General features: G+C 38.7%; 3 protein-coding genes, 1 long non-coding RNA gene, 2 other non-coding genes and 2 pseudogenes across 21 annotated transcripts; 4 read left to right on the forward strand and 4 right to left on the reverse strand.

Moving 5' to 3' along the window:
• The first annotated feature begins 103846 nt into the window (after positions 1–103846).
• Positions 103847–683455, forward strand: TBC1D5 (TBC1 domain family member 5). Of its 10 annotated transcripts, XM_027583569.2 has the most exons (26): positions 103847–103987; positions 155720–155782; positions 256449–256654; positions 268352–268521; positions 315484–315614; positions 400493–400559; positions 419664–419772; positions 421243–421332; positions 421433–421507; positions 422629–422696; positions 433964–433999; positions 443858–443960; positions 451008–451096; positions 452326–452376; positions 452471–452540; positions 458557–458729; positions 530141–530283; positions 551508–551614; positions 593433–593518; positions 612448–612737; positions 616711–616776; positions 624554–624717; positions 655606–655705; positions 670391–670470; positions 671274–671429; positions 679675–683455. In XM_027583569.2, exons 5-26 carry the CDS (start codon positions 315518–315520, stop codon positions 679975–679977), a joined length of 2523 nt encoding a protein of 840 aa, XP_027439370.1. In that variant the 5' UTR covers positions 103847–103987; positions 155720–155782; positions 256449–256654; positions 268352–268521; positions 315484–315517; the 3' UTR covers positions 679978–683455. The 10 variants fall into 10 exon arrangements, with proteins under 10 accessions (XP_027439370.1, XP_027439369.1, XP_027439372.1 ...); XM_027583568.2 differs by lacking the exon at positions 268352–268521; XM_027583570.2 differs by lacking the exons at positions 103847–103987; positions 268352–268521 and adding an exon at positions 104357–104433.
• LOC113918976 lies at positions 161346–161479 on the reverse strand. Its single transcript, XR_003518736.1, has one exon. It is a non-coding gene; the product is annotated as a U4 spliceosomal RNA (small nuclear RNA).
• LOC113917486 lies at positions 394746–395764 on the forward strand (annotated as a pseudogene).
• LOC113917473 lies at positions 438480–439017 on the forward strand (annotated as a pseudogene).
• On the reverse strand, positions 548846–548952 carry LOC113919024. Its single transcript, XR_003518769.1, has one exon. It is a non-coding gene; the product is annotated as a U6 spliceosomal RNA (small nuclear RNA).
• Positions 680136–703341, reverse strand: LOC113916736. The gene is made up of 3 exons (XR_003518012.2): positions 703137–703341; positions 684445–686590; positions 680136–680258 (listed from the first exon to the last, which is right to left on the reverse strand). It is a non-coding gene; the product is annotated as an uncharacterized LOC113916736 (long non-coding RNA).
• Positions 703342–745587: 42246 nt separating this feature from the next.
• PLCL2 (phospholipase C like 2) lies at positions 745588–934266 on the reverse strand. 5 transcript variants are annotated; one of them, XM_027583798.2, is made up of 7 exons: positions 933787–934266; positions 932188–932752; positions 817022–819508; positions 814083–814286; positions 787549–787624; positions 765307–765416; positions 745588–747938 (listed from the first exon to the last, which is right to left on the reverse strand). In XM_027583798.2, the coding sequence occupies exons 2-7, from the start codon at positions 932524–932526 to the stop codon at positions 747759–747761; spliced, it is 3396 nt and encodes a 1131-aa protein (XP_027439599.2). In that variant the 5' UTR covers positions 932527–932752; positions 933787–934266; the 3' UTR covers positions 745588–747758. The 5 variants fall into 5 exon arrangements, with proteins under 5 accessions (XP_027439599.2, XP_027439600.2, XP_027439598.2 ...); XM_027583799.2 differs by lacking the exon at positions 933787–934266 and adding an exon at positions 933050–933199; XM_027583797.2 differs by lacking the exon at positions 933787–934266 and having other exon boundaries at positions 932188–932926.
• A 184795-nt stretch (positions 934267–1119061) lies between these two features.
• On the forward strand, positions 1119062–1137107 carry DAZL (deleted in azoospermia like). Of its 3 annotated transcripts, none has more exons than XM_027582091.2 (11): positions 1119062–1119293; positions 1125979–1126125; positions 1126404–1126495; positions 1127054–1127105; positions 1127531–1127594; positions 1127685–1127824; positions 1129221–1129292; positions 1130034–1130084; positions 1131194–1131307; positions 1132436–1132534; positions 1135138–1137107. In XM_027582091.2, the coding sequence occupies exons 1-11, from the start codon at positions 1119291–1119293 to the stop codon at positions 1135189–1135191; spliced, it is 888 nt and encodes a 295-aa protein (XP_027437892.1). In that variant the 5' UTR covers positions 1119062–1119290; the 3' UTR covers positions 1135192–1137107. The 3 variants fall into 3 exon arrangements, with proteins under 3 accessions (XP_027437892.1, XP_027437893.1, XP_027437894.1); XM_027582093.2 differs by lacking the exon at positions 1119062–1119293 and adding an exon at positions 1120025–1120129; XM_027582092.2 differs by lacking the exon at positions 1130034–1130084.
• Positions 1137108–1153433: the final 16326 nt, after the last annotated feature.

Below are 1153433 nucleotides of genomic sequence, written 5' to 3' on the forward strand. Positions count from 1 at the left end.
GCTATCTTGGACATATTGTTCTCATGAGCATGGCAGACACCCAGAAGGGCAAATCCAGCTGTGCATGCACCTTTCATAGTTGGTTGCATCGTCTACGCTAAATTCCACTGGCCAAAGAAAGCCACATGGACAAACCCAGGTAAGTCAGAGGAATATACTCTAGCTTTTAGTGACCAGAACTACCAAGTCACATGGCAAAAGGGTGAAGAATTGGGGACTTTCAGGTAATCCGCCAGAGTCTGAGTCTGATTTCCAAGCTTTCCTCGATCCTGCCAGCCTCCCAACATAAGCAAATAAATACAATGCCCTGTAAATCTCCAATAGAAATATATCGAAGATGCTGGGAAAGTATGGTGGAAGGGGCATGCCACTCAGCCAAGGGAGGCAGAGAAGAGGTACAGCAAACAGTGACTGCTGAAAGAATGTAACTATGCACCAGTGTCTCCTGACTGAGGAGCTGCACAGGCTTTGGCCTCAGCAAGTCCATCACAGTGGGGGAAGTCCATCACAGTGGAAGAGGCTTTTGATGACTCAGATTAAACCAGGACACAAGCAACAACTAGAACTGAAACTCTCTGTGGTTTGCCTAAGCCAGGCATCAACTCGCTGGAGAGATGGACGTTATGATCAGTTAAACAATTTCATCAAACTTCACACTGTAACCCTTGGGCAAAACCAGGAATACTTCTTCACTGGTAGGAGTTTAACAGCTAGAGGTGGGCCCAAAACTCTGACAGACGAGTGGCATCCAGTGGCCGAGGGTTAATTTGCAATGAGCCACAGCTGCAGGCAGGCAGATGCGGCAGTTGCTGGCTAACCACACCCCAGTGGGGGTTCAGCAGACCACAAGAAGTGGCAGACACCAGCCTGGGGCCTGCAAAGGAGAAGACTCAGCCAACGACAAAGACAGAGGGGATCACCCTCCTCCTGGAAGAACACAGCAACTTTCTGAGTTTCCTTCACTCGTGGTGTTCCATTTTTTGGTTAGGGAGATGCATCTAAACATGTGACATAATTAGGGAACAAGACCACTGAGTCTTGAATTACATGACACTGATGCCAATTGCTGTGATGCCTCAGAACAGTGGTTCTCAAAGTGGACCCGCAGCATCAGCAGCCCCTGAGAATTAAGTAAGTTCTCCACTCCGACCCCAGGTCTCCCGAATCAGAAGCGCTGATGCAGGAGCCCAGCCATCTGCGTTTCCACAAGCCCTCCAGGTGATTCTGAGAACCACTGTGTCAGGCCACGAGGCAGAGGTTCCCTAGAGGAAGTATAGCTTCAGCTGGACCTTGAAGAAACTAGAAAAGGGGAAAGACTTTGTGTAAATCAACCCAGAAGGCAGAGCAGCAGGCATGAGAGTGACCCACTGAAGGACCACATAGGTGACTGCCTGAACAGAGGACAGGGTGATTCAGAGGGTGGACAGAAACAAGATTAACTATGGGGCACCTGGGCGGCTCAGTTGGTTAAGCGTCTGCCTTCGGCTCAGGTCATAATCCCAGGGTCCTGGGATTGAGCCCAGCATCGGGCTTCCTGCTCGGCACTTCTCCCTTTCCTTCCCCCTCTCCCTCTGACCCTCCCCCCTGCTCGTGCTTTCACTTGTTTGCACGCTTTCTCTCTCAAATGAATACATAAAAAATCTTTTAAAAAAATAAGATACCTAGACTGAGTGCACTCAGGGTGTGGTTTTAGAAAATCTTGAAAACTGGGCACAAAAATGTTTGGACTTCTTGCAATGCAAGATAAAAGATTTTTACCCTACAGAGTGAAAAGGGCAAGAGGATAGTGAGAAACAGGGAGAACAACTCACCTGAGTATATCCTCCAAAAGTGGCACCTTCTTTTGAAAAAACATTAAAAGGACATAGTGTGAAAGCAAGAGCCAGCTGTCAATAAGCAGCTCAAACATCGGTGGTCAGACAATCAGACCCAAAAGGAAGTCAAAGGGTGTCTCCTTTGTTTAGTGCCCTTCCCTTGGCCTCACCCCACCTCCTGTCCGACAGCACCTCCTCCCCACCATGGTGACAACTGTGGGCAAAAGGATTTAAAGAAAAGTAAGCGAGGCAGCAATATTAAGACCAGTTTGAAAGTGTGAGAGGCATTCTGGTTTTAGAGGCAGCTTCTAAATTCCCTTTTGAGAAACTGCTGATAATCTTGTGGGGATTACGAACTGAATTTTTGTCTTAATTAATTTAAATGTAAATTTAAGTAGTCACATGTGACTAAGAGCTACCATGTTGGACAGTATAATTCTAGATCACTGAAAAATTGTGAAAACTTCCCAATTCCTTTTTAAGAATAGCCTATCCCTGCCCCCAAAATGTGATAATGTGAGCACAAAAGATTATAAACCAGGCTTACTTATATAGAAGTAAAAAAACCTTAGTAAAATAAAATTTATGTAATCCAGATCATTATTTTAAATATGCATGCACACACACACCTTGACCAACTTAAAATTATTTCCATACTTGCAGAAAAGTTTATTAATGTGATTCATTGCATTAATAGGTTGAAAAGAAAAGATGATCTTGCTTGATAAATACCAATAAGATATCTAATAAAACTCAACATTAATGCCTGACTTTTTTAAAGATTTTATTTATTTGAGAGAGAGAGAGGGGGCATGGGGGTGGGGGCATGGAGGGAGAGCGAGAAGCAGACCCCCCCACTGAGCAGGAAGTCCAACTCAGGGCTCCATCCCAGGACCCTGAGATCATGACCTGAGCCAAAGGCAGATGCTTAACCCACTGAGCCACCCAGGTGCCCCAATGCCTGATTTTTTCAAAAGAAAAAAAATTCTTAATAAATCAGGAATTGAAGGCTATTTCTTTAATACTACAAGTAGCTATCAAAAAATAAACTATAACCAACTTATTCCTAATGATGAAACAAGCAGTCCATTAAAAAACAAGAAAAATATGTTCCCAAAGACTGTCATTGTTTTGTCAATGTTTGCCAATGTTATACAAGAGGAAAATGAAATGATATAAATATTTGGAAGAAAGAAATCAAAGATCATTATTTGCAGATCATTTTATTGCTACTCCAAAAACCAAAGAAAATTAACAATTAGAACAAATATGAAACATCAGCAAGGTTGTCAAACAGGGCAAATTTAACAATATTCCCCTTCCCAGTTTTTGGAACCATCAGAATAAAGACCTGTCTAATTTCATTCATCACTTTATTTTTGGCACCTAATAGAGTCTCTGGAATATGGAAAATAGAATAAATATTTGTTGAATTTATTTGTTTGTTTATATATCTATTGACTAAAAAGTCTGGAAATTCTGAATGCTGGATGTTATCATTTACCTACAGAACTAGTTTTTGAACCGTATCTGGTAAAGTCCTAGTAATCTGGACTGTTATGCCAGAAATTGCAGTTGAGTGCCAGTAGGAAAGGCATAAGGGAGCTCTGGATGAAGCAAGCACCTCTATTCTCACCTAATTTTTTTATATTATGGTACTATGTAAAAATCGATTGCATAAACTGAGGTTATCCTGTTTTCTGAAGAAATAGTTTTAATTACCAGCTAAGACTCTGAATATGATCACAAACAAGCTCTATCTTATATACTAAAATGTAAATTTAATTACCTCACAATTTGTACCTCGACTCCTGGACTCATTAAACTTCTTAGGTTGCTAATGTAGATTTTATCTCTGATTTCTCAGAATAGTTTGGTCTGTTTTTCCTTTCACTGCTGTAAAACAAAACATACCACCCATACATCAAACTCATAAAAAAGGACTATTTCGCAAGTGACCCACCCTCTCACACTTCACCATGAGATTTGACTCTAGAAAGGAACAAGGCTATTAAAGACTGACTTTCTCTTGTAGCTAGAAACCGTATCCTGGGTTACAAATCAAACTTCAACTAACTTAAAAGAATTTAAATCATGCAAAATATATTCTCTGACCATAACAGAACTAAACTATAAATCAATAACAGAAGACTAATAGAAAAATGTCCACATACTTAGAAATTAAACAGCACACTTCTAATCCATGGGTAAAAGAAAAAAAATTCCCAAGGGAAATTAGAAAATATTTTTTTAAAGATTCTACTTGTTTATTTGACAGAGAGAGTGAGAGAGCACAGCTGGGGGAAGGGCAGAGGGAGAGGGAGAAGCAGACTCCCCGCTGAGCTCGATCCCAGGACCATGGGGTCATGACCTGAGCCCAAGGCAGACACTTAACCAACTGAGCCACCCAGGCACCCCTAGAAAATATTTTAAACATAACAAAATTTCAGAGAGAAATTCATAATATTAAATTCTTGTGTTAAAGAATTCGCAAGCCTCCACCTCAAGAAACTAGAAAGGGAAGAGCACAATAAGCCTGATTTAAGCAGAAAAATTAAATAATAAAGATAAGAGCAGAAATCAACAAAACTGAGAGCAGAAAAATAATAGAGAAAATGGATGCAACAACTCATGAAATTAACCTATTCTTTGAAAACCACAAACTACCAAACTCACCCAAAATAGACAATCCAAAGAGTCCTAAAAATATTAAAGAATTAAATTTTAGTTTAAAACCTTCAAAAAAAAAAAATGTCCAGGCCTAGATGGTTTCACTGGCAAATTCTATCAAGAACTTAAAGGAAAAAATGACACCAATCCTACATATTCTCTTCCAGAAAATTGAAATGGAGAGAACATGTCCCAACTAATTTTACAAGTCCAGTATTAGTCTTATACCAAAACCAGGCAAAGACATTTCAAGAAAACAAAACTACACCCCAGTATCCCTTATGAAAACAGGCATAAAAATCCTTGACAAAATATTAGCAAATTCAACAATTTATAAAAAGAATAATAAAACACAACCAAGGAGGTTTATCCTGGGAAAGTAAGACTGGTTTATTTAAAAATCAATATAATTCACTATATATATATATAGCCTAAAAAAAGAAACATGTGATATATAAATCGATGCAGAAAAAATATTTCATAAAATATAAGACACATTCATGACATCTTAAAATCTTTCAGCAAACTAGTAATAGAAGGGAAGTTCCTCAAAATTATAAAGGACATCTACCAAAAAAGTCTGTAGCTAACATCAAGCTTAATAGGGTAACACTGCATGTTTTTCACCTATAATCAGAAATAAGACAAGGATGTCAACTCTGACCATGCCCACTCAATATTGTTCTAGAAGTCCTAGCCAGTGCAATAAGGCAAGAAAAAGAAAGAAAATACATACAGACTGGAAAGGGGGAGATAAAATTGTCCCATTTACTGACAACATGATTGTGTACATAGAAAATTCCAAGGAACTTACTAAGAAAGAGAGGGGGGGAAGAGAGGGAGGGAAGAAAGGAGGGAGGGAGGAAGAAGGAAAGAAAAGCTCCTAGAATTAATGAACTTGTCAGGATTGCACTATACAAGGTTAACACACAAAAATCTATTGCATTTCTTTCTCCCTTAAGTCCTAGCTTCGTCATCTGTAAAATTAGGAAAGTAATAGAATTTGCCTATAAGTTTGTTGTGAGAATTAAACAATATATGCAAATCATATAGTGCCTTGTACACTGAGAACACCTGATAAAAGTTAGTCATCACTTACTATTATTAGGTATAGGAAGTAGATGCAGATGCATGTGAAGTTGATATGAAAAAGACCTGTGGGTTTTACAGGCTAGAATCTCATTAAGGTCAATGGACCTAGCTGCTAAAAAATCACTAAAGCAATCTTGAGACTTCATTCTGAACTCTGCAGAATAAGAATATATTAAGCACATATCAGGCTCCAAATTTGAGTTCTGTGTTCAAGGTTTGGGTGCCACATCTTAACAGGTACATTGAGAAAACCAGTAGCCTCCTAAAGGAGTATGAGCAGAAGGATGAAGGTTTGGGAAAATATGCCATGATTGCAGCAAGGAGGGATGCTTACACTGGCAATACAATGGCTTAAGAATTGCAAGATAGCTGATCACAAATACCTGCTATGGGGAATTGTGGTAGACATTCTCCAGAGGATATACCTGTGACCAGAAAGACAGTACACACTTATTTAAATTTAATATTAGAAATAAAAATTAAAGTTCTTTTCAACTGGAACTAGTTACCTTGTGGAGTACACAGGGATTATAATTTGGTCCCCATAATATAGATGAAGGAAATTCAGTCTAAAATTTAAGTACTTGACCAAAATCTCAAAGCTAGCCAAAACAGAGTCATGATTTAAATCTTGGCCTTTTGACTCTATGCAGTGATTCTCGTGGTCCTTCAGCAAGTCAGAGAGAGGCTGGGACTAAATTCCCCAGTCTTTGGCTCTGCTAATTGGTCAAGTGGGCTGGGCCTCATGCGTCAGGCTGAAGCCAAAATGCAACTGTTTTGAAGCAACTTTCTAACTATGTTGGAGTTAGTCCACAGTGTAAATCCTGAGTTTCAATACAGAAAGGTGCAGAATCTAACATCCAGCTAGTTAGAGCTATCTACCAAATGAATGTAGGGTAGGGTGATGGGGTGTGAGCAGATGCTATTGATGTTTTTTGCCGAATGTTTGAAAACCCACTGTGAATATTGATGCCAAGAGCTTGTTGCTGGCTCTTAGAAACAAACAGAAGATGTAACAGCCATTTTTTTCCCTCAATACAGGATACTGTTAGCCAAATGCAGAATTTCAGTTTGATTAAGAAACAGAAGTCCATCACACATTTGCTCCTGTTGTTAAAATGTGGTTGTTGATGACTTGGGGAGTGGACTCTCCTGAAAGGTTATACTAACCACAGCCTACGGAGGTCTAGGCAGCCAGGCCATACGTGTGACAGTGCCCTGCCCTGACAGCCAGATCAGCCAATGAGTGGATTTTTAAATGATTATTCAATCCCTTCCAACAGAACCGCAGTAGCTGTGACCATTGTCACCCTCTATCCTGCCAGTGAGTTGGGTTTTCAGTTCAGTGGAAGCTTAGAATTTTCCTACTCATGCAGGCAGATTAAAGTACTCAACTAACTCAGGTGTAACTTATTTAATTCACCACCCAACTAATTACTGCAGATGCAGATAAGCCAGGCTAAGAGGAAAGAATCCACTTCCTAACACAAAACAAAGAGCAAGTAAGCATGTTTCTAAATACCCAGCAAAGGATGTGTTGGATGGCAGACATGTTTAAAAAACAAACAAATGCTCCAATAACTTCAAAAATCAATGACTTCTAAAAGGACAAAAATTATAGCGTGGTCTCTGTGCATTTGGGTTCTACTTGGTTCAACTTTGAATGCCATTTAACAACATAAGTAGATCAACTGTTTGAGTCAAGTAAAATTCAAATTCAGCCAGTTCTCACACAATTCCATTCTAAACGAGGTATTTTTTTTCTCCCCCAAATTGGGCTTGATTAGCAGTGAATAAAGTATGGCAACTAGAATCAAGGACATTTTTTTAAATGTGAACTCTGTCCTTCAGAGAGGTTAACTTTTGAAATATGAACTTAATTGAATGTCCTTTGCTCTAAAGAACATTAATTGGTTGTATCTTGTTGTGGCAAAAAAAATTTGTTTCAAAGGGAGGTAATTTTAAAAATCAGACTTTTGTTGTGACTGGTTATTTTCTCAAGAGGCATATTCAGGAAATAAGTTATTTGAGCATATACTCTGAAAACAACATAGAACCAATCTCGAATACCCTGTTAAAATAATTCAGTTTTTCATTTACAAAGGTTATGGACTGAATAAAAGTTTTAATCTTGGCAGAGAACAGTATTCTTACTTAGGGAAGGAAATCTCATAAAATTTGTTCTGTTTCGTAAGTGACTATTACATGGTAACATTATATTCATCATATTCCTACGAACTCATCACTGTGAGATGTTTTGGGAAATATTTCATGGCCCCATTGTGCAAGAACTACAACCTATTCTGAGGAGTGTGGCCAACAGGAATAAGCCTGGCCATTAGAAAAAGTTCTAGCAGCAGCTCCACCATTCACTATGTGTGTGACCTTAGCAAATCTCTAACTCTCTGAGCCTCCATTCCTTCATCCGTAACATATCACGGCCCTTTCATAACACACAGAGCCACTGAACAGAGATAAGCCTTAATAAGCCAAAATTCCATTAAAATGACCAGGTCCTTGGAGGCTAACCACTAGAATCTTGATTCACAATCACACTGTAGAAACCCATTCAGTCTGGATTTCTATGTGCTGAGAGAAAACAAGAGATGCTTGAAATCTGCATTTGTGATGCCCACAAAAGAATGTGTTCAGAATAACTAGTTTTGTTTCTGTAGAGAGAACTATAGATGAATTAACACACACACAATGAACCAGATACCAGTCTCAGACTTTCTCTCCTTCTCTCTTTCTCTCTTCCTCTCTCCCTTCCTCTCTCCTCCCAACCCCCAACTCACCTAAGGGCTCAGTGACTCTGTGTTTTCCTTGGGCAGGTAAAATCAACAGTCTCCTCAGCCATGAGGCATGCGAGAGGTGTTTTTTGTTTTGTTTTTGTTTTTATGATTTATGTTGTTTTTTTCTAATTTCTAATGTTGTTAATTTTCTAATTTTCTAATTCTAATTTCTAATTCTAATTTTTTCTAATTTAAATCAATTAATCAACATACAATGTATTATTGGTTTCAGAGGTACAGGTCTATGATTCATCAGTCTTATGTAACACCCAGTGCTCATTCCATCACATGCCCTCCTTCATGTCCATCACCCAGTGACCCCCATCCCTCCACCCCTTTCCCCTCCAACAACCCTCAGTTTGTTTCTTATAGTTAAGAGTCTCTTATGGTTTGTCTCTCTCTTTCTGGTTTTGTCTCATTTTATTTTCCCCTCTCTTCCCCTATGATCCTCTGTTTTGTTTTTTAAATTCCACATATCGGTAGAGATCATATGATAATTGTCTTTCTCTGACAGACTTATTTCGCTCAGCATAATACTCTCTAGTTCCATCCATGTCATTGCAAATGGCAAGATTTCATTTTTGATGGCTGCATAATATTCCATTATATGTATTTATATTTATATATATATATATATATATATATATATATATGTATTTATACCACATCTTCTTTATCCATTCATCTGTCGATGGGCATCTGGGCTCTTTCCATAGTTTGGTTATTGTGGACATTGCTGCTGTAAACATGGGGTGCAGGTGCCCCTTTGGATCACTACAATTATATCTTTGGGGTAAATACCCAGTGATGCAATTGCTGGGTCATAGGTTAGTTCTATTTTTAAGCTCTCTTTGGTGTAAATCTACTTCCAGCCTGGAGAAAGAAACCATCAACCACCCATTGCTCTGAAACATGGGTGCTGTGACCCTTCTTGGAGAACATCCCCAGAAATTTCCTCAGCAATCATAACTCAAAATATTTCCCAAAATTTATTCCCCGGAGTCAAATCCAAAAGAATTCATCAAGAAAAAAACAGGGAAGGGGACTTAATGACTGAAGGTTTGGGAAACATTACGTACTTGACTCCCTTCTTGGAAATTCTTAATTCCTCTTTGTTTAAAGGAACTAATATTTGCAGGAAATAAATCTGTTTAACTTTGTTCAACCAGATATTTCCCAAACCTCTTGGACTTTGTCCTCACGTTAACCATTTAGAAATCCTACCTTAGTACTCCACCAAACGTATTTAGGAAATTCCGATTCAAATCTTGGTGCCCAGCATCACGTGGACCACCTTCAGAGGAACTTTTTTTCAAGACAACTGGAAAAATCTGAAGAAACCAGAATTTAAACAATACACTTCTAAATGATCCCTGGGTCGAAGAGGGGATCTCAAAAGAAATTTTTTCTTTATCCTTAGACTTAAGAAAATTCACCAGACTTGTTTGTCAATAATTGCTATTTTCATAATTCCCAGTTTAAGGATTTTGCCCGAATCATAGCAAATTCTTCCAATCCACTGGCCCGGAGTTGTTTTGGTTTGGTTTTAATGCAAGTTTTCTTCTTACGTTGTTCCTTGTTACTTTAATTATTATTCGTCTGCTTTCTTTCCTCCAGTTCTTCCCCCCAACTCAGCTTTACTATATCTTTTTTCTCTGTGTTCTTAGGAAATATTGCAGGTCTTTCCTTCTAAATTAATAATTCTGAGGGGCGGAGGGAGGTTTGAAACCCATGATGTGATTCTGTGCAACCAATGAAAATGCATGTTACTGTCTGCATCTCAGCCAGTCCCCATGTACTCCCACCTGCAGCTCCACAGTGTGCAGTAGGAACTACATGGTGGGGATGCTGATAATGTCCCTAGCGTGGCATCTAGACATAGCAAACACAGGAGAAGTAGAAGCTATTGGTAATAGCTATTATTCCAGTTTGCACCAGCAGTTGAGCATCCACAAAAGAACTAGTGTTTTTGCAATAAGAGAGAGTATGCAAAACTAGATATAAAGAGTCATAAGTGAATTTTCCCAGTAGACCAAAAAAAAAAAAGATAGCCATTATGTTTTTTTCACATTATTTAGATAGTCAAAACAATAGGCAGAAAAATAGTAAGAAGCAGGAAGCAAGAATCACCATCCCTCAACATTTCTGGAATGTCCTCTGACCTTTTCTCAAACCCCCCATTCTGTGTTCTCCCGTGATTTCCAGATAGTAAATAGTAGATTATTTGGGCTCTAACTTGCTGTTCTTATCAGGAGTAAATAATCAGCGAACTCTAGCTTTAAAAAATACAGTTGCTAAAAAAAAAAGAGAGAGCAAGAGCACAAGAGAGAAAGAACGATACCAAATGAAAACTGCTTTTCACGGCCACATAAGCCCAGCAATAGAACAGTAATGGCTGTTAAATACTAGCCTAATCCTACAAGTGAACAAATTATTGAAAATTTCAAAGTGGCAGCTTTGATTTGAAGATTCACCTCATTGACTATCTAATTCATTCCTAATGACATAATCATTGGTGAACAGTAAACGCAATTCAGAGGGTCAGAACTCTCCTATTAGTCATTAGCTTTTATATCCGGAGTGCTGTTTTACTACTGAGCCTTGTATTTTACTATTTAAAAGAAGAAGGAAGTAGCCCCATTTCCAAGGTGATGATTATTAAAGTGCTGCCACAAACGGCACATGGTTATTACAGCACAAATAGAAAGCTGTTTGAGATACACACAAAATACATTCACATCTATTCCACCAAAAAAATTTTTTTTCACAAATAAAACTCAGCTAGAGATAAATTAATTACCTTATTATGTTCCACAAGGAAAACAAGTGTTAGATACCCTGCTGCATTGTTTGTGGTAAGCAATCAATATTTTACTGTCTAACCATATTTAACTTTACGTGTATACCTAAATCCCTTTCTACTAGGAATTCTAATACAATACTCTAAGCATAACTCATGGCCATATTCAGGTAAATTAAAGATTCCCTGAAATACACCACATGAAGGAAGTCATATTTCATCTGCATCTGTTTCTCTTATTCATTACCTAATCCTTCAACCCCCAATTCCCTCCAGAGTTCTTTATTAATTTAAACAAAATATGTTCAGTTGGACTTTTCTTGGTTAGGCATAAATCTGTACACTTACCCTATCACAGACCATTAACAAAGCCCCAAATTTTTATATAGTGAGTACTTATAATAAAATAGGTTTCTAAAATGTAATGTGATTAATTGAAGAATTGCACTTGTTCGTATTAAGCTCCTTTGGAAGGTTTGCTCATAGATTCAACTGCCTGTAGCTCAAATATTGATCTGTTTCCTGGATTCTGAAGATGGATGGTTTCAGACTACAATGTTTGGGTTTGCAATAGTTAACCTGAAAGCCTTTTTAAAGGTAGCCAGAGAAACTGTTGAGTGGTAAATAATCAAGAGCTCCTTAACCATGGGAAATGTTTTCATACCCACTGGTGTGTGTGTGTTTATTTGAAATGTGTTATCAATGCCTCTATATTTCAAAATCCAAGAAAGGAGCTAATGGGAAAAAAGAGATAGTGGGGAAATAGAAGAAAATGCATAATGATGTTTGATTTTGTTTTTGTATGTGTATTAATATGATGAATCCTAAGACAGGAGAGTGGGGGAAACCTGTCTTTTGTGTCAACTTGAAGCTACTGGACTTGATTTATTTTATTTTACAGTTTAGAAGATTAAAGAGTAATGCTCATTTGACTTTACGCTTAATGTTTAAATTTAAGAAATGTCTTCATCTCTACGTCCATATGACCATGTGACTTCGCTTCTTCAAAATTCCAAAGTTGAGTGTTCTCTTAGAGCATATTTCTCAGTAAACTCTAAAATCTATACTAATATTAGATATTACCAAGGGTTGCCAACAAAGCCTCAGAGAAAATCAATAGGTCAATAGCCTTTACTTCATCCATCCCCAAACCCTGCACTACCTAAACTGGAGTGACACCAAAGAAGTAAAAAGGGGTTGATTGGAATTAGTACTCCAATATGAATGCATTCATTAATCCAGTCACATTAATAACAAAAACAAGTTATTCAATAGATGGATAGTATATCTCTGAACAATGCCATCATATAATATTGATATTAATGATAATATTTTAAACACTTGGAGGCACAGACTAGCCATCTATCAATGGAAAACCCTTTTGAAGATTTTTCCCAAGGGCATTAAATTCTTGATCTAGTGCTTTTTCAAGATAAAGAAAGATACTTTTATTGGAGGGGTTAGGGAGAAATGTGGAAGTTTTGCCAGGGCTGAAAGTTACTAATTCTCTTTCCTCATACCTAAAAAAAATAAAATAAAAAAAAAATACAGTAAAGATTTTGCCAAAAAGCCTTAAGGAATAATTCAACCTCAATTATTATAACCTAGGCAACACTCACAAATATCAGATTTTATAATGTAAAAGTATCAGTACCATATTACATGAAACTGAATTCCGAAATCTCCACTATCTACAGCTCTTAGGAAGGAAGTGATTCATCAGCACTGTCATCTCCTGGCATTGAAAATTATTTCTTAGTCTCTTATCCTTTATTTACAATAAACACTTACTTGTTTGGAATCACTTGAGCAATGAAGATCATGGATAAGAGAGAATATATACCTGAAATTGGAGCTTCTCCTTATTCTTTACCAAAAAACCTCGGACAAGTGACCACATTCTGTGGATTTCTCATAAAGAGCACACTGCCCACCATCTCTCTATTGGCTCCCTCATCTAAAAGGAATAGCAGTCCTTAATATTTCTTCACTTTGAATAAATCCAATTAACCTTGACCTTTTTTGCTGCCCTGTCTGGGTTAATCATATCCTGCCAATAAGTGAGGCCCAGAGAATGCCTGAAAAGTCATGATGAACCCCAGGAAATTCCAAGATAAGATTTTAACAAACTTAAAATAACATTTTAATCATTTTCATAGAGCTCAACAAAAGAATGTCACACCACAGTCAAAACTGTATCCATAGAGTATAACCTCAGTGCTCCATCTAGATTCCCACAGATCTCTCAGTATCTTTTTTTTTTTTTTTTTAGAACTGCTTTCAAGCCACTGGAACATACTTTTGTGCATTCTAACATCTGAGAGGTTCAGAGGTATGAAAGCCCAGTTCCCTTGCCATGGGCTAGGGAAATGCTGCATTTGTAAACAAGAATTGATTGCCATAAAAAGGAGCAATCAAAGTAAGAGATTTTGGCAATTAAAAATATTACTGTCATAACAAATTTGACAGAAAGGGTGAGAAAAAAAGAAGAAGTTTTCCAAAACAATGAGAATTATAAAGAAATTGGATTATAAAGAAATGGAAAATGCACACGGAATCAATTAAGGAGATTCACGAACAAAATACAAGAAGAAACGAAGAAAATGAAGAAAAGAAAATAATTGGAGACAAATTTCCTGAGCTGAGAAAAGAGAAGCATGAGATTAAAGGCAGCCACAAAGTACCTAACAGGATGAACATAAGAAGACTCATGTTCAGGGGCTCCTGGCTGGCTCAGTCGGTAGAACATGTAACTCTCGATCTCTGGGTTGTGAGTTTGAGCCCCATGTTGGGTGTAGAGATTACTTAAAAATAAAATCTTTAAAAAAAAACAGAAGAGACTCATGCTCAGGGATAATGAGACTTCAAATCACAGAAGAAGATATGAAGATCTAAAAATGACCACCAAAAAAGGACAGGTTACCTACAAAGGAAGGAGAATCATTGAGGCACTAGACTTCTCATCAGCAACATTAGCTACTAAATAAGAAAATAATTCTTTAAAGCCAGAAGTGGAAATTTTTCTGAAATTAGAATTCTATTTCATGGCAAAAGAAGGCATTTTTTGACAAAAAGTTTATCTCCACGAATCCTTTAGTGGAGGATTAGTGGAGAGTGGGGCTCTCAACAGAAACACAAGGGAGAAGACATGGAATCTAAGAAATATTACTGCTAGCAGTAGTAATATTGCTAGCACAGGAGTTCAGTGCAAACATATCCCAGGAGGAGAGCTGGGTAAGGGAGCTAGGAAACAGCTGTTCCCAAATAGAATGGGAGGTCAGGGGGATCCAAGAAAAACATTTCTAAAAAGAAAGTATATTCCATTTCATTCATTTTTAAGTTGAGCTTAGCAATTAGATTAAAACATGTTTATTATGTCATGGTGGGGGAGGGGGGAGAATGTCAGTTAGAAACCCCAAGAAAAATTAGTTGTATAAGACCAAAAAAAAATGATTCAAATATGAAAAAAGCTAAAATATGGCCATATTTTATTCGAGCAATAAGCTGGTTAAGGACATTATAGTGAAAGGAAAATATATGTAGTGGATATTTTCATATGCCTTCTTCAGGGCTGACTCCCCTGTCCCCCACCTGCTGGTAATATCAGGTGCTGACTGCTTGCATCTTCGTTCTTAACTGGGACTTGTCCTCAGTCTTAGGAACTATCCTGCCCAAGGTTATGTTCCTGATAGGATTATCTGAGGCCTTAGTTGCAAACCACATTGCACATCAGCTTCCCCCAAAGCCCAGTTCTGCCTTTCTCACTTCCTTACAAACTCACCTTCCTCAATTCCTTATCATCTTTCCTTCCTCAATTCTTTGTGACTGAACCTCCCAAGAGTACTTCCTGTACAATTATCCATCTCAGAATCTGTTTCCAGGGAACCCAATCTAAGACCCGTGTGTAAAGTCACAAAGATAAAAGGAAGCACCGAGCCTTCAGAAGATCACACACGGTTCTTTCTCGATGGCAAGGGCCTAGGGTTTACAAAGAGAGAGGGAGAGGCAGAGAGAGGGGAAATTAACAGCTACGTGGAGGCCAGGGGGTAAAGAGATCTGAACGCCACATGATGGAATCTGCATGGAGACTCTAAACTGTATGATCCTGATGAGTTAACCTCTCCGAACCTACCAATGACTTCATTTGTAAAATGGATTTAAAAAAAAAAAAAAAACCCTCTGGGCTCTTGTGAGAAAAATGAGATGCTATCTATGAAAATGCTTTGTGATGAGCTTCAGATGTGGATTATTAATTGACTTCAGCCTATCATGTTGGAGCATGCCTTCAGGCCCGATAACGTGGGTTAGCTACAAGACTATTTGCAACAAGAACTAGGAGAATTCTACCCTATGAGGAAAGGGAATCAGGTATAGAAGCCAGTCTAGTAACAGTGGTTATTGGAGTAGGGCATGATTCCAAGTTAAGAGGTGTCACTTGGATTTGTCCACCTACCCTCACTGCCCTCCACCTCTAATCCCAATGAACTTTGTTAAATTGTGGCGATGGGGGCTGAGGAGAAGGAGAGAGAATGGAAGAAGAATCAGGGAGGAAAGGCTATGAAGAAAAACAGGGAGAAGCTCCATAAGACAGCACAAATAGCCCTGCTTCTTCATGTGACCCCAATTTGGGAGAGAGAGATTTTATCTACTTCTTCCAAGAATATGATGTGGCTACGGCATCCTGAGGAGTTCAGAAAGTGTGATGCACAGTTGCCAACTAAGGGATCCCCCACGTCAGCAGCAATGATACACAGTAGAAGAGGCGGAAGCCACAGAGAGCAGCTTGGCCACTGGCTCCTGAGCCAATGAAGTGCCAGAGACTAGAGGCCTAAGCAGAAGGAAGCCAGGGCAGCAGACTAAGACAACGGAGGCCATATGTGTACCCATCAGGAACACTGTCGGACTCCTAGCAATAACTACCAGACCCTTTTCCAGAAGTAGAGGTCCTGCAATTACAGGTAAGAGGAGATTCAGAGAAGTATGTGTTGTTATTGCTAATGCCATCCCATTTCAACCAGGATTTACGTAGCTTGGGGAAGCATAATAATAATTACTATCATTATTTATCAGATAATAGCAATCTTTAAAAATGTCTCTCATTTGTTAATTATCACTACCTAGATTAATATCCTACAAATAGGTGCTGAATAAATGCTGACTAAAAGAATAAAGAAATGCATGACTACTTCACTATATCAGGTTTCCCTGGAATTGTAATATAAAAGATATTATGAAGGCCTAAAGAATGGTGCATCAGGATCATCATCAAAGGATGATTAGTGAATGACATCAAAGTCCAAAGATTCTGGCATATTCCAGAAGCACTCAAACTTCCATGGGTGTATCATCTGTAAATATGTCTAAAAACTCCTCTGGAATGGATAATATTTTCCATCTGCAACATCTCCTTGGGGTGGTAAACATCATATGCTACTACCCCCTGGGTAATTAGCATATCCTTTCCCTGTGCCTGTCTGTCTAAAATTCTAAGGAGTGTTATTTGTCATCAAGGGTGTCTTTCCACAGGGCATAAACTGGGTACTTGGTGTTTGCTAATCATTCAGAGGGTGTCTTGAGCTGCACCAAAACCCGGATCAGTTTCTCCTGCTCAGCTGTGGTGAGTTACAGAGGTGGTACTTTCTTCTTACTGACATTGCCAGTAATAATGTGGGTTGACATCTATTATTAAGAATTTAGGGGCGCCTGGGTGGCTCAGCCAGTTAAGCATCGATCTTTGGCGCAGGTCATGATCCCAGGGTCCTGGGATTGGGTGAGCAGGGAGCCCTGCTTCTCCCTCTCCCTCTGCCCCTCCCCCTCCCGCCACCCCCTTCCCTCCTGTTTGTGCTTGAGCATGTGCACTCTCTTGAATAAATAAAATCTTTAAAAAAAAAGAAATTAAGATGTAACAAGCAAAATCTTACAGTCTAACCATATTCCTTTCAGAATCAAATTATTCCCCTATTCTTAATTAAAATCTTTGTCTGCCCCAAGTACAACTTCTGCCAACTAGATCTCATTTGTGTCCTTCTTGGCTAGGCCCCAGGACTCATTTGGGGTTGAGCCCACCTTGTTCAGAAACCTCAGGTTGAAAATAAGCAGATAGGTGATGATAGATAGATAGATAGATAGATAGATAGATAGATAGATAGATAGATAGATAGATGGATAGAAAGTTTGGAAGACTGGGGGGAAGTTTTTAAAATGTTTTTAAAAATAAAATAAAATTTTTAACATCTTTTTCTTTTAACTAGAAATGGTCCTATATATTCCCTCCCCTTCAACACATATTGGCAGTAATATCCTAACCAATTTGATCCAATAAGCATGGTTCAACCCATTTTTCTTACCAGATTTTTTTCTACTGCAAAGTTTTCTTAAGCGTGGAACAATATTATTGCCCTCAACTGTAACATGATCTATTTCTCTGGTCTCCTTTAAGCTGTTTATCATTTGCTCCACTATTTCAGATGAAATTAATCTTCTAAAAACAGATTACACTCCAGGATGTTTTATGGCTAAAAGCTCCATCAAGACTTTTTCACAATGTGTTAATGGAACAGAAAGCAGCCAGGTAACTGAGTTCCATGTGCTGTAATAAATGCTTACTACTGCATTCGTTGAAGTCATCACAGTTGATTTGCAAACATCAAGGAAGCCTCTTTGTCTCATAAATCATTGAAATATTTCAGGACCTTTTGCATGAGCCAGAGACATTCTTAGAGTGTTTAGCACCAATAACAATGAAAACCAACATGACAACATCTTAAGCAATCTGAAATATCATACAGGGAGTTCCAACCTGCTTTCACTGGAGGACTACTAAAAAGAAGTACATTTCACCACCCCTACACATACACACACACACACACACACACACACACACACACACACACACACACACACACCACTTAGGCATGTTATTACTTCTAGGGTTAATTAAGCCTTTCTCTTTAATAGAGATACTATAACCAAACTTAATGCCTAATGGAAATTTTAAATTTCAATCTGCTCATACCAAATGGATCTAAAAGATATAAATTAGTTGAACATATTATGCATTATGAGTGAACTCAACTTGAAATACTTTACAATGGAGGATGCTGCTCAGTTTCTTCTATCAAAATATCCTGTTGGATATTTTACCAAAATAGTCTTATATATTCACACAAAATAGTCCTACCAAAAGAAATGAACTTCTCCTCAATGAGATTCATTTCCCTTTTCCAGTTACTCAGGCCAAAACTCTTGGAATCATGCTTGATTTCTCTTTCTTTCACAGCCCACATCCAACCATTAGCAAACCTAAATTAACAGACCTAATTTAACATGACCGAAACCCAGGGCACCTGGGTGGCTCAGTTGGTTAAGCGACTGCCTTCGTCTCAGGTCATGATCCTGGAGTCCCGGGATCGAGTCCCATATCGGGCTCCCTGCTCAGCAGGGAGTCTGCTTCTCCCTCTGACCCTCTTCCCTCTTGTGCTCTCTGTCTCTCATTCTCTTTCTCTCAAATAAATAAATAAAATCTTTAAAAAAAAACATGACCGAAACCCAGCATCTCACCATGTCCACAACCACGGCCTGACCCAAAAATCTCCAAGATGGTTTCCTAGCTTCCTTCTTGACTCCTCTAGCATCCATTCTCCAACAGAACCTGGAATGATCCTCTAAAAACGTAAATCACACTGCTTCCATAGTTTAGCTATTGTAAATAATGCTGCGATAAACATAGGGGTGCATGCATCCCTTTGGAAAAAAATGTAAATCCAATCATGTCACTCCTTTGCTTCAAACTCCAGTGATGTCCATCTCACTTAGAGTAAAAGCCAAGCACCTGCCTTAGTTTAGAAAGCCCTTCATGAAAAAAATAAAATAAAATAAAGAGAAAGCCCTTCATGGTCTAGCCTCTACTGCCTTTCCATCGGATCTCTTACTACCCTTGCCCTCAATTATTCCAGTCTAGCCGCACTGGCTTCCTTTCTGCTCTCAAACACACTATGCCCCCCACCTCCTGCCTCAAGAAGACCTTTGCACTTGTACTCTCTGCCTAGACTGAGTTTCTGCAAGATATCCATGTGGTTGGCTCTCACTTGCTTCGGAACTCTGCTCAGATAATACCTTATCAGGGAGGTCTGGCTCCCATATACAAAAAAAGCTCATGTTTTGTTTATGTGCTTCTTCAGATTCATTCTGTTCACCTGTCTCTAGGCATCACCCATTTGCCCTACTTCCCAGATGGAGGAGCCCCAGCAAACGCAATGCCTGTGATCAAAGCCCTGATTGTCATCATCATCTGCTCACCTCTTACCTTTGCTGGCTAACTCGACTTTTCCACTGGGGAGTTCTTGAACCCAGGTCCAACCCAACTAGACCCATGAAGGGTTCTGGCTCTCCAGAAGCTGCCCTTGAGAGGCTAGGTAACACAACCAGAAATGAAAACACTCTGTTAGGTGGACTTTGATCAATGAGAGACAAGGGATAGAAGGAAATCAACAGAAATTGCTCCCCCCAAGCACAAAGCTCCATCTGGTCTCTTTGGGAAAGTCCTGAGTAATCCAGCAAGCATCTGTTTCTTCTGATGCTGTGGCCAGTTCAAAAATACACACCTTCTTTTTCCCTGATTTCTCTGCTTTACATTTCATTTTCCCCTCATTTTTACTGCCCTCAGATCGTACCTCCCAAAAGTATTAGGATGGAAGCTCTGTGTTAGGCTTGCTGTTCTAGGGAATCTACCTTGGATACACGTGCGGGCATGCACACACGCACACACACACACACACACACACACACACACACACACATACAGCTATCCTCCAAACTCTAACCCTGTATTATTTCTCTTCATTGCTTGTCATCATTTATCTTTATGTCCATCTCTCCCTGTGAAATGTAAACTTCATGAGAGCATTGACTGTTTCTTTTGTTCGATGATACAGTCCCAATAGATAGAACACTGCCTAGCACATAGAGGCATTAAATAAGTGTGTTTAGACAATGAATGAATGAGAAGTTTGTCTGCAAGTGTGGAATCAAGCACCATTTTATTTTCCAAAAACCTAGAACTGGAGAAGCTCAGGTTTTTATGCATGGCCTGTCTTTTCTGTTTTTTTCATGACCTGCCTTTTAATGTCAGTGATCCCATTGGGAATTTTTTCTGTTCTTTCCACTCTCCTTAGTTTGGCCACCTCTCAACTCAAAATTCAACTCCCCAAACTTCCTTTCCCCAGATAAAGCTCCTGACTGACATAACCATTTCCATCAGCATTCGAGTCATTTAATTCAATCCCCTTAGATAATGCACATACATATTTAGAGTATACTTAATGCACTTTGTCCATCTTTACAGAACTGCATACTGTTCTGTAATAGATCCAGCATTTCTTTAGCCCTTCCTGCAGTGCACATCTCATACAGAAGGATGTTCCCTCCCCAATACCAACCCCCTCATGCTGACCTTGTCACTATGGTAACAGCTGTTCATCACGGAGCACATAGGAGGTGCCAGGCATTGTGGTGGGCATTTAGTCCCCACCATGACCCTTAAAAAGTGTGAAAATATCTTAAAACTCACTCATACTAAAGTGTTTGGGACTTCCTCTTTTCCCCTCAGAGTTATTTGCTTGGATAAAACTGACATAATCAACAGAAATAAATCACTCTGTTACAACTTCATGCATCAGAGAGTAAGAGAGTCCATGGGGAAAGCAGGCTCCTTCTTCCTCATACTCCTCAATTTACAGCCCTGTTCAAATCATTGATTCACTGCTCTGTAACTGTCCTGGAATTGCATCACAAGAACATGCCCCATCTTTTTATGTGATTTAAAGCTCCAGGAGATCAGACATGTCTTTATTTCTCGGGTGTGCCTGGAAAACCGTATTTGTCTCTTAACTTGATTCCAGCCATCCATCTCTCTCCCCTTTGGTCTGGCTGTACTTCCACCACCAGGTTTATTCTCCTAGAGCAGTGGTCTCCAAGTAGGGGTGCACAGGAAATAAGCAAGATGATTTTTTGTGTGTGCAGAAAAAAGTATTAGAAATTATACACACATATACATATTTATTGTTATCTAAAAAATAAGAAATTGTATAAGCTTAATGTTTACTATATGAATTCATGCTAGTGTCTTTCCCTGGTCTATGTGTAAGAATGTCAAGGGTATATGAGAGACCTGAGATATCCAAACAGGGGAGATGAGCAGGACCCCTTCACCTCTTTTGCACATTCAGTGCATTACAGTTTAGGTGTACACAGGTAAAAGCGGAGTTATTAAGCATATAACTGAGTTTTAACTAAACTAACCCTCACAAAATGGACACCTGGCTTAAAGAGTCCTGCAAAGAAATCATGAATGGAAGAGAACACCATTTTTGCAAGGCCAAATGAACAAGAAAATGGCAGACATAACATTTCTACCCCTAGTACAAATTCTTCATCTAACACATTATTAGATAAAATCAGTTACAAAAAATAGGCTTAAAAATTCAAAATTATCCAGAAGATCATTTAAAATATGGATTTACATTTATTTTCATTAGTAATGAAATTCATCGTATGTGTATATTTTATCTTGACATATTGGTTAATGATTATTATATGCATATATAGAATTGTAATAGCTGATGATAATATGAACCAATCACAATTAACAAAACATTTTAAAAATAAGCATCTGAAACATAGAATGACTGGCTTAAGGTCACAGGGCTAATAGAATGGTAAAGCCAGAATTGGAATCCAGGCTGTCTGGCTCCAGAGTCTGCACAATTAACCTCTACATTACCATGCTAACAACAGAATATAACATTGCTCAGGGTCATCCTTAACATTATATCCAAGTCACTAGCCCTTATAACCACATGAAAAAGCCACATGCATTAGAATCAATCTTGATGACAATATAAAAACTATGATTTTACCATGTAAGTTCAATTTAAATCTAGATCAAAGAAATCTAAATTACTTGTCATTTGGGTTATAATCTCATATTCCAAACCTTAAATGCCTATAAGAAAGCTTTATCTAATTTAAAATTACTAGCTAAAATATAAGCAGAGTTAATACTACTTTTTCTCTAAAATAACCAGTACAAAGAGTTCTATTCTTCCCATAGTAAAATATGTCATAGAACTTGAACTAGTAGGCAATCACTATCTTTTCTTCATAAGGAAAAAAAGCCTTTGAAATATGTACCGTAACCTAAAAAATACAATTATCCTCCTCAAGAACTGAGGCATATTTTTTTTGACAAAAACGATGAGCAATTGATCTATAGTTCTTTTATTCCTCAAAAAAATGACTGTATATTGTGTAATGATCATTATAATTAAAAATTAAGATGGCTTGCAATAATTCCACCATTATTTGATTCAAAATCTTTATAAAATATTGGCATTTTCCAACATTTATTTTTCCTGTCTATGTTCCATTTAAGGCCAAATTTTCAAACCCAGCTGCCAAATTACACATATAATTACTGCATTTGCGCACAAAAATGTGATAATTGCTTACACAATTTCAGAGGCCAGCTTGAGGCTCCTTTCCAAATTTGTTTTACATGTACAGTGCGGTGTATGTAGTTTTATATGAAAATGGGGGAAAGCAGAATTCATGGTTCATCTGAGTGATGTGTGAAAATGGGTACAAAATAAAGCTTTTCTATAAATGTTTGGGCCTGTCTTCCTATTTTCTCCCCATTGATCTTTATAAAAGAAAAGTCTTATAGAGCAGCTCAAACTTCAGCTAGTGTTGGAGTTACAGCAGTAGAAGGGGATGGTGTCTGATATAATGCCATAAATAGGACAGGTATTCATTTTGTCAGTTGTTGACATGTTGTCATGGAACATTCTCCTGTCTATGAACTGTTTCTATCAACCGGGATACAGAAAGATAAAGGTGATATAAGGTCGACAATTGTACAGTCAGCCAAGACAACACCAACCTCAGTAGAGCAAAGTAGTTGAGCACTGGGTAGCTAGGGATTTACCCTTCCGATTTTGCCTCATGGCTGATACACCGTTTGGCAAATATCCACTGTGGGTATTCTTACTGACGGGTTTGGTTCAAGAAAAGGCAAATAAAGAGGCTCTCACTGGTTATATACATTAGTGAGATGATCTCAGATATTTTTGTTTCTGCACAAGTTGGGTAGCAATTTATGCCCAGTTCCATGTAACCTAATACTGAGGCTCAAAAACTCTACTCAAATTCAAGGACTATGAATCTGATCTCTAACTGTAGCCAGATATCTAACAATGGAACCAATCACAAGCAATTAAGCCAGAAAGAAGTTTTATTGCCAAAGAAACCCTCAGAATGATCATCTTCCCCAATGCCCACCTGAAATAATCGTAACACTTCCTGAACACTTGATACATGTTAAGCAACATTCTAAGCATTTTGCAGCTACCCATTCCCTCTTTACATGTTTACTAATCCTAAGAGGAAGTGCTATTAATATCCCCATACATCTGAGGAGACTGATGCACTAAGAATTTAAGAAATTTGTCCACATTCTTAGAAAGTAGAAAAGCCAGCTATGGGAATGCAGGCATTCTGACTCCAAAGTTTTTGCTCTTAACCCAAATAACATACTGCCTCTCATATGGAGCCAAGGAAAACAGCAAATAGGGATAGACTCCTAAAGAGAAGTCCTTGGACAGCCAGCATAACCGTATAAAGAATTCCCTACTGGAATGTAGTCCTCACCGTTTCTGCCCAGCAGGAATGATGTTGGCATGGACTAAGGACTGTTGTGTGTTGTTTCCCATTCTTCTCTTTTCCAAATGGTAATTTTTTATTGCTGTTATGTTGTGCTTTCTTCATCATTTTATATGGATTGTGTTATAGATGGAAAACACAGTATTACCAAAAGTCCCTAGACTATGGGGAGTTTCACTTAGACATGATGGAGAAGAACCCACATCATCCAGATAATCAAAACTTGAAGCTAATGCACTAATCTTTCAGTTGTCTCTAGTGAGGAAACATGTTTCTAAGAAGATGAGTGGAAAGAAGGGTATGTATGAGGGCTGGGTAGCCAATGGACACTCATTGGTAATGTATCCAGTAACTCTTTCTCCCTTCTTACGGTGCACGGGCTCTTCTTCATACAGCAACATAACTGGCCATTCTCATAGCAGTGGCCATTGAGCTGGGAGCAAATTCCTAAAGAAGCAACAATGCTCAAGTTATTCTCTCTTGAGTTTTTTCATGCTCTCCCCGGTATGCCCAGCCCTGAACTTTGTAGCCCTACAGACTTCTCGAAAGATTTTGTAAATCTCATCACCAGCCCAAACTTTTCCTTGCCAGTATGTGACTGGATCTTGTAAACTCAAAAGAATTATTTCTCAGCCTCCACATTTAATCTTTACATCATAAATATGGAGGCACATTCATGCTATTAAGCCACTTCTCTGACACAGAATATGGAACATGTACATGTATCAGAATCCACTCAAAATGTAAAAACTGACATCAGATATCTTAACAGAGAAATTTTAATGAAAAAAGTTAGTTAACTGGGCAAATAAAAGGATAAAAAGAGAACTCTAAGGTGTCTTGGGGGTAACAACTTCAAGAAAGAGCCACTGCCCCCAAGCCTGAGGGAATAAATTGGTTGGAATTATTAAAACGTGCTTAGAAAATGGGCTCCACGGAATTGAAACTCGGGCCTCTCAGAGGGGAGCACTGCTCACCTGGTGCTGGTGTCCCTGCGCTCAGAGGATGGTCCTATGGCTAGGACCCAGACCCTGAGACACCTGATGCCGGTGTCTGAGGTGGGAGCAACGAAGGTTCTACGAGCACTGGAGGAACTCTAACCACACTCCGACACTACTGTAGGGAAGAACTGCCCCTACTTGGGTAAAGAAGCATCATCCGGTTACAGTCACAGAAACAGGAAGCAAAACTTGAACAGAAGGGAGCTGATCCCCCTTTCCTTCTCCAATCATATAGTCTCCCTCTAGGGCCCCCTACTGGCACTAAGTGGGATCAGCTTGTAAAGCAATAATGTTTGCAGAACCCCAGGCCCAGGATCACAAAGCAAAGGGGGAGTTTGGAGCTTCGAGATAATAACTCAATAACTGGCACAGAGCAGCACACTGTTACTGTATAGAGGAGGATATCATAATCCTACTCTGACAAAGTATAAAAATACCCAGTTTCTACAAGACCTCTCCCATGATTCCTATACCACCACCAATGAAAGTATCATTGAAAGAAAAGGACTAGTTATTATTTCTTCTGGAAGATAGATTTGCATAGGTGATCCCTAACAGAGTGGATATTAAGAACATTTTAGTGGCCATATTTATACACGTACTATTAGCTTCCAGAAACATGGTATTTCTGTTCCTATAGAAATCATGAGGATGCGTTTTTGCCAAGAAACATCTTAGGCATTGTGATTATTCTCCATAGTTATATATGATGCCGTCATTTGAATATCTCTCTTTTCCCAGGGTGCTGAAGGAGAAAATATTCATTATGGAATATTCTGAAAGTCACTCGGTGTGTATAAAGCTAATAAAAAGACATATTGTGGTCATGGTAGAATTTTCAAAGAGGTAATAATCATGGCTTCACAGTGCGTATCTGTATGACAGTTTTTCTTTTGTATAAAATGTCTGTTCATTATATTGTCCACATCTTTGTTGACTGAGATTAGACAGATTTAACAAGACAGGAAAATCTATATTCTTATACCAATTTTGACAGCCCTAATAGACATAAAAATCTTCCTGATGTCTTTTCTAGGGCAGATGAATGTAGTGGTCAACCACAGCGTTCAGAACCTTCCTTTAATTACTAGATTGGAAGGTCAGCCTCAGACCAGTATTCCTAAGTGAGACCTAAAGGATACATATAATTTGAGCAGTCTGTTCTGAGGAAACTTCTTCAGGATAAATGGGAATGGGGCAGAGCAGAGAAGGAGGGTATCAATCACCTTAGGCTTTCAAAGGCCATAAATGGTAGGCAAAAAAGAAAGAGGCAAGATCTAAGGGTTAATTTAAACCTCTCCCCGAATGGAGGGACAAGATAATGTGGTAAAGGCAACTCACGTCCATTCTGTTTCCTACGTATGATAGTTCACAGAATGTAAATACAGAATAAACACTGGAGAATTTAGGATGCTCTTATCACAGCCACGCCCAAATGGCCCAATGGGTTGAGAGGTCACTAAAGATAATGTAATATTTAAAAATGTGGCCTCTGGAATCAAGTTGCCTAAATGCAACACAATCATAGGCAAGTTCCTTAACTGTCCATGCCTCAATCTCTCATTTGTAAAATAAGAATAATAACATACCTACTTAAAATTAATTGGGGTAAATAAAGTGTTGCAAAAATATAGCGGCTAGAGATTACAGCAGTTGAATTCTCTCATGTAGCAGCCCTAATTTATAATCCAGTGATTCGGGTATGTCTGTTCTACTCGTTCACTCACAGACCCCATTTCCCTTCATCTTGTTATTCTACCTTCCCCTAAGTAATTGTCTTAATTTGCTTTGTCAGAGTGGGCTCCTGGGCACACCTGAGAACCAGCCCACAGGAATGGAAACAGAACAGTGAGCCAGGGCAATAAAGGTTGTCTTTTAAGGAGATGACCCATAAATTGCACCTACCATTTCTACTCACATACTGACCCATACATATTCACCTGCTTCAAGGGAAGTTAGTGTTTTTGTTTTCTTTGGATAACTATCTAAAAGCGGAATTACTGGATCATATGGTAGTTTTATTTTTAGTTTTCTGAGGAACCTCCATATTGTTTTCCATAGTGGCTAAATCAGTTGACATTCCCACCAACAGTGTATTTCGTTCCCTTTCCTTCACATCCTTGCCAAAACTTGTTATTTCTTATCTTTTTGATAATAGCCATTCTAATAAGTATGAGGTACTATCTCATTGTGGTTTTGATTTGCATTTCCCTTACGGTTAAAGATGTTGAGTATCTTTTCATGTACCTGTTGGCCATCTGTATGTCTTCTTCGGAAAAATGTCTATTCAGATTTTCAGCTCATTTTTAAACTGGATTGTTTTGTTTTTTGCTATTGAGTTGTACGAGTTCTTTATATATTTTGGATATTAGCCCCTTATCAGATATATAATTTGCAAATATTTTCTCCTATTCCATAGGTTGCCTTTTCATTTTGTTGATGACTTCTTTTGCTGTGAAGAAACTATTTAGTTAGAAGTAGTACCACTTACTTATTTTTTCTTTTGTTGCTTTTACTTTGGGTGTCAGTCAGTAATAGTTATCTAAATTACAAATTTATAGAACTATTAACCCAGCATTTTCTTATCTAGGTATTTATCCTACAGATATACTGGTACCCAGAGAAAATGACATATATACAAAGTAACTCACTCAGCCTCAATTCTAATACGAGAGTAGAAACAAAATAAATGTCCATCAATAAAAGGCTAGGTAAATAAATTATTTATTTCACTTCTCAAACATTTTTATAGATCTTTGAAATGCTCATAGTCTACGAATACTCACTTATAATGTCTGATGATTAAATTGGCCCCAACAGAGCCAGTAAGCGTCAATCTTCATCTCACTTTTGCCACAATGCCCTATCATATTGCCAGGTCAGTTTTCTGCCATCCGTGAGGGTCACAGAGTAAAGAAATTGCTAGTAAACACATATGTGCATTGTTTTCATTTATTCCTTCAATTCATTCATTTGTTATCCATCAAATATTCACAGCACCTACTCTGTGCCAAACACCTTAAGAAGTATTTTTGAAGTCAGGGATCTAATATGCATATGTGTACAGATTACAGGGATTCTTTACTAATAAGTGATGAGCTGGAAATTCATTCTCAGTGTACAACCATTAGGTATAAGATTTAGACCTAAGTCAAGCAGAGGTAGAGGTTTAGTTCAAACCTTTAGTGAGTTTGATAATGTAATGTGAGTGGAATTCAATCAGGACAGTTTTTACATAACTAATGTCCTTCATCTCATATATTAAGTGGTCCAATGTCATTATTATAACATTTAACAGAATGACAGTAGGGGTTGTCAAAAGTTAAGGCCCTAATGTTCTAACAGCTCATGGATCCTAGTAAAAATCCAACCAGTATTGGGCAGTAGGTAATTAAATGGAATGTCCCAAACTACCACTTCCCAAAGGACGTTTGATGATGTTACAGAAGTGTCCTTATGCTTTTCAAATGGAAAGAATTTGTATTCAGTTTATATTCCAATCAGGAAACATTTGTTCCTGCACTAAAGAATGTTATTACAGAGAGACTATAACCAGCAAAGAGGCCAAAACACAGACAGTTCGTAGAGACAATATCTAGGTATCTCTTTAAGTACCTGAGCAGGATTTTGACAGTATTTTGGTGATATTATCACTTGCACCCACAAATACATTCATTGAGTTCACATAGTATGTGCCAGGAACTGTGCTTGGTACTGACTTATACTGGGGCGACCAAAACAACCACAGTCCCTGCCTTCAAGGATCTTGGAATCTAATAGTCTCTGAATCCTTCCAGGCCAGGTGCTTCTACCATTCTGTAATAAGCTTGCATCTGCTATACAAAGAACTGGCATATTATTAGAACCTTATTGGTGCATTATACCTTAATGCAGAACCTATAAATGTGAGTTAGACTGCTCATATTAGGCCAGATATCGACACTCTCTCCTACTTCCAATATATCTAACATTTTATATAACATAATCAAAAATAACCACCACTACAACTACCATAATCAAAAATTACAACCTGTGATAAACAAAACACAATAGGGTCATTGTATTAGTTATCTATTGTTGCTTAACAAATTACCCCCAAAACTTATCATCTTAAGACAATAAACATTTACTATCTCGCATAGTTTCTTAGTTCAGAAATCCAGAAGTGGCTCGAGTGAATGGTTCTGGATCAGGGTCTTTCATGAGGTTGTATTTAAAATGTCAATCAGGTAACAGATACGTGAAAAAATGCTCAACATCACTTGGCATCAGGGAAATACAAATCAAAACCATGGTGAGATACCACCTCACACCTGTCAGAATGGCTAAAATTAACAACACAGGAAACAACAGATGTTGGCTAGAATGCAGAGAAAGGGGAACCCTCTTACACTGTTGGTGGGAATGCAAGCTGGTACAGCCACTCTGGAAAACAGTATGGAAGTTCCTCAAAACGTTAAAAATAGAACTACCCTATGACCCAGCAATTGCACTACTAGGTATTTACCCAAAGGATACAAAAATAGTGATTCAAAGGGCCACAAGCACCCCAATGTTTATAGTAGCAATATCCACGATAGCCAAAATTTGGAAAGAGCTCAGATATCCATTGACAGATGAATAGATAAAGAAGATGTGGTGTGTGTGTGTGTGTGTGTGTGTGTGTGTGTGTGTGTGTGTGTAATATATAAAATGGAATATTACTCAACCATCAAAAAGAATGAAATTTTGCCATTTGCAACAACATAAATAGAACCAGAGGATATTATGGTAAGTGAAAGAAGTCAGTCAGAGAAAGACAAATACCATATGATTTCACTCATATGTGGAATTTAAGAAACAAAACAGATGAACATAAGGGAAGGGAAGGAAAAATAAAATAAGATAAAAACAGAAAGGGAGGCAAACCATAAGGGGCTCTTAATTCTAGGAAACCAACTGAGGGATGCTGGAGGGAAGGAGGGTGGGGGGATGGGGTAACTGGGTGATGGGCATTAAGGATGGCACATGATGTAATGAGCACTGGGTACCATATAAGACTGATGAATCACTAAACTCTACCTCTGAAACTAATAACACACTATATGTTAACTAAATTGAATTTAAATAAAAATTATTTTAAAAACGTCAGCTGGGGCTGCAATCATCTAAAGGCTTAACTAAGACTGGAGGATCTGCTATCAAGGGGCTCATTCACATGCCTGACAAGTTAGTGCTGGTTGTTGGCAGGAGGTCTCACTTTTTTTTTTTTTTTAAGGTTTTATTTATTTATTTGACAGAGAGAGAGAGTGCACGAGCCAGGGGAATGGCAGGCAGAGGGAGAAGCAGACTCCCCGCTGAGCAGGGAGCCCAAGGCAGGACTCCATCTCAGGACCCTGGGATCATGACCTGAGCCAAAGGCAGATGCTTAACCGACTGAGCCACTAGGCGCCCCAAGGTCTCACATTCTTAACACATGGACCTTCTGTAGGGCTGCTTGAGTGTCCCCATGACATGACAGCTGGCTTCTCCCAGAGAAAGTGATCCAAGAACAAGCAAAGTGGAAGCTCTAATGCCTTTAATGACCGAATCTCAAAAGCCACACACCATCTCTTTCACCACATTATATTCTTTAGAAGCAATTCATGAAGTTTGGCCCACAGTCAAGTGAGGAAGATTTAGGCTCCACCACTTGAAGGGATAGTTTCAAAGAATTTGTAGACATATTTTAAAAGCACCGTGATCATCCTGTATGCTTCTAGTCTCCCAAATCAAAAGTCCTTTAATATTTCCTAAAACCTGCAACTCTACCAAAAACAATTTTATCCCTAACTTTGGCTAAGCTCATATCTGAAGATACATCATGACTTTTGTGGATATGATAATCATGTAAGCAAGCTGCTGTTTGCACCATGAATAGATTAATGGATGCTTGATAACTGATAATTTTGCAGTTTTTTTCCTTAAATATTAGTTATGTTTTTAAGAAGCCAGCCAGTATCTCTGAAGTCTGACTTCCTACCACTCTGCAAGTGAGTTTTTCTTTCCTTTTCTAAATATTTTGATATCTCAGCGTTCCTTTAGACAATGTCTGAGTAGAACCTCCCACCTTACTCTTTAATTCTTCCATCCAGCCTCATAGAGAAAGGAAGTTGTGAAGAAATGGGAAACATGATGGCCCAAGCAAGACCAGACAAGAGCAGGAGCTGACAAAGGGGAAATGGTTGTGTTTCTACTTGCCATCTTACACTTCTGCCATTGCCATAATAAGAGCCTTCCCCAGGTTGCTGCTGCTCCTTCACCTTGCACCACAGAATGAATATGCATTGAACAGAGCCAACCCAGGAATCTGGAGTCCTGCAGGATGAAGCAGAGCCACCCCAGCTGACCCTCAGACTCATGAGCAAGAATAGTATTTTAAGCCATCAAATTTTGGTGTAATTTGTTAGGCAACATAAACTAACTGATATATCCAGTTTTATTTAGATGACCACTCCAGTACCAATAATTTGTGACCAGAAAGCATGACTATGACAGAAAATTACCACATTTAAAAAAAAGGGGGTAGGATGTTTCTCAGAAGAAGGTTGTGGCAAGGAGTAAGGAGTGTGCTGGGCACATAAATCAATAGGAATGCACCAGAGGCTGGAATTCCCTAACCTCCATTTGTGTTTTCATCCCTTTATTCAATAAAACGCTTCATCCAATGAATTCGTTTTTCCTCTCACCTAAGACTCCTTTACTACAATTTAATATAAGTACTTTTTGGAGTTGGTGAAATTCAAAGAAGACTCTGAGAAAGAGGGAGACCACGTGGTTTCAAGCAAAAGGCTCAGTAGTATGAGGGAGAAACTGGAATGAAGAACCAGGTGGACGTAGGAGAGGATAGAAAGCAAAGAGGTGGGTGGAATGACTTATACAAAAACATTTGACCTGACAGGGCACACACAAGGCTAGTCTAGTCTTTTCTACTTTTGCTGCATCCTGCAGAGTACAATGGGAAGAGTTCTTTGAGAAAGCGTGTGGGAAGACCCATTGAAAATAATGCCAAGAGAAAGCAAGAGGACTGGGGAGCACAAAATGGCAGCCATCACTGGCATTTCTCCTTTTTCTTATAAACCATGTTTCTGTCTTCCCTCCCTTCTCTCTCCACACATCACCACCAACAGAACTAAATGGAAAATACGAAATGAATATTTGGAACCTATATATGTGCTATTCCCCCCAGTTACCATAATAGCTTGTTCTTTAATCCAGAACTATTCTGTAACATACCACTAATCATTGAGGGTTTGATTCCTTTGAAGTGTGCCACATGTCCTGTCAAAATAACTTCTTCTAGCTGCATAACAATTGTGGGTGGCCTGTGATCACCTTGTCAGAGTGTCTTTTACACCCAGAGCTGGTTGCCAGATTCCACATTAAGTACTTCTTGGCCCCCCTCCTGATAACTTATGCTCCATATATCATCTCCTTCCTCTTTTTTTGGCTGGCAATTGTTGGGGCCTAACAGCAATTTGCAGTTATTTATGCAGCTTAAACCCTATTGTCAACATCCTTATCCTCAATACACAACCATTCCAGTGAGCTGAGTTTTTCAGGAATAATGGGTGAGTAGGGGAGGGAGATGGGCTGAGGTTAACAGAAGCAGCCTTCCTGGGGTCCTCAGCCAAAGCACACGTTGTTGCTGAGCTGCTTTTTTCCCTTCTTGCCTCTCTTTGGGGTGGATTTTCATTTGGAATTAAAAACAGATCACAGCTTGCTGTTTGTTTGCTATTGTCAGGTCAGACCGAGCACTCAGGAAGAGGGTGGTATCACTATGTGCATAGAATTTTCTTGGCAGTTTAATAAGAATGATGGAATTTGCCTGCATTTGCATATCACCTTCTCTCCTGGGCTCTCAAAGTCCTCCCAAAACAGAATGTAATCCAGAAGTCAGGTGTGGCATGGGACATTGTTCCCCCTTACTCCCTCAAGCCTATTTTAGAGGATGTAGCCAGGGAAAACAGGTGAAAGTAAATAGTAGGGAGGTCAAGGCTGATGCTTTCCTAGAGAACCACAATTGCAGCCCTTGTGCTACTTACAAAAAAAAATATCCCTTCTGTATGGATTAATTCAATCCCCACTGGACTGACAGCCCCATGCCAGGGCACACAGTTTGGTGAGTGGAATATGGACGGGAGTTAGGCACCCACTCACCCCCATAGCCAAACATTTTTGTACATGGCACAAACATACAACTCAGCCCTGAATTCTTACATCCGATGAAGTGAATTAAGCCTTTGTACTTAGAATTTTGTCAAAGGGGCTCATTATATCCCCAGTACACAGTTGACCGATTGAAGAGACCACCAATGCCTTAACATCTAAGTCAAAAACTACAGTTTAGAGACCTCTAACAATCTTTGCAAACGTCATCTCACTTATTCAAAAAGTATTTATTAAGCACTTATGTGGAAAGCACTAGCCCCCTCCAGAAGCCTAAGGCCCTTTGGGAAGACAACAAAAATTGTAATAAATAACTGTAGCTATGATAGGCAGCTTCTGACATGGTCCCCAGTGATCCTCACGTCCTGGTATTAATGCTGTTGTGTAATGCTCCCCTTGAATGTGGGCCAGATCTAGTGACAAAAGAATTCTAACACATTCTAACAAGTAGAATACAGCAAAAGTGATGGCATATCACTTCCATGTTAAGATTAAAAAGACTGTGCTTCCATCTTGCTGCTCTCTCTCTCTCTTGCTGGTGCCCTCTCTTGCTCTCTCACTTGCTCACTCTGATACAGCATTCAACCACATTGTGAGACACCCTACGGAGAGGCCCATATGGCAAAAAACCAAGGGAGGCATCCGGCTAACAGCTCCTGAAAAGCTGAGGTTTCAATACAACAGCCCATGAGGAACCGAATTCTGCCAACAACTACATGAGTGAGCTAGGAAGTAGATCTTTCCCAGGAAAGCCTTGATAATTCCTCTTCTACCATTCAAGATTTTTCTCAGTCTAACCCAGTGTACCTTGCCAATAATCCTTCCTACTACACTCCAGCCAAACAGGGATACTCACTGTCCTTAGATCACAGCCAGTTGATCTCCCTTTCCATGGCTTTGTTCCCGTTGTTTCCCCTGCTTAGAATATTCTACACTTTCTATCAGAATTCTCCCCCAAATTTCATGACTCAGCTAAAGCCCTGTCTCCTTATAGAAGCTTTAAAACTTATGATAGAGGGCCCTGGATATAGCTGGTAAAGCAACGTGTCAGCCTAGTTTGGTTAGTCTGGGTCCAAATGGCCTCTTTTTCCTCCTGATTCTTGAACCACCCCTTACCCACTGAACCTCTGGTGTGATACATTATAGACTTCTGTTAGTTTGCAATTCCAGAAGAAACATAATAAGTTATGCATATGCATAACTGAAGGTCTGAAATGAGATAAGTTTAAAGATCCAAGCTGAGATGTCTAGTTTGGGGAGATTAGATTCTACCATCAACTTTGACCATAGTCAAGATATATTCTAGAGCTGTCTATCAACTATCCTAGGATTCTATTGCTTATCATCCTGTCTTTAATAATTCATCATTATTAGTCCATTGAAAGTATTGCAACTTCCATTCATAAGCATGAAATTCTCAGAATTCCCAGACGCTATTTCTTATCTTAATGAATACTGTAGTAAAAACAGTAATTCTTTTGAAGTTTATGAAAGAAGAGGATCAGGGGAGATCCCTCATGATTCTTTGAGACTCAAGAGAAGGATATATGAATGGTCATGCATGTGGATACATGTGTGGGTAGAGTTATGGCACACAAGAAAGTTATGGCACACTGATGACCTAAAGGTGATCATCAAAGAATAAAATAAGAACTCAAGAAAAGGAGAAATATTTTTGATAAAGTGATAAGTGATTAGGGAAACGTAAGAAGACTAAAATTTCATTCACATACTACCAGACAATAAAAACTAATGATCACCTCCTAGCTACCCTAGATTACATTATCCTCTCTAATTATCACAACACATTTTATCACACATTTTATAAAAGAGAAAATGGAGGCCCAAACATGTTACTTTTGGTAAATTACTTCTGGTGACTGGTGAGACCAAGATTCTAACACCAACACGGCTCAGTTCAAATGCCATGCAACTCCCTTTTGGACATCACAACCGGAAGACATGGCCCCATACATGTTTAAGAGGCATCATATTATTTTGCTTGGTTATCACTGGATGAAAGGTAACCTATATCATTCTTCCTGAAATGATTCCACTACCTTTAAACAGCTTTACCAATCTGTGTCTGTAGGAAATCCATCCTTATCTATGTCTCTAAATAAAATGAAGAACAGACTAGCCAATTCACCAAGATTTCATTGTAAAGATAGGGATAGACAGTGGAATTTGAGGGAATCAACTTATCCTACACCAGGTCTTCCGAGGTCACATCCTTATTACCCTTGGAAAAAGCCTTCAAATAGTTTATTTCGGACGCAAGTTGTCTTCTGCCCCTGAAAGAGCTTTTATGAAGAGATATCTGCATGCTATATTTAAAAAAAAAATGTTTCCTGGACATGCAAGAGGATATAAGATATAGCCTTGCCCCAAAGATATCTCAAGCAACTGCTTGATTGGTACTCTTTCCTCAGCTTTCTAGAGTTATCCATTCAAAGAATGTCAAATGATAGTGTCTAATTAATGTACTATATTGACATTAGACAATGTCTCCCCATCGTCTGACAAACCTGAGGGTACAGAAAGAGTCAGGGGGATGCTGAAACTGGATTTATCAACATCTGGGAAGCATGGGCCTGGGAACCATGAATGTGTCCTGTGAACAGAGGGGGGCAGCAGAGAGCTGCTGGAGAGGCACACTCATCAGTGACTTTCCAAGGGGGCCGCTGGTTCTGGTCATCCTGGAGACATTGGCTGGGAGATTCTGCCCCAAGAGGTGTAACCCAGCTGAAGAATTTAGCCCGGCTGAGATCCTTGGCTGGGATCCACAAATAAGACCTTCCATTTCCCAAATGACATGCTTCTGATCATGTCATCCTCTTGCCAAAAAGTCACTTCCATCAGTGGCTCCTCATTGCTTAGGACACTGGTTCTCAAGCTTCAGTGTGCATCAACGTCACTTGGAGGAATTAGTAAAACACAGATCACCGGGCCCACTTCTAGAATTTCTGAAAGATTAGGTCTGGGTCAGGGCCCAAGAATTTGCTTTTCTGCAAAGGTCTCAGGTGATGTTGGCATTGCAGGCTCCTGTTCGCTCAAGGACCACACCCCGGTGAACCACTGGCTTAGAAAGTGCTTGAGCTGCCCACCTACCCCCTGTCCAACTTCTCTTCTAACCACTCAGTCCCACTTGCATCCCCCTGCCCCCACAGCCTCACACTGTGTTCCACCCGGGAACTTTCTTCAGCCTCCCAAGAGAGCCATGTTTTCCCACACCTCTTAGCTTATTCACATTTGCCCTCTCTGCCGAAACATTTTTCTTCCATCTCTTTACCTGGCTAATGCTTACTTATCTTAGGTCCCAAGTTAGAAGCCTCCCTCCTGCGAACTCCCATAGTGCCTTGCATTTCCCTTCCCGCCCTATGTTGTAGATAACTGTTTGTGTGTTTGTGTCCCGACCAGTCTACCAGCCTTTTGGGAGCAGAGGCTCACAAACATACACACCATTATAAATCCTCGGTCACCAATCTCATCTGGAGTCTCACAATAATCATGCCACATGTCTCTGATCACCTCCCTCTTCCGTTCTCAATGATTATTTCAAACAGTCTTCACTTTTCCTCAAATCCCTAACCTTCCCACCTCCTCTATCACACTCAACAGATGGCCGTGCCTACTCCTTCACAGAGAAAATAGAAGCCACCAAATAGAAACCCCTCAAATTCCCACCACCAAACCTACAAACCCACACTCACCACATCCCTCTGACCTCCTGTTATAACAGAGGAGCTGCCTCTACTTTCTAACGCTGCCTAAAGCCAACCCCTCCATCTCTCTTGGAGCTCTCTTTCTCCCTCCTGCTTCCTCAAAACCCCCACTGTCAACACACCCTCTTCACATATCTTCAACTTCTTCCGATTGTCTCCCTGCCATTTTTAAAACATGTTCAACTCTCTCCTCTATATATAACCATCCCCCTTCTGCTACATAGCACCCTGAAATTATCATCTTATTTCTGTTTGCTCCTGCCCAGCCAAAAATATCTAACTTTATGGTTTCCATTTCCTCATTTCCCATTCATTCCATAAGATACTTTTCCTCAAACACTGATCTTGCCAAGTACCTTTCTTTAGCTTAATCCCATGGAAACTTTTCAGTTCCCATCATACTTGGCCCCATTGACTCCCTCCTCCATGGTGAAGCCCTCTCATCCTTAGCTTCTGTGACATCCCAGTCTGGTCTTCTACCTATCTGGCGTTCCCCCTTTAAGGCCTGGTCCTCCTCCACTTCACTTGTAAATGCCAGTGTTTTGTTGCACTCGATCTTAGAACTTCTTATCTAAAGTCTGCCTGGATAAGCTCATCCATTCCCATTGATTCTCTTACTCTATAGGTACCAACCACACCCTTTACTGGACGAGTCTCCAGATCTCTGACGTCACGTAACCAACTGTCTTCCCTAAGTTCTTTCTCTGATGCTCCACAGGCCCCTCATACTCCACTGAAGCTATGATATTCCAGAAAACCTGCTCTTTCTATGTGCTTCTTATTGAAGAAATTGAATGTCAGTAACCCTGAGGATGCATACTTGACATCTCCCTCTGTCTCCTACTCCGTATCTCACCAAATCCACAGTCCCCAAATTCCACTAACCTCTCTCCACCTCCTCCAGCATCCCCTCTCTCCTGGATTACAGCTATAGCCACCACTGTCCTTGCAGCATCTCTGGCCCCTCCAATTCATTCTTCCCACTTTGCTAGAGGGGCCTTTCTAAAAACAAATGTCACTTCCTTGCTTAAATCCCTCAATAGCTATCCATCACCCTGGGGATAATTCAATCTTGTCTTGCCCCTTATCCTGGCCACACTGGCCTTTTTCAGCTACTCCAAAGCACCAAGCTCCTACCCACCTCAGTGTCTTTACATATGCTGTTCTCTTTCCCTGGAATGCTTGCCTCACACCCTTCTTTGCCTAGCAAACTCCCACTTATCCTTCAGGGCTCAGCTTCAGATTCTCTGAGGGAAGTTTCACTGACCCTCCACCACCACCCCACTATATGTTGAGTGAAGGTTACCAGTTAAACACTCTCACAGTATGCTATTCTCTTCCTTCAAAGCACTCATGACAATTGTGGTTAATTAATCACTTGTGAAATTATTTTTCAATGCTTCTTTCTCCTTCTAAGCATCATACAAGCAGAGATCAAATCTTTCTTATTTTCTACCATATCTCTACTACCGTTCACAATGCCTGGCTTGTACTGAGCTGACAACAAATCTTTGTCGAAAAAATAATGAATGATTACAGAAAATATCTGCCACAATTTGAGATTCCACACTTCATGGGCTGGTTGGTTTGCTAATTCTCTATATTTGCAATGTCTTCTACATTCCCTAGATAACAAAATAATAGCTCATATTTCTTCAGAGCTTTCTATTTGTCTGGCACTGTCTTAAGTGTATTACATTCTCACAAAGTTCCTGTGAGCTAGATATTATTACTTTCTCCATCTTACAGTAGAGGCAACTGAGGCACAGAGACATCAACTATCTTGCCCCAAAACACAGAGCTAATAAGTAATGAGCTGAGATATAGGTCCCATGTTCTTAAAAACTATAACATACCATCTCTTAAGATAGTTATATACAGGGAAGACCTCCATGAATGTTGGGACTTGTGCATTATTAAGGCTGCAGTTACAGAGAAAGGAAGACAAAAAAATTAGATACATCAGTGGTTCTCAGAATTTAATGTACATTACAGTCACCTACAGAGATTGTCGAAATACAGATTACAAGACTCCATTACCAAATTCAGTAGGTCTGAGGGGTAAGGCCCAAGAATTTGCATTTCTAACAAGTTCCCAGGTGATGCTAAAACAACTGGTCAAGGATTACACTATGAAGACTATTGCAGGACATGAAGGACTTTCCCAAGATTTCTCCATTTGAAAAAATACAGAGTACCCTTCTCTGGCAATCTGCCCTTCTATAATAAATAAATAAATAGGAAAGGAAAGCCGTTCAAGAGAAATTTTCAAATGCAAACAAAATAGAGCAAGGATAAAGTGATGTTTCACATTCCTCATCTTCTAGATCCTTCTCCTTTCTTTCCTCGTAGTATGCGCCGCCTCCCGAAGAAATAGAAGTATTCGCGCCTAACAAGATGAGTGTGTTACCTAGCTTACCTTTTTAATTCTCACAACTCCATAAGATCACACTATTATTATCCCCATATTAGAAATGAAGAAACTGAGGCTCCGAGAAGTTAGAGATCACAGTATCCGAGATCACAAAGCTATCGAGTACTGACTCAGATTCAGGTTGGCGTGACTCCAAACCCCTATCTTTTCCATTGATTGACACTGTCCTTCATATTTCTTTTTTTTTTTTTAAGATCTTATTTATCTTATCTTTACTTGAGAGATAGAGTGTGTGCACACACAAGCAGGGGAAGGGGCAGAGGAGGCAGAGAGAGAGAGAGAGAATCTTAAGTAGACTCCATGCAGGATGGGGAGCTGGATGCGGGGCTCCATCTCACCATCCGGAGATCGTGACCTGAGCTGAAACCAAGAGTCAGACGCTTAACCAATGGAGCCACCCAGGCACCCTTGTCCTTCATATTTCCGTTGACCTTCGTAATTCTCTTAAAGGTACAAAAAACCAAAAGCAATTTCTCTCACACTCATATAGAAAATGTCAATGGAAAAAAAAAATCTAAATCCATCTCTCCCTGCAAAATATGCTTTTAATGCCTCTTCTTTGCGTTACTTCTTTGAAATTGGTTGCTATTCATTTCAAATGTGTAGTGATAAGAAATCAAAATCTTGAATTAAAGAAATTACGAGGCTCTCTCTAAGAAGTATATAGCACCTCAAAACAACCATGGCCTGGTTTGTCTTTCTAGAACCAACGACAATACTGAATTCTATCACCTTCCTGGTGTGGTTGAAGAAGGCTTTTAGAATTCCACTGCAGTGCTGTGAGGCCATACATCCCCCAGGATTAATCACAAATATTTTATAAAGATGAAGTTTCGTTATATCTTTGTTCTTTGTATCTTGGCTTTTGTTGGCGCATTTTAATTAGGATCTGGTATCTGCAATAAACAGTAAACATAAAGAGCTTTGCAAAAATGTATTAGACTGTTTGTTTTCACACTCTAATGCATATTTGCACAATTTTACCATGAAAAAAGGAAAACATGCTAAGCTCTTGGGCTCTATCCCAAATGTCCTGGAATAGAATCCGGAAATTACTAAAAATGCAACCAAACCTCATCATATTCCAGCAATTAACCTAAGAAATGAGGGTCCATTCTCTGTATAAAAAAAAACATTTTCAAGGGGAGAAGTCTGTGGAGGAGAATGCTTCTCGATAACACACGTATCGCATTCTCCAAACCTGTTTTGAAATTTGGACTTTTTCCCTTTTGTGCTAAAAGAGCTTAATAAACAATTAGGTTGGGTGATGTTTTATTTTTCTCTTTCAGAGTATTAAGAAAGCTTCTGTTACTAAACGAAAACAGAAAGGATGGTTAAGCATAAAATAATCATACATTGCCTCATTTTTAAAAAATAGCTGGGGATTAATAATCTTTCTGCTAAATAGTTATACACTAGAATGAATTATTATTTAAAACAGTAGAATCATGGCAAGTGCTAATGACAAAGGATAGGTTGGGGGTTTTATTTGAACACATCCTAATCAAAAAGTAGCAAAAACTTTTAAAAATCTCCAAATATGGTTCCTGTGTACAATTGTTATTGATACGACACCTTGACAGTGTTCGAATGCGATGCAAAATCAGAAAAGTGTGAACAATTCAGAGGCATAAAGTGATTTTTTCTTCTGTATCTGTCCTTTAATATGTTTCCAAATCAAACACAGGATTAAGTAATTTATTTTGTTGCATGATTTATTTATGGTTTGAAACACAGTAAACAGCAGATAAAAGACACAGTCCCAGGCATCAACTTAAAAGATAAAAATCATTACATTTTATTAGAGGGAGACATATAAAAATGCCAACGTGAACTGTAAAGAAAGGAAAAGTACTAGCTCACAGGTCCCAAGTCTGACTTAGACTTGGTGTTTTTAACTCCCCTGTAGGGGAATGATAGGCCTGAATTTAATTAGAAATCTGTTTTTTTAAGATTAAAGTTGTGAAAAAGTTAAAAGGTTGGATCATGCAAAAATAAAAATGACTCTGAGGATCTTAGGGAATTTGAACTGGTAAACTTAGATTTTATTTCCTGCCAACTGTTTGTGGGAGGATTAAGAGATGTACAGGAATTATTAGTTTAAGATAAAAGCCAGCATTTTATAAAGCAATTAATTTTTCATTAGTTCCACATAATTTTGGCAAAAAATAGTTTTGTTCCAATAAAGCTATTACATTTCAAGAGGTTACTCTAAAATATAGCCATTAACTTCGCATTAATTTAACCAGATTTATAACAGGCTAAATAAACTACAGGCAGGAAAGCAGTAATAGTTTTTTACAGAATATATTAGAATTAAAAGGAAAAAATTAAGATGAAAAATATTTTAGAAACAGGTCATAAAACTTCTAAATTTCTAAGCATGGTTATGCATTTATTTAAAAGACATTCTCCTATAACGTTTGTTAAGCAGATAAAATGAATTATATAAAGTCCACCTTAAGTTTTTGCATGGGGTTATCTTGGAACTATCAGAAATAAGTATTTTTATTATAATAAATTTATTTTATATTACAATGAATAAAATATACTTTAAAGATTGAAAAAGCAAAACTTGTTAGCACTGAAAACTTTATTCACAGAGCCGTCAACTCCCCTCCCAATGCTTGAGCTACCTTTAATGCACCCACAAAATTCCACTCAGATGGCCAAAGCACCCAGATTGTTGGAGTGTTCTCACCTCCAGTTTGAGTTCTTTAATCCTCACTGGAATGACAAAGAAGTCTAGTTGAGTAAGTCCCTGACTGGAGAATGTTTCTTGTCTGTTTACCTCCAAGTAGGCTTCAGTGGTTACCACTCCATCTCTACCACCAGCCTCCCGCTCCAGCCCACAACCACCTCTCTCCAGCTCACTGCAATGTTCTCCCACTAACTCCCTCCAGTCCCATGCTCATCCGCCAACCCCATTCAAGTTCCATACTGTGAACAGATGATTTTTGTTAAAAATGTAAGTCATGTCACTCCTAATTGAGAATCCTCTATTGATTTCCCTTGCATCTTAAGGGAAATTACCTTATCTTGGCCTACAGAACCCATAACTTGTTTCTCTCCTCTGAGTAACACATTCTCTCACAGTGGGTTCACCCCGACCCAGTGAGGTTCCTTCAAGTGCTCTGCAACCAGTCCCACCCCCAGTCATGTACCAGCACTAGGTAAATGCTGAATCCCTATGTTACCACCACTTTGGTTTTAAAACATTTGTCCCAAAATGTTCTTGATGAGACTTTCTGTCAATCTAGTTTTCAGATTTTTTTGGCCTGGTTTTGTGCCTCTTCTTGCCCTTTAGATTGGGCACCCAATACACTTATTCATGTAGGATCTTAACTCCCCCTCAAACACGGCTTTGTTACATACCCTCCCTGATTCGGTATAAGCCCAGAATCTTCTACATAAGCATTGCTCAGATAGGAAGTATGTTTGCTATTCATACCAGCCATGGTGGGCCCAGGGATGCACCACATTCTAACATTAAACTATTCTCTGTTTGCATTTGTACTTACATTGTCTGCCCTGATAGATCATTAGATCTTTGAGGGTAAGTAATGTACTTACTTATTTAGGTCATGTTAGTAGTATCCTGAGGACTTGGTAGATGTCATATCCAACATGGGCTCAGCTCAGGACATGGGTAGGACCTTGTGATGAGCTGTCTCATAGAGGAACATTAAGGCAGGACTGAGGAAACCAAACTAGGAGGAGGGTAGGTCATTAATTCACTCATTCATTTAATTGCCATCCACATAGCAACTTCCATGTCCTGATAGCTATGCTAAATGATGCAGAATGAAATGAATAAAACATAGCTACTTACTTATTTCTTTTCAAATTCTTGGCATCCTATCATCATGAACATGATGCACACACATACACACACACATTTTTGCCTCTCTGCTCAGTATCATTAAGTTCACTTTAAAAAGAATAGCAGATCAGTGTGTGTGTATATAGAAATCCCAAAACATAAAATGGAAAAACAACGAAAACTAATAATAGGATCCAATTAAATAGTACATTACTGGATAAATGTACAAAAATCAATTTAATTCTTGTATACAAATAATAATCAAGTAAACAATAACCAAGTAGAAATTATTCTCATTTGCAATGTATATAATAGTTAATAATAAACCTCATAAGAAATATGTATAAAGAAAAGTCTAAATTTTTGAGACACGTAAATGCCTTGTGTAATTTAAGTGGAATATAATGTTCTTGTATCAGAAAATCTCATATGAGTTATCAATTGGCCCCCAAATGATTTAGAAATATGATGTGATGCCATATAAAACCCTCTAAAAATTTTTAGAATAAGACAAAACCATGTTCTCATGAAAGGACAAATGGGAAAGAATTCCCCCAAAATTGAAAAGAATAATTGTGTTAGCATCTATTTTTGCATTACAAAATTACCCCTAAATTTAGAATCTTAAAACAACAAACTCTTTACTATTTTGGCTTCTGTGAATCAGAAATCCAACCTTGGTTTAGCTAGATGCCTCTGGCTCAAGTTCTCTCACAAGGTGAATCAAGGTATTAGCTGGGGCTGTGATCTCATGAAAGGCACAACTGGGGCAGGATCCACTTCCAAGCTCACATACGTTTGTTGGCAGGATTCACTTCCTCCCAAGCTGTTACACTGTGGGCCTAAATTCCTCACTAGCTGTTGTCAGGGACCTCCCTCAGTTCCTGGCCACATGGCCCTCTCCACAGAGCAGATTAAAGCAAAACAGCTGGCTTCAAATTAAGTGAGAAAACAAGAAAGAGTATCCAAGATGGAAGCCACAGTCTCCTTGTAACTTAATATCAGAAATGACATCCAATTACTTTTACCACATTTTATTCCCTAGAGGGTTGTTACATCTAGCCCACCTTTGAGGGAAGGAGAATATCCAAGGGCATGAATACCAGAAGGCAGGGATCCTAGGACACCATCTTAGAGGTTGCCTACCCTAATAATTAAGGGGAATTTGTACTGTCACCATTGGAACGTACCATAAAGCCAAAATAATTAAAACAGCATGTAACTGATGGCAGAACAGACAGTGCTCGATGAAGTAGAATAGAAACCCCAAAACAAATGAAGGTATATAGAAGCATTTAGTACATTGAAATTGTGATTTCCAAATCAACGGGAAAAAGGTTGATGATTAGTCAAATTGTGCTGAGAAATTTGGTTACCTGTTTGGGAAAAATATCTATATTGGATCTTTACCTCACTCCATGACCAAAGTAAATCCCAAGAGTTTAAATAATTAAATATATACATTCGAGGAGGGACATAAATTGATCTTCAATTCTATTAGTAGGGATTTTATTTCTTAAACTGGGTTGGCATACACGGATATTTCTTCTACAGTAACAAAACTTTCAGCTCACCACACATCAAGCATTGTCATAAGCAGCATACATACATTAATTTACTTAAACTTCAGAACCATCTTTTTTAAAAATATTTATTTATTTGAGAGAGAGCATGAGCAGCAGAGAGGGGCAGAGGGAAAAGGCAGACGCAGGACTCGATCCCAGGACCCCAGGATCATGACCTGAGCTGAAGGCAGACACTTAACTGACTGAGCCACCCAGGCACCCACCTTCAGAACTATCTTAAAAGAGAGTTCTATTATCTTCCCCATTTTAAAATAAGACACAAGATCTCACGAGTTGTAGATCCACGCCCATTGTATTAGTCATCTATTGCTACAGAGCAAATTACCTCCAAACTTAGCAATCTTAACCAACAAACATTTCTTACCTCACACGGATTCTGAGTCAGGAATCCAGAAGCAGCTTAGTTGGCTGGTTCCACCTCGGGGTCTGTCATGGTGTTGCACCAACATGTCATCTGGGGCTGCGGTCATGTGAAGACTTGACGGGGCTGGAGGGTCCACTTCCAACCTGTCTCATGCAGCTGTTGGCTCAGAGTCTCCATTGGCTTCCCCACTGGCTGCTAGGAAGAGACCTCAGTTCTTCATCACATGGAGCTGATTGAGTGTACTTGTGGCATACCAGTTAACTTCCCACAAAGGGAGAAATTCAACAGAGAGAAAAGCTTCAATGTCTTTCATGACCTCGTATTAGAAGACACACTCCATCATTTCTACAATATCTACTCATTACAAGCAGGTGACTAAATTCAGCCCATGCTCAAGGGAAGGGGAATTAGGCTCCACCTTATGATAAGAAGTATCAAAGAATTTGTGGATTTATTTTCAAACCACCACACTAATGAAATCAGGCTCAGAAGTTTGTGCTCTCAGCCACTATGTACACTACCTCTCTTACATTATTCTTTACACCAGTTTCTATGTGTAAAACATTTCAGAATAGTTTAAAGGTTAACTATAAAAATGAAAATCATTAAATGAATCGTAGGCAAATATTTTTCAATGTTGGGATAGATAAAATCTTTCCAAGCATGACATCCAAAGTAGAAGCCAAAAAAAAAAAAAAAAAAAGAAAAAGAAAGAAAGAAAAAGATGGGAAGATATAACTACATTAAAAATAAAGATGTCTACATACAAAAAATCACCATCAAAAAAATTAAAAGTCTAATAGAAAACTTGGAAAAAATATTTGCAGCATATATGACAGATGAAGTGTTCCTGTCTTTAATATCAAAGGGTGCTTTAAAATCACTAAGAAAAGGATATATACATTAGTAGAATACAAAATTGACATAAATAGGCAATTAAAAAGAAGAAATAGAAAATGCCAATAAACACATTAAGGAAATATTCGATTTATTTGTTCTTTGGTAACCAAAGAACAGCAATTAAAAATGAGATCTCTACATTCTTTCAAGTTGGTAAAGATTGGAAAAATTACAGTATTTTCAAGATTTGGAGGAAAAGGGAATTTCATACGTCCACAGGGTTTATACATTGGTATCTGCAAGGAAGTTTTTTAAAATAACCTTAAAGAGCTGTATTCTCTTTCACGTAACTTTACTTCTAGCAGTTTTTTTTAATTTTATTTTATTATGTTATGTTAATCACCATACATTACATCATTTGTTTTTGATGTAGTGTTCCATGATTCATTGTTTGCGTATAACACCCAGTGCTCCATGTAGTATGTGCCTTCTCTAATACCCATCACCAGGCTAACCCATCCCCCCACCCCCTCCCCTCTGGAACCCTCAATTTGTTTCTCAGAGGCCATAGTCTCTCATGGTTCGTCTCCCCCTCCAATTTCCCCCCTTCATTCTTCCCTTCCTGCTCTCTTCTTTATTTTTTTTTTAACATATAATGTATTATTTGTTTCAGAGGTACTGAAACAGACTGTGATTCAACAGTCTTGCACAATTCACAGTGCTCACCATAGCACATACCCTCCCCCCAAACTTCTAGCAATTTATCTTAAGACCTAATTGGACAAAGATGTATATAGAGAGATGCTTATCACAGCATTTTTTATTTTACCAAAAAACCTTAAAACATCCAAAAACTGAAGGTTTTGTTACATAAATGATGGTACAGCAGTGAAGGATGGGATATGATGTCATTAATAACTGACATGCAGGAAAATCATGGGTTAAATGAACAACATAGTTAAAATGGCATATATAACATGGTACAATTTTGGAAGAAAAATGTTAAACTGTATCGCATAGAGCATTTGTTAATAATGTTAAAATGCTTATATAGAGCAAAATATCAATAGCATTATCTTCAGGTGATACAATGTTGGGTAACTTTATATTTTCATTTGTTTATTCCTGTTTTTAAAATACTACCTGTGAAATAAGCCCAAATTATAAATCCAAAGTTATTTCTTCACTGACACCTCAGTCCTTCTCCTTTCTCCCTTACTAACAGAATAAATGATAGAAGAGGCTGGAACCTGTTATTATCAGTTAATAGTCATTAACCCCCTCACCCCAGCACAGCCTCTGTAATTTGCATAATAAAGAAATGAGTCTGAAATCTCCTGCCCAGGGATCTCCATCTGCTTTAATGAACCTACTAGAGTTCTGCTTTTAAGCTAGAACTTTAGGCAGCATACCAAAACAATGATGTGTTCACCTTTAAAGCAAGTGATCGAAACTTACGTGAATGTCTTACACACCTAAAAGCTCACAGTAGCTTTTATCAGTGTAGGCTATCATTTCTCAAAACTGCATCTATGTCATTTGCTTCTGTCGTTTTAGAAATGATTGAAAGTTAAATTTTGAATATGAAAAATTTTAGACTGCATACAAAGCTCTACAATTAACGGTCAATTATTCATATTGAAAGGGAGCCAGGGCCAAATAGATGATCCATTTATTACTCCTATGTTTTTTTTTTTTTTTTTTTTTTTTTAAAGATTTTATTTATTTATTTGAGAGAGAATGAGAGAGAGAGAGAGCACGAGAGGGAAGAGGGTCAGAGGGAGAGGCAGACTCCCTACTGAGCAGGGAGCCCGATGTGGGACTCGATCCTGGGACTCCAGGATCATGACCTGAGCCGAAGGCACTCGCTCAACCAACTGAGCCACCCAGGCGCCCTTTTACTCCTATGTTTTAATGGATTGATGTTTTTAAATAAATTAGCCAAATTCTGGCAAACTTTTATCAAGAAAACAGGTAACCATTTTTTGATACAAAAGGAGACTCTTATTGACTTCAATATTTTAAAAAGTCAAAAACAACTATATAAACTGCATAATAATAAAGCATACTTCAAAAGGCACCATTTACTTTTTTTTTAAGTAGAGTATTCCTATATTCAAAAAGCAAGAAAGAATTTGCAATACTTTGTACTTTAAGAGGAAAAAATTCTAAGTTGCAATTGCTAAGAAAGAATAAATGACTTCATCTTCTTTTCTTCCTTAATTAATACATTTCCATAAACTCCTTTATTCATATAAGGCAGCACATATCAGATCAAACCAATATAAACTTACAAAGACTTTTCAAAATTATTTGTTTACTCATTTGGGAAGATTTTTATGAATGACTTGCATTCCTCTTCCTACATTATTATTGATTATCTTTGGAAGAGATGTATTGGCTGAATGGTACTTGTCCTTTCAGAACATTGAAAGTAAGTTTTTACCCTCTTACAGCTATCAATCCTACTGAGAACCAACTCCCTTGATGGTATTAAATAAATAATAAGAATAAAGTTATAACATCCAATGTCTGATTCAGCACATGGCTTAATGAGTTGTAAGGTACTGTTAAGTGCTTTGAAAACTTCAGAGAGTGGGAAGGACAATATACTGTATCACCCATCTGGAACATAACATCATCTTGTTAGAGATTAATATTTTAATTCTTTATTTTATGATATTTTCACTTTGATCTCTTGTGCACTGCCTACCTATATTTCATGGAAACAGCTAGAGTTTAAGATAATATGGAAATAAGTAAAAATTCTAAGGAGCTTAGAAATATTTCAGGGGGTGCTTTCTATCACTGGCATTTAGCAAATGCTTAGTGCATTAAACTAGTACTTAAAAGAAGCATCTGTTACACAGTAGAAACAAGCTAAGCATCAGGAGATTAAGGTCTTTATTTCAGCTCTCTTTTCACAACCTGTAGGACCACTGACTGATCATGTACCTAGTCTCAGTCTTCTCATCAAAAAGTGATAGCTAATGAGAAAATCTCCAGCTGCAATATTCTTTGAGCACATGAAATCCAAATTGAGAAAGACCTGTATCTGAAAATGTCTAAGTAGGGCTGCTTGTGCTAAAATATAGATGGACTTATTTAGAAATCCCAACCTAAGGGCACTCAGTCTGTGAGAACTCAAAGCTCAGACACTGAGAAAACCAAGTTCCCTCCCAAGGAAGATTATCACCTTCAAACGCCGATTCACCTTGACTAATGACGTTATTTGTTCAAAATGCTTTTAGAATCAAACCAGCAATTTGGTCCAGAGTTTACCCATCTTGAACCAAAGAAATTTGTTTTTTGTAAGTGGACATATCAAAGATTGTCATCTGCAAGCTATACGTAAGTCCCCAAGGGTTAAGATAGGTGGAAAATAAAAATAAACAAAAGGTTTTCTGTAATTATTTGGCCTAACAGCTTCTTTCCTTTTCTATACCGTCAAGAATTCATTTCCCAAAACTAAGTTGGAGAGTTTAAAAAATTCTATTATGATTTCACTCCTGGTAGGTCCTACTCCTGAGATGAAAACATTGAGGACCGTTTTGTTTTGTTTTGTTTTTGAGACTTTTGGTACCAGACAAAGTTTTGCCTCCCCTGAGAGACGAATGCACTTCCTCCTTTCTGACGGCTGATTTGTAATTTATCATATGTCCCTCTTACCCAGCCTGCCAAGGAGTTTAGACATAGGGTTGACATAGACATAGGGTTGAAACTCAATCACAGCAGCCACATGAATAGTTACAGTTAGCGTATTTCCTTTGTTCCTTTTTCTATGTCCTGCTTTTCTATTTTCTTAGCCTTGTTGTTAAGTCATGTTAATAAGTCACTGCAAACTCTTGGAAAGAGGTGAAGTATAAATAAACACAATTGTAGAATGAGCATAATATATAAAAATTACAGTCTATATCCAAAGAACAACATCCTTCACCTCCGTATAAGGATATTAAAATTAAAAGTGAACTTATTTGGAAGTGAGCTGCATCATATCAGCAAAATTTAGACAAGTAAGTAATTTGTTTATTAGATGTTCATCAAGTGTTTTAATTTATTTTGCTTTATTAATCTCTCGAGAAAAATTGAGACCTCTCTGAACACTTAGAGTACTCAATTAAATTAAATACCTTGTAAAAATACATATGACTAATTTGTAAGTGAATGTCTACCTTCAAAGTGAAAACAGAACCGTTTAGAACCAGAGGCTCTGCTTTATTTAGGGGAGTATTGGCTGCTCTAAACAAACCCAAAATGTGTAAAGACTCAAACACATTTGAAGTTTAGTTTTTGCTCATCTGAGAGTCTGAGCGAGTTCTTCCTAGTTAGCGGGCAGGTCTTTGTGTAGGGCTTTAGGGACCTGGATTCCCTCCACCTTTGGCTTCACCATCCCCTAGGACATCCAGCTAGCAGAAAGGAAAGAGAGCCTAAAGCATTGGCCTGAAGATAGTGTATCACTCTCACTCCAATTCCACTGGTGAAGACTAGTCAGCTGGCCACTTCTAGATGTAAGGCAAGGGAGGGTGGGGGGTGTGGGGTGGGCAGAGGTTAGGGAGTTAGAACTAGGAAAGGTAGTTCAGGGCTCCATGACTGCTTTCCAGGAATGACTCTATACAGTGGAAAGGGAGCACATAAACTTCTGTGGGCAGCTTGCCCTGCCCGCTACAGGTTCTTGCCTTCCCGTTCTTTGTGTTTTCTTTTTCCCAACTCTCTATGCTCTATACAAAGAAAGACACTCAAACACAGAGTGGCAGGCAGTTTGGCAGCATAGCTTGTTCCATGTCAGATGAAGTTGCTGACAGAGAAGAACTACTGGGAAAAGGCAGTTGAACAGAATCAGGAAATCACACCAAGGACTGAAGAGACAAGTAGACGTCCAGCCAGAGATCATGAGTGGACATCTTCCTTCTAGGCTGTTGAGTCCATGAGAACCAGATAAACTAGGACAGACTCCATCTCACTTTCCTTCCATCAGTGAAGGTTCTTTGTTTAATGCGGTGCAAAATATGATGCCTTGGAAAGACTTTGCTTATTAATAAATTTACAAATCAGAAAATTGCCTTTGTCAAGCCATATATCCTGATGTTTATTTAGGAAATATGGTTATCATCTGGGTTGTAGGTTTAGCGCAGGCAATAAATAGCTGTGTAACTTTAGACAATCCATTTTACCTCTATGCACTCAGATTCTTCATTAAAAAATAAAATCAAGGGATTGAACCAACTGATCATTTATAGCCAGCTAAGATCCAAGTGTAAAACTCTGCCATCAGAGCAGCAATATAAAGCTAATGCACCTTGAGCATATTTTTAACTTAATATATTCTAGCATCAATGATAAACCAAGCTATTGCAATAAATACATTGACTGGATTTCGAACAAGTAATGGTTTGTTAAATCCAAAAATTGCCTATTGTGGGGGCTCTTCTTTCCATATATCAGACTGCATTTTTGCCAAATGCTAAATCTCCTGCTATAGAATAAGTGGAATCTATGTAGGTCTTTACCCCTTTACAACCATGACATTGCATTTAAATGAATCACACGAAACTTCCTGCACAACTTCTTAACCTAGTTATCTAAAAAGAGAGTACACCAAATTAATCAAAATGTGTTATGAAAGTAAATACCGGTCTTCACCCATGGGGTGCTCTTTGGGTCAGTTAGAATGTCATTTAGTAAATGGCCAAACGCCCAGCTTAGTGAACTAAATCATAATCTAGTTACCCAATTGAGTAACCCTGCCTCCCTTAAGCAGCGCCCTGCTCCAGGGAACCACTGCAGCAAGGGCATGTGCCCTTTGCATTCACTCTCCCTTAGAAGAGTCCATGGTTGGGCACCTGTCCCACTCCCTTCTCCACAGTCTTCTAAGAACTTCATCAGAGTTCAGTATCCATTGTACCTCCCCTCCAAGTAGCTTCAAAAAGCAGCCCTCAACATCTAACTTTCAATCTGAGAACTGGATAGTGAATCTTTGGCTTTGGCTTAATTTGCTTTCCAAACTCAGTAAAGATGCTTTATGCAGTCCCAGAAACTGGTAGGCATCATGAAAGAGGGATGAGTCAATTCTACCTGGGTTGCAGGGGTCTCGGGAGGAAGGTTTAGAAAAGGTTTTATAGATAAAATAACACTTGAGAAGGCTTTTCGAGGACAGGAGGAGCCAAGGAGGTAAACAAAAAGATGCATAGGCTAGAGAAATAAACCAGAACCAGATCATGAAGAACCTGGTACAGGAGGCTAAAGAATTTGAACTCCATCCTGTGGGTAATGGAGAAATCCCTGAAGGTTTTTAAGCATCAGGGTAGTACGGTAAAATTTTGCATTTTACTAAGATTGTTATTTTGGCAACAGCATGGAGGATAAATTATGGGTCAGAATGGAAACGGGGAGCCAGTCAGGAGACAACTGTGGTAGTTATGACAATGCCAGTTCAGCCAACACACTATGACAAAGTTCCTAGCCAGAAATCACCCCCCACACCAACCCATAGGCAGGTTCACAAGCAACAGGAAATTTCATGCAGACAAATGCTCCTAATTTGTACATAGATGTTTTCAGGCAGTAATGTTAGCTCAAGTTGTATTCATGAAATGCATGCAGCTAGATGAGAATGCTTTCCTTTTTATTGATTACTTTCAATTACACGTTACCTGGGATAGTCTTTTGCCAGATATGCCTTATGATTTAGATCAGTGCTTCTCTATCTGTGGGAAAGGACCAGACTTTCTTTTTCCAATCTGTTGCAGACTGACACTTTTGTCTAATACAGTAATGGTAAATTACTCGAAAAATGGAATGAAAAAGCAAAAAATACAAAATGCAAGCCCTTTCTCTAATTTTATTGAGCAAACGTAAAATAATTCTGTCAAGTTGCTGTCAGAGTTTCTGAACGTTTACTTCCAGTGTCTGCCACCGGCCAGTAGGAGTTTGCAGATGGGCACAAGTGCACAGACCATACAATGAGTAGCCCAGGTCCAGATGAGCATAGCAAGAGGTATGGAAGCGCAGGAAAATTGATCACCTCCAAGAGCATCGCAGACCCCCCCCTCGCTTAATCTCCCTGAAGAGACTGAATAATGATAGTACTAAAACTATTAGACAGAAGTGGTCAGACACAACGTCCACATTTGTATCATGAAACAATTTAAACAAAGCAGCATTTTTATTAGATTTGGGTCATTGGGGGGGTTTCCCTCCTACACAACTTCGCTTTAAGCAACCACTGAGACCAATATTTAAACATGTTAGCGCTGATGAGCAATGCCAGAAAAAATATAATCAAACAAAGTGACTAAATTAATAATTTATACACTAACAACTATGTGAAAATATAAGGCATGAGGAATTCAATTAGAAAAAAATGTAATCCAAATTAGAGTGCGTCTCAATTAAATTAGATTCCCCAACAGTGCTGTAAGTTTAGTTAAAGCCCATAGCACTACAATGACCTTAACATCAGTAATGGCAACTTGACTTGGAGCGTATGTGGTATATTTGAAGCACTTTATAAATACTTATGTGGATGCTGTGCTTAAGCTTAAGTGCTAATAAGACTCTTCCCCGATTTCTCTTTATAGTGTAATAATAATATGTATTGAACATTGGTTATGGTTCAGAGACATTGTCTCTTTGAATATACCCCAATGACCCTGTAAGAGAAGTATTATGTGCTTTCATTTTAAAGATAAGAAAATTGAGGTTCAGAGAGGTAAGTGCCTTGTGAAAGGTATACAGCTGTGAAGAGTGAGGGCCAACTCGAAACCATGTCCCCCTGATGCCAAAGCCTGTCCTTCCAGCCAAAAGGCTCTGTTACACTCTGCCCACATCACCATCTTCGGTGGAGGTTTGGCCTCGAAGCTCTAGGCTGCCTGGATGGAGTGGCTTTCTCAGCTTGGTCGCCCTCGAACCTCACTGGGTAATAAGACTCCTAACAAGGTACCACCATCCAGGGCAGCCCTATCTCTGTACCTGCTAGTCTTTTTTTTTTAACTCTTTATTTTGTAATAACTTTGTACTGATAAAAAAAAAGTTGCAAAAGTAGGATTCCCGTAAGTCCTTTATCCAGTCTCCCCTAATGTTAGCATCTTATGTAACCCTAGTACCATTAATAAAGGTGGGAAATTAATATTGCTACAGTAGTATTAATTAAGCCATTTCAGATAACTGTGGGCATTCTTTTTTGATACTATATGAAAACTTGACAAACAGTAGTTTAATTTTGTTGTAATGTGGAATCTGAAACCATATCACTGAACTTTTATACTCTGTCCCATTAAAATCCTTCAGTCTGTAATTTGAATGGCTCTCTAACCCTTACATGGTTTTGTAACATCATGAATTGGTCATTTTGAAAATATTGGCTCACTGAGTTATGCAGATCTTCTAAATGTTGACACATGTCATTATACAATATCAAAGAATAACGTTGGTTAACATTACCGTGGGTCTCATCAAAAAAAAAAGGGGGGGGGGGGGTTAAGAATTGAGAAGCTGTCAGGCTCATGGTGGTGGATACGAGTCTTCCAAAATTATAATTTTCACTTCAAAGCTCAAATGTCATCATTGGCAACAAATACTGTCAGTTGTTTTCCTTGAAGTGACAGGCTTACTTACTTCATTTTTTGGGGAAATGTCTGCCAAACACCATAGCTTGTCTATCAGTCGTTCTTTCAAGTAAAAATGGTTTTTCATGAAAAAGTGGCTAATTCATCTCACAGCTCCAACGATTGCACAAGCCCTTTCTCTTGAGACAACCGTCATGGCTGCAGACGTGTCTTATGGGCGCTTCTCATTTTGTCACCCAGAGTTTTAAAAACACAGACCAGTGCATCAAAATTTGATAAAAATTAGTTTTATGTTATTAATAAGTTTAATAAAATTTCTCTTTCTTTATCAAGGAAATTCTTAAATAAATTGGGCTTTTTGTCTGTATGCTGTGAGTGTGTGGGAGTGAAGAATACCCTCCCTGCTGGTATTTTGGTATCAGGGCCTTGATTTGTGCTGAAGCGCCGGCAATTTTGCCTGTGTTTGCTTCTGCACCATCAGTGGTAATGTCAATACAGTGAAAAGGCCAAATAAAATCTTAGTGTTATTATGAAAATAGTTTGACCTACGGAATGCCTGAAAGAGTCTGAGTCCCGTGAGGACCCAGGAACCTGACTTTGAGAATCGCTATTCTAACTAATAAAACTTCCAGGCCCTAAAGCAGGCAACAGATTGGATGGGTGTTGCTCGAGGAAAAGGGACATAAAGTAACAAGAAAGAGAGATGCCTGGGTGGCTCAGTCAGTTAAGCGTCTGTCTTCAGCTCAGGTCATAATCCTGGGGTCCTGGGATGGAGCCTCGCATCCGGCTCTCTGCTCAGCGGAGAGTCTGCTTCTCCCTCTCCTTCTGCTGCCCCTGTTTGTGTGCGCGTTCTCTCTCTCTCTCAAATAAATAAAATCTTTAAAAAAAAAAAAAGTAACAAGAAATGAGTCAGTGTGATGTTTAATGCTCTTGAACCATGACGCTTGCCAGGCCAATCCCTGGACAGTCAGGAACTTGATTCTGCAGGCCGGCACCTGGGCCTCATTAACTTCCCTGACCACTGCTGTCAAGGCTTTACCTAGCCAGTAATGGCTCTCGGGTTTATGGAGTGGAGATCTGGCCCTCATTTTTCTTATTGTTTTGTCCATGTAGCATTACCCCTGCACTCTACTTCTTTTCCAACTGTTTTCTGAAACTGCTCTCAACTCCACCTCTGTCCAGGTGTTTTGCAGTGGGATAGGTAGGGCCATCGTGTGACCCAGCTCTCGGCCACAGCTAATCAGTGCAGAGGTGGGCCCCAGACCAGCTGTATGCATAACCCCTTGCTGAAAGTGTTGATCTTGGGATTGCCAATTGGTGAGTCTTTATCAAGATGGCTGAAGCTGTGAGATAGAAACTAGGGATTCTCAAACGTGGCATGCATTAGAATCTTGTAAACCAGACTGCTGGGCCCCACCCCAGATTTTGATTCTGCAGGTCTCGGGAGAGGCCTGGGACTTTACATTTCTAGTGAGTTCCCTGGTAAGGCTAATCCTGCTGGTCTGGGGACCATAGTTTGAGATTGATGTGAAGTTCCGGAACTATAAGGGTTCAAGATCATAGTTAACATCACACAAGTAAAGAGGCTGGGGGGAAAAAACTGTCTAGAGAAAGAGAGAGATGGAGAGAGAGAGCACCTGAAATACAGAGGTGATATTCACAGAGACTATCCTGGAAATTTTCGAAGGTTGTTGCTGATCGTTTCTAAATCCCAGCCACCTGTCTTTGGGATCCTTGAAATCCCCTGGATCCTTATAATAAAATGTGAGTTAAAGTTGGGTTTCTGCCCCATTAAGCCCAATATCTTCTTAACTGATAAACCCTCCCAGAACCAGCCCCACGGAACTGGTTTTTCCCTGAAGTTCTATTTGGAGCCATAAGCCAAGGCATGGAAATAAAATGGATGTCATGAAGGCTCTCACAGACATCTGGAGCTTCAGCCAATAACTACATCAAAATTAGTGAAGAAGACCCCCAAACACCAACAGTATTCTCTGCTATAGCTCAGGAGATAGCATACTGCATGGAAAGGTAGGCTCTGGGTGAGAATGCACTGGTATGAATCTGGCTCTACTACGTGCTGTGTAATCGTGAGCCAATTACTGAAGCTCTCTAACCCTCGGTTCCTTATCTATGCAGTGAGGATGACAACAGGACTACCTCATAACATTCCTATGAAAATGAAACAAGATATGCAGGGCAGCTTGGCACAAGATCTGGAACATAGTGAACACCCAGTAAATGTTGATTATGGTTCTTACTAATTCTTGTTTCTGGTCTGTTCTCACTGTGATCTTGTATCTGTAGAAGCAAATGCATGGATCCTGGTCTGTATCTGGTCTCCGTCCTCTGGATATGCCTCTTGTGCTTGATCTCTCCAGGCTGTTACCTCATGCACAGCTCCTTCCCCCAGGTCTAGCTCTAAGGGATCTAGCTGATGGTTTCACCAGGAGATAGTTCAGGCCTCCAAGCCAACACCGTTGTAATTCTATTAGAGGTTGAGAGTCTTCAAGGGAGTGTCTTGGCCCCAACCATCTGGGCAAGATTTCCAAAGCAAAACAAGGTCTGGGAAGGTGGATTTCAGCAAGCTGCTAACAAGAGTCAGCTTACCTGTGCTGAGCTACAAAGATGATGGAAGTGAGGTGAGGTGGGAAGAGTTCTGATCCTAGGTTCAGGTGTTACAGTGGCTTCTTATGCAAAGTCCATGGCTCCAGGTACAGGCATCTGGGATCAGGTAAATAATCCGATAAGGGATAGACCCCACTCCAGCTGGAACACCAACAATGCCAGATTTTGTCATCACCTGCCACTCAAGTATATTGAAAATCAATCATGATTTCTTCTATTTTTAGCTTGGTTAGGCCCTGTGTCCTAAAACCTCAGGATAGCGCCTATCACAGGGCCAACCCCTATAGGAAGCCAACCCTGGCATTCTAATAAGGGATAATGCCGAAAAACTGTTAACCCAAGTTCTATACGCTGTGAATATTTCCATCTATAACCCTCATCTTTGTCACTCTCAGAAATCCTCTCTCATGTCCTCATATGCTTTTATGACCCTGTTCTTCCCCCAATTCATCTGGCTTCCCCTACTACCTTGGTAGCCGATATCTCTGTGTTCTCTGGGACTGTTTGTCATGACTGAAATGTGACCCTCCTCCAGGAATAGTGTCTCCCAGACAACCTTCTCAAATTGAAGCTATGGATTCTCCCATGAACCCATCACCTCCCCTGAGCTTTCTCATTCAGCCATCTCATTCATTGCCTGGTTTCAGTTACTGTCTATGTATTGATGACTACTAAATCTTTATTTCCATCCCATCTTTTCCTCTGGCCGCCAGACTCATATATCTAACTGTCCTTGGCAATCCCTGAAGTTGTCCCTAAGTGTCTTAAAGGGAACTGCTCCAAACTAAACCCCCAATTCTTAGAACTGCAAACTTATTTCTCCTTTTATGTTCTGAACCTCAGTATATGGCCACATAGCAAAGAACTGAACTGCCAACAACTAACACCAACTTGCCTGCCAAATGCCAGCTAAGCTGCTCAATACCCAACCCACAGAAACTGTGAGCTGACACATGTTTATTGTTGTTTTAAGCCACTAATTGAGCCAATTGAGGTAATTCACTATGCAGCATAACACTGTGGCATTGGAACACAGTGATGATGAGAAATGGTATCCCTTGCCCTCATGAACCTTACAGACTACTCATGCCCTAGTCTTTCCTTCACAATCATCAAAACGTTGGTACCTGATCACAGTCTACTACTCCAGACCAAATCTTACATTGTCCAATAAATATCCAGGGAGAGGATCATTCAATATCCCTGCCTCACAGCTCCTGAACCTCTTCAGGAGGTCCTATAACCCACACCTTCTCTATTTCAACAACCCATTCCTGTGATCATGCTGTGCTCTTGTCCTCATCTATAATGGGGCCATCTGTAAAAAGTTCAACTCTAATATACAACTTTTTTTTAACCACAATGACTAGTTCTCTTCCCTTGATTATTTCTCTACTCTTATACCTGCTCTGACCTCCATAAGAGATCCAGGTTCAAGGAGCTCTCCTGTTCCCTCCCAACCAATCAACCCCTTCCTAATTTTATTCCCTTCCTTATCCAGGTTAGAGCTCATAGTGTGTCATATCAACCACTTTTCTGCCAGAACTCTCATGTAACCTTCCCTTTTTGTCCCCAGACTTAGATATTTTTCACACACACTGGGGCCCCACTCGTCCTTCTCAGCATTAACCACCACCCCCAAAGATTGCCTACAATGACTATTTGCACATCCATCTCCAAAGACTTTTTCCTGGCTATGGAGAGACTTCATCAGAGTACACAGGGCAGGTCATAAGTGCTGAGTTAATGCCTCTGGAAGTAGCCCTCAACTAATGGTGGTGAGGAGATACAGAAAACACCATGTTTGGCAGCCACAGCTGATCTTTACCATTGACTAGAAATTCTCCTACTGTACTGGTCATCTTTGCCTCTCATTTCCTAGTGGTTAGCCCTGCATTGCTGGCTGGCTGTCAGGTGCCATCTCAGCTCCATGGAGGTCCTTCCTCCTAGTTCCTTGCTACATGGTCCTCTCAGACCCTCTCACCCCATGGCAGCTTACTTCTTCAAAACCAGAGGAGAGCTTCTCCAGTCTGCAAAGATAATCTTAGAAAATGTCACATAATCAAGGAATCACTTTTGCCATATAAAATAACTTAATTGAGGGAATAACTATCCCATTATATCCACAGATCCTTCTCATACTCAAAGGGAGAGGATTATTGAGGGCTGTACCCCCAAGGGGCAAGAATCTTTGGGGCCATTTTAGAATTCTGCAAGTCACACCTAATCTTAAATTTGTGTTTATTATGTAAAAAAAATTTTGCATAACTCTATTGATTCTGAAATGTATGCAAATATTTTGGGAAATAAGTTATATAGAATCCTAAGAGAACATCTCCCATCGTATGATAGATTGATTCTAAAAATGGCCCACCCCAATTATTCCCTTCCCTGTATCCGTACCTCATGCAGTGTGACATTGAAGCTCATCCAAGAGATTTTGAGACTGTCTTATGTCTTGCTTTGGCCAACAGAATGCAGCTGAAGTAACAGTATGAGAGTATCGAACCTAAACTTGAAGAAGATTGCACGTTTTTGTTCTCTTTGTCTTGAAACCACACCATTGCCATGGTAACAAGCCCAGGACCCCCTGCTACAGAATCACATACACTGTGGGACAAAGATAAACTCCCATCTTGGAGAGTCTTAGACACCTAGCCCCTAGCTGACCCACCAATTGACCACAGACCTAGGAGTGAGCTACTCAAGTCTAGGCAAACCTGTTCCAGATCAGCAGAACCTCCCTGTCAACCCATAAACTCATAAGAAATAATACATGACTGTTGTTTAAAGCTACTAAAATTTGAAGTTGTTTGTTATACAGCAATAGCTAACTGTTGTATGTGGGGAAGGGCAACAAAGGACTTGGCTGTGTGGTGGAAGTCAAGTATCCTAAAAAGGCATAATTCATTCACAGTATCCTCAAATTTCTGTGTTTCATGTAAGAAATCACTACTGCTGATGATGGGATGTTTTCAGTCTGTGTGTCTAAGTAATCTTCATTCAAAAGACTGATGTGTGACCTGCAGTTCTAGCTACAATGAATAGAGCAATAAAGAGATAGAGAAATCAAATAGCAAAAAAAAGAATTCTGCTGTGCTGTTCTAGACACAGCTGCCCTAATAGAGAAATGTGCAGTTTCTACTTTCCTTGCAGTTTTTCAGTTCAGAATTACTTTAAAATAAATCCCAATGAAAGCAGTAATCAATTATGTCAAGAAGAAAACAAAGTTTGATCTGAAAATACTAACAGAATCTAACATTTTAGAAATAAATTACTGTGTCATGTCCTGTGGCAACATTGTATCAAATTGCTTAAAGATAAATTGTACCATCAACTCCTGGGTGTCTGCATGTGGATTATCCTTTTTGTAGATTATCAAGGGCAAACATTTAATTTCAGGTTTTTACCCCTCTTCTCAGTGTATTTCTCTACCACCGTTCTGAATACTATCAGTCATAGCATGGAAAGGGGACAGAAATTTAGTGAAATACAGTGATAATTCACTTATACTGCATTCTACAAGAATAAAGTGTTCAATATAAGCAAATTTACAAGATAGGTTAAAAGTTATCCAAGCCCCCTTGCTTTTTTAAAAAAGCTGTGACCATTCTGATATAAATTTTGCTAGAACATATTTTACGTTTTCTTTCTTTATGAAACAGAATGTGCTTCACTCCTTAAATCTTTATTATACAAGCTACTTTAGTAGATGTTAAAAGGAAGCAAAGGTGATTCACACAGGATTCCAACCTTAAGTGGTTAACAGTTGAAGGAAAGAGAGTGGATAAAAGACGTGTACATAGATGATTCTAGTTGTAAGGTCTTGAGAATAGTAATGAAAAGTGAGATACGAGTTCAAAGAAAATATTGAATACCTTTAGTGAGGAGAGAAGGCTTTGTGGAGTTGGATCTTGAGAACAAGAGGGCTGGGACTGGGGTGAAGCAAGTGAGGCCCTTGCCCCAAGAGCAAAGTTTGTGGAAGTACCCAAAACTCAGCAATCAAGACATATAATATGTTAATGTATAATTTTAAAGTCAAAATTAATGCAAAAATATCTATAATGAACAAAATGCCAAAATTTTAAGGAAAGACTGGGGAGGTTACAGTACCATGCAAAGCCTTATTGGAGTCTGAGGCAAAAGGAAAAATCAATAGAAGACTATTTGGCTTGCTAACTAAAGAGCCCACTAACAAGGAAGTTATGCCATTTTCTGAAATCATAGTGTATTGTGAAAAAATAATAGTCTACTATGAGGAGTGATAATTTTTGTGATCATTTGCCCCTTCTTACAATTTTGGGCACCACACCCTGAGTGGAATATCGAGAAGGTAGATTGCAAATGCATCAATGACTTGCTGATAGGAGCAGATATTGGCCTCAGGCACTTTGTCTTCTAACCAGATAGTATTTTTAGATGGAATCTAAAACCTGATACCAACCATCAAGTTGTGAGTCAGAATGTTGGGTCAAAACTGTACTGCTCTAATAATAACATTAATGTGTTTTTCGCTACACTTTCTGCTAGAGACAGCTCTTTCTAGGCAGCCTGAGGCATCCACCTGCCTTGGGGGGGGAATTGGGATTGTTAAACAGGAATGCAAAGAAGAAGAAAGCTATAGTTTGGCCTCTGACTTGGAAAATAGAATTTTCAAATATGCAGCTAGACTTAAAAGCTGGGCCTTATCAAAACAATAGGAATTTCTAAACTCCCTTATCTCCCCTTTTAACTTGTCAAGGGAGAAGCTGACTTTATAGAGTCTCAGAGTGTCTTCCACAGTAAGGATAAGTATCCCACCCACATTCAGCCAAGGCCATGGGGTAAAGAGGATGCTCTAGGTAAAGAGGATATTATACACAGGAAATGGAAAGCCCAACACTTGCTGCTTCCCATACAAAGGGATTTAGGGAAGTGAGAAACAAAAGAGGAAAGAGATGATCTCTTCTGGAAATAGCATGTTTGATTCGCTTCTCGGCCTTTTGGCTAAGATCAAGTGTGGAAATAGCATGTTTGAGAGTTGAAGGAAATGAAGACCAGAGGGTATTTTTCCAAATGCAGTGTGAAGGCATGGGAAAACACTGCCTCACAGGCTGTCCTGACTCCAACTTCAGGGACAGCCCCATTAAAGTCAAACAAGAGTGTGGTTAGGCAGAGCAAGAGCTGTGGTTGATTTTTTTCTGAGTCTAAGGTGTAGTGAGAACTTGAAAGTTCTCCCATGGCCCCAAGAGGAGATAGAAAAGAAACTGAGATGAGAGCAAAAGGGCTTTCTGGAACTCACCATGGCAAGGGACAAGGTCACCACATAGCAGAGACCATGTGGTAAATTGCCTAAGCCATGATCACAGGAGAGTGTGCCAACGTGAACCATGGCAAGGCCAAATAAATAGGTATGCCTATGGATGCATAGGTTATACAGTGGATGGTCACTTGTGGGAGACTTCCAGGTCCTCAAAGTACACAGAAAACAGAGGTGTTGAATTTCTTTTTTTTTTTTTTAAGATTTTATTATTTATTTGACAGAAAGAGACACAGCGAGAGAGGGAACACAAGCAGGGTGAGTGGGAGAGGGAGAAGCAGCCTTCCCGCCGAGCAGGGATGCGGGGCTCGATCCCAGGACCCTGGGATCATGACCTGAGCCGAAGGCAGACGCTTAATGACTGAGCCACCCAGGTGCCCTGGGAGCATTTCTTTAAAGAATCCTCATCTTGAGGTCTGCTTCTGAGAAACCCATCCTCAGACAGTGTGGACCCGAGGGTCCTTTTTCTTTGTCCTCACCCAAACATCCAGAAGCCGTTCTTGGGAAAAGAGAGGCAGAAAAAGGAAATCTAAGAAGAGTCTAATCTTTTACCTGAAAGAATTATAATTTGAAGTTATACTTTGAATATCTTGAGGGATTAAACTGAAAAGAAACAGCTGAACCTGAGAAAGACTGAAATAGTAATTAGTGAGTGGACACTGTCATAGTTCTTCAAGGGCTGGGGGACCATGAAGAAGGTCAAAGCAGATATAGAGAAATAAAGCAACTACCAGTTTACCTGCACATCTGATGCCAGGTGAGTTCATCAGGTGACCCCATCAGACAGACACTATGTAAAGCACAGAACTCAGGGACTGACACATAGCCGTGCACCCACTGGAGGGGAGTTAGTCAGCACTGTCTTGTACTGTGACCCTAGACAAGTAATTTGCCGTCTCTTGGCCTTTAAGTCCTCAACTATAAGTAAAAGGAAAAGATGCTGAATTCTACATGGTTTTCACATCAGTGGTAATCTAATTATAACTAGTTCAAAGGACTTCCACTTTTACATCAGAAAAGGCAAATACTCATCCATATAAATGACCAGCACAGCATAGGTTCCAGCCTTAGAGAAGACGTGATGGAGATGTCTAGGACAGACTTTCTGAGGGCAAAGAAAGGGGTCAAGTTCCCCGGTGGCCTTCAGCTGCCTGGGACTCACAGGATGCTCTATGAGGAGGCAAGTCCATCCCTTGGTGGAATAATACGCTCAGCTGTCCCTCTAACAGTAATCTAAACTCCTATCCTGTGGAAAAGACTTGGACTCGGTCAACTATAAGCCAATAGTTGGAGAGGGCTACTTTAAAAATACAATAATCTAAAATGCTATAGTGAAAGAAGCTGGGTGAAAAGGAGACTAGTGCTAATGAATATCACACTGGTGAGATTGCTCCTACAGGTGAGTATTCAGTCCTGACATTGTCCAATTTTATAGGATGGTAAAACCCACCTCAACAGAAAAATGAATCCAAAGCTCCTCTGAGTAATACTCAAGACCATTCATGATCTGGTTCTTTATACTCCTTCAAAGACATTTCCCATCAATTCTGTGTGCTGCTGGGTCACAGACTATTGCTCTGCTGTTTCCCCACAACATGCCCTGTGTTTTTGCACCTGCTTTTTCTGCTTTGGACTTTTTATATATTTTATAGTCAAGAATTCCTATTTTGCTTTAAGGGATCACAACTCACTTAATAGCCAAATGGGTTGGATCACGTTTTTAAAGAATACAGCTATAAAAGACAGTTTGGGGGATAATTGGAGAATTTGAATATGGCCTAGATGTTAGATCATAGTAGGAAGTATTGCTAATGGTATAATGGTTATGTAGTAGAATGCCCCTACTTTTAAGAGATGCACATGAATTATTTAAGATGGAATGCTTGATGTCTGTAACTTACTTCCAAATGGATCAGAAAATATATAAAGAGAAGATAAAGCAAGTATAGCAAAATGTTAACAATCGTTTTATCCAAATGGTAGGTATTCAGATGTTCCTTGAGTTGTTTTTTTCAAACTTCCTTTATGTTTAAAATTTTCATAATGAAAGTTGGGGGGGGTGGGGGGAACTAAAGTAAGTTTTTGGTGTTATCCTAAACCAACTGTAAGTAATATGTGGATTTATTTTTAAAGAAGTTACCTTAGATGTTGTCTCCTCAGTAATGTGATCTTCACCCTCTGCATCGTGGGCTCACATCTTACCCCAGTACAAGTACCAGAATAAGGCATTCTTATTGACAGATATACAGTAGGATAATTTGTCACTATTTTTGGTTCTCACTATATTTCCCCTCTCTCCCTTCTCAGATGCAAGCGGGACTCAAGGGACTTTGGCCCAAAGTGCCAAACTTGGAAAAGAGCTTGTTAAACTATAAAGTCCTATTTTAAGTGTGTTTGGTCAAGTTACTGGTATAAAAAATTACTTCTATTAGAGTTTAGAACCCCAGCACTGGAAACTCAAGTAATCATGGACAGCTTTATGAAAAAAGTAGTAAAAAAGAAGAGTCTTGAGAAGCAAAATCCAATTTGGATTCGGGAGAAGGTATTCCTGGTAGGATATAAATATGGAAAAGACAGAATGGCTGAAGTCTATTTGTATGGCAGTGAATGGAATTAATTCAGCATTCATTCCTTCAGGAACTATTTATTGGTACCCGCTGTATACAAAACAACGTGCTAGGGACTTAGGATAAAACGGTAAGCAAAACAGACAACGTCTAATATTCTTGATTAGAGGTCAGCAAGTCTCAGAGCTGTGGACACAATATAACCCACACTTATTTTTGTAGATAAAGTTTTATTGAAACATAGCCACATTCATTTGCTTACATTTTGTCTGTGGCTTCTGCACTACAATAGCAGGGTTGGGTAGTTGTGACAGAGACTTTTGGCCCACAAAGTCTAAAATATTTACTATTTGGCCCTTTACAGAAAAAAAATATGTTGACTCTTGCCTTAGATCATACAGTATTGTGTGGAGACAGATATTAGTTAAAGAACTACAAATAAATTAAAAGTGTAGCTTTGATAAATGGCCATGAGAATACATAATAAAGGAACTTGACCTATTAGGGGAATAAGAGAAGATTCCCTAAGGGAAAAGAAAAAAATTGAGGTCAAAGCTAAAGGTTGATTAGAAACTAACCAGATGAAGCAGAAAAAGACCATCTCAGGCAGAGAATATCACCGGCAGAAGGCCTATGGGAACATGGGGAATTTGAAGGAATAAACCAACTTCACTGTGGCTATAGTTCAAAGCATGAGGGGAACATGGTACAGGGTGAGACTGGAGAGGTAGGCAAGGGTCAGACAGCAAGAGACCCTGTAGCCCAGGTATGGAGTTTGTCTTTAAGCTGAGAGGGAAGAGAATCCATTGATAATTTTAAGCAGGTGAGTGATGTGATCCATTACATTCTAAAAAGATCTCTCAAGCTTCCTGTGGAAGAGATAGCAGTGGTGTCATATGCCTCATTGCCTAAATCCCTACTTTATCCTGCTTTGTCCCTCAGAACCACAAAGACAGGGGGCCATGATTTTACTAAACTACCCCCGGACTCGAATGTTGTTGTCTCTGAACCTCAGGCCCACAGCCCTTCCCATCTGCTGTGTCCATAGCTGCACCCTGGGACTGTTTTTGCCTTCACCCAAGCTGATATTTCCAGGCTCAGCTGGCCACAGGAGAGATAACCTGTGTTATACCCCAATGACCTGCATGGACCAACACAATTGCCTTACACCATACCTACCCAGGATGGAGCTTCCCCTGCCTGCCTTACCCATTTCCTGCAATTGGTCTGCTGCCATTGCACTGGGTATGTGGAGTTTCCAGGCTCTCGAGTCTTGCTGGTGTGGCTGATGCAAATATTTATTCAGAGCTCCTGGCTCATCTGCTTTTACAATTCGATGGCTATCAGCAGACCTCGACACTACTGATTATCAAACACCTACACCCTCTGCAACCCCTCTGACCACAGTGAATTGCTCTAGCACCTATCCAGTTACGCAAACCAGGACTTAGAAATCATCCATGACACCTCTCTCTACCTCATGTCCAATCCATCACCACGTTCTGTCCATTGTAGGCATAGCTCTCAAATTTGCCCACTTCCTCATCTCAATGGATCAGTTGACAAAAGGTTTATATCTTGCTCACATTTCAGGTCCACTGGGGGATAGCCATGCTCTGCTGCATGTTGTCTTCACTCTCTGACCCAAGTTGATGGAGCAATCCAGTGTGGCAGATAACAAAGAATATGTCAACCTCTTACTGTTCACAAATGCCCACGTCAAACATCACAGCTATTGGGAAGGAGTCTCATGTATGTAGTCTTTTGACCCCCACTGAATCACACAAGGCCTCTGCTTGGCCTATAAGGCTTCCTTACCAAGAGATAAAGAGCCCACAAAGCCTATCCTGGGCTCATCACCTTGTGTGGGAATATCTTTCCTTGTTTCAGGCTCAGTGCTGCTCTTCTGTTCTGCTTAAAGTGTATGCTTCAAATGGCACCAACTTCACTGTTATCTTTGTCCTCCATGGGAAAAGGACTGAGGGTCCTTCCTCTGCAGCACAAAAGGGCTGTGCCTAGATGAACTGCCCTGCACTGGCTGCAGGAGAGACCCGCTGGCTATGGGGAACGAGCACCCACTATTCAAGATGATCTGGCTTACCTCCTCTTTATGTAAGTAAAGCAGTTTTCCATCCAGTGTTTGACTTTGTTGTGTTTTCCTTGGCAATTCCAATACCAAGATGCTGTGGGCAGAAGCATTTAGAGTCCTCCCCTGGGACTGATAACCAGTGTATGGTGCTCTGCTGGGATCGGTAACTGGTGCAATGTCCCCTGCTCAACAACTACCCTCCCTCCACCATGTTATTGGTCAAAGCAAATCACAAAGCCATGCTTGAGTTCAACAAGCCAGGAATGTCTACTCTTCTCTCAGGAAGAAGAAATGCAGGTAGGAATTGTGGGCTGAGCTTCAGAGACGACATACAAGTCCCTGGGAAGTCTAGTAAAATCATGGCCCCCATTTTGGGGTTCTGAGTGGCAAAGCAGGTTAACAAAGTAGGGAATCAGTCAATGAAGAACATGACAAGGGATAGTCATTGAAAGTGGAGTACAGGTAGGGTGCTTGTCACAGGACATGAATTAAAGAGAAAAGAGACCTAAGTCAGGAAAATAGCCTCAACATGACCTATAGCAGTGGAAGAAATGAGGGAATAGGAGCAATTATGAAAGAAGAATTAACAGTGCTCTCTCTCAGAACAGCACACCTCTGTCAGTGGCAAAAGGCACCAGCTTCCCCCACAGGGCACACATAGCGCCAAAGGTTGAAGTTAGGGGCACCCGGGTGGCTCAGTCAGTTAAGTGCCTGCCTTTGGCTCAGGTCATGATCCCAGGGTCCCTGCTCAGCAGGGAGTCTGCTCCTTCCTCTCCCTCTGCCCCTCCCACTGCTCATGCTCTCTCTCTCTATCTCTCTCAAATAAATAAATAAAATCTTAAAAAAAATGTTGGAGTTAGAGATGGGGAAATGTTTCCATCCATCCTCACAGATCTCAAATTGTTCTTGCTCTTGACCATGTCCATCTTTCCTTCCTGATGGTCTGGTTAACCTGTTTACCACAACTTCGGGCCCAACACCCTTAACAGCCCTGCCAGGTCCCACAGGGGTAAGTGTAACTGCCTTACTAAGTCACGCAGAGAGGCTCTGTTTCTCCCCTTGATCCTGACAGAACAGGCACCTTGATACATTTTATGTGATGACAGTGCTTGGCCTTAATGAATGGGGTTTTCTCTTCTTCTTTTTTTTTTTTTAAGAGAGAGGGAGAAGGGGTGGGAGGGGGACAGGAAAAGAGAGAATCTTAAGCAGGATCCACATCTTTGTGGAGCTCCACATGGGGCTCCATCTCACAACACTGAGATCGTGACCTGAGCCAAAATCAGGAGTCGGATGCTTCACCGACTGAGTCACCCAGGATCCCTGGTTTTCTCTGTCTTTTTAAAGAATGTTCTTCATTACAAAATAAAGAGATGTGTCTGAGTGAACTCACCTGTAGAAAGTCACAGCTGTGATGGGGAAGTGCATGCGCACTTACTTTGTATCTGTTAATGCAGTCCTTGTGTACTGACACATCTATATGCCGTCTACTCAACCTTTCTCCCATGATTCATGCAGACAAAAACAGTTGCAGGAGACCTTGACCAAGGCCTCACAGTGGGTCTTGCCAAAAGCATGGAAAATATAATTAGTTCCTTCTTCTCACTCAGGTTTGTCTCTCACTGCAGACATAATTCTTTTTTTTTTTTTTTTTTTTTTTTTAAAGATTTTATTTATTTATTTGAGAGAGAGAACGAGAGATAGAAAGCACGAGAGGGAAGAGGGTCAGAGGGAGAAGCAGACTCCCCGCTGAGCAGGGAGCCCGATGTGGGACCCGATCCCGGGACTCCAGGATCATGACCTGAGCCGAAGGCAGTCGCTTAACCAACTGAGCCACCCAGGCGCCCTGCAGACATAATTCTTGAGGCTTCTCTCTGCAACCTGCCCCAACCCACCCAGCAGGAATTCCCTACCCCCAATTAGAAACAGAAGATGGCCAAGTTCAATGCTGACTTGTACTTCCCTTTCAGGAAGCTCTTATTTTCCTTTACCCTCCCTGGGTGTCCAATGTCTCTAGACTCCAGCCCCCTACCATCAATACCAGAGATAGTTTATGTTTCTCCCAAACAGTTACAGGTGTGACATGCATAGTTCACCCAGTATTCACCAAATTAGCGTACAGTACCATCCTACAACCTTTACATCAATACCGTGAAGATTCCATCTGCCAAATCAGAGGAATCCAGTTCATTCCAGAAGCTGCCCTTCCTTAACATATGCAGAGAGACTCCTTCATCTCATTCATGTTCTGCTGTTCTGGATCCTGTTGGTGGGGTGAGGGTGGGGGTGGAGGGTTTATTGTTTGTTAATGGGACAGAAAGTCAAACATTTTACTAAGAAGTCTCATGAAATAATTTGGACTAATGTGTAGAGAGCTAAAATGGTCCAGGCAAGCTCAACGAGGTGGTATCCTGGGACCTCTACCTCGGGCAAGCAGTGAAAGGAATTGGGGGGGAAGGTCATCCAGTCATGAATATATTAGGCCAGGGCTGTGGGAACTAACCAGCTCCAGGCTTCAGGATTGGTCCTTTAAAGAGGATGCCCACCATCTGAATCCCAGTATACAAAAAGTCCTACTTGGGCTGATGTTCAGAACACGCAGATTGATAGGTAAAGAACAGTTGTTAACTGATGTCAGTAAAACTCGCTCTAAGCTCTACCTATTGGTGAGCATAGACTTTGATATATATCACCAAGCTTGATTATGTTCAGTTCAGGAATAATTTTGGCTTGAGCCTACATACTGATTGAAGGCCTTTAGTACATGCTGCTAAGCAGAAATGGGACAGGGAAGATATAAAGCTACAGATAATGATTTTTCTGTGATGGGTAATGGTTTTGATTAATTCTTCTCTAAAAGGGTTAAACATTCCAGTGTCAATCATTGGGGAAAAGGCAGGTCCTCAGACAAGAAAGTGGAAGTTAGGAGGTGAATCGAGCTCTCCTGCCCCCAATTTTAAAGAGAGAGGGTTTCTAGGCATGGGCTTCTTCCAGGTATATGCTAGAATGATTATTGACACCTTGAGAAAGAGTCAGAGCAGGTCTGCAAGATCCAAAGAGCAGGCCATGTTTTAGACACCAGATATGTGGCTTCACAGTACTCTTAATATTTGTTATTACTATCTGTTTCCCGTTGTTACCTTTCATCTGGCACAATGGTTCTCAACTCTGGCTGCACATTAGAATCACCGGAGGAGCTTTTAAAACTACCTCCCGCTGAGCTGCATGCGAATAAATTTAATCAGAATCTCTGAAGGCAGGGCCCAAGCATGATATATTCAGTATATCTATCCCAATCTATTTAAAGTGTGTGTGTGTGTATGTTTATACACATACATATATATATATAAAAATATAAAATCAGTGTATATATATATATATGAGATCTCTGAATATGCATTGTGTTTGTATATATAATCAGTGTGTGTATATATATATAACATATATATACATATATATATGATCAGCATATGTAAGATATATATTTAATCAATACATTCACAAAAATGGTTATATATATTTATATATATACATACATATACATACATACATACATATGTGTGTGTGTTTAACACTCCAGGTGATTCTAATATGCAGCCAGAATCAAAAACTGCTTCAGTAACCTTTCTTGGAAGTATTCCAACCCCGCTTCAACTTTGCTACTGAGACCATGTGCGGCAAATATGCAAAACCAGGATGATCATGACAGTGGTTTTATTGAGAAGACTATTAAATGAGTTGGGGTGGCTAAAAATTTAGGGTACAAGATCTAGTTTCCCCACCCTATAGAAACATTGATAATTTCTATGCATATCAATGGTTTTCTAAAAGATAGACACAAGTTTTCTTGGAGTGACTCTGAAAATGACTTAATTTGTTTTAATAATTCTATGGTAATATATTTTTAAAATTTGTTTTTACCAAAGGTTGTTAATATTTTAATGAAAAGAAAATGTATCTAATGTTTGGTTTCCTGACAAGCCAAAGGATGATATTTAGGGGATGGTAAGTAAGAACCTCCTCAAAGCATCTCAGCTAAACAACATGTATAGTTATATAAGACCGACCCTTCTGCCTTGCACTTTTCCTCCTAAAGAATAGCTTATTTTTTAAATTCCTCATCCATAAGCCACAGTTTTCACTTTAAATTTTCACACTGGTTATATTTCATGCAATAAATAACTATGACACAAGGTGAGTGGTTTTTGCTTAAAACTATCTCCTGCTACTAGTTTATTTTATTGTGGGAATACAGTATATAATACATATAGCATACAAACTATGTGTTAATCAACTGTTTATGTTATTGGTAAGGATCCTGGTCAGCAGGAGGTTATTAGTACAATAGTTTTGGGGGAACCAAAAATTATATGCAGATTTTAACTGCACAGCGGGTCAGTGACCCAACCCTTGTGTTGTTCAAAGGTCAAATGTATTGTGAAATAATTACCACAATAAGGTTAGTTAACACCCCATTACCTCACATACTTACCATTTGTTTTTTGTGTGGTGAGATCATTTAAGATTTCCACTTAACAACTTTTAAGTATATAATAAAATTAGTTCGCTAAAACTATTCATTGTTAACTGCATACTGTACATTAGATCTCCCGAACTTATTTACCTTCTAATTGAAAGTCCATACCATCTGACCAACATCTCCCCATTTCCCCCAGCCCCCAGTCCCTGGCAACCACCATTCTGCTCTCTATTTCTATGAGTTCAGCATTTTTAGATTCCACATTGAAGAGAACATATAATATTTGTTTTTTGTCCTTTTTCACTTAGCATAATGCCCCCAAGGTCCATCCATATAGTTGCAAAAGGCAATATTTCCTTCTCTTTTGTGGCTTATTTTCCAGTGTGTGTTTGTGTGTGTGTGTGTGTGTGTGTGTGTGTTTCTTCATCCATTTATCCATCAACAGACCTTTAGATTGTTTCCATGTCTTAGATATTGTAAATAATCCTGTAATGGATATGGGAGTGCAGATACCTCTTCAAGGTAGTGATTTCATTTCCTTTAGATATATAGCCAGAAGTGGGATTGCTGGATCATAAGATAGTTCTACTTTTCATTTTTTTCAGGAACCACCATACTATTTTCTATAGGGGCTATACCAATTTACATCCCCAAAAACAGTGTACAAGGGTTCTCTTTTTCAAAAACATTTTTTAAATCTACTCTTTATTAGTTTAAAAAAATCCATGAAGCCCCTTAGACCATATACAAAAATTAACTCAAAATGGATTAAAGACCTAAATCTAAGAGCCAAAAGTACAAAACTCTTAGAAGAAAACTTACGGTCAAATCTTCATGTTTAGATTTGGGGATAGTTTCTTATACATGATGCCAAAAGCACAGTCAACAACAACAAAGAGAGATAAACTGGACTTAAAATTAAAAACTTTTTGCATTAAAGGACAAAACAAGAGAGTAAAAAGATAAGCTACAGAATAGAAGAAAATATTTGGAAATCACACATAGGATAGAGGTTTAATATCCAGATTATATACAGAACTCCTACAACTCAACAACAAAAAGACAAATGAACCAATTTAAAAATGGGCAAAGGACTTGAAGGGACATTTCTCCAAAGATGATACACAAATGGCCAATGAGCACATGAGAAGATGTCCAATATCATTAGTCATCAGGGAAATGTAAATCAAGACCACAATAAATATGACTTCAAACTTAATAGGATGGCTATAAATAAATTAATGAACAAATGGATAAACAAACAGAAAATATGTGTTGGCAAGGATGCAGAGAAATTGAGCCTTTGTACATTGCTGGTGGGAATGTACAATGATGCAGTCACTGTGGAAAACAGTGTAAGGGTTCCTCAAAAAGCTAAACATAGAGTTACCACATGACCCAACAATTTCAATCCTAAGTATAGGCCCAAAAAGAATTGAAAACAAGGATTCAAGTAGACACTTGCATATCAATGTTCACTGCAGCACTATTCACAATAGTCATAAGATGGAAACAATCCAAGTGTCCATTGACAGATGAATGGATAAGCAAAATGTGGTATCCATACAATGGAATATTATTCAGCCATAAGAATGAATGAAATTCTGACACATGCTACAACATGGATGAAACTTGAAAACATTATGCTAAGGGAAATAATCCAAACACAAAAAGGAAAATATTGTATGATTCTACTTACACGGAATATCTAAAATAAGCAAATTCATAGAGACAGAAAGTAGGCTAGAGGTTACCAGGGGCTGAAGAAAGGGGGTACTGGGAAGTTATTGCTTAATGGGTACAAAGTTTCTGTTCAGTAATGAAAGAATTTTGGAAACAAAATTTGGCTGTACAACAACACAGTGAATGCAATTAATGCCACATAATTAGTGTAAAAACGGTTAATATGACAGATTTCATGTCATGTATATTTTACCACAATAAAAATACTTTTTAAAAATCCATGAAACCAACTATTTTATTTACTATCTTCTCCCAATTTCCACTGTCAGATAAATGTCACTGAGATTAATAAGAAATGTGAAGTTACTTTTGATGAGAGCAGGAAATGCATTGCTAATTTATGCCAAAGACCAAATACAGATGTTGTCAAAGTATAAATATTACCACCACATGGCATTAGTTCACAGGACACTCGGGAGACCACCCTTAATATGGAACAAGGCTTCACAGACCACGGATCTAGAAGGAAATGTATTATGGAATATATATGCTCTGATTCTAGAAAGACAGATTTCCTTTTACCTTCTGATTTAATTAAGTTTCTCTTTAAGACAATCCTATTATATGTGGATTTATTATAGTTGAGATTAGTTTTTAAAAAGAAACACAGAAGGCAATGTGGGTTTTGGGTAAGAAAATCAATTTAATTTGTCATTAGTCAGAACTGGTGTTTTAAAGAAGAAGCCCATAAATTCTGACTATCTCATGTTTCTATATCGTGAACCAGGTCATCATAATACAGATTATTTAAATAATGCCAACAGATTCCAGTAAAATTTTGAAATATGGGAATACAGGTAACATTTTGGAATCACAGGTCTTTCTTTATGCTGAATATATACTTGAACGTACAAAGAAACAATGTATTTCAAAGCCCATTAGAAATTCAGATGCAGAATTTCCTTTCATCTGATCATGTAGAAGTAGATTAATACAGATAATATGAACAGAGAAAAATAAAAAGATGTCATGTTGGATATTCAATAATCCATTACTCAAAGATAAAAGTTTTCTAATAGCCATTTAAAGAAAATCAAAGAATATATAAATTTTAATTTAGCATAACATTGCATCACATCATAGCTAATGGGAAGCTTCCAAAGCATCTAGCAACAGACGGATTACTGGTCATTTACTAAGAATTTAGAAATGCCAAAGGTAAAGAAAATTGGACTGCTCCAAAAAGATTTTAAATAAAAAGAAGTTAAAGTCCCCACAGTAAAAACCTTATGGAGAACTGTTATAAATTTAGGCACTACTGAATAAAACTGCAGTTAAGAAAGCCAATTATTTTTATAGGGAAAATAAATTTTCCTGTGATAATTCAGATAAAACTGGTAAATGGATAACTGCCTTAATAAAAGGGAGAAAGAAAGTTCAACATAACAGCAATTTATATAAAACAAGGAGTGATAATGAGGAAAGCGATAAGGAGTATCTGTAAGGCATATTACGAGTGTATAAATCTGAGAACCTGGTGAGTGGGCTTGAAATTTGAAATTTCTTCTTAAATAAAAAGTTGTTTCAAGATGAAAGAGTATGCCTCCCTTGAAGGTGTGCATACAGAATCATCCAAATGTGGGGGAGGTCTAAAACAGAACCTGCCGTTTCTATTGACACATTTCAATGATGTGAACGACTCAATCCCACTTTTAAGTCACTGCATTTTACCAAATTCCTCCTAAAAATTAGCCAGTCCTGTGAAAAATCATTTACTTACATTAGTCAGGACTCTCCTAATTATAAATGACAAAGACTAATTTAGGTTGGCTTAGGCAGACTAGCAGGCTAGGTTGGTTACCATACCTGGGCAAAAATGTAAGTGCTGAGCTTAAGGATTGGTGATCTTTATTTACCCCTGCCTGGATTTTCTTTCCCTTTCTTATCTCCAGTCTTTGCCTCTAATGTCTCTAGTTGGAGAGAATAAAGCTAAGCCAAGCCAAGCCAGTATTAAACTAATTAGAAGCAAGACAAAGAAGAAGAAGGAAAGAGTGTCTTTATGGCAATGGAGTCCCCAGTTCCAAATGCTGAGATCCGCAATACCAAGCATGTTTTTGAAACTCTTCTTCTGGTTCTGCTAGCTATTGCCAGATCCTTCAGATAAAGGTCCACTTTTGGCTCAAGCTAGTTTGAGTTGGGTTTCTGCCACTTGTAACCAAAAGCATCTACGCTTATATAATGTACCTCTCTGAATAGTGCTGGAGAGCTGAATTCCTAGGATAGGAAATGCATGGGCAAGTAAATGTCAACCTAATAGTTTGGGATTTGTTACTAGAGGAGGGAAGGATGCTGTAAGTGGGGCTTCCCGAGGGGCTGGTGCAAGTAATCTGTGAGGTATGAAAGTGCATGGAAAGTGAAGCAGGCCAAAATTATACAGTTAAAGTAAAGAAAGGAAATGGAGTTAATGATATGGATATGTTATACTGGTCAGCAGAATTATTAATTCCCATGCTCAACAAGCATTTACTGAGCACTCTTTATGAGCCAGGCACTGTGCCAGGTGCCAGAGAGACCAACAAGATGTAGCACACACACTCCTGCCCTCCAGGAGTTCATATTGTGGTAGGGGACACAAGAGTTTCTCCCATTACAGTTCTACAGTTTTAGTGATATGGTCCAAAAAAGAAGATAAAGTAATTTTGGAAGAGATTTGTCCCAAATGGGAGCGTAAGGCAGAATTCATGCAGGAGTGACAGTAACATGGATGTTGACATATGGGCATCCTTAGCACAAATAGAGTGAGAGGGTGGAGGAGAGAAAGAAAGGGTAAACAAACACTCCATGTAGAAAGAAGAATAAGAGCAATAGCACAAGAGTGTGTGGACATCATTTTTGCCAGAATGATGGGTTTTGCCAGAAGATATAATGTCTTAAATATCAGGCCCAGGGATTTAGACTTTGCTGGGGTGGGGATGAAGCACCAGTGAAGGTGTACAAACAAAATGGAGCCAGACTAATAAGACAATGGCAGATAGAATGAATTGACACTAGAACGGATGGAAGTCAGACAGTTCCTCAGAAGTCTATTAAAATGGTCCAGTTGAATAAGTAAGTCGTTTGAGAAGTCACTGAGAAAAAGGAGAAATAATAGTTTTGGAAAATATAAAGGAGGTAGGGCAGGCCTTGGCAACTGATGAGGCAAGAGGAAAGATGATGCCTGGGTTGTATGGCCACTAACTGGGTTGGGGGTGGAAGGAAGGAAGGGCAGGTTTGTAAGGGGAAAGGATAGGTCAGGCCATCTCAAGTTTCAGGTGTTTTGTGGCCGTCCTGGGGTAGTAGACCAGGAAGCAGTTAAGCACTGAGACCTCAGAATTCCAAAGAGAAGTTGGGAACACAAGTTTAGACTTGGAAGTAGTCTACAGAGAGGGGTAGTTGAGGTCAAGGAAGTGTAGGGGAGAAGGAAAGGAAGAATCAGTCAAGAGACATAAAGAGCATTGACACAAACTGAGCCATTCTTGTTTTATTCCTTGATCTCTTCTTCTGTCAAACGAAGGCTGTTGTGAGGGCAGAAGGAGATAAGCAACACAAAATACTTTGAAGACTGCCTGGAATAAGACAAGTATTCAGGGAATGTTGTCCTGGAGGATCAGTAGAGCAGATTGTTCTAATGAATGGGGTCAGTTAAATAAGTAATTGCATATTTTCAGGGCAGGATGTTAAGCTGTTGTCTAAAATCGTGCTTTTGAAGAATAGTGAAAGGACTTGGGGAAATGCCTTTAATTTAATATTAAGAGGAAAATCAGAATACAAAACAGAAATTTTACTAAGTAAAATATGCAGACACATACACAAACCTTGCAGTAAAAAAATGTTCACAATGGTTATCTCTGGATAATCGGAATGATAGGGATTTAAGCTTCTTCATTAAGAATTTATTTTTTTAAAGATTTTATTTATTTATTTGAGAGAGAGAGCACATGAGCAAGAGAGAGAGATAGAGTACCAGGCGGGGAGGGGCAGAGGCAGAGGGAGAAGCAGGCTCTCCACTGAGCAAGGAGCCCCATGCGGGACTCGATCCCAGGACCCTGAGATCATGACTTGAGCTGAAGGCAGATGCTTAACCAAATGAGCCACCCAAGGCGCCCCTCTTCATTAAGAATTTAATTTAAATACCTAAATAAGTTTATTGTCCATATTTTTGTGGTAAGTAATATTTTACAGTCAGAAAACAATTTTTAAACGAAGAAAGTTTGATCATTAGCATCAGATCATGTGGAAAGTTGAAGGAGGGAGGCTATTGCTCTTGGCAAGTTTTAGTACAATAGCAATGGTGGAAGCTACTTTAAAAAATATTGCAAAATATTTCATCTCTATGAAAATATTTAAAGAAATAGAATATTATCAACATGATTGAACCTTTCTGTTTCCTCCTTTCTAATAACATTTCCTTTCTTTTCCTTCCGTAAGAGGTAGAGATTTTTCAGAATGCTGTGCTTAAAACCACATTGTGGTGAGTTAAATGAGCAGGTGGCAAAAGAATGGTGGCAGGGACCCTGGAAGGCTCCTGATTTGGTGGTAAAGTGGAGGAGAACAATAGGAAAATAGCTTGAGGGGAGTGCAGAGCGAAGGGAAGGTTTTTAATTTAGAAAAGAGCAGAAGTGAGCATGTTTCTGGCAGAAGTAAAGGAGCCAGATAGAGATTAAGGATTCAAGAGAGATGGGAAGCTGTAACTAAACAATCCACTCTCAAAAAGCTAGGAATGATTGAAACAGGCACTTTGGGGGAAAATTCAGCTACATCCTTGAATGATCCATTCTAATCATTAACACAATTCCATTCATTCAATTTAACGTGTTTATTTTCCTTGTCCTTCATATATTCCTTCAGGCTAAAATATATGTGACATTAGTATAAACCATTTTTAAGCAGAAAAATCCCATTAGAAATTTTATAAAAGCAAAGAAATGGTTAAAATTCAACAAAACATTAGCTGAACACACAGAGAGAACATTGCTGCGATTCCTTGAAGAATTGAACCCTGTAAAAGAGACAATTTCTTCATTTTTATTTCAAATAGTGCCACGAGCATGAATGGTCTCATTTTTGGTCTCATTTTTACATTATTATTGAAAATGAATAAAAAGAGCTACTTGGCTGTTCAAGATGTTACTCTATTTTCCTCAACAAGATAATGCAATAATACCCAAATTTTAACCAACAGAATGAGTTGGGTTATGGAACAAATTATTCATAGAGATAGGACTCGCCTCGTAAAAGTAGACTCTCATGAAACAATATGAGCAAGGTCTGAGTATTATTAGTTGCGCCCCAAATATCTCATTCCTAGTTCTGATGATGGTGAAATACATTGACTCAGCATTTGGTAATATTAAAATGTCTCTATGCTTTTGAAGGCTTTAAAGGATCTGATCTCAAGAATCCATTTACAATATTCAGTTGGCATGCCTACTTATATACTTTGAAAACATTTATTAAAACTAATTAGCATTAACCCATATTCTTTATTTAAAGGATAAGGTGATCCAGGATAACATCTGTCTCCATAACTATATTTGCCTGATATTAAATTGCTTTTGTACATGTTTTAGGCAAAATAATAATATATTAAAGTATTATGAACTCAGGCGGCATCTCATTATTTACCACTGAAAATCATTCACCACTTAAACTATTTAGAATTTTCTTTCATCTAAAAAATATGGGGGTACCTGTTCGTCTCAGTTGGTAGAGCATGTGACTCTTGACCTCGGGGTCCTGAGTTCAAGCCCCATGTTGGGTGCAGCAGAGATTACTTTAAATAGTTAATTAATTAATCACAAAATAAAATAAATGAAAATAAAACACATAAAAAGTGTATTATGGTTCTGTTTCTGAGAGATATCACATGGACATATGTTTAAGTCTCAATATTTTATGTTAAGAAAAATAAAGTCACAGACAAGTCTCTAAAATTGTTTTCAAGATGACTCATTTATTAATTGAACAATATTATTTATACATAATTTTCATAGGATTATACACTTATTTAAAAAAACAGCAAAATCTTCCTATATGGGGAAATATTATTATTCTCATCTTCGTAAATATTTTGAACATATTTCCAAAAGAAAAACTAAAATTCTTCTCAGTGAACTACCACTGCTCTTGGGTAAGTTATTTAACCCCTGAGCTTAAACCAGCACTCACAAACAGCCTCCTTCTCTATCCATAGCCGTCAGTCATGCACTGTAGGCACCCCACTGATAGATCATCACACCCATAGGAAAAACTCAGTCATCATTGACTGTGAAGGACTTCGTGAATACATATTGATGACTGGTAATTCTCAAACTCTAGCAGGCATCAGAATCATCGGCAGGATTTAAAAACAAATTACCTGGCACCAACCCCAGAGTTTCTGATCCCAGTATGCCTGGGGTAGGACCAAAGAATCTGTATTTCTAACAAATTCCTGGGTAATGCCAATGCTGCTGGTGTAGGGACCACACCTGGAAAACTAATGTGAACAATCCATTCAAATGTACATACCTGTAAGACACACTCAAAAATGACAATGCCATTGATTTTTGAGGATTTCTCTTCTACAAGGGCAATCACTTTTCCTCAGTATTTTGTTCTTTCCGATGGGTTCTAATGTTCATCTCAGCCAGGAGCGATGACATAGGAATTAAAGGGTGTCCTGAAGGATTTACAGTTTAGTGTACCTGTTGTCTCATTCTCTTCCTTTCTGCAGTTGACCCAAGTCCCTGGGAAAAGCCAGGTGTGATCTAGCCTCTGACCACATAGCCATCCTAAAATGGAGTAGAGTTTTTCTCTTCTTTAGGGACAGGATTATATGTTTGTTAGAAGACTTCAGTGACATTTCCTGCATGGAGATTCTATTGTTCTCTTAATAGGAGAGAAAACTGTGGGCTTTTTGTAAGCAAAAAGGATGACTTTGAAATCAATGGACTGAGCCGACTTTGTGTTGAATCTGAACTCTGTGTTAGTCAGTTTAATACAGGCAACACAAATATTTCTAGATATTTTTAACAAAAAAGAGATTTAACATGGGGAGCAAGATGCTTGCAAAATCATTTGAAAGAGTTGGAGGCATCAGGCATCAGGAAGCCTGATCTAGAAATCAGAAAGCTGTTTCCCAGCACTGTATCTCAGCACCCATGAATCTGGTGATGAGACACTGAAATAGCAAATCTGGACACCTCAACTCCCTTTAGATACATGTCTCCATTACTTCGCTCTTCAAAGGAAACAAATGGCCTTCACCTCATTTCTGCCTTCCAAAGCTAGGACACATGCATCTAATGGATTGAATACAATTTGCAGCCAGAATCCAAGTTGCAGTTTTTAGATTTCCAGCCTTTGCAGTATAGGAAGATCCACTAAGATTAAGGACAAATGCAGAACAAGCTGATAAACGTGCTGATGTATTTTCATGATGATTATCTACTACCATATGAAAAGGTCCTGATTTATGCTGGTTATCTCTTGTTCTTCCTTCTCCTCCTTCTCTTGCGCACATACATGCACATATACACACGTATAGTTGAGCACAGCTAGGCATGCATCCACCTTCCTCATTTCTGTAAATGGGCTTCACTGTCCTTTAGTTCATAAATCCTTGCATTAATTTTTATTTGTTTAACCACAAAGTTTTCAAATTGGAAGAGACCTAGATCATCTAGGCCTGCCTCCTACTTTTCACATGAGGAAGATAAGGCCAAAAGACATGTTACTAGTAAGTGGCTGAGCCCTATCCAATTCTACTGTCTTATTCTCCTTCCACAAAATATACTGTTTTGTCACTGAACTGTGCTGATTGTTCTTTTCAGGTCCCTTATTTTCATCCCTTCATCTCTGTCTCTCCTGACACCATCCTAGCTCAGGTCTTTAACATCTCAAACATAGATTTAAGCAAGAGACATTGAGACAAAATTCCTGCATTTCTCCACTCCAACCTACCCTATATTCTGCCACCATCTTCGTTCTCTGAAAAATCCTTCACTTTGGTATCCCTTACTTTTTTTTTAAAGATTTTTGTTTAGGGGCACCTGGGTGGCTCAGTCAGTTAAAGGTCTGCCTTCAGCTCAGGTCATGATCCCAGGGCCCTGGGATCGAGCCCCGCATCAGGCTCCCTGCCCCACGGGGAGCCTGCTTCTCTCTCTACCCTTCCCTCCTGCTCGTGATCTCTCTCTCTCAAATAAATAAATAAAATCTTTTTCAAAAATTATTTTATTTATTTATTTGAGAGAGAGAGAGGCAGAGATAGCAAGAGAGAGCACAAGTGGGGAGAAGAGAGAGAAGCAGGCTCCCCGCTGAGCAGGGAGCCCGACTTGGGGCTCGATCCCAGGACCCTGGGATCATTGCCTGAGTCGAAGGCAGACACTTACCCAACTGAGCCACCCAGGCACCCCGGCATCCCTTACTTTGATTGCTAAAAGAGCTAATGTTGCTGAGAGGATGAAGTTCAAATTCCTTAGCCTGGCCCACCAGCAGCCAACCCCTCTTACCTTATCCAATTTCACTCCTGTACGAGAGGATTGGAACCACAGCCACTTAATGGTAGGCGTGTATTTTTGAAGTACCAGGAGGAACCAAGAACAAGAAGTGGTTAAGTATTTGGCCAAAGCCATAATTAAGGGTCAGATTTGATTTTTTGTTGTTGTTGTTCAGGTCAAGAAGGCCTGCCAATCAATATACATGGGAACTTGGAATAAGGTACAATTCAAGGCCTAAACAGAGGAATAAGGCTGAATATTAACTCAGCAATGATGGAGCACAAAAATTCAGGGCTTTGAACCCAGACCTAATTTTTATGTAAAATTCCAACACTACTGAAAACACTTTGAAGCTTGTTACTTAACCTCTTTGAGATAACTTCCTTATTCCTATAATGCAGATAGCGTTTGATACCCGGTAGGAGCACTGTTAAAAGTAAATGAAATAACATGTATGAAATAATTCAGGAGAGTACCTCGCATGTATTAGGTATACATTCTTTTTCTTATCTTTTCATTCCTTTATTCATTCATTCTACAAATATTTATTCAGCAGCTACAATGTACAAGTACTATTCAAAGAGCTTTCCAAGTACTGTGCAAGAATACAGTGAGGAACAAAACATGAAATGCCTGACCTTATGGAGCTTCCAAACTAGTGGAAGACACAGACAATAAATGAGTCTAAATAGAATTACAAATGGGGGTGTGTGCCATGAAGTTAAAGAATAAAGGGGTTTAAGAATGACCAGGAGATGGGACCAAATTTAAATTGTGGGTGGTCAGGCAAGGCCTCTCTCAGGAAATGCCATTAAAACTGAGGCATGAATGGGGCGCCTGGGTGGCTCAGATGGTTGAGTATCTGCCTTCGGCTCAGGTCATGATCCCAGGGGCCTGGGATAGAGCCCTGCCTCAGGCTTCCGGCTCAGTGCAGAGCCTGCTTCTCCCTCTCCCTCTGCCATTCCCTCTGCTTGTGCTCTCTGGCTCTCTCTCTCTCTCTCTGTCAAATAAATAAAATCTTAAAAAAAAAAAAAAAAAACTGAGGCATGAAGGAGAAGAAGTTAAGTAAGTGAAGGACGGACAAAGAGTGTCATGAGTAAATGCCAATTATTTTCTGTGCCTGCATTGGGACAAAGAGGTGGTTCCTTTCAGTTTTCTACCCGTGGCAATATGGAGGTCAAAACCAAACATGCTGGCTACAAGAGCTGAAAGCGGTCACCCTGAAGGTGAGGAAGAATGTAGAAGGGTCAGTGATGTCTGGAGCTGGTTCATGCTGGCCCACAAAAGCTGATGGTACACATCTTTTCCCAGCTCTGTGTCCAGTCATGTCACATCGGTCACTTGAAATTGGCTATGGATGGCACATTTACAATGTGGAAATCAGCATACAATATAAGTGAAGGCCTTTCTTCTTCCAGACAGGTGGTTGTTAAACATTAACCATTACACCACTGGACAAGGGCCTATTATACTATTTGGTATTTTGAACTATGTTCTTTGATAAAGATAGAAATTAAATTTAAGAGAAAATGAAAATTTAAATGCTGGATTAGAACATGAGATCATTCTATGGGTAGTGTATATTAGCCAAAGGCCAGTCATGAAAGCAAAACCCATGCTAGGTATTTCCAACAGAGGCATTCAATATAGAGATTTGACATGCAAGCACTGAAAATTTGAAAGTGGGATGCTGAAGTAACCTATAGAAAACACCAGGAAAGCTGCCACTCCAGAACTAAGAAAGCCAAGAGGATGAGATGGTATTGCTAGAACCTAAAAGTTCTGTGGATTTATAGGATAAGAAAGGATACCTTCACAGAGCTGATTTTTGCTCAACTCTCTGAGAGGGGGCATAACCATGTGGGTGCTAGAAAGTCAAGGAGACAGGGCTGGATGATAATGGAAGCAGAATTCTGGGGATAATATGGCAGGTGCTAGGACATGTGCTTGACTGGGTAGGGATGAGGGAGGGTGGCAGGGCTGCTCTTCCAACAGCATGCTGCTACATGCTTAAGGGGCAGCTGCAGGCTGACTTTGGAAGTACCAAAGGAAGCTGGAGGCTATGGTTTTACCTGTCCTCTCCTCTTGGAGGCATGGAAACCTGAGCTGGAAACCAGGAGAGGACCCATTATCCCCTTCTCCTGCCTTCCCTCCTCCTATCAACACCTCCTATCAGTAGAATATATCTGGAAGCTGTCATTTTGGAATCCCAGTTCCAACATCACAGAACAGCCTATAAATAAGTAGGCTTGGGGCTGAGAAAAACAGGCAAGTAACTGGCAAGGTAGTTGTGGTATATTTTCACAATTCATAGTTGAAACTCTAGGGGACCATAAGGACTGGTTCACAGGCTAAAGTGGTTAAGGTATGTTCTTGCTATCGGAAGAATCAGAAGAGTCTCATGACCTTCTTGGGAGACAGATTGGGAGACAATCCTCTATGGGTCTCTTGCATTTCTGCATCTCTTAGGAACAGGAGCACTGACAATTTTGTTATCCGCTCTTTTTTTTCAAGACCATGTATATAACAGATAGCTTTGGAAGGTAGAGATAGTGTCTCTCTCTGGAATAGAGGAAAGTTTGTTTGCTGTCCAGTAGAACAAAGATACTATTTCCTGCCCCCAACCCCCAAGGCAAATGTTGAAACAGTGGGCTTGCCTGTCATGAAGGAAAAGATTATAAAAGGCTGGGGTTTCCTAAGCTACGGTTTCTCAGCTATGACACAAAGTCATGAATGGGCATCACCTGATGTGTTCTGCATCACTTTTGTGGAACTTGGGCAACAAGAGGACCTTATAGGAATATGAAGTGCAGGAAGCTTGTTGTGCTAGGAGTAATAAGTCCTTTGTCTCTGTCCCTGGAGCCCCATGTCTTCTGTCAACATCCATGTGGCAGGCTAACCTATTTGCTCACAAGCAGAGTAAACTCTCGGTTCTTGGGAGAATCTTCCATCCAATTCAACAGACATTTACTGTGAAGTTACTGCTTACCCAGATTTCAAGGACATGTCCAGTGTATACAAAAGGAGCACTCTCTGCCCTCAGAGTGGAGAAAGAAAAGGGTGTGCTCTTCCACCAGCTCCTCAGCTCCACCATTGCCACTACCCCACAAAACCTTAGCAGAGTGGAGAACGCTGATACTAGTTAGCTACCATGAGGCCATCTGCTGTCAGTTTTCTGAAATATTGACCATCTTCATCTGCCGTTGTCTCCTTTCTTAGGAGACATTGCCATTTGGGTTTATTCTTTGCTGTACTTTTGGCGGGAAGTTAGAAGGGGAAAACTATCAGAGGTCTTTAATCTGCCATACATAAACAGATGTCCCTAAACTCTCCTTTTGTATCTGATGTGCCATGTATGGTTTTTGTTTTGGTACATATCATAAACTATACTCTGCGCTATAAAAGGACAGCTGCCTTGATATCATTTTAGGGGTGGAAATAGTATTATGCCTTCACCAACAAAATCTTTCTTCAGGAACATTATTCCCTTTGGGGGCAAAAAAAAAAATGTTTTGACTTGTTAGCCATCATTAACATGGACATGCAAATGAGCTTCAGGTCTTTCGGGTAGGGAGAAAAACCACAGGTCTCCATTTATGATCCCGAATGATGATTTGCAGTGGAGTACCTCCTGAAGAAAAAGGCTGAGACTGGGATCTGGCAAATCTGACCTTCTTCACAATTTTACTTGGAGCCAGCCAAATATTTTTCCCCCCAGAGCTGAGGTGTGATAGAGACTCTACAAGTCTCTAACTTTCCAGGAAATAAATAATATTGAAACCAATAATCTTACTGAAGCTTCATAACCCTGATCCATCCCTTGCAATGAAGACAGAAAGCACAGCTTCTGCATCTTCTGCCCATTAAATGAGATTAGTTTACCTTTCCACCAGCTTAAACAAAATAGCAACTCAATGGTCCTCGTAGGACTAACCAAATAAGAAAATAGAGATCTAATCAATGTTACTGCTAGGCTTAATAGTTTTTTGATTTTTGGTCTAAATTTTATTGCTGTCAGTTGAGTATCTCTCTTTAAGCAATTCTATTTGCCTCTAAATTATGTGCATATGTTTCATGTAATATATCTCCTTGTAGTAGATGAGTAAGGGGACACCGAGAGTATCATTGGTTATTTAGTTTTTCTTGTTATTACAATCAATGGTTTCTTTATGATCGTTTTGTTAAACTAGACATTTATTAGGTTTTTTATTTGGGGTTCAGTGAATTCAGTGATGCTGGCCACTTATCTCCATGTTCAGTATTGTCTTCCCATCTGATGAGAGAGTTGGTAACAGTGTCTTTTCATCAAGGTGCTTTTAAGGTAATTTTTATGTTTTTGTTTAACATGGCTCAAAGAGCAACCCAAAAAAATCAAGATACAGATGCTGATTAAAACACATGGCTGTCTGCTTCCCTGCATATTGGCCCAGTGCCTGGAAGGATGGCGCACCAGCAGGTGGGTAGGATTGTGGCTGATACACCTGACATGAGAATGGACTATAATGAAACCCAGGCTGCACTCCAGTGAAAATCAGGGTCTTCGTGTCTTTGACTAAATCACTTCAGATCAAGCCTCTATTATGGCAGAACTAACTAGTGGTTTCAAAATTAAAATCGGGAAGGACTTCAGCATTATTATCGTGTTTCCATGTATTGCAGAAATTTTAGACTTGGGGGATGAAATCATGAGGATGAAGGAGGAAAGGAAAACCTCTGTAGTAGATTAAGAGCAAAAATGGCTCCAATTCTTTACTGTCATTCTTTGCCGTATCCCTCTGTAGTGCCCTTTCAGTCAGACTCTAGGGTAGTCAGGGAACTTGTTCGGGCCAATGGGATATTATTAAATACGTGCAAGCAGCAGCTTGAAAAGCACTTACTTGTCTCAACCTGCATGCCTGCGCTTCTGCCACCACCTTGAGAAAATGAGTGGGCTAGTCTGCTGGTGGATGAGAGGCAAATGCCCAGTCATCTCTGTCACCTGGCAATAGTGAGCCTACCATCTGACACATCATCAGATGATCCAGACTGATGAGCCAAATAAATGCCAATTAGTTTTGGCCACCGAGATTTGAGGTGGTACTACTGAGCATTATCATGGTAATTAATAACTAATACTACCACTATTCAATTCAACAAATCAATTTTCATTGAGTGCCCAATAGGCTCTTTGACAATACAAGGATGAGTAAGGTATAGTCCCTGAACTCAAAGTGCCTATACGCTGGTAAGAGACCGGCTTGCAAACAAATACTTTAATGTAAGGTAGTGCTAAATTCAAGTACAGATTATCTTGCTGTGAAAGCATTCCTCAGTTTCAAAGATTAGAAAGAATGCTTACAATGTGGGAATTTATTGTATTACAAGTGAATACACACACACGTACCACCTGCATAGTAGGGGACGGACAATCAGGGAAACCCGCTCAAATTACAATAGCAAAGTGAGTGTTTACTGCTCTGATGTCTAAGGTTCCTAATTTTCACATATCTGTTCATTTGGTGTTTTGGGAGAGGATACCCTGCCATCTTGAGCCCTAATCAGGAGGTCACTTGTCCTATCAAGGGGAGGGAAATAAAAACCACTCACTTCATCAAGGTTTGTGCAAAATTGTAAATAACTAAGGGAAAGAACACAGAGCTAGCTAGCCAGAGAATAGAGAAGGATCCAATTAGAAAGGTGAGTTGAGGCAACTTTGTCTAGTACCTTCCAACTCAGAGTGCCATTTATGGACCGGCAGTATCAGCTTTACCTGGGAACTCATTAGAAATGCAGATTTCAAGCCCCATCCCAGACATACTGAATCACAATCTTTATAATAACAAGGATCTCAGGTGATTTTGATGCATGTTAAAATTTGAGATTAAAGTTTGAGAAGAACTGGTCTAGTCCACATGCTGGAAATGATCACAAATGGCTTACGCAAGGTCAGAGGTACAAGAGCAAATGAAAACCTCAGTCTTTTATAGGTGCATTTGAATAAATAATAAAGAGGTAATAGATATTATTTTTAAAATAAAAGAAATGTAATAAAAATATTTTTAAGTTCTATAGCATCAAACAGTAATCAAAGAGGCCATTTAAAGCGATGCTTTTGGCCCTGAGGGATGAGACCTAACAGAGGATGGTGAAATCTGTTTAAGTCCATTTCTCAACCTTGGCTACACATCAGATGATTCCCCATGATTGGAGGTTGCTTCTTTAAAATCCCAATGCTCAGGTCCTTCCCCAGATCAATTAAATCACAATCTTGGGTTGGTTGGAATTGAAGGGGGCAGGGACGAAGGATTAACTCAGGCATCAGTATTTTTAAAGCTCCCTAAGTGACCTTAATGTACAGCCAAATTTGAGAACCACTTTGAGAACCACGGATTCAGGTCACAGGTAGCAATTCTTTTCATAACTAACAGAATAGTAAGGAGTGGAGCGAAATGGGATAGAATAGAAAAGAAAATATCAATGTTTCACATGCAGTCAGGGTATTATTTCGAGACATTTTATTCCATATATATGTATATATGAGTGTACATGCAATGGATTATACTATAAAATACATTTCTAATTTTGGTTCACTGCCAAGAATTTTTTAAACTACTGTTTTGAAGTGAGCATTGAGCAAGCACATAAGCAAAGATGGAGAAATATTCACAAAGGAAGATCTTAATAAAAAAAAAAGATTACATCTCAGCAGAAATACAGGCAAGACGAGAATAGTTTAAGACACAAAAATTACCAGTAGACCTTGAATAGACAGAAAACAGAGGAATCTGGAATGTACTGGACTAAAACTTAGACAACACTTGTCTGTTCTATGTACTCATGCTCAAGCTAAAGATGAAGGAAACTATACATCGTGAACTTCTAATAGTGAAGTGTCAATCACTCTCAGTCTGTTATATCCATAAAATCCTGACTTAGAGATAGTTTTTAGATATTGTTAGAGAGATAGCCAGAGTACGTGGGTAGTGAAATTTAGCAGACTAAATCATGTAGGGAATACTCCTTGAAACAGTGGTTCTCAACTTTGGAGCCCCCTTGAAAATCTGCTAGAAGCAAAGGGGCTTCTTTTATAAAACTAACATATTCAGTTACAGACAGAATTTTGCATGGAAATAAAGACCCACCCTCAACCCATTCAAGGACCACTTCACAGTGGTGGTGTCCAAATTAAGAGCCCCTATAAAGATGCAGCTTTAAGAAGGCTTAATTCCATGTGGGTGTGCTACAAATTATTCAAGTATCCATTAATTGATGACAAGTTGATATGCACAGTTTTCATCTCACAGAATTAATAAAGCAGGGAACAGATTTAGTAAATGAAGACTTGCAGTAATCAAAGGTGAGTTCCCAGTGGTCCAGTTCTAAGGTTCTGCTAGTGTGCAGTACACCTTGCCTGTGCTAGATAGAGCTTTCTTCACTTCCTTTGTGTCCTTTATCTCTCTCTCTTTCTGTTTTTACCTTTTTTTTTATTGTGGTAAAATATACTTAACATAAAATTTGCCAACTTATTCTCTTTTAAGTGTAATTTTTTAGTAGTGTTAGGTACATTCTCATTGATTGTGCAATCAATCTTCAGAACTCTTTCATTTTGCAAAACTGAAACTCTATACCCATTAAATAAGAACTCTTAATTTTCTCCTCCTCTGCCCTGGAGCCCCCAGCAATCACCATTCCACTTTCTGTCTCTATCAATTTAACTACCCTAGGAACTTCATGTAAGTGGAATCTTACAGTATTTGACTTTTTGTGACTGGCTTACTTCACTTAACAAAATACCTTCAAGGTTCATCCGTGTTGTAGCATGTGACAGAATTTCCTTCCTCTTTAAGGCTGAATAATATTCCACTGTATGTATATACTACAACTTACCTAGCTATTCTGTAGATGGACACTTGAGTTGCTTCCACCTTTTGGCTATTATGAATAACGGGGCTTTTTTAATCTTTTACAAGCCTGTTGCAAAGAAGTTCACCACAAGAGCAGCCAGAAAGAAACCTAATTTAGGAGTCTAGAGTATCCTAAAATGAAATAAAGCAGTTTCTATCAACCATCATCAAGGAGGAAAGAAAGTGCAAGCCTCAGATTTTAACTTGCCTCACAATAACTTGATAATGGAATGCTCTGTTCTACAGAGAAGAGCTAATCTTAAAATGTCTCTCTTTTTTCTGGCTATAAAAATAATACCTTTTTTTTTAAGTAGGCTCCATGCCTGGTGCATGATCAAGAGTCAGATGCTTAACTGAGTCACCCAGGTGCCCCCAAATAATACTTCATTATAAAAATAATATATGTTCACTGTAGAAAATTTGTAAGCTATAAAAAAAAGAATAAAGAAGAATGTCAAAACTGTCTCTAAACTATCAACCAAGAGATAATCACTGTAAAGACTTTGGTGGGTTTCTCCTAGTTTGTCTGCTATATCATATGAGTGCTATGCAGAACATATATAGCTATAAATGATTTTTTAAAACAAATTGGGATCATACTGCATATAATTTTGTATCCCTTTTCCATTTACAGTACCACATTGTTGGTACTGTTGTGGTATTATTGGTGTTTTTTGCAAGTTATTAAAATTCTTTGTAATGTCTATATAATATTCCATTTCATAGAATAATTGTTATAACTATTTAATCATTTTAAGTTATTTCCAATTTATCTATTATAATATTCTGGTAAACATCTTTCTACAAACTCATTATCTGCATTGCTGATTAATTTCTTTTGGAAAGGTAACTGGAAGTAGAATTATTGGGTCCAAGGTTATGGATTTATATAAATCTTGTGTATATACACCAAATTACAGGAAGCTTCCAACCAATTTGGCAATATGTATTAAGAAATTTATGTAAATTTATGCCTTTGGATCCAATAATTCTAGGGTGTCATCTTTTATTAGTCTTAGTTTATTTTTGAGACCAAAGAACTATTACTATTTTTGTTTTTCCTTAATTTGCATCTTTTGTAAGTTTTATGGCCCTTTGTATTTCTTCTTAAAAGTCAAAACTATGGACACAGTAAAAAAGAGTAATAGGTAATAGTAATCACCATTCCACTTTCTGTCTCTATCAATTTAACTACCCTAGGTACTTGATGTAAGCGGAACCTTACAGTATTTGACTTTTTGTGACTAGTACCTAGGGGTGGGAGGGCGGAAGGGAGGGACGAATGGGTAGAGCACAAAGGATTTGTAGGGCAGTGAAAATACCTGTGTGATACCATAATGATGAATACATGTCATTATACATTTGTCCAAACCCATAAAATGGACAACACCAAGAGTAAACCATAATGTGAGCTATGGTCTTTGGGTGATACTGATGTGTCAATGCAGGTTCATCAATTTTAAGAAGTGTACTACTCTGGTGGGGAATGTTGATAATGGGGTAGGCTATGCATGTGTTGGACTAGGGGGTATATGGAAAATCTCTGCACCTTCCCCTCAATTTTGCTGTGAACCTAAAGTTTTAGTTTCTAAAAAAATAAAGACCTAAAAAGAGTCAATAAAAATGTTTTATGACTTACAGAAAATTTAAATTTTATTGGAGTTAAATCTGTTAATCCTTTGTGATTTTTAAGCTGTTTTTTAGTGCCCTTCCTCAAGACTAATTAATTAATTAATCCTTCTGGTAATCTAACGTTTCAGTTTTTGCATTTCATTTTTTAACCTATCTAAAAATTATCTTGATATCCTGTGAGATGACAATCTAAATTAATCTATTCCCACCCCATCCCCATTTTGACTACCACCAAATTTAGCCAATTTTCCCAAATTGAGTAAATGTTAAATGACATTTTAAGGAACAGTGCTGTAGTATTTTATTATTAAGAATTATTTGGGCTATTGTTTAAGATAGTTATGAAGGAAATAATTTTACTCTTGGTATATTAAGAGTTTCTATCAGGAATGAATGTTCACTTTATTAAATAGCTTTTTAAATCTCTACTGAGGTGAAGTTTTTTTGTTTTTTCCTAAAGCTATGTATATATGATTTCCTAATATTAGAGCATCTTTACATTAGAAGCCTACATACAACTAAAAATAGCATGTTATTATTTTATTATAGCTGATTAATTCCATTTATGAACATCTGTCAATTGTGGGTTTTGAGCCTATTACATAAAATTGTGTATTGCATTTTTTAGGTTTGGTATCAAAGGTTCATTAGTTTCATAAAATTGTTTGAATAATTTTCCAATAAAATTTCCATATCCTTTGCTTATATCCACTTTCTATGAAAACTAATATATCTTTACATTTTGCCTTCTTTTTCAAAGAAGTACCTAATGAATTTATCAATGCTTCTATTCATTTGTTTTTTTAAATTAATCTCTGCTTTTATTTTTATCAGTTTCATACCTCTGTCTTTTCCCAGTTTTTCTGGTTGTTTTCCTTTCTGTTTTGGGGACTTTTTTTGCAATGAATTGTAATATATTACATAAAAATACACAAATATATATGCTCAGATGACAATCATCATAGTCATTTAATTCCACCTGACTCTTATAAGAAGGAAGAAATAGTTAAATGGAACATTATTCCATGGAAAGTTGAAAAGGCACAACTTCTATTTGTGAAGCACAAAGTCTTATGTATATATGTTAAATCAGCCTTAATAATTATTTTTATTCAAACTTGATATATACTATCCAAATTATTTTAGAACTATTTTGGCTGCAAGTGGCAGATTCCACTTGAACATTCTTAGAACAAAGGAAGACTCGTTGGCTAGATTGGATGAAGTTCCTGTTATTTGCAACCAAGAGTCCTAAATCCATGAATATGCATCCTAGGAGGATTTCTCCAGTTTGTCCTCCGCATTACTGGCTTGTTATTTTGCAGTGTCAGTTTTGCCCTTTAGTCACTTCTGTGTAGATTTTAATTCTGCTTTTGTATTTGGGGTCTTCTTACATTCTTATTTCTCATTTCAATCCATTTCCTTTCACAGACCTCTTTATGTCAGTCTTGTCATTTCTGTTCTCTTCACAAGAAGTCATGTTCTTGGACTTTTTTTTTTATTATTTCAAGCATATATTTAGTAAAAGTTTAATGTATTTCTTAGAGACTTTATTTTTTCAGAACCATGATCTTCCTTTGAATAATAAAAGGTGGTGTTTCTGCTCCCAGATGCTACAGTATTTTTTCAGAGACCCCTAAACTGATTTTTTTCCTTTCTCTTCATGTTGGAATTTGGAGTTTACTATTGTTTGAGCCCAGTGTTTTCCAATAGACCGAGCGAATGTCCTTGACTATTCTCAAACCTAAACCTGAAGGTCAGATTAATGTGCAAAGTCCCTAAGGTAGTACATTTTAACCAGGGATGGCACCACCACAAGAGGAGCATTTCAAAATGTGGGTAGGCATCTTAGTTTGTGGTCAGCAGGCAGGCAGAATTATGCCCCTGCCAAAGATATCCATGCCCTACTCTAGTCTTTGGAATTTGGAATATTACCTTAAATGGCAAAAAGGAAGAGATGGGACTAAGGTTATGGCTGTTGAGATAGAGAGATGATTCAGATTATCCAGGTGGGCCTAATCTAATCATGAATCTTTAAAGCAGAGAACCTTTCCACATTTCCAGTCTATGGTCAGAGAGATGTGATGATAGAAGGGTCAAAGGGTGATACCTAGGAAGGACCCAATCTGCCGTTACTGGCTTTGAAGATGAAGCAAGAGGACCACTAGACAAGGAATGTGAGTGACCTCTAGAAACTGGGAGCAGCATTCAGCTGACAGTGAACAAGAAAATAAAGGCTTCAGTTCCACAGCCTCGAGGAACTGAAGTCTTGTCAACAACCCAAATAAACAGGAAGCAGACTTTCCCTTAGAGACTCCAGAAAGGAATGCAGCCTGCTGACACCTTGATTTAGGTTGGTGGAATCTGTGTCAAATTTCTGACTTAGAGAATGAGAAGATGATAATTTGTGTTTGTTTAAGAGACTAAATCTATTGTGGCAGCCATAGAAGAGGAGACAGATAGTCAATAACAGGCAGATTCTATTTTCCAAAGATGAACAATATCTCCCTTGACATTTTCCCCACTGAAAAGTGGGTCATGCCCTTGACCTCAAATCTGGGTGGGTTTAGACTCACTGGTAGCCAAGACTGCAGCAGAAGTGATGCTGTGTGCCTTTCAAGGAAAGGCCAGCAAACGCCATGCCCCTTTCCCCTTTTTCCCCAGAGCACTCACCACACTCAAGCCCTGAACTGCCACGTATAAGTCTAATTATCTCCAGGCCACCATATGCAGTGATGAAGCCAAACCTCATGAGGCTTCCTGCAGGGGCTCTGATGAGCAGTCCCAGGCTTCCAGTCCTCTCAGCCTATATGCCAGATACATGATTGATGGAGATTCCAGGCCCCAACCATTCACTTGTCCCCTGGCCTTGGAGTCTTTACCCCTGAGGCCCAGGCGGGGTGAAGCATAGAAAAGTCATCCTGGCTGTGCCCTGTCCAATTCCTGACCCACAGAATCTGTGAACATAACAAAAACAATTGTTCTATGCCACCAAGTTTGGGGTAGTTTGTTACACAATATTAATAACTGGAATACAAGGGGCATGACCTGAATCAGTGCCCAAGGCCAGGGGAGTCGTCTGTCCCACACAAAAAAGAATCACTTCTCCAAAACTAATTGTGTTGTTCTAATACATTAGTATATATCTACTGGTTTAATGTTGCATTTTTCTCCTGCCTTCAACATTGGTTTCTCTGATGAAGCAGTTTGAAATTCTTATTTGAAGAGTATAGCATATGAGCAGGGTCTACTCACCCAGCAGGCAGTCTTCTTCATGCCCTTTCTGTCTCTATCCCATTTATAGCACTTTTCATTGGGTTAACTAAAAATCCCAACATATAACCTGTTGCCTTGCCCCTCTTTCCACCATGTTCTTTCCGGGAGTTTTTCTGAATGCATGGAGAGATAGGTACTACTGAGATTAGGTGGGGAAGGAGACAATGGATGACAAAACTGCAGTTCTCACTGGCTCAATTGCTGTTTATGGTCAGCAAAATAGCTCCATGTCAGAGTTAAATGCAGATGGGGATGGGGAGGTAACATTTTTTTCCCCTGGTTTTTGAAATCATCTGTCATAGTCTATGTCAGAGGAAAGAACTTAAGAGAATAGTTTAAGAATCTGTTTTCAGTCCATCATTATCAATAAAACAGTTTGGAAATTCCACCTGGACTTTGGCAACTATTCCTACCTCATTTTAAGTCCACAGTGCTATGCCAGTCTTTCTTCTTTTCTGTATCATTATGGGCATTTTAACAGGAAATTGTAAGGCAGCCTGTGAGACATCTCTAGATAGTCTCTTTGTGAGCCCAAATTGTAGACATGCTTTTAAAGGCTTTTGCCTTAGGAATATACCTCTCAATATTTTAACATAAAATATAGAAGTTAAATGAGAGAATAGTCTGATATATGGAATTTAGCTCTTCTCCAGCTTTTCAGGAATACATCTGTTCATGTCTTAAGGCATACATAAATGAATTGATAATTGGGTATCAGAAGTTGGCTGCATATGTGACACTTATTATGACACTACAGAATTTGGAAGGAATAGCATTATATTGGAAGGAATAGCATTATGTTCTTTAAGTATTTTTGATAGAATAGTGTTTCAACTTCTGGTGTTTCTGTGTAATTTAAATTGAATTTGATATCTAATGAATTAATTAAAGATAGTATAACATCTAATGTCCTTCAGATAAGCCAAGCTAAATGGCAAACTGCAAATGATTCCATATTAATCCATTTTAACTGTATAGGTAAATAAGAGTTGAGAACAGATGCTCTTTGGAGGGTCTGCGAGTTAAAAAGTAAACAGAAACATAATACGTCAGTTTGCCAGGTTCATGAGGCCGACTCATTTGTGAGCAAATAGATCCCGACAAAGAACCATCAGTTAAAGAAAACTACTGAAATTTGAAACAAAAACACAGGAATAAAATATTGGCACTATCCATAATACATCTAAGAAAATGTGTTTCTTTTTATTTGGATTACAACATTGCAGCCTTTTTGAATGAAAATTACTTTATTCAGTCACCTATTAAACATACAGTTATATTATGCTTTACATTACTTGAGGCTTCATCCATAAGACAAAATTCCCAAAGTAATTTTTCTAACTGAACCCATAACTCTTTCATCACCCACATCCCTGAATATGCATGATTTCCCATTACTGTTTATAGTTAGGACCTCTGTCTTTACAGTGTATGGGCACAAAAAACTGTGTTATATTTGCCATGGGAACTATAATTTTTAAGGCCCTTGTGCTTGTAAAATCTTTACCTTTATTATATTACCATAATGTAGATTTTGTATTTTATAGAGGATTACATATCAAGGGAGGATAGTGTTGTATCAATGCATGGCCTGAATTGTTACTTACGTGATGGTGTGCCTTGTTCTTTTAAAGCAGCAAGCAGGAAGCTCATTATAGTGTCACAGGCAACTTGACCAGCTTCTAAGGTTGCTACCTTGTGCTTGCCTTTGCTCATTACTTCCCATTTTTTAGTCTCTCTTTATATTGGAATTACTCACCATGTTCTGTCATGGGACTTTGTATTGCTTCCCACTAAAGTAAGCACGGTAGACTTCCACATCATATTGATATTGAACTTAGCCATATGACTTGCTTTAGCTAATAGAATGTGAGCAGGAGTAATAGCATGTCACTTTTGAGCCCAAGCCTTAAGAATTCTTTAATGTTTCCACTTGTTTCTCTTGTACTTCTGTCATCCACCATGAGCAGAACATGAACATCCCCTGTGTAGCTTTGGTCCCAGAATGAAGAAGACACGTGGAACAGACCTGAACCCAGCCCAAAGCCTGGAGTCCAGCCTAGCCCACTTTGGCACAGCCAAGCCCAAATGAGATTATGTAAGCCACAGCCAACCTGTGATCCCTGAGTGAGAAAAATAAATGCTTCTGTAAGTCATTGAGATATTGGAGTTGTTTATTATGCACCATTATTGTAACAATAGCTAATTAACACCTCCCCCGTTATTGATGGTTCTTGTGCATTTGCTGCCCCTATGCATGCTTAGTGCTTTTGGCTGGCTATTCAAATGGTTAGAATCACCTGGAGCATGCCAAGGACCACATGAGATATTTCTGTTCTGAATTCCCAGGCTAACAGAGAGATGTTGCATACCTTCAATGTTCATATTTCAGTCACCAGTTTAAAGGACTTCTAGTTGGGCATTCATCCCAACAAAATGGTCTGGTGATTTTGGGGTTCAACTCATCCATTCCAACTGTAAGGATCTTTGTGTAAGACTGTCTGTCCTCTAACATTCAGGTGTCTGGAGCATTAATGCATTTGAGCAGACCCCTGGACATTCTCATGAATTAGCATGTGAACCCAAGGAAGTTTCTTCATTTGAGTGGACTAAGTACTTACATCTTATTTATGTGGTGAATAGACTCTAGAATAGTCCCCAATAATACTGAAGCAGAGAATCTAGGTAAACCATGTACCAATTTAAAGGACCTGCAGAATCTGTGAGATTATAAATGTATGCTGTTTTAAGCAGCTACATTTGTGGTAGTTTGTTACACTGCAATAGATAAATAAAATACTGTTCAATCATGTAGCAAGTTGATGATTTCCATAATGTGATACATATTTACTTTTATTCATATTAAACATTTATTTAATACCTACCAGAGGCTAAGCACTTCTTAAAATACTGCTGATACAAAGATGATACTGCTTACCCTTGAGGAACTCAGAGCATCAGACATTCACGCAGCTGGTCATAACACAATGGGACAAACATTGTAACAAGGATATGAGCTAAATAGTATAAGCCATGTTGCTTATTTACACTTTTCTTGGCACAACCTTGTAAGCCTGCACCTGGAAAAAATGTGATGGTCTCATATGGAATACAGACACTATAAAATCACTATTGAAAGGTGTTTACTAAGGAACCATCTGTACACACCTGACCAAGAAGAAGTAATCCAATGGAAGTAAACGCTATCACAGAGAACAAAAGCTTCAAAGAAATGGCTTTACATAATTGTGATCATGACTCCTTTGTCCTTCTACAGAACTGTTGAAAATCAACACTGATTATCTCCCTCTTATGAGTTCTTTCTCTTTATAGGATAATGTTTTGAGATATAGTGCTTCAGAATAATAGAGCTAAGACATTACTTTTACTGCATTGCCATTTAGGCATATTTGTGGATATATCAAAGATGTTGGGCAGTACAACAAAAATACCTCTGTCTTTTTGATGCCCAAAGTAAAGTCCAGAATTTGCTAATTTGGTGTGTACAAACAATGAATCCCAACCATTACTGCTATATCTAGAATAATTTGCTCTTTCTACAGACTGCAGAGGTACTTTTCTGATAAAGACTTTTTCTGGTTAAGACTCCAAGATATAAAATAATATAAAAACAATATGTACTTTTTAATTGAATGGTTACCAGATGCTTAAATACCTTACTTAATAGTGGATTGTCTCAATTAATGCTCACAACAAACTGATAAATTAAAGGCTATTATTATCACCATCATCTCACAGATGAAACTGAAGTAACAGAGTTTAAATAACTTGCTTGAGATTATACCATTAATAAATAAGAGGAACTGGGATTTGAACTTGAGCAATTCTAGTCCTGGTTCTATGCACTTAACCTCTATTCTATACTTTTTTCTAACATCTCTGACAGTTCCAAGATCTTTACAGGCAACTTTGAGCATGAGGCTCTGGTGAAAATAAATAGCATGATGATGCAAATATGGACCTTGCAGTGTCAAAGTATTTGATATTCTTCATATATCCATAAATGTTGACATTGATTCTTCTAAGAGCAAGTGAATTTATCCAAGTTTTAAAAAAATTGATCTAGACGTTCTTTGATGAGATTCTTCACGTATCAAATTAGTTAGAATATAATACCTTATATATCATACCAGGTAGGGTAAAGGGTATGTGGCTCAAAGAAGAGATAAGAAAACTCACTGGTTTAAATAAAGTAGAAATTTATTTCTCTATACTTTAAAGGTGTAGTGGGGCAGTCAGTTCTGGGAGACAGCTTTCCACGAAGCAATTCAGGAGCCTGGTTTCCTTCCATCTTGTTGCTCTGCCAGGCACTATGCTCTGCCATGTCTGTGTTCCAGGTGGCAGGAATAAAAAAGAGGCAGTAAAGAGCAAGCAATTTCCTTTTAAGCAAGTAATGTGGAAAATGTACACATTGCACCTTCTTACGCTTCATAGATGAAAACAAAGTCACATGACCATCCCCAGTCACAAGGCAGAATGGGAAATGCAGTCTCCAGATAGAGTGCCCTGGGCCCAGCTAAAAGTCAATTCCAATGAAAAAAGAGAAAAATAAATTTGGGGGGAAAGAGGAGCCAGCTCTATATTACACACAGGTATGCAGATACTACATATAAATCAATTACTGGTTTCAGCATTTTTTTTTTTTTTGGTAGGCTCTCTGTAGAATAATGTCATTTTTGTTTTTTCATGATTGGGATGAGAGTAAAATGACTTTAAAGCCTAATATCACTAATCAGTTGGTTGAGCACCTACTGATACCTACTCTTTAATTACAGGGTTAGTAAATGGATAATTATTCTATATTAGGTAAGAGCATTTTGAAATTATGTAACTAATGGAAGGAATGTAGTGAACCTGTGTTGTTTTGTCTGCCAAAATTTGTCCCCATCTGACAAATAGCCATGACCCTTCTTTAGAAAATTGTCCCCCTCCTTGTGGTTGTCAGTCGGGGTGGACTGAACCTTATAAATGCTTTCTGAGCAAAGATACCTTAAGTAGTTTTCCTCTGCATGTAATTGCTCAGAGCCTTCTCTTTTTTTTAAGATTTTATTTATTTATTTGAGAGAGAGAGAGAGAGCATGAGCAGGGGGAAGGAGGGCGCGAGGTGGGGGAAGCAAACTTCCCACTGAGCATGGAGCCCAACCAGGGGCTCTATCCCCGGACCTTGGAATCAGGACCTGAGTCGAAGGCAGACCCTTAACCATCTGAGCCACCCAGTCACCCCTACAACTACTCAGACTCTTTATTACCATGGTGTAGATTCCATCCCAGACCCCAGCCCTGGGGCCCTGGTAACACGATCTCTTTCTTGTGTCTCTTCAACTAGGGATGGTATAATTCCCTTCTGCTGTTGCTAATCTCAGGGCAACCTCCCCATTGTTTGTTTGGTCCTCATCTGCATAACTCATTCCCTGTATTAGATTTCCTCTGTTGTAAATAAGTAAAATGTTCCTAGTCTCCTGCTCAGATGTTGACTGATGAAACGGCCTACTCCATGGGGCTGTTCTAGTTCTAGTCACACTCTTCTAGCCATGTTGCTTTAATCCCAATTCTCAATTCTCCCAGAAAGAAGAAACCTTTGTTTCAGGTTCTTGATTAAGTTTGGAGGTGTGGAAAGGGAGAGGTGATTGAGTCTTGTGGGAGATATTATTATGCGCTGGAACAAACAGCTCCCAAACTATTACAGGAACACAGGATGGGGAGGGGAGGGGCCAAATGGCCCTTGTTATCCCATAAAACTTTTAATAACTTTTATTATTAGCCTCACCATCTTTATTATAATCTTAATTATCTTTTTAGTTAAAATAACTCAAACTATCTTATTTTCTTAAGAGTGAAAGGCTTTAGCTTATTGTTATCTCTACCTGGGGTTAGCTGCATTTAATGGATGGCTCTAGGAGATGAAAACTTTTTCAAAACCCCAAACACAAAAGAATTAAAAAATTTAGATTTCTTGATATTAATCATAACTGCACGCTGTAGCTCTAGTCTGAGGATGGGACAGAGAAAGTCCCAGAATGAGGGTAGGTTTCAATTTTGGTCCTCTTAGGAGCAGACACCATGATGGGATTGTATGCATACAAGTTTTACTGAGAAAATACTAGTGAAGGATAAAGGGAAGGAAGTGAAAGCTGGACTAGGGAGAGACCAGACCACAATGCAGGTCTGACAACTGTAAAAGCTAAGGGGGAAGGAAAGAATATTGACCAAGAAGATCCTAAGACTGCAAACAGTTATAAGAAAGTTTCAACTAGGCCAATGGGGAATCTTTGAGCCAAAGCTGCCCATTAGAGGAATCCTGCATCCCTTAACAATGGGCCTGCACTAATACCCCTGCTGTGCTCAATCACTGACTAGGAGCAGCCCAGGGGAAATATGATCTCAGCATAAGCACAGTGGTGGATCTGGCAAGGCCACAGCTGAGGCTGAAAGTCAACTGTGCTCCTTACAGCAGGAGATCTGAGCAGGTATTTCCCTGGATGCTACACCAGGTACTTACTAAGGGAGGAGATGATTCCTAATGCCAGCTCCATACACAGCCCATGCTTACCATACCTTCTCACTGCCACGTTGAAGAATGTACATCTTGTGTGCTCACTTCAGCAGCACATATACTAAAATTGGAACAGAATGTACATCTTGTTATTATGTTAGTCTAGGTCCCTATGGCAATTTCAGGATCTGAATGTGGGCCTATTTACCTAGGTGTGTTGAGTGTAGTAGAAGAGAAAAGAGCCAGGAGAGGGGATGTGGATGTTGCCCTGGCCAAAAGGGTCCAGGCTGAGTGTCCCCAGTGGCAGAGGCCTAGGGGAAGGCTTCTACCTTTCCTAGAGAACATCTGCATTTGTGTGTGTGTGTGTGTGTGTGTTTGTGCACGCACGTGTGCACGCATGCACTTCACTTTCTGTCATGTTCTGAGACAGAGAATGCACATAGATGACAAGGCAGAGAACCAGGCTGCCGCAAAATCAAGTGTCTTAATTGCTATTTTTCTAAGAATGCTGATGTTGATTCAAATTTAATGTTTCTACCTTAAAATATTAATTGTATTATAAGTAGCATAACTCAAAATGAATTTTCATACAATGTTTATGTTTTATGGAGTTATTAATCATCAGCTTCATTACTTTAGTTTCTTTTTCCTAGATTAGATTGCAGGCCAGTCTCAGCCCTGTCAGGGTACTCTGCAGCAACTGGGGACTAACAGACCCCTCAGGTTTTCTTTTGTAGATTAAGGATGTGAGACGCTAGAGAGAAGCTGAATCCCTAGAGCTACTGTTGTGGCCTCAAGGATGGGGTCATTCTGTGGTTCTCCAAAAGGCCAGCTGGGCCTCCCAGCCTGAAACCACCCAACACAGGTGATGGTAGATGACTGGGCTAGTTTTCCACGTCTCTTCACTCCCTGACAATAAACCTCTAAGATAATCTGGGTACATGTATGACTCTTCCTTGCAACATGGAAAAACCTGACTAATTCTCAGTACTCAGTAGTTCAAGAGAGAGATGAGGAGGATCTGAGGTGAGATGTGGGTGGAGCTATACAGAAGAAAGCCCATTACTTGGTGACTGAATGCTGTAGGATACAGAGGAGTCAGGCAAAGCTCCCAGGTTTTCTGTTTGGAGCCTTGAGGGTTGAATGCACTACCAACAGAAGATAGAGGACATAGAAGAAGAGGCAGGTTTGGAGGAGATTTGCAAAACTCAGTTTGAGCAGGTTGGGTTTGGGGTGCCTGTGGGGACACTTGGGACACAACTCTAGCAGACAGCTGGATACATAGGTCTATTCTGGTTATTTATTGCTACCTAACAAACTACCACAAAACTGAGTGGTTTAAACAACACTTTTATTTATTTGCCCACAATTCTACAATTTGGGCCTGGTGGAGAATAGCTCATCTCTGTTCCATGTGGCATCAGCTGGGGCAACCTGATGGGGCTGGAGAATCCACTTCCAAGATGGCTCATTCACACATGTGGTAGATTGTGTTGTGTTCAATGGGAGCACAGCTGGGGCTATTAGCCCAGGTCCTCAATTTTCCTCTATTTGGCCTCTTGAAATGGCTAGGTTAGGCTTCTGACAGCATGGTAGTCTTGGAGTAGTTAGATTTCTTACATTATGCTTCCTCCAAAGGGCAAAAACAGAAGCTGTTGTCAAAAACAAAACTGAATGAACAAGGAAATAGATTTTATGCAGACTACTGCAATGGAAAGATTACCCAGATTTGAAGATCACAGTGTTTCTGCAGGGCTTTGCCTTGTACTTTTACAGGGAGGAGTAGACAGGTTATCAGTGGGATGACTTAGAGTTGTGAGATAGGGAAAATGAAGGAACCCCATGAAAGATGGCTTTTTTGCTGCCTCTTTTCTTACTAGGACCTACACCACCACCCTACACGCCTTATTGTACAGATAATGTACGTCTTCTTTTTTACTAGGTGAAGCATTTGCCACTCTAAATAGCATTCCCATTCAAAGCTTTCATATTTGAGAAACAAACACCAGCATTCCCTGTGCTAGGCTAAAGGGAATCTTAAAACATAAGCAGAGGTGGAAGACAGAGTTTAGGCATTGCCTGGGTTCTGATAGTCATCAGAATTTTACTGAGCTACCACAATGCTGAAGACACATACTGTCCTAGATTTTATGAGCAGAGATAAAATCCGAGCCTAGCACTGCGGATTTGTTAAAAAACAAAAACAAAAACAAAAACTTATATAGGTTATAACAAAGTGGATCTCCACAAAATGTTAAATGACTTCCCCAAAGCAGAGTGTTTCAGAGTAAGTGACTGGCTGGGTCCTGAAGCATGAATAGGAGTCTACTCAGCTGTGGAAAAACGTCCAAAGTAAGGCCATTTAAACGCAACTAGGAAATGTAAATTCTGAGGCAGGAGGACCAGCCTATTAAGAGTTTCTCAGAGGCTGACACCTCTCTTACTCTCAGTCTCACCCTGGGAAGGTGGTGGTGGGTGTGAGTGGTGAAGTCCAGGTGGCAGGTTCCTAAGGCTACAGCTGCGTGCTGCTGGGGGCATGAGAGAGAGGATAAAGAGAAAGTTTGGGAGGTGGTGGAAAGAGCCCTCCCGCGCATGCGCCCTGGTCGTCAGCCCTTTCAGCAGAGGGTTTGGCCTGCGACTCACTCCCCACGTCGCGCCTCGCATGGCCCCACAGACTGGGCCCCGAGAGCGAGCGCGTTGCGCGCCCGCGCAGCCTCCTGGCCGAGCGGGCGCCTGCGCACGAGCGTCCTGGACGTTCGAGCTGCGGGGTTATTAGAGGTGGAGCGCGGGGAGGGCGCGCGGCGGGAGGCGGCCGCCGTTACGGCGCGAGCGTGGTCACGTGGTCGCTGGTCACCGCCGCCGCCACCCCCTCCCGCCCTGTTCTCTTTCTGGTCGGGCCGGGCCCGGCCGGTTCCACGAGCGCCTGGCAGAGACTGAGGGAGAGAGAGAGAAAGAGGAGGGGAGGAGGAGGATTCAGGGAATAGGAGCTGGGGAGCCCTTCTGCGCCACAGGTAAAACATGATGATGATTATAATCGTAAAAAAGCCGAGCTCCCTGAGCGCCTCCGCCTCCCTCCAGTGCAGCCCCACATGCAGTCGCTCCCGCCCCGGCCTCCCCCTCTGCGTCTCAGGACCACTCCCGCCTCCCCCAGCGCCGCTGCTGCAGCTGCCGCCGCCTCACGGGAGGGCCTGAGGGTGCTGCTGCTGCTGCTGCTGCTGCTGCTGCTGTCGCCGCGAACGGGTAGTCGCACTGCCCCCGTTTGTGCGCTTCCCGGATCGCGTGAGGGCTGGGTGGCGGGAGGGAGGTTCCTCTAGCTCCAGGGCGGGTGGGGCGAGAGGGCTGCTTCCCCCAGTCCGCCTGCCTTCCTTGCCTCGGGAGGTTGGGGTCTAGGCTGCAAGGACAACTGCTGCAAGAGGGCAGAACCTGGTGGTTGGACTGTGGCTCAGCTTCCTACTTGGTAAATTTCTCTGTTCATATCAGCCCTGGGCAGCACGCTTCCTTCGGAGGCCGGAAGCGAAATGGGCCCGGAATCCCCAAACCTTTTAAAATGCAGCCTTTAGAGTAGAGAAGCCTTTCAGCTTTGAGGGTAGAAACGTGGTCCTGTTTTAGTACGACCTGTAAGAACATGCAAGTTGAGGCCTTTAAGGATGAGAAAAACTTTGTGAAAGTTGATTCCCCCTTCCTGCTTTTCCTGGAAAAACGAACACAAACCTCCTAAACAATTTTTTGATTCTACAAATGACCTAGAGTTTGTTCAATACCAGCCATTAACTAGTTTTAGTTTCAGGAATATGATTTAAAGTTCACATCCTAAAGATTTTTTCCTGAATAATAGTTTTCGGGAATGTTCTATTCATCAACTCCGAATTGGACTAAATCCCGAAATTGTAGCGTACAGGTTGCACAGCCTTGGGCCTGATTGCGTGGAGATTTCTAGAACCAGTCATTACTTGTACTCTTTGTACAACAAAATATAGTACAGGGAAACTATATTATTAGTGTGCTGTTGCACAAAATACTTAAAGCAGGAAGTAGTAAATGTAGGCATTGTTGAAAATAAACCTTTGAACACTTAAATTCATTTATATGTTGGTCATTTCTCTTAATGAGCTTTTCTGATTACACATCTTGGAAGTTTCATACTATATCGCTAAATTCAAATGTAAACTTGAGCATTTAATATTTTTACAACAATCTGCAATAGAGTCAAAGCAGTAGTTCTCAAACTTTAATGTGCATAGGAATCCCTTGGGGCTCTGGTTTAAAAATGCAAATTCTGATTTAGTAGATCTGTGATGCATTTTGATATTCTGCATTTCTTAAAAGCTCCTAGGTGCTGCTGGACAAGGAACTTTGATTCTTGAGTAGCAGGGATGTGGATAATGTGTGTGCTAAGAAATAAAATGATGTGTCAGTGAATAAGAGCCTTAATTCATCCTGAGTGTAGAGGTGGTTTGAGAGAAGGGGGAAAAGGCAGGATGAACTGAGAAAGTTCCCCTTCGGGCGATACTTTATGAAGAATGAACAGGTTATGTAGGGGTAGGAGGGAAGGGGATAGTAGTACTGGGGTGAGTTGCCCCAACCTGGAGGAGTGCAGGTACCAGGTGTGCATGCTGTGGTGCATACATCACCTGGCCTGTGAATTTTCCATGGAAGCTTGGTGTATTTCTAGCTGAAGGACTCAGCTATGGGTAGTTGGGTTTTATCAACTTCTAGACTATGAATGCTGTGTCTCTGAATCCATTGCTGGGATGAAATTCTCTTTTATTGGTGACAGTATTGAGTGTTTGCTTTTTCTCTCAGATGCAGCCTCAGTTGAGCAATGCGTTCCTGAGCCTTGGAAGCAAACTTGTAAAGAATTTAGGGTCCTCACCTGCTGAGGTTATCCTAAATGGATTTAGATTTTTTCCTAATCTAATTAAGAAAATGTAAATTGAAAAGTTGAAAAGTGTCATACTTAACCTCATACTTTATGTCTATAAAAATGGTTGTACCTAACTTTTTAAAAACTTTATTGAAGTGTAACATCAATTACTTTTAGCACTGTAATTGTTATAGTCTTCATTCTATTCCTTACTTTATCATTTTTTTTCTTCATGTACTTAAATAATATGTATGACAGTGCTTTTGAAGCACGAAGTGCCAGACACTGTTCTGAGCACTTTATGTATCTTAACTCATGTGATACTCACAACAATCTTTAAGGAAACTGAAGCAGAGAGGGTAAAAGTCCTTTGCTAACACAGAGCTGGCACTCTGGCTGGCTGACTCTACAGTCCATGCTTTAACAATCTTCTGAATGTAGCTTTTATGGAAGAAAATAAATTAATGATACATTTTAAAATCCCCTTTCCCTAGTATTGTTGAAAATTACGAGCTTTTCTTTCATTTTAAAATCCAAACTTGTCATCTTTTAAAAAAATTTCCTCCATCGTATAATGAAAACTTGCCTAAATGCTTGTAATCTTTTCTGAATAAGATACTGAAATTTGCAAAGCTCTATTTTGTTTGCACGTGTTGGCCAGACCATTCTCATTCAAGTCTGTAAGTCACTGTTAAATATGAAAGTAGTGTCTGCTTCCTTTTGACCCTGCAAGTTTTCGTTCTTCATCTTTTTGCCTATGCCTCTCTTCCACCTTCCATCCCCTTTCCCCCTTTACGCATACGTAGTAGATTTATCCTGTATTTGTTATCCTGACGTTTAGGATTTTTTGGGGGGGATTGATGGGTCACTGACTTTTTATTTGGCAGGAAGGGCGATAACAATCTAAGCATGAGTCATTGTTATATTTTAACACTGGAAAAGTAGTAAGGACAACTTAAGTGTTGTTTTGTCTCTGACCGCTTTTATAGCAGCACCAGTCTGAGGAGTGGTGCTTATACACTTGGTCTAAGACCGTTCTCTTAACGTGGACAGATGATTAGAATGGCAATAATGTTACAGTGTGTGTAGTGGAACTTGAGAAGTGAGATTTTATGGCTGTGGGCAGTTGTGGGAGGGGAAGTGAGAGGAGAGGGCCTGTGGGCTGATTCCAGTAGCATTAATTCTTCAATAACTGGGATAATAATTTGGGAAGTAAGTCAGTATAACAACAAATCCCTGTTGTAAACGTTTTCTCAAAGTTCATACTCTGTTGTGATGTCTGTTGTAATGTTATGCTGGTCAGTTACTTAGCTTCATAGTGCCTCACTTTTCTCAACTTTAAAGTGAGGATAATAGTAATAAGTACCTCAGAAAATTGTTTTGAGGACTAAATGAGTATATTTGTGTGTGTATATATGTATAAGTATAGTATATATACATATATAATGCTTGGTGTCTGACACAATGCTTGTTAGGTACTATATTTTACTGTGTAAGTGTTAGATACTATGTTTTACTATGGATAATCTACAGTGTGGCTGATCATAGCCACATAATCAAGACTGACTGTATTTGAATGAACTTAATGGGAATTGTACATTTATTTGTATGAAGTTGTATTGGCCAGCAAAACAAAGTTTGTACTTTTTGGATTAAATACAAAATTGGTATAGTAATGCTCTTATCCCTTTGGGGAATTAAATATGAATAAATATGGTTTGGCTGCTCAGATCTTTCAAAACAAGGAAGTAAGGCTGTAGAAATAATAAAAGATGTTTTTGGTGGTGGTATGAAAGGATTGGTTTAAAATTTTCTAGTGTAGTGTTGTGAAGCCTAGAACAAGGTAACCTTATTTCTGAAGATTTTTCTGACTGTAACTTTGCCTCCCTCAGCAGATTCTTTGCTCCTTGAAATAATCCATCTGTCCTTGCATACTCCAGACCTGATCTCCAGCCCCTTATCTAAAACCGTGGTGGTGTATGTGTCTCAGAAGTAAAATTTTTGGAATTTAGAAAATTAATATGGTGCATATGCTATATATCATGAAACCTCCTGTGTTTAGGAACAGTCATCCCGTAGTTGTACACATTAATTTTCCCAGCAAATTTATACATGTTCACACTAAGGAGAATAAAAAAGACCATAAAAAGCCTCACATTAGTTTAGGCTGTGTTTTGTTGACAGCTAAGAAAACAATTTTAGTTTTCAGAGTTTTTTTGATTTTTGGAATTGGACATGAGGGGTTGGGATCTCTCTCTGTATATATATTTTATAATTATCATAGTACCTGTCTCTTTGATTAGAAAAAGAACTGGAGTATAGGATTTTTGTGTTAACATTTTCTATTTTTAGCACCTGTCATGGGACCTGGCATGCAGTAGATGCTCATTAAATGTCCACTAGTTTGGATGAAAAACATCTAAAGATAATGTCATTCAGTCATTGTTTTGTGCTACATGTGGTGTCTCTGACTCCATGAAAATATTTACTAATTGCAGATTTATTATTTTTCTTAACTCAGTTGCCTAGGGAAGGTGATTATTGGATTACTTTTTTGAGACAAAATAGACTTAAGAGATTTGAAATAGGCATTATAGATGATTGCAAATTTTTATAAATTTGTGTTGATAAGAATGCTTATATTTACTTTTTTATGGGTCATGAAGTCTACATTTAGAAGAATGGTTTACTTTTTAAAAATGATTGGATTTAATTTTGTATGATAACTTATGACAGACTAGTTGTGGTATATCTAAAGAAAATGTTGCTGTGCATGAATATCTTAGGTTGGATAATTACAGTATGATAGCTTAGCCTGCCATTAGAATTTTTTTTTTTAATTTTCTATTACAAAAGGTAATGCCTATTGTGAAAATGTTATAAAAACAAATGATCAAAAATAATGGTCTGCACTATTGGGAATTTCTTCACTTCTCTTAGGGGGTTATATTGTCTTGAGAGAGGCTGAAAAAAAGTCAGATTTGTACTGCAAGTACTAGTTTAGAAAACCAAGTTGCAAATGTTGGTTAGCAACGAAGTTTTCTTACTGTTACTAAACATCTAAGTAAGATAAAAAGGTTGAACTAAAAGCAATTTGGGTCTCTACTTCTAAATAATGGATCTTCAGAATAATTAATCAGTGAGAAGTAAGCCCCCATTTCTCATATAACCATCTTGGGGGAGATGAGATGCACCTGCCTTTTGATGGAGTTGGAGTGGTCTAGCACTGCAAGAAGACTGAGCCTAAGTTACAGGTCCTGGCTGTAGATGGGTGTATTCTGTTTGCTGGTAATTAGTGGGGATCAGAATTGACCCCTTTAGGTTTCCCAGAATATGTACCTTTGGAGGTATTCCAGTAGCTACCTTGTAGGAATCCAAGAAGAATTACTAACATTACATCTCTTGCCACCCTGGGGTGAGATGGTGGGTTGATTGCCCTGGATCCTTGGTGGGGGTTGGGAAAGAAGGTGGAGTTGATAGGAGATGGCTACATGGTATCACTGTTTCTCTGTCTACTGCATTGATTAAACTAGACTTCTTTTTCTTCATGAAGTCCAGGAGTCTTGTAGTAAGAGTGCTCATTTTGATAGGTAGATATGTATGGCATAGGGAGGCTTGGGATAAATTGTCTCCCCTCTCCAATATTCGTTACTCTTAATAGTTTAGGAGTTAATTTTAACCTTTTTACCTGTGTTGTGTGTGTGTATTTGTATTGTAGATATATATGGATAAACATGTATGTGTAGATACAGCTGTTTTTTAAACTAAAAGTGGATTTATGCTATTTTGTTACTTGTGTTTGTTTTTCATTTAATATTTTATATTACTAATGATGTTACTCTCCCACACACTTTTTAGTGGCTCCATGACTGTTTCATTGTATGAAGGTACTATTAGTAGTCCTCCATTCTTGGACACCTAGATTCCTTTCAATCCTTATATGACAAGCAGTACTACACTGAACATTATTGTAGCTAATATTCCTTTGTGCCTATGCATTATTTACTTAGGAAAAATTGTTGTGAGTGGAATTATTAGTAGGTTAAAAGATATGCCCATGTTTAATAGTTTTGAAACACAAGACCAAATTGTACCACTTTACCCTTAACTACAAAGCTGAGAGGCCCCGTACTTGCTGTTATTGGGCATTATCATCTTTTCTTTATTTTATTTGGGCATACTTAACTTTACACCTCCTCCTCTTCTGCCTTCTTATAGACTTTAACATTTCTGTAGTTAAATCTTGTTCTTCCTTTATGAGTCTTGTAGGCTTTTCCTACCTCTTGTTTATATAGCTATTAATTTATATCTTAAACTATTTTTATAGTTTCAGTTTAAAATTATGAGTTTACATTATTCCAGAACATGTTTAGTTGTGTAGTGTGAAGCAGAGGGTACTAAATTTTTAAGCTTTTGATTAGTTTTCTCAGTACTACTGAATGATTTATTCTTTCTCTATGGATATCAGAAATTTTATCATTTTGTCTTCTATTCAGTCCCACTGTGTTTTATTTTTTATTGGTGGGAATGAGATTTTTCTCCGTGTGTGTGTGTGTGTGTGTGTGTGTGTGTGTGTGTGTATTTTTTCTACCTCACTATTGCTGGTCAATAGAAGAGCCATTGATTGTGTGTGTGTGTGTGTGTATTTTGTAATTAGTCACTTTCTGAATCTATTACAACTGGTTTTCAGTTGATTCTCTTACACTTTCCAAGTAGATAAGCGTACCATATGAAACAAGCCATTTTTGTAGAGTTTTTTTCTTTTTCATGATTAATTTTTATTTATGGAAGCTGTGTTGGAATGATTTTCTTAATTTCATTGACTTGAAATATGTTTTGATATGGTGTCACTATGAAATAATCTACCCAGTTCTCAGAAGGATTTAAACATATTTGGAAAACCACTTCAAGTGATCACTTTTATGGACTGAATGTGTCGCCCCAAAATTTGTACGTTGAAACCCTGCTCCCTCACTCTCCCATGAGATGGTATTAGGTGGTGAGACTTTTGGGAAGTAATTACGATTAGACGATTAAATGAGGTGATGAGGGTGGAGCCCTCATGAATGGGATTAGTGCTGTTATGAGAGTCAAGAGAGAGTTTGCTTCCTCTCTCTGGCATGTGAAGATACAATGACAGGTCAGCAGTCTGCAATCTGGACAAGGGCCTTCAACCAGAACTTGACCTTGCTGGCACCCTGACCTCAGAGTTTAGCCCCCAGAACTGTGAGAAGTCAATTTCTGTTGTTTATAAGCCTTCCAGTATATGGCACTTTGTTATAGCAGCCGGAACTGATAATCTCTAAGGACCCTTCTGGCTTAGAAGTTTTGTGATTCTCCTTTTATGTAAAAATACTCGTGGTAATACACAATGCTCTGGTACTTTAAGTTAAAGTACCTGCAGCTTCCTTTATAATTGTGGCTGTCTAGCTCCACTGCCCAAGTAATTATTCTGAGGTTTTACATTTTCATCTCCTTAGAGCTTGAAGATTTCTTTCTATGTGATTTGGCAGAAATTAAAAGGGAATACTGATAGACTACAGAGATCAAACTGTGCAACATTGGGTTTATTTGCAGTATCAGGTATCATGATTTTCTTTCTCTGGTCAGGTCATATAATTTTTCTACTTTTTATGGTGAGTTTTCTTTTCAAGCTGTGGTCTTGCTATGGTCTACTTAAAGTTCTCCGAGCTAAATTATGTAATTGTCAGAGCTGAGTGTAATGGAAGCCATTGGGAAATGATAGACCAGGAAGCAGTGAAGACAGGACAGAGTAGGAAAGGTAGGGATGGGGAAGTGCCTGTATGTGTCTCTTTTTTCTCTGCCTCCCCTTCTACTCTTTGGTTATCCTTTTGTACTTCTTTGCCCTTTTAATGATTTTATGGCTTCCTATTTATTCTCCAGATACACTTCATTTTCTCTTTCAGAGAATAGCTCCAGTACCTCCTTTCTACTTGGATCAGGAGTACAGATGCTTTCCCCCAAGGCTGCAAAGTAGTCTTGATCAGTACCCCTAATTTCCTTCCTCTTTTTGTCACTAAAACTACCTGCATAATGCCCTCACCAATGGCCATCACGCATCCTGCCTTGCAAAGGGTGTGGCAAAACATTGATTAACTTGAGTTTCCTCATAATGTAAAACCACTGTTTTGGAAGCATTGACAAAATGAGAGTGAGAGATTTTATAAAGACAAATTGTGAGAGAATTGTAGAGTAATATCTGAGTGGCTGAGGAGATAGTGAGAGATTAATGTTATAAAGAGAAAAAAAAGGTCCTGAAGAGTCTGTAGTCTTAGATCTCCAATCCTGATTTCTTCTGTGAGCTTTAGACCTGTGTATCTGATTGCTTGTTGGATGGCCCACAGACAGCTCATGTTCATAATGTCTGCAACTGAATTTACCATCTTCTCTTACAAAACCTATTCCCCTTCCCAAGTGAATTATCTCAGTGGATGACTCCACCTTCTTTCTGGTTGTTGAAGCCAGAACCCTGAAGGCCCCTTTTATTCCCAAAATCCTCATGTAACCGCATCAGTCTCAGTGGATTTTAAGTCTTGAATCCATTGTCTCTTTATGCCCAATACTCCTACTCTGGTATATCATTTCTAGATCATCATCTCTTGCCTTTGTCTCTGTAGGGTTTTCTGACTGGTGTCCCTGGAGCCAGGTGATCTTTCTAAGCTGTCAGCTAGCTGATTCTCTTACTCTATAGCTTAAAACCTTTCAGTACTTTTCCATCATTTATTGCTCAGTCTTGTGTCTCCTTCTGCCTCCCCTATGATTTCATTATAAAGTACTGAAATCTTTTGAGTTTTTGGAACTATTTAGGATTTTGCTTGCCTGAAGTCTGGAATAGTCTGTCTCTTGATTTTACTAATTCTTGTGAGTTCTTAGTTGAAATGTCACTGCTCTAGGGAGCTTCTTACACCACTAAGTCTGTGTTGTCCCTTCCTATTTGGCCAGATACCCTCCCTGTACTACAAAATAACATTTATTATGTATTATAATTGTCTTTTTACCTAACAATCTCTGTCCCACTTTTGACTGCTCTGTGAATGCCAAAACCATGTATGCCATCTTTACTCATACTCCTGAAGCTGTGACTATTAAAAGTAGGTGTCCTGTACAATGTACTGTTTTAAGTGCTGAATATATAGCAGTAAATAAGAGACTGTTCCAGTTATTAATTGCTGTGTGATAAACCACTCCAAAACTTAGTACCTTAAGACAACAGTAATATTTATTTACTCATGATTTTATAATTTGTATAGGATTCGGTAGGATTAGTTTATCTCTGTTTCATTTGGTGTAGGCTCACTGGAGGTTAGAGTTTCTACTTCCAGCATGGCTCACTCAACGTGGCTGGCAGTTGATGCTGGCTGCTGTCTGGGAGCTAAACTAGGGCTGTTGATCAGAGCACTTGCATGAGGCTTCTCCATGTGGCCTGGGTATGAGTGGTGGGTTCTGAGCATGAATGTCTCAAGAACAAGCATTCTGAGAGGTAGGAAGTGGAGACAGAGAATCTGATGAACATTACTTCTGCTATATGTTATTGGTAAAACTGCTGTCTTTTATTGGTTAGACAGCCCAGATTCAATGGAAGGAGAATTAAACCCCATCTCCTGATGAAGAAAGTAACAAAGAATTTGTGACTATGTTTCATCTATTATACAGACCTAAAAAACAAACAAAAAAATCAAACTACAAAAATTGCTGGGTGAGGGACGCCTGGGTGGCTCAGGTGGTTAAGCGTCTGCCTTTGGCTCAGGTCATAATCTCGGGGTCCTGGGATTGAGTCCCACATCGGGCTCCTGGCTTAGCAGGGAGCCTGCTTCTACCTCTGCCTCTCCTCCTCCCCCTGCTTGTGCTCTCTCACTTGCTCGCTCTCTCTCTGACAAATAAATAAATAAAATCTTTTAAAAAAGATTGTTGGATGAGTTAAATCCTATCTTTGCTTTTAACCTCTCAAGAATCATGATAGTATATCACTAATTAAAGAAAAATCCGGGGTGCCTGGGTGGCTTAGTTGTTAAGCGTCTGCCTTCGGCTCAGGTCATGATCCCGGGTCCTGGGATCAAGCCCCGCGTCGGGCTCCCTGCTCCGAGGGAAACCTGCTTCTCCCTCTCCTACTCCCTCTGCTTGTGTTCCCTCTCTCACTGTGTCTCTCTCTGTCAAATAAATAAATAAAATCTTTAAAAAAAAAAAAAGAAAAACGAAAACAGTGAAGTTTTAAAAAGTAACTTCTATTCCTACCCTTTTTAATAACTATATATTTTCTTTGTTATATAGTTCCAGAATTTTTTAGTTTTAATTGTGCATGTAAATTAATTTTAATCAGTTTTGTGTTGTTTTTAATTTTTGTTTTTTGTAAGTTTTCATGCAGTGATGTTATTACTCAAGTATATTACTAGAAATGGGGTTATTGTGCGTGTGTGTGTTTAAGAAATGGGGTTATTGTATAAAGGGAAAATGCATGATTTAGATTTTGATTCTTATTGCCAAACAGCCTAATAGATAGTGTTAATTTATACCCTAACTTTAGTGCAGGGTGTAAATTATATTTGCCCATAACTTGCTACCAGAAAGTATTATAAATCATTGCTTTTGGTTAACATCTTGGCACAGATTGATTGCTTTTATCTTACTATTTAATGGCTTTTTGGGTTTTTGTTGTGTTGATTTTCAAGAGCTTTTTGCATATTATAGATTTTAACTCTTTGCCTATTATATATATATATATATAGCAGATATTTTCAGTTTTGTCTTTTAATTTTGCTTATACATCTTTAAAATTCTTACGAAGAATTATTAAATTTGTATGTAGTTCCATTATTTGTTTTTTGTTTACTATTCTATTTCATGGCAGAAACAAGATTAAACTCAGGTCCTTATTTGTCATCTTTTTACCATTTTGGCTAATCTTCCAGTAGCTTCATTACACGTGTTGCTGGCAGAGAAAAAAAAATCAAGACTAATGAATTCCATAGCAGTTATACAGATGTCTATTTAGGGAATGAATTTCAGAATCTTATCCATCTCTTAATGGTCTTATAATGGAATTGATCAGTTTTGGGATTTGGCAAAATTCTGTCCTAGATTATACCAGTGAATCAAGCTTAATAAAGAGTAATTGTTACATCAGTGTTACACTTACCCACAAAATAAAACTTTTAGTGATTGAAATATAAAAATATGAAACCTATTAAAATTCAAAACAAGGTAATATGGTTAGCTATATTATATGGAGAAAGTAATTCCCTGATAAGAAATGCTAGAATTTTTTTTTTTTCCTTAGGAACAGAGATGATAGTGAGAAATTACCAGGTTAAAATCTACATGAAAGCAGGAATTTTGAGAAGTAAACAGAATATTAAAACTGCTTTTCCTCTGAGGATATTTGCCACATTCTAGGGAACTTTGACTTCAGTTTTGAGGGTCTCACAAAGCACAGGGTGTAGAAATTAAAGCCCATATATGCCCAGGGAGGGGAGTCTAATAGGATATTCCTTCCCTATAAAACTGGACTCCAAAAGAGCTATGGTCATAGAGTATGGTTAAACCAAGATTAAAACACTTCTCATGTTCTTACTCACAGTAGGCTGTAAGAATGTTTGCTTTGGGCTTGAAAAAATACCTGTTCCTAAGAAGTTATAACCATAAGCCTTCCTCCTTGATTTGCAGCTCAAATTCACTGTCGCCTGGTCTGAAAAAACCTCAAGACTGTGAATTTAAAGGTGGTTTTAGGGCGCCTGGGTGGCTCAGTTGGTTAAGCAACTGCCTTCAGCTCAGGTCATGATCCTGGAGTCCCGGGATCGAGTCCCACGTCTGGCTCCCTGCTCAGCGGGGAGTCTGCTTCTCTCTCTGACCCTCTTCCCTCTCGTGCTCTCTCTCTCTCATTCTCTCTCTCAAATAAATAAATAAAATCTTTAAAAAAAAAAAAGGTGGTTTTAGGTGCCGGGCAGAAGCAAATGAAAGTCCTCTCAGGTTGAATACATTTTTATCTTCTCTCTCTGACTCTCTTCCCTCTCGTGCTCTCTCTCTCCCATTCTCTCTCTCAAATAAATAAATAAAATCTTTTTTTTAAAAAAAAAAGGTGGTTTTAGGTGCCGGGCAGAAGCAAATGAAAGTCCTCTCAGGTTGAATACATTTTTATCTTCGGTCCTAGGAAATTCCCATAAACAATTTTCCAAAGAATTATCTCACAATAAAATATAGCCAAGCAAACAAGGAAACAAGGTACCATGAGTAAGAAGCAGAAACAATTGACAGAAATGAACCCACAAAAACTTCAGATTTTGGAATTATCAGACAGAGATGATAAAACAACTGTTTATTATGTTTACAAAAAGGTGGAAAATATCTGCAGGCAACAGGAAACTTGTGAGATTTGAAAAAGACCTGAACAAAACTTACAGAAATAAAAAATACAGTAATTACAATGAAAACTCAGTAGAGGGATGCCTGGATGGCTGAGTCAGTTAAGTGTCCAATTCTTGATTTTGGCCCAAGTCATGATCAGGGTTGTGAGATTGTGGCCCATGTTGGGTTCTGTGCTCAGTGTGGAGTCTGCTTGTCCCTCTTGCTCTGCTCCCCCCCCCAACCCCACTGCTTGTGTGCGTTTTCTCTCTTTCTCGATCTCAAATAGATAAGTAAAATCTTAAAAAAAAAAAAACCACAAAACTCAGTAGATGTGGTTAGTAGTAGATTAAATACAACTAAAGAGAACCAATGAACTGGACATAAATTGTTGAGAATGTAGAACAGAAAGACAAGGAAATGGGTAAAAAGAAAGATTACAATATACAGGACATAGATTGAGAAAATCTAACAGTTTCATTAGTTTTCTAATTGTGGAAGGGAGAAATAATAGGAAAGGAAGCAGTGATTGAAGAGAGAATGGCTGAGCATTTTTCAGAGCTGAGAAAAACGCCAGTCCACGAATTTAAGAAGTTCTGAGAATTTTAAATACACATCTAGACACATCATAGTAACATGGAGAACACCAGAAACAGAATATTTTAGTAGTTGGCAGAAAACAAAAGATGGATTACCCTTAAAGTAGCTGTAGCAGTTACACCAACAGCTGACTGCTCAGGAGCAGAAATGGAAGCCAGAAAACAGTGGGATAATATCTCATTGTGCTGGGAAAAAGTTGCCAACATAGTATTCTATAACTAATGAAAATAACTTTCAAGAAGAAGGGTGGAATAATGACATTTTCAGATGGAAATAGTCTCTGTGAAGAAAATGTATAGATCTATTTTTCTGGTTGATCCTAGTATTTAAAATGAAGACTTAACTAAGCAATTTTGAGCTTCACTTAGTTCTGTTCGTAGAATGTTATGTTTACACTTGGTAAACAGAGCTACTGTTTGGCAATACTTTTACCAATATATTCCAACTTTTGGATCTTTGATCTATTTAGAATCTTCAGTATTGTTGGAAGAAGTCTTTTGTGGTAATTAATGCATGCCTTTAATCTTGCTGAACCAGTGATGCAATTCTTAATATTCATATTTGAAATGATATAAGTCAAACCAAGAAGAATTGGGAGAAAATTGTGTCTTGATATTTGCAAAAATAATTGATGTAAATAACTTTATTCTTCTCTCCCAGTCCTAAATACAAATTTCTGGAGGAAAAAAAAGAGTGGGAGTTTTTTTTTTTTTTTTAAACCCGTGAACAAGGTTAGCATAAATGCGAGTCTACAGTGGTGGGAAGAGCAAACAGACCTTAAAAGTTAGTTAGATGGACTTGGATTAGAATCTGGTTTTGCCATTTAGTAATTCAGTCGTGATGATGTGACTTAAACCTTCTGATACTTAGTTTTCTTATTTGTAAAACAGGGATACTTTGCAAGTGTATAGTGAGGAATAGAGTAGTGTTTCTAAGTACAGTTCTGGGGCTCTTACTGAGTTCTCAACTAATTGTTACTAATGAGTAACACAGATGAGTGAATTGAATCTGGCAAGGAATTTGAAATTGTTTACTGTACAAGTTATATAAAAGAGTTAATTATACTTTTAGTGTTGGAGAGTCATGGACACTGATGATAATATTTTTTTGAAGTTCAGAAATTGTCAGAATGTGGCTTCACTTACTGATTTGGTGATTAATTTTGCACCAGATCAGTTGTGTATGCTGCCTACAAATTAGGCAGCTTCACATTCTTCATGGCAGGTAACAGGGCAAGATGAAATCAGTGACTTTCTTTAGAAAATTAAAAAGATTGCTACTCATACACACAGTATATATTTATATCTGAGTGTGTGTGTGTATATATGTGTGTGTGTATATATATATATGTGTGTGTGTGTATATATATATATATTTCTGTCTCCTGAGGTTGAAGTTCTTGATGGTAATTTATGGTAAACCTGAATATTTTAGTAATTCAGTCCATAAAATGTTTACAAAGAATGTGCTTAAAACTTTATACTGTACTTTTCAGAAGTTAAATAAATTCATTGGCCTCCAGTAATTAAGAGTAAGAGCCATCAGATCACTCTAATTATTGCTATTTGAATTGAGAATCTGACTTCTATAAAATATTTAGACCTAGGTTTTCCTTTCTCTTTTTTTCCCTCTTTTTGTTGTTTGTAGTCAAGATGTGATATAGAATCTTTTATGATGTGGGATCACTTGTACACCTTGCAAATCATTTTCTTATTTTTTACTCTTTATTCAACATTTAGACATTTCCCCTCATTGAGTAGTGATAATTACATAGAGCATATTAGCTGACTGCATTTTTAAACCATCCTTACAGCAAACTTTAAAAATTATATAATGAAGACAATTTGGGAGTTTTTATTTTTGGAACTTGACATTTTTAGAATGTTGATTATAGTAGTATGTTATATTTGTAGCTTTTGAGTTTATTCAAGTTAAAAAGACAATGACTAAAACCAAATTAGGCATTTCTTGTCTTTCAAGAAGTTCTAGGATCGCCACTCAAATACTTTGAAAATGATTTGGGTAAAGATAGTGACACAACTTTAAATAGAAGCACAAATGCTTCCTATTAAACATGTAAGTGTTTTAATTTTCTTGATTTATATTAGACACTCATGTGATGCAGAAATTGAGTAGCAGCAAATTTTTATGCAGTTAGATCATGTGATATGGTATTCCTCCAGTGCTGCTTTTGATCTTGGAGGTAATCCCTTGTAATCACAAACTTTAAAGAACCTTAAGATTATACTTTCTAAGCTGATATATTTTGCATTAGTGAAAATACATAGGATTAGAGAAGATACTGTATGAAACTCATGTAGATTTTTTTTTCTTGTTTACATTTGACTTTGTATTTCATATTTTGAGCTTTGGTTGTTTATATTCTACAGGCTGATAATTTCTTTTTAACTAGTGGTTGTACTATGTGAAAAATTATAGGTTAAATTTGAATGAGCCCCTGTTTTGTCTTTCATCTCTTCCAGTCTTTTATATTTTGAAAATGAGTGTTATTTCATGATATCAGACTTTCTCTGAATCAAAGTCATTCCTCATAGGAATAGAAATTGTTACTATAGTTTTTAAGCCAGGATTTATTCATATGTCTTTTCAGTGCTCTAGTTTGACTTTTTTGCAGAACTGAAGAGGTTTGTAGGTACAATCGTATCTTCACATTTTACAACACTATTGTTCTTACACTGATAGGTTAAAGAAAAGTAATCTAGGTTTTTTTTTTTTAAGTTCATCTAGTAGTCCGTTAAAAAATAACACTAGACAAATGTAGGCTTTTCTAGTTAGTAATGATTGCTTATATAAAATAAATAATGATGGTATCAGATTTCACTAGGTTGCTTTTGTGGTGTTTTGCTGAGAAAACATTCCATTTATGAGATACTAAATAATATTCTGTGTTTTTAGTGGAAAACCATAGTCTCTCTGTAGAATTGCTCAGAAAGCTTTCATTTGAAACATTGTGGTATTTTTGGTCTTGAATCATAATTATCTTTTATTAAACAGTTACACATGAAATTATTCAGAAATAATTGCAGTATTGAGAGGATCAATGAAAAGTTTGGTGAAAACAAGTATTTTTATAATTAGGTAAATTATATTAATAAAATTTCAAAGTTTGATGATAATGAGGAATTCTTGTTAATATTGTTAGCTGTGATGATGACATTGTGGTTATATAAGAAAGAATCTGTTTTTTATATTTTCTAAGTAAGTAGGGTTTTATGACAGGAGGTTTGGGACAGGTAAATCATTATAGCAAAATCTGATAATTTGTTGAGTCTGGGTCATGTGTCTATAGGGGTTAGTGATTTTATCTTCACTTCTTTTGTATATGTTTATAAAATCTTATTTAAAAAATTAGAGTTTTACCAGGGGTTGGGGGAGGGGGAGCAGGGATTTATTGTTTAATTGGTACAGAGCTTCTATTTGGGGTGATGCAAAAGTTCTGAAAGTGGATAATGGTGATGGTGGTATCATTGTGAATGTACTTAATGCCACCAGATTTTACAATTAAAAATGGCTAAAATGGTAAATTTCATGTTATGTATATTTTACTGTAATGATAAAATATAAGTATGTTGTAAAAATAATTCCCAAGAATCATACTTTAGGGAAAACTTTTGGAGGCTGTAGTACCTTCTATCTTTATTTTTCTTTTCTCACTGACTTTTTTCTCCTTCAGTTTGGAAAGAAACAGGAAGGAAAAATGCTCTTGTCATGTCAGTACTTTCTTAATGGGGTTGGGTTCTATCTAGAGTGGCGTTCTAATAGCATGTTGGTGATTTGTGAGATCAGTTTAGTGGGTTGCTTCTAGCATTAAAACAAATTAGAAAATATCAGGTGCATTGTATATAGTGAGTGTAAATGTCGTTATTAAATTTTTCTTTCAGTTGTATAACATGTATACATGTACTGAGTTGTGATGTAAACTGTATTCTCTCAGTGGAATAGGTATTTTTTAGAAAGGAATAATATCAACGTAGAGGATATAGGTGACTGCATAGTAACTAGGAAGCAAATGTCAAAGTTTGCACAAAGGGGCTAGGATAATAACTCAGATTTCACAAAATTTTCAGACATTAATCAGACAACTAGGAGGAATAATTAATCAAGATGATCTCACAAGGCTATTCTATCAGCATATGATGATAAGTAATGTACAAAATGAGGGGAATAGGTTGGCTGGTAGCTTGGGGAGGCTGATCTCATTTTTGAGCCTTTGTATCAGTGAGAAATTAATTGGTAATTATGAACTTTTCTAGGTAGGTTTTGGTTTGTTATTTGCAGATCTTGACATATAGTTGATACTCTTTTTAGTTATACAAGTATTATGTTAAAAATGTGTGAGAGTTTGATAATATTAAATATGATTTAAAATATTGGCTAGAGATTGTCATGTCATTTTATCCTTTTTTTTTTTTTTTTTAAATAATTCTTTGGTTTGTTTTTAGCTTGAAGTCACCCACAGGGAATATTGTTCCAGAGAAAGCAAGGAAGAATCAGACTCTAGAGCCAGATAAGACTGAATTCAAATTTTACTTCTACTAGTTGCTGGTTAAGTTGCTTGGAAAAATTATGTAACCTTTTTGGGTTTCCATTTCCTCACTGTGACATTGCCTTGTAAGGTTTTAAGTAAAATGAGGTGAGTTATGTAAAATCACTGGTAGTGTGTGGTTGCTCATGAAATGCTTGTTGTTGTTAATGTCAGGATCCTTTTCCTTCACATATCTCCTTCTTCCAAAGTCTGTAATCTTAAATTGATTTTTTTGCTTTAGTTTGGGGATTATTGTCTAATACTTTTCTGTGGCGATCTAGAACAATTTCAGTGATTAAGAAATACTCACAAAATGAAACTGAATAATGTTTTCTGTGCTTTAGGAGTCTTTCATTTCCTGAAATGTTTTGTAAATGGTGAATGGTTACTGAATTATTTTATTAGACTAGTTCTACTTAGGGAATTTCATGTAGTAATTATATGAAAGGGGAGTTGAGAGGTCCTGTAAAAATCAGTTGTTAACATTGAACCCCTTACAACTTGTGCTCTTATTATTTATATTTAAAGCAGTTCTTTTCACTTTAACATTTTATGATCTTTTAAACAATTTATGAGATAAGATTAATGGTTAAAGGTATATCTTTTAACTGATTAGTCTAGTTGGATTTGTCTTGAAAAAGGACTGAATTTTGTGGATTTGAATAAGTCACTGACAGGAGGTCTTTAACATTTTTTTCCCTCCGAACAGATGTCTTGGCCTGCAGTGACTCCAACTCCCATAATCCTTCCAATTTTCTCCTCTACCAAATAAGTTTTTAAAAAGTGACATTTTTATTATAAGTGATTGACTTAATTCAGGCAAACATTGCAGCTGAGGGAAGACTTCATTCCAGTGAGGAACACTTTGATGTGAATAAAATGTTACATTCTTTATTTTTACTTTATGAATTTAATGCATGGTTCCCTTTTGCCCAACACCCCACCCTATATTCAGAATAATAATTTTGTGTAATAAATTTTCTTCAGGATTAAAGTTTTTATGTTCTAGTATGCTGAGGTATTGCACTATTTGATACATTTTATTTTAAGTGACATTTAAAAACAGAATCAGTCAGGATTAATCCAGAAAATAGTAGTAACCATAGTGTGTCTTTCAACAGAGGAAAATTAATTCAGGAACTGGTTGTACAGGTAATGCTGAGAAGCCTATTCGGACTGTGAGACAAACCAGATATTAATAATACCCAGAGCCTCCCTGATGCCAGCAGGGCTCCGGGGGAGATGAGAAAAGCTGGTGTTGTCAGAGTTCAGAAGCCAAAGCTGTGTGTGGGAGCTAGAGCCATAGCTGGGGCTTCATGATAGGAGCTGGTACATCAGAGGGTGGGACTGTCTGGAGGGAATTGGAATTATGGAAGAGACAAAACTTCTGCCAAGGATGTGTCAGGGAGTGGGGAGAATGGAGGAGAAATACTCTGGCTTCTTCCTCTTTTGCCTTCTATCAGTCGTCACTTCCCACTGGCCAAATCTCCCTGGAAACCAGAGGGAAACCAGTTTGCCTATGATACAGAGTAGTACAGGCTTACCTGGGGAACGGATCTGAAAGCCTTTATTATGTTGCTAGTGTATGATATTCATCAACACCCCAGTGCTCCTGGGTAGTACTAGGTATTAAGAAGATCTAGATAAACAACAACAAAAACCAACCAACAAAAAAACCTAACAAAAAAATCCTTTCAGTGTTTTTTTTTTCTTTTCTTTCTTTACTTTTTTTTTTTCCACAATGGAAAGAAAGAATTCCTTGAAAACCAGTATTATGGTTAGTATTTTGGTTCAGTAAAAACATTTACTTAGTGGCACTATTTAGGTAAATAAGCTACAAAGTGGAAAACACTTGGTTCTTGGTATTGTGGTTCTGATAGTTTACTGGGAGAAACTTTTTTTTTTTTTTAATTTATTTTTAAAAGATTTCATTTTAGAGAGAGCATGCGTGCATGCAAGTGGAGGGGGAGGGGTGGATGGAGAGGGAGAGAGACTGTTGAGTAGACTCCATACTGAGCGTGGAGCCTGAGATGGGGCTCAGTCCCACAACCCTGAGATCATGACCTGAGCTGAAATCAAGAATCAGTTGCTCAACCAACTGAGCCACTCAGGTGCCCCTGGAAGAAACTTTTTGTAAAGGATAATTTTAAAAATTTCAGTAAAATGTTTGATAAGTTAGAGATAGGGGACGTGTTTTTTGTAGGAACTCAAAGGAGGAGTTGTTAACCTAGTCTTGTATTTTGGAATGTTCTCAGGAGTTGGGAAACTTGAGTTGAGTCTTCAAAGGACTGGTCAGAACTGGTAAAGGGAGGTGGAAGGGAAGCTGCTGGAAGGAGGAGAAGCTTGAGCAAAGGCTCAAAAGCTTGAAAGAGCTTAAGGCATGTGCAAGAAATTTCAGTCACTGTTGCTAGAGCTTGAAGTTTGGCTCATAAAGTGGGCCTGGGGAGCCAGGGAGAGGCCAGGTTATTTTTATTCTCAAGCTGATAGGGAGCTGTTGGAGGGCTAGTGAAGTGGCTTGGTTAACTTTGTTGTAGCTATACTTTTCCCAGAAGTGTGAAAGATGGGTTCAGGAGGGTGTCATCTAGAGGTGGGAGACTTATTAAGAGAATATTACACTGGTCCAGGCAATATAGGAGTAATGGACATACACTTTTCAAAGGTGGCCTTATGTCTTAGTCATTTACTTCATCTAAGTGCCTCTTGGTACCAAGCTTCTCAATCCATGCTCCACTTTGATAGACCCTTCTTTTGTGTTATTTGAAAATTCAAAGTAAATCATATAACTTTTAAAATAAAAAAATGGACAAAGTGTTGTTTTGTTTTCAAATTACATATTCCTCTTTGGATATTCTGTTATTTGTTCTTTCTGAGAATCCTAGAGTCAGAAAGAGAAATAAATCACAGACTGCTCTCTAGAAGCAGTCATAGGATACACTCACTAATCATGCTCTGGTATGGTTTGGAGTGGTGGAAGGGTGCCTTGTTCTCCTAGAGCCAGGTTATTGTTGTTACTGAAATGTTATGGGATGCAGCAATTTCCTGTAGAAATTTACTTAAAAAAAATTTTCCTGTATTCCCTAATGTAGTTTCTGATATTGAAGAGTGACAGATTTGTAGTGTGACATTTAATTTTAGTAAATATATCTTTTAAAATACCAAAATCCTGCATTTGAATATGATCCACTTGACACATTAATTTTAATGTATATTCTGTAATTCTGATAATGAATGTGAGATAGATGTTATTAGTAGTGCTATTTTTTCTTTCTTTCTTTCTTCCTTTCTTTTCTTCCTTTTCTTCCTTTTTCTTTCTTCCTTTTTCTTTCTTTTCCTTCCTTCCTTCCTTCCTTCCTTCCTTCCTTCCTTCCTTCCTTCCTTCCTTCCTTCCTTCCTTCCTTCCTTCCTTCCTTCTCTGGTCTGGTTGTTTTATTCAAACTAGTGGGACTGCTACTATATAATAGATGAGCAAGACAATTTTTGTCATCACGAGGCCTATAATGTAATGGGGGGAGGGCAATAGACATTAATTCATTGAACAAGACCTGAGAAATAAGTTAAATAGAAATCCAGACACTGTATTGAGGGGATTAAGAGGAAGAAGATATTTCTTGTATTTTACTATATCTAAGGCATATATTTTTCCCACATTTTAGCATTTCTAAAATTGACAGATGTCTTAAAATTTGATAGCATCTTAAACTTGAGGAAAAGTATATTTTGAGAGAATAATAAAGACATATAGGTTTTAGAGGATGAGGAATTTAGTTAAGTTGGACAAAGTTCTAAGAAAAAACACCTGGGGGCTCCTGGGTGGCTCAGTTGGTTGAGCGACTGCCTTCGGCTCAGGTCATGATCCTGGAGTCCATGGATCGAGTCCCCCATTGGGTTCCCTGCTCAGCGGGGAGTCTGCTTCTCCCTCTGACCCTACCCCCTCTCATGTGCTCTCTCTCTCTCTCTCATTCTCGCTCTCTCAAATAAATAAATAAATAAAATCTTTAAAAAAAATGTTTAAAAAAAAAACAAAAACACCTGGGCAAGAAATCTGTGATATGCTAAATTAATGGTAAGTGCTTTTGGGAGACTGACATTTTTAGTGCTCAGGAATGACATAAGAAGAAGTGACATTAAGGTAGGTGGATTGAACTCCCTTTATAAAATTTTTTGTTGTTGCTTAAAGATTTTATTTATTTGACAGAGCGAGAGAGATAGTGAGAGCAGGAACACAAGCAGGGTGAGTGGGAGGGGGAGAAGCATGCTTCGCGTGGGGCAGGGAGCCCAGTGCAGGGCTCGATCCCAGGACCCTGGGATCATGACCTGAGCCGAAGGCAGCCGCATAACGACTGAGCCACCCAGGCGCACCTAAAAGTTTTTGAATATAAAGCTGTGGAGAAGGGAATTTTATTCTATAGTAAGTGGGAAGCTATTGAAGGGTTTTAGAAGGGGAAGGTATGGTACATATTATGTTGTGAATTTCTTGTCTTGTATTTGGGAATATAATGCTATACTGGAGAGAAGAATTGAAGGAAAGGAAATTATGCTGATTTGAAATAATTACTTTATTGAAAGAAAAAGAAAGATGTTACGGAGGTACAACTGACAGAAATTGGTGACTGACTGTGGGGGTAGAGTAGGTGGTGGTGAGGGAGAGATACCAGAATTACTAGTATGGGAGAAGAGGACTGTTAGGTAAAACAATGTATTGAAGTCTGAAAATGTATTTGAACTTTGTGACTGATGCAACTCCTCCTGTCATTCATGCAGCAGAAAGTGGGGGTATTTAGGTTTGGAGGTCAGCAGAAAGGTCAGGGCTGATGGTAAACATTTAGTAGATATCACCTAGAGGGTGTTATAATTGAATACATTTCAGAAATTCATGAAGAAAGTAAAGGGAGCATAGTAGTGAAGGGGAATTATATATATGGATATATTATATATTTTTTAACATTTTTTTTGCATTAGTGAATAATACCAAACATTTAATGAATAAATTATACCAATTCTGTACACTCTTTCAGAGGATAAAAACAGAAGGAACACTTCCTAAATCATTCTATGAGACTGGCATTACCTTTTTATTTTAATTTAAATGCAATTAATTAACAATGTAATTTTAGTTTCAGATGTAGAGTTCAGTGATTCATCAGCTTATATAACACCCAGTGCTCATTACATCATGTGTCCTCCTTAATGGTCATCACCCAGTTACCCCATTCTCTCACCCTCCTCCCCTCCAGCAACCCTCAGTTTGTTTCCTATGATTAAGAGTCTCTTATGGTTTGTCTCTCTCTCTGATTTAGTCTTCTTTTATTTTTCCCTCTCTTCCCTTATGATCCTCTGTTTTGTTTCTTAAATTCCACATATGAGTGAGAGCATATGATAATTGTCTTTCTGTGATGATTAACTTATTTCAATTGAGTCCTGCATCAGGCTGCCTGCGCAGTGAGGAGTCTGCTTCTCTCTCTGCCCCTCACCCCACTCTCATGCTCTCTCTCTCTCAAATCTTTAACAAAAATAATATCCTCTAGTTCTGTCCATGTCATTGCAAGTGTCAAGATTTCATTTTTTTGGTGGCTGAGTAGTATTCCATTGACATCTGAACCACATCTTCTTTATCCATTCATCTGTCAATGGACATCTGGGCTCTTTCCATAGTTTGGCTATTGTGGACATTGCTGCTATAAATATTGGGGTATAGGTGCCCCTTCAGATCACTACATTTTTATCTTTGGAGTAAATCCCCAGTAGTGCAGTTGCTGGGTCGTAGGGTAACTCTATTTTCAACTTTTTGAGGAACCGTCTTACTGTTTTCCGGAGTGGCTGCACAGCTTGCATTCCTACCAGCAGTGTAGGAGGGTTCCCCTTTCTCCACATCCTCGTCGACACCTGTAATTTCCTGACTTGTTAACTTTAGCCATTCTGACTGGTGTGAGGTGGTATCTCATTGTGGTTTTGATTTGGATTTCTGTGATGCCAAGTGATGTTGAGCATTTTTTCATGCGTCTGTTGGCCGTTTGTAGGCCTTTTTTGGAGAAATGTCTGTTCATGTCTTATGCCCATTTCTTGATTGGATTATTTCTTCTTTGGGTGTTGAGTTTGATAAGTTCTTTATAGATTTTGGATACTAGCCCTTTATCTGATATGTCATTGCAAATATCTCCTCCCATTCTGTCGATTGTCTTTTGGTTTTGTTGACTGTTTCCTCTGCTGTGCAAAAGCCCTTGATGAAGTAAGTCCCAATAGTTCATTTTTGCCTTTGTTTCCCTTGCCTTTGGAGACGTGTCTAGCAAGAAGTTGCTGTGGCCGAGGTCACAGTGGTTGCTGCCTGTGTTCTCCTCTAGGATTTTGATGGATTCCTGTCTCACGTTTAGGTCTTTCATCCATTTTGAGTCTATATTTGTGTATAGTCTATTTTGTGTATTGTGTACACTTTCATTTTTCTGTGTGTGGCTGTCCAATTTTCCCAACACCATTTGCTGAAGAGACCGTCTTTTTTCCATTGGATATTCTTTCCTGCTTTGTCGAAGATTAGTTGACCATGGAGTTGAAGGTCCATTTGTGGGTTCTCTATTCTGTTCCATTGATCTGTGTGTCTGTTTTTGTGCCAGTACCATACTGTCTTGATGATTACAGCTTTGCAATAAAGCTTGAAGTCTGGAATTGGTTTTCTTTTTCAACATTCCTGTGGCTATTTGGGGTCTTTACTGGTTCCACACAAATTTTAGGATTATTTGTTCCAGTTCTGTGAAAAAAGTTGATGGTATTTTGATAGGGATGGCTTTGAATGTATAGATTGCTCTAAGTAGCATAGACATTTAACAATATTTGTTCTTCTAGTCCATGAACATGGAACATTTTTCCATTTCTTTGTGTCTTCCTCAATTTCTTTCATGCATGTTCTGAGTACAGATCCTTTGCTTCTTTGGTTAGGTTTATTCCTAGGTATTTTATGGTTTTTGGCACAATTGTAAATGTGACTGACTCCTTAATTTCTCTTCTGTCTCATTGTTAGTGTATAGAAATGCAACTGATTTCTGTGCACCTATTTTATATCCTGCCACGTTGCTGAATTCCTGAATGATTTCTAGCAATTTTGGGGTGTAGTCTTTTGGGTTTTCCACTTAGAACATCATGTCATTTGTGAAGAGTGAGAGTTTGACTTCTTTTTTGCTGATTTGGATGCCTTTTATTTCTTTTTGTTGTCTGATTGCTGAGGCTAGGACTTCTATTTTTTTTTTTTTAAGATTACTTATTTATTTATTTGACAGAGAGAGAGCACAAGCAGAGGGCACAGCAGAGGGAGAGGGAAAAGCAGGCAACAACTGAGCAGGGAGCCTGATGTGTGGGGCTCAGTCCCAGGACCCTGGGATCATGACCTGAGCTGAAGGCAGCCGCTTAACTGACTGAGCCACCCAGGCGCCCCGAGGTTGGGACTTCTAGTACTATGTTGAATGACAGTGGTGATGGTGGACATCTTTGTCGTGTTCCTGACCTCAGGGGAAAAATACTCAGTTTTTTCCTGTTGAGGATGATTTTCACTGTGGGTTTCTCATATATGGCTTTTATGATATTAAGGTATGTTCTTTCTATCCCTACAATGCAGAGAGTTTTTATCAAGAAAGGATGCTGTATTTTGTCAGATGCTTTTTCTGTATCTGTTGAAAGGATCATATGGTTCTTGTTCTTTCTTTTATTAATGTGGTGTATCACATTTGTGGATGTTGAACCACCTTTGCAGCCCAGGAATATATCCCACTTAGTAATGGTGAATAATCCTTTTAAGATACTGTTGGATCCTATTAGCTAGTATCTTGGTGACAATTTTTGCATCCATGTTCATCAGGGATATTGGTCTGTAAATCTCCTTTTCGGTGGGGTCTTTGTCTAGTTTTGGGATCAAGGTAATGCTGGCCTCATAGAAAGAATTTGGAAGTTTTCCTTCCGTTTCTGTTTTTTGAAACAGCTTCAGAAGAATAGGTATTAATGCTTCTTTAAATGTTTGGTAGAATTCTCCTGGGAAGCCATCTGGCCCTGGGCTCTTGTTTGTTAGATTTTTGATTACCTCTTCAATTTCCGTGCTCATTATGGATCTGTTCAGGTTTTCTATTCCTGGTTCAGTTTTGGTAGTTTATATGTCTCTAGGAATTCATCCATTTCTTCCAGATTTGCCTAATTTGTTGGCATATAGTTGCTCATAATATGTTCTTATAATTGTATTTTTTCAGTGTTGGTCCTGATCTCTCTTCTTTCACCCATGATTTTATTTATTTGGGTCCTTTTTCTTTTCTTTTCAATAAGTCTGGCCAGGGGTTTATCAGTCTTGTTGATTCTTTCAAAGAACCAGGTCCTAGTTTCCTTGATCTGTTCTACTGTTCTTAGAGTTTCTGTTTCGTTGATTTCTGCTCTAATCTTTATTAATTCTCTTCTCTTGCTGGTTTTAGGCTTTATTTGCTGTTCTTTCTCCAGCTCCTTTAGTTGAAAGGTTAGGTTGTGTATTTGAGAACTTGTTTCTTGAGAAAGCCTTGTATTACTATATACTTCCCTCTTAGGACCACCTTTGCTGCATCCCACAGGTTTTGAATAGTTGTGTTTTCATTTTCATTTGTTTCCATGAAATTTTTTAATTCTTCCTTAATTTCTAGTTGACTAATTCATTCTTTAGTAGGATGCTCTTTTGCTGCCATGTATTTGGGTCTTTCCAAATTTCCTCTTATGATTGAGTTCTAGTTTCAGAGCGTTTTGGTCTGAAAATATTCAGGGAACAAACCTAGTCTTTTGGTACTGGTTGGACCTGATTTGTGACCCAGGATGTAATCTATTCTGGAGAATGTTCCAGGTGCACTTGAGAAGAATGTGTATTCTGTTGCTTTAGGATGGAATGCTGTGAATATATCTGTAAAGTCCATCTGGTCCAGTATGTCATTCAAAGCCATTGTTTCCTTGTTGATCTTCTGCTTAGATGATCTGTCCATTTCAGTGAGGGGGTGTTAAAGTCCCCTACTGTTATTGTATTGTTGTCAATGTGTTTTTTGCTTTTGTTATTAATTGGTTTATATAATTGGCTGCTCCCATGTTAGGGGCATAAGTATTTACAATTGTTAGATCTTCTTGTTGGAGAGATACTTTAATTATGATATAGTGTCCTTGTTTTTTATTACAGTCTTTGGTTTAAAATCTAATTTGTCTGATAGAAGGATTGCTCCCTCAGTTTTCTTTTGATGTCCATTAGCACGATAAATTGTTTTCCATCCCCTCACTTTCTATCTTGAGGTGTCTTTAGGTCTAAAATGAGTTTCTTGCAGACAATGTATTGGTGGGTCTTGCTTTTTTATCCAGTCTGATGCCCTGTATCTTTTGATTGGGGCATTTAGCCCATTTACATTCGGAGTAACTATTGAAAGATATGAATTTCGTGCCATTGTATTACCTATAAAGTCACTATTTCTGTATATCGTCTCTTTTCCTTTCTGATCTATGTTACTTTTGGCCTCTCTCTTCGCTTAAAGGATCCCCTTTAATATTTCCTGCAGGGCTGGTGTAGTGATCCCGAATTCTTTTAGTTTTTTTGTTTGTTTTTTGGTCCTGGAATCTTTTTATCTCCCCTTATATTTTGATGATTTCCTTGCTGGATAAAGTATTCTTGGCTGCGTATTTTTCTGGCTTAGCACCCTGAATATATATCATGCCAGTCCTTTCTGGCTTGCCAGTCTAATGTTTCTACCCGTGTTGATAGTGGACCTCTTGTCTGGAGCTGCTTTCAGGATTTTCACTTTGTCTCCGAGATTTGCATTATATGTTGTTGTGTTGACCTATTTTTATTGATTTTTGATGGGGATTTTCTGTGTCTTCTGGACTTGAACGCTTGTTTTCTTCCCCAGATTAGGGACGTTCTCTGCTAAAATTTGTTCCAGTATACCTTCTGCCCCCCACCCCTCTTTCCTTTTCTGGAATCCCAATTATTCTAATATTGTTTTGCTTTTTGGTATCACTTATCTGTCAAATTCTCCCCTCATTATCCAGTAATTGTTTATCTCTTTTTCTCAGGTTCTTTATTCTCCATTATTTTATCTTCTATATCACTAATTGTCTCTTCTGCCTCATTTTTCCTATGATTAGAGCCTCCATTTCTGATTGCATCTCATTGTAGCCTTGTTTATTTTGACTTGATTAGATTTTAGTTCTTTTACTTCTCCAGAAAGGGATTCTCTAGTCTCTTTTACCCTTTTTTCAAGCTCAGCCAGTATCTTTATTTTGTTATTCTGAACTCTAGTTCTGACATCTTACTTATGTCCATACTGATTAGGTCCCTGGCCATCAATGTTGCCTCTTGTTCTCTTTTTTTGAGGTGAGTTTTTACATCTTTTCAGTCTCTCAAGAGAAGGATAGATGAATGAGAGATGAAAATGCTAAAATGGCAACAACGGCCTCAGATAGGTGAACAGAACAAAATAATACACTGGATCCTGTGTGTATTTTGGTCTGTTTGTTAGAAAACTAGATCCCAAAGTTGTAAATGAAGAACTTATACGTGTGCAAAAATAAATACAATGAAAGGATAGAATGTAAGTGTAAAGATGAAAATTAAAAGACAACAAACCAAAAATAAAAAAAAAAGGTATAAGAGACAGGTGAAGAGAACAGAGTAATGCACTAGTTCCTGGGTGTATTTTGGTATGTTTGTTGAAGAAACTGCACCCCCAAATTGTAAAGAATGAAAAAGTTTATATATATATAATATAAAATTAAAGACAATGAAAGGATAGAATGTAGCTGTAAAAAATTTAAAAAGACTTAAAAAAGGTTAACAAATTGGTTGAAAAAGGAAAGAGAAAAAAAATCAAAATTGAAAGACTAAAGAATCATGAGAAAAAACCATGAATTCTGTATGCCTGGGCCAGAACTGCACCACTCTTTCTAGAAGTCAGGCTAATAAATGGCCCAGGTTACTCTGTGTGGCTTTTGTTCCCTGAAGGCTTTCCCTGCTGCTTTAAAGGATGAGAATGAAAATGGCAGACTTTCAATCTCCAGCCCTAGAGCTGAAAGCTCAAGGCCCCCACTCCTCAGTGCGCCCTCAGGGAAAAGCAGTCACTCCTGTCTCCCTGGTCTCAGTCCACACTCCGTGCTCCCCCAGCCTGTGACCAAGCGTTTTTTATCTCAGGCCACGACCCCATTTTGAGTCTTGAAACCCAGCAGGCTCCTGAGGTGCACAGGAGGGCCGCTGCTCCCGTGGTAGAAAGTGGGTCTCATCCTGGTTCTGCTGCCTGCTGGGCCCCTGCTTGGAGAGTGGTTACCTAACCAGCCACGGTTTGCAGTTTATGGCAACCCCAAGCTAAGCCCACTCCTGAATTTGCTGATTGCAGCCGGCCTTGACGCTCTGATGCCTGGGAGCTCTGCTGCACTCAGATACCCTGGGTTGTCCTGTGACCCCAGAGATCCAGAGACCACACTGTCCCACCTAGGATTCTGCCCTGCTTTACCCCGAGTGCCTTTCAGGCAGGGACATCCCTCACCGGAGCAGACTTCTAAATGTCCCGAGTTTGTCCACTGCTGCTGTATCACTTTCCCGTGTCGGCTTAAGGAGGCTCCCCCCCACCCACCCCCACGCTTTATCTTCCCATATAGGATTTCCTTCTCTGCACCTCCTACCTTGCAGAAAGTGGTCCCTTTTCTATTTGTAGAGTTGCAGCTATTATCTTTTTAGATTTCCAGTTGAGTTCGCAGGTGTTTAGAATGACTTAATAGCTATCTAGCTGAATTCCTGGGATCAGACAAAACTAAGGTCTCCTACTCCTGTGCCATCTTGGATTCCTCCCCATTTTTTAACATATATAATTATATGTTATTATATATATGTTGTTATATGTTATTATATATAATAACAGATATAATTCACATGCCAAACAATCCACTTACTTTATCTATTTATTTTTTATTTATTTGACAGAGGGAGACACAGCAAGAGAGGGAACACAAGCAGGGGGAGTGGGAGAGGGAGAAGCAGGCTTCCTGTCGAGCAGAGAGCCCAATGTGATTTTTGTGTTTTGAAATTGTACCCTGTAACTTTGCAGAAATTGTTTATTTGGTCTAGTGGCTTTTTTGTGGATTCTTTGGAATTTTGTTTTATATACAGGATCATGTGAATAGAGATAGTTTTACTTCTTCTCTCCCAATTTGGATGCCTTCTACTTTTTAAAATTTTATTGTTAACTGCTGTGGCTAGAATTTCCAGTAGATTGTTGAATTGCAGTAGTATATATGGGCATCCTAGTCTTTTTCCTAATCTTAGAGGTAGAGTTCAGTCTTTTACCATTGAGTATGCTGTTAGCCTTGGAGTTTTCATAAGTGCCTTTTATCCTGTTGAGGAAGTTCCCTTAATTCCTAGTTTTCTAAGTGTTTTTATAATGAAAGGGTGATTTGGATATTGTTAAATGCATTTTCTGCATCAGTTGATATGATCGTGTGCTTTTTTTCCCCCTTCATTCTATTAATGTGTATCACAATGACTAATTTTGTTGTGTTGAATCATCCTTGTATTCCTGGGATAAATTCTACTTGGTCATGATGTACAGTCCTTTTAATATTCTGCTGGATTTGGCTTGTTAGAATTTTGTTGGACATTTTTTTTTTAAAGATTTTATTTATTTATTAGAGAGAGAGAATGAGAGATAGAGAGCACAAGAGGGAAGAGGGTCTGAGGGAGAAGCAGACTCCCCGCCAAGCAGGGAGCCCGATGTGGGACTCGATCCCGGGACTCCAGGATCATGACCCGAGCCGAAGGCAGTCGCTTAACCAACTGAGCCACCCAGGCGCCCGGACATTTTTGATTTATATTCAAAGGATATTGATCTTTAGTTTTCATGTGAAGCCTTAGTCTCTCTTTAGTATCAGGGTAATGCTGGCTGCATAGAATGAGTTGGGAAGTATTCCCTTCTCTTTAGTTTCTTGTAAGAGTTTGAAAATAATTGGTGTTAATTCTTTAAATATTTGGTATAATTTGCCAGTGAAGCCATCTAATCCTGGTCTTCTTTATTGGTAGGTTTTTATTACTGATTCCATCTCTAGTGGTTTAGGTCATTGAGAGTTTTCTTTTTCTTCTTGAGTCAGTTTATGTAATTTGTGTGTTTCTAGGAATTTGTCCATTTCTCTGGGTTATCTAATATGTTGGCATAAAATTATTCACATTTTCTTATGATCCTTTTTACTTCTCTAAGGTCTATAGTAATGTTTCTACTCTCATCTGTGATTTTAGTTATTTGTGTCTTTTCTTTTTTCTAATTAAAGGTTTGTCAATTTCATTGATCTCAAAAGAACAGCTTTTGGTTTTGTTGACTCTTTTATGTTTATTTTACCTCTGATCTTTATTATTTCCTTCCTTCTGATAGCTTTGTGTTTAGTTTGCTCTACTTTTTCTCAGTCCTGAAGTTAGGTTATTGATTTGAGCTCTTTCTTCTTCTTAATGTAAGCATTTACAATTATAAACACCCATCTGAGCATGATCTCACTGCATCCCATAAGTTTTGATATATTGTGTGTTTGTCTCCATTCATTTCTAATTTCTGATTTCTCCTTTTACCAACTGGTTGTTTAGGACTATTTTAGTTTCCTTGTATTTGTGAAATTTCCTTCTGTAGTTGATGTCTAGCTTTATTACATTGTGGTCAGAAAAAGATAATTTGTATAATTTCAGTCTTTTTAAATTATTGAGACTAGTTTTATGGTGTAACATATGGCCTTCCTTGGAGAATGTTCCATATGCACATGGGATAAATATATTCTGCTATTCTGTAGAATGTTCTATATATAGCCTATTAGGTCTAGTTGGTTTATAGTGTTGTTTATGTCCTCTGTTTTCTTATTGATCTTCTTGCCAGATGTTTTGTCTGTTTTGGGAAGTAGAGGATTGAACTCTCCCAACTATTTTTGTGGAACTGTTTATTCTTCAGTTCTGTTGGACGTTTTTTGCTTACTTTTACAGTAATTACAGAAAAGAAGCACTTGCCTCTGCCATTTTATGTGTTTCCTGTATGTCTTACTCCTTTTTTGCCCCTCCATTACTGTCTTTTTTTGTGTGTGTTTAATTGATTTTTGTAGTGAATCATTTTGATTCCCTCCTCATTTCCTTTTGTGTATATTTTTAGATATTTCTTTTTGGTTACCATGAAGATGACTCCTAATGTTCTGAATTTATTACAGTCTAGGTCAAATTGATACCAGCTTAACTGTAATTGCATACAAATCTGCACCAATAACACCTCCATTCTCTCACCCTTTATGTTGTTTTTGTCTCTGGTTATATCTTTATACATTGTATGCCAATACTACAGATTTATAATTTTAAAAAATATATTTTTATTTTAAATTTTGTAGGAAATAAAAAATGAGGCTACAAGTAAAAAGTACAATAATAGTGGCCTTTATGGTTGCCCATGTGATTACCTTCTTTGGAGGTCTTTATTTATTCATATGGCAATGAGTTCTAGTGCTTTTCATTTAGACTAAAGGATTCCCTTTAGCATTACTTGTAGTACGGGTCTAGTGGTAGTGAATTGTGTTAACTTTTTTTTGTTTGTTTTTTACTTTTTTTTTAAAGTAGGCTCCACACCCAGCGTGGGGCCCAATGTGGGGCTTGAACTCATGACCCTGAGATTGAGACCTGAGATGATATCAAGAGTCAGATGCTTAACTGACTGAACCACCCAAGTGCCCCTATCTGGGAATGTCTTAATTTCTGTCTTATATTTGAAGGATGGTTTTGCCATATACAAAATTCTTGGTTGACAGTTGTATTAAGCAGGGTTTTCCAGAGAAGGAGAATCAATAGGGTGTGTGTGTGTGTGTGTGTGTGTGTGTGTGTGTGTGCACGCACATGAGTGCATTCACACATTTACTTAAATATTTATTGTAAGGAACTGGCTCAGGTGATTTTGAAGGCTGAGAAGTCCCAAGATCTGCAGTTGTAAGCTGGAGACCCAGGAGAGACAGTGGTGTAGTTCCAGTCAGAATCTGAAGGCCTGAGAACCAGGATTGCTGATGGTGTGTTTTAGTCTGAAAGTTGGTAAGCTCCAGATCTAAGGAAAGCCAGTGTTTCAGTTCAACTCCAAAGACAGGAAAAGGCTGAAGACCCAGGCAAAGCAGCCAGGCAGGAGGAGTTCATTCTTACTCAGCCTTTTTGTTCTATATTGGCCTTTGATTATCTGGATGAGGCCTACCCACATTGTGGAGGACAATCTGCTTTATTCAGTCTACCAATTCAAATGTTAACCTCAGCCAGAAACATCCACACAGACATATCTCCAATAATGTTTGACCATCTGGGCACTCTGTGGCTCAGTCAGGTTGATACATAAAATGAGCTATCTCAAGGTTTCTTCTTTTAGTATCTAAACTTGTTATACTACTGCCTTCTGGCTTTCATGTTTTCTGATGAGAAATCGGCTGTTAATCTTATTGAGGCTTCCCTTTACCTGATGAGTTACTTCTGTCATGCTACTTTCAAGATTCTCTGTCTTTGGGGCGCCTGGGTGGCTCAGTTGGTTAAGCAACTGCCTTCGGCCCAGGTCCTGGAGTCCCGGGATCGAGTCCCACATAGGGCTCCCTGCTCAGCAGGGAGTCTGCTTCTCCCTCTGACCCTCTTCCCTCTCATGCTCTCTATCTCTCATTCTCTCTCTCTAAAATAAATAAATAAAATCTTTAAAAAGAAAAGATTCTCTGTCTTTGGGCTTCAATAATTTTATTAGAATGGGTCTCTGAATTTATTCTACCTAGCATTCACCAATCTTCTTGGATTTGTAGATTCATCAATTTCATCTAATTCGGGAAGATTTTTGACCTCTTCGAATATTCTGTTCCTTTCCTTTTCCTCCCCTTGGGACTCCCATATTGTCTATGTTGGTCAGCTTGATGTCTCACCAGGTCTCTTAGGTTCTGTTCACTTTTCTTCATTCTGTTCTCTCTTTCTCAGATTCAGTAATTACAAATACCGTACATTCAAGTTCACTGATTATTCTGCTTGCTGAAATTGCTCTTGAGTCAGTCTAGTGATTTTTTTTTTCCCCATTGCAGTTGTGCTTTTCAGTTTCAGCATTTCTGTTTGGTTCCTTTTTATAATTGCTATCTCTTTATTGATACTCTAATTTTGCTCATACATGGTTTTTCTGAATTGTTTTTGTTGTTTTTCTTGTTTTCTTTAAACCTTTTAAGCATATTTAAGACTGTTGTTTTAAGGTCTTTGTCTAGTAAGTATGATGTCTGGATTTCCTCAGGGGCATTCTTATCAATTTTCTTCCTTTGGATGGACCATACTTGTTTCCTTCTATGCCTTGTGATTTTTTTGTTGTTGTTGACAACTGGGTGTGTGAATATTATAATGTGATAACTCTGTAAATCAATAGTCTCCCTTTTCCTCAAGGTTTGGTTTCTTTTTTGCCTGTTGAAGGCGCTAGTAGTCCATTTTGTTTAATGATTTTTCTCAAAAAAATTTTTTTGTTTTTTGCAAAGACTTTATTCCTAGTCACATATGGTCAGGTAATTCTCTGTTCCTTAGTTTGTGTTCAACCCGTGTTTTGACAGAAACTGCCTTGAATGCCAGAAACTAAAACAAAGACCAGAAAATTCTAAACAAACAAATTGAAGAATACCTCTCCCAGGCTTTGTAGATTGATGGTCAGGGCAGTTCTTCACTTAGCCAGGCTTGCACTGAGCCCAGTGATCAGTCCAAGGTGGAAGCTTAGAGATTTCTCAGGTCTCGTCTTTTCTTTCTTCCTTTTTAAAGGTTTATTTATTTATTTATTTGAGACAGAGGTCACAAGTGGGAGGGAGGGGCAGAGGCAGAGGAAAAGCAGACTCCCTGCTGAGCAGGGAGCCTTATGTGGGGCTCGATACCAGGACTCTGGAATCTTTGTGATCGTCAGTCTTTTCTCAGCATACATATTGTTGTGGGCATACATGTTGTCTTCACAGTTCCATCTATACTCTTAATTTGTCAAAGAAATTCTCCCCAGCATTTGCTCCTGGGCCTTAGGTAATTTATTCTATGTTTAGATAGTAATTTTTTGTTCCAGGTATCTTTAGGTTGTCAGTTCTGCTTGGTATGTTTTCAAATGACTACTGCCTTTTTAGCTTGAGTTCTAAGTTAGGTGAATCAGAGATGAGCAGCTTGCATCAGTCCTTCGGGTAGTACCCAGACAGGTGAGAATGGATATTCACAAGATTTGTGAATAAAGTCTGTTCTGCTGTCTCTGGGAGCAGGGTTCCATACTGGGAACATAGATTAAGGTTGCTGCTGTGCCAAGTTTTTGAAATTGTCTTTTTCTTAATTGTTGTAAATCTTTACCTGTTCTCCCTAGTTTTAACAACTTGGTTCTGATAGTTGCTTGTTTTTTGGTGTTTCTGTCAGGGGAGAGAACTTGAAGTTCCCTACTTTGTCATTTTGCTGACTTTATTTTTCATTGTGGTTTTGATTTGTGATTTTCTGATGACTAATGATGTGCATCTTTTTAGGTGTTTATTGGGCATTTGTATATATTCTTTGGAGATTTGTTTATTTAGATCCTTTGTCCAGTTTTTAATTGGGTTGTCTTTCTGTTGTTGAATTTTGAGGTTCTTTACATATTCTAAATACATTTATTATATAATCATTATATAAATGATTTAGAAACATTTTTTCTTATTCTGTGGGTTGTCTTTTCACTTTGTTGAAGTGAAGTGATGAGCTGTACTTTGAAGCACAAAAGTTTTAAATTTTAGTGATGTTTATCTCTTTTTTCTTTTGTTACTTGTGTTTTGGTGTCATATCTCCAAACTGTACTTAGGGGCAGGTGGAGAAAAATGAGAGAGTAAACTGCTGATATCTGCTATCAGAATGACCACTGGCTATGTACATGTTTGACTTTTGAATTATTTTGATTATAGGTGTCAGTTGTGTGGAGTTATGGTTAGGTTTCTCATAGTTATAATCCATTTTACCTGTTAATATTTTCCCTCGGTTGTTGTAGATGTTTTCTGTGGTATCTGTTCATCATAGGCGCTTGTCTGAGACTTGATGCCTCTGCTTCAAGAGTAGGCCTCTGTAGCTCTATAGTGTTTGTAAAGTAGAACCCTCATATTCCCAGTACATATAGCTGTTGGGACCATAGGTAGACCCCTGGGCTAAGCTGTTTTTCAGCAATTTGGAATTGTTGGAAGGAAAGATTCAAGTTAGATTGTGTTGGGTTTTTCTTCTAGAAAAATGTGTAATGACCAAGGCATGGACAACCATGGTTAGCCTATGGTCATAGAGAAACAGTGGAGGAGACTGGTGTGCAGAGAGCAGAATGAAGCCCACTGCCAGAGACAAACTGTCTCTCACCTTTGAGAGGAAGTTTTGTTCCGGAGGATTAGAATTGCTTTAATTCTTGGCAGCTTTGTAGTACCTGATTTCCAGCTCCCACTGTAATTTCTACTTAATCAGTTCTGTGAGATACCTTTATTTCTTTTTAATGTAAGTTTTCACTTTGGGCTAAGTACCTTTGTATAGGTTTCTATCATTGTTACCCAGAAAACCTTGTCTAAGAGAGTGGAATGTGGAGATGAAAGTATCCACTGAGCAAACAGAAGGGAGTGAGGAGACCATTTCCTGTGAGATGTTGGTATAATTTTAACTTGTAATGCTGGGCAGTAACAGAATGGTGATGATTATTTTTAATGTGGATTTGAGTGCTTACCTGTGATTCAAATTTAATTAGGCATGTGTTTTACATTGCTTATGTTCTTTGGTGTACTGGCTTTCTAATTTAAATAACTTTTCTTTGAAAATAATAAAGGGAAAATAATTTAGCATTATTTGTAAAATTGAACATGCATATAACCTGTGACACAATTTCCCTTCTAGTTTGTACATAAAGTTCTTGTATGTGTGCACCAGGAGATGTGTTCAAGAATGATTTGTTAGAAGCATTATTTGTAATAGCATAAACTTAGAAATACTCAAATATACTTCAGTCAGAGAAAGGATGAAGAAGTTGTACATACATTAATGTGTTCATACAGTCATATATTGAATTGAATGGAGTACTGCAAATGAATGACCTATAGCCACATATACTCACACTGATTATCTTAGAAACATATATTTAGTGAAAAATAGTGTGTCTTCACTGAAAAAAAAAACACATATACAGGCATACCTTGGAGATACTGCTTATTTCGTTCTAGATCTCTTTAGTAAGTAAATATTGCAAGAAAACAAGTCAGATTAATAATTTTGGTTTCTCAGTGCCTATAAAAATTATGTTTATACTCTTATAGTCTATTAAGTGTGCAATAGCATGCCTAAAAACAATGTACATACCTTAATTAATAAATACTTCATTGCTAAAAAATGTCAACCATCATCTGAGTTTTCAGTGAGTCATAATAACTGATCACAGATCGCCACAATAAATATAATAATAATGAAAAAGTTTGAAATATTGCGAGAATTACCAAAGTGTGAGACAGAGACACAAAGTCAGCAGCTGTTGAGAAAATGGTGCTGATAAGCTTGCTTGATGCAGGGTTGCTACAGACCTTCAGTTTGTTAAAAGAAAAAAAAGGCAGTATCTGTGAAGTATAGTAAAGTGAAACAATAAAATAAGGTATGCCTTGTAGTATGATTCTAATTTTAATGGGGAAGTTCAAAACAAGTTAAAAACTAAACATATTGTTTAATTATACAAAAAAAGGGTAAAACATTAAGGAAAAGTGAGAGTATGATTAAGAAAAAAATTAGAATAGTGATTTCCTATGTGGGATGTGGGGCAGGTTAGAATTGGGGATGAACACACCAGGAACTTAAAGATAATGTTCGTATTATACTTTTTAAGACAGAGATGAGTTTATCATATTTGTTTTATTACTGTGCTTTATAGTATGTATTACATGTATGCTTATCATATTCTCTACACATATCAGATACCTCATTATACAAAACTAAGAAGTTTTATAAATATGTTTGGTATAAATTTTTTTCACAAAAAATAACCCTCATAAGAACAAACTCAGCATTTCTAAAACTGAAATAATCACTAGTGTTTTAAAATCAAGTGTTTTCGGGGTGCCTGTATAGCTCTCTAAGTTGAGTGATTGATTCTTGGTTTTGGCTCAGGCTGTGATCTCAGGGTCGTGAGATCTAGCCCCACCTTGGGCTCTGCACTTAATGCCGAATCTGCTTGGGACTCTCTCTCTCTCTCTCTCTCTCTCCCCCTCTCACTCTACCCTTCCTCCTTGCTCATCTGTACTCTTGCCCTCTCAAATAAATAAATCTTTTTTTTTTAAGATTTTACTCATTTATTTGACAGAGAGAGACACAGCGAGAGAGGGAACACAAGCAGGGGGAGTAGGAGAAGGAGAAGCAGGCTTCCTGCGGAGCAGGGAGCCTGATGCCGGGCTTGATTCCAGGACCCTAGGATCATGACCTGAGCTGAAGGCAGATGCTTAACAACTGAGCCACCCAGGCGCCCCTCAAATAAAAAAATCTTAAAAAAAAAGAAAAATCAAGTGTTCTCTCCACACTTCGCTCTTTATTTGCCTCATCCCACCTTCTCAGGCCCCAAATGTTAAGGGTTACTTTTGACTTCTTTATCCTCAGATTAATTTAATAATTTAATTTACAGGTATCTAAGTGCTAAAGATATTGTAATAAAGCTTATAATGAACATTTTACAAAAATAAATGAATGAAGCAGTCTTTATCTTTTCCTCTCTCATAGTATCAAGTCATTCAACAGGTTCTTTCTATTCTTACTGATATGCCTAGGTGAATCTGTTTTCTTTTTAGGTCCCTGGATTTCAAGTCCTTACATGCCTGTACTGTTTCCTGACTGGCCTTCCTGTCTGTATTCTTCCCTCTTCTTAGTTCATTAGTTCATTCTTCTTTTTTTCTTCTCTTTTTTAAGATTTATTTATTTATATGAGAGAGAGAGAGAAAGAGCTTGCGTGCAGGCGCAGGAACACCAGCAGGGAGAGGGAGAGAAAGAATCCCAAGCAGACTCCCTGCTGAGTGCAGAGCCCATCAAGGGGGCAGATCCCATGATCCTGAGATCACAACCCAAGCCAAAAACAAGAGTCAGACACCCAAATGACTGAGCCACCCAGGTGCCCCTTAGTTCACCCTTCTTACTGATACTGGATTAATCTTCCTAAAGCATTGATTGATCATCTTACACATTTCCTCAGAAACCTTTGATAATAAAATGTTGAGGTATATATTCTTTAGGTAGGATACCAGTATTCTACAAAGTGTTTATCAAGGGTCCACACTCCTATTAGGGGGCAGGAGGTTAGGGGGAGACGCACAGATACCTCTCTTACTGGCTGCTTCACCGTGGGGCATGGGGGTGAGAGGTGTGAAGGTAGCCTGCCTGATGTTCATACTCTCTGTGCTGCTGAAAGCCTTCAGACTCCCTCTAGCTTCAGATATCATAGCTTTTTTGTATTTGGGATTCTCAGAGAAACTCCTGTATTTTGCAGCAAATGTAGTAGTTGTTGTTATTGTTTGTACTTCAGTTAAGATTTTGTTTTCTGTCTTTCTGGTATTCCTCTTAGTTTCTGGTCTACCTTCTGGTTTTTGAATCTGGTTAGTGTTGGAATCATTATCAGAAGAATCATTTCATTGTCCCACTGTCTTAGACAAGGTTCTTTTGGTGCTAGTAGCAAATTCATACAATACTGCTTAGCCTAAAGTAGAATTTATATTAAAAAACAGTAAAGGTGTTTCATAGAACTGATGAGCAGGAATTACAGTTGAGCTTTACAGGAAGTTGGAAATCAAGAACCATGTATTTCAGATCTAATTTCTGTGGATTTGGTATGAGATATGGAGGCTACAATGTGAGTTGAGTCCACTGTCTTGATTCAGTCTGATTTCCAGGTTTAAAATCAATTTGCTGAGTAGATTCCTTTATAGATAGGGAGTTTGGTAGGAGATATTTCTTTTTTTAAATTTTTTTATTGTTATGTTAATCACCATACATTACATCATTAGTTCTTGATGTAGTGTTCCATGATTCATTGTGCATAACACCCAGTGCTCCACGCAGAATGTGCCCTCTTTAATACCCATCTCCAGACTAACCCATCCCCCCCCCCCGAACCCTCAGTTTGTTTTTCAGAGTCCATCGTCTCTCATGGTTCGTCTCTCCCTCCGATTTACTCCCCTTCATTCTTCCCCTGGTAGAAGATATTTCTATCATGAATGTCCAGTTGCATATCTCTAGCCTACTTTTACATGTAGGTATGACCAATTTAGAAGTCTTAGAGTAGGAACCTTCCACAGGTGGGGACAGTAGTTGAAATACTGAAAGTAAGCTATTTAAAACTCTGTATGATATTGAAAGTTTAAAGAAATGTGGACCAAGGATCATGGTTTTGAAGATTGTAGGAAAAATAAGTTTTATAAAGTTAGAATTAATTCAGTATACTAATACTAATCAATGTCAAGAAAAATTCACTTAGCAAAAAAAGGCAAAGTAAAGTGAGAAGGGAATATAATGTAAGTCAGTTTCTCCATTTACGGTTAGGATTTTTATAATTTGGAAGTAGCACACATGTACCTTTTTTCTTGAAGAGTTGCAATGGCATTCTCCTTTTGGAAAATTAATGATTTATTTTTATGGAAAGATTTAAATTGGTACACATTACCAAGTTCAGGCAAGGATATTTGGAAATCAGAGGTATTATATGCTGATGGTAGTATAAATTGATACAGCTGTTTAGAGAACAGTTGTTCAATATTCAGTAAAGTGGAAAATATACATGTGTATTTTATGTATAAAATATATGTATATGTATACCTTAGAACAGTGGTTCTCAACCAGGGCATCTTTACCTCTCAAGGGACATTTGGTAATGCCTGTAGACGTTTTTGGTTGTCACATCTGGAGAGGCATCTAGTGGGTAGAGATCAAGGATGATGCTAAATGTCTTACAATTGACAAGACAGACCCCCACAACAGAGGATTATTCAATCCAAAATGTCCATACTTTAGAGAACAAAGTTCACATGTTCTTATATGTGAACATAGAGATTTGTTCAAGGTTGTTCCTTAAAGCATTGTAATAGTGCAAAATTAGAAACAATCTAAATGTCCATTAGTGGATGATTGGATAAATAAGATGTGGTATGCATATGTGATTCAGTACTTCATAATAGGAAGCTTCATATTAAGGTACTATTCATAATAGTACTTCATAATAGGGAGTACTGAATCACATGCTATTGAAAAGAATGAAGTAGGGGCGCCTGGGTGGCTCAGTCGGTTAAGCTCCTGGTTTTGGCTCAGGTCATGATCCTGGGGTCCTGGGATTGAGCCCCACGTCAGCCTCCCTGCTCAGCGGGGAGTCTGCTTCTTCCTCTCCCTCTGCCCCTCCCCCCAGCTTGTTCTGTCTCTCTCAAATAAATAAATAAAATCTTAAAAAAAAAAAGGAATGAAGTATATCTATATCAGTAGATCTCAAAGATAATGTTGAATGAAAAAGCAAGTATTTTTAGTATACTGTTTATGAAAATTGAAAAAATACACAACATGAGTCTTATTGTAATATGTAAATAAAAGTGTAGGAAATGTAAAAATACATGCCAATCTCATGACAGTGGTTGCTAATAAGGAGGTGAAAAGAAGGAAATGGCACTAGGAATGATGAATAGTGGACTTTTACTTTATCTCTACTTACTCTTTTGTAAACATACATAAAGTGAAGCAGATAAAGGTTCATATTTATGGACTTTGAATTCATAATGTGAATGCCATTTGTTATAAATTCTGGTTGGGGAAATGTAGAGGTTTATAATATTGTTTGTTTTTTTATAGTTCCAAAATTTCTCAAAAAAAATCTTATCTAATGAATTCCATTTACAGTTTTATCTACATTTAGGTTTCATGGCACTTAGTATAGCATGCTCTTTCTTTTTTCAGTTCTTTTTGCTCAGGAAGTTAACTTGGTTAACTTGGTTTCTTATGGAGAGAAGTATAACTATTTTAAGGTATTTATTTTATTTAGTTTATGTGTATAATTGTGGAGAAACTATATTAACTGCCATTAACCACTAAATTTGTGCTTAGTTCACAAAAGTAAAAGCCATCAAAAAGAACTCCCAACAACTGTTTATTTTTGTGTATTAGAATAGATAGAAATAATTAGGCTTTCAGTGGAAACATAAAATATTTCTCCTATTTGGACATTTTGTTGCATTGATTTCTTTTTATTACTGTAAAAGTATTTGATTATAATAGTTTAATCTTTTCAGTAACTATTCAGGAAATTAAATTTGGGTATCTAAGTGATTCTAGGAACTTTACCCATAAAATGTACTTTAAAATCTGAACTCACATTTTTTGAATAAGTTAACTGTGAAAATTTTTATAAATGTTACTGAAGAGAGAAAATGGATGTAATGTCATATCCAATATATATTTTTTGGAACATAAGGATCAATTTTCATATGTGATAAAATATATTCACAGTAAAATGAAGTAGAGATAGTGCATGACCTATAATTTTTTTTCTTAAAGTGATATAAAAATAAGTGTCTCAAATACAGTGTAATTAAAAGTTATAATAACTATTCATGATACCTTTGGATTTAAATTATGACAAATTAAATAACTGAGATTAAAATTGCATTTCTAATTACATGGAAATTTGTGATTTTTAAACAAAAAGCATTTACCAAAAATTATCCTAAAGTTTAGAAAACCCACCAATTTAAATTTAAAAACTTAAAATAACCTTTAGTTAATGATTTTTATTTACTTTTGTTAGAACTTAAATGCAAAAATAATAACCCATATTTCCTTACATGTAAATGGCAATCCAATCAAAAGGTGACTGAAAATTGACTTTATTTTAAAAAATACAGTTCTTAAAATTTTAGATTAGATATAATTTTTTGTTAAAGGACTTAATACAAATGATAAGAATGGCTTAATTATAAAATTCCTAAAGATAATTTAAATTCAGAATATTTAATTTAAGATAATTTAAGCTCAAATGTATAATTATGAACAGTTATGACTCCTAACTATATAGAATTTGAAATAAGTCCTATAACCTTTTTAGATAATTTTCATAATTAGGTAAGAACAAGGCATGAACTATCTCCGTTTGATTTTCTTGCTAATATTTGCAATTTAATACTAGAGTTATTCCTTAATTGCTGAAAAAGAGTTGTCTATAACATGGTTACCAATTATTTTTCTATAATACAATATATAATTTTAAAGATTTTATTCAAGAAATAAGTTGGTTAAAAACTTGTAAAAGAACAGCTTATTAGTGGTGTGTGTAAAGGTAGAGTTAAGTCTTTGGTGGATTCAGCGTTTATGGAAAAGAATAGCTGATTAAACCTAGAAATTTATTAGAATTAGCTCTCCTTCAAGTGTAAAATTTGTTCTCCAACAAAGGCATGAGGTTCTGGTTTGAGCAAAAGGGTGAGACTCTTAACTGTACCCTTTTTAGTGCTGGCTCTGTGAGGAAGTAGTACAAACATGCTGCATGTTTGTACCATGGTGCATTCTTTTTGAGTTGAATTTTAGGGAGATATTACGGAATGGGAAAGAATTAGAACAATTATTTTAAAATAATACCCATTGCTGAAGAAAATTAATGATTGCCATTAACGATTTCAGGTTCTGTTCCCAGTATCCCATGTATATGAGTTTTGTTGCCTTTTGGGGCACTTATTAGGGGTGTTTTGGTGGGAAAACTTTTAATTTCTGACTTAGGATGTTAATCTTCAGATATTGAAGATTCAGATATAAATTAGTTATTGAGTGTCCCTATAGTAAGCTCAAGAGGTGCAAAGTACTAAACTTTATTTCCCCCCAATTTTAAGCCATTTGCAAATGTTTATAATGAATTTTGGCTTTGTAGCTTGTTTTTATGGATGCCATAAAAGATCTTTGGTTTGCTTTTACTAAAGTATTTTAAAAGACTGTTGATTTTTAGTATTACCTTAAAAATTTATTTACCTATCTACATCCATGTTTTATGTAAGGATCAGGAAGTACCAGTGAAAAGCTTACAATTATGGGAACATTTTCTATGTATGGATGTGTATATATATGTAGGTATGATTTTAAAGCCTGCCTTTTTCTCTCCACAAAGAAAACTTCAAGCAGCTGAGAAGAATACACATAAATTTGAATAAAAACTCAGAAGGCACTAAGGGATATTTAATTTTTCTTAGTATTGGAATAGATTGGTGATTAGTTAAACTTGGTGTGGTTTATCAAAATTTTAAATTATAAGGGGGTGCCAGCGTGGCTCAGTCGGTTAAGCATCTGACTCTTGGTTTAGGCTCAGATCACGATCTCATGAGGTTGTGAGATTGAGCCCCGCCAGGCTCTACCCTCAGGGTGGAATTAGCTTGAAGATTCTCTCCCTCCACCCCTCCTTCCACTCATGGTGCACCTGTGTATGCACACGTGCATATGCTCTCCCTCAAATAAATAAATAAATCTTAAAAATGTTTTAATTATAAGGCCAAATATTCTCATAGTGTGACCCTTGTGTCTGGTTGAAACAATGCATTGGAAAAACAACAACAAACTTCACCATGAATTTCCAGCTTAAATCCACCTTTATTGTAAACCACAAAGTTAGGGTGTTTTGTGTGTTTTATGTGCTCAGGCATTAACTTTGAATCAATACACCTATGGAATAGTTTGGAGAAAACTTCCTCTTATTTAAGTACCTTGCCCCTGAGCTTTTCAAAAGGCTTTCTGCCTTTCTCATCCTTTACTAACTTTTACCAGATGGATGTTTTAACTGCTTAGCTCAGTTTTATTTTCTATTTAAATTATTTTTCCATGTCCTGAGATGTAGTACCATGTGAATTTTATGAAGATTCAATAAGCAATTAAGTTTTTAAAAATCTTGCTGAATTGTTTGAATTTGGTGGCACTGAATCAAATTGGTTAATACATCATTTCATTTCGTTTATTTGCTATGTATGCCTAGCGATCGTCCTTTCAATTGAATGTGATGGGAAATGACGCTAAGAAGCAGCCGTTGATTCGATTTTGAATATCTTTTTCTCTTTATATTGTTACATTTAATTTACATATCTTTTCTTATATATTTTTTGATACTGTTCAACATGTTCTTTCACTTTTTAAGCTTTTAGCCATTATTATGTCTGTTCTATAAAACCAAGATCCCATCAGGTTATTGTGATGCTTCAATTAGATGAGTGTCATACATTTGAAAAATGGCCAAACACTTATACAGATATTAGTTATGATTCTTCCTCAGGAGGTGTGATGCCATAATTTCTGTTTTTCAGGTAGGTTTGAATTTATATTTGATTTCTGTTAGATGTCTGAGCAGGGTCTTTTAAATGAACTGCATTTAGAAATAAAAGAATCTGTTCTGGTTAGAGGATTTGATAGGTAAAGTATGGCGAAATATTATGTAGCTCACTTCACATTGAAAAGGACAGTGAATGGAAATTGGAATCCTGTTCATTTCAGTATATTTTTTTTTATTATTTCAGTTAGCCAGCATATAGTACATCGTAAGTTTTTGATATAGTGTTCAACAATTCATTAGTTGGGTATAACACCCATTGCTCATCACAACACATGCCCTCCTTAATACCCATCACCGGTTACCCCATCTGCCCACCCCTCCCTTCTGGAACCCTCAGTTTGTTTCCTGAGTCTAGAGTCTCATGGTTTGTCTCACTCTCTGATTTCTTCCCATTTTCAGTATAATTGAAGATAATCTTTAGCCTGTGCTAATATAAGAATGTATTTCTTCTTGTTTTATAAACTTATACATTAAAAATAACTACTTTAATAAACACAATTTAGTGTTAGTGGCAGTATGGACAGAGTTTAGTGTTTAGTGGAAGTATGGACAGAATGTTTCTACTGGGAGTGGAAATCACGAACTCTTAAAACTTGGTCTCTGGCAACCTTTACTGAGTCCATTTGTTTCTATTTTGTTTATTTAGAGTACATCTAGCCCAAGTTGTTTGTTTTTAAAAATAATGGTCCCCGTGTCCTGGGATCGAGCCCTACGTCCAGCTCCCTGCTCAGTGGAGAGCCTGCTTCTCCCTCTCTCTCTGCCTGCCGCTCTGCCTACTTGTGCTTTATCTCTGTGTGTCAAATAAATAAATAAATAAATAAAATCTTAAAAAAATATGGTAGAAAATGTTAGTCTGGAATTGTGTTGCGGTAATTTTGGAGGATGTAGCCTCTGCACTGATAATGAGTTAATAGCCATGTATTTACCTGTATCTTTATTATCTGTTTTTTCTTACATTTTAGATTGTCCAACTGTGTCTTCAATTAAGCTTGGAAATTTTCAGCCATTATTTATTTGAATGTTACCTATACTCTGTTTTCCCTTTTAAATTCTTTTCTAATCTTGATCTACTTGTTTTTTTTTTTTTAAGATTTTATTTATTTGACAGAGAGAATCACAGCGAGAGGGGGAACACAAGCAGGGGGAGTGGGAGAGGGAGAAGCAGGCTTCCCGCGGAGCAGGGAGCCTGATGCGGGGCTCGATCCCAGGACCCTGAGATCATGACCTGAGCTGAAGGCAGATGCTTAATGACTGAGCCACCCAGGTGCCCCATCTACTTGTGTTTTAGAGCATTGCTACTTTAAAGTGTGATCTTCAGATCAGTGCTGGTCTACAAATTGATTTCATTGGTCTATGATGAGTTATGGACAGAAATTTGAAGTAAGCTTTTAGAAACTTAATAACAACTTGATATTCTTGTGACATCCAAGCACAAGATTTTTTAAAAAAGAAATTCACTTTTATTGAATTTTACAGTTTTTGTCTGCAGTGGATTGACAATTTGAAGAATGGCTCTTCACAGATGGTTTCAGCATTATTTTGTTAGACCCTATTCTATTCTTTATATATTTTAGCTGCTTTTACATATTTTTTCTTTATCTCTCTGACCTGAATTTTAGATCGGTTTTAAACGTCTCATTCTTCCTCTACTTGTATTGAGTCTATTTAACTTTTACTGCGAATTAAAACTTACGTTTTTGATTTCTTGAGGATTTATTTAACTTGTATATATATATTTTAAGCCTTTCTGTTGATTGGAACATCTTTATTGTATAATCTGTTCAGTAGTTGAAGAATCTGTAGTCTAATCCTGCTGTCTTTTGTTCTTTTGTTTGTGTTGACTCCTTCATTGTATCTAGTATCTTTGTATGTTTTGTGACTTTTTTTTTTAATTTGAGTAGAGTTTTTTGAAAGCTGCTGTATTCTTTGAGGCCTGTATTGAACTTATTTTCTTTCACCAATAATTTGCCTATGTTTCCCCCAGATGCCTGGGGGTATTAATAGTTTAGGAGTACTTCAAACGACATCATCATATGAGATTTATTGGATTATATATGTAGTGTGAATTTAGTCTGAGAACCTTTTGGAGGTTACACTTTGTGGATACTGTGTTGAGAGAATTGATAAAACATTCTTGCAGTAACAAAATTATAGAGCTGGAATACAGATTAGGGTTTGCTAGGGGTTAGGGATGGTGGGGTATGGGGTGGGTATGACTGTAAAGGGTAACAGGAGGGAGATCTTTGTGGTGCTCTTAACCTAAGGGTGTAGCCCTTTGGCATAACAGCTTTATAAAGGTGTTTCCTTTTGATAGACTTTTCGAGTCTATCCTGAGCCTGTGTAGCCATCAAAATGTAAGCCCAGTTTTCTGCAGTGGAACCACACATTCTCAAGATAAAAGGTGGTTTCTGGTTTTGCTTATTCTACTTTTGTTTATGGCTTATGAGAATACTGTACTTTCTTGCTAGCTAAGCAGTTCATTGAAATAGATTTTTCCACTAACTTTTAAAAGTAACCTCTAAGAGTATCAAGGTATCTAGTCTGCCATACTGCTGGAAATCAGTGTCCCCATCTATCTACAATTTTGTTTCTTATCAAGTATGTTGCTGTTTTGCACCTCAGCTTTCTTATATTTTTGTTACTATAATAGGCATTTTTCTTTATCTCCTTGGTCTGTCAGACTTACTGTGTAGGCCCATCACAGTGTATGCCCTGTTATGTTTTCTAATCTCTTTTCCCCCTGTTCTTTCACTAGCCGTATTATGGTTTATTAAAGACATTGTATATTGTAGTTATTCTTTTACTCATGTCATTCCATCCTGCTTAAATGCTATCTCTTCTTTTGGCTCCAACTGCTTCTTCTAGCACTGTTGACATTTTGGGCTGAATAATTCATTTCTGTGGGGACTCTTCTGTGCATTGTAGGATGTTAGCAGCATCCCTGTCTTCTGCCCATTAGATGCAACTAGTGACTTCCATTTGTGATAACCAAAAGTGTTTCCAGACATTGCCAAAAGTCCTTTGAAGGGGTTGATGTCTCCCAGAGTTGAGAACCACTGTCCTACCCTTATTTTAATTTGGTCTTAGTTGAAGAGTCTTCTCTGATTATTTGTGCCTGTGGCTTTTACCTTTCGGATTTTTTGGTAGTACATATTGTCCTGATTGTACACTTGCCTCTTTTTACATTTGGTTGTGAATTTCTTTCTCTCTCTCTCCCTTCCTCCTTGCCTTCTGTGTGTGTGTGTGTGTGTGTGCGCGCGCACGCATGTGTGTTTCTTTGTCTTATTTGACCAAGTTTTAGAGTGTAGGGAGCATATATTTTACTTTTTTATTTGCTGTTTTCATCCATTCAATACACATATTAGTAGTTTTAAATATATCAATTGCTTGCCTTTTTCCTGTTTTTCTATTTTTTATATGATAGCAGTAGGGGCTTAGGAAATTGAATCACTCTAGAAAATGTGGAGAATTTCGAGGTGTTCCAAATTATGAGACTTATAGACAATAGAGTTAATACCAATGTAACAATGGTTTGTATACCCAGTAATAGCTCTGGAAAAGTCAAGACAATGCAAGATAGTTGTAAAGATATAAGAAAGATGTAATTTCTGTTAGATGTATACATTATATAAGTCACCAGAAAAATGTGCAGCAGAGTAGAAAAAAATTGAGAAATATAGAAAGTGGAAGGATTTGTAGAAGCATGAAGTACGAATGATTAGTTCTACAGAGTGATGTGAACAAAGTAATCAATATGTCAGGGTAGAGTGTTAGGAATGATGGATGTAGCATCTGGTTAGGAGTGACTTGTATAAAGCTGACAAATGTGATATGTGAATGTTAGTAAGTTGAAGACAAGTTGGGCACAGAGAGGTTAGCTTCTTATTACCAACTAAAGAGAAACCTACATGTTTTGACCCAGTTGGGAAAGATACAACTCAGTTATAGATTCCCCCTGCTTTTTTTTTTTTAATTACAAGCAAATTCTAAGTAAAAATGTAAATTGAAGCTTGAATCTAATTACTTTTATAAGGTGCTTTTCCTCATCTAGGCCAAAATCTTCATGTAAAGTAATCATAAGTGGGGCATCTGGGTGGTTCATTTGGTTAAGCATTTGCCTTCGACTCAGGTCAGGGTCCCAGGGCCCTAGGATCGAATCCTGTGAGTCCTGCGTTAGGCTCCCTGCTCAGTGGGGAGCCTGCTTCTCCCTCTCCCTCTGCCCTCCACTTGTGCTCTCTCTCTCTCTCACTCTCTATCTCAAATAAATAAAATCTTAAAAAAGAAAGAAAAGTAGTCATAAGTATAGTATGTGTTCATTGTAGAAAAATTAGAAAGTAATGAAAAGTATGGGGAAAATGAAAGTTAGTTACAGTTCCCAAAGCCTCAATCACTATTATCATTTAGATTAGTTCCATTCTCTTGAATTTTATATGATTTCAGTCTCTCTCTGGATATAGATATATGATGTGCCTATGTGTATGTAAAAATATATACTGTGTATACATATATGTGTGTGTTGGTATTTATATTTATATAAAACGGGTTATTTTATATGAAATGTTTTATAGCCTGTTCTTTATTTAATATTATGAACACTTCTCCATATCAGTAAAATTCTAAAGCGTGATATTTAGTGACTACCTAGCATTCTATTCTGAAATTATCCCTAACTTCATTTAAACATTTACTTAAACATTTAGGTTTTCTTTCACACATACACAAATCTGTGTACATGTACCAATAATTTGCAGTGAACCACCCTCATGAGAAATTTTGAGTGTATCTCCCATTTTCTTTGAAGAGTTGTAACCTCCACTTATAATTTGCCCTACAAAATTCATTTTACCTGTCTTCCTTAGTAAGAACAACCCCAGTATTATAGCTGGGCATTATTACCAATGTTGGAGACTACATTTCCTATCCTCCCAGATGGTTAGGTGTGGCCAAAGGATAAAGCTATGGTTTATAAGCTGTAGGCTGAAATAACACAGAGGAGTTAGAAGGCAGCAAGGTGGGCCTTTTCCTCCCCTTTCTTTTTCTGCTACCTGCAACGTGTATGTATTAGTGAGGGTGCCCATAGTGTCGGAGTATGAGGCAACTTAGAGTAGAAACAGTATGTAGTAGAGCAGAAAGATGGAAAGAACTTAGGTCCTCAATATTTGGAGCTGCCACATCAGCTTTTGATTGTCTATTTCTGGACATTTACATGGGGAGAGTTCTCTCCCTTTTTTTTTCCTCTTAAGTCTTTATATTATTATAACTTAAGAACATTTTTTGGTTCGGGAAGGATATGACCTAATTCTGTCTGATAAAGGATACCATTGTTTAATACTCTATGTAGTAATGTAATAGGTCAAATATAAGGAAACATGCATTGTGTCATGGTAGATTTTGGATCTATGTTGCAAACAAAAATCTACTTTAAGACTGGAGACAGATTAATTGGTATTGAAAGGAAAGTACTTAAAATGATACATAATTTTTGGATGTTTTTGTTAGCTATATTGCTGAATTTGTTCTCAAGTGCTTTTAATAACTATCATAAATATTATTTCAGAAAACACTTGGTAGCTTTTAGGCAAAAGCAAACAAACAAAATCCTCCCCAAAGCCCCAAAACAGAAACAACCCACAAAACCAACCCACAAACCATTGAGGGTTGTATATTGTATCTGAATAATCCCTTCAAGCCCTATGAATTTTTAATATTAAATATCTTGGCCAGTCACTTTGACAAAGTCAGCTCATAAATGTGACTTTTAATGTTCTCTTACTAACTTTATTGGAAGAATTTTGAAAAAACGAAAAAAACGTTTTTTGTTACTGTAGACTCTTTTTAGTATTGATTCTAAGAAAGTTGTTCATGACTTTAGTGAAATGAGTGAAGGATACACATTTAAAATATTAATATACTTTTTTTTGAGCAGTGTTAAGTTCACAGAAAAATTGAGCAGAAAGTACAGAGTTCCCACATATCCCTTTCAAGGATATACATTTTTTTTCCAGGGTATTCCACTGCATATAATGTTACACAAATTACAAAAGACTACATCTCTGAGCCAAATTTGTACTATTTTATAAGAGGAAAACCATACACTACTAAAAATCATTTTATTCTAACCTAAGGTTTCCCCATCCTCAGCATTATTAACATTTTAGGACAGATAATTCTTTGTGGGGGGTCTCATCTATGCATAATAGGTGTTTAGCAGCATCCCTCATCTCTACCCACTAGATGCCAATAATATTCCCAGTTATGACAACCAAAAATGTATGCAAACATTGCCAGATGTCCCTTGGGATGCAAATTGTTCCCCCGTTGAGAACCATTGCTCTAACCAATTTATGATGTTTTAGGATTTGCTATATTTTTTAGGTTGAGTTCAGGTTTAAGGGTCTGTAGTTTGAGGAACCTTTACACAGAAGTTGTGTAGATAAAGTTAGAATCTTCCCTTACACTTGGGGACCATAGACAGTCTTCTCTTCAAATGTACTATATTGTTTGAATTTATCTGTAATGTGTAAAAAAACCCACTTTAGAGTTCTTATTTCTGTGTGAAAGGCTATCATAGTTTGGGATCTACTATTTATGGATTTCAGGAGTACTATACTGTGGGTAGATACAAACTTTAAATGTGCAACGAAGACTGATTTATGAGGTCAGTTGTGTTTTGACTCTTTGTAGTGCTCTAATTAGATTGTCATTATATTCAAATTGTAACAGTTAAGTGATCTCATGTATTCTATCAAGGACTTTGAGCTTCTCAAATTGAGAATAGCATTAGATGTCAGCCAATCACTTTGCCCTTCAAAGTTTTTGCCTTTATATCTGAAATCCTGCCAATTGTAACAGCTTGTGTGTCAGTTCCAATAGAGGAAGCTAGCCTCTGTTAGCTTGTACTTAGTCCAGTAAAGACTTCTAAAAACTTTGTGTAGTTTACAACTAATAATGTCCACTTCCCACTGCTACTTTGTACAATTACAAAACCTTGTTCACTAGCGATGAAATCTCATCTGTAATAATTAAGGTTATTCTTACTGTTCTATCTCTGCAGAAAATTTCCAAAGACTTGGTGAAGATAGGAAAACTATCAGAAAGGCAGTGGCACAATTACCCTGTAAGTATTGCTTTGTAAAAGAAGTGTAAGTTAAGAATATTTTAAGTATCCAGTTGTTTGGGGGAAAATATGTTAGGCAAAGATATTATATGTAAAATATAGAGCAGGATATATTATAATCATATTAATAATTTATACGAACTAATCCAATGCAGTCCTTTAAAAATTGAAAATGTGTTATTATGTATTGAGATGAGGATTTTACCAATAGTATTAAAAAATATTTCTAATTCTAACAAGGATTGATCTAGTTTATGTACATTTGCTTATTTAAAACTATCAGAATCCAGAAAATCATTGTAGTTTTGTAGGCTTGTGATTTGTTTGGGTGACTTATTGTTTAGGTTATTTTGCAGAATTATTTATTTGCTGATTTATTTATGTATTTCATTATTTATTTATTTGATTATTTAGTAAATTATTTATCTGATGAATTATTAATACATCTTCATGACATGCTTTAAATTATTTATAACTTAATTTTGAGTTTATTGCTTTTAGAGCCTGCATTGTTACTGACTAGTTTTGATTTTTTTTTTCTTTGCGGTTCTTTAAAATTAAAGTATTAGCTCTAAGGCAAAAGTGTATTCATCGCAGTGCCTATGGATTTTTTTTTTCTTTTTTTTCTTAGTAATTTGTGGTAGAGATGAAATTTCAGTTATGCTTTGTTTAGTTCTAAATTTACCTGTTTAGGGTTACTGATGATAGAATGTTTATGTATTATGTGCATACTCATTGTAGAGTCACTTACAAATTAATGATATAGCCTATAGTATGTAAACTGAGATTGAACATGTAAACCTCAGTCCACATTATCCTTTGTTTCTCTAAGGGGCAGGTCTGCATTTCTTACTTGCTTTAAAATAACTAACAGTCTTGCTATTTTATTTTAGAGGCAAATCTATTTTACTACTGGGATATATATATAGGAAAGTTTCAGAGAAATGAAGTCCAACTTAGATTTGGATCCCTGAGATATAAATTTGACTGATGTAGCCTTTATTTTTTAAAATTCTCATTATATGTATATTTGGCAAATAGCATGATGTTGATATAAATTTTTATATCAGTCATAGTGACATGTTTAATATCATATCATATCCCTTATGAAAAGTTTTATACAACTTTATTTTAATGAACTAAAATGGACAAGGGCTTTTATAAATGAAAGCTATAATTTCTCTGACTTTAGCTAATAATTCTCTTATGTAAAGTTTCTATTTTTAACCAAATCAGGTATTGTTTCTTTCATCTGATTCTATTTTATAAGGTAGTGCAGTTATTAGTGCTCTGTCATTGAATGGGTTTAATGAATAGGTTAAGTAGTTGGGTAAAAGAATGTCATATGCACAACTTAGTCTTCTGTGTTTGCTTGCAGTGAATTACTGTGTACTTTACAGTTTTAACATTTCAGAAAGAGACAGCATTGTACAATTCAAGTTAGGATGCTGTTTCTTAATTTGATTTGATTTGATTTAACTTTTTTTTTTTTTTTGAGAGAGAGCATGAGCAAGGGGTGGGGTGTAGTAAGAGGAGCAGAGGGAAAAGGAGAGAGAATCTTAAGCAGGCTCCACACCCAGAGCAGAGCCTGATGCGAAGCTCGATTTCACGACCCTCAGATCATGACCTGAGCTGAAATCAAGAGTCAGATGCTTAACTGACTGAGCCAAAAGGCACCCCAGGATGCTGTTGAAATATGGTGAAAATGGCCTCTGTAGACAGGTTTTACTATGGAATGTAAATTATGCATATATATATATATATATACCCACATTTCTTATTTTGAAATATTGAATATATGAATGTTTAATTGGAATATTGCTTTAGCGTCTTCATATGTTTGCCTTGAAGGAAGTGGTTTCATTTGATTTATATACATGGATTTAAAAATGTGTGTATTATACATATCTGTGACTTCTGTTTTGGAGATGAACAACCACAAATACTGTCAGATATGGAATTTTATTTCAAAATCTGCTTCAGTATGCCAATGTGGACTTCTTTTGAAGAAAAAAGCTGCCTTCTCCAATGTTGAATAAGATCTTACTATGTTAGTTGTCACAATAATATGCCCAGCCACACTGTTAATATGTATTTGTGGAGTATTAGGTGTGTTATCCAAGTGGTCTTCATTGGAAGACAAACATGTGCATGCACACACATACACACACATATGCACACATATGGGAAATTTTCTCCTGACATCAAAACAATTTTTTAGGACTTGTTTTTGGAAGGAGACATCAGTGGAGATTTTCATGATAATAGCCAGCATTTATTGAGCACTTATTATGTGCAGCTACAGTGCTTATATGTTTTATATGGATTATTTTTCTTCACAGTGAGATAAATACAGTTATTGTCTTCATTTTATGAATGAGGAAACAGAAACTTGGAGACGTTAAGTTACTTGCTCATTGCCACACACATGGCAGTAAGTGATGCCGCTGGGATTAGGACTCATTGAGTCTGACTCTCATTCTTTCTTAGCCCATTACAGTTTTGCATGTGTAGTTGGTATTAACCAGTTTTGGGTGGGTTTTCTTTTTTTTTCTTTTGCTTTTTTGTTTTTCAGAATGTAGTTCTTTATTTCTGATAGGTTTAACTTACTAAGTGTATTCACTTTGTGTTATACTTGGTCATCTTTTCTAAACAGTAGGCAGTACTTGAGCTTCTTGAATTTTCTGACTTGATTCTTCTTGTAATCCCATATAGTGGATCAGAATTAGATAAAAAGAATTTGTGCCTCAGGGAGATTGTATGGTTTGCCTGGTGGATGTCCAACACTCAGATCTTTGGACTCTTAAGCCCAAGGCAATTTCCAGGGCTCTGTTAGATCAAGTCTGATTTCCTTATAAAAATAATGGTATTATCAGGGTTAGACACATGTTGTTAAAAGAATGATTGAGTCTGATGCCTGAGCTTTTATAGAAATGGCCACAAATGTACTATTAAATTAACTCTAAATATAGTGTTTAATATACAGTTAAGTATTTTAACGTGTGTAAAAAGGATGAGAAGAAGGCCAATTGTAATTTTAAACACTTAAATGTAATTACTTAAAAGATTCTGTAGAGCCTCCAGGAGTAAGGAAAAATGTTGTGAATTTGGTGTGAGGCTAAGAGAATGGGATCTTTATATTCTGTTTGCTACTTGAAGACAAAGACAAGCCTTTATTGTCCTGAGTCTGAAGTACACAGACATCAGAAAACAGATGAGCCTAGGGTAAGCAGAAGAGTTTGGGTGATGTTGGCATGAGTGCCATAAGTAGCTGCATTTGTATGAACAACAAGGTATTGTGTGAATCAAAGTTTTTATGTTAGAGTTTCCAAGTAAATAATTAGTGTTACATCATAAAATCCTCAAAATCTGTGATTTAGGTAATATGAAATACTGTAATAGCTAGGGTGACCATATAATTTATCTTCCAATTCATGACACTTACTCGTGTGAGAGCAATATGTCACCTGTCTGTGAGTAATTCCTAATATCCTTATATAACATATATTTAAGAGGAATCTTAATTCACTACAATATCTTTAAAAATATTTGATTTTGTGATAAAACTGACTTCTTTTGCCAGTATTTGTATGTTTTTGTTAGGCAACCAAGGCAGTTTGTGGCTATGACTTTTATCAAGTGTGACTGATGTTTCACAGCTTTCGGAGCCTATTTTCAAGGTGAAAGTAAAGAGGTATTACAATTGGGAACAGAAAAATGGGGATGGCAAAGTTGCTCATGGTAGAGAGTTCTAAAATTTCTCTTCATATCATACGTTGTAGGATTTTCTGTGCTCATTTTGCCTTCTAAATCTTTTAATTGGTGGCATATTTAACGTTGTACTGAAAACTAATCCTATTTGTTCTACCTTCCAAATTTAAATTCTGTGTTGGATGATCCAGTGTTTTCCCCCGCCCCCCCAAAAAAAATCCATGTTATATGTCATATATGTATTGCTATGTTGGCAGTTTTGCCAAAATATTTTTAAAAACAACTGTTTTTCCTTGGTGAAATTTTGTATAGGAAAATAGGAATCTCTAGAAAAGGGTTTTTTTTTGTAGTTTTCTTTTTAATTCCCTCTTGACAGGTATTTATCTAAAATGACATATTACATTATTAAGTCATAATTAGATTATTAAGGTTCCAGTTTATTTGTCTCTAGAGCATTAGATGATTTGTTAAGTTGAACCAAGTAACCACACTGACATATTTGTGTTTGATTGTACAGTAAAAAGAAAAAATTCTTATGTAATAATTCTTATTCATATGTGTAATATCAGAACTCTTTTCATTCAGAAAGGCCTGTTATGCTTGGTAACAAAGGAAGAGCGTCCTTATATTTTACCTTGAGTTTGTCACAGTATAAAGTACTTCATAAAATACTATTATGGTTGTAAGAGTAGTAACATAACTTATATGTTGGCTCTGAGAGTAGCTCCTTTATAATTATGACAAGTGAAAGTACAGCCAAAGGTCATGTTAAACACAAAATTTCTTTCACACCTTGTCCGTTTTGTGGATAGCATGTGAAGTACTGTGGGTCCCTGCACTGATATTTTAAGAGAACAACCCAAGGTTGTTCCTGTGGAAGTGTTTCAAATACCTTTCTCCCTAATCTCCTGTGCGGTTGCTAAATTTGGCATGAATGTGTATTTGAATCCTGGACTAATTAAATAGAACCTTATTAAATTTAGAGTTTGCAAAATAAAAAAGGGGACTCATACAGTAAGGATTTCTTGGGGCTGTAAATAATACTAACATATGAGTCTTTAATAATACTGAATATTATAAATGCAGTATCTTAGTGTTGATGTTGCTCAGTGAAACAATGAACACCAAACAACATAGCAACAACAAAAACGAAGTAAAATCCACACTAATGAAATTATGTAAGCATGGCATGCCTATACATAAACACTTTATTGATTATATTCTATTTTTTACTTTAATTTGGCTAAGAGTTGGAATATTAAAAAGATATATAGGAAAGCTTTCTATAAAATTATATAAAGAGGATATACATATGATCTAGGGTGGTTATCAAATCTCTTTAAGTCATTCTCTTTACACAATATCAAAAAATATAGGTCACAGAAAGGGTGTTTGGAAGAGGATAAAATTAGCAAGTTTCAATTTTTTGTATAATTGATAAATGTTTATGTTTTTGAAACACTTTTTTTCTATTGTTTTTCCCACTATAGTATGCTCTTTGCTATAAGACTTCTAGAGTTATGATTTCTAAATAAGAGTGTATTGCCTAAAAAGGGGAGTTTTGGAAATTATGCTTTTGTTTGTCACAATATTGTGGGAGTGTTTTTGGCATTTAATGGATGTAGCTCAGGGATGCTACGTATCCTAAAATGCATGGGGCAGTCTCAGACTATAAAAGATAGTCCTGAGTACCACGTAACTTTTCAATGTCTGCTTGCTTAAATTTTTTTCAGAGATAAAGTAGTAATACTTTCATGTATAATAATACTGACAACTTTTTGTAAGATGTTACATGAAGAATCTTATACTTGAGGGGAAATTTATGTGGAGGGGAAGTTTAAGGAGAATAAAGAAATCCTCTCAACATTCTGTGTAATTTACTTCACACATTCTTTCCACATCCTGATTTATATATAGCATTTCTATTAGCAATAATCGCGCCTCGGATAAACCTCATTGGCTACGATACTGCCACTGCACAAAGCTTATATATAGCATTTCTAACTAGAAATTTAGCTGAAAAGTTTTCAGTTCAGTAACGCAATTTACTGGAGGTTCAAGAATACTGATTGCAAATATGTAACAAGATGTTTAAGACTTTTGTTAACAAACTGAATTTTAAATTAATGGAACTCATTGAATTTTATTAGTTAATAAGGATTGTTTAAAGATATTTCATAATTGCCATCCTAATTAAAATTTCATTTTTTAGAATAATGATAATATGTTAAAATTATATTTTAAAATCATTTATTTTTATATTGCCTAGTGTTCAGTAGTACTTTGATAACCATTCCAGGAGTTTATTGTATAACTTCTCTGTAACTTCTTATACTACATTTCTTTACTTACTCTATTTACTATGTTTTATTTTAGGAGGAGGTAGTCTCTATTATATATATATTTTAATTTAATTTTATTATGTTAATCACCATACATTACATCATTAGTTTTTGATGTAGTGTTCCATCATTCACTGTTTGTGTATAACACCCAGTGCTCCAAGTACTAGAGACTTAATGTATACATGCCTTGACAGTGTGGTGGTATTACTGGTATATATTGTAATCACACTGTACCATGTCTTAGCATAGGTAATTGTTTGACACTGCACTTAAAGATAAAACCCAGGTCAGTTGCACTAACGCCATATTTCATAATTTTTTTCCATTTGAACAGTATGTAATTTGTATTGGCATTTTAATCTTTATTTCATTTAAGCTTCTATCTTTATCTTCACATTAAATAAATTTTTGTCTGTAATCACTTAACACTATAGAGTTCTCCTATACTCCTTTTTTCATTTTCTTGTACTTCTTATGGAGAATGACTTCTTTTGTCTCTTAGATCTAAATTTATTATATGTAGGTGCAAATATGTGACTTTTATTTTCCCTTCTTAAGTAGCTGTGCCTAAGCATTTATTTAATGAAGTAAGTATTTTGATATAAATTACTTCTATTTTTCATTAATATTATGGTTAGGGAATTAATATTAGTTTAAAAAGAACATTCTGTGTGTAGTTAGATTTTTTTATCTCTGAACTTCATTTCAGGATAGTACAGAGAACTAAAGGGGCATTGGATCTGGTGGGATTGAGAACCATTGTTGTAGAAATGTGTGCTTATTCCTCCTAGCTCTTCCAACTCACATGCTTAAAGAATACTTCCAGATTAAATTGGAGCTTCTATCAAAACTAACAATTCATGTAGAATTAAATACTTCAGCATTAAACACTCTTCTAGTAAGGAATATAGGGACTTACTCTGATTTCTTTGATAGTTTTGTAAATGAAAATTAACTGCATAGGAAGTATATGTAATAATGGAGTCAAAAAAGGAGATTTTATTTTGTCCATAAGACAACCAGATAGAGTGGGCACAGTTTTTCACTTAAAATTTGAAAAATAACTAATGCTAATTAATCAATTTGGGGGGATTCTAAAATTGATGAGTGATATAATTTAGAACCATTTTGAACTGTTGTTTATATCTCTAAATCAGTCTCTCATGTCATAGAAACTATACTATTATATTTTGTCGTTGGTTTCCTAAATGAAACCTAATTATAAAATAATCCAGTTAAACCCTTTTGTGAGTGAAAATTGTGTGTGTATGAATGCATTTGTTTTTATAGATACATGATTTTGTTTATCTTCAAAGTGACATTATTTAGAGTGCATATGAGCATAACTTTAGAGATGAATGTGTAACAGTTTGGCAGTCATTTACTGGTAGAGACTCATCTGAAGACAGCCATTGTCATGGGGTTTCCCTCCAGCCTCACAGGCATCTTGCCTAGGTGAAGAGTACTTGCTTATAATTGCTTCCTCTAGTATTGTTTACTGTGGTTACTGTTTTCTTTAGCTGCTAGTGCCATTTTCATTCATGTCTGTGAGGTACTGAAGTGATCTAGAAGGTCAAGGATTTGATATCTCTGAGGTTGGATAGCTTTGCTCTGGTCCTTATCTGTGATTACAACTCATTGTCTTTTTTTCTGGCTTCACTTCCTTATTATACTCACACACATTTTAGGAAGGGTTAAAATGCCTTTATTTTACTCTCAGACTTGATTAATAGTTTGGTTGAGTATAGATTTTTAGGTTGTAGGTAATTTTCTTTTAGAATTTTTAAGGCTTTGTTTCACAGCATTCGGTGTTGCTTCCAAGAACTCCATGGTCTTTTCCCACCACATTGTTTTCTGCTGTGCATGACCTGTTTTTATTATTCTGAAAGCTTTTAGAATCTTTATCTCTGAATTTGTATGATGGTGTGTCTTGGAATAGATTTTATTCATTGTTTATACTGGCACTTGAAAGGACCCTTTCATTCTGGAAGCGAGTGTTTTTTCAGTTGGGGAAGTTATCTTGAATTAATTCATTCTCCTGTTTGTTAGTTTTTTTTGTTGTTCTCTTATTTGGAAATTTGTCACCAGGGTAGTAGAGGTGGCATGTGTGAGGCAGAATGTTACTGGACTGTGGACAAAATAGTTTGCTTCTCCTTGCTATCTTTTTTTTTTTTTTTTTAAGATAGATTTATTTGAGAGAGAGCGCGCGCACAGGGCAGGGGGTGGGGAGCAGAGGGAGAGGGAGAGAGAATCCCAGGAAGACTCCCTGCTGACCATGGAGCTCCACATATCATGACCTGAGTCAAAATCAAGAGTCTGATGTTTAACCAACTGAGCCACCCAGGCGCCCCTCGTCTCACAGCCTTTTATAAGTTCTTTGATGAGTTACTTCCCTTGATCCGCCATTTTGCAAAAATTTGAGATCTTTTTGGGATTTGGGAAGGAGAGGAAATCGGCTCATCTGCTTAATCTTTTTTGAATCAATCTTTTTATGTGTTGTTTGCTCCTTACTCTTTCCTGGCTAACTTATCCTGCGAGATGCAGCTCTCAAAAGCTTTCTCTGATTTTTCAGTGATATCACCTCATTTTTCACAAATCTTTGTAGAGCACTTATTGTACAATGTTATAATTACTAGTTTATTGCTTATCTTTGTAACAGAAACAGGAGTTGTCCTATTTTTACCAGTATTTCAATACAAAAATGGTATTTCTTAAGTGAATGAAAACAGGAACAAAATATAGAAATGAGATAGATGGTAGGCAACAACAGTACAGTTTCGTCAGAAGAATTATAGTTATTTCTTATTTTAATTCTATTTGATTAATAATGTTTGATAAATAAAAAAAATGGAGATTTACTTTAGTAAAATGTTAATACTGTTAGTGTCCTATGGTAATCAAATTAATGTCTTTATATTGAGGCTAAAGTACAAAATAGTCATGAGAGTTTCAATGTAAGGGAGCATCTTTTTTAAGGCATTTGATTAGGAATTAAGCTATAAGATATTAAAAAAACAACTAGTGAAGAATTGTATATTAAAGGGAGTACAACAAAATCATAGGAAAGACAAGAATGGAGAAAAATTCTTGTCTTTTGGGAACAGCATTCTAATAATTTCAAATAATAAAATTGAAAATTCTAAGAAAACAGGATATATTTATTTTGTGAAAACTTGCCATATCTATAGACAAAAGGAAAAGATCTGAATTAGCACATGATTTTGTTAAAAGACCTTCTCACTCTCTTGAATTCAAGTTTCACCATCAGAATTACCTGTTATTTCTTCCTGGAATATTTTCCTTTGATCATAATTTTGTTTTATTAATTTTAACTTTAATGGTAGGAAATAAAATTTTAATTTAAACTGTTTGACTCATGACTCATGTTTTCATACAAGTTAAAATAAATCAATCAGGGGTGCATGCGTGGCTCATTCAGTTAAGGTAAAGATAGCTAAATTACTATTGATTTCAGCTCAGGTCATGATCTCAGCGTCCGGGGATTGAGCCCTGTTCAGTGGGGAGTCTGCTTGTCTCCCTCTCCCTCCACCCCCCCAAGCATGTGAGCACACATGCTCTCTCTCTCTCTCTCTCAAATAAATAAATAAATCTTTAAAAAGAAAAGTAAATCAATCTGGAAATATGTACTGAGCACATAGAAGTCCCTGGTTGGTGTGAAGAGATACTCACTTTTGAGGTGTGCTTTCTTAAGATGTATACACATAAGGAGTGGCACGTACAAAGTTTAGTAGGATGGGAAATGTCTTAAAATTCTATATGGTGACCAAGGTGGGATTTAGACCAAGATGGGATTTAGAACTATCTTTAGTAGAATGTTAATATATTCTTAAGTTATATCTTAGGCATGTTGTATATAAAAGCAGTAAGGATTAATAACTTGATAAAGTTGTTTTTAATATTTAATATTTATCTCTTATTTTAGTCCATAGACCCTGTATCTTTAGGGCCTAGTCATTGTTCTCCATGAGTTTGTCAGCTACTTAGAAATGTTCTTAAAATTACATAGAATTATTCTTGGGATATTGCATTTTTCACCTATTTGTTCATATATATTCTATAGGATATATATTATACTATTATTATTATGTAATATATATATTATGCTGTTATCATATTCATGTATTATTATAATGTTTTTATAAAATCATTCAAGTTTCAGAAATTAGGGTTACACCAAAAATGGTAGGTGGTAATTTTTTTTTGCTGTATGGTAATCTTTTACTTCATAAAACATGGTTTGACTTACTTGTTTTGTGTCCATGTATTTTTATTTAAATTCAGTATTCATATTTTTTCAACATCACTCCAGGATAAAGTTAGATATTTTTTCATTCAAATTCACTAATTTTCTTCTATCTTGTAATTCATTTGCAGTTTCATGAAAATTTTTTCTCAGGTGTGCCAGTTTCACATGTATACTGTCTCTACTACCCATCTCCCACAGTTTCTCCTATCTCCTTTTCTTATCTTTTGTTTTGTATCCCACTTCGTATGGTAGATGACACAGAACCTAGTACACACAAAAAACATTATGAAAACTCAGTTAAGTGCAGAAAGCTCTTATGGAGAAGAAAATGTAATTATGTTATTGTGTAAACTTTTACAGTGGTGCCTAGCAAGCTAGAACTGCTTAACAGATGTGATTGCTTCATTGTTTCAAATTTATGCCAATCAGAGTTGATAGGATTTGATCATACTGTAGTAGACTTATGGGATAAATTACAATAATGCATGACATACTTCAGATAGAAAACATCAATATAAGTTGAATATGATTTCTAGGGTACAATAACAGGTCAGTAATTCTTTAAATCAGATGGTTTCTACTTTGAGAGAATATCAGTTTTTGTGGAAATTAACAGTAACTTTGATATTTTCTTCATGGTGACAAAAAAGTGTATTAAACTTTTGTTTTAGTGTACAAATGTGATTCTAAATGAGAGGCGTCTTGTTTCTATTTAGTTATAGATGACCTGTCAAATTTCCAAAGGCCTGTAAAGAAATGAGGCTAAACTAAAAAGAAATTGGACTGCACAAAATTTTAACACAAGATAAAAAGCTTGTCATTGGGGTACTGACTTCTTTAGAGTAAGATTTCATTAGATGAGTCTAAAGGCTGACTAGGAATCAGTCCCTTCCTCCCTCCCTTCCTTCCTCCCTTCCTTCCCTCCTAACAGGTAGAAGTTTAATACCTCACATAAACAAAGAAAATGAAAAAGAACATACTCACTAATGAAGTGAAAATTTCCCCCATGGAAGTTAGAGCCAAGGAATGGGGAGTCAGGTTCTCAATCAAGCCTGTTTATTCTAACAATAAATGGTAGAACCAGTTATTTCAAAGCCCCTGCTAAGATTGTTTTTTAGTTTTACTTAGGGAGTCTACCTGGTGGAATCCCTCAGTTCAATTTTGAGACAAAAGCGTGGAGTCTCTTGAGAACTTGATTTGAAAATGTTACTAAGGCAAATCATTTGTGAAAGAGGGTAGAATTTTTAGTTTCTTAAATGGGAATTTAAAAGTTTTAGGATATTGAAACTAGCCAAACCAGTGATTATTAAGAAAGTAGATAGACCCTCATATTTCAGGTAAGGATATTGTAAAGTCTTTTTAATTTTTTCATTAGAAAATTATTTACATCATGGCTTAGATTTAAAATACTTAAATATTCCAAATATTTGCAGAAGTATGGAGGATAACTAGAACAGGCAACCTTGTATTTACCATGCAGAATTAATATGTTAACATTTGCTGTATATGTATTTTAAAAGCATTTTAAAATCCTTCCTTTCACAGAGATTACCTCCATCTTGAAATTGGTTTATATCCTCCTGTCCATGTTTTTAGACTATTAGTACATTTATGTGTTCATCAACATTGAGTGTTTTTACTAAATTAGAATATTTATGTAGTTTGCTTTTTAAAAATCCTTTTTACCCAACATTGTTTCTGAGCTGTTCCTTTTTTTTTTGTTTTAATTTTTATTAACATATAATGTATAATTTGTTTCAGGGGTACAGGCCTGTGATTCATCAGTCTTACGCAATTCACAGCGCTCACCATACTACATACCCTCCGCAATGTCCATCACCCAGCCACCCCATCCCTCCCATCCTCCTGCACTCCAGCAACCCTCAGTTTGTTTCCTGAGATTGAGTCTCTTGTGGTTTGTCTCCCTCTCCTGTTTCGTCTTGTTTCATTTTTCCCTCCCTTCCCCTATGATTCTTTGTCTTGTTTCTCAAAATCCTCATATCAGTGAGACCATATGATACTTATCTTTCTCTGATTGACTTACTTCGCTTAGCATAATACCCTCTAGTTCCATTGCAAATGGCAAGATTTCCATTTTTTATGGCTGCATAATATTCTACTGTGTGTGTGTGTGTGTGTGTGTGTGTGTGTGTGTGTGTGTACACACCACATCTTCTTTATCCCTTCATCTGTTGATGGACGTCTAGTGAGCTATTCCTTCTATTTTTACAACTGGTATATTAATTTTAACTGTTTTCTAATACTTCATGATAGGACAAAGTCAGTACCACAGTTTGTGTATCTATTTCCCATTTGGTGGACATTTAAGGGTCAGGATACTTTGCACAGACTTTTTCCACAGATATTCATGTGGCTTTGTAGGGCTCAGTGTTTTCAGCACATGGGACAAGTTGCTGTCAACTCTTAGAGCAGTGTATCCAGGTTCTGGTATTAGGCAGCATCCTCAAGCAGTTTGGTGCCCCTAGCGCTGTGTACTGCTTCATCCTTTCTTGCTGAAGTTCCTCTGCTGCCGAAAGCCAGTTGCAAAGAAGCCTGCCTACAATCTTGTTATGCTGTTCTTTTTAGAAAACATTCTTCTTTCCCCACTCTGTATATAAAAACATAAAATAGCTTTTTGTGTGTTTGTTTGAAAAAGATGCCCTTTGCTGTATTTTCCACTTTTTACATTTTGGTTTATTTTAACCTGTGGGAGGCTGGGACCTATGTTGTTTGGGGGTTTATTTTTCCATTGCAACAGGTGCACTGGGTCTGTGCATAAATAAGACATGGTTTCGCTTAATATGAACAATATGATTTTGTTCCCAGATAGTTATATAATTGTTTCAGTTACTTACTGTGAAATATTGAAAATAATACACTCTTATTTGTGAATATTTTGGAATTTTTTTTGGAGATTATTTGAAAATTTTATAACCTAAATTACATTATTTGGGCTCATTTATATTATAATTTTCATTAGGCTTTATTTTAATGCATTTTACATTTTGGTAGAAGTCATGTATTTAAAAGTATACTTAAACACATATTAAACACTTAAGATTTGGATTGTGATGCACTCTAACCATTGAAGAGGAAGCTGTTGGTTTATGAAATTCTTGGACTGTGTGCCCAGCAGCTTGAAGCTGCCTCATACAAGGCCAAATATTAGAATAGTAATGTTATTAACCCTTTCACTGAAAGTATTTCTTCTTGAAATAAAAAAGATTGAATAAATTACTAGGTCTGCATCATTTCTTGTGTATCAGTAGTTTCAGAAAGCTGAAAAATGTTTATGCTGTATAATAAACAGATGCTGCTCTAACAATGCAATACATTATGTACCAAAAATGATCTCTGTTTTAATCATAGATGCTGATTTAATGAGACAAGACTAGCTTACATCAAAAATAGATTTAGGGTGTGTTTTTTTTTTTTGGCCCTCTCTGTTTTTTCTATGTAATTAATAGACACACCTCTTAATATCATTGTCAACATTTTTTGGGAGTATTTCTTTGATTTTCACATGTATTTTCTTTTTTCAATTCCTAGGAGTATGTAACTGTCTCATAAACCCATTCAAAATAGGAAAATAATTTTAAAGAAGGTGTCTCATCTTTCCCTGTATTGTTTTTTTGTGTGTGTGGGAAAAAATCTTATATGTTGATTTAAAGTTTCTACCTTTTTTTTGAGGGAAGACTGTGTAATTTTTAATAACTTATGGGAGAGTTTTAGGGAAGACAGTCAGACTGTTAATTGACTGTTGAGATGGTAATGCTTGAGGTTTAAAGTCTCTTTGATGCTGTGTGCTTAGGTTACTGTCCACAGTCAGGTTACTGTCCACAGTGTCAATGGACCCTTTCCTAATCTATGAGAGACAGAGCTCTTCACTAGGCTCTACTTTCATTTCCACTTCACTTGATTTTATTCCCTCAAATTCAACTGCAGTTGCTGACTTTGAGCTCTTAAATTCTTCTACATCTGGATTGTACATCTTGACTGACAAATTTGCCTTTGCATTTGGTCAGATAATTGTATATTTGGAAGAATATTCCTATTGTGTGTTTTATTCCATTGAACCTAGCAGAATTAAATGTAGTTTGGATGCATAGGGAAGAATTAATGATTGGAAGATACAGAGTTGGTAAATTATTTATTCTGGCCCCGAGGAAGCTGAAAAGCTGAGTGAAAGACTAATAAATCATTTGTGGTAGTGCTGGTTGTCACTTCCAATTATTTTAGACGGTTTTGTGATAAACTGCAGCACCTGCTAGATATCCGCACACCCTCCCTTGATGCTGGTGGTGCAGCTTGTTTAGTCGATTATCAGAGGCAAGTTTGTGTAAAGTTTATTTAGGTTGGAAAGGAAATTGCTCTTTTTAAGTCAATTTTGTTGCCTTTTCTCATTGTTTTGATTGCTATGAAAGGATTTGTGTGACATGGCAGGGAATCTGGAATGTACATACCACTTTAGCCAGGGGAGACTATCTTTATCTTTTGTTAAATTAAATACTTGAAGGATTGAGCTTCTTTGTTATTCCCAGACTAATTAAAAACTACTTCTACTGAGATGATTAGTATGCTAAAGATCAAATCATCTTTTTGATACTACAACATTTAGTAGAGAACCACTGCTGCTCTTTGACCAGACCTTTTTTCATCATTCTTTGTTTTTAATGGCTAAAGCTTTGAAACCAGTAGCTCTAAAAGGTAGTGAGGTCCTTCTTTGCTTTCGTTCTAAACTCAGCTGCTGAGATCCTTGGAGACATAAAAGAACTTAAAAGAAACCTTAGCCTAGACTTGTCTGGTTCTAACAGTAATGAAATACTGTTTCTCTAAAACTCCTTCAGAAATAAACTATGAACAGCATATAATGTGCATGCTTGGAATTATGGTCAGTTCTTTTGCTTTCATCAGAGTTTAATAATTGTTTATTATTTTGTGCCCAGAGCCCAAAAAAAGTTTAATACATCAGAATAACTTTGTTTTCATTGAGATTTTCAGGTTCAATATAAAAGCATGGATATTTGAGAGGATTCATATATAAAGAAATAATCTTGATAACTGTCTTGTATTCATTCATTTTTACTGACTAATTTATTTCTCCTCATAAACTTTTATTAAGCTCATGTGTACCTGCTCTCTGGGAACAAGTACTACTGTTAGAACTGATTTGTTCTTAGAGTTTAGCAGGTGCATGTACTATTCTAAGCATTTTACATATATTAACTCATTTCAGTACTATAAGGCATTTACTTACTGTTATTATCCTTATTTTACAGAAGACCCTTATGGAGTGATAAGGCCATGATTTCATTTTTCCTTTGAAGTCTGTACAAGGAGGGAAGTGTTTATAATAAATCTTATTAATTAAGTTTGGAATTTCAATCCAAATAGTGTAATAAATATAATAAATGTCACTTGTCAAGCATTTAAATTTGGTATTATACATATTATTTTACTTCCCTCATAATCATTATTATATTTTTATGTTGAAGAAATTGAAGCTTAAAGAGATTAAACCGCTTGTCCTGGGTTAAGGAGCAGTTTAGAGGTTGAGGAGCTGGGATTTGAATCAAGATCTGACTGCTTCTGTACTCTATTTAGTGGTTACAAACCCTAGTCCTGATAGTCTGTTGTTTGGTAAGCAATAGAAAGTGGGAAGGAAAGTGGCTAGTGGGAACCCAGGCAACTGGAGTGCTTTTCCAGAAGTGGGATCAATGTTGCTAGATCTAGTGGGGTGTTTTTGTTTTTTGAGAGAAGTTAAAAATCTAGATCTTTTGGGGCACCTGAGTGTCTCAGTTAAGTGTCTGACTCTTGATCTCAGCCCAGGTCTTGATCTCAGGGTTGTGAGTTCAAGCCCCGTGTTGGGCTTTATGCTGGGCATGGAGCCTACTTAAAAGTAATAATAATAAATAATTTAAAAAATTAGTTCTTTTTATGTGAAATTTTCAGATTTTTTAAATCTTGTCAGTTTATTCAGGTTGAGTTGTTTGCCTACTGGATGTGAATGCCACTTTGTGACCTTTGCATATTACTTTTGGTAGAATTTGTCTTAACCTTAAGTTTGCCTTCTGACTTTATACACTTGAAAAATAGTAAGAGTCTATGAAAGAATATTAATCGGATAATATCAGTAAAATTTCATGCTTAGGGGAGATTAACAGGCTAGGCAAGACATAGTTATTCATTATTTTAGGAATTTTGTATAGTTTGATATACCTCAGATGAATTTTAGTTGAGCTTAGATTTCAGGTTATCATGGGATGCTACTAATTTAAATACGCTCTAGCGCAGAACATAAAATCAAAGAATAAAAAAAGTCAATTTAAAATCTTGAAAATCTGAGCAGGTATTAAAATCTGTAAATGTTAATTGAAGCTCCCTCAATGTTGTGCCTTTGGTAACAAATCCTGTTATTTTCCCTCCTTTCCCTGCTCATATTCATTTATTTTCCTATGGTATAAATCATATGGAGATTTAAGATACATGTAGTTTTTCATTGAAATGCCTTTATCACATTTATAGGTAGGATAGTATAACATGTGGAATATTGTGACTTTTAATGGAATTTCAAACAATTAGTCGGAGACCTTCATTTATATGGAATATTACCCTGGAAACAGTTTTTAGTGCATGGGAAACCGAAATAAAAATCAGTGGTTGGTTGTTATGGTTTTATTAAATGCTTTTATGTCACTTAACATAAATACAGTATCCTTGAAGAAAATGTTACTGTCATTTCATCAGTGATTGAAAAAAAATTCAGACTAATTAGTTGTTAGAGTAGAAAGTTCCTCCAGAAACCCAGATTAAACACCTAACCTATTGTTAGTTGCCAATTGACTATTTCAAAGTAATTTTTCTTAATGAGTTTTAAAGCCTACCTTATAAGGAAAAACGTCTGTTCTGTCCAAAATCACTAGTTCTTTGAAAAATAGCTTAATCGATTATGAAATCTTCAGTTTGTCCTTTACAGATTCTTTACATATTATTTCATATAAAAATAAAATACTTATTACTGACTTATTTTTCTAATAATTTTTTTTGACTTAGAGCATTTCATTTAATAGTGTTCAATTCTTTGCCAAATTGTGGCTTTAAAAATTGAATGGAACAATATTTTACTGTGTCCTCTTTATTATAAGAACAATATAGACTCTTAGAAAAATTGAAAAATAAAAAACACACATGATCCCACCACCCAGAAATGACTAGCACACCCCATTCTTTTTTTTGAAGGTTTTTTTTTTTCTTTTTTTGCTTTAGCATTTTATATTTGTCTTTTCTGTGATATTATTCATAGTTTAGTAGATTGGTTTTTAAAAGACAGTATAATATTCAACAGAGTTCAAATGCATACCCTTCACAAAGCTCTCATCCAGTACCTGGAAGTAAATTCTCCTTCTAACTTCCATATGAGTATACCTCTATTATGATACCTTGTAGCTACTTATTTCTCACCCCAAACATTTGGAGGGTAAGCGCTATCTTATATTTTTCTTTATATTCTTATAACATTTACTCACTGTTGAATGAATATATGAAAATGGATCTTTAACTTGTCTCCTGCATCCACCAATTGAAACAGCAAAATGGCAGCACATATGTATGTACAATTTTTATAATTCTAGTGGGTTATACAAGTAGGGCTTTTGTGGAAATGTGATTATTAAGAAATCAGTGAAGTTTATGGAGCTAATAATTCTTCCTAGATCTAAAGATATACCTGGTCTTCTAATCATACTTAATGAAGATTTACTATGTTCAGATTTGCCAAGTAAATCTAACTTGAAGAGGGTAGTTTGCTAAATAAGTATTTATTTACAATATTACAGTATTAAAGGACTGCAAAAGAAATACTTATTGGAAGGCTTGAAATTAAATGGAGCATGGGAAACTCGAAACAAAAAATTTAGATATGGTGGATCTAGTATGCTATTCTTTACATAAAAGGCAATTCACAATTCTAGAGGTGATTAGACCTTTAAAAGTTAACTTATCAGTAAGAAACAAGTTTTGGGACTTAAATAACTGGACCAAGTCGTAAGACTGCATTGTACCTCATGCTCAGTAGTAATGTGTGCTCAAATAAGTTTTGAATGAGTAGGTTAAATACCTTATGTGTAAGAAGTTGTTGAAAATTTCACTGTGTGTCCTTTAGGAAAGTTATTACAAAAAAAAAATTACCATGAATGTATACATTAGAAAACAGAATGTTTTCATTCCTTGAAAGTAGTTATGCTTTGAAGAGAAGAACTGAGAAGACATAATACTTTTAAAGTATTTTAAAGTAATGTAAAGGAAGATGAAATAGAGTGGGTTCTAGTTAGCTTTGTTTCCAGCAGCACTTTGACTATTTATTGGAAGGTATCCTTGAATAAGCTTTATGGAAACTTTTTAAGTTGGAAGAAGATTTCAGCTGGAGTGTCTAAAGGGTCACTTAAAAAAAAAAAACCCTCTATATTAAAATAAAATGTGTCCAAGCTTTAAAGAAAAGATCTCAGAGTTTGCAGATGATCCTAAAATTGGAGCTAGAGGAAATAATGAGGAACAATGCAATCAGATTCAAAAAGATTTGGATTGTTTAGGTGATTGGGCCAGCAGATGGCAAATGCAGTTCAGTGTAGACAAATGTAAAATAATTATCTTAGGAACAAAGAACCAATCATACAGCACACTGATCAGGAAAAAATTTGTGGGTTATTGTAGGAAAACCATTGAAACAGTTAACCCGGTGCACAGCTGCAGCAAAAAAGGCAAGCAAGAAACCAAATTAGCAGACGGATAGAATATAAAGCAAGAGGCAATACTTATAGTGTATTAAGAAACTTGCTAGACCCCATCTAAATTACTCAGTCTAGTATTGGTTGCTAGAGCCACTTTAGAAAGAGTAAATTTTTGCCTTGGAAATAGACTAGAAATTGTAACAAGCAAATCTAATAATGTTAAAGAGATTTGAACTAATTTTTATGAACTTTGAATTTGTGAACTTTTATAGATTCGAGCAAGACACTGAGTCAAAATAAAGGCACTTCAGGTCTGTCTGCTATCAAAACTTGATCTTAGGAGAGAATGCATATGGTTTCAGCTGCCTAGGGCCTTACCTAGCCCCCTTTATAGTTTAGGTAGGAGGCTGCTTCTCACTTTTCTCAACTAAAGAAGCCTAAAGGCTGGCATCATGAGGTCCTTTGCAGCTTGAGAGCTGCATCTGGGCACCAAGAGTGATCAGGGGCATGAAGTCTAAGAGCTGCAGATGAGATGGCTTCTTCCTGTCCTGTGACGTTGGTTACTGATGCAGTAACATGTTGCAGGCTTCATTCTAGGCTGTCGGGGAAGGACTTTGTGATTTGCCTTCCTTGGTTCCTCATTCTCCAACCTTGTCTCAGTTTTTTTTGAGCTATCCAGTACTCATCCAATAAATGCCCTTTTGACTTAGATGAAGCAGAATGTTTGTTATTTATAATTAAGAGCCCTAACTGGTACAGTAGTAAGGTCTTGTTATTTTAGCCTTGGCCATTGCTTTTTTTTTGTTCTTCCATGTGTTTGCTTTGTTTGGAGTGGTGTCTTACTATAAATCACATTTCAGATGAGAAGAAGAAAGCTAAAATGCAAAATCTGTCTCTCTGTCTTTCTCAATCTTTCTCATGGTTGAAAAGATGCAAGAAAAATTTGCACCAATTCTATCAGCATCAGTAATTCTCTTGTGCAATTTAATTTCATACAACCGAGTAGTGTCACTTTGTTAAAAATGATGTGTGGTGTTCAGCCGGTTTGTAGAAACAGTGCATATACATATCTTTCTGTATTTGTGGTATCTTTAAAAAGCATTTTCACGTTTTACTTTGGAGGAAACAATGCACTATTTTCTTAGTGTCACATGAGTAATAAGTTGTAGATCAGGATATACTGTCCAGTGTTGTTGATTAGTGAATTTATTTTGAATGAAATAGTTTGAAGAATAATACTTGTGAATTAGTTGGTTAATTATATTTTAAGTTTGTGATGAGTTGATTGGTTAATATTTAGAAGATTCTTATCACGCATGCAATGTTTTAAGTAGTGGTTAGGTTTTCCATTTATCAAATATATCCTTTTGACTTGTATTTAAATTGTTAGTCTAGTATATGGATGCTTGAGCCACAGCCACATGTAAAGTGGGGAAAAAAGTAATAGAAGTTTCTTTTTTTGAGGGATGGTGTACAGAGCTATTCCCTGGAAAAATTTTGAAGTAATCAAGAATTTTTTTGAGACTTTCATCATTCTTAAATGTGAAATGGAACCCTCCCAATCGAAAGACTGCCCTTGAGTTCATTACTCATAAACCTGTAGGTTGCCAGGACTCTCGTCCTCCCCTAAGACCTGTATGTATCATGGCATCCATGGCATGCCTTGCCTTCCAAAGTAAGTATTCCATGATTCAAATTTGACTACCCCTGCAACTCTGCCCTATAGTATAGATTATGGATGGTGTTAGGAGACAGAGCTGTAGAACTGAACTATTTCAGATACCTATATGAACCCTTTCTCCTTTTAGAGATTATTCTTTTATGAAGAGGATACTTAATGCTTTGACAGTTTGGTTATTATATCTCAGCGAAGGAAAGACGTCCATCTAGTGTTAAGGGATACGTGTTTGGTTTTGTTGCACCATTAGGGACTGCATATATTATATTCACATACTCAAAATAATTTTTCAAGTATACTGATTTTATTATACAGATCTGTATAATAATACTCGAAATAATTTTCCAAGTATACTGATTTTATGGACAAAGATCTGTATAATAAAATCAGTATACTTGGAAAATTATTTTGAGTATGTGAATATTAAGGGTAGTTGAAGTTTTACATTCTAACCTTGAAATTATTTGAGATCTTTGTTTTTTTCTGCATCCTATACATGTATAGAAAGAGATGTCTGGGACATGGGGCTAAAATACTTAGCAGATGATTACATACCGTGGTTGGTATGCCAGATCTGCATATCTGCAAGGTAGCATAAAGATCCCTTTAGGAGTAGAATTAAGACCCTGTGCCCCAGCTCCTGCCCTCCCAAGAGATGTTTGTCTTCCTTGTCTATGTCGCCGGTTCCTCTGTGGCGTAGGATCTGCAGCTAGCCATTTCTGTTGATGCTTGCAGTTGAGCTCCACTGACTGCTGTTAATGCTCTCACTACCTCACATGGGGGCCCAATAACTCTTGGCTGTTTCTGGTCAGTTCCTGGATGAAAAAAGATAGGCCTTGTATTAATCTTGCCTTTCAAAGAGTGCACATTGGGTAGAGATGAGGGACTAATGCTTACTTTGTATACTGCTGTTGGATGCTCAGGGGCTACTTTTTCCTTGCCCCAGACTTTTTCTTTCTTTACTTAACTTCTAGGTTTGGAGTCATTTCGGAAGACTAGTGGCTGTAGATAGCTTAACTGTATAGTGGAATTTTCCTACATTTAGTTCTGGTTTCCTGCCTGTCTGCCTACCTCTTTCCCTCCTTCCTTTCATTCTTCCCTCCCTCCCTTCCTCTATTCCTTCTTTCTTTTTTCGCTAACAATTTTGGTTATTTCTTGTTTAAAGAAAATGATCATGTTGGAAAATTCTGTGTAAAAATGTAACTTGTGAGTTTATTCTAAAAATATTGCATTATTTATTAGTAAGAAGGGATTAAATGTGTTTAAAAATTTTTTTATAAAAAAATGGGATGTTACATATCCACTACTGTTTTTCATTTAATGGTATATTATGGGCAGGAAATGTACATCATCTCTTTTATAGCTATATCATCTCTTTTAATAGTTGCATAACATTCTGTTGTGTGGCTGTACCATGATTTATTTAACCATTGATAACTATTTGGGTCATTAGAATTTTTCACTATTATATATGATATTGCATTCAAAATACTTTTGATAATTTTTACATATATAGCTCTCATTATTTCCATAGGATAAATTCTGGAAGTAGAATTATTGGATAAAAGGATAATTACATTTTTAAGGCTTCTGATACTTTTTGCCAGAATTCATATGTTTTACGCCCAGCACTGATTTTTGAGAATCCCTTTTATTTTCATGTCAACAGCAGGTATTATTACTTAAAAAGAAAATATTTTTGCTAATGTTATAGGTGAAAAGTGTATCTTAATGTATATTTTAAATGTTATTGACCATTTGTATTTATTTTATAATATTCTCCCTAAATAATTTTACTCATTTATTTAAGTACTAAATTTATATAATAAGAAAATTGACCCTTTTCTGGCATGGTGTTTTGATTTTTTTTTTCTGTATTTCATTCTGTTTTTTTTTTTTTTTTAATACTGAGTTGAAGTATTGCTTTGTTGGTTTTTTTGTTTGGTTTTGTTTTGTTTCTTGGGCCATTTAAAATTTTTATTTAATCAAATATGTCTTCTTTTACATAAATTTTTTCATTTTTAGTATTTAAAATTTTCCTTTACCTATAAATTTTTAATCAATTTAGGATTTTTAAGTGTTAGTTTTGGGGCATATACTCTGTATTTTCTGTTTATTGGTTTTTTAGACATTGATGTGCACCCAAACATTGATGTGCCCATGAACTCATAATCAAGAATATAAGAAAGGAGCACTGAACTGCTGGTAGCTGACTGTAACCTTGAGTCTCAGCTTCTGTATGTGTAAAATGAAGATATTGGTCTGGTACAGTGCTGTTCATTCAGTTATTTTGCCCATGAACCACAGTAAGAAATAAAATGTAAATCATAACCTAAGACTAACATACACTTACTCATATACAGATATATATTTTTGTGTATATATACACACATACTACCTGCATTCTACTTTTTGTATGTCATGCCATATCATGTCATGAAATGGGAGACGATTAAAAAAAAAAGAAACAAAATTGCCTTATGCAACTTACTAAATTGCTTTCATTACTCACAAAGGGGTATTACTCACAGTTTGTGAAACACTGATTAGTGAATTGGACACTCAAATGCCTTCTAGGGCTAACCAGCCAACAGGTATAAATACCTTGCCAATTTAGCAAATCAGAGGACCTGGGTCCTATCTAAAGGCATTCAAATTAAAATAAAACTTACTAGGTCAGCAAACATTTTCAGGTGGAATTCAGCCTGCTAATTTGGGCCCCTAGCCTAGACCAGAGGGAAAAAAACCCAAAGACATAAAATACAAGCTCATTACTCTGTCAGATTGCTGTTAAGTGTTTTAAACAGAGCATGTTTAGGCAGTGGAACCCAGACCATACTATGAGTAACATTGGTCTAGATGCTGAGTTTTGGGTACTTTCCAGTACCTTTCTAATCTAGAATTTTGTGGCTCTGTGACAACTTTTAGACATAGAAATTGGGAGACAGAGTGGCCTCACTCAGTTTTTCTGATCTGATAATCCTGATAGCATCTGAGAAAGGGAAACACTACAGAGATTATTCTAGGTATCTGAGTTGCTCTGGAGGATGATTAAAGGGGAAGGTGAACTTTGTTCTTTCCGTGTCAAGCAAAAGTGATGACACAATATCCCAGCATATGTGTCTAAAAATGAAAGCTGCTGATGAATAACCAATGAAAAATTATATTGAAAAGTTCAGTGTCACTGAAAAAATACAGCAGCATTTGGATAGCTACTGAACCTTTGTGTGTGTGTTTATATGCACACAAAATTATTTTTGTGACCTGATTTTCTAGTTTTGGGGGCAAGCTATCTACCTACAAGAGAGATTCTGTGATGTACAACCATTAAGCCTCACTTTGGTGACTTGGGTAATTGTAATGGAACCATGGAGTCATTAGGCTCCAGATGGAACTTTAATCTGGCTTCTGATTGAGCCAAGTGTCCTTGTAGAGTCTCTAAGCATCTGTTTTGGAAATATATCTGACATTATTCAAAATTTGTACAAATTAAGCCACCCTTGGGTTATAATTCAATTTTTCTTTATTGAGAAATGTATTGTAAACAGTCTTAGGCAATCAAGTAAAACTAGCCTGTTCCCATTATTTATTTGCCTATTAACTGGTCATTTGTATTTTGTGATTAAACTCTTAATGGATGTAAGAAAGCTTACATTATACTTCTAAAATTGTAATTTGTTTATAAAATGTGAAGTTGTTTCCTAGTTTTAAATAGCTTTCACATAGGTACTTATTTTTGAGAGACTATTTAAAAATACTTAAAATTATGGTAATTTCACCTTTGAACAACAGAAACCCCCAAATAATCTGCTTTATGCCAGAATGAAGTTTATTTTCTTCCATAATGGAAATTCCAGAGATAGAGAAGTCTCTAGGGCTTGGTCTTCAAACACTGTACGAAAAAGGTATGAGCTTGGTTTATCTGTCTCTCTTGGTTTGTCTTCGGACTGGTTTCCTTTGTGATCACAGGATGGCTGCCATTCAGCAGCTAGAGCAACACACATCCTTTCCTTCCAGCAGGGAGAGAAAGCAAGAATTTTTTTTTTTTGGTCATTGTAGAGTATGATTCCATTCTTGAATATTCTGTCAGAATCCATTTTCTATCCAGTGTGGCTGAAGGCCAGACCTGGAGCCTATTAAAATCCTTAGGGTAATGACTGCCCTCCCATGACATCTTTTGAGAGCCAGCTGTCCTGTTGTCCACTGACAAGTCCACACCTCATTCCAGCAGTGGTGTGGGCCCATGTGCTCGAACTCTCTGCCTATTTCAACATGTATCTCTGTATGTGTATAGCTGTATGACAGTTAATGAAATATCCAGTTCATCCTTTTCTAGTAAAGAAATATATGAAAGCATATGAAATACATTCACACAAAATATGCTCATATTTAAAAAAATATTTGACATGTGTTGGAATGAACTCCTTGAGAGTAGGATCTGGGTTTGGGTCTATTTCTCTTTTACTTTGTATTGTGTTTGCAAGGCGTGTCTAAAATTAGTTCAGGATTAAATGTGCAGCAGGAAAAGGAGTAGGGGCTCTCATGGAAATCGGAGAACAGGGCTTGGTTTTAAGACTATAGGAAGTGGGTTTGGTTTTAAGGCAATGTAATAAAACAAACCTTTAGCTCTACTCTGTATGCCTTCTTCCTCTCTGGGTACCAGCAGGGGTTTCTGTTTTCATATTATTGTAGCTCACATTGTTAGTTTCCTGCTATAGCAGCCAGAGCAGAAGGCATGTTTCTTCTGAGATTTTTAGATCAAATTGTTTGGAGAGGCACAGTGAATCTGAAGCAGTCCATCCTTTTAAGCCAGGTGGTGAAGGTCCTACTTTACTGATGAGCTTGAGCCTGATACCCACCTAAGGTCCAGTCCATTGTTGCTGGTATGGTATAGAATTGGGCAGTCATGTCACAGAGGCTGGATTCAAGGCAGCTTCTTTTAGAGAGTGATTGTGACTGACAGATTCAGTCAAGTAGGCTAGTGTATAATAAGAGCTGAGAAAATGGCTACCTTTAATTTGAAAGACTTATTTACTTGAGAGAGAGAGAGAATGTGGGTGAGAGAGGGAGAGAGAATCTCAAGCAGACTCCAGGCTGAGCGTGGAGCCTACCTGGGGGCTCAGTCTCATGATACTGAGATCATGACCTGAACCGAAACCAAGAGTCGGGCGCTTAACTGACTGTACTACCCAGGTGCCCCTACCTTTAATTTGAATGCTCTTCCAGGGAAAGGCTGTTGTGGGAATACAGGAGTACACTATTTTATTTGTTGCATGGTAATTGTATTTATCTTCTGGGACTGCTGTAACAAAGTACCACAAACTGGGTGGCTTAAGTAATAGAAATTTATTATTTCAGGTCTCTGGAGGCTAGGTGTCTGAAATCAAGGTGTCAGAAGGGTTGGTTTCTTCTGAGAGCTATGGGAGTGTGTGGTTCTTAAATCGTGATTGTTTATTTAAAATCTCTTTTTGGTAATTAGATCTACTAAGGATGATTATATTAGTAATATAGTTATATACACTATTTGGTTGTTGGGATGGTAAATATGATTAATATAATTGGAAATGTTTACAGAATTTATGTTGGTGGTTTCATTTAAAAAATTGGTCCTTTTGGTCACTGTATTCATTTTCAAGGGAATTATTTTTAACAGGAAGCTACCTCCTACATAATGGTATGGCAACTAAGAGTGTTATGTCCAGACACAAGCTGATTTAAGTTGATTAAAAAGAGGTGTGTCTAGGGGCACCTGGGTAGCTCAGTTGTTAAGCGTCTGCCTCCGGCATTGGGCTTCCTGCTCAGCGGGAAGCCTGCTTCTCCCTGTCCCATTTCCCCTGCTTGTGTTCCCTCTCTCGCTTATCTCTCTGCTCTGTCAAATAAATAAATAAGGAAAAAAAAAAGATGTGTCTAAAGAGAAGTTTACAAATTTAAAGTAAAAATAAATCTGATTACTGTAGAAAGAGAAATTAGAGAAACAATTCCATTTTACAATAGAACCAAAAACCATAAGATACCTCAGAATAAACCTAACCAAAGAGGTAAAGGATCTATACTCTAGGAATTACAGAACACTTCATGAAAGAAATTGAAGAAGACACAAAAAGATGGAAAAACATTCCATGCTCATGGATCGGAAGAATAAACATTGTTAAAATGTCTATGTTACCCAGAGCAATCCATACCTTCAGTGCCATCCCGATCAAAATTCCAATGACACTTTTCAAAGTGCTGGAACAAACAATCCTAAAATTTGTATGGAATCAGAAAAGACCCTGAATCGCCAAGGAAATGTTGAAAAAGAAAAACAAAGCTGGGGGCATCACGTTGCCCAATTTCAAGCTATATTACAAAGCAGTGATCACCAAGACAGCATGGTACTGGCACAAAAACAGACATATAGACCAATGGAACAGAATAGAGAGCCCCGATATGGACCCTCAACTCTATGGTCAAATAATCTTCGACAAAGCAGGAAAAATGTGCAATGGAAAAAAGACAGTCTCCTCAATAAATGGTACTGAGAAAATTGGGCAGCTATATACAGAAGAATGAAACTCGACCATTCTCTAACACCATACACAAAGATAAACTCAAAATGGATGAAAGACCTCAATGTGAGACAGGAATCCATCAAAATCCTAGAGGAGAACATAGGCAATAACCTCTTGGACCTCGCCACAGCAACTTCTTTCAAGATACATCTCCAAAAGCTAGTGAAACAAAAGCAAAAATGAACTTCTGGGACTTCATCAAGATAAAAAGCTTCTGAACAGCAAAGGAAACAGTCAACAAAACAAGGAGGCAACCCACAGAATGGGAGAAGATATTTGCAGATGACACTATAAAGGGCTGGTATCCAAGATCTGTAAAGAATTTCTCAAACTCAACGCCCAAAAAACAAATAATCAAGTCAAAAAATGGGCGGAAGACATGAACAGACACTTCTCCAAAGAAGACGTACAAATGGCTAACAGGCACATGAAAAAATGTTCATCATCATTAGCCATCAGGGAAATTCAAATTAAAAACACATTGAGATACCACCTTACACTGGTTAGAATGGCAAAAATTGACAGGACAAGAAACAACAAATGTTGGAGAGGTTGTGGAGAAAGGGGAACCCTCTTCCACTGTTGGTGGGAATGCAAGTTGGTACAGCCACTTTGGAAAACAGTGTGGAGGTTCCTCAAAAAATTAAAAATAGAGCTACCCTATGACCCAGCAATTGCACTCCTGCGTATTTACCCCAAAGACAAAGATGTAGTGAAAAGAAGGGCCGTGTGCACCCCAATGTTCAAAGCAGCAATGTCTGCAATAGCCAAACTGTGGAAAGAGCCGAGATGCCCTTCAACAGATGAATGGATAAAGAAGATGTGGTCCATATATACAATGGAATATTACTCACCCATCAGAAAGGATGAATACCCAACTTTTACATCAACATGGATGGGACTGGAGGAGATTAGGCTAAGTGAAATAAGTCAAGCAGAGAAAGCCAATTATCATATGGTTTCACTTATTTGTGGAACATAAGGAAGAGCATGGAGGACATTAGGAGAAGGAAGGGAAAAATGAAGGGGGGGAAATTGGAGGGAGAGATGAACCATGAGAGACTGTGGACTCTGAGAAACAAATTGAGGGTTTTAGAGGGGAGGGTGGTGGGGGGATGGGTTAGCCCGGTGATGGGTATTAAGGTGGGCACGTACTGCATGGAGCACTGGGTGTTACACAAAAACAATGAATTGTGGATCACCACATCAAAAACTAATGATGCATGATGACTAACATAACAATAAGAAAAAGTAAATCTGATTAAATTATCAAACTGATTTAAATCAGTGTTGTTCTAATCATTCTGCTACAATAAACATGCTTTTCTCATTTCAATACTAAATTTACAATGTATTTGTAACCTATAGGAATTACAGCAATGTTTTGTTTTAATTTTTCCCTTTGACTTTGGGTGTTTTAATTTTGAATTTTTCTGTTGAAAATGTTAGTACTAGTTTAATTTTACTTAACCTGGTTTCTAAGATTTAATTATTGCGACTTAACTGAAGAATTTACTCTCTCCCTCCAAAATGAGTTGCATATATGTTAAGCAGATGCAGATCTTGTGAATTAAGTTTTGCCGTTAGAATAACCCCTTTACTTGTCATTCAGTTAATTTTTTTCAACATTTTCCTAATAAATATGTTCATGGAATGAAGTTGGTTCTCTTTCTTCCCTCCCTTTGTTTCTTTTTTCTTCCTTTTATTTATTTTGAAATATGTTAGACTTGTAACAGAGTTACAAAACTAATACTTTTCATCCAGCTTCCCCTAATGCTAATACTTTTTTTAACCATAGCATAATTTCTAGTACTAAGAAATTAAAATTGGTGCAGTTCTATTAACTAAATTACTGATTTATGCAGGTTTCACCAGTTTTTCCACTAATTCCTTTTTCCTTTTTAGGATCCAGTCTTGGAACTCACATTGCATTTAGTTGACACTTCTTGTTAGTCCCCCCCACAATGTGTGCTAGTTCTTCACTCCTTTCATGACCTTGAGACTTGTGAAGAGTACTGGTCAGTTATGTTGTAGCATATCCCTCAATTTGGGCTTGTCTATGTTTTCTTATGATCAGTTTGAGGGTATGCATCATTGGAAAGGATACCTGTAGAGGTGATGTCCTCTGATATGCTCAGTGTATGCTATCAGTGGTACATGAGATCTTATTACTAGTAATATGGCTGCTTCAGGTGAGAGTCACATAACATAGAGTTAACAGTTTTCAAGTAAAAAATTCAGTACCATTTGGTACGTTGACAGTGTTTATGCAACCATCACCTATATGTAGTTCCAAAACGTTTTGATCACTCCAAAAGGAAACCTGTACCCATTAATCAGTTGCTCCCAATTTGTCCCATCCCCAAGCCCTTTCCCACCCAAATCTGTCTCTGTGGATTTACTTATTCCATTTCATATAAATGGAATCATTCAATAAGTATTCTTTTGTTTGTTTCTGGCTTCCTTCACTTAGCATAATGTTTTCAGGGTTTGTCCACATTTTAGCATTTATCAGTACTTTATTTTTTATGCCTAAGTAATATTGTATGTACCAAAGTGTGTTTATCTGTTCATCCATTGGTGGACATTTGGGCTGTTTCTGTTTCTTGGTTATTGTGTATGGTGCTGCTGTGAACATGCATTATACATGTATTTGTTGAATTGCTGGATCATATGGTAATTTTAACAAACTTTCTGGCTCAGGTATTTTTAATTCTTTTGTTTTTAATTTGATTGAATAAATCTAATTTTGTTATAGAGTAATATGGTACCACAGAATTCACAGAAAAAATACTTCATAGATTTTACAAGTCAGAGTTAGTTTTGTTTTAAAACCTGAAAGTTTTCATCATTTTGCATATGCTATATTTTTCTGTATTTGATTGTTGACAGAATTTATCTATTTTTCCCATTTAAAATGATAATACGATACAGTGCTAGAGTCCATGAATTTGTTGTATGCTTTGTATTATCAGTTGATGTTGGATTGATTTGTCCTTATTTTGGACAGTTTATCTCCCAACATGGAGGAAATTTACTAGTTTAAGGAAACATTATAATAAATACCTTGAAGAAAAGCTTAAAGAAGATTTTTATACTTTTAAATATTTTTTCATCAAAGATTTGAGATCTTTTAATGTAGTTTTGAACTGTTTTGGAATTCATTTTCATTTTCTCATGATAGATAAACAATGTAGTATTGATTTTTAAAAATGCTTTATTTATACTTTTCCATATAGCAGATAGAAAAAGGAGGGTTGATAATTCTACTACAGACCTGTAATAAAATGGCAAATGAGAAGGAAAGTCCTTTATTTAAGAATAGATCAGATCAATAAACGCTGTTCTTTAGTCCAGTTTTCCTTAATCTTGGGTGAGAACCTTTCATGTAGTCTCTGAACATATTTTCACCAAATAGGAGTATGAGTTGGTTCTTCATTAGGTTAAGATAAAATCTTTGGTCTTCAGGTCATCTTCTTCCAAAAAGACCAGTCTTTTATGCTGAAACTCTGTTGACCCAGGAAATCTCCCTTTACCCTTGTGGTAAGAAGCTCTGGCAGACCTGAGACTTTCAGGCAAAGTCAAAGGGGCCTTGAACTTCTGGTTTTGGTAAGAGTTTTAACTTGCATTTTCAGCCTGCTTGGGCATTTAAAAAGCTCTAGAATAAAACTCATGGCCTACTCCTGATTTAAAAATAGACATCTGATATTGACACTAATCCTGTAGCCTACTGGTCTTCCTTGGGGTGAAGATGATAATTTTGGAATTTTTATGGAAAAGCAGTAAATTAATGGACATAGTATTTGAAAACAATTTGAAGCCATATAAACTTTGCTTCTGTTAATAAATCTCAAAAATCAAGCATTATTATGAGGACCTAGAGTTACAGGTCTGGTGATATAACTTATAGTAGAGAGATACCTGTGAAGACTCAATGGTAGCATATATCTCTTAGACTAATGTCACACCATTTCTAGTATGTAGACTAAGGGGGGAACAGATTATTCACCTCAATACTTCTGTGCCTTGCAGTTCCGTGTTTTTGTTTTGTTTTGTTTTGTTTCCCCTCTCCTCTCCCTCATTTCTAGGTCCTCTGGTAGTTAATTGTCTAATGGTTTGCGGTCTCTTTTGGTATGAAACTCTCCCTCAAGCTGTTGCTGAGATTTGGGCAGCTGGGTGATGGCAGTTAAACATTGGGTTCCACATTCAGGACTTGGAGTGTCTGTATTCTCAGTTGCTCGATGATAAAGCCATATACTTATATTGTAAACATCCTCTTTTCTGTTTTTGGAAACATTCTTTTTGAGTTGGAAATGGGCTAATTTTTTGAGTGTTCAATTTTTAAATAAAAATGTTCCTGAATTTTAGAGATGTGAAGAGATTAAAATGATATTTAAAGATTCTTTAGGTACAGCAGGGTAACTATAGTCAACAATACTGTATTGTATATTTGAAAGTTGCTAAGAGTAGATCTTAGAAGTTCTCATCACAAGAAAAAGTTGTAACTATATGATGATGTATATTAACTAGGCTTATTGAGGTAATCCTTTTGTAATATATACAAATATTGAATCATTATGTTCTACACCTGAAAATAATAAAATGTATGTCAATTATATTCCAATAAAAAGACTAAAAAATATTTTTCAGTTCAAATCAGAGATCTCACTTTTAAGAATAATTGAGTAAGAACTTCAACTAATATTTGAAAAAGGGAAGGTAAGAAAATTCTTGATTTTTATTACCAAGGAAAAATACATGCAATGATCCTAATAATAGTAATGTTGCCATATTGTTATTTGTTAGCAAGTGATTGAGTTGATCTGATGGTATTGGGAATACTCTAATAAAATAAATTAATTTTCATATGTGAACACAATATAAAATCTGAATGCTTGTTTCTTTAGTCAAAAGATGGGATTATCTTCTATAATGAAGTTTAAATAATCGGAGATGCTACACCCATAGTGGCTATTTTAACACATTCATCGCTTTGCACATTAAGCCACCATCTAAGACTTCAGACTTACATCAGTGGGTAGCATGTATTAAAGATGATCCTTGTGTAAAAAGGGAATAAGATACCTTCAGCAGCTTTAAGCCGGGTGTAAAGAACGGAGCACTTTCATAAATACAGAGCTACTGTGTGAAAGCCCTGCTTTGGAGTCATGGGACTAAATTCAAAAGTGTGACTTACTGTTTTCTTTCTTTTAAGGAGATCTATTTGGCTTGTCTAGAATGTGCTTTCCTCCTCTCCCTTCCTTGTGTTTTTTTCCTTATGAGTAGGAGAGAAGAAGTAAAAATCATTTTTACCCATTTGAAACTATAGCTTTTTTATATTACTTCTTAAATTAAGCTGATAAGCTAAAGAGATGGCTTATTTAATCATATGAATATCCATGTGCATATCTTCATCATAATTACCAGAATCCAGCCATTTCTACCATCTCTACTCCAATTCCAAGCCGCCACTTACCTGGAACTCCCAGTAGCCTAACTGATGTCTTTTTGTACTACACTCCTTCCCCAACAAGTTTGTTCTCTACATAAATCAGGCTACTCAAAAATTCCACTTTTTACTCATTAATTTCTAAAATCTTAACAGTGAGTTTCGAGGCCATGTATTATTTGACTTCCTAAAACCTCATTTGTACTCATTCTCTTCTTTTTCCCTATTGTAGTCACAGTGGCCTCAGTAATGTTCCTCAAAAACTGTAGGTCCTCCCCACCTCAGGGTCTTTGCTGTTGCTCTTCCTTTTATTTGGAAACCCTTCCTTTAGGTATCCATAGGGCTTATTTCCTCACTTTCTTCACATCTCTTCTTAAATATTACCTTGTCAGATCTTCTCTGAGCACATTATCTAAAATCATAACCTTGCTCCTTTCTCTATGCTCAACCTCCCTTATTCCCTCTACCTTGCTTTACTTTTCTCTGAAACAATACCACCTGAGGTAGTGTGTATTTATTTCCTAATTTACTTTTGTTTATGATCCGTTTACCACCCTCTTTAGAATGTGGATTTTATGAGGGAAGGAACTTTGCTTTATTTTCTATGGAATATCTAGCCTTTGGAACTATGCTTTGTTGGTTAAGTGAATGAATGAATGGTTAAATAAAGGCAGACGTGAAAAGCATTGGTGTGTTTGAACAACTGAAAGTACTTGTCTGTGGATTTGAGGTGGGTGTGGTAAATTATTTCTTTCCCTTTAGTCTCAGAGGCCATTACATGTAGTTTTGTCAGTCAGGCTAAAGGCTTTAAATTTAGACTTTGTCCTGAGATATCATGGATACCACTTACTGTATTCCACAACGATAAGCTAAAAAGTGTGATCAGATTAGCATTTTAGAAAGTCTGGTTGCTGAAGATGAATGAATTAGGGGCCAGACTGTAGGCATGGTGACCATTTGGTGGACAGTAGTCTAGGGGCTTGATGATGATGACCTGAACTAGTCTAGTGACTAGAGTTGGAAAAATGGACAAATTAAAGAGATACAGTATTTAGGAGGTAGGCCTCAGTAATTGAGTGGATTTTGAGCAAGAATGGCACAAAGTAATTGCCATGGCCAGCTACATGTAGGGATGCTATTCAGAGATCAGGCACAGGTTTCGTGATACAGGGTTTAGATAATTGAGTACAAATAGTCTCTGGGGTGTTACTTTCCCAGGGCTGCAGTAACAAAGTCTCAAAAACAGGTGGCTTAAAACAGTAGAAATTTATTGTCTCAGTTCTAGAGGCTAGAAGTCCAAACTCAAGATGTTGGCAGATAGTGTTCTCTGACTGCTCTAAGGGGGAGAATTCTTTCTTGCTTCTTTTCGCTTCTGGTGTTTGCCAAGCAGTGCTTGGTGCTCTGTGGCTTATGGATGCATCACTCCCATTAGATGCCCATATTTCCCCTGTGTGTCTTCAGATAATCTTCCCTCTGTGAGTATCTGTCTCCTGTCCAAATCTTCCCTTTTTATAAAGACACCAGTCCTATTGAATTAGGACCTACCTTAATGACCTCATTTTAACTTGATTACCTCTGTAAGACCCTATTTCCAAATAAGGTCACATTCTGCACTGTGGGGCTTAGGACTTCAGCATAGCATTCATTGATGAATGATAGAATTTCACTGAAAAATTAATAGGATTTGATGAATTAGTATAGGGTAGGAGGTCAGGAAAGAGAAGGAGCAAAGGTAAATCTTGAATTTTCCTACTTAACAGAGAGAATGTTGATACCATTGGAAGACAGTTTCCAGACAAAGAGAGTGGAGAGAAATGAATTTTGTTGTAAGCCTGCTGAATTTGGAATTGTATGAGAGAGATTGGTTAAGGATCTAGTCAGAATTCAAGGAAGAGATTTGCATCTGGATAATTTGTTATGAGAATGTTTGGGTTCTCTGAGGGAGAGAAGATAGAGGAGAGCTAAGTCTAAAAAGGAAGCTAAAGAGAAAAGGTCACTTTGTTGAAATGGGTGCCTTCATCCGTTATAGAAAAAAAGTGTCTCTTGAGGGCATCTTTCCCTTTACTCCAAATGTCAGTTCTAGTAATGTCTGGATAGTGGATTTACTAGCCGAAGTGGTCGCTGCATGAACAGAAGTAGAGTTACCAGTTCCTGACAGCTGCGAGTCAGCCTCTGGGCATCTTGCTAAATTTTCAAATATAATTATACAGTAGACTTCCTTTAACAAATTCCGTGTTCCCAGCTATAATTATAACTGCTTTTCTTGCCTGTAGCCTGTTCTTTGTCTTACTACTCTCCTCCTCATCTCCCCCTGCTGGTTAGAATTATCCTCTGGTCATTTGGATCTGAGAAAATCCGAAGTGGTTTTCTTTCCAAAGCATAGATTCACCAGTGCTAACCAATTTCCTCTCTACACTCTAGTCTAAAATACATTTCCAGTAATACCAAGTAATGTTTTAAAGCACAAGCTAGGAATATTCTGTAGTAAAGTAATTTTTATTTTGAAATAATACGGAAATACAAATTTAGGTATATTGTAAGTTCACTATGCAACTGTCAGAAAATGACCACCATGACTTATCCAGTACTCCTAGCAATAGTAAAGAGACTTTTAAATAAAATCTTGCTCATGGCCATGCTTTAGACCAAGGTTTTTTTTGTTTTTGTTTGGTTTTTTGTTTTTTAAATAAATTAAGGTTTACAACCAGAAATGAAGTCAGCATAAATCCTACAACTATGATTCTGCAATAGTTTCCTGGACTCATCATGGCAGTAATTTGTAAGATTAGAAATACGAGTGGGATTTCCTGTTTTCTCATCTATTTTTATCACCTAGATATCCACTATGAGAATAAATCACTTTAAAAAATGACTTGATATCCTTTACAAATATATTGTAGTTTTGGGGTGATAAACTTCAAGAATGTTATTTCCGTGTCATTTAGATTATATTCTAAGTCATTTTAATGTCTTTCTTAAGAAATAACTAAAATGTATGGATTTCTGAATATGCAGAAGAAGAGGTATGCTTGAACTCTTAGCCTGCAATGGATGTAGTTCAGAAGGAATTATGGACTATTGTATGTGCATTGTTCATCACTGACGTATTCACTAAAAAAATACTCAAAGAGTATTTGCTATGTGCTAGCCACTGTGCTAGTTGTTAGTTTACTGGGGCTTTAGTTTGAAGAACTTCATTTAAACAGGTATGCCTTTAATGGTTGAATATACTTGGGAGTAGACAGTAGTGTATTCAGTTGCCTATTAAAATAATTCTGTGTACTCTGGGTAGCTTTTGATTTAAAAAGTACTTCTCTTACACAATAATTGGTTGACACTTTTTGACCTCAGTATAAGACCACAGTATTTAATGAACAAACAAGAAGAATAAAGTTTTGATAAATAAGGTATTTCTTGGAAATGTTTAGAAGTAAGCTTGAAGCCTTTTAGCATTAGATTGACGGGTTTTCCTTTTGTGAAAAAGTAAGTGAATAAGGTCATATTTCATGTTTCCAGATCCTAATCCTGTCATAGGAATAATAGAGTCTTGAAAAGCAGTGCTTTGAAATTCACCATTCTAAGAAATCTCTCCTTACTACTATAATTTTATGCTCATGTGGTAAGGTTTCAGGTTGAGGAATGAGATTAGATTTGCAGGGGCAGGATATTTATTGTCCTCATTGTTTTGGTTCCCAAGGAATGCTTACCCCTTAGCCTCAAATCTGCTGTGGTATTAGCTGCTTTAAAATAGATTGCTCAAGACTCTTTATTTGGAAAACCTTAAATATGCATCATGATGCATTACTTGCAATAAAAAATGAGGCTACAATTATATAAAACAAAACACTACAGCTGCTGACAGATGTCATTAACAACTTAAACACAGATCCTTCAAAAAGGAACTGCTAGACATCTAATTTGGGGAGTTAAGGTCATTATAGCTCAAGATGAAATACTGTTGTCCATTATATTTATTGGGCTTTGTCTTTTTTGTTTTGTTTTGTCTTGGTTTTTGATAATTTATTGAGACCTTAGTATTTAATGTAGTTAAAAAACTATTCTGGGGTGCCTGGGTGGCTAAGTCGGTTGAGTGTCTGTGTTCGGCTCGGGTCATGATCTCAGGGTCCTGGGATTGAGCCCTGCATTGGGCTCCCTGCTTAGTGGGGAGTGTGCTTCTCCCTCTCCCTCTGCCTCTGTGCTCGCTCACTCTCTTTCAAATAACCTTTAAAAAAAAACCCCACTATTCTTCTGAATTACAATTAATAAATGTAGCAGGACTGAAGGAAATAGCAAACCACTGTGAAGTAAACACCATAATAGTAGTTATTGTCAGCAAGATCTATCAATGGATGCCAAAAAAAAACCAGAGTGCAAGTTTGAGGAGAAAAAATATTTGCATAATCTAAAAGTATTTCTCTAAGATGTTTAATAATTACAAAGGGAAAAATAGTAACTTTGCAGTAGAGAAAGCTGGCAAGTGATCTAGGCGGACATCACCAATAGGAAGACATGCTAACATCTGATAAGAAGAGGGCACAGCATCACTTATGTGATGTTATTGCCAAAAATGTATATAACCTCAGTCTAATCATAGGAAAACATTAGACAAACCACATTGAGGCATGTTTTGCAAAATAATCAGTACTTTTCGCATGTATCATGGTCATGAAAGACAAGGAATTGTCACAGATTGGAGAAGACTATAGAGACATGACAGCTAAAGACAGTGTGGGATCCTGGATAGGATCCTGGAATAGAAAAAGTTGGGAAAAATAGAAAAAGAAGTAAGAAAAGAGCATTGGTGGACAGCTGGAAAACTTGTGAGTAATTTAGTTAGTATAGAACCAATGTTAATTTTATGTTTTAATAACTGTTGGTAGTTACATATGATGTTAACATTAGGGGAACCTGAGTGAACAGTATGTGGGAACTCTGTGCTATTTTTACAACTTTTCTATAAGCATAAAATTATTTCAAAGTACATCATATTTAAAAGCCCATTCTTCTGGAAATCCACTATAGTGCTCTCAGCATATCCTGTGAGGCTGTAAAGGTGCTCCCCTATATATATGAAGTGTGTTTTGTTTTGTTTTGAAGTGAGCTCTGTGCCCATAGTGGGGCTTGAACTCACAACCCTGAGATCAAGAGTCACATGTTCTATTGACTGAGCCAGCCAGACGCCCTGTGAAGTGTCTTTGGTTTTAAAAATAAGTATCTTGGACAAAAATCAGGGTGGACTCCTGTTGTAACTAATTGTGCTCAGTACTGTGTTGCTGACTGTCATTTGTCGTCTCACTTCCTGTAATCGTCTTTTAATAACAATTGTAGAGATACTCAAGTTGTATAAATTGTATGAAGATGTTAATTGGCCTCTGCTACAGTCAGTGGACTAGTATATGGGGAGAATTTGAAGATTAGAAATACATAATACCCAAAAGTGATACCAAAGTGAACGAACAGGGGGCGCCTGGGTGGCTCAGTCTGTTAAGCATCTGCCTTTGGCTCAGGTCATGATCCTGGAGTCCCAGGATTGAGTCCTGCATCAGGCTTCCTGCTCAGCAGGAAGTCTGCTTCTCCTTCTCCCCCTGCGCACCCCCCCCAGCTCATGCTCTCTAGCTCTCTCTCGCTCTCTAGCTCGCTCTTTCTCTAGCTTTCTCTCTTTCTCTGCTCCTTCTCAAATAAACCTTTTAAAAAAGTGAACAAATAGGAGGTATCTGTGGGGATGTGTTTATCATGATTTTAAAAAAACAATAGTGGCCATGTTTCTAGGATATAAAATAAAAGTTTACAGTGTTCTAAAAGTTGTCCTTTTTTATACAAACCATACTTTAGATGGGTTTCAGCTATGAAGGAAGAAATCTATGGGAGGAAGTAGACCATGAGATGAACTTTCTTGTTTTATTTTACTAAAAACATAGCAAGTCACCTGTCATCCATTTGACATTAGAGCCACCTAATAGCCTTTCTAAATAAAATTTATAATGCCACCATCTATATATGGAAGACCATTAGTTATACTTACACAGAAACGGTTTATACCTACTGTTGCAGATATCACTACCAAACGAAACTTACTGATGTCAGGGACTCTGTTACTTTTAAAAAAGTTTTTTCCATCTAGAATAGTGCCTAGTTATAAATAAATATTGAATAAATGAATGAATAAATACTGGAGACCATGTAAGGTAGCTTTTCATATTAAATGTAAAATTCACATGTCTATAATAATGCAATTTTAGGGTTGAACATTTAGGATCCAGGCCATCAGAGTGTCAGTTTTTTTGGAGAATTAACTCTTTTCTACAAATCTGTACTTGCTATTAAGGGCATCTCAAATTTCCTATTTGGTAATTTACTGATACTCTGAACATTTCCATACCTGGGTTTGTTTCTTTGTGTTTCAGCAGCACTGTGGATTCTGGTGATGGGAAGACACACATAGCCCCCAGAAAGTTCTAGAGAGTTTACGATTGTGTTTTGCCTGAGAAGTTGAAATTAGGGAGAGCAAATGAAGAATTCTCCTGTTTCTGGGATATAATTCTTAGCAATCTTGTAAAACTTAATTCTAGCCTGAAAATATTTCCAAAATATAGTTATGAATATTATGTACATCATAAGGAAAACTTAATGGTATAGCCAGTGTGTGTCATTAGCTAGCTTAAAACCTACTCTTTGGAGTAATGCATATGAATATATTTATTGGACTATGCATACTGAAATTAGTAGATGCTGCTTTGTTAAAAAAACTGCTAATTTTACATTGTTAAAATTGTTTGTTTTTACAGACCTCATCACCCCTTTTTGACACAAAGGTATACTTTAAAAATGTCATGTTTTTACTGGTTTAATAATTGATTCCTCTTCTCCCCATCATGGCATGTTAAGTTTCTCCTAGTCAGTGCTTCTTTTCAAAGTCATTTGTAAAAGGTAATGAATCTCATTTACAAAGTAGATTTGGTTAGCTACTTTAAACTCTTTGGAGAAGTAGCCATGCACACCTGGGTGGGGGCATAAGGGAAGGTTAATTTTTCCACACTTAACTATTACAGAATATCCATAGGAAACTAAAATTGTTTAAAGTCTCATTTAATCCTTTGCTTTTTTTTTTTTATTGTGTCGAAAGTAACCATCAATACTGGGTGGAAGAAAATATTTGTCATTTTTATTTATTTTCAAAGAGTAATATAGGCTTTATATTAAAAGTATGTGGTTTTAATATAATTCATTTTGGTTTAAAATCAAGGGCAGATTGGAAAGTTGATGGGGGGACGTGGTTTAGGTCCTATGTCTGCCAGATACTGTGTCTCTGATCTTGAGCAAGTCAGTGTGTCTTTCTGAATATATTTTTTTCTCATCTATAAAATGTTGAGAGTAAGAATAACACTCTACCTTATGTGGTTTGTGAGGATTACATCAACTAAACATCATAATATATATGATCACATCTAGCACCAGGACAGGTTGCCTAACTTTACTTCAAATCTGCTGTGAACACTTGCCTCTTGGAGATATGCTGAGCATTGTGCCTAGAACACAGTGGTCATGCTCAGTTAATTGGCTCTGATTTTCTGATGAGAAAATGCCCGTGAAAGGGTGTTGTGAGTTTGTAGTACTGGAAAAATAGGAATATAAAAAAATTTAGGTGTTAAAACATGGTTAACCAAATTAATGCAGTTTTATAGGATTTTTATATCACAAACCTAAAACTTATACAAACTAATTCATTGAGGTCTTACTCAATAATTAATAATACCTAATTTTGAACCAATAAAAAAAGCAATACTGTATAATACTATTTACAAGCAACAGATTTTGGGCTATTTCAAATCATTTCTTTTTATTCTTCTTTTGCTGGGGAAAAAAGTCATTAGTCTGCATTTATAATCAGGACTAGCTTCCTGTAAAATTATTTATTTTAACTTTTTATTTATAGATTTTGAAATTTACAATTCTAAATACAGCAATAGTAAGGCACTGCATTTTTGCAGGAAACAAAAAGCACAATTAACAAAGTCAGAGCCAGCCACAAATAAAATATTCCAGCAAACTGTGTAAGGAAAAAAATGCTCTGGGAAGCAGATGCCAAGAAATGTTGCAAAGGTGGCCTTATTACATTGGAAAGAAAAGAATACAGAAGTATTGGTAGTAATAGTAGTAGGAAGAGGAGGGAGAGGGAAAAGGGGAGGAAGAGGTGGGGAATGTAGGCAGCAAATAAGTGAATGAGCCATTAAGTGCTAGGCAGTTCTAAGCATTTTATATAGATTATCTCATTTAATCTTCCCAACTACTTTATGAGTTAGATCCCTGCTTTACAGATGAAGTAGCTGAGGCTCACAGAATGTTAAGTAATTTTCCCTAAAACCTTATAGCCAGGATTCAAACCCAGGCTTTTTGGCCCCGGAAGTAAAGTTCTTAACCACTATGCATACTGTATAGCCACCATCTACAGAGAATGTAGATGATGAACAGAATGTAGTTTGTGTGTTTTGTGGATAATTTTTTTTAAAGATTTATTTGAGAGAGTGTGCAGGGGGGCGGGACAGAGGGAGAGGGAGAATGAGTCCCAAGCAGAGTCTTCACTGAGCATGGAGCCTGATGATGGGGCTTGATCTCAAGAACCTAAGATCAGGACCTGGGTGGAAACCAGAAGTCGGATGCTCAACCCACTGCGCCACCCAGGCACCACTGTGGATAATTTTTTAAATTGTATCATTGGATTCCCTTGGACTGGAGGCATTAATTTGGCCCTTTAAAAAAGTAATTGGTTACTTGATAGCACGCCTGGTGTTCTCAAAAATAATAACCCACTCGAAAGTACATCAGTGGTAAGACCTTAACTGTCTTTCTAGATGGATTTTTTTTTTTAACATTCCTTCCATGGCGGCATAAAGTATATTAATACATATGATAAATTCATTTATATACTTTAAAAAAAAAAGATTTTATTTATTTGAGTGAGAGAGAGCACAAGCAGGGGGAGCTGCAGGGGGAGAGGGAGAAGCAGGCTCCCCACTGAGCAGGGAGCCTGACTTGGAGCCCAGTTCCAGGACCCCAAGATCATGACCTGAGCCAGAGGCAGATGCCCAACTGACTGAGCCACTCAGGTGCCCGTCATTTACATGCTCTTAATAATTGTCAAGAAAAGTAATAGATGAAAGCATAGGAATGGTAAAGTGTGGTATGGTATTATATCACTTACCTTTTAGGCAGGGATTGTTTTTGGATTTTTGTACTTCCAGGAAGACTACTACCCTGCAGCTAGTGTGAGTATTTCATTTCTTTAAAAGAATCTCACATAGTAGGGGCTTAACAGCTAACTGATTACATTATTCTAGGCATAGAAATAATGAAACTCCCATAGTTCTTTCTTTGAGAAAACATATATCAAAATATTTCCTTTCTGTTTGATAAAAGCACATTGGATTTTTGCCTTAAAGAGAAATGTCGTTTTTTAACTTGGGCTGTGGCAGAATCAAATGAACAATAGTTTTTGATGGCTAACTCCTGTTCTTTTTTTTTATTGTAAAAATCCTTAAAAAGGTATTGTGACTAAATTATTTTATTCTTAGACATTAAGTTTTCTTTCCTTTGTCTTCAAATTTTTATAGTTCTCTTTCTCATAACATTGTCCTGCTCAACCCTAAGACCTAACTTTCACATTTGCCAGATTTTAAAAGAAGTTCATTAAGAGAAAATTTTCGATAGAATGTTTTGGCCAGACCTAAGAGTCCCATCATAATTTAAAAAGATCTTTGAGGCAATTTTTATTATTTACCTTAATTCAGTTAACTAATTCTGACATATTTTCTCTTAAATTGATTTTAAAAAATAGATTATCTGCTTTAACTATACCAAATGGCACCTGATCTAATAAGAAAGTTCTAACTGTATAAAGTCCAAGGGAGTCGGGAGATATACTTGTGGAAGTGTGGAATTTGACATTTATGCTGTTGTATGGATTCAGCAATCTCCCATTCCCCTATATCTTGTATCTCCTGTATTATACTCCTCTGTAGCCACCTCACCTTGATCAAGAAGAGGGCTGTTTGTGTAACGTTGTTCTCAGTAGAGGGCAGAATTGACTAAAGCAGGGATGGCAAATATGTAGCTTCTGTACATCCTCTTTGCTATGCTCATTGCAGACATCAGGTCTTGGCATACTTCCTTGCTTAGCCATAAAGCAGTTTCTCAATTTTCTTAGCTTCAGTGAGCTGTCTCACAAAGTTTCCATGTGAGGAAACTTATGTGCTGTTGTTGGAATAGAGTTTGGGATGATTATCAAAAGTTCTGTGCCTTTTTCTTTCATGTTTAGGATGTGAGGTAGCCCAGGATTAAGAGATCTTACTTCCTGTCTTAGTTTTGGTAAGTGTGCTAGCAGTTTAGTAGCCTTTTAAGTGTACTTAAACACACTTGAATTTAGCACAACAAAATTGATCCCTCCCCCCAATACCTTTTTAATAAAATATTCTATCAGGAAACCTTTTTTTGATATTACTACAGTTCATTTTTGGACAACTCTCCTCCGATAAATATATACTGAAAAAGTTATCTTTGGTTATGGATGAGGAATAGGTTGTATCTTGCAATCTAAATCCAGTACATTGATAAGGTTGATGTATTAGTTAGGATTCTCTAGAGAAAAATAATGAATAAAAGGTGTGTGTTGGGGGCAGTGGTGGTAAGGAGAGGGAGATTTTAAGGAATTGGCTTATGTGATTGTGGAGGCTGGCAAGTCCAAAATCTGCAGGGTAGGCCAGTAGGCAAGAGCTGGTGTTGTAGTTTAAATCCAGAGGCCCTCTGCTGGCAGAATTACCTTTTCTGCAGGGGACACCAGTTCTTTTTTTAATTAAGGCTTTCAACCAGTTTGATGAGGCCCACCCATACATTAAGGAGGGTAATCTGCTTCACTCAAAGTCTGTGGATTTAAATGTTAATCTCATCTAAAAAATACCTTTATAAAATAATGTTTGTGACCTAGCCAAGTTGACACATAAAGTTAATCATCACAATTGAGAAAGACTGATTCATTCATGATTGTTGAGTACCTATTATGAGGCAGGTTCTATACTTGATATTGGAGGATCTCAGCAGATTTAAAAAGGAAAAAATTTAGTAGACAATTTTTTCTTGTCAGCTAATTTTAGATATTTGTAATTAGTCATGCTTATACTAAGTACAAAAAAAATACTTAAAAAATATGTTGTGGGGGAGATACATTCAGTGTTCAGCCAGTAATTTAAGGATTTGAGTAAGAATTTTGGAATAGAGCACTGGTCATCATCCTGGTTACATATCTGAAACATACTAATGGGGTGCCTGGGTGGCTCAGTCAATTAAGCATCTGCCTTTGGCTCAGGTCCTGGGATCAAGCCCCGTATCAGGCTCCCTGCTCAGTGGGGAGTCTGCTTCTTCTCCCTCTCTCCCAACTCGCTTGCTCTCTCTCACTCTCTCTCTCTCTCTCAAATAAATAAATAAATAAAATCTTAAAAAAAAAAAAGAAACATACAAATGACTGGATCCCACTCTAGACTGATTTAATCAGGATCTTTGGGGCTGAGGTCTGGACATAAATGTTTCTTAAAGGATCTATAGGTGATTCTAAGGTACAGCTAGGGTGGAGAAACACAGACTATATTATACAGTTATGAACTGTTTAATGTTTCTACATGGAAAGAAAATATTTCTCTGCATTTCAAAACCTAGATGAATCATAGCATTAAATATCTAGTCTCTGATAGAAAGGAACTTGTTCAGAAGACCTGTAATTTCTCTTCTTTAGTTCTGATCTCTTCTCTGTCTCATTTCCACAAAGCTAATGTCTGCCTGTCTTTTGAGGACATTTGCTCTTCCTTAAAGCCTTTCCTGAATATAATAGTTCATAATAATATATTCTTTTTATTTATTATTTGTTTGCCACTAAATAAATTGAGTCTTACAATGATTTTATGATAGTATATAATAATCTTTTGGTAGAGATTTAACACTTTCTCTAGTGTGGTTTACCATCCATCTCATTTATTTTTATTTTTTATTTTTTAAAGATTTGTTTATTTGAGAGAGCACAATGTGCAGGGAGGAGGGGCAAAAGGAGAGGGAGAGAGAATCTTAAGCAAACTCCACTGAATTCAGAGGTCGACGGCAGGCTCGATCTCAGGACACTGAGATCACGACCTGAGCCAAAACCAAGAGTCAGATGCTGAACCCACTGCGCCACCCAGGCACCCTAGCCATCCCTCTCATTTAGTCCACACAACAGTCCCGTGACTAGGAAGGAATTAACATCTATTGAGTGCTTACTACACATTCTGGCAGTGCAGCTTTAAGCTTCACCTTATTGTCTATATAATACTCAACAACAATCCTGTCATATAACCATTATCATCTCACTTTACACATGAGGAAACAAGTTTGGAGGAAATTAAGGTTTAGTGAGTTTCCCAAATTTTGTAGTCCTGTCGTTTATAAACATCAGAAATAGACCTCAAAACCAAGTTCTCTGACTTAACAGTGCTGAGCTCTTTCTGCTGTATTTGTAGACTTATTTCCTAAGCTTTCATGATAAACAGACTCCTTGTTTTATGCATTGCTGTATCTCATATGAACTTATACATAGAAGTTGCTTAATCAGTATTGATTTATTTGTAATGTAACTTTATAAATCTGATTGTGATTATAGTTTCCATTTTAAAAGCACATCTAGCTCCATTAACTCCATATGAATGTTTGCTTCTGTGTTCTTTATCTACTCTTCAGTTCCTTTATGTTCTAATTTAAAACTTATTGTGAAACATTGCAAACTTGGTAAAAGTGCAGAAAATAATGGAATAGACATGTATATACCCACCGTGCTTTTATCTCTCACTTTTTGAAAAAGAAGTAAGATTAGATATTGCTGAAGTTCCACCCTCGTCCCTTTGTCCTCCCTTTTTCCCAAAATGCAGCTATTATTCTGAGTTTGGTATAAGTATATGTGCCTGTATACTGCTCTTCTGCCATAAATAACATAGTGCTTATTAGATTTTAGATAAATGGAACTATTGTGTACATATCCCTTTAAAAAATAAGTTTGAGCCATATTTTACATATCATATAATTCACCTTTCCAAATGTACAATTCACTGAAATTTTGGTAAACTTACCAGGTTGTTCAGTCATCATCATGACTCCAGTGTAGAACATTATCGTCACTTGAATATCATCTCTCTTGCACAGTAACTGTTAATCTTCATTCCCCCTGCTGTAGGCAACCATTAATCTGTTTTCTGCCTTGATAGCTTTGCCTTTTCTGGCTATTTCATGTAAATGAAATAATATATTTGGTCTCTTGTATCTGACTTTTTTCAGTGAGCATTTTTTTGAGGTTTGTCTACTTTGTAGTGTGTATCTATAGTCCATTTCTTTTTATTGGTGAATATTATTACATTATCATGTTTTGTCAGTACGTTCACCGTCAATCCATTCCATGAATATTTAGCTTCTTTTCAATTCTTGACTATTATGAATAAATCTGCTAAGAACATTTGTATTTAAGTCTTTATGTGGATATGTGTTTTCATTTCCCTTAAGTAGATACTTAAGAGGAGAATTGCTGAATCATCTGATATATTTATTTTTTTAACTTTTTAAGAAACTGCTAAACTACTTTCCAAAGTGGCTGTAGCATTATATTATCTCTTTGGTGATGTATGAGAGTTCCCATTTCTCTGCATCTTCACCAACATTTGTTATTATCTTTTTTTATTATACATACCTTTTATAACTCAAATTTTTCTCTCAATGTTTTGTTTTTGAGATTTATTCTTGCTGATACATGCAGCTATTATGTATTCTCTTTCACTGCTTTAGGGTATGTCATTGAATGAATATAGTAAAATTTCAGCCATGATATTGAAAAATGGCTTTACAAAATTCTACTGTGTAGAACGTAGGGTTGTAGTATGGTGAGGTTATTGAAAATCAGTGTTTTTAGTCCTCTATATTGTCATATAAGGTACAATGGTAAGATTTTGAAACTTACACTTAATACCACTGACTGAAAACTGATGTCAGAAATTCTCAAGTCGTCACAAGGCAATCATTTCCTGAGTCCATTCCACAGAAAATAAGAATTTTGGCTTTATTTGAGAAATGGGCAGAAAATGGCCTCTGTTATTATGGGAAAATATTATCATTGAGTTTTATCATGGGAAATATTACTATAGAGTTTTACTGACATAATTTGCTCATTCTGTTGATGAACATTTAGTCTGTAATTTTCACTGTTAACAAACTTTTAGCAGACATACATTTATATACCAGTTGTATTGTACATGTGTATACTTCCTCTAGGGAGTGAAATTTCACATATTCAACCATACTAGATATTGTCAAATTGTTCTCCAAACTCCTCTCCCCCCTGCCCCCAATCTGGCTTTTCTCCCTTAGTAATGTAGTATGCACATAGACACATAGGGATGATTAGGAATAGGTCTAAAGATTAGTGTTATCTAATTTTGATGCTAATAAGTGTAATAACAAGTTATATATACATATATAATTATATAATTTTGTGTGCTTTGTGTATAGCTAGAAAATGGAGCCTGTGCATCAGAATACTTTTTATCTTCATTCAATATATAATTCTGATCTGTAGGAATAATTTTTATTTATTTGAGAAATTTACTTGATATGAAAAAAATGTACTTATGGCATGTGATTCTTGATGTATTATTTTGGAAATTTTTTTCTTATTACCTGTCACTTGTTGAGAAAACACAGTAACTAGTTGTAAGTCGTACTAAATAGTAAAGGTTAACTAACCATAGAATTATCAGAATTTTGTTGCATAATGTTTACTTGAGTATTGAGACTGTTAGAAAAGATTTAGTTAAATATGGTTTGTGTTTCCTGTGTGTTAGCTAATAAAATAATTTTAGAATATTTGTATATGTTCATTTTTAATTGGGAAAATTATGTGAATTGATTGTTACTTTTTTATTTCTAATATGGAAATAGCTTTAAAAATCATATGTGGGGGGCACCTGGGTGGCTCAGTTGGTTAAGCATCTGCCTGCAGCTCCGGTTGTGATTTCGGGGTCCTGGGATTGAGCCCTGCATCAGGCTCCCTGCTCAGCGGGGAGTCTGCTTCTTCCTCTGCCCCTCTCCCTGCTCGTGCTCTCTCTCTCAAATAAAATCTTTAAAAAATAGAAATAAAATCATACATAGAAGCCAGCCAGTAAAGGCTACATATTGTATGATTCCTTTTATATGAAATGTCTGGAATAGGCAAATCTATAGAGACAGAAAGTTGATTAGGGGGTGCCTGGAGAAGGGGGAGGTGTTAGGGGGAGATAGGGAGTAATGACTTATGGATATGGGGTTATTTTTTTGGGTGGGGTAAAATGTTCTAAAATTGATTGTAATGATGATGCTTCCAAACTCAGTGTATATATAAAAACCTTGAATTGTACACTTTAAATGAATGAATTATATGTGCATTGTATCTCAGTAAAGCTATTAAAAACATGATAAATGACCCTTTTTAGAAAATACCAATAGTACAAAAATGTATAAAAAAGAAAGTAAAAAGTAGTTCAAACTCCAGCAGTTCCTGTGTCAGTGTAGAGAAACAGCATCATTTTAAATGGCTGTTTAATAAATTTCATTGTGTGGATGTACCACAATTTAATTAATTCCCTAATAATGGACATTTAGTAGTATTGCAAGTAGGGTCTTTATATGTTATTTTTGTGCAACTCATCTAAAGTCTAGAAGTAAAATTGTTGTAGAAATAAGAGATTAAGTACATTTTAAATTTTGATTCATGTTTCTAAATTGCCCTTCAGTCTTAAGTAAGATGCTCTAGTTTGTTCTTCCCCAGTGGTACGCAACAGTGTCTGAATTACCATACTCTTTCCAGTGCTAGATATTGTCAGTATTTTTAATCTTGCCAATTAGGGGGAAATTCACTCATAAAAATTGTATTTCTTTGTGTAGCTTGTTATATATCCTTTTTGAAAAAAAATTTTTTAAATCTTTTCTATTGGGATAATAATTTTTTTGCATTGATATTTAGAAACTTTTTATATTAAGAATATTTTTGTTATAGAGGATGAAAATATTTTTTAAGTTTGTATTTCATATTTATGTTTTTTCCCACTGTACAGAATTTTAAAATTTAGTGTAGTTATATTTATTACTTAAAAATATTCTTAGTTACTTTGCTATGTTCCAAGATTATAAAAATATTCCATCATATTTTTAAATTATTTTAATGATTTCATTTCTTATGTTTAAACCTTTGATCCATTTGGTGTTTATTTAGTATAAGAAGCAAAGGAGAGCAAGATCTACTTAACCCAGCTCACTGACAAATTTTTATCTATAAAATGTTAAATTATCACATACCTTTGAGCGTGTCATTTTAGTCGCAAATCTATTCTTATGCCATTCTTTTAAATATTGTAGTTTTAAATAATATATTTTAATATCTGGTAGACTGATTTCTCTTTTACTCAGAAAGCAGCGTGATAATAGGGATTAAAACCAAGGGCCTTGCAATTTATTTCAGTGTATGATCTTGGCAAGTTATTTAACCTTTTTTGTGCCTCCCTCAGTTCAATGGGGATGGGATAATAAAAGTAAGTATCACATGGGGTGCTACAGGATCAAAGCAGTTTTTTCTCCTGCTTCATTAATGTTTCCCTCATTACTGCTTTCCCATCAGTATGCAGTCATGCTGTTATTTCTCCCACCTGAAAAACACCCTTTTTAATCCCACTATTTGGGCCACCTTTTGTCCCAGTTCTTTCTTCTTTTGGCAGTAAAACTTCTCTGGGAATTGTCTGTACTTGCTGTTTCCAATTCTTCTCCCCCCATTCTCTTTCTTAAAGTCATCACAGTTAGGGGAAAAGTCTCCACTACTAAGTATTCTGAGTATGCCTTTATCATAGTTAACAATAACTTCCACATTGCTAAATTCTATGGTCAATCCTTGTTGTTACTTAAAACCTGTAGCTAGCATTTGATGTTAAGTTTCTCTTCCTTGGTATACTTTCTTCATTGTTTTCTAGGATATCATGCCTTCTTGGTTCTCTCTGCCCCACTGGTTGTTTCTCACTTTCCTCCATTGGTTTCTCCTATTCTTACCTACTTAATTTGGAGGGTATCAAAGCCAGTTATTTGACCTTTTCTCTTTTCTATTTACATTCACTGCATTGGCGATTTCATCTAATCTCATGTCTTTAAATACCAAAGTATTCAACTTGGCCCTTTTATCTGAACTCCAAGTTTATATATCTAATTAATATGTTTGGCATCTCCACAGAGCTAATTGTCATCTCAAAGTCATTATGTTAAAAAGTGACTTCCTATTTTTTCTCTTTCAAACCTATTTTACCTGCAGTCTTACCCATTTCTGTTGATGGCAGATCCATCTTTCTAGTGGCTCAGGTAGAAACAGTGGAGTCATCTTTTTCTTAAATTTTCTAGTTGCTTTTTGTTTGATATGTAAGAAAGCTGTTTAATGTTAAATATTTAATTTGTAGTAGTGAGCTCATTATTTTTGTAATCATTTTTTTGGTTTTGTATGTATTTCCACATATAAAAGCATTAATCTACAAGAATTATTTTGCTCTCTTGGGGTGCCTGGGTGGCTCAGTCGGTTAAGTGTCTGACTCTTGGATTTTTGGCTCAGGTCATGATCTCAGGGTTGTGGGATCCAGCCCTGCATTGGGCTCCATGCTCAGCACGGAGTTTGCTTATTCATCTCCCTCTGCTCCATCCTCCCCATGTCTTGTCTAATTACACTTGGTTAGCAGATTCATTTCTTGACATCAAGCAATAACTACTTTTGACTTAAATTCTAAACAGCTTTGGAATTAGGGTGCAGTGACTCTTGAATTGCTTGAAATAATATTAATTCTTCCCAGGGCTAATACAACTTGAAATTTATAGTTCCTAGGAGAGCTGTACCACATCTACTAATGGATTGTTGGTTGATACCAATTTCTATAGTAACTAGAATTTTATATTTAATTTTAAATGAAATTCAGTGAGAATTACATTAAATTAAAAGAAGCATTTATATTCAGTTTTAGAATGACTTTATTCCTAAGTATATTGTCCTGGAAAGTTACATTCTTTCAAGATTAGTAAAATGCAGATCTCTTTAGGAGTAACTTGGGTTGAAAGATAAAATGTTGTTTCATCCGGGCTGCTAGCTCTATTTTCTCAATGATAAAGAACATTACCCTCCCACCCCCGCCCCCCATCTTAAAGGAGAGCCTAAGTTTCAGCCTAAGTAGAACATTTGTGTCTTCTATTGAAACACATTCTCTGGCCTTCTCTGCCTAAATTAGAGTGAATAGTTTTTCACATGCTTAGGAAAGGGACATTTCAGGAGGACTGTAAACCTTTTCCTATTTTATTTCCTTTTGAATTGTTATCAGAGGTGGTGAAAATCTTGAAGGTAAGGATATAATACAGAATGTGAGAAACTAGTATGTATTAATATGTGTAATGAAGTTTTAATTGTTATGGAGAAAAAAGGTACGTGAGGACTATTTGCAACTTCTTACAGGGTTTAATTCTTTCCTGGAAATTACTTAAATTTCCTGGAAATGTTAACTTAAAATGACTTGGATTAAAACTTTCCATTGTTAAGGTAAGAGTTTGAATTCTGTGTTGGATAAAATGATTCTGTGTCAGAAACATGTACTGGTGAGTTTGTACGTGTGGGTGGTGGTTCTGAGCAGGGTGATCATAAGCCTAATTTGCTTGGGAAAGTGCTTTATATGCCTGTTATCCTGCCTTAATTATTTCTAGCACCCCTGCATTTTTATTGTTCCCTTGCATATTACTGCAAACTTAGTGGTTTAATAGAACACAAAATTTTAAACTCAGTTCTGTAGGTCAGAAGTCCAACATGGGTCTCATGAGGCTATAATCAAGATGTTAGAGAATCTGTTTCCTGTTCATTCAGTTTTTTGGCAAAATTCAGTTCTTTGTGGTTGTAAGACCTAGGTCTCCATTTTCTTGTCGCCTATAAACCAAGAACCATTTCCAGCTTGTATAGGGAGCTGTATCTTGGCCCATCATCACTGCCTCCATTTTCAGCCAGCAACAGCAAGTTGAATCCTCATCTGCTTCTCTCTGACCCTTCTTCCTCTATAGCATCTTTCTTTCTGACTCAAGTGATTAGGTTGAGCCTACCAGGATAATCCAGGATAATTTCTCCATTTTGAGGTCCATGACTGTAATCACATCTTGAAAATCCCTTTTGCCATGTAAGGTAACATATTCACAGGTTCTAGGGATTAAGACATGGACATCTTTGAGGGAGTTGGTGCGTTATTCTGCCTTCCACAGCATCTTTTCACTATTGGGAGTGACCCTGTTTGGACACAATTGAATTATTTCAAATAAGAGTAAAACCCCAAACTCAAGTTTCTGTCTCCCTCTCTTAAAATTTTGTCTCATTAGTTCTTTCCTTTTCTACTTCCTCTCCTGCTTCTCTTTGACACCTTTGCAAAGGCATGAATAGTTTTTTCTGGCTCACTGGATAGAAGTCAGCCCAGAGAGTGTATGTGATTTCTTTTTTGCCCTTATTTATGAATAAAGGAGCCATATGTTTTATAGTCTGAGAGCTTACATCATTCTTTTAGTCTTTGGTCATTGCAGCCTGCCATTCTCATGTCCTCAGTGTTTAGTGACAAAGGAATAGGTGAATTCTGAGGTTGTGCTGCTGCTTGTGCTGGACATTGTCCTTAGACTGTTACTTGGCAAGGAACAGGAATTAAGACAGGCTTTTTCCCCCACTCTACCTTTAGATTTTATTTAATACCGAGAAATAGCTGAGCATTGCATTCACTTAAACAGCTGCTGATTTTTTTTTTTTGGAGGGGGTGGGTTAGTATGTTATAGAATACAATTTTACTAGCACAGCTGTCTTTTAATAAAGTAGATACTTGAATGTTTTTATTTCACATTTTTGAAAAATTTTACTTATTAAACTACATTAGTTGAAGAAAATAATTATGTATTTTTTGTATATCTAAAGACCAAATTGCCATTTATGTCTACTCTTCAACTTAAATTTGTAGTCTGGAATTTTTCCCAAAGCACAAAATATAATTTGTATTCAAATGGATTAATTTGTTCCTTGGACAGTCTAAACAAAGACCAAGTTATGATTTTTAATCCTATATCTTGTTTTAATAAGCTAAGTAAATATTTGATACTTACTGATTTATATATACTTGTGTCCTTAATTTAATAGTGAATCCATCAGAGTTCAGATTTAGCAATTAATGCATGAGATGAAACCAGTGCTACATACCTCTGAAGTTAATTTCTTTCTTTTCAGTTTACAATGCCAGTTTTACACTCCATTCGCTGTCGGTGAAAATGTAGGCGGCAGGCACACCACATATTTATCATCACTAAGTTCACTATATCATTACAGGAAAAGTACATTAATATGCCATACAGAAAATCTAACACACATAAACAACCACTTAGCATTTTTAAGAACATATCTGACTTATTGATTAGCTTAAATATCTTTTAGTAGAGTGAGACAGCCACATAGAGTGCCTATGTTCACTTACTTATCAGAACAAGTGCTTCTTGTGCTGATGAATGAGCATATCTCCTCTTTATGTATCATGATGAGGATCAGACCTTCAAAAGCTTTCCCCTTTCCATTGGAATCCCTAAATCTTGACACAATTAAATTATTCCCAGGGTTCTTCAGATAAAGTGCACTCTGGAAAACAACTTTTTAAAACCTTATTATACATTTACATTCATGGTTGGCGTTCTGTCTCTTTTCCTGAAGTTTGTGCTGTTTTTCTCTGTTCTAGGCTCAATGGTAGGTGGGGTGGGGTTTGAGAACTTTTCTTAATTTCTGTTTTCCATATGAACACTGTGTTCTACAGGCTGCACCTGTAAATTATTCTCAAATTGGATTGTGTGTATGTTTTAAAAAATATGTACAATACCAGTTAGAGTTTTTCCTCACTGGAATATTTTATTGAAATTACGAAATACAAAATATAATACCTAGTTTACATGGACACTGACCTCAACCTGAGAAAACTAATAAATAATGCAGTTAATGAAAAAATGGGGGGAATAATGTAACTGATATAAAGCATATGGAGCGGATGAAAATGTTTTTCTTTTGGTCTTTTATGGGCATTTACATTACATATATTCCAGAATTAAGACATTTTAAAAGAAAAATGTCCTAGCTTTTTTTTAGTGAAGTAATACAGTAGGAAGTTATATGTTTAAAAGTTTTGTAGTTTCCTCAGATACTTAGTTTTTTCCCTCTGGTTTATATTTTCTCTCTAAAACAAAATAAAAAAACAGTATTTAAAATTCATGTTTCCTTGCACTATTTTCTAAGAGCCCGTGTGTTTACTAACTTTGGGGTAAGGTTTTTGTTGAGTGCCCTCTCTTGAATATTGTCTTTATTTCTTGAGTCATTCCTTCTGGACTGAAACTATCTAATAAAGCCAGTCATTCCATTTTGTTTTATTTTAGTTAATTTCCACAGATATATTTGTAGACTTTGCTAAATAGTGTAGAATTGTCGGGCACCTGGGTGGCTTAGTCGTTAAGCGACTAAGGTTATGATCCCAGAGTCCTGGGATCGAGTCCCACATCGGGCTCCCCGCTCAGCAGGAAGCCTGCTTCTCCCTCTCCCACTCCCCCTGCTTGTGTTCCCTCTCTCGCTGTCTCTGTCTCTGTCAAATAAATAAATAAATAAAATCTTTAAAAAAAAAATAGTGTAGAATTGTCTTGAGTCTCTGCTCTTTACTGTTTCTTTCCCTTCCTTTTGAAGATTTTAAACTGTTACAGTTTCATTGAAAACTCTAAAATCTGTAGCTCTGTGTATAACCTCATTCTCAAATCTCTGTTTCTCATTTCCTACTGTCTTGAATACTTTGTTTTCCAGCACAGTGAATGTCTGGAACTGAAAGCATTATTTTGCCCCTAACCTGTTTTTTCCAGCCAAATCGAGCCATTCTTGGTTTCTCTCTCATTACCCTTTAGATTCTTTCTCTTAGACCCAGGAATTCATGGTCCCCTCCCTTATCCATCCTATCTTACTACTCAGTGGATATAGTCTTAGTTTTTGCTCCTGCTAGTTACTTACCATTCCCCAAAACTGGCCTTAATCCACTCCTCTACAGCCTTATTCCTGGAATACTTCAGAGGCTTTTGCTATTTCCAAATCTGTCCCATATATTGTCAGATTAATCTTCCTAAGGCATTGCTTTTACTCTGTCACTCTCTTGATTAGGAACCTTTGGTGGTCCCGCTTTGTCTATAGATTGAAATTTGGAGTCTCTAGCCTGATCTTCAAAGTTCTCTCATAAAGTTGTCCTAATTTACCATTTAGCCTTAGCTTCTATTAGTCAGTAACAAAAATTCTATTTCTGTCGAGATGGTTCCAACATACTGAGAATTCCTACATTTGCACATCCTTCCTCATTTCACAGTATTTTCTCCTTCTCATTTGTGCTCTGTGATCTCTCTCCTATTTTCTTTTTGCTCATCCAAAGCTTACATTTTCCAAACTGCAGCACATGTCTTGCCCTCTCTGTGAAATCTTCCTGAACAGTATGGTCTACTGTAATCTCACCTTCTTCTGAACTCCTGTTTTGCTTTGTTGCTATTTACAAGCACTTTCTGTTTGGTGTTTTGCACTCTTGTTTTTAGTTGGATCTAGGCCCTGTGTGGATAAGTGGATTTTAAGTGTCAAGGGAGCAGGGACCATGTTCTATTTCTTTGCATCTCTCTTATGGGCTAAGTACAATTCATTTCAAGTCTCAGATGTTAAATTGATTTTTGCTCACTTACTAGTTCCACAAATATTAATTGATTACCTAAACTTAAACACTATTGATAAAGAGTTAAACATAAGAAGTATGAAACCTGGTTTCATGGACTTTACATTCTAGAAGGGAAAGAGAAATAGTCTATGGCTAATTTAACAGTGCTTATTTAAGTATAATTGAGGAATGTGGTTTGTGAAAAAACCAGAAAATTTCCTCCCCCACTCCGTTGTTATTTGTATATATAATTTTTCTTACTTTAAAAATAAATTTTAATAGGGTAAATTACTCTTCAATTCATAGGTTTTCAAGTGGTAAATCTTGTTTTGTTCTAAATGTTCGTAATACTGATATGCTCTTTAGCTAAATCTAGTAGACAAAGTAATAGAATGATTCATACATTTTTGACATTAAAACAATTATAGGACATTTGTATATCATGTGATATATAAACTGATGTGAAATAATTAAAAGATAATGAAAATATTTTTAAAAGGAAGATTTGCTAAACTCAAAACTATGAGAACTTCTGAGTTAATATTCTAAAGCTTTATTTTGTAGGAAAATAAAATTGAAACTGAATATATTGTTGGACACATTATTATTTTAGCTTCAGTTTCTTCCAATGGCTTGAACAACATCATGTATGTCATAGGTATAATTTTTTGAGATTGTAATAGCCATAGAAAGTTAATGTTAAAAGAATGGCAAAGTATGCATTGAAACGAAAAATTATTGTATTTGCAAATGTAAAATCATAATCGACATAAATGTTATAGTTAGGAACATTATGAATGTAAATATGCCTTCTCTATTCTCAGTCCTGTAATGCCATTCTTTGTCCAGTGGGAGATGAAGAGTGATGTTGAGACTGCTGTTTAACCTATTATAAGAGCTTTAAAAAAATTAAATAGCATTGATGTAAATATGAGGAGGGAAAAGAGTATTTATCTCCATTAAGTGACATAAAAAGCCATGGTAAGAATAACAGGCGGATGGGTGTGCATTAAGCAGTGAAATCCCTAAATTCAGATGCTAATTAAAAGCTCAAGGACAGTTGCCTCCCACATACTTAACTGTTGTATATTTTCTTTAGTCAAAGTGTAATTCAGAGTTTGTGAAGTGGCTTTTAGTTTTTCACTTCCCCTTAACATATATGTTTAAAAAAAAACCAGTAGAAACACTTCTCCTGGACTGTGATTTTGACAGATATAGATGGAATATTAAACCAAATGCTACAAAGATAATTCACATGATTGCTCTTGGAGGGTCTTTATTGAGTGTCTTACCTGCTTCCCAGTATTAAAAAGCAAATATTTAGTAGTAAAGTCAAAGTTATTGAATGAAGTATATTTGAGCACAATTTACTTGCTGTGGTGTGCCCAGGACTAATTTAAGGCTTAGATTATGAAAGGATGTATTAGTAATGGCATTAAGAGTATATTTGTTTAGATTATTATGATTTTTTAAAACTTCTTTTGGTTATGGCATCTTGTCTTAAAAGTACAATACTGCTTTTTCCATTATCTGAGAAAAATTTCCTCTGCATTTTCTACACTACCTTTCAATGGTGGTTTTGTAATGTGTTCATCAGTTGTTGAAAGGGCCCACAGTGTGGAAACCCTGTTCTTAGAAGGTAGATAGCTTTTAAGTGCAGAATAGCAGGGAAAGTGTTAGAGTCTTAAATTATTTTTAAAACTTTGTTTTTAGAAATAGAAATACAAAAAACCTTTTTGTAATTTTGCCACTTTTTTTATTCTTAGGTATGCTTTTTATTTAGCTTTTAGTAACTTGTAATTTAAGATCACAGTTATTAGGTGTATTTCTGCATTTTTATATATCGCTCCCAGATGCTACAGTATTAGTTTTTATCACTGCATATTTTATGAAATGTCAGCCTTCTGTTGGCTGTTCACGCAGCATTGTTAGTGATCAAAGACACAACATAAAGGAGAAGAATCTAAACAGTTGGCTTATCTTTGTCCTTCATTGTGACAAAAATACTATAAAATTACTTTATTCTAAAAAGTCAAATAGAAGCATCATTTAACATGCAGTAAAAGGATAAGTGTCTTTGCTTTTTTAGTGAAATGAAATCTTAAAATATTTAATATCAAGAAAACTAGTTATAAAAAGAAATAATTTATAATTTTACAAAGTTTTTTTTGGTAAGGAATGTGGGTAATGTGTTGTATGTAATGTTGTCATATTCTGCTGACAGTGCTAGGCCTCGAAAAAGCCACACAGTTTTTGTCAACATAAGAGGTTACTCAGTTTAAACTCTTCATTTTGTTACTCAAAATACATTTTACAGAAGTGGTTATTAGTTTTAGTAAGTGCATTGTTTAAGTTGTATGTGATCTGGTTTGTTATTTTTCTTGAATTGACTTACTTTGTAGTTTAAAACTTTATTCCATAGATTTAAAAATCCTTTTTTTCTCTAGGTCAATGATTTCAATATCAAGATAAAAGTGTAGAATGGGAAAACATTCTCAAAGTCTGAAAGAAAATCTGTAAGAATAAAAATCTTGAATGATTTTGATCAGCTGTTGTGTATGCCCACCACAGCAGTTGGTTCAATCAATTTTATGTTTTGGGATGGTTTTATTAAAATGAGCTGCTGCTTTCAGTAAATCATTGAGAAAGATGCTGGCTTTATACATGTCTTTTTTTGGTGGAGGCAGGGCAATAATAGTTTCTCTTTGCAGCCTTATAAGTCAGTAAAGTTGGAGAAAATTCCTGACCACCATAGAAGTCAGTATGTTTCTGTGTCATTGGTGTGGGCATATGGAAGTAGAAGTAGAATGAGGATTTAGACTAAAAAGTAATTTTTTATATGCACTTTTATGGCGGTTGGCAGGAAACTGCCATTTCTAAAGGAAAATAATTGTCAGCAGGTAATAATGGTTTTATTATCTTCTTTTTATTGCACACAATTTCTGTTTTTATAAATGAATGAAAGCTGGTTTTTGTGTGGGAGAATTAGACTTTTGAAAAGCAACTTGAAAGACATAGCTATTGGATACTTGTAACTTAGGGGGGCCTCATTTTTTTTTTCCTGAGGTGACTGAAACCCTCACCCAAAGTGTGGTCCATAGTTCAACAGCGTTGGTGTTACCTGAGAGCTTGTTAGAAATGCAGAATATTGGGCCCGCCCCATGCTTACTAAATCACCATCTGCATTTTTATCAAATTTCCATTTAGCATGCCCATTACAATTTGAGAAGAGCAACTGTAATACTTCTGAGTCAAAGCCTCTCATTTGCTCAGTTTGTGTATGTTTTAATTGTGGGATGCTGATAATGGAGTTGGGCATTTGCAGTTGGAGAGTTGGAGGAGGCAGTGTAAGCTCACATCAGAATTGTAGTGGGACCCTGGGGCGCCTGGGTGGCTCAATCGTTAAGCGTCTGCCTTCGGCTCGGGTCATGATCCCAGGGTCCTGGGATCGAGCCCCACATCGGGCTCCCTGCTCGGTGGGAAGCCTGCTTCTTCCTCTCCCACTCCCCCTGCTTGTGTTCCCTCTCTCGCTGTCTCTCTGTCTGTCAGATAAATAAATAAAATCTTAAAAAGAAAAAAAAATTGTAGTGGGACCCTGAAGAAAGCAAGTATTTAATCTAGAACTCACAGGGATTTGATCTGTAAGTAATTGCAGTTAGAATCAGTCACTACTTTGTACCAAACATGGGAAGCTTCACATTACCCTGCTGATGTTAAGCTGGTGGTTTCTTTTGGTGTATAAGTGTCTTTATCAAATTCCAGATATTCTGATGTTTTCTCTCACTAACAGTATAGTCAGCATTTCCAAAGTATATTCTGTGGTGTATTTTTCCTAGGAGATTTTCCAAGTAGAGAGAGCCCATGGTCAAATTTTGGAAAGCACTGTATACTTTCTTCGTTTCTAGGAGAATCACAATATACATTGATTTATATTTAAATAATCTGAGAGACACCTGGGTGGCTCGGTCAGTTAAGTGTCTGCCTTCGGATCAGGTCCTGATCCCTGGGTCCTGGGATCAAGACTCATGTTGGGCTCCTTGCTCAGTGTGGAGCCTGCTTCTTCTCTGCCTGCCGCTCCCCCTGCTTGTGCTCTGTCTCTCTCTGACAAATAAATAAATACAATCTTTAAAAGTAAAAACAAATATCTGAGAACCTGGTGTAGCTTAATTCAATTTAGCATTTTCCAAATTAACTTGTCCATAGCATTCCCACCCCCTCCCTTTTTTAAAAGGCAACCATTATTATCTCTTCCATTAGTGTATGCAAACTGGCTTCTTTCCATTATTTAATCTTTTTTTTCTCTTCCAGATTTTTATTTAAATTCTAGTTGGTTAACCTACAGTGCAGTGTTGGTTTTGGGGGTAGAATTCAGTGATTAATCAGTTACATACAACACCCGGTGTTTATCATATCAAGTGCCCTCCTTAATACCCATCACTCATCTAATCCATCTCCCATCTATGTCCCTCCATCAACCCTCAGTTTGTTTTCTATCCTTAAGAGTCTCTTATGGTTTATTTCCCTCTCTCTCTTCTCTCCCCCCCAATATGTTCATCTATTTTGTTTCTTAAATTCCACGTATGAGTGAAATCATAGGGTATTTGTCTTTCTCTGACTTATTTCGCTTAGCATAATATACTATAGCTCCATCCACGTTATTGTGAATGGCAAAATGTCATTCTTTTTGATGTCTGAGTAATATTCCGCTATGTATAGAGACCATATCTTCTTTATCCATTCATCATTCGATGGACATTTGGGCTCTTTCCATAGTTTGGCTATTGTTGAAAATGCTGCTCTTAACATCAGGTTGCATGTACCCCTTTGAATCTGTATTTTTGTATCCTTTGGGTAAATACCTAGTAGTACAATTGCTGGATAACTTATTGAGGAACCTCCATACTGTTTTCCAGAGTGGCTGCACCAGTTTACATTCCCACCAACAGTGTAAGAGGGTTCCTCTTTCTCTGCATCCTAGCCAACATCTGTTGTTTTCTGTGTTGTTCATTTTAGTCATTCTGACAGCTGTGAGGTGGTATCTCATCATGGTTTTGATTGTATTTCTCTGATGATGAGTGATGTTGAACATCTTTTCAATTGTCTATTAGCCATCTGGATGTTTTCTTTGGAAAAGTGTTTATCCATGTCTTCTGCCTCTTAACTGGATTATTTGTTTTTTGGGTGTTGAGTTTGATAAGTTCTTTATAGAGTTTGCATACTAACCCTTTATCAGATATGTTGTTTGCAGACACCTTCTCCCATTCCTTAGACTGCCTTTTAGTTTTGTTGATTATTTCTTTTGCTGTACAGAAGCTTTTTATCTTGATTAAGTCCCAATAGTGCTTTTTTGCTTTTGTTTCTCTTGTCTCCAGTGACGTGTCTTGTAAGAAGTTGCTATGAGGTCTAAGATTGCTGCTTGTGTTCTCCTGTAGGGTTTTGATGGTTTCTTGTCTGACATTTAGTTCTTTGATCCATTTTGAATTTATTTTTGTGTGTGGCATAAGAGAGTGGTCCAGTTTCATTCTTCTGCATGTTGCTGTCCAGTTTTCCCAACACATTTATTGAAGATACTGTCCTTTGTCCATTTGATATTCTTTCCTGCTCCTTTGAAGATTAGTTGATCATGTAGTTGTGGGTCCATTTCTGGATTTTCTTTTCTGTTCCATTGATCTCTGTGTCTGTTTTTGTGCCAGTACCATACTGTCTTGATGACTTTGTAATATAGCTTGAAATGCAGAATCTTGATGCCTCCAGGTTTGTTTTTCAGGATTCCTTTGGCTATTTGGGTTTTTTTTGTGGTTCCATACAAATTTTAGGATTGTTGAAGAACAAACAAACAATGTTTGTTCTTCCATCCTAAAGGAGAACACAGGTAGCAACCTTTTCGACCTTAGCCGCAGCAACTTCTTCCTAGAAACATCGCCAAAGGCACGGGAAGCCAGGGCAAAAATGAACTATTGGGATTTCATCAAGATAAAAAGCTTTTGCACAGCAAAAGAAACAGTCCACAAAACCAAAAGACAACCGACAGAATGGGAGAAAATATTTGCAAATGACATATCAGATAAAGGGCTAGTATCCAAAATCTATAAAGAACTTATCAAACTTAACACCCAAAGAACAAATAATCCAATCAAGAAATGGGCAGAAGACATGAACAGACATTTCTCCAAAGAAGACATCCAAATGGCCAACAGGCACATGAAAAAGTGCTCCACATCGCTCGGCATCAGGGAAATCCACATCAAAACCTCAATGAGATACCACCTCACACCCGTCAGAATGGCTAAAATTAACAAGTCAGGGAACGACAGATGTTGGCGGGGATGTGGAGAAAGGGGAACCCTCCTACACTGTTGTGGGAATGCAAGCTGGTGCAACCCCTCTGGAAAACAGTATGGAGGTTCCTCAAACAGTTGAAATTAGAGCTACCATTCGATCCAGCAATTGCACTACTGGGTATTTACCACAAAGATACAAATGTAGGGACCCGAAGGGGTACGTGTACCCCAATGTTTATAGCAGCAATGTCCACCATAGCCAAACTGTGGAAAGAGCCAAGATGTCCATCGACAGATGAATGGATAAAGAAGATGTGGTATATATACACAATGGAATATTATGCAGCCATCAAAAGGAATGAGATCTTGCCATTTGCAACGACGTGGATGGAACTGGAGGGTGTTATGCTGAGTGAAATAAGTCAATCAGAGAAAGACATGTATCACATGACCTCACTGATATGAGGAATTCTTAATCTCAGGAAAGAAACTGAGTGTTACTGGAGTGGTTGGGGGTGGGAGGGATGGGGTGGCTGGGTGATAGACATTGGGGGGGGTATGTGCTACAGTGAGCGCTGTGAATTGTGCAAGACTGTTGAATCACAGTTCTGTACTTCTGAAACAAATAACGCAACATATTTTAAGAAAAAAGAAAAAGAAGATGATAACAGGAGAGGAAGAAAAGGGGAGTATGTCAGAGGGGGAGACGAACCATGAGAGATGATGGACTCTGAAAAACAAACTGAGGGTTCTAGAGGGGAGGGGGGTAGAGGGATGGGTTAGCCTGGTGATGGGTATTGAGGAGGGCACGTTCTGCATGGAGCACTGGGTGTTATGAACAAACAAGGAATCATGGAACACTGCACCAGAAACTAATGATGTAATATATGGTGATTAACATAACAATAAAAAAATGTTTGTTCTTCCAATCCATGAGCATGGAATGCTTTTCCATTTCTTAGCATCCTCTTCAATTTTTTATTTAAGTGTTGTATAGTTTTCAGAGTACAGAGTTTTTACCTCATTGGTTAGGTTTATCCCTAGGTATTTTATTGGTTTTGGTGCAATTGCAAATGACATCAATTCCTTCATTTCTTTTTCTGCTGCTCTGTTATTGGTGGATAGGAATGCAACAGGTGTCTGTGTGCTGACTTCATATCCTGTGCCTTTCCTGAATTCATGTATTAGTTCTAGCAGTTTTTTGGTGGGTTTGGAGTCTTTTGGGTTTTCTACATAAAATATCATGTCACCTGTAAAGAATGAAAGTTTGACTTATTCCTTGCCTATCTGGATGTCTTTTATTTCTTTTTGTTGTCTGATTGGCTGAGGCCAAGACTTCCAGTACTATGTTAAGTAGTAATGGTGAGAGTGGACATCCTTGTCTTGTTCTTGACTGTAAGGGAAAGGCTTTCAGTTTTTCCCCCATTGAAGATGATATTAGCTGTGGGTCTTTCATATATGGCCTTTATGATGTTGAGGTATGTTCCATCTAGCCCCACTTTGTTGAGGGTTTTTATCAAGAATGGATGCTGTATTTTGTCAAATGCTTTTTCTGCATCTATTGAGAGGATCTTATTCTTTTATTAATGTGGTGTATTGCATTGATTCATTCGTGAATATTGAATTACCCTTGCAGCCCAAGAATAAATCCCACTTGATTGTGGTGAATAATTCTTTTAATGTACTATTGAATTCGGTTTTCTAGTATCTTGTTGAGAATTTTTGTATCGATGTTTATCAGGGATACTGGCCTATAATTTTTTAGTGGGTTCTTTGGTTTTGGAATCAAGGTAATGCTAGTCTTGTAGAGTTTGGAAGTTTTCCTTCCATTTTGACTTTTTGGAACAGTTCAAGAAGAATAGGTATTAACTCTTCTTTAAGTGTCTGGTAGAATTCCCCTGGGAAGCCATCTGGCCCTGGACTTTTCTTTGTTGGGAGATTTTTGATTACTGTTTCAATTTCTTTGCTGGTTATGGGTCTGTTCAAATTTTCTAATCCTGTTTCAATTTTGGTAGTTTGTATGTTTCTAGGAATTTATCCATTTCTTCCAGATTGCCCAGTTTGTTGGCATATATTTTTTCATAATATTCTCTTATAATTGTTTGTATTTCTGTGGTGTTGGTTGTGATCTCTCTCTTTTCTTACATGATTTTTTTTTTTTTTTTAATTTGGGTCCTTTCTTTTTTCTTTTTGATGAGTTTGGCTGGGGGTTTATCAATTTTTTTTCTTTCAAAGAACCAGTTCATTTCATTGATCTGTCATTTCTGCTCTGATCTTCATTATTTCCCTTATTCTGCTGGCTTTAGGCTTTATTGGATGTTCCTTTTCTAGCTCCTTTTGGTGTAAGGTTAGGTTGGGTATTTGAGACATTTCTTGCTTCTTGCGGTAGGCCTGTATTGCAATATACTTCCTCTTAGGACTGCCTTTGCTGCATCCCAAAGGTTTTGGACTGTTGTGTTTTCATTTTCATTTGCTTTCATGTACTTTTTAATTTCATCTTTAATTTCCTCATTGACCCATGCATTCTTTAGTAGGCTATTCTTCAACCATCATTTATTTGTGGTCTTTCTAAAATTTTTCTTGTGGTTGACTTCAAGTTTCAAAGCATGGTGGTCTGAAAATATGTATGGTATGATCTCAGTCTTTATGTACTTGTTGAGGGCTGATTTGTGACCTAGTGTGTGATCTGTTTTGGAGAATGTTCCATGTGTATTGAAAAGAATGTGTATTTTGCTGCTTTAGGATGAAATGTTCTTAATATATCTGTTAAGTCCATCTGGTCCAGTGTGTCACTCAAATCCATTGTTTCCCTGTTGATTTTCTGTTTAGATGATCTGTCCATTGTAGTGAGTGGGGTGTTAAAGTCCTCTACTATTATTGTATTATTGTATTATCAAGAGTTTCTTTATGTTTGTTATTAATTGATTTATATATTTGGGTGCTCCCAAGTTGGGGGCATAAATATTTACAATTGTTAAATCTTCTTGATGGATAGATCCCTTAATTATGATTTAATGCCCTTCTTCAGCTCTCGTTACAGTCTTTGGTTTAAAATCTAGTTCATCTGATACAAGTATGTCTACTCTGGCTTTCTTTTGGCATCCATTAGCATGATAGATGGTTCTCGATTCCCTCACTTTCAATCTGCAGATGTCTTTAGGTCTAAAATGAGTCTCCTGTTGGCGGCATATAAGTGGGTCTTTTTAAAATCTATTCTGATACCCTATGTCTTTTGATTGGAACATTTAGTCCATTTATGTTCAGAGTGATTATTGAAATATATGTACTTAGTGCCATTGTGTTACCTGGTAAAGTTGGTGTTTCTGGTGATGTTTTCTGTTCCTTTCTAGTCTTTGTTGCATTTTGTCTCTCCCCTTCCCCACACTCAATGAGTCCCCCTTAATATTTTTTGCAGGACTGGTTTAGTGGTCACGAACTCCTTCAGTTTTTGTTTGGGAAACTTTCTCTCTTTTTATCCTTAATGACAGTCTTGCTGGATAAAGTATTCTTGGCTGCTATTTTCCCATTCAGCACGTTTAATATATCCTGCCATGCTCTTCTGGCCTGCTAAGGTTCTGTGGACAGATCTGCTGTGAACCTGACATGTCTTTCCATCTTGGTTAAGGACATTTTTTTTTCCCCTTGCAGCTTTCAGGCTTCTTTCCTTGTCTGTGTATTTTGTGAATTTGACTATAATATGCCATGGCAATGACCAGTTTTGTTGAATTTAATGGGAGTTCTCTGTGCTTCTTGGATTTTGATGTCTTTGTCCTTCCCCAGATTAGGGATGTTTTCAGCTATAATTTGCTAAAATAAACCTTTTCTTCCCATGTTCTTGGACTCCTATGATATGAATGTTATTCTTTTTTAATAAGGTGCTGAGTTCCCGAAGTCTACCTTCGTGATCCATTACCTTTGTTTCCCTCTCCTTTTCAGTTTCATTATTTTCCATAATTTTATCTTCTGTATCACTGATTTGTTCCTCTAATTCATCCATCCTTATTGTTAATGGTATCCATTCGGGTTTGCATCTTTGTTACAGCATTTTTAATGTTGGCTTGACTAGCTTTTAGCTCTTTTATCTCTTCAATAAGGGATTCTCTCATGTCTTCTATGCTTTTTCAAGCCCAACTAGTTTCCTTATAATTGTTTTAAATTCTAGTTCAGACATCTTACTTATATCTGTATCGATTAAATCCTTGGCCATCATTTCTTCCTGGTGTTTCTTTTCAGGTGAATTCCTTCATCTTGTCATTTTGGAGGTCAAAAACAAACAAAAAAGCAAAATAAAATAAACATAAAAAAATAAATGAGGCAAGGTGTGTTTTGGTCTGCTTGCTAAGAGAAGCTTCACAGAAAAAGAAAAAAAAAGATGAAAAATAAAAAATAAATAAATAAATTTCTCTTTCTGTATCTAAAACAAAAACAAACCCAAAGGAAGCTAGATCCAGTTTCCCATAGGGATGAAGCTATGCAGCACTCTGTGATCAGTAGACTTGGTGCAGGTGAGAGGTTTGTGCTGGTCTTCTGGGGGAGAGGCCTGCTGCTCTACTTCTGGGGTATATTATATGCCTTTGTGAAGATGAGCCTGCAGGGCTCTGGGGGCCAGAGCTTGTAGTGCCTCTGTTCTCCTCTTGGTGGTGCTGTTTAGCTGAGTTCAGTCATTGCTGGAGATGAATGAAAAGGGCTTCTTGACCTGTTTCTCCGGAGTGGGAAATTCATGCCCACCACTCTTCAGGAAGCCCTCACTGATGAGCCAACATCACCCCTTGTATCCCTGGCTTTTGTCAGATCACCTCCTTCACCCTGTCCTTGACCGAGCTGTCCTCCTGGTGGTGTAACACTCCATTGTTTTATTTCAGTCGTGGCCGTGTTTCACAACCCTACACTTCAGAGACCTGCTTGGTGGTGACCTGGGCTGATCCTCTGGGGGAGGATCTTGCTTTGTGGTAGCCCGTGCTGTCTTGTCCCAGAAGATAGTCCCATGACTGCATGGAGTTTAAGGTGAATCTCAACACAAAGCTGGCGCCAGGATATGCTGCCTCCAGCTGGAGTCTTTGTTCCTGTGCTGGTGAACAGGGCAGCTCAGTGGGGCCCACAGGGTCCTTTGACAGAGGAGAGGCTGTATCACCTCTACCAAATGCACTCCAAGTAGGGGAGCCACTTCTCCCGGTGTGACCCAGGGGATCCTCAGACTGCACTGCCTGCTCCTGGGACTCTGCCCTGCTTCCTGCCGGAGCACCCCTAAGCCCCTTGGGTGTGACCTTGGCTATGGCACTGACCTCTGAACCTTCAGACTCTGTGCTCCACTGTTTATAAGAAAAAAAAAAAAAAAGCTGGCTGTACTGACACCCCCTCCTTTTTCTCAGTCAGTGGTTTTTGGGAAACAGTTTTCTTGTGTATTTACCTGTGCGTGTTTTCACTCTTTCTCACTACTCCCTCCATGATCAGGGCTCCCTCCCCTATGCAGTGCCCATAGCACTTTTCTCCCAGGAATGAACCCTCTGCTGTTCCTACCTTCCATGGGTGGTGTTTTCAGTTTGTATTTGTGTAGCTTTGTTCTTGAAAACTTCCAATGGATTTCTTGGATGTTCAGAATGATTTGATATTTATCTAGCTGTGTTCGAGGGAGGAGGCAACTTAGGGTCACCCTACTCATCCCCATCTTAATTCTCTTCTCCAGTATTTATTCTTTTTGATCAAAATAAGAGATGTTCTTAAATTGTCATGACATTATGCTACTTAAAACAGACTTTCCTGTATTGTTCTTTAAGTGCTAAAGTTATTGGTACAGCCCTTGTATGCTGAAGGGGTTGAACATGGCAAACGTTTTCAAGGCTCGAATAACTAAGAAAGCATCTTTAGAAAGTAAATGTTGAGTAGATCCCAGTCAGATTTGGTGGGTAAATGGAAGGTTCCTATGTTTCTAGAATGAGGAAAACCATGAGCAGTGGAACAAGTTAAACACTTGAGTTCAATAAATGTTTACTGAAATCCTTAATATAGAATAGGTTCTGTACTTGGCCTCGGGCATACTGTAGTGTGAAAGAGACAGTTCTGCCCTCTGGTTGCTTATTGGAGTGAGTATAGTACATCCTAATAAATGTATGAGAGCTAGAATCCAGAACATAAGATTTTTCCCGGAGATTTGTAAAAAGTAACGTTGGCCAGAATACTGTATTCTGGAGAGCCAGAGACAGAGCACCTGTAGTGACAGGTGACTGCAGTTGGGGAAAATAGAGGAAAGACAATGAGGAAAGAGAATTTCGAAAGGTAGGATAGGGAAGACCTAGTGGAAATCTTAGTGGTAAAGGTAAGGCTAAATCTAACACCCAAAAGACAAAACAAAACAAAAAATAAATCTAATACTCAAAATCCAGTATATCTGATATTAAAAACCAATGCTAGACTCTGGGGTAAGACTGAACTTACCTGCTGATTACTTCATGTTGTGAGTCCTCATTCTCACTGTCACATGGAATTAAAAAAGTAGGAAAAAGTAAATGATTGGCTCAAAAAGTACTTCTAACTAGGAATAAATTCAAACTTAGAGAAGAGTTGAATCTTTACCTGGATTCAATTACTGTTAAGATTTTACCCCATTGGCTTTATCATTTGGGTATTTTCTCTCCTTCCACCCACCCCAATTTTTTTTCCCCCTCAACCTGTTGAACAGAGATTGCAGAGATCGATGTACCATTCTAGAAGTACATCAGTGTATATATCCTAAGAATAGGAATATTTTCTTCCATACCTAGTACAATGGATATAATACTTCTATCTAACCTATCATTCATATTCTACATTTATCAGATGACCCAATAATATTTTTATAGCATTTTCCTCCTTCAATAAGAATCCTGTCTAGGATCAGTTACTGCATTTAGTTGTCATGTCTCTTTGCCCTTCTTTAAATGGTTCCACAGCCTTTCTTTTGTCTTTTATGACATTGACATTTTTGAATAATACGGTCTTTCATTCGTCTATCTACCTATCTATCACTCTTTATTTGGGATTGTCTGCTATTTCCTCATGATTAGATTCAAGTTACATATTCCACTCAGAATACTGCATAGATGATGTTATGTCCATCTCAGGATTATCACATCTGGAGGCACATTGGTGATATTAATTTTTATCCTTTGGTCGGTGATGTTAATTTTTATCATTTGGTCAGAGTGTTGTCAGATTTCTCCACTCTGGAGTTACAGTTTTTTTCTCCTGCAACTAATAAGCAGTCGGTGGGGAAACAGTTTAAGATAATGCAAGTATCGTGCTCCTCATCAAAATTTCCACCTAGATTTAGCATCTATTAATGATTCTTACCTGATACAGTTTTTTCTTTTTCTTTTCTTTCTTTTTTTTAGATCTTATGTATTTATTTGAGAGAGAGAGTGAGTGAGAGATTGAGAAATAAGCAGGGTGAGGGACAGAGGGAGAAGGAGAAGCAAACTCCCCACTGAGCAGGGAACCTGACATGGGGCTCAATCCCAGGACCCTGGGATCATGACCTGGGCTGAAGGCAGACACTTAACTGACTGAGCCACCCAGGCGTCCTTGGTACAGTTTTTTCTATAATGGGTGCAGACTGATGATATTCTAGTTCCAGCCCTCCTTCCGATCAACATCAGCATTCTGATATAAGCAAAAGCCATTCATTGACTAATTTACAGTTGACCCTTGAACAATGCGGGTTTAAACTGTGGGTCCACTTATATGCATATTTCTTCTGATAAATACAGTGCAGTACTGGAAATATATTTTCTCTTCCTTCTGATTGTCTTAATATTTTCTTTTCTCTAGCTTACTTTTAAGAATACCAGTGTATAATACATATAACATACAGAATATGTGTTAATTGACTGTTTATGTTATCAGTAAGGCTCTGGTCAACAGTAGGCTTTATTTGTTGGTGGGAATCATTGATCATTGGTATGAGCTTATGAATATCTGTTCTCTTCAGTGCTTTATAATTCATTACTGATTATAAATTGTCTAGGTTTTGTTAGTGGATTAGTGCTTAGAAGAATCTACTGAGAAAAGAGGCTGAGCTAAAATAAAACAAAAGCATTTATATGGGGTCTCAGAATTGCAATTTAGGGAACACAGATTTGGGCAGCAGCTCAAATAGTGTGTCCCCCACCGCAGAACAAAAGTCAAGGGATTTTAAGGACAAAGGGGAATGCTTATATGTGTTTTGTTTTTTACAAAAAATTTGATTGGGGTTGGCAGCAGATAACTAATCTTGGCTGAATATAATTGGTTAAAGTTACCACCAAGCAAAGTTTCTTACCTTAGCAAGTTGCAGGCTGAGTCCTTGGAATATTTCCTCTTTGGCCCAGTTCAAAAGTTCATGGTTCCACCTGGTGAGGACATGCCTTAGGCCCATGTCTTTAATGGGCTCTTGGCTCCATTTTAAAACCCCCTAAGTGACTTCATTTTAACTTGCACAACATTCCTCTATTACATTTTTGAGTGCTTTCTTCCTTTCTGGCAAAACGAATTGTCACAAACTTATCTTTGATCTATTCTGCCCCAGTTCTGGGCAGCTATTCCCTGAAGAGCACTGATGGGTATTAGTGGAGGAATCGTATTAGAGATCAAGATCTGGGTACTACTGCACCCATTGTTACTGGATTGTGCTCATCTCTACAGGGTCTTGGCTTTTAGGCCACTTTAGAGAGGATAGAGCTAGGAAATACAGGTTTATATATATACTTACACATTTACATTGACACATAAATATATACATACATTCATACTGATAAACATACATTATAAATTTTAGAAATCATTAGGTCACACCAGTGTGTCTAATTCTAATCCATCTCCACAGGGTTCTTTCTTGTCTTCCACCTTTCCTTCCTTCCTTTATTTATGATTTTATTTGTTTATTTGGCAGAGAGAGACACAGCGAGAGAGGGAACACAAGCAGGGGGAGTGGGAGAGGGAGAAGCAGGCTTCCCGCAGAGCAGGGAGCCCGATGTGGGGCTTGATCCCATGGGATCATGACCTGAGGCGAAGGCAGATGCTTAACCGACTGAGCCACCAGGCACCCCAAGGTCTCACTTTCTTAACACTGGACCTTCTCATAGGGCTGCGATCATGACTTGAGCTGAAGGCCAACGCTTAACGACTGAGCCACCCAGGGGCCCCCCACCTTTCCATATTTATATGTCTCTCCTTTCATAGTGAGAACATTGGCTTCCAATAGCATCAACGCATTAACTTACTGTGCAACTCATTAATACTCTAAAATAGTTTCAGAATTGGTTCATTATACCACTACAACAAACAAATCTACCAAAAAGAATTCAGTATTTGAAGTACTTTCTTCACCCCACTGAATTTTGTGAGTATACCTAATCAAATACTATACCCACATAATTACTTGGTTGGATTACTTCTTTCCTTTGTATCCCTTAAATACGGATTTGGTATTAATTTGAAATACAGTTCAGTTCACTCATTTTAGTTTCCTGTCAGCTTTTGAATTTTTTCCTTCTTTATATCTTAATTTAATTTTCTGAATATGTAGAAAATGATCATTTACTTTTCCAAAAAGTAAAATTTTATGAAAAGGTATACTCAGAAAAGTGTCACTTTATTTCCCCCATTTCACCACATCATTTATAGGTAACCTACTTTATTGTTTTTTTAGTTCATTCTTCCTTTTATAAAGATAGGCAGATAAATTTTCTTAATATTTTTTCTTATTCTTTCTTATGAAACACAGCATAGTATATATGTCCTTTTGCAATTTACTTTTTTCATTTATCAATACGTTTTGGAAATCACTCTATATTTATAGAGATCTTCCTCTTTCATTTTTACATACACTTAATACTTTATATTGTGTCCATACATAACGTTATTCAATGGATCTTTTATGCTTGGGCCCTTCAATAGTTTCCAGTATTTTGAAATTGCATATAATGAAGCAACAAATAACCTTGTGCATATGTATTTTCATATTGTTGCAGATTTATCATCAGGGTAAATTCCTTGAAGTGGGATCACTGGTTCAAAGGGTAACGCTTATGTAGCTTTATTAGATATACGCCCAGTTCTATACCATTTTGTGTTTCCACTACTGGTGTATGGAATGCCTGTTTCTCCACAGCCTTGCCAACAGAGTATACTATAAAACGTTTGAATTTTTCCCAGTCTGATAGATGAGATAATTTGCCTTATCTTATGAGTGGAACCAAATGTCTTTTCATATATTTAAGAACCACTTTCTATAGGATATTTGACCTTTCCCCCCCTCAGTTGTGAATGTTTTTTTGTAGTGATATCAGCCATTTATATTTATCAGTGGTAAATATTGCAAATGTTTTCTCCCAGTTTGTCATCTGTCATTTGATTTTGCTTGTGGTGGTTTTTCTTGTAATACAAAAGTTTCGTATTTAGATTCTAGTCCTAGTTAGAAAGCCTTTTATAAATTCCCAGGCTATAGGAGCAACTCAGTCATTCTTTTTTACTTGCCTGGGTTCATTTTTTACATTTAAATCTCTGAATTATTTGGAGTTGAGTACAGTTTGAGAAATAGATCAGATTTTTACGTTTCTTTTCCGAAAATGTCTATTCACTTTTTAAAAAGACCATTCCTATACCAGTGTTTTGTGATATCACCTTTATGATAGCTGAATCCGTTTCTAGAGTTGTGTTGTATTGGTCTCTCTGACTATTCATGCAGCAGTACCACACTGTTCTAATTACAGAGGCTTTGTAGTGTTTTTAATGCCTTTAGTGTGTTTTAGTGAGGTCCCCCATATATATTACTTTCCAGTGATTCCTAGCCTTTCTAGTGTGTTTTGCCATTCGAACTGCTGTAAGGTGGTATCTCATTGTGGTTTTGATTTGTGTTTCCCTGGTGGCTAGTGATGAGCATTTTTTTTTCTGTGTCTGTTAGCCATTTGTATGTCTTCTTTGGAGAAGTGTGTGTTCATGTCTTAAGCCCATTTCTTGGTTGGATTATTTGGCTTTTTTTGGGTGTTGAGTTTGAGAAGTTCTTTATAGATCTTGGATACCAGCCCTTTTTCTGGAATGTCATTTGCAAATATCCTTTCCCATTCTGTGGGTTGCCTCTGTTTTGTTGACTGTTTCCTTTGCTGTGCAGAAGCTTTTTATCTTGATGAAGTCCCAAAAGTTCATTTTTCATTTTTGCTTTTGTATCCCTTGCCTTTAGAGACCTGTCTTAAAAAGAAGTTGCTGTGGCTGATGTTGAAGAGGTTACTGCCTATGTTCTCCTCTAGGAGATGGATTCCTGTCTCACATTGAGGTCTTTTATCCATTTTGAGTTTATCTTTGTGTATGGTGTAATAGAATGGTCCAGTTTCATTCTTCTGCATGTGGCTGTCCAATTTTTACAGTAACATTTATTGAAGAGACTTTTTTCCATTGGATAATCTTTCCTGATTTGTCGAAGATTATTTGACCATAGACTTGAGGGTCCCTTTGTGGGTTCTCTATTCTGTTCCATTAATCTATGTGTCTGTTTTTGTGCCAATACCATGCTGTCTTGATGATTACAGCTTTGTAATATAGCTTGAAGTCAGGCATGGTGATACCCTTAGCTTTGGTTTTCTTTTTCAACATTCCCATGGCGATTTGGGGTCTTTTCTAGTTCCATATGAATTTTAGGATTGTTTGTTCCAGCTCTGTGAAAAATGTTGATGGCATTTTGATAGAGTTTGCACTGAAAGTGTAGGTTGCTTGAGCAGCATAGTCATTTTAACAATGTTATTCTTCAATCCCTGAGCATGGAATGTTTTTTGATCTCTTCGTGTCTTATCAATTTCTTTCGTAAGTGTTCTGTAGTTTCTGGAGTATAAATCTTTTACCGCTTTGGTTAGGTTTATTCCTAGGTATCTTATGGTTTTTGATACTATTGTAAATGGAATCAATTCCTTAATTTCTCTTTCTTCAGTTACATTGTTAGTGTATAGAAATGCAACTGATTTCTGTGCATTGATTTTGTATCCTGCCACGTTGCTAAATTGTTGTATGAGTTCTAGTAATTTGGGGGTGGAGTCTTTTGGCTTTTCCACATAAATATCATGTCATCTTCGAAGAGAGAGAGTTTGACTTCTTCTTTGCCAATTAATTTTAATGTCTTTTATTTCTTTTTGTTGTCTGATTGCTGAGGCTAGGACTTTTAGTACTTTGTTGAACAAAAGTGGTGAGAGAGGATATCCCTGTCATGTTCCTGACCTTAAGGGAAAAAGCTCTCAGTTTTTCCCCACTGATTATGATTTTCATAGATGGCTTTTATGATACTGAGGTATGTTCCCTCTATCCCTATACTTTGAAGAGTTTTAATCAGGAAAGAATGTTGTATTTTGTCAAATACTTTTTCTGCATCAACTGAAAGGATCATATGGTTCTTCTCTCTTCTTTTGTTAATGTGATTTATCACATTGCATCCTGGGAATAAATCCCACGTGATCATGGTGAATAATCCTTTTTTTTTAAAGCTTTTATTTATTTATTTGTTAGAGAGAGCGTGGGCGAGAGAGAGTGAGCGAGAGTACAAGCAGGGGGAGCTGCAGGCAGAGGGAGGAGCAGGCTCCCTGCTGAGCAAGGAGCCCGATGCAGGACTCCATCCCGGGGCACTGGGATCATGACCTGAGCTGAAGGCAGCCACTTAACCGACTGAGCCACCCAGGCGTCCCAGTGAATAATCGTTTTAATGTACTGTTGGATCCTGTTGGCTAGGACCTTGTTGGCATCCATGTTCATCAGTGATATTGGTCTGTAATTCTCCTTTTTGATGGGTTCTTTGTCTGATTTTGGGATCAGGGTAATACTGGCCTCATAGAATGTGTTTGGAAGGTTTCCTTCCATATCAATTTTTGAAACAGCTTCAGTAGAATAGGTATTAGTGCTTCTTTAAATGTTTGGTAGAATTCCCCTGGGAAGCCATCTGGCCCTGGACTCTTTGTACTTCAGTTTCCTTGCTGGTTATTGGTCTATTCAGATTGTCTATTCCTGTCTGTTTCAATCTTGGTAGTTTATAAGTTTCCAGGAGTACATCCATTTCTTCCAGACTGCCTAGTTTGTTGGCATATAGCTGCTGGTAATAAGTTCTAATAATTGTCTCTATTTCCTTGGTATTAGTCATGATTTCTTCCCTTTCATTCATGATTTTATTAATTTGGGTCCTTTCTCTGTTCTTTTGGATAAGTCTGGCCAGAGGTTTATCAATCTTATTTATTCTTTCAAAGAACCAGCTTCTAGTTTCATTGATCTGTTCTACTGTTCTTCTAGTTTCTATTTCACTGATTTCTGCTCCAATCTTTATTATTTCTCTTCTCCTGCTTCGCTTAGGGTTTATTTGCTGTTCTTTTTCCAGGTCCTTTAGGTGTAAGGTTAGCTTGTGCATTTGGGATTTTTCTAATTTTTTGAGAGAGGCTTGGATGGCTAGATACTTCCCTCTAAGAACTGCCTTTGCAGTAGCCTATAGGTTTTGAACCGATGTGTTTTCATTTTCATTGGTTTGCAAGAATTGTTTAAGTTCTTCTTATTTTCCTGGTTGACCCATTAATTCTTTAGCAGGATGCTCTTTAACCTCCAACTGTTTGAGTTCCTTCCAAATTTCTTTTTGTGGTTGAGTTCCAGTTTCAAAACACTGAATATATGAATATATTCATACACTGAATATGAATATATTCCCTGAAAATATGCAGAGAATAATCTCAGTCTTTTGGTATCGGCTGAGACCTGATATGTGACCCAGTATGTGATCTATTCTGGAGAAAGTTCCATGTGCACTCGAGAAGGATTGAATGTTCTGTATAAATCTACGAAGTCCATCTGGTCTAATGTGTCATTCAACGTTTTTGTTTCTTTGTTGATCTTCTGCTTAGATGATCTGTCCATTGTTTTGAGTGGAGTGTTGAAGTCTCCTACTATTAATATATTATTATCAATACTTTTCTTTATTTTGGTTATTTGTTGGTTTATGTAATTGGCTGCTCCAATGTTGGGGGCATAGATATTTACAATTGTTAGGTTTTCTTGTTGGATAGACCCTTTAAGTATGATATAGTGTCCCTCTATATCTCTTACTACAGTCTTTTAGTTTAAAATCTAATTTGTCTGATAAAAGGATTGCTACCCCAGCTTTCTTTTCAGGTCCGTTGGCATGGTAAGTGGTTCTCCACCCCTTGACTTTCAATCTGGAGGTGTCTTTAGGTTCAAAATGAGTCTCTTGTAGAAAGCATATGGGTGGGGCTTGCTTTTTTATCCAATCTGAAACCCTGTGTCTTTTGATGGGAGCATTCAGGCCATTTACATTGAGAGTAACTATTGAAAGAGGAATTTAGTGCCATTGTATTGCTTGTAAAGTCCCTTTTTCTGGAGATGGTCTCTTTTAATTTCTGGTCTGTATTACTCTTGGGGTGTCTGTTCGCTTACAGTATCCCCCTTAATATTTCTTGCAGGGCTGGCTTGGTCACATACTCATTCAGTTTCTGCCTGTCCTGGAAGCCCTTTATCTCTTCATCTGTTCTGAATGACACTTGCTGGATAAGGTATTCTTGGCTGCATGTTCTTCTCATTTAGGACCCTGAATATGTCTTGACAGCCCTTTCTGGCTTGCCAGGTCTCTGTGGATAGGTATGTTATTCTGATGTTCCTCCCTCCATATGTAAGGAACCTCTTCTCCCTAGTTATTCTCAGGATAGTTTCTTTGGCTTTAAGATTTGCAAGCTTCACCATTATATGTTGGGGTGTTGATCTATTTTTATTGATTTTGGGAGGGGTCTTCTCTGCCTCTTGGACATGAATGCTTGTTTCCTTTCCCAGATTAGGGACATTCTCAGCTATGATTTGCTCAAATATACCTTCTAGTCCTCCCTCTCCCTCTCTCTCCACCCCCTTGGGGATCCCAATAATTCTGACACTGGAACGTTTCATGGTGTCATTAATCTCTCTAAGTCTATTTTTATGGGCTGCCTATCTCTGGTTTCCTCAACTTCCTTCCTTTCCATCAACTTATCTTCTAGATCATTGACTCTCTCTTCTGCCTCATTTACCCTGGCTGTTAGACAATCCAGTTTAGACTGCCTCTCATTCGTACCATTTTTAAGTTCAGCCTGATTAAATCTCATTTCTGCCCTTAGAGATTCTATATTGTCAGTATGTTTTTTTTCAAGCCTAGCTATTGACTTTATGATTGCTATCCTGAATTCTATCTCTAACATCTTGCTTATATCGATATCATTTAGTTCTGTAACAGAGGACATTGTCTCAAGTTCTTTTCTTTGTTGAGAGTTCCTCTCCTAGTCATTCTCTCAAGGGATGGTTGAACGAGTTAACAGAGTCCAAATTATCAACCACCACCCAAGCAAAATGCACCCTAGAAAAAATCCAAAGTGGTCGGCAGCTAGCACAGATATGCAAACAAAGCCAAGATGATCCAAAACAATAAAAATAACGGGGGGGGGGGTGTGGTGGAGAGAGATTATAATTTCTCTGGGTGGACAAAGCAGGGTGATTTGCCTGTTCCTCATTGATTTTTGGTCTGTGTGTTAGAAGACACTATATCCCAAAATTGCAAAGAAATCAGAACTTACATATATATCAAGATAAAATTGAATAGAGTGAAAAATAGACTAGTATGGGGCATAAATCTGTAAAACGTTGATGTGAAAACAATAAAAGTTAAAAACAGACTTAAAAACATAAGTTGGGAAAAAAGACTCTATTTGAAACAGAAACAATGTTTAAAAAAAAGGAAACAAAAAAGAAAAGAAACAAAAAAATGTAAAATTTTAGCTTGAAGTATAAATGAGTCATGAGGGAACAGCCTGGAGCTCACTGTATTATTTTCCCCTGGCACTGGAGTTTTACAGTACTGTGGAAAATAAGCTTATCATTTCCTGTTCATCCAGTCTGTCTTCTGGGAGAGGGGCCTGCTCACTCGTATTTGCCTGGGTGGAATTGCCCCACCCCTTTCAGAGGGATGGGCATAATGTGAGCCGGTCCTGTGTGTGGCTTTTGTTCCCTGGTGGCTTTCTGCTTCTCTTTAGAGGGTCAGAGCAAATATGGCCCTGCGGTAATCTCTGACCCAGAGCTGCAAGGTCACAGTCCCTTTCTTCAATAAACCCTCCAGGTCAAACTGTCTCCACTTCTGTGTGTACCAAACTCCACAGACTCGTGCTATTCGAGCCTCCTGCAACTCTCCGGGGGAGTTCTGAACCCCCAAGCATCTCTGTGCTTTGTGACTTTGCAATTACTAGCAGCCATGGGCTCACGTGCACATGCGCTCTCTTTCTCAGCTCTCAGGTCACGGCTTGGTGCCACCCCAGTGTCCTTTCAGAGGTCACACTGCCCTGAGAGCTGTTGCCCAGTCTAAGGTTTGGCCTCTTTGTGCACCAAACCTCCAAATCCTGTGGTTTGTGCCCAATGCATCTCTCCTGGGGGAATTCCAGGGCCCAGCAAGTGTTTCTGTGCTTTGTGACAGAATATTTATTTTTCTTTATGTGGGTTTTGAACATTTCCATTTATTCCAAGTTTTTAATCTTTTTTATTAGTATTTTAAATGGGGCTTTCTCGTCCATTATATAGTCTGTCTGGTTTTGTGTATGTGAATGTTACTGATTTTTGCATGTTTATTTTATATCCTACCACAACGAATTCTTTTGTTCTTGAGTTTTATCATTGAGTTTCTAGGATTTTCCAGGTATTCATCAGGATATCTGCAAGTAGTTTTATTTCTTCTTTTCCAGTTGTTCTCCCTAAAATTTTTTCTCTAATAATTTTTTCTTCTTTTCCAGTTCTTACTTTTTACACTTTCAGTGGCTTTCTTTAGTTTGATTTTATTGACTAATATGTCCAGAAAAAAGTAGTAGGGGTCATAGCGGGCATCCTTGCCTTATTCCTGACCTTACTGGACAGAGTGGTTATATTGAGAGCTAGCAGTGGGAGAAAATATAGAAGTATGCAGATAATAACTCATTTTTCAAAATGCTTTATGGGCAGTATGGGTATGGTCATATGTAATTCTCTATAGTATTTCTCTTCCCTTTGATGGCTAAATATTTTGAAGGAGTTTTCTCTACCTTTCATCTTCATTTTTTTCACCTCCCACTCTCACCCCTCAAGCAGCTCCACTCTGGTTATTCCATTCTCAAAACTGAGGCTACCACTGAGACTCCTCAGTTACTCAATGTTATGGACTTTATTTTTCCCATACCCTACTTATTTTTCCTCTCAGTAGCATTCAACATTGCAGACCATGCCTTCTTCTAAATGTACCTTTTCCCCTTACCTTTTGTTAAAACACATTTGTCTGGTTGTTCTTTTTCAGTCTTCTAGTTCTTTTTTCTCTACTGGGCTTCGATGGCCTCTTCTTTTAAAAACTCTACGTTCTTGACTGTCTTCTTTTTGAACTCTCTTTATATTAGTCTTCTAAGCAAACCTGTGGCCTAAATTATCATCTGTATAACAGTTATTCTGAGAGTAACATTTCTATTCTACACCTGTATTCTGAGATGGAGATCTGCAAGCTCACCTGCTGATCTGGTATCTGTGTTCACATTGGGATGTTAAAGTCACTTCACAATGTAAGTTCTAACCCTTCTCCTCAAATGTCCCTAATCTTAAGTATCAGTACCACGTATCTTATTGTATACAGTAGAAACCTGAACATCATCTTGTTTTTCACTCATCTTTATCCACTCCGTTATCATGTTCTGTTGAATTTGTATCTCTAATCCCTCCAGTTTTAGTTTTCTCTGGCCTGAAGGAGAGGTAGACCCTGTAACCAGAAGAAACATCATGAGTAAAAAGCAGAGATGTTAAATGGGTTAGAATACATAAAGTGGAGTCATACAAGTAAGATTAGAAGTAACCTGGGTGCCTGGGTGGCTCAGTCAGTTGAGCATCTGCCTTCGGCTCAGGTCATGACCTTAGGGTCCTGGGATCCAGTGGGGAATCTTCTCCCTCTTCCTCTGCTCTTCCTCCCTGCTTGTGATCTCTCTCTCTCTCTCTCCCTCTCTCTCTCTCTCTCTCTCTCTCTCTCTCTCTCTCTCTCAAATAAATAAACAAATATAATCTTCAAAGAAGTAACCTAACAGATGAAGGATACTGATTGCAAGAATAAGGAATTTGGGAGGTCATTAGGTGAAATGATCGGATTACTTTTGTAGCACATAGTAAGTCTGAAAAATGAAAGGGAAGGGACTGCAGGTGAGGCTAGTTATGAAGCTAGCAGCTTTGTTAAGATGTATTGAGTGCTTATATTAAGGTATGAAACTGAAGAATACAAAGAGACAAATTTGATAGAAACCACAGTGTTATTCAGTAAAATATAGCAACAGTGTCGATCTGAAAGTACAAAACAAAATTATTGAAGATTCCAAGATTTCCTTAGGAAGTGATGAAGGTGGAGTAGTAGAAAATTTTGGAGAAACAGTTCTGTGACAAAGTACACAGAAGGTGTTGATATGGATTATCAAGTGGAGAAAAATAAGGAATGATTGGAGATGGTGAGTAGGTTTCTTCTTTAGTGCTAGCTTCATCTGATAGTATAGTGACTGTCCAGAGCAGTCATTGGAGGTAGCATCCAGCCTACTGGCAATGTATGTCTACCTTGTCTGTTATGTAAATGCAAGCATGGTCTAGGTTTTGGAATCCAGGTCAGGACTAGAGACATGAGGACAGAAGATGATAGCTGAAGGAAGGAAATTTGAATGAGACATTAAGGAAAAAAAAAAAAAAAACCCAAAACAATCAAACAAGAATAAAGGAAAAAAAAATAAAATGAGAAGGGAATCAACCAGAGAAACCCTATATTTTAATTAGGTTGCAGCAAGAGAAAAAGGGTCAGAAACTAATGGGTTTCTTGTTGGGAAAAAATTGTTAGAAACAAGTCAAAGAGAGAATTTTAGGAAGGAGATATCTTGGTTATTAGGGCTACAGAAAAATCAAGGAGTATAAAGACTTGGGAAAGGACATTACATTTGGACCATTGAGAGAACAATTTCAGTATTTCAAAATGGCAAGAATCATATAAAAAAGGACTTTTGTAAAGATAATGTCGAAGAAAAAGTTTTTGAAAAGTTAAATAGCCAAGTAATGCTAGTACTGTATTTTGCTAGACTTTGAAAACATTTGTAAAATATGAAATGAGTGATAATTTTAAAAAATCCATCATGGATTAGAAAGTGAATTAGAGATAGGAAATGAGAAAGTCTGGTGAGTAGGCCTGTAAAAGAAGTGACCTATATAAACAGTGGGAATCCTCTGGAAGCATGCGGTAATTTGTTCCAGATTTTTGCATGATACTGAGCTGTAGGAAGCAAAATGCTGGTAAGGCAAATGGTGATGAATAATTGGAAATACCACTGAAGGCTGCAGGGTGGGCAGGAATCTGGCAAAGTGCTCTCATTTTTGGCAGCTGTGAAATTGATTCTTTAAGTAGATTGAGCTTTGTTTTGCTAAGAATAATGAGTTGTGACTGGTTGATTCTGATACAGGAAAGAAATAGGATATGTTGGAGACATTTTAGGGTATACTTAGAGATATTGGCCCACTCTGATGATATGGCCAAAGACCAGCAACTAAAAAGGGTATTTTAACTGCAGAAGTAATTTGGTCTAAGACTAGAAAGCAATGAAAATATTAACAGATCTGAGAAGGGAGGTACATTATCCCATTGGTAACCCTTAGCACTTAATATATTTTGTAGTTTTCATTGGTGACTACATTAACGAAGACTTAAGCCAACATTAGAGCACACAAAAAAGGAAAGAAAAATCATGGATTAGGGAAAGTGGACATATTAAATCAATATTATTTTTGTATATATCCAGAAGACATTCTGAATTCTCTTATTAAATTTTTATAAAATGTCTACAGATCCTCTTGGACTTTTTAAGTTGAATATTATATCTGAAAAAAATGACAACTTTGTTTTCTTCCTTTTTTTTGCTCATTATGCCTTTTATTGTTTTATTTTACTCTTCTATCTTGAAATTTTAGTACAGTCTTGAGTAAAAGTGGTCATAGTGGACATCTGTGTCTTATTCTTTTTAATGGGTAATGCTTATGATGTGCCATGATTATGTATTATGTTTGCTATAGACTTTTGGAGAGATGTGTTTTATTCACTTCATCACTTTAAGGTGGTTTTCTTCTTTTTCTAGCTAAAATTTGTGTTTAATTTTTAAAATTATTAATGCTGTTGAATATTACAGAAATATTTTTTTCTAAGTCCATTGAAATAATGCTATAGTTTTGCTCCTAGTGGGTTGCATAATATACAGTTTTTTAGTAACAGGAAACTCCCAGTAAACCTCATAAACAAAAAGACTATTAGTCTCTTCTCCAAGAAATGGGAAGTCTTTTTTCTCTTTGATTACCACAGGTCTTGTTCTGAATCCTGTAGGCATGGTACTGATTGCAGCTCTTCAGAAGTCAGCAGGAATGAAACTGAATTGGGGATTGAGAGGGTCAGCTATTAATTTGCAAATGTACTGTAGTGTGTGTGTGTGTGTGTGTGTGTGTGTGTGTGTGAGAGAGAGAGAGAGAGAGAGAGAGAGACTTTGTGCCATCTTGGTTTCTTTTCCTTCATAGTCTTTGATAAAGGCAGTTTTCAAATATAAAAAAATATAGTGAGATTTAGAAAGATTGATAATGTGATTTCAAATTATATAGAGTTCCAAGTAAAAGTATAGATCATGCTGGAGGGATGTTACAAGTAACCACAGGTAATTATGTAAAACTTTAAAATGGATTAAATTTGTATTCCATTTTTATTTGCTAGCATACATGGAATTTTTTGTAGCACACACTAGATGTTATTAGAAAATATTTTAAATTACAATTAATGGGTTATAATTACCTCAGTCTAATAATACTCTTATAAATTTCTTGCAAATAATGGTTTTTATAAAGTATTACTTTTTAAACTTTTTTTTTAAAGATTTTATTTATTTGACAAAGAGATGGTGAGACAGGGAACACAAGCAGAGGGAGTGGGAGAGGGAGAAGCAGGCTTCCTACCAAGCAGGGAGCCTGATGCAGGGGTTGATCCTAGGAGCCTGGGATCATGACCTTAGCCAAAGGCAAAAGCTTAACGACTGAGCCACCCAGGCGCCCCTTAAAGTATTAACTTTTTCAATAAATAGTTAACTATTTAACATAGATCACTTCTCTTTGGTATTATCTATATATTATATTCCAAAAAGATATTCTGGAAAATACCTGATTTTAATCCAATAACTTTAGCAGCTTTTGCATGGGTAATCATTCTTTTCCATAAAATTGAATTAACTTTTGGGGGAAATTTGATTAAGTCATTTCTTTTCATTTTTACCCTCTTTCTTACTATGTTGTATAGCACAGTCAGAGTTGGTATTTCCTTTTTTTTTTTTAAGGATTTTATTTATTTATTTGATAGACAGCAAGAGCCAGAACACAAGCAGGAGTGGGAGAGGGAGAAGCAGACTCCCCGCTGAGCAGGGAGCCTGATGCAGGGCTTGATCCCAGGCCCCCGGGATCATGACCTAGCCCAAGGCAGATGCTTAATGACTGAGCCACCCAGGCATCCCGGGATTTCCTTTTTTAACTGAAGCTATTGGTTTGTATTGGGATCCTTCTTTGGGGACCCTGGTATGATTTCCTAGTTTTGGGTTATTTTTTGTTGTTTTTATTCAGTATAAAAATGACCTGTTTGTCGAAGTGTGTATTTGGATTTTAAGAAAAAGATTTTTTAAATGTGTGAGTTCTGAACCCTTATAAAGGTTTACTACTATAAAGGGCTATGTTTAACTTTTCTAAAGGACATTCTCTCATATTTAATTACATATTTAATTAAATATTTCTTATGCTGATTATTATTTCAGTTGTATATTACAAAAACTATATAAACATCTCCATACAGGGGCGCCTGGGTGACTCAGTTGGTTAAACATCTGCTCTTGATTTCAGGCCAGGTCATGATCTCAGGGTCCGGGGATTGAGCCCCACCTCTGTGCAGCTCCCTGCTCAGTAGGGAGTCTGCTCCTTCTGCCCCACCACTCCGCTCGTTCTCTGCTCTCTCAAATAAATAAATAAAATCTCTTTAAAAATTTCCATACAAATTAGTAAACACTAATCATAGTTTTTCTTATTAAAATACTGTATCATGGGGCGCCTGGGTGGCTCAGTCGTTAAGCATCTGCCTTCGGCTCAGGTCATGATCTCAGGGTCCTGAGATCGGGCTCCCTGCTCAGTGGGAAGCCTGCTTCTCCCTCTCCCACTCCCCCTGCTTGTATTCCCTCTCGCTGTGTCTCTCTCTGTCAAATAAAGAAATAAAATCTTAAAAAAAAAAAATCCTGTATCAGTCCCTTATCTTACATTAATGATGATAATCTCATGTTCCACATATCATAGATAACTCAAGATTTGAGTGAATAGTAATAAAGTAAGAACATTTGAGGATTAGACAGTATTAAGGAGTTTATGACTGACTTTATGGTGAAAAGGGCAGGGAGGTGGGCAGTAGGGTAGTGATGAGATAAGATACTTATTCTTTCTTGTGTTCTAATCTATCACAATTTAGAAGAAAGAGACTTGTAAATGTACCTAGAAGTACAGATCAGGCTTATATGATTTATCAGTTTTTCAGAGTATAATTAGTAGTCACAATAATTTGGTGAATGATCTTCATCTTTGTGTGGAAAGGTCTATTCAGTATCATGAAAACATCTATTATTTCACAAAGCATAAATATAATTTCTGTATTGCATTATTGTAAATTAATCAAGCCCTTTTTTTGCTTATTAACTCACAGAAAACTCACTACATTTGTCACAATTCAGCATGTTAATATATACATTTAATATTTACTGTTATACTTCCCCAAAATTAATTAATTTCAGGTGTACAATGTAGTGATTTGATATTTATATACATTATAAAATGGTCACCACAGTAAGTATAGTTGCCATCTGTCACCATACAAAGTTGTTACAATGTTAGTAACTATATTCCCTATGCTGTATATTACATCCCTACATCTTTATTTTATAATTGAAAGATTGTACCTCCCCCTTCACCTATTTCATTCATCCCCCCCACCCTACCCCCTACTCTGGCAACCATCAGTTTGTTTTCTGTATCTGAGTCTGTTTCTGTTTTGTTTTGTTTGTTCCTTTGTTTTATTTTTCACATATACTGAAGTCGTGTGTTTGTCTTTTTCCATCTGATTTATTTCATTTAGCATAATACCTGAGGTCCATCCATGTTGTTGCAAATGATTTCTTTTTTTTTTTTTTTGCAGTGTGTGTGTGTGTGTGTGTGTGTGTGTGTGTGTGTGTGTGTGTGTGTACACCACATCTTCTTTATCCATTCATCTATCAGTGCACATGTAGGTTGCTTCCATATCTTGGATATTGTCAGTAGTGCTGCTATGAACATAGGGGTGCATATGTCTTTTCAAATTAGTATTTTAATTTTTTGAGGAACCTCCATATTGTTTTCTATAGTGGTAGTACAGCACCACTTTACATTTCCACCAGTGGTACACAAAGGTTCATTTTTCTCCACATCCTCACCAACACTTGTTACTTCTCTTTTTGATAGTAGCCATTCTGACAGGTGTGAGATGATATCTAATTGTGGTTTTGATTTGCATTTCCCTGATGGTTAGTCATGATGAGCATCTTTTTTCAGTGCTTTTTGGCCATCTGTATGTCTTTGAAAAAATGTGTATTCTGTTCCTCTGTACATTTTTAAATTGGAATGTTTGTTTCTTGATATTGGGTTTTTAGACTTTATATATTTTGGTTGTTAATCCCTTATTGGATATATTACTTGGCATATATCTTCTCCCATTAAGAAGGTTGCCTCTTCAATTTGTTGATGGTTTTCTTCGCTGTACAAAAGCTTTTTAGTTTGATGTTATCCCATTTGTTTATTTTTGCTTTTGTTGTCCTTGCCTGAGGGGACAGATAAAAAATATTGCTAAGATGAATGTCAGTGAGCTTACTGCCTATGTTTTCTTCTAGAGGTTTTATGGTTTCAGGTCTTATGTTTAGGTCTTTAATCCATTTTGAGTTGAATTTTGTATATGGTGAAAGAGTGGTCCAGTTTAACCAGCACTGTTTATTGAAGAGATGGTCTTTTCCCTATGGTATATTCTTGTCTCCTTTGTTATAGACTAATTGACTATATAAGCATGGGGTTATATTTAGGCTCTCTATTCTGTTTCATTGAGCTGTGTTTCTGTTTTTATGCCAGTACTATACTATTTTGATTACTAAGGTTTTGTAGTATAGTTTGAAATTTTAGGAGTATATCTCCAGCTTTGTTCCTTTTTTCTTAACTCGTTCTGGTTATTTGGGGTCTTTTGTGGTTCCATACAGATTTTAGGATTATTTGTTCTTTCTGTGAAAAATGTTATTGTAATTTTGATATGATTTGCACTGAATCTGTAGATTGCTTTGGATAGTATGGACACTTTAACAGTATGAATTCTTCTAGTCCTAAGCGTATCTTTCCAATTATTTGTGTGTCTTCAATTTTTTTCATCATTGTCATATAGTTTTCAATTTACAGGTATTTCATTCCTTGGTTAAATTTATTCCTATGTATTTTATTCTTTTTAATGCAGTTGTAAATGGGATTGTTTTCTTAATTTCTCTTATAGTTTGTTACTTGTGTATAGAGATGAAACAGATTTTTGTTATGTTCATTTTGTATCTTGCAACTTTACTGAATTCACTTAGTCCAGTAGTCTTTGGGTAGAGGCTTTAGGGATTTCTATTTATAGTATGCCATCAGTGAACAGTAAGTTTTACTTCTTCCTTTCCAATTTGGATGCCTTTAGTTTATTTTTTTTCTTGTCTAATTGCTATGGCTAGTACTTCCAAAACTATGTTAAATAAAAGTGGTGAAAGTGGGAATCCTTGTCTTGTTATTGATTGTACAGGAAAAGCTTTCAGTTTTTCACCATTGAGTAAGATATTAGCTGTGATCTTGTCGTATGTGGCCTTTATGATATTGAGGTACATTCCCTCTGTACCCATTTTGTTGAGAGATTTTATCATAAATGGATGTTGAATTAGGCGAAATGCTTTCTCTGCATCTTTTGAAATGATCATATATCTTCCTTTTGTTAATGTGATATATCATGTTGATTGATTTGTGGGTGTTGAACCATTCTTACGTCTCTGGAATACATCCCATTTGATTATGGTGTATGATCCTTTAATTGTATTGTCAAATTTGGCTTGCTAATATTTTATTGAGGATTTTTGCATCTATGTTCATCAGAGATATTGGCTTGCAATTTTCTTTTTTTGTAGTGTCTGGTTTAAGTCATGGTAATGCTGTCCTTGTAAAATAAGCTTGAAAGAATTTCTTTCTCTTCAATTTTTTGGGATAGTTTTGGAAAGATCGGTATTAACTCTTCTATAAATGTTTGGTAAAATTCACCTGTGAAGTTGTTTGGTCCTGGACTTTTGTTTGTTGGGTGTTTTTTGATTATTCATCCAGTCTTCTTACTGGTAAATAATTACTTATCTTCAGATTTTCAGTTTCTTTCTCATTCATTCTTCAGAGATTGTGTTTCTAGGAATTTATCCATTTCTTCTAGGTTGTTCAATTTTTTTGCTGTATACTTTTTCATAGTAATATCCTTTATATTTCTGTGGTATTGGTTATAATTTCTCCTCTTTCATTTCTGATTTTACTTATTTGGACCCTATTTTCTTTTCTTTTTTTTTTTTTAAATGAGTCTTGCTAAAAGTTTATGCATTTTGTTTTTTCAAAGAACCAACTTTGAGTTTAATTAATGTTTTTTGTCTTTCTTAAGTCACCATCCTTTTTTAGTTTCTATTTTGTTTATTTCCATTCTGATCTTTATTATTTCCTTCTACTAACTTTGAACTTTGTTCTTTTTCTAGTTCCTTTAGGTGTAAGGTTGGATTGTTTTTTGTAGGTTTTTTTTGTTCATTGAGGTGGGCTTATATTGCTAGAAACTTCCCTTTTTGAAATTGCTCTTTCTGTGTCCTTTTGATTTTGGAGCAGTGTGTTTCCATTTTCATTTTTCTTAAGATATTTTTTTATTTCCTCTTTGATTTCTTTCTTGACCCATTGATTGTTTAGTAGCATATTGTTTTGTCTCCATGTGTTGTGTTTTTTTACAGTTTCCTTCCTGTAGTTGATTTTTAGTTTTGTATCATTGTAGTCAGAAAAGGTGTTTGGTATGATATCAGTCTTCTTTTAAATTAAATTTGATGCTTGTTTTGTGGCCTAATGTGACAATATTCTGGAAAATGTTCCATATGCATTTGAGAAGAATGTATATTCTGCTAATTTTGGATGGAATGTTCAGTTAGTATATCTGGTCTAAAATTCAAGTTCAATGTTTCTTATTAATTTTCTGTCTGGATGATGTATTCATTGATGTAAGTGGGCTGTTAAAGTCCCCTACTGTTACTGTATTATTGTCAGTTTCTCTCTTTGTGTCTATTAATATTTGCTTTATATATAGGTGCTCCCATGACTGTTGCATAAATATTTACATGTGTTATATCTGTTTTCTTGTTGGATTGATCCCTTTATCATTATGTAATCTGCTTCTTTGTCTGCTGTTACAGTCTTTGCTTTAAAGTTCATTGTGTCTAATACAAATACTGCTCCCACCATTTTGTCTGATATTAAGTATTGCTGTCGCAGCTTTCTTTTCTTTTCCATTTGCATGGAATATCTTTTCCATCAGTCTGTGTATCTTCAGATCCAAAGTGAGATTCTTGTAGGCAGTACATAGATATGTCTTATTTTTTTAATCCATTTAATCACCTATGTCTTTTGGTTGGAGCGTTTTGTCCATTTACATTGAAAATAATTATTGATATGTATTTATTTCCCTTTTGTTAATGGTTTTCTGGTTGTTTTTGAGTTCTTTTCTGTTCCTTTCTTTTTCTGTTGCTTTCTTCCCTTGTGATTTGTACTTTTTTTAGTGTTATGTTTGGATCCTTTTCTCTTTATTTTTTGTTTATCTGTTACAGGTTTTTGGTTTGTTGTTGCCATGAGATTCATATATAACAACCTATGAATATAGCAATCTATTTTAAGTTGGTGGTTGTTTAAATTCTAACACATTCTAAAACCTCTACACTTTTATTTTTTTCTGCCACCATGATTTGTTTTGATGTTGTATTTTACATCTTTTTATTTAGTGTATCCCTTAACTAATTATTGTAGATTAGGTGATTTTACTACTTTTTCTCTTAATTCTCGTATTAGCTTTATAAGTAGTCAATCCACCTTTTCTATGTGTTTGCCTGTACCAGTGAGTTTTTTTTCTTTCATATATTTTATTTTTAGTTGTGGCCTTTCCTTTTATTCTTAATGGAGTCCTTTTAATATTTCTTGGAAAGCCATTTTAGTGTTTATGAACTTTTACAGGTTTTTCTTGTCTGGGAAACTCTTTATATCACCTTCAATTCTGAATGATAACTTTGGTGGGTAGAGTATCCTTGGTGTTAAGTTTTCTCCTTTTCAGCACTTTAAATATATCATGCCCACTCTCTTCTGATCTGCAGAGTTTCTGCTGGAAAATTGGCTGATAGTCTTGTGGGGGTTCCCTTACATGTGACTAATTGCTTTCCCCTGCTGCTTTTAAAATTGTCTTTATCTTTGAGATGCCTAGGTGCCCCAGGCAGTTAAGCGTCCAATTCTTGATTTCAGCTCAGATCATGATCTCAGAGTCATGGGATCAAGCCCCGCATAGCACTCCATGCTTAGCAGAGAGTCTGCTTGAGATTCTCTCTCCTTCTCCTTCCCTCTCCTCACCTCCCCCTACTCACTTGCTTTCTGTGTCACTCTCTCTCTCAAATAATAAATAAATCTTTTTTTTTTAAGATTTTATTTATTTATTTGACAGAGAGACAGCAAGAGAGGGAACAGAAGCAGGGGGAGTGGGAGAGGGAGAAGCAGGCTTGCTGCTGAGCAGGGAGCCCTATGTGGGGCTTGATCCCAGGACCCTGGGATCATGACCTGAGCGGAAGGCAGACACTTAATGACTGAGCCACCCAGGTGCCCCAAATAAATAAATCTTAAGGAAAAAAAAAAAGATTGTCTTTATCTTTAATTTTTGACATTTTAATTATAATCTCTCTTGGTATAGTTATCTTTCCTATTTCTTTGTTGAAGTTCTTACTGTGTTCATCTTTTCATGAGTTTGGTAAACATCTTTATGACCATTAGTTTTAATTCTTTATTGGATGGGTTGCCTATCTCCATTTTGTTTCTTTCATTTTCTGAGGTTTTGTCTTGTTCTTTTGTTTGACATGTATTCTTCTGTATTTTGTCCAGTTGTCTGTGTTTATTTTTGTGACTTATGTAGTTCAGCTATATCTCTTGGTTTTGAAGGAGCAATCTTATTTAGGAGTTGTTCTCTGGGGCCCAGAAGTGCAGTCCCCCCTGGCCACCAGAGCCTGGTGCTCCAGATGTATTCCCTGTGTGGGCTTTGTGTACCCTCCTGTTGTGACAGGGCTGTAACTGCTACAGGCACACTGCTAGGCAGAGTTACTGTCCTGTCAGCTGCAAGGTCTGGCTGAAGTGCTGGGTTGTATGGAACTCTTAGTGGGGCATTCCCCCTGTTATTAGTAGTCTTGAGGGAGGTTTCCAAAATGGCACTCTCCAGTACTGGGATCAACATGGCTGAAGAACTAGCAAGAATATCTGGGGTGAGGTCCAACTGCCTCCTGCCTTTCTGGCACTTGTTCCATGATTGGTAAGTAGATTTCCTTTACCTATGTTTTGTGAACTTTTTTTTGATATGGTGTTTTTGATTGGTTTCTGGATTGAGTGAGTCTGTGTGTGAGCCCTTTAAAAGTGGATTTTCCTTTCCCTATAGTTCTGTAGCTTTCCTGATGTACTTCCTGCTGGTTTTCAAAGCCAGGCATTTTGAAGTCTTGTCTCTCCTGTGCAGGATATTAGGGTTGGCGTGCATGATGTAGAGCTTGAATCTTTCCTTCCTCAGGGGAAGTTTCCATACCTCCGAGATTCCTCCTGTCCATGGAGCACCACACCTGGGGTGTGGCTTATTAGCGAGATTTTATCTCTGCCTCTTCTACCCATAGTGGTGTTCTCCTTTATTGTGGAGGCTTTTTTCATCCAGTATCTAGGCCCCCTTTAGAAGGAATTATTTCAAATATAGTTGTAAATTTTGTGTCCATGAAAGGAGGTGAGTTCAGGATCTTACTACACATCATCCTGAACCGTGACCTTGATATTGTTAACTGTATGAAGCTGGGAAGGGCCATTACATTAGGAAATGCAGCTCTGCTGCTTTGCAGAGTTTTTGCTCTGATGAGAACTTTTTGTTTGAGGAAATATTAGTCTGGAAGAAAACCGTTATCAATCTAAAGATGGCTGTTTTGGGTATGTGGAAATCTGAGACTAAGTTGAACTGAAAATAGGGCTCTTAGGAAATTAATGAAGTTATATTAAGTGGTTTTATGTACCAAATCTTGGTTAAATGCAGCTCAAAACAAAGTAAGCTACTGAGGGTCAAATTAGAGTAATTCTAGTCAAAAGAAAATACACTACAGTATTTTTTGAATTTAGTGTTTTTTTAATTCTCATACTTGAGAAAATGATTTACCAATCTATTTCCTAAAAGTACTTATACATAATATATACGTGGTCAAATCTTATTACCAGGTGAGCTCTGTTTTTTGGTCAACATTATTCCTTTGTTTTAAGAGCTGGAAGAAGTGGCTTAATCTGAAACTTCCTGTCTCATTTTAAACATGTTATGACTGAGAAAGAAGAGTCTTTCTTTTAGAACATCCTCCTCCCACCTTCACTCCCACCCTAGTATCATGGCCTGAGAAATTAATATCATCAGGCATTGCTCAGAAAGGTAGTTCTAAGTTTAAAGGAAATTTTACATAATGAGAATCTTTAGATAAGGTCATTTCTAAATATTTTCTATGAAAGATGGTATTCAGTGAATATGTATGCCATCATATTTTAAAAGCATCAACAATTTTGGATTAGGTAACCTAGTCTTTAGTGGCTTTTTTTCCCTCACACATACTGTTCTGGGAGGTGACCTGGGGCTCAAGTCACTTATTCAAAGAACAGGCTAGTATAGAGGGCTGGGAAGGATGTCCTTCTTAATAGGGTTCCAGCTTTTTTGAAGGTTTCAACAAGCCTTTTGAAATCTGTCCTTGTGTAGCATGGTAGTTAATCATGCATTTACTGTCACATGTCCTTTCTTTTAGCTTGGATGAGAGAAATTAAAGATAAACACAAAAGACTTTGAGCATCAATTCTTATAAGATTGTCTTTGGGGAATTTTTGTTTTTAATGTTGTAAGATTTGGGTGCCTTATTTGGGTTTTTGCCCTTGAAGAGTAATAGCCAAGAACTTCAGAGTGCTTGCTGAATTTCTGGCATACAAAATAGAAAAGAGTAATTTTTTTGAAATAGCTTTGTAACCCATCTGGGTTATAAAACTAAAAGTTTTGGTATACTATATCATATTTATGATTTTCCTCTTTTCATTTAGCCATTTTATAATCTCTTAACCTCATAGAGCATTTTTCTTAAAGGATTTTGAATATTTTTAGTTTTATACATTTTATTACAATATGAGACCACAGTAATAATTTTGCTTGGAATCTTTAAATATTTTTAAAGTGGTTTGAAGAATAAATTTAAAAAGTTATCCTTTTGAGTAGCAAAAATAAATGACATTAGTAATGTAAATTAATTTACTGCTGTTTTATTAAGTTAGGAGACTGAAAGCACTGATATATGTGGGATCTTCTTGTATTTATATTGTTGGGGTGTTAGTTTCAAACCTACTAAACAAGTAACCTAATGCAAACTTTAAAATTCAGCTGGATTATTTGTACCTGTTAGTACCTCAAAGTGAGATATTAGGTGAATCATAGAGACCACAATTTGGCAGCTTTTAGAAGAGAATACTCAATTGGGGATACTTTTAGGCTCCCAGGAATGTTGTTTAAAACCAAGGAAACTTAGAAAGAAAAAAAAAAAAGGAGTCTCAAGTAGTTAGGCAATTAGTTGTGAGTTTAGAAACATCACCCTAGTAAGCAAATTAAATTCAAATTACTGTTATAAAAGCAAAAATAAAATTGAGATCATTTATTCATTTTTTCTTTTATCCTCAACATACTTTTTGGGGTACAGGATATTGAGGTAGCTGTATATATGAAGTGATATAGTATGTACTTTTTCTCTTAACTTTTTTCTTACCCCTTCTCCTCCCACCTTTTTTAGTCCTCTCACAGCACAAATAATCTGCCTAACTTTTAAGTTAGAATTTACTAAATTTATTTCTCTTCTTTCATTTCTATGTCTAAGTTCCACCATTTTTTTCTGATACTTTTTTGTATCTCAGTCCTCCCTTTCTAAAGCTACTATGCTAGTTTCTCTGTAAGTACTCTATACCACCATTGGAATTATCTTTCTGTAATACTCACTGTGTGCCTGATAATTGATTCAACAATTTTTTTATGCTGCTAATGATCAGCAAAATTAACCAGTTTAGATTTCCTTTATTTCTTTTTGAGAAGGAGCTAATAGGCAGTCAGATCAATAAAGGAAAAGTAGTTTGGTAGTAAAGTAAGTGATGGGAAAGTCATGAGCCACAAATCAGAAAAAAATGTATCTTCAGTAATTGAGTCCTTTGTAGAGCTAACTTATTATCTCTTCTCTTTTTAGTTATAATTAGTTTTGTCCACTTCTGTTTTCTGAGAATTAAAGCTTCCTCAGAATTCTCAAGAATAACTTGAGACAATGACTACTTTCATAGACTTTCCTCCAGTGCAATTAAGTATGGTTTGAGTTTTTCTTTTTGCATAGTGTGAACAAGATAAATTACAGTGTTTATTGGATAAAAGGTGACAGGTAATGTTATAAAAAGACAGCAGATTAAAAAACGGAATCTGAAACAAATGGAATAACATAAGGAGGAGTAGTTAATGAGATGTAGAATAATTTAATTAGCCTGGAACTGAGAATTTAGAATACAAAATAAAATTATGGACAATGCTTAAACTTTCAGCCTGTTTAATCTAAAATAATTTCTTCAAAAGTCTTATTTTCATTTTAGTTACAGGAACATACTTAAAAGAAGGGAATACTTTAATTACAAATATGCTTAGTTCCTTATTGTACTGTGGAGGATGTGTACTTTGAAAAGGCCCATGCCTTATGTCTGCCACAGGAAATGGACAAAGACTAAAAGCTTAAGGGAATTTTTCATCTCATGGAGTCAGGTTGAATCTGCAGCTTTCTTAGGGAAACCACAATTCCTGGAATTTTCTAACTTTCTCAGGGTATTTAGACTAATCTTCAAGATTGGAATGAACCTCAAGTGGTTGAGACTGGTCAGTTTCTTAAGCTAATTTGAACTTTGTGTTTAGAGCTTGATTCTAAATGGAACCAGAATATAGGGAAGAGAGGTTATCTTGTTGGCACTGAGAGAAATAGCAGAAGATACAATCTTTAAATCACAAAAAGTATCTTCTTGCATTGTACATACATTGGTTTCTGTTTTGCCTGGAGCTTCTGGTAGTATAGGTAGTATAGGTAGTATAGGCTCTAACTTGGTACTGACTGTGGTTAGTGAAAATGAATGAGCATGACTATTTGAGAGAAAATAATGTTATATAGTATTTTGAGATGAAGAGTCATTTAGGACGTGAAGATATGGTTTATTATTGGACAGCATGGAAGCATTTCATTTAACATAAAAGCCAGAAAGATTTGTATTGTGTCAGTATTTTGGGGATTGTTGGCTGCATAAAGGTTTATAAAGTTAAGGGAGTTCTTGAACAGACTGAGAAGGTCAGGTAAATTACATTTAATACTGCTTTTAAATTAATGTAGCGTGTTATGGTTAACACCATGTGGACTCTGGGTTCAGATCACATGGGTTCAAATCCCAGCTATATCATTTGTTAATGGTGAGATCTTGAACAAGTTAGTGTGCTAAGGCTCCTCATAGCTGGTTTTTTTGTTTGATTGTTTGTTTTGGAGGGTGTGTGGATAGAGTAGAGGTGAGGAGGCATTAAATGAGATATACTATGTAAATATCAGCACCATTGTATTGTACCGATGTTACTGTTACTGAAGTTCTTTTTCAAGCAACTTTTATTATTTTTAGCTTTCTATTCCCTATCATGGTCCTAATGTAAGTCACAGGATCAAAAACAAAAACTTCAGTGGGTATTTTCTTTGATTCATAAAAATACAAAGAGATACTATGTAATAAACTTTAAATTTTAACTGCCCTTATTTAACTTCACAGATAAGCCTTGAAAGAAAAATATCTATCTTGAAATTTCAAAATTAAAAAAATTAAGTTAACCTTGGATGAAAGTTTGGAGTTTTGGAATTTGTTAGAATCGTTAAGTCACTAGAATTTTGTTAAGGCAGCCCTGACTGAGTATGCCAGTAGATCAAGTTGATGGGAGCTGTTGGAACAGTGACTGGAATGTATGCTTCCATAGTGACAGTGCGGTTTATGTAGAAGGAAAGATAGACATTAATTTTTTTTAATTGATCTGAAGTGTCTGGAAATATGGTAGACATTTTCTTTCCTGAATGCTTCTTTGGTATTAGTGTATGTTAGCATCTGTTAGTGTCATGAGATAGGGTTATATGTGGTCTCTTAATCCATTTTTTGAAAAACTGTTACTGTGTTAGACCCTCTTACATATTTACAAGATTCTTTAATCAAAATATGGGTTTTTTTTGACTCAAGCTTAACTTTTGTGATAAAATTTTCTTTATGAACCATTCATCTCCCTTAAACATTCCTATGTCTTTTGACATATGTATTTCTAGATGACTTCGTTTTAATCATAAGACAAATCTGTATTTAGGAAGATCAGTTTTGATGGAGGCATTTTATGTATAGTTAAAACTGCTTTTGTTTAATCATCCCTCTTTCCATTGGAAAGGACCTTGATAGTAGTTGTTAAAAATATCTGAAATGTTTATATTAAGTTGGATACAATTCATTTTATTTTATTTTTTATTTTTTAGAGGGGGGGGCAGAAGGAGAGGGGGAGAGAGAGAGACTCTTAAGCAGGCTCCATGCCCAGCACAGAGCCTGACGTGGGGCTGAATTTCACAACCCTGAGATCATGACCTGAGCTGAAATCAAGAGTCGGATGCTTAACCAACTGAGCCACCCAGGTGCCCCAAGTTGGGTACAATTTAATTGGGCTAAATGAAGTAATATATATGTTCAACAAATAGTTTAAAAATTATGTGCCTGAAGAATGGAAAGTGGTTGTTGTAGGTAGATACCTTTTAGAAAGCTTGAAGGGTGATCTATTCCACTTCTGTATCAGAATCCTTGATAGGATCTGCTTGGGAATCTCCATTTTAAGAAGTTTCTCAGGTGATTTTTATGCACTGTAAAGTTTTAGAAACACTGCTGAACTCTCCACCTACAGGTTTTAGGATATTGGCTTCTGGCTCTTTTGATGGAAACTACTCTTCCTCCATTAGAGGAAGAACAGGGGTAAGCTGAGGTACTGTTCCTGATGACCTGCTATGCCCTATACTGTGAAATTTTCAAAGCTTTCAGTGTCAGCCTTAGTTTCTGCTCTAAGTCCTCTCTCAACTGGAGCTCCGGTGGTGAAGGAACAAGTCATATGATTGGTGATGCACAACCCAGTAGGCTGTGACAGAGGCTTTTTATGTTTCCTGAAATGTCAGTATTTCGTAGCAACATAAGAATTGCAGGTGAGGAAATGTAAGAGAGCTTAAGTAGTCTTCTGGGGCCAGGATTGAAACCAGACTCTTGACACTATACCTGCTACATTTTTAATGGAAAGAAAATGCTGTGGTTTCAGGTATGCTTGGGTTGGAAACGTGCCTCTGTCACTTACTGGCTTTACTAGCAACTCTGATACTTTCCTAAACTTCAGTGTCCCTATCTGAAACGTAGGCTCAATAATTGTTAAATTCTAAGGTTATTGTGAGGATTAATGACCTGATGCGCGTTTTTAGAGTGCTTCAACATATTTTTAATGGTTCTGATCTCTAGTAGGCATTACGATAAATGATGACTATTATTTAGCAACTTAAGGCAAATATGCCTTATGGAGTTAACCAGTCACAGGCTAAATGAGTTTGTCACATTATGGAGTATATGTCTTTCTGTTCTGAGGTGGTATGATACCTAGAAACGAGGAAGATACAGCATGTGTGTGGGATATTTTTGGGAGGTGGGAAAGCGATGTAGGCATCTTTTTTTTTTCCTACCCATATTCTAATAAATTCTAAATTTGATCCTAGCGCAGACTTTTCTTAAAGCTCCAGACTTTTATAGCTCTAGATGTTTACATTGAACTCCCTAGAAGACATCTCCAATGGGTAATCCCATAATATGTCCTATTCTAACTTGGGCTCTTTCTTCCAACAGCTGATCTTCTTCCAGGTTTCTCTATATCAGTGAATGGAATTGCTATCCAACTTCATCCTCCACAAAATCTAATCTTTCACCAAATTCTTCTGATTGTTTGCTCATAAATCTCTTCTACTTTCTCTTTACCACCATCACTTTAGTCTAAGCTACTGTCATCTCACACTTAACTTCTCCCCTGTACCTTTCTCACTCCTCTACATAATTCAGCCAAATTTGATAAATTTTCAGTGTGAAGTTGATTGTCATACTGTATTTAAAACCCTATAGTTATTTTCCCTTTTTGACTTCTGCCCCATTTTGTTTCACATATATTCCTTCTCTCGCTGTGACTGGCCTGTTACTTCTCTTTCTTGACTCTGAATGTGCTTTTCCCTTAATGCTTTTGGACCTTAGTACTTGCTGTGCCTAGACTATAACATTTCTCATACTTTTCAGATCTTATCTTAAATAGTCTTTCTTTAGGTCTTTGCTGACCTCTGAGCTAAATCAAGTCTCCTATTACAAAGGCTCACCCCTTCCAATATTTTTAATAGCCTTTATCTCTGTTTGCAGTTATATATTTGCATTGTTATTGGATACTCTCTGATTTCCCAAGTAAAATGTAAGTTCTATGAGGGTTGAGAATTTCCGTGTTTACAAAGGCCTAGAACAGTCCTGACAACAGATGAGAAGTAATAAATGACTGACTGAAATATATAATTAGGCAGTTTGATACAAAGTGTTTAATTCTAAAGTGAGGTAAGTGCAGACGGAGTCACAGTGTTGGCATATTAAACATTGGTTTTTAGGAATACTTTAGTATTGTAGCATTTGTTTGATCGGCTTCTAATTTTAGTTTTTCTATTAAAAATAAAGATAAGTAGTGTTTTGAATTAGTACAGATTAAGAGCTTCCAGAAGTTGATTGTACTTGAATGCACTTCAGAATAAAAACTTTCCCCTTTCCTCACGTCTGCACGGGATTTGAAGTTTGAAATTCAGAAACATATAGCTGATTACATACTTCTTGATGCTTACCATATGTAATGTGTTCATGTATGTTAGTTGCCTGAGGCATAACAATTTAAAAATACTACTAAAACTTTTACAAAGACAAGAAATCATAGATTTTATAGCAGGTTTCTCAGATTTTATAAAAATTAAAAAGAAATCAAGAAGATTAATATAATATTGGAATTAAGCTTATATTTGCTTTTTAGTATTTGGACCTTAAGTTACTGTATGACTGTTGTTGGCAGATTGAATGGTTATTGTGGAAACTCTTAAGACTTTAGTATTTTCTTGAAAGTTGGTTTAATACTGTTGTTTACATTTTAAAATTAGTGCTTTCAATAAGATTTTGGTTTCCAACTCTGCTGAATTCTCCCTAGGAGTGCACAACTTCAAAAATAAAGAGGCACAGTCAGCAGAAAAAAGAGGTGGTCTGAGCATTTATGTGTTAAATATGCATGTTAATTAGGAAAAAAATTAGAAAAATATGAAAACAGATGTTACATAAATTATTGCAGTCCCAGGGCAGCAGTAACTTACACACTGACAATAATTTTTATATGTGCAAGTGTATGTCTATTTCTAGATTTCTCAATATTTATGCAATTCCATAGAGAATAACTAGAAAAAGAACCGGTATATCCTTTCAGTGAGACTATGGTAAACATTTTTTCTGCCTACAGATTGCTGAAGAAGTCTAGTTTCATACAGTCTTACTGTACAAATAAACCCTCTGTGTTATCCAGTTCTGCCTTGTAGTCTTTCTTCTCCTTTGGTTTCTGATGGTTATGCCAGTGAGATATTTTATTGGATATATTCTGTTGAAGCAAGAAAGTAAATTACGATCCAAGCAGTATAAGAAATGTAAAATTGACCTGAGTGTAAAGTATGTATTTAGAAACAAAACAAAGTATAACTTTTCAGGACACTGATTATGTTGTCAGTTTTTCTTTGGTTACTGTTCCACACCATGAGGAAATAGCCATCATTCTCTGAATGATACTGGCACAGTAAGTATGACAATATATATTAACTGTTACATAAACACATTTGTCAAGTACACATATCTTGGAATAGTTGAAAGATATTTGAATGTCTTTCATTCTAAAGAGCCATCCATAGAATAAAAATGGTCTGTATTTTTACAAGGGAAAAATGAGAAATAGAGACTTGCTTTATTTTAGTGGTGTAATAATTTTTAGCTCAACCATACAGAAGAAGCATGTGCCTATATTACTGTCCAAGGAGGTGTTGACCGTATTTAGGTGTATTTTGCATGTATATTATATAATTTAAAAATGAGTTGTTGTTAGCTTTTCAGGTAAGACTGAAAGTTAAAATAAGGAAATGCTACATCAGAATGTAATCGTTTTCTTTATCAAACAAAGAAAACATGAATTGTATTCAATACAAGAGCACAGAAGTTTCTGTTAATCTGGCTAGAGATCAATGCCACATTCATTTCTATTCTTTAGAACTCATACCGTATTACTTGGTTTTAATAGCATATGATGCTAAAATGTATTTTAAGTAAGTAATTTCTTTTGAGTCTCACTATGTTTCAGTTATATCTATTATCATAATGTTTTTCAGTTCTGTGTTATTTATGTTTCACATTATGTTACCTAATTACTTTTGTCTTTTTGTACATATGCTGAGCCACCAATAAGTTCAAACAGGTTATAGGGAGTAAATTAATACAGAATGAAATCTAGAGGAAAGTGATGATAATGTTTAGTAATTTATTAAATTAAGAGATTCTTTACTTAAATTAGATAGCTGTTTAAGAAATTCAGTTTTCATTCTTGCAGATTTCATACAGGTTATATCTATGTCAGATATGATTTTTGGAAGAATATTACTAAAGGTGATATTTTTCTCTTTCTTTATGCAGGAAGGCTATGGAAATTTTAAATTCACAAATATTTACTTGTTACACTGCTACATCAGTATTCTAATTTTACATTTTATTAATTCTATGGAATCCTTTTCAATGGAATTTTTTTCCATATTTGTTTTCAAATGTTAAATTTCCAATTTTTTTTAATTTTATGTAATTTCAATACTTGGTATTATTTTCCTATATTAGAATAGTGTGTTCATTATTTGAACACTTTTATGTCATTTCGGTGAAATGAAGTTTAACATGTGATTTGTTTTATATTGAGGTGTTTTGATTTAAAAATTTTTGTATTATAATACTGTTTATTGTAGGTATAATGAAATGATTTCCTTTCTTCCAGTAGTTAAAATAGATGATAGAAAAAGTGATTAGTGAGTAGACTAACAATTATCCTCTAAAAGCCTAAAATAATATGTCATAAATTTTTTCAGCTTTCCTTTTTCATTGTTTGCTTTGGTTTAGGGTTCCTTCTGGGATAGGAATGTTTGAAGCTATTTTATTTATTTATTTTTCTAGGTATTTGCTTTTTTGCCAGCAGCTCAGTTGAGGGAAGACTCAGCTGATCTCTATTTCTTCATTCTTCTTTGCTTCCTATTTGCCAATCAAGACTTGTATTTGGAGAACTGTTTTGTACTGAGTCTGAAGTCATCTTTGACCTGTAACAAGAGCATGCATTTTCAAGTGTCAGTTAGATTTGTGGATCAGTAAAGGTCTCCTGAAAGGTAAGCATATATTTATGCAAAATGTACATTCAAAAATTGGATACCATCAATACCTGCCTTAGTCTCTTTGGGCTACTCTTAACAAAAATATAGTAGACTTGGTGACTTATAAACAACAGAAATTTATTTCTCATAGTTCTGGTGACTGGTAAGTCCAAGATAAAGGTGCCAGTGCTTGATTCATAGACCACCATCTTCTTTATGTGTGTTCACGTGGTAGAAGGAATGAGAAAGTTCTCTGGGGTCCTCTTATAAGGGCACTAATCCCATTCATAAGGGCTCCACCCTCATGACCTAATCACCTCCTAACAGCCTCACTTGAATACCATTACATTGGGAATTAAGATTTGAGCATATGCATTTTGGGGGGACAAAAACATTTATCTGTAACAATATTCTTATATAGTAATGTGTTTTGTAGATTCATGTATAAAAAGTGTGAGTGTGAGAGAGAGAGTGTTTATACATACTGCCATATTTAGATTGTAGGCTTCAGGGAATGATGTTGTTCTCTAATAGTTGCTCAGAGTTCCCTGATCAGTTTCTTTCCACTTTTTATATCTAGTCACCAGTTTCCAATCTTTTCCTAATTGTTTTCCTTCTCATTTAACTGAGCCTTGGGGGGTGGGGGGGGACTTAAGAATGTTTTCCTGCTGGGAGACTTGTAGCACTTTCCCTATAGAATGCTTTTTGAATCCGTATCTGTCTCTTCCCCCTTTGGCACCCGCCTGCCTTCACTGAATTAAAGGAGTAGCAGAAGTAGAATTATTGAATTTGGAATTGAAGATATATCAGATAGGCATTCACATTTTTTTTTAACCACAACCCATTGTAAGAAATAAATTTTACATTCGTGAGCCATTTTCCACAGGTATAAGTATACCAATGAAACTGAAATAAAAGTTGAAATAGTTTTAACCCTGACTGGAATGTGTGCTGTGCTCTATTCTATTCTAATTTTTGATATTTCATTTAATACATGCTCCTTCCTATAACTGAATTTATTTCACTATCTAATAATGGATTGCCTTTGCAGTTTTGAAATCCGTACTTTAGATCACTTTATGTTTGTTCATGATTGACTCAGGAAGTAAATGGAATCAGATAGTTTGTTTTCCATCTCAGTCAAGCTGCCATTTCTCTTGTCTTCTCCATGCTTCTCATCTCTCTCTATATTCACTACAAGCTATCAAATGATGTGGTCAAAGAGCTGAGTAACTACTGGGAAATACCAGAACACTTATCTTGGTTCCTCTATAGTATATGAGAACACAGGTACAAATGGTCAAATCTCAAAATTTGAAAAGGGATAAATCTTTGATAGAATCATCCCTTTATAGTAAAGTGTATATTTCTTTATTCTCCTCTTGCTCGTTCTGTGTAAATTATATGTGCAGGATGTTGTCCTCAAACCATTCCTTGTTTAAAACATTTTTAACTTGTTTTAAGTCCTATATACCAGTTAGAATAACTCAGATCCTTTCCCAAACTGGTCTCTTCTAGTATGCATTCCCATCATATTTAACATTTTTATCCTTTAAAAAATTGCAAGCATTTTTTTTATTATAAAAATTGTGGTAGAATGGTTGGCATATATAGAAAAGTAAAAAGATGATAAAATTTATCCCTAGTCAAATGCAGCAAAAGGAGTTCTAAAAGGGAAGTTCATAATAGTGATAAATGCATACAGTAAGAAAAAAGAAAGAGCTCAAATAAACAACCTAACTATATACCTAAAGGAACTAGAAAAAGAAGAACCAGCTAAACATGAAATTAGAAGAAAGGAAACAACAAAGAACAAAAATAAAGGAAATAGTGACTAAAATGACAAGAGAAGATACCAATGAAACTAAGAGCTGTATTTTTCTTTTTTTTTAATTTAAAAAATTTATTCAGAGAGAGTGCACACGTGCGTGTGAGTGGGGGGAGGTGCAGGAGAGAACCCCCAAACAGACTCCTCACTGAGTGTGGAACCTGATGCAGGGCTTGATCCCACTACTCAAGAGATCACCTGAGCCGAACCAAGAGTTGGATGCCCAACCAACTGAGCCACCCAGGCGCTGCAAGAACTGTTGTTGTTTTTTGTTTTTTGTTTTTTTTTTTCCCAAAACTTTAGCTAGATGTACAAAAACAAGAGGACTCAAAAAAATGAAATTAGAAACTACAGAGGACATTTTACAACTGACAACACAGAAATACAAAGATCATAGGAGACTACCATGAACAATTATACACCAACAAATTAGACAACCCAGAAGAAATTCCTGGAAACATACAACTTACCAAGACTGAATCATGTGAAATAGAAAATTTGAACAGACCAATCACTAGTAAGGAGATTGAATAAGTAATGGAAAACCTCCCAAGAGCATCTTGGGTCCTTCCACAGTTTGGCTGTTGTGAACATTGCTGCTATGAACATTGGGGTGCATGTGCCCTTTCATTTCACTACATCTGTATCTTTGGGGCAAATACCTCGTAGTGCAATTGCTGGGTCGTAGGGTAGCTCTATTTTTAACATCTTGAGGAACCTCCATACTGTTTTTCAGAGTGGCTGTACCAGCTCACAGGCATGTGTTGTGATGAGCACTGGGTGTTATATGCAACTAATGAATCATTGAACACTACATCAAAAACTTACAGTGGCCAATAGAAAGAAAGAAAGAGAGGAAGGGGGGGGAGATGAGGACAGATGAGGGGAGATGAGGGGAGACAAGACCTCCCAAGAAAGAAAAGTCCAGGACCAGATGGCTTAATAGGTGAATTCTACCAAACATTTAAAGTAGAATTATTGCCAGTCCTTTTCACACTCTTCCAAAAAATAGAAGAGGCAATACAGTTGACCCTTAAACAACATGGGTTTGAACTGGTGTGGATCCAGTTATATGTGGGTATTTTTTTTGATATAGTATGGTACTATACATATATTTTATCTTCCTTATGAGCTTCTTAATAACATTTTCTTAGTTCATTGTAAAAATACAGTATCTAATACATATAAAATACAAAATATGTCTTAGTTGACTGTTTATGTTATTGGTAAGGCTTCTAGTCAGTAGTATGTTATTAGTAGTTAAGTGTTTGGGGGGGGGTCACAAGTTATGAATGGATTTTTACTGAATGAAGTGCCAGTGTCTCTAATCTCCACATTGTTTAAGAGTCAACTGTATTTCCAAAGCCATTTTATGAGGCCAGCATTACCCTGACACCAAAACTGGGTAAGGATGCTACAAGAGAAGAAAATTACAGGCCAGCATCCCTGATAAAGACAAATGCAAAAATCATCCACAAACTGAACAGAAATGAATTCAACAGTATCTTAAAAGGGTCAACTACCATGATCAAGTGGGATTTGTTCTAGGGAATCAAGGATGGTTCAACATCCACAAGTTAGTCAACGTGATATGCCACTTAATAAAATGAAGGATAAAAATCATATGATAATCTCAACAGATGCAGAAAAAGCATTTGACAAAGTTCAACATTTTTTGTGATAAAAACTGACAACAAAATGGGTATAGAAGGAATATACTTCAACATGATAGGGCAATATATGACAAGTCCACAGCTTACATCATGCTGAATGTTGTAAAGCTTAAAGCCTATCTTCTAAGATCAGGAATAAGACAGGAATGCCCAAACTTGCCTTTTTTTTTTTTCCCCTTCCCAGGACCTAACTGTTCTTTATGTGGACTACTCATCAGAGTTATTTTTGTAGTGAGCAATTATGATGAAGGAGGTAATGTTCCCTATATACAAAGAGCGGATCTCACCATTTTTATTTGACCTAGAACTGGAAATCATGGTGAGAGCAATCAGGCAAGAAAAAGAAATAAAAAGCATTTACATCAGAAAGGAAGGTGTAAAACTGTATTTGCAGAGATATTTATAGAAAACCTTAAAGACTTCTGAAAAAAAAAAAAAACTGTTAGAACTAATAAATGAATTCAGTAAAATTGCAGGATAAAAAATCAATATACAAAAATGTGTTGTATTTCTATAAACTAGCAATGAACTATCAGAAAGCAAATGTAAGAGAACAGCCCCATTTACAATTGCATCAAAAAGAATAAAATGCCTAGGAATAAATCAGTACACTGAAAACTATGACATTGATGAAAGAAATTGAAGACGGCACAAATAAATGGATCGATACTCCGTGCTCATGGCTTGGAAGAATTAATATGTTAAAATATCCATACCATTCAGAGCTATCTACAGATTCAATTAAATCTCTATCAAAAGTCCATTGGCATTTTTCTTAGAAATCAAACATACAATCCTAAAATTTGTATGGAACCACAAAAGACCCGAAATAGTCAAAACAACCTTGAGAAAGAACAAAGTTGAAGGCATTACACTTCTGAATTTAAAATTATATCACAGAGCTTTAGGAATCTCAACTGTATGGTATTGGCATGAAAACAGACACATAGAGCCCAGAAACAAACCCACACATATATGGTCAATTAATTTTTGACAGAGGAGCCAAGAATAGACACTGGGAAAGGATAGTTTCTTTAGTAATGTTGTGAGAAATTGGATCCCTATCTTATACCATATAGAAAAATCAACTTTAAATGGCCTAAAGACTTAAAAATGTAGAGGCAAACAAGGGTAAGGGAAGAAAAGGAAAAATCAAGTTAGAGTACATTGAGGGGTGCCTGGGTGGCTCAGTCATTAAGCATCTGCAAAGGGAAGAAAAGGAAGGGAAGCAAAGGGAAGAAAAGGAAAAATCAAGTTAGAGTACATTGAGGGGTGCCTGGGTGGCACCAAAAGCAAAGGGAAGAAAAGGAAAAATCAAGTTAGAGTACATTGAGGGGTGCCTGGGTGGCTCAGTCATTAAGCATCTGCCTTTGGCTCAGGTCATGATCCCGGGGTCCTGGGATCGAGCTCCGCATCGGGCTCCCTGCTCTATGGGAAGCCTGCTTCTCCCTCTCCCACTCCCCCTGCTTGTGTTCCCTCCCTCACTGTCTCTCTCTCTGTCAAATAAATAAAACCTTAAAAAAAAAAAAAAGTACCTTGAACTAAAAGCCTACTGAGCAGCAAAGGAAACTATCAACAAAAATGAGAAGATAATCTACCAAATAAGGGGAAATATTTGCAAATTATATATCATATAAGGGGTTAATATTCAAAATACACAGAGAACTCTCACAACTCAATGGCAAAAAACACAACCAATTTGATTAAAAAATAGGCATAATAACTGAATAGACATTTTTCTAAAGAAGACATACAAATAACCAAGAGCTACATTAAAAGGTGCCCAACATCACTAATCATCAGGGAAATGCAAATCAAAACCACAGTAAAATCTTAACCTCACACCTCTTAAAATGTCATCAAAAAGATAGATAACAAGTGTTGCTGAGGATCTGGAGAAAAGGGACCCCTTGTTCACTGTTGGTGGGAATGTAGATTGGTGTAGCCGCTATGAAAACAGTATAGAGTTCCTCCAGAAATTACAAATAGAACTACCTTAACATCCAGCAATTTGACTTCTGGGTATATATCCAATAGGGTATTGACGTGATATCTGCTCTTATGTGTTCATTGCAGTATTATTTACAGTAGCCAAGATTTGGAAACAACTTAAGTGTCTACTAGTAGATGAATGGATAAAGAAGATGTGCTGTGTGTATATATCTACACACACACAGTAGAGTATTCATATATACAATGGAGTATTATTCAGACTTGAGAAAGAAGGCATTCCAGCCATTTGTGACTACATAGGTAGGCTTTGAGTGCATTATGCCCAGTGAAATAAGGCAGACAGAGAAAGACAAATACTGCCTAGTATCACTTACATGTAGAGTTTATAAAATAAGGGGAAAAAAGTCAGACCATAGAAACAAAGAGTGGAAAAGTAGTTGCCATGGGCTGGGGGGTGGGTGAAGAAAATAAGGATAGGTTGGTAAAGAGGTACAAACTTTTAGCTATAAGATAAAGAAAATCTAATGTATAACATAGTGACTATAGTTGATATCACTGTATTACAGAAGTGAAATTTGCCAAGAAATTAGAAATTTAATGTTTCACTAAAAAAAAAAGTATGTGCAGTGATGGATGTGTTAATTCCATTAATCCAGTTAATTTATCAGTTAATCATTTCACAATGTATATGTACATCGTATCATGGTGTACACTTTGAATATCTTACAGTTTAATTACATTATATTGAGGTCAGTTATACCTAAATACAGCTGAACAAAACTTAAAAATATAAAAAAGAAACCAAAAAAAATGCCTACTCCTGTAATATGGAGATGTACTGATCTAACATTTTAAAAATACAACTTTTTTTTTTACTTGAACTTAAGAGAGGAAATAACAAAACTGAAATGGAACTTAAATAAGTGAACTTTAGATAAATATATTTTCAAAACCAAAAATATTTGTTCCTAAGAGCCTTCCAATATTAAAGAAGACTATGGAAATCTTTAAATACTTTGATAATAAGAAAATCAGTAAAGACTCCTCTAAAAGCAACATATCTTTTTATTTTAAAATCATTTTCTTAAATCATTTCTTGAGGTAAAACTCACATAACATAAAATGGAGTAAACAGTAGAATTTAGCATATTCACAGTGGTGTACAACCTCCACCTCTCTGAAGTTCCTCACGTTTCCATCACTCCAAAGTAAAACACTTTACCCTTTTAACAGTTTCTCCTCCTTCTGCCCTTTCCCCAGTCCCAGGTATGTGTCAACCTGCATTCTGTCTCTATGAATTTATTCTGAATATGTCATATAAATGGAATCCTACAGTGTTGTATGACCTTTAAGTCTGGCTTCTTTCACTTGGCATAATGTTTTCAAGGTTCATCTATGTTGTAGTTTGTATGAGTACTTCATTACTTTTCATATTCAAATAATACTCCATCATATATATAAACATTTGGTTTGCTTTCACCTTTTGGATATTATGAATAGTGCTTGTGTGAATTCATATTTACATATATTTATTTGAGTACTTGTTTTCAGTTTCTTTAGATATATACCAGGAGTGAAATTGCTGTGTCATATTATAATTCTTTTAAGTTTTTGAGGACTACTCACTTGTTTACCACAGTAGCCTCAGCATTTGATATTCCCACAAGCAATGTATGTAGGTTCAGTTTTTTTCACATCTTGCCAACACTTGTTATTTTCCCTTTATTTATGATAATCAGAATGATCATTATGATCTTAAGATCATTGTGAATGCCTTAGAGCCAAGTAATATCATAGAGAAATGATTATATCTAGTATTTCTTATATAGCAATTATATATCAATTCAGAGTATCACTTAATTCTGTGTTCCTTCCAGAATTAACTGACACATGGACATTGTTTTCCAGAGTAAAAGATTTCTTACTTTTCTTCATTTTCTCAGAATCATTACTATATTTTATTTCATATTTCTACCATTTTGTGTGTGTGTGTGTGTGTGTGTGTGTGTGTGTGTGTGTGTGTGTGTGTGTGTGTATGTATAGTTCTTTGTTTTTGGCCACGGTTTTAAGTTATCATTTTTGTTTAATTCTCATAGGAAAACTATGTCTCTGTTATTATGGATAGCACACTACAATTGTACTTCCAGGTTCCTTCATCATAAAATAACATTTTTGTAAGGTTATCTACACTCTTTTTGAAGAAATACCTCACTTATCCTGGACGTTCTATTTTAGTATGAACCAGTGAACCAGAGCTTCCTTGGCCTTTTGCTGAAGTGTCATTCTCAGATTTCTTTTCATTATATTACTAATACTGGATTAGTTCCAGTATTGCTTGGATCTCATTGTCACCTTTATTCTTAGGTATCTTTAAATAAATTTTCAGAAGGTTAAATGGTGAAAGTTGTATTTTCTGAGTTGTGCATATTAGAACTTTTTTTTTTTTTTAGAAAATGTTTTTCTTTTCTCACAGTTGATTGATCAGCTGGGTATATATTTCTAGATTTAAAATAATTTTTCTCAAAACTTTGAATCTTTTGCTCAATTTTTTCTACCATCCCTTATTCCTTCTAAGAAATTTGAAGCTAGTCTCACTGAAAAATGTTCTATGTTATATCACAGTGAAAACAAAATAGAAATTCTTAACTTCATTAAGCTTCAGTTTTAAGGCAGCAAAGTCTACAAGCAGCAAGATAAATAAATATATTAAATATATAGTAGGTTAGATGGTTGTGCTATGAAGGCAAATAAAGTAGTGACTAGAGGATAGAGAGTTCAGATTACAGTAAGAGGGATGGAAATTTTAAATAGGGTGGTCAGGGAAAGTCTCTCAGAAAAGGTAACATTCTAGTAAAAATGAGAGAGGTGAGGATTGAGCATTTCAAGCAGAGGGAACAAGAGGTGCAAAGGCCCTGATGTTAGAATACTGCTGATGTGTTCAGGAACAAAAGAGCGTTCAGTGTGGCTGCAGCAAAGTGAGGGGAGAATAGTAGGGATTAAGTTATAGAGGTGACTGGGAATCTAGGTCTTTTAAGATATGTGTTTAGCTTTTATTTTGAATGATATGGGGAGCCATTGGTGAGTATCATCTTGTTTATAGTTTAAAAGAATTACAGTTAATTTAAAATCAATTAAAATTGATTTTAAGGGAGCAAGGGCAGAAGCAGAGAGATCACATAGAAAGTTAGAGATGAGAGATGATTGTGGTTTGACCAGGATTTGCTGATGGATTAGATTTGAATTATGAGAGGGAGAGAGAGAGGAGTTAAGAATGACTCTAGTAATGCTTTGTTCTGAATAATAGGAAAGATAGAGTTTCATTTGATAAAGAAGGGAAAGATTATGCAAAGTGTACATGAGGGGGAGAAGGCTAGGAATTTGGTTTTGAACATGCTGAGTTAGAGATGTTCATTAGATATCAAGTGGAAAGGTCAAGGAGACAGATAGACTGGTCCAGAGTTAAGGTGAGAGGTCTGAGATAAAGGAGGTAAACCATGGAAATCGTTAGTTGTAGGTGGTATTTTTAAAGGGGTAATATTGATGTAATCCAGTAAATATAGCTAGAGGCAATTGAAGGTCTTAGCTTTGGAGTACTCTAAGTAACAGGGTTAGGGAAAGTAGAAGTAGTAGAGAAGGCCAGGGACCGAAAACCCAGTGAGGTAAGAGGAAACTTAAATTTGGCTTTCAGAAAATCTGAAAGCTAATGAACCTAAATCGTGTAAATATTTCAAGGAAGAAGAATGATCATCTGTGACATGTTGCTGAAAGGTGAAGTTACAGATGAATTGTGAATTGACTGTTGGATTTAGCAATGAGAAGTCATTGGTGACTTTGAGAAGAATAGTTTTAGTAAAGGACAAACTCTGACTGGAATGAGTTTAAGGGAGAGTGGAAGGAGAAACATGGCAGCTTAATAGGGAAGTTGAAGTTAAAGGATTTTTTTTTTAAAGTAGAGAAGTAGTATACATCAATCAGTATTAAGATTTCTTCAGTGAAGAGGAATAACTGATGATACAAGAAAATGGAGAATGGCTGAAGCAATATGTACAAGTGGAGAGAGAGGTTGGGCTTAGATAAGAGCATAGTTGGTCTATCCTTAATAATAGAAAGGAAGGCAGAGATACATGCATGCACAGATCCATGTTTAAAAATCTTCAGTCAAGCTTTGTACTACTTTCAGGGTATGTGGCATACAAGAAGCATCATGGTGGCTAGTTGCTTCCCACTTCTTTAGGATTGTTTTATTCTGTTAATTCACCCCTTTGTGCTTTTTGTGTTAGCACTGTAAATGAGTGGTGGTTTCCAGTTTAGGAATTTCGTGTTAAAAATTTTTTTGTTGTTAATGGAATTAAGACCTACAGCAGGCATTTATGAGTGACACACCTCTTGAAGTTTTTGAAACTTGATATTTATATAAATATTTCTATAGTGTGTCCTTGAGAGCCATCAAGCTACAATAAGATCAGAATCAGAGCCATTAACTCCTTTCTCATACTAGCCTTAGGGAGCTTATGGTTCAAATGCACTTATCAGAAAAGTGATAAATTGCTTCATGTCCTAGATTGTTTGAACCAAGAGTGAAACCATGAATGTAAAAGTCCATGAATGCCAAGGGTCTGTTGTGTTCCTTATGACTCATATTTCTCCTAGTTACTGCAGCCTAGGAGTATAGTCAATGCATATGGGATACAGTAATAGCATCATTTTAGTGTTTTCTTTCTGGTATAGTATGACTTCTCGGATCACTACGTGTGTTTCTGAGTTGCATAATGTTCTTCCTACCTATTCTTTACAAAGTTCCCAGCTCTCTGTGGTGATGAAACTCCCCCTCTGGCTATAGATATTGCTCATGGTGTCTTGTGACATGACTTAAGCATCTTGTTCACTGTGCTCAAATACTGTTGAGCTTAATTTAGTAAGGATAACAGGTGGGACAGGAGCAATTCTAAAATCAAAAAACTGAGCAGCCTTGTGCTTATGATTCCCCATAGCACATAGGTGCTACAGACCCTACCTTCTCCTAAAACCTGGCACAGGTTCCTTGATCACTGGGCTGGAAAACATTTTGAGTAATATCACCTATATATTCGTAAGTCTGCTTGTGCACTTAGGACACATCTACTGAGAGTCAGGATATTTGGTATAGTAGCAATTTACTTAGTACTCTGTCTTTGGGAGCCTACTATTTATGGATGTAATAGAAATAAGATGACTTGTGCTTCTTGAAACTTTATTTTGATTACCTCTAAATGTAGGTTGTAGCTTATTGCCTTACCTTTTAGGCAAGAGTAAAAGTTCTCTCATTTTCTTTTGGTATGTACCCACATCACATCATTGTCTAACATGGGAAATGTATCTGTTATTTTGTGGTAAGGCTACCAGTACTTCATGGGTTGACTCTGAGAAGATACTTCAGGGAATTCTTCTTTTCATAGGTGAACAGTTTAATGTGTCATAGACTACTCCTTCATCATATTCTTAGTTGATTCCCTGTTATATAACTTTATCATTTAACATCACTTAATGTTTCTCCTTCCCTGGACTTCATATATACATTTGTCCAGTGGGTTGCCATTTTGTCACCTGGGACTTGGTTTCTGTGTTTAGGTTACTGACGTAAACCATTTGCAGTGACTTCCCCTTTACAAGCACAAAATTTTATGCAAAAATCCCAGCTATCTCATTCTGGTTGTGTTCCTTTGCAAGCTAATAGTGATGTCCATCCTCAAACCTCTAATTCCATCCTAATAGTTTTTCTAAGTTAAACAAGATGAACCATTATCTCTGTGAGGTTTTATGCTAGTGGCATATTTTGAGTAACACATAAAGATGGTTCTTAAATCGTATTCATTGAATAAAAAAACTTTGGAGAAGATATTTGGGAATGTTAGGGAGGTCAAAGGTAATTCTCTGTTAAAAGACTCTAAAATGTCATCAACTTTGAGAGTAGAACCAATCTGAATTCATCTATTCATTTGATCAACAGATATTTATTAACTGTTTACTCTATGGCAGGTACTCAGCTAACTTAAATAAATATATCATTTTAAGATGTCTTTCTTTTTAAATTGGATGATGTAAGGAACAATTTTCTTTTTTCTTTTTTGCTAAGTTTATTGTGAATTTTTTTAGGTTTTCGATATACATGCACTGCACATAACTCTCACCTTTCAGTAGTGGAGAAACAGCCAATTCTAGATAAAACTGAAGTGTGGAAAATACAGAATCTGTTTCACATTCTCTTTCTCATTTTTACAGAGATTTAATGGACAGTGAAATTGACCAACAGTTTCAGCTCTACTTCCTTGCAGTTCTGCTAGTCTTTTCTGGTACCTAGTAGGCCTGAAAGAAGCATCATGAATTGGAAGGGAGAAGTTATATGAACACATAATCAGACAAATAGACAGCGAATCCTTTATAATTGAGAGGTGACTGTATTTCTACTTTACATAGAAATTTGAAGTTTTTACTTTAGGTATTCCCATTTAGGAATACTTTGTAGTTTGTGAACAGCTGACTCATTTAAAGAGGATTTTAAAGAAAACTTTAATTTGTAATTATTGGACCATTATGAAACTAACATTTGTTGTTGAGACAAAATAAGGTTTTAGTTATTAGAAATGTGTTCAGAATTTTATAAATGACATGAACTAATTTTGCCTCAACTTAACAGTTACTTAATTTTTTCATCATCTAGTGAAATATTGGCTGGATATTTTGAAAGCCTAAATTAGTTGGAATGTATTTGAAACCTCTCTTATGTACTTCTGTTCAAAATGTTACTTATTTTTGGATCATTTCTAGTATAGGCTTAAAGTTTGGAGTTTTACATTTACAGTCTTATAAAGACATAAATATATTTATGTTAGTTCTATGGAACTAAATAATTTTATACACATAATTGTCATTCAACTGTAGCTGTCTGGAATAAAATTTCTGGAAATAGGCAGCCATTTTCCATATGAAATAATCATTTAAAAGTGTTTTTCATCTAATAGCATGTATTTTAATTTTTATAAAGAGCACAGAGCAATTGAAGTATTTAGCTAAGGGAGATTATCAGCTCAAGTTCAATAATATGTTGGTTGACATTATTAAACTGAGGATATTTTATAATTAAAAAAATACTTTCATTATTACTTTTATAAAATACATGTGCTTTTGTTATATCTTATGTGTTAATCTAATTTCCTATTGTAGTTACCGATTGAAAGTGAATTGTGTACCAGTGGGGTTCTAAAACCTTGACATTATTTTAATCTGATAACAAATGAGTTTAAGTTCATGTTCTTTCAGTTGTTGGCAACAAATCTAAACCTGCATTTTTTTGGATTTATGAGGATAAGTCCTGCTTTGGCAATCTTGTAGATCCTCCAGAGAATAGTTAAACAGTGATTAATCATTGTTTCTTCACTGAGTGTGCAGAAAAGAATGGAAAAGCTGCATTTCACACTTCTGAAGCAATTAATCCCCATGATCTTAGCCAGGTTTGTCTTGTAGATAAGTCGGGATACAAAACGGTACCTAATTTATCAATGTATGCATGCCATAAAGTATAAAACACACAATTTATTTCATATCATTTATAGTCAAATGTAAAAAAAGAGTGACTTTGCCATATCCAAGAGTGTTTCCTACATTACCTTCATATAAACTAAGTACCAGAGATTACAATGGGATTCCTGTTTATTGTGCACATCTGGTGCAGTCACTATGCATTTTCTCATTCACTTGCTGGCATTTTTAGTGATTGTGGCATAAATCACCTTGCTAATCAGAAACATAAGTGACGGGAAGTCATCTCCCTTTTTTGAACAATGGGAAAAAACATATGGCTTCTCAGACAGGACTTGGCTGTTATACTATTTATGTGGCATTATATTCTGTATTTAGAATTTCATATTAATTGCAGTGGTTTGATTGAAGGCATGGAATACCCAGGGTTTGTGGTCAAATTATTTGTTTTGTAGCATTTCCGTAACAAATAAACAGAAGAAGGTAAAATTAACTGCCTTGCATAAAAAAATTTTTTTAATAAAATCTACTTTGGGAAGAGTTTTTAAGATTAAGATGAATTAAAGAATATATATATTTTAAAATGTTTGTGTGGATGTTTCTATAGATGCATAGATACAGTAATTCTAAGTTAGTTTTTAATTACCTATTTGAAAACACTGCTTGGATTAGAGTAAAAATTACTGTACTCTAAGTGCTAAACTGTAACTGACATTAGTTTGCTTTTCTAGTAGCAGTATTTCAAGATGAGTTACATTTTTAATGAATTATTGGTTATTAGTTGGAACCACTTCTGCATATACTACAACTAAAAGTAAAAGATGAAGTAAAACTTTGTAAAATGTGAGAAATTTATATGTGCAGACTTCAGAAACTACCCTTAGTGAATTTCCTGCTATTTGTTCTAGAATGCTTGCTGTAGATTTGACGGCATTTTTCTTTTTCCTCAATAGTCACTTAATTCTCAAAAGGTAGTGAGTATAATGGCCTTTCATCCTTACTTGGCTTTGTAATACTTAACTTCTTATCACTTACCACTTTCCATTTTCTTACTCTTGGGTAGCAAGGAAGGATTTATTTTGAATGTGTAAATTTCAAATGAAAATTTATTTGTTCAGAGAACCTTATGTCTTTTACAGTTTTGTTTTCTATATTACATGTGACAATAAATTAGTGAGGCGAATTTTTTAACAAATATATCAGAGCCTGTTTATTCAAATGTGTGTTATTTCCTTTGAAGTAGTTCCCTTGGGAAGATGTATACATAATCCATTAATCAAAGTATTTTAGGAGTGCCTCTTTTTGAATTTTCTTCAGTGGAATTGATGTATAGCTGCCCAAAACAGATACTTTGTGGGAAGATAAGATTCATTTTGTGTATATATGTGCTAGTATTTTTGTTTAAAAAAAAAAAATCAATCAATCATAATAGCTTGTACCGCAGCCTGTATATATATATATATATATTGTAGATAATTGGACACTATGAATAGAAATAGTTTTGAAAAACTGCCTGAATTTTAAATGAATGGTCATACTTACCCATTTTGTTTTAGACATCTTTTATGATATTGTCTGAAGGACCACCTGCAGTAGGAACCCACAAATTGAATAAATGCAACCTAAGGAGAGACTTTTTTTTTTTTCCTGTTGTTCTTGTTTAAAAAATGCCACCAGGAAGATTCTCTAAGGTAAAGTGTGCTATTTAAAAAAATATATATTTACCATTGAATTGAGACCTTTTAGATTAAAATTATTCAGTCCTCAAAAATTACCTGAAATCTACAGCATACTGCCTCAATCCTTGTCCATTTTTATTTCCTTCCTGCCTTTAAAACCTCTTCCTCCTCATTCCTGGTTTTTTTTTGTTTGTTTGTTTGTTTGTTTTTTAAGATTAAGATCTAGTTGTTGTAAAGAACAATTTTAAAGTCATGCAGTTTTAAACACATACAGGTTTCCTTTTTTTCTTCACCAAAATATAAAAATTCTAGGAGGATAGAAAATATGCAATTTATGACATGGCTAAAAGTATCAAAATAAATGAGGAAAAATAAAGAGTTCTATTTTTAGTGAGTGAACACTTTGGAATTTGTTAGTAATGGAGCTTTGAAGAAAATTTTCTTATATAAAGTGCTTGATGGGAAAAATATATTAACCTAAAGCATTTGCTTACTTATCATGTGTTTAAAGCCAGGAATTTAATTTCTAAATGTATGTCCTTTTTTTAATAGAATTGAACTACCAGTAATGTTGATATTTATTGCACATTTTGTCTAAAATTTGCTTTTATTTTCAGAGATTTGAATTACTATCTTTTTCCTCTAGTCCATTCTTTTTCTCATTTATATTCATACTTTGTTGGTACATACTACCCTCTAAAGTAGATTCTGAATTGCGTGTAGAATTTGCAGGAAAAGCTTTTGTTCTTTCCTGTGTTCTCATGGCATAAAGAAGGAATCCTCCCATAGTAGGGATAAACTTACTGGTAATTTGTAGCCAGGAGGATTATTGCTTACAGTCCCTCTCTCTAGCCATCCCTTTCCTACCTTGTGTTTGTCTGGAAGTGCCTTTAGGAATGTTGACAGAGGCAGAATGAATGCCTTCTGCTAGAAGTGCTGTGGGTAGGTGGTGTGACACCGTTGTGTCACACTAAAATTCAGATAAAAATGTTAATTTGTGAACTATTTCCCAAAAGAGAGGCTATTATTTCTGAGTGGGAAAGCTGCTTTGAGTGACATATATAATTCAGAAATTTTAATGTGAAATTTTTAATGGAGTATATTAAGTCTGAGAAACATGGAATATCCCTTCTTCCTCCATGTTTAAATAGTTTTGGTTTTTGTTGTTGTTTGTTTTAGTGTTTAAGACTCTTCTGGAAAAAATATTCCCAATGTGGACCTCAATTTTGTCTACTATAGGGGTTCAGCCATATATGGGGTGTGGTGACCAGCAGGAATGGTCTGCTGATATAATGTGAAGGAACAAATGCGATTTTTTTTTTAAAGGAAAATTAAAGAATAAAGAGCCAGACCTGGTGATACAGTATTAGTTGTCACAGAGGAAGCATTTCTGAATTCAACCTGGGGTCTGTTTTGTTTTGTTTTCTGGTCTAGAGCTCTTAGGCCTTATGTCAGAGACCTGTGGAGCTAGAAAGGTGGGTGGGCTGTAAGAAAAAAATAATTAGAACAGGAAGATAAGGAGAAATACTGTAAGATGCTTGGGGACAAGCAATACTGCTCTTGTACACTCTAAGCTCAGAGACCTAAGAAAGAAGAAAGGCATTCTTCCTCCTCTGTTGCCACAATCCACAGTCATTGGCATTTGACAGACTGCATTGTGCAGCAGTGTTAGAAAGGTGTGGGTGACAGCAGTGCTACTGGACAGAGCAGTAGTTAGAGCAGAAGGGATGCAGGGCTCTGGGAGAGTGGGTGTATGCTGAAGAAGCTACAGTGGTCTCTGTCAGTGACAGTGGCGACCGATAATCGACAGTCCAGAGCAAAAGCAATACCTGGATGGAGGGAACAGATGGGGCCAACCCAAAGTCAGTTTGGAGGGAATGGAGCCAGCAGACCTCAATACCACACAGAGAGGCACAAAGAGTGGTGAGATGATAATGTGCCATGGTAAGTGACTGCTAGCTGACTGGTCTTGCTTGTGAATACATAGGAGATACTTCAGGATGACTACTCAAAATGTTCTGGGGGACAGCTTATAGGGGTCTGGCACCCTGCACTGTGGGTTAGTAAAGTTCTCTAGAGAAATAGACCCAATAGGAGATATACATATAAAACAGATACTGGCTCATGTGGTTGTGGAAGCTAAGAAGTCCCACAGTTATGCCCTCTGTAAGCCACAGAACCAGGAAAGCCTGTGGTGCAGTTTATTGAGTCTGAAGGCCTGAAAATTGGGGTGACAAAGGTGGGGACAAGGGAGATCATCAAATCCTGGTCTGAGTCTTAAGTATCTCAGCTGAAGCTGAGACAGTGAATTTGCCCTTCCTTCACTTTTTGTTCTGTTCAGGCCCTCACTGTACTGGATGATGCCCGCCCCTTTTGGTGAGGGCATCTTCTTTACTCAGTTTGATTCAAATGCTAATGTCTTAGAGACACTCTACCAGACACACCCAGAAATAACGTTTTACTAGCCATCTTAGCACTCCTTAGCCCCATCAATTTGATATACAATATTAACCATCATAGAGATGAAGGTGAGACCCAGCAAGTATAAATTACATTTATTTTGTAAAATAATTCACAAGTTTATGGAAGTACTAAGGTCTTTTTTTTTAACCTTTCTTTTCTTTCTCTTTTCTTTCCTTATTTCTTTCCTTCTCCCTCCCTCCCCCCCTTTATACCTCCCTCCTCCTTCCTTCCTTCCTTTCTCTCTTTATTTCTCCCTCTCTCCCTCTCTCTTTCTGTTTGTCTCTTTCTGTCCCCCTTCCTTCTCTCCCCCCGTTTTCTGTCTTTCTTTCTTTCTTTCTTTCTTTCTTTCTTTCTTTCTTTCTTTCTTTCTTTCTTTTTCTTTCTTTCTTTCCCTTCCTTCTTTCCCTTCCTTCCTTCCTTCCTTCCTTCCTTCCTTCCTTCCTTCCTTCCTTCCTTCCTTCTTTCTTTCTTTCTTTCTTTCTTTCTTTCTTTCTTTCTTTCTTTCTTTCTTTCTTTCTTTCTTTCTTTCTTTCTTTCTTTCTTTCTTTCTTTCTTTCTTTCTTTCTTTCTTTCTTTCTTTCTTTCTTCTTTTCTTCCTTCCTTCCTTCCTTCCTTCCTTCCTTCCTTCCTTCCTTCCTTCCTTCCTTCCTTCCTTTCTTTCTTCCTTCCTTCCTTCCTTCCTTCCTTTCCTTTCTTTCCTTTCTTTCCTTTCTTTCCATAAAACTTTTTGCTTAGTTACTAGTGGTGGCAAAAAGTATTCTAGGTTTTGGATCAACCAAGTTAAAGTATGATTCTTTTCCTTAGGAGCTTGCACTTTATAGGACAGAGAATGGCAGTTGAGAAAATTAACATCTAGTTGGGGGTGGGCAGGGAAAATTTTGCCCATTAGAGATGCCTTGTGTTGGACAGGAATGGTCTTCCTCTAGCATCCCTCTGTGACTGAGGTGAGTATGGCCTTGGCTTGAACACTGCTGTGAATCTTGAAGGTATGACAGCTGGAAATTGTCAGTGAACTGCGCTCCTCACAGCAATTTGTCTGAGTGGTGTACCTCCTTGGCTGTTACAGTGGATGTGGGATTCAGTTGGTGAGAAATACCAAGTAATTCCTGCTTGTCCATTATTTCCTCTGCTTTCAGCAAATTGTAGAGTCAGAGAAGCTGACTGAAATTGAGCAAGTCTTTGAAAAATTTCAGGAAAAGGTAACAGCTGTTAGATGCAGAACAAGGACAATATATTGGTAAGACATGAGTTGAGATAGTAATAGCTCATATAATCTAGGCTTGATTGGGAAGGAAGTGAAACTAGAAGGGGAATAAGGGATTGAAATTAAATGAAGTCAAAGAACTAGATGTTCCAATGAGTTTGAAAGCACTTGTACTGAGTGAGGGAGTTAAGAGGGAATTGTGATGATAAACTGGTATATTAGTTTAAGATTAATAGCCAAACTCCAGGAAATTCTCATACTTTGAAATCCTATCTTGTGAATTGGGAATAAAATTTAACAGCAGAAGATGACAATTATATGTATACATCATAGAATCACAGCCACAAATACCATCTAAAAGTATAAAGGTATAATAATTTAATTTTAGGTGTAACTTTTCTGCAAAGTAAAGTTTCTGAGCCACTTGTATATCCAGTTTCTTGATTGAATAAATCTACTCATTTATCAGGGAGTGCAGGTTGTCCCCCTCCCCCCCCCCCCGCCAAGAACTTGTTTTTCTGTGGGTTATTTTTTCAATTTCTCTTATAGCCTAAGAAAGTATCTCAGTATTTTTTTCTCAGAAGAGAAGCAGGTGAGTTCTGTTCTTCTGAAGAGTTTGTGTCTTTATACTTGATAGAAAAAATAGAGAAATGAAAAACATTCAAAGCATGTATAGCCAAACATTTCTTGAACTGAAAGTAATAAAGGTAAGATAACAGTTTGAAATACATAAAAACTTCAGTAGCTGTCCCTTTGTAGAAGGGGATTGGGAATTGCAACAAATAATTCAGACAGTTAAAATAATAAAATTTATTGTTAGAAGAAGGATGGGTGAAATGATATTATAAAGCAAGTATACAAAAATGTAACTGAAGATTACAGGTGGATGTTCACTATAAAATTCTTTCACCTTTTCTGTGTATTCAAAAATATTTGTAATGTTGAAAAAATAATACAGCATTTGCAAATTTGAAATGCATAATAAATGATAGTCTGATGGATAGATGATTGGTCTGTGATAAAATGAGTATAATAAAATGTCAGTTATAGGATCTAGATCATGGGTAAAGAATGTTCACTCTAACATTACTGCAACTTTTCTGAATGTTTGAAATTTTTCAGAATAAAATGTGTCATAAACAACAATGTTTGTTATTAGAGGTCTGAGTTTTATTGTGTGACCTCAGGCAAGATAGTCTCTGAGCTAGTTTCCTCTTCTGTAAAATGGGCATAATTATAGTTTGTAGATAGTTTCAAGAATTAGAAAAAGTATCTGTAAAGCACCTGGCGAATGATAGACATTTGAAAATGCCTCTGATAATACTGAAACAATAAACTCCAAATTTAGGGCTCGTTTGCTTAATATATTTAGAATTTATGGATATATGAGCCAGTTAGTTATTTGATGGAATCAGGAAGAGGTGTATTCAAGGTGCAAGTTTTTTTTATTATCAAAACCGCTTAATTTCACACAATGCCTGTATTCCATGGTCAGAGCCTGTGTTTTCTGGCTTATTCTCGAAGTTACTCAGAGCTTGCCCCCCTACTGATGGGAAGGTAGAACTATCCTTACACAAAGGATGGGATCTCTGACTTTCTAGTAACTACCAAGGAAAACTTTATTGCCTTTAAAAGTATTTTCATTTTGGGGCTGCTGGGTGGCTCATTTGGTTAAGCTGCAGACTCTGGGTTTTGGCTGAGGTCGTGATCTCAGGGCCATGGGATCAAGCCCCGCTCCCCAAGGCTCAGGGCTCAGTGCCGGCATGGAGTCTGCTAGTCCTCTTCCCTCTGCTCCTCCCCCCATGCTCTCTCTCTCACACTGTCTCTAAAACAAACAAACAAACAAACAAATTAAAAATAAAAATATTTTCATTTTGTAAAGTGTGCATAAGTTCTCTGAAGTGGAGTTACTGTATTCCTGTCTTCATTGGTAGTTCCATCTGAATATCTGCATACCATACATCAGTGTGAGAGTTTTGAGTCACATTATGTATTTTAGAATATATAGTAAGTGTAAATCGTTTTTACTGCTAAATACATGGTTATGAATTATATTTATAAATATGTAAATAATGTATAATATTCAGTAGTACTTTTTTATGACTTTATTTTCTTATAGAAGTCATTCTTTGGTTTCTTCTTAAGAAATAAACTTAGATTTCTGGTTTGTTTGAACTTGGGCTTCAAGTGCATTTGTAAAGTACATTCCTCTTGTTTATTTGTTCTGTTTCAATATGCAGGGTGGATAAAAATTACTGAACTTTTTATATTTATGTAAATTTACTTAAAATTAAATTCAAATTTACTACCATATGCCTCAAGGGCTAAACATAATATAGACTATTATAATCATTTATATAAATTAGTTTTAAAAACCAGTTCAATATGTTGAATCAATATGTCATGAATTTCATATCTGTATAGTTGTCATCCTAGTAAATTCCATGGCATGTACTTTTACAGCATACAGATTTTAAATAGAATTGAATAGACTTTTCTAGCCTGCATTATGGAGGAACTTCTGTTTTCTTCCAGTTGAATGACTTAATATCTGAAAAGGAACCCGGCTACTTAAATGTGAGTCAGCCAGGTTTTGTATATCCATCAAATCTTAGAGGACAGAGTTTTATCTCTTAGTAATATTTACTGATTAGCCTTCATTTGCTAATCTTTGTGTGATGTAGAATAACGTGAAAATATATATTCATTTCAAAGGACTGTTCAGGGAGTGTCCTTGTTTATTTTTCTGTGGGTATTTGCCAGTCTGTGGCTACAAATCTTTGTGAAACTATAGGGGAATGACAAGGCATCCGTGAACACACATACTTTTTGTGTATTAATTAGTGTATTTTGTCACTTGTGAAGACTGAAAGTACACTTGCGTCTGTGAGTGTAGGGCAGATCTGTGATATTTTTTGAAATTGAAAGAGTATCCTTATATTCAGATAGGGATCATCAGTATTCTAGGAACATCAAATATTCCATCATTTTCATGAATAAAAATTTAAGCTTGAGTAAAATAATGGCAACTTTTGGAAAGAACAGATGTAAGCGAATATTGGTAAGAAAAAACTTATTCTTGAGCAAAAACCTAGAATGCAAGTAATGAATTATATAGTAAATACATTTCCTATTGTCAAAACAGAACAAAAAGTTTCTATTCATTCTTAAATGAATCTTAAATGATCTTTTTGTGATTTAAATTTTAACTCACTTAAATTTTGGTAAAAATTTCAAATACAGGAGATTTAATGTAAGCAGATGTTATAGTATTTGTCTTTGGCTTTGAATGTTAAACAGTGCGGTTATACTACTATTTTTATGTAATTGTAAAAATCAGGTAGTTTTAAGTACAACCTAAAAAGTTATGCAAATAGAATTTAATGTTTAACAAAGAAATATTTAATATATAAACAAAACCAGTTTACATAACCCCTTGATGGTGTTCTCTTTTCTTAACCAAATTATGTTAATACATCTGAATTGCTATTGTTTGTTATGTTTATAAAGAATTAGAATAACCTATTTTTAAAAAGAGTAATATATACATATTTTTCTTTACCAATCTCTCATTTTCTCTATTTGCTAAATATAAAATAGCAATGAAAAATGTATATTTCTTACATTCTTGTAGAATTTATTTTCTTAAACAGGTGCTTGTCAGGGTCATTTGTTCTAAAATTTTATTCTTCCCACGTTCAAAAATGAATGAAAAATGTAGAAAAAAAGGTTCACCTTTATAGTATTATATTTCTAAATGCTTTCTAGAACATTATTACCAAAGTCTGCTAAGTTCTATGAAGAGATTAGGTATGAAGAAAAGAAGACGTAGTATACTGTCTCATTATTTTGATTCATAGGCCAAGGTTTTTTATTAATTTTGTGTAATCTAAGAATTTTTTTACCTGGATGCTTTTTGTTCTTGAATATTTTTTTGGCCTTTTATACTTGCGGGTGGTTTTTACCTTGTCAAATATAGGTATATTTTGTTTATTTAGACCAATTTCTAATTGTTTTCAGAAAGCATTGAAAGCTGAAGACTCTAAGTAATTTATTTTCAATGTGTAGTATTTACTGCTGTGCTGTATATACATTTTATATTTATGTCAGGAAAGGGTTGCAGAGGGGTGCTTTAGAACCACCTTTTCAGCTCTAAATAGCTATTGTGTACATATGGTAAGGTACTGCTGCTTAACAATTAGTAACTGCTTTGATGAAACTAAATTACATGTTTAAGTTCCCATCAGGAAGTCGCTTCACATATCTGTATTAATGTATTCAGGGCTCGAGAAGGAAAGTTAATTTTCAAGCTTAAATATTTAATTCAAGCTTAAAATTTAGTCTGTAATTAGAGCTCCCAAATGGCAGGAACATGGAGTATTTGTCCATTTTAATTAGATTGTTGTTTACCTATTAATTATATATCATATCTTGTCATATAGTTTTGATGGTAACAGATGGTGCTAGGAGTTAGTAAGGGTTTCAACAAAATAAGATTCCACATGATTTATTAAGTTGCACTTTATTAGTGAGTGGTCTGCTTTAGTCAGGTTATTCTCCTGAATAAGAACTATGCAACATTCACTAATTTTAGTAATTATTCTTTTGTGGAAATGCTGAAGACAAAAAAGTCTGGACAACTAATGTCTATTTGGAAACAAAATGGATTACTTTAGGATTCTTTAGTTATAAGGAGTATGTATTGTCCAATTGTATAATTGTTACGAGCTTTAGTGCATTTTGCTAGGACAAAGTCAGGGAATCAGAATTGTATTTATCAACAAAACTGTAGGCATAGGGAATGCTATATGTATATATAGTAATGATTTAGGTTTTGGGACATAGTAGGACAGTGATTCAGTCATTTATTTCCAAGACATTCCTTCTCTGGCTGTTGAATTTAAAAAGAAGACAGTGTTCTTTGTTTACCAAAATATCTAGGAGCAGACTGGTATCTAGTGAAGTTGACTTATAGAATTTCCATATTGAAAAAGTAAATGCCAATTAAATAGAAAGGCCTTCTAAGTTTGTTTATACAGGATTTTATTATTTTTTTTGTTACCAACTCAACTTCCTAAAATGAATTACTTAAACATTTATATGTGTGTATGTCCAGAGAGAGAGAAAAACAGAGAGGAGGGAGAAGGGGTGGGGAAGGAAAGAGGGATTAAATTTTTCATTTTTTAATCTCACATAGTTTGTTTGAAATTTACTATAGTCTTTAATATCATTAACTTAAAAAAGTACATTTGGTTACTATCTCTTAGCTCATAAGGTTCTTATTTCAAAAACCTAGGTCAGTGTTTTATACCAAAAGGTAAACCAAAGGCCCAGCCCCACTTTTACTAGTTTTAATATTTGCTATAGAGGGGTTACCTGGTATATATATCAAATCTTCAGAACTCTGTCCTGTTACATATGTGACCTTCTGTGAGCAGCTTTGTTTTTGGTGAGTTTTATTTTATCTTGTTTTTGTTTTTTAATTTGTCTCCATTTAAATCATGTCAGTTTTTAGAAATATATATTTGTCTTTTTGTGTCATAACTAATTCTTTATGGTGAGGTGGTATTTTTAACATTAAGTATATGATTCCACATTTTTATAGTAGACTGTTAGAGATGTGTAATACAGGACTCTTAGTATGTATGAAATGATCACTTTAAAATGGCCTTACTTTCATTTCCTTTAGAATGTTGAGTGCTTAAAAATTGATCCCAAATATTTTGCTAAACTGTAATGTGGGAACTTTGCTGCATTACAGTTATAGTAATTAAAGAGAATATCAGGAGAAAAATTGTTGCTCTTTTAGAATACATATAGCCTTAGTTTGAAAGTTTGGCTTTTTAACATTTCCACGTTTTCTGGAAATACAGGATTATATATTTTTCAGCAAAATTTATCAAATGCACTAGTTTGAACACAAAGAGGAAACTAAATTGAAGCATATGAATAAAATGAAAGAAAATGAATTTCTTATTGATTTTAAAATAATGAATAGTTGTCCTTTATAAAGAAACAATGAGATAACTTGATATCTTTTTTATAAAGCATGTGAAATATATATATGTTGTGTTATTTTGTTTTATTTGGGGGAAATAAATAACTAGTGATTGTTAACAGAAGCAACAAGTGAAAATAGAAAAATGCTATTTTAGAAATGACGTTTTCTTTGGGGTTTTTTCTCCTCAACCCCTGATTCACCACTTCATCTCTTGGGACAATTTTTATTTCAACCGCCAACCATGTACTTATTTAACTATTCCAAAGAAAATGGCGGTCTTGTTACTTTGCTGGAATTATTAAAGTTTTTTTTCCTTATAATAGCAGTGTATGAAAAATATTTTAGAAAATGTGTTAGTTGATAAATCGGTCTTGTTACTTGATACTGATTTCAACCAAATTAGATTTTTTGACCTGTTATTATTTTCTTCTTTTTCAGTCAGCACTAGGGTGTTACTCTGTGATGTGATAGATTCAAAATTAAAATAATCTGTAAGCAGTGTTTTCAAAACTTAAGAACTCAGGATTTGATGTACTGATGCTAATTTTTTTAAAGCACATATGAAAAACAAGACAACCATTTATCTGTGCTAAGTACTTAAGATTGAGTTAGAGATGAAGGTTTGATAAGGTCCTCATCAGTAGTGGTGGGTGTACAGAGTTTAATACTTCTTGTTTCTTTTAACTTGACCTACTGCGTTGCCTGAAGTCTCCCTAACAGTGTAGCATAAAAGCATTTAGAGCCAATTTCCTTGACTGTTTCTGAGTGTTAAGAAAAATACATTTATGTTTTACTATTATATCTGCTATCTATATTTTTTCCATGCTAATAAGTGCTCTATTGAAGAATGAAAGTTTTGTTTTTACTTTTTTTTTTTTTAAAGATTTTATTTATTTATTGGACAGAGAGAGACAGCGAGAGCAGGAACACAAGCAGGGGGAGTGGGAGAGGGAGAAGCAGGCTTCCCGCTGAGCAGGGAGCCCGATGTGGGACTCGATCCCAGGACCCTGGGATCATGACCTGGGCCGAAGGCAGACGCTTAACGACTGAGCCACCCAGGCGCCCTACTTATTTTTTTTTTTAATTAGGAATGAGTGTTAAATTTTATCAAAAGTTTGCTACATTCAGTGAAATGATGTTATGGTCTTTTCTCCTTTAGTTTACTTATGCAATCAGTTAATAAGTTTTCTAATATTAAATTGCCCTTGCAAAATAAATAAATAAATAGGTAGGTAGGTAGATAGTTGTTAGTTTAGTTTAATTTATTTAGCTGGCCCTTGTTCTGGAAAGATTCCTTCTGGGTCATGGTATTTTGTGAGATTTTCATTCTTGTACTCTTTGTACAGGTTTTGGTGTTAGAGCCATTCTAACATAAAATGAGTTGGGATACACGTGTACGTTCCTTTTTTTTTTTTTGTTATGAAACAGTTTAAACAATAGGAATTATTAATTCCTTGAAAGTTTGTTAAAGTTTACCCACACTATCATCCAGGCACCTTTGGTTGGGAGTAAGCCACATTGTGATGATGGAGGAAAATCTTTGATTACATTTCTGATATCTTCTTTTTTTTTAAGATTTTATTTATTTATTTGACAAGGAGAGTACAAGCAGGGGGAGTGGCAGGCAGAAGGAGAGGGAGAAGCAAGCTTTCTGCTCATCAGGGAACCCGATGTGGGGCTTGATGCCAGGACTCTGGGATCATCACCTGAGCTGAAGGCAGACGCTGAATCCACTGAGCCATCCAGGCACCCCACATTTCTGATATCTTCTAAAATTATTGGTGTATTCAGGTTCTTTGCAGCTTATTGAATTGATTGTGGAAATTTGTCTTTTCTTAGAAAACTATCCATTTCATTAATTTTCCTTTATATTTCATTTAGATCTTCAAATTTGTTGGCAAAAAGTTGTAGATAATATTCTTTCTTTCTGCCCCTATATTTTAAAAATCTTACTAGGTCTGGTATTATATCCCCTTTCTTATAACAACTAAGAATGTTGTTTGCTTTCATTAATTTGTTTTTAACCTTTTCATTGTAATATAGAATACAGATACAGAAAACTATAAAAGCAAATGTGTATCTTGGTAAATCATTATTAAAACAGATATGCTTGTAATTATCACTCAGGTCAAGAAACAGAGCTTTGCCAGCCACTGTAGAAGCCCTTACAAATGCTTTACTACAGCTCCCATTCTCCCTCCAAAAAATTAACCACTCTTCTGACTTTAAGAATAATAACTTACTTTTCTTTATGGTTTTAATTTACCCAAGTGTGCATCTCTAAACCAGTTTAGGTGCCAATTTTTAAAAACTTCTTTTTGCCTTTTGAGTCTTTCTTAGTCTATAATTTCCTCCAACTATTTTTTTCTTTATAAGTGGTCTAGTGAAGAACTTGCCATGTTTGACCTGTAGAGTTCACTGCAGTCTGGATTTTTACTGATTGCATGCTTTTGTACAGTTAAACATTTTCTTCTATGTTTTCTTTAAATTGGCAGGTAGCATCAGAGCTTGATTGCATTTAGGCTTAATCTCTTAGGCAAGATTATAGGTGCTGTTGTGTCCTTTCATCAGGAGGCACATAATATCATTTTAAATGTTGGCAGCCACTGATGCTCAGTCTAGATCCATTAACTCATTATTTCATTTACTATATGATGATTTTGTTACGTAAGCTATTTAGAAGTGAAATTTGTTTCAATTTCTAATTATCTAACAAGGATTTTTTTGGCATTGAAAAAATTCTAGAGTTGTATTGTGGTCAACAAATGTGGGTTTTATATTTTCACAGTATTAAGATTACCTTTGTCCCCTCTTCTATATGAAATTTGGAAATGTTCCATTGGGATTTGTAAAGAACTTCTATTTTGCTTGTGCTTGTGATTTAAATGCTTTATATTTAAATATTAAATGAAATTTATTAATATATTCTTCAAATGGTCTATTTTTTTCTTTTTTAAGGTATCTCTACCTGATCAAATTATGGGAGTAAGCTTGCATTTTATTTTTATTTTTTATTTTTTTTAAGATTTTATTTATTTATTTTGACAGAGAGAGACACAGCAAGAGAGGGAACACAAGCAGGGGGAGTGGGAGAGGGAGAAGCAGGCTTCCCGCTGAGCAGGGAGCCGGATGCCGGGCTCTATCCGAGTACCCTGGGATCATGACCTGAGCGGAAGGCAGATGCTTAACGACTGAGCCACCCAGGCGCCTCCTAGGCTTGCATTTTAAAAAGACTGCTTCTAGTAGTAGTATTCTAGGGTGGTTTTAGAGGTGTGACTCATTACTAGAGGTATTGAGATCACATAGTGTTTTTAAATTTTTTTTTTTTACATTTAAATGAGAAATGACGACTCTGATGATAGAAAGTGTGGGATAGATCCTAAAATATTGGAAGTAATGTAGAAAATGAGGGAGATAAAAGGGTCTAATTTCTATTTTGTTATTAAAGGATGGCAGTGTGATCAAGCATGATTAGAATAGAGGTTGACTTAAATCAGTTTCATGGGCCAAGTCTCACCTGCCATCCATTTTTGTACAACCCTCAAACCCAGGAATGACTTTTACTTTTTTTTTTTTTTTTTAAAGTAAGCTCTGCTGTCTGTGTGGGGCTTGAACTTACAACCCTAAGATCAAGAGTTGCATGCTCTACAGCCAGCCAACCAGGTACCCCTGAATTTTACAGTTTTTAATGTTTTAAAATAGTCAAAAGAAAAGTGATATTTCTTGACACATGAGCATTTATATTGTTAGAAAACAAAATTCAGCAGAGTAAATTTGAAGATCAGTGATTCATGAATTGGACATCATCCCATCTAGGCAACAGAAAGGAACTCTGAGGATCTGTACAAAATGGATTTTTATAGGAAGAGGTTGGGTAAGGTAGTTTTTCTAGCAAAGAGTAAATAAATTGTTTCAGGCATCCTTTGGGGGAATGTAGGGGTCTTTCAGACAGATTACCTCTTTAGTGCTGACCATGTAATTCCAAATTGACTGGTTAAGGGTCATGTTTCTGGGAGCGGCTGAAACTGCGATTAGGTTTGTTATTAAGTCTTGGTTTGCTGATGTGGGTGGGGCTAAGCACAAGTGACTGCATTTTGGGCCTGTTTCTTTTTTAACAATGAAATTTAAATTTCGGTGGCCATAGATAAAGTTTTATTGTAACATAGCCATGCTTGTTAATTTACAGGAATGTTGAGTACAGTAGTTAAGACAGAGACTGGCCCACAAAGCCTAAAATAATTACTATCTGGCCCTTTACAGAATGAGTTTACCAGTTTACTCCTAGCTGAGAAGTACCCTCTTTTTCCTTAATTTTCTCATTCCCATTCAATCTGGTGTTCATAACTAATAATGTATTATGGGATTGTTATTTTTTTGAACCCTTACATATAACTCCATGAATTCAACCCTGCTCATGACCATTAATTTTTGACCTCATTGAAATCCATTTCCCATGCAAATTTTTTTTTGGTCTTTTGTGTATGATTATTAAAAGCATTTAAAGTCCATTTGATATTTATGTGCTGTTAAATCAGTGGTTTCTCCTAAATGCTATTCAAACAGTCTTGGTCATTATTGTTACTAAATTATAACAAGGTGATAATTTTATATTGTACAGTCTGTTAGGTTTTTGTTTTCCATAGAGTTTTTCTTTTTCCATGAACTTAATCTGCAATTTACATAAACAAGTTGATTGTTAAAATCGTCCTGAGAGCAAATCCTCTAAAGTTTTGGGGTATAAGGTGTTTGGTTTTATTAAAGATTTGGTGTTAGAGTTGACTTTATTTACTTATAAAGTCATAGTTTATTTATTCGTTAAAGTACAATAAAATAGAATTTTAGCAAAACAAGGATTCTTGAAAAAAGGCTCATCTGGTAATGTGTTTGTAGGTAGAGGGAGGAATTTGGCTCTGTTTAAAACAAGACAGTACGTCCTAAATGGAGTCTTTTATGCTAAGCCTCATATCACTAAACTGAGACTTAGCTTAATTATAGTTTTTGCTCTCCCAGAAATGGACTTTTAAACCAGTCAGTCAGGAATCACCTAATCAGCACCAGGTAGATAATCTACCTGATAGATCCCTCCTATCCCCTGAGGAAAGTGTCCTTGCCATAACCAGTTTGCTTTTTTACCTAGTATAACTTCCTTGTTCCTGCTCCCTTTGCCTATAAAAGTCATTTCCTATAGCTTCTGGGAGCTCCTTCTGTCTGTTAGATTGGATGCTATCTGATTCGTGTTCTTTGAACAAAGGCAATAAGATCTTTAAAATGTACTCAGTTGAATTTTGTTTTTTAATTGCTCTTATAACCATATAAATGGATTACTCTAATCCACAAGAGAGAAAAAGTTGTATCATGGGAATTTCTGATGTTTTCATTAACATAGTTGTGCTGGGTAAGCAGGAAGCCAGAACTGACCCATCATTAGGAATGGTATGTGTTTTTGTATGTGGTTGTGTCTTTCTCTGCATCTGTATCCTGTCTGTCATATTAAATTTCTGACCTTTGTGTTGTGGCAAATTGGAAAATGTTATCTTTTAATTTCTTTCATCTTCCTATAGCTGTTCCTTGTGCTCAGATTAAAAAAAAAAAAAAAAAAATGCCAGAGGTAGCCACCAATTTAAGTTGCCATGAAAATCATGCAAAATGTATTTCCATTTGAATGCTTGTTAACAGTAAACCACATTATTAAGCTTTATATTTTTATTTAAAAGATGTATTGACATGCAGACTTCTTACCCCATCAGATATTTACATCCAAATGGGACTGCTAATTCATTTAAGCCACTGTGTGTCAAAGTAGCTCTGAGGAGAGGTCCCTTCATTCTTCTTTTCCCAAATACCCAGGTTTCATAGCTATCTTGTAAACATTGTTACTGGGAAATTTCTTAATGTTTATTATGATTAATTTTTGATTTACATTTATTTATCTAGTTCTATTGCCATCAAATAATTAGAATCAATACTTGCTCTTTTGCTAATGACTTAAACATTTATCAGTGCATAACATCCTTTTCATTCATGTTAAGCAGTTTTTATTTTTTATTTTGTGCTGAAGGAGGAAGGTACTTTAGGTTTTCTGACATATGTTTTGTAACTGTAAAAATTTAAGTTTGCTTTGACTTCTCCTGCACTTTCAGCTTTTCCTGTCTATGTGTTTACCAGTGTTTTAAATGTTCCTTCTGCTTGTTTATCCTTCCTTCTATTCCTGTTTTTTTTTTTTTTTTAAGATTTTATTTATTTTTTTGAGAGAGAGAGAGCGCATGGGCACGCGAGCACAAGCAGGGTGAAGGGCAGAAGGAGCAGCAGACTCCCTGTTGAGCAGGGAGCCTGATGGGACGCTGGGCTCAATCTCAGGACTCATGGATCATGACCTGAGCCAAAGGCAGACGCTTAACCAACTGAGCCACCCAGGCACCCCTCCTTTTGTTTTTTTATTCCTACTTTTTGTACTTACCAAAATAATAAAGATGATCACTGCATGTAATTCACTTTGTATGTAAATTATTGTTCTAAGGGCAGTTAATAATGGTCACTTCGTGCTTTTAGGAAGTTTTCTAGTCTATAACAATCATTTATGAAATATTTTCCTAAATAGTTAATTAAGTTATCAGAGTTGAAAATGCATTATTCTTTTGATAAATAAGAGTTGATTTAAGATTATCCTTTAAAAATGTCATTTATGAACAGTTGCATTCTAATAAGCTTTCAGAGATGGAAGAGAAAGGTATGCAACAAGGCCAATCCTTATCAAGCCCTGAACTCATGGAGATTATTCTGGTAGTAATGTATAAGGTGGTATTGAGGGGAAAAAACCAAAGTGTGAAGGCAGTCTCAGTAGTTATTGTAATGTCATTGTAAAAATAGGGCCTGAGTTGGGTAATGACTAGACATGAAGAGAAGATGATGAAAATACAAGTAATGGAAATTAATTTTAAAACCATTGGAAATTGTCTTTTTTCATATAGTTCAACTTAATGCATTCATTCTCAACTGGTGTTAGTAAAGAAAAATGCAACTGTTAAATATTTGAATGAAGAAAAAAATTGAAAGGTTGTATTATTCCTAAGGAAAGGGTCAGTGACATGAGAGTGGAAAGATTCTTTGGAGAAAATTGGTGTGTTTTCTAACTTCCAAATCCTATATGCCCTTTAGGAAGAATCTAGTTTAAATCCCATTTATGTAAAGCTTTTACTCAGCACCCAAGTACAAAAAAGTGCTCCATGATGGGAGAGGATAGAGAACCTTATGTATTCATTTGTCAACAACCTTTGTTCATTTTCTAGAATGTGTTCCTGAGTAACATATAACAATAAGGAAGGGTAACCGGAAAAGAACAGTTGGATCTCTATGGTTCTCCTCAAACAGAATATGTTCAACATAAGCCTCTTAGATAAAGTTCTTTCCTATAGTCCTGCTTTCTTTTACCTTCTCACTGCCCTGTAAGAACATGTACTATCTCCAGCCTATGAGAGCTTCCCCCACTGATTACGTTAGCTATGACCACCTATCATATTCTGACTAAAGCTTCCCAAATTACTCCTTCATGAACTAACATACTGTAATTCTTCTCAAAAATTCTTTTCAAAAGATGTTTCTGGATGAGTTTCTTTTAAAAGAATGGAGTAGTGAAATGATAAATAGTGAGCTTTGGCTAAGGACTTTTTGTATTAACAAATAACTTCTGTATAGTGACCTTGAGCCGCTATTTGAATCTTAGGTTATTCATGCAATATTTTCTTACAAAATATAGTTATGCTCTTATAGAGTGTGGGTCCTATCTGATGTTTTTATATCCCTTTTTTAAGAGACAGATGAGGTGAAAGTTGCTTATAAAAATAGCATCTACCATGAAAACAGAAGATACTACACTACATAGTAGGCTGAGTATTTAGTAAATAGACGTTGATAGGATTTAAAGGCAGGAAGGAGTGGTTGTCCATAGTTGATTCAGCCAGTCCCCTACTGTTGAACACTTGGGTTATTTCTGGCATTTTGCTTTTATAAACATACTGTAATGAATAAGGTTATATGGATTCTCAATCCCTTACCTGAAATCCATAGAGGGACTAGGTATGTTTTGGAAAATTTAGTTTTTTGGATTTTAGAATTGTTAATGTGATTCATGTTCAGAATTATAGAACATTTCCAGGGGAGGAAGCACCAGGTAAACAAACAAGCTCCTGTTTCTGTTGGAAAATGTATGATTATAACATTGTTGGCTAAAGACTATAAATAGCTTCGTATTAATTCAAGTCAAACTTTGTTGCCAAATGACTATATCAAAATTAGGATATTGCTGTTGGTTTTTGGAGAGATTGTGGACATGTCTATGCATATATATGTATATGTACACACAGACACACATATATTTTGGGAATAATTCCAGTATGGATTTTCTGTATCAACAGAAACTGCATTTGTAGTATTGTTAAATACTGCCAAATTCCCCTTTCTAGTGTTGTACCTTTTTCTACTCTTACCAGCAATAATGTGGAAGAAGAGCTGGTATTTCCTAGTATTACTCCTAGAATGTGTTTTCAGACTTTGGATTTTTGCCAATCTGATAAGTGAAAAATAGAATGTTATAGTTTTACAAAGAACGTATTTAAGTAAAGGAATGGCAGTTCATATGGCTTTGGTTAAGGACTTTTTGTATTGACTGATAACCTTTTAACAGCGACTATGAATTATTCTTTAAATAGCAGGGACACATGACACTATTCCCTCTCCTTTCTTATCTCCCTCTCTTTCTCTTTTGTCCCAAATATGCTGGTTATATTTGTGCTCAGTCTATTAATCCAGTAAGGAGTGAACATTTACGATATAGTCAGTTTTGTGTTTTTCCCCGAGTTATAGTTAAAAGTTTATTTTCTGTCCTTCAGGTAGGATTTGGGGCCAGAACATAATTAATAGTAAACAAAAACACTGAAAAATGCAAAATTCCATGTTAAATGTTAGGATACACTGTTTCTCTGGCCTAAGGAATTTTGGAATTGTCCTAAAGGTAATTTCTGCCTTTGAGCTTCTATACTATGTTTCTTCTGCCTGGAATAACATTTCTCTAGACTCCCATCCATGATGGGCTTCTTTTTGTCACTCAGCTCTCAGTTTAAATGTCACTTCCTCACAACCTGAATACCCAGTCTAAAATAGCCCCAGGGTCTCTCCATTCCATCAACTTGTTTTTATTTTCATCATGGCTGTCCTGGTGTTTTTATATTTGTCTCCCATCACTAGCATTTAAGCCCTCTTTGATCTGGCCTTTTTTCTGGTTCAGTGCTATGTTCCAGAGCCTAGAAGAAGTGCCTGGCACGTGCTAAGTTTTTAGTAGTTGCTCCTGGAATGAATGTCTTCTTTCATTATTATTTTTTTTTTCCTGCTTGCTGCTGCCTCCAAAATGCTCTTCCCCTTAGCCTCCTCTTTTCTAGCTCCCAAACTCCTATTTATCCTTGAGTATGCTGTTTCATTTAGGAAGGAAGATGATATGTGTACAATTTGATTTCATTTGGAAACTGTAAGAATTATTTTGACTCTTTGAAATATTTCCAAATTTTTTTTTGATGAATTATGACTTTGAAGCTTAATTTCAGCATTTGAAATTTAATTTTTTTTGGCGGGGGTGGGATGGCGGGGGAGGTCTGTAACCTGAGTAAGCTTTGCCCAGCCAAGGTGTTTCTTTTGCTTTAAAAAGCTTGCTGCTTTGATATCTCTATGATTGTTATCTTCTCTTTCCCCTTAAGATCATTGGTCTTTGTATTAATCGTTTGGAAGGATTTGTGTTCTGTGTACTCAAATTTTAGTTACTGAGTAATGGTTTTCACATTAGAGATAGCCTAAGGGGAAAAAGTTACATAAAACCACAAATCTACACCATTCAGAAATAAAGCTTCCCATGCCGTTTCTCAGGTGTTGCAGATATTGAAGATAGTATCAACACATACCATATGTGTTAGAAAATAAAGGAATAAGGGCAGAAGTTTAAGGAATCAGAAAAACCTTATTTCTGAATTTACTATTGTAGGCTTAAACTAGACGTTGTGCCTCATTTTAATATGCAGTTATTTTTGGTGTTTATATGTTTTATGTTTTGATCACTGTTCAGTATTTAAACTCCTTCAAATGTGCAGAGATTAAATGTTTAATAAAAATTGCTTGTTGTTTTCAACATCTGTGTTCAGAGAACAATGGCTCACTGGAGTGCAGAAAGCTTGTAAAGTTTTCAAATGTATTGAGAATGACAGAAAGTTCAGTGAAGAGTTTGCTTCCCTCATTACAGAACTACTTCTGTGGCTGCGATTACACTAAGAGCATCTTTAATTGCTTTAAAATCTGAATGCATGATAAGAATGGATTAATTTGATTTTTCTGTTACTACAAGTAGCAGATGGTTTATGTCTTAGGAATGCTCATGTTGTAAAATGAGATCCCCAGCTCATCCGTGATTGGTCACTGTTAATGAAGCATGCTGTGCTGATTATTGATTTAGAAAATGAGGATGACATGAGTATTGTGTGTGTTGCTATAATAAATTAAAGAGGAGTATTTTAATAGCCAGCAGACATACACCTTAAATAACATGAAATATTTGATTTTCTATTCAGGTGGTCTCTGCCCTGTCAAACTAATTTTATTGTTTATTAAAAAGATATACTTTTATAGTTTCAGCTAACAAGCAGATGGTCGTCTTTACTTATTTCTGTTTTGTATTGCTGTATGACCGATCAGATGCATGATAGGAACCCAAATTAGCTTGTTGTCTGCAAAGCAGTGGTGTAGCCACGGGAGGAAATCTTTTGCAGAGTGTGTGTGTGTGAGTGCAAGCTTGTGCACTCACTCGTACATTGCTACTTTACTCTTTCCTAACTGTTTCTCATTTGTTTTTGAAATAAAACTGTATACTGAAAGGTCTCTTTAATAATTTTAATTTCTCTTTCAAATAAATTTTAAAGGATAAATGTAGGAGGAAAATAATTGGGATATTGCATTTGTTGGTTTTAGATAGCTTCATGTGAACACTGATGTGAATCTACAGCCATATCTTATTACAGGCACTTTGTAAAAGTCAGGGTGATGACAATTTACTGATATTTTTACTTATGGCTTTATATGTATGTGGTATTTGGTGATGTCCATAGATATGTAAGTACTCTATCCTTTTGTAAATATTTAATGAATCACAGCAGGTGGATTGCCTTCTCATTACTTAATGTCTCTCATTCTATTTCCAGAAGTCTGGATACTCTATTTTTTATTTCAAGTACTAAATGTATTACTTATATTGGAATAAAATTTTTGAAATTATTTCATGACAGTTTCTGTTTCATGACAGTCTTAATTGTGGTTCTGATAAAAGCGTTACAGATTGAAGTGCTTCTTTCTTGACTGTGGGTGGGTAACACTGTGGAAGAAGACACTGATTTTTTTTTAAACTTTGTGTATATGCACTTGACTTACTTTTAAATATTTGTTGAATTCTATTTTACTTCTGTAGATGTGCTTCAATTCAGAGAACGTGGCCATTCTTAGCAGTTTAGTGTTATTTCAGAGTGATTTAATAAATTAAAATTGTAGGCAGTGGAATTGCAGTCATAAAGTAAACTTTTACTGCAGGTAGCGATCAGTAAGATAATGGGGAATTTTTAGTATTAGTATTCTTAAATGTTCCAATTTTAACCCTGAATACAAGCCGTTTAAAATATACTCGTAGTAAAATCTTTCCAAATAAATACTTTGGTAATAATTAAAAATCATGTAGAGGGGGAAAGACTCAGTGATTTAAGAGATTTTATTTTGATAGTGATGTATCATTACCTACATATATAAAACATTAGCTTATATAATATTTCTGATGTCATCCTTCTTCATATTAGATTATTAAACAAGACTTTTGGGAAAAACTAGTACAGGTTGGGAAGTAAAATTAAATAGATTAATTTTATATCTTATGTAACAATCTGTCTTGCAAAAGGATACTAGGTAACTATTCATTATTAAGATGCTGTCTTTATGACAGTAAAGTACTACCTGTTGCTTATTTGTTGAATAGTTATAGTGTGATTTTTCATTTGTAACTTGTAATAAAATGATAAGCTTATTTTCCTAATCAATTAACTGTTAATGTCTGTATTTTAATTAATTTATTTAATCACAGGGGAAGAACCATTAAAATTATCAAGGACTAGTTTTAATATACCCTTACATTAAAATGTTTTATGACTAGTAGTATTGTACATCACTGAATAGAAAAATACTGATACCTGCTTTTGTTTTGGTGAAACAGTACAAATCAGATATGTGGAAAAATCTACTTGAGATAAACATTAAAAAAATAACACCTTCTTAGAAATAGTTTAAAATTGACAACTAATGTCCTTAAAATTATTACTGTGTAAAATAATTTTTAGTAGAATAATTGAGAAGTATTTGGAAAGTCCTTTTAGATTTACCTAAGAATTTATACTTTACTGAGCTGTGAAAATGTTTTTTTTAAATGTTTATTTTATAGTTTATCTAATGCATATATATCCTTTATTATATCAACCCAGATAAAGGATTGGCTTTATTATTTTTCAGCGTAAATTATTTTTATTTTCAGAGCTTTATTTGTAGAGTGACTTTTTTGTTACATGGAGAGGCAAATTAGTACTAACATTCTCTTTTTCCTCCCATGTTTATGTTTAATGCATTTTCTTCCCTCAATAATAGGTTACAAAAAGTCTAGAAACATTCCTATGAAAAGCATTTTTTCAAGGCAAATGTTGACTTGCTGATAATGATGTATAATATTTTTATTAACATTTGTCTTAATGTACCTCCTCGTTAGAAGATGCACCTTTTTTTGTATTGTTTTTCTTTTATAATATAAAAGACTGCTTTTTGAGGTAAAAGCACTGTAGGATAGTTGCAGGATAATTTGGGGAGTATTTTCAGAAAGAGAAATGATTGCCACCAGGTACACTCATTTTCTGCTGTGTGAAATCCTAACACTCTAGGTTGGAATACGTCCTATGCCGAGTTTTATAGTTTGGTGTTTTAAATCTTAGCCAACTTATTTTTAAAATTTTTTGTTTTGAAAAAATTAAAATAAGTAAAAAAGAATATGACAGGATTGTAAACTTGTCAGCCACATTCCTCCCATCTTGTTTTTCCGAGCAGAGGGAAGAAATAGAAGAATTGAGGTTTCATAGATGTCTCATTGCACATATTGCAATGAACAGCTATAGAATTATATCATGAAATCAGTTATCCTCACGTGCAGTGTGATCAGGTTGTTACTATGGTAACATTTCCATTTGTGGATTTTTGTAGAGTTAAAATTTGTAGTCATCACATGATACTGCCATTGGCTTTTGATTTCACATGTAAATAAATCACTGTACTACCTGCATGCTATTAAGTAGCACCAGTCATAGCTCTTAACAACCACCCATACACTCTAGGGTAGGGAATCAAGAATATGAAAATGAAAGAAATGCAAAATTACATTTTAAGGCTGTCCTGATGTTGCTGCTAAAATTTTAAATGTTTCTTTAAAGGAATAAGAGCATTGCTAGTTAGTTACTCTCTGAGATGCCTTAATTTTTAAGTATATGATATGAAATTGGTTGGGCACGGTAGCAGTAGGAGGTAAGGAGGGCTTTAATTTATCAGCTAAATGGGTGCTAAATAACCAAAACAGAAGTAATGACCCGTCTGAGACTGAGAAGATTCATTTGAAAACAGTCCTCTTTCATTTTAACCTTATTAACTGTTTGACATTTGTTCTGTTTTCAGATATGCAGAAGTTGTCCTGCTCATTTCACTTCTGATTATAAAATCAGACTCTAATATCTTAGATTAACTTGGATTAAAATAGCCTATAATGTTCCCTTGTATCAATTACTGTATTCTAGTAAAGATTCCTACTGTTTTTGTTTTGTTTTGCTTCCTAAAGCCCCCTGCTGCTGTTGATTACACCTAGATCTGCTACTGATTGGAACTGTTAAAAGGCAAAGATAGTGTGGCTGGTTGCTGAATCATTTAATTGTAGGACTAATAAGAGATGTTCTCTCTGGGACCTAAAAGAAATAGCAACACTAGAATATTATGTATAAAGAGGCCAAGAAATATTCTTTTGCACTTTAGTAATTTTTGAAGGTGTGAAATTTATTTACTTGTAACGTAATGGAGGGGTATCAGCAGCCTCGTTGGCTTCCTAAACCATGTAACTGAACTCTGTTGAGGAAAGGAAAAGGGAGGAGAAATTTTAGAGAAAATTTAGTGCTAACAATTATTTTTCCCTGGGAATTGAATACTGTTAGTTTTATCAAAACAAATGGGATAACTATATAAACATGTTAATTCAGTAGTTGAGACATTTGATAATGAAATGGCAAGAAATTCAAAGTTAAGTTTTCATTTGTAATTGAGGCCGTATTTGTAAGCCCAATGCACAATATAGAATGAAGTTGTATAAGATATAAGCTCCCCATGAGAATTTAAAGATAAGTTTTGGAATCTAGAGATAGGATTGGGTATTTTATGAGGCATCCATAGATGAAGAACAGCTATCAATTAGTACCCTCACTACTTAATAAATTGAGGTCATTAGTCCTGTGCTGGACTTAGAGTTATTTGAGGGGGTATAGTTATGTACAGGTGTATTAAATGATACTTTATGATATTGCTAGTCCTGTTCATTATAAATAACTCCTTCTTTTAAAGACATTTCAGTTTTCTAGGTGCAAACTAAACCAGTGGTTTTAAGTAATTTGTTTGAAGTTATGTACATCTGTTGGGAAGTACTGACTGTAACTTGAATTGGGAGAAAGTGAGTGTTCTTTTAAGGTATTTATTGAAACATTTTAATCAGGAAACTTACATGAAGGTTGCTGTCAGGAAGGGGGTTGCCAGCAATGCATATGATAGGTTGGAGAGAGGGGAAGAGGCCAGTCAGAAAAGTTTGCGCTAAGGACTAGGCAGCAGGTAGAATGCAGTAATTGGAATGGTGGCAGAAGTGAAGTAGAATTCACAGTGTTGGTGTCTTTTACTTTTTGTTGATGACCCATTGAATCAAGCACCAAAACCCTGAGAAAATGGCTGAAATCTTTTAATGACTAAATGAATATGCTGTAAGTAATGAACCATTAGACTGTAAGCTCCTTGAAGGCTAATTAATCATTTTTGTGGTCTCAGTGCTTGACACATTACGTTGCTTATAGTAGTCATTCAACCTTTTCTAAAGTGAAAAAAAGTAAGTAAAAGAGAAAGCCCCTGTATTGGTTTGCTAGGACTGCCACAGCAAAGTATCACAAACTTAGTGGCAGAAGCAACAAAAATACATTGTCTTACCGTTTTGGAGACAAAAAGTGTGAGGTGAAGGTGTTGGCAGGTTTGGTTCTTTGTGCAGGCAGTGGAGGAAGGATCTGCTCTAGGCCCGTCTTTGGCTTGTAGATGGCTGTCTTATCCCTGTGTCTTCACATCATCTTCCCTCTGTAGGTGTCTGACTGCTTGTATTACCCCTTACAAATAAGAACACCAGTCATGTTGCATGAGGGCCCACCTTAATGATATCATTTTAACTTCATTTCTTCCTTAAGGCTCTGTCTCCAAATAAGGTCATACTCTGAGGTACTGGGGGTTAGGACTTAAACACAAGAATTTTGGGGCATCATAATTCAACCAGTAATAAGTCTCTTTGAAGTTGATAGAGCTGATAGGCCTATGGCTAATGACATATACAATGGATCAAAAAGTACAGATGGCCATTTTACAGTTAATGTCAGTAAGGGACCCACAGCTATATGTCCTTTTCTAAATAATACCATGTAATGTAAGTTTCACCTCAGTTTTACTGTTTTTCAATTTGTATCTGCAGTTTGACAGCTAACCATTGTACTGGTTTCCATCTAGTGGCAGAAATAGGAGATGGGAGGCTGTACAAAGTACAATAGAACTAATTTCCTTGTCTCCTCTTCCACTTTATTTTACATCGTTTAGAATAATTTAAAGCATTATCCACCCCCATCACCCAGACTTCTTAAATTTTAGGAAAACAAGCATTATCTAAGTATTATGGGTAATAACGAAATTACATTTATAATGTTCTAGTAGGTGGGTTTTTATGTACAATTTTGAACAGGTAGTCATTTATCTAGAACAGATGTTCTCCAAGTGTGGTCTCTGGATCAGCAGCACAGCCTTACCTGGAGACTGTTAAGAAAAGCAAATTCTTAGGCTCTATTCCAGACCTATGGATCAGAAATTCTAAGGGTGGAGTCCAAAAATTTGTATTTTAATAAGATCTTCAAGTGATTCTGTATACACCAACATTTAAGAACCACTTATATATTAAAAAAAAACATATTGTGAGTATAAGTATACTGTACAGTACCTACTTTTATTGTTTTCAGTAATTAAAGAAGCTTAGAGTTATATGTATTTTTCTTTCTAATATTCTTTTGGTTATATTATCTGCTACTGAGATTTTGATTAGGAATGGTACCCAAAGTTACTACATTATTTTTATGGAAAACCATTAATTTCTATTGTTGGTTTATTGTGTGTCTTTCTAGAAATGTTTTATGCATGTAAAAGCAAAGAAGCAAAACTCTCATGCTCTGTGTGTGTGTGTGTGTGTGTGTGTGTGTGTGTGTACATATATATACTTCTTTCTTCTTTTTTCTCCATCTACAGATGGTAACATAGGACCTTGCTATTTTCAGTTATCATTGTAATTTAGACTTTCTGTATTAATGCATCATTCTTTTGTCTTTCTCTTCTTTCTTTTTAAATAGCTATGTAGTATTACCACTGTATGCCTGTACAATAACTTATTTAACAAGTCCCCAGTTGATGGACATTTAGGTTTATTTCAACAGTTTGCTATTTTAAGAATTCTGTGAGAAATTCCTGTGAGTGGAGGACAGAATATTTTTTAAAATATTCACTCTAAAAACTCACATGCATTTCTAAAAGTTATATTTTTATTATTTCATATGTGCAGGTATATTTGTAGTATAATTTCTTATGAATGTAACTACAAGGTCAAAGAGTGTATATATATATACTCGTAATTTTGATAGCTATTTCCAAATCATCGTCCAACGAGGTTACACCAGTTTATACCCCCTTTAGCAGATATAAATTATTGTTTCAAAATGTGTTTATTTGAAGGTACACCAGTGTTATATACTAGTGTTATAGTTTTGAAGAAAACATCTATGTTAAGCTAAAAGGAAAACACAAAACTTAAACTAGTGTCTTCTTCAAACAGTATATAAAGATTACTTCAGAGTTTCTTACATTAAGTTATAATATATTTTAGAAACTTCTTGATGCATAAATTGAAGATAGGTTTGAAGATTGTCTCCACTAATCTGAAGTAAATCTACATTTAGTGATTCATTAAAAAGTAATTTTTACATATCTGGAAAAACATATCTTCAAAATAGTTTTGGTTTACTGTCAGTGAGTACTTGGACAATCTTTAAATGTGGGGATTATTTGAGATACTACATATGTAGTTGTTTAAAAATTTATGATTTTTTTTTTTGGTAACCACCATAATGTTTTTAATTAAAACTCTTTTTAGGTTTTTCATTTACGCAGTATCATTGGTTTATATTGTGTTAATCATTTCAAAATTTAAAATGAAGCAGTAGTGAGACATAGAGCATTGGTTTTTTTGTGTGTTTTTAAAAACATTCTATACTCCACCCACCCTCCCCTCCCCCCTTTTTAACACTCTCTTAACTTAAAACTACTAAACAGATTTTTATTTTAATCTTTGGAACAAAAAATGTTCTCTTGGGCTGATACCAGTACTTTCCATGCCAAGTTACAGACCGGAATCTATTTTTATAGGCCAAGATAAAAACCTCTGAAAACCAGAGTTTATAATGGAAACATTGACAGGTCCTTAACTATCACAGCACACATGGCACTGCTGAAATCATAAGGTACAAGGCACAAGATTTCACATGCTGGGTGAGCATTGAATTTTTCAGTAATTGTATTGTCAAATGCCTTTCAGCTAGGGTTCAATAAGCATCACATTCAAATGGAGCTGTGTTAGGGGCCATGAGAGCACATTGTCTGGGCCTGATTCCTGCCCTCTGAATGCTTATACTGAAGCACACAGACACTGAAAAGCACTGGGATAAACCTGTTGGGGGACAGCTTAGAGAAGGGATTTGTTGGGAGACAAATAGGTGAACTTCCTTACCTCTAGATCTCATTTGTGGTACAGCCCTGAAAATCCTGCATGTTTTCGCACGTAGGTCATTACACGTGTGTCCTGGGTATTATTACAAAGTAGGTAAAACTGATCAGTGACATCTTCATTTTAATAGTATCACAAAAGAAAGTTTAAACTTTATATTGTTACATAATCAAGGAAGTTTGATATTGGGTAGTTAGGTGAATTGAGAACTTAACCATTTTACTTTCTCTTTGAGGGATCCTATTTAGGTAAAAAAGAAAGAAAGAAGGAAGGAAGGAAGGAGCTTTTTTCAAAGACTACATTTGATTACTCAGCTTTATTTGATTAAAGAAAAATCATGAAAACAACCACCCTGGGTCCTTTGAATCACTATACAGTGTTTTAGTCATATTTTAGTTTAAATGGGACTAGTCCTCCTACCATTAGTTAATGAATGCCATCAGTTAACACTAATGAATGGCCCTACAGTGTTTTAAGTACTTTAAAGGGAAACATGAACTCAGAACATGTCAGATACCTTTTTTTTTTTTAAGATTTTATTTATTTATTTGATGGAGAGAGACACAGCAAGAGAGGGAACACAAGCAGGGGGAGTGGGAGAGGGAGAAGCAGGCTTCCCGCGGAGCAGGGAGCCCGATGTGGGGCTCGATCCCAGGACCCTGGGATCATGACCTGAGCCGAAGGCAGACGCTTAACGACTGAGCCACTCAGGCGCGCCGAACATGTCAGATACCTTTATGGGAAAATAGTTAAAATGGTTTAAGGTGCATATTTAATTTGAATGTTCATGGCAGGTGGGATTCTTGAAATTTGTAACACCAACATTGTCTACTTTCTTACTGCCTTTTCTTTATCTTGTTAAATTCTGGAGAGAAGTGGAGGTGTTATGTCAGATACGCTATCTCAGAGGCATTGTGAAGTGTTAAGAAAACCAGTATCTTGTGGGAAGATAATGAAGTGATAGTTTGTTGCTACAGATTTTGCAAGTACTGCCAGAAGGAATAGGTAAAAGGAAGATGTTAATTTGAATCTGAATCAGATTTTCTGTTGTAGTTTAAATTTGCCTTATCCATTGACCTATATCCAAATACTTTTAATAAGATTTAGATAGGAGACATGCTTGACATCCCAAGAGGCATCTTTTTATGTTTCAGACTGGTTTTCCACTAATAAAGAGAATATGGACATTTTTTGAGTAGTTGAAGATTTTTGAATCTGTGATTAAATTTCTTCCCCTAACGTGTTGGAGATAATGCCTTTGTATCTTGAAGGATGGAAAACTTCTAAATGTAAGCTATTTAATTCTGTGCAGTTGTACTAGTTCTGGAATAGGGGGTCCTCATTTGACCTATTTCTTTAGGGAGTAAAATATGTACACTAATTCTCTTGTCTACTTCTCTTTGCCATTATTGTAGAAAACCTCACCACATATTTCAGGAACTATGAAGTTGATCTTGGTTCCTTAGGTTAAAGGTAATACCACCTCATATTTTAAAAGTAGCATTTTCTTTCACTACAAGGTAAAGTGGAGGAGTGTGTGATAATATCTAGGTCTATAGACAGACACTGAGTTCCTAGATTTACAGATTTGTCTGCTTTATAAATTGTTCCAGAAACAAAAGTACAATGATGGAAGCATATACTAAATAAAACCAAAATCCAGAAAACTTGTTAGAGCTGACTAAACTTAGTCTCTTGTATCCATAGCTGAGAGGGCTGGTAACATATCAGACAACTCACAAAATCTCTTCTATACTGATTGTATTAATAAATTATCTGATGCAGTCTTACCACTAGCAGTTTCTAAATGAAACAGTTTTGAGGAAGGGCAATATTTTTAATAGTGAAAGAAGAGACTTAGATTTTGTTTTGCCTTTGTGCCTCACAAAGCAAAGATTGTGTGAGTTGGGGCAAAGATTTTCTTTCCTGGGCTCATTCACATGTTCATCCTCCCCTTGCATTTTCTCTTATTAGGACTTGATATACAGACACTAGACTGGGAGCTCCTGACCTTCAGTAGTCAGTAGGTGTCATTTACTCAGAAACAACTAAAGATACTGAATTCATACAAAATAAAATCAAATTACATTTAGTATTAAATTTTCTTATATGGCTCTCTAATTTGATTGGTTGATTGATTGATTGTAGGTATTTCATTTCTCCAAAAATACTGGAGGCATCCCGAAGACTGTCATCTGTCTAGGTGCCCTTTTGTGTGACTTGGTTTTTCGTCCTTCACTATACTTTTTCTGTGCTGACTCCTTTTTACTTTATCTTCCTCCTTCTAGTGTACCATAGTCTTGATATTACTTCTGGGACTGATCTTTTATTCTTAACTTTCTAAGGAAAGGCTCTTTTCTGAAGAAGGTCCTGAGTGGGTGACCCAGGTGCTCAGTGTTTTTCCTCATTTGAGACAGGTAATGTGGTCTCTATCATATCATCTCTCACTCCCATGCACAAGCCCCCTGTGCCTTGCCATCTCACTCAAAGTATAAACCAGAGTCTTTTCATGGCCTAAAAGGACATAAAGGGCCTCTCCCCTGTCCCTCCCATCCCCATTTCTCTTCCTTCCCACCCCATCCTTCTTTGTCCCTCCAAAACTCCTAGCTGTTTCCCATTTTAGGGTCTCTGCATTTGCTGTTTCCAGCAAGCTCTGCCCCCAAATGATCCGGTGGCTTGTTCCCTCATTTATTTAAATGCCACCACCTTCTCAGGGCCTCCCAAGACTACACTTTCACAACTAAGCTCCCACCTCTCAAATAAGCTCTCAGTGATGCCCCATCATACTCTGTCCCCTTATCTTCTTTACATTTTCTTCATAACATATGTCGCTACTTGACATGTAAATTATTTTTTATGCTTAGTTTATTGTTTGTCTTCCCCTAGAATGTAAATTCTCGGAAGACAGAGACGTTGACTGTCTTGTTCACTTCTAAATGATTACCTTCTAGCCTAGCTGCTCCCATATGGGAAGATTCAACAAGTATTTTCTAAGTTGAAAGTATGTTACACTTGTGCAGTCCCTGCTTTCTCCAATTTCTGTTTCCTTCTTTCCTTTCTCAATAAACAAATTGAGAAAATATTATGTGAAATGTAGTGTATAAGAGAACAAATCTTATGGGATATTTGAAGGATTTGTGTTTTTGAACTGTAAGTACCCTTCTGTCTTTATTCTCATTCTAATAACCTAATTGTGTAAATATCGCCATCAGAGCAGTGGCAGTGTGATGGTGATAGTAATAACAATAATAGCTAGTATTTATTGAGTGCTTACTATGTATGTGCCCGGTATTTTTCTGAGTTCTTTAGGTTTGTTTGCTTAATCCTCACAAAACCTGTGAAATAGATATTTCTCATTTTACTTTGAAGAAACTGAGGGACAAAGAGTTTAACCAACTTACTAAGGTCAGATAGTTAATAAGGGCATTTCCTCAATTTGAGCCTACAAAATGTGACTCTGTCACTGGTGTCAACAAAAGGTAGATTATGGAAATTTCCTTTGGTGGGAATCGTAAAGCATGGTAGTGGAAAGAAGTATGATGCCAGTGCATTCTAGGAGGAGGGGCTTTTCTTTCTTGCCTTTTGATTCTCTTGGAAGAGAGAAAGCCTGTTTTTACTTTTTCCTTATTAGAAGTAGAAATATGGGATTGGCTTATATATGATCCTAGTTTCTGAATTTATCCATTTAATTGTTTGGAGCAGAATGGAATGGAGTTAGGAAGCATTTCAGAGAGAAGGGAGCCATTGAGATGAACTTTGGGAAATGATTAGTAGGATCTGGTCTGATAGATATTTAGTCAATAATATTTACTGTTATTTGCCAGATCATGAGAATAGAAGAGTGGTTGTTTTGTTTTGTTTTGTTTTGTTTTAAAGAAATATTTCCAAGAGAGAGGAATGGGGTGGGATAGGTTTTTTTGACCAAGACTAGTTGCCCAAATAAATAGAGAGAGGTGGGAAAACACTGGATGTCTTTAAAGAATGAAAAGATATGAAGGAGAAGATTAGAAAGATAGATGTGGGTAGATCATGAAAGGTATTGAGAACCTGTAGGTGTATTTATATGTCAGCAGGTATCATGGAACCATGATTATCCCTTGAACTCTTAGAGTTAGAGCTCTTCTAATACATCTCCTTTGCTATGGGATTCTGTCCTGCATTACGTGGTATGTACATTTTCTGTATTTTGCCTCCTATCAGATTCTAAGTGTTAAGACAGCAAGGATGTTGCCTCTCCTCATTCTTTATTCCCTGGAGTTCCTTTCTTAGTACCAATATACACAGTGGGAAGACCGTAGGAATGTCTTAAAATGAATTTCTAAAGAAGTCTGAATTCATGTCCCAGCCACTTAGTGTGTGCCATTGAGTTGAGATCCTTAACCTGTTCGTTTTAATATCCACATATATAAAATAAGGGTGATAATGATGCCTTTCTGATAAGATGCCGAGGAGATTGAATGGGATAATAACATAAAGCACACAGTGTCTAGCTGGCATTTACTAACATTCAGTAATCATCAGTACTGCACACCTGTCTTAGCTTAGAGAAAGCATTGAACAAATTATCATAATCATTATTTCTTTTTTGTTCAGGAGCATAATCAGTTGTTCATTGTACCATATTTACAAAGGGAAAATTTGGTTTTCTTTAAATCATTCTTTCAGAATGCATCCTGCAACATTATTTGCCATATGGGGACCATTTAAAGTATACATGAATGATAATTTAATTTACACTGTACTTCTGATTTTTTAATACCATATTAAAATTATGTATCTGTGATTTATTTTTTCTAAAAAATCCTATAAATTATTAAACAAAAGACTGCATAGTTGAAAACTGGGCAAAAGATATGAACAGGCAGCTCTTAGAAAAGATGAACCAAATGGCTAGTAAATAGCCACAGGGGGTTCCTAGATATTTGGTCAGAGATTATTGCAGGTGGTTTTGTGAGGGTGTTTTGGATGAAATTAATATTTACATGGGCAGAAGTAGATTGGCTCCCATAATGTGGGTGGGCCTCATCTAATCGGTTGAAGGCCTGAATAGAACAAAAGGCTAACCTTACCCCTAGCAAAAGGAATTCTACAGCAGACTGACTTGGACTTCATCTACATCCTCTCTTTCTAATGGCCTTCAGGCCATATTATCATTGGCTTCTCCTATCTGACAGCCTTTGAAATAGAACATTGGCTCTTCCTGGATCTCCAGCCTGCCTTCCTATTCACCCTGCAGGTTGAACTTGCCAGGTCTGTATAATAAAACTCTCTTTCTTCTACTTTTTCTCTAAAATCTTCTATTGGTTTGTTTCTCTGGAGAACTCTGACTAATAGAACAGATGAAAGGATTTTCAATCAAGAAGTAGTCAGGGAGATGCTAATTAAAACCACAAGGAGATACCACTTCATACCATTCAGATTGGGGCAGGGGAGAGGCTCATATTAAGAGCTAGCAGGGATGTAGAGAAATAGGAACTGTCCCATACCAACACTAAATTGGTATAGCCGCTTCAGGTAGAAGTTTGACAGTATTTTGTTAGAGTTAAAGATAGGCAAACAATTTGATCTAGCAATTTTACTTCTAGATTAAAATTACTAGATTCATCAAAATAAGATTGCATTAAATGTTAAGGTATGATATCTTAAAATTTAGTTTTGTGTTAACATGATTCTTATGAAAATTCTTTCATGATCCATTTTTATATTTGGTTGCTTATTTAACTATAGATATACGTATGTGGCTTGCCTGTGGGCTCACAATTGCTGTTTTGCATAGACTTCCACAGGGTACTCAATAAAATACTTTTTTTTTTAAAAGATTTTGTTTATTTGTTTGACAGAGAGACACAGTGAGAGAGGGAACACAAGCAGGGGGAGAGGGAGAGGGAGAAGCAGGCTTCCTGCTGAGCAGGGAGCCTGATGCGGGGCTCGATCCCAGGACCCTGGGACCATGACCTGAGCTGAAGGCAGCTGCTTAATGACTGAGCCACCCAGGCGCCCCCTCAATAAAATAATTTTTGGAAATGGGATGGTTTAAAGAACTATATCAGGAATTTCAGTCACTATGTCCATTCTGAAATTCTAGTAGTAACTAAAAAATATAGATTAATTTTCATACATTTTTTGGGTGTTAACACTTTTCTGTCAGTAAATTGCTAGAATGATTTTGTAAAGAATAATCATGCTGTTCCAAGAGGGTGTCTGTGACATATAAATATAATCCACATCGTACTAGAAGGCCAAGTATTAGTTTCTCAAATATGGGAAAGAGAAAAGATCATACCAACGTATTTGTGTAATTATGTAAGTTTACTGTTTTGACCATTTATGTTCACTTATACTTAAATTACAAGTGGACTTTCTTAAATATTTAGTAAAAACTTAGAGCTTCATACTGCCTGGACAAAATCTTCCTATGGCATTAAAAATAACTGGCCATCTTAATCTTTTACTTGATTTTTCTAGGATTTAAAATCCTAGATATTTAAAATATTATTGAATGGAGCGCTGGGTGTTATATGCAAACAATGAATCATGGAACACTACATCAAAAACTAATGATGTAATGTATGGTGATTAACATAACATAAAATTAAAATAAATATTGTATATATGGTTTTTAAAGTTATAAGAACTTTTTTTTGTTTTTGCTAAGGAAGACTTTGTAAAAATGTACTTAAGTGAAAGGGTATTTGGACTTGGGTGGGGGGAGATTATTACCTGGTTTCAAAAACCTCTATAGGGGGCGCCTGGGTGGCTCAGTTGGTTAAGCGACTGCCTTCGGCTCGGGTCATGATCCTGGAGTCCCGGGATCGAGTCCCACATCGGGCTCCCTGCTCAGCAGGGAGTCTGCTTCTCCTTCTCACCCTCCTCCCTCTCATGCTCTCTGTCTCTCATTCTCTCTCTCAAATAAATAAATAAAATCTTTAAAAAACAAAACAAAACAAAACAAAACAAAAAAAAAAACCTCTATAGGAAAAAATTACCTTATGATAATGTCACCTGAAGTGCTTGATCCTGTTTACAGTTCCATTAGAAATTAAGATAAAATTTCCAGGCCCTAAACAGTTTTTAGAGCTTCGTATCTCTATTTATTTAACTCAATATAATTCCAAATGACTATATCATGTTTTGTAAATGGGTAAAGGGTGGCATGAAGTTTGTAATCTACCTTTTAAGTGTTTGCTGAGGTTTAGGCATACATTACCAAAATTTTAGAAATTATGCAATGTTTTCATTTAAATCAGTGTGGTAAGAAATCTATATATCTGATTTAATGTACTTATCTTTTAAACATTTATTGTGATATTCAGTGAAATTTTGCAGAAAGTGTGCTGTCTTCTGCTGAAGTATATACACAGGAAAAAGTATGTATATTTGCCAGTAAAAGTGGCAGTTGGAATAGAGTTTGTGTAGCCTCTCTGTTGTGCCTGTGTATACCCACATTACTATTTGTGTATTTATTGTTTTGTTAATTGCTCTCTTTTATCAACCCGTTCAGGTCTTCACTTGTTCTACATGGCATTCATGGACTTATTCTGGTTTTTCAGTATGCATTGATGTCTTGAAAAATTCTTCAGTAGTAGCCATAGAACCCTTATGCTTTATGACATCAGGATATCATGTGAACACTGTATCATCTTGTTTTTTATACTTAACCCTTTTTTCTTTATCCATCTTTCATTTTAGCAGTGCTTGAAACTTACTTTCTTGTAAAAATGAAATGTAGACAGTTTTATTCTCATTTTGAGGGCCCATAATGTTTACATCTTTAAGCTATACATATGTATCTTTTTTTTGTTTTGTTTTGTTTTGCATGAACATCGTAGTTTTGGTGTTAGAAAATATACAGACAGAAGTTATATATATCACAAGTATCTTTTGGGTAAAGATGAAACTATTACAATCAACATGAATAGCAAAGACTCAGAGAATCTCTCAAGTCCTGTTACTTTCCAGTGAAGCTCGAATTCATTATTTACAGTAGGTTACTAATTTAGGTGACTGTCATTTTCTTTATCAATTATAGAAAAATCTGTATATATGTCATCAAGTTGGAAAATTGGAGTTTTTCTTGTCTCTATAAATAATGATGATTTTCTGTTATAATTGAAACATTTTTACATTCATACTGAGGCTTCTTGTTTCATATGTCCAAATATATAGGAGCTGCTACTTACCATGAGCAAATAAGCTAGTCATTTTTGAAGTCACTAATCAGTTAAATTGGTGTTTTTCACATGGAGTATAACATGTCTTCACATTATGCATTATTTTTTTAAAATTTAAGGTCACATCAGAGCTTACCATACCCCAGATTCTTATGCAGTATCATGAATATTTATTAACATTTTATTTACAATATGAGAATGAAACTTATATATTTGAATAAGAATGGTCTCAACAAGTTAACAAAGTTCAATTTTCTTTGTTTTTTGTTTTTTTTTTTTCTTTTTTCTAAATGCACCTATTTTCCTTAGTGGTAAAGATAATATCACTGTAAGAATAGTCATGTACTCTATCTCCATTCAGATAGGGTCCTCAGTGGCTCTTAGATTTTTGTTGGGGTGTCTCATTTTTCTGCATTTGGTAGGGGATGATTTCCATTAAGAAATTGGTTTGTTCATTTTTTTATTATTATATTTCTTTGCAGTTACTTAGGGAAATTGAAAGACAGGTTGCTGTGGGGCCGGGTACTTTGAGTAGTATTATCTTAGTCTTTCCCATCAGTGATTACTAGATTTCAGCTCTGGAAAAACAACTCTCTCCTGCTTTGGGGTGAGTTTTTTTGGGATCTTACTCTCAGAGTTTTGATCTCATTTAATCCTGGGACTCCTATAATGAGCATACCACATATTTTCCCATAGATACTCATCTTCATTTATCTGTTGGTAGGGTTGTTAGATAAAGTTCAGGATGCACAATTAAATTTGAATTCCAGGTAAATTGTGAATACTTTTTAGTATAAGTATGTTATAGATACTACTTTTATTGTTTTTCTGAAATTCAGATTTGACTGGGCATCTGTATTTTTTATTTCAATAATTAATGATTTCAATTAATTAACTAATATTAAGTCTGGCCATCTATTTCCTGGGCTCTTTCCTCACTCAGCTTTGAGCTCCTTGTGTGAAGAGGGCTGGATGTACCTTAATTCATCTATACCTAGTTTTCCTATCTCGTGGTAGTCTGGTGATTTTTACCAACTGAAAGAATAAAATCTCTAATCAGCCATAATGTTTCTTTATCTGAGTATTTATAAAGCAACTGTGTTTGATGGAGTTTGCCCTTTTATGTGAGTTAAGTTCATTGAAAATAATCATGTTTCAGTGAAATGTTGCAGATCTTAATATTAATTAAAAAAATTTCATCTCCCTTTCTCTTTACTTCTCATCATCTCTTTTTCCCTTCTCTTTCCAGCTCTTACTATAATTAGCTAGCATTAACAGCAAATGTTTACTTTAGTTAAATTATTCAGAACATTTATTTTACTTGTCAAAGGTTAGATCAGGTTGTTGTTTGAACTGGTAATTAAATGCAGCCTAATATGCTCTCGTATTTATATGCAATATAAGCCTGGTTCCTCATCATTCTGTATAATTTTGATGTTCAAGACTGACATTTCAAAAAGGTTTTGTCTTTTCAAATATTGCTCATTCTTCTTGACCACCTAATTGTTTGTTATAGTTACCTTGATTTTATGAAAACCTGACTGAGTAGTTTAAAGGCTTGAGGTGTTCTCTATATAAAATAGGGACAGTCACAATTGGAAGTATTTTGGTATGGCTGTATAATAACAAAAGATTTGGTCATTAGGCGGAGCTACTTTCCCAGTCTTTGCGTCTTGAGCATCTGTTCTAGAGAACTCTGAAACCAAATAAGGATATACTGTGGAGAGCTTTTTGTTAGACCACTTTGACTTTTTATAATGCTCAGTTTTCTCTCGATTTATATAGTCACAACTGCCACTTTCTGTTACTCTATAGCATTTGAATATTTGAAAGGCCAAATATATTCTTATTTTGTAATATATATATTTAAGCCTACCTGTGTACATTTCATATATTCTACTTATTTCTGAATATATATATTATATATATATATTATATACATAATATATATATAGTTTATGAATCTAGTTTATTTCTATAGTGGATCGTTTGCCCTAAACATCTTGTTCTGGTAGCCTGGAAACTATAAGAATTAAGTCTTATAATTTTAATTTTCTTTTGATCATTGTTCTTAGGATGGTAGATCCTTATGTATTCCTATACCTGTTTAATTGGCAACACTTAGATAGTACAATTGTGTGGTTGGTAAAAGTGAATTAGGTTTTCAAGATTTTACCAATGAGTGATAGTTAATATTGAATGACATGTATTAAGACAAATGCTTTTATATATAATTTATTTGGCATTGTAAATGCATTTATCTTGTGAGAAACAGACCCCCTGTTGTCAGATGAAGTATTCTGGAAAGGTTTGGAGTAAATAAATAATAAAACTACTTTGATACACAATCTAACCAATATTAAATATTAAGACTTTCAGATGATTGATTTTAATACTTAATTAACTTATTCAGAGTTCAATGTACCCTCTTGCATTAAAGATTGACGGAATTTAAAAATAGAACTTTATTCTTTCTTTCTTTGCTTTACTTCTTTCTTCACTTTTTCTTTCATTCTTTCTTCCTTCCTCCTTTCCTACCTCCTTCTCTCCCTTATGAGGAAGACTTTAAAACATCATTATTCCCAAACATCAAATTTACCTCTAGCTGCCAACATTTTTGAATAAAAGAGGTTTTTTTAATAGTTAATTCTATAGATAATGTTCAGTTACTCTGTCTCTTAATTATGAAAATACAGCTTCTATCAAAGTTTGTTGCTTTTATAGCCAAGATGTCATGTTTTAGGTTATATACCCATCATGGTAAATGCATGCTATCTGTGACAGATACTTATTCATACCATATCCTCTCTCCCTTTGATAACTGTGATCTGGAAATAGTTCATTTAAGCTCTTTGATATGCTTTTCTTATAGGAGATATCTTTATGTAAAGTAATATTACTCTGTCATTTCAGTGTTTGACTTTTAAGTTTACCATCAGTCAAGAATTTAAATGAATGAAGTATGCGTATATGAGCTTTTCTGAATATGGATGTCTTTAGAACACACAATTCAGAATGCTAATTCTCTGCCTATGTATTAGAAGCTGTGAAAGAATGAATACACATTGAAAATACATAGAACTTCAGATTCAGAGGGTATAAATTATTTCTCTAAAGGCTTTTTTGTTCATGTGGTACCATTTTAAAAGAAAAAAAAGTTATTGAACTGACCTGTCCTTTTGTCTGTATCATGCTAATTTGAGATTTTCACTTGAGACTGCTTGTATTGCTTCAGTTGACATGGAAAATAATATTGTTTTGAAATTTTATTAAATATACTTTAAAACTGTTGTCTAAGCTTTAGTGCTAAACTCTTACCCTCTCATTAAATATTAACTATTTTCATAAGACTTACCTTCTTTCAGGCAGATCACTTTTATCCTGAGATTTAATATTGCAAGAACCAGATTTATAAAGCCAATATAACTGTCCTTAAGATTAGTCTTGGATTTTAAATGGCAGTTTCAGCCTAAAGTATCAATTCCTGTGACCAGGATGGCAGTAAACCGTACTGTACAACCAGTTTTGAGTTTTGTGAATTTTGAGTTTATGTGAAGCAGGAAATTTAACTGTTATTTATGGTAATGTAGCAAAGAAGGGATATCTCCTTTCTCAAATCTTGGAAGGTATATTGCTGTGTGTTCTGAATTAGAAAAAATAAGATTGCCTTCAGTTTTAAAAATTCTGAGGGTTTTGTCAGGGAAATTCTCAAGACAGGTTGACATTACTTAAGAAAACTGAAATCCATCAATTATGAACTTTAGTAGTCCTTTACGCTAAGGTATTTATTTTTGGTCATTATATATTTTTCTCTCTACCTGCCTTTTATATAGAGAAGATTAAGTCATATCAAATACAGAAGTCTGGGTTTGTAATACAAATACAAGATGTAATGGTACATTGTGCCTTTCAAAATGTTTATGCCATTTTGACTTTTAATAATGATTATCTTAAAATTTTAGGTTAAAAAAATTTCCCTTAATTCTTTATTTGAATTTTTTTCAAATATTTTCTTACGGTCTTTTTCAAATATTTTCTTACGATTATTCATAATAGCGGTTAAAATGAATATAGACACATTTGTTTAAAAACCTTTGATATTCTTCTTTGTAGTAGTCAAATATTTTTACTCTTGGTCTTATCACAAAACACAAATTGGAAAATTTTTAAGAGAATTAATTCACATTTAAAAGCAACACTATATTGTGGTTTTATAAGGTAATCACAATAGCAGTAGCCAACTTGCAATTAAATATTTTTTTATTCTAGAAAGCTAAAATAGCCTTTGTATTTAAAACCAAACAACAAAAAACAAAGCAGCACCTGCTTAATATAAAGTTACTTTTGAACAAGATTATTATTTGAATCCATAATTAAAAGTAAGAACATCATGTAAACTTTTTCTTCAACAGATTTCTTGAAAATAACTCATTATTACTATTCAGCCAGCTTGCTTTATTTGAATATAAAAGAATTTTAGTGATTCAGTTTCAATCTATAGGCATAATAAATTAGAATATAGTTGATGCCCAATTGTACAGACTAGTTGTAGTAAATTTTATATGTTGGTTATTGATCATAACCATAGATGTTGGTTTCTAAAGAATTATTATTATTTTTTTTAATTTTATTGATTTCAGAGAGAGAGAGAATGAGAGAAAGCACGAGAGGGAAGGGGGTCAGAGGGAGAAGCAGACTCCCTGCCGAGCAGGGAGCCTGATGTGGGACTCGATCCTGGGACTCCAGGATCATGACCTGAGCCGAAGGCAGTCGCTTAACCAACTGAGCCACCCAGGCGCCCAAGAATTATTATTAAAGCTAAAATCAGTGACTGACTTCTTGAACCTAACTTTCTCGAAGGAGTCAAAAAGACCTTAAGTATCTTTGAAAATCTTGAGTGAATATATGAACATCATCATGTTGTAGAGTATCTTATTTTAGCTAGAAAGGTGTATTTTTTGTTTTAATGTTTCTTTTTAAACATATACTTTGATATCAGTTGGTAGTTACTTGTTTATCTCTCATAAAGTTTAAAGTACATAAAATTCCCTTATTTGTATATTTTAGGTATGTGAAGTGTATAACAGCTAAAGTGTACTATAAAAATAAAAAATTAAGGTAATGATATGAAAACATGTCTAGGATATTAAAGAAATTTTATGGAAATCTGGCTGTCAACTTGGAATATGAATTTTCAAATGTTTTCTCTCATATTTTCAAAAGTATAACAAAATGTATGGAGAATATGAATCTTAACATTAAAATAGTTGTCCATGGGCCAAATACAATTTTGAAATGTGTTTAATCTATTCCACACAATTTTTTTTTAGTTCGAGTTATTTGCCAACACTTTAAAGAGATTTCACGTAAAATTCTGGATTTCTAGTTTGTCTTGAATAAGCCGAAACAGAGTAAAGGGTGTTTCAGTCATTCACAGACCCCATCCTCTTGTACCCCTTTGCTTTATACCTTGCCTGTTTGTCTCATTGACTTACTGAGAGCCAAATATAGTGCCGGAGTAAAGAATGTGAGCTCTAGAGCTAGACAAGATAGTTTTCTGGCTTCAGTACTTACTACTGGTGTACCTTAGTTTTCTCTGTGGTAAAATGAAAATGATGAGGAAGGTATGTCAGGAGGGCTGTTGGGAGGATGAAATGATGAATATTCATGAAGCATTTAGAGTGGATTTGACTTATATTCATTGCTCAGTCTACATTCATTTCGATTAATAATGCTTTTTGCTTGACCCCGTTAGGCATTTGAGCTTTGATGGTCCTTAACTTCTCCATAGCAGAGGACTTTATTTCTTAATCTGTTTATTCATTTAATCAAAATTAATCAGATTGTTTTATAATACATGTAACTGATCATTTACTTTTTGCTCTCCTCTACTAGACTGTATTCCTCAGAATTCCTTCAGTATTGTAAGTGCTAAATATTTGCACACGTAAGCAGCAAATAACTGATAGTTGTTTGGATTTATGGATTTAGGATTTGATTTATGGCTTTAGAAATTCCTACTGTATGTTGGCAATGAAAGTTTTCTGCTTTCTGTAGTGTTGGTTTTGCTTACCTTTTTGCTTTTGTTTTAGCCACAGTCTAAGGTGGAAAGGATTTTTTACCATCTGACTGTGAGTGCGAGTGGGTGAGAGTTGGAGAGTTCTGGTAAAACTCAGAAAATGTACAAGAGTATTTTACAAAGTGAGAGTTTTAGGGAGAAACTAAGCAGGATAGAGGAGCATGTTGTGTTGGGAAGAGGCTAGTCAAGGATTTGTCTATTCATTGGCTTCTCTGGAACCTTTTCTCCATAAGTGGAGTCCATATCCTGTAAAATTATGTACTCGTTTTCGTTGGGCTTCCTTTTCCAATTTATCATTCCTCATTGACTCTTCCTATATCATGTCTCTCCCTTCTCTTGAAACTTAAAATTTCATGTGTTACATTATTTTCGATGAAAATTAGTGAGCCTAGTTTATTTTTTTGGAAGATTCTGATTTGGGAAGGTTATATGCAGTTTATAAACAAAGAAAATTTATAAGTAGTTAGTGTAGCTTAAAAGTTCAATAAAAATTAATTAAAAACATCTTTGTTTAAATTGAATCATTTATAGAAATCAGAACCTAGGAGAAAAACCTTCAAAATGAATTAAAAAATAGGTGGTTATTTATATAATCTTGCCTTTGTAAGCATAATAATACTAGAGGTAGAAGCCATAAAAGAGATATAGATATATTTGGGTGCACAGAAATGAAAAATTACTTATGTCACAAAAACACCTTGTTATTTGAAGACAGACACACTCTGAGAAAAATATCTGTATCACATGACAAAGGTTTAATATTCTTAAGATCTAAAGAATGCTTACAAATTATGAAGATAATCATAATAAGAAACTCCATCCACACAAGATAATAAATAAATTTCAGAGAAAATGTATGAATCTTCAGTAATCTCACTAGTTATCAAGCCAATGCAATATAAGATTTGACTATCACACTGGTCGATAAAATGAATTACCCATTCCCATTGTTAATGAGGGTGCAGGGGAATGAATTGTTCTATGTACGAATCTTTCTAGAGCATAATATGCCAAAACTTATCATAGAGTCTTATTTTTTTAAACACATGTTTGGTCCAGCAGTGACATAAGAATTTATCTTAAGGAAATAATCATAGGTTGGCATAGAGATACTACTAAGATATTCATTGTGAAATTGTTTATAGTGTTGAACAGCTGAAAGCATTCTATCTGTTCACTAATAGGGAATTGGTTACATAAATTGGTATAGTTATTTAATGGAATACTAGTGGTCCATTTGAAGTGATAATATGGTCTTTTTTATGGGTTGGAAAATACCCACAATAATCTATATAATCAGTATATTTAGTATGTTAGATCACATTAAAATATATATTTTAGAAGTTTTTTTTTTTTAAAGATTTTATTTATTTATTTCAGAGAGAGAGAGAATGAGAGATAGAAAGCACGAGAGGGAAGAGGGTCAGAGGGAGAAGCAGACTCCCTGCTGAGCAGGAAGCCCGATGTGGGACTCGATCCCGGGACTCCAGGATCATGACCTGAGCCAAAGGCAGTCGCTTAACCAACTGAGCCACCCAGGCACCCTAAAAATATATATTTTAAATGCCAGAACAGAAACAGGAAGGATATGTGTCATAAAATGAAATGTTAACAGGGCTACTATTTTTAGCTAACACAATTATGAATGATTTTAGTTTGCTATATTTTTTATATTTTGAAATTTTCTATTGTAAATGGGTATTGTTTTGACAATGAAATAAGAAGATGCTATAACTGGGACTGTAATTTAACTTACAATTCAACTTTCTGTGCAGAGGTTTATTGAAAATACATGTGATTGAACATTGCGGTAAAGGTTACCAGTGAAGTTCAAATTTGGGGAGAGTTTTTGACATGGAAATTTTGTGCCACTTTTTGCTTCTTTGCATATGCCTGCCAGTGTGTTGTAACAGCCCCTGAAGCCTGAGGAAAACTTGTTAATGTCTGTAATGCTCATTTAATCATTTCAATCTTGTATTTATCCCTAGTCATAGCAGAAAGAAAAAATATCATTTCTCTGTCTCTCTCTCTCTCTCTGTCTCTCTTTTTTTTTTTTTTTTTTAAATCTCCCAGGTAGTCACTTTGGTGACATTGTCCAGTTCTCATAATGTATCATTCCTTATCTGAAACTAGACACCCTCTGCAGCCAGAAGAACAAGAAGTGGGCATCGATCCCTTGTCAAGTTACTCAAACAAGACTGGAGGTGAGTTTTGTATGCAGATACATTCTGTGGTTAATGGAAAACCTAGCAGAGAGCCTCTAGTTAGCTCTGCCTGCCTTCTGTATGTAGTTCTTTTCATGAAGCAGAGCAGGGTATCTTGAAGCACACTTCCCTGGATAGGTAGAGAGCACTCTGACACTAATGAATACCACACAACGTCAACTTTCAATTATAGACAGAAGCATTAGCCAAATGTTTAATGCACTGTCATTCTTTAAAAAAAAAGATAAACAATTACTTCAACATAGGGATGTTGAAATACAAATGGCCTTTGTCAAACATCCTTTAAAGAAGTCTTAAGCTTCTGGTGTTGATTTTGCAGGGAATTTTTGCCTTTAAAAGTAAGTTGACATTATTCCAGGATAAAAGACTTGCCTCATTCTCTCTTCTCTCTCTCTCTTTTAAACTAATTGAAATTTGCGTCTTACTTTTCAAGATCTATACATTGAAATTGTTGAAAGAATAAAAGAGACTGTTAAAATGTAAACTGCATTCAGGGTCTACCTTATAAAAATTTATCAAATGTGTATGTTTCAGAACTCTGTTTTGTTTTCTCCATATTGGTAATAATATAGTATCTTGAAAAAGGAAGCAGTCAATTTGTGCAAATTCTTAAAGCCTTATCTTTATTTTTAGTTGATTCATTGACTCAGGTTACTACTTGTAATTTTTTGCTCATGAAATATATACATCAGGATTATGAGCTGTTTTTTAAAAAAAATCACAAAGTGATTCACATAGATTTTGTTTACTTCAGATACAAATTGTTTTTTCTATATTGGTAGAAAGGTCTGCTATTAACTTGTGTTTTGGGAATTTAAAAAAAATGATTCCTTAAAGTGGTTATTTCTTTAGTGCACAAAGCTTGACTTTATGGAGTGTGTTCATGGTTTTTGTGCATCTTTACTTCCTTCTACATCATACAAATGCCATTGTTGTTTTCAATGAAAATAGTATAATTTGGGGGCACCTGGTGGCTCAGTCAGTTAAGTGTCTGCTTTCGGCTCAAATCATGATCTCAGGATCCTGGGATTGAGCCCCGCCTCTGGCTCCTTGCTCAGTAGGTAGCCCCTGCTTCTCTCTCCGCCTGCCACTCCCCCTGCTTGTGTGCTCTCTTGGGTGCTTGCGCTCACGCTCTCTCATCCTCCCTCCTTCTCTCAAATAAAACGTTTAAAAAGAGTATAACTTGCCCTACAACTTATTTTTGTGATTTTATTTTTTATTTTTATTTGTGTGTTTATTGAAAAGGTCTCAAAAAGACTGTTCAAGGTTTTAATATGAAAAAAATTGTTAGTATCCCATTTTAGTTTCAGCATCTTAAAAATTTCAGTGGTGAGAATACTACATCTTCTAGTGATGTTTTTTAAATGTAATATCTGTAAGAAGCTCTAATAATTAAATAAGTCAAATTATTTCACAAGCTTTTCTGTAAGTGGGTATTTGTAAGTATATAAAATAATTTCACCAAAATTATCTGATTTATGTGCTTATTTTAGAGCACAGTTTTTTTTTTTCTTTTTAAGTACGTATTTTTTCTGGTCTAGTTCATTAAGTATTGGGTTCTATTTTTTTATTTTAACTGGTTAAAAAACATTTTAAATTAATTTTATCCTTTACTGTTTGCAGGAATGAGTAGTTACCTTTACTGAAAAGGCTTTTCGTTTATATCCTAGCCTAACATTTCTATGACATACAAAGTTATTAGGACTGAATTGATGTTTAAAAGTGCCATTAATTCATTTACCCCAAATGTTCATTAACAATGTAAATGTATGCTGATGTTCTATGAGACAAGGAAGTGACTAATGACTCTTCCAACTAACAACACTTAAAATGAATAGAAACTTTAGATAGCTAATCTTGAAGTAATCAAGACCCTCATTCAGCTTGGCATCTCTGTATGCTCTAAAACAGCTGTCAACTGTTAAAAATATATACAAAACACACATACGCACACGCACATGCAGAAAGAATGATATGTAAATATCTAGCTCTTGAAAGCCATGAAGGTTACTAACCATAGTGGGTTTTGTGCATTGTATATGTAAATATTTTATATGAAGCATCTATTTCATCTTCTTAGATTTCCTTTTAGCAGAAAAACATGTGTTGCATTTTAATAGGGTTGTCATATTTATTTGAAGAATCATCACCTTTCTAGTGTGTTTGTTTATTTTAATATATGTATTTCATGGGGCTCTCCACATATTTGAAGCCTTTTACACATTTTTCCCACCAGGGAATTTATGGCAAATGGATGCCTCATTTTATAAGTAGTCAAACACTGGACTTAATCAGTGGTTTCTCTATGTAGAAGTTATGTTTTTATGGTTTTGTTATTAATTCCTGTTAAAGATTCCATAAATAAACAATAAGTCTTCAGTTTCTCAAAACTGAATTTTAACGTTAATAAAGAAACAGTACATTATTGAGTTAAATGATTCTGAGTATTCTGTAAAGCATTAGAAAAATAGCCACATCATAGGAATAATAAAGAGAAAGCTGCTGCTTATTGGTTTATTTTCATGGGTGGTGGCGGAAGGTCGGCAAGAACAGAAAAAAACTGTTTGAATATATACATGCAGAATTTTCCTTGTGAATCAAACATTTAACTGCTTGAATTTCTTTTTTAAATGGAGAATAGCATAGAAATTATGACATATTTCTCTGTGTCCTATTTGGTCACATACATAGTTTACTACTTTTAAATTCCAAGATCTTTGATCAAGGGGTATCAATTAGAAATTGGCAAGTTACCTGTAATTCAGTTGAAACCATAAAAAAAAACCCAAATGTTTGTTCAACTATTCATGATTATTCATTTGGAGGAAAAGAACATTTTCCTCTATTAAGTCTCTTTGGAGAATAGCACTTTGTTACATATTGCCAGAGTTTTTAGCTTCAATTTTATATGCCCTCTTACTTACAGCTTTTATAGTATTCAGATAATTACTTAATGTAATGCTTTTTATATAATATCTGTTTCAAAGCTTTCTTTCAATCTTCAGGGATAAAATATTTAGTAACCTACTTAAAAAAAATCCAAGACATTCAGAATATCCTGCCTACTCCATTTTTGACTCTTGTAATTTTGTTTTTGTCCCCAGTCTTCCTTTTTTCTGTTGTAATATCATAGAATTTTAGAACTAGAAGGGCGTGCCTGGCTTTATTGCTGAACAAATTGGTATTAATTAAAATAGTTCACTGAAGTTGATATAATAAAATGGTGCTCTCCTATTATGATCTTTAATATTGTTTTCCATATAGCAGAATTATATTTAGATTTGAGTAAAAGATGAATTTGTTTTGGAAAGATATCTGACAAAAGTATAGGATGCTGTCTAAGTCATCTTACTTTAAACCCTGCCCTTGCTCTAATTATAATTAGAGGGAATCATCATGAGGAAAAAAAAATCTTCCTTTCCTGGCTTAAAACTTTTCAGTGGTTTTCCATTGTGCTGATAGTAAAATCCAAACTCTTGACCATGATGTTCGCTGTCTCGTCTGTCTGGCCATGGTCAGATGTGCTAAACCAGTTTTAAACTCTGGACCTTCCCACAGGCCATTGTTCTCTGACATTATTCTTGATTCCTTCACAGCACTCATTCTTAAATGTAATTCTGCATTCATTTGTTTGTTTGTCTCCTTGTCTAATGTGAAAGCATTATGAGGGCAGGAACTATTGGTGTATCTGTTGGCCCACGGACACCATTGAATTAATAACAGATAAATGAATTGTGTTTTACCAGTTTGAATTCCTTCACTTACATTAATCAGTAATTACTTCATGTATCTTTTTTCCATCTACCTTTTTCCTTTCTGTCCTAAGTTGTAATGTATGAAATCTGTTTTATCCTCTCATTGTTTTAGTACTTTAATTTTTGTTCTTTCAGGGCTTCAAAAGTCAATATAATCTCCTCTCCTCTTTTGGTCTCATTGACCTCTCCCTTCTTTGAAATCCCTCTTAAAATTCACTTTTTCCATGTTTTCTTTGATTTTTGACCCAAGTCAGAATTTCCCTAAGAACCAACAGAAGAGAATATTCCGCCAGATAAAGATCAAGCTGTGATATCCTTATTAACCCATACCAAAAATTACTTAGCAAGGGAAAGCTAAGGAAATAAATGATTACTTGTCCAAGATATTTATGGCCACAATATGGGAGCATAGACTAAAGTATGCCTACATTTAATATACATGCTTCATATATGTAGCTTCTAGTGAAAAATCTACAAAAATACATTCTTAATTTTTGATTTCTATAACTTAGTGTAATTTATAGAAGTATTATTTATTGTACATATGAATGTTGCTATTGTGCATATAGATTGTTGTGGAATCTTGTCATTCAATAAATATTTGAGTGCCTTCTATGTACCGGGCGTTGTTTGGAATGTTTGGAGTGCTGGAAATAAAACATTGAAAAAGATAAACATAATTCTGAATGCCAGTTGTAATGGTTAATAGCCAGGATTTGGGGGACCAGAAAAATAAAAGTAAATGGCCAGTTAAGATGAAGAATGGTTAAGTACTTTCCTAAAGTAACTAGTAGTATGCTCAGATAGTATGTTTTTGGGGAATTTAACTTAAATTTGTGGTAGTGGTGTGTCAAGGAAGGTGTGATACCTGTTTGAGCCACAACCCAAAAGATGAATAGCTGTTAGCCAGTGATTGAGTGAGTAAAGAGTATGTGCTATGAGCTTGCCTGCTGCCTTCTTCAGTGTGGTTGGAGGCTAGCATTCAAAGGAGGTATGGACACAAATGAGACTGAAGACCAGGGTCATGAAGCCACTTGATACTAAGAACAGTAGGTAGTCTAGTGAAGGAATCTTACTGCCAGAATTACATTTTAGAAAGATTATTATGGTTACAGTTAAGAAGCCATTGCAGTATTCTGGGTAAGAAATCATAGTGGCCTATACTAGGAAAGTGTAGAAGCAGAAATGCAGAGAAGTGGAAACATTTAAGAGATATTTAGTAGGTAGAATTGACAGCACTTGATATTTGGATATAAGGAAGTGATAAGGGTGAGAAGTTTGAAGTGGCATTCAGTTTTCTGAGTTGACCAGTTAGGTCTGTGACAATGCCTGTATTGAGATAGGGTGCTCTGTAAGGAGAAACTTTTTGTGGTGCAGGTGGGACGGGGGTGGCAGAGAAGATTGTAAGTTCAGTTTCAGATGTGAGTTAGAAATGCCTTATGACATTCAAATGAGAACATCCTAAAGATTTTGATGTATGGGTCTAAAACCTAGTGTACAGGTTGGTGCTGGAGATAAAGATTTGTCAGCTTAAGTATGGTAACAAAAACAATGTGAATGATTGTGATCACCCAATAACAGCACCTGGTGTGAGAAGATGGCCTAGCAGCAGTCTTAAGGAAAGCCAATTTAAAGACCTTGTAGCAGGGACTCCTGGGAGGCTCAGTCAGTTAAGTGTCTGCCTTTGGCTCAGGCTGTGATCCCAGGGTCCTGGGATCGAGTCCCATGTTGGGCTCCTTGCTCAGTGTGGAGCTTGCTTCTCTCTCTGCCTGCTGCTCCCCCTGCTTGTGCTCTCTCTCTCTCCGACAAATAAATACAATCCTTTTTAAAAAAAAATAAAGACCTTGGGGCACCTGGGTGGCTCAGTTGGTTAAGCGACTGCCTTCGGCTCAGGTCATGATCCTGGAGTCCCAGGATCGAGTCCCACATCGGGCTCCCTGCTCAGCAGGGAGTCTGCTTCTCCCTCTGACCCTCTTCCCTCTCGTGCTCTCTCTCTCTCATTCTCTCTCTGAAATAAATAAATAAAATCTTAAAAAAAAAATAAAGACCTTGTAGCAGAGGAGGATACTGTAAAGGGGACTAAGAGAGAGTGTCTAGAGAAGTAGAAGGAAAACTAGGAGTGTGGAGTGAAAGAACCCAAGGTGTTAAGGAGAAAAACAAAAGTGCCCAAGGTTAGCTAAAGGTTTAAGCAAATAGAAGTCTGCACAGGAGAGAGGCATTGTAACTATTGACAAACACAGTGCTTTTTGTTATCCAGGAGTCCATAGTCTTGAGTACTCTGTATTTCAAATAAACTAATGATGTACTCTGTACTAAATTGGCGTGAGAAATAGAGTGAAAAGTTATGGTAGTATTTGAGAATTTTAAAATCAATGTAAGAAATGTCTAGGGGTCTTGGAAATTTGCAGTTTAGAGCCAAGATGGAGGGATTTGTAGACAAAGGGCCATTATTTTCATTGTAATACTAGGAGGGAAGGAGAAAAGAAGATATTTAGATATAGTAGGTTCATTAGTTCAAAAACAGAGTTTGATGAAATATCACTGATGTTTTAATCTCTGATAAGGTGAGGTATTTGCTGAAGATGAGCAATAAGAAGCATTTGAAGATTTTGTGGAGAGTGACAAAAGTTTGGATGATTTGATAAAGAATATAAAACCGTAGGGGCCAAGTTGAGATAAGACATCATAATTTATAGATATACAAGCTTGTAAATTTGCATGATTATGTCTAGTAGAATTCAGCACCTAGGATTTGGTCACACAGGAAAGCAGGCAGGGGTTTTGCCATGGGAGTATAAGAGGTACACTTAGGCAAGGAGATTGATGGTGGAAGAATTCATTGATGGTCTGAGAATATAAGGAAATTTGCTACCATGGAAGGGGGTTCTAAGAGGGCAGAGAAAAATGTTTTGGAAGGGATGGAGGAGTCAGGGCAGATGAAGTTTAGAGTAATGTCGTGATAGGAGTCATGAAGGGAATATGGGAACAGTGTATGAGTGTTTGATATATACATTAATTTGATGGAACATTGTTAAATGGTAGCCAGTAATCTAGCTCAATACCTTCATTAATTCTGTGTTAAGAATTTGGATCTACATTAATTTAGATAGGTTTTGGCTTGAAGTCTTTTTTTTTTTATTTAATCTTAAAGGCTTAATTTTTTAGAGCAGTTTTAGGTGCACAGCAAAATTAAGTGGAAGGAGAGATTTCCCATATACCCCTGCTCCAACACATGTATAGCCTCCCCCATTACCTATACCCCCCCACCAGAGTGGTTCATTTATTACAACTGGTAATCTACATGACAAATCATAGTTACCCAAAGTCCATAGTTTATATTAAGATTCACTCTTGGTGTTACATATTACATGAGTTTAAACAAATGTATAAAGACATACATCCATCGTTATAGTATCATACAGAACATTTTCACAAAACCGTCTGTGCTCTACCTATTCATCCTTTCCCCCGCCTCTGGCAAACACTGATCTTTTTACTGTTTGCCTAGTTTTGCAAGAAGTATCGTTTTAGTAGAAAATTCTTCATAGAGCCCAAGTGTCCATCAGTAGATGAATGGGTAAAGGAGGTGTGTGTCTGTGTGTGCACACACAGACACACACACAAATGGAATATTACTCAGCCATAAATAAGAATGAAATCTTGCCATTTGCAACAAAATGGATAGAGCCTAGAGAGTATAATGCTGAGTGAAGTAAGTCTGTCAGAGAAAGGCAGATACCATATGATCTCACCCATATGTGGAATTTAAGAAACAAAATAAATGAGCAAAGAAAAACAAAAGACAAACCAAGAAACAGACTTGAAACTATTGAGAACAAACTTGGTTACCAGAGGGGAGGTGGGTGGGGGGATGGGTGAAATAGGTGATGGGGATTAAAGAGTATGCTCATGATGAAAAACAATAATAATAAAGCAATGTTTTTTAAATAAAGCAGTGTTTTTCAAAAAAAAATTCTTTGTAGATAACAAGGTTTTAAAAGGCAGTTTAGCTAGATGAAAACTGTAAGTAAGACTATAAAGCCATCAAGAAAAATGGTAGCTTTGTTGAAGGTAAAGATTGTTAAATAGAGTGACTTGGAAGTTCTTCAATGACAGTAACAAAGATAAAATGATGGTTTAAAAATGTCTCCTTAAAAACAGATTTTGTTAAATGCTATGACAATAGGGAGAAGTGAATTTAGAGAGCAGTGACCATGCCATGCTCAGTCCTTCTACGTCAAGATGTCCAAAAGAAAGCTGGAAATGAGAGACTTCAGTTTGAAAGACCGTGAGTTAGAATCTGAGAGTTGGCCCTCAGAGATATCAGTTCAAAGTATGTGAGACAGATAAAAAATCCAAAGAAAGAGAACGGAAAAGAGCTGAGAATTGCTATGTAGGAATTCTCCATGGTTAGAAATTGGATAAAGGGAGTAATATTTAAAAAATATTGGAGGGGATAGTTGAAATATATAGTTAAGAAATATATATATATAGTTCTAACTGTATATATTTGTAACTATGTATTTATATATATTATATATATAATATATATAAAGATACAGTTAAAAAATAAAGTAGGGGATAGAGGAGTGCTAAAATTACAGAAACTACAGATATATGAGAACTTCCAGAAAGCCCAAAGTGGTCAGTGCTTCAAGAATTGCAAAGGTTAAAGAGTATAAAAAGAGAAAATAAATGATTTGGTGATTGGAAGAGTATTGATGATCTGTAATTAGTGGTTAAGCCAGTTTCAAGATACCAGTAAGTCATTTGAGTGGATGAGAGTGAACTGAAAATCTGATTCAGAATTAACCTAAAAAGACAGTGGTTAAATGTCAATGACAAAATATTTGATTAGTGAGGAAGGTTCAACTTACTCTTTAATACTAGATTTGGGTGGTTATATGTGAATTTTATGTGTTCATGCCCTCACAGTGAATTGAGATTTAGCAAGTTAGACATTTAATATTAACAGTGAAGCTCACTGTTGGTAAAATGTAGATCCTTGAAATAAAAGATAGGTCTTCTGGACTTTGATCTTTTTTTTTTTTTTATTTTACTTGAGTTGTCCATTCCTTATTAATTGCATCTGGTTTTTAGTTTTATTTCAAATTTTCTGTTGGTGTGCGAATTCCCTTTATTTGCCTGAACAGATAGGCTCTTTAGAGGGGGTTATGTGAAGAGTCATTGAGTCACCTTGTGACTATACATGAATGTTAGTCATTTCCCAGGGTCCTAGGAAAAAAGGAGACCTCACTGCTGGCCCTGGTGGCAGACAGAAACTATAGACCTGTCAAAGCTGTTACCACTACCCCCTTGGGCAAAGTTGGTCTGCAAAGGAATATCCATACCTTAGGATATTTTTCCTACCCTGTTCAGTCAGCCTTTATACCACTCTTGGATCACCACAAATGGGAGGTTGTATGCTGGTGTTTTTGGTTGGCTAGGTCTAGGAATAACTAGAGCAGATACAGGTGATTTAGAGTAACAGTATTATCTTAAAATCTTAGAAAAACAAAACCAGTTTGAGTTTTCTTATGCTTAGTTGTAGGATATGCTTTTTTTGACAGAATACCACAAAAGTGATGTGTGGTGGGGCATGCATATTTATGTCAAGGAACAAAACACTCATAATCACATTTAACCTTCCATTCAACACACATCCATTGATGATTACTGCCTAAATCAGTAATTTTTTATAAGGATTACAAAATGGTACTCTTCTATTTCTATCATTCCTTCCATATTTATTAGCTGGAATTCTTTTGTAAAGGGTTCCTTGATTTCCCTACAGTATAGTTAATACAGAAAACAGAGTAAGTACTGAATTCTTTCCTTTAAATTGCCCATTTTCACACTAAGGAATTAGTGCCCTAGGTTCTTCGGTGGTTTCCTGTGAGATGTTGGGTATTTTTCTTTTTATCATAATTATATATATGATATTTATGCATTAAACATGTTTCAGTCAATAAAAAACAAAACCAAAAAACCCACAATTACGTGAAATGACCCACAGTGGATTTCTTAAGAAAGAATTATATTAGTTGCTTTTGCTAATTTATTAGTGGGGTCAGAAAAGATAGTAGAGCCAGAGTTTGGACTCTTTCAATAATGACATACCCAACTTTTAGTTCATAGGGCTTAGAAAAGTATTTCAAGAGTTACCACCTGGCATCTCATGCAGTTACATCTCCTTTTTATTCACTTAATACTAAAACAGATGTCCCCTCCCCCATGGCTGAGTAGTGAAATGAATAATTTAGTCCCTTACAAGTATAATTCTCCAGGTCCCTCATGCTGCTTCTAACTCCTTTCATAACATTAACCAATTTTAAAAACTGTGTCTACCTAAACTAGTGTTTTTATTTATTTTATTTTATTTTATTTTATTTTATTTTATTTTATTTTAATTTTATTTTATTTTATTTTATTTTATTTTATTTTATTTTATTTGACAGAGAGAGAGAGACAGCGAGAGAGGGAACACAAGCAGGGGGAGTGGGAGAGGGAGAAGCAGGCTCCCCGCTGAGCAGGGAGCCCGATGTGGGGCTCGATCCCAGGATCCTGGGATCATGACGTGAGCCAAAGGCAGATGCTCAACGACTGAGCCACCCAGGCGCCCCTAAACTAGTGTTTTTAAAGATTACAGGCATTCTTACTTTGATCTTACCCAAGAGAGGGAAGAACTGAATATCAGGGAAGATGAGATTCTAAGAAAAAATTTAAACCTTACTCTGAGAGAATAACCAGGACCTCTTCAGTCCCTCTTCTGTATTTCTCCTGCTCCTCCTCTAGGGGAAATTCCCAAAGACCTATTTTTCCTAACTTTAAATCTTAAAATCATCTCCCTAATTTGTTGTGCAGTCAGCTATGTAATAAAACAGCCAGGAATATTTTTCAGTAAAGCTGTTATATTTTGGTAAAAATTCTCTTTTTATGTAATCGGGGTGTAAAAATTTTAATATGATTATACGTGGATATTTATAAGTTTTCTTGTAGATTTGAGTAAAGCACATCTTGTGTTTCACTTAAAACATACAATTTTAATGATTATTAAAGATCCAATGATCTTTTTAAATAGTGAGGACAGAGAATAGTCCGTGTACTGCACTGAGTTTTAATCTGTATTACATTGGTGGATGTTGATATCTACTTCAGCATATTTTAACCGTTTAGAAATTACATAAGTAATTTGTAGTAAAAAGGGATATCTGTTATGTTGTGGTAATTTTATTATGATTTTCCTTCATGTTTGTAAATGTAGGTTTTTCTGTGGTTCTCTGACATTATTCCGTTCTTAAAGGATCTCTTTACCAAAAGCTTTGAAAATGTACTTTACCCTATTGATATATTGTTAATCTGATCTCAAGTAGTTTTTATTCTTAACTTGTGTTTTACAAGTATTAAAAATAAGTTAGTTTGGGGCACCTGGGTGGCTCAGTTGTTAAGCGTCTGCCTTCGGCTCAGGACATGATCCCAGGGTCCCAGCATTGAGCCCTGCATTGGGCTCCCTGCTCAGCTGGGAGCCTGCTTCTCCTTCTCCCTCTGCCTGCCACTCTACCTGCTTGTGCTCTCTCTCTGTCTCTCTCAAATAAATAAATAAAATCTTTGAAGAAAAAAAAGAAGTTAGTTTGCCATCGCTCTACTTTTGCTGTAAGGAGGCCTTGCTTGTTAATTAAATAGGTGTTCTGAAATATGAAATCATTTTCATGCAATGCTTGTACTTTACTCTGGAGTTTGACCATATACTGCTCCTTGAATTTCCTGAGAAGGAATCCCAGATGATGAATATAGGAAAGCACAAGACAAGAAACATTATGTTAGCTTCAAGCTGTTTTATTTTTCACATTTTAGGAAAATCTGAGTGTTTTAAATAGAAGAAATTAAGAAGCTAATAAATCATAAAAATTGTAATATCACAAGTTACTTACTTTAAATGGTCATTTTCTTTTATTACATCTCCAGTATTAAAAATATAATTTACTTGAGTCTTTGGAAATGATTTTCTACCAGTTAGTAATTATTGTATTCCTATACATTATAGTGACTGTTTATCTTTCCAGAATGTACAAATACATTTAGTTTTAGTCAGAAAAATCACCCACTGGCCTTGATTTATCAACAGATAAACAGTGGGAATTAACTTTTACTTACTCAAGTCACATATAAGGCAATGTGTGAGCAAAATAATCGTTTATATTATGGGAATATGTGTACTTAATAATAATTCTCCTACTTTCCCTTTTCTTCTTTCTTCTTACAAATGTGGAAAGACTTAAATACAATTGACTTCCTAGCAGTACCCTTTAGTGACAATTTTAATAGAATATAACTGATGTACACCAGTCTTAGAATGCTGTCCATTTGAATCTTTAATTTGGCTTGTGAATAGATCTGTTATTATTAAATGTAAGGCTTTCTTTTTTCTCTTTTTTTAGTAAGCTCTATGCCCAACATGGGGCTCGAACTCATGACCCCGAGATCAAGCATTGCATGCTCTACTGACTGAGCCAGCCAGGTGCCCCTGAACTTACAGGTTTTCAATCAGACATGTTGGCACAATGATTAAGAAATTTTAGTGATACTCAGTAAATGAATAGAGATTTATAGAGGCACATATATTTTATTACACAGAGTACGGGCAACAGGCCACAGGACTGATGTTCATTTATTCATTCAAAATAGTGATCATTTAGTATCAGGGGATAGACTATTAAACAAGTAGACCCAGGTGCTTTCTCAATAGAATTCACATTTTAGCATGAGAGGGACAGTAAAAAATATTAAAAAGTAGGGAAATAGGGAAGAATATATGAGAAAGTGATAAATACTAGGCAAAGCATGAAAATAGGATAATCTAATGAGGAATGACTGAGTGCCTACTTTAGATTTCCTCAGATCTCCCTAAGAAAATGATATATCAGCTAGATGTGAGTGACAGATGAGGAGGAGCCAGGCATGCAAAGTTGGTGAGAGAGAGAGAGAGAGAGAAATAGCAACAGCAGTCACAAAAAAGGGAAGAGCTCATACAAAAGAAGATCCGATCCCAGGATAGGAATAGACCTGTCGTATTGAAGGAACTGGAAAATGTCATTGTGTCTAGGGCACCATGGATAAAGGAATGGCACAGGATGGGTCTTAATAGTCAGAGGCCAGATTATAATAAGGATTTTGTTGGCCAGGCTGAGGAGTACAGATTTTATTCTAAAGACTGGGAGTTATTTAGTCAGTATTGTTATCACTGTTGAACAATTAAGGTTCTTCTCAAGAAATGAGGGTGATAATTTTTTTTTAATATATATCCTTATGACTTGATCCTAGGCAATTTAGTAATGCCTGATTTACACAGAATTGTATTATTTTTAAGATATATTTTCATATTGCTGTTTTTTGTATAATCTTTGTTTCCTCATTCTCAGCATTTTAACTGTTTATAATGGTGAAGTAATTTCTGCTTAACCTAAGATGAAAGAATGCCTTAAAATTGACCATTTATCTAAACCTCAGTTACTTCTATATGCTCTATTTTAGGCCATGCTATGGATATTAAAATAGTAATAGTAAATGTAGTCTAGTGTGACCTTTTCTGTTTGACCCATTGTGTGTGTGTGTGTGTGTGTGTGTGTGTGTGTGTGTGTGTATGTATGTGTGTGTGTGTGACTTTGGGGGTGGGGGCATGTAATCATTATTTTCTCTTTGCTGATGTGATGGAAAATTTGCTCCTCTAGGACATATTAGAACAATGTATTTAATACTCTTCAATTTAATTTGCTTGTATCACAATTAATACAATTAAGGTCACTTGAAATGAAACTATTAACAAATTGAGTAATTTACTTTAACAATGTCATTGTGTTCTCACAATTACATTTGCTTTAATTAGTGTACAAGCTATTATTTAATAGCATACTTCCCATAGAAAAATGTAATAATGTATTCTTGGTTCCTTAGAAAGAAAGAAACTTATAATGGACTAAGTGATTTTGTGGAAGAGCTGCTAAATATAAAGTGATGAAAGAGAAAGTACAAAGCCAGAAAGCGAAGCTTACAAGAATGTAGATAAAAAATATCTTTTTGGGGGTGCCTGGGTGGCTCAGTTGGTTAAGTGACTGCCTTCGGCTCAGGTCATGATCCTGGAGTCCCGGGATTGAGTCCTGCATCGGGCTCCCTGCTCGGCGGGGAGTCTGCTTCTCTCTCTGACCCTATCCCCTCTCATGTGCTCTCTCTCTCTCATTCTCTCTCTCAAATAAATAAATAAAATCTTTAAAATAAAAAAAATATATCTTTTTGGTCACTTACCAATACATGTCCTATTTATCATTGTGTAAATAGTATTGGAAACTTAATGGTAGTTAGAGACAAGAACATAGATCCTGGAAAATTTTACGTGTTCAGTTGTATCTGGTTTTTGCTTATCATAAAATTTTTGAAAATCATGAAATGTGTCATTTCTAATTAATCACTATAATGGAGGGGGACAGAATGGTGTGGAATATAAAAAAGGTAGGAAGCAAAAACGTTTTGATTCTCAAATCTTTTAATTTCTTACCTAAGAATTCACTTTATTAATAGCTAATAAAAAAAAAAAAGCTCTTCTACTTAGCCTACTCTGTTTTGAGATCAGAAGATCCAAGGATAAGAAATGGTTATATTTCTGTTTCTATATATGCAGAGCAAGGGGAAGTAGATGAATTGTCAACCAAGTCATAATTAATAAGATCGGCTGTTCTCTGTAAACATGAGAGCAAGATTTACTATCATGTAATCAAGTGGTGATTTTATGTGGAAGGGATATAAATGCAATCCAGATAATTCAATACTCTAAATTTTAAAATTAGTTTGACAGTCTTTTTGCCTAGTTTGATTGATTTAAGTTTCTGTTGCTTTCATTTTCTTTCCCTTTTTCCCCTTTGGTTAATGACAAAAATTTGTAAAATTGCAAGTAAAGAAGGAAGCAGGCATAAGAGTAATTAGGTAATAAATATTTAAATGTAAAATGCAAGAAGCTTAGAGAATCCACAGACTTTGAAAAATTAACTGTAGTTCTTATTTCTAGGAAGGGGGTTCATAGGAGTAGAGTATATTAAGTTCTTTTTAGTACTTGTGAATGTTTATACGACAGTCTCCCGTTGGTTTTCATTGCGTGTCCCAAGCTCTGAATTCAGTCTACCAGGATGTTCTTAGATCGGATGAGTCAGAATAGTATAGCTTACTAGTAGACCAATCAATTTAGCAATAGTGGAAAATTAGTTTGGGTAATTCTTTAAATAGCATTTTGAATTCAGCATGGGTAAACCACTACTTAGTTGCTACATGTACTACAATAAGCAGTTCTCAATTGGTCCTGATTTGATCTCATTATACCTGATCTCTAAATTCTGTCTTGAATTTTAAAATGATTTGTCTATTGATTCCTTGGCCTATGCTATAGAATATTAGAAGAGTAACTGGAATTGATTATTTAAGTGCTTGATCTTTAAAATGCAATCGATTTTTAAAAGAAATATTGATTTGTTTTATCAAAGAAGGCCAAGTGTAAGAAGTTAATTGTTTTCTAGCAGCCTGAATTTTCTTAGATTAAGTGAAGTTTTAAAGAAAGCTCTCAAAGGCCTTCACAGCCCACTTCTGTGCATTTGTTCAGTCACTTTCCAGTGTGACTACATAGAATTACTTTACTAAAATCTAAGACCCGGGGTGCCTGGGTGGCTCAGTCGGTTAAGCATCTTGTTTTCAGTTCAGGTCATGATCCCAGGGTCCTAGGATTGAGCCCTGCATTGGGCTCCCTGCTCCACGGGGAGCCTGCTTCTCCCTCTCCCTCTGCCTGCTGCTCGTTCTGTTTGTGCTCTCTCTCTCTGTCAAATAAATAAATAAAATCTTAAAAAAAATAAAATAAAATCTAAGACCCATCCAGAATATCCAACACAACATTGAAGGAGAACAAAGGTAGAAGACTGACACTACCTGACTTCAGAATAGGAAGCCCAGAAATAGACCCATACAAATATAGTTAAGTGATCTTGACTAGGAGCAAAGGCAATTCAATCGAAAAAGGATAGTCTTTTTCAACAAGTAGTGCTGGAAAGCTGGATATCCACATGCAAAACAAACAAAAAAACAAAACAAAATATAGACACAGATTTTACACTTTACACAAAAATTAGATAATAAACCCAAATGTAAAATGTAAAAGTATAAAATTCTTAGATGATGTAGGAGAAAATCATGGTGACCTTTGGTTTGGCAATGACGTTTAAGTTTCAAAACCAAAAGCATGATCTATGAAGGGAAAAATGGTAAGTTGGACTTTGTTTAAATGTTACATTTTTGTCTTTGAAAGGTACTGTTAAGAGAATGAAAGACAAGCCACAGCCTGGGAGAAAACTCTTTGCAAAACATAGCTAATAAAGACTAGCATCTAAAATATACAAAGAACTTTTATAACTCAACAATAAGAAAACAAAAAACCCAGTTAAAAAATGGACTAAATATCTGATCAGAAACCCCACCAAAGAACATATATAGATGCCAAATAAGCATAGGAAAAGATGCTAAACATCAGAGGTCATCAGGGAATTGCAAATTAAAATGAGATACTGGTACACACCTATTAGAATGACTAAGGATCCAACGCACTGGCATCACCAAATGCTAGTGAAGATGTAGAACAACACGAATTCTTCCTTCACTGCTTGTGGGAATACAAACTGGTACAGCCACTTTGGAAGATAGTTTGGCCTTTTTTTTTTTTTTTTTAATGAAACTAAACACATTCTTACCGTATGATCCAGCAATTGCATTCCTTGGTATTTGCCCATATGAATTGAAAACTTATGTCCACACATAAACCTACACAGTGTTCATAGCATTTTTATTCATAACTGCTAAAACTTGGAAGCTACCAAGATGCCTGTCAGTAGTCGAATGGATAAATTGTGCTACATGTATGGAGTAGAATTATTATTCAGTGATAAAAATAAATGACCTATTAAGCCATAGAAAGACCAGGAGGAACCATAGATGTATATTGCTAAGTGAAAGAAGTCAATCTGAAAAGCCTGTATATATAATTCCAATAATACAATATTCTGTAAAAGGCAAAACTCTGGAGACAGTAAAAAGACCAGTAGTGGTCATTAGGCATGGGGTGTGGTGGGGAGGGATGGAAGGATCTATAGGTGGAGCACATAGGATCTTTAGGGCAGTGACACTATGTTGTGTGATACTGTAATGGTGGGTGCAAGTTGTTATATATTCATTAAAACCCATTGAGTGTGCAACACAAAGAGTAAACCCTAATGTAAATTGTGGACTTCAGTTAATAATAATGTATCAGTATTGATGATGCATCAGTGTAACAAATGTACTACACTAATGCAAGATGTGAATACTAGAGGAAACTAGGTATGTGAGGGTGAGGGCTATATGAAAACTATACTTTCTATTCAGTTTTTTTTAACCTTTAAAACAGCTCGAAAAATAAAATTGATTAAAAAAAATCTAGCTTCCCTCTTTCATTGCTTTTTACTTTTTCAAGTGGTACCATACCTTTTATCTTCATTCATCATGCCAGTTTAACATAGAACACATGCTTAGTTTATTTGAAGTACACAGAATACTCAAGACTAGGGATTCTTGAAATGATAAATTATTCAGAAAAAAAGTGTAATTCACTCTCTGCTTATAACAACGCCCAATTAATTCAAACCTTAGTTTGTAATAGTTCTGTCTCACTCCTGAAATAGGCCAAATCCTTTTATAATTTAATCCTTTGGGTAGATAGTCTTTTATTTTCAGCATTACTTACTAATCTAATCCTTTAACAGTATGTATGTATGGGTGTATCTATGTATGTATGTATTTTAGAGCGTGTGGCACACATGTGAGTGGGGGGAGGGACAGAGGGTGAGAATCTTCAAGTAGACTTTCTGCTGAGCGCAGAGCCAGATTCAGGGCTTGATCTCACGACCCATGAGCTCATGACCTGTGCTGAAGTCAAGAGTTGGGTGCTTAACCGACTGAGCCACCCAGGTGTCCCTGTTTAACAGTTTTTAAGAGCGTTTTCTCTTTAGTTGTGAGCAAAGCTCTTTTTTGTATGACTCAATTCTTGATTTTAGATTGGAAATAGCCTCATAATCATTGGAACATTAATTCAGCCATACTTTTAGGAGTTTTTTTGGATCTTGACAAGCTGGTTACAGAGTAAAAGGGAAATCTTAGTTTCACTGTCATGTGCCAATCTAAGGTATATTTCTATACTAGATTATTTTTTAGAGCTGAGGTTGGCAATTTTTTTTTTTTTAAGGATCAGATAGTAATTATTTAGTTTTGTAGGCCCTGGCATTTTAGCCTGAAAGCAGTCATAGACAATTTGTAAACAAATGTCTGTGAATGTGTTTGAATAAAATGTTATTTACCAAAACAGGAGGTCAGTCAGTTTGGCCCATGAGCTGTAGTTTGTTGACAGCTGTTTTAGAATAACCATTACTCTATTGTTAAAATAAGTATATATAATGGAAGTGTGACAGAGAGTAATAGAATATTCCTTTTTTTCAAAATTTTCTTTAAATAGAATATCTTAATAACTGAGTTTGGGAGCATTGGGATTATTGAACCAAAAGTGTTTCTTTACATGTATTTAGATGCTTCTTGTCATAAAGATATTTGTAGTATGATTGTTAATATACTCACTGAATTTAGCTGAATTACAGTTATGTTAGTTAAAGAAATACACTGATTTTTGTACACTGATCTTTTATCATGCAACTTTGCTGAATTCATTTATAAGCTGTGTGTGTGTGTGTTCTTTAGTATTTTCTCTATATAAGATCATGTCACCATTTAATAGCAATCATTTTACTTCTTTTTCAATTGGGATGCCTTTTCTTTTTCTTGCCTAATTACTCTGGCTAGAATTTTTAGTATGATGCTGAATAGAAGTGGCGCCTTGTTTGTGATTTGGAGGGAAAGCTTTCAGTATTTCATCATTGATTAATGTTAGCTGTGAATTTTTCTTTTCTTTTTCTTTTTTTTTTTTTAGCTGTAAAGTTTTCATAAAAAGCCTTTTTTCATGTGGAAGAAGTTCCCTTCGGTTCCTAGTTTGTCGAGTATTTTTATCTGGAAAGGATATTGGATTTTGTCAGATGCTTCTTCTGCATCAATTGAGATGATCATGTCATTTTTTTCCTTCATTTTATTGTTGTATATTACATTGATTGATATTTCTAAACTGAACCATTTTTGTGTTCCTGGGATGAATTCCACTTGGTTATGATGTATAATATTCCTCAAATGCTGTTAGATTTGGTTTGCTAGTATTTTGTTTAGGATTTTTTTTAAGGTGAGGGGTGGGGGAGAGAGAATCTTAAGGAGGCTCCATGCCCAACACCTGAGCCCAATGCAGGGCTCCATGTCACAATCCTGAGATCATGACCTGAGCAGAAATCAAGAGTCGGACGCTTAACCAACTGAGCACCCAGACGCCCCTTGTTGACGATTTTTATATTTATATTCATAAGGGATACTGGTCTGTAGTTTTCTTAAAATATCTTTTTCTCACTTGGTATCAGGATAATGCAGGCCTCATAGGTAAATGCTCTCTCCTTTTCTAGTTTTTGAAAGAGTTTGAGAATTGGTGTTAATTATTATTAACATTTGGTAGCATTACCAATGAAGCCATCTGGTCCTGGTCTTTTTTGTGGAGTTTTTTGATTACTGATCCAATTTCTGTACTTCTTATAAGTCTGTCCAGATTTCCTCTTTCTTCTTGAGTCAGTTTGTGTGTCTTTAAGAATCTGTTCACTTCCTAACACCTACAAACATGTAGGTATACAGTTGTTCATAGTATTTTTTATAATCTTTATTTTTTCTATAGGGTCTGTAGTAAAGTTTTCACTTTCATTTCTGATTTTTTAGTGTTTTTCTATGTCAGTCTAGCGAAAAATTTGTCAAATTCTTCGTTATCTTTTCAAAGAACCAACTTTTGGGTTCACCGATTGTTTTTCTACTCTTATTTCTCTGCTCCATTCTTCTTGTTCTTTTTTCTTTCTGAACCTGAGACTAAATAATCTTAATCATGTTCAAGTTTCCTGATTCTTCTTCTGCCTGCTGGAATCTGCTGTTAACCCCCTCCAGTGAATTTTTATTTACTGTGCTTTTCAGCTCCAGAATTACTATTTTGTTTCTGTTTCTAATGTCGATCTTTTTATTAATATTCTCTGTTGAGAGATTGTTCTCCGGTGTCCTTTAGCTCTTTGTGGTTTCCTTTAGCTGTTTGAACATACTTACGACAATTGATTTGAAGTCTTTGTCTAGTAAGTGTAATGCTTGGTCTTCCTTAGGGACATTTTCTGATAATTTTTTTTCTTATGAATGGACCATACTTTATTGTTTCTTTGCATGCTTCTTAATTTTCTGTTGAAAACTGGATTATTTTGAATATCACAGTGTGGCAACCTCCTCCTTGGGGTTTATTGTTTCTGGTAGTTGCAGGTGGTTGTTTTAATGATTTTTATTAAAACTATTTCTGTAAAGTCTGTATTCTTTGTGTGTATAATTATGAAGTCTCTGATATATTAGCTTAGTGCTCAGCTAGTTTTTGATAGATTTTCCTTAAATACCTGGAGACAAAATAAAAAGACTGTATATTGGCTCTTGTCAAAGTAGGCACTCCATTGCTTAGCCAGGCTGTTCACAACATTGCCTTAGCCTTTACTTCCTGCTTGCATGGAGAATGAAGTTCAGCCAGAGGTGACAGTTTTTAGTCTCTTCAGGCTTTTTTCTGAGTATGCATATCGCCCTCTTGATTCCCTCAGATGCATGGGAACTTTTGAAAGTCCATATTCCCCTACATGTCTCCTTTCCCAACCTTTTCCTATCTAGGCTCTTGGTTTCTCTATTGCTTGTCCTAACTTATTTCTTGCCCTAGTCTGCTGTGCACAATACTTTTGACTTTCACTGCTTTTACTAACAAGTGCCACCAGAGAATTTGCCCCAGCCCTGGGAACATTCCAATTTGGAAAAACAAAGGCGAGTACTTGCCCTGTTCTTTTAGGGAGCTGCCAGACAGGTGAAACATTCAACCACTTTTCTTCCAGAACAAAGTCTGTATAGCTCACTTTGACATTAGCACCCTGCACCAGGTTACTACAAAGTAGAAGCTTCTGTCTTCATTCATCTTTCCCATGTTTGTTTTTAAGTTTCTGACTAAATTTCAGAGTTCTGCAAAAGTGATGCTTGGTAGTTTTTGCCAGCTTATTACTTGTTTTTGTAGAGGAATGAAGCCCTGGAGTTCCTTGCTATGTCATTTTCCAGTCACTCTTAACTGATATACTCTGAAGAGGCTTTTATGATAATTTATTTTATTTAAATTTTTTTAAAAAGATTTTATTTATTTATTAGAATGAGAGAGAGCAAGCACATGAGAGGGGGGAGGGTCAGAGGGAGAAGCAGACTCCCTGCTGAGCAGGGAGCCTGATGCGGGATTCAATCCCAGGACTCCAGGATCATGACCTGAGCCAAAGGCAGTCGCTTAACCAACTGAGCCACCCAGGCTCCCAAGGTTTTTATGATAATTTGAAGAATCTTATCTTTAAAAGTAATTGAATGTAGAAAGACGGCAGAAAAATTGCCAGTAATGTTTTCATATGCATACAGAAGAATCACAAAACTCATACTTTAAAAAAAAAACAACCCTGTTTATTTCAGCACCAGAACTTCTTAGTAAATCCTAAATACCAACTTACTTTATTTTTCTTCTTTATTAGAAGGTGGTAGGGATAGTAGCATCATATTTTAAAGTTTCTCAGTGTTAAAGTTATATACTCTAATATAATTCCGATTTTTATGTCAGTTATATTTCTATTAAGTAACTTAGTGTTGTCCAGACTCTCTTTGTGCAAATAAAGAATTGAATATGTTATTCTCTTTGATTTTAAGAAGATTCAAGTTGGGTTAATGTTGGTGCTTCATTCTTCTCCCTTCTCTGTGTAAGTGCAGAGACCCTATCTTGGGCCCTGTGAAATCACTCTGGGAAAGGTTGGTTTGGCCTATGGTTGGTTATATGTACCTGGCGTGGTTCCACTCACAACATCATAAACCCTAATTTTTGTTATCCTTTGATCGGGCCTTATGATTAAGTTCTCCAAATTATGACATCAGGAGTTTGACAGGTTTCATACTGAGAAAGAGTATTGTGTACCATACTGTGTTGAAAAGCCCTTCTGTTCTTGTCCTTAAGGATAAAACATGGAATTGCTATAGCCTTACTTCCTTTCAAGGCAGTGGTCTTAACTTTGGCCAGCTTTTTATCACTGAACTTGCTTTCTATCCTGTAATTTTCTCATACTTAGTTACTCTTCAGGTATGATGCTTCATCCTTAGTGTCCTAGTATAGAATCTCTTTTCCTTAAATCTTGGTGGATTAATGACTAAAGATCAGCTCTAGGGTGAAAATCTTGTTCTTTTTGTATGTAAAAACACCTTTGTAAGTACATAAAGTATGAATGAATCACAAATTAACCTTGGGAATGAAAAGACAACTCTGGTGGGGATCTTTGATGCTTTCTCAGTCACCTCCAATATCTTTGCCTAATAAGGCCATTTTCTTCAATCAGTTGTCTGATCTTTCTTGAGAAAAGCTTTTGAAGACACAGTTATAATTAAAGTTATCATATCTGGGTAGCTGTGTATAATAATAATAATTAATAATAATTAATGCAATTTTATTTTAAAATGTATGTTGTATGGGCCAAAATGACCTATAGACAGTATTTAATTTTTAGTCATTTTGGAGGTTAAATTATTTTTTGCAGCTGTCAGGCTTAATACTTTAATAGCCCTTTATGTACACTTAATTAATTGCATGTTAAAATTAACATCACAAGTAACTTAGTAACAAGTTAAAAATAAATCTTTCGTCTTGTTAATCAAACTTCACACAAAAATGCAGTAATTAAATATTTGACACATTTTTATACCTTCTACTTTTAATGATTTCAGAATGTGATTAATTTGATACATGTGAATGCTGTTAACTACGATTCATACATGAATTTTGAAATTAATTGTATACATATCAGCAAAACTTATTTTTATACTGTATTTAAAAACTTAGGGTAATAGTAGTCTACTTACAAGCAGATCAGAATTGAGCAGAAATTCTGGTTGTGGATGGACAGGTTAAATATAAAATTTTGACTATTTTGTTCAAGCCAAAAGAAGTAATTGATTTTGAGTCGTATTATTTCCAAGGCAAATATAAGTAGGTTTCATTTAAACCTTCTATATAATCAAATGCATGAAAGCAATTAGGCTTGGTAACCTATACCTTACCAGGAAAGTTTTGCAGGGGAGGGATGAGGGGACCCTTAAGAATGGTTTTTAATTGCAATTTCTAGAATTTTATTTATACCAGCTTGCCATTCTTAATGGAGTTTATTTGATTTTAGAGATGGCTGTTAAACTTTTTCCAAAGACTGAGAGGTGCTGTTCTTAATAAACATTTAGGTAAGGGACTAAGTGAGTTCAGGTACCTGGCTTGAGTGGTGGGAAAACGAAGAAGTGTTTACATGCTTCATAATTTCTTGCTATTAAAGCACGCGCACACGCGTGCGCACACCCGCCCCCACACACACACCCCAGACACACAGATTAGGGGTATATTTATGCACAATCTGGCCTTTTAACAAAGAAAAATAAGCCTATGTTTGGGCTGCCACTGCTACGAACAAAACAGCTGAGACTTTAATGAACACCATACTGAGGGCATGTAGGACATAAGGCAAATTAAGCAGGTTACAAACCACACATCTTCTGTTTAGATATAAGAGATCTCCCCAACCCTGACAATTAGTTGTACTGACAAGGCAAGCAGATAGACAGAAACAGAAGGAGATCGTTTGTATCAATTTGAGAAATAGAACTAGTAATGAAACAGAATAGTCTTACTTTAAAATTGTTCTTTCACTTTATTTTTTCCCAAAAATAAATACACATGGTTAAACAAAAGCTTCTTGTATTTTGTTTGCAAATAAAGACCACCATAATTTTTTTTTTTTTTTAAGAAAAGATTTTCTGGACACTCGAACTAATTTTAATCTTGGTAACCTGACAGCTTTGTTTAAACATTGAATATGAGTTTCCTTTCATGAAAATCTTTTCAAAGTATAGCAGTTCAGCTGTGAAAACCTGAATACATTAATGATGACAAAGAAGCTCCAGAATGAGCCAACATTTGTTTTGTTCTTTTACAACATTTCTTGATGAATTGCATACACGAAAGTGTTGCAGGGTTGTTTAAATTTTTCCCTATTTCTTTGCTAATAAATGTCTTTGTGTTTACCTTTTTAGCTACAATGCCTTATTATTAATCATTTTAAATTATTTTTAAATGAAAATGAATTTAAGAAGTTTTTTTAAAATATTTAAAGGTATCTGTTAAAGGAACATTTAAACATTGCCTTTAATATATATGATTAAACATCAAAATGCATTACTCATGTTTAGGTTTTGATAATTGTTTTCAAGAGTAAAACTCTTCCAAATACAAGGTGTTTATTTAAGGATCATTTACTTTGTGTCTTAAGTGATAAAGATGAATCAGTCAATCAATAAATAGCAAGATTGAAATATTTTAATGAAATACTTTTTTTTTAAAGATTTTATTTATTTTTTGACAGAAAGAGAGACAGCCTGAGAGGGAACACAAGCAGGGGGAGTGGGAGAGGGAGAAGCAGGCTTCCCGCGGGCTCAATCCCAGAACCCTGGGATCATGACCTGAGCCGAAGGCAGATGCTTAACAACTGAGCACCCAGGCGCCCCTGAAATACTTTTTTAAAAAGATTTTTATTTATTTATTTTAGAGAGAGAGTGAGGAGAGGGGCAGAGAGGGAAGGAGAGAGAAAGGGAGAGAATCCCAAGTGGACTTCACACTGAGCGTCACAACCCTGAGATCATGACCTGAGCTGAAACCAAGAGTTGGACGCTTACCCAACTGAGACTCAGGCATCCCTCAATGTAATACTTTTTTAAGGATTGCAGTATACTTATTCAGCGTTGTCATTCTTAGGGAGGGTGGCATTGTTAATTTTTCTGAAATAAATTTTCTTAGTGAGACATTTTTATTTTTTTAATTCATATGTGTATGTATATGTATTTTTATTTTTTTAATTTGCATATCTTCCTTCAAAAAGGTTTGAGGCATAATTTGAGACATAGCCTATAAAGATTAGTTTTTCCTTTCTATTTTTTAAAATTCAAATGTTTTTTTCTATTTTATTTACAAAATAGTTTTCAGTAAAAACATATCATAAGACTTCCGATTTAAGAATTATTTTCTAGAAAGTTCCTTGAACTACACTTTGATATATTTTACACTTACAGATTGAAGATGTTTTTAAATGGTATGTATCTGAGCTCAGTAATTTTTTTTTTCACACACACCTCTTTTTTTTATTAACATAATTTATTTTTTGTTTCAGCAGTACAGGTCTGTTATTCATCAGTCTTACACAATTCACAGTGTCTGAGCCCAGTAATTAAAATGAGCTGTGTTGGCTAATTATGTTTGGTATGTGCCAAACAATATTTCATATTATTGATAAATAGGTTCTCAGTTAGTTTTTGCTGCATAACAAGCTATCCCTTAAGTTTCGTAAAACAATAAACATTTTTTATTGCTAATGAGAAAGCTGGGTAATTTTTTTGCTTTGGGCCAAGCTTGATTATACGTCTAGGGGATAGCTGGTCTAAGATGGCCTCAGTTGTGTGCCTGGCAGTTAGCTGACTGTTGAGTGAAGTGATGGGGTGACTCAGGCACATGTTTCAGCCTTCGGCAAGCTAGCCATTGCTTGTTTACATGATGGTGTCAGCATTCCAAGAAGACAAACAGGAGCTCAGGGTTTCACATGAAGTAGGCTTGGTACTGGCACTTTGTCACAGCTACCATTTTCTTTTAGCCAAAGCAAGTAACAAAGCCAGCCAGAATGAAGTGGTAGCAAAATTGTTTTTGTATGCTATAGTGAACAATCCAATAATAATTTTAAGCCAAAATTTCTATTCACAGCAGCATTAAAATGAATTAAGTACTTAGGAATACATTTGACAAAATAAACAGAGGAATTATACTGAAAACTACAAAACATTACCCTAAGGAAGATATAAATAAATGGAGAAAATTTCATGTTCATGGATTGGAAAACTCATGATGCCACTACCTCTTGATAAAAGGAATTGGAAAGCCATGTCACAAAAGGCCTGTATTTAGAAAGGGGAATAATCAGGGCTGTTAATGCCATCAGTTCGTTTATAAACAATTATGATAAAAATGTATTTTATGTTAACAAAAATCAGTCAAATAAAACAAACTGAGGGTTTGTCTCCCTCTCTGATTTCTTCCCATTCAGTTTTCCCTCCCTTCCCCTATGATCCTCTGCGCCATTTCTTAAACATAATAAACATCTATGCTAAGAAAAAGTAAAGAGCTCAAACAACCTAACATTACACCTGAGAGAACTAGAACAAGAATGGCTAGTGAAACCATATGATAATGCCAGAAAACACAAAAGAATCAACTGAAAATCTAAGACAATTGACTGAACAATAATAGAAGAAGTAAAGTTCAAAAGTGTGGTAGCCAGTGGAAAACAGTTAAGCAAAAACAATAGTTTTACTCTATTTCTGGAATTACCAGATAAAAAAGGTATTACATATGACATGAATTATCTTTATTTTTTTTTAGCTGTAGGCTATTTTTTATTTAAATTCAATTAGTTAACATATAGTGTGTTATTAGTTTCAGAGGTAGAGTTTAGTGATTCATCAGTCTTATATAGTACCCAGTGCTCATTACATCATGTGCCATCCTTAATGCCCATCACCCAGTTACCCCATCCCCCCACCTACCTCCCTTTCCACAGCCCTGAGTTTGTTTCCTGGGATCAAGAGTCTCTATGGTTTGTCTCCCTCTCTGATTTCTTCCCATTCTGTTTTCCCCTCCCTTCCCCTATGATCCTCTCTACTATTTCTTATAGTCCACATATGAGTGAAACCATATGATAATTATCTTTCTCTGATTGACTTATTTCACTTAGCGTAAAACCCTCCCGTTCCATCCATGTCAATGTAAATGGTAGGTATTCATCCTTTCTGATGGCTGAGTAATATTCCATTGTATATATGAACTGCATCTTCTTTCTCCATTCAACGGTTGAAGGACATCTTGGCTCCTTCCACAGTTTGGCTATTGTGGACACTGCTGCTATGAGTATGAACTCATGTAAGTGAAATCATATGGTATTTGTCTTTACCTGACTTATTTCACTTACTGTAATGCCCTCAGTGTCCATCTGTATTGTTGCAAATGGCAAGATTTATTTCTTTTTTATGGCTGAATAGTTTTCCTGTGTGTGTGTGTGTGTGTGTGTGTGTGTGTGTGTGTGTGTGTGTGTTGCATCACATTTTCTTTACCCATTTATCCATCAGTGAACACTTAGGTTGATTCGATGTATTGACTATTATAAATAATGCTGCAATGAACATGAGAGTACATGTATCTTTATGAGTTAGTGTTTCTGTTTCCTTCAGATAAATACCTAAAAGTGAAACTGCTGGGTCATATGGGTAGTTCTATTTTTAATTTTTTTAAGGACCTTCCATACTGTTTTCCATAGTGGCCGCACAATTTAACATTCCAACTAACAATGCACAAGGGTTCCTTTTTCTCATATCCTTGCCATTGGACTTTATCTAGGGATTTCATTGAATCTGTAGATTGTTTTGGGTGGTACAAACATTTTAACAATATTAATTCTTCCAATCCATGAGCATGAAATATCTTTCCATTTATTTGTATTTTTTGTCTTCAGTTACTTTAATCAATGTCTTACGATTTTTAATGTACAGATCTCTCACCTGCTTGTTTAAATTAATCCTAGGTATTCTTTTTGGTGCAATTGTAAATGGAATTGTTTTCTCAATTTCTCTTTCTGAGAGTTCATTGTTAGTGTATACAAATGCAACTTATTTTTGCATTTGATTTTGTATTTTATAACTTTACTGAATATTTGTCTAACATTTTTGGTGGAGTCGTTAGAGTTTTCTATATATGTTATCATACTTATACAAATAGTTTTTTTTGTCTTCCTTTTGGATGCATATGTCTTTTATTTCTTTCTCTTGCCTAATTGTTCTAGACAGGACCTCCAGTATTATGTTGAATAAAAATGATAAGATTGATTTTTTTATATATATATGAGGAATCTTACTTCATTCCTATTGGTTGCTCACTGCAAAACAACCCTGAAAAATTATCCAATTACAGGGCAGTCAGGTCCTTGCAAAAAGAAAAAGGAAGACAAGATTGAGCATTCTTGTCTTATTCATCATCTTAAAGGAAAAAATTTCAGCTTTTCATCATTGAATATGATGGTAGTTGTGGGCTTGTCATATAATGGTCTTAAAAACTCTTGAGAGTTTTTATCATAAATGGATGTTGAATTTTGTCATGTTTTTTTCTGCATCTGTTGAGTGATTATATGATTTTTATTCTTTATTGTATTAATGTGGTCTATCACATTGATTTGCGTATGTTGAACCATCCTCACTTACCATGGTGTATGATGCATCATTGCATTCAGTTTGCTAATATTTTGTTAAGGCTTTTTGCATCTATGTTCATCAGAGATATTGGTCTCTAATTTTCTTTTCTTATAGTGTCCTTATCTGGTTTTGGTATCAGGACATTGCTGGCCTCGTAAAATAAATTTAGAAGTGTTCCCACACGTTTTTTTTGGTGGGGGGGAAAGTTGGAGAAAAATTGTCAGTAATTCTTTAAATGTTTGGTAGAGTTCAGCAGTGAAGCCATCTAGTCCTGTATTTTCTTCTTTTGGGAGTTTTTTGGTTACTGATTCAATCTCATTAGTAATTGGTCTGTTAAGATTTTCTGTTTCTTCATGATTTAGTCTTGGCGGGTTGTATGTTTCTAGGAATTTATATCCATTTGTTGTAGGTTGTCCAGTTTGTTGGCATATAATTTTTCATAGTAGTTTTTTTTGATCATTTATGTTTCTGTAGTATCTGTTCTAATGTTTCTTTTTCATTTCTGATTTTATTTATTTGAATCCTCTATTTCTTGGTAAGAAAAGTTTGTCTATTTTGTTTAAATTTTCAAAAAACAAGCTCTTAGTTTCATTAATCTTTTCAGTTGTCATTTTAGTCTCCATTTACTTTATTTTCCCTCTGAGCTTTGTTGTTACCTTTCTTTTACTAACTTTGGCTAGCTGTTCTTGTTCTAGTTCTGTGAGGTGTAATGTTAGGTTGTTTGAGTTCTTTATTTTTTCTTAACCTAGATTTTTATTGCTATAAATCCCTTGCACAATGGCTTTTACTGCACCCCATAAGTTTTATTTAGTATGTTGTATTTCCATTTTCATTTGATTTAAGATATTTTGTGATTTGTCTTTTGGTTTCTTCTTTGACCCATTGGTTGTTTAGTAACATATTGTTTAGTCTTCACATAATTGTGAATTTTCCTTTTTTCTTCTTATGACTGATTTCTTGTTTTAATACCATTATGTTTGGAAAAGATGCTTGATATGATTTCAGTCTTCTCAAATTTATTGACCTTTTCTGTGGCCTAACATAGGATCTATCCTGGGGAATGATCCATGTCTGCTTGAGCAAAATGTTTCTTTAGCTGATCTTGGATGAAATGTTCTTTATATATTTGTTAAGTATATCTGGTCTAACATGTTGTTTAAGGCTGATTTTTAAAAAGTGATTTTCTGTCTGGATTATCTATCCATTGATGTAAGTGGGATATTAAAATTTTCTAGTAATACTGTATTTCTTTCTATTTCTCCCTTAAGGTATGTTAATATTTGCCTTATATATTTAGGTACTCCTTTGTTAGGTACATAAATATTTACAAATATTATACCCTTTTGTTGGAATGACCTCATTATCATTATATAATGACCTTTTTTTTTTTTGGTCTCATTACCATCTTTGGCTTAATGTCTGTTTTGTCTAATACAAGTATAGCTACTCCTGCTTTCCTTTGGTTTCTACTTGTGTGAAATATCTTTTTCCATCCCTTCATTTTTAGTCTTTATGTGTCCATAAAGCTGAAGTGAGTCTCTTGTAGGCATCATATAGTTGGGTCTTTTTTTTTTTTTTAATCCATTTAGCCACTCTGTATCTTTTGATTCAGGAATTTAGTCCACTTACATTTAAAGTTGTTATTTATAGGTTTGGACTTATTCTTTCCATTAAGTTGTTTTCTGGCTGTTTATAATTCCTTAGTTCCTTTCTTTTTCCCTTGCTTTCTTCCTTTGTGATTTTCTGTAGTGGGCACTTAGATTCCTTTCTTTTCATCTTTTATATAAGCACTATAGGTTTTTTGCTTTGTGATTAGCATTTGGCTTATCTGAAACATACTTATAAGGTTTGATTTTTAAAATAAAATATTTACTAATTTCATAAATAGTAAACTATAAATACTTTATTCAACTTTCAGCATAGGTTTATTGAGTATCTATGCTGTGCCAGTAACCATTCTGGGTTCTGGAGATCTCCTGAGAGAAGAACAACATAAAAGGTGGTATATAGACAATAAATACTTAAGAAAAGCACAGGTGAATAAGAGCTATACAGGGAATTAAAATATAGATAAGATAGGGGCGCCTGGGTGGCTCAGTCGGTTAAGCGACTGCCTTCGGCTCAGGTCATGATCCTGGAGTCCCAGGATCGAGTCCCACATCGGGCTCCCTGCTCGGCGGGGAGTCTGCTTCTCCCTCTGACCCTCTTCCCTCTCGTGCTCTCTCTCTCTCATTCTCTCTCTCTCAAAGAAATAAAATAAAATCTTTAAAAAAAATAAAAAATAATAAAATATAGATAAGATAGCAAGTGACCTCATTGCTCATCTGAGCTAGGTTTTAAAGGAAATCTTTTCTGAGGAGAAAGCCAGTTATGTGAAAATCAGAGGAAAAAGCATTCCAGTTAAAAAAGAGTAGCCAGGGGCACCTGGGTGGCTCAGTCAGTTAAGCATCCGACTCTTGATTTTGGCTCAGGTCATGATCTCAGGGTCATGAGATGAGTCCTGAATTGGGCTCCATGCTCAGTGGGGAGTCAGCCTGAGATCCTTTGCCCCTCACCCCCCACATGCTTTCTGTCCCCTCCTCAAATAAATAAATACATCTTTAAAAAAAAAGCTAGTGTGAAGATACATTATCATGTTTGGGAAACAGAAGGAACACTAATGAGGCTGGAGTATGTGGACATGAAGAGGGAAAAAAGTGGTAGGAGGTGATGTCTGAGATTGGCATGGGACATCAAAAAACCCGTAGGGTTTATTAGTCAGAGGAAATAGTTTGGATTTGATTCTAATAGCATTGGTGAGCCGTTAGAGCATTTGTAAGAGGGGAGTGACATGATCTGATTTACTCTGATTATTTTTATTATGTTTTATTTTGAAATAGTACAGGACTATTGAGAAGTTGCAAAAATAGTACAGGGAGTTTTTGTGATAGTATCTTAGATACTGTTGTACGTTGTAAAAACCAGGAAACTGATTTTGGTGTAATAACATTAATTCAGGTAAAGACTTTATTTAGATTTCAACAGTTTTTTAATGTGTAGTTCATATCCTCATCCCTTTTATGTGTATAGTTCTGTGGAATTTTATTACATGTTGTAGATTCAGAGAAACTCCTTCATCTTATCCTGTAATAGTCACATTCTTCATATTCTTCTCCCACCTCTAATCCCTGGTAATCATTGATTTGTTCTCCACTGTTGTAATTTTGGCACTTCAAGAATGTTATATAAATGAAATCATACAATATGTAATACTTTCTATTGGCTTTTTTTCATTCCACGAAATGATCTTGAGATCCATGTAAGTTGTTAGATATAGCAGTAGTTATTCTTTTTCATTGCTGAGTAGAATTATGTTGTGTGGATATACTGAGGTTTATTTTCCATTTACCTTATCGAAGGACATTTGGGTTGTTTATAGTTTCTGGCAATTAGAAATAAAGCTACAAGGAGCATTGGTATACAAGTTTTTGCGTGGATATATAAGTTTTCATTTTTCTAGGCTAAATACACAGGGGTGCAATTGGTGGGTCATATGTTAAGGGTATGTTTAGCTCTTTTCCAAAGTGTTTATATCATTTTTAAAAGATTTATTTATTTTTTGAGAGAGAGAGAGAGGGCAAGTGAGAGAGCACAAGCGGGAGGGACAGAAGGAGAGGGGAGAGAAACCCCAAGCAGACTCCACACTGAGTGCCCTATGTGGGGCTTTATCCCATGACCCTGAGATCACAACCTGAGCTGAACCAAGAGTCCAACACTCAACCGACTGCACCACCCTGGCACCCCCCCCAGAGAGTTGGTATTATTTTACATTTCCATCAACAGTGTGTGATTTGTTGGGGCACCTGGGTGGCTCAGTCAGTTAAGCGTCAGCCTTTAGCTCAGGTCATGATCTCAGGGTCTTGGGATCAAGCCCCACATTGGGCTCCTTGCTCAGTGGGGAGTCTGCTTCTCCCTCTGCCTATGGCCCCCCCTGCTATGTGCTCGCTCGCTCTCTCTCTCAAATAAATAAATAAAATCTTAAAAAAAAAAAAAACGAGAAACGTGTGATTTGTCTAGTTGCTCAGTATTCTAACCAGTTTTTTTATATTGTCAGGATTTTTTTAGCCATTCTGTTTGGGGCATAATAGTATCTCATTGTGATTTTAATTTGCATTTCCCTAATAGCTAATGATGGTGAACATTTTTTATGTGCACATTTGCCATGTATATTTCCTCTTGGGTGAAGTATCTGTTCAGGTTACTTGCTGAATTAGGCTGTTTTCTTACTGTTGGCGTTTATAGAATTCTTTATATATTTTGGATACAAGTGCTTTATCAGATGTGACCTGCAAATATTTTCTCCTGGTCATGAGATCGTCTTTTCATTCTGTAACAGTCTTTTGTAGAGGAATTTTTTATTTTTATTTTTTTAAGATTTTATTTATTTATTAGAGAGCGCATACACACAAGCAGGGAAAGCGTCAGGCAGAGGAAGAGGGAGAAGCAGGCTTCCCACCACGCGGGGAGCCTGATGTGGGGTTCCGTCCCAGGACCCTGGGATCATGACCCAATCCAAAGGCAGCTGCTTAACCAACTTAGCCACTCAGTCGCCCCTGTAGAGGAATTTATTATTTTTATTGATGAATTGTGCCCTTGGTTTTATATGTAAGAACTCAAGAGTTGTTAAATAACTCTTCACCTTACCCTAGATCATGAAGATTTTCTCTGATATTTTCTTCTAATTTTTATAGTTTTATGTTTGCTATTTAGCTTCATGATCTTATTTAAGTTTATTTTTGTGTAAGATATGAAGTTTAGATCAAGGTCTCTTTTTTTTGCCTGTGAATGTCTAAATGTTCTAGTACCATTTGTTGAAAGGGCTGTTCTTCCTTCATTGAAGTACTTGTGTACCTTTGTCAAAATCAGTTGGTTATATTTCTGTTGGACTATTTCTAGGCACTCTTCTGTTTCACTGGCTAACATGTCTGTCCCTCCACCAGTACTGTATTGTCTTGGTTACTTTTACAATATATCTTGCATTCTGAATGGGGGTGATGTTGCCCCCAAGGGGTCGAAAGTGTTGTCTTTGGGATTGAAAACGTCTTTAGACATTACAGTGACTATGGTTCTGCCAAGGGCCATAGTATATAAAAGGTATACAGTATAATAGTGGCACTAAAATTCCATGGATGGGGAGCAATTAGGGAAAAAAAGATCTGAAAAGGTTCCTTAGGGAAGTATAATGAAAAAAAAAGATGGAAAATACCATTATATAGTAAAGTATAAATCAGGCAGTGTGATTCCTCCAACATTAAGTTTCCGTTTCAAAATTGTTTTGATGCCTTTGCCTTTCCATATAAATTTTAGAATTAGCTTTTCTGTATCCTCAAATAATGATGCTTGGATTTTATTAGGAATCATGCTTAGATTTTATTAGGAATTGTGTTTCACATGTTTAATATATCATTCTCCTCTTGTGTGGGTAATAGGCAGGAATGGAAGCAGGGAGATCAGTTAGGAAGTAATGCTTTCTTCAGGAGAGAAATGATGGTGGATTTGCATTGGGGATGGTGGTAGTGGACATGAAGAGAATCAAACAGGGATATATTTTCAAGATAAGCAGATAAGACTACTTATTGATGAATCGATGACAGGGTAGGGGGAATAAGAGAGGAATCCAGAAAGATTCCTAGATTTTTGCCTTGGGTAACTGACTAGATAGATGATGATATTTACTAAAATGTAAACTAAGAGAAAATTAAATTTGGAGATAATGTGAGAAGGGAAGAGAAGTTGAGACCTATTTGTGGAGACATTCTTATGGAGATGTTCACGGAGCAGATAGATATGTGAGTCAGAAATTTTGGGAAGACAGAGTCTTGAGATACGGATTTGGGACATATTACCACAAGAGTGGTGTTAGATTTGAGAACATATAAATAGCAGGGGGACATGTCAACACAAGAATGGCGTTGGATGTGAGAACATGTAAGTAGTGGGAGCAAGGTGGAACCCCACGACACTAACATTTAGAGCTGGTAAATAGGAAATTGATAGCCTTAGTATTTGAGGATTGAGACAAATTTGTAAGAAAGATGAACACAGGGCGCCTGGGTGGCTCAGTTGATTAAGCGACTGCCTTTGGCTCAGGTCATGATCCTGGAGTCCCAGGATCCAGTCCCGCATTGGGCTCCCTGCTCAGCAGGGAGTCTGCTTCTCCCTCTGACCCTCCCCCTTCTCATGTGCACTCTCTCTCTCTCTCTCATTCTCTCTCTCAAATAAATAAATAAAATCTTTAAAAAAAAAAAGATGAACACAACAGCAAAATGGCCAAAGAAGATAAGCATTCCTAAAAAGTACTTTAGATGTTTAATAATTACATATGAACGACCTCATTTTTCATCTATGGAATGACATCAAAGGAAATGAATTATTGTTAGTTTTTTTTTTTTACTAAATTATCAAATATTAAGTAATAAAACTAGGCATTGTCTGAGGTCCAGAGTGATAGACATTTTCATATGCTTTTAAGTGGGAATATAAATTGGTATAATTCTTCTGGCAGTCATTTTGACAATATTTAACAGAAGTCTGTCTTTATGGGTAATCTGTCCTTTCCCTTAACCTTCCAGTTTAATATATTTTCTCTTTCTGAAATCCAGTGATTTTCCTCTCCTTTGTGATTTTTTGCTTTCACTGTCAATGATGCATCAAAATACATTAAAATGTGGATAAATGGTTGAATGCCAAGTCTTTATTCATCTGAAACTGTGCCTAATGTCTTCTGAAGATTGTAGTAGTAGTTCTTTATATTTCTATGTTTACTATATGTTACTCTTCATTTCTTTTATCTCCAGATACCTTCCAGTTTTTTTTCCCTTATAGATAACAAATTTATTCCACCTTTAATATTATGTTGCACATACTTAGTATAAAGGGCCTTAATTATAATAAATTATGTAATGTTCACCATTATGGACTGAGTATTTGTGTCCTCCAAAATTCATGTGTCAAAATCCTGATCCCCAATGTGATGGTTTTAGGAGGGTGGAGCTCTCACGTATGGGATTAGTACCCTTATAAAAGGGACCACAAAGAACTTTCTCCCCTTCTTTCTACCATGTAAGGACACAGCAGGAAGAACAGCTATATATGAACCAAGAGGCTAGCTGGCTTTCACCAGACACTGAATCTTTCAGCAGCTTGATCTTGGATTTCCCAACCTCCTGAACTATGACAAATAAATATCGGTTGGTTAAACTACCCAGTTTATGGTATTTTTGTTACAGAAGCTTAAATGGACAAAGACATTCATTTTTTTAATGAATTAAATAAGTAGGATATGGTTTCCCCATTTTACCCAATAAAAAGATAAGATGAAGCTCCTCTTAGGACAAACATAATTAAGCTCAGATTATGATGGGCTTTTTATCTCAGTAAGTGTTGTAACTCAGAAATCTGTTTTGAGGGTGCCTGGGTGACTCAGTTGGTTAAGCGACTGCCTTCGGCTCGGGTCATGATCCTGGAGTTCTGGGATCAAGTCCCACATCGGGCTCCCTGCTCTGCAGGGAGTCTGCTTCTCCCTCTGACCCTCTCCCCTCTCATGCTCTCTCTTTATCTCATTCTCTCTCAGATAAATAAATAAAAAATCTTAAAAAAAAAGAAATCTGTTTTGATAAGTAAGCAGTTAATATGCCAGAAAAATATATGCCAGTGTCACTCTGTCTATCCTGTATTCTCAAATGGTAAATTAAATAAAAGTAACAATTTTTACCAAATGATTACTGACTTTGGCTGTGTGTACATTTAGTAGATTATAAGGTGTTTGTTTCCCATTTTAAAGTTTTTCTGCTTATCCATTAATTTTATGTCACTTTACCATTGTTATATAAATTCATTTAGGGTAAAACTTCGTATTTGAAATTGTAAAAGTTATGTTTAGGAGTCTTTCCTCTCTTGGGTTATATGCATGTTTGATCCAACATGTATCATAAAAAGGTAAAAAGCAAAACTTTTTTAAGAGAGCAAAATAAATAATTCTAAGGGGGGATTTAGATGGCACATTCGTTTTGTGTTTAGAAAAAGTGTACTTTGTTTACTTTCTAAATAAAAACAAGTTTTATTGCTTAGAAAAAGCTACAGATCTGTCCATCACTGGGCATTTCCACCTTATACATAGCTAAATTCTCATCAAATTTGATTTACTGACTCATGGCCAGAATAGCTGTTACCTTAATGTAAGAGAAGAAGAAAATTAAGTACATTGAGCCATGGAGCCACCTCCGAATTTTATTCTTTGTAGAAGTACAAGAAAAATAAAAAAGAACTTTTTTCTACCATTTTCAAGTAGTATGCTAGAGCTTAGTATTTTATACTCTACACACTTATCTTTAACCTTATTTTAAATTTCAAAAATATGGTTAAATATATAAAGAATGAATATTGGAGTATTCAGGGAGTAATTTGTGTTATAAATTTCTTTGTATGTGAGTTCATATGTTTATATTAGTATGCTAAGTTTTTTAATCCTCTATGAAAATTACACATTTTTTATAGTGGGTTAGGGACCTGAAATTGCTTACGATCAATAATTGTTCTTTTACTTAATCTCTGATGATTCAAATATACTTTCAAGATATTGACACTTAAGAATGCTAACCAATTTGTTATTCTGTATTTTTTATTTTATTTTATTTTTTTAATTTAATTTAATTTTATTATGTTATGTTAGTCACCATACAGTACATCATTAGTTTTTGATGTAGTGTTCCATGATTCACTGTTTTCGTATAACACCCAGTGCTCCATGCAATACATGCTCTCCTTAATACCCATCACCGGGCTAACCCATTCCCCCTCCCCAAAAACCCTCAGTTTGTTTCTCAGAGTCCATAGTCTCTCATGGTTCATCTCCCCCTCCGATTCCTCCCCCCTTCATTTTTCCCTTCCCTCTCCTAATGTCCTCTATACTATTCCTTATGTTCCACAAATAAATGAAACCATATGATAATTGACTTTCTCTGCTTGACTTATTTCGCTTAGCATAATCTCCTCCAGTCCCATCCATGTTGATATAAAAGTTGGGTATTCATCCTTTCTGATAGCTGAGTAATATTCCATTGTATATATGGACCACATCTTCTTTATCCATTCATCTAATGAAGGGCATCTTGGCGCTTTCCACAGTTTGGCTATTGTGGACATTGCTGCTGTGAACATTGGGGTGCATATGGCCCTTCTTTTCACTACATCTGTGTCTTTGGGGTAAATACCCAGTAGTGCAATTGCTGGGTCAAAGGGTAGCTCTATATTTAATTTTTTGAGGAACTTCCACAGTGTACTTTTTAAGTGAAATAATTTTCGGAGGACAGGGAGGTCATAGTTGTATCTATTTATAGAATTAATAGTTGGTGATATTTTTTCTCCATTGTATTTCAGGGATTGAATAGCTCAACTAAGATGACTAAGTGGGCAGGTTAAAGTGCTCTGGTAACTTAGCCACACATTCTGATGATATTAATATATTAATATTTAGAGTTTAATAGAGTTATGAGACATTCAGTGCTAGCTCTCAAATATTCTAGTTTGGTTATTAATGTAAAAAAGTTGTTTTTTTTTTTAACCTCATTTGTCCTCAGATATTCATTGCAAGGTTTAGTATTTATTGATTCCTTCAGTCAGTACCTTTTTATGAGTGCCTACCCTAGGCCATGCTCTCTTATAAATGTTGGAATACACAATGAAACACAATAGTTTCTATTCTCAAGAAGTTTACAATTCTAGTGAAAGACAATAAACAAGATTAACATGTAATATTTATATCATGTTTGATATTGATAAGGGTTAAGGAGAAAAATGAAACATGGAAGAAGGATAGGAAGTGAGTGAGGAAGAGTGTTAAAGTTTTAAATAGGGCAGCACAAAAGGCCTCAGTGAGAGGGTATAAAGCAGAAAAGGCCCTTGTTCATTTGTGTAAAGATCTGAAGAAAGTGTTCAATTAAAAAAATCTCCTTAAAATCTGTGTATTTAAATAACATACTAGATTAGTGTTAAATTATAATATTCTAATTACATAACAATGGTAAGAAGGTTGAACATCTCACAGTGTCCTGGAACTGGCATCAACATTGATTTAGTGTGTCCTGTTAGTATGGTTTATCATTTATTTATGGCATTTTGAAGGATGAATTTCTTATTTTATGTGATAACTCTACTAATGTTCTGACCTCCTACTACAGCAAATGTGTAATTTGGTTGGTTTTATCCGTGTGATAGAAAGGAAATCAATTAAACACATGTAGGTTCCAATGCACTAAAGCACATTTTAAATCAAATGTTAGTTTGAATACATGTACTAGATATCAACTTATTTTAAGGTTTTTAAAAAATGCTATTTGGATGGTACTATTATTTCCTTTAACTAGATATTTTGGATATGCTAGGAAATGGGGAATGCAAAGTAGGTCCTTTCAGTGTTTTTTTTTTTTTTTAATACTTAAGATTCTTCCTCTAATATATGTATTTTTTTTAGCTTGTTGCTTAGCTAAACTTTTTAAAAATCATTTGAGGATAAGAGGACAAGTATATTAACACTAATAACATTTCAATGCATTGTAAGATTGTTTTTTTTATGTTATGTTAGTCACCGTACAGTACATCATTAGTTTTTGATGTAGTGTTCAGTGATTCATTATTTGCATATAACACCTAGCGCTCATTACAGCATGTGCCCTCCTTCCTTAATACCCATCACCGGGCTACCCCATTCCCCTAACCCCCTCCCCCTGAAACCCTCAGATTGTTTCCCAGAGTCCATAGTCTCTCATGGCTTGTCTCCCCCTCTGATTTCCCCCCCTTCAGTTTTCCCTTCCTTCCCCTGATGTCTTCCATGTTATTCCTCATGTTCCCCATATAAGTGAAACCGTATGATAATTGACTTTCTCTGCATGACTTATTTCACTTAGCATAATCCCCTCCAGTTCCATCCATGTTGATGCAAATGGTGGGTATTCATCCTTTCTGATGGCTGAGTAATATTCCATTGTATATATGAAGCACATCTTTATCCATTCATCTGTTGAAGGGCATCTCAGCTCCTTCCACATTTGGCTATGGTGGACATTGCTGCTATGAACATTGGGGTGCATGTTCCCCTTCTTTTCACTACATGTGTATCTTTGGCATTGTACGATTTTAGTCCTCCTATTAAAATACTGTCCAATACACTTTAAGAATAGGATTCTTCATAATTTTTATTCTTCAAGTATAGGTCAAGAGAAGAGAGAATGACTACTACTGCACTCCATTTATCTATGTGCCAAACATGCTTCTCTTCTAATACTTAATCTTCTACAATTCAATCTAGTTCCTAGTTGGGAGATCACCGAGAAGAGTGGAGGTAGGCTTCATGCTCCCTTGTTCCCTCTGAGTCATGGTGCCTATTGAATTCAGTTTGGTAACCCTTGCAATTATATTTCAGTAGCATGAAATATTAACTCCCCAAAACTGCTAGACAGGGAAAGTATAAGCCATCTTCCTTACACAACATCTTTCCATGTTGCAAAAATTGATTTTGTCTGATTTCTCATGGTCGTGTAGAAGTTGTTATTTCAAGGCCCTTGTGATACTATTACATACGTTTTATATCACCTAAGTTATATTCCGTGTTAAGCACCACACTGCAATACCAGTTTAGAATTGTCTGCAGAAATAACAGTGCACTGCAATATATTCCATTTCTGCTTCATAATGAAACATCTTTAGCACATGCTATCCCTTACTGCCACCACTAAATTATATTTTGCTGTATGTTACATATAGTGTTTTTGCTTAATTTTGATTAGTAATATTGTGAAATAAACAGTGTATACTTAATATTTTCTAAGAGATTGAGGGAATGCAGAAATAGTTACTACCCAATTAACCTATTTTAGGAGGACTTTCTGCCTAAAGTAACATTTTAATTGAGTTGAAGAAAATAGTTTTGAATAGTTAAGTTATGTGGTACAGATTAAAGAAGTCACTGAATTGTGATTGAGGAAAAAACAAAATGAGAGTAAAGACATGATAGTAGAGTAAATGAATACAAATAGGTTTTAGTATAAACTGGAGGAGGGTCCTGAAAGTTAGACTAACATGGCGGATTATGAAGGTAGAGCTTGGTACAAGGGGGGGGGAATAAATGACTGGATGAGGGATGGGATTGTTGTAGCTACATTTCAGATTGATTATGAAGGGTAAGGTGGATCAAAAATAAGATGATTAAATTTTTTATATAAAACATTGGTTCTTTTATTTCAGTATACTTCTTTTTCTGTACAGGAAGTTATGTCCTAATAAAAATTAAAAAGCAAGTTGCATTTGGAAGATCAGGTCATCGTAACTCATTGACATTAGGCCACATAACTGAATAATGTCTTCCTTCAGTGAAATACATCAAATGAGATCAACAATTATGACTCATAAACATGCCTCGCAGGCATAAAACAGCAGGGAATTAGCATGTGAGGCTGATAAATATGCATGTAAATAAGCTCCCAAAGGAATAACATGGGTTTGATTGATAGGTTTAGAATTGGAACATATGTAAACCCCTTTATTCCTCATTCTGGTGTAGCTAAGTAAAGATGCGTTTTACTTGTTAAAAAGTTTCAATAACTTTGTAAATCTTAATGCCACATCTGTTTTTTTTTTGTTGTTGTTGTTGTTGGGTTTTTTGGTATGTCACTTGTAAGATTAATTGAACTGTCTACAGGCTGGATGGCCCTCACACAATAAATGGTGGAACATGTGAACGAGTGGCTGTGCATCTGGGGCTAGAAATAGGGTAACAATCTTCAGGAAACCTCTGTTTTTACATGGTAAAATGATGTATGGGTTTTGAAGATAAAGATGTGACATAGCAGTTAACTTGGACTCTCTAAATATACTCTTTCTGTATTTTGCTCCTAACAATGAATTTGTTTCTTCATTGATTTCATACTGCTGCTTTGATAGTCTTTAATTAAAATGTATCTTTTTTAATATCTTTTTTTTTTCTTCAGTTCTTGATACCTGTGCTTTTTCTGGCCCTTCCAAGTCGGTATCCATAAACTATTGTGGAACTGTACCAGAAGGCACATACTTAAAGAATAATCAGGTATTGAGGGTCTCACGCTTTGTGTCCATGCCTCTTAATCACTCGATGACTTTGGGAACTATTAATTCCTTCCTTCAGGCTCAAGTCATTTCAAGTAAATGGAAGGAGAAATGTGGCTTTTGATTTCCTGGTACAGAGTCATAAGCATAATTGCTGTGGAGGGCTCAGAGATTTTGCTAACTAAAGACATTATGGGACCATTTAGTGCCCAAGTCTGTAAGGAAAGAGCTTGCCTATCTCCCTCTAGTAATAAGCTAGTGAATAAGAAAGACCTTGTGGTTTCAAAGGAATCATATTTTGGTTTGGTTGAGATGTGACTGAATTCTCTACAGCCTGCATCCATCGTTCTGTAGACCAGGTTGTTGATAATGAACATTAGGCCTTCTGAGTTCTTCAGCTATGTTCTAGGTGCTTGGGATACATCAGTGAACAAAACAAAGATCCTTACCCTCATGGGAGCTTGCATTCTAGCAGCGGGAGATAGTAAATAACAAGCATAGTAGAGATTTAAGATAGTCTTAGAAAATGATAATTGCTTTGGAAAAACAAAATCAACATTGTAGTTTAAGGGGATTGATAGTGTATGAGTCATGAGGTTGCAAAATTAAATATCAAGGTACATCTAATGAAGAAAATTTTTTTGAGCTAATACTTGAACAAGATGAAGGAATGAGCCATCTGAATATTGGAGGCAAAGACTTTCCACGCTGAGGAAATAGCAAGTACAAAGGTCCTAAATGACTATACGCTGAATTGCCATCTTCAGTGGCCTTGCTGCTGGGTGCCTCCAAACTTTTGGTCATTCTTCCCTGTAGGCCTTTTGCATTTTGGCACATCATGTATTTTATGCTTTTTATTCAAAATGTGTACTTCCCTTTCAACATTATTTTTTCTTGACTTGGTTTCTGTCTTCACCTTAATACAGTGAAATTGAGTTAGAGGCAAGGGCAGGATTTTCTTTAGTATAGAAGAAAGAGCTATTGGAGAAAGTAGATTGAGTTAGGGGATATACAGTTCAGAATCTGAAAGTAAGGAAAACCAGGCAAATCAGTTGTCAAGATATAAGGGATTTAGTTCCAAGGTCCACAAAGTACAAGTTATAGTAATCAATTGGGAATGGTGATCAATCCCCCCTTGCCTCCTCCTCCCTATCCCCAAGCATTTGGAAACAGATAAGGGCAGGTTGTATGTGTGCGTGTGTGTGTGTGTGTGTGTGTGTGTGTGTGTGTGTGTGTGTGTAAGGGTTGTCATGGTAACTAGGAAACTCCACTGGCATTTAGTGGGCAAGTGCTAAGTGCTTTTTACTGCACTAAATAGTTCCACATAATGAAGAACTATCTTGCTCCAAATGCCCACAACTATACCACTGAGAAACACTGTTGCAAAAATACTGAGTACCAGGCTAGTCTAAGCAAGCAAGCAAGTCCTAGAGAACTGGGGAAGGCTGTTCTCTGGAAGAGTAAAGACTATGTCATGGGTCAATAATGGCAGCAATGGGAATTTCCTCCCTTAATGAGCTGGAAACTGTGATGAGTTTATGCTAGGTGCCATTGTGGGGAAGCAAAGACTTCTAAATAAAGTACGTATTTGTCTACACACATTTAAGTAAAGGCAGAGCTCTGCATAAGACCCTGTTAACCCTCATGCTTAAATATGACCACATGGTTACACAGTCACAATTTCATGTTATGGTGATCTGGTATTAGTCAGTGAAGCGGTCTTTAGGAATACATGTTTAAATATGTGATTGTCTGAGATAGGAATTCTGATCATTTAAAACTGGTCATTTTGTTCTTAAAGTTGCTAAGTTGTTTTAAAGACTTTATAGCAAATATTCCTATAGAGATTCTCTTGAAAATTAGAATTTTAATTTCCATGAAAACTCAGAAGTGAATATTGGCTATAGGTACCTTTTCTAGGTTAGCTTAGGAATAAAACAGTCTTACATACTAAAACGTCTGATCACTTAGAACCAAAATTGTATAGAAAGGGGAGAAATAATATTTTGAAAAACTTTCAGAAAGAGAATTTTAGATAAGTAGCAGGTCTCTTGACTGTTTTGTGCACTTCTGGACCCCCAGCACCACAACACAAACACTGAATGATTATTTTAATAAAAAGGATGAAATACTCTAGAGATAGAGCCTTAGGTTCCTGACCAGGACAAGAAGGTTTAACACTATGAGTGCATATTTCTCATCCTTTAATGAAAGAAAAAGGACCATTTCTAAGAAAGTACTTCTTGGTATTAACTTCAAAAGAAATGAATCAAATTGGCTCTTATAATAATCATTGATCTTAGGTAGAGATTATTGGCAAGGAGATTTTTTAAAGAAAATGTATAAATTTTCATAAAACTTTGCTAATTATTAGTTATTCTGTAATCTTGAGTAATTGTAATTTTTTGTATCTGTACCATGTTGGCCACCTGTATCCCAGAGGAGAAGGCAATGTAGCAGGTATACAGGGTATTTGTAATGAAACCTAGATTGAACCCTAACCTTGTAGCTGCTGCTTCACTGTCAGGATGGAAGGAGATGGAGATTGGCTAAGAAGGGCTAGCAGAAGGGGACCCTAACTAGGTCGACTTTGGAATCAGCATACTTGATAAAATCAGAAAGGCACTGAACAACTGGATGAAGGATCAGGACCAGAATAATAACAATAAAACATACTACTAAAAAAAAAAAAATGCTATCTATAGCAAAGCAAAGTATTTATGGTAATGTCATTAAGATTTTGAAGGGAGAAAGATCTGGATGGGTTTTTAAAAAGCAAGAGTGGATAAATGGAAATCAGATGTAATACCCATTATTAATATTTAAGCATGCATAACAGCATATTTTTTGATATCTTTTTACTTTAAAAAATACTAAATATTTATTGGGGCTTTCAGAAATTCACTTCCAAAATTCAGTCTTCCTCATCCTGTTTTCATTATAAGCTTTTAAATTTCTTTGTGATAAAATTTCCATCCAATTATTTTTCAGTAACTTAACTATTTTTGTTGAGATGGACTACTTTAGTTCCTTTGATGAAACTAAACAAAACCAAAGACATAATTCCTAAAAAATTATAATTCTGAGGAAAGGGCCTAAGTCAGTGAAATGGAGGGTCCTTTATTCCTATAGGAATCTCTTGTCTAGTGGTCTCTAACTTCATCCAAAGAGAAAAAAAAATTCTTAAAGGAATGATGGCTAGCCTCTGTATTAGGTCTCAATCTCCCAACCTAAATTATGCCGTGAACCAATAAATTATCTAAAATTTTCATCACTGTTTACTGGAGCTAGGGAAAAGAGAAGGTAAGCAGGTAGAGGAGAGAACTGAAAATGAGGTAATTTAAAAAGTGTTTGCCTGCACATTACCTTAGATGAGTTTTCTCATACGTTAGCTGTTTTAACTACTTAAACAGTAGCTATAGAAGTATCAGTTCAGGAACCTGTTGTACAGATATTTTTTTGTATTTGGTTTATTCATCTGTTTGCCAAACTAAATTACTTGTTTTTTGAAAGCAGAGGTTCTGTGTTTCATCCTTGAATTCCCATAGGCACATAGGAGAAGCTCACTAAGTTTTTACTAAATAACTGACTCAGATGTTTTAGCTAGCAAACATGCTTACAACAAGGCAGTAGCATTTCATCATGTTATGAGAATACTGACTTGTAGTCTCACTGGGACCTCTTCTTCCATTGATGTGGACTATAGAGATGCTTATAGGCAGAGCCAAAACACTTCTCAAGAAGCAATCCATGTGAGAAATACTGTGTTGATACCTCAGAGTTTTGTGCTATAAAAGATAGCAAGGATCTGGAAAGTATGAAAAGAAAATGCAGTTTTCTAAAACAATTGAGAGGCAGCTCAGGTCTGTACAACGTCTGAGTTGAAATAACATCTTGTCTTAATGTATCAACCAGAAGGAATTGGCTAAAAATATATTCCTCCAGGAATTGCCTTACTTAAATGACTTTGGTATTTACCATGTGTGCATTTGAACGTGGCCCCCCTAAACAAAGATTTGAATTTGGAAATATTTGATACCGAATACTTACTCTCAATAGTTACACAGTAGAATCCATTTTTCTTGAAATATTTCTCAATTTATGATATTGTAACCACATGACCTATTTGGAGAACAAAATATATATTCATGTTTGCCACAGCAGGAAGGTTAGCTATCAGTTTATCCATGTTTATAAAGTGTATAATAAATTGAAAATAAATTTGTATATATTTGTGGAGTGGAGAGTGGAGTCAGTTTCTTTTCCTGAGGATGAAGTATGATGTGAAAGCGAACAATCAAGTTTTATTTCTTAGATGTCTGCTCTCTGCAGCTAACAGAATGATTCCTTTCAAATCTTTTCCCCTCTCCCAGAAAACTCCCTGTTTGACATTAGGTAATGAAAGTTATTTGCTAATGTCTACCAAAGCCTTTTCTTTATCTCATGTAACACTCTCACCTTCAGGTGCTAAGGTTGGTTAAGGTATTTATTACTTTGCCAACTTTGACTATTTGAATGGACATTTTTTTTTCCTGTAGTAAATATTTTAGGCATTGAGGGCCATATGGTCTAGAACAACTATTCAACTCATTCCTTATAATATGGAAGTAGCCACAGAAAACTTGTAAATGAGTGGATATGGCTGTGTTCCAATAAAACTTTATTTTGATGAATAAAATTTGCATGTCATATAATTTTCATTATATGTGTCAAAAGTCTTTATGATTTTTAAAAAAATCTTAAAATATAGAAATCATTATTTTTTTAATTTTTATTATTATTTTTAAAGTTCTTATTTAAATTCCAGTTAATATATAATGTAACATTAGTTTCAGATGTAGAATTTAGTGATTCAACACTAATGTACAAAACCTGGTACCCATCACAAAAAGTAAACTCCTTAATCCCCATCACCTATTTAACCCGTCCTCTCACCTACCGCCCCTCTGGTAACTATCAGTTTATCTTAATAGTTAAGAGTCTGTTTCTTGGTTTGCCTCTCTGCCTCTTTTTTCCCCCCATGCTTATTTTGTTTCTTAAATTCCACATATGAGTGAAATCATATGGTATTTGTCTTTCTCTGACTGACTTAATTTCACTTAGCATAATACTTTCTAGCTCCATACACGTCATTGCTGATGGCAAGGTTTCATTCTTTTTTATGGCTGAGTAATATTCCATTGTATGTATATACCAAATTTTCTTTATCCATCCATCAGTTGATGGACATTTGGACTGTTTTCATAATTTGGCTGTAGTAGATAATGCTGCTATAAACATTGGAGTGCATGTATCCCTTTGAATTAGCATTTTTGTATTCTTTGGGTAAATACCTAGTAGTGCCATTGTTGAATTGTAGGGTAGTTCTATTTTTAACTTTCTGAGGAACCTCCATACTATTTTCCAGAGTGGCTGCACCAGTTTACATTGCATAGAAACCTTTCTTAGCTCAGAGTCCATACAAAAACAGCTAGAATTTCTGGACCCCTGATCTGGACTTGTTTAGGAAGAATCATTGGTTTTGCTTGCTTGAAAGTTTCTTTTCAATATAATTTTTGATGATCTCTTTTGGTATCTTAATGGAAACCAAACTACTATAAATAGCTTAAGTTTTATAAAGTAGGTTGGTTGCACTATGTGGTAGTGTGAGTTCAGGAGCTCCAGGATGGCTCAGGTTATGATATCAGGATCCTGGGATCTAGCCCCACATTGGACTCCGTGCTCATGGGGGAGTCTGCTTCTCGCTCTCCCTCTGCCCCTGCCCCGAATCATGTGTGCTGTCTTTCTCTCTCTTTCTCTAATAAAACAAAATCTTTAAAAAAAATAAAATAAAATGGTGAGTTCATTCTGTTTGTTTGGTGCTGGGAAGACTAAAGTGAAGGAGAGAATACCTAGGTCCAAGGAATTCATGATCTTTTGAAAAAAATAAAGATCTCATTTAAAATGTACCTTGTACACAGCTAGGGTTTTACTTGGCCAGGGACATTTAAAATATAGTGAGTGGTAAAGCCAGAGATACCAGAAAAGGTTGTACAGCATGTTGAAAAGGTGTTTATCTGGGACTGAGTGGAGCATAGATTTCTTGTTGCTGATGGCAAGAAATAAGGGAATAATAAGTGGCATGACGTAGAGTGGATTACAAAACTGAGAGATGGAATCAAGCAAATTAGAAGACTAGGTTACCGGTTATTTGGGAGGCTATTTCAATGAGGTTTGAGATGATGAGGCTGTCAAGAAGGAGCCCAGGTGAGCTCTTTTCTTTAGAGCCATAGTAAGTAAATGACATAGTAAGCAAATGAGAAATTAGACAAACGTTCTTAGGATCTGGAAGATTTGAATAAAATATGAGGGTAATGAAGGAAATTAATTTACCACCACCATCCCCTTCTCCCATTTATTAGGAAAGAGCAGAACTGACTACTTCAAGAATGAGTAAACAGTCAAAAAAAGATCAAAAGATTCAATAGTATAAAATAAGGGGAGCACTGTTCTTAGAGTGCAGAGAAAATACATATTTGTGGAAAAGATTAAAATCTAGGAAAATAAATTTTATTAAAATATGCTTTATTATCTTCTATAAGCATACATGTTCTTTTGAAATAAAGTATGAAAAATATTAGTTAAAAGACAGGCAAGAAGAAATCTGGCTGAGAATACAGGAAAAGGTAAGAGGGAGCTGAAGAAAAATTATAAGAAATTAAAATACAGTAGCTGAAATGAAATATCTGTTAGAAGCAGTAAAGAACAGAATCAATAAAGCAGAAATTCAAAGTGTAGATAGGGAGGACAAATTGCAAGGACTGTATAAATTGAGGTGATGGGTGTGATTAGAACCAAAGTCCCTTATGGAACATTGAGATTGTAGAAGGGGATTGGGGAAAATAGAAGACCACTTCATAAGGACCTTTGATCCTTTAAGAATTTAGATTTGAAATAGTAATCAGGTGAAACAAAACACATACATATACATATACATACAACTGCAAGCCTTTGACTTATGTCTTACCTGGGTAAACATGATTATTTATGTGAAGACTATTCTGGTAGTTGTTTTTAGAACTATTGAGAGAGAAAATGAAAGCAGATACTGAGTCTTTTAAGAAGTAGCAGTGTATGGATTAGGTTATGAAACCAGGAGAAGGAGTGTGGTAGCTTTACAAATGAAGAACAATGTAAGCAACTTTAAAGCATTGTCTATAATGAATTGGCACAACTCAGTAACTATCAGATACAGAGGGGAAAGAGTGAAAACTTCTGAGTCTGGAATTCGAGAGAATCCCATAGTGCATGCGTAAGAACATATTAACAAAACCTGCAATGTAAGGAAAGGAGACTTTCATCCAAACCGTGGTAGGTGTGTGTTTGTGTGTCTAAAGAAAACATGAACAATTACCCTAACAAAAATGAAGTTAAACTGTGCTTGCATTATTGCTTTGGTATTAACATGCTTAAGAGTAATACACACCATAAACTACATAAACTTCTGATTATACTGTGTTGTCCTATCCTGTGCTTGAATAAACCTACTGTAGAATTTTATTTTTTGTGCTTTATGCTTTATTTGCAAGTTAACATTTTAATAATTATCATAAATAGTTACCTGATTTGCATATTCTGGTTCATAATCCAACTGTTCTGTGGATCAACCACAGTTCTCTTATTATTCATGCCAAGACTTCTATATTAGTCTGAAAATCTATCCTAGACTGCATTTCTGTTTCCAGTTTTCTGAGCTTTTTATAACTCTTAAGTATAGTGCTTTTTTAATCAAAAGATTGAATCATGTATGTGCTAGTATAATAATCTCTCTGACCCACTATTATATGGAAGCTAATTTTTGTTATTATATGATTACCAACATATTTATGTAGTATCTTTTTAAAAAACTTTCATAGCTCTATGAGTTTGATATTCAAGTGGTATTTAAGTGATCCTTGATCTTTTGTCCTTTCACAATATATATTGAAATGAAAAATCGTGGGGCCTGCATACTAAGAACTGAAAAACTTAGAAAACATTACCTTTGAGAATCAAATTATAAAATATATATAAAATAGATACAAGTAGAAATGGTCCTTTTAGGCAGAATGAGAGACGAGATTAAGAATTTGGCTGTAGTGTAACTAATGATACTAACATACCTAGAGAAACTTAATCTGTGGGAAGGACAGTCTGCTGGAAAAGGAAAGAAGGAAATATTGGCAATAACCCTTTCAGCGTTAGTTATAGAAGGAGCAGTTGTATTAGAAATCCACAGTGTTCTCAACGGGTATTTCCAAAGATATGGAAGGATGAATGCATCAGCTTAGAAGAATGTGAAGCCATTAAAATTAGAGTCTTCTAATCCCCTTTTACTATGGCATTTTCCTTATTAATTTACATTCTGAAACCTTAACTTCCCAGGTTGTTTTTCTTACATGTAGAGACTGTGGTAGTTAGACTTCCACAAATATCTGATCCTTCTCACAGATCTTTTTTTTTTTTTTTTTGGCTCCACATAATGCATTCATTAATTGGCATATATACTTTAATTTCTTATATGAAAAGAATTGGCTTGAAGTACCTGATTGCAGTAAAATCTGATATACTGAAGAAGTCAGTCTTTAGGATTTAAAACCGAGTACCAACCACCGGAGTGCTAGAGGTACAAACAAGAAATAGATCACATTCCATGAAGGCTAGTTAACTTTAACCCCATATGATATCTTCCTGCTGTGTAATGTAATATAATCTGATATATCCTGCTAGATTTTTTTTTTTTATCCTGTCCTTGTCTGCTGTTTGCCATAAACTTATGGGATCAATATTGCAAGGAAAACTCCTCATATTTTTTCTAAGGCATCATGCCTTCAGTTCTTCTGTTACCTGTGAATGATTTTTTTTATGTTAATCACCATACATTACATCATTTGTTCTTGATGTAGTGATCCATGATTTATTGTTTGCGTATACCACCCAGTGCTCCATGCAGAACGTGCCCTCTTTATACCCGTCACCAGGCTAACCCATCCCCCCTGAGTGCTGAAGTGGCTGGGCAGTGAATCTAGGCCCAGTATCTAGGGAGAGACAGATTTTTTTTTACAGAGAGAGGCAAAGTGCAAGTACTGACTTACCTGGGCAAGGCACAATCAGACACAGAAAAAATTCAACTAAAATGATTATTGAATTGTTGGAGGCCAAGTGTTTACTGGTGAGGAAAGGTGAAACCCCTGGTAGCCACAAAAATAGGAGACCCCAGACCCTTGTGTAGATTTTTCTTCATGAACCTTACCAGCCAATAAAAGAAAATCCCCCGTTTGGTGAAGAACTGGAGGATGACTACAGCAGCCACAGCAGGAAGAACAATAAACTCCACCTGGATTCTTCTTCCTCCTTTCTCTTATAGAACAAAGCCATATTCTCTTGGGAGAGCTGCAACCCTTATTGTTGCCTTAGGACACTGGTGGAATCTCTTTGTAGCTGGGCAATTGGAACAGGGAGGGGAAGCCCTTAAGCCTTAGGGGAGGGGCAGGAATATCTACAGGAACTAGAAGTATACTTTGGGAGAGGAAGGATCACTAAAAAGGAATATACATGAGATCTAGGGACACAGTGCTTACCTAAGACTAAGTCTTAACCAGAAGATCAAAGAAGACACTCCCCTATTTTTCACTCCCTTTTGCCAGGATAACAAGTGTCAAATATAAGTAATTTGCAAGAGACAGATCTGGTGAGCATAAAGCCTTAGAACTGAGTGTGGAACAGTTAGGAGAATGAAAAAAAAATTCTTTGGCAAACTGAATTCTCCATCCCCAGCACAAGATATCGTTATAGAAATTTTCGGCCTGTGGTGCACTGAGTGTAGCCATAGCAATGACAGATTTCAAACCTAGTTTAACTCCTAGTTAGATTAATTTAAACACCTTTGCTAAAAGTTCTAGTGGAAGTGTGTGCTCATTTCCAAGATAAAAATCATCTTAGTCTTTACTATCATACACATGATGACAGTAATACATAAGATCTTTAATAAAAAGTTACAAAGCATATGAAAAGGGAAGAAAATAAACTCAAAAGAGATAAAGCAATCATCAAAAGTAGACATAGCAGTGACACATGTTGGAACTGTATCACAAGGTATTTTAAGTAACTAGGAATTACATGTTAAAGGCTCTGGTAGAAAATCTGGACAGCATGAAAATCAGATGGTTAATTTCAGCAGAGATAGATATGAAAATTATATCAACAAATGGAATGGAAATCCTAGAAATTTAAAACACAGTAACAGAGAGAATGCCTATGACAGGATCATAAGTAGAATTGACACAGGCAAAAAAGAACGGGCAAATGGGAATATATATCAACAGAAATTACCCAAATTGAAACAGAGAAATAAGAAACACCCGAGAACCATGAGACAATATCAAATTGTCCATGTAATTGGCATCCCATAAGAAGAGAGGTAGGGAAGAAATATTTGAAGAAATAATGGCCAGTAATTTTCCCAAATTAATGATAGATACTAAACTACAGATTCAAGAAGCTCAGACAACACAAAGAATACAGAAAACAAAAATAATTTTAAAATTTAGTCATATTATATTCAAACCGATAAAAACAAACAAAAATTCTTAAAGGTAACTAGAAAAAAAAAGTGTTAGAGCAACAATAGAAAACTAATACAAAAAATACACACAGAAGTAGGTAAGAGCAGATTTCTCTTCAGAAATCATGGAAGCTGGAAAATCATAGAATGACAACTTTAATGTGCTGAAAGGGGCCCCAACCCCCAAATATTTCTACACTTTAATTTCCAGAACCTGTGAATGTGTTACCTTATATGGCAGAAAGGACTTTGCAGATGTTTTTAAGGTTACACATATTTAGATCAGAAAGTTATTAGGTATTTTCTGGGTGGCCTCAGTCTCATCATATGAATCCTTAACAGCTTAGAACCTTTACAGCTGCAGTTAGAGAGAAACAACAGTAGAGGGGCAGGAGAGAGATAAAGTGTGAAACAGACTTGGTTCATTGCTGTGGCTTTGAAGATGGAGGAAGGCAAGGAATTCAGGTGGCCTCTGGAAGCTGGGAACAGTTCTCTACTTACAGTTCTTAAGGAATTGGGGACCTCAGTTCCTAAGGAACTGACTTATTTGAACAACTGAATGAACAAGGAAACAAATTTTCCCTAGGGCCGTCAAGGTACACAGACCTGCTTACACCTTAATTTTAGCCCAGTGAGACCTATATTAGAATTCTAACCTACAGAACTGTAAGATAATATGTGTTAATAAGCTTCTAAGCTTGTGATTATTTGTTGTAGCAACAATACAAAACTAACACAAATTACTTAGGTCAAAAGTAAATGAATATAGAGAAAGATACATCATGCAAACACTTAACAGGAAAGCTAGAGTAACTGTTAATATCAGAGTAAATAGACTTCAGAACAAAGGTTATTATAAGGGATAAAAAGTGACATTACATCTCATTATGTCTGGCTTATTTCACTTAGCTAATGTTTTTGAGGTTCACTCACGTTGTAGCATGTATTAGTACCGTGTTCCTTCTTTATTGTTGAATAGCATTCCACTGTATGGATATACCATTTCTCTTTATTCAGTGGTTAATATTTGTATGGTTTCCAGTTTGGGGCTATTATAAACAATGGTGTTATAAACATTTGAACACAGATCTTTGTGTATACACATGTATTCTATTCATTTTTCTTGGAGAGATTCTTAGTGTAGAATTGCTGGGTCATATGGTAAATTTATGTTTAACTTGTGAAGAAACTGGCATACTGTTTTCCAAAGAAGTGGCTGCACTATTTTATATTTCGAGTAGCAATGTATGAGAGCTTCAGTTTCTCCACATCATCACTATTTTCTCTTTTTGTTCTTAGCTACTCTTTAGGCCTGATTTAGCCACTTTACCATTGTTCTAGTCTGTGGGAAAGAAAGGAAATTAATACAGGGCATCAGAATTTTTTTTTTTTTTTAAATCCTTGTACCTGCGGGACTACATCTAGGCATAATGTAGCTGTGAGGTGTAGTCTGTGGGTTGCCATAGGCCCAACAAAAAGGGGAAAACAGATTTGGGGTAGCAGTCTGTATTCTGTAATACTTGAATGCAGAGTATCTAATTCACAGCACGCAGATGTTCTTCTTTCAGGCATTGACTTGCATCAAGTTACTGCTCACATGGACAGTTCTATATGTATGCTCTAGGGTGAGCAGCAGTAGGAGTATATTCACCAATATATTTGGTGGTTTATAATTATGCTGTGAAGATAAACTATTGTTTAAAATTCTGTATAGCCAGTGAAGGGTGTTTTTGTGTTTTTGTGTTTTTTTTTTTCAGTGTTTTCCTGGACACTTTTTTTTATTAGGTTATGTTAATCACCATACATTACATCATTAGTTTTTGATGTCGTGTTCCATGATTCATTGTTTGCGTATAACATCCAGTGCTCCATTCAATACGTGCCCTCTTTAATACCCATCACCAGGCTAACCCATCTCCCCACCCCCCTCCCCTCTAGAGCCTTCAGTTTGTTTCTCAGAGTCCATAGTCTCTCATGGTTTGTCTCCCCCTCCGATTTCCCCCCCTTCATTTTTCCCTTCCTGCTATCTTCTTCTTCTTTTTTTTTTTTTAACATATAATGTATTACTTGTTTCAGAGGTACAGTTCTGTGATTCATCAGTCTTACACAATTCACAGCACTCACCATAGCATATATCTTCTCCAATGTCTATCACCCATCCACCCCATCCCTCCCCCCCCAACTCCAGCGACCCTCAGTTTGTTTCCTGTTTTATGATAGTATTAACCCGTATATTGTATTCAAATTCTAGAATATATAGTGCATTTCATTAAAAATTCAAGGAAATCTGTCAAAAAATTAATGGTAGATCTGTGGGTCGCTTTTTTTCTTCCTGTATGAATCTGCATTTAAAGTTTTCCACAATAATCATGTATGAGTTTTGTGATTTTTATCAATTTGCATTAATTTTGTAATTTTATTTGTACTTTTCCACCAACCAATTTAGTTTTGTGTCTTAAGGCAGCCAGGGAAAGATTTATGCACAAAGATATTTATCACAGTGTTATTAAAAACAGGTCACTATTTTAAATACAGAAATATCCACTGATAAAAAATGATTAAATTATAGAACATTCATTGATTACTATGCAGCCATTTAAAATTTTGTTGTAAATAAGTTTTTAAAATAACATGTGAGAGGTGCTTACACTTGTAATACATGAGATAATAGAACACAAAATTGTTTAGGGTATAATTGCAATTTTATAGAAAAAAAGACAAAGGAAAATATTTTCCGCCGTGTAATTCTATTATAGGTGTTTTTTTCCTTTCTTTTTTCTTTCCTTCTTCTTTTTCAAAAATCTTTATTTTTTGCTAATTTTTATCTTAATAATTTCTTTCAAATGTACAACTTTTTAATGTATATGTATTTTTTAGTGGAAAAATAAAATATATCTAAGAAATGAAAGAAAAGTGAATGCTAGAGTGGATGAGATTAATTTCTACATTGTGTTGTAATCTCGTTTTTCATTTAGATGACCTTTACATTTATTCTTTATGCTGAAACCATATTTGAATACAGCTGCAAAGATAATTAGATTATATTGATGATTTAGGTAATACGATAGTCATGTTTTTAAAAAGTTTTGAATTTTGAAGATTTACTAGCAGCTTACCCATGGTTCTTTGAGGTTCTGTCCATTTTAATATTTTAATCTTACTCTATTCTTCAGATTGGCTAACTTCTTTTGATCTCTTTTCTAGTTCATTCACTTGTTCCTCTGTCAACTCCATGTTAATTTTGAGCCCATCTACTGCTTTTTTTAAAATTAGATACTTCGTACTTTATAGTTTTAAAATTTTAATTTGATTCTTTTTAATAGTTTTTTTTCTTTTCTTTTCTTTTCTTTTTTACTGTGAACATCGATCTTTCAAGAGTGTGTTTCATGGCAAAAGTTGTATAGTAGGTTCTATAAATCTTTGTTGATTCCAACATCTGGGCCATCTCAGGGTTGATTGTATTATACCTTGAAAATTGGCCAGTTTTTCCTTGTTCTTGATATATCAAGTAATTTTGGATTATATCATGAACATTTTGAATATTTGGTTTCAGAACTCTAGATCCTGTTAAATCATCCAGAGATATATTTTCTTTTGTTTCCTTTCTCCTTTCTTTTTCCATTTTTCTCTCCCTGCCCCATGGTGGTTTCAGTGTCAGTTCAGTGTTCAAATTCTTTTCTATCTTTTTTGAGTTCAACTTGCACGCAATCCTTAGGGTTTAGTCTGGGAATTTGGTGGTAGTTTATATCATAGGTTCATTTTCAAAGCTTTTGCTGTGCTACTTCGTGTATGTTTTGAGCATATACAGCTTAGGGGTGAGCCTAGGATTTGTGTTGGTTTGTATACAGAATTAGAGAATCCCCTGATCCAGTGTATTCTTCTCCAGGATAAACACCTGCACCCCCACACTCTCTGGCTTGTTATATCGAAATTTTTGCTTCTCATGCTATCATATAGTTCTACACAAATGGGCCCACTTTTGTGGCAAAATGATGAGAGAAAGAGAAAAGAAAAAAATATATAATGGAGGTTCCTCATTGTTCACACAATAGGGACTTCCTTTCCTAGTATTCTGTCTGAAAAGATAGCTTTATTCCTCAGGGTTTTACATGCCCCCACAACTGCTACCGTCCACCCACTGTGGCAGTGTAGTTCTACAGTTAGGCCTGGCCTTGTTGCAAGGTTGAAAGTGAAAAAATGGGAAAAGAAAGGATTCTTTTCCCAGTGCCAGAAAAACAGGATTGGAATTTTTGCTCTCAGTGCCTGCTATGTATTTAGTTGTTATGTTCAGCCTGAACTGAGCTCAAAGCTGGGAGATAAAGGAGAAAAAAAACCTCAAACACTGTCCACCACTGTATCTTTGAGTCCTTGTCCAGTATGCCTGCTATTGTTTACATTTCAGAGTCCTCAAGAAGTTGCTTTTAGTACTTTCCTCAGAGTTTTTAGCTGAAATCAGTGGGAGAGAGAGGCTTACTCTTCATGGGACTAGAAATCATACTAATAATCTATAATATACTATTTTACTGTTTCTTCTGTTTTTATTTTATGTGTGTGTGTGACCAGATGTCAATCTTATTTAGAAACCAAATTAATTTCTGATCTATATAGAAAGCAGTTTATAAAAATAAAATTTAAAATAAATAAAATTACTAATAATCAAATTAAGAGAATTCTTCATTATATACAGAAATGAAATATTAGCACAGTTATTTACTTTTCCACCATAGGAATAATATCAAATCATTTCAGAGGATTTCAAATTTCAAATCCTCATTTAAACTATCTTAGAATTAAGTATGCAGTTGTCTTTGCCCATTTTATCAGGTTATCTTATGGTGCAGATCCTAATTGATCTCTTAGTTTCCATCTTGCCTCCCACTTTCAATCCATTATTCATAGCTAGAATCATCTTTCAAACATGAAATAGATCTTTTTCATCATTTTAAGACTTACGGAGGGGGCGGAGCAAGATGGCGGAGGAGTAGGAGACCTGGATTTTGTCTGGTCTCAGGAATTCAGCTGGATAGGGATCAAACCATTCTGAACACCTACGAACTCAACAGGAGATCCAAGAGAAGAACAGCAACAACTCTCTGAACAGAGAAGCGACCACTTACTGGAAGGTAGGATGTGCGGAGAAGTGAATCCGAGGCGATATTTGGGAGGATAGACGGCGGGGGAGGGGGGCCCGTTGGCTGCTTCTGGCAAGTGTTAGAGCAGGGGAGCACAAAATCAAACTTTTAGAAGTCGGCTCCGCTGAGGGATGTCGCTCCAGTGGCTAAGCTGGGGGTGGAACCCTCGCGGGACAGTGTGGTCTCAGGACCCTCGGGGTCACAGAAAGACCGGGGGTGCCTGAGTGTGGCAGAGCTCCCAGGTATCAGAGCGGGGAAGCCGGCTGCAGAGACGGAGCTGAGGAGTGGGCTCTCAGCTTGGGGTTGCCATAAAGTGTGATTGGTGACAGTTGGGCCACTGCGCCTCCAGCAGGGACCCAGCAAGCACAGATCCAGGGAGACTCCCCTTCCTCCCCCGGGAGGAATGGCGCGGGAGCGCACCACAGGGATCTGCTGAGTTTGGAGACTCCACACGGGGTCGTGTGCCAGAGATAGAAATGCTCCGTCACAGGCCGGGTGAGCACGGCGTGCAGCCGGAGATCGGGGAGACGGGAGTGACTGACTGCTTTTCTCTGGGGGCGCACTGAGGAGCGGGCCGAGTTATCAGCTCCTCTGGGCAGAGATTGGGAGGCCACCATTTTCACTCTCATTCTCCAAAGCTGTACGGAAAGGTTGCAGGGAACAAAAGCTCCCGAGAGCAAACCCGAGCAGATTGCTAAACCCGGACTGACAAGGGCGGGGCAATTCTGCCTCTGGCAAAGGCATTTGGGAACCAAGGCAACAGGCCCCTCCCCCAGAAGATCAGCACGAACAGCCAGCAAGCCAAGACGAAGTTTACCGATCAAGGAGAACGGGAGAACTCCAGCACTAGGGGAATACTGCACATAGAATTCATGGCTTTTTTACCATGATTCATTAGTTTTTCAAAGTTAATTTTTTAATTTTTCTTTTTCCCTTTTTCAACCAACATCTTATCAATCCCTTTTTGAAAAAAAAAAAAAAACATTTTTATTTTTCATTTTTAGAGTCATATTCTATCCCTTCATAGTAGATACCCTTATTTTTGGCATATATACATATAAGTTGTTTTCTCTTTAAAATTTTGAGATACAGTTTCTTCTAACAGATCAAAATATACCCTAAATCACTAGTGTATGGCTTTGTTCTAGTCTCCTGCCTGATCACATTCTCTCACTTTTTTTTTAAATCTTTTTCTTTCTTTTTTCAAACCTCTTATCTTATCAATTCCTTTTATAAAAATCTTTTATAATTTTCATCTTTACATTCATCTTCCACCCCTTCATTATATCAACCCTGATTTTGTACATATTTAAGTCTTTCTTTCTTTAAAATTTGAGGAGGCACTTTCTTCTAACAGACCAAAATACACCCAAAATCTAGTGTGTGGCACCAATCTGCACTAGCCTGATCATATTTGATCATATTGGTTTTTTTGTTTTGTTCTTTGTTTGTTTTTATTTTCTTCTTTTTCTTTTTTTTTCCTCTTTCTTTTTTCTTCTCCCCCTTTCTTTTCCCTTGGTTTCAGGTCTTTTCTGATTTGTTTAGAGTATATTTGCTAGGGACGTTGTTAACCTGTTAGCATTTTGTTCTTTCATTCATCTATTCTCCTCTGGACAAAATGACAAGATGAAAAAAATCACCTCAGCAAAAAGAACAAGAGGTAGTACTGTCTGCCAGGGACCTACTCAATACGGATATTAGTACGATGTTGGACCTAGAATTCAGAATCATGATTTTAAAGATACTAGCTGGGCTTGAAAAAAGCATGGAAGTTATTAGAGACACACTTCCTGGAGAAATAAAAGAACTAAAATCTAACCGAATCAAAATCAAAAAGGCTACTAATGAGGTGTAATCAAAAATAGGGGCACTAATTGCTAGGATAAATGAGGCAGAAGAGAGAATCAGTGATATAGAAGACCAAATGATGGAAAATCAAGAAGCTGAGAAAAAGAGAGATAAACAACTACTGTATCACGAGGGCAGAATTCGAGAGATAAGTGATACGATAAGACAAAACAACATTAGAATAATTGGGATCCCAGAAGAAAGAGAGAGAGGGACAGAAGGTATATTGGAGCAAATTATAGCAGAGAACTTCCCTAATTTGGGGAAGGAAACAGGCATGAAAATCCAGGAGGCACAGAGAACCCCTCTCAAAATCAATAAAAATAGGTCAACACCCTGACATCTAATAGTAAAACTTAGGAGTCTCAGAGACAAAGAGAAAATCTTGAAAGCAGCTCGGGAGAAGAGATATGTAACCTATAATGGTAGAAACATTAGATTGGCAACAGACCTATCCACAGAGACCCGGCAGGCCAGAAAGGACTGGCATGATATCTTCAGAGCACTAAACAAGAAAAATATGTAGCCAAGAATACTATAGCCAGCTAGGCTGTCATTGAAAATAGAAGGAAAGATAAAAAGCTTCCAGGACAAACAAGAACTAAAGGAATTTGCAAACACGAAACCAGCCCTCCAAGAAATATTGAAAGGGGTCCTCTAAGCAAAGAGAGAGCTTAAAAGCAGCATAGACCAGAAAGGAATACAGACAATATACAGTAACAGTCACCTTATGGGCAATAAAATGGCACTAAATTCATATGTTTCAATAGCTACCCTGAGTGTAAATGGGCTAAAAGCCCCAATTAAAAGACACAGGCTATCAGATTGGATAAAAAAATAAGACCCACTGATATGCTGCCTGCAAGAGACTCATTTTAGACCCAAAGACACCTCCAGATTGAAAGTGAGGGGGTGGAAAACCATTTACCATGCTAATGGACACCAAAAGAAAGCTGGGGTGGCAATCCTTATATCAGACAAAATAGATTTTAAAACAAAGACTGTAATAAGAGATGAGGAAGGACACTCTATCCTATTTAAAGGGTCTGTCCAACAAGAAGATCTAACAATTGTATATATCTATGCCCCTAACGTGGGAGCAGCCAATTATATAAGGCAATTAATAACAAAAGCAAAGAAACACATTGACAACAATACAATAATAGTGGGGGACTTTAACTCCCCCCTGACTGAAATGGACAGATCATCTAAGCAAAAGATCAACGAGGAAATAAAGACTTTAAATGACACACTGGACCAAATGGACTTCACAGACATATTCAGAACATTCCATCCCAAAGCAACAGAATAGACATTCTTCTCTAGTGCCCATGGAACATTCTCCAGAATAGATCACATCCTAGGTCACAAATCAGGTCTCAACCGGTACCAAAAGATTGGGATTATTCCCTGAATATTTTCAGACCACAGTAGGGCTTTGAAACTAGAACTCAATCACAAGAGGAAAGTCAGAAAGAACCTAAATACATGGAGGCTAAAGAGCATCCTACTAAAGAGTGAATGGGTCAACCAGTAAATTAAAGAAGAATTTAAAAAATTCATGGAAACCAATGAAAATGAAAACACAACTGTTCAAAATCATTGGGGTACAGCAAAGGCAGTCCTAAGAGGAAAGTATATAGCAATACAAGCCTTTCTCAAGAAACTAGAAAGGTCTCAAATACACAACCTAACCCTACACCTAAAGGAGCTAGAGGAAAAAACAGCAAATAAAGCCTAAACCCAGCAGGAGAAGAGAAATAATAAAGATCAGAGCAGAAATCAATGAACTAGAAACCAAAAGAACAGTAGAACAGATCAATGAAACTAGGAGCTGGTTCTTTGAAAGAATTAAGAAGATTGATAAACCCCTGGCCAGACTTATCAAAAAGAAAAGAGAAATGACCCAAATCCACAAAATCATGAATGAAAGAGGAGTGATCACAGCCAACACCAAAGAAATACAAATAATTATAAGAACATAGTATGAGCAACTCTATGCCAGCAAATTAGAGAACCTGGAAGAAATGGGTGCATTACTAGAGATGTATCAACTACCAAAATTGAACCAGGAGGAAATAGAAAACCTAAACAGACCTATAACCACTAAGCAAATTGAAGCAGTCATCAAAAATCTCCCAAGGAACAAAAGCCCAGGGCCAGATGGCTTCCCAGGGGAATTCTACCAAACATTTCAAGAAGAATTAATACCGATTCTCCTGAAGCTGTTCCAAAAAATAGAAATGGAAGGAAAACTTCCAAACTCATTTTATGAGGCCAGCATTGCCTTGATCCCAAAACCAGACAAAGACCCCATCAAAAAGGAGAATTACAGACCAATATCCTTGATGAACATGGATGCAAAAATTCTCACCAAAATACTAGCCAGTAGGATCCAACAGTACATTAAAAGGATTATCCACCATGACCAAGTGGGATTTATCCCTGGGCTGCAAGATTGGTTCAACATCCACAAATCAATCAACGTGATACAATATATTAACAAAAGAAAGAAGAAGAATGATATGATGCTCTCAATAGATGCACAAAAAGCATTTGACAAAGTACAGCATCCTTTCTTGATCAAAACTCTTCAGAGTATAGGGATAGAGGGTACATACATCAATATCATAAAAGCCAACTATGAAAAATCTACAGCGAATATCATTCGCAATGGGGAAAAGCTGAGAGCTTTCCCCCTAAGGTCAGGAACGCGGCAGGGATGTCCACTATCACCACTGCTATTCAATATAGTATTAGAAGTCCTAGCCACAGCAATCAGACAACAAAAAGAAATAAAAGGCATCCAAATCGGCAAAGAAGAAGTCAAACTCTCACTCTTTGCAGATGATATGATACTATATGTGGAAAACCCAAAAGACTCCACCCCAAAACTGCTAGAACTCATAGAGGAATTCAGTAAAGTGGCAGGATATAAAATCAATGCACAGAAGTCAGTGTCATTCCTATACACCAACAACAAGACAGAAGAGAGACAAATTAAGGAGTCGATCCCATTTACAATTGCACCCAAAACCATAAGATACCTAGGAATAAATCTAACCCAAGAGGCAAAGGATCTGTACTCAGAAAACTATAAAATACTCATGAAAGAAATTGAAGAAGACACAAAGAAATTGAAAAATGTTCCATGCTCATGGATTGGAAGAACAAATATTGTGAAGATATCGATGCTACCTAGAACAATCTACACATTCAATGCAATCCCCATCAAAATACCATCCACTTTTTTCAAGGAAATGGAACAAATAATCCTAAAATTTGTATGGAACCAGAAGAGACGCTGAATACCCTGAGGAATGTTGAAAAAGAAATGCAAAGCTGGCGGCATCACAATTCCAGACTTCCAGCTCTATTACAAAGCTGTCATCATCAAGACAGTATGGTACTGGCACAAAAACAGACACATAGATCAGTGGAACAGAATCAAGAGCCCAGAAATGGACCCTCAACTCTATGGTCAACTCATCTTTGACAAAGCAGGAAAGAATGTCCAATGGAAAAAAGACAGTCTCTTCAACAAATGGTGGTGGGAAAATTAACAGCCACATGCAGAAGAATGTAACTGGACCATTTCCTTACACCACACACAAAAGTAGACTCCAAATGGTTGAAAGACCTGAACGTGAGACAGGAGTCCATCAAAATCCTAAAAGAGAACACAGGCAGCAACCTCTTCAACCTCAGTCGCAGCAACTTCTTCTTAGAAACATTGCCAAAGGAAGCAAGGGGAAAAATGAACTATTGGGACTTCATCAAGATAAAAAGCTTTGCACAGCAAAAGAAACAGTCTACAAAACCAAAAGACAACTGTCAGAATGGGAGAAGATACTTGCAAATGACATATCAGATAAAGGGCTAGTATCCAAAATCTATAAAGAACTTATCAAACTCAACACCCAAAGAACAAATGATCCAATGAAGAAATGGGCAGAAGAGATGAACAGACATTTTTCCAAAGAAGACATCCAAATGGCCAACAGATACATGAAAAAGTGCTCCACATCGCTCGGCATCAGGGAAATGCAAATCAAAACCTCAATGAGATACCACCGCACACCAGTCAGAATGGCTAAAATTAACAAGTCAGGAAACGACAGATATTGGCAGGGTTGCGGAGGAAAGGGAACTCTCCTACACTGTTGGTGGGAAGGCAAGTTGGTGCAGCCACTCTGGAAAACAAAATGGAGGTTCCTCAAACAGTTGAAAATAGAGCTACCGTACAATCTAGCAATTATACTACTGGGTATTTACCCCAAAGATACAAATGTAGGGATCCGAAGGGGTACGTGCACCCAATGTTTATAGCAGCAATGTCCACAATAGCCAAACTGTGGAAAGAGCCAAGACGTCCATTGACAGAGGAATGGATAAAGAAGAAGTGGTATATATACATAATGGAATATTAAGCAGCCATCAAAAGGAATGAGATCTTTCCATTTGCAACGTCGTGGATGGAACTGGAGGGTGTTATGCTGAGTGAAATAAGTCAATCAGAGAAAGACATGTATCATATGACCTCACTGATATGAGGAATTCTTAATCTCAGGAAACAAACTGAGGGTTGCTGGAGTGGTGGTGGGGGGTTGGGAGGGATGGGATGGCTGGGTGATAGACATTGGGGAGGGTATGTGCTATGGTGAGTGCTGTGAATTGTGCAAGACTGTTGAATCACAGACCTGTACCTCTGAAACAAATAATGCAATATATGTTAAGAAAAAAAAAAAAGAAGAAGATAGCCGGAGGGGAAGAATGAAGGGGAGTAAATCGGAGGGGGAGACGAACCATGAGAGATGATGGACTCTGAAAAACAAACTGAGGGTTCTAGAGGGGAGGAGGGGAGGGGGATGGGTTAGCCTGGTGATGAGTATTAAAGAGGGCACGTTGTGCGTGGAGCAGTGCGTGTTATGCACAAACAATGAATCATGGAACACTACATCAAAAACTAATGATGTAATGTATGGTGATTAACATAACAATAAAAAATTTTTTTAAAAAAGACTTATGGTAGCTTCTCATTTTACTTGTAAAATGTAGACTTCTCTCTATATAATCCCAAGTTCAATGGCTGCTCCTTCTCCCAGAGACCTCATCTCATACAACTCTATTCCCAGGCTTTGAGCCATCTTGACTTTTTTTTTTTCTTTTTCAAAAGCCAGCTTCTGGAGCGCCTGGGTGGCTCAGGTGGTTAAGCGCCTGCCTTCGGCTCAGGTCATGATCCTGGAGTCCCGGGATCGAGTCCCACATCAGGCTCCCTGCTCAGCAGGGAGTCTGCTTCTACCTCTGACCCTCTTCCCTCTCGTGCTCTCTCTCTGAAATAAATAAAATCTTTAAAAAAAAAAAAAAAAAAGCCAGTTTCTGCTCTAGGGCCTTTGCATGTTGTACCCTTTGCCATTGATGTTTTTTTTTCTTGTTACTAGAATTTCAAATCAGGTATTACCTCTCCCTGCAGAGATCATCCTCCCCCAGTCACTGAATGTCACATTATTCTGCTGTATTTTCTTTACCGCTCTCATAATTATCTGAACTGAATCTGTTAAGAATTCATTTTCTTGTGTTTTCTCTTGCTTCCTGCACCCCCACACTAAATTCTGTTTTGTTCATTATAGTACTTCCATGTCCTAAAAACTGTCTGGCACATAGTAGGTTCTCTATAAATAATATCAACAAGCTTTAAAAATGGAGAGTTGCCATTTCTAAGATGGTATGAGAATGATTTGACCAATATAGCTATTTTATCATCATTTTTTTGCCGTAAAGTACAAGGGATTTTATTCAGTATTCTTCCATTCACTCTCCTCCCTATACCCACCTCAAATGCCTTCACCCTGAAGTTCAAGTAATCTTTTTAAAGCTGCAATCTTTATCCTGTTCTGCTTCTCCTCACAACATTTCTTTCACTGCCTTCCTATTCCCTCTTGACCCAAATCCTTGACATGACCTTCACAGAATCCTGGCACATGCTGATCTCTAGTGGAGTGCTCTTCATGCTCTTTTTGGTCAGTGGCCCCTCCTCTCTCTATGTTATTGTATAGTAGAGTGTGTGACATTATAACATTTTTCAAAGTTGTCATTGTACATTGCTTTGACTTTCTCTCCTCTGCTGAACTTTCAACAAACTTAAGGAAGTCAGGGATGGGTTTTGAGCTTTTGCTTACTATTGGATCACTAGTGCTAAAATATAAGAGGTACTCAGCATGTAATTGTTGAAAGAACAAATAATAGAAAAACTATCACATAATCCAGGTGCATGAAAGGAAGTTTGAATCAGTGAATGCATTTATAAATTAGTCCATTTTCAATTTGTCTAGATAGCTAAATAAGTTAGTTTGGATAAAATGCTCAATAAATAACTACTTTGAATAAAACTTTTTATTCTCTAAAAGTTGAATTTTGTACATTGCACATTTCCTAGCAAATTTAAAGAAGTCATTTTTTCTTTTACATATTTCTAGTTATTAGCAGGTTTAATAAATCATCTCCACTAATAATTATACTTTATCATAAAATGGTAAATAGAGATCAGTTTATGGATGTATAATTTCTCTTTAAAAATCAGATTTTAATATGATTAATGTCATAACAAATATAATTTACAAAATAAAACATTTTTATTGATCAATTAATGTTTTGAATTTTTAAAGGAATTGGTGAATATTAAAAAAATTTCTGATATTGTACTTGAGGATTTTAGATTACTGTATTTTTTAATGCTTTTTAAAAAAAGATTTTATTTATTTATTTGACAGCACAGGCAGGGGGAGCAGCAGGCAGAGGGAGAGGGAGAAGCAGGCTTCCCACTGAGCAGGGAGCCCGATGCGGGGCTTGATCCCAGGACCCTGAGATCATGACCTGATCTTCAAAGGCAGATGCTTAACTGACTAAGCCACCCAGGTGCCCTGAGATTACTGTATTTTAATGTGATTATTTTAGTAAATCATTTGTAAGAGTAAAGATATGTTTGAGAATATTTATCCTTGGTTAGTCATCGAGCTTTGGAATTTATAGTTAAAATGCCCATTATACTTTTTAAGTAGATCTTTGATATATGAACTTGTTCAATTAGCTGTCATTTAAGACATAAACAGGATTATTTATTCTGGTTTATAGATGGTAATTTATATCCTTCAAATAGTTCTCACTTTAATTTTTCATACAAAAAAGTGTGATATTTGATAATAGCTAAGTTAATCACTTTTGGTGAATGGTATCTTTACATTTTATGAGGTGTCTTCCACTCACTAGATGTTAAACCAATCTTAAAGTATCTAGCACGAGTGAAAATGGGAAGTGCCCGAAGGAATCTGTTCTGTAGAGAAAGGTATTTCCTTATTTATACATTGAAGAAAAATAATAATTAATATAAATATTTTATAGTTATTTGAAAGATTTATAGAAAATGAAATAGGACTTCAATGCTAGATATATACTCCATTTTATTTAGCAAATAATTTGTATATTACTTTTGTTATATTCACTTAGGCACTTAACATAATTTAACATCAGAGTTAGAGTTACCTAAATATCAATTAGTTTTTCTTTGAAAAGCTGTTTTGTTTTGTTTCGGTTTGGTTTTTTGGTGGCTGCATTTCATTAAAACATTTGTTAAAATTAGTAGCTAAACTAAAAATTTCAGTTGATCAGGGTCTAAACCAAATCATTATTTGAATTTTTGTTAAGAAAAAATGTAGCAAAGCCAAATTACATAATAATCATCCTTGACTGTAATACTCTTTAAAAAATGTTTTCAAATGTTCTTTTTTAATACATTTACTTCTGAATAAGCTCTTCTCAAATTTGTTGTTGATCTACTTAGTATAAGTGTGCTTTGTACTTATCTAAATTATAGCATTGGCATTGTGTAAGTCTTGTAGGAAGGTGCTTTTGAAGCCCATGCGGTCTGCAGGAGGACCGCACAGGCCAGTAGTGGTTTGTGCTTGCCACCTCCAGTCCGCACCCTTCCACCAAAAATCAACTACGTGCTACTGGTCACATTAGGATAATGTACAGTGTTGACATAGCTCAATGCAGCCCACTACTAATGCTGGAAAATGAGATGGAAACTTGTGCTTATGCTAGTCCACAGTAAATGGTAACACGTAAGATAATAATCTCCTTATTTGGGGCAGATTTAATTGCCTTCTACAATAGGGAACTCGCTTTTAGCACAGTAGAAGCTTATTATTTTGGACTAAAAAAAGACTCATGGATCACCAAAGTAATTAGAAAACCATTTATAAGTAGGGAATCATAGATCCACCATCGTTATCTCATTCTCATCTTAGCTCTCTCTCAAACACACCACACACATGCATGCACACTCTCTCTACTTACTTGTGGCAGGTGATTTGGATGATCATCATGTTCATGAGTTTAGACTGAACTGGTCCTATCCCCTTTTTAATAGATGTGGATGCTGGGATCCAGAGAGATTAAGTTTGCATTGGAATTCTGTTTTCCTGGTTGATTCCTGGTCTGCTTCTCCCCCCTCCCCCCGAGACATCAAGCAAATTTAAATCTATGGAATGCCTGGGGAAGTAACAGTATGTCCAGAAGTAACAATCACAATAAATAGAAATATTTGCATTTGTGTATTATTACAGGTTAACTATTAGTTATACTTGTGACTATCTTTGAAATTACACCTTTTTTTCATTCAGGTACAGAATCATTAATAATTCTTCTTAAAGCTTGTTTTATCCTGGTGCATGGGTAATATTGTAAACTATAAGAGATAGTTTTAGTTTATTCCTAGATTGATATAGTTTTAGTTCTTTATCTCTATATTTTATCAGTCTCAAGAAACATACAAAGTTTTTACATTAGGTGGCTTTATATTTCAAGGCTGTAATTTTATTTAATTTTGTGGGGGTTTTTTCTATTCTCTTTCTTTATATCATCATATTTAATATTTGGTATGATAATTATCATCAGGAAAGATATTAAAAAGAACACCAGAGAACTTGCACAGAGTTGTGTAACCCATTGAATAACTTTTTGGTTAATTATCAAATTTATCAGAAATAATGCTTTTTAATGACTAGAAGAGTTACAGTTTTCAATTATTTAAATTATAAATAAGTTTATTTCCTTTAGATAGAATAGCCTTTTAATTTTATTCCTCCACTGTATCCAGTATGTTAAATACATTGATTAATATGTTCAGAAAAATCATAGCATTTATTGAGGAATTACATTATGCTACATGCCTACACTAAGCACTTTACTTGAACTTTCTTATTTAATCCTTGTAACCACACTTTGTGGTAGAAACGGTTATCTTCCCCATTTTCCAAATGAAGAAACCAAGATACTGAACGGTAAATAACAGAGCAAGTAAATGGTGGAGCATATACTTAGGTTTGTCCTGCTCGAGACTTTTAATCATGATATTATGAAGCCTTTACTTTAAAATTTCATTAAGCTGAATGTGGCAATTTAATTTTACCAGTTCAGCAAGTGTTTTTTTCCTGGAAATTACTTTAAAATTTAACCAGAGATGATCAGTAGCATTATTTTTTTTTTCCTTAAAAGTTAAAACTACCATGTTTATATAGACTCCACCCACATATTTATGTCTGTCTTTTCTCCATCTATAGACACACATATTTGCATTTATACTTGAAGAATTTCCAATTTTCCTTCTGCAATTGACTTCTAGCTTCATTCCTTTATATTCAGAGAAGATATGTATGATTTTAGCCTTTTTATATATTGAGTCTTGTTTTCTGACCTAACGTCTGGTCTGTCCTGGTGCATGTTCCATGTGCACTTGAGAAGATTGTGTATCCTGTTGTTGTCAGGTACAGTGTGTTATATATGTCTGTTAGGTGTAGTTGGTTTACATTGTTATTCAAGTTCTCTATTTCCTTATTGATCTTCTGTCCAGATGTTCTATCCATTAGTGAAAATGGTGAATCGAAGTCGTCAACTATTACTGTAGATCTGTCTGTTTCTCCCTTCAATTCTATTAATATTTGCTTCATATATTTTCATGTATTGTTTGGTGTACAAATGTTTATAATTATCTTCTTGATCAATTGACCCTTTTATCAATATGTAATGTCCTTCTTCTCTTGTAACAGTTTTTGACAAAGTCTATTTTGTCTAATATCAGTATAGCCATAGTATCTCTTTTTTAACTGCTTTTTACATAGAATATCTTTTTCTACCCTTTGACTTTCAATCTATTGTGTCTTTGAATCTTAAGATTTGGATCTTGTGGACAACATATAGTTGTATAATTTTTTAATCCATTCTGGTAATCTCTGCCTTTGATTGGAAACTTTAATACAGTTACATTAAAGTAACTGCTGATAAAACAGTACTTACTTCTCTTCCGCTGTTGTGTTCTGTATGTTTTGTACCCTTTTGTACCCCCTCCTTCCTTCCATTACTGCTTTTTCTTGTGTTTATGTTTTTTTGTAGTGATCATCTTGAATGCCTTCACATTCCTTTTGTGTAATAGTTTTTTAAATATGGTCTCTGTAGTTATCATACGAATTAATTTAACATCTTAAATTTATAACAATCTACTTCAAGTTGATACCAAAACTTCATAGTATACAAAATATCTGCTCCTCTTTAGCTCTGTCCTTCTTCCCTTTGTTTTTTTAAAAATTTTAGTTCCAGTATAGTTAACATATGGTGTTATATTCATTACAGGTGTATAGTGTAGTGATTCAGGAATTCCATGTATTTCACTGCTTATCAAGATAAACACATTCTTAATCCCCTTCACCTATTTCACCCATCCTCCCACCCACCTCTCCTCTGGTAACCATTGGTTTGTTCTCTCTAGTTAACAGTCTGTTTCTTGGTTTCTCTCTCTCTCTTTGTTTTTTGAACTTTGCTTGTTTGTTTTGTTTCTTAGATTCCACATATGCATGAAATCATATGGTATTTGTCTTTCTCTGACTGACTTTTTGCTTAGCATTATACTCTATATCTCCAACCATGTCATTGCAAATGGCAAGATTTGATTCCTTTTTATGGCTGAATAATATTCCATTGTATATATATATATATGTGTGTGTGTGTGTGTGTGTGTGTATATATATGTATGTATGAGTGTATACACACACACACACCCAACATATTCTTTACGCATTCATCTCTTGATGGACACTTAGGTGGCTTCCATAAGTTGGCTGTTGTAAATGATGCTGCATTAAAAATAGTGTTTTTGTATTCTTTGGGTAGATATCCACTAGTAGAATTATTGCATCACATGGTAATTCTATGTTTAATTTTTTGAGTAACCTCCATACTGTTTTCCACAGTGCCTACACCAGTTTGCATTCCCACCAGCATTGCATGAGGGTTCCTTTTTCTCCAAATCCTTGCCAACACTTGTTTCTTGTGTTTTTGATTTTAGCCATTCTGACAGATGTGAGGTAATATCTCACTGTGGTTTTGACATGCTTTTCTCTGATGATGAGTGTTGTTGAACATCATTTAATGTGTCTGTTGGCCATCTGTACGTCTTCTTGGGGAAATGTCTGTTCATATCTTCTGCCCATTTTTAAATTGGATTATTTGTTTTTTGGGTGTTGAGTTTTATGTTATTTATATATTTTGGATACTAATACTTTATTGGATATGTCGTTTGCAAATATCTTCTCCTATTTAGTAGGTTGTCTTTTAGTCTTGTTGGTTGTTTCATTTGCTGTGCAGAGCTGTTTATTTTTGATATAGTCCCAATAGTTTATTTTTGCTTATGTTTCCCTTGCCTCAGGAGATATACCTAGGATGTTGTTATAGTCATTGTCAGAGAAAGTATGCCTGTGCTCTCTTCTAGGATTTTAATGGTTTCCTTTCTCATATTTAAGTTTTTAATCCATTTTGAATTTATTTTTGTCTATGGTGTAAGAAAGTGGTCCAGTTTCATTCTTTTGCATGTTGTTATCCAGTGTTCCCAACACCATTTGTTGAAAAGACTATCTTTTTTCCATTGAATATTACTTCCAGCCCAAGATTAATTGACCATATAATGGTGGGTTTATTTCTGCACTCCTTTCTTTCCATTGATCTATGTGTCTGTTTGTGCCAGTACCATACTGTTTTGATTACTTTGTAATATAATCATGAAGTCTGGAATTGTGATACCTCCAGTTTTTTCTCTTTCAAGATTACTTTGGCCATTTGGGTTCTTTGTGGTTCCATATACATTTTAGGACTTTTTGTTCTAGATCTGTGAAAAATGCTATTGTTATTTTGATAGGGATTATATTAAATGTGAAGATTGCTTTGGGTATTATGGACATTTTAACAATTTTTGTTCTTTTAATCCATGAACACGGGAGGTCTTTCTGTTTCTTTGTGTCATCTTCAATTTCTTTCATCAATATTTTATAATTTTTAGGGTACAGGTCTTTCACCTCTTTGGTTCAATTTATTCCTAGGTGGTGCAGTTTTAAATGGGATTGTTTTCCTAATTTCTCTTTCTGCTGCTTCATTATTAGTGTATAGAAGTGCAACAGATTTCTGTACATTGATTTTTTTTTTTTTTATCCTGCAACTTTACTGAATTCATCTGTCAATTCTAGCAAGTTTTTTGGTGGAGTCTTTAGGATTTTCTATATATAGTATGTCATCTGAAATGTGAAAGTTTTACTTCTTATCAATTTGTATGCCTTTTATTCCTTTGTTTTGTCTGATTGCTGTGGCTAGGTCTTTCAGTACTATATTGAAGAAAAGTGGTAAGAGTGGACTGGACATTCTTGTCTTGTTTCTCAGCTTAGGAGAAAAGCTCTCAGTTTTTCACCATTGAGTCTGATGTTCGCTGTGAGTTATATATATATATATATATATATATATATATATATATATATGGCTTTTGTTACCTTGAGGTATGTTTCCTCTAAACCTGCTTTGTTGAGGTTTTTATCATGAATGGATGTTGTACTTTGTCAAATGCTTTTTCTCCATCTATTGAAATGATCATACGGTTTTTATCCTTTCTCTTATTGATGTGATGTATCACATTGATTTGCAATTATTGCATCCCAGGAATAAATCCCACTTGATTGTGGTGGATACTTTTTTTAATATATTGTTAGATTCAGTTTGCTAATATTTTGTTGAGGATTTTTGCATCTATGTTCATTAGAGGTATAGGCCTGTAGTTCTTTTTGTTGTGGCTATTGTATCTTTATCTGGTTTTGGTATCAGGGTAATGCTGGCTTCATAGAATGAACTTAGCAATTTCTTTTCTATTTTTTGGAAAAGTTTGAGAGGAATAGGTACTAACTCTTCTTTAAATGTTTGGTAGAATTCACTTTTGAAACTGTCTGTTCCTGGACATCTTGTTTGTTGAGAGATTTTTGATTACTGATTCAGTTTCATTGCTGGTAATGGATCTGTTAAAATTTTTTATTTTTTCCTGCTTCAGTGTTGGTAAGTTATATGTTTCTAGGAATTTTCCCATTTCTTCTAGGTTTTCCAGTTTGTTGCATATACTTTTTCTTAATATTCTCTTATAATCCTTTGTAGTTTTTGTGGTGTCAGTTGTTATTTCTCCTCTTTTCATTTCTAGTTTTTATTTGAGTTCTATCTTTTTTTGTGTTTTTTTTTCTTTGTTGGTTTGTTCGTTTTTTTTTTTTTTTTTTTGACAAGTCTGGCTAGAGGTTTATCAATTTTGTAAATCTTTTCAAAGAACCACCCCCTGGTTTTATTGATCTGTTCTTTTTAGTGTCTATATCATTTATTTCTGCTCTAATGCTTATTATTTCCTTCCTTCTGCTGTTTTTGGGTTTTGTTCTTTTTCTCCCTCCTTTAGCTGCAAGCTTAGGTTGTTTATTTGAGATTTTTCTTACTTCTTCAGGTAGGCTTGTATTGCTATAAACTTCCCTAGTAGAACTACTTTTGCTGCATTCCAAGGATTTTGGATTGTTGTGTTTTATTTTCATCTGTCTCCATGTATTTTTTTATTTCCTCTTTAATTTCTGAGTTGACCCATTCATTGTTCAGTAGCATGTTACTTAACCTTCATGTACTTGTGCTCTTGGAAGAGCACAATCTGGAAGATTTTTCTCGTGCTTGATTTCTACTTTCAGAGCGTTGTTGTCAGAAAAGATGTATGGTATAACTTCAGTCTTTTTGAAATTGTTGAGACTTGTTTTCTGGCCTAATATGCGATCTATTCTGGAGAATGTTCCATGTGCACTTGAAAAAAATGTGTATTCTGCTGTTTTGTGTTGGAATGTTCTGAATATATATATTAAATCCATCTGGTCCAATTTGTCATTCAAAGCCAATGCTTCCTTGTTGATTTTCTGTTTGGATGATCTGTCCATTCATGTTAGTGGGGTGTTAAAATCCTCTATTATTATTGTATTATTATTGATTAATTCTTTTATATTTTTTATTAACTGATGCATTTGGGAGCTTCCATATTGGGTGTATAAATATTTATATTTGCAATTGTTATGTCTTCTTGTTGGATTGTCCCCTTAATGATTATATAGTGTCTTTCATTTCTCTTGTTAGTCTTTGTTTCAAAGTCAGTTTTGTCCAATATAAGTATTTCTGCCCCGGCTTTCTTTTCATATTTCATATCCTTTGTGTATATGTGTGTGTGTGTGTGTGTGTGTGTGTGTGTGTGTGTGTGTGTGTGTGTGTGTGTACGTGCGCACATGTGTGTATCCTCTGTTCCTTTCTTGCTCTCTTCTGTCATAAGTTGGCCTTCTTTAGTGATAAACTTGGATTCCTTTCTCTTTATTTTTTGCATATATATTGCTCATTTTTGATTTATAGGTATCATTATGTTTGTATATAGCATCTTCTGCATATAGCAGTCTATATTAAGTTGAAGGTTGCTCAAGTTTCAACCTGTTCTTTACTCCTTTCCCTCCATGTTTTAGGTATATAGTGTTATACTTTGCATCCTTTTATTTTGTGAATACCTTGACTGATGCTTACAGCTATATTTATTTTTACTATTTTTGTGCTTTCTACTTTTCTTACTCTTACTTACGGTCTTTCCTTTCTACTCGGAGTCCCCATTAACATTTCTTGTAGGGCTGGTTTAGTAGTCATGAACTCCCACAACTTTCGTTTGTCTGGGGAAGTCTCTATCCCTCCTTCTATTCTGAATAATAGCCTTGCTGGATAGAATACTCTTGGCTGCAGATTTTTCCTTTCAGCCCTTTGAATATATCATGCTACTCTCTTCTAGCCTATAAAGTTTCTGTTGAAAAATCCAGTTTTATCCTAATGGGGTTTTCCTTTTATGTAACTTTTTCTTTTCTCTTGCTCCTTTTAAAATTCTTCCTTTATCGCTGCTTTTTGCCATTTTAATTAATGTGTGTCTTGGTGTGGCCTTCTTTTGATTGCTTTTTTTTATTATGTTATGTTAATCACCATACATTACATCATTAGTTTTTGATGTAGTGTTCCATGATTCATTCTTTGTGCATAACACCCAGTGCTCCATTCAGTACGTGCCCATACCCGTCACCAGGCTCACCCATCCCCCTACCCCCTTCCCCTCTAGAATCCTTAGTTTGTTTCTCAGAGTCCATAGTCTCTCATGGTTCGTCTCCCTCTCCAATTTCCCCCCTTCATTTTTCCCTTCCTGCTATCTTCTTCTTTTTTTTTTTTTTTTTAAACATATAATGTATTATTTGTTTCAGAGGTACAGGTCTGTGATTCAACAAGTCTTACACAATTCACAGTGCTCACCATAGCACATACCCTCCCCAATGTCCTTGGTGGGATCTCTGTGCATCCTGGATCTGAATTTGTTTCCTTCCCCAGATTCAGGAAGTTTTCAGCTATTATTTCTTCAAATAAATTTTCTGCCCCCTTTTCTCTCTTCTTCTGGGATCCCTATAATGTGAATGTTAGTATGCTTGATGGTATCATTGAATTTCCTAATTCTATTTTCATTTTTTAAATGACTTTTCTCTCTCCTATTCAGCTTGATTACTTCTCATTACTTTGCCCTCCAGGTCACTGATCCATTCTTCTGTTTCCTCCAGTCTACTGTTTATTTCACCTAGTGTATTTTTAATTTCAGGTATTGAGTTCTTCATCTCTGATTGATTCTTTTTCATCTCTTTGTTAAGGGTCTCACTAGATGTCTTCTGCTATTTTCTTATGTCCAGTGAGTATCTTTATGATCATTACTTTATATTCTTTATCTGGTTTATTAATTTTCTCTGTTTCATATAGGTCTCTTGTGATTTTTGTCATGGTCTTTCATTTGGGACATATTCCTCTTTCCCTTCATTTTGTCTAACTCTCTGTGTCTGTTTCTTTGTGTTAAGAAAGTTAGCTATGTCTTTTGCTCTTGAAAGTCATGGGTGAGGCATGCACTTTTAACAAGATGGTGCTGGTCCTCTTCTTCCACAAGGGACACACAGCCACTGTGGAGACTGGGGCTGGCCAGGGATACTCTTCAAAGTACATGTAGATGAGTGGTGCAGTTTTAACAAGGTGTTGGTGTCCTCCATGGGATGTGACCATCACCACCTCAAGGACCAAGGCCCTGCAATGTGTGCAGTTGGGACATGCAGTGTTGGCAAGATTTTTTCGCTGGTCTTTTGGAGGAGGAGGCCTAAAGTACCAGGACTAAGGCAGGCTCAGCTGGAGGGGGTAGGGCGTGGTGTATGCAGTTAGGTAGTGAATATAGGCACTGTCCTGGTTTCTGCAGGTGGCCCTATGTTTATCCTGGTTGGTGGAGGAGAGAAATGGTACTTGCCTGCTCCTTTGTTCCTGAAGAAGTCCCTCAGTGAACTCTGAGATTAGTAAATAACTCTCCCTCCCGTATGCCATGGGCAGTTTTCAAACTGCTCATTCTATGCTATATTTCTGCCAGCTGTTTCTTGTGTTCTCTCTTTAAGGGCAAGGACTCAGTTTCCTGTCACCCTCCTGACTCTTTCAGAACTGAGCCTGCTGATTTTTAAAGTTCCACACTTTGCGTTCTGCTGGTTGTAAGAACTAATGAAATTTGGCCCCTCTGGTTTTCAAAGCAAGTATTAGGGGATTTGTCTTTCTCTTGCAGGCTCCCTGGTATGATATTCTGTTTCTCCCCCACTTATTGTGCCCATGGCTCCCTCCCCTTGGTGGCCAGACCCCTGGGGTTTAGCTCTTCACAATGTCTCTGCCCTTTCTACCCTCCTTGATGTGGCCTATTCTCTACATTTAGTTGTGGAGTTTGTTCTACAGGTCTTTGGTTCATTTCTTTGGGTTAATTACACTTATGTGAGTGCTGTGTAGTTGTATCCATGGAACAAGGTGAGCTTGAGGTCCTCCTACTCCAACATCTTCCCTGGAAATGTTCTTCCTCCCTTTTTTTGTTGTGTTACAAGTTACATTTTTATACATTATTGCTCTGTAGCATAGATTTATAATTATTTTTTATGCATTTGTGTTTTAATTCTTGTAGGAAATAAAGTTTGGCAATACAGACCTTAAATATGTAATACTGGCTTTGTATATACTAATGTATTTACCTTTATCGGGGATCTTTTTCTTCCCACAGCTTTGAGTTACATCAGAAAGGTCTGATGTCCTTTCAACCTGAAGGATTGCCATTAGCTTTTCTTTTATGGTATGTGTAACGGTATCAGACTCTCTGCTTTTGTGTTTCTGGGAATGTCTTAACTCTTCTCAATTCTTCTTCTTCTTTTCTTCTTTTTTTTTTTTTTTTTTTTTTAAATAGGGTCCCAACACGGGGCTCAAACTTATGACCCTGAGATTGACACCTGATCTGAGATCAAGCATTGAACACTTAACCGATTGAGCCACCCAGACACCCCACTATCTATTTTGCAAAATACAAAATTTTGGGTTGACAGTCTTTTTCTTTAAATATTTTAAATATATGTCATCCCACTGTCATTTGGCCTGTATGTTTTGTGATAAGACATCATCTATTAATCTTATTGAGAAATCTGTGATGTGACATATTTTCTATTGTTTTTTTGAAGATTCTCTTCTCTTTCAACAGTTGGCTTATTGTGTACCTTTATGTGAGTGTCTGTTGATTATACCAAGAGTTCTTTGAGCTTCTTGGATTTGTAGATTTTTGTCTTTCATCAAATTTGGGAAGTTTTTGGCCATTATTTCTTCAAATATACTTTCTGCCTCTTTCTCTTTCACTTCTCGGGCTCTCACAATGCATGTTGACTCACTTGATGTTGTCACACAGGTCTTTTAGATGACTTTTCTTCATTGTTTTTCCTTTTGCCTCTTGGACTGCATAATTTTAATTGTCCTATCTTTAGTTTTTATATTTCTTTCTTTTGCCTGCTCCCACCTGTTGTTGAACCACTCTAGTGAATTTCTTATTTCAGGTATTGTATTTTTCAGTCCCCAAAATTGTTCCTTTTATAATTTCTACCTCTTTATTGATAATCCCATTTTGTTTATTCATGCATTTATAAGATTTCCTTTCTTTCTTTGTCCATGTTTTCTTTTTGCTCTTTGAGCATCCTTAAGACAGTTATGTCAAAATCTTTGTAGGTAAATCCAATTTCTAGATTTCTCAAAGATAGTTTTTATCAATTTATTTATTTTTTATGAGCCTTGCTTCCTGTTTTTTATTATATGCTTTGTGATTGTTGTTGAGAACTGATAATTTGAATATTATAATTTGATAATTCTTGAAATTTAGTTTCTCCTAATATTGCTATTTTCTATATTATTAAACTTTTTTGTCCCTTATTTCCCAATCTGTTTTTTTATTTTTGCCAAGATTTATTCTTTGGCATATGAAGTCACTGAAATCTTTTTTTCTTAGGTTATGTTCAGCTAGGGTTTTGACAGATATTTCTTCAAAAGCCAGAAGCTAAAAAAAAAAAAAAAAAAAAGAAAAAAACAAGAACCAAACAAAAAACCCAAAACCTCTCCTGTTTGCAGATTGGTTCTGTTCCACAGCAGCCCTTCATCATTTAGTCAGGCTTGCATTCATCTTAGTGATCAGCTTCAGGTGGAAGGTTTTGGTCTTCTGCTTGCACTGGGCATGTACATTTTCCTATATACATGGATGCTTTTGAAAGTCCTAATTTCCCAAGGAAACTCTCACCAACTCTTGCTCCCACCTTAGATGGTATTTTTAATGTTTTAATTGTAACCTTTAACCCACGTATCTGCTTGTTCTTAATTCAGCTTGCAGTGGGTTCCAGAGCAATGTCCACCACTCTTTTCAAGTTAGACAAAAAAGGGATGAATGTTTTGTGTCAGTCCTTCACGTAGCTCCTAATAAACAAGTTAGAACAGAGTTACATAATATTTTGCAAATATGGTCTGCTCTGCTCCCTCCAGAATCAAGTACTGGTCTCCCACACTGGGAACTGCATCCCTCTTCAAGACTGCTGCTGTACCAAGGAGGGAGTAGGGTAAGGGCAAGTAACAATGCCACAAAGCTTTCAAGAAGTCTCTTTCTTGGGGCGCCTGGGTGGCTTAGTCATTAAGTGTCTGCCTTCGGCTCAGGTCATGATCCCAGGGTCCTGGGATCGAGCCCCGCATCGGGCTCCCTGATCTGTGGGAAGCCTGCTTCTCCCTCTCCCACTACCCCTGCTTGTGTTCCCTCTCTTGCTGTGTCTCTGTCAAATAAATAGATAGATAGATAGATAGATAGATAGATAGATAGATAGATAGATAGATAGATAAAGAAGAAGTCTCTTTCTTCATTCATTGTTGACTTGGTTTTTGTAAATCTTGGATTGTTTTCCAGAATCATTGCAAAGTTGGTTCTGACAGTTATTGCTTGTTTTTTAGTGTTTCTTTGGGAGGATGAGAGTTTGGAGTTGTATATTCTGCCACTCCACTGATGTCACTCTGCTTTCTTTTTGAAAATTTTTCTATTAATGATTTAATAGGGATAACAAAAATATTATCTTCTTAAAATTATCCAGTTGAAATATTATTTATTTAAAAGTTTCTATGTATTTGTTTTTTACATCTGATTTTATATTATCTAAAATAATAATTTTAACCCCCTGTTTTGGCCCTGAAGGGGCTGGATGGACAAGTTGGGTGCAGTGGCTCTAATCCGGTCAGTGATACCTCCTCCTCCTCGCCCCAACACTGGCGGTGATCCAAATAAGTGGCCATGGCCCTTGGTGAAACTGTGGGCAGGTTGTGCCTGAGCCTGGTGTCTGTTTGGCTTGCATGGAGGATGTGGATGCTGTGGAGTCCACTCACCCGCTTCTTGTATGTGAACATGAGAAGTGGCCTTGACAGGCTGACAGGGCTGAGGCCAGTAGGAAGGAGAACCACCAGTAGTAGGTGTGCAATAGAGAGAAATATGAATCATTCCAGGCTCTCTTTGTTCAGAGTTACCTTAATCAGGGAACACAGATGTTCTTAACAGCACTGAGAAATCGGACTGGCAATTTGTCCAGTTCTTTCACTCTTTTGTGTCATCTGTTTTTAGCCTGTTTATGTCTAGAGTATCTGTTAGTGGGTTGCTAGCAAGAGGCTCAATGTTTGCATTTTCACTAGATCAGTTTCAGAGACTGCTAAAAATTAATCCAGATTGGAATGCCCATAGATTTAGGTGCTGGGGATGCAGAAGTCAGAAAAATCATGAACTGTCATTTTGAAGAAATATATGCCACTAAGCTCTCTGAAACTATGATATGGCAGCTTCAGAAGAAGAAATACAAAGTGCTTGGTATAAATGAAGAGCAGAATACAGGATTCCAGTATGATGTCAGTTGCTTAAATTTGCCGGACAACTGTGATCAGTCCCTAACTGTGTTAAAAGATAATCAGAAATGTCTTGGAGCCAATGAGGGGCAGGTCATGCTTGCTCTGGTTTTACCCTTTCATCCCTATGTGGAAAACATAGGTGGCAAATGGGAGAAACCATCAGAAATTTTAGAAATCAAGGGATAGAATTGGAAAGAACAAGTCAATAGCCTTCCTGAAGTTTTTAGAAAAACTGGTTTTGTTACCAAAGCTTTCACCAGACTGCCATACCTGTGTGAAGGTGATGTGTATAATGACTACTACTTTCTGGATAATGCTTTGTGTTTAAACCAGTATAAACACTTGGAGGCCCAAGTATTCAGAGCCCACCCCAAAAATGTACTCTCCAGAAGAGGGTCTGTGTTTGTGATTATGTGAAGGGAGGACCTTTGGAGACTGCCACTGTAAATATCATGTAGTGATTTAAACAGCCAAAGTACTAATTATTTTTGTAGTGTGTAAAAGGAATGTTTTTAAAAAACAAAAATCCAACTCTTTGAGGATTTTTATCCACTCTTTACTCAGTAATACAGGTCACACTTCAATTATGGAAGATATTTTTTATACTTAATTGCAGGAAGGACTCATTCCCAGTCAAACAATAGTAATAGCTTCACATGGAACCAATAAATATGGATTGTTTTTAATAAAAGACTGGCAATAAAGCTGTCCATTCACTTGCAAATATTTTGTTATAAGGTAGAGCCACTGACACTTTCATGTTTAGAAATTCTTTGTCGTTATTCAAAAACTTTTAATCATGCTAATAAACATTTTCGGAGATAAAAAATAAAATAATAACTTCTAAATATGTAGAGAATTAAATATAGCCATTAAATCATTAGAATGTAGCTAATAATAGAGAAAATGGAATATTATTGAATAGACAATTTTTGTGTATTTACTTGAGCACTGGGTCTTAGACCTAATGGGTGGTCCTGGATTTTTAGCATAAATAAATTAGCCTAGAGAGACTGTTGTCTCTCTGTTGAGATAATGTCCTTAGTGACTACTGTCTTCATAGACAATGCTAAGTCATTATACTTTGCCTTTCTGTGTGTCACAGCACATGAATATACTTAATTCATTGATTTTTTTGAATCATTTTCTTTGGGGATTTTAAATTTAATAAAAAACATTTCAGTAGTAATGTTCATTTAAAAGAAACAAAAGGTTTCAGGTCTCTACACTATTTATGGCATATTATCGTATCACAACTAAATGTAGCTATCCATACCTTTGTTTTCAGCTTAGTTTAAAGCAGATCTTTTTTCCACTCTTACTATTAAATATTCATTGCACACACTTGGAGACATTTCCCTGACAATTTAGAGATAAACCTTATTTTTTAAATTATGTAATACTTTTTGGAATTCATACATAGTATGATGTGATCTTCTAAAACTTGATGTTTTTTAGATGTAAACTGAGGGCCCAGTTAAGTAGATGTGTTTGTTTATGGCATTATTCTGGTAGTTTTTAACCTAACCTAGCTTAAAATCTCTGGTTCTACCTTCATGAGGGAGATGTTTGTACATAAAAAGAACTATAGTAAGAAAAAAAAAAAGAACTATAGAAATCTATTGTAAATCTTCATTTAGCATGATTTTCAACAGTACATAGGTATTATAAATGCCCTTAGCTAAACATGACTGCAGTAAAAGTTAAAAAAGAATCTGGAATTTAATTTGTCTTGTTTTGAGATTTAAGTCACCATTATACATATTATTTGCTTAATAAGTTAGATACATGTATGTTAGAAATTACTAATGGAAAATATATGCTCTTTCTATCCTCATTTAAAGTAATTTGGCTACAAGGGTATTTTCTTCAAATCAGTCAACTTTTTTAAATTGTGAGTGCCAGGAATTCATTTTGCAAAGTTATTTACCAGTGGGAAATTATGTAAATTTCACATTGTAATTGTCACAATAATTAATGAACTATTCCTGTAAATAAAGGTTGCACAATATACATACAGATAACAACATATATAATATGTATGTAACTTATGTAAAATTTCCCCAATAAATATATCTAGCTTATTTTACTGGTTAATTTATATTAAATATTGAAATACTTTTAAAATCACAATTGTGTTTTTAAAATTTATTGTTACTTTTCAAGCAAGTGAAAGGTAATCCGTTACCTTAAAACACATTTCAAGTTATTTGTGCTGTCTGATCATTTAAAGGTCTTTGTGCAAGATTACTGTAATAATATGAGCGTGTGCGTGTGTGTGTGTGTGTGTGTGTGAGAGAGAGAGAGAGAGAGAGAGAGAGAAAGAGGTGAAGAGGGAGAGAGAGATTTGAAAACAACCTATACATCCTTGTTACATTTATGGCTACCTGACAACTTAGTACAAGAATCAGAACAGCAACTAAAAACATCATATTAAACTCTCTTGCACCCTCTGTTGTTATTTTTGGGGAACACTACACATACCTTCCCATGATTGTATCGGCATTAGACTTACTAAAATCCTTGATAAAATTAATACTTAGTTTATTATACTTACTTCAAATTAGATTCATAGTAAATTAGCATTTATTTATAATTCTTGGTTGATGTTTCCTTCTATTACAAATATGTTTTTAATGTATAACACCTTAAAGAGGAGCCTCTCTTTGATTTCTCCTAGTTACCAGTTTCAAGCCCCTCCAAATGTTTCACACAAATGAAAATCTCCGCAGGATATACACACTATATATACAGTTTTCCAGAATTATAAATTCTGTCTGTTCTTTTGTAAATCTTTCAATTGTCAGACAACTTCCTTCCAGAATAAGAATCTGGAATCATCCATACTAAAATTAAGAATTTATAACTGTAAGGAACAGATGTTTTCATAAACATTTGCTATAATTAATTTCAACTAGAGGATTGAAGGAACAAAGCAGTTTTTCCCGCTTCAAAACTTTATTGCCTTTTCCCCATATAGCAAACTTTGAAATCTTTTCTCTAATATTGTTTAGAAAAAACAATTGTACTCCTTATTTTGGTATGTTTTCGAGAAAGAAAAACTGCTTTTTTTCCTCATTCCCATCCTTTGAAGGTTATATTTAATGTGATATGCTCATTTTGAAACCGGTATAAGATGAAGAAAACCTATATATTATATTATTAACCTATATATTATTATGTATATTATATATAACATATGTAATATATTATGATGGCAAAACCTAGTTTAAAAAACCAAAAGTCTCTTAATTATTTGAAGGATTTTATATTTGCTCTGGTAAATATCAGCAGAAAGGAAGAAATATTCTATTGGTGAGATCTTATGTGTTTAAGTAATTATAATCTTTAGTTTTCAAGAGAAAGAAGGCTCATATTTTAAATGTATGATATAGTACGTATTTTATGCTGATTATGGAATGTTTCACAGGAAATGTCTGCAAGCTGTTAAATAACATGTGTTGGAGGAAATTTTCATTTAGTTAGAAACAGAATTTTCTTTAGATCCTTTTAGTTTATTTATTATAATACCATTAATTTTTTAAGAAAATATGTTGTATGAGTGATCTTATAGTATCCGTGTTTTAAGAATTAATGAAATAAACCCAGCTAAATTGATCTTAAACATTTAAGTGATTTTGGACAATTTTCTTCTATAAAATTTGGCAATAGTTTTGAATGCTATAATCCATTTTAGGATTTTTGTTTAATGAGAAAAAAAACCTGAAAGTGTATTTTGATAAAAGAATAGAGTTAAAACTTAGTAAGTGGACACAGTCCAGTTTTTGTCCTCCTGAACACTTTGGCACAGCTGTAAAGATTTTGAAAAGAACCAATATTCTTGACTAATCTGTCAACTAAAAAGTGTGAAAAGAAAAATAGGTAGCTGTCATTAAAATTACATTTCAGCTTTCAATAACCATTTAATGAGTAGCATAATTATATAAGTATGGTACCTTAAGTACTGTACTCAATAATTAAAAAATAATCTCATCTTTAAAGTGAAAGCTCTGTAATTACTATTTGACTTAACCAGGACCACTGTGATGATCTCCAGTGGCACCTTAGATTGTTCAAAGTGGATTAAAAGTGTAAATTAAAATGGATAAATCATTAAATTATTAAGCTTTAAATATCATAAAAATGAATATAACCTGATGTTCGAAAGTTACATTACAAGAACTAGGAGTATGAAATATAATCAGAATCTAGTCTTTTTAATTTGTTTCTAAGAATAAATGGTCTATTTAATAGTATACTATGGTTTCATAAAAACTATACTTTGAAGTATATATTTTAAAATGTAAACTACTAAAATTAAATTTCTATCAATAAGCATATATATTTTATACTGTGGCATTGGTAAGCATTTTTTAAACTTCTTTAGCACATTTATTTTTATTCTATAATCTTTAAACTGATAGGTATGAATTTGTTCTAAGTCTGATACTATGAATATAACAGTTTCTTAAGTGGGATTTTTTTTTTCTAAATGTTTGGTATTACCATATGATGCAGAAATATCTTTCAGTGTTGTTTTTTCATTTTTAAAACTGCTGAACTTTTGCCCACAGTTAAAACATAAAGTTTTAGGAAGAATATTAAAGTGTATTAAAAGCTCGTTAGATTGCATTCACCACCTCCCATCCTGCTTTCTCTTCTACCTCTCTGCTTACCAAATTCCTCAACCATGGAGAGCTGTGAACTGGAAAATATTACAGGTCCCCTTTCTGTTGCTCTCTTTTGACTGAACCAGTGGTCAGAACGGGTGACTTGGTCACTAACAAAGAGTTGCCCTTTGTTTATAAACACTAGTATATGATTAAATGGTTTATAAATTTTGGTTTTGTTTGTGATTCATAAAAAGAAAATGTCTGTACTGTGCTTTATTTGTTCTGTTAACAATTATTTTGATAGTTATTTCTATCCAATTTAGGAGTGGTGGTATTAGTTTATATTTTAGCATCAGAATGAATTTTTTTGCATAAAGACCTCTGATTACAGGAGATATTTGGGGGGTAGGGAAAAAGGGATAATGCTTTTGGACCTAATATACTGTTTAGAGCTGTCACACAGCAGCTTTTCAACTAAAATATTCAGTTTCATAATCTTCATTATTTCAGTGTTTTTAAATTTTTTTTCCAGGAGATTCAAATAAAAATGGAAGAAGAAGTTCTACTTTAGATTCTGATGGGACTTTTAATTCCTATAGGTAGGTGATGAATACATAGAAACATATTATTACAAGATAATATACAAGATACCTAATGTTACAGGATTCTAATCTTAGAGTAGTAAGGAAGTGTTACCTGTGCTTTAAAAATAAGTTAAATGTAAAGAATGTTGTGATATGCGATTGTTCTGCAGACTTACTGAGTAATGAACAATGTAACCTTTTAAGTTCTTGAGTAAATGGTCTTATTGTCGATATCAGTTGTTAGTGTATAATTGGTACGAATGCTCCATTAAAATCCATTTTTTATTTTGTTTTCCCAGTATATCTGTTACACTACTAAAGGCTTCCATTTGTTTAAGTTTCCTGTTAAAACAGAATATATTCCTTATGAGCATCTAAGAGAATATGAAATGTAATCCATGGTTACATCAAGTGCTATTTGTTTATATTCCATTTGGTTCTTCAGCAAACAGGGCAGTTACATCTTAATTAGTGATTTTTTTTTAAAAGGATATGCTGGTTAAGAAAACATGTATCTTCTCTAGTATTTTGGTAATATTCTCCTTATAACTTGATTTGCTTGAGTAAATGTTTATGGATTTTGTACCTTCATAATAGGGAAACCTAGGAAGAAGAAAGATTATATTATTTCCAGTAATATTTGAATATTCATATACTTAACCAACATAATATAAGAACAAGGTTGTTTTCTTTTAAGGAAAAAAGGTACAGATTCAATAATAATACATTTTGGCATTTTAGATAGCAGTGCAGGTTCTTGAAGAAATACTTTGAGTGCATTGTCGTGATGGTTAATTAGTTCTGACACTTTTGCAGTGACACAGTAAAATTCAAACAAGAACCACTGTACACTTGGAAACTCACTTGAATGTTAAGCTGTAACTCCTTTTATGTAATAAATACAGAGTTTATGATTGGAATCTTTATATTTTTATTTGAAAACATATTGTATATCCCTAATTGGAACTGTGTCATTTGTTTTCTCAGATTCCGGGCAAGCTTTTGATATCTAGAATAGGGCCTTGTATACAGGAAGCACTTAATAAGAATGTGGTAAATGGGAAAGTTTTTTACAAATTGTTTATGAATTCCAGAAATGAGATGGTAATTGAAACACTTGACATCTTTATTTTATATCAGTTGGGGTCTGTATAAATAATCAGTCGTTCAAGTGTCACAGATACTACAAAAAGGCTTATGTTCCCGTGGCGTTCTAGAAGGGTATTATCACAGCAGTAAAGCTCATATGTTGTCATTATATTTTCACTGTACTCATCCTACCTTATAAATGTTGGAATTCTTCAAATCCTTCTTTTAGTGCTGAAGTGAATATAAAAGATAGTTAAACATTCATGATTTGGCATGTAAGTGAGAAATGTTAATATGATAATATATGTGAAATCTATGTTGTTAGTATCATTGCTAGATATAAATACAGTAAAAAATAGACAAAAGGAAAATGGAGATGTATTTCAAAGGAAGGAAAATCCATATGTGTATAAATTTTGTTGGTGAGTTAAATTTTACAATTACATTTGTAGGTTAGCTAATTATAGTAAATAATGGACATAATATAAAGTTAAGAGAAATGTGTTAATGTGAAGGCGCAGTATTATCTTGTAGTTTATTTTATTCTTGAATAGTTTGAAGATTAAAATATTTTAGTATTATTGAATGATAATTGTACTTTGAAAATGAACTCCTAATGCAACTTTGCACAATAAATACTAATGTTGTTAACTAATATGATTTTAATCAATGCCTGTCAGTGTTGTAATGTTAGGATATTAATTTATTGTTGTAATTAAAAAGGCAAGATAAAAAGCTCAGGTAGTACAATATATAAAAACGAGCTTTTAATAGTTGGCAGGCCAGTGCTGTTATTAAATAGTATTATAGTATTTAAGGTGTGAAATGAATATTTTTCTACTCAGCAGGCAATAGCTCTTACAATATAATGAGCTTACTTGTGAATTTGACACTTGGGTTAAATGCAGAATTCATAGAAGCACAGCTCTGGGGTCTATTTTCATATTAAGGTTAACTGATAAAACCTAGGAATTGTTGCATGATCACACTAAAATGGCAACAGAATTGTCAGTAAAATTCCCTTTTGAAAATGAAAATTATTTTTCTGTTGCTGTCATTGCTGTTTTAAACTTAAATAAGTTATTAGGAAAACATGAATATTAACCCTCAAAGATCCTTTAGCCTAACAATTCTACCTTTGTCTTACTTAAACTGTCTCAGAAATCCTGATTTTTCTTCACAGTCAGACAGTTCTGGCTGCTAGCGTAGGACCATCACACCCAAGCTCAATATACTTGTGTCCGGGGTAATGGTTAGCCTTTGTTCGTCATCTTATAAGACAGACATTCTAAGGTCTAACCTGCTTCCTCCTCACAACTCTTGTAAAGACTGAGATAAAATGTAGAAGATAAAGCTGTTTGAAAATCCAAATGCAAAGCCATGGCATTTATTAATTCTTTCTGGAATTAATTCTTTCATATAAATTGGCAACTTTGTTGCGTTAGCCTTGACTTCACCCTCCAACATGTGTACCCTTTTATAGCGAACGTGGAGGTTGTGTTAACTTTTGAATTCAGTCTTGAATTGGTCACCTAAGTCTGTACTCTTCCCATTAATGTGTTTGTCTTATTGTGGTCTTAGATTGTCACTTTCAAGAGGATAGAGTCACTGATTGTTGTTTTGTTTTTCATTTGTTAATAATACGTAAATATATGGTGAGGTGGTTCAGATCCTGACTCCAAATACTTGGGAAACTTGTACAAGTCTTAGCCTCAGTTTCCTCACCATTAGAGTGGGGTTAGGAAAAAACACACTTGTTAGGAGTTGATGGGATAGTGTCATGTGGTAAACGCTGAGTAAATAGTAGCTTTTTGTCTTCTTGTCTGTGGCATCATCATCATTGTCATCATTGGTAACCTTCTGGTATTTAGAATTTTTTACAGTGCCCTGATACAGAGACACTAAAAAGGTAAAAAAGAATGTGTGACTTACAGGACAGTATCTTTTGTCTGTTAGCAGAAAAGGAGCTAAGAGCGAGCTTAACCTGACGCTTGAAACTCTCAAGCTGATACAGTATTCCCAGTTGTCTTCATATAGCAAATCTTTACACATAGCAATGATAAAAGGAGGAGGTTTTACTCTCTGTATAAGTTCAGAGGTGGAATTTTGGAATTTTCACAAATTCTGAAGTTTACAATCGATCAGATCCTAACACGCTAGTTCTGTGTACCTAATGTTCATAGATTTGTTTTTCATAGGCAGGGAAGTTTTACTTGAATTTGTGTCTTTTGTGGTTTTGCTTCATTGATTCAAATGGACTGCAGCTGAATTTAACTACTCAGGCACCAGTATGAATATTATATGGTGCCTAGGTAATAGATTAGATCTTGTTCTAGAACTTCTTGTTAAAATTCAGTTGTATGTCTCCCAACTAATTTGCAGATGATGTGTTAAAATGGAAAATTTATAAGAATTGAGAAGATATTATTGGTTTATGCAATAGTTCTTAAGCTTTTTAAAGTCCAGTGTTCTCAGTCAGATTATATGAGCTTTCTGTATTTCTTATTTAAACATGAAAACTGAGAGACCCTTGCTGGGTATGAAAGAAGAATAGTAGTTTGCCGATTAGCAGTTTGCAGTAGATGATTAAGTTAGTGACTGTAGCACAGGGCCACATGGTAGAAGGAATATTCTCTCCCCACCACGCTCCTCCTTTCCCAAGGGCAGCTGACCTTCTCCTCTCCGAAGAGGCAAGCCCCTTGCCAGCACATATGACTACAGACTATTACATTAATCTGTTTAGCTGTAGTACCAGCTGCTTGCATGTTTTTAATTATCTTATTAGATGGTATAACAGTGACCTATGAAATAAATTGAAGGTGAACATTTTTAAACTTTCCTTTTTTACCCTATGTTTCTAAATATCTTTATTGATCAAATTTAACTTCCCACAAAAGTTCATAGAAGTCTATATGGTTTTTGAATCTGTGTAATGCTTTTTTCACATACAATGTTATAATTCCCAAAATAGAAAATAGCTTCATTTTTGCCTAATTTTTTATTTAGGATTGCCTCATTTAAGATTTAGGTTGTGTTTATGTAGCGACAAATCCATGTTAAAAATACACTGGGTAAATAGTTTAGTTAGAGAAGACTCAGACCAGTTATTGGCATTCTCGGGGAAACTCAGAATATTGCTTAGTTTTCAGACATCATCTTGATGTGTTGTATAAATGTCAAAGGATAGAAAATAAGTCATTGTAGATTATTTTTAAATATATTAGTTTATTTAACTATGATTTTCTAGATTCTGATATGCGGTAGTAAATCATGTAGTCTACCCTAATTACTTTTACAGTTTAATTTCACACGGTACCATTGCTGGGTGTATTTTCCCAAGCTATGCCATTAGGAAAAATGTATTATCTCGTGAATTTTGACAATTGGATAATTTTCAAATACTTTGTAAATGAAGTGTTGTCTCCAGGAGACACAGTTCAAAGTAGTAACAACCAATGGTTGTTGTAACTCATCATCAATAAACAAAGATTATAATAGAAACCTTGATGTTGAATTAAAAAGCAAAAGTAGTTGTATGCAGAAAGGATTGCAAAATACTAATGCGTGTCTTTTGAATTAGTAAATCCTACAACTGGGATGGTGGGGTGACTTGAGACTTGAAAAATTTATAAAGACCTCAAATATTTGTAAAGTACACATTATTTACATTTTTTTAAGATTAAGAAATACCCATTCTTTTTAGCTTCCTATTTTTTCCTTTTAAGAACTAATATATTTCATATTTTAAAAGAACCTTTGTTGCAGAAATAATGGGAACTTTTCCCCTTTATATTTTTTATTTTCTTTCCTTAAAGAGGAAAGAGTATAGAGCCACTTGGCTCTATACTAGGTGGTATTTATAATTTATAATTTATAATTTCTTAATATTGATCCGAGCTTCTGAAGTAGCCTCTCTCAATATGGTGTATTCTATAGTTGGTTTGTCTTTTGAATCCAAAATTAATTCTTTTCCTGAGTAATAAAATACATAAAATACATTTATTTGAACACTGTTCAGTCATTGAGTAAACTTTAAAAATTAGGCTCATAGTTTTATCATAAACATTTTTATGTATCCTATTTTATCAGTAATTTGAGAGAATGTGGGAAGTATCCTTCTATCATTTACATTTATTTCTAGTAGAATACCTTTTTTCTCCATTTGTATGTAAGTGGGTCATATGTGTCTTGAAACAACCATGAAATATTGATTCAAAATATTAGTAGAGATCATAGAGCAAAAGCATACTTTGCATTTAAAATTTAGAAATCTGGGTTCTGGCTACACTCTTAGAGTGATATAAGTTTGTTGTTACTCTGTTATATTTGAGAATATGGAGTCAAAGAATCAATTTAATTGCTGAATGTTATACCTTTAGTCTGTTCAGGCTGTTAAAACAGATATCGTAGGCTAGGTGGCTTATAAACAATAGAAATTTATTTCTTACAGTTCTGGAGGCTGGTAAGTCCAAGATTAAGGTGCTGGCAGATTTGATGTCCAGTAAGAGCCCACTCCTGGTTTTCTGTCTTTTCACAGTGCTCTCACATAGCAGAGGGGCCAGTGAGCTCTCTGAGGCACTAACTAGTTCCATTCATGAGGGCCCACCCCCAAACACCCATCACACTGGCTGTTGGGGTTCAGTATGTGAATTGAGGAGGGGCATTCAGTTCACAGCATATACTAAAGATAATAGAAACTAACCTGAATTTCCATCCCCCTCTTCTACCACCCAGTCATTTTAAGTTCCTAAGCCTTTGCCATTTTATTTTTCCAGGTTATCATAGCTTAGTAAGTAGATGAGAAAGGTTTTTTTCCTGATTCTTAGAGCATTGCTTTGCTCACTTTTTTTCTTAAGATTTTATTTATTTGAGAGAGAAAGAGCAGGGGGGAGGGGCAGAGGAAGAGGGAAAAGCAGACTCTCCGCTGAGCAAGGAGCCCAATGTGGGGCTCGATGTGGGGCTCGATCCCAGGACCCTGAGATCATGACCCGAGCTGAAGGCGGACGCTTCACCGACTGAGTCACCCAGACGCCCCATGCTTTTCTCACTTTGTGTTGCCTATATTTTGTTGAGAATCTATGTAACTATAGGATACAAACTCTGTAAGTTTTTAAGAATAAAGACTCGATTCAGGGAAACAATTTGGAAAAAACATACAGATAGAAATAAGACTGACTAAAGTTTATATCTTAGCTCTACCACCTACTGACTGTGTGACCTTAGGTAAGAGAATTAATCTCTCTGATTCCTGATTACCTCATTTGTAAAATTGGAATGTTACAGTTCCTATATCATAGAGTTACAGGGAGCATACCTACAAATGTGTAGAACACCTGCTCCAGTCATCTAACACGTAATAAATAAACTAATTTCTGCACCTTTCCTTTCTTTCTTTTCTGAAATTTCCTTTAAGTTTTTTTATTTATTTTTTTAAAGATTTTATTTATTTATTTGAGAGAGAGTGAGGGAGAGAGAGAGAGCACAAGCAGAGGGTTTAGGAGCAGAGGGAGAGGAAGAAGCAGGCTTTCTGCTGATCGGAGCCTGATGTGGGGCTCGATCCCAGGATCCCGAGATCATGACCTGAGCCAAAGGCAGACGCTTAACCCACTGAGCCACCCAGGTGCTCGTGAAATTTCCTTTAAGTTTTAATCAACTTTTTCATCTATTAAAGTTGTCCCTTGTCTCAGAAAAGTATTTTTTAAAATTCTCTGCAGTCCAGGGCGTCTGGGTGGCTCAGTTGTTAAGTGTCTGCCTTCGGCTCAGGTCATGATCCCAGGTCCTGGGATCGAGCCCCGCATCAGGCTCCCTGCTCTGCGGGAAGCCTGCTTCTCCCTCCCCCACTCCCCCTGCTTGTGTTCCCTCTCTTGCTGTGTCTCTCTCTGTCAAATAAATAAATAAAATCTTTAAAGATAAATAAAATAAAATTCTCTGCAGTCCTAAACTGGCAGTAAGTGAGTATTTAAGGATTAGATCTACAGTTACCTATAAAAGATCAAATTTATAAATATCTACAGTTATCTATAGATTGTATAGGAAGAATATTTATAAAATCCACGCTTCTTTAGCCTCACAATCTCAGCATCAAATTTTCTTATTTCTTGTTTTCATATTTGTTGAAATAGCATCACAACCTTTACAGTTAAATGATAATTTCAGAGAGCACAAAATATGTATGTAACTTTTGCATTTTCCAGAAACCAAAATCAAAATAATACCTTAATTCATATCTCCATAATGAAGCAATATTTGAGAGAAGGGGGAAAAAAATCACACATGATGAATATATCTTCTTGAAGTAACTTTATTATTTATGATAGTGGAACTGGTCAGTATCTGTGCTTTTCTGTAATATACAACTGTCTGAGCTAATTATTGATCACTTTAAGGCTCTGAAAATGTTACCTTCCATTTAACTAATTAACTGGCTTGTTTGCATTTACAGCCTTACATTAACGTAACCCAAACTGACTTGAGCATACATGTTAGTTTGAGTTCCTTTGCTTCAGAAGACCCTTCAAGCCCTTTTTATTATCTGTAGCCAGGCTCTAGGGGAAACATTTTTTTCCTGTTTGTTTATTTACATAGTCAGCTGCAAGCTCCAATCATCCAAGGCTGTGTAAATGTTTATCTTTGAAAAGACAGGCATACATTTGAAATATGAGGATAAGCTGCTCTGAGTCAGTCATCACTGAGAGTCCCTTCCCCTGGACACACTTCTGTTTTTTCCTGGTGTCCCTAGTTGAAATTCACTCCTGTCAGCCCCATGGTCACTATTTGTAGTATGTATTAGCATGCTGCACTTTAAGTAGGGTAGTGAAATAGACAATGCCAATTAAATATTTGTCAGTAATATTGAAGTGTGTTACTGGATCTATAATTTGAGAAAATAATACAAAGAAGAATGGTTTAAAAGTGGAAAGTTATAAATCTTTTTAAACATTTTACAAATACCTTGCTTATTTATTTACTTATGGGTCTGCTTTATAATTATATAGTTAGCTCTACATAAGGCTTAATTACTGATTTTTGATTTGACAAACAATTTCTCAGTCTCAGAGATACAGTTTAAAGGTGGAATTTTCACAGACTATTTTAATAGAGATTGATATTCAGTATTTGTCTACATTTTCCATATCAGATTACCTTGCCTTCTAGGGGAACAGTGGCAGTGGTTAGTAATGGTTAGTAATCCTATTTTTTTTTAAAGATTTTATTTATTTAATTGACAGAGAGAGACAGTGTGCACAAGCTCTCCCCTGAACAAGGAGCCTGACATGGGGATGGGGCTCGATCCCAGGACCCTAGAATCATGACCTGGGCTGAAGGCAGCTGCTTAACCAACTGAGCCACCCAGGCACCCCTGTAATCCTATTTTTTTAAATTTTTTTTCTAATCCAGAGCTTTCACAAGTGTTTTTGTGACATTTGTTTATATATATAAAATATATATATATATATATATATAAGTAATATGGTTATATATATATTTGGTTCAAGAGAGCTAACAAATCTTCAGTCATTCTGCAAATCTTTATTGTACACCCATTATAGGCAACCCAGTGTGCTAAACCTCCAAGACCCAAAGACAAATAAAACACTGCCCACTTATCATCTAGGAGGGGAGATAGACATGGAAGCAACTAATGTAGATGATGACCAGTGTTATAATGGGGGCATTTTAACACTGGAGGAATACCAGTTGGGGTAGTTAAAATTGAGGGGTTGGGGAATGGTGGTTACAGGGAAGGTATATCTGCTGGACATTCTAGAGGGACAAGACTTTTCTATGAGGTGAACAATGTGAGTAAAGGTAGTCTTCATTTTCTACTCTCTAACAATGCATTCTTTTTTTCTTTTTTTTTTATTGGCACTATTAAAATGGTTAGATTCGATTGGCCTTACATTTGTTAGTGACGAAATTATGCCCTTAGTTATGAAAGACAACTAAAGTGGCCCCTACAATATGAATATTTACATATATCTGTTTCATTCTGTTGACATTGTTATTTTGCATGAACTAGTATTTTGATAGTATTAAAGTTTTAGATTTTAGTATATCATAGGTGTTTGATATATTTAAATCCATGATCAAAAAATTTAACTGGGAGTTGAAAATGAGAATCTTTAAATCACAAAATTAAATGAAATGGTTGATAATGATACAATTGAGAATGAGTATTATGTGCTTAGAAATATGGGAAAAATCAATAAAGCAGCTATGGAATAAAAAATAGCCTGCTAATGAGAGAATATTTGAAATTTAAAAGAAGTCCTAGTATCATCTGAACATATGGACATAGTTTTCATTTCATGATTATAGATGCAATGTTCTGAGATAGATATAGTAGTTTAGCTGGTTGACATATTTCAAGGATTTTCAAAGATTAAATTTCAAGCTATTTGTTCAGATTAGAAAAGTAATTCAGATGACAAGCCCAAGTCTCTGAACCCATTTGAAGCAGAACAGGATAGTTGAACACTACCTCTTAACTCTCATTCCAGTTTTTTAATTGCTTCTAGATTTTAAAAGTTGTCTTGAGCAGCAGAGCTCTACTGTCATTGAACCAGGCACAGACCAAGTAACTACTCTTGTTTGCTTGCCCCTTCCGACCTGACCACCTGGCCAAACCCAGGGCCTGCTTCTCTCTTTTAATATTCCAGTTATGTAGGTTGAACAGGGACTACTTTTTTTTTCTACTTGAGAGATCTAGAAGAGGGTCGAGGGAGTGGGATAAATAAAGCCAGAGTGGTCTGATTGGCGTTTTTAACACTGCTCCCATCCCTGTTTTTCCCACTGTCACCTGGACTGTTGATGGGTCCTAGAGAAGGAACCCCATTTTCCTGCCTCTATATGTCTAGGTGCCGTTCCTAATCATAATATTTTATTTTTATTTATTTTTTTAAAAGATTTTATTTATTTGAGAGAGAGAGAGAGCATGAGCTGGGGGAGGGGATGGTGGACAAAGGCAGAGGGAGAAGCAGGCTTCCCGCTGAGCAGGGAGCCTGATGCGGGACTCGATCCCAGGACCCTGGGATCATGACCTGAGCTGAAAGCAGACGCTTAACTGACCAAGCCACCCAGGCGCCCCTGTATTTTAAAAAGCTCTGCAGAAGCAAAGGAAAAAAAACTCTGTAGAAAAATGAGAATTTTCTTGTGCTAGTTTTCAATTTTATAGTAGCATTCCATGTGACACCTTATGGAAACATCTCTTTGGTTCATATAAGGCTATCTGTGGTCATATAATTAAAATTTTTTGGCATCCATTTGGGAGTATCTGAATTATTGAGCATATGGATAACAGGATAAAAAAATAACAAAAGGCCTTTTATAAAGTCAGGACTAGATTTGAGTTCTCTTGAAGTAGATGAACTATCAGATAACGTAAAATTTCATCAGTGGAGAATACTTCTGCCTAAGACAGGACTTTTTATGAAATATATTTTAATTTGGACAAGGAGGTCATGAGAAAATGGTTCATCTCTGCAGAACAACTGTTTTTAAAAAATCAGTAATAAAAATACTATTCCCACTGGTATTCTAGCCTACACAGGAAACACAGTGCATATTCAGATTAGGTCTCCCCACACCCTGATTCCTTCATTTTAGTGTCTTCTCCCAACCCTTTATCCCTTACCCTCTATATCCAGTATTCAGAAAAGGGATTTTTCCTTTTTTCCTTTGAGATAGAGTAGGCAGTTTAGGAAAGACCCCGGAGGGGGATACACATGCATTCTCCCCTATGACCCTAGCCAACGGTAACATATAACTTCATTATGATACATGTACGTTGTGGTTTTGATCCCCTCCCTGCAGGGAGAAGGCTGCCATGACAGTTCCGACAAGGACCATATAGGACCAAACCCTGCCCTCCCTCCCCTATCCCCCCACTGGGAGGAGGAGTCCCTTAGATGATTGGAAGCAGCCTCAGAGACCACCCTAGCTATGACCCATAACCTGTGCAAGCATAAAAAGGAAAGACAAAAGACAACCTGACCCCTGGTACAGTTGGCACCTCTGGGCCTGTCCCATTCTCCCACTTTGGGAGGGTACTTTCACTTTAACTGCTAGTAAAGGCTTGCTTAAGAGTTTGGCTCTGAATTCTTTCTTCGCCTTGGGGGGAATGGGATTGGCTGCTGACATTTGGGTATACAGTGACATATAGGTTATTTACAGGTCAAATTTCTAATAGCTTCAACAAGCTAGAATATAACCAGAAACTTAGAAATAGGAGGAAAATGCTAGAAAAGGCGAAATGTTTGCTTATTAAAATATGTTTAGGCACAGGAGAGCCCTTCCAGTCCTTATTCCCACAGTCTTATTTCACATTTTTCTTAAATTAGGAAAGATTCTGATAATTTATGATGTTGAAATAGGCTAGAATGTATGGCAGTTTAAAGTCTAGAGTGTTGTCTTTATTTTAAAAGACACACTGAGCAAGTGACAGAGTGGTGGAGATTTAGGATTTTTAAAAGCTAATGTATAATCATTATACAAATTGGTAGCCAGTAGCCTGATAATGATAGTCATGAGAAAAATGTCACTAAAAACAGAATGGAAAACTCCAAAAGCAAAGCAATGTGGAGTTATTTAATGGAGGGGCAATTAGCCATAATGTTCCAAATGTATATCACATCTGGACAAAAATTTCTTTATGGCTTAGTAATATTTTGATACTCTCAACATTTTTGTGTTGCAAAAAAAAATCACTTTTGTAGCATACATTGGTCATTCATTATGCTAGGTATATGAGGTATTCAAGCCTGGGATTTTTTTATAGTTGTGAGTTTTTTTCTTTTAAATTATAAATGAGTGAGATTTTCTGGTGGCCCTTGGATGAGGATATTTCCTTACCTTTGCAGAGGCCCATGTGAAATTATTTTCCTAGGTACACTAATCCAAACAATTTATAAAGTACATAATGTCCGTATTGACTTAAAGTTTATCACATGACCCATTTGTCTTCATTTAAAATTTTCATATCCTGGATCTTTGAGCCAGTCTAATACCGAGTATTGTCATATTAGGTTCATGATTCAGATCTTGCGTCTGGTTCCCAGCATTGATTATTTTTGGTCACTTACAGATGCATCACTTCATCACTAAAGATTTGCTTCCCTAACTTTTATGTGTATATAAGAAGAGCGAGGTGGGAGGAAGCAAGGGGCAGAGGGTGGTGGTAGAGACAGAGAAACCTAGATAGAGAGGCAACCATATAGAGATAAAAAAGAGAAAATATCTATTATATCTATATATGATCTTATTAGTAGCACCATTCATTTAGAATTAATTATATACTTTGTTACATCTCTTATGAAACTATCTTGACTTTTTAACTAGTTGTACTAACTTTTAAAGTGTATCTGTCTTCTTTCTCCAGTAACAGTATATGTGGTATATATCATGTGTATATTTATATCTCTTGAAACTTTTTTGTAGTTGTTACTTTAAAATTCAAATGTATCTATGAATGGTTTATTATCCTTAAAACATTTGAGTTTTGGTGTTCAATATAGGAACCATTAGTGACATGAGTATTTAAATTTAGTTTTAAATTAATTGAAATACATAGTTCTTCACATGTGATTAATGATTACCATGTTGAACAGTCAGATATAGAATATTTATTATCTCAGAAAGTTCTGTCGGGTAGTGCTGATCCACAAATTATCAAATGAATGGTGGATTCAGTTACAATCCATTCAGATCTTTTTAAGACAAAGTATTATTTGAAGCATACATGTATTTCTATGTGTGTAATACCCTATAAATCAACCCAGTCTTGAAAAACATGGTTTATGAGATTAGATTGACGTTGAATTAGGACATCGGATTCTGCTAAATAAATGTCTGTTTCTAAATTACTGCAGAATAATTTGTTCTCAATTCTGTAAGCATTTACTTCATAGTATTGTTTACATTGTAGACTGTGGCAAATTCTTTATCACATAGAAAGTTAGATATCAAGTCCATGCTAGTTTCACAAATAGCAAGGTAAATGTAGTGCAGTGGGGATGTGAAGAAGGTGGGGGAGGTCTGCAGGAAGGTGCCTCAAAGAAATAATTCTATAAGTTAACTATGGAATATCAAATATCAAATATATTCATTTCAGACGACTTTGTAGAGATAGTTTGATATAGGATCCTTTTCTCACTTCTAAATGCTGAATCTTTGATTAGTAGTATAATGACGTTTCTTATATACTATTTTATAGCCTTTTGATATAGCTTTTTCTGATTCCTTTTCTAAAGGCATGTTTATTGACTACCTACTTAATATGACCTTGAATTTAGAAGCTCTTAAACATTATATTTTGAAGAGAATGATACTTTTTTTTTAAAGAATATTATACCTGACAGTCCAAAACTATTGCTAACTCAGTGCTTTGTGTCCTCGTGGACATTGAGGTGGAAGTTCAGAATTTCTCAATTCAGAGTTAAATCCAAACCCAAATCAAAATATCATCATAAATTAATTTTAAGAAACCTCCACACAGTGAACTGTTTGTTGCCTTTGTTTCAATGGGGTCTCATCAGATGAGAATATATTTCACCTAGACATAGAAAGAAATCCATTTTAAGCTTGTAAGTAATTGTGCATTCTGTTTTTTATATTTATTTATATATGTATAAGTGATATGCCCTGATGTTTCATATGGAGGGAAAAAAAAGCTTTAAATAAAAGTAAGTTTTTTAAAAATTCCTGATACAGGAAGCAAAAAAGCCAGTACAGTTTCTAATTGCCTTTTAGAGTCTCTGAGTTCCCTCATTACCTGTGATTTAAGCTAAAAATGAGGTAATTATAGATAACATCAGTGTTTATCTGGTTGATCTTGGCACCTGCAGTCCTAATGTTGTAGCTTACCCATATCTGGTGCCACACTTTACAGTCTGATGCTGACATACCTAATTTACACTTCTCATATTTCCATTGATTTTTAAGTTAGATGTTCCTTGTTCTATTTGAATAGTATTTTTAAAACCATTCCCTTAAGATGGCATAAAAGTATATACTCTTTTACTTGGAATATTGGATTTATGGTACAGTCCTTTCATTAGAAATCTTTCACTAATATATTTCTATACAGATTTAAAATTTATTGCGTCCTTTTACCTATATATTTGGTAAGGCAGTTATAGTTACTAATATGGCAATTTTTTTCAAATATTGGCATGCACTTCAGGATCATAAAATGGTATAAACCTTTTTGCATCAGATTCAGTTTTCTTACCTTGTGCTTTCCACCATCAAATACTTTACACATCTAACTCTGATCTTATTTTGCATAAAGATCACCTTTATTTTGCCCTGGTCTTTAGTACTACTATTTCTAGTCAAATCTCAAAAAACAGGATGATCAAGGGCTAGCTGACCTTGTAAACTACAGGATCATCTCTGCAGAGCTCCTTCACCATACCACCCCCTTACCATACCTCCCTCTTTGATCTTCCTTCTCTGTGACCTCTTCACCTTCCCCCTGGTGATAATCCATTTTCCATTCCCCTCATTCTTTATCAGTGAAAACCAGACTTAGTTCCTCTTAACCAAGTATTGAAGATCCTCAGTACTAGACTGTATGTAGTCTCTGAATTGTTTTCAGTAACTGTGGTTGTTTTGGGTTTCTTTAGTTAGCCCCATAAAGACATTGCTGCCTGCCCAGCTAGTGCCTGAAAATGGGGGTAGAAATCATCCTATAAGATACATAGTATAAAATTATTTTCTCTAGTGTGTCATCATTTGGGGCAATTCAGAAATTTTCTGGTCCAGAACTGCCACATAATCAAGTAACTTATGCATTATTTAGGTTACAAAAGTAATTAAACAATTACATTTAGAAGGTGCTAACTAGTTTTATACTAATTTTATGTGCGTATCTTAGGAAATACTACATTAAAATATATAATTAGAAAGAGATCTTACGATCATCAGCCGTATTTATTCACTGAGTATTCTAGTTGATTGCCATGTCAAAAAAAACAAAAAACAAACAAACAAAAAAACCCCACCAAAACCCAAAAGCATTGTCAAGTGGATTAACTACCTAAATAGGTATTCTTGGAGGGGAGACCTCAATTGCTGCTGTAGAAGTTGATTTCATTTTACTGAGAAATGACTGCAACACTCATGGCCAACATTTTTAATCAGTCACAGTGTTCTTTTCTGAGGAGCACATGGTAGCCTCAGAATCCTTTTTCACGCAGTGCTTCCAAGGCAGCCACTACCAATCCATTAACACTGGCCTGAGAAATAAACCAGTTTCTCTGCCTTTCCCTGAGTAGATGCTGGTTGTTTTTAGGGACCCAGTGCCTGCAAGGCATAGTGGTTACCACTAGATGGCACTAGTGCTTTGTCAAGAGAGTCCTTAAGGCCCAGGTGTGTCTCTAATCTGTTCCATTTGAGGCTTTTTACACACCTAAATACCCCAGGTTGTTTTTAACCACTCACAGCAGCTGTTGACTTACTTTCTCAGTCCAGCATCCAACTGGTGAAAACTTATCCCTGTACCCATGGACTTGATGTTCAAAAACTAGAAATCTAAGGAAGAAAATATAAGGTCATATTCTTGTCTTGCCTTGTTTCCAGAGGCCATTTTTGCCCTTTGATGTCTGCAATACCGTGTTTCCCTTTTAGTGTTGCTTCCAGGAAGATGCTTTTCCTAATTCTCTCTTTTTTTTTTCTCTTAGTCAATTTTTCTGAGTCTTAGTTTCCTCATTGATAAAGAGGGGTTAAAAATACACATCCAAGGAGAGTTGTTGTAAAGGCTAAAAGTGATTTACTTAAAATATTGTATTTTTAAATATATGGATTTTTAATTTTTTATTTATTTATTTTTTAAAGATTTTATTTATTTGACAGAGAGAGGCACAGTGAGAGAGGGAATACAAGTAGGGGGAGTGGGAGAGGGAGAAGCAGGCTTCCCGCTGAGCAGGGAGCCCGATGTGGGGCTCGATCCCAGGACCCTGGGATCATGACCTGAGGCGAAGGCAGATGCTTAAGCGACTGAGTCACCCAGGCACCCGTGGATTTTTTTTAGCATTTTAATGGCACCATTGCCAGATTTTGGCTATTACGGGCACACTATATACTTTTTTTTAAATATAAGACAAAGTTTAGGAACTACCTTTTCTTTATTTTTGTTAAGCTGAAGAATTCCACCACTGACTCGTCAATAACTTAGTATTCTTTGCCCATGTCCTGATCTGAGTTCAGGCGTAGGTGCCCATTTGTATTTATGATTGTAAAAAACTTTTATTTGGGTTCAGCTCCCCTCAAAGGGCTAAACTGTTCAACACTTTGTCCTCTGTGGAGACTGTTGAAGCTCTAACAGCCCAGCTCTTGGGGTGGCATTTGAGTGCATGTGGTGCTGCTATTATTTTCTACACTCAAGTTTTTATTTTTAGGTATAAAACTAGTTCTCCCTTCTCTGTACTGCCAGAGTGCTTTGCCTTCACCAGATTATTATTGGTTTACAGATCCATCTACCTCCTTAACTTCATGCTTTCTCTAATCCTTCTATGTGCTAAGCACATGGTAGGTACGGTCACTCGTGTTTACTCCGTATCACTGTTCATTAATGAAACACGAGGCCATAGAAGAGCAAGACAATGAATTATCTGTGGCCTTCGTGTTCCTCTGTTGTTAGGGCTCTTCATCAGTTTGAGGCGTTAAGCCTTAATTGGAACTCTAAGTACCCTGAATAAATTGAGATGATTGTGAATTCCAAAGATAATGTTTCCATTTCACATGCCCCAGTCTCCTGTTCTCTCTACCGACACTGTAATCAAGGCCCAGGGTCTTATTTAAGCTAACAAATAATTATCCTTCATTTCATAAGTAGTATGTAACTTGACCTTAAAAGGCTGCGTAACTTGACAAGATGGCAATGAATCTAGCCACCAGCTGTGTCTACCTTCACTCTGTCCTGGTCCCTGTGAATAGGAGCTGATTTTGGAAGAGACTCTGGGGAGTCTTTGCCTCACACTTCCCTCTCTTATCTGGAATGTATCGGTGATTTCAGGCCATGGAACTGCATGGTCTTGCACAAATTTTGATTCCTTTTGGGTTCTGAATCCGTTTAAAATCTGCAGTTTTTGCTTGCAGACCACAAGCTATTTAGACATACTTAACATTTTCTGAGATGTACTCATTGCTTATCTCATCTTTGAGTACTGCTAAAACTGGATAAAAACAAAACCTGAATATGAGATGTGGATAATATATGTGAGATTGTTGGGAAATGGATAATGTATTTAAAATATTATGGGTAATACAAATGGACTAATGTGATTTAAAAAAAAGAACATTTCTTTGAGCTTGGAGCGGCTAAGAATTACTTAAGCATGAAAACAGTGGAAAGAGCATCAGGAGAAAATGTTGGATTTAAATTAATACACAAATTAAAAAGCTTTACTGTGTTGGAAACCAAGGTATTGGGTTAAAAAGTGTATGTGTGTGGCAGACAAAGGTGTGATTTTTTAATGTAAAAACTCCTCCTTTGGACCAATAATAAAGCACACTAAAATAAAAGCAATATTATAATATATTATTAACAATAATGCTAATTTTAAAAAAGAAATAAAATGACTCAAAAGCATGAAAATTTTTCACTTTCACTAAGGATACAAATACAAATTAAAATAAAAATGAAGCATTACTTTCTGTTATGAATGGAGTGTTGGGAGTAAAATTTTCATGGAGCAGTGGTAGGAATGTATTTCTTCGGTATGGAGCCAGAGTGCTTGTCTCATTTGGCATACTTAGCTACTAGCCCCTCCTGGCAGAAGGCTTGGGGATCAGTGCTACAGGGCTGAGCTGGAAGTTCTCCTGCGTGTGGCAGTCAGAAATGTGCCATTGCCTGCATCACTCTTCTGGAAAACTCTGTGGAGAAGATACTCCACGGTCAGGTGTTTTAGCTGTAGGCGTGCAGTTGGTTGCAGTACTGGCTCTAAGATAACATAGTGAGCAGGCTATCCTTTCTCAAAATGAATCAGGTCTGGCCAGTGACAACTGCATGTGTATGTTAGAGGACGGTTGAGGGTTTTAAAGTCTTTCTTTTGAGGAAGTCTCTCTGAAGAGATTGCCAGGATTTCAGCCCTGATGATAAGTTTTAAATGATAAGTTTACTGTGGTATTATGAAATCTGAGAGAAATTTCATAAAGCTCTGCTCAGTCGCCTCAACTGTTGACAAATGATTCTTGATGTGTAGTTTGGTACAAGATGCAGGGAATATAGGTCTACTTTCTTTATTCAAACTCAGTAAATGGTTTGGGACAATTAATTTCCAATTGTTTCCCAGTAGAGCAGATTTACTTGTATATTAATGAAGCACAGGTGTTAGGCCCCTGGTGTCTGCGTGCCTGGGAGGCATATTTCAGTTGTTTATCTGCTCAGCCATAGGTACTGCAAGGTACTCAAGCTTGCCTTTAACAGTTTTTACAGTGAGGCTTTTTAATTTTTTGATTTTTTTTTCAAATTTGCCTGCACCTGTTAAAATTTTAAAACTGATCATGTAGAAAGAAGTTCCAGAGATTTCAATAGTAAATAGCACTAAAAGTTAAAGTAGTCTTCTATTTAACTCCCCAGCCTGACACTAAAGAGAAATGGGTTCATTTAAACAGATATTTCATGTGAGAAGCCAATATAATCAACGGTACCCTTTTTGTTGTGTATTTTTGGAGCAGGTATGTCTTTGTCAATGGCTAAAGCAGTCATGTATTTATATTAATACTCATTTTTTTTCTTGTTTCATCACTGAACTGCACTATCAACATTTTAGAGGAAATAGAATAGCCTCCATAGACATTATGAATTTCAGTAGCTGGCATAATTACAGAGATCTACATATTCATTAAATCTACAGAAGAACTGTGTCCAAAAAGACAGCCACGCGTTCAGAAACAGTACACAACTAAATATATATGTTTTAAAAGTTGCATTTCTTACACTTATTTAAAATTAATTCCTCTTAGCACTCCTCTCCAAGCAGAGAATTTTAACAAAAGGATCACTATGCTTTGGTTTCTTGCATATAGGAAAGAATGGGAAGAACTATTTGTAAACAACAATTACTTGGCAACAATAAGGCAGAAGGGGATTAATGGGCAGCTGAGAAGCAGCAGGTTCCGCAGCATTTGCTGGAAGGTAAGAAGAAAATATTTATTTACAGTTTGTGGTTGCAGTATATCAACACATTACCTGATGCCCTGGGAGATTACCCATGCACGGGATCACTGAATTTTCCAGGAGACTTCACTCTCGATTTTTTGGCCATCCAAGTTTATCTTTCATAGGACATTTACTAATAAGGTTGAACCACCTTAGTCCCGAGTAACTGGTGATGGTAAAGGAGTCATTTGAAATAGCTGTTCTTTCATCTCATTTGATGGAGCAGAATTCAACACCTTTACAACCCCCAGAGGCTTCTGTAGAAATCCTTGAAACCAGGCAGGGGCAGGGTGGGATTTATTTCCAGCTTCCCATTGTATCAAGTGCAGCCATTTAGTCACCCCCCTCTTTGATTGAGAAATAGCAGATGGAAAAGATTTTTCAATTTTTTTTTTGTTTTTACTGGAAACATAAAGTGAAGGGCAGCAGGAAAGAGAAGTGGAAGAAAATTAGGTCAGTCTCCTAAGAGAAAGGGCCATTGATTACCAAAACTAGTGATAATCTGCAGTTATCGTTTTTTAATTGCCTGCAAATATTGTCCCTTTTTGTTCTCTCAAAATGAATTAATTGAGGTTTAGACTTATTTCTGAAATGACTCCTGTTGAAAGTTTTTTAGGTTTTATCTGCCTAAACTGAGAATACAGAGTCTGTGAAAGTAGACAGTAAGAAATACATGATGCATTAGACAGTTTTAGATTTAATAATTTAGATTTAATAATTAAAATACATCTTTCTTCTGTTAGATGCAGGCAGTAAAGGCAGGGGACCTGCTGCTAGAATATTTGTTTACAAATATTTGTGCCCCACCCCCCATTCCTTATTGTTTAACTTTTAGTATCCTTCGTTTGTTAAAAATAAACTCAAACCCAGATTTATTTTAATGTTGTATTACACTAAATGAAATCAAATTTGTCTTTTTAAGAATGCTTGTTTTTTTCATAAGCCAGCTGCCAGTTGTAAATTACATTTCTGTCTTAAAAGGAATGACTTCACTTCTCAAGCCGTGCCCTCAGGTTCTTTTCCGTCCTTTACCTGCCAGTTTTAAGACAAATCGTAAACCTTGAAATTAATCATTGGACTTTGTGTCTGTCAATACGCCATTAATATAAGACTGTAAAATGGGAATTATACTTGAGCCTCAGTGCATTCTTGTTCATTTTTAATATAAATCTGGAGGGGAGCTTGATTCAGTTTTGTGGTGTAGCTTTTGGGATCTTGTTCTTTTGGCCTCCGTTCACTTTTTGAATTGTCCAAATATATATAAACATTCCCAAATATAATTTACTGGGAACTGGAATGCTGTGAATATGAAATACCATGAATATGAATACCTCTTGCAATATTCAATATGAATATCTCTTTCAGGTGATTCTGTTTGGCAAATAGTTTTATATGTTGCTTGTTAGGATTTTTACAAAATTTTCCTTTTTTTTTTTTCCTTGACAGCTATTTCTTTGTGTCCTTCCTCAAGATAAAAGTCAGTGGATAAATAGAATTAAAGAATTAAGAGCATGGTATAGCAACGTTAAAGAAATAGTAAGTTGTACTTTAATTAATGTAATTGTTTTCTTATGTACACTTTCAAGTCCAGTAACCTCTGATCTTTGTGTGTGTATTTTCTTTCTTTCCTTGCCAGCACATCACAAACCCAAGGAAGGTTGTTGGCCAGCAAGATTTGATGATCAATAATCCCCTTTCACAGGATGAAGGGGTAAAGTTCATCTTTATTCATATCTCAGCTTCTTTTGCCCATAAGAATATGCTTATGAGACTAGTTATCAATCACAATGAAAGCAGTGTTATTTCATGCCAATTAATTTTTTTTTACTCCATATATTATGCAACCTAAAACCTGATGGAAATTATTCCATGCTATATTCATCCTGTGTTGTAGGAGGTTTATGATCTATTTCTGTGGAATGGCACTATGGAGAAGTCCCAGGGGACCATAAGAACTCAGGGTAAAAGAGAAGAGCATAAACAGGAGGTTAGAACTGTTTTATCAAGGTTGTAGTGGGCAGTGAGGAGGCTAGGAAAGCCTCCCTTCATGATAAAAATAGAGAAGCGTTCACTTGGTGGGACTAACTTCCAAGAAGAAAAGTGACTGTGGTGAGTCTATTAAGTTTTTAAAGATAATGAAAAGGATCTACCTATCACCACTGATAGTCCGGCAAAGACTAAGAATAATTATTACTTTAGAGGTATTGTATAACTTCTTCGATTGCTGCTCTAATTCCTGTTTCTCTGCTAACAGAAATTATTTTCCAGCTAATATATATTAGCATTTCTTTTTTACCTGATACATATAGTTGTTATGATATAGTCGATAGTATAGCAGCACAGAATATTAAGTAAATTTTAAAACTTTGCTTAAACTCACATTTTAAAAAGTATCTAAAAATCTGTTTGATCATAAAAACCAAGCTTTGCAGAAAACATTATATGTCTAGTGCTTTGGGAGTTCAGATCAGGTTCAAGTTGAGACCAGTTGGCCTATGGCTCTGCTCTAATCTAAGTAGACCTTTTCGTTGTTTATAAGGGAAGTAGTGGATATAGAACAGCAAAACTATCATTCACTTTATACAGATAATACAAAAATTTAAAATATATACAGTATTATTACTGGAAAAATTGATGTTAGTATAAGGGTATGTTTCTGATATTAAACTAGTTTTTTAATAAAAATTATTCCAAATTTCAGGTTTCCTTTCCACAATGTGAAATGATAACTCAGAGAAGGATAAATTTGATCAGTTAAATTATTAAATTGAGATCATAAAAGTCAAGTAAAGGTGTAAGATTATCTTAAATAGGTTGTTTTCCTTATTTCAGAGTCTTTGGAACAAATTTTTTCAAGATAAAGAACTGCGATCAATGATTGAACAAGATGTCAAAAGAACGTATGTAGAACTTTCAGTAATTCAAATTAGTGTTATCTCTTTGTAATTTTAGTAAAATACAAAATCCATAGAGGAGTTTTAATTGAATACAGTATTTGCTTTGTATTAATAACAAAGTTATTGTGGCCATTTTTGATAGCAACGATTATTTTCTATTCTTAAAATATAGATTCTGTTTTCCCTTTTTCAACATAAATTGTAATACTGATAATCTTAATATTTAATCCATTTTTCAGTTTTCAACAGTGATTGAAAATCATGTGCTTCTGATTAAGGTTATATTATGTGGTCATAATATTGGTATTGCTAAAAAAAATTGTCTCTTGCTTCACACCTTTCAATCTCTTTCTAACCAAATTACTTTTTAAATGACAACTATTATTTTTACCCTCCTTATTTCTGTCTCTCTCAGAGTCATTCAGGTTTGCAAACAGCCTCTTCTCTGCATCTACTTAGTATTTACCATGTGAAAGAGTTGTTTACTTAGCTCATGGTTAATTAATATCCATGACTTTAATATATTGGGCTCTATCTTTCTGGGTCATGTAGTGAGAAGTACATGGAATTTGTGTGCCAAGGTCCTAGGGTAAGTTCTAGCAACATATGCTATAATCTTAAGCATTTTACTTTTCAATGAACGTCTTTCCTCAGCGTTCTTTTCTGTAAAATGGGGATAATAGTTAACCTCAAAGGATTGCTGTATATTAATAAGTGTACATTTTAATAGTAGTATTTAAATATGTTTGCACTTTTTTTCTGAAGATTTATTTATTCATCCTAGAGAAAGAGAGAGAGTGAGCATACATGAGCAGGGGAGAGGGACAAAGGTAGAGGGAGAGAGAATCTCAAGTGGACTCTATGCTGAGCATGGAGCCCAACATGGAGCTTGATCTCATGACCCTGAGATCACAACCCTACATCATGACCAGAGCCAAAACCAAGAGTCGGACTCTTAACCAACTGTACCACCCAGGCGCCCCTAGATATGTTAACACTTAGGTAACTGTAAACAGTTACCTAAGTGTTAGTAAATTTAATCATTGGATCTAGGATGGATCATGTATTTGCAGAGTCATGGATATCCCTAGTGCCTTTTTCCGGGTTCTTCTGCAGCTTCTCTTGTCTGCCCTACTGCTAGTTCAACTCCTGCTAGACCTGTCACAAGGTCAAGGCCTCTGGCTCTCTGAGATCCATCTCTTTCCAGGTCCCAAACACTGAATAATCAGATGACATAGACTGCTATTAAGGTTATACTGCATATTGAACAAATAACATTTTGTATTTTAAAATGAAAATCAGTGGAGGGGTGCCTGGCTGACTCAGTTGGTAGAGCGTGTGACTTTTAGTCTTACGGTTGTGAGTTCAAGCCCCACAATGGGCCTAGAGCTTACTTTAAAAAAAAAAAAAAGAAGAAAGAAAGAAAGCAGTGGAATCATGGGTTCAGAATACAACAGAACTGTATGTAACTGGCAATGGTGGCAGGTTTGGGGGGAGGGAGGTATGGGATCATTTTGATGAGCTGAGTTATCTAGGTAACCCAAGAGTAACCAATTATAGGGGAACTACTCGGAGGCTTTGGGTGCCAGTGCTTGACTTCTAGTATATAGTTGCAGAAAGTAGAATGCCATTGTATTGGTGCACAGGAGGCACTCAAATATTTGTTGGAAAAAACAAAAAATAATTTCCTCACCAATCACTTAAGTAACTGTATAGTGGCAGTAAAACAGGCCTCTTAAAAACAAAATGCATGGTATATATTGCTAAGCAAATGATAAAGGTATCCTTTAAAAAAAAAATTGGTAGGCAGTTATCTTAGAAAATTTGGCTAATAAGGATTATGATCAATCTTTCTACTGTTATCAAATGAAAATAGAGGCACCATGGCACTGGAGTGGAGTCACATACTCAGAGGCCCTATGGACCAGACTGGTTGAAAGACAAAGCAAACAAGAGAAGGGGAAAATAAAACTCAGACAGCCAAACCTCATAGGAAGTGGCATTGGGAGCCCATTGATTATTTTGGTTACTTAACACAAACATTTATGCTTTGCTGTGTGAGAAAGTGTTATTTCGTGAAAAGTGTATTCTTGTAACTATTTGGTTTTATATTTTCTATGCATTTTTCATATATTTAAAATGTGTGTGTGCATGTGGTGTGTACAACACATATATGGCTAACTTTTTCTCTTACGGTTGTCTCCACTGGTACATTTTAATTCAGTTGGCAAACCTGAGATTCAGGGATGGCAGTTAGGAGACCCTATAGTTCATAGCATAGATGGAGGAGGTTGCATCTTCTTCCCCAGAAGCCTCTTCCATGACTCTCCTCTACATTTAGAGAAAGTCTCCTTGCCATCTCTATATAAATTTTGTGGCAGGTAACTTAGCTTGTAAGGTAAGACTGTCAATCTTTTAAGCCACCAAATTGCCTAATGATAAAAGCTGAATAGCTTGAATAATTTTACTACTTTAGGTACTACATTCTCTTTATGAGGTACTACATGATCTAAAATCCATGGTTTGCAGTCCGGTCTGTAAGGCATCTCATGATGAAATAGGAGAAGAAAAGAAGAAATACAGCTCAACGAATGTTATACAGTGTTACTCATTTACTAGCATCTGTGATAAGAATTTTGTTTTTTACTGTACATTTATTGAATGTCTACTGTGTCCCAGCCTTATCCTTTGCATTGTGGGAACAGAGTGGTGAATAAGACAGACAAGGGCCTGCTTTCATGGGATACACATTTGAGTGTCGGGGGGTGAGGGGAGTGAGACAGCACGTGTAGATAAAGAAGATGATTGTAAAGGATGGTAATTGCTGGGAAGAGATAAAGCAGGGTGATAGGGTAGTTAGAGGGGTGGCAGTTTTAGGGACAGTGATTAGGAAAGGCATCTCTGAGAAGATGACATTTAAGCTGAGATGTGATAAATTTTAAAAAGTCAGCCATGTGAAGATCTAGGGAAAGAGCATTCCAGGCAGAGGGAACAGCTAGTGCAAAGTCCCTCAGTGAAAATAAGCTAGGTGTTTTGAGAAACCGAAGGGGGGCAGGTATGGCGGGAGGTAAGTGATTTAAGTGGGGAAATTTGGGAGAGAGCAGATGCCACACAAGCAGTCCTGTAGGCCAAAGTAGGGAGTTAGGGTTTTATTCCAGTTGCAATGGGAAGCCATTGGGGGATATTGAGTAGGGCTGTGATATCTAAAAGGATCATGCTGGCTGCTGTGCAGTGGGGTGGGTAGAGGTGAAGATGGAATCTGGGAAAGTAGGAGTCTTGTGGTACTATTCCACATTAAGTAATGTTAGTGACTTAGATGAAAGATGTAGTAATAAAGATGGTTAGGAGTAGATAGGTTGAGGATGTGCATTTTCTATTTTTAAATATTAAGTATAAGAGGTCATTATATGTAGTTTTCTCACATTCCTCAGTTCTCTTCCACTTTTGCTGCCCTGTTTGTAGGTCTTTTTTTTTTTTTTTTTTTTTGCCTCCTGTCTAGAGTCTCTCACTTGTTTGTTTTCTTCAGATCTGTTCTCTTTCTCCTCTAGTCGAATCCATGTGTAACAGCCTTATTTTCAGAAAGCACATCTAGTCATGCTACTTGCCTAATCTAAAGCCTTCTCTGACTCTCTGGTCTGCCGAAGAATGGATTTACCCAGACCCCTAACACACACATGGTTCCCTTTTAGAGTTTTCCAGCTCTCTTTCTGTTACTGACATTGAGTTCAACTCCACTGCAATCTGAGAGCATGATTTCTCATCTGCCAAATTGGTTTGAGTGTGCTTTGGGGTCCAGAACATGGTATATCTTGGTGAAGGTTCCATGTGAGCTTGAGAAGAATGTGTATTCTGCTGTTGTTGGTTGAAGAAGTACATAGGTCTCAATATATTCAGTAGATTGATGATGTTGAGTTCACCTGTATCCTTCTGATTTTCTGCCTGCCAGATCTGTCCATTTCTAATAGACAGTTATTGAACTTGCCAACCATGATAGTGGATTTTAAAAGTTTTCATTGCAATTTTATTAGTTTTTGCTTCACACAGTTTGATGCTCTGTTGTTAGGTGTATATATGTTAAGGATTGATACGTCTTCTTGGAGAATTGACCCCTTTATCATTGTGTAATGCCCTTTTAAAGAAATCTTTTAATTAGTGTTAGCCTGGTGTATTTTTCTCCATTCATTTACTTCTAATCTAAATATGTCTTTGTATTTAGAGTGGGTTCCTTGTAAGTAACATAGAGTTGGGTTGTGTTTTTGATCCACTCTGACAATCTCTTTTCTTTTAGTTGGTGCATTTAGGCCATTGATATTTAAAATGATTATTGTTACAGTTGGATTATTGTCTATCATATTTGTTACTCTTTTCTGTTACCTTTTCTTCTTTTCTCTTCCACCCTTTTTCAGCCTTTTGTAGTTTTAATTGAGCATTTTATATTATTTCATTTTCTTTCCTTTCTCAGCATACCAGTTATACTACTTTTACTTTTTTTTAGTTGTTGCCTTAAATTTTACAATAGGCATTTTAGGTAATCCATATCCACTTTCAAATAACACTATACCACTTCACTGATAGTGTGAGTACTTTATAATAACAAAGTCATCCAAACTCCTTCCTCCCATCCTCTGTGTTATTGCTGTTATTCATTTCACTTATATATGAGCATATATATATCTATGTATGTTTGCACATATACATACATATAAGCACACATAGTTGAGTACATTGTTGGTATTATTTCAAACAACTGGTATCTGTTATATCAGTTGACAGTAAGAAAAATAAAAGTTTTTATTTTGTTGGCACTTATTCCTTCTTATGTTTTTCCTTTATGTAGATCACAGTTTCTAACCTATATTATTTTCTTGTAAATCACTTCTTGTGAAGCAGGTCTACTGACAACAAATTCCCTCAATTTTTGTTTGTCTGAGAAAGTCTATTTGTCCTTTAGAGGATAATTTCACAGGATATAGAATTCTAGGTTGGTGTTTTTCTTCTGTCAACACCTTGAATATTTCACTTCACTCTCTTTTTGCTTGTGTGGTTTCTAAGTAGAAGTTGGATGTTAATCTTCCCTTTGTTCCTATACAGATAAGATGTTTTTATTTTTGTTTTTCCTCCCCCTCTTTAAGGATTTTATCTTTGATTTTCTGTAGTTTCAAGATGATATGCCTAGGTGTAGTTCTTTTGCATTTACCTGGCCTAGTCTTCTCTGAGCTTCCTGGATCTGTGGTTTGGTGTCTGACATTAATCTGGGGAATTTTTCTGTCATTATTGCTTCAAATATTTCTTCTGTTTCTTGCTCTGTGTCTTCTCCTTCTGATATTTCCATTCTGTGTATGTTACATCTTAGGTAGTTGTCCCATGGTTCTTGGATTTTCTGTTCTGCTTTTTTGTTTTGTTTTGTTTTCAGTCTTCATTCTCTTTGCTTTTCAGTTTTCAAGAATTTTGTTGATCTATCCTTTAGCTCAGAGATTCTTTCCTCAGTTATGTCTTGTCTACTAATAAGCCCATCAAAGGCCTTCTTCACTTCTATTACAGTGTTTTGTTATCTCTAGCGCTTCTTTTTGATTCTTTCTTAAGATTTCCATCTCCGCTTTTATTGCTTGTTGTTGCATGCTGTCTACTCTATCCATTAGAGCCCTTAGCATATTAATCATAGGTGTTTTCAATTTCTGATCTCATAATTCTAACATCTCTGCCTTGTCTGGTTCTGATGCTTGCTCTGTCTCGTCAAATTGTGCCTCTTGCCTTTTGTTAGGTCTTGTAATTTTTTTCCTGGTAGCTAGAACATGATGTGGTAGGTAAAAGGTACTACTGTAAATAAGCCTTTAATAATGTGTTGATAAGGTGAGTGGGGAGGTGAGGTATTCTTTAGTCCTGTGATTAGGTCTCAGTCTTACAGTGAACCCATGCCTCTGGACCATGACCTTCACAAGTGTTTCTAATTCTCAGCACCCTCCTAGATGGGACAGAATGGTTGAAGTGGACTGGAGTTGGGTATTTCCCTTCCACCAGGTCATTTAGGGTCTAAGAATACCCCAGCAGATTAGGCTCTGGTTAACTAGTTCTCCCTGAGGGCAGGTTTTTGTTGTTGTTGTTGTTGTTTGTGTTTGTGTTTGTTTTTGTTTTTTGAGGGTAGGTTTTGTTAAGAACAGAGTGCTGTGTTCAGAATGACTCCAGCCCCACCCCCCCACCCCCGTACTGGAAGCTGAGGGGATTTTTTTCCTGATATTTACTGTAGAAGCCTGGTCAAGCTCTTGGAGGTGTTCAGGGAGTCCTCCCTATTATTGGGTCCCTTGGAGTATTTAACTCTCAGAGTTGTCCATACTGAGCTTCTAGCAATTTGTTAAGTATTGTTCAGGTTTTCCTATCCTGCATTGGTTCCTGTCAGGGGTTTTGCTCATGAGTTCTGCTCTGGTAGGTTGTGACTCCCTGTATTTGCCTGTTTGCCCTGTGTCCTCCACTCTCTTGTAGATCCAAGATGAGTTGTTGATTTTTCAGTCTGCTCAGCTTTTTACTTGTTGGGAAGGAGTAGTGATGTCCAAGTTCCTTATATGCAGAACCAGAAATCTGAAGTCCCTCCACAGTTCTGTTTTAGATCAGTGCCGTGTCATTATTTCCTGAATGGATTTTGTGTTTTCCATTTTCCATGCTTTGCATTACTTGCTTGTCCTTTCTTGGAATGCTGTTTCTCCCCATTGCTCCCTTTTGGATTCCTGAAAACTCATTTTTAAAGGCCTGAGTTCATCACCACACTGTTCATGAAGCATTTTCCAGTCTTTACGATTGGAAATAATTTGTGCCTATTCTGTATTCTAGTAGAATTTCTTAATAACTTTTTGATGATATTACTTAATTTCGTTCGGTCCTATATTTACTTAGACCCGCCAGTGTATTCAATCTGCCAGCATATTTAGTACATTTATATTAATCTCCTCAGAGTGCCAGGCACTGGAGATGCTAAGATAAATATGGCATGGACCCTTAAGAATCTCAAAGTCTAATAGAGAAAGCAGCCAAAAAATGTTACGGTACAAGATAACTGGTGCTATCATGGAAAGAGTATGTATGAGCACTTTGGTGTTAGCCTAGGTCTTGTCTTTCACATCTACTGGTAAGCCCTTAAAGGGCATGGACCTGATCTTGTTTTTGTGCCAGTGCAGAGTCAAGTTGATGCTTAATAAAGGCTCATTGATTGTGAATCTTTTTTTTTTAAAGATTTTATTTATTTATTTGAGAGAGAGAATGAGATAGAGAGAGCATGAGAAGGGGGGAGGGTCCGAGGGAGAAGCAGACTCACTGCTGAGCAGGGAGCCCGATGCGGGACTCGATCCTGGGACTCCAGGATCATGACCTGAGCCGAAGGCAGCCGCTTAACCAACTGAGCCCCTCAGGCGCCCCTCAGGCGCCCCTCATTGATTGTGAATCTTATCACTGATGATCTGTATTGTTCAATTTTAGTAGTAACAATCTTTAACATTTTTAGTCTTTAGAGACATAGCACACTTTGAAAAAAATACTGTTATTAGCCTTCTAGTCCGAGTTTAAACAAGATAATTTCATCTCATAAGCTGTGTTGTTGCCATCATTATTGAATTATTTGATCTGAATATGTCACTGTATTAAATATTATCTTCTCAACTAATTTTAATATTCCTTTATTCTACTAGCCCTTTTTTGCCTCAAATGGTTTTATATTCATTTCAATTAATTGTTCCTTATGTCAACCAAATGAGGTTGTTACTGTTCTCATTTTTATTACTGAAAACAACTGATAATCAAAAGGTAAATCAAGGAACTTCTAATTTACAGCATTTCTAATTCAGAGCTTGAATCGTCCATTCTGAACCAATTTTGCCATGCTTCAAAGGCTGGAACATTAAATGAAATAAAGTATTACTTAAAATGATGGGAAATATTTAGAACAAAATATCATTTCCATACTAAATGCCAGAGAAGTCTGTTATTTGGTCTATCAGGGTCTATTCTAAAAGATATTTGTAGTGTGTGTATATAAGGTCATCTGCAACCTAACATATTTATAAGCTATTTACAAACAGTATCACTCTTTCTTCAGATGCATTTTCCTCTCTCTTGAATTAAATGATTAAAATTCTTTAACTATTATCATTGTGACTTTGACTGTATTTAAAGTTTATCTGATTGCCTGTTGGATATGGTAGTCATCCTCTTCAATTCTTGGTCTTTTATGTTTCTGGTTATTGTAATGTTATTACAGTAGCACTTCAGGCTGCTCCATTCATCAGTTAGTTACCTTCTTTCCTACTTCACTCTCCATGATATGGTTGGATCTCTAAGAATTCAACTTTCTCATGTTAGTGCTTCCTTTTGGTTATAGTTTATATATGGATCAAGCTTTAGATGTAATTGATATAAGCAAACTTTGTCTTCTCAGTTTTTTCTTATAATTTAATATTTTTTGGATTCATTAATAATTGCTAAAATTCCCTTTTAAAATTATAGATGTGTGCTGTCCAGGCACATGTCGCTGTATAAATTTAAATTAAGTAAAATTAAAAATTAAATCTTAATTTACAGTAGTCATATTTCAAGTGCTAATGGCTATTGGATGGGACAACACGGATATAGAACATTTCTGTCATAAAAAGTTTTTCTGGGCAGTGTTGAGTAGATAATTTTTTGTTGTGTATTTGTACATGATATGAATGCATTTTACTTTTTATTCATAGTGAATTTTTAGATATAGTCTGTGCTAAATACTTAACTTGTATTTCCTTCCTCTGCCCTTAAGAGTGCCTCCATGAATTTTTACGATATACAAGTCTCATCTGAGTTTCTAGTCGAATTTAGTTATTAATTTACATGGTAGTAGGCAACTTGAAATTAGACTACTTTGCAAATTTTTCCTATATTAATGATACACAAAAGTAATTTTACAAGGTGAACTTACTGATTTTTAAAATTTTTCCTAAAGTCATCTTCTCCAAAGTTCCCATTTGGAGAGAAATAACTGCCAGTCCTCTGGTCCAACACTGTTTGCCACACTGGACAAAGTTAAGATGTCCTAAATGTTGGTCTCTTTTATATAGTTTCCTCCAAGCCCATTTTTTTACTTAAAAAACAAATTCCTTAGGGAAGGAAGATTTTACAAGCAGTTTCAGAGCAGAATTGATTTTGGTTTGTGTTAATGCAGACAATCTGCCCAGTGTTAAAATGTTAAAAAGAAAAAAAGAAAAACACACAAGCTGCCATATTCGTGTGATCACACCAAAATAGCAGCTTGTATTTATATTTTCAGTCTCCTCGAGGTGGACTGCAGGCACACATGAGTGAGTGGATGTAGTTGGTGTTGTGTTGTGATTTTATTTAATGCAGGCAGAGTACATGCTTGTGCATGCACGACCAGCCCTCACATATGCACTTGTTCACAGCCGGAAAAGCGAAAATGACAACACAAGCCGCTCTCTTAAGAGTTGTCGGCAACCTGTGTGTGTATTTCTTAAATATTAAAGAGGGGAAAAACAGATTTTCAGGAATACAAGAAACAATTCTTCTTGTCAAATGGCCTGTAGTCCTGCCTCATTTGACAACATTTAAGGTAAAAACAAAATATTTTATTATTATAGTTGCATATATATATATTTAACAATATGTGTTTTCCTGTACTGCTCCTGTTTTTGACATGGATTTTTCCCATTTCTGTTCCATTTAGGCACACAGGTTCTTACCACACATTTACGCCAATTTATGGGATTTTTTTAAATTTGAAAAAAGTTCTTTAGTACTTGAGTGAAAATGTAGGTGTATTTGCCACAGGACGGACAGTTGTAGTGCTTCAGTTAGCATACTGATGCTCCTAATGTTTGGAATTTGGAAGCAGTGCTACACGTAGTGGCAGCACGGAGAGATCACCGTGAGCTGCTGACCAGAGGAGGTTTTGCTTTTGAGATACTCCTTGTTCTAAATTAAGCCAGGTTTTTCAGCACTGTGTATAGTTGTGGGATCACATATTAAAGAAGGTTCAGAAGTAAAGTCTGGTGGGTGGTCCTTAAGTGTTCCTACCAGGTATAACCAGTATAGTAGTAGAACATAATCTTTTCAGAACTTAAGTGCAGATTCAGAATTGAAGCTACCTTCGTACTTCAAGGTTAAATGCTTTGAGTAACTTTAAAATGTTGAAAAACCGCAAAATAGAGTCTGTATTTTCAGTTGTGAGAGTCTTGCACTTAAAGTGCATGCATCTATCTACTTATATATTTTTTTCCTAATTTTATACCTTTATAGTATGAGTAGGAAGTTTTTTGGTTTTGTGTTTTTGGGGCAGGGAGGCAGTGGGGTCAAGGGCTTGCTGTGTAACTCAGGACATTGGAGAACTAGACAGAAGCTTTGATGAAAATGTCTATTAGATGGTGACGCATCCCATCTCCTGAAACTCCAGCCCCACCTGCCCTTTCCCCCACTGCATTCTTTGCTATTTCCTGTCATCATAACCCTTCTGCTTCATCATCTCATTTGTAAGGTGATTTCAAACTCCCACCTTCCATGTTAGCCTTTTGGAGATTTTCTGCTATCCTCTTAGGCTGGATTCTACCTGTTGTCATCACAACAGATTTCTACATCTTTTTTTAACATTTTAAAATCAGTATTCACCTTCAGTTTGTGGTCTGTGAAAGCTGTATTGCTCTTGTCTTTATTAACTGGAGAAACAATGACTGCAGAACTCTGCCCCAGCCTTTCTTCTGCTTCACCTTCCCACCCCAGTCCTTGAGTCTGTAGATTTCATTTTTATTTTTCATTGGTTTGTTTGTAGGTTTGTGGATTTTATTCACTCATTCAACAAATACTACTTGAGAAATTACTATGTACTAGCTACTCTCATGGAAGTTGAAGGTCCTGATAAAGAAAATGGTGCCTGTTTTACTCTTTTATACATCATGTACATTTTATTGTAATTATCTCCCTTTAATCAAACTGTAAAATTGTCTGTTTTCTCGCCTAGATTTTCTTGAGTGCTTATTTCTCATGCTTTGTATCTGGCACCCATAATAGGCATTTGTGTTATTGGTAGTCATCTAATTAAATCTCTTTATTTTGCAAACCTGGAAAGCTGAAACTAAAAAAGAGTATAACTTAAGAAAATAAAATTTGTTAATGGCCAAAATGGAAATAATGCCTGGGACTCCTAGTCTTTCCATAACTCTGTAATATTTTATGTTAATGTTGTTTGCCTAGATTTAACACTTTCTCAGTTCAAGAAATATTAAGTGAATACCTTTTGTATGCAGAGCACTCTGTGGAGCGAACAGGAGATGGAAACATCGGTGAGTTTTTGTAAGTCTTACTCAGAAAGAGATGAAGTAAATGTGGTGTGTGCCCTCTAGGCTGATATACTCTAATGCTGAGTTTCTCAACCTCGGGAACATTGACATTTTGGACCAATTCTTTGTTGTGAGGGGTTGTCATGTGCAGTATAGGATGTGCAGCACCATCCCTGACCTCTAACTGCTAAAGGCTCTGTGAGGCATGCTTTTAAATCTTTACAGGGCATCAGGGCATCTTGTCTGACAGAGGGTTCTGTGAGGCACCACTTTAGAGCTTTCTGAGATCTTAACGAAAGATTTTACACTCAGTCCCTTGGCTTCATCTTTAGACCTTTTCTTTTTTTTAATGTGTTTTAGATTTGATATTTGCCCAGATGCAGTGTTGTAATGTTGGCATCATTTGCTGAATAGAGAGGCTGAGAATGAGAAGTTTTATTCTCAAAGTCCTAGTCAAAGTCCTTTATATTTACTAGTTCTTCCTTTTGCTTTTCTCCTCTTTCATTCTACTGTAAGTACAAGTGTAATTCAGGCAGCACCTTCAGCACTCTGCCTGGATAGCTCCTTAGCTAGGTCACTGAGCTTATGTGGTACATTTTCTATTTTCTATATAACTAGAGGCTGCCGTGTTGCCGCTCTGTAATAAGGAAGCTTCTTCCTCCATTTTCCCTGTAGTATTTTCCTTATTTTCATTTAAGCCCTCACTGGCTGCCTCCTCATTGTCTGTCTTCTGCCAGCAGCCTTTTTTCATATCCTTTAATACTTCACTGGTGCTGTATACAAGGTCCTTCCAGCTTCTGCCCAGTCGATAGGCACTCCTACCATGTATTCTATGGTTTTTAAAAAATACCCCTGATTCAGGTATCTAAACCTGTTAGTTATCTGTAGCTGCATAATAAGTTGACCAAAACCTAGTGACTTGGAACAATATTCCTTTATTTCAGAGTTGCTGCATATCAGCAGTCGGAGAGCAGCTTAGTGAAAAGGTTCTGGCGTAGGAGTCTCCTGAGATTGTAGTCGGGTATGAACTGGAGGTGTGAGCATCTGGAGGCTTGACTAGGGCTGGAGGATCCATATTGGTTCCTCTCCATGTGCATCTCTCTATGGGACTGCTTAAGTGTCCTTCTCCAGAGAAGACTACTTCCAGAGCAAGCAATCCAAGAGAGGAGAATATTCTAAAGAATTTGCACATGTATTTTTAAAACCACCACAGTCCACAGGTGGCTTCCCAAGCCTCCCACATGACCTTTTTCTTCTATCCAGCTGGATGGAAAAATGTGTATGGGGCCCAACTGAAGTGGAGGTGGGGGTTGAATTTTGTGGTCATACATCACTTCCATTCTCATTTCATTGGCTAGCACTTGGTCACATGTTACAGCTCACTGAGAAAGAAGCTGAGAAATTAAATCCAGCTGTATGCCTGCAGAGACAAGAAAGCAGATTTGGTTGAACAGGGAGAGAGTGGTAAAATCATCAACCAAAACAGGGAGCAAAAGAAGAAAAAGTATGCCTGCTTTAATTCTGTATGAAATTGCTTCTCTTGATGGTTTTTGCTTGATTTTCCACTTTTTCTTTGATAAAACAATAAACCAGAAGAAGGTATTATCATTATTTTGGTGTTGAATAGTATTCTAGGGAGTTTCCATCAGCTCATTTTAAATTTTGGATGAATGCTTGTTTTGAAATTCTGTTTTTGAAGTATGGGCATAACATCAGTTATTGTTCCTTCAAGTCCTTGTGTGCTTCTCTGTCCTACTGCATGATTATAAACCTTCACCAAGGGCTTTATTTTTCCCCCTGGGGCATCTTATTGAATACTTGCATCTTCAGTAATTCATCTGGGCCCAATGCTTTGTCTGTTTTAATACTTCTAATTACCTAATTATGTACTATAATGCAGTGACAAAGCCCTTTGTCATTTCACTCTTTTCTTAACCCTTTTTTTGCTTAGGAATTTTTTTTTTTTTCTTTTTGGTCTCTTTGTTGTCTGAGGAACTCTTCCTTATAGATGGCCCAGAAGTTTGCCTGGCTTCTCTTTATTGTCTGTCTGTATTATGACAGACCATTGCCCTGTTGAATATCTTTCCGTTTAACTTACATCAGGCACTTGGGTTCCAGGCTGTTGGGGCTCTAAAGTTGTGTGGTTGTTCTCCATCCGTCTTCCTGATTCATTCCCATATACTGCAGTCACATGGGAAGATACCCAAAAGGCACATAGAATACTCTGGTTGTTGTAAACTATTTTTGTGACAGAATTAGTGGCCATTCTGTCATTCACTTAGATGTCCACAACAAGTATCCATGAACAAATGTAATGGAAGTCAACAAGATTTTTCAGAATTATGCTGACCTTACTTCAGGATAAGTAAAAATTGATGAAGGGAAATTTTTTTATTATAGATGTGTTTTGGACAATGAAGGAAGATAAAATGATAGACTTAGAGTTTTACTATTTACAGCCTCTAATGAATTAATAGATTTAGGCAATGATCATCAATGGTTGCTAGCATCATAAAAATAAATAAGCTAATATATGCATCCCGATGGAAGTACACAATACCAACTGTTTAACAGTTATCTATTGCTGCATCGTAAACTACCCCAAAGCATAAAACAACAGCATTTATTTTCTTGATGAATGTACAACCTGGGCAGGACTGAGCTGGACAGTTTCTCTCTGTTCCACGTGGTGTTGGCCAAGCCTGCTTGAAAGGTAAGGGCTGGAATCCTGTGAAGACTTGTTCGCTCCCATGTCTGGCTGTGGAACTTGGCTCTCATTGGAGACCTTCTCTGCAGCTGTGACTAGAACACCTCCATATGGCCCCCCGGTGTAGCTACTTGACTTCTTAGCAGCATGGTATCTGAGTTCCAAGGATGTGTCCAGACAGAGATCCAGACAGCCTCACTTTGTGAGAAACTAGTCACTAAGGCCAGCACGCATTCAAATGGAGAGGAGATAGGCTCCTCCACCTTTTCACAGGAGAAGTGGTCAAAGAATTTGTAAATATGTGCTAAAACCATCATACCACCCATGAAGAATTCTGTTGAAAATTGAATTTGAATTTGATGAAGTTTTTAGACCTAACTACCAGTTTATAAGATATATAGGTGGAGGAAAGTGTTAAGTAACAAAATAGAGGAACAATAAGAAAAATTCAGAATGTGGGAAGTTTCAATGCAATAAATAACCTGGCTTCTTTAACAAATATGTTGCAGGGAGAGAGAGACAGAGACAGGGAGGAGAAAAGAGAGGGGAAGAATAAATCTTAAGAGATATATCAACGAATTGTAGTGTATGGATATTCTTTGTATCTTGAACAAACTGAAAAAAATTAGGGAAATTTGCACATTGCCTAGATATTTGATTTAATTAATGGATTATTTTATTAGTAGTGTTAGAATGGTTATGTTACATGGTTATGTTTTTAGAGTCCTTTTAGAGATGCATACTACAATATTTATAGATGTGACATCTCAGATTTGTTTCAAAATGCAGAATTGAGGGAGGAATATATATGAAACAAGAACTGAAATGGCAGTGAAATTGGGTGATGGATCTGTTGAGTCTACTACTGTCTATTCTTTAGAAATGTTTGAATTTGCCATAAAGAAAGTTTTTTTTTTTTTAAGTCTTATAATGAAAACTATAATGCCTATGAATTTTGGGTTATTTCAAGATGCAGAACAAAACACACCACAAAGTTTTATGTCCCTTGATATTAATTTGCAATATGTAAAATTTGTCTGATTATAAGTTCTTTCATACATCTTGAGAGAGAAACTGCTGTATTTTAAATATTGATCAGTTAAATTAGAACTGAAATACTACTTTTTTTTTTTTCCATCAAGAAAAATCGTAGAGTCTCTTGGAGAGCCCTCATTTTTCCAGGTCCCTGGTTTGGGGGGCCCCTGTTCCCCATGGCAAGACACCTGGCTTCTGACACCGTGCTGGGAGGGCCAGAGCCCTGCTAGGTTGACCCTCGGACCTTGCTGAGCTTCCAAGCCCCTCCTGGCAGGTCAAGAATTGGGCCAGAGGTTGGGACAGGCACGGAGGTATGGGGGGATTCCCTGTGCCCACCCCACCCCAACCCATAGTATGAGTTCTGTAGGGGAATGGCATACTGTGGACCTCAGGTTGGAGTGGGGCTAGTGCCCCAAGGTGGCCTGAAGACCTCTCAGGTGGAGGGTGAGTGGGGAGCTGGGGTGGAGAGCAACTCCGAGGGGGCTTCCCCCCAGCCCTGCACTGCCCAACCTGGGACTGTGAAGCTGGAAAAGGAGAAACTGGAGCAAACCCCCAAGGAATCCTGGGATGTCAAACTCTGCAGAAAGACCTGGAACAATTGGCCAAGCTTTTGGAACAGAAGAGGATCACCCTGGAATATACTCAGGCAGATGTGGGACTCATCTGAGGAGGTTCTCTTTGGGAAGGTGTTTAGCCAAACGACCATCTGTCATTTTGAGGCTCTGCAGCTCAGTTTCAGTAATGTGTAAGCTGTGGCCCCTGCTGCCCAAGTGGGTATGGGAAGCTGACAACAGTGAAAATCGACAGGAGATAAGCAAAGCAGAGACCCTTGTGCAGACCTGAAAGAGAAAGCGAACGAGTCTGGAGAAGCCAGCGAGAGACAACCGGGAGGACCTGGGCCTGCAGTGCCTGAAACCTGCCATGTAGCCAGTCAGCCACATTGCCCAGCAGCTCGGCCTTGAGAAGGATGTGTGGTGCAAGTGTGGTTCTGCACTGGTTGCCAGAAGGACAAATGATCAAGCAGTGACTGTTTGCAAGGAGAGGATTTTGAGTCCCCTTTCTCAGGGGTACCAGTGTACTTTACTCTGGCACTGGGGCCCCCTTTTGGCACCCCAGGCTATAGAGGCCCTCTCTTCACTCAGTCCCTTCCCCTGATGGTGAGGCCTTTCCCTCTGTGTCTGTCACCACTCTGGGATCTCCTATGCATTCAAACCTAGGTGCCTGCCCTTCCCAGCTATGGGGGGCAGAGAGAGGGGGAGGGCTAGGAAAGAGAACCTGAGGTTTGTACAAGGACTCTGGAATTAAGTTCTTTATTCACTGAGAACAGATTTGGGAACACAGAGGGTGTGGGGGCAGGGAGTTTGGGGGGAAGGTAAAGTTCAAGGATGCCCTTGTTTTTAATTCCTACATCATTCATCACTTTGTTCTTAAATAAAGAAGTCTAGGATACAGTAAAAAAAGAAATAGAAAGAAGAAAAAGAAATGTCTAGACTGTATTGTCTAAATTTCATCATGGAGTACTTTCATATTAGTTTCTCTTTGGTTTTTATCTATGGCAGAGTTTCAGTCTCACTCATTTACCATTTTCATCTTCTGGCCAAATGCAGAAATTATTTCTCTTGGACTTCCATTTTCTGATAATAACAAAATTTATCTTCAGGCCCATTTGGTGTGAATTTTGTTCCCTTTTATTTGCCTATCAAATATTTGGTTTGAATTAATCATAAACTTAACACAGTTTTAACTCAAGTTTTTTTCTCTACCTCATCTTTACGGAAGTTACTACCATTTCTTTCTTTTTAATGAAACTGTGGAGTCACTATTGATTTTCAAAATCTTAACAATTGTTGAAGCCAGCTTGGGTCTGTATTCTGTGATTTTCATTATTGTTTCAAAAGTAAATATGCCCCATGGTGTTCAAATTACTTTACCTATCCTGAAGCAACACCAGATGGCATGGGGTAAAACAAAAAATAGACGTGTAATGGACGGCAGGGAAGCTATTTTGAAACTTAAAACATATCATTAAAAACTGATTATTACTGGGGGGCCTGGGGGGCTTAGTCAGTTGAGCATTGGACTCTTGGTTTCAACTTAGGTCGTGATCTCGGTGTCATGGGATTGGGCCCCAGGTCAGGCCCCTCATGGGGCTCTGCACTCGGCATGGAATCTCCTTGTCCCTCTCCCTCTGCTCCTCCCCCTTTCCCTCCCACCTCTTTCTCAAGTTGGTAAATAAATAAAATCTTTTTTAAAAACCCAAACTGATTATTATTGTTCCTAGAAAAACTACTCACTGTACTTTTCTCCCTACTGATTATTATTGTTCCTAGAAAAACTACTCACTGTACTTTTCTCCCTTATTTCTGATTCCTATACGTGGTACATCTTCTGGCTTGAAGCCTACCAATAAAATAATCAAGTATTTATTGTGGGAATACGTTATTTTTCAGGTGTATTCATCAACCTTATGACCTAGGTACTTCTTGGTAACTCTGAACTCATGGAATTTTACCTAAATGTGTATGTCTGACTGACTTAAAATTGATGAGTGGAGCAGTTGGAAAGTACTGCTGCCCTAACTACCCAGATACGTGGGGGCAGGTATTCATCTCTGTGCTTCAGAATCCTTACCTGTGACGTTCTGACTTAGACTGGATAATCTCCAAAGACTTCTTCAGCTTAAAACTCTGAGTGTAAATTCTTTTACCAACTTAAATAGCATAAACTTTTATATCTTTTAAAAAACTTTTCTACATCTTTCTACCTTACTTATTTGATGCTATGAAACCATCAGAATTTAGAGAGCAAGTCATACTTTCCTAAAAAAGAGGGTATCATGAAACTTCATAAATTGGCACTTTAGGGTTGTAGAGTTGTAGATAGTGTGCTGTTGCGTAGATATGCTGTGTCTGCCTAATACACATTTTTAGTTGATTGGGTATTTGCTAAAAGTGGGTAATTTAAATTATCTACCTGCAATTTAATTCTTGTAGCTCTCTTGTTTTTAATCTTGCAAGTGGTTAGTATGCATTTAAATGAAACTATGAATTGGTATGTAATATAATTTACATTTTTAGTAGTTAGGTATTAAACTCTTACTATATAGTTCATGGGTATTTGTTACAAAGTGGATGTTGCAGTTTTTAGTACTTTCTTGCATAATCAGTTCAGATTGCGTCAGCTACACAAAATTTGGTTGTGCTGGTGTGCATGGAAAATTTCCAAAGAATAGTTAATGGAGGGGATGTGCAAAATCAATTAAGTCATGTGATCTATATTATGGGGCAGGAAGCCTACTTAAAGACATGGCTAGGATGGTAACTAGACGTATTGTGGTGATCATTTCGCAGTGTATACACATATCGTATCATTATGTTTTACACCTGAAACTAATATAATGTATGTCAATTATACCTCAATTAAAAAAAAAGACAAGGCTAGATTTAAGTCATCTAATGAGGAAGAAGGAGAAACAATTTCATTTCTCAGAAGGATTAATCTGTTTTTACCCTAGTGACTAAGTTTTCCCAAGAAATTTCTCTTTAGCAATTTATTTTAACTACTTACCTGTCTTTCATCCTGATTAGTTTGGGATATTTGACTTTCTAAGGGCTTTATCAACTTTCTTTTGTCTCAAAGAAGTCATTTAAAAAGTGGTTTTGTTTCTTTCCTACTTCAGTGCATTTGACATCTTTCTGGAACACTTTTGGCTTCTATGATATAATATTCTTGCTCTGAATCTACTTCCAGGTTAATTTTCTCTTCTTTAAGAGCTAAGGTCACTATGCCGAGTCACACTCCCTTGCCTGAATAGAGACTGTCGGGAGGGGTCATCAGATTAAGATTCATGCAGAGATGTAAGGTCATCATGCTCAGATCCATGGGTTGTTTATTACTGGCATCCAAAAAAGAGGTCTCCTTTCTGCTAGGGACCAAACCAAATATATGTGTTTGGGGACAATTGCACATCCAAGGGAATTTCAAGCAAAAGTCACATGAACAGATGAAGATAAAACAGGCTTTATTATAAAGATTAGGACCAGAAATGAGATGCTTCACAAACCACTAGCATAGTTAACCCAGGAACCCAGCCTGAACTGGGAAGAAAGTTATAACTCTCACAAGGAGCCAGAGAAGGATCAGAATGAAGCATAAAACAGCTAAAGTCTCCAGAACAAGGCAGTTAGCCATTACAATAGGAAGTAAAACAGCCATTTTTGCTCTTTAAAAGACTCATGAGGGGGTATTTTTCTGTTTTGATAATGTCCTGTCCTTCCATGCTTTAGATACTCTTCCTCTTAAACCTCTCTCATATCCACTTATTTTCTAGTTCTAAAGCCACCTAATTCACTTCTTTATCCCCTAAAATACTGATACTCAAAGACTAATAATGACCTCTGTTCTTACACATTTACTGCTTGCCAGGCACTGTTCTTGGTGCTTTAACATGATCTCATCTTTTTTTTTTTTTTAAGATTTTATATATTTATTTGGGAGAGAGAGCATGAGCAGGAGCAGAGGGAGAAGCAGACTCCCCACTGAGCAGGGAGCCCGACGTGGGACTCGATCCCAGGACCCTGAGATCATGACCTGAGCCGAAAGCAGACGCTTAACCGACTGAGCCACCCAGGCGCCCCTAACATGATCTCATCTTGTTCACAAGATCAGTATTATCTCCACTTAATAGATGAGGCAGTTAAGCAATCACTTACTCAAGATTATATAGCTAGTAATTATGCAACATGAATTTGAACGCAGGCTTTTCTTCTCAGGTTTGTGATTTTTTTCCACTTCACTTCATTATAATGCCCTCTTGTTCCTCCCTGTAATCTCTCCTCTTTCAAGGCTTATTCCCACTTAGAGTTACTTAAATATTATTTTCTTTGTTACTTACCTATTCAAAAATGTAGAATCACTTGGTTATTTTTTCTTCATTTGTAGATTCAGCAATTCAGAGCTATTTCCAGACCTGCCCCACCTTTTCTCCTGTCTTGTCATCCTGCTCTCAACTGGCAGTACTTCATGGAAGAAATTTTCTTTCTCATTACTGATTGCCGTACTGTGCTGTACACCTGGAGTACTCATTGCCTTCTGTGCCTTCATCTTTCCTTCTAATTTGGTTATCTTTACCACTGATATTCCATTTTCTTCCTCTCATAAAAATTCTTGTTCAAACCTTTTGTGATTGAACCTATTTGACAACTTCTAGGTGACATTCCTTCTTCCCTTATGTATTCATTGTGTATTAGATTGCTATGTATTTGGATTGTTACGATTATATATTCTTTCATTAGAAACAACTATGTAGGGGCACCTGAGTGGCTTAGTCAGTTAAGCGTCTGCCTTCAGCTTGGGTCATGATCTCAGGGTCCAGGGATTGGGCCCGATGTCGGGCTCCCTGCTCAGTGGGGAGCCTGCTTCTCCCTCTCCCTCTGCCATTTACCTCGTTGTGCTCTCTGGCTCTCTCTGTCTCGCTGTCAAATAAATAAATAAAATTTTTAAAAAAATTTAAAAAAAAAACTATGTAATCTCCTTTCAAGTGGATACTGTGCCCCTTTTCTATTTCACGTTACCTCAAAGCACCTGGTAGAATTTTTCATCCAGAGATCACTTAAGCAATACTGACTAACTTGTTCCGTTTGAAGTCTACTTTTTAATCAGACAAAACTAACAGTGTGGTCATGTATAATAATTTAAGTCCTGGTACTGGCATTAAAAAAATGATAATGATTTCTTCAGAAAGCTGGTGCATCCAAAAGTACATTCTAGTCCTAAAAACCAAATGGACTAAAAGTAATCCTGCACCCTAATTGTATAGGCTATGATTCCTTTTGCTTAAGAACTGTGGTATCCACCATGTGAGGACTTTAAGCATGTGGAGACATTTGAAATATTTAGGTGTTGAAAGGTATCATTTCCCTCTGTGATAGAATAATTTCCCTTTTCTCACCTGTTTTCCTTAACCTATTAGTCCAACCAATGGCACAAGCTAGCTGCATGGCAAATACACACTTGTACTAATACCTAAAGTAGCCTTTGGCACTTCTTAAACATGAGAGATTGAGGGTAATTCTTGGAATTCTGCTAGTCAGTTTTAATCCTATGTTTTCTTTCTTCAGGTTTCCTGAAATGCAGTTTTTCCAACAAGAAAATGTGAGAAAAATTCTTACAGATGTTCTTTTCTGTTATGCTAGAGAAAACGAGCAGTTGCTTTATAAACAGGTAATGAAAATATCGTACAGGTGGCATCCATTGACTCAAAATTTTCTATACAGCTTGACAAATGATAGAGTAATAATGTAGCCTTTATTGTATCCAAAGTTGTATCATAATAGTAAAGCAATCAAAGAGCTGCTTGTCAGCTGCATGGTGAGAAAAGTAAGCTCATTGAAGCACATATGCTTCTTCCTTATTATAAGACATTCCACCAAATTGTCTTCTATAAGGTGTTCAATCTTTTCTTTCAACTTTTGGGAGTTTGTTTATAAACAGCATCTTTGAAGCCAATCTAGTAATAAAACTTTTCGAGTTGTATGTATAAATGTTTCTAAATAACAGCATTTTAAAATATGTGACATGCCATGTAAAAAATAATCAGGTGTCCTTCTACTCTTTAAGATTTACTGGTAATATAACTTCAGAAAGTTCCTCTAAATGTTTTGAAATTTATAATATTCTTTGTTATCCAGATATTCATCCCATTACTAAAGGAAAGAAGATTAAGATTGTTGGATTATGTTTTGCTCTCACTGAAATGTAAATTATTTATTTAATATATAAGAAGAATCTAGGTTTCTACTTAAGCTTATGGTGTTCCAATAAAAATACAAGAGTTGGATATTTTTATGTGTTTCTCAAAATGTATAGTAAGTGGGAATTCAAACCAAATTAATAAATTCTCTGACAATCAAAAGTTACGATGTATGTCCGACCAGTAACCACCTAACTTCAATGTAGTATACAGAAAACATCTGTATGGCTAGAGCAATGTAGATTATTTTTTTTTAAGTTTATTTATTTAAGTAATCTGTACACCCACCGTGGGGCTCGAACTCACAACCCCGGGATCAAGAGTCACACCCCTTCTGACTGAGCCACCCAGGCACTCCTAGAGCAATGTATTTAATTTGAAATATACTTGATCAGTTTAAAGTTAATATACCACTGATGAATCACTGAACTCTACCTCTGAAACTAATAATATACTATATGTTAATTAATTGAATTTAAATAAAATAAAATTAAAAAAAATAAAGATAATAAACCAAGTCATATTCCAGTTGTCCTAAATAACGTATTTGTTATTATATACATAAAATACCCAAGGGAACTAATTTTATCTTACTTTTAATATTACTAATATGCCTTCATATTAATTACATGGTGATAATCACCTTTTGGAATGGAAGATGGAAAAAATATATCCCATTCATAATGGCAACCAAAACTTTAAAATGTCTTGAAATAAGCATAACAATATAGGTGCAAAAACTATGTGAAGAAAACTATAAATGTTCTTGAAGGATATAAAGCAAGAGTTGAATAAACAAAAGTGATAGTATGTTTGTAGATGGGAAGGCATTAAATAAAAATTTTACTTCTTCCCAAATTAATATATAAATGTATTATCATTCCAGTGATAATCTAAGAGAGAGATGCACTTTTTAAAAACTGGACATAGTCATTTTAAATTTAGTGCCGAAAAGCTTTACCGTAATTTTAATGGAGAGAATACAGCTTGTGGTTAAGAGAACTGGGTCTAGTCCTAAATCTGTTATTTAAATATCATTTCAAGCATTTACTAGCTACATAATCCTAGACAATTTACTTAAATTTTCTAAATCTTAGTTTTATTGGCAGTAAGATGAAGGCAATAATAGTATTGACTTTGTAGAATTAAAAACACATAGGGATCACTAAGAGTTCTTATTGGTATTTATGGTGGTTATTACTAATATTATCATTATCAAATATGTTAGAGTTGCTACAGAATGTAGGGGGAAGGGAGAATGGCAAAGGGAGATATGAAAACTTCTGTAAGTATTCTATGATCAAGCTAATATGACATTAATGTGGGAATCAATCAACACAGATCAGTGGAATAAACTAAGAATAGGTCCAGTTATATATGAATTCTTAATATGATAAGATAGGATATTTTCATTTAATGGGAAAAGGATATTGATTTGCCATGTTTGACTTTCCATCTAGAAAAAAGATTAAAGTATACCTTTATTGGAGAATAAACTCCAGGTGGCATAAAGATATAAATATGAAAACTAAAATTTTTAAATGAAATACTGGAAAAAATTTAGGAGAGTTGTTTATAATTTCAGGGTTGGAAAGACCTTTCCAAGCAAGATAGGCTCTCCAGAAGTCAGATACAAAGTTCAAAGACCAAAAACAAACAAAGAAACCGAAAAGGAGACTGGGAGAAAATAAATATCAGTGTAGGACTTTTGGAAGCAAATAACAGAAAATCCCATTCAGAATGACTTAAACTCGAAGGAGGTTCTTAACACACTTTGCAAGAAGTCTAGGGGCAAAATGGTTCTGCGGCATTAGTTAGTTCAGTAGTTCAGACTCCTTTCTGTTTTTCTCTTCTCTCCTCATTGTGTTGGCTTCTGTCATCAAGTTTATCTCTTCATTGTGCCCTTTCTTCTTCTCAATATTTGAAAATACCTCACAGTAAAAGATTTGATAATAGCAAACCAAGTCAGAATAAAATTATCCCAAGTCATACATTTGTTTCCCGTTTTTCTTTAGAGAAAGAAAAAAGTTGATTCAGGAAGTGTTATAATAATGGAAACAGGAACAAAAACATGATAACTGCAGTCAAACATTTGTGATGTATGTGGGCCACTGCATTTGTAAGGAAGACTAGACAAGAATAGGGAAGGTCAGATTATTGATAATTTAGGCAAAGTCAATCAATTACTGTATAAGAAAGTATCATTAACTTACTCTTGGGAGTCCCTTAATAAGACTTAATTACTCCCTCTACATGTTTAAAATCCTATAGATTATTTACATAGAAATAATACCTTGCTAAAGAAGGACTGAATATTTAGCCAGATCAAATTTAAGAAAAAAACCTTGAGTTTCATCACAAGCTGTTAAAGCTATTATTTTGTACTAGGTGACACCCCGTTTAACATCGACCATATTGTTAATAGTTGTGGGATTTTATTGAATTAATGAGACTGTTATCATGTAGTAGAATGTCTTGCTGAGTTAATTGAAACTGCAGAGATTATATAAATGGTATTAATGAACTTTGACTGCCTGATGCCTCAGCTTTAATAAAGACTGCTTGGTGGGCTAAATGAACACAGGCAGATAAAAGAACAGGTTCAATTTTGTGAGCCTACAGGCTGTTGATGAAGAAAACTTCGTTACCTTTATTTTCAACTGGCATGAGTTTGGAGTGCAGTGACTACTAACGATCCAGCAGGGATAAAGGCTTTAAGCAAGCAGAAATGCTGATAGTATAGATGCAAGCAAAATACACATTTTGGGAACCAATAAGTATACTAACAATCTATTATGTTTTATTTTGCTTTGTCGTATTTACAGCATATTGAATTTATGATCATTCTTTCTAATAGTTCTCCTTAAAAGATGTTTGTACACTTGCCACTTGTAATTATTAGTCAGGTTTTACTAGTCTAGAATTAAGAGTAAAACTAACAATCTCTTCCAAGTCTGAAAAAATATCTCTAGTTTAGTTGGAAGTCAACAATGAATTTGTAAAAGTTTGTCTTAATAATATTCAGGGGACTCTTAATTTCCATTACACAAAGGGCACCCTTATTTATTGGTTTGAAATATGATTTGTTATTCTGTGTCATTTTTCATATTGTAGTTCAACATTTACCAATACATTGCTATATGGAGAGGTAGATATTTAATCAGTCAGTGAGCACCTTCTATGTGCTGAGCCTGTAGTAGGAGCTGGATTTTTGTATCAACACATAGACATCACTTATCACAGTTTCTAATTGTATAGTCACTTCTCTGCTCATTTTATTATTGTGTGTCCTGCTGTCTAGACTGCAAGCTCCATAATGGTAAGAAACTTGCCCACTTCATTCACTTTTGTGTTCTCAACACTATCATAGATAGTTAATAAGTTTTGACATATGAACTTGAAGATGAACTTTTCATGAGCAAATGGAGAATCTGGAGAGAATAATATCGCAGAAACTAGAGGGAAGAGAAAATTTAAAGAAGGTGGGAAGGTGCATTTAGGCAAGAACTCATTCTTATTAAACCAGCCATTAGTTAGAAAATACCTTGAGGGAGAAAAGACTCAATCAGAAGATCACCACCACCATCAGCAACAACAAAAACCTAGTAAAAAAACCTAACAGTTTGCAAACTTTTGGGTTGGAAGATCTTGTTCTTTAAAATATCTTCTTCAAGTTAATTTTAATGCAATGCCAGTAAAATTGCAATATTTTGTTTAGCATTTTATTTAAATGATACTGAACTTTACCTTCTAATTAAATTAGAACAGGCAAGATAACTTTGAGAAAAAGAAAAGAAAATATGGCAGAATAGAATGTTTTACAGCTCAAGTCATTAAAATAGTAAAGTTCTTGTTAAGAATGTACAAACCAATGGAATACCAGTAAAAGCCGAGAAAAAACGAGCACTAATGATTCAGTGTATGGTAAAGACAGCATCTCAAAACTCTTGGGAGAAGATGGGTTATTCAATAATTAGTTGAACTCTTTTGCAGAAAAAAATACAGATTTATTCTTCAGGACAAAACTAAATACCCAATTGGTAAAGAATTCAAGCTGTAATAAAGAAAAGTATGTACTCATCTAATCTCCATATAAGGAAAGCCTTTTCAGGCATGAAAACAAAACAAGAAGCCATGAAGGATGATGTATTGATTTGATAGTTTTATTAAAGTATAGAGATTCACGATGACATAAGATATCACAATTAAAAGACAAATGATAGGGGCTCCTGGGTGACTCAGTTGGTTGAGTGTCTGCCTTCGGCTCAGGTCATGATCCCAGGGTCCTGGGATCGAGTTCCACATTGGGCTCCCTGCTCAGCGGGGAGGCTGCTTCTCCCTCTGCTGCTCCCCTGCTTGTGCTCTCGCTCTCTGTCAAATAAATAAAATATTTTTTTAAAAAAAGACAAATGATAAACATGGGAAAGTGTAACAAAAATGACTACAGGTTAATATCCTGAATTGGTGAAGAACTATAACAAATTATCAGGAAAAAGGAAACACTTCATTAGGAGAAAATGGGCAATTCATTGAATAATAATGACCAATAAAATTTTTGTGTCAGTCTCACTAGCATTTAAATAGGGTAAAACAACCATTTGATTATGAAGTTTTATAAGATTTTTTTTTAAGATTTTATTTATTTATTTGACAGAGACAGACAGACAGGGAATACGCTTAATGACTGAGCCACCCAGGCACGCCGAAGTTTTATAGGATTTAAAAACAAAACACTACAAGTTAAGATGTGTGAAGTGACAATTTTTATGCCCTAAAGTGAGGGAATTCTTTCTGAAGGGTAACTTAATTGTATATATCAGGAACATTAACAAATTTCTTTTACTCATTCACCCAGAAATTCTACTTCTAGGGACTTTATCCTAAGGAAATCACAGAAACAGGCAAAAAGATTACAAGATATCTACCATAGTTTTTAATTTTTCTTTCTTTCTTTTGGTCAGTCTGTCCATCCTTCCATTTTTTCCTTCCTTTCTCCTTGTCTTTTTTTTTTTTCTTTTCTGTAGCTACAGTAATTCTTACATTAAGTAGCTATTACTTTGATGATTAAATTATGGCACGTGGTTTTTGGAATAATTTGAGATTATTCCAGGAGAATAAACACCTCATATAATTTTAAAGCATACTTAGCACTTAATTCCATTCTTTCTGTGTCTCTACCATGTTCCTCTAAGGGAAAGTCAAATAGTTGTCTCAAGGTTTGTTTAGTAAGAAAATGGTTACTTAAAAAGATTGAAGCAGTGTGTGGTAATTTGTCTTAATCACCAGAAAGTTGTCGGTGTGTCATAAATTATTTTGTACAAATGTCAGTAAGTCCTAATTCAAGTCTAGTGATAACTTACAAATGAACTCTGATAGAGTTTACTTTCATATTATTTCGTGATGATCACTAGCTTTTAAGAATGCCATGGTACTTCTAGAATGTACAGAGGGTTGTGTGACTGCCCTTCCCATCATGGGAAGTCTCTACTTCCGCCAGTGAAACTCTCTCTTTTCTTTGCTTCCATATTTTATTTTTATTTCCTATTAAGGTGGTGTTTTGTCTTATTTTTTTTATAAAAGATCATCCATAGTTATTAAGGAAAGGGAAAATGATAGTTTAAGAGGCAGAAAAGATTGTAATCTATATTTAACTTGCTAAAACATGTTTTCAGATGCTTAAGGGGGAAAAATCTTATAGTTAACAAGGCAAATTACTAATGTGGAATACCTTATTCTCCACAATAATGAATAAATAATGAATTTTTATACTGTCCTTTTAGAGACAGCTTAGTAACCAATATACTTTTTTGTTTCTGTGCTTATTCATGTAATCCACAGGTGAGCACCAATATAAGGAAAAAGCAAATACAATTGGTGAATTCACTAAATAAATTGAACAGTAACCTTATAGTTGAAGTAGACAGGAAAAAAAATTATGGTAGTTTTCAGATTAAACATGTTGAAAATCATACTTTGAAAACTTTGTTTGCTGTTATACCTGCTAAAGATTGTTTCTTTTATTATCCAACATTTCCAGCTAGCTGACTTCAGCTCTTCCTAAATCTACAGACATCCTAATTTTGAGCCATTATATAATGAAAACATTGGATGTAATTTCCTTAGGTCTACAGTTCTTAGTTGCCCTTCTTACTGCAGATCTTTACACTGCAGCTCATGATTATAATTTGCATAAATGAAATTCATATTTATGAGTACAGATCGTGAAGCAACTGACAGGTGCAAGGTTGTCTACCATGCCAATTTATTGTTTGTTGTGTCATTTAAAAGAGAACTGCTCTCCATGTTTTAAAGAAGAATTTGTGCTATGGTTGAATTGGAATCAAATTCTAAAAGTAAATAAAATCTCATTTTGTAGCTTTTCATTTTATGCATTTCAATGAAATATGTAAATGTTGGTGGTGAGGATCTGTTGAAGAAGCATTTAACTAAACCTGTTCTGTCCACTGGTGGACCCTCAACATCCTCCCCCTCTCATTTCTCTTGCTCTTATGTTTCAGGGAATGCACGAGCTGTTAGCGCCTATAGTCTTTATCCTCCACTGTGACCACCAAGCTTTTCTTCATGCCAGTGAGTCTGCCCAACCAAGGCAAGTTTTTATTTGAACTCCTTGTGTTTTTTCAGCCTTGCTGTAATCATTTTAACCTCAGAATCTTTTACATTGAAGGTACTTTTGTAAGTTGTAAACATTTGGTTGTGTTTCATGTGGCTGATGGTTAATTCTGCTTAATAGTTGTTGTCCTGGTTCAGCTATGGGACAAATTTGGAATCATAAATGTCTTTGCACATCTTAGATCTATGCCAAAGGAAGATATATAACTAATAGATCAAGTAGAGCAAATTTTTGTTATGATGGCAAAGTGCTAATGATTGGTAATATTCATATATGCACTCCTCTGATGACCCATTCTTTCACTATAGGCTGCATGAGAACCTTGTCTGTGAGATCCTTTCTCCCCACCCGGTTTCACTGAGTTCAGGTCATAAATAGGGGACCAGTACCCCAAAGGACCCCAGTCTGTAAATAAACAAAAATGACTTGTCATGTTTTTGAAATATATTAACTTATTCTTCACAGCAAGTAACTTTAGTATTTTCTAGCTTCTTTTGAATTTCTCTAATTATACTGAGTTTGTGCATCTGACTAGAGTAACCATATCTTAATTACCTTTTCGTCAGTTATTCTAAAGTATGGTAAGGATGAAGTTAGTCTTGGGATCCTGTTTTCATGCCAGTTTTATCTTTTTAAAAGCATGTGTATACAGTATACTTCACAGGAAAGTATAGATGATTGAAAATTGCTTTTAAATAAGTTGGACATGCTGTTTTAGCACTTTCAAGCCATTGAAGGTAAAAGCAACACTAAAATAGATTTGAAAGAGGTACTGTCACTAATTAATGGATGTTAAAATATAATAAAAACAGAAACCATTGAAAGAAAATAATGTTCTGATAGGATATATTTGACTCGTATTTTTTTTTTTTTTGTAAGTGTTTTGTTTTGTTTTGGAAAACAAGTGATAGATTGTGGAGTAATCAATTTATTCTAGATCAGGCACATTCAAGGAATATATTGTTACATTTTGTAGTTGTTATTTGGAGTAATTGGATAGTTACTTTACCTAATTTGATTTTCATCTTTCTAGAAAGAAAGGATTTCATTTGTTAATGGAATTGCTTTTTTTATTTAGAAAGGATGATTTTTTTTTCATTTGCACACTATATGAAAGTTGGCTTATGAGTATAGAATAAGGCAACTTCTGCATCCCCTTCAACTAAAAAGTTATACATTTTGATTATTTGTATTGCTTTTTTAAGTGAGGAAATGAAAACTCTCTTGAACCCCGAGTATCTGGAACATGATGCCTAGTAAGTACAAAAATTCTATTATTTTAATTTTTTATGCCATTTCTACTTCAGTGAGGGTTTAACATTAGCACTGTATTATTTTTCTAATTTTTAGTGCGATGTTCTCACAACTTATGGAAACTGCTGAACCTTGGTTTTCTACTTTTGAGCATGATGGTCAAAAGGCAAGTGTTATAGTACAGATCTTTTCAATATATTTGAGGGAACAAATGATTTCAGTAAGTAGCAACGTCTAATCAGAGAATCAAAGCCAATATTATTACTATAAAAAAACAAAAATTTAAAAATCTATGGAATAAGATTGAATTGGGGATCTAAACCATATTGCTAATAATATTGGCAGAAATATAAAGGTAAAATTAAAAATTTCATGTAAATAGAAATTTTATTTTATATGTATATTATCCATGCAATAGAACTTCTTACTTGAAAAATTACTATAAATTTTGAATGACAAGTACATTTATCTGCTTGATCTATTGTTACACAAGTGAGTTGATAGACATTTTGTTACTGAAGCACCTAGACAAACTGTGTGAAATAGGCTGTCTTATTTTTACTAATACATCACTGTTGATTTACACATTTAGCTTCAATACCATCATTTATCATTTACTCTCTTTTATTCTTTTTAACTATAATTTTTATTATGTGTTATAACCGATATACCATAACATTCACCTTTAAATTGTACAATTTAGGGGCACCTGGGTAGCTCACTCATTAAACGTCTGCCTTTGGTTCTGGTCGTGATCCCGGGATCCTGGGATCGAGCCCTGCATCGGGCTCCCTGCTCGGCAGGAAGCCTGCTTCTCCCTCTCCCACTCCCCCTGCTTGTGTTCCTTCTCTCACTGTGTCTTTCTCTGTTAAATAAATAAATAAAATATTTTAAAAAAATGAGTAAAAAATAAAGGGTACAATTTAGTAGTTTTTAGTATATTCACAAGATTGTGTGAATGTCCCTATTATCTGATTTGAAAATATTTTCATCACCCCAAAAGGAAATCCCATAGCCATTAGCAGTCACTCTGCATTCCCTCCACTTCCCAGAGTCTCTGGCATCACTAATGTACTTCCACTTTCTATGAACTTGCCTATTGTGGACATTTCATATAAAATGGAACCATTTAATATGTGGCCTCTGATTGACTCCTTTCACTTAGCAGAACGTTTTTAGTGTTCATTCCTGTTGTAGCATGCATCAGTACTTCACTCCTTTTCATGGCCAAATAATATTTCACCATGTGGATATACTACATTTTGTTTATCCATATATCAGTTGATGGACATTTGGCTTCTTTCACTTTTTGGTTATTAAGAATAATGAGGCTGTGAACATTTGTGTACAAACTTTGTGTCTACATATGTTTTCAATGCTCTTGGCGTTTCTCTAGGAGTAGAATTGCTGAGTTAACTGACATTTTAAACAAACATATATGCTAACCTAGAGATCATTATGGTGTTTTCATTGTTATTACACAATATTAGAAAAATTGCCAATTATTCTGGCAAGGGATGTTATTAAGAGTTTTTGGTATATTTTTTCTATATGATTAATTTATTTTATATTGATATAATTGATTGCATTCTGGTCAGAAACCATATATTATTCTGTCACTTTATTCCATCTCTTAAAAAAATGAAATGGATAACTAATGCTTTTTATGCCTTTGGTCTAGATCAGGGCAGACTACTGCCTGCAGGCCAATTTGGCCTGCCATCTGTTTTTATACAGCTTGGAAGTTAAGCATGGCTTTTACATTATTAAATGGCTGAAAAACTATCAAAAGAAAAATATTTTGTGGCATATGAAAATTATATGGAATTCAGATTTCCATGTTCATAAAAAAAGTTTTATTGGGAAATAGCCATGTCTATTTGTTTCCTTATTGTCTGTCACTGCTTGCTCATTACAGTGGCTCATTACAAAGTTGAGTAGTTGCAACACAGACAGTATGACCTATAAAGCCTAAAATATTTACTATCTGGCCTTTACAGAGAAAATTTGCTGATCTTCAGCCTAGGTGATAAAGTCTTTCTTTAGTAATATATCAACATGTTATATTCTCTAAGGTTATTAGAGGTGAAACTTGTAAGCATATTTGATGAACTACCATGTTTTAGAACAATTACTTTATATTTGTTCTTGGCAGGAGATTTGATGAAGTCATAGACTTATGTGAGAATCAAAATGTTGAGCAGAAAGTATTTGAATACATTTAAATAAAAGCATCATGATCTCTTTATGCAGTGGTCATTTTGTATTTTATAACTGACTCACAGTATCTGCAAAAGTGAATGATAAAAATGTGAGCATTACCACTTTTCAGTTTTATCCATTCATGTTGATATCACTGAATCAAGTTCATGAAAATGGCTAAGACAACACGAAAAAGGATATTTATTCATTTTATCAAGAAAAAACATAGGTGCAACCTCTGAACATTTATGTTACTTGTATATATTAATGAATAATATATTCCTAAAAAGCGTATCCAGTGAATCCCTCTTTCATTGTCTCCTTTTTATTCTCTGTCTTGATTCTATCACCTTTTATAAAAGAAGTTTGAGAAATTAATATACTACTCTCTTTTGTTCTTCTAGTTCCCTTGACAATTCAGTTCTATCACTGTGTATGTTGCCTCGCTCAGCAGACATACTTTCCATAATGAGACTCTCTTGATGAAGAAAGCAGTGTGTTGCTTTACATAATGGTGTAGAATTATCTTGCTGAATCCTTGTAACAGTTTGTGTACTGGCACTGACCTGTAGAGCACATTTTGAGTATTACTTAATAAATGGTTAAAAAGATTGCTAGTTTTGTTGGAGCTTGTAGCCATCCCATGTGATTATATTTGTTAAATGCAAATAGCATTTTTATGATGATAAATCTTTAAGATAAGGAATATCTTATATTAACTAAAATTTTCTCTTTTGGTTTCACTGTTAGATAAGCTGTTTACCATTTAAATGATCATGAGCATTACTTGTGAGTTTCTTAAATTTAAGAAATTTTGTTATAAGTATTCTGAGCACAGGGGAAATCTTTTCAAACTACAGTTTATTTAAGTCTGTAGTTCTTAAGCTACACATGAGTCTCTATTCAGTATTTGATAAATGGACCATATAGGCTGTTGATTTAGTGACAACTCAATTCTCTTCATCCTGGAAATCGATTACATTATTTCATTAAGTTAAACCTTTTTTAACAGGTTAATTTAGGATCGGTTCTCTCCAAAGCCAGTGATTGTATCTCTACAGAAGTGTTTATTATATCTCTACAGAAGTGTATCTACAGAAGTATCTCTCCATAGTGTTTATTCAAGACCCTTAGAAGATGACTAGGTTTAGTGATCTGTTTCCCACGTGGTTGTTAGAAATCCTACCTGAGCTCAGTGCCTTCACCCCACACAGTATGGTATTCAGCCTCACAAAGTTCTTCAGTAAATAAAAACTACGTGACTAAAATAAGCAAAAAGTTGAGTTGTTCATTTTTAAAGGAAATTGGCTTTAGTGTAAACACTATCTCTTGAATGTGAATGGTATCTTAAAATTAACGTGAATTCCCCCCCCAAATTATTTCAATTTAATATCAGTTGGAAAAAAATTGAGCAAGAATTAAAATTTTTTAAAAATTATAGCATCCTATCATTTGAAGAGAATACTTGATATTATAAAATCAGAAAATGGTATCTTGGTTGTACTATTTTTATAATAAACTACCACAACATAGAGGTATCTTTTTCTTCTGTCTATACAAATTAGCAGAAACTACTTGAGCCATAAAAATCAATATGGTCTTACATCCCTCAGACCTACAGATGCTGGTGCAGACCCTGTAGGAAGTACTAAAGACTACATTTCTTTTTAAGAATTGAAATGATCCTGGCAAGACAGATGGAACCTCTTCCAGGAAGTTTTTCCTAATGCTAACACATGCCCTTCCTCTCCTCTTTCTTTCTACCAGCCTGATTAGTCACTGCTCTTATGTGGATTTCTACATTTTTTTCTGCATAGTCTTCCCCTCCAGATTACAAGGGCAAGAGCTTTACCTTCTTTATTTTTTTTTAAGATTTTGTTTATTTGAGAGAGAGAATGAGAGAGAGAGAGAGAAAAAAAAAGCATGAGAGGGTCAGAGGGAGAAGCAGACTCCCTGCTGAGCAGGGAGCCCGATGCGGGACTCGATCCCGGGACTCCAGAATCATGACCTGAGCAGAAGGCAGTTGCTTAACCAACTGAGCCACCCAAGTTCCCGAGCTTTACCTTATTTGTTTTGTCCCTGTGAATGTGGTCCAGTGATGATAAGATGATGTTCCTTTTAGAGATCTCATGGTTTAGGAACCAAAGAAGTAGAAACAGATACTGTAGAGGTAAAGAAGAAGATGATGAAATAGGACCTAATGCTTGAGCCAAATCTGTATGAACACTGGGGAGCTCCTCTGTGGAAACACTGGGGAGGGGATATTTCAGGTCAAAGAATGGCATCCCCAGGATCTCTGGAAGCACAGTGAGAGTAGAGGCTGACCAGATAATGAAGGCCTTACAGACCTGGCTCAAGAATTTGTCTTTTGTTTTTGTTTTTGTTTTTCCTGAGGAGGGCAACTGGGCATAATTTAATATCTGTTTTAGATGGATCACCAGGCATTTTGGAAGCTAGATTTAAAAGCAGACTGAATTAAGGGCAGTGAGACCAGTTAGGAGGAAAAAAATGATTAGGACCCCAAATCAGGTTATAACAGTAGAGCTGTAGGAGAGGGGACATAGTAAGAGTCTCCCAAGTGGTTCTGAGGAGCTAAAATTGGCAAAGTGGGTGTTCTTATTGGAGGATGGGTTAAGGTAGGCATGGGGAAATGATGAACATGTTTTTGAGCAGAAGATGATAGCTCAGTAGTGGGCCTGCTGAATTAGAGACCCTTTTGTAACCTAAGATTCCTTGCCAACATATGAATGTATGGGAGAGAACCCAAGAAGGTTCTAGGTTATGAATACAGATTTGGAAGTCTTTGGAAAATGGGTATTGGTATATGAGTATGATCACTCAGGGAATCCCATGCAAGTAGAGAATTAAACTAGGACCAGACCTGTATGAAAAAGCAGCATTTGCAAAGCAAAAACAAAAATCTGAGCTGGAGAAGTAGAGTGAGGGAGTGGCAGGCAGTCATAAGAGAATGATGCTATAAATCTCAAGATTGGAGAGAGGTAGAAATTGAGGACTCAACATAAGAAAGGTCAGACATAGGGACACTTGAGTGTCTCAGTCAGTTAAACATCTGCATTTGGCTCAGGTCATGATCTTGGGGTCCTGGGATGGAATCCCTGGTTGAGCTCCTTGCTCAGCAGGGAGCCTGCTTCTGTCTGCCTGCCACTCCCCCTGCTTGTGCTCATTCTCTCTCTCTCTCTCTCTCTCTCTCTCTGACAAGTAAAAAAGTAAAATCTTGAAAAAAAAGAAAGGTTAGACATCATATATTAGGGGAAAACATCAGACTTGAGAGGGTGGCTGAAGTTTACATGAAAGCATTACAAGCAGTACAGATACATCTTTCTTAATGTGAGATTTGGAAGGGGAAGAAGGAAAGTTGTAGTTGACCTACATAGATTTTTTTTTTTTTTTTAATTCAGCTGTACTTTTGGTCTGGAGAGTTTAAAAATCTTCCTACTCAGCTATTTAAATTGATCAAAGGACAGTTAGAAAATACCTCTTTTCTAATATTAGTTTCCTTTATTTCCTAACTTTTTTATAGTTTCGAGAGCTCAAAGTAAAACGTTTTTCATTTACTGTGTTTCATGTTTAACTTTTATGCCACAAGAAATATGTTGTCATCAGAGTATTCCATTTAGGTCCTATGGCTGATTAGACAAACTAACTATAAACAAGTAGACTAGCAGCTACCACTACCTGTAGTGAAAAATTATCTTGAAATACTCAGTGTCACCAGAGAAACTGGTCAAGGGAATACAAGTAGGAAATATTTTAGAAGGCATTTCCTGGCCTTTATTTCATGAGCATAATCATCTGTATGATGGTCAGCATATGATTCTACATTTAAGCATGTGTCATGAGATGATTAAAGTAGTTATTGGTTCTTACTTTAGCTCCCATTGATAAATTCAAGAATGATGTCCATATATTTGTTCATTTCATATTGAAGTAACACATGCTCCATTTTTTTCTCTTTTTAGGGGAAAGAAACACTGATGACTCCCATTCCCTTTGCTAGACCACAGGATTTAGGGCCAACAATTGCTATTGTTACTAAAGTCAACCAGATCCAGGATCATCTACTGAAGAAGCATGATATTGAGCTTTATATGCACTTGAACAGACTAGAAATCGCACCACAGATATATGGGTTGTAAGTACTAAAGTTTAAGTTTCAGCTACATCTAATTATGACTTAATGGTGGTTTCTGTATGTCTCAGTTCCACAGAAGGTAGACTTTACATATTACTTTCACATACGATATTTCATCTAATACACCAATCCTGTTGAGTGTTGTACGAGGGAAGAAACTAAGGCTAACACTGCATTTAGACATATTAAATAGTGAAGTTTTAATTTGGATTCACGAAGGATTGGTTCCATGATCTACAGAGCCCAGTGCAAAATAAAAATGAATGTCCCCTGTAAAAAAAAAAAAAAAAATAGCAAGAATTTCAAGATGACAGCAGCAGATCATTAAGCCAAGCATTCTAAGAAGTACAGGGTCACACAGATCATACACACATGAAGCTAGCTGCAAACCTAAACAAACCTATAGGATATTCATGTGCTTTCCATTTTATTGGGAAGTGCTTTCTAAAAGTAAGATAAATGTTCCTCACAATGAACATAACATGGTAATCATCTTCAGCCAATAACTTCTCTTAACATATATAGCAGAAGAATAGGGAGCCACTCCTCAGATATGTGTGTGTGTTTGTATGTATATTTATTCAGTGGCTTACTTTATAAGGTGGGTAGGAAAATTAGAAAATGGCAGGTTTTTTTTCTTTTTTTATTATTATGTTACATTAATCACCATACATTACATCATTAGTTTTTGATGTAGCGTTCTATGATTCATTGTTTGCATATAATACCCAGTGCTCCATGCAGTACGTGCCCTCTTTAATACCCATCACCAGGCTAAACCATCCCCCACGTCAGCCCCCTCCCCTCTAGAACCTTCAGTTTGTTTCTCAGAGTCCATAGGCCCTCATGGTTCCTCTCCCCCCCTGATTTCCACCCCTTCATTCTTCCCTTCCTGCTATCTTCTTTTTTTGTTTTTTAACATATAATGTATTATTTGTTTCAGAGGTACAGGTCTGTGATCCAACAGTCTTGCACAACACACAGTGCTCACCACAGCACACACCCTCCCCAATGTCTATCACCCAGCCACCACACCCCTCCCACTCTCCACCACTCCAGCAAAACTCAGTTTGCTTCCTGAGATCAAGAATTCCTCATATCATTGAGATCATATGATACATATCCCTCTCTGATTGACTTATTTCGCTCAGCATAATACCCTCCAATTCCATCCACATCGTTGCAAATGGCAAGATTGCATTCCTTTTGATGGCTGCATAATATTCTATTGTATGTATATACACCACATCTTCTTTATCCATTCATCTGTCGATGGACATCTTGGCTCTTTCCACAGTTTGGCTATTGTGGACATTGCTGCTATAAACATGGTGTTCATGTACCCCTTTGGATCCCTACATTTGTATCTTTGGGGTAAATACCCGGTAGTGCAGTTGCTGGATCGCATGGTAGCTCTATTTTCAACTTTTTGACGAACCTCCATACTGTTTTCCAGAGTGGCTGCACCAGCTTGCATTCCCACCAACAGTGTAGGAGGGTTCCCCTTTCTCCGCATCCCCGCCAACATCTGTCGTTTCCTAACTTGTTAATTTTAGCCATTCTGACTGGTGTGAGGTGATATCTCATTGAGGTTTTGATTTGGATTTCCCTGATGCTGAGCGATGTGGAGCACTTTTTCATGTGTCTCATGGCCATTTGGATGTCTTCTTTGGAAAAATATCTGTTCATGTCTTCTTCCCACTTCTTGATTGGATCATTTATTCTTTGGGTGTTGAGTTTAATAAGTTCTTTATAGATTTTGGATAGTAGCCCTTTATCTGATATGTCATTTGCAAATATCTTCTCCTATTCTGTTGGTTGTCTTTTGGCTTTGTTGACTATTTCTTTTGCTGTGCAAAAGCTTTTTATCTTGATGAAAACCCAGTAGTTCATTTTTGCCCTTGCTTCCCTTGCCTTTGGCAATGTTTCTAGGAAGAAGTTGCTGTGGCTGAGGTCAAAGAGGTTGCTGCCTGTGTTCTCCTTTAGGATTTTCTTTCAACCATTTGGAGTCTATTTTCGTGTGTGGTGTAAGGAAATGGTCCAGTTTCATTCTTCTGCATGTGGCTGTCCAATTTTCCCACCACCATTTGTTGAAGAGACTGTCTTTTTTCCATTGGACATTCTTTCCTACTTTGTCTAAGATGAGTTGACTGTAGAGTTGAGGGTCCATTCCTGGGCTCTCTTTTCTGTTCCATTGATCTATGTGTCTGTTTTTGTGCCAATCCCATACTGTCTTGATGATGACAGCTTTGTAGTAGAGCTTGAAGTCCGGAATTGTGATGCCACCAGCTTTGCTTTTCTTTTTCAACATCCCTCTGGCTATTCGGGGTCTTTTCTGGTTCCATACAAATTTTAGGATTATTTGCTCCATTCCTTTGAAAAAAGTGGATGGTATTTTCATAGGGATTGCATTGAATGTGTAGATTGCTCTAGGTAGCTTTGACATCTTCACAATATTTGTTCTTCCAATCCATGAGCGTGGAACGTTTTTCCATTTCTTTGTGTCTTCCTCAATTTCTTTCATGAGTATTCTGTAGTTTTCTGAGTACAGATTCTTTGCCTCTTTGGTTAGATTTATTCCTAGGTATCTTATGGTTTTGGGTGCAATTGTAAATGGGATCGACTCCTTAAATTTCTCTTTCTTCTGTCTTGTTGTTGGTGTATAGGAATGCCACTGATTTCTGTGCATTGATTTTATATCCTGCCACTTTACTGAATTCCTGTATGAGTTCTAGCAGTTTTGGGGTGGAGTCTTCTGGGTTTTCCACATAAAGTATCATACCATCTGCAAAGAGTGAGAGTTTGACTTCCTCTTTGCCGATTTGGATGCCTTTTATTTATTTTGTTGTCTTATTGCTGTGGCTGGGACTTCTAGTACTATGTTGAATAGCAGTGGTGATAGTGGACATCCCTGCCATGTTCTTGACCTTAGGGGAAAAGCTCTCAGTTTTTCCCCATTGAGAATGATATTCACTGTGGGTTTTTCATAGTTGGCTTTTATGATATTGAGGTATGTACCCTCTATCCCTATACTCTGAAGAGTTTTGATCAAGAATGGATGCTGTACTTTGCAAGTGCTTTTTCTCCATCTATTGAGAGCATCATATGGTTCTTGTTCTTTCTTTTATTAATGTATCGTATCACATTGATTGATTTGTGGATGTTGAACCAAACTTGCAACCCAGGGTTAAAGCCTACTTGGTCCTGGTGAATAATCTTTTTAATGTACTGTTGGATCCTATTGGCTAGTATTTTGGTGAGAATTTTCTCATCCATGTTCATCAGGGATATTGGTCTGTAATTCTCATTTTTGATGGAGTCTTTGTCGAGTTTTGGGATCAGGGTATTGCTGACCTCATAAAATGAGTTTGGAAGTTTTCCTTCCATTTCTATTTTTTGGAACAGTTTCAGGAGAATCGGTATTAATTCTTCTTGAAATGTTTGGTAGAATTCCCCTGGGAAGCCATCTGGCCCTGGGCTTTTGTTTGTTGGGAGATTTTTGATGACTGCTTCAATTTCCTTAGTGGTTATGGGTCTGTTCAGGTTTTTTATTTCTTCCTGGTTCAGTTTTGGTAGTTTATACATCTCTAGGAATGCATCCATTTCTTCCAGATTATCTAATTTGCTGGCATAGAGTTGCTCATAATATTTTCTTATAATTGTTTGTATTTCTTTGGTGTTGGTTGTGATCGCTCCTCTTTCAATCATGATTTTATTTATTTGGGTTGTTTCTCTTTTCTTTTTGATAAGTCTGGCCAGGGGTTTATCAATCTTGTTAATTCTTTCAGAGAACCAGCTCCTAGTTTCATTGATCTGTTCTACTCTTCTTTTGGTTTCTATTTCATTGATTTTTTGCTCTGATCTTTATTATTTTTCTTGTCCTGCTGGGTTTAGGCTTTATTTGCTGTTCTTTCTCCATCTCCTTTAGGTGTAGTTAGGTTGTGTTTTTAAGATTTTCTTGTTTTTTGAGAAAGGCTTGTATTGCTATATACTTTCTTCTTAGGACTGCCTTTGCTGCATCCCAAGGATTTTGAACAGTTGTGTTTTCATTTTCATTTGTTTCCATGAATTTTTTTAATTCTTCTTTAATTTCCTCGTTGACCCATTCATTCTTTAGTAGTATGCTCTTTAGCCTCCATGTATTTGAGTTCTTTCCAACTTTCCTCTTGTGTTTTAGTTATAATTTCAAAGCATTGTGGTCTGAAAATATGCAGGGAATGATCCCAGTCTTTTGGTACCAGTTCAGACCTGATTTGTGACCTAGGATGTGATCTATTCTGGAGAATGTTCCATGGACACTAGAGAAGAATGTGTATTCTGTTGCTTTGGGATGGACTGTTCTGAATATATCTGTGAAGTCCATCTGGTCCAGTGTGTCATTTAAAGCCTTTATTTCCTCGTTGATCTTTTGCTTAGATGATCTGTCCATTTCAATGAGAGGGTGTTAAAGTCCCCCACTATTATTGTATTGTCGATGTGTTTCTTTGCTTTTGTTATTAATTGGCTTATATAATTAGCTGCTCCTATGTTAGGGGCATAGATATTTATAATTGTTAGATCTTCTTGTTGGGTAGACCCTTTTAAGTAGGATATAGTGTCCTTCCTCATCTCTTATTACAGTCTTTGTTTTAAAATCTATTTTGTCTGATATAAGGATTGCCACCCCAGCTTTCTTTTGGTGTCCATTAGCATGGTAAATTGTTTTCCACCCCCTCACTTTCAATCTGGAGGTGTCTTTGGGTCTAAAATGAGTCTCTTGCAGGCAGCATATCAGTGGGTCTTGTTTTTTTATCCAATCCGATAGCCTGTGTCTTTTGATTGGGGCTTTTAGCCCATTTACATTCAGGGTAACTATTGAACGATATGAATTTAGTGCCATTGTATTGCCCGTAAGGTGACTGTTACTGTATATTGTCTGTGTTCCTTTCTGGTCTATGTTACTTTTAGGCTCTCTCTTTGCTTAGAGGACCCCTTTCAATATTTCTTGGAGGAATGGTTTCGTGTTTGCAAATTCCTTTAGTTTTTGTTTGTCCTGGAAGCTTTTTATCTCTCCTTCTATTTTCAATGACAGCCTAACTGGATATAGTATTCTTGGCTGCATATTTTTCTCATTTATTGCTCTGAAGATATCATGCCAGTCCTTTCTGGCCTGCCGGGTCTCTGTGGATAGATTTGTTGCCAGTCTAATGCTTCTACCATTGTTGGTTACATATCTCTTCTTCCGAGCTGCTTTCAGGATTTTCTCTTTGTCTCTGAGACTCGTAAGTTTTACTATTAGATGTCGGGGTGTTGACCTATTTTTATTGACTTTGAGGGGGGTTCTCTGTGCCTCCTGGATTTTGATGCCTGTTTCCTTCCCCAAATTAGGGAAGTTCTCTGCTATAATTTGCTCCAATATACTTTCTGCCCCTCTCTCTCTTTCTTCTTCTTGAATCCCAGTTATTCTAATATTGTTTCATCTTATGGTATCACTTATTTCTTGAATTTTGCCCTCGTGATCCAGTAGTTGTTTATCTCTCTTTTTCTCAGCTTCTTTATTTTCCATCATTTGGTTTTCTATATCACTAATTCTCTCTTCTGCCTCATTTATCCTAGCATTTAGAGCCTCCATTTTTTTATTGCACCTCATTAATAGGCTTTTTGATTTCGACTTGGTTAGATTTTAGTTCTTTTATTTCTACAGAAAGAGTTTCTCTGATGTCTTCCATGCTTTTTTCAAGCCCATCTAATATCTTTAAAATCATCATTCTTAACTCTTAGTTCTGACATCTTAGTAATGGCCGCATTGATTAGTCCCTGGCAGTCGGTATTGTCTGTTGTTCTTTTTTTTTGAGGTGATTTTTTTCCGACTTGTCATTTTTTCCAGAGGAGAATAGATGAATGAGAGAACAAAATGCTAACATGGTAACAACATCCCCAGAAAAATATACACTAAACAAATCAGAAGAGACCTGAAACCGGGGGAAAAGAAAGGGAAAGAAAGAAAAAAGGAAAAGATAAAAACAAACAAAGAAACAAAAAAAAGACCAGAATATGATCAAATATGATCAGGTTGGTGTATAGATCAGTGCCACACACTAGATTTTGGGCGTATTTTGGTCTGTTAGAAGAAAGTGCCTCCCAAATTTTAAAGAAAGAAAAACTTACATATGTACAAAAATAAGGGTCAGTACGATGAAGGGATAGAATATGACCGTAAAGATGAAAAGTATAAAAGATTTTATAAAAGGAATTGATAAGCTGGTTGAAAAAAGAAAGAAGAGGATTAAAAAAAAAAGGAGCAAATGTGATCAGGCAGGAGACTAGAACAAAGCCATAAACTAACTAGAGATAGGGTATGTTTTGGTCTGTAAGAAGAAACTGTATCCCAAAATTTTAAAGAGAGAACAACATATATATATATATATATATATATATATATATATATATATATATACCAAAAATAAGGTTAACTATTATGAAGGGATAGAATATGACTCTAAAAATGAAAAATAAAAAAGATTTTTTAAAAAAGGGATTGATAAGATGTTGGTTGAAAAAGGGAAAAAGAAAAATTAAAAAAAAAAAAGAAAGTTAAAAAAAATTAACTTTGAAAGACTAAAGAATCAGGGGGGGGGAAAGCCATGAATTCTATGTGCAGTATTCCCCTAGCGCTGGAGTTCAGCTGTTGCCATTGATGGGTAAACGTGGTCTTGGCTGGCAATTCTTGCTGATCTTCTGGGGGAGGGGCCTGTTGCCATGGTTCCCAAATGTCTTTGCTGGAGGGGGAAGTGCTCCGCCCTTGCCGGGCCAGGCTAAGTAATCCGCTCGGGTTTGCTCTTGGGAGCTTTCATTCCCTGCAAGCTTTCGGTACAGCTCTGGAGGACGACAGTGAAAATGGCGGCCTCCCAATCTCCGCCGGGAGGAGCTGAGAACTCTGGGCTCCACTCCTCAGTGCTCCCCCAAAGAAAAGCAGTCAATCACTCCCGTCTCCCTGGCCGCATTCGGTGCTCACCTGGCCTGTGACTGAGCATTTCTATCTCTGGTACACGACCCCTTGTGGAGTCTCTAAACCCAGCAGATCCCTGCAGTGCGCTCCCGTGCCACTCCTCCCAGGGGAAGATGGGGAGTCTCCCCGGGTCTGCCACTTGTTGGGTCCCTGCTGGAGGAGCAGTGGTCCGACTGTGCCGCGGATTGTGGTTTATGGCAACCCCGAGCTGAGAGCCCACTCCTCGGCTCCGTCTCTGCAGCTGGCTTCCCCGCTCCCATACCTGGGAGCTCTGCCGCACTCAGGCACCTCCAGTCTTTCTGTGACCCTGAGGGTCCTGAGACCACACTGTCCCAGCGAGGGTTCCACTCCCTGCTTAGCCACTGGAGGGACTTCCCTTAGCGGAGCCGACTTATAAAAGTTCCGATTTTGTGCTCTGTGGCTCTATCACTTGCCAGAGTGGCTGACGGAGGCCCCCTCCCCCCCATCTATCTTCCCGAATATCGCCTCGGATTCACTTCTCCGCAAGTACTACCTTCCAGAACGTGGTCGCTTTTCTATTCAGAGTTGTTGCTGTTCTTTTCTTCCATCTCCTGTTGAGTTTGTAGGTGTTCAGAATGGTTTGATCCCTATCTAGCTGAATTCTTGGGACCAAATTAAATCCAGGTCTCCTACTCCTCTGCCGTCTTGCTCCTCCCCCTGAAAGACTGCAGTTTTAATAAATATGAATTGGTTGTGTAGTGCTACAGATAATAAAAGGATCCTTTATATTGAAACAATATAACATTTATAGCTAGTGCTGGGCATTTCCTTGGTAGATATATTCTGCAATTCCATCCCTCAGGTAGAACATGGAAAATTGAGAAGATATTATTAAGATATATGTAATAAATGCTCAGTAAATATGAATTCATTATTTGAATTACAAAGAATTTCAAATAAGTCAAAGGTTTCAGACCAGAGCAGAGACTGTTTATTTAGCCCAAGGAAAAGCATATCATTGAGTGTTTTCTTTATGTTCTCATGTGACAGTCTTTCACTAATTGTAATTCAGCTTTCTTTCTTCTTTGGAAGCCCTGAACTGTGATTAAAGATGTCTGCTTTTTGGTTTTAATGATGCTTATTTTCATTTCTATGACTTAAGCTTGACTTCATCATTGAGATCAGCTCCATCATTCCTACTGTAAGTGAGAATGTGGGTAACATGCGTATTGGGCAGTACTGTAAGTTATTAATGAGTCATCATTTACACTTAAAAGTCTGGCTAATGTGTTTGTGATTATAGTCATAAAAATTTACTTTAAAACAGCTATCGGCAAGGTCAGGAGATGAATAGATGAATTCTGTATTCCTCTCCACTGTGCACTCAAAAAAATGATTTATTCAAATACAAAAGCCCATTTTACACCCTCAAAAATTGTTTACTAAACTCTAGATATTGGTCTTAAATATTGGGGAAAGAAATTAATGTTGGACATATTTGTCATTTCTTTGAAATGCTTTATTGTTTATTACCTCTTTGAGCTGGTGCTTTACATTGCAGTGGTGGTGGCATGGGCTTGGGTAAGATGATTTATAAACCATTTTGCTCCAGTTTCCTTTTCAGACATTAGTTTCCATCAGCTTTCTCTTCATCATGATTCATAGAGCTTCTTTGACATCCCACCAGCACCTTCCCAATAAAATTCCATGATCCATGACATAATCACTCTTAATCCTTGCAACTTTATTTTTCAGCAGTACTAACAATACCAGGGCTTGCAGTAACCATAGCTGACTCATTTATCCCATTATTTTAGTATAGAATCTCCTCTGCATTAACTAAAAATATACATATTATTTTAATCTTTGAAGAAGTCATTCTCTTAGTTGGTCTCTACTATAGTTAAAGGAGTTTACTCCACTTAAATTTGATGGTATTATTTCTATTTGTGGGGTACATGTGGTTGAATTTTCCTTTGTCTTTATGCTACCTTCAGTTGTACTACTCATCTGTATATTTCCTGTTGATGACTGTTAGAATCTTTGGGGGCCAAAGAAAAATATGAGCATAATATGAAATAGCAGTTAGAAGCACAGGCTCTGAAATGAAACAGATCTGTTTAACCACTTTGATCCTTGGTTTCTTCATTTATGAAATGGAGATTAAAAATAATGATACCTACTTCGTAGGGTGCCTATGAGAATTCAATCATAATATGCAAAAATCATAGTGCTTAGTATGTAGTAAGCATTCAAGATATGTTTGGCAGTACTTTTGTTATCATTATCTGGCATTACCATTACTCAATTAGGATGTCACGGCTCTGTGAATATGATGCACTATGTGTTTCATGAACTGTTCCACCTCTGGCTTTCTGTGTTTTCTTCACCAAAGCATATGAGCTTCTACTTAAGTGGAAACATAACAGCTGTCTTTTAGACGAGTGCTTCTAAAGAGTCAGTATAGAAGTTGAGGAATAAACTTCTAGAAACAGAGTACAGCAATTTGTCACAATAATTTTGTGTCCTTAAAGCTAAAAAAAAATATTGTAGGTTTGTACCTTATGGAAATGAATTGAAATATTTATTTGGTTTTATGTCATACAAGTAATATTCATCTAAATAATTGCTGATGCTACTATCCATTCCTGCTGGAAGAAAGTTGGTAATTTAGGCTGACATTCAATATTAATACTTAAAAACAATGAGTTTGCATTTTGAGTACTTTATCCTCAAGTGGACAACTATAAAATAATCAATTTTCAGTTAGTAAAAATTATTCTTCTTTAGGATGACATCAGAATCCATAACTATGTCATCTGAAATGTGCTTTTGTATGCCAACTGTTTTTTTACAGAATTTTAGTTTTCAAACAAATATTTTCTTGTATACCAAAATACTGTAACAAAATTAGGAAACGATATGATAAAGATGTCAGTAATGAATATGTCAGTGGGAAATGTTATCAGTATTAACAATTTGTGTAGAATGGGAAGTAAATCATAAATAATGTGTTTATTACATGTGAGGAAAGTGATAGCAACATGAAATTATAATCCTGTTGAGTCCAGGTTTCTCATTCTAGTCAATCTTGAGCAGTTGTATGGTACATTAAAATTTATTTAAATCTACTTTATAGGGCCGCCTGGGTGGCTCAGTCGGTTAAGAATCTGACTCTTGATTTTGGTTCAGGTCATGACTTGAGGGTCTTGGGATAGAGCTCCCCATTGGGCTCTGCGCTCAGTATGAAGTCCGCTAGAGATTCTCTCTCTCCCTCTGCCCCTCCCCCTGCTCTCACGCATATGGGCTGTCTCTTGCTTTCTTTCTCTAAAATAAATAAATATATCTTTTAAAAAAATCTGTGTTATACTGTTATAATTATCACTAAGAGAAAGATTTTGTAATTACTCCATTTTTAAAAATAGTTTTTGTTCTGGTTTTTGTAAGAGAATATTATGTGGAAGTCTCCTGATATGGCAGATACACCATATACAAACATATTTGTTGCATTTTGCTAATAAATTTATTTAACCAAATTAGAATTAATAATTAGTGTAAAAATATTAATTATACTAATATTGGCTAAATTCATTCCAAATTAGCTGATCTTAATTTTAAATAAATTGATAATATTTATCTTGAAATATGAGAATAATTACCCATGAGATCTTGAATATTATATAATAATTTGCTTATTAATGCTATTATTTTATGTACCTAAGTACATTATCCCCTGGATAATTGTAGCTGGTTTTTCTCTTACAAAATGTTAAATCAATCAACTTTTTAGTTTAAACAAAATTAATTTGAAGTTAAATGTTCAATGTAAGTGATATTATAAAATAATATTTCTAACAATAATTTACACTGTTTTTCATTAACTTTATGAAAGATTACTCTTGTTGCACTTCAATCAAAGTTTCTCTTGCTTTAATTCAAATATTTTGAGTTGTCTTTTGTTTGGCAATTATTGATGGGTATTAGACTTATAAAAAATTAAGTTCCATAGGGGCCTGTCAATGCATACTGATTAATATCCAAAGTAAACATTGACTACATTATTTCCAACTTTCCCAGGTAATTCCTAAGAGTTGCTCTTTTTTTTTTTTTTTTTGGCATTTTCATTTTTAGTATGAGAATAAGAATGTCCTGTGATTTCATCACTTAGGGGTTATTTTTATGCAAAAACCTCTAAAATACAGTGTCACATTTCCATCCGTGAATATGTACTTGTTTCAGTCCAAAAGACTCTTTATCACAAGAGATTCAAGTATAAAGATTGAATACCATTTTCATTTAATACCATAATACTATTTTACAGAGAGACCAAAAATTGAAGTTTAAAAATAATAATTTTTGCTGGGCCAGAGTAACTGTGTTTTATTATCACCCTTAAATATATTGAACCTGTATATTTTCAACTACATTTTATACTTTGATATAAATAGAATACATAATAAGCATCTGTGGGATATGCAATTAATGTCACTTTTGAGGAAAGACCCTCATAACACACTTGGGCTTTGGCATTCTTAAATTATGAGCTCTTTACAACACTCATGGGATAAATTTCATATCTCCCAAATGTTTATTATACATCTTCCATTTCCCTTATTTCCTATTTTCTGGATTAGCAGTTGTTTTGCTGTGGTAGTTTATAGTATTTAATTGGGGGAGTTTCTTGGTTACTGATTAATAATCTGGTAAATTTTGTGATATAATTTTAAAATATATCATAGCATATTCTAACACATATCAGAGTATAATTATGTATGACTACTAAGTTTTTAAACCTATATTTGATGTATAAATATATGATAAAAAACATAATTCTTAGTCATCAAAGTCACTATAGTTACCCACCTTAAAAATTCTGTGTCTCAACAGTTTAAACAAATAGCTTTCTATTCTAAACACAGTTAATGATTGAAATATTCTTTTCTTTTCAGTGAATGTTATGTTATACATCAAATGTAATGATACCTTGTCTTATTACCACTTGAGTATTACTCCCTTTGAAAATAATTTTTTTTTCATTTCTATAGGAAGAATTATCATGATTAAAAATTATGGGGAAGAATAATAAATTATTTGAAATAATGATCAATAATTGTTAATATTTATTGTTTCCTGTGGGCTAGGCATTGTACTAAAGGCTTTACATAAATTATTTTATGTATCTTCACAACACATTGGGATAGGTACTATTATCCCCATTATGTAGATGAGGAAATCACAGCTTACAAACGCATATTTAGATCAACCAGCTACCAAGAATCTTTGAAGTCTTGGAGGCTTTGAACTCTTGAGCCTATATTCCTACTCTAATTTGACTAGGACTTGGAGTGTGGTAGAAAATTCAGGCACTCAAAAGTCCTGTTTGTTAGCTTGGACCATGAGCCAAACTCATGGTGATCAGATAACAATAAAGACCAAGCAGGTGGTACAAGGCCTGGAATCAGAGGAGTCTTACGGATAGTGGTCAGAAACAAGCCTGCTAAGGAGGAAATGGAATAATCAAGCGTCCTGGGGAGCCCAAGGCCCACAACAGTGTAGTTAATTGATGAAACAGAAGAAATAGAATCTGTACTGACAAAGTAATGATGAATATTAAGTAGACAAAGGCCAAAAAGGAAACGTTGTGCCGAGTCACACATGCATAAGTTTAGGATAGGTACCATCCACATGCCTTTGCAGGTAAAATTATGCTCTTCACACTGAAAAGTGAGTAAAAATTAATAATTCAGGCCAGAGGAAAGCAAGTCTTAAAAGACTGCTAGAAAGCAATATAACCGGTAAGATATGGTTAGGTACGTACAACTGAATGCAGGTCAAAAATAATCATCTGAAGTAAGTCAAAGTAATTAAAACATTTTTGGATCTTAGATCTACTGAACTCTAGTAAATAATTCAAAGTGGGAAAGAAGTCCAAAAGTTTACATAATTTATTAGCACAGAAGAAATCAAATATACTATTTCATTGATGTTTCTAATAACTGAAGAATATTTTGTCTTATAAAATTCCTATAAATTAGTAACTATGCAATAGAATTGTGAGGTGTAAATGGAAAAAAAAAAAAGTCCTGTAGAGCATAGTACTTGGCACAGTGTAAATACTCACAATGTTCGTTGTTACTAACTTCTATGTGCTAAAGCACAGTTACCTGACTTATAAGACTCACTAAGGTAGAAGAATAACAAAAGCAAATAACAAGTGCATGCAAAGAAAGTGTAAAACAAAATGATAAGTACTGTCAAAATTAGGTACACTTAAATGCTTTAAGCTCTCCTAATAAAAGACAAAGATTCTCAATTGGGTTTATAGACAAAATCCAACCTTAAAAGAGACAGCTAAAATAAAATGATATAGTCGTTTAATAAAAGGAATACAAGAATCACAATAGTAAAATAAAAATACTTTGGAACAAAAGCATTGAAAGACTATATTAGTAAGACATTTAATTATAAAAGCTGTGAATTTTGGTGTGTAAAATCTATGACAGCTAGGAGTTTGTCTGTCTTGTTCATTAATTTATCCCACATACCTCCTTATTAGAACCTGGTACATGGTGAGCATTCAGGAAATATTTCTGAATGGATGGATGCATGAGAAGGAGGTAAAAACAAAAGGAAAGATTAATTATATAGGGAACTGATTATTCAAAATGGAAAATTTTCAGTTTTGAGAAACAACCTGTAAGTACACATTAAAAAAATTAAAACTCTAAATAATTAGTAGAAAACATACATAAACACATGCTTGAACCAATCTTTCAGTGACCATGAATTTTCTAAGAAATATTGCGGTGAAAGACATTTCAGAAGGTAAGTTTGAAATCTGACTACAAAATTTCTTTCCAATAAAATTCAATGCAAAGACAAACTTGTTTTTTAAAAAGTTGCAACATGTAGAAAGATAATATATATAGAATTAAAAGCAAAATTCTACTCTTTATAATAAACCCTTAAATTTAGTAAGAAAACTAAATAACTTTTCTGTCATTTAACCTACAAAGTAGAAAAATAAAATGAACCAAAATACATAGGAAAAAAAAAAACAGTAGCCAATAAATATAGTGAAAAGGTTTCAACTATTCAGATATTTAAAAAATTACAAATTAAACAACAAAATACAGTTTTTGTTTAGATTGATAAGTATTAGAGGAAATTTAGTTGCGGTTGATATAACCATTTTAGGATACAATTGGGAAAGTGAGTCACATGCCTGATGAAGTTGGGCTCCTTGACTCATGATTCTACTCTTAAGCCAATAGACATCTTAAGGGACTCAGGGAGCAGAGAGTTCTGGGTATAAAGATGTTTATCACAGTGTTATTTCTGATATGAAGTGAGAACTAGTACATTTCTAATATTAAAGGAAATAATAATAGGATAAATAAATCCATTTGATGAAATAGTATGCCATACTTACGTAATGTATTTGTGGACTATGTAATCCCAACAAATGATGCTTATGATATTTTTTAAGTGAAAATTCAGTGTTCCTAGATTATGTTCCAAAATATGTTCTATGTTCCAAAATTATAGATGTTTTTACATGAAAATTAGACTGGAAGCAATATTAACAGTGGTTATCTCTGAGGGAATATTGGATGGTGTTTATTTTCTCAGTAGTCTCTATTGATCATAAATTGATTTTACGAGACACAAAAAATGTGAGGGCAAAAATAAGAATGTACTTAATTACTCTTAATGAGCACATATGTCAACATCCAGAAAACAAACACTTTAAAGGTGGTTTTGAACCTTTGTCAGTAGTATTTGAGGAATTAAGGAAAATGGAGGATATAGCAAGAAGATGTAACATGAAGAAAAATCTGTTTTTAACATTTACAGTGTAACAAAATGTATTTTACCTCTAAAATCTAAGAATATTTTAGAACTTTTAAATAAATAGATAATCTGTAATTCCTTAGAAAAGGAAATTGTTTCTATATGGAAGTAGCATGTGTTCACCAGAACAACTTAGGCAAGATATAACTGTTCTCTTTTCTGTCAAATGACCAGATTAGAGAAGCACTTTTGACTGAATATTTCAGTCTCGTCATTTTCTTGTAATATTCTTTTGCTCAAAATGGAGAATTTGTGGACTAAAAGGTATTATTACATTTAAGCTGAAATGTAGCTTTATGTAACAGCCATGTTCAAAGAGTATGGGTGAGTGTATATTGCAGCCCAATATATATATGGCGTGAGGTCTCTGGTAGCATGCTGATGGTAGCTGAGCAGGGAGCCCCACATGGGACTTGATCCCAGGACCCCAGGATCATGACCCAAGCCATAGGCAGACACCTAACCGACTGAGCCACCCAGGCACCCCTGATTTCCTTATTATCCTTTTAATTTCTGTGGTGTCTATAGTTAATATATCTGTGTGTGTGTGTGCATGTGTTCCTCCTATGGGTAATTTTTATGTTACCTCTTATCTGCATAGAAGTTTATCAACTTTATTAATGTTTTCAAAGAACCAACTTTAGATTTGATTGATTTCTCTCTTCCCTCTGTTTTCCATTTCATTGGCTTAGCTCTTACCTTAAAAGTTCCTACCCTCTGACTACTTTAGATTTATTTTGCTCTTGTCTTTTAAGTTATTGAAAGTGGAAGCCCAGATTAATGATTTCAGAATTAATTTTTATAATATAAGAATTTAATACTATAAGTTTCCTTCTAAGCACTGCTTTAGCTGCATCCCTGAAATTTTAACATGGTATATTTCATTTTTCTCCACCTCAGGATATTTTAAAAGCTTTTTTTTTTTTTTTTTTTGTACCATGGGTTATTTAGAAGTCTGTTGCTTATTTTCCAAATATTTGGGATTATCCTTTTTTGTTGTTATTTATTACCAGTTCCATTATGGTCCAAGAACATACTTTGTTATTTTTATTTATTTAATTTGGTTAAAGCTTATTTTTTAGTCCTGATATGATCTATCTTGGTGAATATTCCATGTGCACATAAGAAGAATATTTAGTCTCCTGTTATTGGGTATAATGTTCCATAAATGTCTTGGGTCATGTTGGTATTGATAATGTTCAGACCTTCTATATATGTTCTTCTTTTGTTCTATTAATTACTGAGAGATGTGTTGATCCAGTTATAACTTTGAATTTCTCTGCTTATGAATCCAGAACTACTTTCGAATGACCTGAGACCTAGACTGAGAATTAACCACCCATTATTCTTAACCCAATACAAATGGGACATTGTTTTTTTTTGTTTTGTTTTGTTTTTTGTTTTTTATTTTATGGCATGCAACTCAGTTTTGTTTATTTCCTGGTTCTTTTTTAACAAACAGGGAATATAATTTCAGTCATTTGTATGGCTATGTCCAGAATTTATTATACAGCTTTTAAATACAATAGGGCTTATGAGCTGTAAGAAACCGGTGATTTCCAATATGATCCTGGTATATTATAGCTAAAAGGACTGTAACTAATGTATTTGGAAATTCAGTGTTTAACATAGACCAGGATTTGTTTTTCTCTCTTCTTAAAATTGTGCCCAAAGTTTCTTCCAATCAAATGGCTTCTTCCTGTAGTGTTTTGGAGCTTAGTAACAAAACAAAGGATGAAAACAACCAAAAAACAAAGGATGACCTTTTCATTTATTTGAATACTTTTAAATGTTTCCAAAATACAGGCATACCTCATTTTATTGTACTTCACTTTATTGCATTTTGCAAATATTGTGTTGTTTTAAAAATGGAAGGTTCAAAACTTCAGTGGGGGAAGTAACTACAGATGTGGTAGAAATAGCAAGAGAACTAGACTTAGAAGTGGAGCCTGAAGATGGGACTGGATTGCTGCAATCTCATGTTAAAACTAACGGATGAAGAGTTGCTTCTTATGGATGAGCACAGAAAGTGGTTTCTTGAGGTGGAATCTAGTCCTGGTGAAAATGCTGGGAAGAGTGTTGGAATGACAGTGAAAGATTTGGATTATTACATAAACTCAGTTGATAAAGCAGTGGCAGGGTTTGAGAGGATTAACTCCACCTTTGAAAAAAGTTCTGTGGATAAAATGCTATCAAACAGTATCACATGCTACAGAGAAATCAGGTCAATCAATGTGGCAGACTTCATTGTTGTCCTATTTTAAGAAATTGCCCCAGCCACCCCAGCCTTCAGTAGCCACCACTCTGATCAGTCAGCAGCCATCAACATTGAGGCAAGAACCTCCATCAGCAAAAAGCTTTTGACTTGATGAAAGCTCAGATGATGGTTAATTACCATTTTTTAGCAATAAGATATTTTTTATTTAAGTATATACATTTTTTAGACATAATGCTTTGCACACTTAAGAGACTATAGTGTAAACACAACTTTTATATGCACCACGGGGAAAGCAAAAAATTAATTTGACTTGCTTTATTGCAGTAGTCTAGAACCAAACTCACAATATCTCTGAGATATGCCTATATCTACTTTCTAATGAGAAGTATTTACAGTGGGGGCACCTGGGTGGCTCAGTCGATTAAGCCTCCGACTCTTGAGTTCGGCTCAGGTCATGAGATCGAGTCCCACTTCCAGCTCCGTGCTGGGCATGCAGTCTGAGATTCTCTCTCTACCTCTGCCCTTCCTCCTGCTGCCTCTGTCTCCTCTCTCTCTCTCAAATAAATAAATAAATCTTTAATAAAAAAAAAGTATTTACAGTGAATTTTAAAATGCTTCCAAAATATATGACATATAAGAAGTTTTTAATCATAAACGTTTTAGCTCTGCAACTAAGACCTCATTTAAGTTGTATTTATTTATTAAAACATGCCATTTATTCAAGATGAATGTGTAATATATTCTCCAAAATTTTGTGCAAGGATGTGGTTAAATTCACAGTTTTGAAATTTATATTTCTGATTAAGAATTGAGGTGATTGAAACAAGACATACTAGACACTTGAGAAATGCTGATATGCTGAAGCCTACAAGGTTTCAGAATAGTTCCTAATAGAACATACCCCTCACCCCAACACTATTCCAGATACTAAAAGTCATCCTTATCTTTCAGTCATATATCTTAAACAGTACAACACTTTGCCAACCCTAATCCTAACAACCAGACCTGGATCATCTTCAGGTTATATCAGTATTCTCTAAATGAAGCCCAGTAAAACTGTGACTTTACAATTGTTGTGTTGTCTTTAAGTGAATATAAGTGTACAGGGAAAAAAATATTACCCCCAAAACTTTACACACATAAAATGCCATCTAATGAAGGTCATAAAAAAAGAAAACTTCGCCAGAAATATGTTATCAGAGTTGTTTTTAAATCACACTGGGACAGTGGAATGTCTTCTTTAAGCATTCTGGTTTAACAACAGTGATACAACTGTAAATCCTATACTGCCTCAGTCTGTTAGCCAGCCAGCAGAATACATTTAGATTAGAAGGGAAGTAATTTTTTCCTCAAATCAAACCTGTAAGTTCTAAAGCATGAAGGAGAAATTTTCAGAACATACTGAGAAATAATAGTTAAATGTGGGTAAAAATCTTGGCATTATTAATCTATGTCTCCTATTCAGTTTCTCTCCCTCTTTTCTCATACTTGGCTTCTTTATTTCTGGGTCTCTGAATGTTTTTCTAACTCTCCAGTTCTTTCCATAACCACATAAGCCAGAGGCAAACCGACTATCTACAGCTAATTGCCCTAATAAGCTCTTTCCTATTGCCATATGGCAATTCATGTATGATATCATACTCCATTATTAAGTGTACCTTGTAATCAACCTAAGTTGTATCACTTACAGCAGTGATTACATTGTGTGTCTTTGATAGGTCTCTGACCAGACTTAAACTTCTACCCTTTTCTTTGACCTCTAGAGACTCTGCCTAATATGTGTAAAATCTTTTATAGGAACTATTAGTACTTAAAACAGATGCATAAAATGCCATGTTTTCTGAAGAAGTGTTTCTTAACTAGCTTTTAAGACATTTGAGATCACCAGTATGCGTTTGTGTGTGTGTGTGTGTGTGTGTGTGTGTGTGTGTGTGTGAAAATTCTATTACTTTTCTGACTTTTGTGAAATTATTTTAAGGACAGTGTTTTACCATTACATAGATACAGTTTTATATGATCCACAAGACGAAGATAGAATGCTGCCTGGCCACCATTAATTCTTCCCTGACTGAAATGTTACAGAAATGATGAGCTTGCTTAATGAAGAGGTCCTCTTCCAAGCTCATAATTTCATAAGATGCTATTTGACAAAGGCTGCTGAGTCAATTAAGAAAATTCATCATTTATTACACTCTATTAAAAAGGATAAAAATAGAACTTTTCTACCACAAACTAAGAAAAATGTTTTTCTTCACTACTTGGGGATACAGATGTTACACTGGTAGAGCATATTGCCTATCACTTCTTACTTTTGCTTTTTCTACTTTTGGTTCTTCATGATATGTTTCTTTATTCCCTCAAATTACTTATTTTTATATTTGTAAATAGATTTGTACCAGAATTTAAGTGCAGAAAAAAAATTTTGTAATTCAGTTTGGCATATACACACACACACACGTACATTTTGTTTCTAAAAGTTTCTTTCCTTAAAATTTGCTTTCTCTGTAAAAAATAATGCTTTTGTTTTCATTTCACTTCGGTTATTATTTGTTAGATATTTTTGCATGATTTCATTGATGACTTTTTTTAAACCAGTGTACCACCTCCAAAAGGTTTTTATTAGGACTTGAACTGTAAATGGTGTGTAAAAGAAGTTAAATCTCTAGACTTAAAAAATTTTAATTAGTCTTATTAAAGTTTGTACTATATGGAATTTGTTGGAGAAAATATGCTGGTTCTGGGTTACAATGAATGCTTGCAAAAGTCGAGTTAAAGTCAAATTAAGAGTAATTCCTCTATAGGATTGTCACATGGAGTTTCTATTTGCAAAGCACTTAAAACGGTGTCTGGCACATAGGAAATACTTTCTAAGTGTTCATTAAATTAAAAAATAATGATAAATCATAGCAAGGATCATAAAATTCTAGTTAAGACCTCATACCTCTAAATAATAATAAAAATGATGAATAATATTACTCCTTCAAATTGAAAATTAATGGGAAATGGTTCTTTCCAGAGTCATGAGTTCCCATATACCAAATGCCTTTGCTCTGGTTTAAGCCATCAGTAATAGCTGTCTTTTCTGTAGCTTGATCAGCTCCAGGCAGGAGGAGTGCCTCTGCCTCTTGGTATTTATGACAACAGTGCCAAATCAGGCTGGACTGGCTCCTAATGTGATTTTCCTCTTCAACTTTTCCCCCCCACTGTTTTCTTAGGGGAAAATGTGGTTTTAAAACAGTAGTAAACGTGAGGTGAGAGTGGTCGGTTATCTAATTATCCTCTTCTGCAGGGCATATTGCTGGTGATGGAGACCAGGCACCTCCTTTCTGCACAGTGCTGCCCAGACTGGGTCTGATGGGCTTTCTCCTGGCTCCCCTCCACCACCCTGTCTATCTGCCTGTGCTGTCCTTTATTCTTTATCACCTCCTTCCCACACCCTCCTCCTTGCCTACACCTCACTGCATTCCCACCTCCAACTAACGCTTTCTGCTGCTGGTAGCACATAAAGACAGGAGGAGAAAGAAAAGGAAGGGAGGCTCATGAAACGTGTAGAGTTTTTTATTGATAGCCATTCTGCATTTAAACCATTTGTCTAGAGTTAATAAAAGTTTTTCTGTCTCTTGTTTATCAGGCAATACCGATCAGTACCCCCCATCCCAATATTTTTTAAACCTTTTAAAGGCTCTCTGAAGAAATTTTTGACTCTTTTCCCTGTACCAGTTTACAAGTGTAGGTTTAACGCTTGCTCTTCAAGCCCAGCATTTTGGAATAAAGCCCCAAGATGGTGGAAGACTAGTCCACCTAATCCAGGGCCAGTATTTCACAACCGAAGAGTGGGTCCCCCACAGCCACCTGACTACTCACAGCCAGCTCCTGACCCACATATGATTGGCCTCTGTGCTTCTGGTTGCTGCCCTCTCTGTTCTAGGTGGTCAGAAGTTTGGCTCTGCGCCTAGCTCTTTTTAGATTTATAAGTTTTCATATTAAGGCAATTTGATTAAGCTGTAACAGTATATCCTTTTTTCTTTGTTTCTTTAGTTAATACCTTTTATCTGATTTTATTAATTTTATGATAATTGGTTTTTTCAGTTTAATGTTTTTTAAGAAGTACTGTTTCAAGTCCTCATTAATTCAGCATTCACTAATTATTATTAAGCACCTATTAATATCCAGCTTTGAGCTTTATGTTAGCACCATTTGGGTATTTGGCAGATTATTAATTAGAATAGGGAACTGCTTTTCTAGAAGTCTAGGCCTCTTAGAAGAGTAAGAGCCAGTAGAAAGAATTTGGGTGGCGGGGCATATTTTGAATCAGCAAGTGGAAAAATCTTCTATCAAAAAGTATTTGCAAAGTAGATGGTTTAGGACTGTTGAGTGCCTTCACCCTGATGTTTCAACAGAGGCTTAAAAGTCCCCAGCCAGCAGAAAGTGTATGGATGGGTTGCCTTATGAGTGAGAGGTTGGACAGAATGGCAAATAATGTCTAATATTTAAGTTGCACATCTTTGAAAATAACATAAATGACTAGGTTCATTCCCATTAAAAAAAAAAAAAAAACAAACGGAAGTTTTTAACCAACAATGATTAGGGTTTTTTTGTTTTTTGTTTTGTTTTGTTTTGTAAACCAGCATGCTGGTGTTTTTTTACTGAAAAAGACTGCCCCTTCTAAAGCATGGTCACTTTAACAAGTTATACACTTACTTTAATGAAACATTATTAGTCAAAATACTTGTGGAATTCCCTCCCTTTTTTAAAAAAGATTTAATTTACTTATATGACAGAGAGACAGCAAGAGAGGGAACACAAGCAGGAAGAGGGAGAAGCAGGCTTCCCCCTGAGCAAGGAGCCCAATGAGGGACTCGATCCCAGGACCCTGGGACCATGACCTGAGCCAAAGGCAGACACTTAACAACTGAGCCACCAGACGCCCCTGGAATTCCCTTTTTGGAATTGTGTTCATCACTAGCGTAGGAGCCTTACAAACCTTTTTTATAACAGTGCAATCCAAATAATAATATGTTTTGACCTCAAAGTATTGCCTATCCTCATTTCTCATGTTGTTTACCACATTTGTCTCTTATTAGAAGTGTTAGTTACTTGCATGGATAAAATTCATCTTCAAAACATACTTCTTGGCCTCTATGGGAGTATACAAAAAACTTACCATGGGGGGCACCTGGGTGGCTCAGTTGGTTAAGCAACTGCCTTCGGCTCAGGTCATGATCCTGGAGTCCCGGGATCGAGTCCCGCATGGGGCTCCCTGCTCGGCAAGGGGCCTGCTTCTCCCTCTAACCCTCCCCACTCTCATCTACTCTCTCTCTCTCATTCTCACTCTCTCAAAATAAATAGATAAATCTTTAAAAAAATAAAAAAAAACTTACCATGGGTTCTGAATGAATCATTTCATATATAAATTTTAGTGTTTTTGTTAAAAAAAATCAGTTTCATTACTTTCTAGTATTTTATTATGGATATGTAAAAAATTGATGTTAAGTATCATACAGCAAAACCAAAACAATACACTTGATAGGACTTGATGATGAACACTATATTCTTGTTGTTGCTTCAAATTTTTATTTAAATTCTAGTTAGTTAACATATAGTGTAGTATTGTTTTCAGAAGTAGAATTTAGTGATTTATTACTTATATATAACACCCAGTGTTCACCTGTTGATGAACACTTTATTCTTAAATATTACTTAAAAGTGAAACTGTGGATTACCTAAAAGAGAATCCAGTCTGAGATGCTGTCCTTTCCTACAAGACACTCATTCAGCCAGTGACATACTTGACTGAATTTTCTGAGTTTTGTACTATACGTGAGCCAGTTTAATTGGCCACAGCCTCCTGAGAGTCAGTGTTCATCCTTAAAAACAATTGGGAGCATACAGGAGCCTTGAGAGTGCCATAAATAGAACAGTGCATTTGAAGGGCCATGGAAACTGATAGAATAGGGTCCTGGCTCCTGTAGCAGCTATAAAAATAGCTGAGCCAATAAACTGCCCTACCTTCTTTTGAACATAAGCTGGAAGTTAGAGAATCCGGGAGACAATTTGGTAGAGTTCTATAAAAACCTTGGCTTATAAGAAAACAACTGAAGGGAAATGGTAAAGGGAGTGAAATGGTCCTGTCCCTTGGATTGCAAACCACAGTCCAGTTGGCCAGATCTGGATTTTCAGCTATTGCCCAGCTGGTGAACAGTTCAAAACTATTTCAGGTCATGTGATCCCATTGCAGCCAATTGGGTGGTTTGGCAGGCAACAACATAGCAAATTTCTATTCACACAAATTGTACGCATACTGCATTTGTCCATGTGCATTGTCTGCTTGTCTATATTGATGATAACATATCCACATAGGTGGATGGATAAATTGTGGGTATAGGTCCATACCTGGATATTTATACACAGCAATTATGTACTTGGATTCCTTCTAGGAAACAGAATGGTAGGAATAATCTAGTTAAATCAGTTTCTATGGGGATTTTTTTTTACTCCTTTTTTCATATTTCCTCTAGTGATAAAAATTACAGTGATTACACATCATAAAGCCTATCTGTAATAAAACGCATCAGCTGGCCAAGGTTTTCATCGCTCACTCAATAATCCATTAATACAGCAACGCTGCCCAGGCATCTTTATAATACCAACTCGGAGGTAATTTTAATCAGCTAGACCAGCTGGTATTTAACAGCAGCTGCTGGAGATGCCACAAATATACTCAATAGCTGACATCTTTATTTGCAGTTTTTCAAGGGGAGAAGAGATTCTCCTGTGGTTACTTGTATTAAGCATTTAAAAGAAGGTGTAAAGTATACAGGGGTTTATACCTAAATGAGAAGGGGAAGGGATTAATGATAAAACAAAGGTGATAAATTCTATCAGGAGGAGAGGTTTGTGAATGAAGAAACTGCTCAGATGAATAAGAATACATTGGCTTTGGGTGGACTTCAGACCCTATTCCTAGTTATGTTTACACTAATCTTGGGTATTGATCCCTAGCCATAGAAATGTAGTCTGTAGTCTGCTGTGTAGTATCCTTATATCCTTCTATACCAGATTTGTGGTGTCCTTTCCTGCATAATGCTGTGAAAAATGGTTTGATTCTGTGAAAGAGTGATCTCACATGCATGTGTTCTCAGCCACTGCTTGCCATGTCCTCTTTGTTATTTTATGAGTGTATTTTTATTAATGTTCAATTTTGATATTTTAAATGAAAAGAATCAGCATCAATATGTACTGTCTAGTAGTAAATGTAGAATGCCTTTTCACACTGGTGTGTATGAGAATGTGTGGGGGAAGTGAGCGTCGGCAACATGAAGTTAACAGTCACAAACCCATTATAAATAAAAATTTAATTACACTTGGGGGAGCTTGGCTTACAAAGCTCAGAAATCCATAATGGAGCTTGCTGGTAATAAATGCCTGATCTGTTTGTTAAACTCCACTGTTCCCATCCCTTTTCTCGTCTTCTTTTATAAAATACCTTGACATCTCTACTGATTAGAAATTGGTAAACAGAGCTGACTTTCTGATTTATAAAATATGTTGCCTTTACCTCGTTGGATAAGAACCTTACCTTTTGGTTTGATAAGTAAAAAAGGAAGAATTAAAGTAGGAAAAGAAATAGCTCTAGTTAGAAAAATAAAGTCTTACTTAGTCTACATTTACAGATGATGACTTTGCACACAGATAACTGTGTATTGAAATGTGTCGGTGATAAAATGTCTGATGTTTACGTGAATAGAAGTTAAGTGGTTTCCATTTTGTAGAAAATTTCTTGTGTCATTTTCTCTAAGATGGATTTCAAAATTAAAGTCAGTATAAAATAAACAAATGGGCCTTGTAGCCTTGATATAGAAATAGTTTTGTTATTTCTGACTCTTGTAGAGCAATCAAACCTTCTTTTCTTATGCTAGTAGTTCTTGCTGGGAGATATAAAGCATTACAAACCCCTAAAAAAGTAAAACGTATTACAGGTCAAGTGTACTTCTGTACTAAATTAATCAGAGGTTAACAAAATTCATTGTAATACCAAGTCTTTTGCAGGTAGCTTCATTTATCAGTGCCACTGATTCTTTTTCCAGAGCCAAATAGTGATCTGTCTGTGTTGGACTATGATTGAATACTTAAAATTAAAATCCAGTGACAGAATGGATTACTGAGATAGCAGTTTGAATTTTAAAATTACTTAGCAAGCATTTTTTTTCTGTTATTTGTAGTGAAAACAGTCTGTTTAAGTTTGTTCAGTGTGTTTGACAACAGACAGTTTGATATATTGCTGGGCACAGCAGTAGGTTGGACTTGAGTGGTATTAACTCTCAGTGTTTTGATTAATGGTAATTGTTTCAGTGAAAAGGCATGTTTTACGTACAACTCATGGTTCTGAAAAACAGAAGTCAACTTGCAAGATCCATAATTATTATTCTGAGTTAGCATATAAAAAGGGCCAGAAGAACCTGCTGGAGTAGCACAGTAGGATTTTTTTTTTCTTTTTTCTTTGTATTGTAGTTACAGACTGTTCTTTATGTCAGAATATAAATCTTCTGTTATTTATCTTTTGTTCAGTATTTGAAGTTGATTTATGACACATTTCTGTATCCCATAATTTAGTTTGAATCCTATACCAAGGTGAAATTTCACCTGTCTCTACAGTCGACTGGAAAAGGAATCCAAGGCAACCTTGTGTGGCATAGATTTAAAAAAAAATTTTTCTTATTTTTTTTCCAGTCTTGCTCTCTTATTTTAAAAGAATGCAATTTAGAAAACAATTAGAAGGCTTATTTTAACACCTCAGAGATTTGTATCGCCATTTTAAATAAAGCATTTTATATATTCATTAATGTATAGAAACCCAGGAACAAATAAAAGGTTATTTTTATTTGGAGAAAACAAAACATGCGTTTAAGGACCAAGTTTTTGTCAGCTTAGAAGCTGTCAGAATAACCCCCTTGTAACGTCTTTCATTCACACACATAGATCTGTATACCTGCGTGAAATACATGTATATACATACACAGATCTGTCCACTAAATGCATAGTGTTCTGCCTTTAGGTTATCAGTAGGTAGAGATTGATTTTAAATGAGTGTCCTTACCTTTCGCATGAACAAAAAACCACTTTCACATAAAGAATTGGGAAGCGGGTGAGAGAAAATGCCCTTAACCATATTTAACCATCCTTTTAAGATGGTGAGAAATTTTGTAGGTAGGAGGTAGTGCTAGGGGATATTTTTTCTTTATTTCTCTCTTTTCCTTTCTTCCTACAAAAGAAAAGAACTAGGTAATGCAGTAAATGTAATCAGAATATTTTTTAAAGTGGCATGGATGGCCACTGTGTTTGTGAAACCAAGGTAAATATTATCCAGGAAACTTAGTATGATATTTAAAAAATAACAGCCCTCCCTGATAGTAGCAGGATTTTAGGTTTATATTAATTTTAGAGCTTTGGCATAAATATTAGCGCCTGTCTCCTATATCACTTTTATATAAGCCATGTTCTTTAATGTCTTTGGAGGAAAGGAATAGGTGAAATCTGCAATGCAGAAACTTGTGGTTACTGACTGTTTATATCTAAAAGGGAATGATACTGCTCTATAGTAACCTGGATTGAAATGCTATTTGTCAGGTTGCTTATTCCAAGCAAAATTAAAATTAATAAAAGGTTGTCTAATGCATACCTAAGCCTTTGACATAAAAATAAATATAATTTAAAAATTTTTTTTCCTTGTGGTTAACAACCATGTGTCATTGTGGCATCTTTTATTGAAAGGAACTTTATTTAAGTAGCATAAACTTGTTGGATGGGCTTCAATTAAATGATGATTTGTTAATGCAAATGTGTAGCGAATGACTGGTAGTACATCTGTCTCTTCATCCATAGGCCATTACTGTGCAGCGTTAGCACATGATTGTAAAAAACGAGAAATCATTATATGCAGGTAGTACATATTCAATCAATTCTGACCTTATGTCTCTGGCGAAATAAAAAAAAGTATATAATGTAAATGATATTTAATCTGAATAACAAAAAGCAGCTCTTTGACTCTCTGTGACTCAAACTGTTAGGTGATGTGAGGTGACTGCTGTTTGGGATTGATGGTTATGGTGGCCCAGTGGGGAAGAGTCGTCACTTTAATCCCTTGCCATTCCTCCCATGTACTTCTCCAGCCCAAATTATATTTTAAGTTCTATTTTCTTTTTTTTTTTCCTCTCTTCATTTTTTTTTCTTTTCAAAAGTGGTTTGTGGGATAGTGGTGAGAAATGGCCACTGATGACCACCAGCATGAGCATGTTAAGCAAGCAGTGACAATTAATACAACAAAAAATGGTACAATTAGCTTCAGCTCCATAAGTGTCTAATGAGCCATTTGTCAGTCTTTTGCTGAAATAAACTACTCTATCTTAATTCTCCACTCTTGCAGCAAATAAATAAAAGTTATGAAACACCCGGGCACCAGTAAAATATAATTTATTTCATAGGGCATGACAGAACTCTTTACATATCTAAAATGAACATGTTATTTACAAATGACTTGTGATATTCATATAAACCATGGATCTGTGTGCTAACTGCTTTCATTATAGAGATATGCATTTTTTTTTCTGATTGTTTAATCATTTAAACGTATCATTACTCCTAAAGGCATGTGAGTTAAAGTGACTCCTCCTGGTGTGATTAACTCATGAGGCCAAAAAGAACCTCAGAAATGAGCTATTCTGCAGCTGAAGACATTAAGAATTTACTGGAAAGGACAAAACAATAATTTTCATTTGGGAACCTCTCAGCTCTCTGCTGATTATCTTCCTGCCCTCATTTATTTTTAGGAACCCCAATCTCTCAAAAGTTTTCATCATCACTATATATCAGTCACACAAAACAACATTGTAAGCTTCTTTCACTTGTATTCTGTACTACAGTAAAAGTTGTCATCTCCCCATACTGTGAAAATGTGAATTGAAAATTCACATTGAAAATGTTAAGTATCACCCAAATGACACCCAGATATTTTAAAAATAGTAATTAGTTGTTTTGGGGTGCCTGGGTGGTGTAGTCAGTTAAGCATCTGACTCTTGGTTTCGGCCCAGGTTGTGATCTCAGGGTCATGAGATCAAGCCCTACATCGGGCTCTGTGCTCGGCACAAAGTCTGCTTGAATTTCTCCCTCTCCCTCTGTCCCTCCCCCCCAAATAAATAAATAAATCTTAAAAAAAAAATCTGTTTTGATCAGAGGAAGAATACACAGAAACTGTTTTTCAGAATAGTATACACTGTGGTTCTTAAGTCTAGTCCCTGATCCCAGCCAGCATCTAACATCATCTTGAAGATTGTTAGAAATGCAGATTCTGCAGTCCATACTGAACCAGAAACTGTGAGAGGGGTCCAGGAATCTCGTTTAACAAGTCCTGCAAGTGATTCTGATGTCCACTAAAGTTTGTGAGCCACTGCTATATAGTGATAGAATAACTGAAGCGAAAATAAACCTTGTAAGACATATATGAATCCCTGATGTATATACGTAGAACCCAAAAGAAAGCAGACCGCTTTCAGCTTCAGATGATCTCCATGAGATCCAATCCATCTCATTCCAACTCCTCTTGGTCATTTCACTGCTACTCCCCCCAACCCCCTTTCTTTTTCTCTTAATATTCCTTCTTTCTGTACCCGTTTTGAAAGATTACCTTAGGTAGAGTTTTCAGGCAAATTCCAAGTTACTTTGCCTGTTAATTACTAGTAACCATATGTTTCTGTCTAACAATCTAGAAAAGCTAGTATTTGATAATTTGTATTTTGTTTCACCTTTTACTTTTTAAACTTATTTCAAAGCTATTAGTAGTCCACTTAAAATGATGAGAACAGGTTTCTGTCAGTGCCAGGCTGGTGGATCCATGAAGGAGTAGGCAGGTATCCCTGGAAGGAACAGGTCATGTACCCCAAAATGGCTGGTGGGGATCATTAGGACTTGATGCTTTACACCTGCAGCCTGAATGATTAGCTGTTGTTATCAGTAGCTGCATATTGGCCCCAAGAATGAAATTGAGTCTAAGGTGGAGAGTGGCAAGTGAAATCAGAAGAAAAGATGGCCAGCAAGAATTTTACTAAAAGTGAACTAGAACCAATGATAATTATAGGCAGTTCTGTTTAAAAGGTGCTCGTGTGTCCCTTGGTGCTCAAAGTGTGATCCATCAGTCAGCAGCACTGCATCACCTGGAAGCTTGGTAGAAAAGTAGAATCTCAGGTCCCATACTAGGCTAGCCTACTGACTAAGAATTCACATTTTAACAAGATTCTCGGGAGATTTGCATGCACATTAAAAATAGAGAATCACGGGCGCCTGGGTGGCTCAGATGGTTAAGCATCTGCCTTCAGCTCAGGTCATGATCCCAGGGTCCTGGGATCGAGTCCCACATCGGGCTCCCTGCTCAGCGGGGAGCCTGCTTCTCCCTCTCCTTCTCTCTCTCTCTCTCTCTCTCTCTCTCTCTCTCTCTCTCTGTCTCTCATGAATAAATAAATAAAATCTTTAAAAAAAAAATAGAGAATCACTTGCTTAGTATATTAGCAGGCAGGGAATTGGATCAAAGATTGATAGTGAAGGCAAACAGTTAAGTAATGTCACACTTTTATATGAAGATGAATTCTCTATGGCCTTGATAGTTTCAAGGGGATTTTCAACAAATACACAAGTGCTATTGCAATTGTAGGAGGAGGAATTATTTTACTGGCCTCATTCACTTGATTTTGGAATAAATCCAATATGGAAATATGAAATTTGATTAATAATTTTTAAAATTAAATTTTATTTGTCTCTCCCCCAGAGAAGATGTTTTAAAGTCAAGGTGATGTTAAGTGTGAAGGGGGCTACAACTGAAGGATAGCTAAGATTTAAATCTAAACTCTTAAAAGAATTCTGAGCTTAGACTTTCTTAATTTGGTTTTTAAAAAGTGATAGAAGTATTTAGATTTTGATATTTTTAAAACTCTGTTGCTTCATCTCAGGAAGTGAAAAAAAAAGGTAAGTTTATTATTTTTTTTATAATACCAGAAGAAAAATTTATAATTTTAGGTTACTTGTCACACCACTTTCAATTTATAGCTGAGAAAATTTATAGCTTAATTCATAACTGAGAAAAATTCACTTATAGCCAACTTTGAATTATCCATATTAAAAAGAAGCAAGAATAGTTTAAGAAGTGAATATTTAGTAAAACAAATGGATAAGGAGAATTACCGAAGACCAGGTTATTTGGATTAAGAGGCTAAACCAAGTTTACTTTGATATAAAGTCATCATTTAATAAGTGGTCTCAGATGCTTGATCTCACATGCCATCCTAGCTCCTCTCTGAGGTGTACAAAGCAAGTATCACTGAGGCTCCAAGAAGCTGACTAGCTTACCCAAGTACCCAAAGCTGGTATCTAATGGAGCAATGTCTAAAACTTTTATCTTCAGACTCCTGGGCCAAATGTCACCCTATTTCAAAAGCATAAAATAAAGAAACAGCCCTAAGGTTGTAAAACATCCATGTAAAAGTATATAAATAAAAATAAATTTTAATTAGTGGTTAAATTACATACATTATCAACCCTGTATAGAAATTAACAGACTGTTCTATGGAACAGAATAGAAAGTCCATAGGAAGATTCAAGTATATATAAAAATTTGTGAATACCAATAAGAAATAGATATTAAATATGTTCTATATGCTTACATATATTAACATGATAAAGATGACTTCACATTTATGGAAAAGGATAAATTATTCAGTAAATAGTGTTGAGACAATTATCTGTTTGAGAAAAATTAAGTCCTTATTCCAGACCATATGCTGAAATTAATTCCATGAAGATTTAAAGGTAAAAAGTAAAACTGCAAGACACTAGAAAAAAAATAGTTGAATATTAAGTATTCTTGGGTATGGGGAAGCCTTTCTACATGTGATTTCAAGCAAAAAAAAAAAAAAAAAAATCAAGAGATTTTGGTAAGTAAAATGTTAAATGTATGGGAGAAAACACCATCAGCTGCAGGACAAACTGGGAAAAATATTTGCAACTATATTACAAAGGATTAATATGCTTAATATACTAAAATCTTTTACAAATAAATAGGAAGAAGACTAAGAGCTGAATAAAGAAATAGGCAAATGTATAGACATCTTGATATTAGTATGTGTATATATGCACAATGTACTAATAAGCATATAAAACATTTAACAATAATCAAAGCCATGCTAATTTTGGATTAACTTAACACTTATTATGTGCTGGTGCTAACTCTAGAAATACAGCTGAAGGAATTCATCATAGGGTATAGAAGAAGTTAGTCCTGTAAATAAAAGGCGTGTAAATCTGAAAGATTTGTGTTGTAATGAAGGTAGATCTGCTTGTAGTTCAGAAGAAGAATGGCCGTCTATACTTCATGATAGTCAGAAGGCAGATTAATCAAGAAGAGATATTTGAGAGAGGTTTTGAAGAAGTTCCCCAAATCCATGGAAGAGGCAGAGCATTTTTGTCATGTGTAGAAGAGGTGAAGAAAACATGACTTTGTAGTCTGCAATTAGGAAAGATTAAAATACGGGCTGTAGGGGTGCCTGGGTGGCTCGGTCTTTAAGCATCTGCCTTTGGCTCAGGTCATGGTCCCAGGGTCCTAGGATCAAGCCCCGCATCTCCCTCTCCCACTCCCCCTGCTTGTGTTCCTGCTCTCGCTGTGTCTCTCTCTGTCAAATCAATGAATAAAAATCTTTAAAAAAATAAAATAAAATAAAATAAAATATGTGCTGTGTACAGGCAAGTGTCCAAAAGTGAGTGTCAGAAGATAGTCAACATTTTAGATGCCATGCTAAGGTGTTCATCAGATAAGCGGTGATCACAGAAGTGGTCAGATTTGCATTTTAGAAAGAGCTCTCTGGCAGGGTTCCTAGGAGGTTCAGTCGGTTAAGCATCTGACTCTTGATCTCAGCTCAGGTCTTGATCACAAGGTTGTGAGTTCAAGCCCCATGTTGAGTTACACACTGTGTGTGGAGCCTACTTAAACAAGAAAAAAAGAAGGATTTCTCTGCCGGCAAAATGGGCTGAAATAGTATGGCAGCAGGAAGACAGAAAACTGATGAAATGTCAGGCAGGAAAGATAAGGTGTTTGGCAGTGGTGTGACAGAAAGGTAACTACAAACCAGAGACCAGAGAATGATGTATTTTGGCCCTCAAGGATTGGAGACAGGAGAGGGAGGGCTTAAAGGCTGGGGGACATTAACTCCACTCCCAGATACAGGAGGAGGGAGGTGGGGGTCGGTGAAGGTTCAGTGATGAGTTCTGTACCAGACGAATCAGGTTTTAGTTGCCTGAACAAATCTCTGTATCTGTTACAGTTGTATATTGTGATTTCTTACTGTAGTATTCAGCTTGAATAATCATTTTACAATTATTTGTAGTATTCTATCAATATCTTCCCTAAGTACTCAGTTTCATTTAAATATGGTGCTTTAAAGGTTTTACTACATTTAAATACCATTTATTGGTAGTCACCTTAGAAGAGTGAGTAAGAATGTGAGTCAGCCTGCCTGGAATTGAACCCAACTCCACCACTTATGCTGTGTGATCTTATAGAAGAGTCACTTGGCACCCCTAAGCTGTAGTTTCTCATCTGCAAAATGGGCATAATACCTTTAAAGAGTTCAGAATTAAATGAAGTCCTACAGGTAAAGCTCTCAATGTAGTAATCACTCAAATAAATTTTAGCCAGTGTTATTGTAATAAGACAAAATGTTTTATGTTAAAACACAGTTTTATAATAGGAATAATATACAAAATATTTGCACATTTTTCTTAAAATGATTATTGTAATATATTCACTATGCAAAACTGAATATGAATGTGACATTTTCAGAGACTTGAAGTTGCAGGGGCCAGTGCCTATAGTTCAGGAGTTTATCTCCAAAGTGGTGATCTGGTGGAGACTGATTAAAGAACAGCAGAGACAAGTACTGGAGCTATGGATAACTAATAGAAGAAGAAATGCACTTATTTTATAAATATCTGTGGATTAGACAGAATTGCTGAGATCACTAGAAAAGAAGCTGGTTCCCCTCTCTCACTGACTCTAGACTCCATTATGGTGATTTATCCAACGCTCTTTCTAATCCCACCGATCTTTTAACTCTTCTGGAAGGAGTGTGGAGAGTCCAGAGGAAAACATTCCAAAGTGTCCAGGGTGTGTTCTCCATTCTCAGTTTCCTGACATGAAACAAGAGCTGCTTTTGTTAAAGTTACAGTGACACACTCAGCCTGTACCTTCTTGTTGCCAGACATAAGCTTTTTCCATCGGCTTTACTCTAAGGCATTCGTGTAGTGGCCAGTGAAACCTTACCTCTCAGAGACCATGGGCATGCCTAGCCCTTAAGCTTGATCCCTGCTTGTGGTGGCAGCTAGAATTAAATGAGAACTACTACTTTGGCGGTCTCAGACTCTGGGTTAACTGAAGGCCCCATTTGTCCCGATGTGGTCATTCAGGGCACAGGAGCATAGACATTTTGATTGTTCCTTACTGCGAACTTCTGCAACTGAAAGTTTGCAGGCAAGAACTGAGTAGCTGCCTGGGCCTTGGATGTGGTGACCCATTCCCATTGTAATGGCGACCCAAGCATGAGATGGGAAATATACAGCTAACAACTGTTTGAAGGTTTTATCTTTTAAATATTAAATAAATAAGTTAACAGATAGTGTTACACTTCTCACATTAACATTCATTTCATCTTAAATGTAAAGTTTGTTTTCCTTAGTTGATCTTTTTAGTCTTCTGCTATAAGAGCCTTGATTATTTTCTCTCTGGCAATTTTAGGTACTGACCAGCATCTTTGCCTTTTTCTTCCTTAACATAATCTCCTTGCCCATGATTAAAGGGATCATCTCCTTAATTCTCTTAGATAAATTCACCACAAATGTCATGCAAAATATTATAGATGGTGAATTTTCAGCTATATGGTACATGTGTGTACCTACATATATCCTTTTTAATACTACATTTGAGATTTCTATATATCAATATATGAAGATCAATTTCTCTGAATTACTAACCATGGAAATTTGTGGGGCAACATAGGTGACCAATTATTACTGGTCAAATTCTTTTCTTCGAGGAGTTTGTTTTGATACACAAGTCACTAAATGGTTTTTCAGAGAAAGCTTAGCTTGATGGGTCGTCACATAAGCTATTTGACATTTGTCCCCAGTCAGACCGGATGCCACATGAAAAATTTACTCAGGCAGGAAGCTCCTAGGAATAAACAGTTCTCTAGTGTTGCTCACAGGGGACTCGGCAAGGTGAGCGGAACTTCAACTTGTCACGGATGCACTGTTCTGACAAACATAAGTAGATGCTAATGGCTAAATCGTGACAGAATAAAGTCCCACAACCATATGGCTAATTGCCACAACAATATCTTCAGTGTTATTAATCAAGTTTTCATAGTGTGCCATGATAATTGGAATAATTAGAAACAGCATAGGCATTGCTTGTCTCTACCACACATTCTGCAGACAGGGACCTCAAAAAACCACAATTGCACATCCAATACTGTATTGTTTAATGCTGTCTTTTCCTCAAAAATACTTTGGTTAATTTTGTGTGAGCTTTTGTAGGGGACAAGTACCTAAATGAAATCATTAAAACCCCTGTGTATATGTTTAAATAGGCAATATTCCTTTAAGGCAGGAGTAGAAATCTGCCCATCTTGGATCTTATAGTTTGAAAGATGAATTCATTGTACACTAATTTGGATGATGGACATTCATTTTTTGGTCATATATTTCCTGTTTTAGCTGATTTAGTTAAGAAAATGAGGAATTAGAAAGCTGTTGAATACATTACAAGATGTAAGTATTTGCATAATTTGTTTCAGGCAAATACTACACAGTATACATAGTAGTGCTCCCAAAATGAATTATTTTGAACATGTCTTTCAATTATGGATGAAGTAAATATTATCATCTTCAATATCACAATTGAAACATTTTCATGTTGCTAATATTGAAATATACTCACTTCAGTCACTTATAAACTAATACTCATTCCTTCATCTTAATAGTGGAACGAGAATTCATTTGTGTTTGACACAATGCTCTAATTAAGAGGGCTTCTTGGGCTGTTCTGCTTTGTGAGGAGGTAACTGGACAGGAAAGGCAGAAGATTGATGATAGCCAGCACCTTGGTGGCACAGAAGCATTTAGGCAAACAGATGAAGGGAAATGGCTGCTATGGGTATCTGTTATGAAACAGCTTCTCTAATTATTTTTGAATATATAAATAGTCATAGTTTTGAATTCTGTACCATCCCAATTTTTGTTTTCCTTGCTCGCTCCTGTCCCGTTGCATTCCTTATGAGGAACAAGCCAAACTACATTTTTCTAGAATTTTAGAATCACTGGTGTCTTCATTTAAAAAGTATCCCCCAAATTCCCCAAATAAAAATTACTAAATAAAAATATTATTTCACTATAACTTTATAATTACCTAAGCACAAAACTGTTGCTTCACCAAATCCTGAACTCCACAAAATAAAATCATTGTGTTACTCAGTCTCTCTTATTTAAATGAGTCTTCTCTTTTCCTGCCTTCCTTTGCTTCTCCATGGGTAGAGTCATAGGCACAGGGTAGAGACTGTATTAGGCAAATTGGAAGTTGGAAATAAGAAAGCAAAAGAAATCTGATTTTCTTTCAGTCAGCTTAACTGCTGATTATTTATTCACTTTGTGGATGAAATTATTTAGAACTTTTATTTCTTCTTTATGTCTTTTTACTATACATTAGATAGAGGTCAGACAGGGAAAAATGAAACTTCATTTTGGTACTCATTAACAGTTATAAAAAATTAGTGTAGGGGAAAATTTTAAACCAGTGTCTAAAATGATGTTTGGATTATATGTAGATTTCATTTATTCATGGCCTACTTTTGTGTTCTTCATTTAAACTGCAAGATTATCCTTTGTATCAATCAGGATGCTTTTGGCTGCAAGTTGTAAAAAACTCTACCTGGAACTGGCTCCAGCATTTTAAGGAATTTAATTATTTAACATACCTGAAGTCTAGAGGTACTGTGACTTAAGAGGCTCAATTAAGGACTCAAGTTTTTTCTATTATCTCCACTGTGTTAACCTCATGGTCAGCTTGTTAAGACTCATTCTCTTGTAATCACAAATGATTTGGGGGTTCCGGGCTTCCTTGTTTTAGCCCAGCAGGAGTGAGAATAAAACCTCCCATCAAATACAAAACAACGGTTTCTTTTGGCCCAATTGGACCAGATTAGATCATGTTCCTACCCCAGACCAAGAACAGTTTCTAAAGGGAACACTGTTTACTTTAGACTAATTGGGGTGTGCCTTTTGAGCAGTACTTAAATTGTGTCCTCTGGACCAGCAGCATCCACATCCCTTGGAAACCTGTTAGAAATGAAAATTCTCAGGTTCCACCTTAAACCCACTGATTCAGAAACTCTAGGGGTGGGGCCCAGCCATCTGTGTTCTTTAAAACCCTCCAGATAATTCTGGTGCTTGCTATATTTGAGAACCACTGACTTCTAGAGCAAAGGATGCTGTCAGCTTCCTTCTGAATAATGTTGGGGAGACATGCATGACTGAACTAAATCAAGTTCATTTAGGAAGGAATAAGGCCAGAATAGATTCTTGGTAGGCAGTCACCCTCCCTATACTTCAATAAAGTATGAAATAATAAAAATAAAATGTAAAATAATAAAAATAAAATGCGAGCTCCTCTTTTGCAAAGTTATTTATGAGTGATGTACTGTACTTCATTTGTTATGAAACTCAACTATACCAAATTCTTTTCCTTTTAGATGTGGCAGACAGTACAGTTTACCCACCTAAAATTCATTTGCCCTTCCTTCCTTACTAAAATAACTCTGTTGTGGAGTTTGTTGGATTTTTCTGTTGTTTTTGGAATGATACTATCCCCACCTTCAGGTGTACAGTGTGACACAGTTTTGACCAATCATATTTAATTTCCAGTCAGCCCCTGGGGATTTAGGTCAAAAATTTGCTTTCCAACATCGGCCGCACCCTTTCGTCTTAGCACTTTCTCTTTGCTGTTTGATGGATATAGATGCAACCACCATTTTGCCTCTATGAGTGAATGCCAAAGAGAAATTGCAGAACCAAAGTCAGCAATCACATACTGCAGACTTCTAGTTACACAAGATAAAAACAAACCTCATATTTTAGACACTTTAATTTTTTTCTTACTTGCAACCAATTGCAATCATGACTGATTAACATAGTAGAATTATTTCCATAAAGGAGAAATATGTAACTTTTCTGTCTCTAAATTCTTTATGTTTTCTCCATCTTTCTGTACATCAAAAATTCATTATAAAATGCCTGGCATAGAGGCTAACTAAGCCCACATGTTTTAGGCTTGAATCTCCCCTCTTCATACCATACCAGCTATCTTTGGCAAATGATCTAACTTCTCTGAGCCATCATTTCCTCAAATGTGAAATGGGAATAATACTTCATTTGGCTAACGGGATTAAATATGTAAATGGCTACACACCTTTAGCTCCATGCTTGACACATTGTAAACTCTGAAAAATGGCGGCATAGTCTGTTGAAGCTAAATGAATATGAAAGTGATTTGTATCTGTAAGTGGTATTAGGTTCAGCAGCATTGGAATAAGGTCATGGAAAACAAGAAGTCAGCAAGCCTTATTTTGTTGCAATACTTATTTGGGCATTTTATTAGCAGCTTATAAAATTCTTCTTAGAAGCTCATTGAGCCAAAATAAGACCTCCAGTAAGTATGAATATGCATTTTGTTTCTTCTGTCTGGATAACACCTCAACTCTTTATCTTTGGGGAAAATCATCACTTAAATTCTCCAACACAATAGTTGAAATCCATCCTGCATAATTTGATATTCCTTAAAATTCAAAATGAATTCTGTATAGACTTCTTAAAGCATAGATTGTTGTTCAGATTTTTCACTTTATCAGGTAGGACCCATACCTATTTAATTTGTGTTCTACAAGACTTAAGACAGTTAAATGTGCGAGTGGGCATTAATAATACTTGCTGCTGATAAAGTGGAGCAGTTGTCACCAAGGAATGGTTTTCTGTATTCTCAGTCTGGGGGTTGTGGTTCTACTAGGTAGAGTCCGAGATGGGTCCTTTTCACTTTAGAGTCATTTATTGCACTGTTGCCCTGACCACCTGAAGGATCCAATGAGATAGTGTGTGGGTCAGGGCAAAAGTTTTTAGCATTAGGCAGATAGCAACTCAAAGATGTCACTTATAAAATACACTTTTGGTGATCTTCATAAAACTTACTAAAGGCCCCATGTGAGATAAGACTATAACTTGCCAAGATATTTTTAGTAATACAGTCCATTAAAATAACCAAATTAATATTTACCATTGTCAAAATGATCTTATAAGAAATTACTGCTTTCCTTATCTTTTAGGTATATGTACTTAGATTTTAAGGCTTATTATCTATTATATATCTATTATCTTATTTTGATTAAAGGGTACATGGATAATTGATTTTATAAGGGTCTTAGTATTATTTTTAAGCTAACTAGCTTATTTGTACTTTATCTGTAGATTCTCCCCCCTAAAATTGAATGTAGTGTTTGCTTTAAATACATAAAGTCATATCACTTTGGAAGGAATTAAAAAATTATCTGTTCCAACTACCCATTTTAATATCCGCCTCAGAAGAGCTTGAGATGTTCAAAGGACAAAGTAGGAAATTTTTCCTTTGTTCTGAATCCTTTCAGTACAATTCTATAGACATGAAAACCATTTATGTAGAAATTCATGTCAAAAGCTGATTTACCAAGGTCTCAGTGTTTGGATTTAGCTAGATTTTGAAGTGAAAGACCAGATCTCACAATCCTTAGGATGAGAAAGGTGTATTTCCTCTTGTCAGTGAGGTTATATGTAAGAAGAATTAGGCGTTCTTTAAAGGTACCAATTAAGAAATAGGAAAGGTCTTCAATTTTAAGGTCAAGCAATCCTAGGTTTGTTTTTTGTTTTTGTTTTTGTTTTTTTAAAGATTTTATTTATTTATTTGACAGAGAGAGAGAGAGAGCACAAGCAGGGGGAGCAGCAGGCAGAGGGAGAGGGAAAAGCAGGCTCCCCGCTTGAGCAGAGAGCCCCACATGGGCCTCAATCCCAAGACCCTGGGATCGTGACCTCAGCAGAAGACAGCCACTTAACCAACTGAGCCACCCAGGTGCCCCAAGCAGTCCTAGGTTTTAATCTTGGCCCCATCATTTGCATAGCTCTGTAACCATGAACAAGTTACTTACACATTTTTGAGCTGCAACTGCTTCATCTGTAAAATGGAGACATAATAATTATCTCCCAGAATTGATGTAAACATGAAATAAAATGACATAAAATATTCAAAACAAGAGCCTTCAGTAAATGGTAGTTTCCCTATGAATCACCAAAATCTATCTATACTTGAAGAACTTCTAAAGCTGATTTAGATGATAAGTAGAAAATACTCCCTCTGTCCCCCAGGTGGCTCATAAAGTCAGTATCCTTTATAAAACAGGTAATAAGTAAGTATCACCTCCACTCTCCACACTTATTCCTCTACCTCTTCACTTCTACCTTCCTACTCTCATGGGCATATCTGGAATATTTTTATTTCCCGTACTTGGACCGCCTCAAAAAACTTCCGCCTCAAACATGCTACTACTCTTTGACTTGGCTTCACTCCCTTCATTATCCTGTCTCCAACTCCATTTGGACATCCAGTTCATATGCCCCACTGCTTATTCGTTGTCACTTCTTCCACTCGTCCTCAGTTCCCCAGCTCATTCTAGGCGCCCTCATTTTGATTACTCCCTTGTATTTACTCCCAACACCTTTGCCCCTTCATACTTCTGTGTTATTTGACCAGGAAACCCAAACCCTACTAGTGCTTGTAAGTGAGCAGCTAAGTGGTAGGAAAAACAGCTCTGCTTAACTGAAGTCACTTTCTGTAGCTTCAAGTGGTCCCTCAGCACTCCCTAGCAACCCTGCTATATCTCCTGTCTTCGTAAACACCCAACACTTCTCTCCCCAGTACCCTTGCTACTTATTTCACTGAGAACATGGAAGGGAACTTTCTCACAATCCAACAAGCAGATCTTTCGGTGTTCTTACGTATCTCCCAGCTTTCCTCCCAAGACTGACCTTTAGCTCTACACTTAGGCACTGAGTCCTGCTGTCTTCTGCACAAAGAATGTGTTCCTGCAGTTATATCTTCTTATTTCTGTATTATTAATTTTCCCATCTATTGTATTATTACTAGCATTTGAACATGCTATAGTCTCTTTTATCTGAAGGATACACACATCCCTCTCAAGCTGTTTCCTGTTCCTTACTACCCATTTCAGCAAAACTGCTTATACAAAGTGCAGAGGGGCAGCACAATTCCATTTCTTCCAGTCTCTTAAACCCACTACTCCCAGGCTGCCCCCCACCTCGCCCCATTCCAGTGCACACCCCACATTTGGCTCGAACTCATGACCCTGAGATCAAGAGTCGCATGTTCTTCCCACTGAGCCAGCCAGGCACCCCTAACTTACTTTATTTTTCTTAAAAGCGCTTATGATTTATTATGGATTTATTGGTTTACATTCTAAGGGCCCCAGTAGAGTGTAAGTTCCAGGAAGGCAGGGACTTACCTTGCTCATTGCTAGGTCCTCAGCACCTACAGTAGGCCGTGTCATATATAATATGTTCTTAACAAACATTTGTGAATGAATAGATTACATTTTCTTTTTCTTTCCTTTAAGTTGTCTGGTATGAAAAGTCATTAGGTATTTAATGAGCATCTGCAGTGTGGAGAGTGTCTGTAATAAGAGGAAGAACAATAGAGACAGACGAAGAAGAGCTAGACAAGTATGTATCATCACAGAGGCTGGGGAAGAAGAAAGTTGCCAGATGTTGGGTTTTGTCAACAGAGACAAATGTTAAAGAATGTGAGAAAAGTACTACAAGAGATTAAAGAATTAGTGGATGCAGAGAAAAGGGAAGTTAAGAAGGAGTTGCAGCTTTGTTAGACCTAAACAATGAGTAGAGGGGCTGGAGCTGGGGCTTGGGAAGGTCAATAAGGAGATATGGATGCAGTAGGGAGGAGCCTTGATAATCCAGTTAGGAGTTTGAACTCTGACCTCAAGCAAGTCGCTAAAGGATTATAAATAGGGGGGTCCCAGGATCAGATTTTAATGGCAGGAGCACATTCCCGGCACTGTATGGAGAGGGAACTGCAGAGAGGCCAGACTGGGGACAGAAGAGCAATGCAGTCACATGCGCCAAACATGATGATGTCTGGACTAGACTGAAAAATAGGAGAAAAGAATGGATCAGAAAGTTTAAGACAGTATTTATTAGACGGTGAGAAAATGCCAAGTGAAATGAGGAGACGGGAGTTGAATAATATTCCCATTTTTGCTTGGGTACCTGAGATGAAGAGCACAGCAGGAACAACTTTGGAGGGAAAAAATCAGTTCCCTGTTGGACGTGTTGAGTGCTTACGGGATATCCAGGTGATGAAGCCCAGTGATCAAGCAGGTATATATGTAAATCTGAAAGTCCTAAGGGGGTTTTAATCTGGGGAGGAGAGTTGGGAAATAGCACATAAATGGTTGGGAGGGACTCATCTCTAACTTCTCCAAGGGGGAAGGTGGGGAAGATGGGTGTGAGTGCTGGTAATTTTGTGGTTTGATGGTGGGACGATATGAGAAGTTCTGCCTGAAGGCTGCTGAATAGGAACCAAGGCCACATACTGAGAATGAGGGTTGGAAATGGCAGGTTGGGAGGTTTGAGGACATCAAAGAAAATTTGAAATAAGTACGTGATGAGACAGAGCGACTAACTAGGAGCAGCTTGAGAAAACGCCAGGGAGGGCTGAGGGCACCACGAAGATTGAGTAACTGGCTTTACACAGGGAACTGCATTTAGAGGATTGCTCTGAACGACTAGTCAGCTACCTCCCTGCCTACAGATGGAACAGAAGGGTGATAGAAAGGGCTTCAAGTAATAGACCAGAGATTCTAAACTGGACAGGAAAGGGAACAGAGACAGAGGGAGGGGCCTGGTGGATGGTGTTCAGAAGGTCTAGGACCTAGAACTTGTAATGTGGTAGGATAGGATGACTGGGAGATGGCCAAGGTCAAAGAAGAAAACTGTTTGGGCTGCTGTGTTTGGTTCACACTCCTGTTTTCTGTGACCCTGGGTTATTTCTATAAATGAAGGAGGAGCAGTAATTTGTAGTGGAAATATCCTGGCAGTATTCTCGAGTTTCTCCTAAAATGCATCTATTGCCAATGATAAAGGATAGAGAAAATAAATGCTGTGTTTCATCAAAGACTGGAAATTCAAAAGGTGAGAGGATGAAGGATGACAGAATCCAAAGCACTAGCTCCTATCTTTGAAATGTTTATCCGTGGACCTCAGATTGCATATTTAGGAAGTGGGGCCAAGGATCTGGGACTGTGAGACAAAGAAAAGGTGCAGGCAAGAGGTAGCATGGAAACATCACTGGACATAGGAGTCAGGAGACCTGCTTTCTGGAGTCACTTCAGTGATTTTAACTACCCCTTTTTATGTATTTATTTTTTTATATAACAGTTTTTTTTTTTTTAAGAATTTATTTGATAGAGCACAAGCAGGGGGAGTGGCAGAGGATGAGGGAGAAGCATGTTCCTGGCTGAACAGGGATCCCCACGTGGGGCTCGATCCCAGGACCCCGAGATCATGACCTGAGCAGAAGGCAGACACTTAACCCACTGAGCCACCCAGGCACCCCTAACGACCCCATTTTATGTTAATAAATCTAAGATCTATTTTTGTGACCCACTTTCTAAAATTCAGTTTATAATCACTTATCAGGTGTTTTGCAAGTTGTGTTTTTTGTTGTTGTATTTTATCCTCCTTGAGGTCATGGGTCACATTTTATTTTTGCATGTTTGTGTTTCCACAATAGATAATTATTGACTAAACGTAAAGCCACCAAATGCCATACCATTAAGGTAATCAAGAATCTCCTGTTTAAAATCACCAATTTTAGGGCGCCTGGGTGGCTCAGTTGGTTAAGCGACTGCCTTTGGCTCAGGTCATGATCCTGGAGTCCCTGGATCGAGTCCCGCATCGGGCTCCCTGCTCGGCAGGGAGTCTGCTTCTCCCTCTGACCCTCCCCCCCTCATGTGCTTTCTCTCTCTCTCATTCTCTCTCTCTCAAATAAATAAATAAAATCTTTAAAAAAATAAATAAATAAAAATAAAAATCACCAATTTTAGATCACCCAGCCTGTCAAGGTATAACATGTGCACATATAGCTTATTTGTTCCTGAGCATAAAAGCTGAATGTTTCCCCATTATTTATGCCTAGTGTAGTAACTGTGTAAAGTGTGTTTGTTATATAAGCCCATTTATGTTGATGGATGGCTTAGTAGAGACTTAGAACAATGATTCTGAAATGATCATCAAGTTATCCCTACGGATGTTATAAAGGACCTAAGCATGGTGTCTCCCATAATTAATATACTGTAATTCTAGCAGCAGAAACTTATGCCATCCCCTGGCTATGTAGGAAAGATGACTGTTAATGGCATAAAATGGTGCTTAGAGAAGTTTTTGTCCATTCCAGACACAAGGCAAACCTGAGGAGTCAGGAAGCATCTCTCTGGTACCTGGCTCCAACTCTTTTTTTCCCCCTCTTTCCTCAGTGTTATCCACTAAACATGTCTTTATTAAAATTACTGTTTCCTCATTCCTTAACTTGAATTTAATAATATTATAAACAATTGATACCAAAACATTTGTACCAAATGTCTGATAGACACAATGGCAGTCCTTGTGGATCCACATTTTAAACCCCCAAATTTTACTGATCATATATAGTGTTTTGAGATTTTTTTAGTTGGGGAAGTTTTATTAATATAACTTTGTTACTCTGGGTCTCTGTTTCTTTTTTTTTTTCTTTATTTTTTTATTATGTTAATCACCATACATTACATCATTAGTTTTTGATGTAGTGTTCCATGATTCACTGTTTGGTATAACACCCAGTGCTCCATTCAATACGTGCCCTCCCTAATGCCCATCACCGGGCTAACCCATCCCCTCACCCCCCTCCCCTCTAGAACCCTGTTTGTTTCTCGGAGTCCATAGTCTCTCATGGCTTATCTCCCACTCCGATTTCACCCCCTTTATTTTTTCCTTCCTACTATCCTCTTTTTTTTCTTTAACATATATTATTTGTTTCAGAGGTACAGCTCTGTGATTCATCAGTCTTACACAATTCACAGCGCTCACCATAGCACATACCCTCCCCAATGTCTATCACCCAGCCACCCCATCCCTCCCACCCGCCACCACTCCAGCAACCCTCAGTTTGTTTCCTGAGATTAAGAATTCCTCATATCAGTGAGGTCATATGATACTTGTCTTTCTCTGATTGACTTATTTCACTTAGCGTAATACCCTCTAGTTCCATCCACGTTGTTGCAAATGGCAAGATTTCGTTGTGGTTTTTTTGATGGCTGTATAATATTCCATTTGTGTGTGTGTGTGTGTGTGTGTGTGTGTGTGTATGTGTGTGTGTGTGTGTGTGTGTACACCACATCTTCTTTATCCTTTCATCTATTGATGGACATCTTGGCTCTTTCCATAGTTTGGCTATTGTGGACATTGCTGCTATAGACAGTGGGGTGCACATACCCCTTTGGATCCCTACATTTGTATCTTTGGGGTAAATACCCAGTAGTGCAATTGCTGGATGGTAGGGTAGCTCTATTTTCAACTTTTTTGAGGAACCTCCGTACTGTTTTCCAGCGTGGCTGCACCAGCTCGCATTCCCACCAACAGTGTCGGAGGGTTCCCCTTTCTCCGCATCCCCACCAACATCTGTCGTTTCCTGACTTGTTAATTTTAGCCATTCTCACTGGTGTGAGGTGGTATCTCATTGAGGTTTTGATTTGGATTTCCCTGATGCCGAGCAATGTGGAGCACTTTTTCATGTGTCTGTTGGCCATTTGGATTTCTTCTTTGGAAAAATGTCCATTCGTGTCTTCTTCCCACTTCTTGATTGGATTATATGTTGTTTGGGTATTGAGTTTGGTAAGTTCTTTATAGATTTTGGATACTAGCCCTTTATCTGATATGTCATTTGCAAGTGTCTTCTCCCATTCTGTTGATTGTCTTTTGGTTTTGTTGACTGTTTCCTTTGCCGTGCAAAAGCTTTTTATCTTGATGAAGTCCCAATAGTTCAGTTTTGCCCTTGCTTCCCTTGCCTTTGGTGATGTTTCTAGGAAGAATTTGATGTAGCTGAGGTCGAAGAGGTTGTTGCCTGTGTTCTCTGCTAGGATTTTGATGGGATTCTTATCTCACATTTAGGTCTTTCATCCATTTGAGTCTATTTTCGTGTGTGGTGTAAGGAAATGGTCCAGTTTCATTCTTCTGCATGTGACTGTCCAATTTTCCCAACACTATTTGTTGAAGAGACTGTCTTTTTTCCATTGGAATTCTTTCCTACTTTGACGAAGATTAGTTGACCATAGAGTTGAGGGTCCATTTCTGGGCTCTCTATTCTGTTCCATTGATCTATGTGTCTGTTTTTGTGCCAGTACCATACTGTCTTGATGATGACAGCTTTGTAATAGAGCTGGAAGTCCGGAATTGTGATGCCACCAGCTTTGCTTTTCTTTTTCAACATTCCTCTGGCTATTCGGGGTCTTTTCTGGTTCCATACAAATTTTAGGATTATTTGCTCCATTTCTTTGAAAAAAGTGGATGGCATTTTGATAGGAATTGCATTGAATGTGTAGATTGCTCTAGGTAGCATTGACATCTTCACAATATTTGTTCTTCCAATCCATGAGCATGGAACGTTTTTCCATTTCTTTGTGTCTTCCTCAATTTCTTTCATGAGTATTCTGTAGTTTTCTGAGTACAGATCCTTTGCCTCTTTGGTTAAATTTATTCCTAGGTATCTTACAGTTTTTGATGCAATTGTAAATGGGATCGACTCCTTAATTTCTCTTTCTTGTCTTGTTGGTGTATAGGAATGCCACTGATTTCTGTGCATTGATTTTATATCCTACCACTTTACTGAATTCCTGTATGAGTTCCAGCAGTTTTGGGGTAGAGTCTTCTGGGTTTTCCACGTAAAGTATCATATCATCTGTAAAGAGTGAGAGTTTGACTTCTTCTTTGCTGATTCAGATGCCTTTTATTTCTTTTTGTTGTCTGATTGCTTATTGCTGAGGCTAGGACTTCTAGTACTATGTTGAATAGCAGTGGTGATAGTGGACATCCCTGCCGTGTTCCTGACTTAGGGGAAAAGCTCTCAGTTTTTCCCCATTGAGAATGATATTCACTGTGGGTTTTTCATAGTTGGCTTTTATGATATTGAGGTATGTACCCTCTATCCCTACACTCTGAAGAATTTTAATCAAGAAAGGATGCTGTACTTTGTCAAATGCTTTTTCTGCATCTATTGAGAGGATCATATGGTTCTTGTTCTTTCTATTATTAATGTGTTGTATCACATTAATTTGCAGATGTTGAACTACCCTTGCAGCCCAGGGTTAAATCCCACCTGGTTGTGGTGAATAATCCTTTTAATGTACTGTTGGATCCTATTGGCTAGTATTTTGGTGAGAATTTTTGCATCCATGTTCATCAGGGATATTGGTCTATAATTCTCCTTTTTGATAGAGTCTTTGTCGTGTTTGGGGATCAAGGTAATGGTGGCCTCATAAAATGAGTTTGGAAGTTTTCCTTCCATTTCTATTTTTTGGAACAATTTCAGAAGGTTAAGTATTAATTCTTCTTTAAATGTTTGGTAGAATTTCCCTGGGAAGCCATCTGACCCTAGGCTCTTGTTTGTTGGGAGATTTTTGATGACTGCTTCAATTTCCTTAGTGGTTATGGGTCTCTTCAGGTTTTTTATTTCTTCCTGGTTCAGTTTTGGTAGTTTATACATCTCTAGGAATGCATCCATTTCTTCCAGATTGTCTAATTTGCTGGCATATAGTTGCTCATAATATGTTCTTATAATTGTTTGTATTTCTTTGGTGTTGGTTGTGATCTCTCCTCTTTCATTCATGATTTTATTTATTTGGGTCATTTTTCTTTTCTTTTTGATAAGTCTGGCCAGGGGCTTATCAGTCTTATTAATTCTTTCAGAGAACCAGCTCCTAGTTTCGTTGATCTGTTCTACTCTTCTTTTGGTTTCTATTTCATTGATTTCTGTTCTGATCTTTATTATTTCTCTTCTCCTGCTGGGTTTAGGCTTTGTTTGCTGTTTTTTCTCCAGCTCCTTTAGGTGTAGGGTTAGGTTGTATATTTGAGACCTTTCTTGTTTCTTGAGAAATCTTGTATTGCTATATATTTTCCTCTTAGGACTGCCTTTGCTGAATCCCAAATATTTTGAACGGTTGTGTTTTCATTTTCATTGGTTTCCATGAATTTTTTTTAATTCTTAAGTTCCTGGTCCATTCATTCTTTAGTAGGATGCTCTTTAGCCTTCATTTATTTGAGTTCTTTCCAACTTTCCTCTTGTGATTGAGATCTAGTTTCAAAGCATTGTGGTCCGAAAATACACAGGGAATGATCCCAATCTTTTGGTACCAGTTGAGACCTGATTTGTGACCTAGGATGTGCTCTATTCTGGAGAATGTTCCATGGCACTAGAGAAGAATGTGTATTCTATTGCTTTGGGATGGAATGTTCTGAATATATCTGTGAAGTCCATCTGGTCCAGTGTGTCATTTAAAGCCTTTATTTCCTCATTGATCTTTTGCTTAGATGATCTGTCCATTTCAGTGAGGGAGATGTTAAAGTCCCCCCCTATTATTGTATTGTTGTCAATGTGTTTCTTTGCTTTTGTTATTAATTGGCTTATATAACTGACTGCTCCTATGTTAGGGGCATAGATATTTACAATTGTTAGATCTTCTTGTTGGATAGACCCTTCAAGTAGGATTTGGTGTCCTTCCTCATCTCTTATTGTAGTCTTTGGTTTAAAATCTAATTTGTCTGATAGAAGAATTGCCACCCCAGCTTTCTTTTGATGTCCATTAACATGGTAAATGGTTTTCCGCCCCCTCACTTTCAATCTGGAGGTGTCTTTGGGTCTAAAATGAGTCTCTTGCAGGCAGCATATCAGTGGGTCTTGGTTTTTTATCCATTCTGATATCTGGGTCTCCGTTTCTAATATCCAAAGCCCTCACCTTATGTTGTAGAAAATAACTCCTAGTTTAGAAAGTAACTGAAGCTAGCAATTCAGTGTTGCAAACCCTCGAGGAGCAGTAGGGCATAAGGAAGGAGGAGTACTGTACTGTTGGGTAGGAAATTTATAAGTGAGTCCATTTTGCCACTGTCTCACTTTTGAACTGGACCAGCCACTTAACTTCTCAGTCTCCTCATTTGCCTATTTGCCACTGGCCTACAAGATGATTGCAGGTGGATAATGTATGGCAGGTTAGGTCAGTAGGGAAACAGCAGAACACACTTACTGATGATCATCTAGCTGGATTGAGAGTAATTCTTAGTGATAGATATGAAAACTGGGCACATCCTACCCAGATGATCAGTAGTGTGTGCTGACAAAGACAGGACTAGAAGATCTTTAAAGTCACATCCAGTTCTAACATACCATGGTTCTTACTGGATTTTAGAAAAATGGATAAGGATGTTTGTTAAACAACAATGTATATATGTATACCAGGCACTGGTTTTATAGTAATAGTGGGGGGGGGGGGGGCCCAACAACGAAAAATCTCTGCCTTTATGCAGCTTCAATTACAATGGGGGAGATAGACAGTAAACGTGAAATATGGATTATGTTAGGGAATAATAAGTGGTATGGAGAAAAGTAGATAAGGAAAGGATCTAGAAAGTACTGGGAGATTCAGATTAAGGGTTGCAATTTTTAATTGAGTGGTCAGAGAACTTCTTGCTGAGACAGTAACATGTGAGTGAAGACCTGAAGTAGCTATGGGGGCAGGTCATACATATATCTGGGGGAAAGCCTCTAGGCAGTTGATACTGCAAATACCAAGGTCCTAAAGCAGGCCTATGTCTGACATGCTCAAAGAACAGCAAAGGAACCAGTGAGGCTGAAGCCAAGTAAGCAGGACAGTAGTAAGAAAAGAAGTCAAAGGGTACAGCCAGGTTGTGTAAGGTCCTGAAAACCAGTTTAAGGATATAGGTGTTTTTCTGAGATGATATGCCAGAGAAATTTGAGCAGAGGCATGACTTACCTTTTAAAAGGATCACCTTAGAATCAGTGATGAGAATGGACTATAGGAAGACAAGGGCAAAAGCAGGGAAGTCAGTTAAGAAGCTATTGAAATAATAATCATTTTCCGCTAGAAGTAATTTTCTACCAAATAAGCTCCACGAGGACAGTGATTTTTGTCTGTTTTGATTACTGCTGTAACCTCACTATTTATAATTATAGTTGGCATATATTAGGCTCTCACATATTTTTTAATTACGTGAAAGACTAAATGTTTGGTTAGTCAAGGTGAAAGATGTTGGTGATGTCAGCAAAGTAAAGTTGGTATCAAGGTGGAAGAGCAAGGTGCAGTAAGTAAAGTTGGTGACAAATGGTCAGATTATGAATATATTCTGAGGTGAAACTTGTAGGATTTGCTGTTAGAATAAATGTGGGGTATGAGAGGAAAAAAAATCAAGGAAGATTCCCAGACTGTTGGTCCCTGAGCAGCTAGAAGGGTGGAGTTGCTATTTGATGAATTGGGGAAAGTGGTGAGAGGATTACGAGTTTGGCATTGGATATATTTCGTTTGAGATGACTTTTAATATTCAAATAGAGAGGTTCTGGTTCCAGGTAAAATGAAGCAAGCACACTCTACTCTGTGCCCCCCTGCATGCAGCTATAAAACCTTATTCAAATGAATGAAATAGCCATATGAGAACTCTGGGAGGTAACTAAAATAGGCACATTGGAGGAGACCAGAATTTGAAGCACCACGAAACTGGCAGCGAATTTGCCATTTCCCACCCTCCAGTGTCCCCACCAGTATGGGACACCGCTCTGTTCTATTTGATTAGGTATGTCAGCTTTTCTCTTTATCAGCGTTGTGATTATCAGAACAAATTTTTCCCTGCATTCTATAAAGTATTTTTTTGCGTGTAGTACTTGCTTATATTTCCATGAAATCATTTACTCTTCCTCAATTTCCTCCTGACAGGTTACATTCCTAGTTCTCTAGAAAATGAATAAAGTCACACAGAATTTATTTATTCTACTATTTTTCCCACTTGACTTTAATACTAACTCAGATTTTTTTTTAAATTCTTTATGGACTTACTGGCCTTTTGTTCTTTGTTTGATTGCTTAGCATTCAAGTTCTTTGTGACCTAATTTGCCTGATCTGTTTTCTGTATCCTAAGAAATCTTTGCATATATCAGTGTCACAAAATTTTATCCTACTTTTTTTCTAGACATTTTATTGCTTTTACCTTAGATATGTTATCCATTTTAAGTTAATTTTTGTGTATAGTGTGAAATACAGGTCCAGGGTTCATTGTTTTGTAGTGAATGTGCAATTATTCCAATATCATTTGTGACTGTGTTTTACGATTGAATTTCCTTAACAACTTTAGCAAAAATCAGTTGACCGTGTATGTGAAGTCTATTTCCAAACTCTGTTCTGTTCCATTGATCTAGGTGTCTTTTACCAATATTATGTTGTCTTCATTCCTATACCTGGATAGTAACTCTAGAAATCATGTAGTATAAGTCTTCCAACTTTGCCTTTCTTCTTAAAGTTGTTTTAGCTATTCTTAATTCTTTGCTTTCCCATTCATGTTTTTTAATTTGCTTGTGATTTCATTAGAAATCTTGCTGGGATTTTGATTAGGATTGCATTAAATCTATAACATCAATTTTAGGAAAATAGACATCTTAACAGTATTGACACTTCCAGTCAATAGACATGGTATATCTTTCCATTTATTTAGATATTTATAGATTTCTCTCATTAGTTTTTGGTAGTTTTCAGCATATTATTATAATTAGTATTCCACTTATTATATTCATCCCTAAATATTTTGTGGGGTTTTTTGGTGCTAATTGTAAAGATGCTGCTGCTTTTAATTTCAATTTCTAGTTGTTCATTCCCAGTATGTAAAAATATAATTGATTTTGGTATATTGGCCTTTTCATTTTATATCCTTTCTGAAGTTATTTATTATTGCAAGTAGCTTTTCTGTAGATTGTTTGGGATTTTGTAGAAGATTATATCTTCTACACTTACAGATAATTTTATTTCTTCCTTTCTAATCTTTATGCCTTTTATACATAGCTGGATATGATTTGCTAAGACGTATTAAGGATTTTCATACTTATGGTCATGGTGGACATTGGTCTGCAGTTTTCTCATGGTGTCTGTTTGGCTTTGGGATCTTGGTAATGCTAAGCTCATATAAATTTCTGCTTTTATTTTTTCAGGAAGAGTTTATGAAAAATTGGTATTATTCCTTTTTGCTATCTTCAGTTGTAGGTAAAATTTTCCTGTTCTTCACATGATTTGTGTTTTTTTTAATTAAATCCTGCACATTTTAAATATGTTGTTGAATTTCTGAATTTTGTGATCTTCGTTTAAAGAAATGTTGAGTTACTTTTTGACAGTCTGTTAAATAACTTCAGGATCATCTTAATCTTTTTGATGCTTTTCTTTAGGCTTTTTAAAAAATATGATTCCAATGTATCCTCTACCCAAGGGCCAATTTAGCTCTGCTACTAAGGCATGACACTTGTGGGATTTCTACCGAATTCCCCGTGTGTACACCAGTCTCTCTCCAGTCTCTTTAGTCAGAACTTGAACATTTCCTGGCCTCATAAAACCTTCCTGCAATTTTTACATTCCCCCAGTAGTGGTTCTTTCTCTGATAGTTTTTCTTTGCTGGGCTAATGAAAGGTTTATCCTACACATGTACAATTTAGTATTCAGCACAGATCCTCTGTGCAGACTTCTGGAATTCTTTCTCTATCTAAGCTTCCTCCTTTAAAGGTAACATGTCCTGCAAATGTCCCACAGTCTCTGATCTCTGTTTTCTCAACCCAGTAAGACCAATGCATTCTGCTTTGGGTTTCCCCTTTTTGTGATGTGCTCTCAAAAGTGCTTCCAGGAAGAAAACCATGTATCATAGAGTTTCCCCTTTTCCCAGGCCTCCCCCTCGCCACGCTTACGTCAGAATTACAATGCTGTGCTACACTGCATGCTTTCTAATGTTTCATATACTTTATCCGGTTTTATGTGTAGAATCAATTATTCCATCATGATCTGAAAGGGAAGTCATATCTAATCTTAAAAATAAAATAAAATAAAACCAGCCCTATTCTAAGAAAATAACTCCTAAAGCAAAGGAAACTGAAAGAGATTGAAAATAAAACAATTTTCACATACATAATGGGAAAAACAAAAATGAAGTATAATAATAATCATATTAGACAAAATGAATTTAAAGCAAATAGCATTGAATGACATAAATGAGAACATTTTATGGTGAAAATGTTTACAATTCACAACGAAAATTCTTCTTTAATCATTGTACGCCCCCCCAAAGAAAAAAAATGATTTTATCATGTAACAGCTGAGGAAATATAAGAAGAAATAGAAATGCAACAGTAAATAAATTACTTGTACCTCTCCTCATTCACGATAAGTCAGGCCAACTCACTATAAAGTAGGGATATAGAGAACCTATTTACACTTAATAAGTCAGATCTAAGTGATATATATCAAAATCTGTGTACTATAAACAGAGATTGAAATGAATGTGTCCATACCATATTTATTTTTACAGTAGCCACAAACAAAAATGTCAGTAAATTTCACGTAGCAGGAAAAGTACAGGTTGCATTCTTTGGCAACAAAACTTGAAATTCATAACAAAAAAAGAAAACAACCCCCGGTGAAAACCTATCACAAAATATGAAAACTCTCTTTACTTTTGTACTAAAATGTACTCTAAACTGAAATTGCATAATTTTTAGAAAAAAACAGTAAAGTATGTTGATCAGAACCTATTGATTTTGACCAGAACAATACTCTTAGAAGTTCTTAGCCTGATACTCTTAAAGGAAAGGAATAAAGATATGTGAATTAGACATGTATCTCAAGTGATGAGGAATATAACAGCAAAATAAATCTAAAGAACACAAAAGGGAAGGAAATAAAAGTAAAAGCAGTTGTGAATTAATAAGAAAATATAATTACAACTAATACATGAAGGAAGTGTTTCTTTTAGGGGAAAATAAATAGTAAACATCTTAACATAGTTTACATAGTTTAAGATAATAACATAGAAAAAGGTAAACTATACATGCATAAATTAAAAATAGATTACCAAAGGTACAGATTTGTCAAAAAGTACACATTTCCAGTTGTAAAGTGAAGAAATCATGGGAATATAGTGTACAGCATAGTGATTAATAATACTATATTGCATATTTGAAAGTAGCTAGAGAGTAGATTTTGAAAGTTACCACAAGAAAAAAAATTCTGTAACTGGTGATAGATATTAACTGGACCTATTGTGGTGATTATTTTACAATATGTTCAAGTATTGAATCATTACACTGTATACCCAAAACTTATATAATGTTAGGTTAGTTATACCTCAATAAAAAACAATTTTTTAATTGCAAAAATATTTTTTAAAAAATATACATTCAAGTATAGCCAGAAATGTTCTGGGATAAAAGAGTCATTAGTCCCACCCATTGTAAAAATGTATTATAGATACCATACTTATAACAGTTTGGATTTGGCACATAATTAGGCGGACATGTTGGTAAAATAAATAAGAGAATCTGAAATAGACACTCAATATGTAGGAGAATTTAATATATGGTAAAAGAATTTCAATTCAGTGAGAAAACAATGGATTGTTCAGTAATACAGTTTTGAGAACTGACTAGCTGTTTGGCAAACCATGAAACTAAATCTCTATTTTTGTACATAACAAATGCCAGATGGATCATTGATAAAAACAAAAGTGGAATAAAATTATTATTTTTATATTCTAAGGTGGACAATTCAAAAACTCATAACCATGAAGAAAAAGCTTGGTAAATTTGACATTATAGTAAAATTTCTGCCTGGAAGAAGAGGCCTCCCTGTAGTCTGAGAAAGATGGAAAAAGTTAGGGGGTCACTAAAACTTCCTTGGTTCCTGGTAGCTTTGGGGCCCAGGACTATATACTATTCGAGTAGTGGTTCTTAAACTTGAACTTGCATCAGAATCACCGAGAGGGCTTGTTCAAATATTAATTGCTGGGCCCTATACAGAATTTCTGATTTAGTAGGTATAGGGTGGATAAAGTTTAAGAAATTGCAATTTGAACAAATTCCCAGGTAATGCCACTGCTACTGATCTGGGACCATACTTTAAAAACCACTGTTTTACCATGTTCCCAAATCACCCCCATTTTCCCCTGAGACCATCCAGTATTGCTCTTTGTAATCAGAGTTCTAAGTCAAACTAAGTGTCAAGGATAACATGAAGTAAGCAGTTCACTTTTCCCATGATATGGTTACAAGCATAAAGAGTTATATGAGGATAATCCATGCAGTATTACACAGAATAACAATGGAAGGACTCTAAATGCCCCAAAATAAAATAATGTTAAATATGATATATCCACTCACTAGGATACTGTGCAACCATAAAAAACAATAAGGTATTTCTGTAAATGCTGACTTAGAATGATCTCCATTTTACTTTATTTTGTTTTGTTTTTTTAAGATATATTTATTTGTGAGAGAGGACCCTGTGCATGCCTGAGTGAATGGTGGGGAGGGGCAGAAGGAGAGAGAGAGAGAGAGAGAGAGTTTCAAGGAGACTCTGCATAGAGCTCGAAGCCTGACTTGGGTCGCATCCCATTACCTGAGATCACTACCTGAGCTGAAACCAAGAGTCAGACGCATAACTGACTGGCCACCAGGCGCCCCTGATTTCTATTTTAACAATGATGTTGTTAAATTTAAAAAATACATGGTACAGTATGTTCCCAGGTATGTTTTTAAAAGGTGCATGCATGCATGCACAAAAATGTCTCTATGTTAAGAAAGAACGTCGGCTGCCCTTAGGAAGGTGGATTTTGTAGGTGGAGGATCTGGAATGAGAAGGGAAATGTCTTCTCATTGCATGTCCTGTTACAATTTAAAATTCTTTTTCACCATTTGAAAAAAAAAATTACTCTAACAGAACAATAGCTTTACATAGTTTTCATTTAATTCATAGGAAATAAAAGAATTTAGGAAGTGGGAAAGATGGCAAGATAGGAGGCTGTAGTCAGAAAACAGCGGCTCAGACTGAGATTGCAGATTTGTAGCTTCACAGCACCAGCACTCAGCCACAGTATCGGCTAGCTGATGTGGAAAGGAAATGAGTGTTGTTGATGGAAATAAATTTAAAGTATTTTATGTGATGTTTTTGTGCTTCATATTTGAGTTGGTTTACGAGCAGATTAATTTATGAACATATTATATACCATGATGCCCCCAGTAAGCTAGACTTCACTGAGTCTCTGTTCTCTCTGTTAGCCCAATATACAATTCTAGACCTCATAAGTCTTTCTAAAATAGGCTGACCAAAAGTGGCAATTAATTTTTCTTTGTAAGTTCTTAGTTCTTTATAGTTTCCTTAATGAGTTTCCTTGGGAAGAAGCACTCTAAATCTTGTAGGATACCATAGCTGTAATCACCACTGTATTGTAGCTGGGGTGCTCATGAAATAGCAGATCATGATTCATCAAAATAAGTTCTTCAGAAAGCCCCTTTTATTCTACTCCAAGAAATGCAGTTATCATACACTTGTTAGCAATGGTAGATATTGTGCTTCTTGAGTCTTGAAACTTAGTCATTAATATGGAGAGGTGCTTTTTTTTTTAAAGATTTATTTATTTGAGAGAGAGAGAAAGAGAGAGAGTACATGACAAGGGGGAGGGTCAGAGGGAGAAGCAGGCTCCTCGCTGAGCAGGGAGCCCGATGTGGGACTCAATCCTGGGACTCTGGGATCATGACCTGAGCCGAAGGCAGTCGCCCAACCAACTGAGCCACCCAGGCGCCCGGAGAGGTGCTTTTTTAATATAAATCTGAATTAGGTATCCTTTAGGAATTAAAGAGGAAAATTCAGAGGAGTATAAAAATGTAGGAGGAACATGGAGCTCAGAGTTAAATTATCATCGTATAAATCTGTAGTCTGCTTTTGGTCAGGATGTGCTCAGTTGTTGCCATTTTCCTCTGTGGAGGCATCTGCAACATGTAGGGGCCTGCCCTACCTGTTTGGATCCATGATTTATGTACTGGGGGTGAGCAAAGAAGTCACCTGTCTCTGAAACATGCAGGAGTTTTCCCATAAGTGCTTCTAATGCATATATTCCACAGACCGCTTGAAATAAAACTGCTTTTAGGTGGTTAAGGCGTATTTTTAGATCATATATTTGGTAGTACTTTTAGAAATCAAAGAAGTCATATAAATGCATGATATTTACCATTATCATCAGAAATTGTGTGTGTTTATTTTAAAACATTGAGTTGCAATCTTCTGTGCATAAGAAAACATTTTCCTTGCCTAATGTATATTTGTCCTTCTTTTAAAAAAATTTACACACATATAGTTGATTTGTAAAGTTCTCTGGGCACTAAACTTCAGCTATTAGCTAGGGATAAAATGAAGCAGCCAACCCCTCTTTAACCCTCTTTTGTTTCGCTTTTGCTTCTAATACTAGGAAAGGTAACTTAAAATTGAATTGGGCTTCTGAATTTCTCACCAAAACCACATACTCAAAGTAATGCCTGTGGTGGTGCTGTCCTTTTCCCTCACTGGCTCCTTCAGGGTTTTCCTTCTCCCTCTCTATCTCACCCTGCCCCCTTATAAATCATCTGGGCCCCATGCAGATGCATTCAGCTCTTCATTTATCTGCGTTAATGGATAGGAATAGCGCACTTATAATCCTAAATGGTGGATAATCCAAAAACAATTAATACTTGGCTTTGGAATGTATTTAGTAATATTTTAAATTGTTTTACCTTACTAATTATACTATGCTAATTTTGCCATTAGTTTGCATTCCCTGATCATACCCAGGTTGATTGGGGGACTTAGTCGGGAGGGGGCAGAGAAAAACACAAAGTGCCTATGGGAACCCAGATTGATAGAACTTTTATTGAATCAGAATTTTACTTTGTATAATTTCCATGTTAAAGATTGAAAGTTGTCAGCATATCATCCAGTCTAGGGCCTAGCCTTATAGTTATAATTCAAGAAAAAATTTAGTTAAACAAAGATCTTTAACGTTTTTCCTAGCAGTCTTACTTATGTCAGATCAGAGCTAGCATAAGCCAAGAGAGGAAGTCAGTGAAGGATATCCATTTACCTTGACCCATCCATCCCCTTCCAGCTTAGTGAAGATGAGTATTGCCAAGTCATGGGCATTTTCCCAATATGGTGCTGGCTATAGGCTGTTCAATCAGCTGAGCCTCACAGATTAGCTACTCAGTAGCAGAGACTTAATCCAGGGACCCCTCAAGAAGGAAGATACGCTGTTCTTTTGAAATGCAGAGAGGTACTTTGAAATAGGCACAGGGAGGCTGTGTATTCCTTTCAGTAGAATATAACTTTCCATAGCAGTACAAGCATCTAAAATAAATGAACACTAAGACAGAGCATGACTTACCAATTTAAGGTCCATGATTCCGCTAAATTCCTGATATAATTTGTACATGAGTAGGTGTGGTATGTGTGGGGTTGTATTTTTAGGGGAGAAGGTTCATAAACTTGATTAAATTCTAAAAGGGGGCCACAACTCCTATTATATAGAGAATTGAATTAAGTTTCACTGTTTTATACTTTTTGTAAACTTTTGCAAAGAGGGGACTACATACCCATTGCCACTGCCTCTCAAACTTGTCTCTATTTGAACTTGAGAACTATCAGATAACTTAATTTTGTGAATTCCCAAAACTGCAGCTAGTTCCAGACTGGGCACAGGCATAGGCTCAGAAGCCAAGAGTCAGTATTCAAAGACTGAATATGCAAATGGACAGTGGCCAGACAGTATAGGAGAGTAGAACTCTGACTGGCATAAGAAGCCCAGGAAGCCAAACCATAATCTCTGTGGCAGAGATTAGCCCAGAATAGTCAGAACTTGGTCAGTGACTGCCACTTTTCCTGTTTTTGTCTGCTTCCAACTCAGGACCTGCCAGAGAAAGCCAAATGCACATGCTCCCCAAATCAATCACATATGATGCTCTTTATTTACACTACGGCCATACTTAAAACCTTCAGTCAGGTATACCTGAAGCCTTTCCTGTTTTTCACTACAAAGCTTCCTCACTCCCCTGATTGCTTTTGATTCTTTGCCAGACACAAGTGTTGGTAGCTGATTCCCTTGTTATAACAAGCTTTGAATAAATAGCCTCTGCTTATTTTTATTTGGGTGGTCTTCCTTTTTTTCAGCCATGCATTGAGATGTGAAAGGTTCCAGGAAAACTCCCTTATACTGAAAGCTCTCTTCCACCAGGACGCATAGAGCTGGCGGTAATGCCATTGGGTGAACATCTCTTCAGAGTTTAGCTCTTTCTTTTTCCAGAAATAACATCTTATTTATTTATTTATTTATTCATTCATTCATTCATTTTTATTTTTATTGAAGTATACTTGATATACAATATTATATTAGTTTCATATGTACAATATATCAGTTCCACAGTTCTATACATTACTCAGTGCTCCCCATGGTAAGGATAGTCACCCATCTGTCCCCATACAATGTTATTACAGTATTATTGACTATATTCCCTATGCTATACTTTTCATTGTCATGGAATGTCAATGTCCCTTTATTTTGCCTGTCCCTCCACCAACTTCTCCTCCTCTTTCAATCACCATTTATTCTCTGTATTTAAGAGTCTTTGTTTTATTTTTTAAATTCCGCATGTAAGTGGAATCATACAGTATTTGTCTTTTTCTGGGTGAGTTACTTCACTTAGCATAACATCCTTTGGGTCCATTCCCGGTATCACATGTGGCAAGATCTCATTCTTTTAATGGCTGAGTAATATTCTGTTGTATATGCGTACCACATCTTCTTTATCCTTTCATCTGTTGATGGGCACTTGGACTGCTTCCATATCTTGGCTAAATAATTCTGCAGTAAACATAAAAAAGATAAGCATGTATCTTTTTGAATTAGTGTTTTCATTTTCTGTGGGTCAGTACCCAATAGTGTGATTACTACTAGATCATGTGTTATTTCTATTTTTAATTTTTTGAGACACCTGCATACTATTTTTCACCCTGAGCATACCAGTTTACATTCCCACCAACAGTGCCCAAGGGTTCCCTTTTCTCTGCGTCCTCACCAACACTTGTTATTCCTTATCTTTTTGATAGTAGCCATTCTGACAGGTGTCAGGTGATATCTCTTAGTGGTTTTGATTTTCCTTTCTCTGGTTAGTGATGTTTAGCATCTTTTCACATGTCTCTTGGCCAGCTGCATGTCTTCTTTGGAAAAAATGTCTATTCAGGTCTTCTGCCCATTTTTAAATTGGATTATTTGGTTTTTTAGTGTTGAGTTTTAGGAGTTCTTTATGTGTTTTGGATATTAAACCCTCATGGAATACATCATTTGCAAATATCTACTCCCGTTCAGTAGGTTGCTTTTTCATTTTGTTGATGATTTCCTTTGCTGTGCAAACACTTTTTATTTTGATGTAGTCCCAATAGTTTATTTTTGCTTTTGTTTCCCTAGCCTGAAGAGACATACCCATGGATATGTTGCTATGGCTGGTGTCCAAAAGATAACTGCCAATGTTTTCTTTTAGGAGTTTTATGGTTTCAGGTCTCATATTTAGGTTTTTAATCCATTTTGAATTTATTTTTTGTATGACAGGCTGTCCAGTTTTCCCAACACCATATATTGAAAAGACTGCCTTTTCCCCATTGTAAATTCTTTTTATCCTTCCTCTTATTAATGTCATATATCACATTGATTGGTTTATGGATATTGAACCACCTTGCATCCCTGGAATAAATCCCACTTGATTGTGGTGAATCATCCTTGTAATATATTGTTGAATTCATTTTGCTTATATTTTGTTGAGGATTTTTGCATCCATGTTCATCAAATATTGGCTTATCGTTTTCTTTTTTTATAATGTCTTTGTCTAGTTTTGATATCAGGGTAGTGCTTGCCTTGTAAAATGAACTTGGAAGCATTCCTTCCCCTTCAAGTTTTGGGAATAGTTTAGGAAGAATGGGTATTAACTCTTCTTCAAATGTTTGGTAGAATTTACCCGTGAAGCCATCTGGCCCTGGACTTCTGTGTGTTGGGAGTTTTTGATTATCAGTTCAATTATATTACTAGTAATTAGTCTGTTCAGTTTTTATAATTCTTCCTCATTCAGTTTTAGAAGATTGTATGTTTCTTTTTCTTTTTAAGATTTTATTTATTTATTTGACAGAGAGAGACACAGCAAGAGAGGGAATACAAGCAGGGGGAGTGGGAGAAGGAGAAGCAGACTTCTTGATGAGCAGGGAGCCCAATGCGGGGCTGGAGCCCAATGTGATGTGGGGCTCAATCCCAGGACCCCGGGATCATGACCTGAGCCAAAGGCTGGCTCTTAATGACTGAGCCACCCAGGCGCCCCAGATTGTATGTTTCTAGGAATTTATCCATCTCTTCTAGGTTATTCAATTTTTTGGCATGTAATTGTTCATAATATTCTCTTACAATTCTTTATATTTTTGTAATGTCAAGTTATTTTTCCTCCGTCATTTCTGATTTTATTTATTTGAGTCCTCTGTCTTTTTTATTGATGAGTCTGGCTAAAGGTTTATCAGCTTTATCTTTTCAAAGCACCAGCTCTTGGGTTTAATCGATCTTTTCTATTTTTTTTTTCTTAGTCTCTATTTCATTTATTTTCATTCTAATCTTTATTATTTCCTTCCTTCTAGTAGCTTTGGTCTTTGTTTTGTTTTAGTTTGTGTTTGTTTTTGTTTTTTTCTAGCTCCTTTAGGTGTAAGGTGGGGTGGTTCATTTCAGATTTTTTTGTATCTTGAGGTAGGCCTGTATCGCTATAAACTTCCCTCTTAGAACTGTTTTTGCTATGTCCCAAAGATTTTGGACCATTGTGTTTTCATTTTATTTTGTATTTTTTTTAGAAGATTTTATTTATTTATATCAGAGAAAGCACAAGTGGGAGTGGTGCAGAGGGGCAGAGGGTGAAGCAGACTCCCTGCTGAGCAGGGGGCCTGACACAAGGCTCCACCCCAAGACCCTGAGATCATGACCTGAGCTGAAGGCAGACGCTTAACCCACTGAGCCACCCAGGGGCCTCTTTATTTTGTATTTTAAATGCATGTTTTATTCTCAAGACAGATCTGAGCAAGGTGATAGTGCAGAATCTTAGAGTGAGAACAGCTCACAGGTGAGGCAGAATAAATAAACACCAGAGAGATGACCGTTCAGCCAGCCTCCCGGTATTGTATGGCTTCTGCATGGGAAATGCAAGAATACCCTTTTGGGTCCTGGTAGGATTGCGATTCTGATTTGAGGACCCACAACCGGGACTGAGGCACTTCCCTCTTGGGCTCTATCTCTTTGCACAAAGCTAATCAGCGATGTCCTGTCATGTCCTAGCTTTCTTACCTCATTAGAGCCAATCACAGGAGGCCCAGGAAAGCCGTTAGCTCAGGACTAAACACAAAGGGCCTCAAAGTTCACTTTGAGGGTTCACTTTGCCTTCAAATGATATTATATCTATCCATCAAAGTAAATTTATGTTTAAAAAACATTGACTTGTAAATGTTAACATTTAAAATGTCACAGTTTTTATAGCCTTGTCTTGGCATTTTTTCATCTTATAATACACTGAGAGTTAAAAAAAAAAATCACAGTGGCCTACATTCTCCCAGCCTTTGGAAGGCCTCCCACGTCCATGTCTCTCCTTTTTATTGGATAATGTTTTTATAGCGTTTGTGGGTTTGTTTGTTTTTTTAATAAACGTTTAGAAGTTAATAGAGATAGAATGTGAAGATGTGTTTGGCTCTGTGTGCTTTCTGTCCCAGCCAATAGATGTTTAGTGGTCACCGGTCCAATGACTAGACATGTTGAGTAAGCTGATTTGAAGACCCACACCCAGGACTGAGCTGTGGATATGTGGAGAGAAACCAGAATTACCAGAATGTGATTCTCTTATTGTGGCCCCCAGATCAGCAGCACTAGCAACTCCAGGAACTAGTTGAAAATGCAAATTATCAGGCCCCACCTGAATCTCAAAATCAAAATCCCAAAACTTTCAGTATGGTTTTTAGCCGTGGTGTTTTAATAAGCCCCCCAGGCTAGTCTGATAATGCTAAAGTTTGAGACCACTACTCTAATAAGAAGAGTCATTCAATAGTTTAAGCCTTTTCTTCTCCTGGAGTAACAATTTCCATGAATGCGTGGTAAGTTTTAGGAGCTCTGACAGCTGGCACCTTAAAATGGGCAGGAAACAGGGCATCTGGCTGGCTCAGTTGGTTAAGCGACTGCCTTGGGCTCAGGTCATGATCCTGGAGTCGCGGGATCGAGTCCCGCATCGGGCTCCCTGCTCAGCGGGGAATCTGCCTCTCCCTCTGACCCTCCCCCCTCTCATGCTCTCTCTCTCTCTCTCTCTCATTCTCTCTCTCAAATAAATAAATAAAATCTTAAAAAAAAAAAAATGGGCAGGAGACAGGAATCTGTCTCCTAGGCCAGCGCTTCTCAAACTTTAATATGCACACAGATCCCCTCGAGGTCTTATTAAAATGAAGATTCTGATTTCAGTAAGATTATATTAGGGGCCTAGGAGTCTGCAATTCTAACAAGCTCCCAAGAGATGATGGTCTTAGGATCATACTTTGAGTAGCATGGTCTTAGTAGAAACAGGGTCCAGCTGAGGAGCATCTAAGATATGAGCGAGCAGGGAGCCAGAGTTCAGGAAATGTAGGGAGAGGTCCAAGAAGCTTTAGGAGGCCTTGATCAATTCTTACATGGGTGTGATCACTTACTACTTAATGTTTGTGTCCAGGGATATCTACAGAGATGAAAAATTTAGGGAAACATCTGCTTAGCAACTAGGAAACCTGCGAGAGATTAAGGATGTAGGGTCAAGATCAAGAAGACCCCTCATTAAGAAGAGCTGACAGGGGAGGAGGATTCATATTAATTTAATAAACATTTGTTAATCCCCTACGTTATGTCTAATACCAAATAACCCCAAGGAGCTTGTGATCTGCTAGAGAAGGAAGAGAAGCCAAACCAAACCATCAGTAACCCTTCAGCTGGAATTTGCTTATCAGCACCTTTATCTCTGGAAAACATAATTAGGAAGCAGTGACACCAATCGATAATGGAACCTCCAAACATCAACCCTACGTGAAGTACCTGTCCTAGCCTCTGAGCAGCCAGGCAGGGTCAGGGTGACTTATGGGATTGGGAAGAAAAGAAGGAAGACAGAGCCACTAAAACGAATCCCAGAGGCTGTTTACAGCTATAGATAAGTGATAAGAAGTCAAAAGGAAACAGCCAACATTGTTGCCTTTTAGGAATGGGTTCAGTCTGCCTTTCTTGATGACCTATTACCAGCCTACAGATTCCTGGTCTTCCCTCCATTCTGAATCACATGGATCCTGGTACTTTTCAGCTTAGTGTTATGCCTGAGGTCACTTCTTCTAACAATGTGTGTAAATGCATTAGGAGATTTATGCAGAGGAATTTGAAAAGTGTTACTCAGAGAGGTTAAGATCCCATTGGTATTTGAAATGGTCTATGACAATTTAAAAAAAAATAAAGTCACACAGTTTTGTTTTTTAATGAGTTTCAGATTAGGGAGGATAGGAGCAATTATTTTTAGCAATTATCTGTATGCTCTTTTAGAAGACTGATTTGATCATAATTCCCTTTCCTAAGGTAAAATGACAGAACAAAGCCTATTTAGTGACTTTCTAGAAGTAAAAATTATCTGTAGTATTAATAAAGACTGGTATTCACAGAGCCTAAAATTAATTTTCCCAACATAACCACCAACTGTCCATTAATTCTTCATGTTGTTATTTATAGGCAGTAGGGGCTTCCAAGTAATTTCTCAAGGAGATGTCCAGTAGCAGCTCACTACTAGTGGGGCCAAAGTAAGTGACAGGATAGAAAAATCAGTTCTCAGCAGCTTTTACTCCCATAGTCCTCTCAAAGCAGGGCTAAGATTCTAACTGCATACTGGTTGGAATATGCAATAGGATTCTCAAAGAGAGCACATCCTATTCATACAACTAAATCTATATTGAAGGAATACCATCTTTTACTAGCTTTATTTGAATTTGCTGGTAAGTCACACATCCTAAAATTACTAGTCCTTGAAATACCATACTTGTAAACCAAATAGCAGGTATACATTTAAAAGAGGGGGGTGTGTGTGTGTGTGTGTGTGTATTTGTGTGTGTGAGAGAGAAAGAGAAAATATTCAGATTATACAGCTTCTAAACATATGATGGTCATCTTCTATGCTCAGCATTCTCATGAAAACATAGATGCACAAGCTCTGTTTTCCATTCAAACTATTTTTCCTTTAAATTTTTTTTATTGTTATGTTAATCACCATACATTACATCATTAGTTTTTGATGTAGTGTTCCATGATTCATTGTCTGTGCATAACACCCAGTGCTCCACGCAGAACGTGCCCTCTTTAATACCCATCACCAGGCTAACCCATCCCCCCACCCCCCTCCCCTCTAGAACCCTCAGTGTGTTTTTCAGAGTCCATGGTCCCTCATGGTTTGTCTCCCCCTCCAATTTCCCCCCCTTCATTCTTCCCCTCCTGCTATCTTCTTCTTCTTTTTTTTTTTCTTAACATATATTGCATTATTTGTTTCAGAGGTACAGATCTGTTGAATCCATTCAAACTATTTTTGCAAAGGGTGTATTACAGTTGTTCTGACAAAACAGCTTCAAACATTTGCCAAAGAGAATAAATTACAGTAGAAATGGGTGGTAATTATTAGGAACTTATTTTTAGAATAAGAAACCTTCCTTAATAAAGGGCTATGTACTGCCCTCTGAAAGGAATAGAGAATTTTCCCCAAAGTCAAAAACATATTTTTAACAGTTCATGTACATACCCTGTGGAGGTTAAACTAAGTTTAACATGTGTTCCCAGAAAGCTAAATTCAAGCTGGGTTCAGTCCATGGATTACAAGGAGCACATAGAAAGCAAATTTGAGTTCTGTAAAGATAATAACTAATTCAAACTTTCAGTTCCTTCTATTTTTGAAGCAGAGGTTAAAGGACTTGAAGTATTCAGATCTTCCTGTAATACATGCGGATCCCATTTTTTAAGAAGACTGAATTGAAATAGTACTAGGTAAAGAAAGAAAAAAAAATCGTAAATAGGCTAAGCATCTTCCAATAATGTATTCTGCAGCACTGTTAGAAGAAGAAGAATGTGAAATTGGAAAAAATACTTTATTTTGGCTTCTATCTTTTGTAGTTCTGTTCTGCAAAGACATAAGAATTAAAGATGAGAATGCCTTGTGACCCTAATTATAATAACTGCAATATTTGGTTTTAATTTTAAGACTATTTTCACAGAGTTGATATAAAGGAAAACTCAGGGTAAATTAATTTAAAAAGAACTGAGTACAAAGGAATGCAATATAAGAAGAACCTCAACTTCATCAATGAACTAGCAACCACAGAGATGAACACTCTGGCTTGCTCTTGTTTTCCCCTGATATTAATACAGAATTTGGATTCTGTGTTTATTTTCTACCCTGCATGGGTTATTTAAATATTAATTGTTAGCTTGGAAAAGTCCAAGTGAACAGAGGCAAAAAAGCAAAATTAATATCATTAAACAAAAATCTAACATTGCTCTCTTGTGTTCCAGTGTGCTTACCAGTGCTATCATTTTGTGGTCACAGGTTGCTTAAGATGCCCTTATAATGTTTGTTAAATTAAATTGAACGTACCTTTTTTATTTTACTTGTTCTTCTAAGCTGGCTATGCCTATATCTTACTAAAGAGTCATTAAAGGAAAAGGAAATGAAGATATATTGTTTCTTTCTGCATATATAACCTACACAGCCATGTTGGATGAAGGCTATGTTTAGTTGAACCTCAAATTGGTCATTTTCATTAACTGCTAAAAAAATGGATTTCTCTTGGTGTTTGGGTCATTCACCAAGCAATAATACCATCAGGAGTTACTGATCCCCTGGGGGGATAGCAGCTTAATTACACAGAAATTTTAAATTGAGAATAGTGGTATAAGTGCAGACGTAGAAACAGCCCTATCTTTCGGTGGTTTATTATTAGATTTAATACCTCAGATGGTCTTTTTTTGTTTGTGTAGATTTTAATTACTAAGTAGGTCTGGTAAAATATGAATTATTGCATTATCACAAGAGATAAAATTTGTACAGTTATGAGCATTGCAATCTGCAGGTGTAACAAACATAAAGCAAGATTAATAGTATCAAGCAATTAAACTGAAGCTATCTTTAAGGGGAAAAGAAAGCCTTAATGCTACCCTTAAGTGTAAGTTAAACTTGCGCTAAATATTTTTAACTGCAATAAAAGCATGTTAATTTTAGGAGTGACTTCTTTATAAGACCTCATTTCTTCGAGTAAGTTTTCCTTTCTAAGAATACAAAAGCTTACTGAAATAATTTCTGTTGGTAACTCATTCCATAAAGAACGGAATTTTTCCTTGGCTTTTAAGCTCAATGACGAAAGCCCAAAATAGCACAGGAAATTTTGTGTGTGGTGAATATATGTATGAACTAAATCCAGTAGGGATTAAAATGATTAAATTATTGATAAGGTCATTGTTGGTCCCAAAGCTTTCCATTAGTCATACAGTACTGCTTAAATATTTTGAGAATTTGGTTTTAATTTTCCTATAATCACATATAAAATACAGGAAACTGTGTTTTGCTTTAATTTTATATCCTTGCATGTATAACAGTCTTATATAAAAGGAACATGCCAAGTATCTAATAATAAATTTTTTTTCCTTATGTGTTTCTGTTTTTTTTTTTCCACTTCCTGAATTATTTTTATGTTGCCACTAACAAGATCACTGCCTGTACTTTCAATTTAGCTGCACCTTTGCCTCTCAGTAGCATGACAGGTGGCTTCACAGTGAGTTTATCAAGACCTTGGTAAACACATAGAGCACTTAGCAAAGTATACAGAGCTCTTTACAAAGAACTTTCTGGATCTTTCTCTGTCTCCATCTCTTTCTCTCTCTCTCTCTCACACACACACACACACACACACACACACACACACACACACACAGAATTTGGTCCTTGCCCTGGAATTATTTAGCAGTGTACTTGGCAAGGTGAAACTTCAAAAATAAAGCAATGTGAAACATTTATAAAGCAGCACATCATAGATTACACATTAAATATAAAAGTACTGAAGACTTATGTTGTGTGTAGTTTTGATGATATGTTTTATTCAATGTAGATTACTAGATATTTGCAGTTCTCCCTCCTTGATAGTACTGCAGTGGAGATTGCTGCATATATGTATCTGTGGGGTCATTTTTTAAGCTAAGCTAACAAAACCCCAAGCAGCAGGAAAGTTGCATGAGTTTGAGCAGTAACTGGGTGTTTTGTTGTAGAAATAATAGGAAATACATAATTTCTTTATTTTTTTTAATTTTTTTTAAAGATTTTATTTATTTATTTGAGAGAGAGAATGAGATAGAGAGCACGAGAGGGAAGAGGGTCAGAGGGAGAAGCAGACTCCCTGCTGAGCAGGGAGCCCAATGCGGGACTCGATCCTGGGACTCCAGGATCATGACCTGAGCCGAAGGCAGTTGCTTAACCAACTGAGCCACCCAGGCACCCGGAAATACATAATTTCTTTAAAAGGAGGGGGCTATTTTTTTCTTTCTTCTCTTTTCTTTCTCCCTTCCTTCTTCCCTCCCTCCATCCCTCTCTCTTTCTTCCTTCTTCCCTCCCTCCCTCCTTTTTCTTTCTTTCTCTTTCTTTCTTTCTCTTTCTTTCTTTTTCTTTATTTCCTTCCTTCCTTCCTTCCTCCCTCCTTCCCTCCCTCCCTTCTTTCTTTTCTTTTCTTTTCTTTTTTCTTTTCTTTTCTTTTTCTTTTCTCTTTTCTTTTCTTTTCTTTCCTCTTGAAGCACCATCTGTGATGAAACCAAAGCTGTGATTGTCCATAAGAAAATCTGAGGACTTTGGGCTTTAAGTAAGGGGCAAAAAGATGGTATTGTATTCTCTGTGGTGAATATTAACCTTCATCAGTTTTTTTTCTTTGCTAAATGATGTCTATTTTAGCATGATAGATGTCAGCTTTTCTCAAAAGTCATTTTGCTTTCAATGGGAGGTAGCAGGAAAAACACACAGAAAATTCCCCCCCCCCCACACACACACATAAGAAGGCTAAGCAAAGGGGCGCCTGGGTGTCTCAGTTGTTAAACATCTGCCTTTGGCTCAGGTCATGATCCAGGGTCCTGGGATAGAGCCCCACATTGGGCTCTGCTCGGCAGGAAGCCTGCTTCTCCCTCTCCCACTCCCCCTGCTTGTGTTCCCTCTCTCGCTGTCTCTCTCTCTCTCTCTCTCTCTGTCAAATAAATAAATCAAATCTTTAAAAAAAAAAAAAAAGAAGGCTAAGCAAAAAAATGCCTTTCAGGAAACACCAGCCTTAGTTACATGAATGGGCTTATTCAAATTTACTTATTAAAATAACCTCCATGAATGAAAAGAGTGAGTTCAAGGCACAGTGCAATTTTATAGGTGTGATTCTTTTTTTTTTTTTTTTTTAATTCTTTGAGTTGAGTATAGTTGACACACAATGCTACATTAGTTTCATGGTGATTCGACAAGTTTACACATTATGCTATGCTCACCTCAAGTGTGTAGCTACCATTATATAGGTGTAATTCTTGAATTTTGTATTGATATCCAGATTCGAACCAAGAAGGATCAGTTAAATGTCAGAATTTTCTATTTTGAAACTGCTAAAATTTGCCTATTAAACCAAGATAATTCTTTCTTTATTTATTTGAGGGAGGGAGGGAGAGAGAGAGAGAGAGAACAAGCTGGGGGAGGGGCAGAGGCAAAGGGAAAAGCAGGCTTCCCGCTGAGCAGGGAGCCCCATGCAGGACTCCATCCCAGGATAACCTCCCCCACCCCCGGGATCATGACCTGAGCCTGAGGCAGACACTCAACCAACTGAGCCACCTAGGCGCCCGAACCAAGATAATTCTTAATTATTTTATTTTTCAGCTTTATTGAAGTATAATTGACAAATAAAATTGTAAGATATTTAAAGTGTACATTGTAATGATTTGATATATGTGTACATTGTGAAAGGATTCCTTCCATTTTGTTAATTAGCACATCCATCACCTCACACATTTTATTCATTCATTCATTCATTTATGGTGAGAATATTTTAGTTCTCTTGGCAAATTTTAATTATGCAGTATAGTGTTACCAACTACGGTCAACATGTTACACTTTAGATCCTCATCATTTTTTTTCGCTGAAGAATTTTTCTTCCCTTTTGTATCAGTTGAATAACTATAAATGACCACATTCTCTTTTAGTCATTTAATCAGATATAATTATCAGTTTAAAGATCCTTTAAACAGATGCATAGAATGGTTTAATCCAGGTACTTTTTGATTTGCCCATTCTCTGGTTCCCCTGGTACTCCTTGCAAGACCAGTTAATTCTTTGTCATTAAAAATATCCTATGTAATTTAGAGATATTTTTGTACTTCTTTAAATAGTAAATGTTGGCATTTGTAATTTGAAAGAATTAAAAGTGTGTAGAGAAAGAATACTTCTCCCTAAGCCACATAAATGCAGGCAATATTAGACCAAAAAAATATTTTGTTTTAGTCACCCTCATATTAGCAGTGGAGTAAGAATTGAAAGATAAATAAAAATTGTAAATGATACTCTTAACATTTTTAAAAAGATAAATGTTACTTAGGCATTAAATTTCTTTTTCCTGAAAAATTGAGTATCATAATTTAAGATGTAATTAAAAATACAATTTAATTAATCTGTTGATTAATTTGATAATATGAATGAAAGAACTTTAGTATTTGATTATATAGTATATGGTTCCTAATAACTGTGATACATTTGTATGATTCTACACTATATTGTCACAGCTTTGATTTCTCCTTAAATATGACACTCCCTGAAGAAAGTAATTGAATTCTGAGGTGTGGAGGGGAATAAGTGCTCACTTTAACCCCACAGATGGTTATATTTGGTTTCTAATTTTGCAAAGGGGTCATCTCTTTTAACTAATTTTTAAAGAATTCCCTCTCTTCTGTACTACTTGGTGTACTAGAAATTTTGGAATTTTTGATTCTTTGTTATATGCCAGAACCACATAGAATTCTAGCTGAAATTCCTGTAGAAAGGTTTGTGTAAGGAAATTGTAGCCATGTTATATAGAATTAGAAATAAATGGATTTAAAATGGATATCAAAGTGATTTATTTTAATTTTCTTATAAGAATTATGAGTAGCTTGATGTTTGTTGAAAGTTTGAAGTATACCTGTTTATGACATATAATTATATACAGACCTTGTTTAGTATTCTTATAAGTTGCCTATATGTGCTTATAGCATAGGTACCCAATTTTCCTGGCCATAGAAGTGACTCTGTTTTTAAAAACAGCCCTCAAAAGATAACCTCACTAATAAAGTATATCTATTCTAAAGTTAAAAATAAAGTATTACTGTTTGTTTCATTTGAAATAACTGTCTACCCTTGACTATATCTATCTATCTATCTACTGTTTTTTCCCACATTTCATTTTAAAATGAATATTTTAAAATAAGAGTGAAATGTGAGAATGCAGTTTTCTTCTTGGTTATAGTTAATTTGTTGTACAGTTATTTGCAAAAGTCCAGTTAACAACAACAACGACAAAATCAGTAGTGATCATAAAATTTTGGAAAATTTTATTTTTTAATTCCTAACCTTATCTGTGAGGCAACTGTCAGACCACTGTGCATTCATTTTCTTCTTTGCCTCTTGAGATTTGGGATTTGTGTTAAATATGAAAGATTTCTACCCTTTTCAAATATCATGCTAGTGCTTTAGACTTACAGGAATAAACTTGAATGATTGTGGCCCAGTTATAAAATTACAAAATTCATTTGAAAGCTTAAAACTTGGATTTTACCGTATTATATATTTGATATATAATATTGACTCAGTGTGATCAGTTAAAAATTGCAGTTTTTTTCACAAGTGTAGGAGAAAATGATTCCTTTTTATATTACTTTCAGAAGTACTCATTTCTGAATTTTGGTTTCGACCCTTTGCAGACGGTGGGTCCGGCTGCTGTTTGGACGAGAGTTCCCCCTGCAGGACCTTCTGGTGGTCTGGGACGCCTTGTTTGCAGACGGTCTCAGCCTGGGGTTAGTGGATTACGTCTTCACAGCCATGTTGCTCTACATCCGAGATGCTTGTAAGTGTCACGACCTTGCCTGTGTCCAAGTAGGTGGTCCTGAGTTTTTTAATGTTTTATCTTTTAAATATACTTATTCTCTTACTCTGAATTACTGTGCCTACATTTTCATGGTAGGTAATATATTGAAGTTTCAAAGGAGCATGCTAAATATCTTTTTTGTTAGTTAACTATGTACATATCGGGAGATGTGGGTGATTTTATCCTGAGAGAATTGGAATATTCTTCAGAGCCATTTTTCTAAAGACCTTACTCCTGCTGTAATCTCCTCATTACACCCATTTGTGAAACACTCAACTAAAAAGCCTGTATTTCAGATATGTTTAGAGCTCCACCTTCTGACAGGTAGGGAGTATTCAAAGATATTTATCAGGAGATTGGAGCTATTTTTATAGTATCAACAACTTGCCAATAAAAAATAAATATTACATTTAAAGATATTTTAACTTCTTCTCAGTTATATTTTGGCCAAATGTATTTCTCAGTAGATTGCCAAATGGTAGACACATTCCTATCTCATGAGATCTACCTTAGGATGCTTGCCATCGCTGGAAAGCCAGTGCCTGTCTGTTTGGGGTAGTCTGATAATCTTCGGCTTGAAGAAAATATCAGAGCATGTTTTAAATTTTGAAAGACCTCAAATTGTTTTCCTTCTCAGAAAAATAATCACTGTTCACAAAACAAGATTTGTAAGCCAAAATATAATTAGGAAGATTGCACAAAGTGATGATTAAATAGGAAATTAAAAAAAGAGAACTCTCAGGAGTAGGAGTTTGTCAGAAGAACATAAACTGTTTGGAGTCATTCATAATCTTGACTGTTACACTGCTGTGTGCTTCTCTTTATTTGTTCACTGAATACCAGTGGCGCCAGATGCTCTTGTTGTGCCTCTGGGGACACTAATAATATTCTTTAAAATTTTAGATTATACTGTTTTAATTCCCCAAAAATTACTTGAATGAGTAAGTGACAGGAGCACCACATTTTATCCAAAAGTTGTGGGTTTTTTCTGTGCCTTGAAGGTCAAAGAGTTTGGGTTTTGACAGACTAAGTGAAAAGTTCCTTCTTTCTAAGTCAGAGCTAATCATATAAGAACATGGAAATCATAAGAGCTAACATCTGGAAAGTAGAGAAAGATGTTTGGGTAGATTTGATGGATACTAGATTTTAGAATATTTGGATACTAATCTCTCATTTTAAAGTAGTATGAATTTTTTAATACAAATAATAAAAAGCAAAAGGAATGAGTAGCCTCTTTTATTAAAAAAATGGTTTAGGATAATCTTTTCACAGAATTTTCCAATTCAAACAACTGTTGAAATGTATTTTGATTTTCTGTAGTCTTAAACAATTAGGTATTTGCTCTTTTCTTAACTTTGGTGTATCCCAACTATATATTTTTTAAAAAATTTAATCCTGTCTCCTATGCTAAGATCTACTTTTTAAAATTAATTTCATAAAACAGGGAAATTGTTGGCTGCTGAAGCCCTTACACATTTTCAGTCCGTCTATTGATGTTATAAAACATATGGGCACATGTGGAAAAATGCAGGGATAATGAAGTTGTATATTCATTTCAGTATTTAGACCAGTTTATTTTCATTTGCTTGGATGAATCCAGAACAGTGGATGAGGTCTCCTAAAAGTAGGATGACCGTTAAATATTTAAGGGCCATTGCCCCTATGCTCAAGAAGTTTTTCAACTAGTAGGAAAGACTGACATAATTAATTTTAAACTAACATATCCAGTGCTGTGGTTGAGATAATATGAAAGGTAATACGGATAGGTAATATGAAAGTTTAAAGGAGGGGCACTGAGGGGCGCCTGGGTGGCTCAGTTAAGCGTCTGCCTTCAGCTCAGGTCAAGATCTCAGGGTCCCGGGATAGAGCCCCACCTTGGGCTCCCTGCTCAGCGGAGAGCCTGCTTCTCTCTCTCCCTCTGCCTCTTCCCCTGCTTGTGCTCTCTCTCTCTGTCTGTCAAATAAATAAATAAAATCTTTAAAAAAAATAAAGGAGAGGCACTGAACTCCCCTCTGGGCCAGCTGTAAGTGACTAGAGAAAATGGTATAGATGTTGGCAAATTAAATAAGGGGATCTGCAGTTCAGGCAGAAAGAACAGCATGAACAGAGGCTTGGAAGTAAGAAACAGTTTTAATGGGGGATTGTGTGTGTGTGTGTGTGTGTGTGTGTGTGTGTGTGTGTGTGTGTGTCTACAAGGCATTTGGTATTAGATTGCAAAGGGAGACTGATAGGTTATGAGACCAAAGAAAGTGAACAGGGATAGGATCATGATGAAAGTCTTTATCCTATAGATAACAGGAAGCTCCTGAAGGATTCAAAGCAAAAGTACAGTCAGTGTTAGATCACTCTGGTGGCACTGTGGCAAAAAGACTTAAAGGATGCAAGAGTAGAGCAAGAAAATCAGAAAAAAGGTTATGACAGTAGTCCAGGGGGAAAATTGCAGATTAAAGAAATCTTCAAAACTAAAGTCAGTATGTCTTGGTGACTAAATACCATGGGTGAAAGAGGTCTAAAACAATCCCCAGCTTGGAGAGTTGAGTGACTGGGTAATATGTGTAACTTGGGTAGGAAATACAAGGATTTGCAGGTTTTAGGAATGGAAATGATTATGTTTTGGCCCTACTGAATTTGAGATCTGTGGGAAATCATAACCTGAAGATTTGGAAAATAAAGCTCAATGTCAGAATCAAGGCTACAGATTCAGTTTTGCAAATGGTTAATAGGTATGTGTTAGTTAAAACCGTAATAGTGGATGTGACCTCCTAAGAATAGGGTGACCGTATATCCTGATTTGTTTGGGACAGTCTTGGTTTACACCTGCTAGTCAAGAGTAGTAGTTATTAATCCTGCCCTCTTTCACTCTCAAAGGCGTCCCATCAGGATGATAAGAAATACATGGTCAGCCTACCTAAGGTGGGTGCTTATAGAAAGAGAAGATGGGCTAAGGTGGAACTCTGCATTTAACTTCAATGTTTAAGGCACCAGAGAAGGAAGGGCTTGTGTTGTAACCTCACAAAACTGTGTTGTCTGAGCCAAGGGAGGTCATGAGGGTTGGGAATACTGAGGTATAAAAAGGTAAGGCCGGAAATGTCCATTCAGACTTGACCCTGTGGAGGGACACTCATCAGATACCTTTGCCAGAATGGTTCAGTGGAGTGGTAAAGCAGAGACTGGATTATGATAGGTTGAGGAGTGACTGGATGGTTAAGTATAATAGCTTTCCCTACAGTTTTGTTGTTGTTCCCGTTTTCTTCTGTTTGTGTTACAGTTTCAACTAAAAAGTCAATTAAATAAAAAGGAAAGAATGTGGAGATAGCACATGTAGAGTAATCTTTAAAGAAAGTCAGCAGAGCAGAGAAGAAAGATGTAACTAGGGATCAGTGCAGGGGCAAGGAAGGTTGGATGGCTGTCTTTAGAATGAGACCAGGGTTCACTGGAGGCAGGGGAGAACCGATTGAGGGTTTACTTCTCAATCAGTCTTAAATTGGTCCCTCAAGGATCAATACTAATTTTCCCCCTGCTCCATTGATGAGATCTATGAAAAGATAAATTACCCTGTTTACTTGAAGTTTTTACTTGTTTATTGTTGTTCACACCCGCTCCCCTACCCCCCAGCAAGAGACCGGATTTTGTCCGTCTTGGTTTCCCTACCATATCCCAGCATCCAGAACAGGGCCCAGTACATAGTAATCTTGACAAACATTTTTTGAGTGAAATAATTAAACAAGGGCTTAGAGGCAATGGAACGAGGTCAGGAGTCCTGCAGAAGACTGGCTGGGGAGCAGGAATAAAAGCTGGTGCTGATCCGGGAAGAAGGTACTAGGCAGGTTTCAGAATTAGTCTAGTTTATAGATGGAGAAGATGGGAAGTGAGGAAATCCCATGTCTGATACAGGAGGAAGCAAGGTTGTCTGCTGTGAGTGAGGCCTGGTAGGGTTTTAGGGGTTTGTAGAAAGTGTGGGAGAGATGGTTAACCATGGACTAGGACAAGCTGGTCTGGCTGTTGAAGATCCTATCCTACAAACAGTGGGCAATAGCACCGGGCCTTAAGGTTATGATTTTCTGAGCCATGCTCAGCAGTCCAGGCAAGATACCAAGGAGGCAGACCATGATCTAGGCTCCAAGAGAGGCCCACGTCCAAATCATTAGGCAGAACTGAAGGGAAGCAGAAGGTTGGAGGGGGTTGAGTACAATTTAAGAGGACGGTTTGGGATGTGTGGGGAGGGAAGCATGGCCAGGAAAAGACTATGGGTAACTCAGAGTATAAGGGGATTTGAGGTAGAGTATAAGAATGAAAAGCATCCGAGCACAAGAGGACATGGAGCAGTTCTGGGTATGGCCAGGACAGTCGAAGTCAGTTAGGGAAGAGTAAGTCAGGGAGGAGATCAAGAGATCGTAAGGGAGCTGGGATTTTTGTTTGGTCGTTTATGGACACTCCATCAAGAATCACGGTAGCAAGATGGCACGCCCACCTCAGTGCTGGAGGTTGCAGGGGCAGCAGTAACTCCGGGCAGCCTGGGCCCAGGTGGAGAGATGGAGAGGGAGGGTAGTAGCAGGAGGAGGACACAGAAGAGACCGGGGGTGCGTGGCAGGGCAGTACTAGCAAGTGAGCTTACGTTTCGGGCCACGGTCAAAGACAGGAGGAAGGCGGACAATTTGCCAGCCTCGTTGTTCCAAATGGAACTTCTTATTACATCTCAGTGGCTTCTGAATCATGATGCCCTGCCTGGGCCATCCAGAGTGGTGATGTTTAGTTATACCTAGTAGTTTCAAGCCCATTTATTCAAAAAATCCTAACTGAATACCACTGTATGAGGCTCTGGGCATTACATGTATTCTCCTGGAGCCGTAGGTGATATATTTGTAGCTCAAAGAACGGTGCACTTGGGGAAACTAAAAGAGCCTTCCTCCAGTGACAGCATCCTCCTAGGGGTTCGCCATAGGGCTTCAAAGGGCCTGTGATTATCCTGATATTGTGCTAAATATTCTGTACATGTTCATTTCCCTGGGCCAAGGGTACATAATTTATAGCCTCTTCTCAAAGGGATATATAACCTGAAAAATGGCTAGCTGCATCTAGTCTAAAATTCTGATTTTACAGGCACTAATAATGAGATCTGAAGATATGCCGAAATCCTAACCCCTAGTACCTCAGACTCTTGACTTTTTTGGAAATAGTTTGTTGCAGATATAATTAGTCCAGATGAATCACAGTGGAGTAGAGCAGGCCCCTAATGCAATATGACTAGTGTCCTTATATAAAGAAGCAAATTTGGACACAGACGTGCACAGAGGGAAGCTGCTGTGAAGACACACAGGAAGAATAATGCCATATGAAGACAGAGGTACAGATTGGAATGATACATCTACAAGCCAAGGAACACCAAGGATTTTTAGCTGTCACCACAAGCTAGGAGAAAGCATAGAACAGATTCTCCCTCAGAGCCTACGAAGGAACGAGCCCTGTCAACACTAGTAGCTAGAGGAGACAAGGAAGGGTCCTTCCCTGCAGGTCTGAGAGGGAGCATGGCCCTGTCAGCACCTTGATTTCCGACTTCTATCCTCCTGAACGGTTCAAAAGTAAATTCTCTGGTTTTAAACTCCAGTTTTTAGGCACTTTGTTCCAGCAGTTCTAGCAAACTAACACAGTGCCCTTGGCAGTGAAGTAATTTAAAACAATCACAGTCAGTCTGTGGAGCTGGATCCTAGTGCCCCTCCTTTGTTCTTGTTCTGCCCCTTTCACTACTGTTGGCATCTCATACTTAATTTTTTAACAAAAGTACTCTTATAATTTTCTTTATATACCTTGAACAAAGCTTTCATTCACTTCAAAAGTAATCCAGTTAGTCAGGCAAGTATAGTATTCAACCACTTAATAGATTTCTTATAAACATCTTTATGAGGCTTCAGAAATTGAGCCCAGCCTCCATGTTTGGAAGTTAGGAAGCCAGATCAAGGCCAGAGGGCTAGTGACAGGTGGGCTGCTTCTCACATTGTCTTTTCTGTTCCTCAAGCCCTACCTTGATTTTATTAAGTAAAAAGTAAAATTTCACATTGGGAAAAATAATATGAACATTATCTATACACATTTTAAAATTTAACCGTTGAAATGATGGTCAGATGCCTATTCTTTGAGTGAAACTTTGCTTTACTAAAATTACATAGTCTCCATTTTGAAACAGAATTATTCCCAAACATTTTAATCAAACCATAACATGTTTATTTTCTTATGTGTTATAAGAGGTGTTTTTTGGATTCTTTGCTGGATTATATGGATGAAGCTTATATACACTAATAAAGGTTAGGAGATAAAGAAATCTAATCATGAACCATTACTCCTGCAATAGTTTATTAATAGCCATACTCTCATCACACTGTTGTTTTTACTGCCTTACTCTGTACTGTACTAAAGTCACTCATGTGGTTCTCTCCTTCCCCTCGCTCTCCTTACCTAAACTGTGCTTCTGTTTTCAGGCCTGGGGCAAGGCAGCTTTTTCCCAAACCTTCCCCAATTATTCTAGCCCACACTGATTTCTCACTTTTGTATTCCTAGACGATTTTAATCAATACAATGCAGTGTAGCATTTAATTATACTCTGTCTTATGCTGTTCCTTATTGTATGTTAGTCCCACCTTCAAAAATAGGTTGTAAGCTCTTCAGGACCAGAACCACGTGTTAAAATTCTTCCCTAACCCTCAAGGCATCTGAAGCTCTTCATGCGCTCAGTATCTGGGGTGATCTCAGATGGAAGGGTACCCCAGAGATCTGCGCTGGGGAGGTGGCATGGGTATGTGTGCAGTAACTGCTGAGAAGACAGGTGCCAAGAAGCTCGTAGAGTAAGAACTCAGATGTTTTTAAAATACACTTTTTGATATGGCTTTTGTGAAGAAACCATTGTCTACCTTTTAGCATCAAATTTTTCACATCTGGTTTTCTATCTATTTAAATCTTTTTTTGACAAGTACCAAAGAAAAACGTTTCCCCTGATTTGCAATATACCATACTTTTTGTCTTGTACATTGTATTAATAACTAAAACACTATAGTCAACTTCATTTAACAGTAGATTTTCCTAACTAGAAAGTGTCTCTTACTGATTTCTTCCCCTTCAGTTTTCCCTCCCTTCCCCAATGAGGGAGACAAATCATGAGAGACTCTGGACTCCAGGAACCAAACTGAGGGTTTCGGGGCCAGGGGGTGGGGGTTGTTAAGGAGGGCACGTGTGGTAATGAGCACTGGGTGTTATACACAACTAATGAATCGTTGAACACTACATCAAAAACTAATGGTGTACTTACTGTATGTTGGCTAACTGAACATAATAAAAAAAATTCAAAAAAAAAGGAAGTATCTCTTAAATGTTTATGGTCTCTTATAATATACTTTCTCTCTGAACACTTGGTAAATAGAAAAACTTTTCTTCTTGGCCCTTCTACCCACTTCCTGCCTTGTGTTTTCAACCAGCATGAACATGTCACAGCTCTGTCATTTTCCTGGGTTTTCTCTAGGAGTGTCTTTAGCCATCTCTTGGCCTGGCCCGGTGTGGCAGTTGTGTCTTCTTCATAGTTTACAAACATTGTTCCTTTTCATTTCGCTTTAGATCTCTGCTTAACTTCTCAGCCATTACCTGTCTCTCTGCCGGTGTTTCCATCTGTCCTACCCCAGAATTTCTGTTTCTCTATTTTCTCATTAAGAGCATGATCAACATTATACTGATGTCAAAATGCAGTTTATTTCAACTACAAATTGAATTTATTTGTCTTTTCTGGAAAAGCTTTCCCCAACCTCAGGGACTAAGAAGCAAAGGCTCTCTTAAATCACAGTGTGTCACAGAGTTTTTATCAAAACACAAATTGGTGGTCTTATTTTTTTTAAAGATTTCATTTATTTGACAGAGAGAGAGACAGTGAGAGAGGGAACACAAGCAGGGGGAGAGGGAGAGGGAGAAGCAGGCTTCCTGCCGAGCAGGGAGCCCAGCGCGGGGCTGGATCCCAGGACCCTGGGATCATGACCTGAGCCGAAAGTAGACGCTTAACGACTGAGCCATCCAGGCGCCCAAGGTGGTTTTATTTTTAAAGGAGTGTTTAAACACTTCCTGACTGCCAGCTCTCTTCCTCCTCGGACATTAAATTTTGCCAGTCATTTTATGACCATCTCAGATATGGATATCAATATAATGATACTGATTTGAATTACAAATACCATTTATATTACTTTATATTTTGTTTAAAAATCTTTTAAAATTTCACTAACATAAGCTGATACATCACAGCAGCACTTTTTTTTTTTTTAAAGATTTTATTTATTTATTTGACAGAGAGAGACACAGTGAGAGAGGGAACGCAAGCAGGGGGAATGGGAGAGGGAGAAGCAGGCTTCCCGCGGAGCAGGAAGCCCAATGCGGGGCTCGATCCCAGGACTCTGGGATCATGACCTGAGCCGAAGGCAGACGCCCAACAACTGAGCCACCCAGGCGCCCCAGCACATTTTTTTTTACAGTTAGATTTTTTTTTTAGAAAACAGACCTTACTTTTTAAAGAAGTTTTAGGTTTGCAGCAAAATTGAGTTGAAAGTACAGAATTCCCAGATACCCCCACCCCCACATACACACAGCCTACCCCACTATCAACACCCCTCACTACAGTAGTACATTTGTTACAATTGAGCTTACAATGACACATCATTACCACTTAAAGTCCCTAGTTTACAACAAATTTGTACCTTCTATAGATTTGGACAAATGTATAGTGACATCTATCCCTCATTATACTATATTATCTGCATAGTTTCCCTGCTGTAAAAATCTTCTGTACTCTGCCTGTTCATCCCCGTAACCCATGACAACCACTGATCTTTTTATTGTCTTCATAGTTTTACCTTTTCCAGAATACAATATAGTTGGAATCATACAGTAGGTAGCCTTTTTAGATTAGCTTCTTTCACTTAGTAATATATATTTAAGTGTCCTCCATGTCTTCTCATAGCTTGATAGTGCATTTCTGTTTAGCTCTGAATAATATTCCATTGTCTGGATATACCACAGTTCATCTACTCACCTACTAAAGGACATCTTGGTTTCTTCCAACTTTTGGCAACTATGAATAAGGCCACTGCAAATATCAGTGTGCAAGTTTTTGTGTGGACGTAAGTTTTCATTTCATTTGCATAAATACCAAGGAGCATGATTGCTGGATAATATGGTAAATTTCAGGAGCTCAGCTGAGCTGGGCAGGAGAAAGAGCGGAGCTGTTAGGTGTTAGAGTAGCCAACTAAAGCAACAAGTCAAAAATGGAAGAGTTAAGCCTTTAATCACTTACTGTTGTCATATGAGCAAGAGCCAAAAACTGGAGAAATTGTCAGCTCCCTCTGTTCCATTTCACCCATGGAAGGCACACTGGTTGAGGGTCAGGTAGATAGCATATATGTGGGGCATCTCACTGTTAAAGGAGCCCTGAACAAAAGACTCTGATAGTTTAAGGACCCTGAGGTGGCAGTAGTTTAGGGGGCATGTGTGGGGGATTGAGGTGGAAAGGTTAGGAGTGGAAAAGAAATGGGTACTAAGTCAAATGAGGAAAAGTGTCTTCAGGAGTTCTTTTTCCTACCCCAATAAGGAGGTCCTGGCAGAGGCACTTGAAAAGGACCTACACCTGAGACCTCAGAGAAAGAAATTTAGGAATGAAGGCACCATGGCTAGGAATATAAATATGTGAAAGGCCATGCCAGCTAAGTTGGCTGAGACCTTAACTGCAGCTCCTTTCAGAGACTAGAGTTCACTGGCTGTGCACCATGTCTGATGTGGGCTGGACAGTTTTCTCCTGTGAGACTTGTCAGGTAGAGCTTTTTGTATTAGGGTTCTCCAGAGAAAAAAGAACCAATAGAATATAAATGCAGATATATATGAGGAGATTTGTTATAGGAATTGCCTTGCACGGTCATGGAGGCCTGGAAGTCTTACAGTCAGTCATCTGCACGCTGCAGAACCAGGATAGCCAGTGCTATAATCCAGTCTGAGTCTGAAGGACTGAGAACCAAGGGTCCTATCGTACAAGTCTCAGAGTCCAAAGGCTCAAGGACCAGGAGATCTGATGTCCAAGAGCAGGAGAAAAATGCCCTTCTTCTGGCTCAAGAAGAGAGAGAGGATTCACCTTGATCCTTCACCTTTTTCTTCCATCAGGACCCCAATGGATTGGATGATGCCTACTCTTACCGAGGGCAGATCTCGTCACTCAGTCCACTGAATCAAATGCTAATCTCTTCAGACACGTACAGACACACCCAGAACGAAAGTTTTACCAACTATCTGGGCATCCTATAGGCCAGTCAAATTGACGCATAAAATTAACTATCATATCTTTGTAATTGCCTATGATCAGGCCTAAAAAATCACAACATGGTTGCTACACTGTCCTCTAAAATGGCTGTACCACTTTTCATTAGCACCAGCAGTGAATGAAAGTTCGTATTGCTCCACATTTGGTAGTGACATTGTTTTGTATTTTGACCATTCTAATATGTGTCACGTTGTCTTTTTAATGTCAGGGGGTTTTTTGGGGACCTGGGTGGCTCAGTCATTAAGCGTCTGCCTTCGGCTCAGGTCGTGATCGCAGGGTCCTGGGATCGAGCCCCGCATCGGGCTCCCTGCTCCGCGGGAAGCCTGCTTCTCCCTCTCCCACTCCCCCTGCTTGTGTTCCCTCTCGCTGTCTCTCTCTCTGTCAAATAAATAAATAAAATCTTTAAAAAAAAGGGGGGGTTGCCTGAAAATTATTTTGATTTACCCAGCTACCGGAATAGAGATATGAAAGGGTAATTATCCTCCTAGTGAATTTTGTTCCTTGTTCAAAATTAAGAGTCCATACTCATTCTGGCCTTTTATAAAGAGGAGGAAGTAGTCTTCTCTTCTAATAACATAATCTTGCCTTTCCATGTTCTTACTCCCATCCCACATTTTTCCATTGCCCTAGAAGGCAGTACAACAGATGATTCAGGAACTCTAGGATACCTTTTTTGGGCAAAAGCTACCAAAATTACATGCATCACTGGAATCTTACCCAGAAATACTCAAGATTCCATGTCCATCTGTTGCTGTCAAACCATACTGTGAATAGTCCTGCAGGTTGACTATAGAGTCATTCTCTGTGATGATTAGAGAAAAGGAGATGGTGGGCTTCCTGACTATTGACTTCTCTAGTTTTCTCACCCAGGTTCCTCCCATCTCTCCTTCTTCCTCAGCTTTCCCCACTCAGTTGCCTCCTCACCTAGATTCTTCTTCCCCATCAGTTCACCTGCCCATATGCTGAGTAGAAATGTCATTAAAGAAGTGATTAAGGATATCAGATATGAAATGTTATATTGAGCTCCTGCATTTACCCCTGTTGCTCCTGAAACCCCAATTAAACTAGCATAAACACACAGGACACAGAAAATTAGAAAGGAGATTACAGAGATTTTGGAAGTAGGAAAGCAGATCAATGAATGATAACTGAATTAGCAGATCCAAGAAAGCTAAATACAAAATTGATAATGGGGAAAGCCAAGAAATAACCCATGAAATTCCTAAAAGTATAGAAATTGGCAGTGCGAGGTATTGCATGGAAATTGGTAGGGGGAGGGAGAAAGTTAAGAGTAAAAAATAAGAACTGGTTGAAAGTCTATTTAAGAAGCTGTTATATACTCAGGTCTCAAGCCAGTATGTTGAGGATTTATCCTTGAGGTGGTAAAATGGAAGATCTCTGGACTAGGGACTCGGGGAGTTTCAGTGAACATGGAGCCCACCAGTGTTCTTTTACCATCTCTAGTGTTCTCAGAACACTAGAACCAGACTGCCTCTCTCTAGAAGAAATTAGGGAGATTCTTCTCTGGGGGAATCCAGTGAGCCCAAGAGAAAAGGCCTAAAAAATCTAGGCCCAGGGATCACCCAAGATCATCCTCATGTAAACCTGAGAGTTAACAGACCCACCCATCGATGCACAGAAAGTTCTTCAAATTACCTTTGTACTGGCCCACTCTTAGACATGAGCAGATAGCCAAAATCACCAGACATTTGAGGAAAGCATCAAAATAAAAGCAGAGATCTAAACAAGCAACTAGGAAAAAAAAAAACAACAACTGTGAGTACATAAAGAATACACAGGGAGGAGGAAACATCTCAGAGAGCTAGAAAAACATAAGTCAAAGGAAAAAGTGTTAGGGGCGCCTGAGGGACTCATTCAGCTGAGGGTCTGCCTTCGGCTCAGGTCATGGGATCCAGCCCCGCATCTGGGCTCCCCACTCAGCAGGGAGTCTGCTTCTCCTGCCCCTCCCCCCTGCTTGTGCAAGCTCACGCCTCTTTCACTCTCTCTCAAATAAATGAAATCTTAAAAAAGGAAAAAATTAATTGAAAATTAAAATATGAAAATAAGATGGTTGGAATATAAAATTGAGAAAGTATCCCAAGTAGCAGCACATAAAACAGAGTTGGAAAATAAAGAAAATTAAAGGACCAGGCCAGGAGATCCAACATCTAGATAATGAGATTTCTTTTAATAGAAAGAGAGTAGAAAGAAATAACAAACACAGAATAAACAAAAAACAGAAGGGAGAAAATCATCAGTGAAGCGATTAAAGAGAAATTTCCAATTGAACAGAAAAACATGCGTTTCTAAATTGAAAGGGTCCATTATATATGAAAATGCATGCAAAATAAGGTGCATTACTTATGAATTTAGATGGGGGCGGGGAGAAGAGAAACAGGTCATATAGAAGAATGGGAATTAGAATGGTTTGAGACTTTTTAACTGGAAGCCAAAATATTCTGGAACAGTGCTCCCAATTTTCTGAGGGAAATGTACTTCCAGCCTGGAATTCTGTACCTAGCCTAAATATTAATTGTCACAGTAAATCTTTCAAACAGAGAGGTTTTCAAAAAATTCATCTCCTCTGCATAAAGCTTTTAGAGGATGTGCTCCACCAAAACAAGGGTGTAAAGCAAGAAAGAAGAAGCTAGGTACTCTAGGAAATAAAGATACAACACTTACAAGAGGTAAAGGGCAACCCTGGATGAGGGAACAGGCCAGAAAGCTCATGAGAAATTGAGAAATTTCCTCAAAAAAAAATGAAAGAAAGAGAGGGAGGGAGGAAAAGAAATGGATAAAACTACCTAAAGAATTTTTTTGAAGTTTTGAAAATTGATGTATACAACTGGGAGAGTATTTAAGGTTAAACTCGTGTTAAATATATACATGATGCGGCAAATGAAAAACGTGAGTTATAAACCCCAGGCAAGAAAGGAGGCTGTGGAAAAAGGAGGAGTAGTAGCTCAGCTGTGAGATAATATTTGCCTCGTTATAAAAATGAAAACTCTAAAAGTTGACTTAACCAGAATTACGGTGTAATATCATCAGGGGAGGGAGACCAGGAGTGCATGTGTGGATGTGGAGGTTGGCGGAGGGTTGGCTTTCAGTGCTCCGTTAAAGCGTTGTCTTCTTGAATGTGAAGTCAGTAGACAATATTTAAAGTCAGAGTTAATAACATTGGCATGGTTTTTCCCACAATATGGAAGGTAATTTTTTTTTTTTTTTTAATCAGCTAACAGAAAGCAAGTGCCCCTGGGGATTGGGAAATAGGGGGTGGGAGACAGCAAGTGCTATTTTCGTTACCAGCATTCTAGGATGATTGGAATTTTGAAACTGTGTACATGTAAAGCTTTCATAAAAATCAGAACTATGTTTAAAACTTCCACAGAGAAATAACTAAAAGTCGCTGTATTCTTTAGCCTTATTATGTAAATTCATTAACATTTTTATTGATAATTTCTTATTGTCTTCTTTTGCTTTTCTGTTTCTCTCTCATATGCACCCATTCCTCAAATTTAATTGCATATAAAGACCTATCCATTTTTTCCAGCATTTTCTGCCCACTGTACCCCCCTGCCCCTTGCTTACTTCAAGTATTCTTATTCTCCCCTCTGTAGTATTACCAGAAAATTTAGCTGGCCCCTCTGCATCCTGTCTCTCTTCCTCCCTTCCACTGGTCACCTTGTGCTGGCATTAATCTTCCTTAAAACCAAATCTGATCACATTACTTACGATCTTTCAGCAGAGGTAGCAAATACAGAGTGAAATCTAAACTCCATCCCCTATGGATAAACAGGCCCCCCACGGGCTTTCATGTCTCCATTTCTCCTCAGCACTCCGGCCACAGGGGCCACTCAGCCTCCTACCTCCGTTTACTTCCACTTGTTGCCTGGCACTCACTGACCTTGCAGCTTCCACTCGAGCAGTTGTCACAGCCCTTTGTATGCGCCACTGTTAGAGCTCTGTCCTGTGTTGCAATTAGTCTGATGCTGTTCTTCCACTGCAATATGAAGAGAAAGCTAAGATTGTCTTTTTTCTTGTCATATCAGTATATGGAACAAAATAGGTATTTAATACATGCTAGTTAGCTGAGTGAATACAAGAAAGAGATATTGTCAACACTTCTTAAATATCTTCTGTACCTCAGCCCTTTCTACTGACAGATCTGTATTTCTGAGCAAGGAATGAAAAATCACTAAGCAATGAAATAAAACAGATATATTCATCAATCAATTGCTCGACAGATCTGTATCCAGAATGACAAACAAATAATTAAAAACCTAGCCTATGGTTTCCCTTCATTTGGTTAAAAATAACCAAACTGGTTAAAACTTGATTAAAAAATGAAAGGCAAAAACTATGAATCAGACTTACTATTTCTTTCTTAAATTTTAATACATGCTAAATTTTTTAGATTTCATTTCTGTAACATTTTATAACTTGGAGAGAGAACTTGGGCCCTGATTCTAGGCATATCCCTACAGTTATTGCATTAATGGTAATAACTTGCATTAAAACGCTTAAAGGTTTTTGCACTGTATCATTTCATTAGTTCCCTTAATGGGTAACAAGGCAGAGATGATGACAAAATGTAAGCCTGTACAGATAACTGATTTGCTTCAGACTTAATCCTAGTCCCATCGGCACTCTGGAGCTAACGTGTGGTCATGCTGACTTCACTAGTACAGTATCCTTTGTCCTGTGTTCACACCCTACCGACTAGCAGTCCTCCACTTGGATGCTTGCTTGCTTACTACCTTTCCACTGACAACACTGTATGTTTAAAAGTATAAATTTTTGAGAAGATCTCTTATGTTGTTTGATCTGATTAAAATAAATTCTGTTTAAAGTGTATTAAGCTTGAAAAGCATTAAAAAGAGCACTTTTTAAAGGTTTTTTCTAGGGGCGCCTGGCTGGCTCGGTCAGTAGAGCATGCGACTCATGATCTCAGGGTTGTGAGTTCGAGTTAGGTGTAGAGATTACTTAAAATCTTAAAAAAAATTTTTTTTAAGTTTTTTTCTAGGAAAAAAGAGTGAGCTCCTCAGAATTTGAGATTGTTCTCTTTCCAAAAACCTAATTGAAAATTCTCATATTTCTGCATAAAATCTACCAGAGATATAAGGACCATCCCATTGTTTATGGAAGAGTGTGTCCATCTTAGGTCTTGAGAGTGGATGTTGCTGTGATCGATGGTGCTCAGAGAGGCAGCTGTCATAGTGCCAACCAGGGAGGGAAACCCGGAAGGACAACATCTTAGGAGAATCTCTTAGGAGAATCTTAAACACTAGACAAAAATCACTTTGTATGGAGAAGGCCATTAATCAGTTTTATACTTGGCTTTCTCCAAGACTGAGAAGAATATGTTTTGTTGTTTTTATTTATGATTACTCCCTACCCCGACCTGGTTTTCTGATCCATTTGAAATCTAATTTTGCATGTTGCCATTTTGTGACTGGAGAAGTTAAAATAGTAAGGGTTCTTAAATAGTTGAGGACAATGAATGCAATAAGTATTTCTTTTTTCCATCATGTATTAGATCCTCAACAAGTATTTTTCCAGAACACATAGCATTTATTGAATGTCTTCTGCGTGCCAGGTACCTTGCAAGATACTTACTTACCTACACATCAGCTTTGTTTTCAGTGGAGAGGTACAATAAATTATGTTAAACCCTTAAGGTTTTCTTCTCTGTTGTTGTTAGCTAATTATTTTTATTTTATATTGATGATTATTTGTTTTATATGCCACTTAATAGCTAACTACAAGAATTTATGCCTATTTCTAAATATTTACTTTACCTGGCCTTATATATGGAGGGCTGTTCTCAGTGTATTTTAGGAGCTTCTCTGTGTCTCACACGTAGTTGGCATTCAGAAGCCATCTGCACTTTGTCTGAACTTGGCTTCTGTACACAGACACTCCTGTCATTACATTTTCTGCTAGAAATACAGGAAAGCACAAGATACAGTGGTGATGAGTGAGGCTTTCAGCTACACAGACCTGGGTTCAGCCCTCTCTGCCTTTTGGGAGCCCAGTGGCCTCGGATGTGTTGTTCATCCTCTCCGCAATACCATCTCCTTGTCTAAAATGTGAAGTTGATGATAATACTTTCCTTAGTGGGGATTAGGAGGATTTACAGAGTGTATAATATATAGCAAGTTGCTAGGCACGTTATAGATGCTTAATAAGTGATAGCTATTACTGTTCTGAATTTTAGAGAAATTAAAGGAAGTCTACATTTAGTTTTGTGTTCTTTGGTTAGTTGTTTCCCGTCCATTTTGTTACCTTGGGAAAGTAAGTATATCTAAATATAAAATTAAACAATTTGAATGAAGTGTTTTACTTACAAGTATTATAATTGTAGGTGCAGTTATCTTTGAATCATCCATAAGTTCTTTAACTGTATTGCTCTAAGCTTTCTCAAAACAGTAACATCCTCTATCTTTACTGATTTTATTATGTTTTTGTTTGTTATGACTGAAGAAACTATCTAAACCAGCTCCCTTAGACAACTCCAGAACAGTCGTGTGCCATTTAAAAGTAGAGGCAGAGGGCGCCTGGGTGGCTCAGTCGGTTAAGCATCTGCCTTCAGCTCAGGTCATGATCCCAGGGTCCTGGGATGGAGTCCTGCTTTGGGCTCGTTGCTCAGTGGGGAGCCTGCTTCTCCCTCTCTGGGGGGGGAGCTCCAAGAGCTCTTGCTCTCTCTAGCTATCTCCGTCACTCTCAAATAAATGAATAAAATCTTTGAAAAAAATAGAGACAGAGAAGTTGGCTCTGCTTTGTGCGGAGGGAGTGCCATTCATCAAGAATTAAGCAAGATGGGCAGCACACTACCTTGCATCTGTGCCGTGCTTACAGAAACCCTGCAGCTAGAGTAAGCATTATTATTGTTTTATCAGTGGGGGAAATAAAGTTCATGAAGTTCAGTACCTTGCCTAAGTTCACCCACATAATAAGTGACTAGCCAGCAGTCTGATCTAGATTCTAATCTAGATCATCTGATCCCAGATCCAGGATGTTTTTCCAGATACCACTCACCTTTGTCTTCCACTTCTCTGAATATGCTCTTCAGAGTGTGTAGCTTCAGTACTTTGTCTTTAAAGCATATACATACTTGATTTCAAATGTAGGGAGATACCAAAACTCGGCCTTTTTTTTTAATCTTTCACATTTTTTCCTGTGTCACTGCCCTGCTCTGATGGAGTAAACACTAGAGAAGGAACAGCAGTACAGATGAGTTTCTCACATTCCACAAAACTTTGCTGTAAAGATCAAAACTAAATTCTTACTCGATCAGATCTCTGCTATTTTGTTTTTAAAACAGCATGTGTTACTCTCTCTTGCCTACTCTAAATTGGGCACAGTTATTCAAAAGGGACTTGATACTTAGCATATATAATTGCAAGTTAAAAGTGCTCTCAAAGTACAAGTTTCATTAATAAATTAGAGATAGTATTATCTGAAGACAGGGAGCTGTTGGAGAGGTAAAGCTTTACCTATACCCATTTAGGTTTTCATCTGGGATTCTTTTTTTTTTTTTTTTTAAGATTTTATTTATTCATTTGAGAGAGACAGAGACAGAGAGCACAAGCAGGGGGAGAGGCAGACTCCCGGCTGAGCTGGGAGCCTGACATGGGGCTGGATCCCAGGACCTGGAGATCATGATCTGAGCCACCCAGACGCCCCCAGCTGGGATTCTTTAACCAAAAAAAAAACAAAAACAAAACAGATTAACAAGAAAAACAGAAGCTTATTAATATATGTATCTTTTATTATTATTATATGATTATATAATATAATAATTATAAAATTAACATATTGACATATAAATATAAATGTATGCCTCATTTGAATATGGTAGATACTCAGGAAAATGAGCAACTCTCAAAGATATGGTTTTAGAACTTGGGATTAAATATCATCTTAATAAAGAAAGGGTGGGGAGATGTAGACCTCTTAGAGAAAAGTAAATTATTTTTAGGGAAGACGAATGGGCCCTTAGAAGAATAGATGAGAGGTATGAATCTGTGACAGAGTTTGTCTTGGGGGAATTTATGACAACGGACTTCCTTTTGGAGGATTTATCTTTAGGCAAATAAGGGGAGTTCAGAGAAAGTCTTACTGTGCATTTGTTCTTTTTCAAGTGCCTACAGCTCAGAATAATCAATACACCAAAGTGGCATATTTCAGGGTGGCATATCCTGAACTCCTACAGCAGTATTTTGCTTCATGAATTTGCATGTCATCCTTGCTCAGGAGCCATGCTAATCTTCTCTGTATCATTCCAGTTTTAGTGGATGTGCTGCCGAAGCGAGCACCCTACAGAGCTATTTCAGGCGGCATGTTCTGCTGCCCTTCAGAGCTCAGATTCATTTGCCATTATATCCCTAGTGCCAGTGGCTGGCACTGTCTCTGTGTGTCCAGGATATAGTAGGTGCTCAGGAAATGTTCATTAACATTCGGTGATTGGATGGATGAAAGGGAGAAATGGGAGAAGGAATGTTAGCTCCTTCATTCATTCTGCAAGTGGAATATTAATGCGTTAGTTGGCTTCCCTTATACATTTTTTACAGCTTCTGACAGCCTCAAAAGTTCTGTCCAGTTGTAAGAACAGGATTGTTGCCCTCGTCCCTCCAAATAAATACCAGTCTGTATCAGGCTATCCTAGAGACTGGGTTATGCTGACCTCCTAAGCTCCTTAAAACTACTACATGAGAGTAATAATACTAATTGACTCTTCTGTTTGCAGTGACTCTTTGCATTCACTATGTTGTCTGATTTTTAAGACAATTGCCTTTACAAAACAAAGTCACGTATTAGAGCTCAGACCCTGTAGCTAGGCTTCGAAATTTCAAATCCTGCTCCGCTACCAAATCACTTATATGATTTGGGAAAATGACTTAACCTTTCCAAGTATTAGTTTTCTCATCTGTAAAACAGGGATAATAATTATACCCTTATAATAAGATCATCGTAGAAATTAAATGAGATAATGTAGGGAAAGTTCTTGGCATAGGGCCTAGGCTCAGAAAGCCTTCAGGAATTGATTGTCATCTTAGTGGTAGTAGCAGTTGTTCTACATCTGCCGTTCGGCACTTTAATTTTCTTCAGAGTAAGGACTGTGTTTTGTTTATCTCTGCATCCCCTCCTAACATAGCACCTGCCATGGGTTAGGTACTCAACAAATAGCTATTGGATTGAATAAAGTCGGCAGATTTTTTTTTTTCAATCAGGAAGTTGTTTTCCACATGACTGAACTGAAGCTCAGTTATCCGCAACAGGTTTTGAGCAGCTGCTATCAATCGGCCGAACAGATTTATGCCCTTTGATCGTACGGCAACCTTAGAAAAGGTTCAAATGGTGTCCCAGGATTCAAACCCACATCCTAGAATCCCGAGCCCAGAAGCATTTGCTTCTCTTACAAAATATACAAGAATTCTTCCTGGGTCAGTTACTAGTATATAAGCATTATAGTATTTGGGAAAGTATGAGTTAGAAAATGAATTGATTATCTAAGTTTTATTTATTTGTTAGCTCTCAAAGAAAGCCCTACATGGAAACATTATACCATTCTCAGTATACTAGCTTTTTGAATTCTAGAGAAAAAAGGACAACAGGTAACTGAATGTGAATATGACAAAACGAAGGAATAAGAAGAAAAGAGTCTGAACAGATATAGAAAAGGTAGGATAAGTGAGTGCTTTACAAATGAAAGCAGATGTATGAAATTACAAGCTGTCAGATCAGCAACGGAAATGAAGATGATAAAGTGGTTCCTTACGTAGATTATAATTATTCATTTTGCCCAGTCCTGTCTCCTTTCCCCATAATGTTCCTGGGAAGGGGGAGGAGGTGGGAAGCTGTTGCAAAAAATGGTGCTTCCAACAAAAGAAAGGGAAAAAAAATCTAAGAAGCAAGGACATTTCTGATCACAAACAGTTTATTTTGTGATTTGTGTTGTTTCTGTAGAATCACAATTGTTTTCCTATGGAATATTTTTCAACTGCTTGTTCTGATTAATGAAAAGGATTCAGTTGTAACAACAGGAAGTGGTAACTGTAAAGTTTCTTCACAATCAGTGCCGTGGAGGCAGTCAGTGTGGCTTACAAAACAAGCGTCGTTAATGGGCCCGACTGTGACAGCAGTGGCAGATGGATTGCCAAGAAATGAAGTAGTTTACATAGACCTGCCTGAAAAGATGTGTTTAATAATTGCGCCCATAATTAGGTTGATTTGGGAAAAAAATTAAATGACAGTCTAAGGAACACAGTTAGGCTTGTCTGTGAAGATTTTGACATTTTTCCTCCAAGAAATGCTGCATAGATACTCTCCCTAAATTTCTCATTACCTTTAGAAAAAAATAATTGGAAGAAATTATATTTTTTAAACTCTGAATTATGTAATATTTATATATAAAAGAATAAATGTAACATATGTAACTTATGAAGCATAATAATTAGGGTAGATATTATTTTATGAGAATTTTAAACTGGTTCTTTCCCATTCATAAGATTTTTGTTACTAATTTCTAAGCAGCAAAACTAGAGACATTTAAACACAGACATAAAATGGCAATAAATATGCATGCTTCTAAGAGTTTATTTATATTGCAAACGTACACATCTCTATATCTGAGGCTCTTCTTCCAACACCCCCTGAGGATAAGTGCTAGATATTAGATTGCAGTTAACAGTACAGTGTGCTGCTTCAAAGGCCATTTGGTAGAGATCCCTTCTCCCTGTTTCCTTTTATCAAATTAATTGAGTTATTGGTTTGCTTTCTTTGAATCTGAGTTATTTTTTTACTCTCAAGTAATGCAAACATCTTAAACAGTATTGCTTCTGAATTCTTTTTTTTTTTCCCTCTTATTTAGTGATCTCTAGTAACTACCAGACCTGTCTTGGCCTTCTGATGCATTACCCACTAATTGGGGACGTACACTCACTGATTCTCAAGGCTCTGTTCCTTCGAGATCCAAAGGTAAGCTTTCCAAAGAGAATATGTACAATTTTAAGTTGGGTGACAAATTGGTTTCTCAGCCTGACTCCCAAGAATTCCTAATGGAGACTTTGTGTAATGACAGATGAATTGCCTAATGACAGAATTTGCCTAGAGCTGTAGGCAAAACTCACATACCTCACTGGCTAGCAGCTTAGCAGGTAAATTAAGTGGACATTGCCATGAGAACCTGGAACACACATCTCTTGTCCCTCAGAAGGTTATTCTGCCCTCTTCCTTCCTCATGACTCAAGGAAGTAGTTCAGCAGCTGCTTCTCCTTATAACCACACTTCATTATCATTGGTACCCCTCCCAGGGACCAACTTATCCAGGGAGAGCCTTCGGGGCCATTTGAGGACCAAGACATTAGAGCTGTAAAAAGGACTGGTTCTGTAAAAGTTTATGACACAATGAAATACTAAATCATTTCATGTGAGGAATATATATTTTTTATTTTGTGGGTAAAGAGTAACCTAATAAAATAAAGATTTAGACAGACTTTAATGCTGATTTCTCTATTTGAACTTAAAGCAAGCCACCAAAATTTTCTTTACACTTCAGAGAAAAGTGTGCTCTTTTACAACTAATGTTATATTTCTTGAAAATAAGAACATTTAATGATCTAAAAAAATCTGTGAATCCTTGATGCTTTTGAGCCAAACAAAAATATTGGATGAAGTAGAAGAGAGAGAGCTTCAAACACAAGTATGAGAATGCCAGGCATTGGGTGGTAATCCCAGCCTTTGGCTCCTTGGCAGAATTCCCAACAGTCATGTTGGCAGTTGTCAAACTGTCTTTGAGTCAGTCTGTCTGTGGATCCATTGCCAAGCTCTCTCTGATCGACTTGGGCCTCCAAGTTTAACGTAAATTTTAGTTCTAAAGGATTTCTGCTTTTCTCTCGGCTGTTGACTTCAACATTTGAGTATGACCTCTATTTATCTTTGATAGATTTAAAAGATTTTATTTCCTTGTGCCTATACCCATTTTCTACAAAAATACACAATTTTTTATCATTTCTCCTATACAGTATTTCATTAAGTATCAGAAATATAATCCATCATTTCTCTGATATAAAGATAGCATATTTTTTTTCCTGGTAAGGCTTAGGAGTCTGATTATAAGATTAAAAATCCCACATTTTTACATATTTTGTTTTATAAAAATAACCACAATTATGAAATATCTATAAAAGGAAAAAAGAATGCGGTTACTCGTCAATGAGGTATATGAGTTTTGGTCTGTAAACTTAAGGTAAGCTCTGTCAGCTCAGCATTAGGAATTCTTAGAATCATACAGAGTGTGGAAAAAAGTGTTAAAATAACTATTTGAATTCTCTACCTATATGATTTATTTGGTTTACTGAAGGGAGAAGTGAATGTGTTATCTAAACCTATCGATCTTGGTAATTTTTCCCTGGCTAAATATGGTTGATCTTGCTATGAATCATCACTCTTCTAGATGTAGGATTCTATATAATAAATCAATCAGTGTTATTAGTAGAATCTATGATTTTAATAGAGTACTTTTTATCTCAGTAAGGTAGTGTACATAATATTAAGTATAATGAAGCCAATTCTATAAGCATTAAAAAATATATTCTCTAAGGATTAAGAGAAAAAAATAGCATAAGTATCTCTAAAAAAAATGTATTCCCCACTTTTACATTTAGGGTCTAACAAAGTAAAAACATGATCAAGATAATGGTCCAAAATATAGGACTTTAAGCTGATATTTCTTGAGACAGAAAAAATTGATGATGAGGAGGAGGGAATCACGTTTAAAAGGTTGTTGAGAACAAGTTTATAGAATGATGATATCTGTAGGAAAAATAAAGAAAGCTGTATAGTTTAAGGGGCTTTCACATGGCTAACCCAGCAAGGTGATAGGTTTAGTTAAAGAACAAGGAAACTGAATTAGAAATCAGGACACTGGGTCAAATCTTGACTCTGCTAATAACCATCCTTGTGATTTGGGGAAACTCATGCTTGCTGAATCTTGGTCTTCTCTTTTCGGGTTGAATTAAATTGCCTCTAATGACCCGCCCAACCAGAGCTCCTTTGTCCACAAAAAGCTGACTTACAATGATCTAATAAGATCCAGTCCAGTGCTACAAAGTTAGAGATGGAACACACACACACACACACACACACACACACACACACACATCCACACAGAGAGCAAGTTTATATATGACATAGAAATCCACATGTGGATGGAGTTTTCAATGTAGTAATGTCATTATAAATTCATATAGGAGGCCATTTATACTAAGGAGGAAGAAAAATGGGGAAGATGATGCTAGTACCCTGCCTGTATCCTCTAAAAATCCAAACATCAGAGTGCTTAATTTTTTTCTATTTATTATTAACAATGAAACACTTAAAATACTTGAATCATTCCCAATTCAAGTAGATCAGAGTAAGTATATAAACACACGAGTCTCTGTGAAGCAAACTAGTAGAAGGATGAGATTTGAGGCATGAAAGTACATTTTCACATAGCCCAGTACCTTGTGACAGTAGTGTTGAGTGCTGCTGACAGACTCAATAAAATAAAAATAAACAAGGAACTCTGAGCCCTCCAAGTTCATTGCCAGCTTCAGAAAAGCACTTTGTCCTACCACTTTCCATAAATCCCAGTGGAGATTGCTCAGTTGAGAATAGACTCTGCAACTAGAGCATGAGACACTGGGCTTTAATTGTTTTATATCAGATGTAGGCTTTACTGTGAAAAGATTTCTCATTTGAACAGACTGAAATAATGGGGCTGTGAAATGTAATAATAGGATCGTCCTCCTTCATAGTTTCTAAGCACTTTGATGTGCTTAATTTGGTCTTTACAACAAGCTATGAGGTAGGCAAAGCAGGTTATCTTTCTTCATTCTTTTTCAGTGTAGTAGATTAAGGTTATGTGGCTTTCCGAAGGCCAAAAACTTCCAAGCTTCCAAGCTAGCTAGAATGGCTCCATGACCCTTACCTGTAGCCATCCCCTCCTAAGATTCCCAGCATACCTTCTACTTCCTTCAGGAAGCCATTCCCAGGCCCAGACAGAACATGTTTTCCCCTTTGAGTCCCCATAAGGACTTCGTATTTTAGCTATTTGCTTATTTATTGCATCCATTATTCTGTATGATCCTGCTCATTTATTAGCATTTAGGTTTGTGTTCTGCAGCAGTTGGTATTAAGAAAATAATGGTAGAATTGAATTCTGACGCAGTTGCTAAGCCTCTTCCCATACACCATACTGACTCTAATCTAGGTGGATCTCACTCACCTCGCATATTTCTGGAACCCGTACCTACATTCCATGGAAGCCATTGCCAATTGTATATTTGTCAGCTGCCATTTTTATCAGGATGGTTAATGAACCCTACAACTTGAACTTAAAGGGCATCTAGTTCCTTAATATACTATGTGTCAGAATTGTTTGAAAACCTATTACCACCTTGAAGTATTATGGAACAAAAAAGACATAACAAAGAATGTAGTTAATATACCTGACTGTGACTGTCAGAATTTCAGAACTGCAAGGAACCTAGAGATCTAATCCAGCTTCTGCTTCTGTAGATGAACAAACTAAGGATCAAGGTGAAGTTAGAGACTTATTTAATACAGCTTGTCAATGGCAGAGCCAGCAATTGAACCCAAGTCTTCCAACCACCTTTCCACACAGGAACTATAGTTTTAAAAATAGTAGAATCCTATTTACTAGTATCTGTCATAAAAATTATTCAATTTGTAATAGACATTTAATTTGCATCTGTAATAAAGCTGCCATGTATATAAGTGAAGTGGACCTAGAACTATTTGAAATTTTCTTAAATGTATGCTATGTAAAGAGACCAAATGTCAAATATCTGTTTGTAGCATCCTATAGTCAGTTCGTCGTAAATACGGTTTCTATACTTAGTTCCTCAGACCATGTTCCTAATTCTCATTTTCTTGTCTTTATCATATTAGAACCACTGAGCAGATTTCCAAAAACAATCCACTAAATGAAGTAGAGGGATAGAAGGAGGACGGTCGGAAAAATATGAAGTGATTAGAAAACATTGTTCTAACTAGTTGTTCAAATTCAAAAAAAAAAAAAATTTAAAAACCCAATTAGAAACAAAAGTCATAGAAAATGTGAACATATTGTGTTCCTTAAATAACCAGATGTTCTCTCCTTCCTGAAGGCAGTAAGGGCTAGGAATAAAAGGTTTAAAACTATTGTTTTAAGTTAACTGTGAATTTTGCAAATCTGTTTTTACCCTTTAGCAAATAAAATTCTAATACAGAAACATAAGCAAAGTAATTTTCATTTTTCGGTGTTCTCTTATTTGTGTTGTGTGTTGAAGTGTTAACCTTATCACAAAGACTTATTACAAATGAAATACAGTACATGGATTAACATTTTAGATTATGCAGTAAGAATTTGACAGCTACTGTTTGTTTTGAAGACTAGAATATTCTCCAAAAAATATTTCTAGTAAGTTTGCAAGCAACCCTTTTAGCAGTGACTGCTATTGTTTATGGAAGAAAATTGCTAGAAATAAGACAATTTAATTTCATAGTCATTCTTATACACAGAAACACACTATAAAAAATATAGTGTACAATGTTCTTATGCTTGGCCAGTTCTGTTTTGGCTTTTATTTGGAGTTATATTAAAATTGCCTTTTTAAATTATAAAAAGTCTAAAGATTCAGTTTTCAGATTTTATGCAGGTAATAGATTTTTACTCTTCTAATTCCAAAAAACCCCACTGTAGGTGTTACTTTTTAAAAATATCAAATGGCTTTGGTAAAATGTATCAAATTTGAAAAATGGTGAATGGATCCAAGCCTACTACCAGTCAAGTGACAGTGCCGGAAAATGTGTATCACACTAATGGTATTGTAATTTTTTCCCCTCTGAGTAGTAAAGAACTTAAAAACCACATATATTAACTCTTTGAGGAGGATGCACAGCATCCATTTATTTACTTTTCATGATGTTCCCATCAGAGGGTTCTGTTTAGATTTTCCAGTATTAGTTTTTAATCGGATTTTCTCTTGTAGAAAGAATGCTACTTCTGTTTTCTTCATCCTTTTTTTATTCCCTAAAAAGCTGGAGCATTTCTCTGAAACCTGCCATTCTTTGAGAATCATTTTTTTGTTTTGTTTTGTTTTCTCTGTTAATGTCCCCCTCCCCGCCAAATATTTTTTTCTTTGTATCTGAGCTATGTAACTATATGTCATTCTTTTTTTATCGTTAGATTACAGCCAATTGGATGTTTATTATCATTAATATTTAGGTATTAGTGATTAATCAGGTATAGACTTTTTTGACATAGAGCAGCATTGAAAAAACCTTAAGTTTTGCTTCTGAAGTAAATGGTGACTATCAAAAATCTGCAAAGAAGTAATCTGAAAATCTTTACTAAACCAGTATTTGAAATTTGTTCTTACTGTAGGCATTTTATAAAGTAGAATTGTGTTTCTCAAAACTTGTTAAGGGTTTACTGGGGACTTCAAATAATTTTGAATTTGTTTTATAAAAATATTTTTAATTTATTTATTTATTCAACAAACCAGTCTTTATTGTATACTATCTAGAATTCAGTAGGCATTGTTTAGATCCTGGTGATATATATGTAGAAAAAGATGTGGCCTTTATCATAATATACAAGTAAACAAAAAAGTATTCAATTTATCATGTGTTATAAAGGATACAAATAGGGTATCATAAAAACAAGAAGAAGAGGAAGAATCTGGGCTGAGTGAAGACCTAATTTATGTAGGTTGGTCAAAAGGCCCTCTCTCTGGAGGAGATACCATGTTAGGTGAGAACTAATGGAGGAGAAGGTGTCAGCCAGACAGAGAACAGGGAGAAAAGCTTCCAGACAGGGAAACAGCAAACATTCCAAGTAAAAAAGTGCCAAGACTGTTGATGGAACTGAAAGAAGACCTACAGTATGACTAGAGCGGGGAGCTTGGGGGAACCTGCCTGACACAATGGACGAACCAGGGAAGGCTGGTTTTGTGGTGATTGAGATGATTGAAACATGCTCTCATTACAGACTACTCTTACTCTCAGCCAAAAGTTCTAAGAACTCTTCTTAAATGAGTTCCTCACTTGGTAGAGCACACTCACTTATTCAGATATCTAGGCTGTCACATGGATCTGACCAGTAGGCCATTGCATGAGTTAGGAAGATTGGCCAGCCCCTGAACATATATTACGTCTATCTTTTAAAATACTGTCTTGGCTTCCTTCCGTACACGACCAATCTCAGTCAGTGTTGCTTTCATTATATCAATTTTCTGCATCACTGTGTAGTGACAAGGGAACTAGACCAGTCTTTCTCACCTACCAAAATGAGTGCTTTGCTAGGTGCTCTGCTAGGTCAGGGATTAGAGCTCCAACAGCACTAGCCCAGGGGCAGCCACGCGAAAGAAGTACAGGATTCAGGTTCCACTCATGTCACAGCTTGCTGTGTATTGGGCAACTCACTCCTTTCCTTGAACTGTAGAGTGAAGAGGCTAGACCACATAATCCCAGTAAACCCTTCTGGACCTATTTTAGCAAGATACACTTTTAATTGCCCACCGTGGGCAGAGCATGAGAACTGGTCCGTGGGACTAGGACATGGTCCTTATAGATGTAAAGAACTAATCGTCACGGGCCGTAACTTGAGTGAGAGTATTGCACGAAGGACAGCTAATTTGGACTCTGAGAGTCAGAAAGACTTCCACTTGGAAGAGGCATTCCAACTGGGCTTTGAAGAATTTTCTTGGGAGATGTTGCTCTGTCTTAAGAAAACAGCATAAGCAAAGCCCCTGAGAATTGCTGAAGCAAGTGGCCACACTGGGCCTTGCAGTTCTCCCTCCAGACTCACTCAGTGACCCCCTCCGGCACCTAGAGAATGACACTGTCCCCTCTCAGTACCTCATGTATTAGCAGACACTCATTTTTAAAAGCCTGTCAGATGTGTCTTAATGCGATAGTATTTTATTTGGCATTAATTTATATGGTATTCCAATTTGTGTGTTATTATTCCGCATAAACAAATATTGTGTGTTTAAGTGAAAAGTCAATGTAAAGCAGATTTCATCCCAATGATTTTTACTAGATTTATTGGCTATAAATAATGGCTCATAGTACAATATTTGCTCAAAATAGGCATGTCTTTGTTTAAATCTTGGAAGTCACTCTTGGGAAGCTTAGTGATTTTTCTTTTGGGTGGCCAAAGGGAGCTGTGAAACTTTGTGGCAAAGATTTCTCTGCATGTTTTAGATGAAAGGGTTTCTTCTCTGAAACAACCAATTGCAGTGGTGATTTATTTTTCCTCAAATAACTAAAGAAGAGACTAGGATGCATGGTTAATTCTGTTCTCATTAACAATAAATAAAACAAAATCTACAAACCATTCCCCTGCCTTTTATTTGATATAAGTAAGGGAAATCTAGGTTTTTAGGGGGGAAATATTTATTTTAAATAGATTACTTAAGATTTTAAAGCTATTAATCCTATGCCTGTGTGTTTAGAGAGGCACTGGGAGGCCCCAAATGTAAAAGTGTTAAGGTATTACAACACGTTACAGCGATATGTTTTTGATACGTCCCTGAGGTCAAGGAATGAAGTGTCAGCTCTGCTTCACTGCTGGCTTGCCGTTTTACCCCCAGAGAAATCATTTAACCTTTTGCTGCCTTAGATTCAGGTTCATTAATTGTTTTTTAAAAAGGGATAGGTAACTGGTGAGGCTTTAATTAGCCTATAATCTCTAAAAGTCATTTGCAGCTCTAAATGCTGTGAGAATCTAGCCAATCACTTATTCTCCTTACTGTAGATGAAGTAGCTTATTTAAAAAGAAAAGGCACTACTTGGAGTTGTTTCTATGTTGTCTTACTGTTACAATTTCAAGAAATTGAAAGTTACAGATCCCAGAGTATGACAAAAAGATTATAAACTTAAAACTGGCAAAATAGGAAAAAAAACTAATTCTTTTTAATATAAGTAGTTGTGGCCACAACAGATATTTTATTTGCCCCTTAAATATATTAGCTCAGTAAATATTGTATTGCTAATTTAAAATATTAAATATACCATTTTATAGGAATAAAAGTCAATCCATTCAAGTAGTAAACAGCATAACCATAATCAATTAAGTTTGTCTTATTTAAATACTTTAGGCAAGAAGTTATATCTGTTCCAAAAACAAAAACAAAATCACAAAAGATTTTATCACAAAGGATTTTTAAGTATATGTCATGATTTGTGTGATTACTACACGGGGAAATGTCAGGTAGGTCTGCGAATATTTGCAAGTGGCGGTTCGTTCAGACCAGCCTAGCGCTGCCAGCACTCCAGGCCCCGGCCAGTTCGGCTCTGTGTAGGGGGGTTCACTCTAGCATTTGATGTATGAGCAAGGTCCTCAGATGCTGTTCATGACATTTTCCAAGTAGCTTCATATGATTTGGAGTAGCTCTTTATTTACTTGGTTGATTTTCCTGGTTTCAGGAGGAACTTTATCGTTTCATCTCTCCACATTGTTTCTTTCTCCAACATGTATATTTATTCATTTAGCCAACATTTACTGAGCTCCTGCCATGTACCAGTAGCATCTAAAATGTCTCGGAAGTCCTGACTGAATCATGTAAAGAAGGATGAACAGGATTTGTGGCAAGTGAAAGGAATAGCCACTTGGTTGATGCTCTCTTGGCTAAGGTGCAGTCTTCTCAGTGGGAGCACCGTGCAGTTGCCCTGCCCCCCACGGCCCCCTACACCAGCGCTCCTGATCCCCTTAGCCTGCTGTATTCTCCTTTCCATGGCAATGATCACCTTCTATCAGGGTAGATCATTTATATATTATGTTATTTTTTATTTTCTGTCTTCCCCTGATGATGTATCAACGCCATGACAGAAGTGTGTTTGGTCTGTTTTATATTCTGTTACCCAAGTACCTACAATAATGGGTGGATGAGTGAGTGAATGAACGCATGTTGACTAATAACTCCCAACCAGACCCTCAAGCTCTCTGCCAGAGGAGAAATCATGCTGTTCATTTCACTTCAGTTCAGCAACTGTTTATCGCTTCCTGTGCCGGGTCCTGGGGATATAATGAATTAGGGGGACACGGTCCCCTCAGCACAAGGATTGCAGTCTAATGCAGTGGATCTTAAACTGTGGTGTGACAAAGAAGCACCTGCGGGATCTTGTTATAAATACAGACTCCCAGACATTCTAGTGTAAATAGCTCTGTAATAGGACCCAGAAATCTGCATCTGTAACTGTTCCAAAACTGGTCAGCTGCGGACAACACTTTAAGAAACAGACACTAGATTGAGAGAAAAGTTATGACACAAACTGAAAACCAAACATCTAAAAACAGAAGCCTGGCTCTAAACCAGTGGTTTCAAAAGTGCAGTACGTGCATATGCCGTGACTACACAGAGATCAACCAGTGGAGCATAGGAAGAAACTATGGAACTTCTATTCATAGTCACTTTTCTAAAAAAAAAAAAAAAGAAAGAAAAAGAAAAGCTGAGCTTTACTTCTTAGTGCACAAATTCATACTGGTGTCTTCACAAGGCGCATGTGTCAGCCAGTCATGTATCACCTACGAGGTATCGTAAAGGAAGACGAGACTTTTCTACACAAAGGCAATGATAGTGGCCTCCTTCCTTCTCTCTTTGCTTTCACCACCTTGTGCCTTATTGCCATTTCCATATGCCCAGTTAGGTGGATTTATGGGCTGTGTTATCTTAAATGATGGCATATTTACAATACCAAAGAGATGTCAGGGACCATGGACATCTATTGCAGGTTCACTAGATATCTTTTGCTAACATACTTAAAAGATTTCTTTTTGAAAAAAAAATATATATATAGTTCAAATTTGCTTACCTCTGTTGTGATGAGTAGCTGTTAGTAATATGTTACCGTGCAAATATTTAAAAAAAAATTTGTCTCTTCAAATTAAGATTCTCATTTTAATAATGAGAGAAAATAGGAGCTTTTTCAAAGAAATTCATGCTATGGAAAGAACATTTTAAGTTTGAATATTTGGAAACGTTTCATCCATTTGCAGTGTTCTTGCCAAAAACAATTTAAGTGTATAATTTATTTAAAACTTTCTAGGTACACTAAAAAGTTATGGGAACAGAATTTTCTAACTTGGTTACTCGTATCCCAAATGAAGCGGTGAAGTCAAGTTTGAATCTGTTTTTTAAAATACAGAAACGTAATATCCTCCAGTTAAATTTTCAGAGCTATATAATGGTTAATTTTATGTCATCTTGACTGGACTAAGGAAACCCAGAAAGCTGGTAAAACATTATTTCTGAGTGTGTCTGTGATGGTATTTCCAGAACAGGTTAGCATTTGAATCAGTAGACTAAGTAAAGATTTCCCCTCACCAGTGTAGACAGGTATCATCCAGTCGCCTGAGAGCCCAAACAGAGCTAAAAGGTGGAGGAAGGGCAAACTTTGGAGCTGGGATGTCCATCTTCCCTCCTGCCCTAGGACATCTGATTCTTCTGGTTCTTGGGCCTTGAGATTCCAGAACTTACCATCATGTCACCCCAGTCTTTCCCCGACCTCCCCCCAACTCGTCCACCTACACTTCCCTCTTTCCACACCCCAGTTCTCAGAGCTTGGAACTTGGACCGAATTACACCACTGGCTTTCTTGGTTCTCCAGCTTGCATTTGGCAGATTTTAGCGTATCTCAGCCTCAGTACTATCACATGAGCCACTTCCCATAATAAATCTCTTCTTATATATCCATATATATCTTATTGGTTCTGTTTCTCTGGAGATCCTCAATGCAAGCTGATTAATATGAAGGAAAATAGAAATTGTATTAGTTTAACAAAAACGAAAATCTTGGCATAATTGGTAGATTGCACAATGAATGCCATACTTTAACAAGGGAAGCAAATAATATCCTTCCTCCATTCAGACCTTACTCCTTGTAAGGTAGCTTTTTCTGGAGTGTCATTGACAAAAACTGACTCTCACAAAGCATTTAACCAAGATTTTCAAAAAGTAAAGAAGCATGTTCAGTCACATCAATATATGATAAACATATATTTTTAGGAAGAGCAAAAATTATCATTATAAGTAAACTATTATGAAAATTAATTTATAATTTATTTCATCTCTATCTCATTTAAAAATTCTAGTGTACATATATTTTCTCATGTACATAATAGATTAGTACAAATGGTACATGCATATGACTTGGAAATAAATAAATATGCACATTGAGGGTACAAACACACACACACCCCGTTTTAACTAGTATAGGAATAGTGAAAGTTGAGGGATCCCTGCTCTAGACCAGTAGCTCCTGAAAACTGATCCAGTTGATTCTAATGCTTAGCTAGGCTGAGAATCTTAACGCTGCCTCCCAGTGCACACAGTTCTGGAGTCCCCATAGACACACACATTAGCAGAGACAGCTTGGAAAGACACAGGCCTTACCCTTACCCGTGTGAGTGAGAGAGTTCTCCTGAACTCCTCTAATTAAACTGATAATTTAATATCTTCTAGACCATTGACTTTCACTGAGAAGTATACCTATTCCATCCTAGTCTTCTTGTTGTGTTCTTATCATTTGGACTCATCACGCACTTTTTGTAGATGGTGTAGATTTCTACTAATTACGAAGTAGGGCCTTTAAAACATTCAGTTATAAGAACATGATGCATTTTGCAATTTCTTTAGAGGTAGTTGAGACTCTAGAGATTGATCACATAATTACCTTCATTTCCTGTTGAGGCCTTGACGAGGGTGAGGTGAAATACCCCAAATCATCCAGAATTCAGTGGCATAGCCAAGGCCAGTCCCCAGGCTCCATTCCCAATCTGGAGCCACCTAACATCCTCCTCCTTGGCCTCGCTCTCCCTGCAGACTCATGGGACAGAACTTTCTCAGTACCTCCACACTCACCATTCCCCCCCAACTTCCTCTGTGGCCACAAGGAAAATTGCTTTTCTATAATGAAACTGATCTTTGAGTTCTTTCCTTAACCATGCAACTATAATGGCTACCACTTGGGTGGAAGACAGTAAGACAAAAAAATAATAAAATAAAAAATAAAAGTAAACCAGTCGAGAGAGCCAGTTCAAAGGGTTAAGAATGACAATGTGAAATGCAGAAGGGAGAGAGAGAGAGAGAGGAGAGCAAGCACATATATGAGAATATGAATAAATAAGAATTAAACAGCTGAAAAGAAAGTCATCTTGGACGACTTTTCTACTTGAGAATAAATGTGCGCATACTACAATGATCATTCAGTTTAATTGTTACAGTGTATTAAGGTTGATCAGCTGCTGTAACAAATGAACCCCTATGTTTGCGTGACTTCCCACAGTAGATGTTTAAGTTTCACCCAAGTGGCAATCCATTATAAGTCAGGGGTGGGAGTGTCTCATAGGCACACAACTCTTTGGGCTTCTGCTAGCCCTGCTGTTTTCAACTTTGACCTTCCACGGTCACCCAGTACATTGACATCCCCAACAGGATGAGAAAAATAGCAAGGAGGACAGTCCTTGGGAGTTTTTAAAGCAAGGCCCGCAGGTGGCATGCATCACTTTCACCACATTCCACTGGCTGGAACTCAACCTTTGGCTATCTCTAACCACATACGACTTTGGAAAATGTAATTGAGCCACGTGCCCAAGAAGAGGAGGAAGCAGGTAATCCGCCAGTGGCTCTCTAAAATGGGAATGCTTCTGGTCGCTTTACCTCTTCTGCTGTTCGAAAGGGCCCCCTCGAAGGGAAAAGCTAAAATCTTAGTGGGAAGCTTGTGATCTTAAATCTCACAATCTGAGAAATCTGATTTTGTTAGCACTTTCCGAAAAACCAGGCCATCTCTCAGAGACATACTCCCAAAACTGAGCTCAAAAGGCTGCTGTGTGGAGCCAGTATGTCCCTTTCTCTATCTACAGTGATAGAACATCTTTAAGACTGACATCCTCATGCCCCATGTCCACCCCATTCACTTCCTGGTGGCAGACTTAGAGGGATGCCATGTCATTATCCGATTACTTACAGTGAGGGGGAAGAAAAGAACAAGTTATTGAACTATATATGACCGGCATACTGTAGACCTACATGGAAAATGCAATTAGAATCAGAGCTCCTTGGAGGGCCTGGTGTCAGATGGATGCAGATGGGAAGGCATATTTAGTGAAACCAGGCTATGAGAGCCTAGCATACCTACTCCACAGTAAGGATAGTCTTCCTGTGGTCCTAGAAAGCTCATGGCCCATTAACCACTAACTCAGGCTCTCTCTGCCACTGACTCTGCCCATATGTGCCTCTGACTACTTTTCTCTGCTTCCTTGGCAGGCCCTTTTTGACTGACATCTTTTTGCTTTTGATATATATATTAAACATGTAAGGGATATAGTCAGACCTTGTTAACCTGAAAACCACCTGGTCTTTTGAGGAAGGCTTTGCATACCTCTGTTCAGAGGTACTTTGTGTTAATTTTACCATTTGACCTCCCCATAGTTGTTGGGTGCACCTCAGATTAGTTATTCCTAATCATTAATAAACTTGATTTCTGAAGAGGAAAATTGGAAATATGTGTCTCTTCACCCACCATTTCAGGGATATTGACACTAACATCTTTTTACTCCATGGTTGCTTCAATAAATCAGGAGTTAGGCTCCAGGTTTTTCTCTACACACTGTCATTCTTAGCTTTTTGACAGCCCCTTCAAGTTTATCCTCTGTAGTGTTTACTGAAAACGTGTTGAAGAGATATGAATTGATGAAGTTGAGAGCTATAAGATGTTTCACAAAATTGTCAGCCATAGGTCTGACCATCATCACGTTATAAGTTGGGGTTGTTAGTGATTTGATTCTGGCCTTTTCTTATAGTTCCTATTGTAGTACAAGTGCCTTATTTATCACTTCCCTCTTTCTTCCTATAACAATACCAATAAAAATGGAGAGTATTTCAAATTATTTCACTTAAAGTAAATGTTGTATGGTGCTTACCTGGCTTGAGCTATCATTGGGGAATAGCACCAAATAGGAAAATTTGAAGAAGGCAGAAAAATGACAGGAATGGTTGGAGTTGTTTTCATAAACCCAGGAAAGAGATAAACCCTTTAGCCTCATCTTTCCAGCTAGTATCTGAAGAAATCCCACCAGATTTTCTCATAAGGGTTATCATTGAATGTATCTATTTTATATTCCACTTACAAGAGGACCTGCTGATGAGAATGTCAGTTATTAATTTGAGATCAACTACTTAATTTACTTAATTGATAACATCTTATTTAAGCTCTCTTTTTGAACTTTCTTTCATTTGAGTTCTAAGACTAACCAACTATGTAGGAAACAGCACTGAACAAAAACTAAATTTCAGAATATATTTAGAACTTGCTCAGAAGAAATTGACCTCTGATTAAACAAGGGAGAAGAGATTTCATTATCACAGAGGAAATACAGTTTGGTGTCCTGGATGATTTAATGTGTGTGTATGAATATTTTTATTAAAATTATTGTCATTTTCTACCAACCATTCCTTTTGGTGTAAGAAAGCAAACAATGCAATATAGATAGTATGAGCATTCTGTTTCTTTCTCCTGTTTTCTCTCCTTCCTTTCTTTTTTTTAAAAATAAGATTTAATTGTGAGCTTCTTGAAAACAAAATGTAGAGGATAACTTGAAGGAACATTTAAGAGAGTATCAACAAGACTTAGTGAATAATTAGCTATGGGTGGTGAGCAATTCATTGTATTTCCCAGGTATCCCGCTAATGATTGAGTTGGTGGGAAAATGTATGGATGAGCAAGTTTGCAAGAGTAGCCAAGTATAAGAAGGTTGGATAATGAGTTGATTTTGAGTAGGTTGTGGGATATCCAGGTAGAAGTGTCCAGAAGGCCACTGGGGAGAATGTGTGTCTAGTGTTCAAAGGAGAGCTTTGAACCAGAGATAGAGATTTAGAAATCGTGGAATATGGACATTAATTGTAGTTGAGGTATTATAGGTCATCTCAAGGAATGATATGTTGGGGAGATGAGAAGAGAACTGGGACGGGAATCATAGGACATAGCAGTAGGGGCAAGAGGAAGGAGCATATGGAGAAAATTCAGAATGTGGGAAAACCATGAGAAGAGAGAATTACAATGACTTGATAGATAATCCCAAGAACATGGAAATGGTTAGTGACAAATGTTGTAAAGAGATCAACTAAAGGGGGCGGAGCAAGATGGCGGAGGAGTAGGAGACCTAGATTTTGTCTGGTCTCAGGAATTCAGCTGAATAGGGATCAAACCATTCTGAACACCTACGAACTCAACAGGAGATCGAACAGGAGAGTAGCAACAACTCTCTGAACAGAGAAGCGACCACTTACTGGAAGGTAGGACGTGCGGAGAAGTGAATCCGAGGCGATATTCGGGAGGATAAACAGCGGGGGAGGGGCCTCCGCCGGCCGCTTCTGGCAAGTGCTAGAGCCGCGGAGCACAAAATCGGACCTTTTAAAAGTTGGCTCGGCGGAGGGACGTCGCTGCAGTGGCTAAGCGGGGGGTGGAATCCTCCCGGGACAGTGTGGTCTCAGGACCCTTGGGGTCACAGAGAGACCGGGGGTGCCTGAGTGCGGCAGAGCTCCCAGGTGTCGGGGCGGGGAAGCCGGCTGCAGATACGGAGCAGAGTCGCGGGCTCTCAGCTCGGGGTTGCCATAAACTGTGATCTGCGGCCCAGTCGGGGCACGGCTCCCCCAGCAAGGACCCAACAAGCAGCAGATCCGGGGAGACTCCCCTTCCTTCCCGGGGAGGAGCGGTGCGGGAACGCACTGCAGGGATCTGCTGGATTTGGAGACTCCGAGCGGGGTCGGGTGCCAGAGATAGCAACGCTCGATCACAGGCCGGGTGAGCATGGAGAGCGGCCGGAGACCGGGGACACGGGAGTGACTGCTTTTCTCTGGGGGCGCACTGAGGAGTGGGGCCCTGAGTTCTCGGCTCCTCCGGGCGGAGACTGGGAGGCCGCCATTTTCGCCCTGGTCCTCCAAAGCTGTGCCGAGAGCTTGCAGGGAACAAAAGCTCCTGAGAGCAAACTGGAGCAGCTTCCTTAGCCCGGACCGACAAGGGCGGGGCAATTCCGCCTCCGGCAAAGACATTTGGAAACCACAGCAACAGGCCCCTCCCCCAGAAGATCAACACAAACAGCCAGCAAGCCAAGACCAAGTTGATCGATCAAGGAGAATAGGAGAACTCCAGCGCTAGGGGAATACTGCACATAGATTCATGGCTTCTTTTTTTTTTTTTTTTTTTTTTTTTTTACCATGATTCATTATTTCATCAAAGTTAATTTTTGTTGACTTTTTTTTATTTTTCTTTTTCCCTTTTTCAACCAACATCTTATAAATCCCTTTTTTTTAAAAAAAAAAATTTTTTTTTTTTCATTTTTAGAGTCATATTTTATCCCTTCATAGTAGTTATCCTTGTTTTTGGCATATATATATAAGTTGTTCTCTCTTTAAAATTTTGAGGTACAGTTTCTTCTAACAGATCAAAATATACCCTAAATCACTAGTGTATGGCTTTGTTCTAGTCTCCTGCCTGATCACATTCTCTCCCTTTTTCCTTTTTTTTTTTTTTCCTTAAATCTTCTTTCTTTTTTCAAACAACTTATCTTACCAAGTCCTTTTATAAAATCTTTTATAATTTTCATCTTTACAGTCATCTTCCATCCCTTCATTGTATCAACCCTTATTTTGTACATATATGTCTTTCTTCCTTTAAAATTTTAGGAGGCACTTTTTTCTAACAGACCAAAATACGCCCAAAATCTAGTGTGTGGCACTGATCTATGCACTAGCCTGATCATATTTGATCATATTCTGCCTTTTTTGAATTGTTTTGTTTTTGTTTTTATCTTTTTTTTCTTTTTTTTTTCTTTTTCTCTTTCTTTTTTCTTTCTTTCCCTTTCTTTTCCCCTGGTTTCAGGTCTTTTCTGATTTGTATACAGTATATTTGCTGGGGACGTAGTAAACCTGTTAGCCTTTTGTTCTCTCATTCATCTATTCTCCTCTGGACAAAATGACAAGACGAAAGAAATCACCTCAGCAAAAAGAACAAGAGGTAGTACCGTCAGCCAGGGACCTACTCAATACGGACATTAGTACGATGTCGGACCTAGAGTTCAGAATCATGACTTTAAAGATACTAGCTGGGCTTGAAAAAAGCGTGGAAGTTATTAGAGAAACCCTTTCTGGAGAAATAAAAGAACTAAAATCTAACCAAATCGAAATCAAAAAGGCTATTGATGAGGTGCAATCAAAAATGGGGGCACTAAATGCTAGGATAAATGAGGCAGAAGAGAGAATCAGCGATATAGAAGACCAAATGATAGAAAATAAAGAGGCTGAGAAAAAGAGAGAGAAACAACTACAGGATCACGAGGGCAGAATTCGAGAGATAAGTGATACGATAAGACGAAACAACATTAGAATAATTGGGATCCCAGAAGAAGAAGAGAGAGAGAGAGGGGCAGAAGGTATATTGGAGCAAATTATAGCAGAGAACTTCCCTAATGTGAGGAAGGAAACAGGCATTAAAATCCAGGAGGCACAGAGAACCCCTCTCAAAATCAATAAAAATAGGTCAACACCCCGACATCTAATAGTAAAACTTACGAGTCTCAGAGACAAAGAGAAAATCCTGAAAGCAGCTCGGGAGAAGAGATATGTAACCTACAATGGTAGAAACATTAGATTGGCAACAGACCTATCCACAGAGACCTGGCAGGCCAGAAAGGACTGGCAAGATATCTTCAGAGCACTAAACGAGAAAAATATGCAGCCAAGAATACTATATCCAGCTAGGCTATCATTGAAAATAGAAGGAGAGATCAAAAGCTTCCAGAACAAACAAAAACTAAAAGAACTTGCAAACATGAAACCAGCCCTCCAAGAAATATTGAGAGGGGTCCTCTAAGCAAAGAGAGAACCTAAAAGCAGCAAAGAGCAGAAACGAACACAGACAACAGACAGTTAACAGTCACCTTACAGGTAATACAATGGCAGTAAATTCATACCTTTCAATAGTTACCCTGAATGTAAATGGGCTAAATGCCCCAATCAAAAGACACAGGCTATCAGATTGGATTAAAAAACAAGACCCATCAATATGCTGTCTGCAAGAGACTCATTTTACACCCAAAGACACCCCCAGATTGAAAGTGAGGGGGTGGAAAACCATTTACCATGCTAATGGACACCAAAAGAAAGCTGGGGTGGCAATCCTTATATCAGACAAACTAGATTTTAAAACAAAGACTGTAATAAGAGATGAGGAAGGACACTATATCCTACTTAAAGGGTCTATCCAACAAGAAGATCTAACAATTGTAAATATCTATGCCCCGAACATGGGAGCAGCCAATTATATAAGCCAATTAATAACAAAAGCAAAGAAACACATTGACAACAATACAATAATAGTGGGGGATTTTAACACCCCCCTGACTGAAATGGACAGATCATCTAAGCAAAAGATCAACAAGGAAATAAAGATGTTAAATGACACACTGGACCAAATGGACTTCACAGACATATTCAGAACATTCCATCCCAAAGCAACGGAATACACATTCTTCTCTAGTGCCCATGGAACATTCTCCAGAATTGATCACATCCTAGGTCACAAATCAGGTCTCAATCGGTACCAAAAGATTGGGATCATTCCCTGCATATTTTCAGACCACAATGCTTTGAAACTAGAACTCAACCACAAGAGGAAAGTCGGAAAGAACTCAAATACATGGAGGCTAAAGAGCATCCTACTAAAGAATGAATGGGTCAACCAAGAAATTAAAGAAGAATTAAAAAAATTCATGGAAACCAATGAAAATGAAAACACAACTGTTCAAAATCTTTGGGATACAGCAAAGGCAGTCCTGAGAGGAAAGTATATAGCAATACAAGCCTTTCTCAAGAAACAAGAAAGGTCTCAAATACACAACCTAACCCTACATCTAAAGGAGCTGGAGAAAGAACAGCAAAGAAAGCCTAAACCCAGCAGGAGAAGAGAAATCATAAAGATCAGAGCAGAAATCAATGAACTAGAAACCAAAAGAACAGTAGAACAGATCAACGAAACTAGGAGCTGGTTCTTTGAAAGAATTAACAAGATTGATAAACCCCTGGCCAGACTGATCAAAAAGAAAAGAGAAATGACCCAAATCAACAAAATCATGAATGAAAGAGGAGAGATCACAAGCAACACCAAAGAAATACAAACAATTATAAGAACATATTATGAGCAACTCTATGCCAGCAAATTAGATAACCTGGAAGAAATGGGTGCATTCCTAGAGATGTATCAACTACCAAAATTGAACCAGGAAGAAATAGAAAACCTGAACAGACCTATAACCACTACGGAAATTGAAACAGTCATCAAAAATCTCCCAAGAAACAAAAGCCCAGGGCCAGATGGCTTCCCAGGGGAATTCTATCAGACATTTCAAGAAGAATTAATACCTATTCTCCTGAAACTGTTCCAAAAAATAGAAATGGAAGGGAAACTTCCAAACTCATTTTATGAGGCCAGCATTACCTTGATCCCAAAACCAGACAAAGACCCCATCAAAAAAGAGAATTACAGACCAATATCCTTGATGAACATGGATGCAAAAATTCTCACCAAAATACTAGCCAATAGGATCCAACAGTACATTAAAAGGATTATTCACCACGACCAAGTGGGATTTATTCCTGGGCTGCAAGGCTGGTTCAACATCCGCAAATCAATCAACGTGATACAATACATTAACAAAAGAAAGAACAAGAATCATATGATCCTCTCAATAGATGCAGAAAAAGCATTTGACAAAGTACAACATCCTTTCTTGATCAAAACTCTTCAGAGTATAGGGATAGAGGGTACATACCTCAATATCATAAAAGCCATCTACGAAAAACCTACAGCGAATATCATTCTCAATGGGGAAAGGCTGAGAGCTTTTCCCCTAAGGTCAGGAACGCGGCAGGGATGTCCACTCTCACCACTGCTATTCAACATAGTATTAGAAGTCCTAGCCACAGCAATCAGACAACAAAAAGAAATCAAAGGCATCCAAATCGGCAAAGAGGAAGTCAAACTCTCACTCTTTGCAGATGATATGATACTTTATGTGGAAAACCCAAAAGACTCCACCCCAAAACTGCTAGAACTCATACAGGAATTCAGTAAAGTAGCAGGATATAAAATCAATGCACAGAAATCAGTGGCATTCCTATACACCAACAACAAGACAGAAGAGAGACAAATCAAGGAGTCTATCCCATTTACAATTGCACCCAAAACCATTAGATACCTAGGAATAAATCTAACCAAAGAGGCAAAGGATCTGTACTCAGAAAACTATAAAATACTCAGGAAAGAAATTGAAGAAGACACAAAGAAATGGAAAAACGTTCCATGCTCATGGATTGGGAGAATCAACATTGTGAAGATGTCAATGCTACCTAGAGCAATCTACACATTCAATGCAATCCCCATCAAAATACCATCCACTTTTTTCAAAGAAATGGAACAAATAATCCTAAAATTTGTATGGAACCAGAAGAGACCCAGAATAGCCAGAGGAATACTGAAAAAGAAAAGCAAAGCTGGTGGCATCACAAGTCCGGACTTCCAGCTCTATTACAAAGCTGTCATCATCAAGACAGTATGGTACTGGCACAAAAACAGACACATAGATCAATGGAACAGAATTGAGAGCCCAGAAATGGACCCTCAACTCTATGGTCAACTTATTTTTGACAAAGCAGGAAAGAATGTCCAATGGCAAAAAGACAGTCTCTTCAACAAATGGTGTTGGGAAAATTGGACAGCCACATGCAGAAGAATGAAACTGGACCATTTCCTTACACCACACACAAAAATAGACTCCAAATGGTTGAAAGACTTAAACGTGAGACAGGAGTCCATCCAAATCCTAAAGGAGAACACAGGTAGCAACCTTTTCGACCTTAGCCGCAGCAACTTCTTCCTAGAAACATCGCCAAAGGCACGGGAAGCCAGGGCAAAAATGAACTATTGGGATTTCATCAAGATAAAAAGCTTCTGCACAGCAAAAGAAACAGTCCACAAAACCAAAAGACAACCGACAGAATGGGAGAAAATATTTGCAAATGACGTATCAGATAAAGGGCTAGTATCCAAAATCTATAAAGAACTTATCAAACTCAACACTCAAAGAACAAATAATCCAATCAAGAAATGGGCAGAAGACATGAACAGACATTTCTCCAAAGAAGACATCCAAATGGCCAACAGGCACATGAAAAAGTGCTCAACATCGCTTGGCATCAGGGAAATCCAAATCAAAACCTCAATGAGATACCACCTCACACCCATCAGAATGGCTAAAATTAACAAGTCAGGGAACGACAGATGCTGGCGGGGATGTGGAGAAAGGGGAACCCTCCTACACTGTTGGTGGGAATGCAAGCTGGTGCAACCCCTCTGGAAAACAGTATGGAGGTTCCTCAAACAGTTGAAATTAGAGCTACCGTTCGATCCAGCAATTGCACTACTGGGTATTTACCACAAAGATACAAATGTAGGGACCCGAAGGGGTACATGTACCCCAATGTTTATAGCAGCAATGTCCACCATAGCCAAACTGTGGAAAGAGCCAAGATGCCCATCGACAGATGAATGGATAAAGAAGATGTGGTATATATACACAATGGAATATTATGCAGCCATCAAAAGGAATGAGATCTTGCCATTTGCAACGACGTGGATGGAACTGGAGGGTGTTATGCTGAGTGAAATAAGTCAATCAGAGAAAGACATGTATCACATGACCTCACTGATATGAGGAATTCTTAATCTCAGGAAAGAAACTGAGTGTTACTGGAGTGGTTGGGGGTGGGAGGGATGGGGTGGCTGGATGATAGATATTGGGGAGGGTATGTGCTACGGTGAGCGCTGTGAATTGTGCAAGACTGTTGAATCACAGATCTGTACTTCTGAAACAAATAATGCAACATATTTTAAGAAAAAAGAAAAAGAAGAAGATAACAGGAGAGGAAGAAAAGGGGAGTATGTCAGAGGGGGAGACGAACCATGAGAGATGATGGACTCTGAAAAACAAACTGAGGGTTCTAGAGGGGAGGGGGGTAGGGGGATGGGTTAGCCTGGTGATGGGTATTGAGGAGGGCACGTTCTGCATGGAGCACTGGGTGTTATGAACAAACAATGAATCATGGAACACTGCACCAAAAACTAATGATGTAATATATGGTGATTAACATAACAATAAAAAATTAAAAAAAAAAAAAAAAAAAAAAGAGATCAACTAAAATTAAAAACGAATAATGCTGTTGAAAAGGGAGAAGTAGAGAGAATGTGGAACCCACGGTTGAAAATAAATTTGTAACATAGTGCTGTTGATAACCAAGGGATGATTATTATCAAATGCATAGACAGTGTAGCATTTGTCAACCAGAACCTTACTAAAGTAGTAAGTCCAGGTTTTCATTCTTAATTTTGAGATGTGAAACATTGTGAAATATTATTTGAAAATATATAAAATGATTATTTAGAAGAAACATAGATAAAGCTAGGAAAAAATGATCAAAAGTATATACTTGGATCTGAGATTATTTAGCCCAAAAAGAAAACAGAATTAATTAACAGTGTTCTTCAAACTTTCATGAACCTTTACATAAATGAGAGCAGCCATTGGTATTTGTAGCCAGAAGTTTGAAGATAGAAAGGGATTCCGTTCCTTGGTTACTATCTCTAGGACTTTGGTGAGACTACTAAGTACCATTCTGAACCTGGTTTTTTTTCCTGTAAAATGGTGATGCCTTTGTTACAAAAATCCAGTGACTATGAAATAGTATTTGTATAGGGCCCAGTATGATCCGGCACCCAGTAGAGGATAGCTGATGCTATGTGTACTTTCTCCAAGAAAAAGAAGCAGGACTGAATGGACTTGAGTCTATTTATGGCATATTTAAGGTGTGGATTTTTTCTTTAAATTTAGTGTTTAATTGGTGCCTCACAAATGAATAAGGTTACTTTTAAACCTCATAATTTTTAAAGTTTTCATTCACATAGAAAACTTCCCAGATAATTTAATGATACAGCATATTATTACTTACTGATTTTTTTTAAATTGTCTATTGCTTTCTATGTAACTTACATACAGATAAAGTGTAATGGTTCTAGAAATCATTAGTCATTAAATAGTACAGTCTAGAAAAAGAAGTTAACTTTTTTTTAATTTTATTATGTTATGTTAATCACCATACATTACATCATTAGTTTTGGATGTAGTGTTCCATGATTTGTTGTTTGCGTATAACATCCAGTGCTCCATTCAGTACGTGCCCTCTTTAACACCCATCACCAGGCTAACCCATCCCCCCACCACCCTCCCCTCTAGAACCCTCAGTTTGTTTCTCAGAGTCCATAGTCTCTCATGGTTTGTCTCCCCCTCCGATTTCCCCCCTTCATTTTTCCCTTCCTGCTAGCTTCTTCTTTTTTGTTTTTTTCAACATATAATGTATTATTTGTTTCAGAGGTACAGGTCTGTGATTCAACAGTCTTACACAATTCACAGCACTCACCATAGCACATAACCTCCCCAATGTCTATTACCCAGCTACCCCATCCCTCCCACCTCCCACCACTCCAGCAACCCTCAGTTTATTTCCTGAGATTAAGAATTCCTCATATCAGTGAGAGCATATGATACATGTCTTTCTCTGATTGACTTATTTCACTCAGCATAATACCCTCCAGTTCTATCCACGTCATTGCAAATGCTCATTCCTTTTGGTGGCTGCGCAATACTCCATTGTGTGTGTGTGTGTGTGTGTATATATATATATATATATACACATATACACACACACACACATACACCACATCTTCTTTATCCATTCTTCTGTCGATGGATATCTTGGCTCTTTCCACAGTTTGGCTATGTGGACATTGCTGCTATAAACATAGGGGTTCACGTACCCCTTCGGATCCCTACATTTGTATCTTTGGGGTATATACCCAGTAGTGCAATTGCGGGATCGTATGGTAGCTCTATTTTCAACTTTTTGAGGAACCTCCATACTGTTTTCCAGAGGGGCTGCACCAGTTTGCATTCCCACCAACAGTGTAGGAGGGTTCCCCTTTCTCTGCATCACTGCCAACATCTGTCGTTTCCTGACTTGTTAATTTTAGCCTTTCTGACTGGTGTGAGGTGATACCTCATTGAGGTTTTGATTGGGATTTCCCTGATGCCAAGTGATGTTGAGCACTTTTTCATGTGTCTGTTGGCCATTTGGATGTCTTTGGAAAAATGTCTATTCATGTCTTCTGCCCATTTCTTGATTGGATCATTTATTCTTTGGGTGTTGAGTTTGATAAGTTCTTTATAGATTTTGTATACTAGCCCCTTATCTGATATGTCATTTGCAAATATCTTCTCCCATTCTGTCAGTTGTCTTTTGGTTTTGTTGACTGTTTCCTTTGCCATGCAAAAGCTTTTATCTTGATGAAGTCCCAATAGTTCATTTTAGCCCTTGCTTCCCTTGCTGTTGGTGATGTGTCTAGGAAGAAGTTGCTGTGGCTGAAGTCGAAGAGGTTGCTGCCTGTGTTTTCCTCTAGGATTTTGATGGACTCCTGTCTCACACTGAGGTCTTTCATCCATTTTGAGTCTGTTTTTGTGTGTGGTATAAGGAAGTGGTCCAGTTTCATTCTTCTGCATGTGGCTGTCCAGTTTTCCCAACACCATTTGTTGAAAAGACTGTCTTTTTTTCCATTGGACATTCTTTCCTGTGTTGTCGAAGATTAGCTGACCATAGAGTTGAGGGTCCATTTCTGGGCTCTCTCTTCTGTTCCATTGATCTATGTGTCTGTTTTTGTGCCAATACCATACTGTCTTGATGATGATAGCTTTGTAATAGAGCTTGAAGTCTGGAATTGTGATGCCACCAGCTTTGCTTTTCTTTTTCAACATTCCTCTGGCTATTCAGGGTCTTTTCTGGTTCCATACAAATTTTAGGATTATTTGTTCCATTTCTTTGAAAAAAGTGGTTGGTATTTTGATGGGGATTGCATTGAATGTGTAGATTGCTCTAGGTAGCTTTGACATCTTCACAATGTTTGTTCTTCCAATTCCATGAGCATGGAACGTTTTTCCATTTCTTTGTGTTTTCCTCAATTTCTTTCATGAGTGTTTTATAGTTTTCTGAGCATAGATCTTTGCCTCTTTGGTTAGACTTATTCCTAGGTATCTTATGGTTTTGGGTGCAATTGTAAATGGAATCGACTCCTTAATTTCTTTTTCTTGTCTTGTTGGTGGTGTTTAGGAATTCCACTGATTTCTGTGCATTGATTTTATATTCTGCCACTTTACTGAATTCCTGTGAGTACTAGCAGTTTTGAGGTGGAGGCTTTTGGGTTTCCCACATAAAGTATCCTATTATTTGCAAAGAGTGAGAGTTTGACTTCTTTTCCAATTCAGATGCCTTTTATTTCTTTTTGTTGTCTGATTGCTGTGGCTAGGACTTCTAATACTGTGTTGCATAGAAGTTAGCATTTTAATAGCTGATAAGAGCTCTAGAATGACAAAATCAGTAAGTGCATTCTTTCCTCACCATGCTGCACTGCTTCTCCCCATTACCTCCCCTCACAACACAAACATAGTTTAATTACTTTTTCTTCAGATTGCCCTTCCATTGTCACTTATTCTGGGAAGTCCTCCCTTATTTCCCTGATGAAGTAAAATTCCCCTTTTGTGCACTTTCATAGCACATATGTCTCCTTTTCTAAGTGTTCAGCACAGCTACAGTCCAACATTGATAGATGTATTTATTTGATTGTCTCATCCTCTAATATATGCTCCATCAGGGCCGAGTCATGACTGAGGTGTCACCACTGTACATTCAGTTAGCTAGCAAGTGCCTAACACATAGGAACTATCCGGACCGAAGAATTCATGGGTGGGTGGATGGATGAATGGAGACAAAGGGCTGTTTCTTTCCCTATTACCTTTCCACCAGCTCTGCATTCTCTTCCCTCTTCTTGGATGGCCCCCTCGGCCTCTCCCCTTTCAGCAACTTCACAACCTTCCTTTTCCATCTGGCGTCAGTGGTGCTTGTTGGTTTTAAAATTACATCCAGCTCCTCACTCTTTCCTAGGAAAACTCCTCTGACGACCCAGGCCACAAAAACAAAAGTCATACAACCTATTGCCTGCAAACAGTTCAACTCAAATTGAGAAAAGTTCATGAAATTGCTCGCCTCTCACTTTATAAAGCAGAGTGTCCTCCCCAGCCACTCAAGCAGCTGCTGGTCCGTGAGATAAGCCATCACACAGGGGCGGTCAGATAGTCGTGGCTGGCCCGTGTGCACTCCTGCTTCCTGTGGTTTCTCTTACAACAGGCCGCTCCTGTGACTACTCACTGCACTGCACTTTTTTTTTTTTAAAGATTTTATTTATTTATTTGACAGAGAGAGAGACAGCGAAAGAGCACTGCTTTTCATCCGTTACCTGAACTGTGAACATGATAGTAGTGCATAATTGGATCTGGTGAGTTAGGATTCTGTTCATCTGGTTGACTTCGAGAGCACTGTGAGATCACACTCACTGACAATCAGCCTTTTGGGAGTTTCTTTCCCAAATGGGCATAATGGTAGCCTCTTTGGCCTCAGCTCTCATACAACGAAAGGACTTGTGTGGGCATTTAAGAAATGCCTTCTCTCTGAGCCTTTCGTTATTCATGCATACCTGCAGGTCAGATAATTTTTCAACATACTTCTCTGCAACTATTTTCTTTTTATTTTTTTTCTAATTTTAGTATAATTAACATACAGTGTTAACGATTTAACAATTCTCTGCACTACTCAGTGTTCATCAGAATAAGTGTACTCCTAATCCCCTTCCCCTATTTCACCCATTCCCCACACCTACCTTCCCTCTGGCAACCCCCAGTTTTTTCTTTGTTTGTTTTGTTTCTTAAATTCCACATATGAGTGAAGTCATATGGTATTTGTCTTCCTCTGACTGACTTATTTCACTTAGCCTTATACTCTCTAGATCCATCCATGTTGTTGCAAATGGCAAGATTTCATTCTTTTATGACTGAGTAGTATTCCATTATATATATATATATATATATATCACATCTTCTTTATCCACTCATCTATGAGTGGATACATCACATCTTCTTTATCCACTCATCTGAGCATCCACTCAGCTGCTTCCATAATTTGGCTATTCTAAGTAATGCTGCAACAAAAATAGGGGTGCATGTATCTTTTCGAATTATTGTTTTCTTATTCTTTGGGTGAATACCCAGTAGTGGAATTACTGGATCATCTGGTAATTCTATTTTAAGTTTTTGAGAAACCTCCATTACTGTTTTCCACAGTGACTGACTGCACCATTTTGCATTCCGACCAACATTGCTTGAGGTTTTCCGTTACTCCATGTCCTTGTCAACATTTCCTGTTTCTTGTATTGTTGATTTTAGCCATTCTGACAGTTGTGAGGTGTTATCTCATTGTGGTTTTGATTTACTTCCCTGATGATGAGTGATACTGAGCATCATTTCATGTGTCTGTTGGCCATCTATATGTCTTCATTGGAGAAATGTCAGTTCATGTCTTCTTCTGCCCATTTTTTATTTGTGTGTTTTTTGGTATTGAGTTGTTTAGGTTCTTGTGTATGTTTTGGATACTAACCCCTTATCGGATATATCATTTGCAAATATCTTCTCCCATCCAGTAGGTTATCTTTTCGTTTTGTTGTTTCCTTTGCTGTGCAGAAGTTTTTTTGTTTTGTTTTGTTTTGTTTTGTTTTTATTTCTCTTGCCTTAGGAGACATATCATGAAAAATGTTGCTGTGGGCAATGTCAGAGGAGTTACTGCCTGTGCTCTCTTCTAGGATTTTTGTAGTTTCATGTCTCATATTTAGGTCCTTAATCCATTTTGAGTTTATTTTTGTGTACGGAGTAAGAAAGTGGTCCAGTTTCATTCGTCTGCACGTTTCTGTCCAGTTTTCCCAACAGCATTTGTTGAAGAGACTTTTTCCCATTGCATATTCTTGATGCTTTGTCATAGATTAATTGGCTATATAATCGTGAATTTATTTCTGGGCTCTCTATATCCTGTTCTGTTGATCTATATGTCTGTTTTTGTGCCAATTCCATACTGTTTTGATTATTATAGCTTTGTAGTAGACTTGAAATCTAGGGTTGTGGTACCTCCTGTTTTGTTCCTTTTCAAGATGGCTTTGGCTATCCAGGGTCTTTTGTGGTTCGTGCTAATTTTAGGATTATTTTTCTAGTTTTATGAAAAATGCTGTTGGTATTTTGATAGGATTGCATTAACTTTGGATGGTATGGATATTTTAACAATATTTGTTCTCCCAAATCATGAGCATGGAATATCTTTCCATTTGTTTGTGTCATCTTCAATTTCTTTCATCAGTGTTTTATAGTTTTCAGAGTACAGGTCTTTCATCTCCTTGACTGAGTTTATTCCTAGGTATTTTATTCTTTTTGGTACAATTGTAAATGGGATTGTTTTCTTAATTTTTCTTTCTGCTGCCTCATTATTAGTGTACAGAAATGCAACAGATTTCTGTCATTTTTATATCCTGCAACCTTACTGAATTCATTTGTCAGTTCTAGTAGCTTTTGATGGAGTCTTTCAGGTTTTCTATATATAATATTGTATCACCTCTTCAACTGTTTCTTTAAAAGCCAGACTCTGGCAATCTCTTTGGTTTTTCTAGTTCATAGACAGTCATTGAGCACATACCATGGCCCAGACACTTGGCTGGAGGCAGAGACTGGCTGTACTGGACATGGGCTCAGCCCTCAGCAAAGTTACACTCTATATGGAAGACCAGACATATACACAACTAACCGTACTGCAAGACAAGATGAAATACATGCAAAATTAACTTAAAATTAGCATGCTGTCAGAATGGAGTTACTGGAGTAAGGTGGAAATTTACAAAAGGCTTCATGTAGCAGATAGTATTTGAACTGAGAATAAGGATTTCAAAAAGAGAATAGTGAGTAGACAAGTCTATCCTGAGGGAGCAGTTTACCTGAAGTCTGGAGATATGGGGAATGTCCATAGTTAGTTGGGAGTGAAATGTAGGATATATAGGGGGTAATATGAGAACTATTTTAGGGCCCAGATCATGGAGGTCCTTGAATGTCATGCTAAGAAATTGGGACTTTATTCGATTTGCATTTGAGACCTGATTCAGAACTGAGGAAGGTAGTAAAAAAAAAAAAAAAAAAAAAAAGCAGGCATACATTTTTGAAAGGTGATTCTGGTGACATTATATGTATGGATCACTGAAGAACAAGATTAGAGACTTGGAGAAATCAAGGCAAAAAGTAAGACATGTCTGAACTACAGGGAGGGTCATGGTCACCAGCAGTATGGTCTTGCCACAGGAGTCATGGAAAAGGCCGAATGATAGAACTTGCTCAGCCCAGATTTTTATGTCCTGGGTCTAAGGTTCTGTCTAAGAGGCCGTCTGAAATGGTGATACCAGATATGGAGGTTTAGGAGTTCTTGTGCAGAGAGGTGATGGTGGAAAGATGAATATAAAAAGGATTGGAGAGGAAGGATTGAAATTAAGGGTATGTTGGGGCGCCTGAGTGGCTCAGTCATTGGGCATCTGCCTTCGCCTCAGGTCATGATCCCAGGGTCCTGGGATTGAGCCCTGCATCGGGCTCCCTGCTCAGCGGGAAGCCTGCTTCTCCCTCTCATACTCCCCCTGCTTGTGTTCCCTCTCTTGCTGTCTCTCTCTCTCTGTCAAATAAATAAATAAAATCTTAAAAAAAAAAAAAAGAAGCTGAGGGTATGTTTACAAGGAGTTACTTCCAGATCTATAAGATTACACGTATGTATATATGTTATTTTGTAGTGAAATCCTATAGTTGGTGCCATTTAAGGCTTCTAGATGACCTTCAAGGGTCAGTCTTATCTGAATTCCCAGATCTTCAAAGGCCTGTATGGAAAGAACCAGTCCTACTAGAGGTCAAAATGATTCACTAAGAAAAGTAAGCATAATACTATGATGGACTTTTGGTAAAAGAATAACAGCTTCAGCCAGAATTGTAAGGTGTTCTGCATACTTATTTAACCTATGATATGTGTTATATGAGTACAAAAACTAAACGGAGAAAGATATAAAATACTTTTTATCTTCTATTTTAAGTAGCATTAAAGATAAGTTTTGTTTTTTGTTTAGTGCAGAGAAGTATAAAGAAGAAATCAGAATGGTCCCTGTACATAAATAAACCCATTGTAGAGATAACTTCCATCAATAGGCAGATGGGAGTGGAGTAATATGGCACATGTTAAGGAAATTACAAAAGTATGAAAAAAATACAAAGTAAAAAACGAAGTCTCTATCCAGTCCTTCTCTGCCTACATCGGTTCTTTTCTCCTTCTAGGAAAAAGAAAAGAAAAGCGTTTGTGTATGTGTATTCATTTACCAGCACGGATCATATTTCTTGATTTTAACAGCTTCATTAAGATATAATTTACATACAGTAAAAAATCCACTCATTAAAGCATACAACTGGATGGTTTTTAATCTTATTTGCAGAGATGTGCAGCCATCACCATAATCTAATTTTAGAACATTTTCATCATACCCAAAAGAACCTTTGTACCCACTAGTGGTCATTCTCCACTTTTCTCCCCCTCAACTAAAACTCCCCCCATCCTACCAGAGGCAACCACTAATCTAATATCTGTTCCTGTGTGTTTGCCTATTCTGGATATTTTGTGTAAATGGGATCATACAGTATGGTATGTCTTTAGTAACTGGCTTTTTTAATTTAGCATAGTGTTTTTGAGGTCCGTTGATGCTGTAGTTTGTATCAATACTTTATTTTTATTGCCAAATAATACTCTATTATGGATATACCACATTTTGTTTATCCATTCATCAATTGGTAGACATTTGGGTTGTTTCTACTCTAGTTACTATGAGTAGTGCTGCTGTGAATGCTTCCTGTGCAAATTTTTGTGTGGACATATTTTTATTTCTCCTGGATATATACCTAGCAGTGGAATTGCTTGGTCATATGGTAACTCTACATTCAGCCTTTTAAGGAACTGCCAAACTGTTTTGCAAAGTGGTTACACCATTTCAGATTCCCACCAGAAATGTATTAGGACTCCTATTCTCCACATCCTTGCCAACACTTATTTCTGTCTTTTTATTATAGCCATTCTAATGGGTATCCAATGGTACTTCATTTTAGTTTTGATTTCTGTTTCCCTTATGACTAATTATGTTAAACATCATTTCATGTGTTTATGGGCCATTTGTACATTTTCTTTAGAGAAATGTCTCTTTGGATCCTTTGCCCATTTTTAATTGTGTTGTCATTTTATTATTGAGTTGTAAGAGTTCGTTATATATTATGGTTACAAGACTCTTACCTGATATCTGATTTTCAGATATTTTCTCTCATCTGTGGATCTTTTCACTCTCTGAATGGTATCCTTTAAAGCACAAATGTTTTTTAATGTTGGTGAAGTCCAACTTATCATTCTTCTCTAGACTTAGTTTTGTTACCATCGCTAAGAAATCATCGACTAACCCAAGATCACAAAGAATTATTACTGTGTTTTCTTCTAAGAGTTTGATAGTTGTAGCTTTTACGTTTAGGTCTGTGATCTACTTTGAGTTAGTTCTATGTGTGATGTGAGGTAGGGGTCCATATTCATTCTTTTGCACATGGATATCCAGTTGTGTTTTTTAAAAAAGACTATTCTGTCCCCCCATGGAATTGTCTTATCCCTTTTCAAAAATTAGTTAATCATAAATGTGAGGGTTTATTTCTGGAGTCTCAATTGTATTCCATTGATCTATATATCTGTCCTTAATGGTAGTACCACACTATCTTGATTACTGTAGCTTTGTAATGAATTTTAAAATCAGGAATTATGAGTCCATTGTACTCTATCTTTTTCAAGATAATTTTAGCTATTCTGAGTCACTTGCATTCCCATATGAATTTTAAGATCATTTTGCCAATTTCTGCAAACTATTTCTTTTTAAAAATACATAAAAAGAATTATACTTTGCTTTTCTGTACTTTTTTCCCCCCTTTCCTCTAATAAGTCAGTCATCTCTCTCAAGGGTATTCTCAATGCAGTGTCTGCTAGGAAATAAGAGCTCTGTACTTCCACAGAGAATAACTGCTGGAGAAGGAATGGCCTCCAAAGATTCCTCATAAGCTAGATGGGGTGATTACTTAAGTCCTTCTCATTCTTCTTTCTGAATCACTACAAAGTATGCAGCCCTCTTTCATCTCACTGCTTCAAAGTTCCAACCAGGGGGATCTTGGACCCCAACAAACTGATTTGATTCTTCAGAAAAAAATTACCTCATAAAAGAGTATTTTCTCAGAGCATTTCTGGCTGTAGACTAAGAGAAAGTTCAGCTACCTCTAAAAAAAAAAAGAGAGAGAGAGCGAAGAGAAAAGAAAGGGTGAATGGACAGCCCCACTTATAAAGCATCCCTCTACAAATCTGGATGCGATCAGTTGCTCCACACCAGTAGGGAAATCAGAGAAGTTAGCTGAGAAAGAGCAGGCTCTCCAGAAGTAGACAGCTTGCTTCACTGTCATGGAGCATTTCCCCATCATCCTCACCCTCACCCCCCATGTAGCCTCACCTCTCATTCATTCAGATAAGGTACTGGATGCTACCCATGCTGAAACCTGTATCTAAACATCCCTACTCCTAAATGTTCTTTCTCTCCAGGGCTGGCACTCATCTAGTATTACAGCTATACCAGTTGTTAAAATATTGAAGTACTTTGATGACAGTAGTTAAGGAAATCCAGCATTTGAAGGGTTAAAGCCTGGCACAACAGGGGCTCTCCAGAGCTGCCTGTGCTGTAGTGGTTGTTTTATATTTGACTATTACCTCTGCCCACATTTGTACAGTGAAAAGGTTAATAAACTAATCCAGTGGTATCCATAAGACTGCCTCCCAAGATGAAAGCTGTTATCCATAGCCACCTTTCAGGTTTTTGAGAAAAGCCCCCAAATGGTCTGTGGATGGAATTCAGGGAGTTCTAAGAACTTGGATGGGAAAAATTTACATCTTTATTTTCACTAAGCCCTTACTAAAATTTAGTATTTCCTTCAACTAGGGATGAAGACAACAAACTGCAATAGTATTGATAGCACCTCAAACATTTTCACTAATAGCAATCACAGATATTTTATATCACATTACAGCTGATGAAGATATCTTGAAATACCATTTACATTCATCACTACTTCGAAATTATAGTAATGATTAGACCAGCCACTATATCTTATTTAACACATTAATATAAAAGTACATTTCACTGTGTTATAAATTTGTTCAGTATTTTGATTACTGCATTTCAGCATAATTGGTTTGCTTTATAACCCTATTTATTTTATTTTATACATTTAAAAACATTATTCTGAAAAGGAGGCCAAAGTCATCACCAGAAAGCAGAGCACTCCACGGCACAAAAGAAATCAGAACCCCTGCTATAGACTGTCCTGTGTGCAGCATGCAATTGATGTGCCAGTTAGTATCACTGGATATTTGAAGGGGCTGTGGTTTTAAGACTGACCTGTATCCAGAGTTACTGGTAAAAAAGAAAATATTTTATGATACCATCTACTCTTACGAGAAATTCACACCTGATACTGGTGTTCATTTTTTATGATGATACATGATATCTTGAACAAAAATCATCAAGAAAGGCAAGAGTCCATCTATAGAGACTTTTCTCAGTAGCCTAACGACACACTTTCTTAAGTAGAGATTGGTCTCACTCAGGAACACATAACTAATCTGTTATTTATGGTTGTTTTCTGATTTCTTTCTTCATGTAGACATTTTAAAGTTCAGTACTGATACTTCATTGTTCTATTAGAAAGCATCACAAAAAAATACAGTGTAAGTGAATGACCTTCATAAGCGTGGATTTATATAATAAATGAATTTTTAATTTCAAGATGTTTTATCACTGAGATTACTCCCCAAACTGCATGAGAAGTGTGGCCGGCTTCCTTTTACCAGGTCTCAGCGTGTACGATCTTAGCTTTTGTTGCCTTGTCAATTGCAAAGCAGGTAATGAAAGGGAAGAAGATGGGAGCAACCTTTCCCAAACCAGGGTTCTCATTCCCATAGGGTCACCTAGGCTTATTCTTTGGAGTTCAAAAGCCCTAAAACCAGTTTTAAATTGCTTCTATTTTGATGATACTTTGTTTAAACTTATTTTAACATTTCTAAAGATAGAAATTTACAATGATAATTTTCATATCAAAGATTTTAAAGTCCCAAATTGGAATATTTAGGAATATTTTTTGAGATTGCCTCTTTCCTTTTTCCTATATCATTGAAGGTTGGGAACCAGTCTTGGGCAAAGACAAATTGGTTTCCATATTTCTTTAAACCATTCAAGTAACATTGCTCCCCTGTCCAGCTCACATTTAAGGAGGGGAAAAAGGTGAAGAGTTCAGTACTGCTGAAAAGAGCTAACCAAAAGGAATATTTTGAGGCCCAGTATTAGTAACAAAGAAAACATGTAGACCTAAACTACTTTGCATGCATATATATATATATATATATACATATATATATATATATATATTGGGGGGCATGTTAATCTGGCATCTTCCTACATGCTAAATTCAAAAATGTAAATATATTTTAAAAAAGGAAAAAATTTTATTTCTCTTTTGGTGTCTATTTATTGTGTGAAGCTACAGTCGAGCATAACGCACAGGTGGTTTAAAATGCTTCTCTGCCATCTGAGATCTCGGCTTGCCAGGGTATAGATGGGGATGTCACTTTAGGGAATTGGGCTTATTCAGTATGTAAAATGAGGCTGGCATGGGTTCAGAGGTTTTGTCTGTGTCTTTACCCAATTAATGATTTTTTGCTTCCTTTTTTTTAAAACTTTTTCAAGGCCTTTTAAATTTTCTCTTTTCAGTTTTAATCTGTATATGCATAGATTATAATTACCTAAATATTTCTGTCAATTACACTACGATTCTTAATGCCTAGTACTCATTATATATATTTCCCATCAAAATACGTCAGAATTATTAGGATATAAACCAGAGGTCATTTTAATCCTGGTACTGAAATAATATTCTAATTTACAACCTTGTTAAAAGATTTATTTTTTTTTCTTTATGTTAACGTAATGAATGCGTTGTATCTACATTTTGGATTTGTAATATTGCAAAACAATCAAACTAGGTTTTATTTTTCCAAATCTGTTGTTTTGTGAGTTTATTTTATACTAAGTATAAATACTGAGTATTTGACATTTAATTCGTGGTATGGGTTGTTTTAAAGAATAAAGGAAAAAATAAGGAAGGCATAGCTCAATATACTATATACAGGTATGTGTAGTAAAATGAGTATTGTCTCAACAAGTAATATAAAAAGAAAATGAACTCTTGGAAAAATGACGAGGGAGGAAATAAGATAACAAGTCTAGGTTTGACAGCAATATCCAGCTAATATCACTTATTTTATTTTTATATATTTTTTTTCTTAAATGGGAATTTTGTGAGCATTTAGGATTATAATGTCTGCCTTTTTGATCCACTGTGTTACTCTATCTAATTTTTATGAAGAGGGCAGTATGTGGCAATAAGAAACAGAAATAGTGAGACCTTTGTGGACCCTCTAGCAATCAGTGAATATCAGATCACAAATTTCCCCAGCTTTAATTACAGGCAAAAGAAAAGACAAAATTAGCATTTTAATATAGAAATATCTTAGGCTTTAGGAGAATTATGATAAATCTAATGTTGCCTAGTGAACCAAAGAGGGGATATTACAACAAACTGTCTCCTTAGGAATATTTGTTTAAATAAAGGCAACAATACTTCATCCTTATCCTTTTTTTTTGGATAATTACTGCTATTTCAGGCTGTTCTTTGTTCCAGGTTTAAAATACCTTTAGTTAAAAAAAAAAAGTAATTGGCAGTGTTTGTTTTCTATAAAACTACAAGAAGGGAAAAATTCTGTTTGCTTGGCACTAACAAGATAATTTTAGGGCGAGTTTTTGCTCTACAGCCCTAGTTCACTGGCGCCGTGGCATCCCCGCACTTGGATGCATTTGGGTTATCTCGTTTCACTTACAGCGTATTAAACTAACTCCTCTTCCATGGCGGAGGTTTGCCCACCTGTCTCCCCTAAAACACCTGCAACATATGTTTGCATAACCCTGTAAAGCTTTGCCTTTGGGGTCCTAAGAAATTCCCCCAGAGCTTTTTGCTTATAAACAGCTGAGCAATTCGTTTTTCTAATGACGGTTGCTTTTCCCCCAGCATTGAGGCAATAACATATTCACTAAAATAAGAGTCTCATTTTTCATCAAAGAGAAATGTTCGACATATTTTTACAGTGCTGCTTCTCCTTCTGAGCCTTATTTTTTCCTCTTTTCTAATCTGGCATGTTAAAAATTTAGAGTTGGTAGCAAGATAATAGGGAAATGAAAACTAAGTAATTCTTCATTTGTCAAATATTTTCTTTTCTTCATACCAAACATGCATTATATTGTAAACAGTCTTTTCTGTTAAACATGCTACAGGAACTTTATCAGTTTAAGGTAAAATTGTGATCGATAAACTATAAAAGTGATAATAATTTGGATATATTGCAGGAAATCACTTTAATTGTTACAACCTCATAAGCTGGCAAGCAAATGTGCATTAATACGGCTTTACAATTTTTTTAAATTTATAAATGCATGGACTTTTATTCTGAGAAGCAAAACAGCCTTTCTCCCCACAAAGGAAATCCAATATACACGAAATATTTTCCTAAATATGTGTTTTTGCTTTTAAAAATGTCATGGTTGATAAATATCTACCCTAAATTTATATACGATCTTCAGAAGCATCACTTTTCTCTACCTATAGCTTATCATGGATTTTAAGTTGTCAGACTATCAGATCTGCTCTCATAGTAAATGTCTGTTTGTCAGCCTTATCAGGAGATAATCATAGCTTCCTTTTCATTGAGTTTTTATCAAGTGCCCAGCCCTGTACTGCACACTTCATGTTCATTACCACAGGTTTTCAACGAGGAAACTAGGGCTAGGGGTGTAACTCACATGGCCCAGGAGCTTAGGTGGTGGAGCCAGGATCGAAGCAGGAGCCTCGCGGACTCCTGACCCCTTGCCTCCCCTGCCAGCAGCCCGGGCCTCTAAAGCAGATGAGTGATGTAATGTTTCCCCTAGTCCCTTTGTTTTTAACATATAACTTTAACTCCTATTGGTATATTCATAAGTTAGAACAGGGATCACTGGAATCACAGGGAATTACTTTTCTTTCGCTCCTGTCAGTTAGTTCTACATTGTGTTTGTAAATAGCCAGCCCTTTGAAAGGCATTGTGTTGTTCCAAGCAGGATGAATACTTGAGAGACTCTTTTCCTTCCGTGGCCTCTAGATAACAATTCAAAAGGAGATAGTCATCTTCAAGCGAGGATAAGTTTAGTTGAGGGATCAATCTAGAAAGTACTATTTGTAATGACCTTTGTTGGATGAGTTTGATATCCCCAAGCTCAGAACAAGGAAAACTGTCATGTACCGTCTTGTAGTTAATTATTCCTCTAGCATCTTATAGTTAGTTGTACTTAGGGTGGGTTAGCATTTTTAAGTATTTGTATACTACCACACAAAGTGAGCGTGAACTTAAAAATACTGAAATATTACCGTGGGGATAAGGGTTGCAGGAGGAGGGAGGTGATACGCTGATCTATGACCTCCCTCCATTATAGAGGAGAGCAGAGGAGAGGTGGCCACCGTCAGAAGTCATACTCGGTAAGGGAAAGGGTGTTTTACCTGAAATTACATTAAGGAGCGGCTTTCTAGCATATAATATAGACCTTGGAAGTGTAGAACATTAACTGCAATGGAGAGGTTAAATAGGTTTCAATCACTTTTATCCCTTACATTGATTGCTGTCATTTAAGTACTATTTGTAAATTGATTTTGTCATCATGCCAAATTAACAAAAGCATTTTTGGAAATTCAGAAATACAGCATGGGTTTGGTTTGGTTTGGTTTTCCCATATACTTCCTTCTAGGACACTTGTTTCTGCTTCTGGAAGTCATTTTGTCCATGAGGCTTTAAGATGCCTCCCAAAAATCCAGCCTGGCTATGCCATGGGTGGGATTTTCAGCATTCTTCTTCTACTGAAACAAAATAAAATGTTGAGTTTCAGAAGAGCTCCAAAGGCTCGTTAACAGAGAAGAATTTGGTGACTGGTACTTGGGAAGTTAACTGGCTGCAGTCTTGTAGAAGATTTATCTCGAATCCATCTGGGTTGGTCTCGGAAAGGCATGGTAAACTCAGGGTGAACTGAATCTGTGATTTCTGCATCTTTGTGTATAATTATATAGACATCCCAGGTCATGGAACATAATTGGTATTCTTCCATATACAGGCCAGTGTCAGTTATGATCACCATTTTGTTGTCTTTCTTACAAAGAAAAATTCACCAAGGAAGAGGTTTTTTGGTTTTTCGTTTGTTTGTTTTTGTTTTTTTAATGCACATTGGTTTGGAAAAACTTATAATAGTCAAAATCCTATCTTGCAAAAATTGATTTAAAATAATTAGTAATTGTTCTGGCCCATGCAAAGACATACTATGAAAACTGTTGATATCATGTGTCCTGTACGATGAAAAATTACAACTGTCATGGAGTCCGGTCTCTCTTACATACAGAGTTTTATATATGTAGAATTCTACTGGCTCATATTTTAAAGGAAATTCCTGATCTTTAAAAATTAAAAATCAGAACTGTTACATTTCTATAAAAATTTTATTTGGATAAAAATCCCTTTAAATAAGAGAAGCAAGTATCTCTTTACTTTTAAAATATTTCAGTTGTGTTAAGTTAGAATTACGCTCATTTAATCTCATGCCCCTAAGGAAACCATTGTTATCATTTTAGTACATAGCTGTGTGAAAGGATATTGTTCTAAAATTTCTTGACTTTTTAAAACCTTATTCAGAAAACTAACTTAATTAAAAGAGAAGAATTATAGGCAAATTGAAGAGCTGTCAGGACTGAATCTTATATCAAAGTATTTGTGCCCTTTTATTGTTCCTGTCTATACATACTGATTTTTACGGCCACACACTGGTTTATGTTTATGTCAGACATTTGGTTCTATGCTGTCTATTACAGTAGCCACAAGCCACATGTGGCTATTGAGCACTTGAAGTATGGCTGATCCAAAGTGAGATGTGGTGTAAGTGTAATATATACAGTGGATTTCAAAGACTGTACAAAAGGAAGAATGTAAAATATCTCAAGGATTCTTATATTGATTACATGTTACAGTGACAACATTTTAGATATACTGAATCAAATAAAATATTATTACATTTAATTCGACTTGTTTCTTTCTATTTTTTTTTTTTTAATGTGCTTGCTAGAAGATTTTAAATTACTTATGAAGCTTGCATTTGTGACCCACATTGTATTTCGGTTGGACAATGCTGGTCTCGACCGTCTCTGTCTATAGAGTTATGTTTTAGTAATAGCATCATCTTCTCAGAAAATCCTATTGAATAACTTTCAACTATAACCTCTGATTTTATTTTCTTACATTTAAAATGCTGTTTTTCAACATCATCTTTTGATTCTTTTTTTTTTTTTTCATCCCGGTACAGCGATACTTTAAACTGCCTCTCCCTTTGATACTAGTAAGTCTCCTAGGAATTTAAATAGGCCTCTGTGAAAGCAATACTTGAGCCTCATTCATATGTTCAAGTTAGATCATTATTCCTAATAATGGCTTTAAGTGCTTAGATAGATCAGCACTTCGTGTCTTGAATTGCTTGTCATTTCTTTATAAAGATGTTTCAAGAAATTGCTCCATGCAATCCCTTATTTCATTGTTTTCTAGCAAAAAGTAACATAATCTTTTATTAGTTTGTTGGGAGTCAGAGAAGAAAAGCCTTTTAAATATTAGCAAAAACAAAATGTATTTCCAGGTAGTGAGAATAAAGAGCAAAAGTAGTCATGAATGATAGTCCTGCAAAAGTTTATTTTTTAAATAAATCATGAATGTGCTAGCAATCTGCCAGTGGCTTTCACCTCTATTTTATTTTCCCATTATACTTGGGTCCAGGTTGTCATCAGCTACCACGAGGAAACCCATGTAATTCCTAGAGAGAGAAAAGTTGCACTGTTAGACTTAATAGTATGGTAGTCATGGAAGCATCGGTTATCTTCATCAAGGCAATTCAGATTTGATTATTGTAGAACTGTGTTGAATACCAAACCAGAGGAGTAGTAGCTGGAGCTAAATCAAGGGATTGTCATTTTTGTCAGATGATTAAGGCTGACTTGGAAGAGATATGAAAGGGTTGAGCTGTGTAAATGTTCTCTTTTCAGCAGAAAAAGAAAAGGTCCATCATGGCCATTAAGATGCAGCTTGTTAGCTTGATGAATTTCAAACAGTTTAACCTTAGCAATTATATAACCCCCACATACATACAAGTATATCAGGTGCCTTGGGATTATGGCTTCAAGGATTGATATCAAAGCATATTGGTAATTTTCTATTAAGATAAAATGAAGCCTTTCTATGTCTAGATAGATCTCTCAAAGGACAGGGCATGCTCTAGTTCAAAGTCCTAATTATTAACCTGAATTATAAGTTCAGGTAAACACTGGAACACATTTATTTATAAGTTTTGTAAAACTTTTTAATGAAAAATGTATGTAGTTTAACATTTTAGAGATTGTATTCGTTTAAGCTATGATATTAACATACTTCATTTTTATAAACTAGAATTGGTTTAAGTTTTATTTGCCTATGAGGAGCCTGACACATTTAAATAATAGACACATTAAGTGGTAGTAACATATTTAGGTAGACAACCCTGACCTAATGATCTCAGGACATTTCTGCAATGTCTATGAAAAAATATCAAATGCCAGAAAGGCCAGTATATTGCTGTTTTTATGAAAATGTGCATTGGTCAGTTTGCTTTTGTATTTTGATGGTACCCTGTTAATATTTTCATTACCTGGGTACTGATTAAACTCGTATATAAGAATAGATGACATAGAAATTTCTAACTTTAAAAGAATTGCTGAATTCTAAAATAACACATTCATTTTTGGAGGAGAAAGACTTGGTGTGCCATCTAGTGGGCATATTTAGCATTCTGGTTATCAAAAATTAACAGATTTTTACTCTCCCTCCAAAATGCAGCTTTCTTAACACTTCCTATCTCTCAGGCCTTACATGTAGATCGTGCTTGTGTTACATCTCATGTAATTTTTCAGTTTCGTCAGAATTTTATCTCATTGTATTTTGGAAAGTCATATTAAAAGCAATCAAAATCATCAGAAATAAATCTACACCTCTCTTGATGAGCACTGGGAAATGTATAGAATTGTTGAATCATTATATTGTACACCTGAAACTAATACAACACTGTGCATTAAGTGTACTTGGGAAAAAAATCTAATGACAGGAATAAATCTGTGTAAACTTTGAAACAGGTAAAAGTAAAATATATAAAATAATTCCATTGTTTAATCAGGACTAAGATCATTTAAGGTAAAACTTCAACTATGAAAGCAAAACCCAATTATTGAACTTCATTATTATATGTATTTTTGAACTAATTATTGAACTTCATTATTATATGTATTTTTTCCTGAAAGAATATAAAAACAATTGTTTTTGTCCTTGTTATGTGTTAATGTGTAATTTAAATAGCTTTATACATTTTAAAATTTTCTTTTCTATAGAGAAATCCAAGACCAGTGACTTACCAATTCCATCCAAATTTAGATTATTACAAAGCACGCGGAGCAGACCTCATGAATAAAAGCCGGTAAGTCCTCTTTCTCTGATGAAAGTTATGAGCCACGAAAATGTTCTCTGAGATGGTAGGAATTTTCACACATTTGCTGAAAATAAATTTACAGATTTTAGCATATCAGTGGTTAATGCATGCGTTGACATCTTTACTAAATAAAATATCTGAGTTTTTTTAAAGGCGTGAGAAAATGTATACATTGATGTCAATGGTAAGAAGAAAAATAGAAGTGTATTTGTTATAATTTGAAGTTAGGCAACTTCATTTTTCTAACACTAATAAACCTGAATAAATTGCGCCTACTTGTATAATCTCTTTCTAGATCCTTGCTGTTGATTGAAAAGAGGCAGTTCTATAATATATTTTTAAATTATTTCAGTAACAAAATTAAAATTGGGTTTCCCAACTGTCTTTAGCACTACACAATAAGCTTATAAATGCATCTTGTGTGTGCATTTGTGATTACATACATAGAAATTTTAAGGGTCACTGTAGGAATAAAAAAACATTAAAATTCTACTTTTAAAAGAAATTAACATTGGCATAAAGGGTTGATGAACAGTTTAGTTCTTTCATAATACTGTACTCAGATGTCTCAAGAGTTAACTTGTCAAACCAGAACCATCTCAAATTAGAATGTAATTTCAAAGTTTACTCTGGAAGACTAAAATGTTGGTAATGATAAATGCTGCCAAGTTGTCCGAATTTTTTTTCCTTCAGCGTTTTGCCTATGTGCTAGCTTTTCTTCAGTAGGATTCCAGCAGCCTAAATATAAATTTATGGAGTACACACACATGATGTGTTCTGCTCTTACTTGGAGAGTTAAAAAGAAGACATAATTCCTGCCACATAGAAACTCACAGTCTAGGGGGTGAGAAGAAGTTTACAAGAGAACGGCTAAATTTAAACTTGTGTCTTGAACCCTGTTTTAGTGTAATGTTATTTTTAAATGACCCATCCTTGATGGAAATCCGTCTCACTGTTTTGATGTGCTGTGTCATTGTGACACCAGCTCTGTAACCAGTGAGGCTTCTCTGAAGCTCTTTCTGTTTGTTCATTTCATCGGATTCTTGTTTCACTAATAAAAGGCTATTCTCCATAGTCACTTCGTTCATTTAATTTAACAAATTTTTATTGTGTGCCAGACTTTCTTGGTGAACAAACCGGGTAAAACTCCTGCCCCCAGGAATCTTACAGTCTAGTCACTTGTATTTCTACCCTATTGTGTCAAGTATTTAGTTTTGGTATGTTTAAAAGAACAGGGTATTTTAGGTACTTTCTTTATATGAGATCCTTCTAGCTAGAATCCCTTCTTCTCTCCCCTATTCTCCCCAACCCCACCACCACCAGATTAGTTTTCACATAACAGCTGAATAACTCTCAATTGACAGCAGATTACTCCCAATGTAAATGCCTCCAAAGGCTGCCTGTTAGTGTTGATAATCCAGTGGTCTTCCTGGGCCCATTTTCTCTCTGTGACCTTCACTCCTTCCACTCTCCCCTTCTCTTAATTCCCATTCTTGCACTTGTTCTTCCCCCTTCCTGGAGCACCCTTCCTTCCTTCCTCTTTTCTTGCTCCTGCATGATTTAGAGCTCAGCCCGAAGGTCACCTCAGAGAGGCCCCTTGGACCTCCGTCTTGTCTTTTTCTCTCCTACTCACTCTCTACCTTATTGCCCAATCTTATTTTCATAGTGTTCATTACTCACTGAAGTTATAGACTTCATTTATATGTGTCATCTGACTCCCCAACTTCCCCACTAAAATCTAAGACCCCTGAAGGCAGGCACATTGTCTTACTAACACTTGAGAGCACTGAGGATAATGGCTGGCATGGGGAAGCTACTCAACAAAAACGTGTTGTGTGTATACATCTGTTATCTTTTTACATTTTTCAATGTCTGCTTTTTTTTTTCAAAAAAGAAAATGTGCTATACCCTTTCCTTTCTACCCTTCATGTTTTATCTTTCTTCTATTTAGCCTTCTATCCTTGTATTTTTCTTCTCAAAATGTTGGTTCTGTTTTAGCAGTTACTTGCAAGCATGTTGAAATTCTTATACAAAATATCATTGTGATGACTGGAAGGAAGGTTTTTCACCAGCTCTATTGCAATTTCAAAGCTTAAAACTGAAGCTGAACCAAATGAAAGATAGTGTATGAAGAACACATCATGGACCAGTGAGAAGAGTTAATAAATGGTGTTGGGAAACCCGACAAATCTTTTGAAAATGTATCAACTTACAACCTTATCATATACCAAAACAAATCCCAACTGAATCAAAAAGCACACTCAAGCGAACATAGAAATACAATGCAAGTGTCTATCTGATCTCTTGTTATTAGAACACTTTTTAACCTTAAAAATAATGGAAGAAATCACAAAGGGAATGACTAGTACATTTTACTACACAACTATTTTTAAGTAGATATGTCAAAAATAAACTGAATCAAAAAGCAGATGGAAAATTGGAAAAACATTTGTAGTGTAAGTAACTGACAAACTAGTATCATTAATGTATACAGAACTTATGCAGTTCAAGAAACATGAAATCCTCATTAGCCATTCCATCTCATGCCATGCTCTGTTGGATCCTCCCTTTCTTGCTTACAAATTTTAGAACACCCTCCAGACTTCCTTTCTTCACTGCAATCATTCCCTAGAGGATCTCAGTCCAGGTTCATGGCTTTAAATACCATTTGTGACTGAAGGGCCCTTAATTTATATCTTTAGTAAGACCTCTTCCTTTGAACTCCAGACTTTTATGTCCTACTGCTTACTCGGTATTTCCTCTGGGACGTCCCATTTGTATTTCAAATTTAATACTTTCCAAACTAAACTCTTGATTCTACCTCCTCAAACTGTTGTTCCCCTGTGTTTCTCTGTTATAATAAATAGCTAACCCAGTTGATCAAACCTTAGAATTGCCCTTGGCTTCTTTTCTCTTACATCACACATCAAGTCCATCAGCAAATCCTCTTCAAAATATATCCTGAAAGAAATCACCTTTCCCTCTGTACTGCTAATACCAAGTCACCACTAGTCTCCTAACTAGTCTTTTTACTTTCTCACTTCCTTATAGACCTTTTCCACAGAGCAGCCATATGTATGTAAGTCACATCCTATCACTCTACTACCCAGAACCATTCAATTACTTCCCAAAATATATAGGATAAAATACAAAGCCTTTTCAGTGACCTGCAGGGTAAGCCCTGCATGATCTGGCCTCTGATCTCTCCAACCCCATTTGCTACCACCATTCTTCCTGTTTCTCACTGGACTCCGGCCACATTGGCCTGCTTACTATTCTTCAAGCAAACAAACATGTTCGCACTTCAGGAGCTTTGAACTTCCTTTTTGCTCTATGCCTGGATTCTTCCTCAAGGATCCACATGGCATACTACTATTCACTCTGTGTTCAAATATCATCTCTTCAAAGAACCTCTCTTTGACTACTCTATCTAAAATAATGGACCCCTTTACTCTGTCTCTGTACTTTATTATTATTTTTGTTTTTGTGTTTTAGAGCAATTCTTACCACCTGAAATGGTTAAAAAATGATTTGGGTTTCTTTTTTATTGTTTTTATTGTTTGTTTCTTGCACTGAAATGTAAACTACATTTTGTCTTGTTAACTGTTATATCCCAGCCCCTAATATAGTGTCTGGAATACAGTAGGCACTCAATGAAAGAATTTCAGACAGCAAATAAACATCTCAAAGGCTATTCAAACTCATAATTAGTCATAGAAATACAAATTAAAATACCAATGAAGTATCATTTTCACCTTTCATATTAGAAAATTAAAAATAAATGAGCCAGAGATGAGTAAGTCCCAGAGATCTACTGTATAGTGCCCATAGGTAATAATACTATAGTAATATATATTAAAAATTTGCTAAGAGGGTAGATCTTATTTTAAGTGTTTTTATCACAAAAAGTAAAACAATGAGCAATAATAATAAAGAGGGAGAGAGAAAACTTTTGGAGGTGATGGATATGTTTATGGCATGGATTGTGGTGATGGTTTCACGTATGTTTACTTATCTCCATACTCATCAAGTTGTATACATTAAATATGCACAGCTGCTTTTATGTCGGTTATACCTCAATAAAGTGGTTTAGAATGAATGAATGAATGAATGCGTAAGCTAGCACTGGTGAAGGTGCATGAATACCCTTAGTCGCCAATTGAAGTATAAATTAAGACAGACTTGATCTTTTTTTTTTTTTAAAGATTTTATTTATTTATTTGAGAGAGTGAGAGAGAGAGAGCATGAGAGGGGAGAGGGTCAGAGAGAGAAGCAGACTCCCCGCCGAGCAGGGAGCCCGATGCGGGACCCGATCCGGGGACTCCAGGATCATGACCTGAGCCGAAGGCAGTTGCTTAACCAACTGAGCCACCCAGGCGCCCGATCTTTTTTTTTTTTAAGATTTTGTTTATTTATTTGAGAGAGAGAGATCACGAGCAGGAGGGAATGGTAGAGAGAGAAGCAGGCTCCCTGTTGAGCAAGGAGCCCGATGCGGGGCTCCATCCCAGGACCCTGGGATCATGACCTGAGCCAGAGGCAGATGCTTAACCGACTGAGCCACCCAGGCACCCCAAACTTAATAATCTTTCCAAAGGATTCTTCCAATTCTTTTTAACCACCACATTGTAATTCCCTGGAGGTTTGTTTATCCATGATCAAAAACCACTGTAGCTGTGAAACCATTGGTAAAGTCCCCATTTCGTTATTTAAGGCCGAAGATACTTTTATCTGGCTGACCCCTTCGGCCATAATTAGCCTTCCAAGTACTTTCTTAGCTGTTTAGAGGCTCTTAAAGAGTTAATGCATTGGGGCTGTCGTTAAGCAGCAAGAGAGGGAGTGGGAATGATCCAGAAGGGGACAGACTCATGCGGGAACCCCCAGTAGTGATCAATAAGTAGAACATAGACAGGAGACAGGCAGACACCTGAAAAGCGGGGAACTTATACCTGCTATATCTATGGCAATGGACTTCTATTTGTGTTGCTTATCCAAATAAGGGACGAGGATGCAAAGATGACATGTGATTTCATGGATAAGAATATCTCTAGAAATCAAGAAGCCTGATTTCTCGTCTCTGCTTTACCATGGATTGCTATAATTAAGTCTTTAAAAGCAAGTGCCTAGGTATTTTAGTGGTAGATTTTCCATTACGTGTGTGGATAATATTCACTGTGCTCTGATTTTACTTACTTGCAAATTTCTTTTTAAAAATGGGAATTGACATTTTCTTATTCATTCAACTTTTAAGCTCGGAACAACAATTTAACACTCAACTCTCATTCCAATTTTGTCCTTAAATAACCAGAAATTGCTGCTATAAAAAAAAAATAAGTACATCTAATTTGTGACCAGTCTTCAGAAGGACCTCTCAATTTATTTAGGAATCTGTAACTACTAAAATGCCCAACTGAGTAGGCATGGAACAGAATGTCATAGTTTTTAAATACTGCAGTTGCTTATATTAAGAGTAGAATCACATACCTTCTTTATTCCAGAATGTTCATGGATTTTCTCCTTTGAAAATGACACGACATAATTGCTCAGAATGTGTAATTCTCTCTGCTCGGCAGAGTGGGTGAAATAGCGGCCGCCGAGCCATCAGTGGTGTCTCAAGAGCACGTGTCCCTCTATCTAGCGGTGCCTTTTTGCAGGCTCCACACTGCCGCTTTCTTAACTTGCTGAAGCAGTTTCATGCCACCAACATTTTAAAGATAGAGGATACCAGGCTTAGTTCCTGATCTCTCAACTCACCCGATCAGCAGTAACATTCTCTGTGCTAACTACCCCAGCTCTCCCTTGCCCCCCTGTCAGAGCTTATTTTAAACAATTCATGTCAATGATGAGAGATTCCAGAATTATAATTCTGGTAGGTAGGCCCTCTGCAAAAGGCTCTTTGTCAGGAATCCTGGTTGAGATCTAAGAGGAAGCCAGGCTCCAGGGTAGGAAGACTCTTATAAGGAGGGTACCCTGAGCTCTTAAGATACATCCCACAATCCTCAGCTGGGCTCCATAAGACTGAAGAGTGATGGCACCCAGTCCATTCTTACCCCAGAATGCCTGGTGGCTAATAATTCTGCATCTCTCCTTGGGTTCAGTATCTCAGCCCTTCTGGCCTAACTAGAATGTCCTGAGAAAGTGCAGGGTTCCAGGAAGCCCAAGGATCCTTCCAGCAATCTTGTCAGAATATGATGAGCTTCGTGAGAATAGTGACCACCATATCTACATCATTCACTACTGTTTCTTCAGTACCTGGCACAGAGAACAAATTCAAATATTAGTGAAATGAATAAGTGCTTTTTACCTTCAGTTGTAGAATAACTCATATTGATGTCAGAATCTGCATCTTAGAAACTTCATATTCCTAGCACAGTACCTGGCACTGTTCATAGTGGTTAACAAATATTTAGTTTTATAACTGAGTAAATAAATACTTTTTTGAATACCTAAAAGGCATTATAAAACTCCCCAGGACAATTTCCATTTTATATGATCAACAGATTTTTTTAAATTAGGCTTTATTATATTTACTTACATAATGACTGCAATTGTTCAGAAGTATTTTCTTGCTAAAATATGGTAAAGAAATAATTGCTAATAATATTCCCTAAGCCGCGAAGCCAAGAAGTCCATGGTTATCAATATTAGTAGTTAATTGGCTAATGAGAATTTCAGAGGACCTTGATTTCTATATAAATGTAACTTTGTGATATCTGTGTGCTCAAATAACTTGTGCAATGAATACATCCATGTCTGAAGTGCTCTGTCTGTTGTAGCAAAGAAAGTTGTTAATTCCTAACCAATTTAGGTAAACTGGTAATACTGTCTCCTATCTAGTCCAGAGTAAATAGATCTTTCTCCTTTTCTTTTTAAATTTATGCATCATGTTCACCAATACACAAATCAGAAGTGTTCAGTCTGATGAGATTTGACAGTTGCGCATACCCATGTGACCACCATTTGAAACAGTATCCCTGGTGTGAACATTTCTTTCACCTGAGAGTTCCCTGGGGTCTCTTCACAGTCACTTGCACCCTCTCATCCCAAGGCAACCACTTTCTGATTTCTCTTACCATCTACTGGTTTTGCCTTTTCATGAGCTTCACATGTGTGCTTTTTTGTGTCTAGCTTTTTTCGCTCAGCATGATGTCTTTGCAGTTCATCCATATTGCCTGTAGCAATAGTTCCTTCCTTTGGATTGTTGAGTTGTATTCCATTATATGAACATACCACAAGTTGTTTATTCTCTTGTTGATAGATACCGGGTTAGCTCCAGACTTGGAGTAATATGAATAAGGCTGCTATGGGCATTCTTGTACAGGTGTTCTGATGTTTTTGTTTATTGTTGCTATTGTTGTTCATGGATATATGGTTTTCTTTCTCTTAGGTAAACACTTAGAAATTCGGTTGCTCTATAGCCTAGATGTTTAACTTTATAAGAAACTACCAAACCTTTAAAAAGTAACTATACCTTTTACTACTCCCATCAGAAATACATGGGGGTTCCAATTGCTTGCATACTTGTACATCCTTATATAACATCTGTAATTGTGCATCCTTGCCAACATTTGCTATCATCAGTCTTTTTTGTTTTATTCATTCCCAGTTGGTAAGGAAATGGTATCTCATTGTGGTTTAATTTGCATTTTTCTGATGACGAATGATGTGGAGCATCTTTTCATAACTTATCAATGATTTGTATATTTTCTTTTATCAAGTGTTGTTTCAAGTTTTTACCTATTTTTAATGGGTTATTTGTGGATTTTTTTTAATTTTAGGAATTCTTTATATATTCTGGACAGGAGTCTTTGTCAGATATATGCGCTGCAAATATTATTCCCCAGTGTGTGGCCTGTCTATTCATTTTCTTAATGATGTCTTTTGATGATCAGAAAAGTTTTATTTCAGTCAAGTTTATGGATCAGTCTTTTTCTTTTATGGCTAGTACATTCTGTTTTCTATCTAAGAAACCTTTGCCTCCCTTTAGTCTCCATTTTTGATGGTCCCGAAGATCACCCTGAGTTTCAGTGACTCCCTAGAAGGACTTGCAGCACTCCAGAAAGCTGTTATACTCATGGGTACAGTGTATTATTGCCCAAGGATACAGCTTAAAATCAGGAAAGGAAAAGGGTTGGAGTCTAGGAAAAACTAGGTACACGTTTCCAATTGTCTTGTCCCAGTGCAGTGCTTAAATCTCCCAAGAACAACATCTGACAGCTTAAGTGCCAACTAGGGAAGCTCACCCAAGCTTTGGTGTCCCCCGAGGGTTTTATTAGGGGTCAGTCATGTAGGCATGAAGCAACAGTATGACGAACATTAGCTACTCAGTCTCCGGTCCCCTCAGAGGTCAAACTGATCCAGAGTGGCACAAGACCCAGGTTGAATAAAAACAGACTTTAACCAGAAATCCCATTGTAATCATAACCTATTTGGTGTGGCCCAAGCCCCCAGGTATATGAAGACAATCCTACCAGGCAGGACTTTTCAAGGGCTGGAGGTTATCTCCCAGTTGGAAAGAGCAGGATTTGGGTGGCCCAGGCCTGCTGAGTTAACCCTTTATGGTATAGTCTCAAAGATACTCTGTATTCTTCTAAAAGCTGTGTGGTTCTAGCATTTGTATTAAATCTGTGATCCACCTCAAATTAATTTTTGTGTGTGGAGTGAGGTAGAGATTAAGGTCCATCTTTTTCCTTGTAGATATCCAGCTGTTTAGTACCATTTATTTAGTCTTTCCTGTCCCCGTTAATTTAAACTGGATTCTTGGTTGAAAATCAATTGACCACATATATGTATGTCTATTTCTGGATGTTCTGTTCTTTCCCTAATACCATCGTCACTTACTCATGTACTTTTATAGCAAGTCTTAATTTTAAGTAGTTTTGAGTCCTCCAGCTTTATTCTTTCTCATTATTTTGGCTACTCTAAGTCCTTTGCATTTCCATATAAATTTTAGAATAAACTTGTCAATTTCTATAAAAATTATTGGGATTTTGACTGGGATTACATTGAATCTATAGATCAGTTTGGAAAGAACCAATACCTTAATATTATTGAACTTTCTGCACCATGAACATGGATCATCTCATTTAGTTAGGTCTTTCTAATCTCTCAGTGTTTCATAGCTTTTAGTATATAGGTCTGACATATTTTTTTTTAATTAGGAGAAAATTTTTTTTTTCTGCATCTGTCCTATTCCCTCCTATGCCTGTATTTTTTTAATGTAACTGTTTCCTTGGACTCTTCCATGGACTCACACATTTCTTTATATTTATTGACTCCCATACATCCTGCTTCAAAACTCTACTAGGTGATTCTTGATATATGTTTAATTGTAGCTGCTTGTGATTTTATTTTAATTATGAAGATATATAGTGATTCTCAAAATGAGGGAAGAGAAGTTAAGAGGGCAGAACTCCCCAACATGAGGGCATCTCAGAATTAAATACTCTTCCATTCTGGTGCAGTTCCCTAGGCCAGAGAATCCCTGACCCTCTAAAGACTTCGGTCTCGTGAACCATGGTTACTGATGGGAGAAAGTTATATCCTTCAGATACACTGGGTCAGGAAATAAATTAGTTGAAAACTGTAGAAACAGAAACCTCAATATTTCTATAGATAAATCTTGGGGAGTTTAATGATTTTTATATACTGCGGTTAATACATAATTGCTTATTACTTTTTATATTAGTTTAACAAATATTATGAATTGTGTTCAGACCCAGTTAGGTAGGCCCCACAGTCTAGCTTATATCCAAACACATGTTAGGCCAGCCTTTCTATCCCTAGTAAGCACTACTCCTTTTGCCTCATATCACATTAACAAAAATTTATCTGCCACATACAAAATAATCATAGCCTTTATAGCTGAAAGGAACAAATGTTTTACCTGAAAGTCCGATTCCTAAGGAATAAGTAATAGCAAATGAACTTTTATCACTTTGTTTTAATAAAGATCTATTAAATTTAGAGTTCCTTGAGATGTGGAGATAGTTTGTTTCCTAAGGTAATAGAAACCTCACAATATGGCAAACACATTTAGAATTACATATAGATGTCTTTCATTGAAGCAAATTTGCTATTCTCAACCTTAAAGATAAAGAATTAAGAAAGGCCAAAACCAATTCATTTTATAGAATTCGAAGCCTTCAGCTCACAGAATTTGTAAGCAGAAGTACATCATAAATGTTAGCTCAGGTGTTAGAATCATCTTGCAAAGTACCATGTTGCAATCCTGACAGCTGTTTTGGATTTCCAAAGAAAATATCGATGTCTAGAAACACGAAATAAATATGAATGATAATCCATTAAGGGTAGATCAATAATGTAGATTTCTAGAAAAATAACAGAGATGCAAAGGGAATATTGTTTCTAGCCAAAACCCAAAGTCATGTATTTATATTTACTTTTTCCAACTACTCTTTGCACTTAATAACTTTAAAATAAGTTCTATGGTGTTATGGTGGGGGAAAAATATATAGCTAGAGTGAGGTGAGAAAATGATAGAAAAGGAGACTAGGATACAAAAAAAAAGGGAGTGGGAGGAAGAAGAGAAAAATAGAAGGATGATAAACAGGGAGGAGGAAGGAGCGGCAAAGAGAACAAAGTAGAAAGGAAAGGTGGAGATAGGGAGGCAGGGTAAACAGATGGGCCCCTAAGTTTAGAGATGGGGTTTGGTAACGTTCCTTAAGGGCCTAGACTAGCGCACAGGCCTCTCATTTTATCCTGTCATTTCAACAGTATAATGAATTGTGATGGCAGAAGCCATTTTGCATGGCAGGTTGTAAATTCTTAGAGCTGGAAGCGGCCTTTCATCTAAGCTTGTCTCTCCCCCAGGCCAGGACAAGGAAGCCTACGTGTCTGAAGGTTTTATACAGTTCCGGAATTGGAACACTTACTGTTTTTTTGTTTGTTTGTTTTTTTCTCTTTCACAGTCTTTATTCTTGTAATCCTTCTCCTTCAGTTGTGATATATTTTACATAATGTTGCCAGATTATTCATTTTTAAACAAATAGAGCCTGTTAAATCATTAGAACGGATTTCTCTTTGAACTGTTTTCTGTAACTTTTGTAACTCATGTCAGTTTTTAAAGCCACGCCATAAAGTACTGCTTTCCCCCACGGCAGCCCTCGTGATATGTAAGGCTTGCTCCGCAGCTTTTTAAGCCATTCCTCTTCCAGCATAGTTTTCATACCTCCCCACCATTCCACTCCATTTTATAAACATACATCTCAGTTCTGCCAGAAATTAATGCCTCACCAAAAGCTGTCTGCCATCGCTGTACAGTTAGCTTCTGCAGTGTAGGCACTCACCTAGTATTTCTAGTCATGTGTTTATATTTACTATTAAGGGTAATATGTATTTACCATATAGAGATACCATATTTACTTTTTTTATCTTAAATTCTTTAATTGTATAAAATTATTTTTTTCTAGTAACTTTATCACAGATGCCCTTTGACTACCATATTTACTTTTGAAGGATGATTTCACAGGGTACAGAATTCTAGGTTGGTGGTTTTTTTCTCTCAATATTTTAAATATTCACTCCCTTCTTGCATGCATGGTTTCTAAGAAGTTAGTTATCTTTGCCCTTGCATAGGTAAGATTTTTTTTCTTCCAGTTTCTTTCAGGATTTATGTCTTTATCTGTGATTTTCTGTAGTTTAAAAATGAAATGATGAAGTATACTTCTTTGGCACTTACCCTGCATGGTGTTCTCTGAGCTTTCTGGGTTTGTGGTTTGGTGTCTGACACTAATTTGGGGAGATTCTTAGGTGTTATTGTTTCAAATATTTCTTTCTCTCCCTCTTCTCCTCTGGTATTCCCATTATGCATACATTACACCTTTTATAATTGTCCCACAGTTCTTGGATATTCTGTTCTGGTATTTTTCCTGTCATTTTTGTGTTTGCTTTCCAATTTGGGGAATTTCTGTTAAAACATCCTCAGCCTCAGAAGTGTGTATAGTCTCTTCCCTCAGCTGTAGATTGTCTGCTAATAAATCTATCAAAAACATTCTTCATTTCTGTTGTATAGTACTTTTTATCTCCATGATTTCTTTTCTTTTTCTTCCTTAGAACTTTCTTTTCTCTGCTTACATTTCCCATCTGTTCGTGCATGCTGTCTACTTTATCTATTAGAGCCCTTAGCATTTTAATCATAGTTGTTTTAAATTCCCAGTCTGATAATTCCAACATCCCTGCTACATCTGAGTCTGGTTCTGATGCTTGCTCTGTCTCTTCAAACTGTGTCTTTTTATTTTTTTAGTAAGTCTTGTGATTTTTTTTTTTTTTTTTGATAGTTGGATATGATGTAGTGGGTAAAAGGAACTGCTATAAGTAGACTTAATAGTGATATGGTGATAAGGTGTGGGAGGAGAGGAAGCATTCTGTAGTCCTTTGAATAGGTCTCGGCTTTTCATGAGCCCGTGCCTTCAGACTGTGAACTTTACACTTGCCTCTTATCCCTGCTCCTCAACTGAGGTGGGACAGGGTGGCTAGAGGGGCTTGGGGTTGGATGTTTCCCTTCCCCCAGGTCAGTTAGGCTCTGATAAAACCTTAGCAGCTTAGACTTTGGTTAAGTAGTTTCTCCTGAGGGCAGACTCTGTTGTGAAAAACAGAATGCTCAGGTGTATTCAAAACAGTTCCTTTCCAGGGGCGCCTGGGTGGCTCAGTTGTTAAGCGTCTGCCTTCAGCTCAGGTCATGATCCCAGGGTCCTGGGATCGAGCCCTGCTTCGGGAAGCCTGCTTCTCCCTCTCCCACTCCCCCCGCCCCCCGCTTGTGTTCCCTCTCTCGCTGGGTCTCTCTGTCAAATAAATAAAAAATCTTAAAAAAAAAAAAAAAGTTCCTTTCCTTTCCACCTGTTGTATGCACAATTTTTCTCTCATATTCACCATGAAAGTCTGGTAGAGCTCCAAGAGGTAAAACTCAGAAGTATGGGCTGCCCCCTGCATGACTGGGTCCTCTTGGACTTTTTAATCTATCCAATTTGTTCACACTGAGCCCTCTAGTAATTTGTCAGTTGCACTTCAGATTTCCCAACTCCAGCTCTGCTTCCTGTGGGTTTCTGCTCTAGTAAATCCTGATTCTCTGTTGTCACCTGTCAGCCTATCTAATTTTGGGACAGCAGTTTGCCCTGTGACCTCACTTCTCTTATGGATCTAAGAAAAATTTGTTGATTTTTTTTTTCAATATGTTCAACTCTTTTCTGGTTGTTAGGACAGAGCAGAAACTTCCAAGCTTCTTACATCCCAGACTGGAAACTAGAAGTTCACCCATTTAGTGTTAGTGCAGGCTAAGAATCTTACTTTTCTCCAGCAGTGTTCTTGCGGGTTCGTATTAGCCTTATAGGCCAAACTAAGACACTAATGTTTGGGAATCTGTTTGTTTTTTAATATGAACTCATGTTCATCCATGCCTCTCTATTCTGTGTGTAATGCACAGTTGTAAAAAGGTTTAACCTAAGTGCTTAAGATTTTATTTCTCTTTGTTAAATTTTTTCTGTTTAATTCATTTCTCATGCTAGCCTGTTAGAGTATTTTAGATTTTGATTCTTTTATCTGATAGATTAGGTGTCTTAAATTCAATAAGCAAATGTTCTCTTTCCTAAAGTCACAAAATAACAGAATTTTCTATCTGAAAGGGACCCAAGGGGCACCTGGGTGGCTCAGTCGGTTAAGCAGCTGCCTTTGGCCCAGGTCGTGATTCCGGGGTCCTGGGATCGAGTCCCACATCAGGCTCCCTGCTGAGTGGGGAGCCTGCTTCTCCCTCTCCCTCTACCTGCCGCTCCCCCTGCTTGTGCTCTCTCTCTTTAATAAAAAATAAAAAATCTAAAAAAAAAAAAAATTCTAAAAAAAAATAAAATAAAAATAAATAAAAGGGACCTAAAATATCATATAATTCGGCCCCTTTGTTTAAAGATAAAGAAACTTCCGTCCAGAGAGCGACTACACAACTCTCCCCAGCTGTGCAGCTTGCTGATGGAAGGAAGATTATGACCTTAAAAAAAGGACTGGTGAGCAGAGCAGGTCTGTGAACCAAGTGTGAGACAAACGTCATCACCAGAAGTCCTTGGTGGGTGCTAGAACATTCAGCCGTAAGCCGGAAGTACAGCTCTCTGAGTATAACTGAGCACGTTTTTATCCTCCATTATATCCTACTGGCACTGACATACCTTGATAAATCGAACAGACTTTAACACTTCAGATAAGAAATAAAGTTGCCTTAGTATGACTTGTTTTTAGTGAACCATACGGCTACTTGTAATAAACTATAACCATTTCCAAGTAATTAGTAAAAAATTTTGAATAAGCCAGTCTGTTTTCCAGTTGGTGGTTTCTACAATCCTTTTGAAAAATTAGAACATGCCCCTCACTTCCACTCTTGTGATATTTCTATTTTTATTCAATAAAACAACGTGGGTGTTTATAAACACAAACAAACCCAACCATCTGAAATTTTAAAATGTACCTAAATAACAACTGAGCCAATGGACTATTTAGAAAATGTGCAGGAAAAACTTTGATGCTACTGCTATAATCAGAGGCAAATGTATAGCTTTAAATGCTTTTATTGGGAAAGAGAGGGAATGAATGAGTGAATGACTGGATGAATGAAGGAATGAACCAAGCATTCGACCTTTGGGAACACAAAGGAAATAACAAGAAAAATATAAATTAGAGTATAGAGAAAAATGAATACAGATAAATTGAAAACTCTTTGACAAAAATATAAACAAGCATGTACAAAATTTGATTGCAAAAGGAGTAAAATAAACAAATATTAGACATTTAATATCAGACCTAAAAAATAAATCCTGAGATAGAAAAGAAAAAGCCTGGGATGGTGTCAAAGTTTGGATAAGAGGAAAGGAAAATCTCCACCATTGTGGAGAGTTTTTACAGAGGTGATCATGTGATAATGTTTTTAAGGTTTTTGTTTTTGTTTTTTTTAAGCTTTAGAAAAGTTTTAGAAGTTGAATGAAAACAGCTCATGACACTGGCAATTAAGAAAGCATTGGAGACGCTAGAAGCTCTTTCCGTAGAGTATGCATTAGAAAGCAAGAGGTCAAGTGGATAGGAAGAGACAATAAGAGCCACCCATTTTTAGAATTTGGGAAACTGATCCAACAGTGAAGTCAGGTTGGGTTCTGATACAGGTGTTCTGAGGATTCTTTTTTTTTTTTTAAGATTTTTTTTTTTTTTTTTTTATTCATGAGAGACAGAGAGAGAGAGAGAGAGAGAGAAGCAGAGGGAGAAGCAGGCTCCCAAGGAGCAGGGAGCCTGATGTGGGACTCGATCCCAGGACCCTGGGATCATGACCTGAGCTGAAGGCAGACGCTTAACCATCTGAGCCACCCAGGCGCCCGGTGTTCTGAGGATTCTTGCATCTTAAGAAAAATGCCCCATTGCTACTGAGTTAACCTGCTAAATGAGGTTGTGCCAAAAGTAAGGTCTTGGCAGCAACTTCAAAACAATCCCTCCTATATGGTACTATTTTTATTGTTATTTAATAATAGTATTTATTAGACAGTAATAAGGAAAGACTTGGATTACACAAAATTAGTTACTCATTAGATTTGTTTAATGTCTTGTTAACTCCAGAGTTCTCTTACTATTTATTTCAACACTGTTGACACATTGCACTCCATTGTTAGTCCAACCCAGTATTCGATGTCCATCAGATCTCTGACAACTGCATTAATTTTCATTAATTTAGCACACATGACTTAATATCGTACATCACAGCCAGTAATAATTGTTGCAAATTGATTAGGATTTCTTGTAAAGAATGCCGCTACTGATATTTAAGATCTGTGTTAGCTACCTTTGGCCAAAAAATTATCATCCTGCAGAACAGACAGACTGTGGATAACGTGCTTTCCCTAGAAGTATATGGTTTACAATTGTTTATATCTGAAAAGATGTAGCATCACCTTCAGTAGTTGTTTTGAAAAGAAAATATTCTGGAAGCAGTGGGTAGTGGATGAGGGGGAAGTTGGTTGAAAACAAAAAATATTCAAAAAAGGAAAACAGTGTTCATCCCCTTTTAAGAGCTATTCAGATGAAAAATTGCTCGGCATGAGCTTGATCTATATGTTTTTCGTGGTTATTAGTAGTAATGAAGATGCATTAACCATATTCTCTTGATAATGCTCTAGCAGTTTCTTAGTACTTTTATCAACATATAAATTTTACAACTGGCAGTGTGGGAATTTGACTAGTACATTTTTGTTTATAAAAAAGGGTAACAACATTATAACTTCTTCATATCTGTGAATTATGAATCTTGACTTGCAAACAAGCAAAACTAAAATGCAATAGAACTTCAGTATCATAATAGCTCTTCTTCCTACTGCCACACACAAGAAATGGGAATACATGCAGGCTGCTGAGTAGAATACAGTGCCAGAGGTGAATGCCTTACTTAATCCACAATTTATGAGTTCTCTTCATTTCATTCATTCTTTTTTCAGTAAACATGTATTGAGTGCCTTCTCTGTTGCAAGCTGTAGTGTCTGTAAACTAAGAATGCTGTACTTCATTAGGAAGCAGCTGGAAACTGGAAGTAAGTGGTGCATAATCACTATATATCCTTATCTCCATTAGGAAACGTGATTTTCAATAATTTTTGGAAGGGCATTAAATCTTTCAGTTCTTTAAAGATAAAACAATGCAAGGAGAATCATTTGAAAAATGAATTTTTCACATTTCATTGAGTTGTAAATGAATAGATCTTTCTCTTATAAAGCTGAATTCCAGGTTTTAAATCTGATTTGTCCTATCTCCAAAGTAATTTAAGTCTCCAGTACCTAGCCCATAATATTAGCTAGTACCATTAGAGAAAAACTTTATGAAAGGAAGAAGCATAGTGTCCTTTTTATTATAGAACTATGGATCAGTTCTGTCTTAGAGCTATATCTAGTAATGCCAAGGATACAGCTGTTATATAAAACGGAGCAGAATTACTACCTAAGAGCTGCCAGGTAGATCTGAGAGAAGGAAATGATAGTAAAATTCAAATTAACTCCAATCAAGTAAATGTATCCCTCAAATTTGATTTTCATTTTCTACTTTTCTGGAAAAAAAAAGCAAAATGAGAGAAAATAAGCTTCTATTAATGATGGGGACAATAAAAATACAAACTTTGATACTGTCATGGAATCAGACTACCATCTACAACTAAGATAATTTATAATCATCTCTGGTCTTGAAGATAATATCCCTAAGATACTTCAGCATTATGAATCATCTGGGAGGTAGTCATTCAGTAGTCATTCCATTAACAGATGTTTACTTGGTGTCCTCTGTTTGCCGGAGAACAGTAACACAGATGCCGGTGAACTGTGGCAGCCGAGCGAGGAAGTGTGTGAGAGGAGGGGTGCTTAGGGAGTTCGCTGCTGCTGAGGGGAGGATAAAGGAAGAGTGGGCTGTGGGCTCTGCAACGTGGAGATCACTGGGGACGGGGAAGAGAGGTTTCTGAGCAATGTCAAGGAGGCCACAACCAGACTCTAGTGGGCTTAGGACCGAAGACGCCGAGGTAGCACGTAAGACAGCTTTTGAAAAAATAGGTTGTGATGAGGGAGAGAAGTGGGACGGTAACTAGAAAGGAATGAGGGTTCAAGGATAAGTTGGAGTGGGTGTGTGTATGTGTGCACATGCACAGGCTCATAGACACATACACACACAATGGTTCTATGCTAATGGGAATGACACATAGAGAAGGAGAAAATGATGATTCAAGAGAGGGAAGTGCAGGGGCAACAATCTCAAAAGATCACAGGATGGGATCCAGAGCCCAAATAGGCTGGCTGTGGCTAGGAGCAGGGACTCTTCACTGTACAGGTGGAGAGACTTAGACTACAGGTAGGTGCAGCTGCCTTTTAACAAATATTTATAAAACACCTGTTATATGCTAGGCAATGGCAATATAGCAGAGAGACAAAAATCCTTGTCTTCGTGAAACTTTCATCTGAACGGGGATTGGAGGAAATGGACAAATAATAACCAATCGAGTAAAATAGATCATATGTCAGATGAAGCAAAGTGCCACCAAGAAAAGCAAAACGGGGGGCACCTGGGTGGCTCAATCAGTTAAGTGTCTGCCTTTGGCTCAGGTCATGATCCCGGGATCCTAGGATGGAGCCCTGCATTAGGCTCTCTGTTCAGCGGGGAGTCTGCTTCTCCCTCCCCCTCTTCCCCTCCCCCCAACTTGTGCTCTCTCTTTCTCTCAAATAAATAAGAAAAAAAAAAAAAAGGTAAAGCAGGGCAGTGGGGAAGGAGAATTTGGACAGCCAGGGCTGGTCAGGGTGATGAAGGTAGATTGCAATTCTCAGGTAGTAGGCAATTCTATATAACTCTTATTGAATTTATTTTGTGACTCTCAGACACATTTATTTTTCACAAAATCACATTAAATGTGGCCTAATACCCACATGCCAGGGCTTGTGGGAAGTCTACGGTCCACTTTGTTTATTAGGTGCCACCTTCTGCGAGTACCCCAAGGCTTGCCCAGCCCTGTACCTCTCCTTTAGAGTCCTCATCACAGGTTTTAACCTTGCTTTATTATGTGATTATACATTTCTTCCCTCCTAGATTGGAAATTCCAAGAGGGGAACTGTGTCCTGGACAATTGCATCCCTAGAACCTAGCACAGTTAGCACAACATAGGTCCCATTTGTTGAATGAATGAATGAATGAAAAGTAAAAAGACCTTTTTCCATATGCTACCTCTTGAAGAATCTTGTTGTTTTATTATTTTCTTTGATCACTTTTAAGTTCTCACTTCGCACTTTGTATAGCTGATCTAGGAAATGGCCTTTTTGGAAGCAGGTAAGATATGTTTTTATAGCAATGGAGTATGTGAAATAGGGTTGTCCTCTAACTTAAGTGATGTTTCTCCACCTGATTTTTTTTTTTTACAGAACCAATGCCAAAGGTGCTCCCCTGAATATAAATAAGGTCTCTAATAGCCTGATTAATTTTGGAAGAAAGCTGATTTCTCCAGCAATGACCGCCCCAGGCAGTGCGGGTGGCCCTGTACCAGCAGGCGGTAGCTCCAGCTCGTGCCCCACTGGGCTTCCCGCCGTGGTTCCTGCTATGGTTCCCGCCGTGGTTCCCGCCAGGACCTTAGCAGAGGTCCCCAGGCATCATTTGCAGCAGCAGCAGCAGAGACTCATGAAATCAGAGAGCATGCCTGTGCAGTTGAACAAAGGTGAGGAAAAAATAGCGACAAATGTGAAGAAACCACCTGCAGTGTAGCCCGGGATTTCCTCACCTGCCTGTGAGGAACCAGCCTCCTAGAAACAGATTAGTGCAAAACTGAATCGTAAAAACTCTGTTATATTACATCCTTTTTAAGTTGGAATATCAGATACTCTAGTGTTCTTAATAGGAACGTGTTAGCAGGTGATTTGTTAAGGTACTTCGTTAACATGTGTATCCTAGCATACTTGGCATTTGAGTCCCGCGGATGCCCATAGAGTATGGCCCAGACTCACAAAGCAGAACTTGCAAGCGGTTGACCGTGATCCTGCTAACGTTGTGTCATGGTGCCTCTGGCCAGAAGAGCCGGAACTGGGAAGTTCCAGCAGCATGGGCTTTCCTAGTCAGTAGCAGCCCCCCACGCCGTTGGTGTTGGAGGAAGCATGCCCCCGTGCCCCCGGGCTTGCAGCCGGTCATCCAGCTGCTTTACCCCTGAGAAGGATCACCTAGACCCTTCCGGGGGTGGCAAAGCTCAGCGGATCCACAAGCAGCCGAAGTGAGTCCACACACTAAGATTTAGGGCCATAGAATGTCGGAGCAGCACCTTTGCGATGCTTCATCCCCCGCGTGAATTTTACTCGTAAGACAGCCCTTCAGGTTCTTACTCAGAACCTTTATGCTCTTCTTTTCCACGATTTACAAAGAGCTATGTATTAAGTACCCCTATTCATAGCAGATTAGAAACAGCTGCATTTATTTTTAGTGGTGGGACTCTGCTATCTATACTATAGAAGCAGGAAATAGTAACATGATGGCAGAAAACTGACAGAATTCAATCCTAAGACCTCACAAAGCACAGAGTCTGTGGCCATTTAGTGTTGGGACAAATATCCTTCACGTCTTAAAGGGATCCCTTGTTGTAGTCATGTTCAGTAACTGGTGTTGAGACTAACCATGGTGCTATTGGATCAGTACGAAGACCTTAAACCATGTTCCATATACTCTGTTTCAGAAGATTGCATCCAAAATTATTAAAAATTTTAAATTATTGGCATTTCAACTGGTAAACTTAAACAGACTTTATTCCCCAATGGCACAAAATAATGAGTATTATTCCATAATGAGTATATGTTTATTCTCCCGTTACATGGTGTTATCTATCATTGCCTATATGAGGTATTAGACTTTATATATAGTATATAAGTTTCTATTAGAATATTCAGTTTGCCTTACATAAGATTATCTCGTTTAAAACTACATTCTTTTCTTTTTAATGTAGAGTTATCACACGTGATTTAAAGAAAAGAGGACTTCAGATCATTAACACATTGTAAATGTATTTTAATGCCAGGAGACATGCCCACTTTCAGAATGGAAATGAATGTTATTTTATATATTTCTTAATTGTACTGTTTTATTGTTCTAACCAAATATGATTTCAGTATTGCTTTGATAACAAGCCATAGTCAGTAGTAATTCTAACTGATGGCAGGCAAATGAGTCAGAGAATCTCTTAATGCTGTAGCTTAAATTTTCTGAGGAAGCAAGCCAAATGACTGTAGAAGTATAAAGTTGTATCTCTAAGGAAATGTCAAGTATTAATATCACAGTAAGTGAGAAGGGAAGTGCATGAGGATGGAACAATTGATGAAAACGAAGTCCCCAGTTATAAGGAGACAGCAGAGCACTTAAGCAAAGTATTTGGAACATGAGTATCACTAGGGCATTTTGTAACTGATCCCTGTGCTGAGAGAAAGTCTCCTTGTTTGGCAACTCTTCTTTTTATTTCTGGTTCATTCTTCTCATGTCAATCATGAAAATCTTGCCTACCTTCATCTTAAAGGTAAGTATTCCTGCTACTGCCCCTCCCCACGCAAAGATTTGAAGGAGACGGAGTAAGAGGCAGAGAGAGCAGTTGATGCCAGTAGAATCCAGTGTAGGTTGCTGCTCTTCTCTCGTGACTCACCCATGAAGTGAACCGTGAGCACAGTCCCTGCTGTCTTCTGACCACGTGCTTCCTCACCCTGAAGTGAGAGGTTTGGACTGCTCCCAGGGGAGTCCCCCAGCTCCAAACAACTATCAAGATGTATTTGTTAACTCTGCAAGGAAAAGTACTTCTCTGACATTGGTTCTTTACACTGGTGTTTCCCACAAGTATCCTGCTGTGCTGTGACAGTGACAAATCTGCAAGTGTGTCCCCTGATCCCAGAGATGGGTGAGCATAGTCTGCAGCCTGTCAGGAGGCTTGTGTTGGATATGGCTTCTAACTATCTCAGAACAGTCTTCTACTTGGTGCCTTTGAGGAGAGAGAACGAATTAGCCCTTTTAGTGTACTCTGCTGGAAAGTTTGAAAGTTGCTTTGAAAAATGGTTGTTTCTAAAAATGAAAATGCTCATAGTCTTCATAGGTTAGTTAGCTCTCGATGATTTGTGCTTATGTAGGGGAACGGTTGTAGGGAAAACCCAAAATTCACGTATATGTTCCCGGAAATGCAAACTAGTTTTGTGTATGTGTTGGGAGCAGGGTCGTGAAAGAAAGAAGAGGGAGCACAAATGTTCCTCCATAATTTTCTGGTGGTATTTAATATTAAAATGAGTTTTCAGTCTCTAAATACACACTAATAGGTGATCCAAAAGCAGCAGAGAAAAATGGAAATTTTTCCATTTTGGGAAAATTGAATCGAAAATCTCCTTCAAATATATAAAAAAGAGACACTCCATTTATCAGTGAACAGAGAGTTAACTCTATTATGAAAATTCAGGACCTAATAAACTCTGCTAAAAGCTGCTTATTGCTGTTTGGAGTGTGTACCTATTTATAGATTTTATTTCAGTTACAGGAGATATATATATATCAAAATGTATGTACTATTAATTGATGGGAACTATATGATTACAACCCAGTAATTTCCAGATGAGCTGGCTGTGCTGACAGTTAAAATTGTAGCAAGTGGTCAAGGCAGTGAGGGTGTGTTACATAATTCAAAAACGGAGTTTTTACTGTTGTATAAAAGCTACAGGGGCAGGAAGTCTGTTAATTCTACATTATCAAACATGGAAAATACCGTGTCTTTTAAGAAGGCTTGGTTTTTAGCTCGTTAACTTCAAAATAGCTCGGGCCTTCAGATGCTGAGAGTCCGATTCTGTTGACCATGACTGTGCCTGGTGTTGAACTTGGTCATCCAGGAAGGAAATCAGAGAACCGAAGTCTTCCTTCTCAGTGGGAGTGTGCCTCAGGTTCTTCACAGAATTGCCTGTTGTGCTCCTTTTCCTTTCTTTCCTGCACTTTTAAAATGCACTCCTTTTCTCCCCATTTCCTTTGAAGTCGAACACTTCTTTATTTTGAGCATTTCCCATAGGTACAATTTGTGAATGAAATCTTGCCTATAATAAGTATATCAAGTTTAAAGGGTGTGCAGTTCACAGATTTATTTTTACGTGTTAACATTTGTAAGTACATGTAACTTAGGAAATCTTTTCAGTACTTACTATGAAATTAGAGCTTGTTTAGGTATTTATCTTATCACTGAAGAAATTGGTTTCATGTTGAGTTAAAAATAATTTCTCTCTGTTACAGGAGGAAATCGGCTTCAAAAGAATGCCTGCTTCTTAATAAATGCATATAACTTATTTTGGATTAAGAATTTTTTTAAAGAAAGAAAATATTACACTACTGTTTCTAGCGTAATGAAATCTCAGCAAAATCTTTTGATTGCTCAAGTTTTCCTCTGCTTTAGACTAGGGGCGATTTGTTGTTTTGTTGTTTTTTTTTTTTCTTGAAGGAAAACATGCACAGAAGCTTTTTAGGGAACACTTTTTAAAAATTATTGCCTTTAATATTTTATGTTAATTTTTCTGAGATTGTATTTTGTTTTACTGTACTTTTAGTAATTAGATTGATAAAACTATTAAGTATGAAAAAAAGTAAAGTTGATTTTTTTTTCCTTTTTATGAAATCTAATTATTTTTTCTTATGAAATCCAGGCGATGTAGTTACAGGAAGCGATGCTCAGGTTTCTGTTCCTGTCCAGACTCTAACTGACCTCCAAGGTACAGTTACCATGGCAACGTAGTATATCTCTTTGCCTGCAGTATTATCATTGCCTACTCCAAAATTCCATTTTTCTTTTTGCCCACCCTCCATTCATACTGTTGATCAGTTCACTACCATTGTTCAGCCACTGAGTGGCACTGTTGTTCAGAACAAAAGTCCCCTCTCATGTCATACCTTGGTGGTGCCAAATCTGGCTGTGATGTGGGTTTTCTATGAAGTTTGCACCAGCCTCTTTTCTTGCAAAATATGGTCACTCTATATTTTGTGGTTATTTTAACACTGAGTTTCATTTGGAAGATCCCACTGAGGTGTTCTTTTTGTTGCATAGGTGCTTTGTGCCAGTGTTTAACAAATCAGTTTTGAGAGTAAATGACTTATATATTGTTTGGATGCATATTGTTGTATGTATTAGCCAGAAATACTTACTATATCTTACCTGAAAGAATTATAACTTGACTTTGAAATAATTGTTTAAGTGCATGTTTTGTATGTTATAAAAAGAAAGTACAGGCTTTGTATTAGGAATCTTATTAACAGAATCAAAGTCCAGTGTGACAAATCTCTGAGTAGTAATTGGCAGTGATTTAAAATAAAAAGATCACATTTAAATACCTTCTTGTTCAAAATCTAGAAAAAGGTTTTTTTCAGGAATACAAAATAATAGTAATTTACATTTAGCACCTCCTTTGGAATATTTAGATGTGTAAATATTGAAGTTGTTGCATTAATCTTTTATTATATAATCTTTTAGATAAAATATGCTATGAAGAAGATTTCTGTATTAAGTGGAAGCCCAGACTGACTTTAAGAATCTCCTATTCAGGGACATCTGGGTGGCTCAGTTGGTTAAGCGTCTGCCTTCGGCTCAGGTCATGATCCCAGGGTCCTGGGATCCAGTTCCGCACCAGGCTCCCTGCTCAGCAGGAAGTCTGCTTCTCCCTCTCCCTCTGCCCCTCCCCCTGCTCAAGGAAATAAAAAAAAAAAAAAGTTAAAAAAACCCGAGCGCCGCCCCCCCCCCCCAAACCAGGCAACTTTTTAACAAGTGTTTTGATATCCCAAAGTTAGTTTGCTAATAACTCTTTAAACTTAGTTTATTGCAAAGTAGCTCTTGGGCTGTGGAATCTCAGTTTATACCTATGGAAAGAGAAAGTTAAAGGTCATCTGGCTTATTCTGACTTCTGCTTCTATGCTATTGCTCTGTCCATTTTTTCCTACAGACCAGAGCCACGGGAACAGTTTGCTTTTTTAATAGCATCCTAAAGAGGGGGGTTATATCATTTTGTTCAGATCGCTTGTGTTATATAGGTAGAATCATCTTACTCCTTTATTCACCAAGTATTTGTTCAGTGCCTACTGCGTGCCAAGCTCTATTCTCACTGGTCTCTTGGCTTTCCTTATGGCTTTACCGGGTTGCTTGCGTACCAACCTGTGCGTTAGATGACCCAGGCAAGCATACACAGTCAAGAACCAGCTCTTTTTCTGGATGCCCAGTTCAGAATTCCTCCTGCCTGCTGTGCTCTGACAGAGATTGTATCAGCCTGATAGGGGAGGCTCCAGCTGCTTTATGAGACATGAAGCCCAAGTAAAAAGCTTTCCATCTGTGATGATGATTGTGACAACGATGGGAAGAAAATGAGACAATGCCAACCCTGATTTGGAGAAGTCACTTTGTGTTTTCCTCAACACACTTCCTGCAGAGTGTCAAAAAGCAAGGGGAAGTAGAAGTCAACCAAAATAGTTAGTGGTGGCAACAAAAACTTTCTAACAGTCTAGGCTTAATAGGATCAGTAATATTAATAGTTGGAGAACATCAGAGGCGCCACACCCGTTATACTCTCGTATATAAATAATATTTTAAGAGTAGATACACTTGTAAGGGAAATAAAACTATCATTTAGACTTTCCCAGGTATCTTTTTTCAAAGTAATGGAGTATATTTCAAGAAATGAGGTAACTCAATTATTTCAGTGATTCTTTGATTATATGTTTTCATGAGATTTTATATTTGTGTCTTTGCCTTTAAACCACAATTGTATGGGCTTTATTTTTTTTTTTTTGAAGAAAAACGCTGACTATATAATGAATTCGCATAATTAAAGTCAACAAAAATAGTGTTTGCAAAATTATTGTAAAGTTCCATTTTACATCTCTCAGTGCAGGTTGTAGTCATAAAATATGTGCCATGGGAGAATTTGTTTGTGAAGACTTAACTCAGAGTTTCCTGAAAATTACTTTTGGAAATTGCCCACCTACCCCAGAAACTTTTTTCAAGAGATATTTAGGAACCACAAAGCTTTAAAAGATGGGTACACATACCACACACACACACACACACACACACACACACACACACACACACACACACACACACATTACTTCCAAAGAGAATTTAGAATTTCCAACAACAGAAGTATACAGGGATTATCACCTAATGGACCATTAGGAAAGAAATTTAGATTTCTTAAGTTATTGCCATAAGCGTTTTTAATATTTATACTTGTGTATACATACTTATGTTGCAGATATGAATATACATACATACATGCACACGTAGATATCATTGTATAGCATTTGTCAGGTTGTTTTTAAAAATAAAAAAGGGAGAAAAAGATCAAAAATCTCCCTGCCCAGATAACCATCATTGACATTTTTTTTTTCCTAAGGGTGGGGAGGGGCAGACAAAGAGGGAGAGAGAGAATCTTAAGCAGGCTCCATGCCAAGCATGGAGCCCACCTCAGGGCTCAATCTCACAACCTGGGATCATGACCTGGGCTGAAATCAAGAGTCGGACACTTAACTGACTAAGCCACCCAGGCGCCCCCACTGATGACATTCTTAAGGTGAAATTAAAACAAAACTAAACCTTAGGCCATCCCAGTTAATTAGAGCCATTACCTAGAAAAAAACCCTCTGTTTACTCCTCTCACTTGTTTCTGCCATCCCGTTTCCCTAAAGGTAACCATTGTTAAGTTTTTGGTAATTCCTTCTAGGAAAAAAAAAAAGATTTTAAATGGAAGAATAACATGGAAGTCACATGAGCGCAGTAACAGCCCCCATGTCCGGAGTTGACTCTCCTCTGGACCTACAAGAACAAAGCACTACCAGAAATGCCCCGGTGCAGATGACAAGCAACAAATTGGTAGAACAATGAAAAGAGAGGCCACATTAACTAGAGTAGAACATAGTGAGGATCACACTAAGAGCTCCTACTCAGAGGAGTGAGAAGAAAAGAGAGACTGAGGAACCAAAAGCTATCCTCGTGATTGACCCTATGTTGGCCACTCTGCTTCTTGATGAGAAATGATAGTCGTGAAGCAGGACAAACAGTTCCATTATGTTCTGGATAATCACTTTAAGGAGTCAGAGAAACATATGATATGTAAAACAAATTTGGAGAAGCATCAGTTAGCTAGAAAACACTTTGTGGAACACTTATTTCCAGAAGACATTGAATAAATGATGAGAACAAGGGCAGAATTTGCCCTTCACTTTCAAAAGACCTCATTCCGTTTTTCTTTAACTTGAGGTCACATGTACTACAGCCCACCTGGCACAGCCCTTATTAGGGGCAGAGGGGAGTGCAGCTTTGCCCAGCATGGGCTCTGGAGTTGGGTCTGGGTTTAAATTCTGCCTCCATCACTGCCTTGCCAGATGACTTAGGGAGGTTACATACCCTCTTATCCGGGAAGACCAAAAAAAGAACAGCTGCTTCAGGGTGGGTCGTTGGAAGTTACCCCAGCGCCTGTCCCACAGTAAGGACTCAAGAGTGCTACCTGCTTGGGTGGTAGTGGTGATGATGTTGGCACTATTAACATGTTTTGTTCAAATCCCTCTGGTTTTCAGAATCAAATTATGAAAAAGGCAACTCAACACCTCTGTCTTTCCTTTTTTTAATCATTACTTCTGATATCCTATAAGCACATGTTTGCATGTGGGCACCTCCAACAGTGCTTAGACTAGACTGTGGTCAGACTAGAGCTGGTCTATTCCAGGGGCTTCAGGAGTACCCTGCTTCTGTTCACTGTCCTGTGACACCAGGATGTATGTTTTTAATGTGTAAACATCAGTCTCCTTGCTGTCTGTCTGTCATTCAAGCCTGTGAGGTAACAAAATGTCACCAGACGTATCTCATTTTCTCCTAGGTCATTGAGTAAAGTCAAGGTGATCCCCTTTCCGTGGCCACAGCACTGGGCTTCCCAGGCCTTTCCCTTTTTGCTCTTCCGAGCTATGCCTCCCCACCAACGATCCCCAGGCTTCCTAGCCTTCTGAACATTTTGCCTTTGGGTGTCCTGTGTCCAGCTCCTCTGGCTGGTCTCAAGTTTACAGGGGTTCTGCCTGTCCATGTAGGAATACCCCTCAGCCCCTGTTCTTATTTCCCTTTGAGTTTAGTGAGAGAAAAATCACAAGAATATGATGGCGCTCAATAAATATTTTCTCCCTTTCCGCCTTTCCTCCCTCCTAGCCGTTCTGTAGTGGGAGATCTTCATGAGGCCTGTGAAGCTCAGTCAGCTTGGGCTCTTGACAAAAACCTCCACTGACATGTAGCACATGGGACACAAAACTTTCATTGGATGTTTCAGAGAGGGAAAGATTTAATGAAGGAAAGATTTAATATACCTAGACACATGCATATTTAGTCCAAGTAGCACCTTTGTGCACTAGAAAAAGCTACCCCTTCTGTGCAGATGCAGCTCACAGCAGGGCGTGCATCTTCACAAGTGGAACAGTAGAGCAGGTCCCGGATGCCAGCCACCCCACTAGGCAGTCTCCTGTATGGCCTACGTGGTCGTCCTGTGCTCAGAGCTGGGTCACTAAAGTCACTAAAGGGAGGTGCAGCCAATGTAAGAACAGTCCTAACGGGAGAGAGGACTAGCAAATCTGCAACCCACAGTACTGCATATTAAACTCCCTGCTCTAGATTTGAGAGCCACCACTGTGCTAGTAATGGTTTCTGTCTACTGACTACTTAGCATACTCTCTGATACGCTCAGCCACTCTGAGCCTTTTATGCACATTACCCACTTGGGGTACAAAGCATGTATGAGGTAGAGGTCTCACTTATAGATGAGAACCAAGGCTTATGGAGGGTCAGTGAATTGTTCAAGGCCCCACAACTAGATATCCACTGCGCTTTGACTCAAGCCTGGTGTATCAGACCCTGCAGGTACTGGTTTGAGGAATTCTGCCTTGGAAACAGCCTTAGCTTAAGCCTTTATAATCTCTTGTGTGGATTACTCAATCAAGCTCCTGTAATCCTCCTGCTACTTTCCTCCTTAAAATCTGTAGTAACTCCCATCATCTACTGACAAGATAAGGGCCAGACCTCTTAGCATGAGAACAAGGGGCTCTTCTTGATCTAGCTGGCCCTATTTAGATCCTCACCTTCCCTTTTTCCTCCCTCCCCCTAGGGCTGGGTGACCAAGAGGGAAAATAAACTCACATTTAGGGTACCAGCAGCTTCTAGAAAGAATGTGTTTGAGTCTCTCCTTCCAGTGAAATAATCATCACATGAAAAAGAAGCACTCTGGGACACTAGTATTGGTGTCATTTTCAGTTACGTATGGATGGCAGGAAGCTCCAAGGGATTCAGTGAGGCTGTGCTGGAGCTAGATGCCCCCAGTAGTATTTACCAGTTGCCTTGATAAGCACTGTATTCTCTGCCGAAAATGACCCTTCCTGAGCCACTGCCACACCACCAGCAGCACCACCTGCTCTTCAGGCTCTAAGATGGGGCGTGTACCCATTGCCTGAGACGGGATCAGATGCTCCTTCTTTCGTGCTTCCAGAGTACTGTCATTTACACTTGTGTTTGCTTTTATCACCTGGGATTGCAGGTTAGTTAGTGTGCATGCCAGTCTGTGTTTCCCTTGTACTGCTATTTTTAGGAGCTTTTTAAGAGCTCCTGTTGTGGTCATCCCTCATCCTTAGCACTGGACAGCGTTTCTGTAGGTATTCCATAAGCTCCATCTGCATGAGGCTTGTTCCCTGGTGTTTGGTTATGAGTGAAAGAATATGCGCATGCCTGAGGTGGCCTAAGAATTTGGTCTTTATTCAGTGTATTTAAAAATGCCTACAATCGAAAAAAATTCTGAATAATTGTCATGAGTCAGGATTTCTGAGAAATAAACTGTGAGACAAAGACTTATGGGTAGGAAGCTCTTGGGGGGGGCAGTGCGTGCCATCAAGGTCAGCATCTGGGGAGTGAAAAGAGCAGCGTCAGTGGAGGGAGGAGTTGAGCTGCTTTGCATTGTTCCCCGGAACTTCTGGGGCTGGGCTGGCCCTTCGGAGTCATCTGCCTTGAGGCAAGAAGGCCAGCTTGTCCTCTGCCCCCAACCAGTCACTAGATTGGAGCTAATCCCTGGGGAAGGACAGGATCGTAGACAGAGCAGCTGTCTTCAGCTGAGGGCTGTTTCCAAAGAGGAATTCCTAAGAACCATCATTAGCCAACACGCCCGGTGGCTGGGAGAATAAATGGCTTAGTCCAGAAGGGGGGACTTGGGCAGGGCACCACAGCAATATATTGAAGAGTGCACCTCTGAGAATAGGCTTTCAGTTTTAATGCAACAAAAGAAATGATTAATGTTGTTCCTATCAGTTAAAAACTTTAAAAGGTTTAAAGAAAAGTTCAGAACCTCTGTACAGCTTCCAGGCTCCAAGCTTGTTGAGTGAGAATACTGACTGCTGCCCTCGGGAGCTGTCTGGGGGAGGCCTGGCTCATGGAGTGTCTCAATCTTTTGCCCAGTGTGCCATACCAGTGTTGTCCCCTTCTATGTGTACAAGGCATGGAAAGGGCAGGGAAGTCTGATAGTCCTTTCTTCTGTTTCAAGGCAAGACTCCTCCTGGTGCCTAGGCTTTTCCCTCAGATCTCCAGGTGAAAGACTCCATCATCCCCTTTGCGGACATGTTCTGGTGACTCCATTTTCTTAAGGTCTAAATGTCTGTGTTCCCAAAGAGAACAAAAATGTTAGTAAGCTAGTTCTGTAATTGAGGGGAAAAAATATATTTTGTGCAGGGGTTTTCTGTGAGATATAGGCCAATCAGTACCTTATCAATACTACCACTAATTTGGGACTTGATAATTCAGGGGTACAAACTAATGGGAGCTGACCTTAGTGTTATCTCTGAAAAGGTCATTTGCTAAGCAGAATAACAGATGGTGGGGGTCAGAGATGCACCCACTCCGATGTAAGAACCGGTCTAGAGAGAGGCCCTGGGAGCCAGCACCTTGTCCCATTTTTCAGATGCTTCTCCCATAGCTCGGGGGAGCCATATATCGGTTCCACAGTTAGTGAAAAGGAAAGACGCTCTTTCGAAAAACTGCTAAAGGATTTAGATTTTTTAATGTTAATAATGTTTTTAATGTTAATTTTTTAATGTTAAAAAAATTAATTTTTTAATTTAATGTTATACTGTATAGTATAATAATTTCTGGCTTCTGTCGCTAAGGATGATTCCTTTAGTGAGGGAAAATCTGGTTATCTAACCTGTGATTTCTAAAAATTAGAACTTTTGAGTTTTTTTGTATGTGTGCAACACTCAGACTATTGTAGCATAAATTACGTGTGGAAAAGTATAGCGTCACTTCAGTGTTTTAAAAACCTGGCATCTGTCCTGATACATAAAAAATGCGTGCATTTTAATAACCCACAGTGTCCTTAGGTTGACAGTGTGAACAAAGAAGTATAGTAACTGATCCTTTATTAAAGACAGTGAATAAAGTAGCTTAGTGAAGAAGTCTAATGTTTCATTATTGCCTCTTAATTTTTCCTACAGGACAAAGTTCCAAAACCATCAGTTCATCCCCAAGCACTGAAAGTTTGCCTGGAGGAAGAGAATTTACTGGCTCCCCACCTTCATCTGCTACTAAAAAGGATTCCTTTTTTAGCAACATCTCCCGTTCCCGCTCACACAGCAAAACTATGGGCAGAAAAGAATCTGTAAGTATTTAAGGACGCTTTTCCTTTTATCCTTCATCTTCCTCTAGAGTACTGCATTAGTTAAAAGGCCTTCAGTACTGAGTTTTATAAAGCTCTTAACGTGTCTACAAACTAAAACAAATAATTTCATCAAATTTTTTTACTTTTGTTATTATAACGTAATATTTTAAGGCCACAGTCTGCATCGCACTGGGAGAAAAAAAAGCAGCAGCAGTTTAAAGTAAGTTGAATCCCAAATCTCTGTCCTTTCTTCCTCTGCAAATGCTTTTTTGTCAAAGCCTGCGTTTTTTCCTAAAATGTAACAAGTAGCATTATACCAAATAATAGATTAAGACACAGTGTTTTTTCAGTTTTAAGTTATTTCTTGAAAATGAATTATTTTACCACTTGTTTTAAAAAAGTGACACAAATTACATCTACATGATGGTATATTGATAGCTACTGTCTGAGATCCTTTGTATACATTGCTCAGAAGGACATATCTAAAGCATATCAATCACTTTAAAAATCTGGTTGTGTCTGAAATTGTTTTTACGCCAACTTCACAAAAATTAAAACATTTAGCCACATCTTCTGGGTAATTCAACACCTAGTATTCTAATATGAAGAATCCATCTGCCCACTGGAAGAAGATGCCCATATAAGGTATTACAGAAAAGGATCTAGCTATTACTGAACTAGTTCTAAATTAGAAGACAACAACAAAACTTTCAAACGTTTGAGGGACATTTATGGTACGTAGAACAGATAACCGCATGATGTCTACTTGTATGATGGGGTAGGACCTTAGGCAAGATACTCAGATTCCTGGTACTTCAACTCTGTCATCTACAAATGAAACAACACACTTTGCCCTCTGAAGGGAAGAGTTCACGACATAGTCTCTTGGAGTCCCTTTCACGTGTGACAACTATGATTCTCTGATTTGTAGAACAGAATGGAACTCTCGTTTAAAAATGGCAGCTTTAATGCAAGCAGTTAGCTCTGCTCCCTCCCTCCCTCTACTCCAAGGACAGTCAGGGTTGTTAAAGGTAAACCCTCAAGGAATAAGGAAACAGGAGAAAAGATAGTAACAAGATTTTGTTCCTTGTAAAACAGATGTTAAGTGGTAACTGACTTAGCAGCCTAAGAAAACTAAACATTAAGTCAGCAGTAGGTAAAAACCAAGAAGCAACTTGACTTAGATTGTAAACTCCTCTCGAAGCTCAGGAGCTGTAAATGGAGTGAAGTTGGAACTTGCTCTTCAAGAAGCAATTAGAGGAATGGGTGAAACAGGTGATGGGGATGAAGGAGGGCCCTTGTTGTGATGAGCATCGGGTGATGTATGAAACTGCTGAATCACTATATTACACCTGAAACTAATATAACACTGTATGTTAACTGTACTGGAATTAAAACAAAAGAAAAAAGCAAGTAGATTCCCTTTCCCACCCTGGCAGAAGACTGGAGGTTTACTCCTCTGGAAAGTGTAAAACAGAATGTCTCCAGACTGAGAGAGGTCAGGCGCATTTGAGTACACCCTACCAGAAGAGAAATGATGAATATATTTAAATACTGAATATGAGATCCCCAGGCCTCACCCCACTTGCTTCCCAGAATACCAGGATGTCTGTCCCTTCAGGCAGGAGATGAAAAGAGTTTTCTCTAGATAAAAGTTATAAATTTTTAAAAACACACAAATATACTGACCTTAGGTGTTGTCCAGGGAAACAGCCAGTTCACTTTAGAGTGGACTCACCCTTCACAGCTGTATCCACACACAGAACTTTCTTTTAGCTTTTAGTTCAGACTACTTTACATGAGCAAGACAGCCAGGGATCACCAGATACTTGAAGAGAGTATCTGTTAGTTAAAGACCAGCAAAAGCAAATAGAAGAAAGTAACTGGGAGAAAACAGTTTATGTAGGGGAAGAATGCTTCAGAAAGAGAGAGAAAGAAAAAAAGAAAACATTTATTCAGAGAGTAAGGACAAAAGCTATTAGATATCAAAATATGATGTCTGAAATGTAAAGCTTAGTAAACGAGCTGGAATTGATAAAATTGAGGAACTCTCCCAAGAAAACAAAATACAAGACAGAAATAGAAAGTAAGGGAGAAAAATAGAAGAAAATTAGAGAACCAACCTAAGAGGTTCAAAACCTGAAAAATAGAAGTTCCAGAAAGAGAGAAGAGAAAATGAAAGGAAGGAGATAATCAAAAATATAATTAATTAAACATTCCACTTATGAAAGACCTGAGTTTTCAGATTGAAAAAGTCCTAGAAAGTCCCACACAAGTAAAAATAAACCCACACCCAGATACATCACTATAAAAGGTCAGAATTCTGAGAACAAAGATATCCTCCAAATTTGTAGAGTTGAGGGAAAAGAAGGATTTCCATCAAAGGATCAGGAATTAAAATAGCTACAAATTGCTCATAGGAACAGAAGAAGCAAGGCAATGGAGGAATACCTTTAAAGTTCTAAGAGAAAATTACTTCTGGCCTCGATTCAATACCTCACCAAACTAATTAAGTGTGAGGTTAGAATTAAGCCACTTTCAGATAGTAAAGATTCAAAAACCTTATTCCCACGTACCCATTCTCAGAATCCCCTGGAGGATGTGATCTACAAAAATAAGGACATACACTAAGGATGGGCAATACCTGAGAACAAGGAAAATGGAGTATCCAGAGCAGGACAAAAAGATTCCTCAGAATAATAATATGGGGAGATTCCAAAACTAAATAGAGCACAGCTATTTAGCAGGTCCAGAGAGCAGTAGCCAGCCCAGGTTGGAGCAAGTCAGAAGGTTCTAGAAACTTTTCTCCAAAAAGATGCTATTTGGGGAACAAGTAACATATTTGAACAAGTTAAGAGATTTAAACTAGGGGTGAGTTTGGGTTTGAATTAATGATGACTTTATAGAAACTAAGCCACTGAAACACAGGACAGTTTGTAACTCCAAAGAACAGAGGAAGAAAGGTTATAAGCCTTGTAACTGAGCCATGACTAGAATTTACATAGACATTATAATGAAAGCCTATTGACTCTTAATCTAATCAAAATCATGGGGGGAGGGGCACCTGGGCAGCTCAGGCAATTGAGCATCCAACTCTTGGTTTCCGCTCAGGTCATGATTTCTTGGTCATGGGATCGAGCCCCTTATCAGGCTCCGCACTCAGCACAGAGTCTGCTTCAGATTCTCTCTCTCAAATAAATGAATAAAGAAAATCTTTTTTAAAAAATCATGATAAAATTCTGTGGAAAATATTGGGTGTGGGAACTGTGTGTTTGCATGGGGAGGGGAGTGAGCAGGTGGGAGTGGTCACTAGACCTAAATCTTTATCTTCCATAGTGAAAAATAAGTGTGTAATAGTCTCTAGAAAAAGTAAAGAGGTAGCAATATAAGCTTAGAGATATTGAGATAAAAAAATGGGTAAAAGAATTGAAAGTGGTTCCTTCTGGAGAGCAGGAAATAGAGGGTGGGGCTGTGTGAACTGTTTTTCATAACAGGCCTTATAGAACCATTTGACTCTTCAAAGTGTTATATATATAACTTAGATTAAAAATAATAACTAAAAGTCACAACAAAAACAGAATGTATTGGCATAATAAATTAGAAGAGATGTCTGCCTGTACAAAGAACATGTCTAGGAAGAACCAGAAAAAGGAATAATAAATGAAAAAGGCATATGGAGACATGTTTCATTTGCATTCTATCATATTTTGGTGGCATATGGATTAGTCTACAACACCAATTAATTACTTTTCTTTATGGTGATAACTGTAACTTAAAACTGAGAAGTCAGGCAAAAATAGAAATAGAGTAAGTCTAACTCTCTATGTAGACCTGTTATGTACCAAGAAACGGAATTAAAATTATTATTCAAAATTTAATATATTCTCTAACTGTAGGAAGTAAGTAGGCAGAAATTTTCAAGAGAAAGCCCCTGGTTTTTCAATAGGTTGTCTGATTATTTTATGAAATAAGGTAGTCCATTCTCTCTGCCAGGTAATTCCAGTTCTCCCCCATTCTAAGGCACTTGGTAGGATTGCACCTCTTTATCTCCCGTGAGCTGTCAGAGCCACGTGACTAGTTCTGGCCAGTGAGTTGTAAGGGGAAGTGATGTGTATGTATTTACCACAAGATCTTCCTCAGCTCTCTCTTTCCCTCTGCCAACCCTTGATAGATTTGAAGTGTGAGTGAGAAATAACCTTCATTGATTTATGCTGAGACTGTTGCTTATCACAGCCTAATGGTACACAGTTGGAAATGTTCAGGCCCATAGCTGGGAACCCATTCTCCCATGGGAGCCACATACCACCATTGAGTTGCCACCCCGATGGCACCAGAGCCCATGATTGGGCCCCCACCATCCTTGGGCCTATTTTGCTTTCATTTTCAGCCCAGTTTGGTATGATACAGGGGCATTCCATGTCTTCAGAAAAGCTCAAGATTGTTTTTCATTAACATCATCATCATCGGTTTCTCACATAAGCAAGTAGCCAGGAATTAAAGCAAAGATACCTCTTGCTTTGGATCCCCAGTGCCTTAAACTATATGTATCTTGCAGATTTCAAGACTCCACTGATCTTTTAAAGTGGCCCAGGATCAAGAAGTTTTTAATGTCAGTTAGCAAAAGGTAAAATAGCAGTGGAAAACAGACATTGAAACAAAACAACCTGGTAGTTGCTGTCAACCTGAGTGTGGCAAAATCTGCTTATAGTGGTCCTAGCGTAATCATTGGGAAATGATTTTCAAAATCAGTGTGTGACATATTTTGGACAAGCATCATATCTTAGGTCATAGAACTTATTTCCTCTCAGTATCATCTTTTTATGTATCATAGAAAGCCTTTCTGTAATCCACGGACTGTCTCCTTCAGATGAAGGTATATCACATTTATTCCTATCAATGCCCCTGATTTGGCCACATAATAGAATACAAAACTCATCTAAGTCTTTAAAGAGGTAACACATTAATCTCTGTGTCATATGTTTATGAAAGATATCACCCTTCTTCCTCTCTGAAATGTGAGCAAACTAGAGGGAAGTTTTAAGAATTGACCTTTACTTCATTGTCTGTAGTAGTGTTATTTTGAGGGTTTGTATTTAGTCACGAAGACAATTTTCCCCTGCTTTGTTCCCCAAAAGAGCCTTTAGGGCTCACTTAATTCAAACCCTGGTTTTCATCAAGCTTTCATTTTTTAGTCTTGAAAACAAAATTGAGAATTTTGATACTTTTAATTTTCCATACTTTATTTTTCATGATAATGTAAATGACATCCAACACTTAGTTTTCTAGAAATCTATTTTAGTTGGTCATTCATCTGACTCTTAAGTAATTTTTTACTTGTTTTAGCACTGTTAGTCATGTTCCACAATTGTTGCCAAATCATTTTCCAAGAATATCTTTGCTAACATTCAGGAATAGGGAAAATACTGAACATAAAAAAAGCTCTAAAACTGATTTACGTGTAAGTTCTAATATTTAAGCATATCAGCCAAGTAAAACTTTTTTAAGTTCCTGATGAACTGCAAGACATTTTGCTATGCTTTGTGATAATTACATATCAGTCTCCAGAGATCTAAAGTTATCCATGGTTCAGAGTCCTCTCTAAACTACAGGAAATCAAAATTGTCTGAGCTAGAAATCCTTGCGTGAAACAGGATGTGTAATGAAGTATGCACCCCCCTGCAAGCTCCCAGCGCCACTGAGGGTGCTCATCATCTGTCTTTGTGACCCCTGCATGCACCCATCATAGCCCTTGGGTACTTTGAACATATGCCCTGGTCATACTAATATAATTACTTTTGTAATATGCATTGATCTATTCTTTATGACAGCAAAATTACAAAAAGTGTCAGATGAATGAAAACAAATTTAAAAGCTGACGCATATTTACTTCTGGAAGTATAGACAACCTAAACATTACCAAATCTACTTCCAGTTATGTTCTAGGAATTGAAAGTTAAGACGTATCTGTATAAGAAATAAATGAGAGTAGTCCCAGTGAGGGTGCTTATGGTAAAATTGTCGGAGAGGGAAACCCATCAAAAGTTAAGTAATAATTAAACTAAATAAGAATATAGCTCATCAGTGTGAGGGACATTAAATGGCTTAATGCCAGAGAAGCAGTAGAGATCTTAGTTAATATGGATTCAGAAGATAGATGATCATAGGTTTTTGTTTTTTGTTTTATCTAGACAGACTTCATGTGAGAGATCAGACTTGAACCACAAACATTTCTTCTTTCATTAAACACAACCATTGTTTTCCCTTATGAAAACTCCAGCAACTGCCTAAGACAGATCGTGGTGGTGGATACTGAGTAGGCAGTCAACAATGTCTGTTGTGGGTGTTTTCTTCTCCCTCACAGCCTCTAACAGAATGTAAAGTGGTTGGGATTATAGCAATTTGCTTGTGGTAAAAATAAAAGAAATTATTATCTCAAATGAGGAAATTTGTTGCTTATTATTTCAAATAACAAGAGTCCTGAGATAGGCTAGTCCTGGTCTAGAATTGGCTGATGCAGCTGTTCATTGACATCACCAACTTCTCGTTCTGCCATCCTCGGTGTATCGGCTTTGTCCTCACGTCATGCCCATCATGTTCTCAAGAGGGCTGCCCCAGAGGCAGGTGTGTATCCTGTCGTCCTCCCACCCCTCCCCGCCCCTACACACACAACATCGTCTAGAAAAGTCTTTACCTGGAAGCTCCCCAGCTGACTTTCCCTCTCCCTCCCATCTCATTGGTTGGCCAGAATGAGATCCCATGCCAAATTCCCAAATCCCAGATTCCAAAATCAATCTCTGGTAAGGGGAAACTTTAGAGAAGTTTAGATAACTGTAGGTGCAGAAAGGTGGTGGAAGGATGTACCTAGATAGCTAGATGAATCGTCCCTAAAGTGTTAATTGCCAAAATGGTTTCTCTCATCCTTCCCTGAAGCATTTGCCTTTGAAAAGAGCCAGTTCTGTTGCAGTAATGTTTCATTGGTGAATTTTTAGGCAGTTGGAGTTAGATTGGTAGTTGGAAGAGAGATACTGAGCAGTGGCATTCCCAGCAGGCCAGAATTTTCCTAGTTACCTGATTTTCTCTTTAGTCAGTGAGTATACTTCCTAAGAACACGTATTATGTGGAAAGTATTGATTGTAGCGCATTTCCTTATGGCTGCTGGGTGGAATTGAAAACTGGCATCTCTAGAGTATGTCTAATTATAGCATTTTTTCCAATTGGTAAATATATATTTATAATCTCTCATTGTTTAATCAATAACACTAATGATAGCTGGATTAAAATAGAGTCCCATTTAAAATACCTTCCCATTTAATATAGTTTATTGACATGAATAGATACAAAATGAATTCAGACATCAGCAGTTTTTCTTCTAAGGAATTATAATCTAAGGCCAAAATGAGCTCAGATATTTGAAGCATGACATTTAGTTACTCACTAGGTGTTATATGAACCTTGTTCACAATCTTTCTGCCCGTGCACCAGCTCAAGGTCAGGGAAGGTGGACCATATATCTTTGTAGGAGCAGTCCTTCCCCCTATCTCCATCTATTTGCCTTAACCCAAAACACATAATTCCATCGCGAAGAAATAGTGTCAAAAGGAGCATCATAAAGAGCTCTCTGTTGTCAACAGCTAACAGGATGACAGTTTTAATTTAACTTAGTAAACAGATTTTATAACCAACTTTTAATATCTTTATACTTTGGTAAATTTCTTTTTAACCAGAATATCTGAGGGGTCCATGAAAGCAGAACCACAGGAAGTGAAGGGCTGAACCTTGACTGTAATAATGCCCTTTTTAGGACAGTGAGCTGGTGCCCTTCGGGAACAGATGAGACACTTATTCCCCTCATGCTGGGCCTTCTTCCCCATCATTTGTCTTTATCTCCACCATCCCCATAAAATGCGAAGTTGCTAGACTGTACCCGTGCTGAACACTGCCCAGGAGGCATAGGCAATAGCTGGGGAAGAGCTCAAGTGAAACAGTTAGAAATATTTAGAATCCCTGGCCAGAAATTCCTGTGGGTTTGAATCGTGCTTAATTAAACGTGTCATTAACAGCATTTGCTTCCTTCCAATGACCTTTCTTGAAATTTGACATTTATTTAGTCTTTCAGTGCCACATTGCCTTGGGGACAGTCATTTGGTTCCTAAAGTACACATGTGTGCAGCAGGGAACGAGATGGGGGCTTTGAATTGTCCGTGCAGCTGATCCGCTAAGGCCAGAGGCCAAACCGTGGGGACGGCTAGGCTGTCCTCCTTCCCCCTCACTGGCAGCACCACCCTCTCCTACATAGCAACTTTCTGCTTTTAAATCTTCTGCCCCTAGCATCTCATCATTTGTTCTTTGAAACCCCTATGATAACTTTTCCAGAAAGCTCTATGTTTAATCGACTGAGTTTTAATTCCAGGAGGAATGGCTTTGCCCCGTCAAAGGAATTCTAGGCCTTTGAAACAAAGGAGGAGATCTATATCAGACAGGCAGCTTTCCCCTTGCCTTGAAACCCTAAGGGTAAGAAACACCTTTTGATTTTCCCTCATGCTAGAGCTGCTGAGTCGGTCGGTGGCTTGGGCACCTTTGCTGCAGCTTTCTCTCTTTCCCTGAACCCCTGATATTTCCCCTCCTGGTTTTTAGCTCCAGGATGCCCATGTGTCCGGAATTCATCTGTGTGGAAGTATTGAAGGTGGTACATGCCAGGAACCCCACAGCTGCAGCGTGGGAGAAAGGGGCAGAGTTGCAGAGTGTTCGGTAATGCAGTTTGTGTACTGCTTAATAGAGCCCTGAAGGGGCACGTGGGTGCGAAAGCCTGGCCTGAGCTCTGTTCACTAAGCAGTATGAACTGCTGGGAGCCATGTTTGCCTGGACAAGGGGGCGTTTTTCTCTCTGTACACAGGTAATATCCACTCCCCAAGTCCAGCACCCAAAGGAAGTGACTTTTCCTAATTAAATTAAAAGCATGTTTTAGGTTAGTAGAGGTCCCAAGAGGGAACTGCAATTGTTGGGAAAATTTTGGACCTTTCTATTTTGTGGCAAGAATGATAAAATTAAAAAAATAATAATAGTAACATGGGTGGTACCAGAAAACATGTTAGCATTCATATGAACAACTAATAAGATGAGAAAAGAACAAAAACAAAGTTCTCTTGACCATAAGAATATTAAGTATAATCATTTACACAGAGAGTTTACCATTCATGCTTTATTAAGCCTCTTAATAAGCATGTCTGTCATTAGAAACGCATGTGAGTAACTTCACTGTAAATTGTATTTGATTAGACTAGTAAACTTGGCTCACATAAGCTTAATGTTGATCTGGAGTGTTTCTCTGCTTGTGAAGTACAGTTGATCATGAACAACTTTTAAAAATATATGAAAAAAACAATAAGCAAGACCCTTCTCAGCCCTGACGTTACATTGTGGCTGAAGTATTTAAAATGTCTTGAAAGATCACCAGAATATAATCAAATCCCCAAACTTCCTTTTTATTTAAGATGATGGCAGGGCCCTCCCCTCCTTTCGCCCAGAATTGTTACCAACTTAATACAGTTCTGTCTAGAGCCTTATTTCCAGTCAGAACATCATTTTCCAAAGTTACTTAGGTCAGTAGATAGAAGCTTTGACAGCAATAACTCAAAGTATGATGACTTTAATAAGCCATGAACAAATTAGCTTTACCCTAAAACTTTATGGGCTACATTTGAAAATGAAAGAAGAAAACAAAAATGTTTCAACTGGAAAAGCAGTTATGTAAAGGAGTCATTTCCACCCCTCTGCCCACCCTATCCCCACCCTTTCTTCATACACCCCTAACTAGACTCGTCCTGGCTTTCTTGGTAGTATTTCCCAATTATTGTTTCACCTTTGATGTTCTTACTGTTCTGCTTTAAAGTTCCCTGTCTTTCTTATTTTGCCTCTTCAACAAACTCTTAACGATTGTCTGATCTTATTAAATAAACTCATTCCAACCATACCTTGTCCCCGCAACAGAAAGGGCCTTTCAGACCGGCATCTAGGATTGATCACTTTCAGATGACCACTCTGACCTCTTGATCATCAACACCTTTAAATTCTGGGACACCATCCCAAAGTTAAGACAGAATTGTAAACAAGATCATGAAAGTTTGCAGCATTTACCTGAATTCTTTCATGTCCCCTCAGATGTATCAAGAGTCCCACTAACAAGAAAGTATAAAGAACTAGAAAATTATAGCATTAACCTGCCCCACATACACATATTCACCCACCACCACACAGTCCAAAAATGGAAGGGGGCCTCATATGCAAAATAATGCTCCAATTAAGTTAGAATAGGCAGGGAGAAATGCTTCCAAGTTGCTTAATTTCAGGATGTTCTCAATCTAAATTCTAGACAGTGTTTTGGATTTGAAGCATATTTATATAGTCCACATGCATCTCTTATTCATTCATAAGGATGCAAAGATATACATTGCATAAAATACCAAGAACAGTACTTTTGAAAATGAAATTTAAGAAAATAAGAATGAAACCAGCCGGGTACCACTATGTGATAATACTAAAACATTTATAGAAATCCTAAGTTCATCTCTAAACAACAGTCAAACTTTAACATCATCCAGCTGGACAGCAATAAAACTATGAATACCTATTTTACTGCCCAGGATAAATGAGTATTGATTTTTTTCTCAGTGTCTGTAGTCAAAGTCACCAACCCTCAATTTCAATTATGACTAAACTCCTTTTTTGATATCTGTGATGATTATCTTCAGAATTAGATTTGAAGGTTGGGTAGTCACAAGATCATTTTTTTAATTATTATTATTATTTTAATAAATGGGTGGGTCTAATTTTTTTTGCCAGAAATTGAAATTTAAATTCCTGAGATGATCTAATGAAATTTAAAGACTTTACTGGAACTTGCATTTCATTCCAAAGAGAGTCATTATCTAGGATGCTGAATATAACAGAAATTCTCAAACTGATTCAAATAATAAGGAAAGTTATGAGCTCAAATAAGTCCAAAGGACTTCTCATTTCTAGATGTACATTAGAATCACCTAGAGAGCTTGAAAAAAATGCCAGGAATAGCAGTATTGAATCAGAATCTCTAAGGTGGGACATGGGCCTTCGTAATTGTTAAAAGCTTTCCAGGTTATTCCAACCTTATTCAAAGGTTTAGAACCAGTGATTTAGAAGCTCATCAGCGTCTTCAAGGACCCAAGTTCTTTTCCACCTCCCTGCCCTGTCCTGCTCAGAACAGGCCCTTCCCCAGGTTAGAAGTGAGACAGCTGCAGCAGTTCTCGGCACTGTATCTAGTCACCAACGTCTAGTTGAAGAGGATAAACCATGTCTTCCTGAGGCTCTGCACTGGATCACCTTCCTTTTTTTTTTTTTTTTTAAGATTTTATTTATTTATTTGAGAGAGGGAGAGGGAAAAACAGACTCTGTGCCAAGCAGAGAGCCCAATGTGGGGCTCAATCCCAGGACCTCGAGATCATGACCTGAGCCGAAGGCAGATGCTTAATCGGCTGAGCCACCCAGGCTCCCCTGGGTGACCTTCTTCTTGAGAGGAGGGCCCTCTTGGGGTGGAGGACATGAGGAATGAACATGGAGTACCAACACTCCTCCCTACAAACTCAGAGTTTCGTTAGCCCTACTGAGTGCTGCCATGATCTGTCAACTAAAGCTTCTCTGCAGTTACCCTTGTAGAAAAATACATCAATTTGATTGTCATGACGTATTCATCTTCAAATGAACAGTCACCTTCAGAACAGTCATTTCTGTTATAGACAATTTATGTGTTCCCCCAAAATTACCATGCTGTGCAAAATCATGCATTCGAAACTACTGGACTCATGGGGAAATGGGATTGGGGAACAGCACTCAAAAACTTCATTAGTAATATGTAAAAAGAGGTAGGAACCTGGTTAAAGTGGTAGTATGGTTTCACACATGTTAAAAGATGAAAAAAATACATAAATACTTTAATAGATACAATCCTGAAGCTTGGTTGGAGAAGTGGACCTCAGAAAGATTGCGGCTTTGTGAGTTACCATGAAGTAGTGGAGGGAGGACTATGTGGAATCTGATGGATTTGGGATATGGGCATAACCCATCACACACACTGTAACTGAGGTGGCTGGCAGATTTGTGAGGTGTATGCATGACACATTTTGTGTGTTCCTGCATGTCCAGGTTCAGCTACATGCAGTTTCTAGCATTCGTCCGGTATTTCGTGTGGATGTATTTGTGCATAAGCAAACATGAAATTCACATTATGCTCCATTGTTCCCTAATCCATTAATCTCATTGGGACAGATTCACATTTTCAAAACGAGCATTATCACAGAATTGATTCTACTCTGGGTTTGACATGCATCTTCTGAATGTCATAGGTTAGGGGAAAGTGGGTGTAGAAAGATTATATTTTATTACTTTTTTGTTCTCAGTTCAGTAATTAACAGTACCATGTGAATTATAAATTTTAGAGTAAGTCCATTTTATTAATGGTCGCATACATCTCAAGTATTTTGTAACACTAGCTTGCTCCCCATGAATGTCTTCCTCAGTGTCTGATTCCCCACCAGAATTCTATAGGGGTTACTACTCCCTGGGATAAATCCTATGATTGTAAGGCAGTCTACAGGGCCCTTGATGATCTCACCCTGTTCAACCTGATCATCAGTCCTCCCCTCAGGTCCTCCTTATCCTTTCAGGAATGCACAACTATTCCAGTCCCCTCACACCACCCGTGCTGTCTCATACCTCTGCATTGTTCTGCTCTGCTGTCTCTTCTGACCAAAATTATTAAGCTCCTTGTGTCCCGTGGAGCCTTCCTTCCCACCCTCTGGAAGCTTTAAGCACTTTCAGTAGGTAGCTAAGGCCCAACTTAGGCTGCAGATTCCAGAGCCCCTCCCCAAAGCTACAGAAGCAGCATCTGAGATGGGGGACAGGGGTGTCCTAGGTTATCTGCAAATGCTTCCTTTGCTCTGACTGTCAGAGAACTACCAGTATTCAGTTACAAGACTCTTGTCTCTATCACAGATTTTGTGTCTGGCACTCAGTAAGTGTTTATGAATGATTCTTGTTGGGGGATTTGCGTGCTTTGCAAGAATTCAGATGTATTAGGCTTTACTCTGACCTTTCCTAGGGCTTAAAAAGTCACCTCATTTCCCAGTGACATTCAGTGACCACATAAAAAAAGTAATAGCAATTGTTGGTATATAGTGAGAAATGGGGTTTTTATAAATTAGCTTAAGGGGTAAATTAACAAAAGTGTGATAGGCATGTGAAATAAGCTAGGTAATTTAGAGAATTATTTCCTTCTCTTTCTCTCTTTTTTTTTTTATTTCCAACATCTCAGAATCGGTAGTGTTCGTGTTAATCAAAGCTGTTCCAATGCTTGGTTTACTCTTACCAATTGTAACAAAGTATTTCTTAAACCACCCTTGATCCTTAGCTTGGATTTGTGATAGGGTGTCATTTTTAGCTTGTCCCTAATGGGACATTATGGGAGTCAGCCCAGAGAATGGTGGTACAAGGGTGCACATTTCATCCTCACACGGGTCAATTAGCTTTGCTATAAGAAAAACAACCTTGGCAAAGGCCCTTATATCTGGGTCAGCCATTGTGCAGACGCCTACTTTTTGGTGCCAGGAACAGCAAGGGAAAGCACACAGATGGTTCTACCCAGCCGGTAATAGTATGAGAAACTCAGCTGGAGGCCCCGGTGCTGGCTGGGTGGTTTCATCAGTTGGTCTGATCACGTGTAAGTAGAGAGGGAAAAACCCTTGTTAAATAAAGTAACATCTGTGCTAATTGGCATGGTGGAGGAAAGAGCTATTCTGGTTTACAAAAGATTGGTCAGGTTGCCTAATTATAAAAATACAACATGAAATGATAGAGCCTCAAAATCCAAAAGATGGGGACATTTCTCCACAGATGCCATTTAATTAGAGCACCACAGTCCCTTCTAGAAGAGACCTTTTTTCGCCCAGTTAAAATGTTCAACAGATAAGCAATTGTCTTAATAACTATGCTTAACATCTTTATACCTTTTGAATTTTTAAAGGCTAGGAAGTTCCTGAGACATACCATATGTCTATAATTATTTATTTAAGGGAGGAGTTATAGGATTTTTGTAAATAATAAGGTTTTTAACTATGCAAGTAAGGTTTTATTCTTCCTCTGGTTATACCTGTGTGAGGTTGTCCTGGTTAAACATTTTAATTTCCAGTATAATTATTTCAGGATTATAAATTTATTCAGTTTACTTAGAATTTGTAGTACATGATCCTATCTTCCGGCACCATTCTTATCTTTTCTGTTTATTTATTGTTTTTTTGTAAACAACTTCTAGAAAGGCACAGTTAGATTAAAATAGCTCACAATGTTGAAATGGCAATAGGCTGGGCGCCTCGGTGGCTCAGTTGGTTAATCGACTGCCTTCGGCTCAGGTCATGATCCTGGAGTCCCGGGATCGAGTCCCGCATCAGGCTCCCTGCTCAGCAGGGAGTCTGCTTCTCCCTCTGACCCTCCCCCCTCTCATGTGCTCGCTCTCTCTCTCTCACTGTCTCTCAAATAAATAAATAAAATCTTTAAAAAAAAAAAGAAATGGCAATAGGCACAAAACCACATTTCTAAAAGCTAAACATATTTAATAAATATTACTTATTATGATTATTGTAAAAATATATTCAGAAGATCCGGGATGAATTTAAATACCATGGATTATGGACATGTCCTACTTTATCCTTCTTTTTATTGCATTTATGTTTGAAAAGCATCTTTTCTCTGAAATTTATACACAGCCTCTGTTTATCAAAAGTTACAGAAGAGAGCACTCATAATAACAAAATTAATTTATATTTGGTTTTAAAAATAAGTGCTAATGTTTACAGTAGGATAAAGTGATACCTAATAGTCTTAAGAATTAGCTCTAAACAGAAGAATGAAGCCACTCTGTACAGAACTGACCGAGGGAGATGAGAAAGCTGTGTTGGAAACCTGTCTGCCATCCTGCCTCTCTTCTCCCTGCATCCCACTCCATGTGGGGCAGAGGTCTTTTGGACTGTTACCAAATACGCATCTAACCATGCTGCCGTCTGTTAAAACTGCCTTAGAGCAGGGAAATAGTAAAGTGTTTCACAGCCTTTCCTAGAGGGATTGGAAACTATTCAGAGGTAGAAGGGCATGAGATGGGTTGTCTACATCCTTGCCATTCAAAGTGTGGTCGGTGGACCAGCTGCATAGTCATCCCCTGGGAGCTTGTTAGACATGCCAGAGCTCAGGCCTCACCCCAGACCTCCAAAATTAGACTGCACTTAATATACCCCAGGTGATTTGTGTGTATATTAAAGATTGAAAAGAATTAGTCTAAGAGTCATTGAGTACCAAATCCGAAATGAAATTTGCTATAGATAAATCCAGCTTCAAATGTATCCTAGGATGAACATGTTCTCCTGTGGATGATTGCAAAGTGCTGTGCTGAAGGTTGTAGAACTTTCCATACGTTTCCTCTATTTTCAGTATTTTACATATATTAACTCCCTTTAATCCTCAAAGACTCTATGAGGTCAGTGCTCTCATTACCTCCCAATTTTACAGAAGAGAGAGCCGAGGATAGAGAGAATGTGGTTAACTCCATGTACACACACACACAAAGGTACTAGTCATAACTGGACAATAGGTAGTTTCTGCCTCATCAGGTAGAGCCAAAAGAACAAAATCGGGTAAGGAATTAATATTTTTTTACCCCCTCAGTAAAAATTATGAGAGGCACCTGAATAAAGAAAATTTAGTTCTCTTAATTTTGTGAGCCTCACATGTTCTATTTAAAATATCATTGACAGGGCGCCTGGGTGGCTCGGTCGGTTGAGCCACTGCCTTCGGCTCAGGTCGTGATCCTGGAGGCCTGGGATCGAGCCCCGCATCGGGCTCCCTGCTCGGCGGGGAGTCTGCTTCTCCCTCTGACCCTCCCCGCTCTCATGTGCGCTCTCTCTCTCTCTCTCTCTCTCAAGTAAATAAATAAAATCTTAAAAAAATAATTAAAAAATAAAAATATCATTTATAATCCATGTCCCATATGTCCCACCCACAGCAAGCACATGATCTGAGTTAATTATTTTAACCTGCCAAAACCTGACTTCAAAAGAATATTTGGAACACTTTCACGTGTAAAGCAATGAAGTTAATATGGATTTAATGTGTAATTGGTCAACTCTAGGGATACGCTAAAAGTCACATTGCAGTTTGGGAGAGGAAAGATTTGCGTGGAAAAATAAAAGTTTCTCCCTGTATTTCCCCTGGTGGCCCTGCCCTCCATCCCTCCTTGGGCTGCTGCAGGGAGGATGTGTATCTCCTAGGACCAGCTGAGGCAGCATGATCATGCCTCACCTGGTTACTCTGATTTTAAGGCAAGCGATTTTTAATTTTATTAATTGTAAGGAGGCAGTGTTCTCCTTTTTACTGTGGTAAAATAGACATAACATAAAATTTACCACCTTAACCACTTTTAAGTGTACATTTCAGTGTATTAAATTCTTTCATAATGTTGTGCACTGATTCCATAAACTCTTTTCAGCAAAACTGAAATTCAGTACCCATGAAACAATAACCTTCCATCCCCCCAACACTTGCCCCTTGCAACCGCCATTCTACTTAATGTCTTCATGATTTGACTCCAAGTACCTCGTATTAATGGAATCATACAGTATTTGTATTTTTGTGAGTGGCTTACGTCACTTAGCACAATGTCCCCAAAATTCTTCCATGTTGTAACATGTATCAGAATTTCCTCCCTTTTGAAAGGCAAAATAATATTCTGTGTATATACCACATTTTTCTTATCCATCAGTCAATGGGCATCTTTTTTGCTTCCACATTTTAGCTATTATGAATAATGCTGCTGTGAAAATGTGTAAAAGTATCTCTTTGAGACTCTGCTTTCAATTATTTGGGGTATATACCCAGAATTGCTGGATCATTTGGTAATTCTACTTTTAATTTTTTGAGCAGTGTCCATACTGTTTTTCACAGCAGCTGTACCATTTTACATTTCCACCAGCAGTGCACGAGGGTTCCAGTTTCTCCACATCTTCCCCAACATTTCTTACTTTCTGGTGTTTGGATAGTAGCCATTCTAATGGGTGTGACATGGTGTCTCATTATAGGTTTGGCTTGTATCTCCCTAATGATTAGGAATGTTGTGCATCTTTTCCTGTGTTTATTGGCCATTTGTATATCTTCTTTGGAGAAATATCTATTCAAGTCCTTCACCTGTTTTTTAACCAGGTTGTTGTTTTGTTATTGACTTTTAGGATTCTCTGTATAAGCTGGATATTAATTCCTAATCAGATGTAGGATTTGCAAATATTTTCTCCCATTCTGGGGGTTGCCTTTTTACTCCATTGACTATGTCTTTTAATGCACATTTTTACTTTTTTTTTTTTTCATGAAATCCAGTTTGTCTATTTTTTCTCTTGTTGCCAGGCCTTTGGTGTCATATCTAAGAAATCATTACCAAATCCAATGTCCCATGTTTTTCGTCTAAGAATTTTGTAGTTTTAGATCTTAGTCTTTGATCCATTTGGGTTCATTTTTGTGCGTTATGTTAAATAAGGGTCCAACTTCATTTTTTCTGTAAATAGATACTCAGTTTTCCCAGCACCATTCATTGAAAATACTGTCCTTCCCCTATTTAATGGTCTCAGCACCCCTGCAAAAATTGACCGTATATGCAAGAGTTTATTTCAGAGTTCTCTATTCTAATCCATCTGTCTTTATGCTAGGACCTCACTGTTTTAATTATGGTAACTTTGTAGTAAGTTTTGAAATCAAAGTATGAGTTTTCCAGTCTTCCTTTTTTTTTCTTTTTTAATTTAAATTCCAGTTAGTTAACCTATAGTGTATTATTAGTTTCAGGTATACAATTTAGTGATTTAACACTTCCATGCAACACCTGGTGCTCATCACAAGTGTTCTCCTTAATCCCCATCACCTGTTTAACCCATATCCCCACCAACCTCCCCTCTGGTAACCATCAGTGTGTTATCTATAGTTAAGAGTCTGTTTCTTGGTTTGCCTCTCTCTCTCTATGCCCATTTGTTTTGTTTCATAAATTATACATAAGAGTGAAATCATATGGTATTTGTCTTTCTTTGAGAGACTTCTTTCATCAAGATTGTTTTGGCTATTCAGGATACCTTCAGATTCCATATGAAATTTAGGATGGGTTTTTCTATTTCTGCAAAAACATGTTAATGGGATTTTAGTAGGGATCGCATTGAATCTGTAGATTGCTTTGGATAGTACTGACATTTTAAAAATATTAGGTCTTCCAATCCATGAACATAAAATGTGTTTACATTTATTTATGTCTTCTTTAATCTCAATGATGTTTTAAAGCTGTCATTGTACAAGTCTTTCACCTCCTTAGTTAAGTCAGTTCCTTAAGTATTTTTTTAATGCTATTGTGAATGGAATTGTTTTTGTAATTTTTTTCAAATTGTTCATTGTTAGTGTGTAAGTATTGCAAACTCATTTTTCTTGTTGACTTTGTATCCTGCTACTTTGCTTTTAACTCATTTATTTGTTCCAACATTTTTGTGTGTGTGGGTGTGGGTGTGGGTGTGGGTGTGTGTGTGAAATGTATAGGCTTTTCTACAGACAAGATCATGTCATCTGCACATAGATAATTTTATTTCTTCCTTCAACTGTGAGTGTTTTTTATGTCTCTTAATTTCATAATTGCTCTGGGTGATACTTCTGGCATTATATTGCATAGAAGTTGTGAAAGTGACATCTTTGCTTTTTTTGTCCCTGATCTTAAATGAAAAGCTTTCAGTTTTTCATCATTGAGTTTGATGTTCTGTGGTTTTTCCACATATACTTTTATTATGTTGATGGAGTTCCTTCTATTGATAGGGTTTTTTTAGTGTTTTTCTTTTATCATAAAACGGTGTTGAATTTTTGTTAAATGTTTTTACTGAGCATTTGAAATCATATTTTTCCTTCATTTTGTTAATGTGGTGTATTACATTGAGCAGTTTTCATATTTGAATCATCTTTGCATTCCAGGAATAAATCTCAGCTGGTCAAGTACATAATCCTTTCAATATGCTGTTGAATTTGGTTTGGGTTCTTACATCAGTGTTCATAAGAGATAATTCGTCTGTAGTTTTCTTATAATGCCTTTGACTTTGGTATCAGGATAATACTGGCCTCATAGAATGAGTTGGGAAATGTTCTCTCATCTTCAATTTTTGGAAGAGTTTGAAAAGGTAATTATTTGTTCCTCTCTAAAAGTTTGCTAGAATTCACCAGTGAAATAGGTCCAGAGCTTTTCTTTGTTGGGAGTATTTAAATTACTGACTCAATCTCTTTACTAGTTAAAGGTTTATTCACATTTTTTATGTGAGTTAGTCTCAGTAGATTTTGTGTCTCTAGGACTTTGTTCATTTCCTCTAGCTTATCCAATTTGTTGGCATATAGATGTTCATAGTACTCTCTGTCCTTTTTATTTATGTAGAATTAGTACAAATGTTCCCACTTTCATTTCTGGTTTTACTAATTTAAGTCTTCTTTCTTTTTTTCTTAGCCCATTTAGCTAAAGGTTTGTCAATCTTGTTGATCTTTTTGCAGAACCAACTTTTCGTTTCATTGATTTTCTCTAGTATTTTCTATTCTCTATTTTGTTTATCTCTGCTGTAATCTTTATTATTTCCTTCCTCCTGCTAGCTCTGGGTTTAATTTGTTTCTTAAGTTGTATAGTTAGGTTGTTGATTTGAAATCTTTCTTATTTTTGTAATATGAGCATTTATAGCTGTAAATTTCTACCTTTAACACTGCTTTTGTTGAATCCCATAAGTTTTGATGTGTTGGGGTTTTGTTTTCATTTATCTCTAAATATTCTCTAATTTCTCTTGTAATTTCTTCTTGGATCCACTGGTTGTTTTAAAGTTTGTTCTTTAATTTCTACATATTTATGAATTTTCCAGTTTTAATTCTATAGGGGATTTTTAACTTTATCTCAGTGTAGTCAAAGAAGATACTTTATATGATACCTGTCTTTTTAAATTTATAGAGATTTAATTTGTGGCCTAACATATGGTCTATTCTATAAAAGATCTGTGAACATATGAGAAGAATATGTATGCTGTTGTTATTGGATAGGGTGTTTGTATATGTCTGTTACATCTAGATGGTTTATTGCATCGTTTAAATACTCTATTTCCTTACTTTTGTCTGGTTTTTCTATTCATTGTTGAGAGTGGAGTATTGAAGTCTCCAGCTATTATTGTAGGAATGTCTTTTTCTCCCTACAGTTCTGTCAGTTTTTGCCTCATGTATATGTTAAGTGTGTAAATGTTTATATTATTTTATCTTCTTGCTGTATTGAACCTTTAATTCATACATAATGTTCTCAGTGTGGGTATCTTTCAGTTCATCTTACTTGGATCTGTTAAACCGTCTTGCATGTTTATATGCATGTCTTTCATCAAATACAGGACATTATCAGCCTCTCTATCCCTTTCTCTTTTTTTGGGACTCCCACAATGTGCATATTGGTCCATTTGATGCTGTCCCAAAAAGTCCCTTAGCTCTGTTCACTGTAATCTTTTCTTTCTGTTCTTCAGATTCAATAATTTCCCTTTTTCTGTATTCAAGTTCGCTGATTCTTTTTTCTGCCTGCCCAAAACTGCCTCTGAATCCCTCTAGTGAATTTTTCGTTTCAGTTACTTTTCAGCTCCAGGATTTCTTCCTTGGTTTCATTTGGGTTTTTAATCTCTTTACTGATGTTTCTATTTTTATCATCCATCATTTTCTTGATGTTCTCCACATCTTCCTTTAGGTTTTGGGGCATCTTTAAGGTGGCTGTTTTAAAGTCTTTTTCTAGTAGATCTGCTATCAGGTCTTTTTCAGGGACAATTTCTGTTGAATTATGTTTTTCCTTTGAATGGGTCATACTTTCCTGTTTCTTTGTGTGCCTTGTGATTTTTTTTTTTTTTTTGGAAAAAAAACATTTTGAAAACTGAACATTTTAATCTAATAATGTAACTCTGGAAATCATATTCTCCCCCTTTCCCAGGGTTTACTGTTTTTTGTTATTGGGGTTTTTTGTTTGTTTGTTTGTTTGTAGGCTGTCTCTGTACCAAGGATCAGCCTGAGGCATAAATTTATGGTCTTCTCAGGTCTTTTCTGAACCTGTGCCTTTCCCTGGGCATATGCAGTCATGTTCTTCCCTCGTATATGTAGTAGCTTTTGAATGTTCTAGTCTTTAATAGTTGACTCCCCAAAGGGGAAAAAGAGAAAAATGAAGAAGGAGATAAAATGCAGGCTCTTTAAATCCACTGGAAGTCCGTGGGGTGGGGGTGGGGGTACAACAATAGTGACTACTTTCTTCTTTGTCTCCAATTCTGATCAGAATTAGCAATCAGTGATCAGAGTACAAATCCCTGATGTTTGGAGAACAGGGTTTTCTTTGCCCATCCGGGCTCTCACAAGTTGCATGCAAGCTGCTCTGGGAACAAATACAAAGCTGCTTGCTACAGGGCTAGGGATGGGGGTTGGGGAGCTGCTATTCTGCTAAGAGCTGAAAATGGACCAAAATTAACCTCGGTTTACCCTCAAGGCTTCCCCTGGAAGTAGTCAGCCTTCAGTGGACTTCAGCTTTCTAAAATAGTTACATGACACAGATTCTGCCAGTGTAATTGTTTTCTAGGTGGGGAGACAGATTCCTGGTGCTTCCTAATCTACCATATAACCAAGAAGCAGTATTCTTCAGTGTAGGTGGTTTTTAACAGTATGAAGTCATATAAAATAATGTCAAGTGTAGGGTTTAGTGCCTTTTTTTCTAGACTACAATAGGCAGGAAGGAACATCACCATTATAGCACGATGTGGGTGGAGGGAGAGGTCTCAGTGATTGTTATAAAAAACCTATCCTGCAAGGATATCTCTGGTGTCTGCAGGCAGTGTGCGTCTCAGTGGTGGGACATAACATTGCTTCAGCAGCTGAGAAACAAGGAAGTCTTCTAGTGTAAATTTTGCTACTGGCTAACTACCTAGCCATGTTAAAGTTTATTTGTAAAATGAAGGGGTCAAAGTAAATTATCTTTAAAGGCAAGTTCAGCACTGGAATATCATTTGTTACCTTAAAATGTAACACCTTAAGCTTTGAATTTCAGTTCGAAATTTCCATTCATATTTATTTATTTATTTTTAAAGATTTTATTTATTTATTTGAGAGAGAGAATGAGATAGAGAGAGAGCGAGCATGAGAGGGGGGAGGGTCAGAGGGAGAAGCAGACTCCCTGCTGCGCAGGGAGCCCGATGCGGGACTCCATCCTGGGACCCCAGGATCATGACCTGAGCCGAAGGCAGGTGCTTAACGACTGAGCCACCCAGGCGCCCCAGCAGTATCCCAATTTTAGAGACAGGAAACGGAGGGTCAGAGAACTTGGCTCTCCGGTCAGGGTCACAGAGATGGCGCACGCAAGCACCGTGTATACTGATCCCAAGGCTTGTGATCAGATTCCAGCATGCTCCAGCATGGCAGTGCTGCTTTACACACCCAGACCACTTATTTTTATATTCCTCACAAGTCATCTTGGTGCTCTTCTTCCGTTTTGTTCTGGTGGTGTCTTCCTCTGCTGATACCATATGCTCTGGCTTGGATTTCATCCACACCGTGTGTGTATTTTGCCCTTGTGTACACCACAGCTTCCTCAGAACATCCGCAGCCTTCCCACTTTTCTCCTTGAGACTTTCCGTTTCCTTCACTTCCCACTTCTTGTTCACCCATCTGCTCAAGAAAGACTGGGCGTCTTTCCTGTCTTCTGGTTGCTATATATAGCCTGTTCCTGCCGCCTGCAGTTGGTGTCGGTTCTCTTGCTATCTGAGGGCACCCCGGGGAAGCTGAGCAGAACTCCACACCGGTGCTCTAACTGCCCCACTTTTCTCCCAAACCAAGGACTCTGGGGGTTTTAATCCATCCCTGGACAGAGGCACTGCTGCAGCCTGCTATAATCATCGTGAGCATGGTGCATGGGAGGGGCATGGCCACAGCCGTCTGCATGTCACACCACAGCCCTTAAAACATCATTATCTGAAGGAAAAATGTATAGAGATGAACGGGAAGGGAGGGGAGCTTTTCTGCTGACCCTCAGCTCCTGCTCTTCTCCACTCTCTGGCTCCACTCAATGGCTGGGTTCTTTGCCCAGGGCCCACACTTTTAGCTCTGCTCTTTGTTTACCGGGTCCCTTCCTCCTAAAACACCTTTATGCATCCTTTCTTAGTCAATTCCCCCTACTTCTTGAAGACCCACCAAATTGCTGCCTTTTCCAGAAAACCTGCTTCCCTTCCCACCTCTTGAATTGGAAGTCATCTGCTCCCCCTAGAACTGTTGAAGCCTTGTCTTCCATTTCTTCTACAGAACTCGCCTTACTCCTCTCTTACCTCCCTTTAAACTTGTAGAAATCTGAATCCATGTCTCATTCATCATTGTATTTCCCACAGGACCTAGGAGTACACATGACTATATTGCTGAATATATTAATGAATAAGTGAATAAATAATAAACTACAAAAGCTTGTTCTATTAACCAAGAAATAACAGGCAGACATTGAATCATTTTATAAAATTGATATATAAAATCCATATACTATTAACCAATTTATACAGTTGATAATATTTGAGTAGAGGTGTAATGATATGTCAGCTATTTGGGAGGGTGGAGGATGGGGGGGTAAAACAATACTGTCTAAAAAGCAAATTTAAAAAAAATGTCTTCAGGGGTGCCTGGGTGGCTCAGTTGGTTAAGCAACTGCCTTCGGCTCAGGTCATGATCCTGGAGTCCCGGGATCGAGTCCCACATCGGGCTCCCTGCTCAGCGGGGAGTCTGCCTCTCCCTCTGACCCTCTTCCCTCTCGTGCTCTCTATCTCTCATTCTCTCTCTCTCTCAAATAAATAAGTAAAACCTTAAAAAAATGAAAATAGTCCACATGTTAAAAAAATAAATAAAAATAAAATAAAATAAAAAAATGTCTTCAGATACAGTCAAAACAACAACAAAAATAGAAAACAGCTGATCATATCTCAATGTTTTCGCAGGAAAACAATTAGTAAGGAATTTGAGGTTAGGACCTAACATTGTAATTGGTGAATCTCTCTTAAAGGAAACTGAGATGTGAGGTTATTCATTGGAAGAACCATAGTAATTAAGCCTAAGAAAGAATGTGTACCCAGGGAAGAAATGGGAGAGTGGACCAAGCGACTTGGGTCCTCAGTTAGCTGCCTAAACCTTGGCACACACTTCCAGAAAATGTGGCTTACAGAGGAGGAGACGTTCCATGCAGGAAATAATGAGAGAATCTACCTCATGGTTTTGTTGTGAGGAGTAAGTGAGTTGATGCAGTCAAAGCTCAGTGGCTGGCATATTGTAGTTGCGATAAAGAGTTGGATACTAGCTGTTTTTCTCTTCAGGTGGAGATGCCCTCATTCTCTGGTCCTGCCCTACAGGGCTGCCAAGTACGGTGGGTGGTGGTGTGCACTCTGGTCTACATGTGGCCGTACTTCATAAACCTCCATCCGTTTCTTGCCTTTAGCCCTAATTAGACTTTCTGGGCTAAGCCACATAAAGTTTTGAAACTATGAACCAGTGTTTTCCAGCAGTAAGTCATAAAGTCCTGTACTTAAATTCCATTTCACGGTTTTGACCTGATTATAAACAGAATTGGTAAAAGAAAGAATAATTGCCTTCATTGAGTCCCTGGTCGGTGCCAGATACTCTGCCTGTGCTCTCATTTCATTCTCCCACCAGTTCTGCCAGTGGAGGTGAGGGGAACAAGAAATTACAGAACTTATCCAATATTACACAGCTAGTAACTGGCAGGAACATGATTTGGACCTAGATGTGTCTAGGCCAGACTTGTGGCCTCATCCACCACTCCCTCCTGTAATGGAAGGCAGAACATATATGCCAGAGTAAATTTCATAAGGAGTTCTCTTCAGTGTCTTATTTACACATCAAAAATCACACTAACTGCTTGTTTCCATAAAACTTCAAGGCAATTAGCCAAGCATTTGTTTTTGATTACAGAGGACTAGTTTACTGAAAACAAATGACTAAAGCTGTGAGCATTTAAAGCATGTTAGTTGGAGGGAGAGTGAAGCATGAGAAGCTAAGATAGAAATGTAAAGTTGGTGCCCATAATCTCAGAAGCTCGATTCTTGGCTCTTCTTTTATCAGTAATTATGTAATAGAGTGACAGTTACCCTTTTGCCTCCAAGCGATTCCATTTCTATTTATAAAGTCTGAGAAAGTTGAAGGGTTTAGGAATGTTTCAAGATTATGCAAACTCTAGAGGGGTAATACCCTGGATTTCAAATTTCCAAGTGGAAGAGTTTCTTGGGCCCCTCAAACTGTTTCAGCCAGAATGCTTCTCTTATCTTATTTGGTGGGCTTTCCTTTGAAAAAAAGTTTTAAATGAATGAAAGTTGTCATTTTCTACAGTGTAGATTCCATTTGTCCTGAGGTTTACTTGGGATTAAGGCAAGAAAATGCTCTTCATTTGCTGCCAGAGCCCTGAGCACAACTGCAGACTTGGAAAATTGTGTACTTATATCCATGCACGCTCAACTCAGCATGTGCTGTGGGCTGCCATGTTCTCAGGGCTTCCCCGTGCACTCGTGCACGTTGTGCACTCCACAGTGTAGAGGACACCGGTCTCATCACGTTTTTATTATTATAATGTTCCTGCTAGCCCAGTAAAATGTTTGAGGAAGAGACCCTCTTTGAGCTGCAGACTTCCTCCAGCTCTCCAGCACCTCACCACCAGCAGACCGGGCCTCTCTCCTCCAGTGTCTCTTCTCAAGCTCTTCTTCCCTCCCAGCTTTTAAAAAGAAAATAAACTAATGAAATAAATCCACTTAGATAGGAGTGACTACTGAAGATTAAAGCTCCCAAGGGCTTTTATATTTTAAAAGAAATGATTGCTAAATCCAAATTAAACTAATATATAAAATAGGACATTTTTAAGACAGGAGGCAGTGTATTCCTAGTGCCCTTTGTCCACACTGGGCTGACAGCACCCCAGTTGGTAGCCACATGTAAGGAGAAACTTAAGCCATTGCTGGGCTCCCTTCTTTTAAAAGACTGCCAAGCTCTGGCCTTGCTACAGTTCTGAGCTCATCCAGCTGGGTTTGTGTCTGTAACCCACTGAAAAAGTGACTTGTTCAGTAGGGGTGATAGGAGGTAGGGACCAGGATTTCCAAAACAATTATTCTTATTATAAGACTTGCATGTACTCTACCTCATACTTTAGTAATTTATAGAACACTTCTATCCCAACTACAAGACTGTAAGCTCCTTGGAAGCAAAGTGTCTGACTTATACCTTCTCCAAAGACTGCTGCATTAGGCCCAGATTGGATGAGGATTACTTAGGGTTACATGACTTGTTAATGGCAGGATCAGAAATAGAACTCATGATTTCCTCGCGCCATATACCAACCTAGTGTTCTGTCCATTCTACCTGTTTCGGTTATCTGTTGCAGCATAACATAGCGCTCCAAAATTCCACTCCCTGATCACACACTGCCACTTCTCATAGGCTTACGGTCAGGCATTTGGTTGGGCTGTTCTGCTTCATGTGACATTGACTAGGTCACTCACTTAGCTGGCTTCAGATGGATTGGGGAGAAAGGTCCTGGAAGATTTCATTTCCATGTCTAGAACCTCAGTGCTTCTCCCATGGCCTCTTTCTCTCCATCTTTTCTCTTCTCTCTTTCAGTATTCTAGCCTGAACTTCTTTACAGCTTGGTAGCCATCTTCCTCTAGCAGAAGTAAGCAGAAGTTGGCCGGCTTCTTACACTAGTCCAGAACTGACAGTGTGACTTTTACTGCGTTCTCTGGGTCAAGGCAAGTCACAGGCCAGCCCAGATTCAAGGGGAGGGAAAACAGACACTACCACCTCTCAATGAGAGGAACAGCATATACACTGAGGGAGGGAGGGAATTGATGGTGGCCGTCTTGGAGACTAACCATAACCACAGTTAACCAGCAGATGTAGCCTTCTCTCCCTAATTCCTAGTGCCCTGACAGAACAGGAAAAACTCAAGCCTGTGCAGAAACAAACGAGAAAAGGGAGAAGAAAAATGCCCCGAAACACCCCATCCCTTTCCATCTCAAAGCCTGGCCAAAGAGTTAGAAAGGTGACAGCCGCCTACCCACCCGCCCTTCTGATCATTCCTTGGCTGAGTTACTTCTGGTCGTTATTTGAGCTGCTCCTTTTCTGCCATATGTAAGGAGCACGATTAGTGCTGGTGTATCCTACAGTGGGCATTTTACAATAATTTGGTTTTAGAGCTACTGCTATGTCTGTTTTCTGTGTCAGGCTTTTAAATGCCTATTTCTAAAGGCTCATTCTCTATGTAGTAGTTAAAAACAATACTTTTCAGTGCTGCGTTGTATATTGCTAAAATGTAATACACCTACAAGTAACCTTTTCAACTGTTAATTTCCATCTATAAGTCAAAGTATACTCCATTGCTAAGAAAAAAGCAGATCTCATTAAGTTTCTCCTGCTTTCTTTTTAACAACACAGAAGATTCTTATGTGAAAAAATAAGCACCTAAGACTGAAAAATCAATTTTCTAGCCTACTTGGCCTCTGGCAACATCCTTTCTTTGTATTCTCATGACCTTGGCTTAAAAATTCCTACAAGATGAGGATTACAGGCATACTTTGTTTTATTGCACTTTGCAGATACTACATTTTTTACAAATTGAAGGTCTGTGGCAATCTTGCATCAAGCATGTCTATCTAATGGCACCATTTTTCCAATAGCATTTGCTCACTTCATGTCTTTGTGTCACATGTTGGTAATTCTTGCAGTATTCCATTCAAATTCATTCATTATTAATGTATTTGGTGATCTGTGATAAGTGATCTTCGATGTTACTATTTAAGTGTTTAGAGGTGCCACCAACTGCACGCATTTGAGATAATGAACTTAATAAATGTGTGTGTTCTGACTGCTCCACTGACCATTTCCCCATCCGTCTCCCCCTCCTTGGGCCCCCTCTTCCCTGAGACACAATATTGAAATGAGGCCAATTCATAACCCTCCAGTGACCTCCACGTGTTCACATGAAAGAAGAGTCACACATCTCTCACTTTAAATCAAAAGCTAGAAATGATTAAGCTTAATGAGAGAGGAATGTTGAAAGCTAAGATAGGCCAAAATCTCGCCCTCTGGTACAACACAGTTAGCCAAGTTGTGAACGCAAAGGAAAGTTCTTGAAGGAAATTAGAAGTGCCGCTCCAGTGAACACAGGAATGATCAGAAAGAGAAACAGCCTCATTGCTGATAGGGAGAAAGTCTGAGTGGTCTGGATGGAAGATCAATCCGGCCACAACATTCTCTTAAGCCGAAGTCTAATCCAGAGCAAGGCCCTAACCCTCTTCAATTCTATGAAGGCTGGGAGAGGTGAGGAAGCTGCAGAAGAAAAGATTGAAGCCAGCAGAGGTGGGTTCATGAGGTTTAAGGGAAGAAGCCAGCTCCATAACATCAAAGTGCAAGGGGAAGCAGCAAGTACTGATGAAGAAGCTGCAGCAAGTGATCCAGAAGATCGAGCTAAGATAACTAATGAAGGTGACTGCGCTAAACAACACATTTTCATTGTAGATGAAAACAGCCTTCTGTTGGAAGAAGATGCTGTCTAGGTCTTTCATAGCTAGAGAGAAGGAGCCAGTGCCTGGCATCAGCTTCAAAGAACAAACTGACTCTCATTAGGGCCTAATATAGCTGGGGACTGTAAGTTGAGGCCAGTGCTCATTGACCGTTCTAAAAATCCTAAGGCCCTAAGAATTATGCTAGAATCTACTCTGCCTGTGCTCTATAAATGGAGCAACAAAGCCTGAATGGCAGCACATCTATTTATAACATGGTTTACTGAATATTTTAAGCCCACTCCTGAGACCTCCTGCTCAGAAAAAAAGGAAGATTCCTTCCAAAATATGACTGCTCATTGATAATGCATCTGGTCAGCCAAGAGCTCTGATGGAGATGTACAAGATTAATGTTGTTTTCTTGGCCACTAACACAGCATCCATTCTGTAACCCATGGATCAAGGAGCAATTTTGACTTTTAAGTCTTACTATTTAAGAAATACATTTTGTAAGGCTCTAGCTGCCATTGATAGTGATTCTTCTGATGGATCTGGGCAAAGTAAATTGAAAACCTTCTGGAAAGAATTCACCATTCTAGATGCCATTAAAAACATTAATGAAGCATAGGAAGAGGTCAAAATATTGACATTAACAAGAGGTTAGAAGAAGCTGATTCCAGCACTCATGGATGACTTTGAGACATTCAAGACTTCAGTGGGGGGAATCCACTGCAGATGTGGTGGAATTTCAAGAGAACGAGAATTAGAAGTGAAGCCTGTAGCTGTGACTGGATTGCTGCGATCTCATGATAAAACTAATGGATGAGGAGTCGCTTCTTATGGATGAGCACAGAAAGTGGTTTCTTTCTTCAGCCACCACTCTGATCAGTCAGCAGCCATCAGTGTGGAGACAAGAGTTCTCAACAGCAAAAAGCTCAGATGATAGTTAGCATTTTTAGCAAAAAAGTATTTTTTTAAAGATTCTATTTTTAAGCAATCTCTACACCCACTATGGGGCTCAAACGTACAACCCTGAGATCAAGAGTCACATGCTCTACTAACTGAGCCAGCCAGGTGCCCCACAATAAAGTATATACATTGTTTTTTTAGACATAATGCTATTGCAGACTTAATAGACTGCAGTATAGTGTAAACATAGCTTTTTTAAAATTTATATAAGCACAACTTTTATATGCACTGGGAAACCAAAAAATTCATTTCACTCACTTTATTGTGATACTCTCTTTATTGCGGTGCTCTGGAACTGAACCCACGGTATCTCTAGGGTCTGCCTGTATTCTCTCGCCTTGAGAAAAATTCTCTTAATCTTCTAAATTTCCTTGAGAAATTTTTTTGCATGTATGTTTTTTTCCTTAAAAAAAAGACTTTGTTGTTGTTGTTATTGTTACAGTTAGATTGTCTTTTACCATTTAGATAATTATTCAACCCAGAGTATTTTTTCCTAGAAACAATCGCATAAATAAAATTCTCTGGTGTTATATCACAAGAGGAAATGTAAGAGCAGCTATTTATGGGCTGTAGGGGCAAAGCTTTTCCAAGTGCTTTGGGAAATCTTTACATTTTAAGAGATTATCATTGTCTCTGGTTCCCCAAATGTGTGTGAGGAAATGTAATGTTCTTGTACACAGCTGTCTAGGGAGTAGGGTCCACTGAAATCGCATTTATTCTCTGAATTTGTATGGCCCAGTTATTGAAGATATTGTATGGATTCTTTTTGTACAGGGTTGTATGGGTAATCATTAACACATGGCACAAAGCTCGGCTTCAAGTCCAGATTTTTTTAAAACTCGACTTCACCCTTTCTCTTACTTTGCTGGTGGTGGCAGTGGTAGGTTTGCTCTTGTTTATTTGCTATTTTCTTTTGTTTGTCTGTGACTGAAAAGACATTGTGCCTCTTTAGAATCATCCAAATCATTTGGAGACCTTTGGGGATTTTATTTGAATTTTTTAAAATTTCCATACCAGGGTGCCTGGGTGGCTCAGTCAGTTAAGCATCTGACTCTTGGTTTTGGCTCAGGTCATGATCTCACGGGTCTTGAGATTGAGCCCCACATCGGGCTCCGCACTCAGTGGGGAGTCTGCTTGAAGATTCTTTCCCTCTGCCCCTCCCCCCAACTCAAGTGCACACATTCTCTTTTTCTCTCTCTCTTTTTCTCTAAAATAAATCTTCAAAAATAAATAAAATAAAATTTCCATATCTTTACCCCTTTCATTTTAGGAAGAAGAATTAGAAGCCCAAATTTCCTTCCTTCAAGGACAGTTGAATGACCTGGATGCCATGTGCAAATACTGTGCAAAGGTGATGGACACTCATCTAGGTGAGTGAGCTACTTTGGCCCTGGGAGTAATGATAGTCATCACAACAGTATCTAGTTGGCCCTGGGTTAAACTTTCCACATGCATTATTTCATTAATCCTCACAGCAGCACTATGGTAGAGGTACTTACTATCCACATTGTACAAATGAGGAAACTGAAGCACAGGAAGATTAATACAATTTCCGAAGATTTGTCACTAGTAAATAGAGTAGAAATTAAAAATCAAGCAGTTTGACCATAGATTTCAATTCTCAACTGCTACACTACCTTTTGTAAATATCTGTCTACCTCAAACCAAAATGAAATGTTGAGCTTTCAAGGGGCGCCTAGGTGGTGCAATCGGTTAAGTGTCTGACTCTTGGCTTTGGCTCAGGTTGTGATCTCAGGGTCATGAGATCGAGCCCCACATTGGGCTCCACGGTCAGCATGGAGGCTGCTTAAGACTCTTTCTCCCTCTCCCTCTGCCCGGCCTCCCCCGACGCTCACGCTCTCTCTCAAATAAATAAATCTAAAAAAAAAGTTGATCTTTCAAAATCAAATAGTTCTACTGTTGTGCCAACCTGTCTGTAATTACCAATGTGATCATTATTTTGACAATGCTTTATTTTTTTTTTAATACATGTTTTTAACCACCAGCGTGAAATGCATGTCAGGATCACATGACCTTTTCTTACTTCTGACTGCTTATATTCTAAGAAATGTTCTAGTTTGAAGTTCCATTTACATGTGAGTCATATATATGTCACATTAGAAAGTCTTCAGGCATTATTCTCTACATTTGTGAAAGTTCTGTATTTTTTTATCAGAAATGGTCTCTGCTGGATCATGTATGTTTTACTTTAGCGACTCTGTTCTGCTTGCAGGACTTTAGGATGCAGACTACTAGTGTTTTTCAGCCCTCTTATGGGCATCCTTTCTTTTTCCATTCTTCGGTGTCTAGCATCTGTAGTTTGGGAGCAAATTAGGAAAATAAAACCTATACTCTAATGGAAAGGGCCAATATTGCTGCTCTGTGAGTGTGGACAAATGGCAATACCAAGTAGTATAAGAAATCAGGATGCATCCCACATATGAGGGAAACCAAAGAGAATCCACCAAGGCCCCTCCCCCCTGGCAGGGGTCCTAGGAGTAGCCAATCTATGGGGCCTTTGTGGAAGGTGGACTCTTTTCCTTGGACTCCAGTGATCTCTCAGCCTGTTAGGTCATGAGTCCATTACACACGGTCAAAATGGCTGTCATTTAAGTGTAGCCTGAACCATCCTGGCCTCTAGCAAGGTGTAAATGTTCTCTTATAGTTGGGGAGGTGCTTGACCTCAGGGGCTGGTTGTCTACCAGGGTCTTACTAAGGCAGCTGGCTGGGTCCCGTGCTAGCCTCAGCCTTATTTCTCCTCTCTTGACCACTCCTTCAGAGGAAGAGCTCAAGAGGGAGAAATAACAGGAGAAACCCCAGCAGGTGATCAAAAGAGTAGTATCTCTTGTTACAGCAAGAAATGTTACCCTTGTCACGTCTGATCCACCCCTGTCACAGTGGTTCATTTATATGCTTCATTATGATCATTTTTTTAAAATTCAGATAGAACTAAGTTTCATGAATCTCATAGCATCCCACTTAATTTTTTTTTTTTAAGATTTTTATTTGAGAGAGAGAGAAATAGCGAGAGAGAGAGCACAAGCAGGGGGGAGAGGGAGAGAGATCTGAGCAGGGAGCCCAATGTGGGGCTCGATCCCAGGACCCTGGGATCATGACCTGAGCCGAAGGCAGACGCTTAACCAGCTAAGCCACCTAGGCGCCCCTCATAGCATCCCACTTTCAAATGTATCAAAAAGAAGTAATGAAGAGAGATAGTTTATATATAAATAATATATATTATATAACTGATTTTAGTTAAATATAATTTTAATTTCAAAGCAAGTATGTGGGTGGGTGTATATGTGTATGTTTGCTTCTCTGGCTATGTGGGTGACCTTTGCACTGTTTGATTTGGGTTTTGACCAAAGTAAAACAAAGAAGTGACTGAGAGAAAGATTTACTGGAACTCTAGAAAATCCTGTTAGGAAATATCTAAGTTGTTTGGTCCACATAGCAGCTTTAAAGCAGCTTTACTTAAGCCTCAGAATTTTCAAAGAGCTTTTGCTCTTATTTCGGTCTCTCAATCAGCACTGTAAGAGTATTTTCTCATTGCATGGGAGGGGGAAACACTTTAATTAAAGAAAAGCCCATACCAGATGTGAATTTTCAACTAACCGCAAAACTAAATTTGTTTTTGTGTGTATGTTTCACTTTCAGCCAGAATCCCTTCATATAGCTGTCAACTTCTTTTCTCCATATAAATAGCAGGACTGCCTTTTTAAAGTAGGGTTGAAGGATGCTCTAAAGAATCCTGGTCCCCAGGGCCCACAGATGGATTTCATTTCACCTGCCTATTGGTTTATTAAAGGGTATTCCTGTGTTGTAGGCAGTTTTTATTCCAAGCAAAAATTAGAGGAAGACAAAAAAAGGTTAATTAAGGTGAAGCTCTTGATTTACTTTTTGGCCTACTGTATTTCCTTTAAAAATCACTTCAGTACCCTAGTATTTTTTTCCATATGATGTTTTCTATTTTTACTGATTATTAAGGCAGTACAAAATTGGAACAACTGAAAAACCCATTAGTAAGTGACTGATTATAACATGGTGTAATGTAACCTTAATATGAAATATTAAAATAGTTATTTATTAACATAAGGAGATGTTCATGCTATATTATTAAGGGAAAAGACAGGTAGCACAATAGTATATATTTGATGCAAAAATAACCATTAACAGTGATGGCCTGGATGAAAGGAAGATTATAGGGGTGGGTACTCTCCAGGGGTCCTAATTTTTTATGCTTGGGAAATGCAGGACAGTCACTGAAAGTCTATAGATGGCTGAAGCGCCTGGATGGGTCATCTTTACACTCCAGGCAAGAGTCAGTTGTAAGAGTGTCTGGAGTGGTGTCAGGAAAGGCAGCCTTGTGTGGCATCAGACCGACACAGGGTGAGATCAGACTCTGTCACTTCTTAGCCCAGCCTGCTTATGATCATGTCTTCATATGTACAGCGGAGACACAATTGTCTACCTTGCCAGTTTGTTGCCAAAACAAATGTTTTTAAAGTCCAGCACAGGGAATGGCCCAAAGTTGGGTTTTCAACACAAATTCTCTCCTCTGTCCCCTTAATTCCCAACTGTCCCTTCTCAGGGAAGATCCTGAGACACTCATCAAGCCTGTGACCAGAGTGCTGAGTATTCACTTGTCTAGGCCCCTACAACTAGTTAGTGGGAGAAGGAGGACCAATGCCAAATTGCCCAGCACCTAGCTAAATATTCCTTTATCAAATTATTCAGAAAGATGCTGGAATTTGGGATATGCCGGTCCTAAGATGAGGCGTGGGAGCTCTTTGAGCAAGAAAGAATAGCTTTAGCAGAACAGAATGATGCGGCCTCCTTGCCATGAGTGCTGCTGGGCCTCCATTCTGCCCTGGGCCACAGGCTACCGTGGTAGTTCTGGGAACTGCCTCAGAAACTTGTTCTAACAGGTCTTTCTCTGTATCCTCTCCTAATGTTAATTGTTTTCACTAAGTTCCTTTTGTTTCAAGACAATTCCATTTCACCCTACGGTTTCATCAGACATGCAGTAATGCCTTAAAATGTCAAGTACAGTTCAGGGCTCTTTTTATAACTGCCAGAACAAATACAGAGAAAAACCTCTCAGTTAAAAATTATATAAAGGCATTTGTTCAAATGGTCCTTTAATTATAGAGATAATAACATTGACAGGTTAGCAGTTCTTTCCTTATGGTCCTGGAACCCAAAACTTTGGATTTTGTTTTATAGAAAGGAATATTTGTTTTATCGAAACGCTACCAAGATTCTAATTTTCTGACTTCCACGTAATTGAACTGCTTGAATTCAAAGACTGAGAGACAGGAATTGAAAATACATGTTTTGTTAAACCTAACTTTCCTGTCAACTTCAGAAGACTTGTTTTACGTGTTCATTTTTCAGTTGCTATAGTTACTCCCCTTCCTGTCATCCTGACAGTTGAGTTAAAAGCCATTGACAGGATTAACCTCTGTGGCTGAGCTCAGGCTATTTTTAGATTTGCCGTATTTTACGCATAACTGCACGTGGGTAAGCAGCCCACGCTTCTCTGATCTGTGAGCAGCTGGGCTGAGCTGCCGTCTGTTTACAGGGAGCACGAGCTGCTCACCCTGCTGGCCCTAAAGCCGGCACTTGCCGGTTGCCACCAGAGGTATTTCCAGTCCTCCGCTTGCTGTTTAGATGGTGGTTTCCAGCCCCTTGCCCTTTAGTGGGTGGTTTGTGGTAACAGAGGCAGGGTTAAATGCAGGGAATCGAGGGCAGTTAGGTTTCCCAAAGTGCTGTAGCTCCCACGATCCTAGAATGCTGAACATCTGGAAGTTCTAAAAGCCAGCTCAGCAGTTCTTCATTTCACAGATAAGGAGACCAGGTCCGGAGAGGAGGAGAGACACACAGCCAGCTTGTCACACACCTGTGTCCTGACCCAGTGCCAGTCCCTGGCTTCTCTTTCACTGATCTCTACTAAGGCCACCCTTGAGTCAGTAGTGGGAGATCAGATTCTCTGCCGTTTTGATGCACACGGCATTGCTGACTTTGCACTTGCCATAATATTTATGTAAGCATTAGCTGTAAGAGGAGGCCAGTTTTGAAAATCAGTTTGTTTGCTTCCGTAAGAACTTTATAAATCTTGTGTTTATAAAACGACTTTCAATGGCTGTCTTTGGAAAGGTTCAATCAGGCAGTTAACTAATGGCATTTGAAAAACAGGGAAAGAAAATGTGATCACCAGACAGCTTCCTCTGTCAGTCACGCTGTGATAAAAGTTTTCGTAATTATTTTGAGAATTTTAAATACTGCATTTAATTGTGGGCAGCACAGTCCTCTGGAGAAGGAAAAGATACCTTCACCTGAGAATCTTATTAAAATGCCGATTTCAGATTCAGTAGGTGTGCTCTGGGGCCTGAAGTTCTGCATTTCTAACAGCCCTCCGGTGACCTGATGTTACTGGCCCATGACAGTCTTCAAGCAGCAGAGAGCAGAAGAACTTAAAGTTATGTGGGCATGATTAAATGAATATATTCATAATCCTATTAATGTATTCCTGACTGCACACTTCAGGCACACGTGCCACTGAATTCTGTGGGCAGAATTCAGAACCTCCCCTGCTATTCTGGCGGAGCCTTCAATCATCTGAAATTCAGTTCTGTTTTCAGCCTCTTTGAACTTGTTCTATTCTAGTAGTAGAAGGCTCTTCCTACCTCCGCCTCAGTTTTATGATCAGAAGACCTGAAACAACTGGTCAGCATCTCCCTTGTGCCAACCCTATGCCTATTTAGAAAAACTGAGCAAATTATACACTGTCTTATCCTTTCCTGGGTGAAGATACCACAACTCTGATCCTGTGGCCTCGGTAGAGACTGTCCATCTTTCCTCATGTTGTTTTCCACCTTCTGGCTGTCTCCCATGTTCCCACATGCTCTTCCACAGGGGGAACCCACACTGACTATCTGTCCCTCTTTCTCTTTTAAAATATAATTTCCAAATCCTTCATCTTCCTTAAACTGTCAGACTACGTAGTGTGTTCTCAGCCTTCCATTCCAGGCTGCCTCTCCATGTCCTCCAATCCGGGGGGACAGTCCTCTCCAGCTAATGACCCAGTAGACAAAAGACTTGTCCACCCCATCTTGTGGAAACAGGCTTGCTTCAAAGCTCAAGGATTTTGTGGCCACCACAAGACCTGAAACAACTGGTCAGCATCTCCCTTGTGCCAACCCTATGCCTATTTAGAAAAACTGAGCAAATTATACACTGTCTTATCCTTTCCTGGGTGAAGATACCACAACTCTGATCCTGTGGCCTCGGTAGAGACTGTCCATCTTTCCTCATGTTGTTTTCCACCTTCTGGCTGTCTCCCATGTTCCCACATGCTCTTCCACAGGGGGAACCCACACTGACTATCTGTCCCTCTTTCTCTTTTAAAATATAATTTCCAAATCCTTCATCTTCCTTAAACTGTCAGACTACGTAGTGTGTTCTCAGCCTTCCATTCCAGGCTGCCTCTCCATGTCCTCCAATCCGGGGGGACAGTCCTCTCCAGCTAATGACCCAGTAGACAAAAGACTTGTCCACCCCATCTTGTGGAAACAGGCTTGCTTCAAAGCTCAAGGATTTTGTGGCCACCACAAGCATCTCATGCTAAGCACAGAGCTTGTGTGTAGAGAAAGGTGAAACCCAAGTTAAGAAGGTTAATCTTCATCACTTGCCTATTAATGCCCACTGCTCATCACATCACGTGCCCTCCTTAATGCCCATCACCCAGTTACCCCACCCCCACCACCTGCTAAATCATTGTACACCACATCTGAAACTAATGATGTACTATATGTTGGCTAATTAAATTTAAATTTTAAATAAAGGCTAATGTTTGCTGCCTTGGGCCATGTTTAAATACCAACTGAGAAGCAACACTTAACTTTCACTAGATCCTCCTATCAGCAAAACCTTTATTGCCTAAAATTCGCAAGAAATTATATCCATCTTAAACCCAGGTCACAGGATCTTATTTGACTAACTAATGTGATTTTAGGTCAGTCTTATTCAAACTGCATTCCTATCTGATTGCTTCCAAATGAGACGGACTGATGGCAGAACCCTGGGTATTTCCTTTTAGTAAGTCCCTACCTATGTTTCTGCTTCTATTTTTAGAAGTACGTCTTCTGGCAAAGGCATCTAACCATTACTGGAGCTTAGAGACTGTTTACATTTAAAAATATATATAAAGTCTTTCTTCTGGTGGACCCTCAGCTATATCATGAATATGATAGATTTTGCTGTGAGGAATCATGCTTCCATGACACTCCCTGGCTGGCAGGGTGGTAAGTCCGAAGACAATAAGATGCTAAATGGTAGAGATGAGTAAAGATTTTTAACTCTGCTAAGCATACTCAGTTTACTTAAGATAATTATTTATTGGCAACAAAAACTAATCTTAAGTGCAAAACACATCTTTGCTTAGTCTTACCCTTGGATTTTCCTAACTGCTCCTTTCCCAGTGCTAAGTTTAGGGCCTTCAGTCATTTTGGCAGCTGGATACAAAATAGGACCCTTGATTATATTTTCTGTGTGATCTGCTTTTGCTTTTTAAGAAAATATTGAGCATAAAGTGCCTGACTCAATACTTGGCTCTTAAGAAATCATCAGTGAAAGTTATTTCCCTTCATCTGCCCCTTTCACTTCTCAATCTGAGATCTGGTTGAGCATGTTAATATCCCTTCATTCTTCACCTGAGAAATAGCTCACCTACATCTATTCCTCGGGACATAAAAGTCCACCCTGTTGCTTGTGGGAAAGCCCTGCATTGTTCATTCAGCCATACTAAGGACCTGCTCTCTGATACAAAAATAGGTTCTAGGAGAAGTGGGTTGAGGGTAGGGTGAAGTGGGAGAGAGAGAGAGAGTACAAGCACCAAGGAAAATATACCTCATTAGAAATACCTAAAGTGACACATAGTGTCACATGAAACCAAGGTCCTCCCAGAGTGATGTCAGAAACATTAGCAGGGACCGGTAGGGTTCTAGAGTAATAAGGGTATAGTGAACAGAGTACCACATTTGGAACCAAAAGATTCTGAGTCCACAGTTTGCCACACAGAACTGTGAAGTTTCAGGAGACTTTAATCTTTTTTTTTTTTTTTAAGATTTTATTTATTTATCTGAGAGAGAGAGCTCGGGGGCCGGAGCGGGTAGAGAGGATCAGAGGTAGAGGGAGAAAGAGTCTTAAGCAGACTCCATGCTGAGCACGGAGCCAGACACTGGGCTTGATCCCATGACCCATGAGATCATGACCTGAGCCAAAACCAAGAGTCATATGCTTAAATGACTGAGCCACCCAGGTGCCCTCCCCCCATTTTTTTAAAGATTTTATTTATTTTAAAGAGAAAGAGAAAGTCAGGAGACTTTAATTTTTGAACCTCGTATATGAATACAGTTCCAAGAGTAAAAAATGAAGCAGGAAGAGAGTCCCAACAACTGGATGCTTTCAAAGGGAAGACTGTTAATAGGAAACTGATGCTTGAACACAGTTTTAAGGTAGACTTTGAAAAAAAGAAGGGTGTGCTGTTGTAAGGAGGCTAGGAGAGTCTTCTAGAAGGGGAATGACATTTGCAGAGACACACAAATACACACGATCTATCAAAGAATGAATTTGACACCTGCAGTCTCTACTAAACCTGCCTTCTCCCAAGATCTGGCCAACCATGGCACACACTCTGTGAGCACAAATTCCTTTGTCAACAGTGCTGCCAAAGCCAATAGTGACAAATTACAGGTCTGCCTCACCCTCCCCCCTGCTCCTTGACTCATGGCAACCTCTTCAGCTACTACCATTCTGGTCACACAGGTGACCCTAGGTCAACCCTCCATGTGACCCCTCCATTTTGTAACAGCCTGAATATTTCCTCTTTAGAGTCTGGGACAGTCTCATATGAGATTGTCTGAGGTCAAGGTAACTAAATGTCTGTCAGAGATGAGATAACCTCAAAGAGCAGAATCCATTTATCTGGATATTTGAGGTACTGGAAAAGGGGGGAAAAAACATACTAACCAATAATAGTAATAGTGAGCAGTGTGCTAGAAGTGGACCACTTTGATTATCCCATCCAGTCTCTTCAGCAGTCCTCTAAGATAGGTATTGTCCCCATTATGGATGGGTTTAGTGATACACGAATCTCTGCCTAAGGTCATCAAAGTTCAAGCTGTTTCATGCTAGTGCCAGTGCTCTGGAAAGTTCTGGTAGAAATGATAGAGCAGTCTGTTTTGCATGGAGGTGACTTCCTGTTGTGCCGGCTGGCCTCACTTAAGTCAGTTCCACCACCAAAGAAAGGGCACTGGCATCAGAAGGCAGTCAAGTCAGTGGCAAGACCCTGTCCTATGCCTCTTCATATCTCTCTCTGGCCCCTCCATCAGTGCTGTGTATGGAAGTGTTAGGGAGCCCAGGAGTCCAGATGATCTGGAATCTAGTCCTAGCTCTACCACTTTCCCATCATGAGACCTCAGGTGATGGACCGGGGATTGCTGAGCTTGGCTCCCTTTTCTGTAATAGGCTGATGGTCCTCATCGAGAATGGTCATTGGGATAGTCAGATGAGGTCATGTCGCCATGCCAAAATGAAAGGTACCAAGTCCTGAGCTTCTATAGTGGGTGAGGTACTGTGCTAATTTATTTACTCTTCGTCATTTATTAACCTTTTTACTTACCATTTATTTACTTTCATCTTGGAGGAAGGTTCTGGTATTACCCTCAGGCACAAGGAAACTGAATTCCGCCTCCACTACAGATAGATGCTAGTTCTAACTGCTTTTATCTCTTGTCTGCTTCCCTTCTTAATGAATATGGGCTTATGTTACCTTTTGTACCAGCCATTCAAATAAAACACTTTTATTCTAGCATTGAAGAAAAAAGTTTTTAAGAAATTGTAAAAAGTAGTTTGTGTGCCATTTCCATTACTCTTAGAGTCAGAGATCTATTTTTGTGGCATTGACACCTCTTTAGAAACAGTGGAGTCACCATGGAACTGTTATTGATGAGATTTTTGTGTAATTTCCACAGAAGTAGTTCTGTGAGATTTTCCTCCTTTAGTTTCAGTGCTGTAACGTCTATAATACATAAAACTTAAATAGAAGATTATAAAGAACATAATCTTCCTTCTATGCAGGAACAAAAAGAAAGAGCCTTTATCTCATAATTTACTCTGCCTCTTGCTATAAGAAAAAAATGTGCATTGCGTTAGAAATTTGAACATTTCACATTTCTGCATTTAATATTTTAAGGCATGAGAAAAACATCATTATGTTTTTCTGTTTTTACATGCAGGTGCAACTTAAAGCAATAGATTTGTTACTGAGAAGTTATATATTAGTAGAATATTCATAAATGCTACCTTAAATCAATATATAGTTAAACTGATTAGGCAAAGGATTTACTTGGCCAGTACTTTGTTTGTAAAGTCAGAAATCTTGTATAGCCTCCAAAGGTGCCCTTTTGTTTTAATTTGGATTTCTATATGCTGGATTTGTTAAAATGAGACTAGTCAATTTAGTTGATTATAACGGAGATTTGTCCTTAAGATTAAATGAACATTATATAGATATGTGGGTTTTCAGGGCAGAAGGTCCTGGTTTCCATCAGATTATGATCTTTGATCTTGTTTTAAAAATAAGGCTAAAGAATTCTGGGTAAGGGTCTACCGCTGAGGATACTAAGGCTCTGGGCTCTTCTCCCTCCCTGGGTATACCCTTGGCCAGCCACACTGCACAGCAGGCCGGACCCCCAGCCTGGAACTTGAGATCATACTCCACGTGCAGGAGAGGATTGGTGGGGCTTTCTCAATCCCTTTTCATTAGACGAACTGGATGGTTTGGATCCTGTGTGACAGTGAAGCAGTTTTGCTGCTGTACTGGGTTGAATAGTGTTCTCCGCCCCACCCCGACGCTGCCATTTCAAGTCCACCTGGAACTTGTGAATGCGACCTTGTTTGCAAATAGGGTCTATACAGATATAATCAAGTTGGGACAAGGTCATACTTGGTTAATCCAGTGACTGGTGTCCTTATTAAAGAAGGGAAATTTGGGACACAAACATAAACCCAAAAAGCAGTAGAATAAACAAATCAGGAAGTTTTGTGTTTGTTTGTTTAATAACTAAAAGAAGCCCGGAGGTGGGCAGTCCAAGCAAGTATAGCAGCTCCATGATGTGCCCAATGCCCCCGGCTGCCTCTGGTTTACTGCCCATAACCCTTCAGCCATAATCCTCATCCACATGCTTGCAAGATGACTTGCAGAGTGCCTGCCAGCATTTCAGGTCACAAAAGTGGAAAGTGTTGGGCGCCTGGGTGGCTCAGATGGTTAAGCATCTGCCTTCGGCTCAGGTCATGATCCCAGGGTCCTGCGACCGAGCCCCACATCAGGCTCCTTGCTCAGCGGGAAGCCTGCTTCTCCCTCTGCCTCCACTTGCTGATCCCCTGCTTGTGCTCTCTCTCTCTGTCAAATAAATAAAATCTTTAAAAAAAAAAAAAGTGGGAAGTGTAAAGGTCCAAAAGGCACATACTGAGTCAGACCCAATAAGGAGCTTTCCAGAAGCTCCATCCGGGGACTTTTCTTACGCCTCATTGGCCAGAGCTGTGTCAGGTGACCAACCTTGGCTGTGAGGGGAGGTGCGCATGGTGTTGCCCTAAATGAGATCTGGGACATGTTGAGGAGGAAGGAATGGAAGGTGGAGCTGAGGTGGCCCACCGGTGCGCCGCCGCCTCTAGACCCAGGAGACAGTACAGCAGTGAGCGTCCAGGCCTGTTGGCTGTTCAGGCTCTGCTCAAGCCAGAACACAGGGGGGAAGTGGCTTTAGTCCCACTTAGGACTGTCATGAAAGACAGGGGCTTCTCTTGTTCCAGCTTGCCCATACAGCTGTACTTTCACTTTCATCGCCACCACTACCCAAGTATGGGTTTGTGGCATCTAAGAGAGAACACTGGGGTGACTTGCTTCTTGGGATTTTCAGGCAACGTGACCACTATGATTTTGTAAGATCTCAGATAGACACTGATACTTCCCTAGTGGGATAATGAATCATATATTTAAACTCAGGTACACAGAAATCTCATCTGAAGTTTCATTCCCACCAACGGCAGTCCAAGGCTTAAACTTGCCAATTAGAGGCAACCTGGTCTCTTACAAGTTAACCATCTCATCTGAACACATATCCACAGTTAGGGTTTCTCCACTTTGTCTCTTCTCCCTGCCAGGATGGTGTCAGGGTGCTAGAATGGCTCATATGTCTCTTTGGTATTTGAGGAAGGGCCTCTGAGTGCCTTCTGGGTGTTTGTTGGCCTCTAAGGAGAACTCTATTCCTGCATAGTTACGGGCTTCCGTCGCCACTGGAGCCACTGACTGACTGCCCTATTAGCCTGTAGCCTGTGACCCTAAAGGCCTTCGGTCCTGGTTGCTGTTGACCATGGGCCCCACATTACACTGGATGCAGGAGCAGGCCATTTGGCCAAACCTTTGGCTTCGGGATATGTTGCCCCACAGACTATCGAAGGGCAGGCGGAGCTGCAGACAGAGTCAGGGCAGCAGGCCGTCTTTGCCTGACCCCCTGATTCGCTGCGTGTGGCCTCCAGTGGCCTCCCCTCCATTAGCTCCTTGGACCCAAGAAGCACCCCCCTCCCATGCTTATTCCAGATGTACGGGTGTTCCTGCGCCCATTAGCTGAGCTTCCTTTCAGGGCCCGGGAGTTCTTCCCCTGCCACCCCCGCTTACACAGCAGAAGCTGGGAAATCTGCCCCACGTTGCAGCTCAGTGGGGCGGAACTCACCACCCCACCAAACTACCCAGCTACTACGCGTCATGCCGTCCCAGGCAGCCCTGAGACCCTCAAACCTCTGCCTTAACAACCCCGGCAGTCCTAAAAACAAAAGCAACCTTTTCCGTGCTCTAAAAGGCCTACATAACTGGTTCTAGTCAGGTCCCTGTCGTTGGCTGTCGTCTGTGTCTTGTTGAGGGGATTCCGTGTTCTTCTTTTGTTGAGAGAGAACAAATTGTTACAGGCTTTTAAGGAAACCAAAAACATTCTCTCTCTAATTATATCTGTTATTCCATTCCCATTCATCTTGCTTTCTTGTTTTGAAGCAGGCCTTTATTATTAGCCAGAAACTACAGTCACGTTTTCTGAGTAAATCAAAGCTGTGTTTTTCTGCCGTGGTGTGTAAGAGGACTTGTCGGCGTGGTTTAGGGACTTATTGTTGTTGAAGATTCTGACAGACTGTCCGGCCAGGCTCATGTTGATGGTATCAGTCTTTGCCTTCTCCTTTTCTGGAAATACTTTTGGAAATATTTAGCATAGCAGTGTTTTGAAATGCAAGTTCCAAGAGTGTTTTGCCACATTTGCTCCATCAGTCAGTACTTAACTGTGTCCCTAAAATGCACCAAGCCTCGTTCTAAGGGCTGAGAGTAGAGCCCTGAGCAAGACAGTCTCGGAGCTTATGTCCTATTGGGGGAGACGGACGACACGTAAGCCCGCAAACGCATGTGATCATGCCGGCTGGTGACAGGTGCCTAGTGAGAGTATGGGAGCAGAGACGCCATGGCCGTGACCGGAGGGTGACCTGGCCTCCCTTGGTTTGGATGGGCAAGAAGGCTGCCCTGAGGAGGCAGCCTGGGCCTGGAGTTGAACCATGAGGAAGAGCCGGTCCACGCGGCTGTGGGCCCAGGGGCTGCGGGCCAGGAGAAGAGTGGGCCAGCTCTGCCACTGGCACCAGCAGGGCAGGGGTAAGCAAGCAGGGAGTGACACATAGCTCTGGTGGCCGATGGGGGCCGGGCATGGAACTGAGGAGTCCCCAGTTGAGACTGGGGCAGCTCTACTGGATGAATGACTAAGCATGGGGCAGGTAAGACCTTATAAGTAGGTGTACTTTTTTTTTTTTTTTTAATTTGAGATAGAGTGAGAGTGAGAGAGAGAGCACAAGCAGGAGGAGCGGCAGGCAGAGGGAGAAGCAGGCTCCCCACTGAGCGGGGAGCCCGATGTAGGGCTCGATCCCAGGACCCTGGGATCATGACCTGAGCTGAAGGCAGACGCTCAATGACTGAGCCACCCAGGCGCCCCGAGGTGTGCTTTAAGGCCACGAAATCAGAAAGCAGGTGTTAATGGAGGGTGAGCGTACTTATTATAGTGATTCTCCAACTGGTGTGCATAAAGGTATCTTTTTTAAAGTGTGTTTTATTGTCACCCGCACCAATGCATTCTCCTGCCTAGCCCTGTCGCGGGGAGAGGGCTCTGCCCCCTCCCCCTGAGCTCCCCTGAGAATCCAGCTCAGTAGGCCCCCGAGAGGGCTGTGTGCCTCCCTCAGGCGCGCGGTGGGGGAGCGCTGAGCAGCGTTGCATGTTGGACCTCCTGGTGGGCACCTCAGTGCAGTGCTGTGCCTGGCGGTCACAACTGACTTGCCGGATCCCTCAGACCGGGCCTGATGAAGGACTTCTCACGTGGAGGGTGAGCCTTCTGGAGGACGGAGAGAAGTAGCTCCTGTGACGACGTCAGGCTGACTCCGTAGGCCTTGTTGTCTGATGGCACCTGCAGTGCCGTGAGTTCGTCCTATCATTCTTACCATTTTGTGGAACTGACAACATGCTTTACTGTTTAAATCTTTAAAGACGGTATCTTTACTAACTTCAGTCACCTGGGAGGGCCTGGCCTTCAGAGAGGTGAGTTAACATCACTGAACCATGAGGCAGTGTAGGAAGGCCAGGCTGAAACGTTTCCTCCCCGAGGCTGGATAAATGCTCTAGGCCGTTCACATCAGAGGTTAGCAGGAGGTGCCCGGGTCTCCCTGCGGAAGTGAAGGCCCATCTGTCGTCATGAGAATGTATTTGTGGCGCGTTGGTGGGAAGGCTGTGCACATTAGGCTCAGTGCTCCCCTCTGCTCTCCCCGACACCTGCCTCATCTGCAGCTGGGCAGAGCATCCTTGGTGGAAATACTTGCCATGAAATTGGACAGAAAAATTTCCAAGCAAGTTATGGTGTGGCTAGTAGATAAGTTATACTCAGAGCATTCGTTCTAAAATGTCATTCTTTTGTTTTCAGTAAATATTCAAGATGTGATATTACAAGAAAATTTGGAAAAAGAAGATCAAATTCTGGTTTCTCTGGCAGGATTAAAACAGGTATGTCCATTTGACCTGACTTTGCAATCCACTGGCCTTTCTTCTAGTGCCTGTTGGGGAGGGCACGCTATGGCAAGGCCTACCATGGTATTAACGCCAGCCCCTCATTTCCTCCTGGGCAGAGCCCATCCTGACTCCCCAGCTCCTTACACCTCTCGGTCCTACTGGCAATTATGTCTGACGAGCTTGCAGCTCAAGCTAGTTGTCTGTCCCCACCCTTGCTTCTTCCTCTTACCAAAGCCATTCCGTTTGTTCCTCACCCGGAGCTGGTGTTGTGTGGTCCAGCAGCATGTTCAGTTGTTCACCCATAAATCCATGCTGTCTTTGGAGCACGAGTAATAATCACCACCCACAGCAGTCCTCAGACCCACAAGGACCACGTTTCCCCAATGCTTGGAGGGCTGCATGGAACATATATGTTAATGAAGAGAGTGTGCTGCTCTCAGATGTCTGCCTTTGTTATTAACAGCTCAGCCGGGTGCAGCCACTTTGGTAGCTAAGGGCTGTTCCGTGGGGCTGGGTAGCTAAGCAAATGGTACTTCTTGCCCAGGATGTGACACCCAGGGCTCACCCTGCGAGAACCTGGCCATTAAGACTGAAATTTTCCTTGGTCATTAGTAAGTCCATGGCTTTGATAGAGTTGGATTTTTTTTCTGTTACTCCTTTCTTCTGGTAATATATTCATATCCATACTATTAAAAAGTGGTCAGGGATAAGTCTAGTTTAAATGTTAGAGGTTTAGCTAGCATTGTGAAACAAACTCATTCATCTCTTTCATTTATTTTCTTCTTTTTGAAAACTAGATCAAAGACATTCTAAAAGGTTCTCTGCGTTTCAACCAGAGTCAGCTGGAAGCTGAGGAGAATGAGCAGATCACCATCTCAGATGACCACTACTGCTCCAGTGGCCAAGGCCAAGGCCAGGGCCAGAGCAACGAAATGCCTGGGGCCACCAAGCAGGTATAAGAGCTCTGATGAAAAATGTCACAGTAACTTGATGGGGGCACATCCACATAAGGTCTTGAAAGTTGTGAATAACAAAAACTTTAACAAAGTTATTTCACATTACCATGTGCGAAGTTCAACTATAAAATACCACAGGTGGCCTGACCCAGAGGTGCTCTGTAGCCCAGCAAATTGCATACTCCAGTGCCCCACGGGAGACCATTGTCTCCTAGAGTTGTGCAGTGTACAACCTACAGACCTGTATGCAGCAGCTTTAGTCTGAACCTCCTACCACTCCTGTTGTGTGGCCTTAGAAAGTCCACGGCTCTGCCTCAGCTATCGGGTAGGGGCCTCCAGCTGATGCCTCCAGTCCCCGTTAGCACAGGAAGTACTGTTCCTACTTTTCTGATGCTGTCCTGAGTGGACTCCTCTTGGCTGCAACCTTTTCTGCCCTCATATGGAGAAGGGCTTCTCATTAATGTCTATCCTCTAAGGGAATGAGGTCAGCAAACTTTCTCCATAAAGGATCAGATAGTAAATATCTTAGGATTCGTGGGCCACCTGTGGTCTGGTCTCGTATGTTTTTGCATTTGGTGTGTTTGTTTGTTTTTACAAGCTTTAGAAATGTATAAGCCATTATCATCTTTCGAGCCATACAGAAAGAGGCCACAGACCAGATCTGGCTTATGGGCCATAGTTTGCTGCCCCCTGCTCTCAAGGTGTTGACATTGTGTGTAATTTATTCTAACATAGAAACACAGATTTTTCCAGTGAGAAAGGATCCAGGAAATTCCTCATGGGCTTAGTCCTATCTGCTTATTTTACCAGTGAGACAATGAAGGCCCAGGAGGTGCACAGGCTCGCCAGGCATCGTGTTTTCAGAACTCCTGTCCTAACCCAGCAAGCTTCCAGCTCCACCATGCTTCCTCACTATACTTTATCTGCTAGGACTAAAAATCCCTAATAATATGTTTTTTAATGGCTTAGAGAGTCTCATCTTGAAAAATGAACATTAGCAAAATCTCATCTAAGGCTGTTTCTCAAAAACTAGCATCCAGATGCTATAATAAATAAAATTATTTATTTTTTATGATTTAAAAAAATATTTTAGAATGGAATTTTTTTATTTTAAGAGTACTTCCCTCCCCCACCCCCACCCCGCAAAGAGTACTTTTCAAGAAGAGAGACCTTATGTGGTTAATTTCATCCAGCCTTAAAAGGACGGTTTCATGGAGCCATTAGTCTGCATCTTTGGCCACAGGGATTCAGCATTAACGTTGCAAGTTTAATTTGATTAGTTCCTCCAGATTCTCCTTCCCTAAACAGATGTTTAATTTTTCAGTAATCATTTCTTTATTCAAATGTTGTTGAGCTTAGGCTTACCCCCAACCATTTTTAATTGACAATTTTATTTTAAACTTCAGTGTGATTTTTTTTTTTGTAGTTGAATATGTAAAAGTAATACTGAAAAAGACCTTTCAAAAACACTGATGAATTTGCTACATTTAAAGTTTCTTGATTATACTTTGCCGTTGTTTTTCCCGGTTCTCATATTTGTAAGAACTACCCGTGGCCACCACTGCCCCCGCAGAGCCCCGTGTGCCTACTGGGTGTGCCGGCCGTGAGGCGCAGGTGACAAGAACTAGCACATGCCCTGGTGCTGGCAGAGCTGAATTCCTGTGCAGCATCCGAGAGGCCTTTTGCCTCCGCATGTGCTTCTAAAACACCGCCAACCCATTCTGCGCCGACACCCCACCATTGCCTTCTGTGCCTCTATAGGGTTAGGTGGAAAAGGAGAAAAGTGGGAAAAGGGCAAATAGTAGGGCTTTCTTTTTTTTCTCATTCCTGCCATGGCTTCTTCCCCAAGGGTATTAGCAGTTTATAAAAAACCTGTCCTCCTAAAAGAGGTTTTACCCAAGGAAGGGAAAAATAGGGAAGCAGTGCTCTCTCCTCATCTTCAGGGGAGGAAAGCCAAGTGAAGTCCCAGATGAAGCAGCGAGTCCCCCCAAAAGCCGAGTGTCTGAGGCCTTGTGGGAATCTGGACTAGACTCATACAGGGGCTCCCCGACAGGAAAGTCCTGGCCCACCATCTTTCCTTAGGAACCTGTCCCAAGCCTTGGGTGGCAGTCAGGCCTTGTAGCTGGCTGACTTACTTTCTCACTGTTTGTGGGGACAGGGGTGGGGCTGGGGGCTGGCTCTGGACAGGAACATGTGTGCCAAGTGGGAGTTCTGAAGGCTTTTCCCCTCCTGCCTCCCAAATGTGAGCTGAGGGCCTGCTGTGCCAGCCAGTGGGTGTTCAGGGTTATGGGATGTAGCCCCTGCTCATGAGCTTCCTGTTAAATGTAGGGCCAGAGACTGGGGGGTGGGGGGGAAGGAGGGGGAGGGCAGCGCTAGGCAGGCTTTTGTGACATTTCTGGAGATGTCATCACCACGTGGGGTCTGTGGTAGGTTGTGCCACAGCTCATCCCTAACTTAGGAATGTTTTTGCTTTCTTGGTTTAGCACTAAAGTATGTGTGAAGGATAATGCAGAGGACTGGGCTGACCCACCTTGGGGCAGGTGGCTCACGGTCCCCCTGCCAGTGCCCTTCCCCATCAGGAACTTCAACAGGGCTCTTCCTTTGTGGACATGCACATGCCCCACTCCCCACTAGCATGTTGATGGGGATGTGGCTAATACTATTCTTTCCATTTGATTCACAAATCTTGTCTCTAGCTCTGAAAATGGCAGGTGCAAAATTGTATTCTGTAAAGAGAGCAACATTTTGTCCCTCCCTCCCAGCGTCTGTCTTTCACATACTCTTCTGGGAGGCTTTTGGTGAACTTGACCCAGATCTATGCCAGTGGCAGGTAGGACCTTGTAGGACTCTGGATTTATTAGTCAACCAGCTCCTATCACATGCCTCACTGGTGCTTGGGGCCCTATTTTTACCTGTATGGTCAATAGCTGGATTGTCTAAATAGAGTAGCCACTAGCCACATATCTATTTAAAATTAACTTACTAAGATTCAACAGAATTAAGTTAAAAATACAGTTCCTCCGTCATACTAGCCACCTTTCAAGTGATTGATAACCACATGTGGTTGGGTGCTACTATATTAGCATAGAAAGAGACCACTTCCATCATTCTAGAACATGTCTGCTGAACAACTGGTCAATAGTTGGGCTCACCTGCTTCTACTCCATGACCCTAAACTTACGATCCTAAACAAATGGTAAGAAATGAGGCAGGGTGAATTGGCAGGGTTGGGGGAGGGGTGCTGTATATTGTGGTGGTCCTGGCCAGTTTTAGGCAGGACTGACAGGTTGAAAACCTTCTTTAATTGTATAGTACATGCCTGTGTTTGGCAAAAAGAGACGATTGACCTAGGAATTTCCAGTTTTTGTGAATGACATAAACAGAACCAGGTAGCAGCTAAGGTTGTATGGAAATCCAGAAAGAAGGCATCTTTGTGTCTAGGAAAAAGTTCTAGGTGGGAGTCCAGGAGAGGGAGATCTTTTCATTTGCTTTGAGACATTGGCCAAGCCACCAGGCCTCTGATCTGGGTGTCGTTGTGTGATCTGTAATATAAAGGTGAGGAGGGATGCTAAAAGAAGTGGGTGACTCAGGCCCTGCCGGCTGTACCAGGCTTTGTCTGAGTCAGTCCATGATTTTATCTGGGAATGGGGAGTGGAGCAGTTACCCACCGTATATAACTTGCCCTCCCTACTTTCCCAGAAATGTGCCAGATAATTAGTGATGGTAGGAACCACCTTTACTTCCAGGCACAGGCTTTATAACATATTTCTCGTCTTCAACATCTTGTACTGTATTCACTCTAAGCTAAAGGTGAATAGGTTATCATGGTATTTCTGTAGTAGAGACACCACTCTGAAAATAGGGCCTCCTGTACATGCTGTTTTCATTTTCAGCCTCAGATAAGCTCTACCAAGCAGCACTCCAGCCACAGACCCTGTGTGGGGTGAGAAGTCAAGGGTTTCACAGTTTATAGTCCAGGACAGCGGTCGTATGAACAGCGTCCACACTTTGGAGGTAGAAGGATGAAACTGAGATCGCACCCAGCTTTACATGCACCCCATGTGCAAATGCAGGGGGAACAGGCTGCACACATGTGTCCCCTCCAGGCTCTGCAAAGGTGGTACAGCCCCGACTGGGTGCACCTCATGGTGGGATGGTCTTTCTCTACCAAACTGTCCTGGTGCCAGTTATTGCATCCTCTGCCGCCAGAGTGCCATGTTCTGCGTATCGCCTCAGTTTTTTTTTTTTTCTCTTTAAATTTTTTTATTGTTATGTTAATCACCATACATTACATCATTAGTTTTTGATGTAGTATTCCATGATTCATTGTTTGTGCACAACACCCAGTGCTCCATGCAGTACGTGCACTCCTTAATACCCATCACCAGGCTAACCCATCCCCCCACCCCCCCTCCCCTCTAGAACCCTCAGTTTGTTGTTCAGAGTCCATCGTCTCTCATGGTTTGTCTCCCCCTCCGATTTACCCCCCTTCATTCTTCCCCTCCTGCTATCTTCTTTTTTTTTTCTTAACATATATTGCATTATTTGTTTCAGAGGTACAGGTCTGTGATTCAGCAGTCTTGCACAATTCACAGCGCTCACCATAGAACATACCCTCCCCAATGTCTATCACCCAGCCACCCCATCCCTCCCACCCCCGACCACTCCAGCAACCCTCAGTTTGTTTCCTGAGATTAAGAATTCCTCGTATCAGTGAAGTCATATGATACATGTCTTTCTCTGATTGACTTATTTCACTCAGCATAACACCCTCCAGTTCCAGCCACATTGTTGCAAATGGCAAGATCTCATTCCTTTTGATGGCTGCTTAATATTCCATTGTGTATATATACCACATCTTCTTTATCCATTCATCTGTCGATGGACATCTTGGCTCTTTCCATAGTTTGGCTGTTGTGGACATTGCTGCTATAAACATTGGGGTGCATGTACCCCTTCGGATCCCTACATTTGTATCTTTGGGGTAAATAGTAGTGCAATTGCTGGATCGTAGGGTAGCTCTATTTTCGACTTTTTGAGGAACCTCCATACTGTTTTCCAGAGTGGCTGCACCAGCTTGCATTCCCACCAACAGTGCGGGAGGGTTCCCCTTTCTCCGCATCCCCGCCAACATCTGTCGTTTCCTGACTTGTTAATTTTAGCCATTCTGACTGGTGTGAGGTGGTATCTCATTGAGGTTTTGATTTGGATTTCCCTGATGCCGAGCGATGTGGAGCACTTTTTCATGTCTGTTGGCCATTTGGATGTCTTCTTTGGAAAAATGTCTGTTCATGTCTTCTGCCCATTTCTTGATTGGATCATTTGTTCTTTGGGTGTTGAGTTTGGTAAGTTCTTTATAGATTTTGGATACTAGCCCTTTATCTGATATGTCATTTACAAATATTTTCTCCCATTCTGTTGGTTGTCTTTTGGTTTTGTTGACTGTTTCCTTTGCTGTGTAAAAGCTTTTTATCTTGATGAAATCCTAGTAGTTCATTTTTGCCCTGGCTTCCCTTGCCTTTGGCGATGTTTCTAGGAAGAAGTGGCTGCGGCTGAGGTCAAAGAGGTTGCTGCCTGTGTTCTCCTTTAGGATTTTGATGGACTCCTGTCTCACGTTTAGGTCTTTCAACCATTTGGAGTCTGTTTTTGTGTGTGGTGTAAGGAAATGGTCCAGTTTCATTCTTCTGCATGTGGCTGTCCAATTTTCCCAACACCATTTGTTGAAGAGACTGTCTTTTTTCCACTGGACATTCTTTCCTGCTTTGTCGAAGATTAGTTGACCATAGAGTTGAGGGTCCATTTCTGGGCTCTCTGTTCTGTTCCATTGATCTATGTGTCTGTTTTTGTGCCAGTACCATACTGTCTTGATGATGACAGCTTTGTAATAGAGCTGGAAGTCTGGAATTGTGATGCCTCCCGCTTTGCTTTTCTTTTTCAACATTCCTCTGGCTATTCGGGGTCTTTTCTGGTTCCATACAAATTTTAGGATTATTTGCTCCATTTCTTTGAAAAAAGTGGATGGTATTTTGATGGGTATTACATTGAATGTGTAGATTGCTCTAGGTAGCATTGACATCTTCACAATGTTTGTTCTTCCAATCCATGAGCATGGAACGTTTTTCCATTTCTTTGTGTCTTCCTCAATTTCTTTCATGAGTATTTTATAGTTTTCTGAGTACACATCCTTTGCCTCTTTGGTTAGATTTATTCCAAGGTCTCTTATGGTTTTGGGTGCAATTGTAAATGGGATCGACTCCTTAATTTCTCTCTCTTCTGTCTTGTTGTTGGTGTATAGGAATGCCACTGATTTCTGTGCACTGATTTTATAGCCTGCCACTTTACTGAATTCCTGTATGAGTTCTAGTAGTTTTGGGGTGGAGTCTTTTGGGGTTTCCACATAAAGTATCATATCATCTGCAAACAGTGAGAGTTTGACTTCTTCCTTGCCAATTTGGATGCCTTTGATTTCTTTTTGTTGTCTGATTGCTGTGGCTAGGACTTCTAATACTATGTTGAATAGCAGTGGTGATAGTGGACATCCCTGCCGCGTTCCTGACCTTAGAGGAAAAGCTCTCAGCTTTTCCCCATTGCGAATGATATTCGCTGTAGGTTTTTCATAGATGGCTTTTATGATACTGAGGTAAGTACCCTCTATCCCTATACTCTGAAGAGTTTTGATTAAGAAAGGGTGCTGTACTTTGTCAAATGCTTTTTCTGCATCTGTTGAGAGGATCATATGATTCTTGTTCTTTCTTTTATTAATATATTGTATCACATTGATTGATTTGCCAATGTTGAACCAACCTTGCAGCCCAGGGATAAATCCCACTTGGTCATGGTGAATAATCCTTTTAATGTACTGTTGGATCCTATTTCACCTCAGTTTTTTAAGAATTAATGTGTTGCCGGAATGTAAACAGCTTTAAAACTTGAGATGAAGAATTTCAAGGCCTGTTGTTTCAGCACTGTGATCTTAAAGCTAATTCTGTTTCTCTTCTCCCAGTTAAAGATCTTAAAGTTGGATGAATGGTCAGAGGATGGAGGCGCCTGAGTCATTATTTGGCCACTCACCACCACCCCCAACCTCCCACCCCCATGTCACCAAGAACATGTAGTCCAGAGAGGGGACTGTCAGGCCCAGATTTCCCTTGGAAGTGTTGCCAACTACCTGTCCAGGCTCTGCCCACAGCCCACGAGTGGCCTAGGCCATACCAGTCTGGGGGCCAGAGGACCCAGGGAGCACTTCAGCCGAGGGGCTCTGTACAGCTCGTCAGACTTCAGACCTGGGTGCCAGTCCCCACCCATGCTGTGGGAGAGTTGGCTGGGGGTGGGGGGTGAGCAGGCCGTGGGCACGACGTCTGCTTACGTCACTACGTCTTCTGTCAGGCTGGCTTTGGAACATCCACACGTGTCCCAGTGTAGGCAGAAGCTTCTTTGGGTTTAACCCAAAACCTTTACTGGTGTTTAGTAAGCTTTTTTTAGTTAAAAGTAAAAGTACTACTAAAACTACTTTTTAGTTAAAAGTAAAAAGTTCAGCTTTTTTTAGTTAAAAATCAAATGCTACTCACAATTGCTTAAGAAAGGAAAATAACTGTAAAGCAATACTGTCTTTATGCTTTTTGCCATATACTTTACAGTTGTTATTCCTGGTTTTCATGTTTACCACCATTGTCCCAGGGGCCCCCTATGTGCATACCTGGGCTGGGCTGGTTAGAAGATACATACACTAGGCCCTCCTGAAGCTCTTCGTTAAGCAGGTAATAAAATCAGTCCAGGTCTGGGCTTACATTAGGGAGCCAGTCCTGTGCGATGCACAGCCACACGCATCATCTCAATGCGTGGTGACCACACGCTGGGTCAGAGATGCCGTCCTTGTCCCCATGTCGCAGGTGAGAACATGAAAGCCCAAGGAAGATGAGTGATGTGCATGGCAGGGTGCCACGTGAATGGGTGAGGGTTCTGTCTGCAGCCTGCCTCCTGAGCCGGCCTCTCTTAACTTTCCAAGCAGGACGCTTACTCTGTTGCCCTGGGAACCCAGCATCCCCCTTCAGAGGAACTGGCCCCGCGCCACCAGGAAGTGCCAGGGCTTCAGGGAAGCAGGACCAGACACCGCATCTTCCCAAGGAAGAGCAGAGGGCCTAAACTTCCGGGAAGTGCTCCCGGCTCACAGGGCCGCTGCTTAGTTCTCTTGTTTCACTGGAGTCTTTGCTCATCCACCTGTACTTCTGACTGTACTTCACAGGCCTCTTCGGAAACACCAGGGTGCATGGACAGAGGGAGTGCAGATGACTTCATCCTGGTCTCCAAAGAAGACGAAGGGGGCAGCGCCAAGGGGTCCTTCTCAGGCCGGTCCCAGCCTCTTCGCACCCTCCGAAGCACCTCTGGGAGAAGTGAGCCCCTGGCCCGCTCTCCTCTGGTGTTCTCCGACCCTCTGATGGGCCCTGCCTCAGCTTCCTCCAGCAACCCCAGCTCCAGCCCCGACGAGGACAGCAGCAGCAACAGCAAGGACTCTGGCTTCACCATTGTGAGCCCCCTGGACATCTGACCACAGTGCCCCTGGCCTCCTTCGTGGGGACTGGCCACCCCCTCAGCAGCCCCAGGGCCCAGCTGAGGCTTCCCCAGTGGAGACCCCTCTGAAACCAACACTTCTTTCCCAGCATGCCTGTGGCCTTTAGTGCAACCCGTCAGAACCCTCTAGAGAGAGGCAGATGGCCACAGAGCACACAAACAGATGTTCACCAAAATGCAGACAGGGCTTTCAGGGCCCTATCCCACCCTGCCTTTGCTCTGAGGTAGACCAGGGTTAAGTATCCAGTATCATGTTCACTGTCAAAAAAAGACCAAATCACAATTAGAATCATTTTCCCTCTATCCCCTTCTCGCCAACTAAGAATTAAGTGTGGCAACTCCATTAATTATAACTAGAAGAAGGAAGAAGAGTTGGTTTCAAATCTTCCCTCCCTCAGAGTGTCAGGCATAGGAAAATTGACTGAGATCAAGAAGGCTTATTCTCTGGAAATCTCTTTCTCAGCCTATTTCATTCCTCCTTTGGGAAGCCATACAGCAGAGCCAAATACAACAGAATGGACTAGAACTGGTGGATTCCAGGGCTAGAAAAAACCCATCACTGACCTCTCAGAAAGTTACAGTGATCTTTAGAAACAGGGTCTAAACTTAGGAATCCTATTTAGGTGTGATGGGGTTTAGATTTTTTCTTTTGTTAAAGAGTATGTTTCCAAACCTCAGGCCAGATGGACTCTGGCCATCACTGTCCCTCCTCAGACAATTGTATTTACCCCTTTAGAATCTTTCACAACCAGAAAACAAAGGTCACGTTAAGCCAGTCTTTGCTGCACTGATTTCAGAAGTCATAAGAATATTACTTCTTGAATTGGAAAATGTGACCCTGACTATGGGACAGATGTCTCTCAGATAGTTTTCTGGTGTCGTTTCTCTAGTTTTGGCTCTGGAATACACCTGTCACCTGTCAATTGAGAAGTAAAGGGAAAAACCCAAGCTCATTCCCATCCAGAGTCAGGACCTCCCATTGGCCTTAAAGTAGCAGTAACAGGGAATTCGACCTGGAGTCCCTTCTGGAGGAGCAGGGCTTCCCACAGAACACTCCAGATGTCAGGAAGACGCAGGACTTCTGCACAGCCCTTCCCTTGCCGGGAGCCAGGCAGAGGAGCTGCGGGGCCCGGGTTCAGTTGCGTACCGCGTCCCACCACGGGACCAGCTCTGACCCGCCCGGTGCCTCCTGGGCTTGGGCACACAATAGAGAATTTCCCTTTTCAGCTGGCAGCTTATGAAATCTTGCTGGGCAGAAAGCATCACATGAGCTGTTTCTCTCCTTAAGAAGAAAGGCCCCAAAAAGGACACTTTCCCTGTCCTTTGTGTAAGCAGGCATTCTAACAGGATAGCCATGGTGCCCGTTTCACCTCCATCAGGGGGAGCAGCCCCAGCCCTACAGTGACAGGTGCTCAGGGCTTCTCTGAGGACGGCAAGGCTTCTAGGCGGTGGAAGCTTTCACGTGAACCAGTGAAAAGCTAAGTTTGAAAGACTAGACACCGTTTACAGTCCTTACCACTGCTAACCCTGTATTTCTCTACAGTGTGATAATGACCTAATTTCCCACGTGCTTTCCAAGAAAGCAGTGATGACTCGGAGTCAGCTACTGCAGAGAGGGTTCCAGTTAGCTCTACAGTTTGTCCTCAGACTCTAGCAGGAGAACCTCTGAACACGTGAACATGGAAGATGAATACTAAGTCTGGTTTTGCTCAGGTGACAAGGTTGCTTGGCCTTCCATGATTATTCAAAGACAAGCTGCTGAGCTCTTTGGCTCCTCCATAGAGTGGTCTGCTCAGCACCCCCTGGGGGTGACTCATAGAGTAAGTAAGTAAGTTACTGCCCAGTGTGTGTCGCCTTGACCACACTTTGTATGCTCCCAACGTCCCCATACGGTGAATGGCCTTGCGGCTGCACACGGTTGCCATGATTTTCCCTCAGAGGACCTGGTTCAGGGCGTTGTCAGTGTTTTCAGTTCTCAGGTAAGAAGTGCGGAGCTATCCTCGCCAGGGCTCCAAGACACAAAGTGGAAAGGGCCATGGAGATGGCTGTCCCATGGCCATGGGTCCTAGTCGTCTGCTTTTGGCAGTTTCTTTGCCCTGAGAGCTAGAGTCCTGATAGTCCAGTGGCACTGGGCCCCCACCACCCCAACAAGGCTCTAAGCTACTTCCCTGCAGTTGGCTGGGTGGTTAGCGGTCCCTGAAAACCCCCAGCCCTCCAGCACACGAGGGGCAGGTCCTCCACTCTGTGCTTCCATGTTGGTGCCACCTGAGAACCAAGGGGGGGTCTCTCAGAGGCATTGCTTCTATGGTCCCCAACGAGCTGCTCCCTCCTCAGAGGCAAGAAACACGAGGGGGAGTGGGATGTGGGCAGTGCCACCCTCAAATTCCCATAGGTCCGTGGGGTTTGAGAATTGTATTACTCTCTTGATCTTTTTAAGTGACTTGTTTTTATTCTCCATAGTTGAGCATCGTTTGCATTTTTATTAGTTACAGTGCTATTAAAGAATGTGTTCCTTTTTTATTATTTTATCAAGTACTTAAGTGCACATTTTTTTAAAATCCTGAATATCTGAAGCCTTTTTTGTTTTTAACAAATATAATCAGTGGAGCCTTTCATGTTTTGATTATTAGCAGTTAAATATGTTTTATATATATAAAGCTTAGATGAATTTTTGTTGTCATCCACTTTTTTAATATAGGTACCTGTGTTTCATGCATTCCTTTCTGATCAGTTTGGAAATGAGTTAAAATTTACCTCTACATTATATATGGGCTACAGATTAGAGAAAGAAAATCATTACGATTTTGCCTTACCTTTTATATATGCCAAGGGGTCATAAAACACTTTAAACATTCAATTATACTGGATTATTCTGCCACAGTTGACCTCCTGCTACTGCTCACTGCTACCTGCAGTCTGGTAAGAAATACTATCACTGCAGAATGAGTGTGACTAAAAATAAACCAAGGCCTCCCTGGGCATTGCCTTCTCTGCATCTGACCGAGTTCAGTCCCGTGCATCGGTCCTTCGGGTCTGATTGCCCACCACAAACACGAAGGTCGCCTCCACTTTGTCAGAGATGAGCAGATACAAAGCTCAGTGGCAGTTATAGGGTCTGCTAACGACAGCTGACCTGCCAGAATCGACTCAGATTTACTATTTTTGTTTTGTTTTTATTTTGTTTAAGAAGCGGCCCCCTGGGGTGGTTATAGAACCAGAGCGTGTATGCGGGACGCAGGCCTTCTGGGTGGCTGTCCTGTGGAGGCTGGGCTGTTCCCCCCGCCCCGCCCGCAGGTGCACACCTGGCCCCACCCCTGCGTGTCCAGAGCAGGGGCGCTGGCAGTCATGGGGCAGGAGAGGAGGCCGAGTGAATTAAGGACAGCACCTGACAAGCTGGATTTCTCCCAAGCCATTACTGCTCCCCCTGTGTTACTTTCAAAAGCTCTTTTTGTAGTGTTAAAAAGAAATAAAAAGTTACTGTAAACAGGCTTGAGACCACTTTGATGTAAAAGTTGTCATAATTTGTCTCACGATGGCACAATTCATTTGACTTATGGAATACCGTGTTGTGCCATTTACATCCTATCGCTTTGTTCTCATTCATCTTTATGCTGTAACTCATACTGATTTAAGAAATGACTTTTTCTTTTGGCAAACTGATCCCATTCAGTACAGTTATAATAAAAGACTAATGTGAAACTGAGAACGTAACTTGACTTGTTCCACGCAGGGGATCAGTGCTGAGCAGGCCTGATCCAGAGGAGACCCGCCCAGGGCGTGGCCAGCAGGGCCCCCCGCCTGGCCTCTCCTGTGTCAGTGCATGAGGCTAGGGCTCACACCTAACCCTGCTGGTCCCTTCTTCCCCAGTTTGGGCCCTGCTCCACCTACTGGTCCAAGAAGCCATTTGGGGGCAATGCCCCAACAGTTTGCCACCCTCTCTCCACTGTCCCCCCTCTACACTGGGTTTGCTCTGGTAGCCTCGCTTATACCCAACTAATATTGGGATTGGATGAAGGGCCACAGTGCAGAGTGCACTCCAAGTGTTAAATGACAAACCAGGAAAGGTCGGGGTGGGGGGGCGGATCTGCACAGCTTAGGTAGAACTAGGAGGCCAGTGGTACCTTTGTGCCACTGCCAGAATTCACGCCTGGACCCATCCCTAGCCTAGGCCTCTGTCCCAGGCCCAGCCAACAAGGGGCTTTCCCTCCCATGGGTCACAACCCATACCCCCCAAGGGACTTTATTACCCACCTGTTCTGCCCTAAAAAGGTGGGAGGGCCTGGCACCCTTCTCAGATGGCTCATGCTGCTGACCAGGACGACCACCCACACCGCATCCCTCCCCGGCCGCCGGGAGCAGAGACTGCGGGAGCAGGTGTGGTCGGCACCTCACCGCTAGCCCTTGGGAAGGACTCCAGGGCTGCTGGATCCTCCTCCTGTCCTACCTGCGTCACTGGCTGAGAAGAGGTGAGTGCAGGGGGCTTCCCTGCAGGCCTGAGTCCAGGTGCTGGTGGCCCTGCTTCTCCTGACTCCCTTCCCCAGCCCTGTATGGTGTTCGTTCCTCCCGCCGAAACGAGCCGCTCTTCAGCTGATCTCAGGGCCAGCTCTGGGTGAATCGTATGGACACATCTTCCTTCCAGGGCCCCTTCTTCAGGCAGAAGCCATGCCCCTGGCTCCCCCTCTGCCAGGTGAGTGGGAAGAGGCTGCAGGTGGTCGAGGTGGGTCCTCTGTCCCCTCACTGACGGCTGTGCAGAGCAAGGGTCTCACCAGTCCCATCCAGGGCCGGGGCAGCCTCTGAGTGAGCTGGTGCTCCCCCGCCCACTGAGTTCCCAGCTCCTCCCCAGTGACCGTCCCCCACGGCTGACAGTGCCAGTAGAGGGGCTGCTGACAGCTTTAATTTTGTAATTTGCCTCCATCGCAGACAGCGTTCTTTGCCTCTTAAGGATGCATAGGTGTCACCAGAAATTTCTGCACTGAGAGGCACAGCTGTTGTGAGAAAGGACCCTCATAGAAAGGTGACAGACCGCGGAGGCCGGGGTCGTTGATGCGCTGACCCAGAGAATCCATCCAGCATCAGCCCACCGTCCCTTCAGCAGACTCCACCCAGCGCCCTCAGAGTGGGAGGCTACGCGGATGCTGGGACACACTGGGGCCCCCAGACTGCCAGGAAAGGGGCGAAGAGACCTGTGTCTGTACTAGGAACACGAGAAACAGTTTCAGGACCAAGGGATCCCAGGGGAAGTCCTCCAGCGAGGGAGGCTCCGGAAGGCTCGAGGTGAGGCCAGTGAGCTAGGCCCGGCGTGCCAGGCATCCTCCTGCTGCTGGGTGAGGGGCATCCCACTTCCTGTCGGTAGGTGCTTGGCACTAGAATCGGAGCAGAGGGTGTACTTACAGCCACCAAGCAGGCTGCCTTTCCCCCAGGCACGTGCCGTAACGTGGGCTCAATGCTGTCCATCGTTCAGTTCTGGCCAGAGAGTGTCCCCAGCTGGGGAAAAGCCCAGCAGACTCCTGAGGGCCTGACATCGTCTCGGCCATAGTTGAGGAAGCAGGCAGCAGCGGGTGCTCTCCTGTGTCTCAGTCTCAGAGGAATAAAGAGATAGGTCACAGGGCTTAAGTGAAGAGGGAAAGGGACTGCAGTAGATGTCCCCTCCCCAGGGGACCTTCCCAGAGGAAGGACAGCTAGCAAAGGCCACGCTGCAAAAAGGAGCAGATCGTATACTGCCCTTCTAGTGGCACCCTCGTCCCTCCACACAGGTATCCGCGCCTCCTGCCGCCTCAGCTTCTGGCCCTAGTCCCACATCCATCCAGACAGGAGCCCCTGATTCCCACACAGTGTCTGGTCCTTGCCCCTCCCATGGCTCGGTCAGGCCCTCTTGCCTACACCCCACCAGAGCAGAGGCCTCATCCTCACTCACTGGGCCTGACCAGTGGCCTGTTCCTCTGCCTCGCCCTCTCCCCTTCTCACCTGGAAGCAGCTCTGACCCAGGGGCCTCCAAGTGCTCAGGATGAAGGGTGGCCCCTTGCACCACCCACCCTGTCCCCGCAGGGCTGTGCTCTAGCCCCATGGCCTTCCTCCTGCTAGGCCCTTTCCCAGCTTGAGGCCTCACACAAGCGGTTTTCTCTGTCCAGAACGCCTGCCCTTGCTCTCCAATGTATACCTGGTGGAAGCCAGCTTCAGTAGCCAGATTGCTCTGGTGGGGGCCACCAGACTCCTCCTGCCCGTGGAACTGCTTTCTGGAAGTCCCACTGTTCTATTTCACTTTGCCCACTGTGCCAGTTACTATGGCTATATAACCAATCACCCAGAAGTTGGCACGAAGTAACCACTTATTATGCTCGTGGGTTGTGGGGGTCAGGAATGCAGACGGAACACGGTGAGGACAGTTTGTCACTGGTACCTCTGATGTCTGGGGCCTCAGATGGAAGACTCAAAGGCTGGGGGCTGGAATCCTCTGAAGTTTGGCTCCCTTGGTCCCTGACGGTTGATGCTAAGACCTTATCTTGGGCTATGGGCTGGAACACCAATAGGTGGCCTCTTCACATGGCCCGGGCTTCCTGGCAGCAGGGTGCCTCGGTTCCAAGAGCAAGTGTCTGGAGAGAGAGAGAGGAAGAGAGAGAGTGAGCACTAAGTGGAAGCCACCTCGCCTTTTAGGACGTAGACTCAGCAGTCACCCAGCATCACTTCTGCCACATCCTGTCCACTGAAGTAGTCACAAGTCCATCCAGTTTCAAGGGGAGGGGAAGTAGAGTCCAGTTGTTGATGAAATAGGCAACATTATAGAAGTACATGTGAAACAGGAAGTGCTATGGCCAATCTGTCATGCCCATTGACTGGAGACTTCCTCAGGGTAGCCGGAACAAGGCCTCAGCCATGCTGCAGACGACCGAGGCTGTTCCAGCCATACTGAACAGCTTACGGGTGCCATTCAAACCTTTAGTGTTTGTAGCTGCTCGCTCCTCTCCTCCAGGAAGCCCTCTGTGATGGTTTCAAGGCATGGCCTCAAAACTTTTTGACACTCTTTCCCTCAAGAGCCCCTTGAATCCTAGCTCTGTGACTTCTTAACCAGTAAAATATAGAGGACATCATACCATGCCAGTTTCTGGGCCCAGACCTTAAGAACACAGGCAGCTTCTACTTCCTGACTCTTGGTATACTCACTGGTAGAAGCCAGTCACCATGTGCAAGGAAGCCTAAGCAGCTCTGCAGAGAGGCCTATATGAAACCAACAGCCAGCAGCTAACTTAGAGTGAGCCATCTTGGAAGTGGATTCTTTGGTCCCAGTTGCCACTATGGAGCAGAGACAAGGTATACCAGCTGAACCCTTCCCAAATTACAGAATTGTGAGCAAACAAAATGATTGTTGTTGTTTTAAGCCACTAAGTTTTGGGGTGGGTGGTGATGCAGCAATGGGCAACTTTCCCTGATACCCTGACTAGCAGGACTCATCTCTTCTAAACTCCTTCATCTTAGGACCATCCATCTTTCCCAGCCCTCCAAGCCCAGAACTTGCATTTCCCTCCTTGAAGAGAGGGCCTGAGCTTTAGCAATTCATTCACCCCTATTTACTGAGCACTTACTATGTTCTAGGAGCTGGAGAAGTGCAGTGAACAAGATAGATAGGATCCCCGTCGTCAGGGTGCTTGGTCCAGTGGGGGAGATAGGCAATGCCTTCTTACTCAATGCATTACCCTTGTGAATGAATGAAGGACATAATTTCAGAGGAGAATGATGTAGCAGAAACCCTTCAGAAAGTCCAGTTCCTTTGCCCCCTGGGCACGGACACAGCTGGACCACACTTCCCTTGCAGTGATGGAGCTTGGACCAGTAGATGTGGGTGATGACCCAGGAACAGTGTATGGAGGGGGAGGAGCTGAGTAGATGACCCTAGCAGCCCGAGAATGCAGGAGTTGGGAGGCTGAGAAACCCTTTTCTCCCCAGATTTTTGAGACCCAGCTTGTCCTAGGTTTTTCCTAAGCCTCTCTGTCACCCTTTGCTTTCATTCCCACACACATTACCCCTAGGGAAAGAGCCAGAGCCAGCTCTGACAGACTAGAGGGAGAAGGAAGCCAGTGTCACTCCTCCTGGCCAACCTCCATGCACTCAGAGGAGAGTGTAGTGCCATCAGACTCCAGGGTCCTGAGCCCTGCCTGTCTTAACTCTCAGGATGGCAGGGCTCCGGCCCAATCTCAGCCAATTAAGACGGTTCTTTGAGTATGACAAGGGGGCTCTGGGAGCCTCCATTTCCTGGTCCGTAACATGCTGGGGAGAAGGCCAAGCGTGGCCGCCTCTCAGGGGTGCTGCAAGTAGGATCAAATCTGTTAAGTGCCAGGTACTGTGTCCGGCCACCACTTGCATTATTAACTCTTACAATAACCCCACAGGATAGGCGATGGGGAAGGCACAAGCCTTGCTCCCTCGCCCCACAGGTCTGAGGTGGCCTCGAGCACCCGGGGTGGCCAGGCTCTGCCGGTCTGTGGGATGTGTGAGCACAGGGGCCTCTGTGTGTTCCGTGTACGCATCAGCACCAGGGCCCAAATTCACCGTGTGGTGAAATATGGAGATGTCATTCCTGGGCGTGTGCGGGTGACTCACCTAGTGCTCTGATGGTGGTGGCCAGGCTGCTGCTGGGTTTCTCAGAATCCTGCACCTCAGAGATTCAGAGAAACTCAGACTTTCAGAGAAAGTCTGTTGGTGTGCCACAGAGATGTTAACCACAGAGCCTGAGCAGAAGTCAGGTGAGAGTTCAGCAGGCCAGGCCGAGTTCACCCTTCCTGTCCCCAGCTGTGGGCAGAGGTCCCCAGTAGCAGAGCGCCGATGTCAGATCTATGGCCCCCGGCATGTGTGCGTGTGGGAGGAGCACTGTCTCAGGAGTCTGCAGCCCGGCAGTCAGCTCTACTCTGTCAAGCAAGACACAAAACCCACCCAGGCCAAGCGTTTATCCTCCTGCTTAGGCAGGGTTTGGCCCCGGCTCATTCAGGAGACTTTGGGGAGCCCCTCATAGTTTCTGACACTTGGTTTCTCCAGGTGAAAAATGAAGGATCAGGTACTTTTTTCAAGCTTTTTTGACCATAACCCACATTAAGAAAAACATTTTACAGCATACAACACAGGATAACCTTAAGGGTATAACTCAGGTCCCAGGATGTCAGTGGCTTAACAAAAGAAAAGTTCATTTCTCACTCACATAACTGCAAATGCAAGGTTTCCTGGTTTGTGTGTGGCTCTCTTCCACACAGTGATACAGGAAACCAGCCACCCTGACCTAGAAGTACCAGGTCATTTTCAATCACATTCCATTGGTGAAAGCAAGTCAGCCAGGGGCCCCACCTAGAGGCGAGCATCAGGGAATAGTCACTCCCAGCAGGGCACCCCCCTCCTGAGGGGCACGTGTACTCTGGGGGAGGGGAGCACAGATCTGGTGGCCAGTCAGCTGCCTCTAACACACCCTGTGCTCCCAAACTCACACATGCAACTGAAATAGAAGATTCACAAAACAAACTTGCTCATGCTGCACATGATGCCTTCTGATTCTGACACCTTCTACCTATTTCATTAGTGCTGGGCATGACCCACTAAATTAATCCCATGACCCACTACTGGGTCAGTGCCTACAGTTTAAAAATTCAGAGGATTCCTCAAAGAAATGGCCATAATATTATCCAACTCTGTAGGATGTACAGAGTTGAGTGGCCACATGTCTTGAAGGACTTAATTCAGCCAAGAGAACTGCTCAAAGCCACAGCTGTCATTCAGGGGAAGATGCAATGAGAAAGTGTTTTTTAACCCACAATAGATCCAGATGAACTCCTAGCCGAAGTGAGGTCTGGTCAGATGTCCAGGAGCAGAAGGCACACCTGAAGGCCCAGGAGGGTGGTTTCCAAAGCAAATTCCAGACCGGGGTTCGGGGAGCGACATGCTGGCTCCAAGCCTCTTTCTGAGAGGGATTTTGCAAGTTCTTTTCCCAGAATGCACTTTGGACAAAATTTCAGCTAGGTGGCAATGGCGATTCACTCGAACATTGGAGAAGGAGCAGGCATTTTAGCACCTGCCATGAAATATCCTGGTATCCCCCCGAGACCACCTCTTCTCTCTCACCTTGCCCCCACCCCCAGGAAAGTTCTGGTCTGCCCCATCTCTTTGCTGATGTTCCCTGAGCTCCAATGGGGCTGCAAAACAACTTGGGTACCTAGACGTCTTTTCTCAGAAACACCTGGGAAAGAGCCCCATAACTATGAGTCACCTCATGACGTCTATGACCCAAAGTCACCCTGGAGACACTGACCCTTTTCTTCGAAGAGACAAATCAGCCTTCAATGAGTGACCTAGATTTTCCTGTATAAATCCAGTTGCAGAATTTCCAACTAATTTTGGTACATGCGCCGTACCTTCTGCAACTGTCCTATTATGAACCCAGAGCAAGGAGCCTCTCCATGGAAAAGGTGTGTGAGGGCAGGAATATGGGATTGTGCAGACAATGGATCTGGGTTCAAGAAGGGCCTCTGCCCCCCATAAGCTGTGTGCCCTTGAGCAACTTGCACAACCTCTCTAGACCCCCATTTTCTTACCTGGGAATGGGATACATTGCCTGCCTCTCAGAACATGTGTGAGGAACAGGTGAGTCAAAGTAGGGAAAGGGCATGACTCATGAGAGTAGACACTGGCCTGTCCACCCCCGGCCCCCGGTCATGAGGAAGAGCCACAAAACCGCATTTAATTTCTAAGGTGTAAACTTCACTGTCCTTCTACGTGGACATGACAGGCCACACAAGCCCTTTACTAGACACCCATATGTGGTGGACTGTGGTGCATCCCGAGGGCCACATACCCAACCCAGCCAAGGGACTGACCTTGGGGAACTTGCCCTCCCGCATGTAGATCTCCTGACAAGTCCAAGTATGACAACTTGTGAATCTGGAAAAGGCAGACTCAGGAGTAGAAGAGGGATGTGCCCTAAATCAGGAAGAAGGGGTAGCAGGTGGGCTTGCCCAAGGAAGTGGAGCGTTGAACTGGAACTTGGAGTTGACCAGGTGGTTTTGGGGGAGGTATTCTGGACAGCAGGAGCAGCAGAGTGTGCAGAGGTGAGGTCCTGAACAGGGAAGGAACGGGGCGGGGGGGAGTTCCTTGTTGGGGAAGGCCCTCAGTGAGCCCCCAGCAAGGTTAGAGGACTCCAAGGCCTTTCTGGGACCTTCTTCCCACTCTGGGGTGTGTCTGTTGGAGGTGAAGGCTTCTAGAAAATCCATGGTTCAAAGCTGAGGTTAAAAGCTCAGATTTAAGGAATCACCTTAGAACAGCCAGGCTGCATCAGATGGGAGCCTAGGGAGATTGCACTGCGATAGGAGAACAGCACGAGCAAAGGCAGAGAGGCTGGGATGAAAGAAGGAAAGACAGTGTAGACACAACTTTCTGGTGTTAGGAAGGAGCATGAGCTGGAAATAGGAAGAATCTGAGTTTCCACCCTGGCCCTGCTTCTCCCTGGGTGACCTTGGGCCAGTCTTGTCTCCTTATTGATGAAATAAGAAGTCATAACTGGACAGAAATCACATATAGGGGTCTAGAGTGGGGACTCCCAAAGCTCGGTACAGGCACCACTCACCATCCCTCCTGAGCATGGGGTCTGGGAACTGCACAGGGAGCTGCAGTGGGGAGCAGGGGGGGACAGGGAAGCAGCCCATCAGTGAGGGGGTGCTACAATCTGTTCCTGCAATAACAGCCAGTTTCTGATCGGGACAGCAAAGATGCAGAGGCACTAGAAGAACTCTTGATTTCTAATGGGAGTATAAAATGGTGCAAGGACTTTGAGAAATAGATCAGCAGCTCCTAATAAAGTCAAACATACTTACTAACAATCACATTCCTAGGTATTTACTCAAGCAAAATGAAATACACATCTCACAGAGACTTACACATGAACACTCAGAGCAGCCTTGTTCCTTATAGCCTCAAACTGGAAACCACGCCCATCCATCAGCGGGTGAACAGACAAGCAAACGGTGGAACAGCGTTAAGATGGGAGGCTGCTCAGCAGTACAAAGGAATGTGCTTGTGCTACACACAACATGGATGAATCTCACAGACAGAAGGGTGAGCTGCAAAAACCAAACAAGGAGGAATACGTACTAGGATTCCATTCTGATACAGTTCAAGAAAAGACAAAAATGAGTCTATAGTGACAGCCATCAGAGAGTAGCTGCTGCCTGCCAGTGGGAGCACGGGTTGCCTGGGAAGAGGCCTGAGAGAACGTTGGGCACTGTGTTCAGTAAATACCCTCCTCTCCAACTCCACCTTGTCCCCCCCGCTTCCCTCTTCTCTCTCAATAAAACTGCGTTCCATCTCCAAATAGTCAAATGTAGTTGCAAGTCCCCAAGAAAAGGACACGTGCATATCCTACGGTCATATGGACACATACCTCTGGACCTGCACACATGCATTCAACAAATATTTCTTGACTTTTTCAGACACTATTCTAAGCACTAGGGAAGAGGTAGTGAGGAAGAAAAACAACAGATATGTCTTTATGGAGGTGACAGTCTAATGTCACCATTCTTGCCAGCCCCCGCCCTACCCCAGCCTCCTCTGGTCTCATGTTACAAATCTGGGTCATTGGTGTGGGTAAATGAAAGAGCTCAGAACATTTAAAGAAGAATTAATACCTATTCTTCTGAAACTGTTCCAAAAAATAGAAATGGAAGGAAAACTTCCAAACTTATTTTATGAGGCCAGCATTACCTTAATCCCAAAATCAAAGACCCCACCAAAAAGGAGAATTACAGACCAATATCCCTGATGAATATGGATACAAAAATTCTCACCAAAAATACTAGCCAAGAGGATCCAACATTACATTAAAAGGATTATTCACCACAACCAAATGGGATTTATTCCTGGGCTGCAAATTTGATGCAACATCCTCAAATCAATCAATGTGATATAATACATTAATAAAAGAAAGAACAAGAACCATATGATCCTCTCAGTAGATGCAGAAAAAGCATTTAACAAAGTACAGCATTCTTTCTTGATCAAAACTCTTCATGGTGGGGGTGCCTGGGTGGCTCAGTCGGTTAAGCGTCATGTTCTTCAGCTCAGGTCATGTTCCCAGGGTCCTAGGATCAAGCCCCGCATCGGGCTCCCTGCTCGGCAGGAAGCCTGCTTCTCCCTCTCCCACTCCTCTGCTTGTGTTCCCTCTCTCACTGTGTCTCTCTGTCAAATAAGTAAATAAAATCTTAAAACAAACTCTTCACAGTGTAGGGATAGAGAGTACATACCTCAATATCATAAAAGCTATCTATGAAAAACCCACAGCCAATATCATTCTCAATGTGGAAAAGCTGAGAGCTTTCCCCTAAGGTCAGGAACACAGCAGGGATGTCCACTATCACCACTGCTATTCAACATAGTACTAGAAGTCCTAGCCACAGCAATCAGACAACAAAAAGAAATAAAAGACATCTGAATCAGCAAAGAAGTCAAACTCTAACTCTGCAGATGATAGGATACTTTATGTGGAAAACCCAGAAGACTCCACCCCAAAACTGCTAGAACTCATACAGGAATTCAGTAAAGTGGCAGAATATAAAATCAATGCACAGAAATCAGTTGCATTTCTATACACCAACAACAAGACAGAAGAAAGGAATTAAGGAGTCGATCCCATTTACAATTGCACCCAAAACCATAAGATCCCTAGGAATAAATCTAACCAAAGAGGCAAAGAATCTGTACTCAGAAAACTATAGAACACTCATGAAAGAAACTGCAGAAGACACAAGGAAATGGAAAAACGTTCCATGCTCATGGATTGGAAGAACAAACATTGTGAAAATGTCTATGCTACCTAGAGCAATCTACACATTCAATGCAATTCCTATCAAAATACCATCCACTTTTTTCAAAGAAATGGAACAAATAATCCTAAAATTTGTATGGAACCAGAAAAGACCCCAAATACCAGAGGAATGTTGAAAAAGAAAAGCAAAGCTGGCAGCATCACAATTCCGGACTTCAAGCTCTATTACAAAGCTGTCATCATCAAGACAGTACGGTACTGGCACAAAAACAGACATATAGATCAATGGAACAGAACAGAGAGCCCAGAAATGGACCCTCAACTCTATGGTCAACTAATCTTCGACAAAGCAGGAAAGAATGTCCAATGGAAAAAAGACAGTTTTTTCAACAAATGGTGTTGGGAAAACTGGACAGCACATGCAGAATGAAACTGGACCATTTCCTCACGCCATACACAAAAACAGACTCAAAATGCATGAAAGACCTAAATGTGAGACAGGAATCCATCAAAATCCTAGAGAACACAGGCAGCAACCTCTTTGACCTCAGCCACAGCAACTTCTTCCTAGAAACTTCACCAAAGGCATGGGAAGCAAGGGCTAAAATGAACTACTGGGACTTCATCAAGATAAAAAGCTTTTGCATAGCAAAGGACACAGTCAACAAAACCAAAAGACAACCAACAGAATGGGAGAAGATATTTGCAAATGACACATCAGATAAAGGGCTAGTATCCAAAAATCTATAAAGAACTTATCAAACTCAACACCCAAAGAACAAACAATCCAATCAAGAAATGGGCAGAAGACATGAACAGACATTTTTCCAAAGAAGACATCCAAATGACCAACAAACATGAAAAAGTGCTCCACATCGCTCGGCATCAGGGAAATCCAAATCAAAACCTCAATGAGATACCACCTCACACCAGTCAGAATGGCTAAAATTAACAAGTCAGGAAACGACAGATGTTGGCGGGGATGCGGAGAAAGGGGAACCCTCCTGCACTGTTGGTGGGAATGCAAGCTGGTGCAGCCACTCTGGAAAACAGTATGGAGGTTCCTCAAACAGTTGAAAATAGAGCTACCCTACAATCCAGCAATTGCATTACTGGGTATTTACCCCAAAGATACAAATGTAGTGATCCAAAGGGGCACATACACCCCAATGTTTAGAGCAGCAATGTCCACAATAGCCATATGATGGAAAGAGCCAAGATGTCCATCGACAGATGAATGGATAAAGAAGATGTGGTGTATATATATACAATGGAATATTATGCGGCCATCAAAAGGAATGAGATCTTGCCATTTGCAATGACATAGATGGAACTGGAGGGTATTATGCTAAGCGAAATAAGTCAATCAGAGAAAGACAAGTATCATACGATCTCACTGATACGAGGAATTTTAGAAACAAGACAGAGGATCGTAGGGGAAGGGAGGGATAATGAAACAAGATGAAACCAGAGAGGGAGACAAGTGAGACTCTTAATCTCAGGAAACAAACTGAGCGTTGCTGGAGTGGGGGGCGGTGGGAGGGATGGGGTGGCTGGGTGATAGACATTGGGGAGGGTATGTGCTATGGTGAGCGCTGTGAATTGTGCAAGACTGTTGAATCACAGACCTGTACCCCTGAAACAAATAATATGTTAATAAGAAAAAGAAAAAGAGCTCAGAAAAAGTCATGGTGAACAGTAATTATGGTTATAATAATAGTAATAAACCAGAAGAACTTGGAAAAAGTTCAACATTATACATAAATGGAAAGTTCACAATTGGGTGGAAAGATGGAGAGAGAATTGACAACATAAGGTTTCTACTGGCTCTCTTACATAGGTTTTTTGGGGTTTTTTTTAGGGGAGAAGGGGGGCAGAGGGAGAGGGATACCCTTAAGCAGGCTTCACACTTAGTGCACAGCCTGAGGCAGGGCTCGATCTTACAACCCTGAGGTCATGACCTGAGCCAAAATCAAAAGCCGGACACTTAACTGAGCCCCCAGGTGCCCCTCTTACACAGTTGTAAAAAAAAAAAAAAAAAAAAAAAAATTACCTTTTTATTTTGAAATAATGTTAGACTCACATAGAAATTGCCAAAATAGGGGCGCCTGGGTGGCTCAGTCTTAACGTCTGCCTTCGGCTCAGGTCATGATCCCAGGGTCCTGGGATCGAGCCCCACATCGGGCTCCTGCTCAGCGGGGAGTCTGCTTCTCCTTCTGCCTGCCGCTCCCCTGCTTGTGCTCACTCATGCGCTCTCGCTCTCTCTCTGACAAATAAAATCTTTAAAAAAAGAAAAAAAGAAACTGCCAAAATAGCACGCAGAGAGTTCCTATCACCCCTTGCCGGGCTTCCTCCAATGGTAACATCTTCCCACCCAGAGAACAGTTCTCATGACCAGGAAATTAATGTTGGTACGTTACTATCAAGTACACTGCAGATCTTACTCAGACTTCACCCCTTTTCACATGCACTTGTGTGTGTGTGGGGGGGGGTTCTGTGAAATGTCACCCCACGTACAGATTCTCAGAGCCACCGCTGCACTCAGGACACCTGAGGACTCCCTCCTGCTCCTCTACGTCTGTAGCCTCCCTGTGCCCCGAACCCCCGGTGGTCTGTTCTCCATTGCTATCATCTTCTCATTTGAGAGTTTTCTATACACTGAATCGGTATGTGACCCCCCTCAGGGACTGGCTTTTTCTCTCAGCCCTAATGCTCTTGTGATCCATCTAAGGTGTATATATCAATCGTTTGCCCCCTTTGTTGCCGCATAAGAATTCCACGGTGTGGCTGTACCACAGTTTGTTTATCCACTCATCCACTGGCGGACATTTGAGCTGTGGGTAGTTTGGGGCTGTTACAAATAAAGTTGCTAATTACATTGGTGTACAGGCCCTTAAAAGGCCCTTGACACACGCACTTGACTTTTTCTGCTCGCCTCCAGCCATAGATGTTCCTTAACATTACTCCACTGTCGTGCGCAAATCTTCACTCATCTGGATGTAATATATGTAGTGACACAGATGATAACACAACTGAGGAAGAAAGCAGACAAGACACGGAGGAGCGATAGTAATTTGTAAATGTCATAAAGTCCCTGTAGGCCTGTCAGCCATTGCCTCACATTTTGTAATGTATATCTTACACCCACCTAAAGGCTTGGCCACATTGTCCCCTGTCCACAGCAGCGTGGAAGGCACGGAGATGGCTTTTGACAGCAGCCAGAGTTACAGCCAACATTATGACAGTGGGGCTGAGACTGGAGAAGCACCCCATAAAGCTGAAAAGGCGGCCGTTCAGTGCAGGATGAGTAATGCAATGCCTGTCAACAACCCAGAGGGCATCTGTACAGCTGAGCACCCTTCATTAACGGTTACCAGAACCTTCTGGAAAAGACTGAACTATGCTTTGTATGCACTTCTACAAGACAACAACAGATGGCATGCATTTGAGAGCGATTTTCACCTCAACTCACTGACAATTACAGAAATCGAAACGCTTCAACTAGGGAGCTCTAGCAAACAGACTTGAAGAATACCACATCCTCTAATGCCAAATAAATAAGGTATCATGTTCTTAATTGTAATGAACACATCCCAACGGAAGCCAGGCCATGAGTCCCACATATGATTTATGCCTATAAGCAGGGCAGAGACAGGAATTGAAACAGACTTTCCCCAAAGAGCATGGTTCTGAAGTCACACACCCAGATGTGATGGTCAGTGGGGTGACCTTGGTCAAGTCATTTAATCTCAGGGCACCTGGGTGGCTCAGTCATTAAGTGTCTGCTTTCGGCTTGGGTCATGGTCCCAGGGTCCTGGGATCGAACCCCACCATCGGGCTCCCTGCTCAGCGGGAAGCCTGCTTCTCCCTCTCCCACTCCCCCTGCTTGTGTTCCATCTCTCGCTGTCTGTCAAATAAATGAAATCTTTTTTAAAAAAAAGGTCAGTTAATCTCATTGAGCCTCAGTTTCCCCATCAGTGAATGGGAGTGGCAGTACATACCTGCAGGGGTCATAACGAGAAAAGGATAGGATGAAGTTCTGTAGCACGGCAGGGTCTTGGGAAGAAACAACTTTCACTAGTGAACTTTCCCTTGAAGCGGTTTCACCTCCCCACCCTCCTGGATGTGGGTGTGAATGGGGCCAGCTGGTCGTGGCAGTGAAATCTCTGTCCTCAGCCACTTCCTGCCTCAGTGTCCCCTCTGTCCCTCCCCTATCTGACTCCTCCCCTCTCCCCCCATTGCCAACATCAAAGGCTGTGAGTTTCATTGGACTCTGGTACACTCGGGGACAAGCTGGCTGGAAAAGAATTTGATTCAGGGACCCTGGATACTCCCCGACCCCAGGATTCCTGTCCATACCCCTCTCTCCTTCTCCACCAGCAGACAAGCATGGTCTCTCCTCTCTGGAGACCTGAGGGCTCCTGAAGGCAGCATCTAAAGGCTTCGGCCTCAAGAAATTATCTTCCATCAACTGTCAACTTCTAAAGTTCCCAGTGACAGGAGTGGCTCATTCCCTCCAGACACTAACCACTTAATTAGATTCATTGGGGCAAAAGTTTTCTTTCTGAGAGAACCTGTTCAATGCCCTTGTCTGCCTGAGCAGGAAAATGCAAGCACCCTCTTTGCTGCTCTGGAACCTATCCATGCCTACTGGAGGGGACAGGGTTTTTCAAAGGAGAGTCTGATTCTGGAGAAACTCCTGCTCAGCGGAAGCTCAAATCCCAAGCCCTGCCCTGAGTCCAGAGGGGTGAAGTCTCCTGGAGCCACCAACCAGGGATGTGACTGCAGTAAGAATCCTGGGACCCAAGTGGGGCCTCAGTTTCCTCATCTGCAAAATGGGATGACAAGACCCTCTCCTGGGATAGTGGTAGGAATTAAAGGAGATAATTTATGTTTCTCTAAAATGTCATTGTCCCTAGACTAGCAGGCAAGAACATATTTTTCCCATGGTGAGAGCAGCCCTGCAAGTGAGTCAGCCCCACTCTGCACACACAACGCAGACTCTTGCACCATGCCTGCCGACAGCCCATTGGCCCAAGCAAGTCACGTGACGCGGGAGGAGTGGGAGTAGACCCCCAGTGGGATGAGGGAGGAGGGCAGGACGGAAGACAGAACAGTACTCCCGTTGGCCATGAGTGGTATCGGGTTGAGCTGAGATTTGCACCCACATTCTCTTTGAGGGCGAAATCTCTACATTATTAACCTGAAGTGACTCAAATTAAGAATGAATACTCAATTGTTTTTTACTTACAGGAACGAGTCTTTTATTAACATCCTTCTTTGGTTGGCCTTAAATGGTTTTCCCAGCAGGGAAAGGCCTACTTAGCAAGCATTTATGGGCTAGGACTGGGAGTGCTTTACATATATTAACCATGTAATCACCACAACTTCCCTGGGAGGTAGGTGGTGTTCTTATCCCATTTTAGAGAAGAAAAAAACTGAGGCACAGAGAGGTTAAATAACTCGCCCAGCGTTCTCACAGTAAGAGGCATCAAGAGGCTATGAACCGCACTGGCTCCCTCTAGCATGTGGGCTCTCCCCACTGGGCCTGCCTGGGACCGGGGCAGCCCTGAAAGACCCCGGCGGTGCTCAGCAGGCAGCGGGGAAGGGGCTTCTTCATGCCCCCACCCCATTCGGGGTGGTTTCCGTCATGAGCAGCCTCAGCTGATTTCACGCTGCCGGGAGACTCCCTCTGCTGTTAACACACGCTGCTCCCTTTGTAGACATGGCCTCAGTCTCCGCAGCTGTTGTGATACCCATTTTATAGGCAAGGAGCCTGAGGGGTGGGGAGGGAGCCACCACCTGAGCTCTTCCTGGAGCCAGCATGGGAACCCTAGGGCCTGAGGGCAGGGGCAGCAGCTCCCAGCCTTGGGATGCATGGGGGCACAGGGTCCTGGCTGTGGCATAACATTGGGGTATCCCCGATAGGGGGGGAGGGGGGTTTTCCAGGGAGGCCTCCTGTGGGGCTTTCCTCATGGGGGTGTCCTGGGGGGCTGGCATTCCAGCCAAACCTGAACCTTGGCCCCTTGGCCCAATCCACAGCAGAGGAAACACGGAAACACACATTTGATCTCAGAGAGAATGCTCTCAGAAGTCTTTCCCACTCGACCTTTACTTCTAGGAGCACTTACCACTCCTCACGTCTCGGCCCACGATGGCCTCTTCCTGACTCAGCTCCAGCTGCTCAGCCGTGTGCTTGACTCGGGGAATGTCAGGAGTTTGCGGTGTGTGCACCCCAAAGACACGAGAATCCCCAGCAGCCCTGTTGTCAACAGAAACGCTCCAAGGCGAAGACTTTTAAGATGAGGTAGTTAGTGGGCAACAGCTGAGGTGTTTTGTGAGGCCCACTGCATGATGCACAGCTGAGACGGGGCCACTTCAGTGCGGACTTTTTTTAAAAATTTTTTTATTATGTTAATCACCATACATTACATCATTAGTTTTTGATGTAGTGTTCCATGATTCATTGTTTTTGCATAACACCCAGTGCTCCACACAGAACATGCCCTCTTTAATACCTATCACCAGGCTAACCCATCCCCCACCCCCCTCCCCTCTAGAACCCTCAGTTTGTTTTTCAGAGTCCATCGTCTCTCATGGTTCGTCTCCCTCTCTGATTTACTCCGCTTCATTCTTCCCCTCCTGCTATCTTCTTTTTTTTTTCTTAACATACATTGCGTCATTTGTTTCGGAGGTACAGATCTGTGATTCAACAGTCTTGCACAATTCACAGTGCTCACCATAGCACATACCCTCCCCAATGTCTATCACCCAGCCACCCCATCCCTCCCACCCCCCACCACTCCAGCAACCCTCAGTTTGTTTCCTGAGATTAAGAATTCCTCATATCAGTGAGAGCATATGATACATGTCTTTCTCTGATTGACTTATTTCACTCAGCATAACACCCTCCAGTTCCATCCACGTCGTTGCAAATGGCAAGATCTCATTCCTTTTGATGGCTGCATAATATTCCATTGTGTATATATACCACATCTTCTTTATCCATTCATCTGTCGATGGACATCTTGGCTCTTTCCAGTTTGGCTATTGTGGACACTGCTGCTATAAACATTGGGATGCACATACCCCTTCGGATCCCTACATTTGTATCTTTGGGGTAAATACCCAGTAGTGCAATTGCTGGATCGTAGGGTAGCTCTATTTTCAGCTTTTTGAGGAACCTCCATACTGTTTTCCAGAGGGGCTGCACCAGCTTGCATTCCCACCAACAGTGCAGGAGGGTTCCCCTTTCTCCGCATCCCTGCCAACATCTGTCGTTTCCTGACTTGTTCATTTTAGCCATTCTGACGGGTGTGAGGTGGTATCTCATTGAGGTTTTGATTGGGATTTCCCTGATGCCAAGCGATGTGGAGCACTTTTTCATGTGTCTGTTGGCCATTTGGATGTCTTCTTTGGAAAAATGTCTGTTCATGTCGTCTACCCATTTCTTGATTGGATCATTTGTTCTTTGGGTGTTGAGTTTGATAAGTTCTTTATAGATTTTGGATACTAGCCCTTTATCTGATATGTCATTTGCAAATATTTTCTCCCATTCTGTTGGTTGTCTTTTGGTTTTGTTGACTGTTTCTTTTGCTGTGCAAAAGCTTTTTATCTTGATGAAATCCCAGTAGTTCATTTTTGCCCTGGCTTCCCTTGCCTTTGGCGATGTTTCTAGGAAGAAGTCGCTGTGGCTGAGGTCGAAGAGGTTGCTGCCTGTGTTCTTTAGGATTTTGATGGACTCCTGTCTCACGTTTAGGTCTTTCAACCATTTGGAGTCTGTTTTTGTGTGTGGTGTAAGGAAATGGTCCAGTTTCATTCTTCTGCATGTGACTGTCCAATTTTCCCAACACCATTTGTTGAAGAGACTCTCTTTTTTCCACTGGACATTCTTTCCTGCTTTGTCAAAGATTAGTTGACCATAGAGTTGAGGGTCCATTTCTGGGCTCTCTATTCTGTTCCATTGATCTATGTGTCTGTTTTTGTGCCAGTACCATACTGTCTTGATGATGACAGCTTTGTAACAGAGCTGGAAGTCCGGAATTGTGATGCTGCCAGCCTGGCTTTTCTTTTTCAATATTCCTCTGGCTATTCAGGGTCTTTTCTGGTTCCATACAAATTTTAGGATTATTTGTTCCCTTTCTTTGAAAAAAGTGGTTGGTATTTTGATGGGGATTGCATTGAATGTGTAGATTGCTCTAGGTAGCATTGACATCTTCACAATGTTTGTTCTTCCAATCCATGAGCATGGAACGTTTTTCTATTTCTTTGTGTCTTCTTCAATTTCTTTCATGAGTATTTTATAGTTTTCTGAGTACAGATCCTTTGCCTCTTTGGTTAAATTTATTCCTAGGTATCTTATGGTTTTGGGTGCAATTGTAAATGGGATCGACTCCTTAATTTCTCTCTCTTCTGTCTTGTTGGTGGTGGATAGGAATGCCACTGATTTCTGTAATGCGGACTTTTTTCAATAAACATACTGGGAAAATGTTTTAGAGATTTGTAACAATTTGAAAAAACTCACAAGCCATATAGGCTAGAAATATTTAAAAATTTAAGAAAAAGTGAGATATTATTATAGGAATGCAATATATAATACCCAAAATCTGTCTTTTGAAAGAGAGAGCACGTGAGCACGAGGAGGGGTGGAGGGAGAGAGAATCTCAAGCAGACTCCCCGCTGAGTGTGGAGCCTTGTGGGGCTCAATCCCAGAACCCTGAGAGCATGACCCGAGATGAAATCAAGAGTCAGACGCCCAATCGACTAAGCCACCCAGGTGCCCCACATAGAGAATATGTCTTAAGTGATGACCTTAGCAGTAAGGCTTCTGGTCAACAGTGGACTATTAGTACTATAGTCACCAACACTAAAAACAGGGAGATCTGACCCAAAATCAGGATGGCTTCTCCTGACGCCTGGGAGGCTCTGCCTATGGGCCACACCAAGCCGGGGCTAGTGAGCCAGGGAGGCCCCCGAAGTGCACAATCTATGGAGCCTCACTCCCTGGTCCGCGCCCCCCATCGCGTTTGTCAGGCCCACTTTTAGGTTTGGTGGATGCCTCAGTTTACCCTGAATGGACCTTTGAGAAGCCAAGCCACATCCTACTCTTTCTGCTCCCCTCCTTTCCCCTCTTTGCTTTCTTTTTTTTTTTTTTTTAATAATTGGCAGCCTTTTTTTTTTTTCTTAACAGAATTCAAATTCAATACAGTAAAGTGGATCTTAAAGATTCAACTCGGTGAGTTTTGACAGACAAGCGTTTGCACCGTGTAACAACGGCCCCATCGAGATACAGAGTACTCCCCTCCCCCCAGAAAGCTCTCCCGCCCCTCCCAGGCACCCCACCCCCTCACCTGAGGTGCCACTCCTGTGCCTTCCACCACCGAGAATGCTTTCGCCTGTTCTGGGACTCGACAGGGATGAATCCTACAGGGTGTACTTTTTGGGGTGCATCCTCTGTCGCTCCACATACCATCTGTGAGACTGGCCCATTGCTGCAGGTCTCCCCAGTGGTTCCTTTTTCTTCCACTGTGGGGCCGTATCACCTCTGGCGGAGCCATTCTCCTGCTGGTGGACAACCGGGTCATTGATGGGCTCGTGTGAAGAACGCTGATGCACGAACAAGCATCAGGGGGTTTGCTGGAATCTCTAAAGCCCTCACCTTCACGGGGGAGGAGAGAAGGTAGATTAGGCCCAGTCTTCCCGACCCTCATCTCCTTACCCCCGCTTTAAAAAGTCTCTGTCTTCTTTGCCCACCCTTTCTGTGGGTTCACAGAGTGACGGATTTACGGGGAGGGACAGAGAGGGGAGGGGACCAGCCACAGATGGGAATTTTGTGAAAGGGTGCTATGACGCCACACACTTGCACACACATGAATACGCGCACACACATATGCACACAGGCACACAGAGAGGCATGCGCGCACATGCGCACATATGCGTATGTACACAGAGGCATGCACAGATGCACGCTCACGCATGCGCACGAGCACGCACACGCGGCCAAGCCAGTACGGGCTATGGGGATGGGAAGAACCTGCTTAGATCAGCTCCCGCTCATGAAGGCGTCAGTTGACAGTCTGTTTTCTAGCTTCCTGTCTCGCCTCCCACACTGCCCATCGATCCTGGAGCTGCCAGGTTTCTTTTTCTACATAAGATACTATTTTGCTCACATCACCCGCTGCTCAAGCACCTTCCATGCCCCAGGTCTGATCGCCACAGGCGGCAGGCGGTGCTCCCTCACACACTCCACACCTGTTCCCACTGCAGGGCCTTGGGGCTTTATCTAAGCCCAAAACCTGGTCAGTTGCCCCCTCCCGGATGAAGCCGTTCCCAAATGCCAGCAGCCCCGACACTCTGCCCAAGATCTACCCCTGCAGATGCACTGTCACCTGTCCCAGCCCTCTCCCTGCTGTCATTGTTTTTGTGACCACCTAGGGGCAGGGTTGGAGAGGAAAGGTGCACTCAATCAGGTGTCTCAAGGCCAGACTCTGCAGTTCTGGGCTGACGGGAGAGGTCTGCGTGTCTAGCCTAATGGGGTGGGGGTGGGGGGGCAGTGTGAATCAGGTGCGGTGGAGACAGATCTTGGTCCTTGGCCCCCTTGGCAGCCGCGTGGGGTCCCTAGGTCTTTGGGGCACAGGGGCTGCTCCCCAGTGGACATACCAGTCCCCACATCCCCTAAATGCACAGGTAAAGGTGAAGGCCACCTTTGCTCACATATAAGTGACCCCCAAATATAACGTTTTCCCAGTAAGATCTTTCGGATTGTTTGTGACCATCTAGACATTTAGGGATCGAGTGAAACTACTCAAATGTTCTGTATATTTTGTTTATTAATTGGTTGCACATAAATCCTAAGCGTGTTTTGAGACCGGATTGTCTCGTGCTCCTTTTCTTCTCTGTTAGGTCTGACCCAGTCTGAGTATAGAGCTGCTTTGCACAGCCCAAGAACATCCCCATGATGGGGACATGTTGGGGCGGGGGCGGTGCTCATGGTGGGGACGACTGGAACCAACGTTCTCCCAAGGGTCCATGGAGTGGGCAAGGCAGAAGGGGCTGGACAGAGTGTATGCCCAGGCTTCTCCAGGAAGTAAACGGATCATTCCCCTTCAGATAGACCGGCCCTGGCTGGTTTCCCTGTGGTTTCCAGTCACAACCAGTCCTGACTCACCCGTGTCCCCATGCCAAGGTTTCTGGATTAGACCAGATAGAGAGTGAGAGACAGACACAGAGAAAGAGACAGACAGAGATAGAGAGAGAAAGACCAGAGATAAACAGATATATATAGATCGGGAGAGCCAGACCAAGAAAGAGAAAATACAAGCCAGAGAGACACAGAGTTGGAGAAAGAGCGAGAGAGGGACATACACACACACACAGACCCAGAATGTCAGCAAGATACTGAGGTGCTCAGACACAGACACAGACGCACAGAGAAACAGCCACAGAAGCAGACGCAGGGATGGGGAGAGGAAACAACAGCCCCGAAGAGGGAACGACTCAACATCTGCAGGAGACAAACACAAAACTCCTCGGTGGCTACAATCATGGGGGCTCCTCCGGCCTTTCATCAAGCCTCCACCTGCCTGAAAGATCACACGGGGATGGCTCTTCAAATGTCTAAGAACCTTCTTACCCAAACCCACACCCTGGGCCAGAACGCTTTGTCAGAAAGGGCTTCGCAAACAGTTGTGGCCAGGAATGCACCCCTCCCCCATCGCAATGGCGACTGAGGCCACCGGGTCTCCAGCCCTTGCTTCCACTGTGACACGGCTGAGGCCACATGTAGGGACAGCTACAGGCTGCCCACAGCGGCCACAGGCTGAGTCTCCAGGGGAACAGCCTGCTGTCCAGAAACTCTCCCCATCCCGAGGGGGCAGGAGAAATGCCGAGACCCCAGAGCTGTGCCCTGCCACCTCTCAGCACCCCAGCCGTCCCTGCGGTGCAGCCCGGGACCCTGTGCTTGACAGTAAAGGCAGAGAGGACAGAGAGAAAGATGACTCTGGGATCATGGTCTCAACCATGGCCTGACTTGTCCTGTGTGTCTGTCCGTCCACAGCTGTTCCCCCGAGGAAGCTGGGGGAAGGGGACGCTCCTCAATGTGATGCGTATAAATAAACCTGGAGCCACATGGGCTCAGACCAGGGAGCTATTTCAGGGTTAGAACACATGCTGGCCCCTGATGAAAGAAAAATTCCACCAGCAGCACAGAGAGCTTCCCTCAAGCCTGGGATTAAGTGTTTCTCCAAGTCACGGACGCCGGCCAACGTGGCCGCACTGGCTGCTGGCGGGGCAGCCAGGCGCCCGCGGCCACCACGCGCTCCAGATGGGCTGTGGTCCCGTGCCCACTCCCGACCCCTCCCCAAGGGGCGCTTCTCCTGTCTGCCCACCGACCGTGGGAACACATGCACCAATTGCCCCCCAAAACAGATCATAGTTGTTGGGTCCTTACTAAGAATAAACATTCAAAAAACTTAAAAAAAAAAAATGCCGCACAACAGTGTGAACATACATAAGGCCGCAGCACTGTACACTTAAAAATGGTTGAAATGGCAAATGTCATGCTGTGCATATTTTACACAGGGTATTTTTTTTTTTAATAAACCTTTTTAAAAATGAGGAGTTCAAACAATACCATCAGGATCTCTCAGCTCTGCTTTCCTTGCGTTGGCTTCACCGGAAAGCAGTCTCTTCCCCCTCAGTGACAAAATGGCCAGGCCCCGCCTCCAGCTCAGCAAGTCCGCCCGCACACCAGTGGACTGTTCCCCGCCCACCCAAACCATCCAAATCCTGAGCCTCACTGCTGCCCAGGGGGGGGTCACATGCTCACCCGGGGGGCCCACCAAGCTAGGTTTGGGGGGGGTGGGGGGGCATGGACACGCTCCCCAGTCAGATTTGGCTCCGAGCTCAGGGACATCCACCTCTACTGGCAGAAGATTGCACATTGCAACCCCCCCCAACCCCCTCCCCACCCCAAATGTTCCATCTGAGGGTTTCTGTCCTGTAGGAATGCACAGGGCAAGCTGAGAAGCTGGGGAATTCTGTCCCAAGAGCTGCCCGGGCCCTTGATGGAGAGCAGAGCGGGCAGCATCCCAACCTGGTGGCGCATCCAGCACCGCTGCTGTGCCCTGCCCTTTCCAGTCCCTCTGGCCCACCTCGGCACCGTTTCCCGGGACCACCCTAAATGAAATGTTTGCACTTGAATCCTTGTGTTAGAGTCAGCTTCTGGGATAACCCAAACCACATAGGGCCCCAGAGGAGCCAGGACCCTGCTCAGAGGGGAGAATGGTTCTGGCAGTCCACGCCTAGCTTCCTCTCCCTGTTCCCAGATGCGCGGGCCACAAGGCCCTCTGCCCAGGGGAATCGGCTCCCCCCCAAGGTCCTGTGACTCCCACCTGGCCACACACACCTCTCCCTCTCGGTCTGTGGGCAAAATCCCACCAAAAGAATCCCTGCTTTGAAAGACAGGATGGTGCCTTCTGGCAAGACATTTAGCGGCTAAGTGTCAGAGGCACCCAGGCAGCAACAATGGGTTTAAGTAGAAAATAATAATAAAAAAGAGATTAGAGCTGAGTGCTGGTGCAAGAAGGCCTGGCAGCAGGCTCGCGGGACCTGGACCCTGCAAATCACTTCCTTGAAGCTGAGCTGTCACTTAAGGGTCTGTGATTCAGTCCCAAGTAAACTTAGTAAGAAACAAGGAGAGCTAATTAAGGGATCAGTGGCTCTTGGGGAACAGAATCCCCTTTTGTTTGTAAGTGTAAGGAATTAAGGGGATTTCATGGGAGAAGGGGTTCCTGATGACCTACTCTGAGCAGGACAGAACGGTTCCAAGCCTCCTGCTCATGGTGCCCGCAGGCATGTCTGTCCTCCTGAGGGACCGTGCAGACCCCTGCTGGGCCAGCCAAGCGGAGTGGTAACCCGGCAGGCTCAAGAATGTCAATACCAGCAACTAGGATCTATTGATGGCTCAAAGTGAGGACTATGCCTCACTTGATTCCCACAACACCCCCGTGACCCCCTTTACCAGCTGGTAAATGGTAGGTACAGGGTGTGTGTGTCAGGGGGGGTTAAATGTTCCAGGTGATCTAGCTCCAGAGACCTCTTCATTGCTATGGGATTCTGTGTGCAGAAATGGGGGAAGTCATCGAGAAGGAGGCAGGGATGGTGGAGACACACAGAAAGATACACACACACACACACACACACACACAGCTCCCCGAGCAAGGTCCAGCCGCCTGAATGGACCTCCCGGCAGCTGTGCCCACCCAAACCCACTCAAGGCTGTCTGGGTCTGCCAAGGTCCTGCCAGCAGATGAGCAGGGGGAGAGGAGCCTGGAGAAACACAGGCCCAGCCAGACACACTGGCTCTGCCCTCTTCCATTCCAGTGCTCTGTGTGCATCGGCTGAGCCCAAGGATTTCTTTAGGGCCCCTTGCCTCAGGATCACCCCCATCACATCCTGACCCAGAGAGACTCCTTCCCTCCCCAGCAACACCGCACGGCAGGCTGCAGTCTTGCATTAGCAGGCTCCCTGCATCCCCACAAAAACTAGGCCACTGTGTCCTTCAGACCATAATGAGGGGCACTGCGGAGAGCTCCATCAGTCACATAACAGGAGAGAATGAAGCTTGACTGGCTGGAAAATTGAGGATAAGTACAGCCGCAGACCAGTCACCAACCAGAAGGCTTTTCCCTCTGGAGCCAGGATGCTAGCTTGAAAAAGCAGGACATGGCTGTTCTCATGCAAGAGCACAGTAGGAAGGGGGTCCCTTGTGTCCCCCAATGCTACCCCCCCTCTAAGGGCTTTGGCAACAATATTCTGAAACCTCCTCCCCCTTCAGCCCCCTAGGCCTGCATCATTTGGGGTCAGGCTGTGAGGCAGGCTCAGTAAGGCCCACCCCAAGGACCTCTCCCTTCCTCTAGTGCCAAATCAATAGCTTATGCAAAATAAGTTGTTAACAAATACTGGGCTCCCTCTGCTCTGTGTGTGTGTGTGTGTCTGTGTGTGTGTCTGTGTGTGTGTTGAGGCTTCTTTCTCTTTTACTCTTTGCCATTATCCTTAGAGTCTCTCTTCACTGTTCAAGATTTCACAGAATCAGGGGTTGTCCTTGGGCTTGTAGGGGCAGATGGCAAGGATGCCCTAAGTCTATGCTGTATCACAGAACCCACACTCCAAGGCAACTCAACTCAATAACTCTAGCTCCCATGCTGGGCAGAGCCCTGTACTAGGCTTCATGAACTTGCTTTATCTTCCCAGTAGTGCACTGGGTGGTGGTCTCATTGGGACTGAGTTCAGCTGTGAGTCACAGGCCCATCTCAAATAACCGTAGCTCAAATCTATGAGTGCTTCTCACTTTATTTTGCACACAAATCACCCCAGGGGATCTTGTTAAAATGCAGACTTCGGTTCAGCAGGTCTGGAGTGGGGGCTGAGAATCTGCATTTCTAACAAATTCCCAGGTGATACTAATGCTGCTGATCAAGCATCAGAGGCTTCAATGAGATAGTGATTAACTTCTCTGCCAGGTAAATGATGCTCAAAGAGAAGCAGCACTAGGCTGATACATGCCTTGATTGTATCCTTTCACTTTGCCATCCTCAATATCTAAGGTCTTCCTCCTAGCACAAGATGACTGCCCAAGAACCAGCCATCACACCCATAGTTCAGCCAGCAGGGAAAAGGAATAGTTGAAGAAGGGCATACTTGCTCCCTTGGGGCATTCCCCAGAAGTTACATAGGACATTTCTGCTTGTATCCCATTGTCCGGAACTTAGTCACATGCCTCAAAGCAGCCTGGAAAATGTACCCATTATCCCAGGAAGGCATGTGTGCTGCTAAAACTTGGTGATAGTGGTGGTGTTGGTGGTGGAAGGTCTATTAGAAAGGAAGAAATGAAGAATGAATATCAGGAACAGCTATTCTCCCCCACCCCCAATTTACAGATGAGAAAATTGAAGGACAAGGAGCTTACTCAATTTGAGATTAAATGAGCTAATATATGAGCACATAGTGATCATTAGTTGATGTTTTTATCCATGAATCTGTCATGTTAAAAAATAAAATAAGCAATAAGGTCATGTGCATTGAGGAGCCAGAGAGATAGGCTCAACCGCCTGTCAGAAGAAATATTTGGAAGAGGTACCAGAAGGTCACAGGTTACTATGATCATTGAAATGGGTCAGTTGAAATGGAGTCGGGGAAGGTGAAGGAGGGGGGAAGGATGACCTGCCTGAGTCCTCTGCACTTCCAGATCCAAGCCACTGAGTTGCAGACCAAAGGAAACAGGAAAGGGGGAATTGGGCTTTTTATCTGAGTACCCAGTATGCCCAGGACTGGGCCAGGTGCCGGGGGTCGAAGTGAATGAGCTGCTCGGGGCCTATGGGACATGTTATACTAGAGAGCTGCTGGCCCAGTCAGGTTGGGCAGGGTTGTGCTACAGTAACAAAACAACCCAGAAGCGTTAAACAGCAGAACTCTGTCACTCATGCTCCCCACCTGGGGACCAGGCTGGTGGAGCTTCCACCCATTGCCCGATTGCTGAAAGGAGAGAAGAGTGAATCACGGACCCATTCTTAAAGCTTCCGCCCAGACAGGACACACATCGCTTCCACATACACCGTACATCGGCCAGTCGACCAAAGCGAATCACGTGGTCACGCCCAACCTGAGGGAGGTGGGGTACTGGAGACCTACCACGTGTCTGGAAGAAGAGCTGGAAACTTGGATGAATGGCACCACTGACTACCACATATGCACAGGAGTGCCTTGTCTGGTCCCGTAGCATCAGGGAAGACTTCTTGCAGGAGGAGGTGCCAAAAACAAAATATATGCTGTATATAATGGGAAGTGCACATTACCATTGCTGTTATTATTGCTTGAAATAGAAGAACAACAACGAGGGGCGCCTGGGTGGCTCAGTCATTAAGCGTCTGCCATCAGCCCGGGTCATGGTCCCGGGGTCCTGGGATCGAGCTCCGCATCGGGCTCCCTGCTCAGCAGGAAGCCTGCTTCTCCCTCTCCCACTCCCCCTGCTTGCGTTCCCTCTCTCGCTGTGTCTCTCTCTGTCAAATAAATAAATAAAATCTTAAAAAAAAAAAAAAAGAAGAAGAAGAAGAACGAAAAACAAGACTTACACTTTCTTATCCCTCAAGCTCACTGGGAAGGGAAGTAACATTTATAATCAAACTTCCACATGCTGGACACTTTTCTAACTGGCATGTCCCCATCACGGAAGGCCTGGGAGGGAGGAACTGTGATTGCAGATGAAGACACTGAGCTCAAAGAGGTAAAGCAACTTGCCCACGGTGACACAGGATGGAAGTACAGAGACGGGGTTTGAACTTGGTGCTCTCTGACTCCAGTCATACATGTTGCTGCACGACCCGCACCTTTAGCCCCTTGGGAACATGGTGGCACAGCTCATAACTGCATTCTACCCAAATGCTGCTGCTGAGAGGTTCTCACTGGTTTCTTTGGAGTTTTAGAGGTGCCAGAGATGGGGAGGGGTCTGATCAGGGAATTTTTAAAGCCCCCCTCCCTGGAGGCAGAACACACTCTGCTCTCTCCTCAGGCCTTAGCCCTCCTGCATCTCCTGCATCCAACTGGGGCTGGCCAGAACCACACACTGTGGGCTTACTCCTTAGGAATTGATTCATAAGGAATTCACTGAGTCATAAGAACTCAATTTTATGTTGATGTTAAGAATATTTAGATGGGCGCTTGGGTGGCTTAGGCGGTTAAGCGTCTGCCTTCAGCTCAGGTCATGATCCCAGGGTCCTGGGACTCAAGACCCACATCGGGCTCCTTGCTTGGTGGGAAGCCTGCTTCTCCCTCTCTGTCTGCCGCTCCCCCTGCTTGTGCTTGCTCACTCTCTCTGTCAAATAAATAATTTAAAAAAAAAAGAATATTTAGAAAAAAAGAAAGACAAACTAAAAATCAAATTATCATCAAATTTGTACTCTGGTTTTCCAGACAGTTCCATTTTTAAGCTGAGAAGAGCTAACTGTGTTTGAGGGTGTACCGGGGCCAGGGACTGCACCAAGCCCTTGAAGTGTTAACGCACTGTCTCCATGTCACACTGCACAGGTGCAGTTACTGCCTGCTTTTCCAGATGAGGAAGCAGAGCCAGGGTTTGAGTCCAGGTAGTCACACTCTTGACCACTGTGCTCCATCATCTCCTACCAGGAGGCCCAGGGACCCACAGCCTGACAGCCCAGGAGAGGCCTGCCGCTGAGGACTGCAGAAGCCCATTCAGCTTCCTCCCGGAGAAAGGGCCCGTGAAGTTAGTGATGCCTGAGCAGGGCTTTTAAGGACGGATAGCAGGTTGTCAGGGGGCCCAGGGAGAGGAAGATGTTCAGGTAGAAGACAAGGATAAGGGCAAAGACCCAGAAGCTTGAAACACCTGTAATACCATGGAATTCTTCATCGTGCGAGGAGAAATGGCAGAAGGTGGTATTTCAACAATGGGGGCGTCCGGAGGGAAAACTACAGCATCTGAAGATGACTTGTTGCTGGAATGGGAGGAGCCAAGGACTCCGAGGGTCCTGGCCTGGAGGTGGGACATTACTTATTTGTGCGATAGTTTATTTTAACCACTCATCTCTTCACTCATACCATGCTTCTCCTGGCAAGGGAGCTGAGGCAGCTCCCTGGGTCCCTCCATTAGAAAATCAAGTAAATACCAGAAGGAAATTCCTCCCAGACACTCATACCTGTTGAGTCATGGACTCACATAGAAATGACATATCCACAGGGGTGTGTCCGTATTCCTCACAATGTTGTTCATGTTGGATAAGAATCGGGGGTGAGAAAAATGACAGGGTCACAGATAGAGTGTGACACATTTGTACACTAAAATGCTTACATTGGGGGCGCCTGGGTGGCTCAGATGGTTAAGCGACCCCCTTCGGCTCAGGTCATGATCCTGGAGTCCCGGGATCGAGTCCCGCATCGGGCTCCTTGCTCAGCGGGGAGTCTGCTTCTCCCTCTGACCCTCCCCCCGCTCATGCTCTTTCTCTCTTTCTAAAATGAATAAATAAAATCTTTAAAAAAATGCTTACATCAGGATTAAAACATGCAATGATGTGGGCAATTGAACTGGAAAAATTCCAAGTGTTTTTTACATGGTATGACTGCAATAATGTACCTAGAAAAAATTCTAGAAGGAACTATATGAAAATACTCTCAGCTATTTGGTCTGTGGTGTTCTGGGTAATTTTTAGTTTTGCCTTTACATTCCTGTCCTTTGTTTTCAAAGTCTTCTGTAATTTAGAATACGTTACTTTAAAAAATTAAAAAGTATTTTCTAAAATAGTTGCAATCTATTATTTATGTTCTCATAATAAGTTTCTGGAGTCACAAAAACATAGCTGAGAGAAATGAAGAAAAGGAGGAAAACAAGGTAGCAAGTAGAACGAAGTCAGGTGCAAGAGTCCTCCACAGAAATGCCTGCCATGCAGGTCCTGGAGAGATGCCAGCTATGAGCTTCCTGACAGCCAAAGCAAAAAGGGAAAGAGTTCACAGAGCCTTTCAGGTCAACGTTTACAACCATTAACCATCATTAACACCACAACAAAAGCGTACCTTTTCCTGGGAGCAGATATTCAATAGCAATCACTCCCCATACAGAGAATGCTGGTGTGGTGACGGATACCAGGTGGGACACACAGCCAACCAGGTGCAGTGACACCGCCCAGGTAGGAGATGAGGCCCCAGGGGGGGGTATGAGGAGCAAGTGCCCGGCTACCCCACGGTCTGACTGCAGGAGGGGTTCTGGCCCCCTCATCATGGTGAGTGAGAGTTGTGGGCTCACAGCTCAAACACAGGAACCAGACTAGCCCACTGGCACTTTCTGTGGGTGGCCTGCCCCGAACTCCCAGCACAGATGTGTGCCAGGCAGGGCCGCCTTCTGCGGTGGGCATGGCAGGGACAGGCCCAGGGCTCGCGATACTTTTAGGGGCCCACAAAAATGGTTTAATTTCTTTTGAAATCAGAAGGAAAAATATTGAACCTCAAGGTCAAGGAAAATGTTTCAATATATAAATTAATAAAGTTATCTTTACAGCAACACAACTATCAATGATCGTTTTTCACACATTTTTGTAGAGAAAGTGTTCACAAAGGTCCCAACATGGCCCTGGGGCTGGGCTCCATCCTAAACCTTTCCATCCACGATCTGACCTAACGTTCGTGGTAACCCGCTGAATGGGCAGATCACTCCCAATTTACAGGTGAGCAAACTGAGCCAGAGCAGGGGTAAGTGACCTGCTCTGGGTCACCCAGGCAAATGGCCAAGTCCCTCCAGATGCAGATCATCTGATGACAATGCTTGAGCTCTTTAGATGCCACAGAAGCAGTGGTCCCCCAAGCTGGTAACTCACATCCCTGTGGGACACCTGGGAGGTGACAGCAAGCAGCCTCATGGCTGGGGAGTGGCACTGGCTGAGGGTGAGGGGCATGACGAAGGAGGGAGGGGAAGAAGAGGAGGGAGGGTCTGTAGGGAGCAGAGCAGCCCTGCGTTGGGCGGGCGGCATGAAGTGGGGCCGAGGGCCTCCTTATATTCAATGGCCTGCGTTGGGTTCGGGGGTCCATGGATGGGTCTTGGGCGCAAGCCTGCTGAATGGCGGTGCGGCCTCAGGCAAGTCACTTTACCTCCCTGAAGGCCGAAGCTGCAAATGCGTTGGTAAGGGCACCTCCGCTGTGTGTCCCTGTGTGGCTACAACGAGATGGGGTGGCAAAGCACCTGGCACGGAGCAGGCAGCCCTAAATGCCACCTCGTGTGGAGACTGTTCCTGCGTGCCAGACCCAGGGGCCCGGCTTTCTGTGGGTGAGTCCTCTCCCTCACTCAGCCGCGACCAAGGACCTTCCAAGCATCTGAACTCATGGAGAGAGTGCACTGAAAACATCTAGAAGCCTGTGCAGAGACACCTGGAAGGCTGGATACAAGTATCCCACAAACAACTTCTCCAAACCCTGGTAGCCATTGAAGGAACAACAAGTGAAGTGCCAAGTTTCTTGAAACTATACAAAAAGTTTCAACAAAAGTTACTAAAGCCAAGAGAGGCCAGAAGTTCGTGGGTCCTGTTTCCAAGTCCTGGGCGAGCAGACTAGGACCCCCAGTCCCACCGTGGCCGGAGGCAGCCGTGGAGAGAGGTGCTGGCCAGTGCAGGGGCGTGAAGGGCAGCGTGCCCCTCCGGTCCCAGCCATGAAGGCCACTGGCATGCCCGTCATTGCCAGCCGGCCCAGTGCAGAGGCTGAAGCGGAGGACACCAGAGACCCTAGGAGATCATGCTCCGTTGGTGTCCGCGCTGTGCCCTTGGCACTCACCGTACCTCGGATCCAACTCCAAGTCCGAGGGCTCTCGTGGCCCGAGGATCACGCTCAGCCCATCTGGGGGGTAGGCCCCCAGCCTCTGGTGGATGGAGGTTCTGGGCGAGGCCCCGGGACCCGTGCCACTCAGGTGGGAGCGCTCGGAGGCCTGGCCCAGCCACCCACAGCCTGCACGGTCAGGCCGCACAGCTCAGGAAGGCATCCGGATTTGCGGCTTCTCCCCACCTCATCATCCCACTCCCCAGTGGAGCTGCCCAGGGCCCTTCAGGATCTGCTTCTGGGGCAATGCCCTAAGTCACAACAGAGGATGCACCTGGAAGGAAGCCTGCACACCCGAACAGACCGTGACCACAGAGAGAAACACACTTTGAGAGCAGTCTGCTGTCTTTTCCCGAAAAGTGCACAAGAGGCCACATTAGGCCCTGCGGTGCGTGGAGTCCCTGCTCTAAGAGCTCAGCTCTGCTGCTGGCGCACCTGCAGCCAGAAATGACACAGAAAGAAATGGGCACGGCTGTGGCCCAACAGGACACCGCCCAGAACTGGGCAGCAGGGCTCTGGGCTGACGTCTGCCGGCCTCCGCTTTACACTCTGAAGCCACCCAGAGTGTGCACTCCGTGTCACCGCAGCTACTGTTAATTACCTTACTTCTGGGGGTCCGATCTTCTCAGAAACGGTGGCAGAATGGGGTTTGCTCGTCCCAGCTATCTGCACAGTGAGTGGGGATTTTCAGCATGGGGAACACTTCTTGCTGTCTTATGGTGATTACATTTCTTTTAAAACAGGTTTGAGTCAAGAAGTTTAAAAGGTGAGTCAACTTAAATAAAAAGAGTAAGTTAGCCTCTCCCCATATGGGGAGAAGAAAAGCGGTAAAAATCCTGAATCCAGGAGGAGGTCTGCTCTCTGGGAAGGAGCTGGGAGTCGAGGAGGGTTTTGGCAGAGAGATGTGGGCTGAGCTGGTTTCTGGAAGCTTGGGTGTCAGCCAGAAGGAGAGGAGGGAAAGGCCTCATTAGAAGTGCTCTGCTGGAGGCCCAGGCACCTGTATGAATGATGTTTCATTAAAGGGTTTTTCTAAGGGTCTCAAGTCAGGTTCATTTTCTGACAGAGTAATGAGAAACAGCCATACGGCTCACCAACGTATGTGAGCTGTCTCTTGTCTCAGCAAGTGCAAGCCAAGCCAGACCCGAGGTGCCCGGTTCAGCCATAACGGGCTCCCAAATCTGCCCCTTAAACCAGGCTGACTGGTCACGAATTTGGGGCCTGGCATTCTCCCGTTCTCAGTCCCTGCTTTGTTATCAGGGCGCCCGTGTATCACATGAAGACATGCCCTGCCTTTCTGCATCTTGTTCCCCCTCCTTGCAAAGCCACAGCTCTGTCCTCTCAGCGAAGTCCTCCTGTGGCCTGCTCCCCAGTGCAGATTCTATTCTGGTCCTATACTCGGGGCTACAATTGTCTGCCTTTGGGGCCCCCATTCCCAGTGCACTCCAGGGGCAAGTGCTAGGCAGACATCAGCCCACATATTGAAAATGATAGGGTTCTCTCCCCTGACCCCATTCTGTGCTGAATCTTTAACTTAAAAGCAAAATGCACTTGTGTGGACCCTGCCCCATGGCTGACCGATCAGACACCCTAGTGTTGGAACAGAAACTTTGTTCTGCAAAAGTTCTCCAGGAGATTCTGATGGGCAAAGCTGGGTAAAAACAGCTCTTCCGCTGATCCAGGGGTCTGTAGCAATAGCTCCACATTAGACTCACCCTGAACTAAATCAGAATCTTGGAGCTGAAACCCAGGCGTCAGTATTTTTACCAGCTTCCCAGGTGATACCAAGCGTTGCAAAATTGAGAAACATTGCTATAAACCATGGATTGCCAACAAGTGGCTTATGAGCTGAGTCTAGTCTACAGTGTTTGTGAGGTCAAAATGTTTTTTAATTTTTTTAAAACCTGGGGTAAGCTTATGTTTTCCAAGAACTTGCCACCAGCCCCGCTATTCCCTGTTATTCACCACTGATTGCTTCCTTGGTCCCAGGCCCTCCCTGACCCCTAAGAGTATTCAAGACTCTTCCAAAGTGGCCGTGGTGACCAGCCCTCCTCTTGGCCAAAATTACTCCCTCACAACTGGACAGTCTGAAGGGAGTAGAGAAGCAGACAGGGCAGGTGGGAGAGGAATCATGGAGAGGACAGCCAGGGCAGGGAGCCTGGGTGGCTAAGGTGGCCCAAGCTGAGGCCCCCCCTGGGAACAAAGTCTGTACAGCAATGGAGAGACCGTTTGGAAGGAACAATCCAAGCCACAGAGTGGGAGAGAATATGTGCAAGATGCACAGTCCAGAAAGGGCTCATATTCAGAACACACAGAGAAAGCCTAGAACCCAGTAAGAAAAAGGCAGAGAGCCCATAGGAAAATGTGCAAAGGTCTTGATCACAGTCACAAAGGGACATCCAAATAGCCAATAAGCTTATGAAAATGGCTGGAACTCCACTAGTAATCAGAAAAATACAAATGAAGACCAAAGGAGAAGAGCCTGTCCCCACCATTATGTGATTTAGGGGTAGAGCAAAAATTGAAGACCCATGTGCATTTATCTAAACATTTTAGTGTTTTCCATTAAACTGGGAAAACTGTTAAAAAATACATTTTACCCTTTCAGTTATAATCTTCATAATATACCTTCATATGACAAATATACTTTCACATACACCTTCAGGGTACCTGGGTGGGTCAGTCAGTTGAGCCACTGACTCTTGATTTTGGCTCAGGTCATGATTTGGGGTCATGGGATTGAGTCCCATGTAAGGCTCCACGCTGAGCATGGAGGCTGCTCAAGATTCTCTCTCCCTCTCCCTCTGCCCCTCCCGGGATCACACACGCATGTGTGTCCACATGCGCTCTCTCTCTCTAAAAAAAAAAAAAAGAAAACTGAAATCAAAAACAAAGAACAAATACACCTTCATAAAGACAACACTGCAAATATGAATAAAACTACAGTTTTTATATGACTGATTCAATCATCAAATATTAAAAATGACTGAATTTAATTGATATTTATCTCTGTCTTCTGTTACTGGTCCAGTGCTGTTTGGATGCGGAGTAAAACAAAGACATAATAATTCATAAACGTTTATATATATCATTTCCACAAAAGTTATTCTTCTTGCCTTCATTTCAGCAAAATCACTCATTTCAGCAAAATCATAAGGTTTTCATATAATTTTATTCAATTAAGAGTAATAATCTAAAGGATTAAAAATATATTCAATGTATATATAACTTTATTAATTTTTATCAAAATTTAAAGTGTCAAAATTAAAATTATTTCAGATATGTTTTCAAAATTTTCAAAATTTTAATTTTAAATTAACTAAATCTTAGTATTTTTTAGAAATTAAATTTCCATCATTAGAGCATTCAATATCCACTTATTGCTCATGTAAAGGACTAGTGTCCCACATCATGGTTGTTATGGCTGGGCCAGTAATTCTCAACCAGGGGCAGTTCTGGATACATTTGGCAATGTCTGGATACAATTGTGATTGCCATAACTGAGATGCTGGTGCTACTGGCCTCCGGCAGGTGGAGGCCAGGGATGCTGCTAAACATTCTATATTCGGACACCTGCAACAAAGAATTATCTGGCTCCAAATGTCAATAGTGCCAAGATTGGAAAGCCCCGGTCTAGACTTACGCAACTGCAAGTGTAAGAGGGTTACGGGTTGGTCAATGCAGCAGAGGTTACTCAGCTGCAATGCACGGGGCTGTGAACGGGTACCTCTAGAACCACAAATTGGAACAGGAAGAAAAGCAAGAAATGAAGAAATGGAACTCCATTATGCAGGGACCGACTGCATCCTTGCCACGGGACAGGATAGATTTGACAAGTTAATTGTGTTTCCTCTTACTAAGCGTTTCCTCCATTTTAACCCTCACACCTCCCAAGGCGGGTCTGGTCCCCAATGTTGGCTGTGCCCCAACCCACACACCTTCACCAAATTTGGACACAGTTACATTTTGTTGAGGACGGAGGGCAAGAAATGCGGAGAAGCGGTTCTCCGAGGCCTTGACAGTGTTAGGAAGAAATATGGGCTCTCTGAAGCGTGGGCCACAGAGCATGGGCCCCTCTGGTCCAGGCTGAAAGTCAGCGCTGCGACGTGACCACCACACACCTTCTAGAGTGGTTACGATAAAAAAGCACTGATAATAGCAAGTGCTGACAGGGACGGGAGCAACCACCATTCATGTACACTGCTGATGGGAGAGTATGTTTTGTGCTAAAGTTCTTCTTTTCTTTTTTTCTAAGTAAGCTCCACACCCAGCAGCACAGAGTCCAACTTGGGGCTTGAACTCATGACCCCGAGATCAAGACCTGAGCTGAGATCAAGAGTTGGACGCTTAACCCACTGAGCCACCCAGGCGCCCCTGTCCTGAACCTTGAATGCAAAAATGTTAATGAAGGATGTCGTATTTACTGCATATTTCTTCAGAAACTAGCAGCATCTGCTGAAGCTAAACAAACACACAGACAGCAAACCCAATTCCAGGTAAATGCCCAACAGTGTGGATGAGCCCGGCACTCAAGACGAATACATTTTTCTGTTAAGAAAGGCAGTAGATGCACTTTGTAGAAAGTTCAGAAAATTAAATGAAAAGGAGAAAACTGTCATTATTTCCAACTCCCAGAAATAAATATTGTTAACCTTTTGACTGATTTTTTTAAAACTCCTTATGTATATGTATATATCATAGAAAAAAATGTAGTACAGTCTTTTGCTTTAAAAGCATTATAAGTCTATATGGCAATTTACCTCAATTATAAGCATTTTTGCCTATCATTCAATAATTTGCTATGACATGATTTTAACAGCTGTATAAAGTCCAGTGCATGAAATAAGTATTTAATCAATCTCTTATTAACAGCCATTGACGTCATTTCCAGGTTTCTGCTTTATATACATCTGTCTGTATCTCTCTGATTATTTCCTGGCATGCTTTTTATAAGACAGATGGCTAGGTCAAGGAATTTTTAAAGTTTTTGAAGTCCTTGATTTTAAAATTTTTAAAATTCTTTTTTTTTAAGATTTTATTTATTTATTTGAGAGAGAGAGAATGAGAGATAGAGAGCATGAGAGGGAAGACGGTCAGAGGGAGAAGCAGACTCCCTGCTGAGCAGGGAGCCCGATGTGGGACTCGATCCCGGGACTCCAGGATCATGACCTGAGCCGAAGGCAGTCGCTTAACCAACTGAGCCACCCAGGCGCCCCAAAATTTTTAAAATTCTTAAATTTTTAAAATTTAAAAAATTTTTAAAGTTCTTGACACATACTATAGAATAGATTGTTTTTCCAAAATACAGCAGCAGCTCACATTCCTTTCAGGAGATTAGACTGTCCTCCTCACAGCACTTGCTCCAAATCTGAGCTGAGCATTATTGTTTTTTCATCTTTGCCTATTTCATAGATGGAAAATAGGGTCTTGTTTTAGCCTATTTCTCCCTGATTACTAGTGATGTTAAATATATTTTTTCTAATGTTTTATTATTCTATAGAAATATGAAAATCACTATTCTCAAAGAACATGGTTTAATATACGGAAATTTAAACCTCAAACGCAAAAATATTCACAGTAGGGAAATCTGTGTATTACTGCATATCACTATCTAATCCTACAAAGTACTCTACAGTAATTTCTGTCATGGTAAAGAAGTATAAAATATTAAAAACTGTAACTGATACAGTGAACACAGTGACATGTAGGCGACAACAAAAACACAATGTATTTTTTTTTTAAATGTATTCAGTGGGGAAATTTCCCACCCTGCCAGGGATGAAAACTCTGGTGTTACTTTTCTGCTCATTCATAGGTATTAGTCTTACAGTCACTTACAAACATAGGCTCAATTTGCTAATTAAATTTCCCAGAATCAGAATAATCAAACTTCCCCACTTGATTTAGAGTTAAATCTTCCCCTCCCCCAGCTAGCCTGGCTCCAGGGGACCGGACGGGGTGGGATCACTACACCCTTTTTACTCACCTTTTCTCTCTACTTGCTTCTGGTCTTTTCAGAGAGTTACACAGGAAAGGGGACAGAGAAAGTTCTTGTCTGGTAATGTCACGCGATGGTATTTCAAACTCTGGGGGTCTGGTGCATATGTAAGGGCAATTCCTGCATGAGCACATTCAGGGATTTATCAGACATTCCCTTGTTGGGTCCCCCCAGCTACAGTTCCTCAGAGAGAAAGGAAGTCATGTTCCTCCAGCTGCTCCTCCCTTGCCCCACTCGTGGTTCTTCAGTGGTCTCCTCAGCACAGAACTCTCTCTGTTGGAGTCCACTTGCCCCTCCTGTCTGTCCTCTTGCACAGAGCCAGAGGGCATCTCGCTCTTAGGGGACCTGTCTCTAGCTCTAGTTCTACAAAAACATAATGCAGACTCTTCACCCCATTCTCGGTAGCAGTGCACTGACTTCCCAAATTCAGCCTTTAACTCCCTCTCTCTGCTGGTGACTGTTTAGAGGAAGCCATATAAGTTAATCTTGAAATTCCTTAGTCAGGTGCAAGAAATTGAATCCAATGTCCCACCATAACTGCACTATTTCACATTCAATGAAGACTCTTGAAAGATTGGCCACAATTCTCCACACGCCCCTGCAGTCAGTCACACCTCTTTCCATTGTGACTCCAATGGTTCTCCCAGTAAGAGATGGGGTTTATTTTCCCTTCCTTGAAAATGGGCTGATCTAGTGACTTGATTTGGCCAATACAATGCAGTAGAGGTTAGGATGTGCCTTTTCCAAGCATAGACCTGGAGAGGCTCACTCACTTGGGTCTCTGCCACTGTCTTGTGAACATACCTAGTCTAGCCTGAAGGGGAATGAGAGCTGACATGGAGCAAACTCATGAGGGAGCTCAGACAAGATCAACAGAACAGATTTGCTGACCCAACAGTTGACTACACAAGTATAAGTAGGATCATCCTAGACCAGCTTAATCCCTGGCCAGTCTGCATGTGACCTAAATGAATGCTTGTTAACTTTTTCAGGGCTCTCCATATTGTTTTCCTTAGTCACCAATTTACACTTCCACCAAGAGTGCACCAGGGCTCCGCTTTCTCCACATCCTCACCAACACTTCCGTTTTCAATTTAAATTCTATTAGCCAACATATAGTGCATCATTAGTTTCAGATGGAGTGTCAATAGTTCATCAGTTGCGTGTAACACCCAGGGCTCATCACATCATGTGCTCACCAACACTTGTTACCTCTTGTCTTTTTGATGACAGCCATTCTAACAGGTGCGAGGTGATACTTCACTGTGGTTTGGGTTTGCATTTCCCTGATGATGAGCGATGTTGAGCATCTTTTCATGTGTCTGTTGGCCATCTGGATGTCTTCTTTGGAAAAAATGTCTATTCAGGTCCTTTGCCCATTTTTTAACATAGTTTTATTTTTGTTGCTTTGCCGTTTAGTTGTTGGAGTTTGTTATATATTTTGGATATTAACCCCTTATCAGATATGTGGCTTACAAATATTCTTCCCATTCCATAGGTTGTCTCAACTCTGTTGATTTTTTCCTTTGCTGTACAGAAGCTTTCAGCTTTTTGCACTCCCATGTGTCTATTTTTAGTTTTGTTGCCTGTGCTTTTGGGGTCATACCTAAGAAATCATTGCTCAGACCACTGTCAAGAAGCTTTTTCCCTATATTTTCTTCTAGGAGTTCATAGTTTCAGGTCTTACATTTAAGTCTTTAAACCATTTTATGCTGATTTTTGTACATGGGATGAAATAGGGATCCAATTTCTTCTGCAGGTGGTTATCTAGTTTTCCCAACACCATTTACCGAAGAGACTGTCCTTTCCCCATTATGTGTTCATGGTACCCTTGTCAAAGATCGCTCACTACATTTGTGGACTGACTTCTGGGCTCTCTATTCTGTCCCATTGACTTATGTGTCTGTTTTTAATGTCATGCAATACTATTTTGATTACTGTAGCTTTGTCATATATTTTTAAATAGGAAGTATGATGCCTCCAGCTTTGTTCTTCTTTCTCAAGATTGCTTTAGCTATTCAGGATCTTTTGTGATTCCATATGAATTTCAGCATTTTTTTCCTATTTCTATGAAAAATGCCTTTGAACTTTGATAGGGATTACACTGAATCTGTAGGTTGAATCTTTGGGATTTCACAGTTATTACATTATGGCACCTTAGTCAAAACTCCCAACTTAACATGCTATTACATTTCTAGAAATGTGTCTGTTAGTTTCACTTTACCTTTTGCTTATTGCAGGTAACATTTAACTTATAAATTCCAGTGCCTGGTGATTTCTGCCTCATTACTGTCATTGTAGTTCGTGATTCAGGTGTCTAGAGTGGCCTTTGGACACCAGGCAAAGCTACTCACCCACTGTGATGCCATGAATCAACCTAAGAAGCAAGTTGTGTCCTTTTTCATGCCCAATAGCTCAGGTATGGGTAAAACACTTTATGATGTATGCAAGGCAGTTATTAATACCCTCATTCAATAGATGAGAAAACTGGGGCATAAAGAGATGGAGCAAGTGGGCCAAGGTCAAATTACAGGGCCAGAGCCCAGGGCTCCTGCCTTCTGCCCAGATTCTTGTTTCTTGCTTCCCCTCTCCTTTATACCCCTGTGCCCATTCCAACTGTCTGGGTCAAGGACCTTGTGCTCTTGTAATCTCTTAATCAAGGGAACATAATTAAAGATACAGACAGGTGCTTGGCTCAGCATTTTCTTTAAGATGTCTGGGCTAACCCTTGATTTAAAATCTCTCAAAGGCAAGGACCAGGCATTCTCTTCAATAAACAGTAAACAAGTGGACTATAAAAGGAAAATTACAGTCGCATGGGGTTACACAGCCTATTTATCTGAATTTCAGTTATTGTTACGAGAATTTATGGTATATTTATCATCATGAAAAGCATTTATCTTCAGGCAACTAAAGCAATAAGAAAGGCGTAGCATTTAATTTTACCCACAACGTTTCCTTTAATCTAATCTGACACTGCAAAAAAGAATCAGTTAGGATTTACTGGCTCAGGATAATCCCTAATTCCCAGACAGCAGCTGCCAGAGAAGCTAATTAATTCAGATTGACTGCTGGGCTTCATTTTTATTTGGATTAAAAAAAAAATGAATGAGGGTAGCAGATCAATAGCATATGTACAGCCTGGACTCAAATTCTAAGATGCTGTCTACCAGCTGGGCTCTGTGGCCCTTCTGAAGCTACATCCACAGAGGGAAGTCTCTGGGAGGATGGTGCCTTCCAAGTATTAGCAGGAGCCAAAGCCCTCTGAGCTGGGTTCGAGAGCAGGGCAACCGGAGAAGGCCTGAGCACTGAATTCAAATGGGTCTGATCTTATTCTGTCACTTGCTAACTGTGTGACTATGGGCAAGTATAGTCACCGTTCAGAGCCCCTGTTTCCTCATCTATAAAATGGGCATTATACTGCCTATGGCACAGGCTGTTAAAGGGAATTAAATTGCAGAGTACGTGATCATTGGATGGTAAGAGCTTTATATACAACATGCCCTGCTACACCAGGTCTTCACTGTGTAGTGCTGTCTTTTAGAAAAAGTTCATCCCTTTGTTCATTTGCTCAGCTAATATTTACTGAGCCCCTATGATGGGCTGTGGTGCTGGGTGCTGGGGATACACCCGTGAAAAAGATAGACCACATTCTGGCCATGATGGTGTTTACATTCTCACTGAGGGAGAGAGTCAGTATACAAATAAACAAACAAACAAAAATCTTGGAGAGACTCAATAAGGTTGATAAGCTAGAGAGTGAGGAGTGGCCAAGGAGACTGGAATGAGGAGAAGGGACCAGTCTGGGGAAGTGCTGGAGAAGCGGGTACCTAGCCCCTGTGGGGGGCAAGCACAGGGTGTGGCTGGAGAGTGGGAGGGAGGGAGACAGGACCTGCAGAACCTGGAGATGAAGCTGCGGCTGGGCAGGGGCCACACCACATGAGACCTTCTCATTAGGGATTGGCAAATTTTTTTTCTGTGAGGAGGCCAGGTAATAAATGTTGGAAGGCTTTGTAGGTCATATAGACTCCGTCACAACTACTCAATTCTCCTGTTGTAGCAAAAAACAGCCATAGGCAATATATAAAAATTGGGTGTGGCTGTGTTCCAATAAAACTTTGTTTTGTGCTACTAGGTATTTACCCAAAGGAGACAAAAACGGTGATTCAAAGGGGCACTTGCACCCCCAAAGTTTTTTGCAGCAATGTCCAAAATAACCAAAATATGATATGGTAAGAGCCGAGATGTCCATCAATGGATGAATGGATAAAGAAGATGTGGTATATATACACAATGGAATATTACTCAGCCGTCAAAAAGGATGAAATCTTGCCATTTGCAACGACATGGATGGAACTGGAGGGTATTATGCTAAGTAAAATAAGTCAGTCAGAGAAAGACAAATACTGTATGATTTCACTCATATGTGGATTTTAAGAACCAAAACAGATGAACATAGGGGAAGGGAAGGAAATATAACATAAGATGAAAACAGAGAGGGAGGCAAACCATAGGAGACTTTTTTTTAAGATGGAAATGGGCTATCGTATTTATCGTTTAGTTGCAATGGTAAAAATAACATTATTGATAATAATGTACATATAATAGACATGTATGGTTTATTTTTAAAAGTGTTCTCTCTCTTTTTTTCTTTTTTTAGATTCTTTAATTTATTTATTTGACAGAGACACAGCGAGAGAGGGAACACAAGCAGGGGGAGTGGGAGAGGGAGAAGCAGGCCTCCCACCAAAGCAGGGAGCCCGAAGTGGGGCTCGATCCCAGGACCCTGGGATCATGACCTGAGCCGAAGGCAGATGTTTAATGACTGATCACTACATTTGTATCTTCGGGGTAAATACCCAGTAGTGCGATTGCTGGGTCGTAGGGTAGTTCTATTTTCAACTGTTTGAGGAACCTCCATACTGTTTTCCAGAGTGGCTGCCCCAGCTTGCATTCCCACCAACAGTGTAGGAGGGTTCCCCTTTTTCCGCATCCCCGCCAACATCTGTCATTAACCACAGAAGACTCTTACCTATAGGGAAAAAACGGGGGGTTTCTGGAGGGGATGGGGGTGTGGGGGTGGAATTAACTGGGTGATGGGCATTAAGGAGGGCATGTGATGAAATGATCACTGGGTGTTATATGCAACTGACGAATCACTGAATTCTACCCCTGAAAGTAATAATACACTATATGTTAACTAACTTGAATTTAAATTAAAAAAAAAAAATATCCACACCAAAAAAACAGATGGCAAGTGGGATTTGATCCACAGACTGCAGTTTGCCAATCCTTGGTTTAAAACATGGTGATGAGTTTGAAGTTTATTCCAGATACAATGCATTGCCATTAGAAGGTATCGAGCGGGAGGGTGCTGGGGTCTGACCTGTGTTTAGGACTTCCATTGGGGGTTCACACTAATAAGGTGCTGAATTACAGCAGGGCCCCCCGGTGCTCTGCATAGAATCCCCAGGAGCATCCAAAGCCAACCAGTGAGAAGAATTAAAAGAAGAAAGGCAGAGGAGGAAGAGAGGCAGGAGAACAAGAAGAAGATGTGGAGGAGGGAGGAGAAAGGAAGAGGAAGAAGAACACACACAAAAATGCACCTTCCTTGCACCGAGTAAGAATGGCTTTGGGTCTGGCTTCCTTCTCTCACCGTTACACCCATGAACAACTAATGTGGTGGGTTGTGGTATTTTGTTTACCACAGCTCTAAGGTATTCCACTGTGTGAACATATCACAATTTATTCACACTTTTCCTGTTGCCTACAGAGCAAGAAGTACTTGGGTGGCTAGGAGACCTCAAAGATTTGATTCTGGTGTCAGCACCCAGAGCTGGTCCCACAGCCAGGCTCTGGGGTCCCTTGAGTTCTGCAGGTCCTAATAGACACGGACAACAGGCATGAGTGTGAGTTCCCCACAAGCCCTGGCCCAAGCCCCATTCTTTGAACCTGAGCTAACTGATTTCAGATAACTGAACATCGACAACCTAGGTCTGTGCCCAGGAAGTGTACGCAGGAGGAGACAGTGAGGGGGTGGGACTTGCACTGTCCCCAGCCCACTGAAGGTGAACAGACCCACGCTGGAATGATCATACCTGTTGCTAGAGTGTTGACATATTTCCATAAAAGTAAGAAAGGAGCCTCTGCCCCAAATCTCCCCTTTATCTCCCTCCTCCCTAGTCCCCAGGCCCTGCCTAAGGCTACCCTGGATGCGCACCAGCTGGCCGGCTTGCTACAGCTCCCAGGCCCTGGCCTCTGCCCGGCTGGCCAACACAGGCCTGGACCTGGTGGGAGGGAGAGGTGCCCAGTACTGCTGCTCACACCTCGGCCTGCAGACGCGTGACACCCACCAGCCCCGCAAGGCTGCGGCCGCCTCTCACCGGAGTATCCACCATGCATGGTGCCAGTTGTGAAGCCTTTGGAATATCACATCTGCCTCCCCAGACCGATTTCCCACCTCAGACAGTTGAAGTGAGGATTACACTGATGGCTAAATTTGATCCTTGATGAGAGAGCTACCAAGAACAAGAGTAATAATACTCTCAGTGTAGATCCTGATAAGGACCATCATAGCTGACATTTACTCAGCTCGTACAACATCCCAGGCATGGTTCCAAGCATGGAACGTGTATGAGCTCATACAATCCTCACAACATCACTCTGGGGTAGGTGCTGCACGAATTTCTATTTACAGATACCGAAACTAAGGTCAATTGAATTGCTCAGGACCACACGGTCAGTCAATGGCCAAGCTGGGATTCAAACCCAGGCAATCTGACTCCAATGCCTAGAAAGCAAAAGATAAGAGAAACAAGGGCATGCATTTATTTTCCTTATGCATTTGTTTCCTTGTCATTCCTGGACAGTGGAAATGGTATGCAAAGGAGATAGAGCCTAGAACCTGGGCAGGGGTAGAGAATGAGCATCCTGCCTTAACTGCTTATCTTTACTTACAGTTCTCTTTTATTCACTGATTCATGCATGCATTGATTCATTCATTCAATGCCATTTATTGAGACGGTATTAAATATGAGACTTTGCCAGACCCAGGTGATACTTTTGTTCTCAGTGGGAGTGGGAGTCAACCAGGAACAGATACAGAAGTGGAGATGTCTTTCCCTGCCGGCTCTGGGCAGATCTAGGTTCTAAGTGGGATCTCTACCCACCCCACCTCCACCCCCACCCTGAGCCCAGAGTCTCACCCAATCTCTCTTGGGTTTATGGATGTGCTGGGGACATGTCCACACCAGGGATCCTATGGAGGATTAAGCCTAATCTGGGCCCATCTTACTGGGACTTGGGCCCTGACTGATGGCTGGCAGTAATTTTGAAATATGGTCATTAATTCTTGACATTCGTCCCATGATGAGGCTGGTGCTATGTCACTTCCCCTTGACCTGGTTGGGCCTGTAACTACTTCAAGGAAGGGGTTATGGCAGGAGTACTGCTAGGTGACTTCTGAGGTGAGACTGTAAAGGCCGCACAGCTCTGCCTTGTCACCAGGGAATGCTCCCTACTGGGGCCCTGAGCAGTTGGACCTCCCCAAGACTGCCATCAGGGCAGTCACATGGAGATGCTCTGGTTGGCAGTCTGGCTGAGCCCAGCCGCCCTCCATCCTAGCCCCAGAGCCAGGAATATGTATGAGGAAGTCATCTCAGCCTTGGGTCCCCCAGCCCTGGTAGTTTGATTCCCCCCAAGCAACTGAATCCCACCCCTCCCCAGAGACATTGAAGTCATCCCAGTGGAGGCCCCAGCCATCTACGGAGGAGAGAGAAATGCCTGCTGTGCCCTTTCCAACCTCTTGACTCCCAGACGCCATGAAGAGAATAAACTAGTGGTTGGTTTAGCCACATAGTTTTATGGAGGTTTGTTAATGCAGCCATAGCTAACTGGAAACCTGCCTATAGCAGTCAGAGTCCAGAATTAGTAGGAGATGTATACCAAGAAATTTATTGCAAGGAGATGGTTAAAGCGATTGTGGAGGTTGCTGGCAAGTCTGAAATCCATACGGCAGATCCTGAGGAAGGGCAGGTGGGAGGTGAGAGCAGTACGAGAATACAAATTCCAGGTTGGGATCACACACATCATCCCACCTAATACAAGATGCCCAGAGTGACGTGGTGGGTCAGAGAGGACATCTGGGCCAGCGTTTGGAGATGGAAAGGGATGGGAAGAATGTGTTCCCCAAGCAGGGCAAGCAGGATGGGTGAATAAAGGATAAGAAGAAGGTGGCCAGGGGGCCTGAAGGGTGGGAGACAGGGCAGGGAGACATGCATGTGGAAACATGTGCAGCTGGAGCAAAGGGTGCTCCAGGGAGGGTGGCAGGAGGCTGGGCAAGGGGACTGGCTCCTCATGGAAGGCGCTGCCTATGAAGGCGTTTGGACTTTATTCTGAAGGAGACACAAACTACACACTATGTTATAGGGTTGTTTGCTTTCCATGACACACACAAATCTTGCCCTGCGTCATTTCCTCTCAGATAGCAATGTCGATGAGGTAAATGGTTAAAAAATACAAATGGCGCCAGTAACGATCCACTGACGGTGAGCACCTCTGCTGTTTCCTGCCTCCTACACCATCTCCAGAATGATACATTTGGTTCTTCATATAAAATATCTCTTGTGCTGTTTCAAAGTATGTGGGAAACATGACTCAAAGCAATGTCACCCAATACCATAAGAAAAAACAATGACGTCAATGGTGAGAATTCCAAACAACAAGCTGCTTGTCAGCTCTAAATGTTAGGCTCCTCACAGCTCTGTCCTGAGTCCTCCATTTTACCAACACCCTCTCCCAGATGTTCTCATCGACCCCCTTGGCAATACAGGCCATGCTAATGACCCCCAAATTTGTCTTCCCATCCTTTTTTTTTTTTTTTTAAGATTTATTTATTTATTTCGAGAGAGTGTGAGAGAGAGAGCACATGAGAGTGGGGAGGGCCAGAGGGAGAAGCAGGCTCCTTGCCGAGCAGGTAGACTGATGCGGGACTCGATCCCGGGACTCCAGGATCATGACCTGAGCCGAAGGCAGTCGCTTAACCAACTGAGCCACCCAGGCGCCCGTTGTCTTCCCATCCTTGACTGCCCCTCCATGCTCCAAATTTGTATATCCACCTGCCTACTTGACATCTCCACTTAGACGTTAAATGGGATCTCAATCTCAACATGTCCAAAAAGGAACTCTTGATCTCCCCAAAATGTGCTTTTTCCCTAGTCTTTCAGGTACTGTTTCTTAAGTCAGAATCCTAGAAGTTATCCTTCATCCCTCCTTGTATTCATCCAACTCATCCATTGCATAGAAAGTCTTTGTCACCAACATACATCCTGGATGTACCCTCCTCTCTCCTCTATTGCAACCTTTGTAATGAAGGTCACTACCCCCCTTGCCATGAACTATTGCATCTGCACTCTGGTCCTTCCACTACAACTCTTGCAACCCTTCACTGTCCCCTCCATCAAGCAACAAAAAGGATCTCACAACAAAAATGGAATCATACCCTTAAAACCCTGCAACAGCTGTCCAATCATATTTAGAATAAAACTCACTCCTCTCACACCTTTGGCCTACAAAGCTCCACGTTATCCGGTCCCTGCCTATCTCTCCAGACTCATTTAGGTCACTCTTCCCTTTGCGTGTCTCTTCTTGTTCCCCAACATACCAAGCTCCTCAACATACCAAGCTCCCCTGCCTCAGCTCCCCCTCCACATGTGTTCTTCTCTTTGCCCAGAATGCTAGCTCTACCCCTCTTTGTTTGGGTAAATCCAGTCTTTTCAAAGTCAGAAGGACTTGCCTTCCTTGACACCTATACCGGAAGCAGAATCCCTCCTGCCATTGTTTAACGTAACTCTTGACTTGTTTCCATAAAACTCCTATTACAGCTCATCATTTATTCAGATGTCAGTTTGCTTGTTGCCTGACCCCTTTATAGAGTCAGCTAGTGTTCTCTTTCCCCAGCACCTAGAACAGAGCCTGGCACATACAGGAGCTCAATAAATAGGTGCGGAATGAATGCAGACTGTATAATGCCTTCATTTGCTGCTGATGAGGAAGAACAAGAATCCTGTTACCAGCATACATTTATGAGGCATACTTTGTGAGAATTTTCTTGCTGATATATTTCTTACACAAGATGTGTTCCATTTAGGTCAAAGAAATATCAAAAGAGAGAGGGGTCCAAAAAATCCTTAGGTGAAGAAGACAAAGAACTCTTAAGTCAGAGATCCTAGTGTGTGTGTGATATACCAAGTCCACTTATAAAGGTCTGTTGTGTGATTATAGCTCAGCCCTGCTTGATTACCTAATTCAGCTCAGCCAAATTACCCAACACTGGGGAAGCAAGAACCTCTCTTGGCTGAGCCTCAGCGGCCAGGCATTCTTATTTCTAGAACCTTTGTCCAAGTTCACACTGGGCGGGGGCGGGGGGGGATGGGATCCACCACAAGGAGGAATCTATTTGAATCCCAAACTCTGGTCATGTGTCTGAGACAGTACCTGTTTTTCAGAAAGCAAACACCAATGATGACAAAGAGACTGGGGGGTCATTTAGGGAAGAGTGGTGCTGTGAGAACAGAGCCGATAAGAACACTGGCAGGGCTGGGGCTTGATCTCTCTGGGGAAGTAGCTTCCCCTCTCGAGGCCACAATTTCCTCAGCTGGAAGGCATGGTTTCCAAACCCTTTTTAAATATTCACAGTTTTAAAAAACCAAGGTATAATGTACATTTGCGTCTCCCCCACGGCAGTGCCTGAGTCACCTCTGTGGAACGCAAAGGCTCCCGCAGGTGGTGGCTCCAGCCAACCATTCTGTGTTGTCGGTCTGGTCTGCCTGAGGGTCGCCGGTGCTCCCCTCTCTGGCCACTGGCATGGGGACAACGGGAGAAGTTTTCTCTTGCTCACGTGAGCCAACACTAGGATTATCTGAACTTAGAAAAGATCCAGGATAGAAATGAACATTTACTGATGATTTAACAGAAATTATGGTGAATATATATGGTATATCATAGAAATTTATGATAGATTTAAGTAGTGATTATAAATATGTCATATACTCTCATTTATAAATCCACTCAATTTTCCCCAAACTTCCAATTTTTCCAGTGAAAATCACTGGGAAATTTAAATCCCTTGTATATATTATTGGCAGAATTCATTCAGGTAACTGTCTTTGTACAGATAATCAGGATAGTCTCTAGACTCTTGCTATCCAAATGTGATCTTTGAACACACAGTGTAAGCATGACCTGGCCATTTGTTATAAATGCAGAATCTCAGGCTTCATACCCATATTGACATTTTGTTTTTTGAGGTTTTTTTCCCCAAATATTTCTCTCTCTCTTACTGTCTTCACTAATGCTCTGTATTCAAATCTAGGTCAGGTTCTTTTTTGGAGAAAACTTGACATGTTACAGATAGGAAACCATTTTGTGCTGTTGGTATAGACATGCCAATAAAAACCAATCTATATGTTTGTTTTAATAGGTGAATTTTTATGAGTGTTTTCTAGTTATATTTTACCGGTCAACATCATCAGCTTTTTTCTGCTATCTTCAATAGCTGATCTTAACCATTCTGTATGTAAGATAAAGCTTGTGCTTCCCAGTGTTATTTTAACAGTAGATATAATTTACATGGTAGGAAGATATGTATACATGCTAAGGGAATATGGATTTTTATTTTTACTCCAAAATTTCTACTTTCCATGTAAGTGAGGTAGCAGACAGTATTACATCAGTTTCAGAAATTTTATTTCTAATAAAAATATGTTGTTAAAATTCCTAAATGAAGATGAGTGCAAAATTCGAGAACCGAAGTTTGCCACACTACATGCCATTTCTACCGCTACCGCTTAGGTGCTGGGTTCAGAGCAACCAGGATGAAAAACATCTAAATGTATATCTGACACATGATGTCACTTTGGCTGGTATGTTCCAAACTGCCGACCTACATGGACTGAGGAGTCATTTCCAGAGAAGATACATTGCTATTAGGCGTCATCTCCAAATTAAACAAAATTATAAGAACAGAGTTGAAAGAGAATTGCTTTTGGAACCAGAGTTCCCAGGGTCTGGTCTTACATCTAACCCTGGCTAGTTCTGTGGCCTTGGATAGTCTCTTAACATCTCTGGCCTCAGTTTCTGCATTTTGAAAAATATACTGGATTTGATGAACGCAGGAGCCATTGCCAGATCTGATATACTATTGTGCCATCCAATTCCTTTACCCGAGCCCATGGGAGACACATTTTCATCCCTGGTGTGTTCCTACAGAGATTACAAAATTCCAAGACTTGAATGTCATGAGCTCCCCCAAATCTTGTGAACATGGCCTCAATTTGCCTCTTTCATTTAATCAGCATTCATATTATATTCACATGAATATTCATGTTCACAGTGAATGCCATGAGCCAACAGCAGTTGTGGGAGGAAAGTTGCAAGAAGATTCTCCATCCCAACCCAACCCCAATCAGGGCAATTCTTCTCCTTCCCCTCTAGGTCTCTGAAAATTACATGGAGATTCTGGTGATAATGCTCTCTACACTGAAGGTAACTTTGAAGTAAATTGGAAGCACTGCAAAACAGCAGTGGCTGGGTAACTAGGTGCACTATCACAACTCACAAGCACCCCAGGGGTGGCCAATTGCCCTGACCGTTAACTATGCAGCAGTTCTGGGGACAGGGGCTGCCGACTGCCTGTGATGCCACAAATACAGTACACTGTGGATTCTGAGAAATTTCTATATGACTGGCCAGTATGTTGGTGGTGGTGGTAAGTCTGAATTAGAGTGTCTGCAGAGGTTATAGTAACTCTCCACTTAGCTGCAGGCTTCACTACTCCCTACTGCCCTCCTATCTATTTCACGCATTTACATCACCAGGCTGGCTTCTGGCTTCTGGAAGCGCTTATGTTTACAGCTCTGCTCCATTTCCCTCTCCTGATCGTCATTTATCCCATCATCACGCTTCTCTTTCATATTTCTGATTAACATTTAGCCTCACTGACTCATGAAGCTGGGACTGACTCACTATAACGTTTCCCAGTGGGTGCCCCCTTAACCTAGCCAACCTTGCATTTGAACTCTGTCCTCCCTGTCTTCATTCCTCTGAATTTTTCCTTGTGGATATAACATCTGCTGATACTTATACTCAAGTGTCCTTCTTAAACCATTCAAATATCTGTCTTTCCAAGCTGCTAATGCAACATCCAGACTGTCTTCTTTAGTAGGGCCAATAAATATTTGTCTGTCATATCAACCATTAAGATACCATCAAACGCAGTGCACTCTGGTTAACCATGTCTGTGGAATTAACAGAGGTAAATAACTTGCATCTAGTTTGGGACACAATCACTTACCTAATCATGCACACACATTTTAGGACAGATGCACACAGCTACTTCATAGACAACTTGGTTTCCTCTCAAATCAGCCCTCCTTTTGGCATTCTGGTAATAGAAACCAAAGTAAGTCTACATACATTTAACTGTGAGTTATCACTGAATGGAATGATGGTTGTAACAGCCCCCAGACCAATTCCTGAGTATCTCCTCCAGGCTGTATCTGAACTACATGCTCCAGAGCTATCACCCTTTGACAGTGGTGTGGTCTGAAGCAGAAATGACACAGGAGAGCCTCTGGCTCTGAGCCCCTCCTCCCACACACAGGACAGGCATCATTAATCGACCAATGGCTCAGAAAGAGGTTTGATTAATTGGTAATATTTGCCTGTGTTTTCAGAGAGGGGTAACTTCTGTTCACCACTTCTTTTCTAGTTCATAATGTAATTTGTCCAAAGAGTTCACGCTCCCCTCAATTTACAAGCATTTGAAATATCAGCTTGACTGGAAGTTCCTGCTTAAGTGCTGCATCGAAGACACACTCCATCCTCTTGAGGAGTCCCCACTCAGAGAAAGACAAAGAGAACACACACATGCATGGAAACCCTCCCAGCCATGTTGACCATGCTAGTAGTTTTTCATTCATAAACAGGAACAGAGTTCTACAGCCCTCCTGACAATTGATGAAAAACACACTACAAAAGAGAAAGTCCAAGACAAATAAACAGAACAGCTGATCACATAGGAAATAACACAGGGAAAAGAAAGGCACTTATGGAAGATCTAGATAGGGTCCCAATTCCAGTCACAAAACAAGAACAGACTGCCCGAAAGAAGAAACAACTATCAGAAAACAACAAAGAGGACTTGGAAATAAAAAATATTAAAGCCAACATCACCTGGATCAATATGACAGCCAGACAAAAGAGTCAAGAAAGACACGGAACAAAAGTGCAAAGAGATGAATAAAATGGAGGAAAATAACAAAATCAGGATTGATCCAAGGAACTTAACATCCACCTAATAGAAATTCTGGAAAAAAAGGACAGGCAGAATGCAGAGGTTATAATTACATAAATAGCAAAAAAAAAAAAAAAATGTCCGGACTTGAAGACACACAATTCACACACAGACTTCATAATGAAAGGGCCCGTCAGTTATCACACAGGGCATTGAACACCACCTCCACGCGGGAGACTCTCACATCTGCCTCCCTAGCCCCTCATCTGCCCCAGATGTCTGGCACAAACACTGGACATCTCAGCTTAGATGTGATTTTTCTCCCCCAAACCTGCTGCTCCCCATGTCTCCCCTCTCTCAGTTAAAGGCACACCATTCACCTACTTGCTCAGATGAAAACCCAAGTCATTCCTGCTTTCAGTTTCTCTCCTGCCATGTCCAATTACGAGCCTAATCTGACTACATCTCCCCTTCTCTACTGCTACACTCTGTTCCCAACCAACTGTCTCCCTGGTTCACAGCAACAGCTTCCCAACTGGTCTTCCTGCTTCTCCTGCTTCATACACAGCCAGAGTGATCTTTTAAAAAATAAATCAGATCGTTGTGCTCCTTAATTTACCTAGGATGAGATCCAAGATCTTCACCAGCTCTGCACAGTCTATTCCTGTTTGCCCTTCCATCCTTATTTCCGGTGGTTTTCAGCTTTACTAGCTCTCCAGCCATGCTGGCTTATTTCTGTCCCCAAACACTGTGAGCCCATTCCCACATCAACCATTTGGGAGTGTGTTCATTTTTTTTTTTTAAGATTTTATTTATTTATTTGACAGAGAGAGAGAGAGAGAGAGAGCATGTGTGCACACACAAGCAGGGGGAGCAGCAGAGGGAGAGGAAGAAGCAGGCTCCCTGCTGAGCAAGGAGCCCAACTCGGGGCTCAATCCCAGAACCCTGGGATCATGACCTAAGCCGAAGGCAGACACTTAACTGAGCCACCCAGACACCCCCGTGTTCCCTTTATTGTAGTGTTCTTTCCCAGATCAACCCAGGGCTCCTCATTATTGAGGACTAAGCCCAATGCCACCTCCTCAGAGAGGCCTCCCTTGACCATTTCACCTAAAGTGCTCCTCATCCTGCCTCAGCTTATTACCCCATTCCTCTTCTATTTTCTTCTTAGTACTTATCAATATCTGTAGATGAGATCTACTTGTTTATATTTTATCATCTCTTTCCCACTCCAGAATGTAACCTCCATGAGAATGGGGAAGTTATTGCTCTATTTCTACCTCCCAGGCTTCCCTGAAATCAATATCTACAATAAGTATCTGTTGAATGAATGAGTAAATTTATATCTATCTATATCTATATCTATCTATCTATATATATATCATCATCACAACATTTTAGAACACCAAAAATAGAGAACAGATACATAAGTTCCTAAGAAAATGAAACTGGTTACCCACAAAAGAATCAGAATCAGAATGGTCTGTCTGCTCAGAAGCAATCCCAGCACTGGAGCAAAATGTAGTGATACTTCAAAGTTCTGAGAGAAATGGTTTAGAGTCTAGGCTTAGACACCCAGTCAAACTTGCAATCAAATATGGGAGCAAGAATTTTTGAATATGGAAGTTTTGAATATGGAAGGACTCAGAAAATCTGCTGTCCATAAACACTCTCTGAAAGAATTACTCACAGGTACCCTGAGCAAAAAGCAAAGACAACTCCCCCCCATCTCCAAACAACACATAGGATCCAGGAAAGAGCAATATATACTAAAACTAAGTCAGCACTGTAATAAATAAAATAAATCTCAGAACTGAATCTGTGCAGCAGGACTGGAAAGCAATTAGTCCAAATTAAAAACAAGAAATCAGAAGACTTGGAGGGGAAAAAAAAGTTTTCAAAAGAAAACAATGTGTAAAAAAGTTATATAATTAAGAAACAAAAAGGATTTCACTGATAAAGGGAAAATATGAAATATTATCATGTTCCCTCTTCCCACTCATATTCCCAATCGTTTTTCTCCTGGTTTTAAGTTACAATCTCCTTTTAAAAATATAATCGTTCAGCATCACGGAAATCCAAATCAAAACCTCAATGAGATACCACCACACACCAGTCAGAATGGCTAAAATTAACAAGTCAGGAAACGACAGATGTTGGCGGGGATGCGGAGAAAGGGGAACCCTCCTACACTGTTGGTGGGAATGCAAGCTGGTGCAGCCACTCTGGAAAACAGTATGGAGGTTCCTCAAAAAGTTGAAAATAGAGCTACCCTACGACCCAGCAATTGCACTACTGGGTATTTACCCCAAAGATACAAATGTAGGGATCCAAAGGGGTATGTGCACCCCAGTGTTTATAGTAGCGATGTCCACAATAGCCAAACTGTGGAAAGAGCCAAGATGTCCATCGACAAATGAATGGATAAAGAAGATGTGATATATATACACAATGGAATATTATGCAGCCATTAAAAAACAAAATCTTGCCATTTGCAACAACGTGGATGGAACTAGAGGGTATTATGCTAGCGAAATAAGTCAATCAGAGAAAGACATGTATCATATGATCTTACTGATATGAGGAATTCTTAATCTCAGGAAACAAACTGAGGGTGGCTGGAGTGGTGGGGGGGTGGGAGGGATGGGGTGGCTGGGTGATAGACATTGGGGAGGGTATGTGCTATGGTGAGCACTGTGAATTGTGTAAGACTGATGAATCACAGACCTGTACCTCTGAAACAAATAATACATTATATGTTAAAAAAAAAAAAAAGAAGAAGAAGAAGATAGTAGGGAGGGAAAAATGAAGGGGGGGAAATCGGAGGGGGAGATGAACCATGAGAGACTGTGGACTCTCAGAAACAAACTGAGGGTTCTAGAGGGGAGGGTGGTGGGGGGATGGGTTAGCCTGGTGATGGGTATTAAAGAGGGCACGTACTGTGTGGAGCACTGGGTGTTATGCACAAACAATGAATCATGGAACACTACATCAAAAACTAATGATGTATGCATGGGGATTAACATGGCATAATAAAATAAAATTAAAAAAATAAAAATAAAAAATACATAACATCAACTTTATTGAAATATAACTTATATACAAGAAAATATTCAGATTTCAAATATACAACTCGATGAGTTTTGAGAAACCTCTGGTACGTTGTAACGAAGACCAGTGTAACTGCAATTGTTCTAGAGGTAGATTCACAACCACGTCGTATCAGAATCCCTCTAGTACTTCCCTTTGAGGGCAAAGCCCTCCACAACCTTCTATTGCAGAGTCCTAGCTTCTGCTGTTCTCGAGCTCCTTATGAATGGAAGGATACAGAGGCACTCCTCAGTGTCTGGATTTATTCACTCAGCAGGAGGTTCTTTACAGGGATCCATGTTTGTGGCGGGCACCAGCAGTCTGTCCTCTAGAGTTGAGAAGTATTAAATCTCATGAATATAGCACAATTTTGTTTATCCATCTTCTTGCTGATGATCATTTGGGTAGTTTAAAGTTTTTGAATATTATGAGTAAAGCTGTTGTCAACAATCATACAAATCTCACAGAGGATATAAGTTTTTATTTCTATGCAGAAACTCTAGGATTGGAATTGCTGGTTCATAAATTAAGTATAATTTTAACTATATCAAATGCCCACCTGTTTTCCAAAATTGAATTATGAGCTATAGCTCTGTTTTGTTATTCTGGTGGTTTCCTAGGAGTTATAGCATACGTCTTTACTCACAACACTAAACTTTGAAGTGATGTCATATCACTTCACACAAAGCCTGAGAACCTCACAGTAATATACTTCTATTTCTCACCTCGAGGATCTTGTGCTCTTGTTGTTAATACATTTTACATTCACATAAGCTGCAACATTATTTTTGGAACAGTAGATGATCTTCTTAAAGAGATTTAACTAATAAGAAAAAAACCTTATCTATTTATATATGCAGTTACCATTTCCCAAACTCTTCATTCCATTGTGCAGATGCGTATTTCCGTCTGCTATCACTTTCTTCTTCCTGAGGACTCTCTAAAAATGTGATGTTTTGGGGCACCTGAGTGGCTCAGTCAGTTGGGCGTCCAACTCTTGATTTCAGCTCAGGTCATGATCTCAGGGTCGGGGTATCGAGCTCTGCATTGGGCTCCCTGCTCGGTGCTGAGTCTGCTGGAGATTCCCTCCCTCTGCCCCTCTCCCTCCCCCTGCTCTCTCTCTCCCTCCCTCTCTCTAATAAATAAATAAATACATACATACATACATAAATACATAAATCTTAAAAAAATGATATCTCGTAGTGTGGGTCTGTTGGTAATGAATTGTTTTAGCTTTTGTACACATGAAAAAAGTTTTACTTTGCCTTTTTTGGAAGATATTTTTTGCCGGGCGTAGAAATCGAGGGAGCCGGCTGCTTTTCTGCCAGGCAGTCCTTTACAGATGTTGCTCCCCTAACTTCTCATTTGCATTGCTGCCATCTGCAAAACCTGCTGTCCCCCTCATTTTTGTTCTTCTCTATATTAAGTCTTTTTCTCTCTGGTTGCTTTTAAGCGTTTCCCCTTTATCACCGTGGGCTTCGAGCAATCTGATTCTGATGTGCCATAGTGTAGTTTTCTTCATGTGTCTTGTACTTGGGGTTTGTTGAGATTCCGGCATCTGTGGGCTTAAAGCACTTGTCAATTGCACACAGTGTTTGACCCTTATGATTTTCAGTGTCGTTTTTTGTCCTTCCCACTTTCTCCTCGCCTTTGGGCACTCCCCAGTGACACACATATTAAGCCACCTGAAGCTGTCCCACAGCTCACAGATGCTCTGTTCATTTGCTTTGTTTTGCTTTGCTTTCTTTTTTTTTCTTCCATTTCTTTTATATTGGAGAGTTTTTATTATGATGTTTTTAAGTGCACTAATTTTTTTCTTTTGCAAAGCCTAATCTTCCATTAATCCCGTCCATTGTAGCTTTCATTCACACATTGATGTTTCTATCTCCAGAAGTCCAATCTTGGTCTTTTCTCTATCATCCATGCAACTGCTTGATTTTTTTGAACATAAGGAATACAGCTGAAATAAGTGTTTTAATACTTTTTTCTGCTTATTCTAACATCCGTGTCAGTTCTGGGTTGGTTTTCTTTCATGGATTTTTCTCCTCATATAGGTCATAATTTTCTGCTTCTTTGCATGCCATGTAACTCTTTTGAGTACCAGATGTTGCAAATTTTACCTTTTGGGGTCTAGTATACAACACACACACACATAAGCACACACACACACATACACACACACACATATCTATGCATACAATGCATAATTACAAAAAATACAAATACATATACAATACATAATACACAAATATCTATATAGATATACATTTATATTTGTGGTATTAAATTTCATGGGAGAGAATGATTGTGAAAAAATGTCTAAAATGACTCGTTTGGGGGTTGATAACCTTTAAAGTTTGAGAAATGCTGTTGTAATGACTGAGTGCTTCTCCTGCCTCAGGGAGCGTCCTCATTTGTGCTGAAGGGCACCGTGCTGAACATGATCCTCTGCAGGTCTCTGTTCTCTGTGTGGCTCTCTCCCCTCCACAAACTCTAGCCAGCTTGATCTCCTGGGTCTCTCAGCTCCACTTCCTGGACTTGGGGGCAAGGGGAGGGTGGCTTCTAGGTTCTGCCTCACTTCCTGTCCTGGCACAAGGCCTGCAAGCTCTCTCAAGGTAATCACAAGGCCCAGCTCCTCTGCTCCCTTTCTCTAAGGGATCCCTGTCTTTCTATGCTTGAGGTCCAGTGTCTTGAAAACCATTGTTTTCTGGGTCTGTGTTGTTTTATGCAGGAAGGCAGATCTGTTTCCCATTCCTCTGTCTTGGCTGGCAGTGGAAGTTGGTTCCATTCACCTTGAACGGTACAGGTTTGGTGGCCTGGGAGCCCAGCTGTCTCCTTCTAGGAAGGTTGAGTCACACTATTTCATAACAAATTAATTCTTATGAAATTATAATGTTATAAAGGCTGGTTATTTAATCTCAGAACCAATCTGAAAGAAAGCATGGGAAGGTTACGTTTCCAGGATAGAATATAATGCTATCCAGAGACCTTGCCAATGGGACAAGTAGCGATGTGCTGGTTGGTAGCTCTGAGTGCAGGTGTCGTGGAGGGAAACCGGGGAGAACTCTAATATCCTGACCTACCACGGTGGTGGATCAAAGTATGATAGTCAGTCTCGATATTTTATACTGTATCGAGAAACAGTATAAAGTATACTACTAAAAGCTCTCATGATAAACTAACAGCACCAAAACTAAAATGTTCCTACCAGGGCTTGGGAATGAAGGGAGGGCAAAGAGAAGCAGTGAAGTGAGCTGTATTTTTCATTTTCCTTCGTGTGAAGTCACAGATCTTTTAAAGTTGATAAAGCAGAAGCAGAGTGATGAGCATAATCTCTATAGTCACTCTGTCCATTATGGTAGCCGCAATGGAATGACTGAAATGTGGCAAGGGTGACTGAGGAACCAATTTTTTTTTATTTCATTGAGTTTTTATTAATTTAAATTTAAATTTATAGCCACATGTGGCTAGTGGCCATTGCATTAGATAGCAGAGATATAGATGTTTCCATCATCACAGAAAGTTCTTTGGATGGCACTGGTCTAGAGTTTGGGAGACAATTACCAGAAGAATCAAAACCGGAAATGATTAAGCGTGACAAGTGCTTGGCACTGAGGCTAGGGGGACATGCAAGGAGGATTTTACTCTTCGTATTATACTTATTGAATGCTTTGACTATTCATTATCTATATCATATTTTACTATGTGTCCAGAATGCTCATCTCAACCTATAATCAATCTCAATGGCCACAATAATCCATTCCCAAAGAATTTTTGTGATTTTTGGTTTAGAGTAAAAAAATCATTTTATTTTTTTAAAGATTTTATTTATTTGTCAGAAAGAGAGGAAGAGAGAGAGAGAGCACAAGCAGGGGAGAAACAGGCAGAGGGAGAAGCAGTCTCCCCACTGAGTAAGGAGCCTGATGCGGGACTCGATCGCAGGACCCTGGGATCATGACCTGAGCCGAAGGCAGACACTCAACTGACTGAGCCACCCAGGTGTCCCTAAAAAATCTTTTTAGAGGGAAGACATTTGTTCTTATAAATTTTAATAGTCATATTTCACATAAGTTGTTAATTTCTTTTCTACCTCATATTTGTGGCTTGGATAAAATGCAAAATTATTGTAGTTCATAAAATTGAATTGCTATTCATCACTCTCCAGGCCACAGTTTTACTTCTTAAATACTCGATTCTACAATTTCTGTGATCCTTAAAGTTTTATCTTTTCTTTATAGCAAAAGCGGGAACTTATGTTGTTGGTGACATCTGAACATCCCCATGTAAGGAGGAACTGGCCAAACCATTTCCCATGGGGAGCAGGAGATGGGCAGTGTGAGGAACATGGGCACTTTTAAGTTTACATTCTTTAGCATTTGACCTTTTGGTAACAAAGAGCATATATTTCTTTTGTAATTAAATAAAACCAATAAAAGGTGGATTAAATATAATAAAGCTAAATGTTTGGCACCAGCTTTTTAGGAAAACAAGACCAAAATCCCTGACCAGGCATCCAGAGCCCTTCATGATGGGCTCCATCCAGCACCCTCACCACTCATTCCCCACTCATTGTCTGCACCCTGGTCTCACTCTGCTTCTTTGGGCCCTCAAGCATGACACCCTCCCTCCTATCACTGGCTTTTGCAACATGCTGGGTTCCCTGCCCTAAATTGCCTGAAGTGCTTCACCCTCCCCTACCATTTTTGCCTTCGGGTCTCAGCTAAAGTACCACTTTCCCAGGGAATCTTCTGTGGTAGCTTGTGTCTTCCAAAGGTGGTCTTAATATGTCCTATCCCATATCCTCTTCTGCAACGTGACCTTGCCACTACCCTCTCAAGACAGGGAGTTGATTTCTCTATCCCCTTGAACCTGGGCAGACTTAGTGACATACTTGAACAATAGAATATAGCAGAATGCTGTAGCCTCAGAAGGATAGGCTCCAGAAGTCTCAAGAAGACCTGCAGTTTCCATGCGGGTTTTCTGGAATGCTCACTCTTGGAACCCAGTACCCTGCTATAGGAAGTCCAAGGCACATGGAGAGACTACATGCAGACGCCCTCGTTGACAGCCCAGGCCAGTGCCCTGCCAAGACCCTGTGAGGCAGCCATCTTGCATGGGTAGCCATTCGGGTGACTGCGGCCCCAGCTGACATCTGCTGGCAACTGCATGATAGACCCCAAGCAAGAACCACTGAAGTGAGCCCAGCCAACCCACAGAACCACAAAAGATATAATGACTGTTTTAAGTTCTGAGGGTTGTGTTTCAGAGCAGTAGATATTCAGTCCATCTTCTCAAGAGGGTGAGGCCCCTGTTTATACTCTCATGGCCCCGCCTTCCAAGAATAACTAATGGCAATAATGCAAGTCCACTGCAAGCCAGGCACCTTATAAACACCATCTTATTCAGTCCTCACAAGAATCCTATGCAGGAAAGCAGAATTTTTTTTCAGTCCTTGAGTTACAGAAGCAAGGAAGGTTGAGAACACTTCCCCTTAGTACCCAGCTAGGATGTGAGCCCAGGGTGCCCCTTCTAGGATGTGAGCCCAGGGTGCCCCTTCATTGCCCTCAAAAGGGTTCTAATTATATCTTTGTACTTATTTGGATTAATGTCTCCTGCTCCTCAAAACCAAATTGTGAGCTCCACAGGGGTTGGAACCATGGCCGCTTTTGTTCATGGTGATCCCTAGTGTCTAAAATGTGCTCAATAAAATCAGACTGAGTAAATCTCAGTGGCTTCTCAGGAGCTCATGTTCAGTGTGAAAGAGGAATAAAATGCCAATTACCTCATTATTCTTTATGACATAGTACCCACCTTGTAGTTTAGAGGAGAAATATATATTTGGAATTCAGAAGAGTATAGATATAATGCTTGGGGACACAGGCTTCAGAGCAGGCAGATCTGGGTTCAAATCCTGACTTGAGCAGTCTGTGACCTTGGCTAAAGTCATCATTTCTTCACCTATAATATTGGATAAATACCTTGCAGTTGGTGAGAGGATGAAATAACATATGCAAAGTCCCCAATACAGCCATTGGCACACCATCCCAACAAAGGGTCCCACTGTCAAACATAACAAACAGAAAACTCTTCCAACTCGTGGTAGATGTTAGGTCTGCTCAGATCAAACCCTAGCTCAGGCATGAGCACCTACTGAAAATGGTAGAGAGAAATTAAGCCTGGATTTTCTCACTCAGTGGGTGATGCTCAGGGGAGCAATGCTGTTGACTAGGTTCAAATTTGCATTCTTTGTTTCAACCCTTGATTAAAGATTCAATGCAAAGTATTCAATATATCAAATGAGGCCACATGATAAAGACTGCAAGCCGGACGACCCTCCCCAGCCAGGGCTCAATGGCCCCACCTCCACGCAGGTGGAGAGCATCCTCCCTAGGATGCAGGCCACCCGGCTGGGGAGGGACTCTACCCGGGCCCAGACTCTCAGGCCACGTGCACCCTGAGATGGAGGGGGTGAGCATTTGGGGCTTAGAGGCTTTCTTTCCCACTGTTCAGAAGCTGTAGCTGCCAAAAGCAGAGAAGAGACCAACATTTGCAACATCTCAAGTAACAGAGGATCCATTGGACAAGCAGATGCCTTGGGATCTACTCTGTGGACAAGTGCTCCACACAGCTGCTGGGAACCTGGCACTCCACTCTGCTTACCTGTTGCCTGTGGGATGTCTCATTTCCCACTGAACTGACCAGGCATTTGCCGGAGTCTGTGCATCAGGGGATGACACACAGCCTGTGTGGACAGTGTGAGTAATGTAGGCATTAGTCAAACTAAAGGGCATTATTTGTATTTACAATAAGAGACTTATGGGGAGATCACCTCATTTAAGGAATGTAGATGACGGAGGGGAGCCAGCATGTCACCCCAATGTCGCCACAATTTATGAACTCAGGAGCATAACTCACTTTTGTTTGACCAGTGGGGTTAGAATAAGGCCCCCACAAGTTCAATTCAGAGCAGGCCAGTTAGTCCTTTATAAAACTGCTTACAAAGATCATAAATCATAATCTTGGCCCTTGGCCATTATGAATGTGGAACGGAAGACCGTAAGTAGCTCAGTTAGCCATGAACGCGTGCTCCCAATTGGAGCCGCCATCTTGACTGAAGTGGGAGGGCCTCGTTGGCAGGGGCTAGGCAGACAGGAGGAACGGGGCAGCTTTGGGAGCAACTCCTAAACAAGTGTGCAACCTTTCTCCCATCACGTGGCTACTTCCTTTGAAAAGATGGATCAAAAGAAGGCTGACCTTTTTTCTAGTCGAGGGAAGGTGGGGTAAATCTGGGGCTAGGTGAAGCGCCAACACTACCCCATCAGACTTTGTGACACGGGGCAGTGCATTATATCCTTCTTGTCTGCAACTCCCGCATCTGGGAAACAGTGTCAGATGCAATCATCTCGGACTTCTTCGGTCCTAAAGTTGCTCACTCTGCACCTGGAAGAACTACAGCGAATCACAGGTGCCTTGCTCTCATTCATTCAAGTCACATCTTCGATTAACGTCTGCCATGGCTATAAATGTAGCATTTATTCCAATTTCCTTATATTTTAAGAGTATTTTTTTGTTACTTCTGGATTTCACTTTAAGTGCAATATTGCTATTTACTTGCCCGCTAAGTTCAAGGATTGCTAACATTAGTCTAAATTATACATTGTTTTACTCCTCAATCTATGAAACTACTTTTAATTCTTCTCTCTTTTCCCTTTCCTTTCTTCTGGGTAGAGTTCCTCTCTGAGCTAAGAGCCAAAGCTACCGGGGGCTATCTGCTGGGGTGTGCAGGGAACCGTGCTATTATTCAAGTAACAGACAGGTTTAATTTTCTAACTGGAATTACATCCAGCCGAGAGCCAGTAGAGATGCATACCTTAACTTAGGCACACTATTAGAATGCAAATGACAAGAACAGAGCAGAGAAAGTGTTTTTAAAGAGGATATTTAGGAGTCTGGGCAGAAATAAATTAAACGTATCAGCCTGAGCATCCTCCTAACGGTGAGGATGTAGCAGATTCCTCATACTTAATCTGGCTCCCAGACCTGAACCACCGAAAAGAAAATGCACAAATCAAGAAGGGTTGCTGAAGATTTAGGTAGCTTTTACTCTTCCGAAATCTGAAAGCAAGTTGGGTTTGGGAGCAGCGGTAATTAGGCTGCAGTGTCCGGTTATCTTTTCAAAAATAGCACAGAGTGTCACTCAGAAAATAAAGGCTTGGCTTAAAATCCCACCTGGCCCAGGGCAGCTCCGAGTGCCCCCGCCCCTCTCACTGCCTCTGGGGTCCTCTCCACACGGTTGCGGGCACTGTTTCCAGGACAGTGCGAACCACCAAAGCAGAGAGAGGGGGCCAGGTTCGCGGTACCAGCAGTCAGCTGCCATGGGGCAGAGTCGTGAACACCTTCTTCGAGGTAAATCTGTTAACACCACACAAGCAACTCACTTGTGACAAAGCTGTTCAACAACTGGCTACTCTGGAGTGTAGAATATTTTTAACTAGAAATTTTGAAAGTTAAACTTGCATGAAATGTAGGTACTGCTATTGGAGAAATATCATAAAACATCTCTTTAATGTGAACACTACTTCATACAATGAAAAACTATTTACAGTGTGTTGCTTCCAGACAGGTTGCCATTCCATCGCATGGCTACCCAGCGTGCATCTTCAGCCGGGGAGCTTCAGTCCTGTATGTTCTCCTTGTACTCGATGGCTCTCCAGGGCCCCTGGGGACTCGGGGCATCTGTCCACTTACATTCTCCCTAGTAATTATGGCTCAGCAGGCATGCCACCAAAATCATCTATAACCCAGAGACTCTGGCAATTATCTATAAACAAAATGCGTAGATTAGGCTTCTCTCCAATAAATACTACTTTTGACAATACAATCCATTTCTGTCTCAAGAAATTGTTTTCAGCCAGGGAAAAAAAATTTTTTTTTTCCCTCATGGAACTAGAGCGAATAGTCTTGCTGTTCACACTGGAACTGTTAGGATGTCTTTGTATACAAATATAGCATATTTTGGCCAGGAATATAATTTCTTGTTAAAGGGTTTATTTGCCTTCACACGCAGAATTGCTACATACATTCACAGTTTTAATAGACTGTAATTAGCTATTCCAGTTGTGCTTTAAAATCCCAAGTATTATTTTCATTAGTGAGTGCAAAGCAAATGTCCCATTTGACTACAATTGGTCCTAGAGTTATAAACTCCATAATGGTTTCTAGAAAATTCCTTCAATCTCCAGTTTCATCATTTGCTTTTTCAGGTATGACTTCCAGGCTCCGGCGCGGCTTCTGAACGTCGGCATTTTCTGTGCCTGGTTTATTCAGCCCACATGAAAGAGCAGCATAATGGATTTGTTTCAGGTTCTCCAAAGTCTCGTTCTTAGCGTATTTCAAAAGATCCGCTTGTCCCTGTAACAAGACACGCAATTAAATGTTAGGTGTGACAGGACTTCTTGCTGCAGTCTGACATTATAGGTCTTCCACTGAAACAGAAATATTTTGATGCTGCAAGAGGACATATATATTACTTGATTCTGGCTCTGCATCCGAATAGGTCAATTTTAATAAAAAAAAGTTTGTTTTCCCAGTTTTCCACACCAAACTCCAAGAGTGTGCTGCCTCTTCAGTCCTTTCTATTTAACAATCTGAACAGAATTCTGTGTGTGTGGTCCACTGCTGTCTACCCTGGTTAGAATTATATCTTTTGCTAAATTGTTTGGCCCATCTTGGTTTTTCCCTTTTAAGGTTTGCTTTATTTTTGGCTTTTCATTCTGAAATAAGTATAAATTCACAGAAGGACACAAATATAGCACAGAGAGGTCTTATATACTTTTTCCCAAATTTCTCCCAATGGTTCCATCTTACCTAATATCCAAACCAGGCAGCTGACACAGGTGCAAGGCATGTGTATAGCTCTGTGTCACTTCCTCCCATGGGGGAGTCACATAACCACCACCGCAACCAACACATAGAGCTGATCTGCCGCCACAAAGATGTCCCCGGTACCATGACGCCATAGTCACACCCATCTCCATCCCCCCCACCATCCCTAGCCCCGTGACCACCCTGAGTCTGTTCTCCATTTATAAATATGTGCTTTGGAGGCAAGCTTTGGCAGATAGGCCCACAGCAGGTTTTCACTGACTATTTGCTAGAGAAGGAAGGAAGGACGGGATTCTTTACTTTGGATAAACTTTCTTAGCCAAATTTTAATTTCTTTTATAGGGTGTGGCCATCAATTTGACATATATGCAGTCTAAGCACATACAGGTCAAAACACAATGCAATAGACTGAAGCGCAGTCACCAGGAGTCTGTCAGCCTCATCACTCTTTGACATTTTGACCAGAGCATTCTTTTGCTGGGTGGGTGGGTGGGGGCAGCTCTCTTGTGCATCTTAGGCTGGTTAGCAGCGTCCCTGGTTTTTATCCATTAGAGACCAGTAGCACACCCTCAGCTGTGACAACCCAAATGTCTGCAGATGTTGTCAAATATCCCTGGGGGTTGAAACTGCCCATATATCAGCCAATCATTAAGATTACTGGTTAGGAGAAATGATGTGGTGCTCCACTGGAAATTCCAACTTTCCTACTTTGTTTTTTTGTTCTGTTTTTCCTTCCTACCTTTAATCGCCTTCCATTAATAGTCTTTCTACTTATTCTATTAACTTCTCTTCTTATTTTTCTTGTTTGCTATTTTTTTCCCTTCCCCTCAGGCTCTAAATTTACTCTATTATTCTCTTTATCATCCCTCCATAGTTTGGCTTTTTCTTTGTCATACTTATATTCTTGGTACGATCCCTTCTTCCTCCCCTTCTGGGTTTTATTTTGTTTTGTTTTGTTTTTTAACTGCCTCCCAATGTGCATCTCCATTAAAGTACTCCCGTACAACAAAAGCTGGGGGCCAGCTGCCAAGGGTAACAGGTAAGGACTTAGCTTGGCAGCAACTGGACTATAATCAAATCTCAGTCTCTGGTGAGACCAAATTACAATGTAATTTTAAGCTACTTGGAGGCCAGAATCCATAGAATGGTTTGCTGTTTACCACTTACTGTTCATGATTTTCCTGCTTTACAAAGACCTTTAATTAATAACTATAAATAGATGTTCCACTGCTTAGTTTAATTGAAGGAACTTCATTTTTTATTCATTCTTACTAGTCACTGGATTCATATACTGAGATATTATGAGCAGTAAGGTCTTTGCATATAATATAGCATATTGTGCCCAAAATATAATTTCTTGTTAAAGAGTTTATTTGCCCTCACATGTGGGATTGCTACATATATTTATGGATAATAGATTGTAACTAGATATTCCATTTGTGCTTTGACGTTCCAAACATTGCTTTTTAAAATTAATAACTTTATTATTTAGAGCAGTTCTAAGTTCACAGCAGAAGCGTGCAGTAAGCGGAGAGGTAGCCCATATGCCCCTACCCCCACAACAGGCACAAACGCCTCCAGGACGGACACCCTGCCCCACCGTGGTATGCCCATTTGTTGTAACCCATGAGCCTACACCGCACACTGACATCACTCAAAGTCCACAGTTGACGTTACGGCTCACTCTTGGTGGTGTACATTCTACAGGTTTGGACAAACATCTAATGACCTGTATGCACCATTACATTATCACACAGAGTAGGTTTCACTGCCCTCAAAATTCTCTGCGATCCACCTACTCATCCCTCCCTTCCCCCGAATCCCTGGCAACCACTGATCATTTTACTAACTCAATAGTTTTGCCTTTTCCATAATGTCCTATAGTATGTAGCCTTTTCAGATGGGCTTTTCTTTCCCTTAGTATTATTATGCATTTAACTTTCCTCCATGTCTTTTATGCCTTGATAGCTCATTTGTTTTTAATGCTGGATGTACCACAGGTTATTTATCCATTCACCTACTGAAGGATGTCTCAGTTATGACCAAGTTTTGGCAATTATGAATACAGCTGCTATAAGCATCCATGTGCAGAATTTTGTGTGGCGTAAGTCTTCGATTCATTTTAGTAGATACCGAAAGGAGTGTGATTGATGTATCATACAGTATGTTTAGTTTTGTAAGACACGGCCATACTGTCTTCCACAAGGGCTGGGCCATTTTGCATCCCACCAGCAATGAATGAAGGTTCCTGCTGCTCCACATCCTCACCAGCGTTTGGTACTGTTAGTGTTTTAGATTTTGGTCATTCTAATAGACAAACCTTGATGTGTCATTTTTGTTTTAATTCACAATTTTCTAATATTTAACATTGAACAACTTTTCACATACCTACTTGCCATCTGCATATCTGCTTTGGGAAAGCGTCTGCTCAGGTCTTTTGTCCATTTTTAAATCAGATTGTTCATTTTCTTATTGTTGAATTTTAAGAGTTCTTTGTATATTCTGGGCAACAGCTGTTCATCAGATGTGTCTTTTACAAGTATTTTCTCCCGGTCTGTGCCTTGTCTTCTTGTTCTCTTATCTTTTGCAGAGCAGAGATTTTTAATTTTAATGAAGTCTGGTCTTATGAATTCTTTCATTTATGGATTGTGCTGTTGGTGTTAGATCTAAAAAGTCATCACTGTACCCAAGGTCATCTAAGTTTTCTCCTATGTTATCTTCCAGGAGCTTTATAATAAGTTTCCATTTTACATTTATATCTATAATCTAACTTAATTTTTGTGCAGGGTGTAAGTCTGTGTGTGTGTGTGTGTGTGTGTGTGTTTGCATGTGGATGTTCAGTGGTTTCAGCACCACTGTTTAAAAGAATATCTTTGTTCCATTGTATTGCCTTTGCCCCTCAGTCAAAAATCAGTTGACTGTATTTATGTGGGTCTATTTCTGAGCTCTCTATTCTGCTCCACTGATCTAATTGTCTATTCTTTCACCAATATCACACTGTCTTGATTTCTGGAGCCTTATAGTAAATCTCAAAGTAGTGTCAGTCCTCTGACTTTGTTCTTCTCCTTTAATACTATGTTGGTTCTTCTGGGTCTTTTGCATCTCCATATAAACTTCAGAATCAACCTATCAACATCCACAAAATAACCTGATGGAATTTTGATTGGGATTGTGTTGAAATCTATAGCTCATGTTGGAAAGAAATGACATCTTGAAAATATTGAGTCTTCTTAACCATGAATAGGAGATGTCTCTCCATTTTTTCATTTCTTCTTTGATATATTTCCTCAGAGTTTTATAGTTTTCCTCATATAGACCTTGTACATATTTTGCTAGATTTTATACCTAAGTATTTCATTTTTGGAGGTTCTAATATAACTGGCATTATGCTTTTAATGTCAAATCACTCTTGTTCATTTTTATTATCTAGGAAAGTGATGGACTTCTATACACTAACCTTGTATCTTGCAACCTTGCTATAATTGTTTATTAGTTCCAAGAGTTTTTTGTCAATTCTTTTGGAATTTCTACAGAGACAATCATGTCATCTGTGAACAAAGACAGTTTTACTTCTTCCTTCTCAATGTACACCTTTTATTTCTCTTTCTTGTCTTATTGCATTTGCTAGGACTTCTAGCACACTGTTGAAAAACAGTAGAGTCAGAGAATATTCTTGCCTTGTTCCAGATCTTAGTGGGAAAGGTATGAGGTCTCACAAGTATGGTAATAGTTAAAGGTGTTTTTTAGATGTTCTTTATCAAGTTGAGGAAGTTCTTCTCTATTTCTAGTTTGCTGAGAGGTTTTTGTTTTGTTTTGTTTTTTTAAAATCATGAATGGGCATTGAATTTTGTCAAATGCTTTTTTTCCATCTACTGAGATGATCATGTAATTTTTCTTCTTTAGCCTGTTGATGTGATGGATTACCTTAATTGATTTTCAATTATTATGCCAACCCTTCATACCTGGTATAAATCTCACTGGACATAGTGTATAATTCTTTTTATACATTGCTGGATTCAACTTTTTAATATTTTCTTGAGAATTTCTGCATCTATGTTCATAAGAGATACTGATCTGTAGTTTTCTTGTAATGTCTTTGTCTGGTTTTGGTATTAGGATAATGCTGGCCACGTAGAAGGTCTGAGAAAGTATTCCCTCCGCCTCTATTTTCTGTAAGAGATTGTAAAAAAAAACTGGTATGATTTCATCCTTAAATGTTTGCTAGAATGCACCAGTCAACCCATGTGAACTGGTGCTTTCTGTTTTAAAAGGTTATAATTAGGCGTGCCTGGGTGGCTCAGTCAGTTGGGCATCTGCCTTCGGCTCGGGTCTTGATCCCAGGGTCCTGGGATCGAGTCCTGCGTCGGGCTCCTTGCTCAGTGGGGAGTCTGCTTCTCCTTCTCCCTCTGCCTGCCGCTCTCCCTGCTTGTGCTCTCCCTCTCTCTCTCTGTCAAATAAATAAATAAAATCTTTTAAAAAAAGGTTATAACTGTTCATTCAACTTCTTTAATAGAAATAGGTCTATTCAAATTGTCTATTTCTTCTTGTGTGAGTTTTGGTAGATGGTGCCTTTCAAGAAATTGGTCCATTTCATCTAAGTTATCAAATTTGTGGGAAGAGAATTTTCATATTATTTTATTGTCCTTTTAATACCCATGGGATCTGTAGTGATGTCCCTTCTTTCATTTCTGATATTATTCATTTGTGTCCTCTTTTTGTTTTTCCTTCCTAGTTAGCTTGGCTAGAGACTCACTGATTTTAATGATATTTTCAAAGAGCCAGCTATCAGTCCTGTTGATTTTCTCTGTCAATTTCCTGAGTTAAATTTCACTGATTTCTGCTCTCATATTTTTAATAAAAATTAGTGGGTCTACATTCAAAATGCTTACTTGGCATGTCCTCTTGGACTTCACATTTCCAAAACTGAGTTCCTGATATCCTACCAGTTTCTCTAACCAGCTCCTCTTAGGTTAAGACAACTCAGTTCTCACAGTGACTTAGACCAAAGGCCCCGGTACCAACTTTGAGTCCTCTCCTTTTCCTGCATCTCTCACCCCACTTGTCAGCAGCCTCCTTTGCCTCTATCATTAATACATGTATACACATATACAGGTTCTCGGGACTTCTTCGCACCCTCATTGCCACCACTGCAGCCTGAACCACCATCACCTTTCTCTGAGTTTACGACAATGCCCTTCCAACTGGCTACCCTGCTTCTCTTTTCTCAACCAGAGAGATGCAATTACATGTAGTCAGAACACATCTCCCCCACCCTTCTGTGACTCCTCACATAACTCAGTGAGAGAGTCCTTTACCACAGCCCTATATGTCCTGCCCCTCAGCTGTCCTCACCCCCTTGATCGCCCCACCTTGTTTGCTTAGCCACTGAGACGCTGGGCCCCGAAGTGCTCCTCAGACACAGAAGATTCTCTCTGGCCCAGCCTCAAGGTGGTTCACTCAGCATTCCCTGTGCAGGGCAGGCCCTTGCCCAGAAAGGCACACAGTTTGCTCTCTCACCTCCTTTAGGCCTTGACTCCCTGATCACCTTTCCAAAATGAAGACCACTACTTGCTGCTCACAGCCCTCCTTGTCCCTTCCTGGCCTTGCTTTCTCCAAATGCATACCACCGTGTAACATTCTCTGTTGCTGTTCACTGTCTGTCTCTCCCATTAAAGGTGAGCTCCATGAGAACAGGGGTTTTTATGTCTTCAGATCACTGTTGAGCCCTCCCTGCTTCAGGCCTAGAACTGCACCGGGCATAGGACATGGGCTCAAGAAACAGCCTGAGTGAATATAATGAGAGTAAAATGTGAAAGTCACCTCTTTCACCCTCACAGCTGCCTCCCAAAGACATGCTGCACATTTTCCTCTGCATTTATATATATTATGAATAGGTATTTTATTTTAGTTTTATAGAAAGGGAATCAAGCAACTATCAGATTCTTCAGTTTCCTTTTTGTTCACCAAAAATCATGCCTTGGCAATCCTTCCATGTCAGCCTAATACAGATCTGCCACAGGAGGATGGGGCCTTTAAATACAAAAATCCCCAGATGGTACAGGATAATCAATGTGGTAATAACAGAATTCTTTATCTGGTTGAATCTTCTGTTTCCCAAGTTCAGACAGGTCATTACCGTATCTTGGACAGACAAGGTATTCAGCCGCTAGCCCAGGGAGACACAAAGGACCCCCTACAGGCCATAAACCCGGGCTCGGGAGCTGCTGAGCTTTATCCACATTACTTATATTTTGTTCTGTGCATCTAAAACTGCATGTCTGACATGTCTCAGGATTGCGGCATCCAGCAGGAGTAAAGAACAATTCCGAAAGAGATGATGATGGTGTTTGCTGTAGCAGTGTTCACATCTCATTGCTTCAGAAGACTTCGAAAGAGCAAAGGCTATTTAAAACACTGCCGCCCACTGACACAGGGTATCTGAAGACTCCTACGAAACTGGCTTCGCAATGTTTCCAGTTGAGAAACTCAAACCCTATTTGGTTTCACACATTCTGTTTTGAATTTCATAACTTATTTTATTTGGTTTTCATCATGAAAGAGTTATAACAACCTTAGGTCAAAATATTTAAGGTTCCTACTTAGACTCAGAACATAATCTTTAAAAGACAGAGCTAAGGGCAGGGCTGGATCCCAGCAGCTCTTGCTGAGAGTCTGCCCCGTGTTCCTTCTGGCCCTGCCAGTGGCTGCCTGAGATCGGGTCAGAGGCTGGAGCAGCTGGGAAAGGAATGATGACGGCAGATACCAGACACCAGAGCCAGCGTCCCAGCCATACTCAACACTCGGCCAACCAGCAAACTTTCTGACCACAAAACATGTCCTAGCTTTGAATGTATGTTAAAAATACTTCCAGGCACATCTGTTAGTGCTGCATAGTTTTTGAATCTAAAATTAACAATCCCAATTCACTGCTTTTATTTAGACCTAGAGCTAAAACAATAGGAATTCTATAGTTCAGTTATTTTTTTTTCCAAAGCGTTTTCTATCCAGCTATCTCTTAGAGAAGACCAGAGTTGCCTTCCTACTGAGGTGAGTGAACCAGAATGGCCACAAAGACTCCCCCCGACCTCTGCTACCAAACCATGCAGTGGCCACGTGGCTGAGAGCTGGAGTGGGCAAAGACGGCCACCTGCCGCTCCTGGGAGTTAGCAGACACGCTTCTTCCAAATTACAAGCAGTGGGCAGGAAGAGGAAAAAAGAGGACCCTCGTACCGTTCCGGGAGTCTGAAGGAGGCATGAAGGCAGTCAAATACTTTTTAATTTAATGCAAATAAGAACGTAGTTATCAGTATCTGGTTTGACCTCCGCATGTCCGGGGCCCATACTGACTTTTGGGTTGTTCTGGGGCTAACCTCCCCAACCTGAGATGGTTCCCTTGGATAGTAATGGACCAGGCTGCCTCCTTCCTGCTTCCTTATCCACTCAGGAACACAGAGGGGAACACAGCAGCTTCTCGGTACCCTCACTGATACCTTCTGCTCCCTCAAGAGATGAAGCTAACTCTGGGACAAAGAGACGGGGGGCAGACACCTAGAGACCACCAAGGCCCAGCAGGAAGATAGACTGCCACCCCGCATGAGCCTAGCACCAACCCGCAAGCTGGGCCCTTCCTCAGCAATTTGCAATGCATGTGTCCTTATTTTTCCTGTCACCCTGCAAGTCTTCAAGAGGCCTCCCGTCTCCTCCCTCATCATCACTCTGAGAAGACAGCATGGGGGTCTAGGGTTCTGCTGCCGCCTCTCACCAGAGCATCTTCCGCAACCCAAACCAGGGAATCGAAACTGCAAAACCCTAACACAATCTCATGACCAGGAAACATGACTGCTGTGTACCAGGCACGGTATTAAGCCATTCACAAAGACTATCTCATGAGAGTCTCTCAAGTGTGCCAGACGTACTCTTCCTATCCCCTTTTATAGATGAGGAAACAGAGCTTAGATTAAGGGCTTTGCACAAGGCAGAGTCTACACAGCAAATTACACTTAAACACACACAACTTCTTCTCTGTGTGTTCTGTTTTCTTTTTGGATTATCCCAACCACTGGGCCCAAACGATAGAGCTGAGCCCCACATGTGACATGTGACACTTTCAAGCAAGCCAAGTGGAACATCCACCATCCTCTCTAATGTCCTCAGTGTATCACCAATGGTGCAGACAATCCACTCTTCCTGGGCTTAAACACGGGCACAGAAATACACATTTCCCTCCATATTTGTTGAATGAGGAGGGAGTGAACACCACAATGGTGGGGCTGTGGGGATCTTGGCTCCTGGTTCTAAGCCGCCTCACTTCACTCTGACAGCTCCCCGAGAGGCCTGTGTGGCTGGCGAAGGCTGCGGCACGTTCATCCACGTTACAGAAGGACTTCTTCCCACTGAAGTCTCAGTAAGTCTTACACTTGAAAAAAGATCCCCTGATCATCAGTCCCCTAACGTTAAAGCAACAGAGTGGCACGTGCTTCTCTATAGGACACTGAATTCATTTTAAATATTTCATGATTTTTTCTGTCCTTCTAGCTTCCATGACATTCATTCGCATGTTGGAAGGGAGGGGAATGTGAACTGTCTATAACCTCATCTCTCTGCAGAGGAAGACTCTGCTGCGGACCCCCCAAAGGGCTCCCGGGTGCTGGCCAGGTGGATGAGGGGTTCCAAGAGTGTGAGAATAGCTCTGGGAACACGGCTCCTAACCCTTGCTTTCTCCCTTAATCCAAAGAGACGTGCCAGTTTTATGGATGCAGTGTCTGGATCACGCAGGCATGGTGGGTGGGCGCCGAGACCTCGCACCTCGATCCCCTCGCCCCTGCCAATATTTTGGCTATTTCATCAGCCTGATAGCTGTTCCTCAATTTCACAATGGTGGTGCTCAAAGGTTTATACAAAGTTTAATTTAAATTTCTAAATATAGGATGCGATTTAAATTCAGAATGGATGTCTCTCACCTCAGAAACAAGTTTACATTTCACTCAACAAAGATGGAGGGTGGCGGGCTCCCAGGAGCTCCCAGGCAGCACCGTGGAGGAGGTGTGGTGTCTGAGTTGGGCTCCGACAGACGGGCAGGAAAGGATTTCAGCAGGCCCAGGGTGCTATGGAGGACGCTGCCTTCCACACGTGACTCCATGACTCCAACAAATGATGCCTTTGGGGCTTAGCCATGGCTTAGTAGCATGATTTCTATACTAGAAAGCTTTCTGAGCTCCAACTAGGCTGACATCTCCCTCTGATAATGGGAATGGCCACGGGGAGGGCTAAATTTCACACTGGTGGTAAGCGCCAGCCCCCTGCCCTGGGAGAGGACCTCGCCTGACCCAGAGCCGGTGGCCGGTGGCTCCGGTGGCAGAGCTGGGGTGAAGGTACTGGAGGCTCCAGACAGTGGAAGTGAGTCAGGACTGAAGCGCAGAGACAGGAGGTCAAGAGAGGGTTCCAGGCAGTGGACCAGGACCAGAGGAGAGGGTGGTGTGCCTGATGGGTAGAGAGAGCGAGGGGATGTTGAGGGATGAGCAGGGCCAGATCATGTGTGTGGAAGCTCCTGAAAACACTAGTAAAAACAGCATGCACAAGTACTTCCTTCGCACCGTTAATCTTTTAAGCACAACTTTTGCATAATTAAACATTAGCTGAGAGATCACAAATTCCACATTAGTGGAATCCAATGTCTGAGGTTTTATTGTGTTTTAAATGTTTTAAACAGCCCGCCTAATGACAAACACTACTGGAGTCTGGTTTTCTGAGCTGTGCTGGAGTCTTCACAGGCTAAATAGAGGAATGGCTTTCAGCCAATTATAGATTTTTCAGGAAAACAGGCAACATAATACATCTCCTATGATATGTAACATAACTAAAGGATATTACCATCAATAAAGAAAAAGAGTTGCACAAAGACCATCACAGTAATTTTCGGAAAAGAAACAAATGTTAGTCTTCAGGTCTTCAAGGTAAGTACTGCACCTCAGGTAAAAACACAATCAAGACTAATGTCTTACCAGGTGCGAAGACTGTCTGGTTTAATTATTAATTTTTGGCAGAAGTCTTATGTTCCTAAAGAGAACAAATCTCTAATTGCTTTCAGGGTTTAGTTTTTAGTCTTGCTCCTGAGGGTGGGGCAGCAGAGAGCAGGGAGAGCTGGCTTGGCAGCAATTCGTGTGGAAAACATCTTGGATTGTAATAAGCTTCATTTGAGTTTAGGATATGACACAGGTGCTAGAAAATCCAGCATAATTTTGGCCTGTATTAACAATAAAATAATTTTCAGACTATGAACAAACTCATACTGATGAGTCCTACCCTGGGGTGGTTAGTGCACTGTGCATCCAAAGTATGAGCATAATTCTGGCCACCCCATCTTATGAAGGACACTGACAAACTAGAGCCATCAGAAGACCAAGGGACCCACCGGGGAGGGGACCAGATGCCATCGCACCCTGGAATCTGCATAGCTGAGCATGTCTGACCTGGACTGGGGAGGTCGAAGAGAAGATAATGATAGTTCTCAAAGATATAAAGGGATGTTGAGGAAGAGGGAATAGAATAATTCTGGGCTGCTTTGAGGGTATTACTGTAACCAGTGGGAAGAAGTGAAGTTACAGAGAGATCAATTCTATCTACTGTACAGCAGAACATAACAAAAACTGCATGATGGTGGGAGGCTGGCAATCTAGTGGAAGCAGCAGGAAGGTGGATGTGATGACCCCACGGTGTTGTGTGGCCAAGCCTCCACCCCTCCAAGGCAAAATGCTTCATTCACAGGTTCTGCCACTGCAGGACGCTACCTGCAAGGACAGCTGCCCATAACTGCTTCCATCCCTGCCCAGGCGTGCTGCCCCACCCACTAACAGGTGGAGTCCAGTTCCCCTCCCTTGACTCAGAGGGCGGCCTTGATTGGCTTTGGTCAGTTAAACATGGAGAAAGTGGTCTGACGAAGCCGGGCAGCTTGGAATCTCACAGCCATACAAGGAAGCTGGGGCTGGACTACTGAATGATGACGGACCACGTGGAGAGGAGAGAGAGAGAGAGAAGAGAGAGACCGGGACATTCCAGCCATCCCTGGTGAGAGGCCAGCCATGGGAGTAGAGCCTTCTTGGATATTCCAGGCCCAGCTGACCCCCCAGCTGAACCAAGCCTCACAGGTGATCCTGGTCAACTCCAGAGGGAGCAGAAAAACCACCCACCTGAGCTCAGCTAGCCCACAGAATCACTAGTTTTGGCATGGTTTGTTACACAGCAACAAAGAAATGAGATAGCCAGTCAAGATGGCTGTATTTTGTGTTTTGTGACAGGGCCTTTCTGGGCACAGTGGATTGAAGCAGGTAGAGAACCTGATCCAAGGAGAACTTAATACAAGAGGAGGTTTTATAACTTTAGGATTGCTGGTCTGGATGTGAAATGAAAGGATAGGCTGGGCCGATCAGATTTCCTCTCTTTGGAACTTGAACTAGGAAATACAAGTAGATTGAGGACTTGGAATAGAAACTTCTAAGGTATAGTCAGGGCCAAAGCAAGACAAGACCAAGTCACAGAGTGGCAGAAACTACGAGTGAGCAGGAGGAGCTGTTAGCAGAAGGAGGACAGAGAGATGACCATGGGCCCCCAGACGCTGCTGGGCTTCCTGACTGCTCTTCACTCCCGTGAGGCCGGACCACAGCTTCTGGTTTCAGGGCTCCCTGTCCTCTCGTGATCCCTTCCATGAGACAGCATCGCTCGTCTCTCCTCTGCAAGCTACCCTACAGGGGTTCAGCTTCTTATGACCAAAAGGGACTGATTAAAACAGGGCTCTTCTACCATGAGATTCTACCATTTTGGAAGAAATAGAAACAATGAAAATGATCACCAGTTTAGTGAATATTTTAGCAAATGGAAAATGAAGAGGAACATCTTGATTAAGCTGGTGGGTGGAAGATGTATTAACAGAATTTCCTTCCCACATTCCCAATGAAATGAGCAAAAAGTAAAACTAGCAAGCACACACACACACACACACACACACACACACACACACACAAGCAGCAAACAAACAAAAGGGTATGACACAATTTAATAAACTTCTAAAACTCACAGAATTCACAGTGGCAATTCATAAAAATCCTGAGAATTCTAGGAGCCAGTCAAATTGGAAAGATACAAACTGAGTGTCCTCTTTTACTTCTGTTTGATGGAGCAGAACAGATGATGGAACAGAGGGTGGCATGAAAAAGTGAAACAAGACAAGTGAGGAACAGGGCTGACACACAAGGAGAAGACTGGACATGGTATATTAAACAATGATGCTCAGACAGTGCAACCACACAGCGAGCCCTGACGGAAGAGATGCAAACGGGGGTCTGGCTGCGGTGTGAGAAGGCAGAGCCCAAGCAGAGCCCAGCGGCCCCACTGAGCCGAGGAGACAGAGTTCGGAGTTCAGGGAGGCAAGGTGGCTAGGATGTGTGGGGCAGAGTGATGGGCCTCTTAAACACTGTAAATATCTATGTTCAAGAAGATAAAGGATATGGTGAGCACGAAGACAAGAGAAATGGGAAGCTGGGCAGGATTAATGGCAGAGTAGGCACTTCAGGAGATACAGCAATATTGCTTGAAGATGCAGAACTAACAGAAACTATTAAAAAAGAAAGAAAGAAAGACCTAAAAAGAAATGAATAGTGGATCTGTCACTTCTGGGAAGATATCAGGCAGTATATATATGTATAAATGGAGTTATAGAAGAAGGAGAGAAACAGTAAGACAGGAAAAAAGATTTAAAGAAAAACTGGCTAAAATTTTTCCAAATTTGATGGAAACTATAAATCCACATGTAAAAGAATCTCAACAAACCCTAAGCAGAAAAAACATGAAGAAAACCAGACTAAGGCCCATCATAATTCGTTTAAAATGCTAAAAAAAAAAAAAAAAAATCCGAACAAAAAGATGTTCTACCTCTATACCTTTCCTAGACTGGCTAAACTGACAATAGCAAATGTTGTCATGGATGTGGAATAATCAGAACTTTCCTAACACTGCTGGGGGGAATACTACACTTTCCAGTTTGGAAAGTGGTTTGGCAATTTCTTATAAAGTCTGACATACACTTAACCATATGACCCAGCAACTGCACGCATACGTATTTATCCAAGAAAATAAGCACATGTCTACACAAAGACCTGCATGTGTACACAGAGACTTGCTCACTACAGCTTTATTCACAATAGCTAGAAACTGGAAACAACCCAAACACCCAGCAAATAGTGAGTGTATGAACAAAGAGTCACACAGCCAGCAAACAGAATACTGTTCATCAATAAAAAGGAATGGATTGCTGAAACACACCTCAACCTGGATGAATATCCAAAGCATTATGCTAAATGAAAGAAGCTAAATGAATTGCTCAACAATCTTTACAGTGAGAGATCTTTATTTCCTGTAAAGAGAATCTTTCAGCTTCTTTATGGTTTACTTTTCTTCTGTTAAATTAAGGAAAACTTAGTACATTTTTTTAAATAAAGATTTTATTTATTTATTTATTTGACAGAGAGAGACACAGCGAGAGAGGGAACACAAGCAGGGGGAGGGGGAGAGGGAGAAGCAGGCTTCCCGCTGAGCAGGGAGCCCAATGCGGGGCTCGATCCCAGGATCCTGGGATCATGACCTGAGCTGAAGGCAGACGCTTAACCTACTAAGCCACCCGGGCGCCCCAACTTAGTACTTTTTTAAAAAATTAAGAGCAATTCTAGTAGGATTCTGTCTACTAGCATACCTTATTTCATAATATCTGAGACACTAGTTCTTGTCAGAGGTACCATTAAGAAAGAAAATCACTGCCAACTGAACTACGGTATAGTGCACAGATGCCATGGACTATAAGACACATGCCAATTTCAAAGATGTCAAAAACAGAAAAAAGAAGTATGATTCAGAATCAATAAAATTTATCTCCATCCATCCATCCATCCGTCCATCTACCCAACCATCCATCCATCCATCCATATACATCTAAAATGGTTCCTAAAATAAGGTCACCTACATTTAATAATAGTTATTTCTCAGAGGGTTTGAAGTCATTTTAAAACTTTTAAATCTTTTCTACATTAAAAAAGTCTCCTTATAATGAAGATGCATTTACAAAAACAAATGAATGATTTTTATTCAAAATAAAAAAATGTCTGGAAGTAAATATGCCAACGTGTCAATAGTAGATAATTCTGGATGTGGTATTCATGGCTGACATTTCTTCTTTGTTCATTTCTGTATTTTAAAGCAATTCTTAAAATTGCAAAACTAAACAAAGCAAGCAAAAATTCATAAAAACTGGGAAGCATGTCCGTAGATGAAAGGAATTTATGGCAGGAGGCCTCTACGCCAGGTGACCAATCATCTCCCGGTTTGCCCAGGACTGTCCTGATTTTCACATGGGAAGCCCTATGTTCCGGGATGACTGGTCACCCTGCCTCCTTTACTGTTCAAATGAGTGGAGGAAGATACTTTTGATTTCATTCTACGGCAGAGGTACTCCATTTTTTAGGGTACCTCAGAATCCCCCAAGGAACTTGTTAAACAAGCAGATTCCTACATTCTACCCCTAGAGATTCTGATCCAGATTCTAAGGTGGGGCTCAGGAAACTGCATTTCTATGCACCGCAGGAAATTCCTGTCTGGCCTCACATTTCCAGGGCTCCTTGGACATGTCTCCCTGTCCTCCTTCCGCTTTTCTCTCCATACCCAGTGTCATCTGAAACTTTGCCCTAGCCTCTGTGTCTACCATGAGGGCGTGGCTGCCTATGGCCCCACCATGCGCTCTCCAAGCTAACCACAAAGAACAAGTAGTCAGAGGAATCCAAATGATCCGATTCCCTCCTGCCAGGAAAAGACTAGTAGCTCAACTCAGACCCAAATTCATGTCCAAGGGATCACTGATTCTCCTAAACAAGGTCAAAATTTGTGAAACACCCAGGAGTGGAAAAAGCCCTTCCATTATATGGAAGTGACACACAGATCTTTCCGGTTCTTTCCCATTCCTTGCTCAGCTTCTACCATACTCAAACACCATGTAGAGCAAATATGCTAGAAATTGTAAAAAGATCCTTTACCCTGTCCTATACATCAGTTTCCATATGAATATAAGTCTGAGGTGTTAATTCTCTCTCCTGGACATAATTCAAAAGAAAATAGTTTTCTCAGGATAGCTATTTGGTTCAATTACTTATTTCTAAAATCTGGTATATTACTTTATGTCAGCTGTTTTTCATTAATGTGTGCTCCAGGCTCCCATTTTCGGTGGCTCTTAGCCAAGTGTGTCTCAGACTTTAATGTGCATGAGAATTCCCTGGGAGCTTGTAAAAATGCAGATTCTGATTCAGTAGATCTGGGGTGGGGCTTGGGAGTCTGCATTTTGAACAAGCTCCCAGGTGATGCCCAGGCTTCTGGTTCCTAGACCACAAAGGAGTAGCAAGGATAGTTGACAAGTAAAAGTTTGGTCTGTAAGTGTGGTTTTGCCTATAATAAAATAAAAGCAAAATGAGCATTTGTTCTATCACAGGGCTTAAACTACTGTGCTACTTTTGCCCTGAGATTTGTAGGAAATTTGTTGTGTACCCCCACATCGGGGTGGGAGTGAGTCAGCAAGTTATAAAGCCAAATTCCTTTTCCTTGTAAATTCTTCTATCTGCTGTTTACTGAATTGTAAACTATCAAAGTTAACTTCTAAGCAGAAGATTGAAAGATTACAAAAGAAAGCACATGTGAAGGAAGGGAAGTGTTTTAAGAAGTCAAGAAAATTATTTTAATTATAAAAACGAGTAGAGGTTTAACGTGAGAAAATGCAAGTCGGCTCGCTTTGGAAGGGTGACTTTTTATTAAATCAAATCAGAAACCTGTTGTCTGCTGCAGGGATGGATCTTTTAACTTGAGGAGGAACAAGGAAATTAAAAGAGGAAGCTGTGATAACGTCTTTACAGTTTTGACTTCAAGGGAGCAGAAAGTTTGGAGGGTGAATACCAGAGAGTAATTTTAAGATTTAGCTGTCCAAGATCCAGAGTGAAATAATGTTTCTGTGTTATGATTATTCAAGTTCCCAAAAACATGGAGAAGAAGAAAAGTAAAGACCACTGAGACAAAACTTAACAAAGGTTTCAAAGTACATACATAGCATTATTTTAAAAATCATGTCACATGATACACAGCACAGAGAAAAAGGCAGGGAGAATGTATGGCCAAAGGCCGGTGGTAATTGCCTCTGAACGGTGGGACCATGTTCATCTTTGCTTATTTCTATTTTGACAGTTTCAATAAGAATGTATTACTTTTATAATAAAAAATAATAAACATTTAAAAAATGGCCATGCTGAGGAAGGAAGGAAGAAAGAAAGGAAGGAAGAGGGAGGGAGAGAGGGAGGAAGACAAACAGATGGCTTCTTCCTTGAAGGAAAATTTCTTTTCAATGGCAATTCCTTTACATATTGGTTTTAATTATGTCCCACACAATTCTTTCCTATTTTTGTCCTGGGATCATATTAATACTAAGGCTGTGATTATACTTGAAAGTGTTAAATGACATTTGAGTAATTAGAATCTAAATTCCTAATCATCCCTCTATAATCACACTGCCTATTTCACAGACAGCAACTGGCATTTATAAACTCGACAATGCCTCAAGGAGAGAAGCCAAGGTCCTCTCCCTTCTGTCAGAATCCACAATGTGCCAACCACGGGAGTCCCCTGTGCTCTCTCCAAGCCACGCGGCCCAGCGACCGTGCCTGCGGGCCGGCCTGAGGGCCGAGTTCTCCTGGGACGGCTGTGACCGCGCTGTCCTGACAACGCACAAGGCAAGACCTGTTCTACTACATGGGGTGAGAAACGTGCTGTGAGAGGCTGATGCAGCATCACCGGCATCAGAATCAGCTTGGCCACGTACCTTTAAGATGGTGATATTCCAGGTAAAGCTCTCCACTGCTTTTTGTAGCTTTCGTTCCTTCAAACCTTCCTTGGTGCCGATGCTGTGTAAGTGCTCATGGAATTCCATGGCTGCAAGAAACAAAGCATTTTACTTCCACGTCCAACCTGGGCTAATGACCTGGCAACACTTCTGTTTCTAGGTATAACTCAAAGAATTCCAGTCTCCATGGGAATTCAGAAATGTGCCCCTTTAAGAATATAATAACTGAGGGGGAACCCTGACAATTCATGGTCCCAGCAAGGTGGAAGGCATCTTAGAGGTCAGCCATCATTCCTCATGGTCTTTGAAGGGCAAACAGGGCACATATAATCATTCCCATTCTTATTCTAGAGAGGAGGAATCTGAGGCTTGGCAAGCATGAGAGATGCACGGCTGTGGAGGAAGCAAAAGGAAGAGCTGGGATTAGAACCCAGGTCTTTGGAACCTCAGAAGGCAGATTTCAGCGCTGCTATACTTCTTGTCACACAGAGAGTCAGTCTGAGGTCAGACACCAAGCCTATGGCGAAGGGGAGCGGACTGGGACAGAGACCCCGAACTCTAACTCTGCATTTCCATTATGACTCTTGAACATAATTTACATAATCAAATGTATATTCCCTATTGCCATTCAAAATAGTCTCAAAGAAGCGCCCTATGCAACAACAATGCAATAATGCAGGAGCAGTATGATGGTTCTTTTGTTGTTTTATTTTTATTTACTTTTTTAATTATGCTAATCACCATACATCATTTATTTATTTTTTAAAGATTTTATTTATTTATTTGACAGAGAGAGACACAGCAAGAGAGGGAACACAAGCAGGAGGAGTGGGAGAGGGAGAAGAAGGCTTCCTGCCAAGCAGGGAGCCCGATGCGGGGCTCGATCCCACGACCCTGGGACCATGACCTGAGCCGAAAGCAGACACTTAATGACTGAGCTACTCAGGTGCCCCTCTTTTGCTGTTTTAATATCATGACAACTCATGGAATTTTAGATATTAAACTGTAGTCAATGATCCCACCTCTGGCCAATGGGAACCCTTCAGATTGGTTCCTATGTCCCTTTGAGATGACTAATCAGCCTTTTGGAACAAGGTGTTCTAGACTTACCAAGTACATTTTCCACCTCGGCCCTGTAGCCAGGCATTTCTCCAAGGACCTCTGGGTTTTTTTGTGGAGAATGATAATTTAAAGACCACAATCTGGGTGTTAGCAGTGCCCATTTTTACTGAGTTTTCATTGTTTTTTAGGCCTTTTCATTGGACAGATATCAGACACTTTTTTTTTAAAGAGAATAAGATCTTGCTAATACTTCTATTTTTTTTTAAAGATTTATTTATTTATTTGAGGGAGAGGGAGAGTGCACGTGCTTGAGCACAAGTGCAGGCGGGAGGAACAAAGGGAGGGAGAGAGAATCTATTAAGCAGAATCCCCACTGAGTGTGGAGCCCAACACAGGACTCGATCCCAGGACCCTGAGATCATGACCTGAGCTAAAACCAACAGTCCACTGTGCCACCCCAGGTGCCCTGCTAATACTTCTAATTCAAATTTAAGTGTACGAGGTTTTTACATATGTAAAATTTTATGCTTATTTTGTATCTCTTAGGTGGAAAATCTTAATTCCTAACCACATCAACCTAGCTATTAATAGTAAGACTGCTGAATCTAATTTAAAATCTGCATTTGGGGGGGTCCTCAGAGAGCATCTTATTAAGAATGTACAGTAAGAATATTGTCTTCTAAGGTCAGTGGAGAAAAGAATTATTGTGACTGACCTTAGAAGACAATATTGATATGATTAGGAATTAAGATTTTCCATGACTTGCGCTTTTTTGGATGTAATCTCTTTTATGATTATGTCAAAGCTTTACATGATTCCAAAGCCAAACCTCATCTCAAAGTGTGCTTAGGTAGGTCTTGCTTCCTCCTCATATCTTGCACCCTGATCCCTCCTTCCCCCTATACATTTTTTGTAGTTTTTAATTAACTTTCTCCTGTATTGTTTCTCTTTGAAAAATCTAAGCAACTGTGGGGAATGCCTGGGTGGCTTAGTTGGTTAAGGGTCGCCTTCGCCTCAGGTCATGATCGCGGGGTCCTGGGATCAAGTCCCGCATCAGGCTCCCTGCTCCGCGGGGAGCCTGCTTCTCCCTCTGCCTGCTGTTCTCCCTGCTTGTGCTCTCTCTCTCTGACAAATAAATAAAATCTTTAAAAAATATATAAGCAACTGTGTACATATATCCATGATCTTCCCTTTCTTGCACAAGAAATTTCTGTACTTGGATTTTTGTTTTCTGTACACTGTTCAGATGTGTGTTCTGTACCTTGGTACATAGTGGATGGAGATCACTCCATGTCAGCATGGAGCTCATCCTCACTCTTTTTTTTTTTTTTTTTCAACAGCTTACGTGGACTCCTCGAGTAGATGAACCAGCATTTATTTAACCAGTCCCCGCTGATGGACACTGGGTTGTTTCAAAAGCATTTGCTGCTACAAATAATGTGGAGCAGTCATAATCTTTATAAGACATTTCCTGTGTTCCTCTGTGCACACGTACTGTTCAGTTGGGCATTCCAATTTCTAACTCCCTTTCTATGCAATACCATTTCAAAGCAACTCTTCATACTGTGATTGACAGCAACTTTATTTCTTAGTGTCTCTAAACAGTAAACAAAAGCTGACACATATGATAAATACAGTAAAAGCTGCCAATTTAGTCTTTTTTCTTCTTTTTTTTCTCCCCTCACTGAACAGGAACGATGGTTCTAATTCCTGTCTTGCTAAAGGCTTAACAACATAACTGGTTTCAAGAAAAAACGGTAAAATTCATTACATCACTTAGAAAACTACCACATTAACCATTCCCCTTTTCTCCAACTTCTCTTTCGCCAGTGATGGTATTTGAGAACATCCCAACTTGATTAACTAAACCCCCTCCAGCACAATGCTGGCGACCTGGCTCAGACAGCGGGCTGCATCCCCTGTATCTAGTTCTGACTTCTACTGAAATGTGCTTGGCTTAGCATACTGCAAAAAACAAACAAAACAAAAAGACAAACAAAATACCCCTAAAAATAAACAAAAAAAAAATAACCACGAGTAGGTAGCAATCTTGTTCTAAAACCCAGGTTTTTTGCAAGAGCATTTAATTGCATGCATGGGCACACACACACACACACACACACACACACACACACACACACACACTTTTTCCCTGGCCACAACTGGAAGAACCCCCCTGGAGAGCGCTGTGATGACTCAGACCCACTTCTTAGAACATGGCCAGCTGAAGCCTGAGCGGTGAGACCTTGATGTGCTAGCTTTTCTGTTAAGATTTAATACTGGACTTTGGCAAGATCTGGAGTTCAGGATGGGTCATGAACACTCATAATGTTTCTATTTGGTTCATCAGGAGGTATTCTAGCCTTGTAAGCATCACTGAGGTATGGCAGATGGAGTTCATGAGTGGAATTCAGGAGAGAGAAGACACACAAGAGAAGTGCTGGGGGAGAAGTTCTCTGTAAACAAAAAGATAAACAACTGTGCGGTCGGTCTCTGAGGGAGTGCTGAGCCTAGACAAACAGCTACCCTAAATTTTAAGCAGCTTTCTGCAGGAAAGATGAACCCAGGGCCAGAGGCAGTAAAAGGATAGGCTGCCCTGAGAAGGACTGAGGACTCAAGGAAGAAGAAACACAGTTAAAATGATTTAAAAAAAAAAAAATGATACTGCCAAGGAAGAAACAGAGAAACATCTAAAGAAATGAGGGTAGCTGAATACATGGCTGTGTCTAAAAAGCTCATATTTTACACGTTTACTAAAAAGTGAGATGACACGACTCCCTCTCCTCTCTCCCCTCTTGAAATACCAGTAGTCCAATAAAAGTCCATAGGGAAGTACAAAATGTATTATTAATGAAATTCTTTAAAAAATGCATGCAAAAAAGGTGAGAAGTTGAAAACCGGAAAAATTATGTTGAAAATACAAAACCCAACAAAAAAATATATATATATATATAACCCGAAACTTTAAAAAAGCAACCAAGACTATCAGTCCCACTGTTATATATTTCATTATTTGGCTTGCTGAGTAACATAATGGTTTCTTTAAAAAGTTTTTTATATAGACGTCTATATAAAAAAAGTTTTTTATAGACAGATCTTTGAAAACACCTGCTAGTCCACTGATTTAAAGCATATGTTGATTTTATTTAAGGAAATCAAAGGATTCTGACCTTGACCCATATAACACAACTGTACCTTTCACTGCTCCCCTGTGATGTGCAAAGCCCAGGGCAAGGACTAAGGGCACACAACTGAGGGAAGCAAAAGGCAACTGGCCAGGTGCTTTACATATATTATACAGGAAAGTCGGAGAGAGGCTAAGGCACTTTCCCAAGGAATTGGAAAGAAGGATTTGAATACTGGTTTGTCTGAGCCCAGTGCCCCACAGTTTTCCAACTACCATGCCTTATTTCTAATCAAGAGTCCCAACCCTTAATATGAGCTCATGCTGTGGTTATGCATATCCAATAATTATGCCATGAGGTAGAGCACTGTAAGGGCTAAGGCACAGGCACTGACCCAGTTCTAAAGGAATACGGAGGGACAGCAAATGAGATTATGCATTTGAACTGGGTCAGCCCATACATAACAAGGAAATCTAACTATATTAGATGCAACTTGCATTATTCCCTGGATATTAAATTATCAGAAAATCTATTCTAACATGTCACAGGAGGTCTTTTTGTTTCTTTTTATCAACACTGAGTATAAACAACTTGTCTGGGTTAGATGTTAAGTAACTTTCTCCCTATTTTCCAAATTATTTTCAGCAAAGAAACACGAGCCCAGTGACAAAGTCTTTCACTTATTAAGATACCTCTTCTCCGACCATAAGTTATACCATTCTGTCTAAGGAGCAGAGTGAGATTTAAAGTAGCTGGTGAAAATCTAATGAGCCAAACTTTTGATACTAAGTTAGCACCTCTCTCACCCACACCCCAACCCTCACAAGGAAGCCAGGTTGTTTTTGTTTTTAAAACGCCTTTTCTTCGATTAGAGTTTGAGGGGGTGGAGACGGGGTGTTAACCAGCACTGGGAAGAGCCCTGGGTGGGCAATCGGTCAGAGAATAACATTTATTGATTACCCACCATGTGTAGGTCATTTGATCATATGCAATGTTGAGCTCTACTAAAACCCATTGCTTTAATCTGTAAGCCCATTTTACTGATCGTTCTGTAAAAAACTAGATTTCTAGAAGTATGGGGAACAAAGAGAGGGAAGGGAACTAGTGCCTATATTACCAGCTGACAACTCTTTCCTAAAGAAATATTTATAGTTTTGTTCTGGAATACAATGGCTGACTTTAGAGGCATCAGTACAGCAAATAGGGCAACAGCATTAAAATGATGATGTGAGAATATGTAACAACTGCTGCTTGTTAAATCAAGGCCAAAATAAACTCTGTAAGATCACTCTCCAAGTAGGATTTTTGTACTAGGAAATAGAACCTATGCATGGGAGATTTAGGAGGCGTATAAGGTCTATGTATTATAATGCCAAATTTTACAGACTAAATTACAACCAACTGATAATTTAAGACTGGATTGTTTCATTTTTTTTTTTTAAGATTTTATTTATTTATTTGACAGAGAGAGACACAGCAAGAGAGGGAACACAAGCAGGGGGAGTGGGAGAGGGAGAAGCAGGCTTCCCGCCGAGCAGGGAGCCCGATGCAGGGCTCGGTCCCAGGACCCTGGGATCATGACCTGAGCAGAAGGCAGACGCTTAATGACTGAGCCACCCAGGCGCCCTGGATTGTTTCATCTTACAAAGTAATCGAAAAATTAAAAAATCAGACAAATTTAAATTTCCGAAAACCTGAGTAAGTCCATTCTGTGTTTTCACTTAAGTGACTGGATAGAAAATGAGCAGGTAATAAATACGTGCTATGGTACCGTTGATTACCCTTGAACCTACTGTACAACTGTAAGCAATTCTATAGGAAAGCTACATAACCAGGTGGACAGGGAGCCCTTGAACATTTCCTGCTCTTGATCCCGGCTAGCCTTCATGTTCTAAATGAAGCAGGAAGAACCCTGGACTCGGATTCAGGAGAGGTTATCTACTTAACTCCTCTGCCCAGCAGGCATTGTAGCAGACGGAGCCGGGGACGCAGGGCGCGCCAGCAGCCGGCACGCAGTTCAACCGCACCGGCGCGCGTGCAGGCGGGGCCTCAGGATGCCTGTGCCTCCTATGCCTTTGCTTAGAAACCGGACCTAGCCACTTCTGCTAGCTATTCTTTGTTAGCCTACATAGCTTAGCTCTACATCCTGCCTTCTTATTAACTACACTATTAACCAAACTGACAGACGATTACACAAAGTAAATACCTGATATATTTGCAGGTTCCTCCTTTACCAATTAGCAGTGTGGCTTTTATCTGCCCGTCTACATTACCAGTATTTTAGAGTGAAAGCCCCTCGGCTCTGGGGAGGGGACTGTTCATTCATATAGGCGCAGTGTTTAGAAGCAGCCCTCACACTGGGCTTTTAGCTGAAGTAAAGCCTTTAGGATTCTTAAAAGGGTAAGAAGATGCAGAACCACCCAAACCAGCTTCTCCTGAGAAAGTAGAAAGAACAGAGCACTGTGGCTGTCCTTCCCTCAGCAGACACCACGGAGGGCTGTCCTCACGCACAGCCCTGCCAGCACCGTGGGAAGATGCACACCAAGACGGATTTCTGTGCAAATTCTTTATTCACCTGGGGCATTAGGGGCTGAAAGAGAGGGCTTTTTAGCTCTAAAACACAAGTACCTCTCATTGATGAAGTATAGGTAAAAAAAAAAAAAAAATATATATATATATATATATATATGCTTCTGAAAATAATTAGAATTTTGTTGATCCTGAGAAAAGTTCTTTTGTGACCATCTGCAAAATCATTATTTGGAGGTTTCAAAATTGCAGATTTAAGACAAAAGAGTTCTAATGTGCTTACAAAACATGGCTCTTAGCTTCTGTGGCCTGAGCATCAAGGGTGGACTTAGAGAGAGCTCCCAGACAGGCACTGGAAAGAAGTGAGGGGTTGCAGGCTCTTGCATGAATCACTATCGCTGCTTAGTGACAAGAATTCCCACTGTGAAAACAATCTTCAAGTTCAAAAATAGAAGCCAGGCCGATAATAACAAGGAAAAAAAAAGTGGGATCGTTTTTTCTTCCTTCGGGAACAAGTTGTATTTCCCTGTAGGTTTCTAGTACCTTCCAAATACTCTACCAACACAAATGTGTTCATTTCACATACCAAATGAACACATTTATTCATAAATCTGTATATTTTAGAGCCATGTGTAGCTGTTCACAGTATCTTGTATTTTTCCTCTAAGTAATGTCCCATTTCCTTGTCTGATTTACACTAAATGTCATTCTAAGAGCCTCAAAGAAAGCGTGGCCTGGCTAACATTTATAACAATTGGGGGCAACTATGAAGGTAGGGGAAGGAAACAGGATTCCTTGATTCTACCAGGATGTTGCCACCCAAGTAAGACAAGAGGTAACAGTTAATTCTGGCCAAAGAAATGGAAATCTTTGTAAGTTTTAGGAAACTTCACTTGAAAACCAATACTAACTAGGTAAACTGTCCTTTGAAAAGGGTGACACGCTATACAATTGCAATAGGCTATTTTATTTAAGTCAAAATACATGGTGTGTATAAAGGCATTAAAGATTGAAGGCTGTGGGCATATATTACGCAAACCCAATGAAGTGCACAGGAACATGGACCAAAGCCTGGGGTAAATGAGCCAGAAAGCAGTGAATGGTCATGTCTCATGCACAGACCTGGTGGGGCCCGCTGTGACCGGTCTTTTGCCAAAAGGACTGTCTTTGAGCCCTGGCTACTCTGTGCCAAAGAACCTACAATTAGGTTGCCCTGACTCTGTGACCCCAAGTTTCTGTTTCCAGGGAAAAGATGTGAATTATTTTTCTTCAGGAATGTTAACCAAGAAGAAAATCTGCTCGAAATCCTTGGTGGTAATGAACTTGAGAATTAAAGAGATGACTAGCTGGTGGTGCAGCAGCAGAGAAAGGACAAATGGAAAATCCATACTCAGGTGATTTCTTTGAGAGTTTAGTTCCATCCTGGTCTAAGGGTATGGAAGACAGGCCATGTGAACAAAGAACGGGGCCATGCATCCATGGTGGGGACTGCATAAATCATTTAATCTTTCCATTTATAGCTGTAATATTAAATTTTAAAAATTGGCCTGGCCCCCCAAAAGTATATGATTTTTTTTTTTTATGTTAAGAACTACATTTTGGAAATTTGTCATTTCTTTTCCATGTCATCTCTTGAAAATCTAAGCAGCTAAGTTTTTTTATACTGGTAGATACTGGTTTCACATAAGTTTCCAATTATTATTTCAAAATACTTTATAGCCTAAATATTTTAAAGAGTTTCTTTTTGGAGGGGCTTAAAGCTTAATGACCAAAAATAAAATGTAAAGCTGACAGATTAAGTATCATGTTTTGTAAAAATTAATAACTGTCAATTTTCCAGGATGATATAATTAAAGTAATTAAGCATTTTACTACAACTGCAAAGAATGGGATGTAGTGGAGCTTCCATTAAGTTTCCTGCTTCCTATCACAAATAAACTTAAATGAAAATCAAACAGCCATAAAAATAAAATAATTTAAAAATACATGATACACACCCAGAGAACAAATAATCCGATCAAGAAATGGGTAGAAGACATGAATAGACATTTCTGCAAAGAAGACATCTAAATGGTCAACAGACACATGAAAAAGTGCTCAACATCACTCGGCATCAGGGAAATCCAAATCAAAACCTCAATGAGATTCCACCTCACACCAGTCAGAATGGCTAAAATTAACAAGTCAGGAAAGGACAGATGTTGGCAGGGATGTGGAGAAAGGGGAACCCTCCTACACTGTTGGTGGGAATGCAAGCTGGTGCAGCCCCTCTGGAAAACAGTATGGAGGTTCCTCAAACAGTTGAAAATAGAGCTACCCTATGACCCAGCAACTGGCACTACTGGGTATTTACCCCAAAGATACAAATGTAGGGATCCGAAGGGGTAAGTGTACCCCGATGTTTATAGCAGCAATGTCTACAATAGCCAAACTATGGAACGAGCCCAGATGTCCATCGACAGATGAATGGATAAAGAAGATGTGGTATATATACACAATGGAATATTATGCAGCCACAAAAAGGAATGAGATCTTGCCATTTGCAACGACGTAGATGGAACTGGAGGGTGTTATGCTAAGCGAAATAAGTCAATCAGAGAAAGACAAGTATCATATGATGTCACTGATAATGAGGAATTTGAGCAACAAGACAGAGGATCATAGGGGAAGGGAGGGAAAAATGAAACAAGATGAAACCAGAGAGGGAGACAAACCATAAGAGACTCTTAATCTCAGGAGACAAACTGAGGGTGGCTGGAGTGGTGGGGGGTGGGAGGGATGGGGTGGCTGGGTGATGGACACTGGGGAGGGTATGTGCTATGGTGAGCACTGTGAATTGTGTAAGACTGACGAATCAGACCTGTACCCCTGAAACAAATAATACATTATATGTTAATAAAAAAATAAAAATACATGATACATACAATAAATAACTACTAAGATATGAAAAAGAGGCTTTTGCTTGGAAGGGAAGGGAGACTCAGTCAGAAACAAGGTATCATTTCCTCCTCAAGTGAGACGAATGCCATTTCTTCTTGCCAAACATAAAGCAGATGACCTTTCAAACATGCTGGTTGGGATTTTCTCTACCGATCTAAGTGATATGAATCTAAAATACACCACGTAGCACAAGGCTAAATATTTTTAGAAACAAATATAATTTTCAAAAGTACTCATAAGAGAGACATATTGATCTTAAATTTATATACTTAAAGATTAGATTTTCAACTGAAAATTTACTTTCCTGCCCTAAAAAGCTCTTGTCTCACAAACATATCCAGTGCAAAAATATTTTTTTTAATGTGTTGAAAATAGAAACCATAAGCAAAGTGCAAAATCTTTCAAATAGTGACCAAAGAAATATATATTTATATTTTATTTCAAATTCCCAAATTAGGTGTAGTGAGCTATTTCCTGGAAGGTGGAATTCCATATAACACAAGGTCTATTTGGGACCTAATTCAAGAGAATGAGTTATCAACAGTATTAAAAGTACCTTAATAAGCACGGTCTGCAAGTGTCTTGTGGCACATCAAAGTATCTTGAAAACAAAATGCGGTTACCCGATTATTTTTCCAACTAATTTAATTATAGCACCCGTTAAAATATATAGCCTTTGTAAACTGTACGCTCTGCCCCAAAACTCCAGGGGTCTGAAGTTTGTGTGTGCTGCTGACACGTGGGCATTTACACCATCACCCCCACGGAGACGTGGAAATGCCTAATTATTTTTTTTTAAAGATTCTATCTATTTATTTGAGAGAGAGAGAGAATGAGAGAGAGCACGAGAGGGAAGAGGGTTAGAGGGAGAAGCAGACTCCCTGCTGAGCAGGGAGCCCGATGTGGTACTCGATCCCGGGACTCCAGGATCACGACCTGAGCCAAAGGCAGTCGCTTAACCAACTGAGCCACCCAGGCGCCCCCTAATTATTTTTCATACAGTTCCAGTTGGTTGTCTCTTTCTTGGCCTTCTTTCCAATCTTGGCATTAACAAAAGCCAAATTATTTTAAGATGGATTTCTGAGCTGCTAAATCCCGTTGCACATGAGGTGGAAGAGATAAACCAGGTCTCTTAAATATATCCCTGAAACACAGATGGGTGACAAGATCCCCAGAATGCCACATCCACAGCAGTACACTTTGTGAATGAACTGCACGAGGGAGGTTTTCCTTCCTCCGCCAGCCTGCTCCATCTGGGTAAATTGAGGTGGGAGGAAGTTGTATAACTTTCAGGCCTTTGTGGAATCCAAGTGCCAGGCAACCATCCTCAACACGCGGCCACGTGAGGCACACGGGGTGGGGTCATGGGAGCTATGATGCCGTTAGCAGGACCCTCCCCATTTCAACCCCAATTATACTCAAATATTAGTTTTTTTTTAAACCTAGGAAACCTTTGTTTGGATTGCCACTCTTAAATTGGATCCTTCCTCTCTACCACAGTTCGGCACTATCACCATGACATACCGGGCCTCGTCACCTTACCCTGTCCGTGCTTCCCTTGCCTTTTGTACCTCTTCTTAAATTCTGAACAGATATTATTGTGATATGGCTCAGCAATTTACAAAGTCTAAACTGGTATACAGAGAGTTATCTTTCCTTGCTCCATCCCCCAGTCTTCTTGCTCCCTTCCCATCGAGCAACTGCTGTTTATCCTCCCAGAGAGGCTCACGCCCTCACAAGCATGCAGGGCCCTATTCTCCTTCCCCATCTTTTAAAACAAATATTAGCAAATAACACACTGACCTTGAAAACTATATATATATTATATATAAATACATATATATTTAACCTCTATGTATATATGTAAGATCTTCCTTGTATACGTGTAATATATAGCATGTGTGGGTACAGTGAATGTAGATATACAGGTTTATATTTTATTCTTTTTTTATGATAGCGTAATGTTCTATTATGTGGATCTATCAGCCATGCATTTAACGAGGGCCTGCCTATTGAATATTTAGGGTGTAACATTTAGCTTGTTCTCAGTATTGCAAAAAAATTTCTGTACATATTGTCCTTCCCCAAGTATGTGATTGTATTTGTAGAACAAACTCTGAAAGAATGGAATTGTTGGTTCAAAGTGTACATAACTTGTAAATCTGACATTTACTGCCATATGGCCCTCCTCAGGTGTGGACCCCCAACAATGTGACAGGTATTAGTTTCCCCTCTATCTTCACCAATCTATCATGACCCCTGTGTGATGTAACTTTGCGGTCTTGGATATAAACATTTGGATCTGATGCATGCAAAGTGGTATCTCCTTGAAATACCTCATTTACTCAACTTCTACAAGATCATGGTGTTCTCCTCCTGCCTGCCTGGCTATAGCCTAACCTCCTGTGCTTGGTCTTCCACATGTTCTCCTGACACCTAAATGTTGGAGGGCCAGGGCTCTGTCTCTTCCATCCAGTCACTTCTCAGATGATGTCAGTCTCCAGGCTTAAAAGACCACCTTTGTGTTTATGGATTCCAAACCCATTACCTTTAGTCTGGACCCCTTACCAACTTTAGATGTGGACTTCAACTAGGCATAACTTAACCTGTCTACACCAAATCCCTGCGCTTTCCTCTTGAGCCTCTCCTCCTCAGTCGCCCCACCTCAGTGAATAGCAGTGTCCCCTTTCCAGCCCCAAATCCTGCAGTCATACGGACTTCCCTCTTTCTTTCCTCCTACTCCACATCCAATCTACATATCCAGAATATAGCTGAAAATCCAGCATGCAACCATTTCGCCTCATTCCACCCCAACTACTATAACCATAACCATAGACCATAACCATAACCACAGACTGGGCTGGATTGTTGCAAGAGCTTCCTGAATGGTCTTCCGGCCGCTGCTCTCGCCACCATGCCCCAGACAAATCATTTGCGGGACTCAGCTCCTGTTCTGAGATCTGGTTCCCCCATCACCCCCAACAGAGTTGATCACAGGGCGTGCTGTGGAGCTGCAGAGCAGCGCCCTCTTACTACTACATGACGTATGCTGTGCGATGGGGCTCTCTTCACAGGCCTGTCTCTGGAAACTCCACCTGGAGCCCCCTGGGGACAGGGAGCGAAATCCCCAGCTTCTGTCACACTGGGAGTAAGGACCTCGTCAGTGCCTGGTGAATAAAAGAATGAACTAATAAATGCGGCATTCAACGTTCAGTTCAACTCAACATATATTTGCTGAATGCCAGGCCCTGTTGGGAGTTTGGGATATGTGATGAATAAACTCCTGCCACAAAGGAGTTTATATTCCACTTGCAAGAAAACACAGTAAGCCAACTGTATGGTTATCAGGTGTGCTGGGAATGCTTTTATGACTTGAGGTTAAAGTAAAACAACCAGTTCTGAATTACAGATTCATAATCATCTCCCTGGATTTTCAGTATTTCCTCCCAACCCTTTCTTCCTTAGAGAACTTATCCAAGCAAGGAACTCTTCCATATGGATGACACCAATTCTACCTGTAAGCCTGACTCCATCCCAAGCTTCATTATAGTTGCTTCAACAACTTACTAGCTTTTTCCATTGGACCACCTGCTAAGGTCTGAATGTTTGCACCCCCCTCCAAATTTGTATTTTGTAAATCTAATGCCTAATGTGATGGTATTAGGAAGTAGGGCTTTGGGGAGGTGCTTAGGTCATGAGAGTGGAGCCTTCACGAATGGGATTAGTGTCCTTATAAAAGGGTTCCCAGAGAGTTCCCTAGACCCTCCCACCACATGAGGACACAGCAAGAAGGTGCTATCTATGAACCAGGAAGTAGACCATCACCCGCCACCATATCAAATCTGCTGGCACCATAATCTTGAACTTCCCAGCCTCCTAGAGGCTGGGAGAACTTCCCTGGGAGAAATAAGTTTCTGTTGTTTATAAACTGTCCAGTCTGTGGTATTTGTTATAGCAGTGCCATCCTATTGTGATCATGCTTACCAAACCTGAAACAGACCTTCACAATCAACTCCTTCCTATTGTGACATTGCAAGCATCTACATTCCATTGCTGGGAGGAGCATCTGAACATGGAGGGCAAAGGGCAGAGATGAGTTGATCAATGAGTCCCCAAGCCTGTCCCAAACTATTTCGCACTCCCACCACCTACAGTAGTTTCCTATAGTATTCAAGACAGGGCGCCTGGGTGGCTCAGTTGGTTAAGCGACTGCCTTCAGCTCAGGTCATGATCCTGGAGTCCCGGGATCGAGTCCCGCATCGGGCTCCCTGCTCAGCGGGGGTCTGCTTCTCCCTCTGACCCTCTTCCCTCTCATGCTCTCTGTCTCTCATTCTCTCTCTCTCAAATAAATAAAATCTTTAAAAAAAAAAAAAGACATTGACAGAACTTGAAACAAGGAATTTATAAGAATGTAAGTTCAGGACATGCTGAGTTAAACTGGATGATACTTAGCATGCCAATGTATACTGATAATCTCCAAACAGGAGTAAGTTTTGTTATGAAAATTTGATGATGAGATCCCTTGCCAAGGAGTATGACTAGTGTTCCTTGAATAAAGCTTTGAGAAACTCTGGTCTAGAAAGGTAACCCCAAATACTTTATCCTTGAATTAAAAGGCTTCCATCATTTAAAGCAAGCTCTATTTCCAATCCTAATTTCTGCTGCTTCCAGAAGCAAATATCTCCCTTTAGCCAGGACAATATATCTCATGTGCACAGAAATCACATCTTCTATACGTTGGCTCACCTCAAAAGCCCTGTTCCTTCTGCTCTGCCTCCATGGATCCTGCATTCCCTCAAGTCCTTAGATTTTGCCCACCTCCTTCCCTACCAACAAAAGCTTCTGGGCTTACTCCTTTCTTCAAACTTCAATTGTACCTATTATTTACACCATGTGCTTGGTTGTGGCTTATAACTTTCAATGATAGCAGAGACCTTCATTTTTTTTTTTGCAACTTTAATAAGTAATTGGCATATCTTATCATTGAACACATTCCACAAACGCATAACTGTGTTTTTCCTGTCATATGTTAACATGTATAATGACATGTTTTTGATATGGCTCTGACTGATCTGTAATGAAAGAATACAGGTTAATTAAAGTTGTTTTAAATTCCTTATTCCTATAAGAACACTTATCTCTAAATATTGTTTACACATTCTTAGAATGCATTTGTTTACTTTTACCCACTACAATCCCTTATTTATATTATATTATGGGACTTGTAGACCATAAAATTTGAGAGCTGGAAAAGCCGTAGAGATCATCTCAATTATTTATTTTAGACCCAAAGATATCTATTAGGTATATAAATATAAACTTTGGTATTTGTCCAAGAAAGATGATTGAATTTATCTGTGGACCTTGTTTGAATTGTAGTTCTTCTCAGCTTTGATAAACAGGTGTAACAGAATAGTAACAAAAAAATTTTTATGGGAGTGCTGAAGTTGAAAGCAGCCTAACCCCTCTCCAGCAGAGCATCTGCTGAGATGACCCTGAGAGTTCCTATTTAAATAAAAAGTGATGCTTTTAGACTCTGTGGGTTTACAAAAGGAAGGAGGGAGGAAGAAGTGACAAGAAAGCATAGCTTTGAGATTCGCTAACAGGACAGGTATCCCAGGAAGGTCAAGCATCCCCCCAAATTCCCTCCCCTTCATTTGTGGAGAAGCTTCACCAATGAAAGCTCTATTAGGAAGGACTATGCCCCTTGAGAAAGACAACTTGGCTGCCAATCCATCACATGAGCAAGTACATATCTGTGTATGAATAGTTCTTGCTCCCTTTGAGGGGCAGAGTGCAGCATGAACCCCAAAAGGGGCCTGCTCTGCTCCACCCTCTAAAGAGAGGTTCTCAAAACCCGAATGTCCTCATTCAAAGGCAAACTCCTGAGCTCCATCCCCAAAGATTCAATACGGGGGGTGAGGCAAAGGAACGGCATTTTAAACAAGCATCCCCAGGAGATTCTTGACCGCATTTAGCAGAAATACTATTAGTATGATGGTTGATGTGGGAATCTTAAAATGGAATGGGGTGACGGGTACAGGAGATGGAGAGGTGTGGTAAGACAGAGGGTTCTAGATACCGGGTGCTTATTTTGAATTTTTTTGCCCTGAATTGGCCTAGATGTCACCTTTGTGATCATTCTCTCTACTCTCCCTGATCAGCAATGAAGGTTCCTTTTGGGGGAACTAAAAGATAGGTGGGGCAGACTTGCAACTTCTTGGCTTCCCACGCCTTCACTAATTGTCAGCTAACTGAAGTGCCTGCGGAGGATCTGGCATTTCAACATCCATTCTTTAAGAGTACAGATGCTGAGGGTCCCGAAGGACTTCTGGGGTCTGACTCCAGGTCTGTGTCTCACCTTCAGAGAGGTCACTCTTCACCTTTAATGTTAGGCATTAACTTTCCCCCTTGAAACTCATGCTGATGGGCTGCAATTTAAGTATCCCCATGCCACTGGATGGCATTACTTGTTTAATCTTGTAATCTTTTTAAGTAACTGTTATCAAGCCATTCCAAAATTGCTAATTAGGCAACTGATCTTAGGTCGCTGCATTTTAGAACCCATGGGGCCAGGAGGGAATCATATACTCCAATGTCACTCAGAAGGAGAAAAATGAGACAGAGAGGGGTAGTGACTAACCTAATGTCACACAGCAAGGCACAAGAATACAGGTCTCCTGATCCCCAGGGAAGAACCTCTTAGTTCTGTCAGACACAGCTGAGAAACATCCAGACGTAAATGAAAACAGAAGTTATAGGCTCCCAGGTCTCCTTTTGCAAACTTTCGAGGTGCTTTCAGGATAAATCTTATGGCTGCTTTTATGCGTACTGTGTTGGGTAAGACACTGATGTGAGCAAAGCAAGTAATGGATAGTGACAGTTGCTTATCTGGTAACCCCAGCTCCTAGGAACACACTGAGATCCGAGGAGTTTGCAAAATAAAAAAGGAGCAATCAAATGCAGGACACAAAGGCCTGGCCCACTGCTCTGCTTGTTCTCTTAATGTAGGAGTGTGTCGGGCTCTCACCTGCTTTTACTGAGACAAATCTATCAAGCTTGGCCGTGGGGGAGATGCCAACTGCTCAGCAGACGAGAAGCAGCAAATTAGAAAGGAAAAAAAGAGTCAGTGTACTAATAGGCAGTCGGAAACAGTACAAATTAGCAGTAGGAAGTGAAAATTGAATGGAAGTAACGAATAAGCCATTAACCCTGGAACAGGATCTGAGCGGGCAGAGCAGGTTAGGGGTTCTCTGGGACGCACAGACTCCTGGGGGACTCTCCATTAAACCGCAAGATAATAACAGATGCCTCTCAAAATGACCCTCAGTCATCAAAGTTCAAATTACGTTTGGCAAACCAAGTTGAAGGAAGCAGGGACGTATAGAATCTATTATGGAAAGTGTTCCATTAAAAGGATTAAAATGAAGGGTAACAAAAGCTTTCATTATTTGGAAGGTTAGCTTATATCCTACTTTACTGGGTAACGATGCGACCCTGCCATGCATGAGAATCCCTTAGAACTTTTAGGAAAGGAGTTTCTCTTTAAATAACTCTGGGGTGGGCTGGGGTTTCTTTCATTCAGAGTTTGATCATCTCCTGTGATTCAGAAAGAACCAACTCTCCTGCGAGAAGAGGAACTATGCTCTCGCCCACCCAGGCACCCAGACATCACCTGTGCGTTGGGCCTGTCCATGATGCCAGAGGGGCCGGCTGGGGTCCTTGGCAGAAACCCCACCTAATCACTCAGTGCTGTCCCCATGGCTTGGGAGTGTGGCCCATGTCTTCTCCTGGAACATCCTCAGTCAGGGATTCTTGTGACAGCTTCTGGTCCTCGATTCCTTCCTTCCTTTTTTTTTTTTTTTAATTTAATCATTTAAATTAAACTTATTAGTAACTTAATTTTTATCAATATTATGTACACAGTTTAAAGAGCCAAATCATTGTTACCATCCCCTCTTTCCCGAAGCAGTTATATTCAACCCCTTTAGCTGAGTTTTTGTTGTTTGTTTCCTCTTTTAGTGTTTATGTCATTTCTAAGTAACATGCTTATAATGTTTCAATTTTCTTTTCTGAGCATTACCTATTTAACTCCCCAAATGAAAGATGAAAATTTTGTTATTTTCACGTCTCTGCTGTCAGGACACATGCAGTCTCCCAGCCATCTGCGGTCTAACTGCTCCTTGATCCGGCTCTCTCAGACAGTTCTCTCTTTTATCCCTACCTTCACTCCAACTTGCAGAGGCACCTGGTGCTGCCAGGTTCTGCGCGGGTGAGGGGCGGCCTGCAGCATGGATGAGACTGCACGCCAGTGCCCCACCACCGGCCTCAGACTGAGCCCTCCTGCACCACCTAAGTCAATTAGCTCTTGTTCAGGTAGTTTTCAGTTTCCAAAATGTTGTTCCTCCCATGTTGTCCTTATGGGCTTCTGCCTTAAAAAAAAGCAAAAATCAACAAACCCTTACTGTCACTTTAATGAGGTTCAGAAGGGAGGGGAAATTAAACTCGTGTTAATTCACTATATTTAACAAGAAGTATATCATTGATTTCTTCTTCCTTTCTAGAGAGCAAATTATTTTCCATTTAAATTCACCAGATAAAAACATCCAACACACTGAAGCAAAGCAGTTTGGGTTTCCTTCTACATCATCTTCCTATCCTTTCCGAAGCAGATCAATGCAGTGACCAAAGAGGAAATGAAAATTCAAAGACAGGCTGCCATTTAGGCCACTGAGAGAGAGATAGAGATCAATGTTATACGGTGGAAAAGACTTCTCCCCAGAAAGAATCTGGCTACCCTTTTATCATCACCTTTTATAAACTTCTTAAAGAAGAACTCTGAGGAAGCTTCCCCCTCTGCAGATTCCCGTCCAGCTGCCCTTGCATGTGCCCCTCAGCAATCTCCTCCTTTGCTGTGTCTTGGAAGAACAAGCACGCATTGGGTTTAGGAGAGAGAGAGAGCGGGAGTGTGTTCGTCTGTGTTCCTGGATCTGTGCAACGCTCATGCTTGTCAGCCACGCCGTTTCTTACGGACCCCTCTCTCTCTCTCACTCATGAGTCGGCCCAGACCCACTTGCCCCGCATCCTCCGTTCCACCCGTCCCTCTGCTGGCGCCAGGCCACTGGACTCTGCCCCTGTCCGGAGGCCCCCCTTCCACTCCCTCACTCCCAAAGCTGGTCCCCTCCTACAGCACTATGTCCGCATCCACGAGCCCAGTGGAAAACGGTCCTCTCCTCCTCAGAATTTCTCTCCATGTCACAGCGTTCTGGAGTGTCTGGGAAGAAGAGGGGCCCATCCCCCTTTCTAAGGTCAAGTGTTTCACCACTGTCCTGGATTTCTGCCCTCCTCCCTTCTTCCCACCTTACTCCCTGTCTCATCTTTTAATGTTTCCTCTTCACATCTTCAGTGGACCTTTCCCATTTTGAAGGACATGGCTTGCTTATAAGGTTGTCCCTTTGACCCTCCAGCCCTCTGTGCCGCAATATTCTCCTCTTAAAAGAGTAGGCTCCGCAGGCTGCCCGAAATGCCCATCTCCTGGTTGATCCCGCTGTCCCCCCAGGGTCCCTTCGGGCCATGTACCTGCCTGCTGGGGCCTGCAGAATCCCAGCCCACTTTGGCTGGGGGGGGGGGGTCTTCACTTCTCAGCATTCTTCTCCTGCTTTACCCCCTCTTCCCAAGAACACCATCAGCAAAACCCATTTCTACCTCAAAAAAACCCACAAAAAAACAAAAAAACAAACAAACAAAAAAAACCCCACATAGCCTGGAGTCGGAACCTGTCCAAACTGGGCACGCTTTTGAACATGCGGCTGGAGGTGGCAGCGTGACTCCGTATTTCACATAGCTGTTTGGATGAAGGTTTATCTATAAGAATATAAATTTGTGTTTAGAAGTTTGAAATGCTTCTAAAAGAATCCTTGCTTACAGCACTTTGGTATCTTCATTTTGTCATTGCCAGATTAAAGTTCTGTAAGCAGAATAGCAATTATTTATCAGAAGTAAAATCTCATGCAAATGTTTCTGAGCCCAATACAAATTAGCAATTCTTCATATGACTAATGACTATATGCCCTTCTGATAACTGTAAACATGAGAAACAAAAGATCAAGGACTCTAAAATAAGCACTTGGGATAGCAGAAGGGCTGTGTAGGCGGTGAGCAGCAACTGTGAAACCAAAAGATAATCGTTATGTGCTTCTCAAGATCTTCAAACCCAGAGGAATGCGAACCATTACACAGTGGTTCTTTTTTGCCCTCCAAGCAAAGTTCTTAATAGGCAAGACTCTTCAGCTTTTTAAATACAATCAAATATATCCCTCACTGAAATTAAATAGAACAACAGAAAGCTGCATTATGCCAGAAACAGTCAAATTTCATAAACCAATGAAGTTGCAAAGAACTGACAATAACTCAAATTGTTAATAGTTCTTTTTGCCCGATAAATACAGCTTCAGATTCTAACAGTCCACAACTCTCATGACAATACATGCATTGAGTAGAATTGAATCCTTAATACAAGTCAAATCACATTTAGTCAGTTAGTATTCGAGTGACTACTCGAGTACAGAATGTTAGGACAGGTGTCATGGGTAAAATACAGAGTAACTCAATATGCAAACCTGTAGCATAGCAGGTTACCAGCCTGTTTAGAGGACGCAGAATACCTTAGTAAAACACACAGTAACTGAAGCTCTGTGAGCTGAACCAAACACATTCTGCAGGGCTGAGTAGAATGGTTAGGTAACGTCACTCCTGCAATTATAAAAGTTCTCCTGGAAGACTGTTGAAACGAAAGGAAGAAATGTACAGATTGGCAGAAAGGAGGGGGAGAGAAGTCTTACCAGATGAGAGGCTTGTGAAAATCTGACTAAGGAGAAACACATCAGAAAGGGGTAAGGCAGCCCAAAGGCCAGGCTGGATGCACACCATCACTTCCCTTCCTCTTCACTGCTCCCAAAAGCCTCCCAGTTGGGTTCTGCCCATAAAAATTCTCTGCACACAGCTATTGTGATCATCACCTTAAAGCTCATCTTCTCTCCTATTCTGCTCAAAAATCAATGGCTCCCCACTGCCCCACAAACCAAATTCAGACTCCTGAGTAACACAGCATAAGTACTCAATACATTTGAGTATGTGTGATTACTTTCATATCTCTTGCTTGATTGAAACGTTCTAGAAGGCAAACACCAAATCCTGCTTTAATTTTTAATATTTTGGTATGTGATAGCACTTACAAGTATCTTTGGTATGGTAGAAGTTCAAAACATTTATTAAATGAATGAATAGATGATTTAACTAACAAATTTTATATAGTATTGGCAAAATGGGGGGGCCAGTTGGTAGATAACCTTACAAGGGAAGTTAGAAGTTTAGATTTGATACAACAGACTCTAGTCAGCTACTGGATGATTTTGTTTACAACAGTGACAGGATAAAAATGGTGTTTGAAGTATCTCATTTTAGTTGCAATTGTAGAGAATATTAGCCCAGAAAGGACTAGAAGTAGAAAGATCACTTTGCTAATAATATTTTGCTAACAGGATGAATAAAACAAGATGAGGATTTTCGTCTGTTGATTAGTCACTAATGTGAATATTCCTTTAATGAACACCAAAAAAGAAAATTGTCACCATGTATCTTTGATCTATTTTTAATGATTTCATTTCTGAGATAAGAGATGATTTTTTTTCAGGCTAAGTGGTACTTATAGATTTTAAAGAATAGCAACCAGGGGCGCCTGGCTGGCTCAGTTGGAAGAATATGTGACTCTTGATCTCAGGGTTGTGAGTTGGAGCCCCACACTTTGTGTAGAGATTACAAAAAAACAAATAAACTTAAAAAAAAAAAACAGGTAAAAAAAAAAAGAGTAGCAGCCAGAAATCCTAGAAATTAAGGACAGATATTATTATTTATGCACTACAAATATTTTCCATATTATCTTCCAAAATGATACTCTAACAAAATATGAAAATGGAAAGAATTCCATTTTGTCTATTCCTAGTAAAATGCAGAACACTTGATTTTTTGGTTTTGTCTCAGCTAAAATCAATTAGATGGTAGCATTTTATAATCTGGTATAACATTTTGATATTAAATGGATGAATCCATCAGCATTTGAACATGCCAGTGCATTAAAAAGTGTCAAGAGGTTGTAACCGGTGCCCTCTCTTAAGAACTTATTCTCTCTCCGCTCAAGCCTCACTCACCCTTCCCACCGTCTGCTAGAAGGTCATGGTGGGGGGACCGGAGGGGGTCAGCAGCACAGGGCATGCTGAGGAGGAGGAGGTCAGCCTGCAGCTCTCCATCTTGGCTGCTCACTAGAAACACCTGGGAGCTTTTAACAGCTATGAATTTTTCAACCAGGATATTTTAAAAGCTTCCCCCAGGTGAGTTTGTTATCCAGGCTCGAGAAGCAGTGATTTAGTATTTTCTTTAGCCATGGAAAAATAATTCTTACATATGATTTCCTGGATATAGTGTCCAAAAAATTATAAAATAGTTTAAGGGGCTAAATATATGATGCTACTAATTTTATTTTGAAGAGAAGAAACAAACTTTTACTTACCTGCCTTCTGACAATGTACAATCTTCTCATACACAGCATCTGCATTTTCAATCACGGCCTTGAGGGACTGGATCATCTGGAAAGGGAACACCCAGACACGGGGTTACACACCTGACGACCAAACATCGGTCTACACACGTGCAGGGGGGCTCTCCTCTACAAACAGGCTGAGGTGCTGGGGCGAAACGCTCCTTTATCTGACTTCCCACGACTCAGTCCAAATGTGTATGTACAAAACAAAAAATCCTGCCTTCCATGTCATGGTTCAAACAGACTGGGAGTAATTTGAAACTTGAGTCAATACTGAACAGAGTTTCAGTGTGAAAAGCTACAAATAAATATGTGTACACATCTGATCTGTGTTTTAAATTATATTTTCATTCATTTTAACAAAATCTTCAACTTTATCTTACAGAAAGCTCTACCACCTAACACACCTTACTCATTTCAGCTAAAGTGCCTTCATCTGAAAATTAGTTTAAAACTTGCCATGAGGATCAAAAAACAGCATTTATTTTATTTTTTTAAAGATTTATGTATTTTGAGAGGGAGAGAGAGAGAGAGCATGGGGTGGAGGGGCGGGGGGTGAGAGAGAGAGATTCTCAAGCAGACTCCCCACTGAGTGCAGAGCCTGAGGCAGGGCTCGATCTCACAACTCTGAGATCATGACCGGAGCCAGATGCTTAACTGATTGAGCCACCCAGGTGTCCCTTAAAACAGTGTTTATTTAATACATCACTAATGATATCAAACTAGTATTTTTAATGTTCCTGTCAATGATTTTAAAAGATCTAATTTTGAAAAAATAAATAAATAAAAATAGAAGATCCAATTTTGAGTTCTTATTCCAAATTACTTGTTTATTTTTAGCAGCCAAGCTTGAATTAAAAAAAAAAAAAGGATCAAAGCATAGCTGATCAATTATTTTACTTACCAAAATGTTAGGAAAAGATCTGTCTAAAGTAATCTTTTTGGCTCTAAAATCACTATGAAAATGGGATAGCCTGATTCAGCTCTCATAGCTCAAATGGGTACAAATATGATGCTTGCCTTCATTATAGATTTCAACTTTTTGTATTTAAATGTCCAAATATTTTTCATTATAACATTACCCATCTATATTACATGACCATTTTATTTTAAAAAATAAACACTAATCCATCACTCTCCATTTCTTTAAGTTCTGCCTTGTTTTTCTTTATAGTATTTACCACTAACTGCCACAGTCATTATTTTACAGAAACCAAATAGATGTAGGTTGGATTATTTGTATAATTCAAAGAAGAAACACCCTATTTTGACGAGTTACACTTATTGAAACCAAAGCATAATCAACAGGCCTCTTAAGAAGTGCACCAGATTCTTCAAATGAGTCACACAGCATTTACCAGGTTGTCCACTGTTCGAAGAAAATTATAGTAAACACCAAAAGGTTTAAGGCCCACACAGTGCTCATTTGTGCCTTCATTCATTATCCGTGACCAGAGCAGGAACTGGGGACACAGGCAGACAGCACACAGCCCCTATCTTCAAGAAGCCCATATCCCATGGGAAGAGCTTAGAGCTTGCGCTTTGGAAGTCAGTATTTTCACATGCGTTCTTCAAGATCTGAGTCATGTCTGTAAATTAAAATATTCTATTTTACAGCTTGACATATTGAACAGGCAATGATAAAAATGAGTAGTTAAGAGCTCAGTTACACTGATAGAAAGTCATTCATACCATGACATCATTTGCATCCTGAAAAGGTTTATACCGTCATCAGTAACCTTTTTCAGCTTTGATGTCAAGCCAAAATGAGAGATATGAAGAAGCATAAAGCTTAAAGAAGTCAAGGATGGTGGTTGTCACAACTCACTATCAAAGAACTGGCTAACTGTGCCTCCATCACTCAAATAGGAAAAAGGAGAAAAAAAAAAAAATACCAGCAATGAAATGAACCTGGTCATGAAGCAGGTGGGCAGGACAGGAGCAGTAACAGAAGGGATGTAGGAGAACGAGACAGCAGCATTAAGCACAGGCTCACTCATACAGATGACCTGTGGGGGGAGGTGGTCAAAACACACTCCTACTGAGCATGGTGTGGGGGCAGAAAGAGCTCAGATTTATATGGGCTCAAATCCTGGTTCTGCTGTTCATTAGCTTTGCCATCCAGGCCAGGATACTAAACATCATGGAGCCATCATTTCCTACCTATAAAATGAGTTAATAAAAGACACTACCTACATAATGCTGTGAGGATTAAGTGGAAGGACGCACAATGAAGACACCTGTAAACAGATGTGACAATGGACGCCCCCATTTAGCCAGGGGGCCTGGCGGAGCCTTTTCTGGTAGCCCAAGATTAGCTGAATGAGTATGCCTTCCCTTCATATGTTCACTGGCAATGTTTCAAATATCCATTACTAATTTTAGTTTTACTTGAAAAGTCTGGTGTGGTGAAGCTCAGAGAAACAACAAATCACATTATTATTCTTAGAAGCATCTTCCAGTTTAAAGTATCACCAAAGGTTAAATAGTTAGGCACCTTTCGGCTGTAAAATACGTGCAAGGTTTAAGGACAGCACATCCATTTCAAGGGTCTGGAGAGAGAAGCTCACCTGCCTCTGATGCTCTAATAGTACTTGAAGGATCAATCCTTTATTCTTGGGACAATCACTTGCTGAGGTCCTCTGAGTGGGGGACCCTGAAGTAAGCGCTATGAATGAATATAAAGAATAGTTGCTGACCCAGGACTATGAGCAAACAGTAATCACACAAGATGTGGCGTGGCCATTGTAGCCCATGTGCTACTGGGTATGACAAAGTTAAATACCCCTAAGCCACAGTAGTTGGTTGGGTTATTTAGTGGGGGTGTAAGTGGTGGTGTCATAGAATCCCGCTGATACTCTGTTTGTGGACTGGACTTAAATACACACTCCACCCCTTATTTATGAGCAGTATATAAAATATGAAGGTGGCTACTCCACCAGGGTGGAGAACGCAAACACAGCGAAAAGCCACTCCTCTCAGGTTTGGAAGTAAACTGAGGCAGCTATTCGCAGACCATATTGGAGGGGTATTCTGGAGGCAACCAGCCTCAGAGAAGGTTAGGCACAACAATAAACTATCAGTAGAACTTAGAGAAGGCAGGAAGAAAACATATCCAGACCTTAGCAGAGATGATTCATCTTGCCACACCTGTTACTAAATGTTCTCACCACTTCCTTGGAGAGGAGGAACTGCCAGTTTATACCTTTTTATAGTTTTAGGGTACATATTTACAGTTAGGGTGGGTCCCTATATTCATGTAAACAGTTTATCGTTCTTGTCCATAGAGTGCGTTCATTAATTCTCAACTCCTGCAGTATTTGCATAAAGTGTCCTTGAGTGAAAGAACCCCTCCGGGTACTCCCCAGCAAGTTGTCTGGGCTGTGAGCCCCTCTCAGCGCACTCTAAGGGTCCAGTAGGCTGAGAGGGCAGGGCCAGGCGGCAGAGCTTCCTGCCTGTCCACCCAGCTGGCTGAGGTCTTGCCGCACTCAGCTCACAGCTATGACTGAATGTAGAGCACATGGCACGGAAGGAGGACACAGCAGGGACCACACGAGGGGGCCATTAAATCTAGTGGGGGCCCATCTCAGCCTGGGTCTGCGGCTTTATAACAAGCTCTGATTATAATAGTACAAGTGTTGGTTGAATGAATCAAAATGAAAGTAATTGAACGCCTCCTCTGCATCAGGTTTGTACTCCGTGCTTTCTATTTCATTTAAGGCTCACAAAACCCATGTGAGGTGGGTATTTATGGCGTTGGTTTTACAGGTGTGAACACTGAGGACCTGAGAGTTAAGCTGCTTCCCCAAGGTCCTCCGGTAAGAAGGGCAAAGGGACTGCAACTAAGAAACGATGCATTCTGTTTGACCTTAAGGCCCCTGCTTTTCCACAGCACTAGGACACGTCTTGCTGTCCGAGTAGCAACAGCACAAGGAAAGCTGAGGAAAGGGCATTCCAGCCAGAGAGACATACAAAAGCAGAAAGGAATTCAGTAACGCCTGACAGGTGCTACACACAGTAGGTGGTATAATCTCCACTACTGACTTCCACCTAGAATTGTCCTTTTGTTTTTATAAAATTTTATTTATTTATTTGACAGAGAAAGAGAGAGAGAGAGAGAGAGAGTACAAGCAGGGGGAGCGGCAGGCAGAGGGAGAAGCAGGCTCCCCGCGGAGCAGGGAGCCCAATGTGGGGCTCGATCCCAGGACCCTGGGATCATGACCTGAGCCGAAGGCAGACGCTTCACCGACTGAGCCACCCAGGTGTCACGAGAATTGTCTTTTTAAATAGTATTTCTGTAAAGTGCTTTGGGAAAACATTTCTTTTAAAATGACAACAATAAACAATTTGCTCAGCTCCACTTAACAATTCATCATTATAAGAGAGAAATCGTTTACATTTAATGTGAAACTAGTAGAATAAGCATTTCAGAGTAGACAAAAGCAAATACATGGGGAGTGACATCAAGAGATGAGTCAAAGGGAGAAAGTGCTTTAAATTAAATTATTTTCTCTATATATATTACATGAATATGTCAGTGTAATACAAGGCCCAGTAGATTGGCTGGCTTTAGAAGCATTATTTACATTAATGCAAATGCATCCCCACTGATCCCTTTAAATGCAGAGGTTTTGGCTCAGATCATCCTGCTGCTAACTAACCCTAGTAACTTACCACATGGACAGCTCATATTATTTATGAAGTACAAGATGCTTTTGTGTAGTTGTTGCTAATAGATTTTCTATTAGTGTCCAGTTACCAGTAACTCCCTAAATTTCTGGAACTAATGCACTTGGAAAATCTATGGATTTAACATAGCCCAGAAACCCATTTCATAAATACGATCAATTCTATTATAGGATTTTAATACAGGACTCCTGCAGATGAAAAGCAGGAAGTTTCAACTAAAAGTAAGTAAAACTAAAGGCAACTAAAATTCAACTAAAAGGCAAGTAAAAATTCATATTTTATTAAGCTGGACAGAAAACAGAAATGCCTTTTGTAAGAATGTTCCATTTTGAAAGTAACTCCCATTACTAGTATTAGGCAAACTTCTCCATTTATGGATATGGTTATAACTGTCACTATATTAATATATTTCATATCACTAGATTTCTATAGACTGCTTCTTACTTTTGTTTTGAAATTCACACATCAAGTAGGAAAATTCTATTTTCAGGATAAGCAAGTCTACAGTTTACTGTAAGGATCTTATGTCTGATTTTGGACAGTACACTGAAGAATCTCCTTTCATCCCAGGAACACAGATTTTGAGAATTACAAAAATAATTTGCCAATAATTTCAAGTCCATGGGTGAAAGAAGTTTAATCATAACAATCATAACATCTTCTGAGTTCTAGATTTTTCCCTTTATCTTGCTTTGGCCTCAGTTGCAGACAGAAAACGCCTCCCTCCTACGACTTGGCTCTGCCCGTCCCCACATTCATACATGGCCGTCGCCACTGCTGCTTTGGCTGCAGCTATCCCTAACGAAGTTACAAAGCCTCAGAAGTGCTCACGTCCTTACAAAAGGGAACTTAGTTTGTTCTTTTACAAAGATTCTGTGACTGTGTGACATACAACAAACTCAAGCAATTGAGCAGCATCCTCAAACCTGCCAACGGACCTAGAGAAACGATACACCTGCGCCTACCTCTGAACACCCCCTGGGTTCCAAGGCTTTCGTGGAGATCCATGGAAGGCCTTGGTGACCAGTGAATGCCCAGGTGACAGGTGTGGCTTCAGGTACCACCTGGCTCAGGAAGGACCCAGGGAGGACTGGACCAAAGCAGGACTTGCCTCTCAGGACTCCAGGAATGTGTAGCAAAACAGCAAATGTGAAGCAAAGATCGAGGTCTTCAGAAGACCACCAATTCAATCCAAAGCAGTGTTCTCCCCCCAATCAGAATTATCTGTATGAATGTCTCTAAAGTTCAGTGTCACCGGAGGACTGTCACCCTGTCCTACACAGTCCTACAAATTGAGTCAGTTCATTAATGATGAGAATGGGACAGAGAAGAAGGAAATTCTCTCAGGAAACTATAAGCTTTGGTGTTTCTTTCTGTGCTCTTGAAAAAGTATTGTCTCTCCGAGTTAATAACACTATCTTTCTTTTTAATACTTTAAAAAGAAGTTTTTAGAATTTTGAAGAATTTTAGAGTCAAATACAAAAACACTGGGATCTGCGACTTCAGAACTGAAAATCAGAGGTAACATTTTCTTTCAGTAAAACGTCCAAGTACAGCAAAACTTCCCAGAGTTGAACCAATGGAATAGAAACCATTTCTGAAGTTATCGTTGGAAAATACAAGATAGCTTGTCATACTTGAAAATAACATGAAAGTCATGTATGGTGATTAACATAACATAACAATAATAATAAAAAAAATAACATGAAAGTCATATACTTGCATGGGGGCATCCAAGTTTTATCACTGTGGGGTCCTTGCCCAGCTGCATGCGACAGCTACCCCAGCCCCTTCTGCAGCCATGTCATTAATAGCTGCAGTCATCATCGCTTCCAGCAAGGTCACTATAAAAACACTTTCCACATAACAAATGGTTTTCCAGAGTAATTTGTCCTGGTTTCCTCTTGAAACCTCATTTCCACTTCCACATTTTCCACTATACAACTCAGAGAAAAGTAGAGAAAAAACCCTATATAAGAGAAAAATTATAGAAAGAACCCAAAGCTCTGCCCAATGAAAACTGCCACTGAATTGTTAACCAACACGTAGAGGAGCATAGGTGGCTGCTACGGCATCTGGGGCCCTGGTGCAGGCATGGTGGGGAGGGGGCAGGATATGAATCGATGTAAAATATCATTACCCTCTCCAGGCATTTCCATCAGGTCAGAGGAAAGCAGGGAAATGTGGTTAGAAAACGAGTGAAGGGTCCCCTTGGATGGGATACGGAATTACAACTTTGAACAGAGACGGAGGTGCAGGAAGAAACACAGGATGGGGGGGCATGAAGGTGGGGACAGGAAGCAGGCAGGACTTCACAGCACTGGGAGGAGGGACGCAGGAGGGGGCTGGGAAAAGAAAGTAGGAGACTGCGTAGGGGACAGAGCAGGGCTCAGTGACTGGTTTGCTGTGGGCATAGAGGGAGAGTCAAAGACTCTTTCCCTTTAGAGGGGAAACTGGACAGATAAGAAAAACTTAACACACCCCAGGGTTGTAAAGCACTTCACAGGTTACAAAGTATCTTTAATGTGTTCACTCATCTAGGATGTGGAGTTCCTCCTTGGTGGAGAGAGCCCTGGTTACAACAGGGCAGTCTGGTAAAAACGTGCAGCAGGGATCAGAACCGGGTAGAGGCGTGGTTCTGGCATTGGAAAATTGGGGATTTTCTGCACAAAGGTAGCAGCTGAGATGAAAACAGGTATACATCTCCCAGGCAGGAATTTTAAAGATAAATGAAATGAAAACATCACAGTGATGCTCCAGAATCACTGAAATTAAGCAGAGAGAACTAGTGTAAGAGACACAGCAGGAGAGGTCAGAGGGGAAGGAACATAACAAGGATATTAAATGTTTTACAGATGTGTGAGGAGAGTTTCTGGAAGGAGGGTGGGTCTGAGAACTGGAAGCTCTGGATTTGGGCATTTGGTAATTGCACCCATAGTTCTGCTCTAATGGGATGTACAGTTTCCCAAAAATCATTGCACTATACAAAAACATTTTTGCATTTGCACCTTGCAATAAAAATCACAAGGTTTGTGGGGGAAATGGGGTTAGGGGCACAGCATTAAAAACTTTTGCAATGATACATTAAAAAAAAAGACAGGAACTGAATAAAAGTGATAGCACAGCTCTGCGTATGTTAAATAGTTACGGAATGCAAAACTACTTCAAGGCATGTGGCGACTGACCTTGAAAAAGACCTGAGGTCTGCTTAGGAAGTGGGTGTTCTGAGAGTTGCAGCTTGTAAGTTACCCGAAGTGGAGGAGGTGATGTGCGATCTGATGAAAGCGTTAACAGGAGCTGGGGTGGGCACAGCTCCAGATGCCCTCACGAACGGGCGGGGGGTAGGGGGGCTGGGTGCTGTTTGAGGTCTGTGTGTGCATGCAATTCAACCAGGTGAAGTTTTCTGTGTTCACTAGTGCTTCTTGTGGTCAAAACTGTGCACACCCAAGCAAAAAATGTAAGTTAGGTTAACATTGTTCCTTAATGTATCCATCACATTCAAATAAATTTGCATTTTCAAAACAAGTGTTACAGCCAAACTGACTATAAAAGGGAGAGTACTTCAAAACCTTTCTGAATTTTTTTTTCAAAATCTCCCATGCAATTTTATTGTGAAGTACAGTTAAACGCTCAGTTCCTATGATATTCAACCGAAGCACGATTTTGGCATTGTATAAGCCTGCCTCAACACCGTACTCAACTATTATAATAATCATTTTTTGCCAGAGAGTAGATGCCAAGTGCTAGATAAATCTGGAGTGAATTATGAGTTATGAGCGACCCAGGGTCCACATTCAGGAAGCCAAGAATTCTCTAACTTTTCAATATGCTCTGATTTTTTATAAAGTTCACTTCAGAGCTAGGGTGGTATGTACCTAAGGAATGAACCTGGCTCTCCTGTTATATAACTTTGATCTGAACATTGGTACAATATGAATCCCTTATGCATTAAATTTCGGATCAAATCCTGTAAAGTAACATTGTATCTCATGCCTAAGTATCTAGCTGAATTTTCACATGACATAAAGCCTCCTCTACCATCATCATCATCTCCATCTACCACTTTTCACTTTCAGTTAATGTATAATCACATTCACAATACTTAGAAAGGGCTGCATTTCACACATTAAACCCCAAGTTTTAATTAAACTGCAGATTCTCAAGTGAATCACCATGTAAATATAAGACAAAGACATTATGCTTATTATACACAGACTAATACAGGTTTCTCCTGTACTTACCTAAAAAGAAATTGGATTCAGTATAAAATTCATGAAAATAAATAGTATCATGTAGTCAAAACAACCAATTTATTGCCCTGGGTTCTTGCTTTCTGCGAGTTGCTTGGCACCCAGTGTACACGGAGGGCCAAATGTTTACATGTGTGGGTATTTCTGAGAGGCACTTCCAGTGTCAGCCACTAGAAGTCCTTAGTTATACACATTTGCTGGGCTAGAAGAGCAAACGTGAGAGAAAACATCCCAAAGAGAAAATTGGGTTTGGGGGGAGTGCTACGTAGAGGAATAAAAGATTAAAAAAAAAAAAAAAGACAAAATCACAGAGGCAGAGCTCAGAGGAAATTAAAACAATAAATGCACTAGGGTGATTTATCAAAAATCATATTTTAAATCAGATATGAAAATTTTACTTTTTGCAGACAACTGAATAAACTATTAAGCCACAAACTTTGATTTAAAAGAAATTCACTCCTATTTCTAGATTAATTGGGGTTTAGCATATGTTCCATATGTTCCTAAACATGTTTAAATAGACCAGGAGCTGAAAAAGCTCCACTGGGCAAAATAGCTTGGGAAAAGTAGAAAAGGGCTCTGGAAATACCTAGGGATCTAACAGATCAAAAGATTAATTATAAAGCCAGTATACAGATTTTAAATGTTTATCCTACTATATACTGTTGGCAAAGTTTTAAAACTTCTAAATAGTTTTAGCTTCAGGAAGTACACAGAATTTCAAAAAGTTGAAAAGAATTTTGGTTTTAATCTTAGGCTGTTGCTGGTCCTGTACAATACGATATTCCAAGGAAACAAAAATTGTTGAAAATTAAGCAACAAAACAGAACCTAAGCTAGCCTAAAGAGGAACTCCACCGAAATTATAAAACTATCCATAAAATATATTATAAAACATATCTATATTCCTACTAGTTCATGTAATAATATATCATGTTGTACTTTTCTGTGTGGAGAACACATATATTGTAAAGTTCAAATGCATTTAAATTATAATAATGCTTTTATCTCTCCATTTTATGGTCAGCCTTATACTCGTCAGGGAATGACTGGGTGTGTGCTACACAGAATTACTGGGTGTTTACACGATTACTGTGGGAAGACTTGAAATTCTCACACTCAACGCGCTACCCTACAGCATGTGATGAGTCACAGGGCACTATGGCTGCCTCAAGGAGACACACACACATCCTCTCCAGGCCTTTGGTCATGTCATTTCAGCCTCTTAACCCTGTAAAATACACCTCCTGCTTTCCCAAACTATAGTAACAATGTGTTTGCGTGACACCCTCAGATCATCTCTGGCAGCATGAAACCTGAGTGCACCTGTGCTCAAGCAGCCTCTGTGGTCAGGGGGGAAGGAAGGGATGGCAGTACAGAAGGACTCAGCAACTTGCAAAGGGACTTTCAGCTGGGCCTGGGGGCCAGCTGGGCACAGAACAGCGGGGACACGGTCTATAGCTGGCCACTCCCTCTGCCTCCAGTAAATGCCTGGAAAGCCAGAAGGAAAGAAGGGCAATGCACCAGTGTAACTCTCCAGTCTCGGAAGTTTTCAGGATAGTCAGTTCAGAGGCTACCCCTTGGATGGAGGGGAGTGTCTCCAAGGAACCGATAAGAATGGCTTACAACTTGGCCAGAATCATCCCTGCAGGAAGAAAGGGGAACTTGAGCTCATTAAACCCAATTATTCAGTGAGCAAGCTACTTCTGGAGAGGGATTAGGAACTTCTGGATGCTAACATTAACTCTTTCAAGTCACCAAGGACCATTTTGAGTTCTGACACACTTGTTTAAAACAATTATTACTACATTAATTAAATTTCAAAAGATACAATTAGAATTAACATAGTTCCCCTTTTATTACTATCTACTTATATCAAGCCTTTTCTCCAAGGGGATCAAGGTGATTTAGAAACTCCTAATTAACAGAAGGTAATTCAATCAGTCTTACTGTAAGGTATCATTAGTTTCTCTCAGGTCTGTATAAATAAGTATAGATGTTAGTTAAGAGAAAAAAGCAATTGGAGGTTTCTCTGTAATGAAAAGCAGTATTTTTGGTTTTTTGTTTTTTTTAAGCACAGTGAAGTGTTCACAGTATTCCAGGAATGACAGAGCAAGAAGGAAGACAAGAATGCAATCGACCAGCTACTAGCGTGTCTACTGTCTAAACGCAGGATTTTTTCCTGGTGTTGACCACATGACTCACACATTCCCCTGTCTTCCCTTTTCAGAGAAGAGAGACAACTCACCTATTAAGGTGGTGGGAAACCTTATCTTCTGCTTTTCACTTCGTAATTTTAAACCTGCCTTTATGAAATGGAGTAGCCATGCTCTCTACACAGCAAAACTGCTGCTCTGAAGTTTGGAGTGATGTTAAAATACACACACATAAAGGTCTTAAAGCTTCATGAGCTGCAGGGTTCTAGCATTTGAAAACTAATAATACCATGGTGACAACTACCATTTATTGAGAATGGGCTACTTACATCTAATTTCATACCCTTTGAGGTGGTGAAACTATGCCCTTTTTACAGAGAGAGAAATGGACTCGCCCTCAGTCACACAGTAAGCACTGGGCAGGGCCTATCTCATCATCAGGGCTCATATTCTTTGCCAGCACAACCCCAGTCCCCAACACCCACTCATATATGTCCTAGGGTCTGGGGTGTATACATCCTCCTTCATCCCCCAATTTCCAGTCATGGTGTGCCTTTATAGAAGAGCAGTTTTGCATGTAGGTGTTCACACTGCATGCACACCTGCCCAGATGGTCTGTGTGAATCTACAACTGTACTTATTGGCCAAACATACCAGGGCATTATCTTCTGCTGGATGCCCACTGCACTGCCTCTGCTTATGATGACAGGTAGGAGAAGGACAAAGACTTCCCCAAGGTGGGGTCAGAGCGGGTGGGTGGTATGCGTGTGTGTATGTGTGCGTGCGTGTCCCGGAGAGTCAGGTCTCTTCCCCCCAGCAGCACAGGAGTGGGATTCAGCTTGCCTGGCAGGGACACCGAGTGTCCGCAGTGAAGCAGGTGGGACAACCGAGAGAAGATGGCTGTCTGACATTCAAGTATTTCTCGGCTTGGCCCACCAGGAGCCTATGCCCCCCTGTTAGCTCACATGACACTTCACCTATGAACACACACTGGGAAATCCTAGAACACTACACTATATATGAGCAACATTCCCATCCCAGGGTGGCTTCACTGAAACCAGCTGCTCTCCTGTCTGGCTGGGCGAACAACTAGGTCTCTCCCCTCCACTCCTCAACTCTGCTGTATTTTCCTCTTAGGGACACATGAATCTTTTAAGTAGGGAATTTCAGACACAGCAAAGTCCTCTGCCAAGAGGTAGGGGAGATTTGAAGGTATGAACAAGAGGTAAATGATCTGGGGAGGGGACCCTCATGCCTGCATTCCCCTATCCCCCGTTCTAGTCCTGAGCCTCTGGCCTGTGGCCCACCCCTCCCACAGGCATCTCAGGCGTCCCCTTCTTGTGGGACCTACTACAAAGGCTCTACTCACTGCCTTAGGATGTGGGGGCTGCCATCTAGTACCAAGCCTAGAAGAGCAGCAGCCCCACCCTCCATCCCCTGGCCAGCCCTGAAACCTAACCCTCCCAGGGAAGACTAGCGGTGATGATATAAAGCAGCCAAGTTCAGGAAAATGTTGCCACTTGGGGGCAGAGAGACAGGGTAGGAAGAACACCTGATCTGTGTCCTGGAGGTCAAGGTCATTTTCATTCACTCATTTATAGATCTACTTTGTGCACCTGCTCAAAGTGGCAGAGACAATGTGGTGAGCAGGGCACACACTGTCCCTGCCATCCTGGAGCTCCGATCCAGCGGCGGGGGAGAGAGGTACCTTAAAAAAAAGAAAAACCAAACCAACGAATGTATAATTACAAGCTGCAACGGGTGTGAGAAAGAAATGCACAACATAAAGAAGCAGGGTGTGGGAAGCAGCAGAGGGCCCTCAGAGCAGCCTTCCCATTTCCCCTGGTGGAGAGGGTTTCACAGGTTTGGTCTCCTCCTCCAGCACCCTTTATAATCCCTTCCCTGATGAGACAGCTTTAAATAGAATGTGGTTAGCACAGCCTGGATTTTATCATTTGAGAGAAAGCCCTCCTCCCTGCTAGGGGAGGGTAAAAGGAAACCAGAGGTTTTCAGAGAAGATACAGAGCCTGCTTGGGAACTCCACTCAAATCCCCCTTCTCTGCACCTCCTGCACAACCCCTCCGGCCCCCCAACAAGAAAAGCTTGATTTGGCTGATACAAGGAGCACCACTTCAACTCCATTCTTTGGCTCACTTTTAATGTCTCATTACTAAGCAGCACAAGCAGGACTATACCGCTCACTGTGAAGTTAAGCTAGTTACACCTTTTATTGGATTCTAACAAAACTCTGGGTGATTGTCACCATTCCCACCGAGGTAGCCAACTTGACTCGGGAGCACTGTAAGCAACCAGAGCAAACGCTTTCATTGGCTTTCCTCTTCCGGTGTCCGCCTCCAGTGCCTGTAGGTTCTTGACCAGCAAAATGTTAACAAATGTTAACCGTCGGTATTACTGCTTTAGGGGCTCACGGCTTGTCCAGGACAAGAGCACTCAAGCTCTAGCAGCACGCTCCTCCTACCAAGGTAACAAGCAGAATGCTGTTCTTATGGATCAAAATTCAAAATGCACTGACTAAATTATTTAAAAAAAAAAAGAAAGAAAAGCCTTTAAAATTATAACTGGTGAAGTGAATATGGGAACCAGTGCATTAAAATAGCCTAGGGACTTTTTCTCCTGATCCTCTTTGTGAGGGGTTGGCCAATTCTTTCTGCAAAGGAGCAGACCGGAGGTATTTTAGGCTTTTAGGTTCAGGCTCAGTTTCTGTCTCAACAACTCAGTGCTGCTATTGGTACAAAAACAGTCACAGGTCATGTGATAGACACTGCGATGTGAATCTGACGTGGTTTGTGCAAGCCATACAACATTAGTTTTCTATCATCTATCATGTAAGAACCATTCTTAGCTTGTAGCCCATACAAAAACAGGTTGTGCCAGATCGGCCCATAGGCCAGTTTCCCAACCCCTGCCCTAACATGGTACAAGATGCATCATTTGGTGATACTGAATTTAATGTACTCAAGAGAATACAGCTTGAGATGCTACATGCACATTTTAGAAAAGACTATGAAAAATCGAGTGCAGCTAGTAGTTCCAAAGGGTAAACATATATTATGATATATGTAGGCAAAAGAAAGATTTGGTTATGGAGAATCCTAACATTGGTCAAAGACTTCCATAGACTCACCACAAAAATAGGGCCCCATTTTAGGAAATCAACTAAAAATTAGTTAAGTACCATCCCACTTCCATTTAGCTAAATACTCAGCCATTTCTATATACAAACATAGGGTTCAGGGGGTTCTTCGTTTGCTTGCTTGCTTTTGGCACCAGATAAGTGATTTAAAAACTAAAATTAATGGGGTGCCTGGGTGGCTCAGTAGGTTAAACATCTACCTTCGGCTCCCCGCAGTCCCGAGTCTGGGGGGAAAGAGCCCCACATCACAGCTGGCTCCCTGCTCAGAGGGGAGTCTGCTTCTTCCTCTGCCCCTCTTGTTCTCACTCTCTCTCTCAAATAAATAAAATCTTCAAAAAAAACCTAAAATTATTTTGTGCCCATATGATGACATAAATGATGGTGTGACTCCATATGACCACCCTCTAGTATATGAGTGTAATGATTACAAAGAAAGCTAGAATGATCAACACTCATTTCGAAGAAAATACCAGAATTAAAGACTTCTGTAAGTTGATAAAAGATCTCCTATGTAAAATCTCCATATAAAAATCTAAACCGGTTAGCCCTGAAGATTTGACTAATATGGAATGTAGTAGGGAAATAAATATTTTAAACTACCTAACATGATATTTTTAAGCTAATTGGTAATTAAGCTTATAGAGTTAAACTTAACTCTGAACGCATCACATTGTCCACCCACTGAGTTTACTGTGAGAGTAGTTTTCTTATGGTTCAAAATTTAAAATACCCTAATTAAGTTAGAAAAGCCTTAATGCCATTATTAAGTGCTATTTTTATTCCTGATAAATTCATGCGGTAGTAAGATCAGATTTCTGGTATTAAAGGTGGTTATTTCTGTGGGCTGAGTGGCGTTAATTATGTCACAGCAATCTGGGGAAATAGAAGTGAGCAGAATGAAAAACAGGAGCTGTTAAAATAGAGGAAGGAATGACAGTTCCTGCGGTCCCCACTGAGAAAGAAGTCAGTGTGCAGAGGGAAGTCACCGCCGGCCCCCTGCAGACTGGCGCAGTTTGGCGAGGCTCAGGGTGAGCACTCCAACCCCTGCCAAATCAGGAAGGGATGGATCCACAGGCAGGGCAGGATTTTATTCCTCTTGTGAGGATGAGGTCAAATGTAACATATCAACAAGATGTAGGTTTCAAAGCTTGTGTAGCCCCAAATGTTATTTATAGGAACACATCTAGCTGGGGAGAAAAATCATCACCTCATTATTCAAAAGGCTGTGGAAAAACACCTTTAAAATTTGTTTCCAGTTCATAACTAGGGACATAACAGATTAAAAAAAAAAAAAGGTCAGAAATGAGTATACCCTACTGCCCAAGAAAAGATGCCAGAAGGTGGTTCAAGCAAGTGTCTACAACCACATTTTCTCAAAACCGATCCTGAAATACATGATTTTTCATAAAAGCTGGCTTTCTCAATAGCTTCATTTTCACGGAGTTGGTTCCAGCCAAATTATCCCATTTCTTAGAGAGTTATCTTCTAAACTGTGACGGCTCATCCAAAGAGTATGTGTCCACAAAAACAGAGGCGCTCATCATTGCATTTACAAACAAATCTATGTACCACCACTAACAATTTTATACAAGTATCTGATGTAATTTCAATCTTTTTAAATTCAACTCCAAATTACACTTGGAACAGTGCTGAATTCCTAAATGGAAAAGCATATGCTGTTCTAAACCACACGAAAATGGGAGGTAATAAATCAAATTAATCTGTGAATGGATCTCACATGTAGAAAGTCAGGGCATGATATTAAAAACATCAAAAGTCTAACAATAAAATTGTATTATCAAGGTAACTTACTTCTTTTCTAAACTCTAACCTGAGTATGGACAACGATGGGACACAATGAAATATTAAACAGTTCATCCTTTTGATCAATCTTTGACAAAAAACTACTTTGAAAAGAAATTCATACGTGTGACTCTTGTTCATTGTAGCCAGCACTTTGAGGCCAGCACTGGTAAAATAATCACTCAGGCAAACGATTTCCATTTAACTGGCTGGAGAACATTCTGAACCCCAAATGGAGCCAAATGTGAGGGCGAACTGCAGGCTCAGATGGCAAAGGCAGCCACTGCTCCAGGTGAAATGAAGAACCACCACAGGCTTCACATCCCCAACTCCCCACCTGGTCAGAAATTGTCTCTGTTAGGAAAACTAATTAAGCTAAACAGTGAAAATGCATTTCCTGGGTCGTCCAATGGGGTGTGGCCCAGGTAGTATGTGGAGTTTCAAAGTGGAGCCCACACTTGGGGAGCTCCAGGGTTTCCACCTCAGGTCTCGGCAACCTGACAGAGGTGAAGATGAACACATTGATTTCTTTTCCAAAGTAGCTGGCAAAGCCACCTCTATGCCAACAGCAAAGGTGTTAGAGGGTCAAGGAGAGACACAGCCATCTTCTGGGTCCAAGGTAAGAGGACCAGAGGGCTCCCAAGCACAAGGGAAGAAGCAGGCTGAATGTATCAGTGAGCTACGAAGTGCATGTTCTAAGTCAGCTAATCTTCATTTCCATGAATCTAAAAGGATCTGGAACTCACAAGCTGCATAAAGACATACAAATAAATTACCATGCACTGAAAGCCAATTAGGTTCTTTGTTTCTTTGATTATCACTTTTCTGTTTGAAAAGGATTTCCACAAAAGAGGACACTCACACCTACAAAACTAGATGTAGAGATGATACCGTTCTGTGGACATGACAAAAATAATTCCAAACTTTAAGATGTCAGACAGATTCTGGATGTTGAAAAAACTTTTTTTTTTTCTAGATTTTATTTATTTATTTGTCAGAGAGAGGGACAGAGACAGAGAGAGAACAAGCAGGGGGAGTGGCAGGCAGAGGGAGAAGCAGGCTCCCCACTGAGCAAGGAGGCTGAGTCGGGGCTCGATCCCAGGACCCTGGGATCATGACCTGAGCTGAAGGCAGACACTTAACCGACTGAGCCACCCAGACATCCCAGACTTTTTTTAAGAGCTGTATAGTATTAATAGTAGCAAATCAAAAGTTTTGAATCTGGAAAACTTCAATTGCTAGAGGAATATAGGCATGAAGTATTTGTCCTTAAAGTTATTTTTCTCCCCTTTTTCTTGCTTGGCAATTATTATGCTTAACATAACTTCTTCATCCATCCAAACACACCAAACAGATGCCACTGTTCCAAGATGCTCTAAGAAGAATGTTTCTCACCTAACAACAGTGAAGGTCACAGAGAACAATCTGGCTCTATTTCTCTTCATGATCATAATAGAATCCCTTAAGCTGATGGGGATCTGAAAGTTGTCTCATCATACTTCTAACTCTACCCTCTCGCTCCTTTCTGAAACACCCAGGGCTTTCTCTAGCTGGGATTTCAGGAATTCTATCTTTCCGGCAATCCAGGAGATGTGCTGCAGTGGGAAGGGAATGCTGACATCCGGGGAGGCTGCAGCAGGAACATAGGTGCTATGGGAAGAGGGTACTTTTTCCCACATGCATTGCCATACTTTAGAAACCATTTTGCCTGGGGGCTTTCCACCAATTCAAACAGCTAGTTTCAGAGCCCTGGGTGAAGCGCAGGTCGCATATAAAAACAGACATTTCTCAGTTTTAAAGGTCAAATTAGATTTTTATTTGGGTTCCCATCAAAACAACAGGCTTGAAAGTCAGGATTTGTCAAGGAGAAATAATTTTATGAATTATTTTAACATATGAAATATCAACCCATAGATCACAGAGCTTCATGCCCTAGGGCAGAGGAGCCTGGCCTTCCACTCCCAAGGCTGGGCCAAAAGTATTGGTCGTGCTCACATGGAAGGAGGGAAGGAGCAGTGGAGAAGTTACAAGTCCATCTCCTGCAATCCTGAGTGATTGTAAATAGAGCTAGGGACTCCCGCCACTGCCTGGCCCAGTCTCAAGGTGAATGGACAAAGGAGAGGATGGCAAGCTTTAGAGTGATGTTCTTTATAAGAACACAGGAAGAAGCCTTCTGCAACCATTCCCCTCCAGGTAACCAGTGGTCACTTTATAGAGCACAAGAGCAGAGCACAAGAGAGAAAGTCTGAGAGACTGAGCAGTTTACCCCCAGAGACGAGTATTTATAGTCCAAAGTGGATAAAAAAGATCAATGCAATGGATCAAGTTCACCAAACTGAACAGAAATTGGGAAATACCCACCTCCCTCCTGAGAGAGAGAAGAAGGCTGCATTTTTCTTTGCCGTCTGAGTTGAGTGTGGGGTTCGGACTCAGACTCTGCCCCAGAGGCACAGATCCTAGAGGGCTGAGCCTGGGTGCTGACCACAGCAGCACAGCCCTCTCTGCTCAGGGAACTTTTACTTATTCAAAGTCAAATGGAGACAAAAGTTTACTGAATAAATTAGGATAAGGAAGCTAAACACTTCCTTACAGCTTTGAAAAGCCACCAGTGCACATCATGACTAACCAAAAGAACTGTGTGTCTTATTTACAGAGGAAGGACAGCATTTTAAATATGTATACAGTCCTTTCTTTCTTTCTTTCTTTTTTTTTTTTTTTGATTTCCTGGAAGTGTCCTTGACAGAAAGAAGAAACAACTTATCTTTACCCATTGCAGAAACATAAAAACTTCCAAGCAAGAAGAGACTATATCAAAAATAAACTCTGGAGGAATGTAAGAGCAAAATCCAAAATGCAATGTGGGATTTGATGGGAACAAGTAATTTCCCTGCTCTTGGATAGGCAAAAAAAAAAAAAAGATCACAGTGCTTCAATGCTCTAGTACTATCAAAAATGTAGTAGTGTTCTTCTACATAAAGCATAGGTTTAGAAAGAAGTTCCCTAAGTTTTCTGGAGCTTTAGGTTTCCGATATGTTTTATACATAGTTTCTATCAGATTCAGTGAAATAAAAATATTAAAATAATAAAAGAATTCACTGTTTGGAAAATAAGCAGTTTTGCTCTGCCCTCTTAAAAGGCGAAAGAAAGACTCCAAACAGAGAAGTAAAACAGTAGAGACCCCACCAAACCACTGCAATGTAACAGTCCCCTGGTGGCCTTGGTTCAAATGAAATCTATGCGAGAACTGAAATGATGCCAAGAGCAGGCTCCCATTTCTCATTTACTAATATGGTTGGACAGCACCAACCGTATCACTGTTTCCTAGCTTACTTACAAATTTTAAATCAGACTGCTGGTATGTCAGATGATACAGTGGCTTGCTTAATACCATTTATCATTTCTTGCCTGAAGACACCATCTGACAACATGTTGAACTCCATTAAGGTTTTCATGTCTGTCCTCCCAGAGTTCGGAGCTAGGTATCAAATTAGTTGATAAAAACTGCTATACAGTGAAGTCTCTTTCAAGGGGATGGTCAGCCCTTAAAATGCTACTCTTTCCCCAACTGCTCCTTGCTTAAGTATCTGGGGGGTTGTGTGTGTGTGTGTGTGTGTGTGTGTGTGTGTGTGTGTAAGAATACTTCTGAATATGTGCTCCTCGGTTTCTGTGGAGACAAGTAAAACTAGAAAACCGATGAGAAATAAAATCTACAATCACCACCGTGTGCACACCCTGAATGCAATCTTCCAAAAGTTTCCGAATTTCCCTGCATCTGATTACAGAATGGCGGCCTGCTGCATCTGATCTAATCACACATGTGATGCTGTCATCACACTGTGTATCTTTAACATTTCTTCCCCCTTCCATTGGATTGGCAGCTTGAATCATTTTGGAGTGGCTCAGCTATATGGTTTTGATGACTCCAGGGAAACTGCTTTTGGACACATCACTGGCTAGATCTCTCCTGTCACTGAATTAGACTATAGCCTTTGGGTTTCTGATTTTCCCTCTGCAGGATATATCCACCTTTCTACACACACACACACACACACACACACACACACACACACACACACACACACACACACACACACACACACACACACACACACACACACACATCTAAGCTCAGTCTTATCCTAAAGCATAATAATCTACACACACACACACACACACACACACACACACACACACACACACACCTAAGCTCAGTCTTATCCTAAAGCATAATAATCTACCTGGTCTTTTTGGGGAAGGTTGATACCTCCAATTAAAAGAAGCTTTTAACGTCAAGTTCTGAGGCAGTAAAGTGATAAAAGGAGCCACAAAGGAGACGGGGATCAATAGTGGCCTTATTACAGATCATCTCTGGCTTGGTCCAGATGGGCCGACTCCATTAATTATGAAGTGTGATTTATCTCTTCACCGCATTAAGCAGTGGCAAGACAAAATACATGAAATCACACCCATAAGATAAAGCAGAGTGCTCCTGATGTTGCATGCCAATTGCCAACATGGCTGTAATAAGAAAAGAAGCCCTTCATTTCACATATTTTATTTAAAGAAACTTCTTTTAAAAGAAACATTTTAAGTAATGAGTTAGAAGGGACTCTTCAGTAATTTATATAAACACACTTCAGCAAATAGACAAAGCATCAAGTCCCTCCCTTTCAACACTGAAAAAATACTATTCCCTACTGGATAAATGGATTCCCAGAGTATGCTTTCTTAATGAATGTGAAAGCAATTAAAATCAAGATTTTTGTGAAGCTGTAAAAGATCAAAACAAACTGATATTAAGTAGAAAGTAGATATAAAGGCACTGCAACGGTAGGAATGAGGTCCTGTATAATCTCTGAGCAGACGGGGCTGCCTGAGGGCCCACCACTGTGCACACGAACAGCCCTTCTGCCTGGAACAGAATCGGGCCTCATTTTCTTTACTGTTTCTTCTCTCCTTTCATTCCCTACAACTCCACCTTCAAGTTCACTACAGTGACTGAAGCATAGTCCATATCACAGAAAATCATAGCAAAATCAAGGAAAAACTTTTTTTTTTCTTAAAAAAGTTGTATTAAGAACCCCTTTACAGGAGAGCCTTCCTCGTAACAAATTTTAGGTGTACGATACATTTCTGTTGACTACTGGCACAATGCTGGCCAGGGGGCTCTGGAGCTTATTCATCATACTTAAATGCAACTGTGTCTGTTGATTAATAACTCCACTCCCCCTTCCTCCAGCTCCTGGTAACTACCATTCCAGTCTCAGATTGTATGAATTTGGCTATTTTAGATACCTCACATTAGTGGAATCATGTAGTACTTATCTTTCCATGTCTGGCTTATTTCATTTTGAATACTGTCCTCAAAGTGCAATGAAAAAAATCCGTAAAGAGAACTTTCTTTTTATGCAACATTTCCAATGTCCTCTCTCTAAAGAGGAAGAATGTTGACTCCTTGGTCTCCATATTTTAGTATAGATCTCACAAAAATTTAGAAATTTTAAGTCTGAAATAGGAAACGAATAAACAAAGATAGCTAGAGAGCTGAATTATTACTTTCGTCAATACTAAAAAAGGATGGTAAAAATCACTTTCATTTAAAAAGATGATGAATTAGGTCACTGATACTGATGGGGGGGAAGGTTTACATTGAAACGCCAGTGCAGATGTGTTCTTAAGAGCACTGTGTATTGTAAAGAGTACCCGGTTATTCACTAGAATGTCTTAAACTCAGGTTATGTAATCCTTACTTTCTCCCACCAGCTTTAAACTACATGAGAGAACATTCTAGCTCAATTTTGAATTCGATCGTCAACAGCAAATGCATTCAAGTTCATTTACATACATTTTAAGTAAAATATTTAAATGTTTTGTTTTCTGAAATAATACTGTAAGAGATATGTTCAGCTACTTATAACCAGATTTCTTTGAGTGGAATCTGATCTAACCATTGAAATAGTCTTCCTTAGTTTAAGCTCATCAAATCTGTCTTTTAATCTATTCCAAAGTATGAAAAATGAATTCTTTTCCATCAACACGAGGAACAGGAATCAGAAACAAGTTACCTCTTACTTGGAGAACCCCACATGAACAACTTTGGATTATTATTATTGAAGATATCTGGGCTTTATCTGTATATCGATCACTCATCTATAAACCATACATGGTTCATTTTCCTGACCTGGATTGCAGAAAAAACACAGGATAAGGAGACTCCTAAACCTAGTTCTGCCACTAATTTGATGTGCCACAGGATTTCCATTGTTTCCACCTGATCTGCAACAAAATAAAGGCACTCACCGTGTGGTCTCCGGGCTCTCTTTCACCCTCAGCCTCTTACAGTGTGTAATGCCTGAGTCTGAGCCTGGCCCTGTACTGCTCAGAGCTGTGCAAGAACTACCACGACCCTCACGTGAATCTCCCAGAACATGTGCGTCCACATTTCCGAACACGTTTCACCCCATGAACTCAGTTTTGAACAGCCTCCTTCTTATCACCTCTGCCTTTTGAAATGTGACTCATTCTTAAAGGTCTAGCTCAAAGTCCAATAGTTCCCTGAAGTCTTCCTAATCCCTAAACCGGAAACTGACCATTCTTGTCCCTAAACATCCAAATGGTTTGTTCACATATTTTAAAATATCTGTTATGTATCATCTTACTACCTACAGATACACTTTATTTCTTCTATTAAACTGTAAACACCTCAAAGGGAGAAAAGGCTTATTTGTCTGACAACACAAGGCCATTCCCACTCTCCATACCCGTCCAGTCCCTGTTTTCAACAACCCCCACCCCAATCTGCCTAGTCTAAGAAGGTGTCTGTACTTCTCTTCTTCCTCTACTCCTGAATGGCTTTGACACCTGCGTGGCTTTGACCCACGGTTAAACCTCACCACTCCCAGGACCCAAGGAGGGACCACACAAAAGGTGAAACCACAACTTGGGCAATTTAGAAGATCCATTTGTTGGTGGTAATCACAAGAGCCATTGGACAATCTAGGGGCCATGGATAGGGTGAACATACAACTAATTATCTAAACAGGAATACTTTTTTTTTTTAATATTTTTTGTTTATTTGAAAAAGAGAGAGAGCAAGCGAGCACAAGCAGGGGGAAGAGCAAAGGAAAGAGGGAGAAGCAGACTCCTCGCTGAGCAGGGAGCCCAATACAGGGCTCGATCCCAGAACCCTGGGATCATGACCTAAGCCAAAGGCAGACCCTTAACCAACTGAGCCACCCCAAAACAGGGACACTTCTAAGAGTTAAAGGGAGAACTATTAATAATTAGTCTGGGGCAAGAGGTGTATCAGCAGGAAGACCAGGATGTGTGACCACCCTGGACGTGGTCATCCTTTTCTAGCCTCCAGAATGGCTTACAAGTTGTTCACATCTCCATAGTCAACCTTCTCTGCATTCTCCTTTTTCTCAAAGAAAATGGCATATTTCTGATACACTGGCCTATTAATAAGAGTTTAGACAATGAAAAGTAATCACAATCGTGACAGCATAAATACGCATCTGCACACTCTTAGGAAATGCCACATACAGCCCTGGCCTCCCCAGAGGGCAAGCTTCAGCAGTGTAGACTGGCAATGACACAGGAGTTCTGGAGGGCATTTCTCACACTACTCTTACTTCTCATTTGGAGCCTTCATATTATGAATGGGAAGTCAACAAAATGAATTAAGATCTTATTTCCAAGGTTAATTTTGGGTAAAGCTCAACATAACATTACAAAAATAAAGAGCTATATTTAAAGTTACAGACTGTCCAGGACTGTAATATACTTCCCATCAATACTCCTTTAGCTAGCTTTAATAAATTAATTGTCACAAGGTAAGAAGCCATTAAGTTACTAAAAAAAAAAAGACCATAAAATATAAATATTACAAGAGTTATTGCTGTAGAAATATTAGTTTTTAAGATTCAAATTATAATAATTTGAAATTAATTTTAAATATTTTATGGCTTAGTTTTTCAGAGGGAGTTAAAACAGAACAAATCAATAGAGCCAGGGGTATAATGCAGCACAGCTATGTCAATTAAACATTATGTAAGAGTAGATTTCACAATTTAAAAAATTTGAACACGCTAAAACATTCTGTCTGATCACTTCTGCAGCGACACAACTCTCCAGTTACGTGTAAATAAAAGTTGCATAATAAGAGTTATCATTTAGCAGCGCAGGAAGAGGAAGGGAGCAGGGAACTAAGGAGCACTGAGGGATTCCTGCGCCAAATACTGGGATGGGTGCTGGGAGGTTGCTGACGTCCAGAAGCCTCTATGCCATGAACCCTGAGGACCTCCTGCTTGGGGCCGGCACTCAGCCGCTGGACTAGGTCCTGGGTCATCACCCCTGTCCGGTCCCCCCTGTTAGCGTGGGGTGCCGCCACCCTACTCTCAGGAAGTTCCTGGTAAAAAGGTTACCATGAGGAAATGTCACTGTGGGAGTGCTGCAGAAATCCATGAAGCACCAAGGGTCTAAGTCATGTTAGATTTTGGCGAACAAAAGAGGTCTACAAGCTGTCTAAGGGTTTTATGTGTGGCTTAAGCTTAAGAAGCATTTACACACATCAGCTGCCTCTTTTGGCTTCTTCTCACGAAACGGGAGGAGACGGGAACTAACTAGGTGGCCTCGGTCACAGCGTGAAAGAGTTCTTCAAGCTTTCCCGTTTTTACCTCTTCCCCTCTCTTTCCACTTTTTGCTACAAAGGAGCACAGCATAAGCATCCTGTGTTTTGCTCCCCAGCTGCCTCCATTACCTTCCAGTGGATTGGATGGCTCACTGAGGACATGGGCAATTCCAGTTCATTCTTGCGGCCCCTGCAGCCCCCAGCACAGTTCCCTCCCCAGCGTTTAGAAGCACTTTGCCCCTGGCCCTCCCTCTTTCTTCAGGTTGACTGCCACTCTCTGTAGTTTGCCCGCAGAGCCCACTGTTTTGTCCTTTAGATTGCTCAGGCTACCATGAATTCTAAGCTAGAAATAGTAGGGACGAATACGTATCTGGTAAAATGTGTGGCTACTGCACAGGAATCTAGGAAAAAGGTAATGAAGCAATAAGCTGTTTAAAATACTGCATTCTACTGACTTGTACTTCCAGATCTTATTTGCCTGAAGACTTGAGTGAGTAAGATCAAGAGGTGAAGAAGACCAAGAACAAAAGGTATTTAGAACTTTTGTTCTTGGAAACAGCACCCCTTGGTCAAGTCAATTTGTGAAACAGGGCATTCTCTATCTATTGCCCTCTTGGGAACTCAGTGTGTCAGCAAAGAAAAGGCCCTAAGATGTCCCGCAGTAAAGACATATGATTAGTTTTGTTCAAGCCAGTATTTCCCCAAATTGCTTTACCATGGAGCCCTTGCTCCCACGTGACATTTACTAATATCCTAAGAAACCAAGGTTCCTCTGAACACACTGTGGGAAATGCTGGCCTAATCTGTTTTGTCCTTCCTTCATATAAACCCCTCTGAATTAAAGCTTTCAGATCAACTTCTAGAATAGTCAAAAATATTTCTGCTAAGGCTTATGATGCCGATCCCATTCTGTCTTTAACCACAGTGGCCATATCGGACAAAGCCTAGTGTTTTGTGGTCATGGCTCATGCATTTTGTGTAGAGAAGGTGGTGGATGCAGCCTCTTAACTCTGAGCACCCTGAGGAGCAAAAGCTGATAGCCTGGCAGATCTGGGAGAGGAGTGTGCAACACCAGCCTTAAACCTCACAGGCTTGAGAGCAACCGCCAGCACTCGTGAGTGCTGACAGTCTCAGTGACATCGTGGGCTCGAAACAGTGTTATTTGCCCACAAATTCTCCCTTAGAGCTATGATAAGTCAAAAAGTACAATAAGACCAGGATATGATTCACAAAAATGCAAGATATATGTAAGCACAAAAATGTAATATTCTAGGTATCCTGAGGATACCTCATTAAGTTGATTACAAATTATAGGTATCTCAGCAGCTGCTGTAAGGAAGGAAAGCATTACACATTATAATCATGGGATGGAAGCAATTGCCCCTAATGGTGCTGAAAATTTATGTTAGAAAAAATTAAATTTCTCACTTTTACCAGTCTGAAAAAAACGAAAACAAAATAAAAATGAGCAAATCAAGGGCTGGTTCCAGAGAAAGATAAAAAAAAAAATCCTTTGCCATGTATGTGTGGAAAATAGCATATGCTTTAGAAATCAATTCGGATATATTCTTGAAAAGCTAACTGCTATTTAATCGGACTGAGGCAAGTGTTTCTGAACCCTGCTTTCTAAAACAAGGACAATAAAACACTGAGCTCTTTCACATACAGCAAGGTCTGAGGAATCATTCTTCCACCATAGGTAAATGAAGCGTGAAACAGGAAAGCACACCCTAGCAAGAGTGCCTGAGTATGTATGTCTGGTGTATTGTCTTAGGATAGCTCTCTCACCCAGGCTCCATAAAAGTACAAAGAACAACTCACCATGTCGTAAGTTGTTACAATCTTCTTTAGAACCTCAGGCACAATTCCCTGCAACTCCATCGTGGGATACTGCTCGCTCAGATTCAGGACCACCAGGGGAGTGTTATCAGGTCCCAGGAAGCGGGGAGACACTGCCAACATGCACTGCATGAGATTGGCCACAGAGGAGAGGCCACACAGCTCCTTGAACGACACCACGGCGTTCTGTTAAGTGGAAAGAAAGGAGGTGCTTTGTAATTAACCGGAGGCTTTAATTTCTCATGGATATTCTATCTGATATACTTGATTATACTTGAACTGCCTGGGTCAGTAACAACCATTATTAGCAATGTCATGACAGAATTAACTAATGATTATTTCATGCCAGGAAAAAAGGCCATTTTCCAAAATAAATACAGTTACAGACACTTTCAATACCAATTTATAAAAAGCACAGAAAATGCAAGTAAGTAAAAATCATCTGAAGGGTAAAGCCTCTTTTCAGATCAGAGTTCACAGTGGTGCTAAGGCTGATATGCAATCATGAGCAAACAAAAAGAATGGCTTCTGCATTCAAAAAAGGTAAAGGAAAAAAATCAAATCAGGTTTAAAGTAAGTATCAAATATGCCAGCCATCCAAAAAGGAAAGGAGTATTTTCGAGGGAGAAACTTGAATGTCTCTCACCTGTTTACACTGGTTCCAAATCAAATGGATTTTTTATGGGGGGGATGGATAAACAACAAATTTATTGTCTCAGTTATGGAGGCTAGAAGCCCAAGATCAAAGTTTTGATATGGTTTGTTCCTCTGAGGGCATGAGAGAAGGAGTGCTCCATCTCTCTTAGCTTTGGAAGTCATGTGAAGGCAAAGATCTACCAGCCAAGGGATGCCAAAAACTGCCAGCAAAACACCAGAAAATCTAAAGGAATTTTGAGGACAAAGCAGTTTACTTGAGAGGTCTGACCAGTAGGAGACCCTCCCCTATTAGTGTATCCACTGAGTGTAACGTTTCTCCCCCGCCACCCCTCTCTCTCTTTTCTCATCACCAGAGCTTTGCCATTAAAACATCCAGTAAGGAAAACCCCTTGACACTGTCAAATGTCACGGCTGGCATTCTTGGAGCATCTCCCAAGTGCTAAGCAAGTAGGACTACCTAGTACCCATTACCTCACTTAATCCTCTCAACCAGCCACGCTGTGGGTGAGGAAGCCGAGTCTCGGCTCTAACCTCTCACTGTTACTCCTCTAAGGTCCCACAGCTGATGAGTGAAGGAGTCAAGATTTTACCTGAAATCTGTTGATGCTGAGGCTTATGCTTTTAATTACCGTGCTATAACAACCAGTAAATTCTAACCAAAATGGGAGTTATTCCAGGTGCCTTTGGGTCCTGATCTGGGCTGAGCTTGGCAGCCAGAGGGGAGGAATCCAGGCCTTCCAAGTCCTGTGTCTTCTGCTCTCAGATACCCCAGTCTGAGAAATGAGCAGCACTTTGGTTTTCTTAAACATTTTCTTTTTATTAATATCTCTTTAAACGTGGATATCATACTCTGTGTCATTCTGCTCAGAATCACTTGGATGTTGACTGCTTGTGACAACAAGCCATGACTGTGGGGTCTAGGGTGGGGTCTCCCAATCACTCCACCACACCTCCCTGTTTTATTTTCTTCACAGCTCTTGCTTGTATCTGCGACTGTCCTGTTTGCTCATTCACCTGCTCACGGTCTCTTCCCCTCCCCGCCGCCCACGCCCAACTGAAGGCACGGCTTGTTCATGGCTGTGTCCTCGTGGCCCAGACTGCCTGTGCGTGACAGGTGCTCGTTAACCCGCACCGCCGACTGCTCTGCTGGGTGCGGCGCACACACGCAGCGCTGGAGACAGGATGCTCCAGCTCCGGAGGACCGCCGCGGGAATGCTGTGGCATGCGCACAACCGCAGCCCTGGGGAAGGCGATGGTGTGCCTTGCTCGGCGCTGAGGGTGTCCCAAGCCATTCTCGCCCTCAGAAACGGGGAAGAGCCCTTGAGGTTCCTGTTATGCCTTGACTTGGAGAGAAAGAGAATAAAATTCCTCTACTGTGGCAAGGTCTTTTTATGAATGAGGTATCAATAAAATCTGTACAGGGTCGAAATCTGCTGAATTATTCTGAGTCAGATTTTACTTGCTGGTGGCATTCTTCTCATAATAGTTATTTATAGGTATATAACCAGCTAATACATTTAATATATATGTTTTAATAAACACATGCCGAGCAGCTACCACAGACATGGCAGGCACTCTCACACAGTGGGCCAGGGTAGCACCGGAAGCTCTTTGGGGCAGGCCCTAGTATACTGCTGGACATGTGGACGATCCTTAATTACATACATTAACTCCTGAGTACTTTCAGCCTTTATTCAGTTTAGAGGTAATTATTATCTTAGACTTCTAATAAATACAGACACCACATGTCTTTTACTTAAACACGTGAATAGCCATCCTCCAAAATCAAGAGGCATCTCAAAACACAAACATACTGGCTCATTTAAGTGCTTGCTATTTTCCTAGCACTACAGCTCCAGAAGAAAGGGTTGGAACATGTGTCTTTCACTTTGGTAGGTCATCAAAGTGGGTTCTAGCGAAAGAATATTCCAGAAAACCAGAGATTCCCATGTGCACTCTTAGAAAACAATGGGGATCTGTGAGGCAGACAAGGACTACGATGTCGTTATGTAAGACAGCAACGAGACTGGTTTATTCTAATGCATTATCAATATTTTCGATACCAACTGCAGTTCTGGAAATGTGAATGATAAAAAAGAATGAGCCTAGTGGTAAATGTTCTCATAACAAATTGGATTTTACAAATTACTGAAAACCAAACATACTGTTGTAAAACCCAAAGTCCTCCAAAGTATTCATAGATGCTGCACAGGGTGCACTGTGAAGAAAAGCCGTTGAGTAAATACTTAAACACAGGAACGTACCTGCATGTTCTCTCTCAGATCCGTGGCATCCCGGATCGGCGGTTGGGCATTCTTGAACACCTCGTCCACAGTTTTAATCCACAGTGTTCTTAAAGACGCATATTCCCTGGATTTCTTCCCTTTTCTCACAGAAAGGCCCCTTTTATGAGGTTTCCCTCCTCCTCTTCGGTTAGTAATAGCCACGTGGACGAACAAAGAAGCGTGCGCTAGGACCTCTCCAGTCAATGACTGCAGGGGCACGTGGCGGTAGCCTGTCTGTAAACATTCAAAGGGAATTGTGTACTGGCCAATGAATTCATCCCCAATGTAGTCATCATCTAGGACTACAAAGCGCACCATGGCCAGTTCAGGTAGGTTGATTTGAAATTCGAAGCTTTCATCAAAAATGGGAGCGTCTCCATTCTGGTGCACGGTTTTTGTCCTTTGTTCTGCACAGTCAGCAGGGATTCCGTGAATCTCCACGTAGACGTAAGGATCCACCACATCTCCTTTGGCACCTGACCCTTTGGGTTTGGGAAAGTTCTGCCCGCTGATGATTTTAATGTGAAGAAGCTGTGGTGAGACTCCTGGGACAGAGTCTTTTGTGTTGGCGCTGAAGAAAGAAACCTCCTCCCTCATGATGGCTGGCCGAAGGACGTAGCCGCAGTTTCCGTTCTGCCGAAACCAGCCAATGTTCAGGTCCATCATCAGGCCTGGGGTCTGAAAGTTCATGGCTACAATCTGACAACCACACTTCCAAAAATCTTGAGGGTTCATGTTACTGGAGTCGATTCGCATCGGGCTGGGGAAAACCCTAGCGAGAAAACGTTTGTTGTAATTTACAAAGTCCCCTGGATTTTCATTGGCATATTTGCTGGCAAGCACTTCGTTAAACGAACAGACTTCCCAGTACTTCTGAACCTGAAATGATACCTGAAATTCTTTGAACTGAACGGACTTACAGATGCTCACCAGTTCAGACAGCTCTTTACAGAGCTGAAATCGCTTGACAGGCATGTTGTTGGGCTGCTCGACGTTCTCTTTGCCCATCCTCTGAGACATTTCTGCCCCTTCATCTTCGTCGGTAACATCCCCTTCTACTCCAGAGCAATTTGAGGACAGCTTCTTTGCTTTGATTAGTATCCTCCCTTTCAGGACATCTGGGGATGGTAGGTAAGATTCCTCCACATTGGGCAATGTTGTATAGAGCTTGTCCCCTAAAATTTTCTTCATGTGCTGAACCATTACCTTTTGCTGTTTAATAGAACAGTGATTTTCTAAACACAAGATAAGAGGATACTCTGAAGCAAAGAATGCATACTTGTTAATAATATCAATGACGCTGCGGAAGACTATCTGAGAGGTCATGGTGTGGCCTGTGTAAATTACAGGTTCATTATCTGGCCCATCCCATACATCTAATTCAACACTCCGGCAACCCATTTTAAGAGCTCGGATGTATCCCGTGATGTCAGAGGGACCTCGGAACTGATCCTCTATTAAGTATGTATTATGAGATGAGTTTATAAAGTAATGAGACAAAGGTTGCTTCATATCTTGACAAACCTTCTTATGTTCCGGATCAAATATATAACAGTCAGGGGACATAAGGTACTTAGTGAACCCATCTATGGAAAGCCAGCCCTTTTCCTGGCCTTCTTTGGATGGCTCATATTTGTTAATAATTTCAAGGCTGATTTCCTCGTTTATATGTGCCACACCCTGCTCTGCCTCAAGAAACATCATAAGGTCCTTGGTATCAAGAAATTCCTTATTGCTTGAAAACTGAACTAAAAGGAAATAAATTTCAGGTCTGGTACAAAGCTCATGGAAAACCTCAACAAATTCTTCCTTTGTGACTTCAGTACCAGCTTTGTCCTTGGATTTGTGCAATTCTTTGAACTTAAGCTCAATTTTGCTAGATTTTAAACCAGGATTGAGGTCTCTGATACACTGCACAGCATTACACAGAGTTATATGTCCAAGGTTATCTACATCAATTTCACTAAACATTTGTGAAACCCAAGAAGTCCTCATGTTGTCTTGGCTACTTTCTAACATATCAAGTGTATGTTTTCCATAAGAAATTAGATACCGCAGTCCCGTAACCCAGATGTTCGCAACATCTGCAGAGTTGGCAACCAAATCAAGTGACTCATAATTCTCTCCATAAATGACTGAAAACGCACAATCTTCAGATATCTGGTCAGAAATGCCATTGCTGCGGAATATGTCTGTATTTTTTCCTGTTCTCACTTCCTTGATGGATTTAATGTCAATCTTGGCTTTCTCAGAATCCTTCTTAGATGGTTCCCACCTCAGGCTCTGCATGTCAGCATCCAGTAAAAAATACCTATGGTAAATCCTGGAGTTGGAGCGAACCTTTTTGAGTTCTGAACCCTCGACCATTGAATTGATGCAATCGCTAGCACTGCTGATCTTTTTCTCTGTCGGCATGCTACTGAACGAGACAGTCTTCTTCCGTTCTCTTTTCTGTTTTGTACCATCCTGGGAGGAAAAAAAAAAAACAGTGTACAAGAATAACATAAACATGGGTTTCTGTGTTCAAGACTAGGAATAAAAATTTAATTTCTTCAAAAAAATCACACTGTTAGGATCTCCTATTGAATGTTTTATGATAAATGATACTCAATCACTTCTAGAACTTAGAAGTGGCCCTGGAGTTTGCAGCCTAATATAAAAAGGTAAAAAATCATTACTGAATAATTGCAATCCATGGGTGTCAAGAAACACAATTTCAGTAATACACAATAAAATCCTGTACAGAGAATGGACTACTTAATTCGCAGGGCTCAGGGAAAAATGAAAATGCAGGACTCCTCGTTCAAAAATTGTTAAGGATTTTAGGGGCTCCTGGGTGGCTCAGTTAGTTAAGTGTCTGACTCTTGATTTCAGCTCAGGTCATGATCTCAAGGGCCGTGAGAGGAAGCCCCCATCAGGCTCCATACTGAGTGTGTGGAGCCTGCTTAAGATTCTCTTTCCTTCTCCCTCTGCCCCTCCCCACTCTCCCTCTCACTCAAAAAAAAAAAAAAAAAAAAAAAATTGTTAAGAGTTTTAAGGTGACCAAAGAGTATTAAGTCAAGTGCAGGGCCCTTCTGAGTGTGGAGCCTGCCCAACTGCACAGGTCATACCCCCATGAAGAAGTCTCTGCATCTGAATACATCTCCCACACCAGTGTTCCTCAAAGGCCTGTCACCACACCACTTGCCTCAGAACCACCTGGCTTACCTGATTAAAATGCAGGTTCCTAGACTCAAAGGATCAGATCTCTAGGGGATAGTGCCCAGGAATTCGCATTGTAGGCAACACTCTAGGGGGTGGGGATGGACACTGAAGTTTGAAAACCACCTCCTGACCACTTGGACTCACTAAGATGTCTGGGCTATTTCTGAAAATGCCAAAAGACCAGAAACAGCTAAGTACTGACCACTAAACTATGTGTTAAATGAGCACACACTGAAATTTCAGCAGAAATTCCTGGCTCTTCAGAGTCTCAGATTAGTCCTGGTTCTCGAGACTCCGGACAGATTCGGTCTTATGGCTGCAGTTGTGCTGAGTCTGGGCGGGAGGACAGCTAGGGGTGCTTCCAACACCCTAGAGCTGGATTTATTAAAGCCTACCGCCACGCACTAGGCTAGTGCTTAGACCAGTGTCACCCAAGTACTTCCAACGTCATCAGATCACTGACACTGTCAAGGGAAACACTCTCGGCAGCATCTATTTCTAAAGAAGCCTGCGTCACCAACGACACAGCCCTCAACTTCCCCGCACAGTGTCACCGGTGCCCACCTTAAGATGCTGATGCCACAGCTATGTGTGTATTGAAGTTCCTTCCTTGTACAGACACCTTTGCTATTTTGTTTTAAATGCTCAAATGACCTCAAAGCATCTTTCACAATCTTCACCTAAAATGTGATATTGCCTTTCAGGAAGTATATGAAATTTTTGATAAATCTTCAGTAAGTCATTATATTCATATGCAGGGAATAGACACGGAGGTTGAGATTATATAACTTTCGTGGCAATGAAGAATATTATACAAAGGCAATTCTAACTTTTCTGCTCTGGAGAGAATCTATTTTGAATAAAATCTCTACATTTTAGGGGCGCCTGGGTGACTCAGTCGTCAAGCGTCTGCCCTCGGCTCAGGTCATGGTCCCAGGGTCCTGGGATCGAGCCCCGCATCGGGCTCCTGCTCCGCGGGAAGCCTGCTTCTCCCTCTCCCACTCCCCCTGCTTGTGTTCCTGCTCTCGCTGTGTCTCTCTCTGTCAAAGAAATACAATCTTAAAAAAAAACCCGCTACATTTTAGAAAGTGATTACGCTATTCTCTGCATCTGAAATTTAAAACCACTCTTAACTTTTTGACTACCTATAATTCCAAAAGCAATACACAGGAGGTAATTAAACTTAAACTTTAAATCATATGGGTATCATTTCCCTCAAAGTTTCAGAATGAAGCCTACAGGCTTTTGTGATCTAAATGCCAAGATACAACATAAAAGCCACAAGGCAGAGTATTTCTTTGCAACCAAATCCTCAGAACAATAAAGTGCAAAAGACATAAAAACTTTGGCAACTGTATCCATAAGACGAATTGCATCATAGTTCTTCCAAATCCCTAAAGCATAGACTGTGTTCTATCTATTTAAGCGAGTTGGCATGAAATTAAATTTGTAATCAGCCATGCATAAGGGTCTGAAACAGATGTATAAATTTCCTACTTTTCAGAACGAATTGTCTTACCTTTAAAAACATACATGTACCTTTAGTAAAGACAACATACTAATTAGGTAAGGGAATTTTATAATCGTTATAAATTATATCTCTAAGGTGCCACTAGTAAAGAGAAGTCACAAAGATAAATGGAGGTGCTTAGCCATTTATCCGTTAAAAATATATATAGCATTTCCTCAACACTGTAATCTTTTATTCTGTCAGTCTTAACATACTGATTAATACTCAACTACTACTTTCTAACTTATTACAATTGATACATTTCAGATGCATAGGTCTCTTTGTGATTAAGAAAAAAAAGCCAAATCGCAAAGCACGCTAATAACATACTCATGTGCTCACACACCCTCCTCTGTGGGACAGGCAGGAGCTTAAACACCACACTTGAGGCTTTCAAAACATTGCCTTGCTTATCACAAGCCAGCCAGGTTTTGATTGGTGAGTTCTGATCATTCATTGCAGATACAGGAACATCCCAACACAGGCTGATATAATGACAGCAGGGACTTCCCTTACCAGAGACCTTGCCGTCTCTTCCGCACCCGCAGCCTGCTGTGGCCCAGAACCATTCTGTCCTCCCCAGAGCACACCACGGCCTCCTTCCTCTCCAACAGATGAAGCCATTAGCAGACCCCAACAGAGCCATGTGCTTGCTTAGAGACCAAACAGCGGAACAGATGTGCAAGCTTGCCTTCACCACGGGATGGACCAGGATCACTGGCTGGAGCTACAGATGGATGTGAAGGCGGGCCGGCCCCCCAGGACCCAGAGGAAGGCAAGGAAGGACAGAAGCCCTTGTGTGGGAGGGAGGGGCACTGACGTTCAACAGCAGGAGATCCGGGCCCCCAAATGGGCTGACTCCCAGAATCTTTACCCCACACCTATCTGGCTTTCACTTTTCGGCCCAGCCATGATCAAGTACTGTTCACCCTTGAACAACTCAAGGATTAGGAGTGCCCATCCCCCACACAGTTGAAAATCCACAGATCACTTCTGATTCTCCAAAAACTTAACCACTCAGAGCCCACTATTGATCCGTAGCCCTACCAGTAACACATAGTTGATTAACACATATTTGGCACATTATATGCTGTACTCTTACAATAAAGTAAACTAGAGAAAATGTTATTAAGAAAAGTGTCAGGAACAGAAAATACATTTACAGTACTGCACTATATTTATTGAAAAAAAAAGTCCATGTGCAAGTCTCCCATCGAGGTCAAACCCTCGCTGTTCAAGGGTCAGCTGTACTTGCATAAACAAAGCAGCTGACCAGCAGCAGAGCTGGAATCTATTTCCTATGTTATCTCTTAATGTTAGTTAGTTTAAATTTAACAGTGAAAAGTGCTACACATACAGTCTTTTTATCTAAAGAAAACAAAATGCATATAATTTACATGAACTAGGCACCTAAAACCAGAGAAAAAGACCCAAGTTTCTGCTGAGATAAAGGTGCCTCAAAATACTTTTAAAAACAGTATAAGTGATGTTTTGGAGCTGGTTCTTACATTTTAAGTGCTCACCATCTAAAGCTTCTGAGTGGTAAAAACAAGAGAATGTAAACTTGGTCCACTGGTGCATTTCTGCTACTCTTATCAGCACTTATTAACACCAAGAGAAGAAACACAAAACAAATGTTCCATCTAAAGGAAAATCAGCTTTCAAAAACCCCACCTCCACATCAACCCTGAAATGCTGAATTCTAGATAGAGGCAGGGATTCCAGTGTGGGGGTGGGGGCGGGGCATAACAGAAGGAAGAAGGGAATGGAATACGAAAACAAAGCAGCCCTTTGTCCTTCTGGTTTGTTTTGAGTCGAGTCATTTAATTTGATTTAGAAATAACATTAAAGAAAGACCTGGGATCTTTATGTTGACTGAAGGGGGACTGGGAATAAAGAGAGTTAAGAAACACCGGGTTAAAGAAATTTCTATCCTTAACAAAAGATGACAAAATGCCCTGAGAAGTAACTTGAGGCCACTTCAAGGAGCACAGCAAGGCCTGGCCTTTCTTAAGCTCAGTAACAAGAACCCGGAATTGAAGGAATAAGTCATGCTGGGCACATCAGAGCTACCTTGCAAGGTTTCTCATTCATTGTTAAAACTTTGATGTGCTCTCCAAGATGAGCAAGGAAGAAAAAAAAAAAAGGATCTGGAGGAAAATTGGTCACTGGGAAGGTCATTTTGTACAATCAGATGAACTGAAAAGAACAAAGTAACTTGAAGAAAAGCTAGGTATGGCCAAATGTTGCTTCCCACTTACGTGGAAGTCTCCTTACTGCAAATAACAGAGAGCTGCTTGGCCCATGGACTCCTCTCCTCATAGGCACCCCCTTCCACGATGCCCGCTACTGCATTCCAAGAGCCCACCCTGGCCCACCTTTGGCAAGGAGTTTATGAGCGCACAGATCAGCTGATGGCTTAGGAACCCAATAGGGGACTTGAACGTCATGCATGTGAGCAGGTACCGTTAAGAGGATAGCTTAGAATGTGGAAAGCCAAGAGAGAACGTCACTCCCACTGTGACAAGGAAAAGCCAAACTATAAATTCTTAAGTTTTCTTGTACACCCTTTGTGAGATGTTGTTTAATAAATACATTTCAGGCTGAAATTATTTCTTCATAAAATAATAAAAAGAACACGATTATAAATGTGCAACTGCAATACTCCAATCACTTAGGATTTGTTGAAAGTTAGTCCCATTCCAGAAGGAACAAAATGAACACATTTCCCCTCTGGGTCTTGTTTCACTGAGGCTACTAGCTAATGATACTGTAGGACTTTAGCACACAACCAAGTGGATGTGATTCCCAAAGATATACTGGGAAACTGACAAAAGCAGCCAGATGATGCCCTCTTCAGCAGGTTGTACTCCCACATTCATAGGGCACAAATAAATAAACTGGTTCTCAATGTTTTTTGTTAATTTTATTTTTCTTTTGTTAATTTTAAATCCCATCAATTTAGAGTTATAATTTAACTCACATATAAGTATTCATATGTAAAAAGAAAAATTTGAAGCAATGATCCCCATAATATTTTTGTCTAAAAAATAATGAAATGACTTCACTCAAAGCACTTTCTGACCAGAATTACTCAGATGATTCCTTCTACTTCATACGCCATTATTTCTTCCAGTGTTCAAAATAACTACACGCAAAGAAAACACATTTCAAATTCCTGTAAAATGAAGTTTTCAAGGTCAGGTTCAAGCTTCCAATTCATTGGCTGTAATGGGTTACACCTGCCTTGAAAAAAAAATTGGGTATTTAATTATGAAATCAGAGGACCATAATGGAATACAATACTTTTATGACAACATTCTTTTGGTCAAACACTTTCACTACCACTGAAATATTTATTCAAAGTAAACTTACAAAACCATAATGTACATCTGTGTCCGATGTAAACTGCAATAAAATTCATTGGTTTTCTCTAGTAATGAAAAACTTAATGGTGAGCACTGGGCTCCTATAAACTATACAAGCGCTACTTTACATTCCAGTGAAAATATTGATGCTAATGAATTTTAATTTATGATCTATAATAATGGTACTTAAGCGGCCCACTTTGGTGTGAAAATTGTCCGTGTTTCCCAACTGTGTATATGGTAATTCCTTATTCAGCACATCATAAAGCCTGCTGACTTCCTATACTATGGAGCTATTTCAAGATATGGTTACATAACTTTAATTGTTAATAGCTGTTTGGTAAATCATACTGAATTTTAAAAGCCATGCAAGTTGAATCACCTAATATGTAATCTTAGCCGCCAATATGATCAATTCTAAGAGTAGCTTCTCAATCACAATTTTTCCACCTAAATTGTGCTGGTTCTTCACTATTTCAGGATAGCATAGGAGGAGGAATTTATTTTCCTCACTTTTTACCCTTAAATCCACCACTGCTTGGCACTGAGGGGAAATGACAGCTCTGCAGGGGTAGTCAGGAGTCAGAAGGAAAGCTTCAGGGATGCCTGGCAGGCTCAGTTGGTACAGTGTGCAACTCTTGATCTCGGGATTGTGAGTTCAAGCCCCATGTTGGACGTAGAGCTTACTTCCAAATAAAATCTTTAAAAAAACAAAATAGGAAAGCCTCACAGACCTGTAAGCAGGCAGACCGGCAGACCTGCTGCCTTGGGCCACACCCACCACAGGGAAGGAAAAGACAGTAGCTCTTTCAGTCAGAAATTTTAATATTTCCACAATTATTTTAAAATTAAATTTTAAAAGGAAAATTGCTTCACAATTTACTCTGCAATCATCTTGTTTATTATTTTCTATCTTGTCTTTTAGGCAAAACAAACTTCTTCCTGGGGCCTTTTTTAATCCAATGGTTTATTTGCATATGAAATTAGTGTGTGTGAACAATTAGATCAGAAAAAAAAAAAAGAATGAATCATATAAAAGGGAAAGTTCGCTTTCTACAAAATATTCTTTTAAGTTCCAAACCATTCACAAGGCTGTGCTAGGCCAGCCCTCAATGCCATCTCTTCTCCAAACTCATATAGTAGTTAAAGTCTCTACCCTGTAATTTAACACTTAATTATAGTCTTATTCAGTTCTCTAATTGTTTTATGTGGGTTAGCCTTATCTTCTCAAGCAGAAAGTGAACTTTTTGAGGGAATGGGCTATGTCTTATAGTCCATAGCCACTGGCGGGACCAATGCTGACCAGAACAGTAGCCGCTTTTCATGAACAGGTAATCTCAATGATCAAGGGGTCAACTCAACAAAAGGATGTAACATTTGTAAATATTTATGCATCTGACATAGGAGCACCTAAATATACAAAGCAAATATTGACAGACCTGAACAGAGACACAGACAGCAATACAATAAAGTAGGGGACTTTAATACCCCACTTTCATCAATGGATCTATCATCCAGACAGAAAATCAATAAGGAGACGCTAGCCTTAAATGACATGTTAGACCAGAGGAATTTAGCAGATACATACAGAACATTCCATCCAAAGGCAACAGGATACACATTCTTCCCAAGCGCAGACGGAACATTCTCCAGGATAGATCATATGTTAGGTCACAAAATAAGTCTTAATAAATTTAAGAAGACGGAAACCATATCAAGCATCTTTTCTGACCACCATGGTATGAAACCAGAAATCAATCACGTGAAGAAACCTGGAAATTCACAAGTACATGGAGATCAAATAAAACGCTACTGAACCACCAGTAGGTCAAAGAAGAAATGAAAAGAATACCTTGAGACAAGTGAAAATGGAAATACAACATACCAAAACTTATGGACGCAACAAGAGCTGTTTAAGAAGGAAGTCATAGCAATAAACGCCTACGTTAAGAAACAAGAAAAATCTCAAATAACCTAAGTTTACACCTCAAATAACTAGCAAAAGAACAAACTAAGCCAAGAGCTATTCGAAGGAAGGAAATAACAAAGATCAGATTGGAAATAAATGAAATAGAGATGAATAAAACAACGGGAAAGATCAATGAAACCAGGAATTGTTTTTTTGAGAAGATAAACAGACAAACCTGACTTACCATGAAAAAGAGAGAGAGGACTGAAATACATAAAATCAGAAATGGAAGAGGAGCATTACAGCTGATACCACAGAAATACAAAGGAAGAGTTATGTTAATTCTTCCTCAAATGTCTGGTAGAGTTCACCAGTGAAACCATTTGCTTTTGGGCTTTTCTGTGTTGGGAGGTTTTCACAATTTTAAAGCACTTATTTTTTTTTTAATGAAGTGCTTTTTGTATACCGGTCACATGCTCTTATTACTGAGAATGCCTCTAAGATGTGTTTGTTTGTTTATTAGATACATGTGCTAGCTACTAACAGATTGTGTATGCTAGAAAACATTCACAGAATTAAACTGGAGTTCTAATATTTTCTTCCAGGCGTACTCAACTTGGCAACTGCTGCTCTAAGCACCATGAGCCCCAAGCTCAGTGCTACGGCTCAGCAGGCTCTGGAGACCCATCCCCTGCCTTGCAGCCTTCGGCCATAAAAACCCTGCAGGCCTTCTTCGTGGATCCCGAGTCTCGACCTCCCAGGGCTGGTCCTAGCTGCGGTGAGTGCTTTGTGGCTTCCCTTTCTTCTTGCTCTTCATCCAGACAGCCTCTGGACGAGCCCATACAACACCCTAACTCCTGGTGAATCTGCCCTCCACCACTTGTTCCACTTGGCTTTCTAGAAAGAAGGAATGACAAGTGCAAAGACATTGAGGCCCAAGCGACGTTGAGTATTCCAGCACACAAAGGAGACCAATGTGGCAGATGTGTAGTTAGCTGGGTGAGACTGGAAGGAGACGAAACCACAACAAGGCCGAGGCTAGCTCTGACAGAATCTCACAGGAAGGCACTGGATTTAATTCTAAGGGCAACTCCTTGAAGGAGAGCACCGGGGTCTGATCTGCCCTTCTAAAATGGGGCCAAGTGGAGAGCGGAGGAGGTTGGGGTGAGGGCCGAGGCCGGGAGACAGCAGAGAGACAACTACAGTATCCCACACATGGGACCATGGTAGCTGGAGCCCTGGTGGTGACAACAGATATGGAGAGAAGGGGATGGCTTCATGACAATGTCAGTGACAGAGCTGATGACACAGGCTGATGGCCTGGAGGCAGCATGTGAGAAAAACAGAGGAGTCTGAGGCGGCTGCCAAGTTCCTGGCTCAATGAAATGGTGTGCGATGTCGTGATGTTTAAGTAGATGGGGAGACTGAGGGCTAGTTGGGGGGGGGCAGGGGACTGAAAAGAAAGTGAGGAACAGAGACAGTGAGTGTGGCTCTCTCCATAAAGAAGGGAGTTAGAGGGAGGGAGAGGGAGTGTTTCATCAGACTGGAGCCCATACAGCAGTGTTCTAGGCTGAAGGGATTCACCCCAATAAAGAAGGGAAATTAATGATGCAGGAGAAAGGAAACCTGTCTCTGAAGGAGCAGAGTCCTCTGGGAAAGCAAGAGATGAGATTGTCATTAGCTGCCCAAAAACGGTGGCTTTTGAGCTGGATCCTGATAGAAGAGGAAGAGGAAGGGAAGGGTAATCATAGGGAGCAGCAAATGCAAAGACATGAGAGAGGAAAGAGCCTACAAGGTTTGAAGCCTCTCAGGGGGCCTGGGAGCAGGAGAAGGGGAAGCAGGCCAGAGGAGGCCTCCCAGTCTGGGGAATGCATACTCCCGCGCCACAGACAGAAAAAATACAAATATGTACAAAACTGATTATCGTGCACATTTTCCCTATGTGTGCAAATACAATTCACCACCTGTTTTAAAAGGTCAACAAAGGGAAAAAGCCTCATTTGTTTTACAACTTTAAGAATCACCAGCGCATTTATGTAGGTATTTATTTTGCTTCTGCCTTAACATAAAACTGAGCTAAAGGATAGACAATGTTTAAATGTTATACAGTTTATCAACCTCCCTGAATGAATGAACTCAAAGATTACTATTTTGGATACCAGATAGAAACCTGCACACTTCTAAAATAACTTTTAAACAGTTACAATTTTCTTGAGGCACCTGGGTGGCTCAGTCGTTAAGTGTCTGCCTTCGGCTCAGGTTATGATCCCAGGGTCCTGGGATCGAGCCCCCATACATCAGGCTCTCCGCTCAGCGGAAAGCCTGCTTCTTCCTCTCCCACTCCCCCTGCTTGTGTTCCCTCTCTTGTTGTCTCTCTCTCTGTCAAATAAATAAATAAAATCTTAAAAAAAAAAAAAAGTTACAATTTTCTCAAAATGTTATAGTACACATTGTTACAGCCCAATGTTTTTTTAATTATGGAAAATTCTTAAAAGTCAATTCCAAACCCACTGCTTTCCTCCTTAGAGAGATTCAATGCAAATAAAAGATTTTCTCATGCAAACACCTGCTGAAGTGGCACAGATGGACCTTCACAATCTTTTTATCTACTTGATTTACAGCAACAACATACATATGCTTTATGTCATGCCCACAGTAAGACATACATATATATATATATATATATATACATATATATATATACACACACACACACATATATATATAAATTTTTTTTTTTTTTACTAAAAGCCATGCTTGGGTTAAGCAATCAATAAAAATGCCAATGCCGACATGGCAGGAATCCCTAAGACTTGTGTGATTAGCCTAGAGTATTTGCAAAATAGAGCAGTGCCAATTTGGATTGCAGAAGGTGCGGTTCTGCCATTTTCCTTAATCGTCGTATACCCTTTTAAAACCACAAGTCCCTTCCAGATTAATTAGCTCATCAAACTAAAATGAAAAGCAGTTTTAAAAACCAGTAAGATCTCATCATTAATGCATCTCAGATGGTCTGTGCGGCCAGTGACCAAAGCAACTGACCTGCTTCAGTGTGATCCTGTGTCACTATTTCCAGCCCTTGGCACTGTGAGGCTTGGCTACGGAGAGAAAACAGGTCCCCGGCACACAGGTAATGCCATGCGGCCAGTACAACACTCGTTCTACAGACAGCTTCCTGCACCTGGCTCAGGTTTTAGTAGTACAACACAGAACACACTGTGAATAGGGGTCTCTACCCCATTCTGTACAGAACATAAAATCAAGAAGCTCAGGCAATCCTACGAAAATACATCCCATAAACTTTGGTTTTGAGAGTTGGAACTAGAAAGGCTTTTCATGCATATGTTTCAGGATACTCGTGTGAAGATGAAATACAGGCATTTCTAAGGCATGCTTAGATTTTCTACAAAGGTGTGACAGTTGACCTTTGGACAACACGGGTTTGGGTTTGAACTGCGTAGGTCCACTTATACACGGATCTTTCTACAGCACAGTACTGTAAATGTATGTATCTTCCTTATGATTTCTTAATAACATTTTCTTTTCTCTAGCTTACTTTATTGTAACAATATAGTATAGAATACATATAACATACAAAATATATGTTAATCGACTGTTTATGTTACTGGTAAGGTCAAGAGTAGACTATTAGTGAAGTTTTTGGGGAGTCAAGAGTTATACGTGGATTTTTGACTGTGCAGGACGGGGCAGGGGGGAGGGGGGTTAATGGCCCTACCCCTGCATTGTTCAAGGGTCAACTGCATAATGTAAAAGGCAAAAGATTTATGCGATCTGAAGACAAACCAGAGTATCAACTATATAATGTAAACTTAAAATACCACACTTAACTATATTGTATTTTATTTCATTAACGTTATCCAGGAGTAGAAAACAAGAACTAATTCTGAGTCTACTTGCAAACCAATCACCAAAAGCCCTTACTAAGCAGGATGCTGTCCTTATTCCAGGAATCAGGCTGCTATACCTACCACCTCTAAACAGTGCTTTAATTTCTGAGAGTGTTGAAGCTGACCCTTCAGCCCATTATGCAACTCGGCACTGACTTGCTAAGGCCCAAGCTTCTCCCAGGGAAGACTTTCAGGGAGACAGCACTGGAGAATGAAGCAGTGCCCCAAAAGAAGCCTCCGACAAGAGGGTGAAGACACAGGGCCCCAGCACCCAGAGACCACCAGCAGCTGGTGGATTCTATTCCCCCCAAGGCAGAGTGACATCTAAACTAGGACACTTCTGGGAATGAAAGTGAGAATTATTAGTAAATACGCCACAAAAACAGGGATGGCCTTGGCCAAACTGAAATATATGGTCACCCTAACTTGAAAGTGACCTTATTAATCAGGTGTTAAGTCCTCACCAAGTGCCAGGCACTGCAGAGTCAGGTATAACCAAAGTCTAATCTCAGCTACGGAGATGTTCCCATGCTGACTGGCAGGCACACCAGGCTGGCAGTATGGTCTGTCTGGACACTTCCTACTTGCACGCCTCCCCTTGTCCAGTGTGAGAGCCCATCCTACTCAGGCCAGGAACCCCCCTCTAGGTGTTTGTGAGATGTGGCTTAGTCTTGCTGCCTCGAACCAGTGGACAGATAGCCACGTGTACCTTTGGGCATGGTGGCTGAGTCCTTAGAGCTGCTTCTTACTTATTTCCTGAGGTTGCTACAGTTTTCCCTACCCTCTGCCCCTTTGTAGCCCAATCTCCAGCCTGCCTGGTTGGAACCGAGTCCCTGCCCAGCTCCCAGCTGGAGCTGCATGGATCTTGTTGGGAGCACAATGAGACTACCTGCTGCACAGAGTCCTGTTCTCCCATGACTCCCATGAGGTGCAGCCCTGCAGGCACCGGCTTGGGCTCACCACACAACCTTGGGTGTTGCGATTCAGATTCCCCTGAAGTTCTCAACTCCCGACTCTCCCACAGTCTGGCCTTCCTGCAAATCAACCAGCATTGTCTGTGCAGCCCACAAAAGGGGGAGTGATATACAAATGGATGTTATGATCTTCTGGAGGGGATTAACAGAGGCGTGGGTAAGCATCGTAGAGAGTAAGCCTTCAGAAAGGGGATACAGTGGTTAGAAGGGGATACCGCAGGTGGGGTGTAAGCTCCTGGAGCTGGAGCAGAGAAGGGAGGTGTGAGGCAGGGTAAAGGAACTGATGGTTGAGCTATTCCACTTGACCACAGAGCAGTTCTTCTGGGGATCAAATCATGCCTCTCTGCCCTCCAAAATATGCATGTGTATTGCAGCCATCATTTCAAATCAAAACATGAATGTACTGCACACAGATAACATCATCACCATCACATGTGTCACCATTGACAATCTAGGACTCTGTCCCAGCCATCTCACAATTCAACTCTCCAACTTCAGAAATCCTTTGTAAGGTTGCTCGGTTGAGTCTGTGGCTCATGGCATTTAAGAAATGCATCTAAAAAATGGATTAGCAAATAGTTCACCTTTTAATCTGATTTGACGCATCTCCCCTCCGCCCCCCAAGCCAAACAGATGCAAAATTCACTTGGGTTTACTGGAAATTACAATGGCAATACAGAAATCACATTTTATCCTCTGGAAAGAGGAATTTTAGCTGAACCACGTTTATTCCAATTATAAATTTGTTTTTCAAGTAATTTAGTTGTGCATCTAAAAGCATTACTATAGAGCAGTTTTTAATTTAATAAGACTAAAACTTGAGACTTGAAGGCTTTTCAGAGTAAGATGGGGCTAGAGAAATGGGAAAATCAACCCTCTTCATGACCTGTATCAGCTCCCTCCGAGCAGTCCTACTTCACTCTTGTAGCCCACTAGCCCCGGACAAAATGGGAAGTGTCCTTGATGTAGTTAATATAATGAATTTGCTTTATGAAATAACTGAGAAAGAAAATTCCAAGAAGAATGAAGACAACGAAGTGTGGAGAGTGACTAGAAAAATCCATGACTGCTTGCAGTGCTCAGAGAGACCATCAGTATCTTTCTCATTCTCACGTGCCACACACCTACGCTTTTTTAGGTCATGTGGTAACCACTGCCCACCCTAACTGCAGCTGTTCCCACGGGCAGGGGAGGTGGGCCAATCTCTGTTGAGCTACTGTCATGCACAGGCACTTTATAAACATGATCTCTTTGAATCCTCAACTCTGAGGCAGGACCTATCACCCCCATTTCAGAGGCTAAATGGTTTACCAGGCAGATGGGTTCCTTCTCCACCCCTGTTCTACTCTGCTTGGCCAGAGAGCCAGCCCTCGGGGCAGATTTCCTCAGATCCCACGTCAGCTGGATGACTGCTGGATTACTTCCAGGAGCTCTGGCAGAGAACTAGACCCTGGGCAGGAGGAAGGGTGAAGCGGGACGGGTTTCCATCTTCCTCTCTGTGCAGGGGAGAAGCTAGCAGAGGCTCATCCCCTCTGAGGTCCTCCATGGCTCCTAGGCTCAGAGACCAATCTGCATCATCTCTCCACCCGCCCAGAGGGATGGTTTTCTGCTGTTGCTAATCTCTGGGTGGCTTCACCAATCCCCCATTTGGCCTTGTGGTTCTTCCAGCAGCTGTAACAATTCCCTGGATTAAATTTTCAAGGAAAATACTGGGGTTTGTTTGTTTGTTTTTTCTGGTTGAACCCTAAGTGATTCAACACTCTGAAGTTGTAGCTGCTAAGTGCAAAGCCAGGTCCCTCCCACTGCCCTGGCTGGCCCACTTTGCCAGCCAGGGCTGAGCTCTCCCAGATCCCTGGTGACTGACTGCACGCCTTGGAAGGTCAGTAAACCTCTTGGAACCTCAGTCACTGATTTCATAAAATGACGAAAGTAATTACTCACCCTTAGTTACTTTACAGGGCTTGGTAAGGCACGGGTGAGATACCAAAAGTGAAAGCACTATGTAGGCCGACTTACCCAAGACTTACATTACAAGTCCTCGAGTCCCATCTACTGGGATCGCTGGACAGAGAAAAAGGAATTTACTTGAAATCCACCCCCAAATTAATCTCATGGATCTAAATGGTTAAAAATTACACAGAGCTGCCTTCTAAGAGTTCACCGGGGCGTTGACAGGCACTTTGTCCTCACAGTGAAAGGGAAGTGGGTTGGCCATGGTGTCCACGGCTTCCACAGGTATCATCTGGCCACCACGGCCTAGGGCTGGTGTCTGCACCACCACTTCGCATGTAACTAACCCTGGCCTGCTGCTTTTGGAACATGGACTAGGTAACAGTGCCTGCTTCCTAGGACTGCTGCTCAGTTTTAAACAATGTAGAAATTAAATAATGTAGAAATGCCTACTGAGGCTGTTGACGCCCTCAGTCAATGTCAAATGTAGTCAACGTGGTTGATCTTATCACTACTATTCTTATTAGCATTACCATCATTCTCTCCAGGATGAGCATTTTACAAGGGTTTGATTAGAGCTTTCTCTTCTGCCTGTACGATTCCCAGGTAAGCAGCAGCCTCGGATATGCTTTCCTGAACATCATTACCCAAATCAAGCAGTCATCATTACACATGGAAAAGATGGCTCTCCTTCCCACCCCCACCTCTTCCTTTTCTTTAATTTCTATTCTAAGCATCTGGGAACTTTGGTTTCACTTTTTTTTTTTTTTTTTGGTATCATACTGCGACAGAAACAAACTATTATCTAGCTATGTGTTTATATAATAACAGGCTAAAGAGCTAATAAAAAAACATAATACTCAATTCTGACTGACCACAGTGTAGTACTCAAAAACTACAGGGATCTAGGGCTAATGTATCAGACAGCACAGGTCTAGATGACAAACTCCTTAAGGGTAGGGACTTGTCATATTTTAATCCCAAATTCCCCCTGACATTTCTAGTGCGGTGCTTTGCCCAAAGCAAGCAGTCAACAAATTTCATCACTGATCTCAGGAAGGAATGGCTGGAAAGAAGGGCTGTCACTCATAAGCAAAGCTGATATAAATTTCTTGGAAGAAATAACATTTTGTGCGTCTTCCAAACTTTAAAACATAAAAAATGAACATCATTGCTAAAGAGTCCCACAATGTTCACTTACCCTACTATCACCCCAAAAATCACATTATATACAAAGAGAAAGCAAGGTTAACTATCCTCTAAAAAAGAAAAAAAGAAGTGAGGGGGAGAGAGTAAAATAAAAAATGGCCCCAATCAGATCTCCATAGCAAAAGACCTCAATGAATCATCAAATATGGTTTAAATGACTTCATATGTCTGGTATTATATAAGACCCTGTAATGTATGCTTGGATATAGACATAACTTGAAAAAGCATTAAAACTAATATTCCAACCAGGTAGTTCATGGAAATGATGAATATCTTTTTTTTTCAGTGTTACTAAAAGTATATTTGACTTGAAAGTTTTAAGAATTAATAAATGCAAATTACAGTTAGCTTTTTTACCTAGTTGATACAAACAAATCAACTCGCTCAGTCAGGATAAGCACTTACAAAAATACCTTGCATTTTCCCAAGGGCCACAAAATCACAAAACTTGTAGAACTACAACACAGACACAGCCCGGGTTCAGAAGGCAGCTCCTCTGGCCTGTGGTACAGAAATCACATATGATCACCAGTGCTGCAGTCCACAGCAACACCAATGACTACAGCCGCTGGTGTGTGATAGCTTCTCCACAAAACTCAACAGGCTTCCCATTCCCCTCAACAAACGGAAATGGTGAGCCTCAACAGAAGTTGTATGAAGTTGCAAAATACTTGGTGTATCTTCGCTTAGATTGTGAAATGAACTTCTAAAGAAAAGTCAACGAGCACTAAAGGCACTTACTTGAAAGGGTGCTTTCTGTGGGGAGACAAAAAAGCCTCTCCTTTACTGTGACAGGATTAGTTTTTGCTACTTCTAAATACACTTTGACCAAAGGGATTTAAAAAAGAGGCGTCTCAGTGTGCCTGGCTCTCTGTTAAAGCTCCTGTCTGCTAGGTAAGGGGGATCTGAGGTGATTCAACCAACTGCACGGCAACTATGTTGACGAGAAGCTCCATGGCCATAGCAGTTGCTTTTTACCTGTAGAGAAAAGTCTTCATTTAACTGAAACTTGACTTGTTCAACCTCGTAGAATTTCTGTCAGATCCCAGGCTTGACAGATTTATGGTTCTGTGGTTACTAATAAATACCAGTGTTCAGTTGGCCTCTTACATTTCTATCATCAAAATTCTCATAAAACTACAGCTAATAGCTGTATACAAGCATTTACTTGGTCAAGAACTGGCACGGTGTATTTACTTCTTCAATTATTACATTTACTTTCAATTTTCAACCTGATTGAAAATTGTGCTGTCTTCACATGAAAATAAATAGTGCTTTAAAAAATCTCCATCACGGTAACTTTTGAACATTTACACCTTAGAGGAAAAGAAGTGGAGAACATAGGAATCAAAATTTACGTCATTATTTTTTAAGAGATTATTTTTAGGCTTATCACAGTTTACTTTTCTCGAGAAGCAGCCTATGCGTCTTCAGTCGTTTAAAAAATTGTTGACATCTTTTGAATTTTATCTTGTGTCAGTTTTTCACATATTGTCCAATTTTAAACACAGATCTTTAAATTGCTGTATTGCCACTTGAGCGGAGCCTGTGTTAATAAATGTCACATATTTTTCAGTAACTCAATAATGTTGATGACAAGTTTCATATTGCTGACAACCTGCCACTTGCGGAAATAATTAGTTTTCTACCTTAATTTGTGACTTTCACTGAGTAAATATTTACTGAGAGCCTGCCATGTGCCAGATGTTGCTGGGCCCTGGGCTTACCAAGCAGAAGGCAGCCCCGGCCTTCCAGGCGCTGGCGGGGCAGAGGGGCTGTTGCGCCTGTCTTCCGAACCTCACCTGCCGGGCGGCCTTCCCACACGTCAGCACACGTGACAGGAGAAAGAGCACGGCTATTAACACCTGACGGATGCAGGTCCAAATTCTGGCTCTGCCTGCCAGGAGCTGATGGCCACGGGCTCCTAGATTTGTCCTCTGTCAGCCTCAGTTTCTTCACAGTACGCAAGGATAATAATTTATTCCACAGGGTTGTTGTGAGAATCAAATGAAATCAGGGAGGGAGCCCGATACCTCGCGCTGAGTTTCTCTGACAATTGACCTATTTGTAGTCAACTGCTAGGTTATCATTTGCTCTTCCTCCATTAGAGCTTTAAAACCAGTTCTACTATGCCCACAACAGGAGCTGAAGAACCCCTAAGGGTGTGGCCCTTCCAATGGGGGTGTGTGTGTGTGTGTGTGTGACTCACACCAGAAGAACTGTAGGGTCAGGAAGGAGCTAACAGTGATAAGCAACTGCAGCGTGCCAGGCCCAGGGCTAGGTGAATCGTATGCATTACCTCTTTAAACCCACAGCCACTCCAAGACGAAGACACTATTATCTTCTACCTTCTATGAAGAAACCCAATACTCAGGGAGGCTGGGAAGGTCCGCAGTGATGAAGATAGAGTAGCCCAACATCACTTCTCATGACTTCTCTCTTTTGACTTGCAGGGCCATTAAACTCCTCAGTTTGGCAGATGCCTGGCTAGAGGCTTCCTACAGCTCCTTTGTCTGTTCCTGTTGGTTAGACAAGATCTCCCTCCTACACATTAGAACTCCCTATGCCTTGGTTCCACTCACCACTCCTACCAACATCTCCAAGGTCGCTCAGACTCATGGACAGCTCATGAGGTCATGGTTCCACGGACCACCTCATTTTTTTGTTCTCCTCCCCTTGGAACATCTCTCCAAGGGGCGGTCCGAATATTGAGAACCATCCTTCAACGCCAATGACCACCTCTGTCCCTTTCACAGAGCTCTCAGAAATTGCCAGTGGAAACAAGCAAACACCCTTTCATGCCTAACTCCCATCTGTTCTTACTACACAGATAAGGGTGGCCTTCTGGGGCATGGCAGAATAGTTGTTATCACTTATCTTGGCAGTGCCCGGGCACCCTGACAGAAGAGGCCACAACCCTCAATCCTTTTCATACACTCCCTTGCGGAGGCAAAAGCACATGGAGTACACAAATTAAGCACAGACAAAGCCATGTGACTCTCAGTCCCCTCTAGAAATAAACTAAGAGTGACCGTGGATTAGAATAATAAGCCAAAGTCTCCCTCACTTCAACCCTTCAATATTTCAATGTGTGTAATTAATGGAATATTATACTCATCAAGTATAGTACTAACTTCAGGCATAAGACATCCCAATTTTATGCTTTCTATTTTGGCTTTTAGTTTAGTTTCAGTTCAATAAACAATTAAAAGCATCGTGAGCCAGGTACGGTGGAATACTAAAAAAGCTTAAAGTATGGAGATGGCAGAAATAACAATTTCAAAAGGATGTGATACAGAAGCATGCCCAGGGAGTTATGGGCACCTAGAGAGGAGACACCATCCCCACCCAAAAGGCTTAGAGAAGGCTTTCTTGGGACTCTTAGGCCTTAAAATAACTAAAACACACAGAGGTCAAGTTACCACATCCTTTACTGAAAGAAAGAATTAACTAAAGGAATTCCATGCAATTTTCTCTTTGCAAATGATACAATCCTACATCCCCAAATTGGAAATGAACCTCCTTGCACTTGTATTTCATGAAAGCAATCAATTTTAGCCTCTTTTAAGTAATCTATTTATGCCTGAAATTGCTAGGCACGGGTCTGATTCTTAAGTCATAACCCTTAAATCATAACTCTTCTTTGCCCCTAGTGGTGACACCCTCTTCTTTCTGACTTTCCATGTCAATTATGAATGATCATTACTCTCAATTCTAATTTATGGAGATCAGAAGCTAAGTAGATTACCTAAAGCGGGAACCCTGGAAAAATTCTTATAAAAACAACAAACTAACACTCTTACCCACACATACTGCCTTATAATCAAAGAAACAGGGAGATGATTTATAATTTAATAAAACCTTATTTTCCCAACATTCCAGATCTCCACAACCAATTTTAAATCTACTAAGCAAGATCAGAAAGGAAGAGCCAGTGAAAATAACTAGTGGTAGTTTAGGTTTATTCTTGGAATTATTAGACATTTATTTCTTCTTTAAAAAATCATGATCTTGGGGTGCCTGGGTGGTATAATCAGTTGAGTAACTGACTCTTGGTTTTGGCTCAGGTCATGATCTCAGTCAGGATCATGAGATCAAGCCCTGTTTCAGGCTCTGCACTCAGTGAGATGTCTGTCTGAGGATTCTCTCTCTCCCTCTCCCCCTGCCCTTCCCCCTGCTCGAGCTCTCAATCTCTCTCTCTAGAATAAATAAATCTTTAAAAATAAACAAATAAAAGTAAAAAATCATGATCTTAAAAAACAAATTAGCTCCATTTATGTAATTTTTTTTAAGATTTTATTTATTTATTTGAGAGACAGAGAGTGAAAGCACAAGCAGGGGGCTTGGCAGAGGGAGAGGGAAAAACAGGCTCCCCACTGAGCAGGGAGCCTGATGTGGGGTTCAATCCCAGGACCCTGGGATCATGACCTGAGCCGAAGGTAGATGCTTAACCGACTGAGCCACCCAGGAGCCTCTGTAATATCTTCTAAAAACAAGAATTAACACCTGTCAATGGGGCCTTATTATTTAAGCTTTGAATATCAGAAAAGAAACACTCTCCACACATTTAAGTGTGAAGACATAATATGGCTTTAGGCAGAAACTGTAGAATTATCCCATTTCCTGTCTTGGTTGTAAACAACATACCTAAATGGCTGAAAATAAATAGCTTTCATATTTTGACTGTCTTCACAATATACAGGAAAACGTAGTTAGCTGATGACCTACAATGAGGTACAAAATCATTACATTTGAAAATGTGACTCCAAAAAGCAATGGAAGCCTTGGCCATATTCCACATCAAAGAAGGAATAAGAATTTGCTCAAAGGATATCTTACTTTTCTCGATAAAGTAGAAAAAGTCTGGACAATGAGAATTTCATTGTCCGTATTAAAATCATCTCAGTTTAAATGAGTCATTGCTAGCATTATGAAACGCATTAGTCTGTGGGGGACAATTCTGGCCACTTGGTTTGGTTAGAGCATAGTTCTAAAGACGCTGAAGCCCTTCTCCCATGTGGGCCATTTTATTCCCATAGAAGTCACTCAGCTCTGCTTTGAACCGTGGCCACAGACCACAGACTTTTGAACTTGGTTGGGCATTTTATAAATCTGAAGGAGAGTTGGATTAGAGACTGTGGTTGGATCGGGAGAGGTCCAGCCCTGAACAACAACAAGCATCCTTTAACAACCACTGTGCTAGATGTATGGACAACTGGAAGGCAAAATGCACTCATGAAAATAGCGGTGTGGGAGGGGTGAGACCTGGAGGAATTTTTTTCTTCCAAAATATCCTCAAATATATACTCTCAATCATCTTTAAGTTAATACGAGAAATTTAAAGACATAAAAAAATGCCACACTGCCACGGAAAAGCAACTCAAAGCGAAGGCCCACTAAGGGTAGATTAACACACATCAGGGTTTGCATCGAATAGAGAAATGCAGACATGGGTGAGGACATAGTTATGTAAAAATAAAAATATACTTATAAAGTAATTTTGTGTCATTAAATAGGGAAGAACGGATGGCACTGGAAACCCTCACTCTAGCTTTCTTCTTTTTATTATGTTTTTATCTTCTGGTAAGAAAACATGCAGTTGTTGAACAGCTTCTCTCCTTTGAGGAAAGGAAAGAGAAGAAAGCTAGGCAACGCAGCAAGAGTGGTCAATGCTGTTAACAGAGGAAGTCACTTCCCCCCACGCCAGGAAGCTCACACGTCAAGGGGAAAACAAGAACACAACTGCCAGACACTAAACACTAAATTAAACCAGGCAGGTCCAGACAGCCTCTCACGCTTGCTTTCCAGTTCCAAATAGCTGGAAAACCCTCCGCCCAGAAGTGTGTATTTCTGTCTTGGCTTTGGGCCACATTCTGGGTTTTGATAAATGGAGTAGGTACCAACTGCTACACCCCAAACCACATATACCCCAGAACAGGAAAAGAAAACAGAAATGGCAAGCCGTGCAAACACTATGGCTCAGAAGCGGTCACAGAATTCTCAGGAAGATACACAGTAGCTCCTCAAAACTTGCAAAAGCCTAAGTAAACTGGTACGGTGATAAAGAGGACAGAGTCTGGGTGAAGAAAAAGGGCACAGTGGGGAACAGGTCTTAATTTTACAGTTTGGAAGGAAACTTCTGTGGTATAGCCACATCAGTTCATCCAAGTTTTACAGAGTGCCTCCCAGGTGCCATGGACTTTTCTGACGTACTCTGGGTTTTCGGACATGAAGCAACGCATTGTCTGCCTCAGATGTTCCCTCCTTCCACCGCTTCCATAGGGATGAAAGTATTAACCAGAAAACATATTTTTAGAAATGTGTATCCTGCCTACTTATAAAGAATCTGAAGCGGCATATGGTTATAGCATAATATAAAAGAGGATAATTTGGGGTGAAGAAAAATAGAACATCTAAAAAAAGCTTTAAGATAAGATGTCACCACACACCTGAGGTGAACAAATTGCTAGAGTTAGCTATGAGATTATTGTGACAGAAAAGTCACAAATGGCAATGCACAGGATTATGCATCTTTTACTGTCCAACAAAATTAAGCAAGCAAAAGTCCTTGCCGAGATCCTTCCATAAACTAAATTCAAGATTCAGCTCATCACATGGTTCTTATATAAAGAGCACAGTGGAAGAAAGTGGATGGCAAGTGCTTTTCTATCTAGGAAAGAGAGACCCAAAGAAGTCAAAGTTAACAAATTAACCTTCAGGTATAGTCTCTGGACGTGATTCAAACAAAATATCAGTCTTTTGGAAGATGTCCCTACATTTGAACCAAATAACCAAAATCACAGACACCTTCATTGCCATTTTAAACTCCATATGATGCTCCAGTAACAGTGAAACCACTCTTTCTCATGGACAGTGAAAAGGAAGATGGAGTCACAATTTTAGTCATGAGATTACCGTTGACTTTCTTTTTCCAAACCTTCAAAATAAAACTTTAAAATGTTACTATTTTTGAAAATCTAACTGGTGAAAAATTTGTTTGCATTAAGATGAAAAGTAAACTGGGAGAAATATGCTTTTTTCATTTTTGCTGCCTAATCAGTATATTACCAATATCATATTATTAAAATAAACATATTTCCAGCAAATACAGATTAGGACAATTGTAGTTATGGGTAGTTTGATAAATTGTGCTTTTTCAAAATGGTAGTTCAAATTAAACTACATCACAAATAGAATTTATATTTGCTGAATACCCTGGTGGGAGAGAGGAGAACATAAGCATAAGAACTAAAAAAACTAAGAGTTCATGGCTTACGCTTACCTGAGGCTTTTAATGACAAAATAAATGTGGCTTGTGTCCCTATAATGTATAAGTCACATCATTAGGTGATTCTGAAATATGAGCCAAATTCCGAGATTCCAATTTGGGTTCACAGAGGCATACTATCCAAAAAGTAAATAAGGCAACAACAAAAACAAATTACTGACTCTGTGAAAGAGTAAACACTCCAAAGACAAGACTTCATCATTCCTTACAATCATCTTTTCTTGACAATTTTTCTCTCTGGGCAAGTATCAGCTAACAGTTCTAATAGAACAGCCAAGGCCATATACAAGTTTTCCTACACTTTGGCAGAGGGCAAGATCTGGCTTCCTCTCTGCCAACAAAACTTCCTAATGTGAAAAGAGTCATTTTCAGTAAGTTTCCGACATTTAAAGTCGTTGCTAGGACTCGGAGCTTGTTGCACTGACATAATGTCGTCTGGCCTCTGAGCCTGCCAATGCTTCTATGGCGAGAAAGCTAATGAGCTTGTCAAAGTGTCCTTACAACATTACATCCCCAAGAACACTGTGGCCGCCAGGACTTCTCCAGTTAGAATATTCTTTTCCCGTGCAGTGGTGATATCCAGGCTGGACCCAAATTCACTGGACTGCAAAAGAAGCCGGCAGGCTCCTGCCCACCCTCTTTTAATACCTTTTATACCTTTCCCCTTCTCTTCTCTCTCCTTCCCTCATGTTATTGGACTAAAAGTTGCTCGCTGGCAGCTCACTGCAATAATAAGAAAAATGAGGTTTCAGATGCTGTCACTGGCCCCTAGGGCAAAGCATCAGTAACAAGTTTGTGAGCACTAATGAAAATGAGGCCCACTGATAAAGTAGTCACAGTTATTTTCAATCTGTCTTGTAGCCATTCATTTTAAACCTTCAAATGACTATGGGGTTTTTTGGTTAACTACCCTCTTATCAACAATAAAACAGGCAGGAAGGATCACCATTTCTTCTTCCGGCCTCTTGACTACATTCCAAATACAAAAAGAAAAGTTTGAGAGTGTCTGGAAACTGGATAATCAGTGCAAAATAAGAATGTAGAGGCTGAATAGATTCCTAACATATGGATCAAACATGCAAGGCCTGCTGGAATCCTACTTCATTAGCACCTGCAAAGTGCAAGGTACCGAGCAGGCATGCAATATAGGGTGAGACACAGACCCTGTCCTCCCGGGGCTTTCACCATGGGGACAAAGAGAACACACACGGTATCCTAACAGAAGTCACGAAAGGGCTGTGATGCTTTGCAGACAGTGAGCATGGGGTCCTGGGGAAGCACCCAAGCTCCTCGTCTACTGAAGAGTGGATGCGAATGGGTAAAAACGGAAAGAACTGGCAAGACAGGATATTTCAGGGGGAAGGAATGCTGCCGGGATGACTGTGAAGGGAGGCTAGTCTGGTGTCGCCTGAGTGCAGGCTATGGGAGGGGAACAGCTGAGGCTGAAAAGGTAAGTTGAAGCGAGCCCGGGAACCATGAGTGCCAGCCAAGGAGGAAGGGCTTCCAGGACTCTGTTCTAGGACAGACGAGATTGAAATCTCCCTCTAATCGGGGGAGGGGAGGGAAAGGAAAACCAAATCATCATGGGAAGTGATGAGAAATAATTCACTTACTAAAGACATACTCAATGGCTATTCCAATACCTAGCACAGTGCCTTGAACTTGGAAGACTTCAAGACTTTTCAAATGAATAATGTCCATTATGCATGAGGCTCAGTACTAAGATACCAGACACTATGGGGGCTACGAAAACGAACAAATACAGGTTCTACCCTTAAGGTGCTTCCACCTATATATACAGGGCCCAAAAGAAGACCAGGAGTCTGGGATTCTGGCTGGTACCAATAAGGGTAACCTTTGCAGAAGACAATGATCTATGATAAGCCAGTCCCCCAAATGCCATGGTAGAGTGTGCCAACAGAAGACTCAAAGTTCAAGAAGTAGCTAAAAACTAAAATAAGTAAGTCCCACAAATAAGGACAACATGCTCCTCCTTCCCCTTCTTCCCACCATCTCTTGAGGGGAAATGCTTACCTAATGACCTTCCTTCCTTCATGAGCTGACAGCGTTCCATGAGCATTGTGGTGATGGTTAATTTTATGTGCCAACTTGGACGGACTATGGTGTGCTGCTGTTTGGTCAAACACTAGTCTAGATGTGGCTGTAGAGGTATTTTTTTAGATGTGATTAATAATAAAAATCAGTTTACTTTAAATAAAGCCGATTAACCTCCATAATGTGAGTGGGCCCCATCCAATCAGTTCAAAGCCTTAAGAGTAAAGACTGAGGTTTTCCCAGGAGGAAAGAATTTTGCCTTCAGAAGGCAGCACAGAAAATCTGCCGGAGTTTCCAGTCTTCAGACTCAAAACCGCAACATGAGCTCCTACTGAATCTCTAGGCTGTTGCTGGCTTATTCTATGGGTTTGGAACATGCCAGCCCTGACAATCACTCGAGCCAATTCCTTAAAATCAATCTCTCATTCCCTCTCTTGTATACACATGCACATATATACATATACATACATATGTGCATACACACACATATACCCTATTGATTCTGTTTCTCTGGAGAATCCCAACATAATTGTGATCAGGATTGTGCCCTTTTATAACCATCCCTTTTTCCTCAATAGCTGTTTGAGAGGTCCGTTTTGTTCCTTTGCCCATTTCTTTCCCAGAAAGAACCACCCAGATGAGCAAGATTCAATGTTTCCTTCTCCTATCAGTTCGTTCTAAAATGGGACTGAGGCCCTGTCAGGTACCATCTGTTCAGTCAACCAGCAGCGGCTCAGCCACACCAGACCTGAGCCAAGGAGAGTGGGCCTCCTCAAAGACTGGCAGTGGCTTTCCTGCTGGCAAGAAGGCTCTAAAAGAGGCTGGCTGCCCCAAGGCTAGGTAGGGCATGGCACCCAGATGAACTTTGCCCCCATCACTCAGAGCACCTCAGTTCAAAAGCATCCTTTTCCCAATTCAGTCACCCTGGACTTCTGCCAGCCAGTCTCCAGTCATTCAGTGTAGGGCACATCTTTTCACCTCACCCCTACCCCCAGCTACCTGGAAAAACCTCCATGGTATAACTCCAAGATGTGCCTGCATCTGAGCATCCTATGGCCTAGAAGCCCTACAGCAAGTCCCACCCTACCTGGGCCTCTCAGACCTTTATGACCGTGCAAATGGTCAAAAGAGCTACATCCTCTGAACTCTGCAATTTGAAAGTCTGATCCTTCACAGAGGTCCAAAACTATTATAACGAAAGCTCTTAATAAACTGCTATGGTGCTCTCCACTAGATGTTGCAAAGCAGCCAAGCCTGCTACCTAAGAGAGTGAGGGCCTGAAATTGGAGTGATTCTAGGCTTCAGTGAGCTGTGCCTTGAAGAAATGAATGAGGAACCAAATCCTAGCCTCAATCTCTTATTACTCAGGAAAGGCCACCAGGACTTCCCTGGGCAACAGGCCAGACACAGGCCCTGCGAGAAGTCTCCATGTTTATCAAGTGTCTGTCTTTCTACCTCTGCCCTAGTGTCATCTGAGGCTTGGGGGAAGAACATGGCTTGTTCTTTGAGAACTTTAAGAGGAAGGCAGTACTCCTGGAACCCAGGATAGGGTTCTCCATTTCCACTGCCCCTTCTAGACAGCCAGACCCGAAGCAAGCTAGGTCTTCCCCTTGGGCAGACCTCCTCAGGTTAAAAATCCATAATCAGGGGAAAAGGGCCGGCACCAGAACTGGAATCAGATGGAAACAGGAGCCTCTGGAGGAATTCCAAGTGCCTCGGCCATAGATGTTAGTCCTTTCCCTTCCCATACGTGTGGAGTCTCGTCAGGACAATTTTCAAGACTTCTCAATAAGCACATATTATACAAAGTTAAGACATAACCACATTTCAAAAGTTATTATATCTCTGTGCTATTGGGCAAAGACTTTGGGGCTTAAATTTCACTTAGCAAACAATATAAGGCTCAGGAAGATAACCATGATCCAAAATGGGAACTCTTAACGTCAGCAGCAGGAGAGGCACAAAGTTCTGTGGGAACTCAGGGACAGGAAGGATCATGTCCATCTGGGTGACAACAGTCTGGTCCTCTCAAGAGCACCCAACCTGTCCGCCCATCTGCCTCCCAGACCTTTCTTCTTGGGGGTCTCAGAGGCACTTCGACTTAAGCCTATAGCAAATGGGACCTAGCTGGTCCTCTGGCGGTTCCTGCCTTAGCAAGGGTTTCACCATCCATAGGCCAGAAGCCTAGGAGCATCTTTGACTAATCCATCCTTCCTTCTGTCCTTCCTGTTGATATTACCTCTGAAATCCAGCCCGAATCCACTGACTTCTTTCTTCTCTACATCCCAGACTATGTCTCTGGGTTCCTACAAAGGCCTCCTAGCCTGCTACTGTCACTCAGTCCTGCCCTCTAACCCACTGTCCACTGCAGCCACGGCATATGGTCTTGATGCCCATCTGCTTACAACTCTCCAATGTTTTCCCTTCCCTATCCGGTCAGAAATAATGCTCCTTCAGGTGGCCCATGGCTTGCCCCTCCTCTCAAGTCCCAGCTTGTCCTGTCTCCCTCTCCCCACCACTCGCTCTGATACCTCCCAAGCCCCATCAACCACTGGGCCCTTGCCTGCGCTGCTCCATGTGTTCTTCCCTTCCCCTGCCCTCTTTGTTTAGCTAACTCCTACTCGGTCTTCAGATTTCAGAACAGTGGTCATTTGCCGGATCTTCGTAATCATGTCTAATTCTCCCACCATGTGTTCTCTCTGTTCCATGTACCTCTGCTGTCCAACACCTGCCACTGTTGTAATTTTATATTTATTTCTCCCGTTACATGATGGACACTTGTTTCTCCCATTAGACATTAGACTCGAAGCTCCTTGAGAGCAAAATCGTGACTGTTTCTACTCCCTGGTGTCTAGCACAGGGTCAGAAACCTGGCAGACCCTAAATAAAAATTTGCTGAATGAATGAGTATATGAAACATACAGGCCCAGAGTCAGAATAGAACAGTGACAGGAGCAGTAACTGAGTTGAGACTCTTGTCACTCCCATGCCACTCCTCCTGATCACACTGTAGGGCTCTCAGTATTTTCAAAAACAATACTTTTTAAAACCCATGTTTTTCCTTTCACTATCTTAAGCATAATTCAAAAATACTTAAGGGATATAAGATTTCTGATAATTTCCATAGTTAAAAAAATTCATTCACAGTTGCACTGTTAGTGTATACTGTAGAAAGAGAAATTAGAGAATCGATTCGACGTACAATAGCACCAAAAACCATAAGATACCTCAGAATAAACCTAACCAAAGAGGTAAAGGATCTATACTCTAGGAACTACAGAACTCTCATGAAAGAAATTGAAGAAGACACAAAAAGATAGAAAAACATTCCATGCTCATGGATCAGAGGAATAAACATTGTTACTATGTCTATGCTGCCCAGAGCAATCTCTACCTTCAACACCATCCCAATCAAAATTCCAATGACATTTTTCAAAGTGCTGGAACAAACAATCCTAAAATTTGTATGGAATCAGAAAAGACCCTGAATCGCCAAGGAAATGTTGAAAAAGAAAAATAAACCTGGGGGCATCACGTTGCCAGATTTCAAGCTATATTACAAGCCGTGATCACCAAGACAGCATGGTACTGGCACAAAAACAGACATATAGACCAATGGAACAGAATAGAGAGCCCAGATATGGACCCTCAACTCTATGGTCAAATAATCTTCGACAAAGCAGGAAAAAATATGCAACGGAAAAAAGACGGTCTCTTCAATAAATGGTGCTGGGAAAATTGGGCAGCTATATACAAAAGAATGAAACTCGACCATTCTCTAACACCATACACAAAGATAAACTCAAAATGGATGAAAGACCTCAATGTGAGACAGGAATCCATCAAAATCCTAGAGGAGAACAATGGCAGTAACCTCTTCGACATTGGCCACAGCAACTTCTTTCAAGATGCATCTCCATTAACATAACAATAAAAAATTAAAAAAAAAAAAAAAAGATGCATCTCCAGGGGCGCCTGGGTGGCTCAGTCGTTAAGCGTCTGACTTTGGCTCAGGTCATGATCCCAGGATCCTGGGATCGAGCCCCGCCTCGGGCTCCCTGCTCAGCGGGAAGCCTGCGTCTCCCTCTCCCACTCCCCCTGCTTGTGTTTCCTCTCTTGCTGTGTCTCTCTCTCTCTAAGAAAATCTTTAAAAAAAAAATAAGATACATCTCCAAAGGCAAGTGAAACAAAAGTGAAAATGAACCTTTGGGACTTCATCAAGATAAAAAGCTTCTGCATAGCAAAGGAAACAGTCAACAAAACAAAGAGGCAACCCCCAGAATGGGAGAACATATTTGCAAATGACACTACAGACAAAAGGCTGCTATCCATGATCTATAAAGAACTTCTCAAACTCAACACCCAAAAAACAAATAATCAAGTCAAAAAATGGGCAGAAGACATGAATAGACACTTCTCAAAAGAAGACACACAAATGGCTAACAGTCACATGAAAAAATGTTCATCATCATTAGCCATCAGGGAAATTCAAATCAAAATCGCACTTGAGATACCACCTTACACCAGTTAGGATGGCAAAAATTGACAAGGCAAGAAACAACAAATGTTGGAGAGGTTGTGGAGAAAGGGGAACCCTCTTATACTGTTGGTGGGAATGCAAGTTGGTACAGCCACTGTGGAAAGCAGTGTGGAGGTTCCTCAAAAAATTAAATATAGAGCTACGCTATGACCCAGCAATTGCACTACTGGGTATTCACCCCAAAGACACAGATGTAGTGAAAAGAAGGGCCACATGCACCCCAATGTTCATAGCAGCAATGTCTGCAATAGCCAAACTGTGGAAAGAGCTGAGGTGCCCTTCAACAGACGAATGGATAAAGAAGATGTGGTCCATGTATACCATGGAATATTACTCAGCCATCAGAAAGGATGAATACCCAACTTTTACATCAACATGGATGGGACTGGAGGAGATGATGCTAAGTGAAATAAGTCAAGCAGAGAAAGTCAATTATCATATGGTTTCACTTATTTGCAGAACATAAGGAATAGCATAAGGAAAGACATTAGGAGAAGGAAGGGAAAAGTGAAGAGGGGGGAATCAGAGGGGGAGACAAACCACGAGAGCCTATGGACTCTGAGAAACAAACTGAGGGTTCTAGAGGGGAGTGGGTGGGGGGGTTGGGTTAGCCTGGTGATGGGCATTAAGGAGGGCACGTACTGCATGGAGCACTGGGTGTTATACGAAAACAATGAATCATGGAACACTACATCAAATCTAATAATGTAGTCTGGTGACTAACATAACATAATAAAATTAAATTTAAAAAATTCATTCACTAAATCTGGGTAACTTTAAATAGTCTAACTTTTTTGTTCTCTATTTTAAATACTTTCATTGACTAATTACAATGTTTGAGCACAGTGCTGCGTATTGAGAATATAAAAATGAGTAACGCATTTCCTGCCCTATTATGGGCTTTGGAGCCCCAGCACCTAGGTTCAAATTCCTGTCTGATCACTAAGGAGCGATGTCATATTTAAAAAAAAAAAAAAAAAAACACCCTGCTTAAACTTCTCAGGCTTTAGTTAACTCACTTGCAGAATGGGGTTAATAATAGTCATAGGTTATTCTTTTTTTTTTTTTTTTTAAAGATTTTATTTATTTATTTCAGAGAGAGAGAGAATGAGAGACAGAAAGCACGAGGGGGAAGGGGGTCAGAGGGAGAACCAGACTCCCTGCCGAGCAGGGAGCCCGATGTGGGACTCGATCCTGGGACTCCAGGACCATGACCTGAGCCGAAGGCAGTCGCTTAACCAACTGAGCCACCCAGGCGCCCGTCATAGGTTATTCTAATTAAGACTTGACATTCTGTGTAAGCATTATCATCAGAGGAGGTTTTCAGTACTTTTATGAGTACCTGCTAGAAATACAAGTTAAATGAGGTTGCACTCTACTTTCAAAGAATTCACAATTCAAAAGGGCAAGGAAATGATTAGTAAACAAATAACTTGAACATAGAGTCATAAATGCCATATGCAGGTATTTACAGGTTGCTAGCATAGGCTCAGAACATACAATTTTATTATCTATTTGTGAATTAATTCATGAATTACTCTATTTGTAATTACTAATGCTCAAATCTCTTATTCACCAAATGTTTTCAGCTTGGAAAGGTCCTCATAATTCCTTTTCCTGACAGTTGTTCTTGGTTTTATTTTCAAAGCAGCTTTAATTGTTTTTGCTCTCTTCAAATGTGAACCATAGTGCACAAAATTTTTACAGTATCAAGTTTTATCAGTAGTAGGCGATGCCACAGGGCAGAGTAAGGATTATGAAAATATCAATGAGTACCCCCATTACTTTCATTCTTTTCACTATTTATAGTTAGGTTATTAAAAACAATTGACTCTGAATTATTAATACTGAAGACCTAAAATAGCATAAGAATCAAACATGAAAGGTCCTAGGGGCAGAAAGAGATCCTAGGTGGGGCTCCTCCTGACTGTTTGAGATCCCAGGAAACCAAGCATTTGGGTCATGAAGCATGCTAGCAGCTAAGGTCTGCTGTGATTCAAGGACAGAGAGGCCTCCTTCTGACCAGACCTTGTCAGTATGTCTCTGCTAGCTTAGCCTGCTATTTCAAGACAACTCAACAGACCATAAGCTTTCAAAATAAATCTATTTTAAAATAATCTCTTCTCTAATATCCCTTCCCCTTCATTCCTTCAACCAACCTTCTATTCCTTACACATCAACTGCCATGTAAGGAAAATGTCTACTGTCCCTGTGATCTGTGCCACTCCTGTCTAGCCCCAGGCTTCCACGCTCCATGAGCTTGTCCGTAACCCACATGGATCTCGGGTCATTCCTGCCTAACTGCCATTCACTTTGCTCATCAGTCCCAGCTTCCTCCCAAGAGGAGCTGGACCCGATTTCCTTCACACAGCCTTCAAAGGGTCATCACTGTATCAGTTAACCTTCAGCCAAACCTTCAGCCTTTTGCCTGCTATTGGCACTGACCCTTAGCATTACACTTCCTCAAATCCTTGCTACATTAAAACAACATAAACCAAAAAAATCTCCTCCACCCCATGTTCCACTGCGCTTCTACTTTACATGTACTTGTCTGTCTCCTCTAATAGATTATGTTGTTGGAGAGTGGGCACTGTATCTTATTTTTTATTATATATCATTGTCCAGCATGGCCTGACACATAGTAGGTGCTCACTAAGTGTGTGCTGAATGAAAAAATGTGTGAATAAAATATATGCAAGTGTGCAGTGGAAAGGTCTGTGGATTTGATGTAAGAATACCACCGTCCAGTCACAGCCTCAACATCCACCAGTGGTATAACCAGTCCCCAATTTCTGTTGGCTTCAGCTGTGCAAAGAGAAAGTTCTGCCAAGACCATCTGTACAGCCATTCTAGCACTGACTTCTGTGACTCTAGCATGAGGGAGGTCTTATGTTTTGAATGTTAGAAGGCTATCCTAAGCAAAGTGGCAGACTCTCCATCTCTACTGAAACAAGAAGATACACTTTAATTGCAAGTATTTCAGCTAGAAAACATTTTTGTGTTTTTTTTAATTCCAAGAATGTTAGGCCCTGGCATGTTACTAACAGGAACTTTTGGTATTTCGTGGAACATAGATGTTTGGATTATTTGAAATCTTTTTTAAGTTTCCTTAACCTGTTAAGTATTCACACTGTAATGCCCAGCATTTAATCAATAAGTAAGTCGTTACTGAAATTATCCTCTGTGTAACAACGGTCAACAGAGGGGACAAAGAAGGGGATGAGATATATTGTCACCCTTAAGAAGCTTCAAGTACCGTCAGGAAAATAAGACTAAAATATGTTTGAAGAAACGATAGAAAATGGAAGGGATTCAAGAAGGGCTTCCGAGGGAAGGTGAGGTTTATGTCCAGGGGACTGCTTACTTATCCACAAACAAGACAGAAAGGAACACTACTCAGCTCAAGGTACTACCTTGAGATGTAGATTCGGAGAGATGTTGGCGGTCCTTGAAAGCGAGGTCAGACTTGGAGCCGAGTGAAGCAGGCAATCCCAACAAGGAGACATGTGACAGAAGGCACAGACAGAGAATGCAGCTGACTCAGTGGCATGTGGGCGGGAGGAAGGAAGCGGGACACAGACGGAAAGGCAAACTCCCAAGGGTCCTGAGAGTCAGTCCAGGAGCTAAAACCAATGTCAAAACAAGTAAGGGATGGCTGGAAGGTTGGTGGCTTGCTACAGAGGTGTTCACAGAGCAGTCTTAGGCTTGATGGCCCAGAGGTCAGAGGCAAGGCAAGGTGAGCGGGACCCGGGTGGTGGCGCTGAGCAGGGGTGAACTGACCTAAATCAGCACATGATGCCACTGAGGAAACAGCGTGGGTTGACTTAAGAGAGACTTCTAGATTTCTCAGCTAAATCACTAGAAAAGGTGGCACCACTTACAGGGATCAGAATAATGATGGTGCTTTGATGAAATAAATAATTTCTGTGCATTAGCTAGTTTTAAGGAGAAAATGACTTTCTTTTCTCCCAAAGAATCACAAGTTTTCAGGTTGGAAAGGACCATGCAGTTGGACAACTAACTGAAAATGTTCTGAATGTGGGTGGGATACCATATGGATAGCCAGATAAGTCTTCAAGGATAAGAGTACGCTGTAGAAGCTGTTAGTGTGGACGTGCTATCTGCTGCTTATGAGAGCTCTCCAAGGGAGAAAATATTTATTGATTGAGGAGAGTATGGACCTGCGGGCAGAGTCATGATGGATGCCTACACTCAGACAGCAGGAGGAAAGTAACCAGCAAAGCAAGCCAGGAAGAACTGCTATACAAGTAGGAAAAGAATCTTGATGGACAATATGAGAAAAACCAGAAGAAAAAAAAAATCCTCACAAAAGGCATAGTCCGCAACATTAGGGTAGCGGAAAGGCAGAAGTGAGAAACAGTGAACGAGAGACTTTGGGTTTTGCAACAGAAAGATCAAGGACAGCACTGAAGAAAGAAGTTGTCCTGTAGACTGGTGGAAATGAAAGTCCGTTTGGAGAAGCCAGGAGATGGTGGCCATGAACCACTTCTTCAATGTGTTTTGTAGTGAAAAGGAGCAAAAGAGAATAGGAGTGCAAAGGCACATAGTATTATGATAGCGAGGCTTAAGTGTGTGGTTGAATTCAGAGGGAAAGGCAGAAGACACTGGAGACAGTGAGGATGAAGGTGGGAGCAAGCGCTGAGGTGGGAAAAGGTTACGTCATCAGGTACAGGCAGGGGCTAGCGCAGGAGCAAAGTGGGGACCCCCTTTCTCTGCATTTGGGTGGGAAGCAGGAAAGATACATATAGAGCTGAAGATGGTCTAAGGTGCTGATGCGGCTAACTGTAGAAGTTAAGTTCTGGTAGTGGAGAACAGAACGCAAAGATCCCTAATCCCAATAAAGGGGTAAAGGCATCAGGGGCAAGGTCTACTAAGTAGGTTTGGTATCCAGCCAACGAGGAGCAAAGCTAAGGGGAACCAGAACCTTCCTCTGACAGTTCCAGAGACGTAGCTTTCAGCATTGCTCCTGACACAGATGTGCATTCAAACAGTGTTTTAAACAAATACTTACTGAAAACAAATTGTCAGTTTGGTTAGAGCTCAGAGGTACAGAATAGAGGAAGGCGAAAACGAACGCAGGGGTTTAAAAGTGCTTCAAAGCGGAAGTCTTGCTTTTACCTGCAGTGACTTTACTTTTTATACAAAAGAATTAGACATCATTATTTTAGGCCAGTGCTTTCATTTTTCCTCTTTGTGATCTACTTACCGGGAATTTAGCTCAGTCATTCAAGGCACCACTCGTTTCAAGTATCTGCCAATGATTCTAAGGAAAATGATGGCTTCACCTATCTACAAAGTTTCAGGGAATCAACTGCACGTGGAATTATTTTTGCTTCTGTTGCTTGCACTTTTAATTTGCTTTATTACACCTTTACTTTGACCACTGTACCCAGATTTACTGTACAAAAAGTACATTTTCAGATACCAGAAATAAAACATGGAAGAATGAAAACACGGAGTATGTGAGCTGTAGTGATGCGACATTTCTATAAACATTGTTTAAAAACCTAGCTTCCTAATTATCTACTATTAATGGTTTATTGCTCATCTTTTCTAAGCTTGGCTTTCAGTTAAGGGTTTTGGTAGCTAGGCATTTAAAGAAGGGATAATAGAACTGCTCCAGAAATATAAATGCCATTGAGTGGAAATTACAGCTTAATATTGTATGAATTAACAGGTATTTTAAAGTTCATCAGGTACATTAAATGAAAATGAGAAATCAACTCAAAATTTAAATATTTAGATGCATCTTTTTAACTCTCTCTGATACTTATGACCCATGGTAAATAATAAATTCTCCTAAGATTTACTTCTATATCTGCCACTAAAGACACAGCAGTGCAAACATTACAAATTTTATTGTTTCATAGGAATTTCTTTAAAGTTTGCACTCATGTTACTAATTCTACCCCTCTAATTCCTTTCTCGGACAAGTTAAATAACCATCTTGGGATTATCTGACCTGCAGAGAGGATAAACATCCATTAAGTTAGCCCTAGTTCACTGAGGGAAAAAAATCATTATATTGTTATTATGTTGACGAACGTTAACTAGACCTGCTATAGTGAGATCATTTTGCAATGTCTACAGATATCATCACATTGTACACCTGAAACTAACATAACATTGTATGTCAATTATACCTCAGTTTTTAAAATTTTAAAAAGGAATTACTCAATTGTAATTATTTGACTTCTAGCAAATTATCATGTTACTAACAATTATATGAATGTTGTATACCTGTGAAAAAAAGAATTTCAAATGGCTAACTTCTCAGGAGCAGCAATTCTATTTTACATGCTTATTACACCACTAGGGTACTACCACACACAGAAAGGATATACATAATAGTATCTGATTGCAGTGCTATTTTTTACCTTTTTTTTTTAACCTAAAAATTTATTTCATCAAAATTTGTTTAAAGTAATTCTTGTTTATTGTAAAAATTGAAAATTATAGTGATACATGAAGTGATGTCACTCAGGTCTGTCCTTTGCTCACTTAGGTAAGTACAGTTAACTATTTCATATATATTTCTCCAAAATATTTTTAATGCACATACATAGTATGTGTGAATGTGTACACATACATCCTATTTTACAAACATGGGATCCTACTATACATGGCATTTTGTGACTTGTTTCAATCAACAATGCATCTTGGACATTTTTTCATGCTATTATCCATAAAACTCCCCTTTCTTTTTAAGGCTTGTATAGTATTCCCTTCTTTAGATACAGCACAATTTATTTGACGAGTTCCATACTGATGGGTATTAGAATTTTTTTCTCTCAATTTTTTGAGAATAAAAATTCACAAAGGTGAAATCCTTTGTACTTTTATAAGAAATACTGCAGGTTAATTCCTAGCAGAGAACTTTCTGGGTCAAAGGATATATTCAAAATTTTAACAGCTATTATGAACCTGCCCATCACATGCTGCCCAGCACTACAACCAACAGCAGGTAAGAGCACCAATTTTCCTTTGCATTCTCGAACACAAAATGTATCATCATCTTTTTATTCTTTGTCCACGTGACACTATTTTACTTTAAAGGTCACTGAACATATTTTAGATTGAATCTGTCATAATCATTTAAAGCACTTCTACCTTTATATAGTTAGATATTCCAGTATTAAATGTTAGTGCTCCCCTGATTTTAGATCACATTCATCCTAGACAAAAAAAATTATTTGGTAAAAGATGTTTCCAAAGATACATATTTCATTATTAAATAAATCACCACTGTAAAAATTTTGAAAACACAGCCAAATGTAAAGAACAAAATGAAATTATCTATACCATAATTCAAGAGATAAGTGTTAGAAAAACCTTTTATTCTATGCATATATTTAATGTACATATACTGTTTTTCTCAAAATGCAATCATACCATATCCTATTTGATATCCTGCTTTGTTAAATAAAGACATCAGCAATAATATTCCCCATAATATAAAATATATTTTTTAAAAACATGATTTTTAAATACTTTTTTTTTAAAGTAGGCTCCATGCCCAGCATGGAGCCCAACAAAGGGCTTGAACTCACCACCCTGAGATCAAGACCTGAGCTGAAATGAAGAGTCGGAGGCCTGACCAACTGAGCCACCCAGGTGCCCCTATAATGCATGATTTTTAAAGATCACATAATATCTCTTCATTTAACTGTTACTACTGGACATTTATCTCTGATTTTTTATTATTACAAATGCTGTAGAAAAGCATCTTTGCATCTCTGAGTACTCCATTAGGTAAGAGAGATTCTTAAAAGTGGTTAGAGCAGGTTCTGTATTTTATTTATTTTTAAAGTTTTTTATTTGGGTACAGCTAACACATAATGTTACATTTGATTCAGGTGTACAACGTAGTGATTGGACAACTCTATCCTTTATGCTCACCTCAAGTGTAGCTACCATCTGTCACCATACAATGCTATTACAGTACCACTGACTAAATTCTCTATGCTGTACCTTTTATTCCTGTGACTCACTCTGTATTTTAAAATAATAAACAATATCTTTATAATATCAAGTCCTTAGGTTTTTACAGCCCCATCCAGATAGGTGACTCCTTACTTCCTTAGGATATGACAGGTACCATGGTTGAACTGAACTTTATAAATAAACCAGAAATGTGTCCTTTCTTATTTTTTATAAAATTGTTTATGACTTTGAATATCAGCATATTTGATTGACAAAGCAGTAATCGTGGAGACACTTTCATCACACTTTTCTCAGAAACCATCAAATCAAGGACAGAAAACTAGAGAGGAGAGCGTCTGAACAAAATTAAATAAGCGTTAGTCTTTAGTATATTCACAAAAAGTAATTTTGTATTAGGCCACAAAAGAGCACTCAAAAACATTCCCCAAACAGAAAATATGCAGGTGAAATAATGTGGCAGATTTGCCTGATTAAAAGTACTCTATACATGTAGAAATTTTAAAACACATTTCAAAAAAACTTATAGGTTAAAGGAAAAATAAATCAAAATGGAAATCACCAATTGTAAAAAAAAAAAAAAAAATGAATCATAGAGGAGCACTGTATGCCACAGCCTTCATGCTGCTGGACAAGTAGCACTGAGGAAAACCCATAGCCTTAAATGCCTATGTAGAAAATAAGAACAATAAAAACTAAGTAGCTAAACTTTTGATTCAAAACACTAGAAAAAGAGAAATAAGATAAACATATGGAAAAGAGCAGTTTATAAAGGTATAAGAGACATAAATGAAAAAAATCAAGAAACAAAAGAAACCCTGAAAATGGTAGAGTTGATCAATAAAACCAAACCATGTTAATTTTCAAGGACAAAGAAAATCTCTGGCAAAATGAATTATAAAAATAAAAAGAATAAAACTATTACTTTAAAAATGTAGATAATATATAATCAATTTAATACGGATAAATTAGAAAAAAATAAACAAAATGGCCAATTCTCCAGGAAAACATAATTATCAAAATTAGCTCAAGAAGAAGAAAACTACTGAGATCTATATCCTAGAAAAAACTAGTAAGGTAGTCAAAACACTAGCCCTTTAAAAGGCACGAGGCTTGGATCATTTTAGGTAAATTACACCAAACTTTCAAAGAGTAGGTAAATGCTATGCTATATAAACCATTCAGGAACTTAGGGAAAAAAATAGAAAGCTACTCGGCTTATTTTAGAGTCTAGCACAAAGTTTCTCAAATTCAGCCCTCCTTGACATTCTGGATGGAATCATTAATTTAGGGGATGGGCGAGAGTGATTTTGTGCATTGTATGGTTTAGCATGACCCTGATACTCAAACCAGACAATGACAACATCAAAAAAGAAAAAACACAGATCATTCACGCTTATGAACAAAGATTCAAAAGCCCTTAATAAAAATACCTGCTAATCAATTTATCAAGAACAGGCAGAGTTTATTCCAGAAATACAATGGAGCTTTTCATAAGAGAAAATTCTATGAAGGCAGTCACTATATTAAATTAAAAGAGAAAAATCATATGATTGTGTTAATTACTGCAGAGAAAATTATTTGATTAAATGCAAAACATTCATGATAACACTCTTAACAAACCAGAAATAGAATTTTCCTTAACCTGAAAAAGGGAAACGATGAGAAACCAATGGTAAGCTTTTAATTTAATGATGAAATGCTAGAAGCATCCCAATTGAAGAATAAGATTTATACTAGCCAAATCAGTATCTCAAGAAAAAAAATATATTAAACATACATATTAGTAAGAAAGACACAAAAATGTCATTATTTGCAGATTTTTAAATTGTCTGCATGAAGAGCCAAGAGAACCAACTGGCAAACTGTTAGATATATAAGGATGTCAGCAAGGAGGTCAAATACAAGATCAAAACAGAAAAATTATTAGCTTTTATATACATTAGCAATGATCAATTAGAAAAACTTGGAGATAAATCCCATTCAAAATAATGATTTGAAAAGGTCTGACATACAAGACTGTTAAGAAAAAATATATAAAACTTTGCTGAAAAAACATAAAGTAACTAAAGAAGAGATATATCTTGTCCCTAGATAGAAATCTCAATATTAAAAAGATTTAATTTTTCCACAAATCAATGTTTAAATTTAATATAATCTCTAACAGAATACCAAATGGAATTTGCAAGAAATCAACATGCTGATACAAAAAATTAAAGCAGAGGGTTGAGGCAACTTTAAAAAGAACAAAGGTCTTGGCCCTACCAGATACCAAAAAAACACTGTGAAGATACAGTAATTAAAACAGCATGATACTAGTGCATGAACAGATGACCAGATTCACAGAGCAGAACGCACACACCAGAGACAGCCCAATGAATACAAAGAAATTCAAAATATAAAAGTAGTATTCTAAATCACAGGAAGAGGATTAACTGCTCAACACGTGGTGTTGAAATAATTAGCTGGCTGTTTGCAAAAAGCACAAAATTAAATGCGGTAAAATCTTTTTCACACAAGTCACACACAAATATATGCCAGAGTAATTGAAGACCTAAAACCTAAAATAACATATAAGCAGGACCAACAACATAATTTGTGAGGCCGAGTGCAAAATAAAAGGCAAGACAGGGGCGCCTGGGTGGCTCAGTTGGTTAGGCGACTGCCTTCGGCTCAGGTCATGATCCTGGAGTCCCGGGATCCAGTCCCGCATCGGGCTCCCTGCTCAGCAGGGAGTCTGCTTCTCCCTCTGACCCTCTTCCCTCTCGTGCTCTCTATCTCTCATTCTCTCTCTCTCAAATAAATAAAATCTTAAAAACACACACACACACACAAAAACCTAAAAAAATAAATAAATAAATAAAATAAAAATAAAAATAAAAGGCAAGACATTCAAGGTGGCAACAGCAGAGAATTAAACAAAATGGGGAGGACATGGAGGGGCTCCTGAGCCCAAGGAAGATTACATTGGACTACATCTAAATTTAGAACTTCTGCCTGACAAAAGATATCAGTAAACAAAATCTAAATATATAAAGAATGTCTGTCAATCGATAAAGAAAAGATAAGCAATCCAATATTTTTTTAAATGGATAAAGGATATACAAGAGTAATTTGTAAAAGTAGAAATTAACGTGACATTAAACATGAAAATCTGTTCAACCTTAAGAATACTTATGCAAGTGCAAATTAAAAACAAGGAGTTTTGTTTTGTTTTGTTTTGTTTTAACCACAGATAAAGTCTGATAATGTCAAGTGTGAGCAAGTGTGGGCACAGGCAACCGGGCATTTTCAGAAGAGAAAACAGGCATACCTTCTACCCAGCCATTCTGTCTCTTGCTTCCCACCCTAGAGAAAAGCTTCCCACATGCATGCTCACAAGGAGTCCTATATGGGGACTTTACTGCTGCACTGTTCCTAACAGTAAAAATTAGGGGAAAAAGCTTAAATGACCATCAATAGGGGAATGGTTAAATCAATTATGATATATTCATGTTATTTATCATACATGCATATAAGTGTTAGGCAACAAAGGTATGAAACCTTATACATACAGGCATAAAGGTCTCTCCAAGACCTATTTTTAAAGGGAAAAAAACTGAGTTGCAGAAAAATAAACACAGGATGCTACTACTATGTTGCTGGATTTTTTTAAAAGAAACCACAAATCCAAACTACATATTTCTATAGGAACATATGTGTATAGATGAAATACAGAGAAAAAGACCTAGAAGCCCATGGATAATACCTACCAAATCAGTAACAGTAGCTTCCTCTCTGGAAAGAAATGGGACAGGACGGTGGTCAAAGGGAATTTTAGCAGAATCTGTGATGTGTGTATTTTTTTTTAAATGACACAAATTATTTAATAATTAAAAATAACTTTTAAAATGTGTCAGAATAAATATTGCCTATCTGAAGATGGATTTATTCCTAATATACTTCACCGGAGCAGCACTAGACAGTTTCAGATCTCCCATGCCAAAAAAAAGTGTCTTCCATCTCAAAGGGGAAGAAAGGAAGCCCAAACATTTTTTTTCACAAATACTTTCTTGAAACCTCTTTGCAGCACAATGATGTCTCATTTCCCCTTCATACAAGCAGAATTAATTATTAAGTGACTTTAATTTCCCAAATTCACACACGATTGCATTACCTCAACTGCCTCTCATGGTTTCTGCAAACCATGACATTATGAATGGCCTGGAGATACTGCCTAGCAAGGTCATCTCCAAAGCAAGGTCATCTCCAAAGCAAACAGCAGTAACAGTCTAAGTTCCCGCATGAAACATAGCAGATTATTTCAGTCTTCCAGACCTTAAATGAAAATTTAAGTACACGTTAACTCTGAGGTCTGCTCCCCAGTACATAAGTACAATAATATTTTCAAATTTATGGAAGAAAAATTTATTCTTTATTCATCCTCACTGAATAGCGTTTCAAAGAGATGTTGAGAATTTTCCTCAGTAAATTCATTTGCTCACTATACATTATATTTATCTAACTGACCATACTGAATACCTCTAAAGTCTATTCCTGATTATATTAAATCAGTGGATGAATTACTAACAAAATCTTTAGTAACAGCTTTATTGAGACATAATTCATATACCATACAATTCATCTACGTAAAATGTTATGATTTCAGTAACTTTTAGGATACTCAGAGAGGTGTGCAACCATTACCACAATCAACTTTAGAACATTTTCATTACCCTTAAAAGAAATCCTATTAGGGCGCCTGGGTGGCTCAGTTGGTTAAGCGACTGCCTTTGGCTCGGGTCATGATCCTGGAGTCCCGGGATCGAGTCCCGCATCGGGCTTCCTGCTTGGCGGGGAGTCTGCTTCTCCCTCTGACCCTCTTCCCTCTCGTGCTTTCTATCTCTCATTCTCTCTCTCTCTCAAATAAATAAATAAAATCTTAAAAAAAAAAAAAAAGAAATCCTATTATACCCATTAACAGTCACTCCCCTTGCCCTCCAACCCCCACCCCAGGCCTAGGCCACCATTCATTTACTTTCTGTTACCACAGATTTGTCCCTCTGGGCATTTCGTATAAATGGAATTATAAATATGTGGCCTTTTGTACCGGCTTCTCTCACTTTAGCATAATGTTTTCAAGGTTCATCCATGCTGCAGCACATATCAGAATTTCATTTCTTTTTATTGCCCAACAATACTCCATGGTACAGATGTATCGTATTTTATTATCCATTCAGCAGTTAATGGATATTTGGGTTGTATGAATAATGCTGCTAAGAACATTCATATATAAGTCGATTTTTTTTTTTTTTTTGAGAAAGAGAGCATGAGTCAGGAGGGGGGCAGAGGGAGAGGAAGAAACAGACTCCCCGCTGAGCAGGAAGCCTGAAGGGATGTGGGAGGGCTCCATTCCAGAACCCCGGAATCATGACCTGACCCCAACGCAGACCCTTAACCCACTGAGCCACCCAGACACTACTCAAATTTTTTTTTAAAGATTTTATTTATTTATTTGACAGAGAGAAACACAGCGAGAGAGGGAACATAAGCAGGCGCAGTGGGAGAGGGAGAAGCAGGCTTCCCACTGAGCAGGGAGCCTGATGCAGAACTCAATCCCAGGACCCTGGGATCATGACCTGAGCTGAAGTCAGACGCTTAACAACTGAGCCACCCAGGCGTCCCTTGAATTTTTTTTTTTAAAGCTGACCAATTCTATGTAAAGGTGTGCTGGAAGAATTAGAAAGGACAATTAAAATACATGTTTTTCTTTCTTCATCCTAACAAGAAATCCTTAATGAATCAAATGAGCCATTTTATAAAAATAATGAACAGGAAACAAGTATTGATATCATACTAACCATAATTAACTTGCAAATTAACCTTATTTTAAATGCTAAATTTTAAGAAATTAGTTTTTGTAACTGGAGAAATATCCTTGACCGACAATTATTTTATTGATTAGAATTTTATAGAGAGAAAGAAATAAAAGGGCTTTCTGGAAAGCAGTGGGGGCAGGGAGGATGGTTAAATCTTGCCAGTCACTGAGGTAACTGAATACTTTGGTAGCAAAGATACTTTGCACTCTGACTCAGAGTGAATTTTTATAATTATTTGGAATAATAAAATAACTGGAGACAAAATCATTGAAGAGAAGGATATTCTGTTTTTATTTATTTGAGAGAGAGAGAGAGAGCATGAGAAAGGGGAGCTACCCAGGGAGAGGGAAAAGCAGGCTCCCACTGAGCAAGGAACCCGATGTGGGGGCTCGATCTCAGGACCCTGGGATCAAGACCTGAACTGAAGGCAGACGCTTAACAGACTGAGCCACCCAGGCACCGCAATATTCTGTTTTGAAACACTTCTTTCCTATGAATGTAATGAATTGTCCCTCAAAAATACCAAAATACCAGACAGGTTCAGATGTATCCACCCAAAGACTCTGCAGATGGCCCTTGCTTTCTGTCTCAAAATAGTTATTCCTTCAGCCCCATTTATGGAGTGTGGTTCCAGGGACAAAGGCATGGTCCCTTCTCCTGAGGAGCTCACCCTGTAAGTGGTCTAATCCCACAAAGGTGCGAGTTTAAGAAAATCTTTATTTACTATTCTTTCAACAATTTTGTTTGAGCTCCCATACAAAATAACAATGATTCATAATGTTACATTCATTTAATCTTGTATTTATTCACTTACTCATCTTAAGTGGGAAAATGAATATAAAAGAAAGGTTTTACCTGATTATTATCTGATTAAAAGGCAAAGGAAAAAGAGCTACTAATCATTTTTTAATATTATATGAGGAAATTTGAAATAAAATTATTTATGATAGGTCTTACAACTTGTTTTTACTTTTTGATTAGCTCCATGGGTTAACTACAGAATCAAAGGGAAAAGGCCACTGCAGATTCCACTTACAGACAAGAAAAACAAAATGTGAACCCAAATCTAAAGCAAAACAAAAAAATAAAGTCAGTTATGACAAATCTGCCCACCATTACATTGCATTCCAAACATTTTTGTGTAAGTCACCTCTTTGCAACTCCAAATTCATTCTCCCACAAAAACTACAATATAAACAGTGCTTATAATCTCCGAGCAACCCAGGAGAGCCTATTTAATCCATAATGTAGCTGAAATGACAAGCTGGACAACATTTAAAAATGGGAAACTACTGCTGGAATGCTAGTAATTAAGCCAAACAGAAAATAATTTAAATTCAATAAAAAATAATTTTTAAACCTTTCTTTTGATCCGCCTAGTCAATCTAGCACATGAAGGCAAGTTCAGTCCCCATGGTGTAATAAAAACAACAAAAACATGCTACCTAAAAATACAAGCACAGTCCATAGCATGTAAGATGGTACCATGAAGAAAAATAAATAAAACCAGACAAAGGGAAGACAAGGTCCTGTGTGTGGGGGAGAGAGGGTCAGACGGACGGAGGCCACGAGAGAGAGGTGCCTGAGAAGACACCTGAGTACAGAGCCCAAGGAGATGAGCTGAGCACCACAGACACCCACAGGATCAGTGTTCCAGGTGGAAGGAAGGGATGAGCACAGCAGTGTGCCCAGTACAGGAGCAGCAAGGAGGTGGCAGCGGCTGAGCAGATGGAGACAAGAGATCATTGGAGAAAAGGCTAAAGGTGACAAGTGGCCAGATCACATAATGACTCGTGGTCCACAGGATGGACGTAAGTCTCGATTCTACAGGAGCTGGGTTTTAGGAAAAAAGAGTAACATGATAAGACTTGGGCCACACATTCTGGGTGCTGTAATCACCCAGTTTAAAGATGATGTTGGCTTGGACCAAGGCGGATAGCAGTGGAAGGTGTAAGAAATAATCCGATGCTGGATATATTCCCAAGGGGGAGCTGAGAGGATTTCCTAACAGATGCAATGTCAGGTACAAGAGGAAAAGACGTGTTGTATTAGCCGGCAAATATAACAAATATCAAACATTCTGCTAACTGGATGGCTTCAACAACAGAAATTCCTCTTCTCACAGCCCTGGAAGCTGGAAGGCTGAGATCCAGGTGTGGACAGGGCTGTTTCTCCTCAGGCTTCTCTCCTTGGCTTGCAGATGGCCATCTTCTGCCTCTCTCTTCATGGTGTCTTCTCCTCTGCAAGTTGCGTATCTCTGCGTCCTCTTCTTACAAGAACACCAGGCCTGATGGATTAGGGCCCATCCCAATGACCTCACTGAACCTTAACTACCTCTTTAAAAAACACTATCCCCAAATACAGTCACATTCTGAGGCACTGAGGGGGTTAAGACCTCCAGGTATGAATTCTGGGGAGACACAATTCATCCCTTAATGGTCAAGGACAACTCCAAGGTTTTTGGCGCAACCAAGGAGAAAGGTAGAGAGCCATCCGAGCTCACGGCTGAACAATGGGTAGGCTTCTGATGCGATGAGAGGATCAGGTGCAGAAATCACAACAGCCGAAAGATCAATGAACGTGTCCCATCAAGGGCTTATTACATGTAAGGCACCGCACTCAGCACTTCAGGTGCATTACTTCATTTAATCCTTACAACAACACTCGAATGTTGGGATTATCATCTCCATTTACAAAGCAGGAAGCCGAGGCTTAACACTGTTACACAACTTGCCCGAAGTCACACAGGCATAAGTGGAATAAGAGGGATTTGTATGTAAGCACTCAGAGTGCAACAGTCATGCCCTTAGCCACCACCACCACCAGCTCTGCCACCCACAGCTGCGCGCGGAAGCCGTGAGGCCATAAGCCAAACCAGAACTAACCTGCAATATGATACGCAGCAGGCCCTCAAGCTCAGCTCTATGCTTTTACAGGGGGAGGCATGGATTCAGAAGGTGATCAAATTATTTGTTCAATTCACGCTTCTTAGAACAGGCTTTAATTAGAATATCCTTTATTTCATAATACTGAAAAAATGGAAACAACTTAAATGTAGTTGGTTTGAAAATGACAGAAAAACCCTGTAATAAAACACCTTGCAACTATTAAAACAAGCTGTCGGACTACACTGATTACATGGATAGATATCTGTGTTACACGAAGTTGTTTTTTTTTTTTTAAAAAGCAGGTAATACAATAACACTTCAGAATAACCTTTAAAAAATGTTACACACATTATATGTATATGCAAAAGCCTAGATGAATATACAGTAACAAGGAACAGTAAGAAAGTGGATGATTTTCACTTTTTAAAAACTTTCTACGTCTGATTTTTTTCTGTAGTAAATATGCATTGTTTGTAAAAGTAGAAAAACAATAATGCCAATCTAGAAAGATTTTCTTAAAGCTATTTCCTTTATACGTTGCTGCCCAAGCTCCTCCCGCGCTTCCGGGCTCCCCAGAGTGGCCGGCATTCAAGCCTTTGCGGATTCCCCGCTCTCTGGCGGCTCTGACTATATGCAAGGCAGCCCCTGGGAGATCGATCTGTCAGTGGAAGCATTTCAGAGCTAGCACAGAGCATAACTGTACTCCCAGTTAATCACTCATTTAGACTCAGAGAACCAACTTCTCACAAATGAAGCGTCTGACCTACGAAGTGCAAGTAGATTATTCAGCTGGTATTTTTGATGATATCAAATCTGTCAAGATTGTCATTGGTGTCAAAGTCATTTATGTCAGGATTATAAAACGAAGCACTGATAATAACATTTGAAAGGAGGAGGCAGATCAGGGCACAGAAGAGAGAGTGGGGAGATGCTAGGGGCAAGCCCGCCAAAAAGCCATCGCAGCGCCATACTTAATACTTAGTAATTCACCCTAGCTGGACAGCAAACTATTACTGAGTTCTCTACTCCATGCATGACACCACACTATGCCCCACAAAGATAAAGGTGAGTCAAGGCATGGTCCCCGAAGACCATGATCATTTTTTAACATGTGGTCTATAACACCATCACAGATTCCTTTCCCTTTACGAAGTGGGGGTGGCCAAAGAAGTGGAAGTCACTTGACAACAAGCTTTGTTTACGGCGGTTTCTGTTACTCTTTGCTTCAAGGCAGTGGAGGAGAGGCATGGAATAGGAAGAGGAAGAAGAAGGCAGAGTGAGAAGAGAGCGGGACAGATGAGAGGAAGCGGTAAGAGTACTGAGGACCAATGCTGAGCTGGGAAAGACAAGGAGCCTGGAAAGAGGACAGAACAGGGCGCCTGGGCGGCTCAGTCAGTTAAGCGTCTGCCTTCGGCTCAGGTCATGGTCCCAGGGTCCTGGGATCGAGCCCCGCATCGGGCTCCCTGCTCCTTGGAAGCCTGCTTCTCCCTCTCCCCCTCCCCCTGCTTGTGTTCCCTCTCTCGCTGTGTCTGTCAAATCAGTAAATAAAATCTTTAAAAAAAAAAAAAAAAAGAGGACAGAACAACCCAGAAGAAGGGAAAAGTGGCGCATGTGCATGTGGTCCAGGCCCACGAGCAGGGCAGCGAGGGAAGACAAGGGGGGAGGAAGTGTGGGGATGGCCTGCGCGAGCACCCCAAGGCTCCAGCCCTGCGGCTGCTTCTGAGAATGGCATCAGTGGGCCCCCAGGAGGGAAGGACGCACTCCTCTGCCTCGGGGGTGCGTTTTCTGGCCTGCCAGTGAAAAATGCACAGGGAAGTCTATATGGAGCCTTCCACCTGAGCGCCCTTAACCTTGCTCAGCGACCCGGGCCGCAGCAAAGCCATTTCACAGTCTGATGTGGTGGAGCTCAGCCTCCCAAAAGCAACAGAGAGCTGCTTCCCCCAGTGACAATCACAGAATCTCTCGTACACACTGGCACAAGAGCACAAGCATCCTCAGCAGATCCTCACCTGAGCTGTCCTATACGGGATTCAACTGGTCCACGGGACACAGAGCCTCAGCACGGGGGCCCAGAGTTAGTGATGCACTTGGTCTCAAAGAAGCCGCCTCTCACACAATCACATAATACATCCCGGGAATTCATGTACTCCGCTATCTCCCCTCACCCTTGCTTCTTTGAGAAGTAGTAGCAGATTCCATTTAACAAGATTTTATTTGACTACATACTTCACTAAACATTCCAGCTAAGGGAATAAGAACAGTTCTTACCCTTGAAGGGTTTACAATCCATGGGGAAACACAAACATTTTTAGTAGAGCGTGGCAAATCTGTCCTTTTCACATTTTTTTGTTGTGCCTCTCAATAAAACCTGCAGTTTACACAGCAACCCTATGTACATTTATACACCCACATGTGAAATAGCATTTCCTCTTCTGGTCCATTCTGTCCAGTTTTATTTAATCATTTCAAAACGGGTCACAGTGACAGTCTGAGCAGTAGGCGGGGCACTGTGGGGGATGAGGCGGGGCCTCAGCTCAGGATTCAGAGGGCCTTGTGCAGACACAGTCTGTGCTGACGTTAAGCAAAGTGGGCTAAGCAAAGAAAGGAGGAAAGGGATTCCAGGCCCGAGCAAACATCTCAAAGCTTGAAGCAAAGCACATGCAGGGCGTTAGCGGCCCTGCTGGCACTGGATATCATCAGAGCATTACTGTGACGCAGGGACTGACACGGACGGGGTGCCCAGTAGGTGGGCACCAGGGGAAGAGAGGTCTTGAGGGTCAGGTAAGGTGTTCTAGCTCATGCTGCTGGGCCAGGGCCTTGGCTGATGGGTTCTTAACAGGGAATAATGGATTTGTCTTCCAGAAATCACTCTATGTGACAACTACATTCAGGGAAAGCAAATACAGAAGAGAAAAAGAACAGTTAGGAGGCTACTGCGACAGTCGAGTTGAGAGGTGATGGGGTTTTTCATGCGCTCTGAGGGAAAAGACGTGGGGCATCCCAGTGATAATGTCGACAGGCAACAGAGATAAGCTGGAGAACCATGAGCACATGCGGGGAGCCACGTGGTGAGAAGACCAGGAGGCCGAGGGCCGACGCCTGGCAGCCTCCTCTGAGCAGTGCAGACTGCAGGCTGTGGGCAGGGTCAGAAGCAAATGTACAGAGTACAGCATGCAGGGCCGGAGGAGGGAGCAGCAGAAGGACCACGGGCCCCTAGGGTTGGGAGCCGAGGTAACAGCGGGCTCTGTGCAGATGTAGGAGCAGCACTACCCCTCGTGAGGCACTTCCTGTGGGCTGGCACCATGCGCTGCGTACACAGTGAGATGCTTATTATGCACATTTATACCGTGTCATATTCAGTCTTTATAACAAAAGGAGCTGTTAGCATCCCATCTTATGATGTAAGGCCCAGGGAGGTTAAGTAACCTACCTAATGTCACTTGATCAGTTTGTAGCAGAGCCAAGATCCAAACCCCCATCTACCTCACACCAAGGCCTGTTTTAAAAGGACTAAATTTTACAACATGGAACTTAGTTGTGGCCCTTGTAAAAGCAAACACAAGATTACGTGTAGTCATGAGGGACGGAGGGAGAGAGACAGTAAGAGAGACCTGAACTTCCTTGCAATAAAAATGACAAGGAGGAAAACCCAACAGAGGCTGCTGGCCCTAAAGGAGGATGGTTCGGGATGTGAGGGAGGAAAGCTGGTCTAGAGACAGCATCTGGAGGTGAGGCAAGGGGCCCGAGGGACATGTCGCCCCCGAGGCTGGAGGGGGACAGGGACGACGGGGGCTGCTGCTGCCTAGACGCTTTGCACTAAACTACCATTTAATGAGTCTTTTTCTTACTCTCCGTGGTTTCCCTCAAAGCCCTCTCATTTTGAATAGGGTTTTGAGCACCACTGTCTCAATTACAGAACTTTGTTTCTACAGTATGAATTATTTTTGTTTGTAGACCTGAAGGCCCCAGGTACCACCCACCACCCACATGCTTGGATATTCTCTCTGCTCCCCGACTGCCCTGCACAAGGGGAACAGTCTCTCAGTTTCTTCTCCTTCTACAGTGTCTGGAAGCAAACATTGTTCTGAGGTTTTCTAAAATAGGTTACTTTGCATAGAAACAGATGAAGTGAAAATAACAAAGTATCACCCCAATTAAAGCTGTCCCCAGTATTCTGTGCAATCTAAATACAAGACCCTGGACTTCTTTATTCAGAGGTTCTGTGACTCCTATCAATCATTTTTGTTCCACTGAGGACTAATCCATCTTTATTGATTTTATTCTAGAAATAACCACCTTTGGATTGCCTCACCTAATTTTAATAATCAACATGCACTTCTCTGATAGCTTTCTCATTTATTTATGTGTTTGTGGTCTTGTTTGCGCGTGTGTGCCCAGCATAACAGACATTCACAAATATCTGTGGAAGGCAAGGTTGCTCTCTTTGGCCCCAGGCCCCTGAAGACCACCTCTTCATATAATAACAGAATCTGGCAAGCTAAGTGCTAGAAGCAGAGATGAGTCCCATGACTTCAGTCGCATTATTGCCACATCCCAATAAATGTAACCAAAAGACTTTTCTAAAATAAGCATTTAAAAAGAAAAAGCCACAGACTAAAGATTTATATTTTTTTCTAAATCAATGGACCTAGAAGCTCTAGAAGACTAAACACTAGTAGTTTGGATCTATCCAAATTCCAACAGCTCCTAGACTATGGTCCTGAAAGAAAACACGACAAGAAAGAGCGTGTGATTACCCGTTCACCCTTGGTGCTATCTACAGTGAGAATTAGATTGCCAACATTTGCAAGAGCATGTATGCGCCTTAGCTGATTTGCAGGAAGCCAAAACATAAAGCATGGATCTGCAGTGTTCCTAGAAATGTCTATATTTAGACAGAGACGAGGTCGGATGATTCAGGCAAACTCTATAGCTAGCTATTAATAAGCTTTTTAAGTTGAATGAAAGTTAGAGACAGGACTAATATCCTCCCTCAAACACTTATATCAATTTTCTTCACATTGCTGAATTCTTCTGCTCTAATTTTGAGACAGTGTTAGCCATCTCTCTTTTATCACACACAAATATGGAAGCAGTAAACAGAATGTAAATCCTTGATATAAAGCATTCATGTCTGGGTGGGGCATTAACAAAAGGAGAAGAGGTACAGGGAAGAGAGGCTCTAAGGACATCTGTTCTGGTTGTTGCCAGGAGGCATCAGTTATGATAGATTCTGACATCAGTGTCATCAAACTGCTACCTTTGTACTATATATACAAAAAAAAAAAGGAGGGGTTCCTATATCCTGCTTTCATATGGAAAGGTTTTAGGACAAGGGTCAATGAAAAACTGCTAGGGGAAAAAAACAACAAAACCATGAATGCACTGTCTTCCACAAGTGGATAGTTTGCTGAGTCTGTGGCTTCCCCCACCACTGGCCGGTCAACTTCTACTGTAGATGAACCATGAAGGCTGGACAGAGAGAGACTGAGGATGGCTAGGCTTCTTTTATTTCTTTCCAAATTCTTTTTTTTGTTTGTTTTCTATAATACCTCTTCTTTCCTCTATTAGCAATGGTCACTGAAAGTTGACTATAATTCTAAGTTCTAATTATTATTTTATAGTCCTTTAAAAATGCATTAAAGGCATTTGATACAGGATAGAAACAGTTCATCCTAATCTAATTATCTGAAGCTTTTTCAAATCATCAAAATGTTTTTTTAAAAACAGATCCAAATATGACTAATTACTTGTACAATATAAGCAAAGCAATGTTTTTGGTAGGGGATTTATAATTCACTCCAGTTAAGTAATTAGTAAAAATATATTTAACAACAAATTAACACAAGTACATTATATAGGCAGTTATGGTTGAAAGCAGTACTAAAAATTATGTAAGACAACTAAATTTTAATATGGAATATCAAATTACACATCAATTGCCACCTTTCAGACCTATTTTTCATAAAGTAATTTCTATTGCACTATAAAAATTTCCAACATAAAACTGTAACCCATTACCCCAAATTAATGCAACTGCAACATTCTCTGCTAGAGGCTTAGTCTGTGGCTTTTTGTCTTTTGTTTGACCTGTGATGCCAGTGTTAATAAAAAGGAAGCATCTTTAAAAAGCAACACTGGAAATTGAACCATATGAGAGGAAAATACACGCCGCTAATTTCTAGTCAAGTGGATAACTTGTAGTCATTAAAATACATACTCAAGTAAGGGTTTTGTTACAGGCTTTGGTTGATTTTCCAGATTTTCCACAGCAGGTGGGTGTTTCATCTGAATAGGTCAACTGTCCAGAGAAGGCCAGCAAACCTTGCAGAGCCAGCGCAGCCTAGAAGGGCAGGAGGCTATTTTAGGAAAGAAGCATCCTGTTCTTTGATTTATGTCATTAGTGCAGCAAGTAACTAAACTTAAACGACCATAACTGATTTACCAGAGAAGTGCCATATGATTCCTGCCCTTTGCCTGGAATCAACTGAGATCTACATCAGTCTTGATCAGTCTTTCTAGAAAATAACCTCCCAGATTTTCAAGCCTATCCACAGGTTTCGGTTCACTGATCTTATTTTCAATCTAACAAATGTAGTTAGTGACTTTCAGTGCTATGAAATTTAATTGTATTTCCACTGCAGTCCAGGTAAAGGGTTTCTTCCAGTAGCCTATTATTGCCCTGAAGACAACTACCTGACTTGAGAGTAGACCGCAGAAAAGTCAAACATAAATCCTGATCTGACCAATCTGACCTTCTCTGCATTGATGACACCAGCGGTTCTCAACCAGGGATTATATGCCCCCCAGGGGATACTTTCCAATGTTTACGGGGACATTTTTTAATTGTCATGCTTGTGGGGAGAGTACTACTTTCATCTAAGGAGTACAAACCAGGAATGTGGCTGAATATCCTGCACAAAGGCCAGCGCCCTGCAACAAAGACCTATCCAGCCCTAAACACAGCTGAAGCTGGAAAGCCTGAACTATAAATATTTAAGGGTTAATATCTATACTTGGACAATATGAGAAAACCTGTGCCATAATTATAAAAAGGATGATTTCCAATACTCCTTCTTTTATTGATCTCTGATATGCAGAGTAGCCAGTTATAGCTTTGCTTTTTGAAAAACTATTGCTTAGCCTGCTGAAACAAAATGCATTTACAGAGTCTTATGTTCATTTTCATAGTTAATATTTATATCCTTAAAAAAAGACCAAATCAGGGGCGCCTGGCTGGCTCAGTCAGTTGAGTGTCCCACTCGTGGTCTCAGCTCAGGTCTTGATCTCACGGTTTTGAGTTTGAGCCCCGAATTAAAAAAAAAAAGCTCAAATCACCTCCAAAAACTCCCCAGGAAAACTTTTTGTTCTTTCAGGAATGCAATTACACTTAAATTTTACATGAATTTAATGTGTAAAATTATAAACATTTAACGTATCATTGTTTGCTTTTTTTTTTTTTCAACAAGTTGGCAAAAACACAGAACAGACAAACCACAGAATTTATCAAACAGATACACATGGCATTCTCGGTGGCCACCAAACCACACCTCAGACTCTTGCAAACAGCATTTAGTAGGAAACATGGCTTCACAGGAGAGCCAATGGTTACACATTAATGGGGACAACATAGCCCCTCTGGCCATGCACATACAAACAGTCCCATTCCCAGATGCCTCTCTGATTTTCTCCTAAACAGGCAGAACAGGGCAGTGCTTTTTCTCAGGAAAAACAAATCAAGCTCCAGAGTGTGTTTTACATATATAGATATATATACACACAGATATATATATTTACACACACACACACACACACACACACACACACACACACACTTCCATTAAGCACTTAAATTATTTCTGAAAGTTTAGAAATGTTTATCTTGCTGCCAAAATGATAAATGTCAGGGACTGCAGCACTTTATTTTCTAAGATTTCTTGAGTCATTTTGAGGCTTTGCTTTAGTACTGTGGGTCAACACTTTAATCTTTGGTCTTGTTCTGATTTCCTCTACCGTAGTCAAGAGAATGGGCTATTTGGGGCATTCTGTGTAGAAAGGAACCTATGAATATACAAAGATTAGAGCCATTGTCCACCTGAAAAGTCATTTCAACATGAATTAATGTTTCAAAGAAGAAAAGATAACTCTGAGTTGATGAAATGCAAATTGCAATCACGTAAACCATGGGCAATATTTTATGACCTTAATTTTCCCATACATTGGATTCTTTTGACCATGTACAATAATATCAAAATCCTCAGAAATTCCAATATTTCTTTTTTTTTAAAGATTTTATTTATTTATTTGAGAGAGAGAGAGAATGAGAGATAGAAAACACGAGAGGGAAGAGGGTCAGAGGGAGAAGCAGACCCCCTGCTGAGCAGGGAGCCCGATGCGGGACTCGATCCCGGGACTCCAGGATCATGACCTAAGCCGAAGGCAGTCGCTTAACCAACTGAGCCACCCAGGCGCCCAAAATTCCAATATTTCTAAATCAAATCTCTGAGACTGCCTCCCTACACAAACTGCATAAAAATTCTTTGCTGGATGGGGCGGGGGCAGGATCCTGATTTTTGCTTTCAGAAAAAAAATTTTTTTTAACTTTTTTCTTTAATGATTGGAAACTAAAAAGGTAGATTCCCACCTCACATCTTACATGAAAAAATCCTGATTAGTTAAGTATTTAAAGGTAGAAAATGAAAGTAAGTAAATATGAATACCTATACAAACTCCAATATTTATGTAACCCAGGGTTGAGGAAGGACATTATGGATAAACTAAAGGCAGAAAGCATGAACAAAACATTTTATTACAGGGACACCTGGGTGGCTCAGTCGGTTAAGCGTCTGCCTTCGGCTCAGGTCATGATCCCAGGGTCCTGGGATTGAGTCCCGGATTGGGCTCCTTGCTCAGTGGGGAGCCTGCTTCTCCCTCTGCCTGCTGCTTCCCCTGCTATGCTTCCTCTCTCTCTCTCTCTCTGACAAATAAATAAATTAAAAAACAAAAACAAAAACAAAAACATTTTATTACATTTAAACACAATGTTTCTGCTCAATGAAACAACAAACAAAGGTAAGCAGAATAACAAATTAGAGGAACATTACAACAAATAGGGCAACATATATAAAAGACAAAGGGTTAAATATTTATGGAGCCCCTAGAAATCAAAAAGATACAAGGTTGAAGAGAAAAATAAACAAAAAACATGAATATTGCAATTTGTAGAAATATAATTCATGCATATACATGAAAAAATTTCCAGTTCACCAGTACTCACAGAAACAAATTAAAACGGAGGAAAGGTAAGCATTGTCTGCGTATTAGATTGGTGTCCAGTCACACTGATGGTGACACCCAGTGAAGAAGCTGTGGGGAACCGGCAGCATCCTAATTACCAGCAGACCTGTAAATTGGTAAAGCCTCTAGGGAAGCGATTTGACTACATTATTAAAAGATTTAAAATTCTCATTTCCTTTGACTCAGCAATTCCACTTCCAGGGTTTAATCAAAAGAAACAATACGGGGGGGGGGGGGGGCGGGCACCTGGCTGGCTCAATCAGAAGAGCAAGCGACTCTTGATCTCAGGGTCATGAGTTCGAGCCCCATGTTGGGTGTAGAGATTACTTAAATAAATAAAACTTAAAAAAAGAAACAATAGGGAAGGTTCATAAAGAGGTATGTATTAAATGCACTGTTTATAGTTCTTTTTTAACTCAACACCCAGGGGGCCGTGTCTCTGCCTCCACACCCACGTCCAGCAATCGCCCCTCACCTGGATTACTGCAACAGCTCCCTGCATAGCATCCCATCACTTTCCAGTTCACTCTCCACCTGGCAGTCCAAATGAGACTTTTTTACACAAGACTTCACACCCCTCGTAAAAGCCTCCAGGGGCCTCCCTGCTAAGTCCCAACTCCTTACCACTTGCCAAGAGTTGTGGATATCCCAACCCCTGATTACCTTGCTGGCCTCCTCTTCCCCACTCTCCCTCAGACACTTTGAAGTTCCTCCAGTGGACCAGATGGTCTCTGGGCTTGCTGCTGTCTCCTCTCCTAGAGCAAGGTCCCTACACTATTCCACCCCATAGCTAACTTAGAGACCTCAAACCCATTCTTCCGCAGGCCCTTCCTCAGGGCAAACCTCTCCTGCCTCTCCCACCTTCGAGTGGGATGTGGCTCCGAGGCACAACACTGCCACAGTGCCCTGCGCTTATCCAGTGACAGCACTGAACACACTCTATTGGAACTGTGGGTCACTTAGTTGGCCGGCATCTTGGGGCACCTTTATCACCACTTGGCCTTTTCTGAGGACACAAAAGTCCGCATGGGCAGCAGATCCCTCCTTCATCTGCGGACCACAACCCCAACATCTCTTTGACACCCGCTCAACTCTTTCACAATACATACAGCTGGGCGTAGCTGCCTGAGACAGACGTACTGAAGCTGCACCTTTTCAGACCATTTTTGCGGTTCTTGGGCCCTTCCTTATGAGTTCCCCTTTAAGCAGTATCAGATGGGATGTTAGTTGTTTTGGAAACAGAGATCCTACATAACTTCTTTTATTCTTTTTTCTAGGACAAACTATTCATCAGATGAATAGAGCATAGCATATGAGGACAGCTTTCTCAAATCAAGAAGAGAATTTAAAAACCAGTTCCTTCATTCCCGATCCTTTGGTAATAATCAAAGATGAAAAGCAACCTGAATGTCCCTCAAGAGGAAACTAGTTAAATAAATTATACACCAATACAGTGCAGTACTGTGCAGCCATAAGCATGAGAATCTCTTCCTATACTGACTTGGACAGTATCAGGAAGTAGTGTGAGGTGAAAAAAAGGAAAGTGATGAACGATATTATAATTCACTGCTATGTGTCTGAAAAGGGCAGGCACATGCATCAGGTTATCTCTGCAAGAACACACTTGTGAGGAGGGAAACTGAGGGGCAGGGGCCAGGATGGAGAGAGACTTGTCCCTGGCTAACCTTACTGCTCAGCCTTGTTAGTGTGCTACGTATTTCCGTGACGGCTTACTATGGATTCCTATTTAACTAAGTAGGTATGACCGTTTGACAAAACTCTTCATATGAGAAGCACAAAGGCTAATTTTAACATGTCCCTCCCCTCCCACATACAAAAACTCCTTACAATTTCCAGTGCTCTGGACGAGGGCTGCCAAGTGGCAGCAGTGGCCCCATCGTTCCTGCCACGTAATTGAAGAACGTCTCAGAGGAGGGCTATGGCCTTCTCTCTTGGGTCTGTTCTGCTCCTCTTTCTCACTCCTTCATCCCAGAATGTCCTGAGCAGCCGCTCCTATAAAATACTCCCCTGTCCAACAGTACTTAAGGATATTCCCTTTTCTTGGAGGCAATGTGAAACTAGTAAGATTTCTTCCCAGAAAGTGGTGCTAAAATCAACCTTAAAGGAAAAGTACAACTATGAATTTGTACAGCCAAATAGCACTAACTACAGATTCTGCTTTTGTGGCCAATATTACCATAAAAAAAAAAAAAATGGATAGACCAAGGAAAACAAGGAAAGGAAGAAACAAAGAGGGAGGAAAAAACCCCTTCATTCCAATGAGCTTTCCTTTGACTTGGGACAGCCAACATGGCAGGACAAACAGAGTGGGCTGATTTCCCTTGGAAATCAGTACTGTGTTATAGATTCTGTCTACAACTGTTAAGTTGTTAAGTCACACCTCAGAGTGGTCTTTCCTACAACTTAAAGATATGTGCTATGCTCTAGATCTCCTATATATCCTGGTGCCAACCAAGTATTATGCTCACCCCATATAAACCAGCATATGACTATGGAGAGAAGGTCCTTTCCCAAAGGAGAACGTCAAGGGACAGAGAAAATTCAGTAGAAACTCCAAAATAATAATAACCATGAAACATCTTACTTCTTATCTTCATGCAAAGATGAAAACAAATACCTCCAAAATAAAATTGCTAAATTTAATTACCAAGTTTTTTAAAAAAGATACCATTAATTCAATATTATCCAAAACATGGGGAGAGAAAATAACGAGAATTCCAAAAATTCTTAAGTGAGAAGACAAAAATTCAGTCCAGTTATCTTATAAAACCATCAGTTGAAATAATATTCATAAGTTGTGAATACCACAAAGGATGTTACTAACATGAAATCAAGACAGATCTGGAAAACTCAGTCCCTCAAGACATCACATACTCTTACAGCTGATCCTACATAAACCAACTAGCAGAATAAGTATCAAATCCAGGTCTAATAAATGTATATATGCATTCAGATTCAACCTAAAAATTACATGAGATGTTCTCTTTTTCAAGATTATTTATTTATTTATTTATTTATTTGAAGAGAGAGAGAGAGAGAGAGAGAGCACGCACAAGTGGGGAGAGTGGCAGAAGGAGAAAGAAAATCTCAAGCACACTCCATGCTGCAAGCACAGAGTCAGAAGCGGGGCTCGATCTCATTACCTCGAGATCATGACCTGAGCTGAAATCAAGAGTTGGACAATCAACTGACTGAGCCACCCAGGCGCCCCCATGAGAGGTTATTCTATATCAGAATTTACTCTAGGTTTTACACTATACACGATACTTTCATATCCAGCATCTCATCTAATCCTTAAAATAACCTCATCAGGCAGGTATTATTAGTCTCCTGTTGCAAAGGAGAAAACAGAGCCAAAAAAACACTGGAGACTTGGCTGGGGTGACTCAGGTAAAAAGTGACAGTACCAGGCCTGTTACCAGGACGCTCAGCCTCTAAGACCATGCTTTGTCTCTTTAACGTCAACAGATGTTAATGAAAGTGCATTTTGACAGAACAGTGAGAATGCAACTAGGTTATTCTATCTGTTGACACAGAAAGACTGTACTTAAATTGTTTTTATAGGAACAGAACTTTTATGTACTTCTTTCTAAGTGAGAGAAGCAAATGAGTAAGAAAGACAAAAAATGACTAAAAAGAGATCAACCAAAAAATAATAAGCATCATTTAATGGTTCCTCTCTGATTGTATATATCTTTTTCTAAATTTAAGTCAATTAAATGTAGCCACGAGTTTTTGCACTGACATACATGTCAGACATGGATCTAAGTACAAACTGGATTCCTACCCTCAGAGATCTCGTAAGCTAGCCCAAAGAGCCAAGCCTGCAAATACAAAATTACCCAATAATTTCATGCATATTAGGATATGCATGAAAAAAACGGCAATCCGGAGGAAGAAGGGAGAGCATCTCCCTGGACAGGGGGCTCAGGGAGGAAGCACTCTGCTGAGGATGTGCCATCTCGGGGGGGTGGGGGGTGGGGCAGGCAACTAGCCAAGAGGAAGAGAATTCCAAGCAGACACATTAATGTGAAGATACAGGCCTGACACCACCACCTGCAGTCACAGATGAAAGAGTACAGGCTGACTTGACCAGAATGTACACCTCAGAAAATGGGATACTCAAATGCACACTGGAGGTGGGCAAAAAAGGAGATAAAGATGGCTCCGAGATTTCTTGCTTGGGTCATAAAACAATGCCATTAACAACCCAGGAATGACTGGAGGAGGAGGAGACTTAAGGAGACAGTCTTCACATCTGGGACATCCTGAGTTTCAGGAGCATTCCATGTGGCATAAGAAAACAAGTGAGTCAAGTTTAGGAGAGACGACAAGGTTCACAGATCGGAGAAGCAGTCCCTCGGGGAGTTTCCAGGACTCTAGGTTTACGACTCTAGGTTCAACTTCTTAGAAATGAACAGAGACTGACGAAGGCTGCATCAAAAGAAAAAAACACTGAACTATGGTAAAAGCCCTAGGAGTTTAAGCAAACAGCACATTACAGCGCTCTTATTTACAGCAGTCCTGATCAAAACAAGGAGATATGATCAGCAAAGGTCCTATTCATACAGTTGTTGGACCACAGAACTACAGATAGAATAAATAACAATTAGGAGACTGTTCAACACAGCTGTTCCCAGCACTGGCTCTTCCCTGCAGTAGTCGAGGGAGGGCCATTGCTTTCTCTCAGCCGCAAGTATCTGTGCACTTGGAACACTCCCTCAAATCTGGGGATTCTTCCATCCACTCAGGAAGTCTTGCCTGCCTTCAAACTGAGGAAAATAAAAATAGGAACCCACGAGGTTACTTCCTCAAGTTAAATGGAGAAATAATCAAAAGCATCCTCTGACCTGCATTCAATGTTTTTTAGACAGAAAGAAAAGGGAAGAAACTAGGAGCATGTACCGCAGAAGAGCCCCAATCCAGGTCCTGAGGGAGAAGACACGCCAGGCAAAGTCTGGCTGGAAGAACCCGCCTCTAAATTCAGAGTCCCGGGACCCTTCTGCGTCCTTGTGCTAGTCCCCTCCCATGGTATTTCTGTAAAGTGAGGCCTCCACCTTCCCAACAGTCCCTGAGGTAACATGCAGGCCTTACTCGGAGAGTCCAGAGAGAAGTGTGGAAACAAAGTCAGGACCTTGGGGTTACATACTAGGCCCTACAGGGCAGTGGAAGTGTGCACCAGTTGCCCACTTGCTCCTTTGGATTCAAGCATAGAGAATGTTCCTGAAACTCAACCAATTCCTGGGTCAGGAAACAGAGCATTCCCCTCTCTTTATGTTTCGGGAAGCCTAGGCTTCCCCAATCCCTCCAAGACTGCAGGATAGTGGGAACTGCTCCCCGCCTCGTATGGGAGACCAGCGAGGAAGGAGAGTCTGCTCTCCTTCATCAGAGAAACAACACATCCACGGCTACCAGAGAAGGAGGGGATACAGGCAGATGCATCCATGCACGGGGAGATCGGGACCAGTACCAATGGCTGCAGTTCACAGTGGGATCTGGGAGGCTTTTTTTTTTTTTTTTTTTTTTTTAAGTTAATAACGACTACAAAGTGAGTCTGCGTTCCAAGGTGACTCCCAGGGTTTGACAACTTTACCAAGAGGCTCTGACTCTTGCCTGTCTTCTCAGAAGCCCTTTTGGGATATGAAATCTGTTCTCTTTATGCAGAGAACGCCCCAATGGTGCACTAACCCCTGATTTTCAGGAACCTGCCAGTCTCAATTCCAGTAGTATCTGGACACTCCGAGACAAGTCCTGGTGAAGGACAGTTTTGCTTGGGGTCCCCGCCCCCTGCGCCTTCCTAAGCCCTTTGCCTTCCTAGTTCTCGCCAGCCCTTCACCATCGCCGGCCCCCCGACCTCCTACCCTTAGCATGTAAGTAAGTGTGCTCAAGCCTCTCCTATTTCTTCTAAACCTGTCCTCAAAAGCCAACTGTCTCTAGCAATAGTCCTCCCCCAAACCATTCACAACTAACTTTGAGAAAGCGTCTAAGCACACAGCGTCTACCCTCCTACCTCCTACTCACTCCTCAAACTGTCACTCCACTGAAATGGATTTTTGCCAAGGTCACCCACAACCTCCATCACGCTGTGTTTTGAGTGATGGTGTTTCTGAGTCCCCATCTTATTTGATAGTAATAATGATGTTATCACCCCGTGTGTACTGAGCACTTCTTGTATGCCAAGTACGAGACTCCGAACTGTGCATACTTCATCTAGCCTTCACTACCAGTTGATGAAGTAGGTTTGACAATTACACCCCTTTTATAAATCAAACCTTTGAGAAGTAGAGTACCATGTACCCAGTGTCACACAACCTGTGAGCAAGGCAGTTAGGACTCAAAACACAAGCTCAGCTCCAGAGTCTCAACTAAGCCCTTGGCCATTCCAGCTTGCCGCTTCTCTGCAGCACCAGAATGCAGCCCTTCGCCAGGCCCCACGCTTCCTCCTACCTCCTCCCTGGTCTCCATTTGGGGCTGCTCTCTGTGTACCCTTAAACACTGATGTCCCCAGGGGTCTGGCCTTGCCTTCTCCTCCTTAGGGTGCTCTCATCCAGTCCCTGGCTTCAATTATTACTCACAGAATCAAAATCTGTCTCTCTAGCTAGTCTATTGGTTGGTCCCTCCAACTGGTCTGCTGTCACCTCCACAGATGCCTCAGGTTCGATGCGCTGTTCTCGCGCCACCCACCCAGTGTTGTCGTCGCCAGGTCCCTATCTGCCTATCCTGTGTGCTGTCACTATCTCCCGGGTCCTAACACTGAGGTTAGTGGGCGGGAGGTGCTCCCTCAGCAATTCTGAAATTCATTAATGTGGAGCCTTTAGCTGCCTCCCTAGACCTCAGTTTCCTCACTTGGAAAGCAACTTGGATCAGGGAGTGGAAATGTTACATCCTATAAGCTGCCCTTTGAAAACAGGTCTGTAGGCAAATAAGTGGAGACATGCTGCAGGTTCTCCTCTTAGCAATTCATGTTAGATAGCATATTAAAAGCTCTGTCAGTCTTTTACTGTTGTTTAATAAGGGTCTCCCAAACTTCTCTGACTACAGAATTTCCTCTTCCTGGAGTATCCCAGGCCCTCCAGAGTGAGTGGTGCTCTAAGGGGTGCATGCTTTGGCAAACACTAGACCAGTGATCCTCAGTGGGGAGTAGTTTTTCCCCCAGTGGACTTTTGGCAAAGTCTGGAGACACTTTTAGCTATCACAAAGGGGTAAGGGAAAGGAAGGGAAATGTTACTGAAATCTAGTGAGTAGAGAAAAAGGATGCTGTTCAACATCCTACAATATACAAGATAGCCCCCTCAAAGAATTATCAGCCTAAAATGTCAAGAGTGCCCAGGCTGACACCTAGTCCTACAGACATGGCAGTGGAAAAGAATTAGGAAAGCGCTGGCTTACAGTGATTTATCAAATACTGCAGAGGAATCAGAAACTTTTCAGTTTCTTGCAGATATATTACCAAAGAAGATTTTAGCTAGTAAATACCTGAAAATGCTTAAAGAGAAGAGGGATGGGGACGGGGAGGAGAAAGACAGCGATGTTGGGAGCGACGGGGATGAAGCACAATCCTAGACCAAACAGGAAGTGCCTTAGAAATCAGCCTGCTGAGGACCGTCCTGCATTAGGAGCATTGTTTGGAAGTAAGCACAACACTGCGTGACTTTAGATTCCTCACTTTTCAGAGACTTCAAGGGCATTGGATTCCTTCCTGGCTAAGATAGAACACCTGATGTGCCCACACCATAAATGGCCAGAAGGAAAGTGACCCAGACAGCAGGCTCCCTCTGAGCGGCCCACGTTGCCATTCGGGGGGGGGGGGGGGAACACGGGGGCACCAAGAGAGCTGCCTGTACACTCAGGCCCTGACTGTTGATCTGCAGCTGTAAGCTGTAAAGAAAGACAATTCTGCTTCACTTTTTAATTTACAGATAGATTCTGAAGAGCTTCTAAAGACCAGTTGTGTAAATTCATAGATGTATATTTGGAAATTAGTTCTTGTAAACAACTAGATGCAGTTTGAGCTAAATATATAGTTTGTGGGTGGTATGTCACATGTCAAAATTTGACGATTTGTCCAAATACTGCGGTTTTATTAACTTAAAAAAAAAAAAAGTGCCCAGGCTGAGAAACCCTAAGCTAGACTGATCTTTATTATCATGGTCCCCTCCAACTCTAAAGTTGCTGATGCTACCAAGCCACGAAGACTTACTAAGATGTTCCAGATGTAGGTAATGGGACATCCCATTTAGAACAAAGGCTGAGCCAAGATGCATTCCTTTTCAACGAATAAAGAGGATTTGATCAGAACATTCACTAACCATTCTTGGCCATTTTCACTCTTGTCTTCAGTTGTTTATTTCATATGTTTTGCATTTTATAATATTTTATGTGCACGTGTTGATAGCATCACATTATGGGGCAACAACTGAAAAAAATCATTTTGTTTGGTTACTTACTATACCAAATAAAGCAAAATTAAAGGGAAATGTGGCAGGTGACACCCTACTGTACAATCAAATGTCTTGCAAACATTCTGTGAAGGGTTTACCCTCCTCCTTCTTACAGAGTAACTTTAAAATGGTGCTAAAAGGGATGGTGGCTTTAACATTTCATCTTGGCTAAAACAAACTTTCTCTGGGGGCACGTGGTGGCACAGTCCATTAAGCATCCAACTCTTGGTTTTGGTTCAGGTCATGGTCTCAGGGTCATGAGGTCAAGCCCCGCATCAGGCTCTGTGCTCAGTGTGGAATCTGCTTCAGACTCTCTCTCCCTCTCCCCCCACTCACACGCACTCTCTCTCTCTCTCTCTAAAATAAATAAATCTTTTTTAAAAAAAATTCTGTGTCCAAATTTTTTTACTTTAGGAAAGAAGGAAAAGAAAAACAAACTGCTTTAATTTTTCTTAATTTTAATAGGACAAGGATAAAATGAATAGAAACTACCAAAATGCAGTTTCAAATTGATTTTTTCAGCCATTCTCCCATTCTTCCCTCACCTTAAAAGTTTTGATTATACATTATTTTGTTTGCTAGCATGAAGATCTGATCATTATAGTAAATCAAGTTTCATCTCCAAGCAGTTTCAGAGTATTTCTAAAACATTATTTATTCTGCCAAAGAAAATCTCTGCAGTTAAATTAACAATTTAACAGTAATAATAAGGTTAACAATAGTAAAAATATACTGAGTGCTTGGGAAGTGCCAGGCAAGTGTTTTTCATTCTAATACTTACAGATATAAGTAAATTACACCTAGAAAGAGATACTATAATTAATCCCATTCTACAGAGGAGGAAACTGAGGTTCCAGAAAGGAAGTTATTCTCCCAAAGTGACACTGCTAGGAACCTAGCATCAGAGCCAGCAATCACATCTGTCTGATTCTAAAGTATTTGATGTTATAAATAATGGGTTTTTTCAAAATCTGTGAGCAATTTAAAGCTAGTTTAAGCAGAAATAGCAGCATTTCTTAATTCTGATAAGCATGGTAGTAAGATTTAGACTTAATTCTGATAAGCATGACAGTAAGATTTAGACTTAATTCTGATAAGCATGGCAGTAAGATTTAGAAGCCCTGGAAAGGGTAATCAAAAGAAAATAATTTTAACTGTTTTCATTCAGATACTCTTCCTGCAAACTGTTAATAGCACTTGATACATTTAGTTTATAGAAGTGTGAGTCAATAGGCCACTCCTTTGTTTCGTGAACCTGAAACAGTCACCTGGGCCACTTCAGAAAACATTTGTCGATTCCTCAAAAAATTAAACACAGAGTTACCATATATGACCCATTAATTCCACTTCTAAGTATACAACCAAAGAAAAATGAAAACACATGTCTACACAAATATACAAATGTTCACTGTGGCATTATTCATAATAGCCAAAAGGTGGACGTAAGCCACATATCCATCAAATGATGAACAGACACACAAAATGTGGCAGAGCCATAGGATGAAATATTGCTCAGCCATAATAAAGAATGAAGTACTGATACTATGTGGTACCACATGCAAGGACCTTAAAAACAATATGTTAAGTGAAACTTGCCAGTTGCAGAAAACCACATAGCCTATGATTCCATTTATATGAGCTGTCCAAAATAGGCAATTTAAAGAGACAGAAAGTAAACTTGTGGTCACCAGGGGCTGGGAGTGACTGCTAATGGGCAAAGTGTCTCTTTTGGGGGAGATAAAAATGTTCTATATAGTGGTGACGGTTACACAACTGTGAGTATACTAAAAACCAATGAAATGTACACTTTAAAAGGGTACAATTTATGGTAGGGGAATTACATCTCAATAAAAAAACAAAAGAGGCACAGTGGATAACTGCAAGAAACAAAATGAACAATGAAGCTCATGCTTATAACCTGAATTGGTCAAGATAAATAGGTGCACCACAAGACATACTGATTAACCGTATGACTTAGGTCATTCACACTAAATAACAAAGACAAGAACAAAAATCTATACTCTGTAGATTTAAATTCCATATACGTGAAGTAAAGCTGAACAAAATCTGAAATTCAGACCTAAAGGTATCTTCTAGTACCTAGTAAGAACCGTTGCTCCAAGAGCAGCTGCTAAACCACCTTCTATCCCACCTGGAAACAGCAATGGCCCTTACAGAGCCCAGGCAGAAATCTATTGTCCTTCGTTCTCTGTGCCAATGACCCTGTACCAACAACAGATTACAATCAGAGGGTGACTGATAGTTAGGGAATAGTTAATTTGTTCACACAGGTGACGATGCCAATGCCTGGAATGCTAAAATCCTAGACTTCTGATTTAGATTTCACTCTTCTTGTTAAATATATTCTATGACCTAAGAGCATTTTGTATTCCTGGCTGGCTGCCCAAGGGGACTGTCAAAAGCACTTGAAAGCAAATATATGAGTAGCTGGTGCCTAGAGCAATAAGTAACTGTTGAGGTAAACAATAAACTAACCAAAAAGCTTGGGAAGAAAAGTTGAGGAATGAAATGCTTTGTCAAGCAAATGCTTTAAAAAGATCAGACATAGAGGGGTTATAGCTGAGTGGTAGAGCATTTGACTAAAAAGATCAGACATGTTCCTGGGAATCTAGACAGTCATGCACATGAGTGGGCCTAAGGACATGCTCAAGAAAGCCCTGAGATAACTTTAAACTCTCACCTCTGGCTGACCCCCAAGTTCTGTGCATACAGGAGGTGAAGGCTAAGGCAGAGCTGTCAATGTCTATCCAATCACTAGCTAAACACTAAGCTAAAAGAATAAAGATAGCGATAGCCACACACAACGAAGAATACAGACTTCACAAAATTAGTACAGAAAAGTCACAAAATAAGCAACAGCAACTACAACAAGCAGCAACAAACCCTGAGGACTGAGGAGAATCTGATTTTCAGAGTTGTCACATTAGTATATTAAAAATGTCCTGTTCTCCACAAAAAAATTACACAGCATGTAAAGAAACAAGAAAATATGGCTCATATACAGGGGAGAAAAGGCCACTAAGAGAAACTGTCCCTGAGGAAGCACACACATTGGCCTTATTAGACAAAGACTTTAAGTCAACTATTTTAAATATGCTTAAAGAGCTAAGGGGAACCATGTACAAAGAACTAAAGGAAATCACAAAAATGATGTCTCACCCAATAGAGGTGATCATTAAGTAGACAGGAATGATGTTTTTTAAAGGAACCAAGTAGAAAGTCTGGGTTTGTGAAGTATAGTAACTAAATGAAATTTTCACTGAGCAAGCAGAAGAAAGAATCAGCAAACCTCGAGATAGGTCAACTGATACCACCCGGTCTGAGGAGCAGAAAGGAAAAGAGAATGAAGAGAAATGGACACAGACTATGAAACCTCTAGACACCACCCATCTCACCAGCATACACATAATGGGACTTCTGGAAGGACAGGAAAGAGAGAAAAGAGCAGTAAGAAGGTTTTAAGAAATAATGGCTGAAAAGCCCTCAAATGCAATGAAATATAAGAACTGAAGTTTACTTAAGGCCAAAACTAACAGAAGTGGTTGTGTGAGGCAACTGAACTAAGCCCCATGTCACTGGGTACTTCTGATACAGGAAGAGTGAGAGCATTTAAGAAAATAGAATTACTTGTGAACGAAAGTCCAATGAGAGGTGAGTCCTGCGATGGGTCTGACAGTGCTCTATGCTGAAGATCCTTCAGATAATAGGAGGCAGCGGACAGAAATCCAGGCCTTCATCCATGCACCCTTGGCCACTCTCACTCTCCAGCCCCCAGGCTTCTGCTCTCTTGCAGTGTCCCTGCTCCCTTCACAGCCATGAGCTGCCTGCTCCTCCCCACTCCTCACAACCAGGTTTCCTGGTGTCACACACACACTCCCCTACAGGCCAGGTGCCTTGCCCCCACCCCTACTTCCAAATCACCAGAGTGGTGAACAGCCAATGTTGGGGGCTGAGGTTTGTCTTATCCTTCCAGCAAGGGGCAAAGAGCTGAGATGCCCACCCTCCATGTTGCAGGGAATCTGACCTGCCCTGGCCAGTGGGGGGAGTCCAACACAAACTACATTTCAATCACCAGTTGGAGGAGGGGGCAGGAGGGGAGCTGACTTTAAGTGCTTAATATATAAGTACTTTAAGTACTTTAATATACTCAGGAATCTTTTAAAATTCATTCTTAGAGGTTGTTGTATTTTAAATATAATAGGGTTACTATTTCCTCCAATAAACCCTTTTCTACATAGCAGGTATCAGTATGGAAATCAGGGCTCCATATGCACATTTTACCTCCAGAAGCTTTTTGTTTGTCCAAAGTATTAATGGATGCTTTGATGGAGGAGGGATGAAAGAGAGGGTCTTTAATTAAACCCTATAATTTGATTACTTCTTTTGAGGTAGCATATTTAGCTGTCTCTAAAAAGATTTTTTTTCCTAAAACATAATATGTTCATTTTAATTATCGTGGGCTAAGAAAGGAATCTGTGCCCATTAATAGATAGAATGTTTCATTTGCCTGTTGCCAATTATGATTTTTCTATTGACAGAAATGTACTGGCAGGATACATTTCAATAGCATCTAATACCAAAGTTTCTAAGCTCTCTCTCATACATATTATACCATTAACAAATACATACATAGGAAGATTAACTGCCCAAATACAGCCTCCTCCATAGCCATATTTAGTGGAATTAAAAAATCTTAGGAATGATTTCTTTTGACCAAGGAAAGAATCTTTTATGAGAGTTGAGACACAATGCATTATCTAAGAAAGTTCTACCCAGTTAGAAAAGCATGAAGAGATTTCAAATCTTTAAAGTTACCATTTTTAGACCATTTCAAAATTTCAGAATTCCTTTAAAATTTTGAGGGGTTATACGCTTAAAATAGGTTTCAATTTAGCATTTCTATTACAAACTCTAAAATTGCAGCGCTGAATTCTGAATACTAAAATTCTGCCTGAATAAGTTTTAACATAACAAAAACTGCAGGGCCAAATTCTATTCTAGCAATAAAGTCTGCTTTACAGGAATTAATTTTATACATTCATAACCATTAAAAAGCATAAGTTTTCCTCTTCCCCACCAGAGATTAAAAATAGTTTTTGTTGTATCACATTCTTTTCAAATAGTTGCATGCAACTCTCTTTTTTGTCCTGCTAAAAATACGTACAACTTAACCAACCTACTAAAATCAAAGCAACTTCAACTTTTTTCCCCACAGCTACCAGTTTCCTGGATGAGATTCTTCCACACAGCTATCTTAATATTTCCTGTGTCCTTACATAAATAGAAAATAGTTCTATTTGGACCCTTCATAATCAAATTCTCTCTTGATGATAGCCTAATTAATAGAAAGTGGCAGTGTAAAGATCATGCTAAAATGATCTGCACCTGTCTTTAGAAAACATTTTTGTACCTGCATATGAAAATGCATAGTGATAATCTGGGAATTTAGAACTTTATTGTTTCAAAGGCTATCACACTCCTATTTCACATTTTTTTCTAAAATACAGGCAGCAGGGCATCTCCTGTTTTCCTCATCCACATCCTCACCCAGGCTTTGAATAATTCTGAAAGCATGGTGAAATAGGATCTCTTCTTTGGGAAATCCAGATGCTGTTTTCCTCAAAAGATTGTTCTCAGCTCATGCGTTCACTGATCTTACCATTTACTAGATATTTCATCATCTTGCCAAGAATGGCTATGACAGTCACCAATTTATAGTCCTCCATTAAGCAGGTAAATCACATTTCCAATACACCAGTCCCTTGACCCTTTGGTCACTACATTTAAAGCTTTCTTATATGATAAAGACATTAATACAAAAAGAACAATCTAATTGGCACAAGAAAGATTATCTACCAAAGCAAATTCATTGTGGAATTGTCCATTTTAAGAGATATGATATGGCTCAGTAAATTGGGCATCCAACTCTTGACTTCAGCTCAGGTCATGATCTCAGGGTCGTGGGATCAATCCCTGCATCCAGCTCCATGCACTTAGTGCATAATCTGTGTGAGATTCTCTCTTTCCTTTCCCTCTGCCCCTCCTGCCATGTGTGTGTGATGTCTCGCTCTCTCTCACTAAAATAAATAAATAACATATATATGTGTGTGTGTGTATATGATTAAAATATAGTAGCTACCTACTAGGTAGCAGGTATTTGTTGCTATATACACATACATAAGAGGCAGAGGACCTGGCCCCCTGCTCTTGGAAAAACTCATCATATGGGCTAGATTCACAAATAAAACAAAACATGTAATGCTTAAAGATGCTTTTAAGTCAAAATGCTAAGCACCTTCTTTTTTAAATGGCTCTGACCCACTTTGTTCTTCTGGATGAAATTCCTAGTTCAAACATTAATTGAAGGTGAGATATAATTTTAATGGCAGTTACCACACTAAATTTCTTCCACATGGCAAGAATAAAGGAAAACTACAAACAGAATAAAAAAAATATTTATAGATTATGATCTGATGCTGAGGAACTGATATTCAAAATGTTTTATTGTATTCCCATGTGGTAGTGGTTATAACACAGTCAACTCTTATTTATCCACAGTAGTTGAGGAACTGGGTAGCCTCCAGTTGAATAAGTAAATCTACTTTAATTAGAAATAAAAACACCACACAAGCATCTGCATTCCTGCATTCTGTGAGCACATTCTCTCTAGAAGGCTGGCCTTCTGTACTCCATCAATGGCCAAGCCAGTGGGCAAGAGTCACTTACAAAGCTCACAGCACATGTTTCTTGCTCTCCTGAGTGCACGCACTCTCTCTCTAATCTATGTATCTGTTTCTTAAACTTCTGGTTGATCTTTCCAGTTTTTCAGTTTCTCAATAAACAGAAGTTTACCGTATAATCACATTAAATAATAAAATTAACTTATATTTATGTAAAATACCCTAGGAGTTAATACAATGCGGTCTCGAACTATTCATCTATAAAAGAAGAAAAGCATACAAGGATTAACATTATATCTAATAAACACAGTTTTAAAAAGTTTAACAATATTCTAAAGCCATGAAGTAATATCCTCACTGGCCTTCTAAATAACAACCTTTCCAGAATCTGGAATCCATTATTAAGTGACTCAATAATCTGTTGTCACATATACATGCTACTGTATGGAAGATGTGTTTTTAGGTAATAAAGTAACTAAACTACAAACAGTACCATTTAACAAAGCATTATGGACAAATTAGGTTAGGTTATTTAAAAACCCACAGGCTGTTTGTCTCACTGATTTTTCACCTTCAGAGACAGTGAGGGAAATAAACTGGGTTCTGGTGATTAAGTTTTAGACTGATGACACATACGTGGCACATAAGGGTATTATTTATTTCATAATTTGCCTGAATGAATTTCCAATTGTTTTGTCTATTCTTATGCCACAGCTTCCAGAAAATACCATTTTGAAGTCCATATTCATAGAATCTTCGCAATGAGGATCCCCAGGAAAGAACATTTATTCCTGCACTGCTACCTGAGGTAACTCTTCCTCACTCTGGGTGAAGCATCTCCAGGAAAACAGATGCCCACTCAACCAGACTCCAAAAAAGGTTAGTCAGAAAAAGGCATGTATTTTTTGTAGGCCAACTACACAAGCCACAGAATGAATACCCTAAAGGAAGACTAAATATTAAAGCATATATAACTTTAAAAATCAGAAAAATAGCAAAAATAAATTAATAAATAAACTCAAAGAAGAAAAGAAAAAGAAATAATAAGGATAAAGGAAGTAAAGAGAAAAGCAGAACCTAATGAAACAGAAAAGGGATACAACAAAGCAACAGAGAAGATCAGCAAATCTTTTTTTTTTTAAGATTTTATTTATTTATTCAGTGAGAGACACAGCGAGAGAGGGAACACAAGCAGGGGGAGTGGAAGAGGGAGAAGCAGGCTTCCCGCGGAGCAGGGAGCCCGATGCGGGGCTCGATCCCAGGACCCCGGGATCATGACCTGAGCCGAAGGCAGACACTCAACGACTAAGCCACCCAAGCACCCCGATCAGCAAATCTTTTTTAAAAAGATTATGAAACTGATAAGCCGTGGCAAGCCTAATTGAGAAAAAAGAAAGAACAAATAAAAAATACCAGGAATGAAAAGAAGGACATAACTACATGTGCTGTGGATTACAAAAAGGTGGGAGAATATGATGAACATTATTTCAATAAATTTGAAAACTTAGGGGGAAAAAACCCCAGAACCTCTACTGCACTATTAAAGTGTTATTTAGTAATTTAAATTCTGGCTCCAAATGAGTAAATTCAGGTTTGGGGTTCAAAGGAATAAAACTGAAAATTTTATCTATGATATTTCATACTAAGTATTATGATTTGTAAATGCTCTAAATTTAAGAATGGCGTCCACATCATCTTAAATAATTTACCTAATCCAGAGTTTTCCTCCAATATCTCTATTTAACGTTCGGGATTAATTAATAAAAGTTTCTAGATGAGTATGAATCATGGAACACTACATCAAAAACTAATGATGTAATGCATGGTGATTAACATAATAAAAATAAACACTGAAAAAAAAGTTTCTAGATGTTGCCAAGTTTAAATGATTATAATTTAATAACTTTCTAAAACAGCTAAATGACCCTTGTACTTCTATATTTAATATTAACTTTGAGATGCCATATACCTGCCTTACTCTGGGCCTAGGTAAGTACAAGACAATAAAGTCAAAGCATTATAGAGCTGGAAGGGATTTCAACCCCTTACTTTACAGATAAGAAAACTGAGACTCAATGAGGTGAAGTAACTTGCCCAGGTTGTCATATTAACTATGTCTTTTTCCTCCAACACAGAAAGTCATGATAATTCTGTACTCGGTGGAACATATTTCTTCCCCATTACCTTCACTAGTAATGTAATAGGAAGCTATTGCTAAACCCCAACGTGCATCTCTCTGTGGCACACTATTTAGAATCAGTCCAGTCATTAGTATTACAGGGAGTTTTCACACATTATCTAAAAGACTTATTTTTTGCACAAAAAAAATTTCCATTATTTTAACACTTCACTCCTTTTATCTTCCTAGTTTAAATGCCTTGTTGACTGTAAAGTACCTGGTGACAATTTGCTCTTCCTTGTAATAACCTAGCACAATCTTATAGTCTTACTTTAGCTTCTCAGATTAAAGGTATGAGACTGTGTTGAACGGTCCTCCTTTGATTCTGCAGTTATACAAAAGTTATATAAAAAGTCAGTAACACAAACAGGTCTTTTAACCTGTTTACATATTACATGAATAACCAGGCAATCATCCTAAGGTTTTTTCCACATGGTACTAAATTTTCAAATTATGAGACATTTGAACGATTCACATAAGAAAATAGAAATTTGGCATTGTAGAATCAAAATACCAAGACGCAGTTTTCCCCTTTTGCATAAATTCTCAAGATGACTGCTACAATGTCCCTCATGCTGGATGGTCTTTTTCCATATGATCTTGTACTGCCCCATCAAAAATGGGGGTCTCATTCCCCTCTCCTGAATCTGGGCTGGCCTATGACTCACTAAAACAGTGCAGTAGAGGTGATTCAGTGTGACGTCAGAGGCTAGGTCAGAGAGACCATGAAGGTTCCACCTGGTTCTCTTAGGAGGCTTGCTCTGGGGAACATTCAACTACCTGAGAATCACATTGCGAAGGCCACACACAGGCACTCAGCTGAGCCCAACCTTCCCATTTCCCCCACCAAGATGCCAATATGTGAGTGAGTAAGGCAACTTCCAAGTGGAGCCCCAGCTGTTTAAGTCACCCAGTCATTCAAGTCTTCCCAATGAAGGCCCAGACGCTGGAGAGTAAAGACAGACACTCCGGATGTGTCTTGTCCAAACTGCTGACCCAAAGAATCCATGATCTTAATAAAATGGTTATTGTTCATGCCACTAAGTTTAAGGCAGTTTGTTATACAGATACAGTTGTAGATGGCCAGAAAGGCATGTTTGGGCCAAAAACAAAACCAAAAATACTAAAAAATCTACAATACTACTGAGTGTAATTTTAGGACTAATTCTTATATTTATTAGCTAGGTAGCCAGATAAATCAGAAGGCTAAAAAGGCCCTTCAGACTTGACCCAACTGAAAGGAAGATCAATCCATTAGCACACAGAGGATGTATGTCCTTAACAAAATGTGACTGTAGCCTATGCACATCCGGATTGTGAAGGACTGAAAAGAGTTAAGTACCAGGAAAAGGCTCAGCCAGGGAAGGAAGAGCCTTTTATAGCATAGCTATCTCATTCTCCAGTCACTGCCAGGCAACCTACTAAGGAAACTATGAGTCTCCAAGGGGCTCATAAGACAAAGAACACAGGCAAGGGGAGAGGGAAGATAAAGAACACACACGTTGTTCCTTTACCCTTTGAGGTACAGGATGACACATGGCTAATGTATGACCACAAAAGAGAGAAGAGAGCCTAAGATATAATTTACCATACAGACCTGAACACCAATGAAGGAAAATCAAGTATTTTAACTATCTTCACCTTTTATCCTTCAAAATTCTTTTGATAATATATTTATATTATAAGTCTCTTCAAGTACTTTGCATCAAAATAGCTCCAATATTCATCATGAACGATTTGGACTTTTCCTCTAACTAAAAAGATGATAGAGTTATATGAAGTGCCTTCATTTGATGCCATAATATCCCTGACTCTTTATATAGATGGTATTAATTTTCTTCTTTTAGACTGGATGCTCTTGGTGGTAAATTATTCCTGGAGTTTTGGTAGTAACACATTTGAATGCCAAGCTTCAGAACGTATTTTTCCATCAGAAATAGCGCCAGGAGAGATTACGTCCCTCTTGACCATTTCCCCACACCACAAACCATTTTATTTCCCTTCTTCAATGCTTTAGGAAAGATACTTTCAGCCGATTCGTTTACTACAGAAACCCATTAGCTTCAGCAAAACCTGTAACAGTAAGGAATATTACATTTTCTTAATCAAAAGAATTGAGAAACAACTAGCTCAAAAGCAAAGCATTTCGTTGTTGTTTTAAAAAGCTGAGTAATCTTTCATTCCATATGCCACATCCTTCCTCAAATTTGTCTATTCCCTAGTATGGCAGGCCTAGACAAATTTGAGGAAGGATATGGCATATGGAATGAAAGCAAAAAGCAGCAAAAACAACAAAAAAAACCTTTCAGTCAGATCAAAACACAATGCTTTTCAAGATTATATGCCCTTTCTAAGCATGCTCTGATTTAATTAATTAAAAATAATGAAATATGTACTGAAAATTTCAGAGATTCTAACAGTAAATACACGCTGACTTCATGTTAGGTTTTAGCTATATTAGCATAAAATGAATGTGTGGAGGTTAATACTGAGAACTCTCACCTTAAAACTAAAAAAGGCAAGGTAAGAAAAAATGTAAAGATTTCAATGAGGTCTTAAGCAACTTCTAGGTCTTAAATCAAAAGCAAAAACCTCACAGAGAAAAGAATTTTCACTAATGTTATGCATTGTTTGGTTTATGTCAATTTTTCTTTACCACATTATAAAAGATGTTTTCATTGATTCATTCTAATATCTATTAATACAGCTTTGTATACAGATGAAACTTTGTTTCTTACATTGGAAGTATTACTTAAAATTTTAAGTGAGGGGCGCCTGGGTGGCTCAGTCGGTTAGGCAGCTGCCTTCGGCTCAGGTCATGATCCCAGGGTCCTGGGATCGAGTCCCATGTCAGCCTGTCTGCCCAGCGGAGAGCCTGCTTCTCCCTCTCCCTCTGCCTGCTGCTCTGCCTACTTGTGCTCTCTCTCTGTTAAATAAATAAATAAAATCTTTAAAAAGAAAAATGTTAAAAAAATAAATAAAATTTTAAGTGATATTTTATGAATCTATCTTTAAATTAAACCACACAGGGGCGCCTGGGTGGCTCCATCGTTAAGCGTCTGCCTTCGGCTCAGGTCGTGATCCCGGGGTCCTGGGATCGAGCCCCGCGTTGGGCTCCCTGCTTGGCGGGAAGCCTGCTTCTCCCTCTTCCACTCCCCCTGCTTGTGTTCCCTCTCTCACTGTCTCTCTCTGTCAAATAAATAAAATAAAATCTTTAAAAAAAATAAATTAAACCACACATTCTCTTCAAATCCCAAAACAAGAAGACTCTCTAACAAACTCTATAAGAATTTTTAATCATTCACTTCTATTATAATGTAATTTCACGAAACCAAGATTTACTGAACTGTATTAGAAAAAAAAGATATTTTATTTTTAATACCACAAATTCTAGACCAGTAAAATTGGACCACCAAGAGAAAAAAAACTTGAAAATTCAAATTAAATTTATCTTGGAAGTACACTAATACACTAATTAATAGGCTCACAATTAAATTCAACATACTAAAATTAATGATGGGTGAACTTAAGGAATATATCCTTTGAAAACCCATCCTTCTCCTCTATAATATTAGTGTTTAAGAAAATTTAATTGAACTAGTATGCTTCTCCCTAGTTTCTCCCCTCACTGTTATATATATTTCTCCATATACATACACAAAATGCACTTTATTATCCTCATGAAAACTTTATAGACTATATTAAGATCTATATTAGAGTTACCTTAATTTTCTCTCCAACTACTTTCTCCCAAACTCAAAACTAAAACAAAAAACTTCTCATAAATAATGTGTACACCAAAATTTCCACATTAAGGAACACCTGGTTGGCTTAGTCAGTAGAGCATGTTGACTCTTGACCTCGGGGTCATGAGTTCCAGTCCCATGTTGGGTTCTAGTAGAGCTTACTTTAAAAAAATAAATGAATAAATAGATAAATTTTAAAATTCCACATTAAAATTCGAGCATTCTATTCAAAATTATTATGAGTTTTGTTTTGTTTTTTAGCAATGTAATCATGAAAATGACTTTGTAAAAGCTTAATTATATATGTACAAATATATTTATAATATTCCTATTCTATAAGTAATTGGATTTAATTTCATGTTCTCAAAGCAAAGTCACTTTACATTTCTCAAAATCTTTGACTAAATTTTAACATTCATCTTCCTTATAGCAAAATCTAAAATGATATTAATTAAATATAGCAGAAAGCCGTAAAGCATTAAAATATTAATTTGTTTACTAATCATAACAGAATTTCAGCAATAATCTGATAATATGATTTTTAAAGATTTATTTATTTTTTATTTATTTATCTTACAGAGCGAGAGAGAGCACAGGGGGAGGCTGAGGGAGAGAGAGAATCTCAAGCAGACTCCGTGCTGAGCATAGAGCCCGAGGGGTCGATCCCATGATCCTGAGATCATGACCTGAGTTGAAATCAAGAGTCGGAGGCTTAACTGACTGAGCCACCCAGGCGCCCCTATTTATTTATTTGAGAGAGAGAGAGAGAGAGAGAGAGCATGAGTGGGAGGGGTAGAGGGAGAGGGAGAGAGAATCTCAAGCAGACTCCACGCTGAGTGTGGAGCCGAACATGGAGCTCGATCTCATGACACCAAGATCACGACGGAGCCAAAACCAAGAACCAGATGCTTCCACCCAAGCAGCCCAAATCTGATAATATGATTAAGAAAAATTCTACATCACATTCTATACGAGGCAGTCATCCTATTTTCTCAGTAAAGACATTCAGTAGCCCACAGAAGAATCTTAGAAGCTAAAGAATATAGCATACCCCTACAATCAAAATTTCAATTAATGAGTGAGAAGTGACCTCCTAGAAGGGCTGGGCATGCTACGCAAAGGACAGGAAGTACATTTCTGGAGTAGGACACAGCATATAAAACCAGAGGGATGAGAGGGATGGTAAGGCTGAGAGGTCCAAGCTGGCTAGAACGGGGGGTTGATGAGAAGCAGGAAAGGATTCTGGAAAGACATCAAGGACAGATGGGAGATAGTCTGAAAACCAAGATGAAGGTCAGGGCTCCCGCCTAAAAGCAAAGAAATCATGGAACTGTTGAGTGAAAAAATTTTCAAAGTAGCGTTATAGGGGTATTCATCTGAAAACTATCAGAAAAGGGATGGAGGGAAAGGAAGAGGATGGGGAAAGAAGATTAATTATTAGTGTTCCAAGCGTATGGTGCCAGGAGCTGGTACCAACATCACACAGAACAGGACCGATGTGGGGAACAATGAGAACACAGTCGGCTGGTAGGAGGAGGCCATCTTCCAGCACCAACATCTCAAGAAGGGCTTTGTTTGTTTGGGTGGTCGATTTGGTTTGGTGAGCAAGTACCACCTTTATGCATCTAACTAAGATCCACGTACAGTCATTAGTTATTCAGTATTATATGTTAATATTTTTTAAGTAAAGAAAGCAGAATAACTCAGCACCTGGTCTCACAGTTAGGAGCCCACAAATCTATTTCTGGCAGTTTTGAGCAATGTTGCTCATCACCTTATACAACCAAATGGGTCTCAGTTTCCTTCAAAGAAAAATGGTAGAGCAAACCGTTACAACTCATGAAGTCTTGGGTGGGGGGCGGGGGTGAGACAAACAAAATGCCTGGGAATAAAATTGATACATAAACGTGAAACCAAGGGTGCCTGGGTGGCTCAGTCGTTAAGTGTCTGCCTTCAGCTTAGGTCATGATCCCAGGGTCCTGGGATCGAGCCCTGCATCGGGCTCCCCGCTCGGCGGGAAGCCTGCTTCTCCCTCTCCCACTCCCCCTGCTTGTGTTCCCTCTCTCACTGTGTCTCTCTCTGTCAAATCAATTAATAAAATCTTTATAAAAAAATATTTTAAAAAATAGTAATAAACGTGAAACCACTAGCAAGTAATATTTCCTGAATGATGTCAGATGACCCTCAATTTTACCAAACTGGCTGTATTTTGTGTTTTCAGTGAGGGCACTGATGTCCGAATACATTAAATTCACCATTTTACCTACCTGTGTTCATCCTTCCATAACTGTTTTTTGCTTCTAAGGTTGAAGATCATTCACAATTGTGATACAATTTTGAAGTACAATATGACTATTTTCAAAAATTGACAAGCAAAATATTTCCATAAATTCAAATCTAAATCAAATATTTAAAACAAAAATAATATAACAGTTGCACTAAACCACTTAGCTGGTTGTCTATGAGGCAAGACATCCATATACTACCTATGAAAACAAAGAGACATAGATATGATAATCTTCATTTTGCATGAAAATTGATTGTAAGGAACATCTAACAGTCAATGGAGATAGTTCTAACAACCCCTTGTCCACACAAGCTACGTACGACTGTATGAACTCTGAGAATCCAGCACCTATAAATAACAAAAGTGAAGCTTATACATTATCAGCTAGTTGGGGAAAAGCTTCTGACTGAACTCCAGTTTCTTCAAGACCTGGGTTTTTTCAAAAGAGAACATAGTCTACTTTGTGAATTAGATTTAAATTTCTTAGAACTAGGGAGACAAATTAAATGAATTCTAAAGATACCCTGGAATATTCTTTTTCTGCTCCTCAGTGTTGAATGGTCTCTCTATTCCCCCATTAAGCTAAGACATTTTTAAACATGCAAATATAAAATTAAAAATGTATTAATGCAAAATAATAGTGAAGACTCTGGAACCTGACAGAACTGTTCAAATCAGAGCTGTACCCATTACTAACTCTCTAACGGGGATAATGCCTCCAACACACTCTCAGTTTCTACATATATTTCAAAGACAGGACCAGAAGCACTTGTTGATAGGTTGGATGGTGTGTGAGAGAAAGAGAAGAGTCAAAGGGACTGCTAGGCCTGAACAACTAGGAAAGAGTGCCAGGCAACGGAGACAGGAAAGGCTGCAGATAGAGAGGAAAAAGGAGAACTGCGTTCGAGACCTGGTAAGAGAAGTCCAGGAGGCAGGTGGATATAGGAGCCTAGAGTGCAGACGAGATACTGGGCTGGAGATATAAATTTGGGAGTGGCTGACATACAGATGGCACTTAAAGCCATGAGACAAGATGAAATCACCCAAGGAGTATAAACAGATGGAAAAGAACAGATAGAAAAGGAAGGAGATCACTACAGCATTGAGGTCAAAGAGAAGGAGGATCAGCAAAGGGAAAAGACAGATGAGTGAGATAGGAGGAATGTGGGAGAGGAGGGAGCCATGAAGACCTGTGAAGTAAGTAGATAGAGATGAGAGACGATCAGCCATGCCCTGTGTTGCTGATGGAGAAAGGGAAGGGAGAACTGAGAACTGAATGATGGGTTTAAGGACTTGGTGACCTTGACAAGAGCAGCTCTTCTCAACAGTGAGGGGAAGAACATGAATGGAGTGGGTTTAAGAAAAAATAAGAGCAAGGAATTGGAGACAGTGAGCACAGACAATTCTTCAAGTTGTTTTGCTGCAGAGGGAGACAAAGAGATTGGGCAAGCAGGGAAGTGGCATCAAGAGAACATGGAAGGGGGCGCCTGGGTGGCTCAGTTGGTTAAGCGACTGCCTTCGGCTCAGGTCATGATCCTGGAGTCCCAGGATGGAGTCCCACATCGGGCTCCCTGCTCGGCGGGGAGTCTGCTTCTCCCTCTGACCCTCCCCCCTCTCATGTGCTATCTCTCATTCTCTCTCTCAAATAAATAAATAAAATCTTTAAAAAAAGGAGAGAGAGAACATGGAAGAAATATCAGAATGTTCTCTGCTGATGGGAATGACCATAAAGAGAGTAAAAACAAACCACAGGAGAGAGGAGGAAAATGCTGTATGAATGAGCTGAGTGGGTAAGGGGGGGTGGCAGTGGAGATCTTGCATCTGAACTGGAGACTGGTTTGGGGAAGACCTAGACTAGTTCACCTTAGTCACATGAGGGAGACAAGAATGTGTTGATGCAGTGCTGATAAATGGGTGCACAGGGACTGGGCCACGACCAAATAGCAATAATGGTAATCATTCAGACCAATTCTATTGTTTCTTAGGGGTGGGAAAGGAAGACCCCATAACGAGGAAGAAACCATTCTAAATTTTATTTTTTTCATCCTAAATTTTATATTTCCTAATTATCTATAAGAAACAGCTATTAATCCAATGTAGGCTGTGTTAAACCAAAAGGCAGTTATTTTTGATATATTCCCGTCTTTTGTTGAATAAGAGTGGGGACTCCAAAGCAATATTAAATACGTTGTAGAGTACAAAAGAAGTTACAGAATAGAAAAGAAGAGTTATAGCGTGCAAATTTCAACCCCAGGGCACATAAAATATCCTTGTTCCTAATCCTCTTCATTAGTCATTGTCTGTTTAGTGTAACTTAACTCAATGATCCCAAAGGATATTGAATAAACAGTAACAGTAAGAATAGGAAGAATGATATATAGAACTATTGTGAGCTTTGGTGGACCAAACCCTGCGCTAAATGCTCTAATATACCCATTCTCAACAAATCAGTATGGGAGGCCACTGAAGGAAGCACTGTTATTACTCCTTTTTCATAGATGAGGAAGCTACAGCATAGAGAAGTTATATAACTTGCCCAACAGTAAGTGGCTGCTAGAATTTAAACCCAGGTCCTTGTTGACCTCTGTGTTAAGAGTGTACATTTTAAGTTATCACCTCAAGAACTCAGCTCAAGGGGCACCTGAGTGGCTCAGTCGTTAAGCATCTGCCTTCGGCTCAGGTCATGATCCCAGGGTCCTGGGATGGAGCCCCACATTGGGCTCCCTGCTCCGCAGGAAGCCTGCTTCTCCCTCTCCCACTCCCCCACCTGTGTTCCCTTTCTCCCCGTGTCTCTCTCTGTCAAATAAATAAATAAAATCTTAAAAAAAAAAAACACTCAGCTCAGGAGCATCAATTTGGATAACAATTGTTTAAATTTATTAGACAAAAATATGAAAAGATCTCTTCAGTTGGTAAAATATTTCTACCTTCACCCAAGATCAGTAGGTGGATAACCGAAGCTCTTCTAGATTACTCCTGGGACTCAGTGATAATGACAGTCTGCCCTCTGGGATGTCATTATAGGTACTAACATTACTTATATAATTACTAACATTACTTTTATAATATAATTAAAGGAAAAATATAAAGAAGGCTGACACATACTTTGTTCCAAACTATCTAGTTAACTTAGATGCCACAAGGCTTATCAGACATTACCATAATTTTTCAATTCAGATAATAAATTGATACACTATATATTTCCAATAGTCTCTGCTACCATCACATTTTTATTAATTTCATCTTCATCTGAATAAAAAGCGATTTTAAATCCCAGGATCAAAAATATATAATAAACCACAACCTGGGATGCAGCCTCAGTCCCCATCATCTCTTCCCAGGGCTGCCTGCCTCCAAGACAACCAAGTTGATCACTCCACCAACAAGCTGTGCTTTGGTTTTCTTTATGGGTCTTTGGTCATGCTGTTTCCTTTGCCTGGAAGTTCTCCACCAAGTAGTGGGTGCCATTGGTGTCCTACCCAAATCCCCCAATTGCTCTGAGTAGTGGCTACTAACAGCTCTCCACTAACCATGGGGTGTTATGTCCCAGGCAATGACTGACTGACATGGGGAAAATTAAAACTTAAGAGACACATCAAAAGAACTGCAATATGTGGGACCTATCTGGACCCTAAATTAAACAAACTATATATATGACAACAGACAAATACTTAAGTTTCCCTTCAATTTGCTTAAAGATTATTTGGAGTAAAATACTGGAATTAATAGAAAGCACTAGAATAAAAAATGTAGAGAAGATTCATTAAATGTTTTGAAATAAACTAAACTGAAATAAAGTGAATTGATAGTTCTTTCATGCAGTCATTCTGTAAGTAGGTAAAGAAAATAGCCAAATCCCACCTGAAGGGCATGACTCAAAATACTACATTTATACTCCTGCTATTCTGTAAGTCAGTACAAAAGCAGTCACTAATTCTTATGAAGGTTGTGTTTTACATATACGGCCTCAATTAATTCTCACAAAAACCCAGTGAGGTCGATCCCATTATTATACCCATTTTAGAGATGAGGAAACTAATGCTAATAGGTGATCCCAGCCTAGATTCATAGCAAACCAGCTGACTCCAAAGCCTACACAACATACCAATCCTTCCAAAGCAGTGCTCTGTGGAACTGGCATCATCAGTGCCCTAATGCCTTACTGCGGAGTTAATAAAGCAACACCATTTGGGCAAAACATCATGATAGTAGTACATGCTTCAAGCTCCTGACCAATAGAACGTGTGGCTAATCCACCAGCAGTATCACTGGGCTGCCTATCTGGGAGTCATGGCTTTTGCACCACGCTGTGCACTTCTCCAGCATTCTCATAATCCATCACACAAATGACAGGCTCTGGTTAATACTCAGTCCTAGGAAGTTGTGCCTTTCCTAGGTGATAAATCTAAACTCATACTATAGGCCCTTTCAAATACAATGACCAAATAAGTAGCTATCTTTTCAGACATGCTGGCATGAAAGACACAGGAAAACTTAGTTATAAACTAACAAATGTCTAAACCATAATCATTACTGAAACCTACAATTTCAAAATTCCCTTTCATGAAACAGAGCTTAAATATATAAATAAAAAGAAAGATGATAAGGAACCAAAAACTAAACTAACATGGCCAAACTCATTTTCAGATAACAGCATGTGAAAATAATTTATCTGAGCTGCCGAAGAAAGGAAGCAGGAATCAGAAGTTAAAAGGATGATCTCTTTCTTCAACTCTGCAAAAGGGGAAAAAAAATTAAAAAACACCCTCCAAGGCACCATCAACAGTCCCCAAGCCTGCAAACACATGGCTGTGTGTTCGCCTGGGTGGAGCAGAGAGTAAATAAACACAGTTTCTATTTTTAGCATGCTTTCCCTGGCCACTCTGAAATTTCCAAGTCACAAATTATTGCCTGTTATCTCTTAAAGTAGATTTTTACTCAAAGAAGTCATAAAAAACTCAGGTCAGGAAATGACTATATAAGTTCCTATGTAAAACTAATTCATTTTAGAAAATAATTTATTATGTAAAGGCTATGATATATTCACATAAACAAACCAGAAAGAATGCTTAAAATATTTCCATTGTGTATATTCAAAAGAGTACATATTCTCCACTGCAGAATACAAATTGCTGGTGTTAAGAGGGTAAATTTTTCATTTTAAAACAGAAATTTTGTTAGAATTTTAAAAATGAACCTCTTTACAAAAATTGACAATACAATAAAATCTAAATTGAAGAGACAATTTACATATTAACCAATGCAAAATTCTCTCCAAAATTTAAATTCACGGTATGCTCAAAAATTCAACTTTACTCAAGAATAATAGATTGGAAATAAAAAGAACATAGCTATTTGCATATTCTACTTCTTCACACATTTTAGAAAGAAAATCGGGATCATCTATACACTTCAGGCAAGGCCAAGTTATCCATTGGACAGTAGGCATAATGCTTAAGGCTCACAATATTTTTTAGTGGCCCACAAAAATGTTTGAATTTCTTTTAAAATCAGAAGAAGAGAACCATCACGTTGAATGTTTTACTATATAATATTAATAAATTTGTCTTTATGTCAGCATAGTTGCAATAATTTCATTTTTTTTTTAAATGGAGTTAGGAGACCACAAAGAGCAAAGGGCCTAGGACCATGAAAGTCAGTCTGCAGTCCTGCTACATATATACTTAACCCTTGAGCAACACAGGTTTGAATTGCACAGGTCCACTTATATGCAGATTTATTTCTTCCGATAAATACAATACAGTACTGTAAATGTATTTTCTCTTCCTTATGATTTTCTTAATATTTTCTTTTCTCTAGCTTACTTTATTGTAAGAATACAGTATAGAATACATATAATATACAAAATATGTGTTAATCAACTATGATATCAGTGAGGCTTCTGATCAACAGCAGGCTGTGAGTAGTTAAGTTTTGGGGGGATTCAAAAGTTATACATGGATTTTTGACTGCACTGGACTCGGCACCCCTAACCCCTGCCTTATTCACGGGTCAACTATAAGTCCTTCCTGTCACAGGAGCCTTTCTGTAAAGATCCAGATGATGCTTATCAAAGCGGAGGATGGTTAGTGGTGCCTTGGCTGGGCCTAAAGAGTGACGGGCACCTGTCAGCAACTACTCCTCCATTTCTGGGGACCCATTCCCATCAGCTTCTTCCTCTAGCTGCCCCAAAGATGGGACACCGAACTAAAAGGCTGCCTGTATATTGTCAATATTCTGAGGAGGCTTAAACAGTAAGCTGGGGCTGCTACCACAGCACAGTTTTGCTCTGAATCAATTGTTTGGTTGCTTTCTAAATTTCAGATGCCTCTGGAAATCTGACAAAAACTTCTCAGAAACGTATGCACAAGGCCACAAAATTTTGCATGCAATTAATTTTATCCTTAGACATTCATTTCTTGCACACAGAAGATTTAAACATTTTGGAAATACTAATACTCTCTCATTTGAAATACAAAAATGAACTGGCTGCTCCTGAAAAAAAAAAATAGAAGAAATCTACACTGTACCGCTAAAACAGAAAGTACACTGTATACTACAGCTCCAGTTTGATGGAGAAGTTGAAACTGGGTCCTGGTCCTCAACAGTCAATCAGCCTCAACCTCTAGTTTCTGTTTTAATGATAAAAGGCACATAGTGCCAAGTGGAATCACAGCCCACTCTGCCAGCAGACTAGAATAGGCATGAGTGAGGGGTGTGAAAATCCCCCAAGCCTCTTGCAGTTCCACTCACTTGACCTCACTCCCTATGTCCGCACACCTTGGGCCTTCTGTGGCAAGGACAGCACCAAGTGACGCTGTCTGTGTCACGAAGGAGAGATCCAGTACACATCTCAACAGAAGGCTGTCAGAACCAAAACAACCTTCACCAGTGTTCTGGAGGTTTTCCGGGAGTCTACCGGCTTCGGCATGCACAGAGGCTGCCACGGCTACTGGGCTTGGTTATCTGCTGCCAGGCAGGGCTTCCAGGACAGCAAGTGGGCAGAGGCAATGCTCAGTTCTCAGCAGTGTCCGCCATGGTGATGGCAAAGCCTGGAACTGAAAGACCGATTTCACTCACTCAAGGGGCCAGGTAACGAGCTACCAAATACGCCAGCCCCATCGGTAAGCTCCTCCCTGTGAAAACAGGATTTTCCCCTTCTGAAGTCGCACAGGCATATTCTCACACACACTCCTCTCACATTTGTCCTCAGTGTTAACCAAATGCATTCCACAGTCTGCTCCCTTTTTTTTTTTTTTTTGTCAAGATCTCTTAAAAAGGTTAAGGAGTAAAAGTCGTGGCCCTGGGCCTGGCAAACTGACAACTTTGCATGCAGTCAGTGCATCAAATGTTTTGGGGGATTACTGGATGGCAGGCTTGACAAAACTGGGCAGGGACACAGAAAGCTACAAGTGCTCACGACACATGGGACTTTTCACCAAAGCAGCAAAGCCGAATTAGCTGCCCCATGTCCAGACGCTCCTTCTTTCAGGGGATCAAGGGTTTGTTTTCGGTGGGGCTTTTTTTGCCATGGCAATTCTACATTTCAAAGATATTCATGCCACTGTACTTTCCAAAAAGAGATCACAAAAGATAAATTCTTTGAAATTACATACACACACAAGGAATGAATAGCATCAGGTGGTTGTAATGAAGATGCCAATGGGCTTACCCAGCTGCAGGCTGAAGGGACCTGTCCTGCCAAAATCTGCTTTAAAAATAGAAGGAACGTCGGCCACCTTGAGGGTCTGGTGCCAAGTTTACAACACTGCTTTAGTTCTTTTCTTCTATACCCAGCCACAAAACCAACCTGACCACTTCCCAGAAATAACCCGCCCCGCCCCGCCGCCCTCCCACTGGGGTGGCTTCTCCCACAACTTCGCCGAGCCTCTGGAGCTCTGTCCTCTCCTGCAGCTGCATACCTGCTGCTGGGCACACCAGGGCTTCTCATGATTCTACGCTTTCATGTACAGCAAGGATTTTGCTGTACAACCAACATAGGGGTTTTGTGTCTCACCAAATTTAGTGATGAAAGTAAAATTAAAATGCTGGAGTGCCAATGTACTTCGCTATCTTTAGCATTTTCCAGTGTAAGGACAGACATATGTCCATGGTCATGTGGCAGGACAGGCCTGCTTTAGTGCCTATCAGTGGGGAACAAAACTGGTTCTGTAACACGAAGGCACTGCAGTGGCGACTTCTAGACCATGCATAGTACCATTCTATCCCACTGACACTCACCTGCAGCAAAAACACTTGGTAATATCTTTGGCGCGCGCGCACACACACACACACACACACACACACACACACACAAACACACAAATTCTTCACAGAAACAAATTTGAAAGCAACAGGAAGGAAATGGATGGGGAAAAATTACAAATCATGTATCCCAGAATAAGAACTGCTTCCCCAGTCTAAAGATGATTAGACTCCAAAATAAAACCTTTAAAAGAAAATCAATTCTTCATGTGGATACCCCTCTTCAGAATGCTTAAAAACTGTCCCTCTCTGGCTCACAAATACGTGCATTCCTAACTTATAACACCTTTCCTATCAGAAACAAATGGTTCTGAGCCAGATACCAATTAAATTTTCCTTTGTAACTTTAAGTAAACCAATTCATGGGAAATAGTAGGAGACTCTCAAAAATTAAAGGAGTTTGAGGCCAGAGGCAGATGAATACCTAGATAGTTGTATGATTTCCACCAAACCATTTTAGAATGAAAATTAGAAAATTATACTTACAAGTTAATCATTTTAATTCAATTCAGCCCATGTTCTTGCCATAGCAATCATGCACTTACTTAAATTTTCATAGCAACATGTACCAGAATTGATCATTGCTTAAAAAAAAAAGTAAATGCAAGCATTTTTCTTGTGAAAAAAGAGCTTGCTATAATTTCTTAAGCTTTCCAATTCCTTTAAAAAAAATACTCTTTCATCCAGACTGATTCTCTGACCACAAAGAAAGGGAGATGGGCTGTGGTACCATTTACCAAACTAAATAGCTCCAGACAAGGCCCAGAGAGGAGGGTGGAAGCAGGATAAGAAAGGGAAGTCCAAATTTGAACATGCTGCAGTGAGATGTGCTGAGTGCACTGAGTAGACAGCTGTAGCTGGGGCTCTGAGGGCAAATCTGAGCTAGAGACATCAACTGGAGACTCAGCAGTGAATGCCTAGTTAACCGCAGCCCCGGGTGTGGAAATACTGTCCAGGATGAGGCCTGGGATACAGGAAGGAGGCTGATTAACTGTATGGCACAGTGAGCCCCAGTGACCTTCACTGGTGGCAGACGGTGCAGGAGTAAATGCAAGGAAAGGAAACAGAGCAGATCACAGACACTCACTCTTTCAAGATGTAGCTGAAGAGAGAGCTGACGAGGGAGGAGGGAAAATATTACAACCTTCCTCGTTTAAGAACCTGAGCATGTTTGCATGGTGATGGAGGAGACACAAGCACAAAAGTAGAAGCTACAGATACAGGAGGGAGAGGATAGGAGCTGGGGGTACAGGGACAGTGGGGAAGGGAGGCAGCCCTCTACCACAACAGAGGGAGGACTGGCAACCAGGGCTCAAGGCAAAGGCTGAGGGATTCCTCTCAGAAGCAAGAGATGAGAGCATTATGTTAAGGATGGTGGGGAGGAGGTGATAGGATGGACATCCACAGATTTCCTTGCCAACAGCTGTCCACTTGTGTAGGCACTGCACCCCGAGAGTCAGTGATGCAGACTTGGCCCAGAGAGTGGAATCTTTCCCTCAGAGAAGCTCGTTGACTCAGAATAGGGCAGTCTGTGACCCTCATCAGCACCAGTGCCACCCTGGGTCACGTGACCGTGGCTGCCGGTCACAGGCTGCCCCCAGCACATCTGGCATGACGCAGCCCTCACATTCTGAAGGGTCTCCAGTCACCTGGGAGCCACACCTTCCATGGAGCTCTTGAAAGCCACAGGTGGCCTCCAGAATGGCCTGGAGTGATACTGTTGCTCTCTTGGAATGACAAATAGGTACGACTTGCTAAATAAATTTCATGAAAAAATGTAATCTTTCTAACTTCAAGGACACACAGATGCCCTGTCTTATCAGAAGAAGCAATGAAGCAGTTAATTTTTCTAAATAATAGTGGGCCAGAGACAAATGTTCAAGGCATTAAACTTCAGGGCCTTTCACAACAGAAAAACAACTCTGGTTTCTCAATCAGCAGTAGAGTTCAGCACCTCATACAGGTGCTGCCCCAAGATTACTTGTCGATGATACTGGGTTTCTATTTTTGTGTCTTGTTAGTTAAGTGGGTGAGGAATTAAGTGTCACCTACCCCGTTTACATGAATAAGATGTGTGAACGGACTTGCGTAGCACAGAGAGTGAGGGGAGGATTGCACAGGAGGTCAGGGGAACCGGGGCCAAAGCTCAGCCTCGCTGACGTCTTGTGCAACTGCGTGTGACTTTGTACACATGGGCCTCAACACTTTTGCCTGTAAAGTGGGGTCTACCAATGAGGTCTACAGCACAAGACAGTTGCTAAACTGAGTTGATGTTAAAAGTGCCTCATAGAGATTAAAGAACTATGCAAATATGAAGTGTTATTAACATACAAATGAATTTGCCCAGATTTTTTTGGTTTTGAAGTGTTGTTTCTTTGTTTGTTTTACTACCATTTTAGGTTTTCAAAACATCTTGCTTTAGGAATTTTAAACCTCCTTCAAATCATCAGGAAGATTATCCTGATGAAATGAGATCAACATACAGCTTTATTTCAATTTATAGAAAATAAAAAAAGATATAAAGAGTTTAACTGACTTTCTTAAAAGTCAAAATACAAGCTAGATATAAAGTTTAGATCTTCTGTCTTCAATTGGATACTCTCTATGTGAAAAAGAATAAAGTGTAGTTTGTAATTTTGTTAATTAAAAGTATTCAAGTCCACTGAAAAATACAGAAATAACTGTATTTAAATTATTATTGCCTTTAGAGACTTCCCCAATTCTTCTCTCTGAATTTTCACCATTGTCCAAAAAAAAATGAAGGTGATTTTCTTTAGTATCACAGTCACTGCTACCTACTAACAGACCCTTTTGAGACTCTGAGATTAAGAGCTCAACATCACTCTCCTGGTAATGATTAAAATAATCATACCAACCCACCAGCTCACAGAGCTGAGAAATAATAAAAATAATGGACTGGGGACAATACATAAGGCCTGGGGTTAAGCGTTTCGATGTAAAACAGTAAGCAAGCCAAAGTCAGAGTGAACGAAATTAAAAATACGAAACCAAAACATGATATTCAAATAAGGTGGAACAGGGTGTACTGAAAACACCATCTTAAGTTATGGATAAGAGAAGGGGAAAAATTAAATGTGACCTTTAAAATAGGATAGAGGTTTTGCTGGGGTTTTAGGGGGGTGAAGAGAGCAAGTAGTTTAATGGATTCATGAGCAAACTTACAGGAACAACACAGACCTTTCTCACATAGAGAATCAAATCAACAGTAAAATGGCAGAAGCTGAATCATTCAGACAACAGAGCCTCGCAAGATCTACACAGGTTTTACTTACCACATCAATCATGCAACAAACATTTACCCAGGTGCTCAAACTTTAGTAAGAAATCTGGCAGATAAGAAATCCCTTATTTCTTACAGCAAAAAAGAGGAGAAACCGGAGTCCTTTCAATCACACAGAGGCACAGACCCTAAATCAGAACCATTAACTGTGGACCTGCAGCTCCCAGTCTCCACAGCCAGCTCCTTGACCACCGGAGCTGGAGGCCAGGTCTCAGGTTTGAGCCTCTCCAGAGAAACTAGGGGAAGCCAGCCTCTCTACCTACTTGAGGCTCTTCTATTGTTGGTTTTAAACATAAGCCCAGTGGTCCACCCTGTTCAGATACAGCAGAAAAGCCTCAGGCTAGATTTGCTGTCCTCTCTCCGGATGAAATTAGCCCTCCCGCAAATGTAGTTGCTTGACTGTTGTTCTCACTCTTGAGATGCTCCATTCCTGTTCAGTTTGCATGTCCACAAGCCAGGCTAACCTATCTGCTGTTCTTGTTTGCACAGTGGCCACAGCGTCATGGCATGTCTTGGAGCCAAGCTTCAATCCACCATCAAGTGAATTAGCTCTCGGAGCTGTTTATGGAGGGCATCCCTACAACAGCAACAGAAGCAGAGCACCCCAGAGCTGACCATACCTCTCCTTATACCTCTGTTCTCCTCTCCATCACCTTTAAAGCACAGCCTCCTGATGAATGTGCCTGAGTGTTCCTGGTCCACCACACTGTGCCGCCAGTGGATCACAGGCCGGGAGAGCTACTGATTCCAGCACCCAACCTACCCACCCCCCCCAATCCCTATCCTCACATAGCTGGGCGGCCCCTCCAGCTTGTGGCTGTGCAATTACATCTCTTCCTATCTGCAGCCTGGTGTGGGACTGGTTGAAAGCACTCTTTTGGAGCATGACTGATGGATCCAATGGCCCCCGGTGTTCCTAGGAATGGTGGGCCTGAGAGCTGCCGAATTCTCTCCGGGGACAGGAGCTTTCTCACACCCTGCTATTTGGTGACATCTTCTAAGCCATCTTCTTTTTTACCTCACTGTCTGGTAATGACAAGGACAGCAGGATAAATGCAGTAGGTCAGGACTCTGCCCCAAAAAGGACCCTTCTCATGTACTTTTAAGTAAGGAGCCCAGCAGAGGCCCAGGTACCCACCCTGTTCCTCTCCCTCTATTTCACTCTCTTATTTCTAGGCCCCTCAGGGTAGCACTCACCAACGGCAGCTATTCTTTGGGACAAAAGGGCTATTTAACTATTTAAAAATATTCTTCAACAATATTTTCTTCCCTAGCAAAGAAGATGGGGAAGAAGATCTGGCTAATTATGCTGGAGGAAAGAAAATTCTTTCCTTATAGATTCTTTGCTTGGTAAATACTACAGAGTACTTAATTTCCACAAAAAGATTGTAGGCTCTCTCCCCCAAAGAATGTTAAAGTTCATTTCTACTATTCTTCCCATTTATAAAGAAATAAACTACTTATTAAAGATGTATGTATTAATAAACAGGCCCTAATCACAATCAGGAAGGCACCAGGACACTCTTCTGCCAAACTACAGGTACTCCTCCAGCCTCTAGAGATGGGAGTCCCCTAAGACTCAGCCCTCCCACCAGATCACACGTCTCTCCTTCGGTGCCTACCCAGGATATGTGGACACAAGCTTCTCTGCTGAAAGACCCACCCATGCTAATGTGGAAGAGAAAAAAATTGATCTAAAAGAATAAACATGACTGATGACGATGTGCTAACGGAGCAACAAAGTAGAGAAGTACACACCATGTAACTAAGACCATGACCATGCAACACTGCGTATTTTCGTGTTACCGCTTTGCAGCCAAGAAAATCTAATTTACAGCTGTTCCAGAAGTTCAACAGCCATTCCTCCTGACCACAAGGGGCTGTGTGGCAAGAAGAAAATGCCACAGCAGTCAGAAAGTAGACGTTCACCCAAAGGTCATGACATACCAGCCCAGACTGTCAGCCCACCACAATGGGGTGCACTGAAGCATCACCGGATCGGTTCTCTTCCTCCCAGCATAAATCACACGTGCAAATAGATACCTGTGGGACAAGTGTCGTTTTAGAATGTTCTCTGAGTAAAAAGGATTTTGCCATGCATTGCCATCTGAACACAAGATGAGCTGGTTAAAGGAAATGTGAGGACTCCTTTTAGCAAGTTTGAAATGTACAATCATCGATCTCTAGCAACAGTGCTCATGGCCTCAGTCGAATTAATTCTTCCTAAAAATATTCCCCCTGGGGAAGTTCGTCCTCCGTATGCAGAATGCCATAGGCACACAGATGTCTTTTCTCTCGTCAGGGACAGAAAATGGCCAAGAGATGGACCAGGAAGTTGTGCTGCACAGTAAGGAGTAATCCAGGTAGATGAAGGCTCCAAATAACCAGCGCCGGGCCTTTTTGGGAACTGACACAACGTCTTCCTTTACTTGGATCAAAAATACATTCTTATGGCACAATGATGAGTACACAGTGTAGACCATCATTTTCATATCAAAAATCTGTTTCTCCAGATTTGACTGAGGAATTGTTCTCCTTACTCAGTATTTTTTGTCCCCTCAGAAAAATGGCAGCTCAGCTTCTTATGGGAAAGCTTCTATGAGGAAGCTGAAGGTTGAACCCTGTCCCCTGTTCCCCACCAGCCACGGGATCACCAACTGTCTGTTGCCTGCACAATCTTGGAGCTGCTTGTTCTCTCATATCTAACAGAGCTAAATGTGGCAAAGACATAACATAGGAGAAAGGTTTCACAGCTGTTCTTAACCCTAGCTACAGCCTAAAATCTCCCAGGGTACTTTAGGAAAGCCCCAGAAATTCTGATGTAATTGGACTCGAACAGATCGACACATTAGCAGTTTTAGAATCCAGATTTAATTCTAGTGTCCTAAAATGACCTATCTGAAGATTTGGTGTTTTCCCCACCTGGAAAAAATATTTAGATGGGACAAGATAAGCATCAGCAGAGCTAAAACTCTATGCTGACCACCCAGTGCTAATCAAACAACTCTCACTTTTTTCTTGAAGACCTGGATAACTGGCTTCTGTCTGTTAACTGCTTTTGAGACGAAAAAGCGCAATCTAGAAAACGGTCATGCAGAGAACAGGTGCTCCACAAATGAGTGGTTCTCAAAGTTTTGTATCAGTAGCACACTTTCGAACATTAAACCTTCTGAGCACACCTGAGGGATTAAAATGTTCAACATGACACCAAATAAGTCACAAAAACTCCCGGCAATCACAACAGTGTAAAATGACTCCAATGTCCAAGACACCATTCACTACTGGGTCAGCTCCCCACCCTGGCTCAGCTGCCTATGTGCGCTCACTACAGCCCAGGAAAGATACAGTCTTCACACTGCTCCGACCAGCTGCCTTTCTCTCCACCTGCCCTCCACACCGTCACTCGGCTCCGGACGCTGCCAGGTCCCACCGCGGCCCAAGTGCTCCGTGGCAGCTACAAGATGTTTCATGTGTCCATCAACAGGCGGCAGCAAACTGTGAAAGGCATGTCCTTCATATCCTGCAGAGTGGAGTGGCCAATAAGTACCTGCATTTGATTAATTTTCACAATGGAATTGTTTAAACCACCTTATTTACTGAAGTATGACATACCTCCAGAAAAATCATGAGTGTCTACAACTCAATGGATTTTTACAAAGTGCCCACTCTCAAAACCAGCCCCCGAGTCAGCAACCAAAACTTAATGGCACTCAGAAGCCTCCTTGGTTCCACCTCAAATGTTCATTTAGCCTCAAATGTGACCACTGTTCTGACTTTTATCACCACGAACTAGTTGACCTGTTTTGGTACTTTATATAAACAGAATCATAAAATACACATTGTTTTCTGTCTGCCCTTCTTCCCTCAACATTATGCTTGAGTGACTGGTGTGGTACATGTAGCAGTCATCTGTTCATTTTGTTCTTTCTTTTGGTCTTTTTTCTTTATAGTATTCCATTGCATGATATGCTATTTTACAAGATGGGCACTTGAGTTGTTTCCAGTTTGGGGCTGCTATAGTTAATGCCACTATAAGCATTCTTGTATGTATCTTTCAATCTGGTGCATTTGGGTATATACTTTGGAATATACCTAGTAAGAAAGACAGTGTGGTATGAACAGAAGGATAGACAAATAAACCGATGTAACAAAATAGACTCCAGAAATATACCCACACATACACAGTCATTTGATTTATGACAAAGGGCCAACGCAGTGCAGTGGGAAAAAATGATTTTTTTCAAATAAATGGTGAATTAATTAATTTGATATTCATATGGAAAGAAAATCTTGACCCCATCTCACACCATACACAAAAATAAATTCCAGATAGACTGTAGATACAACTGTGAAAAATAAAGGTTCCGGAAGTTAAATAAATTAATAATCTTTATGGTCTTAAGCTAAGTAAAGGTTTCTTAAATATGCCACAAAAATAATAACCATAAAGGGAAATATTGATAAACTGGATTCACTAAAATTAAGAATTGCTAGTCAATAAAACACACCCTTTAAGACAAGGAAAAGACAAGTTATATACTAGAAGACATTTTCAACATTGGTATCACACAAAAAAACTATGTAGAAAATGTAAAGAAGTCCTACAGTGTTTTAAGAAATAAAAGCCTAATTTATTTTTAGGAGAGAGCATGAGCGGGGGAGGGGGAGAGGTGGAAGAGGCAGAGAAAGAATCTTAAGCAGGCTCCATGCTGAGCACAGAGCCCAACGTGGGGCTTTATCTCACAACCCTGAGATCATGAACTGAGCCGAAATCAAGAGTCAGAAGCTTAACCAGACTGAGCCACCCAGGTGCCCTAAAGCCCGATTTTTTAAACGGTCATTTAACAAAGAAGAACATCCAAATGGCCAAGAAAACATATGAAAAGGTGTTCAACATCATTAGTTATCAGGCAACCTAAAAGCCACAGTAAGGTACCATTATATAACCATACAAGACCAAGCGTTAGTAAGCATTTAGAGCAACTAAAACCTGGTGGGTGTGTAAAACTGATTTAACCAATTAGAAAAATCATGTGATAATATCTACTAAAGCTAAATATACTTATATGTCATAACAATTCTACTTTTAATATTTTTAATATATATAAAAAAATTTATGGGAAACTACAGAAAGCCCTGAACAGATCTCTCAACAAACCATCAAAAACCCCAAAGATAAACACATCCTTAAAACCGGCATTACATCAGGAATTCTATTAGTTCCGATATGAAATATCTGAATAAGTCTTTTGGTACTAAATATGCACTATTAGCATGGATTGGTAGAAATAAAAATCTAAGTTATTTGCTGTATTTCCTTCAACAATAAACATTAAACCATATTAACTATTTGAAAAATTACATCTAGTATGCCCACAGGATATCAGAGCTCAGAAGGAAGATGAAAAATAAAAGGTAGCAGGAAACCATATGGAGAGAGTCATATTGCTTGTGATTCTAATGGTAGCGGCAAATGAGGTCACTTATCCCTCTGTGGCCATACTAATTGGTCAAGAGCAAGAGAGGCTTCATCAACAATGCTCATAAAAAACAGCCTACCCCTTCCTGGGCATTTTCAATTTAGAGAGCAGACACCTGCTACCCATTAGTCTCTCACAAGACAGGACTCGTGTCAACCTACCACTACGTTATTTGATTTGCTCCTAACCATTACTATTTATATACAGACTCTTCAGCGCATACGCATGCACAGTATAGCATGTGTACACAGTCTTCAGCGCATACGCGTGCACAGTATAGCATGTGTACACAGAGTCTTCAGCGCATACATGTGCACAGTATAGCATGTGTACAGTCTTTAGCGCATACGCCTGCACAGTATAGCATGTGTACACAGAGAATTCAGCGCATACATGTGCACAGTATAGCATGTGTACACAGAGTCTTCAGCGCATACGCCTGCACAGTATAGCATGTGTACACAGAGACTTCAGAGCATACACGTGCACAGTATAGCATGTGTACACAGAGTCTTCAGTGCATACGCCTGCACAGTACAGCATGTGTACACAGAGACTTCAGTGCATACGCGTGCACAGTATAGCATGTGTACACATGCAGCTCTCTAGAGCAAAAAACAAATTCTCAAAAATAGCTGTTTGGGAGACCACATCTTGTTCTATTAATACTCACATACTGCAGTATTACATAACAAATTTTTTCCAATTCTGTTATGCTAATATGCAAATAAATGAACTCAACCATAGCCAGGAGCTAAATGTACTAATCAGTATGGCCTTGTGTATCTCTAATTACAAAAGAATTGTACATGATCTCTTTCCATTCTAAAAATCCCATGAATCTACATTATTAATTACTTTTAAATCCAGCCGCTTGGTTTCTGGGATATTAATATCTGCAAATCAGCATATTTAGCATATTCCATGAAAATATCTGAATACCAATTACCTAGTAATGTGCTGTAAGTATTAAAAACATTCTATAATTTCATAACTATTTGACAATTCCAAAACAATAACAGGGATAGATACTGTCAGAAGAAGCTCACCTAAAAACAAATTGTTACTAATTACTATCTGCTTTATCTTTTGGTACCCTAAAAAGTGATTAACTGTAAATCAATATTTTGTTAAAAAAAGAGACAAAAATGGAAAAATGACCTCCCTCCTAAGAAGTTTTCAAATCCATCAAAGGAAAGCAGAGAGGAAAAGGCCAAAATCCTAGTTTTGCGGCTCAGACAGAAACCTATGGCATGGTGGAGAGGACTATTGCTATGGCTTTTTGTTGATTAGGTACATGTTGGCTTCATCCCAAGATCCAGCCACAGAAGGCCAAAATTTCCTAAAATTCAGTCATCTATTTTAGGACTGGTAGAAACTGCTATGATCAAGGAGTCAGAATGCCTTAGGTAAGTAGCAGAAAAAAGGAAAAAGTCAAAGATACATTTCAGAAGATGAAATAGAAAGTGGGTGATGAACAGTTCAAAGTGTGGGCTTTCAAGTCAATCAAACCTGGTCTCATGTGGGTTTTGCCTCTTACAAGTTCTGTGACCTTGCCTGGAAATTCCCAAATCTTGAGGAATGAGTTTCCTTGTCTACTAAAAGGGAATGATAATGTCTCCCTGCAGGCTGTGGGGAGACTTGCATGAAATGATGCATACAAAGCATTTCTTACTATCTCTTCTACACCAATCCTTGAGTTGCAACAAAAGGTAGAATTTCTAACATTGTATGACAAAATATGCTGAGGGATTAAAGATCCTACTTCTCCAATTCTGCCTATTAATACTCTATATTCTTTATGTATTTTCTTTTTTATTAATTCTGTAGCATTCCCAATATCTTTTGACAACCCAATAATAATGACAATAAAAAGGACTTAAGTTTCTTAAAAATAAACTAAAACTAAGAAACTACAGATATCACTTAAAGAAATCAAATACCAGAAAAGAGATTAAATGCTTTAACAAACAGCAAGATCTTTTGCCATGCTTTTTCAACTTTGATAGCAGAACATAAATCAAAAAAAAATTTTTTTCCAAAGGTCTGCTCTTATTTCGGGGGCACAAAAGGGACAGATCATTTACATTAACATCTTGCAGAACAATTCTGGAACCAACCAAATTCCTGGATCTAAATTCAATAAAGGTATTTCCTTCCATTTGATTGTTTCTGAAATTATGTATGTGAAATAAATTTCTTCTTTGAAGTACACAGCCCACTGAGTTTTATATTACAATCAAAACGAACTGGAGTTGGAGGAGGTCCAAAATGGCAGCATAGGAAGATTCTGAACTCACCTCCTCCCACAGCCACAGCAAATCTACAGCTACATATGGAATAAGTCCTGCTTGAAAAGAACTGAAAGCTAGTTGAACAACCCTCTCCACAACAAGGGATAAAAGGGCCACATCAAGATAGTTAAATGACGCAGAGACAGGGTCTTGCCAAAAACGCCACCCCAGCACAACAACCCACAATAGGGAGGGATCTCACAGGTCCAGAGCTTCTCCCTGAGGAGTGAGAGTATTGTTCCCCACATGAGGCACACCAAACCTTGGGACCTGCACTGGAGAGATGAGGCCCTCAAAATGTCTGGCTTTGAAAATAAACAAGGCTTATGTCCAGGGGATCTAGAGGTCTACGGAAATCTGAGATTCTCTCTTTGAGGGGTGTATGTGCAGACTTGCTCATCCTAGGACGGGCACAAAGGCAGCAGTTTGAAAGGTGACTAGATAATATATGGAGATTCATTTGCTATTCATAAAACATCTGCCAGAGGGGCAGGGACCAGGTGGGGTTCTTTGGGGACAGGGCATTGGTGAGTATCATTTTTGCACTCTCCCTCCACCTTGCTAGCTCAGGTGGGTGTGCATGGATACAACCTTGCTAAAGCTGCCCAAATGCCCCATCTCAATGTTCTTCTCCTATATCTCTAAAGCTGTGGGCATGCCCTGCCCCCAGTGCTCTTCCCCAACATCACTAAACCACAGATAGGCTGCACCTTCAGCACTCTCCCACAGCCTGTTAAAAGAGTTCAAAGTAATGGTCATAAAGATGCTCACCAAACTCAGGAAAAGAATGAATGAACACAGTGAGAACTGCCACAAAGAAAGAGAAAATATATGGAAGTACCAAACAGAAGTCACAGAGCTGAAGAATTCAATAACGGAACTGAAAAATATACTAGAGGGGTTTAACAGCAGACTAGATGAAGCGGATCAGCAACCTGGAAAACAGGGCCATGGAACTCACCAAAACAGAGCTGCAAAAAAGAAAAAAAGAATTCTAAAAAGTGAAGACAGGGGCACCTGGGTGGCTCAGTTGGTTTAAGCATCTGACTCTTGATTTCAGCTCAGGTCATGATCTCAGGGTCATGAGATCAAGCCCTGCACGGGGCTCAGTGATCAGTGGGAAGTCTACTAGAGATTCTCTCTTTCTCCCTCTCTCACTATCCCTCCCCCGACTTGTGCACTCTCTCTAAATAAATAAATAAAATCTTAAAAATAAATAAATAAATAAATAAAAAGTGAAGACAGCTTAAAGGCTCCATGGAACATCATCAAGCAGAATAACATTCATATTATAGGGGTCACAGAAGAAGAGAGAAAGGGGCAGAAAACTTATTTGAAAAAATGAAGGTTGAAAACTTCCCTAACCGGGCGCCTGGGTGGCTCAGTTGGTTAAGCAACTGCCTTCGGCTCAGGTCATGATCCTGGAGTCCCAGGATCGAGTCCCACATCGGGCTCCCTGCTCGGCGGGGAGTCTGCTTCTCCCTCTGCCCCTCCCCCCTCTCATGTGCTCTCTTTCTCTCATTCTCGCTCTCAAATAAATAAATAAAATCTTAAAAAAAAATAGTTTTTAAAAAAAAAAGAAAACTTCCCTAACCTGGGAAAGGAAACAGACATTCAGGTTCAGGAAGTACAGAGAGTTCCAAATAAGATGGACCCAAAGACATCCACACCAAGAAACATAATTAAAATGTCAAAAGTGAAAGATAGAGAAGCTTAAAAGCAGCAAGAGAAAAACAACTTTTAGATATAATGTAATCTCCATAAGACTATCTGCTGATTTTTCAACAGAAACTTTTCAGGCCAGGAGGGAGTGACATGATATATTCAAAATGCTAAAAGGATAAAACTTCCAACCAAGAACACTTTTATTCAGAACTAAAGGGATAATAGTTTCCCAGACAAGCAAAAACTAAAGGTGTTCATCACCACTAAACTGGCCTTACAAGAAATGTTAAAGGGACTTCTTTAACATGAAAAGAAAAGCTAACAACTAATAACAAGAAACATAAAAAGTAAAAATCTCACAGGTAAAGATAAATATACAGTAAAAGCAGTGGATTAGCCACTTTATAAAACTAGTATGAAGGGTGCCTGGGTGGCTCAGTCGTTAAGCGTCTGCCTTCGGCTCAAGTCATGATCCCAGGTTCTGGGACCGAGTCCCACATCAGGCTTCCTGCTCAGCGAGAAGCCTGCTTTTCCCTCTCCCACTCCCCCTGCTTGTGTTCCCTCTCTTGCTGTCACTCCCTCTCTGTCAAATAAATAAATAAAATCTTAAAAAAAAAAAAACTAGTATGAAGGTTAAAATACAAAAGTAGAAAAGTTAACCATAATTAAAGGATACACAAAATAAAAAATGTAAAATATGGTATCAAAAACATAAAATATGGGAAGGAGGAATAAAAAATGTAGAGTTTAGAATGTCTTAAAATTTAAGTTGCAATCAACTTAAAATAGATTGCTTTATAGGCTGTAAAGCAAAGCCTATAGTAGATACATAAAAGATAGTGAAAAAGCAATCTAAACACTAAGGAAAGGCATCAAATCACAAAGGAAGAGAGAAAAAGAAGAAAGAAACAGAAAGGATCTACAAAAACAGCCAGAAAACAATTAACAAAATGGCAATAATTAAATACATATCAGTAATTACTTCAAATGTAACTGGACTAAATTCTCCTATCAATAGAGTGACTGAATGGATTTTTTTAAAAAGAGAAGATTCAGCCATATGTTCCCTACAAGAGACTCACTTCAGATCTAAGAACACACACACTAAAAGTAAAGAGATGTAAAAAGATATTCCATACAAATGGAAACAGAAAGCTTGTGCAGCTATACTTCTATCAGACAAAACAGACTTTAAAACAAAGAGTATCATAGGGGCGCCTGGGTGGCTCAATCATTAAGCATCTGCCTTCGGCTCGGGTCATGATCCCAGGGTCCTGGGATTGAGCCCCACATCGGGCTCCCTACTCCACGGGGAGTCTGCTTCTCCCTCTCCCACTCGCCCACTTGTGTTCCCTCTCTCACTGTGTCTCTGTCAAATAAATAAAATCCTTAAAAAAAAAAAGTATCATAAAAGACAAAATAAAGGGCATTGCATAATGATAAAGGTATCAATCAAACAAAAGGATGTGACATTTGTAAATATTGATGCACCCAAAATAGGAGTACCTAAATATATAAAGCAAATATCAACAGACCTAAATGGAGAAATTGACAGCAATACAATAATAGTAGGGGACTTTAATACCCACTTACAACAATGGATAGATCATCCAGACAGAAAAATCAATAAGAAGACACTGGCCTTAAACAATACTTTAGACCAGATGGATAATAGATATATTTGACCTGGGTAGACCAGATGGATATAGAGATATATTAATTGACATATACAAAACATTCCATCCAAAAGCATCAGGATGCACATTCTTCTCAAATTTATATGGAACATTCTCCAGAACAGATCATGTGTTAGGCCACAAAACATCACAATAAATTTAAGAAGACTGAAATCATATCAAGCTTCTCTGACGACAATGGTATGAAACTGGAAATCAATTACAAGAAAAAAAGAGGAAAAACCACCAATATGTGATTAAACAACATGCTATTGAACAACCAATGGGTCAATGAAGAAATCAAAGGGGAAATAAAAAAATACCTTAAGACAAATGAAAATGGAAATAAAATAGTCCAAAATCTATGGGATCCAAATAAAAAACAGTGCTAAGAGGGAAGTCCATAGTGATATAGGCCTACCTCAAGAAATAAAATCTCAAATAAATAATCTAACTTTACACCTAACGGAACTAGAAAAATTAGAAAACAAAGCCCAAAGTTAGTAGAAAGAAGGAAATAATGAAGATCAGAGCAGAAATAAAAGAAATAGAAACAAAAAACTAGAAATGACCAATGAAACTGAAAAGTGGTTCTTTAAAAAGATAAACAAAATTGACAAACCTTTAGCTAGACTCAGAGAGAAAAAAAGAGAAGACACAAATAAATCAGAAACAAAAGAAGTTACAATGAATACCACAGAAATACAAAGCATCATAAGAGACTACCGTGAATAATTATACACCAAAAAATTGTCAAACTGTTGACAACCTAAAAGAAATGGATAAACTCCTACAAACATTCAATCTTTCTTTTTTTTTTTTTTTAAGATTTTATTTATTTGACAGAGAGAGATGGCAAGAGCAGGAACACAAGCAGGGGGAGCGGGAGAGAGAGAAGCAGGCTCCCCGCAGAGCCGGGAGCCCTATGTGGGACTCGATCCCAGGACCCTGGGATCACGACCTGAGCCGAAGGCAGACACCTAACGACTGAGCCACCCAGGCACCCCAAACATTCAATCTTTCAAGACTGAATCATGAAGAAATAGAAAATCTGAATAGACTAATGACCAGTAAGGAGATTGAATCAATACTCAAAAACCTCCCAACGAACAAAAGTCCAGGACCAGATGGCTTCACCAGTGAATTCTACTAAATATTCAATAAAGATTTAATACCTATCCTTCTCAACTCTTCCAAAAAGCTGAAGAGGAGGGAATGCTTCCAAACTCATTTTATGAGGCCAGCATTACCCTGATACCAAAACCTAACAAGAACACCTTAAGAAAATCACAGGTCAATAACCCTGATGAACACAGATGCAAAACTGCTCAACAAAATATTAGCAAACCAAATTCAAGAATTAAAAGTATCATACACCATAATCAAGTGGGATTTATTCCAGGGATGCAAGGATGATTCAATATCCACAAATCAATCAGCATGATACTCCATATTTAAAAAATGGGAGAAAAATTATATGATCATCTTAATAAATGCAGCAAAAGCATTTGACAAAATTCAATATCCATTTATGAAAAAAACTCTCAACAATGTCAGTATAGATGGAATGTACCTCAACATAATAAAGGCCGTATATGACAAACCCACAGCTAACCTCCTGATACTCAACAGTGAAAAGCTGAAACTTTTTCTACTAAGATCAGGAATAAGACAAGGATGCCCACTCTTGCTACTTTTATTCAACACAGTATTAAAAATGCAGCCAGAGCAATTACACAAGAAAAAGAAATAAAGAGCATCCAAATTAAAAAGGAAGAAGTCAAACTGTCACTATTTGCAGAAAACATGACCCTAAAGTCTCCAGTGAAAAACTATTAGAATAAATGAATTCAGTAAAGTCGCAGGATACAAAATCAATATACAGAAATCTGTTGTATTTCTATACACTAATAATGAACTTTTAGAAAGAGATATTTTTTAGATCCCATTTATAATTGCATCAAAAAGAATACCTAAAAATAAATTTAACCAAGAAGGTGAAAATTCTGTAATTGAATTTGAATTGAACACTGAAAACTATAAGGCCCTGAGGAAAGAAATGAAAAAGATACAAATAAATGGAAAAACATTCCATGCTCATGGATTGGAAGAATTAATATTATTAAAATGTCCATACTACCCAAAGCATTCTATAGATTCAATGTTATCCCTATCAAAATTCCAATGGCATTTTTCACAGAACTAGAACAAATAATTCTAAAGTTTGTATGGAGCCATAAAAGACCCCAAATGGCCAAGGCAAACCTGAGAAAGAACAAAGCCAGAGGTATCATACTCTCCAATTTTAAGCTATACTACAAAGCTATAATAATCAAAACAGTATGGTATTGGCACAAAAACAGACACACAGATCAAAGGAACAGAATAGAGAGCCTCAAAGTAAAGCCACATATCTATGGTCAATTAACACATAAAAAGGAGTGAAGAAAAAAAAAAGGGAGTAAAGAACATACAATGGGGAAAGGACAGTCTTTTCAATAAATGGTGCTGGGAAAACTGGACCGCCGCATGCCAAAGAATGAAACTAGGCCACTATCTTACAACATACATAAAAATTAACCACAAATGGACTGAAGACTTGAATGTAAGATCTGAAACCATAAAACTCCTAGAAGAAAACATAGGCAACAAGCTCTTTGACATTGGTCTTGGCATTAAATTGCTTTTATCGGACTCCAAAATCAAAGGCAACAAAAACAAAAATAAATAAGTGGGATTATATCAAACTCAAACACTTGTACACAACAAAGGACACTATCAACAAAATGAAAAGACCTGTATTAAATAGAAATTATTTCCAAATGATAGATCTGATAAGGGATTAATAGCCAAAATACATTTTTAAAAAACCTTATATAATCAATAGTAAAAAAAAAAAAAAAAAATCCAAATGAAAAATGGGCCAAGGATATAGACATTTTTCCAAAGAAGACATATTGGTAGCAACAGACACATGGAAAGATGGTCAATATCATTATCAGGGAAGTGCAAATCGAAACAATAATGAGATATCACTTCATACCTGTTAGAATGGCTGTTATCAAAAAGACAAGAAATAACAGGTGTTATAAAGGATGTGGAGAAAAGGGAACCCTTGTACACCATTGGTGCGAATATAAATTGGTGCAGCCACTGTGGAAAACAATATGGAGGTTCCTCAAAACATTAAAAATACAACTACCATATGATCCAGCAATTCCACTACTGGGCATTTATTCAAAGGAAACAAAAATACTAACTTGAAATATATATGTACCCCTATGTTCATTGCAGCATGATTTACAATAGCTAAGATATGGAAACAACCTAAGCATCCACTGATGGATGAATGGATAAAGAAGACATGGTTTATACAATGGAACACTACGCAGCCATAAAAAAGAATGAAATCTTGGGCGCCTGGGTGGCTCAGATGGTTAAGCGTCTGCCTTCGGCTCAGGTCATGATCCCAGGGTCCTGGGATCGAGTCCCGCATCAGGCTCCCTGCTCCTTGGGAGCCTGCTTCTCCCTCTGCTTCTCTCTCTCTCTCTCTGTCTCTCATGAATGGATAAATAAAATCTTTAAAAATAAATAAATAAATAAACTTGTAGCCTTCCTTTAACTGACTTTTTTTTAAAAAAAAAAAAAAAAGAATGAAATCTTGCCATTTGTGACAACTTGGATGGACCCTGAGTTTTGCTTAGTTATTATGCTAAGTGAAGTAAGTCAGACAGAGAAAGGCAAATACCTATCATATGATTTCACTTATATGTGGAATTCAAAAAGCAAAGGAACAAAACATAAAACAAAGCTTACAGATATGGAGAACAGATTGGTAGTTATCAAAAGGGAACAGGCTTGGGGGGTGGACGCAATGGGTGTAGGCGACCTATGATATGGTGATGGCAACTAGACTTATTGTGATGATCACTTTGTAGTGCATATAAACATCAAATTATTATGAGGTACACCTGACACTAATATAATGTTTATACCAATTTTACCTCAATTTAAAAAAAAACAGTTGAAGTCTAAATAATATCTTGTTTGAACCCCTAAGGTACAACAACCATGTCTATTTATTCATCCATTCAGACATTTATTCAACAAGCATATACCTAAAAACATGCTTTCCACAAGACATTGAACTAGGTGCCTTCATAAACTCAAGGTGAGTAAGATGAAGTTACCTAAGAGGCCGAAGGAAACGGGGCTGTATAGAGATACAGAGTGGTGGTTGGAAGGCAGAGAAAGAAACAATTCATTCTGAGAAGTGATTACCTGAGGAAGCCCTTGAAGATAACACAGAGGAGGGAAGCACCCAGGCTGAGATAAAAGAGGTGTAAATCTAAAGGCTAAGTTGGGCATGGAGAGCAGTCACATGGGGCGACGGCATAGCAGATCTACTGGGTGACCATATTATTTATCATCCAAACCAGGATGCCTTTGAGAGTGAAAGGAGACACTATTAATAATTTTGTCAGGACAAAAGGTGTAAATCTGGACTGTCCTGGGCAAATTAAGACATACAGGTGCTTGGTTCAATGAAACCAATGTTCAATACCATCTGATCACTTAGCTGGGGCGACTGACGCATGCGCACTGTTGTACTGAGGCATCAGATTTAGAAAGGCACCAAAACAAATCATTTTTGAAAGCATCTTTATAATATGTCTGAGAAATCTCTCTGGGTACATTCTGCATATTTCAAAAGACAAAACTTCCAAAATGGGCATGGCAGATCTCCAACTCAAATGGAGCTAAGTGAGTTTGCTCATCTCAGGATAAACTCTAAGTAAGAGAAACCAAAAATCAGAAAAACAAACATACTAGGTAATGCTTACTGAGTGCTTCTCAGACACCACATACTGCTCTGAATATTTCATCCACATATCATCTCATTTAATCTTTACCACAAACGCTATGGGGGAGGGGGTTTATTCTTTCCATTTTAGAGACTATGTAACTAGACACTCAGACTTAAATATCTTCCAAGGCCACACAGAAAGGAAGAGGGGGAGCCAGAGTCTGATCCAAGCACCTAACTCCACACCCTCTATTTTCCTCACCACTATTCTGCCTCCTGAATAATCCCAGACATGCAACGTGTGGCCTGAGTGCAGCCCAAGACGCCGGAGTACAGTCCAGCTGAAATTATTAGCTAGAACATGTTTTACCTAATTACCCCTGCCAGGTGACCAAGCGCTGGTGGCCAGCAGTGCCTAGCCACCTGCCCTCCTCTACTACTTGGAACTAGGCGGGTGCCAAATGTCCTGCCAGCAGCCTGGACCATTCACATAATTGTCATGAAAGCTCAGTGTGATTAATTATATACTCTGAGCACTCTAAAGCTCTGCAATTATTCTGACATAAGGGAAATAGGTACTACTGAAACTTCCCTGGTGGTTCTGACTTGTTTGAGTCATTACTAATACTCTTATGCCAAGCACAACCCTCTTGATCTACCACTATTACCAGTAGAAAAAAGCCAGTTGGGCAGCTTGCAAACACACAGTGTCTGGTAAACTGGTAAAAAATATTTGAACATCCCTTGCACTACAGAATACCATTAATGTAAAATAAAAAGGTAGCTAAACTAATCTAGAGGTCTGGTAGATGATTAATGACAGCCAAAACTTAGTATTAATAAGACATAGAGAGCAGAGCACCTATTCTTTTTTTTTTTTTAAGTAGCTGGGCATGGAGCCCAATCTGCAGGCTCACAACCCTGAGATCACCACCTGAGCTGAGATCAAGAGTTAGACACTTACCCGACTGAGCCACACAGTCCCCCCTAAAGCACCTATTCTTGAACATGTATGTATAAAATAAAGTCTGGAGAGAAAATATGAATGTTCATAATTCATTTATGTCTGCATTTTAGCCTGTAAATAACATTGCCCTATTTTGTTGAATAATGAGGGATGGGTAACTAAAGTATTTAAAAATGGAAAAAAGAAGAACAGTCTAGTTTAGCACCCCTTGCAGAGCACACAGAACTATAAAAGGAACTGAACAGATTCTGGGAGAGAGCATTCTAAGAAAATAACTTGAGTGACCAAGATCAGCAATTAAAAAAAATAAACAATTTCCTGTCGGTTGTCTATTTGGATTTGGTGATAAAAAACAACAGAGATCAAACAACTGTTTTGAGGAGAGGCAGGAAAACAAGAAAGTGGGCAAGTAATATTTAGAGTATGAAAGTTAATACCCTTGGATTACTCCTGAAAACTGAACTCTGAATTGTGACAAAAGCTCTTTGAGTAGGCTGAGACAAGCAACCCACGCCCTGGCCTTTTAATAGTTACCTTCTGTGGCCTAAAATGCATTAGGACAAAGTGAAGTGGAGAGTTGCTGATTGGGCATTAGAGTTTTCTGACCTAAAATATCCAGGCTGCCTATCTATCCAGACAAACTCACTTTGTGATACAGTTACTGTTTGTTCAGTATTTGTGATACGCCCACAAGTTTGCTGGGCATGAGGTTGTCGCCCCCTTCCCTTCCCCCATTTGAAAAAAAAAAAAATCCAAAGCCAAATGCAGATATTATTTTAAGACCCAATTCAAGAAATGGTTATTGAGTGCCTGTTGTCCATGCAGAACTGATAAATACAGCCCACCTTTTGCCTGGAAGGAGTCTAGTTTATTTAAACCATAGGCCAATATAATATCCATGTGTACATTTTTACTATTTTGTTTAAATATAATTTAATTGTGTTTAAATATGTAATAGATGCGAACGTCTGCTTCCTCCCACCTTGGGGTGCTCAGCATGGAGACATAGGGATATATGTTGATATAAAGGTAGTGCTTCCCCTACACACCATAATACTGTGATAGTAACAACAATGGTATTAAGAAAAATAAGGGCTGCTACCGTGGGCAAGATTCATTGTCCCAATGAAAATGGCGGCTCTGGTCAAGTAGCCACAACAGGTACCTACAGCTGCCTGGCTATGTTAGCTCTCGACTTCTTCTGCCAGCAGGAATAGAGTCTTTTGGTTCCCGCCAGTAAAGGGAACAATTTAAATTTTTAAAGTTTAAAGGGAAAAATTAAATCCAGCATTCCAAACCACCAATGCTATATTAATAGATAGAAAATTTAAAACTGCCAGAGTAATCTGGGGGACAGTGGAGTGCCGCCATACCAAAATGGGGTACAAAAACCAGCTCTGGCCCCTTAGGCAAATGGTTCATCTCTCTGAACTCTTGTTTTCTTCAGCCTCCCTGGCTGTGGCAGGACCAAGTCACAGAATTATATTAAGCACTTTTCATGTGTTTTGCACACATTGTTTAATAAATAGCGCCTATTATAATTACTTTTCACTACCAAAATAATGCAATGGCTATAGTTCTTACTTACTAAAAAAGTACCAAGGATCAATGGTTGCCACAGTCCCGGCATGGGAAGAGGGGAAGACTACTACAAAGGGACTGGGAGAATTTTTTGAGGGTGATAAGACTGTTCTATATTTTGATTATGGTGATGGCTACATGAATGTGTATGTTTGTCGAATCTCATAGAACTGGACACCAACAAGAGCAAATTTTAGGGCACCTGGGTGGCTCAGCTGGTTGAGCGACTGCCTTTGACTCAGGTCATGATCCTGGAGTCCTGGGATGGAGTCCCGCATCCGCCTCCCTGCTCAGCGGGGAGTCTGCTTCTCCCTCTGACCCTCTCCCCTCTCGTGCTCTCTGTCTCTCATTCTCTCTCTCAAATAAATAAATAAAATCTTTAAAAAAAAAAGAGCAAATTTTACTTTATGCAAATTATATCACCTTTTTAAAAGTACCGACCACAATATTAAGTGTGGTTTTAATTAAAATAAACCATTTAAACTAACGAGCATTTTAACTTCATTCATTTCTAAAATTAAAAGGAAATCTAAGGCCTATAATGCTACTTCACATTTTCAGACCAAGTCTTTAAATTAAAGGCTTGAGCTACTTGTAAAAAATGGATGTCGCCTAAACAATTAAGCAAATTAACTGTTTCAAAAGAAAGCGTGGATTGTACCGAATAATGTGATGAAATGAACTATGGAAAGAGAAAATGAAAGTGATGTTTTCATTTACTAGATTACTTGAGATGACAAACATAATGGCTCCTTCCCTCAAAATTTGGTAATGGGCCTTTGTAAATAATCTAAAAGGGGTAACATTATTTCCAATAAGCAAGGAAAAGTAGAGAAGGCTAGTGATGAATTCCTTGATTTATTTATCTTCTCAATGCATTTATGAAAGATTCTATAGGGCTGCTCACTCTGAATTTTTCATCAACACTGTTACCATAACCAAGAGCTCTTTTAGTACAGATCTGTGCGTCTATTTTGGCAGAAATGTAGTTTTACAACAATTTCTTACTCAACACCATATTTACAAAACAGATGGAGTTCCAAAGAAATCATTTCAAATGAGAAATATAATTCTGGTCAGCCCACAGTGTATTTCTGCATATGTCCTGCATCTCAGCAATAATCCCCTTTCTGTGCCCACTGCTCATCACATATGGGCTGTTATTTCTCCCTCTGACTTGGGGATCCCCACATAAGAGGAATGTCAAGATGGTAATGAAAATGGAAGCTAGGAAACAGGCATAGCTCACAAGCCTGACATTTCAACTAAAGCAACCCCATCAATACTGGCTAACAACTCCCTGCCATGCCCTTAAGCCCCCAATTATCACCTTGCTTATCCATCTACTCCTGCCTCTATCTTTCCATCACCTGACTGAATTCATCCCTTATATTGGAAAAGAACATAAGGAAACCAGGGAAAGATGTCACTAGTGCTTTTTCATATGAGCTTCTGTTAAGTTTTTTTTTTTTTAACAAAAGTGAAATAGTTTCTGCCTTTCACGTGACAAAAATGTGCACTATTTATTGCTTTATGAAATTTGACATTAAAGATCTCTTTATTCTATCAGAATATTGTCTTCATACTGTTATGTCTATAGAAAATACCACACTAAGTTTCTAAAATCTTGATCCTTCAAGGCACCGATTCAAGGGGAAATATACCAAGTTAATTAACCCAGGCTTGATCAACTTTCAACTCTATTTCCACAGTTTCAAAGGGTGTTTAAGAAAATACACATCAACACAAAGGAAAGAAAAAGGAGTAAATCAAGTCATCTTAGGAGGTATAAGAAAATGAACAAGATATGAGACTAGTAAATACCAAACCACCAATTTTAGAAATTAACAGAACTTAAGAGAAAACATGTACTTCTTTCTCATGCCTCCATTCATTCAGGAGCAATCTATTGAGCCCGTACTATGTTCCTGGCAATGTGTATCCAGGGATACAACTCTGAACAAGAAACCACCTGCCTTCATTAGAAAAAAGAAAAATGACAAAGATATCTTTCAAAGTTTCAAAATTCAAAAACCAGTGATTGCTGAATAATTAATGATTTCCCCATGTGCTTCTAGAATCTTCAATGAAGAAATCTACCAACAAGGTCTCAATTCCACATATCAGAAATATTGGCAAATCATCCTTCTTCCCATTCTGAATATAAAATTAAAACAGCTGTTTTAATTAAATAAGTTACACTGTGGATCCCACTATGGACACCAATAAAGCTCGATTAAAAAAAAAGTGCAAAAACAGGCCCTCCATAAAAACTGGGGAATAAAATTAAAATTAGGTAGGCTGGTATCTTCTCTGGAATTTTCACCTCAAATTCATTAACACCACAATGCGATATCACTACAAGTATCCAGTAGCCAATAAAAACAGACATGACACATAACTCTGTTAACAGCATTGATTATCATGCATAGCTGAAAGCAACTTCCATGGAAACATAAGCTACAGAGTACAAGAAAATATAAGTCACCTTTTAAAAGCCAGGTATGCAGCAAAAATAGGTTACTTTCCTTAAACTCTCAACACCTACTGAAGGTAGTTAATACACTTGATCTTTAAGCCCTTCACTTGTGCCCTTGCCCAGACATAAACTGTACAAACAGATGACAAAGCGAAAAGCAGTTTCACAACTGCCTGTTACAGAGAGTAGGAAGGTGGTATATTTCACTAGATTACTGCAGAAGCTGATAACACCATGAGACACTACAGAGAACTTAGAAGATTTCTGAAGGTCCAATTAAATTTCAAATACCACCAGTGTCAATTCTCTTTACTGTGGCCTGTTTTGCCCTCTCTCCCATGGGTTATCAGCCACAGGAAGGGTGGGTGCAGCCCTGTTAATGTGCTTTGCTGCTCACTATCCTGGTAACCCCTTGATTTTCAGAAAGCAATGTTTTCATATTTGCTCTGAACTTAAGCAGAATGAGCTACTCTTGCCTAAGGCTCTGCTCTTCTTAGCTCATCAACTATTTTTGTTTTCACTCCATGTGACGAGAAATATTTTTACATTGCAGACCAAAACGTAGTATTAGAATGAAACCACCACAAACTCAGAGGAGTTCCTAATATTACTTCTTGAGTTTAAAATGCACAAAACAATTGCTGACTTTCTTCTGCTGAGTAACACTATGCAAAAGATAGCAAAACCAAGCAAACTGCTCAAAAGAACTTCCACAGAACTAGGGGCCTGCCTACTGCAGCAAGGAAAAGATTAAATTGTGCAGAACTGTAATGTCTCAGTGCTTTTGAGCCTAAGAAAGCGGAAATCTTCATTTATGTTCCGAAACATACTCCATTCCCCCGTGTGACTGAGTGACCGGAGAGATTTTGCACCCTCTAAGTATAACCATTTGCTAGAGGCAACTAGATACAGATCAGAAGAGACCTATTAAATAAGCTCTGTTCACCACATGTTTTCACAAAACCTGTGTCTTTAACATACAATAGACACCTTACAGGGAGTCTGTTACCAGCCAAGCCTACCCCAGAAGAGCATGTCCTGCCCAACCAGGTACAGGCCATAATTCCAGGCCAGTCCTGGGAAAGATGACAGCCCCAAGTTCAACTGGGAATGTCTGAGCACAGCTCCCCCTGCACATTAGGGATCACCTCTCCATTCTTTCCAAATGCCATTTGCATCCAATGCCTGCTCCAGCACCCCAAGCACCCGTGCACCAGTGGTTCCCGTTAGCAGGGGACTCCTCTTACAACCCCCTCCTTCCTCCACCACTCCCCTCTTGGGAACTGACCCCAGGGGCGGCTGGGGGTGGGCGATGAGCGCCCTTCTCCCACCTACCTTGATGATGCTGCTCCGGCGGGGCAGGCCGCCGGGTTTGCTTTCCCGGGGAAAGGGGCAGGCGGCCGGGCTGGGGGTCGGGGCGAGCGCAGCGCCGCGGGGTCCCCCGGCGGGGCTGGCTCGGGCTTCGTCCCCGGACACGCCGAGGCTGCAATCTCCGTTGGAAACCCCGCCGCTGTCATAGCGCGCCCGCCCGTGGCCGAGGCGACCTCCCCCGCCGCCGCCGCCGCCGCCGCCTTCCGCGGCTCCAGCTTTCAGGGCGCCCTTGGAGCCGAGGGCCGGGCCCGGGGAGGTGGGCAGGGCCCCGCCGGCGGCGCCCCCCCGGCCGCACTCCGCCATGGGCGCCCCACGACCCGCCAGCACAAAGCCGCGTCCCCGCGTCCCCGCGTCCCCGCCGCCGCCTCGGGCCGCCGCGCGCGGCCCCTCCTCCTCTCCTCCTCCCGCCGCCGCCTCCTCGGCCGCTTCTTCCGCTTTTTTTTTTTTTTTTTTTATTTAGATGTGATGTTTGTTTCGAGCTCGCGTCGCACACGGTTCAAGTCGTGGCGGCAGAATTATCGGAAGATTCCTGCAGGGGAGAGCAGAGAGAGACACAAGTCAGCTCCGGCGGCGGCGGCGGGGCCCGGGCTCCCAGTACCTGGGGAAGGAAAACACGCCCCGGCACACGCGCCGCCGCAGGCGCCAAAAATAACCCGCGCGGGCCCGGCGCCCACCAGGCCACGGGGCACCCACCCCGAGGTACCGCGGCGGCCGCCTCAGGGCCTCGGGGCGCTCTCCCGGGAGACTCAGGACACCCCTCATCCCCGGGAATCCGAGCGCCCATCACGCGGGAACCCGGCGCCCAGCCCCGGGCCGGGGTGCCCACCTCCGGCTCAGGGCGAAGGGAAGCGGCGGGCGCCCGCGGCTCTGCGGCCTCGCGGAGGCGCCTCCCGAGGGTCTTGCAGCCCCAGGCGGGCGGGAGGTGAAGCCGGGTCTCCCTGGACCCCAACTCCCCAGAGGCCGTCGCGTGTCGAGCCCCGCCGCGTACCCCCAGAATCCCCGCTGAGGCCTGCGGCACCGAGAGGAAGCGCACAGCGGGCAGGGGCGGCCGGGCTGTGAGAGTGGCGGCGCGGCCCGGGGCAGCGCCTGAAGGGGGCACCCCAGAACCCCAGCCCCTTGCCCGCGGCTGTCTCCTCCGAGCTCGGCGCTGCCCACTGTAGGCCGCGAGGACCCTCCCGGGCCGCCCCCGACCCACCGCGAGCCGCCCGGGCTCCCACCCGAGGTCGCCGCCGTCGTGGCTGCTCCCGCCGAGGCCGGGTCACGGGGCCGCGGGAACCTCGCTGCCAGCGAGCGGACGACAACCGCCGGCGGCCGCGGGTCCTGGATACCCCGGTTCCCCTAAAGCTGCCACAACTGCCAATCACCCGCCTGGCGCCCGAGGGGCAACGACCGTGCAGGCCGCAGGGTCGGGAGTGTCTGGGGCTCGGGGGCTCGGCCTCTGCGCCTTCCTGCTGCCCCCCGGCCCGCGCGCGGGTCTCGTTCGCCTCCCACCCAGCTCGGGAAAAGGCCCTCCGGACGTTCCCCCTCTGGGCTTCCCCAGTGGGTCAGACCTATTTCACATACAGAAACCAATTCCGTTCCCCGGGCTCCTGAACTGTGAATTGATTCAACGGTTGCAAGGATGCTGGAACGCGGGCGGGGCCGGGGGCGGGGGCGAGAGGTGAAGAGTAGAGGACCTCAGCAGAGCCTGTTCTGTGCCCTCCGAGTCGCCCTACAGGGATTTATCACCGTCGTGCCTCCCTCCCAGCGTCCTTCCTGATCCCGCCGCCAGGGACGCGGGCTCATGTAGCCCGCTGCCGGTCCCCGCCTTAGGTCAGGCTCATCTTCTGGGACAGGATCCTACCAGGATCACAGCAGCCAGTCCCTCTTCTCTCCGGTCCTTCCCCATTTTTCTCCTCCCCTAATGCTTCAGGTAGAGTGACCTGCCTAAAAATCAACCCTGATCTTGCCGCTCCCCAGCACAAATATCTCCCCAGGATCTCCATCCCCCGAGCCAGACGGGCTCCAACTCCGCTGGGTGGTACCCGAGGCCCCACCCAGCCTGGCCCCTCCCACCTCCCCATCCCAGGTTCCCCAGCCTCCAGCCTCCAGCGCTTCTCCAGGACGCCAGTTCTAGTCCAGCTCCTGTGTTTGCTTTTCCGAGAATGCACTTCCCAAGGGCACAAAGGATAGTCCGCTGGGGGGTGAACTTAAAGACTTTGCTTTCATTAGCGTGATGTTGTAGCAAACTGCCAAGTAGCCTCTGAGGAAATGGGATTTACATACATATACATACCCACCCTCGCCTCTGAAGCAACTTCAAATACCTTCATGTTATTCTTGGGGGCGTTTTAATTCTTCTGATCTTCTGGATTCATGTTTTTGTAACCCATCAGAAAAGCTTTTATTCATCTCTAGCCAATCTGGGCCTACACACTAACAGAAATATTTTCACATCGATGGACCACAATGTTTCAATATTTTATTCAATCCCATCCTTTCTTGTTTGTTTGTTTTCTAGTTTTGGTTCAAAAAATTTTTTTTCTGTCATGATAGTTTTGCAAGAAAATATTATTCAGATAATTCAAATCAGGTTCTTAATCTACTTTATATCAAATATAGTCAGAGTAGCCAGTGAACGAATATGCTGAGGGGGAGGAAAGGAAAAATCCTGGGCCTTTATTCTTCACATTCTCTAATTTTGATATGTTGAGTTAATTGCCTGAAGGTCTCTCTGCCCTTTGCTGCATTTATCAATCACTAGTAACATGCGATGAGACTCCTCTATCTTGCAACTTGTACCATGAGTTTCCCCCGGTGAGTGGGGGGACAAATACAGATTTACACTTCCAGGATGTTTTTTATAAAACCACCATCTAATTCCCCTAATGCTCTCCAAAATGAGCACCTATCCATCTCACTCTGGACTCACAGCAGGTCAAACCAGGGAGACTTCGTTGAAATAGACTTGGCATTTAAATTAAAACGTTTCCCAAAGCATCTTGGCAGACCTGTAACTAGAGATGCCAGAAGCCCAAGGCCTGTGCCAGGTTCCTTTTTATCCCCCTAAGTGCTTGTCTCCCACAAGCTGCTGGTCACACGCCTGCTGATGTTAAAGCTGTACTTCCTCATCACACCAACAGCCAGACATTAGGTACCATTTCTTCTATATGGTGATGGGGAGCCGCATGTTCCTCTGACATGTGCGCTTCTCAGCTCCCAGCAGGCTTTTTGATAGCTAAACTCAGATTTTTTTCATCACAAACAGCATAGTAAGCAATTTTCTCCTCCTTCCTGCTTGTCTCTCTGCAGTTACTAAGTGATTGCTTTCCATTTCTCCTATTCCATGAGCAGTGTTATTGAAGAAATTGTAAATATTTTGCCAAAATCTTGCGGAAGTGTTTTCACGGCATTGTAAAATTCATAGAAGTTAGAGTTAGAAATAAGAGCCAAAATATCATAGTCATTCCTCAGCAAATCCTGTCTAATGATTCCTTCAGACAAATTTTCAGAGCGGGGCAATAAGAGATAGGCAAGACACGAATAAAATGCTCATTCTGGATTACTCCCTGGTGCTCATGCCAATTTATTATATCGATATACACATGGTTAGATGTTCATGAGTAATTTTTCCATAACGTTTAAAGCCAATAAATACCTTTAAACTCTCATTATCCTCTTATGCAATACATTGCTTTACAAAGCAATGCATAGCTTTATTTAAGTTTTCTTCATATTTCAGTCCATCTCAGCTTTTAATCATCATTGTCACCCTTACCAATCTATCTTCTATTTGTTTGTCTCTTTAATTTGATGCCTAGAACATAAGCTATTCAGGCTCCCTGGTCCATAATAACCTTCCTTCAGCCTCCCAAAATAACACTGACGCTGTTTACTGACTTCTTGTCGTCATTTATACCCTTGTAGGTTATGAATTCATATCTAGTTTCCAGTTCGCAGGCTCTAACATTACAACTCTAAATTTTTCTGACTCACTGAGCACTTGGCCTTCAGATTATTTTTTCCCCTCAATGTATGATAACAATTTTCATTTCCCAAATCTCAGTCTCATTTATTTCTATATTTCTCCAAAGACACAGTTCAACCTCTGAGCCTTCATATTCAACTGCTCCCCATATGCTTAATGTGAGAGCTTAAGTAGAGCATAAAGTAGAAGAGCAAAATGCCTTAAGGAAATACCAGATTATATCAATGTACTGGTCAACATTGGCTACTCATTTGCCTCCTGAGTTAAGCCAAACTGTTGATTTTAATCTAGTATGCTCCTAAGGCTTGGATTATGTTTATTTTATCATGATCCTTAATGAGAGATATGTAGCAACTGCTTTTCTTCCTGAGCACCAAAGAGGCAAGTTAGACCTGCCAAAACTTTCATTTTCATACTCTTCCTCTCCTCTGACACTAAAGATCCTTCACCCATTTTCCTTAGCTCCACCTTCTAACAAGTATATGTGGCTGCCAAGAAGCTGGGCACTCAGGGAATTGCATCGATAGTTTCCAGCCACTGAGGAACCACTGAGGAACAATTCATTAAATTGTCCTCAGTGGCTATTGAGCTGGGTGGCACTTTGAGGGAATCTATTAATTACTGAGGATTTGATAAGATTATCCCATCAACAAAAGTGACAATATAATTTGCTCTAAAATTACCATTGCTGGGGATGCCTGGGTGTCTCAGATGGTTAAGCGTCTGCCTTCGGCTCAGGTCATGATCCCAGGGTCCTGGGATCGAGCCCCACATTGGGCTCCCTGGTGGGGAGCCTGCTTCTCCCTCTCCCTCTACTGCTCCCTCCTGCTTGTGCTCTCTCACTCTCTCTGTCAAATAAATAAAATCTTTAAAGGAAAAGAAAATGAAAATTACCATTGCTTTTCATGCTACTTTTGTAAGCTTGCATGTATTTGAATGTATTTCTATTCTTATTTTATTACAGGAATCACCACAAACTCAAATGCCCATAAGGAGCCAGGTGGATAATGTAATGAGTAAAGCTGGAAGAATTTGTTTCATAATAGCATCCCAACTTTTAGTTTTTCATCAGTGACATGTTTGCATATCGAGAACAGAGAAATACTCTTCCTGATTCATCTTTGTTTTTCTCGTTTTAAAAGAGCCTTGGACATAAGAAATATTTCTCTTTCCTCCTAACTCTAAGAAAGATAGTGTGAACTTAATGATAAATAGCAACTGACACTCAGCCAGGTGTGGGACCGCAATATGGAGTGATAGGGACTCAGATAACCTGGTAAGCCATCTTACTGTTGCCATAAGGGAGTCCTGGCTCAATGCTGCCAGGATCATCTTATTTTTCCAGAGAAGCCAAAAATCTGGAATATAAAATTAGCTATTGTGTTAGTTCATTCTCTTAAGAGAAGGACACCCATGAAGCGAGGTCTCCCTGTATTGTTCTTTATAAGTCTACAGAGAAGTCTCTTTTTTTCCTATCCTACCTTCTAACTGTATGATGAGCAAAATGTAGCCAATGCTTTCCACATTTTGCCTATTTTGGGGTTTTGTCAAAATGATTTCCAAGGATAGCTTTATTTTAATGAGTTTAAGAAATCTAAGAAACCATATCATTTTCAGCATCCCAATGTGTGACGTATGGCTCCCACCTTACCTCCCTTCATCTACCCATGCCCACCTCCCAACCCCAGAACTATTTCATCTCTGAACTCTGAAACTCAGAAACCCATTGTCTAGCCAGAAACTGCCCTTCTGTCAGTCCCTTTCCTTTACTTTCCTGCCTGCCAGCCTTAGCAAAATATGGGCTTCCCCCACCCCCTCCCACTCTCTCGGTCCATCAGCGCTCTTTTCTGTTTTTCTTCCCTTCCCCGGGCCTCAGGACCAAGACATTCAACTACATTCCCATCAGCATCCTAGGCCCTTCACATCACTGTCCTATTGTGCCCATCCTTTCAATCTACAGCTTTGCATACATCCAACCACACCTGCCCCACGCTGCCACTCTGTTAGAGAGGAAAAAAAAAAAATCCTATAACCATGCTGACTGGATGAGTGTATGATTTATGTGTTCAGTGGGGCCTTTGGTGCTCTGAGGCGGTATTTTACCCTTTCCTAATTGGCTCCAAGTCTCCATCCTCCAAACTCTCCCAACTGGCCCACTGAGCCCCCATGCCACTGCAGCAATAGTCCTAGAATTCTATTTCACACGCACAATAAAATACATCAGAAAATTATTTGCTTTAACTTCCCCTCCATGCTATTTAGCCTTACCTCACCCATCACCCCTGCATCTTAGGCTAACCCCAAATCAGAAACCATGTATGACTGTCTTCTTTGATCATTGGACTCTTCCGTTCTGGTGTGTCTTTTTCTTTTGGGACCAAAGGATTTCATAACCCTTCTTTGGGTGAAGGGGAAGTGGGGTCTTCAATCTCAATGTCAATCAAACAAGGACAAAAATCAACGGTTTTAAAGGCAGCCTTAGATCAAAGAGAGAGGAAATTTCTTCCTCCTGGGCCACCTTTCTCCTCATGGGCCTGGTGTGTCAAGTCTTCATGGGAGCTCCAGGGAAGTAAGGAGGAGAATAAGGCCTCCAAGGGCCAGGAGGAGAAGTCTACCTTCATCAGAAACCCCACAAGGCTAGGCCTGTGGACTCGAAGGAGAAGAAGATTGTGTGACCAGTTTCAAGTTGCTCTTTGTGGTATAATTCCCCCACGCTGTAAGTAGGGAGAGGTTAGGTATTAAAGCTCCACTCCATTGTACTATATTACTACCTTCCTTCTATATGAATATATTCTAGATATACCTTCCTAGTAATTTTTCAGTTACCGACGTATTGTAACTGGTTTCCTTCCTCTTCCACTGAAACTGCCCTCCCAGAGGTCATGGTTGACACCTTAATTAACAAACCCAATGGCTACTTTTTAATCTTTATCTTTTTTGACGTTTGTGGAACATTTGATATTGCTAACTCTCCTTATATCATTGAAATTCTCTCTTTCCCTGCTGAGATTTTTGCCCTGGTTGTGCCATAGCAATCTCAAACTCAACATGCCTTAGGCTTAATTCACTGAGTCTTTACTCCAAACCTCTATTCTCCTGTACTCCATATTTCTTTTTGTGGTACTCTACCCACACAGTAGCCTTATGAAGAACTCAGCATCAGCCTCAACTCCCAGCACCCCTTGTTCTGGTTAACTATTAAGGCACAGTTAACCATGTAAATCAACCTAGAAATATCTCTAGGTTGTCCCATTCCCACCAGAGTGACCTAGTTTACTGTCTCACTACACATGGCTTGGACTATTGCAGGAGCCTCCTAACCCTGGCTGACTCTAGTCCCCCCCACACACACACCCACCCCCACCCCAGCATTAATCTATTTCTCAAACCACCATCAAAATTGCCCTGAGGGGATCACTTGTCAGCCTAAAAGTCTCCAACAGTTCCACTTCAGGACAAACATCATTCTCCTTAGCCAACACACATGGCCCATCATAACCTGGTCCCCAGATTCCTCTCTAGCATCATCGTCTACATTCTCATCCTCTATATGTTTGCTAGATTGAGAATTCCTATTTCCCTCTCTCCACTGGGAGAACTTAAAGGCACCCTTTAAGAAAGCATAAATGTTTCTTCCATTGATAAGATGTTCCTGACTCCAGAAGACATAATGAGTTACTCCTCTAGGCTCTTAAAGCACTTAGTACATACCTCTACTACAGTCCTCATTATACTATACTGTAATTATTCATAAGTCTTTTCCCCATGAGTTTGAGCTCAACAGAATACAACTTAGAAGGCTTTTCTCCACGCTAACTGAGCTTATCAGAGTTTGACAGTACATAAGGTTCACCTTCCAACTCTGTACCAGCCCAGCACCTGACCTATAACAGATCCTCAGTAAATTTGATTTCAATAAGCCTTTTATAAAAATCCATCTTTGTCCCTCATATGCTTATAAAATCCTTTTTTATTTCATAAGGCCTCTTTCTTTGGATACGCTGAGTGTTTTAGTCTCTGCCTTCCAATTTTTCTCCCTATCTTTTCTAATTATCTGATGCCAATAAATCCATTCATGTAGCTAGCATCTGTTAAGCATATACGTACACTGCGTGAAGAACTATATTTGATGCTATGGGGGAAGGCAATTAGGAGTTTGGGGTAAGAGGGAGTTTTATTTTCCATTGTACACGCGTTACAGTCTCAGTTTTAAAATTACTTAAAAATAATAAATTAAAGGAGCAGTCCCAGCTTTGCCATGGGTCAGTAAAAATTATGACCCAGCTCTGAGAGGTAGGATGTAGCAAAACCTGACCAGATCAAAAACATTACCCCTCCAGCTTGGCACGCTGCCCAACTCCTTTCTTAATTAGTTAGAAATTCCCACCGCTAACACTACACAACACAAGAGAGGACAAAATCTCCAGAAGGCTGCTGTTAGGATGTACAAATTACCTGGCAAAAGGAAGCTTCTCTAGACAGCTCCCGCTTATGCACATTAGCAAAAAATTAGCCAAATGTCACCTTGTCCTTTCTAGCATACACATATGGAGGCCACATGAGAGAGAAAAGACAGGACAATCTTGTTACCCAGAAGGTAGGGGACAAGGCTCAGAACACTAGCCACTCCCACCCCCACCACAAAAAACCAAAACAAACAAAAAACCATAGACAGGGGGCTTGGGGCACGTGAAGACAGATTGAGTACGGAGCTGTAGTTTTATAATGTGGCTCCAGGCCTGCCGGGTACAAAGCAACTCCTAAGACAGGGCTTGGGGAGGGAGCAAGACTTGAGTGAACCTGGGCCTTGCAGGAAGTGACATAGCTGGCTTGGGGTCAGAAGGTCATTCTGGGGAAGCCAGCCAGCACAAACCAAGACACATCCAAGTTCCTCTGCTTGTCACTAGTTCCTGTGCAAACACTTCTTGCGTTATTAAACCATAGTTAAGACACATTGTGGAGGGAGCCTTAAGTGATCTTTCTAAAGCATTGTGATCATTTAAACAGAGGATCTTGAGCTCAACGGGGACTACCACAGGAACACGAGGAAGTGAATAAGCTATGGCCATAGGGATTTTAGGCTCTATGGAGAGGAAACCTTCCTTGGGTGAGCCATTGGGCCCTGGTATGCATTACCAGGGGGGACTTGGAATTTCCTTTCCACAAGAACCTTAAGCATAGGGTAGGCAATTATCCACCGGGATGGTCTGGGCTGCCCCAGCCTGAAGGCAAAAGGTCATAATGAATGACTCCTTTGACCTGCTGATTCTGGGTGTTTAACCACAGAGCTTTTTAAAAGTCAAATTAGATGTTGGGGGTTTTGTTTGGTTGGTTGGTTGGTTAGTTTTTGTTTTTGTTTTCACTTCTCAGTAGTCTTCATTTTAGTGGAATTACTCTTTGGTGTGCTGTAATGAAATGTTCCAGCTCTCTTCCAATCCCGTGTATTTCTCACCAGAGTGTCCAATTCCCTCTCATTTGCTGTCTTGAAATTGAATACCTTTGTAATCATATATTCCCATATTCTGAGTGTAAGTGTTTCACATAATTGGTCCATTTTTCCTACCTTTTAAATTAGGATCCCTGGTTTCTCTTTATCACTGAACCCAAGATCCCCGGACACTCTCTTCTGGGTAGATTCTCCACTTGGTGAATTATAAAACGGCCCTTTTCCTAACATAGCAACTAACTTCTTTGATGCTGAGAACATGCTATATTTGTAACAGCTAGGGGCAATTAAAGTGTCTAATAGAGTACAATGTTAATGGGATTAATTTTCAGTGAGAGTAATTTTAAATCACCCTCAAACTCATGTTTTGATAATGGGTAACTTGGGTTTTAGACTCTATGTTTATCCAAAATAAAATTTCTTACCACCATATTTTCCATTGTCAAACTCAGGCCACTGCATCCATAAACACTTCACACATTGAATCATTTCTGTGTTCTCCAATCCATCCGTCTCCCTACAAAGATTGTATTAGTCAACACTAACATTTCAGCCGTAAAAATGATCACAACCATCTCTGCTCTGCCTTCTCTTTTCCTTTTAAACACACAGCTTAAATCTTAAGTCTTTCATAAGCCCTTTTCTCTACAGTGGTGTGTAAACACTTCATTCCAACAATCTACTGTTCTCATTCTTACTTGTAGGGAAATTCAAACCTTCTGTTTAATTTGGGATGTTAGGAAGCAGCCTGGCTATATGACTCAGCCCCCAGACCTGAGATGCTCTGGCTAGGAGCTCCTATCAGAACCCTTGCCATTTGGTCGCTACTTGACTTAAGATAATCCTTTAAACCTTGGGGATTTCATTTTCCTCCAAGGTCACGTGGGGATAAATATGCTGACCTACCTTTTGACCTGCTTCCGGATGGATGCAGACCAACATGTGCAAGCACTAAAGAATGGTTTAAATGCTGATTGAAAAGGTAGCAATTTGGACTCACAAATAATTTCCCCAAAAGGTCAATTAGACTCAAAAGATTTCTCTGGCACACACAGCAAGTCTCAGCCTCGGCGTCATCTATATTTAATGTACTTCCCTCCTCACTGGTCCCCATAAAGGTGAGTTTGGGGTGTAATAAATCTTTCACAGTAAAAATTTCCATGCCCCCAAATTCCAGAGCCCCAGTCAGTGGCTCCCTTATTTTTATTTTGAATATAATATCTGCCAAATCACAGAATATGGATACTTGTTGGAACATAATTGACTCCATTCCCTTTATAGTGTTACTGACAACTGATTCCTGTACATTATGTTGACTTGGGGATTTTATGACTGCCCACTAACTCACCCATCAGCACACAGTATGTTATACACACTTTTTAGTTTCTCTAAGTGCCTCTCACAAGCTAATAATTCTGAAAAGAAATAAACATAAAACAATAGGAGGACAGAAATTGTGTCCTTCTAAATTGTGATCTCACCAAAAAGAAAGAGGGAGGCTAGCCCAGTGACCAGAGACTGTAATGGGGAAAGCCATTCATCAATCCAGAAGGGTAGATGAGTAATGGGGCTCATGGGATGGGAACAGAACTATTCCTATGTATCAAAATAAAAGAAAGCATTAGTAGAATTAGTGTTCCTTGTGTAGCTGGCTCAAGAGCCCTACTTGTTTCTGGCATGAGTGGAGTAGGGGGCAGGAACCAAGGACTTATCAGTTAATTTCCCTGGGCAAGTCCATATGATTCAGGCCTTGGGGCGGGGCATGCAGGTATCTTTGGATGAGCTGGACATCTGAGAAGTAGCCTCACTTCCTGTCTAGCCCTGAACACATCCCTTTAGGGGCAAGTAAACGGGCCCTGGGGGTGGGCCTGCTTAGAGATTCAAGCTTTATGGATTTATTTCATCAAGACTCTGTCTCCAGGATCTGGGAGTGAGATTTCTGTGAGTGTAGTCTCAGCCCGCAGCAGCAGCTACCCCCCCAAAAAGAAAAATGGAGCTTAATTTGAGGAATAAGAGGAGTGAGATAAAGGGAATCAAGGTCTATAGGAGATAGAGAGCCTGCTTATCTCCTTCTGAGTCAATCACCTCCTTCCGTGAGCAAGAAGGAAGGAGGAATGTCATTATGAGACCAGGAAGAGGGACAGGTTGGACATATTTACTCCCACTTTACAGAGGAAGCTCTAGAGGCACATCCAAAGTTAGGTAACATGCCCAGGGCCAAATAAGTTTCCAAAGTCCATGACTTTAACCTTCATGCAATTTTGAGGGGTGGAAAAGAGCCAGAATGCCCTCTTTGAAAGTCCAGCCCAAGAAGAATGAGTATGGGGACACATTTATATCTCTATTATTTTCAGCAGATTGAGACCTGGTTAGTCTTCCAGGTTGGCTATCCCTTTTCCAGGCACACGTAGACCTGGAGGATTCCCCCTACATTCCTTCCCGATGTTACCATACAAAGAGACAAAGAAGACCTCAGAGTGTTCAACCAGTACCATTATCTTGGTATAGCCTTGAGGACTGAGCATGCAGCTCAGTGGAGAATCAGTGAGCATTTATCATGCAGCCAGCACTATTTCAAGACCTTCTCCTGCCTCATCTCACATATCCCTCACAGAGACTCTGATATGTATCTACAGTTACTGTCTCCATTTTACAGATGGTAAACCTGAGAAGGCTCAGAAAGGTGAAGGGACTTGCCTTCATCCAGACCACAGGTGAGAGAGAACCCAACCTCAAGTTCAAAGCTTCAGGGATGCTCCAGTGGGTTTTAACCCCATTCTGCTCTGTGACAGCTCTATTTCCCAGGAGGCATCCAGTGAGCGACCTACTTCACTCCTCAAGAGAAGGTCTGTGTTTGAAGGAAAGTGAGTTTTGCACCTTCAGGATGATGAGAGGGTGTGGTTAAGGCAGAGAGGATTATGGCAGGAAAAGATGGCAGGCCTAAAAGCCTAAGTGCAAGGGAGCAGGCCCCATCCTTCTTGTGTTAAGAGGCTCGGAAAGATGAGGACTCTTGGGTTGTGTGGGAGAGAGGGAGATTAGGGGCAGAGCTTGCCTGTGTTCCCACTGCTACTCCAGCCAAAAGCCCTGGTAGGGCCTGAGCTGTCTCATCTGTTGGACACCTGATCACAGGCTCCTCTGGAAGTAATAAAAGAACCCTTGAAATTAAGTGAAGGAGACTTGAGGAGAGAACTCTCAGCAGTGACTTCACCCTGGGGGTGGGGAAGAGCTAACCAGAGGACTTTGCTGCAGAAGCTGTCTGGCTGCAAGAGGATCTCATTTAGATGATGGAATGGCTTATCGAGAAAATCCAACAAATCATCCCCAATCAGCTTGTGATTAAAAAAATGAGTTCAGCAAAGTCGCAGAAGATAAGGAACAAGTAGGACCAGCGACATAATTTGCGGCATCCCATTGCAAAATGAAAACTCAGGGCTTTTTGTTCAGAAATTGTTAAGAATTTAAGGCTGTGACAGCAGAGCATTTTGACCAAGTACAGGGCCCTTCTGAGTGGGCTGAAATGCCCTGGAAGCTAGTCCTTGATCAAGACATATATAGGAGGAGGTGGCCAAGGGCAAGGAGAAATCCACAGAAATATAACTGCAGATCTCTGGACTAAAGGAGTATGGCAGAGTCTGTGGACAAATAGAAGAGAAACAATATAGCTAAAAAAATGTAAGGAATAAAATAGAGCTAACAAACATATGGAAAATATTGGATCATAGGGCAAAGAATTATAAAGATTCTTTCTAGTTGTACAAATTAGTTATACACTGGGACAGAAAAATCACTTAGCTAATGCAAAAAACAATAGCATGAAATCTATGAAACCATTCTCACACCACAACATAACAATACAATTAGAATTAAATAGGAAAAATAGAATTCTACAGAAACAAATGACATGGAAATTAAAATTTGAAGTACCATATTAACTTACATAGAGGAAAGCTATAGTAACAAAAATATTTTTTAAAATAGCAAGAATATAAGTACAAGAAATCATAATTAATGAGATGTGGCAGAAATATACTAAGAAAATTTATCTCTTTATTTTTTAATTTGTTTTATGTATGTATGTATGTATTTTTGAGAGAGAGAGAGCATGCAAATGGGGGGGAAGGGCAGAGGGAGAGAGAGAATTCCAAGCAGGCTCTGTGCTCAGCGTGGAACCCAACGCCAGGCTTAACCTCACACAGATCTCAACCTGAGATTAGCACCCAAGCCCAAATCGAGAGTGAGATGCTTAACCAATTGAGCCACCCAGGCATCCAAAAACTTATCTCTCTAAATGTATATTAACAATAAATGAGAACAGAAACATCAAGTATTAATTTTGTGTCTAAAGAACTTTAAAATGGAACAATGTAATGAACCAAAACAAAGTAGGAAAATAAAAATGCAACACAAATTTTAAAAATAAAGAAGGAATAATAGAAATAAACCAACAGAACAGTAGTTTGTGTTTTGACAAAATGGACAAAATTGATAAACCTTTGGGCCAATGAGGAGAAATTACAAATTAATGTAATCAAGGGAAAAGATAATTAAAATAGCATAGATTTCGTTAAATATTAAAGAGCATTGTTCTTAACTACAAGGTATGGCTACTGATTTAATAATCATGTTTATATAATTTCTCACAAACAAGTAATAAAAAACATATACAACGAGAAATAGAAAACATTATTAATTCACACATATGAATAGGGAAAGTTAGGTATTATGACCCTGACACCTTAACTGGAGAATTTTCTAAGTTTTAAAGAATAAATAAACCTTTATACTATTAAATTGCTCCCAATATATATTTTTAAGGTATGGTATGTTTCCCTAGGAAACAATATTTCTGAAGAGAATTTGTTGAGTTTTGTCAGGGCTAGGAAATCTCATTAATGAAACAAAGATGCACAACCTTAACCAAAGTGTCAGAAAAAAAAAATATATATATACACATATATATATATAATAGGTTAAAAAAATTGCCCAATATGGAAAAAACAAGATTTGTTCCAAGAATGTAAAGTTGGTATATTACAGCAAAATATCTAATAAAATTAATCATAAAAATAAGCCAAATAAGCATGGTGGATTACCACCTTAATATAATAAAGCTTAGATACTTTAATAGTAAAGTCCAAATATAAATGCCAGCACAATGTATTCAAGAAGAAAAAACATGATATATAAATACAAGAAAGGATGATATTTAAAACCCTGTTTTTGTAAGTTAATGCAGTTATATTTAGGAACTAGAAATAAACAAGCCACAAAAGTATTAAAGATAATTAAGAAAAGATGAGAGGAATTAAGAAGAGAGTAAAAAATTTGATGGCATCCCTATATTATAGTGATGACACACCAGTAGAAAATACAAAAAGAGTTCCCATTAAACAATGAAAAAGGTAATGAAGTCAACTTAAAATAAGTTGATAAAAAACCATTGTAAACCCAAATGAAAAAAATACAGTAATATATAAAAATTAAGCAGAAAAATAGAAGTAGAAAAGATGACAATATTTTAGGAAGCCTAAAAGTAGAAAAGATGACAATATTTTAAGTTAATAAAAAGGTTTAAAAAAACGGAAAAAATGGTTTAATGCACTACACAAGGTCTATAGATACTGGCAATGCACAAGAAATGAAAGTGTAGGGGCGCCTGGGTAGCTCAGTTGGTTGAGCCTCTGCCTTCGGCTCAGGTCATGATCCTGGCCGGGATCGCGTCCCGTGTCAGGCTCCCTGCTCTACAGCGGGCCTGCTTCTCCCTCTGCCTCTGCCTGCCACTGCCTCTGCTTGTGATCTCTTGCTCTCTGTCAAATAAATAAATAAAATCTTAAAAAAAAAGAAATGAAAGTGTAAAATTACATGAAGGAAACAAAAGCCAAATAAAACAATATGTAATGTTCCTTACAACTACATTAAAAAGCATTTTTGTGCAATGACAAAAAAATAACTGAAATTGTGAGGAATGCAATATTAATATTGTCATAACAGCATAATGTGTGATGATATTCAAGACAATTTTACATTAATCATATTTCAGTGAATGTAAGGTCCCTTTTCTTATGAAGATACTTCTGTTTATGAGGAAAGGAAAGGAAGGCTATGTATTGCAACACGACCACAATAGTTGCCAAATTTTGGTTATACAGTACAATTGCACCATATCTTTGACCTAGGGACATTCAGCTATACTTACTTACATGTCTCTTTGATGTAATTTTAAAATGCTGCCAAATTATGTTTGTTTTTCTCACCTGGGGTTCCAGAAGAGAATTAAGCCCCAAGGTCCCAAGACATCCATTCATAGTAAATAATAGATTCACTTCCACCTGAAATTGTGTTAGATATGTACCATCCTTGGAAGATGTGTGTTTTGTGCTTCAGAAGAGAAACCCTGGTACTTAATAAAAATCATGAATTGTACACTTAAAATGGGTGAATTTTAAGGTGTGTCAATTATACTTTAATAAAGATGCTTTTTTAAGAAAAATCATCTGGCTATTGAAAGAGCAAGCGGTTTCCTTTTTTTGTTTGTTTTTAAAGATTTTATTTATTTATTTGAGAGAGAAAGAGCGCACAGAGAATGGAGAAGCACACTCTCCACTGAGAAAGAGCCCAACGTGGGGTTTGATTCCCAAACCCTGGGGTCATGACCTGAGCCAAAGGCAGACACTTAACCAACTGAGCCACCCAGGGGCCCCACAAGTGATTTCCTTTGAAAACAAACCAAACACCACAGCTATGGAACAGCACTGTCCAACAGAACTTTCCACAGTGATGGACATATTCTACACCTGTACTGTGCAACATGACAACATGTAGCTAGCTATTCACCACTTGAAATTCGCCTAGTATGATGGAGGAGCAGAACTTTTTATTTTGTTTTATTTTATTATTTTACTTTATGTTAATTAACTTAAACAGCCACATTTTATTTACATTTTAATATTAACTTTAATCTCATGGGGCGGCTGGGTGGCTCAGTCAGTTAAGCGTCTGCCTTTGGCTCAGGTCATGATCTCAGGGTTCTGGGATGGAGCCCCATGTCGGGCTCCCCGCTCAGTGGGGAGTCTGCTTCTTCCTGTCCCTCTACCCCTTCCCTGGCTCATGCTCTCTCTCTCTCTTTCTCTTTCAGACAAATAAATAAAATCTTTAAAAAATAAATAAAAACAAAAAAAATCTCAAAGTCATACATCCGTTCGCCTATTTCTTTTGTATTAGTATTACTTAAATGCGTGGTAAACAAAGACTGGAAACAAATATTTAATATGTCTAGAACATGTAAACACAAGAGCTGATTTTAACAGAAATTCAACTCCCCTCTCTCTTTTGTTTATAAATACAGGTATCAAAACAATCCTGAGCACATTTTTAATTCTATCAGTAGCCAGCACCCACACCCCTTCAGTGATTACACAATTAGTGGCAATATTCATTGTACCTGCTATCTTTAAAATATAAATTGCAGGTCTTTCACTAAGCAAGAGGGGAAACACAAAAGATCTATTCTTTTTGTGATCCATTTTTGGAAATGTATATTGTCTGATACTTATTGCCTTATTTACATATTTAAAGCCTGAACGTTGTGAGTATTCTGGGTTTATGCTTAAATGCTGCCTTAATATGGGGCGAAATTATACTTCATATTCTTTCCTTGTCTGAAAACACAATGGGGCTACATATACAGACAGTTCTCAACTTAACAATGGTTCAACTTACAATTTTTTGACTTTACAATGGTGTGAAAACGATGCACATTCAGTAGAAATCTTCCAGTTTCAAATTTTGATCTTCTTCCATGCTAGTGATAGGCATTAAGAGCCACTCACAAAGCCAAGCAGCTGTACTGAGCCACAACTCTCAGTCAGCCATGCCATCATGAGGGTAAACCACTGATATACTTACGACCATTCTGTACCCCTACAGCCATTCTTTTTCAGTTTCAATACAGTATTCAATAAATTACATGAAATATTCAACACTCTATTGTCAAGTAGGCTTTGTGTTGGATGGTTTTGCCCAACTGTAGGCTAATACGTGTTCCAAGCACATGATGTTCAGTAAGTCAGGTGTATTTTTTACTTAAAATATTTTCAATTTACAATGGGTTTATAATCCATCATAAGTCGAGGAAGATCTGTATTAAATATATTCTTACAACTGTCTAGGTCATGTTTGCCAGCTAAAATTCATTTACTTCATGGGTATTCATAGGTGCGCCATTACAATCATACCATAATGTGAGTGGAAGGTATGTTGATGTAAGCCAGTTTGAGACACAATAAAATTAATCATTGTATATTTGTCTTTCTGGTGGCTATGAAAATTTGTATTCCCTTTGGCTGTCACTATATTTCTTAGTTCTTAAAGTCCAACTTTAATACTACATAAATTTGGCCATTTTGCCAACATTAGTATGTTCCATGCATCCACCATTCCACTAGAATTATTTATTTGATTCATATTTTGTTACCAAAAAAAACAAACCAAAACAAAACTAGAAGAGGAGCTTCTGAGTATTTAGGTCCATCTTCTATTTTGTGGCTATATATTCTGTTGTCAGAATTTGTTAGTGGAAACTTCTAGACTTGGTAAACCAGTCCTATGGCCCCATCTCCATGTCAAATGTTCCTCTTGATGCATTATTTTGTGACTCCTACAGATTTTTATTAATCTTTTTAAAGCACATACAGTGCTTAATATGTTGTAGGTACTTTTGTAAGTACTAGACATATATTAACTCATATAATCCCCACAGCAATCTTGTGAATTAGACACTATTATTATCATTCTCATTTTACAAATGAGGGAATTGAGGCACACAGAAGTTAATTTGTCAAAGACCACACAGCTAGCAAGTGACAGAGCCAGGATTTGAAGCTGGCTCCAGAATATGTCCACTTAACCATCATGCTGTGCTGTTTGCCACCATTCAGTGTATGGGGGTCCCACTAATCTCTTCCAGATTCCAAGTGTGACTCTACATCTGAGGTCCTGTCCAGGTGTAAGAGACTCCACAGGGGAGAAGCCTGGAGATGGCAGAGGTACCTACAATGTTCTAGTGTTCACATATCAATAGATTGGTGGGCCCATAAGTTGTGAGGGATTTACTCAATGTTGAGCAATTCCAAAGCCTTCTGTTAAGTGTCTTTCTCCAGCCCTGGGTCATGAGTTGCTGATAAACCAGAGCTTGACCCTCTCTGTCATCTCACCAACCAGTTGTAACCCCTGTTACTTCCCTTTGGTAAAGCTCAAACAATTCTGTCTTTGCCCTCTGATATTCTTTCTTTTCCATCTAAATACTGCACATCTGAGGACTTTAACAGAAGGACAAATGTTGTCAGAAAGGGGGATGATACATGAACTTCTGAATAATTTCGCTCATATCAGTGAACAGACCAGGGCACCATCAATCCCTGGAGGCTTTCCCAGGAAGATTAATGATCATTTGAAATCAAATGGAAACAAACCAAGGCCAAAGAGCAGTAAATCAAGCCCCAAATGAACACACACTCTGAAAGTTCAGCCCTGGATCTTACATCAAACAGCAGTCAATGTTTTGAATAACATAGGAAAACCGGAGGTGAGGGGTGGGGCAGTGGGGTGGTGGGGCTAGATAGCATTACTTCATGAAGGGTTTCATTCACATTAATTTAAATAAAGAGGAAAAGCCCACGGAGAAGAAGTTGAGTACAGAAGTATTTATCAAAACTGTTGATAGCCAAGAACCCCTCATTCTGTGGTCTACAAAATTCTGTCAAAAATTGAATGGATTCTTCTTCATGTGGTTAATTCCCTGGGGCTGATTTCCTGTGAAACTGACTTCTGAGATGGAGATTAATGTGTAAGAGGTCTATTAGGAGAATTGTCAGGATCAGCTTCTGCAAAAAGGAAGGGAAAGAAGCAGGACCGGCAGAGGGAGAGGTTGTGTTGTCCTATAGTCACAACAGAGGCCTCAGCTAGCCCCATGGGGAGCTCTAGAGCTGGGATGGCCCTTCACAGTTGTCCCAGGTTGGAGCAAGTTTTATACCCTTCCAGTGAGGAGTTACTAGATGCAGGCTGCCTTGAAAAGAGGTGTCTGACCTTGCTTGAGACAGCTCTTTGTAGTCAAGGTTAATTTTGAAGAGGTTTGAGGGCCACCTGCTGACAGCTCTCCCAACAGCTGGGGGAAATGGGTCCTTAAGTCCTGAAAATAGATGTGGATGATGTATGAAGTATCCACTACATTTGTTTAGCAGGTATTTCTTGAGCACAAACTATATGCCGGGTGTTAGGCTTGGATTGCTGGGGACATAACTAGGAACAAGGTGTGTATGATTGATTCCCTTCCTTGAGGATTCTAACATCCAAAATAAGAAATCTTCATTCTATAATAAGGGCAAGTTGAAAACCTTACAAAGCTCTAAAAGCCAGCCTGCTTTTGTTTGACATCAAAACCAATTTTCCCTTCTCCATTTTGGAGTGGAACCTTAAGAGTTATTTTAGAAAGGACACTAGGGCACCTGGGTGGCTCAGTCATTAAGCATCTGCCTTCAGCTCAGGTCATGATCCCAGGGTCCTGGGATCAAGTCCCACATTGGGCTCCGGGCTAGTGTGGAGCCTGCTTCTCCCTCTGCCTCTGCTGCTCCCCCTGCTTGTTCTCTCTCTCGCAAAAATAAAATCTTTATAATTAATTAATTAATTAATTAAAATTAAAAAAAATTTTTTTAAAAAGAAAGGACACTAGTCTGTGTCTCTTAAGGCTCATTTGGATGGCTTGACTTTTTACTGGAACCAAAGAATCAAAGAAAGCCTAGAAGAGACATTAGAGATCATCTTGTGTAACTTGTCTCCCAAAGTTGAAGACTTCTTTTCTATGGCATCTCTATAGCTGAATAATACAGTTATTCAGCTTTACTTGCATGCCTCCAAGGATAAAGAACTCATTATCCAGAGAGGAAGCCCACTCCACTGTTGGGTAACTACAATTGTTACTAATGACCTCCACCCACTGATCCTAGTTCTGCTGTCTTGAATAATACCAAATATCAATAGCAGACACCCATTCATCTTAGTCTTCTCTACTCCAGGTTAAATACACCTGATTCCTCTGACTGTATCTCATAGAATTCTGCCTCTTGGCTATCTTCCTACTTTTTCTTCCTGTGTCCCTTTCCCTATCTCTCCTTGACTGAGTTCATGCCTTAATCTTACATTGTTGACCCCAACAGGCTCTAAACCGCCCTCCCAGAGTCCATTATATTACAAGCCAGAGTCACCCTTTTAAAACAAATCTGCTAGTCACTTCACACTTCCACACACACTACAACCTATTTGAATCCAAGATCTCAATCTCTAACACAGCGCAGAAAGCCCTTCAAGATGGGCTCCTGCCTATGATTTGGGCCTCAACTCCCACCACCTCCAATGTGCATTCTAGGATCAAAACACCCTCTTTTCTTTGCATATGTTCTCCTCCCTTCATTCTTTTCTCTCTTTCCAGCAAACTCCTACTTAATCCTCAAATTCCAGTTCAAAAGTCAACCCCTTTTTGAAGGCAAAGAAATTGTACTTCTGTACTTCTGCAAAACTACTTAACCCTCTCTTTTACCATTTGTCACATTGTTCAGCAATTATCAGTTATGAGTCTATCTTTCCCAATTAAAATGTAAGCTTTTGAGTGCAAGAAATTCTGAGCTATTTTTGGCATATTGTAATTAAGTACATGAGTGAAGGAATGAATGAATGAATATAAAATATTTTTTAAAACCTTCATCAGCATAATAATCCCCCACTAAATTGTTAATATTTCTCTTAACCAATCCAACACATCTCCATACATTGAGTGTGCAATTAAATTTTTGAACCTGAGAATAGAAATTTGCATTTATCCCTAGAAAATTCTATCTGTAGATTTCTTATCTGTCATAATAAAGTCCAATCTCAATTCTGTTACTTATTATGTTAGCTGGTCCTTTTTTCATTTTATACTGTTTGTACCACTTTTATACCAGAAAAAGGATAATTTTATGTCTTCAAATAAATTACTGACAAAATTGATGACTAGAATTGGGCCAACAATTCATAACTTTCCTCTACCAGCCTCCTTTCAGATGCCAAGACAACAAGCTACATTCCTATGATGCTGCTATAGTCAGTCCAATCATCTCCTCTTCTTGGCATCGTTAAAGACTAGCCAACCTATGCATTCTTTCTTCATGCTAAAACAGTAAGTCTATCATTAAAATCTGTATTTCTTTTAAAGAAGAGGTTCTAATGTGATCAATGATGCAAATTAGTGATTATTTTCCTGGATTTTCAAAAAATATATTTCAAAATCTTATTTTTATTCTTGAGCCCATGCATGCTTAATCCACGATGGCGACATGAGTCATATCTGGAACTAATGAAGAAAAGAGAAAAATATGATTCATTAATGTATTACTGATTCTTTCCTAAAGCCATGCAGCCCCTGTTCCACTTTAGCTTTCACAGTCTACATATTTGGAGGGAAAACATTTTGCTATAAACGTTGTTTTATTTATTTATCTTTTTAAAAATTTTTATTTATTTATTTGACAGAGAGAGAGACAGCAAGAGCAGGAACACAGCAGGGGGAGTGGGAGAGGGAGAAGCAGGCTCCCCGCTGAGCAGGGAGCCTGATGTGGGGCTCCATCCCAGGACTCTGGGATCATGACCCAACCCCTCCTTTTTTTTTTCTGTAAACGTTGTTTTAAAAAATAGGTCTTTGTGTTATTTAGGCCCTCCCTATAACAAAATGGCATAGTTAGGTTTAGATTAAATCTTTCCCCCTTATGGAATTTAGGGGATGTGTCTTACTGTAACTTGAAAAACCTTGTTCTCTTTTAGCAGGTTAAAAATGTGGTCCCTCTGAAAAGATCCTGATTATTCTCTCCATTGGTAAGTGTACGCCAGGGTCACTATACTAAAGTCTGGGTGCGCCAAGCGGGAAAACAAGGTTTGTCTGCGAAATCTAAGAGTGCAAAGAGGGAAAAGATAGATAATTTGTGCTCACTTTTCCAACTCCAGTGTTGGAACCATAGTTCATGCTCAGTAAAAAGTGGCTAATTGAGGAATTAAAATAGCATGACCCTACTGGTTTAAAATATGGAACCTCAGCTCAGTCCTGGCTCTTTTTAAAAATTTTTTTAATTCATTCATAATGAGAGCCAAAATGTTATGCTCTTTGGGGGAAATCTGAACATGAGGATAAGAAATACACAGAGGAATAAAATTTAAAGCCTTCCAAATTCCAGCGGAATTACAAATTAAAAGACATAAAATTCATCCCCATCATGGGCCTCATAAACATTTTGCATTGACCTTTTCATCATGATAAAGTTTAAAAATCTACAAAGAAAATTGAAATGTCAACTCACCATTTAATATATTTCCAAGCATATTCTGATTTTGAATGAATCAATCCAACCTTGCTTTTCTGTTTGCTAAAGAATCTTGACCTATTCTAAGGTTATTGTAACCCTCAGCCCCTGGTAATTATGTCTACCCAGGTACAAATGAGATTAAAGTATTGTTCACTAAATTAGAACAGTTTAAGAAAACTCAGTGCTAAGTTCAGAAGACACCATCAACTTGGTTGTTCAAATTATATTCAAGTTTTTCCAAATAAGCCAGTTAGGAATCTGAGGACGAAGCAGCAACTCATTGCCTTATTGAAAAAAACTAGATAATGTCCCTTTGGCAGTAAAACATTCATAAAGTCCAAAGCACAGTATTACTCATTCCCCACTTCTGACTCATGAACATTTTCGGAAATAATCCCTTAAATGTTACTGCAATGGGAAATATGAAGAGCAAAGTTGTTTTGGCACAGCTTCACTCTTGTTTTGTTGAGTTATGAACTGTATTTAGTTTCACACTTTTGATCTTGTGCATTCTTGATGATATATTTGCACACATAACATCTCTATATACATTAGAAATAGACCTGCTATGACAGTTCTTATGATTTAAAAATTCTTCATACAGTTACTCACAGAAATTTCTTTTATAGTAATCTATTACTTACCACCATGAAAATACTTAATGCCACCAGAATAAAATAAATTTCATGTAATGTATATTGTAAAACCCTTTATTGGAAAGTATGACTTTGCAATCACGCATAAGGAAAAGTTGACGAGAAGTAAATGTTTACATAGAGTTAATTTTACTTTTGAAAATGAAAAGGTAAAATGGATTATAAATGTCACTGCTTTTAGGACATATCTTCCCAACAAAGCAAAAGAGAGAAAATGGTTTCTGTCAGTCTAGTTCAAAGGTAATCATTTCTGGAAAATGTTTCTAAACCACTCTGTTCTGCCATGATTGCTCCTTCCCCTGAAGTTCAATGGAAACTTGTTGTTTCACTCATCCTAGCCCTTAACTAAATCCTGCCTTTTGGTTTTAAACATGGATTTTGGAGTCAGTCAGAGATAGGCTTGAATCCCATCTTGGTCTTCATCAATAACATGGACCAATCATATCTCACACAAAGGGTTGTTGTAAGGATTAATGAACTAATATCTGTAAAGCATTTAGCAAAGGGCCAGGCAGGGGTATAAAACCAACAGGGGTATAAATAACAGGGGTATAAATAACCAACTATTATTATGATTTGATAGTTATATGTGTTATATACCTGCAGAAATATTTAGAGCTGACATGTCATGATATTTGCAATTTACTTTCAAATGGTTCAAGGAAAGAAAAAAATAGAGAGAGTAAGAATAAAATGTTAACTGGTGATATTAGATGAAGAATATACAAATGTTCATTGTACCTTTTTAAAAAGTTTTTTCCATAGATTTGAATTTTTTAATAAAAAATATGAGAGAAAAATGTAAATTAGATTATACTATTTCCCTGTTTAGACACTAAAAAGAAGTTACTTATGTACCTTCATATTTTCAGTCTTATAATGACTGTTTAATCACATGGAGACACCACCGTTCATGGTATACATAAAAGCTTACTGTCACAGATGGTTCCCCAATCTTACCACTTGTCTGTTTTATTCATCATTTCATGCTCTCACATCACCAGCTCTCCAATCTTTTTTTTTTTTTTTAAGATTTTATTTATTTATTTGACGCAGAGAGAGAGACAGCGAGAGAGGGAACACAAGGAGGGGGCATGGGAGAGGGAGAAGCTGGCTTCCTGGCTGAGCAGGGAGCCCCATGCAGGGCTCGATCCCAGGATCCCAGGATCATGACCTGAGCTGAAGGCCGATGCTTAACTACTGAGCCACCCAAAGGCCCCATCAGCTCTCCAATCTTATGACTCCATCCTCCAGCTCTTAAGAATTTGCTTCTGACATAACTTCTGTCTTGATAACCCATTTAGTTTCTCTTCTGGCTTGTTAAGATCCTATTTCATGATTGTGTTAATTCCTTAATTTGTCTTAACTTAAAAATGCAATAAACTAATGCATATTTGTTGTAAAATATAAAATTCAAGCTACACTAAAATGTAGAGAGAAAAAACAAGTAAAAGTCAATTGCCTCTCCACTTCACAGTCCCACCTCTCAAAACAACCACTTTTAAGAGTTTAGCATTTACCTTCTGAGATAATTTTCTATCCACATTCAAAGATACAGGTACATTTCTATTTCTGTTACTTTTTAAAATTGTATTGTTATATATTTTTTCTTATCTTATTACACTGCTTTAGGCCTCTCGAACAATGTAAATTAGCAATGATAACAAATATCCTTAAATTATTCCTGATTCTTCCCTTTTATAATCATATTCTCAGATTTAAATTATACTTCTTTTGATGGTCTTTTTCAAAATAAACTCAAAAAGAAGCTAGCCTAACTTCTCTACAGGTAAGAGAAAACAACCAATTAGATTTTTAATTCCTTAGAGGTAGGAACAATTTTGGGGCACCTGGGTGGTGCACTTGGTTAAGCATCCAACTCTTGGTTTTGTCTCAGGTCGTGATCTCAGGGTCTTGAGATCAAGTCCTGCATCGGACTCTGCTCAATGTAGAATCTGCTTGAGATTCTCTCTCCCCTCTACCCCTCCCACTCATGCTTGCTTGCTCTCTCTCTCTCTCCCTCTCTCTAAAATAAATAAATAAATAAATAAATCTTTTTTTTTAAAGAGATAGGAACAATTTCTTATACTTTGTATTTCCTTTTGTATTCACCCATGCATGTTTGCTATTCCTACATTTGAGTGGAATGACCAAATAAAAAGTACTTTTTTCTAGAAGTGGAGTCAGTTTTACTACAGATCAGTCTTTATGCATTAGAAATGCATCATGTTTATCGTGCAGACATTACTGATGGTGGCTGACAATTGAAAAGGAACAACTTTTAGACAAACATATCTCAAGCAGGTTTTGTAATATCAGACCTGCTGTGACTAACCATTAGGCAACTGCATGCAATACTTTGCTTAAATAAGGTGCTAAATGAAAGGCTGACAAGATTAGCTAAGTCTTTAATGTCTTCTGTAAAATCCAGTAAAACCTACAGTGAACTACTCATTTCTAGAGCTGGAATTGAAGACAGAGGTAATAGTGGCAGAAAGGATGATTGATGAAAGTAGGTTGTTTTTACAGGAAACCAGAATGCATCCATAACAAATCTACTCCCTGCAAAGTTAGAAAAAGAGTTGACCACATGAGCACAATGTTCAGTCTGACAAACAACAGAAAAACGATTTTCCTCAAGAGAAAACTGCACACACAGTTATTAAATCTCCCTATATTTTGCTGTAAGGAAGATGACTAGATGGAGCCATTGGGCTTTCTTTCTTTTAGTCACTCAACTCCCAAATACCTCCACAAATGAGTTCTTACTACTTCAGAACAGGTCTCTAATTTTCCATCAGATTTAATTTTAATCCAGCCTCTGAATCAAGCATGCATTCAGTTATATACTTGAAAGCCAGACTTCATATCAACCTATCACCTGATTAAAAACAACTTATTAGAGTCAATGCCAGATCATAAGGATATTCTTTGGCCAACTATTCCAACTAATCAATTTATTTGTTATTTTATTCATCAAACATTTTTGAATGCCTACTATGTACTAGTTCCTATATTACTGGTGGCAATAAAAAGGTAGGTAGACTAGAGTCCCTGCCATCAAGAATTTCATAGTCTCGGGGCGCCTGGGTGGCTCAGTCATTAAGCGTCTGCCTTCGGCTCAGGTCATGATTGCAGGGTCCTGGGATCGAGCCCTGCATCGGGCTCCCTGCTCAGCGGGAAGCCTGCTTCTCGCTCTCCCACTCCCCCTGCTTGTGTTCCCTCTCTCGCTGTGTCTCTCTCTGTCAAATAAATAAATAAAATCTTAAAAAACAAAGAATTTCATAATCTCTATCTTTTCTGTTGAAAAATTTTAAAAATCATATTTCAATATAATTTTGTGGCTTAGCTTGTATTAGTTATTTTCATAGAAATTGTCACAAAACATATCAAGCAGCAACAAGATTTAAGTCTGTTAAATCCATTTAATCTAACCATGCCAATGGAAGTCAGCCCTTCTCAAAACCTTCTTCCATAGGTAACCTCTGTTTTTCCTATTTTCCCGAAGGGTAACTACTGAAAATCATTAAGAAGAGTACACTTAGGATATAACCTAAGGAACTAGTTACAATAGTCTTCTCTGACAAATGTTATCGTATTAACAATTGAACATGACATAATAATAGGTAAGATATCAAAAAGGTTGGAAGTCACTGGGCTCCAGAAAACACAGATTGGATGCTTGTATATTAACTTCATGGAGTTCTTCTGGAACCAAACTATATGACAATACTCAGCAGTTTCCCTGGTTTATGAACTACATGTTTTTAGTAGCCCGGTATACCTGACACTCAACAAAAAAGTGGTTTTTTCCAAAGCCAACATGGTCCTAGGATGCAATCAGTAAGAGTATAATAGGAGCTAGAAGGTATATAGTCAAATGGTGTCAACATAGGCCAGCTTGTTTGTAAAATATTACTTCCATTTCTGCACCAAATTAAGCCAAGTCCTTTATTTTTCTTCTTTAAAGCATGAATTTTAGAATGTGAATTTATATTTGTAATGTGTAAGTTAAAAGACTATATCATTTTGTTGATTTAGATAGGAAATTAAAATCTCTACATCTCTGGCATTTGCCAAATAAGACCAATTATTTTTTCCTTAAATTTTATAAAAATACATTTCCTTCACTTTTTCCAGTGAACTTCATAATCATATTGTTCCATGATTGATCCCGTGATAGCCATGATTTCATGGCTACCAAGTTATAATTTTTAGTTTTTATTTTTATAACTTTCCCCTATGAAGACTATTTCATGATTTTTCTCTATGATATCTCCCAACATGAGAAAAGAAGGAATTTGTAAAGAAAGTGTTATGGAGCTGATTGATAATTACTTGGGTTTTTTGTTTTTGTTTTTGCTTGTTTGTTTTGGTAGGCTCCACACCCAGCATGAAGCCCAACAAAGGGCCTGAATTCATGACCCTGAGATCAAAACCTGAGTGGATATCAAGAGTTGGATACCTAACTGACTGAGCCACCCAGGTGCACCCAAAATGACTTATTAAGCATGCAATTACAGCGGCTGGCATTCAGTGAAAGAATAGCTTTTTTTTTTTTTTTTAATTTGACAGAGAGAGAGAGAACACAAGCATGGTGAATGGGAGAGACAGGCTTCCCGCTAATCAGGGAGCCTGACGCAGGACGTGATCCCAGGACCCTGAGATCATGACCTGAGCCGAAGGCAGACGCTTAACCGGCTTAGCCACCCAGGCGCCCCAAGAAATAGCTTTTTAATGGGACAACTTAAGAATTATATCATCAGATTATACAGTTAAACTACTTGGATGCAATATTACAAAAAGAAGAGAAAGAGATTAAAATGTTAGATCTATTTATGGTAAAAAAAACATTAAATATAAACAAAGAATTACATTATAGATTCAACTGGCTGAGAACACTTCTCTCTCTCAAATATTCATCTTTTTCAAAAATACTTTATTTTCTGTCCTCTGTTCTCCCCTCTATTTTATGTGCAAACTTCTCAAGGCAGTTTCTTTACATCAGCCTCTTTTGCCTCATTCAATTACCCCGGGCTCTCCTACCTCCTCCTGCTAGTCCAGGGTTCTAGTAGAGAAATAGAACCAGTAGGTGATATATAGAGAGAGAATATATATAATGTAGTATATACTAATATATATTAATTGAAGTACATATATATTAATACATGAATTATATCATTAGTAATATAGAATTATATATTCATAATATGTTATACAATATTAATGTATAATTATATTAAATAACATATGTATATTATTATATAGTAGTATTATATATTATTATATATACTATAATAATATAGTAATATATTATTATATAATAATATACATAATATGCACCATATACAGAGGCAGGTTTTATATAAATATGATATAAAATATTATATAATATGTATATATGAAGACAGAGAGAGATTTCAAGACATTGACTTCTGTAGCTATAGGACTGGTAAGTCCAAAATCCATAAGGTAAACTGGCAAGCTAGATTTCTTCTTTAGGGAAACCTTAGTTTTGTTCTTGAAGTCTTTCAACTGATTGTTATGAAGGCCACCCAGATTACCAGATATTCTCCTTTACTTAAAATCATCTGACCATATATCTACAAAATATGTTCAGAGCAACTTCTAGATAAGTGTTTAATTAAATAACTGTGTACTGTAGCCTAGCTGATTTGATGCATAAAACTAACCATTACATTGAACAATTATTGATATTTACCTCAAAGCTTGCCAATGATATCCTGACTGCTAAATCTAGAGCCTCATTATTGGAGCTCATTCTCTGTTGCACTTGACAGGATTCACTACCTCTCCTTTTATTTATTTATTATTTATTTATTTATTTATTTATTTTTAGATTTTATTTATTTCTTTGACAGAGAGAGACACAGCGAGAGCAGAAACATAAGCAGTGGGAGTGGGAGAGGGAGGAGCAGGCTTCCCGCGGAGCAGGGAGCCCGATGCGGGGCTCGATCCCAGGACCCTGGGACCATGACCTGAGCCGAAGGCAGATGCTTAACGACTGAGCCACCCAGGTGCCCTCACTACCTCTCCTTTTAAAAACCCTCCCTCACCAGAACACAGACTATCTTATTCCTACTTAAGGAATAGAATACATTATTGCATCTTGATTCAAAACCCATGATTCAAATGGTGCTGTGATAACTGGATATCCACAAGGAAAAAATAAAATCAAACCTTAACATATACCAAATACAGGGGTGCCTGGGTGGCTCAGTCAGTTAAGCGTCTGCCTTCAGCTCAGGTCATGATCCTAGGGTCCTGGGATCGAGCCCTGCACCGGGCTCCTTGCCCAGTCGGGAGTCTGCTTCTCCCTCTCCCTCTCTCTGCCTCTCTCTCTCTCTCTCTGTGTGTCAAATAAATAAATAAAATCTTAAAAAAAAAAACTTATACCAAATACAAAAATTCCTTCAAAAATGGATCAAAGACTGGGGCTCCTGGTTAGCTTAGTCAATTAAGCATCTGCCTTCAGCTTAGGTCATGATAGCAGGGTCCTGGGATCAAGCCCTGAGTTGGGATCCTGTTTCTCCATCTCCCTGTACCTGCTCGTGCTCTCTCTCAATCTCCCTTTCTCAGATGAATAATAAATTTAAAAAAAATGGATCAAAGACCTAAATGTAAGAGCAAAACTATAAAACTATTAGAATGAAACACAGGAGTAAATCTTTGTGACCTTGGATTTGGCACTGTTTTCTTAGATATGACATTAAAAGCACAAGTGATAAAAGAAAAAATAGGTAAATAGGATTTGGTCAAAATTTAAAACTTTTGTACTTCAAAGGACACTACCAAGAAAGCAGAAAGACAATCCAGGGAATGGGAGACAATATTTGCCAATTGTATATCTGATAAGGGACTTGTACCCAGAATATATAAAGTACTCTCACAACTCAACAATCAAAGGATGAATAACCCAGTTTAGAAATGGGAAAAGGATTAGAATAGACACTTCCTCATAGAAGACATATAAAAGGCCAATAAGCACATGAAAAGATGGTCAACATCATTATTCATTAGTGAAATGCAAATCAAAACCACAGTAATATACCATTTCATCCCCACCAGGATGACTAAAAAAAAAAAAAAAAAGACAATAACAAGTGTTGGTGGGGATGTGGAAAAATGACAGCCCTCACACATTGCTAGTGAGATTATAGAATGGTGCAGTCCCTTTTGAAAACAGTTTGATAGTTCCTCAAAATGTTAATCACCAGAATTACCATATAACCTAGCAATTCCACTCCGAAGTATATACCCAAAAGAATTGAAAACATACATCTAAATGAAAAGTTATACACAAATGTTCCATCATTTGTCCAAAAGTTATACACAAATCCAATCATCAGTTGGATAAACAAAAGTGTTATGTCCTTGCAATGGAATATTATTCAGCCATAAAAAGAATAAAGTACTGATACATGCTACAATGTGAATGAACCTTGAAAACATTATGCTCAATATAAGAAGTCACTCACAAACGGCAACATCTTGTATGATTCCATTTATAGGAAAATCTGTAGACATAGGTCGTAGATTAATGGTCGCAGGGGGACACCTGGGTGGCTCAGTCGGTTAAGTGGCTGCCTTCGGCCCGTGTCATGATCCCAGGGTCCTGGGATCGAGTCCCACATCGGGCTCCTTGCTCAGCAGGGAGCCTGCTTCTCCCTCTCTCTCCCTCTACTTGTGTTCTCTCTGTCAAATAAATAAAATCTTTAAAAAAAAAAAATGGTCGCAGGGTCTGTGGGAAAAGGGGAGGGGGGAATGACAGCCAATGGGTATGGAGTTTTTTTTTGGTGATGAATCTGTTCTGAAATTAGATAGTGGTGATGATTGTCCAACTCTGTAAATGTACTAGAACCCACTGTACTTTAAAAAGGATATACTCTCTAAAATCATAAATTTCATGGTGTATGAATTATAGTTCAACAAAGCAGTTTTCTTTTTTTTTAAACCTAAGTCAATGCATCTTGCTACCATTTTTGTTCTTGTGGTGATGGGTCTTTTCAATTCTTAGACTTGTTTATGAAATGAGAATTCCTGCTTCAGGAAAATCGCTGAAGTGTGTCAAATTAAAATAAAAGAAAATCGCTGATATCTTCTTTTAGGAGGCAAATAATTCATTTTGAGTTTTTAAGGTAGAAGTAAATAATTAATCCTGGGTTCCATGCATTAAGGTCTTAATTCTGGGTTTTCCCTTTGACAGAACAGTTTTATAATACAGTGATACTACTTAACATAACTGTAACATTTGGAAACTTAAATTCAACCTTAATTTAATTTGCATGATTTTTTTCCCCTCTGCATCGGGTACTCAAAAAGAAAGGGCAACTAATATCAGGTAGAACTTATAGTATTACCTCAGAAGATGGTACATGTTAGAGAGGAAACGCGATATGAGCTTAGGTTTAAAGTAAGTAAATTGCCCTTCTGGATTGCAATTCCCTTCCAGATTATCTCAGTGTTTCTGAACCTATTTTTCATGATCACCCCCACTAAGAAACTTTTTTAGACTTTTTTTTCCAAATTGTCCCTCTCCCTCATGAAACATTAATTTTAAGGGTAGATCCCCAAACCAATATTTGCTCCCTTTGGAGGGATATTATCCCCATTGGGAATGCATGGCCTACCTTGAAAATCATGTGTGTATTTGAGCATATATATTTTATTTTCTTTAAACAGCATTTATAATTCCTTCAATAACTTAAATTTAACATTTAAAAATTTAAGTAAATAAAATTAATGTTTATAAATTTAACTTAATAAAAATAATTCGGGAAAAAATATATGTAAATAATTTTTAGGTATTCTAAGTTTAGATAAAGTATCAGGCAGCCTTCAAAATTATTTGTTCTGAGAATAACCTTTGACATTGGAATTTGCGTATGTTATTAAGTGGGGAAAAAGGCAGTATGCAAGACAATATCAAAAATAGTTTAGGGGTGCCTGGGTGGCTCAGTTGGTTAAGCGGCTGCCTTCAGCTCAGGTCATGATCCCGGGGTCCTGGGATCGAGTTCCGCATCGGGCTCCCTACTCAGCGGGAAGCCTGCTTCTCTCTCTCCTCCCCACTCTGCTCTTTCTCACTATCTCTGTCTTTCTCTCTCAAATAAATAAATGAAACGTAAAAAAAATTAAAAAAAAGAATAGCTTATAAATTTTCCAAAGAACACATACATATGTGAGTATAAACGACTAGAAAATTTTCATTAATCTATTTTATGGTTATTTCCAGGTGCATAAGCTGTAGGTAATTTTTAGTCTCAATTTTATACATATCTGTAATTTCCAAGTTTTCCGTTATGGAGTTTGCACTACTATTGTAGTTAGGGAAAAATGGTTAACAACAAAATAGTTATTGAAATTAGCTCGTACATATCAGGGGAAAGGATGTAATAATGCCTATTTTATAATACTTGAAGTAAGGTATTTTTGTAGCCTTTTGGGGAAGGTTTTGCTTTTGTTTTTATGCCACAGACAAAGATACACTATAACCAGCCCTTGGTTTTGCCAGTATTTTCAATGCTTCTGCAGCAGAAGTATTAATCCTTAACAAAAGACAAGTTTACTATGACCTAGGCTCCTAGCAACTATCCTTCTATAGAAACAGCTCTAACGTATTTCAAGGTTGCAGAGGAATCATTCAGCAGGCCAATGTTTGCTGATGAGCTTTTAAAGAGAGTAAATCCAGCAAACAACCAGAAGTCATTATGCACTTGATTTCAACACAGCCTATTTGAGTAATGACTCAGATTTGAATATCAGCAACTTTGGGAGCTACTGAAGGAAAGATACTTTAGATTCAAATACCATAGTTTGCAGAGTGCTCCAACTTGATACTCACAACAACCCTCTGTGTCATTTGGTATCATTCTTATTATTCATGGGTACACAATGAGGCCGGCGAAAGAACTAGTACTCCAACTCAAGGCTTTTGACTCCAACTTTTGAGTTCTTTCTTTCTTTGGACGATTCTTCCTTGCTGAATGAAGTCAGTGGGTATTTTAAAAACAAGTAAAGCAATAGTAGCATTTAACCATGACTTACAACCTTATCAACCATATTTTGCTATAGAGCAGAGATCAAATGCTCCCCTACAGTCTCCTACACTCTTCTGGCCCCCTTTGGCTCCACTGAAAGGGCCACTGGTGGTTCAAGGGGAGGTCTGCAGGTCCGTGGGGAAGGCTTCATCCAGACCTTTATCATCAGCATGGTGGGCTCTGTGTCAAAGCATGATGGGTTTGATCCTCAGTACTTTCAGGATTTGGAGGAGGGGCAGAACTGGGTGAAGGGAAAAGGAATAGAACCACATGATTTCAGGATCCCCTCTTAGGCTGAACTCAGGGAAAATGTGCCTGTTGTGGAATCTCCATGTGGAAGCATTAAGGAGCATCACAGAAGGAGGAGTTTAGTACAAAATGTGCAGCAATGCACCCTACTTGATTATTTTCTATGTCACTTCCAGTCACCAACTGAAGCCTGAATACATTCAAGACATAAGCCAAAACACCAAAACAATCCCAGGCTACAAGTTTTCTGATAGTTTGGCTAAATTTAAATTTTAAGGAAAGTAAAATAGCTTAAGTTTAAAAATGCATACTCCGATTCAATTTAAAAAGGTATTTTTCAAGAAAAACCCCTAAAATTTATATGTAAGTACATAAATTAATAATATAAAATAATTCAATAAAACAATAAAAATGTCATGGGTTATATCTATTGTCTTCCTAACAGAGGGACAAAGCTCACAAATATTCATGATCAGCCTGTCAAATTGGAGATGAGTCACCTCTGAGGTTTTCACTTCAATTTCCTTTGGCTAGTAAAATAACAGACTATGGTTTAGTTTTTGATGTTGCTATAAATTTAGGTTAAAAAAATACAAAAACATATCAATGCTTAAATATACCAGGGCTTAACAACACCTATATTTATACAATTGACATATACAATCAACTGATTTTTTGAAAAAAGTGCCAAGACAATTTAATGGAGAATGGACAACCTTTTTAAACAAATGATCTTGGATCAACTAGATGTCGACTATGGAAGAAACTGAATCTCAATGCTTATCTCACAACCTATACAAAAATTAATTCAAAATGGATCATAGATCTACACACAACAGCTAAAACTATAAAACATCTAGAAGAAAGACTCCAGGAGAATATCTTCATGATCTGGAGTTGGCAAAGATTTCTTAAGAAATAGGAAGATTTCACCATAGAGGAAAAGGTGAGAAACCATACTCCACCAAAATTAAGAACTTGTGCTCCTCAAAAGACACCATTAAGAAAATGCAAAGATAAACCGCAGACTGAGAGAATACATTAGCAATATATTTGACAAATACTGTATCCAAAATGTGTGAAGAACTCAAACAACTCAATGAGAAGAAGCAAACCAGTGGGGGGGGGGGGAATAAGAAAAGAGTAGAATAGCCATTTCAAGAAAAGTTATACAAATAAAACTGGGCTCAGAAATAAAAGATAATCAATATCATTGGTTATCCAAGAAATGCAAATTAAAACTACAATGAGATACCACTACACAGATACCATAAAAGTAAAAAGCCTAACAATACCAAATGTTGATGAGGATGTAGAGAAACGAATTCTCATTCATTGTCAGCAAGTATGTAAAATGGTACAATCACTTTGGAAAACAATTCTGTAGTATCTTATAAAGTTAAATGTTTATATACCCTATTGCACTATATACCCTATATACCCAATTGCACTTCTAGGTATTTATCCAAGAGAAATTAAAACATATATCCACAAAAAGAAATGTATGTGAATGCGTATAACAGCTTTACCCATAATTAGACCAAAACTGGAAGCAATCCAAGTGCTCATTATACATGAGTGAATAAAGAAACTGGTATCTTCATACAATGGAATACTACCCAATAATAAAAAGGAGCAAAATACTGACACGACAATGTGATGACTCTCAAATCCATTATGTGAATGACACTAAAGAGTATAAACTGTGTAATTTCATTTATAAAAAATTCTAAAACCTGAAAAATTTCTCCATGGTGATAGAAATCCGCACAGTAGTTAGTTGCCTAGGGCAAGAATGAGGGGATGAAATGAGAGGTGAGTTTGGCTTTAGAGGAGCAGGATGGAACTCTACTAGCTGATGGAGATATTCAGCATCATGATTGAGTGGTGACACACTGGTATCAATATTTGTCTAAACTCATCAAATGATACGTTTTATTTATACTACATTTATGCATGTTATTGTAAGACAATTATACCTCAATAAGTTGATTAATAGCCATTTTCTAAATACTTACAGGCTTTCTAAAAATAAAACCTGTGTAACTGAAAAATGAGAATATTCCTTTCATGGAAGCAATTGATTTCAGTGAGTGAGTCCTTTTGCCTGGGCACATATCAGGATGTAGGATTTCACCTAGTTAAGACTATACAGGTTTAGGGGCACCTGGGTGGCTCAGTCATTAAGCGTTTGCATTTGGCTCAGGTCATGATCCCAGGGTCCTGGGATGGAGCCCCACAACAGGCTCCTTGCTCAGCAGGGAGACTGCTTCTCCCTCTCCCTCTGCCCCTCCCCCTGCTTGTGTTCCCTCTCTCACTATCTCTCTGTCTGTCAAATAAATAAATAAAATCTTTAAAAAAAAAAAAGGCTATATGGGTTTAAATTAAATCTATCCCCCTGAGACCATGGGATCTTATTCTGTGTGTGTGTGTGTTTTCTTAAGCGACAGATAGCTAATTATTGGCCAAAGATGGTTTATAGACAGTTCTACCAATATGATGATAGGCTATAAATTTTGAGCTTTCAGTTTACAATTTGAAAATAATTTGATTTCAAGGCCTATGTTTTGTCTAGATCATAGCAGGTACTCAACAACTGTTGTTGAATGAATGAGTGATCAAACAAGATCCATGAGTGGATGCTCATCCTTCATTCATGATAAAAACTTTATCAGATGTGCACCAAAAAATTATACCTGGTCTTAATATGCTTTGCCACATACTATATGTAACCATATAATAAAAATATAACAAAAAAAAACACTTGACAGTCATCAAAAGATAATATATAGGATTTAAGCAGGAAAAATCAGAGGCAGCCTGTAAGGGAATACTCTCTCTATTTTGTCCTGACAGTTGTTTACACTCAGATGCCTTTTGATTTAAAATTTTAAAAGTAGGGGCACCTGGGTGGCTCAGTCATTATGCATCTGCCTTCAGCTCGGGTCATGATCCCGGGGTCCTGGGATTGAGCCCCACATCAGGCTCCCTGCTTAGCGGGAAACCTGCTTCTCCCTCTCCCACTCCCCGCTGCTTGTGTTCCTGCTCTCGCTCTCTCTCTGTGTGTCAAATAAATAAATAAATAAAAGCTTTAAAAAAATAAAATTTATAAGTGGTTTATTATTTTTTTATAATTAAAAATAATATAGTACATGCTACTCTGGCTTTGATACTGGATGGACATGGGGCATTTTAGCTATAAAAATGTGAGTATGTATCATGGATTAGATAATAGTTCTGTATCAATGTTAAGGTTCCTGATTTCAAAAATTTTACTGTGGTTATATAAGATGATATCCTTGGTCTTAGAAAATACATGCTGAAATACTTAGAGGTAAAGAGGGAAAAAAAACCCCACTAACATGTTCATTGTAAACAGTGTGGAAAATATAGGAAAGTATGAAGAACATAAAAATCACCCGCAATCCCATCACCCAGAAAAAAGACACAATTTTGGAGATTGATAGTTTTTCATTTCTCATTGAGGTATGCTCCCACATCAGTAAATATTCTTAGGAAACCTGATTTTCAATGGTTACATAATGCCATGACCTGTTTACCAAGTACCTGTTATTGCACATTGTTTCAGTTTTTTTCATTATTGTAATTATACTGTGATAACCTGTCATATATCAGTCTGTTATAAGAGATTATTTCCTTAGGATGTTAAGCATGAAGTAGTTAGTCCAAGAAGGAGCTTCTGCTTTTTCCCAAATCAAGGTCTGATTAACAGATTAATTAGATTGGTCAGAGACCAGTGATAACTTAACTGTTCCATTGGTCTGGTGTCTCCCTGAGGTACTCACAAAGACGGTTGCTCTCACACATAGCACCCCTTTCCTTCCCAGGACTGAGTCTGCCATATTGCCACATGGAGGCACTTATTGCACTTCCATAATTATCCAGCTTTCTCTATTTAAAACTCATTTTTTAGCTATATGAACTTAGTCATCCCTTTTTCAACACCACAGCAAAATGTACATATGTGTTATATTGGCCTATTGAGAGGTCTAGCCCCAAGCTGTCAAACTGAACTTTCTGTGATAATGGGAATGTTCTTTATCTCTGCTGTCCAATCCAGTAACCAAAAACCACATATGGCTACTAAGCATTTGAAATGTAGCTAGTGGGAGTGAGGAACTGAATTTTTATTCTATTTGATTTCAAGAAATTTAAATTTAAATAGCCATATGTGGTGAGTGGCTATTGTATTGGACAGTGAAGCAGTGTGGCCCTCGTTACTCAAAGTGTGGTCTCTGGACCAGCAGCATCAGCATTACCTGGCAGCTTATTAGAAATGTGGAGCTATAGGCCCCACCCCAGACCTGCTGAATCAGAACCTACAATTAACAAGAGATCCGAGGTGATTCATGTGCATAATAAAGTCTGAGTAACACTGCCATGTATCTAAAAGGATAAGGGCCAAAAAGTTACTGATGTTGTCTTCTGAAGTGAGGCTTGAAGGGTGGTGATACAATGGGAAAAGGACTTTGAATTTTTCCTTACACCTGTATTGTTTGACTTTGAGTCAACAAACATGTATCACTATAAGAGTGTATAGAGTATTAAAGATAAAATGGATGGTACAGAATGGGAAAAATATTTGCAAACCATATATCTAATAAGGGGTTAGTATCCAACATATATAAAGAACCCATATAACTCAATAGTAAAAAAGTAAATAGCCCAATTAAAAAATGGGCAAAGGATCTGGATAGACAGTTCTCCAAAGAAGGTATATTAAAGGCCAATGGGTATATCAAAAGATGCTCAATATCACTAGTCATTAGGGAAATGCAAATTAAACCACAATGAGATATCACTTCATACCTGTTAGAATGGCCATAATAAAAAACAAAAACAAAAACAAAAACAAGAGGTAACGAATGGATGTGGACAAAAGGGAACTCTTGTGCATGGTTGGATTGTAAACTGGTACATCCACTATGGAAAACAGTAGGCAGGATCCTCAAAAAATCAAAAATAAAACTATTGGGGTGCTTGGGTGTCTCAGTCAGTTAGGCATCCAACTCTTGCTTTTGGCTCAGCTCATGATCTCATGGGTCATGATCTCATGGGTCATAAGATTGAGCCCTGTGATGGGCTCTGTGCTCAGCAGGGAATCTGCTTGAGATTCCTTCCCCCTCCTCCATCTCCCTCCCCCTCTGCTCCTCCCTTGGCTCACTCTCTTAAATACAAACATACGTACATACATACATACAATCTAAAAAAAATAGAACTATCATATGATCTAGCAATTCCACCTCTGAGTATATATACAAAATTGATTGATGAACACTAATTAAAAAAGATAACTGCACCCCCATGTTCATAATAGCATTATTTATGATAGCCAAGACATGGAAACAACCTAAGTGTCCATCAATGAATAAACAAATAAAGAAGTTGTGAGATATATATATATATATATATATATATATATATATATATATATATATAAAATGGGATATTACTCAGCCATAAAAAATTAGGAAATCCTACCATTTGTGTAACATGAATGGACCTTGATAGCATTATGCTAAGTGAAGTAAGGCAGAAGAGAAAGATAAATACTGTATGATCTCATATGTGAAATCAAAAAAAACAAACAAACACAAAACAATCTCATAGAAAAAGAGATCAGATTTGTGGTTATCAGAGATGGAGGGTTGGAGTGGGGGAAATTGTAAGAGGGTAGTCAAAAGGTACAAACTTCCAGTTAAAAGATATGTAACTACTAGGGGTGTAATGTACAATATGATGACATAGGTAACACTAATGTATTTTATTTATATACACACACATGCACAGGTAACACTAATGTATTTTATACACATACACACACACACACACATGCATGCATGCTATTAAGAGAGTAAATCCTGTAAGTTCTCACTGCAAGGAGAACATATCATTTCCTTTTTTCTTTCTTTTCTTTTTATTTTATCTATATGACAAGATGAATATTAGCTAAACCTATTGTGGTAATCATTTCACAAGATATATAAATCAAACCATCATACTACACACTTTAAATTATACAGTGATGTATGTCAATTATTTCTCAATAAAACTGGGGGAGGGAAGGATGGTAAAATGACCATATAGACTGTGTATTAGTTAATTTTAATGTTTAGTGAATTAGTGCATATCAAATAAACCAAATGCTTTCCCCTGGTGGGCAGAACAGACTTGAGGTCAAGGAGGGAAGTTTCTTAAAGGTAGGCTTGGGTCCTTTCTCCTTATCTCTCCTAGTCCCTGGCAAAGCCTGCCATATTTTATAAAAAAATTAATTATATGTGTCAACATCCTATTGCCTGCCATAACTGCATCCAAAAGTGGTTAATGAAATCTGCCCTCTCTGAGCCAAAAACCTAACCATTGGAATTGATTTGCACCCAGCAAATGAATGTTGCCTACAGATTAACTGTAGACAGTTTTAACACTGAAATCAGTATTTTGTGAAAACTCTGGATTTTATGAAGGTTTCAGCTAGAGAATGTATTTCCTTTCCATATATGCTAATCTACAAGGAGAAAAAATTCCAGGACAAAGTAATCTTTAAATTCAGGATGATTTGGGGGCACCAGGGTGGCTCAGTTGGTTAAGCATCTGACTTTTAATTTCAGCTCAGGTCATGATCTCAGGGTTGTGAGATCAAGCCCGATGTAGGGCTCCGCACTCAGCGAGAGTCTGCTTAAGATTCTCTCTCCCTCTATCTCCCTCTGCCCCTCCTCTCTCTCTCTCTCAAATAAATAAATAAGTCTTTAAAAAAAAACCTTCAGGATTATTTTTATTTGGGGCAGAAATTGAGAGAAAGAAATACTAAAATTTTACCATTATGACCCTCTTAAAAGTCCTTATCAGGAAAATGTTATTAGTTATATCAAATTGTAAAGAGATTTCTTCAGTTGTAAATTATATCCCTGTAGCCTTCAAACTTTTCTTGACCACAATCCACAGTTTGAAAATAATTTTACACAAACATTCATACCCATACACACAACTGAAACAAAAATTTACCCTTACCCTAAGATGCACTCCAATGTTTTTTATTGTGTTGTATATTATTCAATACATTCTATATTCTATTTCAGTGTTTTGAAAACTGCCCATTATAACCCTCCACACTGGTTTCCCAACCTATTGACAGGTCAACACCTACAGCTTGCAAAACACTTTTAAGGTAAGAGAGGGAAAGTGGAGGAGGGAAGGAGATTGATTCATTGATTCAGGAAAAAGAAAAAGAAACTTAAGATACCCAAAAATAGGGGCGCCTGGGTGGCTCAGATGGTTAAGTGTCTGCCTTTGGCTCAGGTCATGGTCCCAGGGTCCTGGGATCGAGTCCCGCATCGGGCTCCTTGCTCCGTGGAGAGCCTACTTCTCCCTCTGCCTCTGCCTCTCTCCCTGCTCATCCTTTCTCTCTCTCTCTCTCTCTCTGTATCTCTGTGTCTCGAATAAATAAACTCTTAAAAAAAAAAAAGATACCCAAAAATATCCAAGAGATGGGGGAAAGGAAGGAAAATGTCTGAAGTGAGAGGAAGAGTGAGGGGAAGAGGGATCCCAGTTCTATAATCTCACTTGCCCATCAGGGCCTGCTGGTTCTAATAGACACTTCTCTCACCCCAGAAGACTCACCCAAATCCTCCTGTACAGGACCTGCATCTCTTCCCAGCATCCTGGATTCTTTTATTCTCCTGCCTATTACCTCTTAATCATCTGAGAATGTGTTTTCTGCTTTAAGATCATTCATGGAGGCCCTGAGTGGCTTCCTGTATCATGGACCTTCTTTCTCCACCCTTCCACTGAAGGCCCCTTCTCCTTTGTTCACTTCTACTTGGATGTCTAACTTTCTCTTTGCCCTCATTTCTTCTCTCTCTCTCTTTCCTGGTTCTGCCTCTTCCCTGTAACTGCCCATTATAAGATCAAAGTAAAACACTATCTGGAGTTCAAAAATTCAACTGTACAAGAACTATGCAATGGAAAATTCAAGAATTCAAGTGGAAAATTACAGGGTGCTGTTTCTCAAACTCTGAGGGCTTCTAGAACTTGGAGGAACCCTCTGAAGACCACCAAGGTGGCTTGGTTCCCATTTTAAGTCACACTGACCTGGGAGTTCTGTTGTCTGAGACTGTGAAAGATCTGATGAGATCCTATGAAGCAATAGTGGACAAATGTGGTATTCAAGAGAAAGGACTAACAACTGGAGAAGATTCTGCCAACGACAGCGCATGGAAGAAGGATGTGGGGACACAGTGGGGAGACTGGGTCAGTAGAAGTCTGCCAGCAGGAAGCCCAGCAAGCAGGCTGGATTGGTGCCCAGCCCTGGATAGCGGGGATCTAAAATTACCAGTAGCAGCAGCTAGGGAGAAAAGAAAGGAGAGGTGTTTCCAAAGGAGAACCTCAAGTTAGTCTCTTGGCATCCTTAGGCTGGACCAAGTTTTACAAATCTGCGAAAGTGTGGGAATCCTGTTAAAGCTATTCTGAAGGTAACCGTGAACCCACTCTCAGTAGCTTTTGCAAACGGAGAGCAAGCAGATGAAAATGAAATTATTCAAAGGGGAAAAAGTGCAGGAGAGTTTTAATGATGCAGAGCTGAAGCCTGGTTCACATTCAGCCAGGAACAGTTTGTCAACCTTGGCTGCTAGTCCATTTTCTCCATCCCTAAGACGGAAATTATGGGAGGCCCAAAATATGCTCCCCTACAGCTCCATGAGTGAGTGCAGCAGTCCCGAGAGAATTTCCTGTATCCAGGCTCCTCACAGCATGATTTGTGCAGTGCCAATATGTTCGCTGAGCACCTACTCTGTGCAAGGTGCACTGTTAAGCCTCTGTTATGCCTTTTATGTGTGAGCAGATGGCGAGTAGGAGATATGCTGGCTCTGAGCTGCAGTAGAAATGTAGCCCCCTTTGACCTCTTGACAAATTCCCCTAACACTGCCTGTTGCCTAGGTCAGCTCTCAAATCTCCTCCTCAGGCACTGGGGGACTCTTTCTACCCCCACCCTCACCCTACACCCCAGAACCACCCTCTTTTACTTGAGGCACTCAATATTGGCAGTTCTGACTAATCAGTGTGTGTGTGTGTGTGTGTGTGTGTGTGTGTGTGTGTGTGTGTGTATTTCAAAAGCTCAAGAACAGCAGGTAACAAATTAAGACTATTAAACATAGTTTTCTAGAAGATGAGTGAAGGCGTTTATGATTCATAAAGTGCTATCCTGGATGCTCTTTTCTTCCTGAGTTCTTTAATCTCTTGCCTTGATCCTGGGTTAACAGGCTGTAAATAATGCGTTTTCTTAACAAAGAAAGAAGGAAGGAAGGAAGGGAGGGAGGGAGGGAGGGAGGGAGGGAGGGAGAAAGGGAGAAAGGAAGGAAGAAGGAAGGAAGGAAAGAAGGAAGGAAGGGAGAAGGAAAGAAAGGCAAACATGAAAAAACAAGCAGAACTTCCTTATTTCCCAAAGTAGGAAACACTTTTTTTCCCCCAATGCCTGGCAGAGGAAATATGGTTGTAAATGTTACCCAGCACTAAACCAGATTAATTTTCCATTCAAGAAGAAAAGTAAGCAACTTGGGCTAAAGGAGGCAAATTGCATGGCCCTATTATTTAGCACGTTTCAAATGAAAGCCAATACTGCTACTGAAGTGCTGGTTGATGGAGCTTTCTCTTCCTCTCTGTAACGCCCGCCCACAGGTTGCTTGGCAACCACATTACATTGCTGTGAACACTCCCCAGCAATAACTGACCCTGAATTTTAATTTTTGTGCTGATGCTTGAGTGGGATAAATAAATAAATAAAGGCGATCTCCCTGAAACACTATTTATTTTGATTAGTAAGCAACATCTGTGGAAGATTTTAGGCTGGCAAATAGACGAATACAAAAAATTGGTAAAGCTTTTGTCTTTTTAGGAAGATTTTGATTTAAAAAATATGAAAAATCTAGGGGCGCCTGGGTGGCTCAGTCGTTAAGCGTCTGCCTTCGGCTCAGGTCATGATCCCAGGGTCCTGGGATCAAGCCCCGCATCAGACTCTCTGCTCTGTGGGAAGCCTACTTCTCCCTCTCCCACTCCCCTGATTGTGTTCCCTCTCTTTCCGTGTCTCTCTCTGTCAAATAAATAAACAAAATCTTAAAAAATATATATTTAAAAAAATATGAAAAATCTGGGTAGAAAAAAAGAGAAGATAGTAGGAAGGGAAAAATGAAGGGGGGGAAATTGGAGGGGGAGACGAACCATGGGAGACTATGGACTCTGAGAAACAAACTGAGGGTTCTAGAGGGGTTCTAGAGGGTTCTGAGGGGTGGGGGGATGGGTTAGCCTGGTGATGGGTATTAAGGAGGGCATGTATTGAATGGAGCACTGGGTGTTTTATCCAAACAATGAATCATGGAACACTACATCAAAAACTAATGATGTAATGTAGGGTGATTAACATAATAATAAAAAAGCTGGGTAGGCTTGTGGAAAAAAAATAAGCAAAATGGTAAGAATGGAAGATGCATTGAACCCAAATCCTAACATCTGTATTGATCTAAAGAATAAAATATTAACTTTTATTGTTTCTTAATCAAAATAGCTTTTCAAAAATAAGAATGATACTAAATGTGCTTTGCGTAAAAGGATCTGGGATAGCCCCCTACAACTATAGCATTACCCTCCCTTCTCACGTGTAATAATGATTTCCATGCATAGTAACAGAAAGGGGCCAGGTTGACTTGGAGGTTCCTCATCAACTGGTAGTTGCTGCTTTGTGTTTTTAATAAGAGTTTGAATGGAACGTGTTGTAAGTAACTCCTCACAGTGTCTATTGTCCTTGATTTACAACTTCTAAAAATGTGCCCTCATGTGGTTATTTAAAGTGTTCCTAATCTGGGGGCTAGCAAATATAATTTTTACCATTTCTGAAAAATCATTCTTTAGTTGATTTTGAAGATGAGAGGAAAGTGCTGCATACCTCTTTATCTCTTCAATATGTAGTAAGATTTTTTTGCCTGGAAATTCAAATTCTTACCTGAAAACATTCTTTTAACTACTTACCAAAACAAAGACTTAGGGTTCAAATTCTGGCTCCCCCATTTATCAGCTGTGGAACCAATTAGGGGATAGCATTAATTATCACTTCATTGAGCAGCTGTGGGCTAAATAAGATCACCTAACACAATGCTGTCATAGGTCCGTACTCAATTTCAGCCATTATTGTTAATCGGCCATATAGTGTAGTATTATGGGTGTAGTGAGGCTGTGATGTGCTGCCAATATCCCCCTTTGGAAATGAAGGAGTTATTCTCCTAGCTTCTGGGAATGCTACCCCAAGACAGCCTTCAGCTCTGAGCTCTCTGACAAATGCCTGGGCCGAAAAACCTAAGATCATGTCTAGCCTAAGATCATGCATCCTTCCAAGGACATCATGAAACCAATCAATGGTCCCCCTAGGGATTTAAAGGTTCAGCCCCTTCACTCCAACCTAGTACAGCTCCAGAGCCATCCCCGCTCCAGAGTTCCCCATGGAGTTAGGTAAGGTCTTTGCTGGCCTACATCACAGCTCAATCCCTCTCTGTGTCTACTCCTGCCTCCTTCTCTTCCTTTTTGCAGCTGTCGATTCCCAGGACCAATTATTCCTAATAAATATCTTGCACACCAATCTGCATCCCAGCAAGCCAGTCTGCTTCCTGGGAAACCAACCCACCAGAATGAACCATCACAGATACACTTAAGAAGATTTGTAGTGATTGTAATATAATTGCATGTGAAAAGAGGAGGTTACCTAACTCAACATATGGGATGATCTCAACTATGACAAGTTATCTTCATGTGAGTGTATATGGTTGGAAAACTGGAAAGTACACTAAGATTAACAATTATCTCTTACTGGGTGGTGGTATTAGAGTTAATTTCATTTTCTTTATACTTTTCTGGGCTTTCCAAGTTCCCTAAAATGAACAAATTTCTGTTTCTGTCAGGAGGATGGATCTCCCAAGGGCTGAGAGCCCCATCCTCTACTTGACTTGCCCCGAGTAGTTCAGCTTTCAGATAGTCATGAATGAGAATGAGTCAATTTAGAATACTCCTTGCCACCATAACTAGTCAGTCCACTCCCATATTTCTAATTGCTGGAATCTGTAGTTCTCAAGCTTTAGCTAAGGAATCTTTTCTTCAAACACAAGGCATTCGATACATAAAACATCTAAAATCAGACCTCCTCTCTGATAGAAGCCAAGAATGGGAATAGGTGGGAAGGAGGGAAAAGATAAAAGCCTCTGCCCCTTGGTCAAGTGTCTAAGATGTCTCTTTGAAAACCCTGAACCAGAGTTAGGATTTTTAAATATCATAGAGCCATTACCTTCAACCTTGATGATGTGATTTGAAGGGCAAGAAGACATGAACCCTAACTTCATGGTTGGAAAAACCATGTTTGGTTGGAAAAACACATGTAAGCAACAAGAGACAAAGAATGGTAAATTTTTTGTCACCGTAAATAAGTGCAGTCCAGAAAAGATGACATGGCTATAGGCTGGAATCACCAGAACGGGTTTCATGGAGGAAGTGGGTCTTGGCTGCATCTTGAAGAACTATTACAATTTAGCAAAGCAGAGGGCAACAGAGAGGTCATCCCAGGTAAGGACAGTGGCCAAAGCACAGAAGGGAAGTGAGTATTGGATCTTTAAGTCCAGTAGGTAGTGCACTTCTTCAGCTAAGGCTGCACTAGGAAAATGAGAAAACCTGGCCAAATCAATGTTGTGAATGAAATATTTGGAGGGAAATCAAGCAGTGGAGTTTAGACTTCCTATTCAGGTAAAAGTAGTTCTTGGGGGTCTGTAAAATAGCTTTGTCTGACCGTGATACGCAAAGGGAGAAGTAGGTGGAAGGTACCCTGAGAAGAGGGTGTGACTTTACATAGGGTGCCATACCCCAACCTGACATGGGTTCTGGCCGTAGTGGACATACTGAATTTGAGTACGGTGACACTGATATTTCTCATGCTGATGAAAAAAAATCAGTCACATCACATACAAATGGCTGCTTTGTTCTTTTCTGGAAAATTTTATTTAATATTGTTAAATAATATCCTTTCCTTCCAATGCCCCATTGACAACGCTCTCATAGCCAAAGAACAAAAGAGGCAGGAACAAGTGAGGTGTGAGCCAGAAACCTGAGTGTGTGATTATCTCTGGGGGTGGGCCCTCCCTGGCTTCTGCCTTACTGAGCAAACAAGATCTTTAACAATTCTGCCTGGAGTGATCTAGAATAATCCTAGAACTTCCCGCATTTTATGGCACCCAATAAACGAGTAAGTGGAGAGACATTGGGTGCCATAAAATTATATATGGAGTTTTTCAATCCTACATATGCTTGTTCAGTTCATTAGATTAGAATCAAATGACATGTCTTGATGGCTTACTACTTGCTAGGTAGTTTGCATGCATCCCATTTAATCCTTGGCACTCTACGAGGGAGGTATTTGCACCCCCATTTTGCAGACACCGGGCACTTTGTGAGCATTCATCTCTCTTCACCAAAATAATGAAACATTTGCTCAGGACTTTGACTTTATTATTTTTTTTTAAAGAGTTTATTTATTTATCTGACAGATAGAGAGACAGCGAGAGAGGGAACACAAGCAGGGGGAGTGGCAGAGGGAGAAGCAGGCTTCCCGCCGAGCAGGGAGCCTGATGCGGGGCTCGATCCCAGGACCCTGGGATCATGACCTGAGCCGAAGGCAGACGCTTAATGACTGAGCCACCCAGGCGCCCCAGGACTTTGAGTTTAAAACAAATAAGTAATTCCTTCTTCTCTTTACCCCGGTAAATTTAAAGGGCAGGTTTAGACAATAGAGTTTGACTTTATAATTAACTGCAGAACAGCTGTTCACTAACTGGGCACTTTGTCCTTGCATGGCACTAAACTAGGGGCTTTGGGAAAGAAAGCACAGCCTGGCGGGTTGCAATCATTGACCTAAATTGCTTGCTCTGGAGTTAGATGAATACTCAATGCATAGAAGAACATTAAATAGCAGTTCAAGGAGGTACAAGATAGGATCCAATGATGTTACATCTAGGAGCCACCTCTCAAAATGCAAATCAACAGGTATTTCCTAAACCTCAAATATCCAAAACCAGTAAGCCATCTTGGTCTATGTTTCTGCCCTTCTCTTTCCTGCTCAGTCAAAACTTATTAAGTTTTCCTTTTTATCACCTCTCTTTCCTTTTCCCCTTTCATTGACCTATTTCTGGTCCTTCTCATCTCTTGTGTGGATTCCCGCAACCCAGCAGAGTATCCCAGCAGACATGGCTGTTTCCTCCAGTCCAGTTTTTTAACCCCAGCCAGATTCTCCTTGACGAAATACTGCCTGCATGATTATATTCTTCTGCTCACAACCCTTCTGTGGCTCCCACTGTCTGCAGAATAAAGTCTAATCAAATCATCTTGAATTGGCTTTCAAGTCCTTCAAAAATCTGACCACAACCTCATTTCCAATCTGACTGCCTACTAATATTTTTATTTCATCTAGAGACCTGCTTCCTGTTTTCCAAGGGTGCTAGATCCATTTCTGTCTACTTGGCTTGGCTCCACTTATGCCTCCTGTCCTGTTAAAGTCAGGCATTGTGTCTTTTATCAAACCTACTCTGGTCTCACAGCATTTCACTGTTTTGTTTTGTTTTTTCTTTTTTTCTCACACACCTCTTTGGACTGCTGTTTAATGTCATTCCATATACTTAGTATCTGTCCAACTCAATGGGAAGAAATTTGGGAGGAGTGACTGCATCTGCCAGACTTTGCTATCTTCCCCACAGCCCCTAAGTTTAGAGTTACACATACAGTATCTAGCTATTCAATAGCTGTTGAACAAAAAAATAAGAGAGTCAAATTTTACTGTCTGAAAGTAAACTTACTCTTTACATTTCCTAATTTTTGAATTCAATTCTGCAACCTCCTCATTGCATGAGTTCTGGATTTTGCCATTTCTGGGTATCTCAATTACAATTGGCAATTCAAAGTAAAAAAAAAACCGTATACACTCTAAATCAATGCTGTTCAATGGAATGTTCTATATCCGTGCTGTACAATGTATTAACCTCTAGCTACATGAGGCTTTGGAGCACTTGGAATGTGCCTAGTGCAACTGAATTTTTAATTTTATTTCATTTTTATTAATATAGTCACATATGACTAGTGTACATTGTATTGGATAGTACATTCCTGAGTATTCACAGATAAAAGAGAAAAAACAATAGACAGTATCGGTCCCAGAGCTTTTCATAACCACTCTAAATTCTAAGTATTCCACAACAGTACTGAGTAGTGATGTCATGAGGTGCCTGGCCCTTCTCACTAATATAATACACTGTTTCAGCTAGGACTATACCTACTGGCTGTCTGTTGACCAAATATTCCTATTTTTATGCTCTACTGGAATTCCAGAAGCCCACCTCGGGTGATCTTATAGGGAGATAGAATAAAATTCTCCCACATGACACTCCCTAATAACTGGAGGTGGTCTTCTGAAACCAGCTCATCCCTAAGAGTCTCACTTGATGTATTCTGTCAAGACCCCTATTTCTGTCTTTATGTGTGTTTTCCTATTTTGGATTCAAGGAAAAATTTTATGAAAAATAATACAGTTACCTGTCATTATATATGTCCATGGAAAGCAGGCAGAGCAAAAACAAATGATGTTTACTTTTAAGTCCTACTTGATACAAATACGCCCATCCTTACCAAAATATACCAGTCACTATGTGGTCAAGTTGGCTAATTTAGCTCTTAATAAAAATCACAGGTAACACGTATTGAATGTTTACGAGTGTGGATGCATTATGTAAGGCTCACAACAACTCTCTGAGGCAGGTACTATTATACTATTACTATGATACCCACTTTACAGATGAGTAAGCTGAGGCACAGAGAGGCCACAGGATGTGCCCAGACCAATGCAGTTAGCACAGGCAAAGCCAGGATTTGCACCCAAGAATTCTAACTCCAGGCTCTGTGTCTGAGCTCTTAACCACTCTGCTCCTCTCCTGCTGAGCCCAATCTGAGGTATGAATATTCATTCATTTCAAACTCAACATATAATGAGCACTAGCTGCTCATGTGTAGCAGGCACTGTGGCAGCTATGGGATGGAAGAGCCATGATCTCCTTCCTGGAGCTGGGGTTCATAGCCTAGGACTTGAACTCAATCATAGTGACTAGCCGTCCACCACCACGTTTGCTGTGAGGACCTTGTCCCATACCTGGCAGGAAATGATTATGAAGGAAACAAGACCTTTAAGCAGAAGGACAACTGTCAGGTTTGTGTTAGGAATGTGTTTCCAGAATACCAGGTTTGGGGCGGAGTCTTAAAGAGTGGCTTACATCCTTCATAGAATTAAAGGCAAGCCCCAGGCCGTTTCACGGATATCTAACAAATCCTCAACTTTTCTCACCCTCCCTACTCCTGAAGTGGCCCACATGGGATACCCCCTCTCAGGAATATCCTTTCCCACCTCTCTACATGGCTAACTTTTGCTCAGTTATCACTAAGGGTTTCTGCCCCTCCAAGTGCGGACCTTAGACCAGCAGCATTCTTATCGCCTGGGAGCTTGTTAGAAATGCAGAATCTCAGGCTCCGCTCCAGACCTCTTGAATAAGAAAGAACCTGCATTTTAGCAATATCCTCAGGGGTTTCTTATGCCTATTAGTCTTAGAAGTACCAAGATAAGACACAGCTTGGCATTGTCTCTTCCTTGAGCCCCCCCCACCCCCCACCCCAGCTTCAGTGAGATTCTTCTCCAGGGAGTACCCATAGTCCTCTGGTCTTCAGTCCACTACTGAGGCTTGTTGGCTCTCTGCCTCCTCCCTGCATGGATTCCTGGACGGCAGCTCTGGTGTCTCATTTCACTTGGTTTCTCCAGTGCCTATAACAATACCGAGTGTCAGCTGAATGAATGAGTCAGTGGCTCTGAAGAAATGTGAAGGCACTCCTTGAAAAGTTATATTGCTGGGAGCCCATCTGGAATCCTGAGGTTGGCATTTCTCCCTCCCAGCTGCTCAGCGCGCCCTGGGATGGGAGAATGACTTCGACTTCTCTGAACTCGACCTAACTTCAAGCCCTCAGGCCTGATGCAGGCCTGGGGTTCCTCTGAGCCTTCTGCTTTTAGCCAGCCTAGTCACCAAACCCAGCAGGAAAGCCCCAGCAAACACGGGTGGGCCCTCTGTTGCTAAGCACAGCTACCTCAACAAAAGCAGGGTGCTTCCTGTAAGGCCCAACCCAGTCTGGCATCCCACCCCACAGGGGGTTCCCCGGTGCTTAGAACACCAAGGCCTTTCCCCTGTTGCTTGGGCTTCTGCAGGCACGGAGGGCACACCCTGCTCTGAGGGCAGCCTCCGTCCGATGCTGGGCCACCTCAAACTCATCCTTTAGTCTTCAAAGGTCCTACAAAGATCCTACAGCAGAAAGGGGCTCTGAACCTGCCTCTTGTTTCTTCTCAGAGTGACTGTCCGCTAATTAGCATCACATGCTGACTTGGGCGACCATCTCTGTTCTTAGAGAACATGAAAAAGGGGCTTTACTCCTTTTTTTTTAAACATTTTATTTATTTATTTTTATTTGGGAGAGAGAGAGTGGGAGAGAGAAAGAGAGAGAGCACAAGTGGGGTGAGGGGCAGAGGGAGAAGCAGACTCCCCGCTGAGCAGGGAGCCAGATGCAGGGCTCGATCCCAAGACTCCGGGACCATGACCCTAGCCAAAGGCAGATGCTTAATGGACTGAGCCACCCAGGTACCCTGGGGCTTTATTCCTTAATAGTGTCTTTCTCTTGTTGGTTTTTTTGGTTTGGTTTTTTTGTTTTAAGCGTTTTCGGTGGCTACATGAGATTGGGTAATGCCCAAAGCTTTGCCAATCTCCTTGTGGTATTTTTTTCACTTGTAACACATGCGACCGCAGATGCCTCAAGCATCACGTGGCTTAGTCCCCAGAGCCTGGAGGGAGACACACCTCTTGTTTCCCTCTGACCACTGGGCTTTGCCATTTCCCTTTCCTGCTTAAATTACTGAGCTGGCAGAACCAAAGGGAGTGTAGGAAAGAAGGAGGAATTGCCCACTTATAAAAAAAAGTTAGTAAGACAAATTGCTTTTCCTTTTTTTTTAACTTCTACTGTGCTACTTCTACATGCTCATTGTAGAAAACTTGGAAAATACAAAGAAGCATTATTTACCCATAATGACAATACAGAGACCCAATCTTAATATTTTGGTAAATTTTTCACTAAACATTCACAGCCTTGGGATAATGTGAGTTTGGATGGAAGGTGACCAGGAATGAGCGGTCATCCACTTGCACTTCGGGAACTTTGTAACAATACAAACCTAAATTTATGCCTTTGGAGTTCTGATCCCTACTACAACATTATGGGGAGGGGTGTTATTGTATTTATATAGTTGAGCTAAAACTATATGCATTTTTGTATGCTTATTACTATTATTATTTGTTATTATTGCTTAAAAGAATATAAAGGGCATTATCCCACGTTAACATTTTTTTCAATTTTCTAATTTGTCAGATAAGTTTAAATGAGATTATAAATATATTAGGAGTAAGTTAGGAGGTTGCTAATCTGTCATAAGGTTTAAATGAAATAACATATTCAAAGTGCTTAGCCTAGGGCCTAACATATAGTGAACTCTTCATAAATGGTAGGTATGATCATAGATCATCACTAAAATCTCATTTTAGGGGCGTCTGGGTGGCTCAGTTGGTTAAGCGTCTGCCTTTGGCTCAGGTCATGATCCCAGGGTCCTGGGATCCAGCCCTGCATTGGGACTCCCTGCTCAGCGGGGAGTCTGCTTCTCCCTCTCCCTCTGCCCCCTCCCCTCCTCCCTCATGCTCTCTCTCTCTAATAAATAAAATCTTTTTAAAAAATAAACAAAATCTGGGGAGGCTGCGTGGCTCAGTCGTTAAGCATCTGCCTTCGGCTCAGGTCATGTTCCCAGGGTCCTGGGATCAAGCCCCGCGTTGGGCTCCCTGCTCCGTGGAAACCTGTTTCTCCCTCTCTCACGCCCCCTGCTTGTGTTCCCTCTCTCGCTGTGTCTCTGTCAAATAAATAAATAAAACCTTTAAAAAAATAAAAAACAAAATCTCATTTTAATGCCAGCATAATATTTCATTCCAAGTAGCATATTTAGCCATCCTTTTATTATACTGAACTTATCTCCAATTCTTTCTATTTAAAATTACAGAATTGCAACAGATATCTTTGAATATAACTTTTTGTTCATTTTAAAAAAAATATTATTTCTTTAAAATGGATGACTACATTGGATGATATGAACATTGTAAAGGCATTTTATTACATTTTAGCAAACAGCTTTCCAGTGATTGTACCAAATTTCTCACCAGCCATGAGTGGGACTATTCACCTTTCTGCATCCTCACTAGCTGTAAATTTTCTTATATTGAAATTGCTGAGTTGATAGGTGAAAATTAGATTTAATTGTTCTGTGACTTTGTGTTTTTAAAAATTGCCAATGAAATCAAAATATTCTTTCATATTCATGTACATTTGTATTGCTTTTCTATGAATTATGTCCTCAAGAACTTTATAGTAAAACATGTTATCAATCAAATACTCTACTGGTTTGGGTTTTCTTTTCATGTGTGGTGTTTTTCACATCAAAACTCAGACACACCCTCACTTCCTACACTTCCTATACATACCTGGAAAGACTAACAGTGAGAACATTTGGGATTTTATTAGAGTTGTCTTTAAGTTAATCACACAACTAATAAATATCAGGCAAAGGCCCACTACATGTCCCCATACAGTGGTCTTCAGCAAGATTCTGTCCAGGAGTAACAGGAGAGAAATGGCAGGCAAAAAACAGCCTGAGCAGCTAGACGCTTCTTATCTGTGCTCAGCCTCAAGGGAGCTGCTGAGCCCATGACAGGCAAAGACACACTCAGGACCCAAAAGTAACACACCCAGCTCCCCAGCTGGCAGCTTGTGATTTGGCTAATCCAGAGTGGGAGATGACAAGACAGAACACCATGTACAGGCAGGGGCGGCCACTTGACGCCCCCATTTCTCACCATATTCACTTTACCGATAAGGAAACCGTGGTTGGAAGAGTAAGCGTCAAGGATTCAGCTTTGGGCCTGGTGGGCCCCAAACTGGATGCTCTCAGCCTCCAGACCCTGTTGCTTCCTTAAAAACAGGGTCTCTGAACTTGAGAATGTCAAATATTCTGAGACCCTCAAATAAAACTTGTCCGAGCAAGGCAACTTACTAATTCTTATCCTCAAAGTAAACGAACCATCCCTAGGCAAGGAGCCCCCTTTCCCTGGAACACACTTGCCTGGATCCAAAAAAGAAACTGAGGTCAAGGGGTCTTCTGGCTCCCAGGGAGGAACTTAACCCTGATGCACTGTCCTCTCTGAAAAGAGGAAACCACTCCAACCTCCCTCAGAAAGATGGTGAAGATGCTGGGCTCGGTTAGTCCTCCCATGAAGAAAATGACTAGGGAATATCAGATCCTGAGCACGAGATATTATACAGCTTCTGTCTTTCACACAATGCCTGCTGATTAATGATGATTGAAATTATTGTGGAAGTCATTTGCGAGTACAAAGCAAGATCCGCATAAATCTTGCGGAGAGTTCTGCATGTCAATCCCAGCTTTAGCCACCAGAGCAGGTTATTTTTCTCACCTCAATCTCTAGGTGCAGGTACAGGCAATAGCACTGCCTATTATCCACCAATTAAAAACAACTTAAGTTCTGTTTCCCCCTTGAAATGCGTATTTAACTTATTCGTTGCCTGATTTATTTTAGCGTTGATCTCATTTCTGATATCATGGTAATTCATATGACTGATGTAACACATCTCTCTCTTCCAGTACTTGGAAAGCTATGACAATATTCATCCCTCTGAGCTGCAGAAGTCAGTTTTCTCATTTCTGTTCTGTAAAAGTACTCATCGCTATCTGTCAGAAAGGGATTGAGCTATACACTCTTCTGTCTCTGAACCCTAAATAGGAGAGGAAGGCAAAGTGTGTCGCAGTAGATCCCATGACTTCAGACAGTGCTGTTTTTAATTTTCAACTTCTGTCTAAACTTGGGAACCAATCTGACTACCTGGGGTGTCCGAAACAGTTAACTAAGCTTGCTTCTGCAAAGTTGAAGTTAAGTGCTGTTGCCTGAATTAAATAAAGGCGGCCAGCAGGGCTATCAGGACCTGGCATGGCCAGATGGCAGTCGCCACACCTTGCCAATTACCAATCAGCATTCAACAGCTGGGCTTGACCAAACAAGAACTGCCCTTGACCCTGGCTTCTAATCATCTGTTGGCTATAAATAGAAGTTGGGTGTCAAGCGAAGAGAGCAAAGTACTTGATATCAGCCACTCAGGAAATCCATCTGACAGCAACATAATCAGCTTAATGTATTGTGCTAAAATTTCAGTAATACTTGAGAATGGGAAAACAGAGTCTAATAATGAGTCTAACCATACAATATTGAGCTAGCTGCAGCAAGAAATGATGGGTGCTTTTATGACATGAAGGCTGGGTTATTTCCCAGATACATGTGTAGGCATGTTGAAAACATGATGTATCAATGTCTGAAGTCCCCTGAGTTTGACAGATATCAATGGTTAGAGTTCGTTTAAGAAATAGGAGAGCATGTCCAAAATTCAGTGTCATGCTTTTCCCATACCAAAGGATGTACAGGCAAAAAATTGCAAAGGCTCATTGTTCTGCTTCATGTGTTGTATGCTTAACCCACTTACCAAATTTCATATTAGAGCTACAGACTGAGAGATGAGTGTTTTGTTGACTCAGATCTGGACTGGGTAATTCTAAAAGAAAGCATCAGGAAGAAAATCTCCACATGTTACATTGCTAAATATTCATGTTTTTCAGAGACAAAAGACAGGGGGTGTGGGGGGGGGGAGCAGAAAACAACATTTTTAGAAAGAAAACGGAGATTACCTTCGATTTGCTGGATGAATGGGAACCACACATTCTGCTGAAGGAAATGCAAACAGCCAGCCCGGCAAGAAAGGAAAGAGGTGAAATAAAAAACAAGAAAAAAGACAACAGCTGAGTTTAAGCTCCCGAGAGATTTTCATAAAACCGCGGTGCCATGACACAGGGCTGGGCTTTAAAGGTTAAGGCACACACACGGGCAGGCCCAGGCACCTCTCTCTGTGTCCGCTCTTACCCAGGACAGCCGGGGATGTCTTTCAGTGCCGACAACTGGGGACGTAGGAGCGTGTGGACAGAACAGCAGCTGTGGGCTTGGCGGGACCCCACAGGGCCGAGGGTGGGCAGGCTGGGCAGAGCCTGGCGTTGCAGAGCCTCTTCTCCCACCCTCTGCCAAGAGGGCACCACCTGAGCAGAGGCCTGTGGAGGCCAGGGGTGCGGTTTCAACCACTGTGCTCAGATGACCCTCTTTCAAAGTCAAAAACTGCTGTGTAAGGACTCCATGGACAAGTAGTTATATTTTGAGTGGTCTGAGTGGTTGAAAGACCAAAAGGCACTAGGAATTCATGAAGCTTTTAAAATTAATTTGTGTTTTGTTCCTTACCACGCCATCTATATAGATTTGGGAACGAGTTATACAAAATCTGTGACACAAGTTACTATTTTCAGTCTACAGGTGGATTGGAGGTCCCCTGCCAGATTCTGAAGCTCAGACAGAACGTTTGATCATGGAATTGGACTTTGGGGCCGAACACTTGGTTAGAAATTACATTATTTATGCCTCCCTGGGATATCTGAGGCCTTGGAGGCTTGAAGCCACTTTCTCTGGTGACCCTTTCCCCGATTTTAGGTATACTAATCTCCTTCTCCCAGATGGGCCTGCAGGGCAGGATGTGAAAAGAATTAATCAGTTTTCTTGATTGCTTTTCATTACTCAAATCACATTAATCTCAATCCAGATTTGGAGGACCCCTTTTTCCTCTCCCTCGTATAGATCTTCCTTTTTAGTAGGTTCTGCATATACTGACCCCAGGTCTCAGGTCACTGTTCACTCACTGAAAATCTGAGAAAACCAATGTTATCTCAGCAATGAAGGTATTTCTCTCACAGTCTGGTGCTGGAAAAGTGAATCCAGAAACTGTGATAAACAGTAATTGGCAGGGTTTTCAGTTTCAGGAGAATTCCCATAATTGTACAAATGTTTCTCAGAAGGTAGACTTGTAAAGAGTTAGGGAGCTATAGCCCTCACACATTGGAGTAGGCCTCCGGATAGGGCTGATTTTCCATAATTCAGATTCTCTGAGCCCACCCAAGGCCATGACTAACTACGTTTTACTTTGAAGACCATTCAAATTCATAGTGCAAGCCATTAGGCTCATCGAAGAACATCACAGAACGCTGGCATTGGAAAAAACCGTGGGGAAGTCCACTTCTCATATTTTATACACCAGGAAATGGAAACGTGAGCTTTTAGTGCCCAGAACAGACACTGACAATACATTTCTTAGTTGTTTTCCATGAAGGTCTTAATGATACATGAGCCAGGCACCACCTTTAATGTCTAATATGGAAAAACTAACTAGTTACCTAAAAACAACTAAGATGGGCCTTCTTTGGTATAATCCACACATTGTGCTCTAAGTTTTGCTTTGTTGGTGGGGAGTAATGACTTCGTTGGAACTGCTATTCAAAGCCCCATGGTTTCTCGGTGGCTTATCAAACCAGGACCAGCAATGGAATGGCAATCTGATTTTTCCATTTTGAAATCCATCCCTGCTTTGTACCCATTCCCAGAAACTCTGAAGTCAGGTAAAATGGTGACCCCTGGCTCAGATTTTAATGTGAGTGGGATCCCCAATGAGGCCAACCAACTTGCTTTGCTAGTATAGGCATTACTCTTGTCTTTCTCCCCAAGCTGAAGGCTGACAGAAATGAGTATGATTGAAACAGATTACTTCATAGGTATCAAGAAGTATATATCAGTCAGGGTTAACCACAGAATCAGAGGTAGTAGGAGATAGATATTAAGAGATTTATTGCAATGAATTGGCTCATGTGATTGTAAAGGCTATCTGTATAAGTTATGAATCTGCAGGGTAGGCTGTCAAGAGGGGCTGTGAGTGGGCATCTGGGTGGCTCAGTCAGTTGAGCATTAGACCCTTGGTTTCAGCTCAGGTCATGATCTCATGGATCATGAGATTGAACCCTGCTTCTAGCCCTGCTTTGAGCCCCACTTTGGGTTCTGAGCTCAGCGGGGAGTCTGCTTGAGATTCTTTCCCTCTGCTCCTCCCCCCATTTGTGTGCATGTGCTTTCTCTCTCTCTCTCTCTAAAATAAATAAATAAATCTTTAAAAAAAAAAAAAGATGGGCTGGTAGAAGCTGGAGCTACAGTTCACAGGTGGAATTTCTTCTTCTTCAGGGAAACCTCAGTTCTGATTTTAAGACTTTTCAACTGAGTCAAGCCCACCCACAATATTGAGGATATTCTCCTTATTTAAAGTCAACTGATTATAGACTTTAATCACATCTACAAAATGCCTTTGTGGCAACACCTAGATTAGTGTTTGAACAATTGGGGACAATGGCCTAGTCAAGCTAATATAACATTGACCATCACAGAGAAGCACTATTCTGTTTCTCCTATGGAATATTCTAATATTAAGGGAGACTCAGTGTTCCCAGATGTTCTTTATTATTGGGTCAGGCACAAAGCTGACAAGAAGTAATTATTTATTGAATGAATGGATGAGTGAATAAGATCATGACAGGGATGTAGGGGTGTGGGGTACAAAAGGTAAGCCTATTCTGGGATGAGGAGTGGCAGGGAGGGCAATAGGCCAAGTCACAATGGACTCAGGACTCAGGTGGAGCCCTAGGAGTGTGGGTGATTGTTGGGTTTGGGGTTGAGGCACATCTCCCCAATTATTCTATATGAGCAAAGGAAGTAAACTTTGCCCCAAGAATCTTACTCAAAAGGGAAAATTCATAAAGAATAAACACACATGCCTATAGAAAAAAGTATACATTCTTCAGCTGGTAGGAAATCAGGCCATGGGAGAAAGGCTGTGCAGAGGAACTACCAAGGTTCTCTATTGCTTCCTCTGCCCAAGCTTTTGCTCTGCTGTCCCATGTGCTCTCCTGGCCAGAAAGACCAAAACAACGGGACTAGCTTCTATGAACCCTAATGTGCGAGAGGCAAGGGTGGTAGAAACCTTGGCTCTCCCACCTACTGGCTATCTGTAGGGGGTGGGCAAAGGAACTTTCCTCCATGAGCCTTAAGTTCTTGACCTGTAAAATGGCCTCAATAATATCTAACTCTCTGGACAATGCAAGGATTATAACATGTGTTGAGAGCAGCGGTGGCATCAGCTTGAGGCTAATGAAGCTAAAACTTCCAAGGCTCAGAGTATCCCGCAGGGATGTGAGAACAAGCAGCAGCCCAGCCGAGTGCCGGGTGTGGATAAGCTACTGCAGCATGGGATTACCCTCAGTGCCCGGGTGATAGTCCTGGGGCTACCAGTTCTACCTCCACGTCCAACTGACCCCAGCAACCACTTGCTCCTTAGAAACTAATTGAGTGAGTTGCTTTGTGGGGATGAAAGGCATACAAGTTTTCAAAAGTGTTAGCTACTCTTATAATTTAAAAGTCTTACATAGTACTTGAGTCAGTACAGGGTAAACAGTAGATGCTAAGATTAACAGTGAACTCTAGAGATGCTCTCAGGAGCTGAATTTTGTCCTGCCTAGGTGTTCAATTTCCTACTAAAATGAACTATTTTTTATTGATCTTTAAAGTGTGTTCTTTTAATCAGGGTAAAAATAGTGGGGTTTGCTGGTTTAGTGTTAAAAATAAAACATGATTTTGATTATCCTAACCATCTTTCTCTCCATTTTATTTCTAGATCCTGCAGACTAGTTTCCGGCTAGCAAGAAAGTGAGAATCAAGTTGAGTGGGCAGAATAAAGAGATGAAATGAACAAATCAAGCCAGAGACATTTAAAAGGAAGTTCAGTCAATGCTCATGTTTTCCAAAGAGCTGCCAACCCATTTTCCCAGCTGAATGAAGATTTCACATTTTTGCCTCCAATTACTGGTAAAATTATGGGAGGAGGTCCAGACCCACTTATTAGAACTTGACTAGATTGCCTCCATTATTATCGGGAGGGCCTTTGGTCCAACTACAGAGTGTCTTCTGCAAATTATGAAATGTGCCACTCTTCTACTATCATGATTCCAATTGCGATGGGAAAAGTTAAAAAAGCATTAACGATCTCACTCTGTAAGGAGACAGCAGCGAGGAAAATTACACTTGAGGGACAATGGTCAACTTCCAACTATCATTATCCAAAATGATCTGGCAATGTAGTGTGTATTGTGAAGCTCTGTACCTGTAAAAAATGGAAAAAAGCATAATGGGTCAGAGTAATAAAACTTGCTGTGGCAAAGGTAAGTCTCATTGGCTTAATTCAACAAAGGTTTGTTTCTGACTCTTGAAAAGTCTTACATGGGTTCAGGTGGTCTTATTCCATCTCATAGCAATGCCGTCTGGAACCTATGGTCCTCCTTCCTTCCTTCCTTCCTTCCTTCCTGCCTGCCTGCCTTCCTTCCTTCCTTCCCCTCCCTCTTCCTCTCTGGGCTTTTCTCCCTTCCTTTCTTTCTTTTTTCTCTCTCTTTGTAATAGCTTTATTGATACATAATTCACCCATTTAAAAATTCACAATTCAGTAGTTTTTTTGGTATATTCAGAGTTGTGCAACTGTCACCACCACCAATTACAGAACATTCTCTTCACCTCCTAAAGAAACCCTGTGCCATTTAGCTATCACTCTCAAATCTTCCCCATACACTCCCGCCCTGGGGCCAGTCCTAAGCTACTGCTAATCTACTTAATGTTGCTCTATATTTGCCTCATCTGGACATTTCATATAAATGAAATCATTTAATATGTGGTCTTCTGTTACTGGCTTCTTCACTTGATGTTTTTGAGGCTCCTCCATGTTGTATCAGTATCAGTATTTCATTCCTTTTTATACCTGAATAAATATTCCATTGAATGGATATACTACATTTTGTTTATTCATCAACCGATGGCATTCGGGTTGCTTCCATCATTCGGCTATTATGAATAATACTGCTATGAACGTTTATGTACAGGGTTTTGTGTGGTCATGCTTTCATTTCTCTTGGGTATATATCTGGGAGTGGAATTGCTCGATCATATGGTAACTCTACAATTTAATCATTTGAGGAACTGCCAGAGTGTTTTCCAAAGTGCTACACCAGTTTACATTCCCCCAGTAATGTATGATGTTTCTGATCTTTCTACATCCTTATTAACACTTACTATCTGATTTTTTAATTATACCTATCCCGACAGTGCATCCTTGTGGTTTTGATTTGCATATCCCTGATGGCTAATGAAATTGAACCTCTTTTCATGTTCTTATTGTTCACTGGTATGTGTGGTTGTTTTGTTTGTCTGTTTGTTTTTAGAAATGCCTATTCAGATCCTTTGCTCATTTTTAAATTGGATTATTTGTCTTCTTATTTGGTTATAAGACTTTTGTATATATTCTAGATGTAAGTACCTTATCAGATATATGATTTGCAAATTTTTTCGCCATTCTATTGGTGTCTTTTCATTTGGGGTCCTTTCCAAGGACACTCATTCACATGGGTGTCCTTGGAAGCCCAAAAGTTCTTAATTTTAATGAAATACAATTTATGTATTTTTTCTTTTGTTGCTGGTGCTTTTGGGGTCATGTCTAGGAATATATTGCCAATTCCAAGGTCAAGAAGATTTACCACTAGGTTTTCCTCTTAGAGTTTTATAGTTTTGGCTTTAAATTTAAATCTTTGATCTATTTTGAGGTTTTATATTGTTTTGTATATGGTCACAGGTAAAGAGTCAGAGACATTCCCTTGCTTATGGCTATCCAGTTGACCTATATGTTTATTCTATGCCAGTACCACACTGTCTTGATTACTGCTGCTTTGCAGTAAGTTTTGAAATTGAGAAGTGAGTACTCCAACTTTGTTCTTCTTTTTCACAACTGTTTTGACTACCCAGGGCCTTTGAAATTCCACATGAATTTTAGCTTGCAAATTTCTACAAAGAAGCCTTTTAGAATTCTGAAAGGGATTATATTGAGACTGTAGATCAATTTGGGGAGTATTGCCATCTTCACGATATTAAATCTTTCAATCCATGAATATAGGATGCTTTTCCATTTTTTTAAAAAAGATTTATTTATTTTAGAAAGAGAGGGAGAGAAAAAACTAATGATGTAATATATGGTGATTAACATAACAATAAAAAAATTAAAAAAAAGAAAGAGAGGGAGAGAGAGGATGCATATGAGCGGTGGGGAGGAGCAGAAGGAATGGGAGAGGGAGAGGGAGAGAAGCAGACTTCCCGCTGAGCACGGAGCCCCGGGCCTCTGGCCTTGATCCATCCCACAACACTGAGATCATGACCTGAGCTGAAATCAAGAGTCGGATGCTTAACTGACTGAGCCACCCAGGTGCCCTTGTTTTTCCATTTTTAAAGATCTTCTTTCAACAATGTTTTATAGTTTCCAGAGTATATGTTTTGCAACTCTTTTTTTGCAATTCTTCTGTTAAATTTATCCCTAAGCTTTTCATGCTATTTGATGCTATTGCAAATGGAATTGTTTTCTTAACTTCTTTTTCAGATTTTTCATTGCAAGTGTATACAAAAAGAATTGATTTTTGTTTTGTTTATCTTATATTCTACAACCTTGCTAAACTCCTTTATTAGTTCTTATGTTTTACTGGATTCTTTAGAATTTTCTATATACAAGATCATATCATCTGCAAATAGAGAAAGTTTTCTTTCTTTCTTTCCAATATGACGACTTTTATTTCATTTTCTTGCGCCTATTACTCTTGACTTTTCTGTATTTTTTTTTCGTAGACCTTACTATTGTCAAACATGCTGGATGTGTTTCTATTTATAACTGCCCTTATTGATATGTAAGCACCTTGGAAGACAGGTACTTCCTCTATTCTGCTCCCTGCCCTCCCACGTTTTCTAAAACAGAGCCAAGCACATAGTATGTGCTCAATAAATAGTTGCATTCTCTATTAGCCTTCAGGATAAATTCTCCAAAGGGACATCCTCGCCATCTCAGCATGCTCTCAAGACCCAGAACTGCCTGGAATTGAGGACTAGTGACTGTATCTTTTCCCACTGCCTGACAACCTAGGACAGAGGGACCTCCTGTGGCCACAAAGAAGTGCAGAGGTGAAGGGGCCTTTTGAATATTGCGCTGTATTAAGAGTCTCTAGGATGAGGACTCACTCAAGAGTTGCTATAGACACCGCACTGGACAGATACCGTCTGCACCAAGACCTGTCCGCATGCCTCCCCGTCATCTCTTCTGACAATAACCTCTCCCTGGCCAGTGTTTCTACTGCTTCACCCAAACTATCCTTTATTAGGATTTTTTTTTTTAAAGATCATTAATTAGAGCAATGAGGGGTGACAGGAGGAAGTTTCTGTAAGGCTCAAAAGAGGAAGAGCTAGTATGGAATAAAGAGTGAATGGCTTGGACTCCATGACACAGAGTAAGATCTTTGGGATCCAGGCAGGCATCCAGAAACTCCCCAGGGAGATGGGATGTTGGTGAAACTGCATCCCTTTCCTCCCACCCACCCAAGTCAGGGCAGCTGAGGGATGAGGATGTTATGAGGATTCTTTTGATTCTACTTCATTTTTAAAAGAAAACCAGTCATTTCAAGTAACCTGACAAAGCCGTCAATATTACTAGGCAAAGTACAAGAGAGATTTGCAGATATTTGTGGTGTGTAAAGAATTGTTCTCTCAAAAGGTCATCCCCGGGCTCTAGCTTCATTTGACCCAGAGTATGTTCAGGAAAAAGTAAGTGCAATTTCCATGCCAAATAAAAGAAGACAGAAAAAAAAATGTAAATCCAAAGATTTCCTAAGGAAATGGGGGAAAAAACAAGAATTGATTTGATACATGTGAGAAGGTCTTTCAAAGGACAGTTTTCATATATTGATGGATTTTGTCTATTTTACCAATATTTTGGCAATTTAATTACAGAATAAAATGTTGTCATCTTAAAATCTTAAAATTTAAAATATCTTCTAAGCTATTATATTTAAAATGTCAGGTTCAAATTTTATGATCGAAGAGGAGAGACCTAAAATGCATGTAGTGCTTCATATGCACCAGGTACTATTAATTTAGTCCTTCCAACAACCCTCAATGGCAGGTATTATTATTTTTCCTGTTTTTCAGATGGAAAAGTTGAGGCAAGTGATGTTATGAGCAAGTTCCCCAAGGCCTCCCAGTCAGTCCAGCAGGGCCTAACCTTAGATTATGGTGATTTAATTCCAGAGTCTGGGTTACTGCTGCAATTCATTTTTTATGCCATTATAGTTTATGATTAAGCATTCTACCCAATCTAAAAACTCTTATTCTGCAAACTATATAAAATTTTCAGATAGAAAAGTGTCAACCAAACATCTCAGTGTATGGGTTGCTGAGAATTTACCCAAGAGACATACTTGGGCATAGGCCAAAGACCAAGATATAAATACCAAATATGTTCATTATAGGTTTTTCTTCTTGGTAATAGCCAAAACCTCAAGAGAATCTGAGTGTCTATTAATAAAGAATTGGTTGAGTAAATTATAGTTATCCATAAAAAGAGAATTTTCTGTAGCCACTAAATTGAGAATAAGCAAGACTAGTCTATGGTATGGTAGAAACTTTGGAAGATGCACAAAGAATGTGCATAGAGTTTTCTGAGAGGACATAGAAGAATATAACTGTGGTTAAACAGTGGGGTTAAGATAAGGGAGAAAACACAACAATGTGAATATACTCAACATTACTGAACTGTACACTTAAAAGTAGTTAAGATGCTGGGTGCCTGAGTGGTTCAGTTGGTTCAGGGTCTGCCTTCGGCTCAGGTCATGATCCCAGGGTTGTGGGATCGAGCCCCGGATCGGGCTCCCTGCTCCACGGGAAGCCTGCTTCTCCCTCTCCCACTCCCGCCTGCTTCTGTTCCCTCTCTCGCTGTCTCTCTCTCTGTATCAAATAAATAAAATGTTTTTTAAAAGAAGTGGTTAAGATGGTAACTTTTATGTTATGCGTATTTCACCACAATAAAAAATAAAATAAGGAAAAGAGACATTAACTTCTCATTTCATATCTTGCTACTCTAGTTGGTATTCGCACATATTATTTTTATTTTCATAAATCAGTAAAAATGTAAAAGGAATGCATCAAAGTTGTGAGTGGTCAGAGGGACTGAAAATCACTCGTCTGCATCCAGCTCTATTTTTATTAGTGTTCCAAAAGAAGAGCTTTAAGAGTCAATGATACTTAAATTTATGTACAATTTCAAGTGACTTTGTGGTCATCTGGAAGGTCCTAAATAAATAGCCCAGCTCCCTGAGAACTTCATATGCCTTCAGGAGAAGAGAGTTTTCCTGAATGTGGTCTGTGTTAAAAACATCAGACTCAGCATGCACCTAACATATTTTCCTGGAATTTATTTCAGATGATCTTGTTTTGAAGAACAGGTAGTTCTTCTGTAATTTCAGACAGTTCTTCTGAGAACGCATTATCCTGTTGTCCTCTCTCTTCTTGACCCTGCAATTTCTTCATAACCTTTTATGGTTTTTGTTTTGTCTCTGCTTATGTCTTCAAAAAATAAGCCAGAATATAAAAACGCAAAGCGAGTATGCCAAACATTGTAAATTGTATATGCCAAGGTTAAAGATAAAACACGGGCAAGTATTTAACAGAGAACATTACCATTTATCAGTTTTACTTTGACCATCCCTAACTTTATAAAAGTATTGACTGAGTCTGAATCTCTAAGACTTTATCCCTGCCTCACAGATTTGCAGGTCCTATGAGTAAAGGAATCTCAACTCCTAGAAGAGACTTTGGAGATCATCTGGTTTTCAGTCCCTGCAGGGGCCAGACCGGTGAGTACACAGTGATGGTGGCCAAGTTGGGGATAGGGAAACCCAAGAGTGTACCCATCTGAAGAGAGTGCTGTCTCTCAGCTCCAGCCCACGGTTACCCCATAGGACACAGCATGGCAACAACATCTCTTCTGATATTTCAAGAGAATCGGGAAATCTAGACTATGTAAATGATCCCAACTTTTAAAAGTTGGCAATCAATTAAAAAAATCTGAAAGCACTGTGAGGGCCAAACAAAACATGTCTCTTGGCTGAACTGAGATGTGACCTCAAATGGAATCCAACTCTCCTCATCTTATGGAAGAATCCCAGAGGGAAGTGAAGTCACTCATCTAGAGCCCAAGGCTCATTTGGATCAGGAAATGGAACCAGATACAATGTGCCTTCCAACCCCATCCTCTTTCCTTAGCGTTTCAGTCTGAAGAATAAAACAGCAGACTAATTTTAGACAAGCATATGATGGGTCTTCCATCCCAACACACATGTCAGGAAGCCTTCAACTTGATGGGCTGGACCCTAACCACAAATAGATAGACCCAGCTGACAAATGACACCCACTCTCTACTTAATTCAGGCTGGAGTCTGGCTCTTGACTTTTTGGGTAGATATGGGGAAGAAATGGAAAGGTTGAAAATTTTACCCTCAGACAGTCTGTGGGAGGAATGGGAAAGTCTGCACTCCCCAGTAGAAATTTTTAAAAATCACTACTTATAAATGTGGCATTGCTTGGAAAGATCTTTTACTTGGCTCCCCAGAATACAGGATCTCTGTCCCCTGCTCCATGGCAACTTTATAGTACAGGGCTTGGCCAAGAATTTGTGTTTCTCACGTCATCAGAGGAAATGAACCTGCTGGCTATGAGTCAGAAGGCCTGTGTTCAAATCCACACCCTGAAAATCACCAGCTGTACAATCTTGGACAATGCATAAAACTTCACTGTGCTTCTCTCTCTTCATCTGCGGGATGAGAACAATGTCTGCACCTCTCTTAGAAGCTAGTTGCAAAGATGAAGTATGTTAATAGGCATAAGCCACGTGGGAAGCACGACATATGTCAGCTGCACCATGGAAGGTCCTACAGAACTTTAAAGACAATACTGATGCTGGGGTCTCACCCCCAGAGATCCTGGTTTAACTGGTCTACGCTGTGGCCTGGGCATCAGAGCTTTATGGTCTCCATAGGTGATTCCAATGTGTAGCCAACACTAAGAACCTCTGATATAAGTGCTTTAAATACATAATGATCTTCTGAGTGATTGATTTGGGGGTAGGGGTCAAAATTATAGAAATGTATTGTCTCACAGTTCTGGAGGCTTGAAGTCAAAATCAAGAGTCAAGAGAGCCATGCTCCCCATGAAACCTATGGGGAAGAATCCACCCCCGCCAAATCCTAGCTTAAGGTGGTGGCCAGCGATCCTTACGCTTCCTTGGTTCGCAGCTGCATCTCAGAGTGACTTATTTTTAAAGAAACTAAAATGCTCTTTTCTTCATTATGCACATATTTTGCAGTCTCTTCATGAAGTTCCCCAGCGGTCGTCTTTTAGCAGCATTCAGCATGGAGGACCCCAAGATCCTGGGGAAATTTGCAGAGAAAGTGAAATGCTTCTGGGAGCCTCCCCATCTCCTCTGCTCTCCTTTCTCACCTCTGCCCTGGCTTCAGGGTATGCAGGCAGCCCCTGGAGTTTCTGATTCAGCTGGGTGGTGGAAGATAAACCAGTGAGAATTCTCATAAGGTGAATAGGTAGACATGCTTAAAAGAGGGATCTGTAAATCTAAATCATTTTTTTGGACTGGAATAAGCCTGTGGAGCTGTGGGAGTGTGGGAGTATATGCCAGAGAGTTGGGGGCATGTCTCTGCCACCTTCCTGAACCTTACCAATCCCAATGACCCACCCAAGCTGATAGGAGAACAGGAACCTCTAACGCAGCTCCCAGCATCAAAAGATGGTACCTCTGACACTCGTCTGAGATGCTGACAGATTGAGTCAGGAGCACTGCTGGTACAGTGAATTTATTATCAGTTGAGTGTGTTACATCCTAAAATGCAGCGCAGTGTGCTCTCAAATGAAAATGGAATCGTTTTCACTTCACTTTGTCAGAGAGGCTTGTTTGTAAATTACCTCTCCTGACATCTTCAGTTTTAATGGTGATCAGAAACCCTAATGTCACTGGATGGGGGAGGGGGACGGTGGGGGCAAGGAAAGATAAGACTTCCATGCAGCAGAATGTCTGCCCTAAAATGGAAAATCTGGGGGGAAGACTTTTAAACCAACTGAAACCCTGATGAGGGGGTGGCAGCATCTGTGGTTTGAAGCTCAGATTAACCAAGTTCCTTTGTAGTATGTCTGGTATTTTTTATAAGCCTCTGTGTTTCCCCTGGGCTTGGTATCTTATTAATAAAGCAGTTCTATTAAACACATTTGTTCTCGAAGTAGGAATTTGCATCTGAAGCCTTCTGTGTAATTCTGGAATTTGCCACTAGAAAGGAAAGTTAGTTGACCAAGGATAGATTCATTCTTTACACATCGCATGAATATCCCTGTACTCCAGCACCCGGCTGTGGGGCTCATCCAGAGAGGCCTAGAACACCAGCCACGACATTCCCTTTCTCTGTTGTGGGCTGTCAAGATTTCTGGAACTGTAGGGAAAGGAAGAACAATTATAATAGCTAATACTGGCACAGGCTGACTATCCCAGACCTTAAGGCCTCTTCATAAACTGACAGATCCAATCTTCACAGCAACCCTAAGAGGTAGGTAATCCTATTTTTCAAATGAGGAGATTGAGACCCAGAAAGGTTAAGGAACATATTCAAAGTCACACAGCTAGGATTGGCAGAGCTTAGACTAGAACCCGGTCAGTCCAATTCCAGCAACACTGCTATCCCAGAGAGTGCCTAGCCCAGCACAACAAACATCTTGTTAGATTATGTGGTCAGGGTCACTATTTCAAAAGCCCATTTCCCCTTTATAAGCCCCTAGCAAGTTCCACCCCTCTGCTACTTCCCTCTCAGCTCTTTGAGAGTAGAACATTGTAGCTGTTTCCCAGGAGAGCCCTCATGGCTGACATCTCTCACTGCCCCTTTCTACTTATGGTTTCTCTTTCCTTTTGCAAAGGACAAGGGTTCCCCCATCCCAAGACAAATACTCTGGCTGTACTATTATTATTTTTTTTTTTATTTTTAAATTAGAAGGATGAACTTTTTATTTCTTTTCTTTTTTTTTTCTTAAGATTTTATTTATTTGACAGAGAGAGACACAGCGAGAGAGGGAACACAAGCAGGGGGAGTGGGAGAGGGAGAAGCAGGCTCCCCGCCGAGCAGGGAGCCCGATGCGGGGCTCGATCCCAGGACCCTGGGATCATGACCTGAGCCGAAGGCAGACGCTTAACGACTGAGTCACCCAGGTGCCCCTGTACTATTTTAAAGATTAGTTATTTATTTGAGGCACAGGCTGACTATCCTAAACCTTAAGGCCTCTCCGTAAACTGACAGATCCAATCTTCACAGCAACCCTAAGAGGTAGGTAATCCTATTTTTAGGTAGGTAGGTAAACCTATCCATAGTAAGAGAGAGAGAGAGAGCACAAGGGGGAGGGGGAGACGGAGAGGAAGAGAGAATCTCAAGCAGACTCCGCACTGAGCCGGGAGCCCCAGGTGGAGTCGATCTCACGACCCTGAGATCACGACGCCAGCCGAAACTGAGAGTCATCACCCAGGTGCCCCACTCCGGCTGTACTTTAAGTTACTTCTTCCAACATTCCTTTTTGGAACAGCAACATCTCTCAAATTCTGTATATTCTGTTTCTCCCTTCTCCTTCCCTGATGCTCACAAAAGTGTAAGCATCTTAAAAAGTGCAGGGACACAGCCCAGGCCCAGAGCCAGGATGTCTGGGTTTGAATCCTAGATCTGGACTTTCTCCCTTTGTGATCTTGGGCAAGTGACTTAACCTTCTGTGCCACCTGTAACTTGGGAGTAATAGGAGAACTCAACCAATGGGATTGCTGTAAGATTAGAGTGCATTAATCCAAGTATTTAGGACAGTTTCAGGCACATAGTAAGAGCTCTAAATGTCACTCTATGATTTTTCTTTCCTGTATTGGAGATATATTTCACTTGGCTCCATTGCTTGGTACAGTTACCTCCCCACTTCCTTCTTTGATTCCAGTGACCAGGCCAGTCTCCCACTCAAAATCCTCCAATGGCTTCCCATTGTCTACCCAAGAAGATGAGACAGCATGGTATTGGAAGCCAAAACGCTCCTTCTGTCCTTTCCTGACTGATCAATTCCGATCCATCCTTTAGGGCCTAGGTTCTATGATGCTTTCTATAAGAAACCTTCTGAGAGCACTGCTTCCTTCCTGGGACCCTTGGTTTCTACCACTCTCCAGCCCTTCTCAAGAACAACCATCTACTACATGCTTATCTTTTCTCATCTAGCACCAGCTAGTTTCTTCTTCTTTCCCCAGAATTACTTGCACAGCCAGATTGTATTGTGTGTGCCCGAGGTGCCAAAGGCTGAAGTACGTGCATTATCTCAGCCAATCTCTACGAAAGCCATGGGAGCCATTATCCACATTTCGTAGACGAAGCCTGAAGAGCTTCACGACTTACCTAGAGTCACACAGCCAGTAGGTGACAGAGCCCAGACTTGGAGCCAGGACACAGAGCTCGTTATCCTAACCACCATGCTGCACAGTTGCTTGGCTGATTTTGTATCTCCACCAGCCCGAACCCAAAATAAATGTGCTGCTGAGCACTTCAGCAGAAGCTTGGTAACAGTAATAGCAACAACACTGATGGTAATAGCATACCAGCTCATCTGAGTGCTTACTATATGCCTGGTACCTTTCTAAGCACCTTACTTCTATTAACCAATACTTTCCTCACAACAACCATTTGAGGTAGGTACAATCTTTATCCCCATTTTATAGATGAGGAAACGGAGGCATAGAGCATTAAATAACATGTCCAGTGGCAGATCTAGGGGACAAACCCGGGAAGTCTGACCCCAGAGTCTATGCACTGAGCCAACCTGCTGCCTCTGTGCATGTCTCTTTTGAGTGAATGGATTTAAATGAGGAAAACAAAGAAAAAGATATGTTATTGAAAATGGAATTTAATAAACTTGCACGTTGTAGATATCCCCTACACCAGATGACAGGAACTCAGCTGCAACATTTAGCCACATGTCTTATTCTGAGGACAGGTGGGTCAGCAGACAAGAATACAGTTCCAACATCCACAGAGACCCTGAAAGAGAGCAAGAAGCCCCAGGCAGCACCTCCCTGCCACAGCTTCCTGCTTTTTCCACCCTCAAAGCCATGGAGACTCACTTGGGTGGCCCTGGGCTCTTGGCTGGTCTGATCTGATCTGACCTGCTCAGGGCAAAATCAAGAAGGGCCTACCGGCTCCCAGGCCTACTGCCCAGCACATGTTCTATGTCAGGAATATGAATGCTGAAGGTCACGGTGAATCTGTGAGCATGAGCCAATGTGCCCTCATAGGCAAACTCCCGGGCAGCCTCCAGCCACCTGCCCAAGGTATGTGGAGTCAAGGTCACCGCTTGACAGGGGCTAGCTTAACACCTCTCTTGGACTTTGTTCAGGAATGGAACAAAGATGCAAATGGAAGGGGAGGGAGGAATAAACAGATGCCCTTGTTTTCCTATCCTAGTGCTCATTCTGGACTCCCTAACTTGATAAAATATTCACAGTCCTAATTACCCCATTAACATGCATGAAAACCGTTTGTCTTGCTGATACAGAAGCATCTTGTTCTTTCCTTATCAGAATACTTAGCCCCCTTAATTGTAATCGCTCTTTTAATGGTCAGTTAGTAGCATATGGTAAGTAAGCTCCATAAGGGCAAGAATCACGCGTAGTTGTTCATCTACATAAACCTCCAGACTCACTACCATGCCCAGTGGATAATCAAATCTATGTTGAATAAATGTATGAAAAAGTAAAAGAACAAGCAACACGTCAAAGAAGCTAGTCAGCAGGTCTGCTCACTGAGAGCCAGTCTTTCTCTCTGAAACTCCTAGTTCCCGAGTTCTTAGGTGGGATTACATGATTTGTTCTGACCAATGAGTTGTGAATGTCATTTCTGGTCTGGGGCATCAATTGCTGGTATATGAGCCACAGAGCTCTCCCCCCCCCCCGCCCCCTTGCCATGGTGATTGGCAATTTTCCAGATGGTGGGTTTTCTCTCAACCTGTATCCTATGTTGGACATGCAGTGTGAGTGAGAAATAGACCTTTGTTGTTCTAAGCCATTAAGACTCAGGAATTATTTATTTATTTATTTATTTATTTATTTATTTATTTTTTTAAAGATTTTATTTATTTATTTGAGAGAGAGAATGAGAGAGAGAGAGCACATCAGAGGGGATAGGGTCAGAGGGAGAAGCAGACTCCCCGCCGAGCAGGGAGCCCGATGCGGGACTCGATCCCAGGACTCCAGGATCATGACCTGAGCCGAAGGCAGTCGCTTAACCAACTGAGCCACCCAGGCGCCCTCAGGAATTATTTATTACTGCAGCAAAACCTAGTCTATCTTGATTAATAGATGTCCAGTACAGACAAGCTTGTCAGGGGCTTACAGAACTGAAGAGACCCAGGAAGCTATGCTCTAGAGTAGCTCAACAGAACTCTCGGCAATGATGGAAATGTTCTATATCTGCTCTGTCCAATACTATTTCCACTAGCCATACGTAGTTCTTAAGCACTTAAAATATGGCTAGGAAACTGAATTTTTAATTTTAATTAATTTCAATGTGATTAGTGGTTATTGTATTGGAGAACATAGTTCTAGAATCTACCAGAATAACAGATGCTGTAATGCACCATGCCACAGCCCCTTATTCTATCTGGTGTCAGTGCAGCTGTGGTGGACAGTTCCATGCCCACAACCCAAGTCCTGCATCAAGCTCATTTCACAGTGTCTCTCCAGTCTGCCTTCTTTGAGGCTGTGAAGGTCATGCAGCCACACACAAAAGTACATAGATGAGATGCAGAGTTGATGTTGCCAGAGGCAGTCTTGAAGAGTGGAGGACAGAAGTCAGTGGGTAAATGCTCCAGCCATCCTGCTCTCCAGTGGGAAAATTCTGAGACATGTTTGACATGGGTTTACCATGGTTTCTTAGAGTGCTCAGAAAGAGACCCACAGAAATTAACCCATTCATTCACATACCTTTTATTGGCCTTGCTCACTTCCTTTACTCATTCAGTTCTGCTTTGTGGGGTCACCTCCCAAATAAGCTACCTGCAACCAAGCCCTAGTGGCAGAGTGCTTTAGAAGGAATCTACACTAAGATGAAGTGTGTCTAATTTCCTCAGAACCCCACAATGAAAGCTCCTCGTTCATTACTTTTTAAAAATATTTTAAATTTTAACTATCCACCAGGGTTTGTCTTTCCACATTTCTTAGACTTCGTCTGTGATAGGTGAGGGTCAAGAAGGCTGGCTATCAAAGGCAGGCCACAAGAGCACTCAAAGATTGCAGCGACATGCTTTTTGCTTTAAAAGGCAAACAAAAGGGGCGCCTGGGTGGCTCAGTCGGTTAAGCGACTGCTTTCGGCTCAGGTCATGATCCCGGGGTCCTGGGATCGAGCCCCACATCGGGCTCCTTGCTCTGCAGGGAGCCTGCTTCTCTCTCTCCTCCCCACTTGTGCTGTCTCTCACTATCTCTGTCTCTTTTTCTCTCTCAAATAAATAAATAAAATCTAAAAAAAATAAATAAATAAAAGGCAAACAAAAGACAGAGTATCCTTATTAAATGCAATCTGAAACACGGATCTCATATTTTTATCAGCTTTGGGGACAAGAGACAATTCAATCCCAATGTAATATTTAGAAACTGAGCTAAACATTTCAAAGCTCCAAATTGCATTCCTCCCAGGCTGCAATTTTAAAAATTTATCCTAATGATGATGTATTCATTCAGGCTGCTGTGTCACAGGCCCCCGTAGGAGGGGGCTGCCTCTTGAATCCCATGAACTAATTTGCCATGTGAAAAAGTATAGTCTCTTCCAAGTGCCGGCTGGGACTCTCGTGGAGAACAATCTGTGGGGAGTGGGAAGGCCTGCACATGTGGAAGAGCACTGTTCGGGGAACGCTTCCATGAACACAGTGATTACCAACCATATGTGCTATTGAAGGGCCTGGGGCATCCTGGCTGCTGCCGTTCGTATATACAAACACAAATTCTCATGAAAGGAAACTCAATTACCGAGGGTCCGCCACGGCCAGACTCTGAATCTCAATCTTGAGAGACAGGGATTACTGGAGTCATTTTGTAGCCAGAGAAAACGGAGACTCAGAGACAGTAGGAAGCTGGGATTCAGACCCAGCTCAACTTGATCCCAAATTTCATGTGTTCTCCTGCTGCCTTTTATACACTATAGAGAATACGTGGCCCTCCCATGGATCTTTGGATAAAAGGGGGGGAAACAAAAGAATGTCAGTACCTGGAGGAGCAGAAAGGTGTAGAAGGTGGAGAAAGGTGGAGAAAGGTGTGGAAGGAAGCATGAGGGAGGAAAATGAGCACTGAATTAGAAAACAGGTTCCTAATTACGTTTCAAGTCAGTAGTCACAAGACCTGGGGTGAATGCCTTGTTCTATCTGGGCCTCAGTTCCTTCATCCATAAAATGAAATGATTTGATAGAAACACGTCTAAATTCTCTACCAGTTCAGTACTTTTACTGGTTTGCCAGACAGTCCTAAAGATTGCTAACTTCTGCCTCCCTGGAAAATCACCCCAAGTTAGATTTTGTTTTCTTACTGCTGCTCTTAGATTGATTGATACGGTTTAGGGTCAGCACTGGGGGTAACTACAGTCTCAACCAGTCTAGTTCGAGTTGAATATTTTGTAGCTTCATTGGGGGAAATGATCCAATTCAAATATTTGCCATTTGGTTTTTTTCTTATCAAACTTTTATTTTAGAATGGTTTTAAAGAAAATTTCCAAGGATAGTACTGAGAGTTGCCATATATCCCACATCCAGATTCCTCTGTTGTTAGCATCTTATATTACTATGGTACATTTGTCACAACTAATGAGCCAATAATGATTCATTATTATTAACTAATTTTTTAAAATTTCCTTTGTTTTTACCGATTCCCTTTTTCTGTCCCAGGATCCCAACCAGGATAACACATTACATTTATTTTTATTTATTATTTATTTATTTATTAAAGATTTTATTTACTTATTTGACAGAGAGAGACACAGCAAGAGAAGGAACACAAGTAGGGGGAGTGGGAGAGGGAGAAGCAGGTTCCCCGCTGAGCAAGGAGCCCGATGCCGGGCTTGATCCCAGGACCCTGGAATCATGACCTGAGCTGGAGGCAGACGCTTAACAATTGAGCCACCCAGGTGCCCCAACACATTACATTTAGTTGTCATGTTTTCTTAGGCTCTTCTAGACTGTAATAGTCTCTCACGTTATCTCGTTTTCAATGACCTTGACAGTTTTGAGGGATATGAATAGAATATTTTGTAGAATGTCCCTCAATTTGGGTAGAAAACACAGTTAGTTTTGGAGAGGAAGACTATAAAAATAAAGTGCCATTCTCATCATATCATCCCAAGGGTGCATGTTATCAACATGGCTTATCAATATTGGTATAAACCTTGATCACATGGCTGAGGTAGTGTTTGCCATGTTTCTTCATGAAAAATTCACTTACTGCCCTTTTCCATAATGTACTCTGGGATGGGGGAGCATGCATTTTTATAAAGCACAACCATGTGGGCAATTTCGGCCAGGGAATAGATTCCAACTCTAAACCTTATTGCCCCATGACAATCCAACCAAGGTGTTGGTGAAATATAATCACTGTATCCAGTCTTTGAAAGGGGCATTTCCTAACAATGAGGGTAACCTGCTCTATAAAAGTAGCATACATAAAGTACTTTGCATAAAAGATGCTGCTTAGTAGAGTGTTTATTATTCCTATTCCTATTTACACAAGACTTGTTTACTGCTCACAACATTCAGTCTCAGTCTCACCTACAAATCTAATGCAGTTAAGTATCACATATAAAGAGCTCTTAGAAATCAATAAGGAAAAAAAGTATAACTTACCTTTTCAAACGAGCAAGGGAGATAAACAATAGATTCACAAAAGAAACACAAATGGATAATAAATACATATACATGCATATATGCCAAGGGCCTATCTCTGAGGTGGGTATGAGGGTGGAGAAATTCTAGAGCATTCTCACTTTCTACTTCATAATTTCTGAATACTAAAAAATAATTTTTTGCAATCATTTTTTAAAAGCAATAAAATAATTTTAAGGTAAGAAAATTATATCTACTAAAATATATGTGGTGTGTTTTCTAATCTCATACTGGCTGTAAAACCTAAATTTTGACTCCCTCTTTCACTGTTAACCGTTCCTTTGAGTGAAGGAGAACCTGCAGGCTTTGGGAACAGATGGCTAGTATTGTGAAACACATGTGACTATTTATTTGCATCTCTTAATTGGAAATTTAGCATACGTGGTCACTCCACCTTATATGTTTATAATAAGAAATTACAGATATTTTTCCTTGCTAGGTTTTTCAGATTTAGGCAACTAAAGAAAAACATTGTTCACTAGGTAATTTTAGTCATACTTTCCATTAACTGGAAAAATAATCAGTCATATACAATTTCCGAAGAATATTATTATTATTCTGCATATTCTAGCTTTGGTTATATTAAATAAATATATATATGTAGACATCCTTCTGGATGAAGGAGTTATTAAACTAAGACCATTTGAAGGGTCCACAGGAATCATAATAAAATCTGTCATGCCTATTTAACCTACATCAGGAATGAGAAGAAATAAGAACAACTGGATCCAAAATTTGAGTATAAATTTATGTTCCTGAAAAGATGATCCTTAAATGAACACACTCATATTTTGGGGTGTTCAAATAAGAGAAAAATAATGTGATATTAAAATTCAACCGGTCACAACTGAGCACTAAGCATGTGATCCTGGGATGTGCTATTGAAATGTTGTAGGAGAAAGAAGCATGTTAGTGTTGCTGGCCACGCAAGGCCAACAGTAGTTCTGCATTATTTCCAGAGAAAGAGCCCACGATAAATGCAGACAGGAGCAAGAGAAATCAATGCCCACTTATTTTAAGGTGTGAGTTTATGTGCAAAAAAGATGCTCACAGTGGTGCTATGTATTTGTGTGTCTGACAAAGGCTGGAGCCGTGGTCACAAGCCTTGACCTGTGAGGGATTGAATTAACTTTGACTTTATTGTTCTGGGCCTCTGAATACCTTCTAGTCTGCCATTCACTGATTAGCTGAAGAAAATACATTCACACACATAATGAAACCTCTTCTATCATCGAGTTTTTATTTAACTGTCAGGGCTGAGCCGTAAGCTACTGAGAATGTGAGGCAAGTACATGTCCTGAGGCTGAAAGGAGGCATGTGACTTCAGCCATCTTAGATATAGCTAGACCTTTTGAAGTATTCCTCAGGAAATCCTATTGGAAAATGCTTAGGGAGTTTTCGTTTTGTTTTGGTTTTGGACTTGGTGCTGACTCCATCTGGAACTTTAAATCTTTTGGATGCTATTTTTGAACAAAAATTTTCTCCTACAAATTTCACTCAGAAAGAGTTGAGATGAAAGAAAGTTAGCCCTAAAATTATTTTACTAATTCCAAACCTTCAAACAACATTGTAATATTTTTATTGGAAATCCACAGGACAACATTACCCAATTTTGTTACAATCTTTCCATTTAAGTGGACCGCCTGGCTGAAAAACAACCAGAGTGGTTGATGGGAAAAAAAAGAATTCTTTTTTTAATCTGGCAGAAACTGAATACAAAATAAAATTCCATAAAGTGTCTAAATCAGACCCCCAACATATCTGAAGTTCTGATTCATTGTCATAATCCAGCCTCAGACAAAGTCTTTTTAATTGCTGGGTAGTTTGTTTTGGAGAACAATCTTTTCAGATGTTCACTCCTTATAGCCAAAAGTTCCCACTGATTCATTTTCCAATTTCTTGCACCAAGTCCTAGAGAAAATGGTCTTAATGTCCCTCCATGCTGATGGAGTTTCTGTTGATACACCTGATAATGTGGAAAATACTGTTGCCATTGGGAATCAGAAAGAATCAAGGACATTCTCCCCAGGAAGATCAAAGGCGTCTGATTTGCAGCAGATCTGGGAAGATCGTGGTCCTTTGGGCCAAGGACATTTTGATGAACAAATATGTTCAATAGGCACTTGATACATTGCAGCCCACATCGAACCTTTCCCAAACCACCACCACCACCAACAACAAAACAAACTGTCCAAATAAGCATCTTCGATGCTCTGGTCAAATAAAGTCATGCGAAGAAATAAAGTCACCAAAAGATAAAATGCTTCAATTAGAAGATGTTTCCCAAACTTCAGTTATTTGCATATCACTGCAAAAACCTTTTCAGTATTCTGGGACAACTGTACTATTAAGTTGAACGGTATGAAATATTTAGGTGTGATCTACAAAATCAGAAATTTCATATGGTTCAATTTAATATTATTTAATATTAATATTTAATATTATTATTTAATGTTTTTTCTTCATATTGACTCACTTTAAAACCTTTAAAAAGAGTTGCCTGGGTGGCTCAGTCGTTAAGCTTCTGCCTTCGGCTCAGGTCATGATTCCAGGGTCCTGGGATCGAACCCCGTATCAGGCGCCCTGTTCCGTGGGAAGCCTGCTTCTCCCTCTCCCACCCCCCTTGCTTGTGTTCCCTCTCTCGCTGTGTCCCTCTCTGACAAATAAATAAATAAATAATCTTTTAAAAAAAATAAGTAAAACCTTTAAAAAGCCCATCCAGGGGCACCTAAGTGGCTCAGTTGGTTAAGCATCTGACTTCAGCTCAGGTCAGAGACCCAGTCCGAGGATTGAGAGCCTCCTGTGGGGTTCCATGCTCAGTGGGGAGTCTGCTTCTCCCTCTTCCTCTGCCCTTCCCCCTGCTCATGCTCTCTCTCTTAAATAAATAAATAAATCTTAAAATAAACAAATAAATGAAAAGCCCATCCAGCAATTATATTCCTTGGTATTAACACAAAGGGGTTGAAAACATGTCAACAAAAACCTGCACACAGATGTTTATAACAGTTTTGTTCATAAGAGCCAAAACTTGGACGCAATCAAGATGTCAGTAGGTGAATGAATAATTAACCTGTGGTACATCCAGATAATGTGATATTATTCAGCACTAAAAAGAAATGAGCTATCAAGACATGAAAAGACAGGGAGGAAACTTCAATGCATGTCACTAAGTGAAAGAAGCCAAATTGAAAAGACTATAAACTGTATGATTCCAGCTATATTGTATTGTAGAAAAGGCAAAACTACCAAGACAGGAGAGAGATCAGTGATTGCCAGAGGGTAGAGGGAGGGAGGAGTGAATAGGTGGGGCACAGAGAATTTATAGGGCAGTGGAAATACTGTGTATGACACTATAATGATGAACACATGTCATTATACATTTGTTCACACTCACAGAATGTACACCACCAAGAGTGAACCCTAATGATCTCGTGGGGATTATGATGTGTCAGTGTAGTTTGATCAATTGTAACAAATGTCCCACTCTGGTGTAAGATATTGAGAATGGGGGAGACTATGTATGTTTGAGGACAGGAGTTATATATGAGAAATCTCTGTATGATCCTTCAATTTTGCTGTGAGCCTAAAACTGCTCTTAAAAAGTCTATTATAACAACAACAACAAAAACAACAAAGCCTAAAATTAGTGATAAGTATTTTAGTCCTTAAGTATATTGCAGTAGAAAGTCTCTAACTATGGCTGCCATCAGTTCCTTCCCTCTCTGCACATTTATACCAGTTCTCTCATCAAGAGGGAGAGTCCATTTCTCCTTCTCTTAAATCTAGATTGGCTCTGTGACTTTCTCTGACCAGTACAGTGTGGCAGTGGTAAAGCAACTTCTACTTTGCTCTCTGAAGAAAGGCCAGCTCTCTTGCCGGAAATCTGACTCCTCTGAGACCATGGCGCTGTGAAGTTCAGACAGTAGTCACATGGGGAGGTCATGTGGGAGAGAACTGAGGAACCTAGCAGACAGTGAGAACCCCCCAACCCCAGCTGAAGCATCTCAGCCAGCTCTCAGCAGTTTGAGTCATCCCAGCTAGGACTTAGATATGGTTAAGTACAGATGAATCATCTTTGCTGTGACCTACTGAATTCATGGCCCACAAAATCCATGAACATTATAAGATGCTTGTTGCTTTAAGTCACTACATTTGGAGATAGAAGATTGAAACACTCTGCAGAGATTTCCTGGTGGTTATAACCACAGATTCTAGGACCCAGACTGCTCCAGGTCTCAGCTTGGCTACTTTCTAGCTGTGAGTTGGGTTAATCATGACTGTAGAAGACTGCTATATTGGTGGCCCCCTATGAACCACACCTGCCTGTATTCACACCTTTGTGCAGGCCCTGCCACGGTGATTCTGAACCTTCTGTGACTTGCTTTGGCTAATGGGACATTAGCAAGTATGATGCAAGCAGAGACCTGATCAGCACTTGCACAATGGGACTTGTCCTCTTAGACACTTGCTCTTGGAGCCCTGAGGCACCATGTAAAGAAGTTCAGCTGCTTGGCTAAATAGATCATGGATGGAACTGGAGGGAATTATGCTAAGTGAAATAAGTCAAGCAGAGAAAGACAATTATATGGTTTCACTCTACGTGGAACATAAGGAATAGTGTGGAGGACCACTGGGGAAGGGAGGGAAAACTGAATGGGAAGAAATCAGAGAGGGAGACAAACCATGAGAGACTCTGGACTCCGGGAACCAAACTGAGGGTTACAGAAAGGAGGGGGGTGGAGGGATGGGGTAACCGGGTGATGGGTATTAAGGAGGGCACATGTGGTGTTGAGTGCTGGGTGTTGTATGCAACTGATGAATTGTTGAACATTACATCAAAAACTAATGATGTACTATATGCTGGCTAACTGAACATAACAAAAAAAAAAATCAAAAGAAGTAATACATCACTGTTGTTTAAAGCCACTAAGTTTAGGGATGGTTTGTTGTGCAGCAATAAATAACTAAAATAAAAATAATATCTATTATGTCATAAATGTGATTAAATAATATTTTTCCTAGCACACACTAAATGTTTTAAAAGTCAATAATGTAGCCCTTAAAATTATCTTATGTACCACCAAATAATCCACTTATTAGACTTTGGGAAATGATGGTTTAATGGAACAATAACAATGATAATAAGTATAATGGCAAACACTGATTAAATATCTACTCTTGCCTAGATTTTGGGATAAATTGGTTATATGCATGATCTAATTTATTCTCCCAGCAACTCTATTTGGTATTGTTATTATTATTCCCACTTTATAGATGAGGAAAGTGAAGCTTGGAAAGATTAAGTAATTTGCCAAAGGTCTTCTGAGGGTCACCTTTGATGACCCTTATGATTTTTTTTAAAGATTTATTTATTTCATTTTATTATTTTAAATTTATTTATTTATTTATTTTAGAGAGAGAGCTCACAGGCAGGGGGTGGGAGAGAGACAAGCAGACGCCCGCTGAGTGCAGAGTCCAACTAGGGGTTTCGGCATTAGGTTCAATCTCACGACCCTGAGGTCATGACCTGAGCCAAAATCAAGAGTTGATGCTTAACCAACTGAGCCACCCAGGCACCCCAGACCCTTACAACATTTTTTATGAAATAGAAACTTTCCTGGATCTGGAAGCAAAAGAATGAGGTCTACTCTCCATGTAAATATATTTTCCACCTTTTAATTATGAATTACTGATACTTTTGCTTGGATCATATTCAGGTTCTACTTTAGGGACAGTTGTTCTTCTCAACCAGAAGCTTGGGCTACAGGCAGGCTCCTCATCATGCCACCACCTGCCCATTTCCACTCCCACTGAGGGGCTGTCGGGAGCAGTCCTGTCCTGTCCTCATCAGAGCCCTGCTGACTCTAATACTCAAGAGTACTTATTGGGTATTTAGTATGTGTTCAGTTTTATACTCAGTGCTGGGGTGGGAATGGAAAGTGAAGAAGATATTCAGTATAGGGGCAGCATATGACTCCAGTCCTCAAAAAAGACTAGTTTACACACCCAAAATAGTCACTAGACAAAGTAAGTTCACTTAACATTATATGCTAAATCACACAGAACAAATATGTTACAGAAATATGGAGGAAAAGGAAAGACCAGGGGAGGCTAAATGGAAAAGGCAACTCTTGCACACCTCAAGAGTGAAAATAGACTTGCAAAGTTGGAGCTGCAAGGAGAGGGCACTGTAGCAAACACCCCAGGAAAAGATACGGTGGTGAGAATAATGGTGGGGTAGAGAGACACACTGAGCTAGGAAATACATTTGGACCCACAGACCAGAAGTACTGAACAGACAGAGACTGTGTTGGGTTCACATCACATCCCCAAGCCCAGCACAGGGCCTGGCATATAGTAAATGTAGTACTCATTGAACAAATGTGAGTCAGGGTCCTCTCCATGGGCACAGGGAAAGAGTGACCATGGAGTATTTGTGGATGGAGGGCTGGAATGGAGAGAGGAAGACTGGCAGGGGAGAAGCTATACTCTGTTCAAGAAATAGAGGCAGAAGCCATGCCCACGTGTGACCTTTCAGGATGGATGCTGGGGGTGTGCAAGGAGCCAGGGCAAATTAAAAAACCTCCAAGAGAGCACCCTCTCCTCCAGTGGGACCCTGCTGGCCTGGGGCAAGGGCCTCCCTTCCATGTCTCTGCAGGTATCTGAAACAGAGGCTCACTCCCCTCCTACTGAGAAACAGGAAACTCTGCGGCAGCTTCCTTCATTGGTCTCGGACAGAGCTCAGTGACTGCCCTCTCTCTTCAGAAACTGACCTTGGCTTCCCAGTGACCCATTTCTTCCCTCCAGCAATGACCACCTTCCTTGAGCCCCCACATCTTCCTCCTGGGCCTGACCAGCAGTCACTGTTCCAGCGTGAATGGGAAGGAATTCCCAGAGCTCCCCCAGAGGGGACTGAACACTCACTACGTTCTGGGGGTTTCTAAGTCTCCACTAGCCCACAAAGTGTATGTATGTGTCTTCCTCAAAGTCCTTTGACTTGGCAGAGCCACACACCACACCGAATGCCCGTAATGGTGAGACCCTTCTGGTGCAAAGTCAGCAAAATCCCAGCAGGCCTCCTAACTTCCTGACCATCTGAGCACTCCCAAGCAGTGGCAAGTTCTCACTCTCTCTTTGTTCTTCAGGGAACACTGAGCTTTGGTTTGAGGTTACCTCAAAGGAAAAACAATCTGATGTGTGATAAGCCTCTTTGGCCGCCAGCAGAACAAGGAGGGCCTATCAGACCCAGCTCCAACTAAACAAAGCCAGACTTTCCTAGTGGGTGAGGCTAAACTGTAGCCCTAGTTTTTGTGGAAAAGATAGCCGCTCAAATACCAGCCCAAGGCTGACACATGGGAACCCTTCTGGGAGAATTATAAATAAGCAAAGGAAGTCATTCTTGGGGATCCGCGGAACTAGAAAAGCAATTTCATAAGTGTATACATTTCCAACAGCACCTTTTCAAAAACAGCTCAATTTGAAATATTCATTTGCATCAGAATAGTCATGAATATTCAAAAGTCAGCCAGTGTTTCAGAACTATTGTCTATTCCTGGCGCTTTCATCTTCCCCTTGAAAAGCAGATCATGGGTTTTCAAGAAAGGTGGGCTTGGCTGGTCTTTGCACTGCCATAGCTGCCAGGAAAGGGGATGATTATTTTCTGTTTCTTAATATTAAAAAAAAAAAAAAGCCTCAGCTGGTGTTAAATCTTTGCTCTTTGTTCCTGTCAGGATACGAATCATGCCACAGACCTCGAATCTGGCCTAGGGGTGTATTTTTCAAACTGCTGGCCTGGGCTGAGCTTCCTCTTCAGAGTCCCAGACATATTTTCCTAGTTGCAAGTTTCTTAAAGACAAAATCCCACCAGGGCCGTGATCCAGATCTGTGGAATGTATACAGCCGTAAGACGTGGGAGACTCCTGTCAGAGTGCTCAGAACTCTCTGGGTTACGTTGGCCAAGCCACTCATCTTCTGTTATCTCAATATCCCCCATTGGACAAATGAAGACTCACATGTGTCCATCCTCCCTCTCTTCTTCTGCCTCACGTTTACAAAGCTAAATAAGATGTTACCGCATCAATGAAAGTGCTTTGAACTCCTTGGAAGAAAATCAAGAGCTATGGCCAAGTCAGTGGTTGTATACAAAGTTTTCATTGCCAGAAAGCAATATAACCTCACAAGGGATTATCTTAAACCGTTTTAATGTTAAGAAAACAAATGCCATTAAAATAACCCAAAAACACAAAAAAGGGAAACTCACCAGTCTATCATTTGCTGGGATGATTAGCAGCTATTTCTCTCTTTTATGGTAAAATTTGATTTTCTCGACATGTCTTCCTTATGCTCCACACTGATAAGCAGTTCAGTAACAGGTTAAGGTGGGTTATGAGAGAAGGAGATGCAGGAAGGTTGAGTTGGCATTGAGTTGATTTTCTGAGAATTCATTCCTCTGCCCCCACCACGTTCAGTTGAAGTGCCTTCTATTGTCACCTAAGCTCTGTCGAAATTGTTCAATTTATGTGACAAAGTCTTGATGGTATCTCTTTAAGGCTGTCAGAGAAGCCAATGCAATGCCAATTCAAAAGTGAAGTCATGGTTACAAAAGTGCCTTTAGTGAAAATTGACAATGTGGGAAGTCTTACTTGTTCTCTTGCAATTACTTCCGTATTCAATTTGCAAGATAAAGGATGAGTGCCTCTCCATCCACCCCCGTACCTCTGGATCAGGCTGTGCTCTTTCTACTTATTCATCAGCTTCCTGGGTTGACCTCAAATCACCAGGTAGAGTCCTTGAATGTTGATGCTGGGAGGACTTTGAAGATTTTCTAGCCCAGCCACAGTAGAGCATCTGAACAAAAGATACAGATTTATTTTTATTTTTTTACGATTTTCTTTATTTATTAGAGAGAGAGACAGCGAGAGAGGGAACACAAGCAGGGGGAGTGGGAGAGGGAGAAGCTGGCTTCCCACTGAGCAGGGAGCCTGCTGGGGGCTCGATCCCAGGGTCCTGGGATCATGACCTGAGCTGAAGGCAGACCCTTAACGACTGAGCCACCCAGGCGCCCCAAAAGATAGATTTAGAAGATAGATTCAAAAGACAGATTTAAAACAATTATCTTTGTTCACTGGGCATTACAGTTAAGAAAGACATGCACTGCTATCATAAGACTAAAAAGGATGTGAATCAAAGGAAAAATTCTGGGGATGGGATGAGTCAGGATAGGACATACTGCCCCATGGTTTCATGGAGGAGAAACACCTCAGCTTCTGTGCTCCTTAATGGGGCAATGTTTAGGTGTGTTCTGCACAGTCCCAGAGGCCCCCAGTGATGCTGGTCTCTTGCTACCCACAGTAGTAACCTGCCCATTAGCACACCTTTTATTGGCTTTCCTCCCTTCCCTGACTCACTTCACCAATGCCTCACAATGCTTTCTGAGATGACCTCCCTAATAGGCTACGTGCACCCAATTCTTTGTCTCAAAGACTGCTTCTGACAATGTGGAGGTTCACACATCCAAAGGTATTCCCCTCAGAGGACTAGTTCTCAATGGGGGCTGATTTTGCCCTGGCAAAATTTGGTGAAATCTGGAGACATTTCTGGTTTTCACAACCCCGGGGGAGGGGGTGCTGTTGGCATGTGACAGGTAGGAGCCAAGTGTCCTACAATGCGTAAGAAAGGCCCCACAGCCAAGAATCATCCAGCCCAGAAAGTAAGTAGTGTCAAGGGTGGGAGACCCTGCCTTAGATAACATGCTGTACATGTCTCATACCATCAGCTCAACTCATTATCTTAAAAATTGTATGAAAGTCCACTGTTGGAGGATGAGCTCACAGAGAGCAATCATCCAGGCCACCTCGGCTCCTCCTCTGCCTGTAGTAATAGGAGTTATTTTCTGGAGTGTGGTGATGGTGTGGTTCCTGCAACTACAGATGCAAAAGGGGACAGGACTGGTGTTCAGTTAGGGCAGCATGGGGCATACCTGGCAACTTCCAGGATACCACTGAGGTCCTACAGACAAGGCACTAATTGTGATGATTCTTGGTCATTCCTGTTTGGGCAGATAACTACTCTTTTCATCACTGAAGTGCAATTGAACATACATATGTTATATGCTAACATCATTTGAGGGTTAACTAAATTTACCTAAACTCTTAAAATAGTGTGAAATGTACCTAAATAGATCCCTGATGTTCTAGGAAAACATGATCTTCTAAAGCAGCTTATTTTACAGATGAAGAAACTGAGGCTTTTATCAAGGAGGCCATTCTTCATTCACATAACTAGCTGGTGCCAAATCAGAACTGAGGGATATCTGAACTCCCAACTCATTACTCTCTCACCCAGGGACAGAGAAGAACGTACAGGAGAGCCCAGTGTTGTACCGTCGTATTGCTGGGTGGGTGATATAAACCCAGCAGATGGCTAACATTGAAGCCAGACATTTCTCAAAATTCCCAAATTCAAATAAGCAGTCTCATTACGGTGAACTGTGCCCATCTTCTCTTGTACCTTCAAAAGAGTAACCACACCACCACTTACACACACACACACACACACACACACACACACACACACACACACAATCACACCATCACACAATCTATCTTCCTTATCCTGGAAAACAATATAGGAGATTCAGCTTTATGAAACACTTTAAATTCCAGGTGAAGGTCAAGAAAAAAGTAAAATGAAGCTTTTGCTAGGAATCCTGAGGAATTTTGTCTCTGACTTCCTAAGAAGATGTCATAGGTAGCTAGAGAAAACAGCCAATAACCAACAAGAGCACTTTAAAAAAAATACACAAGGGGCGCCTGGGTGGCTCAGTTGGTTAAGCGACTGCCTTCGGCTCAGGTCATGATCCTGGAGTCCCGGGATCAAGTCCCACATCGGGCTCCCTGCTCAGCGGGGGGTCTGCTTCTCCCTCTGACCCTCTTCCCTCTCATGCTCTCTGTCTCTCATTCTCTCTCTCTCAAATAAATAAATAAAATCTTTAAAAAAAATTAAAAAATACACAATTTTACATCTGGGGAAGATTCCAGATATCATCTCATCCAATGGCCTTATTTTACAGATAAGGGAGTGGAGGCAAAGAGCAGGCAAGGAACATGTGCAAGTCCAGTCAGCAGGGGTTAGAATACTCCCTTCCCATTACTATGGAGCATGCCTCTGAAGCCAATTTTCTCATATGGTTCTCATTAAAAAAAATAGAGTCATCAACTATGGATATGGTTCTAAGCTAGAGTGTTTATGTGCAATCCAAGAGGCAAAGAGGAAGAGGTAGAGGGCAATTTATTGCTTTACAGGAATTTCTGAATTATTTTCTTGCCGAGTCATGTATAATTTGCATCTTTTTTATGGTTCCATGAAGAAATAAATTTCTACCAGTATCTGGATTATAAATTTGGGAGAGTAGTTAGTATTCACGGGAAATGAAATCAACATACAGTATATAACCACATAGGTTTTGGTCATACAGGAGATTGGTGAGAACAACTTCATTTTTACAACTCTATCACTTAATTAGAAAACCAACTGAAAGCAACTTTTTTTCTTTATATCACTAACATTTTTCTTTAATTCTGGAAAAATGACTAGAACATTCATGTGTTGGGCTTTTGTTTAATTTTCTATTCTAACTAGACTACACAGCACTTGAATATTAGAAACAGATCACATTTGTCTTCCTGGCACTTAGCACAATGTCTGGCACTTAGTAATTATTCAACATACTTGTGTGGAATGAATGAATGTCAGTGATGTTTTAGAAAGCATTCTGCCTAGATAGGAATTATTCGTATATGCAAGTCTGTTTATATTTCACAAGTGTGTTTGAATTTTATTTTCCCATGCTTCTATTTTTTATAACCCAAGTCAGTCTCAGAACATCCATCTTTTATACAATAATAATTCAAGGAAGGAATTATTAAAACTGAAGCCTGACTAGGAAGGCAGGTCATCATTTCAAGAATCATTCTCCCCTTCTTATGAAAGTTATATTTAGCTAGGAAATTTACATAGAAAGCAAGAGTTATAAAACTGGAGTGTTATTTTCCTGTCTCTACTTATCCTTTATTATTGTGGATTGGTTTGTTCTAAGTGCCAGTGGCAGTGTAGTGGTGTGGTCATGAGCAAGGACTTTGGAATCAGGCAGACACGAAGTCAAGTCTCCAACCTGTCACTTACCAGCCCTGTGAGCTTGAGCAAGTTATTTCACCTTCCTGTGAAATACCTGTGCCTTGGTTTCTCCATCTATATTGTAGTACCTAGCTCATAAGGCTGTTAGGAAGATTAAATGAATTCTACATATAAGCTGACTGGCATATACTAGATGCCCACTAAATGTTAGAAAAACAAACTCTCCATCTATTTGTTACCTTGCTTTTCTACCATCAGAGTGCATTCAAGACCTTGATTATATCCATTTTAGTTGCCCATTGCGGCATAAAAAACTACTTTAAAATTCAGTGGCTCAAAACAATAAGAATGTTTTGTTGTTATTGTTGACGCTTTACAATTCTGGGGATTGATTGGGAGGTTCCTCTGCTTGGTCTGACCTTGGCTCACTCATGGAATGTCAGCTGAGAATAGACCCGGCAGGAAGAGCTAGGCGGCTGGCCTCCCCCTCCATGGGGCCCTTCACCTGGGCTTCTTCCTGACATCCTGGCCACAGAGCAGTGCCCCACATGTGCAAAGGCAGAAGCCGCAAGGCCTCCTGAGACCTAGACTCTGGCATCTATACAACAGCACCTCCACCATATTTGGTTGGCCAAAGCAAGTCACAGGTCCAGCCCAGTTTTAAGAGGGTCTAGGCTACACCTCTGGATGGTGGAGTGGCAAAGTCACATGACAAAGGACGAAGCATACTGGAATGGGATGACTTTGTGCCCATAACACCAACAACCACCACATCCCTTCAACGTGCCTCACGTACCTCTTCTTGGACTGTGCTTGCCTTATCTCCCACTTCTACTTCACAAATCTTCCAGCTGATGCACAAAGGAAAAATAACTTTGCCGTGTAGCCGTGCCTGATGGAGAATCATGCAGCAAGTCCGTGAACAAAGAGCTTGTGCCCCAAAGTAAGGTAGATCCTCAAATCTAGGGAAAAATTCAGAAAGAGCCACTTTCTTTCTTTTTTTTTAAAGATTTTATTTATTTATTTGAGAGAGTGAGAGAGAGAGAGCACATGAGAGGGGGGAGGGTCAGAGGGAGAAGCAGACTCCCTGGTGAGCAGGGAGCCGGATACAGGACTCGATCCAGGGACTCCAGGATCATGACCTGAGCCGAAGGCAGTCGCTTAACCAACTGAGCCACCCAGGCACCCTAGAAAGAGCCACTCTCTAAGAAAGAAGCTAACAAGAACCCATGTGCCAGGATTAGGGCCATCTATTACACCTGAAATAATCCAAACTTAGGACTTTGGAATTGTTTTACTCAGGGAGTCGTACAGTCCTACTGGGATGAAAAGCAACTAGCTGTTGTGGACATTGCTGCTATGAACACTGGGTGCAGGTGTCCCTTCGGATCACTACATCTGTATCTTTGGGGTAAATACCTAGTAGTGCAAAGCTGGGTCATAGGGTAGCTCTATTTTTAACTTTTTGAGGAACCTCCATACTGTTTTCCAAAGTGGCTGTACCAACCTGCATTCCCACTAACAGTGTAGGAGGGTTCCCCTTTCTTCACATCCTCACCAACATTTGTTGTTTCTTGCCTTAATTTTTGCTATTCTAACTGGTATAAGGTGGTACTCAATGTGGTTTTGATTTGAATTTCCCTGATGGCTAATGATGTTGAACATTTTTTCATGTGTCTGTTAGCCATTTGTATGTCTTCTCTGGAGAAGTGTCTGTTCACGTCTTGTGCCCGAAGGAGCCAAGATGTCCTTTAACAGATGAATAGGTAAAGATGTGGTTCATATATACAATGGAATATTACTCAGCCATCAGAAAGGATGAATACCCACCATTTGCATCAACATGGTGGGAACTGGAGGGGATTATGCTAAGTGAAATAAGTCAAGCAGAGAAAGATTATCCAATTATCAGAGGACAATAGGGGAAGAACTGGAAAACTGAAGGGCTGGAAATCCGAGGGGAGATGAACCATGAGAGACTCTGGACTCTGGGAAACAAACAGGGTTTCAGAGGGGAGGGGGTGGGGGAATGGCGTGACGGGATGATGGGTATTAAGGAGGGTACGTGTTGTGATGAGCACTGGGTGTTATATGCAACTAATGAATCACTGAACACTACATCAAAAACTAATGATGTACTGTATGGTTGCTAACAACCATAATAATAAAAAAAAAAAGAAAAGTAACCAGCACAAAACCTAATTGTTAAAAAATAATCCATAAATTTGGGAACTTAATGTGGCATGCGTGGCTTTAGGAATGAAAAGGGACAAACGAGATGGCAACACATAAGGCAGAAATTGGTTTCCCAGCTTTCCCTTGACCCAGGCTTGCCCAGTCAGAGGCTCCCATCTGAGACTTCAAGCTGTAAGCCAGTGACACAAAAGAGGCAGAGCCACACAGAAGCCCTTTTGGTGGAGACAGAGATACCAGCTGCCGCAGCCTGTAAGGCTGGAAATTCTAGAAATCAGTGATGTGTTCCGTGGTATCTGTGCCCCAGGTGATTTCCAGTGAAGTGATGCTGAGGGATCATCTGGGGATTGTTCAGGCTGCACGCCTGCTGAATTGTACTCTCTAGTCCTCCTAGAGATTCTGTGAGCTGCCCAAATCTCCTTGAACAAATCTCATTTGTGTTTAACTAAAGGGGGTTCTATAGTTTATAACGATAACGCTCCCTGGCACCTTTGTGTTAGTAGGTAGTTCAGTCGGTAGAGTGCTATACTCAAGACAGTTAATCAGAATTTATCAGAGTTGATAAATTGACGAAACCAGGTTATCTCATCCTGACACACGGCAGTCATGGGAATGTGCCATTCAGATCTCTTCACAAGAAAGCCTACTGGAATGAACCTGTCACACCCTTGGGATTTTCCCCACTGAGGCCACGCTCTCCTCAGCCTGTCTCCAGAGAATGACTGAGTATGGCGGGAATGCCAGAGCTGGGACGTTCCCGGTCTGGGCTTTTCCACTGGCCTGGATGAGATTTTCTCAGAGCTATACTTTTCACGTCTTCTTTAAGACATCCTTTCTTTCCGGGGGCGCCTGGGCGGCTCAGTCGGTTAAGCGGCTGCCTTCGGCTCAGGTCATGATCCTGGGGTCCTGGGATCAAGCCCCGCGTCAGGCTCCCTGCTCAGCAGAGAGCCTGCTTCTCCCTCTCTGCCTGCCTCTCTGCTTACTTGTGCTCTCTATCTCTCTGTCAAATAAAAAATAAAATCTTAAAAAAAAAAAAAGACATCCTTTCTTTCCTTGCAGGTCAGAAAACATTATTCTGTATTTCTTACTAATAATTTTAAAGTTTTGCTTTTATAATTAAAGACTTTAATTCATCTGGAGGTATTTTGGGGTATGTTGTAAAGCAGAGGTCCGGTTTCATTTTTATCCATACAGATAAGCATATTTTTAGCTCCACTTATTATAGAATCCCTCCTTCCTTGCTGCCAAACCACGGCTATCATGTGTCAAGTTTCCTTATGCACATAGGTCTGTTTGGGGGCTCTCTACTGTATTCCATTGGTCAGTCTATCTACTGCAATGCCGGTATCACGCTGCCGTAATCACAACAGCTTCATCATAAGTCCAGCTATCTGTAAGTTATGTCTCTCCTTCTTACCCTTCTCCTTCACAACTGCCTTGGCCATCTTTCATCCCTTAGTCTTTCAAATACATTTTAGAATTAGCCTACTAATTCTATGAAAAATCCTTGTGAAGTTTGTTAGCTTAGAAATGCATTGAATCTGTAGACCAACTCGGGGAGATTTGACTTTTTTTTTTTTCTGTTCTTTTTTCGGGGAGAAGTTCTTGGAATTAAATGCCTGGCTACTGCTCTGCATCCAGTTGCAGGGGAGTCAATGATTCTTATACGGACCCCCAATTAATCTCTGTTTTGAGCTTCCTCTCTTGTCCCCACATCATCTGATCCTGAGCACACAGACTCAGTTCCAGAGATAAGCTCTCTTCTTTGTTGTGTCTTAGAGGTATTTTGTATTTTTTCATTTATATCTTCAGAATTTTTCTACAGTGAATATGCATTATTATTGTGATAAAACCAACAAATGAAATGGCTACCTTGTTCTTCTGGTGCCAACTCCCATGTCCGGCCCTCAGCTCTCTCAGTTACCTTAACGCCAACATGACCAGCATACACAGGGCCAGCACGCTCTCCCACGTCAGCAGCAGCTGTTGGTAATCAGTCACACGCATTTGCCTGATGCACCTCGTCATCAGAATCCTTCTCAACACAGCTCCGCTGGCAGCCACTACTAATTTACCAAAGTTGTGAGAGAAAACCCATTTGCCATCCCAGGATGTGACAACAATTCACTCTTCCTTCTGGATCTATAATTGGTGAACAATTTTGAAGAAGACAATCTAGGGTGGCAGAGAGAGCACTGCACACGGAGCCAGACACCCCAGAGTCCAGGTCTGACTCTGCCATCCTCTTCTAGAAGATATTTCCGCCGTGGGCAGTCTCCTTCCTCATCCTCAAGCTTCCTCTTCTGTGAAATCTGGGGACTGACCTATGTGTTAGCTAAGGTCTCTACCTGCTATAACACTCTGTGACCCTAAATTCCATTTTTCCCCTGGCACTTGACACAAGAAAGGAAAATAAGACTAATGGTAACAGTGCACATACCAAAGGCCTCCTCTGTATTAAGCATCGTGCTAAGCACTTTACATCTATTATTTTCTCATTTACTGCTCACAGTATCTCATGATGGAATTGTTCTCCATCTTACAGGTGAAGACACTGAGGATTAGAGAGGGGAGGTAACTTGTCTGAAGTCATCCAGCAAGTCAGTGGGTTCAAATGTGAACCAAGATCCGACCATAGCAGATGCTGCTGTCTCCCTCCAAACCCCCCACAGCATGGCACTCATCCCAATGCATTCTACTCCAAGAATCAGTCACCCTTCCCTTGAGGGCTTTCTCTCACACCAGTGGGGCAGGTCAGAAGTTCCAGAAGTACAAGGGAGTTAATACCCCTGGAAGCAGCTCTCAATGTAATGACAGATAGGAGTTGGAGAAAATATACCCCAACTCCCTCACCTCTTGGCTGGAATACATTAAGGCATGTTTTTTTCCTTCCTTGTCTCGCTTCCTTTCTCTTCTATCTTTGCTTCCTAAAATTACATCCCAAGAAAACTCCTTGCACTCAGATTCCTGCCCCAGGGTCTGTTTTCTGGAACCAAAACCAAGACAACTTTGTATGCTGATATCCTGCCATGAAACTGGACAGGAGTGATGTAGAAAAATGCATTAAAAATTGTTTTTCATAAGTCTTACTGAGTTCCCTTTGCATTTGAAGTATACAAGCCAGTTTTGTCTCATGGTCTGTACCCCTTGAGAGAAGTGGGTTAGGGGCTCTTGGCTTTGTAAAGCTATGAAGGCCATGTGGCTTCATAGGGTAGACCTCTGGGTTCTATTTTTGTCTTCAGCCACTTTAGCCCTCAAACGAGTGTGGAACCTCTAGAGGTCAACTTCTTCATTTGCCAACAGAAAGCTCTGTGATTTTGCCTCTAAGGTTTCAAATCTTGGATTCAGGTAATCCAGCACGGATTGGCTGATCTATAGTTAAGGCTGGAATGCATCACTTTATGTGGCTGACAACTTTGCATCAAAGAAATAAAGGCCTCAGGACACTGGCAGAGCAAGAAACGGGGAAAGCACATTACTAAACAAGGAAATTAGATGGGCAGAGATACAAGCTGTGCAGTCAGTCCCGGGTGAAATGTTCATTATAATGCAGCCTCTTGGAGCAAGATGGAATGTAAATCCCCCAAACTACAGTGTGCCCAGGGCTAAATATGCAGCTAGTATGATGATTTTTTTCAAAGAACTATCATATTCAATTATAGCTCCGAGATGTTTCTTTTCATAGAGATAATACTTTTACACATTGAATAACTTCTTTTTAGAACTAATCTCACTTTTTGGTGGCAGTGACTTTACTGGATGCCGTATCTTCCGGCCTGTCTGGGTGGTGGTTGTTCGTGGGATTAGCTAAAAAAATTCTTGCTATTTATTTGAGGAATTTGTGAATAGGACAAGATTCCCAATAGAACTTGAGAACAAAGCAAAAAAAAAAGGAAAGAAAAGAAAAGCATTCTGTGTGACTTTCCTCCCCTGAAGTTCTCTGTGACTCCCTGCCTGCCATCAGGCTTGGGCTGTGATGTTCGTTTTTCCATCTGCTTTGGCTGCAGGTAATTTGGAGGCACCGACGTCATCAGACCATCTGTTCAGTAAAACCACAGCAATGCTTTCCTCCTGAGTTGTTTATGCTTTGACAGCTATGTAGGGCTATTTCCAATATAGGCTGGCCAGAGACTAAACCGTGTTGCAAACTACTCCTTAGCATTGCATCAAAAGGTAAGAACTGAAGATTAATTTAGGTTGTAATTATAAGAAAAGATGCAGGTGTAAATAGAGTTACTAAAACTCGTGGTTAATTCTAAAACAAGGGAAAGCAGATCATTTGCATATGAGTGGTTATACAACATGATTTCTTTCTTCCTCATGTTTTCCTGACAAACTCAGTTTGTACAAAGTGATCATTCCACCTATGCCTGGGTCCTTGATTATTGAAATGCTGTTCTCAAAATGACATTGTTCGATGCCATGCTTTGACTTTGAATCTTCTGAGTAATCCAATTCAAGTGACATTCATCAAGTCCCTACTATACTCACCGGAAGTCCACCTGAAGCTGTGGTGGAAGTTGTCTGTGCATGCTGACAGCTCCCCTCCTTCAGGCCTGAGCCTTTCTGTAACAATGCCTGTGGAAGAGCTTTTTTGTGGCACCAGTATGGGTCTTACTCAACCTGTTTTTGGGACAGCTTGGAAGCGCTGGGGATTTACCATCCCCAGGAGCAACCCTCAAACAATGAGGTATACAGTTGGCAGATAAACATCCAGCTTCCCTAATCTGCAGTGGGCCAATTCCAAGGCATGTTCTATGTGGTCACTCAGAGGGCCCCAGCAGGACTGAGCCCCAACCCCCAGCAGTGACTCGCTGACTGAAGCACACGTAATTGGTTTTCCTCCCTCCCCATCCTACTTTCTCTGCTCCTTTACTTGTGCAGATAGACTGTCTGTGCCCGAGTCCATGTTAAAAGTTTTGCTTTTGAGGACACTCAAACTTCAAGAAATGGGAGATGGGGAAGGAAAAGTGGGAGATGGAAACTAGGAAAAAGAAGTGATGCTTGAGATCAGCGTTGAAAGAGAGTTGAGTGTCAGATGCTGAGATGGAAGGCCTGAACCAGGAATACAAAGAGGCAAAGGCATGGAGGCCTGAGGGACATCTGGAGTCTGGAATGTGCCACAGTCCTTGGAGCACAGGGAGGGAGCAGGGCTAGGTAGCCGGCGGCACTGAGGGGTCATCCAGGGGAAGCTCAGGTTGAGCCCGGCAAGCAGAGTGGGTCTAAGATGAAAAACTCCTTTGTTGTACAATGAGATCTTTGCTAAAAACACAGAACCCTTATCAAAATCTTTTCCTCTGAGTCCTGCTCCCCATTTGAGTAATCAAAGATGCAGTCATTGAACAGAATATACCAATTTAGTCCTAACGATCCCAGGATTCCAGAGGCACCTTGCCTCTCTAAATGGCTTGAGCAAGCCAGCCATATGATGGTACAAAGCTTTTGGCTTTTTATTTTTATTTTTTAAAGATTTTTATTTATTTATTTGAGACAGAGAAATACAGAGAGAGAGAGAGAGCATGAGCAGGGGAGAGGCAGAGAGAGGAGAAGCAGGCTCCCAGCCGAGCCAGGAGCCAGATGTGGGGCTCAATCCAAGGACCCTAGGATCATGACCTGAGCCGAAGGCAGATGCTTAACCATCTGAGCCACCCAGGCGCCCAAGCCTTTGGCTTTTTAGACAACACCCACTGTCTTCTGTAGCATCACCAGAAATAAAGATGTGTTTATTCAGAGCAGATTAAACACTAGTGCTCTTTACCTTCACTGGATTCATGGTTCTCATTTGAGGACTGTAAGTGGAACTTTGTGCCAGGTACTGCCTGGCTTGGGGTCCTGACTGTGGGGAGAACTAGACAGTCTCCTTCTCTACTCTGGAGGTCTTAATGAAACTCTAAAGATCCCAAAGTAGCAACAAATGCTCAGTGATCCTGTTTCCATATTATTAAAAGTTCTGCTTTTCCATTCCTTTTTGTAGCTGCTCATGGTTTAATTATCATTTCCAATGAGCAATGGGATTCAAGAATTATAAAACAATATACCTATAGCAGCTGCCCCCAATGTCCTGCCATCCCCTTGGCCTTACCTACCACTCTAGTGTACAACTGCATGACTTCCCAACTACTTAAGGGTTTACTTGAGTGGTTGAGGCCACTCTGCCCAAACCTAGGAGGCCATAAGGGCCAGGGAATTAATGCCCACAGCCCTGCAGCAGCCCTCAGCCAACAACAAAGGAAAGTTGAAGGATAAATACCCCAGCTCCCTCTCCCTTCAGCTGACAACTCTGAGGTGCATGTTCTACATTGATTCCTAGGGAGTTCCCCAGTGGGATTAAGCTCTGGTTGCCTAGAGTGATAATTGTCTTCGTATTTCATCTGAACTTGCCTCTCCCTGTCCCTCTTTCCCACTCCCTTCCCCATGTTTTCTGGGATCATCTTCCAAGTAAATTAGTTGCATTCAGTTCCTGGTCCCAGGGCATCCTGGGGAACCCAGACTCGGATAACATTCACCAGTCTTTCCATTTTATTTGTTTTATTGATTGATTGATTGCAGATTTTATTTATTTATTTGAGAAAGAGAGCACAAGTGGGGAGAAGGAGCAGAGGGAGAGGGAGAAGCCAACTCCCTGCTGAGCAGGGAGCCTGACTCAAGGCTGGATCCCAGGACCCTGAAATCATGACCTGAGCCAGAAGCAGATGGTTAACCAACTGAGCCACCAAAGTGCCCCCAGTCTTTCCATTTTAGCACCAGCTTTGACATGCTTTGTTTTGTGAGGGGGGAAACTTGGATTTTTAAAAATCATTTTGATATTTTATTGGTTATGTTCAAGTTTCTCTTTTGTCCTCACTGCTATAGAAATTCGAGAAAGTTACCTACTTAAAAAGAATATGCTGAATAGATGGGTTTGAGTGAGGAAGACAGAGTTATTACAGGACTGATTGGTAAAAGAGTCCCTAAAAACTTGTACTGGAAGGCAGATGCAAGAGGAATCAGAAGTGGTTCAGTCTAGCTAAAAAATGGCAGAAAAAAAAAAAGGTGACAGGTGGAGATAAATAAAGATAGATTTTTAATTGAAATATAATTGACATACACTATCCACTTAGTTTCAGGTATATCATAGTGATTTGATATTTTTATACGTTATGAAGTGATTCCCATGATAAGTCTAGCTACCATCTGTCACCATACAGAGTTATTACAGTACAATTGACTATATTCCTTATGCTGTATATTATAACCCTGTGACTTATTTATTTTAAAACTGCAACTTTGTACCTCTTAATCCCATTCACCTCTTTCACTCCCTCTTCCCCTCTGGTAACCAACAGTTTATTTCCTGTATCCATGAGTTTGCTTCTGTTTCATTTTGTTTGTTTGAAATAAAGATGGATTTGTGCTAAGAAAAGCACCGTCTCTTACTTTTCCAGTCTTTTTAAGTATGTGTGGCAGAAATGTTGGTTACTTTTACAGACAGAATTTCATCTTTGTTAGACTGGCAATGTATCCAGCCACAAGTGATGAATCTTGATTGTTTTAAGTCAACTGTGGCACCCTGTTTCCCTACCATGCAGCTAAAAGTTGCCATGTGATTAGTTCTAGACAGTGAGATATAATAAAAACCTCACTGGGGGATCCTAGGAAAGCTTTGCTTTCCTGACAAAAAGGGACGGAATAGGCTGTCACTGTTTTCTTCTTCTTTTTTTGTGAGTTAAATGCAGGTGTGATACCTGGAACTGCAGCAGGCATCTTGTGACCACGAGGCAACAAGCCAACATGCTAATAAAGACTAAGTGGGTAGAAAAGAAAGATAAAGCTTGTCTGCATTAAGCATTATCCTGGGCTGCTGATGTATATACAAATTTGTTACAGAGAAAAAGAAACCTCTATTTGTTTAAGCAACTCATAAGTTGAGTTTTCTGTTACTTATAGACTAAAGCATACTTAAATTCTAAAAATATTATCTGCCAAGTCCTTAAAAAATATTCATACATGTGATTTTGTGACAATGACTACCAATTACAAGTGTCATTAGATCAGTAAAATCTTGGTTAATTAGAATTTAATTAAGTTTTGAGAAAGCCCACAGATCCAAGTCCTGGTTAAAATGAAGAAAGTATGGTACTTTAGTTGACTCATTAATTAGGAAGAACTAAAGGTTGAAGGACTGCTACCAGAACTGGTCAGTAACCCAATAGGGAAATAGTCAATTTTTAGGGAATATTCAAAGATTATACTGCATGTATACATATCTAACCTTCTATGTACTTTTCCTAGATGACGTACAAAGTATTTTGCACTTAGTTTTTTTATTGGTTAAGAATACATCTTGACTATTGCCCTGCATCAATTCAGAGAATTTCCTCATACTTTCGACTTTTACAGCTTCATGGTATTCCACTGTGTGGATATCTCATGGTCTATTCAACAACTGCCCTATGGATGGGCGTCACGGACTTACTTGTGTCTTCCCAAAGTTCGTATGTTGAAGCCTTCACCCCCAGTGCCTTAGAATGTGACTGTATTTGGAGATCAGGTCTTGAAAGAAGTTAATTAAGGTTCGATGAGGCCACAATGGTGGGACTCTAATCCAACAGGACTGGTGTCCTTATAAGAAGAGGAAGTGACACCACAGATGGAAGCACACAGAGAGAAAACTATGTGAGGACACAGCAAGAATGTGTGACTGGGTGCTGGCCAATACTGAGAACTCCCTCAAAGCACCAGCATCTAGAGGGCTTTGCTTTGGAACTCCAACCCTTCACTTTGGAAGCCCTCACTTTCTCCCCGGGCAGCTCCTGTGACATCTGGAGTGAGCAGTGCTCCCAGGTTTGGCCTGGGGCATGAACCCATGGCTGCTAGTTCCCCCACAGCTCCATAGGTGGGTGAGGGGAGGATTTATGCATGTGAGTGCTGACAGGGCTGGGATACTGGCACAGTTTTGCCACAGGCAGCCTTCCAATTAATACTTCCTCCACAGTTTATTATCCCACCTCCCACGCTAACTCTCTCTACCTGAGTGACTCTGGGCTTCCAGCATTTCTGGGGCTGCTGGGGGAGACAGGCTTCAGGCTGAGCCACAGTCTTCATTCCAGCAGTGGTGAGTTCCTCCATATGTTTACCTATCAGTGTGTTCCTGTTCACCGTCTGCCTTTAAACATTCATTAGTAACTCCCATGTAATGATAAACCTGCTCCCACTCTCCACACTGGTGGGGGTTTATTTCCTCTGGAACTTATGTGTCATAATTTCAATGGGATTTGGAGAGAGACTGGAGAGACAATTGCTTGTGGCTCCCTCATCCTGACCTAGAAACCTGATTATAACATAGAATAATGTCAAGGGCACTTGACAAGGTGGCTAGAGACCAATGTTCTTGTCTAATGCCATCGCCATCTATGCCACCATGTTCTGACACTCTCTCCTTATTGGTCCTTTACAGCTCCAATATTCTTAGATTTTTTTAAAATAATATTTTATTTTTTTAATTTAAATTTTTAAAATTCCAGTATAATTAACATATAGTGTTATATTAGTTTCAGGTGCACAATACAGTGACCCAACAATTTTATACATGACTCAATGCTCATCATGATAATTGCTCTCTTAATCCCCTTCAACTATTTCTCCTATCCCCTCACCCACCTTCTCTCTGATAACCATCAGTTTGTTTTCTGTATTTAAGATCCAACATTCCAAGATTCCTTAGGGAATATTTTTCATATTTTTCCATATTTTCAACACCACCTGCTGACTTACCCCTAACGTTTTCTCCTGACACCTCAATGCATCACAGATGAACATCTGTGTCACCTTCCTTTTTCCCATTGTCCAAGAACCTTCAAAGATTTCAAGAGGGGAGAAAATCAGAAGCAAATTATTCAGCTGAGACGTCTCAAAATGATGCAGAATCCTTATTTTCTAATCCCCTGCTAACAACGGTACACTCTGCTCTTTCTTAAGACCTATCCTTTCTATGAATAAGGAGACACTGAACAAGTTTAAGTGAAAAAAGTAGACAAAAGAAGTAACAGAAGCAAAGCTAACTGGTACTGCCAGTGTGGTGAGAATTCACCCAAAGAGAAGCTATTGGGACCCAAGGACATTTAAAACACAGCCCTTGCCCTCCAGGAATGTACATTTCCATCAATCAGGTTTTCCATCATGGAGCCACATTGGAAAGGAACAGTCAAGTGTTTGCTAGATAAATGTGAGGCTCCATGAGAATTCATTTGGTGGAGACTGTGCCCTAGAGGGATGCAGTCTGTTATTGCCAACAAAATGCCAAAGACGGGAATGAAAGATACAAATCTCATCAAGAAGGAGTCTTTGGAGCATAAGGCACAGAGATGAGCCGGCTCATAGGGATAGAAATGTGCCGATACGGCAGGTCAAGGTGATGCAGGAAGAATGATGTAGGTAGTAAAAGCCAGCACTTCAGCTCACCTTGCACCATTTACCCAACCAGAAGAGGTTTGCTGAGGTTGGGCAAGGATGGCATAGATCTTATGCAGATGTTTATTTGGAGATGGGCTACCATTGTTTATAATGGTGAGTAAAAATTAGGTGTGGTTAATTTAGGTCCATTTTTAGGTATGGATTTTCACCTCAGATATCTCTAGCCGCATAACAAATTACCCTTAAATATAGCACCTAAGGAAACAACCGTTTCATTATTATATTTCATGATTCTGTGGGCCAGGAATTTGAATACAACACAGCAATACAATTTTCCTATTCAAAATGGTCTCAACTGAGATCACCTGGTGATTTCAGTGGTGATACTCAGTTGGTGCATGGGCTTCACTTATGTGTCTGGCACCATGATGATGGATAGAAGGCTGTACCCAGCTGATACTGTTGACAGGAGTGCTTGTATGTGACTCCTCCAGTATGGCTGTATCAGAGTAATTTGACTCCTTACATGGTGACTCGGGGCTCCAAGAGAAAGTGTTCTAAGACCTAGGAAGCAGAAGCTGCCAGTGTCTTAAGGCCTGAGCTGGAACACTGGTACAGCATCACCTCCCTGGTATCCATATAGTCACAGAACTTCCCTGGTTCAAGGGAAGGAAATACAGGCCTCACTTTGCAGTAGAAGGGGTGTCAAAGACTCTGCGGTCATCTTTACTCTGTTACAGCATTAAAGAGAAGACTGGAGAACAAAATGCTATGCAAAACTAATCATCGGGTGAACAAATATCTTGTTTCTCCAGGACTGAGGGATTTCCTGGGACTTTTAGGGCTAAAACGGGGACTATCCCAGGCAAACACAGTCGGTTGGTCACCTACCTACTCACTCGGCTCATTCTTGATTCATCATGACCTTGACAAATACAGCAAGTTCTTCCCATCTTTGCACTGTAGTATCTTCTTGCAGGAGATGTGGGTTGTGGTTCAAGGAGACAGCTCAGGATATAGCTTTCTGAAGTTGAGGTTGGAAATATAGATATTTTCAAGTAAGGAGAAAAGAATGAACAATGGGAGAACGTGATAGTAAGAAAGAAATTTCCCATGCTATCTTTCCCACATGTCACTGTCAGAGCTCATCATTTTTAACATTCTAGTTATATTTAGTCATAGCTTACATTTTGTTTGCTCTTCCCCAGCCCCTCCTCAGGCATCCAGCGCTGAATAAATAACCCATTGTAGCAGAAAGAGCAGAAAACATAGGTTCAAATTCCTCCTTTGTCACATTTATTATTAATGTGACCGTGAGCATATCCCTGGACCTCTCTGAGTCCTAGTTCCCTCATTTCAAAAGCAGGGATGGTTTTACTTGATTTTCTGATGTACACATCAAATGAGAAATCATATTTTTATTCAACATTTTTATCAATGGATTGGATATAAACCCTGATGGCATAACAGAATGTTTAGGCTACATGCAGCTTTGGAAGGAGAGCTAATATACCAGATAATGCTCAATATCTCAAAAGATTTAACAGGCTGGGATGATGAGATAAATTTAATGAGATGAAGTTTAATAGAGAAAATGAACATTTTTGAACTTTGGCCTTAAAAAAAAAAACAAAACCCAACTTAAGTACAGAATAAGGACCAGGGATTAGTAGTAACACGTGAGAAATTATTTGGGAGTTTTAGTTGACTATAGCCTGGGTATGAGTCAACAGTACCATGCAACTACCAAAAATAAAATCCAAAGGAGACTGGGGATCATTACAGAGAGTCTAGAGCTAGATCAAAAGGGATGTTCATCCCTTTCTAATCTGAAATGGAGGAACCACATCTGAGGTATGTATTCATTCATTTGAGAATCCCAGGGAAATAGATTTTGTAAAAACTCCAGTGTAGTTAACATACAGTGTTATATTAGTTTCAAGTGTACAATATAGTGATTTAATTCCATACATTACCCAGTGCTCATTACGACAAGTGTACTCCTAATTCCCATCACTTGTTTCACCCATTCCCACACCCATATCCCCTCTGATAACCATCAGTTTGTTCTCCACAGTTAAGAGTCTGGCTTTTTGTTTTTTGTTTTGGGGGGTTTTTTGTCCCTTTTTTTTCTTTGTTCATTTGTTTTATTTTTTAAATTCCACACATAAGTGAAATCATATGGTATTTGTCTTTCTCTGACTGATTCATTTCACTTAGCATTACACCCTCTAGCTCTATCCATGTTGCAAATGGAGAGGTCTCATTCTTTTTTATAGCCGAATAATATTCCATTGTATATACATATCACATCTTCTTTATTCATCTATCAATGGACACATGGGCTGCTTCCATAATTTAGCTATTGTAAATAATGCTGCAATAAACATAGGGGTGAATGTACCTTTTCAAATTAGTGTTTTTATATTCTTTGAGTAGTTACCCAGGTTTGCTTTTCACTTCAATTTGCACAAAAAAATGCTTTCCCATTTCTTCACTTACAATCTGCATGTGTCCTTAGGTCTGAAATGAGTCTCTTGTAGGCAGCACATAGATGAGTCTTGCTTCTTTATCCACTCCATCAACTTATGTCTTTTGATTGGAGCATTTAGTCCATTTACATTCAAAGTAATTATTGATAAGTATATACTTATTACCATTTTGTTATTTGTTTTATGGTTGTTTTTGTAGTTCTTCTCTGTTCCTTCTCTTGCTCTCTTCTCTCATGGTTTGTTGGCTTTCTTTAGTGATATAGTTGTATTCCTTTCTCTTTATTATTTGCATATCTATTACTGGTTTTTGGTTTGTGGTTACCATTAAGTTTAAACATAACATCTTATGCATATATTATGTCTATATTAAGTTGATGGTTGCTTAAGTTTGAACCCATTCTTTACTCCTCTCCCCGCCCCACCCCACATTTTAGGTATAAGGTGCCGTACTCTACATCCTTTTATTTTGTGAATCTCTTGACTGATTTTTGTAGATATACTTACTTTTACTGCTTTTGTGCTTCCTGCTTTTCTTACTCATGCTTATGGTCTTTCCTTTCTCCTCAAAGAGTCCCCTTTAACATTTCTTGTAGTACTGGTTTAGTGGTCATGAATTCCTTTAACTCTTGTCTGTCTGGGAAATTCTTTATCTCTCCTATTCTGAATGATAACCTTGCTGCCTAGAGTATTCTTGGCTACATTTTTTTTTCTTTCTTCTTCTTCCAGCACTTTGAATATATCATGCCACTCTCTTCTGGCCTGTAAACTTTCTGCTGAAAAATTAGCTCATAGCTGTATTTTCCTTGTATGTAACTGTTCTCTCTCTTTTTTTTTTTTCCTCTTGCTCCTTTTAAAATTCTCTCCTTATCACTACTTTTTGCTACTTCAGTTACTATGTGTCTTGCTGTGGACCTCTTTGGGTTGATTTTGGGGGAGGATCCCTGCTTCCTGGATCTGGATTTGTTTCCTTTCTCAGATTAGGGAAGTTTTCAGCTATTATTTTTTCAAATAAGTTCTCTGCCCCCTTTTCTCTCTCTTCACCTTCTGGGATCCCTATAATGTGTATGTTATTACAGTTGATGGTGTCCCTGAGTTCCCTAAGTCTATTTTCATTTATTATTATTATTTTTTTTATTATTATTATTATTATTTCTCTCTCCTGTTGCCATTACTCTGTTCTCCAGGTCACTGATCCATTCTTCTGCTTCCTCTAGTCTACTATTTATTTCATCCAGTGTATTTTTAATTTCAGTTATTGAGTTCTTCATCTCTGATTGGTTCTTTTTTATGTTTTCTATCTCTTTGTTAAGGGTCTCACTGAGATCCTCCACTCTTTTCTCAGGTCCAGTGAGTATCTTTACAATCATTATTTTAAATTTTTCTATTAGGCATATTACTTATCTCCCTCCATTTTGTTTAGCTCTTTTGCTCTCTCTGATTTTCTCTTGTTTTTTCATTTGGGACATATTCCTCCATCTCCTCATTTTTGTCTTACTCTCTGTGTCAGTTTCTATGTGTTAGGAAAGTCAGCTACATCTCTTGCTTTTGAAAGTAATGGACTTATGAATAAGAGGTCCTATAGTGCCCTGCAGTGCAATGTCTCCTGTTCACCAGAACCGGTGCTTCAGGGGTGTCACCTATGTGTATTGTATGCACCTTACTGCTGTGGCTGAGCCACTTACAGTCCAGTCATCAGCAATGGCTCTCTTTGCCTGTTGTGGGCAGTGTTTGGTCCCTATGGTGTTAGTGGACCAGTCTGGGGCTGCCTTGGTCCTGAGTTGCGTCAGACCAGGTATTTGCCAGTGATGTGGTAGCACCAAACTGCAGGGCACTTTCCCCTTGTTGTCCTCTGAGAAGATTTCATTGGTGGGTGGTGCTTACAATCAGACCAGATGTCTGTCCTCACCTACTGCTGGGGCTGCAGTCTGGTGTGTGTGGTTATCTTCCCCTCTTTCCAGGGCAGGAGTTACTTTGGAGTGATGCTAGTCCGTGTCAGGGCTGCTTACAATCTGCCATGCTTGTGGCACTTTGGATGGCCTCCAGCGAAGGGCATATTGGAAGGGGCATATTTACAAGAGAACATGGGGGCAGGGTGTGTGGTATTAGCAAGGTTAGCAAGGTAACAAGGTGGGTCTGCTGTGAGAGGGCACCTGAAGCTGGGCTGGAGGGGGCATGTCTGCAGAATGTAGGGGCAGGGTGCACTGTAACATGTTAGGTAGCATGTGTTGCCATTGTACTGGTTCCCTCAGGTGTCTGTGTGTCTACGCTGGGGGGCAGGGAGGGGGGAAATGGCAGCTGCCATCTTTTTTGTTCTTGGAGAAGTCTCCCAACAATCCCTGTACCACTGGCATGTGCTTTGAGATTAGTAAACAAATCTCCCTCCCGTTTATCCCAGGTGTTTTTCGAACTACTGTTTCTATGCTGTATCTCTGCAGGGCTGTTGGTTGTGCTGTCTTTTTAAGGGCAGGGACTCAGTTTCCTCTTGCCCTCCCAGCTCTCCCAGAGCTGAACCTGCTGATTTTTGAAGTTCCAAGTGTTAAACCCCACTGATTGTAAGAACTAGTGAAATTATGCTTCTCTGGTTTTCAAAGCCAAATGTTATGGGGATTCCTCTTCCCTGTGTGAGTTCCCCATGCCTGGGGTGCCTGGTGTGAGGGTCTATTTCTCTCCCTTCTCCATGCCCATGGTATCCCTCCCACTTGTGGACAGTCCAGCGGGTTTATTTAGCTCCTGACCGCATCTCTGACCTTCCTACCCTCTTCAATGTGGCCTCTTCTCTATATTTAGTTATGGAGAATCTGTTATGCCATTCTTTGAGTCATTTTCTGGGTTATTTACACTGATGTGGGTGTTATCTAGTTGTACTGGCAGGCCAAGATGAGCTTAGGATCCTCCTACTCTGCCATCTTCCCTGGAAGTCTTTGTAATAGATTTTATTTATGACAAAGGAATATTGACTACTATAGAACTGTGTCCATGATGTTGTCCTCATCATGGGGCTTCCCTTGGGGCAGGGCATAGAAGAATAGCCATTGGGCATTAGGAAGATGTACCAGATTATATTTTTCAAAGATGACCATACTAATATATATTTCATCCTATATGTTCTTACAATGTGGTGCTGCCATTCCTCTATCCAGGGATGGGGTTTATATTCTTGCCCCTTGAATGGGGGCAGATCTTTGTAGTGTATTGACCAGCAGAGAAAATAATCCTATGTGACTTCTGAGGATAGCGCATAAAAAGTATACACATCTGCCTGGCTCCCTCTCTCTGTTAGTCTCATCCTTGGATCCCAGTTACCATGCTGTGAGGAAACTTAAGTAGCCACATAGAAAGGCCACATGTAGTAGATGCCCTAGCTACTGTTTAAGTCCTCCTAGTTACTCAAGTTTTCCCAGCCAATAGATAGCATCAACTGCTACACATGAGCATGAAACTTGAGATGATTTCATCTCCCATCTTTTGAGACCTCAGCGGAGGCCCCAAACATTGTGGAGGAGGGGTCAGTCAATTTTGTTACACACTGTCTTAGTTCCTGACCCAGAGAATCCATGAGCATAAAATGATGTTTTTATGTTACTATATTTTGGGATCATTTGTTATAGCAACCAAAGTAAATATAACAGAGGGATCCTACTCAAGAACTACTGTGATCCCCCTATCCAGGAAGAAGGGAAAGAGAGTCTGAATGATGTTTTGGACCAGAAGGATGGGGCCAGGGGGTACCAAGAGATAGGCAAGGATCTAAAGCAAGGTATGGGAAAGACGGGATCAGAGGATTCAAGGACTAAATCTGAGAACTGGGAGACTCTTGGCAGGTGGTAAGTCGGCACTTACTTTCCAAAGAACCTGGTTTGCCTTGCAGCAAAGAGTGGTTCCAGCTCAGGGAGTTAGAGGACGTTATCTTGGAAGCCAATGGGTGGGCTTCAGCATGTGCTGTAAAAAGGATTTAGACATCAGATGGATGGCTGGACTAAATGATAACATTTAGGGGTGCCTGGTTGGCTCAGTCAGAACAGCATGTGACTCTTGATCTTAGGATCATGATTTCTAGCCCCACATTGTAGAGATCACGTCAATAAATAAAACTTTGGAAAAAATAAATGATGGCATTTAATGTTCTTTCAATCCTGAAATTCCATGAAGTTCTTAGAAAAGTATAAAACACTATGCAAATGTACATATTATTATTAATGCATTGTCTATGGGCCTGATAAGAAGAGGCTTAATAGAAATTGGCAGGTAGCTAGGGGCACCTGGGTTGCTCAGTCAGTTAAGTGGCTGGCTCTTGATTTTGGCTCAGGTCAAGATCTCGGGGTCCTGGGATCAAGCACCCCCATCGGTCTCCACACTCAGTGGGGAGTCTGCTTGAGGATTCTCTCTCCCTCTCCCTCTGCCTCTGCCCCTTCCCCTGATCTCTCTCTCTCCCTCTCTCTCTAAAATAAATGATTCTTTAAAAAAAGAAGAAAAGAAATTGGTAGGTAGCTTAAAGTCAAGGTAAGAAGTTAATAATTCTAATAAGGTCAGTGGAGGCATCACTGCATCACCCTTGTGCTGGTGGCAAGATAAATTCCCACTATACCATCCACCATGTGCTAACCTTCAGTTATCCATTAGATTCCAGGCTCCAAGGAATATTCTCCTAATAAAGATGAGGGGAAGTAAGGAAGAAGAAATAAATCCATGTGGGAAATAGGTGACACCACAGCCAAGTATTTAGCCATGGGGAAGAGGTAACCCCAACTCCTGGAACCACATTTGTGAGCAAATTATACATTGTTGGAGAATGGGGGTAAAGGCAACCAGAATAATGTAGCAGCTCCTGCCCTACATTCTCCAAATTATTCATTAAATCTCCATCGATCCATTTATTGCAATAGCTTTTAATTCTTTGTTCAATTGGCTGACTTTAAATGTCTAAAGGGCAGGGATCAGATATCTTCATGTCTTCAGTGGTTAATATAAACCTGAAAGAGAACAGGAACTCAATAATTGTTTGGTAAATAGGTAGGCAGAGTGAATGGCTGGCTGGCTGGCTGACTGGATGGATGGGTAGATAGATGGATGGACAGATAACATCTCCTGTTGGATATTTGAAAGCTGGCAAGCCTATCACCCAAGTGCAGGTTTGCTATTCCAGCACTTAGCTGGAAACTTTGACCCAGAACCTTTGAATATGGGTAGGTGAGGGGTACAGAGAAATCTGGACATTTATGCGTGGTCTTCTGATACCTCTGTATCAACTTATCCTCCTTAGAATTGCTCTATAAACTACGCTGGAGCAGTAGGATGGGTCCTCCACCAATTAAAGCATATTGTTCATTTATTCAACAAATGAAGAAGAAATGATGATAGAAGAATAAGGTGCTGCAGGGACATGATAAAAGAAGATATATTGATCTGGGGAAGATCAAAGAAGTTTTCCCATAGAAAATGATGTGGAGTGCTAAGTGAGGAACCAGGCAAAATGAATGGGCATGAGTACTCCAGACAGAAAGGAAAACATATGCAAAAGTCCAGAAACAAGCTAAAGCCAGAAGAGCTTCAGAAACAGAGACATTCTATAGGGCCATATATTTAGCCATAAACAAGTGTGAAGACCCACAATAATCCCCTTTTTTTTTTGAACTGAAAAAAAAAGGCCTATTAGCTGAAAATCCCTTTTGCTGTCCTGAAAGGACCAAATTGTAAATTTCTGCTCAGCTAGGACTGTGTTTTTCTCATCTTTGTGGCCACAGAGGGCTAGCTTTCTTACACAGAGAAGGAACTCAGCACCTATTGTACACCTAAAACTTCCCTTAACATGTGAGCAAATTCTCATTTTCTTCTAGAAGACCCTGAGCTCCAAAGTGGTCAGACTGAAGGCAACTGTCTTGTAGTCCTGCTATGGAAACAATTCTGTATAAGCCTTTGGCTATCTCCTAATGACTGTGTATCTAGGTGGCTTTGTCTTCTTTTGAGTTTCCCAAGAAGCAGACCCTAAGACAAAAAGCTGGATACAAGTGGCTTATTGGAGAGGTAATCCTAGGAAGCCCTGGTAAGGGAAGGAAGTCCAGTAAAGGGTGTACTAGTGAGTTTACTGCTTTGGAACCTGGGGCTCGAACCTGTGTGAATCTGGGGAATAGTATAGAAAACATCTCAGAATTGGCTCAGAAAAGAGGGAGCAGAGGTGTTTATCCACCAAATCCCATTTCTCATTGATTGGTTCAGGGCAGCTCCTGAGAAAGTTAACTCTCAGCATTTCTGGCCTGCCCCCATGCAGGCAAAGGAAGTGAGGGGTTATGGGCAGGGCACTGAAGCATCTGCTACTGGTTGTCTCCCACTTAGGCCCTAAGCCCTGCTCATGTGGCTGGGGGACACAGGAATTCAAGTCTCTGAGATCAAGACTACCATCAGGTCTTGCACTAAAGGGGATTTCCTGATGGCAGGGAGGTTGAGGTTAGTTAGTCCTGTATCATTGCTCTGTTTGATCTACTTGGGTACTAAAGAAGTCACAAAATTCTTTGCTGACACTTTTTAAAGCTTCTTCCAACCCATACCCATACTGTACTTATACTTCAGTTAATTTTTCATCCTATCTTTTGTATTGCTATAATTTTTGTTTTTAATCAAAATGTTCATTAAAATCCTTTCACTCTCACAAGGTTCTTTATCTTCTGCCTCACCCTTCCACATGTCACAGCGTTGAAGAGACCTGAGACAGTCTGATGGTGATGGGGAAACTGAGGCTTGGAAACTAGAAATAATGACACAAGGTCACGTGGCTAGGTAAAAACAGAGCAAGGACTAGAAATCGAGTCTCTGGGCTTCTAGTTTCAGGGGCTGACAAACTCTGACCATTGGGCCCAAACCAGCCAACTGCCTAATTTTATAAATAAACATTTATTAGGACATTTGTTTACATAGTATATATGGTTTCTTTTGTGCTACAACAGCAGGGCTGAGTAGTTGCTACAGAGACAGTGTGTGCCCCACAAAGCCAACATGTTGACTATCTGGCCCTTTATAGAAAACATCTGTCTGTTCTCGGCCACTGTTTATACCTTTGTCCCCTAATTCCTAACTCTCGCATGATCTGCAGTCACAGTGTCATCTCACATACAGTCTCTCGTTTACACTGCACAAGAACCTAGGCAAGTTTTTCCCATTTTATATATGAGAACATTAGGCATAGAAGGGGCTGTTACTTGTCCAAGATTACACAGCTGGTTGAGAGGCAGATACAAGACCCAAATCCACATCTTCTCACTTTAAGTCTATGTGTTTTTTCCACACAGCCTCTGCTCTCTCTTGGGCTCTGTCATGCCTGTCTCTAGTTTAATTCCTAAATACTCATCCATTCAGGCAAGAGCCTCCCTCAATAGATGTATAGCTTTCTGTATGGCATGAGTAATCTAGATGTATATCTTCATGTTTTTCTTGTTGCCTTCAACTCAAACATAGTGCTAGTACAAGATAAATTATAAGAATCCAGGAACATAGCCATAAATTTTGATAATGTAGGTGGTTGTTTTTTATAAACTGTAATTTATTGAGGTAGAAATGTAAGCCTTTCAAATGCAGAGGACTGAGACGATTTATCTGTGGCATACCCCACTAGAACTCAATCTCACTAGTTAAAGAAATATTCCAGAAGGGTTTAACGCACCCAGTTGTGACCAGTCCAAGCAACAGCATTTTGTCTGAAATATTCCAGTGGGACCATGTGATTCAGATAGTTTTCTGACAAATATATCAAGGGATAAAAGAAAAGAATTACAAAAATTGAACACATGCTTCACTGGAAGTATGTATGCAAGTGATTAATATTAGAATCATTATTATACTAAAAAAAATTTGTGGTCCCATCATAATTCATCTGTACCCAGCTCTAGCCATTTAACCATTTAAATAGTAAATTTAAATTATCTTATGATGAATAATGGGATTCTAGATTTTACACAATTTTGGGTTAAAATTGACAAACTACCTTTATCACACACACGACTTACCATCTGAATTTGACAACACTCAAACTGGTCTGTAACCCATTCAAGGAGAAAAGTCCCCTGTTTCTTCCACTGTGCCTCTGCTCCCTTGGGCTCATGCCTGTCCTTAAGTCTTGCTCTTAAATACCCACCCATTCAGCCAACAGCCTCATGGCTTTCTATATGGCTTAAGTAATCTCAGGTGTACGTCTCTCATGTTTTCTTTTTGCCTCCAAACCAAACAAAAAGGTAGCTCTGGTACAAGATAAATTACAAGAATCCAGGACCACATTTGGATGTTGCAGCAATATCAAATTCTTATAATCTTTTCTAAATGTAAATCTCTGTGTTTCTTGCATTGCAGACCAGTAACCAATAGTCTGCAGAACAGCATCAATCTGCACTATGAGTGGCACTCAGAGATTTCCTCTTCATTTTCCATGTTGTGCTCGTTTTCTATTGTGAGCTCCGTGCTATGTCCCCTCCCATCCTCTCAGAATTGGCCGTATGGCTTCCTTATTTCTATGTGTGAAACAGAGTTGCACTTTCATCATAGTATTGTTAAGAAGGTTTTGATTCCTTTGATAAGCTCTGCCTACCAAAAATCCTGGCTCCCTACTTCACGTACTTGGGAATGGCAGTGCCGTGCAAGACTCTCTTCTTTTCTGGGCTGTGTAAGACTCTTCTATTCCACCTACATTTGGGTGGCATCTGCCACTTAGCCAGGGCAAAGGGAGGTACTGTTTAACATCTATGTGACAGGAAGTGTCACTTCCTCATTGGCAACCAAGTCTAAAATAGAGTTTCCCCACTGGGCAGAAACACTGTAGCCATGACTCTACCTGTATCCTGTCATTGCCCTGGGAACTACTCCTCCCCACCCCTCTCCTCTGCCCCTTGCTGAAGCCCTATTTGATTGATTGCATTTCTCCTCGATCATATCGTACTGAATATTAAGTAGCTAGAACATTCATTGACTGACAGTTACCTTGCCTGAAAGCCTAGTTGTCCCCATCAATTCAAACCCCCCTATTAAGATTAGGTCGACAGGAATCTTAACTAGAAGAGAGAGGAGCATATTTTAAACCACACCAACCCCATCTGAAGTGTTAATTGCTGATATACACTGTGAAGTAGCATTTTTAAATGGATAAAATTTTAGCCTTTACTCCTGGTTGGTGTTTAGACTTTGATGACTAAATTTCTCTAGAAGATAAATTATTTTGGGAACAGCTTGGGAATAGAACTGGCTTCTGTTCAAGTTAAAGTTTGTCACCATCATACATTTTGCTTCCACATCCTTTCATCTCCTACTTTTAGCTGTGCAACTTGCTAATTCTCCTATATTTCAAAGGTGAGAGATGCCAACATTGACAGAGGCAGTGAGGTGCTGGGGGTAGGCAAGGAGACTTTGACCTTGGGGAAAATACATAACAGTAATTTAATGTTATTTTAAATGCTTGGGGGAACATGTCCATTTTTAGTTACAGGGAATTAAAGAAAAAGATTAAAAATACTAAACTTTTTAAAGATGAAAGACATGCTTTATTAAATTAAAATCTTACGCAAATGCCAAAAAAAAAAAATATACTGTAGCTTGAGGAACCTGTGAGAAATGTAAAGATTCTGTTGCCTCAATCCATCGAAGTCCTATATCCCAGAAAAACTGAGACTCACAGCTTTCAAAACAATTTAAACTCCTAAGCCATGACATTCGGTAAGCTTCTTCTGGGCCATCACTGGAATTCAGAGTATTCCGGAGATCATCTTCCTTCTCCCTGGCCTCCCTCCTTCATGTTGATTCTATCAGCTGATATTTAAAGATGAGGATGACAAGAAATAATGCCACTTTCCTCTACTGTTTTAAAAAAAGAATTGTTGAACTCAGACATGACTGTCACTCACAGCCCCAACATTTGACTGACACTTTTTTTAAAAGTTATTTTTTTCTTTCAAAACAAGGGTGACAGTTCCTGCATTAAAAAAAAAAAAATCTTCCATCAACTGGGAAACACAATCACTAGAAATTTTTGGCACACTACTTTGGGAGAAAGAGGAGATTGAGAAGAAAACACACTAATATTAAGCACATTTGTTTAAAGCAACTGTCCAAGTTCCATCCCAGAGTCAGGGCAGATTCCAGCAATTTCTTTCTCATTCTGCATCTGTAGTTTTTGTCAGTGCTGATCAATTGCTATAATGTTGACCCTTACACACATCAAGATCCTGACCATCAAGGGAAAAATAAATAAATATTGTTTGGTGTACTGTCCTTACTAAGGCAAAAAATTAGACCAAACATTATTAAAAGCAAAATCACGGGCCCAAAATAGTGTCACTTGTGCTAGGCCCATGTCACTAAACCAGGGCTTAATACTTAACCTAAATGCAGTTTCAATCTTCCTGAGGAATACAATCTTAACTGGTCAGTCTAGAATTTCCTGGTCAGCACCAGAGAGATAATTCATCTAATAAGACCCTTTTGTCCCCTAAAGGAAGGTAACTTTGGCTGAAATAATCCTTTTTTGTTGATGACTTTTTTGTTCCACTCTCTCTCTGCTTTTAAACATCTTCCCTTTTGTACAGATCTTTGGAGCTCCTTTCTACTCAGTAGATGAGACACCGCCCAATTCATAAATAGTTCAATAAAGCCAACTAGGTCTTCAAATTTTACCTGGTGAAATTTTCGTTTTTTAACAACACTTCAAAAAGATTTTCAACTTTATATGAAACTGTCATTTTAACCAACTGATTAAAAAAACTAAGATCCACATTCCTTGAGTACTCTGGTTAAACTATTACCTCATCTGTAAAATGAGAAAGTCCTAGTAGAAAGTTCATTCATTTATTTAGCAAAGAATTATTAAGTGCCTAATCTGTGTCAAATGCTATGTTAGGTGCTGGAAATACAGTCATGAACAAAACAAAATCCCTACACTCACATGACTTATAGATTAGTGGGAGAGCTAGATAAAAAGCAAATAATTACATAATTTATAATTGCAATTGTGATAGGTCCTACAAAGAGGAAATACAAGATGTTATGAGAAAGTGTCATGGGGACAGAGAAACCTAACCTAGGATTCCTAAATCCCAGCAATAAAAACATGTGCAAAGGTGCTGAGGTGGGGGTGGAGCCTGATCCTTTAGAGAAACAGAGAGTGGGAAAACAGCTAAAACAGTATAAATAAGTGATCTGGGATGAGGCCAGAGACCAAGCAATGACTAGATCAGTCAGGGCTTTGTTGGTAATAATTATAAGTTCATACTTTATCAAAATAACAGAGGGAAACTACGGCTAAGACACCTATTTGTTCCCCAATATCTGTTCACACCTTTTTCCTTTAGCAATAGAACCCCTGAATGTAGGCAGACACCTATCTGCCCAAAACAAAGGCTACATTTCCCAGACTCTTATGGGACTGAGTTCTTGCCAATGAAGTGTAAGTAGAAGTGTTAGAAACAACTTCCAGGAAGTGTCTTTAAAGAAGAGGGTGTATTCTTTCTTCTCTCAAGTGGGACTGCTGATAGATGGCAGGAGTATGAGTAGCCATCTTGGACCATGAAGGTACAAGTTACATACTGAGGACAACAAAGCTACAATGAATAAAGTCTGATTACCTGTCACCATGAGGGGCCACACTACATCTGAATGGACACCTCTAGGCTTCTACTATGTGAGAGGAGATTACACTGAATTACACATCTATTCAAGCCACTCTTATTTTAGACTTTCTGTCAGTCTCTGCTGAACTTACACTTACTTGATACAGAACTCATTTCTTTAAAGTAGAGGTTAAAGAAAGGCCTCTTGTGATGGGATTATGATCTGTTATGCTCACAAATTTCTATGACCTTTGTGACATACCTGAATATTTAATCTAAGAAATAAAACCGGAGCAAAGCTTTTGTTTGCTTACGCATTCAATTTTATTCATTAACTTACTCATTTGGCACCTGTCATGTACAAAGTACTTGTCTTTGGTGTTGTAGAGGACAAAATCACAGATATTTTGATGCCTACCCTAAAAGGACCTATAATTGAAAATACAGATGTGGATGACCCAGGAAGACAGTTAAAGAAAAGCTGATGTTAAGAACATGGACAGTTTGGGGTGCCTGGGTGGCTCAGTCGTTAAGTGTCTGCCTTCAGCTCAGGTCATGATCCCAGGGTCCTGGGATCGAGCCCCGCATCGGGCTCCTTGCTCCGCGGGAAGCCTGCTTCTTCCTCTCCCACTCCCCCTGCTTGTGTTCCCTCTCTTGCTGTGTCTCTCTCTCTGTCAAACAAATAAATAAAATCCTAAAAAAAAAAGAACATGTACAGTTTACTGAGATAAAAAACTAGCATACATTGAGTCTAATTGCACCTATAAAGCTACCACATAGCCTAAGCACCATTCCAATTCAGAAACTATCTACACTAATACTCTAAAGTTTCAGAACAACAGGAAACTTTAAAGGAAGCCACCACCTGTCTAATTCGATAATTAATAGGATTCTGCTGACCTCAGCAGACCACTCAAGCAAAGTGAACAGGCAAAGATCATTTTCTCCTTTGAAACCAGGGATTAACAAAGAAAACTCAGCCAAACACTGGGCTTCAAACACCTGCTGCTAAAATCTGTTTTATCATTGTCATTGCCAAAGCTAGTTCCCAATCACAGGTTTATAATAGTTGCTGAGAATCTACTTAAGAATTAATGCTGCAGTTTTACAGGAGAAAAACCTGATCTGATACTTAGAAGTAAAGTTGAAGAGCCAAATGCCTCAGCAGACAATCCTTCAAGAAACTTTATGAGCATACACCAGCTGATGGAGGAAGCCCATGGAAGACAGTGTGCTACAGTCTTGGGTGAACAGGCAGTAGAGGAGGTGGGGAGGGCTATTTTTGAGCACTTCTGTGCCAGTGATTCTGTAAGGCATGTATTATAGGAGAGCTTGTTTGATATTGACAACATCTCTGTGAGATTTGAATGTTGTGTCCTTTAACATATAAAGAAACTGAGGCTGAAGAGGATACGATTTATCCAGATGCCTTCTGTCCATTAAGTTAGGCAACATGAACCTCTGTGGGAGATGATGTCTTCAACTGTAAATTGGAAGCGAGGGGTGTTAGCAGGTGGTATCCAAGGGCATTTTCCTTGTAAAAGCCAAGCTATAGTTTTCCACCTAGCAGCGAGCAAGCCTGTTTCTGAACCTTGGGGGTGCCTGCCAGTTCTAGCAATAGTAAAGTCTTCCCTTTGTACTAAGTTGATAAATTCAGCAGAATAAACCAACTGTCTCTATAGTTACTCTTCATCTTAGGATGAAGATCTTCATTTAACATTGAAAACATCTTAAGATGTATGAAAACTGACACTTTGAAACACTACGGTGCAAACTTTTATGGAAAAAAATGAGAAACATTTGACAATATCAACACTTAAAAATTTGGATTCTGTAATTCCATTTGATGATGGGTTATTTCTGTCTCATGTAAAAGTCTGGAGAAGGGCATTAAAGCTAGTGTTGCTGATCTGCTTGATGAAGTCCTCAGGGACCTAGGATTCTCCCAGGCCAGTGCTCTATCATTGTTATGATGTGGCCCTTATCGTCTTCATGGTCCAAGAAAGGGGGTCAGAGCTCCAGATACAACATCTGCATACTAGGCATTAGGATAAGAGAAAAAGAAGGAGAAAAGAGTGTTTACCAGCTATGACGATATCAGAAGTTCCACATAGTACTTGTGCTTACATCTTATTGGCCAGAATTTAATCCTAGGGCCAAGTGTTCTTCCAATAGAGATATGAGATGTAGTCTTTATTCTGGGCACCCAAATACTCAGCTAAAATTCTGAGGCTTTATAATGAAGGAAAAGGAAGAAAACAGGTACTGGTAATAGCCAGCAGTCTGTGCAGTAAGTAAACAAGGAGAGGAGTTTGCATATTATGATACTATATGTGAAGAAAAGAATATATGCATACACATATAAAATGTCCTCAGAAACACTCAAGAAACTGACCGTTTCTTTAGCCCTTCAATACTGTTTAAATTGTCACCGTGAGTACAAATTGCCTTTATGATTTGAAATTTTAATTTGGCAACTGATAAAATTAAACAAGAGTAGATTAAGAAACTTGATAGAAATATACACAAATATTAAGGAAATTGTCCTTGGGAGGGTAGAGCAACAAGTTAGTAATTGTTCTTTTATTTCTTCTGCAATAATTTCTGCTTCTAAACACTGGTACTACTTCAGAAGTCAAGAAGAATTAAGACAGAGTAAAATTAAGAGTAAAATATGTTAAGTGAAAGAAGCCAAACTCAAAAGACTATGTACTGTATGATTTAAACTAAATGGCACTCTGGAACAGGTAAGTCTATTGGGAGAGAGAAAATATCAGTAGTAAAACCAGATGTTAGAGATGAAAGAGGTTTTGACCACAAAATCTCAGATTAGAGAGGCTACAGCATGAAGAAATTTTTTACAGTGATAAAAATATTCTATATCTTGATTGTGGTAGTAGTTATACTACTCTACACATTGGTCGAGATACAATAAAAAAATAGGGGCACCTGGGTGGTTCAGTCAGTTAAGCATCTGCCTTTGGCTCAGGTCATGATCTCAGAGTCCTGGGATCAAGCCCATGTCCGGCTCCCTTCTCAGTGGGAAGTCTGCTTCTCCCTCTGTTCCTACCCCTCCCTTCTCATGCTCTCTCTCTCTCTCAAATAAATTAATTCTTTTAAAAAAAGATACAATCAAAAATATAATCCAGAAAATCAACAAGATCAAAATTGGTTAGATTGATCAAAGAAGGAAAAAAAGAAGACAAGTCTAAAGAATGAAGATGAAGATATAACTTGAAATACTTCTGATATTAAAATAAAAGAATATGAGAAAAGAGTGCCAATACATTCGAAAACTTAGATGAAATGTATAAATTTCTAGAAAAATAGAAATCAACAAAATTGACTCAAGAAGAAAGAACTTGAATAATTCTAAGCCTACAAAATAAACTAAACCAAAAGTTTAAAATCACACAAAAAAACCCAGGCCTATGCAGTAATAAAAATTTTAATCCTGTGAAAAATATTATAGAGTACAGAGAAAGAGGGAACACTCCTCAAATAATCTGATGAGGCTAGCATAATCTTCATAGTAAAAACTGACAAAGATAATGTGAGAAAAAAAATTGAAAGTCAGTTTCTTTTTTTTTTTTTTAAAGATTGTATTTATTTATTTGACAGAGAGAGCACAAGCTGAGGGAGTGGCAGGCAGAGGGAGAGGGAGAAGCAGGCTCCTGCTGAGCAGGGAGCCTGATGCGGGGCTTGATCCCAGGACCCTGAGATCATGACCCAAGCCAAAGGCAGACACTCAACAGACTGAGCCACCCAGGTGCCCCTGAAAGTCAATTTCAAGTCATGAACACAGATACAAAAGTCCTAAACAAAATATTAGCAAACTAAATCCAGAAAACAGATTTCTTTTAAAGGTAGTAACAATGACTAAAGTAGGTTTATCACAGGAATGAGAGGTTAGTTTAACATTAGAAAATCAATTAATATAATTTACTATAATCTTAGTCTAAAGGAGAAGTATTATAAATTACCTTAGTAGACACAGTAAAAATATTTCCTGGAATTCAACATACATTTCTGACAAACATTCTTTTTTTTTTAATTTTTTTAAAGATTTTATTTATTTATTTGAGAGAGAGAGAGAACAAGAGATAGAAAGCACGAGAGGGAAGAGGGTCAGAGGGAGAAGCAGACTCCCCGCTGAGCAGGAAGCCCGATGTGGGACTCGATCCCGGGACTCCAGGATCATGACCTGAGCCGAAGGCAGTCGCCTAACAACTGAGCCACCCAGGCGCCCTCTGACAAACATTCTTAACAAACTAGTAATACAAAGAAACTCCTTAACCAATAAACGGTATCTACCAAAATCCTACAGTAAACATTATACCTAATTGTGCAATATTGAAAGCATTTCTTTTAAGTTCAGGAGGGAAAAAAAAAACCCAGCAGAGCACCTGCCATTATTTCTTATATTCAACCTCGTACTGAAGGTCTTAGCAAACACAAAAAAGAAAGTTAAAGAAAAAAGGTAAGATGTGATTCACAATAAAACAGTCATTATCCATAATTGATATATCTACACATGAGTCCCGGAGAACCTACACACCGATATTAGAGTTCACTAAAGATGTGAGCAAGTTCTCCGGATACAAAAATCCATATATAAAAGTCTAGTGCATTTCTACATATAATCAAAACTTAGAATAAATTTGAAGGGACACCATTTACAGTAGCATTAAAAAAAACATTAAGTACCTAGAAATAATTGTACTAGAGATATGCAAGGCCTAATAAAGAAAATTATACAACTAGGTGAATCGTATTTAAAAAGACAAAAATAAGAGAGAAATTATACTATGCAGATATATTGGAAAATTTGATGTTATGAAGATATCAATTCTCCCCTAATTAATCTACAGAATCAATGTAGTTTTTTTTTTAAGATTTTATTTATTTATTTGACAGAGAGAGACACAGCGAGAGAGAGAACACAAGCAGGGGGGAGTGGGAGAGGGAGAAGCAGGCTTCCTGCTGCTAAGCAGGGAGCCCGATGCTGGGTTCCAATCCCAGGACCCTGGGACCATGACCTGAACCGAAGGCAGACGCTTAATGACTGAGCCACCCAGACGCCCCTGGAATCAATGTAGTTTTAACAAAAATTGCAACAAACCTATTTATTTTTAACTCAACAACCTAGATTCAAAAATGTATGTGGAAAAGCAAAGAGTCAAGAATAGCCAAAATATTCCCCAAAAGGAGAATAAGATGGGAGCTTGCCTAACAATATATATCAATACATATTATAAAGCTATAGTTGTTAAAACACTACATAATTGATACAAGAATAGACAAAAAGTCCAATGGAATAAAATAGAGAGCCTAGAGATAGATCTACACATATATAGAAACTACATATATGGCAAAATTGGCAAAATAGACCAGTGGGTAAAGGATGGGCTTTTCTATTGTGCTGGGACTGTTGGTTCTCTATTCTACACTATACATACTTCTTCATACTATATATCAAAATCAATTCTAGGTCAAACAAATATTTAAATATGAAAAACAGACATATACCAAGCATTTAGAAGATAATATAGAAGTATAGCTTTACAATTTTGAAGTTAGGAAAGGATTTCTTCAATAAGATACCAAAAGGCACAAAAATCATATAACATATGATTATAGCTTTAGTTACATTAAAATCAAGAATTTTTGTTTATCAAAAGATACTGAAAGGGAGTAAAAGAGAGAGACCACAATTTGGAAATCTTTGCAACATATACAACTAACCAAGTATCAGTAACAAAGTACACTGTAAAAACTTCCACAAATCAATAAGAAAAAGACCACATAACAGAAAAACAGGCTAAAGACTTAGGCACTTCAGAGAAGAGAAAACATGAATGGCCCATAAACACATGAGTAGAGGCTCAATCTCATTAGTAACAAGGGGAATGTAAATTAAAACCACACCAAAATAAAATTCCACTCCTACAAGCTAGCAAAAATTAAGAAATCTGATAATATCTAATGTTGGAGAGACTATAGGGCAACAGAAATTCTTGAATACTGTTGGGGGAGGGTGAATTGCTACAACAGTATTGGAAGACACTTCAACATTATCTAGTAGTGTTGAAGTTTTGTATACCTTATGATCCAACAATTCCACTTCTATTTATGCCCTCGAGAACTTTTTGCATGTGTGTATAAAAATATTCATAGCTTCCTGTACATAATAGCAAAAAAATTGGAAATAATCCAAATGTCCATCAATAGAAGAATGAATAAATTCTTGTGTGCTAGATACACATAATGGAATTGTGTACAGAAGTGAAAATAAACTACAGCAACATGCATCAACATGGATGAACCTCAAAAACGTCAAATTTAATAAATATATAAATCAAATTTGCACATAGAATCCATTAACATACATTTCAAAATATGTAAAGCTAATCAATGTATTATTTAAAAGTATAAACATGTTTAAACTATCGCAAAAGAAAGATAAATAGGAACATGAAAATATGCTCAACATCATTAGCTCTCAGAGAAATGTAAATCAAAATCACAACAAGATACCACTTCATACTCACTAAGATAACTATAATAAAAAAGAAAGGGGTGCCTGGGTGGCTCAGTTGTTAAGCGTCTGCCTTCGGCTTGGGTCATGATCCCAGGGTCCTAGGATCGAGCCCTGCATCGGGCTCCCTACTCTGCAGGAAGCCTGCTTCTCCCTCTCCCAATCCCCCTGCTTGTGTTCCTGCTCTCACTATCTCTCTCTGTGTCAAATAAATAAAATCTTAAAAAAAAAATAATATCAAATGTTGGTAAGGATGTGGAGATATTGAAACCCTCACATATACTTCTGGTGAGAATGTGAAATGGTTCAGTCACATTGGAAAACATCCTGGTAGTGCCTCACAAGTTTGAATATGGCATTACCATATAACCCAGAAATTCCACATCCAGGTACTGAAACACTCTAAAGAGAATTGAAAACAAGTCCACACAAAACATACGTATGCAAGCATTCATAGCAGCATTATTCATAATGGTAAAAAAATGGAAAGAGCCTAAATGCCCTTCAACAGGTGAATGGATAAATAAAAAGTAGTTTATCCATATATTATTAGCAATAAAAAGGAATGAAGTACTAATATAGACTACAATGTGGATGAACATTAAAAACATTACACTAAGTGAAAAAAGCTAGTCACAAAGGCACACATTGTACGACTCCATTTATATGAAATTTCACAAATAAGCAAATCTAAATAGACATAAAGTTGATTAATAGTTGCCTAGGGTGGGGACAGAGCAAGTTGGGGAATGCAAAAGTAAGGGTAAAAGGGTACAGGATTTCTTTGGGGGATGATAAAAATGTTCCAAAATTTATTGTGATGATGGTTGCACAACTCAATGTACTAAAAACCATCCCATTATACAGATTAATGAGTTCACTGCATGGTATGTGAATTATATCTCAAAAAAGCTGTTACAAAAGATAAAAGAAAATAAGGGCAAGGCTCATTAAGAGAAAGGTAAATATGTGCAGTGATTTGTGTGTTAATTAATTAACTTGATGGAGGGAATTCATACATATATGAAATCATGTTGTACATCTTAAATATCTTATAATTTTGTCAATTATACTTCAATAGAGCTGGAAAAAAAATAAGGGCAAGAGAATGTAAACACAAAATTCAGAATAACAGTTACCTTTGAGGGAGAGAGAAGGGAATGGAAAAAAGGAAGGACCCACAGAACATTTCATGGTAAGATGCTTGTCACTAAACTAGATGGTGGTATGTGTATGTATGCTGTAATCATAATTCTTAATACCGTATATATTTAAAATATTTTAAAGGCCAATAAGTATATGAAAAAGTTGAAACTCTTCAACATTAATAAAGCACAATCACATTGTTGTCTTTAATACTATGAAACTGCTAAAGGTTGGCATTTGCATGGTGAAATACATGTTCTTATACACTGCTTGGGGGTGGTGGTTATACATTGCAGAAGTCTTTCTGGGGGACAATTTGATAATCTGCATCATGAATCTTAACATATGCATACTCTTTCTCCTAGTATTTCCATTTCTAGGAGTGTATTTATATCTCTCTCCCCTTGAATCCTTGGCAGGCCCTATGACTTGTTTTGACTAACAGAATGAAGCAGAAGAGATGCACTGGGACATCCAACCCTGAGTCTTTTTTTTTTTTTTTTTAAAGGTTTTATTTATTCATCTGACAGAAGCAGAGACAGCAAGAGCAGGAACACAAGCAGGAGTGGGAGAGGGAGAAGCAGGCTTCCCCCCGAGGAGGGAGCCCGATGTGGGACTCGATCCCAGGACCCTGGAATCATGACCTGAGCTGAAGGCAGACGCTTAATGACTGAGCCACCCAGGCGCCCAAGCCTGAGTCTTTTTTAAAAAGGCTTATCTGGTAGTTTCCTCTTTTTCCTTCTTGGGAGCCTGTCACCATGCTGCAAAGAAGCTCAGGTTTCACTATGAAATGATTAAAAAAAAAAAAAAGCCCCAAAAACCAGGACATGGAGAGCAATGGAGGAGGTGAGATTGTCTTTGATGATGCAGCCCAACCCAAGCTATCAGCTGAGTACAGCTACATGCATGACTTCAGCTGTACCACATGGACCAGAATTTCCCAGCTGAGCCCAATCAACCCACGGAATAGTGAGAAATCGTGTCGTTGTTTTAAGCCACTAACTTTGGGATGGTGCGTAATGCAGCAACAGAACTGAACCAATATCCTAAAGAAATAATGAGAGATATCAACAAATACTTATATACAAGTTTGTTCACATAAGTAATAGCAAAACATTAGAATCAATCTAAATGTATGTGTTGAACTTCTGCTGTTTCTTTGGCTACTCAGCATTCCATTTATTTTATTTCATAACAGAATCCAGAGTTTCTTTTATGAAAACCTCCCTCTTCATTTTCAGTCAATGTGGTTCCAATGAGGTTTCCCTGTGCACCAGGAGTGGACGTATGACTCAGACTCAGTACCGGATCCCCCCTGGGACTGGTTCAGGGATGGGCCAAGACTCACACAATACGGTCACAATCAGAGTGAATCTCAGATTTGTATAGGAGCTACGGGAAAGAGTTCTTTCTTTTGAGACTGTTGATAGTCTAAATGATTGAAGACAAGAGTTCCTAAGAAACTGCAGGCAATAGAGCTGAAGGATGGAGAGAACCAGGTCTAGACAACATTTTTGTGTTCCTAGATCAAGCTACTCCCTGGACTTTCTGGGCATGTGTGCCAACAAGTCCTTTATTGGCTTACCCCAGTTAAACTGAGTTTTCTGTCTCTTGCAACCAAGATTCCTAATCAATACAAGGGCTGTCTTAGGGAAAGTTTATTTGCAAAGAAGCAGACATCCATTCAAAAAAGAGAGGAAGCTAAGGAAGGGGAAGATCTTATGGGCATCATGAGACCTGGACAGTTACCAAGCCACAAACCTCTGCATTTCTCATGGTCTCTATTTTAAATGTGTCTACAGCTTTTTTCTATTTTATAGCCAGCTTCCTCTGTCCCCTCTATACAGACTTCATCATAACCTCAATCTCCAGAGTTTATATTACCCATAAACTCATATCCATAAATATAACAGACATAGTTTTAGTAGCCAATGTCAAATTCCCAAAGGAAAATTCTGATGGACTCAGCTTTGGCTGAATATCTACCTGTAGTTTAATCAGCCATGTCCAAAGGCAATGATCATGAAATCTCTAGGTGTTTTGTTTTTTGAGCTGTTAGCTGGACAAGTTCCCTAAAGAAAGATGTAGGCAAAAAGTAAATGATATGCATATCTAAGGCACCACAAAGTGAGGGAAGAATGTGTAATCAAGGAGTGATATACTGTGGGATAGTAAATAGCCACCAAAACCATGTTTTCGAAAAGTGCTTCATATCCTTCAACAAATGGTGCTGGGACAACTAGATTTCCACATGTGAAAGAATGAAGTTGGAGCCTTACCTCACACCACACACAAAAATTAACTCAAAATGGATAAAAGAGCTAAGTATAAGCATTAAAACTATAAAACTCTTAGAAGAAAACATAGGTGTAAATCTCCATGATCTTGGATTTGACAAGGCTTTCTTAGATATGACACCAAAAGCACAAGCAACAAAAGAAGAAATAAATTAACTGGATTTCATAAAAATGAAAACCGTTTGTGTGTCAAACAGCACTATCAAGTAAGTGAAAAGATATCCTACAAATTGAAGAAAATATTTGCAAATCATGTATCTAATAAGGATTTCATATCCAGGATATATAGAGAAGTTCTTTAAACCAACAACAAAAGAAAAACAATCTAATTTGAAAATGGGGAAAGGACTTGAAAAGACATTTCTTTAAAGATATACAAATTACCAACAAATACATGAAAAGATGTTCAATGTCATGAGTCATTAAGGAAGTACATATCAAAATCATAATGAGATATCATTTAATTTCCTTAAAATTCTTAAAATTCATAAAACATAGGTGTAAAATTTCATGAACTTGCATTAGGTAGTGGTTTCTTAGGTATGACACCAAAAGTACAAGTGACAAAAGGAAAAATAAAGTATACAATCAGAAAGGGAAAAGAAAACCCACACAACAGGAGACAATATTGCATCTGCATACAAAATACATAAAGGACTCTTACAATGCAACAATAAAGAGAAAATAACCCAATTACTAAAATGGGCAAAGGACTTGGATGGATATTTCTCCAAAGAAAACATACGAATGTCTTCTGTAAAATCCATCTTACTAGGATAGCTAAAATTAAAACACAGACAGTAAAATGTGTTGACAAGGATGTAGAGAAACTGTGCCCCTTATACATTGCTCATGGGAATGTAAAATGGTATAGCCACTGTGGAAGACACCTCAGCAGTTCCTCAAAAAGTTAAACGTTGAGTTACCATATGACACAGGAATCCCACTCCTAGGTAGATAGGCAGAACTGAAAACATGTCTACACAAAAACATATACATGAACATTCATAGCAGTGTTATCCATAGTAGTCAAAAATAGAATGACTCCAAATGTCCATCAATTGATGAACAGATTTTTAAAAATGTGGTACATTCATAAAATTGAATACTCGTTCGCAATAAAATAGAGTGAAGTGCTGATACATGCTATCACATGAATGAATCTTGAAAACATTATCCTAAGTGACAGAAGCCAGACACAAGAGACCACATATTGTACTGATTCCATTTGTAGGAAATACCCAGAATAGGCAATCTATAGAAATAGAAAGTAAATTAGTGTTTTCCAGATGCTGTGGGGGAGGGGAGACTGGGTAGTGATTGCTAATGGCTCTGGAGTTCCTTTTTGGGGTGATGAAAATGTGCTGAAATTAGATAGTGGTAATGTCTGCACAACTCTGAATATACAAAAAAATACTGAATTGTATATTTAAAAGGATGCATTTATGATAGGTGGATTATATCTCAATAAAGTCACTTTTAAAGTCCATAGAGATTTTTTCATCTTTTTAAATTATAAAACTAATATATGCTTATGTAAAATATCGTATGTTCAAGAGTTTATAACACAAAAAAAGAATCCAGTATTAAGTTCCCACAAGGAAGCCACAGGTAAATTGGGGGGGGGGGGCAATATGCTGATAGGGTTATTTCTCTAAATATTAACTTTTTTTATTATGCTATGTTAATCACCATATGTTACATCATTAGTTTTTGATGTAGTGTTCCATGATTCATTGTTTGCGTATAACACCCAGTGCTCCATGCAGTATGTGCCCTCTTTAACTAAATATTAATTTTTTACAAAAATTGTACATTTTGTAAAATTTACATTTTGTAACTTAATTTTTCCTCTTAGCATATACCAAAATGTCATTCTTAAGTCAGTAAAGGAAGTATTACTTCCTTTGTAATTGCTATATAGTATTACACTGCATGAATATAACAATTTATTTGACCACTTCTGTATAGACGTACATTAGAATTGTTTCCAGTTTTCTTTTATTACAAACAATGCTCCAGTGGGTATCCTTCATAAGTAATTTTTATAAAAATTTCCATGTGGATAGAAGTCACAGAAAACTATAGACATCTTTTTGGGTACACAGTGGATAGTGGATATCTGCTGTTTCAATGTGCGTACTTCCATGCCTTCATCTTCTTGTAACAGATCCCATTTTTCTTTGGGGAATTGCCTCTCCCTATTCCATATCGTTCTGGTGGGGCTGCAAATCAAAGTAACCTGCTACTTGGGCCATGGTAATCGATCCAACAGGACCTGTTGACCCAAGCAGAGCTATCAGATTCCTTCCATGGGATTTTATACATGGATGGTGGAAAAGAGAGAACCTTTCTTTGCCTGGGGGTAGTTCCCTGAGACATAGGAATGGGGAGCTCTCTAAAGCCAGACTACCTCTTCCCTACTCCCTGCAGGGAGCCCACTTAGAGGCAGAAAAATAAGTGAGAATTGCTTTGCACAGAGAGAAAGAGATTGAGAATGAGCTAATGACATCATGCCAGTTACTGGATTCAGCCATGCCTGAAGTAATATCCACCCTGGACTTCCCAGTTATATAATAAATTTTCTACTTTCAAGTACTGGAAAGCCTTACTGGTTTAGTACATTATTCAGCACCTTTTTATGTCTCACGTCAGAGCCAGATTTCTGACTGGAGGGCTGGATGCTCCAGTTTTCTAGGTGATGCTAAAAGAGAAATGCCCCTGGTGCTCAAATATATGTAGTCAGCACAATCCACACAGTCCCTAAGCACCTAGAACTGTTTGGCTAGATGGGTTTCCTGGTTTCCTAGGAACCAATTCCCCTTCCACTTCCTCACACACTTACTCCTTTTGTGACATCTCCTTTTAAGGCTACTTTAATTTTATTTTTTTAAAGTTTGAGAGAGAGAGAGAGAGAGAGCACGGTGGGGGGAGAGGCAGAGGGAGAGGGAGAAGCAGACTCCCTGCTAAGCAGGGAACCCGACAACGAGGGGCTCCATTCCATCCCAGGACCCTGGGATCACGACCTGAGCTGAAGGCAAACACTTTATAACCCACTGAGCCACACAGGTCCCTCTAAGGCTACTTTTTTTTTTTTTGACAGAGAGAGAGACAGTGAGAGAGGGGACACAAGCGGGGGGGGGGGGGGGCGGTGAGAGAGGGAGAAGCAGGCTTCCCACAGAGCAGGGAGCCTGATGCAGGGCTCGATCCCAGGACCCTGGGATCATGATCTGAGCCAAAGGCAGATGCTCAACAACTGAGCCACCCAGGTGCCCCTACTCTAAGGCTACTTTTAATGTGTGCAGTTGGGAGGCAGAAAAGAAGGCATGGAAATACACACAATGTAATTTACTCCAGGTGTTGAGACCTGAGACTGTAGGTGAGGGGTGGCCTAGATTACAGATTCAGAACATTCACTGGAGACTAAAAATAGCAAGAGATTTTTGCTTTACTGTTAAAATTCTAGTTTGCTTATACCTGATTACTTTTGTGAAAATAATAGTACCTATTTTAATCAGCTCAGTATGCCATAACAAGATACCATGGACTGGGTGGCTTAAGCAACAGAAAATTATTTCTCACAGTTCTATAGACTAGAAAACTGAGATCTGGGGGCCAGCCTGGCCAGGTTGTAAGGACCCTTCCTGGTCTGCAACAAGTCACTTTCTCATGTGTCCTCACATGGCCTTTCTTCTGTGTGGTATGAAGACAGATGGAGGGGATAGAGGAGGATCTCTTCCTTCTCTAAGAAGGCCACCAATTTCATCATGAAGGTCCCGTCCTCATGATTTAATCTAACTCTAATTACTTCCCAAAGGCCCCATCTCTAAATACCATCACATTGGCGGTTAGGGCTTCCGCATATGAATTTGGTGGGGAGGGGACACAAACTTTCTGTCCATAACAGTTTCAGAATATCACTAAAAGATTTTTTATATTTTTAGTTCATGACATTCACAACAGACACGTAATAGGGGAGGCTACATTTATATCACATGACATAATCCAAGGACACCTTAAGGGACTTGCCCAGAGTCACACAGTGTTCCCCTTACCTACAGACTAATTTCATTGTCTTCTGGCCTAGAGGCTTCTGACAATTTTCTCAGCTATGTGCAATGTCATATTAGGCATGGCAGTGCTACGATTGCACAGTGTTTATGCTACTTTTATTTGTAGTACACAAGGCTCTTTCCCTCTGTCTCAGATTCAATAGCAGATTATCCTGAAGTCAGTTAATAAACTGGTAAGTACTGCAATAAATGTGGCTACATAGGGTGCATAGCTTTACAAGGCAGTAGCAGACTGAAATGTCAAAACTAATGTTATTCTCATTCTGCAACATGGACTGCACTGGAACCTCTGTCCATCCAATGGCTTACCCAGAGTCTGAGTCACCCTTGACCCCACACTCTTGCCCTCACCCACTACATCAATTCATTACCAAGCAAAACAGGAGTGGGATCTACCCCATCTTGCCATCTCCACCATCACCAATTCTTGCAATAAGATCCTAGCTGATTTCTCTGCTTCTTCCCCCCTTGCTAGGCTTGCCAAATAACTTTGAGCATCCAGTTAAACTTGGACAACTGATAAACAATGATTTCAGATAAACAATGAACACTTTTTAGTATAAGCATGTCCCATACAATATTTGGGACATGCCTATCTGTTGTTAATTTGAATTTCAAATTTAACGGTGTATCCTGAATTTTTATTTGCTAATGCTCGCAACCCTGCCTCTTGTCTGCCTCTAGTCCTAACAGTTAGCAGAGTAAGCCTCTGAAAATGCCAAACTGATTATGTCACTCCCATGCTTAAACTCTTCAATATTGTGTCATTGCTCTTAGGAAAAAAAACTCAATTTCTTGAGTAAGTTCTGCAGGATCCATTCCTGAAGGTAAATAGTTTTGGTTCTGGAACCAAACTGCTTGGGGGCTTGTTTTAAATATCCCACTCAAAGGAACCTTCCCAACATCCAGATCCTTACGGAGTAACTCCTATTAAGTCCTCATTGTGTCTTTTACTATCATACTTCTGCGGATCACTTACTCCGCAGCCCCCCTGTCTCCAACGGACCTCTACTAGAGTAACACGCCTCACCCTTCGCCCCGCCCCTAGCGGAGAAGCAACGACTCCTCTGATTGGTGGCTTTGAGAGAAGGAACTGGGCATGCGTGGCCCCATCGCTCACACTTAAAGAAGGTGTCTGGACACCTCTATGCCTGCAAGGTAGGCTTGATGGGACATGTTCAGCCCTGTGCCTTGAGGTTTTTGGGGAGAGGGGTGATATGTTCAATACAGAAGGGAAGCATTAACAAGCTTGTCTGGCCATACCTCAGCCGTGTTCTTTTGTTCAGCAATGAAGATGACATTTTTATCTCCATCTCCTTTACTTCTGTGCCTCTTAGTTTCTAAACCACGGTGGGGGGGGGGGGGCACCACGAGGGGGGGGAGGAGGTCAGCGTCTTAATTCCTAGCCTCCTAAACCCTCAATAGCATTCACTACAATTTGTATGTATATATTTATTTATGCTTGTTTAGCTATTTTTTAATGTGTAGAGGCCATGTCTAGTTTGTTCACTGTTGTGTTTCCAGTGCCTACTACAGTGCTAGGCACAGATTTCTATCTTCTCAATATCAGGATGATTAAATAAATAAATGAGGTTTGTTGCCTACCACCGTGTTGCCACCCCATCACTCTGAGCATAGTTAAGTCCAGTCCTGGGATGGGAGTTGAGTGCTAACTCTGATCATTTGCTGATAGGTGTTTGGAGCTCTGTGACCATGCCCAAGCTCATCATGAAATTGCACACATGTCAGAATGGGCAATGTAGGACAGCTTGCACAGATTTGCCCACTTTGGTTTAGAAACCTCTAGGACCATGTTGTCCCCACCAGATGTACTAGCTTAAAGCAGTGTCAGTCTGGGTGGGATTTGAGCTCCTCTTCTCTTACAGACACAGATTTGGGTATTTGGTCACCTCCTGCTGGTCTTTTCTTTTTTTTTAAAGATTTTATTTATTTATTTGAACAGAGAGAGAGAATACAAGCAGGGAGAGTGGGAGAGGAAGAAGCAGGCTTTCCGCTGAACAGGGAGCCCGATGTGGGGCTCCAGGGGGGATCATGACCTGAGCCGAAGGCAGACGCTTAACGACTGAGCCACCCAGGCGCCCCACCTCCTGCTGGTCATATCCTATAGCTGAGTGAGTCCTGCAAGTGAAGCTGTAGTCCAGTTGTTCCTGGCTTTCTCCACTTACCCACTGGGTCCAATGGAGGCCCAATAGACGGTGCCTACATGAATTATGAGAGATAGTTTCACAACCCATAAACCTTGCTGCAGTGGGAGGTAACACAGTGCAAACTGGCTTTAGTTGAGGCAAATTGCAAGCAGTATCTTTCATGAGAGAGCCAATTTAGCTGTAATTCAAAGACTTTCTTCTAACACTTGGAGTTCTGCCTAAGGGAAGTCTCCTTGGTGTGACTGTGACCCTGAAGTTGGTGATTTTCTGACTAACAAATGTTTATTGAATGCCTTCTACTTGGGAGTAGCATCATACAAACATTTAACAGAAGTGAACGCAACTCTGGAATAACAACAGTAATAATAGCTAAACCTTCTGTACCACTTATAATGGGTCAGACACAGTCTTTACCTGTATTAACTCATTTCATTCTCACAACCACCTTCCCAAGGTTGTTATTATCCCCATTATTATCCCCATTTCACAGATAAGAAACTGAGTCACACAGAGGTTAAATAATTTGCCCAAGGTCCTGACACTAACTAGTCCGTGATGCAACAGGCTTTCAAACCCAGGCAGTCTGTCTCCACTGGACAGGCTCTTAACCACACCTCTACGCCATATGCTTTCTAGCATGTGGATGACTATTTAAATAATGAGTGCATTTCTACCTACCAGTTTATTTAATGAGCTTGGGGTGAGGGGTTCCCTGTGCCTCTTAGAACAACATTATCTTGCTGCATTGAGGGTGATTGTGTTACTTAAAGATCCTACTATTGAAGAACTAACACAAGCTAGCTAGTTCACCTGTGGAAATAGTGATCTGTTCCAGTGTTAAGGTAAAAATGAGTGTTGGCTTTTAAAGAGATGGCATGTTGGCCTCCAACATAGCCACATCCTAAGGAAATGTTCAAGGGCAATTTTAACTCTATGCAATTTACACCTTAAATCCTGGCTCTAGAACTGAATATCCATTTAAGATGTGCATGTGATGAGTACTGGACATATAAACCCAATCATTATCCCTGCTTTCAATTAGTGAGCCCCTTCTTCCTTGCTGACAGAACCCCAGTTTTTGTTCGGGGCAGCAATGTATCCAGCCACTGCTGATGCATCATTATTGGTCTCTGTTAATCATGGCAATTCTTTTTCTCAATCTCCCAGCCTGTCTCTGCAGTAAGGTTGCGTGACTTCATTCTGGCCAATGAGATACAAAACAATAAAGCTAAATATGCTAGAGGGCTTCTGGAAAGCCATGACTTTCCTAATAAAGGGAGATAGACATAGCTTGAGCCATACCTCCCCTTTCTTTCTGCATTGATTGCAGATATGATGGCTGGAATAATGGCAACCATGAGGGAAAATCATAGAGACAAGAAAAAAATAATATAGATACCATCCCTGATATCACTGAGTAGTGAAACAATATTAGCATCTGCTCAGTACCAAACTTCTTTATGTGAAAAATACAAACATCGAATTCTCTCAACTTGTAGTCAGAAACATTCCTTTATTGATAACACCTGCTCTGATGGAATTCACCATTCAGTTGGGCACACAGACATTAAGTATAGCCTATGGATATGAAAATAGACAGCTATATCTGTATGTCTGCTCCTTCCCTTCCTCCAGGCCTTGGCTTAGGAGAAACAGGGCACAAACCCAGTCTCAGGGACCCACTGAAGTCACCTTTTTCCCATCTTCTCCATAACTCTCCTCACCCACCCGCTGCTAACCTGAGCAATCCTTAGCTCATTCTGAAGGTAGGAGGCCTTGCTGATCCTCATTCTATATTCTTCCAAATCTGTTGTCTTTGCCAGGCCCTTCTAGGCAGGGCCTAAAGTTTTAAATCTCAAAATCCAAGAGAAGATTCCTTTTTCTGAGAGGTCTACTCTCTCCCTGAGATAGAAAGTATCCATTAATACTTCCAAATGTTATCCTACCACCTAATTACACAAAGAATATATAATTACCAACTGAATGAGTGCTAAGTCAATGATTCAGTGAGAGAATATAACAAGGGGATCTGACCTGGTTTTGATGAGGGGCTCCGAGAAGGCTGTTCATGCTACTTTTGAAATATATCTAGAGTCTGATCACTTTTACTCAGCCTCCACCACCTCAGTCCCACCTTGCATCATCTCTCACCTGTAAGTATCCTGCAGGTTCCCGGCTCCTACTCTTGTCTCTGCTGAACAGAAGCTAGAGGGAGTCTTCAAAGACAAGAGTAAAATCCTGTTACTTGTCTGCAGTAGTTCTCCTCATCACTTGGGGAGGGGGGTCCTTACATGCCCTACAGGCCCTCTCCATGGTCTGCGGGCCCTTCCCCATTCTCTTGAGAACCTCATCTCCCTCACTCTCCTCTTTGCTGCTCACCCTGTGCAGCCCCACTGGCTTCCTTGCTGTTCGTTGAACAAGTCAAGAGCGCTCCCACTTGCAGGGCCTCTGCACCGTGTACACTGCCTCAATCCTTCCAGTCTCTGCTCACATATCCCCTTAGCAGAGAAACCTTCCCTATCCACCTGTCTAAAGTTAACAATCCCATCCCCTCCTTGGCTTCTTCCTTCTTACTGTGCTTTGTTTTTCTTAGCCATCTAGCCTCCTGACAGATTGCATATTTTCACATTTATTTTATGCCTCGCTGCCTAGAATACCCACTTATGAGAGGAGGGACTTTTTCTCTTTACCCAGAAGATTGCCTGGCACTTAGGAGGTGACACATCTATGAAGTGACCTTTGAGCTGAGAACTAACGGGTGAGCAGGAGGATGAGAGAGGTGGGGGTGGTGGGAACTGTTTCAAGAAGAAGGCAACTCTTGTGCAAAGGCCCTTAGGTGAAGGCAGCATGGACGAATTAACAGGTCACTGTGGTTGGAGAACAGAGTGAGAAAGGAAGTAGTACACAGCAAAAGTAGGAGGCTCCAACTAGATCATAAGGGCCTCCCAGGTAATGGCTAGAGGCAATGAGAGGCCAGTAAAAGATAGTAAGCTGGGTGGGTAGGTGATATAATCAGATCTACTTTTTGAAAGCTCATTCTGGATATGCTGGAGAGGGGATAAGGGAAGGAACTAGAAGAACCAGGGAGAGATTCTGTACAGTATCCCAGAGAGAGAAGATGGTGGCTGAGAACATTTGATTCTCACTACTAACATGCTCTTTATTTTTTTTTAACATTTTATTTATTTTTTAACAGAGGGAGACACAGTGAGAGAGTGAACACAAGCAGGGGGAGTGGGAGAGGGAGAAGCAGGCTTTCCGCTGAGCAGGGAGCCTGATGCGGGGCTCGATCCCAGGACCCTGGGATCGTGACCTGAGCCGAAGGCAGATGCCCAACGACTGAGCCACCCAGGCGCCCCTAACATGCTCTTTAAGCACAGCTTTCCAGGAACACATCTACTATTTCACAAGCATCCCTGCATTGAAAAACAGAAGATAAATGTCTGCAGAGGTACCAGATATTATAATCATTTTGATAGCAGTGAAATGACATTTTATGAATGAAAAGATATCTAAGGGATTCCAATAATCTATTAAGTAGTGCAAATAAAGTATGTTTCATGTGAATATATAAATACTCATAAATTAAACTGCTACACCTTGGATGACCTCTGCGTGGGGATGAATTTTCTCAATTTGCACCTTTGATCTTCTAGTTAAAATGTCTATTCATTCTGACTTCTAAAATCTACTTGAAGGTAACACATTCATTATCCACAAACACAGACCTTATATAATTCTATTTCTATGTAATTATGTATCCCAGGAACTTCTGATCTCTGATAGTTTGGGTTACCTCTGTGAATTACATGACCACCAAACCACCTCCTTTGCTTTTTTTAGATATAAGATAATTACCTTGAAAAGGGCTTCTGTTTTTTAAGGATTATGGAGAGAAATTCTAAAAAAGTGATTTTTTTTCTAAATTATTTCTCAGGGTTATGTTATATTAAGACTACTTCATGTGTGACATATTTTAATTTAGTAAGCAGAACAGTAATTACATACAAAGAACACCCATCCCTCCTTCTGTTGTAGGTTGGGCCCCTACATTCCTTTTACCTGACAGTAGTTTGCACACTTACTATTAGTTAATTACCTCTGTCCATCTCTTCCACATTGCCCCAGAGCTTTGCCCAACCCCTAGCACACAGTAGAGCTACAATACAATTCACAGCCTGCACCACTGGCTACCTCACTGGTCCCTTCCTGTGCCTTCTTACTGGCAGCATAGGGGTCAGTTCTGTCAGCTCACACTGACATTATTAGACTCCCTCAAAGACTGCCTATTTCCAGTCTCTGTCACTTGCAAGCCATTCTGCAAACTTCTGGTAAACCCACCTTGCTAAAATCCCATGTCCATTACACTGTGATTCTGCTCAGAAACCTTTAATGGATTCTTATTGCTCACTGAAAGAAATTTAATGCAGTGGTTAAAAGTGGGAGTTCTGGAATCACCCTGTCTGAAGTCATATCCTGGTTTCCACGTTAGTAGTTGTGTGATACTGGGCAAGTTACTTAATGTTCCTTGGTCCTATTTCTCTCATTGGTAGAATAAGGGTAGTGTTACAACCCATGGTTCAGAATTGCTGTGAGAATTAAATGAAATAAGACGTATAAAATACTTATAAACATGTTTTTTTATTTGTTTTTTAAAGTCTACTTTGTCTAAGAATTGCTACCCTGGTCTTTTTTCTTTCTTTTGCTTCCATTTGCATGGAATATCTTTTTCCGTCTCTTCACTTAGAGTCTGTATGTCTCTTTAGGTCTGAAGTTGAGTCTCTTATAGACAGCATATAGATGGCTCTTGTTTTTTTGTTTTTTTGTTTTTTTTACTAGGAAGTACTCAATAAATGTCAGAAATATTGATATTATTAGGGTTTAAATCAAGTCTAAATTCCTTAGCAGTATCCAAGGCATTCTATCATCTGATCTTAGCAAGTATTTTTAATTTTATGTTTTTCTTTTTTTTTTTAAGATTTTATTTATTTATTTGACAGAGAGAGACACAGCAAGAGGGGGAACACAAGCAGGGGAGTGGGAGAGGGAGAAGCAGGCTTCCCACTGAGCAGGGAGCCTGACGCAGGGCTCAATCCCAGGACCCTGAGATCATGACCTGAGCCAAAGGCAGATGCTTAATGACTGAGACACCAGGCGCCCCTAATTTTATCTTTTTCTGTTCTACCATATCCCTTACCCCATGAACCGAGCCATCTGCTGAGGCTGTTAGCTCTGCCCCTATATCTTCAACTTTCCTACCTCTGGGATTTTGCTCATGTCTTTTGATCCCACTGAATGTCCTCCTACTGCTCTCTTTCTATTTGTATCATTTCCATCCTTCAGGGTGCACTGAAGCCCCACTGCGTCCACAAAGCCTTCCCTGATCCTGATCGGGCCCCACTGGTCTCTCTTACACCTCTAGAGGAGTCCTGTCCCATATTCCTCAGTTGAGCAAATACTTCCTCAGGACAACTCATTTTTTTCTCATACAACTGAACAAAATCCTTAGTTCATAACACACTATCATCATTGGTCCATGGAATAGCCCTCATTTTATACTGTATTTTATTATTTATTTTATTAAAAACATTTTCTTCTTTATCTTCCATTCCCAGTCCAGCATTCAGCCAGTATTATACTTTTCATCTCACCCTGCTTATTACTCTCCTGCCTCAATTTTTTGTTTTTAAGGTTTCTCCATGTTGATATATGGATATATGAATCTAATTTCTTTTTTTAAATTTTATTTTATTATGTTATGTTAGTCACCATACATCATTACTTTTTGATGTAGTGATCCACGATTTCTTTTTTTTTTTTAAGGTTTTATTTGTTTATTTGACAGAGAGAGACACAGTGAGAGCAGGAACACAAGCAGGGGGAGTGGGAGAGGGAGAAGCAGGCTTCCTGCGGAGCAGGGTTTCGAGAAGGAAACCATCAATTGTATCAAATAATGTTGACTGATGGACCCAGTCAGGGGAAGATTGAGAATTATAGACAAGTCTTTGGAGAAATCTTGCTGTAGAGGGGAGCATAAAAATGGAGCAAGATATGGAGGCGAATGTGTAACAGAGGGAAGCTTTCTTTCCTTTTTTCCTCCTGTCTCCTCTTCCCCCTTCTCCACCACCTCCTCCTCCTCCTCTTCCACGTCCTTCTGCTATGTGAGGACTACAATTGCCTGCTGTGACTGATCCAATAGGAAGAGAAAACTGACGGTGCAGGACAAAGAGAGGACAATCCAAGAGCAAATGTCCTGAGGAGGTGAGAGGCATGATAGCAGTTAGTGCTGGGAAGGGAGGCAGGCCGAGGACATGGGGACACTTATGGGCAGGTTGCTAGATCTGGTGACGGGAGCACATGGAAACCGTTTGCTTCCACTCTCTCAATTCAGTAAGAAATGAGGTCACCAGCTGAATGTGAGGAAGGAAGAGAAGGTATTAGAGAAGTTGAGCAGGAGAGAGATGGACTGGGAAATGTGGCAGGATTACCAGGAGCACTGGACACTGACCTGATTTGTAGACTGGTAGGATGGGTGTGTGAGAGTTTGTGTGTGGCACGTACATAGGAGAGGATTTGTGAGATGGTACCATGTACACACATGCAAATCCACCAAACAGCAACTGTTCTCCAGAATGGCTGTACTAGTGGTGTGTAGGGTTTTTGTTTCTCTATAGCCACATAAGCCCTTTATAAAATCCAGATTAATTGTTGCAAACTTTTGGGAGAAAAGTGGTTGTTCTCTATATAGTTTTCATTTCTCTGGTTACTGAAGTTGAGCATCTCTTCCCACACCTGTTGGCCTTTCCTGTTTCCCCTTCTCTGAAATGCTTATTTATATCTGCCCTAATCTGGGTTCTCCTGAAAAGCAGAGTCTCAGACAAGGATTTGAGTGCAGGTCATTTATTCAGAAGCACAAGTAAAGGAGTAAGAACAATGAGACAAGGGAGAAAAACAAAAACAAAACAAAAAAGAAAGTAGGTTATAAGTAGGTTACTGCTGTGGGCAACCAGACTCAGTCTTGATAGGAACTCTCTGAGAAACTGTGCTGAACATTCCTCAGAATTATCCCACCAAGAAATGGGGAAGCTAAGCTATTTATACAGCACCCCCTGGTACTCACTGGTTGAGGGATTCAACCACCAGTACTTCCAGTTTGCACTGCACCTAAATGAAGGGTGCCCCACAGTACCTCAGAACCTTCAGGCCAAGAGAGAAGTTCCACACTGAGGTGGAAAGCTATGTGATGCAGGGAACCAGCTGCCCACCACAGCTGGCAGGTGAACTTAGAGGTAGGCCACGGGATGTGGGCAGGACATCAGCAGGGTCTGCTACAGTATCTTTTATCCTTTTCTTTACTTTTTTTTTTTTTTAAGATTTTATCCATTTATTTGAGAGAGAGAGAGAGAAAGAGAGAGCACATGAGCAAGGGGAGGGGCAGAGGGAGAGGGAGGAGCAGACTCCCCGCTGAGCAGGGAGCCCGATGTGGGGCTCCATCCCAGGACCCTGAGATCTGACTTTAGCCAAAGGCAGACGCTTAACCAACTGAGCCACCCAGGTACCCCTCCTTTATCCTTTTCTTTTATTTATCTAATTTGCAGGAATTCTCTGGATATTTTGTACATCACATCCTTTAAGTTATTACCATTTTGTCACTTCCAGTCTATCACCTGTCTGTTAACTTTGTTAATGGTATCAGAAATCTTTAATTTTGGTATCATTAACTTCACCAGTTATCTCCTTTATGGTCTTCACTTTTTGACATCTTAAGAAATCCTTTTCCATTCCAATGTCACAAAAATATTGTACATTTTCTTCTAATAATGTATAGCTTTGTATTTCATATTTGGCTTTTAATCTCCCTAAAATTCATTTTTGTATGTAGAACAAGGCAGATATCTAATCCCAGTTTTCCCCATACAGTGGGCCAGTTTTCTAGAGACTATTGGTGAATAATCCCTCTTCCCCCTACCAGGTTATGGTAGTGCTATATACACCAAGCTCCTATGTACCCATGGGTTGGTTTCTAGATTCTGTCCATTTGCCATCCATTCAGCTCTTCAACCAATTCTTTATTTTGGCAATTATGTATTTTTTAAAGCCAGTAGCCTCAGTGGACTCTCCTTCGAAACTTCCAATTCTTATTTCATATTTGCAATGTCTTACTTAGGATTAAGATTCATTTTCATATCCTATCAATAGGTCTCCTTCTGCTGTAGGTTGTTCTGTTTGTTGTCATTCTCTCACAGTCTTTATTTTTCTTAAATTGTTCCATGATTTTTGGCTGTGGGCTTATCCTCAGTCCTTTGAGACCATTAACCACCTCTGCTTCTGAGGCCTAACTGTACGATGTAGAAAAAGCCATGGCCAGGTAGGTATAGGGAATGGGCGAGATACAACTCACAAGTGAGTGATCTTTCTACTGATGGCCAAGCTTAAAAACACCCAATTTTCCATTGGGTGCCTCTCAGAATATTGCCCTTTCCCATCATCTCAAGTACCAGTATCGTTGTGGGACAGCCAGCCATTTTGGCCCATAGTGGCAGTTACCATCCCAATCAAACTCTCTCTTAATCTGTCATCTCTGATTACTCCATGCTTCACTCCCACCCAGGACTTCTTTTTCCCCAAACAAAACATTCCAAAATCCTTCAATCATTCCTTATGTCATGGCTTTCAAACTCCTGATCATTTGCCAATGGGCATCTTTTAATTGTCACTGTCCATCTTAAGATGTGGTGTCCAGACCAGAATATAATGCTCTGGGTGTTCATGATAACATTTGGCCAGGTGAATATCAAGGTTGTAAAAATTCCTTATTTTTTTTTAATTTAAACCCAGAAGTTTTCAGTGAAATAGTTTAATTGTTAAGCTTCTGGGAGGAAATCATAAGATGTAAGAAAATCATCCTATCAAGGGAGAATGAGATTGTTTTAATCACAGAATGGACAGGAAGGAAAACACTGATAGAAACAAGATAATTAAAAGAGCACTATTAAGCAGTCTTCTTTGGCATGTGTATCATGATCAGCCATACCTGGGACAGAGAAATCACAAGGAGACAATAAGATGCAAAAAAAAAAAAAAAAAGTAAAAGAAAAAGAACAAAGGGTGAGGGTATATTAATGGGGAAAAGGAAGATTCTGGAGTTTGGGAAAATCAAGAAAGAATTATATTTAGAAATGGGAAGCCCTAAGAAGAAAAAAAGGAAAAATTCATGAAATTTCCCCCATTCATTTCTGAGGGCAGTTTTAAAAATGAAAAAAGAATGGATTATCTTTAAGTGAATGAAATTCATAATATTAATTATTTGCATATTGCTGCCCAGTCTTTGCTCTCTGAAAATTACTTCTAAAAACTATATGATAGGGACATTTGCATGAAAAAGTATTTAGAGGAATGTCTGCAACTAAATCAGGGAGTGTGTTTTTGGCAGATAAAACCAACTGGTTTTGAAATTTAAGAATATTTTCATTCTCAAGTATGGGAGAAGATAAAATGAAAAATTTCCGTAAGAAATGGAAAGAATTTTACTGTTAGCTAATTCATACTAATTCCTCTTGTGGATCCAATTTTCAAAGGTGTAGTGGCTTATATGTATTTGTGGAATGAATGAAGGAAAGAATGAATAAATAAGTGAAAAATACGATGAAAGAAAGAAGGGGAAGAGCAAAGAGGGAAGGAAGAAGGAAAGTGTTGTAATACTATCAGAATTCAGGACATTGGTGCATTCGAATTCCCTGAGGAGTTTCCCTGCTAAATTGGGGTGGTAGAGATGACTTACAAATGAAACACTCCCAGACTCTTACTTTGTCTTTCTTTTAGCCTTTACTTTCTGGAGCTCATGAAAGAAGTTGGTCAGTATTTGCAAATATATCAAATTGATAGTGATGATGACAACATCAGATACCACCCCTTCCTCTGCTCCTCTTTTTATAAGAATTCCCTGAAAAAGTTATTTGATGTGTTCTCCTCTCCTCCTCCATTCACAACGGTACCCTCTCCAGTTCCTCTCCTCTTCTCTCATGAAGTCACTCCAACCAGGCACCCCCACCCCCATGACCAACCCACCAGAGCAGGGCACCCAGTGGCCAGGTTTCAACCCTCATCTCTGATCTGTCAGCAGCAGTGACATCTGACTGAGCATCCCCTTCTAGAAATACTCTCTCCTTCTGACTCCCAGAAGGCGGGTTCTTTCTCACCTGGTTGCTCCTACTGGGACATTTTTGCTGGTTCCTCCTTATTTCTCTCATCTCCAAAGTGCCCCAGGACTCAGTCCTTAGACTTGTTTTTATATCAATATTTGTTTCTACCTATATGTTGACTCCCTGTTTTTCATCTGACTATCCTTAGAGGGTGTTAAAAATGAAGAAGCTGTGCATCCTGTAGTAGATAGAACAATGCCTCCCCCTCCTCCTGAAAGATGCCCATGTCCTAATCCTCAGAACCTATAAATATGTTACTGCTTTGGACTGAATTGTATCCCCCAAACACACACAAAAATCCTAAGTTGAAGCCGTAATTCCCAGTATGACTGTATTTGGAGACAAGGCCTAAAATAAGGTAATTAAGGTTAAATAAAGTCATGATGGGGAGCCCTGATCTGACAGGATTAGGTGCTAACCTTTATAAGAGGAGACACTAGATGGTTTGCTCTCTCAGCTGTGTGATGACACAATGAGAAGGCCGCTGTCTGCAAAACAGGGACAGAACTCTTACCAGGAACCAAATCAACCAGCCCCTTACTCTTGGACTTCCTAGCCTCTAGAACTTTTAAAAAATAAATTTCTATGTTAAAGCCACCCAGTCTATGGCGTTTAGTTCTAGCAGCCCAAGCAGACTAATACAATTACTTTACATGGCAAAAAGGACTTGACAGATGTAATTAAGAATCTTGAGATACGCAGATTGTTCTGGATTCTACAAAAGGGTGCAGTATAATAACAAAGGAACTTCCATGGGGGAAGCAGGAGTGTCAGAGCCAGAGAAGATGTGATGGTAGAAGCAGAGATCAGAGAGAGATTTGAAGATGCTACAGTGCTGGCTTTCAAGGTAGAGGAAGAGGCCATGAGCCAAGGAATGCAGGTGGCCTCTTGAAGCTGTGAAAGATAAGGAAATGGATTCTCTCCTAAGGCATCCATAAGGAATGCAGCTCTGCCAACACCTTGAATTTAGCCCACAGAAGACCCATTTCAAACTTCTAATCTCCAGAATTGTAAGATAATAAATTTGTGTTATTTTAAGCTGCTGAGTTTATGGCAATTTGTTATGGCACCAGTAGGAAAAACTAATACCATGCCAGAATGTTTTGAAGTGAAGTATACGGATTCCTGAACATTTTTTTGATATGTATCAAATATATAAGACAGGCTTACTGGACAGACAGAGGGATAGATAGGTGCTTAGATGTGTGATGAAGTACACACAGCAAAATGTGAATGGTAGAATCCAGGTGGTGGGTACACCAATTCTTCTGTATGTCTGAAATTTAAAAAACAAAAAAATGTTGGGGAAAAGCAAAAAATTAGGTAAATATTGTAGTTTTTCCAAAATTTGTTATTTGGCTTCCAGAAAAGGAAAACATGTCTTCTCCTTGCCTCCTCAAAGGCCTTGGATTTCTCTGGAAGATTTGTTTCTACCTATTACGTTGCCCGGTCCCCCTGGTGACTAAGTGCATGTATTAGAAAGGGCTGGAACACAGCAAAGGTAATTAGACCCTGTGGAGACTAAAGACTTAACCTTCACATCAATAGCAACAGGCAGTTGTCAACTGGGTTAACTAGCTTAAGGAGAAAAAAAGCATATAACCCCAGGAGACGCTAGTACATGGGCTTGCAACTGAAATGGCTCAGTAACTTCTCAAACCTCAACTACTGTGAGGTACTCTGAAAACTGCTAACTATCCTTACTGCAATGGGAAAAAGATAGGAAAAAAATCAATGTTACTTTCAAGAACTGGGCGCCGCTCCCATCTTTATGAGAAAATTATTATGTTCATAGTAAATACTATTGGGCAGTGAAAACAATAGGCTGTATCTAGAGGTCTTTCCATCCATTGAGGAGTGAGATTAAGAGAAAATCTTCAGATGTGACTACCTGGGTTGTAAGTTTGACATTTATATATCTCAGATGCCATAGCATGTTGGATGTGGGGAAAGTTGGCTTCTTTGGAATGTCTTCTGATAGATATGTGGGGGGAGAGGGGTATTATTTTAATACACTAGCTGCTGTTTTCCATATCTGGTAGTGGCTTTTTCCTTACCCTACACCTTCCCCCATCATCACTGCCAGGTGAGGGCGGGCTGAGCCCTTTGGGTTTCTGCCTAGGAAGGTGACTGCAAAGAATTTGGAGTCTGATTCTGGGCCTTTTCAGTTTCCAAGCAGGCCTTTGAAATTCAAGACAGAAAAACAAGGGTTTTCATTTACACAAGCTGTGCTTTCTGAGAGAGAACATAGTTTTGAGTTACAAAATCTTGTTTAGAGTATCAGAAACAAAGCTCTATAGCAATCGATATATAATGTACCCCAACACTGTCTTGCCAGGAGTTGAGACAAAGGCCAGACCTCTCTTTCGGTGAGATTAATTCTTCACTACATACTTAACTTTTCTGGTCAGTTTTCTCATTATGAAATGGAACTTAAAGTATTGGCCTTGCTGCCTCGTTAGGGTTAAGGGAGGTAACACAGGTGAAGTTCCTAGCACAGTGCCTCGCATATACTGACACTCCCATTCTTTTCTGTCTTCCATTCTCCTGCCTGATCAAGTCATTTCTGAGAGAAAGAAAAGTAGAGTCTATCTTGGGTATGTTAACTTTAAAAATAAAAACTGTCAGTCATTTTAACGGCAAAAAAAAAAAAAAAATGGTTTCTTTGGGAAGAGCAGAGAATTGTAATTTGGGACAAACAAGCTTGGGTTAGACCTGCACAAAATGTTCTCAGATTTCCCCGGAGCAAATGGTCCAGGAGTCTAGCGGTAGGCATGGATTTTTATCTAATCTTCAGACCCAAGGTCCCATGGGTGATTTGGGGCCAAGTCAGGGCTATGACCCAACACCAAAAATGCTCATTCCAGAGCCTCTTGATTCTCTGCAGCCAGTAGCTCTGGAAACCACCAGTTATAATTAAGCAGTCGAGTTTCTAATAGCAAGAATATTAAGAATAATGGATAACATATGCCAGCCACTGAGCTAAGGTTTATATCCATTAACGCTTTAACCCCCAGAAGAGCACTAGAAAGTACTTTTACAGAAGAGGAAACAGAGGTCCGTATTCCCACATGGATGCATGTACAACTCAGCCCCAGCTCTCTAGGGGGCTTGCTTTTTAAGTCTAGCTGGCAGCATGCAGCTACATTTTAAACCATATACAAATGTTGGGAATTACTGATTTCTTATATTAACACCCAGCTATTTTAATATAGGAAGGGATGGTGTGTGTGTGTGTATATTAGAAGTATACTGTCCCTGTTCTTAATTATCCACAGCTAAGAAAAGACCAACTGGCTCATCCTCATGCCTGGAAACCAAATATCTGAAATAGAATGATAATGCCTTATGCCAAAATAGACAAATTGAGTAATCCGAAATTCTAATATCTATGAACTACAGACATGCTTATTTTACAATTTGTTCCCTAAAATTATACTCAATTTTTTACTATAAGAATTATAGTAATAGCTAACATTTCTGAGCATTTCCAATGTGCCAGATCCAGATCCTCAACTCAACACATATATGCTACTTCATTCACTCCCACAGCCACTCCACAGGGCAGAGACTGCCAGTGCTCTCCACTCTAGAGGGAGGGAGGCCCAGAGAGGTTAGGCAGCTGGTTGAGGTCACACAGCTAGGAAGTAACAGATCAAGGTTAGACTCCAGGCTTTGTCTGCCTCTAGAAGCCATGCCATTAACCACAAAGCATGCTGGGGGAAAGTTGCTGACATACTTTTAAGAATGATTGAAAAATAAAGAGTATTAGGGGCAGAGAGAGCAAAAGGAGGAAATCCGTGAACTAACAGGGTCAGTCTTTCCAGCAAAAATTCTCCCTTGGTTCTCCTGTAGCATGAAATCCTCAAGCCACAGGGAAGCAAAAGCATGAAAGGGCCAGGGAGACTTATTCAGAAACTTTGTGGGGTGGGGGTGGGCAGCTTTGTGTTTCACCTCAACACTCTTCCTTTCTTCAAATTCAGTTCATCTTTCCTGAACCCATATCATTCTGTTCCAACAATGCCCTTTCTCCCTGCTTCAAAACCCATCATCTGGCCTAGCAGATGATTTTTATTGACACCCTCTTCTCTTTGAGACTCCTGACTAACAGGAATGCATATTAGGAATTTATAAACTTGCTTTCAAAGACACCACAGGAACAATATACAATTTTTCACACACTGCTTTGTGCCCTTCTAAGAAAAAAAAAATAAGTTTACAGTGGAATATAGTGAGTTAAAGGTCTTAAGTGATAGCAATTGATTTTCTGTGAAATCTTTTCTTAGAATGCCTCTTAGAGACCAGCGGGGGTTCCTCCCCTCCCCCACTTCCCAGAGGTTTTCAGAACCATTCTTCTCTCTTATCTTGCAAGTCTGCGCTGGCATGGAGGTGTCAAGCCACACAGGAGGGCTGTGGGGGCTCAGCCCCAACCTTCATTATCTATTCAGGGAGGATAGCATGCTGTTCTCTAAGAGTTGCCTGAAACCAGCTCTTATGTCACACACCAGCAGCCTTTAGTCAGAAAGAATGTGGACATCATTACCACTTTTAATCTGGTCCTTGTGTGTGTGTTTGGGGGTAGGGGGAGTGCTACCAATCAAAAGCCCTTGTAATATGGCTTCTGTATTAGGACAGGTTTCAGAGCCTCCTGCTACAGTGGGGAAGCTCCCAGAGGATACAGCACGTGTCACTAATGATTTCTGCATCTTCTTCTTCACATTTGAAAAAAACAATGGAGAGAAATGTTACAAACTACTTTCTTCCTAAGAAAAAACAGTTGTTTTCAAAGGTTTTAAGCCTACAGGATGTACTTTAGAGAAGTGTTTCCAATAGAAATATAATGAGGACCACATTTGTAATTTTAGCTTTTCTAGTAGTCATGTTTAAAAAGGTTGAAAGAAACAGGTGAATAATAGGTACCTAATTGAAATAATACATTTAGTTTAACCAAACGTAGCCAAAACATTATCTCAACATGTAATCAGTATTTTAAAGTTCACTAATGAGCTAGTCTGCATTCTTTTTTTCACATGAAATATATGAACTCGGATATTTTACAAGTACAGCACATCTCACTTTGGACTAGTAACATTTGAAGTGCTCTACTGAGGAGCATGTGACTCACAGCTATTGTTCTGAACAAGGCAGGAATAGATGTTGCTTAATGTCAGTACATGTACACATTGCTTTGTGCAGATCTTGACAATAAAATTCGGGATTCACATAAATCAGAGCATATAACTATTATTGTTTCCACTTGCTCTCAAGCAAATTGCAAATACCTTGGAGGAAAGGACCCAACTCATAGCCAGACATGTAGTATTTCCATGTTTATGAATGATGTTGATAATTTAGTGGATGATTAGACTTATCTGTTTGTATAGTTTCTTTAAATACCAATTACTTGGGCGCCTGGGTGGCTCAGTCGTTAAGCATCTGCCTTCGGCTCGGGTCATGATCCCAGGGTCCTGGGATCGAGCCCTGCATCAGGCTCCCTGCTCCACGGGAAGCCTGCTTCTCCCTCTCCCACTCCCACTGCTTGTGCTCTCTCTCTCGCTGTGTCTCTCTCTGTCAAATAAATAAATTAAAATATAAATAAATAACCAATTACTTGTCTGCCTGTCAAATTTTATATTCTTCTTTTTCCAAACATTTTATTTTTGGAGGGATCTCCATATTCTTATATATAACCATCTGTCCAGACTCACCACCTAAAGCCATCTCCAACCCAAAATGTCCAAGACTGAATTTTTGATTCATCCCCTCCTCCCCCACCAAAAAAGAAAAAAACTTGCTCTACCTGCAGTCTTCTGCACTTCAGTTGATGGCAATTCCATCCTTGAAGTTGCTCAGTCCAAAAATCTTAGTCATCTTGATTCCTGTATTTCTCCCATACCACACATCTATCCTGTCAACACATCTTGTCAGCTATATCCAGAATCGACCACTTCTCACCAACATTCCTTTTACCACCCTGATCCAAGTCTCCACCCTCTCAACTCAGGATCCAGAAAACTCTAAAACCTAAATCAGACCAGTCTGTCTTCCTTAAAAAAACCATCTGACAGCTCCCTATTTCACACTGAGTAAAAACCAAAGTACTAACAATGCCTTATAAGACTAGATATGATCTGCCCCTCCTCCCTCATTTCCTCTCAGACATCATCTCCCTCACTCTCCTCCCTCCCTCTGCTCCACGCACACTGGCCTCTGCTGTTCCTTGATCTTGATGGAGCCAGGCATGCCCTTGCTTAAGGACCCATGCCTTTGAGAACACTTCCTCTAGGTAGCCACACTAGATAGACTGACTCCTTCACCTCTTTCAAGTCTTGCTCAATCTCCCCTTCTAAGGGGTGCCCCCTCTGATCAATCTATTTCATCCTACCCTCTCTCTCCAGTCTATTTCCCACCTCCACATTCCTGATCCTTCTTATCCAGATTGACTTTTTTTCCCATAGCCCTGGAACACTCAGATAGCCCCATGGCTCACTCATTCCCTCACCGGACACATGGCACATGGGAGGCACTCAAAAAATATTTGATGAATGAACAAATTTCTTACTTTTATGCCAAATAAAGTACAACAGTATAATTTTCAAGAACTTAAAAATATTTGTTCAGATTTCCTTCTCAAACCTTCCAAAGACAATTTATAGGCAATTTTGTTCAACATTTAGTGGTTTTACTACAACAAAATGCAGGACCAGTTACTCACAAATTTATGAAATGGATAAAATTTCTTTTCCTTACCTTCCCACTTTGTCTTTGAACACTGTGTCCCCAATCTCTTTTACTTTCTGTCTTCTGTTTACTGAACACAAGTCAGCCAGTTAGCATGAACACAATAAAAGAGTGATGGAAATATCCCATGTCTTCATTGTCCAGTGTGATAGCCATTGGCCATATGTGGTTATTGAACACCTGAAATAAGGCTAGCACAATTGAGGAACTAATTTTTTTTTTTAAGATTTTATTTATTTATTTGAGAGCATGAGTGAGAGAGCAGGAGTGGGGGAGGGGAGAAGCAGGCTCCCCACTCAGCAGGGAACCCGATACTGGGCCCTGGGATCATGACCTGAGTCAAGGGCAGATGCTTAACTGACTGAGCCACCCAGGCACCCCGAGGAACTGAATTTTTAATTTAATCTAATTGGTTTAAATTTAAATAACCACACATGGCTAGTGAAAGTGCAGCTTCATCCTTGAAGAACATTTTTAAGCTCTTCGAGGAGAAATATGTCTCCCTACCACAATGCCCTTACAAACACCTCATGCATCATCATATGAATTAAGAAAAAAACCAGTTAGTGTTCCCCTCTTACACAGAATTGGGTAAAGTATTGTACAAAGAAGTGGCTTATTGAGAGTCATTAGATGACATGCAGACTTTTAAACGGAAGATGGCCAAAGTTGGGGGAGAGAGAGAGACTGGAATGATGACACAGGTTTCTTCTTGTGTCTTTTCCATTTTCACTGCCAAGAACAGAAATGATAATAACCTCCATTCCTGAAGCACTGTGCAGGTACTTTGTTTTAATTAATACTCTTTTTTGATGAATTTTTTATTAAGATCTTTATTTTAATTCCAGTATAGTTAATATACAATGTTATATTAGTTTGGGATGTACAATTTAGTAATTCAACAATTCTATACATGATTCAGTGTTCATCATGATAAGTGTACTCTTAATCCCCTTCACCTATTTCACCCATCCCCCCGTCACTGGTAACCATCAGTGTGTTTTCTATGGTTAAGTCTTCTTAGAAGTCTTGCTTCTCTCTCTCTTTTTTTACTTTGCTCATTTGTTTCTTAAATTCCACATATGAGTGAAATCATATGATATTTGTCTTTCTCTGACTGACTTATTTCATTTAGCATAATACTCTCTAGATCCATCCAAGTCGTTGCAAATGGCAAGATTTCAGTCCTTTTTTTTTTTTTTAAGATTTTATTTATTTGACAGAGAGAGAGAGACACAGTGAGAGAGGGAACACAAACAGGGGGAGTGGGAGAGGGAGAAGCAGGCTCCCCGCTGAGCAGGGAGCCCAATGTAGGGCTCAATCCCAGGACCCTGGGATCATGACCTGAGCAGAAAGCAGACGCTTAACGACTGAGCCCCCCAGGCACCCCAAGATTTCATTCCTTTTTATGGCTTGTGTGTCTGTGTGTGTGTGTGTCTGTGTGTGTGTCACTTCTTTATCCATTCATCTACTGGTGGACACTTACGTTGCTTCCCTAATCTGGCTATTGTAAATAATGCTGCTATAAACATAGGGGTGCATATATCCCTTTGAATTAGTGTTCTTGTATTTTGGGGGTAAATACCTAGTAGTGCAATTACTCGATCATAGGATAGTTCTATTTTTAACTTTTTGAGGAACCTCCATACTGCTTTCCACCATGGCTGCACCAGATAGCATTTCCACCGCAGTGCATGAGGGTTCCTTTTTCTCCACATCCTCGCCAACACTTGTTGTTTCTTGTGTTTTTAATTTTAGCGATTCTGACCAGTGTGAGATGATATCTCATTGCAGTTTTGGTTTACATTTCCCTGATGATGAATGATGTTCACCATCTTTTCATGTGTCTGTTGACCATCTGTATGTCTTCTTTGAAGAAATGTCTGTTCATGTCTTCTGCCCATTTTTAATGGGATTATTTGTTTTTTGGATATTGAGTTGTATCAGTTCTTTATATATTTTGGATACTAACCCTTTATCAGATATGCCATTTACAAATATCTTCTCTCATTCAGTAGGTGCCTTTTAGTTTTGTTGATTGTTTCCTTTGCTGTGCAGAAGCTTTTCATTTTGATATAGTTCCAATAGTTTATTTTTGCTTTTATTTCCCTTGCCTCAGACCCACCTAGAAAAATATTGCTATGGGCAATGTCAGAGAAATTACTGCCTGTGCTCTCTTCTAGGATCCTCAGGTCTCACATTTAGATCTTTAATCCATTTTGAATTTATTTTTGTGTATGGTGTAAGAAAGTGGTCCAGTTTCATTCTTTTGCATGTACCTATACTGTTTTTCCAGCACCATTTCTTGAAGAGACTGTCTTTTTCCCATTGCATATTCTTTTCCTCCTTTGCCAAAGATTAATTGCCCATATATCTGTAGGTTTATTTCTGGGTTTTCTATTCTGTTCTATTGATCTAAATGTCTGTTTTTGTGCCAGTACCATAATGTTTTGATTACTACAGCTTTGTAGTATAACTTGATGTCTGGAATTGTGATACCTCCAGTTTTGTTTTTCTTTTTCAAGATTGCTTTGGCTATTTGGGGTCTTTTGTGGTTCCATACATATTTTAGGTTTTTTTGTTCTAGTTCTGTGAAAAATGCTGTTGGTATTTTGATAGGGATCGCATTAAATGTATAGATTGCTTTGGGTAGTATAGACATTTTCACATGGGATGTCTTTCTATTCCTTTGTGTCATCTTCAATTTCTTTCATCAGTGTTTTACAGTTTTCAGAGTACAGGTCTTCCATCTCCTTCATTAAGTTTATTCCTGAATATTTTATTATTATTGGTGCAGTTGTAAATGGGATTGTTTTCTTAATCTCTCTTTCTGCTGCTTCATTATTAGTGTATAGAAAACCAACAAATTTTTGTACATCGATTTGTACCCTGCAACTTTACTGAATTCATTTTTCAGTTCTAGTTGTTTTTGGTGGAGACTTCAGGGATTTCTATACATAATATCCTATCATCTGCAAACAGTGAAAGTTTTACTTCTTCTTTACTCATTTGGATGATTTTATTTCTTTTTGTTGTCTGATTGCTGTGACTAGGACTTCTAGTACTATGTTGAATAAAAGTGGTGAGAGTGGACATCCTTAGGAGAAAAGTTCCCAGTTTTTCCCACTGAGTATGATGGTCACTGTGGGTTTTTCATATAAGGCCTTTATTATGTTTAGGTATGTTCCCTCTAAACCTACTTTATTGAGGGTTTTTATCATGAATGGATGTTGTACTTTGTCAAATGCTTTTTCTGCATTTATTGAAATGACCCATATGATTTTTATCCTTTCTCTTATTGATGTGATGTGTCCCATTGATTGATTTGCTAATATTGAACCACACATGTCTTGGGAATAAATCCCACTTGATCATAGTGAATGATTTTTTTAAATGTAATCCTGGATTTGGTTTGCTAGTATTTTGTTGAGAATTTTTGCATCTATGTTCATCAGAGATACTGGCCTGTAGTTCTCTTTTTTGTGGTGTCTTTATCTGGTTTGGGTATCAGGGTAATGCTGGCCTCACAGAATGAACTTGGAAGTTTTCCTTCCTCTTCTATTTTTTGGAATAGTTTGAGAAGAACAAGTATTAACTCTTGTTTAAATGTTTGGTAGAATTTGCCTGTGAAGCTGTCTGGTTCTGAACTTTTGTTGGGAGTTTTTTGATTACTGATTGAATTTCATTGCTGGTAATTGTTCTGTTCAAATTTTCCATTTCTTCCTGCTTCAGTTTTAGTAGGTTATATGTTTCTAGGAATTTATCCATTTCTTCTAGGTTGTCCAGTTTATTGGCATTTTACACTTTCATAATACTTCCTTACAACTGTTTGTATTTCTGTAGCATTTGTTATTTCTCCTCTTTCATTTGTGATTTTGAGTCCTACTTCTCTCCCTTCTTCTCTTGCTCTCTTTCATGGTCAGCTGACTTTCTTCAGTGATAAACTAGGATTGTTTTCTTTTTATTCTTTGCATGTCTATTGCTCGTTTTTGTTTTAATCAATAATCTTATCAAGTTTTCACAATAATCCTGTGAGGCTCTTTAAACCGTTATCGTCTCCATTTGACACAGAGAGAGACGAGCCTGGGAAAGCACGACTTCCCCACACAGCCAGCCTGGGATGCTGAGCCTGTCTGAGCCTAGGCCTCAGCCCTATCCTGTGCTACCTCTCACCCTCCTCTCTCAGCCCTAAAACTCCAAATAGCTTTACACTGAAGTAAATTGAGAGCATCTCTATCATCTTTGCTTCTTCTACACAAAAGACTAAGTACTCTGAGAATGGGAATGAAACTGATGAGAAGTAACTTATCAATTCCTTACCTTATTAAAAAAAAAAAACAGTGAATGCAGGGGAATCAGAGAAGCCTCTGAGACCATTCAGTTCTAGTCTTGCAAGATGAACAGTTTTTGTCCTCTTGCTTTCCTTGCCTCATTATGGTTCTAAGAGGGGGCTACAGGTCTTATTTTTATTCCTCTCTTTGTAAAGATGTGGAAATAATAATTCACCCATAGTTAAAAGCCAGGAAGAATGTCCCACCCTCAAGTATTCCCACCCTTGCTGTGGGCTTTGCTTCTCCACCCAGCAGGGGAGCCCCAGCATTTTATAATTACACGTTAATGAAGAACAGAATCCTTCCTTGTTTTATTTTGCATTTCATTTCCAGAGTAATTTGATGTGTGTGTGGAGAAGGGCGGGTGTGAGGAAATGTAAACAGTGCTCATTTATTACAGCTTTAATTTAGACCAGATCTCCCCCTAATCCAATTCTGAGTAGCACAGTTTATACCAGTAAGCAGTAAACACTAATAAAGATCAGCTGCAGGAAGGGGAGGGCCAAAAATTCTGCTGGGTATGCCTACTAGTGAAAATAAACAAGCAAAAAATTCTAATACATTCACAATTTGCTACCTAATTTTGACTTATGTATAGAAAGCATGACACAATTTTAGTTTTGTGTTTTTAAGATTTTATTTATTTGACAGAGAGAGACACAGCAAGAGAGGGAACACAAGCAGGGGGAGTGGGAGAGAGAGAAGCAGGCTTCCCATGAAGCAGGGAGCCTGATGGGGGCCTCTGTCCCAGGATCCTGGGATCATGAACTGGGCCGAAGGCAGACACTTAAAGACTGAGCCACCCAGGTGCCCCACAATTTTAGTTTTAAACTCTCTAGTTCTATGAGGTATGTTCTTTCAATAATCTCTTGACTACCTTTCCTCAGACCCCCACTTATGCCTTAGCCTTGACCCTGTCACTACCAAAACTATAAACCCTCTAAAATGTAAACTTCACTATCTGAATTTCTAGCTCCTTCCCTCTGGCATCCTATCTACTGCTACTGTAGCAGATTATCACAAACTCAGCATCTTAAACAATGCAAATTTATTACCTTATAGTTCTGTGATTCAGAAATCTGACATGAATCTAACCAGGCTAAAATCAAGATATTGGCAGGACTGTGTTCCTTTCTGTGGGCTCTGGATAGGATCCATTTCCATTCCTTTTCTAGCTTCAAAAGGCCACCTGCATTCCTTGGCTCATGTCTCACTGCCACCTTCAAAACCAGCAAAAGCAAGTTGGGTCCTTCTTAAATCATATCACCCTGAGCACTTTCTATAGTCACGTCTTCCCTGACTCCTCTATCGTCCTCTTCTATTTTTAAGGACCCTGTGATTACATGGGGTCCACCTACATAATCTTCCTATTTTAAGGTCATCTGATTAGCAAACTTAATTCCATCTGCAGGCTTAATTCCCCTTTGCCCTGTAACCTAACATAATCACAGGTTCCAGGAATTAGGATGCAGACATCTTGGGGCGGGGGGCGGGGGCGGTTAGGGAGACATTATTCTGCCTACCACATGTCTCAACTCCAGTAATGCTTCTACCCCCTAGGACCTAAAACCCATTGTTTCTATAACTTAGAATTCTGTCACTTTGTTTCATACCTTCACCTCCCTCCTTACCCAGCTGGAATTCCATGATTAATTTTTACGATCATGTCTTTCATACATCTTCAACTCCCTGCTCTCCCTCTCTTATTTTGTCATTCTTCCTTGGCAAAACCTCAAAGAGCTGAGTTGACTCCAACTCTCTGCCTGTTCTGCACCTGCATCCACGCCATTAAAACAAATAGAGCAAACACACTTCCAAGTAGGACTATAATGCTGCCCACCAACTGTACATTTTCCTGGTCTTTTCATTCTCCCACTCTACTACATGACAATTTCACACCTTTTTGTCTTTCAGTGTTTGGCTCCACCTTTCCTATTCACACTTTCATCCAATGACCTTTTTCATTGAGAAAAATAAAGCAACCAGAGAGACCTCCTGCAAATTCCTTCCATCGCATCAACCAAGAGTCAAGCACAGGTTCCCATGTACTCTGCCTTCCCTCCTAATACTTTAAGACCTCATCCAAGGCCAGTACCTTCTCTGGTGTCTAAATTCCAGTCTCTCTACTGGATCATTTCCATTAGCACAAAAGCATGCATTATTTCTCTTATCCTAAGAGCAAACAACAAACAAACCTTCTCTTGATCCCCATTGACTTTTCTAGCTACCATCCCATTTCTCTGCTATGTGTTAGAGCAAAACTCCTCAGAAGAGCTGGTTGTTGTTGCTGACTCAGTATTTTCTTTCAGTTCTTTCTTACCCTTTTGCAGTTAGGCTTTTGACCCCATCCCCCAACCCAAACTGTCCTTGTCAAGGTCACCAAATGACCAAAACTAAAGCCTCTAAAATCTTAACTTCACTATCTGAATTTCTAGTTTCTTTCCTCTATTATCCTATATTATTGTTTTATTGCTGCTGTAGCAAATTATCCCAAACTCAACATCTTAAACAATGCAAATTTATTATCTTACAGTTCTGTGGTTCAGAAATCTGACATGAATCTAACCAGGCTAAAATCAAGATATTGACAGGACTGTGTTCCTTTCTGTGGGCTCTGGAGAGGATGGTAAAGCCAATGGTCAGTTTTCAGTCCTAGTCTTACTTTATGTACTGATAGCTGCATCATCCCTGAAACACTTTCCTCCCTTGACTTTCAGGACTCTCTTCCTGTGTCACAGGCCACTTTTTAGTCCCATTTGCTGGTTCCTCCTGGATTCAAGTACCAGATCAGTCTTCGGTCCTCAGGTTTTCTTGATCTATAGTGTCTTCCGAGTGAGCTCAACCATCTTTATGACTTTAAAATCCATATGATGATGACACTCAAACATATATATCCAAACTTAACATTTTCCCAGACCCCAGATTCCTGTCCAGCCACTTAAATGTCTTAAAACTCAATATATTAAAAACTGGCTAGTGATCTTCTCTTTAAAACTTGATCTACCCACACCTTCCATATTCAGTTTATGGCAGGTCCATCATCTTTTGCTTAGGCTAAAAACCTTGTAGTCATTCTTGACTCCCCTCTTTTTCTTACCCATACTTAATTTACCTCAAATCCTTGACTTTCAGAATATCTCCAGGCTCTGTCCATTTTTCACTAGCTCCATTTCTACTCTCCTGGTCCAAGCCACCATCATCTGGCCTCAATTATTATAATAACTTCCTAACTGTTCTCCCTGATTCTACCCTTGCCCGCCCCTACATTCTATTACAACACAACAGCCAGGATAATCCTTATAAAATGTAAGTCAAATCTTGTCCCTTACATACTCAGTGGTTCCCCATTTTACTCAATATAAAAGCTAAAGTCCTTAAATGACATAGGTGGCCCTAGAAGTTCTAGCCCCCCCTCCCCCACCCCCACTCCCGTTCTCTCAGTACTTTCTCCAATCCAACCACACTGGCCTCCTTGGACTTTTTTTAAAACCACTAGAACACCACCAACTCAGGACTTCAGATTTGCTATTCCTTCTGCCTGGACCTCTCCTTCCATCTTATATAACCATGTAATTTACCCTCTTATTAAAGTCATTTCACCAAAGAAATCTTCCTGGTCACTCAATTCAAAATTGCATGCCTCATTATTTTCTATCCTATTTCCCTGGCCAGTTTTCCTTCATAGGACTTATAGCCTTTGAAAAAAACTGTAAAACACTATTTATTTTGTATATTATCTGTCTTCATTTACTGAAATGGAAGCACTGTGTTGGCAGGGATTTTGTCTGTTCTGTATACCCAGTGCCTGGTACATAATAGGTGCTCAGAAAATATCAGTTGGATATGAATGTGTGGTTCTTTTTGAAAAGATCATTTTATGGGGCGCCTGGGTGGCTCAGTCATTAAGCGTCTGCCTTCGGCTCAGGTCATGATCCCAGGGTCCTGGGATCGAGCCCCGCATCGGGCTCCTTGCTCCGCGGAGAGCCTGCTTCTCCCTCTCCCACTCCCCCTGCTGTGTTCCCTTTCTCACTGTGTTTCTCTCTGTCAGATAAATAAGTAAAATCTTAAAAAAAAAAAAAAAAGAAAAGATCATTTTCTGTCAAAAGCTGGACTGTTAAAAAAAATTTCAGGGAAGTTTAACTTATTAAACACCTACACATATTACTCTATTTAAAAGATATTTTTTAAAGAAATTGTAGTAAATATTATTCATTGCCTACAAAAGCTGTCCTCTTCTCTTCCCTCCCTGTCTCTTGCTAATACAGCTCAGGTTTTATTTGCGCTGACAGTGTCCCTAGCTCCAGCAGTTTAATCACAATGGGTCTAAGTCAGTTACAGCAATTCTAGAAACTCATTTTTTCAGTCACTTGGCCCCTGTGGTCCTACTATACATGAGGAAGTCAGTTGAGGCACATCTGGGAAACTTTCTCCTCTCTGATAAAAAGAAAGCTCTTTCATCCCTTTCTTTCCTGCTTTTAATGCCCAGATGTTTGGGGATATAATATTTAGAGCTGTGGCAGCAATTTGTGACCATGAGTTGACAAACTTAGGAAAGCAAGTCTTTATCCTTGAGGATGGCAGAGCAGAAAGATACAGAGTCTGAGTCTTTGATGATATTGTTGGGTCTCTGGACCAGATCCTGGAGCTGCCTACTTTCAGACTTCTGTGTCCTAGCCTATGCCCTCCTTTTCATTATTCTCTAATGATACTTCATCTTTTTCTCACCAGTACACGTAACATAAACATTTGGCAAATGGGTCCATCCACAGTACCTGCGAGGAAACTTTGTGGTATAAACTATTTGCTGTTGAATCACTTTGCAAAAACAGTACAAAATGATTATGTGTATAATTTTATCCTGTTCAGATGTTGTAGCACCTGAAAATGCCTTTGCTTTCACTTATGCAGCCAAAAGGCCCATCAAGAGCTCTGAGCTTTTCAGTTGCAGTTTTCTTCTGCATACTATTCTTCTTTCCATCTCTGGGATAATGGGCTGGGCAAGGGAAGTGGATACCCAGTGGGAGCAAGTCTGTGGGAGAGGCCCACCACAAAAAGGAGCCCCAAACATGGCAATGCTTCTTTGCCATATTGCCTGGACCCTGAAGCCTTACCTGAAGCCCACATTTCAGGTGTCCAAATTTCAAAACTGAGTTTTACTAAAGTCCATCTTTGGATGAGTGCTGAAAAACTGCAACTGTAGATTTTTTAAATGCTCATTTGCCGAACCGACCAAACAACAACAACAAAGAAAAAGAATAAATGGCCTTAGTGTTATTCTTAATAATATATTCATATTGTAGAGTGCCATTTTGTAAAGTGATTCATTTGTATGAATGAGTGCTGATTTCTGATTCTCATGGTGTAAACATCATGTGAAAGCAACAATGGCATGAATAGCACACCTTCCTGTCACCACCACCCACTGGATTGCAAAAACCAGGCATCTTCCTCCATAGCTCCCTCTCATGCATCTCTCACCTTGAAGTCAGTGCAAAATTGTATCCAACCCACTTCTTAATGATGCACTTTGCACCACCTCCACTGCTTCGATTCTTGTCAAGGCCTTCATCCTTTTTTTTCTGGACTCCCCTGGACTGTCCCACAGCCCCCTGGCTGCCCTCCGACCCCCCATATTTGCTTCCTTCTAATCTATTCTCCACGTGTCAGCCAGAGGGATCTTTTAAAATTATAAATCAGATCGTGCCACTTCTTGACTTTAAGACTTTCAGTGACTCTGCCCTAGGAGTAAAAACCAAGTTCCTTACTTGGCCTCCAAACCTTGAAGCAGTCTGATCCCTTCCCTCCCCTGCAGCCTCATCCCCCTCCTCTCTCCTCCTTGTTCACCATGCTCCAGCTACTCTGGCATTCTTGCAGCTTCATGAATGGACCAAGTTCTTTTCTGTCCCTGCTTGGAACTCTCTTCCATTTACTTCTCACCAGAGTAATAACCCCCACAGGAAAGCCATCCCTCTCTACCCCTGCTATCTATATTTGGCCTCTCCTAGGACTCCCATACTGTTCCTTCATACAACTTGGACCATGTGATTATTTGTGCAATGTGTTTCTCCTACTCCACTGTAAACTCCATGGGGGCAGAGATCTTGTCTGTCTGGTTGACCACCAGATCTCCAACACCAGACACAGTGCCAGGTTTATAACACTTATTTAAAAATGAATAGATTTGATTTTTTCATAGCTCAGTCTTACTCTTACCAGTTTTTCAAGGGGAATTTCATACCCAGAAAATGAAGGCTTTGATCATAGATGCTGACAATTCCTATTTCTATGGAGCACTTCGTTCTATTAGTTTCCTGGAACTAGAGACTAGATGAATGGCAGATTATTTTCACTGGTTCAAATGTACAACACACTTCTTACAAATCACTTTGAAAAAATATGTTGGAAGATTTTAAGAACAGAGCCTGTAACTATTACCTCTAGGCTTAGATTCTCAACAAAGCAATAAAATCCCTAGTGGTTCTGAATCCCACTGAGACTTTCCACAGCTCTGCCTTAGCTCCAGGTCCTTGGAAGCCCCAGCAGTGCGAAGGTCAGAGTTTACTCTAGATTCTGCACCAAGCACACTTCATACAGATCCAATTGTCCCTCTTCTAAGGCAGCATTATCTCACTGGCGGGGCAGAGGGGTGTAGGAAGTTGTTGGTATAAAGGGATGAGGAAAAGGAGTGAAGTGGTCCCAGAGATTCAGGAAGACCCAACCAATTCTAAGGGGGTCACTTAGGATTTGATTGGAGAAGCAGGAGAGTTAATACACTAGGAGTTATACCATCTGGAGAGATATACAATAAGGAATTTATTTGGGATTTCACCTTTTGCAATAACGGGATTTGGTTATATAGTCTCAGTAAGACACTGTGTCTGATGTTAGAGCCTGAGGTCATCCACAGGTAGTGGGGAAGGGAAGATAGATATAAAGCAGCAGTTCTCAATCACGGTGGACTTTGCCCCACCCCCTTCCCACCTGACTTCACCTCTGCCCTGGGGACATTTGATAATGTCTGGAGACATTTTGTGTTGTTACAACTCTAAGATGGGGTACTGGCATGGAGTGGGTAGAGGCCAAGAATGCTGCTAAACATCCTACGATGCACAGGACAATTCCCCACAATAAAGAATTATCTGACCCAAATGTAAAACTGAGGTTTAGAAACTCTGATGTAAAGTGAAGAATAAACTGAAACCTGCGAGTGTAATCCAGAGCCCATGAAGATGGACTAGAACCAATGTCCCTTATTGCCTCTAACTTCAGGAATCCAGGGTGTCTGCAGTAGTAGCTGGTGCCTTTTATCACAGAGCTAGCCATGTGCTTGGCTCATGTGTCAGGAAAGCCAAAGAAGGATCCAGGGGCAGGTGAAAAACCTGCAGACCCAGTTGCTATGCCACACCAATGAAGTGGACCAGCAGATAGCAAAAAGGCATGAGCTGCAACAGCACCTGGTGCCTCTACAATGACTACAAGCACAATCCCCCAACTCCACCCCGCACCCCTCCCCCCAGCACATAAAAGCAGTATGGCTACTGTTCCCAAATTTTGGGCAAAATATGTCTTGTGGTCCACCTTCAACACACAGAAGAAAATTCTGGAAAATATAATTCAACATTGTCAAGTTGACACTTTATAAAGCCACCACAGGATATACATGGAAGAGTTGTATATTAGTTAGCATTCTCCAAAGAAACAACCAGTAAGATGGATGGATGGATGGATGGAAAGATAGATAGACAGACTGATTTCTTATAAGGAATTGCTCATGCAATTATGGAAGATGACAAGTACCAAGATTTGCAGTCAGCAAGCTGGAGACCCAGGAGAGCTGATGGTGTGAGTTCCAGGGTGAAAGCCAGCAGGCTCAAGACCTAAAAAAACTGATGTTTCAGTTCAAGTCTTCAGACAGGATTAGACTACTGTCCCAGTTCAAAGGCAGTCAGGCAGAAACATTCTCTCTTACTCAACCTTTTTATTCTATTCAGGACTTCAACTGATGGGATGAGGCCTATCCACCTTAAAACATGAAGGTCTTTTGGCAGCTCCCTAGTTTTCCATTGGTATCTACCTGGGATCTGTTATCTAGCACCTGGGAAGAAATGTTCTCAAATCCAATTTCCACAAGAGTCAGGTAAATGAATAGGAGAACACCACAGTTTACATTTAAGGGGTATCTGTCATAAGAAGTACCCAATAAAACAGGTGAAAGTCCTGACTAAATTAGTTTCAAAATAATGTGAAATGCCTCTGGTTTTAGGGGAAGAAAAAGTTCCAGATTTGGGAGTTGGAAAACTAGGGATTTAATTTCTGGCTCTGCCAATTATGAGCTATATGACCTTGCAACGGAGAAGGAGGAGTGCTACGGATTGGACTGTGCCCCCCACCAAATTCATATGTTGAAGCCCTAACCCCTAGTGTGATGGCATTTGGATATGGGGCCTTTGGAGGTGATTAGATTTAGATGAGGTCATGAAGGTGGGATCCTTATGATAGGATTACTGCCCTAATAAGAAGAGACACCAAAGAGTTTGCTCTAGCTTCCTCCCTCCCCCTTCCCCCTTCCCTTCCTCCCTTTTAACTGAACTATAATTGGCATCTTCTTTCTCTCTCTCTCTCTCTCTCTCTGCCACATGAGAATATGGCAAGGAGCAGTCTGCCTGCAAGTTTAGAAGAGAAAGTCCCAACCATGCTGGCACCCTGACCTTGGACTTACAGTCTCCAGAGCTGTGAGAAAATAAATTTCTTTTGTTTAAGCCATCTAGTCTCTAGTATTTGTTATGACAGCCCAAGCTGATTGATATAGGGAGTCATTCAACTTCCCTGAGCTTCAGAATCACAGTTGTAAAATGAAGATAATGATACCTAAGCCATAGGGTTATTAGAGATTCAGTGAATATTATGAGAGCTTTTAATAAACTGCAGAGAACATATAAAAGCATGGTCTTGTTCCATGACTACTTATATAATACTAACATTCTGTAGAGTACAGTTTATTATATACTTTTAAACATTTTAATTTGATGGTTAGAATAACTGTATTAGGTATACAAAACAGATGGTATGCTTATCTTGTTGATGAAGAATTGGAAGCCACAGCTTCCAGAAGACACAGAAAACCAAGCAAATCTAGCAGTATTCCCACTCTGCTCTTACAAAGTATTCTGTTCAACTTCAACAAGACTCCCAAAGGGTGTGATGAAGGCTCAGTCAATAATACAGCTCCACACAAACATAAGAACTTTCCTCTCTAGCTCTTGCCCACTGGTGTAAGTGCTACACCATCTCCTTCCATTCAGTGTTCACACAGTGGGATGGGATTTATTTTCTTCTGGCACAAGTTAGAAATTTGAGCATCAGAATAAGAAAGAAAGTGAGAGAGGATCCACTAATGACTGTAAGAGTTACCAGAGATCTGGAAATTTGATTTAAGCCCACATCTATTCTTTCTACCATACCAGGCCACCTCACTAGGATGACCTCAACTATCAGAGGAAATCAATACATGTCCTTTGGGCAAATGGGTAGGCCATAGTTTTGCCTTCTCAACCCTCTCTATATAGCTTAGAGATAGTTGTTTCTTTGTTGAACTTAAAAAAAAAAAAAAAAAAGAAAAGAAAAAGAAATTAGAGCCAGTATCGTGGTTCTTGCAAATGATGTTTCTGTGGCAAATACAATGTTAAGCTGACCAAAGCAACATGATGAACTGGGGTCAGAAAGGACTTGCATTTTACTACACTAAGTCATGATCATCTTTTGAAAGTGACTTGTCCATTTTTTTCTATACATTTATTAAACAAACATCTTCAGCCTCTAGAGACATTTTTTAGTTTGTTGATTTATCTTCCGTTTTCAAAATACCAGATGATTTTCATTGTAGTGGGAGGAAAAGATTAAAAGAAGTAGACAGGTGAGTCCAAAGACCTTGTTTCCCAAATAGACCTTGCAATGTGGAGAAAACACAACTTTCTCTCCTAAGACATATCGGAAATAGAAAAATAGATAATAAAGATTATCTCTTATCATTATAACCCTTATTAAAAGGGGAGTAAAATGTGGTCATGATATAAAGTGGCTTTTGCTCTCTTTAAATAAAAAAGGAATAGATTCTAAAACTGGATTGTGGTCATGGATGCACAGCTTTATACATATGCTAAAAGTCATTAAATTGTACATTTACAGAGTGTGAATTTATATGCATATAAATTTTATTTCATTAAAGCTGCAGAAAAGTAATAACGAGTAAGAGGGGAGAGGTATTGATGAAATAAATTTTGATAATTGCTGAAGCTGGATAATGGGGTTTGTTATACTATGCCTTCTACTTTTGTGTATGTTAGAAAGTTTTCATATTAACAAGTTTTTAAAAAGGAATGGAGTAGAGGGACACCTGGGTGGCTCAGTTGGTTAGGTGTCCAACTCTTGGTCTCAGCTCAGGCCTTGATCTCAGGGCCATGGGTTCAAGCCCCGTGTTGAGCTCCACGCTGGATGTGGAACCTACTTTAAAGAAAAAAAAAAAAAGGAATGGAGTAGAGCAAAGGAGATACTGTAGCTTTAGTTCCCCCCATTAAACCTTAGATCAAGTGGTATTTTGCCACTATTCCACATTGTTCCATGCCATTAATAACTATGATGATAATTATAATAATGATAGTAGGTGCCATTAATTGAGTTCTTATTATGTGCCAGGCACTGTGCTAGGGCTCTGTAAGTGTCCTATCTTTACAAGAACCCTATGATGGAGGCACTGGTTTTGCTCACATGTTACCGATAATAAAACTGAGGTCCAGAAAGCCTACAAAACACTTAAGACCAGATGACACTATGAAACTGCAGAGGAAGAAAAGTATTTTTTTCCTTCTACCCTTTCAGGTTCTCAACTGGGTCTCTGTAACAAAAAAGACAGATTAACATACACACAGAAAAGCATACAATTTTATTTGTTTTACATTATACACGAGCCTTCTTAAGGAAATGAGGAAATGAAGAAGTGGTTAAACCTGAAGGCTTTTAAGCTAGGTTGGATGAGGAGTAGAAGGTTGTGGGAAAATGTGATAGGACAAGATTGTGAGCTAAGTGTAGTAAACTGGGGGGAACTTAGTAAGACATGTTTGTTCAGTTTCTTCTGGGCATCCCTCTGTCTTGGAGATAAGGATGCTCCTTTCTTCCAGGTATAGAGAAGGCACCTCTCACATGAGGGTCTTATGACCTGTTTCAGGAAAAGGTCAAAGAGTTCTTCTTGCACTTGCCATTTCTCATATTCCTTCAGTTTAAAATATTCAGTACACAAGATACTGTATTTTGGGGGGAGCTGTCCTGAACCCTGTCAGAACCATGTGGTAAGTGCTGTGCTAGAGAGAGAGAAACAATCAGTGTACTTTGAAAGCAGAAGGGAGGTGGCAGTTACTTTTGAAGGGTGGTAGGGTGGGTGCAGGGATTTCAGAAGGAATCACAAGGGGAGAGAAATTCAGGTTGGGAACTAAGAAACCAGTAAAAAGAAGAGAGAGTACAAGATACTTTCAATCACAGAGAACATCAAGAGTGACAGTGTGGGTGTGAGAAAGTGCACAATATGTTCCAGACAGCCACAGGTGGGCGAGGTGGGGCATGGCTTACAGCAGGGATGGGACAGACAGGAAAGGCAGGTGGGGCTCAGGAGACCCACGATGGTCTCTAACCAACAGAGGCCAGGCCCGTGGGCCCAGGTCTGAAGATGGGCCAGCAGAAGACCTGAAGTAACCCTCAATGACTTCAGCTTGTCTTTTATTTAAGGAGGTCCTGACTTATCTCCCATGTAAGGTTATCTAAGAATGCTAGAGGAAGAATGAGAACGAGTCAACATGCATTAAACGCTTAACCCAGCACCAGCCCACTTGATAGTCTGTGTGGCACACAGAGCCAGAACAAAACACCCAGCTGTAATAGAACAAAAACACAGGTGTTTTTTTCAAGTAAACAGCCTCACTTCACCTCACCTGAACTCACATTACATATTTCATTTTGTCTTGCTTGCCAGAAATTGATCCAGGAATGCAGGAATTTACTGATAAGATGTTTCAGTTGGAAGGAAAGCTGAACTGCACACTCTTTTGTCCTTTTTAATCATAATTAAAAAAAAAAAAAAACATGAGGGTCATTTCTTAAGGGGAAACTCAACCTGGGTACGAATTCATGCCCAAAAGGGTAAGAAAAATGTTGAAGTTTAGAGTTTCTGCATCAAGCTTCAAAAATCAGTGTGCTAGCCCAGATATTGGAGTCCAAATATTTTTCAGTTCCCAATTTCTCACTTCCTTGAGCTAAAGGGAGGTCAACAGTTTAAATCAGAGATTCTCATAAAAACACTCAATGTATACTTTTTATGTGGATTTGAAGAAGGGGACTAGAAAATACTGTACATCTTCAATCTATGTATGATAAAATACTATTACTAATGTTGCCAAGTAATCCCTTTTGCCCTGAAATATCATAATGAATTATACTCAAGTAGTGACCTGGTTCTAAATTCTTTATTCCCAAGTGCTCAAGTGACAGTAAATGAACTCTGCTAATTAATCCTGGTGTCTTTTCTGAGAAGAGATTTAGAATAACTAGAGGAACTGAAATTTGCCTGTGAGTGAATTCAGAGCAGCCCACATGAACATGACTCTTCTGTTTCCATTGCTGCTGCTCTATTAATCTACAAGAGAAGAGGCAAGGAGCTGACGTGTCCTTGTCTAAAGAACATCTCAGGTGGCAGGGCAGCTCAGGACTGGGCAGAACCTGTGCCTGAGGCCCTTTCAAGCTGGTTTCTCCCAGTGCTGAAATCCCTCCAAAGTGTAAGCAAGACCACCACAGTGAACAGCCCCTTAGAGGTGCAGGAGCAAGGTCCTATCCTCACGCATTAGCTTCATCCTCAACCAGACTCATTCACTGCCCATGGCGTGAAAGAAGGAAGTTTTCATTCTCCTTCCCCTTCACTGTTCAAATAATTACTCTGGCCTCCGAAACACCCTGTGGATTGTTACTCTTACAGACACTGGACTTTTTCCCTGCCTTGAGGTGAAATGCCCAGTGGGATTCCAGTGGCAGTGCCAGAAGAGAGAATTCATCAGACTTCCTTTATAGGCACCCACTGCCAACTAAACCTAAACCTAAGGCAGGTCTTTCTAAGTTCTCAGAAGTTGCCTGTGTCACTCAACTTGGGGGACTGCAGGGCCCCCTTTTGCCAATGGCTGTTCAGTAATGATAGAATTTAGGTGGCTAGCCATTCTTCTTCTTGGAAAAATTGGCCCCAAACATGTTACTTTACAGCCTATCCTACAAAAGTCCATTTTTATTGGAAAAAAAATCCAGCTCTTGTCATGATAGCCCATGTCATCCTAACAAGAATCTTGGAATTTGAGTTTTTTGAAGGCTCTTTCAAGATTATCTCATCTTAAGCATGCCATCTTACAGATGAGGAAATTGAGGCTCAGTAAGGCCCCATGACTTCTGTACAGCCCTCCAACTAATCAGTATCCCCTGGAACTGGAGCAGAAAACTCCAGGTGCTGGTCCAGTCCTTCTGGGGTTCAAGATAATAGGCTGGCAAGAAGCAGAGCCATAGGGTTAACACAGTTTACTTTCCCTGAGCAATTTTCATGCAATAATAATATATAAAACATTTTTATATTAAAATACACATATTAATTTTTGTATTAAAACAAAGCTCTTCAAGGCAGTTTCAAGCTTATGGTAGTGTTTAGGGCTGTATGTAGGTAGTGTATGTTCCCAAGGCATAAACACTAGAGCTGTGCTGTTAGTATCAGTGCCACTAGCCACGTGTGGCTACTGAGCACTTGAAATATGGCTAGTACAAGTCAAGATATGCTGGAAGTGTAAAATGCACACCTAAACTGAAAGACTTAGCTCAAAAATAAAAGAATAAAACTCCTCAATAATTTCTTATGATTACACATTGAAATAATATTGATACATTGGTTAAAATAAAATACATGATTAAAATTAATTTTACCTGCTTCTTTTTTGCTTTTTTTTTTTAACGTTGCCACTAGTAAATTGGAAATTACATTTGGGGCTTGTATTATACTTCTATGGGACAGAGTGCATGGACTAAAGGGTAGATATTAGGGCTGCATCAGTAGTTGGGTTCTCTTCCTTCCAGGTACAAGGTAGGATTGTAGGTCTCTGTCCACTTGGAAATTGGGTGTGGTCATGTAGTTTGCTTTGGCCAATGAAACGTGAGTGGAAGAAACATATGTTCTTCTACGCAGTGCATTTAATTGCCCATGCAAGACACTGCAGTGCCCTCCAAGGAAATTGCAGATATGGAGACTGAACCCCTGCCATGCTGACTGCCAGCTGAGGCTCTTGCTGACTCACCCAAGATAGGGAATGTGAGCTCAAAACAGACTTTTTAAAAAGTAAGCAATGGAGATTTTGGGAATTGTTCATTCCTGTAACATAACCTATTTCTAAATATAGCCTTCTGGTGTGAAGGTGGGCAGAGAAGGATGCCACTGCAGCATGGCCCAAACTTGCTTAACTGCAGAACACTTTTGAAAGTCTTATTTACTGACCAGATAGTAATTAGAGCTCATGAGATTTAATACATCCTTAGATTGTATTAGTAAAGACAGAAGAAACAGATCACACAGATCAATTAATTGAGCCAATGATCAAAATCTGATTTGCATGTCTTATTATTCTTAGAATAAACCAAAAATAAGTCATTTTTATGCTAAGAATAAACAAATCAAGATCATTTCTTATACTTTTCAAAGTCAATTTTGTTTCATCCAAATTTTCTTACATGACTTTTTAAAAGTTGTCAGCCTGCTTAGTATCAGAAACGATGTTGCTGATCAAAGGCAGCATATAGTCTATTCCTAAATTTTCTCTTTAATACATTATAATCTGAAAAAATTCACATTTTCCAGAAAATGAAGAACAATATGATCAGTGTGCTTTGCTATATTTGGGGACCACTGAAGCAGGCCTCTCCAAAATTCAATTATTTCATCCTGAATAGCTCACTTCCTTCTTTTTGTAGAAAACAAAGTCTGCAATTTTTCATTTTCACTTTGAAGCATATTACTTTTCACTTGTTTTAGACTGGCACAGTTTGCAAGCTATCAAGACTGCTTTTTATTTAAAACTGTCTTTTTTCAATTTCAGATCCACAGAGAACACATTTGTATAGTACAAATATTTTTACATGCAATCAAAACTAAATATTACAAGTTAATTTTTATCAAGATATATCACAGCCTCTTAAAGTGGTTTTTAGTATATTCACAAGTCATGCAGTCATCACCACTAATTTCAGGATATTTTCATCACCCCAGAAAGAAACCCTGTCCCCATTACAAGCCACTCCGTCAATCTCCCAGCTCTCGGCAATCACTAATCTACTTTGTCTCTATGGGTTTGCCTTTTCTGGACATTTCTTATAAATTGAATTTAAACAAGATGTGGTCTTTTATGTCAAGTTTGTTCACTTAGCATGTTTTCAAGGTTCATCCATGCTATATGTAGCATGAATCAGTACTTCATTCCTTTTTATGGTTCAATCATATTCCATTGTATGGAGAATATGCCACAATTTGTTTACCATTCATAAGGTGATGGGCATTTGTGTTGTTTCCACCTTTGGCTATTATGAGTAATACTGCTATGAACATTCATATACCAGCTTTTACGTGAAAATAGGTTTTCAGTTCTCTTGGGTCAAATTAAGATTTTGAGACAAAAATAATTTTTAAGACAAAATACATAACACAGACTTGGGTAAATTCTGCCCTTGCAGCAAAGTGCAGATTAAATATTCTCATCTGCACATCAGTACAAAGTATTTCTGGGGAATAAGGGTATGCTGGGAGATTTCCAACTGGCCTTTTCGGGTCCCATCCTGGTCGAGGCAGGAACTTTTGCTTCAAGCCCCCATCATCACCCTGCCTTCTACTAGGTGTCCATACCCCACTCTGCAATCCAGGGGGTTCCTGAGCATCTGGGCTGTTATCTACTTGTGGTGACTCAGAGGGAGGGCCTGAACAAAATCTCAGAGCACAGATGGCCATCACTCCTGCTAGATGATTGGCAAGCACTGTGCTGGCAACTGTCTATCAGTAGTCCTCTCTGGACCACAAGAGTCGGCACAGATGAGCCTGTGCTTGGCTCCTGGAGGACCTCCTGGAACCGGAAACGTGTGCTGATTCTGGTGGGGGCTTATGGTCTCGCTTATAAGCTGCACCCCTTTCAAATGGTTCCTCCCAATCCTTCCCAGTATATTTCTCCCCATTCCATTTATCTAGTCTGCCTTTCACTACCTCTACAATTGTCTACTTTTCACCAGCATATTTTGAATTCAAGACTCAAACATGCCACCTTTATTTTCTTGTCTTCAGTGTCTGTCCACCCAGAAGAGAAGGTAATTCATGTCTGGCTGCCTGGGTTAGGGGAAGAGACAAAAGACCCAAGTAAAGGAATTTGATTTTAAAACCCAACTTTGGAGTGGAAAGAAGAAGGTAAGAAGAGCATCAATTGATTATTCTCAATATTATCCCTCAAGAACAGTGTTCTCAGGAATGCCATACCATTTCTTGGTGATAAATTATCCCATGAGACTACAGGTTTGATATTTTTCTTAGCTATTTAAAAAGAAAGAAATTCACTAGTATCAATTTCCTCCCACCAAATCTTAATGATGCCTGGCACAACCTTAATCCTCTGTGGGACCCAGTTTTGGAAATGAGGCACCCCAAAGCACATAACCACAATGTGTCTATTTTGAGCTTAGTATCATTAAATGCCCTTAGTTAGTCCCAGTTGAAGAGTCAGAATAGCTAGGTTATGTTCAAGAAACAAAGGACTCCAAACTTGGATTGGCTTATAATAACAAGGGTTTATTTCTTACATAGCTATGTGCCCATGTAGGTCTGCTGTGGCTCTGTTCTCTGTCATCTTCACTCCAGGATCCCCAAGGACAGAGCAGCCATCATCGGGAATATTGCCAGTCGGAGCAAAGAGAGCAGTGTAAACCACACACTGCCCTTGCCTATATGTGACACACATTACTTTCTCCTACATTTCATTGACCAAAGAAAACCACTCAGCCATGCCAAAGTTCATAAGGTGGGGATGTATAATCCTCTCATGGGGAGGGGCATGATAGTGAGGAGCCTTAAATTTGAGTGAACAGTAAATAAGTCAACTACTGTGCCAGAATCAGCAAGCCCCACAAATCTTTGGAACTTTTTGTGGGACCTGTCACCAAGCCATACTTCCTCTTTCCCTCAGTGAGATCTTCTTTGAGATCATTTGGGTCGTTTCATACTGGGACCACATCTGGTCAGAGCCATCTCATTCTATCTTGCCCTAACTTTGCATCTCAGAAAGTAGGGATTAGGTTCTCAGACTCTTCCCTCTGAGAAGGCCCTTGGTCCTTATGCAAATTGGCTTCCCTCCTCTTCAGCAGTGGGTACAGCATTCTGTTGACTGGCTATTCTACTCTCTACTCAGAGGCAATGTCAAGGGCTGGGAAGCCATCTCAGCAATGGGCTACATAGCTAGCTCCGATCCCAGGCCGGGTCATGGAAAACTCCAAAGTTTGAGCCATCATTTTCCCCTTTGTTCATAATTTCCTCCATATGATGTTGACTAGTTATAAGATAAATGCCATTTCTTGGATATAAAACCACAGGATCAATTAACTCATGTCAACAGGAGAAGTAATAAATTGACAGCATTCAGGAAGTTCTCTCAAACATACATGCTTGTGTTTATATATTTATTCTAAATCTAAAACCCTTCCTTTCTTTGATCACTGTATCAGTTAAGATTGTATTCACCTGCAAATAACAGAATACCCCCAAAATAACTTAAATAGGTAGGTATTTAAGGGAGTTTTTTCATGTAACATGATGTTCTAAGCTAAGCAAAGCTGGTACCGAAGCCCAGTGATGTTATCAGAAGATCGAGGCTCTTTCTCTTTTTCTACTCCTCCGACTTTAATGTAATGACTTTCATGTCCACGTTTGTCAGTTCATCGTTCTCCAAAGGTTGCTGCCCCTCCAAGCTACACGACCATGTTCCAAAAGAAAAGAGCAAGGGACAATGGGCAAGGGGCTTTCTCTTCAGGAGGCTTGGCCTTTTTATTCAGGAAGTGACATACTAGGGGCTCCCCCTTATGGACTTCTGCCTGTATCTCATTAATCTGAAGTGTGTCATTTGGTCCCCTAGCTATAACAGAGACTGGAAAAGAAAATTTTCAGCTTTTACAGCCTCTGTAGTTGAGACAGATAAGAGAAAAGAATATTGGAGGTTGAGTTTGGGTCAGCCAGCCTACAACATCTGCCACAATCCATCTTTTGTGAAGTTTTGCCCACTATCTCAGTCTGGTCTGTGTGATTCCCACAATGCCACCTACTTCTGTGCCCAAATTAAGCATTTATATTCACTACATAATTATACTCTTGGGAGTGGTTGGTGTTCCAAGCTTCCTTGTTTGATGCCTCTGCAATCCTTCCTTGGTGAATACCCTAATACCAGTTGGTTTTCACCCAGTGGGTGTAAGTCATATTATTCTTGGGTGATCAAAATTATTGAAATAACTACATGTTTGTTTTCTGTTATATCTCAGAGACACCAGTTGGTATTAATCTGACCTGTCTGATTTTTCATCATCCTTGTATTTTTAATTCTGTTCTTGGTTCAAACCTAGTTTTCCTCATACAGAGATAAATTTCTAAAATGCTAATAGATGGGTATTAAGGAAGGCACGTATTCCAATGAGCACTGGGTGTTATACACAAATAATGAATCATGGAACACTACATCAAAAACTAATGAAGTACTGTATGGTGACTAACATAATAAAAGGATTTTAAAAAACTAAAAAATAAAATACTATTTTTTTATAATTTATAATAAAATATATTTTATATATTTTATGTTGTATAATTATAATTGTATAATTTTTTGTAATTGTATAAAATACAATTGAACCTGACCACGCTTAAATATTCTCAATTTTACTCCTCACTATTTGACTTCTTAACATGCACCAATATAGCCCATGTGAAGGGTCTGATATTAACAAGGCATAGAAAATTTCTGTTGTACTCTTTCCTCAGAGAAGTGGGTGTCTCTAGTTAGATAATAAGGAAGACCATTTTAAGTGATTCTTCCCTGAATAAAAAAAAAAATTGTGTTTCAAAATAATTTTCTGTGTCTTACTTAGTAGAGTCTTCCAGTTATAAGTAGTATAACAATTAGTTGTAAAAACAGTAGCACACTTTCAAAAGGGGGTGGACAAATAGAAACCTATATATTCAAAGAGTCTGTGTGCTGAAAGCCAATAGTAAACAAAGGTTAAAAGGAAAAGGCAAAGACAAATATAATTACTGTCAAGGCACCTATGACCAATATTCTTTGAATTAAGTAAGATGCAGGAAATCATGGAAAAAGAAAAAAGGAATTTGTATCTCAGTCTCAAACAAAAGTATACACACATATTTAAATTTTAAAGTTCCATCTATTCGATGTAACAGAGTTAGCGGCAAAATGTCCCCACTGATTCTTACAGTACCATCAATCCCCTTCCAAATTCTGGGTGGCTTCCAACAGACACATTGATGGTTGTGTTGAAGACAGCAAAGAGAGAGCTTTTCAAGATGTCTATCTCTCGGTCATCTGCTGGTCTTCAAAGCAGGTTATGGCTTAGGGGATGCTGTCCTTAGATCCTCTATCTATTGCTCAAGGGAGAAAAGAAGTCCCAGAAATAGAGATGAGACAAAAGTGGCCATTTAATTTTGAGTTGAGAAGTTCCAGAAGATTCTGAACATTGGTAGCTAAGCATGATTTCCAGAGATGTTGCAAACACAAACTGAGGTTTCATTCCTGTTATCTTCTCTATCACTTCTCCATCCTCACCAAAAATATACACTAAGATGAAGAAAAACAGATTTTGGAATTTATATTCTCAGAAAAACCACCTAAGATAGGAAATACTCCCCATAGAGAACTTGAAGATAAAACAGATATGGAATCAATAAGCAACCCCATATACACTTAAGATGAAGGGAGCACTTAGGCAGTGAGAGTAACTGCCCGTGCCAAAGGACACATTCAGTCTTTTAAAATTTTCAAGCTATGCCCAAGCTTTGTTTGTAGGTCTAATTCATAAGAACATTTAAAAATGACATTCAGGATAAAAAATATAGTTTAACTAGCCAATTATTTTCTCCCTGATGATATGCAGTCTTTTTCTAGGGGAGTCTAGTTAAGCTACATGACCTCAATCTCAAAGACTAAGAATATGTAATTAATACCTCCATCTTTTCTTTAGTAATGTATTTATTATAAACTTAACATCAATAATACATTCATATCATAAGGAATATATATTCCTATACCATAGAATATACATATAAAGTTTATATTATATATTATATATAACTCTGTTACATGTAATATATTCACTCATATGAATATTATTCATAATATATATTTGAACCAATACCAATAGATAATATGTTCTGTAATTATCAATACATATATCCATCTTGTTATGACCACTTAGGTTAATATGTCCTATATCTGCCAGGGCTCCTGGGTGGCTCAGTCATTAAGCGTCTGCCTTTGGCTCAGGTCATGATCCCAGGGTCCTGGGATCTAGCCCTGCATCGGGCTCCCTGCTCTGCGGGAAGCCTGCTTCTCCCTCTCCCACACCCCCTGCTTGTGTTCGCTCTCTCACTGTGTCTCTCTCTGTCAAATAAATAAATATATATATATATATATATATATATATATATATGTTCTATATCTGCCAACAGATCAATAAGATTTAAATTTAAAAATCAGAGCAAAGACAATTATAGTCACGTGTTTAGGATAAAAAGTATGGGGGATATTGGGTAACTGAATTAACACAGTTTTATGATGTGCATAAAATTGAAGAATCTTAATTCTTCAACCCATTGCTGCCTGCCATGATAAGTTCTGATATTTTTATAAAGTGAAAGTAGGAATTATAAAACATAGGTCTTTAAAATTAAGGTTGGATTTGTAGACACAGGTATAATCAGAACTTCAAGGAATCTTCTGAATCATCTAGTACACCTTATTTTATAGAAAAGGAAACCAAAATCAGAGAAGCATTCACTTCCTCAAAGCCACACAATAAGCTAGTAGAAAAGCTAGAACTAGAAAGTAAGGGTTTTTTTGCTTGCTTGTTTTCACTTTTAGTCAAATGCTCTTTCTACATCACCATAAGTTTGGAAATTCAAGAATGTATTTCTGCAACTTGTTTCAGGATGGAATGATGAAAACTTTTCAAGTCAGAGACTTTTAGCTGTCCCCCAATAACCATGTTCCCCTCCTTCCATAGTGAAGGAATCCTCATTTTGGGTGGGCACATGTTTGCCCACTACGCAACCTCTGTTCACAGCATTCCTTGCCGCTAAATGTGACCATATGACCAACTGAGATAAGTGTCCTCTGGCAGCTTCTGGAAGCTTCCTTTTTTTTTCTTTTTTAAGATTTATTTATTTATTTTAGAGGGGGGGTGGTCAGGGACAGAGGGAGAATCTCAAGCAAACTTTGCACTGAGCACAGCCTGACATGGGGCTTGTTCTCACGACCCTGAGATCACAACCTGAGCCAAAACCAAGAGTTGGATGCTTAACTGACTGCGCCACCCAGGTGCCCCTTCTGGAAGCTTCCTTAAAAGCCAGCTGACATTTACCTGTTGCTCTTCTTTTTGTCCTTTTTTCTGGTGAGAATGCAGACATGATGGATGGAATTGGAGCCTCTGCCTTGGGCCATAAGTTGCCCTTGAGACTAAATGTCACACATAGTAGACTTACCAGACCCAAGCAGCCCTGAGTCATGGGGTACTTTCTGGGGCCATATCTGCCCTGGATTGCCCACCTCCAGACTTTATATGAGAACAAATCATCTTCAATCTTATTTATGCCACTATTGTTTTGAGGCAGTACTCCAGACAAACCTAACCCTGATACACAGTTGAAATATTTAAACAATTCCTTCAGATTTTTATGTTCCCTTTTTGGGTGATCTGGCTTTTTCCCATTTCTATCACACCCCCAGAAAAGGGAGGCAGAACTTCTGGAAGAAGGAGGAGGAAGTTGGCAAGACAAAGAAAAGAAAAGGCAGCCTTTTTTGCAAAGGGGAGAGCACAAGCTATGAGAGCGGTATGTCCTCACATTCCAACTCCAGGTCAAAGCCCCAGAGGGCCAGGATGTGTGAGATGAAGGGAGGCAAAGCCAAAAACGGAGGGGTTCTGAAAGGAGCAGCCTCACGGACTGGTGGGCATGTGGCATAGTGGTGACAGAACCGGGCTGGGCAGGGGGTAGGAGGTCAGCCCCGAGCCCTCCCTAAGGAGGGGGTGCTTTGCTGTGTGCTTTGTAGTGTGGACTGTGGTGGGGCTCACAGAGCTGTGTTGGCGGGGGGGGGGGGGTGCTGCCCAGACTGGCCACTGTATGAATCTTGAGCCCTGGGATCTCAGGCCAGTGGGGACTCACATGGGGCTAGGTAACCAGGAAGTCAACCCTGCCTGAGGACCCAAACAGAGTGACCTCTGGAGACCCCCAGAGTAGAGACCACCTGGCTGGCCACACTGCAGGTACCACTCAGGAGGGCCCAGCATGGGTCAGAGGTCCTTCCCTTCCAACAGGAGGTCTTATAAAATCTCCATCTACCAACTGCCATTTTTGATTGAAACTGGAGAGAAGTTTTAGTCTGATCCTAACACACAAATCCAGTGAATTCACCCCAAAGGGGTCCATTAACACCAGAAGAAACTTACGTATTGGCAGGCCAGTTCAGAGTTTGCCACCCCCTCATTCACACCTTCCTCTATCCGGCACAGCCTGTAACCCCATGGGGGCCTGTTGAAGAAGGTTAAACTTAAAGAAGCTACCTTTTTCTTTGCACATCTGAATGTTGCATGGGTGAATATTCAACACTGGTAAACCTAATGTCAATAGCAGTGGATTTTTTAAGATGAGAAATCTGTGTATAGGCTGCCAATCCTGTGATAGGAAGGTGTGGTACTTACATAACATCATGTCCTAAAGCACTTTGCTAAAACAATAGTGTTTATTTACTGGGTACAAGAGTACAATTTTTTGTGGCCTTAACGTGAATTCTTAAGTGGCAATTGTTTCGCTTGGAATCAAAACAAAAAAATGTATTTCCCTTATTGCTATTTTGGATACATCTGCGGTCCAGTTGCAACATCTGGAATGTGTTGAATTTAGCTCTTTTCACAAACAAAAAGAATTCTAATATTAATTTTGTTTTTTAAAGACATGAATATTTACTTAAACTGGAGCTGTTTGATATAAAATGTTCAGAATGTTAGGGAAAAAACAGATTTGTCTAATTTGTGGCTTTAAACAAAAGCTTTTGTGATACTGGATTCTGGGAGAATTTTGGTTTTACTTGTCAGACTTTGCACAAATGCCCATTAAACATTTGAATGATCTGTTAACAAAGTAGCATTCCTTTTAAACAATGAGTAGAGCTGTAAGAAAACCCAAATGATTTTAGACTAAAAACATAGCCAAGCAGTCTTTTGTTCATTTTAAAATCATGTTTTAAATTAAGTAGGAAAAGAAGAAAAAAATAGGGATTTTATTTTAAGTTCTTTAAGGAAAAATTTATAATTTGGTATCATGTGAGTCTTAAACTGCTAAACTTTCCTATGAGATTAATATTATTCTAAATTAAAAGGAGATTAAAATCCAAATTTTATACTATACAATGAAGGCCAAAGTTGGTATCTCTAACTGTAAAGTGTATTTGTAGCACACTGTTTAGACAAAAGGAGGAAAGTAAGAAGCATGTACTAAATGGCCAAATATTTTTTTTCCTGATAGCCTCACTTGAAATTAACTTATTTCTTTTTAGATTCTGAAAGTAATTCATGTCCTGCATGGAAAATTTGAAAGAGATTAGTATGATGAAGATGGAGTCATAGTATTACCTCTCAAAGATAACACAACTACTATTTTTATATTGAAGTACACCTCTGTATTCTTCTGTCAATTTGCTATATTTTAAAAGATCTTAAATTTATCAAAGCAGCAATTTGGAGCTGCATTTAACTAATCTGAGGAATAATATATCATGATATTTCTCTTCTTATCTACTTCTGGAACAGTTAAAAATATTAACTAAAAAGAATAGCAACTAAAAAAAAAAAGAGTAGCATTCAACAGGTATTAAGGGAACTCATCATACTTTGTAGTTAATAGTAGCTTAAAAACTATGGGAAATAAAGTACACAGTTGATTTCTGCCTTAAGGAATTTACAGGTTATAGCAAGAAGAGACTAACATGCGTGAAACCATTAAAAAACAAAAGAGGGTGGTAAATATTATAATAGTTATTATTTTAGTGATTTTTAATTGAGATCATTTAAATGAGTCTGTGGCTTAATCAGGATTCATCTGATTTCAGGAAACAGAAATCTACTAGAAGAAGACTTTATTGGAAAGATACAAGGTATACCATAGAATGTAAGGCATCAAGGCACTAGAATCAGGAATTACTGATTCTTGAGCTCTTAATTCAAATTATAATGGGAGAGAATCTGATTAATTCAGTTTAGCTCACTGTTCATTCCCAATCAGTTGTGGCCAGAAAAAAGAGGTCATGTGGCATCTTGAGTTGCCCAAGGGTCAGACATGGTTGACAACTACATTATAGTCATCCCCTCTTCTTTGATAATAGAACCCACTTCTACTTTCAGGCAGAAAGGTGCCCAAGCCCAGAGGATGAATCATGACTAGTCCAGGTTAGTTATTATAAATGCATTCCCCTGGGACGCCTGGGTGGCTCAGTCGGTTAAGCAGCTGCCTTCGGCTCAGGTCATGATCCTAGGGTCCTGGGATCGAACCCCACGTTGGGCTCCCTGCTCAGCGGGGAGTCTGCTTCTTCCTCTCCCTCTGCCCCTGCTTGTGTACTCTCTCTCTCAAGTAAATAAATAAAATCTTAAATATATATATTATTACATATATATATACATATATAAATAAATAATTGCATTTCCCTTTTGCCAGATATGTATTTATCCAGACTCCTTTTGAGCTGGAAGTGGATACATCACACAGTTCTGTCCAGTGAGATATAAAAAGAAGCCTATTAGAAAAGATTTTCCTCTCAAATAAAAGAGAGATAGAAGAGAATTCCTTCCTTTCTTCCATACTCTTGACTCTGAGGATAAGTCATGCCTTATGGAACAAACCAAAGAATTCCAGAGGTGCTAATTCAGAGCCCTGATGTCACTGAGCCTCAGAACTAAGGCTGGAACTGCTAACATCTGGAGTTCATTTTAATATATATATTTTAAATAAGTATTAATTTTACCACTTTTAATCAGGTATTCTGTTACCTGTATCCAAAAGGCTAGGTATCTCTTCTGGGGCTGTGATAGAAGTAGGTTCTTTCATAAAGGGAGAGGAGGACAGGAAGGAAATTACTGGTATATCTGGTATAGGTTTTTATGGGCCAGGCATGGTGTTAAGTACCACATACCTATCCTTTCATCTATTCTATCCTTCCACTGATCCTCTAAGGTAAAACAGTATTATCTCCCCTCAGAGAGCATTAAGTAGCTTGTCTAGTGTCTAAGTGCTGGAGACAAGGCAAAACAAATGCAAATCCAAGGGCTTGCTATACTCCTCCAATTTCACAGGTATTGCCATCCAAAATTGCACATTACATACTTTGGACACTGAAATAGTCATGAGAGAAGAAGATAAAGGTGGAGTAGACAGAAAATTTCACAGAGAAGGAGAAACTTGACTAGACCTTCAAGAATAGGTAGAATTCAGAGAGGAAAAGCAAGGCTGGAAGAGCATTCTAAATGGAAGGAATATAGAAGGCAGAATGAGAGGGGAATGTTGATGAGACAGTCAGATTAGGGCTATGTAGGGTGAGGTGATATATTAAAGGGTTCGAAGAGCCAGGCTGAAAAGGTTAAACTTAATATGATAAAGCTGGAACTAGGGAACACTGGAAGGTTTGTGAGCAAAGCAAAAAGCAAAATATTGACAGTAGTTGATGGAGATTTAGTTGGCATGGATTCTAGTCATATAGCTATTGGAATTATCCAAGCACAAAACAAAGAGAACATGATCTGATTTTTTTTCTTAACCAGGTTACCTGCTATGGTCTAAAAGAAAGTGATACTTTAAAGGAAAACAAAGAACTTGATGACTGACCAGATATGGGAAATGACAAAAGAATGTTTCCTTTAACTATTTTTCTTTTTCCTTTTCTTTTTTTTTTTAAGTTTATATGTATTCTCTTCTTTTCATGTGTCTTTTCTTTCTTTCCTCTGTGATTTTCTTCCAAGTTATGTTCTATTCTTCTGTCCTCTCACTTTTTCTTGTCCAGGCTGGCTGAAAAGCTAGCTGCAGCTACACAAAACAAAGCATTTGCCAAAAGGAAGCCATGGTGGTTCTGAAATTATGGACAGATTTTTTTTTTTTCAGTCAGTTCCACATAGGACACAGGAAAAATTCTTGGTGGAGAAAAGGAAACATCTTAGCTTCTCCTTTTTAGGACGATCAAAGATTAATTTATGTTTGTTAATGAAGTTATTTTCAGAGCCTTACCTACTAAGCTCTACATGCTAGCCCTGTGAATGTTGTATTTATTCATCTAACATCTCATTTCTTTTTTCTACAGATATTCTCACTCTAAACTGAGGGGACCAGGGGCAAAAACAGAACTTTCAAAGTTGTTGGACCTCAGCACATTGTTGCCCTCAGCAGATTTCTTTGAGACTGTCTCATTGCCTAACGAAAATGCAATATATAGAAAAGCTCAGTAGAAATCACACCCCTAACAGCTCTTCCTCTCTTTGGCAATTCCTTGAGATCCTAAAAAATGTTCTTTGAAAATAAGGGGACAGACTGATTTAAATAATAGCTCTTATCTGGTTTGTTTAGGAGGATGTCCAGGAAAGAGGTGATATGCAAAGGCATCGAAAGAGTCAACAGTTGGTGTTTACACCAGACATTTCCTTTTCTCTCTTTTTTGTGGCTTACGTCTCTTCAGTTTGGGGAAAGAAATTCTTGGAAGTGAATGTAACTCTAGTTCATTACATTGGACTAGAACTTCAAGGAGGCACCAATACCGCTGCACCCTTTCTTTGCCTGAGAGGCCAAGGAGGAAAAGAAAGAAGACAGACTCCCACAAAACAATAAGAAAAAAAACAACCCAGAAGAAAAATGGCTAAAGGCTATGAACAGACCATTCACAGAGGAATGTGAACAGTCAACAAACAGTAGAAAGAGGCTCAACTCTACAAGTAATCAGGGAAATGCAAAGTAAAATGAAAACAGATGCCATTTCTTGCCCATCAGGGTGGCAATTAAAGTGTGATAATATCAATATTGGCAGGTGAATAGACAAATGGGACTCTTAGTCACAGCTGTAAATTGATATATATTGGCACAGCACTTTAAAGGGCAGTTTCATGGAATCCATTAAAATTCGAAATGTGCATATCCCCTAACCCAGCAGTTATACTTCTTGGTGTTCACTGCAGAAAAAGACTCATGTGGCCCCAGTTAGACAGGTTTGTTGCATGTTATTCATAACAATGAAAAAATGAAAATCACCTAAATGTCCATTGACCAGGGAATGGCTAAAGAACTATGATATATCCACATCATGTAAAATTATGCCAGAGTTAAAAAGAATTAGGTAGATCAATACAGATTTTAGAAGTTTGTTGTTAAAGGAAAAAAAATCAGGTTATAAGATGCATATGGTATGATACTACTATTTGTGTTAAAAACATATAAGAAAACATTATATATTCTAAATATATATGTACTCTACAAATATATAGCGTAAGTATACATTTTCTACAAGTATACTAAAAGAACTACATATTTTCTATTAGTACAAGTACTTTGTGTAAGTACAAACACCAAATCTTTCATACAAGTACACAAGAGGGAATGCCTAGAAAAAAGGTCTGAAAGGATTCATACCAAACTGCCAGCAGTGGTTACCTCTGGGAAGGGATCTGGGATACAGAGTTAGTGGTCAAAAGGGGACTTAAACCTTATGTTCAGTGCTTTTATGTTTTTTAAGAAAGGAAACATACACATGTATTCTCAAAAGTGGGTAAGGAAAGGAAAAAATTTAAACACGAAGAATAAAACTATGGAAATGGAGCTGAGAGTGACTAGGGGTGAGTAAAGGAAGATGGGTAAGTTCTACCAGCTTTTTCTCCCTGAGCCTCCACAAGTGTTGAACAGCTTCTGCTTCCCTGATTTACAAAAGTCTGCTCAGTGATGCCTCTTGACTCAGAAGATCAAAGTGACTGGGAGGAATATATGTGTGAGTAGGAAGCCAGTGGTGCAGGCCAGGGATGGAGATGAGGTTGTCAGCCATGTTAGATTTGATTCCAACACTTAAGAAAAGGAATAAGAGATTCTCTAACAGGCAAAATTCAGAAGGAAATTTCTTTTTTGTTAAGTGGGTAGCCTCCTCAAGGGCTGACTGTGTTGGAGCAATTCACTGGTGTAGACTGGTTTAGGTGTTGATCTGGGTTTTTGCTTTGTTTTGACAGAACGTCTGAAGTTCTGATCCTGATCCTTATTAATGTAGATATAGCAAAGTACATATATCAGAAATGACTAATAAAAATTTTTTTTAATGGGAAAAGACTCACACAGCCTCCCTCTTTATTTGGCCACTCTCATAGAAACCTAGAATTTAATACATAACTTTGTCCCACCATATTAGCTTTCTTCCACCATGTAGTTTGCTAATATAGCATAATAGTTAATAACTCATATTCAGGGGGCACCTGGGTGGCTCAGTCAGTTAAGCATCTGCCTTTGGCTCAGGTCATGATCTCCAGGTCCTAGGAACAAGCCCTGTATCGGGCTCCCTGTTGGGCAGGGAGTCTGCTTACCCCTCTCCTTCTTCTTCTGCCCCCTCACCCCACTTGTGTTCTCTCTCAAATAAATAAATAAAACATTAGGGGAAAAAAAAAAAGAACTCACATTCAGAAGCCTAACTGGTTTAAAAGCATCACTCTGATATTTATCACCTATGTGATCCAGAGCAAATTATCTGACCTCTTTGTGCCTCTGCTTCCTTCTCTATAAAATTAGAATAATAGTACCTAATAGTACCTAAAGATTAGATGAACTGGGACTCCTGGGTGGCTCAGTCAGTTAAGCGTCTACCTTCTGCTCAGGTCCTGATCCCGGGTCCTGGGATCGAGTCCCACATTGGGCTCCTTGCTCAGGGGGGAGCCTGCTTCTCCCTCTGCCTGCAGCTCTCCCTGCTTGTGCTCTCTCTCTCTCTGACAAATAAATAAAATCTTGGGAAAAAAAGATTAGATGAGCTAATAGAAGTAAAATGGTTAGAATAGTACCTGGTACATAGAAAACACCCTATCAGTATCAATAATTACTGTCATTGTTGTTACTTATTTAATAAGTCAATCACTTTCCACAGTTATATATTTAGGCAGGTCTTATGAAGCCATTGTGAAGATTAGGTCAGCTTGGTTCAGACCAACCCCCAAATTCTGGCAACCTGCCTAAGAGATTAAGTGTTGAATGAATAAACTATTATGCAGATACTAGGGTTAAAGGGGAAGAAGCCGGGCTTAAGTAATATTGCTCAGTGGACAGACATCTCTGCAAGCATACACAAGTAAACTAGAGATGTATGTTGCTATGCTGGGCCATGTGAATACAAGCCCAATAGAAGCTGAGGCACCATACCTTGAGATTTAAATGGAATTGGCTCAGACTCAGCCTACATACAGTGGGAATAGCACAATGTTTCTTCCTATCTCTCTGGGAATTCTGAGATTATGATTTATGCTTTTCCAGGTCACTTCTGGTGCCAAGCTTCTGTTCTTGGTGATTTACTTCATTTGTGGATTGCCGTACTGCCCAGCATGCATTCCCTGGCTATACCATGTTGCTATAGAGAGGGAAAAGAGACCCCTTCGTTGATATCCCTCACAAAACCCCACTGGCACAAAGCTTTGGTGTATGTAGTCGAATCTTACTAAAGGTTAGAAACAATAGAGTGGCGTTATGTTACCAAGTCACGGAGCAAAGATTCATAAATTTTTTACCTCTTAACTCTCTTCTTAAAACCACTCCCCCCGCTTGTGTTCCCTCTCTCACTGTATCTCTCTCTGTCAAATAAAGAAAGAAAATCTTTAAAAAAAAAAAAAAAGTACTTTGGCTGACTTCATTCATCACCAATTTCAGTCAAGGTTCTTTGTGACAAGGAATAGCCACAGAAATTTTGGCTGATTTAAGCAGGAAAGGAATCTCATAGAGGACTGAAGAACCAGATTGGGAGTTTGCGTCTCCTGAAAGGACACACAAAATCATGCTGTGGAATTGGTCCAGTGAAGAAGCTTCAGCTGTCCCTGCTGGGCAGTGAGTTACATCCCACCTTGCACACTGACAAGAGGAGACCGTGCAGCTCTAACTGATGCCATGGTGGCTGCTGCTGTTGCCACCCTTCTCCAGAATGTATTTATTCTCTGTTGTGCCTGCTTTGTGGCATCATTAGTCCCCTGTTCAAAATCTAGGGCAGGTGCATTTCATTGGTGTGGTGTAGGTCACACGCCCAGGTCTAGATGCAAGAGAGGCTGGGACAGCAGTCTTTCCCCCAAATGTGAAGGATTCTCAAATCCCCCGAGGCAAGTTGTTTATTGCAAATGTTCTCTATGCCAGTGCTTCCTGAACTTCCATGTGTTTGTGAACCATCTGGAGATCTTGTTGAAATGCAGCTTCTGATCCAGTAAATCTAAGGTGGGGCCTGAGATTCCATAGCACCCAGATGATGCAAAGCTGCTGGTCTGAGGACCACACTTTGAGTAGCAACGCTCTATAGCAAAGATTTTTCAAATTTAGTTGCATATTGGAGTAACTTGAGAAACACTTTAAAAAAAAATATTGATGTCTGGATCTCACCCTCAGCTGATTTAATTGGTCTGGGGTAAGGCCTGGGAATATAAACTTTTAAAAGCCTTCGGATGATTACAATGTACTCAGATTGGATCTTTCACTTCAGGCTTCAACTTCTTGTCACTTTTCAAGGTTATCTCTTTTTTCCAAATTGTGAGATTTCCGCTTTTCCAGCCTTGCTTGGTTTTCCCTTCAAATTCAATTACTCTCGTTTATTATGCGGAACAATTTGACACTCCACCCCTTAGTTCCTTGGACCTAATTTTGCATATCCAAAGATTAAAAGAGTTCTCCTAGCCCAGCCCTTTCCAAAAATATGTAACCTGTTGCTCTGGAAGAGTGCTATCTGAAGTGATCCGTGGACAAACAGTGTTTTTAAATTTTAATAGTTATTTATTTTGATGTGAATTGCTAAAAAAAAGTAACTAACACAGTAAATGTGATTTCATAAATACTACTACTTAGGACAATGAGTCATTTTTTAAAATTAGGTAAATAATGATATGGAGATTCAGAGCAGATACAATAAAAATCTTGAAAATGGTGTGTAAATGAATGAAGTTTGAGAGTGCTTATACTACTTATAAGCCTTCTATTAAAAATCCCAGGCTTTAGGAACACAAAAGACCTGGTAGAGGAGTTAAAATCGGCCTTTTTTCCTCTCCCTTCTCTTCCAGTCCTTGGAGGATAAGGAAGCAGGATAGAGATTTATTTCTGAACTGATATGAATTATGCTACCAATCTTAATAAATTGACACGGCTACTAATCTTAAATAAAATTTTTTTTCTATTAAGTGAAGATTTTTATAAGGTTTCAAGGAAATACCACCAACATTTGAAAAAGTCATAATCTAGACAAAAATAACTGTAAGAATTGAAAACTGTAAGAATGGAAAATAGGTTAAATTCTTTAACCAGTTAATCTTTGATAAGAAAATGGGTGAAAAAAATCTTTTAAGATTTTATTATTTATTTTATTTGAGAGAGAGAGAGAGAGCACAAGCAGGGGGCAGGGAGAGGGAGAAACAGATTCCCCATCAAGCAGGGAGCCTGACGTGGGGCTTGATCCCAGGACCCTGTGATCATGACCTGGGCCAAAGGCAGACGCTTAACTGACTGAGCCACCCAGGTGCCCCCAGGTGAAATTTTTTAGATTTGTTGAAAGCTCATCCACGAACCCACAAAGCCAAAAAACTCCTAAGCAGAAGAAAATTTTCAAACTGCCCTAGTGACATTATTGTGAACTTTCTAGAACACCAAAGCAAAATAGATCTTAACCAGGATTATATTAACAGATTCCTCGGTAGCAACAGAAACTAGAAGATGATAGAATAATATGTTCAATATTCTGAGAAAAAAGACAACTGTAAACCTAGAATTATATATCCAGTAGAATTATCTTCAATGATCAAGAGCAAAAGAAAAGTATTTCAGGTGGGGAAAAAATCTGAGCACTTAACCACATCACACTCTCATTAAAGGAAATTCTGTAGAATTTACTTTAGGCGCAAGGAAAAGAATCCAGAAAGATCTGAGATATGCAAAGAAATGGTAAGCAAATCATTTTTACAGATGTTGGTGGATCTAAAAAACATGATGTCTAATTTATAGAAGGAAAAGAGGATAGAACTAAAGTAATGAATAACAATAGTTTATAAATTTGGAGGGGTTGTGCAGAGTTAAAACATCCTAAGAGCTTTGAATTATTCAAAGTGAGTAAAGACATTTATTAGTTTTAGACTTTAAGTTTACATATTAAAATAGTAGAATCACCTTAAAAAATATATAGAGTGTATTGCTCTAAATAAATAGTGTTTTGATATTTTTCACTGTGAGTGTATCTCAAAGGGTCCTTTCTTACAAGTATCCTGTTGAGCCTTTTATGGAAACATCCTTCCAGGTTGGTTTTATGTCTGTTTCTGCAAGGCTTTCCAGATCTCTTGTCTGAGATCTTTTTGGGAAGGAAGAAGGGGTTGGGGAATCAGTTTCTAGGTTTTGAGATTCTAACGACATGTAAGTGCTAACAGTTATACTCCAAACTCTTATGAAATGCAGACAATAGGTTTTCAAAATTTCATCAGAGTTAAATTATTTTTATTTTCATCCAGAAATGGGACAAACTTCCTCATCTGGTTATCTACTTGGTGTTTTATATTTTCCCTAATCTATCCTTTTCCTGAGGATGATGTCTTTCAGGGACAATGGCTTTCTGTAGTGTACTGGGTTCCAGCTCCCACCTTGAGCTACTTCAAATCCTTATCTCCTGCCCATATACTTCTTGGCCTCAAGTTAGAGACTAACAACATCTTGCCCACGCTTAGGATTACCAACTATCCTGGTTTGCCTGGGACCTGGTTCTATGGGGTTTGGGGGTTTTTTTCATTGCTAAAACCAGGAAAGTCCAGGGCAAACTAGTTGATTGGTCATCTTACACCCCAGCCCCCGTACAGAAGAATCTGTTTAAGAAGTAACTACTCTGGGGCGCCTGGGTGGCTCAGTTGGTTAAGCAACTGCCTTCAGCTCGGGTCATGATCCTGGAGTCCTGGGATGGAGTCCCGCATGGGGCTCCCTGCTCAGCAGGGAGTCTGCTTCTCCCTCGGACCCTCCCCCCCTCATGCTCTATCTCATTCTCTCTCTCAAATAAATAAATAACATCTTTAAAAAAAAAAGTAACTACTCTGGTTTTCAGTTTAATTTCTGGCATCTTCAGATTTTCCTTCATTTCCTATAGGTTTGGCTGAATATTAAAAATAAGGTTAGTTGTTATTTTATCCAGTGATGCTAGGTGTTGGTAGTGAGAAAGTTTTCAGGTTACAGAAGTCCACCACTATTCCAGCTTACAAGGTAACATTTTAATGCTTTTCATCAGTACAAAAGTGAAATTTGAGCATTAAAGTCATAGCTGGTTATCCTGTGAGTAAAGAATACTGAAGTGGTTCCCAAACGTGTGTGATTTGCTCCACCAACTGCCCTATAGCTCACCCTTGCTCTAGGCCTTGTTTCTCAGACCTTGAGAATGTTCTAGAATTCTCTAAGCAGGCCTGGTTTCTTCCTGTAAGGCCTAGAAAATAAACTCTCGCCCTTGCAATTTAAACTCCCTGAGGGAAGAAATGTTTGACTGTTTTCTTGAATTCTGTATCTGCGGTACCTGGTTGTAGTCACTAAATACCCTCAACATGTTTCTTAGAACTAGTGAACGCCCTGAACACTAACCAACTTGGTCTGCCCTATCTGGTGTTTCGTCCAATCCAACTCCATCTACCTCAAACCTGGCAGAAAAGTCCTCAAGTTTGTGGACTTTTGGGGTCTCCTTCCCTGTTGTTTATAGACTTGGTTCTATTTTCACTTTCTGTAGGCATCTAATTGATTTTGGGGGCGATGACAAAATAATCGTTATCGGCCTAATCCTATACGTTCAGGGCGCCATTTTGAAACTAGAGCCTAGACGCATTAAAACTTTTTTAAATTTTAACATATGTTTAAAGATGCATACTCATTTCAAGTGTGCCTCAAAGGCATTTTCGGGGTGACATCTGTGTCGGGGGGGCTGGGGGAATGTCTGTCAGTCTGTCTGTCTCACAGCTGTACTTCCCTGGCTGCGAAGTGCCGGCCCGCGCGCACCCCCTGCACACCCCCCGATCGGGGAGCAGGCGTCCCCCCCAAGCCCCCCCGCAGGGGGCGGGGAGCTGCCGCCCATTGGCTGAGGCGTCTACCACGAGCCCCAGTACCCGGCGCCGGAGTCACCTCCGGGAGCCCCGCAGGCCACGCCTCAGTTCGCCAGCGCCCCTCAGCCTCGCCACTCGCCGCTCGCCATTGATTTTCCTTAGTCCTCTGATTTTTATCCCTTTGCCCAGTCGAAGCCAGGCAGCGCCACGAGCAGAGCCAACAGCAGCCCCAAGAGTGGTGCCAGAAGCGCAGCCTCCGCTCCTCCTCGAGCCCCATCAGCGGGAACTGCTAGCTGCCGCCATCATGGTGAGTTGAGGAGAAGGCCTGAAGGGCATACGCCGGGTTGGGTCCTCCCGGGTGGCGGAAACTCGGCTTTTCTAGCGCGGCGCAGAAGGGGTGGGCAGAAAGCAGGGGTCACCCCGCTTCCCTGTTCCTGGGTGCACCACAGACAAGGCCTGAGAGACGGCCCAGGGGGTGGAGGAGGGGCGGGATGCCCGCGGGTATCGCAGTGGGTGCGGCCCTGGGGACTCGCTGTGCCGCCCGCCGACCACGTGCAGGGTCGTGGCCTTCACGCCGCCCCGCCTGCCTCCCGCCGGCGCCGGCTGGGCTGTGGGGGCAGCCCGCGGGGTGGGCCGCCGGGACTCGGGGACCGGGGCGGGGGGGGGGGGGCACCGCGCGCCCGCCCCACCCCCACCCCACAGGCCTCCCTTCCCTCGCTTACCGTGTGGAGAGGAGGCGGCGCATCCTCCGCGAGATGGCGTCAGGCTGCCGCCTCCCGAACGTCCGCTGGCGCCGTCTCTCTGAGGAGTTTCCTTGGCTAGTAGTTCCTTCCTTCCCGGCCCACGGGTAGGGTGGGGGTGGACCAGGGGGGTGTTGGGGGCGGTGCGCTCACACGGGGAACCGGGCGGCGGGCCGGGACTGGAGAGCCTCGGTGGCGGCCCCTCGTGCTGACTTGGCGCTGAGGGCTCCCTCGTGCGGCGACGACAGGCGGAAAACTCGCCCGACGCCATTATTTCCGCACGAGGTCGGCCAGCCTGTGCTGCTGCGGGACCGTAGACCTGAGGAGTTGACAAGTTTTGTGTTTGAGGGGGACACTGGGGACGCTTTTTTCTCTCCAGATAAACCAGGAATTTCAACATAACGTACATACAGTAATACTTGCTCTTTGGGGCGTGTGTTTATGTGAGTTTGGGTAAATGTAGAGTTGATTCACCACGAGATGCAACTCTGAACACTTTTGACCAAACTTTACCTCACAGATGTATTATATACTGTGTGGATTTATAGTATGATCATTATTTTCCAATTTTAGAGCTAAAGGGAGGAAATTTATGTAGTTTATATTCCTATATATAAGTACTAAAATGAAAATGTATACGTATTATTCTGTAATATTTGTGTTATGTCGTTATCCATGTTACTAATTACTTAATCACTGAGTTACTATAAAAAGATTCTAGTATATTTTTGCTCTATGTTTTTATAGGAAAAGGGGGGAGATGCTAATACCCCCTTTTTTTTTCTGATTATAACTTACAGCTTATTAACTCATTTGAAAGTAATCACTGTAAGAAAACAAGTCCGTCCCAGCACCTCTAACTACTGGTCAGGTTATGCCTTTCCAGATTGTTTTTATGCATGTATTGCATGTAGATAGGTAAATTTATTTGTACCATGCCACATAATACTATTTTATTTTATATTCTATATTCTTCACCTAATGTATTGGACCTTATTTCAAAGATAAATTTTAAATGATTTCAAATATGTTAAGACTATAAGATTATATCATTACTTATTTTTATCAAGTTCCCTTATAATGAATACTTTTTCTGAATGAAACAATACTGTAGTAAGTATATGCAAATGTTTTGGCATGCTTATTCCAATAGTTCCTTGAAATTAATAGCCAGGAGTGGAAACAACTGGGTGAAAGGATTATGCCTATTTTATAACAATTTAAAATTTTATCTTTCCAAGTTACTCTTAATGGAATAGGTACTAGTATGTATTCCCACTATATGTAGAGTGATCTCTTCTCCACACTCTTCCCAGTGAGAGTTGTTATACTTTTTAAAGTTGCCAATCTGATAGCTGGAAAATATGTTTTGATGTGCTTTTTTTTTTTGATCATTAATGAAGTTCAAGTCATTAGCTTTCAAAATTTCTTTTTATAAATTCTGAATGCACCTTTATATTTAGATGTTTATCTTTTTTTAAGGATTTATAAGAACTCTGTTAATTCTTTGTCATTTACAGTGGTGATAAAGAGTTGCCTTTATTTCCTGATTTCAGCGGAAATGGCTGTTTCATTTTAAGTCCGATGTTAGCTTAAAATTACATCAACACAAGATTCTTCCCTTTTACGTAGGTTTCTAAAAATTAAAAAATGAATGCTATATTTTATAAAATGCTTTTTCAGTGGTGAGTTACAGTAATAGATTTCCTAAGAACGAACCATCCTTGAATTTTCAATATAAACTGTTCTTAATTGTATGTTTTTTATGTACTGCTGGAATTTTACAGCTCTGTGTTAGGGACAGAGGTGGACCATTTTGATAAGGTTTTGTTATTTAGGTGTTAGTTTTGTAAAATGTATTGAGTAATAACTCTTCTCCCCTCTTTCCTCTGGAATTTTTTTCAATTAAAGTGACTGAATTTTTAAGTCTTTGGTTCATTTAAGTGATCTCTACGCCCAGTGTGGAGCTCAAACTCACAACCCTGAGATCAAGAGTCAGGAACTCCACTGACTAAGCTAGCCAGGCACCCCTGAATTTTCTTTCTACTACACTCTGTCTTTTATCTACCATTGTTTCTGTCTTGGTGCCCTCCACATACACACAACTACACATGCGCAAATAATCTGTTTCTTTACAGTTTGAAAAAACTCGCAGTGAAACTGAGCTAAGAATCAAGTGTTCTTTCTTAAGATTGTTTTTTAAAATCGACATTTTTCCAGAAAGTTGGCCATTTCACCAAGGTTTCCAAATTTACTTCGAGAGTTTTTACGTAGCGTTCTCTTATAATCTGTGCTTATATCACCTTTTTCAAGACAAATGTGTATTTTTGCTTTCTTGCCCTTTTTCTTGCTTAGCTTTGTTTATTGTTTGGATTTCCCCCGCTAAGGGTCCACTCTTGTATTTACTTATGACGTTTTATTCTGCTTTTCATTTCCTATTTCCTTTTAGCTTTTCTCTTTATTAGCTACTTCTTCTGTGGATAGAACTCTGATGACTACAAATTAGACCTTTTTTGTAGTCGTTTATAGATAGATCTTAGTTTGCCTTGCATGTAGATAAAATAGTTGAATGAAATAATGTTAGCTGACAGCCCAGGAGCTTTAGTAATGATACAGGCTTTTTTCAGCTTTTAGTTATTTTTGTCATTTCATTATCCAAGTGTAACAGGGAATATATTACTGTAAATAGCAGTGATGAGAATTGTGTATATAATGGCCTCCAAGTTCCCCCCCCCTTAATATCCTAGCATTACTCATCTTAAAGCCCACCAACTCACTTGAAGGTATAATTAAGAGAAATAATTACTTATGTTAAATTTACCTTAAATTTATTTTCTGTATACTATTTTTTTTTTAAGATTTTATTTATTTATTTGACAGAGAGAGACAGCGAGAGAGGGAACACAAGCAGGGGAGTGGGAGAGGAAAGCAGGCTTCCCGCCAAGCAGAGAGCCCGATGCGGGGCTCGATCCCAGGACCCTGGGATTATGACCTGAGCCGAAGGCAGACGCTTAACGACTGAGCCACCCAGGCACCCCTATTTTCTGTATACTATTGATAGTTAAGATTAATACTTTAACACCAAAATTTTCTTTAACCTAAGCATTTATTTGTGGAGTATTTCTGGCAATAGTTTAAAAGTATTAAAGGTTGCTTATTGGTTGTGGATGTTGTATATATAAATTATAGTTATATGTAAATATACACATAGTAAAAGCTTAAAAATCCCTCATCAGTCTTGTTAAAATGGAGTACTTTGCTTACTTTGTTAGCTTTGAGTGCCCCCTGCTGGCTGAAGACTAAGACAGGATAGGGCCTTAAGATGTTAAGACATGAGTAAAATGATTTGATGACTATTACGTTTAATTTCTCAGTTAACCAAACTGAATTTGAATAAAGCAATCCCAAACCAAACGTCCTATAATATGTAATGGCCTTCCTCCCCACCCCCCCCCCCAAATTATTGCTTAGTGTCTCAAGTATCCATTTTACTTCTGTAAATCAAGTATGAGAATTACAACTTTGCTTTTCAATTCTGGACACACTCTCACAGGGTTTCTCAACCATGACTCTGTTCACATTTTGGGACAGGTAATTTGTTGTGGGAAGCTACTTTTGCAGCTTTATAGGATGTTTATAGGATGTTTCCTGTATCCTTGGCCTCTACCACCAGCTATAAGGAGTACCCCTTAGTTGTGACAACCAAAAATGTCCTTGGACCACAAAATCTCCCCTGGTTGAGAAATAATACATTATTATAATCCCTTATAATCTGGCACAGTTTTCTGGCCTGATGTTCTACAACTCCAAATTAAAATACATTCATCCATTGTGGTTCACACACAGATAATACTAAATAGTTGTCAAATAGAAAGCTATCCAAAGTTCATCCACAGATGAAGGGGAAATTGAGAAGGAGAAAAAGTCTTGAAGAATTTCAGAACCACTGTTTTGTTTTTTTTTGAACTTTTGAAAGAGCTAACTGAAAAGGATTGGTAAGTTGTTTATAGTGAAGGGAAATCTAGTCAGGTTTCAACAGTTCAAGATATCTGGCTTATGTAATGTAGTCCCACGTGGAAAAAACTAAAATTAGAAAACTAAAATCAAAAAAATGGAAAAACTTTAGAAAGAGGTTTTCGTACTATTTCATTGTATTGAAATACTATACTATAGTTACAGGAAAGAATTAGGAAGTACCCAAATAGAAACACATAAAAGTAAATACAGTTGACTCTTGAACAATGCAGGGGTTAGGAACGCTGACCCACCCTTCCTCCACACAAACTCAAAAGTCGGCATATAACTTTTGGCTCCCCCAAAACTTAAGTACTAGTAGCCTACTATTGACCGGAAGCCTTACTGATAACATAAACCATTGATAAACAAAATTTGCATGTTATATGGATTATATGCCATATTTTTACAATAAAATAAGCAAGAGAAAAATATTAAAATTATAAGGAAGAGAAAAATGCATTTACAGTACTGTACAGTATTTTTTAAAAAAACATCTGTGAATAAGTGGACCTGTACAATTCAAATCCATGTTTTCAAGGGTCAATTGTATATATACAAATTAATAGAGAAAAACTAAAACACATTTGGTGATTGGACAGTTTTGATTTCATCTCTAATTAGTATAACAATTTGTAGAATCTTATATTTACCAGTAACTTCTAGCATCTAACAAAATAGAAACTTTACCTACTTTAGTATTGTTACTAATTTCTATAAAAAGTACTGTGCTTGCCTTTTAAAAAACATGTGTTGGTTGGTTTTTTGACCTTGTTTTTCTCTGTGAGAGGAAGTATAATAGGTTTATCTCTCTTGCAGCCTTTTGTATTTCCCTCTTGGAATCAATAAGGATAAATGAACTTCATAAGTGAACTCCAAATAACTTCATAGTTCCTTGAAGTTCCAGTTGAAATTAGTTGTTAATTAATAAAGCATCTACAAAATAAATAGTAAAATCAGGAAAGAAACTTTTTAACCTATTGAAAATAAATTCAAGTAACAGGACACTAACTTATTTTGGCATACCACATTATACTTTACAAAATGAATTCACAGATGTTATCTGACTTCATTCTCAAGGCAATTTTCCCAGATACAAACAGCTGCTAAGTAAGTGGCTTATAATCTAGTAAGGGACGTGAACCTAGATCTCCTGACTAAATCAATTTTTGTTTCACTCTGCTATACTACTTTTCCAACATAAATATTACCAGTAAATTTTGATTCAGAAAAATTTACATTAATATTAGTATGGAAAGACTAGAGTTCTGAATCAGAATCCAGAAAAATAATGAGTTTCATGTGTGGGTCTCTTTATTTGAAAATATAGTATCATTTATTTCTATCAGTCTACTGTGAAAATTAGAATTATCAGTGGGACTGATTTGGTGTTATTGAAGAAGAAAATGTTATTTCAAAAGATGCTTTGAACACCCTAACACTAGAGGAAAAGATTATGAGCCTTTTTTAGCAGGAGCTATGATATGTGAGCAAATAATGTTTTCATGACCATTTCGAAAGTAAATGCATACTAATACATGGAGTATTTAATTATAAAATCCATGTTAATTTTGATAACTTAGAAAGGGGAGGCAAAACAAATTGGTTTAAATCTTTGATGTGTGTTTTTGATGCAGGTTTTTTAAAAGTTCATTTATATTTTTCAAAGATTTCCCATGCTTTTTAATAAGGTACTCAGTAAAGTGAAAATTTGCTTACTGGCATACAACAGGATGACTTTAATAACTATTTTTACAAATTTGAACTTTCCAGTTCACAAACTCAGTATAAAGTCAGTATTCTACTTTATGTAAGAGATGATGAGCAACACTGGTTTTAAGAAGGTACTATATTGTTTTGTTAAAATCTCATGCCGATCTATTCTTATTTTTATTTTTTTAATTTTTCTTTATTTTATTTTATTATTTTTGAGAGAGAGAGTGGGGTTAGGAAGGGGGAGAGAGAGAGAATCTTAAGCAGGCTCCACACCCAGCAAGGAGCTGACATGGGGCTCTATCTCACGACCCTGAGATCATGACCTTAACGGATTAAGCAACCCAGGTGCTCCAGTCTGATTATTTTTAATCTTAAGCCTGAACTGAGCTGTATTGTTGGCCAATTTACTATGAAAGTAATTTTTATGAAAAGATTTTGTATTTTAAATACAAAGATTTATTTCATATCATGTATGGTTTTTGCCTGAATGTCTAGTGATGATATCTACTTTACAAATTACAGTCTGCTGCAAATCCTGAGACTCCAAACTCAACCATCTCCAGAGAGGCCAGCACTCAATCCTCATCAGCTACAACCAGCCAAGGCTATGTTTTACCAGAAGGCAAAATCATGCCAAACACCGTTTTCGTTGGTGGAATTGATGTTAGGGTATTGTATTCCTATTTCATTTATTTAAAAAAAATATTTAGTGAATAATGGGGTTTGAGCCCTGTTGTAAACATAAAGTTTTTTGGAATTTCGTGCAGGTTTGGAATTGATTTTATGTTTAATAACCTATAGAGACTAAAAGTATCTTTGACAAAGATCTATGGGTGGTTTGGGGATACTTAGGGGAGATATTTCCACATCTTCAAATCTTCTTTATAGTATAATTGAAAATTTTGAATGCTGAATTTTTACTCTTAAAGTCAAATTCTTCTCCATAGATGGATGAAACCGAAATTAGAAGTTTCTTTGCTAGATATGGTTCAGTAAAAGAAGTGAAGATAATCACGGATCGAACTGGTGTGTCCAAAGGGTGAGTAAAACACGTTCAGTATGAAGATAAAATAACTGAGCTATAGTATCTATATAGAGCAACATACAAGAATTCAAAATTTGTGTTCTTACACTTGTATAAATTTGTTGCTTTGTTCCTTTCTTTCATATAAAGGATAACAGTTTGTTGTCATCTCTTCTATTTAGTCATTTTCACAGTGTATGTAAATATTTTCCATCTTCATTTATTTTACTTAAGTGGATTAATAAGTTTTATCAAAGAGTTTTTTTCTTCATGTATTATACCGTATCTTAAATTTTAACCATCTCGTGTTAGATAATAAATTCAGGTTCATAGATATGAATTTTCTGTTAACAAATGATGTCCCACACTACATTAATCTTCACATATTCTGACGTAGATCAGGGGAAGAAAATAAAAAGCAGTAATATTTATAGAGGATCGATCATGTACATCTAACAAATATTTATCTCAGTATATTCTTCATTCTTTATCACTTCTGTCAATTATTTCATGGAATATTAGAAGTTTTGTACTGTTATGCTGGTGATTTTTATACATTATTTGTCTTTCTAGCTATGGATTTGTTTCATTTTATAATGATGTGGATGTGCAGAAGATAGTAGAAGTAAGTAATCTTATGGCAAAGTCTCTTACTTAGCTTAATGATGCGATGTTTAGTGTTGTTTGAGTCCTGAATATATATAGCCTTGTATAAAATATAGAAATAAACTTCCTGTTTGAAATCCAAATCTAGAGTAATCTTATGTAACTTTTCAGACCTGTTTGTTTGTAATTGGACATCTGGCTTCATGAACTAGAGACAGGAAAGGTTTCAGACAGAGTGTAAAGGTTTTCGATCAAATTCCAAGACTCTATTCAACACTTGAGTGGTGAGGTTAAGATAGCTTCATGCTGATAAGTTTTGATTGGGTATGTTGTTACTATTGATCTTCTCTGATGGTAGAAATTTTAGAAGACCTGGGGTGTTTACCAAATTCTCGAAAGTAAAGACTGAATGTGATTGTAGTTTTCTTACTGTTTTATTTTCAGTCACAGATAAATTTCCATGGTAAAAAGCTGAAACTGGGACCTGCAATCAGGAAACAGAATTTATGTGAGTAAAGAGAAGAGTTGTTCTTTTTGACATGTATAACTTTTCAGAAAACTAAAAGTGGGCTTTGTTTTCATTTTATTCTTTAAAAAGGTGCTTATCATGTGCAGCCTCGTCCTTTGGTTTTTAATCCTCCTCCACCACCACAGTTTCAGAGTGTGTGGAGTAATCCAAACACTGAAACTTATATGCAGCCTCCAACCGTGATGAATCCTATAACTCAGTATGTTCAGGTAAGAATTACCTACATTCTTCTTCATTTTTCTTTTTTTAAATGGTATTGGAGATTTTATTGATGGGGGGTACCTTGAAAATAAGCCAGTCTCAGCTTTTACTCTCTGTGAAATAAGACGTTGTGGAATTTCCATAATAAGTGATAATACTCTCTGTTTGAATATTTTGAGTGATGGGAAGGAAATCTGTTACTTTTGTTAGAAATTGTTTGTTCTTAGTTTTGTTTCTGTGCCAAGCTAAAATCTGTTTCTATATGGTTTGTAAACCTTTATCTTAGAATTGACCTCTGTAGCCACATAGAACATACTCATCCATTTTCCCCACCACGTGGGAACTCCTAAAATATTTGAAGGCAGCTTTTCTTATGTGTTTGCCTGGTTTATTCTCTTAAGTTTGGCAATTCTAGTTATTCTTCATCTGCAGTGATTTTCAGATGCCTTCTTATACAGACTCCTGACTTCTGGGTGTATTCTGGTTCTAGAATGGATAGGTTTCTGAAGACAACTATATTTGTAAATTCTATGAGTTTCTGGCATATAATTTGTTTGGTCCTGGTTTCTTTAATATTTGAAATGGGATTTGGAATACTTACTATCTCCTATTGATGCTTGAATAACAGTGATTTTTTTCTTTACTTTTTTTCAGTTTAAAAGACATTGTAGGAAAAGAGAAATAGTAATGAAGTAGTTCTGTAGTGTCTCTCATTTGTTTACATTTCCCATCTATCTGAAATGTAGGGTATATATTTGTTATTTTTCTTGCTTTAAACATGGTTAGAAAATCCCTACTTGTTCCTAACACTTACTGTGAGGTATTACTTACTTTGGTCTATTCATGTATATATTACATAGACGATTTCAATCAATAAATATTGAAAGATGTAAGGCATTCTATTGTTTTTTTTTTCAGTTTTAGGTTAAATACGGTCTTTAACTTGTAGAAATGAAATACAGAAAGCCATAAAGTGTGTAGGAGGACTACACACTAACTACACATTACCCCAAAGGAATACAAAATCGCTTGAAAATGTATTAACAAAGAAATAACAGATGTATTAATATAACTTTAACATGGGAATCTATTCTAATAGAGCTTTATCACCAGAATAAGGAAGAAACTTCCTAGTGGGGATAAATATACATGTAAGATAAACATAGATGGACAAAGTCAGTCACTTCCTCATTTATCTCTTCCTCCTCCCCACCCAAAAGACTAACATTTGACAAAGAATTTTTCTTTATGAGGCCAATCAACTCCCAATAGAATTCTGCATTTGTGTGTAGAAAAAATAAGATTTCTTTGTTTTCATATTTTGGTTGTATTAAGAATAATACTTTTTTTAATTTTTAAGAATTTTCCTTGTTAATGCATTTTTTCTATAAACTTTATTCTTAGACATATCCTCCTTATCCAAGTTCACCTGTTCAAGTCATCACTGGATATCAACTGCCTGTATATAATTATCAGGTAATTTAAGAGGGAACAGCATGATTTACTTTGGAATATTATTGAGGCCTTTATTCATATAAATTTCTCTAATAGTTTGTTATTTAAACTAGTTGTGCTTAAAATAAGGAAAAAAAGTTAGAATTATAGGACCTTTAATTATTTAGAAAAAAAGGAACACTATTTTGACGGGAATATCCTTAACACAAAGTTTTCTCTTGTGCTGTCTTATAAGATGTGCTCCTCTTCTATATTTCAACATATATTCTTCCATCCTTGCTGTCTAATAGCTGAAATGTCCTGACTTTTACAAGTTTTTCTAGTGGGATAGGTCAAAATAAAATGATTACTCAATTCTTAGAGCATTGAATTCCAATTATATTTGGTAGTGTTTATTTTAGCTGACTACCACAAGGTAGTAGTTCTCTGAATTTCTCCCATAGATATGAGCATATCTGTAACCCATGACCGTTATCTATGGTGATAAATTCAAAGAACTATTTTTTTTTATTTTTTCTGAAAGCCAACACAGAAAATTGAGAAAAAGTTAGGGTTTATATATGAAAGTAACAAACCCTCAGGTATTAGAAACATAAAGTACTTATTTCTTCCATTATGTTTCTTTTACTACAAGTTCAAGAATCCAGCTTGATAAATACCTCAACATTGTCTTTCGTGTTTGTGAAAATATATAGAAATGGTTAACTAATTGTGACTGCCTTTCTCTCTCTCTCTCTCTTTTTTAATTTTTTTATTTTTAAGATGCCACCACAGTGGCCTGCTGGAGAACAAAGGAGTTATGTTATACCCCCGGTAAGGTGAATTAGCCAAACATATACTTCCTTTTAGCCAAACATATACTTCCTTTTTTTATATGTGTGTATATATATATATATATATATATACACATACATGTATATGTGTGTGTATATGTATATGTATTTATTATATTTATGTATTCATTTATTCATTTATTTCTTCATTTATTTATGGAGAGGGAGAGAGAATGGAAGGGAGGGGCAGAGGGAGAGGGGAAGAGAAACTTAAGCAGGCTCCATGCCCAGTGCAGAGCCAGATGCGGGCCTTGGTCTCACAACCCCGAGATCATGACCCAAGCCAAAATCAAGAGTCGGACACTTAATGGACTGAGACACCCAGGCACCTCTTCCTTTTCCTTATTTTAAAATATTTTCTTATTTTAACTGTTAAATGTTTCTTGGCCTTTTGCCATCTCATGTATGCCTAGACATATTTTTAAATTCCCTTTCACATTATGTGTTGTTTTAGTAATTTCTTGTCAACCCAAGTATATTCTTCCATGTGAGAATCTGTGCTTTTCGTTTCTCAGATTGTTCTTACATGTTTAAGCCAGTGGCTGCTCTGCATATAATAGGTGCTAAATTACATATAATCCAAGAAAGCTAGTATTAATACCTATACTAATTCTAATTCAGTGAATTTGGAATTAGTACTGAAACTGTCTCTAGTTTTCTACCCATAAAAAAATCTGTTGAAGAGAAGCAAATGTTTCGCTGTTAATACTGTTATATAAGAAATAAAACAAAAGAGGCTGTTACCTCTGAAACTCTTGAGCCTTTACCTTTTATCAGGATTGGACCTTTGAATGATGTAACATGAGTTAAAATTCTCAGGCACTGGGAAATTCTCATTCTATTACTACATGTTGGAGTTTCTTAGAGCTCTTCTAATATGATTTTGTTGAAGTTTAGAAGACTTCTCAAATAAAAGACTGCCTTAGTGCATTTCAGCTATTCAGTTGAAAGTTTCTGAAATAATATAAATTGAACTTCAACACAATCCATATTTTAAATGCTCAGTATAAGCTCACCCATTTTGAAGAATAGATTGTTTAGAAATGTATCTAATGTACATCTCTTTAATTACACTTTTTCATAATGTAGGCTTATACTGCTGTTAACTACCACTGTAATGAAGTTGATCCAGGAGCTGAAGTTTTGCAAAGTGAATGTTCAGTTCATGAAGCTACTCCATCCTCAGGAAATGGCCCACAAAAGGCAAACATCTAATTTTGTTCATTGATATTTATATTTTCACAATTATTTTTTGAAGTTTTAATAATGGCCCTTTGAGATGCAAGCATCTTTTTTTCAAATTTAAATATGGAAGCCAAAAATTACAGAGCTTAAGTAACTAATAATTTGGGAGTTTTTATAAAAGTTGGTGAAATTTCAGGTACTCCCAAGCTTTCAGTATTTACATATAGTTTCTGATTCAGTAGTTTTCACTCTTAATATTTTCATTGTGTTTAAAACCATACTTTAATAACTATTAACATAATTTGGTAGAATACAGTAGACAGGTAGGTTTTCTCAAGAATCCTCTCTTCAAAAGAGAGATTTGTATGAATTATACCTATCTTTTTTTTTTTACCCGTTTAAACATTTACTTAGCTAAAGAATAATATACAGTTGTTCGTGGTATTCTCTCTATAACATTATATACAGTAGCTTCATAACAGTATATATAGCTCTCAAGAGTGGTGGAGTCACTAGTGATAACTGAAATAAGTGGAGTTGCTTCTTCTTTTTTAATCATTAGAACAAATTCCTTTACTAACAGTGTTGTCTTCAGTGCTCCTATGTTTTTCTTGAGTAGGTGGGAATGTGGAAGTAGTTGATGTAATGAGAATGTATGTAATAACATTGAAGGTTTCCCATTGGATTGTGTGAACTTTGTCCTTGTGTTTCTCAGTGGAAGAAAATGTTGAGAACTACTCAACTTAGAGTAAAAAAAAATCCTTGATTTGAGTGATGATTAGAATAGTTATAATTATATCAGGTTTTATCTTGGATAGTTTTTCTTGGAATGTTTAAGTTCACTGTTTCTTATCTAGCAGGAAAAATTAAAGAGCCTTAAGCAAATATCTGAGGGTTTTACTAACTTGAGCTTTACAACCAGTACTCTATCACTAAGATTCTAAAATATTTTTAAAATTTGACAAAAAGTTACATATTAAGTGACATGTAATGAATTACATGAAAATGTAATAATATATTGTGAATTACATATATAGTATTTTATGGATTATATAAGAATTCTTTAGAAAAAAGTACATGTATTCAACTTTCTTTAAAAAGCTTGTTAAAGTGAGTACGGAAAATCTTTTTTTTTTTTCCTTTCAGAAATCTGTGGACAGAAGCATACAGACTGTGGTATCTTGTCTGTTTAATCCAGAGAACAGACTGAGAAACTCTATTGTTACTCAAGATGACTACTTCAAGGTATGAAAGGAATAGTATACAGGATAAAAAGCGTATTTGTCAGCTATGAAGCATCTATTTTTCTGTGGTATATACATTTGAGATTACATAGAGCATTTAATTGAACTCTTGGCATTTGTAACTCAGAAAACCTCTGTGAGTGAGTTTTACTTGGCTATTTTATGCTGCTCAAACCTTGATATAGTGTAGTTTGTCCTTAGGGAAGAAACCTTTAGCAGAAGCTTATAATTGAAAAGGTTGTGAAAGAAGAGAGTTGAAAGAGAATATTGGCTTGACCAAATGGAAAAAGAGGAAATTTTAGGTACACAAAGCAGAACATACCTTGGAGATACCTCAGGTTCAGTTTCATACCACTGTCATAAGGCGATTATGCAATAAAGTAAGTTAAATGAATTTTTTTGTTTCCCAGTACATATAAAAGTTATGTTTACACTGTACTGTAGTCTGTGAAGCGTGCAATAGCATTATATCTAAAGAAACAGTATATGTACCTTAATTAAAATACACGTTATTGCCAAAAACTGTCATCTGAGCTTTCAGCAAATCAGAATCACTGACCACAGATCACCATAACAAATAACAATAATAATGATAAAGTGTGAAATATTAAGAGAATTACCAAAATGTAACAGAGACACAAAGGGAGCAATTGTGTGGAGAAAATGGTGCCAGTAGACTTTCAAGTCACTCTAATGGGGGAGGAATATTGTACAAAGGAAAGTTTTTTTTTTTATAATAACAGGTTCATTGAGATGTAATCCACATACCATACAGTAAGCCCATTTAAAAAAAATTCCATTTTTTAGTGTATTCACAGAATTGCACAATCATGACCACAATCAATTTTAGAATGTTTTAATCACCCCTTAAGCCATTAACGGTCACTCTTTATTTCCCAAGTCCTCTACCCCTAGGGAACTACTAACCTACTTTTTTTTAATAAAGGTTTTCCTATTCTGTACACTTCATATAAATAGAATAATATAATATGTGACCTTTTGTGACTGGCTTCTTTCACTTAGCATAATGTTTTTAAGGTTCATCAATGTTACAGTGTGTATCAGTACTTCATTTCTTTTTATTTATGGATATACCACCCTTTGTTTATTGATTACTTGATAGACAATTTGGGTTGTTTCCACTTTCTAACTCTGATGAGTAATGCTGTGAACATTCATGGACAAGTTATTCTATGGACCTATGCTTTTATCTATATACCTGGGAATGGAATTGCTGAGTAATAGTAACTATGTTTAACCCTTTGAGAAATTGCTAGAATTTTTCCAAAATGACTACAGCATTTTATATTCAAAGGGAAGTTTTTAACCATTGTTTTGTGTCTTAAAACAGGGAAAGGAGAATAGCTTTTTTCTATCTATGAACGGACATGGGATGAAACTTACAGCCTTTTTAAAGGGTATACTAAGAACTTCTATTTAATGCAGAAGAGTAGAGCCATAACAGCATTAAGTTCTTACCATCTTCTCAACAGGAAGTAAAACACATTCATTTAAAGTTTTGACATTTGATCTCTTATTTCATTATACATAGTATAATTTAAAAGGAAAGAACTAGGATTGTATGGCAGCCTCCCTTGCCCAAAGTTCTGAAGGTTAAATAGGTAGTACTTAAATGATTTGTTTGCAAAGCATAAAGTATCTCTAAACTTGAGTTTTCACCTGGTATTAGGCAAAAACCTTACTTTGAACCTTCAGTTTTCTGTTCTTCTGGGCTAGGAGTCAAAAGTTGGTAGTCTGAAGTTGTCTGGTATCTAGACCTACTTTGATTAACAGATGGTATTGTTGTTGTCCCATCCTACCTGACTTGAGTTTGTGACCACTTTTCTGGGCTTTAACCTAAATAGGATATTATCCTGTTGACAGATTGCAAAATTTCCAGAAGCCACTCTTCTTTATATGACAACTGAATTTAATCTCTAGGAAAAGGGCACAGTTAAGCTCTTAGAGAAAAGAAAATACCATTGTGTTATTACTAGTTCACTCAGCTCCATTCCTTTTTGTAAGGCCTTACTTCCTAATTTCTGCACATCTGCAGGCAACATTAAGTGAAAGGAAATTTTACATAAATTTTTTATTTATCTCTCCATTTCCTGAAGAATGATATATCTTCATCACGGGTTAAGTATATGTCTTTAAATATGCCAAGATTTTTATTTTTTAACCTAAAAGCGTAGCATTTCAGTTTGAAGTGGAATGCTGTACTCAAGCTGTGATTTCTACCAGATGCACTCTGTTAGTAAAAACCGTACTTTTAAATATTACATATGTTTTCCACCAGCTGTCTTTGGGGGCATCACTGCCAAATCATTAATTAAGAATCTTCATGAAATGACACTGACTCCAAGTCTTCTGTTTCTGAGTTTACTGAGATTTCTTTTTAAATTGTCGAATAAAACTTGTCATTGGTACATTTGTTACCTTAAAGTTCAGGAATGCTTCCCAGAAAGGATCACTTTTCTCTTGTTATTTATAGTTTTTTTAAACCGAGAATAAATGCTTTAAGTATTTTGCAACTATCTTTGGTCATAGTGACAATACAAAATTTTCAATGAAGTAAAAAAGGACTGTTTCTGTCTTTTCTAGGATAAAAGAGTACATCACTTTAGAAGAAGTCGAGCAGTGCTTAAATCTGTTTGATTCTTTCTGCTAACTTTCTAGTCTCATGGGAAGTTGCTGGTTTTGAATATTAAGAAGAGACTGAAAGTTTTCACTCTTATAGAAATTTAATTCTGAATTTTGATAACTCACACTCAGACTTTCTTACATAAGTTGTATTAGATTGCCTAGTTTTATTTTACATTGAAACTGTTCTTCATTAGATGTTTATTTAGAAACTAGTTCTGTGTTCAATATATAGTTGAAAGTAAAAAATAATTGAGACTGAAAGGGATAACTTTAACATTTATCTGTAAGGATTTTTTTTTTAATTGAAATTGACATTTTAGGAGTTTAAAAGCAATTGCTGATTTTCAGGAAATTAGAAAACCTATTTTGAAAGGTCAGAATTTTGATAGTTTGAATTCAAGCATTTCACTTCTCCAACAGTATCTGTGAACAGCACAATATTTACAGTATTGTTCTTTACATTTATGATTTGTCTCAAAATTTACCACAAAAGCAGAGTTTTTAAAACTGTATTTTTAATCAGTGGAACTCAATATTTGGTTAGCTTTATTGAAGTCTTCCTTGCTAAACCCAGTAAGAGATTCTAAACAAACAGTCCAATCAGTGGGTCTTACGTTTATTAGTTCAAAGTACTTGTCTTTTATCTAGAATCCACACATAGATATCCTATTTGATTGGGATGGTAATTAGGATAACTAAAATTCTGGGCCTAATTTTTTTAAAAAATTCAAAACAAACTAAACTAAGTACATAAGCTTCTCAGTGAGTTACCATTCTCCTTTTATCTTTTAATTTTTTTCCTTGAAATGCTAAACTCAATGGCTGTATCTTAAATTGTGCAAAATACTGGTATTAAAGAATCCTGAAACTTTTTTTTATGTCACTTAAAGGTTAATCAGAGTATCTGAAAGGAATTGTTTTTATAAAAAACATTAAAATATTAGTTATTTGTTAAAGAGCAAATAGATTTTATTTCTGCTTGTCAGCCTATTTCCTTTTTTTAAAGTAAAATATGTTTAGAAGAGTCAAAGTAGTTGTGGTGTTTTAAATCCACTAATGTTGCAAATATATCTAGAATATACTAGGACAGAGTTAATCATTTCTAGATTAGCTAGTCTCCTTGTTAGATGTTGTAAATTGTGACAGACAACTAGAGCCCTAGAGCCCCTTTGCTGTCCCTACAGTCTTGATTTTCCAGTCCTGTAGCACCATTCTTCGAGGAGGTTTGCTCCTCGAACAGGTAATGTAAAGATGATTAGTAGCAACATGAACAGTTTGAGGGCTAAGCCTTGAAAAGGTGGCAATAGGATAAAACCTTTCTAAGGAAAACACTGTATCAGCATCATTTGACCTGCCATGAAAATGAGTTTAAAGTGGCTTCCTGGCCTTTCTTTCATTGGTCCCTTCACTAAAAACATGGAGACTCCATTTAGCCCTAATGTAAGGCAGCTACCATGGGTCATATCATCAGTCCCCACGGTTGTCTTATAATCCCTAATAATTTTTAATCTGAATCTGAAGGGAAGAGTCTTTTAACTTAAAGATCCCCAAGAGGGCTTTCTTATGCCTCAGAATTTGAAAGTGTCCTGATATTTGTCCTTTAAAAAATTCTCTGTACTTTTTTTGTGGGTGTGCTATAACATTCTTACATGTATCATTCTGTGATTAAATTTCCACGTTACTCTAAATGATACCTAAATTTGAAAGAGCCAGTTCTAATTATCCCAATGTGACCTTAAGAAAAGAGAATAAACTTCGTTTTTCTGCTTTTTTGTTGGACTGAAGTATTTAAAAGAGTAAGATAGAAATAAGAGACAAAGTCCTGAACCTTTCAAAATGGAAAATTAATTTTAAAACTTGTATGTTCCTATTACCTATTGTTGAAACTGTCTTTGTATAGATGAATAAACAAATAAAGAAACTTTTTTCCCCAAAAGCATTTTAAACCTACTTATTCATGTCATATTATCTAAAGAGATGGTGGCGATTTGGGTGGGTAGTGATGTGACAATGTTTAGATCTTTAAAATTCAAAAGTGTAAATACTGTTCAATTTATTAATCTGATGGAGTTAGTTTATGAAATCAAATCTTGGTACATTGCATTTTATTGCTTTCTCTTATGCAATTAAAGAGATAGGTTTTCATGAGAAAATAATCCCTCTTAGGTTGAGTTGGAAATGGTTAATGGGTTCCAGTGCCATGCATTAACAGAGCAGTGCCTAGTGGGAATGCTGGTGAGTCATATGTTACTGTAGTTTCATGGCAAGGTCCCACTCATTTTGGACTCTCTATATAAATATTTTGTCTACTTCATATTTTGGACCTCACCTCTGTGACCCTTATTTGGGAGTATTGCAGTTGTCAATGATAGAGCTTAATTTTTTCATATTGTATGTACTTCATATGAGGATATATCCAAAAGATCATTACTTACCACCTCTTCCAGTTCAAGCTCCGCTACTCCAAGTTCTATAAACTGAGGCCAGAGGAGAGGAAATTCTCCCCTTTGGACAATCCTATGCTATCTTTCATGACTGACTCATTATTAGAAAAATGGATATTAGGTTTTTCTAAAAAAAACACAATGCCTTCTGAATCACCAAAGATTAAGTTCTGATATTTAAAGTATAATAAATTGCTGAGGATTAGTAACCTTGAAATGTATGTGTGTATGTATGTGTACGTACAAAAATATATACTGACCATTTATTTTCCAGAATATTTGATTAGCCCTGACCAAGCTAAATAACAGTGTATAATATTTTGGGACCCTAAAATTAGACTATATCCTAAACAGTTGTTTTAAACCTGCTTGATACTTTAAGCATATTTGCAAGTTGAGGATTACCTCAAAATTCTCAACACAAAACCAAGTCTTTGGGATTGAAAAAGAAATTTCATATGGTACTTTTTTTTTTTGTAAAATGTTGCAAGTTATGATAAAATCAAGTGATGCCAAAAAGGTTGGTCAGCCCTGTAAGAAGTATATTGTGTGCTTTTTCCCTCCTGAGAACATATAACCTTTGTATTGTTTAAAATAACTATTTAATATTGATTAGCATACTTAAACTACAAGGAATTTGTTGACTTTCAAAAATAATACTCCATAGCAGTTCCTTGTAGTTGTAAAGCCCTCTATCCACTTTCCTAAAATTCTCTTGGTTGTCTTTAAAGGTAAATTCATAAAAATGGGCTGCCACATTGCTTAATCGTCTTGCCTGCTTTCATTACTGTCGTTTGAGGGTAATAAGGAGCAGCAGCGATAAGGCAGTGTGCCACTCTGCTTTCGAAAAGATGGCAGTAGAGAGGTGGGGGACCATAAGGGGGAGAAAAGCGGCAGTGTTTTCCATTGACCAAGTCTTGCGAATAGGCCCAGCTGTTGAGTATGATCATTTGGAATCCCTGAAACACTTCTTCTAGATGAGCATTGCTCCTGTACATATTTTGATAACTGTATAATCTAGCTCTTCCCGACATTATGTGTAATACGTCTCTGTGTGTAACTGAACCTTTTTGAGCAATTCCTCACCACCCATCATCAAAGACTGAGTTTTCCATCTGTAGGCCGTACGTTTGGTAGTAGAAAACAATAAACATAAGAAGTTCAAACTATAAACATGCGTTTTTGAATGCTCATGCAAAATATTCAATCTGCATAGCAAAGAAATGATAGGTAATTCTGCATTGCATTTAGAGTTAAAAACATCTGTCCAATATGGCTGTAGCTGTGGGCCAATCCCACGGAAGTGCAAAAAATTGTCTCGATACAGAAGTTGAAACTAGCACTGTACAATTAAGCTCTACGGTAGCTATATTTTATGTTTTTAACTGGTCTGAAACAGAAACTTTTCCACTTAGTCTCTAGTTCATTTTCCCAAGGCACATGGAGGCTTTGTATCTTACGTGCACCTCCATTAAGGCTGCGTGCCAGGAATATGCCTTTTCCCACATAAAATTCCCAGGTACCAGTTCAGTTAAGTCTTTAACAATAGAACAAATGCTTGCGTAACTGGGATATTGGGGTCGTGAAAGCTCTTTATAAATTTGAAGCAGTAGAAACATTTCATGCATTTCAGAAAGTTGGAAGTTTTATAATCCTTAATCAGTTCTTTTTTACATAAAACAAGTCTAGCAAAAGTACATTAAGGTGTTCTAATCATATTTATTGTCTTTCCCCAAAATAAAATGAATAGAAACACTCTGTTCTGGCTCAGTCTTGGGTGAAACTATTTACTGCAGAAGAAAAGCAGGGTTGACAAGTCAATGGATCTTTACTTGTATAGCCACATCAACTGTTTACAGTTGGGCTGGTCCCCTTTGCCCTTACACACTTGTAAAAAATGTTTAATATTACCAATCTACCACCATCTCCCCCCCCCCCCCGCCCAGAATAAATGGCTAGACTAATGGGAATGGAGAGAAATAATTTAAAATGCAGAGGCCATTTTGTCTTTGTTTTTGCCTAAGCTGATCCCCTACCTTGTGTTTAGTTGCTTCACAGTGTGAGTAAAATCTGGAGACACTATTTAAATAATACACCTGCTAAATGAGAACTACTGCATTTTTTCTTAACATAGTATGGTTGCTGTTCATCATTCTGGTTGGTGGTATGTCAGTCTTTGACAAAATAAAAACCTGTACACTCACTTTCCAAGGTTAGATCTATAATTAGAACAACCCTGTATTTGATGGGGCAATTTTCCTCAATGATACCAATCAGGAAAGTCAAGAACATCAGAACCATCATCTGGGGTGCATTTCAGAGGATCTTAATCTCAGATGCTCTTATTCTGTAGGCCTGGGCTCAGAAATCGGTATTTTTACTATGTCCTGCAGGGGATTCTGATCTCTGCAATACTCACTTTGAGGAATACTGCCCCAGATGAAGATCTCTCAGTATATATCATCTCAGGCTACCTCTAACTTTGGGATAGTTAGATTTGGAGACCAACTCTGTTAGGTCCATTTTGACTCCTTCATAAATGATTTTGTTGGCATAATTCATCTTTTCCTGCCAAGCCTGTGCTCAGATGTGCCAGTTGTCCACACGCAAGGGAGACTCACGAATAAGCTGAAAAGTGGATTGAATGAGGTCTGAAAGCCAAGGCATGTGGCCAAAAATGAATGGTAAGACGGAAGAGGGAATGACTGCAGAAGAAAAGCTGGATTCTGAGTCCAAGTGCAGATAAGCCAAGGGTATGGACCTAGGGCTCAGCTGGGAAGGGGCAGAGTGCACATTAAGGAGGCAGAGATAACCATACTTGCCTCCTGGAGGGAGGAACTCTACCTTTGGCCCACTTGGAAAATTTTTTAGAGAAGCATGGCCTGTCATTGCTTCCTTTCCTACCTTGGAATTAATATCTCTCATCCTTAAGAATATTAATAACAAATGAATATTATTTTGTTTTTTAGATGCTAGAAGCATGCATACTTTATTTTTTCTCAATTATTTTTTTGCCATTTTAAAAAATTCAAATTCAATTAACATATAATGTATTATTAGTTTCAGAGGTTGAATTCAGTGATTCATCCATCTTCTATAACACCCAGTGCTCATTACATCACATGCCCTCCTTAATGTCCCATCACCCAGTTACCCTATCCCCCCACCTCTCCCCTTCAGCAACCCTGTTTGTTTCCGATGATTAAGAGTCTCTTATGGTTTGTCTCCCTCTCTGATTTCGTCTTGCTTCCTTCCCCTATGCTCCTCTGTTTTGTTTCTTAAATTCCACATATGAGTGAAATATAATTGTCTTTCTCTGATTGACTTATCTTGCTTGGCATAATACCCACTAGTTCCATCCATGTCATTGCAAACGGTAAGATTTTATTTTTTTGACGGCCAAGTAATATTCCATTATGTGTGTGTGTGTGTGTGTGTCTGTGTGTATACCACATGTTTTTTATCCATTCATCTGTCGATGGACATCTGGGCTCTTTCCATAGTTTGGCTATTGTGGACACTGCTGCTATAAACATTGGGGTGCACATACCCCTTCAGATCACTACATTTGTATCTTTGGGGTAAATACCCAGTAGTGCAATTGCTGGGTAGTACGGTAGCTCTTTTCAACTTTCTGGGGAATCTTCATACTGTTTTTCAGAGTGACTGCACAGCTTGCATTCCCACCAACAGCATAGGAGGGTTCCCCTTTCTCTGCATCCTCGCCAACATCTATTGTTTCCTGAGTTGTTAATTTTAGCCATTCTGACTGGTGTGAGGTGGTATCTCTGTGGTTTTGATTTGTATTTTCCTGATGCTAAGTGATGTTGAGCATTTTTTCATGGTCTGTTGGCCATTTAGATGACTTCTTTGGAGAAATGTCTGTTCACGTCTTCTGCCCATTTCTTGATTGGATTATTTGTTCTTTGGGGTGTTGAGTTTGGTAAGTTCTTTATAGATTTTGGATACTAGCCTTTTATCTGATAATGTCATTTGCAAATATCTTTGCCCATTCTGTCGGTTGTCTTTTGGTTTTGTTGACTGTTTCCTTCGTTGTGCAAAAGCTTTTTATCCTGATGAAGTCCTAATAGTTCATTTTTGCCCTTGCTTCCCTTGCTATTGGTGATATGTCTAGGAAGAAGTTGCTCCAGCTGAGGTCGAAGAGGTTGCTGCCTGTGTTGTCAAGGATTTTGATGGATTCCTGTCTCACATTTAGGTCTTTCATCCATTTTGAGTCTATTTTGTAGAGTCTAAATGGTCCAGTTTCACTCTTCTGCCTGTGGTTGTCCAATTTTCCCAACACTATTTGTTGAAGAGACGGTCTTTTTCCCATTGGGCCTTCTTTCCTGCTTTGTCGAAGATTAGTTGACCATAGAGTTGAGGGTCCATTTCTGAGTTCTTTCTCTATTCTGTTCCATTGATCTATGTTCCTGTTTTTTGTGCCAGTACCATACTGTCTTGATGATGACAGTTTTGTAATAGAGCTTGAAGTCCGGAATTGTGATGCCACCAGCTTTGCTTTTCTTTTTCAACATTCCTCTGGCTATTTGGGGTCTTTTCTGGTTCCATACAAATTTTAGGATTATTTGTTCCAGCTCTGTGGAAAATGTTGATGGTATTTTGATAGAGATTGCATTAAATGTATAGATTGCTCTAGGTAGCATAGACATTTTCACAATATTTATTCTTCAAATCCATGAGCATGGAACGTTTTTCCATTTCTTTGTGTGTTTCTCAATTTCTTTCATGAGTGTTCTATAGTACAGATCCTTTGCCCCTTTGGTTAAACTTATTCCTAGGTATCTTATGGGTTTTGGTGCAATTGTAAATGGGATTGACGCCTCAATTTCTCTTTCTTCTGTCTCATTAGCAGAAATGCAAGTGATTTCTGTGCACTGATTTTATATCCTGCCATGTTGCTGAATTCCTGAATGAATTCTAGCAATTTGGGGGTGGAGTCTTTTGGGGTTTTCCACATAAAGTATGTCACCTGCAAGGGGTGAGAGTTTGACTTCTTTGCCAATTTGGATGCTTTTATTTTTTTTTGTTTTCTGATTGCTGAGGCTAGGACTTCTAGTAGTATGTTGAACAACAGCAGTGAGAGTGGACATCCCCTTTGTGTTCCTGACCTTAGGGAAAAAGCTCTCAGTTTTTCTTCATTAAGAATGATATTCACTGTGGGCTTTTTGTATGTGGCTTTTATGATATTGAGGTAGGTTCCCTACTACATTGTGAAGAGTTTTAATCAAGAAAGGATGCTGTACTTTGTCAAATGCTTTTTCTGCATCTATTGAAAGGATTGTTTGGTTCTTGTCCTTTTATTAATGTATCACATTGATTGATTTGCGGATGTTGAACCACCCTTGCAGCCCAGGAATAAATCCCACTTGGTCATTGTGAATAATCCTTTTAATGTATTTTGGATCCTATTGGCTAGTATCTTGGTGAGAATTTTTGCATCCATGTTCATCAGGGATATTGGTCTGTAATTCTCCTTTTTGGTGGGGTCTTTGTTTTGGGGGAGATCAAGGTAATGCTGGCCTCATAAAAAGAGTTTGGAAATTTCCTTCCATTTTGATTTTTTGAAACAGCTTCAGAAGAATAGGTATCAATTCTTTAAATGTTTGGTAGAATTCCCCTGGGACTGGCCCTGGACTCTTGTTGGGAGATATTTGATTACTGCTTCAATTTCCTTGCTGGTTATGGGTCTGTTCAGGTTTTCTATTTCTTTTTGTTTCAGTTCTGGTAGTTTATACTTCTCTAGGAATGCATTTGAATGATTTTGGAAGTTTTCCTTCCATTTCTGTTTTTTGGAACAGTTTCAGAAGAATAGGTATTAATTCTTCTTTAAATGTTTGGTAGAATTCCCCTGGGAAGCCATCTGGCCCTGGGCTTTTGTTTGTTGGGAGATTTTTGATTACTGCTTCAATTTCCTTAGTGGTTATGGGCCTCTTCGTGTTTCTATTTCTTCCTGGTTCAGTTTTGGTAGTTTATACATTTCTAGAAATGCATCCATTTCTTCCAGATTGCCTAATTTGTTGGCATATAGTTGCTCATAGTAAGTTCTTAAAATTGTATTTCTTCAGTATTGGTTGTGATCTCTCCTTTTTCATTCATGATTTTATTTATTTGGGTCGTTTCTCTTTGCTTTTTGATAAGTCTGGCCAGGGGTTTATCGATCTTATTAATTCTTTCAAAGAACCAGCTCCTAGTTTCATTGATCTGTTCTGTTCATTTGGTTTCTATTTCATTGATTTCTGCTCTAATCTTTGTTAATTCTCTTCTGCTGGGTTTAGGCTTTATTTGCTATTCTTTCTCCAACTTTCCTTAAGTGTAAGGTTAGGTTGTGTATTTGAGACCTTTCTTGTTTCTTGAGGAAGGTTTGTATTGCTTTATACTTCCCTCTTAGGACCACCTCTGCTGCATCCCAAAGGTTTTGAACAGTTGTGTTTTCATTTTCGTTTGTTTCTATGAATTTTTTAAATTCTTTAATTTTCTGGTTGACCCATTCATTCTTTAGTAGCAACCTCCATGTATTTGAGTTCTTTCCAAATTTCCTCTTGTGACTGAATTCAAGTTTCAAAGCATTGTGATCTGAAAATATGCAGGGAATGATCCCAATCTTCTAGTACTGATTGAAACCTGATTTGAGACCCAGGATGTGATCTATTCTGGAGAATGTTCCATGTGCACTCGAGAAGAATGTGTATTCAGTTGCTTTAGGATGGAATGTTCTGAATATGTCTGTGAAGTCCATCTGGTCCAGTGTGTCATTCAAAGCCCTTGTTTCTCTGTTGATCTTCTGCCTAGATGATCTTTCCATTGCTATGAATAGGGTGTTAATGTCTCCTACTATTATTGTATTATTATCAATGTGTTTCTTTAATTTTGTTATTGATTGGTTTATAGAGTTGACTGTTCCCATGTTAGGGGCATAAATATTTATAATTGTTAGATCTGCTTGTTGGATAGACCCTTTAATTATGATATAGTGTCCTTCCTCATCTCTTATTACAGTCTTTGCTTTAAAATCTAATTTGTCTGATATAAGGATTGCTACCTCAGCTTTCTTTTGATGTCCATTAGCATGATAAATTGTTCTCTACCCCCTCCCCCTCACTTTCAATCTGGAGGTACCTTTGGGTCTAAAATGAGTCTCTTGTAGATAGCGTATCAATAGGTCTTGCTTTTTATCCAATCTGATAATCTGTGTCTTTTGATTGGGGCATTTAGTCCATTTACATTCAGAGTAACTATTGAAAGATATAAATTTAGTACGATTTATATCTATCTATAAAGTCACTGTTTTTGTACATTGTCTCTGTTCCTTTCTGGTCTATGTTACTTTTGGGCTCTCTTTTTGCTTAAAGGATCTGCTTTAATATTCTTGCAGGGCTGGTTTGGTGATCACAAATTCTTTTAGTTTCTGTTTGTCCTGGAAACTCTTTATCTCTCCTAGTCTAAATGACAGCCTTAATAGATAAAGTATTCTTGGCTCCATATTTTTCTCTCATTTAGCACCCTGAATATATCGTGCCAGTCCGTTCTGGCCTGCCAGGTCTCTCTGGATAGGTCTGTTGCCAGTCTAATGTTTCTACCCTTGAAGATTAAGGACCTCTTGTCCCAAGCTGCTTTCAGGATTTTCTCTTTGTCTCTGAAATTTGCAAGCTTCACTATTATATATTGAGGTGTTGACCTATTTTTATTTATCTTGAGGAGTTTCTCTATGCCTCCTGGATCTGAATGCCCATTCCTTTCCCCAGATTAGGGAAGTTCTTAGTTATAATTTGCTCAAATATACCTTCTGCCTCTCACTCTCTCTTCTCTTCTGGGACCCCAATTATTCTAATATTGTTTTGCTTTATGGTATCACTTATCTCTTGAATTCTCCCCTTGTGATCCAGTAGTTGTTTATCTCTTTTTCTCAGCTTCTTTATTCTCCATCATTTTGTCTTCTATATCAATAATTGTCTCTTCTGCCTCATTTTCCTAGCAGTTAGAGCCTCCATTTTTTAGTGCAACTTATTAATAGCCTTTTTGATTTTGACCTGATTAAATCAGATTTTGGTTCTTTTATTTCTCCAGAGAGGGATTCTCTAGTGTTTTCTATGCTTTTTTCAAGCCCAGCAAATACCTTTATAATCATTATTCTGAACTCTAGTTCTGACATCTTACTTATGTCCATACCCCTGGCAGTCAGTACTGCCTCTTGTTCTCTTTTTTGATGTGAGGTTTTCCATCTTGTCATTCTGTCCAGAGAAGAATAGATGAACGAGAGAACAAAATACTAAAATAGCAACAACAACCCAAGAGAAATATACACTAAACAAAGAAGAAACCAAAACCAAAGGAAAAAAAAAAAAAGAATATAATCAGACAGATGAACAGAACTGAGCAATAAACTATATCCTGGGTATACTTTGGTCTGTTTGTTAGAAGAAATTAGGTCCCAAAATTGTAAAGAAAGAAAAACTTCTATATATACAAAAATGAAATTTAATACAATGAAAGGATAGCATATAGCTATAAAAATGAAAATTTAAAAAGACTTTAAAAAAGTTAATAAAATAAATTAGTTGAAGAAAAATAAAAGAAAAAAATTAAAATTGAAAGGCTAATGAATCATGAGAAGAAAACCACAAATTCTATATACCATTTTCCCCTAGCACTGGAGTTCTGCAGTTCTCCTTGATCGGTAAACCTGGTCTTGGCTGGATGTTCTTGATCTTCTGAGGGAGGGGCCTGTTGCGTTGATTCTCAAATGTCTTTGCCGCAGGTGGAACTGCACCGCCCTTGTCAGGGGCCAGGCTAAGTAATCTGCTCTGGTTTGCTCTCTGTGGCTTTTGTTCCCTCAAGGCTTTCCGTGAAGCTTTAGAGGATGAGAATGAAAATGGCAGCCTCCCCATCTCCAGCCCCGGAGCTGAGAACTCGCACCCCCACTCCTCAGTGTACCCTCAGGGAAAAGCAGTCAGTCACTCCTGTCTCCTTGGTCTCCAGCACACTCCATGCTCACCTGGCCTATGACTGAGCATTTCCATCTCAGGCACATGACCCTGCTTCGAGCCTCCAAACCCTGCAGATGCCTGTGGTGCACTCCAGTGTCGCTTCTCCTGGGGGAGCAATGGGGGTCTCCCCATGGTTCTGCTGCTTTCTGGGCCCCTACTTAGAGAGCGGTTGCCCAACCATACACTGGTTCATGGTTTATAGCAACCCCGAGCTGAGAGGCCACTCTGGGGCTCACTGATTGCAGCCAGTTTCCCTGCTCTGATGCCTGGGAGCTCTGCCACAGTCAGGCACCCCTGGTCTTTCTGTGACCCCAGGGATCCAGAGACCAAACTGTCCAGCGAGGGTTATGCCCCTGCTTTACCACCTGAGCACCTTTCAGGCCTGGACGTCCCTCAGCGGAGCAGACTTCTAAAAGTTCTGATTTTATGCTCTGCTGCTCTATCATTTGCCAATAGTGGCTGACAGAGGCTCCCTCCCTCCACGGTCTATCTTCTCATATATCGCCTCGGATTCACTTCTCTGCACCTCCTACCTTGCAGAAAGTGGTCGCTTTTCTGTTCAGAGAGTTGCTGCTATTCTTTTCTTACATCTCAGGTTGAGTTCACATGTGTTCAGAATGATTTGATAGCTATCTAGCTGAATCCTGGGACCAGACGAAACTAGGGTCCCTTACTCCTCCACCATCTTCCTCCTGGCACAAATGAATATTGTTAATGATATATTTTTTTTAAGATTTTATTTATTTATTTGACAGAGAGAGACAAAGCGAGAGAAGGACCACAAGCAGGGGGAGTGGGAGAGGAAGAAGCAGGCTTCCTGCTGAGCAGGGAGCCTGATGCATGGCTCGATCCCAGGACCCTGGGATCATGACCTGAGACAAAGGCAGACACTTAATTACTGAGCCACCCAGGCGCCCCTTGTTAATGATATTTTTAAAAAAATCAAGTTTCAGAGACAATCTTGGGCATATTAAGATTCATATTATATGTGTGTGTGTGTTTGAAAAAATCACACCTAATTCGGGACACCTGGGTGGCTCAGTCGGTTAAGCATCTGCCTTTGGCTCAACTCATGATCCCGGGATCCTGGGATCAAGCCCCAGAGTGGGCTCCCTGCTCAGTGGAGAGTTGCCTCTCCCTCTCCATATGCTTCTCTCCCCCCACACTCATGCTCTTTCTCACTCTCTCTCAAATAAATAAAATCTTTCTAAAAATTACATGTAATTCATACAAAAGTATAAAAGTAAATATACCTTTGTTTAAAAAAATTTTTTAAATAAGTATACCTTTAAAAAAGAATAATAAAAATAAATACCCATATTAGTTTAAGAAAGAGAACATTCCATTAATTTAGACCATGTCTTCTCTGACCACATCCTCTTTCTCCTCAACAAGATGTAACCACTAAATTGAATTTTGATTTAAACCACTAAATAATTTGTTGTTTCTTTTCGCGTGCGTGTGCGTGTGTGCGTGTGTGTGTGTGTGTGTTTAAGGCCTTACTTTTTTAAAATGACTATTTAAGGACTTTTTTTAGAGCAGTTTTAGGTTTGCAACAGAGCTGAGAGGAAGATACAGAGGTTTCCGATCACCCTCTGCCCCCATACACGCACAGTCTCCTCCATTATTAACATCCCCCAACAGAGCAGTTTGTTACAATAGATGCACCTACATTAACACATTATAATTACCTAAAGTCCATAGTTTTCTTTAGGGTTCACTTTTGGTGTTATACATTCAATGGGTTTGGACAAATGTATAATGATGGGATTCCATCATTATGGTATATAGAGTATTGTCACTGTTCTATAAATCCTCTGTGGTCCACCTATACATGTCCCAAACCCCACCCTTACCTTCAACCCCTGGCAACCACTGATCTTTTTGGTGTTTCCATAGTTTCACCTTTTCCAGAATTTCTTATGGTTGGAAAAATATAGTATGTAGCCTTTTCAGATTGACTTCTTTCACTAGCAATACACATTTAAGTTTCCTCTATGTCTTTTTATGGCTGGATGGCTCATTTCTTTTTAGCGCTGAACAGTATTGAATGTACCACAGTTTGTCCATTCATCTACTGAGGGACGTTTGGTTGCTTCCAAGTTTTGGTAATTATGAACAAAGCTGCTAGAAACATCCATGTGCAGGTTTTTGTGTGGACAGAAGTTTTTGATTCGTTTGCATAAATACTACAGAGTGCAGTTGCTGGATCATATAGTATGTTTCATTTTGTAAAAATATGCCAAACTATCTTTCAAAGTGGCTGTACTATTTTGCATTCCCAACAGCAATGAATGAAAGTTCTATTGCTCCGCATCCTTGTCAGCATTTGGTGTTGTCAGTGTTCCAGATTTTGGCCATTCTAATAGGTGTATAGAGGTACCTTATTGTTTTAGTTTGCATTTCCCTGATGACAAGGGATATGGTGGACCATCTTTTTTATATGCTTATTTGCCATCTGTATATCTTCTTTGGAGAGGTGTCTATTAGGTCTTTGGCCCATTTTTTAAATTTTTTTTTCTTCTTGAGTTTTAAGAGTTCTTTGTATATTTTGGATAACAATTGTTTATCAGATGTATAATGATATTGAGCTTCTTTTCATCTGCTTGTTGGCCATTTTTATTTCTTATTTGTAGAAATGTCCATTTGGTCCTTTGCCCATTTTGTTTGTTTTTTTAAAGATTTTATTTATATTTGTCAGAGAAAGGGAGAGAGCACAACCAGGGGGAGCAGGAGGCAGAGGGAGAAGCAGACTCCCCACTGAGCAGGGAGTCCAACGTGGGATTCAATCCCAGAACCCTGGGATCATGACCTGAGCTGAAGGCAGATGCCCAACTGACTGAGCCACCCAAGTGTCCCCTTTGCCCATTTTTTAATTTGGTTGTTTGTCTTTTGACTTTTGAGTTGTTAGAAATCTTTCTCCATCCTTCTCTCTCTTAATATATAGAGATAGATAGGTAGATAGATAAATAGATAGATATACAGATATGTATTCACACACAAATGCACATATATATATTTTTCTGGATACTAGACTCTTATCAGAGATGATTTACAAATATTTTTTTCCCATTCTGTAGGTTGGATTTGTACTTTCTTGGTAATGTCCTTTGATACACAAAAGTTTGAAATCTAATTTGTCAATAATTTGTTAATTGTTTTTTGTGCTTCTGTTATATCTAAGAATCCATTGCTGAATTCAAAGTCATGAAGATTTATCCCTGTATGTTCTTGTTGTGACACTATAAGCGCTAGAATTTCATAAATTTCCATAAATGGAATCAAGCAGCCTGGATTTTTTCACTCAGCATAATGTTTATGAGACTCTTCATATTGTTACATGTTTTAGTAGTTTATTCTTTTTTTTACTGCCAATTAGTATTCCATTCGATGGAGGTACCACATTTTGTTTCTCCCTTCACCTATTGATGGCCATCTGGGCTGTTTCTAGTTATGAACTGTTATGAGTAGTTCTTCTGTGAACATTCATGTAAAAGTTTTTGTGTGGGTATATGTTTTCACTTCTCTTGGGTAAATACCTAGAAGTGGAATTTCTGGGTCATATGCTAAGTGTCTGCTTCACTTTACAAGAAGCTTCCAAACTGGTTCCCAAAGTAGTTGTGTTATTTTGCATTTTCATTAGCAACATAGGAGTGTTCAGTTGCTCTACGTTTTTGCCACAACATGCTAGGTGTTGTCAGTCTTTTTAATTGTAACCATTCTAAGGGGTAGCAGTTTTTAAAAGCTCCCCAAGATTATATGTACCTTTCTGTATATAGTACACCAATTAAAAGTTGAGAAAAAGGGCGCCTGGGTGGCTCAGTCGTTAAGCGTCTGCCTTAGGCTCAGGTCATGATCCCAGGGTCCTGGGATGGGGCCCCGCGTCAGGCTCTCTGCTCGGCGGGAAGCCTGCTTCTCCCTCCCCCATTTCTTCTGTTTGTGTTCCCTCTCTGTCTCTCTCGGTCAAATAAATAAATAAAATCTTAAAAAAAAAAAAAAACAACCTTTCTACATGTTTCTAATGTGCAGCCATAGTTGAGAACTACTGAGCTCTCTAGACAAATGAGTTCCAAATACTTAAGTAATGACAGATATTTGTCTTTATGCATTCATGGTTTGTTTGTTTTCACTCACCCATTCATTTACTCGAAAAGAGCTGCACTGATTCTTTACTGAGTGTTGGGAATGTAGAGATACTACAGTACCCCTGCCCTCAAGAAGCTCAGTGTCAAGTTTTGTTTTCTTTTTTCTCTTTTTGAAAACCGAATTTCACATGCATGACCACAGTAATTTCAGACAGTTTTTTGTTCGTTCGTTTGTTTGTTTTGTTTTTTACTGCTCTTGGAATTTTGCAGCCCTGGACTAACTTCCATCCTGATGAGGGGGATGGAAAGGTAATGGATCATTCATGGTGTTTGAGATGTTGCTTTTTTGGTTTTGTACTTTCCCTTCCCTGCTTCCTATGTCCCATGTTTCCTTTGTACATTATTCAACTTTGGGAAAAATGTCTTTAGATGAGGTAGGTAGGGAGTTGTAAAAATAAAGATAAAACGGACGTATTTTACCCCTGGTATTTGCCCACTGGTCCCTGCACATCATAGAGGCCATGGTTGGGTTTTGATCTTTGTATTTTATCTCTCCCTTGTTGTTTTCTTTTGATATAGAAAGTCTTTGATAAACAGGATATTCTAATAAAAATAAGACAAATAGGCAAAACATAAATCCTTACCAGAAACCTCGTAAAGAAATATAGAAGATGGGTGAAAATTATTTGGCCTATAAGCCAAACAAAACTCACATGTAAAATTGTGTCATTAAATAGTAAAATATTTTCTCATTTGCTGTTAAATTTACACTATAAAAAGTCTTTGAAATGGTACAACAATGCCCACCTCTTTGGAACTCTTAGAGGTATAAAACCTAAGGTAGAGGTCAGTGTGAGGGTGGTTAAAATTGGCTGCCACTTAGTTACAAAACAAATTCTGCACAGAGCAATTGTGCCTTGGGGCCCTAGTGACTCCAGAGACCACGGAAATCTTGTAGAAAAGTGGCTAATGAAAAAAGTCTAACAAGTAGTAGAAAGTTATTAGTCTAGCTCTGGGTCTAGAGAAATCTCATCTCCAAAATGAATGAATTTTCATCAAGAAAATATTTTCTAGAGCAATCTCAAGCCAACTTAATCCCTTGATTGATATTCTCTATAGTACAGTAAAGCCATCGTCAATACTTGGTATGTTTATTTTTATTTCCTTGATTTTTTTTTTACTGCAATTGTTTTTCTATTTTCATTTGTTAACACAAATTGGGTTAATCAGTTTTGCCGAGCTTTATTGAAGGTATGATTGCCAAATAAAAATTATATCTCTTTAGGTTGTACAGTGTGATTTTTAAGGTGTACAACTGATGATTTAATTAATATACATATACACTGTAAAACAGTTATCACAATCCAGTTATCATCTCACATACTTTTTGTGTGTGTGGTCAAAACACTTAAGATCTATTCTCTTAGAAAATTTCAAATATACAGTCCAGTACTATTGATAGTCATCATATTAGACATTAGAACTCCAGAACTTAATTCATCTTTTTTTAATATTTTATTTATTTATTTAAGAGAGAGAATGAAATAGAGAGAGCATGAGAGGGGCGAGGGTCGGAGGGAGAAGCAGACTCCCTGCTCAGCAGGGAGCCCGATGTGGGACTCGATCCCGGGACTCTAGGATCATGACCTGAGCCGAAGGCAGTCGCTTAACTAACTGAGCCACCCAGGCACCCACATCTTTTTTTTTAAAGATTTTATTTATTCATTTGAGACAGAGAGAGAGAGCATGAGCAGGGGGAGGGGGAGAGGGAGAGGGAGAAGCAGACTCCTTGCCAAGCAAGGAGCCCGATGCAGGATTCGATCCCAGGACACTGAGATCATGACCTGAGCTGAAGGCAGACACTTAACCATCTGAGCCACCCAGGTGCCCCTAGAACTTATTCATCTTATGACCGAAAGTTTCTGCCTTTGACCAACATCTCATTTCTCTTGCCTCCTAACCCCTAGCAACCACCAGTCTTTCTGATTCTGAGTCTGAATTTTTTAGATTCTACATATAAGTGAGATCATACAGTATTTGTCTTTCTGTGTCTGGCTTATTTCACCTAGCATAATGTTCTCCAGGTTTATGCATGTTGTCAGAAATGGTAAGATTTCCTTCAAGGTTGAATAATATTTCTGTTGCATATATATATTTATTTACATATGTATGTATAAAATTTCATCTGTCATGTAATTTTAATATAATTTCATCTGTTCGCCCATTGATGGACACTTCAATTGTTTCCATATCTTGACTATTGTGAATAATGCTGCAATGAACATGGGAGTGCGGATGTTAAGATACTAATTTCATGGGATGCCTGGGTGGCTCAGTTGGTTAAGTGTCTGCCTTCGGCTCAGGTCATGATCCCAGGGTCCTCGGATCGAGTCCTTTATCGGGCTTCTTGCTCCACAGGGAACCTGCTTCTCCCTCTGCCTCCCCTTCTCCCTGCTTGTGCTTGTGCTCTTGCTCTCTCTGACAAATAAATAAATAAAATCTTAAAAAAAAAAAGGTATTGATTTCATTTTCTTTGATTATGTACCCAGAAGTGGGATTGCTGGGCCAAATGGTAGTTACTTTTTAATTTTTTTTTAAGATTTTTTTAAATTTATTTGTCATAGAGCGAGAGAGAGCATAAGCAGGGGGCGCGGCAGGCAGAGGGAGAGGGAGAAGCAGGCTTCCTGCTGAGCAGGGATCCTGATGCGGGACTCGATCCC

Source organism: Zalophus californianus, chromosome 1, assembly GCF_009762305.2.
Source record: "Zalophus californianus isolate mZalCal1 chromosome 1, mZalCal1.pri.v2, whole genome shotgun sequence".
NCBI lineage: Eukaryota > Metazoa > Chordata > Mammalia > Carnivora > Otariidae > Zalophus > Zalophus californianus.

Coding starts and splice junctions, on each gene's coding strand:
- PLCL2 (XM_027583798.2), bottom strand. CDS start 932,526: ATGGCGGAGTGCGGCCGGGGGGGCGCCGCCGGCGGGGCCCTGCCCACC. Junction 819,509..932,187: donor GCCGGAGCAGCATCATCAAG/GTAGGTGGGAGA, acceptor TTTTCCTCCCAG/GATGGTACAAAACAGAAAAG. Junction 765,417..787,548: donor TGTACATTGTCAGAAGGCAG/GTAAGTAAAAGT, acceptor TGTTTCTTGCAG/CCATGGAATTCCATGAGCAC.
- DAZL (XM_027582091.2), top strand. Junction 1,129,293..1,130,033: donor TGCCTGTATATAATTATCAG/GTAATTTAAGAG, acceptor TTTATTTTTAAG/ATGCCACCACAGTGGCCTGC. Junction 1,130,085..1,131,193: donor GGAGTTATGTTATACCCCCG/GTAAGGTGAATT, acceptor TTCATAATGTAG/GCTTATACTGCTGTTAACTA.
- TBC1D5 (XM_027583569.2), top strand. CDS start 315,518: ATGTATCATTCCTTATCTGAAACTAGACACCCTCTGCAGCCAGAAGAA. Junction 422,697..433,963: donor GAACAAGATGTCAAAAGAAC/GTATGTAGAACT, acceptor TTTTGTATGCAG/AGCACTCTGTGGAGCGAACA. Junction 616,777..624,553: donor GACTCTAACTGACCTCCAAG/GTACAGTTACCA, acceptor TTTTTCCTACAG/GACAAAGTTCCAAAACCATC.